The sequence below is a fragment of the Triturus cristatus genome, chromosome 6, assembly GCF_964204655.1.
Source record: "Triturus cristatus chromosome 6, aTriCri1.1, whole genome shotgun sequence".
Taxonomy (NCBI): Eukaryota; Metazoa; Chordata; class Amphibia; order Caudata; family Salamandridae; genus Triturus; species Triturus cristatus.
The window spans coordinates 1723550075-1724507384 of NC_140589.1; the positions used below are offsets into that span (position 1 = coordinate 1723550075).

Consider the following 957310-nt stretch of genomic DNA (forward strand, 5'->3'; position numbering starts at 1 on the left):
AGGAACGCAGAGCCATGCAAGAGACCGACACTGGTGCCAAAAAAAAATCTAGGGCCCTGAAAGGGATAGCCTTAACCCTAGATGTCAGTTCGCAGAACGGGGAGGATGTGTGGGTCGGTGAGGAATCTAACTAACTAATGTTTCTTACAGATACATCGTTACCGAAGGTAAGTAACTTGTTCATCTGAAAGAAACACGTTAGTTAGATTCCTCACCTTAGAATAGATACCCAAGCAATACCAACCCCGGTGGTGGGTCTGCGAACCAAGATCACACCAGAAAGTCCTGGAGGACAGAACGGCCAAAGAAGCCATCCCTCCGGACTTGGCTGTCTAGGCAATAATGCCTGGCAAACGTGTGCAGCGAAGCCCACGTCGCCGCCTGACAGATGTCCTGCAAAGGGACTCCCCGTCCCAAAGCAGTAGTAGCCGCCGTGGCCCGAGTAGAATGGGCTCGCAGCCCAATAGGAGGGTCCTTTTTTGCCAAGGAATAACAGATTTTGATACACAAAACGACCCACCGGGAGATGGTTCGTTTGTGCACAGCTTTTCCCTTCTTTGCACCCACGTAACCAACGAAAAGCTGGTTGTCCACTCGGAACTGTTTCGTGCGGTCCAAATAAAAGGAGAGCGCACGTTTTGGGTCCCGACAGTGGAGCCGCTCTTCCTCTTTGGAAGGATGCGGAGGCAGAAAGAAGGTGGGCAAGGTGACAGATTGCCCAAGATGAAAGGGGGTCACCACTTTCGGTAGAAAGGAAGGACGAGGCCGAAGGACAACCTTGTCCGGATGAACAGATAGAAAAGGAAGCGTGGACCAGAGAGCCTGGAGCTCACTCACCCGTCTAGCCGAAGAGATGGCTACCAGGAAAGCAGTCTTAAGAGTTTGAAGACGAAGAGGACAATTGTGAAGAGGCTCAAAGGGAGCGGACATCAGGAATGTTTTTTTTTTTTGTTTTTTTTTTGTGAAAAAGTTTTTATTGAGCAATAATTCGGTTACAAGTACGGGCCTACAACCACCCGGGCCGGCCGCTTGGTACAGAAGGAAATCTACACATATCAAGGCTACAATCAGTTCCCAGGGCACTGCCCCGCAGTGGCTCCAGATAGTTCTCGAGGAACAGGAAGCGTAAGTCCAACAATCACAAAAACAAAAGGACAAACAATAAAAAACATAAGGCGAGTTATGAGGGAAACCAGTGCGGGTCAGGCTCCCCCCGGGAAACTCCAGTCAGGACAATTGAGCAAACCGCTAAAGAGAGGAGTACCGGGAGGCCGGGGACGGAGGGGGGGGGGAGGGGGTCAAGGGAGATGAACGTCCATATGTAGTTGTTCCAAAAGGCGCCAGGAGCCATCAAGGGTCAGGGGGACATGGCGACACATCAGGAATGTTAAGACAAGATTCAAGTCCCACTGAGGCATTACGAAAGGGACAGGAGGGAACGTGTGAGTAATGCCTTTAAGAAAGCGTGACGCTACAGGGGACTTGAAAAGAGAGGGCTGATCAGGAAGCCATAAGAAGGCAGAGATGGCAGCAAGATAACCTTTCAAGGTGCCCAGGGCAGAGCCCTGCTGGGCCAAAGAAAGAAGAAAGAGGAGAACCTCAGAAAGAGGGGCGGAAAGGGGATCCACAGCCTTTGCTGTGCACCATGCCACAAACTTGTTCCACCGGCAGGCATATACCGTCTTTGGACGCCTGGCTGCCAGAATGACATCACAGACTTCAGGAGGCAAGTCAAATGGCATCAACTGCCGCCGCCTAATCTCCACGCATGGAGGTGGAGGCTGGACAGGTTCGGGTGGAGGACCGTCCCCTGCTGCTGCGACAGAAGATCCTCCCGAAGGGGCAGACGTATCGGAGGATCGGTCAACATACTGAGTAGCTCGGGATACCAGTACCTTCGTGCCCAATCCGGAGCCACCAAGATGACTTGGGCCCGGTCGCGCCTGATCTTCTTTAGCACTCTGGGCAGAAGTGGTATGGGCGGAAAGGCGTACAACAGACCGCAACTCCACTCGCGACGAAAAGCGTCGCCGAGCGAGTGCCGCCTTGGAAATTCCAACGCGCAGAACTGCTGACATTGCGCGTTCTCGTCGGTGGCGAATAGATCTAACCAAGGCTCTCCCCACTGCTGAAAGAGACCTTGCGCCACCTCGGAGTTCAAACGCCATTCGTGATCCATCATGCACCGGCGGCTGAGTTTGTCTGCTCTGGTGTTCAGAGAGCCCGCCAGATGTTGAACCACCAGGGTGATGCCCTGGTGTTCCAGCCATGTCCAGAGGCGCAGAGCCTCCTGACAAAGGGTCCACGACCCCACCCCGCCCTGTTTGTTGCAATACCACATGGCGGTGGTGTTGTCCGTGAACACCTGCACGACACTTCCCCGGACAGAGGGAAGGAAGGCTTTCAGTGCAAGTCGGATCGCTCTCAGCTCCAACAAGTTGATGTGGAGCCGAGTCTCCGCCGGAGACCAGAGGCCTCTGATCTCCACCTCTCCCATATGGCCACCCCATCCCAGTAGGGACGCATCCGTCACTACGACATGCTCCGGTAGGCGTAGGGAGAGGCTCTTGCCCGTGACCCAATCGCGGTCCGTGAGCCACCACCGCAACTGCTGTGCAGTGCCCTCCGAGATCAAGACATGGTCGGACAGGTTGCCGTGATGCTGGGCCCACTGAAACTTCAGGTCCCACTGCAGAGCCCACATGCGCAGCCTGGCGTGATGCACTAGTAGGATGCAGGAGGCCATCAGCCCCAGAAGCCGCAACACTAGCCTGACCGAAACCCAGGATAGAGGCCGAAAGATGGGAATCGGGGCCTGTATATCCCGGACCCGCTGTTCCGGTGGATGAACCCGGAACTGCGCCGAATCGAGAACCGCGCCGATGAAGAGGAGCTTCTGAGAGGGGCTCAGGTGTGACTTCGGCACGTTGATGGAAAACCCCAGCAAATGCAGGAGATCCGCCGTAGTCTGGAGGTGGGAGACGACTGTCTGGGGCGAGCCCGCCTTCAACAACCAGTCGTCGAGATAGGGGAAGACTGGAACCCCTGATCTGCGCAGATGAGCTGCGACCACCGCCATCACTTTCGGAAACACCCGAGGGGCACTGGTAAGGCCGAAGGGGAGCACGGTGAACTGAAGGTGCTCCTGACCCACCGTGAACCGCAGGTAACGCCGGTGGGCCGGCAGGACGGGAATATGGAAATATGCGTCCTGCAAGTCCAACGCTACCATCCAGTCTCCAGGGTCTAGGGCAGCTAGAACCTGAGCCAAAGTCAACATTTTGAATCGTTTCTTCCGAAGGAAGGCATTGACGTTCCTGAGGTCCAAGATAGGGCGTAGGCCTCCATTGCCCTTCTTGGGAACCAGAAAGTAGTGGGAATAACAACCACGACCTACTTCTGGGCTCAGAACGCGCTCGACGGCCTCTTTGGCCAAGAGGGCCAAAACTTCCTCTTGCAGAACATTCAAATGATCCTCCGAGATACGGTGGTGCTGCGGTGGCATGGCTGGAGGGGTCGTCTCGAAGGGGAGAGAGTAGCCCCTTCGGACGATTTGCAGCACCCACCTGTCCGAAGTAATGGTACGCCAGTGGAGCAGGTGATGGCGAACCCGGCCTCCCACTGGCGAGGAATGGGCCTGAAAGCTCGGACTAGGAAGGCTTTGAGGCGGATGCTGCCAGGGTGGATGTGGACTGACCGCGTCGTCCTCCAGTACCGCCTCGGCGGAAACCACGTCCACGACCGCGTGCAGGCTGGTTCTGCGGCCGGTGGCTAGGCGGACGTGAGGAGGTGCCCCTTCCTTAGCCACGAAAGGAGCGAAAAGCGGAAGTTTGTGGCCGCGGGGCCTAGAGGCCCAAGGACGTGGCCGTAGCCCGGGAGTCTTTGAAGCGAGCCAGCGCACTGTCCGCTTTCTCACCAAAAAGGCGAGCGCCATCAAAAGGCATGTCCATGAGGGTGCTCTGGACATCCCCTGAAAAGGACGTGGACCGCAGCCAGGCGTGACGTCGAAGCGCCACCGTGGTAGAAATCGCCCTACCCAGCGAGTCCGTAGTGTCGAGTCCACATCGGATTGCATGGCGCGCTGCATCTCTCCCATCGGCCAGAGCCGAGGAAAGCTGTGCCCGGGCCTCCTCCGGGCACAGTGGCAGCACGTCCTCCACCGTATCCCACAGAGAGTGGGAATAACGGTCCAAGAGACAGGCGGTGTTTAAAGACCGCAGGCCCAAACTGAGCGAGGAGAACAGCTTCTTACCGAACTGTTCCAGTCTCTTGGAATCCCGGTCCGGAGGAGCGGACGGGAAGGAGGATTGGGAGGTAGAGGCCTGGATAACCAGACTCTCGGGGGTGGGGTGTTGGGACAGAAAACTGGGGTCGCCCGGAGCAGGGCGGTGGCGCCTGGCAACGTTCCTATCCACAGGAGGGACTGTGGAGGGCTTGGACCAGGTGCCCTGCAGAACGTCAGTGAGGGCCTCATTGAATTGCAGCAGAGGCTCAGTGGAGCATGCGGCGACTGAAGCACCTCAGTGAGGATGTTAGTCCTCACATCCACGGCAGGCAGCTCAAGCCCGAGGGCCGCGGCCGCCTTGCGCAGCACCACAGAAAAAGCTGCACCCTCCTCCGAAGCCACAGTCGGAGGAGAGATGAATCCAGTGTCCGGTGAGGTATCCAATCCACTGGCCTCCCCCAGTTCATCTGCCCAGTCCTGCGAAAGTTGCCCTTGAAGGGCCATAGGGTCCTCAGACCCCTCCCAGTCGCCCCCGTCATCCGATTCCTGGTAAACAGGAGGAATGATCGGAGCCGGTCGATAGACATAATGTGTCTCAAGCAGCGCCGGATGCGGCGTCGGGCGGCGCCGCATCAGCGTCGGGACCGGACAGGGACTGAACCGGGGATCGACGTCGACCGGAGTCGGCGTCGGAGGTGGCACCGGTGTCGACGCCGGCAGAGGAGGCGTGATGAGGTCGACCGGCGTCGATGGGGGCCCACGCTCGGGCCCCTTGGGGACCTGCAGCGTCGGGGCCGGAGCCTCCAACGGCGCCGGGGCCGGAGCCGCCGGCACGCAAGGTCGCCCAGTCGAGTCCGCGGGGCCCGAAGGCACGCCAGCGGGCGTCGACGGCGGGGCCAGGCTCCTCATGGCCGAGAGGAAGGCACTGACCTCCGCCGGCGTCGCGTCAGTCCCAGGGACCGGCGGGTATGGGGACTTGCGCGGCACCTGCGGCTCCTGCGGAGCCGCGGGGGTGGAACCACCCTGACCCTCGGCCGAGTCGCGCGACCGGCGAGGGGAGTCCGAAGAGCGGTGTCGCCTCCCGGACTTCTTGGAGTGCTTCGACTTACTCGAAGACTTCGAGCCAGACGAGCGACGATGTCGAGTGCGGCTCCGCGACCGATCCTTGGACCTCCTCCTGGACCGGGATCGAGAGGGGCGCGGAGCCGAGTGGCGAAGCTCGAGAAGCTTGCGGGACCGCTCCCGCCTAGCTTTCGAGGTCAGGGCCATACAATCGGAGCACGACTCCGCGTCGTGGTCGAGGCCCAAGCAGTACAGGCACCGGCGGTGATGATCGGTCACCGACATCAGTCGGTGACAGTCGTCGCAGGCCTTGAAACCAGGCATCCTACCGGCACCAGAGTCGAGAAAGTGACCAAAAGAGTCGAAAAAGTTAGTCAAAAATTGACTAAAGGGGTAGCTCTCCCGGATCGGCGCTTACTGGCGCGGAAAAAAGAACAACAAGAACTGACGTCAGCGCGTGAGGGCGGCGTCTAAGTACTCCGACGACGTCATTCCGGCGCACGACGCCAACGACGGACGCGGAGCCGCAGACCACGCATGGCGACGCGCAAGGGGTATTGCTACGAGAATCTTCCGGATCCAGTCTGACGCCTGGGGATATTCTAAGGTGAGGAATCTAACTAACGTGTTTCTTTCAGATGCTTGATTAATTAGCTTGTTTGCAGATAACAAAAAATGAATGGATGGCTGTTTTTGTTAGGTGGTAATTTAGTTGGTTGTTTACAAGAAAATGTCTCTTTCCTGTTGTTGTCTGATTAGTTTACAGCACAGCATGGCGCAACATTGCTCTAACTGTTTTTTTTGGCATCCGGTGTGTTGTACTGTAGTACTTCCTTGTAACGTACAAACTGTGGTTAAGAGCAATGGATGAAATATTCATGTATGAGCATACACCTGTATTTGCCGTTCAGTTACAGCACAGTCCTTTCTCTTATGTTCACACCACTTACAGTATTGTTTCAATAAGATACACAGTTTGAGGTCTGACGTACTGGAAACCTGACATATCGAGGAAGGACAAAAAAACGGTATTTTTATGTCCCTTTCGCCCAAAAGCAGATGTTGTTAAAGTAGTAAAGACTGTGATAAAGCCAGTTTGGACCCGGGTTCTGGTAGGTAATTACTGAACTGTGTACATGGTGTTGTAGCGTTCTGAATGGGAAGCAAATTTATCAAATGGCCTTCTTGTCAGTGCTCAATGTTCCATGCTGCACCCATGCACCAGGCATCTCTGACATCAGATGGGCAGTCTCACTGATGGATCAGTACTATGGAACTCCACTGCTGTTCCTGATCAATAGCTTCCCTTTTGGTAAGAGACTCCAGACCAGATATTTTGCTGATATCCCAAGCTGCTATCTTGTTCTAAGCAGCAGAGCCCAATAATCTCTACATTCCACACTTAAATGGTTTTCATTCATTCTGTTTCTTGGGAAGGATGCTAAAACAATGCACTGAGAAATAAACCTCAAAGAACAGTTTTATTTATAAAATATTTATTTTAGTTGCATATTTTAACTACAGCCTTTCAGTCTTTTGTTCGCTTTCTGACCACAATAAGCAAGGGTGTGAAATAAAAACCTGGAGTTTTACAAAAATACACCAAATATAGTCACCGGACAAAGGAACCAATCACTTACAGGGAGATGGCCTCCATGCCAATTCTTGCTCGCTCGAAAATCTCTCAAGTGCATAAAGCAGAGATTAACAGAAAAGAGATATTTTTTTTAAAAACCTCCTTTGGTTAAGGTTTTTGTTGTCTGCGGCAGTGGGTGTTTACGTTCACTGTTGTATTCATGGAATAATTCAACTGTATATAGTTTGTTTGTATTTACATATAAATAGATTTCTCGCAAACACTCAAAATATAGTGTCTAACTACTAAAAACAAGGACTTTTAAATGGGTGGGCAGAGTTACCGTAGGAAACATTTTTTTAAACTGCTGATTTCTGCATATCAAAGATAATATTTGGCAAGTAAATTACAGCATTATTTGAATGACAGCATAAAACAGTTAGCTTCTCGAGGCGCCTGCTGATGTACTCTAAAGTAGATAGAAACACTTAAATATTACGCCAAGCATACATGATAACATTAAGCTTAAGCATACTGATATCTCTTAATTTTTCTATTGTGGTATATCTGCTGGACAGACATGTTCATAAAATAGTGAGCCTATGAAGACATATCAATGTATAATGATAAAATAAATATTTAGCATGGGAGCAATAAGAAAAATAGGATGAACAGATTTCACATTTCTCTTCTTTAAAAGTGGAGGAGGCATCGAACCAACCAGCATCCATCGCTTAAATCTTCTTTACAGAGTCACTCCAAAGTAGTGTATGCCACAATGTCTTCAGAAGGTCGACTTACATCCCATCTCATTGTACATTACTTACTGTGAACAAGTTAGAAGCCCATAAACAACCATGTGGAGTAGATCAGTGTCCCATACAGCCCTATGCTTTAGGACAACTTTCCATCAAGGACACAAGGTTCTCTTTTTCTCATGTGTCTTACAATTTACATGTGACACGCATTCTAAGCAGTGACATCTCCAATATCCAAATGTAGATACTAAGTGAGTAACGCTAAGGGTGCGATTTCAGAGGCACTTATTCCACAAAATTATTTTAAACTCAGAATTTGTCTACATGGAATGCAGAGTCAAAAATATTTCACAGAACTTGGTCCGATGCTCCTTCCTCTACAAGACACTCTACAGTCCACCATTGCAGGACAGAATGCCATTTCACCACCACCACCACCTTTGATTCTGGCTAAATATCACTTCCAACTCAAATCAGGGCCACCAGCGGGCACCACACTACTGTGCCACTGACTAGAGGCATCCTCCCCGAATACCCCCAGGAAGCTTAAAGACGAGTTGATACCCAGCCTCTGTGTATCTTACCAGAGACAGTATCTTCCAAGGGATTGACCCTCCACCATCTGTACTTATGGAGAAGCATTACGAGTATTTGAAGCAGGCTGCAACATTTGCACACGTTAATATCACAGCGACAAACCTACAGTACTTGGAAAATGCACAGATGCTGCAACATGAGAAGACAATTGGTTTAAAATAAAATACACAGTGTCTCGATTTGTAGTATAAGATCTCTTTTACACTGCTACGGAGGATTACAACAGGGGTTTAATGCTAAGCTTCCCAAACCCTGCGCCCTTCACGACGCGCTAGAGTAAGAGATAACTGTTAGAGCATTGGGCAGGAACATTGTGTTACTCAGTGTTATTTCTGCAGTTGACATTGGGATACAGTGGCAAAAATTCATGATTCTCCGAACCACGACTCGCCTTTTGGCTAGCCAAGGTGATCTAATTTCGGAAGTGAATCCGAGGACTGAGGTCTAACATTTTATATACAAAAAACGATTCTGTGCAAAATGGCCATAGAATGTCAAAAGAGAAGCCTAGAATCATGCTGATTGGCTGAACGGCCATCATGAGATGGCCATTGCTTCCACGGCTTCTATCAGGTTAACTGCAAGGCTGTACTGCCCATGGTTATCTGGTAAAAGCTCAATTACTTTATCCACCAGTTTAGCGGTTATCCCAATCGGCACTTGTGTGTTCTGAAGATCTTGGGGGTCCTGTAAAACGAAAACACAGGAATTTAATGACAATACTTCATATTAAAATAGACTTTCACATATTGGAAATCCGAGCTTATATGAAACATAAAACACATAATAGCCACAGTAAGATTTTTTGCACAAATATTTAGCTATTCACTGCCATTAAGGAGTTTCAGGATCTCTGCTTGCTCTATTAACTGGGACTTGCTTGCTTCACTTTCACCAGAACACTTACTTCTACGCCATGAACTGCGAGCTCTGCTCAACTGAAATCAGAGGGGCGGGATCTAGAAACTACTGACCATGGGTAAGCCACCATTAACCAGCCTCCTAAGAACAGTTGTCAGTTTCTGCAGAACACTGGGAATTAAGAAAGTGCGAAAAGTGTAAAGCATACATTTCCCCCCCAACTATAGACGGATGGCATCTCAAAAGTAATCCTTGCCCTCTGCCTGACCCATATGCATAACGTGTAGTGCCCAATTTGAACAGATGGTTGCTGGTGGGGCCCATCGCGACGTATTTTTGGAGACTGGCACTTAATTTTCTTCATCAGCATTTAACCATGAACAACAGAGGGGAAAAACACAAAAGTAGGGAAAGAAAGAGGAAGAGTAGGACGAAAAAACTATGAGAAACCAGTGATGAAAATGAACCTGCAAGAATGAGATAAAGGAGCAGTGTGTGTCTGGTGGTCAATTAAACAGGCAGGAGGTGGAAAGAAGAATACGCAGCCTTGATAATCGGCACCTCAATATTTGTAGCGCTGGTTTTGTGCTTCTAAGAAAAACTTTAGTCCCCGACACTTATCTTTAACAAATTAAGCACTGATAACATGGAAACAGCCTATAAAAGAAAGGCTCCGCCGACATCTTGAATGGAAGGGACAGCAATACTTGGTGGAGTGTTCACTTAAAGGGCAGCTGCTGTGAGAACTCTGAATGAGTGGGTAAGAGCTGGAAGCTTTACTTGAGAAGCCATTTACACACAGCTATGGTGATCAGACAATGATGCAAGAGTTGTTACTGCTCTGCCAGTTCAAATAATATCTGTCAGTTGCATTGTTCATATAGACACCCATTAGACTTGTAGAAGAACAGTGCCAACATTATGTCTATCAGACGTATGATGCTGATATAGCAAAAGCCACCGTCGGCATGCATCCAGAGCAAGCCCATCTCTCTAAGGAATCAATTCTGGTACACACTTCTGCACGGTTGATGGGAGAAGTACGCCCCAAAAAACCTGAGGACCACTCTCATCTGCCTCGAGATAAGAACGAGTGTTGGATACTCTTTAGTGTAGAATCTCAGAACTCTACAGATGTAGTTGTGCAAAGTACATGCAGAACCTGCACTATGGACCACTTGAAACAAAGAGGTCATGACTCATGAGGCCTAAAGCCTCACGTTGAGGCTAAAAAGAAGCAAGTAGAGAAAGTGTGATCTGGCACTTTGTCCAGTATAAGTATCGTACAGCTGCTGAGAGAAAAAAGGTCAAAGTTGACTTGACCTTACTCAATGAGAGGCCCGTTGTGAGCACAATTTGTGTCACTCGGCCAAAGGACAACAAGGTTCTTCCACAGAAGAGACATTGATCAGCCAACTATCTTTATATGGTTACCTCGGAATTCTTGACATTTAAAAAGGTGGCAAAAAGCCTGTGTGCGTTACTCAGAATCACAAGGTTAGTTTGTGCAAATTATGGTCAGGTGTCCTTGAAGAACACTGCACCCAAACCGTACTTTAACTGAAGTTCCAAAACACATCTAAGTTGGAGACTCATCATCCTAAAGGAGGACAAAGGCACAAACAATGTGAACAGATGGAGGTCTAGCACAGTCCAAAGATCTACATTCCTATTTACAGCTCATAAGTGGGAGAAAAATCTGATTAATCTCCAACTTGAGAAGTAGCTCTAAAGCCCTATACCCGAGAGCTTCCGTATCTCTGTCAGGAAGTCAGACGAGACGTGGAAAGCATGCAGTCGCGAGGAATGGAGGACCAGAAAAACCGGGAGCTTGGGAATGTGCTTCACCAAAAAGATGACCCCCCACCCCCACCCCACCCCCCAAAGGGTCCTAAGTAACATTTCTCTAAGTTCAAGATAAGGCATCACTCTGCTGAAGGAAAGGCAGTGTCTGATGACAGAAAATGCTATGTACTTTGTGCATTACTCACCCCACTTTGCACAATTCCAGCCAGTAGAGTCATCATAAATCTTGAAACAGGATCTAGTCATTTGATGATCTGACGCTCTATTTGGGCCTCGTTTCTTAGATTTACAGCTTGAATGGAAAATTAACTTCCTTCTACACAGGACTTTCAGTGGCCCTGAACCTAGAGAGAACAGATTTGTGCAATGGCCAGCAGGACAGGAATGTGTTCAAAATTACCCGTGGGCAATGAACTCCGCTCCGCTATCGGAGGTTGCGGAGATTTGCCAACTATGCATTCCATTAAACACACAGAATGTTTGCAAAAACTCCGACTCCGCCACGTAGCGGAGTTAGCTACTGCACCCACAACCCTTTGATAAAACAACTTTACCTTTACATGCTAAAAAGCATATATAACCAATTCACAAAAGTGAGCTTTGAAAAATATTAGGCAATGAGAGAGGTGACGATTTTGGGGTCCCCCCTAACCTAGGGGAAGGACCAAGCAGATGCCTTGAACACAAAGAGCATATCATGCTGAACCATTTGGTGGTGGTCCCATCCTCCTAGGACCACCCCAAGCAAAGTTATGGGCAAAAATACAATGCTAACCAAAGGCCCAGCAAAGCATTATGGAGTGAGATTCTAGAGTGCAGTGAATATTATAGTATTAGCTCTCAGCTGAGCCGGTGGCGCGAATGATATAAAAGCATAGCGTTTTCTTTGGGTCTAGTCAATGCAGCCTCTCCTCTTTCATGGACGGGTAGGGCAGGGCTGAGAAAGCTGGCAGAGTGATAGACTTTCCTATGAGGAAAAGCATAAAAATCTTCAGGAAAGAAGCTGCTTTTGTTCTAAGTACAAGCTTGTCTGGAAAGATGATGCTTGTGACGAGCAGATGTTATCACTATGAAGACTGTTGCTTTCAATGTGAGCAGCCTTAGAGCAGCTGCGCATTGATTCACAAGAGGCACACATGGGTAAAGTGAGAACCAAGTTAAGGTCCCACAGAGGCATCACAAAATATGTTAGTGAGAACATACGAGTCAGCCCCTTCATTAAACACATCGCATAAGGTGATTCAATAAAAAAAAAAAGCTGATCAGTTAAACATAAAAAGGCTGAAATGGCCTATGCATAACGTTAACTGTTGCCATAGCAAGGCCCTGCTAGGCTAGAGAGAGGCAATATAAAAGAATGTCAGACAACTGTGCCTGTAGGGGTTGGATATTGCAGGAGGAACACCAGAAACATCGCCCAGTGCCCTGCATGAATCGTTTTGGTGGAGAGAATCTTCATGCATGAAGGTGTGGGTTGTGCAGGCTTTGGTGCAAGACCCTGACCTGCTGCTGCAACAGGACGTCCTTCCCTAGGGACCGCTGGATCAGAGGGCATATGCTCGTAGCCAGAAGTTCCGGGTACCACACTCACATCGCCTATTTTGGAGCTACAAGGACGAATTGGGACCAGTTGCTCCTGATCATCTTCAGACCCCTGGCAGGAGAAGACGAACTGGGAAGGTGTACAGGAGACCTGAGCTCCAATCCAAGTGAAAGGCATCTCCATGCAGCACTGTCTGGACACTGCGTGTTCACTTTGGTGTAAAAAAAAAAAAAAAGAAAAGAAAAGAGAATCGAGTCAGCATTCTCCCCATTATTGAAAAACAAACTATGCTGCCTCTGAGTGCAGCTGCCATTCGTTATTCACTAGGGAAAAACGGCTGAGTTTGTCTGCCCTGGCATTTAAAGGTCATGCCAGGTGCAGTACTACCATGTAGATGCCCCTGCAATTCAGTCACTTCCAAAGGCATAAAGCCTATTGGCACAGGACTCACAACCTGCTTCATCCTGTTTGGTGCTGTACCACATGGCAGTGGTGTTGTCTGTGAGGACCTGTAACTGTTCCATTAATTTGGTTGAAAGGAATGCTTTCTGTGCCAAGCGAATCACCTGAACTCCAAAAAGCTGATGTGGAAACAAACTTCTAATGGACACCAGAATCATATTATCTCCACCTCTCCCAGAGACCTCCCACCTCAGCAACGATGCATCCGTCATGATCGTTAGCTCTGGGCGGGATAGGGTGAGGGGGGTCTGCCACAGCTCCAACTGTGGTCCAGCAGCCACCATTGCAGACATTTTGCAGTCTCCTCTGACACCAGGATGAAATCTGAAAGGTTCCTCGGCATTGAGCCCACTGAGACTTATGATCTCACTGCAGTGCAAGCATGTGGCATCTGTCGTGGTCCAGAAGCAGGATTTCAGGAGACCAAGAAGATTCAAAGCTAATCTCACCGAGACTCGGGGCAAGCGTTGAAACATTGGGATCATAGCTCAAATATTCTGGAGGAAGGAAGGCTCTGAAAAGCACTGGGTCCAGGATGGCTCCAATGAAGATTATCTGCTGTGAAGGGGTCAGTTGTGATATTTGGCATGTTGATGGAAAATTCCAGGAATGTCATCAGGTTGGCCATTGTGTGTAGGCGGCCCACGACTGCCTCAGGTGGGTATACCTTCAGCACCCAGTCATCGAGTTATGGAAAGACTGATATTTCCAACCTCCAAAGATGGGCAGCGAGCACCAGCATCACTTTTGTGAACACCTGAGGTGAACTAGTAAGGCTGAAAGGAAGCATAGAGAACTGAAAGTGCTTGTGACCTACCTGGAACCACAGATAACATCTGTGGGATGGCAAAAAAGAGATGTGAAAATAGGCATTATGCAGAGTCAAATGCCACCATTTAGTTTCCAGGATCCAGGGCAGATAGACTTGGAGCCAGGATAAGAATATTTGTTTTTAGAGTTTTATATAGCACAAACTAGACCCAGAGATATCAGGTATCAGAGCGCTTTACATTAGCACCAGTTTCGTTACAGATGGACACATTCATTTTTGTTAGGCACGGAGAGATGAAGTGATCTGTCCAGAATCGCAGGATGTTGAGCATCGTTGCAGAGACTCAAACCTATTTCCCCAGCTTCGAGATCGACCGCTCAAGGCATAAGGCTACATCCTCTTTTGGATTTTGCCGAAGCACACTTGTCCTGAACTCCCTACCCAAGCAATCAGTAGTGTGCAGGCCCAAGCAAATTACATACTGCACAGCGTTGTGTTCATCCTGAATGACACACTGGAGGTAGGGTCTGAGATCTTTTGGGACTACTGGCATGATCTCTGCCACCATGTCACTCAACACATGCAAGAATCTACACAGGAGGCAATTCAAATTCACCGGAGAACAAGGTTATCAGAGTGTTTTGCAAATATTTCCATGAGTTTCGACACACTCACCCGTGGGGTGCTCGGAATCACATTTAGGTTTATCCTGCTCATAGATGCCAGGAACTACCAGGCTTTCTGGCATAGGGTGTTGGTCAAGAAAAGCAAGATCTACTGGAGCAGGTCTGTGTCCCCCTCACTAACGGCAGTTCTATGGAAGGCAAGATGCAGGTTTTGCCAGGTGCCTAGCAAAAGTTAAGTCAAGGCCTCATTGAATGAAAGGAGAGATTTCTGTGCCGGCTGTCCTGATTGTAGGACCACTGTAAAGAAGTTGGTTTTGACCTCAGTCGTGGGAAGTTGTAAGGCAAGGACCTCTGCTACACTCCTTTGAATCACCAAACTGCATCACCATTGGAAAGGAGGCAGAATCTTGAGTGACCGGCCCGGAGTAGGAAAGTGTAGTATTCAAATATATAAGATAATCAACGGGTATTCTGCAGCTCTTTCTACATGGCAGGGCCAGTGTTTTCTTTAGGCATTAATTTGCCCGGCTCACTGTCCGTAGCTTTATCACCAAAGGCTTGAAATGGATGATTTGGAAATGCTAAGGAGTCAAGAGTCTGCCCATACTCCTGAAACACTCCTGCTTGAACTTCCGAGTATCAGGGAACTCTGTTTACAATAAATATGAAGCAGTCTTGTAACTAGTAGTCTTGCTTCCAACCCTGACAGTCTGAACCATCTCTGAAATCAGTGTTGTTGGAGCCGAGCACGACTTTCGCCCATATATAGGAGACAGGACACAGGGATTGTCTTCACAACTGATGCTAGAGACAAATTCAGCTTTAAGCACAGCATGGCAAGAAGGGTCAGAGGCGCCAAGAAATCCACCATCATGTGATCTCCCTAGACACCACACACATTGTGGATATTTATCACTCAACAACATCTGGTGATGGTCAGATGTACACAGCTTGAAGCCCGATGAATTCAGGGATGACATGATGATCCAAAAATAACAATTTTCCAGTTGCTCAGGAATTGCATTGGCATGACATGTAAGAAAGTGGTGAAGCCAACGCATGTGTGCTATATATAGTAAAGTGTGATGTCTTAATAGAAGTCCATGCCGCTTTAATGGAAATGTCACACAGTACCACTTGGTACTTTTGACAAGGAAAAGCAAAGTAACATAGAGGAACTAGATGCACTGCTATTAGAAATTGAGAAGCAGTACCTTACCATAGGTGATGTGAGATTGATTCAACGAATACATTGTGTTTAAATCAAACAATATTTGAAGCAGTCAGGATCCCCTGGGTGGCAAATCAGAATAACATTTACTAAAAAAGTAAATGTAAAGTTACTACATTGGTTGAGTGGAAGTGAGGGAATACCAAGCCATGTTGGAGGAGGGAAGGGGACGAGTTGATTCTTCTATCATGCTAATTACGAGAAGACCAGCCAGACCTTTACCATTTACTGTAAAGATCTATATGTAGGTATGCATGTATTTATGTATGTATGTCCGGAGTTCCCATCAGAACTTACAAAGGCTAAGGGACCCACTCAAGGGTGAAATATTAACTGAAATGTTCCCAACCACTTATAGGCAACTCCACTTGAGGAAAACCCTTGGACCCTGGTCTACAACTTAAACTGTATGCACATCTGTTTGGCAATAGCTATGATAAATTGTTTATGAAAAATGGACTTTCAACCTGCTGAACTGAAGTGGGACAAGGATTCACTTAGATAAAATACACTAGCCCAGGCATTTATCAGTTTCCTCCAGCAGATATTTATCTCTGCTTTTGAAAATGTAAGTCTTAAGTTGTTAGCTGCCATCTGAATAGAATGGTTTTGAGAAACAGATTTAATGAGGGTCTTGTCTCGGAGCAGGAAGGCTAGAACTTAAAAGGAATATGCTACTTACCAGTATGCATCTGTTCTTGGCATGTAGAGCTGCAGATCTACACACTTGTGCATAGATCGCCATCTGGTGTTGGGCCCGGATGTTTGCAGTTTGTTTTTCCTCTTGGAAAGTCTTTGGAAGTCACGAGGTCGGTGACTCCTCCTTTGGATCGTATTGCGCATGGGCTTCGGCTCCATCCTCAGATTGTTTTTCGCCAGCAGGGAAAGATGGAGCGTAGTAATAACAGTGAAGATGCCCATGTGTGTGCTATCTAAATAAGATATACTGGGACAGATACAGGTAGCCGGGGAGGCGGGTGGGCGTGTGTAGATATGCAGCTCTACATGCCAAGAACAGATGCATACTGGTAAGTAGCATATTCCGTTCGAGGCATATGAGCTGCAGATTACACACTTGTGCATAGATTATATAGCAGTACCCACCGTTAGCGGCGACCATCCGTATCTGTTGCAGTGGTTTGAAATAATGTTTTGAGTACAGCCTGGCCCACACTAGCCTGTTGCTTAGTTTGCACATCTACACAATAGTGTTTGGTGAAAGAGTGCGGTGTTGACCATGTAGCTGCTTTGCATATATCATCTAATGGGATGTTCCCTAAGAATGCCATGGAAGCCCCTATTTTTCATGTAGAATGGGCATTAGGGGGAATGGATAGCGTTCGCTTTACTTTATGGTAGCAGACTTGAATGCATTTTAAAATCCACCTAGCAGTCCCGGATTTTGAGATGGGGTTGCCTTTGAGTAGTGGAGAGAAAGAGACAAACAGTTGTTTGGTCTTACGGAAAGTTTGTGTTCTTTGAATGTAGTAGAGTAAGGCTCGTTTGACATCCAGTGTGTGAAGAGCCCTTTCTGCAACGGTCTGTGGTTGAGAGAAAAATACTGGTAGTTCTACGGTTTGGTTTAGGTGAAAAGGAGAAATGACTTTAGGGAGGAATTTTGGGTTGGTACGGAGACCTTGTGGTGCATTCGGAGAAAAGGTTCTTGAATGGTAAGTGCTTGTATCTCACTGACCCTTCTAAGGGAAGTGATGGCTACAAGAAAAGCGTTTTTCCATGTTAGGAATTGTAGTTCGCATTTGTGCAGAGGTTCGAAGGGAGGCCCCATTAGCCTTGTGAGAACGATATTTAAGTTCCACACAGGTGAGGGTGGCACTCTGGGGGGAATTATTCTTTTCAGGCCTTCCATGAAGGCTTTAATGGCAGGTACTCTAAAGAGTGATAGATGTTGCCTGTTTTGTAGGTAAGCTGCAAAAGTTGCGAGGTGTAGTCGAATGGACGTATAGGCTAGATTGCACCTTTGTAGGTGGAGTAAGTAGCCTATGATGTGTTGAATGGACACGTCCAGTGGATTGATGGTGTTGTTATGGCAATAAACAACAAAACGTTTCCACTTGGCGGCGTAGCACGCTCTAGTGGTAGGTCTTCTAGCTTCTCTGATGATGTTCATACAGTCAGGGGGAAGATTTAGGCACCCGAATTCTAGGATTTCAGAAGCCAGATCGCAAGGTTGAGCTGCGCTGGGTCCGGGTGTTTGATCTCTCCATGGTTCTGGGTTAAGAGGTGTGGAGAGAAGTGTAGTTTTTGGTGCGGTACTACAGATAGTTCCAGCAGTGTGGTATACCACGGTTGTCTGGCCCACGTTGGAGCTACTAGGATTAGTGTGAGGGAGTGGTGTTGTAGTTTGCACACCACTAGTGGAATGAGTGGGAGAGGCGGAAAAGCGTACGCAAATCTGCCTGACCAGTTCATCCATATCGCATTTCCTTTGGACAATGGGTGTGGGTATCTGGCGGCGAAGCTTGGGCATTTGGCGTTTTCGTGGGTGGCGAAGAGGTCTATCTGTGGAGGCCCCCACATTTGAAAGTACGGGTGAAGAACTTGCGGGTGAAGCTCCCACTCGTGGATCTGTTGTGTCTGCCTGCTGAGCAGATCTGCCACTGTGTTTTGGACTCCTGGGACATGCTGTGCTAGGAGAAAGATTTTCTGGGGTATTGCCCATCTCCATGTGCTCTGTGCTAGTTGAGAGCTGTGGAGAGTGTGTGCCGCCTTGTTTTTGAATATAATACATGGCTGTCATGTTGTCTGTGCGGATCAGGACTGCCTTGCCTGAAATTTGGGTTTGAAAAGATTTTAGGGCTAAGAAGATTGCTAGTAACTCCAGATGGTTGATATGGAGTAACTTTTGTTGAGGTGTCCACTTGCCCTGTGTGGTGAGATGTAGTAGATGAGCTCCCCAGCCGGAGAGCGATGCGTTCGTTGTCAGTACTATTTGAGGAACCGGGTCAAGGAAAGGTCGACCTTCGGAAAGGTCTGTGGTGTTCCACCACTGCAGAGAGCGATGGGTGCGACCGTCTACCGACACCAGACCTGTTAATTGACCATGGGCCTGGTTCCATTGTTGCGCTAAGCACTCTTGGAGAGGATGCATCTGGAGTCTTGCGTGAGGTACTATGAAGATGCAAGAGGCCGTCATCCCTATTAGTTGCATAAACACTTGAGCTGGAAGGGAGTGTGGTGCTATGTATTTTGTGCGTAGAGGTTGAATGCTTGCAATCCTGGCAGGATTGGGGTAGGCTAGCGCTCTTGAGGTGTCTATGGTGGCACAGAGGTATTGTTTTATGTGGGATGGTTTTAGATGGGACTTCTGGTGGTTTACTGTGAAGCCCAGTTGGTGGAGTAGTTGAATCGTGGTGGACGTGTGTTGTACACATTGATTGTATGACCTGGCTTTTATCAGCCAGTCGTCTAAGTATGGGAAGACGTGAATGTGTTGTCTTCGCAAATGTGCTGCCACCACTGCTAGGCACTTGGTGAATACCCTTGGCGCTGTTGTGACTCCGAACGGGAGCACTTTGAATTGGTAGTGTTGTCCGTCCACTACAAATCTGAGGTACTTCCGGTGAGCTTTGTGTACTGGAATGTGGAAATAAGCGTCTTTTAGGTCTAAAGTGGTAAAAAAGTTGTTTTGGGAGAGGAGCGGAAGTACCCGCTGAAGCGTCACCATATGAAAATGGTCTGAGCGTATGTATGTGTTTAGGGGCCGGAGATCTAGGATGGGTCGCAGAGTCTCGTCCCTTTTTGGTATGAGGAAATATAGGGAGTAGACTCCCATATTTTGTTGGTTGGTAGGAACGGGTTCTATTGCCTGTTTCTGTAGCAGGGAGATTACCTCCTGCTTTAGGAGTATTAGATGTTCTTGTGACATTGGGCGCTGCCTGGGTGGAATGTTTGGGGGGGGGGTAGATATTAGTTCTAGGCAGTAGCCTGACCGAATTATCTGTGTTATCCATTTGTCTGAGGTGATGGTAGCCCAGACAGGAAGGAAATGTTGGAGTCTGCCCCCGACCGGAGTGAAATGGTCTGGGGGAAGCCATTGTGTAGGCGGTGTGGCAGAGCGGGCGTTGTTTGTTTCGCCTCTGCCTTTATTATTGTTACCTCTATAGCCGCCTCTTTGATAACACCTTGTGAAGGTGGACTGAGTAGGGGATTTGTATGAAGTGGACGCGGTGTCTGAGGAGTAGCCTCTAGACGTACTTCGAAAGGAAGAGCAGCGATAGGAGCGTCTAGGTGGGTGTGACTGTAAGGCTCCCATGGATTTTGCCGTATCCGTATCCTTCATTAGGTCTCACCTGACCCAGCGCATGCACTGGTCTGGCGAGACTTATTGAGAGGGCTCCAAAAAGTGCTACCAGGCCAGCCTAGAGCTACAGTGCATCTGCGCGGGCAGGCGCGCACTGGCAGGCGCGCGCGGCCGCGCTTTACCGCGATTACTTTGGGTTTCGCGGCCGAACGGCCGCTTTGATGTTTGATCGTGATCGCGATCACTTTCATGGCCACACAGCCGCTTTGCATAGCCAATAGGTCTCGCTTTTGGGACCTTATAAGTATTTAGTTATGCAAGGTCCCAAAGGCGAGACCTATTGGCTATGCCAATGCTTGTTTTTTCTAGGACCTCATCCACTTTTGGGCCAAATAGATGTTCCTGGTCAAAGGGATGGTTAAGGATGGAGGCTTGTACCTCCGGTTTAAACCCTGATATTCTTAGCCAAGCATGGCGACGGAGGAGGACGCTGGTATTGATGGCCCTGGAAGCTGTGTCTGCTGCATCTAGGGCACAACGTATGGCGGTGTTAGTAACTGCCTTTTACAACATTCTCAATTCCACCCCAGCAACCACTCACATTCTGATGCCCTACATCATCACTTAGAAACCAAGATTGATAGAAATGAAAGAAGTATAAACACCACACCTTCCTTCTGTTGCAACAAGTCCTTGACATTCCAGCTATGATCCCGATATTTCAGCCTCGGTCCTGGTTCTCGGTGAGAATAGCTTTAAAGCTCCTAGCCCATTAGCTTCCTGCTTCCCAATTGTCGACTAACCAGTTATGTTTTCTGTTTATTTGAGGAAGTTTGACAATATCCATTTTAGACAGCTTCTAGGCAGTTTTCAAGGATAATGAGGTTGTGGAATGAGGAGATTTTCATCAAGTTATTTGACATCCACATGTTGGAGGATGGACACAGCTGAATCCTTCATCAAGGCTCCCTCTAACTCATTGTACAAGGTGAACACGTAGGCGGCCTTTATGGAGCTCTGGGGTACTGTCAAGTGACTCTGGAAGGGAAAGAGCAGGTATTTCCCATTATCACCAATTATTTGTGGTTGCTGAGATAGGTCAGCTTCTGGCTGTGTGTCCTTTTGTATTTGTCCAGCATTTGATGGTCAATTGTTTTGGAATGCGTAGGCACACAATGTGTTACAATCATTCTTCAGAATCAGACAAGGGTGGACGCTAGTGACATTACTGTAATCTATTTAAAAACCAGAGAAACAACCTAAAATGTGCCCAGCAAGCATGGCAGGGTTAGACCTCACACTTAAAGCCAGCAGAGACTGACTGGCTATCTGAAATAATGGTGATGGTTGGCAAAGAGCCCTCTTGAAGTAGCACCCCTCAAAGATAACCTTTGCTTACTTTTGTTAGGGTGTACTAATCTATTATGTTTTCTTTTCTTTTTCTGCTAGTTTGGAATTCAGAGACACATACAGCCTGTTAAGAGATCAGCAAATGTTCTGATGATCCTCCTTAAGACAGCCTTCTGAGTAAGAAACATAGATAGTAGTGGTGACTTGTGTTCTGTGGTGGACGGAGAGATGCAAGGTTTCATGTTGGCCATAACTTAGTGCTGCAGAAGCTCTCTTAGTGCATCTGTGTAGCTACGTGAGCAGGGACCATCACAAAAGTAGGCAATCTAACATGCTCCTTTCAATGCAGTCACATCAGGTGTTATAGATACCCAAGTAACTGTAGCTGTGGATTTTCAGTGTTTGTTAATAACATTTTTGCCCGTGGTGTCCTCATGACTCACAAGTCAGTCTACAGAAAAATAGTCCTCACCTCAATCCGTCCCTGTCACCTCTTCATTTAGTAAGGTTTCTTCAAAGGCATCTACAATGAGATACCACCTGACTCAATTCCTACAGAGCACTTCTCCTCAGCACTTTCTCCACCACTCCCATCTCGAGCGGTTTGTACACCCCATACTTCTGGGCTGACATTGGAAATATCAAATCATGTGATGCCCCATCACTGCAAGCACATCTTAGAATGCCAAACACTCTTAACCCTTTCACTGGCAAGGTTTCTATGAATGTGTATGAATTTAATGATATTTACACATTATAAGGGCAGTGGTAGGGTAGCTACAATTCAGTCGTTGAGCATATCTATCACCAGTCATATCAGTCGATATCCCAGAATTTGGAGATATTATTGTTTATCCCAAAAGAACATTTTAATTTTCCGGCCCTTAGACTGACAGAAAAGTGATCCAGTTCTGGAGTTACACGTTCAAGCGGGCCATTCAGAGTTGGAGTAGCTCTAAAGCTTATGTTCGAGGCATATGAGCTGCAGATTACACACTTGTGCATAGATAGCCATCTGGTGTTGGGCCCGGATGTTTGCAGTTTGTTTTTCCTCTTGGAAAGTCTTTGGAAGTCACGAGGTCGGTGACTCCTCCTTTGGATCGTATTGCGCATGGGCTTCGGCTCCATCCTCAGATTGTTTTTTTCCGCCATCGGGCTCGGATGTAATCTTCGCGCCCCAGTTCCGAACAGCTTCCAGTTCGACGCGCAATCCTCACCCCAAACCGCGGTATTGTTTCGATCGCGATCCCCCCCCACTCGACGCGCCTTCTCATCGGCACAGACCTTCGGTTCCGGTCGTCGACGGCGGCCTTCGGGCCTCTCCAAGCTCCGGTCCTGGCTAATGGAAAGGACTCCATTTAAAAAGTGCCCTCGATGTGGGTCCAAATTTCCCCACACCGATCTCCACGAGGTATGCAATCTCTGCCTCTCCCCTGAACACGAGGCTCGAGACTGTCCGGCGTGTAAGTCCTTCCGGTCCAAAAAGACTATTCGGGACTGAAGAGCCAGAAGAACTATGGCGCACTCCTCGACGACGATTCCGGACGACATCTTCGGAGAAGGCATCGACGCTCCAGAGCGTTACACCGACGAGGGCCTCGTCAGCGCTTCCGAAGCAGACGACTCAGATGTGGAGGACATCACCCCGGCGCAGAGGGTCGTGAGTATGATCCCTCCCCCACACCCCTGCCGGCACCGAAAAAGGCTCCGGTCACACCTTCGCCTCCGGGCCTAGGCAAGACCAAGGACACTGCTTCCAACACCGCACCTTCGGGCCCGGTAAAGAAGCCAAGCAAGCCTTCCGGCGGCTCGGGCTCGAGCCAGCCTACCGTCGGTGCCGATAAACACGCTTCGGCACCGAAAAAGAAACCGACCTCCATATCGACACCGAGCCCCGCACCGAAGCATTCGGGGTCGAAACCCAGCTCTTCGGCACCGACACCACCTTCGGTGCCGACCAAAGCACACAAGACCACCGGCACCGACACTTCGAGGCCGAAACCCATCTCGGCGCCGACCAAGCGTCCGGAGGTTCCCAAGCCGGGTTCCAAACAACGAACCGGCACAGAAAAGCCTAGAAAGCCAACGGCCCGACGCCTCCGGCAGCAACGGACCGACCAGCCTCACCAGACCTATTTACACCGGATCCCTTGCAAAAAACACTCACCAAGGATCCAAAAACTGGACATTTGACACTCTCTACCAAAAAGAGACATTTGGAGAAGCCTACTCCACCTCCACCTCCAAAGAGGGAGGACCCTGCTACCTCTCCGTTCAGAATACCTTCCCCACCTCTTCCACCTCCTCCACCTTTCCCACCTCCACCCCCTCCGCCTTCTCCACCCCAACCTCATTGTTCTCCCACCCCTTCTCCACACGATGATGATCACGGGGACCCATATGATGACATAGGGGATGTGCCCCAGGACCTACCCACAGGGGACCCCACCCCTACAGGATCCCCAGACCCATGGGACGATTACAATATCCCTGATATCCCCAACGTCCCACAAGATGATCTTTACCCCTCCAGACCATCTCCAACGAAAGACTCATTGGGGTTCCACCATCTACTGCAAAGGGCGGCACACTATCACAGGGTAGACTTTCATACCGACCCCGTGGAGGAAGATTTCCTCCTCTACACATTCGACACCACACATAGGTCTACCTCCATATTGCCTATGCTCAAAGGAGTGGTAAAGCATGAGCCAGAAGTTTTTAAGGACCCAGTTAGGGCCAGGGTCATTAACCCGCGCATCGAGAAAAAATACAAAGCTGCCCCACAGATCCCTCCTACATCAGAGGGCCAGCGCCACTTGATTCTCTAGTGGTATCCACTGCACGTAAAAGGGCAAATTTCCAGGCGTCAGGCGAAGCACCACCACCTGACAAAGTCAAAACTACTGGACGCATCAGGAAAGCGTACTGCGTCACAAGCAGCCAATATGTGGCGTATCGCCAATACTCAACCGCTATTGGCCAGATATGATAGGGCACATTACGACGAGTTAGAAAGCATAATGCACCACCTCCCTGAAAAATATAAAGCTAGGGCCAACGAACTAATTCAGGAGGGTAAGACTATTAGACCTGCCTTTCTGGAGGATGAGGTCTATGTATCTGTGAAGAACAAGTTACTTACCTTCGGTAACGATGTATCTGTAAGAAACATTAGTTAGTTAGATTCCTCACCTTAGAATATCCCCAGGCGTCAGGCTGGATCCGGAAGATTTTTCGTTAGCAATACCCCTTGCGCGTCACTAGGCGTCGTCTGCGGCTCAGCGTCCGTCGTCGGCGTCGTGCACCGGAATGACGTCGTCGGAGTACTTAGACGCCGCCATCGCGCGCTGACGTCAGTTCTTGTACATAGCTTTCCGCGTCAGGAACGCAGAACCATGCAAAGACCGACACTGGTGCCAAAAAAAAATCTAGGGCCCTGAAAGGGATAGCCTTAACCCTAGATGTCAGTTCGCAGAACGGGGAGGATGTGTGGGTCGGTGAGGAATCTAACTAACTAATGTTTCTTACAGATACATCGTTACCGAAGGTAAGTAACTTGTTCATCTGAAAGAAACACGTTAGTTAGATTCCTCACCTTAGAATAGATACCCAAGCAATAGCATCCCCGGTGGTGAGTCTGCGAACCAAGATCACACCAGAAAGTCCTGGAGGACAGAACGGCCAAAGAAGCCATCCCTCCGGACTTGGCTGTCAAGGCAATAATGCCTGGCAAACGTGTGTAGCGAAGCCCACGTTGCCGCCTGACAGATGTCCTGCAAAGGGACACCCCGTCCCAAAGCAGTAGTAGCCGCTGTGGCCCGAGTAGAATGGGCGCGCAGCCCAACAGGAGGGTCCTTTTTTGCCAAGGAATAACAAATTTTGATGCACAAAAAACGACCCACCGAGAGATGGTCCGTTTGTGCACAGCTTTCCCCTTCTTAGCACCCACGTATCCAACGAAAAGTTGGTCGTCCACCCGGAACTGCTTGGTGCGGTCCAGATAAAAGGATAGCGCACGTTTTGGGTCCAGACGGTGGAGCCTCTCTTCCTCTTTGGAAGGATGCGGAGGCGGAAAGAAGGTGGGCAAGGTGACAGACTGCCCAAGATGAAAGGGGGTCACCACTTTCGGAAGAAAGGAGGGACGAGGCCGAAGGACAACCTTGTCCGGATGAACTGAGAGAAAAGGAGGCTTTGAAGATAAAGCCTGGAGCTCACTCACCCGTCTAGCCGAGGTGATGGCTACCAGAAAAGCAGTCTTAAGCGTCAGCAGACGAAGAGGACAATTATGAAGAGGCTCAAAGGGAGCGCACATTAGAAATGTGAGAACAAGATTCAAGTCCCACTGAGGCATTACAAAAGGGACAGGAGGGAACGTGTGAGTAATGCCTTTTAGAAAGCGTGTAACTACAGGGGACTTGAAAAGAGAAGGCTGATCAGGAAGCCGCAAGAAGGCAGAGATGGCAGCAAGATAACCTTTCAAGGTGCCCAGGGCAGAGCCCTGCCGGGCCAAAGAAAGAAGAAAGAGGAGAACCTCAGAAAGAGGGACGGAAAGGGGATTCACAGCCTTTGCTGTGCACCATGCCACAAATTTGTTCCACCGGCAGGCGTATACCGTCTTTGTGGAGGGACGCCTGGCTGCCAGAATGATATCACCGACTTCAGGAGGCAAGTCAAATGGCATCAACTGCCGCCGCTCAATCTCCACGCATGGAGGTGGAGGCTGGACAGGTTCGGGTGGAGGACCGTCCCCTGCTGCTGCGACAGAAGATCCTCCCGAAGGGGCAGACGCATCGGAGGATCGGTCAACATACTGAGTAGCTCGGGATACCAGTACCTTTGTGCCCAATCCGGAGCCACCAAGATGACTTGGGCCCGGTCGCGCCTGATCTTCTTCAGCACTCTGGGCAGAAGTGGTATAGGCGGAAAGGCGTACAACAGACCGCAACTCCACTCGTGACGAAAAGCGTCGCCGAGCGAGTGCTGCCTTGGAAATTCCAACGCGCAGAACTGCTGACATTGCGCGTTCTCTTCGGTGGCGAATAGATCTAACCAAGGCTCTCCCCACTGCTGAAAGAGACCTTGCGCCATCTCGGAGTTCAGACGCCATTCGTGATCCATCATGCACCGGCGGCTGAGTTCGTCTGCTCTGGCGTTCAGAGAGCCCGCCAGATGTTGAACCACTAGGGTGACGCCCTGGTGTTCCAGCCATGTCTAGAGGCGCAGAGCCTCCTGACAAAGGGTCCACGACCCCACCCCGCCTTGTTTGTTGCAATACCACATGGCGGTGGTGTTGTCCGTGAACACCTGCACGACACTTCCCCTGACAGAGGGAAGGAAGGCTTTCAGTGCAAGTCGGATCGCTCTCAACTCCAACAGGTTGATGTGGAGACGAGACTCCGCCGGAGACCAGAGGCCTCTGATCTCCGCCTCTCCCATATGGCCACGCCATCCCAGGAGGGACGCATCCGTCACTACGACATGCTCCGGTTGGGGAAGGGAGAGGCTCTTGCCCTTGACCCAATCGCGGTCCGTGAGCCACCACTGCAACTGCTGTGCAGTGCCCTCCGAGATCAAGACATGGTCGGACAGGTTGCCGTGATGCTGGGCCCACTGAAACTTCAGGTCCCACTGCAGAGCCCGCATGCGCCGCCTGGCGTGATGCACTAGTAGGATGCAGGAGGCCATCAGCCCCAGAAGCCGCAACACTAGCCTGACCGAAACCCAGGATAGAGGCCGAAAGATGGGAATCAGGGCCTGAATATCCCGGACCCGCTGTTCCGGTGGATGGACCCGGAACTGCGCCGAATCGAGAACTGCTCCGATGAAGAGGAGCTTCTGAGAGGGACTCAGGTGTGACTTCGGCACGTTGATGGAAAACCCCAGCAAATGCAGGAGATCCGCCGTAGTCTGGAGGTGGGAGACGACTGCCTGGGGCGAGCCCGCCTTCAACAACCAGTCGTCGAGATAGAGGAAGACTGGAACCCCTGATCTGCGCAGATGAGCTGCGACCACCGCCATCACTTACGTGAACACCCGAGGGGCACTGGTAAGGCCGAAGGGGAGCACGGTAAACTGAAAGTGCTCTTGACCCACCGTGAACCGCAGGTAACGCCGGTGGGCCGGCAGGACGGGGATGTGGAAATATGCATCCTGCAAGTCCAACGCTACCATCCAGTCTCCCGGGTCTAGGGCAGCTAGAACCTGAGCCAAAGTCAACATCTTGAACCTTTCCTTCCGGAGGAAGGCATTGACGTTCCGGAGGTCCAAGATAGAGCGTAGGCCCCCTCTGCCCTTCTTGGGAACCAGAAAGTAGTGGGAATAACAACCACGACCTACTTCTGGGCTCGGAACGCGCTCGACGGCCCCCTTGGCCAAGAGGGCCGAAACTTCCTCGTGGAGAAGATTCAAATGATCCACCGAGATACGGTGGTGCTGCGGTGGCATGGCTGGAGGGGTCGTCTCGAAGGGGAGGGAGTAGCCCCTTCGGACGATTTGCAGCACCCACCTGTCCGATGTGATGGACCGCCAGTGGAGCAGGTGATGGCGAACTCTGCCGCCCACTGGCGTGGAATGGGCCTGAAAGCTCGGACTAGGAAGGCTTTGAGGCGGATGCTGCCGGGGTGGATGTGGGCTGACCACGTCGTCCTCCAGAACCGCCTCGGCGGAAACCACGTCCGCGACCGCGCGCAGGTTGGTTCTGCGGCTGGTGGCTAGGCGTACGTGAGGAGGCACCCCTTCCTTGGCCACGAAAGGGGCGAAAGGCGGAAGTTTGCGACCGCGGGGCCGAGAGGCCCAAGGACTTGGCCGTAGCCCGGGAGTCCTTAAAGCGATTCAGCGCACTGTCCACTTTCTCGCCGAAAAGGCGAGTGCCATCAAAGGGCATGTCCATGAGGGTGCTCTGGACATCGCCCGAAAAGGACATGGACCGCAGCCAGGCGTGACGTCTAAGCGCCACTGAGGTAGAAATCGCCCTACCCAGCGAGTCCGTAGTGTCAAGCCCACATCTGATAGCATGTCGTGCTGCATCCCTCCCATCGGCCAGAGCCTGGGTAAGTCGTGTCTGGACCTCCTCCGGACACAGGGGCAGCACGTCCTCCACCGTATCCCACAGGGAGCGGGAATAACGGTCCAAGAGACAGGCGGTGTTCAAAGACCGCAGGCCCAAACTAAGGGAAGAGAACAGCTTTTTGCCGAACTGTTCCAGTCTCTTGGAATCCCGGTCCGGCGGAGCGGTCGGGAAGGAGGATTGGGAGGTAGAGGCCTGGATAACTAGGCTCTCGGGGGTAGGGTGTTGGGACAGAAAACTGGGGTCGCCCGGAGCAGGGCGGTGGCGCCTGGCGACGTTCCTGTCCACAGGAGGGCTTGGACCTGAACTGGGGCACGACGCCGAGCGGAGCCGGCGTCGGAGGTGGTACCGGTGTCGACGCCGGCGGAGGAGGCGTGACGAGGTCGACCGGCGTCGGCGGGGACTCGGGAACGGGTCCCTCGGGCACTTGCGGCGTCGAGGCCGGAGCCGTCGACGGCGCCGGGGCCGGAGCCGCCGGCAGGCAAGGTTGCCCAGTCGGGTCCGCGGGGCCCGAAGGCGTGCCAGCGGGCGTCGACGGCAGAGCCAGGTTCCTCATGGCCGAGAGGAAGGCACTGACTTCCGCCGGCGTCGCGTCAGTCCCAGGGACCGGCGGGTATGGGGACTTGCGCGGCGCCTGCGGCTCTGCTGGAGCCGCGGGGGTGGAATCACCCTGACCCTCGGCCGAGTCGCGCGAGGGGAGTCCGAAGAGCGGTGTCGCCTCTTGGACTTCTTGGAGTGCTTCGACTTACCCGAAGACTTGGAGCCAGACGATCGATGATGACGTCAGCTGCGGCTCCGTGACCGATCCTTGGACCTCCTCCTGGACCGGGATCGAGAGGGGCGCGGAGCCGAGTGGCGAATCTCGAGAAGCTTACGGGACCGCTCCCGTCTAGCCTTCGAGGTCAGGGCCTTGCAGTCCGAACACGACTCCGCGTCGTGGTCGAGGCCCAAACAGTAAAGGCACCGGCGGTGATGGTCCGTAACCGACATCAAGAGGCTGCAGTCAGCACAGGCTTTAAAACCAGGCATCCTACCGGCACCGGAGTCGAGACAAGATCAAAAAGGATCAAAAAACTTAGTCAAAAAAGACTAAAAGGGGTAGCTCTCCCAGATCTGCGCTTACTGGCGCAGAAAAAAGAAGAACGGACGTCAGCGCGCGAGGGCGGCGTCTAAGTACTCCGACGACGTCATTCCGGCGCACGACGCCGACGACGGACGTGGAGCCGCAGACGACGCCTAGCGACGCGCAAGGGGTATTGCTGACAAAAAATCTTGCGGATCCAGTCTGACGCCTGGGGATATTCTAAGGTGAGGAATCTAACTAACGTGTTTCTTTCAGATGTACGAGTTACTTACCTTCGGTAACGATGTATCACGTAGAGACGTTGTCTAGCCGCAGATTCCTTAACTTAGAATATCCCCAGGCGTCAGACTGGATCCAGAAAAAACTATGCAGCAGCACCTCTGCGTGCCAGGGGACGGTGCCACACGACCCCGCTCCGACGTCGTCCACGTACGTGACGTCAGCGAGGTCATATAAGTCCCTCCCGGCGCGCTGACGTCAGTTTTCTTCGGAGAAACATTTCAGTGGCACAACACGGAGCCACCAACAAAAAAACTGTGACAGTATAGGAACAGTGTGCGATGGATGAAAATCCATGAATAAATAAGGAGGATGGTGCAAGACACCATCGTAAAAGACAGAATCAGACACTGCCTACATATAAGTGAAAAAGCTGTGAGAAAGAACCTCGCAAGCGAAGCCAAGACCCTTCCCTAGTACAACAAGGGGAGACATCTCAACAGGCACAAATAGACTGTCAGAACCATGTAGAACTGTGCCGTCCAGCAAGAACGGAGCACAGAGAGAACAGTCTGCCGTAGGAATGAAAAGTCTGGCACCGGCCCTATAGGAACGGAGGTCTGAAGCAGAGGCGAACAGAGCCCCCAAGAAGACTACCGTAGAGGAGCCTAGAACCCTGAGCCAACAGAGAAGGCGGAAAGATAGCAGGAGAAGAAGAAAATGAAGAGGAATCTCCTGGTGAAGGACAATGGAAAAGGCCTCATTTTACAGATAAGAAACTCTTGAGAGGGAGCCAACAGTATTATTGTGACAGACACCCCTCAGAGGGAGTCAGTGGTATTATGGCAAATCTCAAAGGGACGCAACAATGTGAGCACCCATGAGGGAAAAAGACAATGCCAACTGTAACCGGGGGGCCATCGGAGAACCCCACTTGGCAAGGTCCTCGCAGAACGGAGAGGCTGGGTGGGCGTTAAGGAATCTGTGGCTAGACAACGTCTCTACCAGATACATCATTACCTTAGGTAAGTAACTTGTACATCTGATAGAGACATCTAGCCGCAGATTCCTTAACTTAGAATAGATACCACAGCTATACCCCAAAGGGGAGGTGGGTCTGCGACAGAACAACAGAAAATGCCAAGCATCTGATCCGGCAACAGAGTGACGGATAAAGGAGGGTGGCTGTGGCGGAACAGCCATACAGCAACTCAAGCACTTCGGAAAAGCAGAAATAACGGGATGGCAGATATCCTAGAAGTGCCAGAATGGCGCTACACCATACCGGTATAAAAAAAAAAAAATGACAGGTAGAATGGCATGAGCCCCATACCAGAGCAAAGAAGAGAGAGAGAGAGGAAGCAGGACCACTCTCTGTGTAAAGGCGCACGATGAGGACACCGACCCAAGCTCGAAAAGAACCTGAAGAGATGCAACCAGAGCCTAACAGACTAGCCTATAGAAGGAAGGCTTAAGGAGCCCATGCCAAGAGCCCCAAAGGCAAGAGCTAGAATCTGAGCAATGCGTTTGGAACAGCTGGCGGGGCAAGAAACACGCCAAGAGCACACCCAATCCCAAAAAGGAACAAGCATTGGCAAAGCCAACAGGTCTCGCCATAAGGACCTGTTGACTTTGTCAATGGGTTTTAGCCATGTTGGACAGCACCCATGATGCTGTGCAGCATGGCTAAAGAAGGTTAAAAAAACATTTTTTATGCGGACGGCCACAAGCACACAGTGAGACAGAGTAACACAAAGACAGTAGCACAGAAGCACACTGCGCAACAGAGCAACACGGAGAAGGGCAGAGAAGTGCATGTGAGAAACACTGGAAAAAACTTGCACTCTCATAAAGTGCCTAACTCCAAATTAAAATGCAGCACCAAAAAACAACCAGGATATTGTGCTGCATAACTAAATACTTATAAGGTCTCAAAAGCGAGACCTATTGGCTATGCCAATGCTTGTTTGTTTTGTACACACATTTGTATTACTTTGTACTGACACAAACTGAACTCAGCACATCTTACCTGGGCACATTGTGCTATCAGTGGACAGCGCCAGTCCTTACAGGCAATAAGAGAGCTGAAATAGTAGTTTCAAGTGTTTAATTCGATTGAGTTTTTTCTCAAGGAGCATGAGGGTGTGTGTTAAAGTGCCAATTAATCAATAAAATAGAGAGCAAAAGCAAGGAAAGTACACACACATGGATTACTTTCAGCCCCACGTTAAGCGCACTGTACACGACAACTTGAAACATACAAGGCAACCATCTTTGTGATATAAGTGGCAGTGAGCTCTGCTCCTTGGAAATATGGTTGATCTGTTTACATGAGATGCTCTTGTCATTGAAAGCATCAACCGTAGTTGATCAGGCAATCGACCTTGCGTTCAAGAAGTTGGAATGAGGGATCTCTAAAGACAGGCTACCAAGATAGGACAGATTTCGCTAATTCAGTGACAGGAAGCAATTCTGAACAAGCATTATGAGGCCTCCTGGCATATGCTCCACATAGACGGACATAATGCATACATGCAGAAATATATATGCCTTATCCATGAGTATGCCCTAAAAGAAAACTCAGTGCGGCTCTGTTGCATCAGAGCTCGATCAGCATCTAGGTACATGGAGAGATTTCCCAATGAGGTAGTGCCTCTGATAGGCCAGCTGGAATCAGTCAGCTTCTGTGGCTGACTGACAGAGGAGGCACTGTCTCCAGACACGCCAGCCTTTCAAAGGCTCAGACAAACACACAACCTCCAGCTTCAACTCGGCAATGGGAACAGGGATGCCTGTGGACAACATTCCCTCAATGAAACAAAAACACCGGGGCCGGCTGTGCTGGACTGTAGGAGCCCAGTATCAGCACAGCAACCTCCCCACAGGCATGGCCTCGCTTGAAAACCAAAAGAACAATAGCTCTGCCAAAGAAACATGGGGAGCATCCATCCACTGACTCAATCAGGATTCAGGCGGTACCTTTGATGGATGGAGGCTCCAGTGTGCACATGATAACCAATTCCACCACAACATCCCGCGTCAGGAAAGCCTAGCTAGTCCAAGGGTGCTGCTTCCATATGGTGTGCCATGGCTCCACTGCCAGTGTGAAATAAACAGCCACACAGGAAAGTGCCAGCATCCTAGCTGCTGGTACCAACACCGTGGAAGGAGCCGCTAACTGGTAAGCTGCATGGAAGTCCAGACAGAATGTCAACAGGTTGAGAAGGAACTCCCGCCAATCCCAGACGTCCCTGGGCCACGGCCGCATCCTTAACAAAGACTGAGCTCGGCCTGAGGGCAGATCGTTAGGTACATTTCGATACAACAGTGTGGTTGTGGTGCGTTGAAGTAATGGCTGCACCCTAGGTTGGAAGGCCTGACATCCTACACAGATGCCTGGTCGGGGAAGGTCAGGCCCATGCAGCCCTGATCTACAAATGGCCTCGTTCTGGCCTGCCATCCTGTGCTTTCTAAAATCTCGTGAGTGCGCGGGTGGAACAGCAATGGTCATCGCGCTTTCCAAAGCCTGCGGCGTCATCCTGTGCCCTGGGAATGGGCGTGCTTGTGCAGCACTGACCTCGGCCTCATACTATACACAAGTGCCCGGCACTCTGGAACCCAGCACAGCACGGTGCTCTGAGAGTGGCACAGCTGAAGGTGAACACGTTGTTCATCTTTGCCTGAAGTACCTGGGTATGGCAGCTCCACACACATCTGTTGTTTGCTCCTGGGCATGGCACGCCCAGGTGCGTTTTGTCTTTGCCACTGGGGTAACACATCCAGACATGTCGCCCTCTCCTGCTGTCACGTCCAGAGACATGTGCCATTGCTGATCACACCCACACACGTTTTCCACTACACATAACAAACTCAGACACTATTCACCCCGCAGATGGGGCGCTCGAATATTTTTTTGAACTGTGCATTGAGAACCCAGTCACAACTGTTTGTGGTGAGAACCAGCTCATGCACTTTTGCTCCTGTTGTCCACACCCAGACACTATTGGCTGTGGAGTGGGCAGGCCCACATACATTTTAAGGACGTGTTTACACAGTAACATATGTTTGCTTCTGGTTGTGATACCCAACCACTCTGCCCTCGTCATCTAGGTTTTTGAATGGCATGCCCACACAGCAGAGCCCTTTGTGATGGGGCTCAAGTGTGCCTTGACACAGGGGTGCTACACACCCATGCGCATATGCCCTGGGCTATGTAGCATCAATGTCCCCAAGTACCTCAGGCCACACCTTTTAGTCCTGTTTCATAGCAGTGTATTGAATATGCTACTTACCAGTATGCATCTGTTCTTGGCATGTAGGGCTGCTGACATTCATATCTGTGCATAGATCGCCGCCTAGTGTTGGGTCCGGATGATTGCACATTGTTGCCCTGGAAGAGTCTTCGAAGTATCACGAGATAGGTGACTCCTCCCCTGGACCATAGTGCGCATGGGGATCCTCTCCATCCTTAGATTGTTTTTCGCCATTGTGGCAGTGATGGAGTAGATATAGTAAGTGATGACCATGCTATACAGTAATTCTGAGTGCTGCAGCCGCTACAGGCGCCGGGGAGGAGGGTGGGCGATATGAATGTCAGCAGCCCTACATGCCAAGAACAGATGCATACTGGTAAGTAGCATATTCAGTTCGAGGCATGTGGGCTGCTGAATTCATATCTGTGCATAGAATACATAGCAGTACCTCCATTAGCGGCGGCTACCCGTGCCAGCTGCAGCAGTCTGAAAAAGAGTTTTGAGAACAGCCTGTCCTACAGCTGTCTGCTGTTTTGAGTGTACATCTACACAGTAGTGTTTGGTAAATGTATGTATAGTGGACCATGTGGCTGCTCTACATATTTCCTGTAAAGGAATGTTTCCTAGGAAAGCCATGGATGCCCCTAACTTACGTGTTGAGTGGGCTCGTGGGGGAATCGTTAATGTGCGTTTAGCTTTTTGATAGCAAATTTGAATACATTTAACGATCCATCTGGCTATCCCTGCTTTGGAAATGGCGTTGCCCTTGTGTTGTGGAGAAAAGGCAACGAAAAGTTGTTTTGTTTTCCTAAAGTCCTTAGTTCTGTCTATATAGTACATGAGGGCCCTCTTTACATCTAGTGTATGGAGCATTCTCTCTGCGACATTTTGTGGATTTTGAAAGAAAACAGGCAGTTCAATAGTTTGATTCATGTGGAACTGCGATATCACTTTGGGCATGAATTTGGGGTTGGTACGTAGTACAACCCTGTTTGCGTGAACCTGTATGAATGGCTCTTGAATGGTTAGTGCCTGGAGTTCACTAACTCTTCTTAACGAAGTGATTGCCACTAGGAAGGCTACTTTCCAGGTGAGGAATTGAATTTCACATGAATGGAGAGGTTCAAAGGGTGGACCCATTAATCTGGTGAGGACCAAATTGAGGTTCCACACCGGTGCCGGTGGGTGTCTTGGGGGGATTACTCGTTTGAGTCCCTCCAAGAAGGCTTTGATGGCAGGCACTCTGAATAAAGATAGGTGCTGCCTGTTTTGGAGATAGGCTGCTATCGCGGTTAAATGGATACGTATTGAGTTGTATGCCAGATTGCATCGGTATAGGTGTAGAAGGTAACAGATGATGTTTTGAATGGATGCGTCCAGCGGGTTAATGTCATTGTTGTTGCAGTAAATGACAAACCTTTTCCATTTAGCCGCATAGCAAGCTCTGGTAGTGGGTCTCCTGGCCTCCTTGATGATCTCCATACAGTCAGGTGGCAGGTTGAGGTAGCCAAACTCTAAGACTTCAGGAGCCAGATTGCCAGGTTCAGCTGTTGCGGATCTGGGTGCTGAATTTTTCCATGGTTCTGCGTTAAAAGTGCGGGTTTGATCCGCAGCCTTTGATGCGGCACCACGGAAAGTTCTAGAAAGGTGGTGTACCATGGTTGGCGCGCCCATGTGGGAGCAACTAGGATGAGTGTCAGTGAGTGTTGTCGCAGTTTGCGTGCCACCAGCGGTATTAATGGCGCTGGGGGAAAAGCGTACGCAAATCTGCCGGACCAGTTCATCCATATCGCATTGCCCTGTGATTGTGGATGTGGGAACCTGGCGGCAAAGCTTTGGCATTTTGCGTTTTCATTTGTGGCGAATAGGTCTATCTCTGGATGACCCCACTGTTGGAAGTACGGTTGGAGTACTGACGGATGTAGCTCCCACTCGTGCATCTGGTGGCTGTGTCTGCTGGGCAGATCCGCCATCTGGTTGTCTTTGCCCGGGAGGTGTTCCGCCATGAGGAATATGTTCCTCTGAATGGCCCACTTCCACATGCTCTGAGCCAGATGAGACAACTGTGGAGAGTGTGTTCCTCCCTGCTTCTGTATGTAGTACATGGCAGTCATGTTGTCCGTCCGGATCAACACGACTTTGTTGCACAAGTGTACTTTGAATGCCTTCATGGCTAGGAAGATTGCCATCAGTTCCAGAAGGTTGATGTGCATCTTCTTTTGTTGTGTTGTCCATAGTCCCTGCACTGTGTAATTGAGTACATGAGCTCCCCATCCCTGGAGAGACGCGTCCGCTGTCAGTGTGATTTGTGGAACAGGCTCGTGGAACGGTCGGCCCTTGCAAAGGTTTTGTGGATTCCACCAATGCAGAGTTGTATGCCCGACCGCTCACCAACACTAGGTCTTTCAGTTGCCCGTGAGCCTGATTCCATTGACGTGCTAAGCACTCCTGAAGCGGGCGCATATGTAGTCTCGCATGTGGGACTATGAAAATGCAGGAGGCCATCATGCCTATCAACTGCATGAACACTCGCGCCGGAAGGGAGTGTTGAGGTTTGAATTTTGAGATCAGCAGTTGCATGCTGTTGATTCTCACTAAAGTTGGCTGAGCTGTGGCAGCCAGAGTGTTGATTGTTGCGCCTAAGTACTGCTGTACGTGCGCAGGTTGGAGACTTGATTTTGGGTAATTTAGTGAGAATCCCAGATCGTGAAGAAGGTGAATGGTGTGGGACATGTGGGTGGCACATTGTTGTGCTGACTTGGCCTGAACTAGCCAGTCGTCCAGATAAGGGAAGACGTGAATGTTTTGTCTTCGCAGGTGTGCGGCCACTGTTGCCAGGCACTTGGTAAAGACCCTGGGTGCTGTTGTTACTCCGAAGGGGAGAACTTTGAACTGATAGTGATTCCCTTGAATAGTGAATCTGAGGTATTTCCTGTGTGAAGGGTGTATGGGTATGTGGAAGTATGCATCCTTCAGGTCTAGCGTAGCTAGGAAATCTCCCTGACCGAGTAGTGGGAGAACCTGCTGGAGGGTGAGCATATGGAAATGCTCCGACAGAATATATAGGTTTAGGGGTCGCAGGTCTAGAATAGGTCTGAGCGAGCCGTCCTTTTTGGGGATTAAGAAGTACAGAGAGTACACCCCTGCGCCCTGCTGGTCGATGGGCACCACTTCTATTGCCCCTTTTGCGAGCATAGCAAGCACTTCCTGCTGGAGTAAACCTAAGTGTTCGGCTGACATAGGACGGTGCTTTGGTGGTATGTTGGGTGGAGTGGAAGTTAGTTCTAGACAGTACCCGTGCTGGATGATGTCCCTGACCCACCTGTCCGTGGTGATGTTCTTCCACTTGGACAGGAACAGCTGGAGTCGTCCTCCGACAGGTGTTATGTGGTCGGGGGGTAAGGAGAGGGCGTCACTGTTTGTTCTTTGGGGAGGACCTGGTGTTGCCATAGCCACGTCCCCTGCCCTTGGTGCTGGATCCACGATATCCACCCCTGTTGTTTTTGTCATAGGTGCTTTGTGTGCCACCTTTAGTATACTGTTGTTGTGACCCCTGACCCCTTGTTGTTCCCCTATTTCCGGTGCGACGAAAGGAGCCACTACGAAATTGTTGCGTTTGTAGAGCCCCCATTGATTTCGCAGTGTCAGTGTCTTTCTTTATTTTTTCTAGGGTAGTGTCAACGTTTGGGCCAAATAAGAATTCTGTGTTAACTGGTAAGTTCAGAATATTGTTTTGTATCTCGGGTTTGAAGCCTGAGATGCGTAACCAGGCGTGGCGTCGCAGCATGACACTTGTGTTTATTGCCCTGGCCGCCGTGTCAGCTGCGTCAAGGGCGCATTTTATGGATGCATTAGTGAGGAGTTGCCCTTCTCTAATTAGGAGTTCCGCTGACTCTTTATACTCTTCTGGTAGGTGTTGGAGCAGTGACTCCAGCGTGTCGTAATGTGACCTGTCATAACGTGCCAGGAGTGCCTGTGTATTGGCAATGCGCAGGATATTCGCTGCTTGCGCTGCAATGCGTTTGCCCGATGTTTCAAGTACTTTTGACTCTTTGTCTGGGGGAGGCGCATCACCAGTCGTTTGTGAGTGTGCTCTTTTGCGAGCGTTGGCAACCACCATAGAGTCTAATGGCAGCTGACCCCTAATGTATTTAGGGTCACCGGGTGCAGGCTTATATTTCTTTTCAATCCTGGGATTTAACACTTGGGCTCTTGTGGTGTCCTTAAAAATGTCTTTGGCTGGTTTGAGAACCCCTTTTAGCATGGGCAGAGTTTTGACAGTTCTTTCTGAAGATGCGAAAGTGTCAAGCAGGAAATCTTCCTCAATGGCGTCAGAATGTAGCTCCACCCCGTGATGAGCAGCAGCCCGTTCGATGAGGGCATTAAATGCAGCCGTGTCCTCTGTAGGAGACGTTTTTACGCTGTAGAGTTGCGCATCTTGAGTATGTGGCGCGACACTTTGGTCTGTGGGATCATCCCACGCCTGATCAGGGTCTTGTAGTTGTTCATCGGGATCTACGTCCCCGGGGTAGATGGTATCCTCCCCGCCATAGTCCTGCATTGCGTCCGATTCGGAAGGGGTAGGAGAAAAGGACTGCGGATGGAAGTGTTCTTGTAGCACTGGTTCCTGCACTGTTGGCAGCTTGCGTTTAAGAGGAATTTTGTAGGGCTCCTCTTCCCTGACTGGCGTTATTTTGCGCTTGTGGAGCATTAACCTGCCAGTGTCGGCGTCGATAAATTGTGGCCCCAAAGAGTCTTGTTCTGTTAGGCCAGAGGTGGTGGACCGTGTGTGGAGGACACGTGTCCGAATTTGAAATAGTTTCGGTGCCGATGTCGGTGGCAGCCCAAATGTAATGTTGGTGGGCTCCGAGTGCACTCGACAGGGTGAGGTAGTGTCGGGACCCGAGATAGAGTGGAGGGCTGCCCGGTCACGGATGCGTTGTAGAGATGCAGAGACCTGCTGCACAGCGAACGCAGATGGTGGTTTGGTGGGCACCTTGGTAGTAGACGTCGAGGTCGGCCCCGACTTTTTTGCCGGAGTCGGGTCACTGGCCTGAACGGATGCATCGACAGTCGACGTAGTCGAGGACTTATTCGGCATCGGTGCTTTAGGCGTCGACTTAGCCGGTGGCGGCCATTTTAACTGTGGAGGTTACGGCCTTCGGCGTCGGCGCCGAAGGTCTCTGTGCCTTGTGGTGCCCGAGGGCGTGCTTTTGCTGTGTGGCGACCGCATCTGCTGCAGTGAGCTCGGCGCCGAAGTCCCTTTGTACGCGGTCGGAGCCGACAAATTTTTTCGGCGTCGGGGCAGTGGATTGTTTCGACGCCTTCGATCCGACCACCACCAGTTTCACTTTCGATTTTGAAGGGACTGGAGCGATGGATGGTTTTGGGTTTAATAACCCGGTCGTCTTCGGTAATAGTGGCTCCTGCAGAGTGTTCGAGGCCGGACCGGAAGGTGGGGCCGAGGAACCATGTATTTGATCTTGGGTAAGGCCCGAAGGCGATCCCTCGACCGGAGCCTGACGACGACGTACAGTTTCGGCCTCCGTTTCTACGGATTGGCCTAGCTCTTCGGGAGAGCTGTCTTCTTCGGCCCCGTAGGCCTCGTCGAAGTCTCCTACCTCGTCGACGGTTTCATCACGTCGAAAGAGCACTTCATCATCGTCGTCCGATCGGGAATCATGTTCTGAAGCGGGGCTAGAGACTACTTCTTCCACGCTCTCGGCGTCCTCGTCCTCGGTGCTGAATATGTTGGTGGGTGCGGGCGCTGCTTGCTGCGCCTCGAGTCTCGCTGCCCGTCGGTTCCGCAGAGTCTTCTTGGATCTGAACCGTGCACAGGCCATGCATTTTGATTCGTTGTGATCCGGCGAGAGACATTTATTACAGACTGGGTGGACGTCGATATGAGGGTACTTGGCGTGGCATAACGGACACCTTTTGAACGGAGTCCTCGATTCCATCGTCGACCGAGCTTCGAAGTTTGGATCAATTCGGTACGAAAGTTGGAAGAGGGTGTGGAGCACTAAAGCTAGTAGTCGACACCGAACGGTAACTGTACCGACGAAAACTAAAGGCCTTTTGGCCTAAAACTAAGTATTCCTAAGTTGAGCTAAGATAGTCACATCCGAACCCAATGGTGGAAAAAAACAATCTAAGGATGGAGAGGATGCCCATGCGCACTATGGTCCAGGGGAGGAGTCACCTATCTCGTGATACTTCAAAGACTCTTCCAGGACAACAATGTGCAATCATCCGGACCCAACACTAGGCGGCGATCTATGCACAGATATGAATTCAGCAGCCCACATGCCTCGAACACAGCATTGCCCAGAGGATCACTCAGCCATACTCATTCCTCAAGCTGATGCCCCTATACACCAGGCACAGGCCCATACACGTCTGATCACAAAGACATGATCATGGCCATGGCACACAGACACATTTGCAAATGAGGACGACACGCCGAGACACTAAACAATAAATACTGTGCCCCCTGGAGGATCACGCCCCCTTTGGTGGGATACCGCGTGCAGGTACCTTTGCCCCTCGGGAGCAGGGTTACACAGCCTGCCGCACCAGCCGCATCCACAGCGCTCAGGTGGGACTGGGTCCCGCACTCACCTTCTCTGGACCTTGGAAGCAGATCCGGCACTGGGGGGGTCCTCATGCCGCTGTCCAGGCTGCTGCTGAGCAACACCGCGTCCAAGGAGGGTGCCACCTTCTCCTCCAGGCCCAGGCTGCGGGGGTCGGCCACCCCGGGCCCATAGTACTCTTCGTCCTCGTCCCCCCGGAGGTGCAAGGTGGCCAGCCGCAGCCACCCACCCCCAAACCCTGCATGGTTCTGTTTCTGCTGCTGGGCTCCGGGTCGGACCCCCAGCACATCAACACCAGGACCTTCAGTTAGTTGAAAAAGATCCGGATCCTGTACTTGAACATCATTTACCGGCCCGTCCCCGCCCCCCCAGCCCAAGTAGTCAAAACGGACCCAAGAAGAAACTCGAAAAAATAGCTTTGGTGTTTACTCCTAGCCTTTCGGCTTTTGTTGCTTCCGTGTGAAATGGATCCAAAAATAAAGAAGAAGCCCGCCCATGGGGTTTCAATTATCGAACCCCTGTCTGGGCACGATAATTGAAACCACATGGCCTGTTGGTGTCTATTACACGCACCAAGCGCGTAATAGACACCAATAGGCCGTGGGTGGAGCAATGCGCCCGCCTTTGGCCAATTGCGTGCAGTCTTTTATAAAAAGACGCACGCAAAGGACATTGGGGTAGCACAAAAGGAAAAACACACGCACGAGCGTGTGCGATTCCTAGGTCAGTGCTAAAACCCAGTTTTTCACCTACTAAATGGCTCGTGCTGCGCGAGCACTGCTATGTAGTGCAACGCTAGGCCACAGAGACCTTAAAGTGGCTCACACAAGAAGCATAAAAGTGCCCGACCGGGCAGTATGAAGCCAAATTGAGAAACAACCCACAATATAGACTTGCAGGCAGTAGCATATTCGAAGGATGTGGTCAAAAACACCAAGGTAACGAATTGTGGGAAGAGCCTCAGAATCCGCGACCTAACACTCCAGAAAAGACACGTACAGTGTCAAACACCAAAAAGGGAGCATTTGTCAAATCTCCCCAGGAAGCGGAAGCAAGGAAGAACCTATGGGCAGCTTGCAACAACTCCGGAAAGCTCCCTCACACATGGAGATATCGGCATTTACCTCGCAGCCTCGAAAAGAGGTGGCGACGTAGGAAAAGGAATACCAAGGCAACCGGCACGCATACATAAATGTATAAACATATAAATATGTAGAGAGAACAAGCCAGCAGCATGAACATGTCCCTACTGGAGCACACCTAGTACAGTAAGGGCAGGTAGGAGCCGCTTTTGAAGAGGAGATCAAGCAACCTCCCAAGGAGGTGGAACAGGCAACAGGCAGGATGACCATGGCGTAAGAAGATGGCACCAGGGAAAAACATAGGGCACCGTACAACAGACCACCATGCGACGCATGGATCCCACAGGATCTCCAGGCCCAGGCGAGATAAGCAAAGCTATATAATAGCATACAAGTACCTCACATGGAGTATGCATACCCCAAATAACAGGGAACACCTCATAGGCCAATAAGCCAAGTTAAAAGAGTGCATTGACAAACTGAGCCTGTGAACACAGCCACAGCAGGCCAACAGGCAGCCCAAAGCAAAACGCATCCAAGGGATGCCAATAAAAGGGTAACCACCCTTGATCACAGAAAAAGAAGACGTAAGGCTCACCACCCATGTTAAACACAGAGTGCATCTAAATGATGCAAAATGAAAAAGTACCACCACAGGAGATAGGCCTTAGAAGACCTAAGTGGGAGGACGAAAGCCCCCAAGGAAGCGGTGAACCGCCGACTCGGCGTGAGCATCAAACAGCAAAACTCCATCAAAGGGTAAGTCAACCAGTCACTCCCGGATATTTTCAGGGAAGACACTATCGCGCAACCAAGCGTGACGCCTTAAGGCAACAGAGCCCGCCATAGCACGGCCCAAAGAATCCACAGTATCTAAGGCTGAGCGGATTGTGAATTCGGCAAGGTCGCAGACATCCCAGAGGAGGTGAAGGAGATCAACCCGAGCACCTTCAGAGGTGGCTGAAAGCAAAGACTCTGCAGAGTCCCATAGAGCAAAAACACACATTGTATTTAAGGACCGTAGGGCCGCACTAGTGGAAGCAAAGACGTTCCTGCCCCATGACTCTAGCCATCTGGACTCCAGAGAAGGCGGAAGCGTTAGAGGGGGCAGGGACGGAAAAACAGTCTGCAACACAAACCCTTGCACATCAGGGTGCACAAAAAGACCAACAGGATCATGCGGAGCTGGAAGGTTGCGGTGCAAAACTGAACGAGCCACCGGGCGACCTGAAGAAGGCCGGAGCCAGGTACCTAAAAGGGTATCATAAAGGGAAGTCTCAAAGGGCAGAAGCGGCTCCACATTCCCGGACCCCCGATGAAGGACCTCAAGCAAGGGGTCCACAGACAAGGGGGCAGAAGGGGGTTGCATGTTTAAAATGTGGGTGGCCAATGAGACCACCCTAAAAAAAGCCGCACCGGCCTCGGTAGCCCTCCGCGGAGGGGACAACAACTCGTCAGTGGGGGAGGGTTGTAAGCTGACCCTCCCAAGACACTGAGGGTGCGACCAATGTTCCACGGAAGGGAGTCCCATTGAAGAATTAGGATCCTGACGTGGCTCCTGGGGAGGTGAAGAGTCTGCTGGATCTGGGAGCTCCTGAGGAAGCTCTACAAATTCCAAGGGGGGCACTGGCAACAGTACGTCCTCTGGAGAAGATGCTATAATTCTGCGTCGACACGGCGCCGAAGCGACACGTGTCGGTGCCAACCCTGCGTCTTAAGTCGCCGACTCGGCTGCATCCGGCTTCGACTCGGCGCCGAGACTATGACAAGCTCCACTTCTGAGGAAGGAGCAGGTGCCGGAGCCGGCGAGGCAAGCTTTCGGTGCCGCCCCGGTGCTGACTCCACCTTATCCATCTCAGGCTCTGACTCCGGAGAAAGGAACAGAGGCGGAGCCGAGGAGGCGAGCCTCCGTCGCTGGTACGGCACAGACACCAGCTCCGGGCAGGCGACCTCCTGCCCGGGAGCCTGGGGTGTGCTCAAAGCAGGGCTAGGAGCACCGGTAACCACCTGCAGCACCACAGGGAGCGCAGCAGGGCTATGCGGTGTGGCAGAAGCACCGTGGGTCGTAGAGGGGGACCCAGGTGGGCTGCGCCCTAATGGCACCACATCTCCGACGCCCCTGGGGAGCAGAGGCTCAATCGGCGCCGGGGCGAACCCGCCAGCGAGTCCGTCGGAGATCCCACAAGAAGCGGAGGCCCCGAGGACACCCCAGGAACGAGATAGGGCCCAAGGGAGGCCTGTAGAGGTACGGCATATGCCTCCATTTGGGCCTGAGTCGCCCCTACACCCGGAAAGGGCGGATAGGGCAACTGTCAGGAGCGCTCGTCCGGAATGTTTCAGGAACCAGTGCTCCTGACAACAGAAGATGGGGAGGTCAAAGACCTCGGCAACAAGTGCCTCGACTTACCAAGTGGAGAACGGCGGCCCCGGACCACGGAGGCCGAACGACGGAGGGACCGGACAGTAGAGGGACCTGCCGTTGAAGAAGCCGGGGGGCGAGACAACTCCGACCTGGACAGCCGCGCCGAGAGAAGCTTCATATGGCGCTCGCGCCGAGACTTCGGCTTCAGGTGTTGGCACCCTTCGCAGTCCATGGAGTCATGCTGCTCGCCCCGACACCACATACAAATAAGATGCGGGTCCCTCGCAGACATCAGTCGCAAACAGGAATTACAAGTTTTAAAGCGCGAAGGCATTGTACACTGTTCCCGATACGAAGCGTCGACAAGGCCTGAAAACAGGCCAGAGGAACCGCTCACTCCGGATCCGCGTTGCACGAGAAAAAGAAGATAACGGACGTCAGCGTGCGGGGAGGGACTTATATGACCTTGCTGGCGTCACGTATGTGGACGACGTCAAGGCGGGGTCGTGTGGCGCTATCCCCTGGCGCGCCGAGGTTCTGCCGCAAAGTTTTTTCCGTATCCAGTCTGACGCCTGGGGATATTCTAAGTTAAGGAATCTGCGGCTAGATGTCTCTATCAGATAAGGACTGTAGTGTGTGTAGGAGATTGGGTCAGGATCAAATCTCCACGGAGAATGGACGGTAGTCCAAATTCAGTCGACCAGTTAGGATTCTTAAGTTGTTTAAGAATGCTGTGAAAATACATGATCATAAAATCTGGAAACTTAATAGGGTGGCTAAGCGTCAAGCGAAGGGCGTTGGTGACTTCAACACGGAAGTCGTGGAAGAGGGGGTTGGTAGGACTCTTCGTGCGAAACAGGTTCCAAGTCGATTACAAGACTGTTCGTTGAAACATGTCTAGAATTCCCTGTATTTCAAGCTCCATGTTTTTGTGTGGGTTTTGCTCAATTTATCTGGTTTATTAAAGGGGGAGGGGATGTGGTGTTTATACTTCTTTCATTTCTATCAATCTTGGTTTCTAAGTGATGATGTAGGGCATCAGAATGTGGGTGGTTGCTGGGTTGGAATTAAGAATGTTGTGAAAGGCAGTTAGACTTGGATTTCTTGTGGATGAGGTCTGTGTATCTGTTGCTCCCAATAAATACCTGTTTTCCAATGACCTGGATGAAGCAGTTTTCCTTTGTGACTGAAGGCTCACTTCCACAGAAGGCCCTTAACTGTACTATAGCCAGGGCAGCTTCAATGAAATGAAGCCTACCCAAAGGAGACAGGAATTTCTTCTGCTGGTTGATCATAAACCCCAACAACGTTAGGCGGTTTGCCATCATCTGCAGGTGGTCTCCAACTGACTGTGGCAAACCACCTTGAACACCTAGTCAATGATGTAGGGAAAAACTGGTATCCTTGACATCCAAAAATGGGCAGCAACCACCATCATCACTTTCATGAACATTCGAGGAGCACAGCAAAGTAAAAATGATCTCTGCCTATCTTGAACTGCAGGTAACGTCCCTGGACGGCAGGACAGTATATGAAAATATGAATCCTACAGATCCAAGGACACCATCCAGTACTTTGGATCGAAGGCAGACAAGATATGGGCCAGTGTGAGCATTTCAACTTGTCATTCTGCAGGAAGGTATACAGAGGTTGAAGGTCTAAGACGGGCCGAAGGCCCCCATCCTTCTTCAGCACAAGGGAATAGCAAGTGTAGAAACTCTTTCCTATTTCCAACCCACCTGATACCTGCTTTGAAAAGAAAAACTTGCATCTCTTGCAACAGAAAGAAAAGGTGTTTCACCGTGATTAACTCTGATGAGGGGGAAGGGAGGTAGGGAAGAAAGGAAGAGTAGGGCATAGCTATGCTGAACTATTTGAAGGACCGGTCTGTTCGATGTGATGGATAACCACCCTGGTTGCAAATGCTGGACCTTGCCTTACAGAGGCTGATTGTTTGCCACTAATTGGAAGCTATAGCGACTTGTTGCCATGGGGGGAAGAGGACTGGGAGGACTGATTCCCATGTAGGTCTGCATGTTGACTGCCAGATTCACGTCCCGGTCTCGAAAGAATAGGGTTGATTGCAGCAGTGAGTGGGGAGACTTTTGTTGCCTGTACTTCAGCTTTTTTGCCGAAGAGGCATGAGCTATCAAAAGGCATATTCATGCGAGAGACCAGTATGTCTCCAGAAAATCATGTGGAGCACATCCACACATGGTGCAGATCATAACACTGGTGCCAACCGCCCTTCATAGACAATCAGTAGTATCAAGGCCTGCACAAATGATGTATTTGGCCACATCTTTACCATGCTGAATGATTTGAGCTAGTGAGGCTCTAGGGTGTGCCAGGACCTCAGCAAGATCTCACTGACCATGTCCTATAGGGCATGTGTTTATTGGCCCAATAAGAAGACTGTATTGACCAAACTCAATGCCGCAAGAGAACAATTGTTGCAACGTCTCAATCCTCTTAAACTCCCTATTGAGAGGAGTCATGGTGAACAAAGTGGGTTTCAAATTGCTGATTGGAGCCTGACTAAATGGAGTAGACTGTTTAGTGAGAAATTCTAGGTCACCAATAGCTGGTCTGTGACGTCTGGCCATCTGCCTATTTAACGGTGAGCAAGAACAAGGCTTTGACTAGGTATCTGTTAAGGTATCCGTGAAGAAGTCAGAGAATGAAAACAAGGGCTCAGATGTGTCTGGCCCAGGCTGTAAGATTTCCATAAGGACATTGTCTTAACCTCAACAGAGGGCAGTTGTAGGTTAAAGATCTCAACGCTCATCGGATTACCACTACAAGTAATGCACTCTCATCCACTGGAGGGCCAAATGGCAAGTTCAACACTCTGTCAGGAGAAGTATCAAGCCATCTAACCTCTTCTATGTCCAAAATTGTCATTATCTAAATGAGGTGGTAAATCATCCCTAACCCCACCATTATTATCTTTGAATGGTAGTGCGATTTGGTCAGAATTGAAGCCAAAAGATAATTGAGCCTCTGATGGCGCACCAGCCCTAGTAGGAATACAGGATCAGAGTCAGGCTGCATGATGACTGGTTGTGCTTTAGTATTTTGTAGCGTCCCATCAGTTGGGATCGAGCTGAAGTCGGGTCGCAGTCAGACATCGAAACCACCACCGGATCCTCCACACGCAACATCAGCATTTGGTACCGGAGCCGTGGATGAAGTCTGTAACGGAGTTGGTATGGAGCCTTTAACGGGTCTAAGGTGGTCAGATGGTGCGTTGGATGGATCCTTCGGTAGTAACCTGGCTGAGGGCCTCAGTGGATCAATGGAATCTGAAGGTGCACCAGAGAGACCAGGAAGAACACCAAATAACTTGAATAAGAACCTCCTTGAAGACATCAATTTGCTGCAGCATGGCATTCCTGCACCCCCGGATCATCTTCAACCTCAGGTGCTCTGAGGATCTCCCCTTACCTTCGCTCGATTCTGAGCAGCGCGTAAAGAACGCTACGGACAAGACATTGTTCTCCCTCGCCCCGACCCTGTCCTACTTTGGTAAACCATCTGCCCCACCACGGACTGAGTTCCCGTGCTGCTAAGCACTGGACACCGTTCCCTTACACCCCCCCCCACCCCGGTGGTCCTCTACCTGGACTGAGAGCAACCTCTCAGGCATTCTGATTCTCCTGTCCTGATGATGATCCCATATCCGCCGTTGAGGATCGAAACGTCGTCGACAACCACATCTTGACTCCAAACTCTTACTCATAATTAATGTGGAGCTTAAGACGTTTCTCTCATTGTGACTTCTGTAAATTATGTATCACTCTGCGGTTATATGCCTGCGGTCAGGAAATCTGTTTCATGTTTATTGACTGTGTAAATAAATACTATCTCTTCCATTTGGATAGTAACATACACAACTCTAATTGTAGTTTTGTGGTTATGATTGCATATTTTCATTGATAGGGACCGCTGTCTCTAATAACATGGAGTATGACCAATGGTACAGGGAATTCTGGGTGCGTGGACAGTCACTGTGGCATCTGCTCTGCAACCAGAGATCTGAAAGGCAACTAACATTGTGATGCTCTTGTGTCTCCTCATTAGCTAGAGAATGGTGGGATGTGATTGAACCCCACTTGGCCTTCCTGTGCTTGCGTTTGTACTTCAATTTTGACTTACAGAAGGACTTCGGCCGCAAAGTTGACCTCTCGCTGGAACGACCACAGGAGTGGAGAGAGTCAGCACCCTCGACTTGTAGAAGGACTTCTGAGAGGCCTGCAACTTTTTGTGTTTGGCAACATACAGCTTAGTTTCTTGCACACAGATCATCTCCGGGTGCCCTGAGGGCACACTTGTCGCACAACTTGAAATCGTGTCCTAAGCCCACGGACCAGAGACACACCTCATGCGGGCCTGTGACCGACATCTGCTTTCTACAGTTGCGACATGGTTTGAAACTTGTAGTCTTAGGAGAGGACATTTTCCCCTAGTACACTGGATTTCATCCTGTTTCCGGAGTCATTAGTGGGCTGCACTCTGGATACATGTCAGAAGGCGTAGAAAGAAAGAACTGATATCAGCAGGAAGGGGTGGCACTTATATGCTGTTCTGGTCTGATACTTTCAGGGTGGAACGGAGTTAAAGGACTGCACAGCCTAGTAGTGAGCTTGAGCATAGATGGAGAGAATTTTCCAGATCCTATCTAGCACCTGTGGTGTATTCGAAGATGAAGAATCTGTGGTTAGAGGAATTCATTAGAAACATGTCAGAGTGGCTCATCTCAGAGAAATGCACCATTCTGGGGCTAGTGCTACAATGTCCTGCAGTGTTTGTCACACTTTACAATAAAAGTTATAAATGTGCCATACAGAAACAGAAACTGGTACTAGGTACTCACCATCGCTTTAAGCCAAGTACAAAGTGTTGGAGGAAGCTTAGCTAGCAGCTCCATGCCTTCCTTAGTCTGAGCATGTAGTAAAGCATAAGCCAATCTCTGTCCAGTCAGCACAAGCAGCTGGGATGCAAGCACTTCTTTGTCATACACCTGGAGGATGGCCTGCAAACAAGATCAAACATTTAGATGAACAAACCATTGTGTTAAAAAATACCATTTTCTCTATGAATTTCAGTATTTACATCATAATACTCTCCATAATGATAATCGCCTTTTAGAGCATACAGGGGAAAACTATGCAACAGTTCCAGTACCAATACCACCTAAAGGGAGTCTAGCGAAACTATTAAAATAAAATGTCTCGGAAAGGTGAATATTCTTTATTTAACAATTTTTAAAACTCATTTTTGGGGATATTTCCCTCTAGGTTATTTTATTTTAGAGTGAGAGACTCACAAAGAGAAGCTAGGAAGAAATAATGAGCCACCACTATATCTGTCTTTACCAACAATATTTATTAATGTTCAATTCACCAACAGCTTCAATCATGAATCCAACCTTCATCATCAAGATTGTATGTCAAGTGAGGGAGGACAGGATGACCAACATGGTGGTCACTCTAGCAAGCTCCAGCCTTTCACCCATAGAATCCTGTACATTTCTTTCATGAGGTGCTGGCAGAGTAACGAAAGTGCCCCACCAATGCTTGACACTTCCTGACAACTTGGAGAAGCCCCTTGATGCCACTCCGACTGCAAGTGTTCCACACTGGGCCAAGGAAGAAGTGGAGACTTTGGACTTGGAGCAGGTCTGCCAGCAATCTGCTACACATTCCGCTTGGTCAGTCCCAGCCTAATCTACACCCTGTGCCAAAAAGAGTGGTTGAGTCCGAGGACGGTCTTGGGCTCTGGTGCAGGCATGGCAGGGAGTCAACGTTGCAGAGAGCGATGAGTGTTGCGGCAGATCAACACTACATCTTCCCAATGACCCTCCACCTGAGACCATTAATACGCAAAACATTCATGCAGGGGTCGCATGTGTAACCTTGTGTGGGAAACTATGGTGATGCAGGAGGCCACCAATCAGAGGAGGCACACTGCTGTCTGCTTTGCGACCTCTTGATCTGGCTGAAAAAGAGAGAGCAACACATGAAAAGACTGGATTCATGCCCACTGGGATATGCTTTGCCACCCTATGCATTGAGGAAGGTTCCCAGATAGAGTTGGAGATGTGACTTTACTGTGAAGCAGGTTTATAGTGGCTTGATTGTGTATATGACACTGCTGTTCAGTTGCGCTCGTTATCAGCTAATCGTCCAGGCATGGAAATACATGTCTTTGCAGGTGCGCAGCTACTACAGCAAGACTTTTTGTAAAAACTTGAGGTGTCGTAGTGACCCTGAAGGGCAGCACTTTAAACTTGTAGTGTTTACCACTCACTTCAAACTGAGGCAGCGCCAATGAGCTGGATGAATCGGGATGTGGATGTAGACCTCTTTGAGGTCAAGTGCAGCCATGAAATCTTCTTGCAGCAGTGCAATGGCATGGAGTGACCATGTGGAAATATTCTGACAGGATGTACTTGTTCGGCACCTGAAATCCAAAATGGGCCTGAAAGAAATGTCCTTCTTAGAAATGAGGAAGTATAACCCTGAACCCTGTGGATGTTGTGGCATGGGCTCTATAGCTCCTTAGAGAAGAAGCACTTGAACCTCTTCCCGAAGTAGTCGTTGATGTTCTGGGGCGAGGACATGGCTGCGGGGTGGCATGTTGAGTAGTTTGGAAATGAACTCCAGGCAATAACCGTGTTGGATGAAGTCTAACATCTGAGGTCGATCCCCAAAAGGTGTTGCGTGCTCGAGAGGGGGGAAGAGGGTGAAGAGTGGCAAGTCATTTCCTGGCTGGGGCATTTCCTTTGGGGGAGCCACCTTGGCAACTAACTTTGGTGCTAATCCCATGGTAGGCACCCCTGAAGTAGCCTCTTGTGGAGGTTTGTTGGGAAGGCTGATGCTGGAAGGATGTGGTTATCAAAAAAAGGGGGGAAATAGAGGCTGATGGTTAGGTTCACCCTCCAGCAGTATATGTATAAAAGAACAGCCTGAACTAGTCAAGTAGAAGAACCTAACCTAGGGGGATGGGAGGTGTCAGAAAACAATCTTGATTCTGAAATACACCAAATGTAGAAAAAGGAAAAAATTTTCTTTTTCTTGAGTCCCCTCACTCACCAGGGTTTCCCCACGGTGACATGCTTCATCATTGGGGTCCTCCCAGTCCTCTACGGACTGAGGCGTGCTGCGACTTGCGAATTACGTAGGAGCACTAAAATCAGACTATGTGTAGTGCAAGTGAAAAGGTGGAGTGGAATTTAAAATTAATGTGGGCCAAATAAACTTTATTGATGCTCTAAGCTGAAAAAATTAAAAATGGGGTGATATGCTAAAGTCCCTAATTGTAATGAATAGGTGTACCTAGCATATTGTCAGGTCAACTAGTTTCGAGCTTCCCCAGCTCTTCGTCAGGACAACACCGGGACCAGCCCAGTGAGATTGTGCCACTCCTAGTCAACCTTAGTAAGGTGCAAAATGTGAGACGCTGCAATTGTAAGGCATGCGTAATTTATGATACATACGTAATATACGTCAGACGATATCTGTAGGATATAATGAGATACAAATTATTTGGAAAAAGGTAATTCATAAGTACTGTTATCCTTTAAAATTGTGAGCACACTACACCCAAGTGATCAATCACTTCAGTCTGTGATGTGCCTCGTTGTGGGTTCTTTATAAAAAAGAAGGAAACAAATGAATGTTAATTCGTTCTCTCCATGTCGGCGTTTGTGCTGAAAAAGTGATTGTGATTCAATAAAAATACCATGTCTGACACAACACGAAACACACATACACAAACATATAGATGACATAAATACGCGTTTTACATACTTTTTACAAGACACCTTTTCACTTGCACTACACATAGTCTGATTTTAGTGCTCCTACGTAATTCGCAAGTCGCAGCACGCCTCAGTCCGTAGAGGACTGGGAGGACCCCAATGATGAAGCATGTCACCGTGGGGAAACCCTGGTGAGTGAGGGGACTCAAGAAAAAGAATTTTTTTTCCTTTTTCTACATTTGGTGTATTTCAGAATCAAGATTGTTTTCTGACACCTCCCATCCCCCTAGGTTAGGTTCTTCTACTTGACTAGTTCAGGCTGTTCTTTTATACATATACTGCTGGAGGGTGAACCTAACCATCAGCATCTATTTCCCCCCTTTTTTTGATAACCATTATTTACAGCGTGCAGCTGTGGGAAACCCTTCCCCCCCCTACTTTTTATCCAACCACTGTCTGACTTTCCTTTCACACATACCTTTCCAATAGCAGTCAACATGACAGAGAGAACAGGCCTTACCTACTCACAAGATGAGGTCGACAGAATCATAGCATCAATGCTTCCCCTGGCTGGGATCAGTACCAGGGACACAAACGAAGCAAGCCAATGCTGGGATGAATTGACAGAATTAAAACGAGAACAAATCAAAACATTGATTCATGGAATTATGATGACGGAATATGTAAGAGCCAACATTGCCCCACGCGGCTTAATAGTCAGGAACTAACCCTTTATTTTCCAAAATGACAAACTCTTCAAGAAGGATTGGTCGCTAATATCCTGGCACTGTACCAGAGATTGGCTTGTGCTAATTATAAAAACAGCGGCACGCCTCTCTGAGGAAATGAAAATTGGCATCCATGATTTGGAGGTCCGTTTAAAAACATTTCAAAGCACAGCTGAATTTAAAAAAACGGCTTGAAGAACTTAATAAGACCATGACGGAGTTTGAAATAAGCCTCAAAGACACCAAACACGTCAAATTACAGAAAGATCAGAAGAATTTCTCTCTAGAAAAAGTGTATCCTTACACCAGAGATGATTATATCCCCACCAACCGCAATCCAGGCTACAACACGGACAGTGATGGCTCTGATACAGGTTCTGATCTTTCAGACTCTGGTAGGAACTATAACTTCACCAACAGAAACAGACGATCAAGAGGAGGACGTCAAAGAAATAGAGGCGGACCAAGATTTGGTTGGCCCTCATACCAAAACATGCCACCATACGCCCCTCCACCACCACATTTCTTCTATGGACCTCCCCCATTTCACCAATCTTACCCACAACAACCCTACCCGTATTGGGATGGCCCACAGAACCAAGACCAGAGTCAGTCTTTTTTAGGGAGAGGCAAGACCCCTCTAAGAGGAAAAAACAGACGAGGCCAGCAAGTACAATGGGCCCAGCCTCTGGAGACAGAGAGGAGCCACACACGGAGCATGGGACCACCGAACATGCCCTCGACGAGCAACAACCCAGTCTAGTAGTGAACTTGTCAAAAATAACTCTTACCACTATTCAGACAAATGTTTTGGAAAAAGGATTGGGTTTTGTACCTACAGCCTCACTGGATAAATTCAAACTTGTCTGCGAATTAAAAGAGTTTATTCGTAAGATCAAACTGGAAATCTACTTCAGAGACAAGGAACCGAATACCAGTATCCCTACGGATACAGGACTACACAAAAAATCCAATTTCACTCCCCCAGCACACAACCTTCCTATCGAATTACTAGCATTCGAAAAAGCGGTGTTGAAGGAGGTAACGGAATTAGACCCAAAAACGATCAAAGTATTTCATAATACTAGCAAAGCCGAACAAGAGGCTATGAACCAACTCTCGAACAATAAAGACCTAACTATAAAACCAGCTGACAAGGGTGGGGCAATAGTTCTACAAAATACCCCTGACTACCAAAAAGAATGCCTACGGCTGTTGGCAGATGAACGTAATTATCTGGTAATACACCAAGACCCCACAGAACGTCTACGGATTGAGATTGCCAGCCTGGTGGAGGAATCCTTGGCAAACGAGTGGATCAGTAAAAAAGAAGCAGATTTTCTGGAAAACAGAAAACCCATAATTCCATATTTTTACACAATTCCCAAAATACACAAGTCAATGGAGGCGCCACCTGGTAGACCAATAGTATCAGGCATAGGTTCAATTTTGGAACCTTTATCTAAGTTTGCAGATGCATTCCTTAGACCCTTGGTCCAAGCCACCGAAACTTACCTACAGGACACAAAGGCAGTCCTTAGTTTAATCAAGGACCTTGAGTTCAATCCTACAACCAGTATACTGATCAGTTTGGATGTGGAGAGCCTCTACACCAGTCTCCCACACCAAGACACCTTGGACATCCTGGAGGAAGTACTTTTTCTAAGCAACTGGGACTACCATACACCCAGACATGTGGTTCTTGAATGTTGTCGCCTGGCTTTAACTGAAAACTTTTTCCAATTCAATGACACTTTGTACAAACAAACCCACGGTACCAGCATGGGAAGTACATTTGCGCCGAGCTTAGCAGGACTCTACGTATACCACCTTGAGAAACAAAAGATTCTCCATCAGCACAACCCACACATCAACCATATAAAATTATGGAAAAGGTATATAGATGATGTGCTTTTGATTTGGGAAGGGAACGAAGAAGAAGCAGAGTTCTTCATGATCTGGCTAAACCAACAAGATCCCTTTTTGAAATTCACTTTCACTATGAATAAATCCAGTCTGGTCTTTCTTGATCTAAACATAATAGCACATGAAGGACGATTAATCACTACCACACATTTCAAACCTACAGCAAGGAATTGCTTACTAGTCTATGACAGCTTTCATCCCAGAAGTCTGAAAGACAACCTTCCTTTCGGACAATTTTTGCGCCTGCGACGCAACTGTACTACACGTCAGGACTATAACATTCAAGCTAATGACTTGTCTAAAAAATTGTTACGAAGGCAATATCCACAATATCTTGTATCCAGAGCACAAAAAAGAGCTTTAAACAACAACAGAGAGGCACTACTGGAAGAAAAACCAGAGAACAGACAACCAGATCGCAAACGACAAATTTGTATTACCACCTTCAATATTGCATCAAATCAAGTAACTAAAATAATAAACAAACATTGGCGGACCCTGAACAGTGGAGGTTTAGACTTACAAAAACCCATGTTCAGCCATCGGAAAGCTAAGAACTTGAGGGACTTTTTAGTCCACACTCGCCCCAACCCCACAAGTACCATGGGCCCTTTACGTTTGTTACATCCACTGCCTCAGGGCCACTACCCATGCAGCAACTGCAGTGTATGTCATTTAACCAAAGTGACAAAAACAGTAACCTACAACAACGGTAAGACATGGGACCTCCGATCCTTTACCAACTGCAACACGACAGGGGTGGTATACCTGATCACCTGTGTCTGCAACCTTCACTATGTGGGGATGACCACAAGGAAGGTAAATACCAGGATAATCGAACATCGGAGCAATTTCAGATGTAAACGCAACAACACCAAAATGACCACCCATTTTTTGGAAAAACAGCACACACCTAATGACCTTAATTGGGTCATTTTGGAACACGTAAACAATCAGCCAAATATTGAGAAAAAACTACACGAGAAGGAACAGCGATGGGTTTTTAAGCTACGTTCTGATAGCCACGGTTTGAATGACGATATACCCTGGGGACAATTCACATAAAAATTGATACCCACTATGATAGTCTTAAACTGTACCATTGGCACCGTCATGGCTTTTTTCCATTGCCTTTTTTCCATTTCCTGTTTCCATTTGAGATCCGATTAATTCTAATTTTCTCAAACATCATACCCCTACAGGTCTTGTCTTAACAACAATTTTGTAATTATTTAACAAATTTGGATTTTTTGAGCAGCCTAATAATGGATGTAAGCTTAACACAGTACTTTCACATCCCTCTCACTATGGCGGCGCGCTCTCTCTCTTCAGCATATTCTGCTGTCCAGATCCAATGGATGTTCCTTTTTTCGCCCATTATATTTCCCTACAATTCCTCATTTCCCCTGGTAATTTTTCATTTAACCGGCATGGAGAGAACGAATTAACATTCATTTGTTTCCTTCTTTTTTATAAAGAACCCACAACGAGGCACATCACAGACTGAAGTGATTGATCACTTGGGTGTAGTGTGCTCACAATTTTAAAGGATAACAGTACTTATGAATTACCTTTTTCCAAATAATTTGTATCTCATTATATCCTACAGATATCGTCTGACGTACATTACGTATGTATCATAAATTACGTATGCCTTACAATTGCAGCGTCTCACATTTTGCACCTTACTAAGGTTGACTAGGAGTGGCACAATCTCACTGGGCTGGTCCCGGTGTTGTCCTGACGAAGAGCTGGGGAAGCTCGAAACTAGTTGACCTGACAATATGCTAGGTACACCTATTCATTACAATTAGGGACTTTAGCATATCACCCCATTTTTAATTTTTTCAGCTTAGAGCATCAATAAAGTTTATTTGGCCCACTAGCTGATTAATTTTAAATTCCACTCCACCTTTTCACTTGCACTACACATAGTCTGATTTTAGTGCTCCTACGTAATTCGCAAGTCGCAGCACGCCTCAGTCCGTAGAGGACTGGGAGGACCCCAATGATGAAGCATGTCACCGTGGGGAAACCCTGGTGAGTGAGGGGACTCAAAAAAAAGAATTTTTTTCCTTTTTCTACATTTGGTGTATTTCAGAATCAAGATTGTTTTCTGACACCTCCCATCCCCCTAGGTTAGGTTCTTCTTCTTGACTAGTTCAGGCTGTTCTTTTATACATATACTGCTGGAGGGTGAACCTAACCATCAGCCTCTATTTCCCCCCTTTTTTTGATAACCATTATTTACAGCGTGCAGCCGTGGGAAACCCTTCCCCCCCCTACTTTTTATCCAACCACTGTCTGACTTTCCTTTCACACATACCTTTCCAATAGCAGTCAACATGACAGAGAGAACAGGCCTTACCTACTCACAAGATGAGGTCGACAGAATCATAGCATCAATGCTTCCCCTGGCTGGGACCAGTACCAGGGACACAAACGAAGCAAGCCAATGCTGGGATGAATTGACAGAATTAAAACGAGAACAAATCAAAACATTGATTCATGGAATTATGATGACGGAATATGTAAGAGCCAACATTGCCCCACGCGGCTTAATAGTCAGGAACGAACCCTTTATTTTCCAAAATGACAAACTCTTCAAGAAGGATTGGTCGCTAATATCCTGGCACTGTACCAGAGATTGGCTTGTGCTAATTATAAAAACAGCGGCACACCTCTGAGGAAATGAAAATTGGCATCCATGATTTGGAGGTCCATTTAAAAACATTTCAAAGCACAGCTGAATTAAAAAAAGGGCTTGAAGAACTTAATAAGACCATGACGGAGTTTGTAATAAGCCTCAAAGACACCAAATACGTCAAATTACAGAAAGATCAGAAGAATTTCTCTCTAGAAAAAGTGTATCCTTACACCAGAGATGATTATATCCCCACCAACCGCAATCCAGGCTACAACACGGACAGTGATGGCTCTGATACAGGTTCTGATTTTTCAGACTCTGGTAGGAACTATAACTTCACCAACAGAAACAGACGATCAAGAGGAGGACGTCAAAGAAATAGAGGCGGACCAAGATTTGGTTGGCCCTCATACCAAAACATGCCACCATACGCCCCTCCACCACCACATTTCTTCTATGGACCTCCCCCATTTCACCAATCTTCCCCACAACAACCCTACCCGTATTGGGATGGCCCACAGAACCAAGACCAGAGTCAGTCTTTTTTAGGGAGAGGCAAGACCCCTCTAAGAGGAAAAAACAGACGAGGCCAGCAAGTACAATGGGCCCAGCCTCTGGAGACAGAGAGGAGCCACACACGGAGCATGGGACCACCGAACATGCCCTCGACGAGCAACAACCCAGTCTAGTAGTGAACTTGTCAAAAATAACTCTTACCACTATTCAGACAAATGTTTTGGAAAAAGGATTGGGTTCTGTACCTACAGCCTCACTGGATAAATTCAAACTTGTCTGCGAATTAAAAGAGTTTATTCGTAAGATCAAACTGGAAATCTACTTCAGAGACAAGGAACCGAATACCAGTATACCTACGGATACAGGACTACACAAAAAATCCAATTTCACTCCCCCAGCACACAACCTTCCTATCGAATTACTAGCATTCGAAAAAGCGGTGTTGAAGGAGGTAACGGAATTAGACCCAAAAACGATCAAAGTATTTCATAATACTAGCAAAGCCGAACAAGAGGCTATAAACCAACTCTCGAACAATAAAGACCTAACTATAAAACCAGCTGACAAGGGTGGGGCAATAGTTCTACAAAATACCCCTGACTACCAAAAAGAATGCCTACGGCTGTTGGCAGATGAACGTAATTATCTGGTAATACACCAAGACCCCACAGAACGACTACGGATTGAGATTGCCAGCCTGGTGGAGGAATCCTTGGCAAACGAGTGGATCAGTAAAAAAGAAGCAGATTTTCTGGAAAACAGAAAACCCATAATCCCATATTTTTACACAATTCCCAAAATACACAAGTCAATGGAGGCGCCACCTGGTAGACCAATAGTATCAGGCATAGGTTCAATTTTGGAACCTTTATCTAAGTTTGCAGATGCATTCCTTAGACCCTTGGTCCAAGCCACCGAAACTTACCTACAGGACACGAAGGCAGTCCTTAGTTTAATCAAGGACCTTGAGTTCAATCCTACAACCAGTATACTGATCAGTTTGGATGTGGAGAGCCTCTACACCAGTCTCCCACACCAAGACACCTTGGACATCCTGGAGGAAGTACTTTTTCTAAGCATCTGGGACTACCATACACCCAGACATGTGGTTCTTGAATGTTGTCGCCTGGCTTTAACTGAAAACTTTTTCCAATTCAATGACACTTTGTACAAACAAACCCACGGTACCAGCATGGGAAGTACATTTGCGCCGAGCTTAGCAGGACTCTACGTATACCACCTTGAGAAACAAAAGATTCTCCATCAGCACAACCCACACATCAACCATATAAAATTATGGAAAAGGTATATAGATGATGTGCTTTTGATTTGGGAGGGGAACGAAGAAGAAGCAGAGTTCTTCATGATCTGGCTAAACCAACAAGATCCCTTTTTGAAATTCACTTTCACTATGAGTAAATCCAGTCTGGTCTTTCTTGATCTAAACATAATAGCACATGAAGGACGATTAATCACTACCACACATTTCAAACCTACAGCAAGGAATTGCTTACTAGTCTATGACAGCTTTCATCCCAGAAGTCTGAAAGACAACCTTCCTGTCGGACAATTTTTGCGCCTGCGACGCAACTGTACTACACGTCAGGACTATAACATTCAAGCTAATGACTTGTCTAAAAAATTGTTACGAAGGCAATATCCACAATATCTTGTATCCAGAGCGCAAAAAAGAGCTTTAAACAACAACAGAGAGGCACTACTGGAAGAAAAACCAGAGAACAGACAACCAGATCGCAAACGACAAATTTGTATTACCACCTTCAATATTGCATCAAATCAAGTAACTAAAATAATAAACAAACATTGGCGGACCCTGAACAGTGGAGGTTTAGACTTACAAAAACCCATGTTCAGCCATCGGAAAGCTAAGAACTTGAGGTACTTTTTAGTCCACACTCGCCCCAACCCCACAAGTACCATGGGCCCTTTACGTTTGTTACATCCACTGCCTCAGGGCCACTACCCATGCAGCAACTGCAGTGTATGTCATTTAAGCAAAGTGACAAAAACAGTAACCTACAACAACGGTAAGACATGGGACCTCCGATCCTTTACCAACTGCAACACGACAGGGGTGGTATACCTGATCACCTGTGTCTGCAACCTTCACTATGTGGGGATGACCACAAGGAAGGTAAATACCAGGATAATCGAACATCGGAGCAATTTCAGATGTAAACGCAACAACACCAAAATGACCACCCATTTTTTGGAAAAACAGCACACACCTAATGACCTTAATTGGGTCATTTTGGAACACGTAAACAATCAGCCAAACATTGAGAAAAAACTACACGAGAAGGAACAGCGATGGGTTTTTAAGCTACGTTCTGATAGCCACGGTTTGAATGACGATATACCCTGGGGACAATTCACATAAAAATTGATACCCACTATGATAGTCTTAAACTGTACCATTGGCACCGTCATGGCTTTTTTCCATTGCCTTTTTTCCATTTCCTGTTTCCATTTGAGATCCGATTAATTCTAATTTTCTCAAACATCATACCCCTACAGGTCTTGTCTTAACAACAATTTTGTAATTATTTAACAACAAATTTGGATTTTTTGAGCAGCCTAATAATGGATGTAAGCTTAACACAGTACTTTCACATCCCTCTCACTATGGCGGCGCGCTCTCTCTCTTCAGCATATTCTGCTGTCCAGATCCAATGGATGTTCCTTTTTTCGCCCATTATATTTCCCTACAATTCCTCATTTCCCCTGGTAATTTTTCATTTAACCACGAATATTGTTTGTTTTAACCGTCATGTCCCAATCCAAGATGGCCGCACCCGGACGTTACTCTGAGTACGAGTCCCTCCTTCACTTTCCACTGCATCAATCTACATAAACAACACCACACCGGAGACACGCCAGAATGCGGTCCGGTAGGTGTTGGCCCAAGTAGGTGTTCAGAAGCGTGGCTGTCCGTGTACAAGTAAGTGAACGCTCTGGGATAGTTTCTTCATTTCATCCTACCCGCCTTACGGAGAACATCGATTCTTTCCGTTTCTGTTTCCAAAAAGGGCGCGCATTGACCACGAAGCACACCACAGCTTTAACGGCAACCCTTACATTGTTTCTTTAGATGTACAAGACCGCCACTGCCCCTCCGCTGACCATGAGGCATATTAATGTCTTGTAAAAAGTATGTAAAACGCGTATGTATGTCATCTATATGTTTGTGTATGTGTGTTTCGTGTTGTGTCAGACATGGTATTTTTATTGAATCACAATCACTTTTTCAGCACAAACGCCGGCATGGAGAGAACGAATTAACATTCATTTGTTTCCTTCTTTTTTATAAAGAACCCACAACGAGGCACATCACAGACTGAAGTGATTGATCACTTGGGTGTAGTGTGCTCACAATTTTAAAGGATAACAGTACTTATGAATTACCTTTTTCCAAATAATTTGTATCTCATTATATCCTACAGATATCGTCTGACGTACATTACGTATGTATCATAAATTACGCATGCCTTACAATTGCAGCGTCTCACATTTTGCACCATACTAAGGTTGACTAGGAGTGGCACAATCTCACTGGGCTGGTCCCGGTGTTGTCCTGACGAAGAGCTGGGGAAGCTCGAAACTAGTTGACCTGACAATATGCTAGGTACACCTATTCATTACAATTAGGGACTTTAGCATATCACCCCATTTTTAATTTTTTCAGCTTAGAGCATCAATAAAGTTTATTTGGCCCACTAGCTGATTAATTTTAAATTCCACTCCACCTTTTCACTTGCACTACACATAGTCTGATTTTAGTGCTCCTACGTAATTCGCAAGTCGTAGCACGCCTCAGTCCGTAGAGGACTGGGAGGACCCCAATGATGAAGCATGTCACCGTGGGGAAACCCTGGTGAGTGAGGGGACTCAAGAAAAAGAACATTTTTTCCTTTTTCTACATTTGGTGTATTTCAGAATCAAGATTGTTTTCTGACACCTCCCATCCTCCTAGGTTAGGTTCTTCTACTTGACTAGTTCAGGCTGGAAGGATGTGGACGCTTCTGGGGAGGTGGTCTTGGAGTCTCCTGGATACGTTGAGCGGTGTAAGCATCTAAAGGGTGCCCATTGCCTTCGCAGTCTCTGTGTATTTTAATTTTTTTCCAAGATCTCATCAACCTGGGTCCTGAAGTCATATTCCCCGTCAAAGGGCAGGTTGAGGACATCCAGCATGAAGCCAGAGACACAGAGCCCGGTGGATCCGCATAGGAGTACGCTGGAGTTGATGCCGTGAGCAAACTTGCCAGCAGCATCCAAGGCTCATCTAATAGTGATGTTGGGAATCAGCTTGCCTTATGAGACCAGTTTGTGCACTCTCTTATGGTGTTCCTCTGGGAAATGTTGAAGGAAGCTCCTCCATCTCGTCCCATTGGGCATGGTTGTACCTAGAAAGCAATCCAGTTGGCGATACGCCACTGATTGGCAGACTGTGTTGCGACACGCTAGCTAGCAGAGTCTATGCATTTACTTACTGTGTTGGGCGGAGGGGCATCACCAGTGCCTTGTGGGGGAGATGACCCTAATGTCCTAAATGTGGTCTGAAGCCTTTTATTGTTTATCAACTAGGGGGTGGGGGTTGGGGCCTTAACCATTTGCTTCAAAATATCATGAGCAGGTTTGAGCATCCCTTTCAGCGTTGGCAGGTACGGAATGGAAAGGTGGGCAGAGGAAAGGGTTATGAAGAGGAAATTTTCAGTGACTGGCTCCTTGTGCATTTTCACTCTATGATAGGCTGCAGTCCTACCAAAGACCTCTTAGTAGGAGGTGGTGGTGGGTAGGTCAGAATTGGTATCCCCTGGTGGATCCACAGCACAAGGACCCCATGGGTCTCCTTGTGGGGGCATTATGTATAGTCCCCCACCCCTGACCCCCGACGCCGTGTTCGCCCAGGTCACACTGTGGTGACCACAGTGGTGTGTATGAAAGTAGGTCAGGCAGAGAAAGAGGTGGGTATGGTGATGCTGGAGGCCTGTGTGGTGTGGTGGAAGGGAGAGGCACGGCAGGTTCAGGGAGAGTACGGGTGGCTTTGTTGTGCCTCTTCTGCTGCTTGGGTGGTGATAGGGGCTCCAGAGCTTCCTCAAAACTAAGCTGTCTCTTTGAGAGGTGAGTACCTAGCGCCGGAGGCTGTGTGAGAATTCGGCCTGTCTGGGGGTGGATAACAATCTGTCTCTGGTGAGCATCGAGTTCAACCTACAGTTTCTAGAGGATTGGTTCGACGGGCTCGGTGGCCTATCTTTCCGTCTGCACTGAATGTTTCGGCCCTAACCTGAGTTTCGATGCCGACAGTTCTGGATCCGAAATGCCCGATTAGTTTTCCCATACACTGGTTTGTGGTCAGTGTTTGAAACCCAAACCCCAGACAGACTGTTTGACAAGGTATTTTGAACTAGGATTCCTCTATCAGCTGGCACGCCCTTGGGACACTCCACTTCAAACTTTTGAACTGGGTCTGTGGCTCCTCACGAAATGTATTTTACAGTGGGCGCTTACAGCTGAGAAGCTGAGGCCTCACTGCCCACTTAAGTAGGCGTCAACGGCAGAGCCTTGGTTACCCATCATCTGATAACTTCCCTACACCAAACAGATGCTTGGGCATCATTTGTTGTGCTAAATCCTGAAGAGGCCACAAATTATAAGGCCAAAATGCTATGACCCATACTACTCAGGACCAACGCCAAACAAGAAACAATAACACAGAATATAAATGTTATTATAGACCAACGTTATAGTCATAGCTGCATGCAATTGATTGTGCACTTTAGGAGTAGGTCTTTTGTGATTTGGCATTCTTACCTGGAGATGGCAATCTTTTGTCGCATTTAGTAATGGCACATTGTCCGTCATTACGGTCCTATTGTTACCCTGCATACAAATGTTTTCCTTAACAGTTTCATTTTTGATTTATATATCAACAGTGCTTACTAGCGATATGCGGTTTCAATCAGTTGTCATTTTGGTTTCTTTGTAAAGTATGCAAGCAAATTTGTATATGTAAACACAGTTGTATGATATATCTTCAGTGGCATTGCCACTCTTGACAATAGCACAGCAATGTCTCTAACAATAAATGTACTTAGTCTAATAAAATACTTAAGACACCATGTCAAAGGGTGATTTTTGTCCTAGTGAGGTTACCTCCTAATTAAATCCAATGCATCGATCCTGCTAGAGTCAAGTTCATTTTGTTTCCTCTCTTTAGAGGAGAAGTCCAGGATCTAGAGGGTTATCGGGGCTCTCCCCCTCCTTTTTGTTCTAAGGCAGTTCCGGATCAGACAGACCGATTTGACAGACAGGTCAGCGTCTGGAGCGGGTGTGCCAAGTGAGTCGGCATCAAGATTTTTTTCGGCGCCAAGCTAAAGCTGGGCATAAGGTCCAAAGTCGAGGGTTGGTGCCGACCATGGCCTGAGGGTAGTGGTGGCCCAAAAGCCTGTCTTTGTGGGTCCAGAGCAGCTGGGTGCCTCCTGTGGGGTGGAAGCTCAGAGCTGTGTTGAAGTGGATGGGAAGTGGGAGATGTACTCATGACCTGTTGAGCCTCATGGTGGTCTTAGATCCCGAGGTCAGAACCAGAACTCTCTTCAGGCGAGAAAACCTTCTCGTTGGTGGCAGTTGGCTCCAGATTATGATACCCCTAGAGGTCCTGGTTGCCTAAGAGGTCTGGGGTGTCGTCTTCACCTCTGCACGACATCTTGAGTTGATGGGCCCAGCGATTCTTTTTGAACCGGAAGGACCAGCACCCGTTGCCAGAGGCCTCATCGTGCTCAGGTGAGAGGTAAAGATTACAGACCTGGTAGAGGTCGGGCTAGGGGTATTTCGCACAACACCAAGGGCAATTTAAAAAAAGCCTCCATTTCATCACCCACGAGCCATGGTGAGAGCAGACTGAGTGGAAGGGAAAGTGGCCCCCCGGGGGCCAAAGTCAACCAAAGATCCGCCCAGGATCAAACTGCAGGCATCGACCCGATACAAGAGAAGGGGAGTGTGATCAAATACAATACTGATGGAGGGAGAGGAACCGTGAAGGCCAAAAAAAGAACAACACAATGGCATCAGTCCTGAGCACGTGAGGACACATTCAAACCTGGCGGCAGAAAGAAAACAATCTAACAATGGAGCTGATTACCAGGCACAATGTAAGCAAGAAGTGGAGTCACAGTACATCATGATTCAAGAAGAATTCTTCTGTCTTGAGTATTCACCACATGCATCCTTCTTAGGGAATTTCTGATCATTCCCTGGTAAAACTACACCAGGTTCGAGCATAAGGGGAAAACAGAGGCATATAACGTTTGAATGCCTAGTGGTTGGTTAATGTTAACTTCTCAAGCTATCTACTGTCTAAGATCAAAACATACTTCCAATTAAACATCGGCTCAGTTTCTTTCACATGTACGCTTTAGGAAGCATTTGAAACTGTAATCCGGGGGGTGAGGGGTGTGGCCAAGATGGTGGTGTGCTAGGGAGTGACTTTCTCTCCTCCATTGGGTGCCGGCACACAGAAATAATGAGCAATATGTCCTGTTGCCACAGAGGCTTCAAATGGATGTGCAACAGTCTGAAAAAGCCATTCGGGGACTGAATGGTGAGAGATTTATAAGCACATAAGTTCTGGGTGCCGCAACAGTGGGTCGTACCCCAATAAAATGTATGGCCGCCATGAGACCCATGGCCCAGTAAGCCGATCGAAGCAGATCTGACCCAGTCCAGAGCCCAGCAACACTGGAAATCGGTGACTCTATACACACCATACACAGGCGTGAAAACAGGAATGGTATGGCAGCACTCATTGGCACACAGCCATCCTGAGAAATGATTGGGGGGGATCTCCAACACTAGAATGCAAGCCTGTGCAGAAGTGGCTCAGCCAGATGTAAGCATCCCATAAACCGCCCCTAAGTGAGAAAGGGGAAGCAGCCCCAAGTGCGCGAAGAGAAATGTGCAGCATCCCCTTCCTCCTCACCCCCTAGCAAAGCATAGCAATCGAAAGCTGGACCAAAGAGAATACATCGAACAAGCGAAGATGACACACTCAACCTGTGTACTCTAGAACATGGCTGCCAACAAGAAGTAGCAACCAGAGATTGCACAGCCTATTCAGCATCAACAGTAATTAATCTCACCTCGGGTGGGATGGGCCCCCCCTCTGGGATTGCTTGGGGATTGTTCATCTGTGTAAATTAAAAGCATCATCCTCAATGTGGCCAAGGGAAGGTCTGGAGCCAGCACGGAGGAGAACAAATAGTCCTGGGCACAAAAAAAACCTTCTCAGAGCCAGACAGTCTCCCAGACTTAAAAATAGAAAGGACACAGAGGGGAAAAGCCTGTTTGAAATGGCCTCCAGAAAGGCTAAAAAACAAAGAAAAAGGCCACTAGTGGGAACATGTTTACCAGATCAGCCACACCTAGCCAGGTCATATCAGCAATGAGTGAACCCATTCCTGCTGTTCATGTGGCCATAAACTGACAAACTAGCTGAGGATGCACCAATAACAAAAGAATGCATGGAGAGTCATTACCAGGCAATTCCATTGGATCTCTTTAATGTTAAAAATCATTTTAGGTACTGTGCAAATCAAAAAAAGATTTAAATGACATTGGAAACAGAGTATCCACTCTTTAAGACACCAACAGTGCATGTGAGGAAGAGATACAACTGATTCAGCAGGAAGAAGTTACTTAACCTTTGGTAATGTTCTTTCTGGTAGATACTCTATCTAACCACAGATTCCTCACATTTATAGCATCCACAAGCACCAGACTGGATCCAAAAGATTTTTTTAGCATAGCTGCTGCACACCAGTAGGCTGAGTCATGTGACTGTGTCAACTCGCTTGGCTCTGGAAGTGACGACTTGTGCTACATATAAGCGCCAGACCAAACCAATGACATTAGTTTCTTTTGGGACACTGCCCCTGCCCTCAGACGCGGAGCCCAAAAACCAAATGTTTATGCCAGGATACGGATCTTTAATTTGGGACCTTTTAGATGGAAAAGAGCACTGTCCATAGAATGGGGAGGTGGGAGGGCGGTGAGAAATTTGCAGTTAGACAGAGTATTCACTAGAAAAAATTTCACTAAAGGCAAGTAACTTGATCTTCTGATGAATACCTCTAACCACAGGGTCCTCATCTTTAGTATAGATAGCAAAGCAGTGCACTTCACTTCCCCACCCGCTTTGGTAGGGTCCGTGGAATGATTCAGATAAAAAATCCTGCAGGACTGAATAGCCCAAATACCCTTTATGTCATTCCTTGATATCAATGCAATACTACTTTGTGAATGTGTGTACTTATGCCAGTAGGCAGTCTGCGCCCAATCGCAGTGGTAGCATCCTTGCCCTGGGGGAGTAGGGCCTCAACCCTTCTGGAGGCTACTTCTTGGCATGTCTGTAACAGACTGTAATGCAGAGGACTATCCACCTGGAAAGGGTCCTCTTTTGCATCACCTTGCCTTTCTGATGGATACTTCTAGCTGCAGATTCCTCACCTTCTGAATATTCCTCAGGCGTCAGATTATATCCAGAAACCTTAAAACAGTACTCCTGTGTGCTGGTAATCGGCACCGTGCTGCTACAGAAATGACGCATAAAGTCACATATAAGTGCCACGCATGCATGCTGACCTCTTCCTTGTCTTACATGCATTCAGATGTGGTCTGGAGCTCTCCTCTCCTGTCTTTGTCAAGTTATGTTTCCAAAATTCCTTTTTTTTAAAAGCACATGGAAACAGGTCCCACTTCCAAAACTACAGGGTTTAAATATTCTAGCGACTGCACAAACAAATATCTATGGCAGGTCCCCATGACGTATGACTTTGGTGCCAACTCAAGGGCCCGAGACGATTGTGTTCAGAGGAACCCAACGGTAAGTTGAGGAAGAACAATAAAAAGTCTAAGTTGGAATTGGCACCTTTCTGCCACTCTCGAACTCCAGAGAGGGCACAAGAGCATCAACGTGCTCACAGTCTCGCTCCTGATCTCAATTGGAGCTGATCCAGGTGCTTGTTCAGATGCACCCTGAATTTCTGGGGCCATCAATGACATTGCAGAAAGTAAAGGCCTTTAGGAAGGCTGTGCTGCACATTGTCAACACTTTACCGGTTCCATCTGGTGCATCTTCGGGCTTCAAGGATCCGCATGGGCCCTCAGCTGTGTTTCTGCCAGCAGAATTGCCATTGGTGAAGTCTGTGTCCCTTGAACCCACATCAAGTTCAGCATCACCTCCAGTGCCATCTTTCGTTTGTGCCATAATCACCATTTTCCTTTGCACTGATGCCTGTGCCAATGACGGAGGGGGATTTACAACCTGTTGCACTGTAGAATACACCATGACTTCGAGTGAGGCCGCTGCTGGCTCCCAACGCAGCGCAACCAACAGGTAAATCCTTCTAATTCTGACAATTTGCACAATCTTTCTGCCACTGACTTGGACAATGACAATATTTATGAAGGGGATAATTATGTGCCCAAATATGATGAGGAAAACTAATATGAAGAACTCCCAAAATGCCAGTGGTCTTGATACTTCATCAGCTACTCGCCTTGTGGCTACTACTGGTTCTGCTACTGAGGAACGTGCCTCCTTCACCGTCAGAATGCAGAGGGCAGCAGAAGTATTAGTCCTACTGCTGCACATTCACCCCTGAGAGTGACATGGACAATGGAACATTGATACTTGCCATCCAAGCACTGCATAACCTAAAAAGAAGCATGAGTAAAGAAGGAGGTGCCACTGAGCAGGAGTGGTTTTCAAATTGGTTTTCCCGGCTCCCACGATGGATATCTGTTCTAGGTAAATCACTGTTGCCAGTTATCGTTGTGTTTCTATTGGGTTGTGGGGTTATACAACTGGGGATTATCTGCTGTAAAAACACAGTACTCAAACTGGGTAGAATGCAAGTGATTAGGAAAGTTGTCATCGTCAAAAGCGAGCATAAGGAACAAAAGAACCCAACTAAAGTAATGGTATAAATGCATGAATTATATAGTGTAGTTGAATCAATTAAGGGGGAACATTAAAATGGATAGCAATGCATTTATCAATAAAAATTAACTATTGTTCTTATTATTACAATCATCCGTTCTGAACGCAAGCATTTAGTCAGGGAGGCCCTGATACCTAGGCCCAGGATTACTGATTGATAGTTAACAGGTGGGAGGGTGCATAGCTGGAAGGCAAACACTCGGCATGAAACTCTTTATCAATCCCCACAGATGGGTGCATGACATTACAATGGTCAGGGGAGATTGCTCAAAAATGCACAAAAAGCTGGAGGGGGTATGTGCGCTCCTAAAAACACCATAAAGTCAGATGCCACATAATTTAGGAACACACAGCCAATCAGGACCTAGCACACATAGTGATTGAGTGCTGGACATCTGGACTCGTTCACCACTAGCCACACTGTGTCCACGCAAGGTGGAGACCCATCTGTAGTATCCATTTGACCATTAATGTATGTCTCTAAGGCTGAAACCAACATTCCTCACCATATATGAAATGCTGGAACCTTTTATTGCTTGTGATACTTTTGTATATGATATGAGCACAAACCCAATGTAAATTGAGACAGTCCTCAGATCCTTCGCCTGTAACTGGTCTCCTGGTTGAACTGTTCAATTAAACAAACTGTTCCTGTTTTGCCAAATGCCTCGTCTTTGGTTTTTTATAAGGAGTTCGAACCCGAGCCACATTACAACAGGAGCTGAATCCTTTGTAGTAGACATTTGACCTAGTTGATGAGGAATTTTTGTCAGTGACGGCCCGATAGAGAGCCAGGATGGCTTTAATGAGTAGCAGAAAAACAATAACTAAAGTCAGAGTGCAGGTTGGTGCCTGTTAATGTGCTGATATTGTCATGTCTGTTGTCATGTCTGGTGGAGTTGCCGCTGATGCCCCATGATCTCCCTGGCAGAGTTAGTACTACTGGCAAGGACATTTTTTATTAGAAGTGTTACAACTCGGAAGAAGACATCCATAAGATGAGGAATCTGCAGGAAGATGTATCCAGCTTACATTCGCTTCTCAAGAGGTAGATATTTCTTGTATCTGTGTGTTAACATTTGGAATTCCCTTCCCTTACATATTAGTTATCTTTCCATCAACCTAGCTCTTCATAAAAGGCTCTGGAACCTTCTGTTCACTACCAATATCTAAGTCAGAATCTTTCTGGTAAGCTGTTTTCTAGCTCCCGAGCAACTACAGGCAGCTGCGGGTTTTAAAGAACAAGATACTTACCTTCGGTAATGATATATCTGTAAGAAACATAGATTAGTTATAGATTCCTTGCCTTAGAATTACCCCCAGGTGTCAGACTGGATCCGGAAAGTTTTTCGTCAGCAGTACCTCTGCGCGTCGGAAGGTGGCGTCGATCGGCTCCACATCCGTCATTGGCGTTGTGGTCGCCGGGATGACGTCGCGGTAGGTACTTAGACGCTGCCCTCACGCGCTGACGTCAGTTCTGTACACGACTTTCCGCGCCAGAAATACAGAGGCATGCAAGCCACTGACCACTGGTGCACAAAACTAGGGCCCTAAAAGGATGTCCTTAACCCTAGAAATCAGTTCGCAGAACGGGGAGGATGGGTGGGGCAGTAAGGTATCTATAACTAACCTATGTTTCTTACAGATATATCGTTACCGAATGTAAGTAACGTGTTTATCTGAAAGAAACAGTTATAGATTCCTTACCTTAGACTAGATACCCCAGCAACATCAACCCCGGAGGTGGGTCTGCGAACAAAGTTCACACCCGAAAATCCTGGAGAACAGAACGGCCAAAGAAGCCGTCTCTCCGGACTCGACTGTCCAGGCAGTAGTGTTTCATAAACATGTGCAGTGATGCCCACGTAGCTGCCTGACAGACATCATGTAGAGGAACTCCTCGTCCCAAAGCAGTAGTGGCTGCCGTCACCCTGGTGGGATGGGCATGGAGCCCCACTGGAGGTTCCTTTTCAGCCAGAGAATAGCAGGCTTTAATACACAAAACATCCCATCTAGAAATGGTCCGTTTGTGTCCGCCCGACCTTTCTTTGCGCCCACGTAGCCAACAAAAAGTTAGTCATTCACCCGGAACTGTTTGTGCTATCCAGATAGAGAGAAAGCGCACCTTTTGGGTCCAGACGGTAGAGCCTCTCTTCCTTTTTAGAAGGATGGTTTGCCAGATGTGAAGGAAGTAACCACCTTGGGAAGAAAGGATGGAAGAGTCCTAAGGACAACCTTGTCCGGATGTATAGACAGAAAAGGAGGTTTGGATGAAAAAGCCTGGATCTTCTAGCAGATGTGATGGCCATCAGGAATGCAGTCTTAAAAGTTGAAAGTCCTAAAGGAAAGTTGTGAAGCGGCTCAAAGGGAGCGCATATCAAATAGGTCAAGACCAGATTCAAGTCCCACTGAGGCATAACAAAGGGAATAAGTGGAAAGAGATGAGATATGCCTTTTAAAAAAATATATTTTTATTGAATTTGAACAATAACAAATCACGCTTATGATCAAGAGATATTTGGCATATTTCATCATACATAGCAGTCATCCATTTAATATAGTCCTTGCAATCAGGGTGCAGTGTGACGTCTCCGTTCTGTACGTTGCAATTCAAGTTCTGTTGATGGGGACACACACAGATCTCCTCGATGAGCATTCCACTTGCCCCACTTTTTATTCCATTTTTTCGGGCACCCTCTAACTTTGAACACCTCTTTTTCCGCAATCATGCATTTATCATATTCCCTGACCCACATCGGCGCGAGGGTCTGTCTGCCACTCCTCACTTCCTCGCTATCTCCCTCTTGACCAATGTGTAGCCTAGTGTCAAAATTGTTGTTCAGATTCCATAAGGTAAGTCGGCTTCAATATGTTTAAGAGACCCACCGAGGTGTTAGGGTGTGTTCTTTCCCCAAGGCCTCTAGTATGTGCTCCGTGACCCCACTCCCATAGAGGTCTCACCTCTGGGCAGTCCCATATCATGTGGTAAAAAGATGCGTCTTGTTGACACCCTCTAAGGCATAGTGTATTTGTCTTCGAGTCTATCCTTGCAAGGGTTATTCCAGTTAAGTAACATCTACGTAAGATTTTTAGTTGAATGAGTCTATACCGAAGTGTTATGGCTGCCTCACGAGGAGACATCAATGCCACCTGCCAGTCATCATCATCATCATCATCAATTGGTCCTATGTTCAGTTGCCATCTCTCCTGAAGTTTGTGAAAAGTGTCTGGCAGATTATTGCATAGTTTTTTATATGTGAGTGCTATGCCCTTGGTGAGCAGTGGTCCGTCAAGAAGCCTGTCTTCCAGGGGGGATGAGTCTGGGATATCCATCATGTCTGGGAGAGCTGTGGTGAGGGCGTGTCTAATTTGTAGATATCGGAACACCTCCCCTTGAGCCAGATCGTATGTCTTCTGTAAGTCTTCGAAGTTGAGAAGTGCCCCCTTTTTTACCAAGTCTCCTATCGTTGAGATTCGGATTATGTCCCATTTGTCGAACACGGGATGACTGCCAAGAAGCCCCAATCTCTGGGTACACCACAGGGGCGTGGCCTTGGTGAGGGTCTTTGCCCATCCTAGCCGGGAGTTCGCCAGTTGCCATATAGTCACCGTGTGGGCTGTAGGGCCAACGTAACGACCCTTTCAATCCTTAGAGTACAGTGTCTCCAGGTATCCCGCCCTCCCCATCTGATAGCTATCAGCCATGTATGCCGGGTCCACCGGGGATCTGTAGATCCAGTGGTTCACCACCACCAGCTGTGTTGCCCAATAGTAAAGAAGGAGATCCGGGAGGGCATTGCCCCCATCATACCACCCTTTAGTCAGCTTTTTCATGGCTATGCGTGGGGATCCACCATCCCATAGCAGTGTTCCGATTTCGCTCTCCACCCCGGAGATATATGGGTCTGGGACCCTGTGGGGGCAATTTTGAATGATATACAGGAAACGGGGAAGGGCTAGCATCTTAAAAAGGGCTGCTCGCCCCACCAGGTACAGAGGCAGGGAGCGCCAGTGTTTAACATCTGTCCGCAGTCGAGTCAGAGGGGTCGCGAGATTGCGGTCGTAGAAAAGTTGAGGGTCCGAAGTTACAAAGATCCCCAAATAGTGGAAGCCTACCGTGGTGACCTCCACCGTGCAGCCCGAAGGCAATCGGGGAGCCTGACCCTTCAGAACGAACAACACTGATTTACTCCAATTTATGGCATAGCCCGAGTATTTCCGAAAGTTCGTGAAAATATTCAAAACCCCATGAAGGGAATTGTAAGGGGACGCAAGGTAGAGCAATATATCATCTGCATATAATGACATTCTATCATCGTGCCCCTCCGCCCATTTCAAACCCCCTTACCATGACATCTCGTCTGAACCATCCAGCGGGCGGCTCCAGCATCAGAGAGAAAAGAAATGGGGAGAGAGGGCAGCCCTGTCTAGTGTCCCTTTTCAGTGGGAAGTATCAGGATGTATAGTTACTTACTCGGACCTGTCCCCGAATATCTGTGTACAGTAATCTCACCCAGCCCATGAATTTGGGACCAAAGCCCATACGCCACAAGACTTCAAATAAGTATGGCCATTCGATGGAATCAAATGCCATTGAGGTGTCCAGGGAGAGGACCACTGCGTCTTCTTTGAGAAATTCACGGCGCGCTATTACGTTATGGAGGCGTCTGATGTTCAGTGCCATATTCCTTCCGGGCATGAAGCCCGACTGATCTGGGTGGACCAGTGATGAAATGACCGCTATCAGGCGTAGGGAAAGGACTTTTGCTAAGATCTTTGCTTCCGCATTAATTAGGAAAATTGGGCGGTAGGAGCCACACGCATCAGCAGGTTTACCCGGCTTTCTGAGTACTACAATAGATGCCAGTCGCTGGTCCTCCGGTAGGAGACCTTTCTCATAACTCTCTTCAAACATGGCCTGCAAATGAGGCGTCGCCTGGGTGGCAACTACTTTTATAAATTCTATGGGGATCCCATTGGGTCCCATCGCCTTACCTGACTGCATCTTGTTAATTGCTTGTTAGATTTCAAGATCTGTCAAGTCTCCGTCCAGTGCATCTCTGTCGCTGTCCGACAATACCGGTATGTCACTATCCTCATGAAGTTGGCGGGAGTCCTCCGTTGTATATGATGTGGATGGGGTGTAAACTTGTTCCAGGTGGTCCGCGAATGCATTGACAATATCCCTTGGGTGAGTGACGTGTGACCCGTCCCCGAGAGTTAATTGGGGCACCCATCTTTCCCCCTGCTCCCTCCTCTCCAGCCACGCCAATAATTTCCTGTCTCTGACCCCCAGTTCGTATAGTCTGTGTGTCGTATGAAGGATTTTGGCCTGTATCTTTTTCCTTACTAGGATCTTATATTCCTCCTGCTTGAGCTCCCGGCGGTGTCTAGTGTCTTCTGGGGGGGCCATATTGTATTCGTCTTCCAATCTTTGGAGGTCGCCTTCAACCTGGACAATATGATGTTGTCGTTTTTTGGCGTACCCAACCCTAAGAGCCAGGGCTTGACCTTTTAGCACTGCTTTGAATGCCTCTCATATCGTCTGCGCCGAGTCCACCGAGCCTACATTTTCTTTAAAGTAATTATTGGTGTGTTCGAGTAGTTCCTCTTTGATGTCGGGGATCGTCAGCAACCAGGGACTGAGTGTCAGTGTGATGCGCAGTTGGCGCTCAAAAAGTGTGAGTTCTACGGTCACTGAGGAGTGGTCCGGAAATGCCCCTTGGGAGTGCCCGGGGGTTTTGAAATTGGCCAAGGGACCCGGACTGCCTTAGGAAATAATCAATGCAGGAGGAGCTTTTGTGGGCACTGGAATAGTAGGTATACTGGACTCCGTCCGGATGGAATGTACGCCATATGTAAACTAGACCTAGGGCCACAGTGAACTCTTCCATATGCGTGTGCGGCCGTGTCAACTGTCTGGGTGGAAGTCTATCACTGTTATCGTCCATAGTCATATTGAAGTCCCCTCCCATTATTCGCGTGCCTATGGAAAGATCTGCTTGTATCCTCCCCAGATCTACAAGTACTTCTCTACACATCGCCGGGGGGAGGTACACTGAGACTACATTTAGTATCCTACCCTCCCATTGCACCTCTGCCATTGCGAACCTGCCCCGTGGATCTGCCCATGTTCGCCTCACTATGAGTGCCACATTCTTTTTGACCAGGATACCTGTTTCCCGGGAGCCCGAGGTGAAGTCTGCATGCACCAACAGCTTGTATCCCCATCTCGTAAGAGCATTGCATTTATTGCCCACCATGTGCGTCTCCTGTAGGAACACCAAATCAGGGGCTTGTCGTTTAAGGTATTGCTGCACTATCCCCCTCTTGATTTTGTCCCCCATGCCATTCACATTCCACTTCATCACTAAAAGTGACATGACCATATTACCCCCCGCCATCCAATGCCAATGGACGCGACCTTAAATATACCATTGTCCCAAGATGCAGGATTTCAGGCGTTCGGGGGCGAATCTCCCTCCGCATAGCTTTGCCTACCCTGATGCGCATATGAAGCTCAACCCTGTTTATGACCATCTCTACTGTGATGTGACTGTCTCGAGTAATCGTGAAATATGCTCTTAGTTTACCTGTGACTTGTGAACACAAACAACCAAAACATCCCAACCCCCCTCCCAAGAACTGCCCCTCCTTCCCCCTCCCTGCCAGTGGATTTAGAACTACCCACTCCCAAACTAGGCAGAATGCCCCCCCCCCCCCCCCAAATACTCATGGGTGTTGGCTGGCAGCTCTCCCTCCCGCCCCTTGCCATAGTGATCGTGTTATTTAATGAATGTCCGAAGCCTGCTTTCTGCCACTTCTCTGTCCCTACAGATATGCCGCCCAAATTCACTGTCTACTTCAACCACTTATCTGTGAACAGTTCTGGTTCATCCCGCGTCGAGGTTCAGTCTGTGCCTTCTTCCTTTTCCTTTCCGTGTGCGGAGCTGGGTGGACGAAGTCCTCCATTCCGTCCCCTTCGCGGACCCTCGACTCTTCGCCACCCTTCCATCCATTCCCAGGCTTCCTCCGGTGAGGAGAAGAACCACGTCTTCCCCTCCGACTCTACGCGTAGTGTTTCAGGAAATAGCATTGCGTATTTCACTTCACGCTGTCTAAGTTCTTTTTTGCCCGCCATAAAACTACGCCTTTGAGCCTGGACCTTCGCAGTATAGTCTGGGAAGAAGGTGACCACGCTGTTGTCAGTTTTAAGTGGAGGACTAGCTCTGGCTGTCTGCAGGATTGTGTCTCTGAAATTGAAGACCCGCGGAGGGGCCCCTGGCTTAGGGCAACCCCCGGCACCCGATGGGCCCTTTCAATGGAGAAGTGGGCAGAAAGTCTTTTAGGTTGGAGATGTTTTGTAATTAGATCTTCAACGTAGAGGTCCGCTGCCGGCCCCTCTGCACGTTCTGGAACCCCCAAAATGCGAATGTTAGTCCTTCGTGCCCGCCCATCATAGTCATCCAGCTGTTTAGCCATCAAGGCCTGTTGAGTTTGCTGTTCGTTGACTTGCTGTTGGAGCTGGGATGTGTCCGCCTGCAGCGCAGCCGTTGTGTCCCCTAGACTTTTAACTTTATCGTCCATTTTGCGAAAGTCCACCCGGAGCAAGGATACTTCCACATTCACTGAGTCTATGCGAGCTTCTAGCGAGTTGCACACCCCCGAGATGGCCTCCATTATGTCGTGGAGCGGGAGGTCCGCCTGGGGAGAAGGACCGCATTTTCTGTACAAGGCTTCGGGCTGCTCTTTATCCCGCTCCTCTCCTGACTTGCTCCATGCAAATTTAGCAAGTTTATTTTGGACCAAGGTTTTAGGTCCTAGTCCACTCGCCATTCTGGCTGGGGAGTTTGTCCACTGCCTGTGGCCTGCCCTGGTAGTCCCCGACTCCTGCTCGGTGGAAAAAACAGATCCCCCGGCGGCCTGTCGGGTTTCCCAAGGGACGGCCCCCTATGAGTGTCCGGGACGGATCCGCTAGTGGAATCCGGTGGTGTGAAACTGGCATCTAGGGCTCTATGGCCCTCTCTGGCGTAGGTCCGGGCCTCAACTTTCACCGGGGTCCCCGTGTCTGCTGTAGGTCGTCTAAGTAGCCCTCTCCTTATCCGGGGCTCCCAGTTTGTCCCACCTCGCCCCCCTCTACCCTGCTCGCCGCTGCGGTCCTACAGAGGCCTCCCGCATAGTCCCGCTTTGCTCCTGTGGACCTAGCGTCTCTGGGGGAGTGGAAATGCGTCTCTCGGGGGCCCCCCAGGCCGTTACCTCCTCGATGCCTCCTTTAAATATGCCCATTATGGCTGCTGTCCGGCCAACTATACCGCTGAGGGCGCGTGGGGGAGAGGGGGTGCCAGGACACTGATGAGGCCCCGCTCCTTGCTTCCGCCGCGGTCTCGGTTTTTTAACTAGCTGCTGCAACAGAAGATCCTCTCGAAGAAGCAGTCGGATATGAGCAGCTCGGGATACCAGACTCTTAGTGCCCAATCCGGAGCCACAAGAATGACTTGGGCCCGGTTGTGCTTGATCTTCTTCAGCACTCTGGGCAGAAGTGGTATAGGCAGAAAGGCATACAACAGACCGCACCTTCATTCACGACAAAAAGCGTAGCCTAGCGAGGGCCGCCTTGGACATTCCAATGCGCAGAATTGCTGACATTGCAAGTTCTCTTCGGTGGCAAATAGATCTAACCAAGGCTCTCCCCACTGTTGAAAGAGACGTTGCACCACCTCCGAGTGAAGACGCCATTCGTGATCAATCATGCACCTGCGGCTGAGTTTGTTTACTCTGGCGTTCAGGGAACCTGCCAGGTGTTGAATCACCAGGGATATGTCCTGACGTTCCAGCCATGTCCAGAGCTGGAGGGCCTCTTGACATAGGGTCCACAACCCCACCCGGCTCTGTTTGTTGCAGTACCACATGGCGGTGGTGTTGTCTGTGAACACCTGCACTACTCTTCCCCAGACAGAGGGAAGGAATGCTTTCAGTGCAAGCCAGATCGCCAGCAGCTCCAGAAGGTTGATGTGGAGCCCGGACTCCGCCGGACACCAGAGACCTCTGATCTCCTCCTCTTTATTGGCCGCCCCATCCCAGAAGGGATGCGTCTGTCACCACCGTGTTCTGGTTGGGGAAGGGAGAGGGATCTGCTGTTGATCCAATCCTGGTTCGTGAGCCAACACTGCAATTGTTGTGCAGTGCCCTCCGAGATCTGGACACAATCGGACAGATTCCTCTGATGCTGCGCCCACAGGTCCCACTGCAGAGCCTGCATATGCCACCTGGCATGATCGACCAGCAGGAGGCCATGAGGCCCAGCAGCCTCAGGATCATCCTGACCGAAACCCAGGATAGAGGCTGAAAGACCGGAATCATAGCCCGAATATTCCGGACTCGCTGCTCAGGAGGATAAACCCGAAACTGCATTATGTCCAGAACCGCTCCTATGAAGAGGAGCTTCTGAAAGGTGATCAGGAGTGACTTCGGCACGTTGATGGAGAACCCAAGCGAATGCAGGAGGTCGGCCGTAGTCTGGAGGTGGGAGACGACAGCCTGGGGCGAGCCCACCTTCAACAGCCAGTCGTCGATATAGGGGAAGACTAGAACCCCTGATCTGCGCAGGTGAGCAGCGACTACCGCCATCACTTTCGTGAACAACCGAGGGGCACTGGTAAGGCTGAAGGGGAGCACGGTAAACTGAAAATGCTCGTGGCCTACCATGAACCGCAAGTAGCGTCAGTGGGCCGGCAGAGCAGGGATGTAAAAATAGGCGTCCTGCATGTCGAACGCTACCATCCAGTCTCCAGGGTCGAGGGCAGACAAGACCTGAGCTAACGTCAACTTTTTGAACTTCTCCTTCTGGAGGAAGCAATTGACGCACCTGAGGTCCAAGATAGGACGCAGGCCCTTGTCCTTCTTGGGAACCAGAAAGTAGTGGGAATTGCAACCACGAACTACTTCTGGGACAGGAAGGCGCTCGATGGCTCCCTTGGCCAAGAGAGCTGAACTTCCTGCTGGAGAATGCCCAGGTGATCCTCAGACATGCGATGGTACTGAGGTGGCATGGCTGGAAGGGTAGTCTTGAAGGGGAGGGAGTAGCCCCTTCTATCTGCAAAATTCCCTGTCTGACGTGATGGTGTGCCAGTGGGGGAGGTGATGGCGGATGCTGCCACCAACTGGCGTTTGATGGGCCTGACATGTCGGACTAAGAAGGTTTGGGGGCTGCTACAGAGTGGGGTTGGTGGACTGGCCCACCCGCTGGCCCCCTGAACCACAGCAGTGGTTCCCACGTCCCCGGCCCCGTTAAGGTTTGGAAACTTGCGCCGGCCTGGGGCTCTGGGTAGAACGTACTGGGCACCCCTTCCGTAGCCACGAAAGGGGTGAAAAGTGGACTGCGCAGGGTGTCTGGAAAGGCCCAAGGACTTGGCCGTAGCCCGTGAGTCCTTGAAACGCTCTAGAGCGTTGTCCGCTTTGTCGCCAAAAAGGCGACGGCCATCAAAGGGCATGTCCATGAGGGTATTCTGGACGTCCTCAGAAAAGCCAGTCAATCTCATCCAGGCGTAGCATCAAAGAGCTACCGACGTGAAAATCGTCCTGCCTAGAGAGTTGGCGGTATCTAGCCCACAACGGATGGTAAACTTTGCTGCGTCCCTCCTGGCGACCACAGCCTGGGAGAGCACTGTTCAGGCCTCCTCCGGACACTGAGGCAGTACTTGCGCAATCGTGTTCCACACAGAGTGGGAATAACGGCCCAAGAGACATGCAGTGTTTACTGACCGCAGTCCCAAGCTGGCGGAAGAAAAAATCTTCTTTCCAAGATGATCCAGCTTCTTGGATTCCCTATCTGGTGGAGCGTTAGGGAATACTTATTATTTATCTTTATTTCGGCACAGTTTGAGCCAGAAAAGATTCACAATTCAACTATACATAATAGAATTAGCCAACACAATACATTTTTAGTTTGTGAGAGAACAGATACAAGTGAGCAATGCAGCGCTGGAGGAGAAAGAAGGGGATCATAAAACAACGAAAACATTTATAAAAATATTAAACACATCATATCAAAATTTAAAACTGAACTAGACAACAACAAAAATAAAAAATGAGCAGGGGGATGGATTAAATTTAGCTACATGTAGTAATGATCCAAACTTACAATTTAAGACCACTCTTTTTGCGAACAAAATATATTGAGAGAAAAAATCTACTAATACTAAAAGCAATGGTTCTTCTGGTATCTGATTTAATAATTCTCAGAGCCTCCTTACAAGCTCTTACACCAAGAAGATTGCATAAAGGCGTAATCCATTTTCTCCTCGCTATCAAATAGGCCGGACAGAAGAAAATGATGTGGCGATCATCCTCCTTGGAACTATCATGACACATAGTACAGAGGTCACTTAACATTGTATCATTTTGCCCTATTTTGCCGTCCCTGGACCATCTAGCCAGAGTTGAATTATGCATAAGATTACCATATCTCCATTTCATAAATAAACTTTTAGCTAGGGGTGGTTCGATCTCATCAAGGAAGCTCTCAAATCTGGGGCTATCCTTGAAGATTAAGAATTTGTTTGTCAAAGTTCCTCCTCTATGCTCATTAATCGTGGTGTTTTCCATATAGCCCCAAAAAGCAGTCTTAACCAGTTTTTTTGCGTTTTGAGGTAGGCTTTCCGGTTCGTCCCAAAATTTGGACAAGCCAATTTTCGTAAACCAAAGACGAACATGTTTGAGCCAGGCATTAGAGTTTAGCACATCCAGGCTCATTATTTCTTTTAAGCCATCCCTATAATCTATGAGTTCTGGTATAGACCAAAGCCTCACCCAAAAAGTCAAGGACCGCAAAATAGTATAATGGTCTGTTCGTTTGATATTTAAGTCCAGCATTAGTAGTACTAAAGGGGTACCATTCGGCATCCTCACAAGACTTCTCAAAAATGTATTTTCATTAATTGTGAAGGCATTCTTGGACATTGGTCCCCAAATTTCAGCCCCGTACTGTGCAGCAGACTGAGCCTTACACTTAAATATCTCCAATGCCGGCGAAACCTGCTTTGCAAGAGCTCGCACCATGCATTTTTATGATGGGTATGGTGTTCTGCGTAAACATCAGTTTACTCTTCTCTACTTGGGTTTTCCATGAAGATTTAGAATCAAGGGAAACCCCCAAGTAAATGAAGCTCTTAACTGATTCAAATTTTTGTCCATTTAGTACCAAATTCCCCTTCTGAGATTTATGGGGATTTAGGGCCATACATTTGGTTTTTTTCGCATTTATCTCTAGTCCCTTTTTAGTACAATACTGATGAAATGAATATAGATGTTCTTGGAGACCTCTGGGAGTTTGATAGATTAGTATGGTATCATCCGCAAATAATAACACGGATACCCTCTCACCATTCAATTTGGGGGAATCGTTATTACAGCCTGCCAAATATTTGGGGATATCATTCACAAACAAAGAGAATAGCGTGGGAGCCAGCACGCATCCCTGGCGAACCCCACGCTCAATTGATATATTTTGTGAAAGTTCCCCATTTGGGCCCCATCGCACCTTAGCGAAATTCTTTGCATGCAACCTTATTATCTGTTGCAGCAAGCAAGCTGGTAACCCTTGCGAATGTAAAGATTCCCATAAGAGATCTCGTGGAACTAGATCAAACGCCGCTCTAAGATCTACAAACGCGACGCAGAGATGTCCCTTCCTTATGTGCACATACTTCCAATAGAGGGAGCAGAGTCTAAAAACTTGATCTACGATACTTATTCTATTCCTAAACCCTGATTGAAACTTACTAAGTACCGAATTGTCTTCCATCCACAGGTTCACCCTAGCTAAAATATGTCTAGAGTAAATGTTTTGCAAAATATCCATTAGGCTGAACGGGCGATAATTAAATGGATCAAACCGTTCCCATTTTTTAAAAATTAAAACAATTTCAGCACCCCTCCAGCTATCAGGGAAGTCAACCCCAGATGCTAATATATTGCATAAATAGTTTATATTAGGCGCCCAAACGCTTAACTCTTGTTTATACAGGCCACCGGTAATTTTGTCTAAGCCCGGCGCTTTGCCATTTTTAACAGCATTAATGGCCATTTCTGTTTCCTCTAGACTAAAATCCAATTTTGTTTCACAAGGGATACACCACGAGGCATCCTCACCAACAACAGTTACCAAATCTGTTTTTTTAAATAAGGTAGTGAAGTGGTTGACCCAAGTAAGTTCATCAAGATATACATCTTTTGCTACTCTTCCTACATGGTTTCCGTTCGCCACCAGTCTCCAAAACCCGACATTATCCTTTGTCTGGGCCGCTACCAGCAGGTCAGTCCAACATGCTTCTTCCCAGACTCTCCTCTCAATCTTCTGGGTTTGCTTATATTCTTTTCTCGCTAACCTGAATTCAACTGGGGTTTTAGTCTTTACTGCCAACAGGAGACTAGCTTTTGCTTGACGACAGATTTTACCATACCATGGCTTACTTTGGGATAGATTGTTTAACTTCTGATGCTTTTTTTTTGGCATTTTAGTTACCAATAATTTTAGTGTTTTAAAGAACTCATTATGCAAATTAACAAAATTAGTAGGATTTTCAACCTCCAATGATATATTTGCATGAGAAGAAAACGTGTTAACTAAGAGTAGATAAATTTCCGCTAAAACTTCACCGTGCTCCAGTATATAGGACCATTTTAAAGAGCGCCTATTATTACTAACCAATATTACATCGCTCATACCAGTTTGGACGTCTATTTTGTTGTTAAAACCAACCCCGTTAAGCATACAAGGATTAAATAGTAGGTCCAGGGGACGATGGTCGCTCACAGACCTATCTTTTACCTCAAAGTCAGTCATATATTGCCAAACATCTAAAGAAACAATTATATAGTCGAGGTTGCTTTTTGAACTATTCTTTACAAAAGTCGGGCTGTTTGCTAACTCTGCCGGGAGGCGGCCATTACATGCCCTCAAGCCAAACTCCGCAGTCAACCTCATTATTTGGACAGCCAGAACTGAACAATGTACTGGAGCAATATTATCTAACAGGGGAATGTTTTTTGCTCTATCTTCTTCTTCAAATACATCGCCCATGCCTAAAATTGGCTCTGAGTTGCAGTTCAAATCCCCGGCTATTACCGAATATTTGTCTGCTATTCTGTTTAGGAAAGTGTCCAATTTCCCCATGGTCGCTGATTCTTTTAATAGGGCAGAAGGTCTGTTATAAACATTAATTAAATATAGTACATTCCCATCATGTGTGGTAACTTTTAGTGCCAATATGTCCATAGAGTCAGTCTCCGTTACTTCAATCTTAATTTTCAGGGTAACTTTTACCCAGATAATAAGACCTTCTGAGGCCCTGCCCCTTACGGGAGGTATTGCATTGATCCCAAATGTCTTATAACCTACTCTATGATGAGTGTTAAGGGACCATGTTTCCTGGAAAAATCACAGTTCACTTGATTCGATATAGCTGGACCACTCAGGATCACTCAAATTTTTGGTTAGCCCAGCTATATTCCAAGATATCAATTTCATATTTGTGACTATGCTGTTACAATTAGACGATTGCTCAAAAGTTTGAGAATCAACTTTCCTACCCGTAGAACAAGTTACTTACCTTCGGTAACGATGTATCTGTAAGAAACATTAGTTAGTTAGATTCCTCACCTTAGAATATCCCCAGGCGTCAGACTGGATCCGGAAGATTTTTGTAGCAATACCCCTTGCGTGTCGCTAGGCGTCGTCTGCGGCTCCGCGTCCGTCGTTGGCGTCGTGCTCCGGAATGACGTCGTCGGAGTACTTAGACGCAGCCCTCGCGCGCTGACGTCAGTTCTTGTACATAGCTTTCCGCGCCAGGAACGCAGAGCCATGCAAGAGACCGACACTGGTGCCAAAAAATCTAGGGCCCTGAAAAGGATAGCCTTAACCCTAGATGTCAGTTCGCAGAACGGGGAGGATGGGTGGGTCGGTGAGGAATCTAACTAACTAATGTTTCTTACAGATACATCGTTACCGAAGGTAAGTAACTTTTTCATCTGAAAGAAACACGTTAGTTAGATTCCTCACCTTAGAATAGATACCCAAGCAATACCAACCCCGGTGGTGGGCCTGCGAACCAAGATCACACCAGAAAGTCCTGGAGGACAGAACGGCCAAAGAAGCCATCCCTCCGGACTTGGCGGTCTAGGCAATAGTGCCTGGCAAACGTGTGCAGCGAAGCCCACGTCGCCGCCTGACAGATGTCCTGCAAAGGGACTCCCCGTCCCAAAGCAGTAGTAGCCGCCGTGGCCCGAGTAGAATGGGCTCGCAGCCCAACAGGAGGGTCCTTTTTTGCCAAGGAATAACAGATTTTTATACACAAAACGACCCACCGGGAGATGGTAAGTTTGTGCACAGCTTTTCCCTTCTTTGCACCCACGTAGCCAACGAAAAGCTGGTCGTCCACTCGGAACTGCTTGGTGCGGTCCAAATAAAAGGAGAGCACACGTTTTGGGTCCAGACGGTGGAGCCGCTCTTCCTCTTTGGAAGGATGCGGAGGCGGAAAGAAGGTGGGCAAGGTGACAGATTGCCCGAGATGAAAGGGGGCCACCACTTTCAGTAGAAAGGAAGGACGAGGCCGAAGGACAACCTTGTCCAGATGAACAGATAGAAAAGGAGGCTTGGACGATAGAGCCTGGAGCTCACTCACCCGTCTAGCCGAGGTGATGGCTACCAGGAAAGCAGTCTTAAGAGCCAGAAGACGAAGAGGACAATTGTGAAGAGGCTCAAAGGGAGCGCACATCAGAAATGTTAGGACAAGATTCAAGTCCCACTGAGGCATTACGAAAGGGACAGGAGGGAATGTGTGAGTAATGCCTTTAAGAAAGCGTGACACTACAGGGGACTTGAAAAGAGAGGGCTGATCAGGAAGCCGTAAGAAGGCAGAGATGGCAGCAAGATAACCTTTGAAGGTGCCCAGGGCAGAGCCCTGCTGGGCCGAAAAAAGAGGAGAACTTCAGAAAGAGGGGCAGAAAGGGGATCCACAGCCTTTGCTGTGCACCATGCCACAAATTTGTTCCACCGGCAGGCGTATACCGTCTTTGTGGATGGACGCCTGGCTGCCAGAATGATATCACAGACTTCAGGAGGCAAGTCAAATGGCATCAACTGCCGCCGCTCAATCTCCACGCATGGAGGTGGAGGCTGGACAGGTTCGGGTGGAGGACCGTCCCCTGCTGCTGCGACAGAAGATCCTCCCGAAGGGGCAGACGTATCGGAGGATCGGTCAATCATACTGAGTAGCTCGGGATACCAGTACCTTCGTGCCGGAGCCACCAAGATGACTTGGGCCCGGTCGCGCCTGATCTTCTTCGGCACTCTTGGCAGAAGTGGTATAGGCGGAAAGGCGTACAACTCCACTCGCGACGAAAAGCGTCGCCGAGCGAGTGCCGCCTTGGAAATTCCAACGTGCAGAACTGCTGACATTGCGCGTTCTCGTCGGTGGCAAATAGATCTAACCAAGGCTCTCCCCACTGCTGAAAGAGACCATGCGCCACCTCGGAGTTCAGACGCCATTCGTGATCCATCATGCACCGGCGGCTGAGTTCGTCTGCTCTGGCGTTCAGAGAGCCCGCCAGATGTTGAACCACCAGGGTGATGCCCTGGTGTTCCAGCCATGTCCAGAGGCGCAGAGCCTCCTGACAAAGGATCCACGACCCCACCCCGCCCTGTTTGTTGCAATACCACATGGCGGTGGTGTTGTCCGTGAACACCTGCACGACACTTACCCGGACAGAGGGAAGGAAGGCTTTCAGTGCAAGTCGGATCGCTCTCAGCTCCAACAAGTTGATATGGAGGCGAGACTCCGCCGGAGACCAGAGGCCTCTGATCTCTGCCTCTCCCATATGGCCACCCCATCCCAGGAGGGACGCATCCGTCACTACGACATGCTCCGGTAGGGGTAGGGAGAGGCTCTTGCCCGTGACCCAATCGCGGTCCGTGAGCCACCACTGCAACTGCTGTGCAGTGTCCTCCGAGATCAAGACATGGTCTGACAGGTTGCCGTGATGCTGGGCCCACTGAAACTTCAGGTCCCACTGCAGAGGCCGCATGCGCCGCCTGGCGTGATGCACTAGTATGATGCAGGAGGCCATCAGCCCCAGAAGCCGCAACACTAGCCTGACCGAAACCCAGGATAGAGGCCGAAAGATGGGAATCAGGGCCTGTATATCCCGGTCACGCTGGTCCGGCGGATGAACCCGGAACTGCGCCGAATCGAGAACCGCTCCGATGAAGAGGAGCTTCTGAGAGGGGCTAAGGTGTGATTTCGGCACGTTGATGGAAAACCCCAGCAAATGCAGGAGATCCGCCGTAGTCTGGAGGTGGGAGACGACTGCCTGGGGCGAGCCCGCCTTCAACAACCAGTCGTCGAGATAGGGGAAGACTGGAACCCCTGATCTGCGCAGATGAGCTGCGACCACCGCCATCACTTTCGTGAACACCCGAGGGGCACTGGTAAGGCCGAAGGGGAGCACGGTGAACTGAAAGTGCTCCTGACCCACCGTGAACCGCATGTAACGCCGGTGGGCCGGCAGGACGGGGATGTGGAAATATGCATCCTGCAAGTCCAACGCTACCATCCAGTCTCCAGGGTCTAGGGCAGCTAGAACCTGAGCCAAAGTCAACATTTTGAACCGTTCCTTCCGGAGGAAGGCATTGACGTTCCGGAGGTCCAAGATAGGGCGTAGGCCCCCTTTGCCCTTCTTGGAAACCAGAAAGTAGTGGGAATAACAACCACGACCTACTTCTGGGCTCGGAACGCGCTCGACGGCCTCTTTGGCCAAGAGGGCCGAAACTTCCTCTCGCAGAAGATTCAAATGATCCTCCGAGATACGGTGGTGCTGTGGTGGCATGGCTGGAGGGGTCGTCTCGAAGGGGAGGGAGTAGCCCCTTCGGACGATTTGCAGCACCCACCTGTCCGAAGTGATGGTACCCCAGTGGAGCAGGTGATGGCGAACCCGGCCCCCCACTGGCGAGGAATGGGCCTGAAAGCTCGGACTAGGAAGGCTTTGAGGCGGATGCTGCCGGGGTGGATGTGGCCTGACCGCGTTGTCCTCCAGTACCGCCGTGGCGGAAACCACGTCCGCGACCGCGTGCAGGCTGGTTCTGCGGCCGGTGGCTAGGCGGACGTGAGGAGGTGCCCCTTCCTTGGCCACGAAAGGAGCGAAAAGCGGAAGTTTGTGGCCGCGGGGCCGAGAGGCCCAAGGACTTGGCCATAGCCCGGGAGTCCTTGAAGCGAGCCAGCGCACTGTCCGCTTTCTCACCAAAAAGGCGAGCGCCATCAAAAGGCATGTCCATGAGAGTGCTCTGGACATCCCCTGAAAAGGACGTGGACCGCAGCCAGGCGTGACGTCGAAGCGCCACCGTGGTAGAAATCGCCCTACCCAGCGAGTCCGTAGTGTCGAGTCCACATCGGATGGCATGGCGCGCTGCATCTCTCCCATCGGCCAGAGCCGAGGTAAGCCGTGCCCGGGACTCCTCCGGGCACAGGGGCAGCACGTCCTCCACCGTATCCCACAGAGAGTGGGAATAACGGTCCAAGAGACAGGCGGCGTTCAAAGACCGCAGGCCCAAACTGGGCGAGGAGAACAGCTTTTTACCGAACTGTTCCAGTCTCTTGGAATCCCGGTCCGGTGGAGCGGACGGGAAGGAGGATTGGGAGGTAAAGGCCTGGATAACCAGACTCTCGGGGGTGGGGTGTTGGGACAGAAAACTGGGGTCGCCCGGAGCAGGGCGGTGGCACCTGGCAACGTTCCTATCCACAGGAGGGACTGACTGTGGAGGGCTTGGACCAGGTGCCCTGCAGAACGTCATTGAGGGCCTCATTGAATTGCAGCAGAGGCTCAGTGGAGCATGCGGCAGACTGAAGCACCTCAGTGAGGATGTAAGTTCTCACAGCCACGGCAGGCAGCTCAAGCCCAAGGGCCGCAGCCGCCTTGCGCAGCACCACAGAAAAAGCTGCACCCTCCTCCGAAGCCACAGTCGGAGAAGAGATGAATCCAGTGTCCGGTGAGGTATCCAAACCACTGGCCTCCCCCAGTTCATCTGCCCAGTCCTGTGCAAGTTGGCCCTGAAGGGCCAAAGGGTCCTCAGACCCCTCCCAGTCGCCCCGTCATCCGATTCCTGGTAAACAGGAGGAATGATCGGGCCGGTCGATAGACATGATGTGTCTCTAGCGGCGTCGGGCGGCGCCGCATCGGCGTCGGGACCGGACAGGGGCTGAACCGGGGATCGACGTCGACCGGAGTCTGCGTCGGCGGTGGCACCAGTGTCGACGCCCGCAGAGGAGGCATGACTAGGTTGACCGGCGTCGACGGGGGCCCAGGCTCGGGCCCCTCGGGGACCTGCGGCGTCGGGACCGGAGCCTCCAACGGCGCCGGGGCCGGAGCCGCCGGTGTGCAAGGTCGCCCAGTCGAGTCAGCGGGGCCCGAAGGCGCGCCAGCGGGCGTCGACGGCGGGCCAGGCTCCTCATGGCTGAGAGGAAGGCACTGACCTCCGCCGGCGTCCCGTCAGTCCCAGGGACCGGCGGGTATGGGGACGTGCGCGGTGCCTGCGGCTCCGGCGGAGCCACGGGGGTGGAACCACCCTGACCCTCGGCTGAGTCGCGCGACCGGCGAGGGGAGTCCGAAGAGCGGTGTTGCCTCTTTGACTTCTTGGAGCGCTTCGACTTACCCGAAGACTTCGAGCCAGACGAGCGACGATGTCGAGTGCGGCTCCGTGACCGATCCTTGGACCTCCTCCTGGACCGGGATCGAGAGGGGCGCGGAGCCGAGGGGCGAAGCTCGAGAAGCTTGCGGCACCGTTCCCGCCTAGCTTTCGAGGTCAGGGCCATACAATCGGAGCACGACTCCGCGTCGTGGTCGAGGCCCAAGCAGTACAGGCACCGGCGGTGATGATCGGTCACCGACATCAGTCGGTGACAGTCGTCGCAGGCCTTGAAACCAGGCATCCTACCGGCACCAGAGTCGAGAAAGTGACCACAAAGAGTCAAAAAAGTTAATCAAAAAATGACTAAAGGGGTAGCTCTCCCGGATTGGCGCTTACTGGCGCGGAAAAAAGAAGAACTGACGTCAGCGCGCGAGGGCGGCGTCTAAGTACTCCGACGACGTCATTCCGGCGCACGACGCCAACGACGGACGCGGAGCCGCAGACGACGCCTAGCGACGCGCAAGGGGTATTGCTACAAAAATCTTACGGATCCAGTCTGACGCCTGGGGATATTCTAAGGTGAGGAATCTCACTAACGTGTTTCTTTCAGATATTTCTGTACAAGACACACCGAAGGGACTCCTACCCTCTATTCTATTGGGGCACGCACCTATGCTAGTACCGCATAACACAGATTCTGGGCATACCTCTAGGCCCCCTGGCCACCTTCGACTATCCAGGTCTTGTACAGTGCCGAGTGTCACACCTCCCTGGTCATGGTCTGTCCTTAACTTGCCCCCACCAAGATCATCATTAGTTGAAGTTGAAGGAATTTATAGAGCGCTCTACTACCAAGCGGTTTCTTGGCGCTAAACAAAGATTATCCAGAAGGGCAAAAAGAAGGGAACGATGATGGGTATGCCATGGAGAATAGGTGAGTTTTGAGAGTTTTACGAAAGTGTGTGTAGGTGGAAATAGACCTAATAGTAAGAGGAAGTGAATTCCAGAAGTGGGGAGCAAGGATAGAGAATTTTGCGCCGCCAAATTTTTTCCTGCGATAGCGAGGGGTGCTGAGAAGGTATTGAGTGGAAGAGCGAAGGGTTCTGCCAGGGACATAGGCACTGATCTTTGATCTGATGAATGCTGGAGCAGTGCCAGACAGTGACAGGAAGATCAGGCAGCCCATCGTGAATAAGGATCGTTCCAGGATGGGAAGCCAATGAAGAGTCATTAACAGGGGAGTAGTGTGATGGAGTTTCGGAAGCCTATAGATGAGGCGAGCTGCCTGGTTTTGGATGAGCTGCAAACGGCGGTGCTCGTATGCAGGAATACCGACATACAGGCCATTGCCGTAATCCAGGCGAGAGAGAATCATGGCCAAAATGATGAGTTTGAGGGCTTCAAATGAAAAGTAGCGAGAGATTTTACGAATTATTCTGAGGGATAGAAAGCAAGACGAAACCACTGAGCTGATCTGGGGGCGCATAGACAGATCTTGGCTAATTTTGATGCCCAAGGTTTTCACCGACACTGAGGGAAGGGGAGGGGAACCAAAGGTAGGGGGCCAAAACGCGGGGGTCCAGGGATTGGAGGGACCCCCAGTGAGATTCATCCAATCATAGATGAATGTCAAGGTGGAGCGGAACTTAAGAGTGGAATCCAGAGAATCCAGAGAAGGAGAGAGGTCAAAAATAAGCTGAAGGTCATCAGCATAATTGAATACAGTGACCTCCATTTCCTGCAAAGCAACGATCAGAGGATAAATATTAAGATTGAAAAGAAGAGGAGGAAGGGACGAGCCCTGAGGCACCCCGCAGGAGACAGGGCAAACGGGGGCAGAAAAGCTTTCCAAATTGACGGCCTGGCAGCGGTCCGTCAAGAAGGAGGTGAGCCAGGCCAAAGCCGTCCCCCGAACGCCGGCACCCCCGACACGGTCTAAAAGGAAAGAATGGTCGACCGTGTCGAAGGCGGCGGAAAGGTTGAGGAGGACCAAGGCCTGAGGGGAGTTGATGTCAGCACTCCTCCTGAGCTCATCCAGTACGGAGAGAACAACGGACTCCGTGGAATGAGCCGGACGGAAGCCAGCCTGGTTGGTGGCAAGGAGGTGATTGTCTTCAATATAGGAAGAGAGGCAAGAAGTGATAAGGCTCTCTAAGATCTTACTTAGGAAAGGAAGCAGAGAGATAGGTCTGAAATTCGAAAGAATGGAAGGATCAGCACCCGTCTTTTTTAGAATGGGAATGACTGTAGCAGCCTTAAATAGGTCAGGGACAATACCCTGAGAGATGGAGGAATTGAGTAGGGTAAGGGGAGGATCCGGGCAGTTGGAGAAGATTTCCCTCAGGATATGAGCAGGACAGAGGTCAGCAGGAGAGCCTGTCTTGACCATCCTTTAGTGATTCCTATTTCGTCCCTTCCTGCTTTGAAATCATTATTAATCATGGCCTTTCGCATAAGGGGCCCCTCACTAATGTCAATTACGTTTTCCCTGGGCAACTGCAGTCAATCTACCATATCTAGGCAGCTAAACCTATTAGCTGTAGGTACCCCTCCCCCGTTGTTTTTTTTTTTTAAACAAACTTTATTGTGATTTTCATATGCAGGTATTACAAATTACACCTCACATTGCACAGGTAATTATTTCCGGAAACACAGGATACAATTCAGGTTTTGTGTATTATCCTGTCAAGTTGCGCTGTTGTCCACAATAGAACACGATAACGTCCCAATCACGCTAGGAGGGTCGCCTGTACGTCTCAGTATTATGCTCTCCATACCCAGCTTTTGAACGAATGTGGTCAGGAGGAGCGGGAACCGCTCAACTATTCACCCCTCCCCCGCTATTAATGTATCTATAGCTCCCACATTCCATCCCTCCCCGCACATGATGTTTGGCCCTGGTCCAAGTCCCTCCGCAATCTGGTCGCTCATCTGGGAAGTAAAAGTATGAGAGCGGTCTGGTTTCTATGTCAGCCCTATTATTTTGTGGTCTCCACGAGCAGATATAATTTACCGCTCGTGGGTCCTTAAAGTTCACTACCACACAGTCCCCATCGATTGCTTTCCTATTGTATCCCACCCAAGACACCCTATGCACCATTAAGATTTTACTCATTACATTTGGCGGTAAGGGTCGGTTGGTATTTAGCCAATGTGATACTTTGTTTTTAAGTGCCCAAAAAGGTTCCTCAGTTGATTTACCCAATTCCGGAACCCCTGTCAATACCACTACATAAGGGCAATCTTCTGGTGGTAAACTGATATTAAGACCGCCTTTTATCTTCCTCTCTATCGAGGACTTGGTATTAGGACTAGTCATTACTTGTCTGGGATGGTCATTAGTTACAGGGGGTTTTTCTAACGGTTTCCTTACTGGGTCCTTTGGGGGGTTAGAATGTGGTCTTTGTGTCGATGGCAAAGGCTTGTTTGTTACCTCTCCTTCCGGTACTATACTCAGAGGATCTTTGAGAGGCAATTTTTCCACCCTGGCACTATACAGAGTTCTTATGCTCTCTTCCAACTCATACAGCTTATTTTCAATATCTAGCAATCTGTTTTCCAGGGGAGTAAGAAGAGTTTTAAGCAGCTTCCCCATGTTGTTTAATAAAGGGCCGGACACTTCGTCAAGTATAAATAACCATCTATGGTATCATCTAGAGCTCTTCAGTCTAGGGTTTCAGTCAATGTGACTAATTGCAATGCTTCCTGGCCATTCTGCATGGCATGCCCTTGTTCACCCCCATGCTTGTTAGATATTTCACTAACGCCCCGGGCTTTAGCTACCTTGGGCTTTCTGCCACCTGAGGCAGTGATATTAGCTCGTTTACGTTTTGAAATGGCACCCTCCCGCCTCTCCCGCAATTGTCTACTAATTGTTTCTTCTTGAATCTCGGCTACTGTAATTTCTGGAATATTTTCCAATATAGCTGGAGGAAGTGGGTCAATTGGAAGCAATGTTTGTGGTTGCACTAATAGATTAGGCATACTGTGCACAACTGCTTGTGTCTCTATAAGATTCACTCTATTAGTGTGTTCTGGGGTACGAGCATTAGCAATATGGCCCATAGATGATCTTTTGGCCAATGCTAGATCCTGTGACACCCTCCGTTCCATTAGGCTTGTTGAAGATTGCATTAATCTCTTAGCGTGAGCTGAAAGCCATTTTGTACTTGGCAGCCATTTTAGTTAGCTATGTTCTGGCCATTTGCTGGTTCCCTCTCCCAGAGTCTTGCACATGCTCAGATGTGCTTAGCTAGTAGAGTGCACCTGTTCCTAGTATAGAACTGTCAGGCTGTTCTAACTGACGTCAGCAACTTATTACTCCTCCTACTTGTTGACTGTGCAGTTTCTGTATGACCATCTATGTGCATAACTCTTCTCATGTGTACTTGTACTGCCTTTTTCCAGTCTCTGTGTGGGTATATAAGACCCCTGTTCTCTGTACTCCTTAGAGAATGTCTCATACAGTGATTTGAGAATGCTGTGTGACACATTTTCTCCCTCTTTAGAGGTTAAATAAAAAGATGTCTTTTATATTACAGCTTCTGTGCCAATCTCTTCTTTGTTGGTTTAAAAGGACCAGGTGTATCAGTGAAGCCCCTGAGAGGATTTTCTTTTCTACAGGCTGATGCCTTGGTCTATTACAGAATTAGTCCATATTATGAAACTGTCTAAGGTGCCTGTAAACTGGGGCCCTCCCAGTGCAACCTTACTCCTGCTCTCACGTGTAGACATTTTTTGACAAACACAAGGATTAATACCACAGTTTGGTATATAAATAATGTCTACAACAGCATAAATATAGCTACGGTTTCACAGGCAAAAGAGAAATGGCCCGGTCCGGTCTTGAGCGGCCTTGAACGGGCTTAAACGGGTCCGCCCTTGGCCCGGGCTTTGCCCGCGCGCATCCAGCGATACGAGGATAAGGGCGTAGCTAAATAGGAGGAGGCGAGAGCGGGAAGAGGCTCCAGGTGCGGCAGATGGAGAGCCGCAAAGACTGCTGGTCCTTGCAGTCCCGCTCGCGTAGATGTCTCCAGATCAGCCCCAAGGTGAGCACTTATCAGCCCCAAACCAGGCAAAGTTCCGGGGAAACTGGTGGAAATCCAAAGTGCTGGCAGTACTAAAAAAAAAACACAAAGTCCCGACTACGAGCGGCTCCCGCGAAGCGGGGGCCGCGAGTTGTTTTCTAGTGCTGGGAGCGGGAAGAGGCTCCAGGTGCGGCAGATGGAGAGCCGCAAAGACTGCTGGTCCTCGCAGTCCCGCTCGCGTAGATGTCTCCAGATCAGCCCCAAGGTGAGCACAAATCAGCCCCAAACCAGGCAAAGTTCCAGGGAAACTGGTGGAAATCCAAAGTGCTGGCAGTACTAAGAAAAACACAAAGTCCCGACTACGAGCAGTTAGGGAATACGCTCTTGGAAGTAGAGGCTTGGACCACCAAGCTCTCAGGGATGGGGTGTTGGGAGAGGAAAGTGGGGTTGCCCGGGCGGTGGCGTAGGGCAATCATCCTCTCTACGGGAGCCCCAGTGTTGGGCCTGGACCAGGTGCCCAAAAGGATGTCGGTGAGGGCTTCATTGAACGGCAGCAGGGGCTCCGAAGAGCTAGCTTGTGGTTGAGGAACCCTTGTCAGGAGGTTAGTCCTGACTGCCACTGTAGGAAGCTCAAGGTTGAGAGCCTCGGCCACCCTACACAACACCACTGCATATGACGCTCCCTCCTCCGTAGCCATGGTAGGAGGAGATAACATGCCAAGGTCAGGAGAGGTATCAAGACCACTGGCACCCCCCAGTCCGGGTCACACTCCCACTGGTCGGTCAGAGGGTCACCTGACCCCTCCCAGTCCTCCTCCTCGTCCTCTGGGTGCCAATCTGGCCTAAAATGGACCCCAGGAGCGAACAGGGCCACAAAAACTCCGCCCAGTGCATGATCCGGCACCGTGACTACATCCGGATGGAGGCCGGGGTCGGCGCCGACCGGGGGCACGACTGCCGTCGAATGTGGGTGCAGTGCCGGAGGAAGCGGCGCCAGTAGAGGCGTAATGAGGTCAACATGCGCGGGTTCAGATCCAGGCCTGGATCCTTTGGGGGCATGAGGGAAACTCTGAGTCGGCTCTTCAGGCTCTGCATGCGGAGCCGCAGGAGGGGCACTGCCAGCATCCCTCGTCGCGTCAGCCGACCAACGGAGAGAAGTCGAAGAGAGACAATGCTTCGACTTCTTGTGCTTTGACTTACCTGACCCCGAGTGCGAAGAATTAGAAGACGAGTGGTGATGGCTCTGCGACCGGGACCTTGAACAGCACGGAGCCAACTGCCAGCGCTCAAGAAGCTATCGGGACCGCTCCCGTAAAGCTTTTGGAGCCACGGACTGGCAGTTGGAGTATGACTTGGAATCGTGGTCGCGCTCCAGGCAAAAGAGGCACACGCGGTGCGGATCCGTCACCGACATCAGTCAGGTACAGGAACCGCAAGCCTTGAAGCTGGGCATCCCTACATGCACCAAAAGTCATGAGGATTCAAAAAGATGTCGACAAAAGTCATCAAAAGTTCAGTCAAAAAGTGACTGGAGGTACCGCTCTCTCCGGATCTGCGCTGGCTGGCGCGGAAAAGTAAAGAACTGATGTCAGCGCGCGAGGGTGGCGTCTAAGTAGCTACCGGGACGTCATCCCGGTGACCATGACGCCAACAACATACGCGGAGCCAACCTATGCCACCTTCCGACACGCAGAGGTACTGCTGACAAAAAGCTTTCCGGATCCAGTCTGACGCCTGGGGGTAATTCTAAGGTAAGAAATGTATAACTAACTGTTTCTTTCCGATAATACCACTCTCACTCAAATATTTAGTAGTTGAAAGAGAGCTCCAATAAATAACTAAAGAATATCTTGCTCTCATCAACAATGGGAAGATGTGAGTGGCATTTACTTGTGACATGTGAAGTTGGTGTTTAGGGACCAACTCCTAGTAGCAAAGGCAATAATGCAAGTTGAGAAAGGGGACGGACAATTCCCTACCAAACACATTTGTCGAAATTCGAAGAACACTCCGCTCCAAATTTCTGAATAAAGAACTCACATGAATGTGAGGGACCAAGTAAAGGAACTACTGATACACTAAGCAGAATACTTACTACTTAAAACTGAACAAAGCTATTGTGAAGAGGGCAGAAAAGCTGGGGGTATATGGCCACCAAGCTGAAGGTTAAACAGGTGAGGGCCCATATACAAACGTTAAAGACTGAAAAGGTTGACACAGTTGAGAGAATGCCGATACATTAAATTTGTACCAGCAATATCACCAGCTAGCCTATTATCATTGCTTTGAATTTAGATTGTTCCAACATCGTTTCCACTCAAATACATAAAATGGAAAACAAAATGTAAGAAGGAGAAACAATAAGGAAACTCTTCTAGCACTAAATCTTTGGAAAGTCTCATCAGCCAAAACCTGACAAGCACCAAAAGAAAGCCCTGGAAGCTCCAATAAGCAAAGAGGAAACTTGAGTGGCTGTTACGAAGTGTAAGTCAAATAAAGTCATTGGCTCAGATGGCTTCATGGCCTCTTTTTACAAGATGATGGCTCCCTCTCTGCTTCGTTTCTTCATAGTGCTGTTGAATCACTTTAGAAGTGCATATTTAGTTATTGCATCTATGCCTGAAGCAGTGCTCTGTAACACTTAAAGACCAATTGTGTTGCTCTACATTTTCACAAAAAATGCACTACGATCCTGGCTACTGGAATCAAACAGATCATGACTCATATAGCCACCAATATACCCCGGACTGGTGAGGAGTCAACAGGCAGGAGACAACACTACCCATTTCATCCATCATGTGCGATGATATAACAGACAAGCAATACCGCTTTTTCTAGATGCTGAGAAACCATTCGACATGGTGAAGTGGACCGTCTTATGGGAGGCACTGATTGATAAGGGATTTAGAATTGATTTCTTAGAATGTGTAATGTGTATTGTTACTCTACAATGTAGATACTTTTGAATGGGGGTATGTCTAATAGAATTCACTTATGAAGATGCACCATCCAGGGATGGCATCCCCGCTCTTTGTACAATCAACAGGACCCTTCACTCAATATCTAAGGAATAACAATATGTTTAACGTTATTAGGGTGGGTGGTAACTCTCTTCAAATATTCATGTTGGCTGATGATGTGCTAGTGACCCAACAGATCTTGAAAGATCCTTTACTGCAGTGTCTGAGGTATAGGAAACATATCAGACAGTTTCAGGTTCAAGGTCAACAGGTACCAGTCTGGGAACCTTAAAAACTCACACTCAGCAAAGGTGAAACTCATAGGCTAGCAGAACTGTTTTTTATGACCCACCAAATATATGAAATACGTTAGTGTCTATCTGAAAGGGTTCTGTGTGCAGAAAATGATCCTCAACTGTATACGAACATATACAAAGACATGGACAAGTGGCAAAATCACTCACTTCCCTGGCACGGCAGAACTGTTGCATTTAAAATTACTTTTCCACCAGAAATATTATACAGTTTACAAGGATTGCCAGTGTGGACCCAAATGAGTCCCATATATTTCAGGGCCACACTTTTTGAGTGTTTGATGAGCTCAAATTTACCCCTTGCCCAAGCCATGAGGAAGACTATGGATAACCATTCTACCAGAAGCTAAAAACAGCCACCAGGGAGAAGGAGCATTGAGTTAGTATGATCACATCACGAAAAACTGGGCGGGGGGTTGTGAACAAAATTTGAATAGCCAGGGAGAAATCACATCAGGATAATAATTTTGAAAACGTATCTAAAGTAATTTAACAAAGTGTATTGTGAATTCATCTGTTACATGCCACAGTCACATTTGGGAACTTAAGAAAGTAACAATAGTGTGCCTCGGTGCTTGAGTTCTAATCAGCATTCCTAATCGATCCTATGCGGTTGCGGCGGTGCTCTCAGAATCCAAACTCAGCCTTTCAAAAAAGAATCCCCTTTCATGTTAGTGACAGAAAAAATACACCTTGCAAATAATATGGAAATAAAATAAATATAAATAGAGATTGGGAATATGTCAGTACAAGAGTCAGATGGCAGCCGCCATGTCTGATTTCCATGATCTCCCTTTGTATGTATTGTTTTATCAGAGTGCGTTCATAAATGTGGAATACATGTCACATGGTACAGTGGTGTTAATTTCATCCTTTGAATAGTTTCACCGTTGAAATACAACGGGCTACTTACACAGATATCATTTAAAAATCCTATATTATCTGTAATCTTTAAAAAAAAAAAAAAAGGAAACATAATTAGGAATATTTTAGGAATATCTCTACATTCCTAAACCATTAAATGTGATTCATTTTTTGGAAAAAGACTGCACGCAAGCAACTCTAAACATGTACATTCTAGCAATGTAAGTGACACTAAAAGATGGAGAAATGTGTGGTCATCATTACCTCTTCTGCCACAGGGTCGAGCCCATAGCTGTACAGCTCACACACATAATGCCGCCTGATAACATCCTCACTAACTTGGAGTTGTTGGGCCAGGTCCACGCACAGAGTCAGCCAATCCACTTTCTTTCCCAGGCTCACCTGAGAGGCCACTTCTGATGAAGAGCTGGGAGTTTGCGATTGACACTGTGCCTGGGCTGCTGCACTCACCACCTTCATTAGAAACTTAGGATAGAATATAAAACGAGAAAGAAATTACAAAAGCTGCACACATCTTCGTTTACCTTTCATGTTCCTCAAACTATTTTAATGACGTGCAGTTTTAACAGTTCACAGTGCATTCAGTTGACATTATAAGCTTTACTCTTTAAAAATGGCACTCATTTTGGCGAGGCGTCGGGGTACACGATAAATTGGTCCAAATCTGTCATGTACGTGCTGTGTGGCCCTCCACCGCAATTACCGGCGGATTGTCCCCTCAGGGTGGCGGAAGGATCATTTAAGTATTTGGGTATACACATCACTGCTGACCCGGTTGTATTCTATCAGAAGAATCTTCAGCCCCCACTGGACCGTCTTCGACGGGATGTCCGTCACTGGGGGACGCTGCCGTTGACCCTACTGGGGAGGGCGGCGCTTTTTAAGATGATGGCCCTGCCTCGCTTTATCTACGTGCTGGAAAATACGCCGTACCACCGGCGTACTTCCGTTCAATTGCGGCGCAGGTGACTAGTCTTCTGTGGCACAACGGACCGGCGCGTATTGCACAGTTCAAACTCACCCGCGGCTGGTACGATGGGGGGATAGCGCTTCCCGACATCCAACTTTACTACTGGGCGACACAGCTAAAGGTCATCAACTATTGGCTCCACGCCCCACACTCAGATCCGGCGTTCAAAGCGGACAGAGACATACTGGGCACGAGGGGTATGCTATCGCCCTTGTACGATGGGAGGCTAAACCCAGACCTCATTGGCCCTCTGAGGCAGACAGTGGCCGTATGGCATGCGGCCCAGGCCCGGCTGGGGTGGAGAGGAGTTTTGACCCAACTGACGCCCTTGTGGGATACGAAACGGCTTGGGAGACTTAGGCATAGCAAGGGCTTTGATAAATGGGACGACATCGGGATCTCCACAGTGGGCGACATGTGGCATAAAGGTGAGGTGATCACCTTCGCGCGCCTACAGCAAAAATACGAGCTGGCGCCTTCGGAATGGTTCCGATACACACAAATTAAGCACGCGCTACTCTCCGCTTTGGAGCCTGGTGCCACAGTTCAGGAGGCGTCGCCACTGGAGGACAGGCTACTCACAGATTATATGCCCCAGAGGGCCACATCATTCACGTATCGGAAGCTGATAAATAATCTTCCAGACCCTATGGAAACCCTGCGGGAGAGGTGGTCCAGTGATGTAGGGGAATTTGACGACCCTGAGTGGAGGGAGGCGCTGGCGTCCCCCCGGGAGGCGGGGATACCTTCCAGGCTTCGATTGGTACACCTCCGGATTTTGCATCGGTCATATTACACCAGGTACACACTACACAAAATAGGAAGAGCACCCCATCCATTCTGCCTGCGCGGCTGCGGGGAGGAGGGTACCTTCTATCATACCATCTGGGAGTGCCCCAAAATCCAAGAATACTGGAGGCGGGTGATGCGGACGCTGTCCCAGGCGGGGGGTGTGTCACTGGTGCCGGAACCCAGGCGCTGCCTGTTAAACGTATGGGAACCTAACGACCTTGGCCGGCAGGCTCAGTGCTGGGCTACAGTGGGAATCGTGCTAGCTAAGCGGAACATAGCGCAGAAGTGGGGGGTGGGAGAGGTGCCGCTGCTGTCCGTATGGTGGAGGGACATGGATAGGGCTATGATAGCCGAGCGATCAGTGTACATCGGGAGGGGGTGTCCTCAAAAATGGTCTAAAGTATGGGGGGCATGGAACAAACATCGAGGAGATATATGTGAGCCACCGCCAACGCTTGATGATGAAACCCTTGATGCGGACTGAGGTGCAAGACTCTATGGCGCACATATGGGGTGTGGTTGCCGGGGTTGAGCGGATGCATGGGGGTGTTGTTGGGAGGTGGGGGGCTGAGCCACTTGAGATCTTGTTATATGCTGGAAAACGAATAAGTGATCAACAGTTGATGTATTGTACTGTGTTGAAAGAAAACAATAAAAATTGTTTAAAAAAAAAAAAAAAAAATGGCACTCATTAACTTATCTTGTACCATGTAGCCTATGCCTCATTCTGCTTTCATTCCTTTTGGTTCCAATAACCACAGATTTGCCTCTTCCACAAGGAGTCTGTGGTGTACCTTCTGTGGCACAACGGACCGGCGCGTATTGCACAGTTCAAACTCACCCGCGGCTGGTACGATGGGGGGATAGCGCTTCCCGACATCCAACTTTACTACTGGGCGACACAGCTAAAGGTCATCAACTATTGGCTCCACGCCCCACACTCAGATCCGGCGTTCAAAGCGGACAGAGACATACTGGGCACGAGGGGTATGCTATCGCCCTTGTACGATGGGAGGCTAAACCCAGACCTCATTGGCCCTCTGAGGCAGACAGTGGCCGTATGGCATGCGGCCCAGGCCCGGCTGGGGTGGAGAGGAGTTTTGACCCAACTCACGCCCTTGTGGGATACGAAACGGCTTGGGAGACTTAGGCATAGCAAGGGCTTTGATAAATGGGACGACATCGGGATCTCCACAGTGGGCGACATGTGGCATAAAGGTGAGGTGATCACCTTCGCGCGCCTACAGCAACAATACGAGCTGGCGCCTTCGGAATGGTTCCGATACACACAAATTAAGCAAGCGCTACTCTCCGCTTTGGAGCCTGGTGCCACAGTTCAGGAGGCGTCGCCACTGGAGGACAGGCTACTCACAGATTATATGCCCCAGAGGGCCACATCATTCACGTATCGGAAGCTGATAAATAATCTTCCAGACCCTATGGAAACCCTGCGGGAGAGGTGGTCCAGTGATGTAGGGGAATTTGACGACCCTGAGTGGAGGGAGGCGCTGGCGTCCCCCCGGGAGGCGGGGATACCTTCCAGGCTTCGATTGGTACACCTCCGGATTTTGCATCGGTCATATTACACCAGGTACACACTACACAAAATAGGAAGAGCACCCCATCCATTCTGCCTGCGCGGCTGCGGGGAGGAGGGTACCTTCTATCATACCATCTGGGAGTGCCCCAAAATCCAAGAATACTGGAGGCGGGTGATGCGGACGCTGTCCCAGGCGGGGGGTGTGTCACTGGTGCCGGAACCCAGGCGCTGCCTGTTAAACGTATGGGAACCTAACGACCTTGGCCGGCAGGCTCAGTGCTGGGCTACAGTGGGAATCGTGCTAGCTAAGCGGAACATAGCGCAGAAGTGGGGGGTGGGAGAGGTGCCGCTGCTGTCCGTATGGTGGAGGGACATGGATAGGGCTATGATAGCTGAGCGATCAGTGTACATCGGGAGGGGGTGTCCTCAAAAATGGTCTAAAGTATGGGGGGCATGGAACAAACATCGAGGAGATATATGTGAGCCACCGCCAACGCTTGATGATGAAACCCTTGATGCGGACTGAGGTGCAAGACTCTATGGCGCACATATGGGGTGTGGTTGCCGGGGTTGAGCGGATGCGTGGGGGTGTTGTTGGGAGGTGGGGGGCTGAGCCACTTGAGATCTTGTTATATGCTGGAAAACGAATAAGTGATCAACAGTTGATGTATTGTACTGTGTTGAAAGAAAACAATAAAAATTGTTTAAAAAAAAAAAAAAAAAATGGCACTCATTAACTTATCTTGTACCATGTAGCCTATGCCTCATTCTGCTTTCATTCCTTTTGGTTCCAATAACCACAGATTTGCCTCTTCCACAAGGAGTCTGTGGTGTACCTTTCCAAGACCTCGCAGTTTACTGACGCAGCTTTCTCAGACGTTCTTTTCTATTACTGGCCAAATCTCCTGATGTTATATTTTCAGCATGCTTTTCACACAGAGCCATTTACTTGGCTTAGTTCCCACGTTCACCTCCTTTATTCCCATTCGAATCCTGGTTGTACCACTTATGATGATGGCCCTATCGCTCTTTTTTTTATATTTACTTTTTTACTAAACTAAAATCTCTGAATGTCATATTTTCAGTAATCACTTCACATGCGACCATTTATGTTTCTTGCTTCCTGAATACAAAGGCCGATTTCTTATTTTCCTCTAACTTACAACCTGTTTGATGCGCATTCGATTCTTCAACAATCAGAACACTACCACACAGATCAGACACAAGGAATATGATTTTTAACTGATTTCATCAAAAATGCTTAATGAAGCGTCAAAATAATCACAATATTTTGTTGTAAGGAACGGAAGCGGTCTAAACTTACCTGTTGTCGTGCACATATTAGCTGAGGGTCCATGTCACCACTTGGCAGCAACTGGATTGAAGTTAGATCTTTAAAAAATGCAGTTTTACCCTGAAAAAGAACCCATATTCTCTTACAGGAATTAGTGCAAGGGTACTTCTATGCTAAAGTCTACTTAGAGAAAATCTTTAAATAGGAAATTATATTTTCTCTCACAAAATATAAGTTTGCTACATGGCATCTGTAAAAGATTATGTTTCTCTGTTTTTCACATAATTCTATCATTCATCATGCTACCATATAAAGAAATGAATTTGTGATGCTGCTAGATAGAGAAGCTGCGCATATTAGATACGAAGGAAGACTTGTGAATTTTACATGATATCAAACAAACTGTAATAAAGCCTCATTAGGTTATCTATGGTTTCAACTCTGGTTCATAACTCTTTCAGACCACCCTTGCTAGACAACTACCGCAGAATGTTGCACACTCTCAGTGGCAGGCAAAGCAGGAGACTCAGGCTGGCCTTCACAATGCCAGTGACAGAGAAATACTTCTAGCTCACACAAGCACTGTGTCCTTTTCCCCAAAATCAAGATTAAAAACAACACTGAAAGTTAAAAAGCGATGCTCTGATCAGCAGGTTGCAGAAAGAAATAATTTTTCCACACAAAAAACTCCATCAGTCCTGCAGAGAACACCCTGCCTCAAACTAAAAATAGAAGGAAAGGACAGGTATATGTGTATACAGGATGTCTAAAGTTAAATTTATGGTGACTCAGTTACTTGTGATGTGTGTTGCAAACATTGCTGGGCATCGCTGAAGAGCATGCTCACCAGATTCTGTAGCCAAAATGACTTGGCGGGGATTTGGCTGAAGACCATGCCCGTACCTAGAGTCTGCTGTACAAAGTGTTGGAAGGCAGGTTCTACGGCTACAGGCTCTGGGGTAATGCACCTAGTGTGCATACTTTGTATAGTGGGATGTTTATTTAGTTAGCAGCTCCTGTACAAGCATATAACACAAAATAAACAAAAAGGACTAAAGGGAAATTTAAAAAAATCCCCAAGATAAAAAAAAAGACCTTCCTTAGAACACTTCACTTGAAGGAACACTACATTTCATCATCTAATGATGAACCATGTAACCATAACTTCCAAATGCAATGATCATTCCTTCACACAAGATGACATTGATGACATAATTGATCTGAAGCGAGATAATAGAAAAGGCACACTTTTAAATAATAATGTATGCTAATCTGTCCGCTGGGTAATTTATAAATAAGACTTAGAAAGGTTAACGGAAATATACTAGTATGATAATTGACTGGTGTAAAGTAACTCTAAAACATAATAGGAGGTGTGTTAAAAATTTGATAGGAAAGTAAGTTAAGTGAAATATAGGTTGCTATTTCCTGGCAGATATCAAATTGTAAACCACAATATGTCATCACTAGTAAATCTGTTAAAACATTTACCTTACTATCAAAGAGAGCGAGTGGTTTCACAGACTTGAGCGAAAACTTCATTATAGCATATAGCATAGAACATAATGTAGACTGGTGCTCAACTAATGGATAATGAATGTGTTTCTGTTCCAGGGCCAGCTCCACAATGGAAGTGGGACCCTCCACTGACATCCAGGAGTCTTCAGTGTCAAGCAATGGTGCGTGCATCTCATCAGTGCCAACATCAGCCTGTAAAGACAATGTCCAAGATGGGGTCATACTGTTAATGGATAGTATATGTATTACAATGACATAGGTGCACAACTGAGTGATTTTTAATAGTTTGAATATTAGACCAACAAATGTTTGTTAGTCAGATTAACATTATCTGGACTATGTCGTCTGTACATTGAAAAAGTGAACAAGAGGTATGCACAAATCATTTTTAATAGAAACGACACTAACACAGTGGCTCTTCCTGGAGTAAACAGTGTATAAATAATCCGAACAAAATGAAAACATCAGAAAACTAAAGCAAAAATGCTCAAATGTCAAGAAGAAAAATATAGAATCATAATTCAAAATGGATTCAATATTAATAAGAGTAAAATCTCACCAATAGGATAACTCGAAGCAGGAAGAAAAAAGTTGGGGAGGAAGCAGGGGTTGCAGCCTATTCTAGAACTGTTGCAATGGGACATATGAGGTATCAGACTTCCTAGTGATTGTGGGACAGGAGACTCCTTGCTTGCAGAGTTTCAGAGGCAGTCAGTACCTACACACTATTGTATCTGCACATCTCAAATATAGAGTGGCTTCTGCTAGGTCACTAAAAAGCGAGAACTTCATTACGGTCAGCAGAAAGGGCCTCAATAGCCTTTACAAGACTATGTCTTTTGGAAGCTAGAGTCCAGCTCCAGAATCCTTGTGACTATGTTTGTTTGACTGCCTGCTGGAGCTTCCAAAGATCTCTGCTTTAGGTCGACTTCTGGGCTGCTCTAGAGACGAGTATAGTTTTACCAGATTTATTTTGCTTTCCATGCTTTCTTGAAATTAGCTACAACCCTCATCGAAATGTCTGGCTTTTAGTCTCCCAAAAGAAATGCCATCATTTTGTCAGTCCTGCTGATTCCTATTTCTATCATATCTTGCGTTAGCCTCCTCTTATGATTATTTTGCGAACACCAGAATGAAGTGCTTCAGTGACTCCCTGTCTTCCATCGAACGAGGGCATGACTTACCCACAAGTGTTCTCTATGCTGCCATGAAAATCTTTCATTCTCCAACTGAGCGCAGGGATGGCATATGTGGTTTAGCTCATCCTTCTATGGAGAACATTTTTCCACAGGACTCACTCTAGATTCTCCAAAGCAGCTTCAAGCTTTTCCTCTTCAAGATTTGTTGATTTCGCTTGATTTTTTTGCACAAGGCTACTTTGTGTAGAGACATGTTCACCATTGGCATGCAGATTTCATGAATCTTCAAATCCCCTGATTTTGTTTGCTCTGCCCACCACTGGTCCGTTTAAGTTGTTTTTTTAAGTTGTGCATCTTAAGGCCACATTTCTACCTTACTCTGTATCTCATATATTGTCATCAAAGTCTTCTAAAATGTGGCAGAATCATGGCTATAATACCCTTGCCTATCTCCGGATAACTGTGGTGGCAGTTTGTGTGCCTCCATGATCTTTCTCTTTGTCAATGGCCCATGGGCCTTTTTTGTCAATAGGTTGGCCCAAATATTGACATGGTTCTATCACTTAAAGTTGTTGCCCCTCGTTTCATTTGAGGCCTTTCTAGGATCATAATCTTCCCTATTTTTCATTAATTCATTGGCTTGGTCAGCTTGCAGTATTTCTCAATACTTGCCAGGAGTGTTAAATCTGTAAGGGGCCCCTCTCATACCAATACATTGTTCTTCTGGAGAAAGATGCAGGTCTTCTCGCCTCTGCATGGATAATCCTCCATAGTTGCTGACATTGTAGTATAAATGTGCTTTTTTGTGTAAGTTGGTCTACAAGTTGAAACATGCAGTGGCTAAGAAGCATTCCTGTGTTCAGTCCCAGTTTCCTACTTTTAGACCAGGGTTCTCCATAGTTGGCCGTAGAGGGCCGGATCCATCCCATATTTTTAGCATAACCCCATTTAAATAAAGCAGTTATTGTTAAAATCTGGCATGGATCCGGCTCTCCTGGACCGACTTTGGAGAACCCTGTTTTAGGCCATTTGCCCACACCCGACTTCTGTCGAGGTAGCAGTGTATAGATTCTTGATCATGGTCCTAAGCAGTGCTCCGTTGCTCTTCACATGCAGCTTTTGCTACAATAGATTTCATATAACAAAGTCGAGGGCCTAGCTGTACACAATAAGGAGATATTGAATGAATTTCACTGCGTTGCTATGGCTAGAATCACGGTATTTGTAAGGATAGAAAAGGAAGGGAAGGCACCATGGGAAAAAGGCAATAATGTATCAGCATAAAACTTAACTTGCCTATTGACGGATTATTGCCATTTTGGCTTATTTGAAAGCTCTATTTTCGGATTTTAATATAAAAATTTTAAAAAAAATGCTCTTACTTTTATTAACATTTTTTCTGAATCATACTCCATCTTCCTGCTTGCTAATTACTTAGATATTTTTGGTCTTTTTATATAGCACACATTGAGGTAATATGTTGGTTTCGATAGATAGATTGATAGATATGTGATGAATGCAAGTAGATACCCATCAGTAAACACAGTAATTGAATTATGTTGAGCATCATTTAGCGCTGAAGGTTAAAAAGGAAGCAGGAAAGATAGGTGCTAAAGAATAACCACTGTGCACCGTAAAGAAGTAAATCACAATCCTTCTATCTTGCTGGGGGCTGAACCGCTGGCTGGGCTCTGCTCCGCCGCTCTGCTTGGCCGGGTTTGACTCCGCCGAGTCTCCACCTGTGATCCCTGGCTTACTTGCAGCCGCTTCCTGCTTGGGGCTGAATTCCGGGCCGGGCTTTGCTCCGCCGCTTTCCTTGGCCGGGCTTGGCTCCGCCACACTGGGACTACATCTCCCATCAACCCTGACTGCGGCGAGGACACCGCAAACGCCATCCGTAAGCGCCAGGAGGCGCATAAAGGACTGTTTGGATACTCGTCCCGCGGGACGCGCGCGGGACACGCCGGGAGAAGCCCGGGACAAGGGCGGGTCCGTCTGTGGCCGTCAGGGGCTGCAGGAGGCTGGGCTGGGGCACCCTCTTGGTCTTGATGGTAGAGACTAAACGAGCTATGGACCCCCGACATTTGTGGTAATTTTCATTATACATTGTAACCAGTGAATTCTTGCCCTGATACTTGTTTATCATTAGGAGAAGTGCCCCTGTGGGGCCATATTTTGTTATTATTGTTTATTCTGCTTATCTCAATCGATCAGTTCAATCTGTGTATGAGATTTTATCATCATTCGTAGATCGTTTTGTTCAAGCCTTTACAATGAGCAGCAAGGGCAAAAATAGTAAGCCGTCTGCTGCCCACCCAATGACTAGACAATTTGCAGCAACGACCCAACCACTCCCGACCCTTACAGCCATTGACAAAATGCTACAAAAAATAATAGGGGTAGTGGCAACAGCCATAGAAAATACTGAAAGGCGTCTTTCAATTACCCCCGTTATGCCCCTTTTTACATCTGTGGGCGATAGCCCTGCAGCCACAGCTAACCCTGCTGAATTTATGTCTTTTCACATGCCCTCCTTTTCTGATCTTCCTTGTGCTCAGACTGAGCCTGACGTAAATCTTTTAATAGAGGTTGCTCTATCTTCTTCTCCGTCGGCATGTACAAAGCCCTTTAAACCCCATGCTAGAAATAAAAATGTAAAACGGGCAAAAAAATTGGCTAAGAGAACAGCATCAACACCTGTTTATGTGCAGTCCGACCCGGGCCCTCCATCTTCTATAATAGGTCCTCCTGTTTGGGCTACCCATCTGATAATCGATGTCCAGTCACATTTAGAACACCTTATTACCACCCATTTTAAATCTTTGACTTCCAGGATTGATAGATTAGCCTCATTGATAAACAATAAAGGTCCAGGTCAGTCTAGCCCTCCGACGGGGAATCCGGTTATTGTCGGGGCTGAAGTAGTAACCAAATCTGCCATCAAAGGTCCAACTCAAGGTGCAAGTATTTGCCCTGACATCTGTACGCATGTCTCGGCTTCTCAAAATATGCCGAACCCCTTGGTAGTTCCGACTGGTTTTGGTCAATCTACTGGCTCCAAACTGTCTTCAGCCGTATCGGGGGAGAATCAGTCTGGTCCATCTATTATTTCAAAAATACCCGGTACTCAGAGCCTAGAATCGGGTAGGCCTTTACACAATCTTCCCCGGAAATCTGATGTAAACGGTACACCCAAATCTCCTCCCCGCCCCAGTTACCCCCAGAAGCGTCACCGTATGTGGTGGTGGTAACGGGAGTACCTCCACTGGATAGTGACCGAGGGGAAACCTTCCAGGAGTTAAAGAATAAAACCACCTTTTGGTTAAGTAGACATAGACCTTTAAGGGGTGCCGGCCTGGGGGAGATCCTATTTGTGCGAAGAGTCAGTTGGTTGGGGACTAGACCCAAAGATATTTGTGGCGACTGTGTAATTGTCAACTTTAGGGATCCTAGAGTAGCTGGACACATACTAGCAAATGGAGGGCCTTCGAAGAGGGGCACCATCAACACTTGTCACCTGGGGTATTTTTATTCTCGATTTCTTATACCGGGAATGTTACAATCATTTCTCCCCCATTATGGTGCAATTGAACCTGACTATAACATCTCAGTGAGCAATAGATACAGTGCACTGAGAAATATAGATTGACCACTATCTCCATCGCGTCCAGCCGGAACGGTTCCGCAGCGGTCTCGGAGTCACGCTGTGGAGGGTTTGAGTATAGAGGAGGGGTCCCTTGAGCAGGTCATCGGTACCAAGGTGGGTAGGGGAACTATACCCCCATCTTCCCAAAACTTTGGCCTTACAGGTGGTAAACAGGAGCTGGTTACCCGCATACATACAGCTTCTCCACCTCATAGCGCGTCCCAACCCCTTGAGGGTTCCCCTGCCCACGTGGTGTCACGTAGACCACTAATCGGGTCTTGGAACATAGCAGGGCTAGGGCCTAAGCTGCATAATCCGGAATGGGGTGAGCTGACGGATCGCTATGACTTATGTCTGTTCCAAGAGACTTGGTTATTATCTGCCCCAATGAGGGTAGGATATGCGTCTTTCTATTCTCCAGCAGTGCAGGGACCCAGGGGTTATGCATATGGGTGGCTTCCCACTTAGGTTGCTCAGTTAAGAAAATAGACTCTCATTGCCCGGACATCCTATGTATTATACTTCATTTCCAGGATGGCTTATCATTGGCAGTGATTAACGTTTATTTACGTCCCAAACCGCTTCAGTTGGGTCTATCAATATTGGACGCCTTAGAGGTTCTTCTCCATTCCTTTCCCTCGTCATATCATAAAATTATTATTTTTTTTTTTGAAAATTTTATTGAACAATAAATCAATTACAAGCATGGGCCTACAACCACCAGGGCCGGCCGCTAGATTCGGGAAGGATCATACAGAGGTTAAGGCAGTAGTCGACTCCCGGGGTCCAGCCCCGTACATGACTCCGGATAGTCCTAGGGAAGCAGAATACATAGGTTTAACATAAATAACAAATAAAAACAAAAGGCGAGGCGTAAGCGCAAAAAATGTGGGTCTGGCTACATCCGGGGGACTCTACTTCTGACCTTCAAATGGCTACTAAAAGGAAGGAGTAATGATAGGTCGGGGGGGGGGGGGGGGGGGGGTCACGGGAGAGGAACGTCTATATTCGATTATCCCAGAAGTCGCAGGGAACCATCAAGGGTCAGGGGGACAAGGCAATATCGGTGGCCACTAGGGGGGGAACACAGATACCCCCACAATACGCGTTCCATTGCCCCCAGATTCTACCCCATGCCCCCGGTTTGCCACGAGCCACATACACGGTCTTCTCCCTGAACATGCACCAGTCCAAGTTCTCCTTCCATACGGACACGGTGGGAGGCCGCTGGGAACCCCAAAGCTGCGCTATATCTCTCTTGGCAATCATGTTCCCCAGGGCCGCCCACCGAGTCTGAGCCGCGTTATAATCATTGGGCTCCCACACATTCAGGACACAGCGACGCACCTCCGGCAGCAGCACTACCCCGGTGACTTGTCCCATGATCACATGAACCCGACGCCAGTATTCCGCCACCTCGCGACACTCCCAAAGGATATGGAGAAAGGTGGCTCTGAGTCCACATCCCCGCTTACAGAGCCCGTCTTCAGAAAATCCCATCGAGACCAGACGGGGACCCGTCACATACACCCGGTGGAGAATCTTAAGTTGGACCAGGCGGAGACGGGCTGGAATGGCCACTTCCTTGGGGGACGACAGTGCGGACTGCCAGTCCTCGTCGTCCAGTTCCACCCCATCCCCGTCCACGCCTCCCGGAGGCGCACCAAGAGGTCAGCCCGATTATTGATAAGTTTTTTATAAATTAATGAAATAGTACTGTCGGGGACATGACCGTCGAGTATGCGGTCCTCGAGGGGCGAAGAAGCCGGGATATTGGTCCCCTCCCCAAAAACAGAGAGCAGGGCATGCCGAATCTGGGCGTAGCGGAAGAACTCCCTTTCCGTAAGTTGGTATTCGCTCTGGAGCGCCGCGAATGTTTTAACAGCACCCTTAATCCATAAGTCTCCCACTCTACTAATACCAATCGTGTCCCAACGTTCAAACCCCTTCGTTGTCCAAAGGCTTCCCAGGCGGTCGGAGGCAAACAGAGGAGTAGCACATGTTAAACGCTCACTCCAGCCCAAGGCTACATTGGCCGCCTTCCAGATCCGTACCGCAATTTTAGTAGGGCCCGTAAGGGTCCGTCCAGCCGAGCTGGAGTAAAGTGCCCTGTTATAGTTGCCGCCGGGAAGCAGGAATTTATCCATCTCATACGCCGGATTCAAGCCAGGCGCATACGTGGCATGGTTAATGGCCGACAGCTGTGAGGCCCAATAATACCTGCGAATGTCGGGAAGCGCGATGCCCCCGTCGTACCAGGGGAGAGTAAGCTTTTCCAGAGCGATACGCGCCCGTCCGTCCCACACCAATCTCCTCTGCAGGCTCTCCACCTCCCGAAAGTAGGACACAGGAATAACATCGAAGGAGTTCTGAAGTGCATAGAGAAATCTGGGAAGAGACATCATTTTAAACAGTGCTGCCCGACCCAGCGGGGATAAGGGCAGCTTACACCACCGAGCCGTGTCCTCCCTCAAACGCCGAAGTGGAAGCAGGAGATTCTGCTCATAGCGAGCCACCGGGTCCATCGAGACGTATATTCCCAGGTATTTAAAGCCGGACAGAGATAACTGGATCGGAAGCCGAGGCGGCAAGAGAGGAGGGTCACCGGAGATAGGATAGACACAGGATTTAGACCAGTTGATCGTTAGACCCGAATTTCTCCCAAAGGAAGTCAGAACATCAAAGAGAACATTAAGCGACTGCCGCGGCGAGGTGAGATACAGGAGAATATCGTCCGCATACAACGAGACCCGATCCTCGAAGCCCGGGGCCCAACGGATCCCTCTGATCGAGGGCTCCCAGCGGAGCCAAGCAGCGAGCGGCTCCAAGGCAAGAGCAAAGAGCAGAGGGGACAGCGGGCACCCCTGCCTCGTACCCCTACCGAGAGCGAAGGGCCGAGAGACCCGCCCATTAACCACCACCTGAGCCATGGGTCCCGTGTAAAGAAGCTTCACCCAGCCAAGAAATCCCTCCCCAAAGCCGAATTTGGTCAAGACAGCCCAGAGAAATGGCCACTCGATGGTGTCAAAGGCCATCGTGGCGTCTAAAGAAACCAGCACGGCTGGTTCGGAGAGATACTCCGCCCTGGCGAGGGCGCCGTGAAGACGCCGCAAGTTAAGAGCGGTGTTACGGTGAGGGATGAAGCCGCATTGATCAGGATGAATCAAATCGCAGATGACGCTCAACAAACGGTTGGCAAGGACTTTCGCCAGGATTTTAGGCTCTGCATTTAGCAGCGAAATAGGCCTGTAGGAGGCGCAGCGGTCTCGTGGCTTACCGTCCTTGGGGATCACGACTATCGTTGCCAGACGTTGGTCATCAGGAAGGGAGCCTGCCTCAAGGGACTCCTGAAACATACGACGGAGGAAGGGCGCGAGTTTATCCGGGCGTAACTTATATAATTCAATAGGCAGCCCGTTGGGGCCCATCGCCTTGCCCGAACGAAGGGACAGAATCGCCGTTGCAATTTCATCTACAGACAAGGGGGCGTCCAGCCGCTCACGGTCTTCGACAGACAGGCCGGGCAAAGCAATATCCCTCAGCAGAAGGCGAGAGTCTTCTTCATCCCTATCAGTCACCGGGGAGTATACGGCCCGGAGGTGGTCAGCGAAACATTCCACAATCTCACCAGGCTCAGTCACACACACTCCATCCGAGACACACAGCTCCGGGACCACACGGTTCACTCTCTCCTTCCTATCCAGCCACGCAATCAACTTTCCCGCCTTGTCCCCGGCATCATACAATCGACCCTGCTGTTCCCTATACAACGTTTTGGCGGCGTCAGTGACAAGAGACCTGTATTCAAACTGTTTCAGGCTGAGGGCATGGAGCCCGTCCGGAGTGACACCCGCCTCCAAGGCCGACTCCAGCCCCGAAATGTCAGTCTCCAGCTTCACCACTGCCTCACTCTTGAGTTTCTTAGCCACCACTATCTGGGAGAGGGCGTGTCCGCGGATTACGGTTTTAAAGGCTTCCCACAGGGACATTGCGGACGACACCGACCCCTCGTTGTCAAGGAAGTATTGGTCCATAGCCTTAACCAGGCTGTCGCGAGTCATAGGGTCTCGCAGGTACCACGGGTTAATGGGAGCAATCCGCCCTGCAGACCGCGTCTCGGTGTCAAAGAGCAGCCAAAGCGGGGAGTGATCGGAAATACCCCGCGCCAGGTGCCTAACCTCCCGAATCCGACCAGTCTGTGCCGCGGGCATAAGGAAATAGTCTAACCTAGAAAGACTCCCATGCGCCCCAGAGTGAAAGGTGTACTGACATTGGGTCGGATGCATTAATCTCCAGCTATCTACCAGGCCGAAGGTCTCCAGCAGGCCACCAAGCCATGCCTGGGCAGCGGGGAGGACCCTGGGTGGGTGACGATCCAGGTCACCCGAAACCACCGAATTAAAATCCCCGCCCATAAGCAAAAGGCCATCCGGAAGTTCAAGCAGCATTCGACCCAAGTCCGCGAAGGTGGAGTTCTGGAGGCCCGGGGGGACGTAAACTGAGACCAGGGAAAGGGGCTGCCCCTCCCACCTCCCAGACAGACACACATAGCGCCCTCTGTCATCCGAGACTACCCTAGTGATATCCAACGGAAGTGAGGATCGCAGGAGAATGCCCGCCCCCCTGGAACCAGTTGTGAAACCAGAATGGGCCACGAGGCGGTATCCTCCCCTGTTCATTGCATGACAGACATTGCCCACCAGATGCGTCTCCTGGATAAACACCACATCAGGAGTAAGACGACGCAAATACTGCAGTACTATACCCCGTTTGATACGATCCCCCAACCCATTGACGTTCCATGACATCAGTCTCAACCCGTCCCCCCCCATCCCCTCCAATAGATCAAAGGCCCCCCAGTCAGTAGCACTGTTCCCGTATCTGGACAAAAATCAATACCTCGCCCTGTAAACAAAAAACACACAGCAAAACAACCCCTCCCTCCCCCCAACCCCCCCCCCAAATCCAACTCCCCCCACCCTGCACCCCTGCGGGCCTGAAAACCCCCCCAACTTGCAGTGTGCCTGTCGCCCTACTAACCCCATTCTACGAAAAGACCCCGGAGGAGGAAAGGGACCCGTCCCCGCCCGCCCCCCACACAGGTCCTAGTGAGACAAAATGAACAAAAGAAGTAAAACCCAGCTGAACAGTGCAAAATGGCAAAATCAAGGACCAAAAGTCACTCCAAAGGGGACCCGTCACCTTCGGCGCCTGCAGAGGGCCCGGGACGGTCACCTCTGTCCAGCAACGAGTCCAGCCAGTCACTCACGGCCACAGGAGAGTCAAAAAAGGCAGTCCGATCCTCATGTTCCACCCGGAGTTTTGCAGGGTAGAGCATAGAGTACTTTAGGCCCAGTTCACGGAGACGGCGCTTCACCCCCTGGAATCCCATCCGCTGTTTCTGAACAAGTTGGGTAAAGTCCGGATAAAAGTTAATGGATGAGTTCTCATGACGCACCGGGCCGTGGACCCGTGAGGCCTGCAGAATCGCATCTCGGTCTCTGTAGTGGAACAGTTTGGCCACGATAGGCCTCGGGGGGGCCCCCGGCCGTGGCCGACCGCCCGGAACTCGATGTGCCCGCTCCACGGCAAAGAACTTACTTAGGCCTGCAGGGGCCAACTGTTGGAGGATGAGTTCCTCAACCAGGAGGTCAACCGGGCGGCTATCGGAGGACTCCGGTACGCCTATGACACGGATGTTGTTGCGTCGGGCCCGTCCCTCGAAGTCCTCCAGCCGCCGGGCCATCTGGTCGTTGACCGCCTTAATGTCACCAAGCGCGGCCTGCAGGTCCGACACATCCGTACCAAGGGTGGAGGTCCGCACATCGAGAGCCTGGACCCTCTCATTTGTTTTGGAGAGATCTGCCCGAATTAAGGTGACATCAATCGCCACCGTGTCGATTTTACGGGCCAGGGCCTCGTATTGCGTGGCGATGGTTTCTCTGATGCCATCAATGGCGCCCATGATGTCCTGCAGGGAGAGCTCCGGAGCGACGGTCGTGCCACCACCGACGGCGTCCGGGGGGGGGGGCGGTCGCTCCAGGGGACCCTCTGCCCTGAGTATAGCGGTCCATGTTGTTGGCCTGGACCGGTCCCCCGCGGAGGGAGGCCTTAGTCTTACGCCCCTCGGGGCCCCCCTTGCCCCCCATGTGGTCACGGACACCGAAGGGGATCGCTGATCAAAAGTCGTAGGGGCAACGGCACCGCAGACCAGCGCCTCACCAGAGACCACAATATAACGGTGCGGGGGGACCCAAGGCGATGGGGACTCTAGTGGCCGGTGGTGACAAGGCCTCGCACAGAGGCCAAGGAAACACCCCGCCACATCAACTGCACTCGCAGGCCAGCCCCCTGAAGTCCGAAAGTGAAACCGAAAGTGGTAGAGCGGCCACTGGCACCGCGCTGCAGCCGCTGTTGTTCAATTACGACACGGCTCCACGGTTCACCTTCGCCCCGGGCACCTCCGTCGGGTGGGTCCCAAAAGTTCGAACAACGACAACTCAGGATTCCCAGGTCCGATTCGAGTTCTGAAAGGAGATACGTGCTCAGCCGGTCTTCATCTGCCAGAATCCACAAACCAAATCAGGATATTCTCAGGATAAATTCCGAGGAGCAGCAAGGGTCCGGGGAGCCCTGTGCTCACGCGACCATCTTGGATGCGCGCTAGGCTCCTCCTCCCATATCATAAAATTATTGGTGCCGATCTCAATTGCCACTTCGAACCGCTTATGGGGATCCCTTCGGTAACCTCGGACGAGGATGAAAATTGGCTGATCCCGGACTGCCCTATGTATCCTGAAAAGCGTTTACTGCCTTTGGCCCTTGCAATCAATAAGTTGGTAGTTTCACATTCTTTAAGGGCTTGTAATGGCAGACTCCCCCCAGACGTTCCGGGTTTATGCACCTTTAACAGACCAGGGAAAACTACAAACATAGATTACATCCTGGTAAATGTAGAATTCTGGGCCAGATTGAGAACCTTTCATGTCTTCCAAAGGGATGACAGTGACCATAACTTATTGTCACTAGAATTATCTAATACTCTGGGCCATCGTAAAGAAACTAGGGGTGCTGAGATTAGCAGTAACTCAAACTTGGTTAGAGCGGCAGGGGGTAGACGAATCAGGTGGGCGAAGATCGCATTAGCACCCAACAAGTTAGCGGAGTTATATTCTTATGTCGTACAGTCCCTAACAGAGGTTCTTCACCTCTTGAGTTCTAAGGGCGATCCCTCCTATCTCTATCTACAGGGATTGCAGTGCATTCACAAGATGCTTTTTGGCTCCCTGATCGGTTATTTTTATACTACCAATATTAAAAGGCAAAGGGTGAATAAGCGTGATCACTGGTTTAATAAAAACTGTAGGCTGGCTAAAAATATCTTGCTCAAGGAGGTAAAATCGGGGTCCCAGTTAAGTATTAGAAATGCCAGGGAAACCTACAAAACCTTGATAAAGGAGGCTAGGCTACAGTGGGAGGCCTCAAGGTGGGAAAGTATCAAAGCAGCTCTGGAAGCTCGTGACTTTAGGTCCTTTTGGAACCTTGTCCAAGTGGGGTCGGCTGAAGGGATGTCGGCCATTACACCTAACGTTAGTGAAGAGGTCTGGCTGGACCACTTCAAACCTCTTTATTCTCTTAGTAACCCTGCATCCCGAGTAGTTCCAGTGATTCCAACAAGCACATGTTTACCAGCACACCTGGAGGCCTCGTGCCTTGCCTGCCCTCCCTGCTCTCTCGAAGTCCAGGAGGCCCTTAAAAGTTTGTCTTTAGGGAAAGCCCCAGGCCTCGATAGGATCCAGGGCGACCTATATCTTAGTGAACACAGGTCTGGGCTCCCTACATTTGGTTTATTTTAACACCATTCTTCAGGGCTTGGAGATCCCTACTACTTGGCTGCGAGCTGAAATTATCCCAATCCACAAAAAAGCTTCCCCTCTCGACCCGGCCAACTACCGCCCCATTAGTTTGATTGACGTCCTCCAGAAATTATTTGCCCGCTTTCTTTGGTCTAGGTTGCAGACCTGGATGGACGAACATCACATCCTTACCTCCCTTCAAGCGGGCTTCCGTGCAAAAGTATCCACCAAAGACCAACTATTCAGATTACAGTTGGTCTACTGGAAGACGGTCACTATTGGGGCAGGTAGTTTGTATTAAATTTTTGTGGACCTTCGGTCCGCATTTGACCTGGTCGAACGGGATAAACTTTGGGCAATCCTGTTGGAGATGGGTGTTCTGGCATACCTGTGCCATCTATTTAAACGTATGCACCAAGGTACATACGCAAGGGTGAGATTTGGGAGGTGTGGGGAACTGTCAGCTCCGTTACCGGTGGAAAAGGGAGTAAGGCAGGGGTGCGTTCTGGCCCCCACGCTTTTCTCGCTCTTCCTAAACGGGCTGATAGACCATCTATATGGAGCAAGAGATCTGGATTCTCCAAGTTTAGCGGGGCGGAAGATACCCGCCCTAATGTTCGCTGATGATACCCTTCTATTGTCAAAATCATCCACAGGTATTCAGCGCACAGAGGCTTTTTGCTTCTTTTGTAGACTGAGGAACTTGGAGATTAATCTCTCTAAAACTAAGGTCATGGCTTATAACACCAACTTAGCCAATTGTCCCCTCCCTCACCTGGATGGAACTGCTCTAGACCAAGTAACCACCTTCGATTACCTGGGGATTACATTAAATGATCGAATGGATTGGGGATCCCATATGGTTATGGCTAACTTGAAGTTGGCACAATCAACTGGTGGTATCCTAAAGGTATTTAATGTTACCTCTTCTAAGCTGTTGAGTCCGCCTATGGAAATCTATAAAACCCAGGCGAGAGGGGGAGCACTCTACGGTGCAGAGTTATGGGGTCACGTTAGTGTTGCCCCTTTATCTCGCACTGAGAATAGTTTTATCAGGCGCCTACTGAGACTCCCTAGGAGTACGCCCCTGACACCCCTTCGGTTGGATTTGGGCTTGGCTCCTATTCAGGAGTTGGTTGCAAATCGCCCCCTCCTGTATTGGAGACGCTTATGGTCGACTCCTGAGCTCTCCAGCTACAGGGAGGATTTAGGGGATCTTATGTCCGGGGGGAGCAAGGGGAAAATTTAATGGCTAAATCACATCAAGCAACGTTGTCATGTTTTAGGTAGGGGGGATATGTGGTCGTCCCCTGAGGAGACCTGTGCCCTGTACTCTAAAAAAAATCTCTGAGCACGACCCTTAAGCGCTACCGCATGGAATATATAATAACAAATTCTTCCACGGGTAGGCTGACTGATACCTTTTTGAATATCAAAGCCCATCCTTTTTTTGAGAAATTCTTGGATGATATCCATCCTCCCTTGGCCAAGAAATTATATATACAGTTTAGATATGGTTCATTGCCTCTTAGGGACGTAACATATAAGTGGTCAAATGCATTTCATTCCATGAGTTCCTGCCCAGGTTGCGCGTGTAGTAGAGAGACAGATTTGCATGTCCTGCTCTTTTGCCCCTTCTATGATAAGGCAAGAGCCAAATGGATCATTCGACTTTGCAAGTCCAGGGGGCTTAAGGACTATAGGGAGGCATTTAGATTTCTCAAATATGATACCACCCCCTAATAGTGTTTGCGACTGCTAGATTTCTTATGTCTATGTGGTACTCGAGGTGCAAAAAATTAAAATCTGAAAGTCCTCAAACTACTGTTTCTGCAGTAGCTCAAACACTGTAACTCATGTTGGCTATATATTTCATAGTTTGGGATTGCCCTTTAGGAGCGCTGTGCTTATTTAATGTATCTAATAAAATCCTATGATCCTCCTCCATCTTCGATATGAATCTCTCATGTGTTAGGACTACAAAGTATGATTCTTTTAAATATATATTTTTTAGCTTTAATTGTGCTCTTATTTTATTGCAAATTTGTATTTATGTCTTTTTATGGTTTTTTACCGATATTAAAAGCTTTTTGACTGACTGACTGAAAATCACAATCCCAACTTCCCTGTGGCATCGCTGTTTGTGTCAGGCCGAATTAAAGGCATAGTTTGGGACCTTATGAAACCGTGGAGGCTGAACTTGCTTTCTGAACGAGAGAAAAGAGGGTGTTGCCCTGAAGCCAGTGAGTGGGGAGTTCAAGATAGAGGCAGGGGACCCTTGGGAGCTGATAAGGTTCTGAATAGGATACCTCCGAGTTGTAAGCTATTTCAACTTTATTGGCGTCTGTGCCTCTGACAAAGAAGGACATCCACTAGATGTAAAGGGCTGTAGTCAAGTATGGCATTTATATCAGAGATAAGAGTTTGAATTAAATCCTACCAGTCAAGGGGGACAAGGTAGATGACTAAATACGGGGGAAATTATCAAATTTGTATCAGGTGGTGACAAGCCTGGTCACCTAGTGTAGCACAGCTTTACTTAGCTTCAGAAATAACCACAGGCATCCAAATAGATTTGCAAGTATTGTTAAGCTCTGTTGAACAAGGGCAGGTTGACAACACAAAGATTCAAGGAAGGGGGAGACAGGTTGTCACCAAAGCAATTGATGCAACCGCTCCAAAAATGTGTTAGTGGTGCCTATTTTAGCGATTGTGCATTAAGCGCCTTCACTAAAGAGGTAAGGCAGAGGCATATATAAAGAGTAAAATGTTACTAAAGATACTGTTCACACCCCTCCCAATATAGTAAGCATACAGGGAGGCGGGAAGGCTATGCATAACCTGCCAGAAGATACAGCATCCCTTAGCAAAAGTATGTTGCTCTGCAAAAACAAACTTCCAAAGCGAGAGATTATTCTTGCAGAACAAAATAACAAAGGCCCAATGCGCAGGGAGTGGGGGGGGATTTAAGGGCAATCGCTTCGCCTTAATAGGGTGGGCCGACTCTCACTCTGACCTGGAAGTCCTCTGGTGAACAGAGCCGCAAGTCAAGGGTTTCCATCAGTGGAACCTGTTCAGGATCCGCTTGAGGAAACCCAGCAACCCCCCACCTCCTAAATAAGAAAGGGGAACCATAAGTTCCAAATGCATTTTTTTTGTCTGATACACCTATTCCCCAAACTCTAAATGACCCCCACAGAACTAATGCAAAGTGGTGGCACACACTGCGACATTCTGCCATTTCTCACAAATATAAGAAATTCCCTTACAGACACCTTCACGATGTTTAAAATGTACTGTAAAGCTTATCGTTATGAACTATGTTTGCAAAGCAGAAGGAATTTCTATCTCTATATCTTGCCTGATAGGAAAATGTGGTCTTCTGAGCCCAAATGGTCCCTGGAAGGAACCTACTACGCATGTATAAATATGTTGCACAATATTTTTAAAGTAGTGTCCACCAAATTGAAGGCAAATTTAGACCTCATAAGGGTTGTGACCTGTGAACTTTTCCATATCGAGTAAAACATTTTAAATAAATTAGCGGAAGGCAGCCATGTACGATGTGCTATTCTTGAGCTCCGTCTACGGCACCTGGACTTTAATAATCCTGGCCCCAGTGACCTGTGAGACCATATACACCGCTGCGGCCCTTGGCTGCGTGGCAGCCCAGAAAGGAGAGACTGTCCCGAACTGAAGGAGGGGTGGAGTCCCTGGCTCTGAAGTTGTGAGTGGAGTTGCTGACCTGTGGCACAGTGGCGTAGCTAGGCCTTTGGCTGCCCATGGCGGTCCCTTCGTTTGCCCTACCGTGCGGTGGCAGAATTTAGGGGGTGGGGAGCACTGACGATTCCTGCGACGGCCGAGGTAAGAGGGCACGGTATGATAGGCAGGGGAGGCCGGTGCCTAGAAACCCCCGATGATTGTAGGCACCCTTGCAGAGTCACGGATTAGACTATTGATGATCGGCCGAGTGGCAGCTACAGAAGAAGAGATGAGCCGCGTTGAGGACAGGGTGGAATCCTAGAGCCCCTGGGGTGAAAGAGGGCCTTTGGGGGAAGACGAGCATGGGCAGTGAGGGCAGTTTGGACCCCGTGTCCCATGTCAATAGTAGGACACAATGCATGAATCTCTGTAGGAGCCTTAGGTCTGGTTTGGTACAACCACACCAAATTGGCGCTGAAAAAAGCCGGAAGTGCCTGGAGAGTCATTGTGACTTCCGGAGTGTGCTATGGAGGTTTCACGGCCACACTACGGGGTGACTGCCCTTATGTAGTGAAAACTGAACACATTCCTGCTAGATGTCTATTTTCTTCTAATGTTAACAGGTCACAGTTGTCCTCAATTATTACAGCCCATTTTACATCAAGATGGGTGGGTGCCCAGTGCAGGGTGGCCCTTAGGTGAAGCTGGGACCCTGGGGACAACCCCTGCCCTTGCCCACTGATGCAGTGATGTGAATAGTATACTGTTTTGCTGAACGCAGGAGATGTTACTGCAAAGCACTTTTTGTTGTGATCGCCATGGACTATTTTGTCGCATTTGTCCAAATACCCTAGCTTCTCCTCTGCTGACCCACTCCTGTTTGTGGCAGCATTCGGGGAATTAATTCAGACAGCTGCTGATTGTCCTACTCCCCTCGTCCGTCCCACAGTTGATCACAATGTTGAATGCTAACAGTCGCAAAATCATAACTGGTATATAGTGATGGAGAAACAGAGCAGATCAAGACCCCAGGAACATAGTGATCATGGCGACCCACCTGGAGAGCCACCCCGATCTAACCTGGAGAACATGGAAGCACACACACTACAGGAACATACTGGCAAATTTGTGGCTATTCTGCAGGCCATTCTCAACGTCAGAGCCACCCTGAAGCCCAAGAAAGATGCCATGGTCAGAGACCTGGGCCTGCTCCAACTGGATAATCAGAAGCTAAAAGACAGGGTTGAAAAAAATTAATTTTGTGACTTACCATAAGAGACATGCAAACGCAGCTGCAAATTCTTCATAAGGAAGTCCACATTTTGAAAGTCAGGGCTAATGTTTCCTGAGGGCCGATTTATACGTATTGTTGGTCTACCAGAAAACATGGCCAGCTGCAGCATGAAGCTTTATCTGGAGCATTAACTGGTAGACACAGTACTTGTGGGTAAACATGGTGGCCCGCCTCCTTAATTACAGGGATCATGATCACATCCTGCAAAACACCACTACACAGGACTGTGGACACTAGAACAGCTCAGTGTATATCTACCCCAACCACATGACGGAGGTACAGAAACAAAGAGTCTTGATTCTACGGGTTAAATGTCTTACGCCTATTGAACCTTCACTAATCCTTACTTTAATCTGTGAAATTATGGGGCATCGATGATGACATGGCTCATTTTTTCCTAAGTGCGACTGATGCTCGCACATGGCTAGACTCTAAAGGGATGGAGGATAGGTCGGAGTGGAACCCTTGAACCTCACAGTGGTGACAATAGTGTCGGCAGAGGCAAACAAACAGGAAATTGAATAGCCGCCCCTCACGGTAACTGGCTGCCAAAGAGAGAGTTTTAGTAGTGGAGGAGTTGGAACAACGTTACGGCTCAAGCAAGGAAGAGAGAGTTTTAGTAGTGGAGGAGTTGGAACAACGTTATGGCTCAAGCAAGGAACAAGCTTGCAGTTACACTGACTCACGACAGGAAGCACAGGAAGATAAAGCCTCAAAACTGTAACAAAATCTCAGACAGGGACCTGCTGACACCCCCATGACAGCATATGAAGTACACTGATCCTTCAGGCTTATATATTTTCATGTTCGTCAACATACAGTACCGCATGGGAAATGACTGTGTGCTGTTGACAGTTGCTGGGGGGCGAGATGGGGAATGTGGCTGAGAGAGGCAGAAGGATGGTGATTCTCTAAGGTGGTGAAGAGGGCCTACCTAGGAGCCCACATCCACAGACACCAGTCTTCATGCATCCACCTACTTGGACATTGAATGTTTTCCAACCTAGTGGTGATGGTTCACTGGCGACGTACTACTACAAACCTTGACCCGGGAAGGGGAGTTGAGTGTTAAACTGTTAACCTGATTGCGCACTTTTTTGTTTTACACAGTGGGAACTGCTAATGCAAAATGCATGCCAAGGCCTCTCATGGTTCTAATACTGCCCAGTGAACACACACCTTACTAGATGACAACACACACTAGACCCATAGCTCATATGTTTAATATCCTGACTTTGAACTTTAAGGGATGGCCACATCAGTGAAACTCTATCCGCACTACATCAACATCATCTCCTACGCCGACGTCACACAGCTTATCCTATCGCTTTCTGCCGACCCCTCCACAACGAAGCCCAACTTCCACAACTGCATGAAGAACGTCTAACCATGGATGAAGGACAACTGCCTAAAACTTGACACGGATGAGACAGAAGTTCTCATCTTCGGCAAACACACCACCCTTTGGAACGACTCCTGGTGGCCATCGGAACTTGGACCTAACCCCCACGCTGAAACGCAGCTTCCAGACAGATCCTCAACCTGCCCAAGAGAACCCACATCACCCAGCATGTGAAAGACCTCCTGTGGCTACCGGTCCAGAAGAGATGCCATTTCAAGCTCCTGACCCACACCTGCAAAGCCCTCCACCACCAAGGACCCGCCTATTTGAACCATCGGCTAAACTTTAACTGACCCCAAGGAACCTATGCTCCCCACACCTTGCCCTCGCACAGATCCTTTGCATATGCCACTGCTGCCAGCGGCAAGGAGCATCGCCCCATTTCTTTTCATTAGTACAAAAAAATAAAAAAAAAAAGGTGATAATCTTATTAGCATATTTTTTTCCGTGCTGAAGCTAGTTTTGGGGCGGGGTGGGACTTGGCTGTCACAGCAGCAGGGGGAGGAGTGTTTGGTGCACTTAAGTGTGCATGATGGTTTGGCTGGCTGTCGTGGGCCAGCCAAACAGTAATGCTCACTTATCATGCTCTTCACCTGGCTGTATTGCACAGCCTGGGTGGAGAACATGCACAGGCTCCCACTCCCTGTCTGAGCACTGAACCAGGCCAATCACAATGCTGTTGTCAAGCTGGTGACAGCAGTGTCGTGATTGGCTAGGGGAGTCTGGGAGCCTGTGTGCTTACGTTTAACAGAAGATGGAAAAGAGGTGGCGGGCTGGGGGCAGGTCAGTGATATTTTCGCTTTTTCTTTTCATTTTTATTTTTATTCCCCCCCCTCTCCCGTCTCATCACTACTGCCCTGGAGCAGCCACCACTGACTCGTTCTCCCATCTCGATTCCAAAGCCTGGAACAACCTCCCCCTCCACCTCTGCTCCTCGGCCTCGCTGACCGACTTAAGGAAGGGGCTCAAGATCTGGCTCTTCAAATAAGACCTGCAGCAAGCGCCCGGATACCCTCACGGGTGACATGCTGCACTCTATAAATACTACTAAGTTGATTGATTGATTGATATACATGCCTATTTGAAATGCAGGAATATCCATTTTGCATGCTTCAAGGAGACACGCTTAATGGCCCCTGAACTTATTAAGCTGCAAAAGAAGTGGAGGGGGATCATAGGGGGAAAGTATATTCTAAAAATGCCTGGGGCATCACTATCTGGGTTTCCCAGAAGGGTCCCTTATGTGGCCACATGGAGCAAGGTGGATATGGGCCCCTGGTAAGCGGTTTTGGAGGGTTGGCTGATTAGGAAATACTATCTATAGTTGCTGTGCACGACCCAAATGGCAATCCAACGGATTTCCTTGCCATACTTATTCAATCTCTAGTCTTTACACTTGGCAGTCTATGCATGGGGGGGGGTGACTTCAACTGCACTCCTAACGTAGATCTGGAGCCCAATATCTTGCTGTCTCCCACCAGTTATCACAATGGGCGAGAGACTCCCTAGTGACGGATATCTGGCAATACTTACACTCACCTGACCATGAATACTTATTTTATTCTGGGGTTCACCTACTCCACACCCGCACAGATTTTTTTATTGCAACCCAGAAGCTGCTACAAGGACGGGAGATGCTGAATACTTGGGGCAAACTCTGTCAGATTATAATCCCTTGAAATTAACCCTATTGTGATCCCAGACACAATCCTCAGATCAAAAAGATAGTGGGCCACATAGACCAATATTTCTCTTATAATAAGACGGCTACTACTGGGTTACTGGTGTGGGATGCATTCAAAGGGGTGATGAAGAGTCCCTTTTTACATACTGAACATGGTATGAAGAGAACTCTATCCAAGAATTGGAGACACTAAAGGGGCATATACGCACATTAGAAATTAACTTAGGCACACCCCAGACATGAATTGGTGCGGGTCAGGGGAGAATATCAAACACTATTGGAGTGCCTGGGTAATTTGAATTGCAGAGAACTCACCGTCAGACAGCGCGCTGAGGGGATAAAGAAGTCTGGGTATTGACTGGCTCCTTAAGGCAGAGCCCCTAGAACTGTGGTGGGGGTAATACGGGACAGCACTGGAGTGATAATTAATACCCAGAAAGGAATCAGAACAGTGTTTGAAAGTTCTTATGAAGCGTTGTGCGAATTCTCACAGGAAACACGGGGTCAAAGATAGGCCGATATCCTGAGCACCTTCTGCTCCCATGAGTGAATGACATTCAACAACTAGAATTGAGTGAACCCTTACAATTGCCCTAAATAAAATTGGCCAAAACACAAATGGCCAGAGCTAGGGAACTGGGACCGGATAGATTCCGGGTACATTTCTATGCTATGTATAGCTCAAGGCTTGCCGCAAGATTTTGAGGAATCTAGGCAACTGGGGTGTTTAGCGGTCTCCATGAAAAAAGCCCTAATTACAGTGCTCCCTAAGATAGGGCAGGGACCCCCCTATCGGAAAGCTCCTATTGGCCCCTCTCCAGGGGTGGCTCCTTCATTAGGGCGGAGGAGGTCGCCCCACTGCTTTCTCGCAGTGCGAGAAGCAGAAACCTAAAATGGTATTTTAAATACCATTTTATGTTTCTGCTTCTCACGCTACGAGAAAGCAGAACAGTATGACTGATTGGGGGCAGGTTGGGTAGGAGTGGTTGCCAAATGCTGTGGGCCCTGACTGTTTAGTCAGCCCTCCGTGGCCGACCAAACCAGTCATGCGCACTCTGCATTTTCTCTATGTAGGCTGCATGCAGCCTACATAGAAAAAATGGTCTACCTACAGGTGCCCGGCTGGGCGCCAACCGCACTGTTCACAATGCTGCCATTGCAGCATTGTGATTGGCTTAGGGGAGGGGACGGGAGGGGGGATGCATGCTTCCTGTTCTCCTGAAGCAGCAGGTAAACGCGGGATCCGGCCAGGAGCGGAGGCGGCGCGGGACCCGGGGAGGTAAGTTTTTTAAAAAAAATTGCCCCCTCCCCGCGCGAACCACCCCCACCTGCCCCCCCTACCCGCAAGTCATGCGAGCCGTGACTGCCCCTCTCACTTCTGAACCTAGACTATAAGATATTAGGGAAAGTCCTTCCTAATCATCTGTTCCCGGTGGCACAAAGTGTAGTACACGGCGATCAAAACAGTTTTATTCCTAGCAGGAATACTGTTCTGAATAATGAATTGGGCCAGACAGTGAGATGTGGATTACTGGATGATCTCCATCGACATAGATAAGGCTTTCGACTTGCAGAGTTGGGCTTCCCTGATGGCATTACTGCACCGACTAGGCATAGGTGAAGAATTGCTGGGCTGGATTAATCTTTTATTCTCTGCCCTAAGGACTCAAGCTCATGCCAGACAGGAGATTTCAGATCCCATCATTATCAGCAGAAGCACCAGACAGGGCTGCCCATTGTCCCCAGTGCTTTTTGCGCTGGCGATTGATCTGTTCGCTTGTGCACTCTGATTATGAGGAACTGAATGGGGCATTGCCATAAATGATGACCACTATATAATTTCCCTATATGCAAATGATGCTGTGATATACCTAGGAGACGTTGGACACACATTTCCTTCAGTGATAGCGCTATTGGATCACAATGCAACCTTATCAGGAATGAGAGTTAATTGGGACAAGTCAAGCTTGTTTCCACTGACCAAGCACGCAGCATGGAAACAGCTGACTCTCCCACACCTGGAACTACATCTCACACTTGACACCATGAAAAAAGAGTCGAGGTATATAATTAGGAGCATGACCTTGTGGATGGCAACCTAGGAAAAGCAATCACCTGCATTACGAATTCAATTACCTTTTGGAACACACTCCTGCTATCCACAATTGGCAGAGTAGTCATTTTGAAACGCTGATTTTACTGAGTTTATTGCTTTTCTACTCAGTGTTACCTGTCACACTGAAGAGTTGCAGTCTCTTCTGGTCACAGTTATATGGGGCAATGGTAGACATCTGGAGGCAATTTCCTATTTATATTCCTCTTCAGCAGAGGGTGGATAGGGGGGCACCTAATTACAAGTTGTATTACATAGGAGCCAAACTCAAATGGCTGACAAGATGGATGGCGAATGCTCTGGACTGCAAGATTGCAGATGTCTCTCAACAATTGAGGGATAGTCAGATACACAAATGCCTGATTTCTGGGAACAGAGCAAGGGCCTCTGATAACCTCCTATTATGGATTGCAAGGTGGGACTGGCAAAAATACATACACAGGAATCAGCACAATCCTCCTAATGCTCCAGTCCCCCTGTGATCACTGGCAAGATGCGCAGAATTGTCCAGGGTGCACAATACTCGTTCTTGGACTGAGGTAGACCTACATACTAGGGAGGATATTCATGCAGCTCCAAGTGCTGTCTTTCGATAACATAGGACTGACATTTCCATTGAGTCCTGGTCAGTTCCTGCTTCATGCGGAGAAGGTCCAGCAGGCACGCTGACAGCAGCATAGTGGTGACACGGAATCCACTGTGTCACAAGCACTACAGGTACCGCTGACACAAATTATTCACAGAATAGTGATCACGTGCCTTTACTCAGCACTGCTTTTTATATTTAAAGAAGGACAAGGGGACCCAATTAGGTAGGCAAGGACCTTGGGTAACAGTTTTTTTTAGGAGGACAGTGGTCCTTGCTGCAAGAAAATTAGCGGAAAACAATGAATATTGAACAGAATCAGCTCTATATGGTTTCTATCCAGCAGGATAGTGAGATTTAATCAAGCTTATCTGTAGGTATCAAAACAAACACACAATATACAGGGGGATACAATCCTGTATCCAATAGTGTAAAAGTGAAACAAGTAGTGACAAAGTGTCAAAATACAACAAAACAACAAAATCAGGCGAAACAAAGGAGTGCTTGTTATAAGATAAGAAAAATTAAACAAGCATGATAACTAACGTACAAGTTACTTACCTTCGGTAACGATGTATCTGGTAGAGACGATTCTAGCCGCAGATTCCTTAACGTAGAATTATCCCCAGTCGTGAGACTGGATCCGGAATTGTTTTTGCCACAGCATCTTTGCACACCGGGGGCGGCACCATGTGACCCCGCCCTGACGTCGTCCGCGGACGTGACGTCAGCGAGGTCACATAAGACCCACCCCGGCGCGCTGATGTCAGTTTTCTTCGGAGAACTTTTCCGCGCCGCAACGCGGAGCCATCACAAACAAAACTGTGAGAGTATGGGAACAGTGTGCGAAAAAACAGTGAAACAGAAAGGGAAAAAGCAATTGGTGAAGAACAGCACCATTAGGGATAGTGCCAGGCACTGTGTTACTGAAGGTCATGGAAGGGAAAGAGCAGAGCACCTCTCTGAGAAGCAACTCTGCAAAGCAAAGGCAATATCCTCCCTGGAGGCAGAAAACAACCTGTGAAAAATGTCATGACAGACGACAGAAAGTCTGCAACCACAATCTATCACAGTGTAGGGCAACAAGGCCGGAACATAGGAGTAACGACAATAACCCCAAGACAACACCATCGAGGAGTGACGTATCCCCTGTAAAGAGCGAAGAGTGTGAGTAGGCCCCACACTGGAATAACCAGGGTGCAGGGATGCAGACGTACACATGAACCTACCATCCAGTCACCAGAACGGAAGGAGTGGAACAAAGAAACAGAACGAAACATCCCGCCAGGGAGGCAGCGAAAGAGGGCACTTGCAGAATACAAAGCAGAACGGGGAGGAAGGGCGGGCTGTGAAGGAATCTGCGGCTAGAATCGTCTCCAGATACATCATTACCGATAGTATGTAACTTGTACATCTGATAGAGACTACTAGCCGCAGATTCCTTAACGTAGAATAGATACCCTAGCCATATCCAGAGGGGAGGAGGGTCTGCGAGAAAACCTCACCAGCTTCGAAGAACACAGGGCCCCAACAGGGGATGTGTCAGGAGGACAGGAAGGATGGCCCAGCCCCCACCAAGCAGAAGTAATCAAGAACAAGGAGAAGGGAAGGCCAGGATACCACAAGTCTACCCGAGGGGCAAAGGGTGTCCAGGTCGGAAAACCCAGAGGGACAGACAGCACCAAGAGAGTACCAAAGGAAGAAAAGAACCACCCACAAAATCCAAGGAGAAGAGGTGCAAACAGAGGCAGAGCCCGCCTCAGGAGAACACACACACAGCGAAGGTGACAGCCGAACGGCATCAGCCCCGAGGCAGGGGACAAGGCAGGAACGGCTCCACAGCCGAGAAGCGCATACGTGAGAAGGAAGACACAGTCGCGCAAAGCACCAGCAGAGCAAGGGACATGGGCAGACGGGTACACGCCGAGGTCCAAGAAGGTGGACCATAAGGACCAGGCATGCGCAGCAGGCAGCTGGTAAATACCATGAAGTAATGTACCCAGAACAGCCCGAGCGCAAGACTAAGACAGAGGCAAGGGAACCCCAGAACAAACCCCAGAGAAAGAGCATGCCAGTGGCAGAACCAGGCCGAAGAAGAGAAGTGGGACCGGCCAGAAGATGAGAGAAAAATATGTAGGACAGACCAAAAGCCGTCAGTCAGAACACAGGGGAACACCAGGAATAACCGAGGCCCCCTGGAACACAAGGCATAAGACCATGCCGAAATGTCGGATAAGAAGGTGTAAACACCATTACATAACACAGTAGACGGCATGACAAAAGTCGGTCTGGCGAACCAGAGGCTGAAGAGGACAGGCAAGCCCTGCAGAAAAAGGGGGTAGAAACACCCTCGGACACTGAGCAAGACAGAACCTGGAACAGCGCAAGTCGCACTAAGGCGGAAGAAAAGGAGAGACCGCACCAAGCGGTATACAGTAACACCAGGAAACGCGAGGAACCCGAAGGTATCCACACCCGCCCAGCTTAGGACAGGGCTATACAATAGCTTACAAGTACCCCACCTAGGGTATGACATGTCCCCAACAAAACAGGGGAACACCTCTTAGGGAAACCCGCCGCAGAGGTCAAAAACATAAAAGACCCGTGGGTAGCACCACAGGCAGCTTACCAGTCAGCCAAAAAATACACAGATGGTCCAAACTGAGGCCCAACACGGCTTCACCAACAGCCAAAAACACACCCCACAAAAGCTGAAAGGCTGAACCAGCAGCCAAAAGCACAGAGGAGCCAACTTAAGGACCCTGGACGGGCCAACCGAAATACTAGGCCCAAGAGAAAGGTGGGAGAAACGCCCCCCATAAGGCACCTAGGGACCGACAAGCCGAAGCTTATGCAGGGAGAGGAGGACGGAGCTCCGCAAGGAGTCACTGAATGGCAGAGTCCGCATGGGTGTTAAATAGAAGAATCCCATCAAAGGGCAGGTCAACAAGACGCTCCCGAATATTCTCCGGAAAAACGCTATCTCGCAGCCATGGCAGAGGAGGGCCACAGAACTCGCCATAGCGCGGGCAAGAGAATCAGAAACATCCAAGGCCGAACGGAGGATAAATGCAGCTATCTCCCGACCATCCAGCACATGGTGTCGCAGATCAGCGCAGACACCTTCATGGGAGATACGAGACAGAAGGGACTCTGCGGAATCCCATAGGGCGGAGGTAGCCCTGGTCAACACACAAAGTGTGTTGAGCGCTCGCAGAGCAGCACTAGTGGAAGCAAAAAGGTTATGCCCCCAGGAGTCCAACCACCGGGCCTCCTGTGACGGAGGGAGCAAACTGAAGGCAAGGAAGGAAAAGCAGTCTGAGGACAGGGCCCTGGGCAGATGGGTGGGAGGAAAGGCAGACCGGGTCGTGCGGGGCAGGACGGTGGCAGTGGAGGAGCGGCTGAGGCACCGGATCCCCCACAGCAGGACGCCCCCAGGCTCCCAGAAAAGAGTTGTGTAGCGAAGCTTCAAATGGAAGAAGCAGCTCCCCCCCACCAGAGCCCTGGTGGAGAACCTCCAACAAATGGTCCGTAGGGGGTGGAGCGACCGGATTTCCCATTTGCAGAATGCCAGAGGCCGTGGAAATTGCCCGGACAAAGGCCACACTCACTTCCGTAGGGCGTCGTGGGGGGGGGGGGGGGGGGGGGGGGAGAGCAACTGTTCCGTGGGCGAAGGCTGCAAACTAAGCCGCCCATCCGCGAGCCCCGCTGGAGAAAGAAACGGCCAGCCCCTGTAAGATGGAAGACCCAGGGATGAGTGAGGGGCCTGAGGGGCCTCCGGAGAAGCCTGCGGGGCACTCAACAGCGAGGTGCGGGAGTGCGGGTCCGGGGGCTGTGGCTGCAGAGATGGCGTAGAACCCACCCTGGAAGACGCTGGGGAAAAAGCAACGACGCGGCTTCCAGTCTCCGGTGAAGAGGAGACAAGGAGATGACAAACCTCCGGAGAGGAAGCGACATCCGGAGAAGACTCGACAATCCGACGTCGGCACGGCGACGTGGTGTCCGCCATGGGCACCGGTATGATTTCGATCGGCGCCGAAGTGTCCATCAGGGGTGCCAAGTCGATCTCCACCATCACGTGCCTCCGAGGAGAAATGGGCGGGGTCGGAGCCGAAGCAGCCAATGAACGGTGCCGAAAAGGTGCCGGCTCGACCTCCGACGAGGCAACCGCCTGCGCAGAGGACCGAAAGGGACTCAGGGAGGCGCCCTGGGTCCCGGCCTCCACCTGCGGCGCCACCAGGGCCGGGGAGGAAAGGCATCGGTGCCGGAAAGGCGTCGGCTCGGCCTCCGGTAAGACAGCCGCCTGCCCAGAGGATCGAGGGGGACTCGGGGACGAACCGTGAGTCCCGGTGACCTCCTGCGATGCCACAGGGAACCCCGCGGGGTTTTGCGGAGAGGCAGGGACGCCGTGGGCCGAAGAGGGGTAACCCAGTAGGGCCGCACCCCGACGACACCACACCTCCGAAACCTGAAGCCGAACTCGTTGGCGCCGGGGGTGAAGCTGCCGGTGAATCCGCAGAAGGCCCCACGCATGGCGAGGGGGCCGCGGACATCTCAGGGAGAGGAGGGGGGCCCAAAGAAGCCTGCAGAGCCGCAGCGTAGGCCTGCATTTGGGCCCGTGTCGCCCCAACACCAGGAAACGGCGGATAGGGCGGCGAGGGCGCACGTCCCGAGAGGAACCCGCGCCCTCTGCAGAAGGAGGACAGTGCCTCGGTGACAAGCTGCAGGACTTACCGGCAGGTGAGCGACGCCCAAGGGGCCTCGGTGAAGGACGACGCCACAGTCTGAATCGGCGGCTTCTGGCTTCCGAGGTAGGGGACGGACGCTGAGACGAGACCGATATGGACAAGTGTCGAAAGCAATTTCATCCGGCGCTCCCGCCAGGACTTCGGCTTAAGATGCTGACAAGCGTCGCAGTCCCTAGAATCATGGTGCTCACCTAAACACCACATACAAATAGGGTGAGGTTCCGTCGCCGACATCTGACACGCACACGAAGTACACGTCTTGAAACCCGAAGGCATTGCACACTGTTCCCAACGCAAAGGCATTAAAAGAAGTCCTGAAAACAGGCCAAGGGAACTCACTCCGGATCGGCGTTGCACGCGGAAAAGAAGGAAACTGATGTTAGCGCACCGGGGTGGGTCTTATGTGACCTCGCTGACGTCACGTCCGTGGACGACGTCAGGGCGGGGTCACGTAGTGCCGCCCCCAGCGCGCAGAGATGCTGTGGCAAAAAAAAATTCAGATCCAGTCTCACGCCTGGGGATAATTCTACGTTAAGGAATCTGCGGCTAGTAGTCTCTATCAGATACAGCCGTTACACATGGTATATAAATAGTTTGTGTGCACGGTGTTTGAGAGGTCGACGACCTTTCGATCCCATTTAGATAATTACTAGGATCATCATCAGGACAAAAATGCTGTTTGCCTGAACGACATATGAATTTAAACAACACAATGGAGTAAGCCTTGAGGGCTGGGGTCGCAATGACTTGGGAGGTGCGGTCTCAGCATACCGGGGAAAATGACGATGTCTAAATTAGAGTGCACCGGTAGGATTCATGAAGGACAGGGATATTACGGTGGGACCACGGGTTCGCTGAATGACCTGGCACGGGTAGTTCTTTGCCTTTGATAGTTATTGGTCGTGTGACGCCGTTTGTGCGGGGTCCGTGGGCAGGAAACAGCTGAATAGGAGCACGGTGGCTCACTTATTCGGCAGATGCTGGCGATGGCAAATTACCTTAAGTTACTGTTGTGGATTCGGTGCCGGGTGGCTGGGATCCAGAGGCGGTGAAATACCGTCTGTAGAAGGCTCGATGCTTCAGCACTGCTACAAGCGTTGAGCCCTGATACGGTACAGCTTGTTTTTTAAAGAACACTTTATTGAAATCAAGGTATGACAATAAAGAAGAATAGCATACTTAGATGATAGCAACATACTCAAGAGGCGGTATAGATTTTAAGCACAGTAAGTACAAAATAGGATAGCTTAATCACAGTTCCACCGTGTTCAGGACATGTGTGACAGCAGCGTCCCCAGTGTGCGGGGGCTCGATTAACCCTCCCCTATAGTCGTTCCAGTTCCCCCAGATCTGGGTCCATTTGGTGGGACACCCCCTGGCTTCATATAGAGTCTTTTCAGTGATCATGCACCAGTCCATGTCTTTGCTCAAATCAACAAGCCGTAGCGGGTCCCCTGCCCTCCAGAGTCGGACAATATTCCGCTTAGCCACCATCAATCCCAAAGTTACCCAGATACGCTCCTTGGTGTTCAGGCCTGTCGGGCCCCAGGCATTCAGGATGGCCAGCTTAATATTGCAGTCAATCTTCTGCCCAAACACTCCTTCCATGCATCCCACCACAGCCGCCCAGTATCGTTGGATAGACAGACACTCCCAGAGGGTATGGATAAAGGTGCCCTCCTGCCCACAGTGCCTAGGACAGCCACCCTCTGTACAATAGCCCATCCGAACCAGTAACGGCCCAGAAAAGTAGGATCTGTGCAGAAGCTTTAACTGTACTAATCCAAGCCTAGAGGAAATGCCCACTTCTAGAGGAGAGGCCGTCGCCACGAGCCTTGTCTCAGACCTCGTAAATTCTGCAATGTGTGGCTCTGTACTGTGACTTGGCTGCATTAGAAACCAAGTCAATATAGTCCTGAATCTTAATGTGCAGGGCCTGCTGTACTTCATCCGATCGTTGCGTCCGGAGACTCCCCTTTAGCTGTAATATCTCGCCTTCCAGGCGGGTCATGCCCTCACGCTTTTCCTTCCGTAGACTCGCAATTTGAACCAGGGCCAGCCCCCGAATAACAGCTTTATAGGCCTCCCACAACGTCACAGGTGAATCTACCAACCCCTCGTTTTCCTGGAAATAAAGATCGGAGTCACTCAGGATCTTGTCACTAATCTGGGGGACCTTGCGATACCAAGGGTTAATCGGGGCCGTCCTGCCCACAAAGGGCTTACCCACCTACACAAGATAGGCGAGTGTCGTCGGGCATGAGGATGGGGTTAGTGCCATCAGGGACGTCTCAGGCAACGACTTCAGATTCGACATCAGGAAGGGTCGCGTTGGCACAACCGGCATCAAACCGGACCTGGGATCGGATCCCTGGGGCCCCACTGGCGTTGTGGCTGGAGCCAACGGCATCGAACCCAATGGGGCTCCTTCCAACTGTGCTGGGCCCGAAGGCGCATAGCCTCGTAAAATTATTTTATTTGAGCGGGAGTCACTCCAGCTCCCGGAAAGGGTGGGAGATGCGAAGTCGACTTTGGCTCCAGCTCTGTGGAACCGTGCATAGAGCGTCAGTGCTGCTTACCTTTTTCGACGAAGGACGCCATTCGAGATGAAGACGAAGTCCGCCTGGACTTCTTCTTATGCCACTTCTCCGAGTGTCCTGAGGACCTCAAATGGGAGGAAGAGTACTTAGGGCTCTGTGAGTCATCACACAACCTCCGCTTCTTAAATCGGGTCCCTGACTTCCTCAGAGCCTCGCTTGTCTGTGGTGACTGCTGCGATCGTGTGTAACTTCATCGCCCGCTCTCTCAAGGTTTTCAGAGCCACTGCCCGACAGTCCAAACACAACTTTGTAGCGTGGTCGCGCTCGAGACACCACAAACATACGCGGCGGGGATCGGTGACCGACATCATGGGGGAACAAGTCCCCCATGGCTTGAGACTTGTCTTCCACGAAGACGTCCCTCGCACACTAAGTCGGTAATAAAAAACATTTCGACAAAAGTCGAGAAAAAAGCCTAACAAAAAGCGGCAGATGGGTAGCTCTTCCTGGATCGGCGCTTAACTGGTGCGAAAAGAAAAGAACTGACGTACGCGCGTTCGTGTGGCGCCTATATTGGCATCACAATGTTCTAAAAGACGACGAACCAGTTACTTACCTTCGGTAACGATATATCTATAAGAAACATAGGTTAGTTTCCTTACCTTAGAATTACCCCCAAGAGTCAGACTGGATTCGGAAAGTTTTTCGTCAGCAGTACCTCTGCGCGTTGGAAGGTGGCGTCGGTCGGCTCCGCCTCAGTCGTTGACGTCATGGTCGACGGGATGACTTTGCGGTAGCTACTTAGACGCCGCCCTCGCACGCTGACGTCAGTTCTGTACATGAATTTCCACGCCAGAAATGCAGAGCCATGCAAGACACTGACCACTGGTGCACAAAACTAGGGCTCTGAAAGGATGTCCTTAACCCTAGAAATCAGTTCGCAGAACGGGGAGGATGGGTGGGGCGGAAAGGAATCTATAACTAACCTATGTTTCTTACAGATAAATCGTTACCGAAGGTAAGTAACTTGTTAATCTGAAAGAAACAGTTTGTTATAGATTCCTTACCTTCGAATAGATACCACAAGCAATAACAACCCCAGAGGTGAGTCTGCGAACCAAGTTCACACCAGAAAATCCTGGAGAACAGAACAGCCAAAGAAGCTGTCTCTCCGGACTTGACTGTCCAGGCAGTAGTATTTCGTAAACGTATGCAGTGATGCCCAAGTATCTGCCTGACAGATGTCATATAGAGGAACTCTCATCCCAAAGCAGTAGTGGCTGCCGTCGCCCTGGTGGAATGGGCGTGGAGCCCCACTGGAGGTTCCTTTTTAGCCAGAGAATAGCAGACTTTAATACACAAAATGACCCATCTAGAAATGGATCGCTTGTGTATGGCCCGACCTTTCTTTGCGCCCACATAGCCAACAAAAAGTTGGTCATTCACCCGGAACTGTTTTCAGCGATCCAGATAGAAAGAAAGCTCATGTTTTGGGTCCAGACGGTGGAGCCTCTCTTTCGCTTTAGAAGGAGGCGGAAGGAAGGTGGGCAAAGTGATGGTTTGCCCGATGTGAAAGGAAGTAACCACCTTGGGAAGAAAGGATGGACGAGTCCTAAGGACAACTTTGTCCGGATGTATAGCCAGAAAAGGAGGTTTGGATGATAGAGCCTGGAGCTCGCTCACTTTTCTAGCAGAAGTGATGCCCACCAGGAATGCAGTCTTACGAGTTAAAAGTCTTAAAAGACAGTTGTGAAGCGGCTCAAAGGGAGCGTACATCAAATAGGTCTAGACCAAATTCAAGTTCCACTGAGGCATAACAAAGGGAATAGGTGGAAAGAAATGAGTTATGCTTTTTAAGAAACGATTAACAACCGGGGACTGGAAGAGAGAAGGCTTATCAGGAAGCCAAGAAAGGCAGAAATGGCCAAAAGATAGCCCTTGAGAGTGCCCAGAGCAGAGCCCTGCTGGGCTAAGGAAAGGAGGAACAAGAGAACCTCAGAAAGATGGGCAGAAAGGGGATCCACAACCTTTGCTGTGCACCATGCCACAAATTTGTTCCATCTGCAGGCATATACCGTCATAGTGGAGGGACGCCTGGCTGTCAAGATTACGTCACAAACTTCAGGAGGAAGGTCAAATGATGTCAACTGCCGCCACTCAATCTCCCTGCAAGGAGGTGGAGGCTGGACAGGTTCGGGTGGAGAACCGTCCCTTGCTGCTGCCACAGAAGATCCTCCCGAAGAGGCAGTCGGATCGGAGGATCGATGGCCATGCTAAGCAGCTCGGGATACCAGACTCTTCGTGCTCAATACGGATCCACAAGAATGACTTGGGCCTGGTTGCGCTTCATCTTCTTCCACACTCTGGGCAGAAGTGGTATAGGTGGAAAGGCGTACAACAGACTGCAACTCTACTTGCGACGAAAAGCGTCACCTAGCAAGTGCCGCCTTGGAAATTCCAATGCGCAGAATTGCTGACAGTGGCGAATAGATCTAACCAAGGCTCTCTCCACTGTTGAAAGAGACCTTGCACCACCTCCGAGTGAAGACGCCATTCGTGATCCATCATGCACCTGCGGCTGAGTTAGTCTGCCCTGGCATTCAGGGAACCTGCCAGGTGTTGAACCACCAGGAAAATGCCCTGATGTTCCAGCCATGTCCGGAGTCGGAGGGCCTCTTGACATAGGGTCGACGACCCCACCCCGGCCTGTTTGTTGCAGTACCACATGGCGGCGGTGTTGTGGAAATCGAAAATAATTGCTGTTAGAATGAGCTGAAGCCATCTTGTTCGCAGCATCCATTTTGTTAGCCTTGTGATTCTGCAGTCTTCACCGTTGCCTGCTTTTCTATTCTGCTTGAGTCATCAGCTTTAGTTAACTCCCTCTGTACTGAGCCGGAGCAATGTATGAGCTCAGAAAGGCCTGTAGCTGCTAGAATGCACCTGTTTGAGAGTCTAACTGTCCACCATGTCTTACTGATGTAAGCAGTTTTGTCTCCCCTGCCACTTTGCCGACTAAGTGGTGTCCATCTGCCCATGTTAGTCGATTCCTGTGTATGCTTGTACCTTCTATTTGAGTCTACATGCTTACTCTGCAACAAACTGTGTATAAAAGGCCCATGGTCTCTGACTCCTACAGCGCCTGAGGGTGTTGTATTGATGTAGTCCCACTCATGACTGATTAATAAACTTGTCATTTTGAATTTCAGCTTCAGTGCCAATCTCTTCTTTGTTGGTTTAAGGACCCGTGGACAAGAAAAGGGTGACCCCTGCACCGGTGTGCCCCTAAAATGGCACATTTCGACAGTGTTGTCTGTGAACACCTGCACTACTCTTCCCCGGACAGAGGGAAGGAATGCTTTCAGTGCAAGCCGGATCGCCCGCAGCTCCAGAAGGTTGATGTGGAGCCCGGACACCGCCGGAGACCAGAGGCCTCTGATCTCCGCCTCTCCCATATGGCCGCCCCATCCCAGAGGGTTGCGTCTGTCACCACTGTGTGTTCTGGTTGGGGAAGGGAGAGGGATCTGCCGTTGACCCAATACTGGTTCGTGAGCCACCACTGCAATTGTTGTGCAGTGGCCTCCAAGATCTGGACACAATCGGACAGATTCTCCTGATGCTGCGCCCACTGGAACTTCAGGTCCCACTGCAGAGCACCCATATGCCATCTGGCATGATCAACCAGCAGGATGCAGGAGGCCATGAGGCCCAGCAGCCTCAGGGTCATCCTGACTGAAATCCGGGATAGAGGCTGAAAGACTGGAATCATAGCCTGAATATCCCAGACTCGCTTTTCGGGAGGATAAACCCGAAACTTCGTTGTGTCCAGAACCGCTCCTATGAAAAGGAGCTTCTGAGAGGGGATCAGGTGTGACTTTGGCATGTTGATGGAGAAACCCAGCGAATGAAGGAGGTCGGCTGTAATCTGGAGGTGGGAGACGACAGACTGGGGTGAGCCCGCCTTCAACTGGCAGTCGTCGAGATAGGGGAAGACTGGAACCCCTGATCTGCGCAGGTGAAATGGGACCACCGCCATCACTTTCGTGAACACCCGAGGGGCACTGGTAAGGCCGAAGGGGAGCGCGGTAAACTCATAATGCTCGTGGCCTACCATGAACCGCAAATAGCGCCGGTGGGTAACAGTACGGGGATGTGAAAATAGGCGTCCTGCAAGTCCAACGCTACCATCCAGTCTCCAGGGTCGAGGGCAGACAAGACCTGAGCTAACGTCAACATTTTGAACTTTTCCTTCCGGAGGAAGCGATTGGCGCTTCTGAGGTCCAAGATAGGATGAAGCCCATGTCCTTCTTGGCAACCAGAAAGTAGCGGGAATAGCAACCACGACCTACATCTGGGACAGGAACGCGCTCAATGGTTCCCTTGGCCGCTTGATGGTTCCCTTGGCCAAGCGAGCCAAAATTTCCTGCTGGAGAAGGCCCAGGTGATCCACCTCCAGGTGGCGTGGCTGGAGGGGTAGTGTCGAAGGGGAGAGAGTAACCCCTTCGGACTATCTGCAAAACCCACCTGTCCGACGTGATGGTGTGCCAGTGGGGGAGGTGATGGCGGATCCTGCCGCCCACTGGCGTTTGATGGACCTAAAATGTTGGACTAGGAAGGTTTGGATGCTGCTGCAGAGGGGGGGTTGGTGGACTGGCCACCCGCTGGCCCCCTGAACCACAGCGGTGGTTCCCACGTCCCCGACCGGGCGAATGTTGGGGAACTTGCGCTGGCCTGTGGCTCTGGGTGGAACGTAGTGGGGCACTCCTTCCGTAGCCACGAAAGGGGCAAAAACACGGACTGCGCAGGGCGGCTGGAGAGGCCCATGGACTTGGCCGTAGCCCGTGAGTCCTGGAAACGCTCTAGAACGTTGTCAGCTTTGTCGCGAAAAAGGCGACGGCCATCAAAGGGCATGTCCATGAGGGTATTCTGGACGTCCCCAGAAAAGCCAGTCGATCTCATCCAGGCGTAGCGTCGAAGGGCTACCGACGTGGAAATCGTCCTGCCTAGAGAGTCGGCGGTATCCAGCCCACAACAGATGGTAAACTTTGCCGCATCCCTCCCGAGGGCCACAGCCTGGGAGAGCACTGTCCGGGCCTCCTCCAGACACTGAGGCAGCACTTGCGCAACCATGTCCCACACAGAGTGGGAATAATGGCCCAAGAGACATGCGGGGTTTACTGACCGCAGTCCCAAGCTGGCAGAAGAGAAAATCTTCATTCCAAGATGATCCAGCTTCTTGGATTCCCTATCTGGTGGAGCGTTAGGGAATGCACTCTTGGAAGTAGAGGCTTGGACCACCAAGCTCTCAGGGGAGAGGAAAGTGGGGTCGCATGGGGCTGGGCGGTGGAGACAGGCAATCATCCTATCCACGGGAGCCCCCGTGTTGGTCCTGGACCAGGTGCCCAAAGGATGTCGGTGAGGGCTTCACTGAACGGCAGCAGGGGCTCCGAAGGGCTCGCTTGTGGTTGAAGCTCCTCTGTCAGGAGGTAAGTCCTGACTGCCACTGTATGAAGCTCAAGGTTGAGAGCCTCGGTCACCCTACGCAACACCACTGCATATGACGCTCCCTCCTCCGTAGCCACGGTAGGAGGAGACAACATGCCAAGGTCAGAAGAGGTATCAAAACCACTGGCATCCCCTAGGTCCTCTCTCCAGTCCAGGTCATACTCCAACTGGTCAGTCAGAGGGTCACCTGACCCCTCCCAGTCCTCCTCCTCGTCCTCTGGGTGCCAATCAGGCCTAAAAGGGACCCCAGGAGTGAACAGGGGTACAAAAACCCCACTCGGCACCAGATCCGGCGACGTCCATCCGGCTCCGCGTCCACATCAGGATGGAGACCGAGGTCGGCGCCACCGGGGGGACCAACCGGCGTTGAATGCAGGTTCGGTGCCGGAGGAAGCGGTGCCGGTGGAGGCATAATGAGGTCAACCTGCGCTGGTTTTGATCCAGGCCTGGATCCATGGGGAGCCTGCGGTGCCGGAATCGCCGGCGGAGAAGGCCTAGGCCCTCTAACCGAGTCCGCGGGGCCCGAAGGGTGTGCATCGCCTTGTAGAACTTACGAAGCTGGGCAGGAGTCGCTCCGGGTCCCGGGAAGGGAGGGAAACTCGGAGTCAGCTCTTCAGGCTCCGCACGTGGAGCCGCCAGAGGGGCACCGCCCACATCCCTTGTCGCGTCAGCCGACCGACTGGGAGAAGTCGAAGAGCGACAATGCTTATTGGACTTCTTGTGTTTTGACTTACCTGACCCAGAGTGCGAAGACGAGTGGTGATGGCTCCGCGACCGGTCCCTCGACCTCCCTCGTGACCGGGACCTCGAACGGCGTGGAGCCAACTGCTGGCGCTCAAGAAGCTTTCTGGACTGCTCCCGCAAGGCCTTCAGAGCTATGGACTGGCAGTCGGGCACGACTTGGGGTCATGGTCGCGCTACAGGCAAAAGAGGCGCACACGGTGAGGATCCATCACCGACATCAGTCGGGTACAGGAACCGCAAACCTTGAAGCCGGGCATCCCTACGTGCACCAGGAGTCGTGAGGACTCAAAAAGATGTTGACAAAAGTCATCAAAAGTTCAGTCAAAAAGAGTGACTGGAGGCACCGCTCTCGCCGGATCTGCACTGGCTGGCGTGGAAAAAGAAAGAATTGACGTCAGCGCTCGAGGGCGGGGTCTAAGTAGCTACCGCCACATCATCCTGGCGACCACGACGCCAACGACGCGCAGAGGTACTGCTGACAAAAAACTTTCCAGATCCAGTCTGACGCCTGGGCGTAATTCTAAGGTAAGGAATCTATAATAAATTATCTCTTTAAGATGTGCACTATTTAAATGCCAATAACATAGGCAGAGTTTGAAAGAGTGTGTGCTGATACAGAGGTAAGAAGCTTGCATAAATGACAAATATTTCACTGCTATGGACTCACTTTTCAGAGGCCCCAAAAAGGAACTGTCATGTTAACAGGAGCAGCAAGGGCTGTACAATGATAGCTAATTGTATGAGCAATGTATTTTCATGAGATGGTGGTAAAAGGAGCGACACATTTCTAAAATAATAAAAACTGATATTACAATTGGGAATACATGGCTATAATCTCCAAGCTACCTAAGGGAAAAAGTATTACGGTAACATTTTGAATTGATGCAGGAGAGTTTTGGCTATACATGATGAAGGTATGGTCCTGAAAAATGAGAGGACAAACAGAGAAAAATTGCCTACATTTCTGTATATGCAAACATCATAGAAGGTATGTAAGAAAACTTTCAAGGAAAGAAGGAGTAAATGAGGAATCAGTATTTGAAATGGACCTTCAAAACCACATCAACAAGACAGCTTTTAAACAGCGTGTTGTATCAAATATACCATAAACTTCTCTTGTGAGAGTTGACAATTGGCTTGTAGGTGAAGGGAGGCTATAGTAAAAGCACTACTTTCTGTTTTTAGATTTCCAAACAAATTCTTCAATAAGAATACTTAGGCTGGTAAACACCATTTTTGATAATCAAATTGGAATTATTAACACCTAGGGCCAGATTAATTAACTGCATTTTGTACTACGTAAAGTAGTACTCCAGTAGTACTGCTCATGTACTACAAAATTCAGTTCACCTACTTACTGCAGGGGACCGCAGCCTTCACGTCTCCTGTCTTTTCTGTGGGCAGATTACTCTGTCTCTGCTAAGGAGAGCTCCACACTGCACACGTAGGAATACAATCCCGTAGTAAATGTGGAAGAGACTGGGGAAGTAGTGCGAAAATGGGTAATAATTACCTAAAAGGGATGAGGTGTATTGAAATTTTACAGCCACCAAATATCTACAAAAGAAAAGGGCCATGCAAATCACACAAAAACTGCTAAAGTCGCTTGAGCCCTAAAAGTGTCAAATCAGGCTTCCGTGAACTACAGCTCAAGTCCACTCTGGCCAATCATGTGTATTGCAGCACACTCCATACAAAACAGTGGAAGCAGAATATTAAAATAGCACCCCATAGGAATTAATCTTAAAATAATGCAATTAGTTAGACTGTTTGACATTTAAATTATACACACATTCACTGAAAAAACAAAGGTTACATTAACATTATAGTTGGTTGATTGTCAGTGACAACATTAACATTTTGAACTAAAAACACACAGAAATTCACCAGTTATAGTTAGCAGACTAACTTGCACCCCAGCCATGCACTGCTTATGACCCCACATACTACATCAATAATGACATGTTCTAGTATATCATTTTTGACATCACTAATGACATCTCAAATTACATCATTGATGACATCGCTGATAACATCATCCAATGAGTGTGTTAGTTTGTTTTATAATTTACATTGTGGGGGGTAGCTACCACATTACTTTTCTACTTATTTTTGTACAGCCTGTGTCCAGCTAATAGGTGTAAGTGCTAAAAAACGCATGTGCTTCTAATGCATTATAGGTGTGTATAGGTATTGAACATGTTATAAATCTTTGTATTTAAGAGTAAGTCTACGTGCAGATAACAATTGATGACCTGTGTCCAGGATGTTTCACTCAGGTATTCGGGTTCTGCAGAAAACATTTCCAACAGGGCAAAGATTGCACATAATAGATACTAAGCATTGTAACCAGCCTTGAGTTATTAGATAGAACCATCTCAGCGTGACAATTTCTACAGAACATAGAAGACTGTGTGCACCAGGTACTAACCTATGTACATATGGTTCTTTTGCTTCAGAAGATAGGCTAACTGTAAAGTTTTCACCACTGTATGAAGGCTGCAAGTAGTATAATCGTTACCCCCGCTAGTCCTCGGTTTTTGTGAGTGAATGGTGTCTTTTTAACAAGTGTTGCATAGAGCACACACTGTTCTTAGTAGATACTTTTTAATACTCTGTGGCATATTTCTCATGAGAGTTTCACTGTCTGCAAACAATGTGGTACACAGTAAACCCTCTCTAAAGAGTAAACCATGTTTACAGTATCCCCTTTTCTACTCATATCAACTTAATTTCTTAATGTTGGTTCGGTGACTGAGGTGCTGGATACAGACAAAAGCTGTCTCTAGTAGGGCATTCATTTTGGAACAGATGTTGAATATCTTGAGAAACTTTCTCTGAACAGTTGTATACAGATTGACCACCTTGCACAATGAGGCTTTCACATATATCTGTGGTTGATTGTTACTGTGAACTAGGATACCTGTGAAGTCTATGGTATAGGGTCAATGTTGTATTTAATCCATGATTGCTACAGCACCATGAGTTGTATCTGTGATGGCATGAATGATGTTTTATATTATTCTGAACTATTTCGTACTAACTTTCAGGCCTCTACTGCCATACTAGTTTAATGAGCAAAAGAAGCTTGGATGATGACATCAATGATGTCATTTGAGATGTCATCAGTGATGCCATAAATTATGTCATACAACATGTCATAACATAACATGTGTATTTGTAAAGCGCACGTTAACTCCCAGAGGGGCATCTTGGCGCTGAATAACAGATGTTTATTGTTACCCAACTCAATGGTATTCATTTTATCGACCTGAGAAAGGATGAAAGGCTGAGTGGACCTGTTGGGATTGGAACCTGTGACCATGAGGTTGAACACAGGCCCCTGCAGTGGATGCAATAATACACTGTGCCACCAGATCCGGCCTATTATATCATGAGTGACATAATATGTGAGGTCATAACCAGTGCATGGCAGGGGCGCAAGTAGTTAGAATGTTGTCACTGACATATTCACCTACTTTTTATCACACCTATCTGTAACGTTACTTTAAACCTAGTATTTTTCAGTGACTTTCAATTTTTTTAACAAAAAAAAAAAGATCTTTTTATTACACCGAACTAGAACGTTACTTCAACCTTTGGTTCTGTCTAGTGCGCACACTACAGTACAGCTGCAGAAAGGACCACAAGGCAATGTCACCAGTTACGTTGTGTAAAAATTTAATTTTGGAAATGTGATTGTTCCTCTAGTGTCTTCATATAGAAATCAGTGACAACATGAATTCTCATATATAGAAGACGACGAGACTACAGACAGAGTTGAATCGCCACCATACAAGGGAACTTCCTCTTGATTATACAAAGTAAGTTCTTCTTTGTTTGGTGGAGATGTCCCCATATTCCTCTGCATTATGAATGTGCCATCAAAATCGACGGGAAACAGGCTCCAGTCCCATTGGTAAGTTGAGCTGTCCATCAGCATGGAAAATGGCAGCAATACATTTTCAGATATTATGTGCACTTTTTATTTACATGAGCCCATTTTCTATGTTGACTGTTACGCATAACTAATTGCTATGTCAGCTTAACTCACTACCTGTGACCAAGGCTATAGCCGAAATGCGTCAGGAAAGCTTTACTTCCTTAATAAACTGAGATGAGTATTTCCGCAAGCATCCGAGTCATACTGCCAACATTAGGATTGTGTTCAGTGATTTCCAGGGCTTCCGGGGCCCAATTCAAACCATTGCAGCCGAGCCCCAAAATTCCAGTCTCCAAGTGTGTGTGTGTGTGTATATATATATTAATTTTAGCAATAACAAACAAAGTATAATTATTGATTATGTTTATTATCATTTACAATGTATTAATGCACAAAAATTAAATAAACAAAACTTTTCAACTTGTGTTTAAAAATATAAAAAGTATTTCAATCAATTACATAACTTTTAACAAAGTTTACTACAAATTATATGAAAATGTCCATGAGGGTGTTTTTTTAAAAATTGTTTATAAATTAATATTTCTTAATTAAATTAATATACTTGAATTGTACTATTTAATACACACAATTTGTAGAGTTATGTGCTGTATCATTTTACTTTATTACTTATTTCTTTTACAGCTAGATTATAAATTCAAATATTCAAACTTTATTAAATGTTCCTACCCCTACGGCAGAGATCTCCACCAACAGGTGATAAATTGCTTGTAGTCATTTTACACTTGGAGATCCTGTAGTAGGGGGCTCCAGCCTCTAATATGAGAGGGTGGAGACATGCAACACTATACCTAGGTGTAAATCACCACTTGGAAATGGTGAATAGCAAAATAACTGGGCATTTAAACCTAGTTGCGGGAGTGGCTTGCGTACTCGAGGATAAATATATACATGTATATTTACCTTTGTGAATCCCACCCCCTAGTGTGTCTGTGAGATTTTTAAAGCTACCAGTTGACTAAAATGAGTGTTTACAAACTATCCACTCATTTATATGATTTGATAAACAAGGGGTAATTCGGGTGTTAGTCTCATATGCCATGTACAAGAGCAAAGTAACTGCAGCAAAAACATGGTTACTCATACCTGTTGAAATATATTTCAATGAACAGAATATGTTTATCCTCCTCCTCAAAATAAATGTATGTTTTTTCAGACAAAAGAATTAAGGCTATTATGTATCAGTGTTTCCACAATGACACAGAACGGGATTAAAAAAACCTTTGACAGATCAGGCCCTAAATGCAATACCAGCTTTTTATGAATATGCTTAGAATGCTATAACGGAAAATGCTTTATGATCGGTTATGATTAGATGACAGTTTCATTATTTGATGTATTTTACTAATGATAAAATAAGTGAAAAATTTAGTGAAATATTACACATAGAAGCATAAAATGATCTTTCAGAACTATGTTGCAATACAGTTCCTGACTAGATGCATCATTAGGTTTGCACTGCTCAAATACCTTTTTAAAACGGTTCATTTTACATTTTCTCTTGGGAAATACTGGTTTGCTTACCTCCATTAAAGTTTGAAGAAGGTCTGAGCAAGAGCCAAGAAATGATGTCAACGCTATGTCACTCATCCCTACATCCTAAAAAAATAAACACAGGAACTATTTTTTCAGCATAGAAGTGTTTTAATTAAAACGTATCATATGAATTTAACATGCATTGTCCTCACATACTGTAATCGTTCTCCTCCATTAACAAGGTACAATTAGTGAAGCAGCTCTTAAGAAAGCATAGAAGACAGCAAACCAAACATGTAGCTGAAAAGGAAATAGGTTTCTTTTCCATTTCTGAATCCAGAACCATGATCCTCTACCTAATGGCCCTAACTGATGACTTCTCCACATTTTTAGTGTACAAAATAAACTGGGTGAAGTGGGAGGTCTTACCAAAGTTTAATTATACTACATGTGTAGCCATGGATAGAACTTTATATGCACCTTACTGCCCTGATAAACAAGGACTTAGAGGAAGGTTAGCTGATAATTTAGGTCCACTGGCTGCCAAAACCGATACTGGCTTTGCTAGGTAGTACCATCTCCACTTACCCTTAAGGGATGGCGTAAAGTTATTGAAGATGATGTAAAGCCACAAAATGATTATACATTCAATTTTGTGCTAGTTTGATTCCATGGAAGATAATTCAAGATAATGATTGAGTCATTCTTAGCTTTGTCTGGGCAGCTAATAGATTGCATCTCAACGATGTGAGCCTTCCTGGAGTGGATATTTCAGGCAGCCTACGAATGTCATATATGGATAACTATTACTAGGCTGAGCGACTATTGCAGCTAGTCTATCAGTTCTCCTTCTCCAATAAGGTCTGTGATAGAAAGGCAGTCCCTTCAGATCAGTAAAGGCATGACTGTCTTGTACTGTGGGAAAAATCCACTACTCAAGCTGAGGGACCCCATTCATGATGACATTATTGATATACAATCTACTACCCACTAAAAACAAAACGTTTACAGATTTGCTCATGTGGGGTCTCCACTTTGGAAAAATGAGGAGTTACAAATCAAAGGATAACCCTTCCACTGGCCTGAATGAGCTTCCAATGGCATGAACATGTTGGATGACTTGATTGGAGAGGGTATACTCAAGTCCTTTACTGGAGTATGCCCTGAATTTTAATTGAGACCCTGCCATTACTGCCAATACTTCCAACTGGTGCAATGTCTGAAGAGCTGCTAGGCACAGTGCATTGTAATTTATCTGTATTACTTGTATCATACAGGACATTAAGGGGCCAGAACAAAGGTTTACTATCACTGGCTTGTATTATCTACTGGTTTCTGGCCTATTCTTGAAACGTTTGTTCTGGAATTCTTAACTGCTTCATACAGCAGACCTATCCCTGATGCCTCTTGTTGACAATACAATCAGCCAGCTAGAGATTTGCTTCTGGTGCTATAATAACAGGTCAGAATGTAGAAATAGAGCTTCAGGTTCCAATAATCTTTGGTTTACACAGTCCAAATAATAAAAAAAATATATATATATTTCAAACCTTTTGAGTACTGAATTTGAATTTATTGATTATATGCTGTCTGCTTTCAAATTGTATATAATACAAAATGCTATTAAATAAAATATCAGATAAAGTATTTACAAACGAATATTGCATGCATAGCCTTCCTGGGTTCCGAAGTAGTAAATACTGGGGTCTTCATTAGTACAACAATGGAGGGTGACAGTCCCTTGCCCTGGGGGAGTGTGTGTGTAGAATATATCTCCCAACTTTTTATTTATTGTGGGGGATCATGCAGTCATCTATTTGGCTTCAGAAGTGAAAGGAAGTAGTAGCTACTGATGGAGCACTGAATGCATAATAAAAGAATGCGTTTACATTTGTATGCAAGAAGATATCATATACAATACAGGACCGTCTTCTTTGAGATTTATAGGGCACACCTTCATTACAATCTGGAGACCAACAAAGTATATAGGCCTCATTTAAAATCTTGCAAGTGACTGCTGGCCTGGCAGGTCAACTGAGGCTATGACCTCTGTTGGATGACCGGTCACCAAATTTATATATTCCCTTTTACCTGGCCAGGATATCTGTGCCTTTAGTGGACCCATGGGGATGGCTCTATTGAAGGCAATGATCTTTTACCGACTGGGTGCACTTATAGATGCTACCGCACGGCAGAGTATTTTGTTCTGCAAAAATAAACTCTCAAAGTTCCCAAGTGTGGAAGAAAATACTAATAGCCACAATACAAATGGGATTATATCCCTGCGCATGAGGGCCCTAGTGCAGTTTTCCTTCCTAGCATGAGACAACTGCTACAATGACCCTGGATGAACTGCTGGTATAAACCAAGCCACTCCCCCACCCCTACACACTGTGTGGAAACTCAAATTGATGGAATGGTGCATCTGCCATTCCACTAAACTCAAAACGACCCCTGTATTTTCCATGACGTTTTAGAACAATGAGGTGGTTGGATTTTCACTAATGCATAGACATAATGTGTGTTTATTCTTTTCTTGTAGACAACAGCTTCTGCCATTAAGGACAAGTTGATAATATCTATGAGTGATGTCCATTTAAACCGTGTTGCTTAGAATAGCTGGTTTGTTGGTGTAGTACTTTGTAGGTAGGGGAAAGGGGGTGGTCAAATAATGTTTATGTGTAACTGGTATCTATTTGAAATTGCTGCTGCCTGATATTTTTATAAACAGTTGATGTTTCATTCTGCAATAAAAATAACATCAATCACATACATAATGACTGGTAGCATATCCATAACGGCATCTTCCGACCGACACTTATACATTTTAATTTGCTTGTCTCCACATTTTAGAATATTCAGTGCTTTGCCTTAACTGCGGTCTTCTGGGTTCCAGTTTATCAGTGCCAATGTCCACACCTACTAGCAAAGTCCACGACTGGAAAAATGGGCACTATATCACATTCATGAAATCTTCATTCCTTATCTCTACTTTTTGGCATACCTATCATATCATTTAGGACAGAGGGGTCCTCCTCCTTAATGCAACTCATGTATCATTACCCTCCCTAGTGCTATCTTCCGCCTGTGGTGGGTGCTCTCCACCCCGTGTTCCCAGCTAATTTATCATGCATGACAATACCTCCAAACCCTCCTCTGTCCCATCATCTCTCAGAATTGCCCTCATACTTACCTCTTCAGCCAAAGCCCACACCAGCATATCTTTATTGTAGGAAATCTTAGAGGAATGGGGGTGACATCCAGTGCATTGCTATTCTACTTTTTGCCAGCACCAATCCCAAACTTGTAATCTGCATTGGGTTTGCTGATGTTTTTGTCTGTGCATAATTCCTAGAAGACAGTGTCTGGTGTGACATCAAAGCTGATCTTCACCACCTTCAGACTCTCCACTACGTCCTCTAGTAGTCCCCTAATCTCCTGCAACCTTTGGTCATGTGTGAGATTCACCTACATTTTGTATGCATATTGTTTCTCAGGGAATGCGCTATCTGTACTCCATGCTATCTGAATTTCTCGGTCTCTTATTGTCAACCTGTCTCAGGAAGCTCTACTGGGCTCCTACCAACCTGCCCAACCAGGGGACCCATTTTGTCTTTATTGATATGAAAGCCTGATATACCTCCCTAGTCATCAAGCTCCCTCAACAAAACTAGGATGGAATCCTGGGAATGCAATAAGTATAGTAATGCGTCATCTGCATGCATTGACATTGTGTGCACTCTTTCCCACCTTTATGCCCCAGTTATGCATTGTACCAAGAAGCTATGCTGCTACACGTTCCATCGCTAGGCAAAGAACAGTGGGGACAAAGGGCATCCCTTTCTGGTGCCTCTCTCGATATTCTACCTTTCTGATATCAGCCCAATCAATTTCACATGGGCCGTGAGTTCTATGTATAGCTGCCTGAACCTTTCCAGAAAGTTAGTCGAAACCCTATTGTCTCCAGGATCTCAGTCCCAGTCAAGCATGTCAATTGTTTTCTTCATGTCCAGTGCTACCAGTGTGCCTACCATCTCTTTTTTTTCTATTTCATGCATCACAATACTAATTTGCCTAGTGTTCATAAGAGTATTATAGACCAGGCTAAAACCCCACTGATTGTTATGGACCAAAGAGCTCCTCATGAGGTATAGTCTGTTCGCTAGGACTTGAACTTCAAAATATATAAAATAAAAAGATGTTAAACACAAAAGCCATAGCCCATACAAAGAGACAAATGTCTGTTGATGTTATTTGTCCATACATAATTAAAGGAATATGTTACTTACCCTGTAAGCATCTGTTCGTAGCTTGTATTGCTGTATATTCACATGCTCTGTATCCTCCTGCCGTATAGTGTTGAGTTTGGATGTTGCATTTGTTCGACAAAGTTTTTTCGAGTCATGCGGTACCATGTCACTCTTCTCACAATTGGCAATGCACATAGGCACCGACTTAATTGTTAGATTATTTTTCCCACAACGGGTGAGCAGACGTATGAAGTGGTAGAGTGAAACGTGGTAACTATGCATATTATATATAATGGTAAAAAATATGAATGTTACAACTATGTACAACCACCTGGTGACTCTTAGATCCGTTTGTGAGTTTGGGACCAAGACCTGCTAAAATTCTCTAAGCTGTCTAACTGCTATGCTATATTTTCATTAATACTAAGGCACCCAGGACATGTTAAAAGCCACAAAGGTGTGGGTGTACGAAGTTTCAATTACCCTGCGTCCGCTGGTCAACATGTTTCAGCTGATACTATAGCCACAAAGGTCATTCAGCATTCATCAGGACCGGTCTAGACTGGACTGCATTCCTTAGCTTCTGTATTTGGAGAAACAACTTGTAGTGTTTTCTAAACCTCTTTTGGCATCCATTCATTCATACCACTTTATCATCCTTATTATCAGATTCTGGGTACTGTTAAGGTGACTGGGAATTTCCCTGTGTTTTAGTTAAGACAGGAGTTCCTAACAAACCCCATTGACGGTTACGAGCAGGGAACCCTCGTGTCACACATACATCAGAAGTCATAGCTGGTGACGCACCTATACTGGTCCTGTAATTCCTTAATGAAGTGGATCCCTCCATAGCGGTGCATAGTTTACAGAATTGAGGGAATTCTCCTACCTAATTTTCCTCTATTCTCTCATATGTGAATATTGACGGGCAATAATATTCACACAGTGTTTAGTAAAAGTGTGTGGGACTGACCATATAGCTGCTTTACAGATGTCAGCCATGGGAATATTCCCCATGAAAGCCATGGTTGTCCCCTTCTTCCTAGTAAAGTGTGGCCCAGGTGGAGCACGAAGAACCCTTTTAGCTTTTAGGAAGCAGGTTTGGATAGATTTAACTATCCATTTAGATATACCAGCTTTTGATATTGGGTGTCCTTTGAGTGGTTTTGAAAAAGCGGTTAAGAGCTGTTGGGTTCTGCAAAAAGATTTAGTTCTATCAATGTGGTACATTAGAGTCCTTTTCGTAACTAGGGTATGAAAGGCCCTTTATGGTACTGAGTCTGGGTGAGGGACAAAGACTGATAGCTCAGTTGTTTAGCTGAAGTAAAAAGCGGAGATCACTTTAGGGAGAAATGTAGGGCCGGTTCAAAGTTAACACTGCCTGCATAAACCTAAATGAAGGGTTCTTGTAAGGTGAGAGCCCATAGGTCACTTACAAACCTGAGTACCTGAGTAAAAGCAATATATATATATATAAAGAAAGCCACTTTCCAGGAGAGGAACTTGCATGGGACAGGAATACAATGGCTCAAACGGAGTGTCCATGAGTTTTAGAGTACTTTGTTAAGTTTCCAAAGAGGGGCAGGTGGGAATCTCGGTGGAATTATCCCTTTGAAGTCTTTTGTGAAGGCCTTAATGATTGGAATTTCGAATAGAGATGAATGTTCCCTATTTTGCACATATACAGCAATAGCTGCAAGGTGTAGGCACATGGGAATGTACATTAACCCTGATATCGGTAGGTGGAGTAAACAACACACAATAACTTGAACTGCCGGTGTAAGGGGGTCGAGGTGCTTAGAAATGCAGTAGTAGAGTAACCTCTACTTGTGGCTCTGCAAACTTCCTTAAGAATGCCTATGCACTTTTGTAGGAGGCTTAAGTAACCACATGTAAAGACTTTAGGTGTCAAATTACTAGAATGAGTTGCCTGGGGTCAGATCCTGCCATGCTCCAACATGAGAAGGTCCAGCCTGATAGGGAGCCTCTCGTGTAGTAACAGATATTTCAAAGGGGGTTAAGAACAATGATTGTTTGGCCCAAGTAGGAGCCACCTAGATGAATGTGAGTGATGTTTGTAACAGCTTTCTCAACATGTATGAAATGAGTGGGAGAGAAGGAAAAGCGTAGGGAAATATCACTGACCAGATCATCCAGAGAGCATTGCCCATGGACTGGCAATCTGTGTATTTTCCCCCCCCAACGGTAGTTTATTAATAAAAAAACATTGAATAGTGGCACATATTCTTAATGATCTGGTCATATTTGTGTACGGAGCGTCTTTTAAACAGCGGAGTCAAGTACATTTATCCTGCTCTTCAAGTTACCATAATTTCCCTGCACAATCCTATACCGTTGGTAGGTTGAGAGATTTCCATTTTAACACAATCAACTGTTTTGCAGCCAAAAGCATGTTTGTTATGAGTCTCCAGTCTCCTTTCGCCATGTGCGTCAGGTATGGAGGTGGAATGGCAAGGATGATCACTGCTGGGTTTGCTCTTATTAGGTAACCTGTTCCTTCGCCCCACTCTTATATGACTGAGGATTTATTTCCAGAACTATGTTAATTTCAGACAGTGCGACATATATGCATAGTGTCTCCCTCTTGCCCACATCCCCTCGCAGTAGTGGCCCATGGCAAATCTATACATGCGCTTTAAACTGACAGGTGTTATGTGCCAGTGCATCATTATTTTGTACATCAACTCTCTATTTTGCAAGCTTTTGACTAACACCAGGATGGCTGACCATAGTTTATCTCCCTGTGTGGTTTCTATATCGTGCCCCATTGTGTGGGCCCATCTATTCTTGTATGACCATTCTGTGCTTAGTTCCACTTCTGATAGTAATGCATAAATGTTAGAGAGGGGTCCTCTGAGACTATCTGACGTGGTTAGGGATCTGGTGGCCTCTAGCTTATTTGGGGTTTAAAAGGCCCAGTTTTGTAAATTGAAGAAGTATATGTGGTCTGTCTCGTGCAGAGTATATTGAAGTTTACACTGGACAAAGTGTTTGATCTCCTCATTCTGGAAGAGGTCACACAACATTCGACACACAGAATCTGCCTATTCAGCAAATATGTTTTTCTCTATGCCCGATGTGAAGTCTAGACAATCAAACAACGATGTAAATGTGGATAGTAATATGATCAGTCTCTATCTCCTCATAAGGGAATTCCAAAATATTAATGGTCGGGTTGAGTATGGCCAAGTGATAGTAAACTGGTAGTCTAGCATGTTTAGGGAGCCAAAAGATTGCCCAGAGAGCCTAACCCAGCGCTGCTGCGTCCATATGCATCTATTGGTGCTCAGTCTCCAGGATCGCCCATCCGAACGACACCCTAATTTGAGATGCCTGGTAGTATTTCATAATGTCAAGGAGGCTCAGTTCGCCCGCCTGTCTGGAAGCCTGCAGCACTTTACATGACACTCTCGCCCTTTTTCCCACCAAGATAAAGTGGTCTATGGCCTGCTGCAGAAAGCATATATTGTATGCAGGGAAATTAACTGGGAGGGCCTGGAATAAGTAAAGCAGTCTAGGGAGCACATTTTGCTTAATCACTGCCACTCTGCCCAGCCAAGATATATAGAAGGTTCTCCATCTATGTAGGTCAGTTTTGATAGGCAGGAGTAGGCGTGGTAGTTGGCAGCATAGAGTGGTCTGTAATGTAAGGTAATATATACTTCCAGGTATTGTATTTTCTTGCCAGGGGCCCAACACAGAGTGGTGAGAGATGAGAGGGTTTGTTAAGTTGCATAGTCTAGCTCTATTCTGAGCATCTTAAATTTATCATTTTTGACTTTGAAGCCAGATATGCTGTGGTAGGTCACTAGGATTTGCAAGATTTTAGGGAAGAATTGGGTCAGTCACCGTCAAGAGTATGTCATCTGCAAATGAATTAATTTTGTGTTGCTCCCCTCCAAATGGTATTTCTACGATTTTTGTCTGCCCGCGAATGACCGCCAGTACAGGTTCCACTGCACGCACAAACAGCAGTGGGGAGAGTGGGCACCTGTAGCGTACAGTTACTACCCCTGATTTCTCACCGTTAACTAGTATTCGCACCATTGGGTGTTGGTAGCTAGCGGCTAGCCACGAGTGCATTTGTGGGCCCAGTCCTATTGTTTCGAGCGTTTTAGAGATGAACTCTGTCAAACACATTTTTGGTGTCCAGCCACAGGATTGGCATAGGGACCGTCATCCAGATGGCTTTTTCTATAAGGGGGAGCACCCGCCTAATATTGTCGTAAGACTGTCTTTGCGGGATGAAGCCCGACTGGTCGGTGTCTATGAGGTATGGTATATGAGGCATCAGTCTGTTTGCTAGTACTTTCGTGAAGATTATAGTATCACTGCTTAGCAGTGCTATCGGCCGGTAGGCTTCCCACTGGTCAGTAGACTTACCCGGTTTATGTATGAGTATAATATTTGCTTCAGTCATTATTGGGGTTACAGTGTGAGAATGTAAAGAGGAGTTAAAGAGTGTAGCTATTTGTGGGATTAGCTCTAACTTGAAGTGTTTATACAAGCAGTTTGTTAACTCAAAAGGGTCTTGTCAGGGTGTAGATCTTAAACAACTTGGAGACCTCTTCCACCGTGATAAGTTCCTCCAGTGTGTCTCTGTTAGCTTTGGATAGGATTGAAAGGCTGGTACCTGAAATAAAGGCATCTACATCTTTTGGGGATAACTTTTCCGCCTCATAGAGAGCAGTGTAATAGTTTTGTAAATCCCTTATCCTGTCTGAGGTCGCTGCCAGCCCAGTACCCCTCCTGTGTTAATGGCATGCATTTGCCTGTGAGCAATTTGAGTCCATAGTTGACGGGCAAGGAGCGTGTCTGTCTTATTGGCCTTTACTTAAAACTCTTAAAATTTTTGCCAGAGGAATAGTATTGCCTTTTCTGATATTTCAGAGGCTATAAGATCTATTTTCTCTTTCAGAGAAATGTCTCCCGCAGATCATTTAGGGAATTTGTTAGCCTCTGGCGTTCAGATGTCACTTTTAGGTCAGTCTCTAAACAGTTGTATAAGTATTGCAGTGCTGCGCAGCTGCGATCTCTCAGCAATACATTAACCCAGAAAGACCGCCTGGAATGCGTACCACCATATATTAGGTGATGTTACATTGGGAGTGTTCGTGTCAAAGTACTGGGTAATTGTCCCACCTGCTGTGTGGGCCTACTTTTCAAGAGGGACCTATTAAATTTCCAATCTAGCCGAGAACAGCCCATTCGTCTGCTCCCTTCCCAGCAGAGTAGGGCGTGGTCTAACATGGTTATTGTGCTAATAATAACTGACTGGGTATCGTCTAATATGTCTCGGGTTCCCCACATTAGGTCTATACAAGAGTAGGATCTATGCATGTGGGAGACAGAAGTATATTCCTGGGCTTCAGGATTCTTAGTGCACCATAGGTCACCAAACCGATCTCTCACTCCGTGCAGCAGTGCTGGCTACATTGTGTTGTGGAGATAGCAATCATGCGGGTGTCTCTGAAGTAGGGCGTCAGGTGTCAGATTGAAATCACCCACCCATATAAGTCTAGGTGGATCCAACTCTTCTATCTTAGTTAACAGACAGGTCAGGACGCTTTCCTATCCCCGATTGGGTGCGTATATATTTAAAATGTTACATTGATGACCATAGAACTTACCCTCTAAGCAGATGTAGCAGCCCTCTTTTAAATTTTTAACAAATCTGGCTACCTCGAGGTGAATATCTTTATGTCAACCAATTATCACACTTCCTCTTTTAATCGTGGTTGCCGCAAGGGATTTTGTGTTTTAGTGAGTGGCGAATAGGTCTAGTTGCGGAAACCCCCAATGTTGGTAGTAGGAGTTGTGGCTGGAGTTCCCACTTTTAGTCGCTGTCCACTCCAGCTAGATACTCCCCGAAAGGTGTATTCAATGACGAATCACCCAATGCTTTATCTTCTGTGCTTATGCTGATAATTGGTGCAAATGAGTGTCATCTTGTTTCTGGATATAGTCCATGGCCGTCATATTGTCTGTCTTTATGAGTACTACCTTGCCCTGAATGTTTTGAAAGAAAGTTTTTAAGGCTAGATGAATGGCAAGGTGTTCCATTTAGTTGATATGATACCCCCGTGTTTGGGTGACCAAAGTGCATGGTCTGTCATGTTGTGTGGATGCCCCTCTCCAGTCAACTAAGGATGCATCTGTGGTTACTGTTACCTGTAGAATGGGGTCCATGAAGGGTTCCCCCTGCAACAGATGTTCCACCACTACAGAGCACGATGAGCGTGGGTACTTACCACCACTAGAGCTTGTAGCTGACCCTCAGCTGTTCCATTGTGCTGTATGGCACTCCTGTAACAAGCATGTGTAGAGTCTGGCTGTGGAAACTATAGCAATGCCGGATGCCATCATTCCTACAAGGAGCATGATTGCTCATATTAAAACATCAAGGAGTGGCTTGAGGGGGGCGCTAGAGAGCGCGCGGCCAAGATGGCTGCGTCCGAGTGAGGCTCCCGAGCAACGGAGCCGTTTTCCTGCGGTTATCCTGCCTGGAGTGAGCTGCGGGGCCGCCAAGACTACCTGTCCCTGCCCGTGGGCTCCCGGCACCCGGTGAATTGGGCGGCGGGGGCGGCCTCAGCCCGCGTGCCGCCCCCCTTGGGGACCTGACCGAAGGGCAGCGCGGAGCGTGCTGGAAGCGGCGTTCGGCCGCGCGCATCACCCCACGCCGCGGCCTGCCACGAGGCGGCTGGGCCGCACGTCACGCAGCGGACCGGCAACGGGAGGACTGGGGACCTGCGAGGGGGTCCCCCTGGGGCGACGGTACACTTGACGCCTGCTGCGTCGCCGGCGCTGTGCTGGCACCCCTCACGCCGTGATTCTGCCAGTCCACGCACCCCAGGACATCGGGGGCCTGCCATGGTGGACGGAGGAGGACGACATTGTGGCCGGAGGCGCTGAGGGGGGACGTGACGCCCGCACCGCCCGGTGGCCCGGAGTGACCTGCTGTGGAGGACCCCTCTCCGGGCGTGCTGCCCCCCGGAGGCGAAGCGGAAAACTGTAGGGGCGGAGGCGACCCTGGCGGCCACGGTGTGGCCCTGCTACCCACGCCGGTGGCTCGGGATTGGGGCAGGGCTCCCAGGAGACTGATCACTGGTCTGCTGCTGGACACGGGGAAGTGGCTGCTACGGATCCGACGGAGTGCGACCTGGCGCACTTTGGCTCCTGGTTGTCTACAGTTCGCGGTGCACCTCCCCCGCTGGCGACGCTGCCCTGCGCCCCGACACCCATGGTGCTGGCCTGACTCGTGGCGGCGGGGCTGGACCCCCTTTGCTAACGGCGCCTGGTAGTGATTGGAGCCCCGATCGGCCTCGTGCATCACTGAGCCCTCTGAATGCCATCGGCGCAGCAGCTAGCCATGGGGCGGCTTCGGAACAACCAGGCCGAGAACAGACTGAGGGTGGACGGCCCTGCTGCGACGACGGAGCGCCCTGTTGTGACCGCGGCGCCGCCCGCATCGACCCTGGAGGCCAAAATGGATGCCATGTTGGCGGCGGTCGACCGACTGAGTAACACGCTGGAACAAACCCGCACCTCACTGGAGTCCCGAATCGACAAAGTCACGGTGGACTTCACCCTGCTCCACGCCGACCATCGCCGGCTGGCGGACACTGTTGCCGGTCACGGCCAGGCGCTACAAGACGTGCAGCCGATAGTGCGCAATCACTCCGCCACCTTGCAGGATCTGATCGACCGCGTTAACACCCTTGAGGACCGCGCGGAGGATGCGGAGGGCCGCTCTCGGCGCCAGAATATACGCGTCGTGGGCCTGGTGGAGGGCGAGGAGGGACGGCGACCCGAACAGTTTGTTGAGGACTGGTTACGAGATATCCTGCCCCCAGGAATGCTCTCCCCGCAGTTCGTGGTGGAAAGGGCGCACAGGGTGCCGATGCGGAAGCCTGTCCCCGGAGCCCGGCCGCGTCCTTTCCTGTTTCGCCTCCTCAACTACCGGGACCGGGACGTGATCCTCCGGGAGACGCGGAAGATGGGAGCCCTTTCAATAGGGGGTGGCCCGGTGATGCTGTTCCCGGACTACACTGCGACTGTTCAGAAGCGGAGGAGCAACTACCTGGAGGTGAAACGCCGTCTCCGAGAACTGCAAATCCCATACTCGCTGCTGTTCCCCTCACGCCTCCGGGTGGTCACAAAAGATGGGACACGATTTTTCGATGCCCCGTCCGATGTCTGGGACTGGCTGGAGGAAACGGGCCAACATGGTGGCCCCCGGCCCGCGGACCCGGGGCCTATGGGGCGCAGAGAGAAGAGGCTAAGACGGCGGAGACAGAGGGACCGACGCGGTGGGACGGGGCCGAGTCCCCCGGCTGCGCCAAGTCCGGAGAGAATGCGTGTGGAGCGGCTGGAGGCTCTGGAGGCAGTGGCCACCCTGGGGTCTGTGAGCAGCCAGGGGGACGTGGCGGCTCGCATTCACAGTGACACTGAGACTGACCTGTCCTCCTCCCCGTCCATACTGATTCCGGAGGACCAGGTGTTGCCAGAGGTGACCCCACAGACAGCCGACCTTCTGGGGTGAACTCTTGCTGGTTTGCATTGTGTCCACTGCAGGTACCCTGGGGGTCGGGCGGGTTGCTCCGAACTGCTCTCCGGGGGAGGGGGGGAAGTCTACTGCCTCTGCTGTCCCCTGGCCTGTGACTTCTGGGGCCCTGTTCATTTCTGTGAGTGAGATGGGGGGTTGCGGAGATTGAGGGGTAACATGGGTCCCCCTACACATGGGCCGGGGACCGGGGTTTCGGGCTTATTCTGGTTGCGGGGGAGCGGGGCGACAGCGATCCCTACACACACTCCCCTGGGGCACGATTGGGCGAATGGCGGCCCTACAGACACACGAGGCCCTGACGGGGGTAACACGGGGCTCTTGCAAGCCAGGCACAACGGTATTGCTCTTTAGCCCCTTCGCCAACCCATCTCTGACCAGGTAGTTCACAGGCGATTGAGCCTTGCATGTTTGGACGAATACCCGGTTCTGGGGTTCGCCCCTGTGGTTATGGAGTTCCTCTTATTCATATTGTTTTTAATTTTGTCTCTTTACACTCTGCAGTGTTCTGCAGTTTTCTCACACACCATGTTCTTGCAGCAGGAGATCTGGGTGGCAGTCCCTCTGGTCTTTCTTCCCCCTCCCCTTCCCCGGCTGGCCCGCTTCGGCCGATGAACCTAGTGTTGTCCGCGCTCTACCCCAATGGCTGACACTGCAATCGTCACTTGGAACATTAAGGGCATGCATACACCAACCCGCCGATATTCTGTTTTTGCCTATCTCCAGAGGCACAAGATAGGGGTGGCCCTTCTCCAAGAGACACACATGACACGGCTGGAACTAGACAGACTGCGCGCCCGCTGGAGGGGACAGCTTTTCGGGACTACATACTCCGCGCATGCTCGGGGTACACTAGTTTGGGTACGGGCAGGCACACCCTTCATATGCTCCGAGACGGTGCTCGACTCTGACGGTCGATACACTCTGGTGCGGGGGCGACTCAATGGGCACCCTGTGCTCCTGGGTTCTATCTACGCCCCGAACGTTGATCAACCGTCGTTCCTTGATCGCCTCTCGGTGGCCCTGACCCCGTATGTGGGTCTCCCCTGGCTGCTGGGTGGGGACTTTAATGCCGTACTGGACACGAGCCTTGATAGATCCTATCCACCACTCCGCAGTACACAGGCGGTCTCGAATGCGAGGAGCCTCACTGATTGGCTGTCACGGTGGGCCCTTCATGACGTGTGGCGCACCTTACATCCCGCTGACCGGCTCTATTCCTATTATTCTGCGGTACATGATCTTCACGTCCGCCTTGACAGGGTGGTAAGCTCCCAGTCGCTGGACCCTTTGATAGTCCAGGCGGATTACTTGGGCCGGACTCACTCTGACCACAACCCTCTTCGACTGCGTCTCTGCTGGGACCCGGGGAGACCACCCATCCCCACCTGGCGCTTGCAACCGGCTGCTCTTGAGGACGCGGAGTTCCGGGCCTCGCTCGGCACGGCGGTCAAGCAGTTCTTTGACCTCAATGAGGGCACGGCGGGGAGCACGTGGACGGAGTGGGACGCGCACAAGGCAGCCATGCGGGGACACTGTCTGGGGGCAACGGGAAATATCCGTAAGCAACTTACGTTGCTACTCACCGCTCTGGAGACCCGGCTACTGGCATGCGAACGTCATGGCGAGGGTGGTGGGCGTGACTCGACCAGGCTGGCCCGGCTTCGGGCACGCCACGCTGCGCTGTTGGAGAGGTTGCGCTGCCACAACTACGCTGCCCATTCGGCACGGGTCCACGCCACATCGGACAGGGCGGGGCGATTGCTGGCCTGGCTGATCCGACAGGAATCGGGCTATACGCCAATAGCCTCCCTTCGCGGGCTGGACGGCACGCTGGTGCACACACAGTGGGAGATCCACCAGACGCTCACGGCACACTACCAAGACCTGTATACCTCGGCGGGGCGACGGCAGGCACAGGATCTGGATCTGTTCTTAGGGGCTGCCGGCCTCCCCACAGTTCCGGATGCCCACCAGGAAACACTGGAGGGTCCCCTCACTCTGGAGGAAATAGGGGACGCGGTGGCCTCATTGGCCTCTGGCAGGGCGCCTGGACCTGATGGTCTCCCGGCAGAATACTACAAAGCATACCGGGAGTCTCTGGTGCCCCGTCTGCACGCGTTATATCTCACAGCCCTTGAGGAGGCCACCCTACCTGCCTCCATGAGGGAAGCCTACCTGATCTCTTTCCCCAAGCCAGGGCGTGACCCTACTCATCTAGGGTCCTATCGCCCCCTCGCCCTCCTCAACACCGACTACAAGATCCTGGCCAAGGTCCTAGCGGAGCGTTTGGCCCCCACCGTGCCTGTGCTGGTGCACAGGGACCAGAATGGGTTTGTGCCGAAACGCAGTACCTCGCTTAATCTTCGCCGGTTCTTCCGTGTGGCCGTACACGGTGCACAGCACTGGCCACGGGCGGGCTGTCTAGTGTTAGACCTCGAGAAAGCCTTCGATAGCTTGGAATGGGGCTACCTGGTGGCAAGCCTATCACATTACGGACTAGGCCTTGGGTTTCTGCAAATGGCGGCGCTCCTCTATAAGAACCCTGTGGTCCGGGTGAGAACCGGCCTGTGCATTTCCGAGGCCATCTCGGTTGGCCGAGGTACCAGGCAGGGGTGCCCCCTTTCACCCCTCCTTTTCGCGCTTGCCATCGAGCCCTTGGCAGCCACCCTGCGGGGGGTGTTGACGGACGGCATTCCAATGGGCGACGCCACCCACCAGGTTTCCTTGTACGCGGATGACCTCTTGATCTTCGTGCGGGATGTGGCGAATATCTCAGGGGACCTTGAACGGGTTCTCACGGAGTTTGCAACGCTCTCCGGGTTAAGGGTGAACGCAGCCAAATCGTGTCTCTACCCGTTCCGTGATGATACCCTGGATCCCCGGTTTCAACTGGGAGGTGTGCCTGTCCGGTGGCAACCGGACACCTTCCGTTACCTGGGCATTCAGGTGTACCGGCGACCCGCTGACTTAGTGGAGGGTAACTTGGGCAGGGCGGTGACGGCGATCAGGGCCCAGATGCGTTTCTGGGGCACCATTCCCCTTGCGGTCACGGGTCGCATTGCACTGGTCAAAATGGTGGCCCTGCCCAGACTCCTCTACTATTTTGCTAATCTGCCGACCTATATCCCGGCGTCCTTCTTCGCCGCCCTGGAGCGCTCCCTTCGGGATTTTGTGTGGGGCACCGCACGACACAGAGTGGCGCTCTCTAAGTTATACCTCCCCACGGGTCAGGGGGGACTCGCGATGCCCTGTTTTGCGCACTATTACCTAGCAGCACAGCTGCAATGGGTGGCCAGGTGGTTGGCCGACCGGGAGAGGGACGACACGGCGTCCGTGGAACCACCGCTCCCCCTGAAGGATGTTATCGCGTTGTTCCATCCGACGGCCAAAGTGACCAAGCCGGGGCCCCTACTAGTGGCGGTGGCCTGTCGGTGCTATCGGCGAGCCCTCTACCTGACTCGACACACACCCCATATGCCCCTGCCATGCCGATTGAGGGTTCACCTAGCGGTCGAGGGATATTGCGCTCGGCAGAGCTTGCCGACTGGCACGCGGCGGATATTTGCACGCTGGGGGACCTCTACCACGACGGTGTGCTTATACCGTTCGCTCAGCTGGCGGAGGAGACGGGGTTACCGGCCGGTCAGTTCCTCCGTCACCGCTCGCTAGTCGCGACGCTGACTAGTCGGTGGGGTGCTCTTCAGGAGGAACCGGCGCAACACCTCATGATGCAGTACCTCCACGTCATGGGACGGGGCGGCCACATGGTCCGCTGGTTCGCGGCCTCCTTGCGCATGATGGTGGCGGCGGACCTGTCTCCACTGCGGGGTAAATGGGAAGCGGATTTGGACCGTCCCCTGACCGACAAGGAATGGAGGGATACGCTACGGGGGCCCACACGGATCCCCAGGAATCTGCGGTTTCGCCAAATCCAGTACTTCATACTGCACAGAGCATATCTCACTCCCGACTCCATTAATCGCTATTTCCACCGGGCGGACGCTGAATGCCCACGCTGCAGGGCTCTGGATGCTGGACTAGTACACATGTTATGGAGCTGCCCAGCGCTCGATTCATACTGGCGGACGGTGCATGGAGCGCTACGTACTTGCGTCGGTCCGCTGGCGCAGCGAGATTGGCCCGCCTGTCTGTTACACTTGTTTCGTAGAACTCCCCCCACGAAGGTTGCCTGTCGCTTCCTCGATCTGGGCCTGATTGTGGCGAAGCGGTTAATTACCAAGCGCTGGAAGGCGACTGAACCCCCTCGGGCGCAGGCGTGGCGGAGTTCCTTGCTAGTGTGGGCGGGGGCGGAGGGCACGGCTCTCTTGCGAGAGGAAACGTTAGGCCTTAGACTCACACCCATAGCGAGTCAATGGGACGTACACGTGCAGGTCCTGATGCAGCTGGATGGGGATGCCCTGAGACTCTGTGGGACACATACTGCGGAGCCACTTCCTGGTGGGGAAGGGAATGGAGGTGAGCCTGGGAGACCCACTCCGGGGACTGGCGGGGAGGTCCTAACCGAACCGGGAGGATGTGCGGACACTGACATTTGCCTCTCATAGTATGATATGTCGCGGGGGATGGGGGGCCGGGTTTTGGGAGGGGGGGTGGACCGGGGGGCTGGTATCCTGAGGGTCGTATGGTCTAAGATCGAACCTGCTGCTGTTGTTTCTGATGGACTTCTGTTGTTTAACCTATCTTCAGTTATTTAAGTTCGGTTGTTACATGAATCTGTTCAACTGCGGGCGGCGGCCCTGACACTTACTTGATGGCATCAATCCACGCCTCGTAGTGGCGCTGGATCTGGCGGCTCACCGCATTCACAACTAGCGGATACTCCTCGGAGTACCGGACTCATTGCCTGTGAGATATTACATTCATGATGTATGTTATGTCTATATCAACAAATGCTAATAAACAGATTTCATAATAATAATCAAGGAGTGGCTTGAGTGAGCTGTCAGTTTTGAAAATGAGGAAGCATACCTTTGTGCCTTGGTAAAGGGGAGGCATCAACTCTGCAGCTCCTTTGCGAAGAAGCAACTGAGCCTCTTAGTGAAGAAGGTGGAGGTGTTCTGGAGTTAGGGTGTGTGGCCATGGTGGGATGTTTGATGAGGCTGAGAGGCGTTCCGGGCAATACCTGTGTTTTATTGTTGCGAGGACTCATCTGTTTGAGGTTATTTCTTCCCAACGTGGGATCTTGCAGTCTCTCTGACATGTAGTGTTTGGTAGTAGGAGGCGGGGGCAGGCTTAAAAAATATGTTGGAGGCGGTCTTCAGCATTCCCTTTCACATGGGAAAATATTGTACAGAACCCTCTGATTTATCAAGTGTTTCAAAATGGAAATCTTTCTCTTTCGGTAAGATGTGAACGTAAGACATGTAGGTTTCCATTGCATTGCCCCATGATAGGTGATAGTATAATCAATGGGAGAAGCCTTGAGAGTAACTGTGAGAAACGGGGTAGTTGGTTGAGGGGAATGTGAGCCGTTCTCAAGCAACAGCCAAATCCTTGCCAGGGTGAGCCACAAAAAGTCACTAAATTAACTTGTGCTTAACCCTCGAGTAGCTTGGCACAATGGCAGTCAGGCTTAACTTAGAGGCAATCTGTAAAGACAACGAGTAATGTCCCTACGATGTATGGACTTAAACAGTAGTAAAGTAACAACACAATACAAGAAAAATTCCACAACAATTAAAAAAATAAAGTAAAGCTTCATGAATTATTTGAGACCAAAGTGACAAAAATGCAATCAATACAACTGGAGATGTGCAATTTTAAAGATTTAGATGAAAGTAGAGCCAAAAGATGCATAATGCCAACTGAGGGTATCAGTCACGCTATACTGGGAGAAAATCACAAGCTCAGACTGACAGGGATTGAGTACAGGACCAACTTTGGCCCGTTGAGGATTGTACATTATGTGCTTAGTACGCAGTCTGCGTGGTGTGGCTTTGCGAGGCTTTGTCATCCGCTGACGGTTTCGATAAAGCAGGTGCGTCGCTCTGTGTTGTTTCTGGTGAGCTGTGTGGCAAAGCTTTGCATTGCTCAGTGTTGGTTACGATAAGGCTGGCAGCTGTGCAACAATGCTTTGCGGGGGCTATGCATATCAAGGTGTTGGTTCTGAAGAAGCTGGCAGCTGTGCGGCGAAGCTTTGCATGGCCTTGCACCAGTTTTGGTGGAACCTTCAGTTAGGCTAAAAGGAGCACTCACTGATGCCAGTCAATAGCCCAGGACCTGGGGAGACACCACTCGGGGATCAAGAACACACTCCAGCAGATTTCACGCAGGTCCAGGTTTAGGTCCAGTGCAGCAGGTCAGCTGGCCAGCTGCAGGGAGGCCTCTGGAGCTTGTTGTGCCCATGTAGCTCAGAAAAAGAGTTCAGTCAGCTGACCCTTAGAGTCACTCAGGTAGCCTAGAATGAAGAAAGCAAAGATCTAGACTTCCTTCTCAGAAAACAGGGCAGGCCTCAGGCAGCAAGACAGTCCTTTTTCTGTAGTATCCACAAGTACAGGAGTGTACTGAAGAGTAAGCCTGAGGGCCCCAATGTTATAGCTAATGCCAGCTTTCAAGTGGGAGAAATTTCTGGAGTCTGTTCGTCACACAGAAGTGTCTGGGATTTCCTGCCTCCCTGTCCTCGTCCCAGTCTGTCTGGGGTCACAATAGGCTAGTGCGAAGTTCTTTGCAAGTGAGTTGTGGCACTGTTTTTGAACTGCAAGTGTGACAGGTGAAAGCTCTGCCTCTCCCATCAAGTCAGGATGACCCATCCTTGCTACATCCAGTGTGCCTGTTTGGGAGGAATACAAAAACGTCAACTGCCAACTCCACTTAGCCATGTGACCCAGGAACAGGCTGAAGACCCCAAATGGTTAGGACAAGAACTCAGTTGGATCACTAAAAGTGGCATTTTCAGAGTTGTGACTTAAAATCCGACTTTATCATTGAAGTGGATTTTAGATTACAATGCCTTAGACACCAAACATGACATTTCTACCTGCTCCCAAACAAAAGGTATCACTTATTAAATGTAATGAGGCAACCCAATGTTATCCTAGTAGAGAGGTAGGCCTCACAGTAGTGAAAAATGAATTTTGCAAGTTTTTCACTACAACGACATGTGAAACGTAAACGTACATGTCCAACTTTTTTTTAATACAATGCACCTTGGCCTATGGGCTGTTTATGGCCTACCATAGAGGTGAATTATATGTACTATAAAGTGAGTTTTAGGCTTAGCAAAGAGGTTTTTTGCCTTGTCGAACAGGCAGTTTAAATCTGCACACAGGCTGTAATGTCAGGCCAGAGGCATGTTTAAAAAGGCTACTTAAGTTTGTGGCACAAAAAGTGCTGCAGGCCCACTAGTAATGTTTAATTTACAGGCCTTGGATACATGCCACTGTGCTAGTGACTTATAAGAAAATTAAATGTGCCAATTGAGTGTAAGCCTTTTTTTAATGTTTAAAGGAGAGAGTACAAACACTTCAGCACTGGTTAGCAGTGGTAAAGTGCACAGAGCCTAAAGGACAACAAAAACAAATTCAGTAAAACAGGAGAAGTGAAGGTGAAAAGATTGGGGGTGACCTCTTAGAGAGGGTCAAGTCCAACATAACCCCGCTCCAGTCTAAAGTATGGTACAAGGTTTTCTGTAGAACACACAGGTCGAGGAGTATACTGAAGAGTGGGTCTGATGGTCCTATTTTTATACCAGATACCAGATTTTAAATAGGTGAAACTATTGGAGTTTTTCCCTACATAGAGGTGTCTGGAATTCCCTTCCTCTCTGCCCTGGACCCTGTCTTTCTGCGGCACAACAGGCATGTAAGAAGTTCTTGGTCAGGGAGCTGTGTCTGTGTGTTTGAAATGCACGTGCAACAGGGGACAGCTCCGCCCCTCCCATCATGTCAGCTTGGCCCATCGTGCCAACACCTCTATTGTGTAGCTGTATGGGAGGACTACACAAAGGCCGACTCCACCTAGATAGGTGACCCAGGAACAGGCTACAGGCAACAAGTGGTTAGGAAAAGAAAATGCCAACTCTCTAAAAGTGCGTTAAATTGTTAAAGGTAAAAAGTGTGTACAAGGGTTTTATTTTGACAAAGAAGAAACATTATACCGGAACATTACTTATGAGTGCCCCCAAGAGGTTGCTTCAATCAAATACATTTTAAACATAAATCTCAATAAATAAACAATGGAGAAATCAATATATAGAAGCAGGTGTATTCTTTTTTGATACAGTTTATCATCAATGAAAGAATAAAAAGGGTACAGGAATTATCTTAAATACAAGGGTGACAGAAATTCAAAGTTGTATAGTACAATATATTCTTTTCACCCGTGTATTAGACCCATTTACAATGCCTATTTAAAAGGTTCCTGATATTTACTTTGTTCCAAAGGGTCTCTATTTTACTTAAAGAATTGTTTGTTCTGAAATGGTCTACTGGATGAACTACACAACAAAACCGTAACTTCGAAACGTTGACTCTTTTTCTGTTTGTTGAAAAAGCCTTATCTGTATTATAAATTTATACCTCAGTTTGAGACAAGTTTCTACGTACATAGGCATTGTAAATGGGTCTAGGACATGATAACAAATAAAATCCCTTGAAGGCACTTTTTACCTATAACAACTTTCTAAAAGTACCTTTTTAAGAGTTGTGACTTACAATTCGATTTTTTCATTAACAAAGATTTTAAATTACAATTCTTTATACATCAAACATGATATTGTTTACCCGGTCCCAAACAAAAGATATCACTTATTACATGTAATACAGTAACTTAATGTTATCCTATTAGAGAGAGATAGGCCTCACAGTAGTAGAAAAAAGAAATCGGAGTTTTTCACTATCAGGACATGTAAAACATAAAAGTACTATCCAACTTTTTAACTACAACACACCCTTCCCCATGTGTTATTTATGGCCTACCCTAGGGGTGAATTATATGTAATAAAAAAAGGGGGTTTTGGTTTGGCAAAGGGGTTATTTTGCCAAGTGTAATTGGCAATTTAGAACTCCATACAGGCTGCAATGGCAGTCGGGAGACAAATTTAAAAAGGCCTCTTAAGTGGGTAGCACAATAATGTCTGTTAGCCTACTAGCAGCATTTAATCTAAAAAACCCAGGTGCATGTAGTACCACTTTACTAGGCACTTATAAGTTAATTTTTCAGCACTGGTTAGCAGTGGTAAAGTGCACATGGTTAGCAGTGGTAAAGTGCACAGAGTCCTAAGACTAACAAAAACGAATTCAGCAAAACAGGAGGGGTGAAGGTAAATTTTTGGGTTGTCCCTGTAGAGAGGGACAAATGTAAGAGTGACATGCTCCAGTTCTGAATCCACAGGTGGCTCAGTGCCATAATCCTCCAATGGGCCATCCCTTGCATGTGGATGAACAGAGGCCTGATATTCCTGTGAAGGGCTGTATGGTCTCCGATGCTCTAAATATGACAGTGACGACCCTTGAAGTTATTCTGGTGGATAGAAAGGGAGAGGAAGCAGCAAGGGACACAGGGGACGTGGTGTAGGAGGTAAAGTGGTCGTGGTGGCACGGGAGGTAGCAGGGTAGCAAAAGGAGGAGAGACGGTTGCTATGTCTTTAAACCTCTTTGGGGTAGGCAGGGTCTTTGAAGCCTTTTTTGATTTCTTGTCAGGATGTTTTCAGAGATTCTCAAGAATTGGCCTTTTAAAGTTGTTGGAAATAGTCGCAGAAGGGGTTCTTGGCACAGGAGCACGGGTAGATAGACAGTGTCTTTGGTTTTGACAGGTTTCGAGCTTTATCGGTACCGACTGGCATCTTCTTATGTTATGCAGATTTGTAGAGCATGCTATCACCAAATGGGTATACTGGTGCTGAGTGACACATAGGGCCTAGCAGGATTACTTGAAAAGCCATGTCACCGACTTCTTGTGGAATTTAGGAAGAAGCTCTTACATGTAGCGGCAGGTCGGTCCATGCTTTAGGAGCCATGTAGGAGAAGGCTTGACCACTGGTTCTGGCTTTCCATATGTGAGGGATGTGTGCAAGTAAGAATCTGGATGAGCGGAGGTACCTGGAAGGTTTGTGAAAGCGATGCCATTGTTGAGGTATGCTGGGCCAGTGTTACGTAGTACCTTGAAAATGTGGATGGGCAATTCAAATTGTTTGTGAACTGTGAGCTGGTGGAGCTCCTTCAAGTGACTGTGGCATAGGAGATTGAGGGTGAGCCTGGCAGCTGAGTTCTGAATGGTCTGCAGCCATAGGATCTGAAGGCTGCTGGAGACCGATGGTTTTAGCAAGATCCAGTTTTGGTTATGATACCTATCCTGTTTGGCGACCGGAGCCACACGGCGGCTCTTTTATGCATAAGGTTGGAAGCCCGACTCTTTCAAGAGCAGTGCTCCATCTCCGTATGCGGTCTCCTGTGAGACTTACGATGTGCTTGAGCTTTGGCCATATTCACTATCATGGGTGTGGTCTTGGTCATTGACCTCGACCTTACTGAAGCGAAGCGAATGGGGCCTCCTGGGCATTGTCCAGCTCAGCTTTGGATACATCAGAGTCAATGACATCTGGGCTGGTTGATGAACGGGAATGCCTAAAGATTTGCGTTCTTCTTCCTCATCGCCAAGGTGGTGCGCTTCCCCAAAGATGTCAAGGGTTTTATACAGCCGCCTGCCTTTGCATTCTAATATGGGCCCCGAATCTGTCTCGGTGGTAGTGGATTGTCTTTTTGCCCTGAACGCAAGACAGGAAGCATACTTGGCGTTATCATTGGCTGCAAAGAGGCAAATGTTGCATGCACTGTGGAGATTGGCTCAACAGTATAAAGTGTGGCAACGAGGACATTTAGAAAGAGCGTCAGCTCCATCAGCTACCACGTATGGGCGTTCTCGGTCATCGAAAATGTAAGACTGAGGGCACAGAGCCGCAGAGGGGAACCCTGCAGGACGCGGAACGAAGATATGCAACAGTCTCCGAAGTCTGATGGAGTAGTGGAAAAAAATATTGGAATCGAAAAAAATGACAATTTTTGTTGGATGTGGGAGTAGAGAGAACAACTGTGAGACCCAGAAGCACTAATGCGAATGTGTCGAATTAGGGAGCTCCATCGGTACATGCCCAAACCCAATTGAGTCTATGCCGTGCTCATTGTCAACTACGGGAAGAATAACAGGGTATCTTGTGGCTCAAAACAACTTAATCAAAGAACAATATCATGCAACATCTGATCCCAGCATTAGATTGCAGGAGTATGCAGAGCATGTGTATATACAGCAACACATGTTTTGGTCATATTATTTATGTATGTATTTACGCACAGTTGTTTAAACCACTGACACGTCACATAGATCACTTCAGACACTCGCGATATCAAATTCTGATGTTTAAATTCACTGCATTTCTGAGAAACTCACTGGTTAAGTATTTCCTTTTTAATAACAGTTCCAGACATTGTGCATTTTTTTTTTACGTGACTGAAAAAACGAATTCTGTAGGACACACATTTAATTTAGTCCACATGCAACTTACTGAATCCTTCTTCATAGAAAGATACCATAAAACAAACACTATTCAATACATATTTTCAACATGAAATAAAATAGTGTGCTGTACTTGCCCTTCTGCATAATCTATCCTTTGGGGCTTTTCCCACCTGTTTAAAACAAAAATAAAAATGTACCTTGATGGAGTAAACATTGGTATCAACAATTTAACAACTAAGAAAATAATTATACCATTAAGACAGTGAATTTAAGAATTACATCAATTAGAAATGTCAATAGCTAAATCTAACTACATGTATTAAGGTATAATGGAAACTTCCATAAAAACAACAGACAGAATGCACAAAACAATCAAAGCAGCAGAACATGTTAAGTTAAATCTACTAGAGCATCACAAAAAAGGAACAAGCAAATATGAGCATTTGCTCATCACCTGATAAAGTGCTGGTGTGTTTAGAAGGTATTTAAAACAAGCTAAAACTGATCACAACTAAAATTCTGTTGGGTAAGGTCATCACAAGCATCTATGCATAATACATATTTACAATGTGTAGTTCAATCACCTAAAATCTAACACGCAAATGTTTGGCGACCTGGCCCCTGTTGTTGAGAAATTTTTCTTAAAGTATACTCCCCATCGGGATGCAAGGTAGACAAAGGTTCCATAGCACAGATTCCATCAGTCGAGATCTACCATGATTTGGAAGATTCTATGAAATTTTTCACGCCAACAGCACACACCATGAAAACCCCTCAAAAAGGACAGAGAAACTAGAGCTCAAATTAGAAGAATTATGTGAAAACTTAACTTGCAATATTCAAAGGTATCTCTGGGCAAAATTATTGTTGATCAGGTCTCGGACATCAAATAAGGGATCTTCACAACTATATAATCTAACGTGTTTATTTACAGTTTCACTCATACATATCACTAAGTTTGAAGTACACTCACGAGTGTTGTTTCTAGACTGTGAATAGTACATTTTTTAGACTTTTTTTTAATCAAAATCAACTTGTTTGCAATCCGTAACAATTTCAGCCAGTCCTCTTGATAGAGTGACTTTCAACATTATAAGCCAGCAAGGCCCCCATTATCTTTGTTTCTCTTCCCTTCTAATGAGGTGGCTTTGGATATAACTAGGAAAGTTGAATGAATGTTCTCCATGGTGCTGCATGGCTTACTACATGGCTGAACACACGTTATGCCCGTTTTCTTGCTTGGCAGTATGCTACCCTGCTTAAATGCTGATCCAAATGATGCCATGCAGCCTGAAACTGGTTGTGACAGTGAAGAAACACTAGTTCTATACCTGATACTTCCCTCCATCAACATCATGGATCTCTGAATGAAGAGACAGAGTTAACTTAAGTACGACTGATTCGTACCAAGCTCGGACCTTGATAAAAATGGTGCCATCTGGAGTGGAGTCTGCAATGGGAGAACTGTGGGAAGTACACCCAAACTGATTCCCTACTGACTGCTGTCAGTGGAGGACAGTACAGCCTCACTGCATCTAAAGAACTCCAGTTTTCAGCATGACAGTGAATGGCAATACTGAAAGGTGGAGCTTTTCCCCTTTAAGTAGACTGGCGGCGAATGCCTGGTGCCATTGACTCCCCGCCAGTCGTTTGAGAACTGCACTACGTGCCTTGCACCCTGCTGGGGGATCTCCCTCCAAGGACATTATGGTCAACTAGAGGGTGGGATGAGAGTACGAAGAGGAGGAGGATGTGGCAGGTGCTGTGGCAGGTGTTCTGGGTTGACTGCACTTGTGCTGCAGTGGGACTGAATTTTGCACGCAACCAGAGACAGCTGAAGAGCCAAGGAACATGCTTGCACACCAAAAAGCTACTTATTCAGACGAAGGGCAAAGTGTGACATTTGAGATTGTGAAACATCCCTGGTTTTCCTGCACGCACTGCAAATACCGTGCAGAGTCCAGATGCCTGAAAGGAGATTGAGGCTAAGGCTGGTATGGTAAACTAAGACAAGCATGAGGTGCACCTGAAGAAGCCCCATGATCTAAATATTGGCTAAAATATACAGGACTGCATGTGGCGCTGAGGAGATGGAGTCGTTTTTCTGTTCAATGAATAGCATGCATAATAACTATGCCATCCCATGTGGCCGAGGCCTTCGGTGTGGACAGTACAATTGCAGGTCTGAGTTTGTGGCATAGTGAAATCCCTTGTTTTTTTTTTTTTTTTTTTTTTTTTGTGAAACCGTTTATTGCAGATTGAAAAAGTTACAGGTATGGGCCTACAACCACTCGGCCGGCCGCTAGAGTGACAAAAGCATTTTGCATACATACAGTAAGAGTCTCTTGGCAGTGCAGATTAGCAAAACAGGAGAAACCAATGTTGCAGGCCGCATAGCTCCATGCCCACAGTACGGTTCCCTTTTATCAAAACAAAACAACACAAAAAACCACACCCGCAAGGCAACCCGCGATCCAAAGTGACAGCACGTGCTCCATAAGTGGGGGATCCCAACCAGCAGCAGAACTCCGGAGAGGGGAATGGGAATAGATCAGGGACTGGGGGACTGCGTGCCCAAGGCCGAGGGAGGGGGGCCATCTAGGGAGACGGAGCAGGCGAGGCAGCCGGTAGCAGCGGCGGCTCACAAATACCCCCGCGGTAGGCGTTCCAGGGGCCCCAAATTTTCACCCACGCCCCAGGCTTACCCCTCGCCACATACACCACCTTTTCACGAAACATACACCAATCCATATGTTCTTTCCAGGCCAACACCGCAGGGGGCCTCTGGGATCCCCACAATTGAGCAATGTCACGCTTAGCTATCATGTATCCCAGAGTCACCCACCGCGTCTGCGGGACCGAATAGTCATTTGGTTCCCACACATTCAGCAAGCATCTCCTCGCTTCAGGCAACAGCGCGACACGCGTAACCACACGCAGGACATCATGCACACCACGCCAGAATCGCTCCACCTTTGGGCACTCCCACAGTATATGCATGAAAGTTGCCAACGCGCCACAGCCACGCTTACACATTCCGTCACCAGCAAAGCCCATACGTAGAAGCCTTGGCCCCGTCACGTAAACCCGGTGAAGGATCTTAAGCTGGACGAAACGAAGGCGAGCCGGGATGGCCACCTCTTTTGGAGAGGCCACCGCGGAAATCCAATCCTCGTCGTCCAGCTCTAGCCCGTCGGCAACCCAGGCCTCGCGGAGACTAGTCAGCAGGCACGATCTGTCGTTGATCAGTTTTTTGTATATGAGGGAGATCGTGCTGTCTGGGACATGGCCATCCAGCACTCTGTCCTCCAGGGGGGAAGACTCCGGAATGGACGCGACATCTGTGAAGACGGAGCCCAGCGCATGGCGGACTTGTAGGTACCGAAAGTACTCACTGCCCTGCAGCTGAAACTCCGTCTGCAGCGCCGCAAAAGTCTTGAATCCCCCCCTCGTCCAGAGATCTCCCACAGTGCTGATTCCGATCGTGTCCCACTTCTCAAAGCCCTTCGATGTCCACAGGGAGCCCAACCTCTCAGACGCATATAGCGGTGACGCCCGGGTCAAACGGTCCTTCCACCCCATAGCTGCATTAGCCGCGTGCCAGACACGCACCATGACACGTGTCGGTCCCGTCAGACGGGGGTCGGGCGCGGCAGAGTAAAGCGCTCGATTGTAGTCGCCACCGGGCAGGAGCAACTTGTCCATCTCAAACGCCGGGTTCAAGGCGGGCCCGTAAAGGCCATGATTAATTGCAGCCAGTTGGGTGGCCCAGTAATACCGTTTAATGTCCGGGAGGGCGACCCCCCCATCGTACCACGGGAGCGTCAATTTAGCCAGAGCAATGCGCGGCCTCCCGTCCCAGAACAGGCGCCGCTGGAGGCCCTCCACCTCACGGAAGTAGCGTGCCGGAACCAAGTCCATAGTATTCTGGAGGGCGTAGAGGAAGCGCGGCAAGGACATCATTTTAAACAATGCCGCTCGGCCGAGCGGTGAAAGCGGCAGACGCCGCCAGCGCACCACGTCCTCCTTCAAGCGCTGGAGGGGGGGCAGCAAATTCCGCTCATAGCGGATCTCCGGGTCAAGAGTGATATATATACCCAGGTACCGAAACCCCTGGGAGGCAATCTGGATTGGACAGTCCCGTGGTAGGACCGGAGCCTCCCCGGAAAGCACATATACACAGGATTTCGCCCAGTTGATGACAAGGCCTGAGTTGCGACCGAATGAGCGCAAAACATCAACCAGGACTATCAGTGATTTACGCGGGGAGGCGAGATACAGGAGGATATCATCAGCATAGAGGGACACACGGTCCTCATGCTCAGGGGTCCAGCGGAGACCACGGATGGAAGGGTGCCACCGCAGCCACTCCGCCAGGGGCTCCAGGGCCAGTGCAAACAGGAGAGGTGACAAGGGGCAACCCTGTCGCGTGCCCCGCCCCAGCGCGAATGGGGCCGAGACTCGCCCATTCACCACCACCTGCGCCAAGGGGCCAGAGTACAACAATTTGACCCAGCTAATAAAGCCCGGTCCAAATCCAAATTTCGCCAGCATCGCCCAGATGTATGGCCACTCAAGCGTGTCAAACGCCATAGTGGCGTCCAAGGACGCCAAGATGGCCGGCTCCCGCACAAATGGGACACGCGCGAGCACACCGTGCAAGCGCCGCAGATTGAGCGCCGTGTTGCGGTGTGGTATAAAGCCAGATTGGTCTTGGTGGACCAAATCGCCCACCACGCCAACCAACCGGTTGGCCAACACCTTGGCGAGGATTTTGGGCTCCGCGTTCAAGAGCGAGATCGGCCGATAGGATGCGACCCGTTCACGGGGCTTCCCCTCCTTGTGGATCACCACGATTGTGGCCAGACGCTGGTCAGGCGGGAGGGAACCCTGTGAGTGTGCCGCCAGGAACATCGCGCGCAGGTGGGGCGCCAACACATCCGGGCGTAGCTTGTAGAGTTCGATGGGGATACCATTGGGGCCCATGGCCTTGCCGGATGCAACCGAGCGAATAGCCAAGGCAATTTCGTCCGAGGTGGGAGGAGCGTCCAGCGAATCCCTGTCCTCCACCGTAAGGGAGGGCAGTGCGATGTCCCGAAGCAGGGCATGGGAGTCTTCCTCCGAGCAGGGGGAAACCGGGGAGTAGACTTCGCGGAAATAATCCGCAAAGCAGGAGACAATGGCTTCCGGCTCGGTGACACACGCACCATCCACACTCTCAATCAAAGGAACCACGCGACTCGCTCTCTCCCTCTTGTCCAACTACGCAATCAATTTGCCAGCCTTATCACCCACATCATACAATCGCCCCTGCTGCTCTCGACTGAGGCCCCTGGCCGCCTCCGTGACGAGGGCCCGATAGGCCGCCTGCTTTAGGTGTAGAACATGCAGCTTGGCATCTGTTACCCCGCTCCCCAGGTCACCCTCCAGTTCTGCAATCTCGGTCTCTACCCGGGTCACCTCCTCCCGCTCGCGCCGCCGGGCATGGGAGATAAAGGAGAGGGCCTCCCCTCTAAGAACTACCTTAAAAGCCTCCCACAGGGAGATGGCCGAAGGGACCGACCCCACATTCTCGTCGAAATAACGCTGTAAGGATTTGATCAAATCGGCTCGAATGGTGGGGTCGCGCAAATACCATGCATTGATGGGAGCCACCCTGCCATCCCCCCTCGGGAAGACATCGAAATGTAACAGCAATGGGGAGTGGTCTGAGATACCCTGCGCCAGATGGCGCACCTCCCCCACCCTCCCTGCATGGGCCGCCGGGACAAGGATGTAATCAAGCCGCGAGAGGCTACCATGGGCACCCGAGTGGAAGGTGTATTGCCGCTGTGCGGGATGCTTTAGTCGCCAGCAATCCACCAGGCCCAGCGTGTCTAAAAGGCCGGGCAGCCACGCCTGTGCCCGGGGGAGGTCCCTGGGGGGATGGCGATCCATAGACCCAGAAGCTACCGCATTAAAGTCCCCTCCAACCACCAGCAGGCCACTCGGAAGGTCCAGGAGGAGGCGACCCAGGTCCGCAAATGTGGTGGCTTGTAACCCAGGCGGGACGTACACTGATATCAAGATAAACACTCTACCCTCCATTCTTCCCACCAGGACAGTGTAGCGCCCCCTCTCATCATGGCGCACCTCATCGATCTCCAACGGGAGCGAGTTCTTGATCATAATACCCACCCCCCGCGAGCCCGAAGTGAATCCAGAATGGGCCGCCAAACGATAGCCCCGCCGATTCATTGCCTGAAAGGAGTTACCTATAAGGTGTGTCTCCTGCAGGAAGACAACATCTGGTGAAATACGTTTCAAGTACTGCAGGACCACACCACGCTTAATCCTATCCCCCAGGCCGTTAACATTCCATGACAACACAGTCAAATCCCTACCCCCCATCATACGTCGAAACAATCGGTCGTCCCCCACAGAGCATCTTAAAAACAACAATACAGTAGCGGGTTTGCCTTGCGGTGCAAACAAACAACACACCCCCCCCCCCACCCCCCCGTCCCAACAGAACTCCCCCCTCCCTGCACCCCTGCATGAGCCCAGACAGCCCCCCCAAAGTGCAGTGTGCCTGTCGCCCCATAGCTAAAAACTAACTAGTCCCCCAGAGGAGGAGGGAAGCCCCCAACAGACCCCGCACGACCTCCATAGGAGGGGAACATATGCAATCAATAAATGGGGAAGGAACATCGTCCAGAACAAGGCCTATTCAGTCACCCCTCAATTCTGATCCGGCGGGCCCTCCTCGCCAGCCGCGCCCCCCCCGCCCCCCCCGGCCCCGATCTCCAGGCAGAGTGTCCAACCAGTCCCCAGCCGCCCCGGGCCGGTCAAAGAAGTGCGTGCGACCATCCACCTCCACCCTCAGCTTAGCTGGAAAAAGCATTGAGTACTTAAGGTTCAGGTCCCGTAGGCGACGTTTAACACCAAGAAAGCTCTGTCTCTGCTTCTGAACCGCCGGAGTAAAGTCTGGGTAGAAATGCACATCCATGTTGTCAAGCTTGACCGGTCCCTGTTGCCTGGAGGTCTGGAGGATAGCATCTCTGTCCCGAAAGTTAAAAATCCGGGCAATGAGAGGCCGCGGCGGGGCACCGGTCTTAGGTCTGCCCCCAGGGACCCGGTGAGCACGCTCCACCGCGAAAAGCTTACTCAGCCCCCGGGGCTGGAGATGGGTAAGGATCAATTCTTCCACAAAAAGATCTGCCGCCTCTGCCTCTCGTCCCTCCGGCACCCCCACAATACGGACATTATTCCTCCGGGCCCGACCCTCGGAATCCTCCAGTCGCCGGTCCATCAGGGCGCTCGCCTGGCCAAGCCGGCGCACCTCCTTTTGGAGGGCCACCACGTCCGTCGTGAGGCTCGTTGCGGTGTGGGCCAGGGAATCGACCCGGTCGTTCGTTTTGGACAAGTCTGCCCTCACAAGGCTCACATCCACCAGGACCGAGTCTATTTTTTGCGCTAGGGTGTCGAAACGCTGGTCCACCGAGGCCTTCATCTCCGCGATGGCGCCCATGACGTCCCGGAGGGTCAGATCCACAGGCTGTGCAGATGCCTCCGTCGGGCCCGCCGGGGATGTGCGCGATGTCTCCGGAGAACCCTTCTGGAGAGTGTAGCGGTCCATACTGTTAGCTTGGCACGCCGTGCCACGGCGGGTTGTCTTCACCTTCGCCCGGTCGCCATCTTGTTTGGTGGACATGCTGCTCTCCCACCGTCGTGCCGATCTCCTCAAACGGGCCGCTATACCAATTCACGGGCTCCGGGGGGGGGGGTGGGGGCGACCACCGAACCGCAGGTCAACCCACAGCCGGCGGGCCAGCCGGGCACTTGGACAAGACCACACCACCGCACCCCGCTCCGCAGCCCTACCTCGCTTGAGGGCAAGGAGGGCGCAAAAGCGAAAGTGAAAGTGCGGGATATGCGAGTCGCCCAGCCTTGCCCGCCGCTGTTGTTCACTTTGTCCCCGGATCGCCCCACTACTCCAATCCGGGGGGCCGGCGAGGAGAAGGCCGCAACCTTCGATCGGTGCTCCCACCGGTGTCCGGGGTCCGATTCGAGCCCGAAAAACGGGTGGCGCCTCAGCTGGGGTTCCCCGACACAGTCCCCTCAACAAGGACAGGATATCGCCAGGATTAATTCAGGAGGTCGCGGAGGTCCTCGGGAGCCTCGCACCTACGCGGCCATCTTGGTTGCGCGCTAGGCTCCTCCCCCGTGAAATCCCTTGTTGGTGGGGTTGTGGAGATGTACTTTGATGCTCAAAACACTGCTATTCCATGTAAAGGACTAAAGATTGACCCGCAGATTAAAGAGCTGTAATTAACATTGATTGCCAGTGTCTTTACTTGGGAAATAATATCCTCAACATGGTCAAAGTTAAATATAATAAACCAGCTCAGATCAACAAGATCCTCCATTATACCTCCACAATGAAGGAAGCTGCTGTACAGATGATGCTGTCACCACCAACGAGGCGGGAAAGTTGCAGAGCTGACACTTTCTGAATTGCTAAGCACCATTAAAGATTCACGTACAGCAGAGATTAAGGAGTATCTGCATGGTGCTTCCCGCAATACAAAAAGCTATCTCTTGTGATATCAAGGGTAGCAAAAATCCTTTTATGCGACCTGTGCCTTACTGGGGCCTTGCTTACCTTTCTACATCCTCAAAGAGAGCCTGGGATGGAACAGATGTTTTAGAAAGGGGAGACACTTTTAAAGCATCCCTGAAGACATGTCGATGGGACTTCTGAGACATCTGAGTGGCAATGCTGGCAAAGCCAGCCAAACTAGCACTCATTCAGTTGATAGTGCCACGGTTAATAAAAATGGCACCCTGCAATGTGGACGCCTAAGAACGATGCCTACAGATATATCCCAGCCACTTACTTTGGTGGATTGGGCACATAGACATGTGCTATAATAAACATGCAAGCGGTGTACGGGAAAGTGGTGGGCAGAGAAAGTACTCCTCATTCTTTGTTTTATGGTGGGCAATGACATCTACAACCTAATAACTCTGGTAGGGCGGTGAGCTGGCAGTGATTGAGTGGTGCCATGCTCAGCACATGCGGTTAGCTTTTCTGTTACTGTTGTGGGGGTAAGGGGTGGGAGGTAGCCTCAAGGTTTGGTAGTCACATGAGTCTTATTTGGATGGTGAATATTTTTTAATGTAATGATTATGAAGTTTACTTAATCTCATCACCCAAGGAGGGAGGTTGCTTTCAAAGTTTAATTTAATAAACAAAGTGCTAGAGAAGGCAGATGTGGTAAGGAGTATGCAAATTATGCCTTGTGAAGTGCACTGGATTATTTAGGTGGGGTTTGGGCAACTGATGGATAGTACTTTGGTTGTGTCGGTATGAATGTTGATGTGGAATTTCAGAGGGCTTAATAATTTGGTTAAGAAACAAAGTGCAAAATAGTGTTTCTACAAGAGATGACACTAAATGGTCTGGAACATGATTGTATGACCATGAGATGAACTGTGGCATTTGCGCTCCACAATTGTCTCCCTTCCCATTCCCATAGTTTGGCAATATAGGTGATTAATGGTGTTCCTTTTCAGCGTTCAAAAATACTTAAAGAACCAAGTGGAATATATGTGTTTGTATATGGGACACTAGATGGATTTAATTAATGTGCTTAACCACCACATTGCTCTGGGGTGGTGTAAACTGTACATCTTGTGTGATACGCTGCTTTTATTAAGAACTCGGTTATGCCTCTGAAATCAATTGGATGTCATTGACTGAGATGAAAGATTCCTTAATTGAGAAACATCAATGACAGCCTTAGAGTACAGATTCCTTACAAACTGCAATTCAAGCCAACTAGAAAAGTTGCCAATGAGCACAACAACAACAAAAATGATCTTCTGGAAGGACATGAAATTCCCCAAGGAGTTCTATCCCAAATTTCCCCATGGCCCTTCAGGTAATTCGATGAAAACCATAGATTCATTTTATATACTAAACCCTTAGCAGCAGAGTTACACCTCTCACCTTGAGAAAATTGTCCTCCACTTCACTGCCATTGTGGACTCTAATTCTTTTCTTTCTGAGTGTCATTCCTAGATGCCCTTTGAGAGCAAGATCCACCAATCTGTTGCCGATTGTGAGTGCTGGAATAATTTTTTCTGTTCAATAAAGATTACACTTCCATGAGACAACCCACAGAACGCTTTGGTACATGTTTACATCTCTCTCGCTCAGCATCCTTCTTTTGGCCATTTCTCTAACATTTTCCATAATTTACTCCTGTACACAATCCCTTGTCAACCACTTCCTTCATTATTCCTACAACGTATTCTCTACACCCTTCACCTACTTTTGCCACTAAATATGTCCTCTTGCAAATGCTTTGCACTCAACAGATTACATTCCCTCCATTGGCAATATAAACAGTATACCTTCTACTTTCTATCCCCACAGTCTTTACCACCTCATAGTTATATTCCATTATCTGAGTACCTAATCTCGCCAAATGCGAAGTTGATTTGTCAGAATGAACATTCATACATTAAAATATCTTAGGATTGTTCTCAGTTTGCAACATAAATTAATTTCCCCACACAGACCTTTTCAACTTTTGGACTGCCACTATACATGAAAGCATTTCTTTTTTGATAACAGAGTTGGATTTTCTTAGTATCCAATGGTCCTTGACAAAAATGCAGAGTTCACCTTTACCTGCTCTTTAGGTCAAGACCGTCCCCAAGCCATGTTCACATGCATCCATGGTAATACAGACATGAAACCAGAAAGAACAGTGACACAATGGCAGCAAAACTGAGGTACTTTTTGCATAAAACTGAAATCATAATAAGACGGTGTTTGATCATGATGTTGGAGTGATCCGGAACTGCTTTTACTGCTTCCAATAAGGCCAATCTCAACTGCATACATTCTATGGCTATCACATACTCAAGATATTTATGCAAAACACATATTATTGTTTCAGCAACTTCAAACCCTTCTCTGCCAGGACCAAGATAACATCATCGGCCTTTCTGCAGTGCTTCACCCAGTTTTGGCGAAACACTAAAGTAACTACCTAAAATACAAGAATGCCAGCCTTTCTCTAAAACAGCTAATGCATTGGACGCTTAAAAAAGATTGTAGCTTAAGCTAAGCCAGGTACCGTTCTTTTGAACTAGTAAACACCATAGGAGGTTACAAACACTTTAAGATGACACAAGGACAAGAAACTACAACCTGATTATAGTCCATTCTTAAGTCTAGCATGCATTAGACTTGTACTACAACAACTGTTTCCACCATCATCATCAAATAACTTCATTTCGGTTCAATGAACCATAAAAGTGCACGGTAAAAATATCGAAATGCATGGAGGAAACATGATAGACTGTTTAGGATAAAAATCAAAACAATTCAGTTTGATAAAATTAATTTAGAACATATTGCAATCATGGTCACTAAGGGACCTTCCTGCTAATACAGAGATCAGAACAACAAAAGACTCAAAATAAAGTCCTACATATGGGCTAAAAAACAGTGTCCGTTATGTCATCTGGGTCGTCTAGAGCTAGTTCAAAAATTGAGGTATCTAAGGCTTAAATAAAAAAAATTACAAATGCATAGTGCAAATAATATCAATGTGAGTAAAATGATGTCTCCTAGCAGCAATTAATTTGACAATGTTTTACAGTCTTTACACTGTTCAGATTTTTTTTTTTAACTTGGGTCACAAATCTGCCACATACTATGAGCATAGATCCTAGGACATTTTCTGGGCAGCATTACTGTTAGTTGTCGGGCTGGTGGATTTGAATCTCTGTCAATTACTGGAAATCCAGAGATTTGTGATTGTCAGTCTGGTTGATATAAGGTCGACAGGGCCTTGACACGGTTAGAACATAAGACACTGCCTAGGTGGGAGTGAATAGCTTCTCTGCCTTCAAAAGCAGCACCCTGTTGCACCCACCATGTAATCAACCTTGGGAAGTGGGTGACAATCAACCGCTATTACACAGTTGAGGTTCCTCATGTTAATGCAGACATGCAGCTCTGTTTCTTTTGTGTGTCACCACTACTAGGCACAGCCTCAGGAACAAGTTGTCTGCTAAATCGTCTCTTCTGAGCACATATTTTCTGAAGCATCAGATAGTTTTTTCCTCAATGTATGTGTATAAATTGTGTTCACCAGTTGGGCTTTCTCCTTCAGTCTAATCATGTATGCAAACCCTATGCGTTCAAACATTTCTTCTAGAAACATTTCCTCATGCTTCAACAAGAGTTACTCAAATTGTGCTTTCCTCATTCACCTCTTGACAGTCAAACACTATTTTTGCATCAAAACTTTTCACGTTCTGCCACATCTTCTATGCTTTTGCCCGGTCAAAGTACTATTCCCTAAATTCCCCGATCATACTATCTCAAAATGTCTTGGCCCTTGTGACCTATCTACACCTTGCCCAAGAAGCTCTCCCCCTTACTGTCTACCCAAGATGTTAAAATACCTAACAGTCAATTTTGAGCCCACCACAGGCTCCTGGATTCACATCAGACTCTTTGATTTCTCTGGAGCGACACCCTGTTCAAAGGTCTTCTCTAAAATCATGTGTACTCCTGAATCAATTAACAGACAAGCACAAAACGTGCAACCACAATTTCTACTAATGGATACTTTTACTCCCCGTCATCTACAACTAATGTCTGTACATGTAACAGAACCGTCAAAACCATACGGCACTGTTTTTCAACCAAGTCTCTGTATACATATACGTCAAAGTTTTGCTCCATCTGTAAACTTCAACACACTGCTTGCAAGTGAGCAGAAAGGGAAGGAGGATTCTGCACCTCCCACATGTTTTTGTAAGATAAGAATACAGGGCATAGCCTAAAATTACTTAATTGAGCTCCATTATTAACTTGTGATTTGCCGCCATCCTGATAGATGCTTTCAATATGTAGCTCCTCCTGTGGGCCCAAACAAACAAATGGGTTAAGTCTACCTGGAGAAAGCAAAAAATACCTAAAAGAAGCAGCTGCCCATGGCAGATGGCAATCATGGCAGAGATCTGTGCTTGATCCATTGGTCACAGAAATAAGTTCTGGCTTGTCAACTAGGGTCTGGCAGTTGAACATGCAATTTCTGACCTTGTGCCAGAGAGAGAGAGTCACCACCATTTTCCAGAGAAGGAAAGGCATGGCCAACCTCATTCTCCATTCCAAATCAAGAGTGTCAACTCTCCAGTATAGGTTACAAGAACTTTCCTGTCCAAGATGAATTTAGAGGCTTTGGTCTCAGGTCATGTTGCCATGCTTTTGAATCCCCTTATTTTCAATGTCATTCATCCCCCATCCAAGATAATTTTTTACAGCTGAACAACTTACTTCTTTTTTGCATGGACCTGCATTTGCAGGACTCTTTCTGTACTCTGTTTCAGAGTAGTTGTAGTAACCTGCTCTTCAACTTCTGTACAACTCTACAGCTTTAAGTACTGTCAATATTGGCAAGGAGGTTTTTACTGCCCTTTGTGGCATTTTTCTACTACCTGGGACCAACTTAAGACAGCAGATGGAGATGCTATCTTTTTTTTTTAACAACAAATGTTATTGATTTTTCAAAGTGCCATATGGGCGAAGCCCAACTAGCATCAAGCATGTGATAGACATATTATAAAATTGCAAGGCACCATATAACACCCCCCCCCCCCGAAGATCTGCAGAACATCAGACCCAGGCCCTCCTCCCCCTGTCCACAGGAGAGGTCATCTTTAACATATAAATTAAAGCGGGATGTGGCACTATGACTACTGGGACTAGGCCAATGGAAGATGAAATCTGAAAAGCTGCTTGATGGGACTTTCAACAATCAAAAATAAATTCTTCTGGACAGAAAATGTATTCTCCACCCAAGGATACTTTCTCGCTGTGGTTGCATATTACGCTGTTCACAGAAACTAGATTCTCTTTGCTGTGGGCAGAATAGACCTGCCTAAACAATTCTGAAACCTAAGCAAAGTCACCTGGAAGCCTAGCAATACCTTCTTGTATCTGATGGCTATTAGCTACTAATCATCTTGATACGGAGAGAGAATATTCTTCTATAACTATCTAATAAGACTGCCATTTAATACTTGGCAAAAGGATACGACTTTAATGTGAATTGATGGGTACTGAACTGATAGAGGTCCTTCTTTCCTTTGAATCTCAGGACTCTTCTGTGTTTCTGGGCAAGCAGTATGTGGAAGCCTACACCTTAAAGGTTTTTAGCACCTCTTCTATCTCTCTCAGGCAATTGTGAAAACATCTGATGTATTTCTATCATTAACTTTTTTTGGCACAGCCTCGAATATGTGGCCACTACTCACAATACTCATCTGCCTTTTCTTATTTTTCCAAGTTTTTCAGATGATCTGCAATGCTTCTACTACCATTAACAGTAATGATCGAATGAGGAAGTCGCAGCTCTTATATGAAATAGGCTTCCCACACTATACTGCCTTTTGAACAGATCATGATGCTATTCATTTCTGGAGGGATGAAGAATGATGTTAATAACAAATATCTAAGGATAGCGCTACTATATACCATAACTAAATTTGTCTATGCATAAGAGATACAGGAGGTCCTGCTACAGAGGGTATATATATGTTTTGAGTTTTCACCTTCATCACTGTGGAAGACAAATGTAGATCCATGGTGGGTTAAAGGAGCCCCAGACCCAACAGCATAAGAGAGCTTGCTGGTGCCCAATGGTTCGTGAAAAAAATATCAAATAATCAAGCCCGGTGCTAGAGGATGAAATGTTGGTCTTAACCAGAGCCACAACAAAGCTCATGTGAAACACAGCAATCTCATCTAATGCGTAAACTCTGGACTGAGATACCTGTAAGTCTGTGAGTAGTGTCTACAGCATGGCTTTTTAGTGGAATCCTTCTGAGGCACATTGAAGTACAAGGTCGTTGATGTATTTTAGGTAGAAAACAAGGAGGACTTTCCTAACTGGGAAACAGCTCTACTTTGGTTAACATGAACCCAAAGTAGAAAGTTGGACTCACCATGCCTTGCTGATGACTTCCTTGAGGCATTCTTGTCCAGATCAATCAGTAAGAAATATTTCTGGAAAGAAGTTCCAGTAGATGGAAACCTAATGGACATCTATGTGTTTGATCCTGCAGCAAAGGTTTTAGTGCCACCAATATGCCTGGCTCTGATCCTTTTGATATTGCGTGCTTCAACACAGTGTGTTGTGATATTTAGTGTCTGGACATGTAGCGACTCCATGTCATGTGCCTTAATGTCAAGCACTTACTATATCCAATGAGGTTCTTTTGAATGCAGATAGACGGACGTTGAAAGTCCTGATGGAAAAGCTGTTTGATTGTGGACTGATTTTCTGTATGCAGTATTCTGGAGACCTCCCAAATCTTCACGTACACTGAGACCCTTCTAGGAGACTCTGAAATGACTACTATTCTCAGATCCATCTTCATAAATCAGAAAAATAAACCTTCCTACTTTTTAAAAAAACTTCCACAGCAATGCAGTCAGAGTGGAAATCGACTTTGCAGTCTTAAAGTGACAGTACAGCTGTTTTTTCCATGGATATTCGCTCACTTTTTTGCTTTTAAACAGGAATTAAAAATCTTGAGAGACCGTAGTCGTTCTTGGCTTCCTTTTAAACTTGCCATGTCTAAAATGAAAATGCTTATATTTCTCTTTACAAGTTTGTAACAGGATCCCACACTGCTGCAGAGAAACTGAGTTTGTATGAATATTAATGAAAATACTTTAATGGCAGACACCACACAAATTAAAAGGTCTTCTTCACGTTTACTTCAAACCCCACTGGGTGCTCGCAGACAAACCTGAAGGGCCATCTACAGCACCAGTTTAAAAATGCATAACCACACTTGGCCTAATTCACTATCTTTTCCTCCTAGTCAAGTACCCTTTGTTGGGCCCACGCCACTTTGTAACAACACACCTAAGTTCCTCTCCTGCTTTGCAAACGGGTTAGGTAGGTTAGGTTTACTGAGTACCAGCCTAGAACTGCACTACTGCAGTCTGCTTAACTGACTGAAAGACCTAGTCTAGAGGGGTCTACAACCCAACTGGAGCTGGCCTAGCCTTCGGGAGATCTGCATGAGTACCTATACTGTACGTAAACTGCCTCACAAACTTTATTGATGTATACAAACCTTTGTTTAACTGCATTTTCGGATACAATTGCTTGAGTGGAGCTCCAGAAATAAAATCCAGAAGCTGCCCCCCCTTTGAAAAGTGGTCTAAGTTTGTAATAACACTTAAAACCATTTACTCTCGTGAAGAAACACTTTTCCTACTGTCCCACAGTAACTATTTATGGAACTTCCAGCAATCTAAGACGCGATACCTAGCATACTGAGAGAGAAAAAGTGGAGGAGCGGAAAGGGCGTCAGTTCAAGTGCAAGCTAGCTCAAAACTATATTAAAGGTAAGTTTCTCATCTGTAAGTCCTCTTTTAATTATTTCTTTGTGTATTTAATTATTGCGACATTGGACATCAGAACATAAAGCAAGGATGTAGGTAGTGAAATATTATCATAATACAATCCTTAAGTTCAGTCATACTAAGGGCCTGATTATGACTAGCCAAGGCGGCGGTGTGGGCACCGCCACAGTGGCAGTCCGACCGCCCTATTACAAGTTAGGCGGTCGCACCACCATGAGACCGCCGCAACTGCCAGGGATGGTGTTGCAACAGTCTTGAGGACGTAATATGCTTGGCGGTGCTGCTGTGGCACTGTCAAACATATTATGAGTTTCCTCTCAGTCACGGTTTTCATGGCGGTGAGCCCGCCATGAAAACTGTGGCGGAGAGGAAACAAAGGGAGCCCTACAGGGCCATGGGGTGCATGCAGGTGCCCCCCGTGTGCATGCATCTCCGTTCCCGCACAGCATGGAGTGCAGAGTCCATGCTGTGTAGGAACTGCCTTTGACGCTCCCACTGCCGTGCCCTTTTTCAGAGGCACCGCTGAAGAAACGCTGTCCAGACACAGAAAACTCATAATCTGGCAGGTGGTGCTCACACTGCTTTGGCGGTGTGGGAGCATGGCGGCCCCGCTCCTACAGCGCCAAAGTGTTAATCAGGTGCTTAGTTTGCAAGATTGTGAGGTCCCAATTTTTGTAAAGAGATTGTTCAAGTTAAGTGGACTAGCATTTTATAAGTAACAGGTAAAAATGATCATGTGGCATTTCTATTCTGCATAATAAACTTTACCGCTCCCATTGTTCTTCGTTGTCTGAAGTCAGCTTCTCAATGAAGCTTATTTTTGTTAGGATCCCTAGCCGGCATTCAGTTCACTGCTAAGCCTTAAAGAAGCATACAAGCGCCAATAAGTCCTTTGTGGATCAAATATCAGAAGGGATGTCGGAGGTAGATGTTTGGAAAGTACTTATGACTCCAGAGTAGCCCTCACTGAATTCCCATCAAGAAATAATCTCAACATTTACTGGGTCAGAAGTAATTTTCTTTCCTTTCTGATTGCTATCTTTTATCCACATAACCCCCGCACCCCCCTCCCTGAGGGAGTGCCTCAACAGCTAATCACTGGCACCCCCCTTGCTTCCTGTTCTGCATTGGAACAATGCATTGTACACCTATTCCACTAAACCATAATTATTTGCTGTTTTATTAGCACAATAACACAAAACTATTGGCATGCTATGTTTTTACCTTGTCCATTAAATATGCAGCAGCAGAAAACCTTTTCACAATAAATGTATTCCACATCATGAGGGAAAGTCCTAAAACAATTGATAAAAGATAAGAAACAATTCAATAAATGTTATTTTCCTTACAAAGAAATAACAATGAATAAAGAGGACATTAATATGTTTCTCTGGCTGATCTAATTGTATGTAGATGAAACATAAACACAATGGCACATTCTGCTGTTCGAAGGTATCTGATAAAGCTTGTGAGGTTAAAGCACACGACGTGAGAGGACATTCTTACGCCCTGCAGAAGACTAGAGTACATAATTAGTGAAAAAGCCAAGATGGAAAAATTGCAGTGCCACTGAAGAATTTAAATGATGGCACAGTGGTAGTCTACTATAACCCTGGGGCCGCATTATTGATGCATGTGTTGGTTCCAAGCACAGCTGAGCACTTATTTTATGCATCTGCACCATCTGAAATATATACATTTAATTTAGAATTTCTCAGAGTCAACACATGAGCTGCAGACAGTACAGCGTGAAAATTGAGAAGAGGTGTTGTCACTCCGTTTCCAAGCTGGGCTGCTGTGGACAACTCCTGCACTACTTAGGAGAAATTCTGAGTTAAATATATGAGCTTTGTAGATCTTGGTGACTTCCATGCATAGTTGGCAGGCACTTGGTGGTGACCTGCTGTGCTTTTAAATGAGCCAGAAGAGCACCACTTGGGATCGTATAAACAGCAGCAATGGCTTAGCACACAGCAGGCAGCCTAATTGTTGCCCTTTGCACCATATTTAACTTGGAATTTCTTTGTGCTAATGCATGAATTTCATGTACTCCTGCTTTTGGAGGGGGGGGGGGGGGGAGTTTTAAATAGAACAAACTCGACCTGAAGGTATCAGAGCGCTTTACATAAGCGCTAGTTGTGCTACAGACGAACACATTTATTTTATTAGGCACGGGGAGATTAAGTGATTTGCCCAGAATCACAGGATGCTGAGCGTCCCTGTCGAGACTCGAACCTGGTTCCCCCCGCATCGAGGGAAGGGTATGCCCAGACGTGTGTCTCATGCTCGCTACGCCACCAGATTCAAGCTAGCTAGGCTGATGAGGGGTGATACCCCGAAACTAGTCCCAGGATGCTTGTTTCTGGTCCAGGTAAGACCTGGCCTGGCAGTTCGGGCTGGACTGTTCCCATGGGGAGCAGGGTCATGACTGACTTGCATATGGCTGGGTCTAAACTGTAATACGTAGACTGCAAAAAAAAAACAAAGGATTTAACCCAGACTTGTGACTGCGGGTGAATGTTTGATTTGTTCAGCATTCTGTCTATCATCTGTTCTTTTAACACATATAACAAGGCACTTGGCTCTGCTCTGAGCCAGCACAACTGTTCATGATATCAGGGGACTAAAACACAGGCACAGACTGGAAGGGAAACCACCCCAAGAATGGTATACTTAACCTAATAGATGTCAGAGTCTAGTATTTCTACCTGGCTAAACGACTTCAAACACGAGGAGACGCAGGAGACCGATATTATAAAATACAGCAGTTACTAAATTCAAGTTTTATTTTAGTAGCAACGTAAAATAAGTAAGCGAAAATGTAGACACCACATGTATCTATGTACATTCTTAAGACAGTTCGTGGTTTATTGCAAACTTTCTTCACTAAATGGAATAAAAAGGAAGATATAGTAGCATCTAGTACTTGCTGGCAAGAATGGTTTAGACAGATTATCCCAAATGCAAAGACCAGGTTACCTACCTTCGGTAAAGTTTTTTTTCCGCTCCAAATACTTTACCAAATGTACCATAGTGTGAAACAATACGTGAAATATTATTTATCTATAATTCTGTAATACTTCCACCAATACTGCTTACTCCAGACTTGAAAAGCAAATAAGCAAGAGATTATCAGTTTCTCGTATTTGAATAGGGTTTCAGAAACTCTTTTCACGGTGGACAGATATTTTCCTGCCGATTCCTCATCTCGAAATGCCAGTCGACAGCTGACAGGATCTGAAATTTTGACTTGCGATTGGATTGTTCAATAAGAGTGTGAAAATACTGAGCCGATAGCGGCGGCCTTCGGATCACACTTTGTGGCAAGTGGGGAACAAAATAACTGATCTCACAAGTGGCACCTATGTAGACCAACAAGTAAGGGGGAGGTGGAGATGGGGGGGATGGTCAGCTCCACAGCTTATGAAACAGAACACGTGTCTGTTAACCTTTGTGACAGCTTGAGTGAACATAATATCTAGAAGCATACTGTCTCAGGCGATGTCAGCGGTAGTGATGAGAACCCAATATATACAAAGCATGCTTTTTCCTCTTTTTGAAAAGTAACTTTCGCAAGTGGCCAGAACGATGGAAAGGAAAGAAGATGCCGGTAAATGAAGCATCTGGCAGAACTAACAAGTAACAATTTCTTATAACGATACCCAATACATAAGTGTATTTGGACCTGGTGAATTTCAGGGCAAAAACCAAATCTGGTTAAAGCGATTTAACATGGGGTGGACATTACTACCTTTCAATATATAATTTCAAACATATAAGGTGTCGACCCTCCATTTCCCTCAACATGTTTAATGATTCCAGCTGTTCCCCATTCTTATTTGCTGCCCGTAACTGATGAACTATCTGCGCCACACCAGTCGCATAACCAAGATTCCTTTCCGATAGCCTTTTGGTTCAAGGCCAAGAATTTGGTAAGTCCGTATGGGACCCCACATCTTTCAAATTGTTTGTTGTTTCCTATGGCACTGTGCTTAATGTTTTTCATTCCCAGGAATGGTTAAATTCTTTGCATCCACAAGCAATGTGAAGTAGTTTGAGGTTCCCAACACAGTGCCAGTATACATTGATTTATTGCCAAAGCATGCCTTAAATCTTTCCCAGTATACAATAGAAGGGGAGAGTTGCCTCTGGCAGACTGCCCAATAAATCCTACTCCAGACAAGCTGCCAACTTTGCTTCTGTCTGTTCTGCACTGATGTTAGTATATTTCCCAAAGTCTAGACAGGTGCGGATAGCCCCATAATAGGTGGGAGAAACAACCTATCACCACACCGTCTCCAGGACAGAATACATTTTGTTTCATCCATGGAGTAGAGGTGCTTGGTGTGTAATTCCACAGACAGGGAAACATGTATAGTGCCTCCCTCCCCTGAGCAGAGTTCATAAATGTGTTAGTCCTGGTCCATCTATGACCCTGCTGGTCCTCCCCTATATGAATGTTTAGTTCTTTCTCCTATGTTTCTTGAGACAACCATTTGTGTCTGGTATGCTCGATGTAAAGCTCTGTAAATGCAGGAGATGGAGTGTGTGTCAGTATCTCCTTTCTGTATCAGTGTTAAAACCCTGGTCTAACACCCAGTACCTCCCCTGGTGACGTAGATGCTAACACTCCTCCTTCATCCACTAGAATGACGTGAAGTCCCCTTCATGAAACAAGGCACCCAGTGGGAGTACACAGGCTCTGTCCACCTGTGGAAAAAATTCTTCTTTAGTCCCAGGATGAGGTCCTGAGTACCCTAAAGACACTTTGTGTCTATCATCATTTGCTATGTCTTGTGTCGTCTGGTATTACCCAAGGATGTTCAAGACACACAACTTTCATTCTTTCAAGCATAGAAAGCTCTGTTTGATAACTATTCTTGCTGCCCTTATATGTAGAAAAATGAATAGTTTATGCAGCTTTTACACATCGTCTGTTCTGAAGGTTAGTGGTAAAGTCTAGCACCTTAGGTAGGAGGCGGAATTGAGTGCACAAGGGTCAGTGCATTGGAGGGCACTGGCTTTGTTGGAAATGGTTCCAAGGCCAGGGCCTGTGCAGTGGTGGAGTCAGGTGGCGTCATATTCACCACACCTGTTTAAGATGGCTCACCGACCTTGAGTAGTAATCCATACTGATATGAGGCAATCCTGATAATATGAAGCATAACCCAAACTCTGCAGGGCAGGCCGCTGGAGTTGAGAATTTTGGCTTCATCATTTTCAGCATTTAAATCAGCTCTAACAATGAGGAAAAACTCTGGCATCGAAGAACAGTGTCAGGACTCCGAGCGGTCACAGGACAGTTTCCTTAAGGAAGAAATGGTTTTCTCTTTCCTAAAATTAATTTGGGTTTCTAGTGGGAATACATTTTGGGGGATTGTTCCCTCTCTGGAGACTAACCTGAAGAGAAGGGGAACAGTTTGGAGTATCACTATGGGCCTTGGCCAGCAACTTCGCCTCCTACTCTCTGATCGCTTTCGTGAGCATCAATAAACAGAAGTCGCAAGCCGATGAATTGTGCTCTGAAGTTAGATGCGATGTGCAGGTATAACAAAAACATTTTCTTATGGCATTTTCAACAAGGTCCAAAAACAGAAATTTTAGGAGAAGACAACTCCTCTAGATGCTTTTGAAAGATTAGGCATTTCTTCAGTGAAGACCTTGGAAGAGCTTCGGACACACATTGATGAGGTGCAGAAAAACAGGGACTGCCACAAGTGTGCAATTTGGTGCCGTATATAATCTGACGTCATCACATCCTCAGAGGGCGTAGTCACAGCTGAGGCCTTATGGTGCTACATGCCAGCCCTGCCAGCTGGGGAAAAAGTTTTCTAAAATGGTCTGGAGCCTGGAGGATATTTAGAATGTGAGGAATTTGCAGGAAGAAGTATTCATCACTTCAGCTGTTTTTGACATTCTACAACTCCAGATTGCAGCCAAGCCCCTTTCACTGTTGTTCTTAAAAATTGAAAGTCCTCATTCCTACGCCAACCATAGAGGCTAATCCTTGACTCATTAGGCAGTATAAATTATCGGAGCATGAACCACATTTTTCAAGGACAGACCAGCCCATACAGCTCAGTCATGGAAGGAGCAGTCTGCAAAGTACATTCTACCACTCCACTGACATCAGAGCCTCCTAAAGAAAGACAAACATCTATGAGGTCATCTATAAAGTATATGGCAGTGGTTTCCTAACTGTGGGTCATCAGCCGATTTTTTTAAGTCGTGAAAATCCAAGAGGTAAATAAAGATGCCTTTCAACTCTGTTTTTAACTTGTCACATATGCTGCGCTTCAAAGACAGAGGTCAAATGCCAGGCTAGGGCCTCTGACAAATTGCTGCTAATTTTATTAACAGTGGTATTGGTGGTTACGAACTCCTCTCACTTTACAGTAAAAAAAAAAGGTAAAGTGAATTATGTGACAATCTTGCTGGGGTAGAGTGTGTGAATGGAAAGGCTGTAGGATTTTATTTTTGTAACACTACAAAATGTAAATATCTGTAAATGAACTACACATTCAGCATTTAGGAAAGCAAAAATGAAGCACATTATTTATGAAGTGTGATGGAAGCAAACATTTAAATAGGGTCAAAACAAGTCAAGAGACTTTACTTGGTGATATACATATTATAAATGTTCACTGAAGCAGATTTCCAAGCATTATCATTTGTATGCAGTATAGTTTTATTAGTGAAACTGTATATCTGTGCAAATTTAGTGGACATTTCAATAGAAAATATGTTGTCTGTAAATGACAGTGCGCTGCCATACAATGCTTTTGTTGCATAAAAAAATCGCCCGCCTCATGACCATTAAAGCTAGGTGGGTTACGAAAGTTTGCCATTCTAAAAAGTGGATCATGGTTTTAAAAACTTTGGGAAGCACTGGTCTGTGGATTATAAGCCATGTCAATGAAAGTAGCCAGTGTCAACTCTTTGCTAGGTTGGTATGGGCTCATTTGGAAGTCATTTCAAAGGTTTGCCAATGACATACCTAATCATAAGCAGCAGAATTTCCATGAGGTGTTAAAGGGTTGCTGTGTACAACCAGTAGTAAATACAGCGGCCAACTCCCACACTTGGCAGTCAATGGATATTGCCATGTTCTGGCAAATCTGTGTAGATTCGGCTAACGGGGTTAAAACTTGAAGCACAACTTAAAAATTCACACAGCTTTTTAGTCCTCAAATAGATGATGAAATGCACTGTATTGCATCAGGCATTACAACCTTAAATGCAGCCAGGTTGGAAGAAAGTCTATACCATCAGCAAAAACATCCTTGGGTAGAGGAATGCAGCAATGTTCTGCAGAAGCAAGTAAACACCCTGCTGCTGCATAGGAATCACTAACAACTTTCTCTCCTGTCAGTCAGTCCGCCAAGCAAAGGAAGGACATGGGGAATATACATGGATAAGGAATAGGGGTGTTAGGAACACATGATAGGAAGCGGGTGAGGGATGGGGAATGGACCAGTGAGGTAAAATCAAGATTGAAATTGGCGCTGATGATATGAGAGGTGGGGGAGGGGGCAGGAGTCTACCCTGTGTACACTGGAGTCATGAATATGGGGTGGGTTCACAGATTCAACACTTATTATTCAAGTCTTATAAGATGTAAAGTATTCATATGGCTAGGTTTTACTTGCATGACTCCAAATCTAACATCACAGAACACTGGAAAGCTTGAGCATATGAAAAGTATTTACGTATGTCCAAGAAGCCAATACAGACTGAGAGCACAGGTACTGAGCCAAAGCTAGACATCTGTGGAAAGGACCAAGCAAGCATTTCTGTTGAAGGTGTTTAAATAGAATTCCAACTATGATAACCTCAAAAATGCTGAACATGTATCTTCTCGCGACAGGCAGCCTCCAACGTAAAGGCTGGTTTCAGTTCTAACACCCCCGTTTATGAAAAAGTTAAGTCACACAGAGAGGTGGGGAACCCAAACGCACCATAAGCTCAACAAGTGTGATATATAAAGATTAATTTCAGACTACTGTTACTGACAGACCTCAAGCACAGGTGCACTGCATGTCCTGCTGTATGCTCTGCTGCTATCAAAGATTTGAGTACACTGTATCTTTCCTGGAGGGGCAGAGCAAAAGGGCTTGGTGTTCTTGGAAGGGAGTCAGAGTGACTTATTGGGAGTAACACGATTATGGGCATGATTAACAAAAACATTTATTTCCTATTCATCTACATTTTCGTGTGTACACCTGGAAAGCTAAATAAGGTGAGGGTTTCCAAGTGTAATTCTGGGAATGTCAGATGACAAGTATCGCTGGGTTCTATTGGGCCTATACCGAGTACTCTCATAATGGTGATGTCTGCACAAGGGGAATGGAGATAGGAAACCTCTTTACTTCTGAAGACATCCCTTCCCCTTCCCCACATCTGCGTGTGATCTGTTCCTATTCCAGTCCTGGATGAGGAGTTACTTCAGTCTTTCGTTGGAGTAAATCTCTGACCATTTCCAGGATATAACTAGTGAAAGCCCACAAACATGCACATTTTTGGGCATTCACAAACTTCCAAGGCATACTATGCCTTAGACACCCATTTCCCGCCCTTGAGCGGGATTTGTTACTATGCATTTCTCTACATTTGTAGCAGAGAAATCTGCAGTAGTATTTACATTTACACCTGTGAAGAATCCCTTTGTGAGTTAATTATAAGCATTGAAAAATAGCAAAGACTGAAGTTGGTATGTGATCTGGTAGACACAGGTAAAATGGTTGTAGAGTTGAAAGTCTTAATTGTTTCTTGTACAACACAGAGATTTTCACGACGCTATGACTCTTTAGGAAAATCGAATAAAAGGATATATCATCTGAATGGTTCAGTTTATGATATGTGACTGTCAAGTGAAAGACATAAACTTACCAAATTGGACATGAGCATTGACAATGCACTTCAGGTGATCCACAGACCTAACAAGAAAACAGGCCTCCTGGGGGAAGAACAAAAACATGTATTACGTTTGAACATGGAAAGTGAAAATAAAAAAAACTATATAACCTCACTGTAAATGTCAATGCATATAGAACATACTAAAAGTGATTACAGTTATGATTCGATTCAACCTCAGGAACTCGGATATTTAATTTACATCATTTCAATGTAAAGCTAAGCATTAATTTGCATTTCTGTCACCAGTACAGGACAGAAAAATAAATGCGTGAGAAGATTTCAGATTTGTCCAGTACAGGCAAGAAGACATTCAAGAAAACACGGTGCTTCATTCTTACCCGGGGCACTTAGTTGTTAATGTCAGCGACCGAAAACCTGTAAATTGGACTGCAGTCTAGATTAAAGTGGATGCTACCAACTGGCCGTATAAAATACACCAACTGAGAATGTGTGGCACGTGAGTGGAAATCAAATAATAAAGACAAACATACACGGCGTGCTAACCGAAATGCATTATTCTGCAGTTTCGTTAAAAGCAAGTGTCACGATTATTCAACTCAAAGGTATGCTTTTCTTTGAAATCGAAAGGAAGAAATGTCATCAGTTCAACTCAGATTTTTTTTAATTTACGTGTTTTGTAAAGCGCCGACTTTCATCTTGCAATAACGTAGTAAACAACGTCAGTTAAAAACGGAAGACAGCGTGTCGGTTGTGTCCAGCAGCACGCGTTAACCACCATCCGAAATGTGATGTCTATCGAGTGAACCGTCTTAGGTAGCTTACTAATTCGAAGGCAGTTTGGTTCAACTACGCGGTTGGATGTCGAGGGCGTTCCAGAGAAAACACTAACGTAAACCTTTACTGGCTGATGTGCATATCTCTTCTCCTTAAACACGTTGTATGATCAGTAACAAATTGCCCACAAAAAGCGCCTTGCAGACAGTCTCGTTGTATGTCACCAGCACATCCAGGTTACACGTATGGTGCACACGCCCTCTGCAAGTACTTTTCCTATACTGCTAACTCTAAAATGGTCCTTGGCCATCACACAATCTGATCTGTCGTGCACATTCGTTGTACTATATTAATAGATTCTCTTACCCAATCTTTTCCCCTAACTGAGAAGGTAATCTCAGGTGAAAATGTGGCACCAAAGAAAAATCAACTAGTCAAGCTACACTAAAACAATATTTTCTGCCATCTCATTCTAGTCGATAACCTTAGCACTGGAGCACTGCTCGGTGTCAGACGCGCAACACCCACTGGGCTGAAAGGGCTTAAAACACCCACCACCGTCAGGCTCTTTGGGCTGGGCTTTCTGGGCCTCGGCAGACGGTCTCTAGGCCAGACACCTCTACAAGTATTCTTTTGGTCTTCGGAAGGATATTTACAAACTTCACAAGCCTCTCAGTTTTCTCTTTCATTGGCTGCTCTTCTATATGAACACAAGTCGGGGACATCACAGTAGGGATAAAATCTGCTGTTAACACTTTCTTCCCCATTCTCAAATAGACAGTAAGAGTACTCTGCGACACACCCACAAAAACAAAAGACAGAATAAGACCCCGTCTTTGACAGAAGGATGCTGCCTTGCAATGGATACATATTTACAGTTTGCTGTATGTCCTCGAACATACATTTAAATGGTAGTTTCTATAATCTGCTTAGAGCTATGTGACCAATAAGAAGTGTGGTGCTATTTAAAAAACAACGAAACCAATGAAAAATTGCATTCTGCCATCTCGTTAAAAAAGGCTGTGTACAAATAGTTCTATTTAATGAATGTGATATGCAGCTTTAAATAGGTGGCTACATGGGCCAGCATTGACCCTCTGCAGACACCTCTATGAAACTGATGCCAGTACAGGTTATTTGGGGGATTCTGCTGTATCCCAGGTGCAGCAGCTATTGGTGAGAAGGATCCGGGATCCTCTGTCCCCAGTGAAATATGCTGCATTTGTGCCAGTGTAATCTGTGTACACCGGGACATATTCAGCAGGCAGTCTACTTTCCGTTGGGAGCACCAAGCTGGAGGCATTGAGGGGGGTTTCTTATTTTCACTTCCAACTGGGCTCAAAACAAAGGCCTGCTTAAAAGGGCCATCAGCCATCATTTGTTAAAGTATCATCCTGGTTGGGAGCTACCTGTAGAATAACACCTAGATGCAATGCAATAGCGTAAACAAAGGCCTGTTATCAGTTCACAAGTATGTTGATGCTCTTAATAGGAATTAAAAGGTGCATTTGTCAGGAAAGGGACTAGCTGAGTCTCTCACAGACTTAGTTCAAAGCTATAAATAAAATCCGCACAGGACAACATTTTTGACATAAACTACAAATCTGTGATCTGCATTGTATAGTGTGCTTTGTAGCACGCCCACTAACCCCGCATGCTTCGTTAGGAGTCAAATCTGTGACTAGACAAAACACAGGTCTTTCTATTAACTGCATTAACCACCAGAGTTTTTACTATTATCACGTGAACATTGCTGGGTACACAAATTTCTCTGCAGCAGATGCCTTAACGCCATAAGATGTTTAATAAGAATAGAGACTTTTTTCTAATCAAGGGATTGCCCCGCCACATCTCCAGTCATACTGCTGGGCCACCCAGCTACAGGCTATTTATGACTTGGTCCATGCCCCAGAAGGGGACCCATCGGTCCGGTTGAACAGATGCGCCATGGTGGACCCGGAATGGGAGCACTATTTTACTAAAGCGAAAAAAGCAAGACCCTTCCTGCCCCAACCTGGGAGCTTTGAGAGCCTGGGATAAAATACATGCCATTATAGGATGGAAAGGGTAGGTCCCAAAAGACACACCACTAGTGGTAGGACAGATGCCATAAGAAGTTCCCATACTGCAGTGCTTTGACAGATTGAACATACTCGGGAATCTCCAAAATACGAGACGTCATTGAGGATGGCGTGGTCAAAACATTTGACTCTATAAGTAGAATATGGCCTCTCACGCACACATTTCTACAAATACACACACCTCAGAAATGTCCTCCACACTGAAGAAGTTGACTGGGAAGACCTGCCAGAATCTGCCCCCTGGAGAACCTCTTACTGAGAGCTTTACTGGGCGGGGGCAGTCTGAACACTATATACGGCCATCATAAACAACATCCCAGATAACCGAGGGGAGCTACTACAGTGCTGGAAAAAAGACCTGGGAGATGGGGGATGTGGATAGGGAGACGGCCTCATCCAACTGAAAATACTACACAGGGTCTACCTGGACAGAGTCAAGCTCATAAAATGGGGAAGATACCCTTGTCCGGCTGTCTTAGATGCTGTGATACCGAGGGCTCATTCTATCACACCTCCTGGGGCCGCCTAGAGACTCAAATAATAGGTCAATCCTTCAGGAACTTGGCACAGTGCTCGGGGAGGAGATGCCACACAACCCCCAATTCATACGTTTGGGTGTCACCAGGGATATTGACCTCCCAAGGAAAAACTGATATTTTGCACACTTGGGGTGATAGTGTGGCTGATCACCCCATCAACTGAGAAAACAGACGTGATTCTACTTTACAAGGGATAAGTGATATTACACTGGAGATGCCAAGAAGATATTTAATAAGGAAGATATTTGTGAATAAATGCCATCACGGATCCTGAAACTGGTTAATTTGAATGTTGTCTCGCTTGCAGATATAGGGCCCAATTTAGATTTTGGTGGATGGAGTCATGGTAGCAGAGTCCTTTACGTCCACCGCCCTTCTGTTACTCCGCCTACGAAACCTAGAATTCTCCTCTTGCCCTGCAGTGAACTCTATGGTTTCTTTGAAACCACCATCATGGAGAGCCATACAAAGCCAATTCAAATGTTTGGTGTGAATTGCCATTGGTGATCGATGCTTGTACCAAACTTTTCTTTTCCAAAAACAAACTCCCAAAGCAAGAATTTGTTTTTGGAAAAAGAAAAAACTAATGGCACCAGCACGATTGGAGTTTTCTCCCATGGAGTGGAGGTCATTTTAAAGTCCCTCACTATCAGGGTATTACTGGTGGTGACAAAACAGTAAAAAAGTCATCCAATCTCATCCTGTAAATACGGATGACTGTCGGATGACTTCCCTCCAACGACCAGCACTCCCTGGGTGTGCAATATCTCACAGACCATCTCTCACAAGCCATGCATGTAGATCCCAAGTAGGTAGATGGCAACTAAGGACCTCAATGCCACACTGGCAGGGGAAAAAACTCTCTAGGCAACTGCATCAATACACTTTGACTCTGTCTAGAAGCACACTAGGGAATGCATTGGGATTAACCTTGCTGGTGGATGCCTGAACCACCAAGCTTAGGTGCAGAGTAAAAAAGGCCAGGGGCGATCCTATGATATCTAGTCAATGGACAATTTACCGGGGGAGTTGAGCTCGTCCTAAAGCAAGCCACCATTAAAGTTTCCATCATTAAACCAGCAAGGGCTCAGAAATGCAGGAAATTGCTGTAAGATTTCAGTCAGTAAGTTTTCCTAGGTCTCTATGGTAGGTAGCTGTAGGTCCAACAAGTATACTGCTCTGCGGACCACTCAGACGAAAGAGGCACTCTGCTCAGCGAGAGACCCTCATGAAAAGTCTAACTCTGTCTCAGACGAAATCCAAGCCACAGTCATTCTGTATATATAAGTATGGGCCGGCACCAGTGTAATAAGGTGGGAGCAAATTTTCCACTTCTTAATTCTCTTCTTCGCCGTTTGGAACATTTTGAAGCACATAAACTGCATCAGAATCAGATCCGAAGGCTTCCAGAACAATAAACCTGTTTTCCCAGTAGCTAAATTCAGCACAATGTGTCTTTTTAACTTTTCAGCAAAGAGGAGCTTTTCAATTTTCTGGCAAGACCGGAGGCTCCTATTATGCTTTCTTATCTTGCTTTATTTTCAACAGCAGCCAAGATAAGTACTACAAACTACAGTTCACAGAGAGCCTAGCGAAATGCTGGCCAATGGGAAACCACAAAAAACACAATATCGTATCCAATCCAGACTTAGTAACATGTAAAACGTCATAACTGACTGCGAACAATCCTCTTTTCTTGCTGCTCGCAGTCAGATAAGTGCCTTCTTTTTGTTGTGCTTCGTTTTTATGCATTTTAATGGTTAATTTTCTTAATATGTGACATTGGTTTTGATGTTCTGTGCCCAATTACCTTTGTGCTCCCTCGCTTGTCGAGTTATTGCCTTTGCAGCCGTTTTCGCACTCGGTAGTGCCCAGCTGTTATGTCCCGGTGCTATTTTCAGCCCGGTTTCAGTGCCCAGCTCCTCTTTTTTCTCCAGTTAACCCCTTCCTTACTGCGTGGCTCTTCCTTATTTCCCCTAATGGAGGTTGACAGCTCCCCTGGTTCTGACCTACATAATGAAGGCGGTGAAGCCTTTAAAAGTGATTTAAAAGCCTTTATTAATACTTCTGTAGAGAATGCTGTGGAAGCATCCATGAAGCGCTTTTCCAAAGGAATGGAAAATTCTATGCTAAGTTTGTTGTCTAAAGCTTTGGCCCATTCTGCGGGGGATAGGAGAAATAGAAAGTTGGTATCCTCTCTGTCTTCTAAAACTGCGTCTTGTTTGACTAGCGAGTCCCCCTCGCACCAGAATGAGGACCCTGTTCCTCCCAGGCCTCCTTCCAAGGAGGGGTTATCTAATTCTGACGAAAAAAGGAAATTAAAAGCAAAACATGTTGGTGTACCTAAAAAATTGGTGATTTCCACCATTCTGGACACAGACGATGATATGGGTGACGCAGATGATGATATCTTTGACATTGCTGACCCTCTTTCCCCTCCAGCTAAGAAATGCAAATTGGATTCCTTTGCTTTTTCTCCTGTTTTAGATTCCGATGGGGTTCTCATGTTTGACCCTTGCACCATCCGTCACCCCAACTCCACGGAGTGGTTCCCTGCTTCTCATGTGGGTGATTATATTTCGGCCAGACTTAGTCTTCCCCTCGACAAATCTGCCCGTTCTAAATTGAAGTATGAATGTCCTAAACCTTCCATACCTACCAATTTTACCATTGTCCTTTCTATTGACCAACCTCTTCTTACGTTTTTCTCTAAGTTTGTCAAAGACCCCCGCAAAGTGGTGGACAAACCGTGGTCCACCTGTCAGGACATGCTTTTGGATGTTGTGGGTCCCTTGGTTCGCATTTTTGATTTAGCAGAATCTGCTCGTCTGGAGTGTCAGGATTTGAATGCTGAAGACATTTCTTTGTGGGTCCAAAGAGTCTTCTGTCTTTTAGGTAATGCCAATGCAGCTATTACCCATTGTTTAAAATATTTTTATTGCAGGAATCAGTAAATCGTTACATAATCGGCCAACATTATATATCACGCCCGATCAATGATGCAGCTATTACCCATGAGTGCCGTAAAGGGCTTCTTATCAAGCTTGACCCTAAGTTAGCTAACCTGGCTCCTCTAGATCCCAGCATTAAGGCAGACGGTCTTTTGTTTGGAGATTTCCTCGTCAAAGACCTCAGTAAATTTGTCACTACTTTTGCCTCCCTAGACAAGGCTCAACAGTCTATCAAAAAAGTATTTTCTGGAAGGAGGAGCCTAGCGCGCAACCAAGATGGACGCGTAGGCACAGGGCTCCCCGGACCCTTGCCGCTCCTCGCAACTTATCCTGACATTATCCTGGATTTGTGAACGGATTCTGGAAGATGAACCTTGGCTGAATCCATAACTCTTTTCAGAACAAAAATCGGACCTGGGAGACCTGAAATATAGCGTCTTGCATTTTGGAGGCCCACCTGGAAGCTGTGCCCGGTGCTTTGGTGAACTGTGGGGCCGGGGAGTAGTTGAACAACAACGGCATCGGAGCCTTGCCAATGACCGCGCCCCCACTTTCGGTTTCGCTTTTGCACTTCTGCATGGCCTGATTGAGGAGCTGCTTCGCGCGACTGGGGCGTCCTCCGGCCTTTGTACTGGACTGATTTGTGCCTTTTTCTCCACTTTTCCGAGCGGGCTCTCGGACAGTCGGTGTCTGATCTGCTGGCACCCCTTTGCTATCGGTCCTGGCGGACCCCTCCGGTGAGCATCGCTTAACATGGCGGGCAAGGGGGATCCCGAGAAACGGAGGACCAAGACATCCCACCGTGGGGGACCAGTCCAGAGTAACATCATGGATCGTTATACCCAGGGTAAAGGATCCCCCGGGCCAGCAAGTGCCGCCGTGGAGGACTCTGGTGGTGGCCCGTCCGTGCCCACGGAATTGTCGCTGCAAGACATTATGGGTGCCATCAACGGCATAAGGTAGACCATCGCCCTGCAGTACGAGGCTCTGGCCCGTAAAATTGACACGGTTGCCATTGATGTCACGCTAATTCGGGCGGATCTCTCTAAGACTAACGAGAGGGTTCAATCGCTGGACTTGAGGACATCCACGCTTGTCAAGGATGTATCAGACCTCCAGGCAACTCTTGGCGATCTACAGTCGGCGAACGACACGATGTCCCGACGGCTGGAGGATTTCGAGGGTCGGGCACGACGCAATAATATCCGCGTCATAGGTGTGCCAGAGACTCTCGACAATCGTCCGGTGGACCTCATGGTCGAAGATCTAGTCCTCAATCATCTTGCTCCTTCAGGCCTGAGCAAGTTCTTTGCCGTGGAGCGTGCTCATCGTGTCCCGGGCGGTAGGCCTCGACCAGGAGCTCCCCCGAGGCCTATTATTGCAAAACTTTTTCACTACAGAGACCGGGATGCGATCCTTCAGGCCTCGAGGGTACACGGCCCAGTTAACTATGAGAATGCCTCCGTTAACTTCTTTCCGGACTTCACCCAACTCGTTCAGAAACAGAGAATGGGCTTTCAGGGGGTGAAGCGCCGTCTTCGAGATTCGGAACTTAAATACTCTATGCTTTTCCCTGCCAGGCTTCGTGTGGAATATGAAGATCGGACTATCTTTTTTGAACGCCCTGATATTGTGAGTGACTGGTTAGACTCCCTGCCGGACCGGGGCGAACGATCTGGGCGTACTGGCAGTGCTGAGGGCGGAGGGCCTCCGCAGGAATGGTTCTTGGTCCTCTACTTTGACATTTCCTTCTGCGCCCAGCCAGGTTCTACTTCAATTGTATATTTTGTCTATTAATGTGCTGTTTGGATGCGGGCGGGGACGGGTCCCTTCCCTCCTCTAGGGTCTTTTTGTAGCATGGGATTGTTAGGGCGACAGGCACACTGCAAGTTGGGGGGGCTGTATAGTCCGCAGGGGTGCAGGGTGGGGGGAGTTGTAATGGCGTGGGGGTGGGAGGGGGCCCCTGATGTGGTATTCCTTCAAGAGACGCACTTGGTGGGTAATGTATGTCATGCCATGAACAGGGGGGGCTACCGATTGGTTGCGCATTCTGGCTTCACCACTGGATCCAGAGGGGTGGGCATCTTACTGCGATCTTCCCTCCCGCTTGAGATTGACAAAGTTACTCTTGATGATAGAGGGCGCTATGCGTCCTTGACTGGACGGTGGGAGGGTCAGACTCTTTCATTGGTCTCGGTCTATGTTCCCCCGGGCCTCCAGACCTCCACTTTCTCTGATGTGGGTCGTATGTTACTTGAACTTCCTGATAGTCTCTTGCTTGTGGGTGGGGATTTTAATTCCGTGATTTCTGGCGAGTTGGATCGTTACCCTCCCAGAGCCCTCTCTGCCGCCCAGGCGTGGCTCGGCGGGTTCTTGGACACTTTTGGCCTAGTGGACTGCTGGAGGTTGATACGTCCGACACAGAGTCAATACACATTTCACTCCGGGGCCCACGGGAGTCTCTCCAGACTAGATTACTTTCTTATGCCAGCGGCCCAGACCACCCGGGTCCGGGAGGTTAAGCACCTGGCCCGGGGCATTTCCGATCATTCCCCATTGTGGCTCCTCTTCGATACTGGGATGCGATCCGCCGGGCGGGTCGCCCCCATTAACCCCTGGTACCTGCGTGACCCCAAGATCCGCAAGGGTCTCATTAAGTCGCTTGACCAGTATTTTCTTGAGAATGAGGGGTCCGTCTTGTCCTCTGTGTCCTTGTGGGAGGCTTTCAAAACGGTTCTCCGAGGACACGCCCTATCCCTGATCGTGGAGGCCAAGAAAGCTAAGAACGGGGAGGTGGTTGCGTTGGAGGCTGAGATATCGAGGTTGGAGACTGCCTTGGAGACGGCTGTCACTCAGGACGGGCTCCACGCTCTCAGCCTGAAGCAATTCGAATATAAATCCCTTGTTACGGAGGCTGCTCGAACCATGTATAGGGAACAGCAGGGTAGACTGTATGATGCTGGGGATAAGGCGGGTAAATTGATTGCTTGGCTTGATAAGAAGGAGAGAGTGAATCGAGTGGTCCCCGTGCTTCAGACGTCGGAGGGAGTGAGTGTGACCGACCGTGGTGAGATTGTGGAGTGTTTCGCTGATTACTTCCGTGCTGTGTACTCCCCGGTGTCTGATAAGGATGAGGCTGACTCCCGTCACTTGTTGAAGGATATTGCTTTGCCCTGCCTGTCGGTGGATGAGCGTGAGCAGTTAGATGCCCCGTTGTCGGTCGACGAGATTGCTACCGCGATTCGTTCCCTTCGCTCAGGCAAGGCTATGGGCCCCAACGGACTCCCTATTGAACTTTACAAACTGCAACCGGATAAAATTGCGCCATTTCTCCGTCGTATGTTTTCGGAGTCACTTGAACTTGGTTCTCTCCCTGCTGACCAGCGCTTGGCCACTATAGTCGTGATTCCCAAGGACGGTATGCCTCGGGACCGTTGCACCTCGTACAGGCCTATTTCTTTGTTGAACGCTGAGCCGAAAATCCTTGCCAAGGTTCTTGCTAATCGCCTGCTTACTGTTATCTGTGACCTGGTGCATCCGGACCAATCCGGTTTTATCCCGCACCGGAATACGGCCCTTAACTTGCGGCGCCTACATGGCGTACTTGCAAGGGCGGAATATCTCTCAGAGCCGGCCATCTTGGTTTCCTTGGACGCCACGATGGCCTTTGATACGATAGAATGGCCGTATCTTTGGGCCGCCCTGGCAAAGTTTGGACTCGGGGCGGGATTTATTAGTTGGGTTAAACTCCTATACGCTGCTCCGTTGGCTCTGGTTTGATTATTAACTGGTCCAAATCTTGTGTCTATGCTATATCCGGTGACTTTCCTCTCTTGCCTTCTCATTTTCCTATTAAGGCGTCCCACTCCGGCTTTACGTACCTGGGGGTGTACGTCTCATTGGACCCGGCGATCCGCTACGAGCATAATCTCCTCTCTCCACTTCGGAGATTGAGGTTAGACGTGGCCCGAAGGTGTAAGCTTCCCTTGTCTCCCCTCGGTCGTGCGGCGCTTTTTAAAATGATGTCTCTTCCCCGATTCCTTTACGCACTTCAGAACTCCTTTGATATTATTCCGGCGGCCTACTTCCGGGAGGTGGAGAGCTTACAGAGGAGGCTTGTTTGGGATGGTCGTGCACGTATTGCTCTTGCAAAACTGACTCTCCCCTGGTATGACGGGGGCATTGCGCTCCCGGACATCAGGAGGTACTACTGGGCCTCCCAGCTATCTGCTATTAACCATGCAACGTACGCACCTGGTCCGAATCCGGCTTTCGAAATGGATAGATTTTTGTTGCCTGGCGGCAACTTTAACAGAGCGCTTTACTCTCGATCGGCTGGGAGGAACTTAACCGGTCCCACTAAGATTGCTGTGCGCGTGTGGAGGGCTGCGAATGTGGCCATGGGCTGGAATGAGCGTTTGACGGGTGCGACCCCTCTGTTTGCGTCTGAAAGATTGGGAAGCCTCTGGACGACGAAGGGCTTCGAGCGTTGGGACACGATTGGCATCAGTAGAGTAGGTGACCTTTGGGTGAAGGGTGCGGTTAAATCCTTTGCTGCGTTGCAGAGTGAGTACGAATTGAGTGAGCGGGAGTTCTTTCGGTACGTCCAGGTTCGGCACGCCTTGCTCTCGGCCTTCGGGGCTGGGACTGCAGTCCCTGTGTCTTCGCCACTCGAGGACCGCATACTTGACGGTCACTTGCCCGACAGTACTATTTCCCTTATCTATAAAAAACTAATAAACGTGCGGGCGGATCTCCTCGTGCGCCTTCGGGAGGCGTGGACCGGGGATGGTGTGGAACTGGACGATGAGGACTGGCAGTCTGCGCTGTCCTCCCCTAAGGAAGTGGCCATACCCGCGCGTCTCCGTCTTGTCCAGCTTAAAATTCTCCACCGTGTCTACGTGACGGGCCCTCGTTTAGTTTTGATGGGTTTTTCTGAAGACGGGCTCTGTAGGCGCGGCTGTGGGCTCAGCGCCACTTTTCTCCATGTTCTCTGGGAGTGCTGTGAGGTAGCGGAGTATTGGCGCCGGGTGCATGCTGTCATGGAATGCGTCACTGGGGTCGCTTTGTTGCCCGAGGCTCGCCGATGTTTGTTGAACGTGTGGGAGCCTAATGACTATAATGCGGCTCAGACTCGGTGGGCGGCCCTTGGGAACATGATTGCTAAGAGGGACATCGCACAGCGTTGGGGTTCCCGACGGCCTCCCACCGTGTCAGTATGGAAGGAGAGCATGGATTGGTGCATGTGCAGAGAGAAGACTGTGTATGTGTCTCGGGGTAAGCCGGGGGCGTGGGGTAGAATCTGGGGTCAGTGGAACGCGTACCGAGGGAACACCTGCACGCCCCCCCTGCCTTGTCCCCCTGATCCTGAGGTTCCCGGACTATTACATTTTACCTGTAGACGGTTGTGGTTCTCCCGTCGCCCCCACCTCCCTCTTGCTCATCCTCATTGTCCACCTGAGGGTGGAGTATGTATTGTGCAGTTCCCCGGATGTGATTAGACGCCCCCTTTTTCGATGGTTTCCGCCTTGCTTTTTGGTGTTATTTTCTTTTTCTTTGTTTGTATTTTTAAAAATCTATGTATCCTGATAATCTCTGAGGTGTTCTCAGTAACTCGTTAATTCGGCTGGGCCCCAGGGGGCCTGTTGCTGCCCTGATGTTGTTGATCATGTACATATTAGCGGCCGGCCCTGGTGGTTGTAGGCCCATGTTTGTATTGATTTTTATGTACAATAAAGGTTTTCACAAAAAAAAAAAAAAAAAAAAAAAACAATACATGTGAAACCGGAAGTCTTGCCTCCTACAGAGGATGCCTGCAAATTTCATTCACTCAGAGTATATCATCAGGTGCAGCAGTGGATGGGTATTGATATGAATCCATTACAGTGGGGATTGGAAGTGAAAGATGGAAGATTGGCTCCCATTAGAATGAGTCAAGCACCAGCACCAGATCATTTATTAAAATTTGTGAAATGTGGCTGTAGCAAGAGTCAATGTGCGACTGCAATGTATATGCAAAAGACAGGGAATAGTGTGCACAGATGCGTGCACGGATTGTCAAGGAATAAGCTGTTGCAATACCATGGAAGTGGACATGGACGATGATTGAAATCATACTATTCTTATACTGAAGAGTGCTGTTTGAATGTATCTCTTTAACAATGTCAGTGTCATATTGAGAAGTGCTATATTATCTAGTTGAAATTTGTTTATCCTTTTCAAATGATGTTAAAAAAATGTAAATAAAAAATAATGTCAAAACTATGTTTGACATATTAACATATAAAAAATAAAAAAAAAAGTATTTTCTTTTCTGGTTTTTGGGCGGGCTTGCAGAGGCAGGAGTCGCTCTACCGGCCGCACCTCCAGAGGCGCTTCCAACTCAGGCTACCAGGAGTACAAAGCCCAATTCTTCCCTCGACGAGGACGTGAGTTCAGAGGTCGCGGTCAAAAGAATTTCCATCACAACAACTTCAACAACCAACAAGGTAGGTCCTTTGCTTCCCCCTGTGGGGGGTCGTTTGAAACTTTTCATCCAGAAATGGTGCACTCTAACCGCAGATCCCTGGGTTCTAAACTCTGTCCAAGGCTATCTTATAGAGTTTTACGTGCCACCTTCCCAAACAGTTTTCCCTCCTCCTCCGGTCTTTTCAGCAGATATGTCTCTTCTCATTTCCATGGAGATTCAAAGTCTTCTCCAAAAACAGGCCATTCAGATAGCCCCTCTAGATCCTTCAGGTTTTCTCAGTTCCATTTTCCTTGTCCAAAAGAAAAACAAGAAAATGCGTCCCGTCATAAATCTAAAATGGATCAACCATTTTGTGGTGTATCGCCACTTCAAAATGGAAACTATCATTCATTTGCGAGCTACTCTTCGACCAAACGACTGGATGGTCAGGCTAGACTTGCAAGACGCTTATCTCACCATTCCTATTCACGCTTCTCACTCCAAATGCCTCCAATTCCAATGGCTAGGTGTAACCTACCGGTTTTGCTCCCTTCCGTTCGGCCTATCGTCAGCACCGTGGTGCTTTACAAAGATCATGAAACCGGTGGTGGTGTGTCTACGGTCCCTCGGGATCAGGTTAATCATTTACCTGGACGACAATCTGCTTATGAACTCGGACAAACAGAATCTCTTGTCAGATTTGAACACCACTCGGTCTCTTCTTCTAGACCTGGCTTTCCTTCTCAATGTCGAAAAATCAATGCTCATTCCTTCCCAGACCATCTAATTCCTAGGCTTTCTCGTGGATTCTTCCACGGCGTCTCTTCTCCTTCCACAGTCAAAAGTCTCCACCATAAAGTCAGAAATTTCTCACCTTCTTCGGTCATCTCTCGTTTCCCTCAGATCTCTCGCTCGGATCATCGGTCTTCTTTCTGCTTCCATCTAGGCCATCTTTCCAGGGCCCCTTCAGTATTGCGCCCTCCAAAGCCTAACGATCCGGCATCTTTGCAAAGGCTTGGCCTACTCCGAACTTATCGCTTTGGATCAGGAGTCTCGCATCGAACTCCAATGGTGGATCGACCATTTGGATACCTTCGCTTCGGCCCCAGATCTTGTATTAGAATCCAATGCAAGCATGTCGGGTTGGGGCGCCCGTTGTGGTCCAATCTCGACTGGCAGTACATGGTCTCACGAGGAGTTCAAATTACACATCAATTGTTTAGAGATGCTGGCAGGCACCTTTGCAATACAAAGCCTCACAAAGAACAGAGTCAGTTGTTCCATTCTCCTTCACATGGACAATGTTTCTGCGGTCCGCTATATAAACCATCTAGGTGGCACCAAGTGCAAACCTCTTGCAGAGCTAGTGAAGAGTCTCTGGGAGTACTGTCTGTCAAACAAACTATCGCTCAGAGCAGAGTATCTTCCTGGAGATCTCAACTCCATCGCAGATTGGCATACTCGCTACCTTTGAGACTTCAGTGATTGGAAGCTTCTTCCATCCATTTTCCGAACTCTTTCTCACAAATGGGGCCTTTTTCATGTCGATCTTTTTGCTTCTCGCCTCAAAGCCCAATTACCTCGCTTTTTCAGTTGGCGGCCAGACCCTCTGGCCCTAGCAACGGATACTTTTCTCCAGGACTGGTCCTTTCATCTCAATTACGCTTTTCCTCCTTTCCTCATGATCAACAGGGTACATTCTCAGGTCCGTCGTCAATCGACTTCCCTAGTCATAGTGGTTCCCTTCTGGCAATCACAGATTTGGTTCCCGTCTCTTCTAGAGATGACGGTGGATTTTCCAGTTCTTCTTCCTGTTTGCAACGATCTGCTTCTGAATCCTTCGGGTCATCCTCACAGTCTCATCCTGGACAACTCCTTTGTTCTGTCGGCTTGGAAAGTCTCCAGTCTGTCCCTTCTGACCTCATCATTTCACAAGAAGCTTCTCTCTTTATCTGCAAAGCCTGGGCTCCAGGTACCTCCAAAGCCTACAAGGCGGCTTGGTCTTTATGGGCAAGCTGGTGTCTGGAAAGACATATCGATCCATTTTCAGCCCCTTTAAACTTTTTGGTTAATTTCTTGGCTTCTGAAGCCAGTGCAGGTAAGCCATTTCCCTTAATCTTTGCCCTATCGATGGCAAACCGGTTGGAGTCCGCCCTCTCATTTGCCGTCTTCTTCAAGGAGTTCGATTTTCCAAACCTCCGTTGGCTCAGTATTCTAATTTATGGGATGTTAATTTAGTTCTAAAGTTATTTACCGATTGGCCAGACAACTCTGCCCTTTCTCTGAAAATGCTCTCTGCAAAACGTACTATGTTACTTTGTCTTGTTTCCATTAAACGTGTTTCAGATGTTAAAGCACTCAATGTTTTTTCTAGAGAGGTTGCCCCTACTGGTGTTTTGTTTCAGGTTAACAAACGTACCAAGACTAATTTGAATTCGGTTTTCTATCCCCATTTCCCTTCCCATCCTAAGTTATGTGTAGGTCAATGCCTCAAGGTGTACGAACAAAGAACCTCTGATCTCAGGACGTCCTCTCATTCCCAACTTTCGGGCATTGACGTTTCCGTTTTCGGTGCCCATTCCACCAGGGGAGCCATGGCATCCAAAGCTTTTTGGGCAGGCTCTCGTTTGGAGGACATTCTGATATCTGCGGATTGGTCTAATGATAATGTATTCCGAATGTTTTATTGTAAACCGCTTGTTTCTGATGTTTCTTTGGTTATTGATATGCTTTGAACAAGCATAATAGGAGCCTCGGAGTCTTGCCATAAAATGTAGATTTTCCTAGTATATTATGACGGAAAGTCTTAATTTTATTAAAGACACAGAGGCGAGTATTATCACGCCTCTACACTTCTAATTTGTGTTTTCTCCCTCCCTACAGCGGCTCCAGCATTGCCTCCCGCTTCCTTGTGATGGGATTCGTTTTTCTGCAAAAGTGCCCTGCTTCTCTTCATGATACCTCTTCTTGCTGTTCGGCTTCCTCAACATGGATTTCTTCTACTCCAGCAACATAGTTGAATTTTGGTCAAGATGTTTTTTCATGGACTCTGGCCTTGTTCCACTTTTTATTGACTATCTGAGCTGCTAGTCAGCGAAAAGAGGACTGTTCCCAGTCAGTTATGATGTTTTACATGTTACTAAGTCTGGATTGGTTACGATATTGTGTTTTTTGTGGATTCCCATTGGCCAGCATTTCGCTAGGCCCTATGGAAACTGTAGTTTTTAGTACTTATCTTGGCTGCTGATGAAAATAAAGCAAGATAAGAAAGCATAATACTCGCCTCCGTGTCTTTAATAAAATTAAGACTTTCCGTCATAATATACTAGGAAAATCTACATTATAATCAATGGGTGTGTATGATAGAGCCCTTTACACTTCTCCCATTGTCTAATATCACAGAACAGCAGAAAAAAAAGAAGTTTGTACTAACGTGCCTATTTATTAAACACAGTAAAATTTAACTAGCTTTTTCTCCATATTTAACATTTGCAGCTGCCTCATGAACTGATATGTTTTGAATCAAAATAGCCATATTACCTCTGGGTCCTTGTTCCACTGTACCACATATTCCCAGCAGCAGTGTGCATATATGATATCCAACTCAAGACTACTTGGAAACTGTTGGTATGCGAAATTCAGCAGCTCTGTGGGAATAAACGTGTACAAGAAAATGCTACAGAATATGTATTTGTAAGTACTGAACATTGAAATTCTATAGTTATCAGCGATGACATTATAGAAGTGAGAATTTGCATTTAAATTTATAGCACTTAATCACAAGTCAAGTACCATGCAATGTTTAAGAGACAGAAGCTGGTTGTGGTTCAAGTGGGATTAAGTCATCCAGGCAGTGCAGTGCCTCATATCAAACAGCAATGGCCGAAATAGGATGGAAGTCCATTCAATGCTGAGGCCTCTTGGTCCACGCCAGTGGCTGTCATAAAAGCCTGGGCTAAGAACCGTGCTGTATATACACTGCAAGAAATATTCAGACAAATAACCTTCCAGGATGACATAAAACTGGACGTAAGCTCTGTTTGTTAACAACAACCTATCCTGGAGCCAGATGACCTTGCAAAACTAGTGACCCATCAACCACCTTATTTTAATCAGAAAAATCATTGAGGCAGCAATAGCCATTTAACTACAGGACTAAATAATCAAAAACAACTTCATGCAAAGATACTAATCAGGCTACAGAACGGAAGCAGCTTATCTGCCAGTAGTCGCAAGGCTCTACTCTTAAACAAAAAGAATGATCCCTGCCACTTGATGCTGCCTGGCCTTTAAGTTGTCTATGACGCAGTCGGCAACATATATTAATGTAGAATTTCATGACAATTAACTAAAGCTCAACCCAACAATAATAGAGCTCCTCCGGTTCTCCATTAGTGCCAAACACCACCTGATCCAAGTCAGGCTGATACACTAGAACCTCACTTTCCTCATCCAGTAGATGACAACAAATGTACAATTCTCTGGATTTACACTCCACACATGTCTACATTATTTTACCTCTCCCTCCTGAAAAACATGAAGCCCTTACTACCTCGAACCAAGTTCAGCTATATAGTTGTAGTCCTCTACCACTTAGTATGAGCAATATCCTGCTGATTGGCCACTCTAACACTACATCTGCTTTCTCATACATGCTGCAGCTCTTCTCATAAAGAACCATTTATCCACACTACCAGGACTCTGAAGGAACTTCACTGCATCATCTTCAAGACAAGCTGCATTACCTACAAAGCCTCCATGAAACAAAACCCTAACCTACCTGGTACAGACGCAGGACATCGCAGGCAGATAACTTTAAACTGGGACCCATGGCATCATCAGACTAGAAACAATGAAACGCAGGAAGAAATAGACCAGCAGACAAACCTTCGTAAGTCTATGCAAAAAAAATCCCTATCACGTCCGCACTGCAACGAGCCTCTAAACAGGCTCACTTTTTCACTGAACATTATGACCACACCCATTAAATATTCACATTCACTCTATGTTACTGGATAAAATGTGATAATTTCTACAGATCACGATATTTGGAGAGTTAGGCATCCTGCCCACGCATAACTCATCTGTCCATGTAGTTAGTCCCGCCTTGACTACTGGTTGCTATACAAAGATATGAGTCAATTAGGGAGGTCGTGCCCCTGGCCCGTACTCTTTCAGATCATGCACCAGTACAGATATCCATATGCCTACCCAGTCAGCCCCAATTGTGCATCAACTGGAGACTACACCCAGAAACCCTCCTCTGTTCAGCCTTTGTGGAAGAAATCTGGGCAGACATAATCGATTATTATTAATTCAATATAGCACTGTTGACTTTATGTCAACTGTATGGTAGGCATTAAAGGTCATCATATGTGGTAAATGTATATCTAAATATAATGGGGTGTAATAGAGTCCTGCAGTTCCTTAGATGTCACCTTTCAGGCCTAGAGTCAGACATCAGAGCGCTGGAGCGGGCACTGGCGGAGGATGCAAATATAAAGATACATTAGCAAATTAAGGATCAACCCCCAGAATATAATGAAGTGACAGCCAGACTGTGCAAAGACCTGGGTAAATACGCTGTGGCAAAGGCATATGGGGAAGGAGAGAGACCTGATAGGTAATTTGCGGTAATGCTAAAAAAGCACAGGGACGCGAGCTCATTGGTGGAAATTAAGGACTCTCTAGGACAACCCTGTTTCTGTCAGTTTTTTCCAATGACAAATTCAAGACTCCGCCATTGTGCGACAGCCTGTCTTGTCAATCCAGCCCTACATGGAGGCTACACAACTGGGCAGGCTCAAATATTAATATTGCTTGTTCCTGGACAAGCCCTACAATTTTAGGAGTACTAAGAGAACTTAGATGGTCTACGAACTGAATTTTAGAATTATATGCTGAGGAGCTGTCCCCGCATCTTTTAGTAGTACTTGAGGAGGACCCTCAGTGTTGAATCTCCCCACCCCCAAACCCCACATCCCTTCTCCCTATGGCCGAGTGGGGATAATAGCACTGTTGAAGCTTGAGAAGCCTGCTCACAGATGTGATTCTTACCGCCTGCTCTCACTCTTAAAATGCGATGTCAAGGTGCTGGCCAAGTTGATTGCAAATATACTAACATTACCACTTTCCAAACCTGGTGTGACATGATGCTCATCAATCCAGCTTCATACTGGGGCGCTGTACGGCTTATAACTTATGCACATTATTGGCTATCCTACAGGATGTGGACCCAGGCTGTAATGCTGTTACCATAGTCCCCAATGCCTCTAAAGCATTTAACTCCCTGAACTTGGAGTATCACTTTACCATTGTGTCTCAGATGGGGCTGCTGCACCAATGTATTGATTGGATCCGTCTCCACTATACCTGCCCTACAGCCAAAGTACTTCTAAATGGCAACCTATCCAAACCCTTCTATATATTGTGGGGCATGAGGGAGGGGTGATTCTCCTGAAACCCCTATGCTTATTTATCAACATTCCACTGCCTCTGATAGATGTTTTCTTTAGTTCCCTTAAAACCCAACTGGTAAAGTGGACCAGGGCAAGCGAACAACCTCAAATCAGATGGGAGACCATTACTCTCCTCTTCGACTGTTGAAAGTTTGAATTGTACTATCTGTGTGCCCAGGCCTACTTTGGTTCCTATTGGCATCAACTGGTGCCTTATCCCCCCTATTTGGCAGTTAACAAAGCCAGCATGGCCCCCATACCTCTGTCATCTCTTATGGGAATATGCCCCTCCTGCCACATGTGGGATGTATCTATGTCTGAATGAGCGATCCAGAGCAAGAGATAAGCTGAGCAGGAAATAAGATGAGCAAGAAATAAGCTGAGCGTGAGGGCGACACCCAGCTATGTTTACTCCCCAACTCTCCCTCTTGCCTACCGCCCCTTATTCCAACTCATGCATGAAATTTCCATGATGGTGAAGCTACACAACAGAGGTCTTGTGACATGTGGGGACCTTTATAGAAATCAACACTTCCTCACATTAGAGGACTACGTGGGGGATCAGCCCTGCACCCCAATATAATTATTCCTATAATACAAAATTGCACAGCAGTAGTAAAGGGACACTACCAGAGTTTCCGGAAGTACCAATGCCTCTTCGGGCATCCATCGACCATGCAGGTGGCCACCTCTACTAAACACATGATCACTAAACTTCACAACGCCACTCTGGGTGAGGTGCATATGCAGTTGAATCAGGCCAGGACAAGATGGGTGGTGGTTTTGCTGTTAGCAAACTGGGCTGACACCCTTAAGTAATAGGTTTCGTATCATTCATTGCAAATACCGATAGAGGGCCTAATACACCCCTGTCGCCCTTTATAAACTCTGACTTAGAGTAGACTCAAACTGTGCTAGATGTAGCGCACCGGAAGATGGGTTTCTGCATCTAGTTTGGCAGTGCAAAAGGGTACAGCAGTATTGGACAGAGGCCTTATCGGTCATGGTGGGATGCGAGAAACAGGTGATGCAGTGATTGCATTGCTGGGTTGGATAAACACCATTGAGACTCCACACATGAAATTCCTGCACTCGCCCTACTGCTGGTCAAGAGACAGGTGGCATGCATTGGGGTAGAGGCCATGCTCCCAAATTCAAACAATGGCTCTCTGATCTAATTTACTGAAATGAACAGTTGGAATTACATGTTGACATCCTGCCCCTGGCATCTCGACCCAAAGACATTTGGAGCCAACTGAAGCGTTTCTAATAATGCAAATAGAGGCTACTACTGCTGCGTCAGTGCAGATGGACTGAGATGACCCCTTTGTTTAAGAATGACTCCATAAGGAGTACCTGTGGGTCATCATTCACTCATGGTTTATAACAGTCTGTTCTTCTAGCCATGAACAGATAAACTATATACTATACTGTGGGCCATCATGGGATCGTGGGCTGTTGATCCAATGTACCCTTTGCTATCCTGCAATGACATCTGGCAGAGAGGGGTAGGCTCCTCCACCTTGTACTTCCTATAAACATGTAACACTGTCATTTTTCTCAAAGTACCACATATGCACACATGAATGCCATGTTATGGGGTAATGTTATATACAGTTGCCCTTTTGTTTAGTCACTGTACTGTTATCATTCAAATAATCAAAATATTCACACAAAAAAGGAGACGTATCCATTAAAATGTGTGCTCTGTAATGCCTTTTCTAACCACTGAATCCTTACAATCCTTCCACCGCCCTACTCTGTGGAGTAACCTAAAAAGGTCCCAAGTTAGGAATCTGCACACTGATACCAAGAATTGTTCCTGTCTGAGGGTACAGAAAGAGTCAAGCAGGAAACAGATGTCAACGCACAGGGATGGCTCTTATATGCCGCTATAAATAATATAAAGAAATATATGAGTACGGCTCCACTACCTCAAATCCGAGGTGGAACTGAGCCATGTCAGGGCAGCATGCCACCACCTAGAGGCACGCAGAGCATTGCTGGCAGTGTCCAGATCCAGTCTGGTGCCTGGGTTGTATTCTAAGCTGAGGAACCTGTGGTTAAAAGGAGAATCCACCAGTAAGTATTTTACCGAAGGTAAGAAACCTGTATGTCTTGCCTACATTCCACTAAAATTCTGAAGGTAAAAATAGGAGCAATGTCGATGCAGAATTAATTAAACTGTGCAGTAGTAATTACATCTTTGGATCGACACAACTAATGTTTATTATGACGATATTTTGTAGAGAATAAAAACCTCTTTGCCCCAGATGGTGCTGCAATGGTTGAGGTTGAAGAAAGAACTAACTTTCTTACTTTAGTAAGGTATTCCGTCTCAGTTGGTTCTTTGGTTGGGGTTAAACTTGGTGTCCATGAAGTAGATAATAAGAAGCTCATAATCTAGCAACTATAAAGATGAGGGTTTTCGGAAGCAGGTTGTCTTTTTGAGTAGGAACAAATTGCATAGAGGATTTTATTTGATTTATTATAAGCTGCTTACTAATACTCAGGATAAGAAGGCACGTTTTCATAGAGAAGGGGCAACATACGGTAAAGTTCTGTACATTATTTGTCTTAGAATCAGTGCATTTGGTATCAGTTTGGTTCTCCTCTAGATTAATGAGCACTGGGTGATGACTCATGGCTTCTTGAAGATCTCTTGCAGGTTGTCTTGCACACCTCTCAACTTTTATTGGTAACGCTTGTGCTTTCTGTGATTGACGTGTGTGGAGGGGCACCACCGCTCCAAGCTGACAGCTCTGCCATATGGCCACAATTATGAGGCACATGTGTCACACTGCTCTTGGTTCCAGATTATGCCCAGCAGACTAACTTCAGAAGACCTTTTCTAAGGCATAGAGGATTGATACAGACAATTTGGGGTGACATGAAGTCACTATTAGGTTTTTCAACATCATGAGCTTTTTATTGTAGCCAAGTCCCTGCTTACTCTGAAAACAAAGACTGTTCTGGTGTATTTGTTCAATTTATTTGTCAAAGTTCTCTTAGGGCAATGGCGCTAACAAATAAGTGGTCATATGTGAGCTGGTCTCCTGTGAAATACAAGTGTCCTTGTTTCATAGAAGGAGATCATTTTCCTGTCGTCTGTTTAGCACTAGCACAGCGGCTTGCCCAGGGAGTGAAATCAATCCCGCTTGATAAAACCTATAAAAGGTCTGCGCGCGGGCCTTAGCTGAATCAGGGAATGTGCAGGGGAATAGAAAATTGCCATCAATGGCACTGTCTGTACCAGGGGACGGGGAGCAGGTGGGGGGGAGGGGGGCAAGTCGGGGGAGGGACCATGGGGATTTTATGGTAAAGACCGAACCTGCTGCTGCTGTTATGCTGGGGCATTTGTTGTTTTGCCTCTTTCTTCTTATTGTTTAACGGAACTGTTTAGAGGACTGCACTAGGGGACAATGGGTGTATTATGAGTGGCTCCCCTGGGAACACCCCCCGGTGACGTGAAAGCTAAGTGGGATGTTGAGATAACGGTGCTGGTTAAGAGACCCATAAGGTTCATCTTTCATAGCAAACGGGTGCAGCACTTGATCCTGTTGTTTACCATGCTCATGATTTCGGATGTATCATTAGACTTGCTGACTCATTGCCCGTCAGGTAATTCAAATGCACTGTGTGCTATGTCTATATTAACAAAATGCCAATAAACAGATTTCATAATAAAACCTATAAAGGTCTGTACACATAAGGCCTGCCGGATTGAGCAAAATGGTATGTTTAATAAAATTCTACTGTTTGGTATTTTGAATATTTTCCAGAAGTTGTAATCAAAATTTGGAGTTTCATAACGGTTCAAAATAGTATAGCAATTGTTTAACACTTACATTTTTGTACCACCATGAATGAAACTAATGAAGTGAATTGTTTTGATTGGATTTTAAGCCAAACCTTTATGAAAGAGGGTAACGTACTGACCTACTTTGTCAGTACAATGGCACTCTCTTTAATTTGGTGAAAATAATGGTATACCATAACAGGTTCTATGGCGTATTTATATATGTTTGTAAATGTACTTAAATACAGCCAGCTGCAGTGGAACACTGTACAAAGAGTGAGCACCATCTGGAGGTGCTGAAAAACAACTGCTGTGGAAAAGTTATCCAGACAAGTCTGATGCCTGGAGGGATGTTCATAAGCTCAGGTCTACGGAAAGGTGTATCCATCAGAAGCTGGTATCACTAGCAGCGGCCAGTTTCTGTCTCCAGCTTGGAGTGGCCACAGCAACTTCATTAGCATTAGTAGATAGCCCAACCCACTATTTTACCCACTCCTCCCGATTCTCAGTGTGGATTTTACTTCCACTAACAATCAATGAGAAGCAGCTAATTCTTGGCGCTATGTAATTAATACTCAATAATGGTATTGTATTAGCATGAACATTTTAATTTATTCACTTTCCAACCCAAGCAAATTTCTTTCTGAACAGGATAGAAGAAATCAAATCAAATGTTTTGTTACCCATAATTCCACTTGTATTTTCAGTTTCCTGTTGTGTGAGGGTATTGCTGGTATCCATATCACCATCTGAATTTCCTAGATCCTTTTTCAGTTGATCCAGCTTTAGGAGCTCAGGGTTTAAGTCTTGCTTGAACACCCATTTGGCAACACTGTCGGCGACACCTCCTGTAAATGTCAACACAAAGCAAGAGACAAACAAGAGACAAAATGGACCATTTACCTATAACACCAATTTGCCTCATAGTATGTGCTTATTCCAGGCAGCTAGAGAGATTACAGATCGGTGTAACCTTATAAATTATAAATCAGAAATACCACAAACAGGTTACAGTGATCCAATCCTACTGAACATCAATCTCTCATTTTCACGAAAAGAGGGAAAGGAAAGATCCAATCTTACCAAGTATCTCAAAAGATGATAACTGACTGGTAGGTAAGTAGACAGACAGACAGACAGATTGACAGATAGATAGTGGAGTGGAAAGTAACTCATGAAGTTGGCGAGTAGAGGGTAATACCAGAAGGTGGGCACTGAAAAAAATTGACTAAGAAATAGAATAAAGCTTCACAGGCAGCTTGGAATGGTATTGCACCATATTCACTTCATATTTATTAAGCTCAGAGTTTGCATTCATCGATAGTTAGGTAATAAAGTAACTTTGTGCAATGCCCCAAAAGGTCTGAAATCTCTGTTTACTAACCATGCTGATATGGATCCTATAATCTGTTTTCAAGATAACCTACAAAACATTCTTTCATAAGGCTTATAAGATTTTCTATTTACTTCACCACCAGTGACCTAACGCATTTAGGCACCACCCTTTTTCCGCTTTTGAAAAGCGGGATTACTCCTGCTGTTCTCTAGTTCTCCGGTCTAACACCTGTCTCCAACAAAACGTGTATCACTGCAATGCAAATGAACGTTGGGCCTAGTTTAGGTGGACGAATCGTTTTTTGAAGAAAAACATAATTGACGGGTACATAACACACCAAACACATTGGGCTATATCAGGTTTGCAGCAACACATTTTAAACTACTACCTTCGAGGCCCACACAGAGCTACAAAGAACATTTCAGTCTGGATAAAACATAGCCATACTTTAGTGAGCATACCTAATAGCAGCAGAGCATGACAGTAAAATACCTTTGCCTGCTTCCAGAAGTTTCTTGACAGAAAGCTTACTAAGTGCATCCACTTTCTCATATGACAAAACTGCTGTCCTCGTGCTCAGCTTGCTGTTGAGCAGTGCCTGGAGTATTAAGCAGTCTTCAAGTTGTCTCAGCAGAAGCTTCCAATGCTCTGTGTCGAGAGAGAGAGCTTCCCAGGAGTCTGTTAGCTCTCTTATGTCACCCGCTGACCCTGTGTGAGGAAACTAATAGAACAATATACAAGTTAAATTGTTAATAGATTCATGGCTGGTATTACTAGATATACTCATGACAATGTTAAATAGTGAACTGAGGCTTAGTGTGTGCACCCAGCAGACATACACACTCATAGATGTAAGGGCAGGAAGAAGTAAGGTTAAAATGAAACTCTTAAAGGTTCATGATTTAATAGACTCAAAGAAAAACTATGCTTATATTTTTTGAATATTCAAAATAAATGTTCTATTTAAATCAACTGTACGTTGTGCTCTGAAAAAAGGTAAGCCAGCTCTTGGAAACCTTGCAATCCTAGGATTCAAAAGTGTCATCAGCTAGATCTGCCAAGCTGAAGCTCAGGATGATCACTGTTTCATTATGCTAGTCTCATTGTTTGTGCAACAGCCAAAAAATATGCACAAGTAATAAACCAAATTTAGAAAGTTGTATCCTTTCTCATTTTTGGAAACTGCTAAGCAAGCAGAGGTGCGCAGACGTGTACACACGTACACACACACCTCCCCTTCCCACCCCTTCCCACTCTCACCCCAACCACGTGTCTATCTTGTGAACTAGCTCTGATTTACTCAGTGAAGAGCACATGTGGCAGAGATGAGTAGGATTTACAATGATAGAAGAAAGGAAATCTAGAAAGCCAGAAAACACATAAGAGAAGAACATCAATACGTGACTCATAATCTTGCCATTTCAGTGAAGAGATAAAAAGATGCTGCGTTCTTGAAAGGGTGGTCCTCTCCTACTCAAAACTGCAATTGTGGGCATTGTAGGTAACACATTAAGGAGCCAGTAGAAAGCAGAGTCCTGCCACTCATCAAAGTAAGTTCCTAGTCTCGCCAATAGGCAGTGTATCCCCATATCTCCTCTTGCCTCATTGCTGGCATGAGACATATTGAGGATATTTGCTTCACAGTCATGGAGACGTACCTCAAAGTTGTCACCAGGTGATAAAGTAGAATGCAACAATAAACAGACATGGTCTGAGAAAGCAGCTGGAGGCTAACCAAGGATACTAATAGAGAAAGTGGTGTTCCTCTTCAGCAAACTGAAGGAAACAATGACTAGGAACAGATATAAGGAATGGGAAGGTATCCAGATTAAGAACCCCCAGGCCTGCACAGTCGAATAAAAATCCACAGGCTCACGGGATAAAAGTGAAAGTGTTGTGTCCCCTGGCATCCCTGTAAGACTGGGAAATGGAAAGGATGACAAATGTGGAATGTTCAGTCACCTTAACAAGGTGCATTAAGTAGGAAGCAATTGTAAAGACTGTATCTAAACAGGGCTGCCCTAGTAATTGTGTGGGAAAACTTAGTCTTTTAGAGGGACAGAATCAAGATGTATAAACCTAAGAAGTCTTTTTAACAGTACTCGCTCTCTCTATAACCACTCCAACCTAAATTCACATTAACCAATGGGTGAGGGAGTCCTGAGAGGTTAAATAGTACAACATCAAACAAGATGAGTGATATGGGCTTAAAAACTGGAACGCAGCAGGAAGTGAGGGAGTAACAACTACTGAAGATTATGTGTGTCAATGAGAAAGTTGTTTACATTATTTTAACTGTACCTCTTTCATGTATATTTTAATTTAAAAAATGAAGGTACCCGTGGCTCTTCAAATAACACAAAAATAAAACAAATATGACTAAAAAGATGCAACAGCATGACAATATAGAACAACAATGATTTTTGACTTTCAAACTTTATTTGGTGTAACTTCTGAGTCTGGAAACTAGAGGAATGGTGTCCCAGCACGAAATATTTGGTGGAATACTGTTTAGTTCAAATGTCCTGTGGAATTACCCTTTACAAGTCACTCTAAGCCTTACATTCACCAGGTACTTCTTTCCTCCAATCTTGCTTGCTTATTGTTTGTTCGATACAGAGCAAAGCTAAAAACAGCGCTGTGGTGCTGAGCAAACAGACAACGTTTATTAATATCAATACAATACTACAAAACTTTCAAGATCAATATCATTTCTCCTACCCAGGCATGGGCATCTTGGGGCTTTACTCTTACTTTGTCTTGTGAGTTAGAATTTCTGGTGTGCCAGGTGGGATGTGAGCGCAAGTTAGCAGAGATCATGCTGAGCAATAGCACAAATCTTTGTAGCTTCCTGGCTACAGTCCCACCTTCCCCGCAGGTAGCACATCAGTGTCAGGCTTGATCAGATGCACTGGCTCCTAAGCGTCTCTGTAGTCTGGATTTAGCGGTGGCACTCATGTCCTTTCAATTGCTGTGTCCTTGATACCTACCCCATCCCTCTATCTCTTTTCAGCTTCTATTTCACACTGACAGGCTAAGATGCAGACCAACTTCTGTAACAAGTCACACGCATCTCGGAGAAAGAAAAATAATTTTGCTGAAAACACATTTTATGTGTGTTTCACAGCAAGACAAATGCAAGTATGAAGACATAATGTATGCAACCACCTACAGCAGTGCCCAAAAGCATATAACAATTTGTCTTTTACAACTGCGAATTTCCAATTTAGCATGTTTATTTTTTGGGAGTTTAGAGATTTATATAGCTATAAACAAGTCTCCTCTCAGTCAGCAAGACATAGATTTAAAAAATTAGGTGCCTTTCCAACTTTCTTGAAGTAACACCTTTTTTAACTGCATCTCAATAGGGGAAGCCAAAATCTCGATATGCTTGTAACCAATTGTATTATTGTTGCCCTAACTTTGTGACTTTTCTGCTTCATAAACTATAATTCCACTTTTACACCACAAGAGGGCATTAGAAAATATGGCAGAAGTTCTGTCAAGTCACATACCCCTCTTACGCTATAAATTAGGAAAGACAGGCATCTGGGACAGAAAGAGTGAGGTCATTGTACACCTTTCAACAAACTAGACCTCAAAGGCAAAAAAGTCAAATAAAAGGGGTAATGATTGCATCTAAATTCAACTACCCTTTTTCTTTAAAAAAAACTTGGCAGGTTCAAATTCTTTAAAAACAAGGAGAGAGGCTCCCCTACTTAAAAGGGACAGAGCACCAACAGACTCAAAAGTCAAATACCAATTTTCCCTTTTAAGATACTTCCAATTAGAAGTCTACAAAAAGATACCCACACCAATCTTGTACAATCATCAGCTGCTCAACCAGGTAACACACCAACTCAGGATGTCAAGGCACTTATGAAAATATTTAATAAAAATTCTCAGAGTATTAAAAACATAGACTTAAAAAAAAAGTACATTCAATATACCTAAAGAACAAAATATAATATACTTTTACACATTTTTAATAATCCCCTGGAAAGGAATATCATAAGACATTCAAATTTGTCATTTGGATGTTAATTTGCCCTCATATACAGCACAACATAGAAGAATCGATTTTCCGTCTTTGAGTCTTTATTGTTTTTGACAAATTTAACAGAGTTTCCAACGTCGATGCGTTTCGGAGGATAAAATCAATCTGACCACCTTTATCAGGACAAACATGGAATTCACTTTTCTCCTTTCCGTTTTTGTGAAAAAACACAAATCTTTCTTTAAAACCGGTGCTGATGCACTCGGTAGCCAGCCGTATTCTTTTTCATTTGTTCATGGATAATTTTCCATATCTATTTGACATCACTGTATATTTGGGGTGTTCAATTAAGATAAAAGATGCTCCAGTCCAGGGTCAGCAATCCATCACTCACTGCCCACTGTTTTCTGACTTCCTATATTGGGTCACTCGATCTGGTTACACCCTCGGACCGGAATTTATTCCCGTAGCTCTTAGTTCTGCACAGCCGGGTCCTTCCTCCACTTTACGTCCCCGGAGTTATGTAAAAGCATAACATGTGGGTGTAACCAGATTGAGTTTTGTATCCAGGTGATACGAATCATCTTGTAAAACCATCAGTTGTTGTTTTCTAACCTCTCACTATTTTAATTGTTCCACTATTCAGTAGACAGATGTCCATGATCTTCGACAGCAATGACGTGAGAAGTGAGAAAACACTGAACAGTAATGACTTTCGGTTCGCCCTCCAGCTTTGCTTCTGGTTAAGAGTATAAGGGTCCTTCTTGGGTGTGTTTTGATGTTGCATCTCTGGCTTCTGTACATGTTGCACTAGGTTTTAATGGTGGGTCAGTCCTAGCTGTCCTTTTTTTTTTTTTTTTTTTTTTTAAGTCTGGCATGGCTTTCTAGACTCATTTACTATCAGTCCTGACAGTGAATTAGCAGGCAGGGCATTAGTAGCTCCACCCAGTACCATGCTGTGTCCAGGCTTCTCTCAATACAGCATCTTGATCTGGGCCCATACAGGTTAATTTGGGAAGCAATAGTAGGAAAATGAGGAGGGAGTAAAAACAAGAGCTGCCGACATGAGCTTGGCTGCACGTACAAGGCAACAGTAAGTGGGGCACAATTGACCTTGTGAACGCGCTAGAGAATTTCTATAATCCAAACTCAACAACGCCAAGGCTTGTATTGTTGTCATGAATTCTTGCTTTGGAATGCAGTTTTCTATACCTCTACTGAAATCAATGATGACAGCGTGGATTTGAGAATGTTGAGACAAATTCGCCAAAACTGGGCAAGGAAAAGGAGAAGAAACTGAGGGGTGCATTTTAATTAAATAAAAGGCACATGCTAGACCTTATTTTCGGAGCCCGGAACATATATCCTGTAAGGAGGTGATTCCATTGGTATGGTCTGATTATTTATTGCTTCTTTTTGTTCTTAAGGCCCCATTTGGTCCCATGAATAAAATGAGACTGGCTGGCAAGTTTTAGCTGAAATGACCAGGGACTATACTTTCGGTCCCTAACATGGTTCAGCAATTGAAAGAATCAGGGACAACGGAGAGATCAGACTCAACAATCAACGACCATGGGGGAGATATAGCGTGGGTACAATCTGCCTTGGATGTCATAGTACTTGTACATCCCTAAAAAAGTTTACAGCCGCTCCTAACACACCATGGTATCTTCCTCTGTAAGAGAGGCAAAACTGGTATGCAAAAAACTGGAACAGATTTGGCATACTGATTACTCCTGTCTTGTGAAGGAAAAATGGAAACTGGTATTGAAAGAGTATTTGGTGCTAAATCGGCTTTTCATTCTGATAAAATGATGAAAGCAGAGAACTCATCGAAGTAGATGTTCAACATTGTCCGCAACCTCTCCACCCCAGAAAGTACAGCACATACAATTGTTCTCGCCTAGTCCTAGGAGAATAGCCTCTCCGACATTTGAAGAAAATATATTGGTGATTCTGAATTCACTGCCCACAGATGAAGCAATGAAAGTCAAGAGGGCGGTCTGCCATATCTAATCAACAAGTCAGAGAATGGGAGTGTAAGGCTGGAGAGTGGGAACCTATATCTTCAGCTATCTTTACATTAGCTCTTAAATCAGAACCGCCTCTTGCTCCCCTACCACCAATCCAGTGAAAGCAGCTGCAGAAGTACTGGTTCCTTCACTGCTTGAGATTGGCAGCAAATCACTGAAACTTGGGCTTCTACTTTATCAGTGGAAAAAAGCTTTGGTTGTGACCATTTTGAGAAAGCAAATGCGGACCCAACAATACTAGCAACAATTAAGCCTATTTCGCTGCTACCGGTTCCCAGCGAGATAGTTAAGAAACATGTCAATTACCTTCTCTTTGATTGGCTAGTTCAAGGACAGATTATGACCCCGATTAATTCAGCTTTCGTTTACAACATAGCCCTGAGACTGCCCTGCTAGCCATGGTGGATGATCTTCGAATGCAAGCGAACAAGGCAGAAGGTGCTGCCTTGGTGTCATTAGACCTATCTGGTGCATTCGACACAGTATCACACAATATGCTCCTCATGTGACTGCAGGATATTGCCATTGCTGGTAAAACCTTGAATTGGTGCAGTTCCTATCTAAAGGGCAGAGCCCAGCCAATATACATACCTCTTTATACATCCGAATATAAGGTAGTGAACCAAGGTGGTCCTCAGGGGTCGACACTTAGACACACCTTCTTAGTTCGAGCCTGGGCAGCCCATGCGCTGCTGCGAGGCATGCAGTAGTGAAGTATGGCTTTGAAGCCCTGCCCATTCTCCGCCCCTATTTTTAATTGGCTTGTGTCATTGTCGTTCGTAAACGCAGGCTTCTGAGTGGTTATTAGGCTTGTTAGTCCCTCCTTGGGGACAGTGAGTGGATTGTTCCCACCCCACCTCACCTGTGCTGTGTTGGGTGTGTGGAGTTTGATTAAAATATCTAGAAGATTCTGTGGCATACCTTCCTTCTTAAGAACCCTCAACAATTTTGCTCTGGGGACTAAGTCAAAAGTAGCCCGTAAGTCTACAAAAGCCACATAGCGTTCCCCTCCTTTGATATATACTTCCTTTCAATATAGACATAACAAACGAAAAGTTTGGTCTAAGGTGCTAGTTTTGTCTCGGAAGGCTGCCTGGAGGATACTCAAAACTTCAGACTCTATGATCCATTCCTGCAGCCGAGCTAAGATCTGCTTGCAGAAGATCTTTTGTAGGGAATCAATAAGCCTTATTGGCCTGTAGCTAGATGGTTTCGCTCTGTCCCCTTTTTTGTAGATCGAAACAATCTCAGCATTTTTTCACGATGGAGGAATGGGGCTACCTCTGAGGATTGAATTAGATAATACATTCATGTATGGACCCCAGAGAGCCACATCCTCTTTGTAGAGGTCATTGGGAATTTGGTCAGGGCCAGGCGCACGTGCCAAGGTGTAGGAGGCAATTGCTGCTTTGGTCTCTTCTAGCGTAATATAGAGGTCGATTGCCCCCACAGCATCGCTGATCAGGCCTTCGTCTTGTCCCACAGGTACCACATCCCTGGGTTCGTATAAGGTACCAAAATGGGTTTCCTAGGCCTCAGGGTGTACTGTAAATTCCAATTGTCGCTTGTTACCCTTTAACCAATATGCTGCTAGACTCCAGAAGTTTTTCGAATCTCTGTCTAGCAATGCTCTCCTCAGAGATGACCATAGGGAACCCTCCCACTCCCTTTTGGCAGATTCGACTACTTGTTTATACTTGGCTCTGCAAGCCACTTTTTCAGGGCGAGATTTTTGTTTTACTGCCTTAAGTAGTTCCTGCTTGGAGAGCCTACAGGCCTTGGTATACCATGTAACCAGTTGATTTTGTGTCTGTTGTAGGCTGGGTTTTGCAGCCTTAAGCCGGTTTCCATGGCGGCCCAGTAGGTTCCTAATTTCTTTGTATAGCAGTTCATGACTAAAGCCTATCACCTCATCAACCTGCTCCACAGTTGAGCTTGCAGCTTTCTCAAGAAATGTGGAAACCTTCCTCTTTACTGCGCCTACGGCCTCTGGGTGAGCCTCAACACAATTCCACTTAATTCTCCTCTCATTGTTTGCTGCTAATAGTATACCAATATCTGGCGAATCCAGATGATTGGTTTGTAAGGGTGAGAGCAAGAGCGCTGTCAACCCTTTTGACCACTGACATATCCATGACAAGGTGCCAGTAGTTTAAGGATACTAGGCAATAGTCAATTCTGCTTTCCTGAGCTGATTCTGCTTTCCTGAGCTGATTGCCCCTGTTGCTGCGACAGAAGATCCTCCCGAAGAGGCAGTCGGACCGGGGGATTGATAGTCATGCTGAGTAGCTCGGGATACCATACTCTTCGAGCCCAGTCCTGAGCCACAAGAATGACTTGGGCCCGGTCACGCTTGATCTTCTTCAGCACTCCGGGTAGAAGTGGTATAGGCGGAAAGGTGTATAGAAGACCCTAACTCCACTCGCGACGAAAAGCATCGCCTAGAGAGTGCCGCCTTGGAAATTTGAACGCGCAGAACTAATGACATTGCCCGTTCTCTTCGGTGGCGAATAGATCTAACCAAGGGTCTCACCACTGCTGAAAGAGACCTTGCGCCACGTCGGAGTGCAGACGGCATTCGTGATCCATCATGCACCGGCAGCTTAGTTAGTCCGCCCTGGCGTTCAGAGGACCTGCCAGGTGTTGAACCATCAGGAAAATGCCCTGATGTTCCAGCCATGTCCAGAGACGCAGAGCCTTCTGACATAGGGTCCATGATCCTACCCCGCACTGTTTGTTGCAGTACCACATGGCGGTGGCGTTGTCCGTGAACACCTTCACTACACTCCCCTTGACAGAGTGAAGGAATGCTTTTGGTGCAAGTCGAATCGCCCGAAGCTCCAGAAGCTTGATATGGAGCCAGGACTCCGCCGGAGACCAGTGTCCTCTGATCTCCGCCTCTCCCATGTGGCCGCCCCATCCCAGAAGGGACGCGTCCGTCACCACTGTGTGTTCAGGTTGGGGAAGGGAGAGGGATCTGCCATTGACCCAATCGCGATTCGTGAGCCACCACTGCAATTGATGTGCAGTGCCCTCCGAGATCTGGACGTGATCTGACAGGTTGCCCTGATGCTGTGCCCACTGGAACTTCAGGTCCCACTGCAAAGCCCGCATATGCCATCTGGCATGATCCACCAACAGGAGGCCATCAAGCCCAGTAGCCGGAGGGTCATCCTGACCGAAACCTGGGATAAAGGCTGAAAGATCGTAATCATAGCCTGAATATCCCGGACTCGCTGCTCGGGAGGATAAACCCGAAACTGTGCCGAATCCAGAACCGCTCCGATGAAGAAGAGCTTCTGAGAGGGAATCAGGTGCGACTTCGGCACGTGGATGGAGACCCCCAGCAAATGCAGGAGTTCGGCCGTAGTCTGGAGGTGGGAGACGACTGCCTGGGGCGAGCCCGCCTTCAACAACCAGTCATCGAGACAGGGGAAGACTGGGACCCCTGATCTGGGCAGATGAGCTGCGACCACAGCCATCACTTTCTTGAACACATGAGGGGCGCAGGTAAGGCCAAAAGGGAGCACGGTTAACTGAAAGTGCTCGTGGCCTACCGTGAACCGCAGGTAATGCCGGTGGGCCGGCATGACGGGAATATGAAAGTAAGCGTCCTGCAAGTCCATCTCTACCATCCAATCTTGCAGGTCTAGGGCAGACAAGACCTGAGCAAGTGTGAGCATCTTGAGCTTCTCATTCTGGAGGAAGCGATTGACGTTCTGAAGGTCTAAGATAGGACGCAGATCCTCGTCCTTCTTGGGGACCAGAAAGTAGTGGGAATAACAACCACGACCTACTTCTGGCCCAGGAACGCGCTCGATGGCCCCCTTGACCAAGAGGGCCGTGACTTCCTGCTGAAGAAGCCCAAGATGGTCCCTCGACATGCAGTGGCATTGAGGTGGCATGGCTGGAGGGGGGAGTCTCGAAGGGGAGGGTGTAGGCCCTTCGGACAATTTGCAGCACCTACTTGTCCGGTGTGATGTTGCGCTGTGGGGGAGATGATGGCGAATTCTGCCGCCCACTGGCGTTTGATGGTCCTGAAAGGTCGGACTAGGAAGGCTTTGCAGTGGATGCTGCGGGGGTGGAGGTGGACTGACCCGCCCGCTGGCCCCCAGAACCGACTAGACGGTTCCCACGTCTGCGCTGAGAATGTTGCTGCGCAGCCCTGTGGCTCTGGAACGGACGTGTTGGGACACCCCTCCCGTGGCCACGAAAGGAGCGAAAATTGAAAGGCGGAGGACCGCAAGTGGCCGACAGGCCCAAGGACTTGGCCGTAGCCCGTGAGTCCTTAAACCGCTCCAACGCACTATCCGCCTTATTGCCAAAAAGGCGAATGCCATCAAAGGGCATGTCCATGAAGGTGTTTTGGACATCCCCTGAGAAGCCAGTTGTTCTCAGCCAGGCGTGGCGCCGAAGCGCCACCGTCGTGGAAATAGCCCTGCCCAGCGAGTCGGTGGTATCAAGCCCAAAACGAATGGTGAACTTTGCTGCATCTCTGCCAGCTGCTATAGCTTGGGAGAGTACTGTCCGGGCCTCCTTCGGACAGTTGGGCAGCACCTGTGCAACCGTATCCCACAGAGAGTGGGAATAACTGCCCAAGAGGCATGCGGTGTTCACCGACCGCAGCCCTAAGCTGGCAGATGAAAACAGCTTCTTGCCAAGCTGTTCCAGCTTCTTGGATTCCCTATCCGGAGGTGTGGAAGGGAACGCGCTCTGGGAAGCAGAGGTCTGGACAACCAAGCAATCGGGAGTGGGGTGTTGGGAGAGAAAGAGGGGGTTGCCAGGAGTCGGGCGATGGCGGCCGGACACATTCCTGTCCACAGGAGCCCCTGTGTGGGGCCTGGACCAAGTGCCCAAAAGGACGTCAGAAAGTGAGTCATTAAAAGGCAGCAAGGGCTCCGAAGAGGTTGTCGCCGGATGAAGCACTTCTGTCAGGAGTTTAGTCCTGACGGCCACCGTAGGGAGTTCGAGGTGGAGGGCCTCCGCTGCCCTACGTACTACCACTGCGTAACTGGCTCCCGCCTCCATAGCCACGGTAGGAGGAGACAGCATGCCAAGGTCAGGTGAGGTGTCAAGACCACTGGCATTCCCCAAATCCTCTGCCCAGTCCGGATCATAATCACACTGCTGTGTGAGAGGGTCCTCAGACCCCTCCCAGTCCTCCTCCTTCAAAGTCTGCGAAACAGGCTGAAAATAAGGAGGACGAGCATAGGGGAAAAATGGCCCCATTGGCGTCGGGATCGGCACCGATCCGGCACCGTGTCCGCTTCAGGGCTGAAACTGGGGACGATGATGTCCCGAGGAACGGGCAACGTCGGAGGTGGTGCCGGTGGGGTCGACGTCGGTGGAGGTCTTACAAGGTCGACGGCGATGGAAGGACACGACCCCCAGTCGGGCCCGGAGGCGCACCGGTGGGGCCAGACGGCCCAAAGAGTCGGGCCATGGCAACAAGAAACTCTTGCACCTGAGCAGGCATGGCCGACGGACCCAGAAAAGGTGGGTAGGCCGGCGGCGATGTTGCAGGCTCCGCCCGAGCCGCAGGGGTGGCACAACCCACACCCCCAGCTGCGTCGCGCGAGGTAAAGTCGAGGAGCGACGACGCTTCTTTGATTTTTTTTAGGATGCTTCGACTTACCTGACCCCAAGTGCAAAGACTTAGATCCAGAGGAACAATGGTAATGGCTGCGCGACCGGTCCCTCGACCTCCCACGGGACCGGGACCTTGAGTGGGTCAGAGCCGACTGCTGGACTTCCAGCAACTTTCGGGACCACTCCCGCAAAGTCTTCGGTGCCATCGCCCGGCAGTCGGGGCACGACTTGGGAGTCATGCTCGCGCCCCAGGCAGTAGAGACACACACGGTGCGGGTCTGTCACCAACATCATGCAGTGACAGTCCCCACAGTTCTTAAAGCCGGGCATCCCTACGACACCAGGAGTCGATCGACTTGAAGAAATTGAGACAAAAGGCCTCGAAAAAATTCAGTCAAAAAGTGACTGGGGGTACTTGCTCTTCCCGGATCTGCGCTTGCTGGCGCGGAAAAAAAAGAACGGACGTCAGCGTGCGTGGGCACGTCTAAGTAGCTCCGGCGACGTCATATTGGCGCCAACGACGCAGGCGGAGCCGCACGACGATGCCTACCGACGCGCAGGGGTACTGCCGACGAAAACTTTCCGGATCCAGTCTGACGCCTGGGGGTAATTCTAAGGTAAGGAATCTATCACTCCGTGTTTCTTTCAGATTTTATTATCCAAACTCTGTGACTTCAGGAGCCAAATCGCTAGGTTGAGCTCTTTGAGGTTTGGGTGTCTGATTTCTCCATGGTTCTGAGTGAGACAGCTGGAATTCAGGTCCAGCGTTTGATGTTGAACCACTGATAGTTCTAACAGTGTGGTGAACCATGGTAGACAAGCCCATGTAGGAGCCACTAAAAATAGCGTGAGTGATGTTTGCAAGAGTTTCCGAACTAGAAACGGAAGAAGAGGGAGAGGCGCAAAAGCATAAGCAAATATCACTGACAAGTTCATCCATAGGGCATTGCCTTTGTATAGAGGGTGTGGGAACCTGGTGGCAAAGTTTGGGCATTTTGAGTTGTCTGCTGTGTCAAACAGATCTCTTTGTGCGAATCCCATTTTTGGAAGTATGGAAGGAGAACCTGAGGATGAAGTTCCCATTTGTGTATTTGTTGCCGCACCCTGCTGAGGAGGTCGTAATTTGATTGTTCATGCCTGGGAGGTGCTCTGCCAGAAGATTAATTTTGTGATGAATTGCCCCAAACAGAGTGGTCTGAGAGAAGCGTGATAGTTGTAGAGAATGTGTGTCCCCCCCCCCCCAGTTTTTGTACATAGTACATGGCTGTTATATTGTACGTGCGAACTTGGACAACTTTTCCTATGAGGATGAAAAACCTTAAGAGCTAGATATACAGCTAGAAGCTCTAGATAGTTGATGTGGAGACGTTTGTGCTTGTTGTCCCTTAGACCCTGAATTGTTAGATTCTGTAGATGGGCACTCCAACCTGTGAGAGATGCATCTGCAGTTAGTACGATCTGTGGAACAGGGTCGAAGAAGGGTTGCCCTTTTGATCAATTGAGAGAGAGATAGGTGCGGCTGCCTACCAACACTAGATCTGTTAATTGACCCTGTGATTGTTTCCACTGACGTGCTAAGCATTCCTGTAGGGGACGCATGTGTGATCTTGAATGAGGCACTATTGCGATGCATGATGCCATCATTCCTAGTAGCTGCATTAAAGTCATGACTGTTAAGTATTGGTTGGTTCAAAATTGTAGTAATAGTGTTTGAAGATTTGGGAGAGGCTAGAGCTGTGTAAGAGAGTCGCTCCCAGATAGGATTGCATTTGTAAGGGTTGAAAATGGGACTTTTGCGTATTGACTGTAAATCCCAATTGATGGAGAAGGTGTAATGTAGTCTGAGTGTGTTGGCAAGCACTTTTGCTGTGTGCTGGGTTTGATAAGCCAATTGTCTAGATATGGGAAGACATTCATTTGTTGTCTTCGGCGATGAGCTGCTACTACTGGTAGACATTTTGTGAACACACTGGGTGCAGTAGTAACTCCGAAAGGGAATACTTTGAACTGATAGTGACTTCCTGCTATCACAAATCTGAGATATTTGCTATGTGCTGGGTGAACAGAAATATGGAAGTATGTGTCCTTTAAGTCTAGTATGGACATAAGTTCGCCTTGCTGTAGAAGTGGAAGCACTTGCTGAAGCGTAACCATATGGAAATGTTCTGACAATATGTACAGGTTTAACATCCTTAGGTCCAATATTGGTCTTAGGGACCCGTCCTTTTTGGGGATTAGGAAGTACAGTGAGTAAACACCTGACCCTTGGTGCTGTAATGGAATTGGTTCTATAGCTCCTTGTTAAAAGCGCTTGTACTTTTTGTTTGAGGAGCTGTAGGTGCTGTAACGAAAGTTTGTGAATGCGAGGTGGAAAATTGGGATGATTGCTGGTAAGCTCAAGGCAATAACCATGTTGGATAATGTCTAACCCCGTAATTTGAAAACACTGCATCCTCGATGCTGTACCTGCTGCTAAACTTTCGCGTACTTTGCCAGAACGCTTTTAAGCTTTTTAAGTATCTTTAATTCATTTGTGTAACAAGATTGTTGTGGGGGAATTAAAAATTGGATTTTTTAGTTTGGTTGAGGGAGAGGGAATCAAACCCTGGTCTAGTTGTTTGACGCTGGCCACTACTAAACGGGACGCTGCGCGAGTGCGCCAGACCCCATAATTTGAAAACACTGCATTCTCGATGCTGTACCTGCTGCTAAACGTTCGCACACTTTGCCAGAAAGCTTTTAAACTTTTTAAGAATCTTTATTTCATTTGTGTAACTGACTATTGTTGTGGGGGAATTTAAAATTGGATTTTTTAGTTTGGTTGAGGGAGGGGGAATCGAACCCTGATTTTCTGTGGCATTTCCGACCGACACCACCATCTTTCCTCAGGACAGTGCGGTCTAGTTGTTTGACGCTGGCCACTACTAAACGGGACGCTGCACGAGCACGCAGCGGACGCGCCCAAGACAAGCCCGCCTGCGCCCGTCAGCGTCCCGGAGGGGGCGGGAGCCGGTGATGTTGCCGGTTTTCCTCCTGAGCTGCTTAAAGCTATCAAATATGGCAGAGATAGCCTTTTGGACATCGGTATGAGCTTGGTATGTAGACCTCACCTTGATATGCAGGGGAGTAATGTCATCCTGGGGTGTAAAGATTGTGATTGGGTAGCTTGCCCCCTCCTCGGGGATTGCACTGCAAATTCTGATTCGAGTTTACTTAATATTCTACCGGATAATACAGATAACTTCTTGAGGGCTTTCTTACTGAATGCTTGCGCTATAAAAAAACATGAACTCGAAATCTATGATCTTTTAGCTGACTCCTCACCTGATTTGCTGTTCCTTACAGAGACATGGCTAACTGATGCCTCTAACCCCACTTTCACGAACGCGATACCCCAGGGTTACCAGATTATGAGGAAAGATCGTCCTACGGGGAGAGGCGGAAGTTTGGCCTTAATATTTAGGAGTTACCTTTGCTGTGTGCCTTTAGCAATTATGGAGATAGAGGGGGCCGAGAGTTTGGGTTTTCTCTTGACTATCTCGGCTCATCAATCTATTGCGGGAGTAGTAATCTACCGCCCTCTGGGACCGGCAGGGAATTGTTTGGAGTACATTAGCCACGTTATATCCCTATACCGGCTAAATACTGTCACGTTCTGGTCCTAGGTGATTTCAATATCCACATGGATAAGCAATCGGATCCTGATTCCATGAGGCTACCTGAATCCCTTGATATTTTCAACCTGATTCCGTACGTCTGTGTTCCCACCCATGATAAAGGGCACACATTGGATCAGGTCTTTTCATCTAACCAGATTCAAATTGACGCCCCTCTTGCTCTAACCTGGTCTGACCATTACTTGGTCGGTTTTAAAATCCGTAGAGAGCTCGTAAGGTCCCAATCTCTGGGCAACTCCAGTGTCAGCTATAATTTCAGGCCCTTTCATTTGATCACGCCCGAGGCAATACAGTGCGCCATGAGTTGCCTCCCGATCCCCTTAAGTGGTAACCTAGAACAGGATGTGCAGTCCCAGAAAGCTGGCTACAACTCCAGGCTTTGGAACTTGCCTCCTCTTCTTTGAAGGTGATTCACCCGTGCCTCTGCCCCTTGGTTCACTGAAGCCCTAAGGGATGGTAAAAGGGCGTAGAAAGAGAGTGGCGTAGAAATTATAAACCCACTGATAACTTTATTTACAAATTAGCGCTGAAAGATAATTATAGGAAAGTACGCGAGGGAAAGAAACCTTTTTCTCGCAACAAAAATTGGTCTGGCGGGCAACAAAAGTAAAGCACTTTTTAACATTGTAAAAAGCTTCTCTTCCCCTACGTCAATTAGTACTCCATTCGCTCCTAACGCGACTGGACCAGCCGCATGGCTTGCTTTTTCCACGAAAAAAATTAAACACATTCAGGACTCCTTTGTAGCTTAGTGGATAGAACCCGGAGGCGGCCGGTGGACCCCCTGTTGATGTCTGTCCCCGCACTGATGCCTCCTTTTCGGCGTTTCCCTGTGATCACTTTGGAGCGTTCTCTAGCACTTATGAAAGCTCTGAAATCTGGCTCGCCATCTGACCCATGTCCAGCTAAAGTGCTGTCCTCAATAGCAGAAGTAATTAACCCTGTAGTGAACCCGATCTTGAACACCGCCTAGCAGGATGAGCTTATGTCACTAACATGGAAACATGCCATGATTCTCCCGCTGCTTAAAAAACCTACAGCAGACCCTGAGGCCGCCAGTAACTATAGGCCCATATCACTTCTGCCTTTTTTCTCCAAGGTTTTGGAGAAGTATATCAATGAAGTTACAACGGACTATGTGGAGACTAAACATTTGTTGCACTCTAGTCAGTCGGGTTTCAGAGCTAATTATAGCACCGAAACAGCCCTGCTAGAAGTTGCAGAGACAATCAAAGCTACGCTGGATAGAAGAGGTAATGCAGTCTTGGTATTACTGGACCTCTCCGCGGCTTTCGATACCGTGCCCCACAATAGACTACTGCAAAGACTTAGGGAGAGCGGTGGCACGGTGCTGCGATGGTTCACGTCTTTCCTTGCTAACCGCTCACAAACGATTTGGTCTCCTCCGTTTGCCGCTGTGATTCCACCCATGAATGTTGGGGTCCCACAGGGCACAATATTGAGCCCAACTTTATTTAATTTGTATATGGCCCCCCTCGCCCTTCTTGCTGAGAAATATGGAGCTAAAATAGTGTCATATGCTGATGACACTCAGCTGTTGTTTACGTGCGAGAAGGGTGTTGAATTCATCGGCAACTTAATCAATACTTGCCTCTCTGAAGTCTTCTCTTGGTTGAGACACAACCAACTAAAGTGTAACTCTGAGAAGTCAGAGATCATTTTCTTTGGTCCACGTCAGTCTGAAGCTTGGCATTCTTGGTGGCCTCAGGACATGTCCCCCTCCTCGTCTTCTATCACCATTGTGAAAACTTTAGGGGTCAAATTGGAAGGCCCAAGTCCAAGCGGTGGTTGGGGTTTGTTTGCTGCGGAACTTTCTCCCCCTGCTCTCAGTCCCCTACAGGAAAACAGTGGTCAAGGCCCTGGTGGTGTCCAGACTTGACTATGTTAATTCCCTGTATCTGGGCCTTCCTGAGTATCTTTTGGGCCGATTACAGGTGATTCAGAATATGGCAGCGAGGGCCATTTTTCTGTCAGGGCCTAGGACTCATACTACCCAGCTTCTGTCCTCGCTCCACTGGCTTCCGGTGCGGAAAAGAATACGTTTTAAAGCCTTGGTCCTGATATTTAAAGCATTTCACAAGATTGGAGCTCCCTACCTTAGGGAAAGATTTCAACCTTATACCCCGCAGCGAACCCCGAGATCTTCCTCTCAGCTTCTGATATCAGCCCCGAAGGTCTTACTCTCCCGGGCAGGGGGTAGATCTTTCCAGGCAGTGGCTTCCCGGCTATGGAACAGTCTGCCCTTCTTTCTTAGACAGATTCCGGATATACTTACCTTTAGGAAGAGTGTAAAAACATGGCTCTTCCAGCAGTGAGTTTCGGTGTAGTGGAATGCTTCGTCTGATGTTATGGGATCTCTGTTTTCTCAGCGCCGGGACACTCTGGGGAGTAGCCGTGTGCTCTATGAATATTAGATAACATAACATAATACCCATTTGTCTGATGTTATTAATTGCCAAATGGGGAAAAAGTGTTTAAGTCTTCCCCCGACAGGTGTAAAAGGTCGTGGGAATTGTAGGCAAGTCACTGTTTATTGGAAGATGGGGAGGTACACGTATGGTGTGCCTTTACCTCTACCCTTAAAATTGTTTCCTGTGTACCCACCTCTATAGAAACCTCTAGATGGGGAGGGTTGCATGTTGGATTTATATGAGGAGGCATTAGGGTATGAGGAATCACCTTTTGATCCTCCTCTATAAAATGAACGACGAAAATATCCTTTTTTAGATGGGGACTGATGTGCTCCCATAGATTTTGCTACCTGTGTCTTTTTTATTTGCCACATTTACTTGAGGTCCAAAACGGTGTTCTTTGTCAAAAGGAGTATTGAGAACAGATTGCTGAACCTCCGGTTTAAACCCCGAAATCCTAAGCCATGCGGGTCATCCAAGGAGAATGCTGGCGTTAATGCCCCTTGCTGCAGTGTCAGCAGCATGTAGAGCACCTCTAATGGAGGAATTAAATATTAGCTTGCCTTCTAGCACTAATTGCTGTGCTCTTTTTTCATGTTCATCTGGGAGGTGTTGGAGCAGGTCTTCCATTTCGTCCCAGTAGGCCCATTCATATCTGGCTAATAAGTCTTGTGTATTGGTAATGCGCCATTGGTTAGCTGATTGAGCAACTACTCTTTTACCTGATGGATCTATTAATTTAGACTCCTTGTCTGGAGGAGGTGCATCTGCTGAAGTCTGTGAATTTGCTCTTTTGCGAGCATTAAATACTACTAAAGAATCTAAAGGTAATTGCCCCTTAATAAACATGGGGTCAGACAGTGGAGGTTTGTATTTTTTGCAAACCCTAGGTGTTAATATATGGGCATGTACAGGTCTTTAAAAATGTCATTGGCATGCCGTATCATGCATTTTAACATAGGCAAACTTTGACTTTTTCTATGTGTAGAACCTAGTGCCTCGAACTAAAAGTCCATGGTAAGATGCTGCCCTGGAAATCAACTCCTGATATGCTACGTTGTCATCGGGAGGTGATGGTTTTGCAGGATATAAATCAGGGTCATTATGCATTGGTGAATCGATATTATAAACATCCCATGGGTCTGTTGGTAGTGGAGAACCCTGAGGTGTTGTGTAAAGGGTCTGAGCCTGGCAATGGTAGTAGTGGTGAAGATGGTCGAGGGGATTGAGGATTAGGGTAGATAGGACTTGTAGCCATGTCCTTCTTTTTTACAGGGATTTTGTAGCTAGCGTCCTCTGATATAATCTTACTTTTGGAAGGTGTCACAGCTTTGGCCAATATATGTCCAGTGCCTGGATTAATGTGAACTTTCTTTTGCTTAGGGCCCAGTTTCTCCTTCATAAGGTCCAGGATAGGTTCTGGAGGCTTTTGAAGGGTATCTTTTAATTTTGGTGCCGAAGGTTTTGGTGCCGAACCAGACTTGTCCTTTTTGTCTTTTGTAGCCGAAAGTTTCGGTTTGAAGATGTCTTTTCGCTACATTGTCCTGAGCCGTAAAGGCTTGACTGACTGTTTCGGTGCCGAGCCCATGGGCGGGGCGTTGGAAGCAGCATCTCGGTGTCGACCATGCCCAGAAGACAGTGGTGGTGCCGAAGCCTTTTGTTTAATCGAAGAGAGTTTGAGGCGCTTTGGTACTCACGGCACCCTGTCTCGCTGGAATGTCTTTGAACTCGAGCTTGATTTCCAGTTCTGAATCTGATTCTTGGATAGAGAAGGCCTCCTCCTCTTCCACTGCCGACGCCTCGATCTCTTCGTGTTCGGTGTCTTTCCCGAAGATATCCGGAGTGTGTTCAATGTTTTGTTGCTGCATGTCCCCGAAGGATGGTTTAGAACCCGAGCAACGCAAGCCACGTCCGTACCCAATTGCTGATTGAAAAAAATCTAACAATGGAGTCTATGCCCACGCCCAATACCACCGAATGGAGAAATCACCTTAGCTCGTGACTGGAAAAGACTTTGTCGAAGAAAAACAACTTGCAAACATCAGGACCCAACACTAGATGGCAGGAGTATGAAAAGCATGTGTATCACACATGCCTCAAACACAACTTTATCAGGTCGCTTTTAAACCTCGGCTGCTGCACTCCTCTTCTGCCCATGAGACTAGACTTTGCTTTAAAACCAATATCGGAACAAGCCTAGCTTTGCCCTATCCTATTTTGGTTTCGAATGGAGCACAACAAAGCTGACACCTTACAGAAAGGGTACTTAAACAAAGGGATCCACCCGCATGTATAACATATCAAGAGATTCCCATTCATACCATGTGTGTCCCACGGTCGTGGAGAATACACATCTGTTGTTAAAATACCCCTCACACACCAAAAGGGCCCTTGGTGTCATGCTTCATCATAGGGGTCTTCCCGCCCCTCTACGGGACGGGGCGTGCTACGACCAGCGTGTACGTGGGAGCACTGTTCTTGGTAGGACTACTATGTGTAGTGCAGGGGTGTGCAAGGAAGGGTCAGGAGTGAGTGGAGAGTGATGTTAAAAAATCGATGAGAGACCGATATGTGTAACAACTTACAATACACATTCTAACCAGATCACTAAGATAGTGAATAAACACTGGCGTCTACTCAATTCCTGCGGATTAAACATAACGAAACCTATGTTTGCCCACAAGCGGGGACGCAACTTAAGAGACATGCTTGTTCATACAAGACCTAAGAACATATCTCGACCAAGACCTGTTGGTCTACTACCCCCAGTACAGGGGCATCATCCCTGTGGGAACTGCAGCACTTGTCATCTGACGAGAAAAAGCACACACATTACATTCCGGAATGGCGATAAGTGGGATCAGAGGAGCTTCACGAATTGCAACAGCAAAAATGTTGTGTATCTAATTACTTGTCCGTGTGGCCTTGAGTATGTGGGTATGACATCCAGACCAATCAAGGTACGTATTGGCGAACATCGCAGCAATGTCAGATGTGGTAGGAGCACTACCAAGATGTCCAATCACTATATTTCCAAAAGCCACTGTATAGATGATTTACAGTGGACAGTGATAGAACAATTGAGTAACGAACACAGCCTCCTAGAGAAGGAACAACGTTGGGTGTTCCGTCTCAAAACACACATCCATGGATTAAATGAGGATATACCATGGAATCAGTTCCGAGTATAACCACCGTCATCATACTTAACTAAGCACTGTTCAACTACCGGTTATCTACCTGACTAGAGATACCCCTTCAAGTCTGCCTTCTTTCCTTCTCTTTTGCCCCTCGTATCTGCCTAGAACCAGCATGGTACCACTCCAGGACCACTGGGTTATCTCTTTTCGTTTTTACATGTACTTGTCATTTGCCCCCTGACCACAGCCGAAGCCCCCCTGTAGTAGCTATCCGATACATACACATACCTCTTGATGCAGCCATACACCAGCTGTGTGTCTTCACTAGGCATGGTTGGGGCATTTTTCCTACCTGTTACATATGTTTAGATTTAATTTTATATCAACCTTCCAGATCAATATCTGTTAATCCGTATGTTACAGGCAAAGTATTTGGACACCTAATTATTTTCTTAATAATGATATCTTCCATAGTTCATTTATTTTGCGAGGTTTCATTACACTCGATTTTGTGTTATGTAGATTATCCTTTACACACACCCCAAAGCCTCTTTTACTCTTTTAATTATGAGTTTATGTAAGGCGCTCCATCAGGCACCTACTTAGACACCTCCCTGGGGGTCCTTACAGTCTCATTGCAATGACCCGTCTGCCTCTACCTTCCGGCTCCGGGTCTCGTGCAGCAGCGCCTGCGCGCTTTAGGTTACTCTACTAGCAGGGACCGTCTATTGGTCCGCCATACGGGGCGTTTTTTGACACTCATTCCCTGATTGGAGGGGGTATTTAAAGTACATTTACTCCGATCTTAATTTATCGACGGAGCCGACCGGGGTGGTTTTTCCAGCAGGACATTGATCCTAGGAGGCGTAAGTACGGCACAGCCGGCAGGTGGAAGGTCAACCTTCTAAAAATGACAATGGGAGTACATTTTCCTCTCTCTCGCTATTTAGGTAGCCTATTTTGGCACTTCAACCACCCGGTAAATGAGCTCATGAGGAAATTATCCTTTTTGCAGCAAGTATGTGTTCATTTCTCTGCTTTGTTGGGCATGCAAACAACCACAAATGACATTTTCGCCCTACAGGAACTTCGTTTCCTTTATGAGTAGAGTGTGTGTTTTCTGTTGTTTTGTTATTGTGTATTTTAAATGTAGTATGTCACACTATGTTTTTTATCACAGATCACGTGATAAGGCTAGAAGACGATCATTGCTCACTTCCTTTTCAGATCACTGTTTTAAACACCACGGAATGAGCGTCTGTCCTTATAACAGTAATGTCCTGTATATCTCTCATATCATACCATTTTCTCCATTTAGGTTACAAGGAGCACGTAAGACCCAGTGGGGCGGTACCAACTTTTGGAGGCTATTTACCTCCTATGTTTATTTATTTATTTTTTCACCCACTATTTCTCACCACATCACAGTGCATTGTTGGAAGGGATCTTCTTAGGTCCTGACGAAGAAGCTTGGGGTAAGCTTCGAAACATGTCGACACCAGGAGGTCAAGCTCATTGAGGCATACACCCTCCATCCCCACATTTTTATTAATACCAGCTTAGATGGCAGAATAAAAATTTTTTCCTAGTCCAGTAAGCCAGGTATTTTTTAACATCACTCTCCACTCACTCCTGACCCTTCCTTGCACACCCCTGCACTACACATAGTAGTCCTACCAAGAACAGTGCTCCCACGTACACGCTGGTCGTAGCACGCCCCGTCCCGTAGAGGGGCGGGAAGACCCCTATGATGAAGCATGACACCAAGGGCCCTTTTGGTGTGTGAGGGGTATTTTAACAACAGATGTGTATTCTCCACGACCGTGGGACACACATGGTATGAATGGGAATCTCTTGATATGTTATACATGCGGGTGGATCCCTTTGTTTAAGTACGCTTTGTTGGGAGGAAGTATCCACCTCCACCACTCGTTGAGTGGAACCTCTCTACTCCCCCCCCTTGTTTCTCTTTCTACCTTACAGAAAGGCACTTGCAGATGTTGTGAGCCACCATAATAGCAATAGGATCTCTTGGTTGGCTTATGTCAAACATGCTCTGATGGAACTAGGACTCATTAAGAGCTGGCACAATCTTACTTCGATTTATGCGTCTTTGAGGGTTGTTGTAAAGAATAGATTTTAGGTCAAGTACATCGAGGAAAGCGAATCAGTCTCTTTAGGCAGTTGGTCCAACCATATTCATGGCAGAAGAATTCCTGGACTTCATCAATCCCACGCTTACGACGTTGTACTTCTTAAAGCTCAGACATGGCATCTTGCCCATGGCTGCCGTTACTTCATTTTGCCTATCATCTTCGTACCCGCTGTGTAGTTACTCTGTGGTGGAGACCGAGGAACATCTGTTGTTTTTCTGCCTAGCATACACTAACCCCATATCTCATTGAATTAAACCTATGTGCCGATTATTGAGGTTAACAAACTGGGTACATGCACTATGCATCTGTAAAAGCGACACTAGCTTGCTTGTGGTAAATGCACAATCTAAATTCTTGTATTCGGCATGGCTCATTCAATTACGCATATTGGCCTCCCCTCCTAGTTAGTGTCCTTCTTAGAGCTCTAGGATTGACAAATTGGTGCTGACAAGTTTTAAAACTGATCTTAAACTGTGATTGATTTTATATGCTCTATGCATTGGTTGTTTATCTAATTATTGAATATCACAATATTTTATGCTAATATATTGGTCGGCATGTCTTATTGACCTTTTACTGTATTGCTATTCTGTTTTTTATGTTTGTGTGTTGATGAATTTTTATATTCGATCTGACAATTAAATTATGAATAGGTACAAGAGTAGCGATGGAGACAGACATGATATGAATGAGGTAGTTGCACATGACTGTTCTTAATGGCATGGCTCAGTATTTTGAGTAGGGATGCAAGGAATGTCAAAAAAGAGCTTAACATAGGTAGCCCAAAAAGAGAAAGTAAGAGCGTGCAATAGTCAGCTAATCATCGGGGAGAGATCAGAGCTCCTCCTATAGGATGGGGAGTCTTGACTGTTTATGCCAATACACTGCTAGGAGTATTCGTTTCACATCTAAAGAATCTTGCAGCCTGAGTGATTCTGAGGTTCTTTACAACCACTAACCCTGTAAGTAAGACATGGAATGAGTTTCAATTATTCAATGATAATGCTGCACACTATTTAGTATGATGTTGAAAAGGAAACGCGGAGCAGCAGCCTGATGCGAACTCACTTTTTTCTCCACTACATTGTTGGATATATTTGCAGCTACTGAGTGCCCAACTAGGGCAGCTAGTAAGGCAGCTCCATTCTTCTCAGACTGGATACATGCTGTCCGCATCTGTTGCCACCAAGGCGAAACGGAGTGAACATCCCAAGACTCATCAATGGCTACTGAAGAGATAATAGAAGGGAGAGAGATTGCAATTATAATGCACAATATTTAAAATATTTGGACGAAATAAGTACCTTAAAATACATTTACAGCAATCTGTTGTTCTTCTTGTGAGTTAGTCCAGTGACACTGGGGGTTGCAGTTTTTGTGCAGTATATGTGTGAAATAAAGCTTTTGTCTGTAGAAAACGAGTACCCTCCAGTGTTCTATGAGTGGACCACACAGAAAACAGAACATGAGGAAGAGCTCAATGGGGCCTCTGTGAAAAGGAACTTAATGTTTGTCTGCAACACAAACTACTTACAAGGGCTTGCTGCACAAAGATGATCAAGTTACATTTTAGTACCCAGTTCAGAATCAAATGAATTTTTATTTCGACCAAGGACATTGGACTATAAAAGCACAATCAGAACGATACACAAATATTTGACAATATAAAATAAAATTAAAACCACAATATACAGATAAAGACATGATCCAGGCCCAAATGTAAAATAAAATCAATAAGATATCGGTTAAAGCATCAAGGAATTATAAAGTGTAACAGCAGACTTTAAAACCAAGCCCATTCTAAAACAGATGTCCTGAGACAGCAGTGACTAAAGATATTAAAGCACAGCTTTACACACGTTTATCTTACAATTCCGTAAAGCCAGAATGAGTAGGCCCATACTCAGTTCTCCATAAAATCTACAAAAAAACAGGAAGTGCAATAATGTTTGGTCAGACGATTCATTGCAAGGACAGCAACAAATAGTAGAGACATCATACTGACAAAGAGGAAAGCACAGTTTCCATCTAACAGAGCCCAGGCGAAATCTCGTACGAAGTGACTGTTCCCAGTGGCTATTAAACCACTCTACATAAGGTTTAGATCCGGGATTTGTTTTAATCATCACATAATGCCTACAGAAATATGAGGAGGATAGGTCCCGGTCCCTTGCCATGGACCGCTCCATCAGGAACTTATCCTTAATCCACCTCTTATACTCCTTTGTGATGAATGTGGGATCAGTGAAAAGACTGAGTCTTCCAACACTGGAGAGGGTAGTTTGAATGTACTGAAACCATGGCAGATAAAGGACCCTGGGCGCACTCAAAACAATCTTCAATTACAGTTCTACAAAGAGATGCCTGGGCATTAGACCAGATTGAGCACCAGAGTAACAATGAGACTAACTAAATATGATTTTCAACAAAGTCTATGCCAAGCTCTTTGTGCACCTTAATATTACTGCTGGTGGGGGAACCCCTAAGAGCTTAAGAAGCACCCTGTTTCCTTCTAACTGCAGGTTACCCACATTTGTGCAGCCTCAAATCAAAGCACCATATGTCAAAACTGAGACACATCTGTGTCTATAGATCTCAATAAGCGGCAAATGAGCATGTTCCCTAGACTTGCAAAACTTTAAAAAAAAGACCCAGTAGCGCGTTTAAAGCTCAAACACCTATTAGCCATACATGTAGTCCAGCTAAGATTATCCTCAACAGTGATGCCTAAGTAGGGGAAGGATCGCACTCATTCTACTTGATGGGCCTTAATATAAACATTGGGGTGAGTGTTTGATTTGCTCAAATGCTCCGTCTATCATCCCCTTTGGTATCGCTTTGTTCGCCCTAAGTTGGCAGGGTATGACCAGACGTGGGTCCCTTGCTCACTTTGCCACTGGATTCAAGATAACCTGGCTGATGAGGGTTATGAACCCGAAACCAGTCCCAGGGTGCTTGTTTCCGGTCCAGGGAAGACATGGCTCGGCAGTTCGGGCTGGACTGTTCCCATGAGGCACAGGGTCAGACTGATTTGCATATGGCCTTTTCTGAACTGGGGTGGTGGAGTGAGCTAAAGAATAATGATGGATTAAACCCAGATCAGTTGACTGGGGGTGAGTGTTTGATTTGCTCAAACGCTCCGTCCATCATCCCCTTTGGTATCGCTTAGTTCGCCCTAAGTTCGCAGGGTATGCCCAGACGTGGGACCCGTGCTCACTTTGCCACTGGATTCAAGATAACCTGGCTGATGAGGGTTATGAACCCGAAACCGGTCCCAGGATGCTTGTTTCCGGTCCAGGGAAGACATGGCTCGGCAGTTCGGGCTGGACTGTTCCTATGAGGCACAGGGTCAGACTGATTTGCATATGGCCATGTCTGAACTGGGGTGGTGGAGTGAGCTAAAGAATAATGATGGATTAAACACAGATCAGTTGACGGGATGAGTGTTTGATTTGCTCAAACGATCCGTCCATCATCCCCTTTGATATCGCTTAATATAAACATAACGAGTCTTCACAGCCTCAGGGCCACTAACCATTATAACTGTTTTAGACCTGTTGGTTTCCAGGTTGAGGTCCTCCCTAAAACCAACAAACCCATAAATGAGCGTCTTCAGCCCATTGGAAGTTCTGGCCCGTAGGGCAGTGTCATTGTCCTAGAGTAATGCTGGCACCATCCTGCTGTTGATTTTAGGGACATCAGTGCCCAAACCTACTAGGGCTGTCTCTAGCTTATTGATGTAGAGGAGGAAGAGATTGCCAGCACATACCCCTGCCGAACCCCTCTCTGCAGGCTCAAAGAGTCCGAACATTCCTCATTTTTCCCATACCTCAGCCTGGCTTAGAGGTTCAAGTGCAGTTCCCTCAGGAACTGTACTAACCCCTTTTCCACACCGATATCAGTCGAGAGGTCCCACAATTTTGATCTGTTAACGCTATCAAAGTGCTAGACAGATCCATGAACAGATCCATTCACACTTTATACATGGGAGCAGTGTCCATTCTGGCATGGGGGGGGGTTACATTATAGAGCAGTTTAGACTGTGGCATGGTAATGGTACTTACACTCTGTGGGCAATGTTAATACTGTCATGGAAATTATTTCCATTTGTGCATGATAGTGGTAAATAAATTAATCTAACTCTAGGAATAAGTCATACGTATGACATAGCAAGCAGAAAGCCTTGGAAAGTGGACAATAATATTTTAAGAAGATTAAACAATGCATCTTACCTTTCATGTTGCTCAGCAGGGACAATAAGGAGTGCAGGTAACAAACAGACTGTGTGTTTTCAAGAATTTCACTTTCGTTGGAGAGCCACAAATTGAGTAGCAGTGACTAAAAACACACAAATGAGTTTAAGACAGTGTGATGACAAACCAAATATGCCTAGGTATAGCCATAAAACCCTACCACCTTAAATGGTTGTACTATCAATCAGAGCTTTATTTAAGAAAGGTTTGCCCTACAGCTTGATCCCAATAACAATTCAGCTGAATGAGATTTACGAAGTACAACCTGAGCACGTGTGTAGTAAGCTAAAAGCTCAGCACAGAAATATATCTCTTACGTTAATGTATTTCATAATGTTTCTGCCTATTAATTACGTTACAAGAAGGAGACAGGAAGTGAAATAGAGAGCAAGAAAGAGTAACCAAGTGATGCCCATGTGTAAATAACAGCATGTTTACAGAACGCGTGATGAACTGATGTATTGGTATCATACAATGGTGATTAGGTGAGTGCAGATTTGTACGCTCTTATTGTACAGGAAGGAATAGTGTTAGTCCTCTCTCACAATTCCACAAGAATAAATAACTCTTCAAATATAAAAAATGCAGATTCCTTGCCATCACTCCGAATGTTGCTATGTGTCATCTCAGTACTTAATAAGTGAGACTGAGTCTGTGTCGGGAAAAGAGTCAACTTCAAATGCATATTTTTGAATCCCAAGTCTTACCCTGGTCTGACTGTATCTGTCCCTTAATCAGAGCCTTTTATCCCAAAGAAGCAGTTTACCCATTACCATCTCATCACTCGTCCTTAATGCAGTCATTATTCCTGTGGATTAACTGTACCAGTGAAAGTGAGACTTTACTACAATGCTGTAAAATACAGACACTAACACATGAAACATGTCACAGACAGACTAATAGGACACCAACTCATGTTTAAATTCATCAGACAAATATAGATCCCAGGGAAGACTTTTGAAACATCTTACACCCAGATAGTGCTCTAGTCCCCTTAATGTCCATCTGCAGAAAGCTTATAATGTTGAGTGACTGCTTAGAGAAATCACTCTAGTGGTACACAGGGGTGAGCAAATTCCTTTGTTTTCAATCTGCGGTAAGCGGATGTGAAAAACCGCAGGCAATTTTGAGGTTTCTGCTGTTTTCACATCAGTCTGCCTAGTTTGAAAAAAATGGCAGAATACAAAAAAAATGCCATACAGAGCAAGGAGGAATGCATGGAACAAGGAATTCTAGAGCCGGTCCAACACTTTCTAGGTCTACATAATGTACCAATCTTAATGGGGCTTGCATTAAGTTAATTACACTGGCTAACCTAAAAAGTGCTCTTCAAAGCAACATTTCCTGCAGGGGAGCTTGTGTGTAATGTCTGCCTGCTAGAGCACCAGGAGGACCGTGCGGGCAGGTATGTTACCCAGAATTCCCCATTCGGAAAGTGTCTTTGAAGTGCACTGCCTGGGGTCCAGATAATCTAATTATCATAATGCAGTTAGCATTGAGAAAAATACACTGTCTGGCATCGCGCAGTGATTCTAACAGCAACTGTGCTTTTGGCTTTTGCTTCCTTTCCACAGAGCAGCAGATCAGCCCCAATTCTGCTCCGCAGGTGAAAAAAAAGGGGCTAATTTAGCAGGTTTCAAAACGACTCCAACATTTTCCCATCCCTTAGTGGTATAACAGCAAATGTTCTCTTGGGTGAAACCCTACAATTTAACTCAAGAGGCCACAACCTCTTTAAAGGACTGACCCCTCATGAATGGAGGGTGAACAAGGAGCCCGGAGTATAATTTTGTAGAAAAGGTAGTCTGATGCAATGTCTTAAGTTTCACTATGTGGGTAAGTCGTGCAGGTTTTAGGCTGTGTAAAGAATGAATGCGATGCAGAAAAAGGATACTAACTTAAACAGCCAATGCCCAACAAACATCCTGACACCCTTGAGCTCTGTGACAGGAAGTAAAGTGAATTCCAAAAGCACTAGCATGAAGATGGGAGAAACAATTCGTACCGCTCTCTGAGGGGAGAGACTGACCTAAAGATTATATTGAATACAATTTTAAAAAAATATGTCCCTAAGCCAGCAGTCAGTGATGGTGCAGAAAGAAACAGCCTCCACCTGAAAAATCTCCCCATTACAGTAAAAGCTAGGGTAGTTAGAATACTCGGCAGGTTAGAGACAGCTGCATATTCATGTTTAAAAGCAGCACAGCAATCGGTGCAAAGGGGGTTATAACTACGTTGAGTTTCATTTAAAGTACCTTGCAGAAAAAGAGCACCTCTTCTATGAAACAGGTGGACAGGTTGAGGATTGTCCAAGAACAGGTGGACGGGTTGAGGATTGTGCAAGAACTGTCCACCACATCAATGATCAGCAAACTAATGACACTAGGACTCAACTGTAAAGTGTTCACCTTCCACAGATTGGTACACATCATCACTTCTAGGGTCCTAACTAGTATCTGGAACGAAGATTACACCAGCAGTAAAAATAAGACCTAAAAAAACCAATGAAAGCTAGACAACAACTGCATGTTTTGTTGCACCTGCACTTTTATAGCTTAGATAAGGTTTCTAGAAGACGGAAATATTTGTTTAAAGATTTATAGCCATTGCATTGAAAAGCAAGGAGTATCTCCTTTTGAGGAAACGTTTTGAATGGGGTCTGTGGTTTTTTGTTTCTTCCAGGACCGACTTCAGTAGTAGGATGTGTGCCAATATGGGATCATAAAATAGCAGGCAAAATAATGCTCTGTATAACAATAAAAAGGGTATGGTGGAATACTTGCAAACATTTCAGTGCCCACAACTGTCAGACCATACTCCAGTCCATCATTGTTTACCATGGCCCACTCCAGACTGGGAGCAATCATAAGAAAATATGTCTTCATCCTGGTCCAATAGGAACAATTCACCCTGAACTGCAAGTCCACATCCTTTTCAAACAGGAACAGAAGGAAACACAAACCAGTTGCCCACTTGCTAGGCCTCATCAGTGAGGTACAGCTTGAATCCTTTGGCACAGTGAGCACGGGACCCATGTCTGAGCATAACATTTGCATTTAGGACATCACATTAAAATACAAAAAATGATGGTGGAATGCTTGCAATGGTTTCACCCACAGGCAATGGCTCAGGCAGCATTCCAGACCATTATTCTTTGCCTTCTGCATCACTGTTCAACAAGAATAGTCCATCCCCAACTGCCAGACCATGTTTTTCTGAAATTAAACGCAAGTAACGTCAATCAGTTTCACCTTTGCTGGGCCTCATCAGTGATATGTAACTTGTTTCCTATGGCAAAGTGAGCATGGGACCCATGTCACAGCATACTGCTGCATTTAGAGTGTAGCATTAGGACAATAAACCATGATGGATGAAAGCTTAATTTTTTAGAAAAGATTAAAAGATTTTTTCCGCTGGCAATCACTGGGTCTGCATTCCAGACCATTATTCTTTGCCTTATGCACCACTCTCATGGCCTGGTCGCTCATCCTCTTTTCTGGTGCCATTTGTGTCTCACACCAACACAAAAACATAGGAAGTCTTGTAGGCGATCCTATGGCACTTTTCAATGGTGGCAAGTTTGTCCTGTGGTAAGGTAGGGTCATGCAGTGCCAACCTGCTCATCTCTCAGCCCCACGCTCTTCAACGTCTACATGAGCCCCACGCTCTTCAACGTCTACATGGGCCCCCTCGCCGCCATCGTCGGACAGCATGGGCTCAGCATTGTATCCTACGCCGACGACACCCAGCTCATCCTCTCACTCACGAAGAATCCCGAAGACACCAGACTCTGCTTCCAGGAAGCAATGAAGAACATGGCAGCCTGGATGAAAGACAGCTGCTTGAAGCTCAACTCAGAGAAGACCGAGGTCCTCAACCTCGGATACTGCAACTCCGCCGGGCACAACACCTGGTGGCCCTCCACCCTCGGGAATCCACCCACTACTACTGACCACGCACGCAACCTTGGCATCATCCTCGACTCCTCCCTCTCCATGAACCACCAGATCAACGCCGTCACCTCCACCAGCTTCAACTGCCTGCGCATCCTCCGCAAAACCTTCAAGTGGATCCCCCGACTGCAAAAAGACCGTCACCCACGCACTCATAACCAGCAGACTGGTCTACGGCAACGCCCTGTACGCCGGAATCAACAAAACCCTACTACACAGAATCCAGACCATCCAGAACGCTGCTGCCAGACTCGTCCTCGGAACTCCACGTCACAAACACATGACCCAACACCTGCGAGACCTCCACTGGCCCCCCGTCGAGGGTCACCTTCAAACTCCTCACACACGTCTACAAATCCCTCTACAACATCGGACCCAAATACCTCAACAAGAGAGTATCCTTCCACGTACCTAAGAGGAACCTCTGCTCGGCCGACCTTGCCCTGGAAGAGGTCCCCCGCATCTGCAGAAACAGAATGGGCGGGAGAGCTTTCTCCTACAGTGCAGCCAAGACCTGGAACGAGCTCCCCGTGAATATCAGACGCTCGCCAACCCCGCACACCTTCAGGAAGGACCTCAAGACCTGGCTCTTCGACTGATCCGGAGCTGCCCCCCGCCCCCTAGCGCCTTGAGACCCTCATGGGTGAGTAGTGCGCTATATAAACCCAATTGATTGATTGATTGATTGATTAAACCTGTAATCATTGGCAGCTACCTGTGATATTCCCAAGACATTGCAAATATTGTACATGAATGTTGGAATACTGCGGGTGGCAGGCAGTTTTTGAATGACCTCCATTTAAGACAGTCACACCAATCAACATCTGCTGTGCATTCTTCTTCCTGGAAGTGGGCCGAGGCAGGTTGGCAGCATGCAGAGGCTCTTCTGGCAGTCTCTGGCAACATTTCCTGCTGACTATCAGTCCTCAGTGTTAGGGAATGCTTCTTCTGCAACAATAGCTTCTGCAGTAAATTAGCAGAGACCAATCAGGGCATCAACACTCGTAGGATGTGACCAGCTATGCAACAATGAAAATGCATGTTTGATTAACTTTGCAAGTTCGCTACACTGGGCACAATAGATTAAATGGTGATTGTGCAAGATAGAGTTTGGGCATTATTATTTATGCTTGAATACTGTTATGCAAATCTGAGTTGAGGGTGATTGCCAGAAATAGCGCTTTGAACATTATTGTGCACCCTTAAACAGTGTTAGGTAGATAAGCACCCTTGAACAGTGTTATGCAGATAGGCGGTGGATGCTCTAAAGATGTGTTTCAAGGCAAAACCCTTCTCCATTGGGACATGTAATATAACTCATATCTGGTCAGTGTTACTCCAGCCTACACCACCAAAAACACATTGGACACTCCTAATCAAGCACTCCTTTTTTAATGACTTGAAGCACATGGTGTCCATCTAAAAATTAAATATAGGCATATGTTATAGTTGTATTATGCTTTCACTTTATACTTGGAATGAGGAGGCAAGATTATTGTATAATATTTCCCTACTTATGCAGTATGCTTGCCTTACTATAAATTGTGCCCTATCATTAATGCTGCAGTTTGTTTGCTTTATAGTAAACTGTGCCCCATGATCTGATACCAGCTCACAGTTATATTCCCAGTAAATGTATTACAAATGTATGCAAAAGTAAAGAATTGGTGCTACCTTTAAAGTCAACATTAACTCCCAGTGAGCAGATCTTCCACTGCACCAGCCCCAACTTGTTTTACCTTATTTGGCCACTCAAACTCAAGTTCATTAGTAGCTGAGCTGTAGATGCCTCAGATGGACTTCTGGAAGCACACTGCTTTAAGGAACCAATGCCAGACTGCTACCCAGGATGGGAAGAGACTATTTTGGTACACTCTCAATCCAGCTCAAAATGCCAGGTCAAATCCCTTATGATTGAGAACCTGAGCAAATCCAGACTGGATTCAGTCTTGTTGAGCCACATCAGTGAGATGCATATGGGTACTCCCCATGGGGAGTATGCAAATGTTCTCACTGATGAGAAAGGAATGACCATAAGGCAGCTGTGCAAGTGTAAATGGTACAGAAACTGGGAAAAGGCAGGCCCCTTCTTTCTTTTTGACGGTGTTAAAATGGTTTGCACTTCTCCTCAGGCGGTTCTATCTAAATCAGTAAACTCTCCAACACAAGAACAGATGCATGAACTAGTTTAAAAAGTCTACCTCCTCATGTCCTAAACATTAAGAAATCAAATCCATAAAATAGTTTCCCTTAAAAAGGGTGGTTCGGACATATCATGAACTGGCTGGAGGCTTCAAAGACATTTAGAAGGGATCTCTGATAGAGTTTTGGAATAGGAGTGACCTTCAAATCCCTAAAGTTCTTGATGAAATTTTACATCATTGGTCTGTAATGAGAAGCTTAGTTTCCTGTTGCTAATGCATGGAACTGGGAAGATTGATGGAAGGTGTCACAACTTCGCTGTTTAGAAATAATCAAGTATGACAGTTTAGAGATCTTGCTCTGGCCAATATTGTATAAACTAGTGTCAAGGAGTCATGAAAAATGCAGTGCATTTTAAATTCAAATGTTTCAAAAAACACAGAGACTTTTTGAGCCAGGGGAAGCAATAAACTGAAATGTGTATGGTGTTCTACATGAGACTGGTCACAAAGGAACGGTATAACAGCTACACCTTAGTATTAGCCGTGATAGCTGTTCCTTAATGTTATTCTACATTGTGCAAAAATAAATGTGCTATGGTACATGCAAGAATACACACTAAAAAGGAAAAAGAAAAACATACTTTAACTTGGATTATGGTGATAATAATGAATGGGTTATGTTGAGTCCACATAATTTCATAGATTCCATGCTTCTGCAAACACAGTATTCCATTTTTATACTCTACATTAATCATCCCCTTACCAGCAATATCTGAGGACTAAATCCTGCCGATTCCAATGCGTTGCACATTTCCTCTGATGAGCATTCTCCACGTAGACACTTTGAGAAAAAGAAACTGCCTAAAATATTCAGAAAGCACCAGTAAGCATCATTACTGAAACAACACTGTGCAATTCATAGTTACAAAAAACATACAATATTTACAATCAAACCGAAATCAAAGATTTGTGGCCAGTGGGAATCACAGGGGCATCATTAATCCATTCAACTCTAAAAATAAAAAGCTAATCTGATTGCAAATTAGATAATTTGTTGCCATAATATTTAAAATGTTTTTTTTCAGCATTGAAATATGGTTACACTATATTATTTTCAAACGTTTACTTACCTCTAAGCAAAGAATATCTGGAGGATTAACCCACTACTTCGTCTTGTTTGCTACTGCAAAGTTGTACGTAAATGGGCATCCAAAAATTTATGGATACTTGGCTAAGAGCTTAAAATCAAAAAATAACTCACCGTTTTTCCTTATTTAAAATACATTTCTGCAGAGAACACATCAATATGTGGCCAGGAAAACAAACTCTCCATTTTACTGTTTAAGTGCCTGAATGCATTTGCATTTCTTTAACAAGTCTGTTATAAATGACATAACTAACCACTTCCTGTTACTTCCTCCCCCTTCTCTTAGTAGACACATCAATCTCCCCTTAATTGTTGTATTCACAGTGCTAGTATTCGCTTCCTTCCCATTTATCCCTAACCTCTTCCAGTTTCTTGATTCTTGTATCGATGAAATGTATGTCACTTGTACACATATTATGTCTAGTAATATGTAAGGACAATGTTACTTACCCAGTAAGCATCTGTTCTTGGAATGTAGAGCCGTAGATTCACATGCTTTGCAAACTCCTGCCATCTAGTGTTGGGTCCGGATGTTTGCAAGTTGTTTTTCTTCGAAGAGGTCTTTCCAGTCACGAGGTAAGGTGACTCCTCCTTTCGGTGATAGTGAGCATGGGCATCGACTACATTGTTAGACTGTTTTCTCACAGAGGGTGAAAATGAAGTTAGTAAGTGTAAAATAGAGATGTCCATGCGTATGAATGTAAATTGAGAACTACAACAACTACAGGAGACCGAGGAGGCAGGTGGGCACATCAGAATCTACAGCTCTACATGACAAGAACAGATGTCTACTGGGTAGATAACATTATCCGTTTGAGGCAAGTGAGCTGTAGATCACATGCTTTGAATAGACTATACAGCAGTACACTTCCAAAGCGGTGGCTAACCTGTAGTGGTTGTAGTTGTTTGAAACAGTGTTTTTAGTACTGCTTGGCCTACATTTGCTTGTCTCGCTGACACATGTCGCAATAGTGTTTGGTGAATGTGTGCGGTGTAGACCATGTTGCTGCCGTACAAATGTCGGTTAGGGGAATATTGCTCAAGAAGGCCATAGTAGCCCCTATTTTGCGAGTGGAATGCGCTCTGGGGGGTATTATTTGTTTTTTGTGTAAACGTTTTATTGATCAAAAGAAAAAAGGAGGGTATTATTAAAGTTCTTTTTGCTTTGGCATAACATTTTTTAATACATTTTACAATACATCTAGCAATACCTTACTGAGATATGGGATTGCCTTTGTGTGGTGGAGAAAAAGCAACAAATAGCTGCTTTGTTTTCCGAAATTCTTTGGTTCTTTCTACGTAATATAGCTCATCTAACAAAGTGTGTGTAGAGCTCTCTCTGCTACAGAATCAGGTTGAGGAAAGAACGCAGGTAACTCAACTAATCAATTGATTTCAAAGGCAGAAACTACTTTAGGGAGAAATTTAGGATTGGTTCGAAGAACCACCATATTCTTGTGAAGTTCCAAGTATGCGGCTACTGCTGCTAGGTGTAAAAGAATGGATGTGTAAGCCAATCCAGACTGCTGTAAATGCAACAGATAACAAATGATGTTTTGTACAGAAGCATCAAGTGGATTGATATTATTGTGGTTACAAGAGATAACAATAGTTTCCATTTTGCTGCATAACATGCTCTAGCAGTAGGGTTTCTAGCCTCTTTGAGAATACTCATACAGTCTGGTGGTAGTTGTAAAAAACAAAACTCTATGACTTCAGGAGCCAAATCGCTAGGTTGAGTTCTTTGGTATTTGGATGTCTGATTTCTCCATGGCTGGGTGAGGAGACTGGGTGTGAGATGTAGCTTTTGATGTGGAACTACCAACAGTTTAACAGGGTGGTGTACCAAGGTTGACAAGCCCATGTGGGGGCTACTAAGATCAGTGTGAGGGATGTTTGTCTGAGCTTCCGAACCAGTATTGGAATTAGTAGGAGAGGCGGAAAAGCGTAGGAAAATATCCATGACCAATTCATCCATAGAGCATAGCCTTTGGATAGATGGTATGGGAACCTGGATGCGAAGTTTGGGCATTTTGCATTGTGTACTGTGGCAAACAGGTCTATCTGTGGAAATCCCCATAGTTGAAAGTAGGGAAGAAGAACTTGGCGATGCAGTTCCCACTCATGAACTTGATGCCTGTGTCTGCTGAGCAGGTCGGCAATTTGATTGTCTACTCCTGGAAGGTGTTCTGCTAGGAGATAAGCTTTGCAATGAATTGCCCAATTCCAAATGCTTTGTGCAAGGCGCGAGAGCTGGAGAGTGTGTGTGTCCTTGCCTTTTTCTGTAGATAGTACATTGCTGTCATGTTGTCTGTACGGACTAGGACAGTTTTGCCTACAAGGCGAGTGTGAAAAGCTTTGAGTGCTAGGAACACGGCTAGAAGTTCTAGGTAGTTGATGTGGAGACGTTTGCGATTGTCTGACCACAGCCCTTGTACTGTGTAATGTTGGAGATGGGCACCCCAACCGGTTAAAGACGCGGCTGCTGTCAGTACAGTCTGTGGAAACGGGCCCATGAGGGGCCGCCTTTCTGATACAATTTGAGGATTCCACAACTGCAGAGAGCGATGGGTGCGGCCGTCTACCAAAACTAGATCGGTTAATTGACCCTGTGACTGATTCCATTGACGTGCTAGACATTCTTGCAAAGGACGCATGTGAAGCCTTGCGTGAGGTACAATTGCAATGCAGGATGCCAGCATTCCCAGCAGTTGCATAAAAACTCTGGCTGGTAATGTTTGATTGGGTTGAAATTGTAGTATTGTGGACTGAATATTGTGAATCCTGGCTACATTGGGAGAGGCTAGAACTTTGAGAGTGTTGTACTGTTGCCCGAGTGTGTAATATACAATTCTGGTAAGTGCCCATTTTGAGAAGCCAGTTTTATAGGTAAGGGAAGACATGGATACACAGTCTCCTGACATGAGCGGCTACCACTGCGAGTCATTTGATGAACACTCTGGGGGCGGTGGTGATGCCAAACGGAAGCACCTTGAACTGGTAATGTTTGCCTGCTATCACAAATGTGAGGTTTTTGCGATGAGCTGGATGAATTGAAATGTGAAAGTAGGCGTCTTTTAGAGCTAGAGTAGACATAAAGTCGCCCTGCTGTAAAAGGGAATGTTAAAGAGTCACCATGTGAAAGTGCTCTGACTGTATGTATTTGTTTAACTCTATGAGATCTAGAATAGGTCTAAATGAGCCTTCCTTTTTTGGGAATCACAAAGTAAAGGGAATAAACCCCTGACCCTTGGAACTGAAGTGGGACTGGTTCTATGTCCCCTTTGAGTAATAGAGATTGCACTTATTGTTGAAACAAGTGCTGGTGGCCTGGTGACAATTTGTGATATTGAGGTGGAATGTTTGGAAGGTTGTTGGGAAGCTCCAGGCAATAACCATGTTGGATAATTCCAATCACCCATTTGTCGGTTGTTATTGATTCCCAAAGTTTACCTTCTTGAACTAAATCCTGAGCTTTGGCCTTATCTGGGAGAAACTGTACTAACTGCTCCATTTTGTCCCAGTGGCCCCTATCGTATATTGCTAAGAGACCTTGGGTGTTAGCAATATGCCAATGAGTAGCTCTTGCGCAGTTATACGTTTGCCAGAAGCATCAATCAGTTTTGACTCTTTATCTGGAGGAGGGGCATCGCCAGACGCTTGAGAATTAGCATGCTTTCGAGCACTGGATACTACTAAAGAGTCAAGTGGTAACTGACCTTGAATGAAAAAAGGGTCTGTTGGGAAAAGTTTGCTTTTTTATCTACTCTAGGAGTGAGGATTCTAGCACATACAGGATCTTTAAAGATGTCGTCTGTGTGCCTCAACATACCTTTAAGCATAGGCAGTGTCTGGCTGGACTTATGTGTTCCTAGAGTCTCAAAAAGAAAATCCTCCACTAAGGATTATTTATGGAGGTCCACCCCATGGTATTGTTCAGCTCTAGCAATGAGCTCCTGAAATGACAGATTGTCATCAGGTGGAGATGGTCTGGCAGGGTAAAGATCTGGGTCTATATACTGTGGAGGATCAACTGTATAATCCGTCCAAGGATCTACTGGTAACTGTGTATCATCATCAGTATCACCTGCGTCAAGGTGAGGTAGAGGAGACTGATGAGGTGTGATGTGTCGGATCAAGCTGTGGTGGAGAGGGAGGAGGAGGAGATGGTAGTGTGTGGAAAGGACTAGTACCCACATTTTTCCTCCACAATGGAATCTTCTAAGAACTGTCGTCATTAGGAAGCTTATGCTTGGATGGCGGATTAGCATGAATATGCCCGGTGTCAGGGTTTTTTCTGTTTTAGATCCGACTTAGGTGGTACAACTTCCATGTTAGGATCCAGCTGCTTTACGGGCAGCTCTATAGTTTTCGGAACCAAAGCTTTTGAAGCCGAGCCGGAATGCCCTTTCGGCACTGAAGATTTTGGCTCCGAGGAATGTTTCCTTGGTTTCGGTGTCGAAGGTTTTGGCTCCGAACATATTTTATGCTTGGAGCACGAAGGTTTCGGCTTGGAAGTGGGTTTTGGCCGACTCGGTCCAGAGCCAGAAGGCGTGTCAGAGAGTTTTGGTGCAGAGCCGGAAGGGGGAGCATCAGAAACCTCTTCTCGGTGCCAACCTTGGCCTGGAGGCAGAGGTGGTGCCAAAGCTTTAGATTTTTTTTAGGGACGGTGGGTGGGAGGGAGTGAGGGGTCTTCTGTACTCACATCACCTTGTCCCTGCGGCACATCGTCGTGATCGAGGACAATCTGCAACTCTGATTCGGAGTCAGATGCCGCTGAAGCCTGTTCTTCTTTGGCCGCTGAGACTTCCTCTTGCTCAGAGTCTTCGCCGAAGAGATCCGGTGTGTTGTCTAACTGCTGTAGCAGCATCTCTCGACGTCGAGCCCGACTATCACGGAAAGTTTTCTTTGATCTGACGGATCAGCATGCGTCGCAGTCATGTTCTTTGTGCGCTGGAGGCAAGCACAAGTTACACACCTAATGTAAGTCTGTACTCAGATACTTCGGGTGGCACAGGGGGCAGAATTTGAACAGAGTTCATTCCATCGACAAGGAGCCGGACTGAGGTGGATTGGCCAGAAGGCCGCCAGCAAATTTTCCGATCAATTTTGGAGATTTCTGATGATCGAGTCGAACCGCGGTCAAAAGGAAACACGTTCAAAAACAATAGCGTCGAGGGTACAGTAGATTGCCTACTGAGAGAAACCCTAGGAACGATTTCAAAGCGGAGAGCAGCAATACACGTCCGAACCTGATGGCGGAAAAAAACAATCTAAAAATGGAGTCGAAGTCCATGCGCACTATCACCGAAAGGAGGAGTCACCTTACCTCGTGACTGGAAAGATTTCTTCGAAGAAAAACAACTTGCAAACATCCGGACCCAACACTAGATGGCAGGAGTATGCAAATCATGTGATCTACTGCTCACATGCCTCGAACGTGTTGTTACATTATAAAACACTCTAATATCACTTGATAAAGCAGTGCTATAGAAAGACAGAGTAAACAAATAAATAAATGGTGAGATAAATTGAGAGATTAGGTAGAGACAGGTTGTGGTATAGTGGTTTGTGGTAGAGGGAGGTGAGGTAAATAACAGTCAGAGAGAGGTAGAGAATTTGAGGTACAGTTGGAGAGCCGAGATAGAAATGGAGCACTGAGTTGCAGAGAGGTGGGTGAGGCATCGGTCGAGGGAAGGAGAGGGGGGCGAGATGTAGAGCTACGCAAAAATAGAGAGAGGCAAGGTTGTAAGAGAAAGACGGAAGGTATAGAGATGTGAGAGAAACAAAGTGAGTAGGGTCAGAGAGATGTGGTGATACACAGAAGTAAAGAGAGATGGGCACCGACCCACCGTCATTACACCGTTTACCTCTGTTTACCCTCATTTACACGGAGTGCGATTGTCACAAAATTGACTGGTAATGTAGAAGAGGTGCAGTGAAGTAAGAGACCGATATGAAACAGAATTTTTCCACTTCATTTTGTGACCACCTGTCTAATAGGGTGAAGTTCTGAAGCAAGCATGCCTTGCTGTTGAATTAGAAAAGAATGTGTTTGTGTTTTTAAATACTGTTATTACAGTAGAACATCTTACTGTGCCGATCATTTTTTCGGAGGGAGGGAGAGGGCTATGAAGGTGGGGGCCCTGGGTGATTGCCCGCTTTGCCTGTAACCTAACAAGGGTTTTTTAGGGGTGCTGCTTGCTACCCATCCGTCCAGCAGTTGAGATGTTGCAGCCCAAATAGGATGTACCTTTCTGCTGTTATCAATATACTGCCGATTCTGAGTCTGATGATGGGGAACAATTCCACAGCATGTCAATGTGTGAAAGATCCAGAGCTGGAGTATTATTTGGTAATCACAGGGGGAGGGGGAAGCCAGTAGCCTGTAGGACTAGCCACTTGGTGGCTAGTCCTACAGATCAGATTTTGAAGTTTGAAGATATATTAAAAATTTGTAATTTTATTTAATGCTTTACATACCTAGAGAGACACATTCATTGTCAGTGATCTTCTTCACATTTATTGCTTCCTTTTCACATTCTAAGAACTCCAGAAATGCTTTCACAGGTATTGTGCCATCAATCTCATCTGCAAAGCGAACACCTTGTTTGGGGTATTCTTGCTTGTAGTTTTTCAATAACATTTGCAGTCTGGTAAACTCCTTTTCATCCATGCGAAGCAACTTAGCCAACTCCTTAATAGAAACACAGCAGAATATTTAGGATTAAAACTCAAGACTATAAATTTGCTAACTTTCTGTTCTGTTGGCTTTGATAATGGGTAGCTTCAGTCTTGTTCTTCAACTTTTTTTCACAGCCGGTCATCATAGCCAATTGACTAGAAAGCTATGCAAGCATATCAGCTTTATGTACAGTTCATAACAGCGTTCTTCCTAACTAGGCAGTTAACGTTAAAACATTGAGCAAAAAGAGCAGGAGCACAAATAACTTAATTATCAATTCATTTCTTTTTAGGGGTGCCATCTGTCTAACCTACCCGGGTCTCTCTCTCTCTCGACTAACTTGAGTTGTTCCTGCCTATGAGGGAATGTGCTGAACCTAGTCTACTCAGATCCCTTCATCACAACTTCCATCAGCCTCTATATATCTTTAGGGTTTCTTTTCTCCTTCAATCCAACATCCCCCAACCTCTAAAATACCTTTGGAGTGTCTTCCCCCTTCAAAGTAATTCCCGTCAGCCTCTATATACCTTTGAAATTTCTTCCCCCTTCAATGCAATTCACCCAAGCCTCTATACACCTTTGGGTTTTCTCCCGCCCCCCCCAATCCAACTTCCCTCAGTCATTATGTATAGGGCTCCCGGTTTTATGGTATTTCTTTTTTAAACATTTCCATCACTATTTTTTATTTCTATTTTTTATCCAGCTTTATGTTTTGGCGATCTTATTGGTACTTTTCCATATGTATTTTGTGTTTTGAGAATAAATGGAGAAGTAAAATTGTATATTTCTGCATTTATTTAACTGATAAACATGGAGTTATACTTTGCTACCTGCCACGTTTTAGCTAATTAAGCAGCCAAATATAACAAAACACTACATCTACAGGTAAATATTAGCATTACATACAAATGTTTATTAACATATGCCTTTATTTAAGGAAATTTAATGTTGTTGTTTTTTTAACTCTCCATGATGTCTATCCGCTCAACACTTGGCCTAGAATTCATGAAGGACAGCATTGAAAGTCAATCACAAAAAGCACAATTTTCTGTATTTTTCCACTTATACAAATAAATACAGGCAGGATATACAATGTTTTCTGTCTGTATTTATCTGTAAAAATCAGTAAAAACAGAAAACTGGGAGCCTTAATTATATACCTTTGGAGAGTCTTCCCTCCTTCAACCCAACATCTCCCAGCCTCTATACACCTTTAGAGTTTCTTGCATCCAGGGTCTCAACTTCTAAAATTCAGCTTTAAGTACCTGTATAGCACCACAATGGTATATCACTTATTCGCTCTTGAATTTTCTGCCCACTTAAAAAATCATGTGTTACTTATTCCTAGGGATAACAGTGTAAAACTTATTAAGGTTCTTTGGTTTTGCGAAGACTTTTCAACCCTTTCTTCACTTAAGTGTTAATAAAACGGCAGCTACTCAATAAATGCAATTCCCAGGTTACATGATGTACATTATTCCCCTACTGTTACTCTATGGTAGGAAGCATTTTCTTGCTATATGCGCTGAAGAAGCTACAGTGAACCAGGAAATACAGTAGACCAGCAAATGGGGATCTGACTTTGGAAAGCTCATCACTTTTCTCACAATGAGGACTGTACAATGAGGCATTGTGCAGAAAGCCTTCATGTTCCCGGCAAAGATAGTCCTTGATACTTGTTAATGCTCCATCAACAAATGTATTTTTTGCATATCACATAATATAGTTTTCAAAGGGATATATTTCCAGTTTCATTTATGTGTTGATTTTCTTGTGGCTCAAAGGCATATCTCTAGCCATTATCCATGAAATAAAGGTGCACGAGGCAGAGCTATTCTGCCTCTAATTAACTCTGCATTGCCTTCTATGAGTCAGGTGGTGTGAAGAAGGTTGTGGCCTGCTGCAGAGGAGGCAAGACTGAACCAACCTCGGCCTGTTATGTGGTTTGTCATACCCACAGGGATTATACTGTCTAATCCTTCCCCGTCTGTCAGATGTAACAAGGCAAAAAATATAAATCGCCTTACAGTACAGAGAGGACCAAACCACACAGTAAAATATAACCACCTCACAGTACATAGAATGCCAAAACCACACTCTAAAATTCACACTAGTTTTAAATGTGGTGCTCATCAGAATCTCGATATACCACAAACTAGGACCACAGCACTGTAAGAGCCTGTTTATTTTGATAAGCAAACCTCTGTTACCCACCTGGTCTGGGCATATATAACCTGCATATTAAAATAACAATATTTGCTGGTAAATATTTGTGATATAGAATAGTATCATAATTGCTCGGAGGAAATGTGCCCTACTACTATATTCAACCTGTTACAGATCCCCTCTTTGTGTACTACTACTGTATTCAACCTGTTACAGGTCCCCTCTTTATTCTCAAGGCACAAATATTTCCATAAAGACATTGTTAAGTAATTGTAGTTTATAGCTCAATGTTTAATACGCAGCATCTTCTGGGCTCTCTGTAGAGATATAGGAGGGGCCCAATATGTCTGTTCAGAGTATCTATTTTGTAGAACAATGCCTAGGAGTTCCTCTGCATCTAAAGTCTTTGAGATATGCAGGTCTCCTGAAGATTTAAATTCTTAGTTCTACTAAAACAATGAAAACGCCTGGACTTCCCTCAAACTATCTAGGTAGTCTCGGCATAGTTATATAAGTAGAAAGACTGTTTCCATTTAAACATATATAATTCCAGAAAGTTTGCTAAACAGTTCACTTACATTATCTGACACAGACATTTTTGGCTGTAGTTCAGTATAATTCAATTGGCTCACAGAATCATACAGATGCAAAAGCTTAAGCCGTTGAGTGCATAGCTGTAGAAGCCCTTCATCCACACTCTCAAGCTCTGCAAAAGAAAGAAATAAGGAAAATCTCTCAGACACTATTACTTTTGAAAATTATTCTTACATATTTGAAGCAAATGAACACAGTGTGCCACAGAGCACGGAGCCAGGCCCAGTTTAATTTAGTGTTATTCAATGTAGAGGACCATCAATTAGCTCAAAACATGAAAATTACATTAAACCTTAACATATTGACATATTCTGTGAATTGGACTCTATGACTATAGAATTCATATGAGGTCAGGGACAAAAAGACAAGTGGCACTTGCAACGCTGAGGCGTCCAACAGAGTTGAAGGGCCTGGCAGTCCCGGACTTTAAATCCTTTTACCTGCCAGCCGAACTAGAGTGGTATTTTCAGTGGCTTGCACACTAATGCCTAACGAGGGCGAAAGCGAGACCTGTTTCAGGGCTTAAGGACCTTACTAAAACACTATTATGAGTGCGACTCCCATCTGCAGAGGACTCCCAAGAGTTTAGAGTCATTATAAAATGTTGGCATCGATGCCTACAGAAAACTGACATGAAAAATCCCATACTCCCCAGATTTGCCCATAGAGATGCTGCTTAAGTTACCACATGGATGTGCTTGGGAGCGGCTGGAGGAGTGGGTGGCAGTGGGAGCTAACACAGCGAGAGATTTGTTTAGAGAAGGGACATTGATGCCCTGTGAGGACTTTCGCTTGGAATATGAGCTACTCTCTGCTACATGGGGCGATTACGGAAACACTCAGGAAACATTGGTTCATCGGCGTAGTGGAACCCCCTACACATTGAGGAAATATGGGGGCGTGGCTTGGCAGCCGACGGGCATGGACGCGTGAGCGACGAGCTCCGCATCCAGCCCAGCCATAAATCCTGAAACGAGTGTCCCCCGGGCGGTTTGACGCTCCCGGAGGGCTCCCCCTGCCACCTCGGGACCCCTGGAGCAGTCAGACGGAGCGGACCGCGGCGCAGTGGGCGGACGCAGCGACGAAAAGGTGACGGAGGCGGGCGGCCGCCGGCCATCTTAGGCGGCCTCAGAGGAGACGGGAAGCAGCGGCCCACAGTGCAGGCGGAGCGGGCCGGAAGTGAGGCTGCATCGGCCGCGAGCGCCGGAAGTGCCGGCCTGGTCCTGCTGGAGAGTGGCGGCGGGGATCACCCTCGGTGCGAAGCTTGGGGCTGAGGGGCCAGCAGTAGAGAGTGACCTAGAGGCGGCGGCTGCATAATGGAGCAGTGGCGACACGGCGGAAGGCTCTGGGCTGGCGTCGGCGACGGAGGACCTGGGCCTGGGGCGCCCGCAGCGAGACGCCACATGCTAGGTGGGCCAACGCGGTGGGTGCAGTGACCCCTTGGTGGTAGCGGCTTGACTGCCCACAGGCAGCGGACGGGCGGTTCTGGCCCCTGGGTGGAGCGACGACCCCGACGCCTCTCGGAGGACGGTGGAGAGGGCCGGACGCGGCCCTGGACTCTGCGGCTCTAGCGGCGACTGGGGGCCCCCCCGTTGAGGAGCCTGATGAGCAGAAGGAGGGCGCTGACCTCCCGGTGGACTGCAGGCACGGTGGAGCGGGCCCCTGGGGCTGACGAGGGGGTGAGCTGCCCGCAGGTCTAAGGAGCAGCCCGGAGGCCGCCTGGGGAGAGCCTATCGGACGCACCGCCTGGTCGGGAGCATGGTCAAGCCACGACTCAAGCCGGGAGGGCAGTCGGTGGAGTCGGCGGGGGCCCCTACCGATGGCGGCAGGGGTAGCGCTGGCGCCGAATCTGCGGCGGGCCTACAGCAGCGACAGCTTGACCAGATCTTGCAGGCCATAGCGGACACAAAAACGGCGCTGCAGAATGATATCGCCCAGGTATCCTCGGACCTGGGGCTGCTCCGGGCGGATCACAGGAAGCTGGTGGACAGGGTCACGACCACAGAGGACAGGATGGACCTGGTGGAGCCGGCGCAGAAGGTATTGGAGGATCAGACGGCGGATCTCCTACGGCGAGTGGTGACTTTGGAAAAGAGGGCCGAGGATGCTGAAGGGCGCAACCGCCGCAATAACATTCGCGTAGTCGGGCTACCGGAAAAGATCGAAGGGGGAGATATGATAACCTACCTGGAGACCTGGCTGCAGGAGGTGGTGGCGCCCGAGGGACTCACGCGGTTCTTTACTCTGGAGAGGGCGCATAGGGTACCGGCCCGCCCCCCGGACCCGGGCAGGCCGCCCCGGCCGGTGGTGGCCCGACTGCTGCATTACAAAGACCGAGACATTATCCTTCAGAGGGCCAGAACTTCGGGACCTTATCAGGTAGAGAACGCTCGGGTCTCTATTTACCCGGATTACCCCATGGAGGTGCAGCGCAGACGTACCTCATTCCTGGCGGTGAAGAAAGCACTGCGGGAAGAGGGGCTGCAATACTCTTTGTTGTTCCCGGCCCGTCTCCGAGTGGTGATGGATGGGGAAGCGGTCTTCTTCACTGACCCTGCAGCAGCCTGGAGTTGGTTGGAGACGGCCAGGCCCCGAGCGACGGCGCATGATGCTGGAGAGGGGCCACGGGGTACTCCGACGAAGGCCCGTCGCACCAGACGCAACAGGGCAAGGACAGTGGGGGCCCGATCTCCGGGTGCGTCCCAGACGGCACTGGAGAGGCGAGCCGCGCTGAGGGCGGTCTCTGTGATCTCCGGGGCCACGGCCTCCCAGCCCAGCGAGGATTCGGGCTCTAGGAAGGGCACGGAGGACTCCCAATCGGATGGCGTTGTCGACGAAGCGGAGGAGCTGCCAGATGTTACCCCGGGGACGGCAGACGGCATGTTGGACGCTTGAAGGTTTGGGGTGTGCTTGGGCCCTGAACTAAGGGACTTGGGTTGGGAGGACTGGGTACGTGTGGAAAGGGACACTGCTTCGGGCTCGCTGGGGCCTACGGAGGGCCGAATAGCGGGTGGCGCCCATGGCTGGACGGTCTGGAGATTCTGGGGGACCCCGGGGGTGGGGGTGGGGGAGCCTGCGGGGGATGGCCTGCTGGGGGGGGCGACATTGATGGAGTCTGGGCATGGATGCTTTGGGGAGGACCACTGTCAACCCGTCAGGCGTAGAGTCACCACCTCAACCTCACGGACATAGTGAGACTCTGGTGGCTACCAGAGTATTTGGTTTCTGTTTGGGGGAGTATTTGGATGGGTGACTGCGGTTTAGAGCCTGTTCTGGGGAGGGGTGGGGATTCGGGGAGTTGGGGTGTATTAGGGAGTCAAGGGATTGTCAGTGTGCCTAGGAGGGGTAGGATGGGATGGTTGATCCGACGATGGGATGGGGACCCCCCTTGAATTGAGAATTGTGACTTGGAATGTGAGAGGGCTCACCTCTATGGTGAAGAGACATAAAATCCATGCATACTTAGTGCGGAGAGGGGTCCAGGTAGCCTTCCTTCAGGAGACCCACTTAGATAAAGAGGAGGGGAAGGCATTGCAGCGGCGCTGGCGGGGCCAACTATACTACACCACCTTCTCGAGGTTTGCTCGGGGGGCTCTGATCTGGGTGAGAGCGGGTGTCCCTTTCCAACCCCTGATGATATTGGTGGACCCGGAGGGCAGGTTTGTAGCAGTGCAGGGGCGGCTGGATGGGAGGGACTTGAGCATGTGTAGCGTATATGCCCCTAATGTAGACCAGGCGGCGTTTTTCTCTAGGCTGTCAGGGCAGTTGGCGGCGTATTTGACGGGGCCTGTTGTGCTGGGAGGGGACTTTAATTCTGTCACGGATGTGGAGTTGGATAGATCCCACCCCCCCCGGCACAGTCGGCGGTGCGTCGGGTGGCTACTGCTCGGAGTAGCTGGCAGGGCACCTGGGGTCTGGTGGATACCTGGCGTGCTCATCACCCGCTGGACAGGGATTACTCATTCTATTCTGTCCCCCATGAGCTGTATGTCAGATTGGATGGTATATTGTGCTCCTCGGACGTCCAACCGCTGATGCGACATAGTGAGTATCTAGCGAAAACTCTCTCGGATCATAACCCCTGTCTGGGGGTGTTGCAGTGGTCCAGGCAGCGGCAAGCTATTCCCACGTGGCGTCTTAACCCCCTGCTCCTGGAGGACCCGGTCTTCCGGGCTGAGGTTAGCGACTGCTTAACACAATATTTCGAGCGAAACTCGGGTACGACGGCGAGCCGGGCGACGGAATGGGACGCGCTCAAGGCGGTGGTCAGGGGGGTCTGCATCTCGTCCATGGCTGGGATGAGGAAGTCGCTGCTGAAGGAGGTGGAGGGGGCGGAAGCCCTGCTGGGGGCGGCGGAACAGGCGCATCAGTCGGGGACTGGAGAGCTGGCCGCGGTCGCTGAGGCGCGCGAGGCGGTGGCGGTGCAGGTGGAGAGGCTCCGCTGCTTTGACCATAAAGGCTACCTAATGAGAGCGCACGCGGAGCGTGACAAGGTGGGATCCCTTTTGGCTTGGTTGGCGAACCCGGCGGCCCGGGGGGAACCGATACTGGCCCTGACTGACGCGGGGGGCGCCCCGGTGTATTCCCAGAAGGGGATAAATCAGCAGTTCGCTGGTTATTATGCTGGGTTATACGACAGCACCATGGCGGGGGAGCCGGAGGGCCTAGCGGACTTCTTGTTGGAGGCCCGCCTGCCTCGCCTAGACCCGGAGGTGGGGAAAGAACTTGGCGGTGCCATATCGCTGGGTGAAATTCGGGCGGCGATTCGACAAATGGCGCGCCGGAAAACCCCGGGGGCGGATGGGCTGCCTGTCGAGTTCTATGTGGCGTTTTCGGACCTGTTGGCCCCACAGCTGCAGGCCCTCTACGGCGAAGCTTGGCGACGTGGGCGTCTACCCGCCTCTGCTCGGGAGGCGATTGTGATCCCCTTATTAAAACCCGGAGGGAAGGCCGACGCGCACACGGCTTATCGGCCGCTCTCCATGTTGACGGTGGACTACAAGATATTGAGCAAGGTACTGGCGTCGCGCCTCCTGGGTCATATGGCCGCCTTAGTCCACCCGGATCAGGCGGGCTTCATTCCTCGACGGAGCACTGCCACTTCTGTGAGAAGGTTGCTGCGAGGGATGGAACTGGACCGGGAGGCCTTCCCGGAGGCCTGTACGTTGTCGGTCGACATAGAAAAGGCCTTCGACAGTGTGGAATGGCCTTATTTGTACCGAGTGTTGCGGGAGTTCGGCTTGGGGGAGGACTTTGTGCGCTGGACCTCGTTACTTTATAGCGAGGCTACAGCCCGGGTGAAGACAGGGGTCACCATATCGGCCTCATACCATGTCCGGAGGGGGACGAGACAAGGGTGTTCCCTCTCCCCCCTGCTGTTCGCGCTGGCCATTGAACCATTGGCGGCTCATGCCCGACGAGGGGGTGCGTATGTAGGGGTGGCGTTGCGGGAGGATACGCATTATATCTCCCTCTATGCGGACGATCTACTGATGTTCTTGGAGGACGCGGCGGGTGCACTGGAGGGAGCGGTGGCCTTATTGGAGGTGTTTGGTCGGCTGTCCGGGCTTAAGGTCAATTGGCGTAAAACCTGTTTGTTCCCGCTGTCGCGAGGGGGACAACCCCCGCAGGCGTTAGGCCAAATCCGCTGGGAAGGCAGCTGTCTCCGTTATCTGGGGGTTAACATCTATCATACCCAGGCTGATTTGCTGGATGGTAATGTGGGTAGGGCGCTTCGGGGCCTAAGGGGTAGTATGGGATTTTGGAAAACGCTCCCGCTCTCGTGTGCTGGGAGGGTGGCGCTGCTGAAAATGGTGGCGCTGCCGCGGCTCCTTTACTATTTTCGCACCCTTCCAATATGGATCCCAGCGTCATTTTTTGCGGCACTGCGGGTACTCACCACGAGCTTCATTTGGGGTTCGGGGAGGCGTCGAGTGGCGCTGACCACCTTGCGGCGACCGCGGGCGGAGGGAGGCTTAGCGGCTCCGGATTTCGAATGGTATTATCTGGCGGCCCAGCTCCAGTGGCTCACGCAGGCGGTGGCCAGGGAGTACAGGGGCCCGGACGGTCCCCAGGGCAGGCTAATCCCGCGCCACGTGCTGGCCTTTATAGTCCTTCACCAGAGGCTGGACCTCGCCCAGCTCACCTTGGAGGAGCGTACTCTCCGGTTATGTTGGAATAGATGCCAGAGAAAGGCTGCCATAGTTCACCCCTATGCCCCTGAGATCCCCCTGGGGATGTGCACGGCGTTCCCGCATGGAGGAGACTGGTCGGGGTTGGCGGTCTGGGAGGAAATGGGGGTCCAGATGGTAGGGGATCTATTTCGAGAGGGAGCACTGCTGCCTTTCCAAGACTTGCAGGACTCTTATGGGCTTCCGCGGGGAGACTTCCTGCTCCATGCGGCCTTGGTGGCGAGCCTCCAGAGGCATTGGAATGTGGGGCTGTCGGAGCCCCCGACTGCCACGGGTTGCCAATATGTGGTGATGGCGGCGGGGACGACCAAGGCCATCACATGCCTTTATCGTAGGCTGTCAACGGAGAGCCTCCCCCCATTGGGCGCCTTGAGGGGAAAGTGGGAGGCGGACCTGGGGAAGGAGATCCCTGAATCCACATGGTCCACGCTGGTGCGGAGGGCATGGAAGGGGACGAGGAATGCCAGGTTCCAGCTTGTCCAGTTTTTTACGCTACACAGAGCGTACCTGACGCCGGCAAAGGTATTACAATATTTCGGGGGAGCGCACTCTCAGTGTCCGCGGTGCGGGGCGGACGGAGCAGACTTCCGACACATGTTTTGGGCCTGTAGGCAGTTGGGGGACTACTGGGAAGCAGTGGTGGAGTGCCTGAACCAGGTTACGGATCGCTCCATTGGTCCGGAGATGGGCACCTGCTTGCTGCTTTGGTTCCCCCACACCCGTCGCACGAAGGTCACGAGCAAATTCTATGATTTAGGGCTGATATTGGCCAAGAGGGAATTGACGCTGCACTGGAAATCCCGGGGGGGACCCAGTTTCCTGCGCTGGAGATCAGCCCTGGAGCGCTGGGCGGGGGCTGAGGGCACGCTCCGGGTGCAACTGGCCCTCCGGCGAGATGACGAAAAAGCGCTAGCGACAGCCCGGGCGTGGGAAGCGTTGGTGGTAGAACTCCAGGGGCTGATGTCCGAGCCGGGGGAGGAGGGGAGCGGGCCTGATGTGGAAGTGGTAGTGGGGAGTGGGGAGTAGTGGAGGCGACTGGCGGGCCCTGACCGACTGCACTCTGGATAGGGTTGGGGGGAAGGTATTGTGGCTGCAGGGAGAGGTGGGGCTCCTGTATTGCATTGACTGAGGGGAGGGGAAGCATCGAGCGTGGGACCGGGGTAGCAGGCGGGGGCACACTGACAGAGGGTGGGGGGCGGGGGGGGAAGGGGCCGGGTGGGACAGCTGAGTGGGAATGCTGGTATATGTGGGGTATTTCCTGACTGGGCGGGGATTGAGAGCTGGTTGTTGTATTGCTGTGTATGAAAACAATAAAAAATGTTTAAAAAAAAAAAAAAAAAAAACATTGAGGAAATATGAATTTTATGATCAGTTATGTCCCCTATCGTAGACCCCAACGGCTCCATGTGCATGCTACAAGTACATGTATGTTCCCTCCAGTTCCAGTTATGAAGACGCAAATACATGTGCGTCCACCGTCAACATGTCCTCTTTCAGATCCGCCATGAATGGGTCAGATATTCCATTCCTAAGTATGAAAGGCCACCGACTTTATGTGGTTCACTTTCCACATTTTACAGATTCAGGCGAGTAGGCCCTGAATTCTGCCATCAAGCCTTTTCCTGCCTTCTGTCTCTGAAAGCTCCGGTCCGAGCCCGCATCTGTATCCCTGAACTTTGTCCTACTCCCTGCGCGGCTAACGGTGCCTGATCCGGCCGTTGCTTGCCAAAAACTGTATTTCACCTTCAAGATTATCTTCTTCGCTCCTCATCCGATGCATTCCTGTCTAGTAGTTTAGGTAAACATTCTTCCAGCTACCGAGCAAAGGGCCAGGCCTCACTGTCCTCATGCAAGTAATTCATAGCCCCTGTTACCATGGAAGATCCCTGCCCCCTCGCATCTCATGTAGACACTTAGACGCTTGTACACGCACTAACAGTCAGTATAGAATAGATTCCGTCCTAGAGACCTTTCCTTTTGGATAATACAGTTCTTTAAACATAAGATATTAGATATGATTTGGGATTAGGTTGACATGACCCCTCAGACTTCTGTCTCCACATGTAGAGCTAAATGTCAAGTCCCCTACACCCTCTAGTTGCACGTCACTCACACGTCATGCGGCTGCGCGCGCATCTCTGCCAAGTATTTTCTGCTGACATTGCAGGATTCTCTTATGGATCCACCCACTTGTGACATCATGTTTAATGACGTATCTAGTTACGCCTATATGTACGCCTTTTTCATTACGTATGTGTATCATTATCTGTATTATCAGCTGTTACGCCTCCTGCATCTGTCTTAATGTAATACTTTTCATATAAATATCATTACTTGTCAATAATGTATTGCCTTCCCTTCCTGAACCTTCGTGGTGATGGAATTTGAAGCCTACAGTTCGAACTGTAATTCCTTTGTAGAGGAATAAAGCCTTTTAGAACCTCTAATACCACGGATTCTGCCTCTTATATTTACTGAGTTATTCTTACTAGACTTTACCGCATAAAAAATAGTACCGGTAATGAAATATTTACCACATAAATTGGCGCCCGAATAGGGACACTTTCTCTTCTCACGCGCCGGAGGTGCGTTGCAGGCCCGGTCTCCTGCCACAGCTGAACGGACAAAAACGCGTACCCGCAGGATTTCCTGTATCTCCCTCCGGCCAAGCGGGGGTGACTGAGGCTGCGATCAACACCCAGACGAGGCGGTGAGAAGTGCGAAGTATCCCGACCAGAGCCTAGCTGAGAGAGCAAGATCCGAGGTATACAGAGGCCCACCAGGTTCCGAAGTTCCGAGTCCAGTCGAGTCGAGTCCAGTCCGGTCCAGTTTCAGTTCAGTTCCGAGGCCTTCCGTTCCGCGCTACCCGGTGAGTACCATTGCCGGGGAGGCATTTAAACGTGCACATAGGTTGTGCCGGTCAAGACGGGTTTGGGTACACAAATCCGGTCTGCACTGTTTCAGCAGTGTATCTGTACTGTTTAGCAGTATATCTAGTATGTCTTGCATATAATTCAGTATTATCTAGTGTCAGTATTATGTCAGTAACTAGTTTCCTATTAGTTATCATCGTTCGTTAACTGTTAAATGTTAAATGTTTTAATACGTTCTACATATTGTGGTGTGAATGATTGTTCATTATTGTGTTTATTGTATTAAGTGTGTTCAAAATTAAGTAATAAGGTCTAAAAATGCCGCTCTTTTCAAAATTAAGACAGATCAAAACCAGAAAAGGGGTACTCGAAGAAGCTGTTCCCATTCCACCTAGGGACACTCCAGGGTACTTTATGTATCATAAACATGGCCTAGATGCCGTATTATTTCTTGATTTATGGGTGGACTACACCAAAGATTTACCAGAAAGTCAGAGATGGCCCGCAGCTGGGACCTGGGATGCAGATTGCATCATGAGAGTAGAAGAAGAATTATGGAAAAAGAAAGCCAGACAGTCACAGAAAGATGCCATTGAATTATGGCGTAAAGAATCATATAGACGTACAGAAAAAGCGCTCAGACAGGAAGAGAAAGGTAGGGAGAATTCGAATAAAACCCGAGAAAATTTATTAATTGAAGAAGGTACCCGAGTAAAGGCAGAACAAGTAGACAGACAACGAAACACTCTTATGAATGGTATGTATCCTCTTCTGGCCGAAGGGTTACCTCAGGCCACCCCGGAAATACCGAAAAACTTGACACCCCCATTGCTCCCGATAAAAGCACATCCCAAAACAGCAAAAGATATTTTCCTTTCTTCCTATTTAGATGATGTAGCTCCGGAATATGCTAATGTTCCGCCACACGCACCGCCCACTGATGGTGCTCAACGCCAAGATCATCCGTCCGTATCCCCGCAACAACAAACTCCTACGCACATTCCCACAGGTCCATCTGCTTCTACCGCTTTTCCTACATCTACAGTTTCTATCTTACATCCAACAAATCCTTTCGTGCCTAGCACCTCAGACGGTGCGACAGGAGGTGCGACAGACATTTTTGCCACGCCACCCCGAGGAAATAAATTATCCCTTAGAGATTTAGCATACGAACGTACACCCCAACTAGCAACTTCAGACTTGTTTAAAGAGCACCTAGTGGATTGTAGATATGATCCTGTGCCCGGTAGACGGGACGGTATGCTGTTGTCATCACTACGTATACGACGAGCTTCAAGATATTTAGCGACGCTACCAGGAATGGTGGCACATTTAGACAATATATATCACTTTGTCCAATCAGGGCGAGGCCCTGAAAGTATTGACGAAGCTATGGAATACCAGAAAGTGGATGTACAGAGACAACTGTTACGCTTCTTCATAAACTGTGTGATCAGAAACCAAGACAGGCCTGAGGTAGAGCAGAAGGAAATACAAGTACTTACCAAATGGGGTCAGAATATATCAGAAGGGAAACATGATAAACAGACATGTATAGTAGTTATGTGCCGAAAGATCCGTAAAGAAGTAGAACGAATACATACAGAAAGATTAGAGTCAGATCTACATGAATCAGAGGGAGAGGAGGACGAAATGCCTACAGGACAATTAGAAACGATGGCTTATGTAGGTAAAGGAAGATCTTTTAATAATACCAGATGTTTCAATGATCAGATACGTCCGATACGTCCAGAATGTAACAGACATCTTCAAGCCCCTATGTTAAATACAAGGTCTCCTGAACACCTATTCCAAGCCGCTGATAAACTACTCCGAGACCGAAGGGGGTACCATATGCTCGATACCATGGATGAACAAGAATTGGCCAGGTCAGCAGTACAATGGGCTGGCAGTCCCGACAAATACAGTGAAGATGCACTAGCACACACGTTTCTGAACCTTACCCCATACGAACAGCGTTTAGCTGGTATATACATGATTCAACACCTCCTTATATTATATAAAAGCCAACACTCCGATCCTGGACCCCTACCTGACCTATTGACAGAATTACTCACGAATAAATGGAGAGGTTCAGGTACTGATCTAATTAAAGAAATTCTAGAATTTCGAAACCAGTATAGAGTTTTCGTATGCCCAGAACATGTTCCAGTTCCCACTATGGGAAGAAAAATGTATCACATAGATAGACAGAACCCATTACGCGAAGTACACCCAATCAGAGGTGAAGATAATAATTTTACACGCGTGTTTGTGTACACGCCTATAACTAAAATTGAATTACTAGAAATGAAGAAAGTAGTACCCAGCCATGACAAGCGTCCAGCAGGTTTCCACCGTGAGATAAAAGACATGTTACTCATGGGAGAGTATACCTACCCCGACATTATGAAAATATTAAAAGTATTAATGCCTGCCGGTGTTTACGAGAAACTCAAAGAAAAGGAATGGGAGGTGGGAGACCAAAAGATAGATTGGACAGCATTAGAAAACGAAGAAAAGGCTCGAGCTGCAGGATCAGGGCTTGGGGAAAAGACTACAGCACTACCAGGATTACTAGTGCAGGTACTGCCACGTTTATTAACTACGAAAAAGGAGGACTGGGGTGCAATCTCAGCCTGTAAACAAAAGCAAGATGAAGACACTAGTGATTTCTATTCCCGATTTGAAAAATGTTTTGGTATAAATAGTGGCATAAAAGCAAGTAGTGAGTCATATCCACATCTGTTTGTGACAAAATTAGTTGAAAATTCCCTACCACAAGTTAAGAATAGAGTATTGAAATTTGAGAGTACCTGGCAAGGTAATACCCCGTCACAGATGTTACAGATGTTACAATATCACCACAATAGAATTAGAGAAGAACAAGAACATGAACAAAGACGTATGAAAGACACGAAAATGAAAATGCTTGTGGCTCAGTCAGTTCCAGCTGATGGTCATAAAAAGGGTGATTCCACAGGTCCGGCGAAAGGGACATGCAACTATTGTAAACAACAAGGTCATTATATACACAATTGTCCAGTTCTGAAACATAATATCGCCACGGGTAGAACCCAGGAAAGACCACGTCCACCTAGACAAGATCAGAATCAACAACAAATCCCTCAGCATGCACAATCTAGGCCAGCTCCGCAACAGCCAGCTCCGCAACAGGCAGCTCCACAACAGATCGTAGCACCACCACAAGCGCAGCCTATTGCTGCAACACAAGCAACGACACAACAGATGTACCAGTATGCACAAAATGACTATCCCGATTATCAGCGCTACACATGAAATAGCCTAGAGAGGGAAGTTGGCTTACCCCTTATCGAGGTTCCTGTAGATCAAGAGGGACCTTATGTTCATAGTGAACTATTAGGGGAAGACAGAAAGTTTTTACTTGATACAGGGGCAAGCAGAACAACTATACGACGCAGTGAAGTTCCAGGGGCACCCCTCTCAGGCTCACAGAATATTTCCCTTGGATTCTCAGGAAAGCCTATCATTAATGAAGTAACGCAACCCCTTCCACTTACGGTTGGTCCATTGACACGAACAACAGATTTATTGCTTACTAAATCATGTCCAGAAAACTTGTTAGGTATAAAAACATTGAAAGCTCTAGGAGCTATAATATGTTGTTCTCCGGAAGGAGTACGATTATTTTTACGTGATTTCAAAGGTCACTATATGTCCAGAGACATGGACCACCGGCTGCAGAATTTACCTACACATTTATGGGCACAAGGCCCTACTGATGTTGGTTGCATGAACATTACACCATATCGAGTCACACTAAAAACAGGAGTGGTACTACCACGAATGCGACAATACAAGTTACCACCAGATGCTATTGTGGCTTTGCTGCAAATCATTGACGAGCTCATTGCACAAGGAGTGGTTGTAGAAACCAACTCCAATGTATGTAATTCCCCGATAATTCCGATTCTTAAAAGAACGGATCCAAAAGCATCACCAGTATATCGATTAGTTATTGATCTGCGCGAATTAAATAAATGTATTGTACCACAATACCCTGTGGTCCCAGATATCTCTTCATTACTAACAGCTATTGACTCAGAAGCAACGTTCTTCACTGTAATTGATCTCAAGAATGCTTTCTTTAGCGTCCCAATAGATCCGGAAAGTCAATATTTGTTCGGATTCAGTTTAAATGGACGAAGTTTTAAATTCACACGCGCTCCTCAAGGATTCACAGAAAGCCCCAGCATCTATAGCCAAGCACTGAAACGAGAACTTGACAGTATCCACATGCCAGTTAACACTGCCTTGCTTCAATATGTCGATGATCTGCTGATCACCGCCCGAAGCGAACCTGAATGTGAAACAGCGTCACTGACGGTTTTGAAATTTCTGGCCGACAAGGGGCACAAGGTGTCCCCTTCTAAGCTGCAATTCTGTGTCCAGCAAGTTGTTTACCTTGGGCACTCGCTGTCCAAGGAGGGAAGACAGCTTACACCTGATCGCATCCAGTTAATTGCTAACATGCTACCACCCAAGACACAAAAGGAGGTGCGGGCTTTTATAGGCCTCACTTCATACTGTAGGCAGTGGATCCCTCAATATGCATTTCTAGCAAAACCACTCATTCAGTTGACAACACAGGAGGCAGCCACATCGACTGTCCTCCCTTGGACTCAAGAACATATACATGCCTTTGAAAGCTTAAAGAAAGCTTTATACCAAGCACCTGTTTTAGCAACACCATGTTACAGTAAACCTTTTACACTCTTTGTTACAGAACGCGAAGGTACTGCCTTGTCAGTACTCACTCAGGAACAAGCAGGATCACACAAACCATGTGCTTATTTCTCTAGTACATTAGATCCAGTAGCTCAGGCTCTTCCTGCGTGCCTGAAATCAGTGGCAGCAACAGCTTTGGCAATCAGACAAAGCGATGCCATAGTGTTAGGACATCAATTGTCAGTACAAGTACCACACGCAGTAGAGGTTCTCTTGAACCGCACACAAACACAACACTTGACTATAGCAAGACTCACCGGTTATGAATTAACATTGTTTCAGCCACACATAGAAATCAGACGTTGTAATACATTAAATCCTGCCACACTTTTGCCAGTAAACGGAACAGATCCATTAGCACATGATTGTATTGAAGTCATTACTATCACGACGAAACCCAGACAAGACTTGACAGACATCCCTTTATCAGATCCGGACCTAACATTGTATGTGGATGGTTCATGTATGAGAACAAGTACAGGAGAGTTAGTGGCCGCTTACGCAGTCACAACAGACACTGAAATCGTTGAAACAAATTGTATTAACACTTTGTCAGCTCAAGCAGCAGAACTCATCGCTCTGACACAAGCCTGTATTCAAGCCAAAAATAAGAAAGTCAACATATACACAGATTCACGCTATGCATTCGGAGTCGTCCATGACTTCGGCGTACTGTGGCGAGAGAGAGGTTATTTAACTTCTCACGGTGCCCACATCCAACACGGACCCCTCATTCAAGCTCTATTAGACGCGATTCATCTACCTACTGCAATATCGATTATGAAATGCAAAGCTCATACAAAAGTTACCGACATCATTTCTCAGGGAAACGACCTAGCTGACAGAACAGCTAAACAGACTGCTCAGAACCAGACTCATACAACTGACACGACAAAGACAATAGTTCCGACACCAACACATTGCATGACAGTTAAGGATCCCGCCCTTGATGTAATTGACATACAGACACATGCTACACCCGAAGAAATAAAGAAATGGACTGAATTAGGAGGGATCCAAACGGATCAAGGATGGATGACGAAGGAAAAATCTATATGGTTTCTTCCCGACTCCATGGTTCAAGTCATCATTAACACAATACATAGTCCAGCGCACCTAGGAGAAAAAGCTATGCTAGACAGCATTCAACACATTTGGTTCAACAAACATCTGCGAGCAGCAGCCAAACAGAAAGTACGTACCTGTATGATATGTTGTCAGTTTAATCCAGGTAAAAGCATCCCCGTAGAGCAGGGTGGATTTCAACCTCCCGATCATGCTTTTGAAGTCCTCCAGATGGATTATATCCAGATGGAACGATGTCGAGGATTCAAATATGTTCTCGTAGTTGTCTGTGCTCTTTCTCGTTGGACAGAAGCCTACCCGGTTTCAGATTACACTGCCCCGACTACTGCCAAACAGCTAGTTCGAGAATTTTTCCCACGATTCGGTTTGCCACGTGTTGTATACTCAGATAACGGCCAGCCATTCTCATCCGAACTAATGAAACACGTTTCACTTCTGTTAGGTTACCAATGGAAATTCCACTGTGTTCGACATCCCGAGGCAGCAGGTCTTGTGGAACGTCATAATCAAACTCTGAAAATCAGATTGTCCAAAATATGTAGAGAAAAAGGTGTCGATTGGATAGTAGCCTTACCAGTTGCGCTCTTTTACATGAGAATGGTAGCACATTCTCGAACAGGGCTATCCCCGTACGAGGTGATCTTCGGTAGACCACCAAATATGTGGGGGACGCCTATACCTCGTAAAATCACTGATGTTGACTGTAATATGCTGACAGATTACCTGGCTTCCTTGATGTCTGCACTACAATCTTGTCGTTCACAGGTAGCTGCAGCTTTTCCCGATAACACTGAGGTAAAGCCCCATGACGTGGTTCCAGGTGATCTGGTTCTTGTGAGGAATTTCGACCGGAAGACCCAGCTGGAGCCCAGGTGGAAGTCGCCCAAACTCGTCTTGCTGACAACAAGGACAGCCGTGAAGGTTGAGGGACGTAAAGGGTGGCTGCACTCGAGTCATATCAAGAAATTTTATGGACTACCGTCCGATGTGAACACTCAGCCCTGCATTCCCTCACAGACAGACTCAAAGCTCCCCTTGGTTGAACAAACAAAAAACGAACTCTATAAACTGAAACTAAGGTCTAGCAAGTCAGACAATTTGATTGTTTAAGTCCTCTCCAAGGTGAATCGGTTGAATTTGTCTCTGACATGTATCCTCTAGACCGAAATAGAGAGAGAAATAGACAGATAAAGCTTAAAAAACATGCGTACTGTAAATCGCTTCGTAGTCACTGCACAGTTACATTATTAATTTTGTTTTTTCTAAGTTTTCTGATCATCATTTCTAGTGTATTGCTACATATGTATTACCCTATTTCTAAGCGTGCTTACAATGTTACTGCTGAACATTCTTTTAGCGAATTACCTCCGCATGAGTTGTCTTATAGATTTGCGCTGCGCAACAATACTTTTATTAGTATGTTACATCATTCCCATCAGATCAGCAATGCTACCAATTGTTGGATATGTGGCCGACTCCCTCCCTATCAGAACTATAAGGGAGTTTTGCCTCTCTTTCCGTATCCGTTCACACACAATGGCTCCTGTGGAGCATGGTTTAGTTTGATTAATTCCCTAGATTCAAATTCCGTAGTTTATCAAGACAACTGGGTATGGGGAAACCTGAACCTAGTTTTGCTTAAAGTCTGTTACCCTAACAAGGAGGGACTTCCCAAAAGAACAGGAACTGATCTAGAAAATGAAGTATATGGATTAGGTAACTTTACACTTAACCTCATGATTCTGAATGTTGAATCTGAAGCTACACCAATCTTGCCCGCTATGTCAGTATTTCCAGTTAAAGGTGAATTATGTGTAAGAAAGAATGGCTCCATACACATGGGCCATAGTAAATGTACCACTGTAATAAGATTCAGTGATCAAGGCAAGTCTACATTCAGAGCTTCCCGTCATTCCTACTTCATATGTGGCCAGACTGCATATATACGTTTACCTCTAGATTGGGATGGTACCTGTTACATAGCATTCCTTCTGCCGCCTGTTTTTCTAGCCCCTCCTGATTATCACAGAAATACCCATTTAGTACACAATAGACAGCAGAGAGATCTCCCGATTGTCGATTACACTGAAACGGCATGGGAGCAATACACAGATTTCAATAAAGGTTTCTTTCCCTATATAGGAACAGTCACTAATAGTAAACTGATACGTAGATTAACTAGAACCCTTGAAGCAGTAGTAAACGAGACTACTTCCGCCCTAGGCAATTTAACAGAAGAGCAGTCTGCTATGCGGATTGTAGTGCTTCAAAATCGTCTTGTCCTTGACGTCATCCTGGCCGACAGGGGCGGAGCTTGTAGGGTCATCGGATCAAGTTGCTGTGTTTTCATACCAGAAAATTCGCCGTCAGTATATAAAGCCATAACTCGCCTTCATAAGATTATAAGCCAGATACACCAGAGTCCAGGCACCTGGACTTGGTCCGGTTGGTTCTGGAGCGTGTTGTCAGCCTGGGGATGGAGGATCCTATCCTTCCTAGGTATTGGCTTTCTCATACTATTCAGTTGCTGCTTATGTCTACAATGTGGGCCAGCGATTTGTGGCCTGTGTGCCACATCGTGTATCCCGCATCCAAGTTTTCGTTCAAAATCCCGGAAGAATAAAGAAGAACAAATGATGCTATATGAACAGATCGATGGATTGATGAAGATCGATATCTCCTGAGGGTCCGTAGGGGACAAGGAGGGAATGAGGAAATATGAATTTTATGATCAGTTATGTCCCCTATCGTAGACCCCAACGGCTCCATGTGCATGCTACAAGTACATGTATGTTCCCTCCAGTTCCAGTTATGAAGACGCAAATACATGTGCGTCCACCGTCAACATGTCCTCTTTCAGATCCGCCATGAATGGGTCAGATATTCCATTCCTAAGTATGAAAGGCCACCGACTTTATGTGGTTCACTTTCCACATTTTACAGATTCAGGCGAGTAGGCCCTGAATTCTGCCATCAAGCCTTTTCCTGCCTTCTGTCTCTGAAAGCTCCGGTCCGAGCCCGCATCTGTATCCCTGAACTTTGTCCTACTCCCTGAGCGGCTAACGGTGCCTGATCCGGCCGTTGCTTGCCAAAAACTGTATTTCACCTTCAAGATTATCTTCTTCGCTCCTCATCCGATGCATTCCTGTCTAGTAGTTTAGGTAAACATTCTTCCAGCTACCGAGCAAAGGGCCAGGCCTCACTGTCCTCATGCAAGTAATTCATAGCCCCTGTTACCATGGAAGATCCCTGCCCCCTCGCATCTCATGTAGACACTTAGACGCTTGTACACGCACTAACAGTCAGTATAGAATAGATTCCGTCCTAGAGACCTTTCCTTTTGGATAATACAGTTCTTTAAACATAAGATATTAGATATGATTTGGGATTAGGTTGACATGACCCCTCAGACTTCTGTCTCCACATGTAGAGCTAAATGTCAAGTCCCCTTCACCCTCTAGTTGCACGTCACTCACACGTCATGCGGCTGCGCGCGCATCTCTGCCAAGTATTTTCTGCTGACATTGCAGGATTCTCTTATGGATCCACCCACTTGTGACATCATGTTTAATGACGTATCTAGTTACGCCTATATGTACGCCTTTTTCATTACGTATGTGTATCATTATCTGTATTATCAGCTGTTACGCCTCCTGCATCTGTCTTAATGTAATACTTTTCATATAAATATCATTACTTGTCAATAATGTATTGCCTTCCCTTCCTGAACCTTCGTGGTGATGGAATTTGAAGCCTACAGTTCGAACTGTAATTCCTTTGTAGAGGAATAAAGCCTTTTAGAACCTCTAATACCACGGATTCTGCCTCTTATATTTACTGAGTTATTCTTACTAGACTTTACCGCATAAAAAATAGTACCGGTAATGAAATATTTACCACAACATCACTGTTATCATTATATGGTAATTTCCTCAGGCAGTTTTAAGGGTGTCTCTTGCATCTGTAGAGCTATTAGAGAAGACACTATAGGCCCACTGAAAACACTAAGATCCGTTTGGGAGGAAAATATGGGCATCCCCCTGCCACTGGCGGCATGGGTGAAGATACTAGACGGAATCTCCAAAGTGTCCTGTAGTGCTTGGTTTAAATTGATTAACTTCTATGTCTTCTATAGGGCATATTTTACGCCAGAGAGTAATAAACGGTACTTCCATGTAGAGGGGGCAGCCTGTCCTAGTTGCAGGGCCCTGGGAGCCAATCTGATGCATATGCTTTTTGGGCCTGTCCTTCGATTGGTGAGTTCTGGGAGGAGATCACAGGGTAGAGTTGCTACACTTCTCGATGGCGAGGTACCTTGTACCCTGGGTCACTGCCTATGGGGGTGGTTCCCCCATACTTCTAAAAATAAAGTGACCAGTAAGTTCCAGGATCTGGTCTTCGTACTGGCCAAGTGTGAAATCACCTTAAACTGGAAGTCACAATATGTGGTGGCGAGACATCATCAAAAGCCAGGATCGGAACCAAAAACTACAGATTTTCTAGAACAACAGATTACTGCTTAGGGGTATCTTTAAATAAATACCGCACCCCCTAACCTTACCTGCTAAAATCCATCCTAATCTTTGAATGAGCTGAATATTTTTATATTTAAAAGGGAATTAAGCCAAGTTATATGCTGGTGCCTCTTATTTTTACTTTATGTACTATTCATTTGGAGGAGGGGTTGCATCAAATATTCTTCTCCATTGATGGAGAATTCATTTTAAGAAGAGGAACTTTCCTTCAGTGGTTAATCAGTACTCGAGTTACATGGATTATTTAAGTTTAAATAGCAATGTTGAACAAGAGTTGGTACTTACGCCTAAATAGGACTGGCTTTAATGTGCTAATGCATTCAAACATAGGCATGCAAAGATAGCCATACAAAAATGATTTTTTCACACATTAGAGCATTCAAGCCAGAGGACGTGGCTATCCCAATGCTTGTTGTGCTAGATGGGTACCTCTGCAGTGGGGCAAGTCACCTTGCAGCCCTGATAAAGGGATGAGAGTAACCTGACCATGATGAGGTGCTTATTTTCAGAGGCAACAGCCAAGGAATGATTGTATCCTAGTTGGGCTTTACTTTTTTACGGAGTAGAGGGCTTGTGAACACACTAGAAAACAAGCATTATTGATTAAAAATGGTCTGATAAAGAAAAAAAAAACATCTCCACAATCTATCACCTCTTTAAAACTGTAAGAAATAAGGTGAAAAAACAACATGAAATTTGCAGAAACTGAAAATTGATGTTTTGCTTTGTTTCTGTTCCGAAACAAAATGTCTCCAGGCTATCTGAAGATTTAAAATGCAGCCATAAACCACCAGTAATAATATTCATATTTTATAGTTCCTGCTAAAACATATCTCATGCAGGGGACACTAAAATTACACTGCTTTTGTTTTTAAGTAGCTAGTGGCTTGTTTCATTGCAGAGATTGTATCTTTTGTATCCAAACTGCTAGAGATTAACATGTATAATTTAAAAGACTATTAAACATCTATGTTACTGGTTGAAACAGGGCAATATACTTTTGACAGCTGTATAAAGAAAATGTGACAACGTTTAAATACTCATGTCAGTTTTATCCAGACCATAATAGGCATACTATTATTATGTACCTTATAAAGTATAGCAAATGTGTTTACTTACCTTGACTTTTTAAAGCATCAGTCAATGTCCGAATTATGCTAGTAAGAGAAGCGAATGATATGCGATCACTCGCCAGAATCTTCTCCAGAGCCTGTCAGAAATTCAACAAAATAAAAGCTTTCCTAAGAGCAGGTCTTTAAATATATATGTTTACATGATTTTATGCATCTGAGGGATTGTGTAATTGAAAATATACCTGTTTTTTTGTTGCGGGGTACTTAATATCTACAAGAATTTCTTTTACTTCAGCTTCTCGTGATTCTGTTGAGACAAAAAGATCATGTATCTGTAAGATTCAACTGCTCACAAAAGTAATATTATTGGAATGTCTGTCTTATTGGATTACTTAATTATTCAGATACATATTTTTACTATTAGATTTGTTAATACATCGTAAGAAACATTTGGTGAAGTGATCACAGTTTTCAAACATCAGACTTAACACAACACAATATATTACATTATATCAACATTTACATATATCTATTAATATATCTATATATCTATTAATATATCTATATATCTATATCTATTAATATATCTATATATCTATATCTATTAATATATCTATATCTCTCTCACTATATATATATATATATATATATATTACCTACTGGCGGTCGCCAGTAGGTAGTTATAGTTAGGACCCCTTTTCCATAGGAAATCCGCAACATTCTATTTTGAATAACTTTGGCGCCGGTCGATGAATCCTCGCGAATTTCTCAAAATAGGTGGGGCGCTACGCTCCGCTCCTACCCTGAAAGTCTCGGGGGGATTCGTCAAGCGGGGGCTGAGATAAAAGGGGGGTCCCAAAACGCGTTTTTCCCATGCATTTTTCCATAGGACCTTTAGAACGAGCTACAGCCCGAACGGCTGAACAGAATTACTAGAAATTTGGCAGAGAGGTAGTCCCTATGTCAAGGAAGTGCCTTTTGTAGGTTTGGTGTAAATCTGTTCAGTAGATTCTGAGAAAATAGCCTTTAAATCAATATATATATCTGAGCCCGCTTACGGTACGCTTACCGTACGCTTACCGTACGCGTACGGTGGCGTGCGCGAGCGCGATTCTGATTGGCTGTTAGATCTTAGTAAACATTCGAATCGGCCGAAACCAGGAAGCGGCGGCCGCCATTTTGTGTGTTTCACTCAGAAAAAAAAAGAGTGAAAACAAGAAAAGGGGGCAAGGAGGAGAGTTACAGACCCCCTTACATTTGTGAGGGGGTCAAAGAAGGACTGTAAAGTTCAAAGAAAACATTTATTGATTTTTAAAAAAATCACGGGGTACGCTTACGGTAAGCTTACGGTAAGCGTACAGAAGAAAAAATAAATTAAAAAAGAAATGAAATGCAGATTTAAGAGTTTAGATATTAGGGGGCTCTAAAAAGAGCCGTTGTGTTTATGAAGTCATTTTTTTAGTGGTACCTACAAGTAAGTACCGATGCAGAGTCTAAGGTTCAAGAGGAAGACTCTGTTCCCTTCATCATTGAAGTGCACACCATCTCCTCTATAAATGTCTTGCATGTCATAACGCAAGTTGTTGTGGTAAATGGCACCCATAATGTCACGGAGGAAAGGAGAAACAGATTTGTTGACGTGCTTTCTTGCTTTGTCAATCTGCGGACAGAAATGATTGGACCAGTTCCATTTTTGCCTTTGGCATATGTTGGAAAACACAAAGGCAGTTTTAGGGAAAAGTGAAAACAGTTGTGCAAAGGTGTCTTTCATAAGCATTTCCAGACCTACCCCAGTCAAAGTGCCTAGGTCATTGCCACCACAGTGCACTATTATGAGGTCAGGGTGTTGGATTTGCATGAAGGATTTCACCAATGGCATCAATTGGTGCCACTTTAACCCTCTCTGACCAATCCATTTAATGTCTACATTTGGCAAAGCAAGGTCTCTCACCATACCTGTTTTCTCTGCAAACTTTTCACTCCAGAAGACATAGCTGTGCCCTACAATCCACACTGTGAACATCTTCAAAGGAGAACTGGATGCACTCAGGAGGTGTCTTTCAGTAGAATGGCAATATGAAAAGAAAGACAGTTTGGAAATGGAGGCATACATATTTTTTTTAAAACAAAAAGAACTGATTGGCTGTTTCATACCATTCTAGAATAAAAACTAGGCTGTATGTGTAAATTAATAGAAGCATGTTTTGTATTGGTACAAAAAAATGTGTTACCAAAGAACAGTACTATGGATTTGCTGTTAGGTTTGAAAAGTCAAGCACTCTTGCTCTGTGGAATTGAAACATTGTGTGGCGAACTTCTGACCTAACTCCACACAGCAGTGTTCCATGAGCTGTTGCTATGGTAGCAGGCAGAAGTCAAGTTGGGGGAAGGGTACTAGGCAGAAGTCAAGTTGGGGGCAGGGTACTTTTGGAAAAGGGTTGGTTTTCAACCAATAGAAATGTGTGATTACATTTGAAAAAAAGGGGGAAGCACTGAGATTTGAAACTTACATGTATATGTGTGGAAAAATAGAGGGAAAAGTTTGCCATTATCTGGTTCTGCTGAGAGGAGAGAGGTGTACAGCTCTGAGATCCTGGCTCTGCTAATCTGCTGTTTGAGTGCCACATTTCTTTCACAACTAACTAATTTTAAAGGTGAGGTTAGAGTTTGAGAGGAGATGTATATGGTAAATTAAGAAATGAATAATAGAAATGGAAATCCTTTTGTTGAAGTTGCGTTTATCATTTTCTGTTTTGGGAGAAATTTAAATGTGAGGAACATGTAAAATAATATGGACTATGTTTTCACGATAAATTAAGGTGTACTGGAAAAAAAAAGAATAGTTTAAGGGTTTGAGGTTGGACTCAGTAATGCAAATACATTCAGCATCACTAAGGCTGGTTGCCCTTGCTGGAATGTAGGCAGCCACCCAGGTTACACATGGTGGTGGTCTGAAAAAGCAGTTTGGACATGTGCATTTAAAAAAATCAAAAAAGTGGATTCATAATGTGTCAGTCTGTAAAAGTGATTTTCACTTGCCAAAAAAAAAGAGCAGTAAGTGTGCTTTCAAATTGGCAAAGAAATTTCGTTTTGGGACTAATGTGAAAACATGACTCTGTGTGGAAATAGGAATTACAGGCAGAGATTTATTGCGTTTTTCTCTGGTGATTTCACAGTTGCATTAGTAGGAAAAAGGGGGAGCGATTTTTTGGGGGAAGAAGCAGACTCTTAGCACACACCCAGCTGCTTGCCATGTATAATCATGCACAGTATTTACAAGCGAGTGGGGTTTTCAGGTTTCAGTCTGTAATGCAAATACATTCAGCATCACTAAGGCTGGTTGCCCTTGCTGGAATATAGGCAGCCACCCAGGTTACACATGGTGGTGGTTTGAAAAAGCAGTTTGGACATGGGCTTTTTAAAAAATCTGAAAAGTGGTTTCATAATGTGTCAGTCTGTAAAAGTGATTTTAACTTGCCAAAAAAAGAGAGCAGTAAGTGTGCATTCAAATTGGCAAAGAAATTTCGTTTTGGGACTAATGTGAAAACATGACTCTGTGTGGAAATAGGAATTACAGGCAGAGATTTATTGCGTTTTGCTCTGGTGATTTCACAGTTGCATTAGTAGGAAAAAGGGGGAGCGATTTTTTGGTGCAGAAGCAGACTCTTAGCACACACCCAGCTGCTTGCCATGTATAATCATGCACAGTATTTACAAGCGAGTGGGGTTTTCAGGTTTCAGTCTGTAATGCAAATACATTCAGCATCACTAAGGCTGGTTGCCCTTGCTGGAATGTAGGCAGCCACCCAGGTTACACATGGTGGTGGTCTGAAAAAGCAGTTTGGACATGTGCATTTAAAAAAATCAAAAAAAGTGGATTCATAATGTGTCAGTCTGTAAAAGTGATTTTCACTTGCCAAAAAAAAAGAGCAGTAAGTGTGCTTTCAAATTGGCAAAGAAATTTCGTTTTGGGACTAATGTGAAAACATGACTCTGTGTGCAAATAGGAATTACAGGCAGAGATTTATTGCGTTTTTCTCTGGTGATTTCACAGTTGCATTAGTAGGAAAAAGGGGGAGCGATTTTTGGGGGGAAGAAGCAGACTTAGCACACACCCAGCTGCTTGCCATGTATAATCATGCACAGTATTTACAAGCGAGTGGGGTTTTCAGGTTTCAGTCTGTAATGCAAATACATTCAGCATCACTAAGGCTGGTTGCCCTTGCTGGAATGTAGGCAGCCACCCAGGTTACACATGGTGGTGGTCTGAAAAAGCAGTTTGGACATGGGCTTTTTAAAAAAACTGAAAAGTGGTTTCATAATGTGTCAGTCTGTAAAAGTGATTTGAACTTGCCAAAAAAAAAGAGCAGTAAGTGTGCATTCAAATTGGCAAAGAAATTTCGTTTTGGGACTAATGTGAAAACATGACTCTGTGTGGAAATAGGAATTACAGGCAGAGATTTAATGCGTTTTGGTCTGGTGATTTCACAGTTGCATTAGTAGGAAAAAGGGGGAGCGATTTTTTGGTGCAGAAGCAGACTCTTAGCACACACCCAGCTGCTTGCCATGTATAATCATGCACAGTATTTACAAGCGAGTGGGGTTTTCAGGTTTCAGTCTGTAATGCAAATACATTCAGCATCACTAAGGCTGGTTGCCCTTGCTGGAATGTAGGCAGCCACCCAGGTTACACATGGTGGTGGTCTGAAAAAGCAGTTTGGACATGTGCATTTAAAAAAATCTGAAAAGTGGATTCATAATGTGTCAGTCTGTAAAAGTGATTTTCACTTGCCAAAAAAAAAGAGCAGTAAGTGTGCATTCAAATTGGCAAAGAAATTTCATTTGGGACTAATGTGAAAACATGACTCTGTGTGCAAATAGGAATTACAGGCAGAGATTATAGTGAAATGCAATATATTCTGAAAACAGCAAAAATAAGGCAAAAATATTTTTTGAAAAATATATAAATATGTGTACTGTATTATAAAATGTTTTAAAAATATTAATACTTTTTTCTTTTTTTTCAGATTGATATAGAAAAATTTCGAAAACTAGAACCATTTTTAAAGCAATTTTTTTTAAAACAAATGAATAAATATTTTTTTGAGTGGGTATGGTAAGTCAATAATAATAATTGTAGTCTCACAAGGACCTTGTAATGTGATAATTGATTTTTAGTGTTTTTAAAAAAAAAAAAACAAAAAAAAAAATTACGCGTACCGTACGCGTACGGTAAAAAAAAAAAAAAAAAAAAAAGTTTTTAAAAAACATATGTAAAAAAAGATGAAAGATAAGGTTGGCTCTTAAAAGAGCCGTTGTGTTCATGCAGGGACAGAGGAAAGAAAGACTGGGAAAATTAGTCAAAGCGACAAGTGTGCTGATCTATTTTGTTGTTCACTAGGGAAACACTGGTCTCCCTATGACAAATTAGATCATGACAAGAGGCGCATCGAATATCAACCCTCGCAAACCGAGGGTTAATTTCCAGAGGGCCAGCAAAAGGAGATGCTCCCCCCACAGATGAAGGGCTCACCTGACCTGCAGAAGAAGGAGTCAGCCCTGCAGATGATGGTCCAGGCTGAGCTGCTGTGGATGTGCTTGGTTGACTTTCTGAAGAGTTACCTCCAAAAAGTCGAGCATGTGTCCTTCTGTGTACATCCTTGAGGTGTCTCTTCATGGTATGATTCCCAAAGGAATACTTCTTGTCAGGATTACCTCTTGAAAGTACACGCTTACACAGCTTACAAGTTACTAAAGGTGCATTTACCTTTTGCTGGCCTTCAGGAAAAGTAAAATAATCCCATACATAAGAGGGCTTTTGTTTCCTCGCTCTCTGCCTCAAGGTAGTGCTGCTAGTGCTAGCCTCACTCTCAGAAGAGCTCTGCTGTTCTGCCATCGTATCACAAAGACAACCCAGCTCCTTCTCCTAAGGGATCACAAGCAGAAATGAGAGGAATGGGTGTGGTGTAGGAGAGTTCTAGAACTGAAAGTAGTTTCAACCAATCAAAAGTTGTGTTTCATGATCACATGACCTACCGTACGCTTACGGTACGCTTACGGTACGCTTACGGCAAAAGTGCGCATGCGCGTAAAAAAGACACGCGCTTGCGCGCATGCGCATAACAGTCACTACCCGACACTTCCGCGTAACGTGCGCGTGTAGCGTACGCGCGCACGCGTCCCACGCGGAGTACGCGCGGCTACGCAAATTGCGTAACTATACGCAAGCAGCGTAGAAAAATTACGGGCGTTGCGTAAACCGTACGCTTACCGTAAGCTTACGGTACGCGTACTAAAAAAAATAATAAAAAAAATAGAAAAAATGTACTGCAAATAAATTTTACATGTTTATTTTAAAAAATATATTAAAAAAAACATATTAAAGAATTTTAAAAATTTAACCATAGTCTTTATAAAAGGTAAGAAAATTAAAAAAAATATATGTTTAAAAAAAATAGAAGAAAAAAAAAAATTAGCATTTAAAAAACCTTGCAAATTCACTGAAAAAACCATGGGTTTCACACACGTTATAGTTAGGAATTAGCATTTAAAAAACCTTAAAAATTCAGTGAAAAAACCATAGGTTTCACACACGTTATAGTTAGGAATTAGCATTTAAAAAACCTTAGAAATTCAGTGAAAAAACCATAGGTTTCACACATGTTATAGTTAGCTGGACATTTTACTCGTAAAAAACCAATGAAATTCCCCCGTTATAGTTAGTTCAGCTAACTATAACTCGCGCGCCCGCAATGCACTGCTGATGACGTCACATATTACATCACTCATGACATGGTCAGTGACATCACTCATGACATCACTGATGACATCTCAAATGACATCACTGATGACATCACTGATGACATCATCCTTGTGATAGAGTGGCAGACCTCCTCTTCCCCTAATATAACCTTTGATACACACATTCAAAAATAGAGACTAAAATTTTCAAAACAATGGACATACCAATAACAGTTACAACAACCTCTTCAGTAATTCTAAGATCCACATACACATCCACTCATTCACCAACAGTCCTATACAGTCACTCATACATGTACTCACTTATCATATGTACTCATACACCTATACATCCTGTTACACAATGCCACTCATCCATAGAGCTACTCACACACATAGTCACTCATGCTAATAAAGAATCAAACATACATTTACTTGCATATACAGTTATACACACACCACCACACTTACTTCTACGGAAACTTACACATACTTAGTCTTTTAAACAATCACTTATAGAAATACATACTTATTCATACAGGAACTCTTTCAATCTCTCACTCTCACATATACTCACTTATATACACCAATAGTCACATATACTAGTTTAAAACATATGTAGTTACTCATAAAGACATTATTGAGACAGTCATTCACTCACTAACACACCCATACACACACTCATCCACCCATGCAGTCCTGCACACATGCTCTGTTCAACACATACAAACAGTGAGTCACTCATTCATGCACCTATGCACTACGTCATACCCCCCACCGAACCATGCAGACACTCAGACTAATACTCAAAAAACCAACTAATAACCTATATAGACACCCATGTAGCTACTCACCAACAAATGCAGCCACTTATACACAAAGTGAAAAAATGATACAGATATTTACATATTTAAACATTACTCACTAAGCCATGTATTCACTATGATACACTTAATCAGTCAGTTACACAATCAATTTTTCAAAAAGAAATCATACATTTAGACAGTAATATACCCATTTATTCTTCCATCAACCTTGAGATATACATATATAAAACATATTTAATTTTCAGAAAAACACACATTCACTGGATGATGTCATCAGTGATGTCATTTGAGATGTCATCAGTGATGTCATGAGTGATGTCTCTGACCATGTCATGAGTGATGTAATATGTGACGTCATCAGCAGTGCATTGCGGGCGCGCGAGTTATAGTTAGCTGAACTAACTATAACGGGGGAATTTCATTGGTTTTTTACGAGTAAAATGTCCAGCTAACTATAACATGTGTGAAACCTATGGTTTTTTCACTGAATTTATATATATATATATATATATATATATATATATATATATATATATGGAATATGCTACTTACCAGTATGCATCTGTTCTTGGCATGTAGAGCTGCAGATCTACACACTTTTGCATAGATCGCCATCTGGTGTTGGGCCCGGATGTTTGCAGTTTGTTTTTCCTCTTGGAAAGTCTTTGGAAGTCACGAGGTCGGTGACTCCTCCTTTGGATCGTATTGCGCATGGGCTTCGGCTCCATCCTCAGATTGTTTTTCGCCAGCAGGGAAAGATGGAGCGTAGTAATAACAGTGAAGAAACCCATGTGTGTTATATCTAAATAAGATGAACTGGAACAGATACAGGTAGCCGGGGAGGCGGGTGGGCGTGTGTAGATCTGCAGCTCTACATGCCAAGAACAGATGCATACTGGTAAGTAGCATATTCCGTTCGAGGCATATGAGCTGCAGATTACACACTTTTGCATAGACTATATAGCAGTTTCCAACCTTAGCGGCGACCACCGGTATCTACCGCAGTGGTTTGAAATAGTGTTTTAAGTACAGCCTGGCCCACACTAGCTTGTTAATCGGTTTGCACATCTAAACAATAGTGTTTGGGGAAAGTGTGCGGTGTTGACCATGTAGCTGCTTTGCAGCTATCGTCTAATGGGATGTTCCCTAGAAATGCCATAGAAGCCCCTATCTTTCGTGTAGAATGGGCTTTAGGGGGAACGGAAAGCGTTTGTTTCGCTTTGTGGTAGCAAATCTGGATGCATTTTAAAATCCACCTAGCTATCCCTGATTTTGCGATGGGGTTGCCCTTGTGTGGTGGAGAGAAAGAGACAAACAGTTATTTGGTCTTTCGGAAAGGTTGTGTTCTCTCGATGTAGTAAAGTAAGGCTCGTTTGACATCTAGTGTGTGCAGAGCCATTTCTGCAACGGTCTGAGGTTGCGAGAAAAATACTGGTAGTTCTACAGATTGGTTTAGGTGAAAAGGGGAAATGACTTTAGGTAGGAATTTTGGGTTGGTACGGAGAACAACCTAGTTATGGTGCATTTGAAGAAAAGGTTCTTGTATGGTAAGTGCTTGTATCTCACTGACCCTTCTAAGAGAAGTGATGGCTACAAGGAAAGCTGTCTTCCATGTCAGGAATTGCAGTTCGCATTTATGCAAAGGTTCGAAGGGAGGCCCCATCAGCCTTGTGAGAACGATATTTAAGTTCCACACAGGTGAGGGTGGTACTCTGGTGGGAATTGTTCTTTTCAGGCCTTCCATGAAGGCTTTAATGGCAGGTACTCTGAAGAGTGATAGATGTTGCCTGTTTTGTAAGTAAGCTGCAATTGCTGTAAGGTGTAGTCGAATGGACGTATAGGCTAGATTACACCTTTGTAGGTGGAGTAAGTAGCCTATGATGTGTTGGATAGACACGTCCAGAGGATTGATGGTGTTGTTATGGCAATAAACAACAAATCTTTTCCACTTGGCAGCGTAGCAGGCTCTAGTGGTAGGGCGTCTAGCTTCTCTGATGACGTTCATACAGTCAGGGGGAAGATTTAGGTACCCGAATTCTAGGATTTCAGGAGCCAGATCACAAGGTTGAGCTGAGCTGGGTCCAGGTGCCTAATCTCTCCATGGCTCTGGGTTAGGAGGCATGGTGAGAGGTGTAGCTTTTGGTGTGGTACTACCGAGAGTTCCAGCAGCGTGGTGTACCACGGTTGTCTGGCCCACGTTGGAGCTACTAGGATTAGTGTGAGGGAGTGCTGTTGTAGTTTTCGCACCACTCATGGAATGAGTGGGAGAGGCGGAAAAGCGTACGCAAATTTGCCTAACCAGTTCATCCATATCGCATTTCCTTTGGACAATAGGTGTGGGTATCTGGCGGCGAAGCTTGGGCAGTTTGTGTTTTCGTGGGTGGCGACAAGGTCTATCTGCGGATGCCCCCACATTTGAAAGAACGGATGAAGAACCTGTGGGTGAAGTTCCCACTCGTGGATTTGTTGTGTCTGTCTGCTGAGCAGATCTGCCACGGTGTTTTGGACTCCTGGGACATGTTGAGCTTGGAGAAAGATTTTGTGTGGAATTGCCCATCTCCATATGCTCTGTGCTAATTGAGAGAGCTGTGGAGAGTGTGTGCCGCCTTGTTTTTGTATATAATACATGGCCGTCATGTTGTCTGTGCGAATGAGGACTGCCTTGCCTGAAATCTGTGTTTGAAAAGATTTCAGGGCAAGAAAGATTGCTAGTAACTCCAGATGGTTGATATGGAGTAACTTTTGTTGAGGCGTTCATGTGCCCTGCACTGTGAGGTGTAATAGGTGAGCTCCCCAGCCGGAGACTGATGCGTCCGTTGTTAGTATTATCTGGGGAACCGGGTCCAGGAACGGTCGACCTTTGGAAAGGTTTGTGGTGTTCCACCACTGCAGAGAGCGATGGGTGCGACCGTCTACCAACACCAGATCTGTCAGTTGACCCTGGGCCTGGTTCCATTGGCGCGCTAAGCACTCTTGGAGTGGACGCATCTGGAGTCTTGCGTGGGGCACTATAAAAATGCAAGAGGCCATCATCCCTATTAATTGCATGAACACCCATGCTGGGAGGGAGTGTGGAGGTATGAATTTTTGTCGCAAAGCCTGAATGGTTGCAATCCTGGCCGGATTGGGGTAGGCTATTGCTTTTGAGGTGTCTATGGTGGCACCAAGGTATTGTTTTATGTGGGATGGTGTTAGCTGGGACTTTTGGTGGTTCTCCGTGAAGCCTAGTTGGTGAAGTAGTTGGATTGTGGAGGCGGTATGGTGTACACATTGATTGTATGAAGTGGCTTTTATCAGCCACTCGTCCATGTATGGGAAGACCGGAATGTACTGTCTACTCAGGTGTGCCGCCACTACCGCTAGGCACTTGGTGAATACCCGTGGTGCTGTTGTGACTCCGAATGGGAGCACTTTGAATTGTTAGTGTTGTCCGTCCACTACAAATCTGAGGTACTTTCTGTGAGCATGGTGTACTGGAATGTGGAAGTATGCGTCTTTCAAGTCCAGTGTGGTGAGAAAGTCGTTCTGGGAGAGGAGCGCAAGTATCTGCTGAAGCGTTACCATGTGAAAATGGTCTGAGTGTATGTATGTGTTTATGGGCCGGAGATCTAGAATAGGTCATAGAGTCTCGTCCTTTTTGGTAGTAGAAAATATAGGGAGTAAACCCTCACATTTTGTTGATTGACAGGAACGTGTTCTTGTAACGCCCTGAACGTCTCAGGATCGTTTAACAGACACGATAATGAGAACGCAACCACTTGTGAAGGTTTAGTTATTTTAATGAAGGCAAAAATAATACAAGGAATAAACAAAGGTTATAGTCGCTGGAATCCTCCAGGCTAAGTACGTTACCAGCCCACAGCACGGATGGTCCTAACCGTCCTCTGCATATACGCCGATCCCGGCGTATGCCAACAGAGGGCAGAAATGAAATGGCCGACAATGCCAATCGGTAGGCTGTGAGGGGCACGAAGAGTGTTGGGGAGAATCGAGGAGTCAGGGAAACACCCAGCCGGGGTCTCTACCTGAAGGGAGCAGCCGCTCAACCTCTTCCTCAGACTGCACCGGGACGCGGAGTCACCTCCTGGTGATGCGTCACCGATACCCCAATCACAAGCAAAGACGACTGAACCGAGAGCAGCCGCTCGATCGATCCTGTGGACTTCCGAGTCTGTAACGCGGCAAACACCTCCTGGTGTGCGTTACAGCTGGCAGTCCCTGTATCTCTGGTCGGGCTGGGAGTTACGACTCCAACCAGCAAAAGCGCCACTGCGCTTTGACTCAGCCGAGTCAAAAAGCGAAGCTCAATGGTTATCCGGTAGAGCTTCCGGGTCCTTCACAGGTGACGATGGGGCAAGACACGGCCCAGGGAGTAACGACTCGACCTACCTCCGTTCTTGCCTTACTGGAGCACCACTCCGGAACACTGCTCTTCACTAAGCAGGTACGTCGGTGTAAACACAATATCCGACAGCGTTGTACCTCCCGCTTCCTCCCTTTATAGGGCGTGTTTTCCTTGAGTTATGTAACAGCTCTCCTGTTTACATAAGGGCGTGTTTTCCTTGAGTTATGTAACAGCTCTCCTGTTTACATAAGGGCGTGTTTTCCTTGAGTTATGTAACAGCTCTCCTGTTTACATAACCTCTCAACCGCTAAGCATCCTGGGAGATGTAGTCCGTTTTCACTGGTTACCGTTTTCCTCCCCTCGCATGACAGGAATTCTTGACAGTTCTATTGCCTGTTTTTGTAGGAGGGAGATTACCTCCTGCTTTAGTAATGTTGAATGTTCTTTTGACATTGGGCGTTGCCTGGGTGGAATGTTTGGGGGGTGAGATGTTAGTTCCAGGCAGTAGCCTGACCGAATTATTTGGGTCACCCAATTGTCTGAGGTGATGGTCTCCCAGACCTGAAGGAAATTTTGGAGTCTGCCCCCGACCAGAGTGGAATGGTCTGGGGGGAGCGGGGGGGAAGTCATTGGGTAGTAGGTGTGGCAGAACGGGCGTTGTTTGTTTTGCCTCTGCCCTTGTTGTTGTTACCCCTGTAGCCGCCTCTTTGGTGACCTTTTGTAAAGGTGGTCTGAGTAGGGGATTTGTACGATGTGGACGCTGTGTCTGAGGAGTAGCCTCTGGATGCACTCCAAAAGGAGGAGCGGCGAAAGGAGCGTCTGGGCGGGTGAGACTGTAAGGCCCCCATGGATTTTGAGGTATCCGTGTCCTTTTTCATCTTTTCTAAGGCCTCATCCACCTTTGGCCCGAATAGATGTTCCTGGTCAAAGGGATGGTTAAGGATGGAGGCTTGTACTTCTGGTTTAAACCCAGATACCCTTAACCAAGCATGACGGCGGAGAAGGACGCTAGTGTTAATGGCCCTGGAGGCTGTGTCTGCTGCATCTAGGGCACAACGTATAGAGGTGTTTGTGATTGTTTTACCCTCTTGAATTAACTCGTTGGCTCTACTTTTATATTTTTCAGGGAGATGGTGCATTATGATTTCTAATTCGTCAAAATGAGCCCGGTCATATCTGGCCAGCAGTGCCTGAGTGTTTGCTATACGCCATATGTTGGCGGCCTGGGATGCTGTGCGTTTGCCTGATGCATCTAGCAGTTTTGACTCCTTGTCAGGTGGTGGTGCATCACCTGACGCTTGTGAGTTTGCCCTTTTACGTGCCGTGGATACCACTAAGGAATCTAGGGGCGCTGGTCTTCTGAAGTAAGAGGGATCTGAGGGAGTAGGTTTGTATTTCTTTTCGATACGTGGGTTAAGGACCCTGGCTCTAACTGGGTACTTAAAAACTTCTACCGCATGCTTTACCACCCCTTTGAGCATGGGCAGTATGGAGGTGGACCTATGTGAAGTATCGAATGTGTCTAGGAGGAAATCTTCCTCCACAGGATCATTATGCATGTCCACTCCGTGATAATGTGCTGCCCTTTGCAAAAGATGGTTAAACCCTAATAAATCTTCTGGTGGAGATGGTCTAGAAGGGTAAATATCGTCTTGTGGGACGTTGGGGATATCTGGTATGTTGTAATCGTCCCATGGATCTGGAGATCCTGTAGGGGTGGGGTCTTGTAGCACATCCCCTGTATCATCATATGGGTCCCCCTGATCATCATCGTCTGGAGACGGAGTAGGAGAACGATGAGGTTGGGGTGGAGAGGGCGGAGGGGGTGGAGGTGGGGAAGGAGGAGGAGGTGGAGGGGGAGGGGAAGTTCTGAACGGAGAGGTGGCAGAGTCCTTCCTCTTTGGAGGTGGAGGCGGAGCAGGCTTCTCCAAATGTCTCTTTTTAGTAGAGAGTGTCAAATGTCCAGATTTTGGATCCTTGGTAAGAGTTTTTTGCAAGGGATCCGGTGTAAATAGCTCTGGTGAGGTAATTTGGTCCGTCGGCGCCGAAGGCGTCGGGGCCGATGATTTTTTAGGTTTTTCCGTGCCGGCTTGATGTTTAGAACCCAGCTTGGGACCCTCCGGTCTCTTGGTCGGCACCAGGATGGGCTTCGGCATGGAAGTGTCGGTGCCGGTGGCCTTGTGTGGTTTGGTCGGCACCGAAGATTGCGTCGGTGCCAAAGAGCTGGGTTTCGACCCCGAGGGCTTCGGTGCGGAGCTCGGTGTTGAGGTGGAGGCCGGTTTCTTTTCCGGTGCCGAAGCGTGTTTCTCGGTACCGCTGGTAGGATGGCTCGAGCCCGAGCCGCTGGAAGGCTTATATGGCTTCTTCACCGGGCCCGAAGGTGGGGTGTGTGAAGCAGTGTCTTTGGTCTTGCCTAGGCCCGGAAAGGAAGGCGTGACCGAAGCATTTTTGGGTGTTGGCGCGGGTGTGGGAGGGGGTAGATTGGTACTCACGACCCTCTGCACCGGAGTGATGTCCTCCACATCTGACTCGTCGGCCTCGGAAGCGCTGACGAGGTCCTCTTCGGTGCGATGATGTTCCGGATCGTCGATGTTGTCTCCGAAGATGTCGACTGGAATGGACGTCGAGGAGTGTGCCATGTTCCTTCTGGCTCTTCGGTCCCGAATAGTCTTTTTGGATCGGAAAGACTTACAGGCCGGACAGTCTCGAGCCTCGTGTTCAGGGGAGAGGCAAAGGTTGCATACCTCATGAAGATCGGTGTGGGGAAATTTGGACCCACATCGAGGGCACTTTTTAAATGGAGTTCTTTCCATGAGCCGGGACCGGAGTCTGGGTAGGCCCGAAGGCCGCAGTCGCTGACTGGAACCGAAGGTTTTCGTCGATGGGAAGGCGCGTTGATTGAAGAGATCATGATCAAAACAATACAGCGATTGGGGTGAGGATTGTGCGTGGATCGTTGAACTGGAAGCTGTTCGGAACCGGAGCGCGAAGATTACATCCGAGCCCGATGGCGGAAAAAAACAATCTGAGGATGGAGCCGAAGCCCATGCGCAATACGATCCAAAGGAGGAGTCACCGACCTCGTGACTTCCAAAGACTTTCCAAGAGGAAAAACAAACTGCAAACATCCGGGCCCAACAACAGATGGCGATCAATGCAAAAGTGTGTAATCTGCAGCTCATATGCTTCGAACATATTATTGCTGCGTTATGCAAAATGCATGTTTCACAATGAGGTCTTTTAGATTACAATGCAATTTAATTCATAACCACTGATGCTTCACTGTTGTAGCCCTCTCAACTCAGCAACTATGTAACTATGTTACTTAAACCCTTTGTGGCACTGTTCTCAGTATCACGGTCACATGCGAGAACCTATTATAGCTCTTTATAGTGAGTGAGTAACCTTGCTGTCAGAATGGCAACAGTAGGTATTTGGCATTTCTGTGACATGATCATCACTACAGGAACTATACGCAAGGCACAATCAAGATTTAAGTTGTTTAATTACAAACACTACAATTAAATGTGCATGGGAGAAATGTAATTCGATGTTTGAGCCACATCTGGTTGCCAAGATAAGGCCAAGGCTGCACCTACCAGTGGAGAAGCCATATTTGTGAGTGAGTGGTTAGCTCAACTTTCTCAAACACAAATGCATCATACTCAGGTCAACAAACCTTTGTTACAATCCCATGCTAATGCCAAATGTAACAGACCAGAATTGCCAGGAATGAGTGACTATGACCAAACTATATACACCAGAGTCAGCTTATAATTTCTTGCCTCACTAGTGTATATTTAGCCAAGGATTCCCACATCATAATGCATCACATATGGATAAAGAAGCTAGTGCTCTGAATGATGGCTTCAGTAGTCTTGCCATTTATATGGTTAGTAAAACATCAGGCAGGAATATCCAAGACAACACTATTCTGTGGAGGACATTTCTAACCACACATGTTTAAGCACATCGATGGGTCACCAAATGGGTTAGAAATTCAAGATATTGGAGGTGAAGTATATTAGAACACCTCTACATACTCTGCTATCAAGAAATATATGCCTTCACTGGTACATCTCTCGACACAGAGGGCCAAGTTAAAACCAATTGTGCATGGAAATAATTTCATATAATGAGTGACTACTATTCCTCATATTTATGCATGTGAAGTCCAAGTAAAAGGACATTGTAATGACAGTGACTGAAAATAAAAAGAACAGGTCTTAGATGTGGAATGATAATTATCAGGCTAAAATATGTATATTATGCTCCTAACAACACAAGGTTACACAGAGCATGTTATAGGTCTAAAATCATGCAATAGCAAGCTGCAGAAGTAATTTCCAAGTACAAACTTAGCAGGTTACAATTACATAAAATCATAGTGAAAAATAAAATGTGTGACTAAATGATAACCTTAAGCCATCACCTAAGGAAAATGTAATAATAATTTGGGTGGTTACTATGTTTTCTCGTAGATTCCTCAAGTTATGAATATCCTTCAGACACCAGTATGGATGCAGAAACGTTTTTCCACAGTAAGAGCTCTTCAGCTTTGCCAGGTGGTGCCATGCTGCTCCAGCTGCAATCTCACCAGCCCAAGACGTGATGCCATTGGCCGACTGGCTAGCTCCTGGTTTTTTATGACTAATCAATGCAGGTCTGGAGCTCATTTCAGTGCTTCACCAGAGAAATTCTTCAGCATCAACAGCAGTTAGGTCAAATGTGTCCTCCTATGGTTTCAGGTAAACCTTTTGCAGATAATACGGATGCTGGTTTTTATCTGACTTACACAATGGAAGTGGCCTAGACATATCTCCAGAAGATACATGCCCTACTACTCTAACTCCTCCAGAATGCGACAAAACTGACTTTGCCCACCACTGAGGCCAAATTTAACTTCTTTACAGAAATCTCCCAACCTTCTTCTGCAGTTTCAGAGTTTCTCCTACCTTTCAGTGAGGACTTTATGTTGTTGGCCTGGGCCAATCTATTCTTAGGTCTGACAGTGCACAGTCCAATTGCATGATGACACAGGCCTGCAGCTTATAACCCAAAATACTTGTTGTCACACGCTTCTCCGGACAGTCTAGTGATCTAAGCTTCTTTCATTAAGTTGCCCCTCCAGACTCTATGGGAGAGCCTGAAATATATGCTTCAACAAACAGGTGCATTTGGTTACCACAAACTCAGATTGTCATGAATTAAACATGGTACTAATCTAAAAAGAGATCTGATATTTAAAGCCCTAATCAAATAAAAAATATTCCATTCATCCAGATATTAATTAGCTCAGTTCTTACTCTCTAAATAAGATCTGTTCACTTGGGGAAGGGAACAGAAGGGGTGAAGGCTTCTAGGAGAATCCCAGAGTGGTGAGCAATGATGCAGGTGATCCAATTAACCAGAAATTATGCCCAAATGTGGGCAGCAGAGGAACCTGCCAAATATGCATCTCTTCAAATGGGATTTATTTATATTATGTAGATGGAATTTAGTAATAAACGATCACAGTAGGAGCTGAGAAAGAACTCAAGGAAGGGGTTTGCTACCTAGGTAACAGGCTTATGGTTAGCAAAGGTCTCATCCTAGGCACAAATAATTGTATCCACCACACTATTGTGAAAGCTGGAGCATAAATAATAATACAAGTTTTTGATGTCTATTAGTAGTGCAGGAGAGGAAGTATTTCTCAAAACAGATTTAGCTTTGTATTGGCAATATAGAATTTGAAGGAGGTGAAATTTCAAGTAGTTTGAAACATCAGTAGGGGGGACTCAAGGCATCCAGATGTTTGTTTAAATTTGGCCTTTAGTTTACCAATCTGGTTAAAAGTGCAAAGGTTGGTGGAAATACAAACCGTAACAATGTCTCATAATTAAATTGTGAAATGCAGGCCTCACAAGCTAGAGACCTGGAAAGTGACAAAGTTAACCTCCTATGAGAACCTAGAATTTATTTGGAAAAAACACAGCTTTGCCTGCATCTCGTACAGAAATTGAGATTGAGACACTTAAGGCGCATCAGAGTTCAAAGAAAAGTATTTTCTGAGTGGAGATGTTTAAAATGCAATCTACTCATGATGGTGTGTAACCTTAAAAATCTTTTTGACATGGGAGGCAGTCAGAATGCAAAGCTCATGAGCACTGTACGTTATGCACTCTTAATTCATTTGAGAATGAGACAGTCAAGTCAAGCCACACTGAAAAAAATGAAAAGCAAGGATGAGCTTTGCTGAACTGGCCCAAGAATCACGTAAATCAGAAAGTGCTGAGAAACTTTGGTAGAGTAATTGAAGTAACATGCTTTTAAGGTAGAAATAAGTTTTTAAAAAACGAAAGTAAAGACTTTTGCAGTCCCTGATATGGGAGAAATGAGGGACCTGGAATGAAGAGGCAGACTTCTAAAGAAAGGCCATGCCACCACTTTTGTTTTCAGAGATTCAGTCCATGTTGAAACAGATACTGCGAAGAGTAATTTATTAAAAAGCCAACACCCTGAAGTAGATCCTCACTTATTGGAGTGCAGCTATACCACCTTGGAAAAAAGGAAGTATGTGTGTGAGAATGACTCATTAACCATCAGTGTTGCTCCCAGAAAGTGACTTTTCAACTACTATTAATGTTATACTGTTGCATATGGTTGGTGGCAAAGTTCTGCTCCATTGCTTCGTAGACTCCACAAAGGTCCTCTCTTAAAGCGCATCATAAATTTCACAGAATGCCTTAGCAAGGGCCTGAAGAAATATGAACATGATGGAACTCTACTACCATGAAGGAAACCTACTGCCTCTTCTTGCCAGTCAGAACTATCTTTCAAACCTGCTGCATCATCTACTAAGTAATCAACCGCAGCACATCTACCTACACTACATCACAACACAGGTAGAGTCCAGTTGTGCTCTCAGAACCCGGCTATCCCTTCACTCATTCATTGACTATCTTTACCTGTGACTCTGTACAGTGCCCCGCTGCCTATCGGCTACGTTTGTGATACACGCACACATACATTCATAATATGACCCTGAAGTTTTGTGATTAACTGTGGGTTTACAATACCACATTCGTGGTTGGATATAAAGTTAACAAGGATTGTTGTATGCAGGCACACGTTTGTGACTAGCAGTGGGTGCAGATGTGAAAGCCTTCTGCTGAATGAACTTGAGCAATTCTGTGTTGGCAGAATTCAAAAGTTACAAAGGACTGTGGCTGCCACTGTTGTGTGCTTCACACTTTTCCTGCGTGTGCCCCTCATAGCATTTATTTATTTATTCGTATTGCATTTCACTTATTCATGTCCACATTTCCATTTTTTGTTCAGTATTTCATTGCACACAATTATCATGTAACACAGTGCTTCTATAGTACACCAGTAACTCGTATACTGTATACTTACAGTATGATTGATAAAGTGGAATAGTTTAATGCAAAGGTGCAACATAATTTGCATTCTAATTTGTGTGTTTTACATTACAAACCACAAGGTCTGAATTTTTCATGATAATGGTGAACTAGTATTAATATCTTGTGGGTATCAGTGTGTTTATGTGAGAGTGTGTGTCAGTGTGAATGTGTGTGTATAGCGGCCTGTGATAATTAATTTGTGGAGTTAAAACTCCACCCATTGCTTGCTTTTGTTTTTCATTTGTCTATGTCAGTGTCCTTCTAAAATCCTTGCTTGCCAGTGGTCAGTCCTGCCTCTTTGTCCCTCCTTTTTCTCTTTCGTTCCTCCAATGCAGCAGGGACTAGGTACTGTCTTGTCACGCTACAGTCCTTTATTTGTTCTTTGGGGGGCTCTTTTTTACTTGGTTACCTGCTCTGTTTATGTTTGCCTGCGTCTAGTTTCGGCACCATAGTTGATTACATTTAAATATAGTTTTCCTCCATCCCACCTCCTCTTAATTCCACAGTTATATTGGGGGTACGTGTTGCGCCATGCCTCCCGCTTCGTTGGTTATATTTTTTAGGCCTTTAGCAATTTTCGATGTGAACCGTAATTTGGGCTTTGTTTTAAGGAGGATTGGGCTTGTTAAAACTGTTTACTGTACAGTGCCTACAGAGAAAAGCACATTCCCAGAGATGAAGGAGAAAGCACGGCGCTCACTGAGATCTGCGTTGCTTTAACTCGAGAAGAGCTGAAAAGGCTTTTTCCGCAGAGGACGAGCTATAATCACAGATACAAGGAGTCACACTCTTGGAATTTAAAGGTTTTAAAGGAATAACTAGGTACTTACAGAAAATATACAAAAACAATCCTTTCCAAATTGGTTAACTTGTAAACTCAAGTTGTGCCTTTTAATGAGCGTGAACTACAGGATACATTTATAAAACATTTTATTAATAATAAACATAGTCCTTGGAGACTGATTTTTTGTTCAATGAAATACAAATTAAATTTGCTTCCTTTAATTCAAATTTATGTTCTAGATTTTTTTCCTATGATAAAAGGAATCATTTTCAAAGACGGATACCCTGTCTACGCTACTAAGAAAAATCGGATGGTCAAGTTTTTTGCAGCGCAGGCTCGGATTGGCTGACAACATTTTGCCTCCCATTGGTTGCTGCTAAAAATGCACGCAGCTTTGGGCACAATACTCATCAATTCACTCACTTGGCCCAGAGCGTAGCCACAGGCCTCTCTGAATTGATGATAAACTACTTCACTTTCTACTGTCTGCTGCCCGTTCTGTGAGCACTGTCACCACCGAGGTTCGAAGATAACATAAGATCTAACAAATGATGCATTTTATTGATAAGAAAGTGAGGCTGATTTAGAGTTTATTTGTAAATACATGCAGAACCTGCATGGCTTTGGTGCAAAGGAGAGAGTGATGGTCCGTGGCAACATTGTACATCTTTGTTTGGAGGCAAGATTTTGACCTTATTCAATCCTTATATAAAATCACGCATGCACTGTAAGAATGTCAAATGTATTGTACTGTACGAGTATGTAAACAAATAATTTAAAAATCACAATTTTTTTTATAGCTCTACTCGTCCCAGTTTAGGGTGTCATAACACTTTACATCATATGCACACATTAAAAGTTGACAATAGATTATACAAGTATGTAAATTAACGTACAGGACATGCAACATAAAACAATGTGTGTAACATGGTGTTGGAGGCACATATTGTCTTTCATAGAGGTCACTCTGCTATATTGGAAGGATTGCAATTTATGAACTGCAAGTAATAAAAGGATCTCTGTAATAAAAGCAGTAACCTATGCACCTATCTACATAAAATAAAAATCTGTCATCTGAATGTGACATGAAGTTCTTTGCGGGAGACATATTAGTCCTCTGTGTTACTTTGAGTCAAAAATGTGACTAGACAAACCCAGATCACTCCTCCAACAAATGCATTAACCACCAGTTATCTTATCAATATTATTATTCTCTGAGATTTACTGGGCACACCACGTTTTCTGCAGCAGGTGTTATAAACCCATAAGGTATTTTAAAATGCAGCCTTTGCAGCCAATTAAGCCAGAACAGATTTGCGGTCATGTTTCTCCTTGCTGCCAATTTCTTTGTGGCAGAGTTTAAAAACATAAATGGATAAGTTAAAGCCTACATTTACTAAAATTTACCATCAGGTTTGCAGCACATTTTAGTTGCAGCTTCAACACAAAATCTTTTTGGGGATTTTTCAAAGCAACACGAATCCCAATTTGCATGGCTTTGTAAAAGATAAGTAATAACATAACATGTATTTGTACAGCACACGTTCACCCATAGGCATCTTGGCGCTGAATAAAAGATGTTTATTATTACCCAGCTCAATGGTACTCATTTTATTGACCTCAGATGGATGAAAGACTGAGTGGACCCACTGGGGTGTGAGCCTGTGACTATGAGGTCAAACACAGGCCCCTGCAGGGGACGCATTAGTCCACCTTGCTTTACCTTGTATCAGGTAAGTTCTACATTGGTGGTGCAAGGGAGCTCCCGTGCATCCACCAAAATACTTTGATGCAAACCCATATTTACAAACATTTGTAAACATGGGCTTGTCCCAAAATGGTGCACCTACCTAATGGTGGCGTAACGGGGAGAACTATCTTTATTTTTCCTTGCTCTCACCTGCTTTACGCAGCACACATACAAAGAGGAAATAGCCTGCATTGGCTCTAGGCAGCCACAAGTGTGCCAGTGCTAGTAGAGACTAGAGCCACACCATATCTTTAAAAAAACATATGGTGCTGTTTTGCTCTCCCAATTTCACGTATCACAGTGGAGGAACTTCACTTGCTGTGCTGCTTTGCAGAAAATCTTAGTAAATCTGTCACACAGCTGTCAGACTGCTTTTCATGTCTCCACCCCCTTTTCATTGCCACACATTTACCCCCAATTTATGTGTTCCTAGAGTAAGGTTTTTCCAATTCCAACACTGCTGTGAGGATTACACAAAGGGCAGCCGTAACACTGGGAAACTGTTTCAAGCATGCCTCGCATCCATCCTTGATGTTTCCCAGCACAGACAGCGCCAGAAGCCTGGACGAAATCAGCACATTTGGGCTGTTAATTCCTTCAAACAGGTAACTCAAGTTACAGGCTTACTTACTGATCATATGTTTTTGGATCTTAAGATCTGATGTCACTGCTTGTGAGGTCATGGATAGTGATGCCACGTGCAATGTGACACGCCGAGATGTCACACAACAGGATATCACAAGCATACTGCCTTGACCAGTCGTCCCACTTCTTTTAGGTCGAGCCTGGGCAGCACATGCGCTGCAAGGCATGCTGTATTCAGTTAAGGACTTGAAGCTCGCCCACTCTCCACCCATATTTTTCATTGGCTAGTGTCACTGTCCACTGTAAACTGTGGCTGTTCATTGCTCAATAGGCTTAGTAGTCCCTCCTTACTGCCGCCTTGTCTAATTTTATAACCAACCATGTCGACACCCCCTGTTACGAGTGTTGTTACTCAGTAGGTTTTAATTACAGCATCTGATCACTATTTTGTCAAATAGCTTTATCCTGCCTGCTCTTGCAGGCAGAACACGCTCTCTCCTAACGCTTTTAAAAAAAAATGATAGCACGGGCGAGGAACGCATTTACAAAGCAATAGATCTCGCATTTGCGAGAGTTTCATCTATTGGCATTGTAAATGACAAAGTCTTTTATTTATCTGTTTTAAAAACAACACATAAATAAAAGGCATTGTCATTTACAATGCCAATAGCTCAAACTTTTGTAAATGCGAGACTTCGTACATTGCAAATGCTTGTTTAGTAGTACCTCCAGCAAGGGAGCTTGCTGATAGGTACAGGAGACAGCTGGGCGCCTGTTTCATATTTTACTCTGTCCTCCCCCTTTTCCCTCTTTGCAGCACTCACTGCTCTAGTGAGGCCTCTGGACGGCAGACCAGAAGCTCTGCTGCAAGTCTGGCCAGTTCTTGCACAGACGGCGCATCAGAGGCAAGCGCATCTGCACCTGGGCCACGCACAATGCCAGATTTCCTGGACCTAAGTCCCTGAATTTACCTAAAAAAACTCTACTCCCCCAGCAGCTTGTATCCAGTTAAGCCCCCTTCTTGTAAACTGGTGCATGCTCACATAATCTAAGGATTTTTAGCTGCTGCACATACATGTTTTCTTCAGTGGAGGCCACTTTCATAGCACTCCTGCCTTGTTCTCCCGCAAACTGCGACTCTTATCTAAAATGTTTCCCAAACAACGGCTTGATATACAGGACTTCATATCATCCATAATCCTGATGCTTTTTTTCTATCAGAAACCTGATTCCCCCCCCGGACTCCTTTCTTCATATTGATGCTGCTGCTTCCGATGGATATTCCTTACCACGCTTGGATCGACACAAAAGATTAGGAAGTGGCCAGCCATTATTCCCTGGACCTCCTTGCAAATCCTTGAAAAGGTCATAAAGACGTTCCTATATATTGGTGTATGTAAATACACAAAAACATAATGTCGTTTTCTGTTACACTATTGCACTTTCACTCTGTGTGTGCTGCCATGAGTATAAAAGCCCTTGGTTTACTTCAATATCCCACATTAAGACAATCAACATGTTTCACGGTGAACAAATGTATACCATTTGATCTGGACTGAAAACATGCTGCAGTATATATACTTACAGCTGTTCATAAGCAAGTATAAAAGGTGTCTTTCCGCCTCAATGTCCCGTGTTCCTAACTTTCAACCATTTTGTTAGATTATGGCAGCTTTTCAGCACCTACAACTGTATAAAAAGGGCTTGTCTCAGACAAAATATTTTTCTGAGATTTAAGGGTGCCTGTGCTTTGAGTGATCTCAAAGAGTTATTCTAATCTGACATCCAATTTCAGATTCTCCTCTTCAAAGGAAAATCAAAAACACAATCAGTACTGACACGAATGGAGCTAAGTTCAACTTCAAGTACTGACTCTGTCAGACAGTCATCCCCTCGACAGCCCCAAACACCAGCACCCACACTGGCCGCTCTGTCCACAATAACTATTTAGGGTCACTCAATGTACAGATACTCTTGAAATTCCAAAACATACACTTGTTAATTCGGTTGCCTAAAGATGGTCAGAACCTGGTACAACATGCAAATGGAAGGTGCCATTTTCATCGTTGTGTTTTTGGGCTATTATATTTTATAAAGGTGAAACAGTGTTTAGCTTTCCAGTCAGCCATGTTACGCTCATTAGCCAACATAATTTCTGCCTACGTTGATCTTATAGCTACCAGTTGTGTGGTATATCTTCAACAGTCCACACACATCTCCACTTCTTCTGCTTTTGAAAATACTTGTAAAACCAAAAAATTAAAACGAACCCACAAAACAAGCCCATATATACATCAAAGCTTTATGCTTAACCCTTTACAATATCTCTAAGGGTATCGGATGCCTTAAACTATCAGCCAATTTATATAGTCAGATCTCATTACCCACAGTCTTGAGCCTGGCCAATCAAACCGGTGTTTATTTTGTGCAGCACTGGATCCGCTGAAGCACGGAACACCCCTCCAGAAACATGGGAGAGCGCCAGATACATAGCTACTGTCTGATAAGACTGCCAAGAGCAGCAAGATGTGAAATCCAACATGCAGTAGCAACACATTTCAATAAGTGAAGAGGTGACAAACCAGGGAGTTTAGAAGTAGCTTACACCACAGAAACATAATTATATCTGACCTGGTGAATGTAAAGGGAATGCAAAAACAAAGTGCTGAATCTTGCTCCATGTCACAGTGTTCATGTTTTGAGGGTTTCAGACGAATGTTTAGATTCATTCGTACTGACTTTGGCACTGTTTGTGCTGTGTCCTCCTGCTGATGTTGTTTTGTGTGAGTTATTTATCTGATAGAACATCTTAACAACTTGTGTCCCTCTCACCATCATCATCTTAACCCAGAGGTTGAGTTGCCCATTAGCAAGAACGATATGAGGCCTTGTGGTTAAACAAACCAAGAGGAAAACATACAGAAACATACCTGGCCTAGGTACATCAGGAAAGTGCTAATATACTTTTTAAGCCTCTGTCCTTTGCAACTTTCAACGGTGCCAAAACTTGTGTGATGATATGAGCAGCCAATTAGAATCTAAAAGATAAACATTTGAAATTATGCCGAAAAAGCAGAATGGGAAAACCAAGAAATGGCATCAGGCGGGGATTGATAAGGATATCCAAATGAAATAGCTTTTGCTTGGCAGTACCTTCAGTAAAGATACACTGAACACCTAAGAACGGCAGTTACTGCGACTGCTGGCCTCTCAGTAGTCCACAACCTAGGGCTAAGAGGACACTGTCAGGAGCAATTGAAATAAAACGGCTAGCCCATTTCTTGTGGGACCACCTGCACATTCTGCATAGAAGAGTCTTGACTCAATTGAAATAAAAGTCCATTTTAACTTTCAGCAGTGCGCCAGACGCCGCATTGCTATCCACTGGGTACAAGCGGCACCACTGATGTGGGATAGGTGGAGAACTGACTTGCTGGAGTGGGCAGTAGAGGAGGAGTGTCGACTCAAAAAGGCCCGAACAGACAAACATGCGGAAAGGGACCTGGAGATGTGGAGTGAGATAGTGAACCGCATAGAGACGTTGACACAACAGAGGAAGTAGGATCAGCCCCTGGACTTGCCTGTGCCCGCAGTAATGTCCCCCCACGCAGGCTACTGGCAGAACTGGAGTAGCCTAGGTATCGCTGTGTTGTTCCCCCAGCCCCCCCCCCTCCTGACTGCACGAGGACCAGGTACAAAATAAGGGATGCTGACATTTTGACTGGATGTGCAGGAGGTGAGTGTGTTCTGATTCCTTTCCCCTCTGCTCCGTCCCTCCCTGTTTTACAGGATTTGTAACTGTCATTTGCCTTCTAGAAGATGGGCACGTACGTACCTGTGTCTTGTCCCCTTGAGACTTTGTCCCCCCTTTCCCCTCCCCTCCAACCCCCTATTTCGCACCAGAGATGGACAAGAATATACGTTGTTTTAATTGTATTTCGTAGCAAACAGAAAGTACTGCTGTACTTGTACTGCATTTGTTGAACTTCCAGCTCTTGAACAGGTGTGTTTTGTATAGGATGACTCCTTTTTTTGCAAAATGTTAATAAAGAATGTAGCTTTATTAAACTTAAAGCAGGGCATCAGAGTGGGAATTATGCCTCAGTTTGTGCCATCATGTAAGATGGCAAATATATATATATATATACACACATGTATATATGATTATGTATGTATGTATGTATGTATGTATGTATATATATCAGCGTATACTCCGTCAGCAAGTACGACTTCCTCGAGACAACGGAGCACGGACCACAAATTGGTGCAGCAAGATAAACTCTTTATTTCCCTTAGACCTCTACAGCCATGACACGTTTCAGCCCGTAAAGGGCCTCTATCACATGTATGTATATTATATATATATATATGTATATTATATATATATATATATATATATTATATATATATATATATATGTATAATATATATATATATGTATAATATATATATATATATATATATATATATATATATATATATATATATATATATATATATATATATATATATATATATATATATATATATATATATATATATTACCTACTGGCAGTCGCCAGTAGGTAGTTATAGTTAGGACCCTGTTTCCATAGGAAAACCGCAACATTCTATTTGGAATACCTTTGGCGCCGGTCGACGAATCCTCGCGAAATTTTCAAAATAGGTGGGGCGCTACGCTCCGCTCCTACCCTGAAAGTCTCGGGGGGATTCGTCAAGCGGGGGCTGAGAAAAAAGGGGGGTCCCAAAACGCGTTTTTCCCATGCATTTTTCCATAGGACCTTTAGCCACAGCTACAGCCCGAACAGCTGAACAGAGTTACTTGAAATTTGGCAGAGAGGTAGTCCTCAGGTCAAGGAAGTGCCTTTTGTAGGTCTGGTGTAAATCTGTTCAGTAGTTCCTGAGAAAATAGCATTTAAATCAATATATATATCTGTGGCAGCTTACGGTGCGCTTACCGTGCGCTTACGGTAAGCTTACCGTACGCGTACGGTGACGTGCGCGAGCGCGATTCTGATTGGCTGTTAGATCTTAGTAAACATTCGAATCGGTCGAAACCAGGAAGCGGTGGCCGCCATTTTCTCTCTCGCACTCTGAGGGGGGGGGGAGGAAAAACAAAGGCAAAAAACATGTAAAGGGGCTGTTTAGACAGCTCCTAACCACCTAGCCTTGATGAAGGTGTCCCCAAAGAACTCCCAAGGCCAAAAATCCCAATTTTTTTTTTTTGAAAAATCGCCGATTACGCTTACGCGTACGTTAAAAATTAATTAAAAAAAAAAAAAATTATCCACACTCTCCCCACCCCGTGTGCAAATGGTGTCCGAAGGGCACCATGTGTGCATGGCATATAAATTAGAAAGAAAAATAAAAGATTCCCTGTCACAACGAAGCGCATAATATGTCCTCCATGTGCGCACGGTGCGCGAAGCGCATCGTGCGTACATGGCCCATCCAGCGTAACGTGGGCACGCGGTGCGCGTAGCGCACCGCGTGCCCACCGAGCGTGCACTGCACTAACTGCGTAAAGTGGGCGCGCGGTGCGCAAAGCGCACCGCTTGCCCACTGTGCGCGCACGGTGCGCAAAGCGCACCGTGCGCGCACGGAACGAACTGCGTTAAGTGGGCCCGCACGCCACGAATGGCGTAAAGTAACTTAGCATTTAAAAAACCGTACAAATTCACTGAAAAAACCATAGGTTTCACACACGTTATAGTTAGGAATTAGCATTTAAAAAACCTTGCAAATTCACTGAAAAAACCATAGGTTTCACACGTTATAGTTAGCTGGACATTTTACTGATAAAAAAACCAATGAAATTCCCCCGTTATAGTTAGTGCAGGCAACTATAACTCACGCGACCGCAATCCTCTGCTGATGACATATGTGTCTTTATGAAAAAAAAATATTGTAATATATGTATAGCTAAAATTTAATGGAAGAAGACATGGGCAAATAAGTGTCTAAATACAGTATTAGCATCAGCAGAGGATTGCGGTCGCGTGAGTTATAGTTGCCTGCACTAACTATAACGGGGGAATTTCATTGGTTTTTTATCAGTAAAATGTCCAGCTAACTATAACGTGTGAAACCTATGGTTTTTTCAGTGAATATATATATATATATATATATATATATATATATATATTATTATTTTTTTTCTCATTGCAAATCATGGCTTTGCAGTGAAACATCAAAGCTTTATGCTTAACCCTTTACAATATCTCTGAGGGTATCGGATGCCTTAACCTATCAGCCAATTTATATAGTCAGATCTCATTACCCACAGTCTTGAGCCTGGCCAATCAAACCAGTGTTTATTTTGTGCAGCACTGGATCCGCTGAAGCACGGAACACCCCTCCAGAAACATGGGAGAGCGCCAGATACATAGCTACTATCTGATAAGACTGCCAAGAGCAGCAAGATGTGAAATCCAACATCCAGTAGCAACACACTTCAATAAGTGAAGAGGTGACAAACCAGGGAGTTAAGAAGTAGCTTGCACCACCAGGAACTATTGTAGTCCTCCCCCGACAGGAGTGGAATGGTCTGGGTGAATTGGGGGAAAGTCATTGGGTGGGGTGGAGGCAGAGCGGGTGTTGTTGGTCTTGCCTCTGCCTATGTTATTGTTGCCTCTGTAGCCTCCTCTCTGGTAACCTCTGGTAAACGTAGACTGGGCGGGAGCCTTGTAAGAGGTGGAGGGGTTGTCTGAGGAGTATAGCCTTTGGAGGTGCCCTTGTAAGGTGAGCGACGAAAGGAACGTCTAGGAGCTTACAACTGCAAGGCTCCCATTGATTTAGCTGTGTTCGTATCCTTTTTTATCTTTTCAAGGGTTGAATCTACATTTGGGCCAAATAGGTGCTCCTGATCAAATGGCTGGTTGAGGATGGAACTTTGAACTTCAGATTTAAAACCTGAGATGCGTAGCCAGGCATGCCTATGCAAAAGGACACTTGTGTTTACTGCTCTGGAGGCGGTGTCTGCCACGTCGAGAGCGCAACGGATGAAGGTGTTGGTGATAAGCTTTATCCTCCTGTATGAGTTCATTGGCCCTGTTTTTGTATTTATCTGGGAGGTGCTGCATTATGGACTCTAGTTCATCATAATGTGCCCTATGATACCTGGCTAACAGCGCCTGACTGTTGGCGATGCGCCATATGTTAGCCGCCTGTGAGGCTGTTCTTTGCCAGAGACGTCCAAGTGTTTAGACTCTTTGTCGGGTGGTGCAGCGTCACCTGATGTCTGAGAATTGGCCCTTTTCCTAGCATTGGAAACTACAAGGGAGTCTGAGGGTACTGGGCCTTTAATGTAAGCTGGGTCAGCAGGGGCAGCTTTATATTTTTTCTCGATCCTGGGGTTAATAACTCGAGCCCTAAGCATAGATAGTATTGAGGTGGATCTTTGAGTGGTGTCAAATGTATCCATTAGGAAATCATGCTCTATGGGGTCTGTATGCAAGTGAACCCAGTGGTACTGGGCAGCTCTGTGGACGAGCTGATTAAAGCCCATGGTGTCCTCTGGAGGGGAAGGCCTGGAGGGGTAGATGTCATCCTGTGGAACATCAGGGACATCTGGCGTGTTATAATCATCCCAGGGGTCTGGGGAAGAAGGTGGACTAGGATCCCCTAGTGGCACATCGTCAGGACCCTCCCCTATGTCATCCAAGGTGTCATTATCGTCTACTGGTGTAGAAGATGGTGTAGGGGAACGGTGTGGTGGGGTAGTGGTGGTGGAGGAGGAGGAGTTGGAGAAGGGACTCTTAGAGGAGATGTGGCAATGTCGCTCTTTTTAGGTGGTGGAGCCGGCACACGTAGTGGACTTTTCCTAGAACCAAGAGTCAATTGACCACTTTTAGGATGCCTTATGAGAGTCTTTTGAGCAGGGTCTGGTGTGAACAGCTCATCTGCTGGAGGTTGGAATTTCGATGCCGAGCGTTTTGGTTCCGTAGGCTTCTTCGGCACCTACTCTGTAGTGGTTCTGTGTTGTTTTAGTTTGGAACCGTGCGTTTTTAGTCTATGTGGCCTGTGGAACTTGTTTTTTCGATTCCGAGGCTTTCCTTGGCTCCGAATCCGAACCATTCGGGAGTGGTTTTTGGTTCAGCTCCAAATGTCTTTTCGGTGTCGACGAGTCGGTGCTTGTGGGTTTTGGTGCCGAGTGCTTGGATGTGGATGCAGCTGTCGGCACGGAGGAGGAGGGCGGTTTCTTTTTCGTTGCCGGTGATTGTGTTTTGGTACCGACGGCTGACTGACTCGAGCCCGAGCTGCCTGAAGGCTTAGTAGGCTTCTTTGCCGGGCCTGAGGGCGGGGCATGGGAAGCAGTCTCTCGGTGTGCACCTGGGCCCGAAGGCGAAGGTGTGACCGAAGCCTTTTTCGATGGTGTAGGGAGGGGGTCGGGGTCGACGTTCTTACTTACGACCCGCAGCGCCGGAGTGATCTCTTCGATGTCGGAGTCATCGGCTTCTGAGGTGCTAACGAGGCCTTCTTCGACCTGCTCTCGCTCCGGCACGTGACGCCCTCTTGGAAGATGTCGTCGAGGATTGATGTCGACGAGCGAGCCATGGTTCTTCGAGCACGTCGGTCCAGAATGGTCTTCTTGGAGCAGAAAGAGGAACAAGTTGGACAGTCTCTGGTCTCGTGCTCTGGTGAAAGGCAGAGGTTGCACACCTCATGCAGATCGGTGTGGGGAAACTTCGACCCACATTGAGGACACTTCGTAATCGGCGTCCTTTCCATGAGCCAGAAGCCTAGGGCCAGGTAGGCCTGAAGGCCTTCGTCGACGATCGGAATCGAGGACTTCGATTTGGAGAGATGCACGACGATTAGTGTTCGCGATCGAGACAATACCGTCGCAAGGGTGAAGGATTGCGCGTCGAAAGTGGAATCGGTAACGGTGGAGCGCGACAAACACATCCTAACCCGATGGCGGAAAAAAACAATCCATGCGCACTATAGTCCAAAGGAGGAGTCACCTAACCCGTGACTTCCAAAGACTTTTCCAGGACAAAAACAAGTGCAAACATCCGGGCCCAACACCAGATGGCGATCTATGCTAAGTGTGCTAAGGGGGAGGACACGGACAGACAGACACACGCGCACACAAACACACACACTTACACTTCAAAAGTATTCTCACTCAGAGCAACCAAAGAAACACCACTTAGCATGCACACATTCATATTAGTGGAAACATTTACTCTCTCTGACTCTCTAAGCCGGAGGTTCTTAACCTTTTGACTGTCAGGGACCACCAAGGAATGATTACTGGACACAGTGGAACCCCCACCTAAGCAATTTCTACAATTTGAACCTTGCAAGAGTACACAAAACTGCAGAAACTCATATACATTGAATACATACATAACTTATGAAATACTTTGTTTAATACACAGAACAAATATATTCAAAAAATAAAATTTTAAATGGGAATGTTGGAGACTTTCAACATTTGGAATTATTTATGTGGTGCACATTAGGGTTTTAACTGAGGTCAATAAGTTTCCATATTACTGTTTGATGTACTTAAGCAGCTGCCACGCATCATGCTAGGGATACCAACTTAATTTTTAGCTTCCAATTTCACGTTTCTTCACATATTCAGAATGTTTTAACATTTTCAATTTTATATTTATCTAGTTGATGTAAATATACTTTATTAATAATATATTATTTTTAAACACTGGCCGATCCCCTAGGTACGTGTTACAGACCCCCAGGGGTCAACGGACTCCAGGATAAGATCCACTGCAAAAGGCAAAGAAGTCAGTGTTGTTCTGCAATGGACTGTCACACATATATGACAAAGGAAATTCAGAAAATAGCATCTGTACCACAACCACTGGAAGGTTTTTGCCTCACAATTCCACTCCCATTCAAATCTACCCGGATATCAGCCAGTAACGTTTTCCCTCAATAACCATTCTTTTCTAGGCCTCAACTCAACTACAGCACTCGTGCTCCACCTCATCTTTAAACAGCAAGGAGCTATAGGTTAACGTCTTCACAATAACACGTTCAGAAAACGTTGATCATCTTTTCTAAATTTGAATGGTTGTTTAATCAAAGCCCAATCATGAACTTCTAAATGCTTACCTCTAGCCTTATAAGCGACATCAAGCTAACACTTGGCACTATCCCTCACCTTACCAACTCTGCCTTTAATATCTTGGACATTAGGAAACACACAAACTGAATATTTCCCAATATAACGGTGCCATTTCTTCCTCTCATAAAGGAAAAAAATAAATCTATAACTGAATCTGGAGTATTGACATAACTCCAAAGTGTTTTCTTATATACCACTTAGCAACTAAACTAATAGCTAAAGCATTTTGTATGCCCTCCTTCAAGAAAAGATTGGCCCTTTGCACTAAACCGTTTTCAGCAGGCCATTATAAAGATGTCTTAACATGAGAAATATCATAATACTTAAGACAGCTCACTCAGCATTTTATCTGATACAAATTGAATACCAATATCTGATCATAAGACTTTAGAAATACCTCCCAAAACAAAAATGTTCTCCAAAAAATCTATCACCACATCAGCCGTGGTATTACTTACAAAGGCATAATAAACCCACTTCAAAACATACTCATTTAGGACAACCAAATACCTCATGTAATGTGAAAGTAAACTATATAGTCCTGAAAAATCAACAACCACACATTCCCAAGGTTTCTCTGGAAACAACATTGTGTTAATGGGTTCCTTAGAAGATTTCCAACGTTTATCTGATGCAACCATTTTTTACAGTGCTTGACATAACCCTCCACCTGAGAATCAAATGCTGGACACCAAAATGTTTCCAAATTACCTTCATAGTAGCAGTAACAGCAGGATGCCCGTTATGAGCTATCTCTATTAGCTAGCATGTTAAACTTTCTGCCGGTATAAATCATGCACACACCGCATTCATGTCCATTTCAATAAAAAAATTCTTTGCCACTTATACAAACCATGATTTCCTGTTTGGTGGGCAAACATTAATTAAACATTTCCTGACTTTATGCAACTGCACATCATTTTGACATGGCTTCAACAATTCATCTTCTGAAATGACCCAACTGCTTTGCTGTGAATCAACAACAGTCACAACACACACAATCAGCCCCAACATATTTACTAGTCGAAACATGTTTCACTTCAAACTCAAACTCTTGCCATCTTCACAGAAACATAACGAATCCGGAAAGACAGTTTGCCTGAACACAATTGATCCATCAAAATTACCAAAAGTTTGTGATCTGTGATAATGTCAAATTTCGATCCTCCCACATAGACTTAGAATGTGTCCATGCCCAAACCCAAGCGAGGTATTTCCTCTTGACAGTACTATAGTCACATTCTTCCCCCATGAGGGTGCAGGAAATTAAAGCAAAAGTGTGTTCTTTATGAGCATCCTATGAACTCAAAATCGTCCTCAAGCCTACTGTACGCGGATCTACATTGATAGATTTTAAAGAGGAATAAAAGGTCTTTAAAGGGGGTCCAGTAACAATCGAGTCCTTGAAATAATTACATGCTTGCTCCTGTTCTGGATACCATATAAATCATTCTGTTTTTTAAGTTTCCTCGAAGGGTTTTACTTTCAAGGCATACCCAAGCACAAACGCAGCTTAATGTTTGGTTAAACCTAGGAAATACTTTAAAGAATATTTATCAGTGCTCTTTTGATGGCATCTACCAAATCACCATTTGGCAAAATGTCATTAGCTGTAAGAGTGTGGTGCAAATACTCTAGGAGCTAGATAGATGTACGAATGCATTGACTGGTCGCAAACCCTGCGACTTGGTAAATCACAGGGTTTGCGACCAGTAAATGTGTTTTTTAAACATTCTAAAACTGTTCAGTGATTCATTGCAGGTTACCCTATCGCTTAATGGGTTTGGGAAACCATACAGAATCAGTATTTGGAAGAGCAATGTTTAGGTCATCCCTTACAAACATAGATAATTAATATTTTAATGACTACTGAGAGTTAGTGGTAACCCGTTTGCAAACGAGAAGATTTGCAAGTGGTCGAAAAAACATTTTCAGGCGTAGGTTGTGGTCCCTGAAACCACTGCCTACACTTAAAAAACATTTTCAAAACAACTTTTTTTTATGCAGGAAAACGAACTGCATTTAAAATTAAAGTTTGCTTTATTTTAAATCAATCACAGACATAGTGGTCTGCTGATCCCAACAGGCCACCATCCCTGTGATGGCAATGAATTGTAGTGGGTTGCAATATGCGACCTGCCAAATTAATATGTATGAAGTAGGTCAGAATTCACCCCCCTGAGATTTGGATTTGTAAGAACTGGCCTTCTAGTACATAGGTCAGTTCTTAAAAATCTTCTCTGGTTGCAAAAATACTGCTCCCAAATTGCATTTCTCATGACTAGCAATCATGCCTCTGTCCTCTAACATTTGTAACTCTTTATTTAGCAACAAATTATATGCCTGTGTGATTGGTGCAAATATCAGTATATTGTCTTGGAATGCTTGGACTACTTATATGGTCTTGAAGCATACACCAGTTCTTAAAGCATACATCGGTTCTTAAACAAATCATACATCAGTTTTTGAAACACACTAGCAGTGGATGCCAGGCCGATTAGTAACAGTAGATGCAACTATCCCATAATATCAAAACAATTAACTGCAACATAAATCTGAGTGAAATGGACCTTCCCGTAGGCTTGAGGCTGTCATAACCGAAAGCTTCAGGACTGAAATAAGTGCACTCTAAAGACACATTTTTCCAATATTTGGCGAAGTTAACATCTACCAAAATAGCGATTTGCGAACCAGATTCAACCTTGATATTCACTAAAATATTACCAATATGTGTTGCATAAAGTTCCCTTTATGCTTGGTACCGTTTTTGTGCTGTCGGCATCATCAACCGTGAGCACCAGGTTGTTAACCTTCTGTTCCACTTATTAAAGCACTAATACAGTTTACCTTGTGGAATACCTTAATACTTTTGAAAACAATTTGGAAATGGCAAAATTCCTTACATTTCTTAGATCTTCTCCCAGTAGCTGGGCATGATAGATGATTACTCGTATGCATTTTAGAAACAGCATTTGAAACACACAAACTTCTTTTGTGGAAACTTATAATTTTGTCTTTTCACTCACAACATATATTAGGTGAAAATGCAACATATTCCGTCTCTGCTAAAGCCATGGCTTGGCAATTTGGGCTGGACTGTTCCCATGAGGCACAGGGTCAAGACTGATATGGTTGGGTCTGAACTGGGGTGGTGAAGAGAGCTAAAGAACAATGATGGATTCAACCTAGATCTGTGACTGGGGGTGAGGGTCTGAAAAGTTTCAGCGCTCCGTCCATCTCCTTGTTTTTTTCTTTGTTCGCCCTATGTTGGCAGGGTATGCCCAGACGGGGGTCCCTTGCTCACTTTGCCACTGGATTCAAGCTAGCCTGGCTGATGAGGGGTGTTACTCCGAAACCAGTCCCAGGATGCTTGTTTCATGGAAGACCTGGCTTGGCAGTTCGGGCTGGAATGTTCCCATAAGGCACAGGGTCAAGACTGATTTGAATATGGTTGGGTCTGAACTGGGGTGGTGAAGAGAGCTAAAGAACAATGATGGATTCAACCCAGGGGTGAGTGTCTGAAAAGTTTCAGAGCTCCGTCAATCATCTCCTTGTGTTTGCTTGGGTCTAGTAAATTAGACATGCAAGACATTGGATTTACTGGACAGGGTTATGTGGGGTTATGCAGTGTATGGCAAGCGGAAGACAACAGCATGAGGAATGGAGTAGAAATTCAGTTATTCACTTCCGTTACGTGAAGGCAGCAAAAACAAAACCTGTTTTTCACTGCTGAGAGGTTATCCAGAAAAGTAGATGCTCCTCTGGTCTTTGTATCCTCTCTTGGGACTCCAGAGAACAGAGGAAAGAGGTGTAGAGAGAGGTGATGATCAGGTAGATCACCCTGGTATCCAGAGAGCTGATAGAGATGGTGGAATGGCATATGATGCTTCACTGTCCCCTTTGTATCTGCTTCTTCAAGTCTCAACAGATCCGAAAGAAGAAAAGGAATAGGGAATGATGCTGCGACATCACTAACTGCCATCATGGGTTGCCTACTGATGGTAAGGTTCAGAATCACTGTTAGCACAGATTTATTCAGTGTGCCACTGGCAATCACAGTGCCATTTTGTTCAAGATGTCTAGCAGAATATGGATGCTAAGTAGGGACACACAAAGATATATATATATATCTAATAAAGAGATGGGGGTTACCTATCTGCAGAACTGGTCAAACATGAAAAAACAGCAATGAAGTCAAAGAGTAATTTTGAATTGGCCACGATGCCCATATATCACGCATCTACAAAACAAGTGGGAAAATTAAAGGCTACCTTTAGTAGTGTACTTTCTGCTCCAGCTCAGATTGCAGAATGTATTGATATTTGTCATTGTTATAGTGTACAAGGCTATTTGTTTTAAGTTCATGGCCAGGTGAAGCTTCCAATGCTTAGGCTTTGCACAGATAGCGACAACTGCCCCACATCTTGTACAGCAAAGGCTGGACTATGCCAATGCCATTTAGCTTGGTTTTACACGTTATGCTTTGTGGCATGCAGCTAAACTCCTAGTTTGACCCCCTGAAAAGCACTTACCACCGAAGCATTCTACATTTGTTTCTGGTTGTTCAAAGGATTCAGTTTAAATGGGCCCTGTCATGTAGTGTATTATGATTGGCACGCAATTTCATAACATGCATCTGGACAATTACTCAAGTTATACACAACTCTGTTGCAGGATGTAGCTCTCTGCCTTTTAAGGTGAGTTGGGTGGTCTGTCCCTCAAAAGATTACTTTAGTGCCCTCTTCAAATCCTGGCAGCTCACTAATACTTGACTACTGATCAAATAATTAAATTATTGTAATGTTGTTTTCTATAAATATGAGTTATTCGTTTTAGAGACATTGGCAAGGTTGAAAAGAATTTAACAATTACCTTGTGTCTGACTTTTTGATTTCAGTAGAGCAGAGAGCTTCTTCATTAAGTGCATATCCTTAGCTCGCTCACTCTTCTTATCACTGCGAAACAAAAAAAAAAATAGGATTCATTTTTCCTGTAGATAAGCACATTGCACTAGCTACTCCGGTATATTCTTATTTGTTTTTGTATCAGTGTGCTGTAGACTCACATGCTCTGCCTACTCCTGCCATCTAGTGTTGGGCCTGTATTTCTGCAACTTGCGTTTCTTCAAACAAATTAGTCACAAGATCTATTATGATTCCTCCCTTAGTCCAGAATGCTCCAGCACATATACTCCACCTGAGACTGGCTTCTTCTCAGCAGGCGAGAAATGTGAGGGGATTGGAGTGTCAAAGAAAGAGTGTGTTGTGCAAATTTAAAGTGAATAAAAGAAAAGGAAAAGAAAACATCACAGAACATCAGTGATCACCTCTAGTTTCTGGACAGCAAGACAGGCACTTGTTAATCTACAGCACTACAGGCTACGAACAGGAGGTTGCAGGGTAATGTTTTCTGCTCATAGTATGTGTGGCTGTACATACACATTCTATGCATAGACTGCAAAGCAATCTCTTTTAAAAAAAGTGGCTAGCCAGCAGATGAATTAAAAAATAAATGATGCAGCTGCTTGAAATAGTGTTATTAATACCGCTTGGTCAACTATGGATTCTTAGCATACTAAATGCTTGGTAAAGTAGCAGTATTGCAGATGGGCATCAGAGGGATATTACCTAAAAAAGCCAATATGGCTCCCATTTTACATGCAGTGTGTGCTTTCGGGGGCACTGGGAGAGTGTGTTTGGCTTTAGCACAGCAGGTCTGAATACATTTAACTATCAACCTGACAATGCCAAGTTTGGAAATGGCACTACCATTTTGGGATTTGAATAAGGCTGCGAAACGTTGGTTGGACTTTCTAAATGGTTTTGTTCTAGGAATGTAATATATGGTCTAATTCCATGAATATAATACATGAGTGAATTCTTCACATCAAGAGTTTGAGGGTTCCTTGCAGCTATAGACTATGGTTGTATGAAAAAAGGGTAACTCAATAGTTCGGTTTATGTGGAACAATGAGACAACCTTAAGCAGACAGTTAGAGTTGGTACAAAGCACAGCCTGTCTATATGGCCCTGAATAAATGGTTCCTGTATTTTAAGGGCTTCATGCTCACTATTATGTCTGAGGGTGGAGATTGCAAGTAGAAAGGCCATCTTCCAAGACAAGAACAGCAAGACAAATATGTGCTAAGCCATGGAAGGAGGGCTACTAAGACATGCGAGGACCACGTTAAGATTACGGACAGGTGCAGGATAAGTTTCAGGTGGACTTACCTCTTCAACCCTCCATGAAAGTTATAATTACAGGGACCATAAAAATAGATAAATGCTGTGTGTTTTGAAGGAACACTGCAACTGCATTTAGGTGAAAGCATATGCAAGTGTAAACAAGATCTGCATTGTAAAGATGTTGAAGTGGGAAACAAGCTCCTGCACAGGAACAGTAATAGTAGATGTAACTGTTGAGAAATACAGTAGTGCATGAACCTTTTCCACTTAGGTGTGTAACAGAACGAGCAATGGGAGAGAAAGTCCGACCTGATTGGGAGCTTCTCGTGGGGACTGACTGACATCTTGAGGAGCACTCACTGTCAGGGCTGTCTTGCTCAGGCTGGTGCTATTAGGATGAGGTGGATGGACACTTGCCTGATCTTCCTTACCACATACAGGATAAGATGGAAAAGTGTAGACAAATATCCCTATTCCATTTATAGTGCAATGGCCATGGACAGTGGGTGCAGATACCTGGTGGTGAAACTTTAGCATTTTGTGTTTTTGGCACTGGTGCAAACAAGACTACTGTTGGAGTTCCCCAGTATTGGAAGTACCTATGGAAGACTTGCAACTGGAGTTCCCATTCATGGACCCGTTGATTCTTGCTGAGCAGGTCCGCATAATCGTTCTCCACTCCAGAAAGAGTGGAGAACAGGTGAATGTTGTTCTGAGTTGCACAATGCCAGATCTCCTTGGTCAGTTGAGAAGCAGTAGGTGGAGGGCGAGAGTGGCTCACCCTTCACTTCTGGATGTAGAACTTAGCTGTTATATCTGGTTTTATGAGTACTGTTTTCTCCCTTCGAAGTGGGCTAGTCTAAATGTTTATGTCCATCCCTTAATTGCTGAGAAGCAAGAAACAATTGACATTTTACTGCAGCTCAAACTACCACAAACCCGGCTCCGCTCATTTTAATGACCGGCGATTTTAACATGACCTTACTGCAGGTTACAACATGGGATGAAATTGTAGAAATACTTGATCAGATCTGGCATATACTTTCATTCCAACCTTGACTGTTTGTAAACGATGTGGAGCACTTCCAATTATCGGGTGATCACTCTATTGGATGGGGAGGCAAAATACTTTCCTAAATGTCTGCTCGCTGAGTTGACAGATTGGGCTGAAAAAGGTTTATTGGTATATGTGAACCAGACCGGGTTCAACAAGAGAACAGGCACAACCACTAACATCCTATTGCTTGCCCAGCTAAACGACCAAGCCAGGTGTCGCTCCACAAATCTACACCTGTGTTATGTGGACGTTTGCTCTGCTTTTGATGCGGTACAGTGAAACATCTTGTGGTCCACCAGCGATGCTGGGAAATGTCTTCTCTTCTCTTAAGAGCCATTCAACTACTGTATACAGATGAGTTGGCAAGGGTAAGGCTAGGCGTAAGTCCATTGGTCTAAAAAAAAAAATACCCACAAGCAACGGCCTTAAACAAGGATGTGTGTTGGCTCCGTTTCTATTCAACTTGTATCTAGCAGAGCTGACAAAGGCTCCAAACAGCAGCAAGTCTCATTCTCCCAGGATGTCTGGATTTAGCGCTTCTCATATGCTGTATGCTGATGATGTGGTTCTGATCAGTTACACCAAGGCTGGCCCATAGTGCTTAATTAATGCACCACCGTATAAGCTGTGAATCACGGGCTACGAGTCAAACTGAACAAAACAAAAACAATGTTAGAGACAAGATGATGCCCACCACCAATTTTCCATCTACACAGGTCAGCCTTGGAATCCAAGTCAGAATTCAAGTATTTGGGGGTAATCTTGGATTCAAGAAGTGCTTTCACCAAAACAGTGCAATGTGATACAAAGAAGAAATACAATTCTAACTTTCGCTTTCTGCTCCTTTAGGATCTCAATAAAAGGCCCGTCTCTCCAGCCACTCCTTCAAGTTATGGCTGCAAAACATGTTCCCTCACTCATGTATGGAGCTGAGGCCCTGAGAGGAAGAGACCACAAAATATTTGATAATGCCATAACAGGGACATACCGACGTGTTTTCAACCTTCCTCGCCATGCGTCTCCAGCTCAAATTCATCTTGAATTCGGCCTCAGGAAACGGAACTTATACAGTCTAGGTGCTTATTTAAATTTTGTTATAAACTAAAAAACTATCACACACTCACCCTAAGTACTATTTTGTGGAAGGCCATAAGTAATTCAAGAAACATCCTGGCACATGACTACTTAAATTTAGCTCTAACCACCTTTAAGGCAGAGGAACTTTGGGCCTTAACCCTTTCACAACTAGTTTAAAGAGTCATAAATTCAAACAGGAAAAAGATCTCACCCCTAATCGATAAAGCTGCTGTGTCCAATAGACCTCATACTTGGATGATAATAGGCTCATTTGGCCATCTAAAACCTCAATCATAATTAGGGGACCTGTTTGAGCTAAAGTTCAAGCTCAAGCTGCTGAATCTTCGGTTAGGCAATCTCCAAACCCGCTTTAATTCCCCTGTTTGGAGAAGAACGTCCGTTGAGATCTCATATTGACTTTGTGACTACTCAAAGAAAGACATTTGCCACATCGTCTGTACTTGCTCAGCTCTAATGATGGAATGGAAAGGTCAGCTGAGACAGTACTTTATTAGGGACATAATACGCATGTACCGGCAAGGGATTATAGCCTGCCTTCAAGGAGTGGATGCGATATTCTCTGGAAAATTCCTTAAGTTTATGTGAATTGCAGATTCAAAACTAGCAAAGACAGACTTATACAGAAGCTTTTTCTTTCTTACTATGAATCGGTATTATCTGCAAATTCATCGAGACTTTAGTCTATTAGTCATGGAGTTAGGATTGAAATGCACTGTCTACCAAGCACTTACTTGCAGGGCACTCAACATCAATGAGTAACTGCATGCACTTTTTGTTGCTTGTAGTACTAACTTAAGTGACCTCCTCTGATCAGTTGGGGTCCTCTTTGGTCCAGTATCTCCTGAATGATGAAATGTAACCAAGTCAATGCACTAAGCACTTTTCATCCAGAATACTAGCACAAGAAAAGCTATTATGTTTTACCCTCTGAAGTTTTCCGCTCTTTACTCTAGTGTTCCTAGTATGATGAATTGAAAATAAGCTTAGCAGTTTTCCTTGAGTATTTGCACTACCAAAGCTATTGTTTTATGCCTGTCGTTTTCCATGTGATAATCTTGAATCCAAGCCAAGGCGCTCAGCCGTGTCTTCCTGAGTACTTGTACTAGCAATGCAATCATATTTTATGACTTGTATAGTATATTCCAATTAATCAGGTACTGGTCTTGGTGCTTAGGCGCATCAAAATGTTTATAACAAATGAGGGCGCTAGCACAAACATACGCAATATGCCAGATTTTATTCAATGATGTTTATAAATTGTGATTTTATGGCAAATCGTAAATTTTAAATAACTGAACAATAAAGATTATTCATTGATTGCTTGTGAAAAGCAGGCTTGGGTCTGATAGACTGTAGGACACCCATAAGACTTTAGTATGTCTGTATTCTTTTTGATTGCCAGTGTGTGGCTGCCCTAAGTGCTTCCCTGCAGCATCAATCTTTTTGGGGATAATGTATCCATGAAAATAACCCAGATCTTCAAGGGAAGGCTTACATTTCTTTTCTATCTGGGAGTCACCATCCTGGCCTCTACTGGATTCGTAAGAGCGCCACTTGTAGACTCTAGCATCCCCTTTCACATCGGAAAATAGCTAATAGACCACTCTGTCTTGGAAATGTTTGCAAGAGGAAGTCCTCATCCTCCACAGTATGGCGCATTACACAATGGTGTTGGTCAGCCTGCTCTATTTCTGCATGATACGTAGTAGTATCATCTGATGTGGAGGCCATCGCAGGATATGGCTCGGGATAAGGGTCATCCTGTGAGCCCACTGCTAATCCTTCTAGGGATCATCTCCTTCTAGAGGTCTAAATGGCTCCATATAGGGGTACTTTAGGTAGTAAGGACTACCTGATTCAGTATGCTGAGGGTCAGATGGAGGAACATACAAAGGTTAGTGGTGGAAAGGGTGAAGGGCTGGTAGCCGTATGTCTAACCCTTTTGGGGCTTCATGGTGTAAGAGGAGGAGTCTGAGGTTCTCCCTCAAAGGAGATGCATCTCAGTGGTGATGAGCGCTAGAGGTTTTGGCCAGACTAGCATTTTGCCAGTGTCTATGTGAATAATGAGTTTATTCTGTTTTTAATTGTCCAGGACATCTGCCAGCTCTTTGAAGATCAGCCCCTGTGAGATATTGGACCTCTGTGTCAGAAGATCCTTATGAGCCGACTTCAGTGTCTAATGCTGGTGAATCTTCGGCATCGACATTGGCTCAGAGTGGGGTTTTTCGACAGACTAAGGTTGAGATTGTGGTGGCTTTGATGCAGAGTGAGGTTTTTCAGTGCAGTGCCCAAGCGCTGAGCGGGTGACGGAGCAGGTTAAGGTACGATGCAATTGGGTGGGGCTTTGCTCAACATTAAACCAGTCTTTGGAGTCGGGGTGTACCAGATGGAGGTGTGAGACTCAAACATTTATGGTATAAATCTTTTTATTGTTTTGAGGACTGATAACAACAGCAACCCATCTACATCCACTGGCCAGTGGGGAAACAATGAACCATTGTGAAAATAATAAGAATGAGAATGAACAATGGAGAGAAAAAGAAAAAAAAATAAGAAATTATTAATAGATGTAGGTTCTCTACAGATTGAGCGAATAACACCATATAATCGTAGAACAACTCCTGTGTAGGCACAGTATACATTAACAATAGACACGTTATACATCTCCATGAACCGATTGAGTGAGGCAAAGAACCTGCGAGGATATCGGGAAGGTCAGTCGGTTGCTTAAAATGTAATAGTTGAGCCCCATTTTTTATCAAAGCGTAGTAGCGTGTGACACTCACCGTCAGTTACTCAATACTGACAATCTCCTATAATTTATTCAGCCAGTCTAGTCTAGTCGGAAGAGTTTGGGTGTCCCAGAGGGACAACAGGAGCTGTGTAGCAGCTCCCAGAGCCAAAGTGATGACCCGCCTAAGACAGGATTTTAAAGGGTAGGTTAATGCATTCGGCAATCCCAGTAATATATAGGTAGGGCACCTGGGCAACTCTGTCTCATAAGTGTTGTCAATATCAGACATTATGATTACCACAATTGCTGAATCTTCAGGCATTGCCATAGCAAGTGTGTAAGGGTGCCCTCCATTGCCAGGGTCCATCCCCTGACTTCCAGCGGGCCACCCTGACTGGGGTATAGTACCAATAGTGGGCTATTTTAGGAAACATTTCCTTGCCTGCGGTGCTGCATGAAGAAGCCCTAGCTCTGTGGATAAAAGATTGCCATTCCTTAAGTGAAAATTCACATTCAGATTACCACCTACGTTGCGCAGGTGATTTGGTGAGATGCAAAAGTTTGAAGAGGAAGGAATATATATCCGAGAGTAATCGTTTATCTGATTGGCATGTAATAAATCATTTTTCAAAGTCTGTCAACAGTGTCTAGCATGTTTAAGAATGTGGGGTTGTAAGGCTCAGTGCCTCAGAGCAATGTATTTCCAGTAGGATTCAAGAGGCAAGCCATAACCAAAGTGGAGTTGGGTGAAGTTAATCGCTCCATTTGAATCAAAGAGATACCACAATTCTCTTACAAATAGGCTTTTGCCATCTAATATAGCTATTGCCTTCCACTGCCAGCGAGAATTCTGGGTGGCCTATGAATGGAGTCAGAGGTGATGTGAGCGTGGAGAGACATCTCGCTACTTCTACCCTCTCCCACACTCCCACTGTGGCCCTGGTGACTGGTGAAATATATACTCTGAAAAGTCGATATTTTTTAGATAGCCAGGGTACCTTCCAGACATGAATCCTAGCGATGGTATGGTCAATAAAGCACCAACGCTTTTCAGATGTAGGTCTGTACTATTCTATCATGTAGCACAGTTGGGCTGCCTGGTAATATCTTCCTAGATGAGGAATTTCCAACCCACCGTCCTTCTGTTTGAAATATGTCTGAGTATGAGCCATGTGGGCTTTCTTCCCGCCCCATATAAAGTCACTCATGAGGGGTTGCAATTTATTCAGAACCGATTAGGGGGGTTAGGGGGTGTTGCAACAATTAAGTTTCCATAAAATATAAAATCCGGGGAAGTAGGGTCATTTTAACCGCTGCTAATCTACCTAGTCAGGACAGCGTGTAATTTTTACAGGTCGAAAGTTCCACTCTGGAAGTGGCGAGGAGGGTAGATTAGTTCTCCTGCAATGTGCGCTCAGTCGTAGAAAACATCTAGAGTTCCAGACATTTCAACCCACAGGTCGCCCTGGCAAAGGGAAACATATTAGCTGGTTGCATCTGGTCAGCTCTGGGGATAGTCAGACTGAGGGCCAGCGTTTTCTGCAGGTTAATCTTAAAACCGGAACCTAGGCCAAAGTCCTTCATTTCACGCAAAAGAGAGGGCAAGGAGGCAAGTGGTTGTGTTAAGATGAGCATAATATCATCAGCATATAGCAATATTTTATGGTCTCTGTGTCCCATGTGGATCCCTGCGATAGTGCTGTGCAGGCGAATATGTTCTGCTAAGGTCAATGTCTAGAGCACAAAGAGTAAAGTAGACAAGGGACACCCCTGTTGGGTGCCCTGCGAAATCCCGAAGGGCGGGACAAGATACCATCAACTTGGACCTTGGCCTCCGGGGCAATATAATTACAGCTCACCCAACGCCGAAATCTCTCAGCTAGCCCGAATCTAGCAAGCACCAGGTGAAGGTAGTGTCAAAGTACACGGTCAAAGGCTTTTTCTCCATCTACCGACAAAAGCAGGGCGGGCCTATGAGAGATTTGTGATTTCATCAAGGAGGTGACAGAGTCTCTTTGTGCCATCACTACAGCCTCTCTCTGGGATAAACCCAGAGTGATCGGGGTCTATGAGTCTCTGCATATACGGTGCCAGACGGGAGGTAAGCATGCTAGTAAACGTTTTCGTATCAACATTCAACAATGAAATAGGCTGGTACGAGGCGCCTCGCGCCGGATCCCTGCCTGGCTTTGGAGTAACTACGATTGCGGCCATCTGCATGGAGGGTGTGAGACTCCCAGAGTCCCTGAACAAGTAGTAAAGGCATGTAAGTAGTGGAGTAAGGGAAGACGAGAATACTTTAGAAACTTCTGAGTTGAAGCTCTTCCCAGAGGGCTTTCCCTGTGGGGAGCTTTTGAATAGACCAAAGAACTCCCTCAGGTCATATGTCAACATCTAGTTTAGACGCCTTCAAATCTGTGAGCAGAGTCAATGGAGCCCGCGGCACATAATCAGTCACTGCAGCCTTGTTAAGCGTCTCTGCTGTGTATAGTGCAGAATAAAAGTGTTCAAATTCTTTTGTCATATATTAATCGGTCTTCAGTCTTGTCCCCTACGATATCTAAATCTCAGAGACCCTTCCTTCGGCAGGCAACCTGAGCCCGAATTTGATGCACCAGAAGTCTACCGGCTTTGGTACTTCCCTCATGATATCGTTGTCTAGTGCGTAAGATCGAGTGTTCTGTCCTGTCTACATCTAATGCCCTCAGCTGTTTTCGGGATGCTTTAAGTTGGTGTCTAGCTTGACAGGAACCCGTATGCAATTGAACTCCCTCTAGTTCCTTAACCGTCCCTTCTAACTGCTCCCGTTTATCCCTCCTGTCCCTGTTCAGCCTGGCCGCTATAGCAATAAATTGCCCTCGAATCACAGCCTTTAATGTGTCCCACAACAATAAAACAGGTGTGGTGCCATCATCACTGGAGTCCAAAAAAGTCTCAATTGATTTCTGAATCTCTGAAACATTAGTCGTATGAGAGCAGTTTGTGCAGTGTGAGGGTGATAGGGGGGGTGATACAATAGTGCCGCCACCACTATCTTGGCAGCCACCATGGCCAGATTAAGGTCAGGAGATGTCAAAAAGAGATATATGCAGGCATATGTCTGGTGCGCTGCACACAAAAAAAGTATACTCTTTGGTAGAGGGATTGCGCTGGCGCCACACATCTACCAAGCCCATATCTGTCAACCATTTCTGCATTGAATCCGAGAATACACCCGACCGCCCCACTCTATGCACCTATCTGGAAGTTACCAACTATGTTAAAGTCCCTCCTATCAACAGATCCTCATCCGGTGAAGCCAACACACGGCCCAGTGAATTACTTAGGGAAAGGCTCTTGCAGGTCATTTGGAGAACATACAGAGGCTAAAGTATAAGTGAGGTCCCCCACCTCCACCTGCAGGGAAAGCAGCCTACTAGGTACTTTGGCTTGAATCTTAAGAATCTTCCATGGCCACTGCCGCCGTCTTCCCTGATGAGGACGAAAAATATTGGCAGTCAAACCACTTTGATCTAAGGCGTTTCCAGTTGGTGCGGAGTAAATGCATTTCTTCAAGAAAACGGATATCACATCTGGCCTCCCTGAGAAGTGTGAAGAGTGCCAGCTGTTTGCCAGGGTGTTAAGACCCCGTATGTTGAGGCACAATATCATAATCATGAAGACAGGTATAAAGAGAATGTACAGCTGGTGAATAGTTAAGGGGTTAACCCCCCCTGCCCCCCACTGTTGAGTCTGAAGCCTAGCAACACAGGAGTCATACTGGAGCTGAAAAGAAAAGGCTGTAGAGTTGACAAGACTCCTTATGGTGTGTCACAGAATATGCAGTCAAAATAATTCCTAGACCCCATCTAAAGTAAAACCAAGCAAATGGGTAATGTTACGTACCCAGTAAGCAACTGTTCTTGGCATGTAGAGCTGTAGATTCGCATGCTTTGCATACTCCTCCCATCTAGTGTTGGGTCCTGATATTAGCAAGTTGCTTTTCTTCGAAGAAGTCTTTCCAGTCACGAGGTAGGTTACTCCTCCTTTCGGTGATAATGCGCATGGGCATCGACTCCATTGTTAGCTTGTTTCCCCGCAGAGGGTGAGAATGGAGTTAGCAAAGGTAGAATAGGGATGTCCATGCGTATGTATGTAAAGTAAGAAAACTGCAACAGGTATAGGTACCTGGGGAGGCGGGTGGGCGCATGTGAATCTACAGCTTTACATGCCAATAACAGATGCTTACTGGGTAAGTAACATTATCAGTTCAAGGCATGTGAGCTGTAGATCACATGCCTTGTATAGACTATATAGCAGTAAACTCCAAAAGCGGTGGCTAACCTGTAGCTGTTGCAGTTGTTTGAAGAACAAGTTACTTACCTTCGGTAACGATGTATCTGTAAGAAACATTAGTTAGTTAGATTCCTCACCTTAGAATATCCCCAGGCGTCAAGACTGGATCCGGAAGATTTTTCGTCAGCAATACCCCTTGCGCGTCGCTAGGCGTCGTCTGCGGCTCCGCGTCCGTCGTCGGCGTCGTGCGCCGGAATGACGTCGTCGGAGTACTTAGACGCCGCCCTCGCGCGCTGACGTCAGTTCTTGTACATAGCCTTCCCCGCCAGGAACGCAGAGCCATGCAAGAGACCGACACTGGTGCCAAAAAATTCTAGGGCCCTGAAAGGGATAGCCTTAACCCTAGATGTCAGTTTGCAGAACAGGGAGGATGGGTGGGTCGGTGAGGAATCTAACTAACTAATGTTTCTTACAGATACATCGTTACCGAAGGTAAGTAACTTGTTCATCTGAAAGAAACACGTTAGTTAGATTCCTCACCTTAGAATAGATACCCAAGCAATACCAACCCCGGTGGTGGGTCTGCGAACCAAGATCACACCAGAAAGTCCTGGAGGACAGAACGGACAAAGAAGCCATCCCTCCGGACTTGGCTGTCTAGGCAATAATGCCTGGCAAACGTGTGCAGCGAAGCCCACGTTGCCGCCTGACAGATGTCCTGCAAAGGGACACCCCGTCCCAAAGCAGTAGTAGCCGCTGTGGCCCAAGTAGAATGGGCGCGCAGCCCAACAGGCGGTTCCTTTTTTGCCAAGGAATAACAGATTTTTATACACAAAACGACCCACCGGGAGATGGTCCGTTTGTGTACAGCTTTTCCCTTCTTTGCACCCACGTAGCCAACGAAAAGCTGGTCGTCCACCCGGAACTGTTTAGTGCGGTCCAAATAAAAGGAGAGCGCACGTTTTGGGTCCAGATGGTGGAGCCGCTCTTCCTCTTTGGAAGGATGCGGAGGCGGAAAGAAGGTGGGCAAGGTGACAGATTGCCCAAGATGAAAGGGGGTCACCACTTTCGGTAGAAAGGAAGGACGAGGCCGAAGGACAACCTTGTCCGGATGAACAGATAGAAAAGGAGGCTTGGCCGAGGTGATGGCTACCAGGAAAGCAGTCTTTAGAGTTAGAAGACGATGAGGACAATTGTGAAGAGGCTCAAAGGGAGCGCACATCAGGAATGTCAAGACAAGGTTCAAGTCCCACTGAGGCATTACGAAAGGGACAGGAGGGAACGTGTGAGTAATGCCTTTAAGAAAGCGTGACACAACAGGGGACTTGAAAAGAGAGGGCTGATATGGAAGCCGTAAGAAGGCAGAGAGAGCAGCAAGATAACCTTTCAAGGTGCCCAGGGCAGAGCCCTGCCGGGCCAAAGAAAGAAGAAAGAGGAGAACCTCAGAAAGAGGGGCGGAGAGGGGATCCACAGCCTTTGCTGTGCACCATGCCACAAATTTGTTCCACCGGCAGGCGTATACCGTCTTTGTGAAGGGACGCCTGGCTGCCAGAATGATATCACAGACTTCAGGAGGCAAGTCAAATGGCATCAACTGCCGCCGGTCAATCTCCACGCATGGAGGTGGAGGCTGGACAGGTTCGGGTGGAGGACCGTCCCCTGCTGCTGCGACAGAAGATCCTCCCGAAGGGGCAGACGTATCGGAGGATCGGTCAACATACTGAGTAGCTCGGGATACCATTACCTTCGTGCCCAATCCGGAGCCACCAAGATGACTTGGGCCTGGTCGCGCTTGATCTTCTTCAGCACTCTGGGCAGAAGTGGTATAGGCGGAAAGGCGTACAACAGACCGCAACTCCACTCGCGACGAAAAGCGTCGCCGAGCGAGTGCCGCCTTGGAAATTCCAACGCGCAGAACTGCTGACATTGCGCGTTCTCGTCGGTGGCGAATAGATCTAACCAAGGCTCTCCCCACTGCTGAAAGAGACCTTGCGCCACCTCGGAGTTCAGACGCCATTCGTGATCCATCATGCACCGGCGGCTGAGTTCGTCTGCTCTGGCGTTCAGAGAGCCCGCCAGATGTTGAACCACCAGGGTGACGCCCTGGTGTTCCAGCCATGTCCAGAGGCGCAGAGCCTCCTGACAAAGGGTCCACGACCCCACCCCGCCCTGTTTGTTGCAATACCACATGGCGGTGGTGTTGTCCGTGAACACCTGCACGACACTTCCCCGGACAGAGGGAAGGAAGGCTTTCAGTGCAAGTCGGATCGCTCGCAGCTCCAACAAGTTGATGTGGAGGCGAGACTCCGCCGGAGACCAGAGGCCTCTGATCTCCGCCTCTCCTATATGGCCACCCCATCCCAGAAGGGACGCATCCGTCACTACGACATGCTCCGGAAGGGGTAGGGAGAGGCTCTTGCCCGTGACCCAATCACGGTCCGTGAGCCACCACTGCAACTGCTGTGCAGTGCCCTCCGAGATCAAGACATGGTCGGACAGGTTGCCGTGATGCTGGGCCCACTGAAACTTCAGGTCCCACTGCAGAGCCCGCATGCGCCGCCTGGCGTGATGCATTAGTAGGATGCAGGAGGCCATCAGCCCCAGAAGCCGCAACACTAGCCTGACCGAAACCCAGGATAGAGGCCGAAAGATGGGAATCAGGGCCTGTATATACCGGACCCGCTGCTCCGGTGGATGGACCCGGAACTGCGCCGAATCGAGACCCGCTCCGATGAAGAGGAGCTTCTGAGAGGGGCTCAGGTGTGACTTCGGCACGTTGATGGAAAACCCCAGCAAATGCAGGAGATCCGCCGTAGTCTGGAGGTGGGAGACGACTGCCTGGGGCGAGCCCGCCTTCAACAACCAGTCGTCGAGATAGGGGAAGACTGGAACCCCTGATCTGCGCAGATGAGCTGCGACCACCGCCATCACTTTCGTGAACACCCGAGGGGCACTGGTAAGGCCGAAGGGGAGCACGGTGAACTGAAAGTGCTCCTGACCCACCGTGAACCGCAGGTAACGCCGGTGGGCCGGCAGGACGGGGATGTGGAAATATGCGTCCTGCAAGTCCAACGTTACCATCCAGTCTCCAGGGTCTAGGGCAGCTAGAACCTGAGCCAAAGTCAACATTTTGAACCGTTCCTTCCGGAGGAAGGCATTGACGTTCCGGAGGTCCAAGATAGGGCGTAGGCCCCCTTTGCCCTTCTTGGGAACCAGAAAGTAGTGGGAATAACAACCACGACCTACTTCTGGGCTCGGAACGTGCTCGACGGCCCCCTTGGCCAAGAGGGCCGAAACTTCCTCGTGGAGAAGATTCAAATGATCCCCCGAGATACGGTGGTGCTGCGGTGGCATGGCTGGAGGGGTCGTCTCGAAGGGGAGGGAGTAACCCCTTCGGACGATTTGCAGCACCCACCTGTCCGATGTGATGGAACGCCAGTGGAGCAGGTGATGGCGAACTCTGCCGCCCACTGGCGTGGAATGGGCCTGAAAGCTCGGACTAGGAAGGCTTTGAGGCGGATGCTGCCGGGGTGGATGTGGACTGACCGCGTCGTCCTCCAGTACCGCCTCGGCGGAAACCACGTCCGCGACCGCGTGCAGGCTGGTTCTGCGGCCGGTGGCTAGGCGGACGTGAGGAGGTGCCCCTTCCTTGGCCATGAAAGGAGCGAAAAGCGGAAGTTTGTGGCCGCGGGCCGAGAGGCCCAAGGACGTGGCCGTAGCCCGGGAGTCCTTGAAGCGAGCCAGCGCACTGTCCGCTTTGTCACCAAAAAGGCGAGCGCCATCAAAAGGCATGTCCATGAGGGTGCTCTGGACATCCCCTGAAAAGGACGTGGACCGCAGCCAGGCGTGACGTCGAAGCGCCACCGTGGTAGAAATCGCCCTACCCAGCGAGTCCGTAGTGTCGAGTCCACATCGGATTGCATGGCGCGCTGCATCTCTTCCATCGGCCAGGGCCGAGGAAAGCCGCGCCTGGGCCTCCTCCGAGCACAGTGGCAGCACGTCCTCCACCGCATCCCACAGAGAGTGGGAATAACGGTCCAAGAGCCAGGCGGTGTTCAAAGACCGCAGGCCCAAACTGAGCGAAGAGAACAGCTTCTTACCAAACTGTTCCAATCTCTTGGAATCCCGGTCCGGAGGAGCGGACGGGAAGGAGGATTGGGAGGTAGAGGCCTGGATAACCAGACTCTCGGGGGTGGGGTGTGGGACAGAAAACCCGGAGCAGGGCGGTGGCGCTTGGCAACGTTCCTATCCACAGGAGGGACTGTGGAGGGCTTGGACCAGGTGCCCTGCAGAACGTCAGTGAGGGCCTCATTGAATGGCAGCAGAGGCTCAGTGGAGCATGCGGCAGACTGAAGCACCTCAGTGAGGATGTTAGTCCTCACAGCCACGGCAGGCAGCTCAAGCCCAAGGGCTTCGGCCGCCTTGCGCAGCACCACAGAAAAAGCTGCACCCTCCTCCGAAGCCACAGTTGGAGGAGAGATGAATCCAGTGTCCGGAGAGGTATCCAACCCACTGGCCTCCCCCAGTTCATCTGCCCAGTCCTGTGCAAGTTGGCTCTGAAGGGCCATAGGGTCATCAGACCCCTCCCAGTCGCCCCCGTCATCCGATTCCTGGTAAACAGGAGGAATGATCGGAGCCGGTCGATAGACAATATGTGTCTCTAGCGGTGTCGGATGCGGGGTCGGGACCGGACAGGGGCTGAACCGGGGATCGACGTCGACCGGAGCCGGCGTCGGGGGTGGTATCGGTGTCGGCGGAGGAGGCGTAACAAGGTCGACCGGCGTCGACGGGGGCCCAGGCTCGGGCCCCTCGGGGACCTGCGGTGTCGGGGCCGGAGCCTCCAACGGTGCCGGGGCCGGAGCCGCCGGCATGCGAGGTCGCCCAGTCAAATCCGCGGGGCCCGAAGGCGCACCAGCGGGCGTCGACGGCGGGGCCAGGCTCCTCATGGCCGAGAGGAAGGCACTGACCTCTGCCGGCGTCGCGTCAGTCCCAGGGACCGTCGGGTATGGGGACTTGCGCGGCGCCTAGCTTTCGAGGTCAGGGCCATACAATCGGAGCACGACGCTGCGTCGTGGTCGAGGCCCAAGCAGTACAGGCACCGGCGGTGATGATCGGTGTTGGAAACCGGGCAACCGGGTTAGCAGTCACCAGGTTCCCAGCACAGTGGTAGCTTGGCTCGAGCGGTTGGGGGTCAGGCACCGTGTTAAGCGTACGTCACACCCTCACAATAAACATGCGTTTATCCGTTCCAAAAACGACACTACACCGTAAAAATTATGCAAGTCAAGTTGAAAATATATATGTCTTTATCTTATTTTCTCTTAGTTGCAGGTTTCATAACATAAATACAATACAATGGGATTTTCCTTCAAAAGAGCAGGTCAAATAAATAATACTACTTTGGAATTTCAATAAATAGGTTCAGGTCATCATTAAGCAAGGAATAAATAGATGTGCAATAAATACAGATGGCAAATAAATACAGTCAGACAATAAATACAGTGCAGGAATAAATTAGTGGAAGACAGTAAATAAAGCACCTTCAATAAATAAGGAAAAGCAATCAATGACAGTATAGATCAGATCACTTTCATGAGGTAACTTGGTCTTACTTTGCCCATACACAGCTTGCGGTCATTTGGATGGCATGGGGGTGTCCCACCTAAATTGGTCAAGGCTGGGGCCTAAGCTGAGGCAGAACCAGGGTAACCTAAAGATCTGGCCCTCCAAACTACACAGCCCCTCACAGATGTCACTGCACCAGTCTTAGTTCACCCCTGGCACTCCCAGGCTGGTTCTAACACCCCTCTAGCCCCTAGAATGGTCTTTTAGGGCTCCATGGGGCCTCAGACGCCCCCTCTACCACTTACTGCCCTTTTTACGATGATCGGCTCCGCTCGGCGCCGTGTCGATGTCGTGAGACGACTCCGGCTCGATGTCGCTGGGCGGCCTCGTCTCGATGTCGCTGGGCGGCCTCGACTCGATGTCGCTGGGCGGTCTCGACTCGATGTCGCTGGGCGGTCTCGACTCGATGTCGCTGGGCGGTCTCGACTCGATGTCGCTGGGCGGTCTCGACTCGATGTCGCTGGGCGGCCTCGTCTCGATGTCGCTGGGCGGCCTCGTCTCGATGTCGCCTTCCGGCGTCGCAGGGACACGGCCTCCCCGCTTCCGGGTGTCTCCGGAGTGCGATCTCCACTCCCGACCTCCGGCGCACTTCACCTCAGTTTCCGGCGTCTCCGGTGGGCGGACTTCACTCCCCCGTCGACGCCTCACCTCGACCTCGGGTGAATCTCCACTCGACCTCCGGCGCCTCTCCACGACCTCCGTCGGCGCCCTCACCTCGACCTCGGGTGAATCTCCACTCTACCTCCGGCGCCTCTCCACGACCTCCGTCGGCGCCCTCACTCGACCTCTGGCGGCTCCGGGTACGACGTCTGCTTTCTGTCAGCGCCGCTTCTCTACCTCAGGCCCCAGGTCTCCAGGCTTCTCGACGTCAGGACTTCAGGAGGACACCGTTGAACAGGTCAGGAGCTTGCTGTTCTTCCTCTTTAAGGCCTGTTCCAAATGTTCAGATCCTTAAGATGGTTCTTCTGGTCTTGGTCCCACACAGGGCTTTAGGCTGGGCTTGGTCAGTAGGGACTAGCATCAAGGGTGGGTTTCTGGACCCCACTCCAAGCACTGGTTTCCACCCCTGCTGCCTTACTCCGACCTCCTTCTATCTCTGTGTCCTCTCTCCTCTCCAGTCAGATGCCAACTGCCACTCTGAGATGGCCTCCCAACATTCTAAACTGCCTCCCTCTGTCACAGGGTTCTAAAATGTTACAGAAGGTTCTAGAAACCTCCAGTGGGTTCTGGTGATGTCACAGGTGACAATGGGTGGCCACCATTTTGTGTCTCAGGCCCTCAGACAGAAGTTCCAGGGGTAGGGAAAATGGCTCCCTGACCCTGCATCAACACTAAAAAGTCTGGTGGTTCCCAAAAAGGAAATATTATAATAGGGTTTTGAGGCAGAAGTGGGACAAAATAAATAATGATGAGGAGGGACCACCCAAAGGGCTGACAGGTCTAACACGCGTCCCCCCCCCCCAGCTGAAAGTGGGGTGAGCTACCCAACCCCTTGGGAGTTCTCATCACTAAGGCGGAAATACCTTGAGAGACCGTCTGCATTGGCGTGGTCCACTCCAGGCCGATGTTCCACCTGAAAGTCCATTCCCTGTAGGGAGATAGACCACCTTAGCAACTTGGGATTCTCCCCCTTCATCTGCATCAGCCACCGAAGGGGTCTGTGGTCGGTCTGAACTAGGAAGTGCGAGCCAAACAGGTATGGCCGCAACTTCTTCAGAGCCCATACCACGGCAAAGGCTTCACGCTCTATTGCACTCCACTTCTGTTCCCTGGGAAGTAGTCTCCGGGATAGGAAGACCACGGGTTGATCCAGACCCTCTTCATTGAGTTGCGATAACACTGCCCCAATGCCATGTTCCGATGCATCTGTCTGGACAATGAACTCCTTGGAAAAGTCTGGGGCCCTTAAGACCGGGGCCTCGCACATGGCTTGCTTCAGTTTCACAAAGGCCTGCTGACAAGCCTCCGTCCAGACTACCCGTCGAGGTTGTTTCTTGGACGTAAGCTCCATGAGGGGGGCCACAATGGTACCATACCCCTTCACGAAGCGGCGGTAATATCCGGTGAGGCCCAGAAAAGCTCGGACCTCAGTCTGAGTCTTGGGGGGTTCCCAGGCCATGATAGCCTCGATTTTCGCCTGGAGGGGTTGCACCGCTCCCCTACCCACCAAGTGTCCAAGGTACACTACCGACCCCTGCACGATCTGGCATTTACTGGCCTTGATCGTTAAACCAGCGTGTTTCAGGGCCTGGAGAACAGCTTGCAGGTGACGCAAGTGATCCTCCCAGCTGTTACTGAAGACGGCAATGTCGTCCAGATAAGCAGCAGAGAAACTCTCCATTCCAGTGAGGATCTAGTTCACCAGACGCTGAAACGTGGCAGGTGCGTTCTTGAGCCCAAAGGGCATCACGCAGAACTGGTAGTGGCCCATGGGTGTGGAGAAGGCTGACCTTTCCTTAGCTCCATCAGTCAGAGAGATCTGCCAGTACCCGGAAGTAAGGTCAAAGGTACTCAGATATTGGGCAGCTCCCAGCCGGTCAATCAGTTCATCCGCCCTCGGAATCGGATGAGCGTCAGTCTTGGTTACTGAATTCAGTCCCCGGTAGTCCACACAGAACCTCAGTTCCGGTTGGGCACCCGGTGGTACAGCTTTTGGTACTAATACCACCGGACTGGACCAGGGGCTGCTGGAAGGTTCGATCACTCCTAGCTCCAGCATCTTGGTGACTTCACTGTGAATGCTGGCCTTCACCTTGTCTGTCATCCGGTAGATCTTTGACTTCACAGGTGGGCTGTCTCCTGTGTCCACGTCATGGACGCACAGGTGAGTCCTACCCGGAACAAGGGAGAACAACGAAGAGTACTGCCCCAGGACCTGGCGGCAGTCCTCCTGCTGTTCAGGAGTTAGGGATGGGGAGAGAATCACTCCCTCCACCGACCCATCCTTCTCTTGAGACGCAAATAAGTCGGGGAGAGGCTCGCTTTCCACGTCCTCTGCTCCGTCAGTCACCATCAGCAATATGACTTCGGGCCTCTCATGGTGGGGTTTGAGGCGGTTGGCATGCAGCACCCGTAGGGGCTGGCGAGGGGTCTTCAGATCCACCAAGTAGGTAGCCTTACCCTTCTTCTCAAACACCTCAAAGGGTCCTGACCAGCGATCCTGGAGGGCGCTAAGCTCTCCTGGTTCGATCACCCACACCTTCTGGCCAGGCTCCAACTCCACCGCGTGAGCATTGTGGTCATACCACGCCTTCATCACTGCTTGGCTGGCTTCCAAGTTGTCAGACGCTTGCTTCCACAACTTAGCCATTTGGCTCCGGAAGGCCAGCATGTAGCTCATCACGTCCTGGGGAAGCTTTCTGGGAGTTCTTTCCCATCCGTCTCTCACCAGGCCGAGAGGTCCACGCACAGGGTGCCCATACAAAAGCTCGAAGGGGCTGAAGCCCACTCCCTTCTGTGGCACTTCCCTGTAAGAAAACAATAGACAGGGTAGGAGGACGTCCCATTTCCTCCGCAGGCTTTCAGGCAGACTTCTGATCATGCCTTTCAAGGTTTTATTGAACCTCTCCACCAGACCATTGGTCTGGGGGTGGTAAGGAGTGGTGAACCGGTAGGTCACTCCACACTCCTTCCACATCGCCCGCATGTATGCTGACATGAAGTTGGTCCCCCTGTCGGACACAACTTCCTTGGGAAAACCCACTCGGGTAAAGATTCCCATCAGGGCCCTAGCCACAACAGGTGCCGTAATGGTCCTCAGAGGTATGGCCTCTGGGTACCGTGTGGCATGATCCACCAGAACCAGGATAAACCTGTGACCAGCTGTAGTAGGCGGATCTAACGGACCCACAATGTCGATGCCCACCCTTTCAAAGGGGGTGCTAACGACAGGAAGTGGTTCCAGGGGAGCTTTCAGCTTCACCCCTGTTTTCCCACTGGCTTGACAAGACACACACGTCCGGCAGTAGGTGTCGGACGACACTTTCATTTGAGGCCAATAAAAGTGTGGGACAAGCCGGGCAAAGGTCTTGTCTTGCCCCAGGTCTCCTGCCAAGGGGATCTCATGAGCCAATTCCAGAAGGAAGGCTCGGTAACGTTGAGGGACAACCAAGGCCCGTGACGATCCGTGCATGGGTGCCTTGGGTTCACTGTAGAGGAGGCCATCCTCCCAGTAAATATTGTAGTTCCCCTCAACGTTCCCTGCTGCCTGGGCTTCGGCCTGTCGCCTCAGTCCCTCAAGGGTAGGACACTCCCTCTGGCCCTTGCAGAATTCCTCCCTGGTCGGCCCTCCCTCCACGTGCCACTCGGCCGGGATGGGTAGGTTCTCCAGTTCGGTAACATCCTCCCCCGCGGACTCCTGGTCCACCACCTCCGGTGGCCTATCCGTCACACGGGGCGCGGGTGCCGAGGCAGGCTCCTCCTGCCTTCGGTTCTTCCCTTGATTGGCAGCCGGCGGTGCCTTTGTTCCAGGCTCCCGCCTAAACGAACTCCCCCTCCGGGTAGTCGCAGAACTTGTGCTGACACAGGCCCAGTCAGGTGTACCCAGCATCTCAGCATGTGTCCGGTATTCCACCTCCTTCCATGCATTATGCTCCATGTCATTCCCCAGCAGACAATCGACTGGCACGGCAGGGCTTACGGCAACACGAAGCGACCCTGCAACCCCTTCCCATTCAAATGGAACCTCGGCCACCGGATAGTGGCCCATTCTGCCGTCAGCCATCGCGGCAGGGTGGAGTGCATCGGGAATCACCTGCTCTGGAGACACCAGTTGGCTACGTACCATAGTCATACTGGCTCCTGTGTCTCTCAGAGCCTCCCCTCTTTGGCCGTTGATGGTGACCCACTGCCCATACTTTGCGGTATTTGCAGGCACCTGGATCTTAGGAACCATCTCCCGTTCTCCCAGGGACACTAAAGTGACACCCGCCCACTCCCTTCCCTTATCTAAGGGCATCTCCTCCCCGAGCACTACACTAGCTACTCCGGGGGCCTTTCCTCCGATGGGAGGGGGTGGTCTTTTCGGGCACTTCACATCTCCCTTATAGTGTCTGACACCACCGCACTCGTAGCAATGGACAACCCTTGGCTGCTGACTCTGGCCAGGATTAGGGTTTCTGGGTGGGTTAGCCCTAGGGGTGAATCCCGTTCCCTTCCCTTGGAAACTATTTTGGGGGCCTTTAGAGAACTCCGTTTTCTTTTCCCCTCCCTCTTTCTTCTGGGGGGCGCCCTGTCCGGTCCTTTGAGAGTCCCCTCCAGTCCCCCTTGTGGACACCCGGGTACTAGCCCAAATGTCCGCCTCCTCAGCAAGCTTCCGGGGATTGGTCAGCTTGCTATCCACCAGGTGTTGACGTAGGTCAGGGAAACATTTTTCAAGCAGGTGTTCCTTCAACATCAAATCAAACAACCCCTTGTAGTCCCTCACCTCGCTGCCTTGTATCCAACCCTCTAATGCCTTCTTTGCATAGTCCAGGAAATCCACCCAATTCTGTGTGCCCAGTTTGTGGCTACCCCGGAACTTCTGTCTATACTTCTCGGGTGTTAGTCCAAACTTCCTCACGAGCGCCACTTTCATGGTGGGGTAGTGGGTCTGCTCATCCTGCTCTAGGGCCAATAATGTATCCCTGCCAGCTGGAGGCATTTATTTATACAATCCCCCTCCCCAATATTTCTCTGGAACCCCATGGACTCTTAAAGAGACCTCATAGGCTGCTAGCCACTTGGCGATATCATCTCCCGCACTATAGCTAGCTACTATGTCTTTTGGCAAATAGGGTTTGGGTTCCCTGGTGATTTCTCTTTCTTCGCTGCCACCATTATGAACAGTGTGTGCCCCGACCAGTAGGATCTGGAGATCTATCTCCTTGAGCCTCAACTCGTGAGCCATCCTCTGTTCCTCCTTTTCCTTCTCCAGCTTCGCCAACTCCCATGTGAGCCGTCTTTTCTCCCTCCGGTCAGTTAATACTGCTTCTGATAAGCCGCCACTAGAGACACTGCTGCCCTTCCTTGAAAGTGTTCTGGGCCCCTCTACTAGGTTCCCCACCTCAGGTTGGTACAAACCAGCCCCCTCGTGGTCAGTCTCTCCATCCCTGTCCTCCTGTTCAGCCTTACTTTCTCGCCGTGCCTCCCTCCAAGCCCTCAAGCTGGTTTGGAGCTCACCCTTCTTTGCACCTGGGGGACAATACACCCCCTCTCTCTCACAAAACTCTTTGAGTTGGGCCACAGTGTAAGTTTCCACATCCTCCAACACAAACTCCATTTTGCCCACTCAGGATAGAAGACAGTTGCTTACAGAAGCTATGCAGGAGGGTACCTTTTGTAATACCTCCTCCCACCACCAGAAGTAAATTTGAAAAAAACAAAACTCGAAATCAGGAAGTCCGCTTGGAGAAAACTCCCGGTGTAGGCCTATGGACTACCCACAGTTATTGTCAAGTAGACGCAAGCACAGCTCTATCCCACCGCTGAACACCAACTTTATGTTGGAAACCGGGCAACCGGGTTAGCAGTCACCAGGTTCCCAGCACAGTGGTAGCTTGGCTCGAGCGGTTGGGGGTCAGGCCCCGTGTTAAGCGTACGTCTCACACTCACAATAACCATGCGTTCATCCGTTCCAAAAACGACACTACACCGTAAAAATTATGCAAGTCAAGTTGAAAATATATATGTCTTTATCTTATTTTCTCTTAGTTGCAGGTTTCATAACATAAATACAATACAATGGGATTTTCCTTCAAAAGAGCAGGTCAAATAAATAATACTACTTTGGAATTTCAATAAATAGGTTCAGGTCATCATTAAGCAAGGAATAAATAGATGTGCAATAAATACAGATGGCAAATAAATACAGTCAGACAATAAATACAGTGCAGGAATAAATTAGAGGAAGACAATAAATAAAGCACCTTCAATAAATAAGGAAAAGCAATCAATGACAGTATAGATCAGATCACTTTCATGAGGTAACTTGGTCTTACTTTGCCCATACACAGCTTGTGGTCATTTGGATGGCATGGGGGTGTCCCACCTAGATTGGTCAAGGCTGGGGCCTAAGCTGAGGCAGAACCAGGGTAACCTAAAGATCTGGCCCTCCAAACTACACAGCCCCTCACAGATGTCACTGCACCAGTCTTAGTTCACCCCTGGCACTCCCAGGCTGGTTCTAACACCCCTCTAGCCCCTAGAATGGTCTTTTAGGGCTCCACGGGGCCTCAGACGCCCCCTCTACCACTTACTGCCCTTTTTACGATGATCGGCTCCGCTCGGCGCCGTGTCGATGTCGTGAGGCGACTCCGGCTCGATGTCGCTGGGCGGCCTCGTCTCGATGTCGCTGGGCGGTCTCGACTCGATGTCGCTGGGCGGTCTCGACTCGATGTCGCTGGGCGGTCTCGACTCGATGTCGCTGGGCGGCCTCGACTCGATGTCGCTGGGCGGCCTCGTCTCGATGTCGCCTTCCGGCGTCGCAGGGACACGGCCTGCCCGCTTCCGGGTGTCTCGGAGTGCGATCTCCACTCCCGACCTCCGGCGCACTTCACCTCAGTTTCCGGCGTCTCCGGTGGGCGGACTTCACTCCCCCGTAGACGCCTCACCTCGACCTCGGGTGAATCTCCACTCGACCTCCGGCGCCTCTCCACGACCTCCGTCGGCGCCCTCACCTCGACCTCAGGTGAATCTCCACTCTACCTCCGGCGCCTCTCCACGACCTCCGTCGGCGCCCTCACTCGACCTCTGGCGGCTCCGGGTACGACGTCTGCTTTCTGTCAGCGCCGCTTCTCTACCTCAGGCCCCAGGTCTCCAGGCTTCTCGACGTCAGGACATGAGGAGGACACCGTTGAACAGGTCAGGAGCTTGCTGTTCTTCCTCTTTAAGGCCTGTTCCAAATGTTCAGATCCTTAAGATGGTTCTTCTGGTCTTGGTCCCACACAGGGCTTTAGGCTGGGCTTGGTCAGTAGGGACTAGCATCAAGGGTGGGTTTCTGGACCCCACTCCAAGCACTGGCTTCCACCCCTGCTGCCTTACTCCGACCAGCTTCTATCTCTGTGTCCTCTCTCCTCTCCAGTCAGATGCCAACTGCCACTCTGAGATGGCCTCCCAACATTCTAAACTGCCTCCCTCTGTCACAGGGTTCTAGAATGTTACAGAAGGTTCTAGAAACCTCCAGTGGGTTCTGGTGATGTCACAGGTGACAATGGGTGGCCACCATTTTGTGTCTCAGGCCCTCAGACAGAAGTTCCAGGGGTAGGGAAAATGGCTCCCTGACCCTGCATCAACACTAAAAAGTCTGATGGTTCCCAAAAAGGAAAAATTATAATAGGGTTTTGAGGCAGAAGTGGGACAAAATAAATAATGATGAGGAGGGACCACCCAAAGGGCTGACAGGTCTAACAATCGGTCAACGACATCAGTCGGTGACAGTCGTCGCAGGCCTTGAAACCAGGCATCCTACTGGCACCAGAGTCGAGAATTGACCAAAAAGAGTCAAAAAAGTTAGTCAAAAATTGACTAAAGGGGTAGCTCTCCCGGATCTGCGCTTACTGGCGCGGAAAAAAGAAGAACTGACGTCAATGCGCGAGGGCGGCGTCTAAGTACTCCGTCGACGTCATTCCGGCGCACGACGCCGGAGCCGCAGACGACGCCTAGCGACGCGCAAGGGGTATTGCTGACGAAAAATCTTCCGGATCCAGTCTGACGCCTGGGGATATTCTAAGGTGAGGAATCTAACTAACGTGTTTCTTTCAGATAAGGTATTTTAAGTACTGCCGGGCTTACATTAGCTTGTTACCTCGCTAACACATCTACACAATGGTGTTTTGTGAATGTGTGCGGTGTAGACCATGTTGCTGCCTTACAGATGTCAGCTAGGGGAATATTCCCTAGGAAGGCCATAGAAGCCCCTATTTTGCGGGTGGAATGCGCTCTAGGGGGTATTGTCAAGGTTCTTTTCGCTTCCACATCCATGTTTGGATACATTTCACAATCCATCTTGCAATTCCTAATTTAGATATAGGATTGCCTTTGTGTGGTGGCGAAAAGGCAACATAGAGGTGTTCTGTCTTATGAAAATCTTTTATTCCACATAATATAGTAGAGCTCTTCTAACATCTAGTGTTGTTATAGCTCGTTCTGCTACAGAATCAGGTTGAGGAAAGAACACGGGTAACTCAACTGATTGATTGATGTGAAAAGCAGAAACTACTTTAGGAAGAAATTTGGGATTGGTTCGAAGAACCACTTTGTCTTTGTAAAGTTGAAAGAAAGGCTCTTGCATAGTTAGTGCCTGGAGTTCACCAATTCTCCTTAAGGAAGTGATTGCAATAAGAAAAAACAACCTTCCATGAGAGAAATTGTAGTTGACACTTTTGCATTGGTTCAAAAGGTGGACCCATTAGCCTTGTAAGGACTTTGTTCAAGTTCCAACCTGGTGTAGGTGGAGCTCTTGGTGGTATTACTCTTTTTAGTCCTTCCATAAAGGCCTTAATTACTGGTACTCTGAATAGAGATGTGTTGTCTGTTTTGTAAGTATACAGCTACTGCTGCTAAATGCAATCGAATGAATGTGTAGGCTAATCCAGATTGCTGCAAGTGTAAGAGATAACAGATGATGTTTTGCACTGAAGCATCAAGGGGATTGATATTGTTACAGTATATAACAAATTGTTTCCACTTTGTTGCATAACATGCCCTAGTAGTAGGTTTCCTAGCCTCCTTTAGGATATTCATACAGTCTGGTGGAAATTGTAAATAACCAAACTATGACTTCAGGAGCCAAATCACTAGGTTGAATTCCTTGAGATTTGGATGCCTGATTTCTCCATGGAGTGAGGAGATTAGGGTTGAGATGCAGCTTTTGGTGTGGAACTACTGGGAGCTCTAGCAGGGTGGTGAAGCAAGGTTGAGGTGCCCATGTGGGAGCTATGAGAATGAGTTTAAGGGATGACTGCCTGAGCTTCCGAACTACAAGCGGGATGAGTGGGAGAGGCGGAAAAGCATAGGCAAATATCTCTGACCAGTTCATTTATAGGGCATTGCCTTTGGAGAGCGGGTGTGGGAACCTGGAGGCATTTAGCGTTGTGAGCTGTGGCGAACAGGTCTATGTGAGGAAATCCACATACCTGAAAGTAGGGAAGAAGAATCTGGGGATGAAGTTTGCACTTGTAGATTTGCTGTCTCTGTCTGCTGAGAAGGTCTGCAATTTGATTGTTTACTCCTGAAAGATGTTCTGCTAGGACATACATTTTGTGATGTATGGCCCATTTCCAAATGGCTTGTGCTAGGCGTGATAGTTGGAGAGAGAGTGTCCCCCCGTTTTGTATATAATACATAGCTGTCATGTTGTCTGTGCGGTCTAGGACAGTTTTGCTTATTGTGACTTTGAAAGGCTTTGAGTGCCAGAAACACTGCTAGCAGCTCTAGGTGATTTATATGGAGCCTCCTGTACTTTAGACTCAACAATTGTTTGATTGTGTGAGTCTGTAGGTGAGCGCCCCAACCAGTGAGTGATGCATCTGCTGTTAGCACAGTCTATGGAACAGGGTCGAGAAAGTGCCGCCCTTTGAATACATTTTGTGGATTTCACCACTGCATAGAGCGATGGGTGCGGCCATCTACCAACACTAGCACCCTTATGCATCAAGCCAAAATCCAGTCGGTAAAATACCGATTCCTTAATAGCTCCCGGTATTAAGTAAAAAATACCCAATCCCAATGCATCAACCCAAAAGAAGAAATCGGTATTTAAGGAATCCTTAAATAGCGATTCTTTAAATAGGGATTCCTTAAATACCGATTCCTTAAATAGCGATTGCATTTAAGGAATCCCAAAGTGAGATTCCTTAAATGCAATGCATCAAAGTTAAAAAATTAGCGATTTCGCTAATAAGGGGAGCAAATTACCATGAAGATGAACTGCATGGTAATTTGCAAAAACTTTGAAAAATGCACTTTTGTGCATTTTTCAAAGTGTCATGTTGCGCACACACATGCCCTTAGAGCATGTGTGTGTGCAACATATGTGCACATATCATTTTCAGGGGTGCAACAGGGTGTCCTTTTGACACCCTGGCACCCTTGAAAGTGCTCCAGCTATTAGCGATTCGGTAATACCGAATCGCTAATACAGAATGGCTTTACATTCATTCCTATGGGCCTCCAAGCCCATAGGAATGAATGGGTAGGTATTCCTTATTACCGATTCGGTATTACCGATTCGGTAATAAGGAATGTCAAGGAATCGCTATTTGAATAGCGATTCCTACATGCATAGCCTTTTGCTATTCCTTATTAGCGATTCCTTATTTTTCGCTAATAAGGAATCGCAAATGCTAATGTTGATGCATATGCCCCTAGATCGTCAACTGACCCTGCGACTGGTTCCAATGACTTACTAAGCATTCTTGAAAGGGAAGCATGTGAAGGCTTGCGCGGGCAACAATTATAACACAAGACGCCATCATCCCTAGCAGTTGCATGAATACTTTTACTGGTAATGATTGGTTGGCCTGAAATGGAGTAAAAAGGGACTGAATACTGTGAAGCCTGTCTGTATTGGGAGATGCTAGAGCTTTGTGGGCGTCTATCGTGGCTCCCAGGTAAGTTTGTGTGTTGGTAGGCTGTAGATGAGAATTCAATGCATTTACTGTAAACCCTAGTTGGTGAAGTAAATAAATAGTGGTTTGAGTTTGTTGGAGACACATTTGGTAAGTGTTGGCTTTGATGAGCCAGTCGTCCAGTAATGGGAAGACATGGATGTGTTGTCTTCTCAGATGTGCTGCAACTACTGCCAGCCATTTGGTAAATACCCTGGGAGCATTGGTGACCCCAAACTGTAGTACTTTGAATTGGTAATGATGACCTGCTATCATGAATCTGAGGTATTTGCGAGGAGCAACATGGTTTTCGACCCTCAATGGTAGAAGGTGCGACGAAAGGAGCCCCGATTAGAGGGAGACTGCAGAGCTCTCATAGGCTTGGCTACTTCTGTGTCTTTTTTCATGTTTTCTAATGACTTATCTGTTTCTGGCCCGATGAGATGTTCCTCGTTAAAAGTAGCATTTAAAATAGACTGTTGTACTTCGGGTTTGAAACCAGAAATCCTCAACCATGCAGGTCTCCTTAACAAAACACACTAGTGTTGATCTCTCTAGCTGCGGTGTCTGCAGCATCTAAAGCACATCTAATTGAGGAACTGGATATGAGCTTCCCTTCCTGGACTAAAATTGGGCTTTTGCTTTGTGCTCATCTAGGAGGTGTTGTAGCAATTCCCAGTGTGGCTTATCATATCTGGTTAGCAGGGCCTGGGTGTTGGCAATATGCCAATGATTTACTGCTTGGGCAGCTACTCGTTTACGGGAGGCGTCTAATAGTTTTGATTCTTTGTCTGGAGGGGGAGCATCCCGTGTTGTCTGTGAATTAGCACGTTTACGGGCATTAGAGACCACCAAGGAGTCTAGTGGCAACTAGCCTTTAATAAAGAGTGGATCTGAAGGAGCAGGCTTATATTTTTTATCAATTCTGGGGTTGAGAATGCGAGCACGCACTGGATCTTTAAAGGTATCATCGGCATTTGTCATCATACCTTTAAGCATAGGTAGAGTGTGGCTAGACCTTTGTGGGCTACTGAATGTTTCAAATAGGAAATCTTCCTCTAGAGATTCCCTGTGTAACTGTACCCCATGATAATCTGCAGCTCTAGCAAGTAATTCTAGATATCCTACATTGTCATCAGGAGGGGAAGGCTTTGCAGGGTAAAGATCTGGGTCGTTATCTGTAGGTGAATTTGTGTTATAATCCTTCCAGGGGACTATTGGTAAAATATTGTCCCACCCATCTCCATCATCATCATCATCAGGTGATGGTGGAGAGTTAGTTGGTGTAATTAGTAAATGCTGCAAAGGTGGAGAAGTTGGTGTAGGAGAAGTTGGTGTAGGAGAACATGGTGGAGGGGGAGGGCTTAGTACCTACATTTTTCCTCTTCGAAGGAATATGGTAAAGGGTGTCTTCGTCTTCTGACTCAGGTTTGCGTTTCTGAGGTGTTAGTAAGAACACATCCTGTAACTGGATTTATATAAAGATCCTTTTGTTTTGGATCCGATTTGGGTGTAGGGGCGTTGAAGATCGGATCCTGCAGCTTCGAAAGAACAGTTTTAGGTTTCGGCACCAAGGATTTCGGAGTCGGGGTAGAATTAGTTTTTATAGCGGAAGGTTTCGGTGTTGAAGGAGGCTTTGTTTTGTTGTCAATAATTTTGGCTCCAAAGCGGTTTTTGGCTTCGAGCCAGACTTTGGCCGACTCAATCTGGAGCCGGAAGGCTTAGTGATGTGTTTCGGTGTCAGAAAAATTTTCTCGGTGCCGACCGTGGCCCAATGGCAGGGGAGGGACCTAAGCCTTTTGTTTCAGCTGAATTGGAGTTTAGGTCAAGGGGCGTTTGGTACTCACAGGACATTGACCTTGTGACAAGTCTTCTTCCATCTCGGAGTCCGATTCTGCAACAGAGACAAGTTCTCCTTGTTCTTACTCGGCCCCTTGTGCGCCGAATACGTGCTCTGATGCTTCACCGAAGATGTCCGGCGTGTATTCGACGTTTTGACTCTGCATTTCCCGACGTTGAGCCCTACGATCAAGGAGTGTCTTCTTCGATCGGAACGATCTGCACGCGTCGCAGTCCTGTTCGTTGTGCTCCAGAGACAAGCACAAGTTGCATACTTCATGTGAGTGTGTGCACAGATACTTGGCATGGCACAGAGGGCAGAATTTGAATGTTCCATCGACTGCAAAGTGGACCGACGCGGTTAGGCCGGACGGCCTTCCCGAAGATGTTTGATCAAAATGGAGGTTTTCCTCGACTGATACAATAAGCGGAGAAGTGGGATACACGTTTGAAACAATACCGACGCGGGTAGAATGGATTGCGCACCGAGGGAAACCCGAAGAAAAGGTTTTGAAGCGGAGGGCAGCAATACACGTCCGAACCCGATGGCGCAAAAAAACAATCTAACAATGGAGTTGATGTCCATGCGCACTATCACCGAAAGAAGGAGACACCTACCGTGTGACTGGAAAGACTTCTTCGAAGAAAAACAACTTGCAGCCATCCGGACCCAACACTAGATGGCAGGGGTATGCAAAGCATATGATCTACAGCTCACATGCTTCGAACATAGACATTACTAACCGAGTGTTCTCCCCCTGAATAATATGTGAAGGCATTAAAAAATAGCAAAATCGGAAGAGAGGGATCATATGCGGAGGGTTACAAGACCCTATTATTGACCAAGTTTGCAGAGAATGCATGGTCATTAAGAAGTGGTCGGGGAAAGGCTTCATACAGGCCCCTTAGGTATCCAGTGGATGCACTATCAGCTGACTTGGTGGGAATTTAGATGGAAACCAAGAAAGATATAATACCATCAGAGAAATCAATATTATAAGAACAATCCCATTTCTGGGTACCACTGTCACCAATGAGGAAGGGTCGATCTGCCAGGCGTCTATCCATGTCGGCATCACGAAGTATAGGAAGTGGGGAGCCCCACCAGGCAAGGCCATTGCAAATAGAGCACCTTGACATCTCCATTCAGGCAGGGGCCAGCAGACACAGAGCCCATGCGAGCCTCAGGGGGCAATCTTTATATTCCGCCAGCATCCGACGTTTCTTCTTGTTGCTGAAGTTGGCGAAGAAGTGCCTCACTTTCTCTATGACTTTTGGAGTCCGAAGGTTTCAGCAGCAGGTCCTTCCCGGTCCGGCACCGACGTCCCAACCTGGCGCTAGGCTCTGTTGAGGATTTATGTTGCGAATGACTGGGTTCAACATCCGGTGCTAGGTCAAAGCCCAGCACGGAGTGTGCTTCCTCCAATGAGCGGACTGCGTGGGTTTCCGGGTTCCATACGAAGATCAATCTAAAGGGAAGACCCCCACCTATATCAAATCCCCGTCTCATGCAGGAATGTTGTGGCTGGTTTCAAAGCTTTATGTCTATGGAGGGTAAGTGACGAGAGGCCTTGAAAGATTCCAACCTGTATCCCTTTGAAGAATATAACCGACAAGTCGAGAGTCACTACCACGATCATTTCCTTTTGCTTATAAGAGTGGAGACAGGTAAGTATATCCTGCGGCCGCCCCGGTCCTTTGGATGGGCGCCCAGCTCTATGAGTGTGGTCAAGAGGGATCTCCTTGTCACCCAGCGCAGAAACAACATGCCTGAATTGCAACACTACAAAGTCTCCCTTAATATGAATATTGGAGCGTCCAGACCTGTTTTCCAAATCTTCCAGCCGGTAGTACAGCTCCTCGTTGTGGTCTCTAAATTCCAGCAGCTCACAGGTGTGAGCATAGAGTTCCTCCTCCTGTCGATCCCCAGTTCTCACCAGGGAGTCCACCCGATCTCCCAGCTCAGTCAGATCAATCCTGATATTCTTCATGTCTGTGGCTACATCTTGTCGCAGGGCTGCAAAATCATCCCGCAAAGTGCTACACAGCTGTTCCAGGAAAGTGCGGGTGACACTTTCAGTAAGTATAAAAGGAAAGATCTCTTGGGTATCTATAAAGAACCACCTTTCATCAAGTGTGTGCTACTATGTCATACATACACATTTCACCATAGGTACTGATCAAGCGAAAGGACACAACAATACCAATCCAAACTTGCACAACAATTTGAACCCAACAGAACAACCGCATGTGACAAAAAGATAAGAAACTTCAATTCAAATAGTACATACAAAATTTATTAAAAAATATAATCACATTAAAAAATATCAGCAAGATCAAACAATCTCAATGATAAAATACATGAATTCAAATATATACAAATAAAGTCACCTACGCCACAGGTCCTGCGTCTCACACGGAGGTGGGCGGCGGAAATTCAGGGAGTGCATCATTCTTTTTACCACATGGTTTATTCACTAAGTCCTTTATGGAGGTCTCTTTTACGGAGCGGTTGGACGACATCTTGGGGGATGCAGGTTCACTGGAGGCAGATCAGCAGTGTTCTGGGGGCCACTCAGTGTCCACAGTACAGTGTAGCCACAGCCCCACACTATGGTGAGGAGCTGTGTTCAATGAAATATAGAGTGCTGCTCCAGTACAATCAGATCCTTGCTTAATGCCAGCAGATCTGGCGTTCTCTTCGGCCCAGCTCTTCAGAGGGGTCCTCCGCCCTCTTAACCCGGCTGATGCAGGAGCTCAAGTGGGGCGAACCTGCCTCAGCACCACTCTCCCCGCGGGTCGCGCTGTTGGAGGCAGGTGGTCTCCCGGTTCCCAGGACGCGTCGCTGCCTTTCGCTCACCTCTTCCTCCATCCCCAAGGCCATGATTACATCCAATGCTCCATGGTACCGCACTGGATTTCGGCTTCCTCAATTTCTGGCAGGGGTACCAGACTGTCTTTGACGGCCTCCTCATTCCGATGCCTCAGACGGGAGCCAGCCATTATGAAGGGTTCTAATTCTTGTGAGATCTACTCGCGACAGCGGCCGCTCGTCCTGCACGCTGCCCATTGTGGGTTACTTCACGGCCTCAGTCATGTCACCAAGAGCATCGGGATGCCCGCTCATATGCCTAGATATGGGCCTCGCCCGGCAGAGCTTCGTAGAAGAGCTGCTACACCACCGCCATCTTGGCCACGCCCTGCACCCAAACATTTAGGCAGTTTTCAGCACAGTTCTGGGCTCGATGCTGGATGCCAGGGCAGTGCTCTGCCTCAGTCGTTGTTTGTTTAGAGGCTCGAGACTGACCAGGAAGTGCAGCTGATGCACTTGTTATAACCGCTGTCTTTGGCCGTGTAAATAGCGGGTGCTCCGGTGCTGATTTGAGAAAGTTGACCACCCTCTCTAGGTAAGTGGTCACGTAGAACAGGCCATTGGGGTCTTCTTGTGTCTGGTCTTGGGAAATGTGGAAAGGTACAGCCTCTTCTTCTTCACCTCTGAAAATTTTGGACGTTCTTAATAGCTCTCAGTGCTGCAGCTTTTCATGCACCCATCTTCATTATCTGATGTGCCTGTCTTTCTGCGAGCTCTGGAAAGACAGAGGTTGCAGACCCCGTATTGGTTGGACCAGGGGTTGTTTGCGTTGCAGTTAGGACAGAAATGCAATGAAGTGCATTCCATAAAGTGATCTTGTGTGGATTCTCGAAGAAAGCCTCTACTGAACCTAAAGAAGAAGGTGGCCCGGGCCCAAGATACACTGAAGTCTGCCTGGCTTCGACCGTCAACTGCAAAGTCTCACTGGTATGAATGGAAGCCTTCTACATACAGTATTACTGTTTTTCTCGCAGGGGTGGAAGAAGGAGCTGCAGAATCCAAAAGGAAACTGAGAAAAAATAGTAACTTGGAGCATATTATGATTGGATTTCGGAGAAGCGTTCCCAAACGTCCAATTCCGACAGTGGAAGAAAACAATTGGAAGTGAAGCCTGTGTGCTGTTGCATTCTGGACTAAGAAGGAGATATACAATATCAAACAGCTACACTGAAAAGTTATAAATGGGGGGAGGGGGTCTCAACATCGTTTTTCACTTGCTTTACAAATGGCATTTTAATGAACAGATAGTCACCTTTTTTTTTATAAAACATAGGGCTCTCAGTGATTTGGTGCTTTTTCTTGGTTTAGTGCAAATTCTTTCAGCATATAGGAGATATTAGGTAGAAGGTGTCAAGTGCACCTGACAAACTAGGTCTACATTTCAGCTGGGCATAGTCGTACAATGTATACATGCACAATGGATTCTCAGAAAAGCTTTCCTCTCCGTTTTCACAAACATTTAGGGAAATGCATGAAAAACATGAAAAAAAAAAATCAGCCCAGAAAAAGTCTTGCTTGATCAATAACTGGATGAGCAAGCCTGCCCACTTTTGAATATTTATCATATGACCTATTGGACAGCTTCCCCTTTGCTTATCGTGTTGATTGGTCTCAGATGAATAGGCAGTGTTCAAGGGGGCCATTGTGACAGGGGACAACTGCCTGCTCCCCACAAAGTGCTCCCAAATCGGAAACTTTGTTTTAAAGCAGCATCTTTTCATTTATTTAACAGTGGCTGCTTGAAGAAAAAAAATACCATGGCAGTGCTTTTCTGTGCGTAGCCAATCAAATGGGAGTCGAAAATAGAGACCTATCTAATTAATGGGAAAGATTTTAGTATTTCTTCCAGCCTAGCTCAGTATCAACTCCAAAATCTAGGTATTGGATATTATCCAGTAAGGACATAGAGTTTACTTCAAGACTACCCCAGCGATCTCCAAAGAAAGAAAAGCATCATCATCTGTATGCTCTGATTTAAAAATGCAGCAGAGTGCGTGAGGGAAGCCCAATGGATTTAAACAATGGATTCAAGGGTTTTATTCACAGTTGTTCTTCATCAAGAAAAAGTTGGTCTCTCAACAAATTTATCAGAATACAGGGCTTTGGAATGGTGACACTACTCAATATACTTGTCGCAGGCCTTGAGCTCCCTTGATCTAACGAGTGCTTGGGACCTACCCACTAGCCATCAGGAGTTCAAAAGGCTGGCAAAAGCTCTCACTGCTTGAGCACAAGGTCTACCTGTCTCAACACAAACATGGCTGGATGACGCTTCATACCTATACATGGTTGAAACCAAAGTTACTTGACTTTATAAAGACTGGACCAAGGTACAGTTCATGAAATACAGGATGGGGATATTACCGACCTCAATTTACTGTCCCGCACGGGAAAGACGAGAGGAGCAGGTGAATTGTTAGCTATGCCACCAGGGTCAGGAAGACATTATCCATATACTGTGCTTGTGCCCCACACTTTTGGGGGGGGGGATCAGCGAGAACTCCTACGAAGAATGTGGAAGGACCGAGGCTTAGGGTCCTGCAAAGAGGCAGTGCTGGCCTGCTTCGAACCATTGGAGATTAGGTTAAACTATGCACTGGTGATATTCCATTTACGAAAATGGTAGAGGCCACGGCTCCAGCAGATGAAGGGAAGGGGCGTGACTAGATAATAGATAGCTTTGGTTTTAGCCTAAACCCCGCCCTTTACTCTTTATGTGTATGTAGGCTTTATAAGCAGGTAAAGTATTTAAATGCCAAGCCTGTTGCACACCTCACTATAACGCCCCATGTACATTACTGACCTTGCCCCTGGGTAACTTGTTTAATCTTCGTCTGCCTCCATCGTTTATCACTTGGAACATCAACAACACCTCTGCCCTAAATTACTCATTAGGTGCACGAAGATTCACCAGCCGGCTAAAGTTTTTAGATGCCTACAGTCTTGTACACGCACTTTGTCGATAAGAGCCTATGCACCTTAATCACCCTGGGCTTGGACGAAGTTGAAATTTTATCCTAGGCATATTGTACTTTAACCACGGCACCCGGACTTTCACCTTTTTATTGATTGTAAAAATTGCTTTTTAAGCAAATATGTATTGCACTGGGGGAGGGGGAGTGTGCTTAGAAAATCAGCTACATTTTTACTGGTGAGCTTCAATTAAATACATTGCTGCCAGACGAGACAACTGGAATTAATAGTCTGGGGCCGACTCATCTCAATCTACAGGGCAGGAAGGAGTTCCTCTTAAATCTTTCCACAAAACGCTCCTCCAGATGGGTCTTGATATTTTTTAAGGACATATTTTTAATGTATTTACTGTGTACTGCATTGGAATGGTTTTAATAATCAAGCAATAAAGATTACTTACTTACATCAAGGAGAGCCTTTTCCCGCCAACCCATTGATTACTGCAAAATGGTCAGCTAGTCTTAAAACAAGCATGTCAATCTGTGAAAGGTCCACTTCTGACGGTAATGTTGCTTAACTGCAACTATAGTGCTCCTGCATTAGTAGCTTTTATAGATTCATATGGGACTCTCCCCTATTCCCCTTTGAGTCTCTGATTATTATCATTATTATTGTTATTATGTGCATAGAAAATCCGGCCAGTTGTAGTCTCTTCGGGTCATAGAATGAAGGGGATAAACTGCATGTAGTGTATGACTGTTTCAATGTTGTTTGGGTGTAAGTGTAAACTGATATGTTGACATTGATTACCAAGGTTTTCCAGTCTGATCTCAGGGGATGATTCAAACATGTGAATTTATGAAAGATACCAATGGTAGAGAACTGTAGTCAATTGTAAATACCCTTTGCTGTTGGCCAATTGTTTTGCTGTTAGGGTTTCCAACATCGTCAAACGGAGATTATGTGTTTGTTGTTGGACTTTCGGATAAGGCTAAGAATTTTTAAATGATATTTGGTGGCAAGCAGTAGTGTTTGGTGCTGTTGAGACGTATAACATTTTCAGCCATCTGAGTCTGGCAAAGAGGAAAAGGTTATGACAGAGCACTGTGCTGTGATTGTGTTGGTGGAACCATTCCTATAGTGGAAGTTAAATTCCTATGATGCTGTCCAGTGGTTTTACACAGATAATGAAGAAGGTTGATGGCAGTCAAGCCTTGCTGCATTTTACAAATCCATTGTGCTGAGTGGGTCGTAGAATGATGCTTACATATTACTTATGTGAAGCCTTGCAAGCGCAATAAGTGCTAGTGACTTGTGGTTTGGATGCTTCAAGTACAATCCTTACTTTAGCAGATCATTTTGCATGAGTTCCAACTACTTCAATCAACGCACGTCTTTGTATTTCTAATTACTGACTTTCTTTACAGAGAAAGCGGAGCTCTATAGGTAGGCAAAAAAGAATAGTTTTGCACAGCTGGAAATCCCACCTTCAGATGAATCTTGGAAACTGGACATTCAAAATTATCAAACAAGCTTTTCTCATGTTGCTCACATTGGACAAAAGGCATCAGGAAAGTTTTACAGTGGCATATGGAGAAAGAACCTGGAGTTATATGCTTACTACCATGCTAATACTATGCCACTTTTAGAACCTTTTTGTAAAATCCTTACGTAATGAGATATAAAATGACAATCTGCAACTCGCAAGTGATATCTAAGAATGCAGTGCAATTTTCTAATTGGCTAAGGCCCAAATTTGGATGAGAAGCCTATGCTGTGGAGTATGGGGACCTACACAGCACTGCATCAGCATTGTGGGCTTTTTGGAATGCTGCTGTTCATGTCTCCACAGAGCAGCACTATAATGACTGGAGATTTATGCAACACTGCACCTTTTTTCATGCAGGGGCAAGATGGCCGCTGACTGATGCCACGGAAGGAAGCGCTGACCTTCCTCTCCCCTGTGAGTCCCCACTGAGAATGGACGAATAACTCCAAAAGGATATGCCTCGCTGGATTTGCTCCGAGAATGCCCTGATCCCGCTGACTCTAGAGGCTGTTGGTTCTAATGAAACTCCGAGCGGTTGGATTTTTTTACCGGATTACCTGTACTTTCAGCGCAGCTCTCACGTGGGTTTTCACGGTGACGTGCAGCTTTCATTGATTTCACAGATTGTGCAACGGATTATTGTGCCTCTCCAATGCTGGTTTCAAACAAGAATGGCCCCAAAAACAACAAAAACTCTGAAAGATCAAGGTGCCGTGAAAGAGGGTAAAAACGCTAAGGATCCCAAAGACTTGAAAGAGCCAGCTAGAGAGACCACAGAAAGAAAAGAACATTCGGGGGTTCGGACTCTGCCTGCCTGGACTCTGGAACTAATCCCGAGCGGACACGGCGCAGCGTTCCAAAAAAAGAGATGTGAGGTGAGCAAAACGCCCGATGTTGGTGTGGCCGGGGGGACAAGATTACGGACGGCTACAACCGGCGAGAACACTCTGCGCCAGCCATCAGTAATGGAGGCATTTGGGATGTCAAGCACTATAGCGGTAGTCCCTGGGAGCAATATGAGCTTACCTGTTTGCCCTCCTATTTTGATCCTGCCCCTGGGAACCGAAGCTGCTCCACAGGCGGGTGACCCGGCTCAGTGCATGCAGAAGACCGTTCTTCCTACTGCCGCCCAGATGCATTCTGGACCTGGTAGTTCTTCCTCCGGTTTTTGCTTCAGATAGGAGATTGCATTGAGCTGAGCTCGGATTCAAATAGAATGAGGCAACCCGCAGGAAATGGGGCAGATGAATTGCATTTAATTCCGACATCGGAGGGGGCGAGCCCGTCGACAATGGCCTGCACAGTGAACGCCCATATTGACAGTTTGGGCAAGGGCGAAGAGAAAAGTACGGGTGAAAGTGGTTCTTGTAATAATGCAGTAATAGTTGATACGATTTTAGATGCTGAGGATATAGCCTCGCAGTCAGTCCAAGGTCATTTGGAAATATCTGCACAAACTCACCCAAATACGGAAACTCTGGAGATCCAGGCCGGAAATATGAGCAGCACGTCTTGTGAGCTGGGCGATCAAGGGACTATCTCTACTTGGTTAAGTGCTCCCTTGCTTTCCCCAGAGGGTGACAACTTCTTTTCACTGAATGATGATTCCGACACATCTCAGATTAGTGAGCAGGAATCATCGCAAGAGAGTGTTTCAGGGGACGAGTCTCCGGCCACGCAGAAGAGGCATCGCAGCCAGTCTATGACCTCTAGGCGACGGGTCAGGACAAAAGGCAGATCTTCTAATTCAGCTAGCAGACGGCTCGAAGGGGATTATTCTGCTTCAACATTGACAGCCTGCACTGGCAGTGGGTCTGAAGTAGGAGGCACAGGAGGAACTAACGACACTGGCAGTATACCTCCATCTCCGACATTGGAGCTACTGTACGTGACTTTAAAAAAAATGCAGGACGAGGCCAGGCAAGAAAGCAAAAGGTCGCAACTCGCAACTAAGAAGCTACAAGGAGCAATCCGCAAAACGAATAAGCTATGCACGGACATGTCTGAAGGGATAACACATGTAGAAACTCAAACTGTTGCCGTGGAGGAGAAGGTGGAGAAACTGGATATATTTAAAGCTGCACAGGAAAAAAAAGCACGGGATGTAGACTGGAAACTCGAGGACTTCGAGAACTGGCAGCGCCAAAACAATGTCCGGCTGCTCGGCCTTGAGGAAAACGTGGAGGGAGAGAACATTCTGGCCTTCATTGTGAAGTTACTGAAGGGTGCTTTCCCAGACTTGTCCCACTGGAACTGGGAGATGGAAATGCAGCGGGCACATCGCTATCCAATGTTTAGGAGAGCTCAGTCTAACAATCAAGGGGAACGACCGAGAGCAATATTGATCTTCATTGGCAATTTCTTGCTAAGGCAGGCAATTATAGACAGAGCTAAACCCGATTCCAAAAAATCATCAGAGGGTCATACCTTCTTTGCTCGGCCGGACTTTTGCCACACAATGGTTGAGCGGAGATGGAGGTTACGCCTGATGATCACCCTGTTTCAGGGGGCGGGTTGTGAAGCCTTTTTGCTCTTTTTTTTTTTTTTTTTTTTTTTTAAATTTTATTTACAAAATTTGTGCATACAACATCCAAAAGTAAGGCTACGACAATGCAAAGCACGACACATTGTACATAGTGCGTAAGGACGGTTGGGAGCAGAAAATCAAAGGAGACCAAGTGGAAACATTATTAGCAACGCAGACAGGTGAATCAACTCAATGAAGTGACACAGGTAATTGTACAGCTATGGAGGTCATTCCAGGGGTTGCATGCTATACGAGACCCCCCACCCGTCAGCCATCCATCCCCATCAACGGTACTCCCATCCATGCGGAAACCACAGTGCGCGGGGGGGGGGAAGGAGAGGGGGGGGACGCAGTAAGCCCCCGAACTCAGTGGCCCCAGCCGGCCTAACCTCCAGTACATGGGAGGGGGGGGGAGGGGGGGGGCCGTACCCTACACTACTCTGGCACCGCAGTGCATTCAGCAGGTACTACAGCTGCGAGGTAGCACCGCAACGGAGCCCATATGTCCGCAGGGCGGGACGTTGTCGGCAATAGCTCAGAGTAAGTGCCAATCTGCTCCTGACAATAAGTGAGATCGCGAATCCATTCCTTAAACTTGGGGGCCCTGCCTCTACCCCATCGACAGGCAACCCGTCCTTTAGCAAGCAGGAAGGCAAGCGCAATAAATTTGCGGTGCACCGCACGGATGGGCTCTACGTACCCCAGCAGGGCCATAAGGGGGGTGGGCTCTACCAAGGAATTGATCATTTTAGAGAGTGCCTCGCACACTTGACACCAAAAGCGGTGTATTGCGTCGCAGTCCCACGCCAGGTGCAAGAAATCTGCTCCCGGGGCTCTGCATCTCTCACAGCGGTCGTCATCTCTAAGCTGGAACCGGTTCAACCTCGCTGGGGTGTAATACAATCTATGGACGTATTTATAATGGATTATCCGAAATCTACTGCTAGCAGATATGCGTTCCGTCTGAAGCAAACAGAATTCCCATTGCTTATCCGTTAGCGGGGCCGGCAGATCTTGGTCCCATTTAGTTCGAGCAGCCAAAGATGGCGCAGCCACGGAGGAGTGCACCGAACGGTATATTTTAGAAACGAGTTTGTACGGGCTATCGTCCCGTAGGACGCGTTGTAACGGTTCCAGAATCGGGGGCTCGTGTGGAAAGTCTGGGAGGAGCGCTCGCAACCCCTGTCGGAGCCGGAGATACAGGAAGACGTCAAGGGGAGAGGGCTGTATGCCCGCATACAAATGATCCATGGACCGGAAGAGGCCGTTATGGAACAAATCTCCCCACGTCGAAACTTGGATGGTAGGTAATAGTTTCCGAAAACCCGCCTCTTGCAATAGGGGCATGCTAGGGTGATAAGCCAAGGGCAGGAGAGGCGCGTACAGCATGCCCAGGCCCATTTTAGCAGACAACCGATTCCACGCAGTAACCGTGCCAAGCAATGCTGACGGCGACTTATCTCTACCCGTCACCGGGATGAACAATGCACCTTCAATAGGGATCGGGTGTGCGAGCCAGTGCTCAGCAGCAAGCTGGGGCATATACCGAGGCTGTCTCATCCAAAAAAAGGCGTAATGCGCCTGGGCTGCATGGTAATATAATTCAAAGTCGGGGATGCCAAATCCGCCCTGACTGAACGGCTTAATGAGGATCTCCCACTTGAGGCGAGGCGCCTTACCGCCCCAAACAAGCCGTATAAGCTCTGTACGCAACTGCCGGAAGAAAAAAACCCCGGGGTGAAAGGGAATATTCAGGAAGAGATACAGCAATTGCGGCAATATCACCATTTTGATCAGTGACGATCTGCCTGCCATGGAGAGGGGCAGGGCATTCCAGCGCGTCACGCGCTCCGTAATGCGCATAATCGCTGTGCCATAATTAGCCCGCATGAGCTCCTCCCTGTTTTTCTCCACCTGAATGCCTAGGTATTTAAAGTCGCCTTCACACCAGGCAAGAGGGAAGTCCAGGTCGAAACGTCCGGTAGAGGACGTTAAGGGGAGTAGCCGAGACTTGCTCCAATTTATCTGGACCCCAGAAAGCTGCCCAAATCGGATAAATTCCCTGAGGATCGGATTGAGATTAACCTCTGGATTCCGCACGTAAAGAGTGATATCGTCCGCATACATAGATACCAAGATCTGTCTCTGAAAACATCGCAACGCTTTGTCGTTATGATGTTGACGCAATTTCGCCGCCAGGGGCTCCATGGCAAGAGCAAATAGCAGCGGCGATAGAGGGCACCCCTGTCTGGTGCCCCTAGATATTGAAAATGGAGCGGACAGCCGGCCATTCACCAACACTTTGGCAGACGGGTCAATGTATAAAAGCTTAATCCATGAAATGAATATGCTGGGGAACCCCATACGCTCAAGTATTTGGAACACATAATCCCATTCAAGGGAATCGAAGGCCTTCGTGGCATCGAGGAAAACCACGGCCATTGGCAGGTCATCATGCACCGAATTTAAGATGGAAAAGAACGTGCGCAAATTGTGGGATGTTGCTCGCCCGGGCACAAACCCAGCCTGGTCAGGCAAGATCAAGTTGGGAAGTAGGAGGTTGATGCGAGTTGCTATCAGCTTAGCGAGAATTTTCACGTCGCAATTGAGTAGAGAGAGCGGCCGGTAAGAATCGCAGAGATTAGCCTCTTTGCCCGGTTTAAGTAGGGACGTGATAAGGGCCATACGCATGGATGCAGGCAGACTGCCTACCGCCAGGGCATCCTCATACACCTCCCTCAAGACAGGCGCCATGAAATCAATATATGTCTTATAAAATTCGACGGGTATCCCGTCCAACCCAGCAGCCCTGCCAGAGCGCATGTGCATAATGGCTTCCCGCACCTCGTCCAGTTGGAAAGGGGTGCTAAGAAACTCCCTTTGCGCAGCACTAAGCCAGCCAAGCGAGACATCCTTAAGATATTCATGCAAGTTCAGCGCTCCAACCCTGGTCGATGAATAGAGACTGTGATAATGCCCAACAAACCTATTAAGGATCTGTGCGGTGTCTCTATACAGTGTGCCATCTTCCCCTAAGAGCTCCACCACAGTACCAGATGGACGCATCAGCCGTACCGTTGCAGCCAGGGCTTTGCCTGGCCTTTCGCCTTCGCCATAGCGGCGAGCGATCCAGTGTTTGCTTCTAAAGTTTGACTCTCTAGCGGCTTCCGCTGTGTATTCAGTAATTTTCTCGCGAATGCTCGCCAGTATAGCATCGTCAGGCCTGACCGCCAGTGAAGCTTCAAGTGTCCTCAGGTCCACCTCCAACAGGCGCAGCCGCGCCAGTATGCTTTTCAGCACCCCCGACCCCTTAGAAATGCATATGCCCCGCAACGTTACCTTAAACGCATCCCATATAGTCGCAACATCTTTTACTGAGTCTTTGTTGCGGCGAAAGAAGTCCAGACACTCGTCGCGTAGCTCTTCCTGAAACAGCTCGTCGATCAGCATCTTGGGCTGAAGACGCCAGGCCGATCGAGGAGGGCCAAGGTCAGGAGCTCGCAGGGTAACCTTAACCGGCGAGTGGTCAGAGAAGGTACGGGGGAGATGGCTCGCCTGAGTAAGCGCCGCAAGAAAGCAAGGGGCTAAGAAAACGTAGTCGAGTCGAGCCCATGATTTCGCCTGCGCCGTGCTGTGCGTACCCTCCCGCGAAGTAGCGTGGAGGTGTCTCCACGTGTCAATCAAGTGGTGCTCTTCGAGTATTTCTAAGAGCGCTCTTCGGGACCTAGTAAAGTGATGGGGAGCAGGGTGGGACCTATCTATCTGCGGATCCAGCGTGGTATTGAAATCACCCCCCCATATTAGATGTTGTGGGCCAGCCCCTATTATGGATGCTTCAAGGTCTGTGAAAAACTGCGGGACATCTATGTTGGGGGCGTAGCAGCAGACTAGGGTAACTGCCACATGGCCAAGCCTGCCCCACATCAGGCAATATCTGCCCTGGGTATCACTCCTACAGCCAGCCAGAACAAAGGGGGTATCTTTCTTAACCAATATCGCCACACCCCTCGAATATGAAGAGTAAGAGGAAAAAGCAGTGCACTTCGCCCATCTGCCCGCAAAGGCCGGAACCGCCTGCGCCCCAAAGTGAGTCTCCTGTAAGAAGGCTATGTGTATGGCGTGGCGGTCTAAATAAGAAAGGATCTGTCTCCGTTTCCGTGGGTCTCCCAACCCTCTAACGTTCCAAGACAATATGTTCAGATCAGTGTCTCCCATACTCAGTTTGTTAGGAGGAGAGAAACAAGGCAATTCGGTCGAGGACCCATAGTTTGGAACCCCACCCATGGGCCTCCCAACAGCTGTCCTCCGCCCTGCACGTAGCAAGCAAAGTGATGCATCTCATGTCGTACCAACGGTTCTTTATGTATTGCACGAAGGTAATAGCCCAACGGCTCAGAGGCTAACAACCTCATAGCATTATTTGCGCACAACAATACAACAATCAAACCAATGAAAACAGTGCCCGTCCCCCTCTCCACCCACGCCCCAGCCATGTATTTCGATTCTTGTGCAATAGTGGTCTGAACCAGCAACATGTGAATACATAGCATGTGGAAGAACAATAAAGCAGTGGCAATGAAAGGAGCGGGGCCGCTATGTAACGACGTGGGCATATATCCCACGTTCCCTCCCCCCCCCCACTGAAGCACCCCCAACTTGCCAGAAAATACATCCCACCCTCCACCCAGAGTTACCACTAAACAGCTCAACAGGAGCAAAGAAGTCACATCGTCCATTGGGGAACACCCATAGGGGGACATCTTAAGGGCGCACCTACCCACCCTCTGCACCAACCCCCAGCTCAGCTAGAGGGATAGGGGGAGGGTGTTGCCTGGAATATCTTACCAACCGCCCGCCCGCACCTGACCAGTACCACTCCATACAGCCAGGGCGTCAACACTAGGGTATACTCGTTGGAAGGGTCCTCAGACGATCCATCTGGCCTCCACCCTTAAACCTCGCAACACACATCAGTAAGCAGTTGAGTGAAAGTTATTGTTCGTCGTCTTGGTCCAGCTCCTCCCCAGCTCTACGCCCAGCGCGTGCAGTTTTCAGGGATTTCAAAAAGTCATCCACTTGTTGCGGGCTGGTGAAGAAATGTTGTTTCGCCTGATGAGTAATTCTCAGCTTTGCAGGATACAGCAGAGCATAGTCAATTTGGAGGGCTCTCAGTTTCTTTTTAACATCCATGAATTTGCGACGCTGTTCCTGTACAACAGGCGTGAAATCCGGGTAAATGGTGAAAGTTATGCCATCATAGGTGAGTTGTTGGTTTTGGCGGGCGGCTCTTAGCGCCGCGTCTCGGTCTCTATAGTTTAGAAGCCTCGCAATAATGGGCCGAGGCGTAGCCCCAGGCTTGGGTCGTGGCCCGAGCGACCGGTGTGCCCTCTCGACTATGAACTGCCGGGAGAATGCATCAGCACCCACAGCGGCAAGGAGCAGTTTCTCCACATACTCCTCCATGCGGCCCGTGTTGGTGGACTCCGGGACCCCCACCACGCGGATGTTATTGCGCCGGCTGCGGGCCTCCAACTCCTCGTTCTTCGCAGCAATAACTCTCAGCACGTTATCCATTCTCGAGAGTTGCGAAGTATGGGAAGCAGTGAGATCGTCGCTGTCAGAGATCCGCCTTTCAGCCTCTGTTATGCGGCCTTCGTGAACATCTAGCTTTTGTGCGAAAGCATCCATGCGTGAAGAGATGCGATCAACTTTATCAACAACAGTAGCGAAGCCCTGTCTCATCTCCTGCATCAGCTGCAGCATATCTGGCGGCGCCGAGCTCGGCCCAGTGACCGCCGCAGGGGGGCCGACAGGGCCGTCCGAGTCCGGCGCGCTCCGCGATCCCTTCTTGGACATAGGGGCCTCGAATGAGAGCTTCGGTTGACGACTATCCTGCTTCCCCATGACGTGCCCCCCGAGTGAGCCGACAAATTGCAAAGATGGGGGGGGGGGTCACAGATTCCACAGGTCGGCCCCGATCCGACCGCACCAATGGTCAGGCGTAGCCGAGATCCGTACTTCAAAGGGCCAAGCCAGTCCTCAAATAGATGTCCGGTGGGGAGACGGCCACCCAAGACCACCACAATATAAAGCGAACGTCCCCCAGTCCAGCAATAGCAAGGGAGAGAACACCACTGTGGGACGCCTCACTGGGCGCAACACCACCGAACGTGCAAATAGCAGCGGAGGGGGCACGCAGGCCTGGAAGCAGGCACCCGTCTCACAGGTCTCCACAAAGCTGCGCCGTCCGGGGGTCCACACATCTGCGCTACACCGCGTTCTAAAGTATCGAACAGGGCCCCCGGGCCGAACCTGCCAGGTAAATCAGCGCTCTCCCTCACTCACCAGGGGCATCTCTTCGTCGCCTGCGGTCGATATTCCTCTCGTCCGTTCGGGTTCCACGCTCGATACAGCCTCAAGGAGGCACGGAGGGGTGCCCTCAAGACAGCCGGCGTTACTCCAGCCGGACACCTTCCAAGTCGGCAGGTCAGGATCCGCAGGGGGGGGGGGGGGAACCCCACCACCTCCCGGCACCGGAACAAACACAGGCGAAAGTCGCCTCCAAGCGCTGGCAGCTCCGATCTCCTCTGGTCCCAGCTAGTCACGGATATGCACACCTCCGGGGGGGGGGGGGGGAGGGGGCCCGCACACCCCCGCCGGCGCCGCTGCAGTCTCACGTCACCCTCGGCGATCAGGCCTACGGCAGAAGAGAGCCAGACACCGCAAAGCTCGCCTCGGGGCCTTCCGTCCTCGTGGCAGGCAGCGGTATTGCGTAGAACAGTCGTCCAGCCGGAGCCGCTCGTGATCACCTCTCAGGTCTCCGTCATTCTGCCTCCGCCTCTATCTCCGTGACGCCAGGCGTTGCAGTCACCAAACTCGGACCGAAGGTGCAGAGGACCAGCAGGACCCTAGCCCTACAGTCTCGTTCGGGCAGGCGGTCCGGAACATAGGATAAATGAAGGATCTGTGATCCAGGCTGCAGGAGCCTCACGGGAGTGCGGCCATTCTGCGTGCGCGCCCTCTAGCGCCCCCCGAAGCCTTTTTGCTCTTCCCTGCACGGCTCAAGGTTATCCACAAGGGGAGGGCTAGAATGTTTTTTTCTGAGATAAAAGCCCAAGAGTTTTTCACAGAACTAACTGAATCACGAGGGGCGAGGGCCCTGGCCAATGTAGTAGTAAGTGAAAGGGGAAATACAGGGAAGGACTGATGTTTCCTTCAAGACGGTATATGCACACCCCAAGGGGATAAATGTATAAATGTATATGAAGTCTAGCTTGGTCAGTAACCATTCGGTTAGCAATGTAGTATGGGTTATAGGGCATCGGGGCTCACTTGGGGGGGCGCCTACGCTGCCGGAGAGGGAGTCTTCTTGGTCACACATAGGTCATGCTTGACCTAATTGCCTGTATGGGAGGTGGGGGGTGGGGAGTGGCTGGCCCGGGGTGACCTTGGAGTGGGTTGGTGTGGGTTCAGCACAGTGTGAGGTATTTCGATTTGCGAGGCTAATGAAGGGGCAGCATAACTGGACTCAAGATGGCTTTGTCTGGTTATTTGAGGAGGTTCCAACAATGAGTATGAATGAAAAGGCGGGGTCTGAGAGACTTACTGTAAGAAGGATTTATTGTATGGAACTGAGAAATCTTAAGACATGAGTTTGCGGATTCTGACAGTGAATATCTGTGGGCTTAATGACCAGAATAAGAGGAATAAGGCAGCAATTTGGCTGAAATCTTTACGTGTAGACTTCCTTTGTGTTCAAGAGACACATATAGAGGGTGGTAGAGCTCGTATAATGGAACAACTTGGGCTCAAACTGTTGGCATATACGACACAGGGTTCTCGAACCCGAAGGAAGGATGTCAGGGTCCTCAGAAAGTTCGTAGATCAATGGGGTCGGTGGGTAGTGATCGTATGCTTGTTAAATAATTTTAAAATTTACGCTTTGTTCGGTGTATGGCTCAACATGTGATGATCCGGAACTCCTAGAAACCTTGGATTCTAGTCTGGCAATATGGCTGGCTCCGATAATCATTTGCGGGGACTTTAATATTAATGGCTTGGGGATACAATGGGGTTTGCTAGGAAGTAAGTACTCCGGAAAAAAACAGAAAGGTTGGTTCAGCCCTAACTAATCTAGTGCGTAACAATGGTCTGACCGATGTATGGGCATATTTGAAACCCTCTGATCAAGGTAGTACTTTTTTTTCTGCCCCACATAAGGTAGTTTCTTGGTTGGATTATTTTTTTGTTTCAAATCAATTTATCATTAATTCTGGCATAGAGAGGCACCCTCGTATTATATTGGATCATAACCCGTTAATCTTGACAGTGAATTTTACGATGACAAAGAAGAAAAATTTGGGATGGACCTTCGAACGGAGGTTGTTATATGATCCTAATTATATTGTATTCATGAAGTGGTGGATCAAGGAATTCTGGGATTTTAATCGGGGGAGCACTAGTGTCGGAATTGTTTGGGATACTTTTAAACTGAGGGTGAGAGGAGAAACAATAAGTTACAGTTTATGTCGTCAAAAGAAGGAAAGACTCTGGGAACTGCTAGTCCGGGAAGAATTAAATAAACTTGAAGAAGCGTTAGCCACCGCTATCTGCACTGGAGGATCGATAGACAGAATGTTAACTCAGCTGGCTATAAAAAAGGCTGAGGCGGGAGAGTATCTTGCTAAGAAAGCAGCGGAGATATATTTGTCTAAAAAAGAGCACTGCTATGAATTTAATGAGCAGGTGGGACATACCCTGGCTGTAAGAGCTAGGCAAAAAATGGCAGCTGGGGAGATTTCTGAAATCTATGATATCAACAGAAAGGTAATAACAGACATATTGGGTATTCGAGAAACTTTTAGGCTGTTTTATCAGCATTTATATAGCAGAGGACTATTAGTGGCGGTTGCGGATATTCCCAAATTTCTAGATAAGGTAGCTATACAGAAGGTAGACCTTGCAGACAAGGAGGAACTTAAGAAGGTGTTCTCCCCGGAGGAAATATGGGGTGCTTTGCAGGATCTGCCTTCTGGAAAAGCAGTCGGTCCGGATCAGATTCCGCTGGAATTTTATAAGATCTTTAAAGACTCTATCGGACCAGACTTTATAGAGGATATGTTGCTAGCCCAAAAGGGTGGGTTGGCCCCCGAATCCTGGGCGGGTGCAGATGTTTTTAAAAAAAAAAAAAAAAGATAAACCATCTAGAGTGCCGGGCTCATATCGTCCTATTACATTACTAAATAGCGATGTAAAAATCTTAACTAAAGTTTTGGCTACGCGACTAAACGGTATTTTAAAAAGAACTATTCACCCCTGTCAACACGGGTTTATAATGGGTCGGGGAACTACACAACACGTACGGCGGGTGATCACTCCCTTTGATGCGACGGAGATCTCAGGAGACCCTATGACTGCTGTTATTAGATGCTGAGAAGGCATTCGATAGGGTCTCCTGGGATTTCCTGTGGGAATCGATGAGATGGTTTGGGCTGGGGGAAGGGTTTATTAAGTCTATTAAAATGTTATATATTGCACCTATGGCTCGTTTAAGCCTAAATGGTAATTATACTCTTCCTTTTAATATACAGAGAGGGACACAACAGGGGTGTCCGTCCTCACCCCTGCTATTTGCTATTTATATGGACCCCTAAATAAGGTTATTTGAGTCTAATGATGGAATTTGCCCAGTTGTAAGTCAGGGGGTTGAACCTGAAGTCCTTGCCTATGCCGACGATGTGGCTATTATCACCGTAGATCCACTCTCGGCACTGGAAGCGGTCAAGTTAATTGCATTAGAGTTTGGCACATACATTGGATATGCACTTAACAGATCCAAGACTCAAATAATAAAGAATCGGTTCGTCAACTACGAGGATTCTCGTGTTGTAGACTCGGCAATATATCTAGGCATAAGGGTCACGTCAGACTTAGAAAAGTTGGTGGCTATAAATATGGAACCTGTAATTAGGAAGGCGAGGCTTGACTTTGATAGGCTGAATAATCTTTATCTGTCTCTTGTGGGACGGTGTAACGTCATTAAGATGATGTTTTTACCAAAAAATTTGTATTTGTTTAGGGCAATCCCTTTGGAATTTCAAAAATCCTGGTTTATCATTTTGGAAGGTTTAGTTAATCGATTTGTTTGGGCACACGAGAAAACTAGGAGGGCTTTAAGGTATTTGTCACTGCCACAGGAAAAGGGGGGTTTTTCAATACCTGATTTCCGTAGTTATTATTGGGCAGCTGCTTTGCAATATATGGGGATTTTAGTTGGGTCATGTCCCGGGGATACGGAAGGGGAAATTGAGCTCCCAGATGTTTACAAATTATTATTGGGTGAACACGCTGAGAATTGTTTTTGGAAATTTGCAGAGCCCAGATATTGTAAGAAGACAAAATTCAAGACCTTGTTATCGGCCTTCAAGATCTGGGGGGCCCTAAAAAAGAAGATCGGTCTGGGGAGACTTAATTGTTATACGGTGCGCTACAAAAATCCTACCCTTCCGGAAATCTTCTCAGATGAGATTGTGGCCGGATGGGCTATAAAGGGCGTTCAAAAGGCTGGGGATTTAATTTGGAATAAAGGGTTTAGTCAATTTAGAGATATTCAGATGGAGTTCGGGCTGGAAAGGGGTAAATTTAAAAAAATATTTACAGCTGCGTAGTTTTTTTGGCAAAAAAAATGGGGGGGCTAGCGGGTTCAATAGCAATGCAATTATTGACATCATGCAACGCAGTGCTAAGGGATCTGTTAAGCTAATACATGCTGAACTGATTAGCTTAAAACAGGATGACTTAACTAAACATGAGAGTAAATGGGCTGAGCGCGTAGGGGCTGCTCCAGACGCACTTACGAAATCTCTAGAGCTGGCCCAGAAGGTTTTGTGCTCTGCCGGGCTTCAGGCACAACACTTTAGAACTGTTTTCTCTCTATATTATACTCCGGCCAAAATAGCAGAGTGGGGTGGGCTATCGGGGATTATGTGTCCAAGATGTGGAGGGATGGAAGCAGATTTGTTGCACATGTTCGCATCTTGCCCTCGGCTGCAAGGGTTACTGGAATCAATTATGGAATTTATAGACCGCTCACTTGGGTTAAAAATTATATTAACCCCTGAAGTAATCTTGCTAGGAATTAGTAGCATGAGACCAAACGAGACAGCTTACCAGTTACTATGGCGGTTTTTAGGATCAGTATTGCTTCTGCTTGGCTAGATCCTCTTCCCCCATCTTTCAGCAATGGTTGGCTCGGCTGCTCTCTATATACACACTAGAGAGGGCGATTTATGAAAGGAAGGGGAAGAAAGCAAAGCTGTTGGCACGGAATATCTGGGCTCCAATAATAAGATGGAAGGAATCAGATTGACTGAAAATCACCAAGGGATTACAATTCAACACAAGGCTAGTATAAACTGGTCAAGTATAATTAAAATATGGGAAGTTTGATTTATGTTATATATTTTCTGCTGTCATAATCGTTTTATTTTTGCTGATTGTCTACTTTTCAGTTGTTGGTCTCCTCGTATCTTGCCTAATTATTTGATTGGTTTTCAATCAATCAATCAAAGCTTTATTTCGATAAAAATTTGTATCATAAAAGCATCAACATACATACATAAAAGATACAGTTTATCGTGTGGGAAGAGTGCTTAAAAATGAATAAATACTTTTGGCATATGATATAATATTTACAATCTGATAAAAAGGAATTACATTTCAGTATTGATCCCAGTGCTTTTGATTGAAAAAAGACAGTCTAAAAGAAGTAAAATGTAAAAAAGCTAAAAAGTCGTGTCAGAACGGAGAGACTTGAGCCTAATTATCCAAGACCACCCAAGAAATTTGGCCACACCACAAACCAACACAGCACTGGTATCTGATTGTAGAATTCTAAGGGCTACACGATAGTTCAACGTGCCCAGCTGTCTACAGACAGGACTTAACCACCTGTCTCTCGGGTTTTTGTAAGCTGGGCACTCGTACATAAGGTGTGCAATACTTTCAACCTTCCCACTGCAGCTCGGGCAAAATGCCGGGGTTTGATAGGGAGGCTTCCATTTGTTGGTATACTCTTGGGTTGGTAGTGTGCCCAATCTAAATTGTATATAGAGTGTTCTGTCTCTTGGTTTCTGAACAAAATCGAGGTAGGACTCAAGACTGACAACTTGTTTATGTAAGTAGAAGTCTTCTGTTAGTCTGCCTAGGTTAGGATTGCTGATCTCTTGAGTGTCGATCCATGCCCAATAAGCTCTTTTGAGATCAGTCTTGTTTATTAATTTGCCGGATTCCCAGACTTCTCTAAGTCCCAACAGGGAAAAAAACTTCTTGATATTGCAGAGCCAACCAACTCTATATGAGCCCGGGGTATTTATCACTTCTCTAAGGCCCTCTGCATACTTTGATAGTTCGGGGGTACGCCATAAAAGCGCCCAAAAAAGCAGGGGGCGCAATCTTGCCAGGTCCTTGATTGTTCGCCTACCCAAATCGCTAAATAGGGGTTTGAGGGGAGTGCCCCTTGGGACTGAGACCAATTCCCTCAAAAATGTATTCTCTGACCTAGAAATTTCTTCAACGTTGTCGAAGCCCCATAGCTCGGCACCAAACAGGGCCGAGCTAACAGCTTTTGCTTGATAAATCACTAAAGTGGGTGCAATGGGCCTGCTCTGCGAGGAGCGATGTTCTTTCATAATAGCCCCTGCAGCCCGCCTGTGATTGAGGAGCATCTTACCCAGATGGGGTCTCCAGCTAACATTATCGGAAATTCTAATGCCAAGATAATCAAAGACTTTTACAAGTTCGAGAGGAGTTCCATCTAACATGGGGGTAATTTTGGATGGTCTACGTAAATTAAACGAGAGAAGTTTAGTCTTTGCGGTGTTTATAGACAAGCCTCTTGAGTTACAGAGCAAATAAAATCTATCCAAGAGCTTCTGCAACCCTGCCGGTGTCTTAGAAATTAGCAGGGTGTCATCTGCAAAAAGGAGGGCTGGGACCCTATCACCCGCCAGGGTATCTGCTGGAGTATCTTGTAAAAATGTTACCACCCCATTCACAAATATAGAGAAGAGGGTGGGTGCCAAAACACAGCCCTGGCGGACTCCCCTATTAACAGGGATTTTTGCAGTTTTTTGGTTCTGGGTTCCCCATCTAACCTGGGCATAGTTGCCCTCGTGCAAGCGAATCAGAAGGTCAAGGATTGGTAAGGGCACGCCTATTTCCCTCATAACTGACCATAGGCGATCTTGAGGGACCAGGTCAAAGGGGTCTTCAAATCTATGAACGCCAAGTAAAGACTGCCATTGCCGATCAAGACCACCTTCCAGTGTAGGAGAAGGAGTCTGAAGACCTGGTCGATTGTGCCTGTATTTGATCTAAATCCTGCCTGATAAAGAGACAGGATGTTATTCTCATTAGCCCACAGCAGAATTCTCTCCAATAAGACCCTGCCAACCACCTTCTGGCCAGCATCAATGAGGCTAATCGGTCGATAGTTGGCAGGGTCCTCCCTGGAACCCTTTTTGAATATTGGGACCACCTCGGCACCCTTCCACGAATCAGGGACGGGGGATTCTTTTATGAGAGCGTTGAGCAGAAAAGTAAAATACTTTGCCCAATTTTGGGCATCCGCTCGAAACAAATCGCCGGGGAGACCATCTGAGCCAGGGGCCTTAGCTGGGACTATTTTGTTAATGGCAATCAGGACCTCAGACTCCACGAAGAGGTCACATGCCTCTGAAATAGAGGTAGTGGCTGTTGAGTAATACAGAGATCGGGGGCTTTGTACTTCCTCCCCGGAATAGAGTTTTTAAAATGGGCGAACCACTCTTGGTTTGTGATATGATTTGGGATGGTGTCAAAATCTGAACCTGTGGACTTTCTGCACAGGTTCCAGAAGGCATTTCCGTCCTTTGCCAAGCTGGCGGCTTTTAATTCCAACCAGTGGGATTCCTCCCAAGCACGCTTTGCTCGCGTCACTGCCTTTCTGTACTCTTTTCTGGCACTATGCACTTGACAAGAGTCAGACGTTTTGACAGCAGTTATTAGTGTGGTCTTTTTTTGTTTGCACTCCGAACTGTACCATGTTCCAAGTGTTTTGTGAGACTTATTAGAAGTTCTCGTAGGGAAGGGTGACAAAAAGAATGAGCCTATCTTCGTAACTGTATCTGTATGAATGCTCCCAACCTTTAGACACCCGTCTGGGTCGCTACATGCTTTTTGTAGTTCCATGATGTTGGCTAGCAAGACCTCCTTTATTGCAATAAATTTTTGCTCATTGCAAATAATTTGGAGCCATTTGAGGTATCTCCTGCAATTTGATGGAACTATTTCCTTAGAAAGCATGGGAGGGCCGGTGCCAGAACCTGAGGGATCAGGAGACCATGGGCTCTTCATAATTAAACACAGGGGATTATGATCGCTCTCAGTAGATGGGACTATGGTCATATCCACTGCGTTTCTCCATAGTCGTCGGTCAATCAAGATGTAATCGATTCGAGTTTGGCAAAACATTCTATTAAATGTGTTGGCGCCAAGGGTATCTGATGGAAGACGTCCATTGGCTGCTCTTAGGCCAAATTCTAGTGTTAAGGCGTTTAGTTGAATTGCTACCGGTGTCCATTTTTTTATAGGGGGTAATGTCAAAGGTGGTATAGACCACCTGGCATCCTCATTCTCAATCTCGAGGAAATCTTCTGTGGCCAGGGGTTCAAACGTACAGTTCATGTCATCTGCCACCAGAATGAAGGAATCAGGTGAACACGAAGAAAGATCGTCTTCCAAGGTTGTGATTATCGATGACTTTGAACCTCCACATGTTCCTCTAATGTAAACATTAAAAAGCTCAATAACGGGACCGCCCCTAAGCCCTCTCAATGTCAATCGCATCACGTCTGGGGAAATGCAGAGAAAGTTACAAACCCTACAATTGAGAGCAATGCTCACCCACACTATGAGACCTCCTGATGGACGCCCTCGCCCCTTGGAGACAGCTGGAACACAAAAACAAGCATACCCAGATTTATATAATGGGACAAGGCTCCAGGTCTCTTGGAATATGCATATGTCGTGGCCTGCGATCAAATCATTCCAATCTGGGAGAGGAAGCTTGCTTTGCAGGCCAGCAATATTCCAGGAGATCATTTTAAGGTTTGAGAGAGGGGGCGGTAAGGTGTCAATAGCGTGAGTATGCAATTCATGTGTATGGGATCCATTCGCTCCACCTGTATTAGTTACATTGGTGTTGTATGTCATAACAGCAATATTATGAGATTGGATCAATTCCGCACCAACACTAGAAGAAGTACCTGATTCGCTCAAAAGATTCATATAAGGAGTTAGTCAATCAATACTGTCGAGTACAGAATAATTCCCCTCTAATGAGTCCTGAGCCACACCCCTCCTCCTATTTGGTGTAACAGAAGGAAATCGCCTAAATTGGATAGCAGATGAGTCTGGAGAAGAAGATCTGAACTCTAAAGCTAAAAGACCCTCAGCCAGGGGATAGCTGGCCAGGGTGAGTTCAACAGTTTCAGTAAAATTGTCATCAGATCTATGTCTTTGGGCTCGAATTATATCATCCCTTATTAGGGATCGACAACCTCTGACGTGACGTATCCAATGGATAACCTTATTTTTTAGCGACCCTTCATCCTCTCTCCCTTTTGCTAATAGAACCCTAACCATATAGACCGTGGGCTTGTTAGGAGCTAAGGGTATTTGGGCCTGATTAGTAAGTAGGGGTAAACAGGAATCAGGATTTCTGCGCAATGGATTAGCGTGGCTGGAACGGTTGGTCCGAGTGGAAATCGAGTGAGGCTTATTAGAAAGGTTGCCAGGAGTAAGGCCAGCTCTAGATGTTACCCTTGATTCCTTTCTGCTATATTCAAACGGGATAGCAGGGGAAGTCTCGTTGTCAACATGGCTTGAAGATACAGACTGGGTTGGGATAGATTGCGGAAATAGAGGGGATTTATCAGAAGGAATGGGCGGTGGGTGCGTGATTGCCTTTTTAATGATGGTTATCAGCTCCGAAATTAGTTGTTTCATTTCGCTGATTTTTTGCCTTAGTGATTCGACAGTTTGCCCAAGGTTAGCTGCCTCCCCACCCATTCGATCTTGAGGCTCCCCTCCCTCTTTCCTAATAGCCGTGACTCGTTGATCGAGCTCTGAACCTGAACCAGATGGTACAACAAAATCAGGATTATCAGAATTATCAGTTAGTACCGCATAGCGGTTAGAGCACACAATCACTACAGGGTCGAGAGGCACAGGGTTCGCATCAAGTCACAGAAAGTCTGGTCCAGGAGAAGGCACCAAAGGACTTCCCTCGTCACTCCCTCTTTCATCATTTTGAGGTGCTGGTTGGCGGGAGGGTACTTTGCAAAACATTTGGGGGATGGACGTAGTGCCAGATCGGTTTTTGTTCGAGGTGGCTGGCTCAGTACTAAGAGAAGAAAGTGAGTCCGGGGCAGCTTGTAGGATTATTTCGCAGTCCTCAACCAGCGTCTCTATATGATCCATTGTACCAGGGCCACTCGTAGGAGAATGTTTGGAGATCTTTTTAGCCTTTTTCCTTTTTGCTGCCCCACCTATATTTGTTGAAATCCCTCCAGTAACATCTGGCAACTTTCTTTTGCCCATAGCTCGGAAGGTTAGTTTATAATAGTTAAGTCTCGGACCGAGCCTGGAAAAAGTAACTGGTACAGGGCAGGATACAACACGCGTGCTTACCCCCACTATGAATTGAACAATACCTTCATTTGATGTCTGGGGGGTCCAAATAGACGTCAGATGAGGGCCCAGCCCGGCCTCTGACGGCCACAAACGGCCCGCCCTTTGCCCTGGCTTAGCCCAGCGGCCGCCCGCGCGCGTCCCGCATGGCGGGACTCCTATCGACAATATATACACTCCGGTGGCTGTGGGAGTGGCCGCTGCTCGTGGCTGTGCCCCGCTGTATCCTGGGGGTTGGAGTCCCTCGAGAGGTGCAGGCAGTCTGGCATGGTATCAGGCAGCCCATTGCGAAGCGTCTCCCGCGTAGCGGGAGGCACGAGTCGTTAAAGTATCCCCCGGTGGCTGTGGGAGTGGCCGCTGCTCGTGGCTGTGCCCCGCTGTATCCTGGGGGTTGGAGTCCCTCGAGAGGTGCAGGCAGTCTGGCAAGGTATCAGGCAGCCCCTTGCGAAGCGTCTTTTGTGTTCTCCGCTGCCCTCCACTAAACCTTGCATTTCTGTTGTTTTGTTTAATCGGTCATTTTTACTGTGCTGATACCCTGGGAGAAAATCTGGCCAGTTGTAGTCTCTTCAGGTCATAGAATGAAGGGGATAAACTGCATGTAGTGTATGACTGTTTCAATGTTGTTTGGGTGTAAGTGTAAACTGATATGTTGACATTGATTACCAAGGATTTCCAGTCTGATCTCAGGGGATAATTCAAACATGTGAATGTATGAAAGATACCAATGGTAGAGATCTGTAGTCAATTGTAAATACCCTTTGCTGTTGGCCGATTGTTTTGCTATTAGGGTTTCCAACATCGTCAAACACAGATTATGTGTTTGTTGTTGGACTTTCGGATAAGGCTAAGAATTTTTAAATGATATTTGGTGGCAAGCAGTAGTGTTTGGTGCTGTTGAGACGTATAACATTTTCAGCCATCTGAGTCTGGCAAAGAGGAAGAGGTTATGACAGAGCACTGTGCTGCGATTATGTTGGTGGAACCATTCCTATAGTGGAAGTTCAATTCCTGTGATGCTGTCCAGTGGTTTTACACAGATAATGAAGAGGGTTGATGGCAGTCAAGCCTTGCTGCATTTTACAAATCCATTGTGCTAAGTGGGTCGTAGAATGATGCTTACATATTACTTATGTGAAGCCTTGCAAGCGCAATAAGTGCTAGTGACTCGTGGTTTGGATGCTTCAAGTACAATCCTTACTTTAGCAGATCATTTTGTATGAGTTCCAACTACTTCAATCAACACACGTCTTTGTATTTCTAATTACTGACTTTCTTTACAGAGTAAGCGGAGCTCTATAGGTAGGCAAAAAAGAATAGTTTTGCACAGCTGGAAAACCCACCTTCAGATGATTCTTGGAAACTGGACATTCAAAATTATCAAACAAGCTTTTCTCATGTTGCTCACATTGGACAAAAGGCATCAGGAAAGTTTTACAGTGGCATATGGAGAAAGAACCTGGAGTTATATGCTTACTACCATGCTAATACTATGCCACTTTTAGAATCTTTTTGTAAAATCCTTACGTAATGAGATATAAAATGACAATCTGCAACTCGCAAGTGATATCTAAGAATGCAGTGTAATTTTCTAATTGGCTAAGGCCCAAATTTGGATGAGAAGTCTATGCTATGGAGTATGGGGACCTACACAGTACTGCATCAGCATTGTGGGCTTTTTGGAATGCTGCTGTTCATGTCTCCACAGAGCAGCACTATAATGACTGGATATTTATGCAACACTGCACCTTTTTTCATGCCGTTGCACCTGTTGTTGCCTCACAGCCATCTGCAAAAAGAGAAGTGGGGCTGAGGCAGGGTTGCAAGCTCCACTTGCCTTTATATGTATTTTATGCAATATGGACACATGGTAAGCCACGAGTTGTTCATATATGTTTATAATACTTTATAATTATTAACAATCTGTATTCGGTATATAAAAATACCATACAAGTAACAATTTACCCAAAGAAAGGATACAAGTACAAGCTTAAAAAACAGTTCATCAATCTAAAATCTAAAAATATACACATCACATATGACCTATTCCTCACCAATCTGATTCATCCTCAAGCTTGGGAACCATTTATAAAAAAAATATGAAGGAATGGCAAGCGAGAAATATATGGGCTTCCGCTACCCCTTGTGTTCCTTCATCAGGGGCCAATTTTAAAAATAACAGGGCCACCCGCGCTTGTTTGAATCTTGCTTTCTTTAAAATGCCCTTCAAGAAAAAACTTCTGGGGTATGAATAAAATGGGCATAATAAAACGAAAAGAAGGGTGTCCTGTGGAGACCTGTGGTCGTAGCCACAGGGCCCCTTCATCTCTGTAGACGGTGTGAACCCAGCCGGCTCTGCTAGTACATGATGCAAAAGATTTAGCCTAAACCGGGTCATTAAAAATCTATCGTGGGCACTGCTTAAACAAGACAGGTATGGTTCGATGCCCTCGGTAGACCTGGCTACTAGATGTTCTCGCACCAACGGCTTGGCTAACTCTCCGTCTTCCTTAAGCATCGATGCACACTTTAAGAACCAATCCTTGACCAGGGCCTTACTCTGCGTGCTCATTTTGGAAGGATTAGTGAATAACTCTACACATCCCATTTTCTCAAAAGACTCCTTCATGTATTTTAGCCAAGGGATTTTTAGCCCATGGTCAAGGGAAAGACAGTCTTCTATGATGTGGCTGCTTAAAACCGCCTCCTCATTTGCCCAGATCTTTACCCAACAAACTAGGGGTTTGATTGCCATCCTGTCCGTGATATAATGCGCTCCCAGTTCTTCTGGAACAATATGAGCTGGCGTACTCTGGGGGACTTTTAGCAGGCGTCGGAAATACATGTTCTCCACACCTCGCTTCCATATAGCACTTTAGCACAACACATGGAGCTGCATAATGTCAAAATCTGCCCTGGGGACCAGCGTCCTAGCCTTTGTGCAATATTCACTATAGACCCGGTGCATCTAGTCTTTCCTCTTCTAATAAGTATTTAAAATGTAATCGACCAGCAAATAAAATCCCCAGATACGAGAAGGAATGTACCTTTCCCAAGCTATGAGATCCAATTGTATAATTGTAGGATTTACCTGGCTTTTTCCCCACGTCCATGACATAGGATTTAGCAAGATTGGGGGATAAGTCCAGATTCTCCATAAATGTGACAAAACCATCTATTAAAAGTTGCAGACCCTTGGGAGTGCGGGCAAGAAGTACCGCGTCGTCTGCGTAAAGCAGAACGGGGATCCCACGAGTACCTATCCTGGGGGTGTCTACCTGTAAATTGCTGAGTGCACGGTCAAGACCGTTAATATATAGCGTAAACAAAAAGGGAGCTAATATGCAGCCCTGTCTGACCCCACTAGAGCACATGAAGGGTTCTGTTATATTTCCCTCCTGACTGTATCTAACCGCAGCTGTGGTATTCAGATGCAAGGACTTTAAGATGTTAATAAGCCCTGGGTCCACGCCGAGCCCACTCATAATTGCCCATAATTTCCCTTAGTTGACTCTGTAAAGGCCGCAGGCAGGTCCATAAATGCCAGATACATTGTCCCAGGGCTGACTACTGTGTATTTGGCCGAAATAGGATATAAATTAAGGCATTGGTCGGTGGTAGATTTCCCAGGCCTGAAGCCAAATTGGACGTCAGTTGTAACTTGGTGCTCCTCAGCCCAATCAGTCAGCCTGCTTAAAACCACCCGCCCTAATACCTTCGCTGACACATCAATGAGAGAAATCGGGCGGTAACATTGTGGGCTATCCTTGTTACCTTTTTTAAGAATGGGGACGATCGTGGCTGTAGAACAAGATGCTGGCTGTGTCCCCCGCTGCGTTTATGACCCTAGTCAGGATTGGTGCCCAGAGGTCCACATTACTTGAAAAAAGGTCTGGTGGGATCCAATCTGGGCCAGGGACTTTATTCCTGGTTAGACCTTTGATTCCTATTCTTACTTCGCCCAGTGAGAATCTTAATGGGGGTATGTCCTGTTCTCCATACTGCTCCTGTAACTGATCCGTGCTTAGCTGGTAATTATAGAGCCCTTGAAAGTGCTCATGCCATTGCTCCGGCAGAATGTTATTGCTTAACCTGGGTTTGTTAACATCTTGGAAACGGGGATTATTTATGACTTTACAGAAGGCGGTAGAATCCTTTGATACCACTGCCTCTGTCAGGTCTTACCAGGCTTGTTGACCTTTACATCCCTTGACAGCTAGCTTGTATTTTTTCCGGCAAAAAGTCACTCGGTCCCTATCTCTTGGAGAGATCTTTAAAGCATCTTTCAGCTCTCTTGGAGCGTGTGAGCATTGTGGATCAAACCATCTTGGGTTGTCCATTTTGACCTTATGAGCTGGGGCTCTCAGCAAGCTGTCAACTACTTGGGCCACACCCTTAAAAGCCTCAACTAATTCTGCCCCTTCTACTTCCAGATCTAAACACCTCTGAATGACCTGTTCACCTTCTTTTAAAAGAGATCTATAAAAGGCCTCACCATTGACCTGTGTCCATCGCAGCCTCCTGCCCTGGTCCATAGCCCTAGCCACGCCCCACCTCACTCTGAGGGGTTCCTGGGGGTGGCATGCGTCAACAAGGGATAAAACAAGAGGATTGTGATCACTAAAGGCACTGTAATCAATACTGAACCCAGTCACACAATGTCTGAGTGATGCAGAGACAAAAATATAATCAATATATGAGGCGCATCCTCTACCCTTAAAAGTGGGATGAACCGTTTTACCCTGCTTAACATCAATCAGGTCCATCGTGTGTATTAACGCATGCGTATTTAGAAAGCTACTGATTTCCCTTCCCTCTTTTGTGTGTTCCATGTGTGGACGGTCCTGAAGCATACAGGACAACCAATCCCCACATAATACTCTCAGATTTGGGCACAGATGGCAATTAAAATTGCCGACTAAAACCAGCTGGAGCGCCGACAGCCCTCACTTCTGTGTCTTGGTGAGTCTAGTGTCCAGTTCATGCAGGCTTGCGGGACCCTGTCCATGTGATGTTGCATTATAAAAATTTAGTAACCTGCAACCTTTGTTAGATGATGTAAGCCCCCAAGCCAGATCTGACCATCTTCCCTGTAATGTAAGCTCTACATATACAACCAGCCCTCCCCTGGCTCTCCCTGATGGTGCCTTACGCGCCAGAGAAAAGAAGGTTTTATATCCCTCCAGGAAAAAATTATTGTTTACTGGTTCCCATGTTTCTTGTAAACAAATTATCTGGAATTCCCTTATATAGAGTAGCCATTGCTCTTTCTCAAATTTGGTGGATAGGCCTGCTATATTCCAGAAAACTACTTTTATTTCTCTCCCGTTTAGCCTTGCTACACTAGCAGTTGCCTGGGGGCTATGGGTCCTGAAAATTATCTTGCTTGCACCACTATCCACATGAGCATTTACAACCTGATGATCACAGATGGTTTGGCCTTTAGCTGTCCCCGGGATGATCTCTGCTCCCCTCCCCCCTAGGTCTATGTTAGTCACGGGGGTGTCACGGGCTTTACCTGCTTCCCCCATCGACCCTAGTCAGTCAATATCATTTAGGTCTCTTAGTGGATTAAAGATGTTACTTGTCGGCACTGTGTTGGCCCACCAAATTGCACCCTCCTGTTGACCCACACATCCATAATGTTGGTTCGAATTGGCCAAAGGTCTGTAAAAAACAAAAACAGCGGAAGCAGTTTGATACTTGAATCCGCTTCAGCTTGGAAGAACCCGCTACTTTGGGAAAGAATCTTACGCACAAGATCAGGGTGTCTGAGTGTCACAGTCACACAGTCCCCTGAGAACACTTTCCTGGTTCTGCCGATCCAGGACACCCTCCTTGCCATCAGAATAAGTCTATGATCTCTGACATTAAACCCCGCATTCCTGGACATGCAATGCGTCACCTTATTGATCAATTGTATTGCGGGTCCTCTTTTTGGCTTGTATGTGCTGGGACACCCGTTAAAACAACTGTCTACGGGCATGAGGCTGGAGGAAGGTCTAAAACTGATAGACCAGGGGTAGTCTGCCCAATTAGTGGGGACATCTCTTAAGTTGCTGTTGTACGTTGTCTCCCCTCCCTGTCTTTGCAGTGTCCACTTCCTGTGTTGAGGGATTACCTGGATCCCCTTCCCTAAATTCCCTCGGCCCCCTATTGACAGTACTTGCATTGGGTCTAGTTACTTCGGGGTGTACGTGTGGGACTCTATTGCCCGTAACATCTTTCTCTGTTGCATGTTCGCTGTCCCCATTTTTCCACCCCTCGTTCTCATTTACGGGAGATGGGGCTGGGGCTTTGGAAACTTCAGGTTCCCCCAGAACAACACATGCACACCTACATACCCCTTGGTTAGCTGATGCGCTACTAGAGTTCAAAAATAGCAACAGTTTTTCTTCAATTTACCCTAATTTACATAAAAGAGGCCCCATAAGGACAGTCATCAGAATCTCCAGTCTTTTCCGTTGATCAGGGTTGTTCCCAAGCTCCACTGGGGTGTGGTTGCCGCTATTGGGAGTTTGATTTGCGGCCAATCCTTTATTTGTTTCTAAGACAGGTTTATCAAGAAACCTAATTGGTTGGTGCTTAGATCTGGGCGTTTGCCAATAGACCTGTGGCGTTACGTTTGCTAATGTTATCATCTGGCTGTTAGTAGATTGCAAACAGACCCTCAAAATACACAGATTCAATTCAGTACCTTGTTTAGTAGCTGGAGTCCAACTTAAGGCGTAAGGTCTCAGGGGGGTGGCCCAGCCCAGCCTCTTCCTGACTCTGACGGGCTTGGCGGGAGCCCTGGCACCCTTTTGAGCGCCTCCTGCCGCGTGTGACGCGGGGTGCGGTGTGCGTGCCACAAGGGAAGATGGGAGATGTAGCCCCAGGCTCGCCGACTCAGCAGCAACTGGCTCAGCAGCAACAACAGTGTTCAGAGTAACGGGCTCCAGCGCAGTTAAGCCTTGCAGCACTGCTGTTCCGGGAACTTCCAAGCCCCTGCCAATACCAGGAGCTACGGGAACGAGATCACACTGTGAGATGTGGCATTCCCGCCCTCGCACCAGGTTCGAGGTACCACAACCAGCCCCCACGCTGCCCAAACTACACAGGACTCAGCCTCACTGCAGCCCCTCAGTCAATAAGACGCTGCTCCACGCACGCACAGGGAGGCTCGTGCAACTGACCTCAGTGGGGCGCTGGAGAACCAACAGCCCAGACGGCCCTCAGGCACTGCCGAATCTTCGTCTGCCACCCTATCCTGTCTGCAGCCAGGGGGGGGGGGGGGGGGGGGATTCACTCAGTTTCAATCTTGCGTAGGCTCCCAGGGAGCACGAGGGCCAATGCTGGCCGGATTCAGCTATCGGAGCGTATCCTATCGCGATGACTGTGCCAGCAGCTATCCCAGCTGGGGGGGGGGGTGCGGGACACGCTGTCTCTCCCGGCCGCTTCCCCTCCAAACTGCCGCAGACTCAGGAGCAGCGCGACAGCCGGACCTAACTCACTCCAGTGCACACCACCGGAGTCCGCAACCTCTCGGCCGCAGCAACAGCAGCGTCTCAGGGGTCAGCCGGCTTCCGCGTCTGTAGATTGCAGAGGGAGCCAGGGGGGCAATCAAGAGCCTCCACTCACAGTTCTCGGACGGTCGCCATCTGGTTCGTATTCGGCATCTTGGGGTGCTGTGTTCAAAAACCTTCCACAACTTCTGCCAGCGGCTCCTGCTGCTACTCTCGCAGCCCCTCCAGGGACGACTGGCACCGGGAGACTGTGGGGGTAGGGGGTCACACACCGGGCCTGGGGGGCTCTCGCCGGGGTCTGCTTCTCCTCCTCGCCGGGGTCTGCTTCTCCTCCTGCCCGGGGTCGCGCGCCTCTCCCTTATCATACATTTCAAAACAGGGTTCACTCAGTAACATGGATCCGCGTGTGTGATAAATTACAAGCAAATATGAGCAGCCTATTGCTGCCCTGTCCATATATGCTCAAAGGAAAAGGCAAAACACAGAACGATACTGCAGAGAACAATCAGTCATGTAGCATATGTTTCTGCATTACATTGCACAGTACTATAGGAAATTCAGTTTTACATTATTGCTCTCTTTGATTACCTACTGAAAAAACATACAAATCATACCTTAATGCTAAATGAAATGGAACATTCACAGTCTTGACGCTTCCTGACACTGGATCAACGAGACATATCTGATATGTCTGTGGCTGCCAACCTTGGCTGGTGACATTATTTATGCCCATTATTTTATACCCAGGGTAAAGCAACCTAGAAATGTAGATAAACATCAAGGTAATTATTCAACTATACACAGGATCAGCATCCTTAAAATAAAACGACAAAGAACAAGCAAAACGTTCAATCAGTACAGTACTTTTATTTTTGATTTCACAGAAAGAACAAATATGTGTAATTCTATTTAGCTCTATGAAAAACATTTGGTTGAAAAACTCACTTTAGAATCACTTCGAAAATTGAAAGCAGGAAAGTTGTGCACATGGACATTTCCTTTTACACACAATAATTTAGATATTGCACCATTCAAAAATCCTTGGAGTACTTTAATATGGCTTATGGGTCAGTAGTCTAATAAAGTACATGTACCATGGGTGAGCTGACCATGTCCTGAAAGAAATTACCCTGACGTAGGTGTGTTTTTTTTTGTTCAGCGGGAGACTGAACTTTTTTAAACAGTTTTTCCATGGGCACTGCTATTTCAAAAAAGATGCATGCCTTTTAGAGTAATGCTACTGCGCAGATAGTTGATTTAAAGTAAAGAAATACCCCCCAAAAAAACTCCTACACTACATGTAATATGATACAATATAAAGAGTAGAGCATAATGAAGACAGTGCTTAGTTGCTCAGTTGCCCTCTAGTAACTGTGATGAGGCTCTGCATCCCAGTCTATGCCATTATCGTGGTTGCTCAACCGCTGACTTGATCATCATGTTTCTTTGTTAACTCAATAAATGTTGTGACGTCTACACAATTCTGATTTTTCTTACATTTGGTGACTTTTGAGGATTTTTAATCCTGTGTCCAAAACGACTTCCACTCACCTATTTAAAAACATAGGTACGAGGCAGATTTCCTTTTTGGTTACACATGGATTTATTTCTGGCAATCATGAACATGTTCCCTGGCCTTCTGCCTCTACTTACAATTCAAGAATCATCACCTGCCTACATTATATCATTGAACCCCAACTCATCCAACTATCCAAAAAGTAAACTACAAACCACAGGAGGTGAAGATTAACAAGATTAAAAGCCAGGCCACTTCTGATAATCCCAAAAGTCAGACAAACCAAACCGCTGAAACAAGCATGTTCCTAATCTCCAACACTACAAAATAAAATACTTAAAGACTTAAGACTCAACCCCCAACCTATTCTCTTTCCAAAAAGACCTAAAGAATCAACTTATCAACCTACCTTAAAGACTAAATCTCATTCCCCTCTACAGTGTATGTGATGCTTTGCTATTCTAGATTTCATGTGTTCGCTCTCATTTACAAGTTTCTATTGATGTTGTATTGTTACTTCTCCTCTAAAGTTACTCCACTGTTAAATGTGAAATGCTCCGGTGCTCCTGTGGTTAGGTCCATCCGTTTTAAATACCTATAATAAATACTTGCTCTCATTCAAATGAATATTTTTCCTAAATATAGTACTGACTTTTGTTATAATTCTCATGAGCTCAGATAAAGAGGTTATGAGGGATTGTAGTGTGAGTAATATGTCATCAACAGGAAAGTGTGATCTTTAAATCCCTTTTTGTGCCGTTGACACCTTTGATTAGACTGAACTGGCAAATTGCTGACTCCAGGGATTGAGGCACCAGGACAAAAAGTAGAGGCCAAAGGGGACAACCTGCTCTTGTAGTCCTATGCTTTTTAAATGTATAAGAAAAGTACCATTCATCATTCACGCTTACAAAGCCCTCCACAACCAAGGACCAGACTACTTGAACCACTGCCTGATCTTCCACCAACCCTCCAGAAACCTCCGATCCGCACACCTCGCCCAGACACCACGTATCTGCGGCAGCCGCTCCGGAGGACGCTCCTTCTCCCACTTTGCCACAAAAGCCTGGAACACCTTCCTCCTCCACCTTCGTACTTCTCCCTCGCTCAACCACTTCAGGAAGGGACTTGAGACCTTGCTTTTCAACTAATACATGCAGCACAGCACCTGGATACCCCCTGGGGAGATTAGCCGTGCTATACGAATACTTGATTGATTGAGTTGAAATGAGCTGATTTCTATATTGATGGACCTTATTCCTGTTCATTTTTTTTTTAACACACACTTTATTATACAGTAGTCATTGCAATCAAATGCTACAACATGGATGGAGTTTTTCTTTTTTTTAACCATATGACAAAATACGGTACATCATTAACGTGCAGTATTACATACATCTGTATCCAATTTTACCTTTGGCGCATACCTTCAAGTTAGCAAATTACATCAAAACATTATTAGTAAAACTTTATGTCCCTCCCACCGAACTCCCACCCAATATATACCTCTCCCAAAAAACTTCCCTTAACTTTGCCGCTGAAAACTCTTCCGTCCTATCCTACAATATCACCAGCCAGGGCAAAAATCCTGGCAGTAGGGGGGTGGGAGGGGGGGGGGGGGGGGGGGGAGAGTTTAGGGTAGAGGAGAGAGGGGAGGCAGGGAAGAGGGGAATACAAAAATAAGAAAGGAGGCGGGGAAAAGAAAGGGGGGAAGGAACAGGCACATAATTGTCATTTGTAGCAGAATTATGAATCAAGTATGTCAGGTAGGGCCACCTGGCGTACCCTGACTATCTACGGCCTCCTCTATGTCTTCTAATCTAAACTGTTCTAACAGTTGAGCAAAGTCGAAGGAGATTGGCTTCTTCCTCAGTCCTCTATACTCCTCACGCTGCAGTGCCTCCCGTTCAGCCGTGGCCCATTTAAGTACTTCATCCCTCCATCGCGTGGGGCTGTGCGGGATTTCCAACGCTGCGTGACTAATTCTTTAGCGAGCATCAAGGCCAGACCAGCAAATCGGCAAAGCAGGGTTGCCTTCTTCGGAAGGGGAAGGAGGCCCAATAGACGGGCTTCTATAGTGGCCCATGGGGAGCTAGCGGTAAGCCGGGTGAGACCCTGGGTGACCGTAGTCCAAAACACCTTCAAGGAGGGGCAAGCCCACATCATATGAATAAAATCAGCATCCGACTGGGAACATCTCAGACAATCCGTGGAGGCGGTAGGGTACATTTTATGTATTGCTAGCGGTGTGAGATAGGCCCTATGTAATATCATCAGCTTTATCGTTTTGAATTAAAAATGACGGGAAACCCGTCTAGGGTGTTCTAGCGCCATTGCCCATTCTCTGTCATTCAATTCCCTGGCCAGCGTTACTTCCCACTTGAAACAAAGGCCCTGTAGGGGAATACACTGTTGCTTCCTCAAACCGTGGTATAACCACCTAACCAAATGCCTCCCATGCCCCATTAGATGAATAGCCCGTAATAATTGAAAGGTAGGGGGTTCTTAAAGTCCACCAACCAATGCCTCCGGACAAAGTGTATAATAGCCGCATGTGTTAAGAATAAGGTGTCCGGGACCGCATTATTACGTACAAAGTCGGCATGGGGCACCAAGTTGCCCTCCAGGAATAAGTCCCCCACAGTCACTGTACCCGCCTGTGTCCAGCTCCGCAGTCTAGCGCTTGACAACATTCCGCGCCTGGTAGGCAGGCCACAGAGTGGAATATTCGGAGCACAAGGAGTAGGTATTTTGGCATATTTTATCGCCATCTTCAAATAATGTAATGCTATTTGTAGGAGGAAGGGTGAATTCCTCGCTGCGGTAGCTCCGGGGGTTAACAAAGCCTGCAGCGTCCCTAGCTGTAACCGCTCAGGAGAGTAACCTATTTCAAATAGGTTAAGGCCGGCCAACCATTAAACCAACCATTGAAGCTGCCTGACCATGCAATATGCCTTAAAATCAGGGGCCACATACCTCCCGCCGAACTCGGCAACTGCATTTTCGCCATAGCAAGTCTGTGCCGGCCCGTCCCCCAAAGCAAGGACACCAATAATGTGTCTAATGTTTTAAAGATCCAAGCCGGGAGGGCAACCGGGAGATTTACAAAATGATATAGGAGTCTGTGCAGCATAACCATTTTTGACACTGCCAGCTGGCCTGCTGTCTTCAACAGCAATGTAGTCCAGAAAGCCACCTGAGAGCGGAGAGAGTTTATGGTCCTAATCAGATTCCCATCTATATTGTCAGCGCTGGTCCAGTAAATTATATACCCAGGTACTTGAAGGCAGTGGGTTCCAATCTGAACTGTAAAGAACCAAATTGCAGACTGGGCCTGTTAAAATTATCATAAAAGGAATATGCTAAGGACTTTGAGGCGTTTAGACACAAGGCAGATATTCCGCCAAACTGTGCGAATAAGGTGGCTACGGGTTGCATGTCCACTCTTAAATCGCTAAAGTATAATGACATGTCATCTGCATAAAGTGATACAGAGTTAATTGTCTCGCTTATCCGGATACCATATGGGGCCATATTGTGACATAATTGTTGTGCTAGAGGTTCTAATGCTAGTACAAACAGGAGGGGTGATACGTCCCACAAAATATTTGATATGCTGGAGAGATGGTGGCGCCTGTTTTAGCCCGAGCCGTAGGATTCGTATAAAGGAATTTAACCCATTGGCAGTACTCTGGGGGTAGTCCAAACTTGGCTAATACAGCCAGAATATACGACCAACTCAGGGTATCGAAAGCTTGGTGCACATCCAACGATAAACAACCTGCCTGCGGAGCTAGTGTGGAGGCTGCGTGCATCAATGCATGGAGACGGCGTATATTGAGGGAGGTACTGAGTTTGGGTATGAACCCACATTGGTCTGGATGTATCAGTTTGGGGAGGAGGGGAAGCAATTTAGACGCTAAGAGTTTGCTGAGTATTTTATATTCAGTATTAAGAATTGACAAGGGTTTAAAGGATGTAAGGTCAGTCGGGGCCTTATCGGGGTTTCAATAAGGAGGTCACTATTGCTTCCCTGGTCGTGGGTGGTAGAGTGCTCTCTGTAAGCGAAGTTGCAGTAATTTCGGGACTAGTGCTGCTGTGTAAGTGGAATAGAATTCAATGGGGAGCCCATCGGACCCCGGGGTCTTATTACAGGCCAATGCATTTATAGCAAAGCGGATCTCTGCTAAAGTGAGTGGGGCAGCTAACTCTTCAGCCTCCGAATCAGTAATAGTAGGGAGGTCTATAGCTCCAAGAAAGAGAGCGGTGGCATCCGTAGTAGCGAGGGAGGGAGCCATTTATAGACTAGTGTAAAATTCCTGAAACGTCCTATTGATATCAACTTGGGAAGTGACCAGGGTGCGGTGGAGATCATGGATCACCAGGATTGGCGTGGGAGATGATTGTGGTTTAATCGTGCTGGCCCTATCGGCCTCCGCGTGTCTACGTAGCGTATAAGCGCTCGAGTCAAACGTTCTTAGTCGCTCTAAGAGCTCGGCGTATTTAATCCTGGCCTCTTGCAGGTCGTCCACCCTCTGTGTGTCTGTACGGGCTGCTAACTCTACGGACTTTAAATTATTTTCCAAGTCCGTTATGTCGCTGGACACTTCACGCCTAACCACAATCAGGGACCCCATGGAGATTCCCCGCATTGTCACCTTAAAGGCCTCCCGTTCCAGCGATCTCTTCGTGGCAGTGCCTTCATTCTCAGTAAAGTATGTGGCAATAGCTGTCGCTAATGTAGCACGAAACACCTGATCCTCCAAATATAACAGCTGCAGTTGCCATGTTGGAATAGGCGTTGGAACTCGGCCCCAACTTAACGTCAATTCTATGGGGTTATGGTCAGATACGGTCTTAGCCAGATAAGTAGTCTGTTTAGTCACTGGGTATAAGTCTGGCGCACATAGAAAGTGATCCAACCGGGTGTGTAATTTGTGCAGGTGGGAATAAAAGGAATATTCTCGCATATTAACATGTTGTGATCTCCAAACATCAAGGAGTCCCCACCCCTGTGCCTAACGAGTCAGAGTGGCAGCCTGAGTGACAGTGTTAGTGGTCGGCAACGAAGGATGGAACCGGTCCAAATGTACATCGAATACTGCATTAAAATCTCCCCCAACACCCAAGGGTAAGACACCCAGTCTGAGAGTGCCCGCGACAGTCTGAACAAGAAAGCCTCTTGGTCTATATTGGGAGCATAGATGGATCCCAGTACCACTTGCCATCCAGGTCCCCACGCCGAAGCACATATCTGCCTTGCTCATCAATTCTACTCTTGGTAAAGGAAAAAGGGACCCTAGCCCACACCCAAATCGAGGCCCCCCGCGAGAAGGCAGAGTATGCCGTTGAATAAAACTGTCCTCTCCAGAGTCTATGTAATTTACTAGTTTACGATGATACTAAGTGTGTCTCTTGAAGGTAGATCATTTGAGTTTTACGACGATGTAACTGTGCCGCTATTCTACGTCGTTTGTGAATTACTCCCATCCCCCGAACATTCCAGGAAATTATAGTGTAAATTTCAACTACCGACATCATCATTGTTTAAAAAAGACACATTATCAGATGCCAGTCCACCCCAAACCCCACCTCCCAGGCCACCCCTCCCAGGTTACAAGTTGACAGTGTGGCAACAATCTAATCAAAACATCATTATTCCAATACTGGGTCCAACGATCCAACTCCGCTCGACCAAACTGTGCAACAAAACCTAACATAGTATATTGTAAACAATTGCTTACGCTTGTGGGGTATACTGCGTACTTAGTTCATGTACAGAACATGTACCATAAGTGGATTCGCCCAGAACTACCCGGGCCACGGGACTCATCAAAGCATTATTTACATACATCTTCGATGCTATACACTAATCGTAGAAAAAACTTGTACTGGCTGGAGACAAATTAACATCATTTACGTACTGATTAAAAAATAGACATATAAAATCTAAACGACACAGGGGTACTCTACCATCATGTATATCACGTTGTCAACCCAATGGATCATTATTTAGTTGCGTGGTTTCTGAAGGGAACAGTGCCACACTTCCTTCTGAGTCCGAATCAGTGTTTACCTCCACGGAGGAACTAGTGCTGATAGGTGGGCAGATAGAATGAAAGGCCGTAGCGGACAGGAGAGCCTCTTGTCTACCCTCCATAATCAGCTGGAGAGGTGGAGTGCTGGCCCCATGCTCTGTGTGATAAGACCCTATCGCCGCCTCCGAGGGCCCCGCTGTGATTTCGGCCGTGAAGTCTCTGGGCGTTTAGAAGTTCCTGTCCAGCCAGTCCCACGCACCATCCGGCGTGTCGAAAAAGAACAAGCGCTGATTATGAATTATCTTCAGTTTCGCTGGGAAAAGCAACGCAAACGTGAGGCCCGTTGTATGGACCCGAGCCCTGACCTCCATAAACGAGACGCGTTTACGCTGGACCGCCAGCGTATAGTCTGGATATATGGAGATTCTGGCATTGTCGATCTGTAGTGGACTATTCTTCCTCGCAGCCTGTAGTACATGATCCTGATCCCTATAATTCAAGATCCTGGCCAAGATTGGACAGGGATTTGCACTAGGAATAGGGTGACGAGCAGGAACTCGATGGGCTCTTTCAACAGTAAAGTGCGCGGATAGGCCTGCAGGAGCTAAACTTGTTTTCAGCCACTCCTCCACGTAAAGCGTTGGATTAGGCCCCTCCGTGCTCTCCGGGAGACCCACAATACGGAGGGTGTTACGCTGAGCCCGACCCTCTGCATCATCCGCTCTGGCTGTAAGGATTCGACTTGGTGGCGCAAGTGTTTAAACTGCTCATCATGGTCTTTCAACTGGGGCACCACTGCATCCAGGGCTTGCTCTGCGGTCTTGACTTTGTCTGCTAGTTTTCTATGGTCATCTTTGAGTAGATTAAGGTCTACCAAAATCGTGCCCAATTGATTTTCAAGTGCAGAACTAGAATCACGGATTTCTTGCAGGATCATGTCTAGTTTATCAACTGGGGGGGCCGATGCGGCCCCATCGTCCGTCTGCCCAGAGCGGACAGTTGAGGTCTCCGAGGGGGGGAAATCGGGATCCAGCCCTGCCAGACCTTGACATTGTTCTGTTCTTCACTCTACCCATAGCTGCTGATGGCTAGACTGGGTATGGGACTCTCCAGGTAGGGGCGCAATATGCCTCAGAACGCTTCAGTTCAGCTTTAGGACCTAGAACAATGCGCCGCCCCAACAGGGATCCAAGGACACCTGCGGTATACATAAAAAATGGCAGATAAAGTTCCTGGGGCCAGATCCAGACACCTAAGGGACATCCATCATGAGCTGCTAGCCATGCCCCATACTCTAGATCAGTTAGTCGGGCCCTATATGCGACAATGTTGCTGGCGCAACACTGCTGAAAGTTATTTCTGAGCCACAGTCCAGACTCAGCCCATGGGCCCATATTGGGATCCAGCGGAGGAGAGTGGCAGCTCTGTAGTAGCACCAACAGCCCCCACCATTTCTCAAAGACAACTCCACAACAGGCACAGTATTACCAAGGAGCTCACCGGTAGCAGTTCAGGCACTACTAGCTTTAATCTGACGCCCCAGGCACTCGCCTCAAGCCGCAGACTCTAGCTCAGGGTCGTCTGCACATCTCCTGGTTCATTATAGGCCGCTCAGCTGATTTAGGGCATCCCCCATCCACGCGACGACCCTTGAGAGGTACATCCCACTCCACAGCACTGCACCCAATTGGGGAAGGGAGAGAAAATTCCAGGCGTCAAGGAGCAAAAGAAGACCGGGCCCCCTGGCTACAACCGGGACTTCATTACCTCCACATTGATTTAGGGTGTTATTCTCAGCTGATTCTGCCGGTTTGCACTCGCATGGGACCACTCGCACAAGATCGCAAGCTCGTCGCGGCAAAATCACCCCTTTGTTCACCTCCGTACCTTATCTGGCAAGGGGGGGGACACTCACCGCAGGACGAGGAATCTCCCGTGGGCAGAAGCATCTTCTCCACAGCGTTCAGACTCGGCTGTTAGAGTCCGATACCGCTGCTCCAGCCTTGGCGAAGGGAAGCCTGCAGGGGTAGAGTGCTAGAGCGTCACGCCGGCACCGCAGGTCCGCCAGCACACCTCCAGAGGTATCTCATTTCAACCTCCCAGCAACCGCAGGTCATAACATCCCGCCACCGGTTGCACCGCTTGCGGTCAGGAACTGCCAGGCACCTCCAGTTGGGTCCGGGACCTCGCGTTAGAGGGCATGCCGCCGTCGGGCTCCAACCAGCTGGACAGGCTTCACGATAGCCCGCCTCTCCAGAGTCCACTCCCACGCTGCAGGCCCGCTGCGATGCTGGATCCTTCAATGGGCCAAACTCGGTGTAAAAGGCATCACCGCTCTTCAGGATATCAGCAAGGTGGTCCCGGCATAATCTGCCAAGTCTCATGAGGCCACCGGCAGTCGTGCCACAAAGGGGTTTCAGGATATTTAGCGGATTTTGGTGCCCCGGGCCTGGAGGTCGTCGCTTATGCGACCTCCATCTTGGTCTGCAAGCCACGCCCCCTACCTTATTCCTGTTCATAATATCTTTGAAGTGACAGGTACTCATTTCTCCATTGCATAGTAGGGAAAGGGGTCTATCAAATTATACATTCAATTTGAGTTTTATGGGGCATTGGTCAGAGATGTCACACTCCAACATGACGTACATAGTAAGTAATTACATAAGTATGGGCCAGGAGGTTAAGATGTCAATTATTGTATATGTGGAATGAATAAAAAAGAGAAATGTGCATTCCCTGGATAAGGGTCGTTTCCAAGGCCATGGTTCTAGGACGCAGTGGCCCGTCTGAAGGTCCCTTGGGTGTTGGTCTCTTTGCCAATGTCATAGTAATGAATCAGTCATGGTTTCAGCCTTGAATGAATTACTCATTATGAGTGATGGAAAGTGACAAGGTGGACTTTTGTTGTTAGAGCTTTCACATGCATTTACAATGGTCAACAATAGCACCCTAGTCTGCCTCTATGTGGAAGTTGGCTTGACAAGCCATTTTAGATTGGTTTAAATCTCTTCTGCCAGGCAATTTCAAAGTGGTGGCAATGCCACATTTTGATTTGGAGTAGTAGAGCTCATCTGTGGGGTGCCCCGGGATCCTACTGTACCTAGTGGCCTTTAGGAGAGTTAATAAGGCTGTCTTCATACACTGATGACATACAATTAAATCCGCAAATTCGATTAAACAACTTCCAGCTCCATCAGTTGCTATCTTTATGTTGATCAGAATTTAATGGGCGTTAATCTTTTGAAGATTAAAGGCATCAAAATTGATGTCCAGGTACTGCGCAATGACCCGCTTTGCTGGTCCACCACATATTGGCCCCAGAGTCGGGATCCCATTTCATTTCTTTTTTCTTAAATTTTTTGAAATATCTTTATTTGTATTTTTTAATAAAAGTAACAATGTACCTTATGAGGTAGGGATCTGTTATCAACTGCAGGTGCAATTGATATCGTCATGCATACTGTACATATATCATATGTTTTAGTCCATGCTTGTTTTACATATCAGGCAAGTGTACATGATATTATAAGTTTCATGCATGGCGAAATTTTTATACTTTAAGTCACACCCATATGACCATTGGGATGACAGTATGTGCGTCTATCCCTATCTCAATGTTGTCGTTCATCTGTGCGCCCCTCCGGCATCTCTCATGATCTTCTGGACCTTATTGATCATTTATCATCATAAGCATAAGATGCAAATTGGATACAGTTAATAACCAAACTGTCACAAGAAAACAACGGGACCAACAGCAATTCGTCAGGCCTGGGTCTTTGTACATAGGAAATGTAAACTATTATCACATCAAAGCTAATATATGCTCGCCTCCCCTCCATCTCGATTCCTGGTGTGAGGAGTGTGAGGATCTCCCCCTTACCCACATTTTATGTCGGGATCCCATTTCATAACTTGCATTCTCTGTTGAAAACCTGCATATTCTGTTTGACCGTGATCTTGCTTTTAACATTGAAGTTCAAAGTGTGTGGACCACAGGCTTTTTACATATGAAGCTGCTCCACTTTTGTCTACATCTGTCGTACATACTACCATGGTTGGTGCAAGCATACTGTCACATAATGACTACTGTAACTCCATGGGAGGGTGTTCATTTGTTTTTAACAAGCACAGCTCTGCCATATTATTTGGTTCCAAGTTAAATATTTTCCCTAGTGTAAAAAATTGGCAAGAAATCTATCAAGTTGTGTTCAAGCGAGGAAACGACAGTCAATGACTAGATAAAGTCAAGGGCAGAATGTTATGTTAATGATTTCAAACTTCACTTGGCTGGACGATACAGAACTTTCATACCAAGTTCCAAAGTGTCAGACCCTAGCATTATCTTAGGTGTACTATTTATACAGGGGAAGTTCTTGCAATTTTGGTGCAATAGTTTATAATACACAAAGTGTATATGATCGCCCCCCCCCTATATCAAAATCAGAGAGCTGATGTAAAACCTTTTGATTGACTACCAAAAAAATATAATTTTTTTGAATATTCTTAAAGAACATGTTACTCACCTTTGGTATCGCTCTTTCTAGTGAATACTCTATATATACGCATATTCCTCACCTTTATATGATCCCCAGGTGTCAGACTGGATTCTGAAGATTTAGCAGCAGTGTTCCCTCACACTGGAAGGTGGCGTTGTGTGACTCCGCACTGACTTTGCCCTCGGATGTGGAGGTCAACAGCTATACCAGTTCACAGATTTCTAGATTGTGACTGTTTAGATCGGAAGGGAGAACATACCACAGAATTGAGAGGAGGAAGGATGGTGAGGAACCTGAGGTTCAATACATGATTCACCAGAAAGAGTGTTACCCCAGACAAGCAACTTGCTCATCTGATGGATAATTTTAACTGCAGATTTCCCATCTTTTGAATGGATAACAAAGCAGTACCTTCCAAGATGGCGGGTCTGTGGAATGGCTCAGATGAAAAAGTCCTGCAGAACAGAGTGAGCAAAAAGCCCTTCTCGTCAGATCTGGCTGGCAAGGCACTAGTACTTCTTGAATGCATGTACTGACTCCTAGGTCGCAGTGCCAGTGCAATGATAGCAGCATTATCCCTGGTGGAATGGGACTCATTTCTTCTGGAGACTAGTTCTTGGCCAGTGTAGCAGATCTCAATGCAGAGAACTATCCACCTTCATAAAGTCCTTTTCTGCACTACTATGACCATCTTTGCACCAGAGAAACCTGCAAAGAGCTGATTGTCCATCTGATGGTCTTTGGTGCAATTGATGAAGAACTCAAAGTTCTTTTAGGAACCAGTCGGTATAGTCTCTCCCCCTGTTTCGAGGGGTGAGAAGAGGCAAACAACACTTGAAGAGTGACAGATTTTTCAATGTAAAAAGCTGTAACTACCTTAGGCAAGAAAGTCGCTCTGGTTCACAGTACCACATTGTCTAGAAAGAAGTGCTATAAGGTGGCTGCCCCGAGTAAGCTTTTAGTTCGCTCACGTGAAGATCCGAGGTCACAGCGACCAGTAACTCGGTCTTCAAAGTCATAAGAGTTTATGGAAAGCTGTGCATGGGTTCAAATGGTGTGCACATATGAAAATGAGGACCAAATTAGGATCCCACTATGGTATCACAAAGGGTTTTAGTGAAAATAAAGGAATCAAATCTTTCGAAAATCTTATCTCAATGGGTGTTTCAAACAAGGAAGGTTGGTCAGGTAAACGCAAAAAGGCCGAAGGATAACCTTTAACGGTGCCCAATGCAAGTCCTTGCTTGGCCAAAGATAAGACAAACAAGAGAACATCCAACAGTTTGGCCTGCAATGGATTAGTATTGCGGGTGCCGCACCAGGCTGAAAACAAATCCCAAAGTCCTGTGTACGTAGTACTCTGGAAGTATGCCCAGCAGGCATGAGGACATCGACAACTTCAGGAGACAGATCGAACACCGTGAACTGCCACTACTCAATCTCCATACATGAAGGTACAGAGTGAGCAGGATCAGGTTCGGGTGCAGAACCCTGCCCTTCCGTTGAGACAGAAGGTCCTCTCAAAGTGGGAGCCTGATAGAGGACAAACACTCATGCACCAGATTTCAGGGTATCTCACTCGCCTTGCCCAATCCAGTGTTACAAGTATGACTTGTGCACAGTTGTTCATGGTCTTCTTCAGAACGTCTGATGGATACTTTTAACAGGAAATGTAGCAACAGAAAGGCAGCAACAGAAAGGCATACAGGTGTCTGGTCTCCACTCTATTCACAATGTGTCACAGAGGGAGAGACTTTTTTGAAACTCCAGCATGCAAAAGTGTTGACATTGAGCATTTTCTTAGTGGTGAAAAGACTTAGTCAGGGTTCTACCTGTGCCACTTCAGAGTATAATCAAAACTATTGAACAAAATAAAAAACCTTTCATTCCGCCCAGTGTTCTTAAACGGGCCACTCAAACACTGGTGCTGTCAAGACTGGACTATGGGAGCGCAGTCCTCTCAGGAATAGCAAAATCACATCTGGCTCCCATAAAAACAACTCTGAATGCGGCAGCCAGAATGGTCACCGGAATCAAGAAATTCGACCATATTTCTCCTGCACTCAGAGAACTTAAGTGGCTCCCAGTCGAAATGCGGATTAGCTTCAGAACAGCCTGCCTCACTCATAAAGCCCTACACACCAACAAACCCGAATATTTGGCGGCCAAACTCAAAAAAGCCGGTCAGGTCAGGAACCTCAGAAGCTCAAACTCCCTCCTACTCACCCCGCCAAAAAATCGAAAACAAAAAACTGCAGCACAAACCTTCGCCAGAAGCGCGCCTAAAGTTTGGAACTCTTTCCCCCTCACATCAGAATAATTCCTTCTTTTGTAAAATTCAAAAGCCAACTCAAAATCCTGTTCCTCGACCGCTCCCTAGGGAGCCGATAGGATCAATTGGAGCGGGGAAGCAGACTCCTCGCACTGATCCGACTCCTTGTTCTCAAGAATGCGAAGCAGATCTCCCAACCAGCGTCATGCACTGTTAATGCGTTTTTCTTTTTGTTTTGTTTGTTGTGAATCTCTGCAATGTATCTGCTGTAAAGCGCTCCGATACCCTCGGGTCAGGCCAGCGCTATATAAAACTTCTTAAGTTATTAAATAAATAATCACTATTTTCAATTTGCTAGGTACTAGGGGCTGAGCTTGTTTACCCTGGTGTTCAAAGATCCTACAAGGTAGTTCACGACTAGGGAAATGCTCTGTAGCTCCAGCCAGCTGCGGAGGTGAAGTGCCTCCAGACACAAGGCCTAGGACCAAGTACCTCACCCCTCCCCACTTGTAGCAGTACCATGTGGCGGTTGTGTTGTCTGTGAGAACCCGAACCAGCCTACCTCCATCAAGTTGATGTGGAGATGAGTATTATTTAAAGAAGAAAGTCCTCTGGTATTCCACTCTTGCAGATGACCTCTCCATCCCAGCAAGGATGCATTCAGCATCAACTCAAGGTGGGGCAAGGAGATGGGTCTGACACCAGTCCAGTTACAGTTGCAGGTGTTTGCATACTCCTCTCTAATTTGGATCAAATGAGCTAAGTTCCCCTTGTGCTGGTCCCGCTGAGATTTCAGGTTCCACTGCAGAGCCTGCATATGTCACCTGGCATAATTAGCAGGATGTCAAGAGGTCCACAAGCCTCAGATCCACTCTCATTGAGACCCAGGACTGAGGCCAAAACATCAGCATCGTAGCCCGAATGTCCTGGGCTCATTGTGGTAGATGGAAGGACCAAAACTGCACCATAACCAGGATGGCTCCAATGAGTGGGATTCTCTGCAAAGGACACAAGTGAGACTTCAGCACGTGGATTGTGAACCCCAAAAATGTCAAGAGGTACACCATCATCTGGAAGTGGTCTACACCTGACTGTGGCAAGCCCGCCTTCAACAGTCAGTTATCGGGTTAGGAAAAAACTGAGATCCGCAGTCTCTGACAGTGTGCCACGACTAATGCCATCACTTTCATAAACATCTGATGGGCACTGATGAGGCCAAAGCGGAGCACGGCAATTTTAAAATGCTCCTAGCCGATATTTGAGCCGCAATTAGTCTCTGGGACTGCAGGACTAGACTCAAAATGGGTGAAAGTGGTGAAGATCCTGTTATGCAGGTAGAAAGGTCTGGGGAATGTGATGTGTAACCCAGGTGTCTTTAAAGCGTTCCATTGCTGAATTGCCCTTCTCACCAAACAGACGCGACCCATCAAATTGCATGTCCATTAAAGAGGCTTGCATGTCTCTGGAGAATCACATGGATTTCATCCATGAATGCCACCGAAGCACTGGGCTAGTGCAGAGTGCTCTGCCCTAGCAGTCAGTAGTGTCTGGACCAAGCGCATAGTGTACTTCGCTGCATCCTGACCATCTTGGATGATTTGAGTCAAATTGGGTTGAAATTCCTCAGGGGCTGCCGGCAAACATGTTTGTCAAAGAATTGGTATACCTCTGCAGCAAGCAGATGGCATTGACCAACCAGAGAGGTAGGGGTGCCGAGGAAACATCCACTTCCTAAAGGTCTGAAGTCGATTCGACTGTCAGGATGTGTCATGGTGAAATAATTGGGGTTCACTCTACTGGTTGTAGCTTGAACCCCCCCCCCCCCCCCCCCGCCCCCCAATAAGAGTGTCAATTAAGGCATCATTACCAAGCGTTGAAAATGTAATAGGTCTCGGCCTCGTTTAAGTTAAAGCAATTCTGTTTGTAATTAGGTGGCTTTTTAGCTTTGCTTTTATTAGTGGTTTTCAACCTTTCATGTACATAACATGCATATGTATGCATATATGTATATGTATGCATGCAGTTATATTTGTATTTATAGATATGCAGTGTTGGACCTGCGATGGGCAAGCCCAGCACAAAGGGGGTAGCTTGGCTCGAGTGACAAGGCGGTAGAAGGCTGTTGTGTTAAGCCGGCTATGACCAAATAATAACTCCCTGCACACCACATAAAAAGAAGGACACCACACCACTGTTATAGAAAAATACGTTTCGTTTATGTAAAAGTTCTCTGGGTTGGAAGAAGTTCAATTAGTTAATCACATTCACCTTTCTTACATGGGTTTGATTAGCTGTGTACTGGTTGCGTAGGAATAAATGGTTGGACTCTAATAAATAAATATACTGGATAAATATCAGGATTCAATACATTTGGAATAAATATCAGCAATGACTGGAATAAATATCAGCAAAACATCACAGTTGCATAGCAAGTTAGATACCGATCGTTTCACATAAATATCTCAGGGTCATACTGGTATCGCTGCCACCAATTAATCACTTTCAGGGTAAACACATTTAGATTGCCATTTAATGCGGAATGCGCGCTCTTACAGTTTTTGAAGTGTTCATGGGTTCGGGCTCTCTGGGCACAAGATACTCGTGATAATCCTTTAGTTGCACTTAAGCATATTGCGTGTGTATCTGGAAGATAAAGACATACAATGACTACGGCAATTACACTCCGTGGCCAGCCGGTTTAATACTACTGCGGCCGGAGGAGTCTGTGCGCTTCTGTCAACGCAGGCGGGGTCTCCGAAGGCGGCTTCAGTTCACGAGTCCTCAGACCGTTGAACGGGCTGCCGGAGGGGTCAAACTACCTGCGCGCACAGTTCAAAATTGGAGCCGCACCTCAGTCCCGGAACAATGCGGCAACTTCAGGGGAAGAGACGGTCCCACCTCACTTTAGCTGCGCCGGTAAGCGCTCCAGTCAGTATGGCCCTTCTCCCAAGGGCAAAGGGGGGTTCCAGGGGCTCCGCGATCCTCCCTCCGATCTCACTCACGGGGGGGGCTCCCGCCCACAACAACAGTCCCCAAGTCACTCGGTCAGGGCAGAGACCAAATGAAGGCCAGCCTTTCCCCGCCCCAGCGCAGCACCTCACCTTCTGTCCACGATCAGCGCTTCGACGGCGGTGGGTTCGGAGACGTCCGAACGCCCGCCAGGAGGCACTTAAGTTGAAGGGGCCCTGTCAAGGGTCGCAGTCGCGATCTCACCACTGGGGGAGGCGGGGAGGCTCTAACTATGGCCAAAGTCTCTGAGGGGCAATTGGGCACTCGCTGGCCAGGCGCTGAAGGCGAGAGGTCACTGCTCGCGCTTCTGACTGGAACGCCAGTCAGGGTCCACGCCAACAACCTCGGCTGTACTTCTGCCTGCGCTATCAGCTGCCTCAGGGGGGGGGAACAGGGCAGGTGTCAATCTGGTGTCAAGTCCTCTTCTCCACTTTTTCTCATCATGGCCGCCAGGGACTGGGCCTTTTATAGCCAGTGCCCTGGGGTGCCAGCACGAGCCAGAAGGTTCTAGAACCTTCCCTGGCTGTGTCAATGACATGGCCCTTCCAAGGTGTCTTTTTGGTCATTAGGAGCCACCATACTGGGCTTCCTAAGGCAGCCATTTTGTGTACTTGTAACTTCTGAGGGGATTCCTGTCAGGTTTGCAGGTTACACAAAGTGCGCCAAAACCTCCAAAGGGTCAGAGGTCAGAAGGACTCCAATGGGAGTCACTCTCAAAGGGGACAATGGTGTCCACCATTTTAGGGTTGACAACCTCAGTGTGTAATGCCACCGGTTCCGTCAGGCGCCTTGTACATAGGTGCCAGGAACTTGGTGAGCAACTGAGCGTCAAGGAGCATCTAACCCCATGGGACAACACACAAAAAGGTCCTGGTAGACAAATAAAAAGCGACAAATTTTAGGAGGCACGGGGGAACAAAATAAATCATGGTGTGAGGGGACTCTCAGAAGCAGACAGGTCTAACATGCAGATATACACATACATATATATATGTATATATATATGTGCATATGTGTGCGCGTAGAGAGGTAGAGAGAGGCAGAGGTAGAGAGAGGTAGAGAGGGGTAAAGAGGGGTAGAGAGTAGTAGAGAGATGTAGAGAGTGAGTAGTAGAGAGTGAGTGTGAGTAGTAGAGAGTGAGTAGTAGAGAGTGAGTAGTAGAGAGTGAGTAGTAGAGAGTGAGTAGTAGAGAGTGAGTGGTAGAGAGGGAGTGTGAGTAGTAGAGAGTGAGTAGTAGAGAGTGAGTGGTAGAGAGTGAGTGGTAGAGAGTGAGTGGTAGAGAGTGAGTGGTAGAGAGTGAGTGGTAGAGAGTGAGTGGTAGAGAGTGAGTGGTAGAGAGTGAGTAGTAGAGAGTGAGTAGTAGAGAGTGAGTAGTAGAGAGTGAGTGTGAGTAGTAGAGAGTGATTGGTAAAGAGTGATTGGTAAAAGTGAGTGGTAGAGTGTGAGTGGTAGAGAGTGAGTGGTAGAGAGTGAGTGGTAGAGAGTGAGTGGTAGAGAGTGAGTGGTAGAGAGTAGTAGAGAGTAGAGAGTTGTAGAGAGCGAGTAGAGAGTAGTAGAGAGTGAGTGGTAGAGAGTGAGTGGTAGAGAGTAGTAGAGTGAGTAGTAGAGAGTGGTTAGAGAGTAGAGAGTATTAGAGTGAGTAGTAGAGAGTGAGTAGTAGAGTGAGTAGTAGAGAGTGAGTAGTAGAGTGAGTTGTAGAGAGTGAGTAGTAGAGAGTAGTAGAGTGAGTAGTAGAGAGTGAGTAGTAGAGAGTGAGTAGTAAAGAGTAGTAGTGAGTAGTAGAGAGTGAGTCGTAAAGAGTAGTAGAAAGTAGTAGAGAGAGTAGTACAGAGTGAGTAGAAGAGTGGTAGAGAGTAGTAGAGTTAGTAGTAAAGAATAGTAGAGTGATTAGAGTAGAGTAGTAGAGAGTAGTAGAGAGTGAGTAGAGTGAGTAGAGTGAGTAGAGAGTGAGTAGTGGAGAGTGAGTAGTGGAGAGTGAGTAGTGGAGAGTGAGTAGTGGAGAGTGAGTAGTGGAGAGTGAGTAGTGGAGAGTGAGTAGTGGAGAGTGAGTAGTGGAGAGTGAGTAGTGGAGAGTGAGTAGTGGAGAGTTAGTAGTGGAGAGTTAGTAGTGGAGAGTTAGTAGTGGAGAGTAGTAGAGGGAGTAGTTGAGAGTAGTAGAGAGTAGTAGAGAGTGAGTAGTAGAGAGTAGTAGAGAGTGAGTAGTAGAGAGTAGTAGAGAGTGAGTAGTAGACATTAGTAGAGAGTGAGCAGTAGGGGGTGAGCAGTAGAGAGTAGTAGAGTTGAGTAGTAGATAGTAGAGAGTGAGTAGTAGAGAGTAGTGAGTAGTAGAGCGTAGTAGTGAGTAGTAGAGAGTGAGTAGTAGAGTGAGTAGTAGAGAGTGAGTAGTAGAGAGTAGTAGTGAATGAGCAGTAGAGAGTAGTAGAGTTGAGTAGAGAGAGAGTAGTAGATAGTAGAGAGTGAGTAGTGGAAATTGAGTAGTAGAAAGTGAGTAGTAGAGTAGTAGAGAGGGGTAGAGTAGTAGAGAGTAGTAGAGAGTAGTAGAGAGAGTAGAAGAGAGAGTAGAAGAGAGAGTAGAAGAGAGAGTAGAAGAGAGTGAGTAGTAGTGAGTGAGTAGTAGAGAGGAGTAGAGTAGTACAGAGTAGTAAAGTGAGTAGTAGGGAGTAGTAGAGAGTGAGTAGTAGAGAGTAGTAGAGTGAGTAGTAGAGAGTAGTAGAGGGAGTAGTAGAGAGTAGTAGAGAGAGACTAGTAGAGAGTAGTAGAGAGTAGTAGAGTGAGTAGTAGAGAGTAGTAGTGAGTGAGTAGTAGAGAGAGAGTAGTAGAGTGAGTAGTCGAGAGAGAGTAGTAGAGAGTAGTAGAGTAGTAGAGTGAGTAGTAGGGAGTAGTAGGGAGTAGTAGAGAGTGAGTAGTAGAGAGTAGTAGAGTGAGTAGTAGAGAGTAGTAGAGTGAGTAGTAGAGAGTAGTAGAGTTCGTAGAGTAGTAGTGAGAGACTAGTAGAGAGTAGTAGAGTGAGTAGTAGAGTGAGTAGTAGAGAGAGTAGTAGAGAGTAGTAGAGAGTGAGTAGTAGAGTAGTAGAGTGAGTAGTAGTGAGTAGTAGAGAGTAGTAGTGAGTGAGTAGTAGAGAGTGAGTAGTAGAGAGTGAGTAGTAGAGAGTAGAGTAGTAGTAGAGAGTAGTAGTAGAGAGAGTAGTAGAGAGTGAGTAGTAGAGAGTGAGTAGTAGAGAGTGAGTAGTAGAGAGTGAGTAGTAGAGAGTGGGTGAGAAGTAGAGAGGAGTAGAGAGTAGTAGAGTGAGTAGTAGAGAGAGTAGTAGAGAGAGTAGTAGAGAGAGTAGTAGAGAGAGTAGTAGAGAGAGTAGTAGAGGGAGTAGTAGAGAGTAGTAGTGAGTGAGCAGTAGAGAGTAGTAGAGTTGAGTAGAGAGGGAGTAGTAGATAGTAGTAGAGAGTGAGTAGTAGAGTGAGTAGTAGAGAGTGAGTAGTAGAGAGTAGAGTAGTAGAGAGTGAGTAGTAGTGAGTGAGTAGTAGACAGAGTAGTAGAGAGTAGTAGTAGAGAGTAGTAGAGAGTAGTAGCGAGTAGTTGAGAGAGTGATAGAGAGAGTGGTAGAGAGAGTGGTAGAGAGTGAGTAGTAGAGGGAATAGTAGAGAGAGAGTAGTAGAGAGTAGTAGAGTAGTAGAGAGTGAGTAGTAGAGAGTGAGTAGTAGAGAGTGAGTAGTAGTGAGTGAGTAGTAGTGAGAGAGTTGTAGAGTAGTAGAGAGTAGTAGAGAGAGTAGAGAGTGAGTAGTAGAGAGAGTAGAAGAGTAGTAGAGAGTAGGGAGTGAGTAGTAGAGTAGTACAGAATAGTAGAGAGAGTAGTAGAGAGTGAGTAGTAGAGAGTGAGTAGTAGTGAGTGAGGATAGAGAGTGAGAAGTAGAGTAGTAGAGAGTGAGTAGTAGTGAGAGAGGAGTAGAGAGGAGAGTAGTAGAGTGAGTAGTAGTGAGTGAGTAGTAGAGAGAGAGTAGTAGAGTGAGTAGTCGAGTGAGTAGTTGAGAGAGAGTAGTAGAGTAGAGTAGTAGTAGAGTGAGTAGTAGTGAGCGAGTAGTAGTGAGAGGGTAGTAGAGAGAGTAGTAGAGAGTGAGTAGTAGAGATTAGTTGAGTAGTAGAGAGTGAGTAGTACAGAGTGAGTAGTAGAGAGAGTAGAAGAGTAGTAGAGAGTAGGGAGTGAGTAGTAGAGAGTAGTACAGAATAGTTGAGAGAGTAGTAGAGAGTGAGTAGTAGAGAGTGAGTAGTAGTGAGTGAGTAGTAGTGAGTGAGTAGTAGAGAGTGAGAAGTAGAGAGTAGTAGAGAGTGAGTAGTAGAGAGAGTAGAAGAGTAGTAGAGAGTAGGGAGTGAGTAGTAGAGAGTAGTACAGAATAGTAGAGAGAGGAGTAGAGAGTGAGTAGTAGAGAGTGAGTAGTAGTGAGTGAGTAGTAGAGAGTGAGAAGTAGAGAGTAGTAGAGAGTGAGTAGTAGTGAGAGAGGAGTAGAGAGTAGTAGAGTGAGTAGTAGAGAGTAGTAGGGAGAGAGTAGTAGATTAGAGAGTAGTAGAGAGTGAGTAGTAGGGAGTGAGTAGTAGGGAGTGAGTAGTAGAGAGTAGTGACTCTCTGTCCCGCCTCTCAGTGGGTCACCATCTGTCCTGTGGTTTGCTGTTGCACCAGTCGGGGCACGCACAAACAGTGACTCGCTCTCGCCTCTCAGTTGGTCACCATCTCTCCTGTGGTATTCTGTGGCACCAGTCGGTGCAGGCACGAGCAGTGACTCTCTCTCTCGCCTCTCAGTGGGTTTGCCATCTGTCCTGTGGTTTGCTGTGGCACCAGTTTGTGCAGACACGAGCAGTGACTCTTGTGCATCTGAGTGGGTTACCATCCTCCCTGTGGTTTGCTGTTGCACCAGTGGGTGCAGGCATGAGCAGTGACTCTTGTGCATCTGACTGGGTCACCATCTCTCCTGTGGTTTGCTGTGGCACCAGTCGGTGCAGGCAGGAGCAGTGATGTCTCTCTCGCCTCTGTGGGTCACCATCTGTCCTGTGGCCTCCTGTGGTACCAGTCGGTGCATACACGTTCGTTGGCTTGCTCTCGCCACACACCCACACTGTGTGGCTTTGATTTGTCCACGTGCCCTGTAGTTTAGTCTTGTGGCCGGGAGAGGCTGTCCTTCGTGTTTTCGTGTCTGCACATCGGTGTGGGAGTAAACATCCTTCACAATGAATTCGTTATAACGAAGACTTTAACCCCGCATACTTTCACTCCGCAAAGACTTTAACTCCGCATACTTTCACAACGCCAATACTTTCACTCCGCATACTTTCACGCCGCAAATAATTTGACAACGAAAATGAGATGTAAAGCAGGGAAAATATGAAAAAAAGCAACAAAAAAAAGGAACACTGATTTAAAGATTGCATTTCTTAAAGATATACGGTGCAGAAATAAAAGTCAGAAAATTAAAGCTTTTGAAAATTAAAAAGGAGATTTACTGACAGTTGCTGACCTGCACTGCATACTCGACACTTGACACTCGAGGGAGAAGTTGCTCACGAGTACATGAAAATGTTGATGTGCCTCTCCATGCTGAATTATATTGAACAAACTTACTTTTATTGAAAAAAATTACGGCGCGATGCTCTAACGATGTAGAGTGGCTGAAGAATATTAACCATGATGAAGCGGTTTAGAAGGTAAGCGTAGGATATTGAAGCGTATATTAGTCTCTTTTTTATCTTTAGAATTCTTGATGATGAAAGCGGTAATCCATTTTTTAATACTTTTACATAACAGAGCGAGTTAAACGGAAACGGATGCAGGAGAGATCTGCGGGAAGGTAAGTTTGATTTTATTATCAAAAAATGATGTAGAGAGTTAGAGAGATATTAGCCGTTTTTTTTCGTGGCAATAGCAAACGTAATAAACTGCGTGGAAAATGTACTTTTACATGTTTTCATGCATTTTTCGTTATCTTTGCATCGTTATAAAAACATGCGGAGTCATGGCATTTGAAGAGATAAAAATGCGTTGTAATGGTATGCGGAGTGTTTGGCTGCGGAGTAGAGTCATACATTCTGGTGTGGGTGGTGGACTTCACACTGTGCGCATGTGGTGCAGACCCCGGGCCCCCTCACTAACTGGATTCAGACCCCATGCTCCTGATGTTACACAGACCAGGCATTGGGAGGGGGAGCTCTGTGTTGTGATCCTGCTCGTGCGAGACCTACCTCTCGAGCAACAACTGCGAAAGTGATTTGTATTTTTAAGGTCTGCATGTGAAGGGATGTGATGTGTATCTGGAATGCAGTTTTTCTTGTCTTGTCTTGTCAAAACGGCTTTGTGATATCGGGGACTTAAAACTTTCTATAACCAGATTGGAAAAGCTGGGATGGGGTGGACCCAACTGAAGCATTGCCTTGTCCTCCCCGTGCGCCTCTGAGCTCCGTGCCTGTTGTATAGACATTTCTTATCTGCTTGTTAAATAAACAAGCAGATAAGTAAAGTCTTCACGGCACATATAAAGCAGGCAACCGTGTCCCGAATGGACAGACTAAAAAGCCAAAAGGAGGCACCCTGGGCACCTTATTTCCAATGGCGGCGCACCGCTTAACATAAACGGTGATGCAAGCCAATGGGAAAAAGGGGCGGGGCTTGAAGCTTTTTTCTAAAACTGACTTGATCACTATAAGTCTCAAGGCGAGTGGCGCATGCGCGCTCCAACGCCAGCCGAGACCTAAAAAGGAGTAAAGGATTTGATGAAGTTTGTCCAGGATGTAAAACCTCTGTCAGAAAATTGGTTTTGCCATTCATAGTGGATAACTGCAAGTCTAAAGCTTCTGCCATGCGCCTAATCACCACGGCAAAGAAGGCACGCTCTTTAGTTGCTTGTCGTGTGGAAAACACAACCTACTTTCTGGGGAGGTGCCCACACCATTGACATCTAGCAAGTTGAGATTTTCATTCTCGTCATGAAGGGAAAAATGTCCCCTTCATTACCATCTGGACAGAGTGTGAGCCAAATAGCTGTTGGAGCACCAGGGTGCGACTCCAAGATAAAGGCATGATTCTATCTGAATTGGAATGGACTGGAGGTAGGTGCCTAGGTACAGCATCGAGACGCGACCTCGGTCAAGGCTGAGCTGGATGACACGGCCAGAGTTGGAGAGGACAACAGCAACAAAGTCACCCCATGACATTGATGTCAAAGGGAATGGAGTGGATTTTAGTGCCAGACTAAGTCAGATCCCACATCAGAGCAGAACCAGAGGCAAGTTCTGGAGGCACAAATGGCAGAAAGGGTAGACCTGCATGTGGAATCCCGAACGAAAGCTTCTACGGATCCTTGGGGCCTAAAGGTGCAAGAGGAGGGAGCCGAATGAGTGCCAGAAATTTGCAACATGGCCTCTCCTAAGGCCTTAATTTGTTACTTTGCCGCCCCGCGCCCCGGAACTCAGGGTGCATTGGGATCAGTTGCAGATCCCACTCTTCAGCAAGGGACAGAAAGCTAGACTGTAAAGCACCCTAACGTACTCGCGATTTGTCAGATGAATCCACCTCAATCTTTTTGTGCTTCTGTTTTCATTTCAACTTAATTGATAACTTGGGGAGGGGCGTGGCCTGACATCATGGATGCCTAGACGTGTTTTAGTCTAGCTCCGTGCGGCGCCCCGATTTAACTCAGAATCCTGCATTATCAGTGCACTACAATGATCCCGGGCCGTATCCTGATCTAATGCAGACCCCCGCACATCTACCGATAAAGGTTGCGGATCAATCAATCAATCAATCAGGGGTTTGTAAAGCATGCTACTCATCCGTGAGGGTCTCAAGGAGCTGGGAAGGGGGGAAAAGCGTCTGGGAAGGGGGGAAAAGCGTCTCCGGATCAGTCAAGGAGCCAGGTTTTTAGGTTATTCCTGAACGGGTGTAGGGTCGGGGAGCGTCTGATGTTCAAAGGGAGCTCGTTCCAGGTCTTGGCTGCGATGTAGGAGAAGGCTTTCCCACCGGTTCTGTGTCTGCGGATGCGGGGGACCTCTGCCAGGGTGAGGTCGGAGGAGCAGAGGTTCCTATTGGGTACGTGGAAGCATACTCTGTCGTTGAGGTATTTGGGTCCGATGTTGTTGAGGGATTTGTAGGCGTGGGGGAGGAGTTTGAAGGTGATCCTCTTCTCGATGGGGAGCCAGTGGAGGCCTCGTAGGTGTTAGGTGATGTGCCCGTGACGCGGTGTCCCGAGGATGAGTCTGGCTGCGGCGTTCTGGATTGTTTGGAGTTTGTGTAGAAGAGTTCTGTTGACTCCGGCATAGAGGGTGTTGCCGTAGTCCAGTCTGCTGGTTATGAGTGCGTGTGTGACAGTCTTTCTACATTCAGGGGGATCCATTTAAAGGTCTTACGGAGGATGCAAAGGCAGTTGAAACTGGTGAATGAGACGGTGTTGATCTGGCGGTTCATGGAGAGGGAGGAGTCAAGGATGATTCTGAGCTTCCAAGCGTGGTCTGTCGGGGTAGGTGGGTTCCCGAGGGCGGAGGTGAGGATAACTTTGTAACTCTCGGAGTAGCGGGGCTGCCCGGACTGCGTAGCGGCGGCATCTTGTCCTGAAGGGACCTGAGACGCAAGCTTGAAGAGGAGGGTTGAGTGACGGAGTTTCCTGGGACTCGTCCCCAAGAACCGCCGAGGTGAGGAGAGCGAGTCCGGGGCTCCGCGGCAGTGGTCCAGATCCTGGAACTGTGCGAAAGCGGAGGCCGAGACACCGACGGGTGGGCGAGGCGCAGAGGCGGAGCCCTACATCGAGAAGCGGAAGAGTCCTCCTAATCCTGCTCCTGTACGGAGCTGTCGAGAGAGGCGCAGTTTTTGAGGACCGAAGTCTGTTGTGGAGTGACCCGGACCCGGCGTGCGCAGACGGTGAAAGCCTGTCCCATATGAGCACGGGTTGTGGTGCGCCCCCGTTTGAGACCCCGGGAGGAAGGGGGACGCTACCCGGGCCTAGTGCATAACTTGCTGGTGCGTGGATCTCCTGAGCCGAGGCGGGGGACGGCGGCCAGAGGCAGGCGCCTGGATTCAGTCGGCCCTCGAGGAGCAGAATACCGAGCGCAGCACTGGATACCAGTGAGGTGCGCTGGGTACTAATCAGACTCCCCTGGCAATAACCTTAAGCGGGCTTTGCCCGGCTGCGCTGAGAGACTGCTGGTACTATGCATTTCTCCATTCCGGCAAGATTCAGTGGGGCATAATAAATCTTGACAGCGGAGGCAAGTTACACCCGGCACAAGGCAACACCCCTGAATGGGATTGAAGTAATGTGACCTGCACAGTCTAATAAAGGGATGCCAACGGCATAACTGGGAGAACACAATAACAGATGTTGCAGGTGGTGAGAACTGTGTGGTGCAGATTAGAGGACTGATGCACCCTAGAAAAGTGTGATCCCACAGCAGCGGATAGTTGTGGCGCTATGATGACTGAGAGGGGAGCAGCCTGAATCATGTGGTTCCTGGTGGAGGAAGGTCTGGAGAGCAAAGAGAGAATTCAAGATCCCACCCCTGTGGCTTGGAAGTGGGACGCAGGGTTTTAGAGAGATCCCTCGGGGGAACCTAAGTAGGTGGTAGCGGACGGCCTGTTTGGACTCGCCACCTTGAAGGACGGCGGAGAGGTGGAGTGGCTGGGAGGCTCCCAATCCGGAACTACGGATGGTAGAAATGTTCGCTTCTGGCTGGTGTCCTGCCAACACGGATTAAGGAGAGCAGTACTTTGTGTGAGGAAGCTCAAGACCTTTCCTGGAATACGTATCAGTGAGGTGGGACACAGAATGGCTACACCTCTCGTGGAGAGAAACCATATGGACAAACTTGCTGCAGCTTGCAGAACAGTATGGGAAAGATAAAACAGCGAAATCGCAATCCAACATGACCTCAAATTATGCTCAACCCATATCCCATGGTCCGGAGAACAGAAGTGAGAACCCTATAATGGAAAAAGGAACAATGGAGGAATCTGCCGGAGATGCACCAAAACTAATGGATGTTATCAGGGCCGTCCAATCCACTAGGAACGATATGATCAAGAAGATCGACGCTGTGGCCATAGATGTTAATTTATTAAGATGCTATCTCAGAAAAGTCTCTGACAGAGGGACGACCACTGAGAAAGACACGGAGGCCCTTAAGAAAGAGGTAAAGAACCTTAGTGAAACAGTGGTGGAGTTGAAGCGTCAGGTGATCAAGCTTGATGACCGGGCGGAAGACGCAGAAGGTCGCTCCAGAAGAGGGAATCTACGATTTGAGGGTTTTTCAGAGAAAGTGGAAGGGCCGGATGTGGGCCTGTTCTTGGAAGACTGGATCACTCGAGAAATGGCTCCCAAATACTTGTCAAAGCTCTTTAGTGTGGAACGGGCGCACAGGGCGCTGGCTGCCGCCCCTAGACCTGGAGCGCCTCCCTGAGCCATAATTGCAAAACTATTCAACTTCTGGGATAGGGACATTTTGCTTCAGCTTTCACGCAGCGTCAAACAATATTTCTTTGAGGGGCATTCCATAGCAATATTCCCTGATTATACCCAAAGGGTTCAGGAACAGCGGAAAACCTTCATCATAGTGAAAAGGAGACTGAGAGACTTGAACTTAATATACAGCCTCATGTTCCCGGCGAAGCTCAGGGTGGAGAGTGAGGGGCGAGCATTGTTCTTCTTTTCAGCAGGAGAAGCGAGTGACTAGCTGGATACCAGAGCCCCGGACGGAAGATGCCTGGTCCCTTCTACGAGTTCCATCGGGACACCATCTTCACCGTCCTCCTCGAGAGGCCGGAGACAACCCACGCGTCAGAAACCACAAAAAAGAACGATTAGCCTGGGTCGGGTCACAGTCAGGCACAACAGCACGTTGCAGGCCTCCGACTCGGAGGTGGTTCCAGATTTGGCGGACACGACTCCAGACATTGAGTGGGGGGGCTGAAAGACCCGGCAGTGGACATGAATGAACTCCATGTACTGAACACTACCTGCTGTAATGTAGAGATAAGTTCTGTTTGTATTACAGATAAGATGGCAATCTAGCATATCTGATCGAAGCTGTTACATTATGGGTCCATGGGAGATCTCTATTTCCAGGGGCGGTTCCTGCTCGAGGGCGTCAGGGTTCCGCCCCCTTACTATCAAGGTCAAAATAAATAAAAGCTAACAAAAACAACTCCTTAAAAAAAAAAAACACGCTCACACACTATTTGGCTGGGGGGCTGTTGCACATTGCCACTCTCTGTGCAGTGACGCTTTCCATAAACGTTCTCCTCTGGGCGGGTCCAAATCTAAGAGTATTTGCCGGGCCGACGAGCTCACAGCCCTGAGGCCTGGGATGGCATCAGCTTGGCAAAGGAATAGCTTTGAGGATCAGAATCCACCCCTTCACTATGTGTGTGAAAAATAACCCCGGGCGTTTTTGACAGAAGCCCTGTAATGCTGGGGCTTCACGTCAGTCAAGGAGTGGAGAGCATTGTTACTCCACCCTTTCCCAACTCGTCACAGAGGGGTGAATCCTATCCTGTGAGGAGTTGGGAAAGGGTGTACGTGTAAAAATCGAATCTGCGCAGTTTGTCATCAAGACTTTTGAAGACATACTGCGCAGACTCTAGGTATCTGCTTACTGCGCTGCAATTAATGCAGGACACCAATTCAGCCATCAGAATTGTGACGAAGATTTACCATACTGCAGGAGTGTGTGCCTGTGGAAAGGATTTGGCGTTGCCTTTCTTGAAGCTACCCTTCCAGACAGTCCAGATAGTGACCTGCAGCTCCACCCTGTCAGTGAACCACAACGTAAGTAAAAAAATAAATAAAAAAAAGTGAAGCAGCTGGGTTCAGCTTATTTGTCCAGTAGTGAGGCCCGTTAAAATAAATGCCTGTCTTGTTGCTTTGTTGTTCATTTCCTTCATGCTATCTAAACACCGTCCAGGGAGCAAGGTTTGCAGACGAGTGGTGCACTACATGAGGTAGTGTCATGGTGATGCCCCTCGCGTGGTACACTTTGGCGCAGTGGTCCTGCAGGGCTACCGTGGGTTTTTAGGCCTTCTCATCTATGGGAAGTGCCAACAAAACATAAAAGCATCAGGGTCCAGTACACACAAAACATAAATAGCAAGCAGCGGGAGCCACTACCTTTCATTATTTAGCACACTCTTGTGCTGTGATTAGGCCCCTCCAATTCTGCGTCCTGTTCGCCAGCCTCACAGAGTTCATGCTTTGGCAGCAACACAGGAACACAAGGGTTCCACAGCTCCGTAGAGACAGCGAAAGCGCATTTTTAAAATGAAAATAAACAATCCCTGCTGCAAATTTGACACTTGACTTAAGTTATACTTCAAAGTGTCAACAAATTGGATTTCGCACATAATAGTGCAGTGTTCCTGTGGCATAGCCCTGGATTGTAAACCCTATACTAAAGCGTTGCTATAGAAATGCCTTGCAGTAGTGAATTTGGCTTCGTCCGCGCAAGTTCATAGTAAACGTTGCCTGTCTGCCGGCTTCGGAGTGAGGGGGTTATAGCATGGTTTCGTTAAGGCCTCTGAGGGGGAGGGGGGGGGGGGGGCGGTTTCAGAGGGGTGAAGTTCTAACAGCTCATCTTGGGATCAGATCTTAAAGCACATGATTCTCAAACACCTGCGGGAATCCTAAACAAAGCACTATGATCCAGCACACCACATGATCGTTATATATAATATGGTATTGTATATCGAAGAATATCAGTCCATTCAGCAGGTCTGGTTTCAAATTCCTTCTATTAACTTATTTCCTTGATTTAATATCGTGTTCTCTGTGCAATTTTTTACCCTGTTAGGGTCTAGGATTTATATCTATATGAAGTTTAAAGGAGCGGTCCTTCCATCACGCAGTCCATTGCACTGAGAAGACAATATTAAATCAAGGAAATAAATACGATTATCCAAAATGTTGTTTCTTCATATAATAAAAAAGGGGTAAAGCTTGCCATAGACCTCATCACTAAAGGAGTACAAGATTGAGCCCCCTTTTTCATTCTTGGCTGTATATAAATCTGTCTCTAAAGGAGCGCTCAACATTAACCTCAGTATTGAGGGAGTACACAGAAAAGACCCTCTTTTTACATTTTGCCCTGAAGAAGTCCGTAAGGACGAAACGCGTTGGCTACGCAGATTTTAAAGAAGAAATTAATAAAAGGAATTTGAAACCAGACCTGCTGAATTGACTGATATTCTTCGATATACAATACTGTATTCTATATAATGATCATGTGGTGTGCTGGATCATAGTGCTTTGTTATGCTTTTTTAGGAAGTTTAGGGGTATTGAACCTCAGATCCTTTGCACCCCAAAATACTAGTATAGACCTTGACCCCACTAAATGATAGGTGCAGTCACTATTGCCTCATACCTCGTCCTCTTGTGCCTGGTCACCTGCGGGAATCCTGTCAGTTATCCATCTAATAATAAACAAGATCGGGGACCTGACACATGAACCTTAGGGCCTCACAAGACACTACACTGGATAGCAGTATCTTTAAGGCTCGGCATATCCACTACATCCAGTGATTTTGGGCAAATCTCCTCCCATACAAAACAAAAATTAATGTAACTATGTAATGGACCTGGTGAGCTCTCCAACACCTTCTGTTGCGGTAGTGCAATAATCACACTACCAGCTTGGCACAAGTGAGCAAGCTGATTTTTGAAAACTCAAACATTTAATTTAAATACATTTTTCACACAATATATGACATAATATATGCTATGCACAATATAGGACATAGACTATGTTGAGCATAATTAATGCTACTGTAGCAAAAGTAATCTCCCATGGTTGGCAAAAGGCAAAACCCCTTGAGTGAAATATACTAGTGCGTCATATATGCTGAACTCGCCCTGTAACCCTCTAATCCAGCAGGCTCCAGCCACGTGCTCAGTTTATCTCCTACAGTTCAATTTCTTTTCGCCACTGCGTTGTCCACTGAACCCTGATCTGACATGCCCTATCCCCGCCTTCTAGTGGCCTTTTATGTTACATCATGCTGGATTTGTAACTCGCCACCAAGACAATGCCCTGCTGTGATATTCCCTCGCTGTTTGATTTAAATAATTGCACATTTTTAGCGGTTTATCTTCATCACTATTCCAGCTTTTCCCCTCTCTCCACATATATTTTCCTCTTCTCATTGATATCTTCCACATGTCTTCTTTTTCATTCCATCTCCTTCTTGCCTCTTCTTCTCAGATCTAGTTTTGTCTCCTATCCCCTTTCACTTCTCCCTCCAATTAATCTAGTCACCGGCACCAGTGTTTATGCCATGGTTAAGATGTCTGGGACTGAGGCTAATGGCAATGCAAGTTTCTCACACTACCTGTCAGTCGGTCAAAAATGTGTTCAGAATACATGGTCATCCACTCCTTGGCCTCTTTGGAGAGTGAGCACAGGGCAATGGTCATGCATTCAAGTTGTAATTGTGATTCTGTGCAAATGTGTACGATAGAGCCCCAATCATAGGGATACACAGTCTTGACAAGGTGAAAGTAATAAAATACGGTGCTCGCTCGCTACTTAAAAGTAATCCTTAACTTTTACGGTACACCACTTTCAAATATCACCAGCCGCCACTGTCTATTTCTCGACTGAGGGAGCGATACCCCAGACTGCTCCATTAAGTTTCTCCTCTGTGGCTTATTCTTAATATCTAATAGTTATAGGTTGGGGGTCGGAAGGTGCGTTTGATCTGCTGGAATCACGGGCGGCTGCAGGAGCAGCTGCGCCCCCACTAGAGACCAGGGTCGTCAGGGAAGCTTGAGAGCAATCCCACGCCCCGGCGTCACGAGCTCTCTTGCACAGCATTTAGCAGACACAATTTTTGTCATATTAGATAACGAAGGCTTGGGCCAGTGCCTTAAGCAAAACATACGGATCTTGGAACGACTAGGAGGGGGGGTAGTTTGGGGCGGTATGTATATTTGCTTGGTGCGGGGAACAGGAGATGCGAATACCAATTCATACTGCTGCCCACAGGCGGGGAGTTGGGGGTAAGTTTGTTTATTTCTTACAAGATATTGTTGTTACGAGGGAAGCAATAGAGCCACACGGAATTACACTTGAATACACAGGTTGGGGAACCATCATGATGGGCGCACTGACCTCGGTGGCATATGTGGTAGGTGCTTATTGGTCTATTGTCATGACAGTACAAACGTTGAAAGTCCTTAACTGGAACGTCCGTGGGATGGCAAGCCTAGATAAGCCTCGAAGGATACACGCCCTCCTGAGGAGATATAGGATAGCAATAGCGGGACTGCAAGAAGCCCATATATGGGGGAACACACTACAGAGCCTACGGAAGAGATGGAGGGGACAGATCTACGCCACATCATATTCTGGTTTTGAATGAGGAGCACTTATATGGGTGGCGCCAGGGGTCCCGTTCCAACACCTTCAACATGTTCTAGACCCAGAAGGGCGATATGTTATCCTATTTAGGAGGCGGGAAGGGAGAAAAATATGTATAATCAATGTCTATGCCCCCAATTTGGATTGCCCAATTTCATCCCAACCATGCTAAAGGCAGCTACTTCGTACTTGGGGGTTGAGGTCCTGCTTTTTGGGGATTTTAATTGCATATTTGATTGGGATCTGGATAGGGAACTTCCTAGAGGAGATCCCACCAAGCCTCGCATGCTGAGATCCCTCACAGGTATCCTTCATGGTATGCAACGCCAGGACTAATGGAGAGCACGCAATTCCACAAAAGGAATATGCTACTTACCAGTATGCATCTGTTCTTGGCATGTAGAGCTGCAGATCTGTACACTTTTGCATAGATCGCCATCTGGTGTTGGGCCCGGATGTTTGCAGTTTGTTTTTGTTCTTGGACAGTCTTTGGAAGTCACGAGTTCGGTGACTCCTCCTTCGGTCCGTACTGCGCATGGGCTTCGGCTCCATCCTCAGATTGTTTTTCGCCAGCAGGGAAAAGATGGAGCGTAGTGATAATAGTAAGAAACCCATGTGTGTTGTATCTAAATAAGATAGACTGGAACGGATACAGGGAGGCGGGTGGGCGTGTACAGATCTGCAGCTCTACATGCCAAGAACAGATGCATACTGGTAAGTAGCATATTCCGTTCGAGGCATATGAGCTGCAGATTGTACACTTTTGCATAGATTATATAGCAGTACCCAGCCCTAGCGGCGACCACCGGTATCCGTTGCAGCGGTTTGAAATAGTGTCTTTAGTACAGCCTGGCCCACACTAGCTTGTTGCTTGGAATGCACGTCTACACAGTAATGTTTTGTGAAGGTGTGCGGAGTTGACCATGTGGCTGCTTTGCAGATGTCATCTAAGGGTATGTTCCCTAGAAAAGCCATAGAAGCCCCTATCTATCTTTCTTTCGGTGGAACAGATAATGTTCTTTTTGCCTTGTGATAGCAAATTTGTATGCACTTTACAATCCACCTAGCTATCCCTGATTTAGAGATGGGGTTGCCTTTATGCGGTGGAGAGAAGGAGACAAACAATTGTTTAGTCTTCCTGAAAGGTTGCGTTCTTTGTATGTAGTACAGTAAAGCCCTTTTAACATCAAGTGTATGTAGAGCCCTTTCCGCAACAGATTGAGGTTGCGAGAAAAAAAATGGTAATTCCACCGATTGATTAAGATGGAAGGGGGAAATGACCTTGGGCAGAAATTTTGGATTTGTACGAAGTATCACCTTGCTGTGATGTATCTGTAAAAAGGGTTCTTGTATAGGGAACGCTTGTATTTCACTAACCCTTCTAAGGGAAGTGATAGCTACGAGGAAAGCTGTTTTCCAGGTGAGGAACTGTAGCTCACATTTATGCATTGGTTCGAAAGGCGGACCCATTACCCTTGTAAGAACTACATTTAGATTCCATACAGGGGAAGGTGGTGCCCTGGGTGGAATTACTCGTTTAAGGCCTTCCATAAAGGCTTTAATAGCGGGCACTCTGAACAGTGATAAATGCTGTCTGTTTTGCAGGTAAGCAGCAATTGCTGCTAGGTGTAGGCGTATGGATGAATATGCCAGGTTACACCTTTGAAGATGGAGTAGATAGCATATGATGTGTTGTATGGATGCATCTAAAGGGTTGATTGTATGGTTACGGCAGTAAACAACAAATCTCTTCCCCTTTGCGGCATAGCATGCTCGAGTGGTAGGACGTCTGGCTTCCCTGATAATGTTCATGCAATCAGGGGGAAGGTTAAGGTATCCAAATTCTAAGATTTCAGGAGCCAGATCGCAAGGCTGAGCTGAGCTGGGTTCGGGTGCCTGATTTCTCCATGGTTCTGAGTTAGGAGGCATGGGGACAGGTGCAGTTTTTGATGTGGTACCACCGATAGCTGTAATAGTGTGGTGTACCACGGCTGCCTGGCCCATGTTGGGGCTACCAGAATGAGTGTGAGGGAGTGCTGTTGTAGCTTCCTTACCACTAATGGAATTAGCGGGAGAGGTAGAAAGGCGTATGCAAATTTGCCTGACCAGTTCATCCATATCGCATTGCCTTTGGACAATGGGTGTGGGTATCTGGCGGCGAAGCTTGGGCATTTTTTGTTTTCGGGGGTGGCGAAGAGGTCTATCTGAGGATGCCCCCACTTGCGGAAGAATGGGCGAAGAACTTGTGGATGCAGTTCCCATTCGTGTATTTGTTGCGTTTGTCTGCTGAGCAGATCTGCCATGGTGTTTTGTATGCCTGGGACGTGTTGTGCCAGGAGAAATATTTTTTGTGGAATTGCCCATCTCCATATGCTCTGTGCTAAGCGGGAGAGCTGGGGAGAGTGTCCCCCCCCCCCCCTGTTTTTGAATATAATACATTGCAGTCATATTGTCTGTGCGAATGAGGACTGCTTTGGCTGAAATTTGTTTCTGAAAGGATTTTAGGGCTAGAAAGATCGCCAATAGCTCCAGATGGTTGATGTGGAGCGACTTTTGCTGTGGCGTCCATAGACCTTGCACTGTGAGGTGTAGGAGGTGCGCTCCCCAGCCGGAGAGCGATGCGTCCGCTGTTAGAATCACCTGAGGAACCGGGTCCAGGAACGGCCGCCCTTTGGAAAGGTTTGTGGTGTTCCACCACTGCAGAGAGTGATGGGTGCGGCCGTCCAACACCAGATCCGTCAGCTGTCCCTGGGCCTGGTTCCACTGCCGTGCTAGGCACTCTTGGAGTGGACGCATGTGGAGTCTTGCATGGGGCACTATGAAGATGCAAAATGCCATCATCCCTATTAGCTTCATGAATACTCTTGCTGGGAGAGAGTGCTGAAGAATGAATGTTTGGCGCAAGGCTTGTATGCTTGCGATTCTGGCTGAATTGGGATAGGCTATACCCTTGGAGGTGTCTATAGTGGCCCCGAGATATTGCTTTGTGTGAGATGGTATGAGGTGGGACTTCTGATAGTTCACCGTGAAGCCTAGCTGGTGGAGCAGTTGGATGGTGCTGTTTGTATGTTGCACACATTGGTTGTAGGACACGGCTTTTATTAGCCAGTCGTCTAAGTAAGGGAAGACGTGAATGTGTTGGCGTCTGAGGTGTGCTGCTACTACCGCTAGGCATTTGGTAAACACCCGTGGTGCGGTTGTGACCCCGAAGGGGAGAACCTTGAATCGGTAATGCGGACCGTCCACCACAAACCTGAGGTACTTCCTGTGAGAAGGGTGTATTGGAATATGAAAGTATGCGTCTTTCAAGTCCAATGTAGTGAGAAAGTCTCCCTGACAGAGGAGTGGGAGAACTTGTTGGAGGGTGACCATGTGGAAATGGTCCGAATGTATGCATGCATTTAGAAGCCGGAGGTCCAGAATGGGCCGCAGGGTCCCGTCTTTCTTTGGTATTAGAAAATACAGAGAGTAGACCCCTAAATTTTGCTGATTGACGGGGACTTGCTCTATAGCTTGTTTTTGGAGGAGGGAGATCACCTCCTGTTTGAGCAGTGTGGTATGTTCCTGTGACATTGTACGGTGCCTTGGTGGAATATTGGGTGGGGTAGATGTTATTCGAGACAGTACCCTGACCGAATCATTTGGGTCACCCATTTGTCCGATGTTATGGTCTCCTAGGTGTGAATAAAGTTTTGTAGTCTGCCCCCGACTGGAGTGGGATGGTCTGGGGGAGCGAGGGGAAGTCATTGTGTGGGCGGTGTGGCAGAACGGGTGGTGTTGGTTTTGCCCCTGCCCTTATTGTTGTTGCCCCTGTATCCACCTCTTTGGTAGCCCTTTGAAAAGGTAGTTTGAGGAGGGGACTTGTAGGAGGTAGAGGCACTATCGGTGGAGTAACCTCTGCCTGTGCTACGAAAGGACGAACGTCGAAATGAGCGTCTAGGGGTTTGGGATTGTAATGCCCCCATAGACTTTGCTGTGTCCGTGTCCTTTTTCATTTTTTCTAATGCTTCGTCCACCTTTGGCCCAAATAGGTGTTGTTGGTCAAAGGGGTGATTTAGTATGGATGCCTGGACTTCTGGCTTAAACCCTGAGATCCTGAGCCAGGCATGACGGCGAAGCAGAACACTAGTATTTATAGCTCTAGAAGCAGTGTCCGCTGCGTCGAGGGCACATTTAATGGAGGTGTTAGTAATGAGCTTACCCTCCTGTATTAGTTCATGAGCTCTACGTTTTTGTTTCTCTGGGAGGTGTTGCATGAGAGCCTCTAGCTCATCGTAGTGTGCTCTGTCATAACGCGCAAGCAGTGCCTGTGTATTTGCAATATGCCACATGTTTGCGGCTTGCGAGGCAGTGCGTTTACCAGACGCATCTAAGAGTTTTGACTCCTTATCTGGTGGTGGAGCCTCACCTGATGACTGGGAGTTGGACCGCTTCCTAGCTGTGGACACAACTAGTGAATCCAAAGGAGCAGGTCCTTTAATGTATGCAGGATCTGTGGGGGCTGCCTTGTACTTTTTTTCTATTCTGGGGTTTAAGACCCTGGCTCTGACTGGGTCCTTGAACACCTCTGCTGCATGTTTTGTAACACCCTTAAGCATGGGCAAGATGGCTGTGGATTTATCCTGAATATCAAACGTATCCAGTAAGAAATCTTCCTCAACTGGTTCGCTATGTAGTTCTACCCCATGATAGTGTGCTGCCCGCTGCACTAAGTGGTGAAACCCTAGTGAGTCCTCCGGAGGAGATGGCCTGGATGGATAGATGTCGTCCTGAGGCACATCTGGTATGTCAGGGTTTTGGTAATCCTCCCATGGGTCTGGGGTCCCTGGGGGTGTGGGGTCCAGCGGGGCGTCTGCTGGATCATAATCTGGATCCCCATAATCAGGTTCTGGAGACGGGGTTGGGGAGTGATGAGGTAAGGGTGGTGGAGACCTGGGAGGTAGAGGAGGTGGAGGAGATGGAGGAGGTGGTGGGGAGGGCACTCTGAAAGGAGATGTGGCAGAGTCCTTCCGTTTTGGCGGTGGAGGAGGAGCTGGTTTGTCAAGACGTCTTTTCTTGATAGACAAAATCAAAAGCCCAGTCTTTGGATCCTTTGTTAAGGTTTTTTGAGAAGGATCAGGGTAAATAGTTCCGCTGGCACCGAATCGTCTGCTGGCGCCGATGTTTTCGGAGCCGAGGACTTGGATGGTTTCTCTGCGCCATGCTTTTTTGGAACCTCCGGTTTTTTCGGTGTCGAGGCAGGCTTCGGCACGGGAGCGTCGGTGCCGAGGGATTTATGCTTGTGTTTTGTCGGCACCGAGAGTCCAGGCTTCGGCACCGGTGGCTTCGGAGCCGAACTGGGTGTCACTTTCTTCGGTGCCGAACGGTGTTTGTCGGCACCAGGAGTAGGCTGGCTCGAGCCCGAGCCGCCGTGAGACTTGTGATGCTTCGACACCGGGCCCGAAGGTGGGTTGATAGAAGCTGTATGTTTGGTTTTCCCTAGGCCCGGAGGCGAAGGTGTAACCGGAGTCTCTTTCGACATGGGCGCAGGGGTGGGAGGGGGTAGAGTACTCGCGACCCTCTGCGCCGGTGTGATGTCCTCCAGGTCGGAGTCGTCGGCCTCGGAAGCGCTGACGACATCTTCCTCCTGCTCGGTGTGTTGTTGCCCCGAAGCTCCGGTGTCGTCTCCGAAGATGTCCGGTGGAGCCGAGGTCGATGAGTGCGCCATGGTGCGTCGAGCTCTTCGATCCCGGATAGTATTTTTCGATCGAAAAGACTTGCAGGCGGGGCAGTCTCGGGCCTCGTGTTCGGGAGAGAGGCAAAGGTTACACACCAGATGGAGGTCGGTGTGGGGAAATTTAGACCCACATTTTGGGCACTTTTTGAATGGAGTCCTTTCCATCGGCCGAGACCGGAGTCGAGGAGGGCCCGAAGGCCGGTGCCGATGTGTGGAATCGAGAAAGTGCCTCTAAGAGAGATGAAGAAGATGATTGATGAAGAATCTCGATGGACGAGGATTTTCCGTCGAGGCTGGAACTGGAAAAGTTCGAAGCCGGAGCACGAAGTATCACATCCGAGCCCGATGGCGGAAAAAAACAATCTGAGGATGGAGCCGAAGCCCATGCGCAGTACGGACCGAAGGAGGAGTCACCGAACTCGTGACTTCCAAAGACTGTCCAAGAACAAAAACAAACTGCAAACATCCGGGCTCAACACCAGATGGCGATCTATGCAAAAGTGTACAATCTGCAGCTCATATGCCTCGAACAAAGGAGTTCTACTGTTATACCTCCGCAGCTCAGACCTTCTCCTGCATTGACCATTGTTGTCTTTCCGCGGGCCTTCTGCTGCCACACAGGCCATTTCATACTTAGCGAGATATTTCTCTGACCACGCGCCATTGCTGTTGACCCTATACAGCGGACCGGGATGTCCACCTATTCAGCTGTGGCGACTTCGAGCGGAGGCCCTTACAGACCCCCCATATGTGCAAACCGTGCCTGAGGCACTTACTTTGGGGAAAACTGGGAATCCACAGCCTCTCGGTCCACGGAGTGGGAGGCAATGAAGGTCGTTATTAGAGGGGTTTGCATGAGAACTACTTATGGAGTCCGACAGCAACTCAGTGCTGATATTGACACTTCAGAAACACGTCTACAGACCCTAGAACATGTACTATATAAGACTCCCGCTGACATGACAGAGTGGACACGACTCCATGGTGACCTTCTTGAGGCTTGGTCGAGATTGGAGAAACACAATTATACCACTTACAGGCAACGACTGTACATGGAGGGGGACAGATCAGGAGCGACTCATCCGCACAGAGACGGTACAGACCTCGGTGTTGAAGCCTCGCAATACCATGGGAAATTAGGTATATACCCAGGATGCGATTATACAGGAATTCGCTACTCATTTACGTCAGACATGTTCGACTTTGATTCAGACTCGGCCGCAGACATTGCAGGATTTTTTGGGGAACATAACATTTCCTATCCTTGAGGATGACGATGCTGAAGCTCTGGGGGCGACACTCACTAAGGAAGAAATATTAGCAGCGATCAAAAAATTTTAAGCAGAAAAGTGCCCAGGAAGATCCGGTCTCCCCGCTGAATTTTATAAAAAGTTTGCCCCACAGCTGGTAGATCATTTGCTGGCGGTGTATAACGAGGCTCTGGATATGGGGATCCTTCCTGCCACCATGATGGAAGCGCTGGTGACCATGATTCTAAAACCAGATAGAGATCCCCAGGCAAGAGCCCATCACTCTGCTGAACATTGCTGAAAAAATTCTGAGCGGTGTGTTAGCGGCGCACCTCTTCCACATATGACCCGATTGGTCCACCCAGACCAGGCAGGGTTTGTTCCCGGTCGCAATACAACGCATAACCTGCGCAGACTTCCACATGTCTGGCACGTGCCACACCTGCGGGGGGAGGACTGGGCTTTGTGTCTCCTAGACATCCGATAAGCCTTTGTCTCTGTTGAATGGGACTAAATGTGGATGGTGCTTGGACAGATGGGCTGGGAGACAGATATTTGAGATGGCTAAAACTGCTATATAATAAGCCAACGGCCCAGATCCGCCTTCGCAATCAGGTGATAGATAGCTTAGAACTCAAGAGAGGTACTCGACAGGGTTGCCCCCTGTCACCGCTCCTTTTCGCTCTTGTGATGGAGCCCTTGGCGGCCTCCCTTAGAGGTAGGATGGCACACCGGGGGATCCAGCTGGGGGGCGACGCTTCATGTGGTGACAATGTATGCGGAGGATACCTTGATATTCCTCAGGCACCCAAAAGAAGCGGTTATCGAGCTCCTTCAGGAGCTAAATGGCTTTGGCAAATTGTCAGGGCTTTGCCTTAACCCAGGGAAGTCTAAGCTTTTCCTAATGAGGCGCCTGGTGGGCAAGGAGGAGAGTGAGTTACCTAGGGTGGGGATGACCTGGATTAGGGACTCGATACGCTACTTTGGGATTAAGCTATCGCACACACAGGAGACCTACCTGGAACACAATATGAGGAATTGTATGGAGGGTATTAGTAAATCGATTGAATTCTAGAAGGATTTACCCTTGTCCGTGATGGGCCAAGTAGCCTTGATAAAAATTGTGATTCTCTTGCGTTGCTTATACAGTATGCAGAACTCCCTCTACCGTATTCCATGGACATTCCTCCTAAAGCTGGAGAACCTATTGGTGGATCTTTTATGGGGGTGCAAATGGAAAAGGGTGAAATTAGATACACTACAGAGGACGTGGGAAAGGGAAGGATTAGAGGTTCCTAGGCTGGGCTTTTATTACATTGTGACACCGCTGCAACACACCGTCCAGTGGCTAGATGAGGATGACAACTGGGAGAGACGGTTGTTAACTCAGAGGGACCCCTCTCCCGGATCTTTTTATGATGGGATCAAGAGTACCAGAGAACCTCCCATATATTATAAGACATGTGGCTGTAATTTGGGAACTCACCATTAAAACTGCGGTGAAAAGAGCACCCTATGCCCGAAGGCCCCGCTGTGGGCATTGGTGCCGTTTAAACAAATAGGCCAAACCATGTTCATTCTCAGATGGACGGAGGGGGGCTGCTCCACGATGGGGTATTTATATTTGGGACAAAAGTTCATCACCAGAGAGGAGGCGGAATCAATGTTTGAGCTACGCAGGGGGCAATATCTTCAGTATGCCAAGATTTCAGCAGTCGCACTAGAGGTGTGGCCGACGTCCCTGGAGAGCCACCTACTACTGCCACGCTTCAGGCTCTCGTGACATTGGCGGGGGGGGGGGCGTAGACTGGTATCACACATCTATAAGGCACAGAGGGGAAACTTGATTACGCAAACGCTCCCTATTCAAGCTAAGTGGGATGCGGTGCTGGGGGAGCACTTGACAGACCCAGAATGGCAAAAGGTGCATGAAGGGGTTAAAAGTATAAATTCAAATACCAGATTTAAACTCACAGAATGTAATATAGTGCACCAAACCTACCTGACACCGAGTGTACTACATAAAATATACCTGGATCACCCTGCTGGGCGTCCCAGGTGCAGACACGGCGACGCCCAGTTCCTACATATGATATGGGATTGTCCAGAGCTGGGTCTCTTCTTGGGGTCAATACTGGAGAATTTACACCGAGTGACGGGGTGGACGCTGCCTCAATCTATTAAAGGGATATTACTGGGATTACTCCCTAGACCTACAGGGAAAAAGATTACACGTAGATTCATCGAGCTGGGGTTGGTTTTGGCTAAGAGAAGGATTGCGATTAGTTGGATGAGTCCAAGGACCCCCACGGCGAAGCAGTGGACTGGGGATTTGTGGGAATGGGCGACGGCAGAGCTAATTCGGATGAGACGCAATGGCCTGGTATGTAACGAGGTCCATGGGGGGAGGGCCTTACCTCACAAGTAACAGAAGAACAAAATAATGGAGAGGATAAACCTGATGAGGTAGCAAGCCCACATGCCTCACATACCCTGGGCGCAGTGTAAGACATCTCTGCACATACTCAGTATCTGGCCAGCAATGTAGCAGCAGGATAGAGATGAGGGGTGGGGGATTGGGCAAGGTAGAGTTAGGACGTTATGGTTTTCTTGATAAGATTGACCGGTATATGTCCCAGTACAATACTATATGTATCAATACAAATGTTGAGGCAATACATTGTTTTTTCCTGGTAGGATGGTATTATATCCTTGAGGGGATACCTCTTATGTATATTTGTGCACGAAATGTAATGCTGGGCCAGAGTATTGTACTATGTTTGAACAGTTAAATAAATAAAAACATATTTTAAAAAAACAACAAAAAAAACCTTAATGGATAACTTGAAGCTCGATGACAACCTGTTGCGGGAACGGGTCAGAGTCCTCAACTTCGAGCGTGAGACTTCCGAGATAGTGTCGTTTTCAGCTACGTACAGCTTAGCTTTGCAGGGTCACTTGGAGGTTCATGAGGATGCCCTCCTTGCAGGATAGGAGTTGAACGCCGAACCCAAACACCAGAGACAGTTGAATAAAGAATTTTGAGAAAACAACTTGTCAAAAGATAATTTAAAGGTTGGGAGCAAGCACCAGATTAGAGTATGAATGAGCGGGAAAAAAGGAACTGACATCAGTGCACAAGGGTGGCGCTTATGTGCTACTCCAAACAAAGTCAGTGTGGAGTGTTACCACAAAGCCTACTGGCGTGCAGCAGCAATGCTGTTAAATATTCCGGAAGCAGTCTGGCACCTGGGGAAATTCTAAAGATGAGGAATTTGCAGGTAAAAGTATCAGTTATAAAACACAAATAAAAGATATGTAATATTTTTAATGTGTTCCTTCACTAAAATGAGATTTTCTTTTTTTTTTTAAATCTTTTTTTTATTTTGCATCATACAGAGTGAACGGGTCATAAGTACGTTATCAAGTTATAAATATAGCAGAATAGCAATTAGATTAGGAGGTATACATCAAATATCCATCACAACTAATCATGTCCCTCACAACTAATCATGCTATCAGCACAACTCAGGCTCAGAGCCCCTCTACAAAATGTCCATTAAGCCCCTTGAGCTAAATGTCTATCTAAAAGAGTCAGAGCATTGCAGCCCTCCAGGCCCTCCACATCTTTTCCCACTTTTTAGGACATCCTCGGTACACCACTTGTTCCGCATTTTGACACCAGTCCATGTCTAGCATCCATTCCCTCAATGACTGAGGTTCTGACTTGCCCAACACCCTGGCAATGTTTCTCTTGGCCATTTCCAAGGCAAAGGTCATCCATATGTGATGATAGTTGAGTCTAGGTTCATCCCAGACATGTTCAGTAATAGCTCTTTTGCATTTATTGGGACCGCCTCAGACAGGACTCGGGCCAGCACCTCTGTGATTCGTTCCCAAGATTTTCTGCAGAAATAGCAGTGAAAGTGTTTTCCCTATTCTGAAGAGGAGGGTTCGGGAGTAATAGGACCTGTGTAGGATCCGTAACTGTATCAAGCAAAATCTAGTTCTAATGGCAATTTCCATTGGGCTCTGCAATGCCTCAACCCACTCTTCATCCTCTATTTCCCCTAGATCGTCTGTCCATTTCTGACGCAGGGACAGCATCACATCTAGGGAGTTATTTAGTAATTTCTTATAGACCAGTAAAATACCTTCCCACTCATGGGGTCTCCTATAAGTCGATCTTCTAAAGGGGAAGAAACTGGCAATGACTCCCAATTAAAATGGTATTTTCAAGTACTTTATTTACAGTGGTCAAAAATCGATAAGAGGTTACGTGTTGCATGGAAAATAATAGGTACTCACACAGTGAAGTCAGGCTCTATTCTGCCATATGAATAAAAGGACACATCTGCTTGAGGTTCAATGACAGTGAATTGAAGGACACTCAACAAAAACTATGTGTAAAGCCATGCCAGGTACTATGAGAGCGTTTTTCCTACCTGCAGTATTTCCCCACATTAAAAGCCCCTACCCGGGGGCCCTGCTGAGTGCTCCACACTTCTAGAATTCCTCTCCTTGGAGCATAGATTACCAGAAACTGAGCAACTCTTCTTGGACCCTGAGGGCTTCCAAATGGGGAAAATTGGCTTTTATCTGTTTCTCGGTCATGAAGGTCCTCTGAAACCTGGATCCATCCAACTTGTGCATCACGATATCCTACGGTAGAAAATAAAGAGACAATCAAATAAAGATAACTAAAAGGTGCAAATGCTTATTCAAAAGTTCATTTCACAAGTGGAATTTCACAATTCATACACAAAATGCACATTATGTGTTAATACACATTCATGCTGCTCCTAAGAGTGAACTTGATAATAAGGTATGCACAGCTATACAAATCTTTACACTCCCATCACAGGTTTGATTAGTACTTACCTCTACAGGGTAGTAGACATTGTGATAATCTGCCTAACATAACAGTTATAACACGTCCGAAAACTATGAAAGGGTAATTGGTATATAAAAACGAACATTCTTCCCATCTCTAGTTACTTGAGGGGTTTGATGTCGCAGTGAGGAGATTGTACTTGAAAAACAGATGCAATTCCTGAACATTCCTTCATTGCGACTTGCAAATTGCGAGTCGCAATTAAGGAATTGCTACCCATTCATTCCTATGGGCCTAGAGCCCCATAGGAACCAATGGAAATGGCATGCGTAATTACCGTCCAGTTTTATTTCAAGGTAATTAGCGACCCCTAATAGCGAAATCGCTATTTCAATTTGCTTCATGCATTGCATTTAAGGATTCGCAATTTGAGATTCCTTAAATGCAATTGCAATTTAAGTAATCACAATTTGTGAGATTACCTACATTGCGATTTTTGTATTTGGGATGATGCATCCCAAATGTAAAAATACCGGTTGCAAAGGGGCAGATTCTGCTAATCTGCCCGTTTGCGACCGGTTTTTGCCTAGATGCATAACATCCCAACATATACATTTATTTCAACTGACCGAGAAAAAAGTTAATTCTGGAAGGTAACTTCTCTCAACAAATATTTCCTTCGCCACCACCATAAGAAAGGAACAAACTAAAGAAGAAAAATGCTAGGAACGAGTGTTAGCATGCCACGCTAGGGGTTCAAGAAAGCAGTTTATGTAGAACTTCTTGACCCAAAGATACATATTTTTTTTTGTTAACAATGCATCCAGTAAATAAGTCTTACACAAGACATGGAAATAGCCCTAGTACTTGCCTGACAAATTTCAGCAATAGGAACATGCCTCTGAAAAAAATCAATAATATTGCCTTAGTTTGCGTGAAAATAGTGTGAGGTTTTGGAAGTGATAAACTTCTCCTGTGTCTTAAGTTTCAACATTAATGGTGCTATTCACCAGGCAACAGTTACATTAACCTTTTTGTTACGAGGGGCACAATCACCAGAAGTAAGAAAAGGATAATTCAACTTAGAAAGACAGTCACATTCTTACCACACGGGACTGGTATCATCCATGTTGTGGAATCTATCATCCAAGGAAACTAACAGAACTCGCTGAAAAAGTTGATGAGATATTTTCTAGCAATGATGGAATTCCCTCAAAACCTTGGAAATAAAACAGAGTGCTCTCAGTTCGCTTATGGTAAACTACAGATCTTTTGAGGAACTACCTTGAAGCTAACCTATTTTTCTTGCCAAGGTAACAGCAAGTAGGAAAACCACATTCTGTGTTACTAATTTATTGTCAAAAAATGAAACTCCATAGAAGAGGTGTAGGTCTGATTGAAGGGTGGAAATGTAGAAATTCATAAAACTGCCATCTTAGTGCTATGTTTTAAAAGGACAAATGTATGAGATATTTATATAGGCAGTGACAGCTGACAGAAAATGTTTATGGTAATCAACTAGGATTGCTGAATTGCTGAAATTGTTATGTGTCATAAATATTAAGAAATCACCTACGGAGGTGATATTTGAAAGCACAATGTGGGGTTTGAAGCCACTAAATGGGCAAGCAGAGAAAACAGTTCAAAAGCAGCAAGTGTGGAGGAAGCTGGACAAGAGGGATCAAATCTGGTGCCTGTAGGGCTTTGAATATTATTGTATGAAACTATTTGTTAGATGTGCTAGGTATTGACGCTGCCTACTTCAGAGGCGGCCTTAGACACTGTTTCCATCTTTGTCCTTCGAGGTAGAGACTTCCTGGATCACAGATGTGCTCAAAGGTGGATGGCTGGGATGGTGACCGTAGTACTAAACTGTTGGCTGGATTGGGCTACTTGAATGCACAACGTGACACAGCAAGGAGATGGAGAAGTGTGAATTCTCCCTCTATGACTGAGTGGATGGGTGGATGGATGGATGGACAGGTGTGCCCTGGCGGAGGGGCAGGTTTATAAGGCCAGAGGATGCCCAGCCAAAATACTAGATGATCTGATTCAGATGGACACATCAGCAGGCTTTTGCCTCAATGGGACAGAGATACTGGCAATTTACATTATCTTATTGATATATTGGGAGTGCCTTGTATAGGATAATGTTTTTAATTTTCCCCTTGTGGTTGGGCGGTGTTTGAATAAGAAATGTGTGTCTAAGACTATATGCTGCTGTTTGACAAACATATCTTGCAAAAGTAGCTTAATAAAGGCAAATAAAACTTTTTTTTTAATGCTCTGCTAGATTTGCAGGTTGTGATCTGTGGGTTGTCTGGGAAGAATGGCATACTTCATGCCCCACTAAAGAATGCCACAAGTGTTCCGAAAGCTTGGCCCTACGCAGTCTAGGGAAACACTGGCCACCCATGATTTTACTGAAAGCTGCCTAACAGTCAATGAGGATTATACAACAACAAAGGATCGTTTGGATTGCTTGGACAGCCAATCCAAAATACTGAAAATAAAAGTAGTTTTAACCATTTGGATTGGCCGATCTCAAAATGGTACTGCACCTAGCTGGCTAGGGTGACAGGATGGTCAGAGCAGGAATTTTGAAATGGTTTGTGCCCAAAAGCAAGATGCAAGATTTATTTCTCTGCTCATGGATACAAAGCAAATCCTGAAAACAGCTGATATGCCCAGCAATGTGCTACCCTTTCCTACATAAAGAATGCATTAAACACCACAGATATGGATTCCTAGATGTAGGTGAGAAATAGAAGAGGAGAAGGAGGGAGAAGAGGTGGTGTCAAAATAGGTAGAGTACATGAATAGGTGGAAAAGCCTAAGACATCTGGAGAAAAGGCAGGTGACAGAGTATGAAAGCATGAGGGGAACCTCCTATAGGATGTGTACAAATTGTAAGTAGACACAGAGAATAGGTTGGAGATCAAATTCTGGTAGGAAAGAAGAGACCAGCAGTAATGATAGCACACTTATGTCCTATAATTATTTAAGCCTTCTGTTTGTTCTTGCTTATGTCCTTGTTCATTTTCTTCTTGTAGCATACAGAAGGAGGACTGATCACAGGAGAGCAAAGCATGAAAATGATTACCGCTGACCAAAAAGTTCCTTCTTCCATTGCTTCATGGTGAAAGATATGGGGAACAACAAAAAGATGTTTCCAGGCTCACTCATGTAATTGGACTGGAAAATGCAACAGTGCTAGAGAAGTATCCAAGTCTGGAAGTGATCATACTAGAGCATTTTTTAGTCAGTGGCGATCGAGGGGAGGAGTTGCAAGGAATGAGGATGTGTCAGATCCCTGCTGACCCTTTTGCTACTTTAGCCCCACTACAGAAGTGAGGAATCCTAAGTCCGTCTTCAGGATTTTCACTTCAAATAGTGAAAAGTTAACTACCTTAACTTAATGCAAAAACGATCTCCCAGGACATTAGTACTATTAACAACATTTCCTTTATTTGGGGTGAATGAAGGACAGCACACCTGTAACCAGCAATAAGAAGTATCACTGCATATCCGTTTGACCTAGCATTATCTGTTTAGTGTAAGTGCCTTGAATAAGTACATTAGATGCTTTCTTCTTACTTCCCAAATTGAACATGTCGACAGAGTCTGCATTTTCGGTCTATACAGGTGCGCTTTCATGCAGGGGTCAAGTCTTTAAATGGAAAATTACCCATTCTAAGTAATAAAAATTTTGCTCCAAGGTAATTGAGAATTTCATTTTTAGATATTGTTGTGAAACGGGTGAAGTATAGGAATTTAAAATAATCCAATCATGCTTTTTTGGCTAAAACTGCTTTGTCTCAAATAAATGTGAGGCTAATTTTACACTTTTATTTACCATCCATTTGAAAATAGTAAGGGAGACAGCCGTAGACCAAAGTTCATCCAGACCCAACTCAGTATATGGAGATTTAAAATATTTGCACCGAGTGTTGTCCAGACTGGGATGCACCATCTCCTTCCATATATGGCAGTCCAAATAACATTTTGGTGCCTCCTTCATCCTTTTACAAAACTTGATATATGCACCTCGCCGGGCTAACTCCTGTGACCCAAGCCCGAACTTCAGGTGTACTTGTGCTGGTGAAGTGCTCCTTGGTTATCTGAAAATATACTTAAAAACGGACGCAGCTATGGAATCCAGCAGTTTTGAGTCCTTCCCTTTGCAGATTTCAGACTCATACATCAAAGACGGAAGAAGCTTTGCACTTATAAGTTTACGTATAGGTTCAAATGAAGGAGAATTTCTTTTAAAGCCTAGCAAAAGCAAACAACAAGGTATTAGACCCCAGCTTTTACTCCTTGCAAATGTAAATTTAAATAATCCCGATTATCAAACTTAACACCTAAATAAGTATTACTAGAGATTGTTTCCAAGTTTTCCTCTAGATAACATATTGCCTGCTTTTTTTAAACAATTAGCAAAAGTCAGCACCTTAGTCTTTTTCAAATGATTTACCATTTTATTCAATGTATGTGGCAAATGAGGTCAACGTCCTCTGAAGACCCACCGGGGTCTTGCTTAACAGTACAATATCAATTGCATATTGGAGGCTTGAAATCGGCTGACCGTTTAATTGAGGAGGTTTGAAAGAAAAATCAGTAAAACAATCATTTATGCCCGCTATTTATAGATTGAACAATAAGGGTGTGAAGACACATCCCTGTTTAAGCCCAGTGTAAGTCTTAACTCTATTTGAGACAGTAGAGCCATCCCCCAACTTTACTACAACCCATGTGTCTGTGTTTAGCATCTCAATTGCCCTCAACAATGTAGATGGGATATTACATTTTTTTAGCTTAACCCACAGCCTTTGACTCGGGACTATATCAAAGGATGTTTTTAGATCTAGAATCTAGATTTATGGAAGCTTCCCAACATGGAATTTTTCAATAAGAATGTTATGTTATGTTATGTTATATGGTTCTTATAGAGCGCTTATCACCACTGGTCTCTAAGCGCTAAACAGGCGACCAACAACATCGTACCGCCTTCCAATCATCTGCCAACTCCAATTAGGCCGAAGATGTTACTGTGCCAAACAAAAATGTCTTCAGTTTTTTCCTGAAGGAAAGAAGGTTAAATTCCTCCTTCAGGCTAGAAGGAAGGTCATTCCAGAGTTGAGGAATGAGCACTGAGAGAGCACTACCTCCTTTAGTTTTTAATTTGAATCTGGGTTGAACCAGATTTGGGACAAACCCAGAACGTAGGGACCTAACGGGAACATACTTCCTCAGGCGCTGTTTGACATATTCCGGGGCATTGCCAAAAAGTGCTTTATGGGCCATGCAGAGGCCTTTGAAATGGACCCTGAGCTTCACTGGAAGCCAATGCAGTTTACGAAGGAGAGTGGATGCATGTGCCCTTCTGGGAAGGGAAAAGACCAGTCTGGCAGCGTCGTTTTGCACGACTTGCAGTTTCCTCATCAGCTTCTGTGACAGGCCCAGGTACAGAGCGTTGCCATAATCTAGCCTCGAGATGACCGTTGCCGAGACAATAGTCTGCAGCGTGGAGGCAGAGAGAATGGCAGTAAGTTTACGCAGCTGCCGCATCACGGCAGTACAGGAACCCACCACAGCCGACACCTGGGGGGCCATAGTGAGAGCCGCATCGATCTTTAGGCCAAGACTCTTCACTACCGTCCCAGGGCTGGGGGTTTTGCCAAGTTCTGGGGGCCAGTACAGGTCATCCCAAGGATTGGCTGTGTTGGTCACCACCAAAACCTCCGTTTTATCTGCATTAACTTTAAGGAAGTTGTTAGTCATCCAGTTGACCGTGAATCTCAGAAGATCTCTGACTGATTCCTGGGCCTCTGGTGTATCACCCAGCTGGACCAGTAACTGCGTGTCGTCTGCGTAGTTAAAGACCTCACAGTTCTTACACGCGAGTTCCTCAATCAGGGGTTGCAGATAGATATTAAACAGTAGGGGGGAGAGTGCGGATCCTTGAGGCACCCCCCAGGTTACATCCCTACTCCCCGATAGCTGGTCCCCCATCTGGACCCTCTGAGTACGACCCGACAGGAAGGACTCCAACCACTTGTATGCCTGGCCAGCAATCCCCAGCTTCGCGATACGGCTCAGCAAGATGGAATGGCTGACCGTATCGAAAGCTGCCGAGAGATCTAACAGAATCAGAGAGCAAGGTTGTTTATTATCAGCTCTTACTCTAAGCTCATCGGTGACCGTGGCCATCACCAGTTCCGTACTATGTTGTGGTCGGAATCCTGCCTGCCTGGCATGTAGGAGATGGTGTTCCTCAAGGTAGTTGGTAACTATGTTCAAGACATGTTTTTCCAGGATCTTGCTTAGGAAAGGCAGCTGAGAGATAGGCCTGTAGTTTTTTAGTACTTTAGGGTCAGTACCTGCTTTCTTCAGAAGCGGGGAGACCCTAGCCTCCTTCAGGGATGCTGGGAGATAACCTGCTTCCAATGAAGCATTAATTAGCTGCAGGAGCTGGGATTGGATACCTGGCAAGGCTAGTTTGAAAATTTTCGGAGGGCAGGGATCACTGGCGGATCCTGATTTTATACGGCTAACCAGTTCTATCAAGTGCTCTCCGTTGATGGTTGGGAACTTGAACAAAGCTCCCGCAGACTGCACGCTGTCTGTACCAAGTTGCGTTGGTAGGCTGTCCGAGAGCGTAGAGATATCCAACAGGATGTCCTGCACCTTTTGGAGGAAGAAACCTTGGAAGGTGTCGCAGTCAGGCTGGGCCAGACCGCTGTTTTTGTCATTCAGTTGGGTGAGTTCCCTTAAAATAATAAAGGTTTCCCTTTGTTTATTCGTTGCCTCCCTGATCCGTCCTTCATAAAAGGCAGCTTTCCTAGCCAGGATGGCCCGTTTATAGCTGGCCAGAAGAGTCTTGTATGTTAGTGCCTCTGTAGGCCCGTGATCCCGTCTCCAGCTTCGCTCCACCCTCCTGAGAGCTTGCTTCCTTTCCCTAAGGGATGCATCAAACCAAGGAGCTCCTTTCCCTTTTTTCCGAGTGAGCTCTAGACGTTCTGGGGCTAGTTTGTCTAAAGCAGAGCGGATCCAGGTCATGATGGACAAGGTCTCTGCGTCCAGGTTCTCCTGTGTCCTCTTCGGAGGGGGGGAGGCGAGAAGAGTTGTAACTAAGGAGTCGGCCTCGATCTTCTTCCATGGACGGACCTTCCTCCTTGTTTGTGGAGGGGCCGCAGTTAGAGGCTCCCCTGGGACCCAGCACTTGATTAGATAGTGATCCGACCAAATGCAGGGGCTGACCCCTAGGATTTCCATTCGAGGCATGTTGGACCAGACAAGATCGAGGGTATGTCCCTTTTCATGGGTCGGCCCTATAACCAGCTGGTTTAGAGAAAGGGTCGCAAGATTAGATCCAAACTCAGCTGCCGTGGGCTCCCTGGGGATCTCATCCCAGTGATAATTAAAGTCTCCCACTACTACCAGGGCCTTATATCTGGATGCCAGATCGGTCAGCAGCTCAAAGATGGCGTCATTAAATTCCGGCGAGCTCTGCGGAGGACGATATACTACAGTAAGCAGTATATATGAGGATTTTAATGATATTTTAATCCCTAGGACTTCTGCTCCAGCACAACTTTCTGCGATGATTTGTGTTACCTTGAGATTCCTTCTGAACATGATAGCCACCCCGCCCCCTCTGCTGTCCTTAGGGCGGTTATATCACCGAGCATCGAAGTTGGGCGGTAAGGCCGCTATGGTGTCAGGTGTTGAGGAGCTCCCTAGCCAGGTTTCAGAGAGTGCTAAGATGTCAATCTCACCCTCGTCCAACAAAGCGAACACCTCTAGATGGTGTTTCTGTAGGGATCGTGTGTTGAGTGAGGCAATTGTCAGGCCCTGTGACCTTGTGATGGCTGATGTGGCCTCTACCAGTAATAGGTCTTCCGACCGAAGACTGGCAAGTGTTCTCTCATCAGGTGTAGTTCTCCCTTGATGGAGTCCTCTAAGGGTGTCAGGAGTGTAGACCCTCGGCCGACCAGGGGGGGGAGGCGCTACGGCCCGTCCTGGCCCGACGGGCACAGACGGGCTTTCCTCTGGCGCTCCTCCGGCGCGACGCTGCGCGCGTACGCTGCGCGCGACCATAATGGCCTTTAAATAGCGTGTGGTAGGCGGTGCTCGCTCGAACTAGAGCGCAGCCCCGTGAAACGTCTTGGTGGCGTCTGAGCCCTACTCCCAAGATGGCGCTCGTGCAGGGAAACAAACACCCAAGTGGTGAAGGGTGCTCACAATGTTTTTAAGGTGCAGGCAATGCGGTCAGTGGGGGACGATCCAAACAATTTAATAAAAATAATAGTGAGTAACAAATTATTTAAAACACATTCAGCGCGATTGCAGCGAAGCGATCAATTGCAAGGACCAGCGCGATGTAAGCGTGACGGTCAGTCTGTTGACCGCGCGACGCCCAAATGGCCCCTAAATACCGTTTGCCAAGCGGTGCTCGCTCGAACTAGAGCGCAGCCCCGTGAAACGTCTTGGTGGCGTCTGAGCCCTACTCCCAAGATGGCGCTCGTGCAGGGAAACAAACACCCAAGTGGTGAATGGTGCTCACAATGTTTTTAAGGTGCAGGCAATGCGGTCAGTGGGGGACGATCCAAACAATTTAATAAAAATAACAGTGAGTAACAAATTATTTAAAACACATTCAGCGCGATTGCAGCGAAGCGATCAATTGCAAGGACCAGCGCGATGTAAGCGTGACGGTCAGTCTGGTCAGTGAATAGATAGAGCAGTCAAGTTAGAAATTGTACTACTTCCTTTCAGGAAACCAGTCTATTCTTTTGGGATAAGTTTAAAACGAGCAGCCCATGCCAAGTCCTTCAATAACAAAGATGCAATAATTTTTGCCTCTCAATCCATCAAATTAGCCTATAATTTGCAGGACTTCCTGAGTGACCAGATTTTAAAATTGGATATAAAACTGTACCTCAGAGTCAGGAATATCATTTGAGAAAAGGCAATCATTATTCTAGACTCCATAATGACAGTGTGAACTTGGTTACTCTTGGTGACTCTTCACTCGAGTTTTCAACTGAACCTTGGTCAGACACTACGAAAAGATGGTTATTGTAAAGTTGTTCAATATGTTTAATCCAGACACCCACAGGTATATTTTCAATATTCGTATGGATGATCCATGTTGTTATGCTGTTTATAAAGTTCCAAAATATTTTATTATTGTTGGTAGTGCAACAAAAGTAAAGTATAGCCCAGGTTTTATTCAAAGCAACATGCTTAGCTTCCCAGATTGCTTTTTTGAAAAGAAGATCGTAGGTCTTGAATTTGCAAAAACTGCAAGAGTCTTCCTTCAAGGGAGCATTTGTTTAATCTTCTCCTCTCAACATTCAATTCTCTCTTTTGAAGAAACAGTGTTGTTGAAAACCACCAATTGTTCCTCACACAAGAAGATATTTCCAAGGTTCTGACTTTACATTAGGATCAAATTGCACAAACATAGATCTGTGAATTTAGACCAAGTTGCAGAGCACACATGGGTTGTGAGTGCTATATTTTTGTCAGTACTCCAAGTGAGAAAAATGTGATTGCTCGTACCACAATTTGCTTCTTAATAGGACTAAACCACCTTAGTTTTTTTTAAATTAAAGGTATTTGATCCACCGATCATCAGATGTTGCTCTCTAACAAAGAGAAGGTTTTATTGCTATAGAAATCAGCTGAGGTTAGTGGTTGTGCTCCATTCTGGTATTTATTATATAGGAAGTAAAGGCCTTAACAAGTTTAAACTTAGCATGCAATCAATGACAGAGGCTGAGGAGGGTATTAAAAGTGGGAGAGCTGCAATTTGATGATTTTTAAAACGACAATTTCGTACTCTCATATCTGCTGCTTGACACAAATCAGGAAGCAGCTTACCATATTTATCTTTTTTCTTGGCTTGTGAGGAAAATACGGGTAAAGGTATGCTCCATAACTGATTTTGACCAGTCGCCTACTCAGACTCATCAATGTCAGATATTACATATAAATTAAAATCACCTGTTAACAATCAATGAGCCTCAGGATATAACAACTTTAGGTCAGTTATAGTTTCCTCAAGCATGTCCAGAGACATCTTTATTCTTGCGACTTGATGATTACAGTTAACATTCAAGATTATCTAAAGGGATCCTTGATGGTCATCTGACCAGTTCTTAATCTTGATCCCCAACACCCATATTGAGTGTCTATTCATGTCAACAGTTTCTCATTTCACGTTTGACGTTACATAAATAGCAAGACAAGACCTCCCCTTGACTGACCTTTATTGTGCATTCTAGTTGCGGGTACACATTATTCAATGTAACCTAATAAGGGACAAAATCCTTTGGCCCATGTTTCTTGGAAAACCAAGAGGTCAAAGTTATGCCAAAACCTCTGTATCCACTAACAGGCGGGACAGACCTCCAAGATTCCATGAGCATATTTTTAACAATTTTTGGGAGATTGGATTTGACTTTTGTCAATTGTTCCCCTTATTACCCGAGGCCACAAGGAGCCAACTCCAGTCACAACCTTCCTGTGTCTGAACTTCTTCTATCCTGAAATGCCTGGGCTGACTGCTACCAAAGTAAATTGTTATAGGTAATTGAATGTTGTATTATTTTCTAGCAAGGGACCATAATTCAGATTACCCCATCGTGTAAACCCTTGCTCTGGTGAATTCTGGTTGAAATATATTGAAGGCAGAAAGATACTTGGGAAGTTCTTCTGGACACAAAACAATACCCCAATTCTGTGCATACACTTCTTTTGCAACATTAAGAGAGACCAGGTCACCACAGTAGTTTCATTTCCATTTGGGTGGCTGGATTGAATACATTCTATCAATTCAGTGGTAGTTGTGTTAAAATGAGCAAGGGCTTTGATTGCTTTTAAAAGCCTCAAGATGTTGCCCATATATAAAATATCCCTCAGACTTGTATATGATGAAGAATTTGTTTACTAGATTGTATAAAAGTGTTAGCTATATTTGCCAGATTTTTGTGACATTGGACACTTGATTGGTGCAATGGTGATATATTGGATTGAGACCGTAATTTCCCTTCCTGTAATTGCTTTGATTCCACTAAAGCCAAGCACTGACCCCTCACTGTTTCCTTGCGTGTCGATGTTGCAAACATTTCCTGCTCCCCCGGCTGATCAGTAGTGATTGACCCAAACCCGGAATATTTAGTAGTGATAACAGAGTAAAAGGGGTTCACTATCAAAAAGACTACCTTACTTGAAGGCTGCTTTTGTACCCTAGGTATGGTCAAGTTGATGGATAAGGAATCCCTATTCCCCTGAGAAGGCTGTGTAAAAGGAGCCACCTGCATTAAATCCTTTTTCCCTTAAACCTGTTGCGATTGCAAGAGCTGCTCTTTTACATCAGGTTTTAAAGGTCCAGATTGGGCTAATGTCAGGGGGTTATATTTCCACCACTACACTGGAAATCGGAGAAAACTTAGGACATTTAGCCTGTTAATTAATATTTAGTGCAGGAAGACCTTTTTTATAATATGTCCTATGGCGTCTTTTCCGTTCATGCTTAAATACAATGGCTTACATACATTCTCTGAGCTATTTAGTGAGGCTTTGCAGACCCCCTTCACTATAGTCATTCTCTTTCAAATTTGTCAGGATTTTTAATAAGAAAAGTTCCACAATGTACGGGGTTTATGTACTAAGATTGTGTGAACGTTATTTATTTTGGAGATGTAATTTTACTACTCATTTTTTTGCAGGGTTTTACAACTCAATTTACCATCGTTGCCTTGCTCAGCTATTGGACAATTCTCTACCCTTGTTGATGACACTAATTTAATTGGTTCATTGCCTGCACCGATTACTACTGTTGGGGGTGGACGGTCTAGTTATAACTTTCACCTCCTCTACCAGTTCTTTTAGAATATTCGGAAGAACTTCTAATTTGTTGATTATTGGGGAACACAAACAAAAATTACTAGATTGTACTGACTTTCACTTTCCCCAATGCATGGCTCTTTCAGGCGGTTCAACTTATTATCTATTCCTGCAATATGTGTTGCTACATTCTGCAAAATGTCAAATTGAAGGTCTCATTTATCAGTGCCTTCACTGCTGCGTCAAGGAAGTCAAGGACAGCTTTCCAAGTTGCCAAATTTGTAGATACTTCTAGTTCCTGAAGGAAACCATAGCTATTTTTTACATGAAGAAACAAGTCCACTGCAGGACTAAAGTGCAGTGTCCCACTAGTCGTTATGGGAGCACCCATATGCCATCATCCTCCACTTGTTACATTGACTGATCTGTGAGTGCAAAAACAGGACAGTTTCCTTCTAAACCACCACCCTTTCTGTAGCACTTGCCTTTGTTTTTTTTTTGTTTAAATTATGGCAGCTCATGGTAGATGAATTGACTGTAAGACAAGGAGGCTGGTTGATCCAATGAATGTTTTCCAAATTAGCTTGTCATTCCTCCTGGGCACTGATTTGCTTCATTTGCGCTACTTCTTTTAGCAATAGGGACGAATGAAGAGGGTCAGGTGTCCTTTTTTCTGGAGTTAAAGCTGGTGTTAAAAATTGCTTTTATCAAATCGAAGCACACGATGTTGTATGTGTTTTGCGTTGAAGCAGTGACTTGTACCCATCAGACACACCTACTGTTTGCCCCAGGGACCTCCTCTTACTTCTGTTTGCTCGATAGAGTAGGTAAAGTTCTAAGGCGACCAAATCTCATCTTCCACGAGGGTCTAGGTTTCTAAATCAATAGACTGTTAGTCTGTTAACTATTCAACTACTTTTTCGAAAATGTTTATTCCTAATATACAAACAAATATGGTGGAAGGAGCACCAAATCACACAAAGAATCAACAAGAGGTTGCAGCCAGTAATAATCTCTTGTGCTCATTTCAACCTCCCAGACTAGAAAGTGACCCAGGGCCGCCTTCGCAATACTTTCCCCTGCTGCACAGCATGGCAGGGAACGGAAGTGATTGCTGTCCCAGGGCAACTTGAAACCCCTACAGCCGACAAGCTACCCCTACAGCCGACAAGCTGCCCCACAGCCCCCCTTTTTCCCTCCCGCCCTCCTACTCTGAACTGCACACAGAGATAAGCGACGGGGCCCAGCAGGAGACACTCCCCAAGCTCCCCGAAGCTCCACCCAACACTACCACCAGAAAAGCCCCCTGCAAAGGACGCATTGACCAAAACCACCAAGGTCCTCCAACACAGGTTTGGTGCAGTCCCAAACAAGGGACAAAATCTGTCAGGTAAGATGGGCACTGGGACAGCTCCAAAGAGCCCCCAATGGCCAGCACCGATTTGTGCTGCTGTGAGGATAAGGAGGGCAAATTGGAATCAGGTAGAGCCAAGCGGCCCAAAACAAACTGCAGATTGTAGGACACAAGATTGCTCTAAGGATCAGGCTGCACTCCGCACCATGCGGCAACCGCAACAAGGCTGCCACACAAGACTCCACCCGCTGCTTCAGGAACAGGGTATGAGCGTCAGCAAGCAGCAAAGCAGGAAGGGAGCAGTTCGGAAAAGATCGCCAGAATGAGTACAGCTGGCCACTTCCATGGTCTCCAACAGAATCCAATAGCAGAGTATGTATGAATATAAAATAGCTTGGGCACAAGACTTGGCAATTCTATTCGCCATTATTTGTTTTGTTTTTGCTACCGAACTAACTTTCTGTGTAGACAACATTATACGGATACCTAGATTTTCTTTTTCTAGAAGACAGGGTTAGCAAAGGAGAAGTTAATTTAGTGTCATATACATTACCTTTCCACATGCGTATGGCAAGGCCTCTCCCCACATCCAACAAAATGACTCTTCCAAAATCATCTGTCACTGCTGCCAGGGTGTTGCATGGAGACAAACAAATACTTTCACCATGACGCCTAGAATCTGGAAGTCCGAACCTGGTATTAAAAGGAAGGCATCATAGAAGAGTGAACATGAATAATAAGGATGATATAAAGAAAATAAAGTGACATCTTCTAGATCATAACCAAGTTCATCTTAAAGCCTTATGTTTTGGAGTTACATAAACTAAAGATTTCTAATGCACCGCCATCATTTTAAACTCATCAAATACCTACAAATAAATGTTCTGGTTTCTGAAGGAAGCAACCAAACCTCATTCCAAGCACTTTGAATTCTCTTATCATCAGTCCAGTCATTTTTCACCAACTGACATTATTTTGCCCATACACCCTCATCTCACTTATGCATCTATCCTTTTCAGCACCAGCTAAACAACATTTCATACTCTTTGATTTTCGCCCTCTGACAATCGTAATTTGACAACCTCCAGTCAAGCAGCAAATTACTGGGAACCTTGCTTCACCCATGCCAGGCCACTATTCTGAATTTTGAAAGTAAATGCCTCACCATTGTCTCTGCTCTCCTTAATGTCTCATATCACTCTCACTGCCTTTACATACTCTTTACAACTTCTATAGTCTCATTTTAGTTCAGAAACCTTCCTGTGGCTGCTTACACCAGAGTAATTGTAGCCCCAGCTCTACACTCCACTTTGAAGCTATATTTAAAATTCACAGTACAGAACATTTAGACTCACAAATCGATTCTATCTCCTCCACAATGCCCTCAATTATATAGGTCTACCTTCTCAATGGTTTCCAACATGCTACTGAGTATGTATGTGTATTGGTCATTTTACCCTTTTTGTCATAAACAAGACTATGGCACCCTAACACAGATACTGCAACACTTGCCTGGTCTGCACCAAATCCATGTCCCTCATTCAATGGCTCATTCCCTTCTACCATTATTAGTGTGGAGTGCCTCTGTCATCCCCCTTTCCTTATTTCAATCTCTAAATCGAATTGAAATGATTTGGGGGTCTGTTACTGATTAGGGGTGGGGACTTGTTTTCCTGAATTCAGTCATTAATTCATTAATTGTTCAAATTTCAGGACAGTGGCGCATGCATATGTGCCTACTGTACAGCAGTCTTCTCGTTCAAAATTGGGCTCACATCAACTGGTAAGACGTCTACCAAATTATAATGTGGTCTGACATAGTTTAAATAAGAACATAGTTTTTTTTGCTTGAAAATTCAGTGATCATGTTTTAATTATGTAATGCAGGTGTGGAACAATACTGCTCGTTATATTGGTTTGGATTTTTTTTCTCGCCAAAACTGAAAAATAAAATGAATGCACATTTGACATGAAAGTTATAAAAAATTGTTTAAAGTATTGAACTGGTTTATTCTTGTTTAACCGAGATGGCATTTTCAATAACTAATTTTTTAGAAGTGGGAAATAAGATGTTCGACCCTTATACATAAAAATGAGTTGCCTCCTACCGACACCGTTTCGATGAATGAACCGCCCGACCATAGGTCGGCGGTTCCGAACACCTAATTACGGTATGACTGCACTATGTGTAGTCGGAAACTTCAGTTTCTCTATGGGAGCTTGTGCGGCGGGCGGAAACTGCCCGCAGCCCAATCTCCCATTGAGAAATGGAAGTTTTTGAAAATTCCTGCACTGTGTGGCAGTCACAATGCAGGGCTAAGGCTCAAATGTGGAGGCCGCAGAGGTAAGGGGGCCTTGTGAGGGGCCCCCAATGTCGCCTTCCGACAGTCTTCCCATGTCGGAAAGGCCGACATGGAATGGCTGTCGGAAACCGACATCATAACACCAACGGCAGAAGTGCAGTCCTTAAGGGAAAATGGTGAGATTCCAACCGACCGACGGGCTCCATGAGTTCGTTGGTTGGTCCCTCCGACTGCTGCCTCTGACCGCATGCAACGTAATGCATCAGTTAATCAGCAGCAGTAGATGCCGGTCGGACAGCCATCGGTTGTGGTCTGACCTGTATCCTAATTAGGCCCTATATTGTGGTACTGAAGCCAGCGATGATATCCTGTTTTCCATTTTTATTCATGTGCTGTACACTTTTTCAAATGATTCTTCTCTTTAAGAAGCATTTGGATGTTTGCATTACTGAGAGATCTAGCAATGCCATTCTGAGTTCCAGATTGTTTATACAGTGTTCCACATGGTGTGTGGATCAGTTTCACTGCCGCCCTACCATGTTTGCTGTTTGACATTAATGTCTTGGGAAGTCAAGAGTGAGGCTGATTGTAAATAGGACTCTTGGGTCCTGTTTGACATTTGCCTGATTTCATCAAGGTACAACCCAAAATGGCTGTTTTCGACCACCCACTTAAATGCAACATTGTTTTACAGAGGCTCTGTGATACAGGTATAGACCATCTTGGATAAGGTGGTCTGTCATGCACTGTCCCAATTTAGGACCTGGAATTCAGCATACCCTTCAATGAAGGAAACCTCTGGCCATATGCTTGGTGACCTTATGGTTTGTCTCAAAAAATCTTTTTTTTTGTATAGCCCGGCAGATTCTTGCAAAAACTCCCGTCATGCTGGTCGTAAGTTTGACATAAAGAAGACAATGTTACAGTTTGTGTTTGCCCTCTGACAATAACTTTTATTAGCAGTGACAGTATAAATGAAAACGTATTCTCCATTCTCTCAGTTGAATGTATATTGATGATCATATATCAACACACATTTATTCGACCAGCCCCAATAGAAAAAAAAACTAAAAATATTTTGGCTTTACATAAAAAAATTCTGTCTCCTTTGCTGCTCTTTTACGGTTTTGTTATGGTAAAAAAAAAAAAACATTTCACGTTACTCGCAACATGGCCATTGCAGCTCCCTCATTCTATGGTAGACCAAAATAATTCTGATGAATAAGTGCGGAACGATGGGCACTGTGAGGTTATAGTAATGTTGCTTGGTGGTTTAATTACAAATACACTCCCACATCAAAAGCCACAGATATAGTAGTCAAGGCCAATCCCTATGGAAGATTATGCACAGCATGTGAATCTGCAACAGATTCCTGTTCCAAAAATGCTATTCTCATGCATCTTTGATGCTCTATCCACTTGTAAAATGTAATTTTATTTGTGGGCCAAAGAACACCTTGACATTAGAAAAAGAAGTACACATGAATGTTCAATAGGTGAAAGCCTAACAACAATAATACATGATTTCTCTGTGGGGGGCGCTAGAGGGCGCACAGCGGAATGGCTGCCTCCTGAGACAGCTCCGCCGGACGGGGAACGCAAATGGCGCAAAAAGCATGACAGAGGGAGCGCCGCGGCCAGAAACACATCGCAGCAATGATCGGAAGCTGCCCTTCACAGAAGGGGGTTGAGAGGGTCGATCGAGAGCCCCGCTTTCCCTGAAAAAACGAACTCTGAAGCTTTCGGGCGTGCGAGGCTAACGGCTCCCAAGATGGCGGCGCCCACCGACACGAAGACGCGCTCTGAGTGACATCGGCATTGCCGATAAGGAAGGACGCTGGTGAGGGACGCGATCGCCGCCCGGACACTACAAGCTCACTCCTGACACATTGCGAGAGCCCCGGGGGCACAGGCACGGACTGCGGTGCGCGGAGGGGGCCCCGTGAGAGCCTCCATGCTGGCCGCCTGCCCGATTGACCGCTGAGGAGGCGAGAGCTCGGCTACGGTGTGACCGCATCGGCGGAGATACATAACGCTGTGCTGCGGCGGGGGCTGCGAGAGTGGAGAGGTGAGGAGACTGCTGAGGCCCCCGTTGCGGGACCGAGGAGCGCCTCGCCGGCCGATAGAGAGGACATCTGCTGCAGGCTGGCCTCGTGAGCATGGTGGACCCGGGCGGTGGAGAGATCCACGTGCACTGCGCCCAAGACCGGCACATATAGAGCCCAGCGGATGGCGGTGAGCGTGTGAGACTGCTGACTGAACGGAGATAGCTGGGCCACGTACTGAACGCAACTGCGCTGAAAGGCGCCGCTGGGGCCCATGCGGGACGAATGGCTGGAATGAGGAGCTAAACAACGGAACCATTGCAGAGTGCTGTGAGCCTGCCGTTTTGCTGTGACACCCCCGGACACCGTCTGCGGAGTGCCCGATAGGTGATTTTGGTCGGCGGGGACCGGGGGGCCCAGCGGCGCACTTGGACACTATGGGAAAGCCGGAGAAGACACAAACGAAGCTCCCCTTTGAAACCAAGCGCCAGACCAAAGGCGCCACTCTACCACCAGACGACGCAACGGGGGCTGACGACGCAACGCCACAGGGCATGGCGGAGGCGCTGAGGGCCATCCAGCAGAGCTTACAGGACGTACATGGTAAACTTGATACCATCACACTGCGTGTCGACAACATGGCGGCGAAGCTGGATGCGCACGGAGAGCGGCTAACGGAGGCAGAGACCCGAATCGGGGCACTGGAGGACGCCTCCCAAACCACCACTCAAAAATACACCGAGGCTGAGAAACTGCTGGAGGCGATGAGGCAAAAGACGGAGGATTTAGAAGCGCGCTCAAGACGCAATAATGTGAGAATCACGGGGGTTCCGGAATCTACCAACACGGGCCGGATGGAAACGTATGTTGAGGAGCTGATTAAGGACGTTGTGGGCGCGGAGCACCTGTCCCCAATGTTCCTCATTGAGCGAGCGCACAGGTCGCTGGCTCCAAGACCAAAGCCTGGGGCACCCCCGCGGCCCATAGTCGCCAGAGTCCTCAACTACAGGGACCGTGATGTTGTCCTTCGAATAGCGCGCGAGAAGCAGCAGATCACGCACCAAGGAAACAAACTGGCATTCTACCCGGACTTCACCCTCACAGTCCAACAAGCGCGGAAAGAGTTCAATCCGGTAAAGAAAAAGCTTCGTGACATGGGGGTTGACTACGCCATGCTCTACCCTGCCCGGTTGCGGATAACGCACGACGGACGTGCGGTACTGTGCCACTCGCCCCGAGAGGCGTCTGAACTTATCAAAAAAATCGGAGCTAAGCGCAAAGAGAGACGGAGAGTTGAGGAAGCCACGGACGCTGACTAAATTATTGTGCACAAGGACCACTGAGGACCGGCGCAGCTGCTCTACACCACGTGCTGAACACGCGGCCTCGGCGGGGTGAATAACGGAGGGCGACAGGGCAGACGAGGAGACTTCCACCATGGCACAGACTGCGAGTGCATTTGCTGTGAATGACCACGCCGGGGCCTCTGAAGGGCTGGATGCCGGTAAAACTGCTACTATGCAAGTCGGGGTGGTGCTGCAGGAGCTCCTGATCACGGAAGTTCGGGGGTGGGATTCCCCTATCGGACAGAGACCGCACACAGTTGGAAACAGCCGCTCCCTGAGGGGAAGGCGTTCGTTATGTCTGGGATGGCAGACGAACCACCCAGATGAACAGCGTGAGAAACGAGCCCTGACTGCCAGGACTATACCATAGGTATGTGGGTCAAGTGCGGGTGGAGGGAGGAGCGGATGGCTGGGAAAAAGACTCTCTGCTAGCAGGACAGTAATGCTACAAGTGGGACGCCGTGAACATTGCTGAGACTGCGACGGACCCTGGAGAGGGTCGATGTGATGCTTACATAGATGTGGGACCCTTGGGGTCCTGAGCAGGGATTTGTCCCCGTCCACGTCCATTAAATTGGATGGAGAGGTGTGTTCTAGGCGGTCCCCCAAAGAGGGAGATCCCCGAATCCAGTTACCTTAATGTTTGACATTAGTTATGGGGTATGTCTTTGGCATAGTTGGGGTGCTGAAGTGGGTGGGGGGAAGCGGGATACAGTTGGGAAGTTGCAATGTTGGTCACTGTGCATGAGACGCATCGCTGAATTCCGAGTAAATTTGCTCAGGCAACAGAGGGTCCATACCCACTGCGACAGTTAAAGGGACACGCCCGCTAGGTGTAAGGGTGATTGCTGTATGCCTGCTACTGCTAGGAGATGGCTGATAGCGGAGTAGGTGCGAGATTGCTTCGATTAATCACATGGAATGTCCGAGGGCTTGGTAACCCCAAGAAAATCAGGCAAACACTGGCATACCTGGACAGACAGCGCGTAGATATTGCACTCATACAGGAGACACACTGCGCGCCGTCACGCCGAGTTAATGTGGGCCGTAGGTGGGCTGAGTCCGTACACTATTCCTCTTACTCCTCCTATGCACGGGGGGTGATGGTATTGATAAAAAAAGGACTGAAATATACCATTGAGTCGGTCGAGAAGGATGACATGGGACGGTTTGTTATTCTGACTGGTCTCCTGCGGAGACAGAGACTGGCTGTGGTGAATGTCTACGGGCCTAACGTGGATGATCCGCAGTTCTACCAATCGCTGTGGAGCAAACTGCGCGACCTCCAGGCTCCCCATGTGGTGTGGGGTGGAGACTTTAATATTGCGCTCTGCGAGGACTTTGACCGCTCTGGGGCGACAACAGAGCCACATAGGCATGCCCTCCATGTCCTAAAGGACATAATGGTTGATAAGGCGCTTACTGATATCTGGAGGCATAGACATCCGGATGACCTAGAAGCCACTCATGTGACTACGTCGCGCGGTAGTTGGTCCCGTATAGACTACTGGCTGGTCTCGGGCGACGTTGCACGATGGACAAGGGAGGTTCGTCACCTGCCTAGAACGCTATCCGATCATAGCCCGGTGCTCCTCGCCTTGGAGCTCCCGGACTACACGCCACCTCCGTTCAGTTGGAGATTCAATGCTAAAGCACTCATAGACCCCCTGTACACTGATACCATCGGGCAGGCGATACAGGAATACTTTGACAATAACGCGCCTACAGCGACCGACCCGGGAGTGCTCTGGGAGGCCTGCAAGGCTACTATACGCGGCGTCTGCATAAGCACCAATGCAGGCATACTTAAAGACATCCGACGGCAAATCGGAGTCAAAGAGGATAAACTCCGAGTCCTAGAACGTGACTACGAACGCACACAAAATGCTCGGCTACTGGGGGACATTCGGACTACACTGTCCGAATTTCAGAGCCTCGCGGATGACGAAATTAAATATACCATGAAACGACAGATTGCAAGGGCCTATGGGGAGGGCGGCAGACCAGGAGGGCGACTGGCGGCTAAAATATGTGAGGGACGTGCGCCGCAGAACATACAGGTAATCCGTGGACGGTGGGGGGAACGACATTATGGCGAGCAAGAAATACTGGGGGAATTTATGGATGCATACGGAGAGCTGTATGCCTCCAGGCCTACGGCCGCTGAGGCTGAAATCGGGGAATACCTCGAAGACGTGGCGATAGCGTGGCTATCGGACACACATCGCGAATATCTATCCCAACCTATCACAGTGGAGGAGGTCACAGAAATAATTAAGTCACTGCCGAATGGTAAGGCTCCGGGCCCCGATGGCTTTACATGCGAATTCTATAAGGCGTTTGTTGACCAGCTGGCCCCCCGTCTAGTGGAAATGTATGGAAACGCACATGAGCAACAACGACTGCCGCCCACACTGCGGGAAGCAATACTACTGGCCCTCCTCAAGCCACAGAAAGATCCGGAGCTTTGTGACTCCTATAGACCACTGTCCCTCATAAACGTGGAGAACAAGATCTTAGCTAAATTGCTTGCTGCACGTCTGAACCCGCTGATGCCCAGACTGATCTTGCCTGACCAGTCTGGATTCATACCAGAACGCTCCACTGCTCACAATACGCGGACACTATTTGCGCTTGCGCATTACTTAACACCTGAGACGAAGGCGGCGGCGGTCTTCCTAGACGCAGCCAAGGCCTTTGATTCTCTAGAATGGAAATATATGACTAAGGTGTTGCGGAGGATGGGATTCCCACTTGCGTTCCTTCAATGGATCCACTTGCTATATGATGCACCTGTGGCGAGGATTAGGGTGAATAACTATATTTCAGACACCATTGCTATACGGAGAGGGACGAGACAGGGATGCCCGCTGTCCCCTCTTTTGTTTGCTATAGCACTGGAGCCGCTCGCCTGCAAGATAAGACAGGGACATCACTATTCGGCCCTGCAGTTTCCGCAACGGCCACTGCACATCTCCCTGTACGCAGATGATATGCTACTCTACGTAAGGGACCCACAGACCAATCTGAATCCACTTTTGAGGGAATACATAAAATTTGCACGTAAATCTGGGGTCACCATAAATTGGGCCAAATCCCTGATTATTCCCTTGACTGATACCACACACCCGCACCCCATAGATTATCCATTGGAGTGGAAAACGGACCCAATAAAATATTTGGGGGTATGGTTTCACAGGGACCCGGAAATTGTTATCAGGTCTAACTACGGGACGGCGATTGACACACTGGAGGAAAGGGTGGGAAGATGGATTCAGCTGCCTTTATCGCTGGCTGACCGTATTGCTATCGTCAAGATGGTACTCCTGCCGAAGTTACTTTACCTGTTCACTAACATCCCTATACACCCCCCAATGGAGGTGTTCCGCAGGATTACCTCGTTGGTCCTCCGGCTTGTTTGGGCGGGAAAGGCGGCCAGGGTGGAGATGCGGACACTCACGTTACCGTACAGTCAAGGAGGGTTCGGGGTCCCAGACTTCTATCATTATTACCTCTGTGCGCAGGCGCAGTACGCACACTACTGGTACCACAGGATCCCATTTCTCACCCACACTGCGATAGAAGAGGGGGATGCGCTGCCTGTCCCACTCGAGGCGATTATCACCCATCGTAGGCCGCCACTGCATACGCAAGACATAAACACCATTGACACAACGAACAAAGCATGGCATACCATGGGCAGACTGGCCAATAAACTGCCGCTGTATGCCCCGGCGCTCAGGCTCCAATGGCATCCGGCTATATCGGTAACGCAAGAAAGAGTGGGATTGGATCTGCTGCGGCAGGTAGGCATTGACACAGTAGGAGATTTGTACGATAACGGGACTTTTAAAACACTTGAACATCTCACATTCATTAGTAACATGTCTACGCTATTTCGCTTCAATTATTACCGGCTGCAAAGAGCCGTGAAGGAACTGTATCCAGATTACCCGTTGGAACCGAAAGAGCTGACTGCGTTGCAATGGCTGATCACCACACCAGCTAAACGACACCTGGTGTCTACACTCTATACAAAACTACAGGGGGACATAGCGGGGAACACGCACACCTCAATGGAGAAATGGAAGAGCTGTCTAGATGCACAGCTAACAGAGGAAGAGTGGACGGTTGCCTGCACCCTGACGGGAATGCTGACACCCAATGGTAATCTCCGCATACTACATTTCAAATACCTGCACCAAACATACTACACACCGGCTCGGCTACACCGTTATGGGCTGCGTGGGGATGCTAGATGCGAGCGATGTGGGGCTGATGGTGCAGATTTTATACATCTGGCGTGGTCGTGTGAGGCGGTGGGGAGATACTGGGAGCAGGTGACGAGATTGCTGGGGGCCATGGTGGGAAGTGAGGTGCGCTGCGATGCTAAGACCTGTTTGCTAGGGTTGCTGCCCGAGATACGGGCCCTAAGGCGCAGATTTTGCATGATTGCATTACTAATGGCCAAAAGAAGGGTATCGCTCTGTTGGTATGGAAAGAAGGTCCCAAAACTGAAAGACTGGCTCACGGACCTAACGTACTGTAGGGATACCCTGAGGACCTACGAAGAGGAGCTCCCTGCTGGATCAACACCCAGAGACTACTGGGTATATTTAACTCAATATCTGCAAAGTGTTTCCGTAGAATCACCAAGCGATTAACATGTGAGTGGAAGGGTGGTGGGGGTGGAGGACCTCTGGTTAAGACACAAACCAATGATTCGGATGAAGGATGCTGTTGTGCTGTGACCGAAATGTTTTGGTTATTGTTCGATTGTAAACAATTACAAATGCCAATAAAAAAAAAAAAAAAAAAAATACATGATTTCTCTGTGCACAAAACCAGACAAAAGAACAGCGCAACCATCCTCACACTGCACTGGGAAACAAATTGAAAACCATCAGATATACTGGAAACATGTCTCTTGAACTGCTGAAATAACGCGAGAACATAACTTCATACAACTAGAATGAGTTAGTAGAAAGGTTAGTTGATACTATATTTTTGTTAGTATCCAAAACATTTTAGAAGTAAAAAATGCCCAAGTGTTTTAAAGAGATTTAAAGGGAGGTTAATGTTGGGCAAAATTTGTTGCTGATCTTTGTTTATGAAATTATTACATTCAAATTGTATGAAACTTGATACACCCTAAAATTGAAATATAAATATTTATTTTTTGTGTGTGACGCAGGGAAGAAAATCTGAGGTGCTCATTCTTCCATTGTCTCCATTTGTCAAGCAGAATTTCTGAATTGTCACACAGTAAATGGGACTAGTGACCACAGCACGTATTAACCACCACCGTGCACCAGATTTAAAAAAGATTATTTTTGAAACATAGAACTGACATTATTACACGTTAGCCACGGCACACGCCTCTTCAGTATCACTTACACAAATTGGTATTCAACACCACTAGTTTCTTGCTGCACACAGTGGAACGTATTGAAAAAGGCATGAAGAGAAGAAGAGGTAGGCATGCTGAAAAAGGGGTGGAGATCAAGGGGAAGGAGTGCAACTGTTAAGGATAATCAAAGGATACTACATTATATACAAGACAATGAAAATGTCTTATTTCAGTTCATAGTCTGAACACCTACTACACATGGGGAAAAAAACATGCCCTTCTTTCAGAACTAAACTAACCAAGAAAAAGTGGTACTATTTTAATACATGGACTTTAGAATTATTTTGCAATATGCATTCAGTGTATACTGCTATTGCTAGGTAATAAAATGCCAAACAAATTAGGCTTTACATTTTTTTTAAAAAGACTGCTGAAATGTATTCAGTTATATGAAACCCAAAGCACAGGTGCGATCCCTCTACCTTCACAACACAGCCAGTGAGCTGTTAGCATCTACTGACAAGAAATTGAACTAGTCTCATTGTTTGGGCCTACAAACATACAAGCCAATGTGTGACAAGAAATATTTATCATCAAGTTAGAGCCATTGTTTTGAAGCATACAGTTAGGAGTAGATACATTCTTCATATAAAGTACATAAACATGTCAAAAGGTTGTTGAAGGAATACCTGGAAACCTTGGTAGACCAGAAGGACTCAAGTTGTGAAACTTCAAAACTATAAAGACTCTAATTATGGTATTAAAGGGTTTTTGGTACAGCTTTCACTTGTGGACTACTTACTCTTGGTTAGCTCCCCTAAGAGACTATCCCGAAGGACCCAAACTCCAAAAAGCTTGGGTTACAGCAACACACCTTGATATCTTGCTTCTTATTACTGTTTTGTTTATAGTCTAAATATGCAGAAATCTATCCAGTGTTGCCGGGCCTCAACCAATTTTATATAAAGGTTCACACACAATGTGAAAAGGAGAATGATTTTTGTTACTACTTGAAATCTATGCAATGCAGCTGGATACAATATTGTTGACACCTAGAAGCTCAATTTAAGGATTAAGATTTTGGATTCACTTTAACCAGGTATTCTTTCCTGTGGTACCCTTCAGCAGTGAAAGACAAACCCTGAGGTGTGGATGAACACTGAGTGTAAGAATACTTTTTCTGGAGTCACTGAAAAAATCATTGCTTTACGATAACATATTGGACTATTTAGGCTGATGCCATGAATTGAATCTGTTTATTCATTTCTGTTGTAATTCTGCATAAAAATCAAACTGTCTTCCTCTATGGCACACATATCTACTGGCCTATTGTACTATTCCATCAATACTCAAATCAAATGACTTCAAAAAGCTTTAATTACAGTACACGAGATTAAACATGGCTATTTACAAATAACCAGGGTGATGTGACAATTATTCCAAACCATAGGGAAAAATGAACTTGAGCTGAAAGATGGTGCAGTATGATAACAAGTGGACAAAATTATAGAAAATAAGGGACTAAATAATGCCAAAACAATAAACAACAGATCCTCCTCAAGAAATGGACAGGAAAAAATAATAATCCAAAGACTTTGACAAACAAGATGTTTATGCTGGGGGTATGTAGCACAGGATAGATAAAAGCTGTGTCTGCCCTTGCAAATATCTGTTTTTTCAAGCTTTTTGTACCCCTTGGTCCGCACACCTCCAGTGGTCTGAGATCTGCTAAACACATTCAGCCACTGCATGGTCTGTGCTTAAATGACATGCACTTCGCTTTCAATGCAGATCCATGTGTCGCTACAGGACTGCCCTGTCAGGATGTACAAATATTATAAGCTGGCACTAAAAGGCATAGCAGTATTTCCAGCCATTGTATTGTAAGATAGAGATTAAAAGTGTGAAGTCTATCAATTTACAAATATTCTAGGAATTACAAGTTGCACTAGGAGGTATGGCATGTTATTTACATAGTTATAATATCCAATACCAGTGTCATGGGAGTTGTTGGTAACTGGAGTGAGACCCAAGTCTCCAGTACTTTTGCTAAACACTGAACACATTGATCTGAACTTTTATTGCACTTTTTTCTTGTTATAGATGTTTGCTGTTTGTAAAGACGACTCACCCAATAATTCACTATTCCTCTATGTACCCGGTAGAAGCTACAGGCTTGACTATTGCGGTGAGAGGGAATCGAGTAAGATAGAGGCAAGCTTTTTTTCTCCATTTGTACTGTGGGCAATCTGAGATACAGATCCCTATTCTTTCTTCTGGTTCTAGCTTTAAAGTTAATGCGTGGTAGAGGTTGTCTACATCCCCAGTAATGAATTACCTTTTTTAAAATTTGTTTCTGTGTATCCATAACTTGCACAGATGCATCCTCTTGTTTTCTGTATCAGAATCAAAGGCAAGTACACCAACAAAAGGAACAAATGCACCAATCAATCAGAAAATAGCAATGTTTCAAAGAATGAAACAACTCTAAACTTCTAACATTTGAATGGTGATAACTCATGACTTCATACAAAAATCTTGAGTGCAGCTTTTACAAACTGATTTTAAATGTAACTTTAGTTTTTGGGAATACATCCACTTTTATAATTAATCATAACAATTACTAGTGCAGGGAGTGAGGCCAAATTCACTATCCTGCTGTACCTATGGGAAACTGTTATCAGCAGATGTTCAAAGGTTTTTCTTGTACAAAAGGTAGGACACAACAGTCTAGTAATTTGCCGTTTTACACCTCCCAGTGTTAAGTTATAGTCATTGAAAAATTCTCGTCAAAGAACCCAAGGAGGACTGGCAAATTCCAGTCATTTAAGAATGAAAAATGCTTGTTTCGATTTGGGAGAAAACTACAGTCTCTGTTGATTTTTTGAGAGAAAACATTTCAGTTCAGAAAATAATCTGCCACATTGCTTTTACAAACAAGGTCTCTCTGAGTTATGCATGCTCTGATTTGAAATATCTAAACCCATGTACCTTTATACCTGTAGTTATAGTAAGGTCACAGATTTAATGGGGAAGGCATTTTTTGTTTTCCTAATCACTTAACAATGCTGTTAGATGAAACTGCACTTAACAATTAAAAAACAAAGCACATTCACTTTGACTCCTTTGTGGAAAGTTTGGCGCTGAGCCATCAAGTGTGCCAGAGCAAATAAGGGGGCGTAAAGTTGCAATTTCCCATTTTCATTCCAGTAAGAAACTTTGCTCTCTGATATAGAAAAAATGGCTAAAAGGAATCATACCAAATTTGGTACAAAGTTACAACTTTACTCACGTTTTGTAATTTGATCTAAATCCATTCTGCAGTTTGAGAAATTAGTATTTAAAGAGGGTCTTGGGTTGGCCATGAAGGGGTTGACACCGAGGACATTTTTGAGATATCTAGACAGTTGATGTCACAGGAGTCCCCCTGAACTCACCAGGCTACCCCAAATTTGAAAAAATTGCTGCTGTTGATTGGTCAATGGAGCTTTTGCCCTCCAAGCCATTTCAACACTGCAGTACCAGTTCTGCAGCACCAAAACAACCTGATTAGCTGGCTGTAACAACAGAGAAAAGGTTGCTGGTGCCATTACAAGCACTCATGACTTGCAAGGGTGTAGCTTCATGGCGGTGTTTGGGGTATTACATCAACCCCTTCCAATAAATGTATTTTCTGATAAATAGTCGGCTACTTGTGCTTTCAGTCGGGTATTGCAAGAGGTCAGTCGAATTTCACGAGGGATTTTTACATACACACAGACAAAAATGCGCAAACACCGTCTCCCTCTGTTTTGAAAGTCCTCAAAATTACTGGTGACTTTACAGAATATTGTGTTTTCTCTCTTAGCACTCCTACCAACTCGCATTCCTCTCCCTTTCCACTGCCCCTTAGGCCCCTATCATGCCAGCCTGATTGTTGGAAAATCTGAAGCTCACACCCCCTCAGCATTACTGACCAAGCTACACCCCTGGGAACTTCGTCCCTAAGTCCTGAAAACGATTTGAAAAGGGCCCACAAAAAGAGCAGGGTGAGCGCACCCTGAATCCCAGGCACATGTGGAGGGGGAGCTGTCAGGTCCTGTACCCAACCCTATTGCAGCAGCCAACTCCTATGGTAATGCGCAGCAGAGATTGGCCAAAGCCATCAGCAGAGTGGCCAACCACCCTGGCAACAGTCTGCTGATAACATCATTCAATCAATCATTGTGAAAGTGGCCCATAGGCTTTCTGGACTTCAAGTATTTCAACAAGCTACACCTGTGCTCAATTTTGTATCAGCCCTCAAGTGATTATGAACATAATCGTGGCTGGGCATATTTCCAGCAACTTACCCACAGTTGGTGGATTTAACCTTCTTTCTACTGGCATTCACCCACCTAACAACATGCTTCCATAAACTTTAATGGGATAGCCCACTTTAAAAACCCTGAACACCCACTAAAGAGTTTGTTCTCTAGTCACCTTGTTGGGATTACCTACTTAAAGACATCACCTGATTCGCAATTTTAAGGCAAGAGGGTACCAGGTATACATTGGCGAGTAATAAGACACCTCCAGCTGGGCCCTATGGAGAACCCACCGTAATTTAGTAAAATACACCACATCTACTCTTGAGATGAGCACAATGGCATACAACCTTAGAGCTATGCTTACAAACACAATGTGCATTAAGCCATCTCTAAGTGGGTGCCCTTACATTCAGCATTATTCAACAATCAGCGTCACCCTTACATTCTACAATCTGCAAAGCTTCAAAATCTTCAACAAAATTATGCAAATAAACATCCACGCATAATAACCTTCCTCTATACATAGAATTTGTTTATAGCACCGTCTAACAACTATTTAACACAAGCAAATGCCCAGATATCAACTGGTGGATAACATATTGTAAACATAAGCTTTGGCTTTTCTCACTGTTTTTATTTTGCAACATGCTTTGGCTTTAAGACACAACCCTACTTTGCAACCTGCCACGGCAACCGACATCAGGTACACAGCCTTTGCATTTTTTAAGATTGAGGACTGCAAGTACCAAAAACCTTTAGCCACAGTTGCCTCCAGTTCTTACCCTATTTCCATTATAAGCACCCACACTTGTAAACACAGTAATAATATTCTTTATGTGACGAAAGGCCTTTTACTACTAATTTTCTTTAAAAAAAAAAAAAAGGCTATGAGGGGTTATGGAGAAATTTGAATAGCAGGATGGATGGGTTTGTCAGTTTTATGGCCAGTTTAGATCTATCGGCTAACTTATCCAAGTCATATGTACTGTTGGCAGGTTCTAAACCATGCAAAAAGTTTTGTTATAGAATAGGCACACACATAATGGAACAGGTTAAAACCTTTTCCTACCTGGGTGTTTTATTTGATGGGCTTTTAAATTTTAAATTTTTAACTGAAGGGCGAAGTGCAAAAGTAGTGGCATCAACAGGGGCCATAATGAATTATGGACGTAGGTTGGGTAGGTGGTCGCCCGAACAGGTCATGCACCTTTATGGCTCAATTTGCTGTCCCAAAGTAACGTATGGGGCTGAAGTTTGGGGCTTTGTAAACACCCAACAAATTCAAATTGAGGAAAACAAATTTTTGAGGAAGGTCTTACAAATCCCACAAAGCACGTCAGCTTATATTACCCATGCTGAACTGGGAAGGGTATATATGGAGGACCTGATTAAAGTTAGACCGCTTATGGCCTGGTTAAGAATTTGGACTAATAGTGAGGCTGGTCTGAGTAGGCAAATAATTAGAGATTGTATGGGCAGAGACAAGGGGATGTGTATTCGATGGTTGAGTTATGTAAAGAGTGCCCTGAAGAGGCTAGATCGCAAGAACCTCTTTACTGAACCTACAACAATTACCCCTGAGGATAAAACCAGTATCAAAAGAATCTTTCTGGCAAAAGAGATTACGCGTAGAGCGGCCTTAGAAGAAAGTAAGCCCACAGTCTGTATCTATAGCACACTAAAGTCAGTAGAAGGCATGGAACCATATCTCGCCTTATTATATAACGCACAAGACAGATTTTTAATTACTCGTTTTAGGCTCAACCTTTTACATCATCTTTTGGCTGATCCGCCTGGTTTTACTGTTACGGTTGAGCAGAAGGGTACCTGCGGCTGTGACAATAGGTCTCCGCAGGATACCCTTCATTTTGTATTCTTTTGCCCTTTTTACTCAGTACCCAGACGCCGCTTTTTAGTAAGGTTCTTAAAACAAATGAAGTTTAGACATGCCAAAGTTGCTCTTTTATATTTACAAAAGGCCGAGAATCCACTGACACTGGCTTGTATTATGAATTTTATTAGAGTTGTAATAAGATTGAGACACACTAGAGGGTTACTTTGAATGCACTGATGTTAAATTGTCTCCCTAAGGTCAATGTAAAATGAAATGTATTGAGATGATGTTTTAAGTGTTTATTGTACTTTTATGATATTTTTTAAATATCGAATAAAGGATTTTGAATAGCAGTATCATGGAGGATGTCATTAGTGATGTAGTTTGAGATGTCATCAATTTGGTCATTTAGCATGTCATGAATGATGCAATATGCGAGATCGTAAAGTGCATGATGCAGGTGAAACTTATAGTTGGTTTATTAAACTGTAATTGACCAATTTCTGTGTTTTTATGCTTTTTAAACATTAGTTCTTATCTCATTTCAACATTTAACTATGAAGTTACCGTAATCTTGTTTTTTCCAGTGATTTTTAATTTTTAAACTTAAGCCAACATCTGGTTATCTTACATCACTTTAGCCCTACATATGTTTCTTCTATTGCAAAGGCATTTTTGTTTCTCTAACGAACTTGGACAGAGTTTCATGATTCTGCACAAAGCTTTCCAAAAAAAAAGTGATGAACTGATTTGAGTTCTCCTAAATTTAAAGCAGTTGCATCTGACAGATTGCAGGGACACTGAACATAATTACACCAAAAATGTGTCAGGTGGGCTTGAAAGGGCTAAAAGGTTAAAGATATCCAGCAACATTAGTCCACGAACTATCACTGAATTCAGGTTCAAGGGCTGTTTTCCAGGCCCAAATCTAAAAAATAATGAACTTTCATTGGACGAGGGCGCTATTTCCCCATAGTCCACTTCAAGTCCAACAAATCTTTAGTCCCGATTTAGATTTGGCAGGACTACTGTCGTCACTTCGTGGAGGAGTTTCCAAGTACTTCGTCAAGCTGACAGAATCCCTATTAAGATTTATGCAGGCTGAATCTCCGTCCGCGTCGACAGAGTGTTAACCGTCGTGTAGGCAGCTCACCTCTGCCAACACGGCAAACACCTATGCTGGCTAATTGTACTGAAAACTAGAAAAGGGCAGTAAAGGCTATAAGCTGATCGCACTAGTATGTATCTACATAAATTTGAATCTCTGAACACTCAACTATTTATGATCCTACTGCCAAGCAATCAGCCCACACATTGAATTATTAGAAGAAATATATGTTACTTTCATGTCAGTAAATATGCTATGCTTAATAATTAAGAATATGACATCAAACAATAGCCTCGGACCAAATTGTTACCAAATATTCCTATTATCTGGATTTCAGCATCTAAAAGACATTGCCCCGAACAATAAGTATTCAGCCTAAACCCACCTTCAAGGGATGAACATTTCGAATACACGAAGTCACGTACTCTTGTTGCTAATTTCTCCATTTATTTGTATTCTTTGAATACAGAAAATTAATCAGCCCTGCCCACGTGTTTTGTCCATGTAGACTTCATAGAGCAAATAATCCATATATGTTCTCTCTGGTAGAAAAAACTGCACTGTACAGTCTTTTTACAGGTGTGATCCCAAAATGAGACAAATTCTTCTCCACATCTCAAGATCTAGATAAACAGATTACTTCTTAGCATGTCATTTCCTCAGATATAATACATTCCAATAATTATTCACCAGAAAGGATAAGATCTTCTCACTGGGATTAGTATCTCCATAACCTCTACTGAGTAACGACCTTCGTCTTCAGGGTCCGGCTCCTGAAGACGAAGGTCGTTACTCAGTAGAGGTTATGGAGATACTAATCCCAGTGGGAACTGACTGTGGTGTATAGTGCATAGTGTGACGATCGAGTGTGCCAGAAGGCTAAATAATACACCAAATGGCCAACAGCATAATACTATACTGGGCAGAGCCAACGCTATTTTAAAGAATAAGTCACAATATGTCTTACAGACAACAGCGCTATCAAGCCAGACCTAAAAAGGACCATCTTAGATGTTACCTATTTGCCTCTTATATTGCCTCTACCCATATCCATAATAGTCCTCTCCTTGCCCTATAGTCCAGCAGATCTTAAACTTTTGACTTCTGTAGAACTCCACTGAATCATTAGTGGAAGCCAGGGACCCCGCCTAATACATTTGCACGATTTGAAGCTCAAAACAATACATAAACAAGTATATATCAAACAAATACACAAATTATGAATTGTATTGCCTTAATTCAAAAACAAAAAATATGAAAAAATCTCAATTTTAATGAGAAGGTTGGAGTGTTTTCACAACTTAGTTTTACCTCTAATAGAAGTCTCATTTGCATTTAATATATGCTCTCTATTTGCTTCAATTGAGGCCACCAATCATCCATACTGGATTCTGTTTGCTGTGCTGCATTGCTCCCATGAATCAAGATGAGGATAACAACTCAATTTTTATCTTCAAATTTGTTAACATTTACAAAGTGTTTTTAAATTTTCTATTTTGCTTTTTCATGCATGTATAGTTTATTATTCTGCTAATATTACTTATTTTCTAAACAGTCACAGACTCCCTGAGTTAGCATCATTGACCCCCAGGGGTCCACTTGCTCTAGTCCATTTCGTTTACCTCCTGCCACCTTGCTGGACACAGAGGTCTAGGTACTGTGCTTTCGAAAAACTGGTCAAATTGGATAGAAAACATTAAAGCTACACATGAAGTCGAGCCAAGAAGGGTTGCCTCTCATAAAATATAAGGTAACAGGAAATGTGGATTAATTGATATTTACTTTCTCCCGTGGTCACAATAAATGCAAACAACAGTGGATTTACGGACAGGGTTTCCTTCAGCATATCGGTTTTTCCCTGGGGGTCAGCCTGGAATTTCATTTTTAACCAGAAGGGTGTTTTTTCCTTTTTGGTTGATGCTTACACTATTTCTGACCAAGGTTGTTAAATTGTGCAAAAACGTTTGAATATGGCTTTTGCTAAGTCAGCTATTTTCAAGTCCCAGGGTTTGCGCTGCAGGCTAAAATTTTATTCACACTTTGTGCTGCAGCTTTGGTAATTCACAGAACTGTTGTAATGCATCCCAAAATAGAGAATAAATATAGTGCTGGCTCTTAAAAAGGCCACCACCAACTTGGCATCTTTGGGGATGTGGCTCAACTAGCCAGATGACAGACACTTAATCCCGGAGCGCCTCATTGGCCCGCACTTATCCTGCAAGCAGCATACATCCACGGGGGCCAACCCAACCGGAGAGGCCTCTGTGGGTGAGCCAGCACCCTTGGGCAACAATTCAAGGGGTGCTTTCATTTTGAAGGGGAGCGGGTGGACGAGATCGGCCAGGAGGGCAGGAGCAAGGCGCAGCAGCCGTCAGGAGGACTAGGTCGCGGGCCATGCTGGACCGCCAGTTAACACCCGCCTCCACGCGGGAGTCTGGGGCCCGCAGCAAACATGAGAGTCCTGAGGGGCGTCACTAGAGTGTGGCCTGGAGCCCCCCCCTCCGAACCAAGGGGCTACAAGCGACTGGACGGGGCTCGGCCGCACCGCTGGCTGGCAAATATCTACGGCCCTGGCGAGGGCACCTCCTGGGCTCTGAACTTACGATCACAGCGCAGCCCGAGATAAGGCGACGCCTGCCCCTGGAGGCACCCGAGACCTGGGGAGTGGCAACATTTTCCTGAAACTTATGCAGGAGGGGCCCAGGGACAGGGAGACCCCATACCAGGGCCGGCTCCTCCATTGGAGCGAAGAAGTGTCGCCGCACTAACTAAAATGTCCTCAGAGATGACAAATATTATGGTAATACCATTTTATTTTTCATCAACCCGTCCTGAAGAGAGTATCAGGACGGGACAGGGCCGGCTGAGTGGCAGCAGCAGGGGCGAGTTTTGGGCTGCCTGTGCACTAGTTTAAAGTGTGCATGTCTCTTTGGCCGGCTGTCTAGTGAAGGCCAGCCAGACATGCGAACTTTAAACCTCTCAACCCAGCTGTCTTAGACAGCTGGGTTAAGAGCAAGCACAGGACTCCAAAGTGCTCGAGAGCATCGAGGGAGCCTGCTACCTCCAATCCTAGGGCTTATCTCATGCTAATTAACAGCATTCCAGTCCAGGGAAGGCATGGCTTGGCAGTTCGGGCTGGACTGTTCCCATGAGGCACAGGGTCAGATTGATTTGCATATGGCCATGTCTGAACTGGGGTGGCAGAGTGGGCTAAAGAACGGTGATGGGTCAAACCCAGATCTGTTGACTGGGTGTGAGTGTTTGATTGGTTCTGATGCTCCGTCCATCACCACCCCCTTTTGTACCGCTTTGTTCGCCATAAGTTGGCAGGGTATGCTCAGACGTGAGTCCCTTGCTCACTTTGCCACTGGATTCAAGCAAGCCTGGCTGAAGACGGCTGAAATGCCAGAAACCGGTCCTAGGAAGCTTGTTTCCAGTCCAGGGAAGGCATGGCTTGGCAGTTCGGGCTGGACTGTTCCCATGAGGCACAGGGTCAGACTGATTTGCATATGGCCATGTCTGAACTGGTGTGGCAGAGTGGGATAAAGAACGGTGATGGATAAAACCCAGATCTGTTGACTGGGTGTGAGTGTTTGATTGGTTCTGATGCTCCGTCCATCACCACCCCCTTTTGTACCGCTTTGTTCGCCATAAGTTGGCAGGGTATGCTCAGATGTGAGTCCCTTGCTCACTTTGCCACTGGATTCAAGCAAGCCTGGCTGAAGACGGCTGAAATGCCAGAAACCGGTCCTAGGAAGCTTGTTTCCAGTCCAGGGAAGGCATGGCTTGGCAGTTCGGGCTGGACTGTTCCCATGAGGCACAGGGTCAGACTGATTTGCATATGGCCATATCTGAACTGGGGTGGCAGAGTGGGCTAAAGAACGGTGATGGATCAAACCCAGATCTGTTGACTGGGTGTGAGTGTTTGATTGGTTCTGATGCTTCGTCCATCACCACTCCCTTTTTTTCACCACCCCCTTTTGTACCAATTAACAGCATGAGAGCAGCGCCAGGATTGGTTAAGGGAGTTGGCTGGGGACCGCACTGGAGTCTCGACAAGAGAAGAGGACTAGAGCGAGGAGGACGTGTTCTTCTGCTGCATTCAAGGTCAGTGGAATTTTATATTATTTTGTAAGTCAAGCGCGTGCATCCGAACCACCAATTTGCCCGCCTCACCACTCTCGGAGTTGCCAGCCACCACTGCCCCATCAATGGTGAGACGTTGAGGGAGTTGACATGCCCTCCTCCCTCGAGTGAGATTGTTTCACTATGGTGTCATGATATATATTAGAGACAGAACAGAAAGAGGGCTGTAAAATAGGTTTAATCTCTGGGCTTACCCCACATTGCATTTCTGGGAGTGGAATAGTGGAGCAATGTGCCCCTTGCACTTTCAAATGTTAAAGACTGGGCAGCCAGCCGTTGCTGGACCGCCCTGGGGTTGGGGTGTTGGGACACTTCTTTTACGGTTTTCTGTCAAGGCGAACAAGGTGTCGAGGTGAGGGCTGGGGGCAGAGTAGGGGGGCGTTGTTAGCTATTTCTGACCATAACTCTGGGTAAGCACTAATCTGGGTGAGGGAGGTAGTCCCCTTTGAGGTCACGATGGGCAAAACAGATGGGGAGGGATGATATGTTCTGGTGGAGGGTCGATTATATGACAAGCAAGTAATGCTGGGTGGCGTGTTTGCACCCAACCAGAGCCACATACACTCTCTGAGGTCACTCTCTTCACAGCTGGGCCACCTGGCTGAAGGTTGCCTGCTTCTTGGAAGTAACTTCAATAGTGTACACCACCCTGCACCGCTCCACGTACGATGCCTGGGGCACCTGCACATAAAGCTGCGAAGGGCCAGAGAGACTGCCATGTCACACTGGGAGCTAGAGGAGGTTTGGTGTATAAAACATGGTTCAGACAGGGATTACTCATATTACTCTAGTATGTACAAGGTCCACACACAGCTGGACCGCAATGTCTTCTCTAGGGGGCTGTGTCGGTATGAAACTCAAACAGAATATCTCAGATGCACTCTTTCAGACCATAGCCCGCTACTGCTGACTTCCAAACATGTAGACGAACACCCAGCAATCTGTGTGGTGACTTCATCTGGCAGCCCTCACAGACATCACCTATCGAGATACACTGCGAGATGTGATAGTTATTTACTTCACAGCCTACCAACAGACAGTCTCGAGCTGCCTGCTTGAATGGGAGACCTTTAAGGTGGTGGTCTGAGGGCATTGACTGAACCAGACTGTAGGAGTCCACCGGGAACCTGACCAAGAACTAACGCAAGTAGATGGCATACTACACAAACTAGATAATAAATTGGGGCCCGATCCAGAGGCTCTACCCAGGCTGTTAGAAACAAGGGAGAAATATATTGTTGTCCTGGACACACTATACCCACTAATATGCCCCAACCAGCTAAGGTCTCTTCATTCCCTCCTGGACCACTTGGCGCTCCGACACCTACCCATTGGGGAGGCCGAAGACTTGGGAGGCCCAATTACAGTTCAGGAAATAAGGAGCGTCATCAAAGACATGTCATGTTATGTTATTAATTTTGTAAAGGGCATTGCTGCCCCAGCGAAGGGGCGTCCCAGCGTTGATCCCAATGCAAACAGAACAGCAGGGGAGCTGCTGGAAGAGGGGAGCAAGTTATTTTGGGAAGAAATATGTTTTTATAGCCTTTCGGAAGGAAACATGATTTTAGATGTTTCTGATGTTAGCAGGGAGAGCATTCCAGAGTTTACCAGTAGATCTCTGGAAACAGGCCTGCCGGCGGAATTGTATGCGGTCTATGCCAGAGTGTTGTCTATGAGACTGGCATCAATGTATGCTGAGGCACTTGACTCGAGGTTCCTTCTATCCTCTACTAGGGCAGGGCGCTGATTGTTCCGCTACCCAAGTCCAAGACCCCAGAGTCACGGCCATAGCTTTCTGGCCCATCTCCATGCTAAACATGGATACTCAGTAAGGTATTGGCGACTAGGCTGTTGCCGCATATGCGTACACTGATCTATAAAAACCAAAATAGGTTTATCCCAGCATGCAACATTTCCCTCAATATTCGTCAGCTATATAACATTCTTTAAAACCCCAACTTAACCCCATCCCTGCGGGGGTAATTCCCCCACGGTGCGGGAGGGGGGGGGGGGATCCGCGGCGCCGCTCTGCTCGTGACGAGCTCAGCTCGTCATGACTCATAGTGGAGCTGTGCTCATGACGAGCTCAGCTCGTCACGACCCCACCCACAGATTCATTCTCCCGCACAGGCGAAGAATTTATTGCGCGTGGGCAGGCCACAGCCGTTATGACAAGCTCAGCTCGTCATGAGCACAGCTCCAATGTGACTCATGACGAGCTGAGCTCGTCATGCGCATGGAAGGAGTTAAGGACCAAACTGTAGGCTCTGAGCATGTCAGTAGACCTGGAAAAAGCCTTTGATACCATAAGGTGGAACTTTCTTGAGGATGTTATGCCCTGCAGGAGTCTCAGAATGCACTGGGTAAAATGAGTATGACTATTGTATACAAGCCCCACTGCCTTAGACAAAACAGGTTGCACGATCTCGGACCCATACGACATACACCGGGGCACTAGACAGGGGTACTTTCTGTCTTCCCTCATGTTTGCTACTGCACTTAAGCCATTGGCGGAGTTGATTAGGATGGCAGGAAAGGGCAGAGGCATTGCTGTGGAGGGGTGTGAACATAACATAGGCCTCTACGCGTATGATCTGCTGATCTATATGGCGAACGGGGAAGTGGACATTGCCTACATATTACAGCTACTAAAAGAGTTCGGGACTTAGTTAGGTCTTTAATGGAATATGGCAAAGACCTGTGTGTTTCTGGTAGCCTGTGACACCCCCAGACAATGGGTTTTCCACTTGCCATACTTTGGGCATCATATACCTTGAAGTACTTAGGCATCCAAATCTTTAATGAGATGAAGGACTTGCGAGAGGGCACTTTGGAAGAGGCGTTGCGATCCCTCAGGTCTTGGGATCCCTTCTGGAGATCGCTTGGACTGCCTCTCATGGCGTCTGTTGGATCTCTAAAACGGTGATGCTTCCGCGGCTACTATACTACTTCACTAATCTACCAGTGGGTATAATGACTCCCAGGTTTAGACAATTGGACGCCATCTATCGGGAATTAATTTGGGATGGACGTCGCCAAAGGTGTCGCCAGAGACTCTCCACCAGCCACCACTTGAAGGAGGTTGGTAGTCCCTAACTTTGAGCGATATTTTGCAGAGGCCCAACTCCAGTGGATCACCCGGTGGCTGAACGGGGCTAATCAACTGGCCTGGAACCGAATCAGGGGGCCTTACAGGCCAAACTGCTTAAACCGGCACTGAAGATTCAGCAGCCAGGGTTTCTGCTAAGCACCGTGCTGCGAAGCTGGCATAGATGTGCCAAACGTATGAGCAGAAATGTACTTTATGCACCTGCGCTGCTGTTGGTGGGCCTGATGCATGAGAACCCTCTCTCCTTCACTGCCACGCAACTCGCCATATGGATGGAGGCTGGGATCGCGACAATCGTAATTGTTACCATATGGGCACACTAATCCCACTTGAGGAGCTGGCCGCAAAGAATGACCTGCCACCAGGCCAATTGCTTACCTATGAAGCGATGTGGCAGACTTTCCGTGAACTATGAGACATGGGTGTTGAGGAACCACAAACCCATACTGCATTGCAATTATTACTGACAATGGGGTCGGGCCGCAACTAATCATATGGTCCTATAAAGCATTAAATGTGATGGTTAGGAAATCCCTGGATATGCTTAAGGCAAAATGGGAAACGGTGCTGGGGAGTGACATCACTGACCCGAAACGGGGTAAAATCCTGACATACCCGCAGAGGGTGTCCCACAATACATGGCTAAAGTATATACAGTTTAACAACACACATGACGTGACTGACCCCAGAGAAAACCATCGGCATTTATGGGGGAGTACCCGGAATGTGCCCAGGTTGTGCATTTCTAGATGCAGACTTGTGCAACATGATGTGGGGAGTGCCGGCAGCTACAGACGTACTGGGGGACTATGCTGGCAAAACTAAATGCAACCTTCAATTGTAAGCTCATGTGTGGTATAGAGGTGTGTTTGTTGGGCATCTTTTCCAGGCCCAAATCTAAGAAGGTCGGGTATAGGTTCCTGGATTTGGCTTCGATACTGGTGACGAGATGCATCGCAATGGCCAGGAAGTCCAGTGAGGGGCCTGGTGTGGAATTCTGGGTCAGAGATGTAACCACGTGGGCCCGAGCGGAAGGAAGAGCTCTACCAAGAGAGAAGGCCTGTGGGGTGCATAGGAAACCGATAGCTGGCCTCTGGAAGGAGGTGTTGGAAGAATGGGAAAGCCTTTCGGGTGCAATGAGTGCTCTTAGCAGTCCCTCGAGAGGGTAGCCAGCTTGAAAATCCTGGACTTAGTTAAGAGACAGGTGTGGCACACCAGGATGTCATGGGTGGTTGCGCCTGCTCGACCCACTCCTGTTGGGCTTGCTGCCCGTGGTGGTGCCTTGGTCCCCTCCCCCACTTGATCTAATCTGGAGGTTCCCGATTGCTGGGCAGACGCCACCCCCGCTGTTTCACCCATCCCATCGGTCATCCTATGAGATGAGTCGCAGTAGTGATGCATACCACCCTCAAGACAGTAGTTTGCAAGTTCCGAGTTGATTTGTGTTAAAAATAAGGTCTATTCTACTTAATACTACTAGTCTACTGTCAGAGAGAGCTTGCCAATGTAATCTGGAGGGATCATGCACCTAAGTCTGCAGATATACACTGCCATGCATGAGCCAGTTGCGCAAATCCCCCATTTTATATGATATATACTCACCGAGGCTCCTAGGCAACAGATTAACTGAAGTGGCTGAGGGCCTGAGGTGTGCATGACCTTCTGCCCTGCTTTTATTTCTTTGACAAATACTATACAATTGTTTCTTGTCTTTTCACAAAGCTTTTTGTATACCAGACACATCGACGACCAATCAGCCCGAGGGCACCTTGTAGCACACATGTTGCATAGAATGGACACATTTGGAGGTGGGGAGAAACGTTAGGCATGAATAATGTATTGCACTGTATTCCAGATCTATACACAACAGGAAAAGCATGCATATGTAAAAGCAAGTTTAAAAGAAACAACAAATTGGCATTGTATGCTTTGGCCTGACTGTGTCCCACTTGAGGAGCAATAGAAAATCAAGCCTTTTTTGTACAGGGTAACAATCATTTCCCTGGCATCAGAGATCATTGTTTCGTACTGGGATGAGTTGTGCATCTGTACACCCACAACTCAAAGGATTTTAGCAGGATGTACACAGTTTCTGTATTTTATTACCTTACAGCCAAAGGAGTAGCAGGTTCGACTTTCGGCTTCTGTTTTTGGGCAGGTTCTTCTTCATGTTTGCTTTTCCAACCAAGCCATCCACTAAAACACATATATAAGAAAATTAACTAATGTGATATTTTATAAGCAATATCACAAGAATAAGACCTTTGCTACTACCATGCAACACAACAACAGTAGGATTTCCATGGGACTTTTTATCTTTCTAAATTCCAGCTCAGGTTACTTGTGCATTCCGGGTGACATTAAAATAACAGCTGCATAATAATGTCTTTCCAACTGAAGCTCTGCATACTTCATACATAGAACCAGCAGTTATAAACACATATTTCATTATTTTTTGGGTGGGGTGAGTTCTGCATAACCCCGGAACACAGGCTAAACAAGGAGGGGTGGACGTACAGAATTATCAATCAACTACTGCTCTCACAGAACACTCCATATAGGGAAACCCATTATTTAACAAGTTTAACAAGGATGGAGCATTATTTGGGCAACACATTACCTGGCTGCATTGAAGAGGGCAGAAGTAAGCTTGCTGGCGACAGCTAGAGCCACGTGAGACAATAGCGGTTGTGTGCTGCCCTGAAAAACAATGCAAAACTCTATTCATCAAGTCTGGTAATATGAAACATTCTGAAGCCTATCCTTGCCACTCAAATACATTTCAGCAGATAGGGCTGTTGTAAATCCTCTTGGATTGAATTATTGGATTGTATGACTAAGTGAGTTCCAGTTATGAGGACATACCTGCCGAAAAGAAAGAGAATATTAGGATAATACATTATCGACTCAGTGAAAAGCAGAACTTGAAGACAACAAGGAAGCCAGATTTCCATCCCACGTTGAATACACAAGACTTGGATTTCTGGGAAAAGAAGCTGACAGCTATATTGTGAGAGGTGTGGTGGTATGCGTTTACCTGCAGTGTTTATTAATTTGTGTGAAGTGCCAGGTAGCCCCTTAAAGCCCCCTTTGAAGCACTTGAAATGTCTTACTTGTTGGAAACCCAAATTTACAAAACATCACTGAGGGCCTTATTACAAGTTTCCAGATAATTCCTTGGGAAGATACTGGGCTCCAATTAACAAATCTGGTCCGTACCTGCCCGTGGGTTAACAGGTATTACAAGCTTCTCTCCCAGAAATGGGGAACAAGTGGAATACTGGGTCTAATTTCACATCTTTATATATATTTAAATGACGGGCCCAAATCTGCAAACACTTGCCACCTGCTTGAAGCACGTGGGTAAATGTTGCAGGGGCTTTTTTCCTTTTCCCAGCAGATGTACGCCTTAGGGCTAGGAGAGGGACAGCTTCTTTTATTTCAGGTGCAGGGAGCTTTTTCTGCTCTCCATGCCACGCAATGACAGGGGACTGGGGCTGGGCGCAGCCACTGCCGGCAGCTCCTCACAAGTATATGGGTGTTGTGTCTTAAGACCTGGAACTATCGGGACTGGAGTTTGGGGGGGGGGCACAATAATTCTGGGCCTGTCGACACAGAAAAACATGTAGTCACCCACTGCAGTATTACCACTGGGGATACTGCTCCAAGTAACGCGTAATGGAGGTCTACCTATATGTTATGATTTTGGTCTCGTATATATAAAATGTGTTGCATGTCAAGCTAGAGCTGATGTGAGATCGGGATCTGACATAGTGTCGGCACCGGTTCATCAACCAGTGCCGGTGGCATTGGTCCTGGAATTGAGGCAGCATGTACCAGCGTAGATCTTGAGGCCAGAGTAGAAATCTTTATCAAAGTAAGAATAGGCCCTATAATGTTTCCCAAGAGGACAGATGGTGCTGGGGAAGGACCCACTGGTGGTAACCTGACTGGAGGTGCTTGCAGTTCTATGTAGCCTAAAGGTCCTCCAGAGGGAGCCGGAAGCACACTCTGATTTGCAGAATCAACGCTTTGAAGGCCTCGGTCTGCTGTGGGGTTGGTGACAGCCCAGGAAACTGGGACCCGTCAAGTCAAACAGAGGGATAGGTTCTGTGGCTAGCGAACTTGAGAGCATAGCTTAATACTTTATATCCTTGTGGCTTCTCTTTGGAGTAAAGAATTGTGGAATGGGATTGAATCCCATTTCAATTTGTTATGCTTGGACTCTGACTTACCCCAAAACTTTGAGTGGGAAGTGGAACGCTTACGAGAAAGGCCCGTGACTTGGGTTGTAAACTGCACGAATGAGAATTCTTGTATTCACCACTTCACCTGCTGGTCTACAATCAACTTCGGGTGCATTAGAGCGCATTTAACAAACAACTTCGGCCTGCATCAGGAGGCCAGACATCAAAGTCACAACTTGTGCAGGTCCAACACCGACATCTGCTTCCTGCAGTAAAGGCACGGCTTGAATCCGGTCATTTTTGGTGGGAACATTTTTCCCTAGCACACTGTTCAATAGTCAATGTTGGAGTCACCAGAAGATCAACAATGCGGAAGTGGAGCTCCAGTTCTGAGGTGGAAAGTAAGGAACTGACGTCAGGGCGCGGGGCTGGTGCTTATGCAGCTTTGCTCTGCAATTTCGTGGGCAATATAGAATCAGCGAAGAGCACCACAACAACACCTATCAGCATGCGGGGGCACTGATACAAAATTGATTGGATCCACTCTGGTACATTGGGTATAGTCTAAAGTGATCAATCAGAGGATGTATCCATCACAAATGGCATAAATGTGCTCAAGTGAAAACAAAATCACTTGGCAAATGTAGGAATTGACTGTCCATTTTCAGGGATGTAAAGTTATTTCATTCAGCTGGTCTCCATCCAACAAATCATTTTAATATGTAGAGAGACAGACAGCCCAATAGTGTCCTCCCAAGCAGGATGGTTTCTAGGAATGACTTCTCCTACATTAACTTTATTGCACTTTAAAGGAAACTACTCTATCAGCTGGTGGATAACAATGAGGGGGTTATATTCATATCTTCCAAGCTTTGCAAGTTCTCATTGTCAGTGTCTGGGCTGGTGCCTGACACTCAGGCACCAACAATTATTACACACACACAATCAACACATATTTAACAATCAGAAAGTTAGTTCACATAGTATCAACACAAATGTAACAATCTACACAAAACAAGTTCTGTTGAAGGTAAAGAAATAAGATGATGTAAGACATACCTCAAGGGCATAAAAGAAACCAGTGAATGGATTGGAGCCCACGGTGATATACTGCGACATGGCGGGAGGACTGCTCTTTATTGCTGCATTGTAGCCACCAAGAATGGAGGCCGTCTTCATTTGATCAAAGGGAGACAGGGTCATTATTCCTAATTCAACCAGAAAAGATTAAAGAGCTTAATGAAATAAAAGCAGAGAACAAAGTTGCAACTATATCATTACAAGTTGGCCTGGACCCTTTGGGAACTGGTAAAAATTGTACTTTTTTCTACACTCTTAAGTAATGGCATGCAAGAAGGCAAGAACGCATACACTCAAGCAAGCACGCATACACACCCACAAGCACACACAATGCTATTGAATAAGAATTAAAAAATTTTTTAAAAGATTAAGACGTAGCTCAGCTTATTATCCAACAAATATCTACAAATATGTATAAAAGAAAAACTATGAACTAGTACCTCTTTCCACAAGTCCCTTTTTATATCATCTAATCTTACAGTGAAATGGCACAACATTTGATTGGTATACCAGTGTCCTATAGGCTGGATAGATAATAGGTTAAACAAGCTCAAAGAAAAGATAAGAGAGAAGCAAAATAATAGGCAAACGTTGCTAAAGAAGTTCAATCACATTCATGTATACAATTTACAACATTCTCCATGGATGATTCTAAATTCTTCCAAAGTCAGAGCTAACAAGGTAATGGCACCATTGGCATCCATATATCTGATGTCTAGCTAAGCCCCAGGTGCTCATAAAGGGCCCATTTCTGCTAACATTGAACTCTTTTGAATGACTGGATTAATGGAAATGGTGTATAGTAGATCTCCATGACCAGTCACCTCATGGAACTTGGCACAGAGAAGGGGGCGCAAACAAACAAAGACTTGATTTTATACAGCGTCAGAAGTAAAGCTGTTTGTCTTCCAATATGTCAGGCACACTGTGTACCGAGCATCTGATGACAAGCTCCATAACCAGACACAGTGTCCATTAGCATAAATGAGCACAGGCAAAACCTTGCAATGCTGATTTCTAACCTACCATACAAATGCCTGGTGCTGAAGGAGTCCGTGGCAGCCCCCTTCCCCTACACAAAATTAACCTTTTCTTGAAAAAACTGGATTTCACGGACCAACATGCAGCACTGGACACTTGTGCCAATGCTTAATGAGTGATAGAAGGGCATGTTTAAAAAGTAAGCATAGTCTCATTTTGCACATTATACCTAGATAGTCTGAAATATTAGCACTGGGTTTGCATCAATAATCTCATCAGAAACTACTGCCAAGAAAAAATGATTGGCTGGTATTATCAGGATACTGCAGAATCTATATTTAGAGGCCTGCAAGTTTTTACTCTTTTCCATTTCTGCCTAGAGGCCTTAGGCCATGCGTGATACCTTCTGTCAGTCTTTTTGCGCCCAGTAGAACACTGCAATCTCACATTTAACATTCTAAGAATTGACTGAAACATCCCACATACAAAGTGCTATAGGCTAAAATGTGAGAGATAACGGAGTGTGTTAGCATTTCATGAAGCAACATAGCAGTTATGAGCTTTAATTTTTTTAAATCTCTTTATTGCCATTTTCAAGGTACAAACAGATACATAATAGGCAGCCATAGATCATAGAATCTAGGGATGAATTTGATCGAGCAGCCATGCAAGAAATCAAGGTCCCCAGAGGACTATAATGAATGGGGTTTCATGTGCAAGCTAATATATCTGAACTTGTATAAAAAGCTAATACCATAAGATATCAACAAAAACATCAACAATAACAATTGTAACACTGGCTAGCAGGTGGAAGAGACCTCCCTAGTGACATAAAGAGAGTAGAGAGGACACTACAGGAAGAAATGTGCACATTAACAGCGTTCATTAGGTGATTGGAAGCAGGAGAGAGAGTCTATTGTGTAATGTGTATGGGAAGCATCACCTCGGTGTCTGCAACAGCCTGTCACGACTCAAGGGATGGGGAGGGGGAGGGGGAGGGGGGGAGAGGGGGGGGAACAATCCAGGGAATGGTGCCTGAAGGATTTATTTTTATAGCGCGTTCATGACCCTAGAGGGCATCAGAGCACTTTACAGAGAACTGCGACACACATAAGAGGAGACAAGAGAGGCAAAACAGCGGCAATAGACAACAAGCATTTGCAAATGCTTGTTTAACTAGGTTATTGTAACACCCGCTTTTTACAGGGCCAAAAAACCGCGGAACCGTATAACATGGCTGTGTTATCACTCTATTGTTATATATGTATAATTTTAGGCGATAGATGCTTTATTTAGGTAAATGTTAGTATAATCTAAACAGTGCATGTATCCACTTATAAAAGCTAATCACGTGTAGCAAAGACCATGTGTCACTGTGCAGCACTTTACAAAAATAAAAAATACAATATTCCATCTGCAAGTGAAAAGCCGACACATTTTCCTTTAGATGTACTTTTCGATAACAGGCAAACGGTGTTTTCTTTTTGAAGTCTTTTACCACAGACTAAGAAAAGCATCTTACGTTCCCTAATATAAATAGTGTCTGGTAATTCCCTCATAAACAGGGCTGTAAAATATTTCAGAAAGGAAAGAAAAAAAAAAACGTATTGTTTGTTCTTCGAGAACTCAAACCAGAGACCTGCCTTATCAGAGCGGAGAGAGTTATATGGTACTAGCCCTAAGCCAGAGATAACAGACAAGTGGGGGAGGGTGGGGGGGGAGCGGGGCTTCGGTTTAAGCAAAGAGACACGGAGGTGCAGAGACGGCTGCACGGGAAGGCCTGCCCCTGGAGCGTGCTGGTGCCGGTGAGGCCTTCAAGCCTCAGTATGGGCCCCTGGGGCCCACACCTGAGCACAACATTCATGCCTTCTGCACGAGTTGGGCCCCGAAGAAGGTTTGGTTGCGCTATAAGGGGCTTCTGCGGAAATATTGTACTGTAACTGGATTTATATAGCGCTTATTGCCTCTGACAAGGCGCTGAAGCGCTTTGAGGCGTGTAACTCCGATTACTACTGCAATATAGAATTTATAAAGCGTTTCGTGCCACTAATGCAACTACGAAGAGCGCCACTGGCCTGGTAGGCATGAAGAGCCACCCGCCCCGTGTAATGCCAGCTGCTGCAACAGGGGGAGGGACGGACTCTGAGGAGAGAGAGCAGAGGAGGAAAGAGCAACAGAGAACCAGTCTGCCAAGTAGGTGCGAACGTTAAAGTGAAAGTAATCATTTCGCGGGCGCTTTGATGTTCGCAGTGGCCGCGCGGCTCACTGAGAACATCAAAGCGCCCGTGAAATGTACACGCAGGCTGCCAACTGGTGCGCGCGCCCGGCGCACATGCACTGTAGTTGGGGGCCTGAAAAGCACTCGTTTGCACTTTCAAATCCCCGTTTTCTATAGCTCTCGCCAGAGCAGCGCTAAAGCGCTGGCTCAGGCGAGACCTAAAAACACACAAGGAACTCGTAATCCTCTCCATCAAGGAGCAATTTGCGCAGTCTCTATTTAATAACAGCGTTCGTGCTGCAGGAGCTAAAATTAATAAAGCCGCTTTTATCAAAAACTCATAAAAATCGCAGGCATCCGCTCCGAGCCAGCCACCATTTCGGTGATTAGCCGATCTCGTGCCTCCAGATAATGGATTGGCCCGTTAATATTGGCATAAATGGCCTCTGTGGAGATTTTTATAGCAAGATCACAGGCCTCTTTGTCGAGGTCTGGCTTACTTTATAGACTAAAATGGCAGATGCCTCTTGGAGGCAATAGGTTTAGCTAGAGAGGGGGAGACGCGAGTTAAACACAGGAAACAAGGCTTGAGTGTCTGCCAATAAAAACAAGAGAAGTCCGGCGGAGCGTGGCACGCGCACACGTGCTTGGGGGTGGGGAAGCGGACCCTTTGAAGCTCGCTCTGGGTGGCAGACAGATGCCACCCAGAGCGAGCTGCCAAGGACAAGCACTGGATTAGCCTGGAATTCGTTATTAATACCAGGCTCGTGAGATTTCCAGGTAATCCAATTTCAAAACTTAACTCTAGTAAGACCGAGAAGTCCATATAAACGGTCAAACATGCGCAAAACGTTTAAAATCGCATCATAAAAAGAAACTAAAATACAAACAATTTACTATCATCTACCACCAGCGTTAACATATTAGCGAATCAAGGATCGCTCGCCAAGGTAAATAATGAAGGTCCAATTTGTAAAGACGGGCGGCAGTTTGGCTCTCAAAGCAGAAAAACATTTCTGACGAATCAGTCCTCAGAAAACTCACAAATATGCGCGCATTTCCCCTCACTCGAGCAAATTCATGCAGCTCACGCCTAAAATGTCCATCAAACAAAGACCCACAATGAAGGGAGACATTTCTCTGGGCAGCCCAATAATAAACTTTATGTCCGTGATTTCAGACTAAAAACAACACCCGCCCCACCCTAAAAAAAACAACTATCGGCAAACTAATTGGTATAGCTTAATCTTAACATCCAAGCGAGACCGAGTGACGTGGCTCTAGTAACCACTATGTGGCAATGAAAGGTAGCAAACGTGGCTCTCTGAGATGCAGTGCAGCACAAGGAATGACGGATCTACCAATGGCGTAATAAACAACAAGACAAGCCCGGCGGAGCGTGGCGCGTGCGCGCTTGGGGGCGGGGGAGTGGACCCTTTGAAGTGCTCCCAAAAGGCGGATTGCATGGCGGCACGATGCGCGTGATTGTGCGCGTGCTAGCCATGCAATCCGCTTTTTGGGAGCACTTTTCAAACCCGCTTTCTATAGTCTCGCTTTGCGATCGCTTACGCGATAGCTTACGCGATAGCAAGGCGAGACCTAAAAATAGAACAGGTACGAACGTCATAATAATGGAGGGTATCAGAACTGCAACATTGCAAGATATCATAAGTAAGCAGAGGACCATGTCACAGAAAGCAGCAGAAGATGTAAGTAGAATACAGCAAGAAGAGTTGTTGTGACAATAGATGAGGTGGAGCAGACCGTAGGGCTAGGAGGACCCGCCAGATCTAGGCTGAAATGACGAAATGGCGAGGCTAAACATCTAAAGGATTGGAATGGGAAGGCATCAGGTGGGAGGGGGTGCAATCAGTCAAAAAGCTTCTGTACATATGCGTCCCAAAGAGTGATGCCCGCGCACCAAGGCACAAGATAGAAGCTGTCGACATACTCATAACGCTCAATAAAGAAAATCCTGACACCAAGCACAATCTTATTTTTGTATTCATTATTTACGCTGGACTTTGAACAGTCATACAGATCACGGGTTTCTCCATGTCAGAGAGTAGTAGCTCATCCAATCCTGTTTTTTTTTGCTTTGCTTGATAGTGCTTGTAGTCTTTCATTAAACAAAACTACAAGTATCAAAATGCAAAGTAAAGGTCAGGATTGGTTGAGAGGATCTGCATTGCACACAGGATGAACTGGAAACTTTGGTTTCAAATGAAAGACATGCACAGAAAAATCTGACATTTTGAACATCCATATAAAGATGCGTTTGTCTAAAGGCCCATTTGGCAGGTATAGAGGTCGGGCTGGGGGTTGAGGTGCATAAAGTGGGCAGGAAGTGGGCAGCTATCACTGTTATATTTGTCACGCCCTGTATACAGGCTGCTTATGGAAATTGGGAAGTAATATAAATGTCATAGCCACCACATCAACCTGTGAGAGCAAACTGTATATCGCCTCACCTCTTCATAACTGCCAAGTGACTCACTTGGCTGTTTAGCCATGGGAATATTACATTTTGAGATGTTAATACTCCATGCACCGCTTATACCCTTTTATATAAATAACATTATGAAATCTTATAAAATCGCAAATCACATGATTTGTGAGAACGCAGTGCATGTTAAAGTGGAGAGTTATAATTAATGTAGTGTGGCTACCAAGTTGAATACACTTTGTATGGAGGTGCGCGAGGTATAGTAACATGAAAGCGGTGCTTAAATTATGAATTAAAGGTATAAGTATTAAAGATACCTTGACCCTCTAAACTTATCGAGGTCTACGCAGAGGCTCTACAGAAGCAGGTTCTTCCTCCTACCCTGCGCGAGGCGGTCATAATCCTGCTCCCCAAACCGGGCAAGGACCCTACGCAACTTGGTTCCTATAGACCACTGTCCCTACTAAATTTAGATTATAAAATATTAGCAAAAGTCATCGCCAACAGATTGTCCCAATTAATGGAATTCATAATGACTAGATTGGTCCTGAATAGAATCCAGACATGGATAGATGAGAATAATATATTATCCCCAGATTGCGGACGAAACAATATCCCACATTTTGTTTGTTTGTCCCGCATACAGCTTGCCACGAAGCAAATGACTCACACCAATCTGTATAAATATGGGTACTAGGTCAAGTGCCACTACACTGCGAATATTAAAGACCAGCACTCAGGAGGTAATTGTGATTGCCCTTGCAAAGTTTTTAGGATGGGTGTGGAGAATTCGACAAGATTGAAAGCAAGTAGACTGCGACAGTGACTACATTAAGCACAGTCTTCTACTTTGCATCTTTCGCATGGTAATGTACTGTATTTTTTAGTTAGCACAGGGTCACATGGGTTTAGAACTTTAGATGAATTGTTATTAATCTTCATGAATCTTTTAAATTTTTTAAAGCAAAAAAGTTTTTATAGTTTATTTTAGATAAACAAACTAGTATGTTTTTTAACATGTTTTACACTCATGTCATGTATATCTTGTTAATTATTTGAGCTTATGATTGATATATTGTGGTGATTTAACTTGTTTATTGTCTTTTATGATCAGAATGGTCAAAATAAAGACTTAATAAATTGTATTGGAATTCATAATTTCCCCAGCCCAATCCGGTTTTGTGCCCCATCGCTCCACTTTCCTAAATCTCCGCACGTTGTTCTCGGTCATTCATAGGATTGACCCCAACACCGAAAAAGCTTTCGATTCCCTAGAGTGGCCCTTCTCTCGCATGCCCATGGGCTTCATTGCCACGACAACCCAATTATATAATAAACCTACTGCCCGACTGCGTCTGAATGGCACACTTTACAGTCTTTTTTGGCTAACACGCGGAACCAGGCAGGGCTGCCCACTGTCCCCGTTATTATTTATTTTGGCCATGGACCCCCTCATTCGTCACTTCCAAGAAAGTCATATGCACAGGGGGTTACAATTTCATACCAGTCCCCTATTGGTATCGCTGTATGTGGATGACACAATACTATATGTTAGACACCCCCAAGACAATTTAAGAGAGTTGATTAGAGAAATTATTAGATTTGGCCGTTTCTCAGGACTGGGAATAAACTGGCACAAATCAGTCAAATTTTCATTGACAAGCAGCACAAAGCCATGGGACATTGAGTTCCCTTTAGAATGGTGCACAGAATCGGTTAAGTATTTAGGTATCCAAATTCATCTCGACTCAGCTCAAATATTAAGTCTCAGTTATGGGCGGGCAGTGGACACACTTACCACTCAGATAGAGAAATGGCTAAACTGACCCCTGTCTTTAGCTGGTAGAGTAGCAATAATAAAGATGGTAGTCCTCCCTAAATCTTTATATTTCTTCAACAACATACCGATTACCCTCACAAATCATTTTTTTTAATACACTTCGGTCCCTCCTGAGCCGGTTGGTGTGGGGCGGTAGTCGGGCACGAGTCCGATGGGCTGTCCTTACGTTACCATATGAGAGAGGGGATTAAAATGTACCGGATTTTCTGCTCTACTATTTGGTGGCACAGAGTAGCTATGCATACACCTGGTACCATCCTGATGCCCGGATCCCCTATTTAAGACCAGAGGCAGACCTGGTGCTTCCCGATCGCCTCTCAATGATCTTACCTACGGGCTTCCCCAGGGACCATTCGACATTCAGACCGTCTCCTCTACGAGCTGAGCATGGCATATATTACGCCGGGTCACAGGAGCGGATGGGCTCTTCCTGTCGTCAACAACCAACTAATTCCCATTACGGGTGAGCGACTGGTGCAGCGCACTCTGACGAAATTCGAACTAGCACGTCTGGGGTTCTGTTTCCAGAAGGCCACATTTTTCCACCCACAGAAGATACACGCTTCATCTCTGGTAGCATCATGGACAAATTCGTCCTGGGCCGCATCCACTCCGCCTTATGCTCCACTTTCCCGACATTCCCACTAGAGCCGGTCTCGTTTCCCCCCCTAACATTGGTCATAGAAAATACGGACAGCGCGCACTTGATCTCTAACCTTTACAAGGCATATGCTTCACTGAAACCTGTTCACAACAGCAAAATTCACAGCGCATGGGAAGAAGATTTAGGAATCACAATTACAGATGAGCAATGGGTCAAATGCTGTTAAGTCACACAGGATGTCTCCCTGAACCGCAGGCACAAACTTTTACATTTTAAATTCATACGCCGCATTTATTTTACTCCAGCACTGGCACACAAAACAGACCCATCCAAGCCACACAACTGTCGTAAATGTGCCGTACCACACGCGGACTTCGCACACCTCACCTGGACATGCCCGAACTTATGCGACTACTGGGAACATGTACACCGCACACTAGGGCAGATGTTGAACATCCCTTTGATTCCAATTCCAGAAGTTGCCCTGTTAGGGTACAGAGTTAACTTCCCCAAAAAAATTCGTAGGTTCGCTGCACTGGGTCTTTTATAGCAAAGCCAGAGGTGGCCCTACATTGGGGGCGGAAGACTGTTCCAAATACCCAGAGTTGGCTACACAGTCTCGCCTATTGCAATGTAAATAGTGAGCTCTATGCAAGTATGATGCCCTGTACATCCCGCCCCAAAGACATCTGGGGACCCTACAGGTCATACATCGAGACCCTTCGACAGGAATCAGAGTCCCAGTTGGAACGTGGCATTGTCCCGGAGGGAGTGGGCGGATTCCGTTTTTCCGCTTGCAATGGTTTTAAGTGTACAACGGTCAGGATGACAAATCAAGATGTGTTTTTGCTGTGGGGAAACTAGGGGTGTATTTGCTGAACTCTTTTATAATTGAGAGTGAGAAGGATAAAAATTGGACCCTAATGTAACATATGATTATTAATGCTGTTGGTTCAACCATCTGGTGCCTGTTCGCATCGATTTGTATAATATATAGGACACTAATTTTGAATTGATAAGACAATTTTTGACTACGAAATGATGTATGAACATACATGTGTAATACTGCTGAAATGAAGAAAATGGAAAATAAAGTTTATTTAAAAAAAAAATTAAAAATTAAAGGTATAAGTACACGTTTAGAAACGTAAATGTTTGTGTAGTTTAAGTTTGGTTTGTAGTTAAAGAATAAATAAAGTTACATTCATTAAAATGTGGTGCTACTTTATAAATTTAAGGTATAACTAACTTTCAAATTTGTAATGTTAGTGTATTTTAAGTTTGGTTTACATAGATAGAATACCTAAAGTTTCCTAACTATAACAAAGGTTTAATCATTGAATTTCAACGGTTCTGTATTTTTGTTTATGAAAAATGGGTTTGAAATCGTAGTGTAGTGTGGTGCAGTAGAGTGGAGAAGAGTGTTGTACAGTGTACTGTCATAGTCTGTAGTGTTGCAGAATGGAGTAGAGTAGAGTGTGGTGGCTTATAGTGGAATAACTTACAGTGAAGGGGTGTAGACTGGAGTGTTGTAGAATACCGTAGAGTGGATTGGCGTAGCATACAGTGCCGTGAACTGTTAAATAGTGCAGTGGAGTGTGGTATAGTATAGTGATGTGGAGTGCACTAGAATGGACAGGCGTAGTGTATAGTCGAGTAAATTGTTATAAATTGAAGTGGAATCGTGTACGGTACAGTGGAGTGTCGTGTTGAAGAGTGTTGACATAAGGCCGTAGAGTATGTGATTATGGATGTTGGCAGCTACTGATAATGGTCATAGGGGAGGCTGCTTTGTGACAAATTTGAACTCACTTTGCTTATATTTTTGTTTTTAAGATCGCTACTTGTATTATGTTTAGGGCGACAAGCTCCCAGCAAATTGTGGTAGTGGATGATTTCACCCTGCGACGTCGGAAGACAGGGAGGGAACACTGTTGAATGGGTTGAGAAGAACTGTTAGGGACTGAAAACCAATGTCCTGTTCGCTGCGATATGGTTGAATGCCAAGGGTGTACTGCACACAGACCCAAGGTGGTGCAGATTAATTAAGGTAAGATTTTACCTGCCTAATGCTAAATAGTGCTGGTATCCTGAGGCAGGGGCGCATATCGTTGCTCTTCTGAAATGTCGATAGTATGGATTGTAAAATTAAAAGAGGTGTAATCTACGAATACCTCAGGCGACAAGCTCCAGACCTGGTGTTACTCCAAGAGAACCGCCTGAGAGGAAACAACTCTAAAGTGCTGAAGAAGAAACAACTCTAAAGTGCTGAAGAGAGCCTATCATCTGCTGTAACTTGTAGGATACTTCTCTGGAGCTAGGGGAGTTGCTGAAAAGAACCGTACCTTTGTAGGTGATGAGTCACAGGAGATGACTAAGGGCGCTATGCATTAGTGATTGGTAGGTGGAACAGAATGACACTGACAATCGGTTCGATGGACTTGCCGCCCCCCCCCCCCACACCCACCCACTGCCTACAGTTAGCAGGTCTAGCGGAACTGCCTCTGTGCGGAAGTACACACACTACTCAGGGGCGCACAACACATACTCACGCCTGGACTATATATTCATGCAAGGGTCATACATGTTCCATATCCTACATGTATGATTCTTAGCCAGCGAGATATCAGACCACTCACCGCTTAATGCAGAACTGGGTATAAGTAAATGAGAGCACTTCAAAGTCTGGAAACTAGAACCCAGGTTACTGAAGCAAGAGGGAGTAGCGGAGGAATTGTGTGACAGCACTGACACTACTTTAGGGAAAATTAACTCTCAGTATGGTCGCAGATGGAGATGTGAGAGGCCTATAAAACAGTCCTCTGAGGGCAGGCGATATCCTTAGTGGAAGCCAAATGCAAGTAGAGGCGGAAGTAATGCAACACATTGAGAATCACCTTCTTAAACTGGAAAAACTCAATGTGTTGCATCCCACTGAACACTTATGACCCCACCTAGAACTTGCCCAATGGGAATACCATGAGCTGGCTACTAACAAAAGTCAGTAACCATCACGCAGCCGATCATTGAAGTCTATATGAAGTTGGCAACATGGTAGGAAAACTATTGGCATGGCGGAGTAAGAGAGAGGAACAGGCAAGAGGGGTGGGAGGGATCCAAAGAGAGACGGATGGGACCATAATAGGTAATACTTGTATTGCAGACGAGTTCACTCGCCATTACTCACACTCATACACATCGGCACTGAGCAGTACCCCAGAGGAGATACTGGTCTTCCTCCCAGACATTCTGCTCCCTCGGCTCTCTAAAGCGGCACTCGATGCCCCTCTGATGCAGCAGAGAAAGAGGAGGCCATAAAACCCCTACAGTATGGCAAGACTCCAGGTCCTAGCGGGCTACCGATCGAAGTGTTCAAATGGCAGGCAAACAAATGAACCAATGCTCTTTCAACAGGCCTATCTCTCTCCTGAATGCTAATAATAAAATTCTTGCAAAAGTATTAGCAAATCGACTGACATGCATAATCACAACCCTCATGTATCCTAACCGGTCTGGCTTTATGCTGGGTAGGAGTACCGAGATGAATTTCCGCTAGTTACACAGCTCGGACTGCCAATGTAGTGTCCTTGGACGCATCAAATGCATTTGAATCCATTGAATTGCTCTATTTATTCAAAGTGCTAGAGATGATGAATCTAGGTCCGTGCTACATGAGATAGGTGCAATGACTGTATAGTGACCCACTAGCATGTATCAAAATCAATGACGAATATTCAAGTACGCTTCCTCTCTATATGGGTACTAGACAGGGAAGCTGTTGGTCCCCCAAAACTTTTTGTCCTGACGCTAGAACCACTGGCATGCTGGGAGAGAGCGAATCCACTGATATGGGGTCTGCAATGGACATCAGGCTGGCAGGAGAAAATCTCCCTCTATGCAGACGGCGTTCTGCTGTATAACTCAAACCCAGAACTCTCTATTGACAGGATAATGCAATCCATACATATATTTGGGAATTTCAGTGGGCTTTGCATATGCGGGTAAAACTCTGTGGTTTACACTCCCACAAACTGAAAGCCATCCCAGCAGATCAGGGATCAGCCTGAGGATATCCAGGCACAGCTTCTGCTATTTAGAGATTCATATTACCTGCTCACCTGAGAATTTCCTTATGGACAACCTATATGGCATGCTGGAAACATTTTAAAGTGATGCCAACCACTGACAGACTCTCTCTACTGGGAAGTGCAACTTTATATAAAATGATAGTGCTGCCCAAGCGCCTTTATGTTTTGCAAAACAAGCCTTAAGTTATCTTTGAAAGCTTCTTCTCAAGTGTTGATCCAGAACTGTGATGGCTACTATGAAACTGTGGCACCCGGAGTATTGCTATATCCAAGCTCACTCGAGGAGCGTATAAGGGTGGGGCAGCCCTCCCAGACATTAGGAGGTAAGCCAGGGCTGCCCACTTGGTAGCAGTCAATAATTGGGTTTTTGCAGACCAGTAGGACCCCTCCTTTAGAGGGGATAGGGCCCTCATGGAGACAAGCAGACATATAACAGCACTTTATGGGAGAAAGAGTAGACCTTGTTGGGCGACCTATATTAGTGCTTCAAGTTTGGATCAAGGCGCTGAGACAGATAGGGTGGTACACAACCATAATGGAGGGCACCCCACTAAAGGACTCATGGAGACTCCCAGAGGAACGGAAACTGGCGGGCTTTCAGAGTGGGGAATTAATTGGAATCAGTGCCCTCGGGGATGTGTAGTCAGGGGCGAATATAAAGAGATTGCAAGTGCTTACGGAAGAATACATGATGCCAGAAGGTGGGGTCTTTCGCTACCTGTGCCTTCGACATGCCTGCGTCCAGATACATTTCGGACAGCACTAAGATACTTGAGGCCAATCCGCTAGAGGATAGAATAGTTAGAGAAAAGCGGCAACGTCATTGATTTATGTCAAGCTCTTGAATAACATATACGATGCCTTGGAGGCTCTGAAGGGGCTGTGGGAGAGCAACTTTGGCGAGATCACGGATGACGAATGGACGGAGGCATTGTCGGGGCTTAGGGAAGAGGCAATTAAGGCTGGATTTTGTCTTGTCCAATTAAACATACTCCATAGAATCTATCATAATTGAGTACTGCTGACTACAATCGACAGATCCGATAGCGATGAGAGCTTCCAGGGCTATGGGCAGGGTGGCACCTTCTTACATACATTGTGAAACTGTACAGCCCTGTGACTGCACTGGCAGAGTGTGATATGAACTTTCGCCCGGGTTACGGGCTGTCCCCGACACTGGAGGGAAAGCTCTGTGTCTAAGGATTGTGGAGTGATCAGGAGGTTACCAGATACCAGTGCCATCTCTAATTTAGGAACTGTGGTGGCCTGGTGCAACCTAGCACAACTGTGGGGTTCTCCATCACTGCCACACTGGGGGACTATGGATATGGACTGGTGCATGAAAACCAAACAATTTGTATATGAAGGGAAGGGATGTTTGACCAAATTACAAAAGATCTGGAGCACATAGCAGAGGTACCATGGCGACTTACAGTATTATGGATGTACCAAACCCCAGGGGTATTCAGTTGACCTGATGAACAAGTTACTTGCCTTCGGTAACGATGTATCTGTAAGAAACATAGGTTAGTTATAGATTCCTTACCTTAGAATTACCCCCAGGCGTCAGAATGGATCCGGAAAGTTTTTTTTATCAGCAGCACCTCTGCGCGTCGGAAGGTGGGGTCGGTCGGCTCCGCGTTTGTCGTTGGCGTCGTGCCGCTGGGATGACGTCGCAGTAGCGACTTAGACGCCGCACTCGCCCGCTGAGGTCAGTTCTGTACACGACTTTCCGTGCCAGAAACGCAGAGCCATGCAACACACTGACCACTGGTGCACAAAACTAGGGCCCTGAAAGGATATCCTTAACCCTAGAAATCAGTTTGCAGAACGGGGACGATGGATGGGGCGGTAAGGAATCTACAACTAACCAGTGTTTCTTACAGATATATCGTTACCGAAGGTAAGTAACTGGTTCATCTGAAAGAAACAGTTAGTTATAGATTCCTTACTTTAGAATAGATACCCCAGCAATACCAACCCCAGAGGTGGGCCTGCGAACCAAGTTCAAACCAGAAAGTCCTGGAGAACAGAACCGCCAAAGAAGCCGTCTCTCCGGACTTGGCTGTCGAGGCAGTAGTGTCTCGTAAACGTGTGCAGCGATGCCCACGTAGCTGCCTGACAGATGTAACTAGAGGAACTCCTCGTCCTAAAGCAGTAGTGGTTGCCGTCGCCCTAGTGGAATGGGCGCGCAGCCCCACTGGAGGCTCCTTCTTTGCTAAAGAATAGCAGGCTTTGATACACAAAACGACACATCTGGAGATGGTCCGTTTGTGTACGGCCTGACCTTTCTTGGATCCCACGTAGACAACAAAGAGCTGGTCATCCACCCGGAACTGTTTAGTGCGATCCAAATAAAAAGAAAGTGCACGTTTTGGGTCCAGACGGTGAAGCCTCTCTTACTCTTTCGAAGGATGCGGAGGCGGAAAGAAGGTGGGCAAAGTGATGGTTTGCCCAATGTGAAAGGAAGTGACAACCTTTGAAAGGAAGGATGGATGAGTCCTGAGGACAACTTTGTCCGGATGCACAGACAGAAAAGGAGGCTTTGATGAAAGGGCCTGGAGCTCACTCACTCTTCTGGCAGATGAGACAGCCACCAGGAATGCAGAGTTAAAAGCCTCTAAGGACAGTTGTGAAGCGGCTCAAAGGGAGCGCACACTAAATAGGTTAAGACCAGATTAAAGTCCCACTGAGGCATAATGAAGGGAATAGGAGGAAATAAATGCGTTATGCCTTTTAAGAAACGGTTTACCACTGGAGACTTGAAGAGAAATAGCTGATCAGGGAGCCGAAGAAAGGCAGAAATGTCCAAAAGATAGCCCTTAATAGTGCCCAGAGCAGAGCCCTGCTGGGCAAAGGAACAAGAGAATCTCAGAAAGAGGGGCAGAAAAGGGATCCACAGCCTTTGCTGTGCACCATGCCACAAATTTGTTCCACCGGCAGGCGTATACCGTCTTAGTGGAGGGACGCCTGGCTGCCAAGATTACATCACAAACTTTGGGAGGCAGGTCAAATGACGTCAACTGCCGCCGCTCAATGTCCACGCAAGGAGGTGGAGGCTGTACAGGTTCGGGTGGAGGACCGTCCCCTGCTGCTGCGACAGAAGATCCTCCCGAAGAGGGAGTCAGATCGGAGGATCGATGGCCATGTTGAGCAGCTCAGAATACCAGACTCTTCGTGCCCAATCCATAGCCACAAGAATGACTTGGCCCAGTCGCGCTTGATCTTCTTCAGCACTCTGGACAGAAGTGTTATAGGCAGTAAGGTGTATAGAAGACCGCAACTCCACTGGTGCGGAAAAGCGTCCCCTAGCGAGTGCCGCCTTGGAAATTCCAATGCACAGAATTGCTGACATTGCTCCTTCTCTTCGGTGGCGAATAGATCTAACCAAGGCTCTCCCCACTGTTGAAAGAGACCTTGCACCACCTCTGAGTGAAGACACCATTCGTGATCCATCATGCACCTGCGGCCGATTTCGGCCCAGCAGCCTCAGAGTCGTCATGACCGAAACCCGGGACAGAGGCTGAAAGATCGGAATCATAGCCCGAATATCCCCGACTTGCTGTTCGGGAGGAAAAACCCGAAACTGTGTCATGTCCAGAACCGCTCCGATGAAGAGGAGCTTGTGAAAGGGGGTCAGATGTGACTTCGGCACATTGATGGAGAACCCCAGCGAATGCAGGAGGTCGGATGTAGTCTGGAGGTGGGAGATGACAGCCTGGGGCGAGCCCGTCTTTAACAGCCAGTCGCTGAGATAGAGGAAGAATGGAACCCCTGATCTGCGCAGATGAGCTACGACGACGGAGGTGGAGGCTGTACAGGTTCGGGTGGAGGACCGTCCCCTGCTGCTGCGACAGAAGATCCTCCCGAAGAGGGAGTCGAATCGGAGGATCGATGGCCATGTTGAGCAGCTCGGGATACCAGACTCTTCGTGCCCAATCCGGAGCCACAAGAATGACTTGGGCCAGGTTGCATTTGATATTCTTCAGCACTCTGGGCAGAAGTAGTATAGGTGGAAAAGCGTACAACAGACTGCAACTCCACTCGCGCCGAAAAGTGTCGCCTAGTGAATGCTGCCTTGGAAATTCCAACGTGCTGAATTCCTGACATTGCGCGTTCTCTTCGGTGGCAAATAGATCTTACCAAGGCTCTCTCCACTGTTGAAATTGACCTTGCACCACCTCCGAGTGAAGATGCCATTCGTGATCCATCATGCACCTGCGGCAGAGTTTGTCCGCCCTAGCGTTCAGGGAACCTGCCAAGTGTTAAACCACCAAAGAAATGCACTGATGTTCCAGCCATGTCCAGAGGCGAAGGGCCTCCTGACATAGGGTCTTCGGCCCCACCCCTCCCTGTTTGTTGCAGTTCCACATGGGGGTGGTGCTGTCCGTGAACACCTGCACTACTCTTCCTCGGACAGAGGGAAGGAATGCCTTCGCCGGGAGCTCCAGAAGGTTGATGTGGAGCCCGGACTCCACCGGAGACCAGAGACCTCTGATCTCCGCCTCTCCCATGTGGCTATCCCATCCCAGAAGAGATGCATCCGTCACCACTGTGTGCTCTGGTTGGGGAAGGGAGAGGAATGGCGTTGACCCAATCCTGGTTTGTGAGCCACCACTGCAGTTGACGTGCAGTGCCCTCCGAGATCTGGATGCAATTGGACAGATTCCCCTGATGCTGCGCCCACTGGAACTTCAGGTCCCACTGCAGAGCCCGCATATGCCACCTGGCATGATCGACCAGCAGGATGCAGGATGCAGGATGCCATGAGGCCCAGCAGCCTCCGAGTCATCCTGACCGAAACCTGGGATAGAGGCTGAAAGATCGGAATCATAGCCCGAATATCCCGGACTCGCTGTTCGGGAGGATAAATCTGAAACCGCGTTGTGTCCAGAACTGCTCCGATAAAGAGGAGCTTCTGAGAGGGGATCAGGTGTGACTTCGGCACATTGATGGAGAACCCCAGTGAATGCAGGAGGTTGGCCGTAGTCTGGAGGTGGGAGACGACTGCCTGGGGGAGCCCACCTTAAACAGCCAGTCGTCGTGATAGCCGAAGACTGGAACTCCTGATCTGTGCAGATGAGCTGCAACCACCGCCATCACTTTCATGAACATCCGAGGCGCGCTGGTAAGGCCAAAGGGGGGCATGGCAAACGGAAAGTGCTTGTGGCCTACCGTGAACCAAAGGAAACACCAGTGGGCCTGCAGGACGGGGATGTGAAAATAAGCGTCCTGCAGGTCCAACGCTACCAAGCAGTCTGCAGGGGCGAGGGCAGACAAGACCTGAGCGAGCATCAACATTTTGAACTCCTTCTGGAGGAAGCAGTTGATGTTCCTGAGATCCAAGATAGGACACAGGCCCTTGTCCTTCTTGGGCACCAGAAAATAGTGGGAGTAAGAATCACAACCTACTTCTGGAACAGGAACGTGCTCGATGGCTCCCTTGGTCAGGAGAGACGTAACTTCCTGTTGGAGAAGGCCCAGATGATCCTCCGACATGCGGTGGTACTGTGGTGGCATGGCTGGAGGGGTAGCCTCGAAGGGGAGGGAGTATCCCCTTCAGAGTATCTGCAAAGCCCATCTGTCTGACATGATGGTGCGCCAGTGGGGGAGGTGATGACGGATCCTGACGCCCACTGACGTTTGATGGGCCTGACATGTCGGACTAGGAAGGCTTGGAGGCTGCTGCAGAGGGGGAGGGGTTGATGGACTGGCCCGCCCGCTGGCACCCTGAACCCCGACGGTGGTTCCCATGTCCCCGGCAGCATGAAGGTTGGGGAACTTGTGTCGGCCTGTGGCTCTGGGCAGAATGTAGTGGGGCACCCCCTCACTAGCCACGAAATGGGGCGAAAAGCTGACTGCGCAGGGTGGCTGGAGAGGCCCAAGGACTTGGCCGTAGCCTGTGAGTCCTTGAAATGCTGTAGAGCGTTGTCCGCTTTGTTGCCAAAAAGGCGACGGCGATCAAAGGGCATGTCCATGAGAGTATTCTGGACATCCCCAGAAAAGCCAGTCGATCTCATCCAGGCGTAGCGTTGAAGGGCTACCGACATGAAATCGTCCTGCCTAGAGTGTCGGCGGTATCCAGTCCACAACGGATGGTAAACTTCGCTGCATCCCTCCCAGCAGCAATACCCTGGGAGAGCACTGTTCGGGTCTCCTCTGGACACTGAGGCAGCACCTGCGCAACCGTATCCCACACAGAGTGGGAATAACAGCCCAATAGACATGCGGTGTTTACCGACCGCAGTCCCAAGCTGGCGGGAGAGAAAATCTTCTTCCCAAGATGATCCAGCTTCCTGGATTCCCTCTCCGGTGGAGAGGTAGGGAATGCGCTCTTGGAGGCAGAGGCGTGGACCACCAAGCTCTCAGGGGTGGGATGTTGGGAGAGGAAAGTTGGGTCGCCCGGAGCCGGCGTCGGGCAATCATCCTATCCACGGGAGCCCCCGTGTTGGGCCTGGACCAGGTGCCCAAAAGGACATTGTGAGGGCTTTATTAAATGGCAGCAGGGGCTCCGAGGAGCTTGCTTGCGGTTGAAGCACCTCAGTTAGAAGGTTAGTCCTGACCATCACTGTAGGGAGATCGAGGTTGAGAGCCTCGGCTGCCCTACGCAACACCACTGCGTATGACGCTCCCTCCTCCGTAGCCACGGTAACAGGAGACATCATGTAAAGTTCAGGGGAGGTGTCCAGACCATTGGCATCCCCAGTTCCTCTCTCCAGTCCTGTTCACTGTCCGACTGGTCAGTCAGAGAGTCACCTGACCCCTCCCAGTCCTCCCCCTCATCCTCTGGGTGCCAATCTGGCCTAAAAGGGACCCTAGGAGTGAACAGGGGCACAAAAACCCCTTTCGGCACCAGACCCGGCGTCGGGCGACGCCGGTCCGGCTCCAGGTCCACATCAGGTTGTAGGCTGGGGTCGACGCCGGCCGGGGGGCCGACCGGCATCGAATGAGGTAGCGGTGCCAGAGGAAGCGGCGCCGGTGCAGGCGTAATAAGGTCACCTGGCGCCGATCCGGATCCAGGCCTGGATCCAAGAGGGGCCCAACAGAGTCCGTGGGGCCCAAAGGCCCACCGACGAGTTCGAGCGGCCCAAAGATGACGTGCATCACCTCGTAAAACTTACGAAACTGGGCAGGAGTCACTCAGGGTGCCGGGACGGGAGGGAAGCTCGGAGTTGCCTCTTCAGGTTCCGCACGCGGAGCCGCAGGAGGGGTGCCTCCCACATCCCTCGGTTCGTCAGCCGACAGATGGGGAGAAGTCGAAGAGCAATGATGCTTCTTCGACTTCTTCTTGTGCTTCGACTTACCTGACCCCGAGTGCGAAGACTTAGAAGAATGGTGATGGCTCCGCGACCGGTCCCTCGACCTCCCTCGCGACCGGGACATCGAATGGCGCGGAGCCGGCTGCCGACGCTCAAGAAGCTTGCGGGACCGCTCCCGCAAAGCCTTCGGAGCCATAGACTGGCAGTCGGAGTATGACTTGGGGTTGTGGTCACGCTCCAGGCAAAAGAGGCAAATGCGGTGCGGATCCATAACCGACATTAGTTAGGAACAGGATCCACAAGCCTTGAAGCCGGGCATCCCTACGTGCACCAGGTGTCAGACTCAAAAAGATGTCGACAAAAGTCGCTCATAAAGTTCAGTCAAAAAGTGACTGGCGGTACCGCTCTCTTCGGATCTGTGCTGGCTGGTGCGGAAAAAGAAAGAACTGACATCAGCACGCGAGGCCACCGTCTAAGTAGCTACCGCGATGTCATCCCGGCGAGACGACGCCAACGACGAACGCGAAGCCGACCGACGCCATCTTCCGACGCGCAGAGGTACTGCTGATTGAACAACTTTCCGGATCCAGTCTGACGCCTGGGGGTAATTCTAAGGTAAGGAATCTATCAGATAATACCTCTGAGGTACAATAACTTGTATCTATTACACTGCACCACTTGCATTATTACTTTGGAAAGTAAAAGCACTAATATGTCTGGTGTTTCATTTGCACACTGGGGCATGCTTCACAGGATATAATGATGTTTTGTTCTGCCAATAAAAAACGTTTAAAAAAAATCCAGAATGCAAATAAAAATATCTGTACTGTATTAGCTACTCATGCATGCAACTGAAAAACTTGAAGCTCTTCTGTTGTCAAGTGGATCTTTTCATGTGATACACTTTGAGTCACTCAAGATCGTTAAACAGCAATTTGCATGCTGGGAGTTTTAGGTACACAAATATATATATATAAAAAAAAAAGTATAAATCTCAGAATGAAAAGTATTGCTACCTTAAAAGGAAATTCTATTGGCTGAACGTCTCGCACACAACATTGAATCACTTTGCAGCCCAATCTCTCCAAAGTATAAACTGCTCATCTTTTCATACAAATATTCCCAACAGGGTTGCTTTGCCCTGTGCATAGGAAGGTGTCTGGAACAGTCGGTGGGGAAAAGATGCTATGAGCCTGTTTACCATGAAAGCCCCAGCTGCACACTGATTATATCACCATCATGTCCTCATCCATACCGACAAGCACCACAGATAACCATCAATTATCTTCCCCATATTGACCATAACACCAAGAGATTGATTTACAGTAAGGTATGCTTTAGGAATTGAGTTACTCATTCATTTAGTGGTCGAGCATTCCCCTAAGTTAGGGGTAAGTGGCTTCTCTTGTCCCGCTTTTTCCTTTGTATTCTGGGACTTGCTGTTTTACTGTATTCATCACAAATCCAAGACTATAAACTCCAGAACACAAAGAAAAACAAAAAGCCGCACTAAACATCTCATATATGATGAGGCTTGATATTGTCACTCTGTCAGTCACTGAGTCTTCACTAGACAGATTTTTTTTTAAGGTTGCTGCAATGTTTGGATGAAACAATAGGTGTTGGTGTGTACAAACTGGGCCTGTCTTTCCTGTGATTGCATCTTGGTTAATGAAAATCTATTTTACGTGATACTAGAGATCAAAAATGCTTTCATAACAGGTCACACAAAAAGTTACAGCCAATGTCACACTCTTCTCATCACTTCCATAGTGATACTGGCCAATTACAGTGGTCAGGTTACAACTATACCATTTGAGGACATTTCACAGCGTGGATGCCACCATGAACCATGTATTTGGCAGGTCAGATATGTAGAACTGCTGGCTACATTAATGCTGGTATGGTTATAAAGGCTCAGGCATGGTCTGTAGGTAGGATATGTCACTTCTATAGTGATAGAGGTCCTATTAAAATATACATATCACAACAGCAAAACAGATAAACACTCCAGTACACATTAAACAAACTGCACTTTTCTCGTGTATTCAATAAACTTTAAACATGAAACTCTTTGCCACACCTCCCTCAAGTTAATATAGGCAAATAAATGTTTCCAAATACAATGGTGTTTCTGACTGAGAGGTAGTTCATTTTGAGGTGTTGAGCGATATTGAGAAGAGATTCTAATGGCAGTGCCTGAGGTCTCGGGCAGTTGTCCAAAGAGATGAAGGAGTGGGCCCACAATTATTTGCTTGCTTTAGGCCTCTTATCACCACGTTATCTCATGCCTTGTGTCCATCTTACTTTTTGTGATTTGTTGGTAGAAATTGATGGTAATTTATATAGGAGTTGTAGGACAGGTGGTGGTTGTTGATGATAACTAAAGGTTGGAAGGAGAGGTAGCTACAATAGAGTAAAAGTGGATAAATGGGGTACAAATGACACATGACAGAAGCAGATGTACTGGGCTCTAGTTTACGTTTTTAGTATCAGTTGAATAGTAAGAATGAGAACCAAGGGTCAAAGGATGCCAAGGCTCCTGCCACTTGGGAAAGGCACCAAAGCAGGATTACTTAGAATGTAGTGAATGACCCTGTCCTCGATTTCCATAAGTGCGGTTTCTCTACTGTAGCATGAGCTGCTGTCAGAATACAGAGGTCTGTGGTTTAATTTTCAGGACTTCAATTTTACCCAGATCACCAAAGACAGTACTAACTGAGTCAAAGAAAAACACTAAACGTCTTGTGCTTACTTAAAAAAACAACTTTACATTATTATCAAATTCATTATACAAACACATTTGTGTATATACAACTATACAATCCCTCAAAAATTCAAGTATAAACAACGAGGGTCTTCTGATTTAAAATGCAATTTGATGAAAGATGTGTTCAGAATCATTAATAAAAATTGCAAGAAGCACTGTGACAGGTAATAATTGTGCTCACTTCCTTATACCAACAGTAAATAAAATTAGAAGAAAAAAATCTGAGAGATGAAGTACTCACCAATGCTGACATGGTCAACAATACTGTCAACATCCTGCAGACCCCACTTCTTGTACGCCAGCGGTGGAGGCTGGACATTCTCACTGCCAGATGCTGCAGCTGCAGAAGGTATTGACCAATGGTCAAACAATAAGAACAATGAAAATAATGTTCAAGCAACAACAAGAAGGAAAATACTAATTCACAGTGGCTAAGAACTGCATAACTCACTCGAAATTTGAGTTTAGCTGACACACTGACTTTATTTTGAGCTTTTGAGCAAAATCATTCTGGTCAATAAGTATGTGTTCCTCATTGAACATATTTGTGCCCACTAGATCTTCTTGTAACAAAATCCCTTGATAAAATAGTCATGGACTGTGTAGTGCGTCTATGATGATTGGCAATATATCCTTTTCATTTCACACAAAACTATATAAACATCCCATACAAAATTATCACTAGCTTAAGTTGGAGTTCCTCTGAGAAATCGTGCACACCTACATCTTCAGAGTGTACAGATTCTGGGTGAAATTGCTCAAGAAAGAGCTGCAGTGCCTCTGTAACACATGCGGGTTAGTATGGAAAAAGTACTTGGTAGAATCATCTATTTTGCTGCATGCCTTATTCATATAATGACAAACACCAAAGGATAAAAAGAGGCAGAGTGAGGCCCCACACCTTCCTCTAATATAATATCAAAAGACAAAGTGAGGTGGTAACTTATTAGAGAGCATTTAGAAAAAGTATTTCAAATGCTTCTCTTACGATTCTGTCTCTCTACTACTATTTTCCAACTTTAAAGTCTGGCAATTCCAAGAATTGGACGAGGTGAGCTCACTCCGGTATTGTGACATGCTTCATTACAGGCCACCTTGTCCCGTGTGTGTTTCGGAGCTCCCAAATACCCTCCTATTTAATGACAGGGGCTCACTTTTGGATTCAATATCGGCTCTCGACCAATAGCGGGTCAGTGCACGATCATTTACTTATGCGCTGAGTAAAAAACAAGCCCATCTAACTACAGGTGTGTTTTGATACACTGCTCATTATGGCAGTCATTTCTGCTCCTTATAAATTCCTGCATTTGCAACTAACCATTTTATCAGCGGGCTGTTTGATTGGAAAGGGTAGGATCACTACGAGCGCCTCTCCTTGAGGAACTAAGTGTATGATTGCAAACTACCCAGTACCATAGGCTGGGCACTTTTGAAATGAAGGGCTATCTCTTCCCTTCATGACATAGAAAAAGGGCCACTAAGACCCTACTGCACTTTTGAGTCCAACTATGTGTATCTAAGGTGCCACTGTTATCTATATCCCTCAGTGTTGGACAACAGGAGACACCCACCCAGAAAAGACCATGGGTAAAGAGCCCCCTGGCACTAGCTAAAGTTAAAACCTGCAGGGAAATGTGCAAGTGTGTTCTATTCATGTGTGTCCTTGTCGCCGTTGTACGCATGCAGAAGTGAGTGCGTGATGTGTCACATGTGCCACTTTTGTATGTTTATGTATCTTCATGTTTTTAAATCCGTAAGAATGTACCGCAGGATTTATATGCGGTCTATAATGTGTAATACACATGTTATATACCGGTCTACCCTAATGCCACTGCTATTTTCTACTTTTTTTCCACATCAGGTGTCATTACCTGGTGACTTCTAAAAATTCCTCCCTCACTTTAATTAAGTATAGGGATCTATACGTAAGCCCTGACGAAGGCCCGAGGCCTATTTAGGCTGTCGAAGGGCAGAAACATGTTGGCACCTCGGAGGTATGCAAGGGACATATCACCCACTACTACCCTCCGATAATACTTTATAGTATTTTTAGTAGGCCTAGGGTACCACCTAAATAAAGGGATACTTTGTGGTTTACTCTAAGATATTTTAAACAGTATAAACTGGATCCCAGTGATATATCCAGAAAAAAGGAAAATGCTACTTACCAAGTATGCATCTGTTGTTGGCATGTAGAGCTGTAGATTCACATGCTTTGCATAAGGCTGCCATCTAGTGTTGGGTCCGGATGTTTGCACTTTGTTTTTCCTCGAAGGTTTTTCCAGTCACAAGATAGGTGACTTCTCCTTTCGGTGATAGTGTGCATGGGCATCGACTCCTTTGTTAGATTGTTTTCCCGCAGCGAGTGAGAACGGAGTAAGATGTCCATGTGTATGTATCTAAGTAAGATATTGCTGCAACAGGTATAGATACCCGGGGAGGCGGGTGGCCACATGTGAATCTACAGCTCTACATGCCAAGAACAGATGCATACTGGGTAAGTCGCATTTTCCGTTCAAGGCATGTGAGCTGTAGATCACATGCTTTGCATAGACTATACAGCAGTAATCTTCCAAAAGTGGTGGCTTTTGGGTACGTAGAACTGCCTGGCCTACATTAGCTTATTGTCTTGCTAACACATCTACACAATAATGTTTTGTAAATGTGTGAGGTGTAGACCATGTTGCATCTTTGCAGATGTCAGCTATGGGGATGTTTCCTAAGAAAGCCATAGAAGCCCCCAGTTTGCGAGTGGAATGCGCTCTAGGGGGAATTGTTAAAGTTCTTTTTGCTTTTGCATAGCATGTCTGAATACATTTGACTATCCACCTCGCAATACCGGATTTTAAAATGGGACTGCCTTTATGTGGTGAAGCAAAAGCAACAAATAGTTGTTCAGTCTTACAAACAGGTTTTGTCCTTTCTATTTAATAGAGTAATGGTCTTTTCACATCTAATTTGTGAAAGGCTCGTTCTGCTACTGAATCTGGTTGACGAAAGAACACATGCAACTCAACAGATTGGTTGATGTGGAAGGCAGATACTACTTTGGGTAAGAATTTAGAGCTAGTACGAAGAACCACTTTGTTGTGGTGTATTTGTAAAAATGGTTCTTCTATGGTTAGTGCCTGAAGCTCACCCACTCTCCTAAGTGATGTAATAGCAATGACGAAAGCCACTTTCCAAGTGAGAAATTGTAATTCACATTTATGCAATGGCTCAAAGGGTGGACCCATTAATCTGGTGAAAAAAATATTAAGATTCCACACTGGGGCAGGTGGAAGTCTTGGGGGAATAACTTTTTTGAGTCCTTCCATAAAGGCCTTAATAACAGGCACTCTGAAAAGAGACAGATGTCTATTTTGAAGGTATGCGGCTATTGCAGCGAGATGTAAGCGTATGGATGTGTACGCTAAATTTGAGTGTTGTAAATGCAGTAAATAGAAAATGATGTTTTGAACTGAAGCACCAAGCGGGTTGATATGGTCATTATTACAGTAAATAACAAATCGCGATCATTTTGATGCATAGCAAGCTCTTGTAGTAGGACGCCTAGCTTCTTTAATTAATATTCATAGAGTCTGGCAGAAGATTGAGATAGCCAAACTCTATGACTTCAGGTGCCAGATCGCTAGGTTGAAATGTCTGGGATCTGGGTGTCTTATATCTCCACGGCTCTGTGTGAGGAGATTGGATGTGAGATGTAGATTTTGATGAGGAACTATTGAAAGCTCCAACAGGGTGGTGAACCAAAGTTGACAGGCCCATGTGGGAGCTATTAGGATTAGTGTGAGGGACGTTTGCCTGAGCTTCCGAACCACTAGTGGAATGAGTGGGAGAGGCGGAAAAGCATAGGCAAGTATCCATGACCAGTTGATCCATAGTGCATTGCCCTTGGACAATGGGTGTGGATACCTGGAGGCGAAGCTTGTTCATTTTGCGTTTTGGTGGGTGGCGAACAGATCTATGTCTGGGAAGCCCCACATCTGAAAGATCGGGAGGAGAACTTGAGGGTGGAGTTCCCACTCGTGAATCTGTTGTCTCTGCCTGCTGAGAAGTCTGCGATTTGATTGTCTACTCCTGGAAGGTGTTCTGCAACAAGATTTTGTGACATATGGCCCACCTTAAAATGTCCTGTGCAAGTTGTGACAGCCGGAGAGAATGTGTCCCCCACCCCCCGTTTCTGCATATAATACATGGCAGTCATGTTGTCTGTACGTATCAGGACAGCTTTGCCTACAAGGTGAACTTAAAAGGCTTTGAGAGCTAGAAATACTTGTAGTAGCTCTAGGTGATTGATGTGGAGCGGTTGACTCCACATGCCCTAAACTGTGTGAGTATGGAGATGAGCTCCCCAACCAGTAAGCAATGCGTCTCCTGTTAGCACTGTCTATGGAACTGGGTCGATGAGGGGCTGCCCCTTGTAAAGGTTTTGTGGATTCCCCACTGCAGAGAGCGATGAGTGCGGCCGTCCACCAACACTAGATCTGATAACTAACTCTGAGGCTGATTCCACTGATGTGCTAAGCATTCCTGAAGGGGACGCATTTGAAGTCTTGCACAGGGAACTAATAAGATGCAAGATGCCATAATTCCCAGTAACTGCATGAATACCAGAGCTGGCAATGAGTGGTGAGGCTGGAACTGGGAAATTAGAGACTGAATGTTGCGGATTCTAGCTGGATTGGGAAAGGCTAGAGCTTTTTGTGTATTGAGAGTGGCTCCTAAGTACGTTTGCGTGTTGGAGGATTGGAGATAGGATTTGGACAGATTTCAAGTTAATCTGAGATCGTGGAGCAGCTGTACTGTTCTGTGAGTGTGTTGGAGACAGTTTGCTTGTGAGTTGGCTTTGATAAGCCAGTCTTCCAAGTATGGCAAGACGTGAATGTGTTGTCTTCGCAAATGAGCTGCGACTTCTGCCAGACATTAGGTGAATACTCTGGGAGCAGTGGTGACCCCGAATGGAAGCACTTTGAACTGGTAATGTTGTCCCACTACCACAAACCTGAGGTGTTTGCGATGAGCGGGATGTATTGGAATATGGAAGTAGGCGTCCTTTAAGTCTAAAGTAGACAGAAAGTTGCCTTGTTGAAGGAGTGGAGTGTTACCATGTGAAAATGGTCTGATTGGATGTACAGATTTCGGTCTCTCAGGTCTAGTATAGGCCTGAGACAGCCATCCTTTTTTGGTAATAGAAAGTATAGGGAGTATACGCCAGCCCCTTGATATTGTAGTGGGACTGGCTCTACAGCTCTTTTTTCCAATAAAGAAAGAACTTCTTGGTCGAGATGCTCTTGGGACATGTTGTGTGATCTTAGAGGAATGTTTGGGGGAGTGGCGGTAAGTTCCAGGCAATAACCATATTGGATAACTTGTATAATCTGTCTGAAGTTATTGTATTCCAGACGGGTAGCAATTGGGAGAGACGTACCACGACAGGAGTGGAATGATCGGGGGTAGAGGAAGGAAGTCACTGTTTGTTGTTTGCAGGGGGAAGTACGTGTTGAGTTGCCGCTACCTCTTCCCTTGCCGTTATTATCTCTAAATCCTCCTCTAAAGTAACCTCTCGAAGAGGGCGACTGATTATTACCTTTGTAAGAGGAGGAGGGATTTTCTGATGATATGTTCTTTGAGCCCCCACTGTAAAAGGAATAGTGAAAGGAGCCCTGATTGGAAGGAAGCTGCAAAGCCCCCATGGATTTTGCGACCACTGTATTTTTCTTCATCTTCTCTGAAGAAGTATCTACTGTAGGCCCGAAGAGGTGCTCGTTATCAAAGAGCTGATTTAAAATAGAGGCTTGGACCATGGGTTTAAACCCAGAAATTATGAGCCAAGCGTGTCTCTGTAACAGAACGCTAGTGTTCACTGCGCGAGCTGCGGTATCAGTTGCGTTGCCAGTGCACCTAATGGATGTGTTGGAAATTAATTTCCCTCTTAAATTAGGTCACTAGCTTTACTCCTATGTTCATCTGGCAAAAATTGTATACATTTTTCTAGCTCGTCATAATGAGCCCGGTCATGTCGAGCTTGGGTATTTGCAATTCGCCATTCATTGGCTGCTTGCGCAGCTACTCTTTTGCCAGAGGCATCTATGAGTTTGGACTCCTTATCAGGAGGAGGGGCATCTCCTGTGGTCTGTGAATTTGCTCTTTTGCGAGCGTTAGAGACTACCATGGAATCTAATGGAACCTGGCCCTTGATGTAGATAGGGTCAGTAGGTGCCGCCTTATACTTCTTGTCTACTCTGGGTCTGACAATCCTTGCACACACAGACTCTTTAAAAATCTCATCTGCATGTTTAAGCATTCCCTTGCACATAGGTAGTCTCAAAGAGAAAATCCTCTTCAAGGGCCTCCTTTGAAGTTGTACCCCATGATACTCAGCAGCCCTATTGAACAGTTCTATGTATCCTATATTGCCATCTGGTGGGGAGGGTTTGGATGAGTATAGATCTGGTTTGTTATCAGTATTAGGATCTGTATTGTAATCCTCCCATGGGTCAGGAATAATGTCCTGAGGTATATCACCATCCCCATCATCTTGGTGATCAGGTGACTGTGGTTGTGGAGAATTTGCGGGTGTAATAAATAAATTTGGGTCACTGGGCGAAGGAGGTGTAATAGGAGAAGGAGAAGGATTAGTACCTACATTCTTTCTTTTAAGTGGAATGTGGTAGTCCTCTAGTAATTCTGGTTTCCTTTTAGCTGGTAATTTCACATGAATATGTCCTGTGTCTGGATTGATGGCCAGTTCCTTTTGTTTCGGGTCTGTGCTACAAGGCGCAACGTCGAAACAAGGCTCTTTGGATGGAAGACGAGGCGGTTTGGTTTTTGGTGCCAGAATTGTCGGAGGTTTCGGATCCAAAGATTTAGTTTCCGGTGCCGAAGAGATGGTTACTAGTACATGCTTAAATTTCAATGCCGAAGATTTCGGATCAGTGCCCGAACGGGCCAGACTCGATCCCAAGCTGGAAGGCTTTGCTGTATATTTCGGTGCCAAGCCGGAGGGCGGGGCATTCAAAACCTTTTCTCGTTGCAGACCATGGCCCGAGGGCAGAGGAAGGACTGGAGCCTTTTTCTTCGGTAAGTATTGGGGCAGGGGAGTGTCAGTACTCACTGTACACTGACCCGGTGTTACTTGCTCTTCAGTGTCTGAGTCGGCTTCGGACATGTAGCTCTGTTCCTCCTCGTCTTCGGCTTCATGTGCGTGGAATTCTTCCTGGTCAAAATCTTCTCCCAAGATGTCCAGTGTGGAGCCGCTTTGTTGATACATTTCATTGAACCAGACGGTCACGGAGCGTCTTCTTAGATCAAAATGATCTGCACGTGTCGCAGTCCTGTTTGTCGTGTTCTGGGGATAGACACAAGTTGCACACTTCATGCAAGTCGCTGCGCGGAAACTTAGCGCGACACCCGGGACAGATTTTAAATGGAGTCCGTTCCATCGACTGCTAGTGGGCCCGACGCGGGTAGGCCCAACGGCCCTCAATTAATCTTCCGATCGAAGACTTTGAATGGAAACAATACGCGGAGAATGGGAAACGCGATCGAGAAACAATATCGTCGATGGTAGTGGATTGCACGAGAAACAGTGTCGAACCGGAGCGCAGTGATTCACGTCCGAACCTGATGGCGGAAAAAAAACAATCTAACAATGGAGTCGATGCCCATGCGCACTGTCACCGAAAGGAGGAGTCACCTACCTCGTGACTGGAAAAGACTTCTTTGAAGAAAAACAAAGTGCAAACATCCGGACCCAACACTAGATGGCAGGCTTATGCAAAGCATGTGATCTATAGCTCACATGCCTCGAACACACATTTCTAAGAACTCCCTCAAGACAGCCCAAGTTGAAGTTGAGTCCTCCCTGGTAGTATAACTTTAGCAGGGTGGGACAGGGTGGCCTATGATTAAGCATGTCACATTAGTAAGCCCACTTCGTCCAATTGTTGGAATTGCCAGCCTTAGAGTAGGGAAATAGTAGTAAGGAGACAGAATCGCAAGAGAAACATTTGAAATAATTTTTCTAAATGCTCCCTAACACGTTGCCACGTCATTTTGTGTTTTGATATTTATTGAATACACATTAACAAAGACGAATCTGATCAGAGATTTATGCAAGCCCAAGAGTCCAAAAAGCCTTTAATATTTAGACTTTTCAAGATACAAAAACAATGTTTTAGTGTTTGCCTCTGAGGCAAAAGGTTCAAAAAGTCAAGGGAAGTGACGTGAGCAGTGTAGTATATTGATGTCATGCGCACTAGGACCCTCATGGTTCTGGGCGGACTCAGAGGAAACACATAATATGCAGTGAGGTGTTAGGGTGTGGTTACTGTGAAGTATGTTGTAATGGACAATGTGTGAGGTTATGCTGAGGACTAATGTAACGCTTGATAGCAGCTCTGGTGTGGTGTATTTCATCTGCATGCTCCTGGGCTGGGGAAGACGCTACAAGCAGTAGCTGCTGTTAAGTGCCCGATGAGTTGTCAGGGCAAGCACCACGACACAGAAGCTGCATTGGGAACATGCATCCAGTTTTAGGAGAGCACATGAGGTCTGGTGGCGATTCTTCATGAATGTTGGGTTGCGCTACAATAACAAGGAATGGCAGCACGATTGGACAAGGCAGAAAGTACTGGCCCCCGGGATAGTCATATCAGTTGAGAGTGAGACCCATGCTGCGCTATGCAAGCAATAGCACTGAGAATTGCATACATCAGAATTGCTGTGGTCCATTTACATTTCTGAGACTTACCTCTAGCTACTTGGTTACGACAAGCGCGCAATGACTGGAATAAACTGAAGCCGTCGATGGTGACAACTGCAGCTGGATACAGAATGCTCAACTCTTCGTGCTGTGTAAAAACACAAAGTATGTACAATCACTTCACCATGTGTGGACAAACATCTTCGCTGCAGCACAGGCTCTACTAATGCACGGGCTAACAGAGACATACGCCCGAGGTCAGTACATTGAGTGCTATGAAATTGTGTAATATTTACACCTGTTACTGACAGAACTTACAGAAACTAGACGTGTGTGGTGATGGACTGAATAAAAACAAGGTATAATTATCACTCCTATGAGAGTTCCTGTGTGCCTCGCCCCTTATATCTCATGGTAAAAAATAATGTGCACCATTATACACACCTCTGCCTCTGCATTAGCATTGAATGTTTGATACCATTTACTCCAAAGCCAGAAACGTTGGCTTTACTTCCAATGGCTACCACTTGCATCTTTTGCCAGGTCTGTTGTATGGCACCAGGACGCCCTACAACAGGTATCAATAGCGCTTTACTAATCTATTTCAGTCAATCAAAGCTCCATACAGCTGTAGCCACAAAAACATTCTTTCAATCTTGCTAACAGGACCACTGAGGGGCGAAATGTGAAGCATTATGTAACAGTCAGAATTTTGAATTCAGCTTTCTGAGTCAAATAGGTATGCAGTGTTTTGTGGGATGTCATTTTGATGAAGAAACCGGTATTTAACAAGCAACTGTGAAATATTTTACCTATTTCACGATTCCCTGTGAGATATGGGGTTTTATATCACTATATTTAGTACAATAGAAGAACCCAAACATATAAGTACCAATTGTTGTGGATACTTCCATGGGGGCATCTGGTGGTCGCAGTGATCATGGCGTTCAAGGAGTACATTGCTGCGAGATCAGCCAGAACACTGCAGTAGACTACATTTTTCAAGAAAACTATGTGGTGGCCATTCTTTTGGATCCATGTAGAGTTTCTTCTCTGTGGTTCTTTGGTAAACACCCTGAGTCAGTGTGCATAAATTCAGGTTACAAACCTTGTTCTTATCCATAGCTTTTGGCCCAGCAGGGGACGCCTCAAACAGTGTAGCCTCATACCTCAAACAGTCTACTGTGCACATAATGTGGTTTCTAGATGCATAGTTGCTTTGACATTCTTGTAATTGCTTTGTTACTTATGGTGCTTTTCCATGACTGAAATAAAGCTTGGATTGGTAAAATGATATTCTAAGGCTAAATTGTGACAATGATATAAACATTATGTATATTGTTGTCCTCTAATCGGTTAACCCAGTCTTCTGTTGTGTTGCTGGAATAGTAGTAGTAAGGTTTTGCAAGTTGTTTTGCAGTTCGTCCTCCTTTCTAAGTAACTGTACAAACACAAAAAGGAGTAGGTAGATATATCACAAGTATAAATTGAGTGAGCAGGTACACAGACAAGCTAACATGCTTATTCCAATTGCCCTATCACTCTTACTTCATATCTCCTTTCCAGCAGCACCTTCCCCCATAATCCCTCCCGATCTAGCAACTCCAAGCCTCTGTACCATGCGCAACAGTGTCTGTGCTGTCAGACTGTGGATTTTCTGGAAGGTGCTGTCCCAGAGGATTCCCATTGAGGCCCCAATATGAGGAGTAAGAACATTCTAGATGTGTACCGGTTTTCCTAAACATGCCTCAACCATTACAATGGTACAAGAAAGAAAATGACATCTTCTAACTCTTAAATCGTAGGTATCTCTCAACATCCCCTTTCCTGTCACAAAAGCAACATTCTTTGTACAGTTTATCTAGATGGCATTGGTGACTACAGCAATACTGGGAAGAAGCAATTAGGGCACACCAAAAAGTGTCAATTGTTACAGACATCAAAAGTGACCATCGTGGAAAAGAATTATAAAGTTGATCAATATCGTGAAGACTATCTCTGGTACCAAAGGGAGGTGAGCAGTGGGAAGTTTTGCCCTCTGGAAGCCAAAGTGTAGGCTGACATTGGAGATCTTCACCACACAGACCTAAATGAGTCTTCCTTGGTATCACAGGATACTACAAAAGCACTGCTGCCATCTATAAGATTATAGACTCAACTTTGACAGTGCTGACTTCCAAGGATCAGTCTAGCAACGTTGTGTGGATAAGTAGTGTAAAAGGGATTTTGGGTGCTTGAGCAGACATTTTACAATGCAATTGTGAAGAAGCCTCCGGGCTATGGTTAGCCCTTCAGAACTGTGCTTTAATTAGGCATAAATGCTTTATTATAGTGTGCCATATTTGGGATGAAGTGTACTGTCCAAAACGAGCCACAAAACGCTAGAGTGGCTGATGGCGATGAAGGCTAAAAGCCCTAAGCTTCTCCAGTCATCAATCTCTCTGCAAGTGATGGACTTCACGGTTAAGCACAACGCAGAGACACGTCATGGAAATGCAGAAGGCCTATCTAAAGTGCATTACTCGTCACATCACTAGAGTCTATTGGGGAATCTGAGGGGGGAAGGGGATTGATTGATGTTTTGCCTTTGGGACAAACTTTCCCTGCATGGCTAGTAAAAGCTGAGTGATCAGCCCCTGATGAGATCAGTTTTCTCCTTCATTGAAATTGACAATCACATGAGTCTACTGGAGATACTTAATTGTTTTCCATTGCCTTTCATCATCAGAGCACAGCTCCAAGGACTGGGCGAGACCCAGAGTGTAGTACCATGCAGAGTGAGGCTAACTAGTGCCCCCCCTTAACCTAGACACCCTATATGTCCAGCAGCAGATTTGTAGTTCAAGGGCACAGACATTTTTACCAGTACCTGAAGCCTGCCATTTGGTTATTCCCAGATTCCATAATTGGGGTCCCTGCTTTCGCCACATGTAAAGACCATGCTTTAGAGTGTCTGTGTTTGTTAATTATGGATATTTGATGGATGGTGGAGTCCATTTAGACCTGTGCTGCACAAGATGGTTGCTTTAGTTTAGAAAGTCTGGATTTGTCCATGTAGGACAAAAAGCATGCACATAACTTCCAAGGTTGCTATCCCCGAAACATATTGTAACTGGTAAGTGTGGGACAGCCAGTCGTCCAGTCTTTTGTTTAGATTAGCTGCTACTTGAGTGCAGCACATTGATCCCTATTTCCTGTGTTGCTGTTGGTCTCCAAAGCAATAGGAACAGATGAGAAGGTCTATCTGAATTGGAATTCACATACCGCTCTGACCCGAACAAATCTGTTAGACCTGTGATTCTTGGTTTAAGGGCCTAAGATGCAAGTCCACAGGACTGGGGGAGTATGCCAGTGTTTAAATTAGACAGACCTCCGATTTGTGCTGGCTTCCACACAATGGGTAAAAGGCATATGATATATACTACCCCCCTAGAGTCAGCATTTGGCAGATTATCTGGACATCTCCACTACAGCAGAAGAAAGGGCATTTGTCCAGGAGTCTACTTAATCCTTTCTCGATATACTCAACCCAAGTCTAAGAATTCTGTGTGAAGATTTGCTGCTATGACCTGACAAAAGACAGTGAGCATACTTGCCTGCAAAAGGAGCTGTCATTAATCACCAAAAGGAATTGATCTCTGCACAAAGAGCAGAAATTCCTTGGGGAGAACATTTCAACAGACCAAATTCATCCAGGAGCAAAGAGATCTCTGTACCCTAGCAGGTGTCAGAGCCATCAGAAAACTGAAATAAATGAGTTGGGGAGCTTCAGCATCCCCCGTCTTTGACTAGCTGATGACCTTGCAACATCCACACCCCATCGCACATCAATAAGTTGCCCCTGTAGACACAGGAGGTCATGCGGTAGAGCATCCCCAGTATTTCAGACTCTGTTGATTGGACAAGGCCATCCGGAATATGGGACAATTTGAATCAGTTTTCTAGCCCTTATGGTTGATCTTTAAAGCCACAATTGATTCCAGGTCTCAGTGAGAAATGATGAAGCCAATGATTTCTGTGACCCTACAACTAATGATTTGGGCTGGAATCAGTAGATTTTGAGATAGAGATTCATGATGTTTTAGGTACACTTTAGGACTCAGTAGTGGGTGCTGGTCATCTGTCCCACTGTCTATATAGAATTCAGTTGGGTCCTTGGATTGAATATGCTACTTACCAGTATGCATCTGTTCTTGGCATGTAGGGCTGCTGACATTCATATCTGTGCATAGATCGCCGCCTAGTGTTGCATAGATCGCCGCCTAGTGTTGGGTCCGGATGTTTGCACGTTGTTGTCCTGGAAGAGTCTTCGAAGTATCCTTGGATAGGTGACTCCTCCCCTGGACTACAGTGCGCATGAGCATCCTCTCCATCCTCAGATTGTTTTTCGCCATTGTGGCAGTGATGGAGTAGATACAGAAAGTGATGACCATGCTTACAGTAATTCTGAGAGCTGCAGCTGCTACAGGCGCTGGGGAGGAGGGAGGGCGATATGAATGTCAGCAGCCCTACATGCCAAGAACAGATGCATACTGGTAAGTAGCATATTCAGTTCGAGGCATGTGGGCTGCTGAATTCATATCTGTGCATAGAATGTATAGCAGTGCCCTCTATTAGCGGCGGCTACCAGTGCCAGCTGCAGCGGTCTGAAAAAGGGTTTTGAGAACAGCCTGTCCTACAGCTGCCTGCTGTTTTGATTGCACATCTACACAATAGTGTTTGGTAAACGTGTGTGTAGTGGACCAGGTGGCTGCTCTACATATATCATGCAGGGGAATATTTCCTAGAAAAGCCATGGAGGCCCCTAACTTACGTGTTGAGTGGGCTCGTGGGGGAATAGTTAATGTGCGTTTTGCCTTTTGATAACAAATTTGGATACACTTAACTATCCATCTGGCTATCCCTGCTTTGGAGATGGCGTTACCTTTGTGGTGTGGGGCAAAGGCAACGAACAGTTGTTTTGTCTTCCTAAAGGGTTTGGTCCTGTCGATGTAATACATGAGGGCCCTTTTTACCTCTAGTGTGTGGAGTGCCCTTTCCGCGACAGTTTGTGGGTTTTGGAAGAAAACGGGCAGTTCAATAGTTTGATTCATGTGGAACTGCGATATTACCTTGGGCATGAATTTGGGGTTGGTACGTAGTACGACCCTGTTGGCATGAACCTGTATAAATGGCTCTTGAACTGTTAGTGCCTGGAGTTCACTAACTCTTCTTAAAGAAGTGATCGCTACCAGGAAGGCTACTTTCCAGGTGAGGAATTGAATCTCGCATGAGTGGAGAGGTTCAAAGGGTGGACCCATCAGGCGTGTGAGGACCAGGTTGAGGTTCCACATTGGAGCTGGTGGGTGGCTTGGTGGAATAACTCGTTTGAGTCCTTCCAAGAATGCTTTGATGGCAGGCACTCTGAATAGAGAGAGGTGCTGCCTGGTTTGTAGATAGGCTGATATTGCGGTCAAATGGACACGTATAGAGGTGTACGCTAGATTGCATCGGTATAGGTGTAGGAGGTAACAAATGATGTTTTGGATGGATGCGTCCAGCGGGTTAATGTCATTATTACCGCAGTAAATAACAAACCTTTTCCATTTGGCTGCATAGCAAGCTCTTGTAGTGGGTCTTCTGGCCTCCTTGATGATGTCCATACAGTCAGGTGGCAGGTTGAGGTAGCCAAACTCTAGGACTTCAGGAGCCAGATCGCCAGGTTCAGCTGTTGCGGATCTGGGTGCTGAATCTCTCCATGGTTCCGCGTCAAATGCGCGGGTTTGATCCACAGCCTTTGATGCGGCACCACGGAAAGTTCGAGGAAGGTGGTGTACCATGGCTGGCGTGCCCACGTAGGAGCAACTAGGACGAGTGTCAGGGAGTGTTGTCTGAGTTTGCGAGCCACCAGCGGTATCAACGGTGCTGGGGGAAAAGCGTACGCAAATCTGCCGGACCAGTTCATCCATATCGCATTGCCCTGCGACTGCGGATGTGGGAACCTGGCGGCAAAGCTTTGGCATTTTGCGTTTTCGCTTGTGGCGAACAGGTCTATCTCTGGATGACCCCACTGCTGGAAGTACGGCTGGAGTACTGATGGGTGTAACTCCCACTCGTGCATCTGGTGGCTGTGTCTGCTGAGCAGATCCGCCATTTGGTTGTCCTTGCCGGGGAGGTGTTCCGCCATGAGGAACATGTTCCTCTGAATGGCCCACTTCCACATGCTCTGAGCCAGATGAGACAACTGTGGAGAGTGCGTCCCTCCCTGCTTCTGTATGTAGTACATTGCGGTCATGTTGTCCGACCGGATCAACACGACCTTGTTGCACAGATGTACTTTGAATGCCTTCATGGCTAGGAAGATTGCCATCAGTTCCAGAAGGTTGATGTGCATTTTCTTCTGTTGTGTCGTCCATAGTCCCTGCACTGTGTAGTGGAGTACATGAGCTCCCCATCCCTGGAGAGACGCGTCTGCTGTCAGTACTATTTGTGGAACAGGCTCTTGGAACGGTCGACCCTTGCAAAGGTTTTGTGGATTCCACCAATGCAGAGAGTTGTATGCCCGACCGCTCACCAACACTAGGTCTTTCAATTGTCCTTGAGCCTGATTCCACTGACGTGCCAAGCACTCCTGAAGCGGGCGCATATGTAGTCTCGCGTGTGGGACTATGAAGATGCAGGAGGCCATCATGCCTATCAACTGCATGAACACTCGCGCCGGAAGGGAGTGTTGAGGTTTGAACTTTGAAATCAGCATTTGCATGCTGTTGATTCTCACCAAATTCGGCTGAGCTGTGGCCGCCAGAGTGTCTATAGTCGCACCTAGGTACTGTTGTACGTGTGCGGGCTGTAGATGGGATTTTGGGTAATTTAGTGAGAACCCCAGACTGTGAAGGAGGTGAATGGTGCGGGACATGTGGCTGGCACATTGCTGGGCTGACTTTGCTTGAACGAGCCAGTCGTCCAGGTAAGGGTAGACGTGTATGTGCTGCCTCCGTAGATGTGCCGCCACAGTAGCTAGGCACTTTGTAAACACCCTTGGTGCCGTTGTCACGCCGAAGGGAAGGACTCTGAACTGGTAGTGCTGCCCTTGAACAGTGAACCTGAGGTATTTTTTGTGTGATGGGTGAATGGGTATGTGGAAATACGCATCCTTGAGGTCCAGTGTGGCCAGAAAGTCTCCCTGCTTGAGCAGCGGGAGGACTTGCTGTAGAGTGAGCATGTGAAAATGCTCGGAAAGAATGTATCTGTTTAGGGGTCTCAGGTCTAATATAGGTCTGAGTGACCCGTCCTTTTTCGGTATTAAAAAGTACAGGGAGTACACCCCCGTACCTTGCTCTTGGACGGGTACGACCTCTATTGCGCCTTTTAGAAGCATACTGTGCACCTCCTGCTGTAAGAGCGTTAAGTGCTCTGAGGACATAGGACGGTTTTTTGGAGGTATTGTGGGTGGAGTGGAGGTTAGTTCTAGACAGTAACCGTATTTGACAATATCTTTGACCCACCTGTCCGTGGTGATGGAGTTCCACGTGTACAGGAACCTTTGTAGCCTTCCCCCGACAGGTGTTATGTGGTCGGGAGGAAGGGAGAGGGCGTCACTGCTTGTTCTTGGGGGAGGACCTGGTGTTGCCGTAGCCGCGTCCTCTGCCCTTTGTACTGGAGCCACGATATCCACCCCGGGTGTTTTTATCGTAGGTGGTTTGGGTATTGCCTTTGTTGTATGTCTGCTGTGACCCCTGCCCTCTACCTGCTCCCCTAGTTCCGGGGCGACGAAAGGAGCTGCTCCGAAAGGACTGAGTCTGGAGAGCCCCCATGGACTTTGCAGTGTCTGTGTCCTTCTTTATTTTCTCAAGGGCCGTGTCAACCTCCGGCCCGAATAAATAGTCGGGGTTGACAGGTTGGTTCAGTATATAATTTTGCACCTCAGGTTTGAACCCGGAGATTCGCAACCAGGCATGTCGTCGCAGCATGACGCTTGTGTTTATGGCCCTGGCCGCCGTGTCTGCGGCATCTAGTGCACACTTGATGGAAGCATTTGTGAGTAGCTGTCCCTCTCTGATAAGAATTTCTGCACCTTCTTTGAACTGGTCAGGGAGATGTTGGAGTAGTTGCTCCATTGTATCATAGTGCGCTCTATCGTAGCGAGCGAGGAGCGCTTGAGTGTTGGCTATGCGCCATATGTTGGCAGCCTGTGCGGCAACTCGCTTGCCAGAGGTCTCTAAAACCTTGGACTCTTTGTCCGGGGGAGGAGCGTCACCTGTTGATTGCGAGTGTGCCCTCTTGCGAGCATTCGCAGCGACAATGGAGTTGAGAGGTAATTGGCCTCTGATGTAAGTAGGGTCCCCAGGTGCTGATCTGTACTTTTTGTCGATCCTGGGGTTTATCACCCGTGCCCTGGTGGGTTCCTTGAAGATGTCCTTGGCTGGTTTAAGGACTCCTTTCAGCATGGGCAGAGTCTTTACATGCCTTTCCGAGGAAGCGAAAGTGTCCATAAGGAAGTCGTCTTCCACGGTGTCAGAGTGAAGCTGCACGTCATGATTATTTGCAGCACGTTCAATAAGAGCGTTGAACGCTGCAGTGTCCTCTGTCGGAGATGTTTTCGCTCCATAGAGTTGAGGGTCCTGTGCATCTAGAGGTGCACTGGGGTCTGCAGGGTCGCCCCAAGTTTGATCAGGGTCCTGTTGGTCATCAGGGTCCATGTCTCCGTGGTAAGGGACTTGGTCATCCATATAGTCTGCCAACGCATCCGTGTTGGAGTGTGTGGGAGAGAATGATAGTGGGTCTTGGTAGGGCGAGTCGAAAGATTCGCAAAGCACAGGTTCTGAGTCCACAGGCAGCTTTCTCTTTAGTGGGATCCTGAAAGGGTCCAAGGGTGGCTCTGAAGTTATCCTCCGGTCATGGATAACCATCCTGCCGGTGTTGGCGTCGATGTAACGTGACGGAGACGTCTCAGCAGGTGTAACCGTGGTGTGGGTGACCCGTGTCCTGAGTTGGAACATTTTCGGGATCGTGGATGGCGGCAGGCCAAAAGTTATGTTGGCTGGCGCCGAAGAGGCTGTTTGAGCTTTTAGTGGGCCGGAGCCCGATGTGTCCTGGAGGACCGCTTGGGTTTTGCTGCTTTGTGCTGCAACGGTTCGCGCGTGAAGCGCTTACGAGGCCTTAGCGCCCACCAGGTTTGTAGAGGCGGCCGTGGACTTTTTCGGCGCCGGTGGGTCATCGGGTCGAGGGGCGGAAATGGCCGTCGACGTCTTCGATGCAGGAGGCTTCGGTGTTGCCGTGGAAGCGACGTGAGACGCAGCAGGTGGTATGACCTTTGGTTTAGGAGTCGATGGCGTCGGCGCCGAGAGCCGAGCAGGTTTGATGGCACCGAGGGCCTTTTTCCGAATGCCGACTCCGGCGTCGGCCGCTTCAAGTTCGGCACCGAAGTCTCGCTTGGTGCGCTCGGTGCCGATGCGTGTCGCTGGCGTCGAAGGTGTGGAAGGCCTCGATCCGACTAGCGCCACTTTCGGTTTCGGTTTCATTTGTACCGGTGCAGCTTTCGGTTTCGGTTTGGTAGAAGGGAAACCAGCCGGTGTAGGTAATAATGGCTGCCGCTGAACGTCCGAGGCCGGGCCCGAGGGCGGGGCCGAAGAACCGCGGGATAGGTCTCGGGTAAGGCCCGAAGGCGATCCCTCGACCGGAGCCATAGACTGTGGCACTGGGCCCTCGTCAGTCTGAACGGGTAGGCCTTGCTCGTCATTGGAGCTACTCTCTTCGGCCCCTAAGGCCTCATCGTCGTCTCCTACCTCGGCGTTGTCTTCATCTCTGCGAAAGAGTGATTCGTCGACGTCGTCCGAACCGGAGTCATGTTCGGAACCGGGATTGGAGGGTAGGATTTCCAACTCCTCGACATCTTCGGCGTTGAAGATGTCTGCCGGGGCCGGTGCCGCGTGCTGCGCTTCGAGTCTCGCCGCTCGACGATTCCGTAGAGTCTTCTTGGAACGGAACCGGGCACAGGCCATGCATGTCGATTCGTCGTGGTCCGGCGACAAGCATTTGTTGCACACCGGGTGGACGTCGATATGGGGATATTTCGCATTGCATACCGGGCACCTCTTGAATGGTGTCCTCGACTCCATCGTCGGTGTCGTCGATGGTCAGGTAAAGCGAAAAGTTGTTTCCGAAGTTAGTAAGCTAACAGGTAGGGTCGAAACCGATCGAGTGAACAGTACCGACGTGAACTAAAGGCCTTTTGGCCTCGACTAACTTTTTCCTAACTGGAGTTAAGATAGCACATCCGAACCCAATGGCGGAAAAAAACAATCTGAGGATGGAGAGGATGCCCATGCGCACTGTAGTCCAGGGGAGGAGTCACCTATCCAAGGATACTTCGAAGACTCTTCCAGGACAACAACGTGCAAACATCCGGACCCAACACTAGGCGGCGATCTATGCAACACTAGGCGGCGATCTATGCACAGATATGAATTCAGCAGCCCACATGCCTCGAACCTAGAGATTTCAACTATGTCCCAACTGAACACCATAGCGGTGATACGATACCTAATCACCAGTGACTCATTATGAGGATACAATAGTGAATTCATTGGGGTGGGGTCCCTGTTTCGGCAAAGGATGTTTGGGCTTACAACCTTTTCTGAGATACCATCTATTTTGAGATTAGGAAAACCCAGCAGCAGAGGCTTCAGCCACCAGAGTTATAAAGGCTGGTACCCTCGGCTGGACCAGCAGAATGATTTTGATAAAGTCCCTGTACCTGTATGTCAGGCACAAAAAATCCCCTGCAGGAAAAAGCCTGGGTATGAAACTAGAAGCCCAACACGTTTTTTGAGTCGACCTGAGCATAGCCCCACAGGAAAATAGTATCCAAAGGAATAATGGTATAGAAAATGTAGCACCTTGCACATAGGAGCTGTGATAATTATAGGGTTGTTTCTCTGTTCCCAAGGTACTAGCTCCTTCTGGTTTGCTTTGCAAATCCTAGTTCTATTTGTTAGGCTGTAAGTAAAAGTAATTTTCCTCTCTGAAGTTAAAAGCACTGTCTGGGCTTTGAAGTTTGTGACTAATATCATATTGCATCTACCTTTCTACCCACCCCTTGCAGCCCGCAGACCAAGCACGGATTGCTTGACTTCGCTTTCTAGAGAAAGCAGAGTACTAAAAGGGCATACCATTGTTATCCAACTGGACTGTGATAGTACCATGGCCCTGGGACATCTGTGGAACCAAACGCCACAAGTGAGATACTGTCCAGTAACCAATGTACTCTCCTCAAGGCCCCAAGAAAAGCACTCCCCGAATGATTAGGTTAAACTGATGTGCCATGTTCAGGAGACAGAATGGGGTTAACCAGGCCACTGAAAGCACATCTGTTGAAATCCAATACAACTTAGCAATAGCCAGTCCAAAAGGAAATAGAAGTAATTATGAACTTGCTATAAGTGTACTCCCCTTCAAAGATTTATTGTATAAGAGCTGGCCATTTAAAAAGGAAATACCCCAGGGCTGTTTCTACTTCAATGTTCATCTACTGTTTATTGGAGGGTTATTCTTACACCAAGGGTTGAGATTCCTGGGTAATTTTTTTTTTAATGGAGGGGTTATTACACACAAACTAATTAATCTGGGGGAGCTAAATACCTGAAGTGGAGTGCAGAAGGTGTAAACATCTTGAGATAAAGATCCCTTCACCTGTAATCTGGCTAAACTACCCTAGATTTGCAGGCATTCAATGGTAGTACACATACCATGACATGAATAACAGATGCACGAGACAATCTCCGTGATTATGAATATGAAGTAAGTCCTCCTCCCTCCAGCAGGCACAGGATAAGTCCAAAAGAAAAGCAGACTGACAAGAGCATAAGAAGGGATTAGGAGATGTAAGAGCATAACATGGTGGATGCTCGCATGAGTTCTCTGTCCCTGCAACTCTTTTTAATGCTATAAGCATAATGTTAGTTCCCTGAGTTCCAAGTCAGGTATTTCTCCTGGACTTTTGTCAGTCTTTAGGTTGTTTTCACCAAACACAGCCTGCAGATAAGACTGAACTAATGCCTCCACAGCACAGGACGTATCTACAACAATTCTGATTTCTCGATCATGGTAATGGGCTGAGGCAGGGTATCTGGGACGACCTATTCTTGAGAAGGATGGACACATTCTTGTAGGGCCAATAGTAACCTGCTTGCGTCCAAAAAGAGGATGGCCACAGGTGAACTCTGAAGTTGTGGTGTGTGTGCTCTGGTGATTGACACTGACACTCTCTGTGCTTGAGGTGGTCAGTTTGCCCCTTGCACAGTCAGCGGGGGGTCATTAAACCAGGGCCCTCCGCATTAACATCTGCCACTGCAGCAGGCACAGAAATGACGTGCACTTCTGAGATCATTAAATGTCTTGCTGTGCCTAAGGCCTGGAACACACATCACAGCTGCCAATCAGACGGGCACCTGAGGAATATAAAAATAGGGTCCTGCCACAGGGCTCTCTGGCCTGATCAAGAGTATCAGTGGTGGGCTGGGAGATCTGAGGCTCAAAAGCGGGACAGGTAAAACACTCGTGTGTTCGTGAGTAAAGAGAGGTTAAGAACTGCTAGCTACCGCAAGGATAATCTTACCTATGCTGACATGAATGTTTTGTGAATGGTTAGCACTCTGAGCTCTTGACATTGAGAATTTGGACCTGCAAGAGAGCCTCACCTCATCACAATGGAACTATAGGAGATTGGCATAGTGGTGTTTCTAACCATCTTGGTCACTTGGCTTCACTGGTCCTTGGTTCAAGAGAGATAGTGAATCCTACTACACGTACTCAGACCCATCGGGGCATGGCCATGTGGATGTAAACTGAGGATTCGAATGAAGACATGCAAAAGTGTTAATAGTGCAGCATGTGCACTAACATTCAGTGCAAGTACCCCTGCAGGACTATAGAAAAGGTGCCCTATCAATAAAATAGAACACTTTGTAACAAGTCTGGCAAGTTAGCTTAACTGTCTGGCCTCTACTCGCAGAAAAATGCAAACTATGTAAAAGTACGTCAAGGAGTTTAAAAAATGTCCATGAAAGAAACCACAGACATCAAAACAGGATGAACCATAATGTACGAGCTCCAGACAAGGAGATGTGGATCAGTGCAGTGGATGAGTAACGCCTGTATGCCATTAGTGAGCTAGAGTGTCTCATCCATGAAATACAATGATTGGCACAAAGTGGAAAATCTTGGCAACTGGTCACGCTGAGATAATATTTGGCCGGTGAGCCTGCAAAAATCTGAATCTGGACACCATTCTTGAGTGGTCCTTCACAGGAATCTTCACATACATCTTGCACAGGTTTGCACAGCCAAATTACTCATAGGGTTCCTTTCTAAAGCTGGTAAAAGATTAAAGACGAGCCTGGATTACAACAATAAAGTTGCACAATTTTCGATGTATGGGTTTTATCCTTTATGCGTATGGGCCATCAGCTTCTGTGGAATATCACAGTTTCAGTTTCTATGCAGTAAGTTAACGGATGATCCACTGTTTCTTTGTTGTCAAGACATCTAAGCTGGATCCCAAACAACAGATTAGGAATTCATCAAGGCATCTCAGAAGAATCAATCCAAGCTAAAAGGATAATCTCAAAATCACTCTAAAGTGAATCGCAAACCGCTTAAAACAATAAGAATTCATGAAATGGAAATATTCATGACCTCATTAATGTTAGATCAGAATCTTTCAGATGCATAGTAACCTACAGACTTCTTATGAAGTTGAGGCAGATGGAGAGTTATGAGATAGTTCAAAGAACATGTATGGACCCACTGGATAAGGGTTCCAAGCCAGGATGCCAAGTGTTGCTGTGAGACGGTTAGCAATTAGTGGTGAGAATAGAAAGGGGTCGGGGAATGCATGTCGGTCCCTACCGGTCACAATCAAGATTTTTCCAGAGTTACTGGCAGGGGATTCAAATACTGGGGTGGAAGGAATGCTAGTTTAGGATTAGGGTGGCATTAAATCATTAGATGGATGTAACTTAGGCACTTCATGCTGGAGAAAGGTGCTTCAAACTATTCAGAGTTCAGCTTAGCCATTAATACCTCTTGAATGAACTATGTGAGGGTGCTGGAGGAAGCTAGTGTAATTCTTACGCCAGAAATAGATGATAAAAGGGTTACAGAACTAAGAGGATGTGCAGACTCAAGAAGAGTATATATTGTTCTTAAGACCATACATGCTCATCATGCCAATGGTCACAGAACCAGCACACTCTACCAGCTTCAGGTAGGACTATGTTCAGATGATCTGTTAAATAGTAATATAGGTAAGCAAGTATGGATGGTAGACTCTTCATTCAGAATTACCTGTAAGCCCAAGGCCTTTACTTTGATGCAGTAAGACCTTGTTGCACATCTTTGTTCCTTGCCAGAATCATTGTAGGTTACCTTGGCTCCTGGGCTGGCTTTTGAACATTTGTCCTGTGCATCGGCTAGGCAATGGCTCTTGCAAGCAGCAAACCAGCTCCTCTCTTTCGCCTAAACCTGTAAGAATTTTCTCAGGTGTTTCAGGATTAGTTCCAGCTTCACGGGGAACACGGACACAATCCTAGCATGGTTTTTCTCAATTGGGCAGCAGAGGCTTCAGGCAAAGGAACAATAAGTGCAAAAACCTGCTTCAGGAGGCCAGGATGTATCTAGAACTAGTGGCTACTGGTGATAATCAAGAGCCTGTACTGCCTTTGCTTTGATTGGCTCACCATTAAAAATTCAGAGGGTCCATTCATGTGCTTTTTCCTCTACTTGATGCTTCCGGAAAAGAGGTACAGAAGAAACAACAGATGTGGGCGTTTTTTGCTGTGCTACGCAAACAAATGATGGACGGAATGCTGAATAAATCATACGTTCACCCCCATAGTCAAGAGATCTGGGTTAAATCCATCGTTCTTTTCGTCACCATGCCACCGCAGTTTAAACCCAGCCATCTGCAAAAAAGTCTTGACCCTGCTCCCAATGGGAACAGTCCAGCCAGAAATGCCAAGCCAGGTCCTTCCTGGACCGAAAACAAGCATCTTGGGACCAGTTTAAGGGTATTGGCCCTCATCAGCCAGCCCAGCTTGAATCCAGTGGCACGGTGAGCAAGGAACCCACGTCTGGACACAAGTGAGAGCTGGCAGGTGAGAGGCTGAGAGGGATGACAAAGTTAATATCAGCCCACTGCATACAACAGGACCTCTAAAATAAAGATACCAGGGGAGCTACAAGCCAGAGACAGCAGGGAACCATCATTTTGTGTATCACCATTTTGTGTAGTAGTCTTCAGGTCCTTGATATACAAACCATTCTTACAGTGCAAACGCAATACCCTAGTAACTTTTTTTTTTAAAACATACCACAGAGCTCAAACTATGGGAGAGCAAAGTGCCCCATTTCCTGGTATTGGATAGATTTTTACTGAGTATGTCAGCATGCTTTATTTCTGGAGTGCAGATTAAAAGGTTTAGGCCCTGGCTTGAAACCACTGCCACCATACATCACTCTCCCATAGCCTGGTGAGTGTCTGTTTCCACAAATCTCCTGTAAAACAATACAAACGTCGTACTTCCTATCTATCCTATGGCCTCTGCGCTCTGTAAGAGGCAAAAAATACAGGTGAGCTACAAATGTGAAAAGGGCTACCAAGAACAGCTGACCACACATTGGATGGAAGTACAGCCTTACACGGTTTCTAGAACATTTACATATCAGGAAAATTCACCAAGCATTCACAATTTAAATGATTCGAAACCATTAACAAAGGCATTCATTACTTCAGTTAGTGTTACATGTAAATGCTGTTTTTTCCTCTCAAAATTTAAGTGGATTGAGGAATTCTGTCACAGTAAAAAACAAAATGTAAAAGTCAAACTCTGAGAAGACGAGCATGGGCTTGTCGTGCCTGTGAATAGAGGGTGTGGGAGTTCCCTCTCAAACACTCAAACTCTAGAGCTTGCTATGCAGAAGAAACTGTCAAACCCCGCTAAAAAAAGACATGATTAACATGCAGATGACACATACTGTGCTCCCAACAGAGAAGAGAGAATCAAATGCCAGGGTGTTTGCTCTTTTGATTGAACATTGGTTTCCGCACCTGCTCTGTGACTCCCGGGTGCCTGGGGATTTCATATGTGCGGCATTTCAGCTGGAGGATGGGGTCTTCGTTCAAGAGTTGAGCCAGCAGCAGCACCCCGTTCTAGAAGAGGAGAACAACAGGTTATGCGAAGGATGGGAATGGATTCCTGCATGATGAGGGAATGCAGCAACTGGAGAAAGGCTACAGACATGTTTCCACATTACAGAAAACAGTTACAGAAAATGCGGAGATCAAAAAACAGAAGGATGGCCATCCGCACATGAATCCGAAAAAGAGTGAACAACTGGAACAAACTTCACAGGCTTCCCTTGATTACGGTTAACTTAAATCACTCATTTAGCTTAATAAAACAACGTGTTATTAATACACAACTTAATCTAATACAATAACAAGCCATGTTCAGTGCAGAAACACCCATGCTGCTGGTCATCGAGAAAGTGCTTCCGGTGGGGAACGCCACCATCATAGTCTTTTTGTCGTGGGAAGAAGAGCACAAAGCTGCATTAGGGAACACGAGGAACGGCGTGCACATCTGGAGCAAGGAAGGGACTTGAATTCTTGCGACATTCCTGCCTGTTTTTAGGGAATATCTGATAACTACTGCCTACTATTACCCTCTCTCTCTCCTCCAGGAAGAGTTATGGCCACCACTAAACATGCTCTCTCTACACTTTATATGCAACACTTGCTGGCATTTAAAACTACTTTCATCCAGCACTGGCTCTCTATACAAAGGGAGTGGTTTTCGATCAATTTTTCTCAGACAAAGTGACTAAGCATGTTGTGAATTTGGGAATTATAGGCCAGAAAATGTGAGTAAAACTTCCAATACATTTAGCCCAGTTAGCTAAAACAATAGAAAAACTGACTTCAGTCAACATAAAGGCATGTGGCTAAATTGCAGTTAATACAATTACATATTAGTTCTTAAAATAATTTACTATTTTGTTGTGCTACTCGTTTCAAGCACCATATACATGTTTTTAGGCATTGTTTACAATTCAGTGCAATCCGCCCACAGAATACCATTAGTTGTTTTCGCTGTCGCCCCTCTCATTTGAAATCTTACATTTGCTTAACTCACTTAGGCTTCCCTTCCTTTCTTGCGTTAGTTCCTCACTACAACATGGACCAAGTACATGTGTTCTTCCTCATCTTTTTGCAACACACTAATTCCTACTTAAAATACAGACATAGGGCTTATTTAAGTTGCTTCCACCCTGTCTGCCACATCTATTGACGGTTTGGTTACTGATACCCACAACTCTACTACTCTTCACCACTGTATTCCACTTCACTCTAAGGCAGTCCACTCCACCTCACTCTACGCCACTCTAATTCTATGTCGCTCCACTCCATACAGTGCCACTCGACACCATTTTACTCCACACTGCTCCACTCCACGCCACTCAACTGTACGCTACTCCACGCAGAGCCACTCAACATTACTTATGCCACTCTACTCTACACAACTGCACTCCACCCGATGCCCTTCTACTATAAGCCCCTCTACCCCACTCCACTCTATGACACTTTACTCTACTTCACTCTACGCCGTTCAACTATACACCACTCTACTCTATACAAATTTCATTGATGCCACTCCATGCTACTCCACTCTACAACGCAACACTTCAGCCTATGCCACTCTACTATATTCCCCTCTACGCCACTCCACTCTACTATATGCCACTCTACTCTACGCCATTCAACTGTACACCACTCCACTCTATACCAATCTAATCAATGCCACCCCACGCTACTCAACTCAACACTGCACCACTTCACTCCACACAATGCCACTCTATGACACTCCACTCTACTATATGCAACTCCATTCCACTCTACTTTATGCCACTGTACTCTATCATACGCCACTCCGCTGTCCTCTACGCCACACCACACCACACCACTAACTTTTAGCCACACTGAAAAGCAGCCACGCTGCTGTACAACCTTGTTAAAAGACATTGGCAAATCCAATGTCTTAGACGAGAGATGTTGGTTTTGCCAATGCTTGTTTAAATCGTGGTGGTGTTTAGACTGGAAGACAAAACAAATTGTTGAACACATTGCTCAAACAAAAACACGATGTTAAAAGAAATAATTATTTTAAAAATATACAATATCGACAAAATTCCAGACATCTGCCACATTCGATAAAAAAACAAATAGCCCCGCAAAAGATTGAAGCCCAGTTATAAAGAAGCTGCTCCTGTCTGGCGAGGACTATGGAAATGTACCTCTCATCGGTCTCTAAGAGGAAGCTATGTCTATTGCAATATGGACCCACTTCTTCTCGGACTCTGGCTTCTGTACTCTCTGGAATGGCACATCAATGGCTCAGCACACACTGTAGATTGGCACTGCCATCTTGTTTTCTCTTCAAACTCAGCACTTTTTCATTAGATAATAGTAAACTGTTACTTACAGTGCTTAGAAAGTGAAAAACACGTTTTAAAAATCAGTTATTATGGTTACTATTATGGCATCTTTCTAATCCCATAACCTGGACACTAGAAGCGGGGGGGGGGGGGGGGGGGGTAAGTCTTAGACCGTCATATCTGGCTCTCAAAGAGACACTAAATCCACCAAACCAGTCCAGAGCGCCTATAAATTATAGTTGCTACGGAACTCCCCAGAGGCGTCCCTGGTGGTTTTGACCAACCATAATCAGATAATCAGGCATATATATTAAAACCGGAAGGTACTAGAGCCATCCAGGCCAGAAAGAATGCGCCAAACGTGAACACTCCCAAAAGAAAGGAATACGCCTAACCACGTATGACCTGATGACAGGACCAAGATGCAGGAATACCAGAGAGTCTTGGATCTCACTTGTGATAGAAGGGCGAAGAGGACCAGACTTTCCCTTACTCTACTCCATCAGTGTGCCCAGGAATCCTCACAAAAGTGGTGTAGGCCAAGAGAAGCAAACACTGTCATTGCAGAGTATAAAATAGAGCAATCTGGTAAAATCACAAAATGATTTGTAGAGCGTGCCAACATGCCAGCTTTCAGACACTTTGGAGCGCCATGCATACCACTAAGCAATGCTGTGGTGGATTGAGCTGCATGGTTATATGCAGACCAATAGAATTATGCAGCAGAGGAGTAACAAATTATGTGACAGAGAAGGGCAAGAAAAGACAAATTAAGCAGCGCAATGCGGTACATTTGGAGGCAGTATTAACTCATTATTTTGTCATTTTTACAATATTAACATGTCAAGGAAGAGGTTACATCTCATTAGAATCAGGTTAACACCTAAATGTAGAAATCAGTGAAGGGAAGGTGACCTGTGACTGTGTGCTAAAGGGCCTGCCACTGTGTGCCAACACATGGGGCAGCGTTTTTGGTAACCTGATCCAATAGTGCTTGAAAAACATATTACTTTCCTCCAATAACACTCTTTCTGGTGGATACACTATCTAACCGCTAATTCCACACCTTCTGAACACCCCCCATTCTCCAGACTGAATCCAAAGATTTTCTCAGCACTGCTCCAGCGCCACAGTATGTGGTTTCATGTGGCTCTGCTCCACCCGAGAAGTAATGCCAGAGCACATACATGCGCCACCCCTACACACGGACATTAATGTCTTTCATGACTCTGTCCGCGCCACTGGATGTGGAAGTTAATAATTGGTGAGATGTGCCAGTCTGCAGATGTCTAAGCTGGAATCTTTTTAAGTCGGGTGAAAAGAGCCCATTCAACAGAACAGAGAGAAGAAAGGGCAGTAAGGAATTTGCAGATAGAGTACCCACCTGAAAGAGCGTTATTGAAGGGGAGTAACTTGTTGTTATGATGGATACTGGAAACTGCAGATTGTTCAACTTGTTAATAGGTACCGAAGCAGTACCTCCTATGTAAGGGGTGTGAATTGGATCAAACCAGAAAATCTTGTAGAACAAAATTGGCAAAGTGCCCTTTGCTCCGGGCTTGGCTATAAAGGCAGTAATGCTTCGTGAATGTATACAGTGACGCCAATATCGCAGTCTGACAGCTGTCCAGAGAAGCAGTAGCATCCTTGGCTCTGGACAAATGAGTCCTCAGGCCCTCCCTCTTGCATACAGAGGACTATCCACTTTTATATGGCCATTTTCTGCACTGCCTTACCCTTCTTCAGAACAAAGGACCCCACAAACAGCTGATCGCTTGTCTTTAGTATGCTCGACATAAAAGCTCAAAGCTCTTTTGGGGTCCAAGAGGTGGCTTATTTTCTCCTCTTTCAAGGGTTGAGGTGAAGCAAAGAATGCCATCAGGGTGATGCGTCGTCCGACATGAAAGGGCATCACAATGTTCAACAAAAATGCCTCTCAAGTCATCAACACTGGTTTGTACGGAAAACAGGTGGTGTACAGTGGTTGACCGGACAGAGCTTGTAGCTCACTCTTGCGATGAGGTAAGGTTATTGTGTTATGAAGAGACACACTGGTAAGTTTCAGTAACTTTTATTTTGTTCAACTGAAGAGCCACCAACCCCACTTGCTGGTCTGTCAGTTCTCCTGGTAGCAACTGTCTCACACGAGACGCTGTCATGGAGATGGATAAAACCTAAAATGCTTTACTGCCCACACAATAGCCGGAGCCTCCCTCTCAATGCACGAATATTGCTGCTCAGGTTTCTTCAATGCTCTAGAGGCAAATGCAACAACCTTCTCCTCGCCACCATCAACCTGAGAAAGCACTGCCCCAAGACCACTGAGGCTGGGATCAGTTGTCAGGAAAGTTTTCTTTTTGGAGTCAAAGTGACCAAGGGTGGGCATCTTACCTATTGCTTGCTTGATGGCACTGAAAGCTCCAATACACTCTGGTGACCAGGCAAAATGTGTTCCTTTCCTCAAAAGAGCTCTGATGGGTTCAACAGTGGAAGCGAACCCTTGAATAAATTTGGAATAAAACTCGGCGAGTCGAAGTAAAGACCACACCTCTTCTTCGCCAGTAGGGGAAGGAGCATAAACAATACCTTTTGCCAGATCAAGCTTCGGTCGGATGCCTTCACCAGATATGAGGTGGCCCAAATAAGTGACAAAAGATACACTTTAGTCGATTCACAGCTAACCCTTTGTCAGCTAACCTACGCAGAGCAGTCCTTAAAACATAGTCGTGTTCAGCGTCATCCTTCCCATAAATTAAGATGTCGTCCTGGAAGAACATGATGTTAGAGATGTCTCCCAGGACCATCTTCATGATGCGCTGAAAACAGGCAGCCGCTGAGGCCAAGCCAAATGGCATCCTGATGAAACGAAAAGCCCCCAGTGGTGTCACAAAGGATGTAAGGGGTTTGGACTCTGGATGGAGAGGTACTTGGTGGTAGGCAGAAGACAAGTTGGTAGTGCAGCCGGACGCGCTCCCTTTGGGTCTACGGCTGCCTGAATACGTGGCTGCATGCGGCCACACCTGGTAGGAGAGAGCCGATGGCCTGGTTTACCGGTGGAGCCCGCTTCATCCGTATCACTGGCCGTGGCTGGAGCCTCAGATCTGGTGCTGGCCGGGTCCGCCTGCAATCCTGGAGCCCTGAGCGCTTCGGCCTGTGGTGGCGGCGGGCTGCTGCATCCGGGGTGTGCGCTCTGTATCTGCATGTCGACCTCCTACGGCCCTGAGGATATCGGAGCGATCTACACCAGTGCGTGGGGGCTGAGGCGGAGGACTCCCTCGCTGAGGAAGGACAGGGCCCGCTAAAGCATGCCATAACCGCCTTAAAGGTGAGATGCGCATAGTGTTGCGGTGACACGTTTGTCTGTGAGCTGTTCCAGGCACTGGGTAAAGCCTGGTAGCCCTGCGGCCAGCACAAGATACACCATACCACCAGCTTAAACGAACCAGCAATGTGCCACACAAGTTATTTGGTGCATTTCAATACACAGTGTGTGCATAATCGGACACCCAGTACTAAGATGGCTGCCGAGCTGGACAAAGAAGCTCCCAGGATCTGGATCATTAACCTTTAAATATCCCCGGATACCCTGCCATCCACCAATTTTTGTAACCAGCAGCGCTACTAGAGAGGAGCATAAAACGTTCTCTCACAAGCAATTCTTAGTTATCTTTGGATGCAGCAGGAGTTCGCTCGATAACTAACTCGTCCCCCTATATAACTCTGCATCGTGAAAATGGTTTTCCTGCGCTGCTTCTGAGGTTCGAGTGTGGCTGGAGGGTGAGGGGCCCGCTGACCCGACCTGCGATGTCCCTTAAGACTGGGCCTTCACCTGGGACTGAGCTGAGGCTGGGAGGTACGTTGACATTTGAAGAAGCTTCGCACCGTACCTCTGCATGCACAAAAAAACCTCTGAGCGAGATGACCCCATACCATCCACCACCAGGGAACTTTTCCTATGCCGCCGCCAGTGATCTCTTCCTTCAACCTCTGGGAGCTCTGAAACCCCGGTTCCTGGTGGAGGCAAGGAGGCTTTAACGGCAGCCTACCTCTTTCCCGGTTGCAGAATCACTATTTGACCCTGAGGCGCCCAGGGTCCCCCTACCACTGAGATCCTGCTCTAATGCCCAACACTCACTACTGATGCTGGGAATGGGGAAGATCTGCAGACTTTGGAACTGTCCCTTACCACTCTTGACCTGGGGGCGAGCTGGAGGATGAGGTGGGCGGCGCTTCCCAGTAACTCTGTGACCGGTGCTCTCAATGGAACTTTGACAATGCCCCCTGGGCGGAAACCATAACTGTCTGTACTTACTGCGGTGCCCGAGCAACCTTGGCCGATGCCTGGTGGAGCTGTCCTATGCAGCTATAGAGGAGTTTGGCTCTGGTTCACCCCTCGGCCGTCACCTACCCAACCGGACATCGGACATTGTTTTTTCGTCTCCCCATTGTGTCTTCTACCTGCATTCCTTACCTCTGTTTACCCTTCCCCCTCTACCTTTCACTCCCCTTAAGACGTGTGTACGCACTAATAACTCATATTATTGTGTAATCTCATGTTTTTCTCCTATGTCTCTACTTGGCTATGTAATTATGTAACCTGTAACCGCTGATCCTCATGTAAAGCGCTCTGATACTCCGGGTCTAGCCAGCGCTATGTAAAACTTGGAAAATAAAAAAATAAATAAGTCTAATACACTAAAGACCTTGGCACCACCAAGCATGCTGATCGAGCATTCAATTTCCTCAATTATACCAAGGGTCACCAGTTTCTTGAGTTCACCCCTCCATGATTCTAACATCATGTTGGGGACATATCTGACATTGTGAACCACGGGTAATGCAGTATGCTTTAGAACAATGCGGTGCTCAAAGTCCTTCAGCAAACCCAGATTGTCAGAAAACACTTGAGGAAATTCCTCAAAAAACACGTTAGAGGTTGAAGAGTGATCCACCGACATAACCTGCTCTGATGGATAGCGAGCATTCGAATTGAGAATTATTCCCAAGTCCCTCTGATGCCTCCTTCCAAGAAGGTTGTCACCGCGTTTGGCAACGTAGATTTTACCAATAGTGTCCTTCCCTTGCAATGAATTTTCATGATGGCGAATCCTATCACATCAATAAGCGAGCCACCATAACTGACTGGGCTAATGTCCGGGGTAAGAAGTTGTATCTGAGGAAAAGTTTTTTGCTCCAGAGTGCATTGCCCAACATAGTAAAACGATAGCCAGAGCCCGCTAGGACCACAAACAACTGATCTCCAATCACCGCCTCGCATTCAGGCATACTGATGAGATCTGCATCCACCATGCCATCACCTCTCACACTTGGTGGTTCTAGAAGGATGTCATTGGTGTCGACACTCTCGCACACATTCTCCACTGTGCGTACCCTGCCACCAGACTTGCATACTCTAGCATAGTGGCCTTTGATTCCACACTTGTGCCAGGTAGTATTCCTTGCATAGCAGTTTGGGTAGTTAGGGGAGTGATTGTTACTCCCCATCTGTAACATTTAATCCTAGAAAAATCTGTGGAAGGTTTGGCCTTGGTTCCACGTGCAACTTTGGAAACATTGTCAACGAAGTCTTGAGGTGTCTCCCTTTGAATCAGTTCATGAATGCTACTGGGGGTTGGAGTGTTGTCAGGTACTGCCTTATGGGCTTTCATCTCTCTGACCCAGCCAGAGGTGTTTTCCATCCACTCTACGATGGCTATAGCTTCTTTGAGGGAAGGGTTTCTGGATAAGAGTTTCTCCTGCACCCTAGGACTGTTGGTGTACCTGACCAGCTGATCACGTATCGAGTCAGTGATGTCACCAAATTCACAGGTGCGTGCAAGTGTCTTTAGAGAAGCTTTGTAGTTCCCAACTTTCTCATTGGGTTCTTGGATTCTTATGAAAAATGTGTGCCTTTCCAAAACAACATTGATATGTGGTCCAAAATACATTTCCAACATATTTATGGACATTTCGAAAACATCAGAGGGTTCGCCATCACCTTCACCCACAGGAATCACGTCAATGGTCTTATAAATGTTGCACCCCTCTATTTCGAGGTTGGGAAGGAGAATGGCTTGCCTCTGTGAGCCGAAAACTTTTCACCTCCAATGGCTACCAAGTAGGAATCAAACAGCAGTTTCCACCTCTTCCATGGTAAGAGTGGTTCACCTTTCTCACAAAGAAACGGAGGAGGGTGGTTCATTGAAGTGGCATCCGTGGTGGTAATTTTAAGGTAAAAGTTAGTGATTGGGAAATAAATCGGTCAGTAATTGAATTACAATGGCACAACGAATAAAAAAATAAAAAAAATCCCAATTGAAAATGGAGTGTAAATGAAGTCACAATCTTAGAAAATATAGTTAAAGTAAGCAGTGAACAGTTAATAAATAAAGCACTGAGCAAGGCATAATCTAAATCCGCGTTAAAAGACAGAGGGCTGAGCAAGGCAGAAATCAATAACCTAAATAGAATGACAGCAAGCACTCTTGATAAAAATGTTTGGGAATGCAGATAAAAATATGCGATAACTGTCAATAAATAAAACGCGGAAGCAGGCAGAAATCCATAGCTCAAGTATATTGGCAAGCAGAAGTCAATCAGCGTGTAGCAACACGCAAGGAGAATGTGATAGCAATTTTGTTGAAAATAAAATCCCACAATAATAAAACAGTACCAGTGTTAATTAGTTGAAAAAACAAATTAGCGAGATATGGAAGCAGTCGATTAGCCAAGATTTTGGCCAAGATTTTGGCATCCACCGTTATCAATAAGATAGGTCAGTACGATGTGCACTCATCCTCTGGTTTGCCGGGTTTGCGGATAACCACGATGGTGGCCTCGCGGATGTCGGCTGGGAGGAGGACGGTCTCATAGCATTCATTGTACAGATTCAGTAAGTGTGGAGCGAGCTTCGTTGCCATGGGTTTCATGAGTTCGATTCGAAGCCCATTAGGGCCCATCGCTTTACCGGCCCGTATTTCTTGAATTGCTTTCTGAATCTCTTCAACTGAAAGATCAGCATCCAAGGCCTCCCTGTCTTGTTGGGAGACAGTTGCGAACTCGATAGTAGCGAGGAGATCTGCCGCCCATGGTGCTTGTGAATCCCGTGGCATTTTGTAAATTTGCTCATAGTATTTGGCGAACGTCTCTGCAATGCACTGAGGGTCAGTGATCAGAACGTCATCTGGCCCCTTGATCACGCGCACCCATCTTGCTGACTGTTCTTTGTGTTCCAGCTATGTCAGAAGTTTTCCTGTTCGCTCGCCCTGTTCATGTATTCTATGACGGGAGGCGAGAGTACGCCTATTGGCGACCTCTAGCAGCAGCTGTTTATAATCATGTCTCTTAACGTTAAGGTTGTGTTGAATATCCATATCGGGGTTCTGTAAAGCGGTGTGTTCAAGAGTTAAGATCTCTTTTTCCAATTCATTCACACTCCGGTCTCTCTCTGCCCTGTGGCCTACCATCAAAGACAATGCTCTCCCCTTTATAACTGCCCCAAATGCACCCCAGAGCATTATTGTCGACTGCACAGATCCTGTATTCTCCTCAAAATAGTATTCAGTGTCTTTCCGTAAGCTGTCCCTGACTTGTGGGATCTTTAGTGCCCAGGGCTGAATCCTGATGGGGCCTGGTTGCACTGCACGGTGTGCTCCGAAGACTGCTGTGACCGGGGAATGATCAGATACACCTCTTGCGAGGCAGGCTGAATATGTGTTGTGCTTGGGTAAACAAGTAGTCAATTTGCGATTGGCTGCCATGTACACCTGACTGGAACGTGAAGAGTGTATCCTGGGGGTGAGACCATCTCCAGACGTCCATTATCCCCAAGGCGTTAGTAAAGTCATGTAGTTGCGAGTCGTGTGCAGAGTCGTGTCTGGGCGGGGACCGGTCTATTTGGCCATTCATTGCCAGGTTAAAATCTCCTCCCGTCACCAACGTACCAATGGGTAAGTTCAATAGCATCGCACCCACCTCTGTTAGTGTCATGCGTTGAAGGCCCGGTGGGGCATAGACTGAGATAACATTAAGAACTCTGTCCTCCCAGATGCCCGAACAAGCAGCGTATCTACCCTGCGGATCAGTCCATGTGTCTTGTATTATGCAAGGACAGCCGTTTCGAAGGAGGATCCCCACCCCCCTGGACCCTGATGTAAATCCCGAGTGTGTGACCATACGATAAACCTTCCTATCCAGGGCCTTACAGGAGTTACCTATGAGATGGGTTTCCTGGAACAGAACCATATCCAACCCCTGACTGTGAATATATTGTAACACTATTCCACGCTTGATTTTGTCCCGTAGCCCGTTAACATTCCATGTCATGAGTCTAAGTCCCTGACCTCTCGCCATAAGAGATTGTTGATTTTGACCATAATACACTGATACCAGATGCAATTCCGTATCAAGCAGTAAATGTGTAAGCAATTACTTCTTCTTGCTGCAAAGTGCCCTCCAATAACTGCCCCCAAACGACATAAACTCAATAATACCCTCAGACCAACAAACTCCCCCCCTTGCCTCCCTGCTCAGCTGGACTAAAATCGCCCGCCACACCCAACATGCAGAGTCAGGGAACGCGGGTGACCCCACTCCTGGTTTGCATATCGTTATAAGACATTTCTTCGCTCCCCGGCCCAACCCCACCCTAAAGCACTATGTCACACAAAGACTCATATCAACCCTAGCGAGGTGCCCCGTGGCACCCACATCATCAATAACAGTGTAATAACAGTTTTATCCTGATCCCGCACCGCCCAACATGCTAAACGAACATATACAACAACTGCAGGCTTTTCGGAAACCGGATTGGAAAGTGTCTAGAAGGTTGAAATTACGTATATGATGATTACGTTTCTGTAAGACACATTTCTCCAACGCCTTGGCTAGGAATGGGAGGTTTGAGATAGGTCTGAGGTTGTTGAAATCGTTAGTGTCAGCCCTGGGATTTTTGAGAATGGGTGTGATTTGTCCTCGTTGGAAAGAGATCGGAACACAGCCCGTGGTGAGAGATGTGTTGATGATTTGAGTCCAAAACGGGGCGATGATGTGGTTGAGGTTTTTCACCATCGTGGAAGGGAGGGGGTCATTTATGTGTGTCAAAGGCTTTAGAATCCTGATTATATTGAAGACTTCCTTTTCGGATAGGGGAGTGAAGTCAGACCAGTTGGCGTTGTTTTTCAGTTTGGAGTGATTTGGGTATCTGTTAGTACCTTTAGGGGTCATTTGGTCCGCAATGGGAACAGAAGGAGGGGCTGTCGTGATGGGTCGGAGAGGGAGGTTAGGACGGAGGACAGAGAGGAGACTTGCAAGAAGGATTGCTCAATTTTGGCAACTTTGTCAGAGAAAAAGCAAGCAATTTCTTCACATCGTTCATTTGTGGCGGTTAAAGCGTGGGGGGGGGGTTAGCTGTGGTTTGTCTTTTCACGATGTTAAAGAGTTCCCTGGGTCTATTTTTCGCACGATCCAGTTGGTTACGGAAGAAGGAGGCTTTTTCATTAAAGGTGTGTTTTTTGTATGATAGCCTTGTAGTTCTAAGTAGAGCTAGGTGAGTAGTTGAAGGGTTTTGTCTCCAAGACCTTTCTGCTTGTCTGAGTTTTCTTCTTTCATTGTTGAGGTCTGGGTTAAACCATGATTTAGAGTTAGTAGCTCTCAGTTATTTAGTTTGAGCGGGCCCACTTGGTCGAGAACAACCGAGATCGATGAGTCGTAGTGTGAAGTAAGCGCTTCTGCTGTGTACGGGGGGGGGGAAGCTGTAGTTGTTCGAGAATCTTGGATTAAAGTTCAAGAATTGGGCCAAGTTTGATATTTCTGGTTAATTGCTTGGTTTTCTTTTGTAACATCGGGGATGGGTCTGAATGTGGTATTGATATTGAAGAGAATTTAATGGTGGTATGACCAATCTATAGGAGATATGGAGCTCATGGAGATCAGGTCATTGTTAGCGATAATTGCATCAAGGGTGGAGCCTTTAATCTGTGTTGGTTTATTGGAGAGTTGATTTAGGTCGTTAAGATCCAGAAGGTTCGTAAGTAGTTGCACTGAAGTGTATTCTGCGTTGTTCCAATAAATGTTGAAATCGCCCAGGAACACATCCTTCGTGTCAGTTAGGGCAAACCTGGAAATAAGGTCAGAGAACTCTTCTGTGAAGAGGGCTCGTCACCAGGAGGATGGTAGATGGTGTGGAATTTGATAGGATGAGAGCCTTTGGTTAAAAGTTCCACCCCAAGGTATTCCAAGGCCGAGCATTTTGCCTTGTTTAACATGGAGAGTTGGATATCTATTTTGTGAATAATGGCTAGACCTCCTCCAGCCCTTTTAGGTCTGGCCTGTCTGATGAGAGTATACCCGGGAGGGGTAAGCAGGTCGAGGATAGGGGTGGAGTGTTCATTTAGCCAGGATTCAGTGAGGAAAGCTATATCAATTTCTTCTCTGAGGAGAGAATCGGCGATATCAGTAGCGTGTTTGGCTGCTGATCTACAGTTGAGGAGCATGCAAGAGAGAGTGCTGGACTTTTTGGTAGCGGCTGGAATAGTTTGAATGGTGGTGAGTTGAGTTTGTGGTCTGGGTTCATTTCTGGTTGAGGGGGTTCTATTAGTGCTCACAATTACTGGGATAGTGAGGGGCGTTGAGGAGGCCTCGTCTGTGGTTTAGTAAGGTAGGATTCGCTGAGAGCAGCGGCTTCAAGATCAGATAGGGTGCGGAGAGCACAGTGGGGTCTGTGGGACAGACGGGTTAAGGGAGTGGAGAGTCAGGGGGAGTGTTTGGATGCTATGGTAGAGGAGCAGGTGAGAGGAGGTAGTTTCTAACACTCTGGGGTGTGGTTTCTGAATAGCTTTGCCTGTCTGGAGATGTCACGTCTAAGGTGAGCTATGTCATTAGCCAGTGAGTCAAGTTTCTGTTCCATACGGGACAAGATCTGTGAGGGTGTGTTATTGACGCTTCCAGCAATGTTCCTACACACATTGCTGGAAGCAACAGGCCCTCAAGGGCTAGGGGCAGAGCAAGTTTGAATATGGGAGGGTTCTTTACTATGGGGACTAGGCTTGGGGGGAGCTAGAGTGGGGTGCACAGGGACAAAAGAAGAGTCGGGGTTTGCATCTGCAGAGTAGATAAAGGTTGAGTTCCATTCAGGTCAGAATGACTCAGAACGGCTGCACCAGAAGTTGTGGAGGGCCTGATTTTTGCAAAATGCGGCCTCCAGACTGCTTACCGGCACACCAAAATCTGTATCAGTCACCAAGGTAGTTTAAAGGCTTAATTGGCTGCCAGTCAGACAACGGGTGTGTTTTAAATCCCTATGCAACGTCTTTGAAGCCCTTCAAGGAATAGGACCAGAACATCTTAAGTGTCGATTTCAATGGTATGTCCCTAAAAGAGCCCTCCCCTCCTTAGGAGCTAAGATGTTGACAGTACCCCCCATTAAAAAAGTCAACTGGGGAGGGAGAAGCTTTGTCACCTGTGCCACAAGGGCCTGGAATGAACTCCCTTTTCATATCAGAACCGCCACTGACCTAATGGCATTCAGGAAAGGAGTAAACACCTGGCTTTTCAGCATGTAGGATTCCCATGTCAACCTGTGTTCAGATGGTAAAATCTAGCACCAGGACACCTTTAAGTAACCGCTGTGCTTTAGAAATATAAATAACATAACATAACTTTGGCGAGGTTGGGTCAGATCAGTTTCCAAGTCTGACACGATAATAGGTTTTTCCTCTGGTGTTGGTGCCTGTGTCGACACATGAGGAACCAACGAAGAGCGTGGTGCAGAGTTTGAACAGGTTGGGTGAGGGGGTCAGAAGGCTGCAAAATATGCCCAACATGGCTTCCTTGAAGGCCTCAACTTGGCCACACATGGCCAAACACTAGTGTTTCAATATCCTCCCACAGAAAATAATGGAGGCAGGAACCTACAATAAACCCCGAACCTACAATAAACCCCATAGGAAATAATGCCAAATTAAATTATTTAAACTAATGTTAAATAAATTATCTAAAATAAAACATTTTTTAATATAAAAAATAGTGTAACGTTATGTTTTATTGAAATATAAATACATAACTTGTAATCATTTCAATAAATATCACATTTAATTTTGTTTTAAGTTAGATGGCAATTTTCTTCTTCTAAAATTCAGAAAAATAATGTTAATTTAATTTCTTGTATGTTAAATAATTTAATATTTAATTAAATAGCGCTGCATCTTTTTTATTTTGGTCTACATTTAAAATAAATATATATAATGAATTTACAACAATACTTAACATTCAAATTTTTTTGGTTTATTAAACTTTTAAAATTTTTCCTACACTTTACCACAGAGAGCTCACCACTGCAGTAGCAGAACTCTCCCTATGGTAAAATATAGAAAAAAGTGATGTATACACACTTAATTTAAATGACTGTAATAATTTAGAAAATAAAATGAAGCTACATCTATTTATACATTTAAAAAGGTTATTAAATATTTTATAATAAAATATATTTAATTTTTAAATAATTTTTAACATTAAATAAAATTCAAACTTCTTTATAAACAGTTGAAATAAATTAATTTATTTTAACATTAGTTCCTATGAGGTTCTATTTCAAGTCTCTGCTTCCAGGTTTCCCATGGGACGGTGTTGCACTATTAGTGGTTGTTCATGTGTAGTGCTGGGTGTATTACTGCTCCTTTTTGACAGTAGAAATTTTACACTTGTAGATATTTCGGAGATATGCAAGTGAACACTTTTGAATAACTCTACACGCAGAGTTTGTGAAATAGCGCAAAGTAGTAAAGTTACTCAAAAGTATAACAGTATATTTACTATTAGTAAATCTACACTTCTAGATTTACATCTGCGAATTGGCCCTTTATTTTTGCTTAATAACTCCACAATGGCTGTATCTTCAAATCAGAAAAAGGATGCCGGGTAAATTTGGCCCACCGACTTTGAAGGTTGTTCTTCAAAATTGGGCATACTGGTGGCAGGGTGTTTTTAAGGAGGCTATAATGTGATTTCCCATAAAGTGAGAAGTCAACATTAACTATCGAGGTGCCACTACACAGCTACAATACATCCTCAAATATTCTTCAAAAACATGCATTTACTTAGTACACTCGAAGTTGGTGACCAGAAGCAACTCACCTCAGTGTAAAAGCGCAAATTGCCAGAGGTAAAACCGACCACAATGCATGTCCAGTCAGGGCGTCCTGTAGAACTCCTAATATTTTTTTTTAAAACAGAAAACAAGTTTTTAGGAAACATTTCTGGGTATCTATAAAGCAAATTATTGGTGAAATAATGGCTGAGCTCTTACCTTTTCTGACTTGCAAGAGGAATACACAGCGCACTGCTGACACATTCACTGGAGGAAAAAAAAAACTCTTACTGTCAGAAAATTATTTAAACATAGGCTGTTGAAATTACTTTTTGGTGTCTTATCTAAAAGACGGTTAGTCAAGCAGACTTACTAGTAATTTGCATTTCTAAGCCCTGTTACAACACTAGCGCCATGGGATCATGTGGAGATGACATAAAAAAATACTTATCCAAACAAAAAAAACTAAAAACTAATGTATTTACATGTTTCCATTCCTATGCAACACTAGTTGTAGAGATGATCTCTCTGGGTAACAAAACACAGTTAGAACACTGGCATGCTTAGAGCTCCGCTAAACACTATGAACTGAGTTACGGCTCATACGGCTATAAAGTTCTACTAAAGCATTTTAATAATTTTTCTTTCTGCTCCGCCTGGTGCATTTCAGAATATTCGAACGTTTGTGGGTAGAATGTTCTAAAAGCATTATAGCCCTTCTGCCTCTGGCTCTAATGGTTGTTAAATGCCCTCCCCCTTGTCATAGGTCCTAGCCAGTGGTTCAAGCGTGTAACTCAGATTCAGTACCTTTAAGAAACGTTATAGCTACTGGCAGTGGCTATAATTCTACATTGCGTCATAACCATAACATTTACCAAGATGGTGGATGGCGTCAGGTCGAGGTAATGAAACTCACAGAGTACAACATAAGGGATATAGTTATTTGGGCACTGAAATGAAGATAACAATTTGCCCACAATCTCATGATGCTACTGAAGACACGTAGGCTATTATGTATGTAAGTCTTCCCTGTTAACACAGAGGCTAGTTTTAACAATGAAGGGAATTTGGTACGTCACAGTCGTTTTCTAATATTTGCTGTTTGCTACCTTTTACATACCCTTTTTACAACACTTGCATGTATGCCTTCATATCTATTAATGTATTTATGCAATTTGTGAACAACTCATTTCAAAGATCACAATCCCTCCTTTTTTGAAAGCCATATCCCTGCATCCTAACAATAACCACCTCTAGTTCATCTATTAATCCCACTTAACATCTACATGAACTCACATACGTCACGCATAAAAACACATAATTCCTATTAATCTCATCTAGCACAAAGAAACTGGGGTGAATGCATGTACGGGATTGTTTGAGCAAACAAGACTAATCCAAATAACCAATAACATTGGACAAACCACTAACTTTGGGTGCCAGAGCTGTGTGCTGCCCGACATATAGAGCTTGGATGCCTCGTCAAGGATAGTAAGCGCTATATAAATGAAATTACTACTACAACTATCAGTGTTATCTGCTACTTGATATCTTTCGCTCCGTCTACTGCAGACCATAAACTTCGCACTGGGAGAGGGTTGATGTGGGCCTTAGTATCAATTCAGGGCAGGAGTAAGTATAAATATCTCAGCTAGCTTCTTGAATATATCCTATACTAGAAAATGCTACTTCAATTGGCTTAGAAACTGAATCATCAATGGTAGTGCCTTAAAAAGGACTTGCATTTGAATCACTAGCCAAACTATCAATCCCTCTGTTACATCCTCTTTGCTGCAAAAATGAACAAACAGCAATTCCAAATGCTATGAGAATAAGCAACAACTCACTGTGCTCTCTTGCAGCCAATGCTACAAAAGCAAAGGCAAAAGCAGGTAAAAAAGATTACTGCGTAAGGCTACATCAACTGGAGCCTCTTTACAGCGTAGTGATGATGTGCAGCTGGATGTTCTTGTCATTGCTGCACTACTTCCTTGTCTGTCTAAGCATTCTTATGAGTGATAGGGCCAAGTGCAGGCTTGTGCATGTGTTCAAGAGCTAGGAGAGACTGTCCTAGTACAAAATTATCACAGACATGAAAGTGCAAGACTTTCCAAAAGCAAAGACTTTGCAGCCCATAAATTCAAGTTTTTTTAAACTTTCTATCCAGAGGTGCTATGGGAATAGTATTCTGATTTTGCTACAAGGAACTCGCTTGGACTACAAAGGGTTTCTCCCCAGCAGTCATGACAGGGTCCAAAAGAGCTTCCTTAAATGGAAGCAAGGGCTTCGTCACTGAGAAAAGGATTGTAAGATCGACATACTAATGACAGTCTTCTCCACAGACAGCAAGTTCATTTACATGGCTTTAGCTGCTTTTCTTATAACAGTAGTAAAGGAAGAGACCTCCTCTGAAGGAGGGTCATAGACAAAAGGGATGTCTCTTTCTGGTAAAGTGCCCAGGCCACTTGCATGGTTCAAGCCAGAATCAGGGTTATGAGGGAGAAGGAGGTTATAAGCCTCCAAATCATCATCTTTTGTGTGACCATAAATCTCATTCGGCATAGCAAGGTCCTCTGAGTTGAAGCCAAACAACCGTTCCATCTAGGTGAAACTCGGAAGGTGTTCACATTAAAACCCTCAAGAATCTGCTACTTCCTCAATGCTGTTCTATTTACCTTGGGAACTTAAAATTCGATAAAGCTTGTCTATGAGTGCCAGGGCATGTACGCCTAGAATGTCGCAGGCATGCATTCTTTGTTTGCTCTGATTTCTGTTGTGCCACTCCTGTGCAACAATAAAAGCTTATGCAGTTGATAGTCACTCTAAATGATGCAGGGTACAGTAATCTATCTTTAGAAGCCTGCCACTCTTTAAACTCATTAATGTCTACAAAACATTTTTGTGTGTGTCTGAGTTGTATGGCAAGGAACTGCGCGAGCAGTCAAGCCAAAACAAAGGGCCCACAGCCGCTCCATTGGATGTTTAATGACTTCTCCAATGTCCAGGGTGGTGGTTGATAATTTGCATGTTAGTCACTCTATAGAACTAAGAAATTTGAAATGTAATTAGCTGTATGGGTGATGGATATTGGTGCTGGTTGAGAGGGGCTAAGGCAGGTAGTCTTAGCACGCTGACTCTTTACGGGTCTATTACAATGATTTCCTTAATACTAAATTACTTTGATGTGTTGGTTGACAATATTCATTTGTATCACAGAAATTTACTTTTTTCTTTCTTTGGTGAAACATATGGGATTTTATTATTTTTCTTACTTGATCACACTTGGTCTCCTTTTTCCCCTCTGAATCTTTTGGCTGACGTTTGTGTGTTTTACAAGTGTGGGCTTTATTTTGCATAAGATACAATTTATATTGAATATTATTGTTGACAGAGGAGATGGGAGCCCTTGTAGCTGCAACTGTAGCAAATGCAGATGGTGATTTTCCCCTAGCAGTGGAGGTTAAGTAGTGTTTCTAAGGTGGGTGGGCTAGATTTCAGTGTGGCATGGATAGGAAGCAAATTAAAAAAGAGAAAAAAGCATGGGCAAATGAAATGCACAAATTTGTAAGAAGGCACAGGCTGGAGAATATAAGAAGTTGGTGCAAGTAGCTTCCAGATATATATATATATATATATATATATTCAATGAAAAAACCATAGGTTTCACACATGTTATAGTTAGCTGGAAATTTTACTGATAAAAAAACCAATGAAATTCCCCCGTTATAGTTACTGTAAGCAACTATAACTCACGCGACCGCAATCCTCTGCTGATGCTAATACTGTATTTAGACACTTATTTGCCCATGTCTTCTTCCATGAAATTTTAGCTATACATATTTTACAATATTTTTTTTTCATAAAGACACATATGTCATCACCAGAGGATTACGGTCGCGTGAGTTATAGTTGCCTACAGTAACTATAACGGGGGAATTTCATTGGTTTTTTATCAGTAAAATTTCCAGCTAACTATAACATGTGTGAAACCTATGGTTTTTTCATTGAATTAGCAAGGTTTTTTAAATGCTAATTCCTAACTATAACGTGTGTGAAACCTATGGTTTTTTCAGTGAATTTGTACGGTTTTTTAAATGCTGAGTTACTTTACGCCATTCGTGGCGTGCACGCCCACTTAACGCAGTTCGTTCCGTGCGCGCACGGTGCGCTTCGCACCGCGCGCCCACTTTACGCAGTTAGTGCCGTACACGCAAGGTGGGCACGCAGTGCACTACGCGCAACGCGTGCCCACGTTGCGCACATGGAGGACATATTATGCGCTTCCTTGTGATAGGTAATCTGTTAAATTTAATTTGTAAGTGATGACAATAATATGCCATGCACAGAGAGTGTTTTTTTTTTTTTTATTAAAATTTTTAGCGTAAGCGCACCGTACGCGTACGGTAAGCGTAATCGGCGAAATTTTCAAACAAATAAAAATTTACCGTTTTTGGCCTTGGGGGATCTTTGAGGACTCAACTAACATGGCTATGTGCATGGGCGCTGTCTAAACAGCCCCTTTATATGTTTTTTGCCTTTGTTTACAGCCCCCCCCTCAGAGTGCGAGAGAGAAAATGGTGGCCGCCGCTTCCTGGTTTCGGCCGATTCGAATGTTTACTAAGATCTAACAGCCAATCAGAATCGCGCTCGCGCACGCCACCGTACGCGTACGGTAAGCTTACGGTAAGCGTACCGTAAGCTGGCTCAGATATATATATTGATTTAAAGGCTATTTTCTCAGAATCTACTGAACAGATTTACACCAAACCTACAAAAGGCACTTCCTTGACCTGAGGACTACCTCTCTGCCAAATTTCTAGTAATACTGTTCAGCCGTTCGGGCTGTAGCCCTGTCTAAAGGTCCTATGGAAAAATGCATGGGGAAAACGCGTTTTGGGACCCCCCTTTTATCTCAGCCCCCGCTTGACGAATCCCCCCGAGACTTTCAGGGTAGGAGCGGAGCGTAGCGCCCCACCTATTTTGAGAAATTCGCGAGGATTCGTCGACCGGCGCCAAAGTTATTCAAAATAGAATGTTGCGGATTTCCTATGGAAACAGGGTCCTAACTATAACTACCTACTGGCGACCGCCAGTAGGTAATATATATATATAAGAGAAATCATACTTGCTACTTAGATTATGAAAGGGCTCAATGGAGAAAAAAATAATATCTGTTGAGATAGTTTAACCAATGTATTGTCTTTATATTCTGGCCAAAATCTCTTGTCTATTTATAAATTGAGATACCAAGTGATAACTTTCTATACTTAAGGAGTAGGAATACACAGAGTGGCTAGCGTTTTCACAGAATTACTCCTGGTAAGTGAAAAGACCACATTCATATGGGATATGGTCTATAGCTGACAATCAGGAAGGCTCCTATTCATTCACTGTATATTTGCTGTGTGGTCCAAGCCGGCACTCGAAGTTCAAACAGTGCCCCGATCTGTATCATGTATGGGTTCTTTCATTGTATTATTGATCCAGAATTGGACACATCCAATTCCTGAAGTGCTATCAGAATAACCAAAAATTGCAGTACAGTAGGGGACACAATGAGAGTCCTTGATTGGTTGACACCTGCTGAGTGATCAATTCAACTGTCCATGGATGCACCTTTTTTCGAATCTGCACTCTCACCATATTTACATTGGTACTCCCCCACACACTGCTGTGTACCCAACATAGAGGTTAAATTATTTTGTCCTATCTTGTGCCACTATCCCTAACTGTTGATATTCCAAACCGCTCACTCGATCCAGTATTGATCAGCTTGTATTTAAGGTGAATGGGTTTGTAAATGAATTGTGTGAAGATGCCATTGGCAATTATGGGGCAAATAAGGACATGTTTAGAATGCTCAGAAGAAAATTATTCTGTCTCAATTACTTCTTATCTGGTTGCTGTTGAAGCCAACCATGACTGATTTGTTTATGGCTGGTTCATGTGAAGTGGAATGGTGGGCAATAAACGAGGGTCAGGAATGCAACTGTGAGTAACTACCAGAGGCTGATATTAAATGAAACGCTCTACACATAACTTTTTTGTTTTCCTCAGTGTAATGTAGCATGCATCACAATAGCCTGTGCTAATAACTTACACTCTTTGACATATTTCATTCCTCCATCCCATAGGCATGATTACTTTCCAAAAGTTTGTCAATAACAACTCTTTCAATACCATATTCCAGGCGGTTTTAGATGTACCCTTCAATAACCAAGAGATCATTAACACCATTCTATTGCTACTTATAATGTGGTTATAGGTATTGATGGCCTACCCGCAGAGCTGGTTAAGACCGGTACTAGTACTCCTATTTTTCATGAATTCCTGAAGGAAATTGCACATGATATGCTCTCACCTGAATTTTGGAATACAACTGACTGGATTGATTGGAATGGGCCTCTTGGCATCGACTATCTTTATAATATGAATAACAAGATCTACACCAAGATTTTAGCCCCACACCTTGCACCATCGATTCATAATTTATTTGTTACTAACCAGCAGGAGTTCATGTATAACAAAAATATGATACAGCATGCGACTAAGCTTTCTACTTTATTTACTACAGTCACTGTTCAGGAGGGACCTGGGGCAATAACCCTGTTGGATGCCAAGAAGGCATTCAACAGTGTGAACTGGTGGTTACTCTGGGAGCTTTTGCTTACTTCTGGGTTTGGACATGGTTTGTAAATATAATACAATATAAAGCAATCTCAAAGCGGGGTTTTATCGGTTATCTGCCATTGGTAAAAAAGGTCAGAATTGGTATTCTAACAAAATTCTAGTATTTATTTAGGCCAGTCTCAATGTAGGTTACTCGACACTTTTTGTAACAGTTGGATCCACCCATTTTTAGGTTTTTTGTGAGTATGAAGATCCACTTCAGACACTGTGGTTTCTGAAACTTTCTCATCTAAAAGGAAAGGGGGAGGGGGAGGGGTTAGACTGTTCTGTGTTTACTGGGTCGCTTTGCCCATCCTGTGCTGCTATTAATGAGTAGGGGATATGTTAGGTGCATCCTGCACTTTTGATCTGCTCTTGGAAAAGCACCATAGGCATTATCTGGCAGATTAAAATTTAACTCTTTATTATAAAAAGGTTCATTCTAGATTGAAATCAGTTCTATCAAACAAATTCACAAGAATGACCTGGCTGGTACCAAAGAAACATAAAACTCAAAATATGCTTGATGTTCATATAAAAATCATTGGCTAACATACTAACTCCACATGGTACCTAACCCTATTCCCCATCCTTTAAACTGGTAAAGGGGAATGGAGGAAGGATGGGGATGCAGACAGACATGGCTCACAAATAAACAATAAACTGAAAGAACACTAACTTAAATGAAAACCTCCCTCAACCAATGTAATAGATAGCAAAGGAATTGTAAAATATAAATATCACTTAGCATTCTACTTAGAATCCAGTATAGCTCTTTCTCTGCTTACTCTCTAAGAAATCACAGGCCAGCTGAAGTTGGATAAAGAAGTGGACCTTGTCATTCTTAACTACTAGAAGTGTGCAAGAGCTAACACAAGAATGCAGAAAAAAGTATGTGGAGGATCTTTTTTTCAAAATTGTTTGAGATTTTTGCTACATTCTTTTGTGTCCTGTAACTCAGATCAATGAAAATCAACGCCTTGCTGTCACTGATGGCTGGATCTTTAACTTTTCCTGCAATAAGTTAACTGCCACTATATTATGCATCACAAAAGTCCATCTGGATTTACCAGCCAAGGCCTCACGCAATAATGTGGGTTATCCTGCAGGCCTCCAACGAAAATCAAGGCCGCCCAAAAGGTCCTAAGATTTCAGAAACTATAACAGAAAGGACTTGACAACTTCTCCGATCAAAAGCAGCGGAAGACCGGAGCACTTGCATTCTCGAAACTCACAGCATTCTATGTGATCAATGTCTCTCAGTAGGAGCACCGTGGCACCTGTTGTGTATTCCTTAAAAGACTCATGCTGGCACAAGTTTGTCTGGTTCTGGATTTTGGTCTCCAGTGCCATACATTCCCCTTGAGATCAAGAAATATTTGCAATCCTCGAGGCCTTGTCGTTGCATTAGTGTTCGATATAAGCTATTATATGGTCTATATTTCCAGTAGTTGCACTGAGATCTTTCAAGATGTCTAGTAGAAGTGCTCATCCCTAGGTCATGTTGGCCTCCAGAGATATGTGTCTGCCCCCCCATAACTGACTGATGATGAGTTTCAGGATGTCTGGGGCAAACAAACCTGCTTTTATTTATGGCATTTACTGCTCCCATCCCAGCATGTTTTTCCTTTGATTTCTGTCGTCTATAACAGCCACGCATCAGCCGCGGCCAGGAAAACACTGCTATACACAATTATCACAAATTCTAATCACACACACACACCAGAGGTGACAACAGGAGACTATCTGAACTCTACTCTCATCTGCTGCACCAGTTTCAAACCTCCAGCAGTCCCAGCCGCCAGACTAGCAGGCTACCTAAGAAAAACTGTGCAGTGTTGGTTCACTGTAACGACTACTGCAGACACAAGCACAGTGGATCCTCTCTCGGTATTACAGCCAGAGCCATCACACTTCTCCGGCCTGCATCTCATACATCATTGGTCCCATCATGGATTGCCATGGCCTGCTCCAATATCCCAGCTGTCATCTTTGATCAACACTAGGAGACACCAGCTTCAATTGCTCAATGTTTCTTACATTGGGGGGTAGGGGGACTCCCAACTCTACACAATGGACACAGAACATTCTCTCTTGACTCAGATGTACAAACCTTCTTCCCATGAGCTTACACAAGCCCCAAAGTGGCTGGACTCAGCCACGGGAAGAGAGCCACATCAGAGTTGCTTTATTTTCCCTGGAAATATTTCCCAGATTTTAACTTGTGCGGGGAAGCTATTTTCTATAGTCCCACGATTTTGGGATTGTAGATAAGTATTCAGTTCACAGCAACAAATTATGATGGAAATCACATTAAAGATGAGCTACAGTTAGATGCAAAATTAAATACACACAATAAAACTCTACTTACCCCTCCTCAACATTCAAAGAGCCACTCCAGCCTACGTCATAGTGCATTTCTTCCTTGCCCTTCTTGCTTGTTTTCCATTTTGCTGGGTTTGAAAACAGAGAAACTCAACTACAGTAACAAAATAATCCAAAAGAGGTATGTTGGAAAATATTTCCAACTCAAATGTCTACATCATGCATACCAGAACGTGGTGTAATATGAGGATTTTTCAGATTTTTTTTTTTTTTAAAAACAGTAGCAACTAACCACAGGCTAAAACAATCATACAACCAACCACATTTAACTCTCTCTAGCTAAGCTGTTAAAAACTGAAAGCACACATTGCAGTGCATAACTTTGATGTCCCTGAGTTCTTTCTACCTACATTCAACTTTTCAGTGCTTCTACTTTTCATCCAGTGCAGATTTACAATCCTTCCTAAAGGTTTAATACATTTTCTATAACAAACACAACATGCAGGTTCCCGAACATCATCTATTTGTACAAGTGCCATACTGAAAGAGGAAAGCTACCTCTTCTTTCGTTAAACGTAAATGTATGTTCATAGAGGACTATCTACAACATAGTGACACAGATGCAAATGTGTGTGGTCTTCCAGGATGGGTCTCGACCAACCAGGAGATGCAGGGGCCTACTCACCAGGAATTGGATTCCGCTGAAAAGGTCACATGACCTTTACAGGAGCGTGCTTGGAAACCTGCGCTCAGCACCGCTTTCCATGAGTATTCCAAGGAAGGTCTGCCATGTTAGTGTCAATCTGAGAGAGAAGGTTTACAACTAACTTTGTGACCTGGGTCTTTGATTTCTAATCCCAATTTTGCTTCCATACCTAATATCACCATGCACCTCAATACTTCCACCTACAAACACTTCGAGCCCTTTGAATCAGAACAGGTGCATTAATATGAACACTTTTTACAGCGAGGGAGGACACAGCTGTACGGATATTAACATTTGTACATCCACAGGCAGACTAACAGTCCTTAACGTGGCATTGTCTGGGCAGCACACTGCGGTCCTCTGTGTGGACAAAAGGCACCGCCAGCTCAACCTCTCTGAATGGGTCTTCAAAAGATGTTTATTTCAACAGCTTCAGTTGAAAAGATAAGCATCAAGGTAGATGGAGACGCCCTTTTCCACAGAAGTCCTCTTCCGTATCACCTTAAGGAAGCTGAGGTTCAACTCACTCAGCAAAAGTGTTTTCCTTGACTGGTGATGTGTTCAGAGATTTACTTCCATTAGTCAGTTACACGACTGACAGAACCCTCATGATCCAAATAACATTTCCCATATTTTACTACAACTAAAAAGTGCAGCTAACTGTAGTGGTTAACTGAGAGTACTCAAAATTATAGCTTCTATGCTTTAAAAAGGCATTTACAAATGTTGCATGTAGATGTATTAGCAAGTCCACAAGGCAATCTATATTAAACAAACAACTAATGTTAAACTGGTTATTTATTATATTTAAAAATATCTGTTATTGGCATACATACACACTGGACAGCTTTAATTGATTAACACATCTGACCTTTTGAGTCAGACCTACATGCAGAATAGTCCATGGATTTATTTCAACTGATGAATTTTAGACTACACTAAACAGCATGAAAGGCACGTCTCACCTGAAATACAGTGTAGGTTTTACCCCACCCACTTATAAATGGACAGAATGTCAGCTGACTGATCAAACAGCACATAAGTCAACCTCCACAGATAAGGACTGGGCATGTTGCCTTCAAACACGTGTTGTTTAACAGATTAAAAATAGCACACTAGGCTTGTGAAGAGAGGATCTTCCCAAGGGAACAAATGTTTCCACTAACCCAGTTGCAGATTGAATGTATTAATTTATCTGTTTGTGTATTTATTTCCAGAGTTTTGTATCACGCCATCTTAACTATTGCTTAGGGAGCCCTTGATGGAACAGAATAAAGCTGCTGGACAGAGTTGTACAAACAGTTTGCTCCTTTGTTGCCTCAGATGGCAGAGGTACACAATCAGATGGCAGAGGTACACAATCAGCCTGCTCTAGTCTCTAGATCAACACTTGGTAAGTCGTTTTCCAAAACTATGGCATCTAATATAGGTCACTTTCACTTTAGAAGGGTAAGGTGGGTCTCTCCCAAAACCCATTCTGACCCCAGCACGTCCAAGCATTGTTGTTTTGGGTAACAGCATAACTAAGAAATAGAACAGGCAGTATGAGCATCATGCTGCATGGGTGTAAGCGTAGGTAATGCATAAAGCGCATCACAATCTGCTCCGATGCATTCACAATTGACACGGATACCCATGACAGGGGTGGCCTCCTAATCTCGCAAATTACATGCCGGTTGTTGTAACCAGAAAAAGAACATATGCTCTGGGTTTACCAGCAATCCTTCAAATTTCCCTGAACTTTGAAAAAGGCAGTTTTCTTCTGCAGTCCCAATCCTTAACTATCAATTCCACACCTAAAATCCATTACTACTGCCGTTTGCTATCAGGTGAGTCTGAGCCCAACTCCATAAGGGCTTATTTCCAAAAGCTTCTTCCACCTCTTGGCAGACAGATGCCAGATGCAGGTGTGGCTTGAACACCTTGTAATTTCTCCCAACCTCCCACACCTCCACTCCAATGGCTCGGATGGGTGGTCCTAAAAACATCAATGTTTTGTGTCTGAAGTCCTCTCACATATTGAACTCTGCCAAACCAAGACTCCTCACTGAACTGCCCCACTGCACCTCTACCAGGGGTTCTACCAGTGCTTGGCAGACTGAGTTGAGAGGCTGAAGAAGGCCCCATTGCCCTGGTACAATGGTGGAAGACATCATGTGATATATCAGTCCATAGACCCCTCTCAGTTACTACGTTAAATCCGCAAAACATCCATGCACCCGTAAACATTTTCATGAAATACAGGTTTCAATCAGCCCTGTTAGTACATGATCTCCGATTATGCAATCGATACAGTGAACCATCAAGCAAAAGTCCACCATTAAATATCACTGTCTGCTGGAGTGAGTAGTTGGGATATAGTTGATGATGCATGTGCCCATCCTATTAAATGCTGGAATGATAGGCAGAAATGGTAAATTAACGTCAAATCAAAAGGAAGAGTTGGGAATGCACCAGCAGGAAACTGCAAATAAGACAGAGAAAGATCTCTAATGCTGATCAAAGGGAATAACATCACTCAGAAAATACCTGCTGAAAGTGCACATATCTGATGTAATCAGCTGCAGCTTTCTAAAAGGAAGCAACAAAACTGAGGAGGTAGGACTCAGTAGCCTATAGTTTGAGACCATTAAACAGAAATATACAGTTTGACTTTAAAATTAAAGCAATACAAATAATAGAACATAACAAATAACCAGAATTCTGAGTAGTCCAAAAAGCAGAAATATAAGAATAGAGTTGACATGTTGTATATTTGTTTTTTCACACATCAGACAAACTTCTACCTACCTAACCCTACCTCAAACAATAAAACCCTGCATTTCTCACCCACAGATTATGCTGAGACTTGTACCAAGAAAGTTATCACTTGCTAATGGTCATGGAGGCTGCGTGGATGTTTATGGGGCACCCCTCTTTATTACAACATATGTCTTAACACAGATAAATCCACATTAAACATGCACTTGTGCCTAAATTATTTTACTCAGTGGAGCACATTCGTACTAGTCCCTTCATATGTTGCAATAAACTGCAGTGTAACTAATGGTTTTCTATGTCACTAGCTGCAAACCAGACAACCCCTGGAATGCTGTTCACTGACAGTGTTAGGGATTAAATACACAATGTATTATTGAGAGAGGGAAGCCCATTATTGGCAATTAACTATGAGAAAAGTACTTTTCGGAGATAGATACCAAACTATACTGTAACTATTGGACATATCCTGATCTAAAAATGTAACAATTAATACTTACGCACTAAAAACACTGCTTTCTGCTCTAGAGCGATTACCATAAGATCATTAGCTGGTGAAAGCGATACAACGCAATCCTGAAGCCAGGCATTGGCAGCAGCCTTTGATGCTGGTTCTTCTTCCTATGTAGGACACAAATACAGATTTAGTTCTTATATAACTTATTTTCAATATTTGTATTCTAACAGTTACTTTAGCAGTATTACATTTTCAAAAGAAAATCAATGATAAAACGCAGACTGTAAATATTAAGCACATGCAACGAACATGGAACAAACAAATGCATAAACAGCATCACATGAACAACCCAGATGGTAGTCTTTTGACTGAACTGCAGAAACTGGACTACATGCGGATCTCAACTCATGGCAATATCTGCTGCCAGTTGAAGGTGGCGTATACAAAAAGAAGTGCCTCCCCCGCTGAATTTCACCATTTCATAAAGGTACAACACACCTGAATCTCAGTGACTGCAGGCACAGATCGAGGGTGGAGGAACAGGGGGATAAGGAGGTGTTAAAAAAGAAGAAAAAAAACATAACTCCTCACCGAGTCTCTCCTCGTTGTCCCTCCACTCCGTCAGAAACAGGAAACACCCAGGATCTCCTAAGCCAATCACAACATTGCAGTGCACCGTTGTGATTGGTCTGACCGCTGTGGTTTGGTGATCATACAGGGAATAGGAGCCTGGGCCTGTTCTCCACCCAGGCTGCTATACTGCCTGGGTGGAGAACATGAAAAGTGTGCATGACTGCTGGCAAAACAGTCTTGTGCACTTACAGCATGCCATCACTCCTCCCCCTGCTCCTCTGTCACCAGAGCAGCCCCGCCCGCAAAGCTGCAGCAGCAGGAAAAAATAAATTGATAACCTTGAGTTATTATCATTTTATTTTTCCTTTATTTCACTGCTGCAAAGCAGTGGCCGACGCTCCTCCGCCTTAGTGAAGGAGACGCCACTGCTGAATCTATTATAACCCAAAATCCATTTCATACTCTACATTTACCGGCTCTTACCAAAATGTGCATCAGTTTTTTCAAAGTTAGGTCAGAGCATGTTTCAGATCAATGACATCATTTAGCATGTTTAACCAAGTTGTGCTTAGATGTGTTCCCAGTAAAACATGGTGAATCACCACAGTGATTGCAAGTACACAAAAGTAAGCAATTCTGCATAAATGAATAAGGATTTAAATAGTTAAAACACTGGGGTCAAATAGCTAAACACAGGGTTCTTAACATGCAGTCTTGTTCTGGAACGTCGGGCACTCAAAAGGTTTATGTGGGGACAAATTTACAGTTATTTATTGCCCCACTGCTAAAGCCAAGTGGTCAAATTATGGACCAGGTTTAGAGCAATAAGATGAAGCCCTTAGAAGAATCCTTTATACATCTTTTTAGGTCCAATTCCCGTTGTTCCTCTTGATGTCGCCATTTTTGATCTTCTCACACTACCAAACAGAAGCAATTAGGAGTGAGCCCAAAATGGCGCTCCCCTCATCAATCCTTTAACGCCCTTCTGTGTGTCGGACGGTCGGGATCCGTCCGACGTCATGGGTGGCGTGTGCGTCGGGCGGATCCCGGCCATCCTAGCACCCACCCACGGGGGTAAGCGCTGGCGCTCTCCCCGTGGAACGCCCATCTACGTGCCCCCACCGGGGAAGGCAGGGAAAGCCCTTCCCCTGACTCCCCCCAACCCCCCTCCACGTCATCAATGACATCAGTGCGCGAGGCGCGCTGATGTCATTGAAGGATTCCCAACGCAGTGGAAGCCATTTGCTTCCAGAACGTTGGGAAGAGAGGTGGTGAGTTTCTCCTCGGGGGAAGGGAGTATTTAAACAAAAGAGGCATCGGGGGAAAGGAAAACTCTTTCCTTTCCACAGATGCCTCTTTTGTGCATTCCTGCTGCAGGATTGTGCAGCAGGAATGCCCACTAGACACAAGGGATTTATTTTTATTTTTTTAAATATTTGCAATGACTGTTGGGGGGGGGGGGGGGGGGAAGCGGCCACTTAGGCAAGGGTCACTCCCCTCATGGGGGCAATGTTTTTTGGGTTTGTCTGCCCCCCTGGGGGCAGATTTTTTTTTTTTTTTTTTAAATGTGGCCCACTGGACCACCAGGGAATACTTAGTGGGGAGTGGCCCCTTGGGCAAGGGTAACGCCCCTTTGGGGGCTATGTTTTTGGCTGTCTGCCCCATGGGGGGGGGGGGCAGATCTCGCCTTTTTTTTTAATCTAGGGCCCACTAGGCCACCAGGGATTTTTTGGGGGGAGAGTGATCCCTTGGGCAAGGGTCGCTCTCCTTTGGGGGCTGTGTCTTGCCATGTTTGGGCCCATTAGACAACCAGGGATTTGTTTGTGGGGAGTGGCCCCCTGGACAAGGGTCGGTCCCCTTTGGGGAGCATTAATTTTGCTGTTTCTGCACCCCTGGGGGGCAGATCGGCATATTTTTTTTATCTGTATGGCCACTAGGGCACCAGGGATTTATTTGTGGGGGAGTGGCCCCGTGGGCAAGGGTCGCTTCCCTTTGGGAAGCATTAATTTGGCCGTTTCTGCCCCCCTGAGGGGCAGATTAGCTGATTTCGGTTTTTTGTATGGCCATTATGCCATCAGGGTTATTTTATTTTATGTTGGGGAGCTCCCCTTTATGGGAGGATGATTGTGGCCATTTCTGTCCTCTTTGGGTGGCAGATTCGCAGTATGTTTTTGTGGGTAAGATGTTTTTTAGGCCCATCTTTTTAAATTTTTGTGTTGGGGAGTGTCCTCAAGGGCAAGGGTTGCTCCCCTTTTACAGGGGTGAATATTTTATTTATACTCTTAGGCCCACCTACCCCTTAGCTTGGCTGGTGGATTGTATGTGGACTGGTGCATTATTTGCATATGTGACTAATGATTTTTTTTCTCCTTTTTATTCTAGTGTAAAGCTTTTGATTCCTGTTTACGGTTTCGGCAGTGGTTATTCTGCAGTTTTGCGTATTTGCATTTTTTTGTTAAGAAAAACATTTTTGTTGTATTTACTCTAAATGAGTATTATTCTCATGCATGGATGAATTTTTTGTAAGTAGTGTCATAATAGCAGCATATTTAGTTAGTGTTTTGTGCATGAAATTCTTTGCGATGTGTTTTGCGTTGTCTTATGTGTAATTTTTTTTTTTTCTTTTTTAGTGGGATACTGTTGGTCCTTAGTATGTCTGTGCAGAGTAGGTGGTGGTGAGTATAGCTGCTTCTGGCAAGTGAGTGGTATAGTGTTGGAGTATATAGGTTTTTGTGATAAAGCTACATTTAGGTTTTTTTTATTTTTTTTTTACAAAGGGTTTGTTGTTGTTGACTTGTTTGACAAGTTACCTTTATTAGTAAGCATTATGGCTAGCTGTAGAATTACTGCTCAGCAGGTGGTTGGTATGCTTCTTGAATCTTCCTCTGAGCAGGATTATGAGACTGACAGTGCGTCTGAGGGAGAGGAGGGAAGTGAAGATTCAGGCAGTGAGTTTTCTCTCCACATGGAATCATCGGATGATGAAGCTACTCTCGGAGCGGATGAAGCTACTCTCAGTGCGGATGAAGTGCCTATTTTAGAGGAGGACACTGATGTGCCGATGGTGCAAGAGGCATCTGGATTGCAGCCTGAGGCTGCTAGGCTTCCTACTGTAAGTGCTGGACTCTGGGTTGATCCAAACATGGTGCAGCCGGTGCTGCCTGCCTTTAGTGGTGATGCAGGGTGTAGAGTGGATTGTGAAAATGTTTTGCCTATACAGTTTTTTCAGTTGTTCATGGATGATGTATTTTTGGGTGAGATTGTTGAGCAGACTAATTTGTATGCTGAACAGTTTTTGAGGGACAACAGTGGCAGGCTTAGGCACCGCTCTAGAGCTACCCGGTGGAATCCCACAAATTTGGATGAGATGAAGTTTTTGGGTTTGATGGGCTTTATAGGGAAGCCGTCCCTGGCTTCATATTGGTCTACCAGTCCCTTGATGACAACGGTCATATTTTCTGCAATTATAAGCCGTGATCGGTATTTACTTTTGCTTTGGATGCTGCATTTTGTTGATAATGCATTTGCGTTGCCACGAGATAACCCTGACTGTAACCGTCTTTTTAAGATTCGGCCTGTTCTTGATCATTTTGTAGATCGATTTTCAGAGATCTATACTCCAGGCAAAGAAATATCTCTTGATGAGTCTTTGGTCCTGTTCAAGGGCCGTTTGGTTTTTAGGCAGTATATTCCTAGCAAGAGGGCACGTTATGAGTTAAGATGCATATGTTCTCTGAGAATAGGACAGGATATGTCTATAATTTCCGGGTGTACACTGGTATGGATTCCACTATTGACCCCCCTGGTTGTCCGTCCACTTCTGGAATTTCTGAGAAAATTGTGTGGGATCTTGCTTGAGGACTGTTTAACAGAGGCCACCATTTGTACCTTGATAACTTCTACACTGCTGTACCATTGTTTAAGGAATTGTTTAAAGTGAACACTTTTGCTTGTGGCACAATCCGCTCTAACCGTAAAGGTTACCCAAAAGAGCTTGTTTGCAAAAAGCTTCAGAGGGAACAGTGCAGTGCCTTGCGTAGTGAGGAACTGCTAGCTGTGAAATTTGTGGACAGGAGGGATGTGTACATGCGGACTACCATTCATGATGAGAGTACTTCACCTGTGACTGTTTGGGGTCAGGCTGCTGAAGTGTGCAAACCTGTGTGCATTGTAGACTACATTAAGCACATGGGTGGTGTCGATAGAGTAGATCAGAGGTTGGAGCCTGTCGCGGGTACTTGGGCCTCCCATATGAGTGAGGCACCATTTTTATCGGGGGGAACGCTGGGTGGTAGGAAATTTGTGTTTACCACAAAGAGCTGCTCCTAGTGTGATGACCCAAATGAGGTTACAAGAACATTGTGAGTATAGGAATCTCACGAAAAGTGACGGAATGGTCTCACACACCACCTGGTGTCATGCTTCATCATCGGCCAGTCCTCGCCCTCTAAAACCTTCGTTTGATAGAGGGCGGGCATACACCTGACGACAGGGATGCACTTCTAAATTACTAAGTGGGGGCCCGTGCTAATGTGAGTGAGGTTAAAAATCATTATAGTTATCAGGAATTCTGTTTTAATGTGACTGATAACTATATGATATTAAAAGCATTGGACGGTGAATGGGGTAGTTAGTGTCCCCTAGCCGTCTCGTGAGTGGTCAACATGTTTCTGCCGTGTCGGCACAGATAGGTCCAAGGCATTCATCAGGACCTAAATATACAGGGGGCTCCATTCTTACCAACTGGTGGCAAGAAACTACCACTGCGCGGGTATGGCAAAGGCCACTCTCCACTTCCTAAATGGCTTCCGAAGGTCAAGCCCTAATTGCAAGAACTACTTGCCCCATGGGGGGAGGGGAGGGGAAAATCCTGTTATCCGCTTGTCACAGGAAAGGTTTCCCTCATGTATCCTAGGCGACTGCTCCCGGTCCTCCCGAATGTAGGAAATTTGTGTCAACCCGGTGATGCCACAAAAGTGTGGAAAAAGCGATTTTTTTCAGCAAAATTTGAGGTTAGCAGGGGATTCTGGGTAAGAAATCTTTGGGGGATCCACGCAAGCCATACCTCCCTGCAATCCCCCCAGGTGTCTAGTTATCAGAAATGTGATGGTTTGGTAGGTTTCCCTAGCTGGCCGCCAAGCACGGGGCCAAAAACCCAGGTGACCCCCCTTGCAAAACCAGGATGTTTTGTGATAGGCAATTTTGATGTTGCCTCAATACGTTTTGGGCCCTTGCCTGTCGCGGGCACTAGGCCTACCCACACAAGTGAGGTACCATTTTTCTTGGAAGACTTTGGGGAATGCGGGGTGGGTGGAATTTTGTGGATCCACGCAGATTCCAGACCTTTGCACCACAGAAATGTGAGGAAAATGTGTATTTTTGGACAATTTTTTAGGTTTGCAAGGGATTCTGGGTAACAGAACCTGTTGAGAGCCAGTTAAGTCATCTCATCCTGGATTCCCCTCGCTGTCTAGTTTTCAAAAATGTATAGGTTTGCTAGGTTTCCCTAGGTGCCGTCGGAGCTAGGGTTCAAAAACTACAGCTAGGCACTTTGCAAAAAAGGGGTAATTTTTCATTGTGAAAATGAGGTGTGTCCATTTTGAGCAGTTTCCTGTCGTGGGCACTAGTCCTACCCACACCTGTGAGGTACCATTTTTATCGAGAGACTTAGGGTAACACAGAATTGTAGAGCAACTGTTATTACCTCTTGACTTTCAATGCATTTCTGCCTTCCAAATGAAAGACAATGTGTAAAAAAAGAAGTCATTTTGAAAATTGTCCTATAATTCTCATTCTAGAATGGGTATTCCCAATTTCGGAAATGTGCAAATATCTACTGTTTCTAAATTCTATATTTTGTTCCCATTTCAGAAATACATAGGTGTCTTTCATACCGATTTTTCCTTGTATACATTTTCCCAGAATAATTGCTATATACCCGGTATATAATAAAAAATCATTGCAAGTCGCTGCTCAGTTATTGGCTCTGGGTTCGTCGGGTTCTTGGTGAACCTACAAGTCCTATATGTTCCCACAACCAGAAAGGTCCAGCGGATGTAACGGTATATTGCTTTCAAACAGCTGTCATAATTAGAAAAAGTTACAGGTGAAAACGTTGACACAAACGGCTGTTTTTTTCAACTAATTTTCAATTTTTCCTATATTTAACTATTAGTTTCTATAAAGAAGCCTTGAAGGATCTACACAATTGACCCCTTGCTAAATTCAGAATTTTGTCTACTTTTAAAAAATGTATAGCTTTCCAGGATCTATTATTGCTTTCTTACCCATTTCTACCATTAACTGGAAGGAGATTGAAAGCACAAAAAATAGCACAAATAGGCTATGTCCCAAAAAAATGCCAAAACTGTGTAAAAAATGTTGGTTTTCTGACAAAAGTCTGCTTGTCCCTGAAAGCTGGGAGGATGGTGATTTCAGCACCACAACCTCTTTTTGATACCATTTGCAGGGAAAAAACCAGACGCTTTCATCTGGAGCCCTTTTTTCCCATTTAAAAAAATAAATAAAAAAAAAAAGATTTGCTGTATTTTGGCTAATTTCTGGGTACCCTCCAGGGGAATCCACAAACCCTGGGTACCTTTAGAATACCCATGATGTTGTAAGAAAAGGACGCAAATTTGGCGTGGATACCTTATGTGGTCAAAAAGTTACAGGGGCCTAAACGCAAACTACCCCAAATAGCCAAAAAAAGGCTTAGCACGGGGGGGAAGGCCTAGCAGCGAAGGGGTTAGGTTCTAGAGGGAATTCTGGTCAGTATTGGTCTAACTCCCATTCTATTAAGCAGGGCACGAGTCAGGGGTGCCCACTCGCACCCATGTTATTTCTGTAAGCGATCGAGCCTCTGTCCGTTCACTGCCGGCAGCTGGGTCATGACTAGGGCATCCACGTGCATACTGAAACCCATGTGGTGTCCTTATACGCTGATGATGTCTTGATCTAGTTTAATGACATTTGTGGAGGTGTGTTGACTGTGGAGCAGGTAACAGGCGTTTTTTAAAAAGGCCTCATGGTCAAGTGGCAAAATCCAGCTTGTTCCCCCTTAGTTCCAATTGTTCTGCACATTACATAGTTGTAGATAAGCACCTGGCTGCATGGGAGTCTTCGAATTTCCATTATTTAGATATCAAAGTGTACCACACTAACGAAGACTTACTTGATACTATCGTTGGGATGGTAGTGTCTTCACTCATGGCCTAAATCACATTTTGGATGTCTCTCCCCCTTGACGGTTCAGGTACATGTAACTCTCACTAAGATGCTAATGTTGCCATGGTTACTCCATTACTTCTACAATCTCCCAATTCCTTTGCCAATGAGCTTGTTCCGGACCTTAAATTGCATGATGATTGATTTAATTTGGCATATTCAAATATGCAGGGTTGTCTTAGGCAAGTTGAAGCATTCCACAGATTAAGGGGGACTAGGTGCTCCTGATTTTGAGCATTTTTACCTCCCGACACAGATGCAGAGGCCCACCAGCTGGCTCACTGGTCTTCATTTGCTTGAGAAGGGGGACACTGGCGGGTGGGACATACTAAATGTAATTCGGGAAATCTTCTTACCCAAATCTTTCTTGGCAAGGAAATCTAATAAGCGGTTACACATTGCTCATTATAGTTACCGTAGGGACCAGAACATCTCTCCAATTGCCCGGTCATAGATACCACGGGTCGACTTACAAAGTATCCGTAATTTCGGGAGTGTTACAGGAGGAGCCACAGAGACATGGGAACATTCTGGGATTGTTTGTGTGGGTGATTTATTCCAGGATGAGGCCTCATTTGACTCCATTGTTGAGCAGTTTGGTTACTGTTGGTCCAATTTCCTAATCTTAGGCGGCCTACAATCGCTTTGATTGGCTCACTATGGGCCATACCTCATATTGAGCATATCACTCACCCCCTGATCCAAACGTTGTTTACTGCTGGAGACTAATCTACTGGGTCACTAGAGTCATTCCAGACAGGTCAACGGATCACTTGGCAAACCTCTGCATTAAATAGAAAGACAAAGGGGGGCGTGGCTTGGCGCGCGACTAAGATGGTCGCAGCCCTGTAGAGCTCCGTCGTGTTGGTGCCCTTATCCTGGGATTTCTCCTGCAGGGGGACCCCTCCTGGGTGCTGTGGGCTGCGGCGGGGGCTGCTCGTTCACCCCCCAGCACATCGGCGTGACAGTCGGCACGCATGGGCATTGTGCGGACGGCGGGGGACGCCTGCAAGTTACGGCCGGCAGTCCCGGAGTGAGGCTGGAGCTCGGCGCCCGGCAGCGAGCCCGACTGGACACCGCGGCTTGGCGAAGGCCCTCTGGGCCGCGACAGTTACGGCGCCGGAGACCAGGATCCGGAGGTAGCACAGAGGATCCGTAGGGGTGCCAGTGCGGTGCACATGCTGTGATAAGCCGGCATTGAGGAACCACGCAGAGGAGCAGGTGTCCAGCGCTGACGGTGTGCGCGGCGGGAAGCCCTGGACGACGGACGACCTGGCCGGCTGCGGCGAGAGCGGGGTAGGCCTGACGACCCAGTGGGAGCCATCCTGCGGCCCGGAGCCCACCGAGGCGCGATCGCATTGCGGTGAAGGGGGAGGTGCTCCCCACTGCGACACCCGGCTGCCCGTGGTGAACTATGGCGAAAGGTAACGGGAAGGCCGGGGAGTGAGACGCCGCCCGGGGCCCGCAGATAGCGGGTCTTCCACTGCTGCCCCGCTGTGTGTCCTGGGAGTGCGACGCCTTGCCCTGAGGAACCACGCGGAGGAACAGGTGTCCGGCGCCGACGGTGTGGACGGTGGACAGCTCTGAGCGGCGGACGATCTGGCCGGCTGCGGAGAGCGGAGTAGGCCTGACACCCCAGCGGGAGCCACCCTGCGGTCCAGAGCCCACCGAGGCGTGATCACGTTATTGTGGAGGGGGAGGTGGCCCCCGTTGCGACACCCGGCTGCCTGCGGAGGACTATTGTGAAGGTAACGGGAGGGCCGGGGAGTGAGACGCCGCCCGGGGCCCGCAGATAGCGGTTCTTCCACTGCTGCCCACGCTGCGTGTTCAGGGAGTGCGACGCCTCGCGCAGGGTCATTGCTGGGAGCTGACTGGCGGTGCCCAGGCGCTCGACTACCGACGTGGAGGCCCACACGTGAGAGTCTGCGTGGGAGTGCAGCGAGTGGATTCACGGTGCTGCGGAGGGAAAGCCGGCTTGGGCTGGACAGGACTTGGTCGCTGGTCGCGTGGACTGCGTTCGGATGCCCACTGCGCAGCAATTGGTCATGGGTCGGCTGCGCAATGCCCAGAGGGATGGCCAGCCACCGGCGGCCGACCCGGGCCGGGTGGCGGCGCCTGGAGACTCTGGCCCAACTCCACAAACTGAGCTACTGGCGGCTAAGCTGGACTCTGTGCTGGCCGCGGTGGAGCGGATAGGATCCTCGCTCGAGCAAATGAGATCTTCCTTGGAGGCCCGCATTGACAAAGTCACCGTTGACTTCACGTTGCTCCACGCGGATCATCGCAAACTGGCGGACAAGGTGACGCTGCAGGGGCAGACTCTGCAAGAAGTGCGGCCGGTCGTGGCCACTCACACGGCCACCCTCCAGGACCTACTTGACCGCGTCCATGCTCTGGAGGATCGCGTGGACGATGCCGAAGGACGTTCACGGCGCAGCAATGTGCGCGTGGTGGGCCTGCCGGAGGGGGAGGAGGGGCGGCAGCCGGAGCACTACGTGGAGGAATGGCTGCGCGGCCTGATCGGTCCCGAGAAGCTTTCGCCGCACTTTGTAGTGGAGCAGGCCCACAGGGTACCAGCGCGGAGGCCCGGCCCCGGGTCTCGACCTCGGCCCTTCCTGTTTAAACTCCTTAACTACCGGGATAGGGATGTGGTGCTCCGGGAGACCCGGCGGATTGGTAACGTCGCCGTTGGCAATGGACAGGTACAATTCTTCCCGGACTATACTGCCCTGGTGCAGAAGCGCCGCAGCAACTATCTGGCGGTCAAGCGTCGCCTGCGTGAGTTGGAGATATCATACGCCCTTTTGTTTCCTTCCCGTCTGCGGGTGGTCACCGCCGACGGCACTCGCTTCTTCGATGCACCATCTGAGGTCTGGGACTGGTTGGAGGACACTGGGCGCAGTGATGGCCGGCGGCCGCCGGATGTGGAAGCGGCTCCGCGGCGTCGCAGGAGGTCTCGGCAACGCAGGGGGAGAGGACACCGGCGAGAGGAGGGACGTACCCTGGGAGTGGCCCCTAGCCCGGAGAGGAGCAGAATGGAACGGCAAGAGGCGCTGGAAGCGGTGGCCACTCTTGGGTCCCCGGACAGCAGGAGTGGGGAAGCTACCCGGGAGCAGGGTGGATTGGTGGCCAGCGGCTCCTCTTCCCCGTCCACTGTAATATCGGACGACCAGCTGCTGCCGCAGGTCACCCCACAGACCTCGGACCATGTCATGTAGGGCAGGGGTGGTGGGGAGGTTGGGGTCATCGCCAAAGATACTCCCCAGCGCTGGGCCCTGGCTCGTGTGGGCTGATGCCGCTTGGCCCGGGCCTGTGGGGTGGAGGGGGTGATGGGGGGTGGACGGGGGGGAGGCCTGTTGTCGGGGTATTTGGAGGGGTTGGCGGAGAGGATGAGATGGGGAAGAGGCGACTGGGCTTGTGTTTCTCTCTAGTGGGGTGCGCACCTGTTGTGCTAGACGTTCCCGACTGCGGGCATATGTTGTGGGGACCGCGCGCTCCTCCGGCTCACATTGCGCCCTGCGCAGGGGACGCCCTTGCACCGCATATACACAGGCACCTTTACAGGGGACCACACACATACAGCGACCACCACTCGCCCGCCCCATCAGCCAGAATTAGGCTCAGTTTAATATTGTGAGCGTTGCCTCATGGTTTGGACTAACACCCGCAGAGGGGTTTGCCCTGATGGTTACTTTGGCCTGTTTGGTCTGGTTTTGTGTTTGATTGTACGTTTACATGATGTTGTTCTGATTGGTTATCAATGCAGCTCCCTATGTAATCTAGTGACGGCCCTCTGCCTCCCGCTCTGGGGCGGTGTCCCTGGCCCCTGTCGCAGATCTCCATTTTGGATCTACACATGGCTGTTACCAATGTAGTCACGTGGCATGTCCGAGGTATGCACACGCCGGCTCGTAGGTACTCGGTCTATGCATACATGCAGCGACACGCAGTGGCCATAGCTCTCCTGCAGGAAACACATATGACACCGAGGGAACTGGACAGACTGCGCATGCGCTGGAGGGGACAGGTGTACGGCACCACATGCTCGGCGCACGCTAGAGGCACGCTGATATGGGTGAGGGCGGGTACCCCATTTGTTTGTTTGGAGGTGCTGGCGGACCCGGAGGGGAGGTATACCCTGGTACACGGGAAGATTGATGGGCAACAGGTACTGCTGGGGTCCCTTTATGCGCCAAATGTAGAACAGCCCTCTTATCTGGCCGGGCTGTCGACGGCGCTGGCGGCGTACGCTGGCCTTCCCTGGCTCTTGGGAGGAGATTTTAATTCCGTCCTAGACGTGCACTTAGACCGGTCCTTCCCACCCCTGCGGAGCACACAGGTGGGGTCGAACGCTAGGGCCCTGGCCGCCTGGCTATCGCAATGGACCCTGATTGACCTGTGGCGGAGCATGCACCCCGGCGACCGCGTCTACTCATTCTATTCGGCGGTTCACGGCCTCCATGTTCGGTTGGACAGGGTGGTGGGTACCCAATCGGTGCTTCCGTGGGTGGTTCGGGCGGAGTATATGGGCAGGACGCACTCGGACCATAACCCCCTCATCCTGGGACTTCGGTGGCGACCGGATAGACCTCCGGTTCCGACCTGGCGCCTTCAGACGGTGGCTTTGGAGCACTCGGAGTTTCGTGCCTCCCTGGGTACGGCGATCGAACAATACTTTGACCTAAATGAGGGCACTACGGATAGTGAGTTGTTGGAATGGGACGCCCATAAGGTGTATATTAGGGGGCACTGCTTGGGTGCGACGTGGAATATTCGTAGGCAGTTGGCGCGAACTCTCGCCGACCTGGAATCCCGCCTCCTCGCGTGTGAATTACCCGGGGAGGGTGGCGGTGCAGGCTCAAGTGGCTTATTGGAGCTCAGGGCACGCCACGCTGAACTTCTAGACCGGCTGCGCTGCCTTAATTATGCGGCTCACTCGGCTAGGGTGCACGCTACGTCGGATAGGGACGGGCGGCTCCTGGCCTGGCTGATTCGGCAGGAGACCACGCGAGCCCCTATAGGCGCCATTGCTGGCCCTGATGGTACGCTTGTCCATACCCAATGGGAAATTCACCAAGCATTCACGGCGTACTATACCTCTCTGTACCGGTCAACTGGAAGGAGAAGAGAGTGTGACTTGGATGAATTTTTGGGCAGTGTAGTACTGCCCGTGGTGCCGGAGGAGCACCATGACCTTCTGGAGGGCCCCCCCACAGTGGAAGAGATAGGAGATGCTGTCTCCTCGCTGGCGACGGGTAAGGCGCCGGGGCCGGATGGGCTCCCGGCGGAATACTATAAGGCCTACCGGGAGTCCCTGATACCAAAGCTCCACAGCCTCTACTTAACAGCTCTGGAGAACGGCACGTTACCGGAGTCGATGAAGGAGGCCTATCTGATTTCCCTACTTAAGCCGGGCCGCGATGCCACCCAGCTGGGGTCTTACCGCCCGCTCGCCCTGCTCAATACAGATTATAAAATCCTGGCGAAGATACTGGCGGAGAGGCTGGCGCCAGTGGTGCCTGCGCTGGTACACGGTGACCAAAACGGCTTCGTGCCTAAACGCAGCACCTCTCTCAATTTGAGGCGGTTCTTTCGAGTCATGGCGGAGAGCACCCGCCTCTGGCCCCGGGCAGGATGTCTGATTTTAGACCTGGAGAAGGCCTTTGATAGCCTGGAATGGGGGTACCTGGTGACTACACTGTCGCGATTCGAGATGGGGCTCGGCTTTCTCCAGCTGGCGGCTCTCCTGTATAAGGGTCCGACGGTGAGAGTGCGTACTGGCCCGTATGTTTCGGAACCCATTAAGGTCGGACGCGGCACCAGGCAGGGCTGCCCGTTGTCGCCCCTCCTGTTTGCGCTCGCAATGGAGCCGTTGGCAGCGACGCTTCGTAGGGACCTGGCGGACGGCATTCCGCTGGGGGATGCGGTGCACCAGGTATCCCTTTATGCGGATGACCTCCTAGTTTTTGTTAGAGATGTGTCTTCTATCCCTGTGGACTTGGAACGTGTCTTGTCCACTTTTGAACAGCTCTCGGGACTCCGGGTGAATGTGGCCAAATCCTGCCTCTATGCATTTCGAGACGACACTCAGGATCCCGCTTACCAGCTTGGTGGGGTACGAGTGCAGTGGCAACCGGACACCTTTCGTTACTTGGGAGTCCAGATCTATCGCCGGCCAGAGGACCTGGTGGAGGGCAACCTGGGACGAACCGTGACGGCGCTTCGGGCTCAGATGGCATTCTGGAGTACGCTAGCCCTGTCTGTCACTGGCCGAATAGCGCTGGTCAAGATGGTAGTGCTGCCTCGGTTGTTGTACTACTTTGCCAATCTGCCGCTGTACTTACCGGCGTCTTTCTTCGCAGGCCTCATGCGCTCCCTCCGGGATTTTGTCTGGGGAGCGGCACGCCACAGGGTTGCGTTGCCCAAGCTATGCCTTCCCGTTGGCCAGGGCGGGCTTGCAATGCCCTGTCTTGAACACTACTACTTGGCGGCACAGTTGCAATGGGTAGCCCGGTGGCTGGCGGACAGATGTCGGGAGGATACTGCAACAGCGGAGAGTCCTCCGATGGCAGTGGCGGAGCTTCTGCGGATCTTTCACCCGACGACGGGTGCTTCACGGCCAGCACCGGTGCTGTTAGCGGTGGCGTGCAAATGCTACCGCAGAAGCCTCCGGCTCACCAGTGCCAGGATCCCTTATGCCCCAGCTACCTGGAGGGTTCCCCTTGTGGCCGGGACACGCTTGGGGCCGCGGAGCTGAGAGACTGGCATGCGGTGGATATCCACACGTTGGAAGATCTCTACCGTGAGGGAGAATTGTTGTCGTTCGCGACCCTTGCGGAGGAGACGGGGCTAGCGCAGGGCCAGTTCCTCCGCCATAGGGCCCTGGTAGAGACGCTCACAGGGCACTGGGGAGACCTACGGGAGGAGCCGGAACAACACTTGGTGATGCAGTATCTCCATGTCTTGGGCCGCGGGGGACACCTGATCAGGTGGTTTGCTGCGGCATTACGCACACATGCTGTGCCAAGTCTGGGTGCACTACGCGAGAAATGGGAGGGAGACCTCGCCCGTCCCATGGCAGACAAAGAATGGGACAGGGTGTTGCAAGGGCCGAGGAGGGTACCTAGAAATAGGAGATTCCGCCAAATACAGTTCTTCGTCTTGCATAGGGCCTACCTAACGCCTGCCGCCATTAATAGGTATTTCCACCGTGTGGATGCCAGCTGCCCCCGTTGTGCGGAAGTTGATGCTGATCTGCTTCACATGCTGTGGGGCTGCCCGGAACTGAGTACATACTGGCAGGCGATACACGGGATGCTCCGTCGGTGTACGGGACGGGAGATCCCCCCTGAGTGGCCTACTTACCTGTTGCACCTCTTTCATAGGTCGCCCCCGGTCAAGGTAGCATCTTGTTTCATAGACCTGGGGATCATAGTGGCAAAGCGACTCATCACTAAACGCTGGAAAGCGGACGCTGCGCCACACGTGCGGGCGTGGCGCGGATCTTTTCTAGTCTGGGCCAAGGCGGAGGAGGTGGCACTTCGGAGGGAGGAAACACTGGGCCTCCGGATGACACCGATCGCATCCCAATGGGGAGAGATGCTGCAGGTCCTGCTACAATCTGATGGGGTGACTCTGGCTGGGGTCGAGGGTGAGCTGCAGGACCCGCGTTAGCTGCAGGGAGGTGGTCCTCTCTGACGGGGTGCCGCAGCGCTGGTGCTGATTTGCTTGGATTCTGGCATCCCTGCGCGTCGCAGCCCGGATGTTAATACACATGACATTCCTGGGGTGGGGACTGGAGGAGGGACTCGACGAGAGGGGGGTTTGAGGGAGAAGGACGCCTAGAATTAAGACAGGAGAGCTGCTGTTAGATGTTGTTTTCGTTGTTCTGTGGCAAGAAGGACAGTTCCCCAGTTGCAGTGCGGGTGCACAAAGCTGTTTGATTATTGATCAGGGGGTACACTGGGCAACATACGTCTTTGGTGAATAAGGAGGTGACTTGCTACTCTCAGCTAACACAGTGACTGCAACATCACGCGTGATGGTAGTTGTCATTACAGACTCACGGGTCACAACTTTAGTCCATACTGAATGCCCCTCAATTGGTGTAAAGTGTTATGCTTATATGTGACATGCTCTGAGTCCTTACTGTGCATTAGTTGTAATTATGCTCTTTGCCATTCTGTACTACATTGTGTAATTTTCTTGCTGCAACATTTAAAACTCAATAAACAGATTTCTAAATAAATTAAATAGAAAGACAAAGTGGGTTGCACTTTTACCCAGAAGGAGTGGGAGAAATTACTTTCCCAGCTGCATGAGGTTTCCCGTGATATAAGATTTCAATGTATCTAACATAGCTATGGAGGACTTCATGCCATCCAAGATCTCCCTGTGGTACCTCTCAAAAAGCCATAGCACTGGCATTTTTCAGCACAGCAGACATCATGTCACACATCTTCCTTCCAGTGGCGCCATTCTTTTTGCTTCCTCTGCATGGTGGAAGATTGGTTTCAGGGACAGAGACATGCCTTCTTCTGACCAAAGTTGCCACCACTGAATCTGGATTCTGACCAGATTTTAATAACTCTTGGCCCTGCTGAAGTGGTTTGCATTTTTTCACCAGGTATGGAGAGTCAGCCTACAATGTGGCTGGGTTGAAAAACTTCTCCTCTGCAATCTAAAGAAGCCTGGAAACAAGAGGTCTTAATGAAGTTGTTAGTTATTAAGTGCCCATGATGATGGAAATTGCACACTGCGGTTTCTGCAAAGGGATATTCATTTTCCAAAGCACTTTTGGCTAGCATGATGACGACGGCGGTGAGGTCGTCCACTGGCAATACTCTTCAGGGAGAAGCTGCAAGACACATTGGAGTGTACAAAGAGTTAATGTCGTCACCTTCAGACTGAAACCAGGATGACACACCAAAGACTTTGTGTATTTCAAGAGTGCGTGGGAAGAAGCTTTCCCCATGATCAGGCAGCACATGCGGTGAGTGCCTGTAGCCTCGTTGTGTTCCTATCATTTTTCTGACAGGAGATATTGAAGTTGGACAAGAGAGCATCATTGGTAGTAAGGCAGGTTTAACAGTCTCAGTGAAATCTGCAGTAGGCCCTTAGCAGGGATGATAACACATGGAGGGCCCATTGGCTATGAAAGAGTTATTATCAGCAATTTAATAGGTGTTGGGGACCAAGACGACAATCAAAATTTTAACTTCAATCTTGGTGACGGTATGAAGTAGTGCAACTGAGATTCCAGTATCAGGAACTGCCGAAGTGACAAATGAAATATTTGTATAGATGGAAAAGGAGGCTTCATCAAGCGAGGGGAACTCTTCACCATCGATAGAGAAATTGTCGTCAATTTGTCTGAAGTGTCTTGAAGCAGAGGATTTGGAAGATCTGCAATGGTGTTGATGGGTTGCCGCCAAGCTAGCCTTACACAGAGAGGACATTGTGATGACAACATGGTGGCCTTTGACGTCAACGTTCTGACCTTACAAGCTGGAAGAGAATGTTGGCTCAAATGTATTATGTTTGAGGTTTTGCGCAGCTACAACTCCACAGGGGTTTCTTGGCCCTAAGAAAAAGCAGAGCAAAGACTGCAGAAACAGAGATCAGCCATTAAATAATTAGGGGCCAGATCCAGGTTTTTAAACCTTCTTGAACTTTCTTAGTGAGATTTAGGCTCGAATCTCAAGGGGAATCAAGTTCCAAAAGGTGATCCCCTTATCCTAAATGCTCTCCCGCTCCAGTTCTTTTAACTGAAACTAGGAACTTCAAAAGTAGGTTTGTTTGAGGATGTGAGATTCGAGGCAGGAGCATAGATTATAACTTTTTGGGAGGAATTTGGTGGCTATCTCATGGCAGATTTTGTATGATACGGAGGACATTTGAAAAATAATTCTCTTTTTCACTGGTAACTAGTGAAGTTGAAGACGATGACTGGAGACTGAGTCAAACTTTTTGAGATTGAAGACTGACCTTATTAAGGGGTTTTAAATCTTCTGGAGAAGTCAATTGATTTAGACGGGAGGCTAGCATAAACAGTATTGATACAGTCAACATGTGAGTGCGCAAATGCATTACTACCCTGAACCACCACTATCCTCCAGCATTCCAAAATTGCCAATTACTGAGACAATGACTGGTTCAGTACCATAGCATGACGGAACCCTGCCTAAGAAGGTTAGAGTTTGAAAAAAATTATGTTGGTCCCCACGTTCCTGTATCTGTTTAGTGACAGTCTTCGCCTGTAATATGTTGTCATTTTTTAGAATTGTTATCACTATAGCTATTTGTGTAGTATCAGGGACCTTGCTTCCATCAGGGAAGCATTCATGATTTTGTTAATCACAGAGAAACATAGTACCTTGATTTTAAGTTGCGAGGCTGGGCAAATGTCGAGAGGAGATCAGTAACTACATTTTACTCAAAATTTTGCACGGGAATAGGATGAGAGCTACTTTCTAAAGTATTAAAGAGGGAGTGTATGATTTTTTTTTTTTTTTGAAAAACCTTTATTGACATGTCAATCAAGAACAAGTATGGGCCTACAACCCCCCGGGGCCGGCCGCTAAGCAATCAGAGCAACAAAGATCAAATGTAAACACAGGCAGCACCTCGGGGAGGAGAATCTTCATGCTAATACTGTGAACAGCGCAGGTAGGACACCAGGAGAAAAGAGGTTTTCATTTTACAATGGAACAAGACAGAAGGATCAGGTGCCGAACAATTTCCCAACAGCGATAAAAGGTATGCAGAGTAATAGACGTAAGCAATAAACAGCAATCTATTGGATCAATGGCGCAGACACAGGAAATTCAGGATGGGGAAGAATATCATAAACAGTTGCGCCTGCAGTCCCCCGCCCGGAACACCCAGAAAACACCCCGGAAATTGTGGCACACATGAAACGGCAACGAGTCATAACAAAGGAGGTGTATCACACTGATCCCAGAGAAAGAAAAACAAGAGGAATCAGAGAAGAAAAAGGAGGCCATGGAAAAAGAAGTGAAAGACTAAAGAATCCCCTCCCCCAACCCCCCACCCTGCACCTCTGCAGATGAGTACGGCCCCCCCCCCAGCAGTGTGCCTGTCGCCCTAGAACCAGACCCGAAATATAGAAGAATAGGGAAAAAGAAGTAGGAAAAGAACCCCACCAGACGGGGGGGTATAGAAAGTGTTAATAAACTGGAGGAGGGCCTTCAAAACATACCCCCGGCTTCTCCTTCCCGCATGGTAAGTTTTCCCCAAAGTAAACAATAAACAGCACAAAATCGATCGTAACAAAGAAAGATGGGGAACATTATGCACCTATTATGCTAATAGCTATGCCATGAGAGCACGCAACCCCTGAGCCCGCCCGTCCACTAGATGACCACCCCTGAAGGATCAGTCTTATCCCTGACCACTCTTTGCAATTCTGCCCATGCCTACCCCTCGACCCAGCGCCATGTCCGATGTTCCAAGGTAGAGGAGTGTCCAAGACCGACCGAGAAGCGACGCACACAGGTGGGGTGGAAGTCTCTGAGCACCAACACAGTCCGCATCATGGAGGGACGGGCTTCCCAGTGCCGCCCCAGGATCTGCACTGCACTCGAGGTCCAGGAAGGCAGAAGCAGCCAAGGTAGACAATTGTTGCTGGAATTGTCCCCGGGTCGCCGGAGGCTGTGTACGGGACGAGGCCACCACCTCCCACTCAGGTCCAATACCTCCGGGACAGATCAGACCCTCAGCTAGCCGATCACACAGTAGCATATTGTCCGGAGTGTCCAACAATGCGCTAATCTCAGGGGTGGCCGCAACAGTGTCCTCCTGTGCGCAGTGTGGGAAGTCCCTGTGTACCTGAGGACAGGCGGGCCGCCGCTGTCCCAACGCTGATGCCACACCGTCGAGCTTACTCCCCAAGACCCCGACGCCATGAACCAAGGAGGAATGAAGAGCACCAAGGGCCTCGAGGAGGTCGCCGTACCCCAGCACAGCTCTCTGCGATCGCTCCGCCACACTCCCAAAAGTCACACACTCCCAATCCTGCTGCGACCCAGTGGACAGGATGGTAGGCCGCATCGCAACAAGATGGCCGCCAAGTATGCCCGACCCGTATTGGGGCCGGGACCCAGGGACAAGCGCCTCGAGGTCCACGTCGCTGGAGACAGGGTTCCGGGGGCAGGCAAAAAGTTATCCGTTGCGTTGTCACGGGCGACAGTCGTCCCCACCACGGACCAGCTCCCGCGAAAATCCGGGAGCGGCCCGCAAGGATCAGGGCGAGATACGGGCGGCGTCCGGGCAGCTCACCATCAAAGGCAGGGGCAATCACCGGAGGATCTGAGAATTGCACCCCCGGGCATGCACTCGGTCCGCTACGCTTGACAGTAGGAACGACCCCGACGAAATGTAGGCCGAGTTTGGCACCGCTCCGGTGGACCGACTCCACCCAGTCACCACAGGCCGCTGTTGTTGAACTGCCACCCGGCCAAGGCGTCCACTCGAGGTCCTGGCTCCAGGGCTGCACGGGCCGCAAAGTTCAAATGCACATTTCTCCGGCGATACCGCAGCCAGAAACCTCGGAGTCACACGATCGGGTGCCACTCTCCTTCAGAAACACAATCGCATAGCACAGGCTGAGGATCTCGTGCAGGATATCCGTGCGGGATGCGGAGGTTCACGGAGCCGGGAGTCTACGCTGCCGTCCCGGTCGCCATCTTGGCTCCTCCTCGAGTGTATGATTTTTAATAGTTTTTGAGAGCTGGTTCTAGCAGAGAGGATGCTATTGGAATTAAAATTATTTTTTGCTCTCCTAACAAGGTGGTTATAAAGGCGCATCAATTAGAGGATGATAATTTTGTCTTGAGAATTATACATTTTGCGTCAGTGTTTTTAAGGAAAGTTTCTTTAGTTTATCTATAATCCCAAAAATAGATAAAAAAATTTAGCTTTCATGATTTTTGTTTCAATCAAAGCAATTTTATCCAAGGTTTTAGCAAGACGTTGGTAGAATTGTATAGCATGGTATTTATATTGGAGTTATTAATGGGTTCCGACACTTTATTAGCAGCAAAGGTTTGAGGGAAGTCTGCAGTATTACTTTTTCCCGTCAAGTTTCAATCAAGTAACTTTCTGAGGACTTAAAGTAGTTGAGTTCTTGTTGAATTTTATAAAATAATGGTCCGACTAAACCAGAGCCTTATATGAAAGGAAAGCGATCCTACTGGAAGAATTAAACACAAGGTCCAGTGTACGGCCCGCACTATGGGTGAATGCATACACTATCTCAGTGAGGCCCAATGTAAACAAAAGTTAAGGTGATTAGTTTCAGCGGAATCATCACCTAATTCTAACCAGACATTACAACTTCATAGCCCTAATTCCTACATGAAGTCTGACTGATAATGGATAGTTAATTCTTCTAAGCAGGGTAAGAAGTCCACTGGTGTTTGGGGGGAGGATCTTTAAAGGATTCAGCCTATCTTGTAGTTATTTTTAATCTCCAGTGTACAAAAATAGCAACTGATCCTTGGAAAAAAGCAGCTTGGGTAGGCTAAAAAAATTGTGGTCAATTAGACCACTCACTATCTATCCTATGAGGGTGGTTACAATAATTAATTGACTTATATTAACTTATAGCTCTCTGAAACTGGGTCATACTCAGGAGCGAACCGGCCTCAATTAAAATAGGAGCTTTAAAGGCTTATTAGTGATTAAAGCATGAAATAAAAATATTTATTAGTTGCTGAACAGGTGCTACATAAACTGGCTCTTAACTTTGAAGAGGGTTGATTAATATGAGAGGCTGGGAGTAAAGTGCCTTAATTTCCAAAGATTTCCATCAACTCTGCATCTAGCAGCCCGTGAGAGAATCATTTCAACATGGAGCTGCAATAGTTGTTTGTAAATTACTGTATGCGGAGTACCAGAAGCAACTACTTAACGCAGCGCCATTAAGTAGCAGCAGGAAGTGCAGACAGACACAGTAAAAGAAACCTGGCTCTGCCCTTCACCAGGCGAACTCGGGTGAAATGCTGGCAAAAAACCTGGCAACTAAAATAGTTGTAATAACGAACAAAATAAACAGGTAAGGGAGGCAAGGCAGCCTCGAGATGTTTACAAGGAAATATAAGCAAAAGGAACAAATGATGGGCAGAATGCTGAACAATGCAAACATTCACCCCAGTCACAAAGATCAGGGTTTAATCCATCGTTCTTTTGCTCACCCATGAATTGTTCAGCATTCCGTCCATCAATTGTTCCTTTTGCTTTTGTCGCCATAAGTGGGAAGGGTATACCCAGACTAAAAGGTTGGACTGTTGTTGTAAAGAACAATTTTCATACCTTCTGTAACGCATTTTCTGGTAGTGACTCTATCTAACTGAAGATTCCTCACCTTTTAAATTTCTCCAAGCATCAGACTGGATCCAGAACTTGTGGCTCCACATCAGAGCCGTCCCGCATGAGACATAGGGCCTCCTATATTTATGAGTTAGCTCTGCGCTGATCTGGTCTCAGTCTGCGCCAACAGACGCAGAGCTACAGGTGGCGCTGGATGAGTTCCTATCGGATTCGCCCAACCCTGCCCCGGGTGCCCCAGATGGGGCACCCAGGCCCTTATAGGTATGAGCCACCTTTACGCAGACGTCCATTTCTTTCTGATCTCAGTCGTGCAAATGGACGCGGAGCCATGGAAATCACAATATGGCAGTGTGCTGTCGTTATACATTGAAACCTTATTAATGGAGTATCTGAGTACATTCCACACAATGGGGAAGAGGGTGTGTCAGTGTGGAATCTGCAGTTAAGAGTCTAAACCTGAAAAAGCATTATCGAAAGTAAGTAATTTGTTCTTCTGATACAGACTTCAAACTGCAGATTCCTCACCTTGTGACTAGATACCAAAGCAGCAACTCCTCAGTGGTGGATCTGTGGAATGGCTCAAACCTCAAAATATTGCAAGACAGATAAGGCAAAGTGCCTATCCCGCTGCATCTGGCTGTCAACACAATAAAGTTTGGTGAACCTGTGGAGGGAGGCCCACGTAGCAGCCTGGCAAATTTCTATGACTATTGTGCCGCACCACAGCTCAGTGGTAGCAGCCTTCGCTCTGGCGGAATGTGCACTCAAGTCATCTGGCGACTGGGTGTTAGCTATCCCATCTCAGATACTAATACATAATACAATCCACCAGAGATGGTTCTCTTGTGCACCACTTTGCCCTTTTTTGCTCCAGTGAAACCAATAAAAAGTTGGTCATCCTGTCGCTGATCTCTGGTCTGATCGATGTAAAAGCTAATGGCTCTCTCAGGGTCAAATAGTGAAGCTGTGCCTCCTCCTTTGATGGGTGATTTGGAGCATAAAAATACGGGCAAAGTGATGGATTGACATATATGGAAGGGTGTGACTACCTTTGGCAGGAATGCTGATTTTGTCTAAAGGATCATCTTGTCTAAGATAAATTATGGTTGTAGGACATACAAAGCCTGCAGTTAACTTGCTCGCCTTGCGGAGGTTATTGTTATAAGGAACACTGGCTTGATGGGCAAAAGATGTAACAAGTAACTATAGATAGGTTCGAACAGAGTGCACATTAGATAAGTGAGAACCAAATTAAGATCCCACGGCTGCATCACAAAAGGTGTTGGTGTGAACATGTTGATCAGCCCCTTCAAAAAAAGTAGCGCAACCGGTGACTTGCAGAGGGATAGCTTATCCGCTAAATGCAGGAAGGCCAAAAGAGACAAAAAGGTAACATTTACTTGTTACAACAGTAATGTCTTGCTTGTCTAAAGGCAGACAAAAAAAGAGAACATTTGCTAACTGGATTCAGAGGTTGGATGTCGGGAGGAGCACCAGACAACAAATTTCTCCCAGCATCCTTAGTAAACAGATTTAGTAGATGGACGAGAGGATGACACCAATCACTCCAGGAGGAAGGTTGAAAAATGCTAAGCTAAAAAATTAAGCTACTCAATCTCCATGCATGGAGGTGTAGGTCGTGCAGGCTCGGGTGCAAAACTCAGCCATGTTGCTGCAAAAGGAGATCCTTCCAAAGAGGCAGCCAGATTGGAGGATTTGTGATACCACACTTTCCTCACTCAGGACCGGGTCTTTTCTGATCTTTTTAGCACTGCGGGCAGGAGAGGGAAAGGGGTAAAGGCATACAGGAGTCCCGAACCCCAAATCAGGTGGAAGGCATCTCTGTGAGAGGAATGCCTCGAGTACACCAATGAGCAAAACCTTCAATGCTGCACGTTCTCTCCAGTGGCAGCTAGATAGAGCCAAGGTTCTCTCCATTGCTGGAAGATGCTATGTGCCATCTTTGAATGTAACGGTCATCAAGATCTGCTCAACACTGACAGCAGAGTTCTTCTGCCCTGGTGTTTAAAGATCCTGCTGGGTGCTGGGAAATCAGGGAGATGCCCTGAGAGAACGGCTACTTCCAGAGGCGCACACGACCCATGACCCTACTGTCAAGTACCCGCTCCTGTGTGATGGTCAGAATGAACGTTTTTAGTGCCAAGCGGATCGTTCAAAACTCCAATAAGTTGATGTGGAGACGAACCTCACTGAAGACTAGAGATCTCAACAATGCATCTGTCACAACGATTATCTCTGGGTGGGGTAGAGGAGAGGCCTGCCACTGGTCCAGTTGCAATCAAGCAGCCACCACTACAGATCTTCCACTGTCTCCTTTGGCACCTGGATGGACTCTGACAGGATCACTTGATGCTGGGCCCATTGAGACTTCAGTTCCCACAAACAGGATACAGAAATTCACTATGCCCAGAAGCCTCAGAGCTGCTCTCACAAAGACCCAGGTCAAGGGTTGAAATCCTAGAATCATCCTGAAAGTCCTGGACATTATGAGGCAGAAGAATGGCTCAGAAAACCATAGTGTTCAAGATGGTTCTGATAAAGGAAAGCTGTTGTGAAGGGGTCCTGTTCAACTTTGGCACATCAATGAAAAAACACAGCAATGTCAACAGGTTGGCCATCGTCTGGAGATGGCTTGCGGCTGTGATAGGCGAGTCTGCGTTAAGCATCCAGTCATCGAGGTATGGGAAGATTGGTATTCCCAACATCAGCAGATGGGCTGCAACCACCACTATCACTTTTGTGAACACCCAATGTTTGCAGGTAAGGCCAAAGCAGAGCATGGTGAATGTAAAGTGCTCATGGCCCACTTGAAACTGCAGGTAAAATATTTGGGACTGTAGGACATGAATGTGAAAACTTGCGTTCTGCAAGTCCAGTGTTACCATCCAAAATCCTGGATACAGGGCAGAGAGAACTTGGGCCTGGGTAAGAATTTTGAATCTGTTCTTCCAAAGGAAGAAGTTCAAAGGGTGACGATCTAGAACGGCACAGAGCTCTCCATCCTTCCTCAGTACCAGAACGTAATGAGAGTAGCAAGCAGTTCTGATCTCTGATGCCTGCACCCAAATTCTCCCTTGGTCAAGAGAGCTTGAACCTTTCCATGGATTATGGGCAAGTGGTCCTCTAGGAGATGTGTGGTGCAAGCAGCAAGTCCAGCAAGTAGTCAAGAAACAGCAGGGAGTAGCCCACCTGCCGAGCGTGAGCACCACGGAAAAATTAAAGTAGGCTTGCAGTGCCCGAGGGGGAGAGGCTTTGGGTAGCCCATTGCCCCTGGGAACCTGGACACTGCTGGCCAGATCCACAGCCTCAACCTGTTGTTCCTGAGGCGGGTATCGTCTCTGCCGCTGCTGGTAGCCCCTACCAAAGCCTCGAAAGGGGCACTGATGTTGGGGGAATTGTCAAACTGGCTGAGCAAATTCCAGAGAGCGGGCAGTGGCCTTACACTCTTTCAACCTCTCAAAGACAGAGTTCGCCTTCGCCTCGAACAGCCTAGAGCCACCAAAGGGCATGTTCATAAGAGACTGCTGGACATCAGCCAAAAAGCCTGTGTTAGGATTCCAGACATGGCGTCCAAGCACCACGCTGATGCAGAGTGCTCTATCCAGAAAGTCGGTAGTGCACAGACCATATTTAATAGAATATTTCACCACATTCTACCCATCCAAGGTCAGCTTTTATAACATTTGACAGACTGCATACGAGACCATTGGCAAGAGATCCACCACTTGGTCCCATAATGCTTGCCAATATCTGCAGAGGACACATGTTATACTGACCTACCTAAGTGCCCATATTCTTTGTACAATGCGGCTTTTGTGACCAGTACATTATATAAAATTATGGAATACAATTTAATTCTTCCATATATTTTAGATGGAACAGTCTCGCTTCACCTGGTCCATAAATTTGACAAAGTGGTGCAGTAAGGTTACTATCCATGCCCTGGACGCATTAGTTAACTTATCAATCAATCAGGTTCTTATATACAGAGTGCGACTACTTACACGGGAGGGTCTCAAGGCACGGAGGGGGAGGGGTGAATAGGGAGGTCAGTAGTTCAGTCGAAGAGCCAGGTTTTGTGGTCCTTGCTGAATTGAAGCAGTGACGTGACTGTCTGAGGTGCAGAGCTAGGGAGTTCCAAGACTTTGCAGCAAGGTAGGAGGATCTTCCTCAAGCCTATCCATGGGATAAGGGCCAGGGCCAAATGGGTGGAGCGGAAGTATCTGGTCGCTGTGTAGAAGGAGGGGCGGTGGTTGAGGTATTAGGGTCCGGTGTTGTGCAGGGCTTTGTAGGCATGCGTGAGGAGCTTGAAGGAGATTCTTTTGTTGGTCTGGAGCCAGTGGAGGTCCTTCAGGTGCCTGAAGATGTGGTTTCGACAGGGGATGTCCAGGATAAGAATGGCAGAGGCGTTCAGGAAGCGCTACAATTTCTTTTGGAGTTTTTGGGTCATGCCGGCGTAGAGTGTGTTACTGTAGTCGAGCTTGCTGACACCTCTTGATAGCTACATAGCTACAATTCTCTAAATAGTGGCTTTAGCCAAAAATCGCTTTCGAATTCAAAAGAAGGGCAGTTTCAGAGTACATGGGCCAGCAGTTATTTTACCAGGGGCAAAAACAACAGGAGTTTTCTTACAGTGCATGCCTTCATTTTTTAACCACCTCACCAACATCAAAGAGCCCCATCCATAATCTTAAAAACTTAAACTAACAGTTTCTCCTCCGCGGTTGAGACAAATAAGGTTAAGGCTTCATTTCGGTTAAGGTAACAGTTGTGGGCTGTTAATTGTAAAGCCCAGAGATCTTCCTTTACCAATAATGTTTTTACCGCCTTTCCCGGCAGGGGTTTGAAGACTCCATATGATATGTTCTTATCCTATGGGTGGCTTATTTGCAGATCTTACAATAACTTCCACACTGTGACCTACAAGGGCAACAAAGGTGAATTGAACAGATCCTTACACAGATGATGGGTGAGGCTCCCCTTTTCTGCTTTCTTTGGTTTAAACCAAAACTTCAACACAGCGGCCCTCTGTGCCGAACTTGATCTATAAGCCCAAATTTAAGCCTTACCTGGGATTCTATGGTGCAATTTGGGAGACTAAATATTTAGCAAAAGTCTTGATTGCTGCTTATTCATCCATCACCCAAATTTATCCAGGAATATTTCAAGCCCGTACATTAATGAAGGCAAGAATAATGAGGGGCCTATAATGTGGTTTGCGATTTTACAGAGGCCAACCGTGATTCCTGTGGTCTGTTTTTGCAAAGCTTCTTGATGAGCTGCTGATGTTCCGGAGGCCTGAAGCTCAATGTCTAAACACTTACATGAATTAGCCTTGTCAATCGTATGCTCCCAGGGAAGTTGCTTGAGGATCCTAGTGAATGTGACAATTTTCACTTTTCCTGGATTTTTTTGTAATTCATTTAACTTACAGTAGGAAGACAGATTGCTAAAAGAGTTTGAGTCCAATCGCTGAGAAGCACAGCTATACTATGTCATCTGAGTATTGCAAAATGTGCAAAGGTTGGCCATTGACTTTTGGAGGGCAGGTTTTTGGTTTTTTTTAGGGCGTTTTCGATGTCTGCAGTAAATCTATTGAAAAGAATTGGGGCGAGCACGCAGCCTTGCTTCAGTCCTTTATTTATGGGGACTCTTTTAGATAAGGTGCCGTGCCTACTAAGTTTAACTTGGATTCATTTGTTAGAGTAAAGGGCGATAATCAGGTTTAATATTTTTGGAGAAAGACCCCAGTTGCTCAATTTCTGCCATAGCATGGCCCTATCGATGCTATTGAACGCTTTTTTATAGTCAATAAAATGAAGGGCTTGTTTTTTAGCCAACGTTTTGGGAACTAGAAAAGCATGTGTCATAATATTATCTAAGGTGCCTGCATTTTTACGAAAGTCAATTTTGGAGATATTTGTGTTTTGTGTGCTATAATACAAGTGACAAAATGTGTATGGCTCTTAACTCTGAATGAAGGTTTTACTGCATCATCTCACCAAAATCTCCAATTACACAGAGCCTAGAGGTAACTAAAATGTAATGGTTGGGTTCCTACAAGTAAAAAGAATAGTGAGCTGAGGCAACGGCTAGCTCCATAATATAATCTTCAACATAAAACATAATCTTATACATTCAGATCATATGGCAGGATAAACTGGGAATTAAAGTCAACCCCAAACACAGCAAAAGAGCTCTGTTAAATATAGGTGTATACTCATTTACATTCACCCAGCAATTTAGCTTTTGCTGGAGGTTTAATGTCTTCTCTAACCGGTTTGTCGAAACAAGTATAAGAGACAAAACAGCATTAGCAGGAATAACCACATGAATTAATAATGTGTGAAGACAGCGTGTATTAATCTAGTTCACCCTGCATTTATATGAACCAAGACCCATAAAACTAAGCTCCAAGTTCTCAACCTTAAAGGCACTTATGGCCTAAAAATGTGTCATAAAATCATATTGGAATATGATGTATGGAGTTATGACTTAAATTCAACAAACTGAATAGCAATGATAGATAGCGCCAAATTAGAATCTAGCAAATTGTCCTGCAACATAGTCCCATTCAAAAATATAAAAATATTACCCCAGATTTTCACAGTATGTTTGGGCATGCAGCCATTTTCTGGATCTTCCCATCAGTTCAAAACATTCATGATGGATTATACTGCACTACACTAACTTATTTGCATGCGCCTTAAAAATGTAAAAAGGAAATCACAAAATGTAATTAGTGAAACCTGGGCTCGTGATGTGTGGCAAATTGATTTATGAATAACCCGGTAAACAAAACAACAAATAAACCAGATCATATAACAATCTGACCAGTTGACAAGCCGAAAGTTACATAACCTATTCTACAGGTGACTGATCATCTATTTTAACATAGGAGTGGATTCAGAGAGGTACATTCAACTTACAGGTTCTTTGGCTTCTGTTTCCTCCCAAGATCCCCAGTCTGCTTCTTCCCAGTCAGCAAGTTTACCTGTTGTAATAAAGTTTTGAGATATTTACTTTTTCTATTGTTCCCAAGAAAGATGTTGTGTTCATTTATATAGTACATAAATACTGCAACAATTATGCAACAAGGAGAGTGAGCAGACTGAATTTGCAGTTTACTAAAACAAAAAATTCATTTATTTTCATAGAGTAGTTTCTTGGGTCATTACTTCTTAATAATGCTTTTTGTAGAGCGATTTGGTTCAAGATCGAGTCGTGTGCTAGTTAGTGCAATGCCCATCTCAAATCTCTTAATAACTGTATGCATCAATGAATATTATGAGACCATGTAACAGTTTATAACACCACTAAATGGAACACAGAATGTGGGTAAATAGGATGTGTGGCTAGGCAGTAGTAACAGGCTCACTAGTAATAGTGCTTAAAACACCAGTAACCCACAGCACATCATATGGAAAAAAGTGGCCTCTTCGGTTACCAAGCCACATTTGTGTTTATTGCTGGCTTACTTTATCCACAACAGTGAACTTGCATCTCAATCCAATTGGAAAGCTCTTCTTACCATGAAGAGTGCTTGACAATTGAAATTCTAAAAACCTGCAAAGAAGAACCTTGTGCTGAAGAGACTGAATGCAATAGTGTTGAATATAAAGATAAAAGGGGCACGATATGTATCTACACAACATATCCTACCTATGTAGGTAGCAGTTTCTCTTCCCCTCTCCCCCCCCCCCTCCCCCCCTTAGCGCCTCAAGACCCTCACGGGTGAGTAGTGCGCTCTACAAATGTTTGTTTGATTGATTGATTGATTCACAATTAAGGGAGAACTCAAACTCATAGGAGATTGCTTCTGTGGCAAATCATTATCAAAGAAAACAAGCAAGCAGCCTGATAAGTTGACTATTATAGGACTTGTTCTGTTCCTTGTATGATAGCTCACTATAAGCACCCAGACGCTTTCCTGCCCAGTCCACATTATAATAAATAAATACATACTCCATAGACTGCGACTAACAATAAAGAATTTAAAATATCACAAAGACAGTGACATGTCTTCTGGTTAAAATACGACCAAATTTAAGTTTAAAAAGTTTATTTCGGCCACAAATGGCAAAGCATATCCATCCCTCAAATTATTTAGGTAAAAGGCAACGCAGTGTAAATTTATCTGCGATGATTGTATAGTCTTTGCAGTCCTGACAAATACTGATAATGGTTCAAAAGGCATCAGAATGAACATGAGAAACAGGGAGCACACCACGAACGTTGACAATATTCTGTTAACTTTTAGAATTCAGTAGTAGCAGGCTAGAGAATCAATTCAAACAAGATTTTATTTTTGTAAACAATGTTTATTGATTACGGATTTTCTTCACCATAACAGAAAGATAATAGGTTATAAACAACCATTTTGCAAGAATATATCATAACATATGTACGGAGGCAATTATGGCACTGTGCTTGTAAGACAAAAATAAAGGAAAGATAAAATGTGGGGTCTCTTCCACAGTGCAACCTTTTGTCTCCTTTTTGTTTCTCAATCGTGCCACATCTGAGAAGCCTATAATATTGAAGCCATAGCGCCCACATGTCAATACCTTTTTAAGGGTAGCCATCTGCCATGCATCTATCTAAGATGGTTTACCAGGACCTGACATCTGGCCACTCAGGGCTCCACCCATTTCTTGCCAGATCTCTCAGACATCAACTTCCCGAGGTTAAGAAGAACCTTCTGGTGTTTTGGTAAATTCTACTCTCCCAAGAACCTCATTCAGACACTTCTTTCAAAGGCATATGACACGGCACCCTTTAAGTAACAGCTCTGAAAATACCCTGCCCTGTAGAAAGGGGCACTGAAGAAGCTCGGATGACATTACCATATAGCTGAAGCTAGCTAAATAATTTCTTGGTCCTCAGCTTGTGTTTACATCTCAGATGATGGTCCCCACACACTGCTCTGGCAGCCTTATTAGGTCCAATTTTTCAAACCATTCACGGTTGCTATGTTCTATTAAAAGGTTATCTGACAGGACCAAGTCTCTCTCCATCCAGGGAGGCATGGCTGAGGACACCCCCCACACCTTCTGCACAGCAACTGTGGATTTACGTAATTTGGTCGGAGCTGCGACCCCATACAGTAAATGCAAATAAATTCAATCTCCCATCAAGTTCTGTCTATTTTCAGAAAGTGCTTGGCCTTAGGAGCAAAAGCACACTCGGAGGCAAAAAAAAATTTTATGCACCTAAAATCAGCTCCACTTCAAATTACGGTCAAAATTTCCAATCCCATCTCATTTCACAAAACACAGAATTGGCTGAATTTTCCATGTGCTAAAGTGCCTTTAGGAATGCAGAAATTTAACAAGTATAGTGGAATTTCTGCATTTTTAAAATTTGTAAAACAGGGCATTATGGTCGGAATGTTTCTGCATGGGTCCTCTGTAAGGCATGGTGAAGGCACAATAACCTTCTGGATATTTACTAAGTGTTTGCTTGTAGTTCCCACACCTGGAAGTGCACAGAATTGTACTCCTACAACAGCAGGATTATGTGTGTTCAGGGTTCTTTACTGGAAAAATGTTCTTTCAGTAGTGCTCCTGGAAGACTAAACATTGACGCTGATGACATACATGGAATATGACCACGCATTGTCTGAAAGGTTGCAACCAGATGAAATCACATTCAGGAATCAGAGAACTATGATTAAAAGGGATTTTGATCAATTATGTGCAGAAAGAGAAATTAGGAATGATAGGAAGAAAGATTGTATTTATTAATATAGTGGAAGTAAACTTGGAGAAAGACTTGAGCAAGACTTCTATCTCTCCTTCAAGCCTAAATTGGGGCGCTCAGATAAGGCAATGCTCTTATGAAAAGAACGGATTTTCCAAAAATAGAGTTTCTGCAGTTTTGTTTTTAATATTAGTAGACATTGTCTATATGCTTATAGAGCGTCATTGCTTTTACAATTAACATTAAAGTAATGAAATATTTGTTGTTATTGAACATTTAAAAGCTATTTGAATGGTTAAACTAATCAGGGTTGTATTAACTATGGATTAGAAGTGGTATGAGAACAAGAAGATTTCATTCTTTTTACTGGAATTATATTAGCTGTGATTAACTGCTTTCTTAGACTTCTAAAATGTGTTGCCTTAGCATCTCTTAGATGGATAGTGGCTGAATACCAGGTAAGAAAGATCCAGCAGCTGTTGACGCTGCATATTATGCTGCATTTTAAAAATGAAAGGATTGTTGATACTAAACATCTTTAGACAAACTGTCGAATGAAATTCACCTATGCAACATGCAAATACTTTTTTTTTAGTACATACATATAAATCTGTTTAAATCCAATCTGTAGTCCGTGAGTGTTCTACACAAAATGAACGGAAACAGTATGCCTGCAGTAATACACACCAAAGAAGCATATTTCGTCACCATGGAGGGTGGTGGGGCGAGCACAACGTTGACTTTCACCCGGACAAATGTTAGGAGAAGGCTTTTAGCCACTGCAGCATCTCTCTTTTCAAGGCCATGAAAGATCAATCGTTTCATGCACATACTTCTTTCGCTCTGATAATAACAAGTCACAAAATACTAAAATCGATAGGAAGGCCACAAGCTCTGCCAACCACAGAAGCTAAAAATAAACCTGGTGCAGCGCTTCTTTTGCGTGCTTAGATTCGCACAGGAAATGCCAGGCTGGAGATTTTACATAAACCAGACTTCATTTAACCTTGTATATATATTACAACCAAGCATCTGATAAAAAGACCTGCTGCCTTCGCCATCTCTGGTGGTTCTTGGCACACCCGCAGCCAGGAAACCGTTAGAGAGCAGACTTATTAGTGTAAAGAAGAAAAAAACAAGCATTGGCATAGCCAATGGGTCTCGCCTTTCGGACCTTATAAGCGTTTAGGTATGCAGCACATTATCCTATGTATTGTGTTGCTAGATATTGAATAGCTGTACAATTACTATATATTGTGTTATGCAGTCTGATTTATGACGAAATGCTGGTCTCTTCCGCGTGCTGTATGCATGCTTTTCAATTGGATAACATGTGTATGTCCCTTTAAGTCCCGATGTGCTACTGTCAGTGTGTGCTTCCTATGGTGCATTCTTCCGTGCTGCTGCTCTTGGGCTCTACTGTACTTGGGACCTACGGCTCTTGGCAGCACACACACACATTCAACTCACAAAATGTGACAGCGCAGATGAATGCACAGTGAATTCCGGAGTTTTTCGGGAGTTCAAGGGTTCCGTGGATAAAATACACATACAACGTGCTAGAGGAAGCTTGAATATCTGCTGCGCTGATTTGGCCTTTCATTCTACTGAAGGTGATTCAGACCTTCGTTTTGTGAGTCACACTATTCTTCGTGTGAGTTGTGTGGGTGGCGTGAAGTGCTTCTACAGGCTTTCAACTCTGTTTGTTGTCTCGCTGTAAATTTAAGCCTTGTCACTTACATATTGCACTGAAACCCTGTCATTTAGTGACCAAGTAGAAGCATGCTTGCATGCAGGAGAGGAAGTCTCCAAACTTCCCAGCATTAGCATATTTTTAACCGAGTGTCGGCATCGAGCAACATCCTGTGATTCTGGGCAAATCGCTTAATCTCCCAGTGTCTTTGTCACAATGATCTGATACACGGGCCGACTGTAACCTCCTCTCTCGCTTTAGCTGATGATAATAACCAATGCATGTGCTTACATTGTTTCAGATAAAAGCTAGGAAGGCACCCTTTAACATTGATTTAAAAAACAAAAGCCATAAAATTAAATATGAAAAGTAATCTGGTGCGCGTGTAAAATGCTGCAGTGTCGTCGGTCCAATTTCAAATTATTTAGAAAATGTAATATATTTACCTTAATAAACTCATCTTAACCCTGCCGTGAACGATTCCCAAAGCCTCCGATACATCTGGCAAAAAGGGAAGCCACTTATAATTAAACAAAAAAAAAAACAGTGAAAGCACGCCACGCGTTGTGTGTAACCTGACCCACGAGAAATGCAGCACCCACCCTGCGCGCCACTGCTCGCTCCCGAGAGCAAAACACTGTGGGAGTGAACATAAAAAAAAAAGAGGTGGGACATGCGCCCATCTTTAGCCATTTGCGTGCTTACATTATTGAAAGACACGCGCAAAAGCCAATCCTGTGTGTGGGAGGAGTCAGACCCACACAGAGTAGTTTAGAGTGCTTACAATTAGCCTTGCAGGGCAGCGCATGCGCACTGGCTCAGGCTTAACCAAACAAGGATACAGGGCTTTTCCACGTCTGCACCCAGGATCAGGAACCACATCCTGGTATTCAACAGGGCATCTACAACGCTGCTCCAATTCAGGAAAGAGTTGAAAACACAACTCTTTAAAGAACACTACATCACAATGGATTACCCGACCACAAACCAGCTGCCTCTCCTATCACAGGCTGACTTTGTGCTTGACTTTGACCTTGTACAGTGCTGTGCTGCCCTTTGGCGAGGTCTGTGCTGAAAAACATACTATACACATATACGTATGTTATTATATTTCATATATTTAGAACACAAACCAAGATAAAAAGCAAAAGTATGCTTAAAAATGCGCTTTTTCTTGAACTTTTTTTCTGACCTGAGTTTAAAATATTGTTTGATAACAAAGCTTCTGCAAAGATTCCCACCAGAGTAGGCCACCAAATGATGTAAATCCACATTCTTCTTTGAAAAGACAAAGTTGTGCCTTTGCGACGTAGAACTATTTTTGTGTGCTTTTGCAGCTAACCTAAATGCAGTATTTTATAGGTCTCTCTTTTTACCTTCACTAGACACCCATTAAAATCCGATATACGATTTCTGTAGCAGTCACTAGTAGCTCATTAACCTCTCCTTTATGTGGAATTTACAGTCTCCTGAATCGATAATGACTACAATTCTCCTTTCTCTATTCACACATCTGAAGAAAAGCTCTACACTCGCCACAGCTACCAAACAAACATTGGCAAAGCCACTAGTTCTTGCATGTGAGAGAGCTATTGGCTTTGCCAGTGTCTTTTGGCCACGTTGTAGAGCAGCGCGGCCGCTGTGCAGCATGGCTAAAAGTTAGAAAAAAAGAACTATGACGTGGCCAGCGCTGGCCACATCACTGTGCTTATTTTTCTTATGGGGGTAGGCAACAGGAACAATAGGAGGAAGGGTAGAAGCAACACGGACCACAGTGGGTTAAAAAAAGCATTAGCACATAGCCAGCGCAGGCCGTGTCATAGCACAATTTTTTTTACTTATGTCAGGTGGAGGCAAAGTGGTAGAGAAGAAGAACCAGACAATTTAGTAGAAACAGACTACGAGTGGGTGGGAGTGAAGAAGAAACAGACTACGGGTGGGTGGGAGTGAAGAAGAAACAGACTACGGGTGGGTGGGAGGGAAGAAGAAACAGACTACGGGTGGGTGGGAGGGAAGAAGAAACAGACTACGGGTGGGTGGGAGGGAAGAAGAAACAGACTACGGGTGGGTGGGAGGGAAGAAGAAACAGACTACGGGTGGGTGGGAGGGAAGAAGAAACAGATCACGGGTGGGTGGGAGGGGAGAAGAAACAGACCACGGGTGGGTGGGAGGGGAGAAGAAACAGACCACGGGTGGGTGGGAGGGGAGAAGAAACAGACCACGGGTGGGTGGGAGGGGAGAAGAAACAGACCACGGGTGGGTGGGAGGGGAGAAGAAACAGACTACGGGTGGGTGGGAGGGAAGAAGAAACAGACTACGGGTGGGTGGGAGGGAAGAAGAAACAGATCACGGGTGGGTGGGAGGGAAGAAGAAACAGATCACGGGTGGGTGGGAGGGGAGAAGAAACAGACCACGGGTGGGTGGGAGGGGAGAAGAAACAGACCACGGGTGGGTGGGAGGGGAGAAGAAACAGACCACGGGTGGGTGGGAGGGGAGAAGAAACAGACCACGGGTGGGTGGGAGGGGAGAAGAAACAGACCACGGGTGGGTGGGAGGGAAGAAGAAACAGACCACGGGTGGGTGGGAGGGAAGAAGAAACAGACTACGGGTGGGTGGGAGGGAAGAAGAAACAGACTACGGGTGGGTGGGAGGGAAGAAGAAACAGACTACGGGTGGGGGGGAGAAGAAACAGACCACGGGTGGGTGGGAGGGGAGAAGAAACAGACCACGGGTGGGTGGGAGGGGAGAAGAAACAGACCACGGGTGGGTGGGAGGGGAGAAGAAACAGACCACGGGTGGGTGGGAGGGGAGAAGAAACAGACCACGGGTGGGTGGGAGGGGAGAAGAAACAGACCACGGGTGGGTGGGAGGGGAGAGAAGAAACAGAGTACGGGTGGGTGGGAGGGGAGAAGAAACAGAGTACGGGTGGGTGGGAGGGGAGAAGAAACAGAGTACGGGTGGGTGGGAGGGGAGGGGAGAAGAAACAGAGTACGGGTGGGTGGGAGGGGAGGGGAGAAGAAACAGAGTACGGGTGGGTGGGAGGGGAGGGGAGAAGAAACAGAGTACGGGTGGGTGGGAGGGGAGGGGAGAAGAAACAGAGTACGGGTGGGTGGGAGGGGAGAAGAAACAGAGTACGGGTGGGTGGGAGGGGAGAAGAAACAGAGTACGGGTGGGTGGGAGGGGAGAAGAAACAGAGTACGGGTGGGTGGGAGGGGAGAAGAAACAGAGTACGGGTGGGTGGGAGGGGAGAAGAAACAGAGTACGGGTGGGTGGGAGGGGAGAAGAAACAGAGTACGGGTGGGTGGGAGGGGAGAAGAAACAGAGTACGGGTGGGTGGGAGGGAAGAAGAAACAGAGTACGGGTGGGTGGGAGGGAAGAAGAAACAGACCACGGGTGGGTGGGAGGGAAGAAGAAACGGACCACGGGAAGAAGAAACAGACCACGGGAGGGTGGGTGGGTGGGAAGAAGAAACATTCCACGGGAGGGTGGGCGGGTGGGAAGAAGAAACAGACCACAGGTGGGCGGGAAGAAGAAATAGACGACGGGTGGGTGCGTGGAGTGGAAGAAGAAACAGACAACTAAGAAGAAACAAACAACAGGTGGGTGGAAGCGAAGAAGAAAAACAACTAGAAGAAACAAACAACTGGTGGATGGGAGGGAGGGAAGAAGAAACAGACAAAATGAGGAGGGGGGGGACAACACAACAACAGAAAGGTTGGGAGGGATGAAGCAAAAACATTCACTGAGAGGAATATCCATTCTGCAAGATCTCAAGACAGAAAACGTTTTCCCTTGAGGATGTCGGAGAAGGGTTGGTAGGGTAAAAATTGGGGAGGAGCAGATGAAGCAGGACTCTTAAAGGGGAGAGGGGTGGCTCTGCACACATTAATTTTACCACAATGTAATCTAAAAATTAATAGATGCCTTTGTAGTGTTAAGCAATAAGGATTAACCTTGTAGGCTATTATTGATAGTAGAATCATATGGTTGGAAACAACCCAAGTGTCTAACTTCAAGCCACCAGGTGATAACTTCCTGGTAGGGCCCTACACATTTCATAATATTGCATCTAAAAATAGTCACATTTTGGGTATCATTTCCATTGAGTTTTGTAAGGTGTGTTGTACTATATTACACGCCGCGCCACTCTATGACACTCTACTCCATGACCCTACACAATACGACACTCTCCTCCACTTTATTGTATGATAAGCCACTTGACAACACTTCACTCAATGATACTGGACTCTAAGATTTGAAACAAATTTTTATTAAAAACAAAAAAACATTAAAAGTCAATGGAAAATAACAATGGTTAAATCTTAGTTATAGTTCGGAAAATTTTATGTATTCCCTCTTTACAAACCAAAGTACAAAAACATTAGAAATTCTAAAGTAATAATTATACCTTAAATTTATTATTTTCACGCCTTTAAATTACTTTAACTCTATTTATCTTTGGTATACAAACGATACTTAAACTACACAAACATTAGAAATTATAAAGTTATACTTATACCTTAAATTTATAATTTAAGCAACACTTTCAAATTACCATAGCTCATGCACCTCCATACACTTTGTATTGAATTCGGTTACCACACTACATTAACTACATCAGTACATATCTGAGGATCTAAACACAGCAAAGAGCATGAAATAAATGTGATAATGGCTTTTACCCATACTTCAACATTATCCATTGATGGTATGACAACAATTTACAAACTTAGGTCCATGTTAACTTAATTTCAATACATCAACAAAATGTGACTTTCCTGTGTTGAGTCGATACATGACCTCTCAGAGAAAATAGCTTTACTCATGATTTGGCCCATGCATGCAATGGTCTCCAATAAGGCTGACTGAGCATCCATTACCACCATACCCTCGTTTCCGAATCTCTTCTTTAGATTGTAAAAGTGGCTTGCTATTTCCAATAAGCTCACTCACTGCCTAACTAAACTCCTTGAAAATCAACTTGTTTTTATCCACCTCTCCTGAACGGTTCACTTTTCTTTCAAAAGGCCTACAAAGAGTGTAATTAAAGAAAAAAGGAAATGAAAATTGTTGGGTGGTGGAAGACATTCAGGAAATGGGGCTAAGGAGAAAAGTGTTGAAACATAACTTCTTTCAAAGTTTCGAGGTCAAGGACAGGAAATAATATTTATTCTTCCAATGTAATGAGAGGAAGATCATTTTAAATGAGCCTTATTACATCCATTTTTATACTTAACACATTTAGTTTATTTCCAATAGTTATGTTTATATTCAAACGAATATGGATTTGAAATGTACCACAAAATAGCTCTAACTGTCACACAATCACATAAAAAACATGAATAAGTTGATTGAATAATAGCACTGCCTTCTACTCCCGAAAGCCCACCTCCTTGCAAGGAGATCTCGTAACAACAAACTATAAGAATGTACGCTGGATGAATGACACAATAGGATCAATTGGAGCTAATGCTTCAGATCTCCTCAACCAATGACTTAACTATAAATACACCACAGTACAAAGTGGCTCTTCACTAATAAACTACTGGACGGGCGCCTGTTCATCAAAAATCAGTCCAAATAACAATCAAGCCAAAGTGTGATTGCGAGACTTAAAAAAGGATTACCATAACTGCCTCCTATCGTACATTAGGAGTAACCGAAACAGAGCTCTAAGACTGGCCAAAAAGCACAGAGGGAACCCCGAAACAAGGGTAAACCTCAAAGACAAACAAAATATACCAGAGAACAGACTAGGAGGAGAAAAGAAAAGTAAAGCAAAACCTCTGGGAAAACGCCCTGTATTTTAGTAAAAGAAGAATTCAAGAGACTTCTGGATACTGCTTAACAATCTGACAGGGCCCCGATGGCTGCCTTGACCTCAAACTTGACAGAAGCAAACTGGGTCAGCTTCTTAACTAAGCATTTAACTCGGCTTCGGAGGACACAGCACTTTCTAGCCAAGAGAAAGAAAGTAGAACCATTTCTTCCCCATCTACAAACCCAGTCACCACCCCGCTAAGTTTCGCAGTAGATGTTGGACCCGGCCTCGTGGCATGGTCCTTACCCCCGTGGATTGTGCCCGTTCCCCGCCCCGGCCTTCACGGGCCACCCTTCTGAACTGCACCGAGGCCCTTCATCCTGAGCTGCACGAGGTCGCATACCCCTCGTGGCTCCGCCATCTTGTTGGCACCCACGTGACTCTGTGCACCAGCCAGCGCGACCCCGCTCAACCCGGCCTCGACCCCAGCGAAGCCCCGACATCGAGGCACCACGAACTGGCCAGGGGGTGCCGCAGGAACCATTCATCGCCCCCGGCGGAGGACAGTATCGATGGGACCCCCAACTGTCCTCCCCTCTCGAGGTGTGATCGCCCTGCAACCCCCTTGGGCCTGGCGCCTCTCCTGCTGGGCGTCTAGCCACCTCCACCCGGCCTCTCCGCCCCCACCGGGCGCCTGGGTCCGGACATCAAAGGGCTCCAGACCTATATCTGGGGCAACCCCGCCACAGATCGGCAGTTGTATCCCGGAGTCGAGAGCCCTGCTGATTGAATCGCGGCTGACCCTACGGAGAAGAACTCTTGTCGGAACCATCACGAGCCCTGCTGACTGCGTCGCGGCTCCTTCTTGTGAACACTTTGAAGCCACCTGGAACATCGGAGCCCTGCTGACGCGGTCGCGGCCCAACCTCGCTGAAACCTCCCTCGGAGCCCTGCTGACGACGTCGCGGCTCGAGCTGAGCAGAAACCATCTTGAGAGCCCTGCTGATTGGATCGCGGCTCTCCACGAACTGTACGCCAGAGCCCTGCTGACGCCGTCGCGGCTCGACCCCTCCGAGATCCGGAGGTCCTCCAGCTTGAGGATAAGAACTGGGCCCCAGGTACCCTCGTACCGCACTCCTGCCAAAGACTGTCCCGCTACCCCTACCCTTCCAAAGAGACACAGACTTTTGGTGGATCCCTCGATCCCTTCGTGTAAATATTGACCTCGTAACCTTTTTATTGCTGATAAAGAATTGCTTGTCTTGAGACAACCTCCTTGAGTACGGTGTGGTGGTGTTACTGTGCTAGTACATGATAGGAGAAGGATCTCTCAGGAGACTTCTCGGCAGCGCTCGGCTACTTCGTACAGTGGGAGGGCCCCCCTTGGTGGTCTCGCCGACTCCTCGGGGTCCGCCTTCCAACAGTAGAGCAAACATGTATTTCAATTAACAAGAGCAGACAAATCTGAGCACCTGGCCCACAGGAAATCCAGCAAGTGCTGTAAAGGACAAACCCTGCTTTTGGGGCCTCCAAACTGTCGCTAGTTCTCAACAGTGTCTTGCAACTAAGGACGATTCCGGACTAAGGATCCATCATCACCCCCATTTTTAAAGGGGGCAATTGCCACTGCCTGGAAAACTATCATCTTATAACACTGTTAGACACTGAGGCCAAACACTTCGCAGGTCGTCTTTTTACAGAACTATAGCTCAGTGCAGAAGAAAAACAAATTGTTCCCCCTAATCAATCTGGGTTCATACAAAGGGCAGGCACAGCAACCAACCTTTTATCACTATCGGCCAATATAGATAAACAGAAGCTGGAAAAGCAACCAATCTATTTTTGCTTAGTAGATTTTAAATCTTCATTTGACTGTGTGCAGCACAATCTCATTTGGCAAAAACTGACCCACTGGGGTATCCCTGTTCACCTACTGAATTCAATACATTTGCTATACTCGGGTATCTGGGCAAGTGTGAGAATAGGTGATGGCTCATTCCTGTCCAGGAAACTCAAGACCACCCAGAGCTCAAAAAAAGGATGCATGTTGGCAACGTACCTATTTAATCTCTTCCTGGCCGCCTTGTACGAAGTAAATGCACATCCTCCAAAACTAGAAGACATCTACATCTTGAATCTCCTATATGCAGATGATGTGATATTAAGTCAAAACAAAAATCGTCCTGCAACGACTCATCGACAAGTTATCTCATTATTCATCCGCAAATGGGATGTCAATAAACGAGAAAAAAAACAAGGTGATGGAAGTGAGAAATAGAAAGCGGAAACCTCACAGCTGGTATCTACAAGGTTGTCAACTGGAGATGGTTAAAACCTAAAGATACCTTGGGGTACTATTTGCCAATAAGGCCTCCTTCCTTAAACACAAACAGGATCAGCAGAGGAAGGGTAACCATATACTCTTCGCATTCCGCACCTTGCAGAGTTCCTTAGGAGGCCCTAATTAAATGTCTCTCCTAAAGATAATTGCAGCAAAACTTCCACCGTGTATCTCCTACGGTTTGAGGCCCAAAGAGGCAGAAGCGCCTACCACAAGCACGATCATTGCAAAAACATTCAGATCACTTTTTCGACTTTTGCGCAGTGCCTCACCGGCTTAGATGAGACTAGAATTTGGTTTACTAAACTAAACAATTCCAAGAAAAGGGGCCTACATCAAAGTATGGAAGGGAATTTAGTTATTGTCAGATAACCAACTATGCCAGGCTCTCTGGCAAGAAGTACAAACAAATAAACATTTGCCCTCCTGGCAGTTCTTCGATAAGACGATCAATGATCTGGCGGTTTGTCTGCTGTGGGAAAGCACTTTACCTCCAGAATCATTTAAAAAAGCAGCCAATAACGTTTCGGAAAAAAACATCTATGCTGAAAGACAAAGAGGCCTTCTCAGCCAGATCCCACTGATGGACGACCCCAGGTGAACACAAGGTTCTTAAGTCCCAGCCCAACCTGGAAGGCGGATGGCCACTGAAGTTAAAAGAGCTCTTTATTAGACATGGCTTTGGTTCCCTTCCAGGTCTTATCCAAGCAGTGCCTTGGCTCAGGAACACCAACAACGTTCATAGCAGACCGTGTGAGACTGGGAGGAGGACTTCACCCACATAACATGCCTGTGCCTGGCCTGCTGCTCGAAATATGGAGGCTATTAAGAACGCTTTTTAACCAACGTGGCATACATACACGCAGGCAGGCGGTAATCGCCTGCTTCAAGGCAACGGACCCTACCTTAAATAGTAACTTTACTACATTTATAAAACTTGCAGCAGTGAAGTTAGGAATGTGAGAACTGCAGCCTCTCTTTTGCGGTTTATTAAAAAGCCGTCTTAAAACAAACCTTTTGACACAGCTGCTAAGAAATGTTTGCATTACAAGCATGTTGCATATCACGTCTTTTTAAGGTCGCACTTTAGGGTTTAAATAGAAACTCTGCTGATAAGCAAATAGAAACTCGATGGCAAAGAGTTACACCCCAGGCTGTGTCCACGTGGCCCTCTTACGCTAATAGGCACTTTACTCGGTACGTTAGGGGCACCCGAGATGGTTCCTTCCTAGAGAGGTCTGTATTTTTATCCGTGTGCGCTGAATGTACCCTGCAGCTCCTGAGATTTGTGTGTTTTATACCAAATGTTTCATGACTGTTTATTAGGATCGAATTGTAATAACATTTTTAATGAAATACGTTTAAATGCTATGTGGATCCGCACTTTAATGGTCTTAAATGTCTAGATAAAGTATTTTCATTCATAGTTATAATATCTTTCCATTACTGACTGTCGGGTATTTCGAGCACATTGAACGATTCAAGACGAACTCCCTCTTAAGAAGGTATGTTTACGGCACAGTTATTGTATGTTTAAGTCTTGCTGCATAAAAATACTTCTGCACTCAAACGTGTAATTACTGCACTGCAAGGAACATTTTGATCATCAAATTGCCAGACAGATTCTCTTCAACTTCATCCGAATTTTCCCACTGTGATAAAAACCTCTTTTCCCGAAAACAACATGATACATAACTACCATACTGAATGACACAGCGAAAGTACATTATCCTTTTTATACAGAGACAACAATTCAGAATTGAAACGCACAAATAAAAAAGGCAAACATGTGTAGGAAGGGGATTTGGGAATTTTCGTACTTTCAAAACTACAGAGCTTAAGGATGCCCTGGATACAAGTGTTTAGAAATGACACAAGCACTGTTTTATGAAAGACACGCATATTATAGATTGGTGTGTTCGTCTACATACCTGGCCAGTGACGTGACGTGCCGGAGACGCAGAAAACCGCACGCTATGAGCTGCACACTGGGAGTCAGGGATGCTGATGAGCCATGACGATGAGCCCACTTGACGTGGGCAAGACCCGTGGATGCAGGCATGCACCACGCATGCCCCCCTGGGGTAGGTATTGTGCCAAACAGTGCCGAGTTCGCTCTGTTCTTCCCGCTTCACGCCACAGGCTCCGGAGAATCATGCGCCTCCAGGCAATTTTAGAAACTTTATGTGCTCCTTTTATATAATGTTTACTAACACAATACAAATAAAGCACTGCACCCAAGCATTAGGCTAAACTAACTGAGCTGTGCCCCTAGTAGTGTAACTCAGTAAAACTGTCATGGAGTGTTTTTTATATATGACCGAAAAGTTTGTGAACTTTGGCTTGTATGTCAGACAATCGATCATATACAGAAATATTGTCGGACTAAGTTAGTCTTCTAAATATTGTTTAGAAGACTATCGACCCCATTATGTGTATATTTTATTTTACTAGCTTCAATGGGGCGATGGTAGACAATATTTGCAACATAACATTTATGTCAGATGATATTCTAACAATGGTATTGTGGTAACACACCAGATTTTTACAGACGAATGAATACGGTGACATAATGACATCAGCAGCTGACACTTCTTAATTTTGAGTTTCAAGTCAAAGTCAAGTCAAAAAAATAAGTTTATTATGACCATTCGGTCTTTAAACTACATATTCCATTTTATCACACGTTAAAAACACAAGATATATAACAATATTTTTTTAAAATCCTAAATCCATTTAATTTAAACTAAAACTTTTTCTAATTTCACAGTAAAACAGGGCATACAATAAAAAGTTTCTAGTACATAAATAGTTAAAACCATTATATTACCAACAATATTCACCTATGCCCACCTCATTCCGTTCCATTGTTATATAGGAATCTTTTTGCTTCTTGTAAAAATTTTGCCAAGGCGATTGCGCTATCTAAATGCTCCATAACTGTAAGTAGCTCAATTGCTTGTGTTCTTGTACTTATTCCGTACTTCAGAAACAGGGGCCTTAAAATCATCCGCCTTATTATCATCAGTTTTGTGCAATCAAATACAAAATGAACACTTGTACATTTTAGATCAAGCCCACATATGCATTTGCCATTATCATCCATCAACATATTTTTCACTCTCTCATTAGCACGGGCAGGATTAATTCCTATTCTTATTTTCAATAATTCAAATCGCAAACTGTAATTTGGTAAAATATCTAGGTATGGGTATGAAGTATCATTATTCCAGACATGTAACATAAAGTGTACTGTCTTTTTTTTGTTTCACATACTCCAAATCAATTTCTCTAGACTTTTCATTTCCCAGGTTTTTTATTGCACTCTTCCCTTCTTCAATATACAGTGTTTCGGAGGAGGAGCCTAGCGCGCAACCAAGATGGCCGCGTAGGTGCGAGGCTCCCGAGGACCTCCGCGACCTCCTGAATTAATCCTGGCTATATCCTGTCCTTTTTGAGGGGACTGTGTCGGTGAACCCGAGCTGAGGCGCCACTCGTTTTCCGTGTTCGAATCGGACCCCGAACACCGGCGGGAGCGCCGATCGAAGGTTGCGGCCTTCCCCGTGCCGGCCCCCCGGATTGGAGTAGTGGGGCGATCCGGGGACAAAGTGAACAACAGCGGCGGGCACGGCTGGGCGACTCGCGTACCCCGCGCTTTCACTTTCACTTTTGCGCCCTCCTCGCCTCCAGCGAGGTAGGGTCGCGAAGCGGGGTGCGGTGGTGTGGTCTTGTCCAGGTGCCCGGCTGACCCGCCTGCTGTGGATCGTCCTGCGGTGCGGTGGCCGCCCTCCCCCCCCCGGACCCCGTGAACGGGTCTATCGGCCCTTTTGAGGAGATTGGCACGACGGTGGGAAAGCAAGCATGTCCACCAAACAAGATGGCGACCGGGCGAAGGTGAAGACGACCCGCCGTGGCCCGGCGCACCAATCCAACAGTATGGACCGCTACACTCTCCAGAAGGGATCTCCGGAGACATCGCGCACGTCCCCGGCGGGCCTGACGGAGACGCCTGCCCAGCCGGTGGACCTGACCCTCCGGGACGTCATGGGCGCCATCGCGGAGATGAAGGCCTCGGTGGACCAGCGCTTCGACACCCTAGCGCAAAAAATAGACTCGGTCCTTGTGGATGTGAGCCTGGTGAGGGCCGACCTGTCTAAGACGAATGACCGGGTCGATTCCCTGACCCACACCACAACGGGCCTTGAGACAGATGTGGCGGCCCTCCAAAAGGAGGTGCGCCGGCTTGGCCAGGCGAGCGCCCTGATGGACCGGCGACTGGAGGATTCCGAGGGTCGGGCCAGGAGGAATAATGTTCGTATTGTGGGGGTGCCGGAGGGACGAGAGGCGGAGGCCGCCGACCTTTTTGAGGAAGATCTAATCCTTACCCATCTGCAGCCCCGGGGCCTGAGTAAGCTTTTTGCGGTTGAGCGTGCTCACCGGGTCCCTGGGGGCAGGCCGAAGGCCGGTGCCCCGCCGCGGCCTCTCATTGCCCGGATTTTTAATTTTCGGGACAGGGACGCTATCCTGCAGACCTCCAGGCAACAGGGACCGGTCAAGCTTGACAACATGGATGTGCGTTTCTACCCAGACTTTACTCCGGCGGTCCAAAAGCAGAGACTCAGTTTTCTCGGTGTTAAACGTCGCCTGCGGGACCTGAACCTAAAGTACTCAATGCTCTTTCCAGCTAAGCTAAGGGTGGAGGTGGAAGGTCGCACGCACTTCTTTGATCGCCCCGAGGCGGCTGGGGACTGGTTGGACACTCTGCCTGATGATCGGGGCCGGGGGGGTGGGGGGGGTGCGGGCGGTGGAGAGGGCCTGCCGGATCAGAATTAAGGGGTGAATAATAGGCCCTGCTCGGGACAATACTTCTTTACCATTTCTCGATCGTGTATGTTCCCCTCCTATGGAGGTCGTACGGGGTCTGTTGGGGGCTTCCTTCCTCCTCTGGGGTACTAGTTAGTCTTTCTCTATGGGGCGACAGGCACACTGCACTTTGGGGGGGCTGACTGGGCTCATGCAGGGGTGCAGGGAGGGGGGAGTTCTGTTGGGATGGGGGGGCGGGGGGGGTGTGTTGTTTGTTTGCACCGCAAGGCAAACCCTTTACAGTATTGCTGTTCTCGAAATGCTCTGTGGGGGACGACTGATTGCTTCTACGTATGATGGGGGGTAGGGACTTGGCTGTGTTGTCCTGGAATGTTAACGGCCTGGGGGATCGGATTAAGCGTGGTGTGGTCCTGCAGTTCCTGAAACGTATATCGCCAGATGTTGTCTTCTTGCAGGAGACACACCTTATAGGTAACTCCTTCCATGCCATGAATCGGCGGGGCTATCGTTTGGTGGCCCACTCGGGCTTCACTTCGGGGTCGCGGGGGGTGGGTATCATGATCAAGAACTCGCTTCCGCTGGAGATTGATGAGGTGCGCCATGACGAGAGGGGACGTTACACTGTCCTGGTGGGTAGAATGGAGGGTAGAGTGATTGTTTTCATGTCAGTGTACGTCCCGCCTGGGTTACAAGCTACTACATTTGCGGACCTGGGGCGCCTCCTCCTGGACCTCCCGGGTGGCCTGCTGGTGGTTGGGGGGGACTTCAATGCGGTAGTTTCTGGGTCTATGGATCGTCACCCCCCTAGGGACCTCCCCCGGGCACAGGCGTGGCTGTCCGGCCTTTTAGACACACTGGGCCTGGTGGATTGCTGGCGACTAAAGCACCCTACGCAGCTGCAATACACTTTCCACTCGGGCGACCATGGTAGCCTCTCGCGACTTGACTACATCCTGGTCCCGGCAGCCCACGCTGGGAGGGTAGGAGAGGTGTGCCATCTGGCGCGGGGTATTTCGGATCACTCCCCATTACTGTTACACTTTGATGTCTTCCCGAGGGGGGAGGGCAGGGTGGCCCCAATCAATGCATGGTACTTACGAGACCCCACTATTCGTGCCGACTTGATTAAATCCTTACAGCGCTATTTTGGCGAGAATGTGGGGTCTGTCCCTTCGGCCATCTCCCTGTGGGAGGCCTTTAAGGTAGTCCTCAGAGGGGAGGCCCTCTCCTTTATCTCCCATGCCCGGAGGCGTGAGCGGGAGGAGGTGACCCGGGTGGAGGCCGAGATTGTGGAACTGGAGGGTGACCTGGGGAGCGGGGTAACGGATGCCAAGTTGCATGTTTTGCACCTCAAGCAGGCGGCCTATAGGGCCCTCGTCACGGAGGCGGCCAGGGGCCTCAGTAGAGAGCAACAGGGACGATTGTATGATGTGGGCGATAAGGCGGGTAAATTGATTGCGTGGTTGGATAAGAGGGAGAGAGCGAGTCGTGTGGTTCCTTTGATTGAGAGGATGGATGGTACGCGTGTCACCGAGCCGGAAGCCATCGTCTCCTGCTTCGCGGATTACTTCCGCGAGGTGTACTCCCCGGTTTCCCCCTGCTCGGAGGAAGATTCCCATTCCCTGCTTCGGGACATAGCGCTGCCCTCCCTTTCGGTGGAGGACAGGGATTCGCTGGACGCTCCTCCCACCTCGGACGAAATTGCTCTGGCTATTCGCTCGGTCGCGTCCGGCAAGGCCATGGGCCCTAATGGTCTCCCCATCGAGCTTTACAAGCTGCGCCCGGATGTACTAGCGCCCCACCTGCGCGCGATGTTCCTAGCGGCCCACTCGCAGGGTTCCCTCCCGCCGGACCAGCGTCTGGCCACGATTGTGGTGATACACAAGGAGGGGAGACCCCGTGAGCGGGTCACATCCTACAGGCCAATTTCGCTCTTGAACGCGGAACCCAAAATCCTCGCCAAGGTGTTGGCCAACCGGTTGGTCGGTGTGGTGGGCGACTTGGTCCACCAAGACCAATCTGGATTTATACCCCATCGCAACACGGCTCTTAATCTGCGACGCTTGCACGGGGTGCTCGCGCGTGTCCCGTTTGTGCGAGAGCCGGCCATCTTGGCATCCTTAGACGCCACCATGGCGTTTGACACGCTTGAATGGCCATACATCTGGGCGATGCTGGCGAAATTCGGATTTGGCCCGGGGTTCATTAGCTGGGTCAAATTGCTGTATTCGGGCCCATTGGCGCAGGTGGTGGTGAATGGGCGAGTCTCGGCCCCATTCGAGCTGGGGCGGGGCACGCGCCAGGGTTGCCCCTTGTCGCCGCTCCTGTTTGCACTGGCCTTGGAGCCCTTGGCGGAGTGGCTACGGTGGCACCCTTCTATCCGTGGTCTCCGCTGGACCCCTGAGTATGAGGACCGCGTGTCCCTCTACGCCGATGATATCCTTTTGTATCTCGCCTCCCCGCGCAAATCGCTGGTTGTCCTGGTTGATGTTTTGCGCTCCTTCGGGCGTAACTCCGGCCTTGTCATCAACTGGGCGAAATCCTGCGTATATGTGCTTTCCGGGGAGGCTCCGGCCCTACCGCGTGACTGCCCGATCCAGATTGCCTCCCAGGGGTTCCGGTACCTGGGTATATATATCACTCTAGACCCGGAGACCCGCTATGAGCGGAACTTGTTGCCCCCCCTCCAGCGCTTGCGAGAGGATGTCGCGCGTTGGCGGCGTCTTCCGCTCTCGCCACTTGGCCGAGCGGCCTTGTTTAAGATGATGTCCTTGCCGCGCTTTCTGTACGCCCTCCAGAACACTATGGACTTGGTACCAGCGCGCTACTTCCGCGAGGTGGAGGGCCTGCAGCGGCGCCTGTTCTGGGACGGGAGGCCGCGTATTGCTCTGGCCAAATTGACGCTCCCGTGGTACGATGGGGGGGTCGCCCTCCCGGACATTAAACGGTATTACTGGGCCTCCCAGCTAGCTGCAATCAATCATGGCCTTTACGGGCCCGCCTTGAACCCGGCATTTGAAATGGACAGGATGCTCCTGCCCGGTGGCGATTATAATCGAGCGCTCTATTCTGGCACGCTCGACTCCCGTCTGACGGGACCGACGCGTGTCATGGTGCGTGTATGGCACGCGGCTAATGCAGCTATGGGGTGGAAGGACCGTTTGACCCGGGCGTCACCGCTATATGCGTCTGAGAGGTTGGGCTCCCTGTGGACATCGAAGGGCTTCGAGAAGTGGGACACGATCGGAATCAGCACGGTGGGAGATCTCTGGACGAGGGGGGGTTTCAAGACTTTTGAGATGCTGCAGACGGAGTTTCAGCTGCAAGGCAGTGAGTACTTTCGATACTTACAAGTCCGCCACGCGCTGGCCTCCGTCTTCCCGGATGTTGCGTCCATTCCGGAGTCTTCCCCCCTAGAGGACAGGGTGCTGGATGGCCATGTACCAGACAGCACGATCTCCCTTATATATAAAAAACTGATCAATGACAGATCGTGCCTGCTGACTGGTCTCCGCGAGGCCTGGGTTGCCGATGGGCTGGAGCTGGACGACGAGGATTGGATCTCCGCGGTGGCCTCTCCGAAGGAGGTGGCCATCCCGGCTCGCCTTCGTTTCGTCCAGCTTAAGATCCTTCACCGGGTTTACGTCACGGGGCCGAGGCTTCTACGTATGGGCTTTGCTGGTGACGGATTGTGTAAGCGCGGCTGTGGTGCTTTGGCAACTTTCATGCATATACTGTGGGAGTGCCCGAAAGTGGAGCGATTCTGGCGTGGTGTGCATGAGGTTTTGCGTGTGGTTACGCGTGTTGCACTGCTGCCTGAAGCGAGGAGATGCTTGCTGAATGTGTGGGAACCAAATGATTATTCGGTCCCGCAGACGCGGTGGGTGACTCTGGGATACATGATAGCGAAGCGTGACATTGCCCAATTGTGGGGATCCCAGAGGCCCCCGGCGGTGTTGGCCTGGAAAGAACATATGGATTGGTGTATGTTTCGTGAAAAAGTAGTGTATGTGGCGAGGGGTAAGCCTGGGGCGTGGGTGAAAATCTGGAGCCCCTGGAACGCCTACCGTGGGGGTATTTGTGAGCCGCCACTCCTACCGGCAGCCTCGCCAGCCCCATCTCCTTAGCCGACCCCCTCCCTCAGCCGTGGGCACGTGGCTCCCCAGTCCCTGCTATACTCCCATTCCCCTCTTCAGAGTTTTGCTGCTGGTTAGGATCCCCCATTTACGGAGCATGTACTGTCACTTGGATCGCGGGTTGCCTTGCGGGTGTGGGTTTTTTTTTTTTTTTATGTTGTTCTGTTTGACAAAATGAAACCGTTTTGTGGGCTAGGAGTTATGCGGCCTACGCTATTGATATCACCTGATTTGCCAATCTGCTCTGCCAAGAGACTCTCACTATATGTATGTTATATGCCTTTTTCTACTCTAGCGGCCGGCCGGATGGTTGTAGGCCCATGCCTGTAACTTTTTCATCGTGCAATAAACGGTTTCAAAAAAAAAAAAAAAAAAAAAAAATATACAGTGTTTCTGGACCAATTTTTACTTTTAGATTTCCACAAATTAAACCTAATATTCTTCTAGTATCTTTTGCCCACTTCAGTTCGCTCCGCTGGATCTCCCTTCTACACCAACTAGCTACTTTCTGCTCCTCATCTTCTTCCATCCTTTTCCAAAATCTGCACGTATTTACCTGTACTTGCTGGTCCCAAGCTGGAAAGTTTAATTCTAGCCTAATAGCTTGTACCATTGAAGAGCTAGGTAGGGAAAGGAGAGATTTTAAACATTTCCCTTCTTCCTTTCCCCAGGTACATTTGCCACCCATGCACAAAATTTCCGCTCCACACTGCATTTGCGGAGGAATCATAGCCTTAAATGCTTTCAACATTGGTCTGTGCGATTTATCCCCATAAATGTTGTTAAATTTTTTCAATCCACAGATTCCAGCATGCCCCTTTATTTTTTGTGCCTGAAGATGCATTTTCCAACTTAGCCCTCGATCGAACCATACACCTAGATATTTATATTCACTTACTGATTCCAATTTAATGTTGTTTAAAAACCAGTTATATTTCTGTTTTTTCTTACCAAAACATAATATTTTTGTCTTGTCCATGTTTACTATTAGGTGTTTGGATCTACAGTATATCTCGAAGGCATTTAGTTTCCTTTGTAACCCTACTGCTGTTTGATCTAAAATGACTAAATCGTCTGCATATAGAAGACATGATAAATGCTTTCCATCTATCTTGGGACTCGCTCCACGTTCAGTTCTTAGTATTTTTGGTAAGTCAGCAAGAAAGATGGAGAACAATAACGGAGCCAACACGCACCCCTGTCTTAGGCCATTATTGATTCTTATCTCTTTAGTCAGGCCTCCTTCTGTATCTTTGATGACTTGTGCCCAATTTTTACTATGTAAGCTTTGGATTACTTCCAAGATGTCAGCAGGGATGTTGAATCTTTTTAACGTTTCCCATAAACATTCTCTGTCTACCAGATCAAAGGCTGCCCGGAAGTCTACAAAACAGCAGTAAAGACTGCCCTGCTGTTCGAGTGTCTTCTTTGCCACGGCCCACAAGGCAAAACAATGGTCCAAGGTTGAGTGTCCTTCTTTGAACCCTCCTTGCTCCACCGGTACAATGGCATTTGTATCCACCCATTCCTTCAATTTTTTCAAAACCATCTTAGAAAAAACTTTTGCACCAATGTCCAATAGATTTATCAATCTATAATTCTTAGGCTCCTTTCTATCCCCTTTCTTGTGTATCGGTCTGATTACAGCACCCCTCCAAGATTTGGGTATTATACCTGTGGACAATACTGCTATGAACATTTTTGAGAAAAAGTTGGCCCACCATTCCGTCTCAGTTTTTATTATTACTGCCGGTAGGTTGTCGGGCCCTGCCGCGCGGGTTAGATTTAAATTCTTAATGATGTTTTCTACCGAGCACGAAGGGATGAGATTCATTACTACTTGTTGCCTCAGTTTATTTTTCCCACCAATTTCTTTCCCATTATATCGCCTATACAATTGATTTAAGTATTCCTCCCAGGATGCTTCATCTACTTCACAGTTCAATGATCCTTGGGGATGGCCTGATGCTTCTTGGATTAGCCTCCAGAACCCTTTGGTATTTTTGGTTTCAATGGTTTCTAACAGGGAGATCCAGCATTTTTCTTTAAAATTTCTTTTTTTATTTCTCACTAACATTTTAAATTCCTTCCTTAGTTTTAGTAAATTATTGTAGGCTTCCAGCTCATATTTTTGTTTCACTTTTCTTTCCTCCCTTCTTAGTATTCTTTTCTTCTCTCTACACATCAGGTCGAACCAACCCATTTGCATAACCCCCCTCTCCTGTTGTCTTTCACCCCCTTTGTAGGTTTTCCTTATATTAACCGCTAGACATTGAGCTGCCTGCTTTGTTTTCTCTTCAAACCAGTCAACCTTCTTACTCCATACTATATCTACAGGCAAGTTTTGTTGGAACCCTGCCAATTTTGCAATATAATCCTCCGTCAGCTTTGTGGTTAATCTTTTTGGGTAATCCATTTGTTGTGGTAAGACCTTTTTGCAGATTCATGGGGGATCTCTTAGTATTTCACAATACAATGGGTAGTGATCACTTTCTTCCCTTTTGATTATCTCAAACTTTTTAACAAGAGTAAAATTCCAGAACTGTACATACAGTTAATCTATAGGGCAACATTGGTTCCCTCTTCTAAATGTTTGTCCTGCTGGACTATCAGATTCCAATCTCCCATTTAGACTAACAAGCCCATATGACCCTAGGAATCTTCCTAACTCTTCCTCCTGTTTATTCATTTTACTATTAGGGAAATTAGCTGGCGCTATCTCGTATGCATCCAGAATTTAATTCATCAAGGTATCTACCTTCGCCGGTGCTAGCTTATGGTTAAAATCTCCCATAATTACTAAATTACATTTCCCAAATTGTTCATTTAGATATTTCAAATCCGCTTTGAAGAACCCCATTTCTTTCACATATTCACCGGGGGAGCCCCATTGCATATATACATTCACCACTACCATATTTTCACTCAGCCTCCCATGCTCTTGTAGACCTATCTCATTTGCTAGTATCCATTTACAGGAGGTCTTAATAAGGTCTGCCTTAACTATTGCCCCAGTAGAGATTAGGGTCATTATTCCGCCTGAGGGGCGGCCTAATCTAGCTTTCGTCGCCTTTTTGGAGAACTGTTTATAGCCATCAGCAATCTGAGTATCGTCGCATAGCCAAGTCTCTTGCAGACAAATAATGTCTGCCTTCTGTGCAATATTCTTTACATACTCCACCTTTTTCCAATCTTTTAATCCATTAATATTCCAAGAAATTTTTCTTAGGCTATGCGACGTCCCATTTTCCTAGTCTATTTCGCTCAAATTGCCCGGCTCATTTACTGTCCACCATGCCTCATTTAATTCTCTATCCTCCATGCTCCAGTCACTCCTATTGTTTCTAAATTCATGATTTGCAACACTAATTTCCAATCCCTCTCTGCCTCCAAAGGCGCCTGTTATTATTCTTGCTTGTCTTTTTCCCAACCATGCATGGAGGTTCAAGAAGGTGCTGGCGGGATAGCCTACCTTTTCTATTTCTACCTCTTGGATCAATCGTATTCCTTCTTTTAGCATCTCGTCTTCTGCTTTTATTATTGCGGATCTAATCATTTCTGAATATACCTCTACTTTTGTGACATCTTTCCCTATACTATTTATTAGGAATCCAACTTGTCTTACATCTTTTGACTCAATTTTGTATAAACTTGGGCATTTTGCAAATGAGGAGAGTAGTTGTGAGCGATTTAAGGGCGAGATTTTCCTTTGTTTTTTCCTGCCCTTGGGTGCATCCTGGGGTTCCAAATATACCCACTTTCCTCCACTCGCTTCTCCAACTCCCCAGTCTCTTATTTTTCCTCCCTTCTTTTCTTTTTCTCTTTTTTGGGCTATTTCATTTGCTCCCTCTTTCACTAAGCTTCTTGGGTTACATTTTGTTTTACATTTTCCCCAGGCCATATCCTTTTTCTCTCTTTTCTCCTCCCAACAGTTTTTTTGCAGGACCCTTCTTTCTCTTGTTTCGCTCATAGTTGTTCCGGGCCTGCTTCCTTGGGGGTTCACTTTCATCTGCTCCATATTCTCATCCTTACTGGCCTTTGGTGTCACCCTTCTTTTAGATTTTATTTTCTGCTTTAGTGGTGTTGCCTCATTCCTTCTTACTTTCCCACACTCTACATTTTTATTTATCACCCGTTTCCCCTTGCTCTTTCCCTTTTCTTTATACCTGTTAACTTTCCCTAGAGGGAATCTTTGCTTTTGCCATCTAGGGTCATTTCGTATCCTTATCAGCATAGGTTGTTTCGATATATACACATCTTCAACTTCAACCTCAGCCCTGGATTCCCCTCTATCTCCTTCATTTGAATTATCAGTTACAATATCATACACCGGCCGTACCACTGACGGCATTAGAGCCCTTATCCCCTGTAGCTCGCTGACAGTAAGACTTAAGCTTATTTCTTGTGTTTTTAGTATATTATTATTTGCAAGTGTGACTTCCAACAGGCCCTGTAAAGTATTTTGTAACATTAGGATAACATCCAACATTGAGTCAGATGCAGATAAGTCTAGAGTCTCTATACTGTTTCGCAATGTCTCATCCGTGGACTTATAGCCACCCTGTGACAGTTGCCCACGATTTTTTTCTATACCTGCTCTCTCCTCTCGGTTACTGTTATCCCTCTGTTCGTTACCCCCTTCTACGGGTTCCTCATGTACTCTTTCACCGAAGTCACAGTCAGAGAGCATTCTTGGTGAGGACGAAAGTCTTGGTTCTAAATTGATATTTATATTGCTTAGTTCACAGTGGTCAGAAAGTGAAAGTTCCATATCCATATCCTCAATGTTTTTCTCAGAAGATCCCTGCATTTGACTTGTATCAATCTCAATCTCTACATCTTGATTTTGTATAGCAACAGTCTTCTTCATGAAGTGTCTACTCACAAAGTCTTTTATGGATCTAGTCCCGGAGTTACTTCCCTTCGAGTTCGAACACAATATGGATGGTGTCCTTGGTGTTTTTTTCGTCATTACATTTCTCACTGTTTCTTTAATTTGACCTCTTTCTGCATTCTCTTCATCTTCTGGTGTCCCCATTTGGGCATTCTCCTCAACTGAGGAAGGGAGGGTTTTTTTCATTTTATTATACTTCGCCTTTTTGAGGACCATTTTCTCGGCGCCCAACGTTGAATCTCTAAAATTACTTTTTTTTGTTTTTTTTCTTTTTCTCCACAGTCCTCTATCTGGGCTGGGCTGGAATGGGTCTCCTTAGGCCAAAGATCCAGGAGCTCTTAGTCAGGCGATTTTCCTTTAGCTGCTTTAATCCCTTCCTTTTTTCCCTTTCTCTTTTTCTTCCCTTCGCCTCCGCCCGCCTAAGTGAAAGAATGAGCTTTCTTTTTCCAGTCTTTAACCTTCGCCCTATCTCTCCCCCCCCCACACTCTGCACGCTCCTTACCGGCACTGCTGAGGAGCAGAGAGCAGAGAGGAGAGTAGAGCTACAGACCGGCAATCCCACAGCTCAAAAGGGCTCTGGCGGGTCAACAAGAACCACTGGTGGGCCGTGATAACACTGGTCCGCATGAAAAGTAAATCACAACCGGCCGACGGCAAACCTGCTGTTTGGCGTTTTCCGGCATGCTCGGTATTTTTTCGGCTGACTCTCCCACTGCTGCGGCTCTCTCTCTCCGTGGCACTCCAGAAACCAGGAAACTGCTCCGGGGAGGTGGCGGGGCCGTGTGGGGTAGTTGCTTCCCGTCACCTCTCGTCGCTGGAATCAGTAGTGGACAGCTGACCTTCAGAGTCTCCGCGTGCACCGATGCTCTGCTACTCCGGGTCTGCTCCGCCACTTCCGGGTCTGCTCCGCCTTCTCTCACTGCTCCGCCTCCACAAAGAAAGAATGTGCTGAAAGACCACGTTGGTTGGACATGCACTCTCACATAGGGTTATTTCATACAATGATGAGATGCACTGTATCATGGTGGTTTTAGACAGGCATGATAGTTGCTGATGGATGACATGCTTGAGTAATGATTAAAGAAACTTGCTTTAGAATAAGATCACTACTGTAGTGTGGAATAGCACATTTCCAGTATTTCTTGCTCATAGTTTTAAAATATCTGCCACAAATGTTTATTGGAATTATATTTTTCTCTCCCAGTTTTCTGGATTCTATTGGCTTCTTTCTCTCTAACTATGAAGATGCCTGTGCAAACTGTTCAAATACTGCAACTGTTCTACCTTTTCCAACAGTGATGACGATTATAACACTCTCCTTAAGTAATATAAAGCCTTCAATGGTGCCACATAATTTATTAAATATATATATTGCACACCTTTAAGAGACAAAACGCTTTTGTCTGTCAGTCTTTATTTCGCCAGCACAATGATGGCATAAAACGTATACTACAAATAAAACATGTCATTATTGCAATAAGCTTAAAATATAAGGGTTACAGCAAAATTACCAAAGAAGGAAACACGTTAAAATATATTATTCCTATTATAGATGTAAGAAAGAAGAAATTCATATACACACACAATTATTTACACAGTTCAGTAAATTGGTTCCTCTATTAAGAATAAAATTAGCAAATTGGGGCGTCACTGATGGATTGGACGGCTCCAGGGCTGAGAAGCTCTTCCTCAATACAGCATTGGTGGTCGCCAAGAGGGACATTGCTGCGCATTGACTGGACACTGCTCCTCCCACTCTAGGGCGCTGGCGCCGGGGGGTGGATTGGTGCGCTGCGCAGGAGCGGCCTTTATATGTAGCAGGGGGTGTCCTGAGAAATTTCGCCGAATGGGGGGAAAATGGGTCAGGGGTACTCGATGACTGAGATGGAGTGGTCTGCTCTTCAGGTACACGTGGATATGCTCTTATTGATTTCCTTATGTAGCCTTGATGTCACTGCGATGTGTTTTCCTCCCTAGTCTGATAATGTACATGTAGCTCTGAATGGTGCTGTTAGTTGTTACATCCAAAACTCAATAAAATTGGTTGTCAAAAAAAAAAATTAGGAAATTGAACGTCTCTTTTTTTAGAGCAGATAAAAAGGACACCAATGAAAGACATGTAAAAGGGTCAGATAACAACTGCAGGTAATAAAGGGCCACACAACACTGTCTAAAATTCATTGTACGCATGAGGGGGACAATAAACCTTTTCCTTTCTTCACAATTAAATTTACAAAAAAACAAAAAGTGAAAATCATTCTGTCGTGTTGAGTTTTTTAGGAACTTTCTCTGCAGAAACTTACAATTGTCTCTGGTGATGATTTTGTATGTATCTGTGTTTATCTGCATTTGAAAATAGCTAAAACCTTGGCACAGAAATAAAGCGAAGGAACGCTGTAGGTATTAATAATTTTTGAGTAGACAGAACAGAAGAAGGGGGGGCGAAGGACACCAAGACCGATGAGGTAGAACAGCAGAGAGGCTGTGGTGAGGTTTATATTGATGGTCTGGTAGTGAGAGGAGTGGCAAAGCTAAAGGATAGAGATTGAGTGGAGTTACAAATGGTTACTCTGGGATGAGATGCTGTTTGCAGAAGTGAAGAAGAGATGGTGGAGAAGTGATGGGGAAAAAAAGAAATAAAGGTTTAAATGTGTACCGGTCACCCCTGCAAAAATAATAGTTTAGTATTGTGTGCATAAATTCTGAGCAAACAAAGATTTGAGGTAGTACCACATTTCAGCTTTGGCAAAAAGTTAATGAGACCGGGGATTTAAACAAAAACAGCTACCTAGCAATTACAAGAAAGGCTGTAATTAATGCAGCAGCACATTTGGAGTTTGGCACAAATATATCGGGAAGACAAGCATTAGAAACCATTAGTCGAGGCAACATTTTCAAATTGGTAAAAAGAGAACACTATGAGTGAGTTTACACTTTTGAGTAAGTTTACTACTTTTCAGTATTCACAAACTGCTGTCATGTGCATGGGTTAGGCCCGGGAAGAAATAATGCCATTTTACATGCACGCATTTCTTAAATTGCCTTCTCTTCTACATGTTGACTTTTGACACATATTTGCTTGAATGACTGTGCAGGATATGGTTCTTAGAAACTGCTTTAGCTTACATTTCCACTTCATCAAAACATTATCATGACACCTTGAACATTCAGTACAAATGATAAAGTTTACGGTTCAAATGTTGTTGTCTGTTTATCGTCCGTTAGGCAACATAGCTATTATTAGAGAATAAACATTAAAAGCCCGGCTGAGGTCTCGGCACAGTAGAATGGATCCGTTTTAATATGCAAACAAGAGCACTTCCGTGTTCAAATCAGAGGAGCACTCTGACGTAACTTTGAGGTCGTTGTTGTCGAAGACTCATCCCGGCTGATTATGGTTTACCCTCAGCGAGGATTTGATTTGTTACTTGTAAAGCGCTCGAATGTCATGGCGTCTTGGTGCTGAATGAGGTACATGGGAATAGAGCGCTCTGAACAAAACTATTAGATCACGGAAAACAACCAGGTTTTCAGAGCTTTCCTAAACATCTGTAGGTTAGGTCGGAGTCGTAAGGTGGACGGCATCAGATTCAATAGCATAGCCGCTCAGAATGAGAGGGTACGGCCCCCCCACCTTACCTTGCGGATTTTCGGAATGCAAATGAGACCCATCGTTGTGGATCTAAGTGTTCTAGTGGGAGTGTACCTGGAAAACAGCTTTTGTATCTCCCCAGAAATTCCTCCATAAAGGGCCTTATGCACCAAACAGAGGGACTTGAATTCCGTTCGTTGCTGGACTGGGAGCCGATGCAAAGTCCTGATGGCAGCCGAGGTGGAGAAACCCTTAGGTATGTTCATAAGTAGTCTGGCTGCGGCATTTTGCAGGGATTGTAGTTTCATCCTCTGAGCCTTATTAATTCCTAAAAAGAGCACGTTGCAGTAATCTAACTTAGAAAGGAAGAGTGCCACTACAACGGTCTTTTGGAGTTCATGTGGAATGAATGGAAAGGTTTTCCATAAATTTTTCAGAAGGAAATATCAGGAGGAGGTCAGATGGTTAAGTTGGGCCGAAAAATTAAGTTGATCATCGAAGATCACACCCAAGTTCCTAACTTTAGTAAAAGGGTGCGGGCAATCACCCGCCTCTGTTGGCCACCAGGTTTTATTCCATAGAAAAGGTCCCTTGCCAAACTCCAGGACCTCAGTCTTGTCAGTATTTATCTTCAGAAAATGTTGGCTCACCCAGCTCATGAAATCTTTCAAACAAGCATGAAAACTGCTGGCAAAAATCTCTGGATGTTTAGATACCGATATCATGAGCTGGGAGTCATCTGCATACGTGATCAAGGAAAAGCCATGTTTTCTGGTAAGATCAGCCAACGGGGATATATATATATTAAAAAGCGTCGGTGACAAGGCAGATCCCTGCGAACTCCGCAAGGGAGGTGGAAAGTCTCAGACTGTAGACTCTCCCAGTGAATGTTCTGCTCCCTGTCTTCTAGGGAGGTGGAGAGGAGGGTCAGAGCGGTATCCTCTATTCCCACGTCCCTCAGCCGCTGCACTAATACCGTGTGATTCATGGTATCAAATGCTGCCGATAGGTCTAAAAGGATGAGGACCGCTCTACCCCCCCATCAACTGTCTTCCGGATCTCCTCAGTGGCTAATATCAGGGCCGTCTCAGTAGAATGACAGGGCCTAAAGCTGTGCTGTGTCAGGTCTAGCAAATTATTTTCTTCAAGGTATTGTATTAACCGCTTATTGATTGCTCTTTCCAAGATTTTTGCTGTCAATGGCAGCCTAGAAATTGGCCGGTAGTTTTTTGTCTCCATGGGATCACGAGCTGGTTTCTTAAGTATTGGCCTGATACAGGCTTTTTTCAGGCACTGGGATATAAGCCAGTTTCTAAGAACTGGTTTAGAAGAGGGGCAAGGTGAACACAGATAGTCTTAGCTACTAATTGAAATATGGCCGGGGGGCAAGGGTCATTAGGGGAGCCCGACTTTGTTGATAGTAGGAGCTTGTTGACCTCCTCCTGGGAGAGTGACCTAAAACGTGAGAGCCTACAGTGTACTGGCCTGGATTTCTTGAATGGAGTATTACTGCCAGTCATAGCAGTGGCTGAGTTCAGAAGATCGTTATAAATCATTTGCACTTTGCTTTGAAAGAAGATGGCCAATTTGTTACAAAAAGCTTGATCTGGTCTGAACTGATCGTAATGCTGTGGTTTAACTAATGTATGGACGGTATAAAAACTTCCTTAGAAGAGTTTCTGGCATCCACGATTTTAGCAGTAAAATATACCCGCTTGGCTTCAATGATGGCCCTCTTGTATTTTTATAGATTTAAGTTGTAGGCTGCCTTATGCTCTGTACTATAGTCAGACCTCCAGGTCTGTTCACTTCTTCTACAGTTCATCTTTTCATTTTTAAGGTCAGGACCATACCAAGGGGCAGTTGCTGAGATTCTTTTGACTGTGGTATTTACTTTGGGAGCAATGCCATTTACAGCTACCCGAATCCAGTTATCGAGCTGATCAGCTGCTACATCATTGTCCCTGAACGGGATGGGCGGACAGGAGTTCAAAGCTAGTTCAAAATCTCTCCCTTGTATCTTATTCCAATGTGGGAACCTCACCCTGGTGGCGTGGATGGGAATCGATCGGCTAGACTTGATTTTCATTACCTCAAAGTAAATGGCCCTGTGATCAGTCCTACTTATGACCAATACAGGGACACGCATATCCTCCTCATCAGGTTATGGGGAGCTAGATCATCCAGGAGGGGATTTTGGCAGATCACCCAACCTAGGCAACTCGGATAGGGAGCGCTTAGTAAGTGTATACTATACACCGTACACACCAGCATATATACATTGTCTTTGCACAAGAGTGGAATTCTTTATCCTTTTCACTGTTCTCATATTACTAATCACTTCCTCTGCTTCAGTCTATTAATCATTGCAGCGCATATCTTTTATACAAGAATTACAATGGCTCAATAAATATTGAAACGCCCCTTTGTGTGTTTCTTGTGGGCCTCTCTGTGTGTGCACGAGTGACTGAGTGAAAAGGTTATAGATCTGTTACCACGATTTCTTGGGGAGTCAGGTTTTTCATGTTCTGAGGTTGCCACATACATTCGTTACCCTCTTAGGTTTAGGGGTACTTATGGAGGCACTGTGAACTAGCAGGACTATAGGGCAATATATCCTGAGGGGGCGCATAGAATCAGTCTGGTACCATCCCAATGTTTATGTTGTCCCACAAACGCACAGTTACCACTGAGAAAGTGGAAGCCACACAACATGGTGCATACAGCGGTCGTAGAGTGGGTTCTCTTATTAAATGGATCGCCTGAGTAGCTCTCTTTCGTATACCCAAAAACTCCAACTCACCTAACCGGAGATGCGTGGTGGTAGCGACTATCATTCTGAGCTAGGTAGGTAACCCTATGTGTTGGCTGTAGGTTGTTTAAGCTTGAACCTTTTAAAGCATAATCCCATTGTCTTACGCTCTCTGAATTCCATTTTTTCTATTATGTTAGAAACAGACAAACTTCACATTGCCAAGAACTGCAGACATGCAGTTACTCTGGAACTTCAACAACATGGTCTCACATTTACAGGTGGAGCGGTGTTGTTCGTGGTTGACGGTCACGAAGCATGTAGGAGAGGTATTCTATTCATTAATAACATTCCCAGCAGCAGACAACACAACAAGGCTTTTTTATGACTAACTACAAACCGTATGAAGAAATAGAAATACCATTAACATACCAAGAACACAGAATTTTTTTTCAGGTGCCCTACCACACACAACAGAAGACATTAGATTAGGTCCCCTTAGTATTGAGGGAGCGACATGGCAAGTCTTAGCCTATTACACACCACATCCTGATGTAGGAAATATGACAACCCCATAAGTACATAGATTGTACAACAATATAGTAACCTTGTATCGGTGCTTGATACAGTTCGTTAGGCGAATATTAAATACTGCGAGGACTCCTCAAGCTGCCCAACAACAATTGGCTACACCAGGCATCAGCCCACAAACATTAAATGCAGTCACGAGTATGGTTCCATCAGTCCGGAGGAAATTTTGTTCTGGATTGCACAAAAAACAAGTCAGCTTGAAGTGGTGTTTCCCCATACGGGACCTTAGGAAAAAAACAGGATATTAACAATCTGCTTGCCAATGGGGATGGCTCCTCATGTTGAAGACTGCACCACTTAGGGTGCAGCTTTTGCTGTAGTATATACCAGAACTCATGATACCCCCTTAATTAGCTGTTTTGCCAGACGTGCTTAAACACATAAGGAATGAGTACAGGGCAGCACTGGCCTTGGATTTGGGTAACATTAATGGGGAAGCAACAGTAGCGCTGGCTATACACCGGCACCAAAGGGATTTGGCTCCGGGACAACAGGAGTGCGAATTACCTACAATTATCGAGAAGACCTATGCAACATTAGGTAGATTTAATTTGGGAGCAAAACCTGGTAAGCCATAAATAAAGAGTAATTTGAAACGGATAACTCAAAGCAACCACCCAAATCTTGTACAAAGAGGAAGTGAGATAATAAGAAACATAAAGACAAAACGGGGTGGGTGTCTTCAACAGGAAGCCCATGAGAAGCACGATAACCTGCATAACTGTGATAATATTAGACTGACTAACAGATTTCCGGATACTACTAAATGTTCATCTCATTCCTTTCAGGAGTCATCCGAAAAACGTTTAGAGAGAGGTGGACAGTCAGAGCGCAGATCGAAGGAGTACGTGAACCCGAAGTAAGACTCATCTGAATAAACTGGAAGACTAACCCAAACCTCAATTCAAAAAGAAGGTAGATGACTCAAGGTAAAGCATGCCACGGATATAGAGCACAATGTTGTTCAACGGGGAATGGGCTCCGACCATGCTGGACAGTGTGGCATAGGTCACGATAGTTCGCCCAAACTTTATGGATAGTCTGACCGCATTAGTGCTGAGTGACTATATCCAAGGGGAACATCGGATAAGAGGTTAAAAGTTCTGCATCGCCTATGGGAGATGCAACGCCAGATGGCAGAGGGCCTACAAAGAGACATTAAAGTTCTCTTTTTGGAGAACCTGTCATTCGGCTATGACAGTCTCTTGGCCAAAAAGGATTGGCCACCAGAATTTGTCATGGATTTCCCAAACGGAGAAAAAGTAATTTATCCTGCATTCTCCAACCTCATTGCAGAACACGTAAAACACTCATATGCCGAGGAGTGGGCGTTAGTGCAAGCTCCGGCATTATACCGCAGCCATGTGGGGTGGGATGACGGTTCTTTTATCATAAAATACCACTGAGGTCGACCCCACAACCTTAAAGACAATGCCTCATTATAAATGAGGCAAAAAAACAAGTTAGGAAAACTCTCCGACAACTTGAATACCAGGGTGGAATAGAAAGTTGCACTTCTTCAATGAATAATCCCTTGTTTACCGTAATAAAAAAAAAAATCGATCATTCAAATCGTCTAGTATTAGATTGCAGACACTTGAACACAACTACTCGCACATATGCCGTACAGAAAGCGCACAGCGCAGCACTAATGAACAACATAGTGAGGAAAAAATACAAAACAATAGATAACTGGAATGGATTTTTCTGACAAAATATAGCGCCTGAAAAGCAGATATTTTACTGCATTTACCTCACTGTGTTTTCATTACAAAGTCTGTCAATTGCCTCAGGGGTATAAGAATAATAGCTCCAGTAACAGAACTTTTACAATAATTTGATGACCAGGCATTGTTCTATGTTGATGACATATATTTGACAGATTATGACCTTTCAGTACACTTGACAAGAGTAGATCGCATAATTCTGGAATTTGCTCACATGGACTACAAATTTAATTAAAAAAAATTGGCCAGCTCAACATTCCTGGGATACAAGCCGTCAAGTGAAGACAAAATCCTTTCAACACATTTCTCTGAGAAGGGTGCATTTCCACAGCCTCCAACTACTTTGAAGATGTTACAATCCTTATTGTGATTTCCAAATTTTTGCAGAATTTACAATCCTGATCACGTAGAATGGGTTAAACCGTTCTATGACCTCATATGCTCAGACCTTTCAAGCACACACTGGACACCGGAACACACAAATATTGTGCATTCAGTACAAGCTCATAAGCTAGCTTCAAACCATTTACACACGTGTAAACACAATGAACCTGGTGATTCACATAATTACAGGGGCATAAGGGTACACCTACGTTACAATCAATGCAGGTGATACTGTACTTATTGCATATAAATAGCATTTATACGCCAATGCCGAAATTTGTTTTGCTCCTACAGAAAAAATACTAACTGCTGTACAGATTGCTTTGGTGAGGGAGAGAGCACTGGCTCAGGAAAAACGAACAACTGTTGTGACCCCGGTGCCAACCTTAGAGGTCGTTACAAGAGCAAGCGTTCCGAACGCAAAAGTATTACATCCACGATGGATACAATACGCTAACTAACTCACCGCAACAGATGTAGACCACAGACTTCACTCTACACTACAAATACAAGCCTTTCTGCAATATGAGCATGAATATCCTATGCTTAATGAAGTTATGCCTCTAGATCAGTAGGATTACATCATATATACTGATGGGTCTGCCAAGCATGCCGTAGGGACAAATTACCAATATTCAGCAGCATGAGAAGACCTACACGCAGTCACTTGGTGACTGCACTGCACAGTTGGCTGAATTTAGTGCTCTATTACATGCACTAGAGAATAGGATCCTGGATTCCCCACACTGACTGTGTGCAATTCGTATTATTGTGTTTAGACTTATAATGAGTATTTACAAAACTGAAGGCAGATGGATTCAGAGATTCAAAAGGGTGCACAATCAAGTACAAGATGCTTTGGTAACAGGTAGCTAAGCTGAAAGAGTGCTTGCCACAGACTCATGTAATACATACTTTGACTCACCAACGCATTGACGTACACGTTGCAGGGAATTCCATGGCTGATGAAGCCACAAAAGCAACAGTGCAAACTGCTGCAGTAACTGAAATTACTGATTCAAGTACGAGAATAGACGGAGACATAATGACGACTGTCAAGGCTGCACGCAATGACACCCACCTGCCAAAAGGCTTTACACTCAAGTACTCCTACAAGTTAGATGCACAAAATGTACAGTTTGCTCATATTCCTGGAGTGGGGGATAGAGAATACAAAATTGAGACTGCAGGTTAGTTTTAATTCTAGCTGCACATGAGGGACTTGAATCTGCACATGCAGGGGTGGCTGCTACAATTTCATTATTGCAACAACACTATTGGTGGCCCGGTCTCTTCAAACAGACCAAGGACTTTGTCCTCAAATGCAACATCTGCCAGCAGATGAAGGGTTCCACCATGGCACGTCCACCACGGCACGTCCACCACGGCACTTCTACCACAGACACCTCTACTCATTTCAAACAAGCCCCTCGCTTGTGTTTACCTGAACCATTGCGACCTTTTGTTATCAGATGGTGCTTACAAGTACATCTTGGTTGCAGTGGATTCCTGCTTTCTATTCCTAAGGGTATGGCCACAGCAGTCGGATGAAGCCCGAACTGTTATTAAGGATCTGTGAGTCTTTATCGGGACATACGCAGTTGGCACACTCCATTCCGACCAAGGTCCGGCGTTCATCTCCAGGGCTTACAAAGATGCCATGGGATGTTTGGGTGTGACTCTGCCGTACCATCCTGAGAGAAATTTGGTTGTGGAGAGCAAACAACAGGACTTAAAGCAGTCTTTAACAGCTAGGGTATTAGGCTCAGGTCGCTGTTGGGTCCATCATCTATTTGGGATCCAGAGGTCATTGAACAATCTACCTAGAAAATCCCAGGTGGTCGAACTCCATACGAGTTCCTGTTTGGGGTTAAAATGTGGGTCCTGGACCTCAACAGTCCCAGCACAGTGGCAGCAGAAACACCATTTGACATAAACAAACGTCTGGCTTTTTTTCAGGAACATAACAGCTTCAGGGACAAACAAAGCAATGTCCAAGTAAAAGGCACCGCCACTGGTGAAGTGAAGGAAGTGCCAGCAGCTCCTTGTTGTATCCCAATGGTTTGGGAGCTTGTCAGGAAGAAAGTAGTGGACAAAAAAAGAATTTGGGCCGTCCTGGCTGTTGAAGGTACCCGAACTGTGCTTCTTCCACCTCTTGCTGGCTGCAGAAATAGGAGATTTGTTTTCATTGATTTGATCAAACCACACTATGTGGCCGAATCTCAACAGTAGGCCACTTGGGCTCCTGGGTAGTTACCTGCCTCCTCTCACTACCATGCAGGAAGTTCCAATTGAAGCTTTAATCACTGATGAAGGCTCCTCTCCCCAAAGGGAAATAGCAGAAACCAACAATGAAGCATCCTTCTACCTGTTACTACAACAACTACTATACAATCAACTTGTACAGAAACACAGATTTCAATTCAGAATACTGGCATGAATGCGGTTTACAGCAACGTACCTCAGATCTAGTAATCTCCGAGTTCTACGCAACCTGCAGAGCAGACAAAAATAGATCAGACTGCCTCTGGCTATTCCATCAACTTTGATGACTTTTCTTCGGGCTCATCTGATCCACCAGCACACCTCTACCTTTATGGATGAGAGTGCGTGTTTTCTATCTATGGCTGAAGAAGACATACTTCGTTCCTCCATGGCTACATCTTTGGATTACAATTACGTTACTTTTTCTGGTCCTTTGAATTGGTTTTGTGACAGCCTTTTCCCTGCTTCTGAACAGACACTATCTCCCAAAACGCTCTGCTGTACAACTGGTTAACTTGGTTCTAAAACCACATTCTTCCTCGCACAGGGCACGAAAAGATCTTTCCCTGGTGAAAATTTCAGCTGTTCAAGTTCCTGATGGGATTGTTTGGGATAGGGTATTGTAATGATGTGTATGGTCTTGCAGAACATTTACAAATTCCATATTTGTTTAAATTATCATTGAATGATATCATTACCCCATGTACTATCTCTGCTGACTGGGAAAATTGATACAGTGCATGAAATTCTAGAAGATACTGAGCATTTTACTGTGTTTTCTTCTGATGAACTGTACGAAGGCACGTCTAACTATGATGAAATGTTTTGCTTTCAACACTATGGCCATCATTTCTTGCATAAAGCAAGCAAGTACTCTATGTGCTGTCTTTAATTACACACAATGGAAACATTGTCCTATACTACAACAGGCTAGTTCAAAAATATTTACACAGAAGTATGCTTATTTTTCTCGTTATGAGACATTAGACCCAATGTCTTATAATTAGAAGCTTGCATCATCACCTACAAAGAAAAATATGCTGACAACCCCCAAACTGATATACTCTGCTTCTTTTCTTCCCAACTGTCCACACAAGGGTTTGACTTTTGGAGGGACACCATCGATGTTAAATCAATTTGGGGGACAAAGGATTGGCAGATTCAGGAGGACAAGGCTTTTTTCAGAGCATAGCTTATACCACAACAGATGATTTTCCAAAACAAAACTGTGCAACAAACATGATCTCTTGGTTTAGCTAAAATCAAGGATTTGAACACACCACGCATTCCCACATTTGCACGTTTTGATAACTGGCAGCAGTTTACAAAACACACAGAGTAAACCCTTGACCTCATGCTATGTAATGACACATACAATTCATCACATACCAACTGGAAGGGATGGTTAGTGTGGCCGTTGGGTACTAATGGATATAAGGCACGGCTCCTGGGTAACACTAAGGATTTCAAGATCAGCAGGCATGACCCGCATTACGTGCAGACAGAACACTCAGGGGTGGTGACAACTTACAGTGTTGAGCAGTTGTGTCTTGATTGGCTAAAAACTTGAACAATGTTCGAGGTAAAACAACACTTGCTCCTTCTGTCTGAAGACATGGTACTATTTCCTCTGAAACCACATCAAAAAACTTGTATGCAATTTACCATGAGGTGTGAAAAGTTTTATCAGCAGGGCACTGCTGAAAGATTGTGCAAGTTTGACAGGGCTAATTTAGAAAAGGCTCTAGCAGTGGCTGACACGGTATGGCAACCTAGTCCTCTAGAATGTACTCCTGGGTAACATAGTGTCGTCGGCAATAGACATTATACACCATGATATGATCGCACTACAACTTGGGCAGACACAACTTAGATCAATCATGCTGTTGATTTGCACACTTCAGACAATTTGTTCTGGCTGTGTATCATGGCAACATATTGATGTCACAAGCCTGTTTTCACCATACCACCTTACGAAACAGCAAATACTCATGGTACGCAAAGATGCGACATATACTATGTTACACATAGAGAAGTTCGAAAAATTGCCTTTCACTGTTGCTGAAATGGCTTCTACGGATTGGGTTCGTTGCCCTGACGAATTCAACATTCCACTTCCAATACTGTCTAGAACACCATCATGTGGGCAGATATGAAGCGTTAGGGGAAGGGTATGTACATGAGTACTGGGAATTACCTTTTAAATGCTGTTGTCAGAATAGGGAAACGGAAGTTTTTCTTGGCGGTTCTGGCTGCGAGAGTGAATTAAGTTGTGCCTTATTGTGCAAGGAGATTACGCCTTACTGGACCTGTAACACGTACATGGCAAACTTATCTTGCTACTTGAAAGGTTCCCTAGGGGGGCGGGATTCGTCCGACTTTCAGATTGCTTCCTAATGGGAGTTATCTGATGCTAAATGATCAAGGTTGCTGCGGTATGAGACTGGGTATAGCCTATCTTGTCATGGTTTCTTCCATTGTTACTTACGGTACACAAGTAGTGTTTCAACATGCCCAAACAGTTAGGGAGGCAATGCTTTGGCCTTCGATAAAACATTCAAACATGTAATTTGATGCCTTGAGCAGACTGAAAGCCTGTTTCAGAAGGATGTGACATTAATATCTGCAAAGGAGACGTTTGATCTTCAAGTTTAAAGGTCCTTTTCGGAAATCCAGTCACTACTCCAAACTAATTTCTCACAACATTCTGGTGAACTGGTGTACCACATTTTTAACATGTTTAGTACTGTCAGTGATGTCACTGACCATGTCATGAGGGATATAAAATGTTAGGTCATAATCACTGCATTGCAGCGGCATAAGTTATAGTTAGCTCAGTTAACTATAACTGCTGAATCTCACTGGTTTTGTACGAGTGAAATCTGCTCCGAACTATAACTTTTTCAGTGAATTTCTAAGGTTTTTCAAATTCTATTTCCTAACTATAACGTCCCTATAACCTTTGGTTTTTGAAGTGAATTTTTTCAATTGCATTTAAATGGTAGTCAAGGTTGCACTGTGGTGGGAAAAGGGGGTGGCCCTTCAATGCCCCCCCCCCCCTTCCCGGTCCGATTTCTGCCCCGGGACCCCATCCCCCAGGGCTCAGCCTCAATTGTGGGTGCCCTGGTCCCACCCAGGGTACCCACTCGACACTGATGGGGACTGCGGGGGGAGCCTGTAGGTCCCCACGGTCCCTCCAGACTCCCAGTCTCCTGCTGGAGCCAGCATTGCTTTTACATATAAGGAGGAGCTAAACATGCAGCTCCCTGTGTGTAAAAGCAATTCTGCTCACTGTTCAGCAAGAGAAAGTATTAATGCTCTTGCTTGCTGAAAGCAGAGCACAGTTTGCTATGGCTTGGAGGGAGCAGTAAACTTCCTGCCAAGCTATAGCAAACAGCAATGTCCCTGGGATAGGCACCCTGTAACATAGGAGGAGCCGGCCCTGGGGGTGAGGGTGGTCTCAAGGCCATCTATGTGTGTAGGAGGGGGGCCACGTGGCCCCCCTTTCTTGAATTTTGCCCTGGGGAGGTGGTTGTCTCCGGGGGTGCAAGGGGGCACTGTGCCCCCCGCATTCATTTTGGCAAAAACCCCGGGAGGTGGCGGTATCTGGGGCTGATGGGGGTCCAAGAGGCCTCTCATTTATAAAAAAAATAAGACCCGGGGAGGTGGTGGTCCCTGGGGCATTAGTAACCCCCAGGAGGGGGGCCCACGTGCCCCCCGTCCTATAATATGCAAATGCCCCTGGGATGGCCAACCAGGGGTCGATTAATAACAAAGTCGCATGAGACGGCGCTTCATTTCTTTTATTTTCAGCAGGAGTCACAGATCCAGCGCAACTCCCACCACTAGTATGTTTTTTTAAATGCTTTTTGGGCCTTGGGTATTAAATTACCTTCTTTTTTACACGTTGACTTTTAACACACATTTGCTCGCATGACTGTGCAGGATATGGTTCTTATAAACCACATATGCTTACAATTCCACTTCATCTAAACGTTATCACGACCCATTAAACATTCAGTACAAGGGATAAAGTTCACGGCACAAATGCTGTTTATCATCCGTTAGGCGACATAGCTATCATAAGAGGATAAACAATGACAGTGTTAGTCTTGGTATGGTAGAATGGATATCTTTTATTTTTATAAACAAGAGCACTCTGCTGTCACTGTGAGGTTGCTGTTGTCGGAGTCTTAGCCCAGCTGATTTCGGTTAACCCTCTGCAAGGAGGGATGCCCAACTTGTGACCATGAAGGGGACCCGCAAATACTCTCCATCATGTAATGGGGAGTTAGATCATACAGGTGGGATTTTGGCAGATCACCTGGCATAGGCAACACGCTAGTGGGTGGAGCAGTGTGCGACCAACTTGGTGATACATATTTAGTGGCTCTCTGAGCCCCGGAGTCGACGGGCTCATGGTTACGCACCTGCGTTCGCTACGAGAGGTACAGACCTGATATGATTTTAGCAGCCTACACAAGCAACCCTGCACTCTTCCTACTCCCTGCTGACGAGCGGCAACTACCGCGAAACACGTGTCCAGGGATGGCTAACGCTACTCTGACTTGCACGCACCACTGAGCATAGGCGTACCCGCCGACGCTGACTACAGGGACCACAATTCTTCGGGGTAACACGCTAGTGGGTGGAGCAGTGTGCGACCAGCTTGGTGATACCTGGCATAGGCAACTTGGTTAGGGGGTGCACAGTAGGAGTGCACTATACACAGTACCTATATGCCAGAATATATACACTGTTTTAGCACAATGGTGGAATTGTTTATATTTTCACTGTTCTCATATTGCCAACACTCCCATTTGCTTCGGTCTTTTAATAATTGCACACATTTATTTTATACAAGCATCACAATGGTTCAATAAATATTGAAATGCTCCTTCGTGTATTTCTTGTGTGCCTCTCTGGGTGTGCACGAGTGACTGAGCGAAAAAGTCCTAGATCTGTTACCACGATTCCTTAGGGAGTCAGGGTTGTCATGTTCTAAGGTGGCCACATCCATCTGTTACCCTCCAAGGTTTAGGGTTACTTATGGAGGCACTGTGAGCTAGGAGGACTAACATATCCCGAGAGGGTGCATAAAATTAGTCTGGCACCATCCCAACGTTTATGTTGTCCCACAAATGCACAGTTACACGGAGAAAGTGGAGCCGTACGAATTTTGCAGGCGCTTACACTACCACCCTTCTCATTGAAAATAATGGAGATAGGGATTTAAAATAAAACCCATAGGAAATTATGTTGAATTAAATTATTTAAAATAGATGAAAATATAAATAAATATAAATTAATGTTAGAAATTCATAAAATGCATATAATTTACAATAAATACGCACTACTTAAATATATTTTTTAACATTATATTTATTTAGATAAAAAAACATATTTCATAATATTTCCTAAGTCCTAACGTAAATATTTTTCTATGGGAGGGTGGTTCAGTACCAGTGGTTGGCCATGTGTAGTGCTGGACTTATCACAAAAGTCCAAGTTGCTACAAAAGTAGGTCTACAGATGGAGTTGTGCGACTCGTCGTCAGGTCCGTTGGTTCTGGATGTGACATTGGGATTACTTTAAGACCGCCAGCTCCAGGTGCTGACATCAGTTCCTTTCTGATCTCCATCAGAAAAAAGCTCTGTTGTTGCCGCACGTACTGACTGGACTGTTGTTGCCGTTGTCACGCCCACATACACATCGACTGAACAACGTGACGCAGATCGACACAAAGCAGCGCCCGCAGGAGGAGAAGCCCGCGCTACTGTCAGGACAAGAGAAGGCTGAGTGCAGCCCTGAAATGAGGGGACCGCGGTGCCGCTGCCAGAGCGTGCCTGAAGGAGGGGGGTGTATCGATTCCCGGCCCCCTCGAGTAGAAGGTCGCAAGGTAGTGCGTGGCAGCGAGTGGCAGGAGGCTTGTGTCGGTACCAGGCCCTGTCCCCTCGGGACACAGGCACGCCGGATTTGCCTTGACTGCCCCATCCGGTAACAAATAAGGTTACCTGATATAGTGAAAGCACCAAGGAACCAGCGAAGGTGAATAAAATAAGGGTTCGCATTTTCGTGGCAGTTGCTCACGTCTACAAAAAGGAATCCTGGTGTAAACTACAGTGGCATGGCACAAGTTAAGGTCAGTCAGTCTAAGGCACAACAGAGGTAAGTGTTTGGCTCCTTCTTATTTGACTTCTTCCGCTATGGCGAATTGAATAGTAGGTATTCAGTATCATTAATCCTGTAGAATTGAATAGTACGGATCCAGTATCTTTAATAGGGGTGGGCGGAATTTGCGAACTCCACTTTCGCAAATTATCGCGAAAATTTTCACAATTATCGCAAACATGCGGAAATATCGCGAAGATGCAGAAGTTTTTTTCCAGCATGTTCGCGAGATTTTCTGCATGTTTGCGGCTCACCAACTTACCCATGTGGTTGCTCGCGGGCGCGGCCATCTTGTTTTCAGTTGTCTCGCGGTGCATGATCGCGAGAAGAAAGACGTGATCCCGCGACGCATGACGTCACTGCGGGCGCGAACTGTCGCAAGACAGCGCAAATGGCTGAAAACAATACAACATCTCATGGAGAACGCGACCGGATCAAGAAAACTTGTCGGCGAACGCAGGGATTCAGGTAAGGCGATCGCGCGCGAGAATTTATTATTTTACAGCGCGAGCAAGAATCAAATTATCGCCAAGCTGCGGAATGCGGAAATTTTGACATTTTCGCGCTTTCCGCGAAACGCGAAAATGTCAAATTATCGCAATTTCCGCGAACGGAACGAAATTTTAGCCCAGGCCTAATCATTAATCCTGTAGAAGGGGATTTAAAAGGCTGGGAAGCTGCTAGGAAGGACAGTGGTGCATGTAAATAAGCACAATCTTTGGTGGATCTGGGCTAATCTACACTGGTCTTCCGTGCTCAATAACGTATTTTTAAGTTACTTTAAGCACGCGCTGACCACTGATGGCCCCAAAGAAGAATAAAACCCGTAAAGAGAATACAGGACAGGGGCATGCGACTAATGAGCCCTCTATGGAATATCGGGCTTCAGGGGAGAGCCTGGAAAGCCCAAGAGAAAAGGTCACCAGCAAGAGAAGCAAAGAAGAAAGCTGTAAATGGAGCCACACAGGGAACAAAAGGGGGCACATTAGCATCTAAGTCAATAAATGACTTTGTGGGCAAACACTTTTAAAGGATATATTCACCAATGAAGTCCCTGGATGTAGGGGCAGACCAGTAGAAAGTGAACGATTCAATTGAACACTGCGCCCAAACATTAGGTTAATCTTTTCTGATTAATCAATCGTTATCAAGTCAAAACAACCTCATTACAGAACCCAGTTTGCCTTCATCCCCACAAATTGTTTTGCTGCAGGATCATGCAGTGATGGCGATAGATCCATTTGAGAACAACAGTGACGGATCAGGGACTGATCGGGATGATGGTTCAGTAATAGCCTCAAGGCAAAACTTGAATAAAAGTACAGAGCATTCTGGCAATCAGAGAACTGAAATGACAGAAGGGTCCGTTCGAAATACCACACTAGACCTAGATATCTCAGCAACCCCCTCGGCTTCAATGTTGAACATAATGTTGATGCTGCAAAGAACATTACAAGGGTTACTAGAAGTCACAATGTTAAATAATGATATGTAAAAAACCCAAACAACGCAACTACAGAAGATTGTGGGAGAGTTACAAGGTATTAGGGGCCAAATGCCAACCATAATAAGACAAGTCCCCGATCCGCAGACCCCAGAATCTGTTGGTGACACGGGGATACCAGAAGATTTACAGAATGTGTACATCTCAAGACGCCCAATGTTGATAACGAGACAGGGTGAATATTCTAGGTATAGGCCCATTAATCACATGAGACGAATAAGAATAGGAAGGAAGGCACAAAAGCAGGGGGAGGTAAAGGCAAAAAAAAGAGGGAAGGTAGAACAGTATCCCAAGGGAAGAGACCATCGAAAAACCCTAGGCAGGTTGGAAAGAGGAAGGGATTAAAAAAAAGGAAGGAGAAGAAAGCTACAGTGGAAATAAGGAAGGTCCAATTAGAATCACCCCCGAAATCCAGTAAGGAGAGTCCGAAAGTACTATCTCAGGGGCAAAACCTCGGAAGAGAATCTTACTTTATGAAAATAAGAGAAGATAGGGGCAATTCTAAAGCAAGCACCAGGAAAAACAATTGGCAGAGAAGTGCGAATCCCCATAAGGTGGAAATAGAGGTAGTAGGAAATAAGTGTCTACATTTTGAACCTGTACAAGCAGAGAAAGGGGGAAAAAACAAGGAAGATCTCACCCCTAAACAGGTCTCAGCTCTTACATTCATTCGCAAAATGCCCCAGCTTGAGAGAAATTGGAACTAAAGACATGCGTCAGGTGGGGTTTAGATAGAACTGTAAAGGGAAGGAAATCACCACTGTCTTAGTGTACTCCGATCTGCTAAAGGTGGCAATTGGGAAAGCAGAGTGAGAGGTACTGAAGGAAGGGATAAGGATACTCCCAGATGGAGAACTAGAGGAGAGTAGCCAACAAGGAGGAGGGTTCCTAAAGTGTCATGTTCAACTTCACAGACCCGCAAAGAAAAAGGTTTGGGCGCAACGGATGTTATGTCCCAAAGCATAAAATGCAAATGGTTGCTCGCATGTAGGATATCTGTTTGTCTCAGACAAAAAGTGTGAAAACCTGGTCCTCATAAATGTTTATATGCAATGGGGGTGCCTTGAGGAATATGGGGTATTTCAAAGAAGACATCTATACCGCATGTGAAAAATATGGCACCAACATGTTTCTAATATTGGGAGATTTCAACCATAAATTGAACCCAAATAAGCTAGATCCTTGGTTTAAGGAAATATTGGAAGCTTATGATATAATGATGGCTGATTTCCCAGACTGTGCCCTGTCAAGACAAGATATAAACTTAGGAAAGTATTTGGGGACAAAGGGTCTATTCTGCCTGAATGGTAGGATGGATACAGATTGCCCGGCTAAGAAAACATTTAAAATAGGCACACAAAACTGCCCAATAGACTATGTTTTTTCCCCCGCCCGAAACTCTGCATTAATGAAGGGGTTCTGGGTATGTCAAAGGGAAGGTAGTGACCATAATCCTTTGCAGATTGAGGTCCCAAGAGAGTATCTGAGCCCACGAGATACAGTAGTCCCACAAATTACATTTGGAGCAGTAGTCAACAGAAGGCTTTTGAAAACATTAAACAAGAAATTGTGCGTGCTCCCACTTTGAAACCGTTTTGTTTATAAAAGAGTGCATCATCACAGTTGATGCAAGCCTATATGGTGTTGGTGGTGTACCTCCCAGAAATATGGTAGAGAAGAATGGAATGTGGCTTTTGCCTCAAGAACGCTAAATGACACAGAGAGAAAATATGCTGTAATTGAGAGAGAATTACTCGCCTGTGTATGGGCCATTGAGCATTTTGAGTTGTATGTAGGGGGTAGCAAGTTCACTTTAAGAACAGATCACAAACCTTTGGTAAACATTCTTTCATCAGGTGGAGGGTGGAACTCTACTGCTAGAATTGCTAGACTTTCTTCTAGACTTCAAGAATATAATTTTAAAACGGAATACGTTCCGGGGAAGAAAAATGTAACAGCTGATTTCCTTTCAAGATTACCATGATTACGAGATTAACAGATGACAGATTAACAGATGAATACATAGCAAAACTGAGAAAACTACAACAGGAGCTAGTTTTGGGAAGTGGCAGAGGGCAGAATCTGGAATGGTTTGAGAGAAAAATTGAACAGATAGTGCAATGCCTTCGAGTCAAATTAAAAAATAAGAATACAAGGGCGAAGAACCAACAAATAATTCCAGTAAGGCAAGCCAAGTGGTTCTCCGAAGAATGTTTAAAGAAGAAAAGGGAGATAAGGAGAGAAGCAAGAATCCTTAGAGTTAAATATGATCTGGATAGGTATATAAAACTTAAAAAACTGAGAAGTGAAAACAAAACGTTAGTTAGAAGCTTGAACAGAATTCATAAAGAGAAATGTTGGAAAAACCTGATGGAGACCATTGAAACAAAAAATATACGGAAGTTCTGGAAGCTGGTACAGGTAGCATCAGAACAACAGTTGGGGCCATGTATTGTGTGGTAGAAAAAGCCGCATGGGAGGAATATTTAAAGGAATTGTATGGTACATGTAGCAAATCTGAAGTAGGAGAAACGCTGCATTGGGGCAGGCTAGTGGAAGACTTAAAAATAGACTACACAGTGGAGAATGTGAAGAATACCATAAAGAAGCTACAGCTAACCAGAGCAGCAGGACCCGATAACCTCTCAGCTATTATAATAAAGTCCCAGCTACATTGGTGGGCTGAATTTCTGTCACATATGTTTTTAGCTATTTTAGATTCAGGAAGAATCCCAAAGAATTGGGAGGGTGCGGTAATTAGACCTGTGCATAAGAAGGGTGATATGAAAGCCCCGAAAAATTATAGATTGATCAATCTGCTGGACATAGGGGAGAAAGTCTTTGCAAAAATATTAGGTAGACTGAAGGATTGGGTGGAGCAGTGGTCAATTGTGCCAGTAGAACAGGGTGGCTTCAAGGAATGCCACTCCACTATTGACCATTGCTTCGCCCTATGGGCAGTGGCACGGAAGTCAATTGAGCAAAGAGGGAAGTTATACTGTTGCTTTGTGGACTTCGGGCAACTTTTGACCTAGTGGACCGTAAATGTTAATGGGAGACCCTGAAAAAATATAACATCCCGGAAGGTCTGCTGGTCATAATTCAAAAGCTTCATAGAGGGAACTGGGCGCAGATCATTATGGATACGGTGAGGTCCTTGACATCGAAAATAGCTATTGAGAACGGGCTTAGACAGGGCTGTGTGCTGGCCGCTTTATTCCTAGCAGATTTGCCCTCAGCCGTAGAGGTTAATAGAAGTGCCAGCCCGAAAATGAATGGTAAACAACTATCATGCCTACTGTATGAGAGTTGACCTTTGGTTCTCTCTGACTCTAGAAGCTCTTACGAGCCCAAGTCCTCTGACTGCACAGCGGAGTACACCTGCTGTTTTCCAGAGTAGGTTTCAGTTACCTTTTATGAGCAGCATTCACACTATCTTCCTGACACTATGTCCCTTCCCTCACACACTGTTACCTCCCTTTTCCCACACGAAGAGCATTGTAAATACTTTTCGCACTGTTATATGTTTGAGCAACTGTGTTGCCAAAATAATCAATGCTTTGAATCAAAATCGCATTGAATGCCAATGTCTCATACAATAATTTGCATTTGTGCATTTCATATAAACAAGGCTTTGTGAATGCTAATATATTTGTTGTTCGTTACAAGTGTTGCTACCGCGACCACTTACTTACTGTACTGCAATACTGCATGCAGACAACCTAGTAATCTTTGATCAGACCGAGTAAGGACTTCAAAGGAAGCTAAATGCATTCAGACAGTACTGTGTCAAAGCATTTAACTGTAAATTTGGATAAAACCAAAATGATATGCTTTGGTAAAAGAGACCCCAGGTGTAGCTGGTTTTTGGGTCCATTAAAATTAGAAATTGTGAGTGAATACAAATACCTTGGGGTCCGGTTTGATAGTACCCTAAAGTGGTACGCGCATTTAGAAGCCCAAAAAGCTAAGGCCTTTACATCGGTATGTGGGTTAAAAAGATTTAACAGGTTCTATGGGGAGATGTCCCACAGACCATTGTTAAAGGCCTATAGTGCAATGATACCCCACCCACTTCCCCCCCCCCCCCCAAAGTATTGTACGGAGCGGAAGTTCTTTACTTAAGTGGAAAAATGGCGGGGATTTAGAGGAAGGGAGGTGTTTAAAATCCCTACTGTAGAGTCCAGGCTCAGCAATGATTCAGGACATTAGAATTGAGCTAGGAATTATATATTGGAGTATACAGGCTCAAATGGCCCTGTTAAGGTTCTGGAAGCTTCAGGATCCCGGAGCTCTACAAAAGGTCTCTCAATGGTGTAGAAATTAGATTCAGCTCAGTAGTTTAAAATGGGCAGGGGAGACTAGAAAGAAACTGCGCACGATTTGTGAGAACTTGAACATGAGAAATTGTCAAATCTCACTCCATATAGAAATTATTAAGAGTACACTCAGATCCCAAGGGAAAGAACTGTCTAGGAGGGTAGAAGTGGAGTATCTGAGCAAGAAAAAAATTGGTACAATTTATGGGGGCTACCTGGCTGAATGAAGCCTGGTACCCATACCTGGATAAGTTACCAAATTATCGGCTCAGATGCAAAATTTTAAGATTAAGAATTGGCATTAACCCTTGGATGACAAATGAGAAAATGAAAGCAGAAATGATGCAGCCCGATGGCAATTGTACATGCACGCTAGGAACGAAATGTGACATACAGCACATATTGCTAGATTGCGTGACAGTTTTAGCCAAGCGGAAATTATTCTTACGCTCCATTTTTCAAAAATATGGTATTGTGTCATAGGCCGACGCTGTAGACTTACTCACTGATATGCCTAATCTTGATAATGCAATTGCAAGATATATGAAGACTGCAAAAAGTTTTTTCATGGGAAAATGAAAATGAGAATATAGGTGCTAATCGAATTGGGTCTATAGCAATTTTAAATGATGAATTCTATGAATTTGCACTTATCTATTAATATAAGTTTTTAAACCAACTTCTAACCTTTTATCTTACTTTTAGTAGGGGTGTGCTGATAATGCTTACATTATGAAATTATGCTATTGTGTCACTCATTGTATGGATATTCGTGTTGTCCCTTATTTATTGTTCATAGGTTACCTATCTTAATGGAATTATTGATGGAATTGTGATGATTTTAGGCTATTCATAAAAGTTGTTTTTATGCTGTTTGAAGACCAACGGTCTAAATAAACGTTGCTTTTTGACTTAACTTGATATCTGCGCTGTGAGACATGGAGCAATTGAAATCAGAAGTACAGAGTGCAGATTAGATTTGGGATGTTATTAATGCATTGTGCAAGTCCATTCCACAGAACGGGGAGCAGGGTGAGTCGGAAAGAAATCTGCAGTTAGATAAAGTCTCTGCCAGAAATAAATTACTGAAGAGAAGTATCTTGTTCGTCTGATAGAGACTTCCAACTGTAGATTTCAATAGTACCTCCTCAGGTGAAGGGTCTGTGGAATGGCTCAGACCTGAAAATCCAGCAAGACAAACCAGATTAAATACTCATCCCACCAAACCTGGTTGTCCAGGCAGTAATGTTTTGTGAAAGTCTGAAGCGACACCAAGTAGCAGCCTGGCAAATGTCCATGACTGGCACGCCACGTACTGGTGCAGTTGTAGCAGCCTTCGCTCTGGTGGAATGAGCATGCAAGCCTCCTGAGAGTTCTTTGTTAAACAGCCCATAGCAGATCTTTATGTATAGAACAGTCCATTACAAAATAGTTCTGTGCACTACTTTTCCCTTTTTTGCTCCAAAGAAGCCAACAAAAAGCTAATCAGCCTGCCGGTATTCTCCGGTGTGATCAATATAATATCTAGGTACCCTCTAGGGTGAGGTCGAGATCAGAAAGCCAGCAAGGTGATAGATTGCCCTACATGGAAGGGCGTAACTATATTCAGCAGTACTGACATCTTTGTGTGATGGACCAGTTTGTCCGGAAAGAAGTATATGATTGCTGAACACACAAGGCATGGAGTTCACTTCCTCAACTAGCAGAGGCAATTGCGATGAGGAACACCGTTTCGATCTCAGGTAGTGCCTGTGAGACTGTTGGACGAGGATGTGGACGGAAGTCGAGAGCCACCATCCAACTTCTTGGATTCAGGACAGACAGAACTTAGGCCAGGGTTAGCATTTTTTGAGTGGGTGGAGATCTAGGATGGGGCAAAGGCCTCCATCCTTTTTTGGCAACAGAAAGTACCAGGAGTAATAACCAATCCTGATCTCTGGTGCAGCCACCCATTCTATTGCTCATTTGGCCAAGAAAGCTTGAACTTCTCCACAGAGTATAGACAAGGTGCCCCCAGGAGGTGTTGTGGTGCAGGTGGCATGTCCAGGGGATAGGACAAAAAAGATAGAGAGTAGCCATGCTCTATGATCTGGAGCCCCCTTGGGTCTGATGGGATGTTCCGCCATGTGGGGAGGTGAAAGGTGATATTGTGTGATCAAGGACGAATTAAAGCAGTTGTACCACTGAGGCTGTTGTGGTCTGCATGGAAGCCTGCCTCTGTGGGCATGAACGTTGTTGGCCAGATTCCCGGCATCAACCCTAAAAGGACTGAGAGGCCGTTGGGGATGAGGCTCATATTGGCAGTGCCTCTGCAGATATTCCCTGCTGAAGCCCCAAAAGGGGCATTGCTGGTGATGAAAATGTCGAGCTGGCTGAGGCCAATAGAGTGAGTGGTGGCTTTGCTCTTTTAATTTTTGCGAGTACCTTTTCGGAACCATGTCCACCCTCTAGCCTTGTAATCCAATCTCTGATCACTTGCTCAATAAATGAAATTGAGACAGTACTATTCCTGATTTTGATGGTTCAAAACTCTGCCTAACTCACACAAGCTGTGTAGAAGGTTAGGATGGCACTTCTAATGTAAAACAATACTTGTAACAATGGAGTGTTCAACATGTTATGCTACACCCAGCCAGATTAAAATCTTTTATAAGAACAGGGCGCACAAGTTTACAAATCTAAAGGCTACTGCTGCTTAAAAAAACACTGTGCTGGGAGAAACTTGCTCGAAAAGGTTGTCAGTCTGAAAGAATCTACTGCTGGAATGAGCAATAAATGATAAGATCCAGGCAGACCCATCCGCCTTACTCTGCTGAGATCACATTCTTCTGGAAAGGCATATGGTTCAAGAGGTGGAGTGGCTACAGTCGAGACAGATAGGCTGCCCTAGCGTTGACCTGAGTTGTAGACTGAGGCTTGTGTACTCTCTCCAGCGGTGATGCTCCCCATTGGTGTGGTGTACGGGAGTCAGAGCGGTGCTTCATTAGTGGGGGAGGGGACTTCTTTTCCCACATATGTACTTAAGGAATCTTTATTTGGGAATGAACAGTGTCACCCTCCAGTAGTGATGGGATCTTCACTTGCTATGTTAACAGACTCTAGGGCCTGGGTCAGGGAACACCTTAATTTATGTGTGCATGGTCCCTGCAGATTTATTGGGGTGCTAGCTGATGGCTAGTATTTGGAACCTCATGTAATGGCCATAGCTTAGTGCATCTTACACCTCAGTAGAACCACTGTTGGCTCCTCTTAGTTTTCCCTCTGAACTGGGATTTCCTGTGGGGAATTTCCTTGAGGGAAATGGATTTGTTATTCACTGAAGATTTGCATTTTCAGGGTGGGAGGGACTGATTGGATTCCTGGGGCTTTCTTTCTGCCTTTCATCGACACGTGATAAAAACACACCACAGTTTATGCTCATTTGGAACAGTACTCGAGATGGGGACATGCCCTCTGATTTTCACAATTCCCTTGGCCTGACATGACATGCGACTTTCCCAAATTGGGCTACCTAACCAGGAATATCAGTGGGTTTTAGCAACCCATAGACACAACCATAGAAACATAACAGGCATTTCCATTTTGAAGGCCCTCACTAGTGTTAAGAGGCGGGATGTTATCATGCAGGGGTCTCAAGTGACTTATTTGTCACCATGCTCACCAACACAGCCCGAATATTCATAGTTTGCAGTGCTACCAGGAAGGTATGATCCAATGCTATTGGCTTGACCCAAACCTGATTATTTGTGGTAGGTACTTCGATACAGTCCAAGATCTTGTCTTGGACAAATCTTGCTGAGGGCCTCGTCCTCTAAGGCACATGATATGTGGCATCACATGAAACTGGTAGACGTTTGGCAGCATAGATTCCCTAAAGCCAGGAATTTTATTTTGTATCTGTAGGATCATAGCTTGTTTTGGAAGAATAGGCTTTTGGTTTGGGACCAATAATGTGTGCGCCTGGACACAGGATGTTCAGATTTTGCAGAGACCATATACACATCATGTTTTGAATGATGCTACATGTCTCAAAGACCTGGAGATTCTCCTTAGTGCGACTCCTTAAAGCACCATTTCAATCAGAGCTAAGGGCATCCATTATGGAGTACATTCAAATGAAGGTACGTTCTGTTCCCTCAGTTGGTATGTTATAGGAGGCCTTTAAGGCCAACATTTGCGGCATCTGTATCGCTAAACACTCGGACATGCTCGGATCAATGCATGACTGCTTATATTAGTTTGAATCAGACAACTGGAGCCTCATGCTGCAACTCATGATACGCAGGTATTAAAGTCCATTGATGTAATGCTTACACACATCAAAGATATGGCAGACCAGTTATAGGAAGATTATTCAACTAAACCCATAAACCATTAACTGGTAGGGCAACTTTAACATCACTTTAAAACTTTTATATTGTGTGCCTAAGGCCAACACATGGCAAAATGGTCTTGTATCAACAACAGCAATATATGCAATGTGTATATTTAAAAACATTCAGTGGGTTTAAGACACTAAATAAAAAGCCCTGGTGCAAATTGGCACCAAAGTAATGTTTATTGGGGAAAAAAACATCCTAAAGTCAGACCTACTGTCTTGGTTCATAAGACTTCCCACAAGGCAACCACGAGGTATACTATAATAAAATCAAAAATGTGTACAAAATACAGTTGTCAAAACAATACAAAAAATTCCTACTAATAGAACCTAATAAAGATTACCATAGTGCGAATCGTCTATCCCCATGGTTTGTTTCGGTGGGCCACCAGCACTAAAATCCTTGCCTACTACAAATTTCTGCCTACAGGCTCTAGCACAGTGTAATAACAATCCACCCTTAACTGCTGGACCTCCATCTCTATCCCCTGCGGAGCCCATTTTTGGATATTTGTGGTAGTTCGCACTTAGGGCGCCATAACTTTTTTATAGATAAGGTATCCACATCAAATTTGCATCCTTTTGTACAACATCCTGGGGATTCTAAAGGTACCCAGAGTTTGTGGATTCCCCTGGAAGGGACTGAGAAATAGGCAAAATATAGCTAAACTTTGAGTTTTGGGGAGGAAATTGGAAAAAAGTGCTGCAGATAAAAATGTCTATACTTTTCCCTAATAATGGCATCAACGAATGGTTTACTGTGCTAAAGTCACCATCTTCCCATCTTTCAGAAACATGCAGAGCTGAGTAAAAAAAAAAAAAAACTTTTGTACCATAGTTTTGGATTTTTTCAAAGATTTAGCCCATTTTTCCACTTTTTGTGCTCTAGTCCTACTTCAAGTCTATGATGGAAACTAGTGTGAAACCCATTAGGAAAGCTTTAGATTTCTGAAAAGTAAATAAAAATCCAAATTCAACAAGGGCTCATATGTGTAGATCCCTCAAGGTTTTCCCAAAGGAAACAACTGTTGAAATAAAGAAATATTGAAAAGAAGTAGGAAAAACAGCAACTCGTAACAATATTTTCACCTGTAATGTTTTGTCATAATGGCCGATTTACAAAAGCAATACACCACAAGTCCGCTAGACACCTATATTTGCAGGGATATATAGGGTTTGCAGGTTCTCCAAGAACTCAAAGTACCCAGAACAAACAACTGAGCTGCACCGTACAATGGTTTTTCATTGTGTACCGAGTACAGACTAATTCATATAGTGAAATGTAGGTATCAAGGAAAGCTATGTATTTCTGAAATGGGTATTTTTACCTCTCTGAATTTGTGGGTTTCTGTACTAGAATATGATTTAGAGGGTATTTTTCAAAATGTTTTCTTTCCAATACACTGGCTTACATTTGGAAGGCACAAATGCAGAAAAATCTAATTAGTAATACAAATGTTCAACTATTCTATACTCCCACGTGTCTTCCGATAAAAATATTACATCACTTGTGCGGGTAAGACCTAGTACCCTCAACAGGAAACACCCCAAAACGCAACATGAATACATCACATTTTTCCACTCAAAACCGAACCTTTTTTGCAAAGAGGGTAGCTGTGGATTTTGGGCCCGACATAACCGGCACCTAGGGAAACCTAGCAAACTTGCACATTTTTTAAAGTTAGGCATCTGGGGGAATCCGTGGTCGAGTGACTGGCATGGCGCTCACCAGGGTTTTTTGTTACTCAGAGTACCTTACAAACATCAAATTTTTACTTATAAAAAACACATTTTCCTCACATTTGTGTGATGGAAAGTTCTGAAATCTGTAGGGAGACACAAACTTCCTCCCTCCCAGCATTCCACCAAGTCTCCTCATTAAAATGGTACCTCACTTGTTGGGGTATGCCTTGTGTGCCAGGAAACTACCCAAAATGCAACATGAATACATCACATTTTTCCACTGAAAACTCGCCCTTTTTTTGCAATGTGGATAGCTATGGATTTTGTGCCCTAGCTCAGGCGGCACCTAGGGAAACCTAGCGAACCTGCACATTTTTTAAAACTAGAGGAGTCCACGAGGTGGGTGACTTGCATGCTTTTTACTGAGTAGATTTACACAGAACCTCTTGCAAACGTAAACGTGGTAAAAAAAAACACACACTTTCCTCACATTTCTGTGGCAGAAAGTTCTGGAATCTGCGGGGAGCCACACATTTTCTACCACCCTGAGTTCCCATATGGCCCCGATAAAAACTGTACCCCACACAACGAATCAAACCAAGGTCAATGGAAGCCCTTGCGAGGGGACTTCCATTGACCCTGGATTGATTGTTCCTGTCACAGGTACTAGGCCCAATCACACAAGTGGGGCAGCATTTTTTATTGGCACAAGTGAGTCAATGCTGGGTAATAGGAATTTTGTGGACTCCCGCGGATTCTGGTAGTTTCCATCCCAGAAATATAAGGAAAATGCAAGATTTCAGGCAAAGTTTGAGGTTTGCAGGGCAATGTGGAATTCCCTGGCTATCTAGTTTTCACAAATGTCTGTGGTTGGTAGGTTTCCATGGGTGGCGGCCATGCACAGCCCAAAATCCTGCAGCTGCACCTATAGCTGATCTCTCCATGTAGTCGAGGTCTCTCGGCACACCCAATCAGTCAATCAATCAAAGCATTTCTAGAGCGCACTACTCACCCGTGAGGGTCTCAAGGCACTTGAAAAAAAGGGGGGGGCGAGTGCTGCTACTGATCGAACAGCCAGGTCTTGAGAAGTCTTCTGAAGGTCAGAAGGTCTTGGGTCTGTCGCAGGTGGGTGGGGAGGGTGTTCCATGTCTTGGCGGCGAGGTGGGAGAATCATCTGCCACGGTGGTCTTTCGGTGGATGCGTGGGACGGTGGCGAGGTCAGTGGAGTGAAGCTGGCGGTTCGGGGTGTAGAAGGGGAGGCGTTTGTTGAGGTATGCTGGTCCGGTGTTGTGAAGTGCTTTGTGAGCATGGGTGAGGAGCTTGAAGGTGATTCTCTTGTTGACGGGAAGCTAGTGCTGTTCTCTCAGGTGGGCAGTGATGTGGTTGTGGTGGGGGATGTCGAGGATGAGGCGTGCAAAGGCGTTCTGTATGCGTTGAAGTCTTTTCTGGAGTTTGGCCGTGGTTCCCGCGTAGAGGGTGTTGCCGTAGTCCAGCCTGCTGCTGACGAGGGCCCGGGTGACCGTCTTTCTGGTTCCAGTGGGGATCCATCTGTAGATCTTGCGAAGCATGCGGAGGGTGTTGAAGCAGGAGGAGACAGCGTTGACTTGCTGGGTCATAGAAAGTGTTGAGTCCAGGATGAACCCCAGGTTGCGTGCGTAGTTGGTGGGTGTCAGTGGAGCTCCCAGCGTGGCTGGCCACCAGGAGTCATCCCAGGCAGAGGGGGTGGAGCCGAGGAGGAGGAGGACCTCCGCCTTGTCAGAGTTCAGTTTCAGCCGACTGGTCTTCATCCCTTCGTGGAGGTTGGTTTTGGCCGTGGTCGGGTCCTTGGTGAGGGAGAGGATCAGCTGGGTGAGCCTGGTGGCTTCGGTTCGGAAAGGGGGGAGGTGGACTCTCTGGGTTCTGCCGGTGAGGAACGAGGTGATCCAGTCCAGGGTTTTGTCGTGGATCCCTGCGTCGCGGAGGGTGTGGTGGCAGACGGTGTCGAAGGCGGCCGAGAGGACCAAGAGGATGAGGACCGCGGTTTCGCCGTTGTCCAGCAGGGTCCTTATGTCGTCGGTGGCGGTGATGATGGCAGTCTTGGTGCTGTGGTTGCTGCGGAAACCGGAATGGGATGAGTCCAAGATGTTGTTCTCCTCTAGGAAGTGGTTCAGTTGTCTGTTGACAGTCTTCTCGATGAATGTTGCTGGGAACGGGAGCAGGGAGATGGGCCGAAAGTTCTTGAGGTCCTTTGGGTCCGCCTTGGGTTTCTTGAGTAGGGCGTTGATCTCGGCGTGCTTCCAGCTCTCCGGGAAGGTGGCGGTCTCGAAGGAGCTGTTGATGATCTTCCAGGAGTTGGGGTGCGATGATGGAGCTCCCTTTGTTGAAGATGTGGTGGGGACAGGGGTCGGATGGTGAGCCGGAGTGGATGGTGTTCATGATTTTGATGGTGTCGTCGTCGTTGACGTGGTGCCAGTAGAGCAGAAGGCCAGTGTGCTTGGGGGGCAGTGAGTCTGAAGTGTCGGCGTCTGGCGGGGGGTCTGGGTGTTGAAGCTGTCTTGGATGTCTACGATCTTGCAGTGGAAGAAGGCGGCTAGGTAGTCGCAGAGGTCTTGATACAGCGGGATGTCGTTGGAGCTGGAGCTGGGATTGGCGAGTTCTTTCACGATGTTGAAGAGCTCTTTGCTGCCGTGCGCGTTGTTGTTGATGCGTTCCTTGAAGGAGGTCCTTTTGGCGGTTCGGATAAGTTGGTGGTGCTTGTGAGTGGGGTTCTTGAGGGCTGCGTGGTTGTCCGGTGTCTGTTTGTGGCACCACTTCTTCTCAAGTCTTCAGCAAGTCTGCTTGGAAGCCTGAAGGTCTGTGGTGAACCAGATGGCCCTCCTGTTGGTGCGTCTGTTTGAGGGTTTCCTGCTCGGGGCGAGAGTGTTGGTGCAGTCGTCGATTCATTGCATGAAGTTGCGGGCCGCTGTGTCGGTGTGGGTCGGTTGGTGGGTCACGGGCGAGGGTAGTGATTAGCTGATCTTCGGTGACCTTGTTCCAGCTGCGGTGCAGGATTCGTTGCGGGTGGTTGTGCGTGGTGTGTTTCTTGAAGGAGAAGTGGATGCAGCGGTGGTCAGTCCAGTGGAGTTCGGTGGTGTGGCTGAAGGTTACGTGGTTGCTGGCGGAGAAGATGGGGTCGAGCTGGTATCCGGCAGAGTGGGTCGGTGTCATGATGAGATGTTTGAGTCTGAGGTCGGCGAGGTTGTCGATCAGGGTGGTGGAGTTGCTGTCATTGGCGTTCGAGGTGGAAGTTCATGTCTCCGAGGGGATGTAGTCAGTGGAGGCAAGGGCGTGCGTGCTGACGACGTCGGTGATGGAGTCGCTGAACTGTGGTCGGGGTCCGGGTGGGGTCTTTTGAGGCGGGTTCCTCTGAGGGTGGTGTTGTGATCAATGTGGATCTGGAAGTGCAGGTGTTCGGCCGTGCTGAGGGTGTCTTCGGTGCTGGTCGAGATTCTGAGGGTATTCCTGTTGACGGTGACGATGGCGATTTCTCCTCCAGGTTTGTTGGTGTGATCCCTGTGGGTGATCTTGAAGCCGTCCGGGATGGCTATGGCAATGTCGAGCGCCGAGGAGAGGTTCATCCAGGTCTCCATCAAGAAGGCGACGTCCGGGGAGGATGAGTCGAGAAGGTCCCAGAGTTCGACGGCATGCTTGTGGACTGAGCGGGTGTTGAGTAGCATGCATCTGAGATGGTTGTGACCTGCCCTGGTAGGAGGGGCAGGACGTGCGGGTGTTCGTTGGCTGGTGAAGCTGAAGTTTCGGCAGGTGAAGGGTCCGTGGGTGAGCTTCGGGGATGCCTGGAAGCAGGTCGATGGTCAGCCGGCGTGGAGTGCGTGGAGGAGGTTGGCGTCGTAGCGGCATCAGGTGTCATGGTGCTCGCAGGAGCCAGGGGGTCTGGCGCTGGGCACAGTCCAGGCGCAACCAGGTTTGCCTTAGGTACGCCTTGGCACGTCAGCGGCCGCCATTAAGCAGGGGAGGTGGGAGGGAGGAGCAGCTGGGAGGCGGGTATGTGGGCGAATGGGCAAGCAAGGGGGCGGGACGCAGGGGATGCAGCAGCGGGAAGAAGAGGCTGAAAAGGCAATAGGGCGGGAATGAGCTGGGAAAGAAAGGCAGAGAAAGGAATGAAGACAGTTAAAAAATGGCAGTAAAATAATTGACAGAGGACGACAGAGAAGAACAGCAGAACAGTTGTAAAGAAGGCAGAAAAATAATAAACAGAGGACGACAGGGGAGATGTCCAGGGAGAAGTCCTGGCGGCGCGAGCTCGCGGCAGCAGTGGGGCGGGAGACACTTCACAGTTAGGTGGAGCTGCGCGGCATGGGGAGCGACCTGCCTGAGAACAGGGTCAAGGGTCGCTTCAAGTGAGATACCGGGAGACTTGGGGGAATGCTTTGTGGTAGGATGTTTATGACTTCCCACAGACTACAGAAATGTTTCTCACAGAAATGGGAGGAAAATGTGTGGTTTAAGTCAAAGTTTAAGGTTTTCAGGGCATTGTGGGTAAGAAAACTGTGTGGGATCCAATTCAAGCACACCACCCTAGACTCCCCCAGATGTTTAGTTTTCAGAACTGTTTGGGTCTGGTAGGTTTCTCCAGGTCGCAGCCTACCCAGCCACACTCTCCTGGCCCCTTACGTAACAAGAACACCCAAAAGAATCAAATTTCCTCTCACTTGCCATTGGAATGAGATGCTTTAGTCCACAGGGGAGCAGAAAGACTGTTAATGCTTTAGGGTTGAGGGTGGGGCAAGATTATATAACAAGCAAGACCCACCACACTATTTTATTAAAAACTATATACATTCCTGCCATACAGTGGGCTTTCTGCACCGTACAGGAGGCAAATTGGGGGCACACATTCAGTCTGCTCCCAGGGGCGAAAAAAAGACTGGTTTGTCCCTTTTGGGGTGGTGGTATGGCCAATGCCAGAGCGCAACAGCAAAACTTTGTTTTGCCCCAAAGGGGGACCGCAAAGATGTATTGACCCCACTGGGGCAGGGGTATGGCTCGATGCCAGGGTAGGCGGCTGCACACTTGTTTGTTTTGGCGTCATTTTGAAATCCCTGGTGCCTAGTGGCCTTTCTGCTCCCTTGGGGGGGGGGGGTAGGGGGGGGGGGGGGACAGGTTAGGGGTGAATACACTATCCACCCCTCAGGATGGACAGCTATTCTAGTGGGGACAGCATGGACCCATGCCCAAAGGGGTTTGCTGCCACCACAAAAATAGTGCCTGGCTTGCAGTTTCTAGTGTCTAGTGGGCTTTCTGCCCATGATGAACAGCCTCCTCCCTATGTTTCTTTAAAAAAAGCTTTCCTTGGTGTCTAGTGGGCTTTCTGGCCCAAGGGGGAGCAGATCAGAGGTTTTTGATTTTAATATAGTGGTGGGGCTGTCCACCATGAGCAAGCTCTTTCCCCCACCCCAACTAAATGGGGCATCAGTCTTTCTGCCTCCCCTGAAAGGCAGCTGGGGGTAATTACCCCTGACCTGTCCCCCGGGAGGGGGGAATAGAAAGCTCACTAGACACCATGAAAAGCTTATTTTTCTAAAATATAGGGTTGGGGGCTACCCACCATGGCCACTGGCTGACGGTCACACTTAAGGGGTTAAAATCTGTTTGCATTTAGCACATACTTATCACAAAATGTAAGGCCTATTTGCTTTGTCATAAGTTTTCATTATAATCAGATCACAACTAAGGAATATGATATTACCTTTCCCAGTGAACTGATAAGGCCTCTACACTTTACCAATGGCTTTACACTATATACAACTCAGTCCTAAGGAAGTGCGCACAAGCTGCAAACATCAGACACACTTTTATAAAATGACAAGTCATACAAAATGACAGCTGGCAAAACATTATACAGCCATGCTCAATAGGGCCTAACAAGAATCTTCACAGTAAAATTCTACTCCCAGGGTTTATCAGAGTGGATGACCAACACCATCACTCTTGCTTACTATGGTAACCTGTGAGATTACATGAAACCAAATATCTTTTTACAACAACACAACATAATGTATCCTCAATTCACTTTTAGAGGTCCACTGGCTTTACCATATGCCTCTCACAAAAAAATAAGCTACAGTGGCGTAACAAAACTCAGGGTAACCCCCCTGCAAAGTGCAGGGAGGGGAACTCCCACGCTCCGGAACAAGTCAGGAGCTCTCAGTGCACTGTGTTTGAGGGGGCCCCCTGGAGCTCGGGCCTCCCGCACCTAGGGGCTGTTGTTATGCCACTGATAAGCGAGACCTACTGCCTTAGTGATAACCTTTTATAATAAACAGGCCAAACCTACGGCATCAAGCATGACATTTCTATGCACGCCAATCAAGCCTATAGCTGTAATACTGGCTTGTCACCATAACCAACTCAGACCTACTGAACCAAGCATAAGTTTTCCCACAAAACAACTATCAGGCATACAATCCCAAATATGTCCAGAATTACAGTCAGCAAAGCAAAATAGTATCTCTCCTAACGAGGGTTAACAAGGGTCCTTCCGACTCCTAAAATGTGGGCGGAGTCAAAGATCCTCATCTGGTGATTTTCACATAGTTGTCTGGAGACAGCTGCCCTATCAAGCCAGACCATAAAAAAGACTACATCTGAAGTTGGGTAATTTAACAATATATGAACCAAGAGACAATCAGTCCGCATCAATGGCCCTCGCACCCATCCACCGCATTCGTCATAGCCACAGCAGAGGTCCACCTATGAACACCACCCTCCCTGGCGGATTTCAGGAGGGGACTCAAGGCTTGGCTTTTAGACTGAGACCAGCAAAATATCAGGGCCCAGATACCCTCAGAGGTGAAGAGCATCGCTTTATAAATAATTGATTGACTGATTGATTAGATGTCTCTGCAGACCCAGTGATAGAAAAGCAAACCTACTGTTCACAGCACTTAGTCCAGCTGGGTTTATAAAATTTTTCCACCTGAAACCTAACTACAGTTCTTCTTTAAAATCACTCACCAATATCTGTATTCGAAATGCGAATTTGTTAAACAGCATCAGCCGGTATAAGAGAGTGATTTTTCAATGTAATCTTTCTATGTAAACAACAGCATTGAGGTAAAATTATAAAATTTGGCAAGTCTAAATGGCATTGTGGAAAAACAATGTCATTGCAGAAGGGACGGAAGCCAAGAAAAAAAATGGAAAACATTACGTAACTGCACCTACCAGCAGAAACAAGAACTAGGAATCAGGCCAGAATACAGCTCAGCTGTGGCAGATTATTTCACATTAGCAATTCATGATCATTGTACACTGATACAATGACATGGAAATTTAAGACTGAGCAGAAAATCACATTTTTACTAAAAATATAAGTGATATAATGAACAAGCAATTTAACTTAACAGAAGGACAATTGTACCTGTAATCCCTCTTCTTAACCACCAGTAGTACCGTGTTAGCCTTAAAAAGCTATGTAGCTGGCAGGAATTATCTAGTGGCAAATTATTGATGGGAGCCGGGCATGCTGATCTACGTAAGCATTAAAGACCGATTGCCATATTAAGTGCAAACTGAAAACCCAAATACCAAGATCTGAACAGTGTCTCAACCCTTTATTTTCTCATATAACATGTTCCTCGCACCAACTAAATTCACAGTGCCCCCACCTTTCTAGCTGTTTTAAGACAACAATACCGGATTCTCGCACTGCAGCAGTCACCTGAATATCTGATGACTTTCCACACCTCGTACACCAAAATTACTTAAGTATGTATTAAGTATCCTCAGGAGTAAAGGTGAATGGGAAGAGATAACAGCAGTCAGATGCTAGTATGAACTTAGAAGAAGTTAATGTAAGTTGAGTTTGATGTAAACGTATGTGTTTTCTATATAAATAAGTTACCTTCATGACAATCCTTTTCCTTAATTGAATATATACAGCAGGATATTATGAAACTTTGAAGTGCAAATACACTTCATCCAACAATTAGCACAAATCTCTACTAGTTCTGAGAGAATTTCTTTGCAAGAATAATGTTAAATAACCTTGTTCCATGAAAAGTAAATGCACTCAATATAAGTTCATACTGAATTCTCTGACTTGACAAATGTCCATCTTACTCCAAAAACTAATTTATCGTTTTGTTAATATTGAAAAAGTCTATGTCAATTTGAATAACTATAGATTCATTAATAAAAACGAAATTGCATCTTTATTGACAAAGTCACCAGTTATAAACTCCGCATCAACCCGACTCAGAAATATGTATTCAGGCAGGCTCCGAGACCCAGACCTAAGTCCGTGATGGACAAATCACAGGTGGGGTGGCACGTAGCCGGCAGAAAAACGCACGACCGAAACGGGAGTCCCTAAAAACAAAAAAGCTACAGTATCTTATCATCTAATACTACCAAACGTATCACAGAGACACTATTAAAACACATACAAACCAGGTTTCCCACACAGGCTAAAAAACGTTATATGGTTTGCCAAGAATTGCACAAACACACAAAGGCACATACATTTCCCTGACCAAAGGAGGGTACTTTTGACTCTAGCGCGATTGAACACACAAGAACATACAAACCAAATACACAGGTCAAAAGAAAGATAAGACAGAGGCATTATTAGAACTACGAGTCATCTTCAAGGAAGCCCAGATCAACAGTCCTGCATTACAGATAGCAATCAAGGCATCAGCACCTCCCCCACCATATGTAGGTATGGAGGTGCTCTTGTTCGCTCTCCCCGCATTAGGATACTCCAATCCACCACCTGAAGAAGCCGGCGAGCCCCTACCAAATAACGAATGGTTAGGCCCAGATATAAGAATTTAACAGGCCAGCAGGCCCAGGCAGTCCCAGTGCAACGCCAGTCCGGTGCGAGGGCTCTCAGAAGTTCAACCCTCCCATCTGACACACAGAACTCCAGCAGCATGGAGAACAAACACTCCCACTGGTTTAGGCGATTACACAGGAGTGACAGATATGTGGCGGTTGTATATAGTAAAACAGCTAGTGGGGACGAGTATAGGAGCCTCAGTCCCCCTTGAACCGAAGACGAGGGTGGGCACTGCAGCACCCAAGTGCATGGCAGTTTCTAGGCTAGGAGTAAGACCTCCGACCCTCAGTCTAGGTCCACTCTCCCCGCAGCTCTGCCTCCAGACCCTGACCTCCTCCTTATGAGGTTCGAGGCTGCGGCCCGCTCCTGCGCCTGCTGCCCGCTCCAACTGGGACCAGACTGCCTGCAACCACCGTAACCTTTCTCAACCGTTTTTTTTTCTTAATTTTTCCCTGTTGTGCCACTGTTATTGTGCCCATCTGTGCCTTGCTCTAATTCCACCACTGTTTTTATTTTCTCGTGCCTGCCTGTTCCTTTCACCTTTCACCGCTGCTGCCCCTGCGGCTCCTACCCCCCCCCCCCCCCCCCGGAATTCCCCCGCACCCGCCACCCAACCTCTCCTCACTCCCACCTCCCCTATTTAATGGCGGCGCGCCATCCCAGACAGATACAAGAACCAGAGGAAAGACCGCCCCAACCACCCAGGAGCGGGCCTCGCCATCTCCCACAAGAGCACCCTCTGCCTCACAACCTCCAGCGAAACCTTCCCCACCGCCTAACACCTGCACTTCCAGACCACCCCCAAAGCCACACTCCGAGGAGCCCGCGTATACAGACCCCCCCCCCCCGGCCCCCGAACACCCTTCACCACCACCATCACTGACTTCATCGCACCCCACGCCATCGCCTCAACAAACTACATACTCATTGGAGACCTGAACTTCCACCTCGACAACCCCAGCGACTCCAACTCCACTATCCTTTGTGACAACCTCGCCAGCATCTGACTTAAACAACTCGTCAACACACCGACCCACAGAGCAGAACACACCCTCGACCCCATCTTCGTGGCAGGAAACAGCGTCCAATTCAGCCACACAACGCAGCCGCCATGGACCGACCACCATTGCGTACACTTTGCCATCAACAAACCCAGCCCCACGCCCACCACGAAGGAACTGGAGCAAGGTTACCGACGAGCAACTTAACTCCACCCTCACCCGACGCAACCAGAGAACTCCACACTTGGACCTCCGACTGTGCAGACGAGCTCGCCCCGCTACGCAACCCTGACAGACAATGCCCCAGGAAAGCCGCCTGATTCACCACCACTCTCCAAGAAGCCAGACACACCTGCAGACGCCTGGAGAAGAACTGGAGAAACACCAACACAACCGAAAACCACACCACCTACAAGGACGCCATGACGGACTACCACAACCAGATCAGAGCCACCAAGAAGAACTTCATCCACAACAAAATCCTGGCCAACTCCACCAACTCCAAGGAACTTTTCAGTGTCATTCAAGAATACACCAACCCACGCAGCGAAGCCACAGACATCACCCCATCCCAAGACCTCTGTGACAAGCTTTGAACCTACTTCCACCTAAAGATCAAAAACCTCTACAACAACTTCATCGACCATCGACCAGACGCCACAGACAGCCCCCTGTCCCCCAGAAACACCGGCCAACCCACCATCTCCAACTGGACACCGATCACGGCCGAAGACACCGCCTCACCATGAAAAGCATCCACTCGGGGGGGCCCCCACCGACCCCTGCCCCCCTCACATCTACCACAGAGCCGCGGCCACCATCGCACCTGAACGCACCATCAACATCACCTTCAAAACAGGCACCTTCTCAGACGACTGGAAGCGCGCATAAGTCAGACCTCTGCTCAAGAAGCCCACAGCTGACCCCACCGGCCTCAAGAACTATCGGCCCATCTCGCTCCTCCCCTTCGCAGCCAAAGCTGCAGAGAAAACAGTCAACAGAAAACTGACACGATTCATTGAAGAGAACGCAGTCCTCGACCCATCCCAATCCGAAATCCGAAGCAACCACAGCACAGAGACCGCCCTACTCACCACCACAGATGACATCCTGGACCAAGGCCACTCCGCAGCCCTCATCCTACTCGACCAATCAGCGGCCTTTGACACCGTGTCCCACCGCACACTAGTCGCTAGACTACACAACGCAGGCATACAAAGAACAGCCCTGGACTGGATCCGATCATTCCTCACCGGAAGAAGCCAAAGGATCAGACTCCCACCCTTCCTCTGCGACCCCATGAAAATCACCTGCGGAGTCCCACAGGGTTCATCCCTGAGTCCCACCCTCTTCAACATCTACATGGCCCCCCTCGCAGCCATCGTCCAACAACACGGCCTCAACATCGTATCCTACGCCAAAGACACACAGCTCATCCTCTCCCACACCAAAGACCCCACCACTGCCAAGCTCAACTTCCAGAAAGGAATGCAAGACGTCGCAGTCTGGATGACCAACAGCTGCCTGAAGCTCAACGCCGAGAAGACAGAAGTCCTCATCCTCGGTACCAGCCCTTCTGCATGGGACAGCACCTGGTGGCCGACCGCCCTCGGAAGCCCACCTACTTCCTCAGACCACGCCAAGAACCTCTGCATCGTACTCGACTCATCACTCACCATGAACCGAAAGGTCAACGCTGTCACCTCCAGCTGCTTCAACACCCTCCACATCACCTTCAAGTGGATCCCCCCCCCCCCCCCCCGAGTCAAGGAAAACCGTCACCCACGCAATCATCACCAGCAGAGTGGACTATGGAGACGCACTCTACGCCGGCATCAACAAGTCCGTACTCCGCAAACTCCAGACACTACAGAACACCGCCACCAGACTAGTCCTCGGCATCCCCCGACACAAATACATCAGTCAACACCTACGAAGTCTCCACTGGCTCCCAGTGGAGAAAAGAGTCACTTTCAAAATCCTCACTCACGCCTACAAATGCCTACACAACAACGGACCCAAATACCTCAACAACAGAATCAACTTCCACGTACCCAAAAGAAACCTCCGATCTTCTAACCTCGCACTGGCTGAAACCCCGCACATCCACAGAGCCAGAGCAGGCAGAAGATCCTTCTCTCACATTGCTGCCAAGACCTGGAACGAGCTACCAGCAGATCTGCGCCCCCTTCCCCTCAGCACCTTGAGACCCTCACGGGTGAGTAGCGCGCTTACAATTCCCTGATTGATTAATTGATAGGTTGACTCCGAGGGAGATAGTAGCCAGAGAGTAAGGGAAGATCTTTGCACGCCCATTCTGCGACTTGCTAGCAGACTGGTCTGAGGAGAGGAGACATTTTGACCGGTCCTGTCCTAGGAGAGGGTAATTTGAGACAGAGGATATCATTATAGCAGAGGATTGCATCAGATATGGAAAAGGGAAATCCTACCTGGAATTTCCCCTACATGTAGCAATGCCTCGCAGGGTGGGAGAAAAGGCAAGCCAAAGAAAGAGTATAGAAAGAAGTTGGGCCAGGACCAGGACATTGCAGTGAAATCCCTGAGCCTGGACCAGGTGGTCCTGGTTAGAACCGCTGTAGCCGCTATGGCACAGATATGGGTATCGCCGCAGAGGTTCAGAGGAGCTAGAGCATGTAGTAGTAGGATCCAAGAAAGTAGTATGGAGAACACCCAAAAGCGAGACCTGGTCACAATCCCTCCTCCGCTCCCAGAAGTAAGCCACAGGGTCAACCAGAGGCATTCCTGCATCCAGTAGATGACAGCCCGAACCCCACCCTCACGTGTCCCATGCGGTCAGTGACTGGTCAGTCTGAGGAGGAACCACTGTAACAGTGCTAGTAAATAACCCGCTCTACAGCTTCCTGATTGACATAGGGGCAACCAAGTCATGTCTACAAGAAGGGATCATTCCCCACTCCAAAGACTCTATGGAATGCAAGGGTTCTCGTGTATGGTTATGAGGTTCCCCTTCACAAAACTCCTGGAGTTGGAAATGGGCAGCAGCCGCATAAAGGTACAATTGTTTTATCACCCCTCTTCCCCGACTAATATCCTAGGAAGAGACTTAATGGCCAAACTTAACATGACCATTCATTTCTCAAAAGATGGCACTATGGCCTGCTTGACCCCTGGAGTTGCCCCATTAAGACTCATGTCCTTAAACCGCCCTCATTGCATGGAGGGGCCCATCATGGCATTGCCCACCAACTTGACAGCTTTCACCAATGCGGTCCTCACAATTATTGCTAACACACCAGAACTGTTAGGCCAAAAGTTACAGTTTCCCAACGATTTTGTGTTTCGCTGGGAGGGGCATCATGACTTGGAACCCCACGAAGAAGTGCAGTTCTGCTTGGAGGCCATCGAGTTACGGCCTGATTATGCAGTCTTGCTGGCCACCGACCAAGCAAATGTGTTGTGGGCGTGTATCATCGTTGTTACACCTGGCCTCTGTGTATGGGATGTAATGGATGATCAACTGTTCGTTGAATGCCCGAGGGCCACAGAGATTGTGTTTGCCAACGCAATCAAGGTCACGATAGAGCTGCAAAATGGGACCTCCCTGCTCATGGCAGAACTGACAAAATGGAAGGAAAAAGATAAGTAGGCAGTGCCGCTACAACTATGGGCAGATGGGCGAGACTCCGTTAGCAAAACCAATTGGAAGTTGTCTACTGGAATTTTCTGTTTACTAAAATACGTCACTACTTGGTGTGGATGGTATCGTTAATAATCTAATAAAATAAACTGCCATTTCAGGATCAGAGGCAGTGTTGTCCCAAGGAACACATGAGAAAATGTGCCCATAAGTAGGCAATCAAATAACATGATCAAATAAATAGACCTCTTGAGACAAATATGTTTAGAAACCAAGTTTATTGAAAGTTTGAAGTTCGTTATAAAAAGCTAAATCAGTGAAAATGCATTATAAATCTTGAATAAGGAATAAGCAATACACACCGTCAAATGCAACAGGAGAGTTTACATAGAATCAAGCCTCAGAAATAAAATCCAAATAATTTGAAGTCCTAAGCGCGAGAAATCCCCTTAAGACCCCTTTTTCAATTAAAAAATGACTCCTAACCATCCTTTACCACTACACACCCCTAAACCCTAAAAATACCCTTACCACTCCTAAACACTAAATTTACCCTTATCACCCTTTACCACTACCTACCCAGAACCTTAAATTTCCCCTTACTACCTTTTACCATTACCCACCTTTAAACCCTAAAATTACCTTTACCACACTTTATCAGTACCCACACCTGAATGCTAAAATTACCCTTACCAACATTTACCATTGTAGCAGTGTTTTTAAAGTGTGCAAATGTGTGATGTCGGGTGAAAATGATTTCTGAAATCTGAAGGTTTTAATGATGCATATAGTCGTAATTGATGAATTATTGATGTTGCACTTTAAACGAGTTTACTGAGTTGCTTTGAAATTAAAGTAATACGGTGAAGTAATTATGCCACATTTTCATTGGAGATGCCATTTATTGGATTATGGATGTAGTTTTAGGTGTACTGTTCATCTCTCTCCTGCTAATTCCCGCCCTAGTCAGTGTTCTACAGCAAACCATCTCTTCTCTTCTTTCCATGGAGCACTTAGTAAATGATGTAACAAGAATAAAAAATGAACTATTGTGCTAGGAAGTGTGTATTGTTAATGCAGCTTCCATTGTGTGCCTAAAGTATCATATTTAAGGTCTTCTGCTGGAAGTTGCGTTAAAGGCTGGTTAATTCTAGGAGTCATTGTTTGAGAAAGGTTTCATTTTGTGATGATCGTCGCCGGAGGGGAGTTGCTGAGAGAGTAGGTGGAAGATTTCTTTTACCTTAAGAAATGGGTTAGTGTTAAAGATATAAAATATTCCGTTACTGTTTACGATTTGCCAATGCGGCCCTAACCATGATCATACCATGCTGAATTTGCTGAATCTATTAACAAAATATGTAATTTCTGTATTAAAACTCTTCAGCTTTAGTATTGTGGGGCCCATTTTCTACTGAGATTATTTTGTTCATTTTTGCTGCTGGGATGACTTAATTTTTTCCTGAGGCTCTGTCTATTGTCTTAGTTTTTCTTATGGGAAGGTTGTCAGTACTCTATGAGTTTGACTCACGTGGTTTTGCCTAAGAATGTTTAGAGAGGGCTATGTTTTATGATTCTGTATTAGGGCCTTCAAGGTATTTTCATGTATTTTTCTCGGTACAGCACTTACTAAACAAAATATTCTGTAGCAAATTCATGTTTGCCTTATTTTGGATCTAGAACTCAGTTATTAGTGCTTTCTCATTTATTATGTTTTACTCTGCTGAAATTTGTATTTTTCCATGAGGAGTGTAGTTTCTAGCAGCTAGATCTATTGGACATTCTGGAGCCAAATTAATTGGGTAAGAACTGGGGTGCTCAAAATAATGTGGTTATGATTATTGGGTTTCGGCTCCTATACCACTACAAAACCCTAAACCCTAAAATTATCCATTACCACTACCCATCCCCTAAACTGTATTAGTCTCTATGACACGGAGTAAAGGTTAAAACTGACTGTTTAATTCAGTGGTTTTATAATTTTGGAGGGGAAGGGGCCAGAATGGGTGCACAAATTAATGTAATCATCGATCTTCTCCACTTAATGTAGATGGCAGGACAAACTCATAGAATTTGGGTTGCTGCGATGGGTGAGGTGAAGCAATGAGAGAACGGTAAAAAAGGATAGCGGACATCTGTGTGGAGCATTTTATTATTCCACAAAAGGTGTGTAGAAGTAATCTCTCCATAAGAAAGGATGATATTTGATAGTCTGGTTAAAGATCTTTAAACGTGTTTTTTAATTTAAATTGTTAGTCTTTAATCTTGAATCCTTTTTAGGTCATGTGAGAAGAGAACATACTTGGGGTGGTCACTGTCTTGTGCAAATTTTTTTGAGGTACAAAGTTTATTGGGTTTTTACAGCACATATAATACGTGACATTGGTACAGTTCTGCACATCTAGTCAGACCACAAAATCTGCCAGGCACATATATCTTGGGTATCATTGAATGCTATGTAATAGCGGACTTAGTCAGTACAGGTACATTATTCCTGCCGCACAGTACTGGCCTGGCAGTTCGGGCTGTACTGTTCCCATTGGGCGTAGGGTCAAGACTGATTTGCATATGGATGGGTTCAAACTGGAATGGCATGGTGAGCAAAAAAACGATGGATTTAGGCCCAGATCTCTGTACTGGGGTGAATGTATGACATTGTTCTGCATTCTGTCCATTAATTGTTCTTTTTGCATCTGTCACCCCGAGTGGGATGGGTATGCTCAGACGTGGGTCCCATGCTCACCATACCACTGGAGTCAAGCTATCCTGGCTGATCAGGTGTGAAACCCCAAACCGGTCCTAGGATGCTTGTTTCCAGTCCAGGGATGACCTGGCCTGGCAGTTCGGGCTGGACTTTTCCCATTGGGTGCAGGGTCAAGACTGATTTGCACATGGCTGGGTTCAAACTGGAACGGCGAGCAAAAAAACGATGGATTTAGGCCCAGATCTCTGTACTGGGGTGAAAGTATGACATTGTTCTGCATTCTGTCCATCAATTGTTTTTTTGCACAGTGCTTAAATGCACAACGTTGTTAACCCTAAATGTGGGAAACTACAAACTACCTCCCACCTCCCCCTACTAGCAATTCCCTACTTTCAGTATCTGGACATGGGTGAGCTCAGTTACATTGTCAATACTCTCCTGTTGGAGACAAACAGGAACAGTTATCTTAACACAGTATGGACTACAGAAGTATCCGGGGCGGTACTCCTTGTGTACAAGAAAGGGGGTAAAATGTGTTTATATACATTCATTACCAGTTGTGTAGCATCTGGGTATGATGCCAGATATCCGAGTCTTTCTAGTGGCCTCTTATTATATAACTGATTCAAGGGCATAAGGATCAGTGTTCAGTTGTTCAGTAAGTCTAGGGTCTTAAAGGATTTTAGCAGGGTGTCCAACTCCATTGCTATTGGTGTAATCTGGGAATATGGAGATACGTGTATTGTCATATGTTATAGGTGCTTTCTCTCTGGCACAGCGGAGAAATGTGTCCCGGTCCTTGTAGTGGAGTATGCGGGCAACCATGGGGCACAGCGGCGCACCCAAGATCTGCCTTCTCGTGGGAAACCTGTGAGCTCTCTTGACTCACAATAGGTCTGTGAGCCCCTCCGGAGCCACCAACACCCGCACATTATTCAGGCATGAGCGTCCCTCTGCATCCTCCACCCGATCCTGCAAAGTGGCCACATGTCTCTCAAGTTGTGCGATTTTGTCGGTGTTTGTTTTTTTGCTGGGGGGATTTTTTTAGCCAACTCTGTTGTGTTGCTTGTCTGTCTCTGGCCGCAAGTTTCTTGTGATCCACTTTGAGGAGAGTGAGGAGAACGGTTATGGTCCGAGTCCTTGCTGGATCGCCTTTTAAGAGTCTCGATTTTCCTGCAATATTATGTCGAGTTTGTCAACTGGTGGGTCCGTTGCCATGGGGGGCACATAGTTGTCTGCAGACGCGGCATGTGAGCTCCCCTGGCCCGTCGGGTGCGCGCATTCAAGATCAGCCTGGCCCGTGGTCTTTCCTCTTGTGCAGTCCATATCTTTTGCGTGCTCGAATGGACCCCCGAGGCAGTCCCGTCCCCACGTGATTCACACGTCCAGTACAGCGGGGTGAAGACTCGCGCAGCCCCATTATGTAGTGTTCCACTTGACTTGTACAGTCTGTTGGCAGTGTCACTAGGGAGCCTGTCGTTTCTTACAGTGCTTCGTTTAAGACCCAGCAAGGGTAGTACAGCACAGGACCGGGTTGCGGTTGGTGTGCAGACATCCCCTACCAGCCAGCGCAGTCAGTCCAGTGGGCCAAAGGGAGACTACGCACGTAGTCTGGGTGTGAAGACAGCAGCGGCTACTCCATAATAGGGATACTTTCTGCTTCATGACAAGGAGTTGCTCTCTCAGTCTCTGTGCTCGACTAGTGCAGCTGATTCAGGAAGACAGAGGGGCCCCATTGTCGCCTAAATCCGTTCAATGGAGACGTGGTTCAGGAGGAGGGCCCTCACGCCCCGATCCGCCAGTCTTTTCTGTCTCCAGGCTTCAAGGGCATCAAGGCGTGGGCCGTACTCTGGGAGGGGGGGGCTCAGCCGGCACCACCAGCGCACCGATCCCCCCACCAAACGGTAGAGTTCGCTGATCGGACGGCCAGCGCCAGCACGAGCCAAGGGAGGGACCCTCTCGGGCCCAGGCACAGCCCTGCCGGAGCCAGGCAAAGTCAGCGCGGCCCAGACGAGGGCCCTCCCGCCAATGCCATTGGAGGACGGTCACGCAGGCTCCGATACCGGAAGGTCTCATCCCTTCGCCATCGCAGCGTTCTTGACTTCCACAGAGAGCCACTTACCCTGTTCCGCGAACGTTGTCTCCAGGGCCGCACTTCAGCATTCGTGACGTCTTTTCTGGATTCCTCCCAGGGAAGGCCCAATGATAGGCCCGCGCTCTAGGAGCAGAACTGCTCCAACGATTCCCCGGCACCCAGCACCTGCCAGGGGCAAGCAGTCGCCATCTCTGGTGGAGGGGGGGGGGTTCTACACTCCTCTGCCCTTGTCAGTGCCGTTCTCATCAGTGCCGTTCTCGTCGGGCGGTTAGATACTCCAGGCCTCACCTCCGAGCCAGCACTCCATCACACTGCCGGCAGTGCCTGTGGAGCCTCAGATCTGCACTGTGGCAGAGTCCATTACCCCAAGGGAGCGGACATAAGAGCCACCAAGGCTGCGGTGTCACTAGCTACCAGGCGAGGAAATAGCAGATTTTTCAGCTCAGCCCGGGAGCTCTCCTTCTATGTGTCCGCCATCTTCGGCAGCTTAGCCAAGCCCCCGTCACTCTCTTGTGCATGTGAGTGAAGTTTATGGCTGCAGATACAATGTTTAGAAGACTCCTCATATGTACATCACTGACACAAACATAGGGGAAAATAATTTAAGGTACTGAACCAATAACAGGAGGCACACTACTAACACTCTTTCAGGACGACTCCAGAAATCTTAGATTACATGCACTGAATGCCCCATCAACAAAACAAATGGTTCAAATGCCTCCTAAAATAACCATGGCCAGTTTCAAGCTCCACAAACATTGTATTTTTTAGTTGTTTGGTATTTGCAGAACACGAACCTATACCAAAAGGCAGAGGAATGCTGTACACGGTCAAAGGCAAAAATACAGACAGTGACTGGAGGTATTACTGGATCTGGGCACAGAAGTGGAAGTCATTTTAAAATATTCAAGGTTGTCAAATCACCTAGAAGCTCCAAACCGTTTCCTCCCTAAAACATGCAGAAGGCGCCAAATTATGCAACAGCCGCTTCTTCTTTCTTCCTGCCATTTCTGTGGCTATTGGATAGCTCCAAACCAGTTCTACAAGTATGAATTTCGGGAAAAATGGCAACTATTCTTGAAACTTAAGATTCCAGGACACATGCCTATGGAGCACAATCTTTAAGAAGAACTGACTGGCTTCATTTGGTATTTTAAAAAATCCTTTTGCAAAGTGCACTTCACTCTTAAACACCAGTTATTTACTTATTTGTGAGTTTTGCTGGGGGCTAGTGAGTCGCCTTAGGACGGCTTCATACTACTAAAAATTATAGATCTGAAAGTAAACATGTATAAGGGTGACCTCCTCCCATCAACAGATTAATTAATGGTTTCCTAGGAGGAGACCAAACAGTAAAAGCAGATCGGTCCTGCTTGTGCAGGTATTGTCGTACAGTAAACAATCTCAGAAGTTCCCAGGAAAAGCAAAAGACACCTGTGTTCTGCAAGCACATATCCCAAAAACGCTATTACAGTAATTTAGATGGAGTAAATGACGCTATTACTTGGATGGCCTTTTTATTGTAACATGCAGAGTTTTCAGGACCACAATAATCAATGTGAATGCATGCAGTCAATAAATTGCGGGAACTACGATTTGTGTGACTGTGTTATAAACAACAAGCTTTACAATGTTATCAAATATATTGCATCGCCCATTGTTATCTAAAGTGTTTTATGAAAAGTACAATGTCGATAAGACTCCCCCCCCCAAAAAAAATGCGATGTTATTTCTTAAATTTGCTTCTGCTTTCTTCACCAAGTGGAATAAATAAATATTCTCTTCCTCAATTTCACTCCACAACCACGCAGGCACAAACATAATAATTTAAAAGCCTCTACTATAAGCACAAATCTGATTGCAGATCTTTCAATCGCTTAAAATACGAGCTATTCACTCCTAAAACGGACACCAACGTTTAGCACTGACATGGAGATGTTACTGAGTCCAGCTGGCAGGCACTACATATAAGAAACACATGTAAACATACACAACCCAGCGTTAAAGGACCAAGGGAGATCTAGGTGGTTGTGTATGGCTATGTCTGGGGTGCGATGTCTTTGTCTAGTATATGAAGTGTCTTTGGACTGGCCCCAGCTTTGAGAGGTGGAGAACTACCTTCACAAAATGGGCGGGCAGCGAGAGTACACTCAGACTGCAGCTAGCGCTGCGGGGAAATGATGAAAAAGCATTAGCCATGGCACATGCATGGGAAGCATTAGTGGTGGACCTCCGAGGGTGGGGCACAGAAGCAGAGGAGGGCACTGACGCACAGGAGCAGCATGCAGCAGAGTAGCGGTGGAAAGGCTACTGACGGGTCACACGTGGGGGCGGGAGGGCTCCTCTTCTCCTTGCTGCTTGGCGCCTGATCGTGGGGGTGGAGAGTGGCTCGCGGCCGCTCCCACGGCCAATCACGAGATGGACTTCTCATGGTACCTACGACTATGGCACACTGACATGCGGGTGGTGGGAGGGTATATTTGTGTTTGGGGAATGTTGGGGGGCAAAGCATTGATAGTTGGAAGTGGTCTGCACTGTACTATGCACTGGAGAATATTACTAGGAGAAGACCAATGATATGCTGGTCATTGCAGATGGCTATTGTACTTGAATTATGCAATAAAAATTGTTTTTGCAAAAAAAATGAAGTGTCTTTGGACACTACTGCTGTGGAACTTGGACACCATCAAAACATCTGCTATGTTTTTTGGAAACCGAAGCTCAATTGTGTGTACTTGTGGAGCACAAAAGTAAGTGAATGTGTTCAGTTAAAACAAAAAAGCATAAAAGAAGGATGACTCAAACTCCAGGATTGCTGCTTGATGCGAGCCTTTGGGTGGCACAGACATGGTGGTGGTTTGCAGAAAATATCAATGCATCATTATCACGTGAATTGAAGGGCACACTATCATATTCTTATTCCTTAAATTGGGGAACCAACTGGTACCTGACACAGATACCCTTAGATCAGAGGTCCCCAACCTTTAGTGTGTAATGAGCAGGATGTTTGTCAGTCCAATGGTGAGCAACATCTAAACCACGACTAAGCATAAATGTTTTGATGTACTATCAAAGGAATTAAACATGTATAAGTGTGGGAAAGACTCCAATATGAATAAATAATGGATTTAAATTTGCAATCATTAACATTATTTGGGGTGGAGACTGGAAAATACTGGAACATAGTGCATTTAAGGCATAATGAGAGCTTGTCAACTCAGGACCCTGGTTGAAATTGGGGAAGTAGTTTGTACAATTAAGAATAGCCCCAGTGGCAAAACCCCTGAACTGGATAGCATACCTATGGACGTCTATAAAGGTAATACTACTTTCTAACAAACGTTATTAGGGCTGTCACCATATGAAAACTGCTGTTGTTTTGATCAAGGTCAAGCATTGTTCCAATATTTAAAAAATGGAGACAGAGGTGATCCTTTGGATTTCACCGTCAGCATTGTAGGAAGAGTCTTGCTGGCAAAGCTGGAAGCATGGATGGAGCCAAATTCCATTGTATCCTAAATACAATATGGTTTCCAACAAGGCCTCGGGACATTGGAACAGTGTTTGAACCTATATTTGCTCATTAGTAAATACACTAAAACTAAGATGGGAGCTTTACACCTTGCATTTTTGACCCAAGTAGTGTTCTCAAAACTGTTAATTGGTTAAGCTCTGGTCCATTATGTCTGTAATGGAGGTTGAGGAATCGTTAGTATCCCTAATAAGGCGTATATACTCTGAAGTCTCAGCCAGGGCACGCTTTGGCCCTAATGCTGAATTCACCAATCCAATGCAAATAAATAGAGGTGTGTTCCAAGGCAAGATCTTGGCACCCTTCCTTTTCAATTCGTACATCAGTGGCTGCAAGGTTTATTTATTAACAATTGGGAAGGATATGCCACAGTTGGGTAAACGCCCAGTATCCGTACTGCTGTATGTGAATGATGCACTCCTGCTGGCAAGGATCACAAATGAGCTCCAGAGAATATTAGAGGATTTTTTTTCTCTATAGTAAGCAACTGGAATTGAAGAATAACCAACCAAAATATTTTATGATGATATGTGGACCTAAATCTACTAACAGACCCTGTGACAAAATTGGTGGTGCAATAGTGGGGTGCGTGAAGACCTTAACTTTTGACTCTGCTCTCAGATGGGGTAATCTACACATTGCAAGGCAGCTACTATTCTCTAGGGAAACAGACTTTACACAGGTTTGTGGCTAAGCTAAGACAGAAACCAATTAAGGAAATGATTACTATGCACAAGAGTAAGGGCCTGATCACAATGGCTCGCCAAACCGCCATTGCTGTGGGCAGGTGACCGTTCGACAATGTGTTGGCAGTCCAGTCTGCCCTATTACAATACGACTGCCGTGCAGTCGGTCATAAAATGCCTTTTTCTTCTGCAGCTTCTGCTGTGGCCCGGAAAAGGGACGCAGCACAATCTGCAATAGAAAAGGTTACTTTACAATCATGCACCGTGTGCCAGGCACCATTGGGTGACTGGCACACGGTGCATGGATGTTTGGGTGGCACCACATGTGCCCACCTGGCCACTTAGTGGCCACGGGGGGCCCTGCTTGAGGCTCCCAAAGTCAGTTTCCGTCTGCTTTTCAAGGCGGTGGGATGCCATTAAAAAGCAGTCAGAAAGGGACATCCTAATCTCTACTGCAGTTCCTGCGCAGCACACCCTCCATTGTAGGGATTAGAGTCTGACCGCCACCCCGACGGGCTCCTTGAACCTGATGGAGGTGGTTTTCCCCTCCCCCTCCCCCATCACACTGATCACCGGTATTGTAATCCGGCGGTCAGACCGATGGCCTGGATGTCAGGCGGACTGACACTGATGGCCTGTCAAAATGAAGGCCTTAGTGGTTTTCCGTAGCATCATATGGTGCTGGTTTGTGGGATATTCAGACATAAGCAGGTTATGACTTAATCAACATCCGCCTGTTATTGTTATGGTGGTCAATATGGGAAAATCAGAGGCTAGATTCACAAGGTTAATTATTTGTGAGTGTTTGCCTTTGGATATTGCTTTTTGTATTGCTTGGCTTCTTTAAATGAAAAAGATCTTTTGTTTATTGGCTGCTCCAAAAGGATTTGCTAGAGATGACTAAATAAACGCTAAAACCAATGAGGTCGTCAAGCAGAGGTTTTTCATTTATTGCGAGAAAGCCAGAACCACCAGAGAACTTTGTAAACCCTCAGCCCATCCTACAATACAGCCCTTGAGAAACAAAAGAGCTTCATCTACTCTTGGTGACCAAACAGCAACACTGAATTTACTTGACTCATTTTAGATTAAACACAGTGCACTATGAAAAAGTATTCCCTCACTGTGGCACCTCGTTCTCAAAACCTCCTGGCTGCTCTTGAGATAATCAGTCAGCAGAGAGCACATTATGTTTTTTGTAAATTTTATTTTGCTTAGAGAAAACGATATTTATTACTAATATTGCGTATTTTAAATAATGAAGCAGTGCAGATCCGTATTAATTGTACTACTACACATTACTTCTAACGCAGCCTGTATGGCCGTAATAGGTGTTATCCAGAGTGTTCTTAAAATTAGGTAAAGTTTATAGCGGATGATCGGAGGCTCAGACAGGAAGAAAAATAAAATCTAGGTGTCAGGTTGTTTAAATATTTTCAAATGTTTAAATTTGACGGATTATTATTTGATGTCTTTATGAATTGTTTTACTGTTGATGTTGTAAAGATAAATATTTTATTGCCAAATTGCACAAATAAAGAACATTTATCAATTGCATAATATTAAACACTGACCATGGCCACAATTAGAATGGATCTAAAGAACAATTCACCAGAGACATGGGTTCTTCAAAAGAAATAGTTGAACAATATGAGAAATTTTAAAGAACTTTGTACCAGGTAACCTGGTCCATGCTAAAATTATTTATTGACAACTCTTCAAATTAACTGGCTTCTCCTTAGAGACGTTTTGGATATTAGCAACAGATGGTGCATTTTGTAGTATAATAGGCCAGTAAGATTGGTAAAAAAAAGTTTGGTTTTAAGCATGATTTAAAAGGAAGCTTGGGTCAACCTATTAAGACATATAGGCCTTTATTACAAGAGATAATTTCAAACATTGTGCAAGCTCCTTCCTTGCACAGGGATCAGAATTACTATCTATATAAATGCATCACACCCTGTAATTAAAGGGTGTAATTCAGTATGCATACCCAATTACATTTGGCAGGTCAAATATGGTGTAATTTAACAGGAGAAAAAGACACAGAAATTACTAGAATATGCCCCAAAACCCACATCTGATTCTCCCAAATCTCTTAATATATGCTATTTATTGGACCCAATGAATTCCAATTCCAGTGGTGGTGAATTTCAGCTGGTGTAATAAATATCACAAACTCACACATAATGAGGGCATTAGTCATCAATTAAACATTTCATACCACACACATTGGTCAAAACTTGGATAAGGTGGAAGATTCTCCCCATAGACCTTCTAATAAATCTAGATCAAAGCAGTTTATTAACAATAGCCAAAATATGGTTGGATACAAAGACCACTTTCTGGGGTAAGGGGTAGAAATGTGTTTTACCCAAGGATCCAATGGACAGTACCATGGTCTATCATAGCACGTGAGCTTTGTGAAAATCGGTAGGATTCGAGACCAGTTTACAATGGAATCCAACCAAATTTTGTAGTTTTACATAATGACTCAGTACTATAAATCGATGGTTTCTATGAAGTATTATTAAGCACACTCCACTGAGCAAGCTTTGACAATGAAATTGCTAAATACACTTTGTTAATTCCATAATGGGGCTGTAGGGTAATTTGTGAAAGTCCAAGGAAAACCAAAGCACGCAGAGGTGAGGTTCAGCTGCTTCTTTATTACGTAACTCATCCACAGCCTTTCTGGTTAAACTGACTGATTTAAAAAGTAAGCATAGACCCACCAGAGTGTAGGATGGTGATTAGTTCTGTTTAATGAGCTGTGGTTAACTAATTAAAGCCCCCATTGATAAAATTCATGTTGAATCTGGTGGACTCCACCACCTACAGCCTGGTAGCAAAACAAGTGTTTTCCCATATTCTATACTCATTGGTCTACAAGTACATGTAGAGACTAGTATGAAACGTACTGTAATTCAATTACATTTTCAAATGAAACAGAAAGTGGTCTGTTGTCAGTATACAATATCCCGTAAAATGACTGAGTAATCTAAGTGCTCATTGCTGACATATGAATGTGGCCTGTAGGTCACAAATTTAAATCCAGACTGGGCTTCATTATTCATCCTTCAGGTTTTACGTACCCATTACATTTGTTTATGTTCAACCCTTTTATCTACAGCAATACTAAACACCAAAATTGAAGTGCCACGCTACACATGAAAACAAGCTTCTTTGTTGGTTTGGTCCTGCTGGAGCTATCAGTTACAATCCTTATTTCGTAGAAAGGCGAAACTCTGTAGCAAGGATGTTGGATTCAAGAAAAACATAATTTTCATAAATTCCATCAAATTGCTCTAGTAGCACCAGTATGATGCAGTGTTCCTTGATGGATCTGTTCTATTACAAATGTGCTTTCATCTTCATATACCGTATTTCTGACACATACTGTGAACCTCAGTACCAGGATATCATATCCATTAATCAAATATTGGAATTTACATGAAGTTTTTGGAGCAATTAAAGAACGAGGCACACACGACCTGTAAATCCCAAGATTGAATGGTTATATGGCTGTCAGAGCATTCCAGCCACTGAGGGGCGGGGATTGCTCTAAATGCAACAAGCAGAAGCTGAAAGATTAATGTTGGAATGTTGGAGCATAAGGTGTATACCAGGCATTAATGGCATTCTGGCACATTAGTATATCTAGAGAAGTGCCACGAGAGAGGACGATTCTCAGATTGCAAATTAGCGCACAGAAATTTTGTTAGCAGTGGGCATATTTTATAGCCCGCTGCCAAGGGTTGTAGCGGTTGTTAAAGGCCCTGATGCAGAGTTATAGGCCGAGCCAGGGAAAGGGAATTTAACAACAGGTATATCCTGAGGCAGAAGGGCTATAAGGCTATTAAAACAGGAGAAACATGAAGACAAACATTGGAATGTTGGCGGTCCGGGCGTAAGGCTGAAGCTACTCAACTGTCTTCAATGGAGCTCTTAATATTCCAAGGTTGTAATATAGCCTTAAAGCCCGAAGTAGCGGGTTCTACTGGCCATTAAAGGCCTGCTCCAACGTTAAAGGCCCGAGCTGGAGGCAAGGGAGCGGGCCTTTAATGGCCGGTAGATAGTGCTTTGGAGGGCTAGAACATTCCACCCCTAGAGGGTAGAATGGTCTAATTTGAAAAAACAAAGGCCTCACAGAGCCCGATGGGGTTGAAATCTCGTTTGGCTCTATGAGGGCTTTGGAATGTTGATGCTCCGGGCTTCTACCACCAAGCTAGGAGCACTCCATTGTCTTCAATGAAGCACTCACTATTCCAATGTTCTGAATATGTTTAGAACACTAGAATGTTAATTTCTTCATAGAAAACAGCAGTACAACGTTGTACAATAATCTGTGGATTCAATCTACTTGTTTGACATAAATTAATGATTTGACTTTGATGTTAACTCATGCTTTACCATTGCCACTTCCAAACCATCCTGATCAGAATGTCACTTTCTGAGAGATGCAAAACTTGAAATGTTAAACTGGGGAGAGGCTTGGGTGTGGCAGTGGAGAAGCATCTTCTTGCTACTTTCACTCCCATATCATAAACAAGTTGCAAGCAGGAGTCATGGGTAGCGCGATGAGGAAGCCTCTTCTACATTACAACAATCTCAGCACCTGCAGCCCCATCTCTATACCAAACACCTCAGCATTCACTCTCCATTCCTGAGGCTTCTTACGGGGAGGCAGCAGCTGTGTCCAAGGAGAGCGAGGTCCCCCGGTGCTCTACTCATTGGTGCCATATCTCACTTAATGACAGTTAAGGAAGGGGCAGTGCATGGCAGAATCGGGGACACATATTGCTCATTCTGTTACAGTGAAAAGCGGCAAGTAGGGAGTAATGGGAGCCATCAGAAGCTGGATTTTACACACCTACAGATTCCAAGGAAATGTGTTTTTGTTTGGATTATTGTCCCGTCCCCCTTTTCTCTCTTTCTTCGTCGCATCTTCCATATCACCGTTCACTATCGCTTGCCCCAGTGACACACTACCATTATGGGAAAGAATACTCAAGCTACAAGGTTCATTCCATCTTGTGCCCTCCGTTTCTATGTCCTGGTCCCTCCTCAGTGTGTTAAGGTGATCTCAGGAAGGCATACGGTAAAATACGATGTATAGTCAAGTCTCCTGTAGTAGCTTTATTAATAATTCATGGAGCGTGAAACCACAAGGATTTCATTTGTTTTTTGCTTCCGAGGTGCCCCCAACAAGGAGGGAGACCCAAACATCACATGGCGGATTAACTACACATGGGAGTAACTGACTGAGACCACTGTGCAACTGCAGGAGCTTCCTCCACACACCACCTGACTCCTGGAATAGTGCACAATTCAGGGCACACGGGTTACAACTCATGAACTGCAGGGAAAATCAAAGTAAAACAAAACAGTATCTAGCAGCAACGGCCCAATGAATCTCCTTAGCAATTTAAAGATAGCTCAGTACTCACACTTTTACATAAACATGTGAGACCCAATGGAGCCAGTGTGGGAAGAGGAAAGAGGCACAAAGGATGATTCATCGATGAGATTTAAAATCAGAGCACAGGGAAATTGGAAGGACTAATTAGCATGTGCGACTCACAAAATAAAGTTACGTCACAAGTAAGGATATCATGGCCTTATAATCTTGCTCCCTTAAAATGGAACAGGCCTACGTTACACAAATAATAAATATAATTATTTAAAAAAGTGATAACATTTTTTGGTTTGTTTTACTTTTCATAAGTCATACATATGTCTTTCACATTTCAGTGTGTAACTGAGCTCATAAATGGCTGAAAGTAATACTATTTTAAAACAGACCAGTGGAACTTGGCACCACATGTTTAAACTGCTTTTCGGGAGAAAGCAAAACCTTCCCTGTATATTTTTAGGAATAGTTGAAACTGTTGTTAAGACATGTTGGCTTCCTGCTTTGAAAATTTGTCCAGCTTTAAAGCAAAAAAACATTACACTTATGCTTCATTAAATGAAGGGTTAATGATGTGAAGTTCTCTCTTCCTTGTCCATTAAGAGATTCAATTGTAACCCCCTCAAGGTCTCTCTCACAAATGAAGGCGATGCTGCAAGTTGGATGGTGGGTTTAAAACATCCTGAGGCCAAGTTGCACAGATACAGTAAGTTGTACATGCAAGCAGGTGCAGTCCTGGGGCACAAGGTAAGTCTTCCTCAGCATTGGGGATTTATGGATTTTTTTAAATAGCTTGAATTAGACCCAAGATCGTTAGAGCACCTCACATGAGTACCGTATGCAAATTGCACATTAAGGCACAGGGAGTACGGACGCCATCTAGAGAATCGCCAGAGGATGCAGCTGTAACATTTGGCTTGCCCCTTGTGACCCCCGTTTCTCCATTTGCAAAGTCTGATCTCAGAGGTGGCAAAGTCACTGCCAAGAACACACCAGTGGCTTAGCCTTATGGGTATTGGGGGTCAATCGCCTTGTTTTCTGCCCTTTTTTTTTAATTTTACTAATAGTTAAGAATATAGTATTGAGCAATTAAACACCGACACTTGAAAGAGACCCCTGGCAGCTGATGCAAGTAGAAAAAATGATTTTAGAAATATGCTGTGTGTTTTTTGTGGGTTAGAGTGTATTTTTGTGATAGAGAGTGTATGTATACATCTGAGCAAGTGTGTCTATGTGGGGGGAGTAGCTTGGTGCCCAACAGACATGGAGGCGTTCTCGTGAGGCTCCTGGTCCGGTGGGAACACGCTTCAAGAACATCCAGCGTGAAGCTACCCGGCTGAACCACCTTATGAAAAGATGCTTACACGGATGTGAGCTTTTCCACTACTCCCCGCAACTATAATCTGCAGCATTTCAAGGTAAACGCTTGAACACAAGATCGCGCTATTGCGGCTGCCATTTTGTTTCCTTGGATCGATTCACGAGCGTTTGCTATTACTTCATAATTGGTGAAAATGGACTTCATATAAAGCGCTCCAGGCTTTCCTGCTTAAATTATTTTCAACGCCTTCCTCTGGGGGAGCTTCAAGGCGGCGCAGTATTACTTTTTCACCTCACCTTTACACATACTCCGGGAAGATGCGGTTGCGGCCGCCATTTTGAGGAACATATATGCTTTTTACATGCTGAGCTTGCGACGCTATAAATAAAGCATAACTTTTTTATTTGCTTATTTGTTCGCTCAGCGCTCTCATGGAAAATCTCTTTTGCAACTATTAATTCCCTGCTTGTGAGTCATAATTTATATGACCTACATTAACTGTGAGAGAGAAAATACATCAAGTACTAAGTGGCAATGTAGTCCCTCTTGTGACAGTGGCTATAGCGATCCTCGTTGTACAACGTCTCTCATCATTGCCTGGACTGTTTTCCACCTTACTACTCACTGTGGCTGCATTGTTTTGTTGGTGGTGTCTATTATAAGACTGACTCTGTTCCTTCATCTATTGATTTTCCCATCATTAAGTCTTGAATTATTCTTCACGGATTTCTACTTCACTTACCTTAAAATCTGATGGGAAGAACAAAGGGATCCTTCTTCACCACATCGAAGCTAAAGTGCGGTTTCATTAAGAACTCAAAACTCTTTTCAGAATTCTCCAGACTGGAAAATCTCGGGTCTATAGCGACAGAGTGCAGCAACACAACAATGGAACCCCCACGAACAACACCAGGAAAGTCAAACGTGAAATGTCTGAATCAAGATCCCCCTTCACCACCCAAACCGGGTTCTCCAGTTTCATTGGAGTTGTTGCTACAGGAAATAAGGGCACTTAGACCCTTTGTTGAGGAAACTAATTCCAAATTGCAAACTTTCTGATTATTGGTCACAGCTTGATACTAGGCTCACAGCAGTAGAGCAAAGCGTCTCCTCCTTTAGCGATACTACCAAAAGCGTTTCTTTCATGCAATCTCAAGTTTCAACACTTCAAAAGCAGATCGAGGACCTTGACAATCGCAATAGGAGAAACAACGTTCGCATTTACGGTCTGGCAGAGGGGGCCGAAGGTACGGACTCTATTGATTTCTTCAAATCCTTCCTCACCAAGATTCTTCCTCTGCCAGAAGGTACCGATTTGAATATACAACGCGCTCACAGATTAGGTCGTGTCTCTGCCAACACTTCATCCTCACAGCGACCAAAAGGAGTTATTCTTTACTTTCTAGAGTATACAGATTTATTGAAAGTTCTGAAAGCCGCAAAAGCTATCCCACGGATCTCCTGGTCTGGCTCCACACTTTTCTTCGCCCAGGATTACTCTAAGGTTACAGCAGCCAGGCACAAAGCTTTCCTCGACATGAGACCAGATCTACACTCAATGGGCGCCAGATATGGCCTTTTTTACCCATGTCTATTTAAAGTCACTTACAACAACATCATACGAAGATCCAGTTTGTCTGCAAAGCTTCATCAATTCACACAAGACACACTTTATGGATTCTTCAAGACCCCTCTCCTCACTTATTACTTGACTTTCCTAAACTTTATATATAAGATGTTACCCTTTCTCTGACCACAAGCTTTTTGCTGATATTTACCTTCAATACATTTATAATTCATCGTTGTCTTTAGAATCTCCAGTTAATGTTATTTAGTTTAGTATTTTCATGTTTGTCACTTATCCTATATTTTATTACTAAATATTCTATTATTATTCTTATTTTATTATTTTTTTTTTGCTTCCACAGTTGTGCCTACACTATGGCATGTTCCCTCTCCCCCCCCCCCCCCCCGGTTCGGTCCGGTCCTCATTAGACGTCTCGTCTGTTCCATGTGGTTCCACCTACGCCCGCATTCATGTTCCCTTTTTGTAGGTATGTTATTTGTTTTGTCTTTTGTTTTTCGGTTGGTCTTACAGTCTCTCACTCTTTTTCATTTAGGTGTCTCTTACATCCTCATTTCTCTTTGTCTTCCTCTATTTATAAATATACTTGTCATTGCAAATCTAAATTCTTCTATTTCTCTATTCTTTCACTATTTATTCATTGCACATATTTCCCTTTACATTAATATATTCAACTTTCATCTCTGGCTTTGGCTCTACGATTCTTCTATTTCTTCTTGTTATGGCCTTAAACTAATCTTTTCTCTCCTCCTATTCTCCTTTGACATTCTTTGCTATTGTTTTAAAGAATTGGACTTTTGTTTCAGGTTCCTAGGTCAATTTGATTTTGACAATTGAGGTCACTGAAACTGATTTCATGGAAATAGTTAGGGGTTTAAACTCTCCCATCAAAAGACAAAGGGTCTTAACTCATTTTGCTAAATTAGATGCTGACATAGTATTTCTGCAAGAAACACACCTCAAGGATGTTGAAATCGCTAAAATTAAAAAATGGTTGGGTAGGGGAAGTCTTCTTCTCCCAGGGAGACGGTAACCGAAATTGTGTGATGATCCTTTGTCGTAAATCACTCCCAATTACATTACTATCGAAAGAATCAGATGTTGACGGCAGATGGTTGAATGCACTAAAGGGTGTTCCAGTTTCTCTCCTCAATGTCTATGCCCCTACATGTGGCAACACTTCTTTTTGGCCTACTTTGGCCAGACAAGTCACCCATTGCATTGAAAATAACTTAATCGTAGCTGGGGATTGTAATCAAACCTTTGACCCATTTATTGACAGAAATTCCAGATTTCCTTTTGTCCCCAATAAGCCCCATAAAGCTTTTGTTCATACTATTACTCAGCATAAACTCCTTGACGCTTGGCGTCTATGTAATCCGACCATTAAAAAATACACTTTTTACTCTCCAACCCATCAAACTCAGTCAAGAATTGATTATATATTTGTTTCCCATAATAGTTCGCAAACCCTCACAAATGCAGAAATTGGTCCCATTTTATTATCGGATCATGCCCCTGTCTCAATTTGCCTTGACATCCTGCCTAAAATTGCTGGCCCTAAGAGATGGCGTTTTAATAACGTCCTACTTTTAAATCCAGAGTTTACTGCTTCCTTTTCTACTTTTTTTGAAGAGTTTTTTTAGATGATTCAAACAGAGTGCTGGTGATTCTCAACTATTAGGGATGCTTTCAAAGCCTCAGCAAGAGATTTCATTATTGCCTTTGTTGCCAAGAAACAGAGAATCGCACGTAAACTTTCTAATGACCTTCTACTTGACATTAAGAAACTGGAGCACTCTTATTATTCCTCACATTCGAAAGATTGTTTAACAGCTCTTATAAATGCCAAACTACAATTCAATAAGAAGTCGACAGATGATGCCTCATTATATTTGCTAAAATCCAGTGCAAGATTCTATGGAGGTAAAAATGAAGCGCGGAAAATATTGGCCAATTATTAAAAAATTCGACACAATAAATTGAACATTGATTCTATTTACGATGAACACTCGGTTTTAAAGTTTAAAGATGTTGAAATTTTGAATGAAGTCTCTCTCTTTTACAAATCATTATATACATCCGAAACACAGCCCACAGATCATTCCCGGTCACATTTCTTTTCTAACATCCAAAAACCCCAACATACTCCTCTGGATTTGTCCTCCCTGGAGCTAGCTAGAGCTAACACAGCAAAAACTCATAAAAGCTCTGCAACACCTTAAAAAGGATAAAGCACCGGGCCCGGATGGTTTTACTGTCAAATATTATACCCCTTTCTCTAAACTCTTAATGCCCAAACTATACTCTTTGATAAATTATTTTCGTTTCTTAAATAGTTCCTCTGGCTCCTTTTTAGAAGCACAAATTTGCCTCATTCCTAAAGAAGGTAAAGATTCTAAATATTGTAAAAATTATAGGCCTATATCCCTGGTCAACATTGATTATAAAATCTTTTCCAAAGCACTAGCTATACGCTTGGACTCCTTTTTGCCAAACCTACTTGGCAAAGAACAATCTGGCTTTGTTAAGGGGAGATTCATAACAGACAATACGAGGCTTCTTTTTAACCTCTTATCTAAAATATCCCCTTGCGGCAATTGCTTTGGACGCAGAAAAAGCATTCAACAGGGTCGAGTGGACTGTTCTGTTTCACACCCTTAGATGGTTTTGTTTTGGCCCTAATTTTATATCCTTAATTTCTCTTCTATATTCTAACCCTTGTGCTGCAGTCTGTGCCAATGGTTTGATTTCTCCATTCTTTGATATAGGCAGACAACTTAGCTTTGGAACCTTTATTTTCCAAATTACGTCTAAATCCAAATTTATATGGTTTCCAAACCCTAAACTCCCACATTAAACTTGCTGTTTACGCCGACGATATTTTACTTTTTATGTCAAAACCTGATGACTCCATTCCTGCCTTTTTAGCAGAAGTAAGGTCATATTCCCTTATCTCTGGATACAAATTGAATAACGATAAATGCGAGATTTTGCCTTTAACCAAATATACTTTTAAATCGGATTTTAACCCCTTCAATTTCATATGGAGCCCCCAACATATTAAATATTTAGGATTACATATTACCTCTTCAATTTCTGACAAAGTGACATTATGCATGAACAAATGCATTCAAAGGATTTCAGACCTAACCACTAAATGGCATCCTCTCTACTTATCCTGGTGGGGTCGTTTAGATACTATAAAAATGAAGCTGTCACCCATAGTTTTGTATACTGTCTCTAATATTCCAGTCCCTATTCCCGCTAAATTGTTTAAGAGGGTTAATTCCATTCTTTCCTCTTTCCTGTGGAACAGAAAGAAATGCTGAATGTCTATATTAAAACTAATACGTCCTAAGACGGAAGGTTGAGTTAATATTCCTGATTTTCAAACATATCAGAAAGCATTCCTTTTACGTCAGGCTTCTCTTTGGTTGCTTGACTCCACTGAAGACAGTCCTCTATGGACCTCAATTGAACATTTTTTTTTGTCTCCCTTCTCCTTTTCAGAATATCTCTCCTTCTCTTGTAAACCACAGTCCCTCTCTACCCTCATAATCAAACTCACTTCCAGACTTAAGTCAATTTCCCCTTCATTTCCAGTTACTACAGACTCTTTACTTAATTCAACAATTTGGCGCAACAAAAATTTGCTCATTCAAAATAAACCCTTATATTGGAAGACTTGGAGACAGAAGGGACTAATATGGATCCATCGGTTGTTCTCACAATCAAACTTTTTACCATTTTCCTCGCTAAGCCATTTATTCAATTTGCCTGCTTCTTTTAAACATAAATACAACCTGCTTGAGAAAGCAGTGATGGATACACGCGTTCAATTGTCCACTACACCGAACACCCTTATTATTCCGAACACCTTCTCACAGCTTCACATTTTGTTAAACACCTTGCCCAAAGCTTCCACTATATACAATTATTTACAAGGCACTGATATTACTAGGCAGAAGTCTAAAATAGAAGAGGCATGGGAACATGATTTTATGATATCTTGGCCAGTGTCATTGTGGATGAAAATATGGACCAAGATCCGTAAATCTTCCAGGGCAGCCAACACAACACAAACATTTTTTGTATATAACAGACTCTTACTAACACCAAATGTCTTAAGCAAAAGGTTTACTACTGTACCAGACATCTGTTGGACATGCTCGTCCTCAAGTGCTGATTTATTTCACATGTTATTTTCTTGCCCATATGTACATACTTTCTGGAAACAAGTGTGGTCCCAAATTAACCTAATTGTTGGTACTAAGTTTTCTTTTTCCTTTATTCATATTTCTTGGGAAGTCTCTCATTTATTTGGAAAACTGTTACGCTTAATGTCAAAATTATCGATTTGTTATTAGCAGTAGCTCTTCAGCAAATTACTATTAATTGGAAAGACTCCAGAAAAATTTCTTTTAAGGCCTGGTGGTATGCGATTTGTCATAATCATAGGTTGGACACTTCCTTTGTGTATCCTATACAAATGGCTACGAAACGTTTAGACTTATGGTCTCCGGTTACAATATTTCTTGACGCAAGTGCTGCACGTTGCTCTCAACTTCAGCCATCTCAGCAAGAAATTCTTAAGCCTCCCTGATTCCTCCAATTGTTCCTAGAAACTTCTATATTGTAACTGTATCCATATTCCATTTGTATAGTTGTGTTATATTTCTTCCTTATGAGTAAGTCCGATTCTTGTAATTTTATTGCATCAAATTTGTAATGTGATGACATGAGTTTAATTTTATGTACCATGTATTGACACCTTTATTCTTATCAATAAAACTTTCCTGAACATAAAAAAGTTTGTCTATGTGCAAGAGTGCGTTTGTGAGCGACAGAGTCTGTGACAGATTGAGTGAGATCGCATCAGTAAATGAATATAAGTGAGTCAGAGCAAGAATGAGTAAGAGTGAATGCAAGTGAGTGAAAGTGAGTGAGAATGAATAACAGCGAGTATGAGTGAGGGATGGCAGGAAGTGAATGTAACTCAGTGAGAGCAAGTTAGTCAGAGTAGAGGAGAATAAGTGAAAATGAGTGCATGAGTTAAAGAGTTTGACTGAGAAAGTATGAGTGAGTTACAGTAAATGTGAGTGAGTATAAGGAAGTAAGAGTTAGTGTGAGTGAATATGAGTTGGAGTGAAAATGAGTGAGAGCAAATGAGTGAGTACAAGTGAGGGAGAGAGTGAGTGAATGCAAGTGAGTGTGGTTAAGATTGTGGTGCTAGGTTTGTAAGCCTGCCATTTGCCCTGGACTGTTGAAGGTAGTCCCTGGCTTATACACGCACCAATGGCAAAATACTGATGCGCCAACATACTTGAGGCAGTTCTTAGCATGAGAAAAAACACTGGCATAGTGGAGGTATTTTCTGGCATAAAGGGCACCCTTGGTATAATACTGGTACTGGCATGCTAGAGGCAATTCTCTGCATACGGAGCACCTGCGGAAAATTGCAGGTGCTGCAAAACCTAAGGAAAGTTTTGGCTTAGGGCACCCATGGTACATGGATGTTAGTAAAGGAACAATTCTGGCAATGGCATAGGTTTTTCAACATTTTCTGGTGGGGGAGAACCCTCCTATCCCCACTTAACAGAAGTATGGCTCACTGGCTACAATTCAGGGTAAATATGACACTACACTACTTTCAAAGATCATGCCAGCCCCTTAGTATAAATTATATGTAAAATAGTGCTTTGACTGCGTTGTGTTGTTCATGCAGTTATTATGGAACTTCAGTGATGTCAATTGTTGTGATTTCATCAGGATTAAGTTATAGGTGAGAACATTTCCTGGGATGATTTGGGATCAAATGTCATTGGATGCCCCCTCCTGTGACATCATTAAGGTCAAAAAGTGTTATGTCACTTCTAATTGACACCCATAACAGGGAGATTAAGTGATCTGCCATGAAACCCAGGAAGTTTTGTTGAGGTTCGGACTCAAACCTGGTCACCCCACCCCGTTGCAAAGTCACCAGCTCTGGCTGTTAGGCCACATCTCTTACCAGGGATGAGGGGAGGAACCAAGTTCTTTCTCCAAAAATATAGTTTCCCATCCCCAATAAATTTAAGTTGCATAGCAATAACTCGTTAGTTATCAGCATACAGAAACGACTCAAGTGCGATAAGAAGTGTGATATGAAGAAACAATTAGTAGTTATTATTACTGCTATTAACACCTGAAAGGGGGACATGGAGGTGCAGGGACCATTAACATAGAAACCATAATGAAAGAAACTCGGAGCTGCCCTGTCCGACAGTAAAAAAGGAAAAGGAGTGAAAACTAGTGGCAATGCAGGAGAACTTAAAGGAAACAGAAACAACCGCAGTGCAGCCATTGATATTGAGGGATATAAGAAAAACAATTCAAAATGTAAGCATGAAGTATTGAGGATATGCAGAACCCTAGCTCAGGTGACTGTGTCGACATCAGTTTAGTCAGTCACTTGATTCAGTATAAAAGTGAAAAATGCATCTAGGTAGGCAAGGCTAGCTCACAAATAAGTGTAAATCCTGAAATGAAACAGAACAGAATACAAAAGGAAAACGACATTTAAAACCGGTTTTGGGCATTATGAATAACTAGTCATTCCCATTCAATCAAGCAATGCTCCTAAGGGGGGGCATGGCCTGGTTGAACACCAAGATGGTGGCTTGACTGTGAAGCTCTGGAGCGACCACGCTGAAAGAGGTTCCCTGAGACACGCTAACGTGGCGATCCGTGCCCCCAAGAGCTGCCTTGGTGGACTGAGTTTCTGAGGCATGCGGGGAGAGCGGCAGAGCCGGAAAAGAAGCCCTGAAACACCGGACGCGGCTGCATGGCCGCGGTGACCTGACGCAGCTCTCGGAGGCCCTGAGACATCAGGGGTCGCGGGAGAGCCTGAGGGTGGGGCCGCCGTCGCCGAGAGCGGCCGCGGGGATAAATCGAGCAACGAGGTCGAGAGGTGCAATCTCTCCTCTGGTCCAGCACAAGGAAGTGGCAGTGAGTCTGGCGGCTGGACGCAAAACCCCTCCCGTGCGTATTTCCTTTGGGAATGCTTGGTGGTGGCTGAGGCACCCCGGGGAGATGCCGGCTCGCACGATTCCTTCCACTGCCCCTGACAGTATATAGGGGAGGAGTGTGAAGCATGTTACCTGGAGGCATGATCGAGGCAGGTGGAGAATGGCCTCACTTGTTAGTGGTGTGATTGATGCTGCGGTGAAATGTATATATTTGCTGCCCATACCCAGGCTCTCGATTGCCTCGCATTTTACCACGTCTTGGCACATAGCTGATCAATATGGGTCGGGGAGACCCCAAACAACAGCAGCTCACCTTTGAGAACGCCAAGACCCCCAGAAGGAGGGCAGAGAAATGATGCACCACATGGTGACCCTCCTGAGCGCGATGATCCCCCGGAATCTGGCAGTTCGGCAATGGTGGGTGCTGCCGCCATCATGGCGGAGCCACGGGCTGGCTTCAAGGCCATTGACGCCTGCTTTGAAGAACTGGGAGCGCGGATGGATTTCATGCATGGCTGGCTGTAGCAGCACGAGACCCGCATAGAAGCTGCTGAGAAGCGCATCTCTGACACCAAGGATTTACAGGTCGCCATGGCCAAGCGCCTAGATCGTACGAAGCGCCTTCTAAAAATGACAGCAGCAAAGGCAGAGGATCTAGAGGCACGATCGTGCCACAATAACCTGCGGATCGCTGAGACCACCAACAGAGGCCCCATGGAGGCATATGTGGAACGGTTATTATCGGACCTCTTTGGCAGGGATTGTTTTTCTACCAATTTTGCGGTGGAGCGGGCTCACAGATCCCTGGCCCTCAGATAAGCTCCTGGCGCACCTCCGAGCCTTATCATTGCATGATTACTTAACTATCATGACAGAGGTGTTGTCCTGCGCAAAGCCCAGGAGGTGGAAAACCTGCAGTATCAGGGAATGACACTCTCGCTATACCCAGACGTCACGCCAATGGTACAGGAGGCCCGGCGCAAGTTTAAAGATATCAAGCGGACCCTTAGAAATAAGAATATCCGCTATGCCATGTTATATCCGGCACGCCTTTGGGTCCAGATTAACAGTAAAACTACTATCTTTGACATGCGGGCAGAGGCAGCGACTTTTGGAAATGCCACAAATCGGGCGGGGGTACCTGCCCTGGGAAATAATGCTTCACGGTTTGAGAATATGTGATTGTTAATGAGATGCTTACCGGACACCCAGAGGAACACTAGCTTGGGCATGTAATCAGGAACACTTAAAGGGCGATGTGCTATGATGCTCTCCTTTCTCTTTCTTACTAGAGGCACAATCATCATCGTGTTACTGTACGAGTGCAGCTACATGTATATTATGTGTTAGTGTTATCATATTTCATGGTTTGCTCTAGGCGTGGTTGCCCCCTTTAGGAGATCTCCTACTATTCCCATTTAGTGTAGGGTTGTCTCTTTTCTTTCTCCTTTCTGTTTAGTTAAAATGTGCTGGTTATTCACCGGATATAGGTTGTGGAAGGGGGGGGCGAAGGGAGGGAGTTCCTGTTGAGTAAGTTTGATTTTGTTTTTTAGTTTACAGGCCATTAAGGATCACAACAGTTGGCTATCCAAATAAGACCATATTAACAAACCAGACGGCATAGTATTGCACCTACTTTAGTGGGGACGGGGGCAGGCCGGGGGACTTGAGCTGCGATGCGTAACATGGAATGTTGGAGGGCTGTCGAACCCACGTAAGGGACGGCAGGAGCTTGCCTGCTTGGCTAGACACAAGATACATGTGGCACTGCTGCAGGAGACCCACTATGCCCCGAAATTAGATAACAGATTCACTGCCGCCTGGGGTGGTAATCGATTTTTTGCTAGTTACAGCACTTATTCCCATAAAGTTTATAACTTGATTCATAAGTCACTCACGAACCAGACTGTGATTAAGGATCCGGAAGGCCGCTACTTACTGGTGGTGGGGGCAATAGATGCGCAGCGCCTACTTTTTATTAATGTTTACGCTCCTAGTGTGGACGCCCGGGGCTTTTTCACTAACATCTCAACACACATCACTGGCATGCCAATTGAGTCTCGATTAGTGAACAGCCTACCACCTGACCTTAATTTCTTTAGTACTTGCCAACATAGCACAGATACGGGTCATTTGCTATTTCTCCACACATAGATCAATATTTTATATTTCATTTATTTTATTATTCATATCATTAAAAACAGATTAATCAAGATCATGACTCTCATAATAACATTTCTTTTACATTGCTTCTCATCACCAAAATTGTATACAAATCTGATTAAACTCTTTCTTGTAATGATCATGATCAGTGTATCATATATATGTACAAAAAATCACTGACATTCCATCTTCAAAGACTAAAACCACTTTCCAAAATGAAAACAATTTCCCCAAAATCATACCTCATTCACATAATCCACAATCTTATCACTGACACATACTACACACATTCATACCCACCCCAGCACAACACTGCATGCAGAGATGGACAATACACGGGGAGAAAACATAAACCCTCAATTGCTGTGCTGGTAGCTGGGGAGTCAAACTATCTGGTCGACATACATTTCAATGGACATAACAAATTATCTCCATCAGGACCTTTTAGTTCTTAATTCCCACATGGGTGGAAAGTAGGGGATCTGTTATCACTGATCCTATGGGGTTACAGTACAACACTCCGGCCGGAGTGTGGAAAGATAATGATGGCGACCCTTACGTCAGTGCTGGTCTCAAGATATACATTTCTGGAATCATGTGCAAAGTTCTCAGTGTAGCTATTTTACATCTTCCTGTGAGGGGTCTTCCGATATCACTTTTATAGGATAAAGCCTCTAAGTCTTTTAGAGCAGAATTTGTTTTATCCAATCTGCGATATTTCGAATAGTTCTTTTAGTTCAGACAGTCTTGCAGCATGTCTGTAGAAACTCTTTAAAATTGGAAATGGCCAAAATGGTAGTTCAGGCTTATTGCTCCCTAGGGGTGTCCCTTCGTCCCATTATTGCTCTGGGATATGGTCCATATGGAATGGTGCTCTCTACTCTACGGTTTATTTCCCCATTACTCCCAGACCAACACAGTAATGTCCTTAGCAGGGCGCCTTTTCAAGATAGATATGCCAATTGAGTCTATCATATTTGGGGGGGGAAGACTTCAACCTCACAATGCAACCCGGATCAGACCACTGGGCACAACACGCACAACACCAAGCCTTGCTCCATGAGGGAACTTGAGACACTGCTACATACACACCTTCTGGTGGATGCCTGGCAACACCGGTACCCGTCTGCTCAGGGAAATTCATTTTACTCGGCACCACATGGCAGCTGGTCCCATATTGACCGATGGTACGTTACCCCGATCTACTTCTCAACTCTCAGGAAGTGGATCACCTACCGTCCGCCCTATCGGATCACTCGCCAGTGCTGCTGGTGCTTGTTCTACTCACTGTCCTGCGTCCCTCTGTGTCTTGGCGTTTCCCAGCTAAAGCGTTACTAGACACCGTTTTCAAGAGTGAGGTGCAGGACGCAATTGTAGAGTAATTTCAGATAAACACTGGCTCTGTACCCCGCTACGCAACCCTATGGGAGGCCTTCAAGCTGTATATCAGGGCATCTGCATGGCTAAGCAGGCTGGGGTGCGTCGCACAATTAGCCGGGATCTTCATGCCACTGAGCAGGAGGTACGAGATCTGGATGCTCAGTCATTGACGGGTGAATCCCCCTCTCCGTTTCATCAACGTGCTAAACTATTGGGAGAATTTCAGTAGCTGGCGCATCGGGAGACAGCTTATTTGGGGAAATATGCACGCGGCCGGGTATACGGGGAGGGATAATGTCCGGGACGCACTCTGGCATGCTTACTTACTCCTAGGCACCAAGCTACATATATCACACAGCTCCAGGCTACAGACAGCACTCATGTCACGGATGGTGCTGATATTCAGTCGATCTTCTTGTCCTATTACACTCGCCTCTATACCACGTGTTCGCCACCGACGGGTGAAGTACTGACAGATTACTTAAATGAAATAGCAATGATGTGGATAGAGAAGGCACAGCAACAGTTCCTCGCCTCGCCTATTGGTGCAGACGAGATCATAGAGGCCATAGATAGCCTAGATGATTTGCGACCCCCGGGCATGGACGGCCTCACTGGCGCGTTTACAGGCCATCGTCACTTTTAAATCAGGATTACAAATTATTAGTTAAGGTACTGGCCATGCGTATATCGCTTATAATTGGTCAGATTATATCCCCTTTCCAGTCGGGATTTATGCCAAACCAGTCAACCTCGATAAACTTACGCACATTGTTTGCGATCATCAATCTGATCTACCCTGCGCTTCCTGCTGCGACAATATTGTTAGATGCGGAAAAGCATTTGATTCCTTGGAGTGGAATTTCTTGCAAGCAGCGCTTAGTGAACTTGGCTTCCCCCAAAACTTTCGCTCCTTAGTTTGCCTTCTATATACTAACCCAGTTGCACAGCTTTGCATAAACCGGGTATTCTCCAATAAATTTGCATTGTCACAGGGCACCCGGCTGGGCTGCCCACTCGCCTCTGCTTTTTAGGTCTCGTGTGACGTAAGCAGCGCATGCGCTGCTCTCGTCTTACGAGGCTTCTTGGAATCTATACGATTCCAAGAAGCCTCGTCTCAGCTCCGCCTTCAGTGTTGATTCGTGCGCGTCGTTTGGCGTCACAAATCATGCTGAAGGCAGTGCAATGATTGCATTCAAGGCATGTCAATCGCTGCTTGTTGCCACCCTGCCTCCTTTTAGCCACGCCCGCCGGGATTTGATCTTTTACTGATGGCGTGACATTCTCCCCTTTATTGCTCCCGACGCACTTTTTTTCTTTTTGGTTTGCATTGGGTTTTCTTTTTCACTGTACTAGTTTGTCCCTTGCACTGTAAAATCATGCAGCCCCTGGTGCAGCACGCACATGATAGTGAAATCTATTGTGGTGAGTTAGATGGTGGGATAGTGATACAGTTTTTTTTGAGTGAGCGATAGAGTGGTCGTGTAGCCGTATTTATAGATCGCCGCCCTATACAATTTACCCTGTAGGCACTACCGCGTTCTGCTGTCTCACTGGAAATGCAGAATTGGTTCCCAATTCATGCTTAGGTTAACAGCACAAATATTTTCAAAGCTTTAAGAACCCCAATCTAGTTATCAACTTAAATAAGTTTAACACGACAGATGTTCGAGTCTATCTGTTCTCGTCAACTTTTAGATTTCCTACAATGTCACTGGAAACGTAGCTCAGTAGATTAGTGCGCCTGATTAAATTGCACGTCACAGGTTTGAATCTGGGTGCTGGAGCCCCAATCACTCCTTCTTCTACGCGTTAATGAAAAGAATACCGTCGAACTGATTAATGTTGGCTTCTGATATTTTATATATGGTAATTACTGAGCATGGTGGGACTTTCAGACTAATGTTTACAACCATAAATAGGAAACTACAGGTCACTTCACGGCATGCTCAGTGCTGAAAAGGCAGAACTGGCTGAAACTCACACTCACGGCACCACAGGCAAGCAGACACATGTGCTATTATATAATCTCTCCAGAGTGAAATTCGAAGAGGGCACTTTTCAATGGCCAACTGCTGCTTTTTGAGGCCAGATACCTTTGGGCCAACTCGGGAGGCCTCTGTTAAGCAGGCAAGCCCGGTGACCTACGGGGGAGTTCTGAGCAGTGTCGCCCCCAGTAACCACGGAGGCTGACACTAAACACCCGGAAGTAACTATGGTGACAGTTATTACTACACCTGATGGTGCACACTTAGTCTCCAGAATATATCGTCAGGCGCAGGCACCCCGACCAATGATGGGAGGTGGCGCGCGTGAGCGGCCTGGGAGGGAGACCTTGCGCAGCCCATGACAGATAAGATGTGGGCCTATTGTTATGAGCAGACACGCTTAGTGTAAAATAATTATAAACATAAGCTTCTGCACTTTAAGTACCTGCATACAATCTATGTCACCCCCGTGTTGCTCGCAAAGATGGATCGTACGAGGATGGATACATGCTGACTTGTTCACTTGCCATGGAACTGCCCTGCTGTTCAGGCATTTTGTGAGACGGTGCTTGGGCATCTAGAACAAATGGTCAAGACTGAGCTCCCCACACACCCCTACTGGCCTTACTGGGGTATGTACTCCCTTTGAGTCCGGGGTATAGGCGCTTCACCGCAATTGCATTGTTGCTAGCTAAGCAAAAGGTTTCCCTAAATTGGGGAGGAACCGCACCGCCACTGGTGGGACCCAGGCAGAGGGATTTGATGCACTGCGACACTACTAGTGATGCATATGCGTCTTTGCTGCCTCTCGCTTCCCATCCCCAAAGCATCTGGCAACTGCTCCGTTCCTATTTGCTACTACACCCTGAACTCACTGACTGAAATGTATTTCATGATGACATGATTGTTGGATTAGCCGACTGGTCCTGTGGATCAGGACTGCCAAAATAACTTGGTTACATGAGCCTATGTTGTTGTTTCATTTGTTGAGGATTATGAAATTATTGCTGCTATGCATGACTTTTCTATCCGTCAACAATTGGTTTCTATGGTCCGCGTTATCTGTGCAGTGAATCTTTTGTATGATCTTTTGAAAAATTGCAATAAAAACAAGTTTAAAAAAAAGCAATACTCCTAAAGAGTTTTAAGTATTTGTCAATTGTATACTGAATTTTATCTAGTTATTAAACATGCTCACATCTGCTGGCCTTTCATTAAACATGTGTACCCTTCTAAAGGTACATTCTTTCAATTAAGGGTGAGAATGTTAGCTCTTTTAAAATGTCAAGTAAGAAAACCGTTAAGTAACTGCAACATTTTTGGTGCTTTGACAATTTGTTTTATTTTTTGCAGAAAAAAGCATTTTGGCAAGACATACTGTAATAGCAAGAGTTACACAGTACCTAACAAGTTATCAGTTATGATGGGAACACACAGAGTGGTTACAGAATTTGTGTGTGGTGTGTGATGAACATGAAAATCTTAGAACGAACAAATGTATCCTCTATAGCTATTTACAGTGCCAGTGTGGGCAAGGTGAAGGATGGTTAGGACTCTAATGGCACGAGATGATCCCCAAGAACAGTCTTAAAGGTGGTTTTCAGGGGGAGAACAACCACAGTGGCGCTTTTAGGGTGTCCCCAGAAACACAGACCCATCTGCTACACTAAAGTGGAAGCAAAGCCTCAGACATTAGCATAGAAGCAGTTTTCGCCCAGCAGAACGGTTCCTTCGTCCCATTGGCTGGTCATACTTTAAAGTCCCTTCAAATATTTACACCATCACAACTAGCTATTCGGGATGCTTTTGTTTCTTGCTGACACTATCTAGACAGAGTAAACACAGTGCACAAAATCCTTTAATTGCAGCAATAAACTATAATCCTTGAATTCTATAATGAAAGATACATTTGATGTGAAATTACCTTATGTCAGATGCATCATAATCGGGATGTTTAAGTTATCTGTGAAAACTCGATAATTGTCATTATTGTTACTGATTATCTAAATCGGATTTGCAAAACTGTTGATAGCCAAGATTATGGAAGGTTTCCTAAAAGATCGACCATTAGTTAAGCTCAATGGGCTGTTGTTTCATCCTCACAGTAACTGGCTATCGGATGTGCCATAGTATCCGTGTGTTAAACCTTTGGTGTTGGTTCTAGAATATGGATGGTGCACAGAAAAGAAAACAGATACAGGAATTTGTGCTATGAACTTTGCAAAAAAAAGTAAAGCTGAATGTGTAGCAAACTCATGGTTCGTTTTACACTGCCGGTTTTCCCGAGTAAGACAATCAGAGATTCACCATGATGAACACTATTTGCCTCCAATTTCACTCCGGGGAACACAAGACATGCAACAGAAATTCAAAAGTAAATTAGTATTTTGCAGGCATTTACAAATCCTTCCCTTCGATGGAGCTCCAAAAGAACACAAATTTCCGTCACATCACTTCATATTTGGGCAGGCTTGGACTCATCCCACCACCCAACCTGGCCACAGAGGCAAAATAAATTTGGAATCCAATGGACCACAATGGATCGGATCTCTTACACTTCTATAACAGAGAGATCAGAAATCAGCACACACTCACTTTTCCCATGTTTCCACTTCAGCATCAAAACAGGTGTCCATCAAATCTATGTTTGCACACCCATTCTTCATGGCCTAATTCAGTCCACTCAGACATCTTCAAGCCAGTCAACTTTCTTGAACTCTTTTGAAATAACCACACTGACAACACACACATCATCCGGAAGCTGGATGCCTAAGTATTCGGTTAACCATGGACACATGTTAAGCATTATTGTTTAGATGTGCGTTTATTTGCTGGTATCTGTTTTCGGACTGAAAATCTCTTCAGCCTTTTCTATTTAGATTTTAGGTATTGCAAAATGGGTACCACATGCTATGAGCCAGTCACATTACTTGTGGGCACCGACATTTGAGCATGCAACACGTTGCAGCACTTCTTTATGATGTGGAGGACAATCCCGAAGGGATATTGAGTTTTGACTTTGTAGCTTTTTTTTTTTTATTTCATTCTTTTGATTTAATATTTTGGCTTGTCTTTTTTTTTTTTTTAATAGGTTGCTACAAAGCTTGATGGTAATTCAACATGGCCGCATCGTAACACAGATAGATCACGTGGCATGCAGGCCTTGTTTACTGGCTTACTTTGGCCACGAATATTCTGCAGTTTGCTAACCCAGATACTTCGGCCTGAAAAGTAGAACTTTAATAGGCCGCCGCTGATTTGAGTGTTGGCTCGAGAAACTTCGAGTACTGGAGGTCAGAAGTTATGCTTTTGAGACATTGTTGTGGTTTTGTACTTGTATTTAAGTGGGTGATGTAACGTTTATTTGCAGCAGGAAAAAGGAATTTCTAAGTTCTCACCAGCTTGTCTAATGAGTGCTGTTGCGGTAAACTGTGGGCTATGCCATTTTGGGATTCAATTACTATGCCAGGCCACTTGGGTGTTTTTTATTTTTGGTGAATGTGCAACCATATGTGCTTTGCTCTTGGTAATGATGTGCAATGCCCTTAGAATTTCCAGGCATATATATATTTTTTTTACCCTTTTCCATATATCTCCTGCCACTATTATTACTAACTGTGCATGCGGTTTGTGGAAAACCTTTTTTGAACAATAGTCGTTTTGTAGACACCTCACGTTGGGTGTATGCTAGATTAACTTGGCTGGCAGGCGAGTTATTTTCTACGGTGCCTTGTCTACCCTGTGACATATGAGTCCCCGTTTGGTGAGGATTTTTACAGTGACTAGAAAGCAGGACAAGTCCTTGTTAACCTGTTCACATGTATTTCTATTTTCTCCTATGGGCAAATGTCTTCTAGTCTTTCACATCTGTCCTGTGGAGGTCATAAATTGTCACGGCTGAAACGTTAAATATTTTCTATGGAGGACTCGTCGATAAACAAATTAAGCTGCAATTATGTATTGGGGTGACAAGGAGGAAAGATACTAACAACGTTTTTTGTATTCTCCTGGTCTGATTGACTACCTCTGACGTGGACTTGCTATAAATGTGTTATTTAGACACCTCTATCGGAAGCAGTTCAATGAGAGACAAGAGAATTTTTTTAATGGTGTAAAAATTGAACATATGTGTTTTGTGGTGTAGGTTGTGAAGAAATTGTACTTATATATGTATTTAGGGACGTTTGGCTACTCTAGATGTAATGAGTGATGATCAACCATCTATCAGTACTTACAGAATATGTATCCAGTTCACCCAGGGTCCCCACCGGCACTCATTTCCCAGCCATCCCAGATTTTCCCAAATTTCTTTATGCAGCCACGATCCTTGTAGACTTAACATTCCATCACTTTACAATATTCCATACCCATCTCCCACCAATATAGTCACGGGGTGATGGCATTATTAAATATACAACGTATATGTAAAACAGAGAAAAAGTCTCTGAGCAAAGTATCAGGGTTCCATGCATACCAATAATGCATAGGTGATGTGCTTTGGGTGTTTAGAAAGAGCCTATATAATTATTTGTCACTTTTTCCATTTAATCCGAATTACAAAAAGTAATTGCTGCATGTCAACATGTTCCTTTTAAGAGGATGATGCCATCCTTACCCCTTGAGTTTTCTGGTATGGTTCTACCTCAAACTTCATAAGGTTCTTATTTTTTACAGGATGATAGCATGAGCAAAACAGGTTCAGCCCCACTAATTACTGACATGACTTGCTAATAAACAGCAATACGTGAAGAGATTAAAAATATTTATTCACAATAAAGAAACAAAGTAGCGACATGTCAATATGCTAATACTTTGCATTAAAAAAAAGGATATGTCATAGAAGAATTTAATTTACACAGTGACAATGATGATTATCATCTGTCCAAGGTGCTGAGGTCTGTTAACCAGGCCGCAGCCACTTGAACTCGGACTGAAATAGTTGTGTCCCTCCAAGGATGAGTTGTCATTTTACTTAGAACTTTTTCTGTCTTGTAATGTGACTTACATTGGTTCTCTGATGTCTTTATTGTCATTAAGCTTGCAGTGTTGGTACATCACAATTCTCTACCAAATTTTTCTGAAGATCTGCTTTCATCATCAGGCCAAGTTATGAAAGAAGAGCTAATGACATGTTTCGGTGTAATTCATTTACTACTCAGGACATTTCCGGTTGAACAGGGTGGTAGCTCATATCAAACCAGTGACCATTTTCCACCACAGCTGCCAGTTCTATTCTCAACAAAGATGACTTGTGACATATTACAAACAGCAAAACGAATAACTGCTCTGTCATTAGACAATAACATTTTCATAGCTTCCCCTAGTGTTTGCCTTGTTTCACTTCTTTTCAGAAGTGATTGCATTGCCATGCCAGCAACAAATAGGGGTCAAAATAGTTGAGCTGGGAGGAGGAGCCAAGATGGCGACCGGGACGGCAGCGTAGGCTCCCGGCTCCGTGAACCTCCACATCCCGCACAGATATCCTGCATGTGATCCTCAGCCTGCACTACATGCCCGTGTTGGTGATTGAGAGCGGCAACCGATCGTGTGATACTGAAGTTTCTGGCGGCGGTACCGCCTGAGAAATGTTCGTTTGAAGTTTGCGGCCTGTGCAGCCCTGGAGCCGGGACCTCGGGTGGACAACATGGCCGGGCGGCAGTTCAACAACAGCGGCCATTGGTGACCGGGTGGAGTCGGAATACCGAAGCGGAGCGAATATTGGCCTGAATCTCGCTGTGGTCGCTCCTACCATCGAGCGTGGCGTAACGGGTGCATACCCGGGGTGACGATTCCAGGGTCTTTCGGCGATTGCCTGGGCCCTCGCCAGTGAACTGATCGGACGCGGCCTGTGGCTCGTCCCGATTTGCGCGGGCTGCTCCCGGTTTTCGCGGGCACTGGCCCAGGAGGAGAACGACTGTTACCTGTGACCACACACTGGATGCATATTTTGCCTGCCTCCGGAACCCTGTTTGCAGTGACATGGAACTTGATGCGCTTGTGCCTGAGTCCCGGTTCCCATCTGGGGTGGCCCTGCCCTGCGGCCATCTTGATGGGATGGACTCTATCATCCTGTACATTGGGTCACAGCAAGATTGGGAGTGTGTGGCGCAGAGGAGCGTAGCGGAGCGAGCGCAGGGGGCTGTGCTGGGGTACGGTGACCTTCTCGACGCTCTCGGAGCCCTTCATTCCACCCTGGTTCACGGCGCCCGGGTATTGGGGAGGAAGCTGGATGGTATTGCGTCAGCGTCGGAACAGTTGCGGTCTGCCTGTCCCCAGGTACACAAGGATCTGCTTCACCCTACACAGGAGGAAAGTAACGTGACCGCCTCTGTGAATAAGGGACAGCTGGAAATTTCGGACACTGTGGCAGCGTGTGGTCGGCTGGCTGTGGGGTCGGCCTGTTCCGGAGATTTTGGACTTGAGCAGAAGGTGGTGACTTTGTCCCATGCGCGGCCTCCGGCGACCCAGGCGATCTTCCCGCAGCGGTCGCCTGCTCTGGCTGATTCCTCCTTCCTGGACCTTGTGTGCGGCGCAGGCCCTGGGGCAGTACTGGGAAAGGTGATCTTCCATGACGATGACTGTGTTGGTGTTCAGAGACATCCTCCCTACATGTGTGTGTCCCTTCCTGGTCTTCTTTGGATGCTCCTCTTCCTTGTAACTTTGGACATGATAATGGGTCGCTGGGTATGCATTGGTGGATTCGCAAAGCGTGGCCAAGGATAAGGCTGATCCTTCAGAGGTTGTCATTTAATAGGCGGGCGGGCTTGGGGGTTGTGTGCTCTCACGGCATAACTGATAGTGTAGTCTGTGAATAATGCTCCCCATTTCTCTTAGACATCGTCGAATTTTTGTTGTTTACTGTTTGTTTTGGGGAGGAATATATTGTGCGGGAGGGAGAAGCCAGGGGCATGGTTGAAGGCCCTCCTCCAGTTTATTACTATTCTCTCCCCTTCTCTGTTAGGGGGGGTTTCCTCTCTTTCCCCTTTTTCTCTGTTTCTTCTATATTTCGGGTTTGGTTCTGGGGCGACAGGCACACTGCGGGGGGGGAGGGGGCCGTAGTCATCTGCAGAGGTGCAGGGTGGGGGGTTGGGGGGGGGGGGCTTCTTTAGTTCTTTACTTTGTTCCTATGGCCTCCTTTTTCTTCTCTTATTCTTCTTTGTCTTTCTTTTCTGGGGTCAGTACGGTAGGTTTCCTTCGTTGCCAATCATTGTTTTTTATTTGTGCATCAATTTCCGTGATGTCTTCTGGGTACTAGGGCAGGGGACTGCAGGCGCAAACGGCTCGTGACATTCCTCCACATCCTGAACCTCCTGTTTCAGCGCCATTGACTTGATAGATTGCTGTTCATTGTTGACGTTCACTACTCTGCCTGCCATTTTTCGCTGCTGAGAACTTGATTGGCACCTGATCCTTCTATCCCTTATTGTAAAATGAAAACCTTTTATATCCTGGTTTCCCCTTTGGGCTGTTCGCTGGACTAGAGTATACTAGCATGGAGAATCTGCTTCCCGAGGTGCTGCGTGTGATTAAGATTTGCTTGCTGTTACTTTAACTGCTTAGCGGCCGGCCCCGAGGGTTGTAGGCCCATACTTGTCTTTGGTTGCAATGTCAATAAAGGTTTTAAAAAAAAACAATAGTTGAGCTGTGTAGAAGAAGCAGAAAGTAGGTCTTGGAAACTGGAACTTGTGGTATTTCCAGGAGATACATGTGCTGAACAAGAGCTATGACGTCTACAAAGTGAAACTACATATGCCGTTTGCACCGTACCAATACCGAAGTTAAAGAGAAATGACTCAGAAAAAAGCAAAGAACATAGGAACGTTCAACACTGCATCATCAATCGCAAGGCATATAATATACCATCCACCACTAAGTCCACACTACCCAACTCGCTGCATATAATATGAAATATTTATGTATAATTTACAGCTTTAGAGGAATATGTATTGTACCCATCTAGGTACTGTAAATACATATATGAAAATTCTGCTTCAAGGACATCGAAAAAGGACTACATTACAAATGAATTAGAGTAAAATGTATTTTTTTTAAAGAAATGTCGTTCTTTAAAAAAGTTACTGTACATGGGTAACAGAACATTTTGCATTATTCTTCGGTCACATAAAAAATAACTAGACCAGCAAGACTCAATGTTCACCTCAGCAAAATGTTACATCTCTCGTTGACGGTTTTGCTCAATGACTGGGCTACATCGATTTTATGACCTTCTCGAACCTGGCATAAATCCCACCCAGACCTTGGTTATGGCCTGCGTACTAAAGAATGTTTAAATGCGGACTCCCAGGATAGATGGCAAACCAATTGCAAGAGTTAACAAACTCACTTATCTTAGGGTCACTTTTTGATTTGCAGGGTCCCCGACTGGCGTGTATATCCAGAGCTAGAATAGGATTTCTCAATTGGTGACGGGTTAATTTTCCACCTGGATTCTTTTATTGGCAAAAAACACTATTGGCCCCTTTTTAGAAGTTTATCGGAGGAAATGTCTTCCGGTTTTAAGATACTTGAGCATGTGGGGGCTACAAAAAGGTTTCTAGCCTCCAAGCGGAGAAAATGATGGTGTGTAGAAAGCTTTTGGCCTCACGCAATGTATCCCGGATTTTATATTGTACGAGGACCTTGGCTTGGAGTACGTTGAGGACTACATCAACTTGGCCCCAACTGCTACTGTGGTGCTCTATGTGAAGCAATCCTCATGTCCTACTTAACAGAGATATAATTGAGGACTGTTTATCATGCAGCATCAGTCTCCAAATACCGTGGTTGGCCTATGTCAAGCGGATGTGTCACTTACTGGCTAGGCAGAATTACTTCCACAAGCCAGAACGGCTGAAAGACAGATCCCAGGCAGATGGCCATATGCAAATCAGTCTGACTCTGTCCCTTTGGTATCGCTTTGTTCGCCCTAAGTTGGCAGGGTATGCCCAGACGTGGGTCCCTTGCTCACTTTGCCACTGGATTCAAGATAGTCTGGCTGATGAGGGTTATGAACCCGAAACCAGTCCCAGGATGCTTGTTTCCGGTCCAGGGAAGACATGGCTTGGCAGTTCAGGCTGGACTGTTCCCATGAGGCACAGGGTCAGACTGATTTGCATATGGCCATGTCTGAACTGGGGTGGTGGAGTGAGCTAAAGAATGATGATTGATTAAACCCAGATCAGTTGACTGGGGGTGAGTGTTTGATTTGCTGGTATCGTCCTAGTATATATGACATTGTTATATTTCACATCGAGAATTATTTAAATAATGCCGGAGAAAAACATGTTCTCAATTAAAACACGACTATGCACCAGGCAGCCTGTAGTATTCTCAGTTGCAATTCAGAGGTCTATAGCCAACACGCAGTTCACCCCCTAGTTGCTCGAAGGCCTGAGTCTTTTTCAAGGCTGCAAATTAGTACATATTTGATATACAAGCAAGTACAATAACAAATAGTCATGAAAAAATTTGGGACTTTTGACTATTTTATATATTCCATTATACGCCTTACCCATTTGGTATGAGAAAAACATTTCAGTGCGCAACACTTTGTGACACACTGACTAAAAGGTTGTACATATTAGGTAGGAAGAAAGACATGGGGCGCTGAATGTTTCTGGGAGATATAGCCACACACATGCTTTAAAAACTTTCAGAGTCGCTTGATCTAGTCTCTCCGTCCACTCGCTGCCACTGAAGCATCTACAGCCAATCCTCTGGGTCAAACGCAGCAGCTCACATCACCAGAAACCCCTGGGAGCTTGGCCTCGGGGCAATGCACGCACTACGTAGATTTTTTCAGCCTGTACACTAATGATGTCTTGGTCACTTTGGATGACCCCGCACACTGCCTGCCAGCCTTCTTGGAATAATTGTAGTTCAGGAAAGTGCCCAGGCTTAAAATGAACCTACAGAAGTCTCAGACACTCCGCCTCTCAGTCCCACAAGCCCTCCACTCGCAATTGACTAACCAATACCCGCTGACATGGCCAAACCTTTATCCCTTACTTAAGCATAGCTATATCAAAATGGACCTCTCCCAATGGAAACACTAAATCCTCTTGTGGTTGGGACGCAACGCAGCCTTGAAGATGACAGTGCTCTATAGGACTTTGTATCCGTTTCAAGCAATGCCACCTACCCCTACCCCACAGAGCATACTCAAAACCCAACAGGCAAAACGTCTGCGATTTGTGTGGAATGGCAGGCACCCTCGCATACACAGGTCCCTAGCTTACCGACCCAAGGAGGACAGCGGAATGGGTGCGCCTAGCCTGACCCAATATTATCAGGCCGCCCATCTCCACTAGGTCATAGAATTGCAATTGCACAGGAGTGAATAGGGGAAACACTGGTGCTTTATGGGCCATGTGATTGCTGGGATACATATGTGGAAGAGCCCTTAGTAGCCCCGCAGACACAGGGTTTGGGGGCTCTACTCCTTCCCACTCATGAGGGCAATATTCAAAACATGGAACTCCACTGCAAAGTGGGGTGGACTGACTACATTCCTGTACTCAATAACCCCCATCCTGGACAACCCAGACTTTACTCCAGGCCTACACCCCACTGCTTTTTGAGGCCAGGCAGAAATCTGGGTTCAAATCAATAGGACATCTCTTTGATGAAAAGGGGAAAATCCTGTTCGATCACCTAAGTACAGATTACTGTCTCCCGGAGGCTGAACGCCACCATTGTCTCAGTGAGGAATGTTGTGCAGAGAACGCTTACCCCTTTTGAGAAATGGCCCATACTAAAAAGGGACAATAAATGCCTATTAATAGAAATCTACACCCTCCTTTCGCGAGCTCCCATGTATGAGAAAACCTTGGGTCAGCTGCGCTGGGAGAGCAAAATTGGATGTTCCCTCACACACAAAAAATGGGGGGAGATATGCTACCGCAGTACTACCACAGGCAACACACAGCACGTAACGCTGCGAGCACCCAGGGGGCCACTAAGGTTACTGCATACTGGTATCTCACTTCCACTCGGCTACACAAAATGAGCCCTACACATAGCGAGACCTGTTGGCAGGGCTGAGGAGCAACGGGCACACTACTGCATCTCCTGGGGTCCTGTCCCAAACTGACCAGATATTGGGAGGATAGTTTAGCTGGCACAGATACACATAGGGGCACACAACTACCCTATGTTCTGACATACACAATACTAGGCCTACCTAACCCGCCGCCATACCCTTAAAGATCCAAAAAGGGACACCAGATATGGCTAACACTTAGAGCAGCACTGCAAGGAAACTGGGGCACAGTGAGATGAAGGACTTTGTCAAAGATAAGACAATATAGTCTAGGGGAAAGGGAACGACTGTGCCCAGTTTCCCTGACCGAAAGTAATTTACAGGACTCTGCCTTTTTCAGATTTCCTGCACATTGAGACTGCCCGCATATTCAGAGCCTTGCCATGATCACACTACCGCCCTAACAGAGACCTGGCACAAACAGAACTCTTTTATGTACAGAGTCTGATATAATTGGAAAGAAGATATGACTGGGCTCTGTACAATTCAGAATCTCGCATAATATGATCTCTCGCATAATCAGAGCAAGGTTAATCAGAGCTCTGAAATAATTAGAGCATTTTCTTCGTATGTTGCCTACAACATGACACAAATGGGGCCAGTGGTTTGTTATACATGATAATTAGATTATGTAGCATGTCACCCAATGATAGGGCAAGAAAATTAAGTCAAGGTCATTATTACAGATACAGTTACTGTATGCTCCTGTAATTATTTGACACTGTAAAGGTTGTTGATATGGAAACCTGATAGTTCACAGGTTCAACAGGCTTTGATCCTACCACATAAAAATGTTGTATGTCTAGCACTTTGAAAAAGGTAGCATATAAATAACAGATTATCATGTTGGCCGAGGATGAGAAGTGGGCATCGTTTCCTCTTTCAATGAAAATAGAAGAGCTAAAACTGGTTCTGCAATAAACCTCTTGAGCAGCTTTTATTGATGCCATGTGTATTGTAGAAGTGCCTGCATCTTCAGAGGTTCTACAGCTGCTCTCTCTTATTCTGGTACTGAGGGACATTTGAGTTCATTAAGTATGCATTCCTCAAATGTGACAGACAACACACATTAATGTAGGATTCCTCCAACATCAGAAGTGTGTTCTTGACCCCGTGACAGCGTAAAGCGCATTTCCTTTGCATCAGTCAAGCATATTATTTTGGTCTCGAAACAGAAGGCTGGAGCCAGAGGTGATTTGCAACAGAACTACTTATTTTCTGGGGAAGGGTTACAAAACGATGCAGGGTCAAAATGAGTCTCTGCCCAGAAAAGATCTGTAGGCCAGAATGAAAATAATAAATTTGGGTTCTGGTAGGAGTACAGAGCTGCAACCTGAGGATTTTTCTGGCACTAATCAATTTGTGTTTTTTGCAAGGCCTTGTCATTCAAAGGAGAGAAGAGTATTTAATCAAATATAAGAGCATATAACGTCCTTAATATCTCCAGTTGAAAGGAATTATGGATGAAGTCAAATCTGGTTGTGCATGTAGACATCAGCAAAAGTGGTCTTGGTAAAATACTGATTGCCACTAAGAACTGCTGTTTTGCCACCTCGCTGCTTTCCCCAAGTATCACATTTTATCCCACATTCATCCGCCCATGAAATAATCTGCATATTTGTCTTATTGTAGATACTGCAACGATTCATATTTTAATAGCATAAGTAGAAACAAATTAAAGAACATTTTTAACTTTCCACAATAATCAATGTGTCAGAATTCCTCTATTCAGCTTAACGTTTTCAGAGTCCCAGTGGACATTGCTGTTAAACTCCTGCATTATTTAAACCCCACAATGGATGAAATGCCAGGAATCCTGATTTGTCACACAAAGAATTCTGCTGCTTATTTTCTTATTTCTAATAAACAATTCCCTAAATTATTCAGTGGCAAGACTTTGCACCATCTCTGCCACTAACAATTCTAAAGTTGCTTCTAAGACTATCAAGCTATGAACCAAAAGTTCCTTCTAACGACTGGGAAATCATGGAACTCCCAGAGATTGGAAAAATCAGTTTATGTGAATTGTAGGGTCATACAAAATCACTCAACATTCCCGAATTAATTCAGCATGGATGAACCCCGAGACTGGTATTATCCGAAACAATTATTACCACCCAATGAAAATCAAAGATGAACATGTGACAACACTGCTAATTTGTAATATACCCAAGGCCAGCGACATAGACATTCACAAAATTCTACCTGAGCAACTGAATGTTTTTGCAAGCTTTTTCGATGATGGCATCATGAGCTGCCACCAAATCATTTACCTCCCCCATTACCCACCTATCCCGCACCTGCAAGGACTTTCTGTCTAGGATTTCTGGAAACCACTTGTTTGTCTGTGCCTTCCTTGCTGTTTATTTTGCCTTGTGTTTATTTCCTGATCCTTCCCATACTCCTCACTCTGCTTTACTATGATCATTATGACGTGGAGCACATCTTAATATTCTCCTAGTTAATTTGCCTTCATGGCATTAACCACTTTCCATGCACAATGTTTGTGAGTGTTCACTGGTCATTGCACGGACAGATGTCCATCTACCCTGTCAGCACTGTTCAAATACATTGACAACATGCACTCGCAATTGACAGCTGCACAGGCTACTTTCCATGCGTAGTACACTTGTCCCTGTCAATGTATGCGGACAATGGTTCCAGTACACTGCCATCACCCACCACTATCCGTGACTTCCTAATTCTGCCATGCACATAGCTAGCACTCAATGTGGACCCAGCTGATGTCAGTAGAGTGGATGGACAAAAGGCAGTCCTGACAATTGACAATGAGCAATGTGCCAACAAAATTTGTGAAACATAAGTTGGATCGGAGCACAGTTCTGTTTTCTGCTATTAAAATGCTGAATATATTATTCACATGTACTAAAGTATGGGGAAGCCCAAATAACCCTATGCGAACCTTGGCTTGTATACAACAAAAAAAGAAAAAGGGTTATCTATAGGAATCAATTAAATGTACCTCAAACCAGGCTTAACAATAGTGGTGCTGCTCAGTATTGGAAGGCTCAAAAAATCCACTCCCTATGGCGAGTCACATTTAATCCGGACGAGCTATTTTAGGGCCTACTCGCCCGTTTTGGCGAGCTGACAACAGTTGTTCTGCTTGCTCACAAATTGAATGAGAAATAAAGGTGCCTTTAAATCTTGTTATCTTGTCACATTTGCTCAGCTTTCAGAGACAGAGTTCAAAAGTCAGTTTCTCTTCCTACATTTACTTTTCTCTCTGCGACTGAAGTTAGAGGTTTGTAAAGTGAACTGTGTGACAAAGCATGTGTAATGAAAGGCTGTAAGATTTCAGGCATCACTGAAATAGCTAAGTGACCTGTTCAAACATTTCAAATATATTTCCCTAGCTATGAAGACACACTTTTGTAATTCTGAGGTGAAAAAAAAAAGATTTTTATAGGATCAAAACACTTTACTTGATTATGTGCAAATTTTAAATATTTTTGCTGAAACACAATTTCCAAACATTGTTTATGCACTATATAATTTTTATTAGTAAAGCTACATGTTAGTGGGAAAGTTTTGTGGCAATTTCAATGGGAAATGTGCTATCTGTAAATGACAGTTCACTACCACATCATGCTTTAGTAATATATTTATGAAAAGTGAGTTTTTAAACATGAACTGGGAAATATTCCTGTGCAGAAGACAATGCTATTAGTGAACTAAGAGGCAAGCCAGGGATCACGTGTACCCTATATGAGGGCTCAATTCTTATTATACATGGAGCAAATGTTTAGTCTAGTAAATAAAAAGGTTTTTTGTCGAGACGAAATAGCGAACTTGATTATTTTAAGGTACTCTCTTATATAATAAAGAAGAAATAGGTGGCTCCATAACACAAATTATTTGCCTAGGATCACACAATTTGAGACCAGTTCATGGGTCAAGTACATTACAGTTAGGTCGAGTAGATTATTCAAGTTACTAGACCTGCAGGCCTAGTAATATTTGTATGATTTTTCGAGCCCTGATTAGAACTTAAATTATTTGTGACCACAACTTAATTTGCTTTTGAATTACTTTTCAGGTGTCACACCATTTTCAGTGTAGTATGATTAATCAATTAATACAGTTACACACCAATATATACAAACATTTACGATACAACCACTGACCAATAATTCATTGTAAGTCCTTGATATATACTTAAACTTAGAGGTGTCTCCTGGATAATTACAAAAATGATTCCACCCTGTGGTAGTTTAATCAATCCAAAAGTCGGACCCGATTGGGGGCCTTATTCGAGGGGGCTGAAACATGTGGACTGTTGCAATACAAGGAGCTCCTCAATCCCCAAAGATAATAGACACAAGGAATAAATCAATCAGGATCCCTTGAGAATGAGCTTTGGTGCTATATCCCCGATTAGGTTCGATTTTTGGATTGGTGGTTGAGGAATGCAGAATCCAGGGTTCTTGCACTCCCTACATTGAAACACATTGGTGTATGAAGCAATGCTTCCTTTGCACCAGCACAACAATATGGAATTCCCACCCATCAGTTATACCAGTAATGTTTATTTTTCAGCTTTTTAAAAGAAGCGTAAAATCCTCCTAATCCTTGGACACTTTAAGACTACAAACCTTCGTACTTCTAATATTTACGTCATATACACAGACATGTAGTTAGTTCCTCATCAACACCGCCCCTTTTGTTGACCCAACCTTCTCAAAGCACTCTAAATGTTAACTCGCTTTTCTTACTTCTTTGAGAGCACCTTCCTGCGTTAACCTTTTGACTCTTTCTGACTCTTCCAATTTTGTCGCTTATTTCCACATTTGCTTATTACCCCTACTGTTGCCTCTCTCTTTGTTAAACTGTTCTTCCTCTGTTCGTTAGTTGTAATTAATTTTTACCCTGTGTTGGACAAGTTCATAGATAATCTTTATAATTATTTTTAACTTATTCCTGTTACTTTGTAAAACTCTTTTTTACCTCTGGGTTTCGCTTCGACTACAAAAAGTGAATCAATAAATGCAGTGATCAAGAATTGTGTCCATAACAGGGGTCAACACAATCCTTTCGGCGGGTATCAAATTAGTACTGTACTCTATGGAACAGTGAATACTATGTTACTTGATCAGTTTTAGAGTGTTGCAATGTTTGCCGGACATTAATGTGCAAATTGAAGCAAACACATGCTTAGCTTAAGCCAGGAGGTTTTTGTGGCCACAAAGCACTCCATTAGTTCAGGCTGTGCGCATTGTTATGGTCTATGGGTGGTTATGAGTAGTATTTGAATCAGTGACAGAGGTCACTAATAATGGTGCTAGTATTCTAGGTTGATGGATACCAGTGCAGCACTAAGGGTTATGGCTGTAGTCAGTCATCACCCTCGCCTGCTGCTACCCATGCCCAGTGCAATTGCAAGGTCAATGTTGATACAGCCAATATATTTATGTTGCTGCCCGGGTCTCTGCTCTCGTAGTAGCCCGAAAGTCCGCCACTCACCGCTTTCTCGCTGGCTGCTCTCCGGCTCTCGTAGATGGGGACATAAGAAGTCTCGCACCTGGCGAATGTCCTGAAAGTGACAAAACTCCAACAGGGAGCAGGACATGACGCCGTCTCACCAAGCAAAGGCAGCGCAGCCCTCGACTCCCTGCAGCTTGGCCCCACCGAGGTCCCGGTGTATAATAGGTTGCTGCCTCCCTGGTACCCTGCCGCTGCCTTGGCTCCAGCAAAACGAAACCGGAAGCTGTCACATCCCCCAGCATCAGCTGCTCTGCAGCGCGCGCGGCCGAGCAGCCGCGTCATCATTTAGACACGGTCGGTCGGCTGCGTCACCGAGGTTCCGCGTTCCGATCGCGCGCTTCGTGCCAATCACAATATGTCGCTTCCCAAGTTTGTGTATATTGACAACCTCGCGAACAAAAAACATGTTTAAAAGGGAGGGTGAACTACGACTTGTGAAACTTGGTCATTATATAAACATGAATACATGTAAACCATTATTGTAGGGAGATTAATTTATTTTATGAGGTTAAAATCCTATGGGGATCGATTTTTGAGGCAAATAATTGTTGTTCCCATATTGGTGAGTGTCAATGTAGTAAGGGCTCCTCGCAGAAACGCGACTACAATCCAAGTTGCTTGAAACCGGATCTTTATTCCACATATGCATTCACGACTGCTTCCTGTAGTGTTTGGGGGAGCACAGGGGAGGCCTAAGGGCATGTGGGAACCAGGGGACAGAATAAGGACACAACAGCCAGGGTCACTGTGGTGGGCCGAAGACCACGAGCGGTCTCGCGCCCGTTTATTTATACCTTCGGGCGTGCCCGCCCTCCGGGTGCGTGGGTGCGTGACCAGCGTGCTGGAACGGGCCGGGTGGCTCCGTTACCACATCCCTCCAATCTTTTAGATACAGAGATCATTTATCACGGAACAGTTCTGCTCTTGCGCACACCACGCAAAGTCTCTGAGTCTCTTACTTGGGGCTGGGTTTGGCCGAAGGCCATACGGCTGGCTCCGTGGGACATCTCCTCGGCCTGTTCCTCCTGCCCCTCTGCCACTGGGCGCCTCGGCCTCTGCGGAGGGCCCGTCCTCTCGATCGCCCGCCCCGGGCGGTGGGGGTGCGCTCCTCGATGTGCTCGCCTGCCCTCCTGGTGAGCCGCACCCTTCTGGGGCCTCGAGCTCTTCCTCCTGCGGGTCAGCCTCAGGGGAGACGGATGTTATTCGTTTGAACCAAGATGCATTTCGAGTCACCGTCCGCGTTCCTCTCCTGGCGGACACCATGGTGCCCTGCACCCCGGTCACTTCCCACACTTCCGGTTCAAACGGGGTGCGATACTTCCAATTCGGGTACCGGTCTTTCAGGATGACCCCGTCTCCCGCCTGGAGACTCCTCGCCCGGGCTCTCCTCTTCAGACTGGCCTTCTCGTTGGAGGTCCGCCTTCTCCCTTGCGCCGCCTCTTGGTCTAGCGGCCGAGGCTGCCACACATGACTCGCCGGGATATTGTCTCTGGGGGCCTTCTTGAACAGAAGGTGCGCTGGCGCACACCGAGTCGTACAGTGGGGTGTCCGGCGGTAGGCACTTAGGAACTGCGAGAGGCATTGATCCGCGTCTTCTCCTTGCTCGACTCCGATTCTCAGCGCCCGGTTCATCGTGCGCATAAATCGTTCCACCTCGCCATTCGCCTGGGGCCACTGCGGGGTGATCTTCCTGTGCCTGACCCCTCGAGCCGCTAAGTAGTCCTGGAACTCTCGCCCCTGGAATGGTGGCCCGTTGTCCGACCGGACTTCTTCAGGTAGGCCCATCATGGCAAATATGCGGTCCAGCGCCGCTCGCACCTGGTTGAATGCCGTGGAGGAAACCACTTCCACCACCGGGAACTTGGAGTGTGAATCCACCACCACTAAGGTGTGTCGCCCATCCGGGAAAGAACCAAAGTCTACACTCAACTTGGACCAGGGTTCCAGACATGGGTCCTCCGTAATCACTGGATGTGGTGCCGGCTCCCCCCCGGTGATGTTACACGAGTGACAGTTGCGGATGGCTTCCTCAACCAAAACATCCATCCGAGGGAACCACACCTTGCTCCGCAGCCTTGCCTTGGTCTTAGAGACGCCCTGATGCCCTTGATGCGCCAACCTAACCACCTCTCCTTGGAGACTCCTCGGAATGACGAGTGTTGCTCCTCGCAAGACCACGCCATGCGGCCCCTCGCTGAGTTCACTCCGCGCGTTCCACATTTGCTGCCGATAAACTCTCTCCTCTTCAGTGAGGGCTTGCACCCCATCCAGGAAGTTCCGCCAGTGGTGGGTTGCCAGCGTGCGCTTCACTTTCACGAGGCAATCGTCCAGCTCCGTGGCTTTACCGATGTCTTCCAACGTGAGTGCCACCGGGCATGCCGCTTGCGACACCAGACGGACGAACTCCTCCGTTCCCCGCTCATCCGACGGATCAGGGTGCGCCGGCTCCGGGTGTCGGGACAGGAAGTCCGCTGGGTTGCTGGCCCCGGGTCGGAACACGACCTCAAATCGGTACGCCTGTAATTGGACCGCCCATCTCTCGATCCTCGGGGGCCCTAGCCTCGCCGTGCCGGCGAAAAGCGGGACAAGGGGCTTGTGGTCGGTGACCACCCGGAAGTCGTGACCATATAGGTAGAGATGAAAATGTTGACAGGCCCACTTGATGGCCAGCGCCTCCCGCTCAATCTGCGCGTACCTCATCTCCGTGGCCGTCAAAGCCCTGCTGGCATACGCGGTCGGGACCCATTCTTTCGCCTCCGTTTCCTGCATCAGGACCGCGCCCAGCCCCACGGGGCTCGCGTCCACCACCACCTCTGTCCGCCGGTGTGGTCTGAAGTATGCCATGACCTTGTCGTCGATCAGCGCGTCCTTGACCGCTTGGAACGCCAGATCTTCCTTAGCCGCCCAGGTCCAGGGCTGACCACTCTTCGTGAGAAGCCGGAGCGGTTCCGACAGGGACGCCAGATTGGGAATAAACCTCCCACAGTAGGTTGCCATCCCTAGAAAGCTCCTGACCTCGGTGGCGGATGTGGGCCTCGGGGCAGCGCGGATCACCTCCGCTTTCTTCGGATCCGGATCCACTCTCAGGCCTTCCCTCGAGAAGATGTAGCCGAAGAACTCGACCAACTCCTGGTAGAAGGAGCACTTGGCCTCGTACAGGGTGAGGCCGCTATCCGCTAGCCGCTGCAGCGTGTCTCGCAGATGCCGATGGTGCTCTTCCAGAGTTTGTGAGAACACCAGAATGTCGTCACTCAAATTGATGACTCCCTGGAGACCCGAGAGAGTCTCCCATATGGCATTTTGGAACACTTCGGCCGCTGACGAAATTCCGAAACTCAAACGCTTGTATCTCCGCAGGCCAACGTGGGTGGAGAAGGTGGTTATGTTGCGGCTATCGGGGTGGAGTTCGAGCTGGTGGTACCCCGCGTTGAGATCCAGTTTCGTGAACAACTGCGCGCCGTTGAGGTCGGCCACAATATCGTCCATGGTGGGCGTGAGGTGTCTTTCACGCTTGACTGCCTTGTTTGGGAGGCGCATATCCACACACAAACGGATGGCGCCGGGCTGCTTGGGTTTGGGCGCCACGACTAGGGGGGACACCCACGGGGTCGGACCCGATACCTTCTCGATCACCCCCAAGTCTTCCAATTTCTTCAACTCCTCCTCTACCCGTGGTCGCAGGAGGAATGGTATTCTCCGGTGACGCAGCGCCATGGGCCGGACCGTCGGGTCCACGTGCAGTTTGAACTGTTTCCCGCGTAGGCACCCTAGACCTTGAAACAGCATCGGAAAGTCCTTCAATATCTCCCTTGCATGCAGGTCGTGCACCTGATTCGCGAAGAATACCAGCGCCAGATCTTCGGCGGTGTGGCAGCTCAGCAGGGTGCCCCTCTTGCCTTCCGCCACGTGGAACGTCGTGGCCAGCTTCCTGCCATCGCTGACGACTTCAACGTCAATCACCCCTCGCAGGGACAGTGGCCGGTCACTGTCATATGTGAAGATTTGGGCTTTGGAGGGCCTCAGGGGTGGTCGTGGCGACAGCCTCTCATACTGGCAGCTGTCCATGACGTTCACCGACGCCCCCGTGTCGATGAGAGCGCTCACCGGGGACCCGGCCACCATGATGTCGCACATGGGCGGCGGTCTTTTCCTCGTGCCTTCCCGGCCCACGAACGAAACGAAGAATACTTCCTCTTCTTCCCCCTCTTCATTGAACTCTGGCTTGGAGTTTTCGCGCAGGGCGGCGGATTCCTCCACTGTCAGTTGGTGCACGCGCGCCGCAGCCCCACGCGGGCCGGAAGCACCTCCGCGCCCCCTTCGGCCACCTCTGCAGACCTTCGCAAAATGGTTCGCCCGTCCGCACTTCAGACATGTTTGTCCCATTGCGACGCACCGGCCGCCAGGTGGGTGACCTAGGCCGCAGTTGCCACATGCGCTGCCCTGTGGAGCCCTCGCGGCTCCTCGCTGCTGGTTCGGCCGCTTCTGCAGCGCGTCCACTCTCTCTTCCTTGACTGCCGGCGTTTTCGGGGCCGTCGCTGGCCGATTGAGGGCCGCCTCCATCTCATCCGCCCGAGCGTTGGACAGCTCGTGAGACCGGCCCAGGACCAGGATGTTATCTAGGGAGATGCCTGGCTCCCGTAGGATAAGACGCCGCAACGGGACCGACCTGCACCCTTGTATGAGCTGAGCCCGAATCTCTGCCCTCTGGTCCAGCAGCTCGCAGGACAGCGAGAGTTTTCGGAGGCGGGCATAGAAGACGTCGATGCTTTCTGTTTCTTCTTGTCGCGCCTGGCGGAGCTTAAACCACTCAAAGTCGGGATTGGTTTGGGGATCAAAATGGCGGTTCAGGGCCCTTATGGCGCCCGCATAGTCGTTGTCGTTCCCCCTATCCGGTAGAGTCTCGAAGAGGTCGTACAGTTCTTCACCACCGTAGCACATGAGGAGAGACCTCTTGACCGTGTTGTCCGTCTCCCGCACCCCGACAAAGTAATGCTCCAGCCGTCCGATCCATGAGCGCCACCGCACCGCCGCCGTGGAGGGGTCCGACAGTTCGCTGAACGGCGGCAACGGAGCCACCGCGCTGTGCCCAGGCGCGGCGGCCGCGGGCTGCGCGGCGGCCGCTGGCTGTGGCTGTTGCGCAGCGCCACTTCCGCTGGAGGCAGGGGTGGTCATACTCGTCGCTCCTCACTGCTCACTTCCCAGGCCGTGGCTGCAGGGCTGTTGTCCAGGCGAGACCACGTGCAGGCCACCTGCCTGTCGCTGCGCGCAGGCGAGACCAACCGCTGTGCTTCGTGACGTAGACAAACTGCCTGGCTGGTGCTGCGCGTGGGCGAGACCTGTTCTTCTTTACTTTGGTCTTTTTTTTTTCTCTAGGCTTTATTGGTACACTCTACCCCTGCAGGCACCGCTGAGGACGCCCCTTGCTTCAACCTCCCTCGGGGCCTTTACCGGCAGAGCTAATGCCAGCTCTTCACATCCAGCCGCATGCGAAGCTCACGAGGGCCGACTCCCCCCTCCGATCAGAGCTCACCTGCAGAGCGCCCGGCTCAGGACACACAGCGCGAGGACGCGCTCGGCGAGGTCCGCTTCATTCCGCCTCCGCGGAGAGCGCCGGACACCACCAGGCAAGACAGCAGTGCGCCGGAGGGGCGAGGCGCGGGTAGGCTCCGCCCTCGTCGCCAATGTAGTGTTTGGGGGAGCACAGGGGAGGCCTAAGGGCATGTGGGAACCAGGGGACAGAATAAGGACACAACAGCCAGGGTCACTGTGGTGGGCCGAAGACCACGAGCGGTCTCGCGCCCGTTTATTTATACCTTCGGGCGTGCCCGCCCTCCGGGTGCGTGGGTGCGTGACCAGCGTGCTGGAACGGGCCGGGTGGCTCCGTTACCACACTTCCCTGCATCGCAGCACAAGTGCTTGACCAGGTGCTAACCCCATGTGAATACATCATCACCATTTCATAATCTCTGACACTTACCATACTGCCACACCACAGCTAACGTGTTTTGCTATTTATTTATGGGTTCCTGTAAAAAAAAAGTTGTAGTTTTAAGATTATTAAAAAGACCAAGGCATCTAAACGAGGGTCACTTGCGAGCTGCCTAAAGAACCTTTGTAAAGAAATACAGAATTGAGCACAACCAGTATTGGTGATAATTCTTAAACAATCCGTTAACAATTTAAACACGTATACAAAAATGGAAAAATCTCTAATTATTTTTGTAGAGTATCACAAAAACTGGACTCTAGTAAATGCAGGTAAAACAGATGCTCAGAAAGAGTGGGCAATGTTTTAAGTGTCCTTGGAAAGTAGCATCAAGAGGTTAGTTTGTAGGTAGGCGTGATTATAGAGATAAAGTGCAGAGCATGCGTGATTAGCTCATTTAATCCAGGTTTTTGCTTTGTTCGGTGATTGAGAAGAATGGCTGCAAGTGGACCAGCAGATAGTACTTAAATTGTTTTAGTGCCTCTTCGAATGCTTAATTTTAACCCGTGGTTGCAGGTGGGGCTCACAGGCACACATTTTGGGGGATTGGCACTTATTTTTCCTCAAAAATTTGATAAAAACAATAGAGAGAAAAAACACGGAAGGGGGAAAGCAGTAAGAAGAGAAAGTCCGAACAACAATGACAAAGAGAGAAAGGGTGAAACAGAACCTGCAAGAGCGAGATAAATAGACAGGGAGTGTGGACTAAAGATGGCATGAGGTGGTATCAAGACTACTCAGCCTTGGTATTCAGTACTCCAACTTTTGATAGTGCATATCACGGGCTTCTGAGCAAAACACATTCTTCTACAAATTAAACGCTTGCTCTCCCTAGCAATACACAATTTAAACTTTATTAAGAAAGAGCTTATTTCTAAAAAGTGACTCAGTCTCAGATTTAGTTTAAATTCTCCATAATTTATTAGTTACTAGAAGGCTAAATAGGTTCAAGGACTGTTTTCAAACCAAAATGGCCTTTACAACTTGTAAAGTAGCAATGCATTAATTGAATAAATTGTGAAACACATATTGGCATGTTCCATTACTATAGTAGATGTATAAATTGAAAAGTCCATTTTGGTTTGAAAACTTGAGCAAATTATTTTGTGTTACAGAGAACCTAAACCAAATCTGAGACTAAGTTATTTCTTAGACCTCATCTCTGTCTTTATCAGATTGTTGCTTTCCATTCTAGGAGTTAAAGACCTGTTTTCAAAAATATTTTTTACTTTTGATAACCTATATGATACTATTAAAGAAACGAAACCTTCGACATCAGCGGGCCCAACACTAGGAAAGGACATCACATAGGTTTAATTTTTATCCCAGGACAGGCTGAATGACATGCTCTATCCCAAACTCTTGGGATGGAGCCCTGTTAGCACCAATGTATTTTCAAAGTCAGTCGATCTATGATATAATCTTCAAATTATTGTGTTTCTTGCTGTTTTTTTCGTGCATACTTTATTTTTTGCTTGTTTGATCATATATTATGGCTTACGAGCTTTCAGTTTTACTTTGCAGATCTCTGCTGTTGTGTTCAAAATTCCAATTACAACTGTTGTCTGGGTTGGTACTAGTATTTTTCACGTATGGCAGCAGACCTTTGGGGTCTTATTTATTTACAAATAAACTTCATTAACGTAATATTTTCCTTCTACATCGTTTGTTATCTACCATCTGTGCTTTGTCTTGGACTTATCATAGTACCAAAGTCTGGCTTTGGCAAGCTGGTGTGATTGTTCCATTTAATAAAATTTACATTGCTAGCACATGCCATAAAATGTAAATAAGAAGAAAAAAGAAGGCATGCTGCCAACAACAGGAATTTTAGTATGTATCGCAGGAGGATATGGTTCTTATTGGTTCAAACAAAAGGTATTAATGGCTTTGAATTACTGTAAGCTGAAGACAAGGTTTAAGCACCCAAAAATGACAAAAACGTAAAAAGGATAGAAACTTGGAAGAAAATAGCACTGCCAAGTTAGAGTGTTGACTCATCTGCCCAGGAACTTGAGTATGCTTATTTGTACGCAGCTTTACACGTGGTCAGGAAAAATGCCATCACTCACAGTGCAAGAGAGCCAATGGCTGCAGTGGGCTGTTCAATTCGTCCATGCTGAATACTGTGTTGGGTGGAAACAAAATGTGAAGGACAGTTGAACAGAACAATAAAAGAAGTGAGCCGACCCTCTATGTAAGTATGCATATATATTTGTTATTCTTTTTTTACTACACCAGGCTGACAAGGCAGCAGGGCGGCTCCTCCGCTAAGGCGGAGGAGCGTCGCCCCACAAGAAAAATAACATGACAATAACGCCATGTTATTATTAAATATATTTTTTCCTAGCAGCTTTCTAGGTGCGTGGCGGGGCTGGGCTGCCCACAGAGCAGGGGAGGAGTGGTAGGCACTCTCTAAGTGTGCAGGATGGTTTGGCCGGCCGTCTTGGGCTGGCCGAACAGTCATGCACACTTTGCATGTTCTCCACCTGCTGTAATGCACAACCTGGGTGGAGAACATGCATAGGTCCCCAGTCCCCATCAGTGCGCCAAACCACAGTGATAGTGATATCAAGTGCAAAAGTATATGTACAACTAGTAGAACATAGTGAAAATGCTTTGGAAACAAGTCTGATTGGGGAATGCTATAAGAGTAGCAAGCTAGTATAAATATGCACCGTATTGGTGACTGTTAGACCTGGCTTCTTTAGGGTGATCTTCACCCAGACTTTTTGCCTTTTACCTCCTGTTTTTGCTGATTCTTTTTGTTGGCCTTAGGACTCTGAGCACTTTACCACTGCTAATCAGTGCTAAAGTCCGTGTGCTTCTCCCCTAAACATGATGACATTGGTGCATACCTGATTGGCATATTTGATATACTGGTAAGTCCCTTGTAAAGTGGTATACCATGTACCCAGGGCCTGTACCTCAAATGCTACTAGTGGGCTGCAGCACTAATTGTGCCACCCACAGAAGTAGCCTTTCAAACCTATCTCAGGCCTGTCACTGCAGTGCCTTTGTGTGCAGTTTACTGCCACTTCAACAAGGCGTGAAGCCTTAAACTCCCCTTTTATTACATAAAAGTCACCCCTAAGGTAGGCCCTAAGTAACCCTAAGGGCAGTATGCCATGTAAGTAAAAGGTAGGATATGTGTGTTTAATCTTTACATGTCCTAGTAGTTGCAAACACCCAAATTCATTTTTCACTACTGTGATGATTCTCCCTCTCATAGGTTAACATTGGGAATTCCCTTATACACTTTTAGGTGGTAATACCTGATCAGAAAGGATTCGTTTTTTCATGTTTCATATCTTTGGAATGGTAATGATAAACCCTCCTTACTGGTGAAGTTGGATTGAACATTACTGTTTTAGAAATACCACTTTTAGAAAGTGGACATTTCTCTTCACTTACTGCTCTGTGTGCCTGACAGCCTGCTCCAATACACGTCTAGGGTGGGTGACAGCAACACTTTGTGCATTCGCTATCAACATCCATAAAACAGGAAGGATGTGTGCCAATCTAAATACATCTGCAGTCTGATGGCCTTGCCTGGGCAGGATGGAAGGGAGGGGCTAACACCTCACTTGAAAAGCTGTGTCCTATTCCCACACAAAGGACTGATTACCCCCCATAGATAGCCTCTCAGACAGGACTGGATTGAAAGGGATACTTGTGCACTTCAGAGAGCTGCTTTGAAGTCAACCCCACAATAAAGGCACTTTTGGGCATAAGTACTGGGTCTCTGAGCCCCTTAAACCAGACACTACTTGACTTGTAACTAAGCTCTGCCAGAATAACTGCTGTTCTGCTTAAAGGGCTCAACTGGACTGCTGATCTGGAAGGCCTGCGTTTCTGTTTGTTACCCTGCTGCCTGCTGCTCTCTGACTATGCTGAAGGAGAGCTGGACTCTGCCTTCTTCTAAGTGATCTCCAAGAGCTTGTTGGCTTGCCTCCTGTCGCTTGAGACTCAAGTATATCAAAGTCTTTACCCCTGCTTATGTGCCTTGCTCCCTGGAAGTGGTCCAGATACTTGCAACACGGATTCCAATGCATCTCCTGTCTGCGTGTAGCAGAACTGACACATCAACCCGGTTGCTGGAGTAAAATAGGAGCCTCATCTTGAAATCAGCGGTTTACCGCCAGAGATCGATGCTTCGGACAGCGTATCACCGCCGCTTGATGGGATTGATGCCTCCCCTCGGCTGCGTGGCAGAGACTGGCACATCGCTCGACTCCTCTTGACTCTGGCACCCGTCTTCGGAACTGACACATTGCCTTCACTGCATGGAGAAGATTGATGCATCCTTCGCCTGTGGGATTTAACATCAACGCATCTTGTTGTTTGCGACCAGAAAAGGTGCTTTGTTCACCAGGGCCAGCTGGGCCCTGTAGCCGGCCGGCGCTCCATCGTGGTTGGCCCAAACTTTGACTTTGCACTGGTCCAGCACAACCTAAAGTAACCTTTTTAGTGCTACTCACTTCTAAACGCTTTACTGCATTTATTCCTTTAACATTCAATACCTCAACTTCTATACTTTGGATCTTTGCCATTTTTGTGTTGTGTTTTGTTTATAATATAATAATCCATTTTTATAAGCCTGTGTGGAGTCTTTTGTGGTGTATTCATTGTGTTGCTGTGTGTGTTACACAGATACTTTACACATTGTCTCTTTAGAGAAGCCTGACTGCTCTGTGCCAAGCTACAGGAGGGAGAGCACAGGTTATTGTTTAGTGTGTATCTAGCGCACCCTGACTAGAGTGGTGGTTCCTGCCGGCCTGGGCGTATACGTCAGTCAACCAGGAATCCCATTTTTAACAGTAAAGGACTCGAAGATGTACAATGTCAATGGGCTTTGCTGTAGGGTTAGGTGGATTGTTAAGGGCATTAACAAGTATAACATCAGAATAAATTAGGAAGCCATCAGTGGCCATGCTCTTGAAATAGTGTTTCAGCTCCATATTTAATGCCCCATAGGAGCGATTGGTTCTGATTGCGGATGGGATGGAGTTCCATAACTCTGGTGCACTCCCTGATAAAGCCTGTTTGAGTATAACTTTTTTTTAGGTATATGGTATGTTAAAGAGGTGAAGTCTTCCAATGAATCAGAGAAGAAGGCAAGGTTTCTTCTTGAGGTTTATTAGGTACATCATATACAACAGCTCATCCACCCAGCTGCCTCAGTATGATCTCTGTCCAGCGAGAGTCATGGTCAAGTTCTGGAACACCCAGATATCACCATGACTACAGGCAAGCAGGGAAAAGAAAAGTGCATAACATTACAACATGGTATCAACAAGGAGTTGAGTAGAGCTCCAAATGGAGCTGAGTCTACCTGACAGGGAAAGTTTGTAGGCCAGTTATTATGGGTTCCAGAATGTAAATATTTAATACCTATATGCAGAATCTTAAATATGTTCTTGACTTTAATGAGAAGCCACTTGAGGGTTCTCAGAACCAGCCTGACATGGTGAGACCTTCTGGTTCCAGCCGCATGGAAGGTAGTCTTCAAAGGTGACTGGTGAAGTTTGGGGCTAACTCACATTTCCATAATCAGTCTTAGATAGCATTAGGGCCTGTGTTTAATCCTTATGAAGAGTCTAACTTGATACTGTGCACCTGTGGCTAGGAAAACCAGCGTAAATCCCAGAGATTTAGCACAGTCTGTGAGGGAAAGATGGTTTTAAAAACCAGGTTTGTGTGTTGATCCCGTTCCGTAAGGCATTGGTTTTAGGAATGTGCCCTGTAGTTTTATTTAAAGGCTAAATGGATAAAGAGGATAGACCAGAGTCTTGTGGGAGACCCTTTGGCAGAGAGATGAGAAAAGGGGTAGAGAAGAGAGAGAGATAGAGAGAGGGAGAGAGAGAGAGAGATAGAGAGAAAGAGAGAGAGAGAGAGAGAGAGAGAGAGAGAGAGAGAGAGAGAGCGAAAGAGAGAGTGAGATGTACAACTTTATTTGTTGGGCACAGTTGTTTAAGTGATAGGAAAACCAATTAAGATCTGTTCAGCTAAACCTCTTTCTTTCTTTCAGGGTTTTAAGGAGAGAGAAGTGATTGACCGTGTCAAATGCAGGTCTCAGGTCAAGGAGAATGAGAAAATAAGAGTCTCCCTTATCAAGGAGTTGTAGTGCATCAGTCACTGTTTGAAGAACAAAGGTCTCTGTGCTGCATCCATACCTAAGCCTGATTGAAAATCGTCAAGAAAGTAATTCTAAGTATTTAAATTCTTCAGTGCTTTTTCCATGCACAAGTCTAAGTATTTGACCTGGAATTGTAGGACAGAAATTGGATGGGTGTTTTTAGTCAAGGACTAACCCTAAGTTGAGGCAGGAGTTAGTATGTTTGGCAGAGAGAGGGCAAGGGAAATGCTGATAGCTTTCACAAGGTTAGTGGGGATCAGATTCAGGAAGTCAGAGCAAAGTTTAGCTTTGCAGTGGTGTTAATACATTGAGATTAATGGATTACAGGATAACCAAATGCCTGCTAATATGAGGTGAGTGATAATTCGGATAGATGGAATAGGAGGACCTATATTCTTTTTCAGTGAAGTAACTTTCAGGGTTTTTTTCAGTACAGCCTATTTCAAGTCTGAAGAATGTTGTTCCATTATTAAACATACGTTTTTGTACTGTTTAGGTGGGAAGGATTTTGTCACAGGACGTGTTCAGTGGACATTAGATATTTCATCTTCTGGTTCAGATATTTAAACTACTGTTTGTGTGTATTTTAATTTACTTTTTATCACTGTAGTTTGAATGTTGCAAGATCAATGAGGATGTCAGCCATAATTTTGTTGCTGTGACCCATTTATTTATTTTATTTTTTGTGTTTTATAAAGCGTGAACATGACCCAAGGGTATCAGAGCACTGTACATATGATAGGTAAACATAAACGAAGAACTGATACATACTTTGGATTAGGTTATCCAGGGTAGTTTTTCATGATTGTGCTTTGCTTCGGTTCCGTTCCAGGAACCATGGGGACAATGTTTGTGTGGGTTCTACTGGGATTGTTGTGCTTCAGCCCTGTATTGGTATAACAGTCCTTGTATTGGCCAAAGCGCCCAGTGGACAGGCTCATCATGACTTTTAGGAGAGGAATCTGTTCATTAGGATCTTTTTCACCTCTTTTTGGAAGACGTGAGTTGATGGGTTAGACCGAACTTTGGGTGGTAAAGAGTTCCAGATCCTTGGAGCCGAACTGGAAAGGGAGGGTGTGCAGGTTGTTTATTGTCTGAATCTGGGAGGTTTCTAGCCTGAGAGAGTTTTCACTTCTGAGTGAGCTGTTGCCTCCTCAGATCCAAATCTTTTCTGCCAGGTACCTTGGTTTGTTATGTTGCCTTATGCGTTAGGCAAGCAATTTTCAGTTGAGTTCTGGCCTCGAAAGGGAGCCAGTTGAGAGCCAGTTGAGAGACCTACGTCATGGGGTAATGTGGTCAAAGCATCAAAGCATCTAGTGCCCGTTACCAGTCTAGCTGCTGCATTGAGGGTCACTTTGAGTGGAGCCATTCTCGATTTGGGAAGACCTGAAAGGATTGCCGAGCCAGGTTCTAGTCCTGAGACCACTAATGAGTGTACCGCTTGTTTGAATCTGAGGGTGGCAGGAGTAGTTTCACTTTCTTTAGTAGCTTGAGTTGGAATGACGCACTGCACATGGTTGCATTAACATGTATTAGTATGTTCATATTCTTGTCCAATATTATTCCAAGGAATTTAGTGGAATCTATAATGGTAGGTTTGCAGTTGAGGGCTTCAATGTGATTGTGCCAGTCTTGAATGTGTGTGGAGCTGTTTTGAGGAGAGAAAAGTAGGAATTCTGTTTTCAGTGAGTTCAGCTTGAGGTTGTTTTGAGCTAGCAAAGACTGAGTATTGGCCAGTGTGTTATTTAGTTGGATGATATCCTACAGGAAGGATATCTTTAAGATTAGTTTTGTGTCGTCTGCGAATATGTGGTATGCGACCTTCGATTGTTTGAAGATTTCCGTTTGTGGCTCCATATGTAGGTTGTAGAGTGTGAGGGAAATGGTCAACCCTTGTGGGACTCCTCAACTCATTGGTGTGGTACCTGAGAATGAGTTTCCTAGTTTGATTCGTTGTGATCAGGTCTACAAGAGCGAGTTCAACTTAAACTCTTTTGAATATTTTGAAAGTCTGTGAAGAGGCATGTTACAAGAGTGAGCACCTCAGTATATTTGCAATGTGTGACCCATTGAGTCTTTTCAGTTGATCCCTGGTCACCATTCTGGAGAGGACTGAGAAAAGAGCAAGAATATGATACAGTTTTCAGAATGTCTTCATTGGCGATAAGGAGACAGATTAGAGTGCCCTCCCCATAAGAAGGGAAAGATCACATTTGCTTGATCTGATTGTTAAGTAGGAAGAAGGAAAGTTGAGACACTGCTGAGGTATTGAAGTCTGTACAGTATAGATGAAATACTCTGAAGAAGCTGTTATTAGAAGAGGAGCACAGATTTGCTAGAGTGAGTTCCATCAACTGTTTGATTAATAAGTGGGAATTTCCTAGAAATAGTATTTCCTTTGAAATTTGGTATTTTTCGAGTCTGCAGTTTTCCTTTCTTCTGACATATATTTTAAGGCAACGAGCTGTTCACAATTCAAGCTCTTGCACTGAATGACATTTTTGTGTATTTTGAGTGATGGCAGTTGGAACTGAACTCTGTGAGTGCCCTATCGGGCTATGTTGCTTCAGTAGAACCAATAGCATTTCAGTAGGTTTTACGACTGGAAGTGGGGGAATCCCAGGGTTCAATATTAACCGGCATCCAACTAGGTCCACAATTATATCAATTACTCTATGCCAAAATAAGCTACATTAGGGCACAACCAGGACAAACTCAGGAAGCCCGCTCCAATCCTAGCACAGCAACAGCATTCTGCACAGTTAGTGGCATCAAATCTATGAAGGGAGAAGGAGTGTAATACCCCTTGTTTAATAATTTAAAGTGAAGTAGATTATGTCTTTGATTTGGGAAAATTGCTTTGACCTGATAACAACAATACACCCACACCTTGTCTTCAATGTCTGTGCAAAGTTCTGTTTCCCAACACCTGTTAGCCAGTAGGGTTGATTTTACCATGGTGTTTGCAAAGTTTACAGAGTTTAGAGACCCATCTATGGATGCTAGTTCAGGTTAACATATGTGTCAAGGGAATAAACCCAGGAGGGGCCAAAGTGAATATGCCAAACACAACCTCAGTGGTCTGTTTACACCTAAAGTAAGTGAGTGTATCCAATGAGCAGATTCAGCAATCTATTTGAATTCTTCAACTGAGAAAAACTACTCAAGTCAAGTCAAGTCAATTAATCTTTATTCGGATATAAAGATACCCACAAAAGAACATGACATACAAAATAAGACATTTCATGATTAAAACACGTTATGCATGGTTAAAAAACATTTAAAATACTTCACATCAACGGGAGTTGGCCAGACCAACAGCGCTAAAATAACAGGAACATGGGGATTGTAGGGCCACTAGGTAAAAAAGGCCCCGAACATAGCAGCATGATATAAAGTGATAAAGTACAAGAGTTTGGCAAATTTAAAACGGGATACCATAACGTGGGCCAGGCCTCTGTAAACAACATAATACACCATTATAACAGAAAGCCAGCCCATACATATTAGTAAATGGGTCCTTGGCTGGTAAAATGTTAAGAAAAATGCAAAAGAACTGCATAAAAACAACTACCCAAAAACAAGGAACCATGGCTACGTTTATGCGTCCCACCCATCCCTAACCTCTGCAACCAAGGTAGCTACACCTCATTTCTAGTCTTCCTAAGTTTTACAGCTAATCTTAAAAAGTTCACAGTGCAGAACAACGTAAGGGGGTCAGAGGAAAGTTTCAAAAACAAGAGTGCCACCTTAACCTGGGTAAATTTATTATTTCTTAAAATGGATTTTAAAAATAAAACCCTCGGGTACTCATATAAAGAACAAAAAAAGACAAAATAAAGAGTATCCTGCGGAGATCTCAGATCGCAGCCGCAAGGACCCTTTATGTCAACGTCTGTTGTGTACCCTGCAGGAACAGATAAAATATGATGCAAAAGATTCAATCTCAATCTAGTCATTAAAAATCTATCATTTTTGTTATATATATACGCCAGGTAGGGTTCCAGACCCGGTAATGATTTTGTTAACAGGTGGCCTCTCACTGAGACTTTCAGAAGTTCGCTATCCTCCCTTTCACAGGCTAAGCGCCGAAGAAATTCAGATTTTATAACACCCTTAACTCGAGGCGTGAGTGTCGCGGGCTCATCAAAATAGTTGGCAAATCCCAACCATTTCAGGGTGTCCTTTACATATTTGATCCAGGGTATCCGGAGGCCTTTATCTCGATTAATACAATCCTCAAGTATTTGTCTGCTTAGACTAGCCTCGGGATTGGTCAACATTTTTATCCAACAAGTGATGGGTTTAAGGCTTAACCTATCACTAATATAGGTGAGGCCTAGCTCCTCATGGACAACATAGGCAGGCGTACTTTGGGGCACTTGCAAGACCCTCCTGAGGAACTTATTTTCTTCAGTTTGTATCAAAGACGTATTTCTAAAGCCCCATACCTCGCTCCCATACAGGGTTTTGGCACAGCATATTGAACTGTACAAGTGCAAAATTTCATTTGGTGACCAACAACCTAATCTTTTGGCACGGGTCATGATTGAACCCATCGCACTAATTAATTGACTACATTTGTCAGAGATCAGTGTTTTAAAGTTAAGGCATTTGTCAAATGTGATCCCTAAATAATTAAAAACCTTAACTTTTTCTAGTTTGTGAGCCCCGATTTTAAAAATGAAATTCTTTGTCGGTCTTTTCCCTGTTTCCATTATATATGATTTAGTGAGGTTGGGAGATAAATCTAAATCCGCCATAAAACTGCCAAAACCGTCAATAAGAGACTGGAGTCCCCTTCCAATGCGGGACAAAAGAACCGCATTGTCCGCGTATAGGAGGACAGGTATACTTCTCTTACCTATACGAGGACAGTCTACCCCCAGCTCTACAAGTGCCTTATCTAAACCGTTAATGTATAACATAAATAGAAAGGGCGCCAGAATGCATCCTTGTCTTACCCCCCTGGTACACAGAAAATGTTCCGTTAGGTTCCCCTCGTCGCTGTATCTGACCTGTGCTGTTGTATTCAAATGTAGCATTCTTAGGATATATATCAAACCTGGGTCAACGCCAAGGAGCCCTAAAATTTCCCACAATTTCCTTCGGTTTACCTGGTCAAAAGCCGAAGTTAAGTCCATAAAGGCCAAAAACACCGTTCCCTCGCCTAGCAGGGTATACTTGGCCACCAGATGGTAAAGATTGAGGCACTGGTCCGTTGTGGAGCGGCCATTCCTAAAACCATACTGGGAGGCTGTAATGATGTCGTTTTCCTCGGCCCAGATTGTCAGACGGTTGAGAATGACCTTTCCTAGGACTTTCGCTGTCACGTCTATTAGTGAAATCGGGCGATAGCATTGCGGATCACTCCTGTTTCCCTTTTTAAACAGTGATACAATACTAGCCGTGGACCATGACCTGGGCATTCCTACTTCTACTGCAGTATTAAAAACTCTGGTGAGTATAGGGGCCCATAGATCAACCTGACATTTAAATAGGTCTGGGGGAATCCCATCCGGGCCTGGAGTCTTATTTCTTGTCAGGGCGTTTATTCCTTCCTTAATCTCGCCCACCAAAAAACGCGTCCACGTACTAGGTAGAATGCCTACATCTGGGGTGTGTGGGTCGTCAGAGCAGCCATGATTATACAAATTTTTAAAGTGTAACATCCATGCTTCGGGCAAAATATGGCAAGCCACCTTCGGATTATTCGATGCCTGGAAACGGGGATCATTAATCACCCTCCAGAAACTGTTCATATCCCTGCGCCCGGCTGCCTCCCTCAAGTTCTCCCATGCTTCGCGCTGGAGGGAATGTTTTCTCTGCTTTATGGCCGATTTATATTGGGCCCTACATTCCGCAACCCTACTCCTATCCTTGGGAACCATTTTAAGTGCCAACTTCAGATCCCTATGTGCCCTAGAGCAAGCTTTGTCAAACCATCTGGGATATAAGTTGGATTGGGGCTTCGTTTTGCTCCTCAGTAGCCTATCAATGTCCAGTGCCGTGCCCTCAAATGCACTAATCAATTCTCTTCCCTCCACTGTGGGGTCTAGACACCTCCATATCCGGCTTTCCGAGTTAATGAGAAGCATTCTATAAAATGCTTCCCCGTCTACATTGCTCCATCTTATTCTCCTACCCTGGTCTGACGCTTTAAATAGGCCGCTAGTCGTCCTATTCCCTAACTGGGTGGATTGGTTAACGTCCCTCAAGGACAATACCAGAGGGTTGTGGTCACTAAAGGCACTAACGTTTATACTAAAATCTGTAATCCTACATTTAAGCACATGTGAGACAAAAATAAAATCAATAATTGTATCCTTACCCCTGCCCTTAAAAGAAGGGTTAATTGTATTATACATTCCACCACAAATTAAATCCATTGTGTAAGTTAAATCATGAGTGCCCAGAATCTTGCTTAATTCACGGCCTTCTCTGGTATGCTCTAAATGCCAATCCTTTGTAGATGGGCAGGAATCCCATTTTCCCCCGCCCCATTTCAGATGTGGGCATTGGTGACAATTAAAGTCACCCAATAATATGAGCTGGGGGCTTGTATCCTCTGACTCTTGTATGCCTGCCAATTTTTTGTCACGCTCGCTCAGCCTATGCATAGATTGGCCCGCATTATAAAAATTTATCAAAATGAATTTTAGGCCCTTCTTGCAAAACCTGATACCCTGAATATAGTCCGAACTCCAACCCAGATCCTCCCAGGACCCTTGGGAAGTCAGTGACACGTAGGTTATTAAACCACCCTTGGCGCGACCCATGGTTGTTTTGCAAGCAGGGACAAAAAACATTTTATAACCCTCTAAGTGTGGGACACTAATATCAGTTTCCCACGTTTCCTGAAGACAAATAAGGTGGAATTGTCTAATAAAATCTAGCCATTCCTTATTTTGTATTGTGGCTGAAATGCCAGAAACCGGTCCTAGGAAGCTTGTTTCCGGTCCAGGGAAGGCATGGCTTGGCAGTTCGTGCTGGACTGTTCCCATGAGGCACAGGGTCAGACTGATTTGCATATGGCTATGTCTGAACTGGGGTGGCAGAGTGGGCTAAATAACGGTGATGGATTAAACCCAGATATGTTGAGTGGGTGTGAGTGTTTGATTGGTTCTGATGCTCCGTCCATCACCACCCCCTTTTGTACCGCTTTGTTCGACATAAGTTGGCAGGGTATGCTCAGACGTGAGTCCCTTGCTCACTTTGCCACTGGATTCAAGCAAGCCTGGCTGAAGACGGCTGAAATGCCAGAAACCGGTCCTAGGAAGCTTGTTTCCGGTCCAGGGAAGGCAAGCCTTGGCAGTTCGGGCTGGACTGTTCCCATGAGGCACAGGGTCAGACTGATTTGCATATGGCTACGTCTGAACTGGGGTGGCAGAGTGGGCTAAAGAACAGTGATGGATTAAACCCAGATCTGTTGACTGGGTGTGAGTGTTTGATTGGTTCTGATGCTCCGTCCATCACCACCCCCTTTTGTACCGCTTTGTTCGCCATAAATTGGCAGGGTATGCTCAGACGTGAGTCCCTTGCTCACTTTGCCACTGGGTTCAAGCAAGCCTGGCTGAAGACGGCTGAAATGCCAGAAACCGGTCCTAGGAAGCTTGTTTACGGTCCAGGCAAGGCATGGCTTGGCAGTTCGGGCTGGATTGTTCCCATGAAGCACAGGGTCAGACTGATTTGCATATGGCTACGTCTGAACTGGGGTGGCAGAGTGGGCTAAAGAACGGTGATGGATTAAACCCAGATCTGTTGACTGGGTGTGAGTGTTTGATTGGTTCTGATGCTCCGTCCTTCACCACCCCCTTTTGTACCGCTTTGTTCGCCATAAGTTGGCAGGGTATGCTCAGACGTGAGTCCCTTGCTCACTTTGCCACTGGATTCAACCAGCCTGGCTGAAGACGGCTGAAATGCCAGAAACCGGTCCTAGGAAGCTTGTTTCCGGTCCAGGGAAGGCATGGCTTGGCAGTTCGGGCTGGACTGTTCCCATGAGGCACAGGGTCAGACTGATTTGCATATGGCTATGTCTGAACTGGGGTGGCAGAGTGGGCTAAAGAACGGTGATGGATTAAACCCAGATCTGTTGACTGGGTGTGAGTGTTTGATTGGTTCTGATGCTCCGTCCATCACCACCCCCTTTTGTACCGCTTTGTTCGCCATAAGTTGGCAGGGTATGGCCTGGATTGGGGCCAGCCAGAAAAAGTTCGCAGGAGACTGCGTAATTGTAAATTTTAGGTTTCCAGAGCTGGTGAGAGATCTGCTCGATTCCCGTTATGGTGACTTTGATAGGGGGACTAGTATAAAAACGTTGCCCTTGAATTTCTTCTATCGGGATAAATCGAAAGAGGCAGGCTCAGTGGTTCACAGGTGCTGGGCAAATACTTATGGTTGGGTGAATAGACCCGGATTAGTAACAAATAGATTTGCCCCGCTTTCTGACGCAACAACAATGGACGAACTGGACTGACTGAGCCTAGGAGGGAGTATGACGAATGCCATAACACCTGAGAGTCTAACGAAGACTGATACTGGAGGCCCGGCAGGAGATTTAGTTTCGGCCATTATTCATCACAAGGTTGCTATGCGAGAAAATGGGGGGAATTGTAGGGGATCAGCTGCAAGCAGCCCAGAATTAACACCATCAATAGGGAAGGTTATTTTAGACAGAAGTGTGGATGACCCAGCAACCATAGAGATTAGAGCGGTCTCTAGGAAGCTTGTTTCGGGTCCGGTCCAGGTCCGGTGATGGATTAAACCCAGATCTGTTGACTGGGTGTGAGTGTTTGATTGGTTCTGATGCTCCGTCCATCACCACCCCCTTTTGTACCGCTTTGTTCGCCATAAGTTGGCAGGGTATGCTCAGACGTGAGTCCCTTGCTCACTTTGCCACTGGATTCAAGCAAGCCTGGGTGAAGACGGCTGAAATGCCAGAAACCGGTCCTAGGAAGCTTGTTTCCGGTCCAAGGAAGGCATGGCTTGGCAGTTCGGGCTGGACTGTTCCCATGAGGCACAGGGTCAGACTGATTTGCATATGGCTATGTCTGAACTGGGGTGGAAGAGTGGGCTAAAGAACGGTGATGGATTAAACCCAGATCTGTTGACTGGGTGTGAGCCATGCCTTCCCTGGACCGGAAACAAGCTTCCTAGGACCGGTTTCTGGCATTTCAGCCGTCTTCAGCCAGGCTTGCTTGAATCCAGTGGCAAAGTGAGCAAGGGACTCACGTCTGAGCATACCCTGCCAACTTATGGCGAACAAAGCGGTACAAAAGGGGGTGGTGATGGATGGAGCATCAGAACCAATCAAACACTCACACCCAGTCAACAGATCTGGGTTTAATCTATCACCGTTCTTTAGCCCACTCTGCCACCCCAATTCAGACATAGCCATATGCAAATCAGTCTGACCCTGTGCCTCATGGGAACAGTCCAGCACAAACTGCCAAGCCATGCCTTCTCTGGACCGGAAACAAGCTTCCTAGGACCGGTTTCTGGCATTTCAGCCGTCTTCAGCCAGGCTTGCTTGAATCCAGTGGCAAAGTGAGCAAGGGACTCACGTCTGAGCATACCCTGCCAACTTATGTCGAACAAAGCGGTACAAAAGGGGGTGGTGATGGACGGAGCATCAGAACCAATCAAACACTCACACCCAGTCAACAGATCTGGGTTTAATCCATCACCGTTCTTTAGCCCACTCTGCCACCCCAGTTCAGACATAGCCATATGCAAATCAGTCTGACCCTGTGCCTCATGGGAACAGTCCAGCCCGAACTGCCAAGCCATGCCTTCCCTGGACCGGAAACAAGCTTCCTAGGACCGGTTTCTGGCATTTCAGCCGTCTTCAGCCAGGCTGGTTGAATCCAGTGGCAAAGTGAGCAAGGGACTCACGTCTGAGCATACCCTGCCAACTTATGGCGAACAAAGCGGTACAAAAGGGGGTGGTGATGGACGGAGCATCAGAACCAATCAAACACTCACACCCAGTCAACAGATCTGGGTTTAATCCATCACCGGACCTGGACCGGACCCGAAACAAGCTTCCTAGAGACCGCTCTAATCTCTATGGTTGCTGGGTCATCCACACTTCTGTCTAAAATAACCTTCCCTATTGATGGTGTTAATTCTGGGCTGCTTGCAGCTGATCCCCTACAATTCCCCCCATTTTCTCGCATAGCAACCTTGTGATGAATAATGGCCGAAACTAAATCTCCTGCCGGGCCTCCAGTATCAGTCTTCGTTAGACTCTCAGGTGTTATGGCATTCGTCATACTCCCTCCTAGGCTCAGTCAGTCCAGTTCGTCCATTGTTGTTGCGTCAGAAAGCGGGGCAAATCTATTTGTTACTAATCCGGGTCTATTCACCCAACCATAAGTATTTGCCCAGCACCTGTGAACCACTGAGCCTGCCTCTTTCGATTTATCCCGATAGAAGAAATTCAAGGGCAACATTTTTATACTAGTCCCCCTATCAAAGTCACCATAACGGGAATCAAGCAGATCTCTTACCAGCTCTGGAAACCTAAAATTTACAATTACGCAGTCTCCTGCGAACTTTTTCTGGCTGGCCCCAATCCAGGCCACCCTCCTCGCCATAAGTATGTGTCTGTGCTGGAATCTGCTCGCCTTTGTATTATTATGCATCCAATGTGTAGCCTTATTGATCAGGGTTCTTGTTGACTCTTCTCTATCCTGTGTAAGTGCTGGAACCCCTACCAGTACTATCGTATAAGGACAAGAAGCAGGGGGTAAATCCAGCGTCTGAAGGCCCGGGGTACTCTGTACCTGGTCAGCTGTATTTCTAGTAGGAGCATTAACAGGCTCTTTATTACCATCACTATATAACTTAAGAGTAGCAGGGGCGGGGGTTGTACTTAGACCCTTGCTGCACTGGATTCTAGTGATGTCCATTGGACCATCTTTAGCTGTCTTCTTTGTGTCATTGGGGTTAATACCCCTTAAATTTTCTTCCTCCATCCTCTTATTGGTACATTGCAATTCCGGACATGAGACGGGCCCTGTCCCCACCTCCCTCCCGTGTAGTGAGGGCGTAGATACTCCCCCCTATCCTGTTCTAGCAACCTGCTTATTTTCCCGTCCACTCTGTTTATTTGTTCCATTACTTGGCCCAAGTATTTAGTTAGAAGCAATTCCAATTTTACCTCTAACCCCTTAACTATTTCCTGAGGCCAGTCAGCCCCGTTCAATATTGAGCAATATTGGCAGTTTTGACATACTGTACTCTCGGCTCCTTCCCCTACTAATTTGGATGCTTTCGTGGCCCCTCTTCGCTTGGGTTTAGTTGCGGGTCTCGTTTTATGAACTCCACTATTTTGTAAGCTCCCAGAGACCCTTTTTGCTTCAGATAGACCAGCTGTGTGGGGAGTGGCTGCAGCTAATAAAGATTTTTTTGAACGTGTAACCACTTCCCTACCCAACCTCGGTGGGGAGTCTAACTCACTCTCTACTCCTAGAGGGACACACTCCTGGTCCAAACCACCCATCTCCCTGGTTATGGACGTACTAACCGCCAGCCTTTCCTCTCTACTTGGGGAAAGTTGATCGAGGTGTGGCACGAGGTTGACCAGCCCCAAAGTGTTAATTAACTCCATATCCCCATGTGCTGGGGTATTAACATGGACTTGTGCTTTGGTAATGCTGGGTGGTATAGTGTGAACTAGTTGACCCTGAACTAGTGGGGTATCGACTCGAGGCGTGGAACATTTAGCTATTTTGACCAGCGATGAACGTTTCTGGGCTATTAGGGAAAAGAATGACAGTCTCTGTTCGGTCAACTGAATTTCATGGGTTAACAAAGATTCTGCTCTTGTAATAAAAGCATCTAGGGTTCCCTGAATTCCTCCCCCCGGCCTAGTTGGAGTTTTTTTTGTTTTGACCATGTTAGGTGTATAAACTGAGAGTAGTACTATAATGTGCGCCCCTTTCCTTAACCCAACTGTATTGTAGAAGTTTTAATTCAAACAAACTGGGCTTGGATACAATGAGGGTATCACAACAGACGCCTCCTTGATTTTCCTGTTTGCTATTAATATATCGCACCAAATGAACTACAGTGAACTACGGTGAACCTGGGCTTGGATCTCAATCGATTACACTCAGCATACCCTATGGCTTAGCGCCCCTGTTGGCTAAACCGATACACTAACCAAGAGGGACGGCCCAGCCCGGCCTCCCTCGGCCCCTTACAGTCACAGGCGGTCCCACCTTTGTCCCGGGCGAGGTTCTGCCCACACCTGCCCACACCTTTATGCGCCTCCGATTAACAGCGTCGGTGTCCTCGATGACAACGGGGCTGCTGGGGGATAACGTCCTGAACTCGCCGTGCAGCGATCAGCAGAGCCCGACCAAAAGGGGGAGGGCACACAGAGGGGGACAGTAAAGTCAATAAAGTCACACACGGGAGCTAAGCCCGGCCAAACAAAGTTATTCAGAGAAATTCCACCTCGTTTTGGGGTCCATCCATGTGACTGACGCACGTCCACTCACGCACCCAACTGATCACCTAGGATCACCTAGGATTGCCCCCACGTAGGCCTCAGGGGATGTCTACAACGTTCCGAAAGTGGCCAATCCCCAAAGCACAGATCAACAAAGGCGTGCGAGGAGGAAGATGTCACCAGGGTGTCACCAGGGAAGCAGCCCAACGTGCAGGGCCCCCACGTGACAGTACACCCACTGGGGGCCGCAGTCACCGTATCTCGTCAGAGCGAGGGGGAAGAGCCCAACTCACGTAATATTTTCCTTCTACATCGTTTGTTATCTACCATCTGTGCTTTGTCTTGGACTTATCATAGTACCAAAGTCTGGCTTTGGCAAGCTGGTGTGATTGTTACATTTAATAAAATTTACATTGCTAGCACATGCCATAAAATGTAAATAAGAAGAAAAAAGAAGGCATGCTGCCAACAACAGGAATTTTAGTATGTATCGCAGGAGGATATGGTTCTTATTGGTTCAAACAAAAGGTATTAATGGCTTTGAATTACTGTAAGCTGAAGACAAGGTTTAAGCACCCAAAAATGACAAAAACGTAAAAAGGATAGAAACTTGGAAGAAAAAAGCACTGCCAAGTTAGAGTGTTGACTCATCTGCCCAGGAACTTGAGTATGCTTATTTGTACGCAGCTTTACACGTGGTCAGGAAAAATGCCATCACTCACAGTGCAAGAGAGCCAATGGCTGCAGTGGGCTGTTCAATTCGTCCATGCTGAATACTGTGTTGGGTGGAAACAAAATGTGAAGGACAGTTGAACAGAACAATAAAAGAAGTGAGCCGACCCTCTATGTAAGTATGCATATATATGTGTTATTCTTTTTTTACTACACCAGGCTGACAAGGCAGCAGGGCGGCTCCTCCGCTAAGGCGGAGGAGCGTCGCCCCACAAGAAAAATAACATGACAATAACGCCATGTTATTATTAAATATATTTTTTCCTAGCAGCTTTCTAGGTGCGTGGCGGGGCTGGGCTGCCCACAGAGCAGGGGAGGAGTGGTAGGCACTCTCTAAGTGTGCATGATGGTTTGGCCGGCCGTCTTGGGCTGGCCGAACAGTCATGCACACTTTGCATGTTCTCCACCTGCTGTAATGCACAACCTGGGTGGAGAACATGCATAGGTCCCCAGTCCCCATCAGTGCGCCAAACCACAGTGATAGTGATATCAAGTGCAAAAGTATATGTACAACTAGTAGAACATAGTGAAAATGCTTTGGAAACAAGTCTGATAGGGAATGCTATAAGAGTAGCAAGCTAGTATAAATATGCACCGTGTTGGTGACTGTTAGACCTGGCTTCTTTAGGGTGGTCTTCACCCAGACTTTTTGCCTTTTACCTCCTGTTTTTGCTGATTCTTTTTGTTGGCCTTAGGACTCTGAGCACTTTACCACTGCTAATCAGTGCTAAAGTCCGTGTGCTTCTCCCCTAAACATGATGACATTGGTGCATACCTGATTGGCATATTTGATATACTGGTAAGTCCCTTGTAAAGTGGTATACCATGTACCCAGGGCCTGTACCTCAAATGCTACTAGTGGGCTGCAGCACTAATTGTGCCATCCACAGAAGTAGCCTTTCAAACCTATCTCAGGCCTGTCACTGCAGTGCCTTTGTGTGCAGTTTACTGCCACTTCAACAAGGCGTGAAGCCTTAAACTCCCCTTTTATTACATAAAAGTCACCCCTAAGGTAGGCCCTAAGTAACCCTAAGGGCAGTATGCCATGTAAGTAAAAGGTAGGATATGTGTGTTTAATCTTTACATGTCCTAGTAGTTGCAAACACCCAAATTCATTTTTCACTACTGTGATGATTCTCCCTCTCATAGGTTAACATTGGGAATTCCCTTATACACTTTTAGGTGGTAATACCTGATCAGAAAGGATTCGTTTTTTCATGTTTCATATCTTTGGAATGGTAATGATAAATCCTCCTTACTGGTGAAGTTGGATTGAACATTACTGTTTTAGAAATACCACTTTTAGAAAGTGGACATTTCTCTTCACTTACTGCTCTGTGTGCCTGACAGCCTGCTCCAATACACGTCTAGGGTGGGTGACAGCAACACTTTGTGCATTCGCTATCAACATCCATAAAACAGGAAGGATGTGTGCCAATCTAAATACATCTGCAGTCTGATGGCCTTGCCTGGGCAGGATGGAAGGGAGGGGCTAACACCTCACTTGAAAAGCTGTGTCCTATTCCCACACAAAGGACTGATTACCCCCCATAGATAGCCTCTCAGACAGGACTGGATTGAAAGGGATACTTGTGCACTTCAGAGAGCTGCTTTGAAGTCAACCCCACAATAAAGGCACTTTTGGGCATAAGTACTGGGTCTCTGAGCCCCTTAAACCAGACACTACTTGACTTGTAACTAAGCTCTGCCAGAATAACTGCTGTTCTGCTTAAAGGGCTCAACTGGACTGCTGATCTGGAAGGCCTGCGTTTCTGTTTGTTACCCTGCTGCCTGCTGCTCTCTGACTATGCTGAAGGAGAGCTGGACTCTGCCTTCTTCTAAGTGATCTCCAAGAGCTTGTTGGCTTGCCTCCTGTCGCTTGAGACTCAAGTATATCAAAGTCTTTACCCCTGCTTATGTGCCTTGCTCCCTGGAAGTGGTCCAGATACTTGCAACACGGATTCCAATGCATCTCCTGTCTGCGTGTAGCAGAACTGACACATCAACCCGGTTGCTGGAGTAAAATAGGAGCCTCATCTTGAAATCAGCGGTTTACCGCCAGAGATCGATGCTTCGGACAGCGTATCACCGCCGCTTGATGGGATTGATGCCTCCCCTCGGCTGCGTGGCAGAGACTGGCACATCGCTCGACTCCTCTTGACTCTGGCACCCGTCTTCGGAACTGACACATTGCCTTCACTGCATGGAGAAGATTGATGCATCCTTCGCCTGTGGGATTTAACATCAACGCATCTTGTTGTTTGCGACCAGAAAAGGTGCTTTGTTCACCAGGGCCAGCTGGGCCCTGTAGCCGGCCGGCGCTCCATCGTGGTTGGCCCAAACTTTGACTTTGCACTGGTCCAGCACAACCTAAAGTAACCTTTTTAGTGCTACTCACTTCTAAACGCTTTACTGCATTTATTCCTTTAACATTCAATACCTCAACTTCTATACTTTGGATCTTTGCCATTTTTGTGTTGTGTTTTGTTTATAATATAATAATCCATTTTTATAAGCCTGTGTGGAGTCTTTTGTGGTGTATTCATTGTGTTGCTGTGTGTGTTACACAGATACTTTACACATTGTCTCTTTAGAGAAGCCTGACTGCTCTGTGCCAAGCTACAGGAGGGAGAGCACAGGTTATTGTTTAGTGTGTATCTAGCGCACCCTGACTAGAGTGGTGGTTCCTGCCGGCCTGGGCGTATACGTCAGTCAACCAGGAATCCCATTTTTAACAGTAAAGGACTCGAAGATGTACAATGTCAATGGGCTTTGCTGTAGGGTTAGGTGGATTGTTAAGGGCATTAACAAGTATAACATCAGAATAAATTAGGAAGCCATCAGTGGCCATGCTCTTGAAATAGTGTTTCAGCTCCATATTTAATGCCCCATAGGAGCGATTGGTTCTGATTGCGGATGGGATGGAGTTCCATAACTCTGGTGCACTCCCTGATAAAGCCTGTTTGAGTATAACTTTTTTTTAGGTATATGGTATGTTAAAGAGGTGAAGTCTTCCAATGAATCAGAGAAGAAGGCAAGGTTTCTTCTTGAGGTTTATTAGGTACATCATATACAACAGCTCATCCACCCAGCTGCCTCAGTATGATCTCTGTCCAGCGAGAGTCATGGTCAAGTTCTGGAACACCCAGATATCACCATGACTACAGGCAAGCAGGGAAAAGAAAAGTGCATAACATTACAACATGGTATCAACAAGGAGTTGAGTAGAGCTCCAAATGGAGCTGAGTCTACCTGACAGGGAAAGTTTGTAGGCCAGTTATTATGGGTTCCAGAATGTAAATATTTAATACCTATATGCAGAATCTTAAATATGTTCTTGACTTTAATGAGAAGCCACTTGAGGGTTCTCAGAACCAGCCTGACATGGTGAGACCTTCTGGTTCCAGCCGCATGGAAGGTAGTCTTCAAAGGTGACTGGTGAAGTTTGGGGCTAACTCACATTTCCATAATCAGTCTTAGATAGCATTAGGGCCTGTGTTTAATCCTTATGAAGAGTCTAACTTGATACTGTGCACCTGTGGCTAGGAAAACCAGCGTAAATCCCAGAGATTTAGCACAGTCTGTGAGGGAAAGATGGTTTTAAAAACCAGGTTTGTGTGTTGATCCCGTTCCGTAAGGCATTGGTTTTAGGAATGTGCCCTGTAGTTTTATTTAAAGGCTAAATGGATAAAGAGGATAGACCAGAGTCTTGTGGGAGACCCTTTGGCAGAGAGATGAGAAAAGGGGTAGAGAAGAGAGAGAGATAGAGAGAGGGAGAGAGAGAGAGAGATAGAGAGAAAGAGAGAGAGAGAGAGAGAGAGAGAGAGAGAGAGAGAGAGAGAGCGAAAGAGAGAGTGAGATGTACAACTTTATTTGTTGGGCACAGTTGTTTAAGTGATAGGAAAACCAATTAAGATCTGTTCAGCTAAACCTCTTTCTTTCTTTCAGGGTTTTAAGGAGAGAGAAGTGATTGACCGTGTCAAATGCAGGTCTCAGGTCAAGGAGAATGAGAAAATAAGAGTCTCCCTTATCAAGGAGTTGTAGTGCATCAGTCACTGTTTGAAGAACAAAGGTCTCTGTGCTGCATCCATACCTAAGCCTGATTGAAAATCGTCAAGAAAGTAATTCTAAGTATTTAAATTCTTCAGTGCTTTTTCCATGCACAAGTCTAAGTATTTGACCTGGAATTGTAGGACAGAAATTGGATGGGTGTTTTTAGTCAAGGACTAACCCTAAGTTGAGGCAGGAGTTAGTATGTTTGGCAGAGAGAGGGCAAGGGAAATGCTGATAGCTTTCACAAGGTTAGTGGGGATCAGATTCAGGAAGTCAGAGCAAAGTTTAGCTTTGCAGTGGTGTTAATACATTGAGATTAATGGATTACAGGATAACCAAATGCCTGCTAATATGAGGTGAGTGATAATTCGGATAGATGGAATAGGAGGACCTATATTCTTTTTCAGTGAAGTAACTTTCAGGGTTTTTTTCAGTACAGCCTATTTCAAGTCTGAAGAATGTTGTTCCATTATTAAACATACGTTTTTGTACTGTTTAGGTGGGAAGGATTTTGTCACAGGACGTGTTCAGTGGACATTAGATATTTCATCTTCTGGTTCAGATATTTAAACTACTGTTTGTGTGTATTTTAATTTACTTTTTATCACTGTAGTTTGAATGTTGCAAGATCAATGAGGATGTCAGCCATAATTTTGTTGCTGTGACCCATTTATTTATTTTATTTTTTGTGTTTTATAAAGCGTGAACATGACCCAAGGGTATCAGAGCACTGTACATATGATAGGTAAACATAAACGAAGAACTGATACATACTTTGGATTAGGTTATCCAGGGTAGTTTTTCATGATTGTGCTTTGCTTTGGTTCCGTTCCAGGAACCATGGGGACAATGTTTGTGTGGGTTCTACTGGGATTGTTGTGCTTCAGCCCTGTATTGGTATATCAGTCCTTGTATTGGCCAATGCGCCCAGTGGACAGGCTCATCATGACTTTTAGGAGAGGAATCTGTTCATTAGGATCTTTTTCACCTCTTTTTGGAAGACGTGAGTTGATGGGTTAGACCGAACTTTGGGTGGTAAAGAGTTCCAGATCCTTGGAGCCGAACTGGAAAGGGAGGGTGTGCAGGTTGTTTATTGTCTGAATCTGGGAGGTTTCTAGCCTGAGAGAGTTTTCACTTCTGAGTGAGCTGTTGCCTCCTCAGATCCAAATCTTTTCTGCCAGGTACCTTGGTTTGTTATGTTGCCTTATGCGTTAGGCAAGCAATTTTCAATTGAGTTCTGGCCTCGAAAGGGAGCCAGTTGAGAGCCAGTTGAGAGACCTACGTCATGGGGTAATGTGGTCAAAGCATCAAAGCATCTAGTGCCTGTTACCAGTCTAGCTGCTGCATTGAGGGTCACTTTGAGTGGAGCCATTCTCGATTTGGGAAGACCTGAAAGGATTGCCGAGCCAGGTTCTAGTCCTGAGACCACTAATGAGTGTACCGCTTGTTTGAATCTGAGGGTGGCAGGAGTAGTTTCACTTTCTTTAGTAGCTTGAGTTGGAATGACGCACTGCACATGGTTGCATTAACATGTATTAGTATGTTCATATTCTTGTCCAATATTATTCCAAGGAATTTAGTGGAATCTATAATGGTAGGTTTGCAGTTGAGGGCTTCAATGTGATTGTGCCAGTCTTGAATGTGTGTGGAGCTGTTTTGAGGAGAGAAAAGTAGGAATTCTGTTTTCAGTGAGTTCAGCTTGAGGTTGTTTTGAGCTAGCAAAGACTGAGTATTGGCCAGTGTGTTATTTAGTTGGATGATATCCTACAGGAAGGATATCTTTAAGATTAGTTTTGTGTCGTCTGCGAATATGTGGTATGCGACCTTCGATTGTTTGAAGATTTCCGTTTGTGGCTCCATATGTAGGTTGTAGAGTGTGAGGGAAATGGTCAACCCTTGTGGGACTCCTCAACTCATTGGTGTGGTACCTGAGAATGAGTTTCCTAGTTTGATTCGTTGTGATCAGGTCTACAAGAGCGAGTTCAACTTAAACTCTTTTGAATATTTTGAAAGTCTGTGAAGAGGCATGTTACAAGAGTGAGCACCTCAGTATATTTGCAATGTGTGACCCATTGAGTCTTTTCAGTTGATCCCTGGTCACCATTCTGGAGAGGACTGAGAAAAGAGCAAGAATATGATACAGTTTTCAGAATGTCTTCATTGGCGATAAGGAGACAGATTAGAGTGCCCTCCCCATAAGAAGGGAAAGATCACATTTGCTTGATCTGATTGTTAAGTAGGAAGAAGGAAAGTTGAGACACTGCTGAGGTATTGAAGTCTGTACAGTATAGATGAAATACTCTGAAGAAGCTGTTATTAGAAGAGGAGCACAGATTTGCTAGAGTGAGTTCCATCAACTGTTTGATTAATAAGTGGGAATTTCCTAGAAATAGTATTTCCTTTGAAATTTGGTATTTTTCGAGTCTGCAGTTTTCCTTTCTTCTGACATATATTTTAAGGCAACGAGCTGTTCACAATTCAAGCTCTTGCACTGAATGACGTTTTTGTGTATTTTGAGTGATGGCAGTTGGAACTGAACTCTGTGAGTGCCCTATCGGGCTATGTTGCTTCAGTAGAACCAATAGCATTTCAGTAGGTTTTACGACTGGAAGTGGGGGAATCCCAGGGTTCAATATTAACCGGCATCCAACTAGGTCCACAATTATATCAATTACTCTATGCCAAAATAAGCTACATTAGGGCACAACCAGGACAAACTCAGGAAGCCCGCTCCAATCCTAGCACAGCAACAGCATTCTGCACAGTTAGTGGCATCAAATCTATGAAGGGAGAAGGAGTGTAATACCCCTTGTTTAATAATTTAAAGTGAAGTAGATTATGTCTTTGATTTGGGAAAATTGCTTTGACCTGATAACAACAATACACCCACACCTTGTCTTCAATGTCTGTGCAAAGTTCTGTTTCCCAACACCTGTTAGCCAGTAGGGTTGATTTTACCATGGTGTTTGCAAAGTTTACAGAGTTTAGAGACCCATCTATGGATGCTAGTTCAGGTTAACATATGTGTCAAGGGAATAAACCCAGGAGGGGCCAAAGTGAATATGCCAAACACAACCTCAGTGGTCTGTTTACACCTAAAGTAAGTGAGTGTATCCAATGAGCAGATTCAGCAATCTATTTGAATTCTTCAACTGAGAAAAACTACTCAAGTCAAGTCAAGTCAATTAATCTTTATTCGGATATAAAGATACCCACAAAAGAACATGACATACAAAATAAGACATTTCATGATTAAAACACGTTATGCATGGTTAAAAAACATTTAAAATACTTCACATCAACGGGAGTTGGCCAGACCAACAGCGCTAAAATAACAGGAACATGGGGATTGTAGGGCCACTAGGTAAAAAAGGCCCCGAACATAGCAGCATGATATAAAGTGATAAAGTACAAGAGTTTGGCAAATTTAAAACGGGATACCATAACGTGGGCCAGGCCTCTGTAAACAACATAATACACCATTATAACAGAAAGCCAGCCCATACATATTAGTAAATGGGTCCTTGGCTGGTAAAATGTTAAGAAAAATGCAAAAGAACTGCATAAAAACAACTACCCAAAAACAAGGAACCATGGCTACGTTTATGCGTCCCACCCATCCCTAACCTCTGAAACCAAGGTAGCTACACCTCATTTCTAGTCTTCCTAAGTTTTACAGCTAATCTTAAAAAGTTCACAGTGCAGAACAACGTAAGGGGGTCAGAGGAAAGTTTCAAAAACAAGAGTGCCACCTTAACCTGGGTACATTTATTATTTCTTAAAATGGATTTTAAAAATAAAACCCTCGGGTACTAATATAAAGAACAAAAAAAGACAAAATGAAGAGTATCCTGCGGAGATCTCAGATCGCAGCCGCAAGGACCCTTTATGTCAACGTCTGTTGTGTACCCTGCAGGAACAGATAAAATATGATGCAAAAGATTCAATCTCAATCTAGTCATTAAAAATCTATCATTTTTGTTATATATATACGCCAGGTAGGGTTCCAGACCCGGTAATGATTTTGTTAACAGGTGGCCTCTCACTGAGACTTTCAGAAGTTCGCTATCCTCCCTTTCACAGGCTAAGCGCCGAAGAAATTCAGATTTTATAACACCCTTAACTCGAGGCGTGAGTGTCGCGGGCTCATCAAAATAGTTGGCAAATCCCAACCATTTCAGGGTGTCCTTTACATATTTGATCCAGGGTATCCGGAGGCCTTTATCTCGATTAATACAATCCTCAAGTATTTGTCTGCTTAGACTAGCCTCGGGATTGGTCAACATTTTTATCCAACAAGTGATGGGTTTAAGGCTTAACCTATCACTAATATAGGTGAGGCCTAGCTCCTCATGGACAACATAGGCAGGCGTACTTTGGGGCACTTGCAAGACCCTCCTGAGGAACTTATTTTCTTCAGTTTGTATCAAAGACGTATTTCTAAAGCCCCATACCTCGCTCCCATACAGGGTTTTGGCACAGCATATTGAACTGTACAAGTGCAAAATTTCATTTGGTGACCAACAACCTAATCTTTTGGCACGGGTCATGATTGAACCCATCGCACTAATTAATTGACTACATTTGTCAGAGATCAGTGTTTTAAAGTTAAGGCATTTGTCAAATGTGATCCCTAAATAATTAAAAACCTTAACTTTTTCTAGTTTGTGAGCCCCGATTTTAAAAATGAAATTCTTTGTCGGTCTTTTCCCTGTTTCCATTATATATGATTTAGTGAGGTTGGGAGATAAATCTAAATCCGCCATAAAACTGCCAAAACCGTCAATAAGAGACTGGAGTCCCCTTCCAGTGCGGGACAAAAGAACCGCATTGTCCGCGTATAGGAGGACAGGTATACTTCTCTTACCTATACGAGGACAGTCTACCCCCAGCTCTACAAGTGCCTTATCTAAACCGTTAATGTATAACATAAATAGAAAGGGCGCCAGAATGCATCCTTGTCTTACCCCCCTGGTACACAGAAAATGTTCCGTTAGGTTCCCCTCGTCGCTGTATCTGACCTGTGCTGTTGTATTCAAATGTAGCATTCTTAGGATATATATCAAACCTGGGTCAACGCCAAGGAGCCCTAAAATTTCCCACAATTTCCTTCGGTTTACCTGGTCAAAAGCCGAAGTTAAGTCCATAAAGGCCAAAAACACCGTTCCCTCGCTTAGCAGGGTATACTTGGCCACCAGATGGTAAAGATTGAGGCACTGGTCCGTTGTGGAGCGGCCATTCCTAAAACCATACTGGGAGGCTGTAATGATGTCGTTTTCCTCGGCCCAGATTGTCAGACGGTTGAGAATGACCTTTCCTAGGACTTTCGCTGTCACGTCTATTAGTGAAATCGGGCGATAGCATTGCGGATCACTCCTGTTTCCCTTTTTAAACAGTGATACAATACTAGCCGTGGACCATGACCTGGGCATTCCTACTTCTACTGCAGTATTAAAAACTCTGGTGAGTATAGGGGCCCATAGATCAACCTGACATTTAAATAGGTCTGGGGGAATCCCATCCGGGCCTGGAGTCTTATTTCTTGTCAGGGCGTTTATTCCTTCCTTAATCTCGCCCACCAAAAATCGCGTCCACGTACTAGGTAGAATGCCTACATCTGGGGTGTGTGGGTCGTCAGAGCAGCCATGATTATACAAATTTTTAAAGTGTAACATCCATGCTTCGGGCAAAATATGGCAAGCCACCTTCGGATTATTCGATGCCTGGAAACGGGGATCATTAATCACCCTCCAGAAACTGTTCATATCCCTGCGCCCGGCTGCCTCCCTCAAGTTCTCCCATGCTTCGCGCTGGAGGGAATGTTTTCTCTGCTTTATGGCCGATTTATATTGGGCCCTACATTCCGCAACCCTACTCCTATCCTTGGGAACCATTTTAAGTGCCAACTTCAGATCCCTATGTGCCCTAGAGCAAGCTTTGTCAAACCATCTGGGATATAAGTTGGATTGGGGCTTCGTTTTGCTCCTCAGTAGCCTATCAATGTCCAGTGCCGTGCCCTCAAATGCACTAATCAATTCTCTTCCCTCCACTGTGGGGTCTAGACACCTCCATATCCGGCTTTCCGAGTTAATGAGAAGCATTCTATAAAATGCTTCCCCGTCTACATTGCTCCATCTTATTCTCCTACCCTGGTCTGACGCTTTAAATAGGCCGCTAGTCGTCCTATTCCCTAACTGGGTGGATTGGTTAACGTCCCTCAAGGACAATACCAGAGGGTTGTGGTCACTAAAGGCACTAACGTTTATACTAAAATCTGTAATCCTACATTTAAGCACATGTGAGACAAAAATAAAATCAATAATTGTATCCTTACCCCTGCCCTTAAAAGAAGGGTTAATTGTATTATACATTCCACCACAAATTAAATCCATTGTGTAAGTTAAATCATGAGTGCCCAGAATCTTGCTTAATTCACGGCCTTCTCTGGTATGCTCTAAATGCCAATCCTTTGTAGATGGGCAGGAATCCCATTTTCCCCCGCCCCATTTCAGATGTGGGCATTGGTGACAATTAAAGTCACCCAATAATATGAGCTGGGGGCTTGTATCCTCTGACTCTTGTATGCCTGCCAATTTTTTGTCACGCTCGCTCAGCCTATGCATAGATTGGCCCGCATTATAAAAATTTATCAAAATGAATTTTAGGCCCTTCTTGCAAAACCTGATACCCTGAATATAGTCCGAACTCCAACCCAGATCCTCCCAGGACCCTTGGGAAGTCAGTGACACGTAGGTTATTAAACCACCCTTGGCGCGACCCATGGTTGTTTTGCAAGCAGGGACAAAAAACATTTTATAACCCTCTAAGTGTGGGACACTAATATCAGTTTCCCACGTTTCCTGAAGACAAATAAGGTTGAATTGTCTAATAAAATCTAGCCATTCCTTATTTTGTATTGTGGCTGAAATGCCAGAAACCGGTCCTAGGAAGCTTGTTTCCGGTCCAGGGAAGGCAAGCCTTGGCAGTTCGGGCTGGACTGTTCCCATGAGGCACAGGGTCAGACTGATTTGCATATGGCTACGTCTGAACTGGGGTGGCAGAGTGGGCTAAAGAACGGTGATGGATTAAACCCAGATCTGTTGACTGGGTGTGAGTGTTTGATTGGTTCTGATGCTCCGTCCATCACCACCCCCTTTTGTACCGCTTTGTTCGCCATAAGTTGGCAGGGTATGCTCAGACGTGAGTCCCTTGCTCACTTTGCCACTGGATTCAACCAGCCTGGCTGAAGACGGCTGAAATGCCAGAAACCGGTCCTAGGAAGCTTGTTTCCGGTCCAGGGAAGGCATGGCTTGGCAGTTCGGGCTGGACTGTTCCCATGAGGCACAGGGTCAGACTGATTTGCATATGGCTATGTCTGAACTGGGGTGGCAGAGTGGGCTAAAGAACGGTGATGGATTAAACCCAGATCTGTTGACTGGGTGTGAGTGTTTGATTGGTTCTGATGCTCCGTCCATCACCACCCCCTTTTGTACCGCTTTGTTCGCCATAAGTTGGCAGGGTATGGCCTGGATTGGGGCCAGCCAGAAAAAGTTCGCAGGAGACTGCGTAATTGTAAATTTTAGGTTTCCAGAGCTGGTGAGAGATCTGCTTGATTCCCGTTATGGTGACTTTGATAGGGGGACTAGTATAAAAATGTTGCCCTTGAATTTCTTCTATCGGGATAAATCGAAAGAGGCAGGCTCAGTGGTTCACAGGTGCTGGGCAAATACTTATGGTTGGGTGAATAGACCCGGATTAGTAACAAATAGATTTGCCCCGCTTTCTGACGCAACAACAATGGACGAACTGGACTGACTGAGCCTAGGAGGGAGTATGACGAATGCCATAACACCTGAGAGTCTAACGAAGACTGATACTGGAGGCCCGGCAGGAGATTTAGTTTCGGCCATTATTCATCACAAGGTTGCTATGCGAGAAAATGGGGGGAATTGTAGGGGATCAGCTGCAAGCAGCCCAGAATTAACACCATCAATAGGGAAGGTTATTTTAGACAGAAGTGTGGATGACCCAGCAACCATAGAGATTAGAGCGGTCTCTAGGAAGCTTGTTTCGGGTCCGGTCCAGGTCCGGTGATGGATTAAACCCAGATCTGTTGACTGGGTGTGAGTGTTTGATTGGTTCTGATGCTCCGTCCATCACCACCCCCTTTTGTACCGCTTTGTTCGCCATAAGTTGGCAGGGTATGCTCAGACGTGAGTCCCTTGCTCACTTTGCCACTGGATTCAAGCAAGCCTGGGTGAAGACGGCTGAAATGCCAGAAACCGGTCCTAGGAAGCTTGTTTCCGGTCCAAGGAAGGCATGGCTTGGCAGTTCGGGCTGGACTGTTCCCATGAGGCACAGGGTCAGACTGATTTGCATATGGCTATGTCTGAACTGGGGTGGAAGAGTGGGCTAAAGAACGGTGATGGATTAAACCCAGATCTGTTGACTGGGTGTGAGCCATGCCTTCCCTGGACTGGAAACAAGCTTCCTAGAACCGGTTTCTGGCATTTCAGCCGTCTTCAGCCAGGCTTGCTTGAATCCAGTGGCAAAGTGAGCAAGGGACTCACGTCTGAGCATACCCTGCCAACTTATGGCGAACAAAGCGGTACAAAAGGGGGTGGTGATGGATGGAGCATCAGAACCAATCAAACACTCACACCCAGTCAACAGATCTGGGTTTAATCTATCACCGTTCTTTAGCCCACTATGCCACCCCAATTCAGACATAGCCATATGCAAATCAGTCTGACCCTGTGCCTCATGGGAACAGTCCAGCACAAACTGCCAAGCCATGCCTTCTCTGGACCGGAAACAAGCTTCCTAGGACCGGTTTCTGGCTTTTCAGCCGTCTTCAGCCAGGCTTGCTTGAATCCAGTGGCAAAGTGAGCAAGGGACTCAAGTCTGAGCATACCCTGCCAACTTATGTCGAACAAAGCGGTACAAAAGGGGGTGGTGATGGACGGAGCATCAGAACCAATCAAACACTCACACCCAGTCAACAGATCTGGGTTTAATCCATCACCGTTCTTTAGCCCACTCTGCCACCCCAGTTCAGACATAGCCATATGCAAATCAGTCTGACCCTGTGCCTCATGGGAACAGTCCAGCACGAACTGCCAAGCCATGCCTTCCCTGGACCGGAAACAAGCTTCCTAGGACCGGTTTCTGGCATTTCAGCCGTCTTCAGCCAGGCTGGTTGAATCCAGTGGCAAAGTGAGCAAGGGACTCACGTCTGAGCATACCCTGCCAACTTATGGCGAACAAAGCGGTACAAAAGGGGGTGGTGATGGACGGAGCATCAGAACCAATCAAACACTCACACCCAGTCAACAGATCTGGGTTTAATCCATCACCGGACCTGGACCGGACCCGAAACAAGCTTCCTAGAGACCGCTCTAATCTCTATGGTTGCTGGGTCATCCACACTTCTGTCTAAAATAACCTTCCCTATTGATGGTGTTAATTCTGGGCTGCTTGCAGCTGATCCCCCTACAATTCCCCCCATTTTCTCGCATAGCAACCTTGTGATGAATAATGGCCGAAACTAAATCTCCTGCCGGGCCTCCAGTATCAGTCTTCGTTAGACTCTCAGGTGTTATGGCATTCGTCATACTCCCTCCTAGGCTCAGTCAGTCCAGTTCGTCCATTGTTGTTGCGTCAGAAAGCGGGGCAAATCTATTTGTTACTAATCCGGGTCTATTCACCCAACCATAAGTATTTGCCCAGCACCTGTGAACCACTGAGCCTGCCTCTTTCGATTTATCCCGATAGAAGAAATTCAAGGGCAACATTTTTATACTAGTCCCCCTATCAAAGTCACCATAACGGGAATCAAGCAGATCTCTTACCAGCTCTGGAAACCTAAAATTTACAATTACGCAGTCTCCTGCGAACTTTTTCTGGCTGGCCCCAATCCAGGCCACCCTCCTCGCCATAAGTATGTGTCTGTGCTGGAATCTGCTCGCCTTTGTATTATTATGCATCCAATGTGTAGCCTTATTGATCAGGGTTCTTGTTGACTCTTCTCTATCCTGTGTAAGTACTGGATCCCCTACCAGTACTATCGTATAAGGACAAGAAGCAGGGGGTAAATCCAGCGTCTGAAGGCCCGGGGTACTCTGTACCTGGTCAGCTGTATTTCTAGTAGGAGCATTAACAGGCTCTTTACTACCATCACTATATAACTTAAGAGTAGCAGGGGCGGGGGTTGTACTTAGACCCTTGCTGCACTGGATTCTAGTGATGTCCATTGGACCATCTTTAGCTGTCTTCTTTGTGTCATTGGGGTTAATACCCCTTAAATTTTCTTCCTCCATCCTCTTATTGGTACATTGCAATTCCGGACATGAGACGGGCCCTGTCCCCACCTCCCTCCCGTGTAGTGAGGGCGTAGATACTCCCCCCTATCCTGTTCTAGCAACCTGCTTATTTTCCCGTCCACTCTGTTTATTTGTTCCATTACTTGGCCCAAGTATTTAGTTAGAAGCAATTCCAATTTTACCTCTAACCCCTTAACTATTTCCTGAGGCCAGTCAGCCCCGTTCAATATTGAGCAATATTGGCAGTTTTGACATACTGTACTCTCGGCTCCTTCCCCTACTAACTTGGATGCTTTCGTGGCCCCTCTTCGCTTGGGTTTAGTTGCGGGTCTCGTTTTATGAACTCCACTATTTTGTAAGCTCCCAGAGACCCTTTTTGCTTCAGATAGACCAGCTGTGTGGGGAGTGGCTGCAGCTAATAAAGATTTTTTTGAACGTGTAACCACTTCCCTACCCAACCTCGGTGGGGAGTCTAACTCACTCTCTACTCCTAGAGGGACACACTCCTGGTCCAAACCACCCATCTCCCTGGTTATGGACGTACTAACCGCCAGCCTTTCCTCTCTACTTGGGGAAAGTTGATCGAGGTGTGGCACGAGGTTGACCAGCCCCAAAGTGTTAATTAACTCCATATCCCCATGTGCTGGGGTATTAACATGGACTTGTGCTTTGGTAATGCTGGGTGGTATAGTGTGAACTAGTTGACCCTGAACTAGTGGGGTATCGACTCGAGGCGTGGAACATTTAGCTATTTTGACCAGCGATGAACGTTTCTGCGCTATTAGGGAAAAGAATGACAGTCTCTGTTTGGTCAACTGAATTTCATGGGTTAACAAAGATTCTGCTCTTGTAATAAAAGCATCTAGGGTTCCCTTAATTCCTCCCCCCGGCCTAGTTGGAGTTTTTTTTGTTTTGACCATGTTAGGTGTATAAACTGAGAGTAGTACTATAATGTGCGCCCCTTTCCTTAACCCAACTGTATTGTAGAAGTTTTAATTCAAACAAACTGGGCTTGGATACAATGAGGGTATCACAACAGACGCCTCCTTGATTTTCCTGTTTGCTATTAATATATCGCACCAAATGAACTACAGTGAACTACGGTGAACCTGGGCTTGGATCTCAATCGATTACACTCAGCATACCCTATGGCTTAGCGCCCCTGTTGGCTAAACCGATACACTAACCAAGAGGGACGGCCCAGCCCGGCCTCCCTCGGCCCCTTACAGTCACAGGCGGTCCCACCTTTGTCCCGGGCGAGGTTCTGCCCACACCTTTATGCGCCTCCGATTAACCGCGTCGGCGTCCTCGATGACAACGGGGCTGCTGGGGGATAACGTCCTGAACTCGCCGTGCAGCGATCAGCAGAGCCCGACCAAAAGGGGGAGGGCACACAGAGGGGGACAGTAAAGTCAATAAAGTCACACACGGGAGCTAAGCCCGGCCAAACAAAGTTATTCAGAGAAATTCCACCTCGTTTTGGGGTCCATCCATGTGACTGACGCACGTCCACTCACGCACCCAACTGATCACCTAGGATCACCTAGGATTGCCCCCACGTAGGCCTCAGGGGATGTCTACAACGTTCCAAAAGTGGCCAATCCCCAAAGCACAGATCAACAAAGGCGTGCGAGGAGGAAGATGTCACCAGGGTGTCACCAGGGAAGCAGCCCAACGTGCAGGGTCCCCACGTGACAGTACACCCACTGGGGGCCGCAGTCACCGTATCTCGTCAGAGCGAGGGGGAAGAGCCCAACTCACGTAATATTTTCCTTCTACATCGTTTGTTATCTACCATCTGTGCTTTGTCTTGGACTTATCATAGTACCAAAGTCTGGCTTTGGCAAGCTGGTGTGATTGTTACATTTAATAAAATTTACATTGCTAGCACATGCCATAAAATGTAAATAAGAAGAAAAAAGAAGGCATGCTGCCAACAACAGGAATTTTAGTATGTATCGCAGGAGGATATGGTTCTTATTGGTTCAAACAAAAGGTATTAATGGCTTTGAATTACTGTAAGCTGAAGACAAGGTTTAAGCACCCAAAAATGACAAAAACGTAAAAAGGATAGAAACTTGGAAGAAAAAAGCACTGCCAAGTTAGAGTGTTGACTCATCTGCCCAGGAACTTGAGTATGCTTATTTGTACACAGCTTTATACGTGGTCAGGAAAAATGCCATCACTCACAGTGCAAGAGAGCCAATGGCTGCAGTGGGCTGTTCAATTCGTCCATGCTGAATACTGTGTTGGGTGGAAACAAAATGTGAAGGACAGTTGAACAGAACAATAAAAGAAGTGAGCCGACCCTCTATGTAAGTATGCATATATATTTGTTATTCTTTTTTTACTACACCAGGCTGACAAGGCAGCAGGGCGGCTCCTCCGCTAAGGCGGAGGAGCGTCGCCCCACAAGAAAAATAACATGACAATAACGCCATGTTATTATTAAATATATTTTTTCCTAGCAGCTTTCTAGGTGCGTGGCGGGGCTGGGCTGCCCACAGAGCAGGGGAGGAGTGGTAGGCACTCTCTAAGTGTGCATGATGGTTTGGCTGGCCGTCTTGGGCTGGCCGAACAGTCATGCACACTTTGCATGTTCTCCACCTGCTGTAATGCACAACCTGGGTGGAGAACATGCATAGGTCCCCAGTCCCCATCAGTGCGCCAAACCACAGTGATAGTGATATCAAGTGCAAAAGTATATGTACAACTAGTAGAACATAGTGAAAATGCTTTGGAAACAAGTCTGATTGGGGAATGCTATAAGAGTAGCAAGCTAGTATAAATATGCACCGTATTGGTGACTGTTAGACCTGGCTTCTTTAGGGTGGTCTTCACCCAGACTTTTTGCCTTTTACCTCCTGTTTTTGCTGATTCTTTTTGTTGGCCTTAGGACTCTGAGCACTTTACCACTGCTAATCAGTGCTAAAGTCCGTGTGCTTCTCCCCTAAACATGATGACATTGGTGCATACCTGATTGGCATATTTGATATACTGGTAAGTCCCTTGTAAAGTGGTATACCATGTACCCAGGGCCTGTACCTCAAATGCTACTAGTGGGCTGCAGCACTAATTGTGCCACCCACAGAAGTAGCCTTTCAAACCTATCTCAGGCCTGTCACTGCAGTGCCTTTGTGTGCAGTTTACTGCCACTTCAACAAGGCGTGAAGCCTTAAACTCCCCTTTTATTACATAAAAGTCACCCCTAAGGTAGGCCCTAAGTAACCCTAAGGGCAGTATGCCATGTAAGTAAAAGGTAGGATATGTGTGTTTAATCTTTACATGTCCTAGTAGTTGCAAACACCCAAATTCATTTTTCACTACTGTGATGATTCTCCCTCTCATAGGTTAACATTGGGAATTCCCTTATACACTTTTAGGTGGTAATACCTGATCAGAAAGGATTCGTTTTTTCATGTTTCATATCTTTGGAATGGTAATGATAAATCCTCCTTACTGGTGAAGTTGGATTGAACATTACTGTTTTAGAAATACCACTTTTAGAAAGTGGACATTTCTCTTCACTTACTGCTCTGTGTGCCTGACAGCCTGCTCCAATACACGTCTAGGGTGGGTGACAGCAACACTTTGTGCATTCGCTATCAACATCCATAAAACAGGAAGGATGTGTGCCAATCTAAATACATCTGCAGTCTGATGGCCTTGCCTGGGCAGGATGGAAGGGAGGGGCTAACACCTCACTTGAAAAGCTGTGTCCTATTCCCACACAAAGGACTGATTACCCCCCATAGATAGCCTCTCAGACAGGACTGGATTGAAAGGGATACTTGTGCACTTCAGAGAGCTGCTTTGAAGTCAACCCCACAATAAAGGCACTTTTGGGCATAAGTACTGGGTCTCTGAGCCCCTTAAACCAGACACTACTTGACTTGTAACTAAGCTCTGCCAGAATAACTGCTGTTCTGCTTAAAGGGCTCAACTGGACTGCTGATCTGGAAGGCCTGCGTTTCTGTTTGTTACCCTGCTGCCTGCTGCTCTCTGACTATGCTGAAGGAGAGCTGGACTCTGCCTTCTTCTAAGTGATCTCCAAGAGCTTGTTGGCTTGCCTCCTGTCGCTTGAGACTCAAGTATATCAAAGTCTTTAGCCCTGCTTATGTGCCTTGCTCCCTGGAAGTGGTCCAGATACTTGCAACACGGATTCCAATGCATCTCTTGTCTGCGTGTAGCAGAACTGACACATCAACCCGGTTGCTGGAGTAAAATAGGAGCCTCATCTTGAAATCAGCGGTTTGCCGCCAGAGATCGATGCTTCGGACAGCGTATCACCGCCGCTTGATGGGATTGATGCCTCCCCTCGGCTGTGTGGCAGAGACTGGCACATCGCTCGACTCCTCTTGACTCTGGCACCCGTCTTCGGAACTGACACATTGCCTTCACTGCATGGAGAAGATTGATGCATCCTTCGCCTGTGGGATTTAACATCAACGCATCTTGTTGTTTGCGACCAGAAAAGGTGCTTTGTTCACCAGGGCCAGCTGGGCCCTGTAGCCGGCCGGCGCTCCATCGTGGTTGGCCCAAACTTTGACTTTGCACTGGTCCAGCACAACCTAAAGTAACCTTTTTAGTGCTACTCACTTCTAAACGCTTTACTGCATTTATTCCTTTAACATTCAATACCTCAACTTCTATACTTTGGATCTTTGCCATTTTTGTGTTGTGTTTTGTTTATAATATAATAATCCATTTTTATAAGCCTGTGTGGAGTCTTTTGTGGTGTATTCATTGTGTTGCTGTGTGTGTTACACAGATACTTTACACATTGTCTCTTTAGAGAAGCCTGACTGCTCTGTGCCAAGCTACAGGAGGGAGAGCACAGGTTATTGTTTAGTGTGTATCTAGCGCACCCTGACTAGAGTGGTGGTTCCTGCCGGCCTGGGCGTATACGTCAGTCAACCAGGAATCCCATTTTTAACAGTAAAGGACTCGAGGATGTACAATGTCAATGGGCTTTGCTGTAGGGTTAGGTGGATTGTTAAGGGCATTAACAAGTATAACATCAGAATAAATTAGGAAGCCATCAGTGGCCATGCTCTTGAAATAGTGTTTCAGCTCCATATTTAATGCCCCATAGGAGCGATTGGTTCTGATTGCGGATGGGATGGAGTTCCATAACTCTGGTGCACTCCCTGATAAAGCCTGTTTGAGTATAACTTTTTTTTAGGTATATGGTATGTTAAAGAGGTGAAGTCTTCCAATGAATCAGAGAAGAAGGCAAGGTTTCTTCTTGAGGTTTATTAGGTACATCATATACAACAGCTCATCCACCCAGCTGCCTCAGTATGATCTCTGTCCAGCGAGAGTCATGGTCAAGTTCTGGAACACCCAGATATCACCATGACTACAGGCAAGCAGGGAAAAGAAAAGTGCATAACATTACAACATGGTATCAACAAGGAGATGAGTAGAGCTCCAAATGGAGCTGAGTCTACCTGACAGGGAAAGTTTGTAGGCCAGTTATTATGGGTTCCAGAATGTAAATATTTAATACCTATATGCAGAATCTTAAATATGTTCTTGACTTTAATGAGAAGCCACTTGAGGGTTCTCAGAACCAGCCTGACATGGTGAGACCTTCTGGTTCCAGCCGCATGGAAGGTAGTCTTCAAAGGTGACTGGTGAAGTTTGGGGCTAACTCACATTTCCATAATCAGTCTTAGATAGCATTAGGGCCTGTGTTTAATCCTTATGAAGAGTCTAACTTGATACTGTGCACCTGTGGCTAGGAAAACCAGCGTAAATCCCAGAGATTTAGCACAGTCTGTGAGGGAAAGATGGTTTTAAAATCCAGGTTTGTGTGTTGATCCCGTTCCGTAAGGCATTGGTTTTAGGAATGTGCCCTGTAGTTTTATTTAAAGGCTAAATGGATAAAGAGGATAGACCAGAGTCTTGTGGGAGACCCTTTGGCAGAGAGATGAGGAAAGGGGTAGAGAAGAGAGAGAGATAGAGAGAGGGAGAGAGAGAGAGAGATAGAGAGAAAGAGAGAGAGAGAGAGAGAGAGAGAGAGAGCGAAAGAGAGAGTGAGATGTACAACTTTATTTGTTGGGCACAGTTGTTTAAGTGATAGGAAAACCAATTAAGATCTGTTCAGCTAAACCTCTTTCTTTCTTTCAGGGTTTTAAGGAGAGAGAAGTGATTGACCGTGTCAAATGCAGGTCTCAGGTCAAGGAGAATGAGAAAATAAGAGTCTCCCTTATCAAGGAGTTGTAGTGCTGTACTGCTCGATTTTCCCGGCCTTCCGGTGTTGCAGAGCAATCCATATGACTTCAGTCTCTTTCCATCCGAGTCTAAGGACTGGAGTAGTGAGTAGGGCCTATCTATTAGACACTTGTGACACCATCCCGTGCTCCTACCCTTAGCTCAGGGCCTACACACATAGCCTAGGGGATAGATTCGTTAGCCTTGAGGATAATTTGCCCTATAGTGAGGTTGTTTCATGGAGCTGTGTTGAATTCAGGCCTGGTAGGCCTCAAACGGGAGAGACTCCATCTTTCTTTCTGCTCCGGCAGCCCGGGACCTTTCCAGAGGGAGGGGGATGTTTTAGTTATGAGGTGTTATTCGCTCGGAGAGAACCGGTTCAGGCCGGCCCTTATCGAAGGATTGTATTTTTCTTCATGCCGAAGACACTACATCAGGCCGGCCGGCTGGGAAAGTGTCCTTGGTACGGGGAGGTACAGGAATTTGGTGGGCGGCAGGTTTCGAGCTGGAAATTTCCATGAGAGAATGCACATCTATATTAGTGAAAGTCTGAGGCAGACACTGGCACTTGCTTCTAGACCATAGGCGGCATCTGGCCGTTAGCAGAAGAGCTATTACTTATTCCAGGGAAGACTGATGACGAACTTGAATCCAAAGAGGAGAGAGTAGCCGATAAGGACGAGGTTCCAGTGACTCGGAGAGGGAGAAGGGAGCAGACCCATAACTGCAGAGGGGTGACTTCCAGGCTAAGCCGAGGCATAGACGAGAAGGGAACCTAGATGACCATTGAGTACAGGCGACGTACCCTCAAGGTGAAGTCGATCCCTTTTTCTTTAAAGTGTATAACTTAATCTTTTACTTTCCTTGCAGGTTATATATGTATGATGTGTTCCGTAAATGTGCATGTGGCATTTAAATAAAGTATTTAGCTTATTGTACGTTAGCATGTGTTGTGTACTTTTGTATAGGAGGATAGCCTATTCTTTAGTCAGAGTTGCCTTAAAATGAACAGAGGTTAATCCTGGTCAGGTAAGTGGTAACTGGATGAGGGGGAAAACAAGCCCCTCGAACTAGAGAACAGGTTGTGCTCCGCTAATGGTCTTTGTGTGATCTGATATATAGTCCCAATTCCCCTGTCGTGTACTAATAGGATGAGCTCGTGCTAAGGCTGCCGTGTAGGTAGGAGATTCTGGGTCTGACTGAGGCCGCGAGATCGTGTGTGTGTCGCTACCGAATGGGTAGGAGATTCTGGACCTGACCGAGGTCACGAGACTTTGTGTGTTGCTACCGGATGGGTAGGAGATTCTGGACCTGACCGAGGTCGCGAGACTTTGTGTGTTGCTACCGGATGGGTAGGAGATTCTGGGTCTGACTGAGGCCGCGAGATCGTGTGTGTGTCGCTGCCGAATGGGTAGGAGATTCTGGACCTGACTGAGGTCGCGAGACTTTGTGTGTTGCTGCCGAATGGGTAGGAGATTCTGGACCTGACTGAGGTCGCGAGATCGTGTGTGTCGCTGCCGAATGGGTAGGAGATTCTGGACCTGACTGAGGTCGCGAGACTTTGTGTGTCGCTGCCGGATGGGTAGGAGATTCTGGACCTGACTGAGGTCGCGAGATCGTGTGTGTGTCGCTGCCGGATGGGTAGGAGATTCTGGGTCTGCCTAAGGCCGCGAGACTGTGGTTGCTGAGATTGCGAGGCTGTAAGGTCTTGATATATATATATATAATAGGAATTCCCTGTCCTTAGGTGGTACGTATATATGTGGTTATTTGGGTGTAAAAAGACCCTAGGGAGGGGGTAACGTTCTGTTTTGGGTCAGAAGGGCTCTGTAGAGCGGGTTCCACCCGATCCGAAAACCCAAGCAGAACATTTGGCGTCACGAACTGTTTACGTAACCTGTGTGCGTTGTGGTTGTCTTGTGTTTGCTTTCGGCGTGTGCGTGATTTTCTTTTTTGTATATTTGCGTGTATACTTTTTCTTTCTCTTTCTTTCTCTCTTCCTTTCTTTTCTCTGCGTTTCTTTTTCTTTCTTTTTCGCGATGTTTTCTAGGAAATCGAAATCTACTCTTAAATTGTCCGTTGATATTCCTGGATGGGATTCAACGCCTTATGGTGCCTTGGCCCGAGAGTGGGCTGATTCTACTGGTCTGAGTGAAAATTGGAATTCTTCTTTGGAGTCGGCGGAACCGGCTGACGTGATTGCTTGTTTGCAGACGGCACCTGTCTTGAAGGGTGAGGAGGTTCCCGCTTTGGGGCGCAGAGGTTGGGTTATTCTGTCTGCGTATCGGATTCTGCATGAGAGGTTGCTGAAATTGCAGATCTCTTTTAAGGATGCGGAATCACACCTTGTTGAGATTCAGAATTCTAACACTTTATTGCGGTGTCAAAATAAGTTGCTTTCCGACAAACTTGACACTTACCAAACGGTTGCCGAAAGGGCGGCTGTGCGGATTGCTCGTTATAAGTACAAGAACAGGCGTGGTCGTGTTTCGTCGCGTAAAGTGCGCCTGGCCGTGGCGAAGGCTGGACTGGATTGGAATCCTGATGAATGGGATGGTAATATCTGGGACTCGACTACGTCTTGTTCCTCGGGTGAGGAATGTGCTATGCATGAGTTTTCTCGTTCCCGTCACGGAAGTAAGTCTACTTCTCGCACCTCTGATGGTGCACCCCGTGATTGCGCTCGTTCTTCGGGCGGGATCGATACTTCTTACACTGATTGTCCCTCTACTAGTACTGCTCGGGCTCCTTGTGATGCTCGTCCCGTGGTTTCTGCGCATCCGGTTTTTCGTCGGAAGTTGCAGCAGTCTCCCAATGCTCCGCAGGGTGTTTCTTTGGACTGTTTGGAAGATTTTACCCAACAAGAAATTAGTGATATTTTGCAGCGCTTTCGACAGCGGACTGGTGAGGCTTTGCTCACATGGATGGTGCGCCTTTATGAACTAGGCGCTGCTGGTATTATGTTGGACACTGGCGATTGTTTGAAGTTTTGTTCTTTGAGTTTGGATTCTACTGTACAAGATCATTTTCGTAACTATAATGGTGGTGGTCAAATTTCTTTGCTCCAATTGGCGACTGAAGGTTGCAATTTGAAGTATCCTACCGAATCTGACTGGCCTGTCAATGACAAGCCGTGGTATACCTTGCGTGATGCTGCGCAACGTCTTAAGGAGGAAGTGATGAAAACGGCTATTTTTCTGGGCACTGCTGACAGGTTGCTTGATGGGTTGTTGACTTCTTCGGTGCGGAATCGTATCATTCGCTCTTCTCCTGTTGCCTACAAGCAGGTCATGATGACTTTGTTGATTAACCAGACTGGTAATGTACTATCTACGGTGTTGGAGTCGGTACGCCAACTCGGTGAGTTGGGTGAGTGGTTTAAACCTGAACGTCAGTCCCGGTCTGACACTCGTACTCCTGGTGAATATAAATTTACTAGACGTGATATCTTTACTGGTCTTTTGGCTGATGGTGTGCGTCGGGAGGATATTGATGGTGAGACTACTGCTCGTTTGTGGGAAATGTTTCGCAAACGGGGCTTGGACCGGAAGGAGGGTGCCCGGCGTGTTCGGACGACTGAGTGTGATCGTGGTTGTTCTGATGGTAGCGGTGATGATGATCGCCGTGGGCGCTTTGATCGTCGTGATGATCGGCGTCCTGTACGTGATCTGTCCCCTCGTCGAGAGCGGGACAGGGAGAGAGAGGGGGAAAAGGAAAGGGGGAGAAATGATCATGCTTACAGCAGACGTAGAGATGATAGGGATCAATCCCCTGAATTGAGAAGGAGGGAGGATCGATACAGTTTGGCCGATCGAAACTCGCAGTGCAATGTAGAGGACAGGAATCCATTTCGTAATAGAGATGGATATGAACAGGAGGTACCGATACCTAAGAAACGTGAGAGTCTTTATCCTGATTTGTCCTGGTACACAGAATGCAGTAAGAATGACTAGGAAATAGGTCAAGCTCCGGTACACAGATGGGCTCACAGAGATAATAGACCCTATGTAGATATTGATATTTTTTGGAGACATCGTAATATCCAAAGGGCCCGAGCATTAGTTGATACAGGAGCGGAGGCCACTCTTATTCATGGAAAATCAAAGAAATTTACAGGGCAGCCTTTCACTATTACCGGATTAGGAGGAAAGGAAACCCCTGCAGTTCAAACTTTGCTTGAAATGAGAATAGGTAGAATCCCTAGAAAGGAATATTCTGTATTAGTGGTGCCACTTCTAGAATTCATAATTGGAATTGATATTTTGAAGGGAATGACATTGCATCTTGATGATGGGTGTTACCAATTTGGAACGACGCATTATATCTCGTCCAGACCTATACGGGTTGGTCGTTTAAGGATGCCCCCCATACAAGTTCCCCAGGCGACCAAAGTGGTTTGTCAGAAGCAGTATCGTATTCCGGGTGGTCATGAAGAGATTAGTACCACCATTCAGGAGTTGGTTGATGCAGGCGTTATAACTCCAATTACGTCCGCTTGGAATAATCCTGTTTGGCCGGTGCGTAAAAGTGATAATTCTTGGCGCATGACTGTTGATTATCGAGAATTGAACAAACACACGCCCTCTTTGACTGCTGCAGTACCGGATGTTATCACCCTGATTGAAAGAATCCAAACACATCCAGGTACATGGTATGCGTCCATTGATATTGCTAATGCTTTCTTTTCTATTCCAATTGCCCCTGAGTGTCAGGAACAGTTCAGTTTTACGTGGAACGGGCGTCAGATGACGTTCAGAAGTCTTCCTCAGGGCTATGTGCATAGCCCTACGATCTGTCACCGGCTGGTGGCAGAACACTTGACTGAGGTACCAGTTCATCCCAAAATTCAGATATGTCATTATATTGATGATGTTTTGATCCAAGGCGAAACACAAGAGGATGTTCAGACACAATTAGATAGAGTCATTGAGTGTCTGCGTGGGAAAGGTTGGGAGATCAATCCGGACAAATTACAAGGTCCGTCCCAAGCTGTAAAATTTTTAGGTATTAATTGGCATGAGGGACACCGCGAGGTGATCCCTCAAGTTAAACAGAAGATTCTTGATTTTTCGGTTCCGAGGAATAGGAAGGAAGCCCAGAGCTTCATTGGTTTATTTGGTTTTTGGCGCCAGCATATTCCTCATTTGAGTCAAATATTGGCCCCGTTGTACCGTGTTACACGTAAAAAGAATGCATTTGAATGGGGTAAGCAACAACAAGATGCATTTAGTCTAGTGAAAGAGGCAATTCAACATGCTATGGATCTTTGGCCTGTACGTGATGGTGATGTGGATTTGAATGTGTCTGTGCAAGGCCCTTATGCAAACTGGAGTCTGTGGCAGAAACAAGGCAGGTGCAAAGTACCATTAGGGTTTTGGACCAAAAAGCTACCTGATGCTGGTGAGCGTTATACACCCTTTGAGAAACAGCTACTTGCTTGTTATTGGGCTTTGGTGGATACCGAGCAATTGACATTGGGACATGACATATTCTTGCGTCCTGAAATTCCTATTATGCAGTGGGTTTTGAGTTCACCAAAAACTCATCGAATTGGGCATGCTCAGGAGGCGAGTGTGATTAAATGGAAATGGTACATACAAGACAGGGCACGTGTGGGTCCGAAAGGAGTTGCGTCTTTACATGAGCAAGTGGCGCAAGCACCATCGACTGAGACTGAGAGTGAGTGTTCTGTACCTTTAGAACAGGAGTCTCCTGTCAAGTGGGGTAAACCTTTTGATGATTTGTCCGTCGAGGACAGGAACCATGTGTGGTTCACAGATGGGTCAGCAAAATTTATTGGAACTACACGGCACTGGAAGGCGGTGTCTTATAATCCGATCACACAGAAACTGTTGAGCACAACTGGTGAAGGGAAGAGTAGTCAGTTCGCAGAGCTCTATGCCGTTTATCAAGTTTTGAAACAGGAGTTACCTGGTGTATGCCATATTTTCACCGACTCCTGGTCCACTGCCAATGGACTGGCCGTTTGGTTGCCGACCTGGCATTCCCATAATTGGAGGTTACACTCCAAAGAGTTATGGGGAAAAGAGTTATGGCAAGAGATTTGGGAAATGCTCCCACAGAGTACTGTTACCATCTTCCATGTGGATGCTCACACCCCCATAGATTCTCTTGACAAATTTTTTCATAACATTGCAGATGAGAAATCTAAAATTGCTGAGGCAGTGGTGGACAGACAAGATCCTGATATTGCGGGATTGGCGAAATGGGCACACCAGAAGGCAGGACACTTTGGAGAGAAGGCCACTAGCAGGTGGGCTGCTGATAGAGGAATTTATATTCCCCTGGACCTAATCAAAAATGTTATTCTACATTGTCCCGTCTGTCAGCATATCAGACAGCGTAAAGTACCCCAAATTGTTAGAGGTCATTTACATCGCGGGAAATTGCCCGCTCAAATCTGGCAGATTGATTACATCGGACCCCTTCCCATGAGCAGAAATTGTCAATATGTTTGCACAATTGTCGATACATATAGTGGTTTGCTGGTAGCTTTTCCATGTAAGCAAGCCACCCAATTGAATACCATTAAAACATTAGAATTGATTATGATGTATTATGGCGTGCCATTCCAAATTCAATCTGATAATGCATCCCATTTTCGTGGAAGATTGGTACAGGAATTCTGTGTGGAAAACCATATTGAATGGATCTTTCATATACCTTACTACCCGCAGGCCTCGGGCCTGGTGGAGAGATTGAATGGCCTGTTAAAGGATCAGCTACGCAAATTAACAGATGACAAGTATAAAAATTGGCGAGACTTTTTACCCCAAGCACTATTAATCCTGAATAATCGTCCTTTTTTAAATGCTGAATCTCCACTTATGCGTTTGTTCCCCCCAAAGGTTGAGACTATGCCTAATGTAATTAATGAAACTGTGATGTATTGGGAAATTACTTCCGGAGCTCTGGCTCCATGCAGAGCGACCCCAGGGTCGGCAGGCTTAGATTTGCATGCCATGGATGACACCGTTCTAAAAAGCAAAAATCGGGTCATCATTGCTACCGGTGTTGGTATTCATATACCACCGGGGAATTTTGGATTGATCGCCCCTAGATCGGGGCTGGCTGTAAAAGGCATCCAGGTACTTGGAGGGGTAATTGACAGCGACTATCAGGGAGAGATTAAGGTACTTCTGCTAAATAGCAGTGAGAATGACTTGCTGATACACCGCACCGACCGAGTGGCTCAATTACTCATTATGCCTGTTTTCAGTGGTGAAATAATGAAAGGCACTGCCCCAACTTTGCTAACTGTACGAGGCCAGAAAGGCTTTGGCTCTACGGATAACCCTGGAGCCAAGATTTGGGTGCAATCGCCTAAGAATCCCCCTGAACAAGCAGAGGTTATTGCCACCGGTCAGGATAACACCATTTTGGTTATGAGGCCAGGGAAAGATAGCTGGGAAGCTGTCCCAGCTAATAAATGTTATTTACGAGAATGATTAATGCCTGTGTTTGGTTCTTTTTCAGATCATTCTTTGGATTGTTGCTGCAGGATGTGTCGGTACTGGACACCGTTCGGTCTACTTCGGAGAGAGAGAAGGGATCCCATTAACCCGGGATGAATTGGGAACCAGAGTGTTGCGTTCCTTCAATGCGTGGGACTCGTCATCGAACTTTTGGACACTGCTGGCGAAAAGAGTAACTGATGCCCCTCACTTCTGTTTGACACCGATGAGATCTGTGCACGATATCTTAGCGACGTGCCTAGTTGCTGTCCCCGCCTCGCTGGACACGTTAATAAGCATCTTTAACGTTTCAAAGGCTCGTCCGAATATTATTCTGGGTGATTTTGATACCCATGCATATTGTCCTTTATGTACTGAACTGCCGAATGAGCAACTTCCCATCCAATCCCAAATAACTACGTATAACATTACACAAGGTGATCTATGCTTTTTCCTCACATGTAATCCTAATGCAATTTCTGAATGTCTACGTCTCAAGTTAAGAGGCGCCACTGTTCTCACATCTCATGAACGAACTCTGTGTTTCCAGAGGACACCGACCACATGTGTTTCAGTCCAGAACAATATGACTTGCAATAGTTTGGTAGTTACTCCCAGTCACTATCGTGCAATATTGCTACCTGCCGGATGGCTTTTCTCATGTGGTAATACTTCCTGGCCCTATGTCCCTGCGAACATTTCCGGAGGCCCGTGTGCCATTACTAGACTCAGTTTACTTATGTTCTCATCACATCCAAATGCCAACTCTCGTGTGCTCCGAGATACAACTACGTTACAGGAGGATTGTGACTCATCTTTGCATTTATATTCCAAGTCTGAATACCTTAGTCTAGCTGTTTCAATTATTGGTGTCCCTGCTTTGGCGGTTTATAATGCCAAATCCATTGGGAAAATGGCTTGCTGGATGGTCAAATCTATTAATCATACTTCCACAGTCTTATCTGACTTACTATTAGACGCCCAGGGTGAACGTAGAGCCATCTTGCAAAATAGAGCAGCCATTGATTATCTTCTGCTTAAACATGGACATGGCTGCTCGGACTTTGAAGGCCTCTGCTGTTTTAACTTATCTGATCATACACAATCCATTCGTGCACACATAGATAAATTGCATGACCTAACTAATGAAGTTAGGAAACACATTGATCAGGGCTGGTTTGACTGGCTCTTTAACTGGTTGCCAGACATGAATATGCTACGCCACACATTAGGTGGCATTTTGATTGCTCTTGTTGTTTTAATTTCTATCTGTTGTTTTATTCAGTGTATCCCTTCACTGCTTCAATTCTGCACATCTGGTACTAGACATAGATCAGTTAGTTTTGTTTCATATTATTCTTCCACAGATGTTAGTTCCATTTAGTATATATATAATAGACTGAAGTCAAGGGTGGAATGTACTGCTCGATTTTCCCGGCCTTCCGGTGTTGCAGAGCAATCCATATGACTTCAGTCTCTTTCCATCCGAGTCTAAGGACTGGAGTAGTGAGTAGGGCCTATCTATTAGACACTTGTGACACCATCCCGTGCTCCTACCCTTAGCTCAGGGCCTACACACATAGCCTAGGGGATAGATTCGTTAGCCTTGAGGATAATTTGCCCTATAGTGAGGTTGTTTCATGGAGCTGTGTTGAATTCAGGCCTGGTAGGCCTCAAACGGGAGAGACTCCATCTTTCTTTCTGCTCCGGCAGCCCGGGACCTTTCCAGAGGGAGGGGGATGTTTTAGTTATGAGGTGTTATTCGCTCGGAGAGAACCGGTTCAGGCCGGCCCTTATCGAAGGATTGTATTTTTCTTCATGCCGAAGACACTACATCAGGCCGGCCGGCTGGGAAAGTGTCCTTGGTACGGGGAGGTACAGGAATTTGGTGGGCGGCAGGTTTCGAGCTGGAAATTTCCATGAGAGAATGCACATCTATATTAGTGAAAGTCTGAGGCAGACACTGGCACTTGCTTCTAGACCATAGGCGGCATCTGGCCGTTAGCAGAAGAGCTATTACTTATTCCAGGGAAGACTGATGACGAACTTGAATCCAAAGAGGAGAGAGTAGCCGATAAGGACGAGGTTCCAGTGACTCGGAGAGGGAGAAGGGAGCAGACCCATAACTGCAGAGGGGTGACTTCCAGGCTAAGCCGAGGCATAGACGAGAAGGGAACCTAGATGACCATTGAGTACAGGCGACGTACCCTCAAGGTGAAGTCGATCCCTTTTTCTTTAAAGTGTATAACTTAATCTTTTACTTTCCTTGCAGGTTATATATGTATGATGTGTTCCGTAAATGTGCATGTGGCATTTAAATAAAGTATTTAGCTTATTGTACGTTAGCATGTGTTGTGTACTTTTGTATAGGAGGATAGCCTATTCTTTAGTCAGAGTTGCCTTAAAATGAACAGAGGTTAATCCTGGTCAGGTAAGTGGTAACTGGATGAGGGGGAAAACAAGCCCCTCGAACTAGAGAACAGGTTGTGCTCCGCTAATGGTCTTTGTGTGATCTGATATATAGTCCCAATTCCCCTGTCGTGTACTAATAGGATGAGCTCGTGCTAAGGCTGCCGTGTAGGTAGGAGATTCTGGGTCTGACTGAGGCCGCGAGATCGTGTGTGTGTCGCTACCGAATGGGTAGGAGATTCTGGACCTGACCGAGGTCGCGAGACTTTGTGTGTTGCTACCGGATGGGTAGGAGATTCTGGACCTGACCGAGGTCGCGAGACTTTGTGTGTTGCTACCGGATGGGTAGGAGATTCTGGGTCTGACTGAGGCCGCGAGATCGTGTGTGTGTCGCTGCCGAATGGGTAGGAGATTCTGGACCTGACTGAGGTCGCGAGACTTTGTGTGTTGCTGCCGAATGGGTAGGAGATTCTGGACCTGACTGAGGTCGCGAGATCGTGTGTGTCGCTGCCGAATGGGTAGGAGATTCTGGACCTGACTGAGGTCGCGAGACTTTGTGTGTCGCTGCCGAATGGGTAGGAGATTCTGGACCTGACTGAGGTCGCGAGATCGTGTGTGTGTCGCTGCCGGATGGGTAGGAGATTCTGGGTCTGCCTAAGGCCGCGAGACTGTGGTTGCTGAGATTGCGAGGCTGTGAGGTCTTGATATATATATATATAATAGGAATTCCCTGTCCTTAGGTGGTACGTATATATGTGGTTATTTGGGTGTAAAAAGACCCTAGGGAGGGGGTAACGTTCTGTTTTGGGTCAGAAGGGCTCTGTAGAGCGGGTTCCACCCGATCCGAAAACCCAAGCAGAACAAGTGCATCAGTCACTGTTTGAAGAACAAAGGTCTCTGTGCTGCATCCATACCTAAGCCTGATTGAAAATCGTCAAGAAAGTAATTCTAAGTATTTAAATTCTTCAGTGCTTTTTCCATGCACAAGTCTAAGTATTTGACCTGGAATTGTAGGACAGAAATTGGATGGGTGTTTTTAGTCAAGGACTAACCCTAAGTTGAGGCAGGAGTTAGTATGTTTGGCAGAGAGAGGGCAAGGGAAATGCTGATAGCTTTCACAAGGTTAGTGGGGATCAGATTCAGGAAGTCAGAGCAAAGTTTAGCTTTGCAGTGGTGTTAATACATTGAGATTAATTGATTACAGGATAACCAAATGCCTGCTAATATGAGGTGAGTGATAATTCGGATAGATGGAATAGGAGGACCTATATTCTTTTTCAGTGAAGTAACTTTCAGGGTTTTTTTCAGTACAGCCTATTTCAAGTCTGAAGAATGTTGTTCCATTATTAAACATACGTTTTTGTACTGTTTAGGTGGGAAGGATTTTGTCACAGGACGTGTTCAGTGGACATTAGATATTTCATCTTCTGGTTCAGATATTTAAACTACTGTTTGTGTGTATTTTAATTTACTTTTTATCACTGTAGTTTGAATGTTGCAAGATCAATGAGGATGTCAGCCATAATTTTGTTGCTGTGACCCATTTATTTATTTTATTTTTTGTGTTTTATAAAGCGTGAACATGACCCAAGGGTATCAGAGCACTGTACATATGATAGGTAAACATAAACGAAGAACTGATACATACTTTGGATTAGGTTATCCAGGGTAGTTTTTCATGATTGTGCTTTGCTTCGGTTCCGTTCCAGGAACCATGGGGACAATGTTTGTGTGGGTTCTACTGGGATTGTTGTGCTTCAGCCCTGTATTGGTATAACAGTCCTTGTATTGGCCAAAGCGCCCAGTGGACAGGCTCATCATGACTTTTAGGAGAGGAATCTGTTCATTAGGATCTTTTTCACCTCTTTTTGGAAGACGTGAGTTGATGGGTTAGACCGAACTTTGGGTGGTAAAGAGTTCCAGATCCTTGGAGCCGAACTGGAAAGGGAGGGTGTGCAGGTTGTTTATTGTCTGAATCTGGGAGGTTTCTAGCCTGAGAGAGTTTTCACTTCTGAGTGAGCTGTTGCCTCCTCAGATCCAAATCTTTTCTGCCAGGTACCTTGGTTTGTTATGTTGCCTTATGCGTTAGGCAAGCAATTTTCAGTTGAGTTCTGGCCTCGAAAGGGAGCCAGTTGAGAGCCAGTTGAGAGACCTACGTCATGGGGTAATGTGGTCAAAGCATCAAAGCATCTAGTGCCCGTTACCAGTCTAGCTGCTGCATTGAGGGTCACTTTGAGTGGAGCCATTCTCGATTTGGGAAGACCTGAAAGGATTGCCGAGCCAGGTTCTAGTCCTGAGACCACTAATGAGTGTACCGCTTGTTTGAATCTGAGGGTGGCAGGAGTAGTTTCACTTTCTTTAGTAGCTTGAGTTGGAATGACGCACTGCACATGGTTGCATTAACATGTATTAGTATGTTCATATTCTTGTCCAATATTATTCCAAGGAATTTAGTGGAATCTATAATGGTAGGTTTGCAGTTGAGGGCTTCATTGTGATTGTGCCAGTTTTGAATGTGTGTGGAGCTGTTTTGAGGAGAGAAAAGTAGGAATTCTGTTTTCAGTGAGTTCAGCTTGAGGTTGTTTTGAGCTAGCAAAGACTGAGTATTGGCCAGTGTGTTATTTAGTTGGATGATATCCTACAGGAAGGATATCTTTAAGATTAGTTTTGTGTCGTCTGCGAATATGTGGTATGCGACCTTCGATTGTTTGAAGATTTCCGTTTGTGGCTCCATATGTAAGTTGTAGAGTGTGAGGGAAATGGTCAACCCTTGTGGGACTCCTCAACTCATTGGTGTGGTACCTGAGAATGAGTTTCCTAGTTTGATTCGTTGTGATCAGGTCTACAAGAGCGAGTTCAACTTAAACTCTTTTGAATATTTTGAAAGTCTGTGAAGAGGCATGTTACAAGAGTGAGCACCTCAGTATATTTGCAATGTGTGACCCATTGAGTCTTTTCAGTTGATCCCTGGTCACCATTCTGGAGAGGACTGAGAAAAGAGCAAGAATATGATTCAGTTTTCAGAATGTCTTCATTGGCGATAAGGAGACAGATTAGAGTGCCCTCCCCATAAGAAGGGAAAGATCACATTTGCTTGATCTGATTGTTAAGTAGGAAGAAGGAAAGTTGAGACACTGCTGAGGTATTGAAGTCTGTACAGTATAGATGAAATACTCTGAAGAAGCTGTTATTAGAAGAGGAGCACAGATTTGCTAGAGTGAGTTCCATCAACTGTTTGATTAATAAGTGGGAATTTCCTAGAAATAGTATTTCCTTTGAAATTTGGTATTTTTCGAGTCTGCAGTTTTCCTTTCTTCTGACATATATTTTAAGGCAACGAGCTGTTCACAATTCAAGCTCTTGCACTGAATGACGTTTTTGTGTATTTTGAGTGATGGCAGTTGGAACTGAACTCTGTGAGTGCCCTATCGGGCTATGTTGCTTCAGTAGAACCAATAGCATTTCAGTAGGTTTTACGACTGGAAGTGGGGGAATCCCAGGGTTCAATATTAACCGGCATCCAACTAGGTCCACAATTATATCAATTACTCTATGCCAAAATAAGCTACATTAGGGCACAACCAGGACAAACTCAGGAAGCCCGCTCCAATCCTAGCACAGCAACAGCATTCTGCACAGTTAGTGGCATCAAATCTATGAAGGGAGAAGGAGTGTAATACCCCTTGTTTAATAATTTAAAGTGAAGTAGATTATGTCTTTGATTTGGGAAAATTGCTTTGACCTGATAACAACAATACACCCACACCTTGTCTTCAATGTCTGTGCAAAGTTCTGTTTCCCAACACCTGTTAGCCAGTAGGGTTGATTTTACCATGGTGTTTGCAAAGTTTACAGAGTTTAGAGACCCATCTATGGATGCTAGTTCAGGTTAACATATGTGTCAAGGGAATAAACCCAGGAGGGGCCAAAGTGAATATGCCAAACACAACCTCAGTGGTCTGTTTACACCTAAAGTAAGTGAGTGTATCCAATGAGCAGATTCAGCAATCTATTTGAATTCTTCAACTGAGAAAAACTACTCAAGTCAAGTCAATTAATCTTTATTCGGATATAAAGATACCCACAAAAGAACATGACATACAAAATAAGACATTTCATGATTAAAACACGTTATGCATGGTTAAAAAACATTTAAAATACTTCACATCAACGGGAGTTGGCCAGACCAACAGCGCTAAAATAACAGGAACATGGGGATTGTAGGGCCACTAGGTAAAAAAGGCCCGAACATAGCAGCATGATATAAAGTGATAAAGTACAAGAGTTTGGCAAATTTAAAACGGGATACCATAACGTGGGCCAGGCCTCTGTAAACAACATAATACACCATTATAACAGAAAGCCAGCCCATACATATTAGTAAATGGGTCCTTGGCTGGTAAAATGTTAAGAAAAATGCAAAAGAACTGCATAAAAACAACTACCCAAAAACAAGGAACCATGGCTACGTTTATGCGTCCCACCCATCCCTAACCTCTGAAACCAAGGTAGCTACACCTCATTTCTAGTCTTCCTAAGTTTTACAGCTAATCTTAAAAAGTTCACAGTGCAGAACAACGTAAGGGGGTCAGAGGAAAGTTTCAAAAACAAGAGTGCCACCTTAACCTGGGTAAATTTATTATTTCTTAAAATGGATTTTAAAAATAAAACCCTCGGGTACTCATATAAAGAACAAAAAAAGACAAAATGAAGAGTATCCTGCGGAGATCTCAGATCGCAGCCGCAAGGACCCTTTATGTCAACGTCTGTTGTGTACCCTGCAGGAACAGATAAAATATGATGCAAAAGATTCAATCTCAATCTAGTCATTAAAAATCTATCATTTTTGTTATATATATACGCCAGGTAGGGTTCCAGACCCGGTAATGATTTTGTTAACAGGTGGCCTCTCACTGAGACTTTCAGAAGTTCGCTATCCTCCCTTTCACAGGCTAAGCGCCGAAGAAATTCAGATTTTATAACACCCTTAACTCGAGGCGTGAGTGTCGCGGGCTCATCAAAATAGTTGGCAAATCCCAACCATTTCAGGGTGTCCTTTACATATTTGATCCAGGGTATCCGGAGGCCTTTATCTCGATTAATACAATCCTCAAGTATTTGTCTGCTTAGACTAGCCTCGGGATTGGTCAACATTTTTATCCAACAAGTGATGGGTTTAAGGCTTAACCTATCACTAATATAGGTGAGGCCTAGCTCCTCATGGACAACATAGGCAGGCGTACTTTGGGGCACTTGCAAGACCCTCCTGAGGAACTTATTTTCTTCAGTTTGTATCAAAGACGTATTTCTAAAGCCCCATACCTCGCTCCCATACAGGGTTTTGGCACAGCATATTGAACTGTACAAGTGCAAAATTTCATTTGGTGACCAACAACCTAATCTTTTGGCACGGGTCATGATTGAACCCATCGCACTAATTAATTGACTACATTTGTCAGAGATCAGTGTTTTAAAGTTAAGGCATTTGTCAAATGTGATCCCTAAATAATTAAAAACCTTAACTTTTTCTAGTTTGTGAGCCCCGATTTTAAAAATGAAATTCTTTGTCGGTCTTTTCCCTGTTTCCATTATATATGATTTAGTGAGGTTGGGAGATAAATCTAAATCCGCCATAAAACTGCCAAAACCGTCAATAAGAGACTGGAGTCCCCTTCCAGTGCGGGACAAAAGAACCGCATTGTCCGCGTATAGGAGGACAGGTATACTTCTCTTACCTATACGAGGACAGTCTACCCCCAGCTCTACAAGTGCCTTATCTAAACCGTTAATGTATAACATAAATAGAAAGGGCGCCAGAATGCATCCTTGTCTTACCCCCCTGGTACACAGAAAATGTTCCGTTAGGTTCCCCTCGTCGCTGTATCTGACCTGTGCTGTTGTATTCAAATGTAGCATTCTTAGGATATATATCAAACCTGGGTCAACACCAAGGAGCCCTAAAATTTCCCACAATTTCCTTCGGTTTACCTGGTCAAAAGCCGAAGTTAAGTCCATAAAGGCCAAAAACACCGTTCCCTCGCCTAGCAGGGTATACTTGGCCACCAGATGGTAAAGATTGAGGCACTGGTCCGTTGTGGAGCGGCCATTCCTAAAACCATACTGGGAGGCTGTAATGATGTTGTTTTCCTCGGCCCAGATTGTCAGACGGTTGAGAATGACCTTTCCTAGGACTTTCGCTGTCACGTCTATTAGTGAAATCGGGCGATAGCATTGCGTATCACTCCTGTTTCCCTTTTTAAACAGTGATACAATACTAGCCGTGGACCATGACCTGGGCATTCCTACTTCTACTTCAGTATTAAAAACTCTGGTGAGTATAGGGGCCCATAGATCAACCTGACATTTAAATAGGTCTGGGGGAATCCCATCCGGGCCTGGAGTCTTATTTCTTGTCAGGGCGTTTATTCCTTCCTTAATCTCGCCCACCAAAAACCGCGTCCACGTACTAGGTAGAATGCCTACATCTGGGGTGTGTGGGTCGTCAGAGCAGCCATGATCATACAAATTTTTAAAGTGTAACATCCATGCTTCGGGCAAAATATGGCAAGCCACCTTCGGATTATTCGATGCCTGGAAACGGGGATCATTAATCACCCTCCAGAAACTGTTCATATCCCTGCGCCCGGCTGCCTCCCTCAAGTTCTCCCATGCTTCGCGCTTGAGGGAATGTTTTCTCTGCTTTATGGCCGATTTATATTGGGCCCTACATTCCGCAACCCTACTCCTATCCTTGGGAACCATTTTAAGTGCCAACTTCAGATCCCTATGTGCCCTAGAGCAAGCTTTGTCAAACCATCTGGGATATAAGTTGGATTGGGGCTTCGTTTTGCTCCTCAGTAGCCTATCAATGTCCAGTGCCGTGCCCTCAAATGCACTAATCAATTCTCTTCCCTCCACTGTGGGGTCTAGACACCTCCATATCCGGCTTTCCGAGTTAATGAGAAGCATTCTATAAAATGCTTCCCCGTCTACATTGCTCCATCTTATTCTCCTACCCTGGTCTGACGCTTTAAATAGGCCGCTAGTCGTCCTATTCCCTAACTGGGTGGATTGGTTAACGTCCCTCAAGGACAATACCAGAGGGTTGTGGTCACTAAAGGCACTAACGTTTATACTAAAATCTGTAATCCTACATTTAAGCACATGTGAGACAAAAATAAAATCAATAATTGTATCCTTACCCCTGCCCTTAAAAGAAGGGTTAATTGTATTATACATTCCACCACAAATTAAATCCATTGTGTAAGTTAAATCATGAGTGCCCAGAATCTTGCTTAATTCACGGCCTTCTCTGGTATGCTCTAAATGCCAATCCTTTGTAGATGGGCAGGAATCCCATTTTCCCCCGCCCCATTTCAGATGTGGGCATTGGTGACAATTAAAGTCACCCAATAATATGAGCTGGGGGCTTGTATCCTCTGACTCTTGTATGCCTGCCAATTTTTTGTCACGCTCGCTCAGCCTATGCATAGATTGGCCCGCATTATAAAAATTTATCAAAATGAATTTTAGGCCCTTCTTGCAAAACCTGATACCCTGAATATAGTCCGAACTCCAACCCAGATCCTCCCAGGACCCTTGGGAAGTCAGTGACACGTAGGTTATTAAACCACCCTTGGCGCGACCCATGGTTGTTTTGCAAGCAGGGACAAAAAACATTTTATAACCCTCTAAGTGTGGGACACTAATATCAGTTTCCCACGTTTCCTGAAGACAAATAAGGTGGAATTGTCTAATAAAATCTAGCCATTCCTTATTTTGTATTGTGGCTGAAATGCCAGAAACCGGTCCTAGGAAGCTTGTTTCCGGTCCAGGGAAGGCATGGCTTGGCAGTTCGTGCTGGACTGTTCCCATGAGGCACAGGGTCAGACTGATTTGCATATGGCTATGTCTGAACTGGGGTGGCAGAGTGGGCTAAATAACGGTGATGGATTAAACCCAGATATGTTGAGTGGGTGTGAGTGTTTGATTGGTTCTGATGCTCCGTCCATCACCACCCCCTTTTGTACCGCTTTGTTCGACATAAGTTGGCAGGGTATGCTCAGACGTGAGTCCCTTGCTCACTTTGCCACTGGATTCAAGCAAGCCTGGCTGAAGACGGCTGAAATGCCAGAAACCGGTCCTAGGAAGCTTGTTTCCGGTCCAGGGAAGGCAAGCCTTGGCAGTTCGGGCTGGACTGTTCCCATGAGGCACAGGGTCAGACTGATTTGCATATGGCTACGTCTGAACTGGGGTGGCAGAGTGGGCTAAAGAACGGTGATGGATTAAACCCAGATCTGTTGACTGGGTGTGAGTGTTTGATTGGTTCTGATGCTCCGTCCATCACCACCCCCTTTTGTACCGCTTTGTTCGCCATAAATTGGCAGGGTATGCTCAGACGTGAGTCCCTTGCTCACTTTGCCACTGGGTTCAAGCAAGCCTGGCTGAAGACGGCTGAAATGCCAGAAACCGGTCCTAGGAAGCTTGTTTACGGTCCAGGCAAGGCATGGCTTGGCAGTTCGGGCTGGATTGTTTCCATGAAGCACAGGGTCAGACTGATTTGCATATGGCTACGTCTGAACTGGGGTGGCAGAGTGGGCTAAAGAACGGTGATGGATTAAACCCAGATCTGTTGACTGGGTGTGAGTGTTTGATTGGTTCTGATGCTCCGTCCATCACCACCCCCTTTTGTACCGCTTTGTTCGCCATAAGTTGGCAGGGTATGCTCAGACGTGAGTCCCTTGCTCACTTTGCCACTGGATTCAACCAGCCTGGCTGAAGACGGCTGAAATGCCAGAAACCGGTCCTAGGAAGCTTGTTTCCGGTCCAGGGAAGGCATGGCTTGGCAGTTTGGGCTGGACTGTTCCCATGAGCCACAGGGTCAGACTGATTTGCATATGGCTATGTCTGAACTGGGGTGGCAGAGTGGGCTAAAGAACGGTGATGGATTAAACCCAGATCTGTTGACTGGGTGTGAGTGTTTGATTGGTTCTGATGCTCCGTCCATCACCACCCCCTTTTGTACCGCTTTGTTCGCCATAAGTTGGCAGGGTATGGCCTGGATTGGGGCCAGCCAGAAAAAGTTCGCAGGAGACTGCGTAATTGTAAATTTTAGGTTTCCAGAGCTGGTGAGAGATCTGCTCGATTCCCGTTATGGTGACTTTGATAGGGGGACTAGTATAAAAATGTTGCCCTTGAATTTCTTCTATCGGGATAAATCGAAAGAGGCAGGCTCAGTGGTTCACAGGTGCTGGGCAAATACTTATGGTTGGGTGAATAGACCCGGATTAGTAACAAATAGATTTGCCCCGCTTTCTGACGCAACAACAATGGACGAACTGGACTGACTGAGCCTAGGAGGGAGTATGACGAATGCCATAACACCTGAGAGTCTAACGAAGACTGATACTGGAGGCCCGGCAGGAGATTTAGTTTCGGCCATTATTCATCACAAGGTTGCTATGCGAGAAAATGGGGGGAATTGTAGGGGATCAGCTGCAAGCAGCCCAGAATTAACACCATCAATAGGGAGGGTTTTTTAGACAGAAGTGTGGATGACCCAGCAACCATAGAGATTAGAGCGGTCTCTAGGAAGCTTGTTTCGGGTCCGGTCCAGGTCCGGTGATGGATTAAACCCACATCTGTTGACTGGGTGTGAGTGTTTGATTGGTTCTGATGCTCCGTCCATCACCACCCCCTTTTGTACCGCTTTGTTCGCCATAAGTTGGCAGGGTATGCTCAGACGTGAGTCCCTTGCTCACTTTGCCACTGGATTCAAGCAAGCCTGGGTGAAGACGGCTGAAATGCCAGAAACCGGTCCTAGGAAGCTTGTTTCCGGTCCAAGGAAGGCATGGCTTGGCAGTTCGGGCTGGACTGTTCCCATGAGGCACAGGGTCAGACTGATTTGCATATGGCTATGTCTGAACTGGGGTGGAAGAGTGGGCTAAAGAACGGTGATGGATTAAACCCAGATCTGTTGACTGGGTGTGAGCCATGCCTTCCCTGGAATCGGAAACAAGCTTCCTAGGACCGGTTTCTGGCATTTCAGCCGTCTTCAGCCAGGCTTGCTTGAATCCAGTGGCAAAGTGAGCAAGGGACTCACGTCTGAGCATACCCTGCCAACTTATGGCGAACAAAGCGGTACAAAAGGGGGTGGTGATGGATGGAGCATCAGAACCAATCAAACACTCACACCCAGTCAACAGATCTGGGTTTAATCTATCACCGTTCTTTAGCCCACTCTGCCACCCCAATTCAGACATAGCCATATGCAAATCAGTCTGACCCTGTGCCTCATGGGAACAGTCCAGCACAAACTGCCAAGCCATGCCTTCTCTGGACCGGAAACAAGCTTCCTATGACCGGTTTCTGGCATTTCAGCCGTCTTCAGCCAGGCTTGCTTGAATCCAGTGGCAAAGTGAGCAAGGGACTCACGTCTGAGCATACCCTGCCAACTTATGTCGAACAAAGCGGTACAAAAGGGGGTGGTGATGGACGGAGCATCAGAACCAATCAAACACTCACACCCAGTCAACAGATCTGGGTTTAATCCATCACCGTTCTTTAGCCCACTCTGCCACCCCAGTTCAGACATAGCCATATGCAAATCAGTCTGACCCTGTGCCTCATGGGAACAGTCCAGCCCGAACTGCCAAGCCATGCCTTCCCTGGACCGGAAACAAGCTTCCTAGGACCGGTTTCTGGCATTTCAGCCGTCTTCAGCCAGGCTGGTTGAATCCAGTGGCAAAGTGAGCAAGGGACTCACGTCTGAGCATACCCTGCCAACTTATGGCGAACAAAGCGGTACAAAAGGGGGTGGTGATGGACGGAGCATCAGAACCAATCAAACACTCACACCCAGTCAACAGATCTGGGTTTAATCCATCACCGGACCTGGACCGGACCCGAAACAAGCTTCCTAGAGACCGCTCTAATCTCTATGGTTGCTGGGTCATCCACACTTCTGTCTAAAATAACCTTCCCTATTGATGGTGTTAATTCTGGGCTGCTTGCAGCTGATCCCCTACAATTCCCCCCATTTTCTCGCATAGCAACCTTGTGATGAATAATGGCCGAAACTAAATCTCCTGCCGGGCCTCCAGTATCAGTCTTCGTTAGACTCTCAGGTGTTATGGCATTCGTCATACTCCCTCCTAGGCTCAGTCAGTCCAGTTCGTCCATTGTTGTTGCGTCAGAAAGCGGGGCAAATCTTTTTGTTACTAATCCGGGTCTATTCACCCAACCATAAGTATTTGCCCAGCACCTGTGAACCACTGAGCCTGCCTCTTTCGATTTATCCCGATAGAAGAAATTCAAGGGCAACATTTTTATACTAGTCCCCCTATCAAAGTCACCATAACGGGAATCAAGCAGATCTCTTACCAGCTCTGGAAACCTAAAATTTACAATTACGCAGTCTCCTGCGAACTTTTTCTGGCTGGCCCCAATCCAGGCCACCCTCCTCGCCATAAGTATGTGTCTGTGCTGGAATCTGCTCGCCTTTGTATTATTATGCATCCAATGTGTAGCCTTATTGATCAGGGTTCTTGTTGACTCTTCTCTATCCTGTGTAAGTGCTGGAACCCCTACCAGTACTATCGTATAAGGACAAGAAGCAGGGGGTAAATCCAGCGTCTGAAGGCCCGGGGTACTCTGTACCTGGTCAGCTGTATTTCTAGTAGGAGCATTAACAGGCTCTTTACTACCATCACTATATAACTTAAGAGTAGCAGGGGCGGGGGTTGTACTTAGACCCTTGCTGCACTGGATTCTAGTGATGTCCATTGGACCATCTTTAGCTGTCTTCTTTGTGTCATTGGGGTTAATACCCCTTAAATTTTCTTCCTCCATCCTCTTATTGGTACATTGCAATTCCGGACATGAGACGGGCCCTGTCCCCACCTCCCTCCCGTGTAGTGAGGGCGTAGATACTCCCCCCTATCCTGTTCTAGCAACCTGCTTATTTTCCCGTCCACTCTGTTTATTTGTTCCATTACTTGCCCCAAGTATTTAGTTAGAAGCAATTCCAATTTTACCTCTAACCCCTTAACTATTTCCTGAGGCCAGTCAGCCCCGTTCAATATTGAGCAATATTGGCAGTTTTGACATAATGTACTCTCGGCTCCTTCCCCTACTAATTTGGATGCTTTCGTGGCCCCTCTTCGCTTGGGTTTAGTTGCGGGTCTCGTTTTATGAACTCCACTATTTTGTAAGCTCCCAGAGACCCTTTTTGCTTCAGATAGACCAGCTGTGTGGGGAGTGGCTGCAGCTAATAAAGATTTTTTTGAACGTGTAACCACTTCCCTACCCAACCTCGGTGGGGAGTCTAACTCACTCTCTACTCCTAGAGGGACACACTCCTGGTCCAAACCACCCATCTCCCTGGTTATGGACGTACTAACCGCCAGCCTTTCCTCTCTACTTGGGGAAAGTTGATCGAGGTGTGGCACGAGGTTGACCAGCCCCAAAGTGTTAATTAACTCCATATCCCCATGTGCTGGGGTATTAACATGGACTTGTGCTTTGGTAATGCTGGGTGGTATAGTGTGAACTAGTTGACCCTGAACTAGTGGGGTATCGACTCGAGGCGTGGAACATTTAGCTATTTTGACCAGCGATGAACGTTTCTGCGCTATTAGGGAAAAGAATGACAGTCTCTGTTCGGTCAACTGAATTTCATGGGTTAACAAAGATTCTGCTCTTGTAATAAAAGCATCTAGGGTTCCCTTAATTCCTCCCCCCGGCCTAGTTGGAGTTTTTTTTGTTTTGACCATGTTAGGTGTATAAACTGAGAGTAGTACTATAATGTGCGCCCCTTTCCTTAACCCAACTGTATTGTAGAAGTTTTAATTCAAACAAACTGGGCTTGGATACAATGAGGGTATCACAACAGACGCCTCCTTGATTTTCCTGTTTGCTATTAATATATCGCACCAAATGAACTACAGTGAATTACGGTGAACCTGGGCTTGGATCTCAATCGATTACACTCAGCATACCCTATGGCTTAGCGCCCCTGTTGGCTAAACCGATACACTAACCAAGAGGGACGGCCCAGCCCGGCCTCCCTCGGCCCCTTACAGTCACAGGCGGTCCCACCTTTGTCCCGGGCGAGGTTCTGCCCACACCTGCCCACACCGTTATGCGCCTCCGATTAACAGCGTCGGCGTCCTCGATGACAACGGGGCTGCTGGGGGATAACGTCCTGAACTCGCCGTGCAGCGATCAGCAGAGCCCGACCAAAAGGGGGAGGGCACACAGAGGGGGACAGTAAAGTCAATAAAGTCACACACGGGAGCTAAGCCCGGCCAAACAAAGTTATTCAGAGAAATTCCACCTCGTTTTGGGGTCCATCCATGTGACTGACGCACGTCCACTCACGCACCCAACTGATCACCTAGGATCACCTAGGATTGCCCCCACGTAGGCCTCAGGGGATGTCTACAACGTTCCGAAAGTGGCCAATCCCCAAAGCACAGATCAACAAAGGCGTGCGAGGAGGAAGATGTCACCAGGGTGTCACCAGGGAAGCAGCCCAACGTGCAGGGTCCCCACGTGACAGCACACCCACTGGGGGCCGCAGTCACCGTATCTCGTCAGAGCGAGGGGGAAGAGCCCAACTCACCGCCTAGTCCAGAGTCCGCACCTCATGCAACAGAGAGCCCGCATAACACCCGGGGCTTGACCTTAAACGGCCGCAGGAGAGAAAAACTACTCAGGAAACATGTGTCCAAGCTTGCTAAACCCACAATTAAAAAATAAGGCCATCACCGAAGTCTCCATCGTAAGTGGAAACAGGGGCTTTCTATCAAGTGGAATAGCTGTGGAGTTAAGTTGGTTCAACCTGTTCTAAATGGTTAGGGTCCAGCAAGCCTAATGTGTACAATGCACCATGTGTGTTTCAGAAGCTCGCTGAATATTGCTTAAATTACAGCTTATTTCGCAATATACCTAGTCCCACCTGGTTGCTTTTATCACTAACTAGGGTATGGGAAACTTCGACAACCACCAGCATTGGGCAAAATGGGCCTAAGCTGTTAACTTGTATCTGTAAAAGACTGGTACTCCCAGGCCCCCTTTATCAAGGGAGTGGGTGATTGTCTTTTCAATTCTGGGCTGCTTCTCAGACCATATCAATCAGGTAAGTAGGGATCAAAGGGTATTGAAGAAGCACAATTTCAGGGGCATCGGGCATTCATAAATAAGTAAAGAAATTTGAGGAGAACGACCATCTTTACTATACAACCGTGTTAGTCCTCTTTGTGCCCAGGTGAGTTCTCTGTAGGAGTACAACATCGTTTTCAAGCCTATCTAAATAAGCCAGTACCACCCTATCCTTCTTGGAGTTATTACGCCCCGACATTCAACGGTATAAAGGTTTGTGATGACACTCCCAGGTCTAGATTAATAGCTGTAGAAACATAATGGCGTTGTGACTGTCACTGACAGGAAATGCAGAAACTCCCAAAATATTAGTTAGCAGCATACTAACTTATGAAACCATTCCAACCACCCAGCCCTTCCCACCCCTACTGTCTTCCCAAAACTGTTTAAATTCAAACTGTTGCATATATAAACTTCGTAGGAAGCACTAAGAGACATGATCCCCCTGCCCCCACGTCACAATCCAAACTACAAATAATTGAAGAGGCTAAATCATCACCTGGATTCTATGCAATGCATCATCAACATATACATCAGGATTCAACCATAGGCTAGAACTCCCAACAAGTATCTCAATAGCGGAGTAAGAGATAGCCTGTGCATAATAACATGCACACAGTAGAGAGACAGGTTAGTCCACATCACTCAATGGTGGCTGGAAACTATTTGAAGAAAGGGAGGCAGTATCAATTTTCTCTTCTAGTGAGATTTCTGCCAAATTTAGGAGCCTCTTCCAGTTCATGAAGAAGAATGTGTGACCTTCTGAAGTCATCCTGATTTTGGCAGAATAAAGCATAGAATGTTTTAGCCAGCTGCACCCGGTGTCCTCTTCACTTCCATAAATGAACACCTGACTTCTTGGACCGCTGCAAGGAAGTCAGGAAAAAGGAGATACTTGTACCCTGCAGTTCTATCTGAGCATCTTCTCTAGCCGGCCCAAGACTAAGGAGCCCATTAGGATGGCGGGCGGATCGCCCCCACCAGGCCGGCGGTAGCCACCGCTGGCCCGGCGGGGGCGATCTGCCCGCCATCCTGGCCTGATTGACCCCCCCGGCATATTAGTATGGTTGGGGGGTCCGCGGCGGACGTAAAGACCGTTCGCCGCTTGTCCGCCGGTCGACTCGTCGACTGGGTGGAAAAAGGGCATGATATGGTGGAAGTGTCTGCAAGACACCACCATCCATATCATGATGTTGGCGGAGATGTGCCTTTCCATGGTGGCGTTGCCGCCATGGAAAGGCATGTGGTTTCTGCTTTTGGGGGCCCGTTGAGGGCCCCCAAAGTGTTGGTGGAATGGGGGGTGCATATGGGGGGTACCAACATTGGCGTGGACAAGGTGCTAGGCACCGCGCAGTGCCTGTCACCTTTTGCATGCCAATGCACAACGTGCATCCACAGCATTGTGGCGGGGGTGCTGTGAGCACCGCCCACCACAATGTTGTGGATGGGGGATGCCACCGCCACAGTGGCATCTTAATGGCCACAGCGGGACCGCCGCACCTCTGGCGGACGGTACCGTTCACCGTTACGGTGGCGGGCAGACTTGCAAGAGAAATGTGCGCCTGCTTAATGAATGAGCACTGTGAGAACTTGTCCTTGCCAAAAATGTCTGATAATAGTGTTTCTACAAAGAGTTCAAGCTTTGCAAAGGCAGTGGATTCTGAAATCGCTGTAATGCTTATATGTTAGCTTTAGGAGCAGCCTCCAAATCTTTGTTTTTTACTTTAATCATGGTAGCAGATTTGTCAAGGTGGGTGAACAAATCATTGGAAGTGTTTGTACCACCCTCAGGGTCTGATATATACTGATCTACTTCATCCAGTCTGCTTGCTTGTCTTTCAAGGCGTTTCTTCATTTGGTCTAGACGCGGTGTCACATTGTCAATGTTCTGATCTATGTCCTTAAGATTATTTTTCCTGTCAAGTTATGGTTTTAATTAACTAAAAAAATAAAGAATATTCAACATTCAACATTATAGCCCAAAGCAATTTACCCAGTACATGACATCGGCATAAAACAGTACCATTAAATGGACTTGTACGAATAATAGTCAGTTACTAACAAGGACCTTGAAATATGTAATACAGCTTGTTAGTACACAAACCATTAAAAGAAGTTACAATATAGATGCTGTGGGTGAGCTCAGATCTGTACATGGGGCAACATTTTTTAATGCGTCGACTAATATATGTCACCAAAATAAGATACTGACCAGCTGTGCATGAATGTCAGGAAACGTAAAGAGGAAGAGAAGAGTAAAAGAATGAGGCAAATGGAGCTTATATGGAAGGGTTGTTGAAATATCACAATTTAAAAAGGACAGTAAAAAATGGTTAGAATTTGTAAGACTGGATTGAACTGCAAAATGAGATACAGGTTTCAAACATGGGCTATGAGTTGATTGCTGTAAGGTACAGCATAGAAGTCACTCTGGCTTCAGTAATTCGACTCAGCTCTGAATATCTTGAGTGCCTCATCCAAGTGAGTAGGATATGACGCCTAATGGCACAATGGTAAACTATTGAGATACAGGAAGCCCTGTATCATCCAGTGAGGCTATAATGGTGGGTAGAGGTAAACATATGGGCAGAGACTGATGTGAATCACTATGGGAGAGTGATGAGGACAGGAGGAACTAGCTCTAGTCCTTGAATGGAGAAACCTGGAAACAAAAGATGGCTGAAAGAAACAAAAAATGTGGGAAAAGCATGATGGCTTCAAAAGGAAAAGAGAAACATAATGAGCCTGATAATAATGTCAGTTGGATTGCAACCTATGGCCTGTCGGTTGTGATCCAACTAACGTCTGCCTCTGCATTCCGCCCGGCGCATTATGATGTGGCAGTCGGAGGCAGCATGTAGAGGGTCCGACCGCTGCTGTTCTGACGGGCTCCAGGAGCCCGTCGGCCCAGTGGATGAAAGTAATCCCTACAATAAGGGCAGTGCCTTCTCAGGCACCATCATAGGGATTACAATGTCCCTTTCAGTCTGCCTTTCTATGTCGATCCGACTGCCATAGAAAGGCAGACTGAAACGGAATTTGATGGCCCCTAGCAGGGCCCCCATCCCTCCGTGGCCTTCGCTAAGAAGCCTGGGGGGCACCTGAGGTGCCCCACAAACATCCATGCACTTGGTGGCAGGTACCATGTGGTGCCTGCCACACATTGCATGGATGTTTGCAAACATCCATTTTCCAAATGGTGGTTATGCAGCGGCCCTTTTCCGCCTGCTGCTCAAGCAGCATTAGGTAATCCCCCCCCTCCCTCAAATAAATGTTTATGACCGCTTCATGGGCGGTCGCATCCAAATTTGTCAGATGGAACCGCCGACTGCTTGTCAGTCGGTTTCCATTCCAACACTATGCCGGTCGGACGCTCATCCATCCGGCATCATAATTAGGGACGATGTTAGATATTAGTTCTTTGCACATTAATGATTTGAAAGGCTTTGGATCAGGGCTAGGTTCATACTTTCTATTAATGGGTAATCAGAAAACTACTCAAATATGTTTCCAGTTCATGCAGAAAACAAAGTATCCCTGCAAAAACCACGAAAGATTAAAATGATAACTTACAAGGCATTCTTGGTAGCTGGATCTGGACAGGAAAACAGATTCTAGACCATCGAAAATCCAATCATCAGTGGGGACTACAGACAAATTGGGAGCAGGTTTGAAGGAGACAGATGAAAAAATGGAGGATAACACTTCTAAATCAAAGTTAAGGTCCTTTGGGTCCAAGGGCTTAGTCAAGTTCAGATCCAAGACAGTATTGAAAGGGAAGCATTTTGGGATGCTTTTAGCCAAGATAAGGGCTCATCTTTGGAATGACAACTTTACCTGTGGTGAAAAGAAGCGGTATGAGCAGGCCAGGACACCTAGGCTCTAGGGACCGGCAGTCAATGAGGAGGTCAAAATCAAAGGATGTGGTTTCAAGGAGGGGGTGAGGAGGGGAGGTGTTTGGAGGGGGTTGTTGGAGGCAACAATGTAATGTAAGGAGACAGTGCAGTAATCCAAGTTTTACATATCTAGAAATGATGCATGTAGAGGTCAAGGAGAGTCAAGACACAAAAGGGTCAGAACTAGGGCTCCCTGAGGCAGCAGGTTTGATTGTGGCCCACAGTGAGAGTTTGGGACTGCTTTGTGTAGGGCCTGCCAACAAGGATCTGCGTTGATGTGATCCAGAGCAAACCAGTAACATAAAAAGACATTTTGCAGTGACAGTGACCTGGCCTACATTACGCCAACTTAATGTGTCAGTAAATCAATGAATTTGGGTATGCCACAACTCATGTGGTGGGGGTCCTCCAGTAGTCAAGCAGGAGGCGTTGAAAGTCAATTGGACATGGGTTGAGGTAGCAGGACATAACTGGATCAAAACAAGAGTGGTATGTAATTGCTATGATGATAAGACAGGCTCACAATACTCCATAGCACCCCACCAAAGGATCCAACTGGGTGGCTCTGGAAATCCATTAAAGGGGTGGGGTAACTGCAGCATTCCTCAGGAAGGCCTGATGAGAAATAGGTCTCTCCTGATTGAATATACTAGAACCTCAGATACCCTGAGTGGATTGAATTTCCAATACATCGAAGCTAGTTCAGTTATTTCCTCGGTTCATTAAAGACAGGACGTGAGGTCCTCGGTGAGGTCGTGGATAGGAACTGGTCTTGGTTCTCAAGTCTGCTGCTGAAGAGAATCTAATCTGGTTTCTGAAAAGCAGCAACCAATAAGGCGAGGGTTGTTTTTATTATTCCTCAGCTATACACATGTAAGTTTCACATGATAAGATACTGTCGCAATAGATGAGTGAAGTAAAATGTTCACAGGTTGTGGTCCTAGGCCTGAGGAGCGTCTTTCAGAGCATCTGCTCTGGTGGCCATTTTCTCTCTCTTGTCGATCCCCTTTCTTCCTTGCTCTTTTTAGGTCTTGCCTTGCTATCGCGTAAGCGATCGCAAAGCGAGACTATAGAATACGGGTTTCAAAAGTGCTCCCAAAAAGCGGATTGCATGGCTAGCACGCGCACAATCACGCGCATCGTGCCGCCATGCAATCCGCCTTTTGGGAGCACTTCAAAGGGTCCACTCCCCCGCCCTCAAGCGCGCGCGCGCGCCACGCTCCGCCGGGCTTGTTTTTCTTTTTATTTTAAACTTCATGCGCGAGGTGCGCGTGCGTCCAATGCTTGTTACATGAGCAAGCGTTAGTAAACGATCAAACAGTTAGAAGTGGCCTTCACTGAAAGCGCTGTGCAGCGAAGCCTAGGACATGAGATGCACGGATCTAATCACAGAGGCGCGCAGGAGTAAGCACAGCCAGAGGTGAGCACTCGGCAGGGAAGGCCGGCTTGGGGCTGAGAGTTCCCTCTAGCCACAAGGGGAGCGGCGCTATGCATAATCTTGCCTTCCCACCTCCATCACCGGACGGGCATCTCCTCACCTGGGGACGTAAGAGGCAAAACCAATGAAAGGCGCCTAGTGGTCGCAAAGTGCATACTGACCGGTGTACTGGACCAGGAACATACTGGCGGCCAGCCCACGTTCCCGGCGGCACGCGCAAAAATCCACGCGCGCGCGGATGCTTCCGTCAGGCTCGGCTTCACACGAGCAACTGAGCTGCAGGCAGCAGAGCAGAGGAGGCACGGGGGAGGAGGCGGATCCCAGGACCACTCCGACAGCAGCAGCACGCACCGGCCGCGAGCCCCCCAGCGGCCTTGTGTCCCCATCCGTCTCCGCTGACACGTTATGGGACGCCTCCTAAAGATGGGGAGGCTGGGCTCCGAGGGGAGCAGGTGGGGATGCAATTAGCGCCACGTTCTTCTGCGGAGCTGTGCGGGAATACATGGCTCGGGTCTGAGGGAGGCGCTGAGGCAGAGTCACGCGCTGGGCTCTCGGGAGCAGGCTCCCCGCACAGGGTGAGGGTGACGCACCGCAGGTAAAAGGAGGAGCAGGGGTACCCCGTGCACACAGCAAGCCACCCTTAGCAGAAGCATTTTACAGTGCACCATTAAAAGTGCCCCTTCCTAAAACCTCGCGCCTGAATAAATCAAGCACTAAGTGCTCTAAATGTCTTCCAGCCTGCGGGAGCTATCCGGTCTCAAATGACCTTGGCAGCATAGTAGCATTTCAGGAATTAAGAACTGACGTTCACCTCTGCCTTTACAAATACTCATAATGGCTGCAAATACAAAATGCTGCCATAGAAGCGACCGTGAGGCCAATTGAACACTGCCATGATGACAACCAACATAGCTCAGTGGGATACTTTCTGCTGCTATCGAAATGAAAATGGTGGGATTTTCTTCAAAGTCTGTGTTACATGGAAGCGCACCACAGGGCGAATCTACCATTGTTGAGGGAGACACTTCTGCCTTCAACGTATTTAAACAAGCATTGGCATAGCCAATAGGTCTCGCTTTTGGGACCTTATAAGTATATTTACTTTTGCTATAATCGCGGCACGTAAAGCGCGGGTGCCGCGATTATAGCAAAAGTAAAGAAATAGATGTTTTTTCTATTTCTTTACTTTTGATATAATCGCGGCACCCGCGCTATACGTGCCGCGATTATAGCAAAAGTAAACATAAGGTCCCAAAAGCGAGACCTATTGGCTATGCCAATGCTTGTTAAAAACACCTAGTGAGCCTGCTGAATCCTAGTTGAAAGGGATCAAACGTTTACAGAAACTTTTAATAGCAATTTATGGCAACAGGCTTCCTGCTGAACGAGAGCAAGCTATGGTATACAGTTATGTAAGAGTTGAATGTGGAAGCCAGTATGAAGTACTGGGGTGATTACACTTAGACAAAAACAAGAAAGCTTTGTTGATGCTACCATGGATAGACATAGCTTCTGCCAAGCGGTTAGACAGAAATTTGCATAGTATGTAATTATTGTGAGGATGTTGACTAGAAAATTAGCATTTAGGTATTATGATGAAGTAATAAGAGACCAAGTTATCATGTGAATCACTTGCGCAACTTACTCTAGAGAAGTTCATTAACACACCATAAAGAAGCTAACACTAAAATAAATGAGAAACAACCAGACTGGATGAACATTGACAACTCATCCAATGGGCAATTCTACTGATGCATATTAACTAACTGTGTAGGAACTAGCAAAGAATGCTCTGTTACTGACGAGGAATGCCACAATTGAGCAAAAAGTCACTTCTGCCACGTTTGCAAAATGTCACAGGTCCATTACATTTATGCGCTGGATGAATGTGTAAAATGACAATACATTGAACAAGAGATAAGAAGATTAAGGTACTGATATAGACTTTGGCGTATTTGATACTAAGCCACAAATATGACAGAATTCCATCCGCCGTATTACAGGTTCCATAGGCTATAATACACTTGTAATTCAACAGACATGGTATCTGTCACATTTGTGGTGGACTACCCCATCTGCCAAACTCTGAACCAGGCCCTTCGCCTTGATGACGAGGCTCTGAAATAATGATCAAGTAGATTAACCAGCCAAAATGCATTGTAACTCTAGTCAAGTTTTTAGCTGAAGCAGGTTAAAAAAAGGCACAATTTCACAGGAGAGTTTTAAGGAAATAAGGCATTAGACAAAGGTAAAATACCATCATGGACTTTAGTGACAGAGCATTTTTTAGAAGGTTATCTATACACAGTCATGGAGTTTTAAAGGCAGATGAACTAAGACCAAGGTGTATGTCATCTACAAAGGCATGAAATTGTGAATGTAGGAAGGCTAATCTCTCTAGAATGAGCCTCTGGGAGGCCCTTTCTCTCTAGGGGAGGAGGCTTTAAACTCTTCTCATTTCCACTGTTGTGTGTCGATTTAGATGAATCAGCCGACTGCCTGGCACCGTGCAGCCCCGCCCAACCAAAGTCTAGCCAGGCCGCCTCGGCACTCCACAGCTGGCGAACCTAACCAGCGTGTAGGCGAAATAGTGTATCCTCCCCCAACAATTATCAAAATCCCCCCCCTCCCTCAAGTTCAGAGGGCTCAATGCCCGGGCACCAGTATCTCACAGTAAAGTCAAGCGCCCAGCGGGCCAAACCCGGTACTCACAGTGTCTATGAAGGTCCAGCACTCAGTCACAGCATCAGGGCCCTCTCTCACCCGTTTCCAGTGCCTACCACATCCGGGCCGGTGGCACCCTCCAGATCCGACTGTGTTTCCTGCACCAGACAGAGTGGGGAGAACTGGTTCTGCGTCGGGATCACCACTCTCTCCGTAAGAAGCGTGCCATCTGGTCCCACCACGATACGTCCCTCGTCTGCCCGCTCTCGGTCCCGCCGCTGTCGTCCTTCTTCACAACGATGCTGGTTCCTCTGTCAATTGCTCCAGCGTCTCTGCTCTTGCCACCCTTGGTTTTGGTCCAGGCCGGCCAGTCCCAGCGAATCCTACCTATCTGCTGCCTCCGACGGGGTACCAAAGAAGTGGACTTTGTCTGCGTACTGCACCCGGAGCCTAGCTGGGAACATCAGGCTATATTTAATATTATGGCTTCGCATCCGTCTTTTAACACACAGGAAGTCGTTCTGCAGGGCTTGCTCTTTTTTAGTATAGTCGGCCTTCAAACCGAGGTGGGCCTTTGGCACGAATATGCTGCAAAATCATGTCCCGATCCCTAAAGTTGAACAGCCGGGCAATCAAGGTCCTTGGCGGGGAGCCTGGTTTTGGTGGTGGCCCCAGCGTTCTATGTGCCCTTTCCACTGCAAACATCTTGGATAGCCTCAGCTTGGGCAACGCTCTGCCAATCCAGTCTTCCAAAAAGAGGTCAGCTGCCGGCCCCTCCATCTTTTCAGGAAATCCCATAAAGCGGAGATTGTTCCGCCGAGAGCGTCCTTCAGCGTCTTCCGCGCTGTCCTCCAGTCGGGGCGTATGACCGTGGAGAGCCGTGACCGTCTCCCGCAGCTGTCTGACCTCTGACTGCAGAGTACTCAGGTCTCCCTCCGTAGTGGTGACCCTGTCTGCCACCTTCCTGAGATCCAGGCGTAGGTGATTAATGTCAATGGCCATCCCATCCATTTTTGTTTCCAATGCCACCCTGGAGTCTCGAATCGCTGCCAATATATCTTCTTTATCTCGGGCGGCCGAGTCTTGGTGGGCCCCTTGCTCCATATCTGCACGAAGGCGATCCGTCGTTGTCGGCCCCGGGACCGTGTATTGCACAATTTTATTCATCTGGGCGCCTCTCAGGGGACGGTCCTTCCCCATCGTCCGTGAGGCCGTTGCAAGGAATGACGCAGTGGCCCCTCTGTCTAAACGAACCAGGGAAGGGGTTTCCCTCTGACAATCCACCTCCCCACTGGGGATTCAGTGTCGTCCACGCCAAGCAGGCCACCCGTCCGCCGCTCGGAGCTGTTACCAGGCCTTCCGCTTCTGTTCCCCAGCCACAGCAGGCTGGTCTAGTGGAGCACCCCGGGTCCGAACCCCGTACACGCCACTCGAAGGGGGACCCCTCACCTCACCTCCTGGGGTACAACCCCCGGCCTCCGGCACTGTGCACCACGGCTCAGCCCTCACGACGTCGTCAAATCTGGCTTCCAATTCCCCCGCTGGAGTGAAGGTAGGCCTCCCCTCGCCTTTTCTCTTCTATCCTGGCCTATCTCCAGCCTCACGGTTCAGTACTGCCAGGCTTCATTCACTGGGCACGCAACCCCCACAGACTGGCTCGAGACGCAGCCCCCAGACATCCAAGGCTCACAGCCGGGCCCCCAGGCAGTCCCCACTCGGCCTCCAGGCCAACCACCAGGCAGGCCGCAGAGCCGCGGCCTCGCGTAGATGTCCCCGCCGGCCCGCGAGGCCCCGCCTCCTCCTTCTTGAGTTGTTTTTCCTCCTTCACCGGGGGCTGCACTGTAGGCACCGCCGCGCAGCCAGACCTGCCGAGGCCCGGGGGGCGTCTCCGCTCTCTCCCAGCTCCCAACACTCAACGCCGCCCGGAGCTGCCAAATTAAAGCTCTGCAGGATATCGGGTGGGCCAGTCTCGGCGCACCCTCAGCACCGGCTCACGCGCCCCTCCGGGTCTCAAGGCTTCAAGGGGCCCGGGGATCCGCCACCATTACCCACCTCCGGGTTCACCTCCACCAGGCCCGACTCACTGTGGCGAGGATCGTGGTTCCGTCCGGGACCCCGATGCGGGTCTCCACCCCGGAGCCTGTGAGAGATGGCTTACAGAGAGGTCCGCGATCCCCCGACATGGGCCAGCGCCGCCATCTTACAATCAGGTAAGCCGGCGCGTCTCCAGGATTTTAGAGGCGATTTCCCCCACTGTGAACTGCCTCCTCACCCCCGATCAGGGACCCTCGGGGCAGGGGGGGGCACCGATATCCACTTCATCGGAAAATATGGTAATTTCGCCAGGATTACTGTAGGAGTTTTCCATACGGGGCAGGAGCTCCGCAGAGAAGTGACTAGCTGGCCATGCCGTCCGGCCACGCCCCGTGTGTCGATTTAGATACCGTATATAGGTTTCCCGATTTATGTCCTTATATAGGCACAATTCGCATTGCTCATATTTAGGCATAGGAATCCTACCCTTATTTAGGCACTATCCATGCTAATCAAATACAGGCATGGCCACCTACATCCGTCCATCTACGTCACAACAAGTTCTTGGAAAGCCAGACTCTTATGCCTTTAGGACTTCCCCTTGCTTGGATATTGATTTCTCCAAGAACTCATTTATTATGCATGAACATCTATACCTTAGGGGGTTCATTCATGACGTTCTTCTGCCCGACTTTTACGTCAATACTGGCATTCCTAAACACCTTCAAGGTATAAATATACCTTCACTTACCATGGCAAACCATGGTTCGGCTGCCTACTTGCACGACGCGGTTCGCCACGGCAAGTTCGGAAGGAAGTCAAGTCCCCGCCTGACGCACTGACCAGACGATGTCATCCTCCTCGCAGAGAATCCAGCTCCAGTGTTTCTGACTCCCCTTGCGGGGTGTTAGAGATTGAGACTCGGAAAGAGATTCCAACCTCATTCATTCCAAGGTATGGAGCGGACTAGAACCTAGAGGGACTTTTGGCAAAAATCTTGGCAACTATAGCTAAACTAGACTATAGACAAACAGCACCTACTTCTTACCTCGTACTACACTTAGGTTAGGTACACTGGGGTGGAACTAGCTAGAAGCATCAGATGAGTATTAACATTTTAGCCTGTGTTATTTATGTATGTATTTTTATGAATATCTGTCATAGCTATAAACCATGCAATTGCAGTATTATTTTATCTTACTGCTAACACTGTACGTATTATACTTCGCATTCTGTCTTACGATTGTAGCAGTTCATATCTCTTGCACGAGAAATAAGACTGTTCAATAAACCCTTTTTATTGAAACGCCTGTCTATCTATTTCTGTGTAACTCTGTAGAAACGAAGAATGCACGATTGACTGAGTGAAACTGTTATCTATTGTTTCCACGATTCTGAGATTGTTCCGATTCTAAGAGAAACAAAGTTGTCATGTTTATGCGGTTGTCAGAAACTAATTCCTTCTTGTTTATTCGAGAAGTTTCTAGTGACCTCTGAGTTAGCTGGCACACACAAGTAATTACGTTTAATGTACTTGACAGCGACATACTGACCTCAGTCCTATGTCAAAACTATAGTGTATATTAATCTCATGCGCAGAGCCTATCAGGAATATAGGAACTACACTACAGTCTGACCCTCAGGGAGATCACTGTCATCCTCTGGATGGTATTTCTCATACTTCACTAAGAGCTCCTGGAGCTTTGCCTTTGTAGGAATTGGGCCTATTTCTATTTTATAGGACCTACAGAGGATCCATAACCACTGCTTTGAAAGCTGAAAGTAAGGGGTCAGGTTCAACACCTGTACCAGGTCTTCGATGGAAAACATTGTAACTTAAGCTGGGATGCTTTTAACTAAAATGTCATTTTGGATTCTTCAGTGGAATCAACTATTAACCAAGTTGTACAGCATATGTCAAGTCTTGCATCCCACCGCTGCCACCAATGTAGGAAACTGGCTCCTTATATGGTATACCAAAAAGAGGTATACCATGCAAAGAGTCCAGGTATTCCCTTACAAGTGGACAGGTGCTTGCTATAGCAATCCCAAGGTGCTCTTCTAGGTGGTGGCGTGATCGAGCAGCCTTAGGCGACTCAGAGAGGAGTGTTACACAACTGCAAACACACACAATAGTCAATAGAATATGCACATGACTCAATAAGGAGATCCACACCAACTTATAAAAATACCATGTATCTTTATAAATGTTTAGGCACCAGAAGCAATACAATCAGGTAAATACATTTTTTAAGAGGAATACTTTTGCATTCAGAAAGTCGACAGTGCATTTTTCATAAGCTGCAATGTTATCCTACTGGAGGAAAAATAACTATAGCATACAGGTACAGTACAGCGACTTATGAGACCAATCTCCTGGATGAAAGGTGAGTATAGGGCAAGGTCCAAGGCAGCACCAACAGGTCACCTCGGTTAGCACTGGGGTGGACGGGTGCGGAGATGCTTTTCAGTGTAGGGTGCTCAATGTAATCCTATGGGAATCAGTCCAGTCGAAAAGAGCCTGCAAGCTTGGACTGAGAAGCCAGTCGGTCTGAACCACAAGGGGGTTTCAGGTCTCAAAATGCTTAATGACGTGGGGGCACTTTTGGTCCTCTTCTTCATGGGCCAGGGGCGACGGGCGCAGAGGTGTCTTCAGGTGTCGGATTTATGTCACCAGGAGCACTCACAGCACAGGGGGCATGCAAACAGAGGCTGCAGGTGGCAGCGGAAAGTCCAGGGTGGGCTTTGTCTCTGGAGGACCGGAGCACCACACTGGCACCGTTGGCACACTTCAGCTCGGGCTAGGCGGCATGGGTGCGAAGGTGCTTTCTGGTGTTGGTTTTTGACGGTCCGGAGCTCTCTCAGATTTCTGTGGGTGCCTGCAGGATACAGGGAAACCGCGTCTATGATCCATGGGAGTTCCTGAGTCTTGGCAGAAGTGCTGGAAATCCTCCCAGGCTTGTGGAGGCACAGCAGCTTGGAGGATGGGTCGACGTTGGTGCAATCAACAGCAGACAGACCGGCAGGGTTGGTGCCTAGTCAGTTGCTTCTTCTACAGCTCTTGCTTTTCACGGCTCTTCGGTCCTTCTTCTTCTTTTGGTCAGCAGGATCTAGTTCTCTGGTGCCAGGGTTCCCCTAAATGCTGAATTTGGGGGTATTAGTGGAGTGTAGCATGGTAGCCAATTGGCTACCCACCCTTGGGGTCACTACGTCCCCTATATGATCACATCTTGGGGGACATGGTCAAAACCATGTCCCAGAATTCCTGATTCTGCCATCATCAATATGGCTAACTTTGAAAAGCCCCCTCCACTTCAGGTAGCCCACCTTAAGGGTGGCACTAGCCTAAGGGCGGACATGCCTATCTGACTAGATAATTCTCCAGCCTGTCCAGGTGCCAAATGGCTGTGGACAAAGGGGGGCAGGCTTCTTCTCTTGCGAGAGAAACCAGATTGACATACCAAAGGCGGTAGGCGCTTTGTATCCCCCCTGCCTTGGAATATTAATCTGCAGGTCATCTTATGGGAGGAGGTGAAATCACCCCCTGCCCAAGTAGGCTTGCTGTCTGGCCTCCCAAGAGCAAAGGCCCTCACCCTTGGGGGTTCAGCAACTTGTCTCTGGTGGCAGGCTGACAAAAGCCAGTCAGTCAGCACCAGGGGCTTGTATAACTAAATCCAACACTGGCATCTGTGTGGGTTTATTAATACAAGGTGTTTGATACCAAACATCCCTCTTTTCAGTGAAGCCATCATGTAGCTGGGGAACTCATGTTCACCAGTGTCCAGAACATATTTTAAAATGGTTTCCCTGTTCACTTGTATTGGCAGTAATGGAACTGACCAGCAGAGGGGCATATCTGCTCATGCAGATATCCCCTCGCATGTAATATAAGGAACCCTGCTTTAGGGCTGTAAGACTTGCTGTAGGGATGACTTACAAATATTACATGCAGTGTTAGGGGACATGGCACATGGGGATGTGTGTCGTGTTGTGTTTTCACTTTTGTATGCACCAAGACACACAAGCCTGCAGTGGCAGTTTGCATGAGCTTGGTGAGGGGTCCTCTAGGGTAGCGCAAGTCATGCTGCAGCCCTTGGGAGACCTTGTTAGTGCCTCAGGCCCTAGGTATCATTTACTAGGGACTTACATAGGGTACTAAAAGTATTGCCAATTGGGGAAAACAACTGCCCAGTTTTGGGAAGGAGATCTGACACTGGGGACCTGTTTAGCAGGAGCCCTGCACACTTCTAGTCGAAAATGACATCAAATTCCAGGCAAAAAGTGGGGTTTGACCATATCAAAAAGGGCGCCCAGTGAACATGAAATTAGATCCTAGCCAAAGACCCTATTTATGTAGCATCCGAAAGGAAACCTTGATATGGAGAACCTACAGAAATGTTTTCTAGTTAAAAGATTCCAATATAAAAGTGATGTAAAAAATAGCACTGCCCAGTTAAACATAAGGCCAGGAACATACCTGTGCACCAAAGGTAGTGAAAACATGCTAGACAATTGGTGTTGAACACCTTTCGTAGAGCCCATCAAAGCATTCATTTGAGTATATACACTTGTAATAGCTCAAGGGTGTTTCCGCAGTCCCGAGTGGCTTTTGTGGCCTGACAACGTTTACCCTAACATACAATGAATAGTTGCGTCAATAGATAACACAAAATTCTTTGACAACATATATTTCACCAGAGCCCACCCTTATCTCTAGTAATAGAATTCATTACTTATAATGGGGATCATCAGTTTCCCTGTATGCCCTTCTACCTAAGTTTGGTGCAACTGTGTTCGAAAGAGTCATGAATATTGTTTAGAGAATTAGATGGAGTGCAGTCATTCCAGGATGATATTTCGATTTATACTGAAACAGAACTTGAGCATAAGACAATTTTTTATTACATTTTGAAGAAAATCAAAGACAGGGTACTGACATTGAAGTGAGAAAATGTACATTTCTAAGTCAGTAGGTGAATACTTAGCACACAGTTTCCTGGCTCCAGACATTACAGAAGAGCTAGTGATCACATCTAGTGAAAGTGAACTTACAGTGCTAGGAGTGGGACCGGGGTGTAGTGTGTATAGGAGAAAGCACTTAAGATGCTTATATTGCATACTAGCATGGTCTGGCTGGGCATGCGAGGAGATGGACCAGGCCCCCAGGGTAAATATACCATCCGTTCTTCAAGAAAATGTGGGATACCACCAACCTTTTTCCCTCTAAGCAGACGATCACTTCACGCAGTAAACAAAGTTGCTAAAGCCAATTGGTTTAACATTATTATGGTGAAAAGGTTTATACAAAGTGTCACTTACACACAACACAGGTACAGCACGGGCAGCAACAGTGAAAGGTGGAGGTGACCAGACATCCCAGATTAGCCAGGACGTTCCTGTTTTTATGCTATCTGACTCAGCACATTTAAATGAATTTAGCACATATTGCTGGAATCGACTGAGCACAAAGGGAGGCAAGTTTATATGTGGTCCACTGCAGAATTACTTGGCAGCTCTTAGCAGAAGCAATTTAATTAACACAAATGGATCTGTATGTAAAGGTTCCATTGAAAACCTCTCAGCAATTCACTGCCCTGCTTATGCTGGTGAGTGCTGTCTGTTAACCCATTCTGTGCTCCCACCCCGGTCAGAACCTGGTCACTCTTGAAAGGATCCCTAACACAAAGAATAAGTACAAGAAAGGTGGGAGCAGCAGCGAAGAATTCCCTTCTTCATGGAACAAGTGCAGATCAACAGCAGGAACGATCACTTCCATCCCTCACAGAAAATAGACATCATAGCAGCAGTACTGCAAGCTTCCCTCTCTCACAGAGCATGCAGAGCTCAGGCAGCAGCAGTGCAAGTGTCCCCCCTTCACAGAACATGCGGAGCTCAGGCAGCAGCAGTGTATGTTCCCCTCCCTCACAGAACAGATACAGCTCAGAGAGTAGCAGTGCTGGCTTCCCTCAGAACAGATCAATCAATCAATCAAATTTGTAGAGCATGAACTGCGTCACCCATGAGGGTCTCGAGGCACTGGGAGAACTATCTGCTGGTTCTCCTATTGGTTGAACATCCAAGTCTTGAGGTCCTTCCTGAACCGCTGGAGCGAAGGGGAGACTCTGAGGTGCAGCGGGAGGTTGTTCCTGGTCTTAGCCGCCAGGTGGGAGAAGGAGCAGCCTCCACGGTTCGTCCAGCGGATGCGACGTGTGGCTGCTAGGAAGAGGGATTCGGAGCGCAGTTTCCTTGTAGGTTGGGGGAAGTTCATTCAAACAGGTCCTTCATTTTGTAGTGCCATGTGAGCGTGGGTGAGCAACTTGAATGGGCTTCTCCATGCGACCGACAGCCAGTGGAAGTTCCTGAGGTGAGGGGTGATGTAAGTCCGTCTGGGAAGTCGAGGATGAATCTGGCTGCAGGGTTCTAGATTTATTTATTTATTATTTATTTATTTGAAAGTTTTATAGAGCGCGGACAAGACCCTTGCGGGTATCAGAGCGCTTAACAGTACATCAAGTATTATACATAAACCAAAGACAAATTGAAGCATCTATATGCAAAACATGTTACAAAAGCAAGGTGATCAGGTACAATAGGACGCTATTCTCATGCGACAAACAACAGGAAGATGGGATGTCCAGATTGCTTAGTAGGTCCCTTGTCCTAGTCAGGGTAATGGCCACGCTGTATTAGTTCGTCACAGAACAATGGGCCTTAATCAGGTGAATTTGGCCATGAGAATTGATTTTACTTCCTTTTTGAATGAGACAATAGAGGGGTTAAGTCTGGTTTCGGATGGTAAAGCATTCCAGATTCTTGGTGCCATTCCTGAGAAGGTACGGTTGTATGTTTTTTTCTTGTTGAATCTCTGTGGTTTTAGTAATAGTTTTTCCGCACTTCTGGAAGATCTGAGCCCACCAGAGATAGTCAACTTCTGTGTTAGATATCTAGGTGCGTTGTGGTGCAAGGCTTTGTGTGTCATACACGCTATCTTCAAGTGAATTCTGGCTTCCAGGGGAAGCCAGTTCAGTGATTTGAGGTCTGGTGAGATGTGTACATTTCTTTTAGAGCCGGTGATGAGTCTCGCTGCGGCGTGGATTGAGGCTCTTAATGGTGCCGTAGTTGCTTTGGGTAGGCCGCAGAGGGAGACGCTACCGTAATCCACTCTGGGGATAACTAGTGCTTGTACTGCTTGCTTGAAGTCCTTGCTTGGAAGGAAAGGTTTCAGCTTCCTCAGTGTGTTAATCTGGTAGTTAGCTCCCTTTGTAGCGTTGCTGATATGTTTTTGCATATTGAGGCTACTGTCGAGGGTTATTCCCAGTGATTTGGCTGAGTCAACGATGATTGGTTGAACATTGAGTGCCGTCAGGTGTTTTATCCACTCTTGCAGTACAGGGACTTGGGCGGGTGGAGCTATAAGCAGGAATTCAGTTTTTTGGGCGTTAAGTTTGAGATGGTTTTTTGCCAGCCATATCTGGGTGTCCCCCAGCGTTGTGTTGAGTAGTTTGATGTCTTCTAAAGTGTTGATCTTGAGGTATAGTTGTGTGTCATCCGCGTACATGTGGTAGTGCACGTTAAATGCTTGAAGAAGTTCGGTGAGGGGTTCCATGAACAGGTTAAACAAAGTCGGGGATAAAGAGGACCCTTGCGGTACTCCTAGTGTAACTGGTACGGGTTTTGACATGGCGTTGTTGGCCTTGAATTGTTGTGTTCGATTTTGGAGAAAAGAGGTAAACCAGTTTAGCACTACGCCTGATAGACCCATTCTATGCTTCAGGAGATCCAACAGGTTCTCGTGCTTGACCGTATCGAAAGCTGAGGATAAGTCTAGCAGGATGAGTAGGCAGGCTCCGTTATGATCCAGGATTTGTAGCGCGTCATCAATTATGTGTGTCATGGCTGATTCAGTACTGTAACCTGCTCGGAATCCTGATTGGTATTTATTCAGCAAGTCAAAGTGGTCAATATGCCTTGTCAGTTGGAGGTGTACACATTTTTCCAAGAGTTTGGCTAGTGTGGGGATGTTGGAGATAGGGCGATAATTGTTTAGGTCAGTCGGGTCAGCCGTGGGTTTCTTTAGAATGGGTGAGACCTGCCCCATTTTGAGGGTGTCCGGGATGCAGCCTTGTTGAAGTGAGCTGTTTATGATCTTAGTCCAGAGGGGCAGAAGTAGTGGTGTTAGGTTTTTAACGGCGTTTGCGGGAAGAGGATCGGCAAAATGATTGGCAGGGTTCATGTCCCCAAGTATTTTACTTATGGCTTCTTCGGAGTATGTCGAAAAGGATGACCAGTTGGCGTCGTTTTTAAGGTTAGGCTGTGATGGGAAGTGGTACAGTGCAGTTGGCATTTCCGGGGATGACTTCGTGTGCGGTCCTGAGTGTAGGGTTAGATCATTGAGTAGATCAATCTTGATATTGTCATGAGTTGGGCAGTTGTTCCAACATAGAGGGAGCTGCCGTAGTCTATTCTTCTGGTGATGAGAGCTTGTGTGACTGTTCGCTTGGTGTTGGGTGGGAGTCATCTGAAGACACTCCTGAGCATTCGGAGGGATAGGCGAAGACCTGCTTCTTCATTGAGAGGTGGCTGTCGAGGATGATGCCTAGGTTGCGGGCATGTTCGGTGGGTTTGGAGGTTGTGCCTAGCTTAGGTGGCCACCATTCATTGTTCCAGAGAGTGTCCTTGCCTTTCCTGAAGATGAGTACTTCTGTCTTGCCGGTGTTGAGTTTGAGACAGTTGTTTTTCATCCAGGTGGCCACATTTTTCATGCAGCAAATTGAACTTGTCCTTGGTGGTTGTTATGTCTTTAGTCAGGGAGAGGGTGAGTTAGGTGTCGTCTGCGTAGGAGATGATGTTGAGTCTGTGGCTCTTGCCGATGTTTGCCAGGGTTGTCATATATACATTAAAGAGGGTTGGATAGAGGGATGAGCCTTGAGGACACCACAGGTGATGTTCTTGAGAGCAAGGAGTAGGGTGGGAATATGACCTTCTGCATTCTTCCTGTGAAGTAGGATGTGATCCACTTGAGGGCTGCTCCTCGGATGACGATCTGGTGGAGTCGGTTTAGCAGTGTGTGGTGGGATATGGTGGGATATGGTGTTGAAGGTTGCTGAGAGGTCCAGCAGGATGAGGGCTGCTGTATCCCCATGGTCCAACAGCATTCTGATATCCGTGGCTGCGATTAGGGCTGTCTCTGTGCTGTGGTTAGCTCAACAGATACAGTTCAGGCTTCAGCAGTACAGGCTTCCCTACCTCACAGAACATGCAGAGCTCAGGCAGCAGTAGTGTAAGCTTCCATCCCTCACGGAACATGCAGAGCTCAGGCAGCAGCAGTGCAAGCGTCCCTCCCTCACAGAACATGCAGAGCTCAGGCAGTAGCAGTGCAAGCGTTCCTCCCTCACAGAACATGCAGAGGTCAGGCAGCAGCTATGCAGGCTTCCCTCCCTCATAGAACAGATACAGCTCAGAGAGTAGCAGTGCAGGCTTCCCGCTCTCACAGAACAGATACAGTTCGGAAAGTAGCAGTGCAGGCTTCCCTCCCTCACAGAACAGCTACAGCTCAGAGAGTAGCAGTGCAGGCTTCCCGCTCTCACAGAACAAATACAGTTCAGAAAGTAGCAGTGCAGGCTTCCCGCTCTCACAGAACAGATACAGTTCAGAGAGTAGCAGTGCAGGCTTCCCGCTCTCACAAAACAGATACAGTTCAGAGAGTAGCAGTGCAGGCTTCCCGCTCTCACAGAACAGATACAGCTCAGAGAGTAGCAGTGCAGGCTTCCCTCCCTCACAGTACATGCAGAGCTCAGGCAGTAGCAGTGCATGCGTTCCTCCCTCACAGAACACGCAGAGGTCAGGCAGCAGCTATGCAGGCTTCCCTCCCTCATAGAATAGATACAACTCAGAGAGTAGCAGTGCAGGCTTCCCTCAGAACAGAAAGCAAAAGACACACAATTGATGGACGGAATGCAGAACACATCAAAACATTCACCCCCAGTCAAGAGACCTGGGTTAAATCCATCATTCTTTTGCTCACCATGCCACCCCAGTTTAGACCTGGCCATATGCAAATCAGTCTTGACCCTGAGCCTCATGGGAAAAGTTCAGTCCGAACTGCCAAGCCAGGTCCTCCCTGGACCGGAAACAAGCATCCTAGGACCGGTTTCGGGGTTTCACCTCTCTTCAGCCAGGATAGCTTGATTCCAGTGGCACAGTAAGCCCAGGACCCACGTCTGGGCATACCTGGCGCACTTAGGGCGAGAAAGCAAAAGACACACAATTGATGGACGGAATGCAGAACAAATCAAAACATTCACCCCCAGTCAAGAGACCTGGGTTAAATCCATCATTCTTTTGCTCACCATGCCACCCCAGTTTAGACCTGGCCATATGCAAATCAGTCTTGACCCTGAGCCTCATGGGAACAGTCCAGTCCAAACTGCCAAGCCAGGTCCTCCCTGGACTGGAAACAAGCATCCTAGGACCGGTTTCGGGGTTTCACCCCTCTTCAGCCAGGATAGCTTTATTCCAGTGGCACAGTAAGCCCAGGACCCACGTCTGGGCATAGCTGGTGCACTTAGGGCGAGAAAAAAAGCTCAGAGATTAGCAGTGCAGGCTTCCCGCTCTCACAGAACAGATACAGCTCAGAGAGTTGCAGTGCAGGCTTCCCCTCTCTCATAGAACAGATACAGCTCAGAGAGTAGCAGTGCAGGCTTCCCTCCCTCACAGAACATGCAGAGCTCAGGCAGTAGCAGTGCAAGCGTTCCTCCCTCACAGAACATGCAGAGGTCAGGCAGCAGCTGTGCAAGCTTCCCTCCCTCACAGAACAGATACAGCTCAGAGAGTAGCAGTGCAGGCTTCCCGCTCTCACAGAACAGATACAGCTCAGAGAGTAGCAGTGCAGGCTTCCCGCTCTCACAGAACAGATACAGCTCAGAGAGTAGCAGTGCAGGCTTCCCTCCCTCACAGAACATGCAGAGCTCAGGCAGTAGCAGTGCAAGCGTCCCTCCCTCACAGAACATGCAGAGGTCCGGCAGCAGCTATGCAGGCTTCCCTCCCTCATAGAACAGATACAGCTCAGAGAGTAGCAGTGCAGGCTTTCCTCAGAACAGATACAGCTCAGCCTTCAGCAGTGCAGGCTTCCCATCTCTCACAGAAAAGGTACAGTGGAGCAGCAGTAGTGCAAGCTTCCACCCCTCACTAAATTTGTTCAGCACAAGCATCAGGATTGCAGGTTCCACACATATCTCTTTGATTGTATGGGTGGAGCAGTGAGTGCTCCTGCCCATCTCATTCATGTTTGATTCCCTGGTAGTGCACTGTGTTCACTGTCTCACCGCTCCTGCTTTTGCTTGCAGTGCTGCAGTAATATTTGCTCTATATCTTTAAAATTCTGCTCGGCCACTGTAAGTCCAGCGTGACCCAGGCTGTTATGTGGTCCTGCCATTTTGCTGCTCCCATGAATGCCTTCTCTTCAGTGCTTAACCTGTGCCCACAGCTTTGCTCAGAAGTCTGCGGCCAATGCTATACCGAATAGTGCTGAATACCAGGCTGCATAGTCTTGAATTCAACTCATGCCTCTTTGAAGCACCACCAGACACTCCCTGCCTCTTTGGCTCACTCTTTCAGGCTCTTTTCCATCCCTACTTTCTCCCTTTCTCATTGTTGTTCCATCTTTCTCTTTCTCTTTCTTTCCTGCTTTTGTGTTGTTTTGCTCTCTTGCTCTGGGTAAAAATCTGTTGAGGAAAAATGAAATAAAAATGAATCTAATGTGTCTGACTCCCACACACAATATTGCACTCTCTGCTACTCTGGATGTCATTCCTATGGTTGTCGGCCTCTTAGGCTGGGTTAGAGCAGGAAACTCTCCACAGTTAGTGGGTGGAGCTGTGCTATAGAGAAGCACAAAAGTAACTCAAAGGAGGGAGCATTTTGTGCTGCAACCTCATATAGTGCATGTGTCACAATCTTTAGGGAAGGGATAAGGCTGCTCAGCATACAGGGATGTAGAGGTTGCAGGCACATCTAGCAAAGTGAAGCTCTGGTCAGGGCACCTTCTGCTGAGATTTGCTCGCCAAGCCTGCTAGCAAATCGTCATCTTGCCAAGTAGGGGTATGCAGCATCTGTTTGTTTGGGGAAACAGGTGACGTACACCTGAAGAGGATGCAGGAGCAATGCACCATCAGGAGCAGGTGCCTAGCCATAGCTGGAGCTAGAGGGGACCAGTGCTTGAAGTGCAGCAGGCTCTTCATAAAGCCTGAACTTTCTCACATGTATAGGGGTATCTCCAGGTCTATGTCTGGCTGCTTTTATGCAGCTCATTCTAATTTTGTAGCAGTGCCTCGTGCTGTGGACATTCACCATAGTGAGTATGCATGACTTAAGCTCCTTCACGAACATGGCTGGGTGAATGAATAAATGAGTGAATGGATGAGCTTTTGTAAAGTGTGAACTTATGCCAAAATGTTTTTTTGGCCCTAGATCAATGGGGCAGGAGACCCACAAAGACTAAGTGCCCGATTACGACTTTGGCACTGCTACGCTGGGCAGTGGCGTAACGAAACTTGAGGGGGCCCCCCTGCAAAGCACATGGAGGGGGCCCCTCTCCCCCGGCGGCACGGCCCACCATCTTCCACTTTGCCCTACCGCCCAAAAATCTAGCATATTTTGATGTGAAACCTCCAACATTTAAATGAAATGCCTCTATATTGTCTTTCTCTAAGTTCCAATGACAAAGTGGGAAACACTCTTAACATGCAAGCTAAGCCATTTGTATCAATACTGTCAAAAACGGATTATTTAACTGAGGCAGCAATCAGAACAATGACAAGGAGTGATCCTAATGTCTCAGGAACTGCCTTTGGCTGAAGAACAAAGAACAACTATGTAGGGTCTGAAATAGAATTGACAATACCTTGAAACTTTGAAAGACCAACCCAAACCTGCAATTCCATAAAAACTCGACTGACAATAAACATGAGAAGTACACAAACTATAACTCAGTATCCTGCGAAAGTCAAGAGAAATAGACTGGTGAATTATCTGCATGCCACACACTAGCGACTGTCAAGGGTTGTGCATGATAATAATGTGAACTGAGGAAGGAATTTTAATCATAATGTCTTTGTTAGTAAGCACTGCAAAACAGGCAGGCAAACAAGGCTGAGGAAGAAAACTGTTTGGATGCTTCAGAACATTGATGCAGATGTTTGTCTGTTCTAATTTATCATTTCTGTAGTGTAAATGTAAAGATAATTATATAGCGCAAATCACCAACCGGTCTCTAAGCGCTTGCTTAGGGAACCCGTCCTGGTATTCCCCTGTGAGATAACCCAGCAGGGAATCCACAAGGTGAAAGCCAGGCATCCCGCCGCGAGGGGCCATTGTGGAGATTAAGCAAGCTATTGCCCAGAGTCTCAGAGTGTGAACCCTGAATCGAGTATGCACTGGAGCAAGAATTATCGAGTCCATGGACATTTTATGGACTCAAGACCCAGCTGAGCCAGGAATTGAACCCTGGTCCCGGGCTGACCTCTGCTTCCAGGTCTGCCTACTCTAACCAGTGAGCCACACTTCTCCACAATGCTAAATACAAGATTTAAGGTACACGTATTACAGACAAGTGCAAGCAACACCATAGATAACACTGCATGTAGAATAAAAACAAACCATATCAGCAAGTACCTAATGACAATCTATTCAAACTGTAGTTGGTAAAGCAAAAGAAAAAGTTCAAATTCTTTCAAAGTGCAAAATAAAGCAATCACCAGTCCAGCAATATACAAAAATCAAGCATGTTTTGTAAAACAATCCAACTTTCTTCTTGCATCAAGGTAAAAATACTTTCAAAGTGCATGGTAAAAACAAGTTCAGCAGCTTCCCTCACAAGGACTGACCTGAACCACCAGACTGGGCCTTACTTCATAACAAACAGAGGCCTCAGACCTCAGTGTGTCAACACTGGCGGTATTTACAATGTACTAAGAGTGTAGACACGCCTGCTAAATTACAGATTCACCATTGCCTCCAAATGGCTCTATCGTCACGAGTGACACCGCCAGCCAGGCGTGGATTTTAAGCCAACAGCGCCTTGCATTCTGGGAGTTGTGCTGTGACCATCTAAGTAAGGGGTTAAACATTCCAGCATGCAAAGTGTTGCTGGATAAAAGCTACGAATGGACACGACATGGTGCCAATGCCATTTGGCAGCTATGTTTTATACAAGCACAAGGGGATGTTTAATTTCCTCAACACAAGCTGCAGAAGTCTGGCGTCAAATAGCAAACACGTTGTGCGGAGAACCCAGAAACGTGCTGTGTAGCCCGGGTGTATGGACCTGAGGTGTCATTCTTTAAGAGACCCAGTGGTAAAAGCCCACAGTTGTCTCTAATGCACTTTGCTTCTCTTGGAATGCATTGGGGCGTCCTAAACGACCTAAGCATCATATGGAACCCCGTAGAGCAGGGGTCTTCAAACTGTGGGGCGCGACCCCCAGGGGGGCCGTGGAGTGATGCAAAGGGGGTCGCGCCTTCCCAGTCACACTTCTGCCCAGGCCCAAGGGCTTCAGGCCCCCCCCCCACACTTCCCCCATCCTGTGTCTCAGCCCGGGCTGCTGCAGTGAAACTTGAGCTGCTGGGGGCTCAGCTGGGCAGTGTCTGGATTCCTATCTCCGGCACCCCCGTGTTTTTTCACAGGTCTTTAAAGACCATTTGCATTTTAACATGCCTTTGTAAACTGGTTACAGAGGCTTAGGTTTTTTTGCTGGTTCCAGTACCCCCTGGGTCCCCACTGTGCCTATTCCTTACATTTGGATTTTACATTCACTGCCGTAGTGTGAGAATGCATTTCATGGAAAGGAATACAAAGTTGGCTTCCTGGGGGCGCCGTGTGTGAAAGTTTATTGTGCTTTTGAAGCACCTGCTGCAGCGTTTCTTTCCCGGCAATTACCAGGCCTCACATAAATGTCAAGATAACTCGTGTGATTAATTATCTTCCTGGAGAGAGATCAGTGTTTTGTATAGTTGAGGTTTTGACCTCTGTGAAGTTAGTGCAGAGGGTTAATATGCCTGCTGCAAAGAACGTGTACCAAGTAGATTACAGAGTGCGTAGGATGTGAAGAGATCAGCAGGTTACTGGTTTCAAAAGAGACATCCTTTTGTTACTTGCAATTTATAACTTAAAGTCCTAATATAGAATAGTGAGCTATTAACTTTCATCCTAGAACAGCATGCACACTACAAAGTATACATTATTAGAACATTGATTAATGTTGCAAAAAGGGTTAATTTGGCTAGAAATCAATTCTTATTATTAAAGGAAACTCCCAACTATGCTGTTTCTTTTTCGACTCTGAGTTTGTGCTTCTCCACACCAAGCACTCTTGAACTATACTGCCTACCAGTATGGATGGCATGTGACTCCTATACTTTTAGTCCTTTGGCTTATGTAACATTTCCTATACACTGATTTACACACTTATGATTGTCTCTGTGTAATGTGTGTGTGATGCAAAGTGCTCGGACACCCTACACTGGTGTGAGTGGCACTATATAACTAATTCAATGCATCTGAGAGTGTGGGGTTATGGAGACTTGGTCACTGTTAAAGGGTGCTAGTGAGAGAATCCGTGGTGGGGGTGGTCATTGGGGGGGGCACCAACAAACATTGTCGCACAGGGCACCACCAGCACTAAAGCCGGCCCTGGGAAGTATGCACAGATAAGCGCTGAAAATACCGCTTTAGGTGACTGCTTTTTTTTGTACCGACAGGGCCATCAAAATAATCTGCTGGCAACCCTAACCATAGGACTGGAAGTTTGTTGCAGGATCAGCACATTATTTATTTCCTTCACCCTCGATCCCCGATTAATGCCGCAATAGTTTAACTTAGATCTTAAAGTCTACGCCCCGTCAATAACATGCTGAGTTACTTCATGGGTCTGGGAATGCACCCTGCATTCAGACAACTCATTCCTCATTCTCGCCCTTTATTGTCACGCTCACCTTGCACTCACAGTGATCACAATGCACTCACACTGATCACCATGCACTTGCACCATTCACCCGCTCACCTTGCACTCACAGTGATCACTCTGCACTCAAAATGCACTTGTCCTGCTCACACTATACCTCAACCTGCAGTCACACGAGTACACTACTCATCCTGCACTCATGTGACACTTCACTCACCTGTCCCCCTCACTACTCAATATGCAACTCACTCAAACAAGCCCATCAGTAATCATACATTCATTCATCCCATTCTGAACTTGCATCCGCACCCAAAATGAGAGAGGACAGCAAGGGAGTGAGAGAATTTGATTGAAGAGGTCAGGGATGAGGAGAAATGTGAATTGCCGAAGAGAAGTGTGGACACGCAAGAAGTGAGTGTGATCCAAAGGTGAGGGCTTCTGTTAGAACAAAGGGGAGATGTGAAAGAGGAATGGGGGGACTGGAGAGGTGTAAGATACAAATAGACAAAAATTTGAATGAAGAGACAAGGTGAATGAGAAGTGTTGAGGGGCACGGGAGGTGACAGGGCCAGAGAGGCCATGAGATAAATGTGAGAGACTGTTAGAGATGAGGGCAGTGAAAGGACAGAATGGCAAGAGGTGATTAAAGGTGAAGTGAGAGGTTGAATGGGGAGAGTTCAGAAGTTGTAAAAAGGGGTGAAAGAAAATGACCTGCAAAGTGAGAGAGGGATCCGGGGTTAGGAGAGGAGAGAGGGATGGAAGGGAGGGGGTGAGAGGAAAGCTGCATGGGTAAACGGCTTAACTCTACACAAAACCGCCAGGGTTTTAAGGGACCCCTGCTTCTTCCGGTCAGGGCCAGGTGAGCTTCTAATGTGGCAGCACGTATTGCTGCAGAGTGGAAGGCCCTTCTCAAAGGTTGACTTGAAATCTTTCTGATGATAATTGCTGTATTTTGGTTATAAATGGGTACTGATTGGGTGAAATCTTTCCTCAGCGTTACTGTGTGTAACAAATATCAAAATAATGAAGCAATGCTATCCCAAAATACGCGGCATCACATAACCTCATTTACATTTTCATCCCACGCAATTTAGTCAACAGGTTTAGACATTTTTGTCAGGAGGGGGTCCTTACGCCTCAAAATGTTGACAGGGGGGTCTCGGTATCTAAAAGTTTGAAGACCTCTGCCGTAGAGCATGGAAAAGAGTGACGGCCGCTACCTTCAGCCGTAATTACTCTCCTCCATCTCTTGGTGTGACTGATTATGATGCCTCTTTAGAGAGAGTCGAGGCCGCCATTATGGAGGCCCTCAACGTGATCGCACCACTAAGATTGATGCACATCGCGCCAAGAATAGCTCCGGCGCTATGGTTCACTGAAGCCTTAAAAAAGGAGAAAACTGGTATTAGAACCTTAGAAAGAAGATGGAGGAAAACTAAAGCAGTAGAAGATAGAGATGGATATCGGGCTGCTCACAGAGCCTATCTGAACAACTGTAAAAAGGCTAGGAGAACCCATTTGAGTACGCGGATCATGGAGGCCAAGGACTCCTTGCAGGAGCTCTTCAAGATTTTGAGAGAATTTACTTGCCCTCTGAATAATGAGGCTCTCCTTCCAGCTACACAGGATTTCTGCAACGCATTAGCGACATATTTTACAGACAAAATCTCCTTGATTTATCGTACTTTTGAGGGAAATAACAACTCAAATAACAGCCAGGTCCCTAGACCAGTATTATGTTCCCCTGGTCTAGATGTCTTTCCCATCATTACAATTGCCCAGGTTGAGGCTCTGTTGGCCAAAATCAAGTCGGGATCCCCTCTGGATCCTATGCCACCTAGGATTATGAAGGAGTTATCTCCTATCCTTGCAGATTCCTTCGCTACCATCTGCAATATATCGTTAGTGACAGCCACCTTCCCGAAAAAATGGAAGGTATCTCGTGTCAAGCCATTACTTAAGAAGGTATCAGCGGACCCTACTGAAGTTCTTAACTACAGACCCATCTCTCTTCTTCCCGGTTGGTCTAAAGTTATGGAATCCATCATAAACGGTCATCTGTCCAATTATTTAGAAGAAAATAAGCTTCTGGACTCTACACAGTCAGGGTTCCGGACATCACATAGCACCGAGGCTGCTCTGCTTGAAGTTACGGATTCCATCAGGCTGTCGCTCGATAAGGATTCTCCGGTTATGCTGGTGTTATTGGATCTGTCGGCAGCCTTTGATACCATCTCCCACTCTATACTGTTAAGTAGACTGCGGGAGGTGGGGGTCGGTGGCCTAGCTCTCAGGTGGTGTCAGAGCTATCTATCTGATAGATCTCAATATATCCAATTGGGGTCCTGCGTATCATCTTCAGTACAGGTTGATAAGGGGGTCCCACAGGGCTCTATTTTAAGCCCCACACTATTTAATCTATATGTGGCCCCCCTAGCGTCTGTCATTAGAAACTGTGGCTTTGAGGCAATCTCCTACGCTGATGACACGCAGCTGATTATAAATCTTGGAAAAGATCCTGCAGCTACGAAAGTCAAGTTTGCAGCTTGTATGATTGATATTGCCGACTGGATGAGAAGTCATTTTTTACAACTGAACTCATCTAAGACTGAGATTCTTCTGTTCGGCAAAGCTGCTGATTTCTGTACCCCCGATTGGTGGCCATCAAAATTGGATCCAGCCCCTATTCCTAGAAGTTGTGCGAGAAATGTGGGGATCTTTTTAGACAATCAGCTCTCAATGGAGACCCAAGTTAAAACCCTGGCGTCATCGTGTTTTGGTACCAAGCGGATGTTAAGGAAGATTTTTCCTTGGATCCCGCTGAGTGCCAGAAAAACACTTATCCAGGCCTTGCTAATGAGTCGCCTGGATTACGGAAATTCCCTTTTGGTCGGAATCAGAGAGGATCTTTTTTCCCGACTGCAGGTGGTGCAAAATACAACTGCCCGCCTTGCTCTTGATAAGCCTGAGCGAACTCCCTCTCTGCCGCTTCTGCGACAACTACATTGGTTGCCAGTCAGAAAAAGGGCCACTTTCAAAATGTTATGTCTGGTCTTTAGATCCCTACATGGACTGGGACCTGTCTATCTTAGGGATAAACTCAAATGGTATCAGCCCTTAAGACAGCTTAGATCCTGCAATCGCAAAATCTTGTGCGAATATTAAATCAGGAAAGCAAGGTCAGGGGGTCGTGCTTTTTCCTACCTAGCACCTAAGCTATGGAATAGCCTCCCTGAATCTATTCGCCAATGTTCAAATTTTTTTTTTAAAAACAATTTTTATTGAAACAACGAACAAAAGTACACCTTTCGTCATTACATGGTAGATCTGTGCGGTACAATGTGCTGCCATATCATCCAATTTCTGACATTGATTGCTATTGTCATACCGGTACATCCAAGCCCAGTCTTCCGCCACCCGCCACCTCCCTCCTCCTCCCTGACCCTCCCTCCGGTCAAGTCCCACTTGACAATACTGCCCTGAGTTTAGTCGCTTAGCTCGGACTCCGAGTTCGGTACAGGGGGTTCGCATAAGTTGCCTCTGTATGTGTTCCATTTTCCCCATATTCTCTGCCATCTACGGGGGCAACCTCTGTTGACACACACCACCCTCTCCGCCATCATGGCACCATCTAGGTCACGGCACCATCTCACATGGGAGGGGGCGGACTGCGCCCCCCAGTATTGCGCAAGTGTCCTCTTTGCTAAAGCTAGTCCGAGAGCCACCCAGGTTTGGTCAGCTGTGTTTAGGTCAGTGTCGTCCCAGACATTCAGTAAACACATCCGGGGTTCCGGCGAGACATCTCGACCGGTAACCCGTGAGATCGTGGCCATGACCTCCCCCCAGTACAAGGTAATGTCAGAGCATTCCCATAACGTGTGGAAGAATGTGCCTAGTTGTCCACATACCCGCAGACAGATCGGGGTAGGTGCCCTCCCCATTTTATGGAGCATGTCTCTTGTGTAGTATATCCGGTGCAGTATTTTAAGCTGCACCAGCTTTACTTTGGAGGGGATAGCCACCTCCCGGGGAGACGCCAGCGCTTCAAACCATTCGAGTTCGTCCATGGGCCCCACTGCCGCCTCCCATTTCTTTTTAAGGATCTCCGTGGGGTCTTTTTGATGATTCACTAGTTTACGGTAGGTCAGTGTAATGGCTTTCTTGGTGAGGTGGTCTGCGAGCAGCCTATTCTCTAGCGGGGAGGACTCGGGTAGGACGGTCCCCTTGGGTATAGCTAGCTGTAGGGCATGCCGTATTTGTAAAAATTTAAAGTGCTCAGTCTGGTTCAACTGATACTCCAATTGGAGCTTCGCAAACGGCACCACCCCCCCTTTTTTCCAGAGGTCACCGACCTTGGAGATGCCTATCAGGTCCCACCCCGCAAATTCTTTACGTAGGTGTCCCATACCTATCTTCGGGGAGAGCCAAAGCGGCGTCTGCTGCGTAATCACCCCTTCCCATCCCAACCTGCGCTGTGCTGTACGCCACACCTGTACCGTGTGCGCTGTGGGGCCTTGTAGCTTCTTCGCCCCTGAGGTGGCATATAAGGCGTGGAGTACTCCGTGTAGTCCCAACAGCGCCCTGTCCATGCGGAAAGCGGGTTCACCTTGCTCCGCGTGTAGCCATTGGTTGACTGTTATAAGTTGGGACGCCCAATAATAGAGACGTATGTTGGGCAACGCAATTCCCCCATCATACCAACTCCGCATAAGTTTGCAGAGAGCTATTCTATGCGGTTTACCCTCCCACAGCAGCAAGCCCACCTCTGCGTTGATCAATTTAAAATAAGAGTCCGGGACTGGGGCGGGCGCATTCTGTAGCGCATAAAGGAAACGAGGGAGGGCCATCATTTTGAATAGCGCCGCTCTCCCCAGCAGCGTCAGCGGCAGGGAGTGCCAATGTTTGACATCACTTTTTAGTCGTTTAAGGGGCGGCAGCAAATTGTGTTCTAGGAATAGTTCTGGATCTGGCGGCCAATGTTCAAATTTGGCACTATTTAAAAAGATGCTTAAAACTTGGCTTTTCTAATTGTTCTTTCCTTTCTTTGATCGCTGAACCTGTTTTGCTAGCGCCGAGAGATCCCCATGGGGGATGATTCGTGCACGATATAAGTGATCTAAATAAATAAATTAGTGCCAGGCAGTGGTCGAAGTGGTGGGAAAAATGTAGGGAAACTGTGGGAGGAGAATCAGAGGGCGGGAATAACCAATGGATTGGGTCAGTGGGCGGAGTGAGAGGTGTGGCAGAAAGAGCAAAATATCCCAATTTTTTGTATTCGTTTCCCATTTCACTATCCAGTTACAGCTTATTACATTATTTAATTTAACCAATAGATACACATGTTTATTTTAGGTTAAATATGTGTTATTGACATTAAAATACATTCACAAAGTGGGATACGTTTCCAATCACAGAATGTCCCAAATATCCTTAAAAGTGGAATCGCAAGCCATTTGTCTCCCAGCCATGGAGTTTCTGTCATCAGCACTTCTCCTCCCTTTTTCCACAAGAGCAGTTCAAACATGAATGGCAAAATATCCTAGTTTGCAAATGTTTTCCACATAACTATGGCTTTGACATATTTGCCACATAATACATCATCTGCTGCATAATCTGACGATTTTAACTAGTAAATTGTTTATAGCTCAAACACATCAAAAGTTGCTAAAAAATGTGACTTGTGCTGCTGTGAAGTGGAGGGCCCTTTGCAAAGGTTGACTGGTCACCTTTCTCATTGCTGCAGTTGTATATTCCACTAGTACTAATAAGGAAAAATATTTGCAGAGACTGTTAGCATGTGTACACATTTCAAAATAATAAAGTATCAGAAAATGTACAGCACCACTAATACCAGTGTAGGGTGTCAGAGCACTTTACATCACACATATTACACAGAGACAATCATTCATATGTGTGTAAATCACTGTGTAGGAAATGTTACATAAGACAAAGGACTACAAAGTGTAGGAGTCACATGACAACCATACTAGTAGGCAGCATGGTTTAATAGTGATTGGTCTGCAGAAACACAAACTCAGAATTAAAAACATAATAGCATGGTGGGGGGTTCTCTTTAATAATCAGAATTGATTTCTACCCAAATGAACCCTTTTTTGCAACATTAGGATAATCGAAGACTGGGGAAAAAAACATAACGCTCTAATTTATACCTTGGAGTTTGCATGCAACTCTTAAATGACATTTAATAGCTCACTGTTCTATGTTAGGATTTTAACTTATTAACTGCAATTAACAATAGGGTCTTTCTGACAAAAGCAGTGACCCACTGACCTATTCACATTAAGTGCACTTTGTGATCTGCATGGCACATGTTCTTAGCAGCATGCACATTACACCTCTGCAATTTCTTTTCATGAGTCAAACCTTCCACTAGACAAAACACCATCTCTCTCTACTAAGAACATTAATCACTGGAATTATCAAGACATTTTTATTGTTGCACAAAATGTTGGAGGCCAGGAAGGAGGCAGCAAGTGCTTTTAAAACCATATTATACTTACAAACATGACGCCCCCACCTGAAGTTAGTGCCCTGTGTGGTTGCACTGCCCTAGAGCCACCCTGCTCAAGGGTCCTGTGACCTCAGTGACAGAGTCACTGCCACTCTATGGTGTGCTGCTTCATAGGTCTGTCCCCAAGACTGGAGGTGAACTTCATGGATAGTGGTGGACAGGCCTTCAAGGTTAATCCACACTTGGCACCGATAGGGTCCACCTGCTGGTGCTAAGACACCAGGGCTTTTAAGATCTTGCGGCGCCTTCTAAGGTGTAGCACAGGAATGTGCTCCCTCAGGAGAGTGGTCTGAGAGCCTGGTCATTAAGGCTGAACCTGGTTCACCAGTTCCACTTCAGCAGCTCTGACCATAGCGCCACATCCTCTCCCCCACTGAACACCATACTGCCCCACTTAGAGAAACTTGCACTGCACTGACCCGCTATAAACACCTGGATGTGACTCAATTCCAATTACACACTAGACAAGAGCAATATGCTGCCTAAAAAAAATTAACATCCAAGAAAAAGCAAACACTCATAGGGAATGCAAGATTAAGTAAAGCATGTCAAATGTAAGCAGGAACAACATGGTTACGTTTTTCCTTTTACACTCATTATTCTGGAATTAGTGAGTGCTTTTGCATGAAAAGGTAAGGCCATGACTACAGGGCCCGGAAGGGACCTGTTTCAGTGCCCATTGCTTATATCTTTTCAAAACATAATCAGTATGGTTTAAAAAGACCACATTCGGTAACACACAGTTACTGTACACATTTTGGGGCATATTATCAAGGGCAATATTGCCGCTTTAGCAGCACTTTTTGCCGCTAAAGCGGCGATATTTTTATCGCCATATTAGCATGCTGTCGCTAACAGCTGTTAGCGACAGTTTACTGGCAATAGCGTCCGTTTTTTTTGCCACTTTGCTTGTCAGCGATATTTATCGCTAATGACATGCAAAGTAGGTGTTCCTCACTAAAACTAAATGGAAACAGTCGTAATCACAACTTCCCCCTATTATCAATGCCCGCGTTGCGATAAAAAAAGTCGCACTAACCGCGATTATCGCTGGTTCCTAATGCCTGATTGAAACCTGACTTAGACATCTTTTCAATGGGAAGTGGATTGTCAGGCTGAGACCACCTTAGCTTATTACCAAGGATTTCACTATCGCAGGAATTTCATCACTGGATGTCCAGCGATGATCAGTCATTTCGCCGCTATCGCTGTTTTTTTTTATCGCCTATGTGTTGCTAATAACGCGCTATCTCCGCGATAAAAACCAGCGATAGCCAGCGGTAAACAAATTGACGCTAAGCGCGCTTTGCGATATTTATCGCAAACCGTTGCTAATATGCCCCTTTGTTTTCCAATTCACCCATCAAGCAGGTATTTCAGTACCTCCAGGCAAGGTGCACTTTCCCACACAGGGAAAACAATGTTGTTCAAAGGGAGAGGAGAAAACAAAAGTATCACTTCACTGGCAAACACTGTAAAGTGGCGCTAATGTGTTTAGGTGTAAATCAATCTGGCCACCTTGAAACCACTCTGTCTTGCTTTAATTAGTTATTTATTTTTCACAATTGGAATGTTTTATTTCTCTCCACCCTGAGGTTGCACTTGTGTCAGAAAAAGACAACGTTTCCAGCAAAAATGTTTTTCTTTTTTGGATCCATTTCACAGGGGAGCAAATAAACGAAAGGCGGAAAGAGAGGGTAATACCCGTTTCTTGAAGTCTCGGTTTTCACTAGCTGAGGAGCGAGACAGAAAGAGAGGGAAGACTCGGAGGCCTAGAGGCCGTCACCGCGGCGTATGTGCACAGTTTAATTTATGGGGACTTGGGGAGGCTGTGCGCGCAGGAGCACTATTTAATTTGAGAAGACTAGTCTCCCTCGCTGAGAGTGAGGGGGCCCCTGGAGCGTGGAGCCCCCCTCCCACCACGGGGGCTGCGGGGGCCTGTGTTACACCCCTGACGCTGGGTCCGCCCTGGCACCACACTGCCAAAGTCTTGCTCAGACTGCCCGCCAAATTAGGAGTTTCCTTCTGTCTGGCGTGATGGTTTTTGGCGTTCCCACGGTGGTGCCTCAGAAAATGGGCACCCCAATGGGAACGCCAAAAACAGTTCCTGCACGGCATGGACTTAAAAGCCTATGCCATGCAGAAACTGGGGTGCATGCATACATGGGAGCACATGTTGTGCCTCTCTGCATGCATCCCCATGTGGAGGAGGCATAGGGGACCCTGCAGGGCCCTCTTTGTTTCCGCTCCGCCGCAGTGTTCATGTAGTAGGAGCCTATATGGCACCGCTGGCGGAGAGAAAACTCATAATATGCTTGGCGGGACCACGGCAGTCCCGCTAAGCATATTGTGGCTTCCTATCTGCCGCAACCCTGCCAGGGAATGGCGGTTCCCTGGCGGCTGTGGCAGTCCTACTACCCTAATCATAATAGGCTGGTTGGGAGACCACCACTACCGCGCCCCACAAGTCTGGCGGTCTGCGGACCGCCAGACTCAAAATCGGGCCCTTAGTAGAAAAGAGTATTCAAGTGAAGATTTTATGACTTTCACTTTAAAGAAGATGTATGGGCAGAGCTTTTCAAAGAGAGGAAGCGTTTGTCGACAGGAGAAACACACCTTGATGAGAGGCTTACACCTTGATGAGAGGCTTACACCTTGATGAGAGTTTTGAGAGCGTGCAATACTCAATCAGAAAACTGATCCACAGCACAGGTGAATAGCTTGAAAACAGTTTCCCCTTTACAGAAGGGCTGGTCTCATAGATAGCTTTAAGGCAAAGCATTTTAAAATGAATCCGTCAGGAAATAAGCCTGAGTGACCTTGACTAACCTTGCAAAGTTGAAAGCACGGTGAACTGCCCTATCTTATACACTTTGCAATTCGATAATTGATGAAGCAGGAAGACTTAAATAGAAGTTGTTTGAATAATCTATTCTAAATCCATGAGGTCATTGACAACACAAAATTGAGATGGACTGGGATGAAAGGGAGGATTTTCGTGAACACCCTCCTCTGATGGTGAGAAGATGAAGTTATTGCATAGGTCTGCATCGCCCAATTAAGATCTTTATCAAGCCGAAAGCCCAGACTCTTTACCTTATTCACCGATCTTAGCACTGCTTCTAAACAAAGGGCCACAGATGTGAAGACCACTGGGAATTCTGCCCAGGAATCAGCATCTCCCTCTTGGAGACATCGAGATTTAGAAAGTTTAAATATAACCATTTTTAAATGTCGGCTGGACAACCCACCAGGAGTTCTTGTACTTTTAATGCTGGCTAGTTCTCCTGATATTCTGTGTCATCATTTTAGTAGACCACCTGAAATTCATCGGTTTTGAGGCTGTTGGCTAAATGGCAAAGATGAATATTAAAGAGATTAGGGGAAAGGGGTGGGCCTTGGGAGATTCCAAGTTTAAGAGTGAGCAATTCTGAATGGAAGTGGGGGTTAGTTACTGACTGAGTTCTTTCCAATATAAATAAAACAAACCATTGGCCTGCCACTCCGTGAAGTCCCACCTTCTCAATTCGCTAGACTAAAATGGAATGGTCTACCAAATCAAATGTAGCAGAAAGGTTGAGCAAAATGCGGCAGGTGAGAGCGTTTCTATCGAACTCCAAACTAAGCTCATCAAATGCATTCACTAATGCCATATGTGTTCCTAAATCAGACTTAAAACCATTTTGGTTAATATCTAAAATATTTTGGTCTTCTAAATGTCTATAGAGTCAGCTGACTTAGAACTATTTCCACAATTTTGGAGGCTGTTGGGAGGAGGGGTATAGGTTTGAGGTTCACTTTAAATGACGGGTTGAGTGTGCGTGTTTTTTTATTTTGCAGGTAATTGACCACCACCCCTTTCCATTTCGTGTGCATCACCCTAGATGTAGGAGATGAATTTAGAATGGCAGCGAGGGCAGAAACCAAGAAAGGTCCTAAGGATTTTAGGACCCTAACAGGACAAATGTTATCTGGTAAGCCTGATTTTATTGAGGTGAGAGAACCTAAAGCGTCCTCTTTAGAGATCATGAGAAGGTTTCACAATAGAGTGACACAAGGCAGAAGGTCATTCTCTGCTTCTTGTCCCGGAACAGGGGTAGATACACAGGTCTTAGAGACATCACTATAAATGTCCCTAATTTATTGTGTAAAAGAAAGTGGCTAAGCTGGAAGCAAGAGAGAGAGTCTGTCTCTAATCGGAACCCATGTCACACTCCTGCCATCCTGTCCTGTTAATTATGGGGAAATCGTGCCAGGGACGAACAAATGTCTGCAGTGGATGGTGAAAAGAAGAAAACAGATCATTGGGAGATAGTGACAAAGAGAAGGAGAGACTGTTAACACATAAAGCCAAAATCCAAGCGAGAGATAGCACGTTTATGGAGGAGAGAAAATAATAGTGACAGAAAGAGTCAGGGAGGAAAAGAGAGTTCCAAGTAAATTGATTGACTGAGAGCAATAGAGTATCTTGGAGCATGAGGAAAGTGACCATACCCCTTGATACTAAAACTGAAGCAGTCAATGACTCTGCCCTGGTTCATGATATAGGTGGCCATCACAACCCAATGAAGGCTACGAATAACAGGAGGAACGTTAAGTGGTAGACAGTGAATACATCTCCTCAGGCAGTTATGGACTTATATTCAAAACTCGCAATATATATATAGGAAAAATGTTAGTAAATGGGGGGAAAAGTGCAGCAATTTTAATGGAGCATATAATATGGTATTCTCAAAACTAAGGGAACGTTTTACTAAGGAAGTCTTGGGGTGTCCCAAACCAAATTCCCCAAGGGGGTAGTTTAATAGGTCATGCAAAAATGCTAAGGCAAGGTTGCTTGATTCGAAAAAAAAGAAAAAGGGAGACACTTCAAATATTTGTTAAAGCAGGGCCACCTATTGGGCTACCCTACAGTAAGCCAAAGCAGCCTAGAAAAACGATATTTGGCTAGAACTTCTAGAAGCTGTCACATTCAACAACCAGAAGAAATTCTAGTCTCTAGTTAGCCTAGGCAGTGGGAAATTTGATAAACCAGCCGAGACCTCCATCCTTCCATGCAGAATGGGCTGTCCATTTTGGAAGTCTGTATTCAGATCACACCAAGTGGAGAGAGCTGTTGCCCCCAGGGTCGCCATGAGGGGTTGAGTGTGTGTGTTTTTTTACTTAGCAGGTGATTGACCACAGCCTCTTTCCATTTCGTGTGCATCACCCTAGATGTAGAAGATGAATTTAAAATGGAAGCCAGGGTAGAAACCAAGAAAGGTTCTAAGGATTTTAGTATTTTAGGACCCTAACAGGACAAATGGTATCTGGTAAGCCTGATTTTATTGAGGTGAGAGAACCTAAAGCGTCCTCCTTAGAGATCATGAGAAGGTTTCGCCAATAGAGTGACACAAGGCAGAAGATCATACTCTGGTCCTTGTTCTGAAACAGGAGTAGATACACAGGTCTTGCTTCCGCTGCATTCCAATTTGCTCCCAGTACTTTTCTCTTTGAAGGAATTCAAGCATGCTGTGACCTTGTTTTGTCCAGGGAAAGTGCCAGGCCTTGATAAGATCCCTGCAGATATTTTTAAATCTGACAATGCTGTTTGGGTGCCTTATATAAATGCTGTCTCAAATGGAATCATGAGGGAGGAGGCTATTCCTGCATCTTGGAGGGGTGCTGAGATCATCCCAATTTTTAAAAAGGGATTCCCCGCAACCAATCCATCTATTGCCCATTCAGCCTTATAGATGACATGTAAAACGTTTTCAGCAAAAAGATCCTCGGGCACCTGCTAAATAGGTGCGAGGAGAACCATGTTCTCTCAAACTTGCAAGCAGGCTTTAGGCTCAAGATTTGTGCTGTGGACCAGGCCTTCCGATTTCTCCTTGTTAAATGGAGGACAGTGGATCTGACCAAGCGGGATCTTTTCATGGCCTTTATTGACCTTCCTGCCACCTTTCATCTTGTATCTAGGGGCAAACTGTGGGAGGTGCTCCAAAAAATATGGGTCCCCCTAAATCTACTGAGCATAATTAAAACAATCCATGAGGGGAATTTTGCAAAAGTTAGGTGTGGTACCAAGGGGTAAGTGACCCAGTTGACCAAGAAGTGCGTCAAGGCTGTGTCCTCGCGACAACCCTCTCCCCCCTACATATTAACAACTGTGTCCACCATTTGCTGATTTGTGTTAACGATTCCCCTCACCTTGGCAGGGAAAAAATCCCAGAACTCCTTTTCGCGGACAATACACTCTTGTTGTCCAAAACCAAGAGGGGCTTCTAAAACCTTATCAATAGATTCAACCAGTTTTGTGTAAAGTATGGTCTCAAAATCAATACCATTAATACTAAATACATGACCCACTCTAAGCGATGCAGGACGACAGGGGTGATCAAAGTGGAGAATGAACCCCTGTAAAAAGTGACAGAGTTCAACTATCTAGGTATTAGACTAACTGAATCCGGGTCTTGGGAACCGCAAATTTTAAAAAAAAGTACAACTGCGGTAAAGCACAGAATGGGGGCAATATATACATTTGCAAAAACGGCCAACTAGACCCCCATATTACCAGCTGCCGAGATCTACAAGGCTCAAACAAGAACAGACCTTTATGGTGCAGAATTACGGGTCCATTGTAATACTGACTCTGAGTGTGGCAGAAAACAATTTCATCAGATCCCTCACCAGTCTAGAGAGGGTAACTCTACTGGTACCCCTAAGCCTGGATTAGGTATTCATGAAATAGCAGTCTTGGCTGCACTAAGACCTTTGCTGTATTGGATACGCATCTGGAGCATTAGCGCACTGTCCCATTGTAAAGATGGTCTGCAAGACATTGTAAGAACGAATTCAGCGGTAAAGATAGAATGGTCGGGATTTATAGCAAGCATTGGCATAGCCAATAGGTCTCGCCTTTGGGACCTTATAAGTGTTTAGCCATGCAACAGTTGCATAACCAAATACTTATAAGGTCCCAAAAGCGAGACCTATTGGCTATGCGATCAAACATCAAAACGGCCATGCGGCCGCGAAAGTGAAAGTAATCGCGGTCAAGTGCGGCGCCCGCGCACATGCACTGTAACTCTAGGCTGGCCTGGCAGCACTTTTTGGAGCCCTCTCAATAAGTCTCGCGAGACCTAAAAACTCATAGATCTTTATTTTAAATAGTGCGGCTTCACAGTCACCATGAGGTGATTGCGAAGCAGGAGCGTTCCAAGGATTTTGACAGTACAGATCTTTTATACCCACGTTTTTTCAGAGGGGATAACTTTTGTAAACAAAGTTAGGCCCTAGTATGTAATCAGTCCAGTAGCCAGAAGCTTAGATTTTGTAGGTTTATTCAGTTACAGGTAAGATGGTACAGCCCCACCGGGAACTGCAAGCATCCTGCTGCTCAGCCCCCCTCATTCCAACTGACCACACATCCAAACCCTGCACTCATGAACATTCTATTACATCACACTCACACAGGTCGAGCAACAAGGAACTAGGAGAACACAGGATATAACATATCTCCTTCCTTCAGATAACAAAAGAAATGACATTAAGATAAGTGAAAGAAAATACACATTCCACACCTCCTGTAAATATAAGTGACCAATACTCAATCACAAAGAAAGATGAATCCTCGTCGCTATTGTAATAATGTATAAAAAGTCCATGGTAGCTGTAGAGTAGATTGTAGAAGATAGTTTATTATTTAGTTATAAGTCAAGATGGTAAGTTTCAGGTAAGTAAAAAGTATATGGAAGATAAGATGTTTAGTAGATTAGCCCCACCAGGAGCAGCCTCCCTGCTGCTCAGCCTGCACACTCATGCATTCTATGACATCGCCAAATATTCAACATTCCACTCATCATCAAGCACTCCGCACTCTGGTTGAGCAGTAGGGAAGTTGAGCTAAGGAAAAGGTATGGCGATACTTAAGTCACAACAATAACGAACACCAAACTATGTGCCTAGTATAGTAATCTGCAAGATCCCTTGTAACAAAACACCTACCTGTAGGAATTAATACAGAGCAATAACAATCCACCCTTAAACGTCTATCAACTTTAACATTCCTTCTCACAATGAAAATGTCAGGCCTGCGGCCTTTATCATAGCTTTTCATAATAGACAGTCAGGCCTATTAGCTTTTATCATTGGCTAGTCACCATAACCAACTCAGACCTACTGTGTTGGGCATAATCATTCCCACAAGGCAGCCATTAGGTATACCACAATAACATTACACATATTTACAAAATTATTATTGTCAAAAGATATAAAGTCCCTCCTAATAGCGCCCATTGGGATTATTATAGTGCAAATCTTCTATCCTCAAGGTTTGTTTAGGTGGGTCAACAAGATCAAAACACTTGCCATGTATGGTCATGTGAGAGATTTTGTGTAAAAAATATCTGCCCACATGTCTTAGGAAGTGTAATAATAATCCACCCTTAAGAGCCTATTGCCTTTGTGAAAAGCATCACAATACGCAAGTCGGATCTACTTGCTTTGTCATAACTTTTCATTATAAACTGATCACGCCTCAGGAATTTGACATACATATAGCTATAACCATTGGCATTACACTGTAACCAACACAGGCCTTATAAAGTGCACACAAACTGGTAACCATCATGCTCACAGTTAGTTATAAAATTACAAATATGTACAAAATAACAGTTGGCAAAGCAAATGCACCCCCTTGTCAATAGGGTATAACGTGCATTATCACAGTGAAAATCCCCAGTGTATGTTACAGTGGGTGGCCAACACCAAAACCCTTACCTACTACATGAATCTGTGAGAATACATGTAACAAAATACCTACCTACGGCCTGTAACATAGTGTGATAGTAACCCACTGTTCGAGTCCTATTGTCTTTAACACATTCTTTTCACAATAAATAAGCCAGTTCTAATGCCTTTGTCATAAAACATATTAAATAGACCAGACCTATTGTATCTGGCAAAACGTTTCCCACTACCCGAATCAGGCCTGTAGCTGCTATTGTTAACTTCTCACCATAAACACTTCAGACCTTTTATACTCAGTGTAAACCTTCCCACAAGGTAACTATCAAGCATACGGTCATGTTACAAATATATAAATATTGCCGTTCACAAAGTCAAATACCATATCTCGTAAGAAGGCATCACACGGATTTTGACAGTACAAATCTTCTATACCCACGTTTGTTAGAGGGGATAACCAATACAAAAATCCCGCGCCTACTGTGGTGGTCTGTGAGATTTCATGTAACGAAACACTTATCTGTGGGCTTTAATACAGAGTAATCAATATCCACTAGATGTCTATTGAATTTAACATATGCTTTTCAAAACAAATGTCATCACTACTGCCTTTAGCACACTTTGTTTTAATTATAAACAAGCAGACATATGGCCATTTATCCTTGGCTTGTCACCATAACCAATCCAGACACTGTGCTCGGCCTAAGCCTCTCACAAGGCACCAACAGAAATGATTATAGTAGTAATTGGCTGATGCTGATGTTTTCGTTATATGAAGAAATGTGACTGTTCTAAGCTTACAGACAAAAAATAAATACAAATTTTACAGTAATAAAATTTACTTAACCTCTTCAGTGCCCATGACGAGATAGTCTCGTCATGGAGCACGGTCGCGCTGTGCCCATGACGAGACTATCTCGTCATGAACCCCACCCACTAATAAAACGCCCGGCACAGGAGGGGTTAAGGTTAATAAACGTGCAGACATTATGTTATCAGGAGAAAACAACAAACACACCAATAAAACCGTTTACAATGAAAGTGAATTGTATAAGTAACAGAGTACAATTAATCAGGAATTGTATTATGTAGAGGAAAAAATGAATATATAGCTTTATTATTAAGTTAGCATTCTTGAGATATTTATTTCTTCGGGGGATTTATAAAGTACTGCGTTTAGCGTAATGTTTAACATAGAGCACTAATGGCAAATCTAGCTTTCCATTTGTTAATAAAATTTTAATTCACTTTGAAATTATTCAAACTGACCTCAGCAATTTTTGAGTTATAAAAAGAATAATATGAACATTTAGAAACATGAACAAATGACATCGAATCATCAGCATAAAAATTGCTAATTGTACACACAGTTACTAAAAGGCCTGATGCTGATGAGTAGTTTATGGCAGGACAATATATGACCTGGGTGCCATTGTGCATTACATGCCTTAACTTAAAATGCTTGTGATCAGAACTTTCCAGGAGGCAGGGGACACATGCTCACAGAGATTCATATCATGGACAAAAGCATGTCTTGAGTTCCTTAATATTTGGTTTTTATTTACTTCAGGGCGATGTTGGGTTTGACTGTGTCACTGTATCCCTTTCCATGGGAGGTTATTCGTCATTGTTCCCTTTGTCAGGAGGGTTTACCCTTTATCAGGAGGTCTTCTGTGGTTCTCAGAGTGAGGGATCTAGTCAGCTAGTTCTAGCAGTGTCCCACCTTTATAGAGCAGAATTGGTCTGTTTGCACTCTAGGTCTATGCTAGTAATTTATTTAGTTTTTTTTGTTAATTGCTACAAACCTCCCGGTAGGTGGCCTGAGAGTGCTCACTGGGTGGGAGCTATAGGAGAGCAGGAAATAGCCTGCAGTGACAGTGGATTCCATGTAGGCCCACCGCTACTAGATGAGGTCTTCTGGCAGAGTCCTTTTGGGGCCAGTACCATGCCGCAGATGACTTTCATGTTTTTTCTGGCATCTGTTAGCCCAGTAAGGAAAAGAGTAGGTGTCAAAAGTGGTTCTGACGGAGCACACAACACCAACCATAGGATCTGGGGACAGGACTTATAGAGCAATTTTCTCAATTTTCCCTTTTAGGTCTCGCCTGGCGTAAGACTGCACAGACATGCGCAGTCTCGCTGGCGAGATTTAATGATTTGAGGAGATTTCTCTAGTGAGCTTTAAGCCCCGCCCCTCTTTTCTATTGGCTGGCGTCACCGTTTATGCTAAACGGTGGCCAGCCATTGGAAAAGAGCGTCTAGTGATGTACACTTTTCTCTTTTAGAGCCGTCCCAGTTGGACTGGCTGCCCCGACTTACTGCTGGCGTAAAAGGTTTTTTTATCTTTATGGGGCCAAACACATGGCCCCATAAAGATAAGAAACCAGTCATGCGAGCCAGTCCAACTGGGACGCTCTAAAAGAGTTGTTGGCGTTGCAGCGCGCGCTATATATAAAAGAGACAAATACGCAGCGCGTCAAAAGATAAAAAGATATCAGTTTGGGGAAGTTGGTTTTCACCTGAAATGCATTCCAAATATTCTATTATGATCAAATTGTCAATGTCATAATCAGTGTGTTGCTTGGCCTGATACCTCTGGGACTACAGGGGCCCGCAATATATGTGCGTATTGACCAAAAAAAACAATTTAAAAAAAAAAAAAAATATCAGTTGGTGCTGCGAGTGTGTCTGAACCCTTGTTTGGCTGGGAATCATAAGAATGCGCGCCCCCCGGACGGGGAGCGGCGGTGGAGGGCTCTCTCCCTGCAGCTCGCAGAGCAGCCCGCCTGTTGCACCCTCCCTGCCCGTCCTCCTCCCGTCCCAACCCCCATTTCCTCTCCCAGCAAGCTTGTTTTTCCAATGTTGGCATCTATGACATCTGTGAAACAGATTACATTTACCAATGCTTATTTCGAAATATCATGATTTGCCGCCTAGTTTAATAAAGTGTAGCGTTTCAGCAACATACAAAACAAGCATTTGCAATGCAATAGGTCTCGCGTTTACGCGAGTTTGAGCTAATGACATTGCAAATAACAATGCCTTTTATTTTAAAAGGCATTGTCATTTACAATGCAAATAGCATAAACTTGAGTAAATGCGAGACCAATTGCATTGCAAATGCTTGTTATTTACTGCTCCAAAATAGGCTTCTGACATCTTTGAATGGTAAATAAAAAAACAATGACTACACCCTGCCATATGCATGTATGTGTGGTCAGATATACGTTTTCAGACATCATGCCGGGCAGCCGTACTGTGCTGACCTATACATGTGCAGTGCATGCCTGATCATGCAAGTGCTTGTACGTCATTGCACTTTTTTTTTGCCAATGTTCGGCATTGGCAAACATTTTTTTTTTTTCGCTGATGTGGAACAGCATTGACAAATGCGTTAGCAAAGTCAATAGGTGTCCATTGCTTTTATAAGCATGACTGATTGGCTTTGCCAATGCTTGTTGTAGTTTTCGGTAGCTGCCTGTATGTGCTTTGATACACCGAAGGGAGAGGGCATAGCCAGCCTGGCAGCAGTGAGGGCTGCAGGTGGGCCTGGTGAGCTCGTGCAGGAGGGTTTAAGGGTAAGTGCAGTGGCCAAAGGTGCTTGGGCTATTAACATCGGTTAGAACCTTGCAGGCGACAGAGCACACATTGCCAAGGGGGAGAGTAGGCAGAGTATTTCCACACCATGATCTTGCGCCCGAGGTGAGAAGTGTTTTTCACTCTGTGAAAGCCTGCTCTGTGCAAAGTAGCAGGCTGGGGAAGGGTGAGAAACAAAAATTCAAGGCATGGTAGTAACATAGCGAGTTGCAAGTGTCTTGGGGCTCACCATTTCAACAATGGGAACTTCAGGAAACAAGCATTGGCCGCGCGGCCGTGAAATTAACGCCGCGCGGCCATGAAAGAGAAAGTGAGCCAAACGTTAACATGGAAGGGGGGGGGGGCGGTGAATGCTAAAGCAACACAGGGAAGTCTGGCATATGGTGATCACTTTCGCGGCCGCTTTGATGTTCTCAGTGGCCGCGCCGCTCACTGAGATCATCAAAGCGGCCACAAAAGTGATCAGCAGGCTAACAAATGGTGCGCGCGCCCGGCGCACATGCACTGCAGTTGGCGGCCTGAAAAGCACTAGTTTGCACTTCCAAATCCCGCTTACTAAAGCTCTCGCCAGAGCTGCGCTAAAGCGCTGGCTCAGGCGAGACCTAAAAAGGGCTGGACCGATCTGTGCATGGAAACATTTTGGGAGGAGCCCTGTTCTATTCGCCCAGGAGATGCACAACTAGTAAAAAAACTGGCCCAGGAGAAAGTTGCTTGTCGCAGGGAACATCCAATGATCACAGATACCTTGACGAGTACTTTCTTGCTACACAAATCCATACGCAAGTCTGAGGAGTCCTTAGATTTTATACGACCGGCCCGTGCATGGTCAGTGTTCTTGCAATATAGGTATGAGACGGTGCCAGCAGCAGCTTTTACTGCCCAATGTAGCTGTACACACCAGAGGTCACGCTTCTGTTTCTATTGCAAAACCATTATGGAAACAGATCAACACTTGTTCTTTTTTTTCCCCCCTAATGCTAAAGCTAGAAGCAGGTGGATAGTGCCCTTGTGCCGATCCCTTAATTTAGTAGAAAGATGAGAAGCCTATGGAATTTGCAAAAGTGACATCTCTTCGATAGTGGCGGTGTCTACGTTTCTGCACATAGCATGGACAATGAGGCAAAAGTTACTAGATAGTATGACTGATTGAGCCTCTCAAGGTAATAGATCTCATGACCTTTTGATGAATTTTGCTATATATCTGTTTTTAGACTTCTTATTTATTAATTTATTTATGATTGCGCCGCTTGAAAATGTTTATTATTGTTTTTACTGTGACTGTTTTATGTATCTTAAAAATGACATTTATTTCAGATTATCAATAAATAAAAGTGTGTCTGCCAGTTCTCTTGGATTACCAATATAAATTAATCATAAAGTAGCTTGCATCGAAATACCTACCAGCTTTTCTGGTCTCCCACTTAGTACCTTATTTTCACTGTCACTTGTTATACCTTGAATTTGTAGTTTTCTGGAGTGATGGTCAGAACCCCAAGCCCTCTTGACCTAACTAGGGAAAAGTGCACTTGTAGAACGTGGCGCACTTGTGAAGTCCTTGGACGACTGGGGTCAACACAAGGGGATCTTTATAAGTGAAGTATGTAGTGAGGCGTTCGGGGTACAAACGAGACAGACACGTGGTGTTCTATAAGTATATTTAATCTATATAGAAAGCGCCGGGGAGAAGCTCCCGCTCACAGGCTGTCCTGGCTACAATCCACGGGAAATCACTCCCGCGCTCCTAGAGTCTTCCGTCACGTGACCACGGAAATACTAGAGCGCAACACTACATATCTCCCCCCTTTACCAACACTATAAAAGAATACAAAACTACTGGGTAATGACTAAGATAATTCAGTCCCAGATATGATTAGGTCTTCATGTCGAACTCGCGATACTTTTTGGGCAGTACCACGGTCCTACCGGTGCGGGTCGGTCTCGGCGGGGTGCCTTCCCTCATGTCTCTACTGCCACCGTGTGGGGCAACGTTGATTGTTTCCTGTGATGGGTCACTGGTGACAGTGCTGCTCGTACCTTGCTCTATTTGTCTTGCCTGCCACTCAGCGTCTCCTGGATTCACCTGTGTCGTGGTGGTGTTCGCCTCTTCTGTATTGGTGTCTTCTGCGCCCCCGCTAGGTGTTTCTGTGTCTCCGTTATTTTCCTCTTCCTCACGGTTCCCATAGTTACTTCCATCCAGTGGGGTCTCTTCTGTCTTGGCCCACTTAATAACCTTGTTGCACCTGGACATTCTGTCTAGGGACCATATCTTCCCATCACTCAATAAGGCTGACCTGGTGTACATTTCTTTGACCTGCAGGGGTGCGCTGTACTTGCTGCCGCCTTTCCTCCTCAATTGAGCAAGCTTCACTCTGACACATTCCTCCTTTTCCAGCATTGCTTCTTGGACATTGTGCTTATTGTTGTAGTGGTCCGTGTAGATGTTTTGTGCTTTTTCCAGATTGCTGCGCACTACCGCCGGTGACCATTTGCTTTGTACTGTGCGCTGTTTCTACGCCACATTGTCTTTGGTGAATGGGTCCCGGCCTCAATATTTTGAATGGGCTGTACCCTGTCTTAGTGGGAGTGATTCGGTAGGCCCACACAGTGCACTTGAGTTCCTTCTCCCAGTTCTTCCCTACTTTGATGGCCGCTTGGATAGATCCCATGATGACCCTGTTAAATCTTTCGGCCAGGCCATTCCCTGCTGGATGGTATATCGGGGTGTGTGATCTGTATTCCGTTCCTTTCCATGAATGCGTTCCATTTCGCAGACGTGAATTGGGGTCTATTGTCACACGTTATGACTCGTGGAATCCAATCTCTCAAGAATGTGGATGTGAGAAAGGCCAGTGTTTCATTGGTGTCCACGGTCTCACATATCTCAACTTCCGGCCACTTGGAGTACCAGTCAACCAGCACGATGGCATACTTGGGTACACTGTTTGCATCTAATATGGGGCCCAATATGTACACTGACAATTCTTCCCATGGATTAGCTGGGTTGGAGAACTTGTCCAATGGGGGGGGTCGCATCGTGGTCTGTGTTTTGTCTGCATTGCTGCACTGTTTACATTCTCTCACATGCCTCTCTACCTGGCTATCCAGCGCCGGCCACCAGTATGCTTGTTTGACTCTTTGTTTTGTTTTCACTATTCCCAAGTGTCCTTCATGCAGAATAGTGAGTAACCGGGTTATCAGTCGTCCTGGGGGCACCACTTTATCTCCTCTGAGCACGAACGTCTCGTTGTCTCTTATTGACAGCTCTTCTCGTACTTCATAGAAATTCCGCTGTTCAGTGTTTAAGTGTTTCTTTTCCGGCCATCCCATGATTATGAACTGTTTGATTGCAGTGAGGCTTATACCTCCTCGTATGCTATCTTCCATTCTTGTGCACTTATGATTGCTTCCTGGTCCTCCATGAATGCTATGGTGTAATCATCCTCTTCCTTTGACACCGGTGCATTCTCCATTGCTCCTGCCCTGCTGAGGAAGTCGGCCACTTTGTTCTTGGGGCCAGGAATGTATTGGACGTCGTATACATAATCCAAGAGCCGCAATGTCATTTTTGCTATGCGAGGTGTAGCCGTCGCATGTCCACTTGAGGTAAGTACCTTCACTAACGGCTTGTGATCCGTCCGGAGCAGGAATCTAGAACCCCACAGGAATTGGCGGAATCTTTCCATTGCCCAAATTGCTGCTAACATCTCCTTTTCTACCACACTGAATTTTTCTTCATTCGGGGCCAAGGACCGGGACGCAAAGCTGACTATCGATATTTCACCGTGTACGGATTGCTGCATCAGGACCGCTGCCAATCCTCTGTCACTCGCGTCTGTGGTGAGAATGGACAACGCCCGTTGGTCAAATCCGTGTAGGGGCACAGCCTCGCATATGTCTTCTTTGATTTGCTCGAATTCTTCCTGCGTTGTTTCCGCCCAAGTGAATGCGATTTTCTCCTTTAATAACTGACGCAAGTTGTGTGTTTTGGTGGAAAAATGAGGCACGAACTTGCTGTAGAATTCTGCCATTCCAAGGAATGACCGCACATCATCTTTATTCCTGGGGGTAGGTGCGTCCTTTATAGCCTTCGCATTAGCCTGTTTTGGTGCGATGCCTTTGTCACTTATTTCATGTCCCAGGTAAGTGACCGATGACACTCCAAACCTGCACTTGTCCCATTCAGCGGTGAGGTCGTTCTGCTTAAGTATGCGCAGTACTGTGGAGAGCTTGGCATCATGGTCTGCTTTGGTCTTGCCCATTACTAGGATGTCATCTTGGAAGTATTGCACCCCGTCTGTGTGTCGGAAAAGCTGATGCATTCGTTTTTGGAAGACCGCAGCGGTAGACGCTAGGCCGAATGGCATCCGCCGGAACTGGTAACATCCAAATGGTGTAATGAAGGAGGTTAGTTTCTTGCAGGTGGGGTGCAGCGCGATCTGATGGTAGGCCGAGGTCAGGTCTATGGTGGAAAACCATTTGATGTACTTCGTCAGGGCTAACATCTCATTGATCCTGGGCAATGGGAATTTATCCACTAAGATGTTTTTGGTGAGCTCCCGCAAGTTGATGCAGAGGCGTACCTTACCGTTGGGTTTCCTGGCTACGACCAGGGGTGCCAGCCATTCTGCGCTCTCGATTGGTTCTATAATTCCATTATCTTCTAAGCTTTGTAATTCTTGCTGTACCGCTTCCCTGCTCTGAAATGTAATGTTCCGTACTTTGTGGCTCACTGGTTTTGCTCCTTCCTTGAGGCAGAACTTATGAGTGAACTTCGTCAACTTGCTCATGGTGCCTCCGAATACTGTCGGGAACTCCGCCTTTCATTTGTCTGCCTCATATGCTTGCGCTGGGGACATCATCAGGACTTGCGTTGTGCCTCCCGGGTCCAGATGCTGCGTCGTATGATGGTGTATAGGGAACCCGAGTCGGCCACCATTGCTACTTGGACTCCCCCGATTGAAAGTTCCCACAACGGCTTCCGCGTGCGTGAACAGTCTATGCCTAAGACCTGGTCGTCTATGCACAGGACACTTCCATCGTCGTCTCCTCCTTCTTCAGTCTCGAAGTCTTGGGCCACGTATTTGACGGTCAATTTCTTGGGTTTGCGCCTGCAGACCTTCTCGAAGTGTCCCATGATACCGCAGTACAGGCATTTGGCTCTGAAGGCGGGACAACGTTTGTCGTTGGCAGCGTGTGCTTGACTGCCACACCTGTAGCAAGAGTTCTTGTCTTCCCCTTGGGGTTTCCGGTTTGTAGGTGCCTTGGGAGCATACCTTTTGGACTGTCTTGTGCTTCCCGTGACTGGCTGCTTGCGCTCTTGAGGGGTGGCATCCGATAGTTTGCCCACTATGGCTTTGCTGGCACTTTCTTTCTTTGCGGCTTCGGTGCACCGTTTTGAGAGTTCCGCTTTTTTAACCATGGCCACTATTTCTTTGAGGGGGGCTTCTCCACTGACCCACAACTTCTCCTGTATGGATGTATTCACCGTGTGCATGATGATTTGATCTCTGATGAAGTCATCGTGGAGTACTCTGAATTTGCAGGTGATCGCTAGTCTTTTTATCGCCGCTACGTAGTCATCCACTGATTGCCCCATGTTCTGTTTCCATTGAAAGAAGTTGAATCGGTCTATTGCAATGCTCACCACTGGCTGATAATGGCTGTCCAAGTCCTCAATGGCGTGTTGAAACACATTATTGTGCTCTGGAGCCCTTGTCTTCTTTACCAAGTTCATGTACACACTGATGCCTTCCGGACCCAAGTTGTGCAAAAGGATCTTCTTTTTCCGCTTACTCGGAAAAACTTCACCGCCTTCGTCCTCCAGAGCTGACAAATAGTTCAGGAAGTACTCCTTCCAATCCTCCCATTTCATGGCTGGTTCCCCCGGTTTCGGTAGGAAGGGGACGGGGTTTGTGAGGGAGAAAGTTTGGGCACACATGGCAACTTGCCGTCTAGGTGGGGCGTCGTCTGCTCTGTGTGGAGGGCTCCCTGGTGCGCTTTAGTCTTGCGGATCCGCCGCGTCTACCTGGGCCTCGAGGTCTTCAGCCATGTTGCCTTGAACCTGGTGCGCCAGGATCGGTTGCCCACTTGTGCAGCGTGCCTTCCCCCCACGGGTCCGTGGATGCCTGGCATAGCTGCTTCTGGTCTCCCCAACCTCCAATGTGGGTCTGCCTCCTTCCTGGCCGTTGCACGGGGTATAGGGTGGTGCCTCCTGGCTACCTGCTCCCCCTTGGCAGGCCGGTCTGCTCTCGCCATGTCCTGCTCTGTGGTGCCCACTCATGCTGAGTAGTTCTCACCAACTCATTGCGGCCTATGCCCTCGTCATTGGGGGACCCGGTGCTCGAGACTGGCTGGGCGGTGGCTTAGGGTACCGTCCACACCCCTAGAGTTGGAGACTGGATGTGCTTCCTTGTCAGCGGTGGCGCCCTCCCCTAGCTGCTGCACTCTGGGACTAGGGTCTGCTGTTTGGCTGTTGTGGGACCCTGTACTCTGGCCCTTGTTGTGGCACCCTTCCTGCTTTCGGGGGAGGGGTTGCTGTGCCCTGCTCCTGGCCTCCACTGCACCCTCCGCATGGATGCTGGCGCACGCATCACCTGCTTCTGGCTCCAATGCTTCCACTGCAGGGAAGGGGCACCACTTACTCACGGTACTGCCGCTCCCTCTGGCAAAGGTGTGAGGCTGGACAGCTGCTTTGCCTGCTGCCGGTGTGGTGCTCCACTTATCTCCTGTGGTGCCGCTTGCCGGCTCCCGCGCTCCCCTGCCGCGCTCTCTCTCGATGCCTTCGCCACCACGTGTGGTCGGTTGCCATGTTGTGGCCAGGCTGTAACGTGTCTGCCTATCCCATCCTGGTCTCCAATTTGTAGTGAGGCGTTTGGGGTACAAACGAGACAGACACGTGGTGTTCTATAAGTATATTTAATCTATATAGAGAGCACCGGGGAAAAGCTCCCGCTCACAGGCTGTCCTGGCTATAATCCACGGAAATCACCCCCCCGCACTCCTAGTGTCTTCCGTCACGTGACCACGGAAACACTAGAGCGCAACACTACAATGTAGAAAAGAGGCAATTTCCAAGACACCGATCCAGGAATGTAGGTTCTCCAGTCTGTTCCCACCTGGTGCTGTCCCTTCTCTCAGTTCATGACGTCAGCCCTACCCTGCTCTGTGCAAAATGTAGAGCATGCAATATTCCCTGTAGTAGAATTAGATAAGGTGCTTAGCACCAGGGTAAGTATTGAATGTTAATTTTCAGACTCACACTAGTACACACAAAGCTGCATTTGATAACGCAAAGATAGCGACAAAGGGTCTGTGAATCTGGTCTTTGAAGCAAATTCAGTGCAGGACTCAAAGTACTGATTACAGCAAAATGTAACTTAACCATTGCATGGATTTTCAGCTGTAAAAAAGTAGCAAAATAAAGTTTGGGGTGATTTAGAAACTTCTGGGCTTTGATATATTAGGTCCCCCATACTGAAGAATAGTGCTTAAACACCTGAAAACCTAGTAGGTCGAAAACATTTTTTATAACAAATTTTAAGGGTTTGTTGAAAAGAAGATGGCTCTTCCAATAACTCAGTATGTTTACTTTTTTTTTTTTTTTTAGTGCATGGTACAAGCCACCAGCACTCGCATCCATAGTTCATCCGACCAGCAACTGGAACTCCCGGTTCTGGAACTACTCCACCCAACATTCTATTCACATATCCCAGAATAACATAAAAACCCACAACCCAACAGTTTTCAGCCACAACAAAAAACGAACTTTCGAAGAAGAGGATACAGTTCAAATACTTCCCCTTGCCTGACACTGCTTTAATTACAGAACAAATACTGTGACGTTCCTGGTGGTCTCCTCCCAAATCCTTCCTTTGCCGGGTTGCCTGCCCTCCGAGTCCACCCATGGCCCCAGAGTTTGGGGCCTGAGTTTGTGCTTCAGATGTCACCGGCCCCTGTTACGTCTGTCACAGGATGGTGTGCAGTAATGCCCCGGGTATGTGGTATGCCCTTGTAGTTGGCCAATCGCTCCAAACCATTACGTGTTTTTGTGTGCAGCCCTAGGCAGCATAGATTGGTTTCTCCAGGTCCATGCATCCGTCTAGGGCTGACTTCCATTTGGCTGGCTATATCTCTCTTTTCTACTTTGAAACCCAGACAGAGCAGCGCTCTCCTGTATCTATTGCTGTCCAGATGGTCTGTAATATGCAGAAGGGCGAGTTAAGGATCATGGGGCAGAAACCACACCCGGGATCTTCCCAAGACATGACAAGACTACTGTTCAGATTGGGGCTGTTAGACGTGCGGGTCTCTAGTTGGCACAGGTATGCACTTGTGACAAATAGGGACCCTCGCCTCTAGTCAGGGTAAGGGGGTACACTCCTAAAATAACCCCTGCTCACCCCCTTGGTAGCTTGGCACGAGCAGACAGGCTTATCTCAGAGGCAGTGTGTAAAGCATTTGTGAACACATACAGTAATCAAGTGACAACACTACAGATGGACACCACACAGGTTTTATATCAAAAATAAGTATTCTTTATATAGATTTACCACAAGACCATAAACGAAAAAAATCCACAATACTGTTACTTTAAGATGGTAGAATTTAGCTTAGTTCTCTTTAGTTCTTAAATGCGACACTTTAAGTCAATGTACCTTTTAGATGCAACACGCAGGGCAACGAAAGTGTTGCAACGATATTGATGCGTTGAAGATTTTGGTGCAAAGAAATAAAGACGTGAAGATCTTCCAGATGCGGCACGCTTCTCCGATGTTGCGAGAAGACTCGATTCGATGCGTCAGCTGCTGCGACACCACTTTATGCGATGCGACAACAGCGGCTTTGGCGGCGACACTCTTCTCCGACGTTGCGAGACGCTTCCGCTCTATGCGAGAACTGCAGCGCGACACCCTTTACGCGATGCGACGACAACAGCTCCGACAGAGGCACGCTTCTCCTTCTTGAGTCGCGCTTCCAGCTCCTTGCGACACCTCAGAAGGCCCAAAACAGCAGCAGGCACTTCCAAGGAACTCTGGGGAGCTGGGGGTTTTAGTCTGTTGTTCCTGAGACTTCAGCAGGAGGCAAGCTCTTTTCCAAGCCCTTAAAGATCCTTCACAAGTTGAGCAAAAGTACACACAAAGTTCCTTTCTCCTCTCTTTGGCAGTAGGCAACCCCTGCAGGCCAATCCCCCAGTTTCAGGGATAGTCTCCTCAGTTTCTTCTTGGTTCCTCTCCTCAGCCGAGGTTTCTTCTTGTTTTCCCAAAGTGATCTAAATTCTTGGGATGAGGGTCCCAATACTTATACCCCAAAATCCTTTGTCCTCTGAGGGCAGAGGGGCCTTTGCCTTCTTCCCGACCGACCGGGACAAGGGGCACGCCACTATGCGCAATTCATAACATATACTCCCGAACAATACTGTCTTATGCCCGACTTCTTGGCATTGCCTCGTCTAGGCCCGCCATACCCGCCCCTCCTCTCCCCTCTTTCACTGCTGCCCTCCTTCTGAACACGAGGTCAGCCGTCAAACACCAGGCTGAAATATTTGATCTATTAGATTCCAACTCCCCTGACCTATTGTTTTTAACTGAAACATGGAACAGGTCAGACTCCCTACCCAGCATTCTGGCAGCCCTCCCGCCTCACTACTCCATGCCCAGTGCAGACCGCTTGGAGAACAAAGTAGGCGGCGGGGTAGCCTTAATTGCTCGCAAAGACCTTCACTTCCAGACACTTGTATCACCCACGATACCAGCAACCGATTGCCTCGTAGCTCGCTCTACCTCTTTCAAGATCCCAATTACCTGCGTACTAACATATCGGCCACCCCAATCATCTCCAGGCTTTCTCTCTGCCTTCCAGGACCTATTGGCCACCTTGGTAGTCAATAGCGCCTCCGTTCTTGTCCTGGGTGATTTTAACTTCTGGCCTACTGACCCTGCTGAGGATACTAAATCTAAGGACTTTACACAACTGCTTCTCAGCCTCAACTTTATCCAGCATGTTCAAGGCCCTACTCATATTCAGGGCCACATTCTTGATCAGATATGGACACTAAACATCCCGACGTCAGTCCCTACTATTTCCCCTTGTCCATGGTCTGACCACTCCATGCTCGCCTTTTCCTTGGACTTGAGCCACAAAACAACTCCTTCCTGCCCAAAAAACACCCGGACAAGGAACTGGAATCGTGTCGATATTCCTTCCCTGTGCAACTCGTTAAGTACTACCTGCCCAGACCTATCGGGCCTGATCCCTCACTCCCAGGCTACCATTTTAGATCGCTGGCTTACTAAAGCCTGTGACGCAGTGGCCCCCGTGAAGCGGATTACCATCAACCGTGCCCACAACGCCAACAAGTGGTTCAGCCCTGGCCTCAAAGCCAAAAAATTGGAGTTACGGCAGGTCGAACGAGCTTGGAGAAGGGAATACTGCCCAACCCCGAAACAATACTAATCCACCACTCTTAGCAAATACAAACAAGCCATTCTGGCAGCTAAGACAGAATACTTCTCGGAGCGTATTTTAGCTGCAGAAAACCAGCCACGGGAGATCTTTGCCACCGTCCACGAGCTGGCATCTTCGGACAGAACTCTGCCCAAGATCCTCCCTTCTCAGGTGTTATGCGACTCGCTTAACGAGTTTTTCATTGATAAAATAGCTTGTATTAAAGCAAATATTCCCCCCCCTTTGCTCACTTTTTTTCACTCCCTCCCTCCAGGCAATACCTTGTCCCTTACTTCCATCCCCGCACTCACTAGAGAATCCCTGCTCCCCTTGCTCAGCCGTGTTAAGTCAGGCTCTCCAGTTGACATCTGCCCGGCACGTATTCTTCGTCAGATCTTTGCCGAATGCCCATCCCCTGTCCTTACCCTCCTTAATGACTGCTTTACGCATGGCCTCGTCCCTGCCCCATTTAAGTCTGCTATAATCTTCCCCATACTAAAAAAACCGGGGGCAGATCCTTCCTCCACGATAAACTACCGCCCGATATCCCTTCTCCCCTACCTGGGCAAGATAGCTGAGTCCCATGCCACCCAGACACTCAGCACATTTATTGAGGACAGCAACTATCTTGCACCCTGCCAGGCGGGCTTTCGTCCCCGCCATTCCACCGAGAAGGTGGTTATCTCGGTCATGGACCAACTTAGGGAGGGTCTTGATACCAACACGCCTCAGGCCTTGGTCCTCCTGGATTTGTCCGCCGCTTTTGACACGGTGGACCATTCTATTCTCTTATCCCGTGTCGAGGCGGCGGGCATAGGAGGACAAGCACTGGCCTGGCTAGGCTCCTTCCTGGCTGACCGCACTCAGGCTGTCCACCTGGCCGAATTTTCCGCTCCACCCCGCAGGGTGCAATGTGGTGTCCCTCAGGGCTCCTCTCTCTCCCCCCTTTATTATTTAACCTTTATATCTTCCCCCTTATTTTTGCGCTGCAACAAATGGAGGTCACAGTCTACAACTATGCTGATGACCTCCAACTCATTTTTAATTTTTCCTCCCTTTCACTAGCTGCTACTGCTACTACTACTGCCTGCTGTTTATCCGGGATTGGATGAATGTGAACCATCTTAAACTCAACCCGGACAAAACAGAGCTGATCCTGACGGGTGGCAGTGGCAACCCTTGGTCTTCTTCCTTTTGGCTCCCCTCCCTTGGCTCACCCCCCACACCCTCCCTTTCAGTCAAGACCCTCGGTATCACACTTAATCATCATTTGACACTTCACTCCCACATTAGCTCGGTTGTTTCTTCTTGTTTTTTTACCCTGCGCATCATTAGGAAAGTATCCCGCTTTTTCTCTCCCTCTCCACTCAAACTGATTGTAATGGCCATGGTTTTATCTAAGATCGATTATGGGAACATTATCTATAATGGTGCCCCCGGCTATGCGCTTCAACGTCTCCAGTTGGTGCAGAACCAGGCAGCTCGCCTGGTACATGGCCTATCTAAATCTCATCATTCGTCACCCCTTCTAATTGCCCTTCATTGGCTCCCTATTAAGCAACGAGCCCTGTTCAAACTTGGTTGCCTTACCTTTCAAGCCCGGATGGGCACGGCCCCTGCCTTTATAAATTCCGCCATCATCAACTACTGCCCTTCCAGAGTTCTTCGTTCATCCATTAAATCCCAACTAGTCATTCCTCGCTTCAAGAAACAAAGATCAGGAGGCCAGAAATTTGCAGTGCTTGCGCCCACTTTCTGGAACACCCTCCCTCTCTATATCAGACTTTCCCCCTCCTACATGGAGTTCCGTAAGGCCCTCAAGACTTTCCTGTTCAAGCAGGCCTTCAGTATATAGTCCTCCGCACTCTTCTTGCCCAGGAATCCCTCTAGCGCCATGAAACTGCATTGTGAACGTGCGCTTTATAAATTTTTAAAAATTCAAATTCAATTCAAAATTCAATTCTTCAAACCGGTTCTGGTCAGTCCTGGAGCACTTTGTTTACCTGACTCCTTTCCTTTCAGAGTGCAGGGTAGAGACATCAGACACACCACAGGAGGTGGAGCCAGCATTGTGGAGGGAAAGCACAGCCCTATTCAGGTCCCAGGTGCAACTCCTCCCACCCATCTACATGGAGATCTCTCTATCCAGCCCTGTGCTGACTCACCCTGTCTCCGGGAATTTCCCAGCCCCCTGGAATTCCCCAGCCCCTGTCACTCAAACTCCAGACAAGAAATACACAGCCTAGCAGAGGCAGGTTTGAATGGTTAGACAAGAAAATACCTACTTTCTAAAAGTGGTATTTTCAAACACAGAATGTTAAAACCAACTTCGCTAAAAGATGTATTTTATCATTCTGAGTTCAGGCGTACTAAATTTGAATTTCTACCATGTTCCCTGAGTCAGTTAGGATTATAAGATGTAATAATCAAACTGCCCATTCTGGCCTCTGGAGAATAGGTAGCCTTGCAATAGTGAAAAACGAAAATGGCTGTAATTCACTATTAGACCATGCCACACACCAGGGCATGTCCTACCTTATACTTACAATGCACCCTGCCCTTGGGCCTACCATAGGGGTGTCTGATATGAAGAAAAGGGAAGGTTTAGGGACTGGCAAGTGGGTGCACTTGCCCAGTCAGCATGACAGTACCAGACTGCACGCAGGCTCTGCAATGGCAGGCCTCAGACACAATTTTACAGGCTGCTTCTGTGGGTTGCAAAACCCATGCTGCAAGCCCACCAGCAGTATTTGGATTTACAATCCCTGGGCACCCCTGGTGCACTGTACTAGGGTCTGACAGGTAAACCAAACCAACCAATCATGGAATCACTAATAATTCATACATCAATTTACAATAGGGAGAGCATATGCACTTTAGCACTGATCAGCAGTGGTAAAGTGCCCAGAGTCATAAAACAGCCAACAACAGGTCAGAAAAAATATAGGAGGAAGGCAAAAAGTTCAGGGATGACCCTGCAAAAAAGGGCCAAGTCCAACAGGGGCTAAGACCGGGCATCCCCAGGTTGTATGTAGGAGGTCTCATTGATATGTGGAACAGCATGGGGATAGTGGAGCTGTGATTACCCCCATTCGCCATAGCCTGCCTCGAGTAAGGTAGGCCCTATGCAGGTATTGAAGTCTTTATTGAGCAGTGATGGCTGAGTCTCTTGGGCAGCATAGGGCTTCTCACTGGTCATCGTCCAATGATACCACGTCCATGCCTCCCGTAGTGTTTGAAATGTGTCAGGGGTGAGTATAACTAGGAATTTATATATGACTAATAGTTTGTGACTTATAGGTGATGTTAGTAGTATTGGACCGTCCAGAGGACGGAAGTCTGGGAGCTCTGTCAGGTCGGTGACATAGGGCATAAATGCTCGCCTGATGTGCAGAAAGTGGTAAAACTGGGCCTTATGAAGCCTGTATTCCTCTTGGAAGTCTGCAAAGGATCTGATAGTATGTCCCATCATCATGTCCCTCAGGTTGGAGATACCGATGCGATCCCATTTGCCAAAGCCCTCTAGTGCAGTCAACTGCCAGAGTCGGTTTCCAGTCCACAGCGGAATCTTTTGTTAGCCACACGGCCCAGTCCGTGCTTTGGAGTGTCATGCCACACCTGGAACACTACTTTTGCTGCTGGGGGAGAGCGGATGGGTCTGGGCCTCCATACAGGGCGTTCGCTATTGGGATTCCTTACTTTGCCCAGTGTTGTGAGAAGTATTCAGGTGAGTTCGTACCTCTGAACCACCACTCGTTAAGTACCGCCAGGTGTGATGCCCTGTAGTAAGAGAGCGAAGAGGTAAGAGGTGTAGCCAGACCCTCATCGTAGGGGGGTGTTCACAAAGCATTTGGCTAGTGTGATCCTGGGCAGCCGCCTGTTCCATAGAAAGTGGCACAATACCGTATTGAGGTGAGCGAAGAAGGATCTGGGTATGGGGTACGGAAAGTTTTGCCGTTGGTATAGAAGGCGAGGGAAGTTAACCATCTTAAAAATGGCCGATCATCTCATTAATGAGAGCGAAGCAAAGACCAAAAGTCAATGTCCTTCTGACGTCTGCTGAGTTGGAGGCTGTAGGATTTCATCGCATGCTCTTTGAATATCTTCTGTGACATAGACCTCCAGGTATCGGAACCTGGATAAGTACGACCAGGCCTGGAGTACCTGGTCATGCTAATTTTTGGGTTCCCTGCCCAGGATACTGACTGTGCTTGATTTCCCAGGAGCTATAGTGAGGGTTTTGCCATGTGAGGAGCATTCCAGAGTGCTCCCCAAAAATTCTCAGGATCTGGAGGTCCAGTGGGTCAGACCTCTGCAGGTCCGCCAGCAAGATGAGAACATTGTCTGCAGAGAGTGCTATTTCATCCAACACACTGGGGCTCCACTTGACCGCTCAGATCAGCGCGTCTATCCTCAGCCATGCCGCCAGGGGTTCGATAGCCAGTGGAAAGCTGTTTAAAATTCAAAACCATTTGAGGTTGCCCAGCCACCTCCTATGTAACTACATACAATCCGGTAGCCACACACCTGCAAGCCTCTTGGAATTGTTTGAATTAGCGCGCTCCAGGTGATCCCAGCTTTGGTGTTTCACCGTCCAAACTGTTGAGAGCGGGGGCAAGCCACATGTTAGGTGAAGATTTAGACAGTTACACGTGGCAGACATTTTTATTTGGTGGCGATCCTAAAACGTGCTTCATACAATGTGGCCCGAGTAGAATGATGGGTTGGCTGTGGTCACAGAGCAAGGGTCCTGTCTTTCCATCACTCCGTGCAAGGTTGAGGCGAAAGATGCAGTAGTCCTAGATTTGAAGCCTGCGATGCTCTTTTTTGTTTTTAACAAGAGACAGCCAAAGGGCTGGCAGCCAGTGATTAGGCAGAGCTCTCGAAGAACATCACCAGGAGGGCACCTGGGCTTCCTGTAAGTGGGACTGGAAACCTATGGTGCCTTGACAGATGGAGATAGGAAGGATACACGCACGAGGGCTTCAGGGAACGCGCCTCTCGCATTGAAACACACCTTCCAATTAACACTTTCCTGTTTCCTGACATTACAAATAAAATTCGAAGTATCACTGGAGCACAAGAACAGATGCTGCTTGCATACAATCGCATGATGTACTGGGAGGGTCTGCTGGGCCTCACTCAGGGAGCAAACCTGCAAATATTGGATTTACTGATAAGGGACGAGCAGGTGGGGCAGCTGACACCGCTGAACACTGTTTGATGGGGTGATTTATGTTTACTGTTGCAGACTGATTAGATTGGCCTTTGTCTTATGTATGGCGTCCCCCCCCCCCACTCCCCCAGGGCCAATCTAATTAGCTGCTCACTTTGATGAAACTGAATACAAATCTGCAAGTAAAACACGTTTACATCATTTAGAATGAGACCAACACAGACGGCCACATCTGCAATGAGTTGAACCTATTCCCACTGTCCCATAAGAAGAACAAGAAGCGGGAATCCTAGTTTGGCTGCACTTCTTTCATTTTCAGTATTTAATTCATTAACATTCCCTTAATCTGCATGCAAAATGGCACACGGCGCCTTTTATTACCGGGGCTGCAATTTCCTTGACACATGCTGTCAGTCCAGTTCACTAGGGCCTGGGGAACTCTGGGGTAACTGGGCAATTATTGTAAGATATTGCCTGTTGTATCTGGAATCGTGATGTAGCGCTTAAAAGTTTGAAAATTGTAGGGGTGCATTATACTCACTGTTAGTCGGCACCCGCATATAATCAAATGTGTACTCAGGTATCTTGTGTGCAGTGTATTACGAATTGTATAACCTATATCGATTTTAATAGAAGTGCTAGCTATGTACAAGCCCATTGTAAACGTATTGGAGAAATGTATAGAGTTTAGTTTATGTGAAATGTAATGTGGTGTTAGAAATGTGCACCCTAGACTCCGTGTCTGTAGTTTGTTTAGCTTGACCACACATGAAAGAAAGACGTAAATGTCAATACTGTGATTGAAACCTGCTTGTGTAACCAAAGTAGTGGCCAGAATTCGCATATATCGTTGAGGCGAAAGGCCTGGTATTTTCTTATGTTAGCCAAGGGCAATAGGCCAAAAAGGATTTATTCCAGTAGAGGTTTTAGGCTGTAGTAAATTGCAACTTAAAAGATGTGAAGAATGTCTGCTTTGCATGATCTCACCCCAGGTGCAAGGACAGTTGCTCGTTAGTAGAGAAGCTCTTTGTTCACAAATTGACTTATGTAGTAAAAGCCAGACATGGGAGTGTATTGGAATGTGCCAATCGTAACTCCTAGTGCGGATGGCGTCTGGGACTCAAGGCCAAGCGATGGACGATGGAACTGGACAGCGCTCTGTGGAAATTTACTGAAAGACGACCCCGCAGAAGAGGAGGCGCAAAGGGCGTGTTCTGGGATTTGGGGTTCTGTATTAGGGACAGCGCCCCGAGGGTGGAGGCAGATCAGAGCAGCCCTGAGCAGAGGAAGGCTAGGCGAAGGGATAGAGGGGGCAACTTAGATCAAGCTCTCTAAGTGAAGTCTTCTTATGAAGCTTCACTCTGACACCTTTTATTCGATGAGGGTCTCAAGGGATTGCTAAGTAGGGATGTCATCTAGTACAGAGTAGGGACAGAGATGGTATGGTTCAGTGTCCCTAGTATCGACATTTGCTTGGTGGTGTTCTACCTCATGCTTTTAGAGATTGTACTTTTAGTTATTTTTAGCCGTATGCGGATTCTCCGTAGGGTAGCTTTTGTGTTAGTGCCTATGTACTTGTTGTGCCTCGTATTGAGGACTTTGTATCTGCAAATCTTCATGCTGATAATAAAAACCAGAGAGCCAAGAGATTAAGTCTCGAGTCCTTGATTATGGTAAATTGCGGACAGTCATTTTGGTAATTGTGTGTTTTTCCCTCCACGCTATTGGGCAAGTAAAAAGGTCCATCTGACCAGAGTGGGTTCCAGTAGATAATTGCGAGATACCCAAATGGGCCGGAGCAGTTGGTAGCAAACGAGGATGGTTTCTTACTGATAGCGAGGGAAGATTAGATAAGGATAAGTGACCCTTGAGGCCCAAGAGACGATAAGCGATGCTGAATCATCAGATGGCGAGCAGCAGACGGCAGCAGATGAGCATCGACGGCGAGTAGCAGCACGGCCGAAAGCAGCAGTTCCAGGAGTGAGTATGAAAATGAGATGTTGTAGATTGCGGTGTTGATTTGTTGTGTGATGTCTTGCGGAGTTGTTGTGTATGTCGTGTGATTGTGAGATCAGGCTGTGAGCGCGCGCAGCCCGGGAATTGTGGTGTAGAAGACACCTGAGATAGATTTTGTTGACCACCCAAAGGAGATCGTGAGGTACCATCGATCACCTGGACCGAGATAGGGGGAGCGAATGCGTGTGTGTATGGCAACTTAACGCTGGTCGTGGGTTGTGGTGTGCAGATCGGAGCGTTAGTAACCTATCAGAGGCGATCCGTCTGGCCGGACGGGGGCAGACGGGCGCCAATCGAGGTCAACAAGGTCGAGAGACTGTGGACGAACAGTCAGAGGCTGTGGACGGACAGCCAGAGAAGTAACTTAATTGGTTATTTCAGTGTGTGAATGGGACGTGAGTAAGCGTGAAACGAGTTTGGAGAAGGGAACTGCTGCGGACGAAGGAAGGTGACGTCAGAGGGTGTCGCGCTGTGATAGGCCGGTTGGTGTGAGTCGCGCTGTTATTGGAGGATTCGAGAACAAGAAGTAAATAGAGCGCGAGATCGAATTTGCTCATTATGAAGTGCCTTAGGGCTTTGCGAGAGTTGTGTAGAGGCGATAAGCATGTGGTGGTTCGTGGGGGAGAAGAAGCCCCTCCCGAGGATACCCCGGCACATTACATGGCACAGAATGTGGGGTTACATACTATAGTTTGGATCGAGAATTGGCACAAGGTTACACAAGGCGAAGGGGAACTAGCTTTCCCGAGGTATGGCTCATTTAGACTAGCAGTGCTGTACCAACTGAAGACGGTGATGGGGTCCTTAAAACCCTTGCCAAGACCAGCACAGTTCGAAGCATTACATGCGTGGATTAGAGCAGCGCATGATAAGGAAAAGGGAAGAAGTCAGGAGAGGATGAGGAAGTCGATTAGGGCATTTCAGGATGCCAAGTGGGACGCAGCGGAGAAAAGATGGAGAGTGCAGACAATTGAGGAAGCGAAACTGTATCCCGCGCTAATGGAGGAGACTGGGATAAGGCATGGGAAGGCACAGAAAGAGGAAGATAGTGATTCTGATGATGGGGTATTGCAAAGATTGCTAGACGAGAGACCACCCCCTTATAATCCAGATGAAGAGGATGATAGGTGGGGTGAGAGGGGAGACTCTAGGAGGGTAACAATCCAGCCTGAGACCCGAGTGGAAGGGTTGGTTTCGTTTGAAACAGCGAGTTCTCAGGGTCAGTCGGAGACCAGTGGAAGGATTGGAAGAGAGATGAGGTTACCGGATGCCTTAAGGGTACCGGTCACCATTGGACCGATTGTGTCAATATACAGTCCGGAATCAGAGGAAAGGGAGAGGTCAGAACGAGTGGCAGAAAGAACGAGGAGGGAAAGCGGGGAAAGTGAGTTGGAAGGGGCAACGGCCCGACCTCCAAGCCCTGTACAATGGAGTACACCATTAGCAGCGGTGTCAGACACATCTAGGGGCGAAGAGGACGAGAGACCGGTGAGGCCGAGGACTCTGATGGAGTCGAGATCAGATTCAGGGTCATGGGTACCGCCAAAGAAGCAAATGAGCTGGAATATGGGCCGAGCTGGGACAACCCCAGTTGCCTTTACGAGCCATTCTGCTCCCATAGAACTACCAGAAGAAAGGAGAGAGCAGGAGCCGGAATGCGAGTATGATGAGGGACGTGGAGCAAGTTGTCAGGTATTGAAAGGGGCCTTGAAGGCAGGAATGATAGATGTAGTAAGACTTAAAGCAGAGGCGGATGAAATAATATATGGGAATCTACCTCTTGAGAGAGTAGTGACATATACTCCAGATGAACTGCTTTTTGTAGCAAAAGATGTGACTCGTAAAGCACGAGTGGCACATGAGAAACTGGCAGGTTTGGCTAGAGAATATGGGGTGGATCTATCCAAGACTAGAGCATTGCAAGGGAGCCATAGGATGCATTGTACCGAGCGGGAATTGGAAGAGAAAAGAGTGGTTGGTCTAAGGTCACATACTAGGGAACTGATTGTAGCTATGAGAATATGGCTGATGCTTGACAAATGGCAAGAGAAATGGGCTAGGAAAAAGAATTCTAGAGGAGCGAAAGGAGGGAGCTCTGAAGGAGATTTGCAGGAGGTAAAGATCCTTCCCTTGAGAGAGGTGGCGAATGGAGGATATGTGCATGTACCATGGAGCAGGGGGGATTTGGCATCATTTACGAATGATTTTCCCAGGCTCAGGGAGAAGCCTGCAGAGTGGTACAAGCAAGTTGAGCGTTTCGTTAAGATTTCGAAGGTGTTGTGGATAGATCTGAACACCTTATTCGATATCGTGGTTCCGGGAGATCTGTGGAACGCATGTAAAATTGCTGTTGATTGGCCGGACTATGAGCCTGATAGGAACATAGTTACAAATGGTCCGTCGCCCGTGGTAATGAGGCTGTACGATAAGGTAATTACCTGGTTGAAATCGAAGGTTCCACCCCAAGACATTGATTGGGTGAAGATAGACAGGACAGTGCAGGAGCCAAAGGAGACAGTACATGAATTCTATGAGAGACTTTTGAAGGCTTTTAAGCAGTACAGTGGTTTAGATGAGCTGGAAACGAAGGACATGGGACAGTTTGTGTCTAAGTTCGTGCTGGGTTTGAAGCCCGAGGTCAGTCTTATGATACAGCAGCATTTGATCTGTTGGCAGAATAAGCCTGTAGACGAGATCTTGCGGTACGCCAGGTACTGCACGGATGAGATTGAGTCCAAGCACAAGAAGATGAAGGATAACTTATTGCTCATTCAGATGCAAGCTGCTCAGGGACCGCCGAATGGGGGTCAGGTGGGGCGGAGACAGGGAAATTATCAGACAGGGAATCAGAACGCGCAGGGTCAGGGAAGGCCGAGGCCCGTTGACCCTAGGACAGGCATAGATGTAGCGATCTTGAAGAAGACGACTGCTTGTCACCAGTGTCACCAGGTGGGACACTGGAGGCGCGAGTGTCCCTTGAACCCCTATAATCAGCCGCAGATGGAGGGAGGAATGGGTCAGGTCCCTGGGGCGGAGCAGGTACAGACGGTGACTGTACCAAGAATGATGCAAGGGGGGACCGGCGTCTCGCAGGTGCAGGTTCCCCAGCCACCCCGGATGCAGAACATACAGCAGGGAGCTCGGACTTATTTGCAGATGCCCATGTTCGAAGTAGGAGAGGAGAGGGATGCAGATTTGCTGGCGCAGCTAAGTTTAGGTCAGGATGATGATTGCCTCCTTAGGGCTATTCTAGAGGTAGATCAGAGAGGACCCTTTGTGGAAGCAGAACTCGATGGACGCCCGACTACCTTTTTGGTAGATACGGGGGCTACCAGGTCGACTATAAGATCAGCAGTAGTTCCGGGGGTAGCCCTTTCGGGGGAATGCATACAAGTGGTTGGAGTGGCGAACAAGAGGCTAGTTAGCCCCTTGACAGAACCGATTCCAGTCAGGATAGGCAACTTTAGGGATCGACATCAGTTTGTGGTGTGCGATTCTAGTCCTGTTTGTTTGCTGGGAAGAGACTTGTTGTGTAAGCTCAATTGCACAATCTACTGTACCCCGAAAGGAGTAGAGGTACAGACAAGGGATGATGACGCGACCTTTAAGGTTGCAAATCAGCGGGTGTGCGTGGAAATGTACCCGGCTTTGACAGTGGAGGAGCTTCCACCGGATTTGAGGGAGTCTGTATCGGCCGATGTGTGGGATCTAAGCGGAGAGGAGATCGGTTTAGTCAGGGGAGTGGAACCAGTGAAGATACAGGTTAAGCCAAACGCGGAATTCCCGAGAACACCTCAGTATAAACTGTCGCCTGAAACGATTGCTGGGATCAAACCTGTGATTGAGTCTATGATTAGGCAGGGAATACTGGTAGAGATCATGGGTAGTCCATGTAACTCACCCATTATGGGATTGCAGAAACCAAGTGGGAAGTTTAGGATAGTGCAAGACTTGCGGAAAATAAACGACATAGTTGTTCCATGTTGTCCAGTGGTACCGAATCCATCTGTGATACTGTTCCAGATCCCATGCGAAGCTGGATGGTTCACAGTGATTGACTTGTGTCAGGCATTCTTTTCGATTCCCCTACATGAAGAAAGTAGATTTCTTTTTGCATTTAGGCTAGAGAATCGGATATTAACATGGTGTCGCATCCCACAGGGGTATACGGAGAGCCCGTCGATTTTTAATCAGCTCCTAAAGAAGAATCTTGAAGGTCTTGTGTTGCCGAAAAACTCTGTTTTGGTGCAATACATTGACGACCTGCTTGTCGCATCAGAGACAGAAGATGCTTGCAGGGTCGATACCATTGCGTTGTTGAATTTCCTGGGAGAGAACGGTCACAAGGTGTCTCCAAACAAGCTGCAATACTGTTTACCTGAGGTACAGTATTTGGGGCACAGAATTGAGAAGGGTAAAAGGAAGGTGTCTCCAGATCGCATTGATGCGATTCTGAGAATGCCAGTTCCCTCGACGCAGAGGGAAGTTAGAATGTTTTTGGGAATGGTGGGCTATTGCCGCCAGTGGATCCCAAACTTTTCCTTTGAAGCGAAGCCTTTACAGCGGCTGACGCGAAAGGATGTAAGTGATCCGGTACCATGGGACGACGACTGTTTGAAATCATTTCTGAGGCTGAGAGAAGCCTTATGTAGCGCTCCTGCGTTGGGAATGCCGGATTACAACAAGGCATTTGCATTGTTCTGCTGCGAAAGAGAAGGTTGCGCATTAGCAGTGTTAACCCAGAATCATGGAGGTGTCCGTAGACCAGTTGCTTATTTCTCAGCTACTTTAGATCCAGTAGCTTCTGCGTTGCCCGGATGTCTCAGATCCGTTGCGGCAACAGGTGTCAGCATCGAGAGATGTGAGAGCATTGTGATGGGTCATCCTCTTACTGTACATGTGCCACACTCTGTTGAATTGTTGATGACTAGGACTAAAACACAGCACCTCACGAATAATAGGCTGACTCGTTATGAGCAAGTTATCCTTGCAGCCGATAATGTGACATTGAAGAGGTGTGCTGTTTTAAATCCTGCTACATTGTTACCTATTCCATTTATAGATGATAATGAAGATTGTGAGGACCATGATTGTCTCGATGTGACTGAACTATGCACCAAACCGAGACCCGACATTGTCGATGAACCGCTCCCAGTGTCAGATGAGATTTTCTTTGTAGACGGTTCATGTTTAAGAGACAGTGTCGGTCGACTGAGAGCAGCGTTTGCTGTATGCACCATCACGGGTGTGGTTGAAGCCGCTTGTTTAGAAGGAGTACACTCCGCGCAGGTGGCTGAGCTCATTGCCTTGACTCGTGCCTGTTTGGCAGCCGAGAAGATCCGTGTAACTATTTACACGGACAGCCAGTATGGGTTTGGTGTGGTTCATGATTTCGGACAGCTATGGTCCCAGAGAGGGTTTATGACGTCTTCAGGTTCTCCTATAAGAAATGGTGATCATGTACGGAAACTGTTAAAAGCATTGCAAGGTCCAGATGAAATTGCTGTTGTTAAATGTGCTGCCCACACAAAGGGAAATGATTTCGTCTCGTTGGGAAATAACTACGCTGATGAAGTAGCCCGATTTTGTGCAGAACAGGGATGCAATTTCACTGAGACCTACGTCGAGGAAACTGGGGAGGAGGTGGTGTATGGTCAGATGTTAGCTATGGCAGACTCATGGGAGGAATTGAAACAGCTTCAGGAAGGGGTCTCGGAGCAGGAACGTGACAGCTGGATACGAGCGGGATGTGAGAAGGGAGATGTGGATATATGGGTTTCGAATGATGGACGAGCGGTGTTGCCGGAAAGTTTGTTGAATCCCATGGCGAGGTTGATACATGGTGCTGTACATCTGGGTAGGGATGCCATGATGAGAGTGTTTCGTCAGACTTGGTACAATCCGAAGTTTCGTGCAGTGGCTGAAACTGTGTGCCAGAGGTGTGTTACTTGTCAACAGATGAATGTGGGGAAAAGAACCGCTGTGACGTTGAGCCACATAGGGAGGTCAGGGGGACCTTTCAATAGGATGCAGTTGGATTTTGTCGAAATGCCGAAGTGTAATGGGTTGAGGTACATATTAGTGATAGTATGTGTCTTTTCCAGGTGGGTGGAGGCGTACCCTACACGCAGATGTGACACACTCACAGTAGCGAAACTATTATTGAGAGAACTCATTCCAAGGTACGGGTTCCCGACGTCCTTTGAATCGGACAGAGGAACTCATTTCCACAGCGAAGTTATGAAGTTGCTTTGTGCCGCTTTGAATATAGACCAGAAGTTACACTGTAGCTATAGACCAGAAGCTTCAGGGATAGTGGAGCAGGTGAATGGAACTCTGAAGGCTCGGATGGCGAAAGTGTGTTCGTCTACGTCTCTGAAATGGCCTGACGCATTACCTTTGGTCCTTATGAGCCTCCGAAGTGTGCCTGATAGAAGGACTGGGCTGTCGCCCCATGAAATCCTCATGGGAAGAGCGATGCGTTTGCCTGCAATACCTGCTACTGCTCTGATAAATATCACTGATGATATGATCCTGGACTATTGTAAAGGCCTTGCTGACGTGGTCCGTTCTGTGTCTCAGCAGGTGCAGACAGCAACGGTTCCAGCTGCGAGTGACCGGTGCCACGACTTGGACCCAGGCGATTGGGTCCTAGTCCGAAAGCACGTGAGGAAGAGTTGTTTGGATGCTAGGTGGCGCGGCCCTTTCCAAGTGATCCTTGTCACGAACACCGCTGTCAAGTGTGGAGGTTTACCGAACTGGGTGCATGCTTCTCATACCCGTAGAGTTCCAGCACCCTTGGAAGATACAGCCCCTCTCGAGAACAAAGATCCCAGTGAGCCGACAGAGCCTCCTGAGAGGGCCAGTCAAGCTGTAAGGGTTGCTGAAGCGGCTGATGGTGCACTGAATCGAGTTGAGGAAGAACGTGAAAAGAGTACTGACCCAGAAACCGGCGAAAGAGCAAGAGGTGCAGTGGGTAGTACAGAATCAAGTTCGGGCGAAGAAGAGGAAGTCGGTGCACAGGGTATCGGGGAGAAGACCGGAGGTGCCACCGAAGCAGAAAGGGTTTGGCCCGCAAGACAGAACCGGGTAAACCTGAGGTTGGCCCCGGACACAGACCTTGCACCAGTTTCGGAAGAACCAGAAGAAGAATCAGGTGACGAGGAGAATCCTCAAGGTGGTGTGAGAAGGTCCAAGAGAACTCGAGTGCCAAGTCGGAAGTACGCTTCACCCGAGTGGGCATATCAAGTGACTGATGCCAGGGTTACCGAGCACGGGAAGGTTGAGGTCGATGACATTGGTCAACAGTGTCCCGCTCCAGAGGGTGGAAGTGTTGCTGAAGGTTCCGGGATTGGAGATCGAAGGAATTTTGACGATTCATATTCCGAGTCCGCCATTCCTGAGTGTCATTCGAGGTATGATCTTGGACAATTTGGAGTTCCCGACGTTCACGACTGTGCCAGATCCACAAGAACTGATCATTCTTAAGCTCGAAATATTGCAGGGAGTCTTGGAGCTGTTGGGACCAGCGCTTATGTTAGACTGATTTGAGAAGGTTGCAAGCAGAGAAGAAGATAACCTAGATCCGAGCGGCAGAAGAACAAATTTAGGGATTTTTCCGTTATAGAACGAAGAAAGTTAGGGAGGTTTGCCTAAAAGTTCACGAAAGAGACACTGATGAGAAAGAGACTTACCCTTTCAGAGACTGTATTGGACACTGAGTACATTCCGAAGATGGCAGATCCTGCAAACCCACATCGTAGGGCTAAATTGATAATAGGCACGTTGGTAGGAGTTGTGATAATCACCATATTTGCGGTAGTGATAAGTTCGTACATGGTGGCTCACAGGCAAGAGGGGAAGGTTCAGGGAGCACCCACACCTATTACCCCAGGGCAGAGTGGTGTCAGTATCAGGGAGCAGGAAATATCGAAGTTGAGGGATGATCGCAGACTCCACATGGATTTGTCAAAGGGTGACTTTAAGCTTAATGCGTATGCAAGGTTGCTGTATGAGTATGTTGATGCGATGGATGTGAAGGACTGCTATGTGTGTATGCAGTTGCCTGCTTCAGTGGATGAGGGTATCAAGTATCATCATCTCCCATTGACATATGGGATTTCTTGTAGTTTATTGCTCAGTTTATTTTATGACAGGAGACAGTTCGAGTATTTCTTTTCAAATTTTGACACGGTACTTCCTGAAGTTCCAGCAATCAAGCATTTGAACAAATATGATTCTAATAAGAAAGAGGATAGACTCCTGAAGTATTTTAGACCGACTATGAAGTTGGATACGGCGCATGCTCACAGGAATAACCTGACATGTGCGTTATCTGAGATAGAGAAGAAATTCATAGACCAGGTAGAGGACAGATACAGACGGTTGACCCAGACACGACACACCGGAGATAGCCCAGTAGATTGGACAGACGAGGAGAGGGCTCACAGATCCAAGGGAAGTTATGGACCAATAGCGTTAGATGAGGTACAGAGAGGGAATTTGTGTATTGGGCGGCCTCAATCCGATACGGATAAGGTCGCAGTAGGACATAGCACTTGTTCTCAGACCTTCACAGTGGAAGCTTCTGCTAAGAATTTTATGGTAGGTCCAGTAGAGGTAATTCCGACAGTATATTATGTATGTGGGAAGAATGCTTATGTCAGGCTACCTGCGAATTGGTATGGCATATGCTATTTGGCCATTATATTCCCGAAGATCTATCACACCGAGGACTTGGAGTTGTTAGAGACGAAGCGACAGTCCAGGAAACGTAGGGCTACGAACGCTGGTGCAGTGATTGGGGACATATACGGAGCAATGATACCTAGTATGGGTGTGGTGTTGAATGATGTGAAGATTCGGAGGTTGGCGACTGTGGTTGATGAGTTGTCTATGAACACGGCGAGATCTTTGTTGTTGATGGCTGGAGAGATGTTGTCGATACGGAATATGGTTATGCAGAATCGCCTTGCTTTAGATGTATTATTAGCAAAAGAAGGCGGAGTCTGCAAATTATTGAAGGTTCAGGAATGCTGCACATATATTCCAGACAACACGAAGGAGATAGGGAAGTACATAGATAACATCACGACTATTCACAAGGAGATTATGGATTTGACGGAGGAGAATGTGTGGGAGAAGATTGGATTAGGCTTTGGAAGAGTGGGAACCTGGTTTGCGAATTTGGGAAGAGGATTTCTGGGATCAGTGTTGAAGCCAATTATCATTGCTGTGGTTTGCGTGATTTGTTTATGGGGATGCGTGAAGGCATGGAAGTGGTATCAAGGAGGCAAGGTTGAGAGGGCTCTTAAGGCAAACGAGAAAAGGATGGCGAAGCTCCAGGAGCAGCAATATGAGAGTCTTAAGAAACTAGAGGGAGTTCGACATGGCAAAGTTATGACTAGCGCGGTCTAAATCAGTTCTAAAGAAGAGAAATGTAATGGTGTGATGACGGATGTCATCAAAGGGGGGAACTGATGTAGCGCTTAAAAGTTTGAAAATTGTAGGGGTGCATTATACTCACTGTTAGTCGGCACCCGCATATAATCAAATGTGTACTCAGGTATCTTGTGTGCAGTGTATTACGAATTGTATAACCTATATCGATTTTAATAGAAGTGCTAGCTATGTACAAGCCCATTGTAAACGTATTGGAGAAATGTATAGAGTTTAGTTTATGTGAAATGTAATGTGGTGTTAGAAATGTGCACCCTAGACTCCGTGTCTGTAGTTTGTTTAGCTTGACCACACATGAAAGAAAGACGTAAATGTCAATACTGTGATTGAAACCTGCTTGTGTAACCAAAGTAGTGGCCAGAATTCGCATATATCGTTGAGGCGAAAGGCCTGGTATTTTCTTATGTTAGCCAAGGGCAATAGGCCAAAAAGGATTTATTCCAGTAGAGGTTTTAGGCTGTAGTAAATTGCAACTTAAAAGATGTGAAGAATGTCTGCTTTGCATGATCTCACCCCAGGTGCAAGGACAGTTGCTCGTTAGTAGAGAAGCTCTTTGTTCACAAATTGACTTATGTAGTAAAAGCCAGACATGGGAGTGTATTGGAATGTGCCAATCGTAACTCCTAGTGCGGATGGCGTCTGGGACTCAAGGCCAAGCGATGGACGATGGAACTGGACAGCGCTCTGTGGAAATTTACTGAAAGACGACCCCGCAGAAGAGGAGGCGCAAAGGGCGTGTTCTGGGATTTGGGGTTCTGTATTAGGGACAGCGCCCCGAGGGTGGAGGCAGATCAGAGCAGCCCTGAGCAGAGGAAGGCTAGGCGAAGGGATAGAGGGGGCAACTTAGATCAAGCTCTCTAAGTGAAGTCTTCTTATGAAGCTTCACTCTGACACCTTTTATTCGATGAGGGTCTCAAGGGATTGCTAAGTAGGGATGTCATCTAGTACAGAGTAGGGACAGAGATGGTATGGTTCAGTGTCCCTAGTATCGACATTTGCTTGGTGGTGTTCTACCTCATGCTTTTAGAGATTGTACTTTTAGTTATTTTTAGCCGTATGCGGATTCTCCGTAGGGTAGCTTTTGTGTTAGTGCCTATGTACTTGTTGTGCCTCGTATTGAGGACTTTGTATCTGCAAATCTTCATGCTGATAATAAAAACCAGAGAGCCAAGAGATTAAGTCTCGAGTCCTTGATTATGGTAAATTGCGGACAGTCATTTTGGTAATTGTGTGTTTTTCCCTCCACGCTATTGGGCAAGTAAAAAGGTCCATCTGACCAGAGTGGGTTCCAGTAGATAATTGCGAGATACCCAAATGGGCCGGAGCAATCGCTAAAAAGAGATGAAAGTGGGCGCTCACTGAATTTGTAAGAACGTCCTTTTTCGGCCGGAAGCAAGGTAGGACAGTCAATGCTTACTCTTGAAAGTTGTTTGCAGGGGTGGAAATTCAGCTACAGCATGCACTTTTTTTTTGTTTACATAATGCGCACTCGACCTGAAGGTATTGGAGCACTTTACATGAGCACCAGTTACATTGCACAAGGACACAATCATTTTTGGAAGGCACAGGGAGATTAAGGGCCTTATTATTCTTTGGCGGTCTTCCTGTAGCACCATCGTCGCTGAGCTTCCAGGAGGACTGTCAACCCTGTGGTTCGCCCGCTCACCGGATTGAGTTTAATCCAGGGTGGGCGGGCGGGGCTGCGGCGGTCTCACTGGGGCGGCTGTGTTACGCTCATAGGTGAGGCTAAAGAGCAGACCCCCGTGACAGCGTCTTCGGCCGTTTCTGCACACTGTGGCATGCCCCATGTCGAGCATGCCACACCATGCAGGAACGGGGGTGAAATTCCAGGGGGTGCAACGTGTCCCCCACATGCACCTTCAGTCCCCAAAAGTTATAGGGGGCCGTGTCAGGGCCCCCATAGTTGCGTCTCTGCCACCCTTTTCATGGCAGCCTCACCACCATGAAATGGGTGGTGGAAAAGCAAATTGGAATATGCTCGGCTGTGCTGAAGTGGTACCACCAGCATACACCTGCCCCTTACCCTTGTGCCACCACCGCAGAATCCTAGATCCCGGTGGATGCAGCAGTCCTGTGGCGGTCCAACTGCCACACACGAAATACTGTAGGCAGACTCAAAGTAGTGGCAGTGGTTGGACCACCACCATGAGTACGGGGGTCCTAGGACCACCTTACTTGTAATAAGGCCCCAAGTGACTTGCCCTGAATCACAAGATATTGAACCGACACCAACTAAAGTTGGCAGCTCTGCCGTTACGCCACATCCTCTCCACTTAAATAGTAACTTGAGTTTTATGGTAAAGGGAGTACAGGACTCTCATCTGGACCTTTCATATTGCACTGAAGAAAACAAAAAGTTAAGCTACACCCTACTGGAGAGGCTCAAATAGGCTGAAACCGGTCTGGAGTTCCTTGTGTACCTGTACACAGGGGACCTAGACATGCAGTTTGGGCTGGACTGTTCGTATTGGACCAGGAAAATAATTATTTACATATGGATGTCTGAGGTGGCATGGTGGGCCAAAAAATAATGGGCTGAGATGCAGCCCGAGAAATAACAAGTAGTTGAGATTAATTCAAGCATTCCACCCATCTCTTTTTTGTTTTTTTCAGTGCCATGTGTGGCAGGTAAACCCAGACATGGGTATTGTACTCACTGTGCCTTTGGAATTGATCTACGCCCTACTGTAGAGGCCCAGATAAACTGCAGTCCAGCTGGGATTTCTTGTGTTCCCTTCCAGAAGGGACCTAGTCTGGCAGTTTGGGCTATTTTGGGTATTTACCAGTGGCTGAGATTATTTTCAGCATTTCACTCATCACTTTTATTGTTTCCTTCAGTGTATTCGTTTGTGTTTAGAGCTTGTGATCTTATCCAAGCTGAAGGTATCTGCTACAGAAAAGCACTTGCTCGTGTCCCTCTCAGTGCACTTGTACTGATCCTGCACATGCTTCTACCATACTGGTGATACACGCAGAACTTCTATACACTTCCAGATTCTGGTTCCCAATCTATCCTATTTAATCCTTAATCACACCAGGAAAAGGGATTAGGTTGCCCGTCAAAAAATGGCAGACAGTTCATGCCTAGGGAGGACAGAAATTATGCAATCACACCTCTCAAGCCACTGTGCTCCCTTACAATGGAAACCTCTCCTAACACAACCAGGTGGGTTTTGCAGAGCTCCCAGGTGTCTGAACCACTTTCGAGATGTCAACAACAATTATACAATAGGGCCACTATTGGGTATATAGTTAAATGCTAAAGGGTCTATTTACTAAGATTTAATGCCATGTTTGCATCCCAAACGTTACGCAAAACGACGCTAAATCTTTTTTCATCTATGCTCTTTCCAGCATAAAACCTGTTTTAAGCTGGAAAATAATTTGAAAGTGATGCAAACAACCCATAGCGCTGCTTTGCATTATTTAGCACCAAGGAGGCATATCATGGATGGTACATGGGCATTCCCATGCAACCACCTGAGGTTTCTGATGCTAAGCCCCATGTACTTAAAAAAGTCGACCAGGTTTATTGTCAGAAAGTAAAACCCATTTCAGATAGGCGCTATGAAGGGGTAATGCTTTCATTTCTCCTTTCTTTTCCAACTTTGCATGTGTGCTACACTGTACAGCACGCATGTAAAGTGCGAAAAGGTTTCAAGTTAGTCTAAGCATAGTAATTTATAGTGGAAGGGAATCCTTCCAAAACAAAACCTATGCTAGACTCACAGAGGCACGCTTGCACTATGGTGCAACGGTGCGTTCGTGGCACAGAGCCACATATTTCTGCACCGGCATTAGGGAGAGGGGAGGAGAGTGCCATATTTCTATAAATATAGCGCTCTCCTGCTCTTTCCTTCTCACGCAGCGCAGCATTTGCTGCTGCTGCACTGCGCTGCGTGAGAAACTGGTCAATCTGGCCCCAAGTCTCTACTGAACTGCCTGCCCATCCCTTGGATTTCACTCATAACATCCTGACTTCCACCTTCCCTACATTTTAGACAAACAGATCCTTGTTTCATACAATAAAAACAATTAGAGACTCATTTAACCCCTTGCGTGCGCACGACGTCTCCCGGACGTCGTGCATTACGGTGGGCGTGTGCGCACGATGGCCGGGAGACGTCGTGTTCCCGAACGCCGTTTATTTCTCCCGCACAGCAGGAGAAATAAACCCGCACGCAAGGGGTTAAAAGTATAAACCGTGGAAAACTGTCTGATATGGTTTACAAGCTCCATCCAAAATACCCCTACGAAGAAACGGTCGTCTTATCATTGTATTGTGATTACATTTATATAGCACTTACTACTCCTGACTCGGTGTTGAAGCACTTTACAACCAGGCAGCCTTCTGCTCCAGACCCCAAGGTTAGTGGTTAATTCAGTGTCATTGGTTATAGGGATTAGTCTTGTGCACTCAAAAAAAAACATTCAAGGCATTCACTTCAGTTTCTTTCTGGTAGTTTAAATTAATAGGAGTTACGTGTAGTCATTAGTGATGCCTGGGAGAAGATATGTTATCTCGTAAAGATGGCTGGTGGTGTTAATAGATGCGCTGGAGGAGATTAGGTTGTTAGGTTGCACGGACATGAATTTCAAGGAAGGAAAGGTTGTGATGTTTGAAATGAGTTGTGGGCAATTTTCAGAAATACGGTGATAAAGATTAAAGCAAACATGCATGTGTCTCAGAAGGTCGTGTTCAGTGAAAGCAGGCATGGAAAGGAAGGAGAAGGACATTCGAAAGGAAAAAGAAAATGAGATAATCAAATGCTTTGAGTTACAGTCCATTTTCATGCTGCATTTTAGAAATATAGGAGATGCTTTTTGAGATAGCATGCAATCTGAGGAGGCAAGACTATGGAAGGAAACATTTACATGTGAAGATAGTGCTATGTTAGGTACTTGTGACAGACACGCAGGCCTATTTGTGTGCTGAAATGCCCTGCGTCACACCATCCCATGAAAGACGAGATCTAATTTACTGCTGTCTTCATTCATAAACGTTGTAGTATTGTAATGCTTCATAAAGTAGAATTCAACCGTGCACTGCTCTGTCTGGAGGAGAACAGTCTGTCCACTGCCAGGCTGCTGTTAGATCCCTGCTTTAGTAAGGAGAGCTGATCAGCTCAGGGGTTGGAAGTGAAAAGTAATGGCTGGATGCATATGCAGGGACATCTTGAAAGCTTTTAGCTGTGTTCAAAGGAGGCGGTAACATCAAGATCATAGCAATGTGAGAAAATAGATGGATAACTAATGCAAACATTATAAAGGAGATTCTACAAATGGTGGAGGGGAAGTCTTTTGATGTTCATTCTCAACTATGGCTCACAGTATTAATTAGAAGGCAAAGTGGGATCCATTTGGAATGCCTCTGTTTTGACACTGCATAAGATGGAGGGCAAGCAGAAAAGAAAGTATTGAAGGTTCATGTTCAGACTACACTAGTGCACACGAAACTGCATTTGATAACGCAACAACAGCGACAAAAGGCCCTGCGGATGTGGTCTTCGAAGGAAACTCTATGCAGGACTGCAAACCTAATTCAAAGTACCAATAGCAGCAAAATGAAACATGACCATTGCATGGATTTTCAGCTGTGAAAAAGTAGCAAAATAAAGTTTGGGGTAGTTTAGAAACAACTGGGCTTTGATATAGTAGGTTTAACACAATGAAGGGTAGTACTTATACAGCTGAAATCCGAGTAGGTCAAAACCATTTTTTAATAACATATTTTTTTGCTTTTCAGCCACAGCAAACACGGTCCAAGAAGATGATACAGTTCAAGTACTTCCTCGATACAGCTTTAATTGCAGAACAAATACTGTGACGTCCCTGGTGGTCTCCTCCCAATCCCTCCCTGTGCCAGTTTGCCTGTCCTCTGAGTCCACCCCCGACCTCCACGGTTTGGAGCCTGAGTTTGTGCTTCAGATGTCACCGGCCAATATTATGTGTGTCGCAGGCTGGGATGCAGGAATGCCTGGGGTAAGTGGCATGCCCCTGTGGTGGGCCTAATCACCCCACACTTTTATGTGTTTCTATTGGCAGCTCCAGGCAACATAGATTGGTTTCTCCAGGTCCATATATTCATCTAGGTCCATCTTCCATTTTGCTGGCTATATCTCTTTTTGCTACTACAAAACCCAGCCAGAGCAGCGCTCTCCTGTATCTATTGCTGTCCAGATTGTCTGCAATATGTAGATGGACGAGTTTGGGATCACAGGGCAGAAACCACCTCCAAATCTTCCCAAGACATGACAAGACTCCCGTTCAGAATAGGGTTAAGACCGGGCCTCCGCAGGTCGTATGTAGTAGGTCTCCTTGATGTGAGGAACAGCATGGGCATAGTGTATATGTGATTACCTCCATTCGCCATAGCCTGCCACGAGTAAGGTAGGCCCTATGCAGGTATTGAATTGTGAAAGTCTTTTGAGCGGTGATGGCTGAGTCTCTTGGGCAGCATAGGGTCTCTCGCCAGTCGCCATCATCCAACGGTCCCAGGTCTATTACCCATGCCTCTCACAGTGTCTGAAATGTGTCAGGGGTGTGTGCAACTAGTGATTTATATATGAATGATAGTTTGTGTTTTATAGGTGATTTGAGCTTCCAGAGAACTGAAGTCTGTGAGCCCTGAGAGCTTAGCGACATAGGGCATGAGTGCGTGCCTGATCTACAGAAAGCCCAAAAGCTTGATTTTATGAGCCTGTGAGCCACACCAAGAGTCCAAGACCAGCAGACTAGCCCTTTGAGACACTTTGGGGTCCTGGGTTCAAGATTTGCAGGTCCAGTTCTTCTTCCCCCATCAAGGCGGCAGCAGGTCAGCACAGCAGGGCAGCAGTTCCTTTAGAGCAGCAGTCCAGCAGAGTGGTAGCCCTTGTAGCAGCACATCAGTCTTTCTTCCTGGCAGAATATCCACAGGTCCAGAAGTGTACTGAAGTGGTGGTGTATTAGGTCCATCTTTTATAAACAGCTGTGCCATTGAAGTGGGGTGAAGCTTCTAGAGGCACGCCTCTGTAGTGAACAGATGCCCTGCCTGGGGCCAGATGTACAAAGCCATTTAGCGGTTGCAAACCTGACGATTTGATAAATCACAGCTTTGCGACCACTAAACAGCTTTTTGAACCCATTTTCCGATTCAGTAACAGGGTACCTAATCACTAGAGTGCCATAACGAATAGCCATTTGCAATTGCCATCTTTAGGGCGTCTCTGCAAAATAGCAACTTGTTATAGTACGTATCACTGTTTTGCGACAGACATCTGGTCACAAAACATTGACATTTTACAGACTCCCAATTTGGGGTAGTATGCCATTCACAAAAGGGAAGTTGTTCCTTTGGAATCCCTTCCCCTTTGTGATAGTAAAAAAAAAAGATTTGTTGTAGGGTAGGCAATGGTTCAGGGGACCACTGTATACTCTCAAACAAACATTTGAAAGTTTCAAACTTTCTAAAGTCGACTTTCTTTTAAGAAAAGTGGACTGTCTTTAAAAATATATATATTAAAAGTGATCAGAGACATGGTGGTCTGCTGGCCCCAGCAGGCCACCATCCTTGTGATGACCACCGATCTTTGTGAGTCGCAATTTGTGGCCTACCTCATGAATATTTATGAGGTAGATTCGACTGCAACTCACTACAATTCAGAATTTTGTGAATTGACCTATTAGTACATAGGTCTATTCTTTTTTTTTTTTTTTTTAAACCGTTTATTACAATCTCGAATATATACAGGTATGGGCCTACAACCTTCCGGCCGGCCGCTAAAATGACAGCAATTAGTGACATATATACAATAAGGCACTTGGCGTTACAGAGACGCTAGCAGGAGGTATCAACAACGTGGGCCACATGACTCTGAGCCCACAATACGGTTTCGTTTTATACAACACTAACAACATAAAACCACACCCGCAAGGCAACCCGAGAACAAGAGTAACAACATATGCTCCTCAAATGGGGGGACCCCAACCCTACACTAAAATCGAAGGAGGGGAAGGGAAATAGGTCCGGGACTGGGAAAACACTGTGCCCGGGATTGGGGGAGGGGGTCATCTAGGGGGACGGAGCTGGTGAAGCGGGAGGCAACAACGGCGGCTCGCAAATACCCCCACGGTAGGCGTTCCAGGGGCCCCACACCTTCAGCCACGCCCCAGGCTTACCCCGCGCCACATACACCACTTTCTCTCGGAACATGCACCAATCCATGTGTTCTTTCCAGGCCGACACTGCCGGGGGCCTCTGGGATCCCCACAGTTGAGCGATGTCACGTTTAGCGATCATATAACCCAGCGTCACCCATCGCGTCTGTGGAACCGAGTAGTCGGTTGGTTCCCACACATTCAGCAGGCATCTCCTTGCTTCAGGCACCAGCACGACATGCGTAACCGCTCGCAGGACCTCATGCACACCACGCCAGAATCGCTCCACCCTCGGACATTCCCACAGAATATGTAAAAAAGTCGCCAATGCACCGCACCCACGCCTACACAGTCCATCCTCGGCATAGCCCATACGCAGAAGCCCTGGCCCCGTCATGTACACCCGGTGAAGTATCTTAAGCTGGACGAAGCGAAGGCGAGCCGGGATGGCCACCTCCTTCGGGGAGGCCACCGCGGAAATCCAGTCCTCGTCGTCCAGCTCCAACCCATCGGCAACCCAAGCCTCGCGGAGCCCAGTCAGTAAGCCCGAGCGGTCATTAATCAACTTCTTGTAGATGAGGGAGATCGTGCTGTCCGGAACGTGGCCATCTAGCACTCTATCCTCCAATGGGGAGGACTCCGGGATGGCGGCCACGTCTGGGAAGACTGAACCCAGAGCGTGACGGACCTGCAGGTATCGAAAGTATTCACTGCCCTGCAGCTGAAACTCCGCCTGCAGTGTCTCAAATGTTTTGAATCCTCCCCTCGTCCAGAGGTCCCCCACTGTACTAATGCCTATCGTGTCCCACCTATCGAAGCCCTTCGAGGTCCACAGGGAGCCCAACCTCTCAGACGCATACAACGGTGACGCCCGGGTCAAACGGTCCTTCCATCCCATAGCTGCATTGGCCGCGTGCCATACTCGCACCATGACACGCGTGGGTCCCGTAAGGCGGGAATCGGGCACGCTAGTGTAGAGCGCTCGATTATAATCGCCACCGGGCAGGAGCATCTTGTCCATTTCAAATGCCGGGTTTAAGGCGGGCCCGTAAAGGCCATGATTAATTGCAGCTAATTGGGAGGCCCAGTAATACCGCTTAATATCCGGGAGGGCAATCCCTCCGTCATACCACGGGAGCGTCAACTTTGCCAGGGCTATACGCGGCCTCCCGTCCCAGAACAGGCGGCGCTGCAAACTCTCCACCTCACGGAAGTAACGCGCCGGGACCAGATCCATCGAGTTCTGGAGAGCATACAAAAAGCGCGGCAAGGACATCATCTTGAACAATGCCGCCCGGCCGAGCGGTGAAAGCGGCAAGCGCCGCCAGCGCGCGACGTCCTCCTTCAAGCGCTGGAGGGGGGGAAGCAAATTCCGCTCGTAGCGGGCCACCGGGTCCAGCGTAATATAGACGCCCAGGTAACGAAACCCCTGCGAGGCAATCTGGATCGAGCAGCCCCGCGGGAGAACAGGAGCCTCCCCGGAAAGCACATAGATACAGGATTTAGCCCAGTTGATGACAAGACCTGAGTTACGGCCGGAGGAGCGCAGAACATCGACCAGGACAATCAGTGATTTACGCGGGGAGGCTAAGTACAACAGGATGTCGTCGGCGTAGAGGGACACGCGGTCCTCATACTCAGGGGTCCAACGGAGACCACGGATAGAAGGGTGCCACCGCAGCCACTCCGCCAGGGGTTCCAAGGCCAGTGCAAACAGGAGCGGCGACAGGGGGCAACCCTGTCGCGTGCCCCGTCCCAGCACGAATGGGGCCGAGACTCGACCATTCACCACCACCTGCGCCAATGGGTCAGAGTACAACAATTTGACCCAGCTGATGAATCCCGGGCCAAATCCAAATTTCGCCAACATCGCCCAGATGTACGGCCACTCGAGCGTGTCAAACGCCATGGTGGCGTCCAAGGACGCCAAGATGGCCGGCTCCCGCACGAATGGAACACGCGCGAGCACCCCGTGCAAGCGCCGCAAGTTAAGAGCCGTGTTGCGATGGGGAATGAAGCCGGACTGGTCTTGGTGGACCAGATCGCCCACCACGCCGACCAGCCGGTTGGCAAGCACCTTGGCGAGGATTTTAGGCTCCGCATTCAAGAGCGAGATCGGCCGATAGGATGTAACCCGGTCTCGCGGTCTCCCCTCCTTGTGGATAACCACGATGGTAGCTAGACGCTGGTCCGGCGGGAGGGAGCCCCGCGAGTGGGCCGCAAGGAACATCGCACGGAGGTGAGGTGCCAGTACATCCGGTCGCAGCTTATACAATTCGATAGGAAGGCCATTCGGGCCCATGGCCTTGCCCGAGGCGACCGAGCGTATGGCGAGGGCGATTTCATCCGAGGTGGGAGCGGCATCCAACGAATCCCTGTCCTCCACTGAAAGCGAGGGCAGCGCGATGTCCCGCAGCAGGGCATGGGAGTCCTCCTCCGAGCAGGGAGAGACCGGAGAATATACCTCGCGGAAATAATCCGCGAAGCAAGAAACAATGCCTTCCGGCTCAGTAATTCGTACACCATCCATCCTCTCAATCAGCGGGACCACACGACTAGCTCTCTCCTTCTTATCCAACCACGCAATCAGTGTGCCAGCCTTATCACCCACATCATACAGTCGCCCCTGTTGCTCTCTGCTAAGGCCCCTGGCCGCCTCCGTGACGAGGGCCCTATAGGCCGCCTGTTTAAGGTGTAGAACATGCAGCGCCGCGTCAGTCACCCCACTCCCCAGATCGCCCTCCAATTCAGTAATTTCGGCCTCCACCCGGGTCACCTCCTCCTGTGCGCGTCTGCGGGCATGGGAGATAAAGGAGAGGGCCTCCCCTCTGAGAACTGTTTTAAAGGCTTCCCACAGGGAGATAGCCGACGGAACGGACCCCACATTCTCCTCAAAATACCGTTGCAATGATTTAATCAGGTCAGCGCGAATAGTGGGGTCACGCAGGTACCAAGCATTGATTGGGGCTACCCTGCCCTCTCCCCTCGGGAAGACACCCAAGTGCATCAGGAGCGGGGAATGATCTGAAATACCCCGCGCCAGATGGCGCACCTCTCCCACCCTCCCAGCATAGGCCGCAGGGACAAGGACATAATCAAGCCGCGAGAGGCTACCATGGGCACCCGAATGGAAGGTGTACTGCAGCTGGGTGGGATGCTTTAAACGCCAGCAGTCCACCAATCCCAGTGTGTCCAAAAGGCCCGCTAACCACGCCTGTGCCCGGGGGAGGTCCCTAGGGGGATGACGATCCATAGTCCCAGAAGCCACCGCATTGAAGTCCCCCCCAACCACCAGAAGCCCCCCCGGGAGGTCAAGAAGGAGGCGTCCCAGATCTGCAAAGGTGGTGGACTGTAGCCCCGGTGGGACGTACACAGAGACAAAGACAACTACCCTGCCCTCCATCCTCCCCACCAAGACAGTGTAGCGTCCCCTCTCATCATGGCGCACCTCGTCTATTTCTAGCGGGAGCGAGGTCTTGATCATGATGCCCACCCCCCGCGAGCCTGATGTGAAGCCCGAGTGGGCCACCAAGCGAAAGCCACGGCGATTCATGGCACAAAAGGAGTTACCAATAAGGTGTGTCTCCTGCAGAAAGACCACATCAGGCGAAATCCATTTCAAATACTGCAGGACCACACCCCGCTTGATCCTATCACCCAGTCCGTTAACATTCCAGGACAACAAAGTCAAATCCCTACCCCCCATCACATAACGAAGCCATCATTTGTCCCCCCCAGAGCATCTCAAAAACAACAATACAATAACGGGTTTGCCTTGCGGTAGAAACGAACCACACCCCACCCCAACCCACCCCACCCAACCCAACAGAACTCCCCCCACCCTGCACCCCTGCATGAGCCCAAACAGCCCCCCCAAAGTGCAGTGTGCCTGTCGCCCCATAGATAAGAAAACTAACTAGTCCCCCAGAGGAGGAGGGAGATCCCCCAAGAGACCCCACACGACCTCCACAGGAGGGGAACTTACCCTAACAGTCAATAGTGACAACAACGCAGTCCAGAGCAAGGCCTACCATTAGTCCCTCAGTCCTGATCCGGCGGGCCCTCCCCACCAACCGCACCCCCCCACCCCCCCGGTCCCGATCTCCGGGCAAAGTGTCTAGCCAGTCCCCGGCCACTTCGGGTCGATCAAAAAAGTGCGTGTGGCCATCCACCTCCACTCTCAGCTTAGCTGGAAAAAGCATTGCATATTTGAGATTCAGGTCCCTTAGGCGACGTTTAACACCGAGAAAGCTCAGTCTCTGCTTTAGGACTGCCGGAGTGAAGTCAGGATAGAAATTGATGTCCATATTGTCAAGTTTGACCGGCCCTTGTAGCCTGGAAGTCTGTAGGATAGCGTCTCTGTCCCGAAAATTGAAGATCCGGGCGATGAGAGGCCTCGGAGGGGCTCCAACCTTAGGCCTACCCCCGGGGACCCTGTGGGCACGCTCCACCGCAAAGAATTTACTCAGCCCCCGAGGCTGGAGATGGGTGAGAACCAGGTCCTCGACAAATAGATCCGCTGCCTCCGCCTCGCGTCCCTCCGGCACCCCGATAATGCGGACGTTGTTCCTCCGGGCCCGACCCTCGGAATCCTCCAGCCGACGATTCATCAGGGCGCTCGCCTGGCCAAGCCTGCGCACCTCCTGTTGGAGGGCCGCTACGTCCGTTGTGAGGCCCGTGGTAGAGTGGGCCAAAGAGTCGACCCGGTCGTTGGTTTTAGACAAATCAGCCCTCACGAGGCCCACGTCCACGAGGACCGAGTCAATCTTCTGCGCCAGAGTGTCGAAGCGCTGGTCCACCGAGGCCTTCATCTCGGCGATGGCACTCATGACGTCTCGGAGGGTCAGGTCCGTGGGCAGAGCGGAAGCATCAGTCGGGCCCGTAGGGGACTTACGCGGCGCCTCTGGGGATCCCTTCTGGAGGGTGTAGCGGTCCATACTGTTGGATTGCTGGGCCGCGCCACGGCGGGTCGATTTTATCTTAGCCCGATTGCCATCTTGTTTTGTGGACATAGTTTCAATCCCCAAGACGAGTCAATCTCCTCAAGAAACGGGGGGCCGACAATCCAGTTCAAGGGGTCCAGGGGGGAGCGACCACCGCTCCGCAGGACAGACCGCAGCTGGCGGACCGGCAGGGCACCCCAGCGAGACCACACCACCGCACACCGCCCCGCAACCCAACCTCGCCTGGCAGCAAGGAGGGCGCAAAAGCGAAAGTGAAAGTGCGGGGTACGCGAGTCACCCAGCCTTGTCCGCCGCTGTTGTTCACTTTGTGTCCGGATCGCCCCACAACTCCAGTACGGGGGGCCGGTGTGGAGAAGGCCGCAAACCTCAATCGATGCTCCTGACGGTGTCCGAGGTCCGATTTAAAAACGGAAAACGGGCGTCACCTCTGCTCGGGCTCACAAATACAGTCCCCTCATCTGGGACAGGATTCTGTCAGGATTTATGCAGGAGGTCGGGGAGGTCCTCGGGAGCCTCGCACCTACGCGGCCATCTTGGTTGCGCGCTAGGCTCCTCCCCCCAAGGTCTATTCTTAAAAATCTTTGCCATTTGCAAACAGTCAGTGGACATATTGTGACCCCTTGGAAGTTGAAATGTTGTGCTTCTGGATCCAGGTCTCATGGTAAGAATTTTACTACTTTAAGCGAAAGGTTCAGGAATTATAATATGTAAAACTGGACTATTATCAATATTATTATTGAATTCTTGTATAGTGCATAGCTACCCATTGGGTTTCCCAGTGCTTAGATGACAGGCTAGACAGCTTAGGAAGGAGGCTCAGAATAGCCAGGTTTTCAGGTTTGTGAAAGGTGAGCATCTCAGGGACTCCGGAAGAGCATTCCACAGCTCAGGTCCCTGTAACGCAAAAGAGTGGCCACCCATTAGGGCACACCTAACCCTAGGAACAGTGAAGAGAGATTGGCTGCTAGAGTGCAGAGTGTGGGGGCCATGGTAGGAAAAGTCTAGGTTTTGCAAATATTGGGGTCTGGAGCGCAAGTAGATTTCATGCATATTACAAAGTGCCTATCCACAGTACGTTAGTGGAGATCATGAAGGATCATGAAGGATGCCAGGCATCGAAGAATGTTTGGGGAGCCAGAGCAGAAGGCTGGTGGCAGGTTCTGGACCACCTGAAGGCAGCTGATCATGGTCTTGTCTGCTCCTAGATAGAAGATGTTACCCTAATCTAACCTAGACAGAATCACAGCTTATATGATGGTTCTTTGAGCAGAGAAGGGTAGTATCCACAGAATCTTTTTAAGCCATTTCATGATGACAAAACAAGAGGAGGCTATCTTAGCTGCCAGGGCTTCATAGACACAGTGGACTCCAGCCAAAAGCTGAGGTTCCTCAATTTGTTGGCAGGTACAGCAAGAGCCTCCAGTGGGGCAGGCCAGTGCTGAGGTCCCCAATGCTGAGGATTCTTGCCCAATACCATAATCTCAGTCTTATCACCATTCAGTTTAAGAGAGTTGGAATTCATCCAAGTGGAGACGAGGCCTAGACAGGAGTTAAGCTCTTCCAGGGTGAAATCTCGCTCGGACGCAAGAGAGAAAATAATCTGACTGTTGTCTGCATATGAGAATGGAGTAAGGCCACAGCTTTTCACTAGGGTGGACATAAATATTGGAAAGCATAGGGCTGAGGCCAGATCCCTGCAGGACCCCAGAAGTAAGCAAATGCATGCTATACATTACATTTGTTGAAAAGACCTGAAACGTGCTTTCCACAAAAGAGGACAGCTAGCCCAATAAACAATTAGGTCTCAAGTGCCCTTGAGACCCAATTGTAACAGCCTTTTGACAATAATGCCATAAGATACAGTGTCAAAAGCAGTGCTGAGGTCCAGTAATTTCAGCGGGGCAGCGACACCAATGTCTACGAGCTGTCTGAGGTGTTCTGTAACTCCCAGTAAGTCTGATTCGGTGCTATGCTCAGCTCTGAATCCTGACTGGGAGGGGTGAAGGGCATTCTGGGTTTCCACAAAAGAGATAAGCTGGGAATTGACATGTTTCTTCAATATCTTGGAGAGGATGGGCAGCAGGGAGATAGGCATACAGTCGGACAGCATAGTGTGCTTCCAGGCTTTGGGTAGGAGTCCCGCATATAGGGCTGAGTTCAGTAGTTCAACAAAAAAAAGACAAGAGGTGAAGGCTCATGGCACATTTTAACTGGGGGGAGAGGATCATGTAGGGATCCGGATTTAATGGACAGTACTAGGTCCAGAAAATTCACAATTTTGTGAATTGACCCATTAGTACATAGGTCTATTCTGAAGAATCGTTTCCATTTGCAGTCAGTGGACATATTGCAACCACATTTTGCAAGTAGAAATTTCGTACTTATAATAATATTGCTACTTTAAGTGAAAAGTTCAGGAATGATAATTTATAAAAGGGGATGTAAGTTTACTTCAGTAATAACTAAACATTATTTATACATACACACAAATTCTGAAAATCACTTCTTAGTTAACTAGTAAAAACCCCATCTTGCTATTAGACAAAGACTTCCGATTACTGCCGTAATGGCTTAATTAAACATAGCTGCTGAAGGTTAAATGGATAACCATTAGAACAACTTAAATTGTGTTACCCAACAGAAAACTTTGTAGTGGGGAAGGATTGGTTTTGGTGGTCAGGAATACAGAATGTGGTGGCCATTGCGAAAGGTTTACAAGACACAACTGCTGAGGGAAAAATGTGTGCCACATCCCTCTCCCTAGAAACCAATGCAAACCCAGCCTCCAATCCTTCCAGGCCACAAGATCCCCAATGCAGACCAATGCCTACCTCAATGTCATGGAGGATAAAATCCAGTTGAGATTCTGACTGGACAGAAGTTTCTCCATGGAACACTCCAGGACCACAAGTCTATTGGTGAATTCTGACATCTAATCCTTTCCTCTATATGTGTGTAAAGTCCTCCTTGCAGTATATTCACCTTCTTCGTCTGGCAGTTATTGCCCTGAGTGGAAACTTGTGAAGCCCAACTTTCAGTCCAACTTTCCCTAGATTTACCCTCTTCCACAGAGGCTTCAAAGTGTTCTTGTGAACCAAGCACTCATTCAGCCATGCTTAGTTGTAAATTATGTCACCTTTAGCCACTGTTCTGAAAACAGAACAAACCCTGGCAAAAAATGTAAAGTTTCCCCACACCGCGTAGTAGTCTGATATTATTAATTGGTTTGATGGGAGAAAGGTTCCTTCTACTCTTAAACATGTTACAAAGAAACTGATCATAGGCAATTTGAGGTACCTGTTATTGCAACTCTGCAACTGTAAATGAAGCCTCCTAGCTTGTAGCTGAGTGGGAAATACCAGAGTGTCTGAAAGGCTAGTCCACCCATGCTTACATGATTCATAGAAGACCTCAGAGTCTTGTAGATCCCACCATCTTGTTTGGTTGGATTTAGGACATCACCTTCTCTTCCTTCAACTATAGATGAACTGGGTGACAAAGATGGTCGGCCTAGGCATTGCTTTTCTACATGAGGCCCATTTTGAATGTAATTTTTTTTCATGCATAGAGTCATATCACAATTGAGGGCTGAACAAGAACTACCCAAGAAATGCCGGCAGTACCTACTGTAGAGCAGTAATGAGACTGTCAGGTGCCAGAGAAGGATTCCCCAGTTTTTTTTTTTTTTTTTAATATTCTTTTTATTTGCATTTCAACAACAAAACACAGACAAATCTCTGCAGTGTAGGTATAAAATGAAATTGACAGAACAGCTCCCCACCAAAACAACAGTAGCAACATGACGACTAGGTGCCAACCCGTCATTGCTCAATAGGTCTCGTACGGCCCCGCCCACACCCAACCCGCACATCTCCCACTTCATATTCGATGACCACAGCTCCCCAAGATGTAACCGGTACCCGGCTCCTTCCGGCCACCATCAGTGCATAGCCTGTTTCATATTGCTTGAATCGTCGTTTGAGTCAACCAGCGTGTGAAAGGCTCCCATATGTCCTTCGGCCGTGAACGCACTGGTATGAGCTCCCCGTACAAGGCGAGTTGTGTCTGGCAGTATACCACGCTTCTAACCCATTCCCTAATTGTAGGTGATGTGATAGCTCCCCAGTGCGGATTCCCCAGTGGTTAAATACCTCCCACAATGCTAAAGGGTTTGCTATCCTTCATCCCGAGGAGCCGTCTCGAGGAGGCTCAGGCAGAAACTTCTAAATAGTCTCAAATATTTGTTCTGGCTAAAAGGCATTCTTCCAAATGCTTTCTTGTAATGGAGGCTGAATTTAAGGAGTCATATAGATCTATGCAAGTGGTCAGCTAAGGACAGTAGGCCATAGGTCCTACCCATGCCCACCCTCGGGCAGACAGCCTACTCTATTTAAACTGGTCCTCTGCTCTAGTGGATCATTTCTGGCAAAAATGTTTCAGCTGCCATTCTGGGAACACTTTCGGCATAAACAAATACTGGGCAGACTACCATATTAAAGCAGTGGGGGCCAATGTTGAAAATCTGCATCAGCAGGTCCAATGTAAATGGTGAACTGGTTAATTACGACAGTCTTGTGGTGGATATGCTGCAGCCAATGATGAATGATGGAGACTGAGAGGGAGCCTGTTGATTTATGGATAGGTTCCTACTTTGCCAAACTCTAAATCAGAGGTCTTCAATCTGTGGGCCGTGACCCCCAGGTGAGCAGTGGAGTTCTGGGAAGGGTTCGCACATTCCACAACCTCACTTCTGCCTTGAATTACAAAAACTTTTACTCTTTGTTTTGAAGAAGACAACCGTCCCTGGATGGTTAATTCCGATCGTCGAAATGCTTCAGCTAAAGTTTCATTAATTGAGTCTCCTGTGCTGTGAAATGAAGCCAGGCAGACAGCTAAACAAGCCTTCTTGCCAGGGTGCCTGCTTGCTGGAATGAAATGCAAATATGCGCTATGAGTTAATCTGCAAATGTAAAGGATACTTGGGAGCCGGTTCTGGCTTTAATTGATTGAATCACTCCAAGCATTGTGATGACAAAGATTTGTGTTTTTTAGTGGTAGTGCAAAAAGTTAGTTAACAACTGGGTTGTGAAGTGCATGCATTTGTAATTGTACAAAAAAGTCAAAACGAACAGGAGTGTGGGCAAGTGTCGAGTGCACCAGTATAGTTGTTCTCAAACTATCTAATACTGTAATAATGCTCAACCTAGCGTGACCCCACTACATTTACAAGAGAAACACGGATTACTTTATCAACGGAAAAAATGATGTCAGGGAGCATACATATCTGAACAATTCATATGTCAAGTACAGTAAATGTCTTTCAATCCAAACAATTCCAAAAAGGTATAGCAAAGGGAGTCTTGAAAGGTGTTGCATTAGAGTTCATGCGTGTATACATCAGGCCAGCCAACGCGTTTCGTCCCACATGGACTTCTTCAGGGCTGCAAAAATATTTAAACATGTGTCTTGGTTTCTGTTGTATAATATCCAATTCAAAAGAACTCCAATCAAACTAAGCAAGACAGACATGGCACAAAACAAAAAGAACATATTTCATCTTATTTTTCCATTAACGAATGGTTACAGAGATCTGTTTACGTTCATAACTCCCTACCTATACACAATCTATTGATAGTGATGACATATTTCTCAAGTGAATTACAGTTATAATTGTCTTTACATAAAGTTTCACAGTAGATCCCCAATACATAGACATTGCATGAAGTTATTGTCCCAGAACCTATCTGGTCCTTTCTAAATTTTGAAACGAGGAGTTCTATATCACATAATACCCTGCATACCAATAGTTGGCGATGGGTTGCATAGAGCAAGCAAACAAAGATCCACTCAAATCTAAAGTGGTGGCGACTAATGACAAGCAAATGATATCAAGTCCAAAATCTATGGTGGATAGCAATCTTCCCCGGTAGACTGTACCAAAAAACAAATGTATTATTAATGACCAAAAAACTAAACGTATATGGTACTCACTCTGGTTTAAATCTGTGTTCATTCATACAAGTGGTCTTCTTTCAAATCCGTTATCTATATATGCGCTGGATTTCCCCCCTAGCATCTCATGAGTTTAGAGGATAATTGCCTCAAGAGCACATCTGGAGGTGAAAAGATTATATCTGTAATCGATCCTATTACCTGCGCTTAAAAGTACCCACAATATTTCAAAGGCCCATTACGTGAGTAAGTGCAGAGTATCCACACTTATCCGATACGCCCCCAGTTTAAGTGCAAATACGATAAAAATATGGCCGAATAATAATGAAGCGTGAAGACCATGATCCAAAATAATGTAATGATTAGAATTTCTAAAGCCAAGTTGATAGTCCCGTCTTGTCTATTCAGAGAAATTCTCACCTGCTGTGTGCAGAAACAAAGTTATCATGTCGGTCGTCAATCCGTCATTAAAAGGATCCTGACGCCGACATCCGTTTTAAATAGTGTGTAAGCCAATCACAATGGAGTCTTACTTCCGCCAAACCATCGTCCTATCCAGTGTCAGTAAATAAAAAAGCCGTAATTGTGAATATAAACTATCTACCGATGTTCATGAGCTGCCTCCACTTAGGTCCGCAGAAAAGGCCAACCAATCACAGTGAATCCCAGTACCACGCTCAATATGGCCTATCACAGAGTCTGATTTAAGTCGTTTATTATGCTGTTCGACCAGTTGCAAAACGATACATACATCAAGAATCTACTGGTCACTCATTTTATGTAAGGTTTTCCTACGAACAGAACCTTTCAATCTCTAATAATAAATATGAACATCGCGTCGCATCAAGCCGCCTCCGCTGAGTTCTGAAAGGCATAAATAACGTGCGATGGCCGTGAACGCATATAATTCTCAAAAGCGGAGCCAATCAGAGATTTCGAGCACAGTCCTCATTCTGGTCCGCCAACGAGTGGGCAAATCAGGAATATACCCCCATTATGTCATCATCTGGACCAATCAAAATAAATGAGTCCAATCCTCAATACCTATTATTATTCCAATACTCAGCACAGATGATTAATAAAGAACTATCCACAACAGTCTGAAGTAACTAGAACTTGCACATATGTGGGTTGCCCGGTGTGGAATATTTAAACTATGTAATTTCTGGCAACAACTAAATATATCCATAAAGTTGTGCCTTAAGCAACTCAAAAAAAGAAGTCAATTCAAGTTAAATGAAGCGACTAAAAAATAGTTTTTAAGGAATTTGTTTTATGTATATAAAAATATATGTCTAAGTAGTCTCCGAGGTCGATGGCCAACTATCACATTGATATTAGAGGATTGGTAATCAAAGCAAAATATCTTAAGCCTTGAAATTTATGTTGTATATTCATAAATACAATTATTCAGAAATAGTAACACTACGACAGAGCATACATCCACCAATAATATCTTATTTGGCCTACTGCAATCTCATACTCCTTGTACTGCATTAATAAAAATTCCTCTGTATGACTGCCCAATACAGCTTGTTAATTTATTGAAAGAAATGTAGTTAACTTTCTATGTTTAATCCCATGTGTACTGTTCTGAGTCTACTGATCCACATGGCCTCATTCTGTCTTAATCTCAATTCTTTGTAGTTTCTGGCTGTACCCTTTTCCCTGCCCAAACTGTTTTTCATGACCTCCTCTACCATTTATCACACATTCCTAATGTTCCTTTCATTTAAAAAAATTGCAATCCGGCCAATTGATTACACTTTATCCGGCCCCAGCCGGAGATTACGGCTCGAGCCAAAGAGTACGGTCCGGATGCGAAAATTCCGGCCGAGTGCAGACGTAAAGTTAGGAGTCGTAGGTGCATTCTGTGAATACCAAAAATCCTAAGTGCCTTCTGTGAATACCAAAAGTAGTAAGTTTAGGATTTTGTCTCAGATTAGTTCTGTGAATCGGCCCCATTGTTTAACAGCAGGCAGTGGTCCCATCGACCACTGCCTACTCATATAAAATTAAAACGAAACATTTGATTTTTTTTAAGCACATTCTGTGTCCCCTTGAGGAAAACGGGCTGCATTTAAAAACAAATTACAGCTTTATTTAAAAGCACTCACAGACATGGTGGCCTGTTGACCCCTGCAGGCCACCATCCCTGTGATGGCAGCGAATCCTAGTGGGTCACAAATTGCTATCTAGCGCATTAATATTTATGAGGTAGGTCTATTTGTGACCCACTACGAATCGCTAATTAGGAAATAAGGACCTGGCGGGATACTACAATGCACAATATTTGGAGCCAGTGCTGAGCCCTGGAGAATATACCTGCCTGCTGTCACATGGCCTCATCAAATCATTCTAAGAGCAGATTAACGTTTGCTCTACTCAGCATCCTCTCAGAAGATGTAAAATCTGTTAGAACCAGCCTCTACGGCTTTCTGAATATTTACAATGCACTCAGACTGGGCTAATGGCCAGCTGCCAAGGACCTGGTATATAAGCTCAAGTGTTCCTCTAGAAACAGCACATCTACATTGATTCAAGCCTGCGCAAACCCTGATCCGTTGCTACCCAAATGTGGAGCTTAATGCTTCAATTTCTTGTAAGTTGGACTATGCTTGATGCTGTTCTAAAGCTCTGATTGGCTGTATTGCTGCTCCCTGCTTCGCTTGCGTAGAATCCCCCAGCCAGCCTGAATCTAGAGTTCCATACAAAGAGTTCAAAGAAACCATCTCTACTCCTCAAAAGAGACTGGAGGAGAGCTGCTGAAGATGCAGAAGATCCATCTACAATTGCAGCTGAGCGCCCTGGTGACTCTTTTCAATCAAAACACTCCTATCATACCAACATTGTGGCTGTTCATGTTGAGTGGGACCCCCATCTTTCCTGTGCCCGCCAGCCTCCAACTGACAAGGGGAAAGCACACACCCAGCACCAACTTCAGTAGGCTGCTCACTGAAGCAAGAACCCTGAGCCATTTGGTGCTTTTCTGACTCTGCCTTATGACGAGGTCAGCATCCTTCTGTCTTGCATGCTAGCCAGACTCAGAAGTCCTGCATGGTCCTTGCGCGTGTCCTGTGTGCCTGTCGATGCGCCTCCCAGTCATCGCCAAGGAAAAAATACAAGTACTCCCTTCAATATCAAGGTCTGTCCTCCCTGGACATAGTCCCATTGACCAGGTGTGAAGTTGGCAGAGTTTTTTAGTAATTAAAAACCATGTAAATCCCAGGTTTTGTGTGAGGAGGGAAATACTTTTACAAACGTACATTTTTAATTTCCTCATACATGGGAATTTAAACTTGTGCGCCCCAGAGAGCCCGATAGAAGCCTACATGTCTTCTGTGGGACCTTCTCAGTCCTTGAGATTAGCATCCTGAATCAGTCGGACCTGGTCCTGCCCAGGGCACAGCTAGCAATTTCAAGTCCGGTACCACACATGCCACATCAAGCCACAGTAGCTGTTTACTCCAGTGGATGTTGTTGTATTGTGATATAACTTGAGAGCAAAGTTCACCACATAGCATCTGGGCAGTGATTTATTACTCGAGACTAAAACGTGTTAACAGGGGCTGTGGGGGTGGTAAAGTTAATACATTGCAGAAAAGGTACGAATTTAGAAAAACTATTGTTGCACTGGTGGTAGTTTTAAAAATATCATTGAACACTTCCCAGTTTTCCACCTCCTGTTTTTGCCTGACGGCTTGAGAAAATGCAAACACAAGCCATGGGACATAAACTTCAACTTTAATTAAGAAAAAGAGGTTTGGCAGGATCCATTTGTCTCAAGGTTTATGAATAGTTTTGCGCCATTACTTAGAAGAGAGGTCTATCCTCAAATGGCGTGTACACATAAGACAAACAATATAAAATAATAAAACAAAATAAAGTCGATTTCAATAAAATAGTTGGCATTGCTGCAAGAAAATTAGCAAAGAGCGTATAGAGCTGAGTTTAAGGTTTTAATAGTATTACATAAGAATGTAAATAACAATATTAAGCAATCCATCAAATAATAAAACAACGATTGCAATGGAATTGGGAGAGTAAAATAATGAAAAGGTTAATGCACCATTAAAGGAAAATACAGCACTGAGGGCAATGGAAGTGAAATGTTGATGGGGAGAAATGCAAAAAAGGAGACAGAGCAGCACTGACTATCGCCTTCTCCTGTACTAACACCACCGTGAAATAGAGATTGATGTTACAAACGATTTTCCAAAAGTATCTTGTAAGTAAAATACATTTCTGAGCCTAATATCAAATAGGCTTAGGGATGAACATACAATGCCTAAGGGAATATCTTTGAAAAGTGTGATAGGTATAATTCTCAGAATTGCACAACTCATCTGACAACATGTGAAACAACCATTGTCATGGTGAGCACACTTTCAATATGGTATCGCATTATTTTCCGATTAACACAATATGCAGAATTAAAACATATATCATTGTTCAGTCTTCTTTCCATTTTAATAATGTAATACACTTCAGAAATTAAGGAGTACGCATTTTGCGTGCAAAAAGATACAAAAAACATATCTAGTTACAAACCTATTAGCATACAGCTAATCCCATCGTAATGTGTTAATATAGTGATTCAGCTGAAGTCTCGCAATAGTTGGCAACTTGGGTTTGCTATTTGGCTTCTCTAGATTTTGTAACAGATCTTTTTCATATAGCCTTCATTTTTGCAGTGTGCAATGTTGAGTTTCAGTTTTTGCAGACTGACTTTTTGTTCTATATTTTCACATTAAACCAGCAAAACAGCCAGGCAGTGGTGGATGACCAACTGGGTGAATGAGGCTTTGAGTCGCACCACTTTTGGCAAGCGTTGCTGCTGCCACGGTTAGGTGACTGTCACTTACTGCAATACTGCGCATGTTGAGCCTATCGGGCGGCATATTATCAAGAAATGGCGTTAACATTATCTGGTGTGAACATGGGCTTCTATTGGAATTCTCAAGGGTATATTATCAAGCCCATTATCGCCGTATTAGCGGCAGTTTCCTGCAGCTAAAGCGGCGATAATGTTAATGCCGTGCTTGATAATTTGCCCCGTAGTCACTTAGGGATATGTCTGCATTCTGAACCTTCAGGTATCTATGACCTCATACACCACGAGCTTTATCAGTGAGTGCTTGTAGTTTACGCAAGTCTTCAAACCAAAAATCTGTGGTCATCCGTATATTGAATCCTTATAATGAAAACTGGACACACTCTTAGTAGATAATTTTGCTTCTGAATATCTATAGCAGAGTGATCCAATGTAGGTCCTGGGGGACCGGATCCATGCAAGATTTTTAAGATAACTACATTTATCTAAATGTGGATATGATGCAAATCTGTCACGGATCCGGCCCCACAGGACCGACTTTGGAGAACCCTGATCTATAGAGGCCCCGTGTGCAGCGTATTGGTAATGAGTCCTCATTTAAAGCCTGAAAGTGTGAGGTCCGAGCACCATTTCCTCCTCCCATCCTTTGCAAGTAGCTTCACAGTCATATTATTTGTTAGGAATAAGCATGATCATATGATGGAGATATGAAAGGAGGCGGACGACAGAAGTGAAGTCAAGGTATTTAGGTTGTTGTAATATCTCATATTGCATCCCCATGTTATTTGAACTGCCTGTTCGATCCATGCCTTTCCAACCAGTTATCTTAGGTGCTCGGTGCTGTAAATTGCACAATTTCTGTGCACATCTTTGCTGCGGAGAGAAACCTCTATAAACATATCAGCGAGGGTTGTGTCTGAAGTAAGGAATTAATAAAAGGTAGAGTTCAGTGACATCCTAATGAAAACTACACGGCACACACTATAAATAACAGGCCAAAGGCAAAGAAAAAAATAATCAGGGACAATGGCGCGTTGCGAAAAGCCTATTGTGTTGCGGCGGTGGTCGAAGCCAGTGTCCTGCACTGTTTATTGGAAGCCTTCTTAATTGGAAAAGCTGTAAGTAATGATGTCTCATCCAGAAACCAACCTAATGAGTGCTAAATCTTGGTAAAGGACAGACCGGTAATTTCATTAGCATCTGACACAATAATTATCTACCACAGATCAATAGGGTGAGATGTTCATGGCCTCCAGGGCTGCTTGGAAGTTTTTGGACGTCAATACCCCTAGCACGTTGTCGCATTGAGCTTGTCGCGCCTGCAGGTCGATGTGCAGGTTCCAGTCTTTGATAAGCCTTACATGTAATTGTAGAGTCTGTGCCCTTAGAGTGATCTACTTATCACTGAATTTCAATGTATGAGCTGTGATTACTGCAGATGTTTATACTAACTTTAAATCTCTGTTGTGGGCATCTCCCCCATATTTAATGTACCACTGAGTCACGATTCTATCTAAATGTCTAAGACATTATGATCCAAAAGAGTGTAAATAACTATAACTATAAGTGTAAGGAATAAGGATAAAGTAAGGGATAACAGCATTTAAAACAAGCATTGGCAAAGCCAATAGTAAAAAAATATATATAGTGCATACAGATACTGGCACACAACATATGGGTCACGTACAGACACAACATGCACAGGTTCACACAGATCAACACACCTAGAGCTACCATGTTTACAAAGTTCAGTAGAGACACAACTAATTGTCCAGAGACAACAATGGAGAAACCCAGGCATCAGCACATGCAAACCAGATGTCATAGAGTCGGTGGTGCTGGACCAATTTTCAGAGTGGGGTGCTGCCATCAATGTTGCATCCCAGAAGTCATAGGTTTGGTGAAAAATCCAAGCATCATACAAAGAACACGTGCAGCAAGTAAGCCAAGCCCATTCACCAACAGAGTGGTAATGGTGTATGATGTGTCCCATGGTGCATTTTGGAGCACACTTCCGCAAATATATTGCTAAAGCATTGTGTAGTAGCGCACTGTCGTTTACAAACAGCACATTTTACATTGAGATGTCCACCACATTTGCACAAAAAACAGTTTTAAAGGTAAAACTGTATTGCACACAAATAATAATGTGTGGAAAACGGGTTTCAGCGAATATTTATCATTTTCACATCTATAAAAATCTTTGTTTCCACCACACTCCAGAATTACAATTGTGCCTCATTTGTGCTTTCCTAACAGCTGATATCGTTTGAAACATTTGCACAACTCATTACCAGGTATTCAAATTTAGTTGTGTGGTAGAAAAAAAATGAAATCCTACTACCTTTCCTTTCTCCCTCTCCATGTACTCCAGCAAGATTGCCAGATCGTTCATTTTCAAAATTCTCTCACTTTGCGGTCACAGAAACAAGAGTAAACACCAATATCCCTTTAAGTAGCAATTTGTCAGAAGATATAATCTAACATTTGACCCTGCCTCTGAATGCATTACAACATTTAAAGGCACCTTTACTGCTCATTCACTTTCTGAACTCCAGAATGGCTATTCTGGGGGTGCTGCAGCACTCTCAACACCCCTACTTCCAGCGCCTATGCATACAATGCTGCGAGGCAAGAGGCAGACATTGATGTGTATCATTGGAACACAGATTTCAGTCTTCGGTTGCTAGACAAACTATCCCCTCCCATTTTAAAGTTGGACAACTTTTTGTTACTGGGAGACTTTAAATTTTGCGGAGAACACACAACGGATAGCGAAGTCAACTTATTGTTGACTGCCCTGATGATGGCAGGTCTAACACAATTGGTAGTAGGCCTGAGTCACAAAGCCGGCCATACACTTGATTTAACATTTCATAATGCTATGCAGAATACAGATAGTCAACCCATACCCCTCACCTGGATGACCATTATCTGATCACATTCAAAATTCCTTTGATCTTTACACCTAAACCACAGCACAAGGAGTTGCTCCGAACGGCCTGTTCCTGGAGGAAAATAAGTTTTATTTATATAAGGAACTATTTGCAACCTCCAGATGTTAAGATGGCCTTAGATATTGAAAGGGCAAATACACATTTTCAACGATCCCTCAACAAGGCCATGAGTACGGTGGTCTCAACTAGATTGTTTAAGAATAGACGGGAAAAAACGCAAGCGGTTTGGTGCAATGAAGAGCTCGAATTAGAAAAACAGAAGTGTAAGAAATTTGAAAGGGCATGGTGCAGTTCAAAAACTCCGAAGGATAGAAGTGCTTACAAAATTAGCCCTCACAATTTATCATAGAGATCTGAGAGCAGCACGCAGGTACATTCTGACATTTGGGATTAAAAAGTCTGGTAATTCCGCTAAATAGATCTTTAAGATGCTAAATTAATTAATAGAGCCAGAAGTCTGTAGGACTCCAATTACTGCCGCACAAGCGTTATGTGACTCTCTGGTTGAATATTTTATTGAGAATATTAACACAATATGCAATGATTTTGATCTGCAAAGTGGCTCTGCGTTAGTTGGGTCAGGACCTGATTCTACTTCCCCAAACGCTTCAGTTCAATTAGTGAAGTTCAAACTGGTTACCCTGCAGAAGGTTCAAGAGATACTACGCAACCATAAGTCAGTATCGCTGAAAGATCCTTGTCTAGCTCATATGTGTACATCATTGGTACCGCTATTATCATCACATCTAAGGATGTAAGAAACCTCGAAATTACCATGGACTCTAAGGTATCAATAAATGCCCAAGTTGACAAATTAGCAAGATCAAGCTTAGTTACTATGAAAACTTTGCTACCCATCTTTTCCAACCTGGGATTCCACACAAGATCCAAGCAACTATCTCTCTTGTACTATTTAAACTCCATTACGTCAATGGCCACTACCGCGGATGATCTTTGTCAACTATGAAAAGACTACAACGGATACAGAACGCTGCTGCCAGACTGCTCCTACATGTAAAGCCGCAAGTCCATATCTGCCCTGACTAGAGGGGACTACATTGGTTACTGGTTGCCAGAAGATCCACATTCAAGCTGCTTTATATTACCCACAAAGCAATACATGGAACATGACCACTTTTCATCAGGAATAAAATCACCAAATACATTCAACAAAGAAACCTGCGGTCTAGATGGGCACCTTACCTCAAAATTCCACGATACAGGAAAAAACCATAGGTAGCTATGCAATTCATTACCACAAAACATAGAATCTACAAATAACTATCTTATCTTCAAAAGACTACTTAAGAGTTGGCTCTTTCTAAATAACCACCATGCTTAAACACAAATGTACAGTATATCCATGTGAAGTTAAACATTTAATTTGATTATATGCATGTATCATCTGGAAATGTGTATCTCCTGATATGAATATGTACAATAATATGTACCTATGTATTTATATATTTATTATTTTACTCCTACTGTAAAAAACTAAAACAACCTTTGCTCTCTCCAATGCACTACCCTATATTTCACCCTATACCTCTCTCAATATATCTCCTACCTCCTAACTGTGACTCCCCCAAACCTCATTCTACTACTATGATCTCCAAAATAACCCTTTCTAGACTCTTCCCTCCTTTATCCCTACTTGGTTCACCCTAAACCTCATTTTAATACTATGATCTCCCAAACAACCCTTCTAAATTCTTCCCTCACCTATCCCTCCTTTAACTTATCCCATAACTCATTTACTACTCTGATCTCCCTAATCAATTTCTAGAGATTGTTCCCTTCTCCATCTCTCCTTATACTCACCCCAAACTTCATCTTACTACTATGATTTCCCAATAAACACTTTCTAGATTCTTACCTCTTCTATTCCCCCATTATCCTTATCAATCCAGCTAACAGACTCACATGTCCACCACTCAAATTTCACTATATTAAACCACCACTAATCTGTTTTGGGTTCCGGAGTAGCGTGCTACTTGCTGAAAAGCGCTTTGACACCTCATCAGTGATAGAAAGCGTTATATAAATACAATTACAATACAATACATCTTGCCGATTTGTGTAATTTGTCACTAGATTTTGCTGTTACTGCATATGTGGAAATTGGCATGTGATTCTCATGTCTTAAAGAAACATACAGCAGATACCGCTATTTTTGCCTACTTCCACCCAATTTCGCTACCCCAATTTCCTAGTAAGATCATGGAGAAATTGATTAATAATCAGTTTACACAACATTTAGTGAATAATCATATCCTGGACACCTCACAATCAGGGTTTAGAGCAGCCCACAGTACGGAGACAACTCTCCTGGGTGTTACTGACACGATTAGAACCAGCAGGGCCGGACTGGGAACCAAAACCGGCCCTGGCAAAGTGCTCGACCACCTCCCCTTCCTCCCCCCAGGGGGTTGGAGGTGCGGCTGAGCTCTTTGCCAGGGCCGGATTTCGGATGATTTTGTCACAGGGCCGATTTTGCAGCCATGCTGCAAAAATGGCCCTGTAACAAAAATGGCCCTCAGGGGCCCAAAACCGGCCCCCACCCGTGCGGCCCACTGGAGGATTGCCCGGTGCCCGCTATGTCTAGTCCGCCCTGAGAACCAGATTAGATGAGGGCAGATCCATTATGCTGATCTTGCTGGACCTTTTGGCTGTGTCCAATAAGGTATCTCATGCAATCCTCATTCACCGATTGTATGACATAGGAGTGCAAGGACAAGGCTGGTCTGGCTGAGGGACTTTTTGATAGAGAGAATCCAATTGGTTTCCTCCCCTCCTATTAAAACAAAAACTGCCACCAACACCTGTGAGGTCCCACAAGGTTCTACCTTGAGTCCCACACTTTTTAATATATATGTTTGATATCATGGTCACAGGTTCAAATCCTGGCAGGTTCACTCAGCCTTACATCCTTCGTAGGACGATAAAATGAATACTGTTGGGCAACAAAATCATCTGTTATTCAGCGCCAAGATATGCTTCAGGGTGAACATGTGCTTTACAAATACACGTTAAGTACAAGGTTTGAAGCCTGTCCACCTTTGTTAGGCCAGATTAGCAGAACAATCACTGAATATCGAAATGATTTTCATTAAGATTGAATGTGTGTCTTATTCTCTACTGTGGACATTATAAACACCTGGGGTGGATCTGGTCCTTGTGGACCTATTTTGGGCAGAGCTGCTGCACACAAACCTCTTCTAATGATCCCTTCAGGGCACTCACCACAAATGCATTAGGATGGAGAGAGCTTTCGTCTGCTATCTATTACATTCCATGCAGAAAAAACAAGCAAGAGGTTGAAAGGCAGAAACAGATGGGAAGCCATTCTTGAGTGGGAGTTTCTGGAGATCAATGTTACTGAGCGTGTGAATTAACAAAATGATTTAAGAGGGAAGCTCATTCACTATAAAATGTTAATAAGAATGAGTCATCATCAGGCAAACTGGTCATCAGTAAAACATAGAGCTTGCACAGTTCTAGCTTCACGATACATTGTGTAAAGGCAGGCTTATCGCCGTTAATAGTGCAGCTAGGATCTGAGAGGCCATAGTGCAAGTAAGGAAAATGGCCCCTTTGACACCTGTTGTGGTAGTAAAATAAAGCAATTATCAGGAATCAATGTGCCCTCAGGAATCGATGCCCCGGTGCCACTGCACCTGCTGCATCTGTGGTAGTTACACCCCTGATCTCAGTTAAACAGAGAAAGAAAGAAAAAATTATACATATGCCCCCTAAGTTATCCTTTTAGAAACCCGCCCTTTGGGCATCCTGAAATGCAAAGTATTCCACCCTACGGTATTCCACTCTACCCTAAGACATGCTACTCGACAGTAGGCCACTCCAAGCTACACCAATCTACTCTACACCACTCCACTCTACTCTACTACACGTTACTCAACTGTAAGGTATTTCAGTCTATGCCACTCCACCATACGCTATTCGACTGTACACCACTCCACTCTATGATATTCCACTGTGTGCCACTCCACTCTAAGCCATTCCACTCAACGTCACTCTACTGTATGCTATTCAATATCTACGCCACTCCACTCTATGCCACTCCACTCTACACCACTCCACTGTACACCACTGCACTCTACTCTATTCCACGGTATGCAACTCCACTCTACAGCACGCCCCTCTATGATATTCAACTCTATGCCTCTCCACTTTCCACCACTCCAATGTCCACCACTCCAGTGTACGGTATTCCCCTGTACAGCACTCCACTTTACTGACACTCCACTGTATGCGATTCGACTCTATGCCACTTGACTATACGCTAAACCACTGTATGCAGCTTCACTGAACAGTATTCCACTGTATGCAACTTTATGCCACTCCACTATACAGTATTCGACTCTACTGCATACCACTCTACCGTACGTCATGCTTTTCGACTCTACCCCACTCCAGCCTATGCAGCTCCACTGTATGCCACTCCACTCTATATTATGACATTGCACTCCACCGTACGCCACTCCACTGTACGCCACTCTACTGTACACTTTTTTACTGTATGCCACTTCACTCTGCGCCACTGTTCGATACTCTATTCTATGCTATTCCAGTCTAAGCCACTCCACTGTACACCACTCCACTCTACAACCCTCCACTGTATGACACTAGACTGTATGACACTGCCCTCCACTTTACTCTATAACACTCCACTTAGCAATACTCCAATCGGTGACAGTACACTCTATGATTTGAAATACATTTTAGTAACAAATAATAAACATTGAAATTCAATGAAAAAACAAAAGTTAAAATGTAGTTATAGTTATGAAAACGTAGTTTATACTTTCTATACAAACCAAACTTAAACTACACAAACATTAGAAATTCTAAGGTTATAGTTATACTTTAAATGTATAATTTACACACCACCTTCAAATTATTATGCCTTGCGCAACTCCATATACATTGCAGTGAGCTCGGTAGCCACACTAAAGTAACTGTAACTCTCCACTTTACCATGCACTGTCTTCTCACCAATTATGTGATTTGCGATGTCATAAGTGTTGGTATGAATGCTATAATTTCAGATGGTATAAGTGATGTTATATGAAAGGGTATAACCAGTGCATGGAGGAGGTGAAATTTATAGTTAATGGAGTGAGGCTACCGAGTCCAGTACACTGTGTATGGAAGTGCACAAGTTATAATAAGTTGAAGGTGGTGGGTAAATTATAAATTTACAGTATAGCTATAACTTTAGAATTTCTAATATTTGCGTAGTTTAAGTGTGGTTTGTATAGAAAGAATGAATAAAGCTTTTCCTATCTATAACTATGTGTTATCTTTAGTTTTTGTACATTGATATGTATATCTCTCTCTCTCTCATATATAAATATATGTGTGTGTGTGTGGGTGTGTCTGGTGTCTGTGTGTATCTGTTAAAAATTTTAAAATTCAAATTACCACCTTACCTGAGTACTCAAGATGTAAGGGATTCTGATGTAAAGGTACTCCAGATATTCTGACTAACCACAATGTACACAAAGTAACAACTAACATTCACTGGATTCACACTGGTGATGAGGACAAGCAGGCAGAATACCTACAGTTTCAGGATTCAAATTTAAGGCCCTGATTTAGAGTTTGTCGGAGAGGGTTCTCCGTTGCAATGGCGAAATAGTATCCTCTCTGCCGCACTGAAGGTCATTTAGAGTCGTGCGGACCTTCAGTATGTCGACAATAGAGGATAATCCATCTCCACTGCGGACACAACGTCCGACAGCCTGAAAGAGTAATGGCCGTTGGAGGTTCTGCCATTCGTCCACCTGCCCTATTTAGAGCGGGTGGACAAATGGTAAGGTTTTACTGTCCATTACCGCCAGGCATGACCCATATGCCATGGGAAAAAATTCCCATGGCAATGGGTTCATTGATTTTATTTTTTGAAAAGCAAAATCTGGTTTTGGGCTTTTGGTAATGAAAACAAAATAAAATGTGAAAGTTTACCGTACGGCTCCTTCATGTTGACTGGTTGAATCCCACTTTTAACCTCACATAACCTCTGTGAGTAGAAACAGCCAGTCTATGGAAACACACATTTAGAAACTCAAAGACAAATGCAGTTCCCCACATTCATTGCGGCAGTAAATAGCTCAAGAACTGCATCTTTTGGCTGAATAAACAAGTGTGCAAGGCCAAGATCCTGATGCGTCTCAGATGTCCACTGTTATTGGGTATGAGGAAGTAGAGTGAATAGAATCCAGTACTCCTTTCTTCTAGAGCCACCACCTTTATAGCACCTTTGCTCAACAGGGCAAGGACTTCTGCCTCCAAAATTTGGGAGAGATGGAGAGCACATCTTGGTGGCAGGTGGGTGATCTGGAGGATGGGGTTGCAAGGGAAGCACTTAGCTCGTCCGGATTGCCTCGCTAATGGTGGAGAAATGAGAGACCTGTCAGGTCAGCTTATTCATGATATCAGAAAAAACTCAGCAACATCAAACATGGAGAAGGTAGGGAAGAAGGCAACAGAGAATATAGGCATACTTACAAAGAGTCAGCCATAGCCAGTAGAACCTGTGGGTCGATAGAGGCAAAGTCAGGCCAGGCCTTGGGCATGGGCGAGTTGGGCCTAGACCCGGGGCACCATTATTACGAGAGGTGCAGCCGGGAGTTGCCTGACAATGTTATGCAAGCAGCAGCTCTTCCATCCCACTTGGCCTCAATCGGGTCCCATTAAAGACTTTGTAATCTGACCCTTTGCCAGGACTCAGTCCGGAACACTGGCATGTGTCAGGGACTCTGGCAACGACTGGTGCCAGAGAAGGCAAAGTAGGCAGAATACTGGGTACAGAGCTGCCAAAGATGACACAGCGAGTCAAAGGAGAAAGGGAACTCTAAGAGGAAGCTCTGTACAAGAGAATAAGAGAGTTGAGGCTAAGAAAGGACAGGCCCTCAAAGGTGATTTAGGATTCAGAAAAACTACACACAGGACGGATATGCAAGACATATATACAAAACAACATTAACAATAAAGGGAATGTGGGGTAAAGCACTTGGGAGCTCCACACGGTAAGACTGAAGCTCAGTAAGTTCCTCACCCACAATTGCTGTCACAGATACTTAATGCAAATACTCACATATAGGATCTGCATGCAAAGGCCGGGTCTATGGTGATATTATAAATGTGTAAACCAACGAAGTCAGTGTAATCTCAAGAATGCACTCACCATCCGTAGAAGCACTGGTCTCCAAGGTCAGAGCCTACCCAATCAATTACAGGGAGGAAAACAGACCTGCGGAGGTAATACAGATTTTGTATGAAAAGCCCTCACTCACCAACCTGGTTGGTGACATGCTTCATCATCGGGCCCCACCGGGCATGGCCGAGTGCCATCCCAGTGTGCTGCAACGCCAGGTTACTGCGGAGCGGGGTTGTGTGTGGTGATAGTGAATTTAAAATTCCCAATTGAGTCAAAAAAGTATTTTATTCGTTTTGCTAATTGGAAAATTAAAACATAATAAAAAGGAGTGATGGTCAAAAAAATAACAGACCGGGTTCACTCCGTGGCGGTCAACATGTTTCTGCCTTTATGTGTAGTTTACAGGCTTTCTTCAGGACCAGAGTGGAAGTGTGGGTGCCCCGGTGGTGTGAACGCACTAAGGTTCACCCTCCCGTGGGCTGCTGTGTGAAAAATAATATGAAACACAGGGAAAAATCCGCCAAAAACTATAATGGTGGAGAGAAACGAGTTTACTCTATAATGAGAAGGAGACATACATACACAAGACAAAACACAAAAGAATCGTAAATGTGCGTAGTCAAAACATTAGAAAGCGCCATAATATAGGCTCAAACAAAGTGCGTGGATGGGGACAGTGCCAGTAGTCCGTACCTTCGGTGCATCAACAATGTGCTAACAGTGCACCTAGAATTAGCCAGGTACTGGTGTCAGGGAAGTGAAGGACTTCACCTGAATAGCGTGACTAGCAATGTATCACGGAATCAACGTGGAGTCCTAATGCTACGTGTGAGACTAAAAACTTAGCAAGGTTCATTGGAACAATGAACGCGGCCTGTGAAGCATTCCTGGTAGGTAGAAATGCCGAGGGGAATAGAGAGGTTCTTACTGTGAGGCTAGACTGTTCGTCGCCTCAGGGATCCCGGGGGAGAGGTGCGAGCAAATATGGCACACCCTGGAGGAGACAAAGAAGAAAAAGCGGCCACGAACGGCTGAATAGTGAAAACACAAGCCGAACAGTACTGTGAGCCTTACCCAAAGGAAATAAGAGCCAGAAGATACACTTACGCCCTCGCTGCTCGGCACCCGTTAGGAACCTACACCGCCTCAAGCCACCGGGTCCGGGGAGAGAAGAGACCTGGTGCGAGGCTCCTAAAAACAAGAGTGCGAGAAGAAAGCCCGTCGGTAATTGGGCAGCACCTCACATGCTGAGGTCCGATTGGATGAGCCCCGGCCAATAGGCCGCCTAGAGGCAAAGGCTCGACAATTTATTAAAGGGACGGGACCTCCCATGCTGTGTACTGATGGGTTGAAACACAGCCAATAGGATGCCAGGAATGAAAGGAGGCTCGTCCGTAGTTTGAAAAAAGAGACAGCTTGAAAAAGGAAACTTTATGCGGTGCAAAGCGGGGACGCATGAGCACGCTTGACACAACGAAAACGTGTGTCAGATTGAAACACTAGTTGCAGATAAGAGGGGGTTTATTTCAACGCGCGTCCACAAGAACAAACAGAGGAGCATGCCAGTGATGAGCACGCTTGACACAACGAAAACGTGTGTCAGATTGAAATACTAGTTGCAGATAAGAGGGGGTTTATTTCAACGCACGTCCACAAGATCAAACAAAGGAGCATGCCAGTGATAAGCTGGGAAGCGGTATGTTAAGGGGACACTGCATGTCGTGTGCCCCAGTGTAGTAGGTGAATGTTGATAGCGTAATGGGGTACAGCACCAGGGGTCAGAACAGGACCCGGTGAAGTCACACAAGGTGACCCAGCTCAGTAAAAGTAACGGTCACTGTAGACCAATGGTACAATGAAAGTAGCTGCAAACATAAGTGCATACTTAGAGTATGTTGACCCAGGGTATATTGTCATTAAGACCCACGAGGTTAGTACCCAGACGGTACACCCATCTTTGTTCCTTCTCGAAAAGGACTTTTTGAGTGTTTCTACATGCAGTGACTTCCTCAATTACTGTCCAGTGCAGGTCATTGGTGGTGTGATTAGCAGAGAGGAAATGTTCACTGAGTTTAGTAGTGATTTTTTTGCACCTAATGTTGCTCCGATGTTCACATATGCGGAGTTTCACTTTCCTGGTGGTCATCCCTACGTAGCGCAGGCCACAGGGACAAGTGATAAGGTAGACAACATTAGGTGTGTTGCAGTTGGTGTGGCTATTTTGGGTCCAAATCTTGCCTGGTTCAAGTTGAAGACTGGTAGTGTGAGAAGTCAGATGGCATATACTGCAATCCGAGCAAGGGAAATGGCCCGTAACCTTGGGAAGACCCCATGCTTCTGTGATGGATCTTTGAGAAGTGTTAGGTCTGGTAATGGGACGCGTCTGTACTAAGCTATTACGCAGGCTTTGAGCCCGTTTGAAGGAGAACAGAGGTTTTTCCCATCTCCGTTTGTTGCTGTTGATGATGCGCCAATGTTTCATGACGACTTTTTTCATGGCATTGGACATGGAACTGTAAGTGGTGACGCATGTCAGTGGTATAGATGTGACGTCTTTAACAGAGTCCTCCAGAAGGGCTTCTCTGGGTTGGTTTCTGGCCCGTTTGTAACTTTTAGTAAGGAGGGGTAGAGGGTACCCTCTGGCTGTCATTTTAGAAGTCAGATCACTAGATTGTGCCTTAAAGTCTCCCAGAGCGGTACAATTCCGTCGTAAGCGGAGGAATTGCCCGTAAGGCAGATTCTCCCGCAGTGCACGAGGGTGGAAGCTTGTAAATTCTAGGAGATTATTTCTAGAAGTAGGCTTGTAATGTGTCTTGGTATGTAAAGAACCATGTTTGTTAGTGATCAAGACATCTAGGAATACGACTTCATGAGAGTCATAAGTATGGGTGAATCTCAGATTCGGATCCAAGGTGTTGATCCACTGGAGGAATGTTTCAAGGGCGTTGGTATCACCGTGCCATATGAGGAGCACGTCATCAATATAACGTCTCCATAGGCCTATGGAGAGAAGATGAGGATTGGTGTCAGGAAGAATGTACTTCTGTTCGAAATCGTACACGTATAGACCTGCTACACTTGGAGCAAAGGTACTCCCCATGGAAGTACCCGTGGATTGCAGATAGAGTTGTCCCTGGTACTCAAAAAAGTTCCTTTTCAGTGCCAGAGTTGCACATTGGATAATGAAGTTCTTCGAGGTCCTATACTCCCAGGGATGGGAATTGAGAGATTCACCCAGGACCCGGATGGTCTCGTCCTGGGGGATACTGGTGTATAAGCTCTCAATATCCAACGTGACCAGGATAGTATTCTCAGAGCATTGAATACCATTCAGTAGTTTGAGCAGGTCCTTGGTATCTTTAAGATACGTCGATGATTGTTGGACCAGAGGTTTGAGAAAATGGTCACAGAACCGAGATAATGGTTCCAGGAGGGAGCCAATCCCCGACACAATGGGGCGCCCAGGGGGAGGGAGTCTCCCCTTGTGAATTTTGGGGAGTGTATAGAAATATGGTATGGTCCCTTGGCTCTCGGTAAGGAAACGTGCTTCCGGTCTGGTGATGGTGCCTTCAGTTAGTGCTTCCTCGACTATCCTCTCGATCTGGATCTTAAGATCATTAGAGGGGTCATTGGGAAGAGGTGTATAGTTCTTGCGGTCACTAAGGAGTCTACGGCACTCAAGGTCGTAATCCACAGTATTCAATAGGACCACGGCTCCGCCCTTGTCTGCCGGTTTAATTGTGAGATTCGGGTCCTGTCGTAACGAATTGATGGCTCTGAATTCATCAGCTTTGAGGTTTTTGAAAACGGAAGGGGGATCCATATTCTCAATTTCAGAAAAAACAGCTCGTTCAAAAGTCACGATCTCAACTGGTATAGTGTGTGGGGGGGGTGTGAATGTTGACTTAGGTCGTAGAGGTGTATCACCTACATCAGAGTCTGCTACCTCTGAAGAATGTTCCTCAAAGAAGGCTTTCAGTTTCAGTTTTCTGAAGAAAGCCGAGAGTTCACAGTGGAGACGGAATTTGTCAGGGCGAGCTGACGGAACAAATCCCAGTCCTTTTTCCAGTATTGTTGTTTCCTGGGTAGTTAGCCTCTTGTCAGATAGGTTGACAATTAGGCTGTCGAGGTGCTCGGGCCTGCGATTGCTTGATCCTGTAATTGTTTGCTCCGGGTGTGGTTGCCCACCGGGTCGTCTTGTATCCAATGGACCCTTTGATTGGGCCCTCTCCGCCGACCTCTGCCCCTTTGGCCTCTCTCTAAAAAAGGAGGCGGTGTGAAGTGGTTTTGTGGATACAAAGGGGCCGTGTACGCAGGATTCCAACCCATTTGTGGATTGAATGGGTAATGGAACTGCATAGGATGTGACCCCATGATACCTTGTTGGGGAGGGAAGTTCAGCCAAGGAGGTTGATTGAGAGGGGGGCGTGTTCTACCCCTTTGTTTACCCCTTCTTGCCTGCCTGAAGCTGTTATTGCTTGAGCCGCTACTGTTTGATGACTCATCCTCAGAGCCATAGGTGTAGGTCTCAGTTTTACGCATTGCCACGTAGGATGGATCAGCGTAAGGGTAGATCTTATTAAATTCAAACTTTTTAAGGTCTTTTTGGAATTGGTTCACCTTACTTTGGGTTAGATTGTCCTTGTATTCATTGATGTCTTTGTTAAGCTCATCTAACCGTTTTTTGAAAGCCGTTAAGGTGGCCTTAAATTGTGTCTCAGTTTGGGTGATCTCAATCATTATAGCCTCTGATAAACGTACAGCTGTTTTAATGATCAAGACGAGCCAGTCTCGAGTGCAGTGCCATGCAATCATGGCCCATTCCTTTCTGAAGGTGGCATCCTCGAGAAAGATGCGGGGCGCATTAGTCACTAGTAGGCCCCTGGGGGCTGTATTGGTCCTCAAGTATTCCGTCAGGATTGTGCCGTGTAGTATGGTACGTATACGGTTTTTCTTTAATTCTGAGAGTTGTTCCCATTCACTGGCATATGTCACCGTCTGTGAGATAGTGGGATCTGCAAATAGAGAAGGACGTGCTAAAATGGCATCGACCTCGGAGTCAGAAAAGGTGAGACCGAGAGTGGCCATATTGTCAGGATCCGGGAAATGATCAAATCAAGATCAAGAAAGAAAGAGAGAGAACCTCCTTAGTATGAGGGAGGACAAATAGGCTCTTACAGCTGTGCGCTGCCAAAATGTAAAGTAACAACAAAAGAGGAAGGGTAATAACACGACTGATCCCCTCGAGGGAAATTGTGTAAACCAACGAAGTCAGTGTAATCTCAAGAATGCACTCACCATCCGTAGAAGCACTGGTCTCCAAGGTCAGAGCCTACCCAATCAATTACAGGGAGGAAAACAGACCTGCGGAGGTAATACAGATTTTGTATGAAAAGCCCTCACTCACCAACCTGGTTGGTGACATGCTTCATCATCGGGCCCCACCGGGCATGGCCGAGTGCCATCCCAGTGTGCTGCAACGCCAGGTTACTGCGGAGCGGGGTTGTGTGTGGTGATAGTGAATTTAAAATTCCCAATTGAGTCAAAAAAGTATTTTATTCGTTTTGCTAATTGGAAAATTAAAACATAATAAAAAGGAGTGATGGTCAAAAAAATAACAGACCGGGTTCACTCCGTGGCGGTCAACATGTTTCTGCCTTTATGTGTAGTTTACAGGCTTTCTTCAGGACCAGAGTGGAAGTGTGGGTGCCCCGGTGGTGTGAACGCACTAAGGTTCACCCTCCCGTGGGCTGCTGTGTGAAAAATAATATGAAACACAGGGAAAAATCCGCCAAAAACTATAATGGTGGAGAGAAACGAGTTTACTCTATAATGAGAAGGAGACATACATACACAAGACAAAACACAAAAGAATCGTAAATGTGCGTAGTCAAAACATTAGAAAGCGCCATAATATAGGCTCAAACAAAGTGCGTGGATGGGGACAGTGCCAGTAGTCCGTACCTTCGGTGCATCAACAATGTGCTAACAGTGCACCTAGAATTAGCCAGGTACTGGTGTCAGGGAAGTGAAGGACTTCACCTGAATAGCGTGACTAGCAATGTATCACGGAATCAACGTGGAGTCCTAATGCTACGTGTGAGACTAAAAACTTAGCAAGGTTCATTGGAACAATGAACGCGGCCTGTGAAGCATTCCTGGTAGGTAGAAATGCCGAGGGGAATAGAGAGGTTCTTACTGTGAGGCTAGACTGTTCGTCACCTCAGGGATCCCGGGGGAGAGGTGCGAGCAAATATGGCACACCCTGGAGGAGACAAAGAAGAAAAAGCGGCCACGAACGGCTGAATAGTGAAAACACAAGCCGAACAGTACTGTGAGCCTTACCCAAAGGAAATAAGAGCCAGAAGATACACTTACGCCCTCGCTGCTCGGCACCCGTTAGGAACCTACACCGCCTCAAGCCACCGGGTCCGGGGAGAGAAGAGACCTGGTGCGAGGCTCCTAAAAACAAGAGTGCGAGAAGAAAGCCCGTCGGTAATTGGGCAGCACCTCACATGCTGAGGTCCGATTGGATGAGCCCCGGCCAATAGGCCGCCTAGAGGCAAAGGCTCGACAATTTATTAAAGGGACGGGACCTCCCATGCTGTGTACTGATGGGTTGAAACACAGCCAATAGGATGCCAGGAATGAAAGGAGGCTCGTCCGTAGTTTGAAAAAAGAGACAGCTTGAAAAAGGAAACTTTATGCGGTGCAAAGCGGGGACGCATGAGCACGCTTGACACAACGAAAACGTGTGTCAGATTGAAACACTAGTTGCAGATAAGAGGGGGTTTATTTCAACGCGCGTCCACAAGAACAAACAGAGGAGCATGCCAGTGATGAGCACGCTTGACACAACGAAAACGTAACTAAAAGACAATATTCACAGAGAACAAGAAACACCACCTAGGTTGTCAGCTGTGCCCACAGATCCTGGTGATCAAACAGGAACACGCAAGGCAGTAACAGCAAGAACTAAACACAAGCACTATAGACAGGGAGCTAGCAAGGAGGAGTGTTTAATAGGAAAGGAAGGAAATCACAGGACACACTTGGCAGAAAGCAAGTAAAACATACAAGGTTAGTAGAAGCAAGACAGCAGGAATAGAAAGACAGAAAACTAGGAAGTGGAACCAAGGAAATGGGAAGAAAGGCAGGGACTGGAAAGGATATACAGAAGGGGAGGCTAAAAGGGTATACAAGAATAGTGCAGGTTCAGGAATCAAGAAAACAAATTAGCATTGAAGGCAGTACTCTGGCAGGAACAAGAATTGAGCTAAGGCTCAGGAGTCAAGGTAGCACTGCAGGCAGTGCTAGTTCAGGAACAGGGAATTACAAAAGCTCAGGAGTCAAGGTAGCACTGCAGGCAGTGCTAGTTCAAGGAAACAGGAAATAGCTTCAGCTCAGGAAACAAGGAGTCGAGAGAGCACTGCAAGCAGTGCAAATCAGGAACAAGAAATAGCTGAATCCCAGGAACAAAGAATAACTCTAGCTCAGAAACTCAGGAAACAAAGTAGCACTGCAGGCAGTGCTAATTCAGGAACAAGGAATAGCTATAGCTCAGGAATCAAGGAACAAGGATTAACTATAGCTCAGGAATCAAAGAACATCAAAAGCTTAGGAAACAAGGATCAGTCTCACCGGAACATAGCTACAATGAACAACACTGGACTGAATGGAGCTGGGGCTTAAAAGAGCTCACAGTAATCACATGCATCAGAAGTGAGTAGGCTAGCAGTAGCCAGCCACAGGTGAGCATAATTCCTCCACCCATCCATGGCCTGCAGGGGTGGCGACGAAGCAGTGAGCAGGGAATTCTAGGTAATGGAGTATCAAACATGAGCAGGCTGGCTTTCACAAAACCCGGCATGGATTGGGAATGGATGACAATTTGCAAGTAGAATCCAAATGACTGGAAGTCAGTATATGCATGAATGGGAGGGTCTGCAAGCTTAATATAACACTGGAGAGCTCCACAATTCAACCCCCTGGTGGTGGGCACGAGAATGCAGGGATCGAATTGTGACACCCTTAGTGTACCTCAGCATAACTGTTAGTACCCCATCAACCCCCTGACGTTCTCCCATCTTCCTCACACCTGCATTGACCCCAGGCCTCAACAACAAACAGCAAATTTTATTTCTGTCAGGCTACTGTCCCGGTCAATCCGATTTAGGGGCTGGCCCTGGGCAGAGTGGTATACCAAGACCAACAAAGCTAATAAGCTGTCATCTGGCAACTGAGGTTGCTATGACTTGTCAGGATTTGGGGAAGATATTTAGTTTGACAAAATGTGGCATGCCAAGAATACCACTCTCCCATAACAATCTGAAGCATAGTACGAGAAAATATCTTGATTAGGAATCAGGGGAAAACAGGGGAAGGATTAAACATTGGAGCCACTGCTTAAGGACAGGCGCTGCATATTGGGTCAGGACAATCACAGAATCTTCGCTCGCACTGTTTAAAAATTAATACAGCCCAGACAAATCATTATTCTTACAAGACAAATGTCTTAAAGTGTGTTCTACATTCAATAAGAAACACACCCCTTTCTCTGCTCTGAAGGGATCACTGATAAAATATTGGCTACAAAAACCTCGTCCTGCATAAATATTGAGGAAAAAATATCGTAAACATAAATATCGACACCCTATATTTAAACAAGGAATTACACAAACATCGATAAAAAGATATTGTCTACAAAAATATCGATAACAAAAATATCGACAACATAAATATAGCTAACAAAAATATCCATAACATTAAAAATAAAACACATACACCAAAAATATCCATTTCAACAATATCAACGGCACAAATTTCGATAAAATACATATAAACAACATTGAAAATAAGATTTTAAATTACATTTCCCAATTACTCAAAATAAACTATAACAAGATATATAAATTTGTTTTAATGATTTAAAATAAATATTAATATAATACTAACATAAATAAATAAATTAACTATACAACATTAAATAAATATTCAACCAACCGAAAATGAACTAAAATTAATATATATCAACTATAAATAATTTAAATTACATTTATTTACAAATAAATTAAAATAACAAAAATAAATAACATAAATACAAACATTATATAAACATTATATATATGTTAAACTGATTAAAGGGTAACTGCTAAAGAATTCAAAAAAGGTATCTCGACCAATAAATTTAAACTAAACTAAAACAAACCAATAGAAAACGTTAACTAATTAAATAAACATTATAAAAACAAGGAATTAATTAAAACAATTTTACTGTATAGCGGCCAAACAAGGAGGAAGAGCGTTCCTTTGCGAGCGAGAGAACAGAGAAGAAAGAAGAACTACATAAACAACTATATCGAACTTTCTACTAAACAGGTGAGAACCAAACTTTATAACAAATTATAAATACTTCACCCTTTTTAATGTAATTAAGTTAAAATATTTACATGTTTTTCTTTAACTATCACAGATTAAACTCCATTACAAATACACCTAGAAAATATAGGAGAAACATTTTAGTGCCCACAATATTTAACCCAAAATCATAAAAAATGTAACTAACTAAATATATAAATTAACTTACAAATATATTCAGTTAATTTTTAAAACGTAATAAAAATACAAAACATAGCTAACAAATGCTTTTCTTTTTACAGTTGCCACAAAATTCAACTAAGCATCAACATCAACAAAAACCACTACATCAACAAAAATTTGTAAGTATATAATTTGTATTACAAAATGTTTTAACCCCTTCGCTGTGGCGGACATTCTGCCGCAGTGCTGGGGGGTGCGGGGGGGCAGCGCGGTGGCGCTGTGCTCATGACGGAGCCGCTCCGTCATGAGCCACGGTTGGGCTGTGCTCATGACGGAACGGTTCCGTCATGACTCCGCCCAGTTGCGTTGTCCCCCCGCACAGGCGGGGAAACAGCGCCGCGTAGGCGGAGCGGCCGCCTACGGGCGTGTCTTGACGGAACCGTTCCGTCATGAGCACACGGCAACCGTGGCTCATGACGGAGCGGCTCCGTCATGAGCGGGGAAGGGGTTAAAATAAAATGTAATTAGCACTTGCATCAAGGTTATTAACAGTCACAAACAAGCAAATTATCAAAAAATCCTCATTTATAACCAGTAAAAGTACTTTTAAAATACATCAACTGAAAAAGCAATAGCAAAATAAGTAATATCAAACTACAAACAGTTTCCAATTAATTAATATGACCCTCTACACCCATAGGAATTAATAACAAAATATTTTACTCCCTATTACAGATTGTGAATAAATAACAATTTATTTAGCAATTCGTTTATGCATTAAAAATTGCAACTCTTAAATAGCAATTCCTTAAACATGGCTATTAAAGATTTGCAATTCTTTAGCTTCATACATGTGTTCACAAATTATGTAAATAATCTAATAAACGAAAAATATAACCTTTTCTCTTTTACTTCACCGCTTACACTTCAATACAACTGCATCAAAAAAGGTTACAACAGATGACTTAGAAGAAAATTAAAAAATCTACATTAAAGAAAGAAATCAAACAAATTAAGTATATAAAGGAACTAACAAATAGAACAAAATAATAAACAATAAATTAAATAAAATAACAATTTTAACTAATACATTCTTTTCTCTTCTCAGCTTCTGCAAACTGCACCAACGAAAAACATCCAAGAAATTGAATTTATCAACCACAAATAGTAAGTATTAATTGCTTTCCTACTAAAGAAATACGGATACAATTTAATTAAAAATATATGTAAAATTTTAATTAAAAAAAGATTTTACTTTCATACCAACAGAAAATATAACAGTGAATGAACAACAACCATCAAAACATACCATCAAGAAAAGTAAAGCAACACACATGTAAGGATAATTTATATAATATTAATTATACTTGCATGTTTATTATTTAACATTGCATAATTATTAGACATGTATATATATATCTTCACAGATATATCCCCATAAATGACAGAAGGAGCAAAGGTAATTTCATTGCAAAAGGGCATACTAATGCTTTGCTACATGGGTTACACTTATACCCAAGAAAAAGTTATTGAAAATAAAACAAATTGGAAATGTAGCAAATATTATTCCAATGCCTGTTATGGGATAGCCACTACAATAGATACCAATTTGTAAATGTTAGAGAACACAACCATCCCCCCAATGTAACTGAAGTTGAAGTAAGAGATGCCCTAGAAACAATATGGGAAGCAAGCACAAGTTCCCACCAAACAAGCACCCAAGTACTGAAAAATGTTTTGACTAGAGTGCCAGAACATGTTACAGGACAACTACCTTCTATCCCCGATTTGAAAAGACTAATAGCAAATACTAAAAGAGCTACCTCTCAAACTCCACCTTTCCCCAAACCTTTAGAGAAATTCAAATACTACCTGAGGATACCATCACCCAAAAAGAAGAAAAATTCCTTATTTATGAGAACGAAAGTCATGAAAAAAGAATTATTATGTTTGCAACTAATACAAATTTACAAAAACATAAAAACTGCTCAACATGGATGATGGATGGTATATTAAAAGTTTGCCCCAAACCATTCTATCAGCTGTATTCCATCCACGGAGAATATGAAGAGACAAATATCCCCTTTATTAACGCATTACTGCCGAATAAACAAAACACCACTTATGTAGAACTACTAACTATAATCAAACAATTCACAGAAAATTACTGTCCCCAAAGAATCATAATAGACTTTGAGCAGGCAATGATTCAATCCATCTTCAAGCTATACCCACACACTGCAATACAAGGTTGCTATTACCATTTTAATCAGAGCATATGGAGGCACCTACAGAAATCTACTTTAAACATAGCTTATTCAACAAATAGCAACTTTGCTTATCTAATGAGAAAATGAATCTAAATTAAGACCATTCCTAGACTACTTCGCAGACACCTGGGTGGGAAGGTTACATAGGTCAGGGCACCTTTGACAACCTTAATTTCATATTCCCTCGTGGAACGTGTATGCCAGTACTGTGGTGCGTAACCGCCTTAATGGTGCCCGCTGCCATAACTACGTATTGACAAGCCATTGAGGTTGGAGGTTCTCTCAGCCCCTCCATCCAATGTGCTTGAATGGCTGTCATGAGCGCCATGTGCATCTAGTAGTTCCCCCGGGCCAGTTCAAACCTGTCTTGTAATACTTAATAAGGAAGTACAGCATCATCCTCGTATAGATCCCCCATGGTGGTCAGGCCCCTCGCCGCCCAGTCATTCAACGCCCCCCAATCGCCCCCATGTGGTAGGGCAGCACACATTACCAGCGGGATCCCGGGGGCATATGGCCGCGCAATGTGTGCTCGGTGTTGGCTTCTGTTCCAGCAGAGTTTAAAAGTCACCATTTCTCGAGTGAGAGAGGAGGTCGGGAGCGGCAATTGCAATATCAATCTGGACAGCGTCTGTCTAAGAACCTGATTCCCATCTATATCAGGTGGGTCCCAAAATGTCAGTGCAATCGCCTGAGTAAGCCACTGCAACTGTGCCGCTAAATAGTACGTTTCATAGTCTGGGACTGCCAAGCCGCCTTCGGATCTTGGTCTCATCGGTGTGTTAAGTGCCACCCTCCACCTGCCCGAGGTCCAGATGGACCCAACCATCATTGATCGAAGCAGCATAAAAACAGAGGCCGGCATCCAAATAGTCAGCGTTCTAAAATATTACAACAGCCGAGGGAGTGCTATCATCTTAAGAAGGGCCACCCGCCCAGCTACCGAAAAAGGAAGTGTGCCTCAAAATTCGATACAGCCCTTGAGTCCCCTAATAGCCCTGCCCACGTTACCCTCCAATAAGTCGGATAGGGTATAATAAATACGGGTACCGAGGTACGTGAGGCATTGACGCTCCCATTGTATTCCCTGCATTGTCAGTGGACCTGCAGTCGTAGCCGCTGTAGGAAACAAACAAGTCTTTACCCAGTTTACTTTAAGACCTGCAATGGCGCCAAGGTCAGCCAACAGATTTTTGGCACCCCGAAGAGCGTCCTCCGTGTCCGCCAAAAATATAAGAACATCGTCAGCATAAAATGCGATGTGGTGAACGTGTTCGCGCACTTGAAGTCCCTGATAATGTAAACCCGTCCTGGCCCGGGCCGCCAGCGGCTTCATGGCCAGGGCGAACAGCAGTGGGGATAGGGGGCAGCCCTGTTTCATTCCCCGGCCTACAACACAGGCATCCAAAATAATCCCACCCGTTTTAACCCGCGCTGTAGATTGGCGATATAGGAGAGCTGTCCAGTCCACAAAATCATCCCCCAGGCCAAACCGCCGCATAACTTGAAACAAATATGACCATTCCAAGCTGTCAAAAGCCTTCTCAATATCTATTGCCAACACAGCAGCGGAGGGCTTGGGATACGTATCAACGTCCAAAATATTAAGAAGGCGCCGCACATTCTGGGATGTATTCCGGGACGGTATAAACCCCGCTTGATCCGTGTGTATTTATTGCACCATAAACGGAAGCAGACTGGTTGCCAATATCAGGCTTAAAATCTTATAGTCCTCAGTCAGCATTGACAACTGGCGATAGGCCGTCTTGTGATGGGTAGGTTTTCCCGGTTTTAAAAGTGGTATAATTACTGCTTTGCGAGTAGTAGCAGGTAAAAGGCGCTCCTTTCGTGCGGTATTTTATAATGTTACTAGCCGAGAAGCCAGAAGATCGAGATATGTAATATAAAACTCCACAGGCAGGCCATTCACCCCAGGTGTCTTTCTTTGGGCCATATGCTTAATCTCTCCGCAAACCTCCCCTATAGTGATGTCCTGTCCGAGCAACTCAGCCCGCTCCCTATCTAATGCCGGAAGATCTACCCTCTCCAAAAGTCTTGAATGGCCTTCCCACCAGGTGCCACTTTGCTCTGGTACAAATCAGTGTAGTAGGCCAAGAACTGATCATTGATCCCCCGCTGCGTAGTGGATTTCCCTGTCAGGGCCATGAAGCTCCAGGATGACCGTGCCCCTTCTCACTGGGATGGCCAACCATGCCAGCAACGGCCCAGACTTATCCCGCTCTGCATGAGCACGTGCTACATATCTTTTTTAATCAAAACAGCGCAGCCTTTCAACCCATTTGGCAACCTCCTCCCTCGCTTCCACTAAGTCCTGGTGACGGTCAGGGTGGTCAGGTCTCTCCCTCTCCACCTCTGCAGCTTCTGATCTGCCCTCTCTAAGTCCTGCAGAAGCACTCTACATACTCCCACCTTATTCGCAATATGTTGCCCACTTATTACACTTTTAAAAGCGTCCCATTCCACCGCCAAGTAAGAGGCAGTGCCAGTGTTTTCTCGAAAATAATTAACTATTCCAGTCCCCACCACCTCACGAAATACCTGATCCTCCAGGAATTCTGGACTCAATTGCCAAGTTGGGATGCTAGAGCTCTCGTGTAAGAGGTTGATACACAAAAGCAAAGGGTTATGGTCTGACAACGTTCTAGTGAGGTACTCGCTGTGTTGCATCTCTACGTGTACGTCAGGGGAACAGAGCATCGCATCTAGACAGACATGGAGGGCATGGGGTTATGGTCTGACAACGTTCTAGTGAGGTACTCGCTGTGTTGGATCTCTACGTGTACGTCAGGGGAACAGAGCATCGCATCTAGACAGACATGGAGGGCATGCAAGGGGGAAAAGAAAGAGTAGACCCGAGTGTTCGGGTGGTGCACTCTCCACGTGTCTACCAGTTCCCAGCTATGCTGCGAATCTCGCCGGAGCCTTGAAAGGTTATGGGCAGGCGTATCCGGGAGAAGTGGGTGAGATCTATCCAGCAGTACATCTGTGACAGAGTTAAAATCTCCGCCCATAAGGACAGACACGGTCACAAATTTAGCAAATTTCCCGACAACTGTGTAAAAAAGACTGCTTGTCCCGTATTTGAAGTATAGATAATGGCCAGCACCACATCTCTACCATTTATCCGGCCCGCCACTAAGATGTATCGCCCACCGGGATCTTTTAGCTGGTGTGTGGGTTGAAAAGGAACTCCTGCTCGGACCCAGATCAACACCCCCCCTCGCAAAAGCAGAAGAAGTTGTACAAAAGACCTGCCCTCTCCACCTGCGCTGCAACGCTACATCCGCATTATGTGCAATGTGAGTTTCCTGGAGGAAAGCCAGCTGGGTGCCCCTGCGCACTAAGTATGCATGTATCTTATGTCTTCATATCATGATATGCATACCCCTGACATTCCAAGATATACACTTTAGCTCAGACATCGAACCCATGACATCGCTCCCCTTCGACCATCAGCAGCTCGTTCATGAAAGTTATGCCAAATCCCCCTAAACATCCCCTTAAAATAAAAAGAACAAGCCCAACACCCCCACCCCAGAACTGGTACTAAAAAACTAGCCCCCATCCAAACAGTTCGAAAACTAACCACACTCTAGTGGCTACAGAGGAACAAAGGGGAATAGTGGCCGAAATATGGTGACTACCTTCTGTAAATATAGGTGGAGTCTTCTGTGCTCAAGCCACATTTAATACAGCACCCCCCCATCTCCGGGATGCATGTCCTCTCTAGGATACTGCACACACCCCTCCCACTGCGGCCATCCAAACAATGAAGCAGCCATAACATGCTCTATGCCATACAAAAGTTCACAAAACTGGAACCTTCCCATTGATCCCTGTAAAGGAAAACGAGCTAAGCAAGCATAAAAAGACACAAAGAAAACCCTCCTCAGGCAATGCCATCAGCCGTGCCTGGGATGACATGTAAAACACACAAGATGATGAACGGAATGTTGCACATTGGCAAAACCTTCACCCCCAGTCACAGATCTGGGTTTAATCCATCGTTATTTTGCTCACCATGCCACCCCAGTTCTGACATTGCCATATGCAAATCAGTCTTGACCCTGTGCCTCATGGGAACAGTCCAGCCCGAACTGCCAAGCCATGCCTTCCCTGGACCGGAATCAAGCATCCTAGGACCGGTTTCGGGGTTTCACCCCTCTTCAGCCAGGATAGCTTGACTCCAGTGGCGTAGTGAGCAAGGGACCCACGTCTGGGCATACCTTTCCCACATAGGGGGAACAGCAAAACACACAAGATGATGGACGGAATGTTGCACATTGGCAAAACGTTCACCCCCTGTGACAGATCTGGGTTTAATCGATTGTTATTTTGCTCACCACGCCACCCCAGTTCAGACATGGCCATATGCAAATCAGTCTTGACTCTGTGCCTCATGGGAACAGTATTGCCGAACTGCCAAGCCATGTTTTCCCTGGACCAGAATCAAGCATCCTAGGACCGGTTTCGGGGTTTCACCCCTCTTCAGCCAGGATATCTTGACTCCAGTGGCATAGTGAGCACGGGATCCACGTCTGGGCATACCCTTCCCACATAGGGTGAACAGCAAAACACACCAGATGATGGACGGAATGTTGCACATTGGCAAAACATTCACCCCCAGTTACAGATCTGGGTTTAATCCATCATTATTTTGCTCACCACGCCACCCCAGTTCCGACATGGCAAAAAAACAATGGATTTAGGCCCAGATCTCTGTACTGGGGTGAATGTATGACATTGTTCTGCATTCTGTCCATCAATAGTTCTTTTTTGCATTTGTCACCCCGAGTGGGACGGGTATGCTCAGACGTGAGTCCCGTGCTCTCCATGCCACTGGAATCAAGCTATCCTGGCTGAAGAGAGGTGAAACCCCGAAACCAGTCCTAGGATGCTTGTTTCCAGTCCAGGGAGGACCTGGCCTGGCAGTTCGGGCTGGACTGTTCCCATTGGGCACAGGGTCAAGACTGATTTGCATATGGCTGGGTCCAAACTGGAATGGCATGGGGAGCAAAAAAACGAAGGATTTAGGCCCAGATCTCTGTACTGGGGTGAATGTATGACATTGTTCTGCATTCTGTCCATTAATAGTTCTTTTTTGCATTTGTCACCCCGAGTGGGACGGATATGCTCAGACTTGAGTCCAGTGCTCTCCATGCCACTGGAATCAAGCTATCCTGGCTGAAGATGGGTGAAACCCCGAAACCGGTCCTAGGATGCTTGTTTCCAGTCCAGGGAGGACCTGGCCTGGCAGTTCGGGCTGGACTGTTCCCATTGGGCACAGGGTCAAGGCTGATTTGCGTATGGCTGGGTCCAAACTGGAATGGCATGGTGAGCAAAAAATCGATGGATTTTGGCCCAGATCTCTGTACTGGGGTGAATGTATGACATTGTTCTGCATTCTGTCCATCAATAGTTCTTTTTTGCATTTGTCACCCCGAGTGGGACACGTATGCTCAGACGTGAGTCCCGTGCTCTCCATGCCACTGGAATCAAGCTATCCTAGCTGAAGAGGGGTGAAACCCCGAAACCAGTCCTAGGATGTTCGTTTCCAGTCCAGGGAGGTCCTGGCCTGGGTGTTCGGGCTGGACTGTTCCCATTGGGCACAGGGTCAAGATTTATTTGTATATGGCTGGGTCCAAACTGGAATGGCATGGTGAGCAGAAAAACAATGGATTTAAGCACAGATCTCTGCACTGGGGTGAATGTATGACATTGTTCTGCATTCTGTCCATCAATAGTTCTTTTTTGCATTTGTCACCCCGAGTGGGACGGGTATGCTCAGACGTGAGTCCCGTGCTCTCCATGCCACTGGAATCAAGCTATCCTGGCTGAAGAGGGGTGAAACCCCGAAACCGGTCCTAGGATGCTTGTTTCCAGTACAGGGAGAACCAGGCCTGGCAGTTCGGGCTGGAGTGCTCCCATTGGGCACAGGGTCAAAACTGATTTGCACATGGCTGGGTCCAAACTCGAATGGCATGATGAAAAAAAAACCGATGGATTTAGGCCCAGATCTCTGTACTGGGGGGAATGTATGACATTGTTCTGCATTCTGTCCATCAATAGTTCTTTTTTGCATTTGTCACCCCGAGTGGGACGGGTATGCTCAGACGTGAGTCCCGTGCTCTCCATGCCATTGGAATCAAGCTATCCTGGCTGAAGAGGGGTGAAACCCCGAAACCGGTCCTAGGATGCTTGTTTCTAGTCCAGAGAGGACGTGGCCTGGCAGTTCGGGCTGGACTGTTCCCATTGGGCACAGGGTCAAGACTGATTTGCATATGGCTGGGTCCAAACTGGAATGGCATGGTGAGCAAAAAAACTATGGATTTAGGCCCAGATCTCTGTACTGGGGTGAATGTATGACATTGTTCTGCATTCTGTCCATCAATAGTTCTTTTTTGCGTTTGTCACCCCGAGTGGGACGGGTATGCTCAGACGTGAGTCCCGTGCTCTCCATGCCCTTGGCATCAAGCTATCCTGGCTGAAGAGGGGTGAAACCCCGAAACCGGTCCTAGGATGCTTGTTTCCAGTCCAGGGAGGACCTGGCCTGGCAGTTCGGGCTGGACTGTTCCCATTGGGCACAGGGTCAAGAATGATTTGCATATGGCTGGGTCCAAACTGGAATGGCGTGGTGAGCAAAAAAACGATGGATTTATGCCCAGATCTCTGTACTGGGGTGAATGTATGATATTGTCCTGCATTCTGTCCATCAATAGTTCTTTTTTGCGTTTGTCACCCCGAGTGGGACGGGTATGCTCAGACGTGAGTCCCGTGCTCTCCATGCCACTGGAATCAAGCTATCCTGGCTGAAGAGGGGTGAAACCCCGAAACCGTCCTAGGATGCTTATTTCCAGTCCAGGGAGGACCTAGCCTGGCAGTTCGGGCTGGACTGTTCCCATTGGGCTCAGGGTCAAGACTGATTTGCATATGGCTGGGTCCAAACTGGAATGGCATGGTGAGCAAAAAAACGATGGATTTAGGCCCAGATCTCTGTACGGGGGTGAATGTATGACATTGATCTGCATTCTGTCCATCAATAGGCATACCCTTCCCACATAGGGCGAACAGCAAAACACACAAGATGATGGACGGAATGTTGCACATTGGCAAAACATTCACCCCCAGTCACAGATCTGGGTTTAATCCATCGTTATTTTGCTCGCCACGCCACCCCAGTTCAGACATGGCAAAAAACAATGGATTAAGGCCCAGATCTCTATACTGGTATGAATATATGACATTGTTCTGCATTCTGTCCTTCAATAGTTCTTTTTTACATTTGAGATGACATGTGGCAACTGAAGGCTACTCGTTTGGGATCCATCACTGTCCATGTCCTCAGGAGTCTTGTCCGACTCCGTGCTAGCTGCTGACAACTGCTTACGATCTCGGAGTAGTTCAGACACCGCCCGCAGTGCCTCAGACCTTTCCTTCGCTGTCTGGGATGAGCTGGGTGTCTTCAGAGTGGCAGTGCGCCACCGCGGCCTGCGGAGGTGCCGAGGCAGCCGCGCCGGGGAAGCACGCGCCCCAGGCTTCCCAGCCAACCGTCGGCCCGTCTTGTAAGTTTCAATCCAGTCCCATGCCTCCATCGGGTCATCGCAAAAGCGGGTTGTGCCATTGAGGACAATTCGAAGCAGAGCCGGGAACATCAGAGAATATTGAAGACCTTCGTCCCTCAGGGCTCTCTTAATGGCCAGGAAAGAAGCATGACATTGTTGAACTTCTAGTGTGTAGTCCGTGAAAATAGAAACCTTGCTGTTGCTCACCTGGTAAGGTCCAGAATTTCATGCTGTCTGCAGGAGGAGGTCTCTGTCCTCATAATGGAGGAGTCTGGCCACTACCGGCCTAAGCAGTCTGCCCAGCTGTGGCGGTTGGGCCGGGACCCGACGAGCTCTTTCCAGAGTAAAGAACTGGGTCAACCCCTCCGGTGCCACCATGTCGCGGAGCCAGTCCTCCAGGTATTGGACCATATTGGCCCCCTCCACTCCTTCTGGCAGGCCCAAAACGCAAATGTTATTTCTCCGATTGTGTCCCTCAGCATCTTTGGCCCGTTTTTCAAGACCAATAACCTATGGGAGATGCCTCCCACCTGCTCAGCATGGGATTTCTGTGCCGGTTCTAGCGTTGCCAGGGACGTTTCGGTCTGTCCTGCCCTATCCGCCAACTTGGAATGTTGGGCACGCAGCAGCCCCAGTCCCACCGACACAGTGGCTATGTCTTGATGTAGGGCCTCACTCGCGTCTGTAATGGCTTGCAAGATTCGAGCCAGTTGCTGCTGTACCCCTGACTCCGCGGCCCCCTCAGGCGAATCCGGTCGCCGATCGCCCTGGCCCAGGCCTCCTTCATCTGGTGGGGCCAGCACCTGCTTCTCTCTTGGCTTCCCCATCGTGCAAGGTGGGGCGAAGGCGGCCCCCCTCAGTTCAGGGCGCTTGACACTCTTCACCCCGTTGTTCTCAGGGGTCCGCCTGCATGCAGTGTGGATCGCGTTGCACAGGCCCCCAGGAGTGTCACCCCTCCACGGCTCTGGCAACAATCCTGGCTCGCAAGTTGTGAACGGAGGGGCAAAAGGCAGTCACCCTCACCGCAATGCCGAGGGTCCGGTAGCCCAGTCCGCCTCGCGCCTCCCCCGCCCGTTCAAAGTCTGGCCCCTTGCAGGGCCATGCCAACCAGCGTAAGGCCCGCTCGTACTCTCCAAGCAGCCAGTGCTATCAAGCAGTCCGCAGGAGAAAGGAGGGAGAGATGCCTCCCACGGCACCAGCATCCAACTCCCCCCAGCCCCCGCGGAGATCACTCACCCACATCGCAATAGACCCCATAGTTACCAAAAATCTACTATATTTGAAAACTGTATAAAAATAATTGTATATGTAAAAATATATTATTTGTTTAACATTTACATATAAAAAATGAATGTTACAAATATGTAATGCTTTGTAATAAAATATTCATACCTACAAAATTTATGATTTATGTTTTAATAATATAATACATTTTCTAACCCCAAGAATTTAATTGTGAATAAAAATATAAATGTTTTCACATACAGCATGTTGAAAATAAGAACTAACATATATCTATGTAATTATTACAATATACATATAAACTATGCAAAACTTTTTACATAATAAATAGTAAACAAATCCTATTACTAACTTCCAAATAAAATAAACTCTGAATAAAATCAGAATAATACCTCCCAAAAATTAAGATCCCAACAACAAAAATGCCTATACTCACCAAAACTACTGTATTATAAACCATAATAATTGACTATTTCAACACCAAATCCAACTAAACTCAAAGAAAAGTCCTGGATAGTAAACCATAATAATTTACTATTCCAACTCCAAATCCAACTAAACTCAGGGAAAAAGTTGGATAGTAAACCATAATAATTTACTATTCCAACTCCAAATCAAATTAAACTCAGGGAAAGTGATATATAGTAAACCATAATAATTTACTATTCCAACTCTAAATCAAATTAAACTCATGGAAAGTGCTGGATAGTAAACCATAATAATTTACTATTCCAACTCCAAATCCAACTAATCTCAGGGAAACTGCTGGATAGTAAACCATAATAATATACTATTCTAACTCCAAATCAATTAAACTCAGGGAAAGTGCTGGATAGTAAACCATCATAATTTACTATTCAAACTCCAAATCCAACTAAACTCAGGGAAAGTGCTGAATAGTAAACCATAATAATATACTATACCAACTCCAAATTCAATTAAATTCAGGGAAAGTGCTGGATAGTAAACCATAATAATTTACTATTCCAACTCCAAATCCAACTAAGCCCAGGAAAAGTGCTGGATAGTAAACCAAAATAAGTTACTATTCCAGCTCTAAATCCAACTAAATCCCAGGAAAGTGCTGGCTAGTAAACCATAATAATTTACTATTCCAACTACAAATCAAATTAAACTCAGGGAAAGTGCTGGATAGTAAACTATAATAATTTACTATTCCAAATCCAACTAAACTTAGGGAACGTGCTGGATAGTAAACCATAATTATATACTATTCCAACTCCAAATCCAATTAAACTCTTTCTCTGTACCCACTGAAGCGCACAGTTGAACTCTAAGGGGCATATTACCAAGCCCCAGTCACAACCACAACGTCACTTTTGTGACGTTGTGGTGGTAATAGGGTCAGCGCCCTATTACCAAGGCAGCGTTAAACCACATAACGTGGCTAAAAGGCACGTTAAGTGGTTTAACGCTGTCTTGGTAATGGGCCCCTTTCACGCTAAAATTAGCGTGAAAGGGGCGTGCAGTGGGTGTTGCGGTGGGCGATCCACTGCAACACCCATTCACTGTGACGCTGTCACCTATTATCAAGAAAGACGATAATAGGTGGAAGCGCCAAACTTAAGACCAGGAAAATCCTGGTCTTAAGGTGCCAAAATGAGGAGAAATGCTTCATTTCTCCTCGTTTTTGCTTTTTCCATGTGTGGTGCCTTGTGCAGCACACATGGAAAAAGCAAAATGCCAAGTTTTGTTTATGTACAGGAAGGTGTCCCTTTCTGTACATAAACAAACCTTTTTTTTAAATGCTGTTTTGTAACTTACATGTGTGCTGCATGAAGCAGCACACATGCATGTTACAAAATGGCATTTTGGGTTTGTTTATGTACAGGAAGGGACACCTTCTTGTACATAAACAAACCTCCCTGCTCGCAGACACCCTTGCACTCTGGTGAAAGGGTGCTTGCGTTGGCGTTAAGTCATGGGGGAAAGTCCAGGCTGCACCATATCCTTGGTAATATGGTGCAGTCTGGTGCTTCCGAAGTGGCGATGAGAGGCGTTAAGCCAAGGAGGCTAACGCCTCTCACCGCCACTTCCTAGATAATAAGCCCCTATGTTCGCCCACGAGCCAGAATCAAAGCCCCAGGGCCCTGAGACAGGGTAACCAAGTTCAACTGAAGCCACATGTTGCAGGCACCTAAGCTAGAGCAGGAGGTAGAATTATACTGCCACTATCAGCTCTGCCCCGGAAGTTCCGTCTGCGAACCAGAAGTAAGTCTCACTCTTTCTAGTTCACTGGCCTCTAAAAATGTCTTCCAAATTCTCCGTTCTTCACATTTCCTGACTTTAAAGGATACATGGAAAATGTTTCTTCAGGGGCCATAGCTCTATTGCCTTGCTTCCCGGTTCGTCTTGCACTCCTATAAAATCTGACAAACTCCTTTGCTTAAGCTACAGTTCAGACTCAGCTTTCCAGGCCTGTCACCTTTATGGCTTTCATTCTCACAGTGTTCCTCGGTTCATGTGTCCATAGCCTTTAAAGTTTTGTACTTACCTTGTGTTTGTAAATCTTGTTCTCACTTACAAACTTCATCCACACCATTGCCGCAGTGTCCTCCTCTCTCTCTTCAGCTCTCAGGAAGGAATCCAGGTATACCTGGGGGCTAGTTTCAGTTTGCCGGGTAAGTCTGAACATACGTGCTTATCTGAAACAATACATTTATTCCTGTTGATGCCTCCCTACTCATAGTACTCTGTTTCTATAAAGTGAGGAAGTCACTGTACCTCGAATCCTCTCCAAGACTTTGTAACACAACAGTCCAAGCCTTTCAATCTGAAGTTTGCAGGAGTGACCCGCCCCCTTTTCACCTTAAATATGGGTCCCTTTAACTATTCTTGAGTTTACTAGAGGGTGCAGGCGGACCTATAGAAGATGGATGAGGGATTGGCATTGATATATTCAATCTCATAAGTACTTGGGGCATGGCAAGACCTTCCTCTGCCTCTAGGAGATGATGCCCAATGCGGGAAATGCCCTGGGGTTTTGAGGTAGAGGAAACAGTAGAGGATAGTGGAAATTACATCTGTAGCTACTGTGGTTGTTTTTGTTCCCCCCAGATCCACCCCTACCCTCATATTAGTGGTATCACTGTTGGGGTGGTCATGCTGCGACTTTTATATCAACAAACGTTTATAAATTGTTGGTAGATTTGCTGACTTGGGGAGACTAGGTCTAGTGTGTGGGACATACCTCTACTGTTTTGAAGTGTCTTCCACTCTCTCTCTGGAAATCTGCTCGCCACCAAAGGGCACATCCAGAAGTGTGGCATGGACATTTTTGGAGAAGCCGCTGGAACACATCCAACTGTGTCAGTGCCATGTGCCACTGATGGAGTCCGGGTTGCAATTCAAAGAATGTCTGGATGCATCCGATCCATCATTGACCAGGTCTGTAAACACCATTTTCTTGTGGTCTGGCAAACTGTTCACTGTGAGTTTTGCCAATTTCCACAAGGTATGAATTTATCAGTCAAAGAGGCAGTTAGCATTAGCAGTGCAGAGGTCCAGGCTGCCAGAAGCAAAGGCTTTTCAGTCTACAGAATTAAGTTTCTTCTAATAGGGAGGTGTTGTGGGGGAAGGCATTCAGGTTTTGATTTGAGGAGGAAATTTATACAACCAAACTTTCTGGTGACGGGTGAGAGAATAAAAAGTGGGAGTCACACACAGCTGGAAGATGTCTGGCTACCTGTGTGTGGACTACTAGGCTCAAAAAGGACTTTGCCCAGGCAACCATGATAGGTTTAGGACACATATGCAGCAAAGTAGTCGCAAGAAGCATGTTACTAGATGTGGCGACTATGGCAAATAGGAAGGTGGAAAATTCATTGCTGAAACTTGGACTACAAACATGGTCACTCCTTTGGAAAAAGCAGCATCACTTCCTGGTCACTACAGGCCCTTTCAGGCACAAATTAGTAGGATCAGTATAAGAACAATGTAAGAAAGGAACATGGTGCCTGGAAATGTGTCCCATTGGTCTCTGGCATTTTGCTGTTGTTCCACCTCACACTGACCCTCCCACCTGTACCCCTTTCTTGTTTCTCTCCAATTTCACTTCACTTTTCTCCCCAGTCGCGGCTGCTCCCGTGAATCAGTAGTGGGGCGGGGAGGGGGGGTGGGAAGCAGGAGAGAAAAAATATTTAAAAATCACTTATCTGCAGGCCGGCCCCTGCCTCTTTTCGGTCCTCTTCCTGGCTTCTGTTGGAACAGGAATCAGGATAGGCTTCCCTATGTCAATCACAATGCTGCAATGCAGCGTTGTGATTGGTAAGCACCGAGGCTCCCCTGAGCCAATCACAACGCTGCATTGCAGCCGTAGTTCAGTGCTCAGATGGGGAATGGAAGCCTGGGCATGTTCTCCACCCAGGTTGTAATGTAGCCTGGGTGGAGAACTTGCAAAGTGCGCATTCATTTTTTCCCCAACCCAGAGGGCTGACCAAAAATTCATGCACACTTAGGAGGGTGCCACTACTCCCTCCCTGCGCAGCCTAGCCCCACCCCACAAAACTGCCCCAGCACAGAAAAATAAAATGACAATACCATCTCTTTATTATCATTTTATTTGACCTTTTTTGCAAAGATGAAAGGCAGTGGGGCGACGCTCCTCCGCCTTAGCGGATGAGCCACCCCTGTTTCTCCCTTCAGTTCAGTTTTTTGGATTTGTTCACTTTTGGATACTCAACACACAAAATGTGATGAAAGGTTGCTTGCAATACGTCTAACCACTGACAACTGTTTGGGTAGCACCCAACCCATCATTCTTTTGCTCACCATGCCACCTCAGTTTGAACCCAACCATATGCAAATCAGCGTGGACTCTGCTTCTCATGGGAACATCCCAGCCTGAACTGCCTATCGAGGTTCTCCCTGAACCAGAGCACAAAAACACAGGACTGGGTTCACCCTAGTTATGGCTGATCAGCCGGCTAGAGCTTGGTTCCAGTGACACAGTGAGCATGGGACCCACTTCTGGGCATACCCATGCCACTTAGGGCATTACATATAACACACAAAAGGAAATAGGAGGCTGCTCGCAATAACACTCAAAAGCAAGGTTTCCCTGCCTGTGTACAAAGTCCAATGTGCTAATAGTCACTGATATAAATGTCACAAACATGAACATGAAACACTGGCCTTCCCAAATATGCTCAACAAACACATTGAATACTAAAAATATATCAAATTAATTTAATAAATGTAAATATGTGGTTTATATAGAAGCACAATAGATCATGCTCCCAAAAATACTTCAAGGGCATCCTACTCCACACACACACACATTCATTCGACCCAAGCAGAAACATACCCACACATACTCATACGTCCTACAAAATGAGGGTTCAACACTTTACAAAATAACAATATATACATATGAGACCAAATTGATCAAAGACTCTCTCAAGAGATCGAGATTCTATGATTGTGATGCCATGTTCTGACCCAAAAATAAAGGACAACATGACAAACTTGTATGTGTTACCAAGCACTCTAAATTTGATAACAAGGTGCGCCAAATTATCAATTCACAATGGCACCTCCTAAATATAGACGAACATGAACAAAAACTACCTAGACCTCCTTTTGCCTTCAAGAGGAATAAAAGTCTTAGGAATCTCCTAGTGAGAATAAGAGGCCGGATCAAAATATGTTCTGTCAAAAGTCCATCACAGGAGGCAAGCCTGTCAAAGGGAACCACGGTTGTGGCTCCTGCTGAGCGTGCCCCAATGCTATTGTCCTTTCTGTTCTGTTCTGTTCTGTTTAGTGTGCACGTTCTCCTACATTTATCAGTTTCAATATCTCTAGTTGTCATGAACTTGTGCCTTCTTTCGCTCCATGCTGTGCTGGTTACTGGTTGTGCACATCTATGGCACACAGCACTGTATTACTGCATTACATGTAGTGTTTTTTACCTTCTGTTTTCCCAGGCGTGTCCTCGCTTATTTGCACCTGATCTTTGCGCCCTGAAGAAGGTGAGACCCATATCCGGGTCATGCACCGAAACGCGCACCGGTGCTGGAGTTCTTTTGTCTACTTGTTTTCCTTCCCCCTTACTATCATCAATATGTTGAGAAGAAATTGGATTTCAAAGATGAATTATACCACCTATTGAAAAAAACTGTTTTATTCATGTATTAATTTGAAAACTTATCTTTTTGTTCCACGTTTGTGGATCCCACAGATTATTATTGCCTCTTGTGGTATGTGTGTGGGGGAATTTAGTCTCATACGTTTATATTGTTATTTTGTAAAGTGTTGAACCCTTATTTTGTAGGACGTATAAGTATGCGTAGGTATGTTTCTGCTTGGGTCGAATGAATGTATGTGTGTGGTGTAGGATGCGCTTGAAGTTTTTTTTGGAGCATGATCTATTGTGCTTCTATATAAACCACATAACTACATTTATTCAATAAATGTGATATATTTTATGTATTCAATGTCTTTGTCGAGCATATTTGGGAAGGCCAGTGTTTCATGTTCATGTTTGTGACATTCATATCAGTGACTAATAGCACATTGGACTCTGTAGACAGGCAGAGAAACCTTGCTTTTGGGTGTAATTCTGAGTTTCCCCTGCCTTCTCTGCCTGCTATAGCCTCAGGGCCCCCCTTCTGTATGAGCGACTGCTTGCAATAAGTCTAACCACTGAGAATCACTTGGGGTAGCACTCCAACCCATCGTTCTTTTGCTCACGATGCAACCTCAGTTAGGACCAAGTCAGTTTGGACCCTGATCCTCATGGAAACAGACCAGCCCAAACTGCCAATCCAGGTCCTCCTTGAACCAGAACAAAAGCAACCCAGGACCTGTTTCGCCCTAGTTATGGGTTCGTCAGCCGGGTACAGCTTTTGGACACTCTGCAAACTTCAGAGTTGTCTACCTACACTCTACCAGTATTCTACTTTTTTTTTACAGTAGCCAGTTTCCTGAGCTGCAGTGTTGGTATCCCGATTGTCCCTGCAGGCTCTTTGATGCTGCTCCTACTACAGAAACTGGTATGCTACAGTACCTATGAGAAAAATGTTATACATTGTGTATCAATTGTTTCTTGTTTCGTAAACCTTTGCATTTTTGTTAGTTGGAGTAGGCCCATGTTTATGAATCTGTGACATACCAAATAGTAATAGAGCCATTATGTGCTGCACAGTCAACATGAAAGGGGTAGCAGAGCTGGGTTTTTTCTCAGCCCCTTCCCTATTTTCCCCCTTTCTCTGTTATTTGTGTTCCTAAAATGTCAGGACAGGCATTTCTGAGGTACGGGATACAGTCGGGATCTTGATCCACTAGCCCCAGGCAACAGGACACAAGAGGGAGACACAAGGGCCTTAATGGATGGAAGCAAGTGTTCCACCACTGAGTAGGAGCCTTGCGAGACCACCGTCAAAATGTTAGCCTTCACCTCTGCAGAGGGCAAGCTTAATTTCAAGACTTTGGGTTTTTTATATGCCAAAGACATAAATGAGGAAACATCCTCCGAAGCAGGGCTAGAAGATTAAGGGATATTCCCCTTTGGTGAAGTATCCAGAACATTCTCATTTTGTAACTCCAGATAAGCCAACATTAGGTTTATAATTAGGGCGATGGTTGTGAGTCTCAGAATCTCCATCCTTTCTACAGACTTAGCAAGGGCATCAGAGTTAGAGTTGAATATCTCTTCCATCTGGGCAAATCTCTGAGCCTTAGGAAGGTGACATGTCAAGAGAATATAATTCAAGTTCCCTTAACCTCTTCCCTCAACACACAGATGTTGTCTTCTGATGATAACAGCTTCTTTTTTGATAAACAAGTTTTTATTGTTTTGAATGACACAACAAAGAAAACATTGAGCCTGTCTAGCCACCATTTTGCCATCGTGCAGCACAAGATCACCCCACCTCCCCGCCCCCACCCTCCGCCCCCCCTTCGCCCCCCTCCCCCGAACCACATCCTCATAATACATTGCCCAACCATTTCCCCCAGATCCTATGGTATTTCTTAAGGCAGCCCCTCGCCTGATAGAGAGTCCGCTCCTGTGCCGCACACCAGTCTACCCCAGTACTCCATTTGGCCAAGCTAGGCGGCCGCGGATGCCTCCAAGCCGCTGCAATATCCTTTTCGCCACCATTAGTGCTGTCATGAGGAATAGCTTCTCAGCACGTGTGCCATCTAAACCGTCAGTGATGCCCAGAAGGGTGTGTCTGGGGTCGTGTGGCACCTCCCAGCCTAAGACCTCCGTAAGATCAGCCTCTATGCCCCTCCAATAACCCCCCAGTTCCGGACACGACCACACCATATGGATGAAGTCGGCCGGGTCGAAACCACAACGGGGACAGGCCGCGTCGGCGGAGAGGCCTGCACGGTGCATACGAGCCGGCGTGAGGTAGGCAGCATGAAGATAGTAAATTTGAATAAGCCTCAGTTTGGCGGAGGCCGTCACCAGCCTGGGGGCCATAAGGGCGTCCCGCCAGTCAACCTCGTCCAGGGGACCCACCCACACCTCCCACCGTTCCCTCAGGTTCTCCCGAGCCACGGGGGTATTATTAACAAGAGAGCGATGTATTCGGGATATGCCCCCCCTCCCCAGGTTGCCCAGCAGGACTTGAGCCTCTGGGGGGCTATGGTCCGGCAGCCGAACGTCCAGAGGGGTGTAAGAGCGTATGGCGTGTCGCAGTTGGAGGTACCTGTAGAATTGAGATGAGTGGAGGTAGAAGCGCGCCTGCAGCTCCGAATAGGAGCACATGCGTCCCCCCGTCAGACATCCCCCAGCTGGGAGATGCCGAGCAGGTCCCATGATTTAAAGCCCTCCAGAGCCGCGACGTCCCGCAGCCACGTCCCATGCCAGAGGGGAGTGGCGCGAGTCAGCCTCCCGGTCCACTGGGTATGGCGAAGCGCCGCTCGCCAGGCCAGGAAGATCGCTCTGGTGATGTCTGGGCAGGAGGCGGGGATGGGGGTGCCGTACAGGCGGTCCAGAATGCAGGGGAAACCCAGGTCCTCCAATTCCACCCTGTAGGCCGGGTCGGACCAACCCCCTCCAAACCAGTCATGAATGACCAGGAGGCGGGTGGCCAAATAGTAGAGGTAGAGATTGGTCATACCGAGCCCGCCGTCGAAGGTGGGCAGGCGACATGTCGACAGGGCCAACCTCGGCCTCCCGCCACCCCAGAGAAATCTAGTCGCCAGTCCGTCTAGCTCGCGAAACCAAGGCCGCGGGAAGGACACGGGAGTGTTCTGCAGTACATAAAGAAACCGGGGGAGAATCAGCATTTTGTAGAGTGCCACCCTCCCCAGCGGATTGAGCGGGAGCGACTGCCGTCGTATCAGGTCCGCCTTGGCCTTCTTGACCAGAGGGGCCACATTAAGAGCCCAGCTCAACTCTGGGAGAAGGGAGACCCAGATGCCCAGATATTTGAAGGACAACCGACGAAGGGTAATACTGTCCTGCCAGTCAAAACACTCCCGGGAGTGGTGTAGAGGCACAAGAACCGATTTATGCGGGTTTAAATAAAGGCCAGACGCGCGGCCAAAGCGGCCCAAGATATGGAGTGCACGGGGACCCGAGCGCGCCGGGTCACTAAGATACAACAGAACGTCGTCCGCGTAGAGGGCTATTCTGTCCGCCTCACGGCCCGGCCACTCCCAACCCCGAAGGAGAGGATCCGCTCGGATCAGGGCAGCAAGGGGCTCCATTGCAAGAGCAAAAAGGAGAGGCGACAGTGGGCACCCTTGCCGCGTTCCCCGGCCGACCCGAAATGGTCTTGACAGTGCCCCGTTAACCAGCACTCTGGCGCGGGGGTGCGCATAGAGGACCCGCACCATTCCAACAAACTTAGGGCCGAAACCCATGTGAGCCAGGACCTCGAAGAGGTAGGGCCACCCAACCGAGTCGAAGGCCTTCTCGAAGTCGGCGAGCAGGAGGGTGAGATATGGAGAAAGGCGGTGGCGGTGAGCCAGAGCCACGTGAAGGCGACGAAGGCAATGGCGAGTGCCTCGGTCTGGCATGAAGCCACATTGGTCCGGGTGCACCAAGTCTGACAAAAAGGGTCGGAACCTCTGGGCCAGGACCGCTGCGTAGAGCTTAATATCAGTATTTATAAGAGAGATCGGCCGGTATGCCGACATATCACAGGATGGCGGCGTAGACTTGGGCAGAACCACAATCGTGGCTATGTCTGCTTCCGGGGGGAAGGAGCCTTTCTCGGCCGCTTCGGCATAAAGGGCCCCCAACCGTGGGACCAGTTGGTCCTTATAGGTGGCATACAACTCCTGGGGAAAGCCGTCCGGACCTGGGGTTTTCCCAGTCATCGGACCGAAGACGGGGAAGCCGTAGATTACTAGCGGCCAACATTGAGGCCAAGGGGAGGTCCGACGCCCGAGCCTGGTACAGCTGCGAGTAATACTGAGCGAAGGCATCCGCGATGGCCGCGGAGGAAGATTGGAGCAGGCCGTCAGAGTCCGTCACCGCCGGAATAATTCGCGATGCCCTGGGGTAGGTAGCCAGCCGGTGCAACAGCGCACCATTCTTGTCGCCCCATCCATATACCCTCGCCACCGAGGATTGCCAGAGGAGCTTAGCCGCATCAAGCGACCGTTGACGGATCTCCTCCCGCAGAAGTCGCAGTTGCCGAGTCCCAGCCGGATCACCGGTCCCCGAAAGAGATCGCTCCAGTCGCAGTGCCCGGGCCTCACAGGCAGTGAGCCGCTGGAGCTGCGCCTGGCAGCGCCGCACCACCTGTGTTTTGGCAGCCCCCCTGATGGTGGCCTTGCAGGCCTCCCAGAGGGTACCCGCTGAGGAGACCGACCCATCGTTGTGGCCGAAGTACCGCGTCAGGGCGGACCCCACCTCTCCACGGAGCTTTGTATCCTGGAGAAACCAGGCGTTGAAGCGCCACACCTGGCGGGCCCTACAAGGAGGGGGGCCCAGACCCAGGAGGACCGGAGAGTGATCGGATATCCCCCGGGGAAGGATGCGGACGTCCTGGATGCCGACACAGTCAGCGGGGGGGACAAAGATCGCATCAATCCGCGCATGAGTGTGGTGGGCGGCCAAGGTGTGGGTATATTGCCGTTCGCGTGGGTGCCAAATTCGCCATGCATCGCACAAGCCCTGAGCCTCCGCCCAATTCGCCAGCTGCTTTGCTCGCGCGGCGCGGGGTGCCGAAACCGGACCCGAGGAGTCAAGCTGTGGGGCCGAGACCGCGTTGAAGTCCCCCCTAAAACAATAGCGCCCGGCGGGAGAGTTGCCAACAAAGATGCGGTATGAGATAAAGCTTGAGATAACCCGGTGGGCGGCGCATAGAGTGAGAGAAGACTGAGCGGCCGACCCTCAAGCGTGCCACAAACGGCAATCCCCCTCCCTTGGGGGTCATGAAGCACCCGGGTGAACACAAAGGGAAGGGAGCGGCGCAACAGGACGGCGACCCCCCGCGATCCGCGCGAGAACCCCGAGTGCCATACCCGGTCGTATCCGTAGCGCGCCAGGAAGGGACATTTCTCGCCAAGCAGGTGGGTTTCCTGAAGCAGGAGCACGTCAGCCTCCGCGCGCTGGGCGTACTTGAGGACGGCAGTACGCTTGAGTCTATCTAGCAAGCCGTTCACGTTCCAGGACAGGACACGCACCTGGGCCGCAGAGGGTGGGTCAGCCATAATAGTGATGGGAACAGAGCGCGTCAGGGGTGGAGCTGCCAGGGAAAGCCAGGGCTACGGAACCCCCGCTAGGGAAAGCCAACGGACGGCACAGGAAAGCAATCGGCGGCAGAGCCCGTGTGGGTGGCTGCACGGAGGAGCGCACTGAAACGCGAGGTGTGATGCTGCGTATGAGGCTCAAGGAAACACAGACCAAAACCAAACAAAACAATCCCCCGAGGAGGAAAAACAAACAAATATCCAACCCCAACCCCCCACCCTACACTTCGAGAACAGAAGCATCTGTCGCCCTAACTGAACCAACAATTACAAAACCCCAAGCCTAGGCGCTCGGGTGTAGAGAGCATGATGGACCCCTCCTGAAGCACGGATTTCAATGTCTCGTCCTAGGTTGCTGTGGGAAAGCGTGAGATTACAAAGCCCCCCCTCCCCGCCACCCGGCAGGGCCGCCGCCCCCCCTTGCGGATGCTTGAAACAAACCGGGAGTCATATAGCAGGACTGCGGGAGAGGTCTGACAGGTCAATTTGCACATTGAGGGGAGAGGGAGACCAGTCCGGTCGAGGGGACAGGCGGCACCGGGACCCCCCAGCCGCACGAGAGGAGGTGCCAGAGGAGGCCGATGAGTCCCTCACTTGTCTCCCTGAGATGCTCGCAGACCGGGTCCGAGCTGCCACCGCGGCGTTGTCGGGAGTGCGTGCGCTTCCTATGCCATGGGCGCTGGGACCCAGCTGCACCTTGTCCCCGGGGCAAAGCAGTGGACGACGCCCCACTGGGTGGTGCAGAGGTCTTTCCTCAGTGAGCCAGGTCCAGGCCGCCTTGGGAGTGTCAAAGAACAGTGTCTTACTCTGGAAAACGACACGAAGGCGGGCCGGGAATTGGAGCTGGTATTGGAAACCCAGGGAGCGCAGCTTTTGCTTGACCTCCGTGTAGGAGCGGCGCTGCTCTTGGACCTCCCGGGTGTAGTCCGGGAAGACCATAATGGTGTGGTTGTTGAAATTCAAAGGACCGCTCACCCGTGCCTCCCGGAGGATAGCGTCTCTGTCTCGAAAGTTGAGGATCCAAAGAATGAAGGGGCGCGGAGGGGCTCCCACCGGGCGTCTGGCTGCCAAGGACCGGTGCGCCCTTTCCACCACGAACCAGGTCGACAGACAGGCTGCCGGCATCCAGGACTTAAACCATTTTTCGAGGAAGTCGTCTGCTCGGCCAGACTCGACTCCCTCCGGAAAGCCCACCAGGCGAAGGTTATTGCGACGGGCGCGATTTTCGGCATCGTCCGCCCGTCTGTGCAGTTCCTTGGAGTGGGTAGTGAGCTCCCGGACCTGGTCCTGTAGAAGGCGAATGTCATCCTCCGCCGTGGAGATCCTGGATTCCGTTTCCGTGATGCGAGGATGATAACAGCTTCTAAACTGGTGTTGTCATCAGTGTTAATATCAGGATCTGCTCCTACAATAAAGTTCAGTGTTGGCGAATGGCATGGATACTCAAAATATCCTCTGGAGTGGGACTATTTCCTTGAGGAAGAAGAGGACTTCTGTTTCCTTTAACACTTGAAGTCTTCGTGGGAGCAACCTTTGGGAGATTGCAAATTTAAGGAGACATAGCTCTGGGTGATGATGAACTCATAGGTGCTACCTTGTGGCATTAGCCAGAAACAATTTTGCCTCCTGCTCCCTGATGGCCTTCGGGTGCATAGAGGCACAAGAATCGCAGGTTGCAAATTACATACAGTTTACATGTGCTGCAGCATCATTGATATATGGTGGTGCTGGAGAGCTATTGATAGGAAAAACATTTCCAGACCAGAACCAGGGAGATAATTCATAAGGTGAGGCATCTGAGAAGAGATGTATCCTTCAGAAAATAGAACATGTAAGGCACTAACAGTTTTCTTAGTAATAGAAGTGAGGAGGTGAGATGGCTTCAACGTTTCCAGGTTGGCGCTGCAGTACACCATTGCCTAGGAGGAACACATGATACTTGACTTGTCGTGTTGCATGAGCACATTCAGCTCGATTTGCAGTCCATCACAGAGAGAGTCACTTTTTTTAAAACCTTTTTTTATTTAATATAAACAGGTGGTACAGAAGACATTTCAATTTACAGATAGTGCAAATGGCATTTATACGATGTAAAGCATGTCATATCACATAATTTCTACAATGTATAGTATGTTTCGGTTTCCAGTGTCCACAATAAATATAGAAGTTGACATCCAGATCTCATTAGCTACTTTCTATTGTACGGTTTATCACTGGCATCGGACATATACACCCCCCTATAGGTGTTCCATCCGCCACATAGTAGCTCACATTTTTGGGGGCATCCTCTGTGTACATATAAAAAAATTCTGCTACCATAGACATATCCATATCTTTACACCATTCCGTGATCGTGAGGGTGGTGTGCGCGCCCCAGCGTCTAGCTATGTATCTTTTGGCTTGTCTCATTCCCAGTGTTGTCCAGGTCTGTGCCGCAGAGTTAAGTTCTGTTGCTTCCCATATATTCAAAAGGCAGCATTTGGGCTCCAGTGGGACTAGACCGCCATTCACTCTTGCAATGGTGGACATAACTGATTCCCAATATGACGCTATTGCAGGACACTGCCATATTGTGTGGGAAAAGGTGCCGGGCGCTTCACACTTTCGCAGGCAGAGTGGGCTGTCAGTCCTTCCTATCTTGCAGAGGGTAGTCCTAGTATAGTAAATTCTATGGAGGACCTTAAGCTGCACCAGATGCAATCTGGATGTAATCGCTACTTCTCTTGGGGATGCTATGGCTTCCTGCCAATCGGTATAATCTAAATCACCCACTTCCGCTCGTCATTTATCTTGAAGCATTTTCATGGGATCAGGCACATTATTAACGATTTTATGATATGTCAGGGATATGGCTTTCATGTCCATGTATTCTGTCAACAATCTATCTTCTAGTGGTGAGGCCTCAGGGAGACTAGTGTCTGGGGGATAGTCTCCTCTAGGGCATGTTTGATCTGCAGGTAACGGAAGCGTTCCGTGGGTGCGATTTCATATCGTTCTTGGAGTTGCGTAAAGGGGATCACCCTTCCCTGGACCCAGAGATCTCCCACCTTCGATATCCCTATGTTGTCCCACAGTTTTCCCATTTCCCAGAGGGGCGTCGCCTGCGTAATTTTGTTGTTCCATCCCAGCCTTTTGAGTACTGTGTTCCATACCTGGAGCGTGTGTTTCATTGGGCCTAATAGGGCCGGGGTTTTATTATTTAGCGCCTGGTACATCCCTGCCTTTCCGAGTTCCAATCTGTCTAGTCTATAGGCCGGGTCCGTGTGAGGGACATGTAACCAGTGGTTAATGACTATCAATTGGGATGCCCAGTAGTACGTTAGTATACTAGGGAGTGCGATACCACTGTCATACCAAGTTCTAAACATTTTTGACATATCTATGCGGGCGGTTTAATATTCCAGAGGAGTTTGGTGACTTCAGTCTCTATGGCTTGAAAGTAGGACGGGGGACCAGGAATGGAGTGTTTTGGAGAGCGTAAAGAAACCTAGGGAGCGCCATCATTTTAAAAAGTGCTGCTTTTCCCAGTAGCGTCGATGGCAAGGAGTGCCAGTGTTTGGTTTCTCTTTGGAGCAGTTTCAGGGGTGCTTGAAAATTCAAAGTCATGAAGAGCTCTGAGTCTGGGGTGATATGGATTCCTAAATACTTGAAGCTAGTATCTGCTATCTTCACGTCACAGCCGGCGGGCAGCCTTGGTGGCGGTCCTCTCAGAATATATAACACAGATTTACTCCAATTAATCGTGTACCCCGAGTGTTTCCCGTATGAGCCACATATATTCAATTTTCTAGATAGGGAGCGTTTAGGGGAGGCCATTTAGAGGAATACATCATCTGCGTACAGGGATATGCAATCTTCCCATCCCTCAGTCCATTAGAGCCCGCGAATGATTGGACCTTGCCGTATCCTGGCCGCAAATGGTTCTAGTATGAAAGCGAAAAGAAGAGGTGAGAGCTGGCAGCCCTGTCTTGTTCCTCGGTTCAGGGGACACTCTTTGGGCTTATGTCCGTTAGCCACCACATGGGCAAGGGATTTTGTGTATAGTAATCTAACCCAGGAGCAGAATATTGGTCCGAACCCCATCCGGGTGAGGACAGCAAAAAGGAAGGGCCATTCGACTGTATCGAAAGCCATTTGCACGTCAAGGGATAATATAATGGCTTCTTCCTGTATGGTGTGTTTGCGTCCCAGTACATTATGGAGGCGCCTCAAATTTAGGGCTGTGTTTCTGCCTGGCATAAACCCTGACTGATCCGATTGTATTAACGTGGAGAGGTGCGGTGTGAGTCTGTTGGCCAACTTCTTGGCCAGTATCTTGGCCTCTGTATTCATCAAGGATAGGGGCCGAAATGAGGCGCTTTCCCATGCAGGTTTACCAGGCTTATAAATGGTGACTATTGTTGCTGTTCTTTGGTCTCGCGGGAGTTCCCCCCTTTCCAGACTGGCCCTATACTTGTCTAAAAGATAGGGCGTAATCACAGTCGCACTTCGTTTATACCACTCGATAGGGATACCATTCGGACCCGGAGCTTTTCCTGATTGGATATTTCCAATCGCTACCGATATCTCTTCAGTGCAAAGCTCCGCTTCTAGCAAGTGAGACTCCTCCTCTGGGAGCTCGGGGAGATGGATGTCACAGAGGAATGCTTCCGCTTCCTCTTGTTTATTTTGATTGCTGGAGTGTACACTTGCTCATAGGGAAGAGCTATCTTGTTTGTCAAGCCATGCAAGAAGCTTGCCAGCCTTATCTCCTACTTCGTAGGTCGTATGGAGGGAAGTGGACAGTCGTGCCTCCCATAGGTAGTCTTTGTACTCTTGTTTTTTGAGGTGTAGTTGGTGCGTGTTTGCATCTGAGGGATCCTGCCCATGGAGCCTCTCCTGGTCTCCTACCTCCTGTTCGAGTGTCACTACTGTCAGTGGCGTAGCTAGGGGGGGGGAGGTGGGGGCGGTCCGCCCCAGGCGTCACTATTCTGAGGGCGGCAGCCGCGCGGCACTGTCCCGTTACCACGGCCTTTATAATTTATTTGGGGACACTACTGTCAGTCGGTGTACCCAAATAAATTATAAAGGCCGCCGCAACGGGCCAGTGCCGCGCGGCCGCCGTTTGAAGTGCAAACGCTGTGCACCGCCAAGCACTGCCGTGCACCCCATTCCCGAAGCTGACGTCATCACGCAGACGTGAGGTTAAAGTCTGACATTGGTGTGCCGCCCCAGTTTCACTCCTTGCCGTGCACTCTTCGTTTCTGCGGCTGTCACTCCAGCCTCCCGTGCACATGTACTGACATTTCCCCATGCTGGTCGGGGAAAGTGAATAAGTGAACCATCCCGCCACAACTGGCAGGGCTGTCACCCGATGCCTCACCTCACAAGCACACAGGAACTAGAAAGGCACTAGGGCATTTTAAAGAAAAACATCTTTGTCCCAAGGTAAGTGAATGATCAAACACAGGTATGTTTCATTGGATTTTAGCAAGAAGTGCAATATTTAAGTGTTGTCAAGGGCGGCCTTAACAATACGGGCTTTCCTACAGGGAGGACAACGGAATAATGCTTGCTGGAGCCTGCACTAGTAAAGACATGGTGGACGAGTCACATAGCCCATTCCAGGAGTAAGACATTCTAACACCAGGGGTGTAGCAAAATGCAAAGTCTCTCAACTGTTCTCCATTGATGTGGCCTAAGGGCTTGAGTGCTTGATCTCGAAGCTGGGTGGGGAACTGGGTTTGAGTCTCGGCAGGGATGCCCAACATCCTGTGATTCTGGACAAATCATGTAATGGCCCTGTGCCTTACAAAATGAATGTGTCCGTCTGTAACACAACTGGTGCTCATGTAAAGCGCTCTGATACATTCGGGTCGAGTTTGCGTTACATGAAACTCCCCCCCCCCCCAAAAAAAAACACCTGCCGTATCCATAGCTGTCAGAAAGGGGACACTGTAAATATCCAGTATTTGTAAAGCAAGAACAAGTACCCGAGGGAGTCAAGGCGCTGGGGGCTGTTGGGAAGATTAAGCGAGCTATTGCCCAGAGTCACATGGTGCTGGGCTGATCTGCCACCAGCGATTGAACCGTGAGCCTCCGTGTTCCGAAGTCGGCCGCTGCGCCACAACTAAGGTATGGCACAGCATTCCTGTAGTAAAGTTACAGGAGGGTGCCCGCTCACAGCTTGTGTTCCCCTGCCACCAGCGGCGTAGCTAGGGGGTGCGGTCTGCCCCAGTCGTCACTTTTTTGAGGGCGGCGGCTGCGCAGCACAGGCCCATTGCGGCAGCCTTTATAATTTATTTGGGGACACTTACTGACACTACTGTCAGTCAGTGTAACCAAATAAATAATAAAGGCCACCGCAACGAGCCAGTGCAGCGCAGCTGCCGTTTGAAGTGCAAGTGCTATGCACCTGCTTGCCAAAAACAAAAAATGCTGCCTGCAGCGCAGGCACCAAGGTGCACGACATACCTCAGCGTTTGTGGTTGTGTGTGGGTCCGTGACGTCCGTCCCAGGGCGGTGCACGTTGTTAATACCCATCCAGCACATCCGGCATGTATATATATATATATATATATATATATATATATATATATATATACACTTTAAGGTAAGTCGAAATGTTATGGGTTACGTCAGACCTAAAAACATTTACTAGAAAGATACATTATCTCCTCACTCTAATGCTTTCCCTTAGTTGCTCCAGAGTCGTTGTGCTCTATGTACCTAGAGGTGATTAAATTTGTGGTGCTGTATGATTAAAAATCAATTCCTTCCAGTTCAATATAAAACCATAGGCGTTTTGCACCCGCGTGGTGTAAATCAGTGCCCTTACACATTGGTCTTATGTGAAGATCTCTGGGGCTTCTATCCTTCCCATGACAGCTTTACTATGATGTGCATTTTTCACGCTCTTGCATACTAGGGCAAAGTCCTATATATGTTATGTATTTGATTTATTTCATAGAAATATTTCATATTAAAACGTGCTACCAAATCCAACCGTAGTACAGGGGGAAAAAATGCCATAAATGCTGAGAAGTAAATTCCTTTCCTCTCATTCCTGGACTCATGCCTGCGGCATGAAGGGTGCCACTGCGCCCTCTAGATGACTCTGGGGGCACCGAAGAGCAGGCCGAAGTCCTGGCATGAGAAGGCAGCCTGCGCCCTTGGTACCTCAGACTGGAGGAGGCCGATGAGGACTCGCTTCCTCTGGCAGGGAGATGGCGGTGTCCCGCCACACAAATGCCCGCCCACGCCGAATGTCAGCCAAGATCCCGCCGCCGCGGAAGTAGGCCGTGATTGATAGCGGTCCAATCCGGCGCCTCGCCCGATTCCTCCCCAGCCCCTCTTCAGAGCAGGGCCTCGGCGCGGGCACGGTCCCGGGGGCCCCATTAATTAAAAACACGTCCAATTAAATGGCAGGTGTAAACGTGCAGTGGTGGGCCTCTCTGCACTGCACACCGTGCTCCCTCCTCGGGCTCAGCTGTGCACCGAGAGGCTCTCTGAAGCAGTGCCAGTCTGCCAGGGTGGCGGAGTGCCTGGCTAACTCCTCCCCCCGTCTGTTGTTTGTAGTTATTAAATTTTGTCAGCTGTGCCCTGCTGTCGTTAAAGGTGTATTGTGCGCGGCCCCTGGTCCTCCCGCCTGCGCCCTTCTGGCAGGGCCATCAATCTTGTAGCACGCCAGCGCTACCAATGACGGCCCTGGACATCATTTTTGGCCAGCCCTCACGCTGAGAACATAACCAGTGACGCGTCATGCGCTCCACCACTACGCGCTCTCGTGAGGAGTGGAGTCTGTGGCAATGGCAGTGCTGGGGGATTTCCTGCTGCAGCAGGAGAGAACCAACCCCTACATAGAGACCCTGGCTGCCACCACTGTGGAGTACTGGAGGCTGAGTAAGGTAAGAGGGAGCTTAAACGGGTTTCAGAGGGGAGAAAAGGATCTTTGGTGAGTGGCAGTTCACAAGTCCTATAAAAAGAAGTGGGGGGGTCAGAACTTATTTTCAAGGGCAAGATTTAGGCAGTAAAGTGAAAGATGGTCTGGACACTTTTAAATATACCCCCATGAGTTTGGATGGGCATTCCTAGAAGTGGGCACTTGTCCATTCAGTATTGCATGGCAGATAAACATCACAGGACAGCAACATTTGTGGGCAATGGAAGGAGGGCAAATCAAGGCTTCTCAATGGCTTTAGTCCTCCCTCCGTTGCACACAAGTCCTAAAACGACACAGACAAGCCACGGCACCTTAATACCTCTTGGGAGCAATTAGCTAGAAAAAATCTCTCAGGGACGCTTTCATGTGCTGCTTTATACCACCCTCTTACCTTTTCTAGGAGTAGTAAATGACATGTGGTACACGGTTTATTTCATAGTGATGTACCAAGGGTACATTTTCCTCCACCTGCGAGCGTGGTTGGGTGAGAGTGGCAGCCGTAGGGTGACAAGAATAAAGTTCACCTTTTTCTGAGGTAGGAAAGGATGACTGAGCATTCGGCACAGTGCACTTTGTAACTGACATCTGTGAGGTAGACAAGGAAGGTCATGTGTTGTGGAACAAGAACTCATTCACAGAGTGATGCTGAGTCACGGAGAGAGGTGGATTCTAAATAGGGTTTGCAGACACTTAAACCAAGGATGAGGGCAGCCCCGGTTGGTGCCGCAGGACCCAGGTAAGGTCTTGAGAGGCAGGGGAGGAGGGAGGTTCTTGTAAATGTAACCAGATCAGCACACCCTAAAACGAGTTCTCTACAATTGCAGCTTATGCCTAGAGGAGTAGGTGTCCGTGCCACAGAAGCTGGGCGCATGATAGGGTAGGTGGCTTGAATATGACCAGAGGACAGGGGTCCTGAACCAGCTGTGATGTCATGGATGAGATGTCATGGATGGGACAGGTAAGGAACAGAGGTCCTGCACATGCTGTGATGTCATAAGTGAGATGTCATGGATGTGGCAGATAGGGGACAAGGGTCCTGCACAAGCTGATGTTATGAGTGCAATGTCACAAACAGGGTAGGTAGAACTGATGTAAGTTTTGGGTTTCCTTCTGCTTTTCCTTCAGCGGCATAGCTAGGTGGGGGCGGTCCACCCCAGGTGGCACTATTTTGGGGATGGGGGCTGTCTAGCCCTGGACCGTGTCATGTATGTGCATGTAACTTGCATGATCGAGGTAACTATTAGCGGCGATACTACGTGCCTCTCGGACCTCTTTCAGGTGCTCGCCGTCCTTTTTCCCCAGCACGCCCCCAGGGGGCGGCAATCTGAAGGTTAGCCCCGGGCGCCACAAGCTCTAGCTACGCCTCTGACTACTGTTTGAGCTTTTTCTCTTTTGTGGTCTGTTATGAGCGAGATCACCTGTCCGCGAAGAACAGTTTTACATGCTTCCCACAGAGTAGGTGGGGAGGAGACCGAATATTTGTTCTCATCGAAATAATGTTTAGTGGTGTCAGTCAGTACCTTACAGATCTTGGGGTTTTTGAGATACCTGGGATATATGGGGAATATTCGGCGTTGCGTCAAGGTATGCCACATGTACCTAACTTGGCAGGTGTATCACTTCCCTACCTCGCTCGCCGGCGCCAGTATACGATCTATTCTTGAAAGGCTATTATGTACGCCCGAATGGTATGTGTATTGCCTCGTTTGTGGAAATCGAAATCGCCAGCTCTATCAGGCCAATTGTGTCTAGTAAGTCTGCTAGGTTGGAATGCGTCCGATGTCATTGCCGAGGGGGTGTCCGGTCTACAGTGTCGTCCAACGTTGCGTTAAAATTGCCTCCTATAATTAGGCCCCCCTGCGGAAGTTGAAGTAAGAACGCGCTGAGGGCTGGAAATGCTAATGAGTGAAGTGCGGGGGGATATAGACTGTCACTATGTTGACCATGCATCCTTCCCATTTACAGGACAGTGGAGCAAATCGGCCCTGGTCGTCTGTGTATGTGTGTTTAAGAATAATTGGGTATTGTTTTTTGATTAAAATCCCTACCCCTCATGAGACCGACGTGAACTCAGAGTGGACTGCTAATTTGAAGCCCCATCTGTCTAGTGCTTGGCAGATCGTCCCGGTTAGGTGGGTCTCTTGTAGTAGGACTATTGCAGGTGCTTTGCGTTTTAAGTATTGCAGGACCAGTCCCCTCTTCAGCTTCTCTTGAAGTCCATTTACATTCCAGGATATTAAAGGCAGGTGTTGTGTATGCTCTGGCACAGATGCGATTACGTCAGGGGGTAGTATCATAGATGGTGTTGAAAAAAGAATGTGTTGAGATTTGGATTCCTGTGCGGAGGTGTGGGATCTATACAAACAGACTCAAGGTGTACCACTAAATGTATCAAAACAAAAAACCCATTAAACAAACACTTACTAAATTAACCCTCCTTCCCTCCCCCTCCCTGCCTCTCTGCATGACGGTTTAAATAATACCTGCCTCCCCAACTTTGCAGAGTGCCTATTTCCCATACCCAGTACCTTTATAGGGGGGAGTGAGCTCCTTTATTGGCTCCCCAGGACCACCTCTAATACACTGATACCACTTATTGATTATGTAGGACATTAGTACAAGGAGCCTCAATGTCACATGTTCACACTAAGCAGTTTCTGCAATTTTCCAATGACCATTCCTTGGTGGTATTACCTTTGCACTGAGCGTCTGTTCATGTTCCGTCTTGGGTTTTTATGACTTCAATGTTCATTTGACGAAGTATATTAATTTCTCAGTCCTCTAACTGATAAGTCTTCACCACTGTGGAAGGAGTCTCTGTCTGTTATCCTTTGATAAAGAGACAGCCATGTGTGTCTTCAGTCCTCTTTGTCCTGGGGATCGGCTACTGCCGTTGTTTCTTCCACTTCTGAAGAGGTCGACCCCATCGCGTTTCGGTTGGTGTTTCATCCTGATCGTCCGTGGTGTGGGACCTGGCGCCATCCCTCAAGCCAGTCCCATGCCTCCTCTGGAGTTGTGAAGAACTATGTCCTCCCGTCAGCCTCCACTCTTAATTTGCAGGGAACATCATCGAATATTTAAGTTCACGATTGTGAAGTTCTTGCTTTATGGTGATGAAGCTCCTTCTTTGTTTGGCAACGTCTGCCATGTAGTCCGGGAAGAAGGAGATCGTACTTTGTTGATACCGTACCGGAGAGGCTGCTCTAGCTGCCTGGAGAATCAAGTCTCGGTCACGAAAGTTGAAAATGCGGGCCAGTATGGGCTGAGGGGGCGCGCCCGACTTGGGCCTGCCCCGGGGACACGATGGGCCCGCTCAACCGAGAAATAGGTGGAGAGTCCCCTTGTTTGCAAATGATTCTTGATCAGGTCTTCTACAAAGAGATCCACAGCAGGGCCTCCTGTTCCCTCTGGCACTCCCACAATTCGGACGTTATTGCGGTGGGAGCGACCTTCATAGTCGTCCAGTTTTGCTGCCAGGGATTTATTTTCCATCTCGGGATGTTTCATTTGTTTCTTCAGTGTGGTCGTTGTCGCTTCCACGTCTGTCACTCGCGAGCTGAGTTTTCTAAAATCAGCGCGGATTAATGATAGTTCAATAGAGACAGTGTCAATGCGGGACTCCAAAGATGTGTGTACCTTGTTCAACGTGGTCATTATGTCCTGCAGCGTGATTACTTTTTCTGCCGTGGGCCCCTTGTCTGTTGCGTTAACAGTGGTTTGATCCTGTGGATCTTGAGTGGGTTTTGAATATGCTTATTTTTCCAGTTTGTTTTGATTGGTCGCGCGCTGGCCACGGCCTCCCATCATGTCTTGTTTTGTAGCGACAATATTAATAGTATATCGCTAGCTGGCAGTAGTCACCGCTGCCTGCCAGTGCAACAGCATATTACACGCGGCCTGTCGGGTTTTCTACCAGCTAGTTATTGCGCTGATTGCACCACAGGGGAGTCTGCGCGGCCCGTGATTCTGGGGCCTTACACCAATTTATCTTTGTGGGCGGTGTATTATGTAGGTGGGTGCACTTTCTTATCTGGCCACTGTGGGGAGGGTTGGTAGAGCCACAGGGTCTTCGTGGGGAGCGGTCATGTGATGTGGTTGTAGGCACCGGGACCTCAGAGTGAGCGATTCAGTACCTCAGAGCCGGTCCTCAGCCTAGGATACCGCCCCGCAACGCTATGAGGTAATGAAGATTGCGGGCTGGTCTCGGCGCTCCGCTGATAAACCTCTTAATGTCCAGTAGTACCCCACCTCTGCCCTCGCGACCCGTCCCCACCAATTAATAATGCGTAGGGGGTCCGTGTCACCATTAGCTCCATCGTTTTTGAGTGTTGGGTTAGTCACTTGGTGGCGGGACTCACCGTGCGGAAGCATCTATTTTCCGCCTTCATGCTCTTGTCCGAGTCCTGGAACTGCCCGGTTTTAGTCTCCGGGGGGTGCGATCGGCCCTCCGTCTCTGTGTTCCTCACCGTGGGGGTGGGTCTCGCCTCCGGGCATGGGTCGGGATTTGCGGCCGGCTGGGTCCCGCTGAAAAGTCCTGGATTCAGGGATTAATTCTCGGCACATTCCTCCTCCGGAATTATTTCGGAATAATTTGCGATGTCACTGACGCCCATCAGAGTCAGGCACTAACAAAGGCCCCGGTCTCTGCGTATTTCTGAGGCCGCAACTCGCGCTGTCATCATAACTTCCCCAGATTGCCGAGTTGCGGGCAGCTGAATGTGTTCTTTGGATGTTCCGATCTTACCACTGTTAGTTGCAAGTGGTTTCAGGTCCGGAATAAGGATCGGATGTGCGAGGGAGCCTCTGGAGTTCTGGGGCTCTCTTAGGCGGCGGCCATGTTCATTGGCTGCCGGCCACGCCCCGAGAGTCACTTTTAAATGAGTCAAATGTTCATCCCAATTATTACTATAATATTGAGATGAACTTTTCTAGATATGCTGCAGCACGTTTGATGTGGTCTCACCACAAAGTCTATAAATCTCTGGCATGTTAGCATGCACCATGCAGACCAAAGGAAAGTCTTCTCAATTGAAATAGTTCCTTGATAGTTGAAAATTCAGTATTTTATCCGTCTGACAGATGAAGGGGCACTTTTCAATATGCCTTAGCTTAGGCAAGTCTAAGGTACTTGTTTAAATGGCTTTTCTCAGATTCTCTATCAAATCATCAGCTTGGCCATGGGAAATCCATCAAAAGCTGAGACCTTCATTTCTTGCCTGAAATCAGTATAAAATCGGACAGAGCCATTGGGCTTGGCTATGAGGACAATAGGGGAGGGCCAGTTACCGTCTCAATACTGACAGTAAACGTGGCATTAAGTTATTTATTTACAGTATCTCTCAGAAATCAGTGGGCAGCAAACTAGCAAATTAATAAAACATAAAGGCAACATTCATTCACATACTTTAGAAATCCATAAGAATTTTAATAGACACCATTCGTCTTATCTAAATGTAATGAGTTTTGATCTTCTTTTTTAGTCACAAATGTCATTTTTCATACTGATAACCAAATCATATAGAGACTCCATAAGAATACACTGTCTATAGCAGTCAGTTCCCATTTCATATTGTGTTTCACTGCACCACCCTCCTTAGTGAAGTAAGAACTTGTTTTAATGTACAGTACACCATAAGGTAAAGACAATGGAAGTGCTTTTACTGTGTCCTTCATCTTCTGTACAAGTTAAATTTACTGTAAATGTCATATTCTTTTTTGTGATTTTAGATCATTCAAATTAGGATACATGAAATTGAGGTTTACTTCTACGGTGATCTTTTCTTTGCAGTTCATCAAAGGCTCTGTCGAGCTCCAACTTCTACAAATGTCAAGCATCACAAATTACCATTATAGTAACACAAAACACACCTTAAATCATTGGCCAGTGGTAAGACAATTGCTTGACAACCAGTTCATTGCATACCGTTATTTCTTTTACTGCGGTATCAGTTGTATCATGTTGTACTTATGTTTGGAAGTGGGATACTACCAAGATTTTGTCTCCATTTTATAGTTATCTCATTCATGTGCTCTGATTGCATTGATGTTCTTTTCTAGATAGTACATCACGAAAACTGGTGGGTGCAACTTCTCCCATGACTTGTTACTGATCTCATAGGGTAAGATCATAAATAATCCACAAGGGGGGCGGTGTTTTCATTCCCCCCTGTCATTCATCTTGGACAGTGCCTAAACTAGTCCTGCGTTATTGACTGAAAATTGATTCAAACTAACTAAAGATGATAGATGATTGAGGATTACTTCCTAAGGTGAATAGCAAAAGGGTTAGAAATGTATTCCAGTCTTTGGCAACATCCTGTTGCTTCTAGAGCATCTGTATCAGAGTCTTATTGTATTGTTCAATTAGGCCATCATTTTGCAGGCAGTATTTTCGATGTTTTAATATGATGTGTATGCAGGGCTATGCATACTTGCTGAATTAATTTATGTCATGAACCGTGGCCCGTACTAACCTGCGTGCGCCAGGCAGGCAAGGAGACGCACTCCTCTGAACTTCATAGATGCTCAAGTCTTCTGCTGCAGAGGTGTCATGTGTGGTAGGGCATTCCTAGTAAAACATGTGTTACATACAAGTCAGGTCTCGTTGTATGACAACACAGACATACTGATACATTGTAAAATGATATGTGTAGTAGGTTTAGGGCCTAGAAAGCAGCTTTAAATAGTCTTCTGTTTGAATGGTAATGCTAACAAATATGTGCATGATCACCATATTATTGTTTTTCAAACTCTAGTTTTCATGTAAACAAGAAGTGAAGGACCTTTTCTTCTTTCTGGGCTGTGTTCAATACTGTATCCAGAAGGTCATCATGAGCTGGACAGAACTGGCTTGAAAGGAAGCAACGTTGTCACATTGCTTCCTTCTGTGCACTTCTGCAAGAGAGCATTAGTTGCGTACAGAAGTAACACTAAATGTGCTGAGCGGCAGTGCCTCCTCCCCTCTCCATCTGAAATCATTAACATCACTTTCCTTTTCCATCTTTGACATTCTACCTTTGGCTTCTCTATCTCTTGCTTTCTTTCTTTATTTCATATCTCTTTTATTCTTTTTCTTTGCTCTCAATTCAATTTAATTGAATAATATGTCGAATACTTACTGTTAAAACCTGTTATTCTGATTCCATATTCCTCGTCCCAGTCTTAACTAATGCGAGGTGTGTGTGTGTGTTAAGAAGTGGGTGAGAAGACAGCGCTTTTTGGCATAATTTACTGGATTAGAAGTATGGGCAAACGGGGGCGTGGCTAAGGCGCCACACAAGATGGCCGCCTAGAGGGTTTTCTCCGCCGCACTGAGACGCGTGTCGGTACAGCTGCGGCGCTCGTTATGCAGTTCCTCACCCGCGGACGCTCGCACCATGCGTCGGAAGGTTGACTCCCTTAGGTGAGCTTTTCTGCAACTTCAAATGGGCTGCATTTCATGACTTTTCAGCGCTTGGAATTTTTTCCTCACAGCGGCCGCCATTTTGTATGCCCGCGAACCGGCTCCATGTGTGAGTCTTATTGCCTCTTGGATATTTCTTTTACAGGCTGGCTCTCCTATTCTTTTTCACTTCCTGCAATGTTTGTTTTCTATGAACTGCCACACTATTGAGGAGATTAATGCCTTATTGTTCTTGCTCCTGCCTTCTGTATTGAGGACGCTCCAGCTCCTTCTTCATTATAACTGCCACCACAGTCGCTGTGTGATTTCCTGAGGTCCTTTATGTTGACAAGTTAACAGGTCTTCCAACTGAGCCTCTGCTCTTCCGTTCCTGTTATTTTCGGGATCCTCTGTGTTTTGACTGCCTGCTACTTTGCTTCTGTCACGTCAATTGTCACAGCTTTGGGAAGGACTAATTTTGGTCGCATTGCTCTTGGTCATCATTACATCCCTTTGGTCACTCTACTAATTGCGGACTTTCTTCCCTATGGGCAAATTGCGCCATCTGAAGTTCGTTTTTATACCAACAAAAAGTGTTCCTACGTCACCATCTTCTCAATCCTCTACTTCAAGCTCTTCTCCTAATACAAGTCAAATGGCGGGAGTTGCTCCTAATAGATCTTCCTCTACGCAGCCCCCTCCAGGCAAAGCTTCTCCACCTACTGCGTCATCTAAACGCCTGAAGCAGGACCCACCATCTCCTGACAAGCCACCATCTCCCATCTCCATGGAACTACTTCTAGAGGAGATTCGCACTTTACGTCCGTTTGTAGAGGAGACCAATAACAAAATGCAGTTCCTTGAGGAGAAATGGTCATCAATGGACAGAGTGACGTCTGTGGAGCAGCAAGTTTCAGACCTGCAAGTCAACTCTCAACGTATCTCTTCTTTGGAAAAGTCGGTCCTTGCTCTCCAGCAACACACTGAGGATTTAGAGAACAGGAATAGAAGGAACAACCTACGCATTTACGGTCTGCCGGAGTCCCTGGAAGGTGATGACCCTGTGTCGTTCTTTTCTTCTTTCCTTCCGAAACTTCTAGATATGCCATCTACCACTTCTCTCAACATCCAAAGAGCGCACCGACTTGGCCCCCGTTCATTTGCCTCAACTAAACCGCGAGGTGTCATCATTCTCTTCCTGAGGTTCACGGATCTTCTTTCAGTTCTATCCGCAGCTCGATCCAAGCGTCAAGTCTCTTGGTTGGGTCATGGAGTATTTTTGTCTCAAGATGTTTCCAATGCTACCGCATCTAGAAGAAAATAATTCCTAAATCTCCGTGCTCCTTTACGTTCTATTGGTCCTAGATATGGTTTATTCCACCCATGCATTTTCAAAGTTACTCTCCAGAACCAAACATGGACTTTCCAAGATCCAGCAGAACTTAAAAACTTTATTCATATTCAAACTAATAGTGGCATGGATACTTCCACTTCCCCTAGTGGTTGATGGCTTCATGTTTTTCTTCTTTGCAGGTCTTCTCTTTGGGTTCATCTTGCATTCATTTTTATTTTGTGATATAGTTATTATATTGTGGCTTTTGCCTTTGTTGTTCTCTTAAACAGATATATTATTGTTCCTTTCATTGTATACTTCTCCTTTTTAATTGGTTCTTCCTGGCTTATTAGTCCTCTCAGATTTTGTATCTTTCTTGTGTTGTCTGTTGATTATTTGTTTAAGTATCCTCATGTATCTCTCTGTTGGCAATTATTTTTTGTATTGATTTATACAGATTTGGTCGTCTTTCTTATCTACTGCCCATATGGTTTCCTTTCTACGTCCTCGTCCTGGTGCAATTGGACTCCCAACTCTCGGGAGGCTCGTCTTGTTGAGTGTCACCATTGCTCCATTACCCTCCTTTATGTCCCTCTCAGGTATGTTATTTTCAGTCATTCTTTTTGGATATGTACTGTCTCTTTTTGTATTTCTATCCTCTTTTCCTCCCCCCTCTTTCCTTTTCTTTCCTCTTTACTTATTGATCAAACTCCTTTTTCCTTGGTTGATCTTTCTCTCCTATTTTTCTATCCTGCTTCTTTTTCTCTCTATTTTTGGCTTCACAATATATATATGCATTTTTGTGTTTTCAACTCCTATTATTCTTAGGATATCTGTAAATTCAAAGTTGTTTCTTGGAATGTAAAAGGTTTTCTTAACCCCATTAAACGGCAGAGAGTTCTTTCCCATTTAGCTTCCTATAACCCGGATATAGTTCTTTTGCAAGAAACCCACCTTAATGAAACTGAATCCCTTAAATTAAAGAGGAGTTAGGTAGGTTCAGTTTTGTTTTCACCTTCCAATAACAAGAAGAATGGAGTTGCCATTTTGTGTCACATAAAACTAAAATGTGCAGTTTTGTCACAGGAAAAGGACACTGAAGGTCGATGGACACTGATTAAACTGCTAATTAATTCCGTTCCTTTAACTGTTTTTAATGTCTATGGCCCCACGCAACCGGACTGTTCTTTTTGGACCCTCATCACGAAAAAATGCATTCAACATAAGAATGAATTATTTATTTTAGGAGGGGATTGTAACCAGATTGTTGATCCATTCCTTGATCGTAAATCCACAGTTCGCTTCATACCTCACAAATCTCACAAACAATTTCTCGACACTCTCTTACAATCACACCTTATTGATTCTTGGAGACTTTCGCATCCTGATGATTTGGACTATTCTTTTTTTTCTCCTCCTCACTCATCTTTTTCTCGTCTTGACTATATTTTTCTTTCTCAACCTCTTTCTCAAAACTTACTGTCTTTTTCTGTCGAACCCACAGTTATTTCGAACCATGCTCCTATCGTAACGGTTCTTGACTTACTCTCGCCACATCCCAAACCATCCCGTTGGCGCTTCAATAGCGCACTTCTTACCGATCCCAACTTCTCTTCCTCTTTTCGTTCCTTTACCAGGGAATTCTTCCTACTTAATTGCGAACCCAGCACCCCTCCTCATATCCCTTGGGATTCCTTTAAGGCTACTGCATGAGGCTTCATTGTTGATTTTGTTTCTAAGAAAAAGAAGCAATATCTTCAAAAACTGAAAGCTTCCCTAGCGCATATAAAATCTCTGGAGCATAAGTTTTATACCTCTTCAGATAAATGTATGTCACCAGACCTTTTACGAGCAAAAGTAGAATTTAATAAATTTACTACTGACAATGCGTCTTCTGTTCTTCTTCGTAGTAGTGCTCGTTATTATGGAGGTCGCAATAAATCAGGCAAACTCTTAGCTAATTATCTCAAATCTCGTAAAGAACGCACTCTTATAGATTTTTTTTATTCTTCTGATAATATTCTTCTACATAAAGATAAGGAAATACTTGACCAATTTCAATCATTTTATCAGCAACTCTATACCCTAGAATCTCCTCCTACTTCTTCTCTTATTCAGAATTATTTTGAGAAACTTCCTAAACCTCCTAACTCTCACCTCCATTTCTCGGACCTTGAACTTGATCTTTCACTACACAAACTTTCCACAGCATTGACATCCCTTACTAAAGGGAAAACACCCGGTCCCGATGGTTTCCCCGTTGAATTTTATTTACACTTTTCTGATCTTTTGCTACCTAAACTTCTGACCCTTTTTCAGTCATTTTATTCATCTGATAAAGCGGAAGGGACTTTTCAGGACGCTACCATTTGTCTTATCCCAAAAGATGGCCGGGACCCCCAATTTTGTAAAAACTATCGTCCGATCTCTTTAGTTGACGTGGACTATACATTATTTGCTAAACTCCTTGCATTGCGCTTAGATCCCTTTATACCCCATCTTATTGGTAAGGAGCAATGTGGTTTTGTTAAAGGCAGACTTACCTCTGATAACTCTCGCCTGTTTCTTAATGTTTTAAACAAAGCCTCATCCCTTTCAATTCCTTTAGCTGCTATCTCTGTTGATGCAGAGAAGGCTTTTGACAGGGTTGATTGGTCTTTTTTGTTTGCCTCATTACGTTGGCATGGCTTTGGTCCCAAAATTATTTCCCTTATCTCTCTGTTATATTCTGCCTCCAAGGCCTCGGTGCTTGTAAACGGTCAACTCTCTTCGTCCTTTCCTCTTCGACGGGGCGTTCGTCAAGGCTGTCCTTTATCTCCAGTTCTTTTTGTCCTAGCTCTTGAACCATTTCTATCTTCTATTCGTAGCAATACCTCAATTTCCGGTTTTCCTTATGGTAACAATCAATTGAAACTTTCTGCATATGCAGATGATATCCTCTTTATTATCTGAATTCGATTCCTTTTCCTTGGTCTCAGGCTATAAGATAAATGCAGACAAGACTGAAATCCTTCCCCTCACCATAACCTGTCTTCCTCATCTTTTTTCCTCTACTGGTTTTGCTTGGAATAGTTCAAAAATTAAATATCTGGGTATTTGGTTCTCTAACTCTATTTCTTCTTCAATTAAATTAAATATGTCCGCAGTTTTATCCAGAATTGAACAATTGTTCTCCACCTGGAATCCTCTTTTTCTCTCCTGGTGGGGTCGATTGGACTCAATTAAGATGATGATATCCCCTATTCTAATTTATATATTTTCCATGCTACCTGTTCATGTTCCCGTACTCTACTTTAAGCGTATCGATTCTCTTCTTTCGAAATTTCTCTGGAAAAATAAAAAATCCAGAATCTCTCTAACTATTCTTCTTAAACCCAAACCCAACGGTGGAGTTAATTTTCCAGATTTCCATCTCTATCATAAGTCCTTTTCTCTACGTCAAGCCTCGAGATGGCTCTCATCATGCTCTTCCCCTTTTACTCCTCTTTGGCTCCTTATTGAACAAACGTTACTATTGCCCTTTTCCTTTGATGAAGTGGTGCGCTTCTCTGCTAAAACTCCTTATTCCTCATTTCCTTTATTCAAGCATACTCTCTCTCTTTTAAGACCCTTGGTTCACCCTACTACCATTACGCACGAGTCTTTTTTAAATAACCCCATTTGGTATAATTCACTTATCCTCTTTAATAATAGACCCATCTTTCGGAAATCCTGGAGAGTAAAAGGCGTCATTTGGGTTAACCAACTCTTTAATGGGTCGCTTCCTTGCTCCTTTCCTCAATTTCAACTCCTATTTCACTGTCCCCGATCTTTTTTGTTGAAATTCTCTACTCTTATGGCAATAATTCTTGATCGTTATTATTCCCTTCCTTCTTTGTCATCACCTGCACCTCCATCTCCTCTCCTTAACATTTTCACTACCCTCCCTAAGGCATCTCTTATTTATACATTTTACGCCTCTCCTAATCCGGACCGCGCCAAAACTAAAGTGGAGCTCTCCTGGGAAGCGGATTTTGGTTGTACTTGGCCTGTTGCTCTTTGGGATAAGCTTTGGTCCAGATCTTTAAAAATTTCCCGTTCTGCTTCTCTTACTCAATCTTTATTTTATCTGTACCATACACTCTATTTTCTCCTCTCTCCTTGTCTCGTTTCTTACCCTCTTCTGATTCTAAATGCTGGACTTGTGGCGTTTCTAGTGCTGATCTTCTCCATCTGCTCTTTTTCTGTCCTGTTGTTTCTTCTTTCTGGGAAAAAGTTTGGCTGTACCTCTCTCGCATTTTTACATTTTCTACCCCTTTTTCCACTACTCTTCTCTTTCTGGGTAGTCTCTCTGCTTCTTTAGAATTACCTGCACATTCACATGGTCTTTTTGATCTCATGCTTGCTCTTGCATTCCAGCACATCTCATCTAATTGGAAATCTCTCACAAACATTTCTATACAGGGCTGGTGGAACTCTTTATGTCATTTTCACAGACTTGATGTTGCATTTGCCTCCTCCTCCAAACCAATGCGTAATGTTGATCTTTTCTGGTTACCCCTCACTACCAACCTCGATCGATTGTCTTTGAAGAAATCTTTGCATACCAACTCGGAAAACTTTAAACCTCCTTGAAGGTCCTCGACTCTCTGCTTCTTGTTACCTTTTACAGGTTTCTCATGTTAAATTAATTTTTATATTGCTCATTTTTTATTGTTTATTTATGTCATTTGACTGTAAGCCGTAATTATCTTTAGAGTTTATATCATATAATCTTACTCTCCCTCCCCTCCTCCCTCCTTCCCTCCTATCTTTCTCCCTCTCTCTTTCCCCTTATCCTTAAAATCCCCATAAATAGCTTTTTGTCTCTTTAACATTGATATTAGCATTGTCATCGATTTATTCCATATGTGAACACATCTCCTGTTTATGCTGATATCTTATTTGTTAATACTTTTTTTTGTTTCAATAAAGCTTTACAAACATAAAAAGAAGTATGGGCAAACATTTGCATAATCGTATATACTGCAGTGCAGCTTAACACTTTAGTATTCGGGTCTCTAATGGTATAACAAATGGACAGACATTCTGCTTATGTGGAGAATGTGGATTGTCTGTTCATCTATCACCTTTGTAGTTACTGATCGTTCAGGACAACTCCACTCCTCCCTCCTAGAAACATGGAATAACCATTGCTCTCTCATTACACTGTGTCCTATTTGTGTTGTAGTTTTTCTACTTAATTTATTCACTCTTTTGCCACTACCACTTCTGTGTCTGTGTGCACTAGACTGGTAATTTGGATCCTCTCTCAAATTAAGTTTATTATGATATGGAACCCCTACGGAGGCCCAAGAAATTTCGCACTACAGATAAAACAAAAATACATTTCATTCAATAAATAGTTCTTCCTTTCTACGAGGCTGCCTCCTTAAAATCTATTATCATATATACTATACAAAATGCAGGGGAGGATAAGACAATCATACAAAACAACAAAGTGCAAAGTACAACATAAAAGGAGCAAAATAGAACAAAGAATTCCTTAAAAAACAAGAGAGAAAATATTTAAACGCCTATACTACCAAATAAACAAAAATCAAAGTATTACAACATAAAACATAACATTAAAATTACCTAATAAACAGTCAAGAAAGTTTTTTAAAAATTGATAAATCCTATGACAAACCATTTCATTTGGTGGGGACAAGACAAATATAATTACCCTCATAGGCAGAATGAATGTTGAATTTGATGTATACCTAGGGCCCCGATTCATAGAACAAACTTAAGACAAAATCCTAAACTTAGTACCATTTTGGTATTCTCAGAATGCACTTACTACTTCTGGTATTCACAGAATGAACTTACTACTTTTGCGATTCACAGAATAAACTTACTACTTTTGCTATTCACAGAATGGATTTACGACTCCTAACTTTACGTCCGCACTCGGGCCGGAAATTCCGGCCCGGGGGCGGAGCTTCCAGCCTGGAGGCGGAGCTTCCGGCCCGGAGGCGGGGCTTCCGGCCCGGAGGTGGGGATTCCGGCCATCCGCCACTGGCCGGAATCCCCACCTCCGGGCCGGAAGCCCCGCCTCCGGGCCGGAAACTCCACCTCCAGGCTGGAAGCTCCGCCCCCGGGCCGGAATTTCCGGCCCGAGTGCGGACGTAAAGTTAGGAGTCGTAAATCCATTCTGTGAATAGCAAAAGTAGTAAGTTTATTCTGTGAATCGCAAAAGTAGTAAGTTCATTCTGTGAATACCAGAAGTAGTAAGTGCATTCTGAGAATACCAAAATGGTACTAAGTTTAGGATTTTGTCTTAAGTTTGTTCTATGAATCGGGCCCCTAGCCTTTTGCAACTCCGGACACACAAATAACACATGATTAAAATCCTGAACGTGTCGACAACACATTTCACAAATTCTCTCCTCTTTCGGTATTTTATCTCATATGTCGATAATTTCTCTTAGAGGCAACAAATAGACTCTTGACAAGAGCATCAGCCTTATAATCCCGTAAGGCAGGTTCCAAGTTAAATAGGGCTGTGGTTTGTTCTCCAATGCGCTCCCACAAACCACCTCATCACGCAACTTGGGCTGACTTAAAGCAATGTCTCTGGCCAGACTAATGGAGGTCACAGACTTCTATATAAACAACTTCAATACAGGCTTTGGCATGGGGGAGTTAGTGTTCCAGCTAAGCCCAAATGAATCAGTTGTTCGCTCAAAGGACCTAAAAAATGTCAACTGTTCTTTCAGCCTAACAAAGATTTCCACTCTCAAGGCAGCCCTAAGTGTACCCTCTTCCCCCCAAAGGAGGGAATTGCCCCACCTCAAAAACGCTGCCAAGGATAAAATATATGAGGAGAGTAAGCCAAATTCAAGACGTAAAGCGTGGGGGGCGGCCAGAGAGTTTAGGTTACAAATCTGGCACAGGATTTGACTTTCAGCCTTATCGAAGGAAAGCCAATGGTTCATATCCAGCACCTCAGCAACATATGATAGGGAAGGGGGAATTTTAACCCTGAACACTGACAAAACATGGCCAAAGTGGTGTCTCCCACAGGTTCTGTAGAATCTATTCAGTGCGCTAGCCTGGGAAACAGCCCGGCTCACACAGAATTTAATATGCTCTATATCTCGCCCAGTTTTTTAAAAGACCTTTCCACGATATAAATAGGAATCAACCAATTCAAGCTTTTCAGACCCCAACATCCACAGGTAACACCGCTTTATTCTAAGCCCATTCTTAAAGGAAAACAAAATCTAACTTTTGGCGATGTTAATTTTCAAGAAATGGGCTACTGCATATTTATTCAAGGCTTCCAGGCGATGTTGCAAGCCAATAGAAGTTAAATCATAGATGGCCACATCATTCACGTATAGTAGAGTACCAATGAGCATTGCAGCAATTCTGGGGCCATCCCCCTTCACCAACTTTGGCGCCGGGAAGACCAGCTATGTAGAAAGAAAACAAAAGAGGGGCCAGCAGGCAACCCTGCTTAAGCCAATTACATGCTCTAATCTTACGGGATAATGCCAGCGATCCTCCCATCAAAACTTGGCACCAGGTACCTGAGTGTAATTCCATGATGAGACCCAGAAGATGATGTGGAATACCCAGTCGAAGGAGCTTTCTCCACAGCATTTGGCGGTTCACTTTATCAAACGTTGTGGAAAAACCAATGAATGCAGTATAGACTGGCATGCCCCGTAAAAAACATTTTTCTCAACGATGGTCTGGAAGACTGCAATGTTATTTTGGGTGCTAAGCTTCGTTCTGAAATCAGCCTGTTTGTGAGGTATGATCGTGGAAGAGGTGTGGTGCAGCGGCCAGGGCAACTGTCTCCGGAACCCGTGGCTCATGGATCAATCCCTGGTGCTGGTGGCAGATCAGCCCAGCACCATGTGACTCTGGGCAATAGCTTGCTTAATCTTTCCGACCCCCCCCAGCGCCTTGACACCTTTGGTAATTATTCACGCTTTACAAATACTGGACATTTACATTTATGATATTCTGGTCATGGGCCCATTCTTGCAGATGACATAGAATGCTTTTAGCAAATAATTTGCCCGAAGCATCCAATAAAGTAATCTGTCTGAAGCTGGATGGCGATGTTTTCAGACCCTTTTTGTACAGAGGGACTTCCAAGAAAGGGGAATGTTCCCAGTCGAAAGCAATAATTAAAGAGCGGGCGAGAAAAGATCCCCAAGCAACTGCCTCCTTGTTAATTAACACAATCGGAATTCCATCCAGACTTTGCGTGGCAGATGTTCTGGCGTTCTTTATAAACCCCATTAATTCATCCCCTGAAGGAGGACCAAATTCCGAAAAAGAGGACTCATCCATTCTAATCATCACAGAAACAGCTGGACTATTGTTATTATATATTAGAGAGATATACTCCACCCAGTCCTTCTCTGGAAATGGAATAGGCAGAGCCCTCTGCCGTGAGTGCCAATATTCTGCTATCAGGTGCCAGTACTTTCTAGAATCGTTGGCCCTTCCAGCGTCTCTCAAGCCAATCCACTTAAAATCATAATCCCTTCTCCTTTCACTGACTTTACAGTGACTTCTTACTCATTTGAGGCAATTAATTTTCTGCTGACGATCAATAGAGAACTGTAAATGCAGTTTCAAACTAACCGATGAATTTCTTGGTTTAATATTTTCAATGAAAATGTGCCCTGTTTAGACGAGCATGGGCCAACAGATCTAAGACCTTGAATTGCGTATCTCTTTCATTTGGGTCTCAAAACAATGAATGTTATTATCGGGAACACACCCCAACTGCTCTACATAAGCCCTCTTAATTATCAAACTGACTACTTGATGTCCAAAAGGAATGTCCGTTTACTTTATTAAAACCGGCCATACCCAGGCCGGGGTTCCTCGGATCCAGTGCAGGTAAATCAAAAAACACTGTCATACCCACTACACTATGCTCACTCCATGCTGACAGGAGAACGAAGAAATTTTCACAAGCCCCGAACATTTGATAAGAGACAACTACATAATCTAAGAGACGCTGAGTAAGGGGGAAATAAAACGTAAATAGAGCTGCCTTATCTGCAGGCACTCTCCTATTTAAAATAATCAGATCTATACTTCTGAGGGTCTCAAGCAAGGAGAAACCTTGTTTATCAGTATTTATATTATTCGGTAATAAATCTCAGGTATATGCCAGATTTCCTCTTTATCAGGGTTGGCATATATCTCAGAGGCAGAGTTAGAGACTTTGGCATTTAAAGCTCCCTCTATTATTACTAGGGGACATTCTTCCCTAATAGCTATATCATGAACGAATGAAAAAAGTACACTCAGCAGGTGGTCATAGTGTCTCCCAGGAGGAATGTACAAATTTGCCAAGAGGAAGAAAGAGGAACTGCCATTTTCTCCCAAGCATGCCAACTTCAAGCATAGACAAAGATTTGAGGGATGACACATTACTATCTGATTCCAATTAATTGAATTGTTAAGCAGAATAGCAACCCCCCCCACTAGCATGACCCTTTTCAGAGTACTTAGCATAAGTTGAAAACACAAAATAAGCATCACAGTCAATCTCTTTACAAGACCATGTTTCTTGTTAACACATAATTAAAGGATTTAGGGTTTTCAAAAAATTCTATTTTGTCTCGTTGTGACCTAAACCAGACAAATTCCATGACAATAGTAAACCTCCAAAGCTACCTCAAAGGATCACTTCTTTCCGCTGGAGGGCGGGTCTTGTTCAAGGCTCTTGCATCCCAGCTCCACTGGGCCAATTCATCTTCGATATCCGGAGCCTGAGGATCAACTGCCAAGCCTCTCACAATGTTTATTGATCGTCCACTCTTGCCCAAGAAGACCACAATATTTTGGGGATTACCAGATAAATACTCAGAGTCGGACCCATCGCATCTGACACCACTGATTTAACGGCCCTTCGAGCTTTCAAGCATTGAGTTATTGGATGCATGGGGGAGATTACTAACATTCTAAAACAGATGTAATGTCAATCCCTCGCTTAATGCTTGCAGTTCTGCATAACCAAATTAGCAACAATCGGGGTGCCAAAAGCAACTCTAGAGTGAGGAAAAGTATTAAATGAGTGAATCTTCATGTTTAGAATATCCCTACTAGATATCAACTTTAAGGCCTCTATCTCAGAGAATAACCTGAGAGTAAATCCTCTATTTACCGGAAAGGTTTCATTGTCAAATAACCAAGGGGCTCATTACGATGGCATAACGATTGCCACCTCCGGGCCGGTGGTGGCGATCGTTACGCCATCGAAATGAGACTTACCCACGACCATATTAGGATGGTGGTGGGTATCGCCGCGGACGCAAAGTCCATCCGCTGCTTTTCTGCCGGTGGCAACCTAGCAGGCATCGTCCGCCATATTAGGATGAGGGTGAATGATAGGCCTTTCCATGGCAGCGATGCCGCCATGGAAAGGCTAGCGGGGATTGGCTTTGGGAGCCCGTTGAGGGGAGGGGGTGAGGGGTGCACTGGGTTGGTACCCATGGTACCCCCCTGAAGTTCCCTTCACCAAGTGGCAGGCACTGCGTGCTGAATGTCTAACAGAACATCGACGGACAGAAAAGCGACCTACAAAAAGATCAACACAAAAACATTGATGTCAAAAATATCGAAGTCCTATCTACATCACGGCAAGTACAAAAATATTGAGAAAAAAAATATCGTTGTCAAAAATATTGATGTTAAAAATATCGTTTTTAAAAATGTTTTAATAATAATGTAAAATTAAGTAAATAATACATATACGTAAGAAAAACATAGTTAAAATATTATAACATGTTTAAAAAATAATAACTAATACATATAATGTTAATATAAATTAAACATATAGATATAAATTAATATATATACTTACTCCATATAGTGCAACAGTAGGGAAAGCGTTGGATAGCGTAGGGGTAAAAAATACTATTCCCACTCCAGTGAGTGCAATAGTAGGGAAAGCATTGGATAGCGTAGGGGTAAAAATTACTATTCCCACTCCAGGGAGTGCAACAGTAGGGAAAGCGTTGGATAGTGTAGGGGTTAAAATTACTGTTCCCACTCCAGTGAGTGCAACAGTAGGGAAAGCGTTGGATAGCGTAGGGGATAAAATTACTATTCCCACTCTAGTTAGTGCAACAGTTGGGAAAGCATTGGATAGTGTAAGGGTAAAAATTACTATTCCCACTCCAGTGAGTGCAACAGTAGGGAAAGCGTTTGATAGCGTAGGGGTAAAAATTACTATTCCCACTCCAGTGAGTGCAACAGTAGGGAAAGCGTTCGATAGCGTAGGGGTAAAAATTACTATTCCCACTCCAGTGAGTGCAACAGTAGGGAAAGCGTTCGATAGCGTAGGGGTAAAAATTACTATTCCCACTCCAGTGAGTGCAACAGTAGGGAAAGCGTTAGAAAGTGTGGGGGTTAAAATTACTATTCCCACTCCAGGGAGTGCAACAGCAGGGAAAGTGTTGGATAGCGTAGGGGTAAAAATTACTATTCCCACTCCAGGGAGTGCAACAGCAGGGAAAGCGTTGGATAGCGTAGGGGTTAAAATTACTATTCCCACTCCAGTGAGCGCAACAGTAGGGAAAGCGTTGGATAGTGTAAGGGTTAAAATTACTATTCCCACTCCAGTGAGTGCAACAGTAGGGAAAGCGTTGGATAGAGTAGGGGTTAAATTAACATACTTATTAATTAAATGAATTTTGTAAAATAAATAACAGATTCATAATTAATTAACCAAAAAATGTATAATAAATACCAATAAAATTAAATTAATATTTGCTTAAATAACATTAAATTACTTCCCACACTATTTCCCCATTAACACACAACCCACTACACATGAAAAATAACACAATTAATTTAATTATCAATTAATAAAAACGAGTTACCAATTAATAATAAATTAACAACAAATTAACAATAACAATACATAAAAAAAATAATTATAATTAATATAATCATAAATTAATCAATTAATACAAATTAAATACAATTAATAATTAATTAACAATTGGTTAACAATAGATTAATAATCAATAACAATAAATAAAAACATATTAATTCATTAATTATAATTAAATTACTTCCCACCCTATACCCTATAAACCCACAACCTGCTACACATAAAAATGAACATAATTATTTTAAACATCAATTAATCAATTAATACAAATTAATTACCAATTAATAATTAATTAACAATACATTATTTAACAATAACAATAAATACTCTGATACTAAAACGCAAAATTTACTGATTTTTTTAAACTAATTTCTAAACATTTATTACATATATTTAAAAATAATAAAAATATATTACAAAAAATGTTAAACATACATATAAAATACATACTAAAATACATAACACTAATATAAATATCTACATTATTAACAATGACATTTTTGCTAACGATATTACTTACTTCGATATTACTTACGTCGATATTACAAAAACCGTTTTTCCTTACCTTAAGGTCGATATTCAGGTCACCGATATGCTTGACATTGATATTCTGTCCCTACGATATTAAAAACTCGATATTAGTGTAGGTCGATATTAAAAAAATCGATATTTTGACTGAGCACCCCGCGTGGTGCCTGCCACGTGGTGCAGGGAAATGCTGTGCATGCTCTTTTACCATTGCGGATGGTGCTGCAGCCAGCAGCACCGTCCGCAATGGTAAAAGGTCAGGATGCGGTGTGGTGGGCGCATCCTAATTGGGCTGGTGGGACCGCCACACGTCTGGCGGGCGGTCCCATCTCCGTTATGATGGCGGGTGGACTGATGTCCCCCCACCATCATAATGAGCTCCCAAGTGAAGTCCAGAATAGAGGATGAAACCTTGGATCCAACAGGAGTGATGCTAATATGAACACTTCGCCGAATCCACTGATAACCATCCAATGGATATTTATGCCGGTCAGCAGTAGACCTGGAGAAAATGTAACGGGACAAGTGAGAGAGAAGCAGAATAGTAGAGACGCTGTATATTTCCACTCAGCCTGTTCTCTTTGCTGGGCTCAACCTGCACTGCAGAAGAGTTGACATCTATAACAAAAAAACTATTTTAGTAATTTGACATGTGCATTTCAATTCACTGTTTCTAATATAACATACCTTGTGACAATCTTTGCATATCCAACTCTCTAGGGATGGTGAACATCCTATGACTTTGTAGAGCTGAAAGATAAATGAAGCATGTATATCAAATGTATGGAAAAACATGAATTTTGGCATGTGTTTCTTTACAGCTAACTACCTTCAGTGAATTACAAATCAAGTATTTTGGCTTAATGACTCTCAAAGTAACAAGTTTATTAGCTTAACATGGTGAATACACATTATATCTGTACTTTCATTCCTGGCAATATAAATTCACTTCCCCACCAGAGGCAAAACCTTAATTCTATACTTATTCGTCTTGCTCATCTTGCTATAGAATTTGTAATCTTTGGATGGTTGACTCTAGCACTAGAGTGCAAATAAGTCTGAATCCTTCCTCTCTCTCTTGTGTAAATGTATATTATCTAATTGGAAACTCACCTTACATGTTCCCCTACATTGTTATGGACAATGAGACAGTGAAACTTTAAACCAGTCAGATACTTGAATGGATTCCAGTTAAAAACAAAGCACCTCATACGCATTTCATGAAAAGTGACCCTTTAGCACTTTGAACATCTAGTATTTGTATTCTTCTCAAACTCTGTCTCTCAGTGCTTGTCTCATGGACCCATCCTTCCATTCTCTTTACCCCTTCCGGTAAGCTTCTCTTCCACCACTTTCTTCCCCCATTTACTAAGGTCTCTCTGGACAGACAGAGATGCCAAAGATGAGTGACCGGTGTGGGCTTTTTTCACATCTGTTTGAACTTTGCACATCTAACTACTTCCCACTCCTTACACTATGGTGCCGATCACGATCCGGCAAAAACCGGGTACGAACCGTCGGACGGAGCATAATCTCCGCCCGACGCGTACCCGGTCGTCAATTTTTACAAACAAGGAATTACGATTCGCACGGGTACACCATTACCGTACGATTCGTAAAAAAGCCCGACCGAACAAAAAACACCTACCAATGCGATCCGGGAAAGCGCCGACCTGACGTCGGGACGCTCGCAGCCAGCCATTCACGACCCAGGAATCACGATTCGCACCGACGTCACCCCGCACGGTGAATATTTTGCGCCAGCCAAAAACTGCCGGGAAATCAGGACGACGCGAACAAGGACCACCAGTACGCGACGGACAGACAACGACGCGAACAAGGAGGACCAGTACGCGACGGACAGACATGGACCCGAACCTACCAGTCATCCCTGCCCTCATAGCAGTACACCTCCTCTACAGGTTACGCCGCAGACGCCGCAGAAGGTCAGAATAACTAAGGGAGGGGGGAAAGTGGGGTGGGGTGGGGGTGGCACGACCAGGGCAGACCACAAAACAACCACATAAGTCACACACCACACATGGCCTGGACATACCTGACTCCCATGCCCTGGTCACCACGAGGGGGTGGGGGCGTGCCCTGATAAGCCAGCGACCGCCACAACGGAAGTCCGTCACCACGCGAACCGGCAACACAACCAGACAGGTACGTCCCGTACCCACGCCTGAAGAGCGTGGGTACGAGTCGGACCACGCCCACACACGTCACCCCAACAATGGCGGGACGGATCGCACCCACGTGGCAAAGGCCTGGGTACGGGCCGCACAAACATCACATAGCGTGGGGACGGATATGTACGGACCCTACCCCCACCCCGGAGCGTACCCCCCAGCCCAACAGTGAAAGTACGACCCGTACCCCCACCCGCGTATGCATGGAGCGTACCCCCACCCCAACAGTGTAAGTTCGACCCGTACCCTCACCCGCGTATGCATGCAGCGTACCCCCCATGCCAACAGTGTAAGTACGACTCGAACCCCCACCCACGAATGCAAGGAGCGTACCCCCACCCCAACAGTGTAAGTTCGACCCGTACCCTCACCCGCGTATGCATGCAGCGTACCCCCCATGCCAACAGTGTAAGTACGACTCGAACCCCCACCCACGAATGCAAGGAGCGTACCCCCCAGCCCAACAGTGTGAGTACGACCCGTACCCCCACCCGCGTATGCAAGGAGCGTACCCCCCATGCCAACAGTGTCAGTACGACCCGTACCCCCACCCGCGGACGTACGGAGCGTACCCCCACCCCAACAGTGTAAGTCCGACCCGTACCCTCACCCGCGTATGCATGGAGCGTACCCCCCACCCCAACAGTGTAAGTCCGACCCGTACCCTCACCCGCGTATGCATGGAGCGTACCCCCCATGCCAACAGTGGAAGTACGACTCGAACCCCCACCCACGAATGCAAGGAGCGTACCCCCCAGCCCAACAGTGTAAGTACGACCCGTACCCCCACCCGCAAATGCAAGGAGCGTACCCCCCAGCCCAACAGTGTAAGTACGACCCGTACCCCCACCCGCGAATGCAAGGAGCGTACCCCCCATGCCAACAGTGTCAGTACGACCCGTACCCCCACCCGCGGACGTACGGAGCGTACCCCCACCCCAACAGTGTAAGTCCGACCCGTACCCTCACCCGTGTATGCATGGAGCGTACCCCCCACCCCAACAGTGTAAGTCCGACCCGTACCCTCACCCGCGTATGCATGGAGCGTACCCCCCATGCCAACAGTGGAAGTACGACTCGAACCCCCACCCACAAATGCAAGGAGCGTACCCCCCAGCCCAACAGTGTAAGTACGACCCGTACCCCCACCCGCGAATGCAAGGAGCGTACCCCCCAGCCCAACAGTGCAAGTACGACCCGTACCCCCACCCGCGGACGTACGGAGCGTACCCCCACCCCAACAGTGTAAGTCCGACCCGTACCCTCACCCGCGTATGCATGGAGCGTACCCCCCACCCCAACAGTGTAAGTCCGACCCGTACCCTCACCCGCGTATGCATGGAGCGTACCCCCCATGCCAACAGTGGAAGTACGACTCGAACCCCCACCCACGAATGCAAGGAGCGTACCCCCCAGCCCAACAGTGTAAGTACGACCCGTACCCCCACCCGCAAATGCAAGGAGCGTACCCCCCAGCCCAACAGTGTAAGTACGACCCGTACCCCCACCCGCGAATGCAAGGAGCGTACCCCCCAGCCCAACAGTGCAAGTACGACCCGTACCCCCACCCGCGTATGCAAGGAGCGTACCCCCCATGCCAACAGTGTAAGAACGACCCATACCCCCACCCGCGAATGCAAGGAGCGTACCCCCCAGCCCAACAGTGTAAGTATGACCCGTACCCCCACCCGCGGACGTACGGAGCGTACCCCCACCACACCAGTGTCAGTAGACTCGTACCCTCACCTCGAATGCATTGTGCGTACCCCCACCGTGTATGTGCCAAGCGCACATATCCTGAAATCGGAGGTGTGTGTGCAGAGTCCACCCAGCAGTGCCCTGAGACAGGAGGGGTGGGTGTGGAGTCCTCCCAGCAGTGCCCTGAGACAGGAGGGGTGGGTGCCCATCACTCCCAGCAGTGCCCTGAGACAGGAGGGGTGGGTGTGGAGTCCTCCCAGCAGTGCCCTGACACAGGAGGGGTGTGTGCAGAGTCCTCCCAGCAGTGCCCTGAGACAGGAGGGGTGGGTGCCCATCACTCCCAGCAGTGCCCTGAGACAGGAGGGGTGGGTGTGGAGTCCTCCCAGCAGTGCCCTGAGACAGGAGGGGTGAGTGCAGAGTCCTCCCAGCAGTGCCCTGAGACAGGAGGGGTGAGTGCAGAGTCCTCCCAGCAGTGCCCTGACACAGGAGGGGTGGGTGCCTATCACTCCCAGCAGTGCCCTGAGACAGGAGGGGTGGGTGTGGAGTCCTCCCAGCAGTGCCCTGACACAGGAGGGGTGTGTGCAGAGTCCTCCCAGCAGTGCCCTGAGACAGGAGGGGTGGGTGTGGATTCCTCCCAGCAGTGCCCTGACACAGGAGGGGTGGGTGCAGAGTCCTCCCAGCAGTGCCCTGACACAGGAGGGGTAGGTGCCTATCACTCCCAGCAGTGCCCTGAGACAGGAGGGGTGGGTGTGGAGTCCTCCCAGCAGTGCCCTGACACAGGAGGGGTGTGTGCAGAGTCCTCCCAGCAGTGCCCTGAGACAGGAGGGGTGGGTGTGGAGTCCTCCCAGCAGTGCCCTGACACAGGAGGGGTGGGTGCAGAGTCCTCCCAGCAGTGCCCTGACACAGGAGGGGTGGGTGCCTATCACTCCCAGCAGTGCCCTGAGACAGGAGGGGTGGGTGTGGAGTCCTCCCAGCAGTGCCCTGACACAGGAGGGGTGTAACACATGTGTGTGAGGCCAGAATTATCCACATGCATACTGGCTACAAGGGAACATGTCCCCATGAACTCATGTCAACAGACTCCACACACAAGTACAGTGATCACCAAGGATGCCACGATTGTCGCAGGTGGAGACATGGCCCTGCATGCATGGCCAAAGTAGAAGGGCTCCGTCACACATACAGCTCATGTAGACACAGCTCTGCGCTAAACATTGGGAACACCCTGCAGGGAAGAAAGCTGGGTACACAGAGGAAGGAATACACCCTGGGACAAGTGCACCATGCAGTAACTGCTTACATGAACAAAGAAAGTTAGCCAACACCTTGTGATGGCACACAGATCACAGGGTCCCACCAATGAGCAGTACACTACTACATATCCCACACACCCAAACCCTTACACACCACCCAAAACCATGTAGCAGCCCCACCAACACCAATACCAGCATAGCAGTAGTGTGATAATGAAAACAAAATTAAGCTTTATTCAGCATGAGCACAATGTCCGTGGATCGCAGGCAGTTCAATCTTCACAAAGCCCATAGGGCAGTCAATGATTCTCAGCTGGATGGGGGACACAGTGGGATGCGTGTCCCCTACCTTGCCTGCACAGTCAAATGGCATCGTCTTCCACACTGGTGAGGGCATCAGGGGGGGGGGAAGCAACAGGCACCGCAGGGACATCAGGGCAAAGGGGCGGCGTTGTGGGTGCAGGGATGGAGGACTCCACCACAGGGGGTGGGTCAGTGCCAAAGGCGGAGGCCAGGATGGCACTACACACCTTTGCAAGGTCCTCCAGGGAGTCCCCTGCACCCGAAGGGACCTCAGGCCCCAAGGAGGGGGGGGGTCAGAGGGATGGGTCGCAGCGCCACCGGGGGAGGGTGGAGACAGGGGGGGAGACTCAACCACCCTGACCGGGGACCTCCTTGACCGCTTGCGTGGTGGTGTAACTGTGGGGCTCAGGGACAGAGCGGCCATGAAGGAGTCCTTGGGGGAGATGTGGCCAGGAGAGCTGAGGGGAGGGGATTTGGAGGGAGTGGACTGGGTGGAATGCGGACTCCCACTATGGCTGCGTGTCACACGTTTGCCCCCCGACCCAGTGGGTGTGCCTACCTCACCCTGTGTGTGCGTGTCAGGAGGAGTGCGGTGGACCTTCCCTGCTGGTGTGGTGCCCGTGTCCGTTGATGTGGGTGCATGCCGACGTCTGGGTGTACGTGTGACAGGCATGGGAGTGGGAAGTGTGGATGGGGCAGGGGTAGGTGGGGGGAGGTCGCGCTGCAGGAGACCCACTGCTGCAGTCAGTGTGGAGTCGATGGACCTCAGCAAGTTGCGTTGGTCAGCCTGCGATGAATGAATGCCCTCCAAGAAAGCCTCGATGTTGGTGAGGGTTTTGCCGTGGGCATGGAGGACATTAAGGATCGCAGCCTGACCAACCTGCAGTTGCCGCTGGATGTCCACAGACTCTGCATTGGCGGCAGCAGTGGAGACAGGGGCAGGGGGTGCGGTGCCTGGCAGGAAGGAGACATGCTGTGACCGGGCACGCTGGGAAGGGACACGAGCAAGTGGGAGGCGGCTGGTGGAAACTGAGGGGGCGGTGCGAGGTGTTGTTCCGCTGTCAGCTGCTGGTGCAGCCTCCGCCCACTCGGAGACATCGTCCCCGGACCTGTCAGCTTCGTAGTCTGATGTGCCAGTCGACAGGTCCTCGGCCACACTCTCCTCCGCCTCTGTCCCACTCGATGTGCCAGACCCGATGTCACGGCTGGCACTGGTGCTCGGTCCCTCCGCCTGGTCTGTGTCCATGTCTCCCTCTGTGTCCCCCGACGATGCTGTGGGCAGGGTGGAGAGACAGAAATTATTCAGACACCTGTACACATCTGTCACATGAGTCCAATCTACATAGGTAACATTGCATGGCCTGAAAAGGAAGATCCCTAACATCTACTGAACAGGGTACCGATGTAGGGCATGAAACACACAGTTGGTTGAGCCACCATGCCACTGAAATACCATGGAGAGCATGAGACAATAGCTAAACACAGGAAAAGGAGTCTGACATAGCACCCAGGCCCTGGGGACAATCCAGCACTGCATCTGCACCACACAGCGTTGGCGAAAATACCGATGACCAGGGACCATATCCATGAACTTGAGACACATGCTGCATAGGTAATGCTGAAAACATGCACAACATGACTCGGTCACTGCACATTGCGTGTGTGTCCAGACACATCACACACTGCCCAGACCCAGCAAGTGGTAATCAGGATTTAACACATAGGCATTGCCCGCCCCAACAAGACCCTACACGAGGCAAATTGTTGAGACACAGGTGGCACCAACATCTCATAGTCTGGGTGATACACACAGGGGCAGGCAAAAAGCAAGATTGGACGCCAAACAGCCAAGGTGCGCCTGTACAAATAATGAGGTACCAGTGCCCATCCTCAGATGAGTATAACAAGACACACAGGCACTGGCAACTGTGAGTATGAAGAAGGACAATCAGGTCAGGCTGCACAGTGGACACCTGTACAAAATAGCACGTCTATATACATGGTGACAGGGGACAATGGCACAGAGCACAACTTACGCTGTAGACACTGACAGTGGCCACGTTTATGATGACACATACACCACTGAGGAAAAGGTGCCCCAGGGGACAGTAGTGGGCACGCAACTACATGCTACTGAATGGTAATGACTGCAACACACGTCACCATCCCTGCACTATGTGTATCGCACACTCATGCACATCATGTCACAGGCCACTACATAGGACATGCGCGCTGTAAGGCATGACACATGAGAGACCAACTCCCATGTCTGGAGTCAGCATCAGTGCCAACTGACATGGAACCCACATGCAGTGAACTTGACAGTGCACAGGCAAGGTCCCACAACCTGTTACACACCACCCCCACACATGATGCTACAGACATTGTTCCCGTGGACAAAGCGCCAGCCTACATTACCCTGTGAAGGAGTGACTACACACAGACCAGGGAACACATTGCAAGGAGGGGAAGGGTGGCAGGGGCACAGCGCTATACTGGGGCAAACAGGATCTGCACAGCACCTTTAAACCCTGCCAGTGGATTCATGCTACTGTGCCCTTACAAATGCCGGTGACACACAACAAACACACATGTACCTACCCCCTTCCGGCTGCTGCATCGCCTGTAAGCGCCTCTCCAGGTCTGGAAAGACCACCGGCAGCACACGCCTGTGGAGGTGGCTCAGACAGCGGCGGCCGCGGTTCTTGTGGCTCTCAGGTGAGTCCCCCAGCAGGAGCCGTGCAATCCTCCGCGTCCAGCACCGGATATCCTGCCAGCGTTTCCTCACCTGGGGCAGGCTCCGCCTCCGACCATCCACACCCCTCACGGCACTGACGGCGGTCAGCCAGATCTGCTCCTTGGCAGTGGCGCCTACCTGTGAGGAGGAACAAGTGACACCACATCAATACACCAGCCACATGTCACAGAGAGACATATGGGTACAAATTAGCTGGTTACAACAAGGCATGTCATGCAGCCAACGCATTGCACCTTTGTCATAGGGACATCATCCCCTGGTGAGGGAAAAAGCAGTACGTGCCACAGTGGGTACACAGGTGGAATGATGGCAATGTCACAATCAATGATCAAGGCTCACACTGTGCATCACACCCACCCCTCCTGTCTCAGGGCACTGCTGTGAGTGATAGGCCCCCACCCCTCCTGTCTCAGGGCACTGCTGGGAGTGATGGGCACCCACCCCTCCTGTCTCAGGGCACTGCTGGGAGGACTCCACACCCACCCCTCCTGTCTCAGGGCACTGCTGGGAGTGATAGGCCCCCACCCCTCCTGTCTCAGGGCACTGCTGTGAGTGATAGGCCCCCACCCCTCCTGTCTCAGGGCACTGCTGGGAGGACTCTGCACCCACCCCTCCTGTCTCAGGGCACTGCTGGGAGGACTCTGCACCCACCCCTCCTGTCTCAGGGCACTGCTGGGAGGACTCCACACCCACCCCTCCTGTCTCAGGGCACTGCTGGGAGGACTCCACACCCACCCCTCCTGTCTCAGGGCACTGCTGTGAGTGATAGGCCCCCACCCCTCCTGTCTCAGGGCACTGCTGGGAGGACTCTGCACCCACCCCTCCTGTCTCAGGGCACTGCTGTGAGTGATAGGCCCCCACCCCTCCTGTCTCAGGGCACTGCTGGGAGACATCAGGCACCCCCCCCTGGGACCCCCCCGACAGTACATGGCATGTGTGTTACACCTGGACGCAATGGCAGAAGTCACAGTCACCACATAGGGACAGTCTGTGGCAGTGGCCTATGCACTCACCTGATAACCTGGTCGCCCATACAGCATGGAGTACTGTGGGAGGATCACATCCAGCAGAGCCATGTTCTCCTCCAGGGTGAATGGCTGTGTCCTCTCCACAGCCCTTGACATGGTTCCAGGGAATCAGTAGCAGCAGCTGGGTCGACGAATGCAAAGATGTGCAGGCAAGTGCTCCCTCATGGGACCTGGCTGCCTTATATGTGCCCTTCTGCCCAGTCTCATGCACAGGAGTACAGAGAGATTGGTCACTCACATTTGCATCCTATGTTTCCACCAATCCCTTCAAACCTAGCAGTCTGTGGGTTCTCTATCGGTTTCATTCTCCTGCATGATGTCAGCCCCACAAACACATTGCAACAAAGTAGACAAATCCCAACTGACTTCTGCTGTGCACCTTCCAGAACAATTTCGAATTTTGAACTTGGTCTCCATGACAACCAGCATGCATGTAGGCCTTAATACTTGTCCCCTATGTAATTTGGAGCATCACACACAGGTACGGTGCGTGTGGGGGCCCTAGGGCACCCCAAATGCATGGCAACGGCCCGTACATGCATGCATACGCTCTCCATCACTTTTGGTCTGCACGCGTATGCGTACCCGTAGTGGTACGGACCGTACACTCGCATCTACGCTCTCCATCACTATGGGTCTGCACGCGTATGCGTACTCGTAGTGATAGTGAGCGTAGATGCGAGTGTACGGTCCGTACCACTACGGGTATGCATACGCGTGCAGACCCATAGTGATAGTGAGCGTAGATGCGAGTGTACGGTCCGTACCACTACGGGTACGCATACGCGTGCAGACCCATAGTGATAGGGCCGTACACTCGCATCTACGCTCTCTATCACTATGGGTCTGCACGCGTATGCGTACTCGTAGTGGTACGGACCGTACACTCGCATCTACGCTGGCCATCACGATGGGTACACATACGGCAGCACTCCCACAGTGATTTGGGAACATGCACAGGCCCTCTCAGCAGCAGTACGGCGGATTTTACACATCACTGTGGTGATAGGCGACACACATGTGGGAATAGGGCGGACATACTTGTCCATGGATGGACATACTTGTCCAGGAATGGACATCAAGGCATCGTCTGTGCATTACCACATGTGTGGGGCACAGGTGTCACAGGCTGTGATGTGGAACATGCCTCCTGAGTGGAGAAGGCACCAGATGTATGATGAGATGTGTACATGTGTACTGTGTGAGGGTGCAATGTGTGCCAGGCATGCCCTTGACTCCTTTGACATGTGTGCATGTGGGACTGCGCACTTGGGGTGAGCGTCACTGGCATCGCACGGGCACCAACACACGGAAGTGTCCCATGATGCCCGGTACAGGGGTCATGACACATGACTTATCACTACCCACAGTGCACAATGTGACTATGCCATATATGTGTCCGGGATTTACATCAGGTTGATGTTGTAGCACCCTCAAAAGCTGCAGCCGTTGCAGCAACCAACATGTGGCTGTGTGTAGATTGTCATTGCACACTGTTCCCAACACCATGCCACATGTGTTCTCGGATGTGAGGTGCACATGTATGCAAGGGACACGGAGTAGCGTGACAAGGCCATGTCAGCAAACTCACAAGGAATGTGTGGTGAGTCATGACATGTGCACCTTCATGGCAAGGTGTGTGGGCTGGACTAGTGTAATGTCATGTGACCTGTGGCTCAAGTGTTCCGCTGCCAGTCTCTGCAATCGGCATCACACTTCTGCTGATGTGTGGGTGTATGTCACTCCTGTCTTGCGTCGGGCAGTGCACTTGCACTGGGACACAGCTATTTCCATGGCGTGGCATGGGGAGGTTCTCAATCACCGTGTGTAGCTGGGTCTTGGAAGGAGTGTCACCTTGCATCCATACGTGTCCTGGGCATGTAGCACATGCCTGACTCCCTATGTGGCATGTGTGTATTGCCAGATTTACATGTGCTCAGTAGACATGAGTTGTTCTCGTAGTGCACTCACTCTTCCTTGTCACTTCCAAATTACTGCAGAGCGCCTCCTGTTGCCCGAAGAATTCCAGATTTGGCCACCATGCAGGAGAATGACAGGATCCGGCTCTACCGCTTCACCCAACCGTTGATTCTGGAGCTGACGGCGAGACTGGCACCACACCTGCAACCGCAGCACAGGTATCCTACGGCACTGACACCCCAGCTGAAGGTAATGGCTGCCCTACATTTCCTTGCCACGGGTAGCTTCCAAAATACCATAGCTCATGTTGGTGGCATGTCCCAGAGCATGTTCAGCGGTGTGCTGCATGATTTCTTGGAGGCCATGTTGATTCACCTGGATGACTTCATCAAGTTCCCAACCCCTGAACAGATGACTGAGGTCAAGCGTGGTTTCTATGCCCTGGGAGGGATGCCCCATGTCATTGGGTCCATAGATGGGACACATGTAGGTTTGGTACCACCACACGCACGGGAGGTGGCGTACCGCAATCGGAAGCACTACCACTCCATCAATGCCCTTGTGGTGTGTCTGTCCAACATGGTGATTTCACATGTCTGTGCTCGTTTCCCAGGATCAGCACACGATGCCTACATCATGAGGCGTAGCGGGATGCCTGATATGATGATGCAGCTGCGCAACGAACGAGCATGTGTTGTTGGTGGGTACAGTCTGTCTGTCCTGTATTCTGTTTGGCCGAGCAGCACTACCGCTTCGCCAGTTCTAACGATATCCATGTGCTTTCCATTTAGGGGACGCTGGCTATCCCAACATGCCTTGGCTGCTGACACCTCTCCGCAACCCCATCACGCCGGCCCAGCTCCGCTACAACACCGCCCATGGCCGGACAAGGCGAGTGATAGAGAGGACGTTTGGCATGCTGAAGAGCCGATTCCGGTGCCTCCACAAGACCGGTGGCGCACTCCCATATGCCCCGGCAAAGGTTTGCAAGATCTTCATGGTCTGCTGCATGCTGCACAACATGGCAGTTGAAAGAGCTGTGCCACTCATCCTGAATCAACATGACGAGGACCATCCACCCGTGGAGGACGAAGGTCTTGGCAATGGGGCTAGTGATGTGGAGGATGTGGAGCCGCAAGAGGACATCCGGACTCGGCTCATACGCGACTTCTTTGCTTAGTGGTGAGTACCAGTGTCTGAGTGTGCACGCCTTGGTCCCCGTGTGGCATGTGTTGTGATGCGTGTCTCCACCTGCATGTATGGCACGTGAGTCAGAGGTGTGCGTGGGTGTGTCACTGGAGTGATGGTGGCAGTGATGGTAGTATTTCCCCACTCATAATTGTGACCTAGCATTTTTTCATCCATACATGTGTCGAGTCAATGCACATGCAAGTGGCTGTGCTTTTTGTGGCTGACTTCTTGTGTGTCTCTCTTCCCCAGGTACCTGCGCATGCCGTCTTCTGGTTGCATTGTTGTGGCACTGCTATTCCTCATGGACATGGCATCGTGGGCTGACTCAGCGTTACAGGCACGGACACGTTTGGAAGTCTCCATGGGGTAAGGGATGCATCTGGGGTGTATTGGGTGTGGCAGTTGTTCACGATGTGTGCACACTGCCCCGGTCGGGGTGTGGTTCCTCTGCAGACATGTGGCATCCCCATGGGACACAACATGCAGCTGGGTACACCTGAATAGATGGGCTGCCTGGTTGTCAGTCATCAGTGATGGGATAGTGGATTGTGATGAAGGCATCAATGTGTGTGACACTGCCCTCGGACACATACGGTTAACATTGTCTTGACATGGCGTGGGACTTCCACATCAGCGGATGTATGGTGTATGGCAGTCTCTCCGTGAGCAGCTGTGGGTATTTAGCTGTTAGCCGACACTTGTGTGCCAGTTCCATGGCTATCACGCATTTGTGCTGCAGAAGGGGGGTGCCAGTGTTTGAGCCACATGTTACTCCACATGATGTGTTCATGTGTACTTCAAGTTGCCTCTGCAATCCCAAAAACATGACTATTAAAGGTGTCCCTATGCCTCCAAGGTGCCTCTTCTCAGTCAATGCTGGTGTGTTGGCACGGTGCATCCTGCATGTCTGGCATGGTATTCCCTGATTGTGGCTATGTGTCAATGTGTCGAGTGGCAAGATGCAAGCTGTGTGTGTGTGCTGAGACTGTGTATTGGGCATGAAGTCCATGACTGTGTGGGTAGTGTGACATGTGCCATCCCCATGCATCCAACGTTGTCCAGGCCCCCATTCTCTGCATCCACCGGACTCAAGCTTGCAGGACATGGTTCTGCCACCTGTCTACACGTACCTGGGTGCCCCCCAGGACACGGGCCAGGATCCCTGACCTCTGCGCATGACTGTTGCTGTACTCAATGTGTCTGTCAGCACGGTTGTTCGGCCACCCCCTCAGCTGGTTCTGACCATCACGGGTGTGTATGGTGCTCCATGTCTGTCTTGCCTAATAAACTGTGACCCATGTGTCCTGTGCCAGACTCAGGCCCCAGGGTGTGGATGGTTGAAGTGAACAGATGACTCAGGCATGTTTAGACTGTACAAGACACATGTTAGGTGATAATGATACCAGCAGGCATCTACTCTTAATAGTGTGATTTATTATTGGGGGGGGGGGGGGGGGGACAAAGTGAGGGGCTTTCCGGGATTAGGGAATCCAAAGTTCAGTAGGGGAGTTGGTGTCCTTGCCATAGGAAATCCTCAGAGTCCATGCCACAGTCTTTGTCAACATTGGTCAGCCAGTGACCAGCAGGGCCATGTGGCAGAGAATGTCTCTTGATGCTGTGATGCTGTTGCTCCTGTGGGCCAGGTGCCAGGCCAGGTGTCCTGGGAGATGGTGATGTAGCAGCCACCCTCACGGTCCTTTCCGTGGACGACCCGGCTTCCTGCGGGGAACCTCAGCAGCAGGCCGTGACGACGTCTGGGATGCTCCGTCGGATGTTTCCTCCTCCTCCTCATGATCCCTCCCTGTGGGTGGTGATGTTCTCCGCCTTCTGGCACAGGGAGGGTCGGCCATGGTGTCGGCCATCCGACGGAGTTCAGCGTGAATCCCCTGGGACGCCGTCACTTGCTGAGCCTGTCTGTCCTCCATCCTCCGTTGGTGTAGCTGTAGACAGGCTATTAGCTCCGCATGTTGCTGGGCCTGCTGGACCTTGATCCCCTCGAGGACGGACACAACCTGGGCCATGCCCGTGGTGTCCTGCCGGTATGAGTCCAGGATGTTACGGACATGGGAGAATACCGGATCCCCAGCCAACTGGTCAGGCTCGTGCCTCCGCCGTCCTCCACTCCCACCACCCCTGCCCACTTGCGTCTGGCCTGCACTTGTGGGCACATGGGGTCTCCGGGACCCCTGAGGGGTGGCATTGGCGTTGTCGCCTGCCTCCTCCTGGGTGCCCGGGACACCGTGTCCCTCCTGGCGAGCCTGGCTGCATTGTGGTGTTGGGGCAGGGATCCTGGGTGTCTCCTGGGATGTGGCAGGAGTGGGGGTGGTGGTTGGCACGGTTGTACCTGACGCAGGTGCTGCAGGTGGTTGGACACCAGAGGGGCCAGGTCGGTCGGGGTCGTCCGCAGAGTGGTGAGAGTGGTCGCTGCCGGTGGGATCGGTCTCCTGCAGATCCGGGTCCTGTGAGTGTTCCCCCCCAGTGTTGGGGGGTGCAGCACGACGTTGACCTGTGTGTGAGAGAGAAAATGTTAATTTTGATCCATGCAACATCCATGTTTCATCCGTTACAAAGTTGGCACATTTCCTCTTGGAATTAGGATCTGTCTTGCATTCCACTCACAGTGCACTTGTGCATGTGTGTGTCCCTTGGGCACCAATTTGGCCCCTTTAACTATGTGTGGCACAGTCTTACTTGCTGCGTCAAGTGTGACTGCAGTCAGCAGTGGAGTGTGCATGTGTGCCGAGCTATGCATTTGCGCCTTCCTTGTAGCACTGTACATGTGCACATGGAGTGGATCCACACACTTATATGATGCAGGTGGCTGTCCTTGTGCTCGTGTACAGGTTGTGACATGGCCCTGCGTTTTGCCATGATGAAGAGGGGGGGTGCTGGAACTGGCCACCCTTGTCTACATGCACGCAGTCCACCTGCTGACGAGCAGACATTCCCACACACCACAGGACTGATTTGCTCTCCCTGTGTCTCCCTCCTTCTCTGTCCCCCTCTCCCTCCCTCTGTGTGTCAGCCTCCTCCCTCTGTCCGTCTCCCTCCCTCTCAGTCCCCCTCTCCCTCCCTCTGTGTGTCAGCCTCCTCCCTGTGTCCATCTTCCTGTGTCTCCCTCCCTCTCTGTCCCCCTCTCCCTCCCTCTCAGTCCCCCTCTCCCTCCCTCTGTGTGTCAGCCTCCTCCCTCTGTCCGTCTCCCTCCCTCTCAGTCCCCCTCTCCCTCCCTCTGTGTGTCAGCCTCCTCCCTCTGTCCGTCTCCCTCCCTCTCAGTCCCCCTCTCCCTCCCTCTCTGTCCCCCTCTCCCTCCCTCTCTGTCCCCCTCTCCCTCCCTCTCTGTCCCCCTCTCCCTCCCTCCGTGTGTCACCCTCTGTCACCTTGGCCCAGCTTCCTGGGCACACACTGTTAGCAGATCTTTGAGTGGCCCTTGGCCTGTTGATGTGAGTTTGTTTCTGATCTCCAGGCACCCATTTTGTCTGCTGTGTGTCTGTGCGCTGCTGCTGTGGTGGTGTGTGCTGCCACTCTTTCACACTGTTGGCTGTTCATTAGCTGCTGTCATGTGCAAAACAGTGCCTTCACCCCCATGTGTTGATGCAAGGCGTCCGCCATTTGCTGGCAAGTCATTCCTGTGTTGGGACACAGTGTTTGTCTGGCTGTGACCTAGGCCATATGGGCAGGGGGCATTGTTGTCTGCTTTGGAGTCGCACTATGTGATTCTTGGTGCCCAGCCTCCCGCCATCCGGGTTACCGTGTCATGTGTTGTTGTCTTCTGTGGCCTGTGACTTGACATTGTCCAGCTGGGTGCATGGGGCATGGTGGCAGCAGTGGCATGTGCCTGCTCATGGAGTGTGGTTGAGTAATGCGATGGCTTGTGGTGGTTGCGTGCCTGTTATTAATTTTGGTTGTGGTTGCAGTTCCCCCCATGTGAGGTGCGTTGTTTGTGTACTCACCCGGGTCTCGGAGTCCTTCTACTCCTTCAACTGCCTCCACCGGCAGTATGGCCATCACCCTCTCCTCCCAGGGATGGTACTGTACGGCTCTGCGGGAGGGCCCTCCTCCGGTGGCGTTGGCCTGGTCGTGTTCCTCCTGTCTCTTGGCTCTGACCCTCCTCCGCAGATCGTACCACCTGTTCTGGCAATCCTGCTTGGTCCTCCTGGTGTCCGCAACAGCATTCACAGCATCGACGATGGTCTGCCACATGGCTGTTTTGGCTGCCTGGCTGGTGCTTCTGACCAATGTTCCAAAGATCTGTGGCTCGACTCTGAGGATTTGATCAACAAGGACCTCCAACTCTCGGTGACTGAACTTTGGATTCTTGGTAGTGGGCATGGTGAGGGGTGTGGGTGGGGATGGTGTGGGTGTGGGGGGGGTGTGGATGTTGGGGGGGGTGTGGATGGTTGTGTGTGTGTGTGAATGTGATGAGAGGGTGTTTGTGAGGGTGGTCGTGTGAAGGTGTGCAAGTGTAAGATGTGGTGTCGCTTGTAGTCTGGTTCTGTGGTGTCTGGCAGCAGTGGGTCTGTTGCAAAGGCTCATGGTTTGTGTGTGTGGGCCCTTTTCATTGGTCCATGGGTGGGTGTGGCAGTGTTTGAATTTTGGGTGGGTGTGTTATAAGGAGTGGTGGTGTATTGGTCCTCTGTTTGTTTTTGACAGTTGCAGGTCAGTGATTGTGTTATTTTAGTGGTTGTTGGCCATGTTTAGTGGCTGTGTGCCTTTCGAATGGTGTATTGTTGAGTTGTTTTGTTTTGTCCTTGTTGTGTACGTGCGTTTTGAGCGTGTGTACGGTGTGTACATGGGCCATTTGGTTGTACGATTTTGTCCGTGTGTGTGGCTTTGTAAGACTCGTACATGCGGTTGTGATGTTGGGGCATGGGGTGCGCTCCGTACTTAGGAGGTTGTGTTGGGGGTGCGCCAGGAACGTACTGGGGTGGGGGTACGACTGGAACGTACTGGGGTGTGGGTAGACGGGGCTATGACACGTCCTGGGGTGGGGGTGTGGCTCGCACGTACTGGGGTGTAGGTACACGGGGGGTACGACACGTACAGGGGTGGGGGGGTGTACATGGACGGTGGTACGACACGTACTGGGGTGGGGGGGTGTACATTGACGGTGGTACGACACGTACTGGGGTGGGGGGGTGTACATTGACGGTGGTACGACACGTACTGGGGTGGGGGGGTGTACATTGACGGTGGTACGACACGTACTGGGGTGGGGGGGTGTACATTGACGGTGGTACGACACGTACTGGGGTGGGAGTACGACTGGAACGTACTGGGGTGTGGGTAGACGGGGCTGTGACACGTCCTGGGGTGGGGGTGTGGCTCGCACGTACTGGGGTGTAGGTACACGGGGGGTACGACACGTACAGGGGTGGGGGGGTGTACATGGACGCTGGTACGACACGTACTGGGGTGGGGGGGTGTACATTGACGGTGGTACGACACGTACTGGGGTGGGGGGGTGTACATTGACGGTGGTACGACACGTACTGGGGTGGGAGTACGACTGGAACGTACTGGGGTGTGGGTAGACGGGGCTATGACACGTCCTGGGGTGGGGGTGTGGCTCGCACGTACTGGGGTGTAGGTACACGGGGGGTACGACACGTACTGGGGTGGGGGTACGACTGGAACGTACTGGGGTGTGGGTAGACGGGGCTATGACACGTCCTGGGGTGGGGGTTCGACTTGAACGTACTGGGGTGTACCTAGACGGGTGGGGGTATACATATACGGGGGGTACGTGTCGGACGTACGGGGGCTGGGGGGAGTGTTGGGCGCGTATGCGGGCACATGTCTCCATGGTTGCTGTAGGAGTTCGGTGCGGACGGTGTTTTTTCCATACGGTTGTTACCTCGGACGCACGGGAGGGATCGTGATTCCTAGGTCGGACTTGGTTTTTCACGTTTGTATGGTAAATCGTCCGAGGACGTGTCGGACACATTTTCCGACCCGGGGACGTGTGGGGAATGATTCCCAGTGCGGTTCGTATGGACTTTTTACCATGCGAATCGTGATTGCCAGTTCGTACGGCACTTGTACGATTCGTACGGTAAAAAGACCCGATACGAGTCGCACGGGGACATTTTTTACCGGATCGTGATCGGCACCTATGTCTAAACAATCTAGATGAGTAGGAGTGAGTCAGTGCTTTTCTGAGAGATGTGTTTATATAAATGCATCCTCTGATTACATAAACCAACTTTAGATGGTAATAATATTATAAACATGAAGCATACTATGAGGTGGACAGCTTCTTTTTCCTGATGGGCTGCAAAAAGCGCGGAAACAATCTACCTCTTAGTTACATACAGCACTACAAAGCCTGTCACAATACAGTTTATGGTTGTCCTTAATAAGAGGTGCAACACACATTCTGTAATGGGATCTGCAGACCACTAGTGAACACTTACAACACTTGGCCCACACTGTCGTTCCCCAATAAGATAATTACGGAGTTATATAGCATTCCTACAAGATCCAGGCGATTCGCTGGAACACTAGTGTATCGCTTGAGGAGAACCATTTGATGGGGAGTGTGGTGACATTTGGGTTTACTTACTTAAGAGGTTTTGGGAATGCCTGTCTCTTTTTCTTTTACAGATTCCTATATACCTTACAGGAAAGCCTAACCTCAGGAATATTTAACCTGTGGATTGGATCAATTGAGAAATAGGCTGCATGGTACTAGGCTGTTCCTAAATAGGGTAAAAGTAATATTAAATGAATTCCTGTAAGTAAAGCATTAGGAAGCCACAGTGTCAGAGCTTGTCTCACTGCTCAAATTGTGCGCCGTTGATGAAGCCCAGCTGTGTCAGGACTGGATCAGTCACACAAGGGCTTAATTTGTAAAAATATTAGTGCCAGGTCCAGAGGTATTTCTCAGGAAGCCACTGTGGTTGACACTAATCATTATCTCTTCCAACAGTGCCAAATGCTAACCATCACACAGCACAAGTATGATATTTTAGACTACATAAGGCAACCTAACACAGCAAGGGTGGCCTTGACCTATTGGCTTTATTATTATTACTTTGGAGATGACCTCTGCTCAATAATAAACAGACATCAATACCATGTGGTGGACTGTCCTAAATAAGTGCCAGTATTCAGAAATAATTGGTGGTTGCTGAGGTGGACAGCAAGTTTTTCTAAGACCTTTGCTGGGTATGGAAGGCAGGAGATAGGTCTGTAGTTGGAAAGCGTGGCTGGGTCAGCAGATGGTTGCTTGAATGAAGGTATGGCGATGGCATGGTTCCAGGTGTGGCTGAGTTGATTGGTGTTAGTGATGGGTGTTAGAGCGTTGTTTTGATTCAGAGCATAGATTTAGTTGGGCACTGTGAGAAGGACACGGTGGCACCATGTCTAACTTGTGTGCAAAAAAATAAATAATTAACCTTGAGCAATAGCTCAGAAAACATCAAACAGTCCATTAATCTGGATTATGTTTACATAACCAAAAACATATTTTGTATTTTAATTAAATTTTAGGTTACGTTTGGACAATATGTAGGCATTATTGCCAGCTGCTTATGATGTTAGGTACTGAAAATTACAACCCACAATATTTATGCTTGTCTTTGACCATGTACATAGCTCTGTTGCCTTTTGGCTTGGGTTGCACCATGGAAATACCATATTCATACATACATATTTATTTAGACATTACTGCCCTCAAGTCAATATTGTTAACAGCTGTAAATCACAGCTATGGACCTGGGCTGAAGCAGAAAGTACATAATAAATAGATAAGTCAATCAGTGTGTCGATGACTGTCAGCCTGTTAGATGTCTTCTGATTGGGCTTTCATTCAAAAGTGGGAGTGAATAAAGCAGGTGTTGCCCTAAAAAATGGGAACAGGTTTAGGGTAAATGGGATGACTTTAGGCGAAGTCTGTGAATAGCCCGCTCCACCCTGTTTGGTAGTGCCGCGGTTTTGAGTTTCGATGTCTTTAATGCACTCAATGATGGGACCAGACCGGAGAATCTGTCTTAACTGTGAAAAATGTAAACCTGTATGCTATTTAAATTATTTATGCAAACAGCCACTGTGGTGTATTTGCTGCTGTATGATTTGTTGTATGCTAAAAAAAAAGAATTAAAAAAAAGTGGGTGCTAATATCATCATCCAAGGGGTACACTATATGGTAAATGTTCGTAATAAGATAGAGAGCAAACACAAGGAGATGATGGACGGAGCGCTGAAACTTTTCCTACACTCATCCCCGGTCACAGATCTGGGTTGAATCCATCATCGTTCTTTGGCTCACTTCGCCACCCCAGTTCAGACACAGCTATATGCAAATCAATCTTCACCCTGTGCCTCAAGGGAACAGTCGAGCCCGAACTACCAAGCCATGTCTTTCCTGGACCGGAACAAGCATCCTGGGACCGGTTTCGGGCTAACAGCCCTCTTCAGCCAGGCTAGCTTGAATCCAGTGGCAAAGTAAGCAAGGGACCCATGTCTGGGCATACCCTGCCAATTTAGGGCGAACAAAGCAAACACAAGGAGATGGTGGACGGAGCGCTGAAACCTTTCCATCATCTCCTTGTGTTTGAATAATAAGGTAGAGGGCATAAAACAGCTGGTGTGGTTCAAGACAAAGACAAACAGTGGAATGTTGGAGAAAGGGGCTTTACCAGCCTTTGCAATGCTGTTGCCTTTAGTAGAACTCATATCATTCCTATATTTCATTATATAATTATAGCATATGGTTGAGGGCTAAACAGGTCATTAAAAGTCATCTTTCTCGGTTATAGCGCTGAGCCAAAGAGAGGGCCCACAGAGATGGTCTTTATTGATGAGTAAAACCTGAGGCTGATGGAAACATTCCACTCTTTGAGGATAAAATGTTCTAAATTAAACAGGGAGAAACCGAAAGACAAAGATTACAATACAATACATTGCTATGCCAGCATCCACTCCAATCTTCTAAAATGACACCCCGTGCCCTCAAGGTTTCCGTTACTTAGAGGGGCATTAAGGCTCCGTCTAGTCTGCTGCCCTCACCTGTGATAACCCCCCTTCACTCAGCAAAGAAGGAAGCCGGGCATTACTCACCCCGCCCGCGCCCGCTCCCGAGAGCAGAAGATGTTCACGTTTGCATTGATTTTCCTGCCATCTGTTCAGGAACACACGCTCTGAGCTCCACAATTTGAAATGTCTCATTTAATCCTTGCGAACAATATTTTAAGCTGTTGCGGAATAAAAACAATATTATTTTTCTGCGTTCTTGTGAATGATTCTGAAATAAAACCTGATACTGTGCTCTGGGGTGTGGAGCAAGCTCCGGGACCAAAATATACCACTTTGTCTATATGTTAACCTGTTTACCGCCTGGTAAGACTTCGCTAAAACAGTAGGCTGAAGCTATAAACAATATACAGGCCAATCTGAGTCAGACTGTAAATATTAAAAATAAAGTAGTATAGGACACTTTTGCAGAGAAATGTGCTCTAAATGACCGATGCAAAACTGACGTTTGGAACAACTGAAGGAACAGCTACTGTTTGTGAACGACTCATTTGGGTGCAAACTGCAAACGTCAATGCAAAATTGTAGCAAACTAGCAATCTGTCACCAGGTGAGCAATATCTACCCACTTCATACCTGCTAAAGAACCTCAGAGAAAAATGCTAAAATCATGGGTGAGATAATTGAAAAGGCCAAATGGCTCCCATGACAACAGGGGCTAAGTTCCATATTTGTCTATGGGTCTGAGAAGCTCTGCAGTCCGAGGAGGCAGGATCTCTTAGGTGACTCAGGAGATACGCAGAGGATTCTGGGAAATGTGCCTAACAGTAACTCAATCACATTGGAGGCACCTGCAGAAATATATCTCTCTTCATTGATTCCTCTGCAGTGCAGCACTAGAGAGGTGTAACTGCCAAATAAGCAGACGATCACCGGCCATAGAGACTGGTCTTGCACCGGAAATCCCCAAATAAACGTGTTAGATGCATAAAGCGAGAAATAACAGCCTGCTCTGAGCGTACGGTTTCTACGCGCTAGGTTCAGTCTGTCTGCTTTATCTTTTGGTGCTCTATCGTGTTATCCGTTTAAAAATGATCAAATAATGAGGGATTTAGAGACCGCAGTGTGATGCATTACGAGGCGAACCAAAAGTCTGCAGCTTATACAGCAGCAAGCGTACTTACGTCATCAGCAGCAACTCGTGCTACAGGACCTGCTGTCCAGTGGTTTCAGGATAAAAGTGAGAAATGCAGCAATCAGTCCTTAGATTACAGCGTGGGAGGTGGTACATTTTGTAGGATGTTTCATCTCTTGTTTCACACTTGCACTGTGTTTTTAAATGCTATAGAGGGGCCGATTCCGATTCCGGCTGCAAAACGAACCGACCGACACGGACCCGGACCGGATACTGACGGACACGGACCAGCGCCGTACTACCCGTGCAGTACGATGCAACGCGTTTGAATTACAACCGACACGTACGGAACACAAGCCGTACGACCGAGCCGTAGGGAAAATACTGATCCGGCCGGAAAACCGACGCAAATTTCACCGACCGACATGAACCTGGAATGAACCCGACCGACCCGTAACCGTGATGTCCGATCCGCGCAGTACGATGCACTGCGTGTAAAACCAGACCGACTCGCACGGAGACCAAGCCGCACAACCGACACGCACAGACAACCAGGCCCACAAGCAATAGAGGGTAAACAGCATTTACTTAGCAGGCGTTACTTCGCATGCCATTACTACGTGGACGTTAGTACGCACGCGTTGTTAATTAGAAAACCTTTACTACGTAAGTCGGAACAGCGACTTGCGTTAGGGGGGGGAAGGTGTTGGATTTAAAATCCAACACCTTCCCTAGTGTCCGCATAGACTGGAGTTGGAATAGTAAATTATACTATTCCAACATCCAGCACCCCCTACTGTAATTCGTTGTTCCGAATTGCGTAGGAAAGGAATGCAAACTAAAAACGCGGTCGTACTAACGACCGCGTAGTAATGGCATGCGTACTAAACGCATGCGAAGTAACGTCATATATTCGCAATAGAGACCTTCGCGACCGAAGCGTATGAAACACAGAAGATGGGCAGCGTGAACGAGGCGTAGAAGCCCGCACGAGACAACATCAGCGTCCGTTTCTGTCAGATGAACGTCTCCTTCATGCCTACAAAACCCAAAGGAAAAAAGACAAAAAAATGGACTAAACAAGCAATGACAAAGCCAATAAATACCAAATAAAAAAAAACTGGGACAAAGACACACCCACAACTCCAACTATATAAAGGACTACAATCACTACCATCATCCCTTGCAAACAGGAGACACAGCCAGCAGCAAACACCATTACACAGCAACCACAGACACACTCACAACTCACCCATCACACAACCCACACACCATCAGCACCTCATCCAAAAGCACACACACATACAGCCAGCAAAACCAACACCAACCCACCCTCACTTGCACCCTCACACACACATTCCTCACCACAACCACCCATCACCATGCCCCCAAAGAAGAATCCAAAGTTCACAGATAGTGAGTTAGAAGTGCTGGTAGACGAGATCATCAGAGTAGAGCCACATTTGTTTGGTACATTGGTCCAAAGGACCCCCATGTCACAGAAAACCAAGATGTGGGCGAGGATTGTGGACAAGGTGAACGCTCAAGCACCAGCAAGGCGCACAAAGGACGATATCCAGAACAGGTGGTATGACGTGCACAGGATGGTCAAGAAACTCATCGAAAAAGATCATGCCCTGAGTCAGTGCACCGGCGGTGGCCCTCCTGCCAAACCAGTCTACTTCAGGACCTGGGAGGAGAAGGTGCAGGACATCCTACAACCAGAGAGTGTCCATGGGCTAACAGACATACCAGAGCCTGGTGAGTACACAAACAACATATCCAAGATTGTGTGGCAAGGGGACAGTGAAACCATGCACCGCAAGCAAAGCTACACTAACCAATAGATAATCATACCAAGATGTGTATGCCATTCAGACAAACACAATACCTGCCTTCTCATAGTGACTTGGAACTGTGTCATGACATGCACCAACCTACAAACAAATAGAGCAAGGCAGTGGCACAAAGCTAAATAGACCCTGCCAGACAGTTTGCCACCACAAACACACTACCTCACAGTGCAGCTGACTGACAGGAACGAATTGTGGGGATGCAGGTGAACTGTGTGTATACAAAAGCATGATGGGGCCTGTAGTCACAGATAATTCTCCCCCTCCTGATTGGCCCATCAAGACCTCTCTGAAACATGCCTACATCACAGGGAGTGGAAAATGACTGCCAAGATGGCTGACACTGGCTCCTGCTGTGGGGAGCACAAGGCCCTGCTAGGGCATGTGCACAAATCAGAAGCAGGACACCACTGACTGACATCCTGAAAGACAACTTGCACACCCCACAATGGAAGCATGTTTCATTGTGGGATGTCTGGCCGGGTGGGAAGGAGGACTGACAGCTCTGACCATACTTACCAGCATGTGGAGACACACACACCCCTCAACACAAACTCCATACAACTCACCGGGTAGCATGCATTGACCCACACCTCTGTGAAATATCAGCAAAAGATACACCAAACTGGGTGCTGCTGTTTGAAGCACAGTGGCTCTCTTTGGACTTGTAGCCAAACAAACACCAGGACTTCACAGTCAGCCATCTTGCCATTGCTGTCACACCCCCTCAGAGGGAAGCAGAGTCAAGAGGGAGGAAGTATGGGCATGCTGGGAAAGGGGTGTAGCCAAGAGTATGATGGGAGTCGCAGTCACAGACAATCTAAACCCACCCACATGGCCCAGCAAGCATACACTGAACCATGCTCGCCTCACAGGTATTGGGAAGGGACTGACACGATGTCTGACACTGGGCTCTGGGAAATGGGCAACAACAATATCAAACTCTGTCCGTGACAAACTGGAAAAAAGCAGTGTACAGGCAGGCATCTGTTCGTACAGTAGAAAATGTCATGTTTGTGAACCATTGATGCCTGTAGAAACATAACTCACATTGTGTGTCTCTTCCAAACACAGGTGGTGCTGGGGACCCAGCACCAAATGAAGAGGATTCCCAAGCCCAGACTCTGGTGGACACTCAGCTCTCTGGTTTGACTCTGTCTCTGTCTCCCAACTAAACATAGTTTGCGACATACCACCTGCTGTAGCCACAGTGTACTGGAAGGTACCAGTAGCAAAGAAGTGCAGGGCTGCCATCACCTTCACCTCTGGGGACAGTCCTGTAGGGTATGTCCGGCCAGGTAGCAGATGTGGCGCCAACTGTTCCACCAACTCCTCACTCAGTGGCCTGGTGAAGCAGTACCGTCAGATGCAGTCGTGTTCCTGCATGGTTGCAAGGTCTGGGAACGGTCGATGGACAGCTGGTGCCCTGCAGAACAGAGATGAACAAAGGAAGATTGTCGGTTCATCCACCCATGTGGCCATGACCAGGCTCAATATCACATGATAGATCATGACATTACACAATGTACTGAGGTGTGTGCTGTTGTGCATGGACACATATGTCACCTACATGACCATCACCTCACATCTCAATTCCACATGTCCACATGGGTCCCATGTAGTGCAATGGCCAATCATCTGGCTGTGTCACCCGGCCTATGTACTGCTGTGACGTTACAAACACACACCACAGTGACAAGTGAGGCCTGATGTTTCCCAGG

The 957310-nt window shown here is 46.6% G+C and overlaps 1 protein-coding gene and 1 long non-coding RNA gene across 3 annotated transcripts; both read right to left on the reverse strand.

Moving 5' to 3' along the window:
- Window positions 1-6766: 6766 nt before the first annotated feature.
- Window positions 6767-694213, reverse strand: RAB3GAP2 (RAB3 GTPase activating non-catalytic protein subunit 2). Of its 2 annotated transcripts, none has more exons than XM_085612952.1 (35): window positions 693941-694213; window positions 578313-578377; window positions 549254-549374; window positions 545337-545418; window positions 536516-536563; window positions 536344-536419; window positions 520826-520927; window positions 504787-504886; window positions 496273-496371; window positions 473805-473953; window positions 471179-471258; window positions 470665-470754; window positions 443582-443721; window positions 429427-429643; window positions 385925-386068; window positions 321691-321773; window positions 284524-284588; window positions 284328-284418; window positions 263738-263865; window positions 260792-261005; window positions 253925-254022; window positions 247044-247149; window positions 243880-244037; window positions 220280-220508; window positions 219135-219299; window positions 211735-211841; window positions 195414-195480; window positions 187749-187819; window positions 170206-170241; window positions 145811-145885; window positions 103343-103561; window positions 101882-101971; window positions 97499-97720; window positions 48669-48827; window positions 6767-8905 (listed from the first exon to the last, which is right to left on the reverse strand). In XM_085612952.1, the coding sequence occupies exons 1-35, from the start codon at window positions 694044-694046 to the stop codon at window positions 8756-8758; spliced, it is 4152 nt and encodes a 1383-aa protein (XP_085469078.1). In that variant the 5' UTR covers window positions 694047-694213; the 3' UTR covers window positions 6767-8755. The 2 variants fall into 2 exon arrangements, with proteins under 2 accessions (XP_085469078.1, XP_085469077.1); XM_085612951.1 differs by having other exon boundaries at window positions 243880-244040.
- Window positions 694214-852816: 158603 nt separating this feature from the next.
- Window positions 852817-855396, reverse strand: LOC146821876 (uncharacterized). Its single transcript, XR_014962782.1, has 3 exons — window positions 855356-855396; window positions 854975-855096; window positions 852817-854424 (listed from the first exon to the last, which is right to left on the reverse strand). It is a non-coding gene; the product is annotated as an uncharacterized LOC146821876 (long non-coding RNA).
- Between the last annotated feature and the right edge of the window lie 101914 nt (window positions 855397-957310).

Coding starts and splice junctions, on each gene's coding strand:
- RAB3GAP2 (XM_085612951.1), bottom strand. CDS start 694,046: ATGTCCTGCTCCCTGTTGGAGTTTTGTCACTTTCAGGACATTCGCCAG. Junction 103,562..145,810: donor TTCTTCAAACTTTAATGGAG/GTAAGCAAACCA, acceptor TTGTCTTTACAG/GCTGATGTTGGCACTGATGA. Junction 48,828..97,498: donor TCGACCCTGTGGCAGAAGAG/GTAATGATGACC, acceptor TCTTGTTTGCAG/GCCATCCTCCAGGTGTATGA.